This window comes from Scyliorhinus torazame, chromosome 3 (assembly GCF_047496885.1).
Source record: "Scyliorhinus torazame isolate Kashiwa2021f chromosome 3, sScyTor2.1, whole genome shotgun sequence".
NCBI lineage: Eukaryota > Metazoa > Chordata > Chondrichthyes > Carcharhiniformes > Scyliorhinidae > Scyliorhinus > Scyliorhinus torazame.
In genome coordinates this window covers 260,938,209-262,069,815 of record NC_092709.1, presented here as the reverse complement: position 1 = coordinate 262,069,815, position 1,131,607 = coordinate 260,938,209, and the positions used below count along the sequence as shown (strand labels likewise).

At 47.7% G+C, this 1,131,607-nt stretch overlaps 2 protein-coding genes across 8 annotated transcripts; one reads left to right on the top strand and one right to left on the bottom strand.

Moving 5' to 3' along the window:
* Window positions 1–47,002: 47,002 nt before the first annotated feature.
* On the top strand, window positions 47,003–325,890 carry LOC140409078 (long-chain-fatty-acid--CoA ligase ACSBG2-like). 4 transcript variants are annotated; one of them, XM_072497170.1, is made up of 15 exons: window positions 47,005–47,188; window positions 88,920–88,989; window positions 95,532–95,758; window positions 108,604–108,860; window positions 109,261–109,349; window positions 167,931–168,051; window positions 187,212–187,292; window positions 187,474–187,623; window positions 209,488–209,658; window positions 220,662–220,843; window positions 240,078–240,311; window positions 282,074–282,291; window positions 288,803–288,942; window positions 322,306–322,552; window positions 324,353–325,890. In XM_072497170.1, the coding sequence occupies exons 3-15, from the start codon at window positions 95,605–95,607 to the stop codon at window positions 324,427–324,429; spliced, it is 2,121 nt and encodes a 706-aa protein (XP_072353271.1). In that variant the 5' UTR covers window positions 47,005–47,188; window positions 88,920–88,989; window positions 95,532–95,604; the 3' UTR covers window positions 324,430–325,890. The 4 variants fall into 4 exon arrangements, with proteins under 4 accessions (XP_072353273.1, XP_072353272.1, XP_072353271.1 ...); XM_072497169.1 differs by having other exon boundaries at window positions 47,005–47,361; XM_072497172.1 differs by lacking the exon at window positions 240,078–240,311 and having other exon boundaries at window positions 47,003–47,361.
* A 20,581-nt stretch (window positions 325,891–346,471) lies between these two features.
* On the bottom strand, window positions 346,472–1,048,404 carry LOC140409077 (probable E3 ubiquitin-protein ligase HERC1). Of its 4 annotated transcripts, none has more exons than XM_072497165.1 (78): window positions 1,048,217–1,048,404; window positions 996,467–997,408; window positions 994,437–994,532; window positions 990,511–990,690; window positions 972,065–972,376; window positions 965,395–965,491; window positions 961,749–961,892; window positions 955,437–955,564; window positions 943,049–943,193; window positions 937,187–937,358; window positions 929,129–929,263; window positions 927,477–927,642; window positions 915,891–916,016; window positions 905,499–905,708; window positions 905,247–905,399; window positions 903,020–903,152; window positions 899,516–899,707; window positions 893,676–893,888; window positions 874,899–875,072; window positions 872,596–872,707; window positions 870,326–870,452; window positions 864,356–864,506; window positions 863,623–863,905; window positions 862,500–862,581; window positions 852,569–852,620; window positions 840,276–840,511; window positions 839,425–839,634; window positions 839,052–839,172; window positions 821,723–821,960; window positions 820,147–820,319; window positions 770,991–771,146; window positions 770,197–770,294; window positions 768,017–768,112; window positions 762,721–762,888; window positions 758,390–758,629; window positions 734,420–734,503; window positions 729,686–730,218; window positions 718,342–719,102; window positions 715,630–715,843; window positions 695,775–695,935; window positions 668,168–668,269; window positions 655,554–655,767; window positions 649,280–649,407; window positions 635,489–635,721; window positions 629,297–629,562; window positions 621,887–621,942; window positions 612,846–613,034; window positions 605,437–605,608; window positions 593,113–593,380; window positions 591,918–592,131; window positions 590,214–590,470; window positions 571,280–571,404; window positions 569,083–569,204; window positions 563,904–564,110; window positions 555,922–556,052; window positions 546,530–546,729; window positions 530,036–530,144; window positions 527,622–527,768; window positions 526,357–526,458; window positions 519,866–520,039; window positions 502,355–502,639; window positions 493,521–493,586; window positions 491,775–491,900; window positions 475,907–476,045; window positions 460,209–460,390; window positions 459,646–459,801; window positions 452,175–452,297; window positions 441,456–441,558; window positions 437,414–437,583; window positions 434,690–434,828; window positions 431,867–432,036; window positions 414,121–414,290; window positions 400,463–400,628; window positions 386,785–386,861; window positions 384,791–385,043; window positions 380,448–380,600; window positions 379,127–379,432; window positions 346,472–347,642 (listed from the first exon to the last, which is right to left on the bottom strand). In XM_072497165.1, the coding sequence occupies exons 2-78, from the start codon at window positions 997,391–997,393 to the stop codon at window positions 347,457–347,459; spliced, it is 14,385 nt and encodes a 4,794-aa protein (XP_072353266.1). In that variant the 5' UTR covers window positions 997,394–997,408; window positions 1,048,217–1,048,404; the 3' UTR covers window positions 346,472–347,456. The 4 variants fall into 4 exon arrangements, with proteins under 4 accessions (XP_072353266.1, XP_072353265.1, XP_072353267.1 ...); XM_072497164.1 differs by having other exon boundaries at window positions 1,048,231–1,048,404; XM_072497166.1 differs by lacking the exon at window positions 668,168–668,269 and having other exon boundaries at window positions 1,048,231–1,048,404.
* Between the last annotated feature and the right edge of the window lie 83,203 nt (window positions 1,048,405–1,131,607).

Genomic DNA, 1,131,607 nt, shown 5'->3' with positions numbered 1-1,131,607 from the left:
CAAACCCCCTACCCCCCCCCCCCCCCGACACCCCACAGGCTTGCGCAGTCCAAACGCCGAGTCGCACCGGGGGCGCCCGCTGTTATTTCTGCGGCCAGGCGAAACACCCCCTACAGCGCTGTCCGGCCCGCGCAGCCATCTGCAAAAGCTGCGGGAAAAAGGGCCACTATGCGGTGGTGTGCCGATCCCGCGAGGTCGCCGCCGTCCCGGGGCCACAGGGAGCCCTACAAGCAGTCTATGCCTCCCAACCCCCCCAGCACGCCATGTGCGACCCGCAGGCGCAGCCGCTCTGGGTCCCGACCACCGCGGCCCCGGGAGTACTGGGAGCCCTGCACGCCGCCTACGCTCCCCAACCCCCCTCCCCGCAGTCCATGTACGACCCGCCGCCGGCGCTCCCGATTTGGGTGCCGGCCAACACTCTCCACGGAGAGGAAGGGGGTTTTCGCGTCCCGAACGCCACCCTCACCCCCGTCCCGCGCCCCACGCCTGACCCGCCGGCGCCACCTACCTGGACCCCGACCACCGCTGTCCCCGGTGAGGGAGCTCCTCGCGCTCCTTGCGCTCGCGGCTCCACGCCTGACCCGCCAGCGCCGCCGACTTGGGCCCCGACCACCGCTGTCCCCGGCGAGGGAGCTCCGTGCGGTCCTAGCGCCCGCGGCCCTGGCGCTCGCAGTGAAGGAACTCCGCGCGGTCCTAGCGCCCGCGGCCCTGGCGCTCGCAGTGAAGGAACTCCGCGCGGTCCTAGCGCTCCCCAGACCCCCCAGCACACCATGTGCGACCCGCAGACGCCGCCATTTTGGGTCCCGACCACCACTAGGGGAGGAGGGGCGCCGTTGTGCGACCTGCAGACGCCGCCATTTTAGGTCCCGACCACCACGAGGGGAGGAGGGGCGCCGCCATCTTGGACCGCCCCCGACCTGTACGACGCATGGGGTGGCCATTTTGTCCACCCCCGACGCCATCTTGTGACCCCTCAGCCACGTGCGATGTATGGGGGCGGCCATTTTGTCCGTCCCCGACGCCATCTTGGACGGCAACAACGGACCCCACCCCACTACTACAACCACGGCTCGCTTCGGTTACGCTCGATCAGGCACGGCCCCGGACTCTCCAGACGACGACGACTACGGTCCTAATTAACGGCCACGAGACGCCATGCCTAGTCGACTCCGGGAGCACGGAAAGTTTTATACACCCCGACACGGTAAGATGCTGTTCCTTAACTACCTACCCCAGCGCACAAAAGATTTGCCTAGCTGCAGGATCCCACTCCGTACAGATCCAGGGATTCTGCATAGTTACCCGAACGGTACAGGGGAGGGAATTCAAAAACTACAAACTTAACGTCCTTCCCCAACTCTGTGCCCCCACCTTGCTGGGCTTAGATTTCCAATGTAACCTACAGAGCCTTACGTTTAAATTCGGCGGTCCCATACCCCCACTCACTATCTGCGGCCTCGCCACCCTCAAGGTGCAACCCCCGTCCTTGTTTGCGAACCTCACCCCGGATTGCAAACCCGTCGCCACTAGGAGCAGACGGTACAGCGCCCAGGACCGGACCTTCATTCGGTCCGAAGTCCAGCGGCTACTAAAGGAGGGCATAATCCAGGCCAGCAATAGTCCCTGGAGAGCGCAAGTGGTAGTAGTGAAGACAGGGGAGAAACAAAGGATGGTCATTGACTATAGCCAGACCATCAACAGGTACACACAACTAGACGCGTACCCTCTCCCCCGCATATCCGACATAGAACATAGAACAATACAGCGCAGTACAGGCCCTTCGGCCCACGATGTTGCACCGAAACAAAAGCCATCTAACCTACACTATGCCATTATCATCCATATGTTTATCCAATAAACTTTTAAATGCCCTCAATGTTGGCGAGTTCACTACTGTAGCAGGTAGGGCATTCCACGGCCTCACTACTCTTTGCGTAAAGAACCTACCTCTGACCTCTGTCCTATATCTATTACCCCTCAGTTTAAAGCTATGTCCCCTCGTGCCAGCCATTTCTAACCGTGGGAGAAGGCTCTCACTGTCCACCCTATCCAACCCCCTGATCATTTTGTATGCCTCTATTAAGTCTCCTCTTAACCTTCTCTCCAACGAAAACAACCTCAAGCCCATCAGCCTTTCCTCATAAGATTTTCCCTCCATACCAGGCAACATCCTGGTAAATCTCCTCTGCACCCGCTCCAAAGCCTCCACGTCCTTCCTATAATGCGGTGACCAGAACTGTACGCAATACTCCAAATGCGGCCGTACCAGAGTTCTGTACAGCTGCAACATGACCTCCCGACTCCGGAACTCAATCCCTCTACCAATAAAGGCCAACACTCCAAAGGCCTTCTTCACAACCCTATCAACCTGGGTGGCAACGTTCAGGGATCTATGTACATGGACACCTAGATCCCTCTGCTCATCCACACTTTCAAGAACTTTACCATTAGCCAAATATTCCGCATTCCTGTTATTCCTTCCAAAGTGAATCACCTCACACTTCTCTACATTAAACTCCATTTGCCACCTCTCAGCCCAGCTCTGCAGCTTATCTATATCCCTCTGTAACCTGCTACATCCTTCCACACTATCGACAACACCACCGACTTTAGTATCATCTGCAAATTTACTCACCCACCCTTCTGCGCCTTCCTCTAGGTCATTGATAAAAATGACAAACAGCAACGGCCCCAGAACAGATCCTTGTGGTACTCCACTTGTGACTGTACTCCATTCTGAACATTTCCCATCAACCACCACCCTCTGTCTTCTTTCAGCTAGCCAATTTCTGATCCACATCTCTAAATCACCCTCAATCCCCAGCCTCCGTATTTTTTGCAATAGCCTACCGTGGGGAACCTTATCAAACGCTTTGCTGAAATCCATATACACCACATCAACTGCTCTACCCTCGTCTACCTGTTCAGTCACCTTCTCAAATAACTCAATAAGGTTTGTGAGGCATGACCTACCCTTCACAAAGCCATGCTGACTATCCCTGAACATATTATTCCTATCTAGATGATTATAAATCTTGTCTCTTATAATCCCCTCCAAGACTTTACCCACTACAGACGTGAGGCTCACCGGTCTATAGTTGCCGGGGTTGTCTCTGCTCCCCTTTTTGAACAAAGGGACCACATTTGCTGTCCTCCAGTCCTCTGGCACTATTCCTGTAGCCAATGATGACATAAAAATCAAAGCCAAAGGCTCAGCAATCTCTTCCCTGGCCTCCCAGAGAATCCTAGGATAAATCCCATCAGGTCCCGGGGACTTATCTATTTTCAGCCTGTCCAGAATTGCCAACACCTCTTCCCTACGTACCTCAATGCCATCTATTCTATTAGCCTGGGGCTCAGCATTCTCCTCCACAACATTATCTTTTTCCTGAGTGAATACTGACGAAAAATATTCATTTAGTATCTCGCCTATCTCTTCAGACTCCACACACAATTTCCCATCCCTGTCCTTGACTGGTCCTACTCTTTCCCTAGTTATTCGCTTATTCCTGACATACCTATAGAAAGCTTTTGGGTTTTCCTTGATCCTTCCTGCCAAATACTTCTCATGTCCCCTCCTTGCTTGTCTTAGCTCTCTCTTTAGATCCTTCCTCGCTACCTTGTAACTATCCATCGCCCCAACCGAAACTTCACACCTCATCTTCACATAGGCCTCCTTCTTCCTCTTAACAAGAGATTCCACTTCCTTGGTAAACCACGGTTCCCTCGCTCGACGCCTTCCTCCCTGTCTGACCGGTACATAACTATCAAGAACACGCAGTAGCTGATCCTTGAACAAGCCCCACTTATCCAGTGTGCCCAACACTTGCAGCCTACTTCTCCACCTTATCCCCCCCAAGTCACGTCTAATGGCATCATAATTGCCCTTCCCCCAGCTATAACTCTTGCCCTGCGGTGTATACTTATCCCTTTCCATCATTAACGTAAACGTCACCGAATTGTGGTCACTGTCCCCAAAGTGCTCTCCTACCTCCAAATCCAACACCTGGCCTGGTTCATTACCCAAAACCAAATCCAACGTGGCCTCGCCTCTTGTTGGCCTGTCAACATATTGTTTCAGGAAACCCTCCTGCACACACTGTACAAAAAACGACCCATCTATTGTACTCGAACTATATCTTTTCCAGTCAATATTTGGAAAGTTAAAGTCTCCCATAATAACTACCCTGTTACTTTCGCTCTTATCCAGAATCATCTTCGCCATCCTTTCCTCTACATCCCTAGAACTATTAGGAGGCCTATAAAAAACTCCCAACAGGGTGACCTCTCCTTTCCTGTTTCTAACTTCAGCCAATACTACCTCGGAAGAAGAGTCCCCATCTAGCATCCTCTCCGCCACCGTAATACTGCTCTTGACTAGCAGCGCCACACCTCCCCCTCTTTTGCCTCCTTCTCTGAGCTTACTAAAACACCTAAACCCCGGAACCTGCAACATCCATTCCTGTCCCTGCTCTATCCATGTCTCCGAAATGGCCACAACATCGAAGTCCCAGGTACCAACCCATGCTGCCAGTTCCCCTACCTTGTTTCGTATACTCCTGGCATTGAAGTAGACACACTTCAAACCACCTACCTGAACACTGGCCCCCTCCTGCGACGTCAAATCTGTGCTCCTGACCTCTATACTCTCATTCTCCCTTATCCTAAAACTACAATCCAGGTTCCCATGCCCCTGCTGCATTAGTTTAAACCCCCCCAAAGAGCACTAACAAATCTCCCCCCAGGATATTTGTGCCCCTCAGGTTCAGATGTAGACCATCCTGTCTGTAGAGGTCCCACCTTCCCCAGAAAGAGCCCCAGTTATCCAGAAATCTGAATCCCTCCCGCCTGCACCATCCCTGTAGCCACGTGTTTAAATGCTCTCTCTCCCTATTCCTCATCTCACTATCACGTGGCACGGGCAACAACCCAGAGATAACAACTCTGTTTGTTCTAGTTCTGAGCTTCCATCCTAGCTCCCTGAAAGCCTGCCTGACATCCTTGTCCCCTTTCCTACCTATGTCGTTAGTGCCAATGTGGACCACGACTTGGGGCTGCTCCCCCTCCCCCTAAGGACCCTGAAAACACGATCCGAGACATCACGTACCCTTGCACCTGGGAGGCAACATACCAAACGTGAGTCTCTCACGCTCCCACAAAATCTCCTATCTGTGCCCCTGACTATAGAGTCCCCAATTACTAATGCTCTGCTCCTCTCCCCCCTTCCCTTCTGAGCAACAGGGACAGACTCCGTGCCAGAGACCCGTACCCCATGGCTTACCCCTGGTAAGTCGTCCCCCCCCACAAGTATCCAAAGCGGTATACTTGTTTCTCAGGGGAACGACCGCAGGGGATCCCTGCACTGACTGCTTTTTCCCAGTCCCTCTTACAGTTACCCACCTATCTCCAATCTTTGGTGTAACTAATTCCCTGAAGCTGCTATCTATGACCCCTTCTGCCTCCCGAATGATCCGAAGTTCTTCCAACTCCAGCTCCAGTTCCCTAACTCGGTCTTGGAGGAGCTGGAGATGGCAACACTTCCTGCAGGTAAAATCAGCAGGGACACTAACTGCATCCCTCACCTCAAACATCCTGCAGGAGGAACATTGCACTCCCTTCCCTGCCATTCCTCTAACTTTCTACCAAGATCTGGCTAGCAACTAAATTTAATTTTTTATAAAAAATAATAATGATATAATAAAATATGGTACTTACCTCAGACCAATGGGTTTTATTATTAGGTTAGAGGAGGAAGGCGGGTGGGAGACACTACACGTGTAGTGTCTCGGGTTTCCTCTCCACCAGAATTTATTGGTGAGGGTCTTCCCAGACGTCCGCGGGTCGACTTCCTGTTCCCGCCTAAAACACTAATTTAAAAAAAAATAAAAAATTCTCAGCTCCTGCTGAAATTGACTAACCAGCCAGCTCCACTCCCGCCGAAATCGACTGGCCTGCCCCTGCAAAGACAAGTGCTTTTAAAGGACAGACTTACCTCCCAGCAACCACTTCCGCACTGCTCCCGCTGAAACTGACTCACCAGCTGTTCTCACGCCGAAATCGACATGGTCAATCGGATTGCCCAGTATAAAGTCTTCTCCACCGTGGACCTCAAGTCCGCCTACCATCAGCTCCCCATCCGCCCAAGTGACCGCAAGTACACAGCCTTCGAGGCAGACGGGCGATTATACCATTTCCTACGGGTCCCTTTTGGCGTCACAAACGGGGTCTCGGTCTTCCAACGGGAGATGGACCGAATGGTTGATCAACATGGGTTACGGGCCACGTTCCCGTACCTCGACAATGTAACCATCTGCGGCCACGATCAGCAGGACCACGACGCCAACCTCCAAAAATTCCTCCAGACCGCCAAAGCCTTGAACCTCACGTACAACGAGGACAAGTGCGTTTTTAGCACCGATCGGCTAGCCATTCTGGGCTACATAGTGCGCAATGGGATAATAGGCCCCGACCCCGAACGTATGCGCACACTCATGGAATTTCCCCTCCCGCACTGCCCAAAAGCCCTGAAACGCTGCCTGGGGTTCTTTTCGTACTACGCCCAGTGGGTCCCCCAGTACGCAGACAAGGCCCGCCCCCTAATACAGACCACGACCTTCCCTCTGTCGACAGAGGCTTGCCAGGCCTTCAGCCGCATCAAAGCGGACATCGCAAAGGCCACGATGCGCGCCATCGACGAGTCCCTCCCCTTCCAGGTCGAGAGCGACGCCTCCGACCTAGCTCTAGCGGCTACCCTTAACCAAGCGGGCAGACCCGTGGCCTTCTTCTCCCGAACCCTCCACGCTTCAGAAATCCGCCACTCCTCAGTGGAAAAGGAAGCCCAAGCCATAGTGGAAGCTGTGCGACATTGGAGGCATTACCTGGCCGGCAGGAGATTCACTCTCCTCACGGACCAACGGTCGGTAGCCTTCATGTTCGATAATGCACAGCGGGGCAAGATTAAAAATGACAAGATCTTAAGGTGGAGGATCGAGCTCTCCACCTTCAACTATGAGATCTTGTACCGGCCCGGAAAGCTGAACGAGCCGTCCGATGCCCTATCCCGCGGCACATGTGCCAACGCACAAATTGACCGCCTCCAAACCCTCCACGAGGACCTCTGCCACCCGGGGGTCACTCGGTTTTACCACTTCATCAAGTCCCGCAATCTCCCATACTCTTTAGAGGAGGTCCGTACAGTCACAAGGGACTGCCACATCTGCGCGGAATGCAAGCCGCATTTTTTCAGGCCAGATGGAGCGCACCTGATTAAGGCTTCCCGCCCCTTTGAACGCCTCAGTCTCGATTTCAAAGGGCCCCTCCCCTCCACCGACCGCAACACGTATTTCCTTAATGTAGTGGACGAATACTCCCGCTTCCCTTTTGCCATTCCCTGCTCCGACATGACCGCGGCCACAGTTATTAAAGCCCTGAACAGCATCTTCACGCTGTTCGGTTACCCCGCATACGTCCACAGCGACAGGGGGTCCTCTTTCATGAGTGACGAGCTGTGCCAGTTCCTGCTCAGCAAGGGCATAGCCTCAAGCAGGACGACCAGCTACAACCCCCGGGGGAACGGGCAGGTAGAAAGGGAGAACGGCACGGTCTGGAAGGCCGTCCTACTGGCCCTACGGTCCAGGGATCTCCCAGTTTCACGGTGGCAGGAGGTCCTCCCGGACGCTCTCCATTCCATCTGGTCGTTATTATGTACAAGCACTAATCAAACGCCTCACGAGCGTCTCCTTGTCTTCCCTAGGAGGTCCTCCTCTGGAACGTCGCTGCCGACCTGGCTGGCAGCCCCAGGACTAATCCTGCTCCGAAAGCACGTGCGGGCACATAAGGCGGACCCGTTGGTCGAAAGGGTTCACCTCCTCCACGCAAACCCCCAGTACGCCTACGTGGAGTACCCCGACGGCCGACAGGACACGGTCTCCCTGCGGGATCTGGCGCCCGCCGGCACCACGCACACCCCCCAGACACCATCAACCCAACCGCCCCCCTTCCTGCCACCGCTGCACCCCGCGACCGCCCCCTTCCCAGGAGGATCAGTCCCCCTCCCCTTTGCACCGACAGCTGAAACCGTGCGGCTCCCGGAGGCGACAACACTGGTACAAGCACCACCACCACCGCCGGGGCCGAGGCGATCGACACGGACGACCAGACCGCCCGACCGACTCGTGGCGTCGATGTAAAACAAAGATGGACTGTCCAATGAACATTTTGTTTTTCCTATACCCTCTGTAAATAGTTGTAACAGGACGATACTGTCCAATACTGTACTACCATGTAACTGGTCTATCCTCCCAGGACCAGCCCTGTAAACCCTTACCACCATACGAAGCATCACCCCGCCGGGTTCATTTTTGACAAGGGGTGAATGTGGTAGTATGTATTGGGGGTCATGTGGGACTGGAAGCCCTAATGTCATTGGCTGACAGATCCCGGGTCCTGGTTGGCCGTTGACCTCAAGCTCCGCCCTGAAGGCGAAGTATAAGAAGCCGGTGCCTTCCCCCGCAGGCCAGTTTACTATCGGGCTGCTGGGGAACAGACACGCTTAATAAAGCCTCATCGACTTCACTCTATTCGTCTCACGGAGTCTTTGTGCACTACAAATGGGGATTAAACTCAACCTCTTAAATCAGTGAGCCTAGGCTAGTGAGTGCACCACATCAGTGACCCTCCTTCATCTGGTTGGGCCACAAGATTGAAATCAGGCTTGTTCATTAACTATGACCCTTGACACGCTGGATATTTCATAAGTCATAGAAAATGCTTAATTATTGATATATTAATGGAACAATCATCAAATTCAAGTGGTAAACAAAATAAATATTTATGCTTGATTGGATTCAGAGGGAGTGCGTGGCTCTCACAGTCGATGTGTGCAATCAGCACGCACACCATTTCACGTGCCCTTGCTTCGCATGTGCTTCACTTCCATTGTACTGGCAGGAAAATGTTACCTGGATGGAAATCATCAGAAGGGAGCAACTCTGCGCATTGGCAACAGTCAACGAAGTGTCTTGTGGGCCGCACTCAGAACCCTGGTGGGTCGGGTATTGCTCCTGGACCACAGGTTGCCCATCGAGCTTGAATTGTTTACCTATGAGTTTTCTTGGTGACTTTTCCTCAACCCAGAGACTATTTAACCAATGTTTCTGGGCCTTGTTTGTAAAAGGGTGACAGTATAATCTAATTTCTATAGCTAAAACAAGTAAATGAGCAGGCTGATTTTACTTACTGAATCGATCTGTACTACTGAAATAAAAGTGGGTTACACATACATCCGACCTTTCCTTCCCTCTTTCCCCACCGTCCATCTGGCACAGCATAGACAGATAGAAAACGACACAAGTCCTCTTCTAAACCCCATCAGTTGCCATATCCCACTCCTCAGAGTGGCTGGACACCATTTCATCATGTGCTGAACTGGTAGCCTACTTTATGAGAAATATGTAATTCTTTTTGTAAGTGATTGGTGCTGTGGGAGATCAATTATTTCTTACAATAATGATATGGTGTACCATTTTTATAAAAAATCGAATATCCTCTGACTTATAGGAAGAAACTCCACAGTTGGTCAACCAAATACAAAGCAGGCAAATGGTAAATAATAAATGGTTTGACATTTTGGGATGATCTTTAGAGCTAGAATAATTTAAAAAAAAATTCTAGCTGGATTCCTCTAAATGAATAAATGTCGAGCAGATGTGTATGACGTGGAGTGTTATCAAGATAAAGAATGGGCTGAAGGTGGTGGTGAGGGGAGAGCTGATCTCCATTAGGGCCCACAAGGAGCGGAGGGAGTGGGGGGAGAGGGAGAGGCTGGTGGGGGAGATGGTGAGGGTAGACAGGAGGTATGCGGAAGAGCCTGAGGAAGGATTGTTGAGGAAGAGGCGCAGCCTCCAGGCCGAATTTGACCTGGTGACCACCAGGAAGGCAGAGGTGCAGTGGAGGAAGGCCCAGGGGGCGGTCTACGAGTATGGGGAAAAGGTAAGCCGGATGCTGGCGCATCAGCTTCGGAAGCGGGTCGCAGCTAGGGAGATCGGGGGAGTTAAGGACGGGAGGGAGCATGGTGCGGAGTGGGGTTGGCATCAAAGGGACTTCTACGAGGAATTGTACCGATCCGAGCCCCCACGGGAGGAGGGAGGGATGGGCCGTTTCCTGGGCCAATTGAGGTTTCCAAAGGTGGAAGAGGGACTGGGGGCCCCGATTGGGCTGGAGGAGCTGATCAAAGGGATAGGAAGCATGCAGGCGGGGAAGGCACCGGGACCAGACGGTTTCCCGGTCAAGTTCTATAAAAAATATATGGACCTGTTGGGCCCGCTGTTAGTTAGGACCTTTAATGAGGCAAGAGAGGGGGGGCTTTACACCCGACGATGTCCCGGAAACTGATCTCCTTGATCCTGAAGCGGGACAAGGATCCCCTGCAATGTGGGTCTTACAGACTGATTTCCTTGCTAAATGTAGATGCCAAGGTGCTGGCGAAGGTCTTAGCCACGAGGATTGAGGATTGTGTGCCGCAGATCATCCATGAAGACCAGACGGGGTTTGTGAAGGGGAGACAGTTTTTTTTTTTAATAAATGTTTTATTGAAAATTTTTTCCCAAACAACAATTTTTCCCCTCTTACAAAGCAAACGCAACAATAATACAGAAATTTTAAACAATACACAAGTAACAAAACCCCTTTATCTTTGACCTAAACTAAACCCCCCCCCCTCCCCCTGGGTTGCTGCTGCTGGTCATCTGTCTTCCCTCTAACGTTCCCCTAGGTAGTCGAGAAATGGCTGCCACCGCCTGGTGAACCCTTGAGCCGATCCTCTCAGGGCAAACTTTATCTGCTCCAGTTTAATGAACCCCGCCATATCATTTACCCAGGCCTCCAGTCCGGGGGGTTTCGCCTCCTTCCACATGAGTAGGATCCTGCGCCGGGCTACTAGGGACGCAAAGGCCACAACGTCGGCCTCTTTCGCCTCCTGCACTCCCGGCTCTTCCGCAACTCCAAATAGAGCTAACCCCCAGCCTGGTTTGACCCGGGCCTTCACCACCCGCGAAATCACTCCCGTCACTCCCTTCCAATACCCTTCCAGTGCCGGGCATGCCCAAAACATATGTGCGTGGTTTGCCGGGCTCCCGCCACACCTCCCACATTTGTCCTCCACTCCAAAGAACCTGCTCAATCTTGCTCCCGTTATGTGTGCTCTATGTAGCACCTTAAATTGAATCAGGCTAAGCCTGGCGCATGAGGAAGAGGAATTTACCCTGCTTAGGGCATCAGCCCACATACCCTCCTCTATCTCCTCCCCTAGTTCTTCTTCCCACTTTCCTTTTAGTTCGCCCACCGACTCCTCCCCCTCTTCCCTCATCTCTCGGTAAATCTCTGACACCTTGCCCTCTCCGACCCACACCCCTGAAAGCACCCTGTCCTGTATCCCCTGTGTCGGGAGCAATGGAAATTCCCTCACCTGTTGTCTAGTAAATGCCCTCGCCTGCATATATCTCAAGAAATTTCCCCGGGGCAACTTATACTTTTCCTCCAATGCTCCCAAGCTCGCAAAAGTCCCATCTATAAATAAATCTCCCACCCTCCTAATTCCCAACTGGAACCAGCTCTGAAATCCTCCATCCATTCTTCCTGGGGCGAACCTATGGTTGTTCCTGATTGGGGACCCCACCAGGGCTCCCCGCACCCCTCTCTGTCGCCTCCACTGTCCCCAGATATTCAATGTTGCCGCCACCACCGGGTTTGTGGTAAACTTTTTAGGTGAGATCGGTAGCGGCGCCGTCACCAGCGCCTCTAAACTCGTCCCTTTACAGGACTTTCTCTCCAGTCTTTCCCACGCCGCTCCCTCACCCTCCATCATCCATTTACGTATCATTGCCACATTGGCGGCCCAATAGTAATCGCCCAAGTTCGGTAGTGCCAATCCTCCTCTGTCCCTACTACGCTGAAGGAACCCCCTCCTTACTCTCGGAACTTTCAGGGGAGACAGTTGAACACGAATGTGCGGAGGCTTTTGAACATTATCATGATGCCGGCGAGGGAGGGGGAGGTGGAGATAGTGGTGGCGATGGACGCTGAGAAAGCCTTCAGTAGGGTAGAGTGGGTACCTGTGGGAGGTGCTGAAGAGGTTCAGGTTTGGGGAGGGGTTTGTCCGGTGGGTTAGGCTGTTGTATGAGGTCCCGATGGCGAGTGCGGCCACAAATAGGAGGAGGTCCGAGTACTTTTGGTTGCACAGAGGGACGAGACAGGGGTGTCCCCTGTCCCCCCTGCTCTTCGCACTGGCGATTGAACCCCTGACTATGGCACTGAGAGAGTCGAGGAACTGGAGGCGGTTGGTGCGGGGTGGGGAGGAGCATAGGGTGTCGCTTTATGCGGACGACCTGCTGCTGTATGTGGCGGACCCGGTGGGAGGAATGCCAGAGGTAATGAGGATCCTTAGGGAATTCGGGGACTTTTCGGGGTACAAGCTCAATATGGGGAAGAGCGAGCTGTTCGTAGTTCAGCTAGGGGACCAGGAGAGGGGGATTGGCGAGCTCCCACTAAAAAGGGCGGAGAGGAGCTTCAGATATTTGGGGGTCCAGGTGGCCAGGAGCTGGGGGGCCCTACATAGGCTTAACTTTACAGGGCTGGTGGAGCAAATGGAGGAGGAGTTCAAGAGGTGGGACGCGTTGCCGCTGTCCTTGGCTGGTCGGGTGCAGTCAATCAAAATGACGGTGCTCCCAAGGTTTTTGTTCCTGTTCCAGTGCCTCCCCGTGTTTATCCCAAAGGTTTTTTTCAGCCGGGTTAACAGGAGTATAATGGGGTTTGTGTGGGCGCGAGGGACTCTGAGGGTGAGAAGGGTGTTCCTGGAGCGGAGTAGAGATATGGGGGGGGGGACTGGCGTTGCCCAACCTCTGTGGGGTTGGACCGCCAATGCGACGATGGTGCGCAAGTGGGTGATGGAGGGGGAGGGGGCTGCATGGAAGAGGCTGGAGACGGCGTCCTGTGTGGGCACTGGCAACGGCGCCGCTGCCGCTCCCTCCAAGGAGGTATACCACGAGCCCGGTGTTGGTGGCGGCCCTCAAAATTTGGAGGCAGTGGAGGCGGCATAGGAGGAAGTTGGGGCCTCGGCGTGGACCCCATTACAGGGGAACCACCAGTTCGCCCCAGGAAGAACAGGTGGAGGGTTTTCGGGGTGGCACAGGGCAGGGATGCGAATGTTGGGGGACCTGTTTGTGGACGGGAAGTTCGCGAGCTTGGGTGAGCTGGAGGAGAAATACGGGCTCCCCCCCGGGGAATACCTTCAGGTACTTACAGGTAAGGGCGTTTGCCAGACGGCAGGTGGTGGAATTCCCGCGGCTACTGCCACACACAATACAGGACAGGGTGCTCTCGGGGTGGGGGGGGGGGGGGGGGGGGGGGTGGGAGTGGGGAAGATCTCGGAAACTTACCAGGTGATGCAGGAGGAGGAGGAGGCCTCGGTGGTGGAGTTGAAAGGTAAGTGGGAGGAGGGGTTGGGAGAGATCGAAGAGGGGACGTGGGCAGATGCCCTAGGGAGGGTGAATTCTTCCTCTTCGTGCGCAAGGGTCAGCCTCATACAGTTTAAGGTGCTGCACAGGGCACACATGACCGGGACAAGGATGAGCCGGTTCTTTGGGGGTGAGGACAGGTGTGTTAGGTGCTCAGGGAGCCCAGCAAATCACACCCATATGTTCTGGGCATGCCCAGCGCTGGAGGAATTTTGGAAGGGCGTAGCGAGGACGGTGTCGACGGTGGTAGGATCCAGGGTCAGACCGGGCTGGGGGCTCGCAATATTTGGGGTGGCAGAGGAGCCGGGAGTGCAGGAGGCGAAAGAGGCCGGAATTCTGGCCTTTGCTTCCCTAGTAGCCCGGCGAAGGATTCTCCTTCAGTGGAAAGATGCGAGGCCCCCAAGCGTGGAATCCTGGATCAGCGATATGGCAGGGTTCATTAAATTGGAGAGGGTGAAATTCGCCGTGACAGGGTCGGTACAAGGGTTCATTAGGCGGTGGCAACCGCTTAGACTTTCTGGCAGAACGATAGACATTGGTCAATGGCAGCAGCTGCTCGGGGGGGGGGGGGGGGTTATTTTATTTTTGTTTATGTCAGTTACACTGGAGAGTCTGAGGGGGTGTATATACTTGTTGTGATAAGTCGGGGTTTTAATGTTAATTTATTATTTATGTACGGGGGGGAGGGGTTTGGGGGGTTGCTTTTTTAGATTGTGTTTTGTACTTAACCCTGTTGGGTTCTTTTTTCTTTCTCATTTTGTTATTGATATTTTATGAAAACCTTTAATAAAAATTATTTAAAAAAAAAAAGACATGGATGTTTAAGCAATGTACCTTTAAGAAAACAGTGATGTCAGAGAGTAGGTGGGGCTGAGCTCAGGTCAGCCATTTTGGAAGTTTAGTTTTGCAGTTTAGTTTTGCAGTTTGGAGGAAAAGAGCTTGGGTAGTGTCTGTGTTTGCTGGATCTCTGTCATGAAAGACTATCTCTGGATCATTTGGGTGATTTAAACTTTTAATAGTGAAGCCTTTAACCTGATGTGATTTTGTTTAAAGGTGTTAAGTCTCTTGGAAGATTGAAGGAACATTTTAAGGAATTATTTACTATTGCAATATTTTCTGAGTTATCTTTGAAGTAAGGGGTGTTAAGAGATCCAATGTTTATTTAAGATGTTAAGTTGATTTCATGGAATAAACAGTATTTTGTGTTTAAAAACCCACGTGTCCATAATTGTAATCCCACACCAAGAGAAAAAGCCGTGTGCTAGGAAAAGCAACAAATCCATTAAAGGGAGAGGTTGGTTGAACTCCATGATACATTTAGGGGTTCTGAAAACACCTCACCCATAACAATTGGGGGCTCGAGGGGGATAAAAGTCTATCTATTGGATTGGCTTTTGTGGACTTAAAGACAGTGAAGGATTGTTGCTTTTCCGGTGTGGTATTTTAGTTTAAGTGGGGAGAGTGTTGTGAACAATGGCTCTTTCAGAGGCTCAGAGGTTTTTGAGGGTGGAGAATGTCACACGTAGTACTTTACGGACGGAAAAGAGAAGCAGCCTGTTAGATTTGGCAAGAACATTGCAATTAACATTACCTGACAAAATGCGAAAAGATGAGGTAATTATGGCAGTGGTTCAGCATTTAAAGTTGCCTGAGATAGAGTTTGACTCATTGGAAATGACAAAAATTCAGTTGCAAATTAAACAAATGGAAAGAGAGAGAGTGAGAGGAAAAAGAAAGAGAAAGAGAGAGAGAGGAAAAAGAAAAGGAGAGAGAAGAAAGGAGAAAAGAAAGAATAGCCCTAGCAGAACAAAAAGAAAGGGAGATACAGATCAGGGAAAAAGATAAAGAGAGAGAGTTTGAACTTCAGAAAAGGGCCATGAAACATGACAATCAGTTAAAATTGGCAGACGTAAAGGGAAACGTACAGTTGGATGATAGTGATGAGGATAGTGAGAAAGATCGTCATAGTCAAAGACTTGGTGGGAATCTATTTAAATATGTCCAAGCAGTGCCAAGGTTTGACAAGAAGGAAGTGGAAGCCTTTTTCATTTCATTTGAGAAGGTAGCTAAACAAATGAAATGGCCACAGAATATGTGGGTGTTACTGATTCAAACAAAGCTGGTAGGTAGAGCTAGTGAAGTGTTTGCATCACTACCAGAGGAGGTATCTGGAACATATGAGGAGGTGAAGAAATCCATCTTAAGTGCATATGAGCTAGTGCCTGAAGCTTACAGACAAAAGTTTAGAAATATAAGGAAAGAATTTGGTCAAACACACATGGAGTTTGAAAGGCTCAAACAGAGTAATTTTGATAGGTGGATAAGGGCTTTGAAAATAGATCAAACGTATGAAGCTGTCAGAGAAATTATACTTTTGGAGGAGTTTAAAATTCAATTCCTGATGTACTGAGAACTCATGTGGAAGAACAGAGGATTAAAACTGCGAGATTAGCAGCGGAAATGGCAGATGATTATGAATTAGTTCATAAATCAAAGATTGGTTCCGACATCAGTTTCAGCCGGTGAGGGATAGAAACTAGGGACATGAGAAATACTCAAGTGGTAAAGGTAAAGGTGATCGGATGGGAGACATAAAGAGAGTGTACCTCAGATTAAAAAAGAAATCCAGGAGGGTGGAAAAGAAATGAAAAGTTTCAAATGTTTTCACTGTAATAAACTAGACCATGTAAAGTCACAGTGTTGGTGGTTGAAGGAAAGCACTGGGAAGGCAGATGTGGTAAAACAGGATAAGACAGTGGGGTTTGTTCGAGTGGTAAAGGAAAGCCCAAGGGAAGCGGAGGAGGTGCAAACGATTGTACAAGTGGGGTTCTGAAAACGCCTCACCCAAAACAATTGGGGGCTCGAGGGGGATAAAAGTCTATCTATTGGATTGGCTTTTGTGGACTTAAAGACAGTGAAGGGTTGTTGCTTTTCGAGGAGAGTGTTGTGAACAATTGCTCTTTCAGAGGCTCAGAAGTTTTTGGCGGTGGAGAATGTCACACGTAGTACTTTACAGACGGAAAAGAGAAGCAGACTTTTAGATTTCGCAAGAACATTGCAGTTAACATTACCTGACAAAATGCAAAAATATGAGGTAATTATGGCGATGGTTCAGCATTTAAAGTTGTAATTGTTCAAGAAGTAATTGTTAAGAAGGTGCCAGATGTCTTTAACGAATTTACTTGTGTGGGTAAAGTCTACTCATGTGTATCAGGAGGAGCAGGTAAAGAAGTCACAATTTTAAGAGATACAGGGGTTAGTCAATCTTCAATGGTAAGAGATGAGGAATTATGTAGTTTGGGAAGAATGTTGCCAGAAAAGGTGGTGATATGTGGAATTCAGGGTGAGAGTAGCGTTCCATTATATAAGGTAAGGTTGGAAAGTCGAGTGAAGAGTGGTGAAGTAGTAGTAGGAGTAATAGATAAACTATCTTGTCCAGGAATACAGTTTATCTTGGGTAATGTTATAGCTGGATCGCAGGTGGGAGTGATGCCTACTGTGGTTGATAAGCCATTGGAAAATCAGTCAACTGAAGTGTTGAAGGACGAATATCCTGGGATTTTTCCGGATTGTGTAGTAACAAGGTCGCAAAGTCACAGGTTAAAACAAGAGGAGAAATCAAAGAGTGAAGATGGCGTTGAAGTGCAATTATCAGAAACGATTTTTGATCAGATGGTTGAAAAAGAACAAGAACAGGTGGAGGATGAGGCGGATATTTTAGTTCAGGAAAATTGGTGGAGTTACAACAGAAAGATGTAGAAATAAAACGGATATATCAGAAAGCATATACGGAACAGGAATCTGAGAGTATACCAGAGTGTTATTACCGTAAAAATGATGTCTTGATGAGAAAATGGAGACCTGTACATATGCAGGCGGAAGAAAAGTGGGCAGAAGTTCATCAAGTAGTATTGCCGGTAGGGTATAGAAAGGAGGTGTTGCGAGTTGCACATGAGGTATTGCGCTGGTCAAGGAGACACAGCCTGAGTGAGTGAGACAGAGACAGAGTGAGAATTTGGTAATTTGGTGCAGTGAGGTAACCAGGAAAGGAAAGTGGTTAATCCAATTGTGCTGTTTTTCAGTTAAAAGTGTAGATTAGTGTCTGATTGGCTGAAGCTGCCCCCACCCTAATTGCTGAGAGGCAGTTATCTGGCAGTCACCTGAGGCCTGTTAAGGGGCACAAAGGTACACATTGTATTCTTCTCTTTGAAGTTTTAGTGTGAGTCATCCTAAAGTCTGTATAAAAGACAGACAGAAAGCGCACTTAGTAAGCATTGCGCTGGTCAAGGAGACACAGCCTGAGTGAGTGAGACACAGACAGAGTGAGAATTTGGTAATTTGGTGCAGTGAGGTAATTCGGTGAAGAGTGGGAGAAGGTGCTTTTTCCCGACTGTTTTGTTCTCTCTCTTCGGGCCTAATTTTGGGAGTCGTTTGGAGGAGGAGGAGGAGCAGTCTCTGTGAGTATAAAAATCTCACGGTAACTTCCTGTTTTCCAGTTTTTTTTCTCCAAAAGTGACGTCAGAGGGAAGCTGTGATCTGATTGGTTGATAGAAAATCTGCCCCAAATTTAAAAAAAACACAGCTAAACTCGTAAACTTAAATTAAACTAATTAATTAATTAGTGATGTATGATCACGTGATGTACTTGAGCTGCTTGATGTGGGAGCTGGCAGATCCCATTGCGAGCTGCAGCGACCACATCTGCAGTAAGTGTTGGCTGCTCGAAGCGATCCGGCTCAGACTTGATGAGCTGGAGTCTGAGCTTCAAACACTGAGGTACATCCGGTAGGGGGAGACTTACCTGGACACTGTGTTTCAGGAGGCAGTCACACCTGTCAGAGTAAGTAGTTTAAATCCTGCCAGTGGCCAGGGACAGCAGGGTGTGACTGCAAATCAGGCAGGTAAAGGGAACCAGCAGTCAGGAACTCAGGAGCCTCAGCCCTTGACCCTGTCCAACAGGTATGAGGCCCTTGCTCCCTGTGTGGATGGTGAACAGGGCTGCAGGAAGGATGAGTCAGCTGACCAAGGCACCATGGTTCAGCAGGCCATTCAAGGGGAGGGAGTAAATAGGCAAGTTGTAGTTGTAGGGGATTCTATTATCAGGGGGATAGATAGTATCCTTTGTGAGCAGGATAAAGAGTCCCGCATGGTATGTTGCCTGTCCGGTGCTAGGGTGCGGGACATCTCTGACCGGCTTGAAAGGATACTGGAGAGTGAGAGGGAGGATCCAGTTGTTGTGGTCCATGTCGGTACCAACAACTTAGGCAAGTCTAGAAAAGAGGACCTGTTTAGAGATTATAAAGAGCTAGGATTCAAATTTAAAAAACAGGTCCTCAAGGGTCATAATCTCCGGATTACTGCCCGAGCCACGTGCAAATTGGCATAGGGAGGCAAGAATAAGGGAAGTTAACACGTGGCTGAAAGAGTGGTGTGGGAAAGAGGGGTTCCTTTTCATGGGACACTGGCATCAGTTTTGGGACAGGGGGGACCTATACCGTTGGGATGGTCTCCACCTGAACCGAGCTGGGACCAGTGTTCTGGCGAAAAGAGTAGATAGGCTGGTCAATAGGACTTTAAACTAGAGATTGGGGGGGAAGGAAAAGTCAGGGAACCAAGAGGTTAAGTAATCAGTGGGAAGCGTAGCTGCTTAGGAATACAAAAAAGCACAAAAAGACAGAACTCAGGAGAGGTTACGATAGTCCCCATCCCACAAAATATGACACAGTGTATGGAAAGGCTCAGAAAACCAAGGTCCACCACACTAAGAAAACAAAAAGGGACGGTCAATAGAGAATTAAAGGTGCTATATTTAAATGCGCGCAGTGTACGGAACAAGGTAGATGAGCTTGTGGCCCAGATTGTGACTGGCAGGTATGATGTGGTAGGCATCACAGAGATGTGGTTGCAGGGGGTTCAGGACTGGCATTTAAACATCCAGGGATTCACAACCTATCGAAAAGACAGAGAGGTCGGCAGAGGGGGCGGGGTTGCCTTGTTAATTAGGAATGAAATTAAATCAATAGCACTAAACGACATAGGGTCAGATGATGTGGAGTCTGTGTGGGTAGAGTTGAGGAACCACAAAGGCAAAAAAACCATAATGGGAGTTATGTACAGGCCTCCTAACAGTGGCCAGGACCGGGGGCACAAAGTGCACCACGAAATAGAAAGTGCATGTCAGAAAGGCAAGGTCACAGTGATCATGGGGGACTTCAATATGCAGGTGGACTGGGTAAATAATGCTGCCAGTGGACCCAAGGAAAGGGAATTCATTGAATGTTTACAGAAGGGCTTTTTGGAACAGCTTGTGATGGAGCCCACGAGGGGACAGGCCATTCTGGACTTAGTGTTATGTAATGAGCCAGACTTGATTAAAGATGTTAAAGTAAGGGAACACTTAGGAAGCAGTGATCATAATATGGTAGAACTCAATCTCCAATTTGAAAGAAAGAAGGTAGAATCAGATGTAAAGGTGTTACAGTTAAATAAAGGTAACTACAGTGGCATGAGGGAGGAACTGACGAAAATCGACTGGGAGCAGAGCCTAATGGGAAAGACAGTAGAACAGCAATGGCAGGAGATTCTGGGAGTAATTGAGGACACAGTACAGAGGTTCATCCCAAAGAAAAGAAAGGTTATCAGAGGGGGGATTAGGCAGCCATGGCTGACAAAGGAAGTTAGGGAATGCATCAAAGCAAAAGAGAAAGCCTGTGATGTGGCAAAGAGTAGTGGGAAGTCAGAAGATTGGGAAGGCTACAAAAACAAACAGAGGATAACAAAGAGAGAAATAAGGAAAGAGAGGGTCAAATATGAAGGTAGGCTAGCCAGTAACATTAGGAATGATAGTAAAAGTTTCTTTAAATACATTAAAAACAAACGGGAGGCGAAAGTTGACATTGGGCCGCTCCAAAATAACGCTGGTAATCTAGTGATGGGAGACAAGGAAATAGCTGAGGAACTAAATAAGTACTTTGCGTCAGTCTTCACAGTAGAAGACATGAGTAATATCCCAACAATTCCGGAGAGTCAGGGGGCAGAGTTGAATATGGTAGCCATCGCAAAGGAGAAAGTGCTAGAGAAACTAAGAGGTCTAAAAATTGATAAATCTCCGGGCCCAGATGGGGTACATCCTAGAGTTCTAAAGGAGATAGCTGAAGAAATAGTGGAGGCGTTAGTTATGATCTTTCAAAAGTCACTGGAGTCAGGGAAAGTCCCAGAGGATTGGAAAATCGCTGTTGTAACCCCCCCTGTTCAAGAAGGGAACAAGAAAAAAGATGGAAAATTATAGGCCAATTAGCCTAACCTCGGTTGTTGGCACGATTCTAGAATCCATCGTTAAGGATGAGATTTCTAAATTCTTGGAAGTGCAGGGTCGGATTAGGACAAGTCAGCATGGATTTAGTAAGGGGAGGTCGTGCCTGACAAACCTGTTAGAGTTCTTTGAAGAGATAGCAAATAGGTTACCAAGGAGAGCCAATGGATGTTATCTATCTTGACTTCCAAAAGGCCTTTGATAAGGTGCCTCACGGGAGACTGCTGAGTAAAATAAGGGCCCATGGTATTCGAGGCAAGGTACTAACATGGATTGACGATTGGCTGTCAGGCAGAAGGCAGAGAGTTGGGATAAAAGGTTATTTTTCGGAATGGCAACCGGTAACGAGTGGTGTCCCGCAGGGTTCAGTGTTGGGGCCACAGCTGTTCTCTTTATATATTAACGATCTAGATGACGGGACTGGGGGCATTCTGGCTAAGTTTGCTGATGATACAAAGATAGGTGGAGGGGCAGGTAGTATGGAGGAGGTGGGGAGGCTGCAGAAAGATTTAGACAGTTTAGGAGAATGGTCCAAGAAATGGCTGATGAAATTCAACGTGGGCAAGTGTGAGGTCTTGCACTTTCGAAAAAAGAATAGAGGCACTTTCTAAACGGTGACAAAATTCATAATGCTGAAGTGCAAAGGGACTTGGGAGTCCTAGTCCAGGATTCTCTAAAGGTAAACCTGCAGGTTGAGTCCGTAATTAAGAAAGCAAATGCAATGTTGTCATTTATCTCAAGTGGCTTGGAATATAAAAGCAGGGATGTACTTCTGAAGCATTATAAAGCATTAGTTAGGCCCCATTTAGAATACTGTGAGCAATTTTGGGCCCCACACCTCAGGAAGGACATACTGGCACTGGAGCGGGTCCAGCGAAGATTCACACGGATGATCCCAGGAATGGTAGGCCTAACATACGATGAACGTCTGAGGATCCTGGGATTATATTCATTGGAGTTTAGGAGGTTGAGGGGAGATCTAATAGAAACTTACAAGATAATGAATGTCTTAGATAGGGTGGACGTAGGGAAGTTGTTTCCATTAGCAGGGGAGACTAGGGCCCGGGGGCACAGCTTTAGAATAAAAGGGAGTCACTTTAGAACAGAGATGAGGAGAAATTTCTTCAGCCAGAGAGTGGTGGGTCTGTGGAATTCATTGCCACAGAGGGCGGTGGAGGCCGGGACGTTGAGTGTCTTTCAGACAGAAGTTGATAAATTCTTGATTTCTCGAGGAATTAAGGGCTATGGAGAGAGAGCGGGTAAATGGAGTTGAAATCAGCCATGATTAAATGGTGGAGTGGACTCGATGGGCCGAATGGCCTTACTTCCGCTCCTATGTCTTATGGTCTTATGGTCTAAGGTACCAGTGGGAGGTCATTTGGGAATAAGGAAAACTCAAGCTAAAATCCAGGAACATTTTTATTGGCCTGGACTACATAAAGATGTAGTTCAATTTTGTCAATCATGTCACACATGTCAAGTGATAGGGAAACCTCAAGTAGTGATAAAACCAGCGCACTTAATACCCATTCCAGCATTTGTGGAACCTTTTACAAGGGTCCTACTCGATTGTGTAGGACCGCTTCCTAAAACAAAAAGTGGGAATCAATATCTTTTGACTATAATGGATGTGTCTACTAGGTTTCCAGAGGCCATTCCAGTACGTAATATTACAGCTAAAAGGATTGTGGAGAAGTTACTTAAATTCTTTACTAGATATGGACTACCCACAGAAATTCAATCGGATCAAGGATCGAATTTTACTTCAAAGTTATTCAAAGAAGTTATGGATAGCTTAGGAATAAAACAATTTAAATCAACTGTGTACCATCCAGAATCGCAGGGAGCGTTAGAAAGGTGGCATCAGACATTAAAGACAATGTTGATGGCGTATTATCAAGATTATCCAGAGGATTGGGACAAAGGAATCCCATTCCAAGGGGCTGGTTTAGCTCACTGGGCTAAATCGCTGGCTTTGAAAGCAGACCAAGGCAGGCCAGCAGCACGGTTCAATTCCCGTACCAGCCTCCCCGAACAGGCGCCGGAATGTGGCGACTAGTGGCTTTTCACAGTAACTTCATTTGAAGCCTACTTGTGACAATAAGTGATTTTCATTTCATTTAATTTCGTATTGTTTGCAATTAGGGATGCACCTAATGAGTCTACCAAATTTAGTCCTTTTGAACTAATTTTTGGTCATGAGGTAAGAGGACCACCTAAATTGATTAAGGAAAAATTGGTGGGTGAGAAATCGGAAATTACACTATTGGATTACGTATCAAATTTTAGGGAACGATTAAATAGAGCAGGGGAATTGGCTAGACAACATTTGGAAGTTGCACAAAATGTGATGAAACGGGTAGCGGACAAGAAATCCAAAGTTCGTAGTTTTGCCAGTGGGGATAAAGTTTAACTGTTGTTACCAGTGGTAGGGGAGCCTTTAAAAGCTAGGTTTTGTGGACCGTATCAGATTGAAAGGAAATTAATTGAAGTGAATTATGTGGTAAAAACTCCAGATAGAAGGAAGACTCACCGAGTGTGTCATGTGAATATGCTTAAAAGGTACTTTGAAAGGGAAGGAGAGAAAAGGGAGGTTTTAATGATTCTATCTCAAAGTGACGAACCAAATCCAGATGAATGTGAATTTGACATACCTCAAATTAAATTGGAAAATGAGGATGTTCTTAAAAATTGGGATGAATTGTTAAGTTCCCTTCCAGAGGGAAAACAAACTGACCTGAAAGAGTTATTGATATCACATGGGCAAATTTGTAGAGATAAATTGGGAAGTACTAAATTGGCTATACATGATGTAGATGTGGGACAGAGACAGTGTGGGGGGGGGGCACTTTGCCTCCCAATTAGGCTGGTCACCTGGGGGCTAAATGGGTCGGTAAAGAGGGCACATGTGTTTGCGCACCTGAGGAGACTGAAGGCGGATGTGCTGATGCTGCAGGAGACACATCTTAAAGTAGTGGATCAAGTCAGGTTGAGGAAAAGTTGGATTTTCAGATTTTCCACTCGGAGCTAGATTCAAAGACAAGAGGGGCTGCGATTTTGATTAACAAGCGGGTGGCGTTTGAGGTGGGGAGGACAGTCTCGGATGTGGGAGGTCGATATATCATGGTTAGTGGCAAGCTGCAGGGGATGAAGGTAGTGCTGGTCAAGGTATACGCGCCAAATTGGGACGATGGGGATTTTATAAAGAAGGTGCTGGGGAAGATTCCGGACCAGGATTCGCACAGGCTGACCATGGGTGGGGATTTCAACACGGTTATTGATCCAGGCCTGGACCGGTCATGCCCGAGAACAGGAAAGTTGCCAGCAATGGCAGCAATGGCAAAGGAGCTGAAAGGGTTCATGGAGCACATGGGGGGGGGGGGGGGGGGGGGGGGGGGGATCCATGGAGATTTAGACAGCCAATGGCCAAGGAATTTTCTTTTTTCTCCCACGTTCACAATGTGCATTCCCGGATAGATTTCTTTGTTGTCAGGGCCCTATTGGCGGGGGTGGTGGACACGGGTTATTCGGCGATTACGATCTTGGACCATGCTCCACACTGGGTGGACCTGCAGGTCAGTATGGATAGCAAGCAGCGCCCACAATGGAGGTTGGAGGTGGGGCTGTTGGCGGACGAAGCGGTATGCGAGAGGCTGAGGAAGTGCATGCTGAACTACCTGCAGGTAAACAACACGGGGGAGGTCTCAGCAGCGGTGGTCTGGGAAGTGCTGAAGGCAGTGGTGAGAGGAGAGCTGATCTCGATCCGGGCTCACAGGGACAGGACGGACAGGGCAGAAACGGACTGACTGGTAAAAGAGATTCTACGAGTAGATAGGAGGTATGTGCAGGCTCCAGAGGCAGGGCTGTTAAGGGAACGCCGGAGGCTGCAGGCGGAATTTGGTTTGTTAACTACAGGAAGGGCAGTGGAGCAGCTCAGAAAGGCGAAGGGGGCGATTTACGAGCACAGGGATAAGGCCAGTAGGATGCTTGCACAGCAGCTCAGAAAGAGGGAGGCAGCTAGGGAAATAGGGAAAGTTGTTGACGGGGATGGGAACTTAGCTGGGGACTCGGTGGGGGTGAGCAAGACCATTCGGGACTTTGATAGTAGGTTGTACAGGTCGGAATTCCCTGTGGGGCCGGAGGGGATGAGACACTTTCTGGATGGGTTGACTTTCCCGAAGGTGGATGGCGGAGCTGTAGAAGGGCTGGGGGCCCCGATCAGGCTGGAGGAAACAGTGGAGGGTTTGAAGTCCATGCAGTCGGGGAAGGCCCCGGGACCGGATGGGTACCCAGTCGAGTTCGATAAAAGTTCTCCGGAATATTGGGGCCGGTACTATTGAAGATCTTTAACGAGGCCAAGGAAGGAGGGGTTTTACCCCAGACGATGTCACAGGCCATGATCTCACTCATTTTGAAAAAGGACAAGGACCCAAAGCTGTGTGGTTCTTATAAGCAATATTCTTGGATGCCAAACTTCTGGCCAAACTTCTGGCCTCTAGGATTGAGGACTGTGTACCGGACGTTATAGGGGAGGACCAGACAGGGTTTGTTAAGGGTAGGCAGCTGGGGGCCAATGTAAGAAGGTTGCTAAACGTGATCATGACGCCCCTGGAAAGTAGGGAAGTTGAAGTGGTGGTTGCGCTGGACGCAGAAAAAGCCTTCGACCGGGTCAAGTGGGATTACTTATGGGAGGTGTTGGAGCGGTTCGGGTTTGGGAGGGGCTTTGTTGACTGGGTTAGGTTGCTGTACCGGGCTCCGGTGACTAGTGTACGGACAAATAGGACGACTTTGGAATATTTCAGACGACACCGGAGGTCAAGACAGAGTGTCCCCTCTCCCCACTGCTGTTTGCGCTGGCGATAGAGCCGCTGTCAATTGCTCTGAGGGCCTCAGGGGGCTGGAAGGGGTTGGTCCGGGGGGGGGGGGGGGGGGAGGGGGGGGAGCACAGAGTCTCGCTGTATGCGGATGACTTACTGTTGTATGTCTCAGACCCAATGGAGGGGATGGGGGAAATTATGGGAATCTTAGGGGAATTCGGCCGGTTTTCGGGGTACAAGCTTAATATGGGGAAGAGCGAGTTGTTTGTGGTTCAGGCGCGAAGTCAGGAGAGGTGACTGAGGGAACTGCCGTTTAGAGTGGTAGGGGACAGTTTTAGGTACTTGGGTATTCAGGTGGTGAGGGATTGGGACAGGCTACACAAATTGGACCAGATGAAGGAGGATTTCCAGAGATGGGATGCGCTCCCGTTGTCTCTGGCGGGTAGGGTGCAGTTGGTAAAAATGACGGTCCTTCCGAGATTCCTTTTCGTTTTCTGGTGCCTCCCCATCTTCATCCCGCGGTCCTTTTTTAAACGGATCAATAAGATTATCGTGGGCTTTGTGTGGGGGGGGGCAAGCCCCCGCGGGTGAAGAGGGTAATGCTCGAGCGGAATCGGGGAGATGGTGGGTTGGCGCTGCCAAGTTTCAGTAATTACTACTGGGCGGCTAACATAGTGTAGCCCTCTGGGATGGCCACTTCCTGATTACAAAATGGACACTTTGCAAAGATTGCAGGGAAAATGGACAATACTGAGAAAACAAGCAGGTTCAGAGATTGTCTGCATATTGGAGCCGTAGCTCCCAGACAAGACCAGAACTGTAGGCCCATTAGCATACTAATGGCCCATCTCTGGGAACAAAAGAGTAACATTTGAGTAACCGATACTAAGACAGACACCCCGGCGCCAGAGGAGACCGAAAACAAAGCAGGCCAACGGCCATCTAGGACACTCCCAGCCATAAGGGCACCCACCCCTTTATTGGATGAGACAATATGAATGATCAAGAACGGCCCAATTGATTGGGGCCAAGTTCAAGGCCCGCCCAAAGAGGGCAAAGCCCCTTTGGGTATAAGAAGAAGCCCCCAAGAGAGAATCGTTCTCTTGGACCAGGCTCTCACCAAGGAGAGACCTGTCCACCAGCTGCAGCAGAAGCAAGTAAGTCCAATGTCAACGCACACTACCAGACAGACGACCTTAGCTGTTCCCCTTCACCACTTCGACCCCAGCAGCCTCAGATCCGAACAACGGCCATTGTTCCTCTGACTGAGTGGGCGCCCGAAGCTAAGTATAGGCTTTAGCAGTAGTGACAGTTTAGTCTGTAGTATTTGGGCATGAGTATATTTAACTGTGTGTGTAAATAAATAAGCATTTAACTTTGAACTAACTAACTGGTGTATCGAGTCTTTGATCAGTATTCGGTTTGAACCTTGTGGCGGTATCGAAAGATGCCTGGTGACTCTAGAGCAAACGTAATTAGAATTAAGGAAGGCGACCATATTGACCGCCATATTCAGAGCCAAACAAAAATAGCAACAATAGCCATGGTTAGGAGGTGGCTGGTGGAGGGTGAGCCGGCATGGGTGCGCATGGAGGCGGCTTCGTGTAAGGGCACAAGTTTAGGGGCACTGGTGACGGCGTCCCTGCCATTCCCACCGGCGCGATACTCCACCAGTCCAATGGTAGTGGCGGCCCTGAGAGTTTGGGGCCGTGGAGGAGACATGTGGGAGCAGAGGGGGCGCCGGTGGTCCCCAATCTGCGACAACCATCGGTTTGCCCCGGGGAGGATGAACGGGGGGTTCCGAATTTGTCGGAGAGCGGGGATTGAGAGGATGGGGGACTTGTTCTTGGAAGGTAGCTTCCCGAGTATGAGGGCGCTGGAGGAGAAGTTTGCATTGACTGGGGGAAATGAACTCCGATATTTACAGGTACGGGACTTCTTACTGAAGCAGGTACCAACCTTCCCACTCCTGCTATTAAGGGGGATTCAAGATAGTGTGGTCTCTAGAGGGTGGATTGGGGAGGGGAGCGTCTCGGACATATATAAAGAGCTTATGGTTTCGGAGGAGACGCAGACCGAAGCAAAAGTGGAAGGAGGAGCTGGGGGGAGAGATAGAGGATGGTCTATGGGCAGACGCGTTAGGAACGGTCAATCCTACCGCAACATGTGCCAGGCTCAGCCTGATCCAATTTGAGGTTGTTCACCGGGCTCACATCACAGTGGCTCGGATGAGCAGATTCTTTGGGGTGGAGGATAGCTGTGCGAAGTGTGCGAGGGGGGGGCCCAGCGAACCATGTCCACATGTTCTGGGCATGTCCAAAACTGAGGGGGTTTTGATAGGGGTTTGCAAACACCATGTCCACGATATTAAATATGAGGGTGGCAATGAGTCCGGAGGTGGTGATTTTTGGGGTATCGCAAGACCCGGGAATCCAGGAGGAGAGAGAGGCGGATGTTCTGGCCTTTGCTTCCCTGGTAGCCCGAAGGCGTATATTGGTGGCATGGAGGGACTCAAAGCCCCCAAAATCAGAGACCTGGCTTTCAGACATGGCAGGCTTCCTCTGCCTGGAGAAAATTAAGTTCGCCATTAGAGGGTCTCTGCTGGGGTTTGCCCGGAGGTGGCAACCAGTCATCGACTTCCGCGCAGAGAACTAATCGTCAGCAGAAGGGAGGAGGGGGGGGGGGGGTGGTAGTCACCACTGTTGCATTATATTGTATATACTGCACTGCATACGAGGGTATTACGGTAGGGCTATAGGTACGGGGGTAGATCCCTGCCTGCTGGCTCCGCCCATTCGGCGGAGTATAAATGTGTTTGCTCTCCGAACGGCAGCCATTTCGGCAGCAGCTGTAGGAGGCCACAGTCCAAAGATGTGCAGGTTAGGTGGATTGGCCATGCTAAATTGCCCTTAGTGTCCAAAATTGCCCTTAGTGTTGGGTGGGGTTACTGGGTTGTGGGGATAGGGTGGAGGTGTTGGCCTTGGGTGGGGTGCTCTTTCTAGGAGCTGGTGCGGACTCGATGGGCCGAGTGGACTTCTTCTGCACTGTAAATTCTATGATAATCTATCTCTGTGTAATAAAGCCTCGATTATTCTCTACTCTCGTCTCGTCGTAATTTTTTAAATTAAAAAAAAATATATATTTTTTTATTAAGAATTTTTCAAAAACAATATTTTCCACCTTACAAACAACCCCCCCCCCCCCCCCCACCTCTCCCGTAACAAAGAAAAGAAAAGAACTCGCATGGCAAGACATGAACATGGCAAGTCAATAAAATACAGAACTTTGTACAATGGATTATTCCCGTACATGTCAGTTTCCGGATCGTTCATGTGCTTTCTTGCTCACATGCCTCCCACAGGAACCCCCCTTACCCCCCCCCCCCCAACGGACGATGTCCCCCCCCCACCCCCCCACCCCCCTTTCCAACTTGATAAACCCAACCATATCATTTATCCAGGCCTTCACGCTGGGGGGCTTTGCCTCCTTCCACATTAACAAGATCCTTCGCCGGACTACTAGGGACGCAAAGGCCAGAATGCCGACCTCTTTCGCCTCCTGCACTCCCGGCTCGTCCACTACTCCAAATATTGCTAGCCCCCAGCTTGGCTTGACCCGGACTTTCACCACCTTAGATACTGTTCCCGCAACTCCCCTCCAGAACCCCTCCTGTGCCGGGCATGACCAAAACATATGGACATGGTTTGCCGGACTTCCTGAGCACCTCCCACATCTGTCCTCCACCCCAAAGAACCTACTCAGCCTTGCCCCCGTCATATGCGCTCTATGAACCACCTTAAATTGTATCAGGCTAAGCCTGGCACAAGAGGAAGAGGAATTAACCCTACTTAGGGCATCAGCCCATAGCCCCTCCTCAATCTCCTCCCCCAACTCCTCTTCCCATTTACCCTTCAGCTCCTCTATCAAACCCTCCCCCTCTTCTTTCATCTCCTGGTATATCGCCGACACCTTGCCCTCTCCGACCCATACGCCCAAAATCACCCTATCTTGAATCCCCTGTGCCGGGAGTAGCGGAAATTCCCTCAACTGCCGCCTCACAAACGCCCTCACTTGCATGTACCTGAAAGCGTTTCCCGGGGGTAGCCCAAACTTCTCCTCCAGCGCCCCTAAGCTCGCAAACATCCCGTCAATGAACAGGTCCCCCATTCTTCTAATCCCTGTCCGATGCCAGCTCTGAAATCCCCCGTCCATCCTACCTGGGACAAACCGATCGTTGTCTCTGATCGGGGACCACACCGAGGCTCCCGTCGCACACCTGTGCCGTCTCCACTGCCCCCAGATCTTTAGCGTTGCCGCCACCACCGGGCTCGTGGTGTACCTTGTCGGCGAGAGCGGCAGCGGTGCCGTCACCAGCGCCCCCAGGCTCGTTCCTTTACAGGACGCCATCTCCAACCTCTTCCACGCCGCCCCCTCTCCCTCCATCACCCACTTACGGATCATTGCCACGTTGGCTGCCCAATAGTAACCACCCAGATTCGGCAATGCCAACCCTCCTCTATCTCTGCTACGCTCCAAGAACCCCCTCCTTACCCGCGGGGTCTTGCTCGCCCACACAAATCCCGTAATGCTCCTGCTTACGCTCTTAAAAAAGGCCTTAGTGATCACAATTGGGAGGCATTGGAATACAAAAAGAAATCTCGGGAGGACCACCATTTTAACCGACTGTACCCTACCCGCCAGCGAGAGTGGCAACATGTCCCACCTTTTAAAATCCTCCTCCATCTGTTTCAACAACCGCGTCAAATTAAGTTTGCGCAGTGCCCCCCAACTCCTAGCTACCTGAATCCCCAAATATCGAAAACTCCTTTCCACCCTCCTCAACGGTAGGTCCTCTATCCCTCTTCCCTGGTCCCCCGGATGGATCACAAAGAGCTCACTCTTTCCCACATTGAGCTTATAGCCCGAAAAGTCTCCAAACTCCCGTAGGATCTGCATTACCTCAACCATCCACTCCACTGGATCCGTCACATACAGCAACAGGTCGTCTGCATACAGCGACACTCGGTGTTCCTCTCCCCCTCGAACCACCCCCTTCCATTTCCCCGACTTCCTTAACGCCATGGCCAAAGGTTCAATTGCTAATGCGAACAGCAGAGGGGACGGGGGCACCCCTGCCTCATCCCTCGATACAGCCGGAAATACTCCGACCTCCGCCGGTTCGTGACCACACTCGCCACGGGGGCTTTATACAGGAGCTTAACCCAACTAACAAACCCTCCCCCGAACCCAAACCTCCTCAACAATTCCCAGAGATACTCCCACTCTACCCGATCAAAGGCCTTCTCCGCATCCATGGCTGTCACTATCTCTGCTTCTCCCTCCACCGATGGCATCATTATCACATTTAAGAGCCTTCGCACATTAGTGTTTAACTGTCTACCCTTTACGAATCCCGTCTGGTCCTCGTGAATCACCCCCGGGACACAGTCCTCAATCCTCATGGCCAACATTTTTGCCAACAACTTAGCATCTACATTAAGGAGCGAGATCGGTCCATATGACTCACATTGCAGTGGGTCCTTATCCCGCTTCAAGATCAAAGAGATCGTTGCCTCCGACATTTTCGGGGGCAGAGTCCCCCCCTCCCTTGATTCATTGAAGGTCCTTACCAGCAACGGGGCTAACAGGTCTACATACTTCCTGTCGAACTCCACCGGGAACCCATCCGGCCCCGGGGCCTTCCCTGCCTGCATGCATGCTCCCCAGTCCTTTAACCAGCTCCTCCACCCCAATTGGCGCCCCCAGACCTGCCACCTCCTGCACCTCCACACTTGGGAACCTCAACTGATCCAAAAATCGCCGCATCCCCTCTTTTCCCCCTGGGGGCTGGGACCTATACAGTTCCTCGTAAAAGGCCTTAAAAGCCTCATTCACTTTCCCTGCACTCCGCACCGTAGTTCCCCTGCCATCTTTGACTCCACCTATTTCCCTCGCTGCCATCCTCTTACGGAGCTGGTGTGCCAGCATCCGGCTCACCTTCTCCCCATATTCATATATCGCCCCCTGTGCCTTCCTCCACTGTGCCTCTGCCTTCCCTGTGGTCAACAGGTCGAACTCCGTCTGGAGACTTTGTCTCTCCCTGAGTAGTCCCTCATCCGGAGCCTCTGCATAGCTCCTGTCTGTAGCGCACAAAGACTCCGAGAGACGAATAGAGTGAAGTCGATGAGGCTTTATTAAGCGTGACTGTTTCCCCCGCAGTTCAGTAGTAGACTGCCTGCGGGGGAGGACTCCAGGTACTTATACTCCGCCTTCAGGGCGGAGCTAGAGGTCAACGTCCAACCAGGACCCGGGATCTGTCAGCCAATGACATCATGGCTTCACAGTGCCACATGACCCCTAATGCATACTACCACATTCACCCCTTGTTAAAAATGAACCCGGCGGGGTGATGCTTCACATGGTGGTAAGGGTTTACAAGGCTGGTCCTGGGAGGAAAACTTTCGCATGTTATTACAGTATGTACAAGGTTTTTTTTTGTTTCAAACTATTTACAGTAATCGTCAGGAAAAGACAAAATGTTCTCGTTAAAAGTCCACATTGTACTGTTAGATCGACGCCACGAGTCGGTCGGGCGGTCTGGTCGTCCGTGTCGATCGGTGGTGGTGGTGGTGCTTGTTCCGGTGTTGTCGTCTCCGGGAGCCTTACGGTTTCAGCTTGGGCTTCATTCCTGGTCGGGCCTGGGAGGAGGACTGATCCTCCTGGGAAGGGTGCGGTCGCGGGGTGCGGCGGTGGCAGGAAGGGGGGGGGGTTGGGTGATTGGTGTCGGGGGGGTGTATGTGTTGCCGGCGGGCGCCAGATCTCGCAGAGAGACCGTGTCCTGTCGGCCGTCGGGGTACTCCACGTAAGCGTACTGCGGGTTCGCGTGAAGGAGGTGAACCCTTTCGACCAACGGGTCCGACTTGTGCGCCCGCATGTGCTTTCGGAGCAAGATGGGTCCTGGGGCCGCCAGCCAGGTTGGCAGCGACGTTCCAGAGGAGGACTTCCTGGGGAAGACAAGGAGGCGCTCATGAGGCGTTTGGTTAGTGCTAGTACACAGTAGTGACCGGATGGAGTGGAGGGCGTCCGGAAGGACCTCCTGCCACCATGAAACTGGGAGATCCCTGGACCGTAGGGCCAGTAGGACGGTCTTCCAGACCGTGCCGTTCTCCCTCTCTACTTGCCCGTTCCCCCGGGGGTTGTAGCTGGTCGTCCTGCTCGAGGCTATCCCGTTGCTGAGCAGGAACTGGCGCAGCTCGTCACTCATGAAGGAGGACCCCCTGTCGCTGTGGACGTATGCGGGGCAACCGAACAGTGTGAATATGGTGTTCAGGGCTTTAATGACTGTGGCCGCGGTCATGTCAGAACAGGGGATGGCGAATGGGAAGCGGGAGTACTCGTCCACCACATTAAGGAAGTATATGTTGCGGTCGGTGGAGGGGAGGGGTCCTTTGAAATCCAGACTAAGGCGTTCAAAGGGGCGGGAAGCCTTAATCAGGTGCGCACCATCCGGCCTGAAAAAATGCGGTTTGCACTCTGCGCAGATGTGGCAGTTCCTTGTGACTGTACGGACCTCCTCTAAGGAGTATGGGAGGTTGCGGGACTTGATAAAGTGGTAAAACCGAGTGACCCCCGGGTGGCAGAGGTCCTCGTGGAGGGTTTGGAGGCGGTCAATTTGTGCGTTGGCACATGTGCCGCGGGATAGGGCATCGGACGGCTCGTTCAGCTTTCCGGGCCGGTACAAAATCTCATAGTTGAAGGTGGAGAGCTCGATCCTCCACCTTAAGATCTTGTCATTTTTAATCTTGCCCCGCTGTGCATTATCGAACATGAAGGCTATCGACCGTTGGTCCGTGAGGAGAGTGAATCTCCTGCCGGCCAGGTAATGCCTCCAATGTCGCACAGCTTCCACTATGGCTTGGGCTTCCTTTTCCACTGAGGAGTGGCGGATTTCTGAAGCGTGGAGGGTTCGGGAGAAAAAGGCCACGGGTCTGCCCGCTTGGTTAAGGGTGGCCGCTAGAGCGACGTCGGAGGCGTCGCTCTCGACCTGGAAGGGGAGGGACTCGTCGATGGCGCGCATCGTGGCCTTTGCGATATCCGCTTTGATGTGGCTGAAGGCCTGGCAAGCCTCTGTCGACAGAGGGAAGGTCGTGGTCTGTATTAGGGGGCGGGCCTTGTCTGCGTACTGGGGGACCCACTGGGCGTAGTATGAATAGAACCCCAGGCAGCGTTTCAGGGCTTTTGAGCAGTGCGGGAGGGGAAATTCCATGAGGGCGCGCATACGTTCGGGGTCGGGGCCTATTATCCCATTGCGCACTACGTAGCCCAGGATGGCTAGCCGGTTGGTGCGAAAAACGCACTTGTCCTCGTTGTACGTGAGGTTCAAGGCTTTAGCGGTCTGGAGGAATTTTTGGAGGTTGGCGTCGTGGTCCTGCTGATCGTGGCCGCAGATGGTTACATTGTCGAGATACGGGAACGTGGCCCGCAACCCGTGTTGATCAACCATTCGGTCCATCTCTCGTTGGAAGACCGAGACCCCGTTTGTGACGCCAAAAGGGACCCTTAGGAAATGGTATAATCGCCCGTCTGCCTCGAAGGCTGTGTACTTGCGGTCACTTGGGCGGATGGGGAGCTGATGGTAGGCGGACTTGAGGTCCACGGTGGAGAAGACTTTATATTGGGCAATCCGATTGACCATGTCGGATATGCGGGGGAGAGAGTACGCGTCTAGTTGTGTGTACCTGTTGATGGTCTGGCTATAGTCTATGACCATCCTTTGTTTCTCCCCTGTCTTTACTACTACCACCTGTGCTCTCCAGGGACTATTGCTTGCCTGGATTATGCCTTCCTTTAGTAGCCGCTGGACTTTGGACCGAATGAAGGTCTGGTCCTGGGCGCTGTACTGTCTGCTCCTAGTGGCAACGGGTTTGCAATCCGGGGTGAGGTTTGCAAACAAGGACGGGGGTTGCACCTTGAGGGTTGCGAGGCCGCAGATAGTGAGTGGGGGTATTGGGCCGCCGAATTTGAAGGTTAGGCTCTGTAGATTGCACTGGAATTCTAATCCCAGTAATGTGGGGGCCCAGAGTTGGGGAAGGACGTAGAGCCTGTAGTTTTTGCACTCCCTCCCTTGCACCGTTAGGGTAACTATGCAGAAGCCTTTGATCTGTATGGAGTGGGATCCTGCAGCTAGGGAAATCTTTTGTGCGCTGGGATGGGTGGTCAAAGAACAGCGTCTTACCGTGTCGGGGTGGATAAAGCTCTCCGTGCTCCCGGAGTCGACTAGGCATGGTGTCTCGTGCCCGTTTATCAGCACCGTTGTCGTCGTCGTCTGGAGTGTCCGGGGCCGAGCTTGGTCCAGCGTCATTGAAGCAAGACGTGGTTGTAGTAGTTGAGCGTCTTCTTCGAACCCCGTGGAGCCATCAACACTGGTGTCCGTTGTTGCCGTCCAAGATGGCGTCGGGGGTGAACAAAATGGTTGCCCCCATGCAGCGCACATGGCTGGGGGGTCACAAGATGGCGGCGGGGGTGGACAAAATGGCCGCCCCCATGCGTCGTACAGGTCTGGGGTGGTCCAAGATGGCGGCGCCCTTCATCTCCTCGTGGTGGCCGGGACCCAAAATGGCGGCGTCTGCGGGTCGCACATGCGGCGCTGGGGGGGTTGGGGAACGCTAGGAACGCGCGGGGCTCCCTCATCTCTGGGGACAGCGGTGGTCGGGACCCAAATTGGTAGCGCCGGCGGGTCATACGTGGGGCGCGGGGGGGTGGTTTGGGGGGCGTTAGAGACGCGCAGAACTCCCTCTTCTCCGGGGAGAGCGGTGGTCGGGACCCAAAGTGGTAGCGCCGGCGGGTCATACATGGGGCGCGGGGGGGGGATTGGGGAGCGTAAGCGGCGTGCAGGGCTCCCTGTTCTCCCAGGACCGCGGTGGTCGGGACCCAGAGTGGCTGCGCCTGCAGGTCGTACATGGGGCGCTGGGGGGGTTGGGGAGCGTAAACGGCGTGCAGGGCTCCCTGTTCTCCCGGGACAGCGGCGACCTCGCGGGACCGGCACACAGCCGCGAAATGGCCCTTCTTCCCGCAGCTCTTGCAGATCGCTGCGCGGGCCGGGCAGCGCTGCCGGGGGTGTTTCGCCTGGCCGCAGAAATAGCAGCGGGCGCCCCCGGTGCGACTTGGCATTTGGACCGCGCAAGCCTGTGGAGTGTCCGGGGGGGGGGTGTGGGTTTGTCGCGACGGGTACGTACGGAGCCCAATGGGCTGCCGCGCGGTCGGGGCCGTAGGAGCGGGTATTTCGCGCGGCCATGTCTAGGGAGGCTGCTCGGGCCCGTGCCTCTGAGAGTCCTAGCGACTCTTTTTCTAGAAGTCTTTGGCGGATTTGGGAGGAGTTCATACCTGCCACAAAAGCATCGTGCATTAACATGTCCGTGTGTTCATTTGCGTTCACCGACGGGCAGCTGCAGGCTCGTCCCAAAATTAGTAGCGCGGCGTAGAATTCATCTATCGATTCTCCTGGACTTTGCCGTCTCGTTGCGAGTTGATATTGAGCGTAGATCTGGTTTACTGGGCGGACATAGAGACTTTTTAGTGCTGCGAACGCCGTCTGGAAATCCTCTGCGTCTTCGATGAAAGAGAAAATCTCCGTGCTTAACCTCGAGTGCAGGACCTGTAGTTTTTGGTCTTCTGTGACCCGGTCGGTGGCCGTTCTGAGGTAGGCCTCAAAACAAGTCTGCCAGTGCTTGAAAGCTGCTGCCGCGTTCACTGCGTGGGGGCTGATCCTCAGGCATTCCGGGATGATCCTGAGCTCCATAGTCCTTTAGTCACGCTTAATAAATTGTAGCGCACAAAGACTCCGAGAGACGAATAGAGTGAAGTCGATGAGGCTTTATTAAGCATGACTGTTTCCCCCGCAGTTCAGTAGTAGACTGCCTGCGGGGGAGGACTCCAGGTACTTATACTCCGCCTTCAGGGCGGAGCTAGAAGTCAACATCCAACCAGGATCCGGGATCTGTCAGCCAATGACATCATGGCTTCACAGTCCCACATGACCCCTAATGCATACTACACACTGTCCACCCTTAAAATCTCCCCCACTAACCTCTCCCTTTCCCTGCCCTCTCTTTTCACCCTGTGAGCCCTGATGGCGATTACCTCTCCCCTGACCACCGCCTTCAGCGCCTCCCATACTACTCCCACCTGCACCTCCCCGTTGTCGTTAGCCTCCAGATATCTTTCAATACCCCCCCGCACCCTCCTGCACACTTCCTCGTCTGCCAGCAGTCCCACATCCAACCTCCACAACAGGCGTTGGTCCCTCTCCTCCCCCAGCTCCAGCTCCACCCAGTGCGGGGCATGGTCTGAAATGGCTATGGCCGAATACTCCGTTCCCTCCACTTTCGGGATCAGTGCCCTGCCCAAAACAAAAAAATCTATCCGGGAGTAGGCCTTATGTACGTGGGAGAAAAAAGAGAATTCTCTGGCCACAGGTCTGGCAAATCTCCACGGATCTACTCCCCCCATCTGATCCACAAACCCCCTAAGCACCTTGGCCGCAGCCGGCCTCCTCCCCGTCCTAGAGCTGGAACGATCTAATGCTGGGTCCAGCACCGTGTTAAAATCCCCACCCATTATCAAACTCCCTACCTCCAGGTCTGGAATACGCCCCAACATCTGTTTCATGAATCCAGCATCGTCCCAGTTTGGGGCATATACATTCACCGTACCACCTCCGTCCCCTGCAACCTACCACTCACCATCACGTATCGGCCTCCCTTGTCCGCTACTATGTTCTTGGCCTCAAACGACACCCGCTTTCCCACCAGTATTGCCATCCCTCTATTCTTCGCATCCAGCCCTGAATGGAACACCTGTCCCACCCATCCCTTCCTTAATCTGACCTGATTTGCCACCTTCAGATGTGTCTCCTGAAGCATGGTCGCGTCTGCCTTCAGTCCCTTTAGGTGCGCGAACACTCGGGCCCTCTTAACCGGCCCATTTAGGCCTCTCACATTCCACATTCCAGCTCCAGGGGGGTCGGAGAGGCCTCCGCACCCATCAGCGAATGGAGCATCGTACTCACGTACGCCCCGGCATCAGCTCCCTCCACTCCTTCAGGAAGACCCAGAATCCGGAGGTTCTTCCTCCTCGACCTGTTCTCAAGGACCTCAATTCTCTCGGCCCACCTCCTGTGCATCGCCTCGTGCGCCTCCACTTTTACCGCCAGGCCCTGGATATCGTCCTCGTTGGTGTTCACTTTATCGTTCACCTCACGAAGCTCCACCGCCTGGGCCTTCTGGGTCTCCTTCAGCCCCTCGATCGCCAACAGCATCGGTGCCAGCACCTCCTTTTTCAGCACCTCCACACATCTCATGAGGAACTCCGGCTGGTCTGGCCCCCACACTGCTCGCTCTCCGCCCTCTGCCATCTTGCCTTCTTCTCCTCGTTTTGATCTCTGCTCCATGGCCTCGTTCCTCGTTGCTCCACCGCTGCTCCCTGCCAAATATTGTAGGGGGGGACCTCACTGCTCCTTCCCACACGGGATTAATCTAAAAAAATGCTCCGCTGGGGCTCCTCTGGAGAGCCTGAAAGTCAGTTTTCGCGGGAGCTGCCGAAACGCGCGGCTTAGCTCCGCATCGCCGCAACCGGAGGGCTCGTCTCGTTGTAATTGATAGTTCATCAATTTATTACACAGAGATTCTACAAAGCTGGATCTCCGCATCAAGCCGGATCGCCTGCAACTGCATCCTCAAGCAGACAACGCCAAAAAGGACTTTGCACATTGGCTAGCTTGCATTGAAGCATACATGGGATCTGCGACAGACCCAATCCCAGAAGCACAGAAGCTCCAGATTCTGGACACGCGGCTGAGCTCCGATGTCTTTCCCCTCATCCAGGATGCGCCTACCTACGCAGAGGCCATGGCGCTACTGAAGGAGAACCACGCTCAGCAGACCAGCAAGATCTACGCCAGGCACCTCCTGTCCACGTGGCACCAACTTCCCGGTGAGTCTGTGGAAGATTTCTGGCGTGCCCTGCTCGCCCTTGTGAGAGACTGTGATTGCCAGGCCATTTCGGCCGCTGAACATTCCAACTTGCTAATGAGAGACGCGTTCATTACGGGCATAGGGCCGGTCTACATCCGCCAGGGCCTCTTAGAAGGGGCTACGCTTGACCTCACGGCGACCAAGAAACTAGTGCTCTCGCTCACAGTCGCCTCACGCAATGTACAGGCGTATGCCCCCGACTGCACGGCCCACCCGTCCTGGACATCGTGGACCCCGCCAGCGGCAACCCCATCATGGACCCCATCATCGACTGCCCCCAGTTAACCCCACGCCTGCGCCGTGCGGCAGCCAACCAACCCCGGGGGACCCAAGTGCTACTTCTGCGGACAGACAAAACACCCCAAGCAGCGCTGCCCGGCGCGGAGCGCGCTCTGCAAGGCCTGCGGCAAAAAAGGACATTTTGCTGCAGTGTGCCAGGCCCGCTCAATCGCCGCTATTGTCCCTGCAACCCCGCGTACGGCCAGTGGCCGCCACCATCTTCCTTGCCTCAGACCACGTGCGGCCCATGGGCGCCGCCATCTTGCCTGCCCCAGGACACGTGCAGCCTCAGGGCGCCGCCATCTTGCCTGCCTTAGGACACGTGTGGTCCGTGGGCGCCGCCATCTAACCCGCCTCAGGATCCCTGCCCGTCGGGCACCTCATCGGGCCGCTCATCGCCTGCAATCGCCGGCGTCCAGCTGCCTCTCGCCTCCGTCACGATCGACCAGTCCCGACCGCACAACCTCGTGACCACGTCGACAAAGGTGAAGGTCGACGGGCATGAGATATCCTGCCTTCTGGACTCCGGGAGCACTGAGAGCTTCATTCACCCTGATACGGTAAGGCGCTGCTCCCTCGTGGTACACCCCATCAACCAAAGAATCTCCCTGGCCTCTGGATCCCACTCCGTGGTGATCCGGGACTACTGCATCGCCACCCTCACCATCCAGGGCATAGAGTTCAGCGGCTTCCGGCTCTACGTCCTCCCCAACCTCTGCGCTGCCTTGCTACTCGGCCTGGACTTCCAGTGCAATCTCCAGAGCCTAACCCTGAAAGTAGGCGGGTCCATACCACCCATTACTGTATGCGGCCTCACGACCCTTAATGTCAACCCGCCTTCTCTGTTTGCAAACCACACCCCGGATCGGAAACCCGTCGCCACCAGGAGCAGACGGTACAGCGCCCAGGACAGGACCTTCATCAGGTCTGAGGTCCAGCGGCTACTGCGGGAAGGTATCATCGAGGCCAGCAACAGCCCCTGGAGAGCCCAAGTGGTAGTGCTGAAAACAGGGGAGAAAAACAGGATGGTCGTTGACTTCAGTCAGACCATCAATCGGTACACGCAGCTCGACGTGTACCCCCTCCCACGCATATCTGATATGGTCAATCAGATTGCACAGTACCGGGTCTTCTCGACAGTGGACCTGAAATCTGCCTACCACCAGCTCCCCATTCGCAAGGCGGGCCACCCGTACACCGCCTTTGAAGCGGATGGCCGCCTTTACCATTTCCTTAGGGTTCCCTTCGGCGTCACTAACGGGGGTCTCGGTCTTCCAACGGGAGATGGACCGAATGGTTGACTGGTATGGACTGCGGGCCACTTTCCCGTACCTGGATAACATCACCATCTGCGGCCACAACCAGCAGGACCACGGCGCTAACCGTTCCAAATTTCTCCACACCGCCAAACTCCTCAACCTAACCTACAACAAGGAGAAGTGTGTGTTCAGCACGAACCGATTAGCCATCCTCGGCTATGTGGTCCAGAACGGAGTGCTAAGGCCCGACCCCGATCGCATGCGCCCCCTCATGGATCTCCCCCTTCCCCACTGCCCCAAGGCTCTCAAGCGATGCCTGGGGTTCTTTTCGTACTACGCCCAGTGGGTCCCTAACTATGCGGACAAGGCCCGCCCATTCATCCACTCCACCGGTTTCCCACTGACGGCCGAGGCTCACCAGGCCTTCAACCGTATCAAGGCCGACATCGCCAAAGCCGCGATGCATGCGGTCGACGAGACGCTCCCCTTCCAAGTTGAGAGCGATGCATCAGACGTCGCTCTGGCTGCCACCCTCAACCAGGCAGGCAGGCTCGTGGCATTCTTTTCCCGCACCCTCCATGCCTCCGAAATTCGGCACTCCCCCGTCGAAAAGGAGGCCCAAGCTATTGTTGAAGCTGTGCGGCACTGGAGGCATTACCTGTCCAGCAGGAGATTCACTCTCCTCACAGGCCAATGGTCGTTTGCCTTGATGTTTAACAGCACACAGCGGGGTAAGATCAAAAACGATAAAATCTTGTGGTGTAGGATCGAGCTCTCCACCTTTAATTATGAGATTTTGTATCGCCCTGGTAAGCTCAACGAGCCCCCCGATGCCTTGTCCCGAGGTACCTGTGCCAGCGCACAAGTAGACCGACTCCGGACCCTGCACGACGATCTCTGTCACCCAGGGGTCACCCGCTTTTATCACTTCATTAAGGCCCGCAATCTGCCCTACTCCATTGAGGAAGTCAGGGCTGTCACCAGAGATTGCCAGGTCTGTGCGGAGTGTAAACCGCACTTCTACCGGCCAGACTGTGCGCGCCTGGTGAAGGCCTCCCGCCCTTTTGAACGCCTCAGCGTGGACTTCAAGGGGCCCCTCCCCTCCACCGACCGCAACACGTATTTTCTCAATGTGGTCGACGAATATTCCAGATTCCCCTTCGCCATCCCATGCCCCGATATGACGTCTGCCACCATCATCAAAGCCCTCAACACCATCTTCACTCAGTTTGGTTTCCCCGCCTACATCCACAGTGACCGGGGATCCTCATTTATGAGCGATAAGTAGGCGTATTGAGTGTTCGCATGGAGAAGATGAACCCTCTCGACCAAAGGGTCCGATTTGTACGCCCGCACATGCTTTCGGAGCAAGGTGGGTCCTGGGCTGCCAGCCAGGTCGGAAGTGATGTTCTGGAGGAGGACTTCCTAGGGAAAACAAGGAGGCGCTCGTGTGGCGTTTGATTAGTTGTGGTCGCAGCAGCGACCGGATGGAGTGGAGGACATCCGGGAGGACTTCCTGCCAACAGGAAACTGGGAGACTTCTGGACCGTAGGGCCAGTAGGACGGTCTTCCAGACCGTACCGTTCTCCCTCTTTACCTGACCATTCCCCCGGGGGTTGTAACTGGTCGTCCTGCTCGAGGCAATGCCCTTGCTGAGCAGGAATTGACGCAGTTCGTCGCTCATGAAGGAGGGCCCCCTATCGCTATGGATGAATGCGGGGAAACCGAACAGTGTAAAGATGGTGCAGAGGGCTTTAATGACCGTGGCCGCGGTCATGTCGGGACAGGGGATGGCGAAAGGGAAACGGGAGTATTTGTCCACCACATTTAGGAAGTACGTGTTGCGGTCGGTGGAGGGGAGGGGGCCTTTGAAATCCGGACTGAGGCGCTCAAAGGGTCGGGAAGCCTTTATCAGGTGCGCTCTATCTGGCCTGAAAAAGTGCGGCTTTCACTCTGCGCAGATTTGGCAGTTCCTGGTGGCTGTTCGGACCTCCTCAACAGAGTAGGGGAGGTTGCGGGTCTTCACAAAGTGGTAGAACCGAGTGACCCCCGGGTGGCAGAGGTCCTCGTGGAGGGCTTGGAGATGGTCTACTTGTGCGTTGGCACATGTGCCGCGGGATAGGGCATCGGCCGGCTCGTTCAGCTTTCCGGGACGATACAAGATCTCATAGTTATAGGTGGAGAGCTCGATCCTCCACCTCAAGATCTTGTCGTTCTTGATTTTGCCCCGCTGTGCATTATCGAACATAAAGGCTACCGACCGTTGGTCAGTGAGGAGAGTGAATCTCCTGCCGGCCAGTTAATGCCTCCAATGCCGCACAGCTTCTACTATGGCTTGGGCTTCCTTTTCCACTGAGGAGTGGCGGATTTCTGAAGCGTGGAGGGTCCGGGAGAAAAAGGCCACAGGTCTGCCCACTCGGTTGAGAGTGGCCGCCAGAGCTACGTCGGATGCGTCGCTCTCAACTTGGAAGGGGAGGGACTCGTCAATTGGGTGCATCGTGGCCTTTGCGATATCCGCTTTGATGCGGCTGAAGGCCTGGCGGGCCTCTGTCGACAGGGGGAAGGTAGTGGACTGAGTTAGCGGGCGGGCCTTGTCCACGTAGTGGGGGACCCACTGGGCGTAATAAGAGAAGAAGCCCAGGCAGCGTTTCAGGGCTTTGGAGCAGTGGGGGAGGGGGAACTCCATAAGGGGGCGCATGCGTTCAGGGTCGGGGCCTATCACTCCATTACGCACTATGTAGCCAACGATGGCTAGACGGTTGGTGCTAAACACGCATTTTTTCTTGTTGTAGGTGAAGTTCAGGGCGTTAGCGGTCTGGAGGAATTTGCGGAGGTTGGCGCCGTGGTCCTGCTGGTCATGGCCGCAGATGGTTACATTGTCGAGGTATGGGAACGTGGCCCGCAAACCGTGCTGGTCAACCATTCGGTCCATCTCCCGTTGGAAGACTGAGACTCCGTTAGTGACTCCAAATGGGACCCTTAAAAAGTGGTAGAGCTGCCCGTCTGCCTCGAAGGCAGTGTACTTGCGGTCGCTCGGGTGGATGGGGAGCTGATGGTATGTGGACATAAGGTCCACGGTGGAAAAGACCTTGTGTTGTGCAATCCGATTGACCATGTCGGATATGCGGGGAAGAGGGTACGCATCTAGCTGCGTGTACCTATTGATGGTTTGACTATAGTCTATGACCATCCTCTGCTTCCCCCCGGTCTTTACAACTACCACCTGAGCTCTCCAGGGACTATTGCTGGCCTGGATTATGCCTTCCTTCAGCAGCCGCTGGACTTCAGACCGGATAAACGTTCGGTCCTGGGCGCTGTACCGTCTGCTCCTAGTGGCGACGGGTTTGCAATCCGGGGTGAGGTTCGCAAACAAGGAAGGCGGTTCAACCTTGAGGATCGCGAGGCTTCAGATAGTGAGTGGGGGTATAGGGCCACCGAATTGGAACGTCAAGCTCTGGAGGTTACATTGAAAATCTAACCCTAGGAGAGTGGGAGCGCAAAGGTGGGGGAGGACATAAAGCCGATAATTCTTAAACTCTCTCTCCTGCACTGTTAGGTTCGCGATGCAGAACCCTTTGATTTCTACGGAATGGGATCCCGCTGCCAGGAAAATCTTTTGGGTACTCGGATGGATTGAAAGAAAACAGCGTCTTACGTAATCTGGGTGGATAAAACTTTCCATGCTCCCAGAGTCGATCAGACATGGCGTTTCGTACCCGTTAACCAGCACCGTCGTTGTTGCCGTTTGGAGCGTCCAGGGCCGCGACTGGTCCAGGGTCACCGAAGCCAGTCGTGGTTGCTGCATCGGGGCGTTTTCTTCAGGCCCCATGGAGCCGTCCATGTTGGGGTCCTTGGCTATCAGCCAAGATGGCGGCGTCCACGGATCGCACGCGGTCGGGGGCGGACAAAATGGCCGCGCCCATGGATCGCACGTGGCTGGAGGGTCACAAGATGGCGGCACCCATCCCCCCCGCGTGGAGTCCGGGACCCAAAATGGCGGCGCCCGTTGGCCGCACATGGATCGTTGGGAGGGTTGAGTCTGCTGTCCCCGTTCTCCCCCGGAGATTGCGGCGACCCCCCGGGACTGGCACACCACTGAATAGTGCCCCTTCTTGACGCAACTTTTACAGATGGCTGAGCGGGCCGAGCAGCGCTGTCGGGGGTGTTTCGACTGCCCGCAAAAATAGCAGCGGGGACCCCCACGTGTTCTGGTGCTCTGGCCGCGCAGGCGTGTGGGGGGGGTGGGGGATGCCGGGGAGTCGGTCGCAGCGGGTATCCACGGAGCCAAAGGGGCTGCCGTGCGGTCGGGGGCGTAAGCACGGGCATTTTGCGAGGCCACATCGAGGGAGGTCGCACGGGCCCGTGCCTCCGTGAGCCCTAGTGAGTCTCTCTCCAGCAGTCGCTGGCGAATTTGGGATGAGGTCATACCTGCCACAAAAGCATCCCTAATTAGGAGCTCCGTATGTTCGTTTGCGCTCACCGATGGGCAGTTGCAGCTCCTTCCCAATATTAGCAGCGCGCTGTAGAACTCGTCCAGCGATTCTCCGGGGCATTGCCGTCTCATCGCGAGTTGGTGGCGTGCGTAGACTTGGTTTACGGGCCGAATGTAGATCCCTCTCAGCATTGTGAGCGCTGTCGGGAAATCCTCCGCGTCTTCGATGAGCGTGTAGATCTCTGGGCTCACCCTGGAATGCAGGACCTGCATTTTCTGGTCTTCTGTGGTCCGGCCGGGGGCCGTTCGGAGGTATCCCTCAAAGCACGCTAGCCAGTGTTTAAATACGGCCTCTGAATTTTCTGCATGGGGGCTGATTCGCAGACACTCCGGGGCGATCCGGAGCTCCATAGTCTTTTAAGTCTGCTTAATAAATTGTAGCACAATCAATTACTCACGAGACGAGAAGAGATGAAGTCAATCGAAGGCTTTATTAAGCAGACTGGTTCCCCAGCAGCTCAGTTACAGAATGCGGCTGCTGGGAGAACCCGGGTTCTTATACTCCGCCTTATTGGGTGGAGCCAGCAGGCGGCAGATCCAATCAGGACCCAGTGTCTGTCTACCAATAGCCTCTCGGCATCACAGGGTACCGTACTACCCCTAATACGTACCACCACACACCAGTACTTGCTCAACAGGGGTATTGCCTCGTGCAGGGCGACCAGGTACAACCCCCGGGAAAACGGGCAGGTGGAGCGGGAGAATGGGACGGTCTGGAAGGCTGTCCAGCTGGCCCTACGGTCCAGAAATCTCCCGGCTTCCCGCTGGCAGGAGGTCCTCCCTGACGCCCTTCACTCCATTTGGTCGCTCCTGTGCACTGTGACTAACGAGGCTCCTCATGCACGTCTCTTTGCCTATCCCAGGAAGTCCATCTCCGGGGTTTCGCTCCCAACGTGGCTGGCAGTTCCAGGACCCGTTCTCCTCCGCAAGCACGATCGGCTCCACAAGGCAGACCCGTTGGTTGAGAGGGTACAGCTACTCCACGCAAACCCGCAGTACGCCTTCGTAGCGTACCCCAATGGCGGCCAAGACACAGTCTCCCTCAGGGACCTGGCACCAGCTGGGTCCCCACACACCCCCCTCTGCCCCAGCTCCACCCTCCCTTCCCCCAGCACATTCCACCATAGCCCCCGCTCCAGGACAAGCCGTCATCCCCTTGGCCCCACCCGGGGATGAAGAGGATGTCGACACGCTCCTGGAGTCACCAACGACCGAGCCGACGCCTGACTCGCCACCAGCACTGTGGCGCTCTCAACGACGGATCATGGCACCCGACCGTCTAAATTTGTAGCCTTCTCTGAAATTTTAATGACAACCTGTATGTAAATAGTTTTCCACCACCCTCGCTGGACTCATTTTTAACAGGGGGTGAATGTGGTAATCACCACTGTTGTATTATATTGTATATACTGCACTGCATCTGAGGGTATTACGGTAAGGCCCCTGTACTACAGGTACGGGGGTATATCCCTGCCTGCTGGGTGGAGTATAAATGTGTGTGCTCTCCGAATGGCAGCCATTTCGGCAGCAGCTGTAGGAGGCTACACATCTCTGTGTAATAAAGCCTCCATTACTCTCTACTAGTCGTAATTGATAGTGCATCAGGGGGTTAGGTTAGGGGGGTAAGTAATGGCAAGACCTGTAGGAGAGGGTGGTGGAATTTGCACTATGTATATATTTTTCTTGTTATGTATATTGTTGATTTTGTTGCTGTTAAAATGCCAAAGAAATACCTCAATAAAACGTTTATTTTTAAAAAAGCGTTCTTAGATACACTAATATAATTTCTGTAAATAATTCTGACCTTTTAAGAGATTATAATCAACGGTCCATCTATTTCGGGTTGTGTTTTGAAAAAATAGCAATCGATGTACCACGAATTTGATGATTATTATGAGTTTGTCTCATAATTGACATAGGCTGAAACAGGATTCACACAGGCCAATGAGCTCAATCAGTCCATGCCGGCGCCTATGGTCCACTCTTCCCCCACTTTCCTAAATCTCTCAGATCCATGAGGCAGCAGGATTGGTATTCCTGATTATTTCACTCGGAGAACTGTCTAGATTCAGAACGTGAAAGGGTGCCTGAAGGGAAGTTGGAAAGGTAGTTGAGAATCAGGAACTGGCAGGATTATCCACAGAGGCAGGCGGGGCCGAATGACCTATTCCTGTAGCTGCAGCTTTCCATCATTCTTTGTTACATATTAAATCCGTTGTTTGTTACATCGTTACAGGGCTATGCGTGGGAAAGGTGACGTCCGGCGGCTAATTGTAACGTGCTGCCACGCCCCAAACACCTGTCTTTTGGGTAAATGCTGCGCATTAGCCGCGCCGACAGGTGGAGGTGGAGGGGAAGGGCCGGTGTTATCCCCGGACTTCGGGCCCTGCAGCAGTTCAACACAGCACCTGGAATTCGGCCCGGAGCTCGTGCGTCAACAAAGAGCAGAATGTGATTGGCAGCTGTCCCCTGGAGCTGCTCATTGCGGTGAGAACCTGGACACCACAGTGTCTGTGCTAATCGGAGATGTTGATGCGTTTTGATAGATATACACGCATGTACATAGGTTTTAAAAGTAGCCAATCTTCCAAGAAGTTGTAAATTATTTTTACCAGATTTGTGTTCCGTTTGAAGTTTGTGTACAAGCTCAGCTAACTGAGGTAAGTTTTTGTTTATTTTTTCTCGCCTCAGTTCCTGATACTTTCTTGTATCCTAGTTACTGTTTTTCCCCACATATCTGATCTATCCCCTTTTGGGGCAAGGCAGCTATGTACAGTATACGAACAAACCCCCCATCACTGCTACCTCCTTTGTGCTTAACGAGTTTTATTTGAGTTTATCTGATTTTATTGTTTTCTTATTAAAGTTTAAAATGTCAGTTGTTAACTTTTTAAATGTTTGTTTGGATGGCTTTGAAAGCAGGTGATATTGAGTTTCCCAATTGGGAAAAAGAATCCCGGCCATTAATTATAAATAATGGTGCTTGCAACTCTATTTTCTCATTCACTGTTAAATCAGAAGTAAAGTCTCACATGTGGGGCTGAGCAATGACCGACTAATGGACTAATTTTTTAATCAGCGCATTGTTAATCCAAAGAACCTCCCACTTTGCATATAACATGGGAATTGGTGTGTGTTTTGTGTTATATTCTTTTCATAGAATTTACAGTGCAGAAGGAGGCCATTCGGCACATTGAGTCTGCACTGGCCCTAGGAAAGAGCACCCACACTATCCCCATAACCCCACCTAGCCTTTTTTTGGACACTTGGGGGCAATTTAGCATAGCCAATCCACCTAACCTGCACATCTTTAGACTGTGGGAGCACCCGGAGGAAACCCACGCAGATACGGGGAGAACGTGCAGACTCCACACAGAGAGTGACCCAAGCAGGGAACCGAACCTGGGACCCTGGAGCTGTGAAGCAACTGTGCTAACCATTGTGCTACCTTATGACGGCCTTCTGTTAGTATCTGATATTGTGCTGTGAATTAAACACTAATCCTCCGCTACAACGTTATTCCGGATGTTTGTGTGGGCAGAGAGGGGAAAAAAAACCTGTTCAGAAGATACCTGTTGCTGCAGCTTTAAAAAACCCTGTCTTCATGTCATTTTGCAAGTTTCCCCCCCCCCTTCCCCCAAAGACGGGAGGAGAGAAAGAATTGGAAAAGTTGCCACGGTGATGTGTACACAAAGGAAATCTGTTTTGATGCAACTTACGGCACTGCATTTTACATATATGTTGGCATCTCTTTAAAATTACACTCTAGTAGTAAAGTTGAAATTCGAAGTTGGTTGTTGGAGAATTAATTCATCAAAACTTGGATAACTGTATAATGAATATTCACTTTCAATTATTTTAGAGAGCTTCTGATTTATTGTAATGTTCACTCTATCTGGTTAAACTCCGTGTCCAGATGAGACTTTTGCTTTTTATCTGCACGTAAAAATAATGTGATTTTCTTTTGTGTTTGTAAAAATGGCAATTTTACTTCAAGATTTGAAAACCTGGTACAGAATTCTGTGTTTGCATAACCATCGCATTAGTGTGAAAGTCTTTTTTTTTTAATCTGCACTGGATTCTCCAATAATGGGGCTATGTCCCCACGCTGGTGTTTCATTCTGGATTTTCCTTAAATGTCCAGAGTGATTTTCCTACCTGCAGGGGGCTAGCAGGGCCCCACAGTGCAGCTCGCAGCTCTGGCTGTGGTTACGGGGCCCTGCACTTCGGTCGGGAGCCCCCGCATGCGCACGGCAGCAGCCGCCCCTTGCAACATGGCGGGTTCAAATCGCGGACCATAATGAACGAAGTAGGTCCCTCCGAGATCGCGTGCGCCCGCGGTCAGTGCCACCTGATTATTTGCCTGGCCGTTTGTGAGGCTGCCCCCGGGTGAAGGATCCCCCCCGCCCCCCCCACCAGGGCGGCCACGGGACACCCGATGTTCCCGACAGCCGATAGGTGGTTAGAACCACGCCGTCAGGAACTCGGCCAGCTGCACTCGGAGAATCCCGGGGGGGGCCTCTGTCAATAGCCCCCTACCTGCGTCACGTACGCCCCGAGCGCCGATTCTCTGGGGACTGGAGAATCGCTTCAGCGGCGCCGGCCACGATTCCAGCGCGGACGCCCATTCTCCGCCCCGCGCCAAACCCGATTTTGGCGCAGCGGCTGGGAGAATCCCGCCCCTGTTCCTTGATAACCTTGACATAATTTACACAACTTTGGTGGAGGGGAAAAAGGTGCTTCTAAATGCAAATTCAAGACAACCATTGCTTCCACGAGGGAAATGGAGCTTTGTCTCACTTCAAAATCTCTTTGCTTTGCCTTCATTCGTATGATTTTCAAACCCAGTCAGTGTTGCAAGTGTAAAATGGAATTGTGTTGCACACTGAAAGCAGCTCTTTTTGTGGGAGGAAGGTGAATTTAAACAGTACATCATTATATTTGATATGGGCAATTGGATTCAAATGAAGGTGGCTTGTTTTGTTTATTATTTCCTCTGGAAACAACATAGTTTAAGATTAGCTGCTTATTACTGCAGGGCTGTGAAAAGGAATTGCAAGGGTCCCAATTCTATCTCACCGCCCCCCCCCCCCCCCCCCCCCCCCCCAAGGAGTTCCATGACACAACCCAGAAACCTCTATTAATCATTACTCTTTGTTTCTTGTCATTCAGCCAATTTTTAAACGATCCACCTTAGTGCGAACAGAAGGAAGGACAGGCAAGATTGAGAATTAGTCAAACTTTGCCTCATGCAACAGACTCTTTATTAAAAAAAATGCAGCAGTCAACAAGTTAATGCAGTCGAAAATGGAAAACTGTAGACATCAGGAAAAAGGAACAGAGAAATATGCACACTATCTTCCTCTGTGCTACCTTATTGTTTTGCAGGGAGCACTTGCAGTCTCAGCTCCTATTCACTTCTCAAGAAAACAGAAATTATGAGCAGCAGTAGGCCATTTACCCTCTTGAGCCTGCTCTGCCATTTGATAAGATCATGGCTGATCTGATTGTGTGGTCTCAACTCCCACCTTTCTTTATGCCACCCTATAATCCTTGATTCCCTTGTTGATCAAAAATCTAACTGACTTGGATATATTCAATGACCCAGCTTCCACGACTCTCTCTCTTCAATTTTTTTTTCCAATTAAGGGGCAATTTAGCGTGACCAATCCACCTAACCTAGGTATCTTTTGGGTTGTGAGAGCGAGACCCACGCAGACATGGGGAGACTGTGCAAACTCCACCCAGGCAGTGACCCGGGATCGGACCTGGGTCCTCGGTGCCATGAGGCAGCAGTGTTAACCACTGGGCTCACCCCCTCCCCACAACTCTTTGAGGAAGAGAATTCCATTGGCTTATGACCAGCTGAGAGAAAACATTTCTTCCCGTCTCTGGCCAGGATTTTCGCTGAGTTAGGATGACTCTGGAGCCCTTTCAAAATGTCAGATGGTTTCCAATTGCAGGATTCCTAACCTCATTCCCAGGATGTTTTATTTTCATGGGTGCCTTTAATGGTTACTGGCTGGTTCAGGTCAAAGGCTTGCACCTGGCACTCTCAACCTTGCCGACTCCATTGTGGAGATAGGCTCATCCTACTCCTCTGCAATTTTCTGGAGCCAGGCTAGGTGTTTAAAGAGTCATGATTCATGGCACTTTTAGAGGTGTTTTGAGCCATAGTTTTCATGAGGGGATCTTTTAAAAGGTTGTTCAGTAGGTCCTCCTCATGGCTCCTTTGAGATCTCATGCCCCCTATGCCAAGCTATGCCCCTCTACCCACCTCTATGGTCTCAGCCTCCTGTGCTAATGTTTACCCCATGTGAAGGTTTGCCCCTCTACCCACATGCCCATGGTGTCTAATACCTCCTATGCCAAGCTATGGCATTTCTATGACCATTGGACTATTATACACTTTTTGGAACCAATAGCAACAATAGGGTATGTTTTTTAAAAAACAATCATTTCTTTATTACCTTCCGCTATGTTTATAAAAAAAAAAAAAATTAAAAAAAAATCTTTTCACGCCAGCCCCAAAAAAGTGTCAATCATCAAGACACTTTAAAGTATCAGTAACAGAAACTGCAAGCTCCTAAAACCGCTTAACCTTGTGTTAAAATGTTGCAAAATTGAAAGCAGGGATCAAAGAGCCAGCCCTGTTAATCAAGTAAGGTTTTCTCTGGGGTTCAGGTGTTTTAATAGAGGAATGGGTATCTTGATTTTTAGCCAGGCTTCAGAGCTTGCAATAGGGGGCATGAAGGACTATGGGGTGGTTTTGCATTGGGATTTAGAGAGGCCATGGGGGTCAGTTGCACAGCTTGTCAGAGGTGCCATGGAAGTTGGGTTGGGGGGGGGGGGGGGGGGGGGGGGGGAGAAACAAGGTGGTATAGATGGAGCATGGGAAATGTGTGCAACTTGTGAGGGGATATCTCTGAAAGACTCTTCCATTTTTATTATAACAAGAGCAAAGTTCCACAGCTCCAAGCTGGGCCTTTTAAACATCCCAGTCACCCGCACAGAATCCTAGACCAAGTCCCTTCTCCCCCCCCCCCCCCCCCCCCCACCCCCCCACCCTTCACCTTTCCGATCTCTCTCGCCACCTCCTGCTTCCTCAGTTGATACGTCAACATCCTACTTGCCTTTTCCCCATATTCCTTGACTGCCCTACCGCCTTACCCGTGGATATCAGCCCAAACTCCACCTGCAGTTTATGTCATTCTCTCAACCACCCTGCCTCTGGGGCATACAAATGCCACCTATCCACCTGCAAAATGTCCTCCACTATCCTTGCCATCTCCGCCTGCTCCGTCTTATCTCTGTATTGAAATAAACTCTCCCATTACTACTGCCTTCAGTGCCTCCCGTAGCGTAGCAGCCGAAACCTCACCTATGTCATTCAGCTCGACATATCCCCGAATGGCATCCCTCGCCCGTTCACAAACCATCCTTTCCTAGGCCTAGTCTGACCCCCGATCTTCAGGTGTGTTTCCTGTAAGAATGCCACATCTGCCTTTCAGCTCTTCAAATACGCGAGCCCTCTTGACTGGCCCATTCAATCCTCTCACATTCCATGTGAACAGCCTGGACCACCCCCCCCCCCCCCCCCCCCCCGATCAACCATAGCCTCTCCTGGGCCAGCCGCCAGCCCGTGCCCCCTCAGGCCTGCCCTCAGATGTCCACCTTCATCAACCCTCCCCATACCACATTTCAAAAACCCCTCCCCTGAAAGTAGTTTCTCCCCCCCCCCACCCCCCCCCTCCACAAAACATCAATCCCAATCCGCATCAGCACTCTAACCACCCGTTCACCCACCACTGTGCTTCCATGAACTAGCCCGCCCAGCTAACCTGGCAGCCACCACCATGGTGCCTCCGTCCACTGTCCTCGCCAGGTCTTCCAGAGCCTCCTTCCTCTGCTGGGTGAACTTCTCATTCAAGAGGTCCACCAGCTGTTCCATAGACCTGAGATAGTAGGGCTGGTCCTTACTCTCTGCCATCTTCCTGTGTCGCAGGAAAGGTTTTCCGGTCCAACAGCCCCTTTCACCTAAAACCACTTCTGGTCCACAAATCCATCCAATGGTGGAATAAACTATTCCTCCAGCACTCCTGCACCTTTTTCCACTAAAACATCCACCTGTTAATCGAGGAAAAAGCACCGTCACAAGCGGGAGTTACCAAGGGTGGGATTCTCCGCCGGCAGGATTCTCCGTTTTGCCGGCGCCCGGGGGTTTCTCGACGGCGTGGGGCTGCCCCACAATGGGAAACCCCATTGGCCGTCCGGTGTAATGGAGAATCCTGCCGGCGGGTTGGGGCAGAAATGTGGCGCAGTGGGGTGGAGAATCCAGCCCCCAATGCGTGACCACTCGCACCATTGCCGCAACTGGAAGTCCCGTGGAGTGCTTATTCGAAGAGTCGGTGCAGACTCGATGGGCTGAATGGCCTCCTGCACTGTAGGGATTCTATAATTCTATGAACTGCTCTCAATACAGTTCAGTTAAAGATCTGTCTGTGGACAGACTAGCAGTTTATATCCAACTTTGACTGGGGGGAGACCATAAGCAGCTGATTTCAGGACAGTGAGTTTAAAATTTTCCTGTGTAGAGGATAGGCATTTTGAACAGTAAGTTGAGCCAGACAGGAGTTTGCAGCTGGTTGTTGAGGGATATTGCTTTCTCAAAGTGGAATATCCAGACATCTCTGTGCAGCAGGTATTCCTGTGTGCTAACTCTGTTTTAAAGTGGATTGGGATCTGAGATGTTTCTATTGTTTGATTGGAAGTAAAGATAGCAGTTAAGGTTATTGTGTCACTGCATTGATTAGCATTGTTTAAGGGGCAGTTGTAAGCTATTTTCTTGTGAGATGTTAAAGATATGCTAATACTGTGTCAGTAATTAAGTTGTTTTTAATATGCCGCATCCCTATTTTGCGTGAAATCACTCCTGGTGCGAGATATCCTTTCCTCACAGTCTTACAAAATTAAAACAAAATATTGGGGTTTTTGTCCAGTATCCTATCCATTATTGGGGTCTGGTCCGGCATCGTAATAGGTAGAATGTATCTCCTGTAGGAGAGGTTCCCTGACTGATGATGGAATGACGACCCATGATCCCCACAAGATCATGCCATCTTCGCGGCTTAATTCGTCTCGATGCATTAATTAGGGCCTCCTACTTTGGGTCTTGTGATGGTGCCATTCGGTTTGTATCATCCTCTTAACTTGTGACAATATTGAATCCCTCTGAGTCCAGGCCCGGCGGTGGCCAGCTGACACTGGCAAAGTGTCCAAATATTTTGTGCTAATATGATCTCCTGAGGCATCGTTGGAGATCATAGAATCATAGAAGTTTACAGCATGGAAACAGGCCCTTTGGCCCAACCAGTCCATGCCGCCCAGTTTTTACCATTAAGCTAATCCCAGTTGCCCGCACTTGGCCCATAACCCTCTATACCCATTGATGAAACACTTTTCAGAAGGGGACATTTACTCAAAGTATCAGCATTTCAAATCTGTGTGCCAGGTTAGTGCTGGACAGTAGTAGGCCACTAGCAGCAAGACCAACACTGTACTCTTGCTGAGGCTATCAGGGGAGTTGGTTTATCTTCTCTGGAAAGGCCCGGCAGCAGCTTGTGGCCGGCAATTATAACAAACCGGCGCCCATAGACATATTGGTGGAATTTCTTCACACCATGTATAACTGCTCGGCCCTCCTTCTCAATCTGAGCATAGTTTTGTTCCACTTCCAAAATGATCCTCTTGAGGTAAAGGCTATGGGCTGCTCAGAAACATCCTTCATCTTGTGGGACAACATTGCCCCAATCCCATCAGGAGATGCATTGCATGTGAGGATTATTGGTTTTCCAGGGTCGAAGGGGACTAAAAGATTTGAGAATTGTAAAGTTATTTAACTTACTTAAGTTGGAATCATTATTTTGCCAAGTTGGAATCTTTCTTCTGTGGCTCTCTCCATTGCCACTGTTGATGTTTCCTCAGGACTTTATGTAGTGGAGCTAATGTTGTGGCCAGATTTGGAATACATCTGCCCAAATCATTTTTTTATGCCAAGGAAGTAACATTCCTGGATGCTAGGACCCCACAGATCTCCTTGGCTCTCTCCTCAAGGGGATGTAGTCCCCTGGTGTCTACTGAAACCTAGATACGTTACTTCTCTGGCCTGGATGGTACATATTTTTGAGTTTGAAGCAGACACTCGAATCCCAAAATCTTTCAGTACCTCGTCGGGGTGGTACCGGTGATTAAGACATCATCAAGGTATACCATGACCTTCGAGATACCTTGAGGGAGATTATCCATCTTATGTTGGAAAATGGCAGAGACTGTGTCTCTATTCTAAATGGTAACTTTGTGTACTGAAGTAGGCTGTTATAAATAGTTATCGTGATGTACTTCTGGGACTTATCAAATAATTCGAAGTAGATGTAGCTGAGGTCCAATTTTGAATAGTTAAGGCCTCCCACCAGCTTGGTGTAGAGATCTTCAGTCCTGGGGATCAGGCACCTATCCAGCCTGATTTATTGTTAACTGGCAATCCCCGCAGATTCTTATAGATCATTCCAGCGGGCAGCATAATCAAAGACCCCTCCCATCCAGCTTACTCACTCTTCCAACTTCTTCCATCGGGCAGGAGATACAAAAGTGTGAGAACACGCACGAACAGACTCAAAAACAGCTTCTTCCCCACTGTTAACAGACTCTTAAATGACCCTCTTATGGACTGACCACATTAACACTACACCCCTGTATGCTTCATCCGATGCCAGTGTTATGTAGTTACATTGTGTACCTTGTGTTGCCCTATTATGTATTTTCTTTTATTTCCTTTTCTTTTCATGTACTTAATGATCTGTTGAGCTGCTCGCAGAAAAATACTTTTCACTGTACCTCGGTACATGTGACAATAAACAAATCCAATCCAGCTTGAGGATTGGGACTATGGGGGTTGCCCACCTGAGAACTGAACTTGTTTGATGTTGTACAGTTCTTGGAAACACTTCAGCTCAGTTTCTAACATCTGGTGCAAGGCAGAGGGGATTGGTCTCTCCCTAAAAACTCTGGATGGCAAGTCTGGGTTGATATTAATTTTGGACTTCATGCCTTTCATCTGGCCAAGCTTGCTGTGAAAAGCAACCTAACTTGCAGGGCAAAATAAATTCCAACTAATTAAGTAGATTTGCTATAGCCAGTCCCTTTCCAGACCCCATTAGTTGCTAGGATACCGGACAGGAACCAAAATATTTTAATTTCTAAGACTGTGATGAAAGGATACTTTGCCCCCTGAGTGATTCCACGCACAAATAGGGATATGGTGTATTAAAACAAACTTTATGATTTTTTATGTTAGTAATAAAGAAAATGGCTTACAATTATCAGTTAAACAATGTTTTACAATGACAATGTAACACTAAATCCTAACTGCTATATTTTATCTCTACTGTAGCAAAACCCCATCCCAGGTCAAAATCCACTTTTAAATACACTTGCCAAACTCTGGAATACTTGCTGTAAAGGGATGTCATGGATAAACCACTTTGAGAGAGAAGTCCTCCAGAAAACTGCTTGCATATTTGTGCCCGTGTCAAACTACTATTTAATCTGCCAGCCTTTTCAGAAACTGTTCTGTTCACAGGCAAAGTTTTTTTTTAACTAAGCTGCTTTGAGAAAAGAAACTAGCCTGCTCACAGACCGATCTAGACTGAACTCAACACCTGACTGCTTCAGTCCCTGGCTCTTCCTATTAACTACATCATCTTACTAAGGCCAAACACGGGGGGCTGGATTCTCCGTTCTGGAGTCTTAAATGCTGACCCCAGTGTAGAATGTGTCGACTTTCACAATAGGAAATTCGGTGCTGACCCCCTCAAGGATTCCGGTACCGGTGAGGGGCTAGCACCGGCGCTGACTGAAACTCCTGCAGCCTGTGCCGAGAATGGCTGGGTCCGGGCCGCGCATGCGCACGGCTGCCGACCTCATCGGTCGCGCTGTACAACATGGCACAGGCCGTGCGCGTAACCTAAACCGTAGATCGCTTCCCCCTAGCCCTAGCAGACTCCCCTCGGCCAGTAGCATGGATCCTGGCCAAGTGTGGCGGCGCCGGACACAGTCCACAGCCGGCACGCTGGCTCAGACCCCACATGTTCCGCGCCTTTGGGAACTCGGCCTATCGGGGGCAGAGCATCATTGGTGGGCCGGCCGATGATGCATCAATGGCGCTGAGACGGCGCATGTCATGATGACGCCATTTTGGAGGGCGCACAGCATGGCGGACCAGCATCAAAGCGGTGTCGGCCCTAATTTAGATGTTGGAGCTCATTCTCCGCCTGATCTCCGAACACTATTTTGGCGCCGGGCTACGTAGAATCCTGTCCAATGTCTCTATGTACTCCTGAGGGAACTGTCTTCATATAAACAAATTGCCATTAGACCAACTTTTACGATGCTTTAATTGCATTCTTCAAGTCACAAAGCCTGGCTGGCTTGCTACCAGAATTTCTAAAAAAAAAAAAAAATCATAACTACAGCACTCATAATGCACCAATGCAGGCTTTTAACCCTTACGGCACCAAATACATATAATCCAACATCTCTGAAATTCCTATATTCAGCACACCCATGAGGCTGGGTCAGTGCATTTCTACAACAACTAAGGGCAGATTGGCCGCTTGCTCTTTATAAGCCAGTATAGAGTTGGTGGTTCCAAGGATTTTTAGTGCTTCCCCCGTGTGAGTCGATAGCTTGACCTTGGTGCTACTCAGATTTAGGATTTAATTGAAGATCTGCTCCCCCACTACTGTCACTGAAACCTGGTGTCGACTTCCATTTTCAGTGGCTTACAATTTACACTCTAGGATTTTGATAGGGGACATCATCTTCACTTGGACAACATTCAGGTGGTACATTGCATGCTCCGCCTCAGAGCTCATCCCCACTTGGTGACGCGGCTTCGTGGACTGCTGCTGCGGGTGTTTTGTTTGCATTGGCGGGCTCTGCCTTGCGCGCCAACATGCTTGAATATGGCCTCAGCAATTGCATTAGCAGCATACAAACACATGGCAACCCTCTTGGGGATGCTCCCCATTATCCACTGCAAAGGTAGCAGTCCACTTCAGTCCTGGGTTGACAGCCCATTCTATTTCCTGGCTTTCGACTTCGGTCCGGTACTGAGAAACGCAACTGGTTTGCTGTTGCTCCTGCTTCGTGCCCGTGGCCATACCCCCTCCTCCTTGATTGACTTTTCCTTCGGCCATGCTTTTAGAGCTCACTCGCACCTTTATCGGCTCACTGAGTCGCCTAGCGAATTCGATGACTTTTTCCAGCGTGATTGTGGTCTCATCCAAAAGATTCTTTTGGATATTGAGATTATGGATCCCACAAACTGGACGGTCACAAAGCATGTAGTTTACAAAGCATGTAGTTAAGCGCAATCCCAAACTTGCAGTGCTCAGCCAGCTGGCGAAGCCTGCCTATGAAAACTGCGATGGACTCCAGTGTCCCTGATTGCGGAATTCAATTTGTATCGCTGGAAGCCTGGAAATTGTGTTCCTTAACCAGCTTGACTAGCTGGTCAAAGGTCTTTGAGTCAGGTTCCGCAGGGACATCACATTTCTTATTCAATTATATGTTTGGGGCCCACAAACTGTCGGAAGTATCACCTACTGCTTGTATTCACCTGTGACCTTGTTTGCAATGAAAAAATAGCAGAGCTGCCTAACTGGGTCCAATCTTTAGTCCCCTCGTCAAATGGGTCTAGTTTATCAATAATTGACACCCAAAAGTGAGTCACGATGCCAAAGTCGATGATTCACGACTCTCTTTCATCTCCTACTTGGTTTATTTTTCTTCAGACTGCCTCTTTTTTTTTTTTCTCTCCTCTCTCTCTCTCTCTCTCTCTCTCTCTCTCTTGTTATGGGCCAGGGTTTAGAAAACTCCAAAGTATATCGTGGAGTTCACCTGATCTACAACTGTTTACTGATTTTGGTTATGATGAGCACAAGGGCCTGCCTTTCAGGTGTTATTCAACAGAGGCCTTAAGCACTTTTAATCAAAAACAAAGTTTATTCTACGAATTTAATTAACAGTTTTTAATAAACACAGTAAGCATTTTTATCAATGGCCAACATAAATACCCCACACAGCTACAGTATTCTATATATAATCCTTAATAGACTTCCCCCATTAGCTGTTCCAATTTAATAACAAGATCCCATAAACCAGAAAACCCTTTTCAAAGGAGTGGCCCAGCACACCGCACTCTTACTGGGGGGCGATACACCGATATTGAGGCCAAGTGTTCGAGCCGTTGTGAACGCCGTTGCGTTTCACGACGGCGCAAACAGGGCTCAGACACAAACGATTCTGGCCCCCACAGGGAGCCAGCACGGCGCTGGAGCGGTTGGGCCACGCCATCCTGCGCATGCGCGGGGAACGTCTTGCGCACGCCGGCCCCTCACCAACATGGAGCCGGTGTTCTGGGGCCGCGCGCAGAAGGAGGTAGGCCCGGGGGGGGAGAGGCCGGTCCGCTGATCGGTGGGCCCCGATTGCGGGCCAGGCCCCATCGGAGGCCACCCCGGTGAAGGACCCCCCCTCTTCTCTCCTCCCCGCCCGCCCCCCCTCCTGCCAGCGTTCCTGCAGAGTTCCTGCCGACAGCGACCAGAGGCACCGGCGGGAACCTGTCATGTCGTAGCAGCCCATCCGGGCCGGAGAATCGCCGCTCGCCGGTTCTCTGAGCGGCCTGGTGCGAATCGCGCGCTGCTGGTTTCCGGGGTGTGAGAGAATCGCGTGCGGGGGTCGGGGCGGCGTGGCGCGATTCGCGCGGCGCCCCGGTGATTCACCCACCCAGTGTGGGGGTGGGAGAATAGCGTCCACTATCTTTAAGACTTAAAGACGTGGTATAGGTACTTCTTGTTTCCTTCCCAAAACAGCAGGTTTGAATTCCTTCCAAAAAACAGTTATTTCTTTTCAAGTTATCAAGCAGTCTGGAAACCGCTTTTAAGATGCAAATAGAGAAAAATATCTTTTTCAACCTGTGCTGTACAAACCAGTTCAAACACTAAGCGAAAAAGTAAAATTCGGAGCCACAGTCCAGCTCCAACCACACAATGACATCACTGAAGCCATGTGATAAGACCAAAACATTTCTGAAAGGGATACTCTTTCACCCCCCCCCTCACCCCCCGGCCCGCAATCTGCGGTACTGCAGGCTGCGATCGACCATTTTACTTCTAATTTCTTCATCAATATGGTAGCTCAAGACAAACACTCTCTGGATGTTTCCAGTGGTAACAAAGGGGTTTATTGAAGACGAGCATAGGCTGGCATACTTGCAACACAGAACACACAATGTTTGCTTTCTGGTTCCAGGGTTCACTTGTCTGGGCCCCTGCTCCCAGTGCTCCACGCGAACTCACTATTGGTTGGGATTTGCATGCTCCCATGGGATTGGCCCTGAGCCAGTCACAAGGGCTGCAAGGCCCGGCTCCTTAAAGGGGCTGTGCTATCACAGACACAAAACTCAAATTGAAAAATATCATGGTAGAATAGTAAATAAAGTTCAACCTTGACCTGCACAGACTTTTATCTCGCTCTTATTGTGCTGGTTTAGCACAGTGGGCTAAACAGCTGGTTTGTAATACAGAACATGGCCAGCAGCGCGGGTTCAATTCCCGTATTGGCCTCCCCGAAAAGGCGGTGGAATGTGGTGACTAGGGGCTTTTCACAGTAACTTCATTGAAGTCTACTTGTGACAATAAGCGATTATTATTATTATTGGATGAATGCTAGAGAAGGATTTGGTGAATTGAAACATGAGAACAGGCGTAAGGCCTTCCAGTCCCTTAAGCCTGCTCCGTTATTCCAATAGATCATGACTGATTTGTATCTTGGCAGCTTCGACCCATCTTGGTTCTGTAACCCTTTAGATTTGAGTTTAATTTTGATATTTCGCTTAACATACTCGGAGTAGCAATTTGGGGGCGAGTGCTCCAGATTTCCACTATCCGTTACGTAAAGAATGCTTCCTAAGATCACACCTGAAATGCTTATTTTAAGGTTATGCTTCTTGGATATAAAGGGAATGCACACCTAAGCCGGGATTTACTGCCCCTGTTTTCAGGAGGTGGGAATGGTGAAGTGGGCGGAAAATTGAGCAGGAGTCCCAAAACCGCTTTTATGGCGGCAGAATATCCCCGCTTGATTGTCCCTGTTCACCAATTAAAAGTCAGGATCCCTTTTTGCATTCATTTAAATGGCATTTTCTTGGTCCTTCCCTGGAACACTGGATATTTGACGATTGAGAAAGCAAACTGATGGGGGAAACAGTTTTTGGTCATTTGGACACCGTAACCCAGTCCATTGTAGCTGGATTTTGCAGGAGTTTTGCCTGAATGACGCAAGTGCATGTTTGATAGTCCTCTCTAGAATTCGAGAACGTGGCAGAGGCATTAGTGATGGATTTTTTAAAAGCACTATTTAGCACTATTCTAGTGCGTCGCTGATGCACTATCCCACTCTCAATGCAGTACAGGAGTGTGGGGGCGACTGCTGCTCTGTACACCAGACCTGTTTGCTTGCATTTCCAAATGTTTGCGGCTGTAGTTTGTGGAAGGCTGAGCTGTTGCAGCTTATCTGGTGTTGGAGCTCCTCCTCAATGGTGGCTTTTTAAGTGACCGCAAAGGAATGAGAAATGTGTTTAACATTTCCCAGAGTCACTCCTTCAACATGTATGGAAGGTGGAATATTTGGATGACCAGTTGTGTTGGGAGTTTTGTTTTTGTAACACTCCAGCACATTTTTGAGTTTCTTGTATACAGAACTGAAGAGATCTAGAGTAGCTTGTAAATCTGGTCACTAGCGGGCACCAGCATTAGATCACATTCTGTTAGTGGTTAGATTTGTTTTGGTATGGAGGCGACTGAGGTTAAAGAATTTCCATGTAGATGGCATTTAATACTGCCACCAGAGGGCAGTTGGGAGAGGTGAATAGCCATTGTAGGGAGACTAAAAGTAGTATGGAGACTGGGGGTTATCTCTCTGCCTTGCTTGAATCGGTTTCAGACTTTTGAAGGTACCTGTTTCAGATATCCCACTCAAAGACCATTGTAGTCATAACATGAAGCAATGGCAGGAATTGAAGAAGTTTATTGGATACAGAAATCTGTCGAGCACAATCCACAGCTTCATGTTTTACCCAATGCAATGAAGGAGTTCCTGGTGTTGTTCTTCGTACTTTCATTGGATTTGTTTGGCAGCAACAAATATTATGTTGAGAGGTTGAAGCCACACTGTTGCCGGAAGTTTCTTCTCCCATTTGATTTGGGTGGGTTCAGTGACTGAGGCGGAAAATATTGCGAGAAGTCCAAAGTCATTTTGACAACAATGTGCAAGCACGGCACAATTGTGCCCAATCCACCCGTCAGTTACGGACTGCGGTTCATGATGTTCCATGTCAGGAACATCATTATATTAAATTTGTATATGATCAGACCTATGTGCCAGAATCGGCCCCCACCCCCTCGTGTGAAATAATCCATTTGTGATGTCAGAACAGCGCAAACCAAGACTGGTCTCTGAAGGCGTCTGCACCTGGCGAGCAGTACTCCCAAGGAAGCTCAGGTGAGTGCAGTACTCAAGGGGGAGAGGTTTGTGCCTATGCAATTGCTGGGTAGTGTCAGCTTGATGCCAGTGCAGTGCCTGGGGAATACTTGGGTAGTATCAGGGGCTGCCAACCTGATGTCAGGGGAGTCACAGGGGGTGCCCTTTAGTGAGCCGTTTTTTTCCCCTGCTGTGCACTGGGACAACCTTTAAAAATGACACCCTGGATCATTGAGTGTCTAAGTTGCTGGTGCAGTGGGGAAATTAGAGGCCGTCCCATGAGAGTGGGACCCGTGACTTGAAGGTTTTGCTTTCAAAGTGCCACACCATATGGCAGAGAAAGCTGCCATTGGACATTTCAGCACCAATTTTCTTGTTCAATATCAGGCTGCTGATACCAGAGAAAACCCTGGCCTGTCTCTGGGAGGATTTCCTCCGTCACAGGAAGCAAGTGGTTCTGGATGTTCCCTGCTATGGACACGGGAAGTATTTTTTTAAATTTAAAAACTGTAGAGTACTCTATTCATTTTTTCCAATTAATGGTCAATTTAGCGTGGCCAATCCACCTACCCTGCACAACTTTGGTTGTGGGGGCGAAACCCACGCAAACACTGGGAGAACGTGCAAACTCCACACGGGTAGTGACCCAGTGTCGGGATTGAACCTGGGACCTCGGTGCCGTGAGGCAGCAGTTCTAACCACTGCGCCACCTTGCTGCCCTTGGTGGGGAGCGGGGGTGCGTTCCACAGCATGATTTATCTCCCTCCTTGAAGGAAGTATCACATTCCTGAAGGTGGGGGATAGAGTTCTTTTTCCTCCCAAATGCGTGGCATAAGTGCATGGAGTCTGGATGTGCCCAAAGGTTCTCCAGCTTTGAAGACATCAGCTGGAATACCATCAGCACCTCCTGGCTTTGTTTTCATATCTTTGATTGCTTGATGCAGCTCTTCCACAAATGATGGTTCACCACGGATACTAAGCACTAGTGGGGGACTCCAGCATCAGTTCCATTGTGGATTGGCGGTTGAAGAGATGTTGAAAATATTATTCAACTCTGCTGGGTGACATTCTAATCCTTTGGGGGGAAAAAAACATTGTCCTGTGAACGAAGGGCAGTTTGTCTATGGATGGCCATGGTGGCTTCAAAAAAGGTTTGCATGTCATGGTGGTAAGCATATAGTTGGATCCCTTGGGCTTCCTTTTCCTGCAACATGTCTTTTATCTGCCCGATTTGTTTTTTTGGTGTCAACTTTGAACTGTTGGTGTGCTGCCTTTTTGACTTGTGACCTTCAGTTGTCCTGGCAGGTGATGAAGGCTGCTCTTTTTTTGTTTCAGGAGGTTACATATTTTTCATTAAATCAGTCCTGGTAATGATTGCCGAACCCAATGATTTGACTTTATTTGATCTCACTGTTCTGGAACTGAGTTGGATATGTAAAATGATTTTCCAGATTTGTCGTTAGCTGCACTTGGAGTTCTTCTCCTGTGGTCTGACTGCTTTAAAGTCGAGAAATTGATCATCTTCCCCTTGGATCTTTGGGCCTTGTGATGTCTTGGTGCTCGGCTAATGTTCATCACTGATTGAGCAAGTTGATGACCTATCCAGCAGACATGGATTGAGTGGTTCAGACATCATTTTGGTCTTTGACCCGAACAATACATAATCCAGGAGCTGCCATTGCTTTAATCTGTGGATTAGTTCATGTGAGATTTTTTTATTTGTCCTTCTGGAAGAAGAAGGTGTTTGTTATGTTCAGGCCAAGCTGCTCACACTTGGTCAGCAGGAGGACATTATTTGTATTGCCTTTTTCACGGTTTGTCCCAATGGTTCGACTCCAGGTATCGAGAGTCACAGCCAGCCCTGGCATGAGTTCCCCAGAAGGATTACCTTTTCTTCTATTGGATTGGAAGTGAGGAGTTCACCAAGGTCAGAATAGAAGTTTTCCTTTACATGGTCATTGGAGATGAGGGTCAGTCTTACTTCCTCCTGCTTGTTCCTTCAGCTGGCCCTCCCCAGGAAGGCCAGTGAGAGTGGCGTTGTCATTTGATCATCAGGATAGCTCGCGTGTTACAATTGCAGTTCTTCTTTCTGGCTAGTCACTTGAGATGTGTTCTAACATTCCAGTTGTAACGTAACATCCATTCTTTTGTGTTCCAATCTCCCGGAGTTAACATTCCATTTTTTTACCAACTTTATTTAGACATTTTGTAAATTTCAAGAGGGCCACACTTGAGTAAAAACTTTCTGGTGTTTTCCTCAAATATGGCTATTTTGCAAAATGACCTGGGATGATGAACAACACTGAAGTCGCCTCTGGTCCAATGCTTTGTCTGCAGTGCTTTCCTCTTTTAGTGCAAGATCTGTGTGAGAAATCTAGTAACAAATGTCCCACTGCTCACTCCCCAACTCACTGATTGTGACAAATTGCTTGCTTCTGTGATGGAATAATGTCTTTATATTGTACCGTGTGACTGGACAATTGGTAATAAAGCCTGTCCTTGTTTAAAAGCTGTACATTTTTAACATCTTCTAGTTCTGATGAAACATAATATACGTAAAAATTAACTGTTTGTGAGTGTTTCAGCATTTCCTGCTTTTTAATTGGTAATACTGTATTTATATTAAATCAAATTATAGATATTCAAATTCCAGCTTGGGTGACTGAAGTTTGCACGTTCAGCCCATGTCTGCATAAGTTTTCTCCAGGTGCTCCGGTTTTCGCCCACAGTCCAAAGATGTGCAGGTTAGCTGGATTGGCCATGTTAAATTGCCCTTGTGTCCAAAAAATTAGGTTATGGGGATAGGGCATGGGCGTGGGCCTCGGTAGGGTGTTCATTCGAAGAGTCAGTGCAGACTCGATAGGCCGAATGGCCTCCTTCCTCAAGTGGAGGGATTCTAGGCAGCACACAACCCCGCATAACATTGGAATACAACGAACCATTTTATCTGTTCTATTTGGATTGCAATCCTCTGGTTTAGGAATATTGGACTGCAATAGTTGAGTGTGTTAAAATACTTTCTCCTTTTTGTATTGTTGCTGATTATGTGCCTCATCATAACAGCGCTGAGCATATGCCCTTTTGAGAACCAGAAGGTGTGTTCTGGATGGTGTGGCTTGGATAAAACTCGCAGACGGTGGTGTTCTTGTGCATTTTCTGCCCTTGGCCTTCTCATTTTCTGCCCTTGTCCTTCTCAGTGGTAGAAGTTGCAGGGCTTTGAAGCTGCTGTGAAAAGAGGCTTGACATGTTGCTACAGTGCATTTTGTAGATTGTTGCACAATGCTGCCAGTGCATGTTGGTGGTGCAGGGAGTGAACGTTTAAGTTGGTGGATGGGATGCCAATCGAGCGTTCTGCTTTGTCCTGGATGGTGTAGAACTTGTGTAGGGCAGCACGGTAGCATAGTGGTTAGCACTGTGGCTTCACAGCACCAGGGTCCCAGGTTCGATTCCCAGCTTGGGTCATGTCAGTGTGGAGTCTGCACGTTCTCCCCGTGTCTACGTGGGTTTCCTCCGGGTGCTCTGGTTTCCTCCCACAGTCCAAAGATGTGCAGCTTGGATGGATTGGCCATAATAAATTGCCCTTAAGTGACCAAAAAGGTTAGGAGGGGTTATTGGATTATGGGGTTAGGGTGGAAGTGAGGGCTTAAGTGGGTTGGTGCAGACTCCATGGGCCGAATGGCCTCCTTCTGCACTGTATGTTCTATGTCTGCGTGGGTTTCCTCCGGGTGCTCTGGTTTCCTCCCACAAATCCCAAAAGACTTGCTGTCAGGTAATTTGGACATTCTGAATTCTCCCTCAGTGTACCCGAATAGGCGCCGGAATGCGGCGATTAGGAGCATTTCACAGTAACTTCACTGCAGTGTTGATGCAAACTTCTTGTGACAATAAAGATTATTATTATTATTATTATTATATTAGAGTTGCACTCATTCCTGGCAGGTGGCGGGTCATCCATCACATTGTTGACTTGTGCCTTGTAGGTGGTGGAGACATTTGGGGAGTCAGGATGTGAGTTATTTGCCTCCGAATTCCCAGCCTCGGACCTTCTCTTTTAGCCACAGTGTTTATCTGGCTAGTCTTAGTTACTGTTCTGGTCGATGATAATCCCCAAGGATGTTGTTTGTGTGATGGTAATGCTGTTGAACATGGGAGATTGTTAGATTCTGTCTTGTTGGATCATATTAGGGTCATTCGCCTTTGGTCATTATTTCTGCTATTTTTTTGCCATTTGTTTCTTCTCTATGAACTCTCTGGCATGCCGACTATTTAAATTGTTAAAATGAATAATTTCTGGAAAGTTGTAAAATTTTGTTCAATCTTGACTGTTCTGATCCCCATTTTGTATTTGCATGCTATAGAATTTTGTGCTCCAGCTGTTCTAATCTAGGGAAGTAGGACCTGTTGCTTATTTATTGCTTCTGGTATTAATGCCCACACCTTTTGAGCAAGTAGTCATTCTGTTGGTCAATTTGTGCACAGTAAAATAATGGAGGTCTTTTAAAATTATGAAATCATTTGTTTCAGTGGATTCATAGGGAATGAACTCTCTTCTGGAGGAGCGCATAACTGGACCAATCAGTACAGACCGTTACCAAGAAAATCAATAGGAAATTCATAAGAAACCTCTTTGTCCAAGAGTAGTGAGAATATGGAACTCTCAACCACTGAGTGGTTGAAGTGAATAGCATAAATGCATTTCGGGGCAACCTGAACCTTAAAGATTGTACCCTGATTCTCATTGTCTCCCGTTTTGCTCGCGTTCCTTGCTGGCACACTCTGCGAAATGAACTTTAGATGTCTGATGACATCTGAGCAATTTTCCACGTGGCTGGGTAGATTCCAGTGTTGTAGCTGGACTAGAACAGCTAGGCTAAGGGAACAGCAAGTTCTAGAGCACAAGTCTTCAGTACTATTGCTGGAATGCTGTCAGTGCCCTTATCTTTACAGTATCCAATACCTTCAGCTATTTCTTGATATCATGCGGAGTGAATCGAATTATCTGAAGACTAGCATCTGTGATGATGTGTACCTCCGGAGGAGGAGGCTGAAATGGACCATCCAATTGGCACTTCTGGCTGAAGATGATTGCAAATGCTTCAAAATGTCTTTTGCACTGAAGCTCTATGCTCCCTCATCATTGAGGATGGGGATATTGGTGGAGCCCCCTCTCCCTTGTGTTTTAGTTGCCCGCCACCATTTGCGACTGAATGAGGCAGGACTGCAGAGCTTAAACCCGATCCAATGGCCGTGGAATTGCTTAGCTATGTCTATATCATGCTGGTCCTGCTGTTTAGCAGGAAAACAGTCCTATGTTGCAGTTTCACCAGGTTGACACCTCCATTTCTGCTCCAGGCATGACCACTTGCACTCGCCATTGAACTAGTGTTGATCCTCCTGGCTTGATGGTAATGTGTAGTGTGGGATATGCTGGGCCATGAGGTTATTGTGGTGGAATACCAATCTGTTGATGCTGATGGCCCACAGTGCCTCATGGATGCCCAGTTTTGAGCTGCTAGATCTGTTCTGAATCTATCCCATTTAGCACGGTGGTAGTGCCACACAACACAAAAGCATTCTCAATGTGAAGGCAGGACTTTATCTCCATAAGGACTGTGTAGTTGTCACTGCTGTCATTATATGCAGACATGCACATAATGAGATACAGACAGGCAGCTAATGAACACCGAGAATAGGACATAACCAATCAGCAGGCAGAACACTTGGGGGTGGTTTCCCTCGATAAAAGGCATGAGTTACTCACACTCCGCCTCTTTCCACTGGGGACATCTACAGAATGTGTATATCACATAACACCTCCAGCACATGGCTAAGAGCTAGTCTGGTTCAGTCAGACAGAGTAATCACACTTGGGTTAGCAGAGAGTCGAACTCCCAGAGAACTGTGCTAACTGTGTGACCGGTTCAATAAATCAGATTGAACTAACTTCAAGGTGTGGAGTATCTTTCAATTAAAGCTGCAGCCCGTGTTATCTCAGTGTGCTTAACACGACATGATACCAGGAGACTGCAATCCCTAGGTGATTTACCTCCATCTGTTCCGTGACAACCAGCAAATGTATCCCGGCACCATGGAGAAGATCCAGGCTCCTCAACAGCTGCGGACCTCCGGCAATCTCAGTGCCAACTGGTGGACTTTCAAGCAAAGATTTCTGCTGTACATCGAAGCCTCAGACCTCGTGGGTGCGTCAGATGCCATGAAGATCGCGCTTCTCCTCTCAACTACGGGGGATCAAGCTATCCAACTCTTGAACTCATTTAACTTCACCGATGGCCAGGACAAGACCAAGTTTCAGACCATCCTGGACAAGTTTGATAGTCATTGTGAAGTGGACACCAATGAAATCTTAGAGCGCTATATATTCAAACAATGCCTACAAGGTAAAGATGAATCTTTGAAAGATTCATCTTTACCTTGTCTCCGTCTACTAGCGCAGTCCTGCAACTTTGGTGATATTGCTGACTCCATGATCAGAGACCAAATCGTTTTGGAGTGCACTCTGATCCTCAGAGAGCAGCTTTTAAAAATCAAGCATATGACCCTGTCAGTCGCAATTGAAACATGTATAGTGCATAAGCACGGCAAAAATCGGTATTCCCAATACAAATCGGCCGAAAATGAGAAACTTGCCTCCCACGAGGCAGAGAAGGTGCAGGCCATCGCCTGGATGCAGCACCTCCGCATTGATGGAAGCGGCCATTTTGCGCGCTCTTCGGAGCCCCATGCATGCGCGATGCGAATGGGATAACGAGGCGGTCGATCATCACACTGTGCAGGTGCAAACGTCTGCTGACCGCACTGCGCATGTGCGACGACGCACTGAGCGTAACGACGTCATGATGTGCCCGAACTGTGGCACCGCCCACTTAAAGAAACATTGCCCTGCAAGAGGCAGGCGATGTTTAAATTGCGGAAAGCCTGGACACTATGCAGCCTTGTGCAGGTCTGCACCACCAGTCAAGGGCCAGTGCTCCCAATTCCAACGCAGGCGTGTTCGCCGTGTACAACAAGGTTTACAGGATTCTGATCCTGGCAGTACTACGGATCCAGAGGACGATTGCCTGGAGTCCCCCTACTATGTGGGCATCATTACCACACGTGAACATGCCTCACCGACATCATCACGGAGCCTGCCCATCCTCACTGTGGATTCTGCGGACGACTGGTGTGCGGTGATGCAAGTAAATCAATGCTCTATCCAGTCCAAGCTGGACACCGGTGCTTCTGCCAATCTCCTTTCACAGGCAGATTTCAACCGCATCAAGAAGCCACCCAAGCTCCTGCCAGCTCCTGGACTATAACGGCAATGCCATCACAGCACTGGGATCCTGCCATCTGCCCGTCTCCAACAGGAGCATTCATGCAAGGCTGAGGTTTGAAATCGTCAAGACAGACGGGGCCTCCCTGCTTGGCGCAGCTAAACCTTGTGCAGCGCGTCTACACCATGACCTCCCCCAACGTGGATCTTCAAGCCGGCATTGACGACATCCTCGCTCAGTACCCGGATGTGTTTGATGGGATGGGCGCTCTGCCATATCGGTCCAAGATCCTGCTACGACTTGATGCAATGCTTGTGGTCCACGCACCACGTCGAGTCCCGGCTCCACTGAAGGAGTGCCTGAAGGCACAGCTCAAGGCTCTTCAGGACCAGGGCATCATTTCCAAAGTTACAGAACCGACTGGCTGAATCAGCTCGATGGTATGTGTAAAAACGCCTTCGGCGGAGCTGCGCATCTGCATTGATCCTAAGGATCTCAACCAGAATATATATTGCGGGAACACTACCCCATCCCGAAGCGGGAGGAACTTGCGTGTGAGATGACACTCGTGACTTCCCGTAACAGCCTCCCGAACAGGTGCCGGAATGTGGCGACTAGGGGCTTTTCACAGTAACTTCATTGAAGCCTACTTGTGACAATAAGCGATTTTCATTTCATTTCACTTGCCCGGTTTCATAAAGTTAAATGCGTCACATGGATTCTGGCAAATCCAGCTGGATGAGTCCAGCAGAAGGCTTTGCACGTTCAACACACCGTTTGGCAGCTGCTGCTATGATCGTATGCTGTTCAGCCTTGTCTCGGCCTCGGAGATCTTCCATCGAATCATGGAGCAGATGATGGAGGTCATTGAAGGGGTTCATGTGTATGTGGACGACATTATCATATGGTCCACGACCCGCGAAGAGCACATCTCTCGTCTCCAGCAGGTATTCCGCCGTGTCCATGCCAATGGCCTCAAGCTGAACAGGGCCAGTGTTGCTTTCGCATGTCAACACTAAGTTCTTCGGTGACCAGATATCTCAGCAGGGTGTGTGCCTGGACACAGACAAGGTCAAGGCCATCGAAGCCATGCAGACCCCTGAAGTCAAGAAGGCAGTGCCGCGCTTCCTAGGCATGGTAAACTTTTTGGGCAAGAATATCCCAAACCTGACCTCGCACACCACGGCTCTCAGACACCTGGTGAAAAGGTCCACTGCCTTTGAGTGGCTGGCAGCTCATCAAGCAGAGTGGTAGGAACTGAAAGCTAAGCTCACCACTGCACCTGTATTGGCATTTTTTAACCCTGACAGGGAAACAAAAATCTCGACAGATGCGAGCCAGGATGGCATCGGCGTGGTGTTGCTCCAGCGCGATGACACCTCATCCTGGGCACCGGTTGCCTACGCATCACGGGCGATGACACCCACCGAGCAGCGGTACGCCCAAATTGAAAAGGAATGCTTGAGCCTTCTCACTGGAATTATCAAGTTCCACGATTATGTGTGCGGCCTACCGATGTTCACCGTCGAGACAGACCACAGGCCTCTGGTCCACATTATTCACAAGGACCTGAACGACATGACGCCCCGGCTGCAGCACATCCTCCTCGGACTCAGGAGGTACGACTTTGAACTAGTGTACATGCCTGGCAGGGAGCTCATTATTGCGGATGCCTTGTTCCACTCCATAACCTTGCCTAGCGAACCGCTGGCATTCATCCACCAGATTGAATCACAGGTGCAGCAGTGGACAGCAACCTCCCCGGCGTCGGATGAAAAGGTGATTCGCATTCGCGTCAAGACAGCCAAAGACCCTCTTCTGCAGCGTGTTATGCACCACCTTGCCAATGGCTGGAAAAAAGGGCAGTGCCCTCAATTCTACAATATGAAGGACGACCTGATGGTGGTTGATGGTATCCTCCTCAAGCTGGACCGCATTGTCATTCCACTCAGTCTCCAGAGCTTGGTGCTCTGGCAAATCCACGAGGGACATCTGGGTGTTGAGAAGCGCAGGCGCAGAGCCAGGCAAGCTGTCTACTGGCCTGGGATTAGTCAGGACATCTTGAATATGATCCTCAACTGTCCGACCTGTCAACGATTCCAGCCAGCACAGAGCAAGGAGACGCTTAAGCAGCACAAAATAATGACCTCCCCGTGGTCCAAGGTGGGCATCTACATTTTTCACGCCAATGGTCGTGATTATGTGTTAATCATTGATTATTTTTCCAGCTACCCAGAAGTCAAGAAGCTCTCGGACCTCACATCCAAGACAGTCATCAAGGCCTGTAAGGAGACATTCTCCAGACATGGTTTCCACTCAGTCATGAGTGTCATGATATTCAGGTAAACATCATTGCACATACATACTGATGGACAGATCAACGGACCAATCAACAAACACACAACATCACAGGCAAGAACATACACAGTACAAAATGGGGAACACGACACTTCCTGAGGATTCCAGCAGGAGACGGCTCAGGGCACAGAGCTCATAGCACATGGTGGATGTCGGAGTGGCTTGCTGAGTGCCACTACAAGATAGTATTAGGAATAGGTCCACAGATTCTAGGGTTATGATCGAACCTCCGTAACCAATTTACCACTGTAAATAAATGTTAGCAATAAAACTGAGTTGTATCATTCGCTACCGTGTTGGTTCGTCTGTGTAGCAGAGTACCCAACACATCAATGAGTGACAACGGTCCTTGCTTCAGCAGCTAAGAGTGGTCAAGATTTGCCCAGTCATATCAGTTTAACCATGTCACTTCCAGCCCACACTACCCGCAGTCCAACGGGAAGGTTGAGAAAGGGGTGCACATAGTGAAGCAGCTCATCTGCAAGGCTGCGGATTCTGCTTCTGACGTCAACCTTGAGCTGTTTGCGTACAGGGCAACTCCTCTGTCTACCGGCATGTCACCGGCTCAAATCCTGATGAACAGGGACCTGCGGATGACTCTTCCAGCCATACACTTGCCTGAGCTGGATCACCTCCCGGTGCTGCAGACGGTGCAGCAACTTGGGGATCGGCAAAGCAGGGCTATGACGCTCATGCCACCGATTTGCCTGTGCTATCCCCGGCGGATGCTGTTCGGATCAAGCTACCTGATGGAGGCTGGTCAGCTCCAGCTGTTGTTGTCCGACAGGCCGCTCCTCGATCGTATGTTGTGCGTATGGCTGATGGCTCTGTTGTGCGGCGAAACAGATGAGCACTGTGCACAGTTGCCTGCCCGCTACGACATTCTTCTTTGTTTCCATCTGTTATTGTGCCACCTCCTGATACCTTGAACCACAAAGCCACCAGTCAGGCCTCAATCCCGCCTACCAAGTCGCCATCGTCCCCACCACCACCTCTCCAGCGGTCGACCGGGATCAGACGCAAGCCCCAGAGACTGGACTTGTGAACATTTTTGTTTGCTATGTTCTGTTTTCGCACATTAGACACTTGTTTCCACATGTGTTTTCATATGTTCCCATCTCCCATAGTATGTAAACAGATCGAATCACAGGTGCAGCTGTGGGCCAGCAACCTCCCGGCGTCGGATGAAAAGGTGATTCGCGTTCGTGAGGAGACAGCCAAAGACCTTCTTCTGCAGCGTGTCATGCGCCACCTCGCCAATGGCTGGCAAAAAGGACTGTGCCCTCAATTCTTCAATGTGAAGGATGACCTGACGCTAGTTGATGGCATCCTCCTCAAGCTGGACCGCATTGTCATTCCACTCAGTCTCCAGAGCTTGGTGCTCCGGCAAATCCACGAGGGACATCTGGGTGTTGAGAAGTGTAAGCGCAGAGCCAGGCAAGCTGTCTACAGGCCTGGGATTAGTCAGGACATCTTGAATATGATCCTCAACTGTCCGACCTGTCAACGATTCCAGCCAGCACAGAGCAAGGAGACGCTTCAGCAGCACAAAATAATGATCTCCCCGTGGTCCAAGGTGGGCATCTATATTTTTCACGCCAATGGTCGTGATTATGTGTTAATCATTGATTATTTTTCCAGCTATCCAGAAGTCGAGAAGCTCTCGGACCTCACATCCAAGACCGTCATCAAGGCCTGTAAGGAGACATTCTCCAGGCATGGTTTCCACTCAGTCATGAGTGTCATGATATTCAGGTAAACATCATTGCACATACATACTGATGGACAGATCAACGGACCAATCAACACACACACAACACCACAGCCAATCACAGGCAAGAACATACACAGTACAAAACAGGGAACACGACACTTCCTGAGGATTCCAGCAGGAGATGGTTCAGGGCACAGAACTCACAGCAAGCCACTCAGATATCCACCATGTGCTGAGTGCCACTACAAGATAGTATTAGGAATAGGTCCACAGATTCTAGGGTTATGATCAAACCTCAGTAACCAGTTTACCACTAAATAAATGTTAGCAATAAAACTGAGTTGTACCATTCGCTACCATGTTGGTTCGTCTGTGTACCCAACACATCATAGTACCAGGAGTAACTGTGGGACCTACCTATGGGTCCTCCGGAATCTGCCATTCTGCGCCATGGACACCGTCAGCACACCGCAGCTGCTACAAGTCTCTGGAAACCTCGGCGTTAATTGGAAGCTGTTCAAACAGCGCTTCCAGCTCTTCCTGGACGCCAACGAAAAGGAGAGCGCTTCGGACACCAGAAAGATCGCCATCCTCCTCTCCACGGCAGGTCAATGCACCATCCATGTCTACAACTCCCTGGTGTTCGCGGAAGGTGAAGACAAGACCAAGTACAAGGCGGTCCTTCTCAAACTCGACGAACACTTCAACGTCGAGGTCAATGAGAGTTTTGAGAGGTATCTCTTCCAGCAGCGCCTGTAGGGTAAGGACGAGCCCTTTCAATCCTTCATAAGAACATAAGAACTAGGAGCAGGAGTAGGCCATCTGGCCCCTCGAGCCTGCTCCGCCATTCAATGAGATCATGGCTGATCTTTTGTGGACTCAGCTCCACTTTCCGGCCTGAAAACCATAACCCTTAATCCCTTTATTCTTCAAAAAACTATCTCTCTTTATCTTAAAAACATTTAATGAAGGAGCCTCGACTGCTTCACTGGGCAAGGAATTCCATAGATTCACAACCCTTTGGGTGAAGAAGTTCCTCCTAAACTCAGTCCTAAATCTACTTCCCCTTATTTTGAGGCTATGCCCCCTAGTTCTGCATTCACCCGCCAGTGGAAACAACCTGCCCGCATCTATCCTATCTATTCCCTTCATAATCTTATATGTTTCTATAAGATCCCCCCCCTCATTCTTCTAAATTCCAACGTCCAACGAGTACAGTCCCAGTCTACTCAACCTCTCCTCGTAATCCAACCCCTTCAGCTCTGGGATTAACCTAGTGAACCTTCCTTACGCATCTCCATATCCTCGCGCAGTCCTGCGGTTACGACACCACCTCCGATTCCATGATTCGGGACCAGATCGTTTTTGGGGTCACCTCGGGCACCCTATGCCAGCAGCTCTTAAAAATAAAAGGCCTCACCCTAGCCTCCGCAATCAAAGCCTGTGTCCTGCATGAAAACGCGACTAGCCGCTACTCCCAATTTCAGGCGGCCGAATCGGCGCGGCAGGGGTCCTACGCGGCCGGATCGGCGAGGCAGGCGTCCTACCAGGTCCAACGGGTCCAGGCGACCGAGTTCTTCCCGGACGAGGGCGGCCATTTCGCGTGCGCGGCAAAAACGACGTTGACACGGGGACGTGATGCACAGGCGCGCTCGACGCAAGACCGAACTGCGCATGCGCGGTGGCGCAACAAACGCCATGACGTCACGACGTGCGGCAACTGCGGAGCCGCACATTTAAAGCGGCAATGTCCCGCAAGAAACCGACAATGCCTCTGCTGTGGCAAGATGGGCCACTACGCTGCCTGCTGTCGCGCAGCTCAACCTGCCAATGTTCCCCAATTCTGGCAACCTCGCAGGGACGTGCGGACCATTCGGCCTCCTTACTACGAGTTGTGCCCAGACGATATCCAGACCGGTGACACAGACGACCGGGATGCCTTCGTGTTGCGGTCATTGATGGGAACCGGATGTCTCCAGCCAGGACCCACCAGCCGTTGCAAGTGAACACTTGTCAATCCGGGTGATGAATGGTGTGCCGCCCTAATGGTCAACCCGAATTCGTCGCCCACCTACTAGACTGGACTTATGAGCCTGTTTGTAGATTGAACTCATAATACCACTGTGTTAATATGTTTCTGTTCTTCCTTGTCGTTACAGGAGTTCGTTTTTGTCGTTCAACATTTCCCTGTTCTTTGTTTATGGTACAACCTCGTTGTTATGTCGCACCCGACATCGCCCCTTGTATATAGTTTAGCCCCATGTGCATGCTGTAGATATTTCACACACACACACACATTCAGCTGCACTCAGTACACAACTCTACTTATAACCACATAGGCACATGTTCTTGTAAAAAAGGGGAGATGTCATGATATTCAGGTAAACATCATAGAACATATGATGGACAGATCAACGGACCAATCCACACACACACACAACACCACAGGCAAGAACATACACAGTACAAAATGGGGAACACGACACTTCCTGAGGATTCCAGCAGGAGACGGCTCAGGGCACAGAGCTCATAGCACATGGTGGATGTCGGAGTGGCTTGCTGAGTGCCACTACAAGATAGTATTAGGAATAGGTCCACAGATTCTAGGGTTATGATCGAACCTCCGTAACCAATTTACCACTGTAAATAAATGTTAGCAATAAAACTGAGTTGTATCATTCGCTACCGTGTTGGTTCGTCTGTGTAGCAGAGTACCCAACACATCAATGAGTGACAACGGTCCTTGCTTCAGCAGCTAAGAGTGGTCAAGATTTGCCCAGTCATATCAGTTTAACCATGTCACTTCCAGCCCACACTACCCGCAGTCCAACGGGAAGGTTGAGAAAGGGGTGCACATAGTGAAGCAGCTCATCTGCAAGGCTGCGGATTCTGCTTCTGACGTCAACCTTGAGCTGTTTGCGTACAGGGCAACTCCTCTGTCTACCGGCATGTCACCGGCTCAAATCCTGATGAACAGGGACCTGCGGATGACTCTTCCAGCCATACACTTGCCTGAGCTGGATCACCTCCCGGTGCTGCAGACGGTGCAGCAACTTGGGGATCGGCAAAGCAGGGCTATGACGCTCATGCCACCGATTTGCCTGTGCTATCCCCGGCGGATGCTGTTCGGATCAAGCTACCTGATGGAGGCTGGTCAGCTCCAGCTGTTGTTGTCCGACAGGCCGCTCCTCGATCGTATGTTGTGCGTATGGCTGATGGCTCTGTTGTGTGGCGAAACAGATGAGCACTGTGCACAGTTGCCTGCCCGCTACGACATTCTTCTTTGTTTCCATCTGTTATTGTGCCACCTCCTGATACCTTGAACCACGAGGCCACCAGTCAGGCCTCAATCCCGCTTATCTAGGCGCCATCGTCCCCACCACCACCACCTCCTGCGGTCGACCAGGATCAGACACTAGCCCCAGAGACTGGACTTATGAACATTTGTTTTGTTTGCTATGTTCTGTTTTCGCACATTAGACACTTGTTTTCACATGTACATATGTTCCCATCTGCCATAGTATGTAAATAAGTTAGTTTTTCGGCCTACACATGTAAATACTTTCACACATGCTACAGAAAAACATTTCAAAAGGGGCGATGTCATGATATGCAGACATGCACATAATGAGATAGAGACAGGCAGCTAATGAACACAGAGAACAGGACATAACCATTGCCCCCATACTCTCAGGACTGCCACTACCATTGGGCTTGTGGAGTACTGAGCTGGCAGGAACAGCAGAGGTGCCGTTAACAAAGCCTTCAGACTTGTGCCCTTCAAGATGCTGCCTCCACTCGCTCCGACACTGACCCCTCCCCCGCTACCCATTTCTTAACCATCGTTATATTAAATGCCCAGTAGTAACTCATAAAGTTCGGAAGGCCCAAGCCCCCATCCCTGCGTCCCCCGCTCAAGAGGGACTTTCTTAACCCGCGGGACTTTCCTGGTCCATATAAAACCCGAGATCGCCGTATTCATCTTCCTAAAAAATGCCTTGGGGATGAAGATTGGAAGACACTGAAATATAAACAGCAATCTCTGGAGGAGTGCCATTTTCACAGTCTGTAGCCCCCACCCCGCCACCCACAACCACCACCGGTGACAGTGGGAGCACATCTTACCTATGAAAGTCCCCTTTCATTTACTCAATAAAGCTGCCCAAATTTAGTTTATGAAGCTGACCCCAGTCCTTTGCCACTCGAATCCCCAGGTACCTAAAACTCCCTCCCACCAATTTGAACGGCATCTCCCTCAATCTCCTCTCCTGCCCCCTTGCCTGGATCGCAAAAACCTCACTCTTGCCCATATTCAGTTTGTAACCTGAGAACTGACCAAATTCCTCCAATATCCCCATAATTCCTGAAATTCCCCCCAACGGGTCTGTTATATAAAGGAGCAAATCGTCCGCAGAGGGTGAGAACCTATGTTCCACACCCCCCCTCTCAGTATCCCCCGCCAAACGTTCGATGCTCTCAGCGCCATTGCCAAAGGCTCTTTTTGGCCAGGGCATCAGTAGTGGGGAGAGTGGACACCCCTGTCTTGTCCCCCGACACAGACTAAAATATTCCGATCGAACTCGGTTTGTCCTTGCATTTGCCACCGGTATCTGATATAGCAACCAGATCCAATCAACCAATCCCTACCCAAACCTTCCCAGGACATCCTGCAAATACTTGCACTCCACCCGATCAAAGGCCTTTTCTGCATCCATGGCCACCACCACCTCGACCTTGCACCCCTCCGCAGACATCATTATCACATTTAGGAGCCGCCTAATGTTGGACGTTAGGTGTCGTCCCTTAACAAATCCTGTCTGGTCCTTCCCTATTACCCCCGGGATACACTCCTCTATACATGTGACCAAGATCTTTGCCAGCAATTTCACATCCACATTTAGCAGGGAGATTGGCCTATACAAACCACAGCTCTCCGGATTCTTATCCTGCTTTAGATAAGGGAAATCGATGCCTGCGATAACGTTGGGGGGAGCACTGCCAGCTCATTGGACTCATTAAAAGCCTTTTCTTCAGCTCGTGCACCAACATCCTGCTGGCTTTTTCCCGATATTCGCATACCGCACCCTTTACCCTCCTCCGCTGTCCTTCCGCCTTACCTGTGGACAGCAACCCAAATTCCAGCTGCAGTCTCTGACGCTCCTTCAAAAGCCCGTCATCCGGAGACTCCGCATACCTCATGACACCTGTAAACCTTCGCCTACCAAACTGTCCAACCCCGCCCGCTCAGCTTTCTCCATATGGGCCCGAATTGAGATGAGTTCCCCCCCCCCCCCCCCCTAAATAACCACCTTCAGTGCCTCCCAAACCACCCCCGCCGAAACCTCACTCGTGCCATTGATCCTTGTATATCCCCGGATGGCCTCCCTTACCCACTCACATGTCTCCTCCTCTGCTAACAGCCCCACATCCAACCTCCATTGCGGGCGCTGGGTCTTTCCTTTGCTAACTTGCAAATCCACCCACTGCGGGGCGTGGTCTGGCACCACTATTGCTAAATATTCAGCATCTATCACCTCAGCCAGCAGCGTCTTATCCATAACCAAAAAGTCTATCCGGGAATACACCTTATACACATGGGAGTAGAACGAAAACTCCTGACTCCTCGGTCTCCCCAATCTCCAGGGGTGACCTTCAGCCCCCCCACCCCCGGTCCAATCTTGGATCAAGGACCGTGTTGAAATCTCCCCCTATAATCAGTCGATGTGAATCTAGGTCCGGGATCTTCCCCAGAACCCGCCTAACAAACTCAACGTCATCCCAGTTTGGGGCACATGTATTTACCAATACCATGGCCATTCCCTCCAGGTTCCCACTGACCATACATATCTACCCCCCCCCCCCCCCCCCAGTCCTCTACTCTAATGCGACCAGCTTATTAACCAAGATCACCACCTCCCTCGTTTTAAAGTCCAACCCTGAATGGAAACCTGTTTTTTTTAAAAAACATATTTTATTCAAGTTTTCAAACAGAATTTTTCCACTTTACAAATCAACATAAAAATAGCACAATAACTGATAAATAACATTATTTAAATAAAATAGTGAACTAACAAAGTAACAAAAAAAATAGTGGCCCCCCCCCCCCCCCCCCGGGGCTGCTGCTGACTATCTATTTTCCCTTAACTTTCCGCGAGATAGTCAAGGAACAGTTGCCACTGCCTGGAGAACCCCTGAGCCGATCCTCTCAGCGCAAATTTCATTCGTTCTAGTTTTATGAACCCTGCCATGTCGTTTATCCAGGCCTCCACGCTGGGTGGTTTGGCTTCCTTCTACATAAGTAAGATCCTTCGCCGGGCTATCAGAGATGCAAAGGCCAGAATATCGGCCTCTTACGCCTCCTGCACTCCCGGCTCTTCCGCTACCCCAAATATAGCTAACCCCCAGCCTGGCTTGACCCGGACCTTCACCACCTTTGAGATCACCTTTGCCACTCCCCTCCAGTACTCATCCAGCGCCGGACACGACCAGAACATGTGTGTGCGGTTCGCCGGGCTTCCCAAGCACCTCCCGCACCTGTCCTCCACTCCGAAGAACCTGCTCAGTCTTGCTCCTGTCATATGTGCTCTGTGTAGAACCTTAAATTGTATCAGGCTAAGCCTGGCACACGAGGACGAGGAATTTACCCTACTTAGGGCATCAGCCAACAGCCCCTCCTCAATCTCCTCCCCCAGCTCTTCTTCCCATTTTCCCTTCAGCTCCTCTACCAGTGCCTCCCCCTCATCTCTCATCTCCTGATATATTTCGGACACTTTGCCCTCCCCGACGCATACCCTGGAAATCACTCTATCTTGGATCCCCTGTGTCGGGAGCAGTGGAATTTCCCTCACCTGTTGCCTCGTAAACGCCCTCACTTGCATGTATCTAAAATTATTCCCTGGGGGCAACTCATACTTTTCCTCCAGCGCTCCCAGGCTCGCAAACGTTCCGTCAATAAACAAATCTCTCAATCTCCTAATTCCTGCCCGTTGCCAGCTCTGGAACCCTCCGTCCATCTTTCCTGGGACAAACCTATGGTTGTTCCTGATCGGGGACCACACCGAGGCACCCGTCACCCCCCCTGTGTCGGCTCCACTGCCCCCAGATCCTTAAGGTTGCCACCACCACTGGGTTTGTGGTATACCTTTTCGGGGAGAGCGGCAGCAGCGCCGTCACCAGCGCCTTTAGGCTCATTCCTTTACAGGACGCCATCTCCAGCCTCTTCCACGCCGCCCCCTCTCCCTCATCCACTTACAAACCATCGCCACATTGGCGGCCCAGTAATAGTTGTCCAGGTTCGGCAACGCCAGTCCCCCTCTGTCCCTGCTACGCTGCAGGAACCCCCTCCTTATCCTTGGGGTCTTCCCTGCCCACACACAACTCATAACGCTCCTGGCTATTTGGCTATTTTCTTGAAAAAGGCCTTCGTGATCAGAATGGGGAGACATTGAAACACGAAAAGAAACCTTGGGAGAACCATCATTTTTACCGCCTGCACTCTGCCCGCCAGTGAGAGCGGCAGCATATCCCACCTCTTGAAATCCTCCTCCATCTGCTCCACCAGCCGCGTCGGATTAAGTTTTTGTGTAGAGTTCCCCAGCTCCTAGCTACCTGAATCCCCAAATATCGGAAGCTCCTTTCCACTCTCCTTAACGGCAGGGCGTCTATTCCTCTTCCCTGGTCCCCAGGGTGTATTACGAAAAGCTCACTCTTCCCCATATTTAGCCTGTATCCCGAAAAATCGGCAACTCCTTCAATATCTGCATAACCTCTGTCATCCCCTCTGCATGATCCGCCACATATAGCAGTAGGTCATCTGCGTAGAGTGACACTCTATGTTCCTCTCCCCCTCTAACCACCCCCCCCCCCCCCTCCATTTCTTAGAGTCTCTCAACGCTATGGCCAGTGGTTCAATTGCCAACGCGAACAGTAATGGGGACAGGGGGCACCCCTGCCTTGTTCCCCTATGTAACTGAAAATACTCCGATCTTTGCCGGTTTGTGACTACACTTGCCACTGGGGCCCCATAAAGGAGTCTGACCCAACTGACAAACCCCTCTCCGAACCCAAACCTCCTCAACACCTCCCATAGATGCTCCCACTCTACCCTATCGAATGCCTTCTCTGCATCCATCGCCACCACTATCTCTGCCCCCCCTCCGCTGGGGGCATCATTATCACCCCCAACAGCCGTCGCACGTTGACATTCAGTTGTCTCCCCTTTACAAACCCTGTCTGGTCTTCATGCACCACCCCCGGGACACAATCCTCGTCGCCAGCACTTTTGCCAGCAGCTTGGCGTCTACATTTATGAGTGAGATAGGCCTATATGACCCGCATTGCAGCGGATCTTTATCCCGCTTCAGGATTAGTGATATCGTCGCCTCCGACATTGTCGGGGGTAGAGTCCCCCCTTTTCTGGCCTCGTTAAAGGTTCTCGCCAGCAGCGGGGCCAACAAGTCCCCACATTTCCTGTAAAATTCCACCGGGAACCCGTCTGGTCCCGGGGCCTTCCCTGCCTGCATATTCCCCAGCCCTTTAGCCACCTCATCCACCTCAATTGGCGCCCCCAGACCAGCCACCTCCTGCTCCTCCACCCTCGGGAACCTTAGTTGGTCCAGAAAATGTTGCATTCCCTCTTTTCCCTCCGGGGGGTGGGGACTTATATAGCCTCTCATAAAAGGTCTTAAACACCTCATTTACCTTCCCTGCTCTCCGCTCCGTAGTTCCCGTTTCATCCCTGACTCCCCCAATCTCCCTCGCCGCTATCCTCTTGCGGAGTTGGTGGGCCAGCAGCCGGCTCGCCTTTTCCCCATACTCTTATCTCATCCCCTGTGCCTTCCTCCACTGTGCCTCTGCCTTTCCTGTGGTCAGCAGGTCAAACTCCGTCTGAAGTCTTCGCCTCTCTCTATATAGTCCTTCGTCTGGGGCCTCCACATATCTTTTATCCACCCTCAAAGTCTCCCCCATTAATCTCTCCCTTTGCCCTCTTGTTTCTCTTTGTAAGCTCTAATGGAGATCAACTCTCCCCTAACCACTGCCTTCAGCGCTTCCCATACTACCCCCACCTGGACCTCACCATTGTCATTGGCCTCCAGGTACCTCTCAATACATCCCCGCACCCTTCCACAGACCCCCTCATCCGTCAATAGTCCCACATCCAGTCGCCAGAGTGGGCGCTGCTCCCTCTCCTCTCCTAATTCCAGATCCACCCAGTGCGGGGCATGGTCTGAAACGGCTATGGCCGAGTACTCTGTTCCTGCCACCTTCGAGATCAGTGCCCTGCTCAAAACAAAGAAATCTATTCGGGAGTATACCTTGTGGACATGGGAGAAAAAGGAGAACTCTTTGGCCAACGACCTAGCAAATCTCCACGGATCCACTCCCCCCATTTGCTCCATGAACCCCCTAAGCGCCTTGGCCGCTGCCGCCCTTCTTCCGGTCCTGGATCCAGCACAGTGTTGAAATCCCTCCCCATTACCAGGCTTCCCACCTCCAGGTCCGGGATACGTCCCAGCATCCGCTTCATAAATCCCGCGTCATCCCAGTTCGGGGCATATACATTTACCAACACGACCTCCTTTCCCTCCTTTCCCTCCACTCACCATCACGTATATACCCCCGTTGTCCACCACTATATTCCTAGCCTCGAACGACACCAGTTTCCCCACCAATATTGCCACCCCCCTGTTTTTCGCGTCCAACCCTGAGTGGAACACCTGTCCCACCCATCCTTTCCTTAACCTAACCTGATCCGCCACCTTCAGATGCGTCTCCTGAAGCATGACTACATCCGCCTTCAGTCTTTTTAAGTGCGCGAACGCTCGGGCCCTCTTAATTGGCCCATTCAGGCCTCTCACATTCCACGTGATCAGCCGGATTGGGGGGCCACCCGCCTCCCCCCCCGCCGACTAGCCATCCCCTGTTCTAGGCCAGCCCCCCGTCCGGGTCCCGCGCACTCACCCATCCCCCAGGCGGCGCCTTCCCGTCCCGACCACCTCTTTTCTTGCCAGCTCCCCCTCGCTCTCAGCAGCAGCAACCCAGTTGATCCCCCTCCCCTCCCGCTAGATCCCCATCTAGCATGGTTGCTCCCCCCATGATGCTTCCGAAAGTCAGCTAACTCAAACTGACCCTGGCTTCCCCCGTTCTCTCCTTGACCCCCCCGTGCGTGGAACTCTCTTCCTTCCTGCGCCTACCTTCCCGCCATCATCTCCATAGCACGGGAAAAACCCCGTGCTTTCCGATCGGCCCCGCCCCCTATGGCACAGCTCCCCCATTCCCCATCCCTCCTCTCAGTCCCTTTTTCCACCGGTGCCCACATTTCTCCGTGCCCCCCCCCCCATCAAGAGGAGAAAAATTCCCCGTCTATCGTTTCGATACTATAACCCTCCCCTTCCCCAATTTACCCTTCTGTGCATCAACCTCGTTGTCTCCCCCCCCCCAACATCAGTCCCTCAGTTCTAGTCCAGTTTCTCGTCTTGGATGAAGGTCCATGCCTCATCCACCGTTTCAAAGTAGTAGTGCTTACCCTGGTGCGTGACCCACAATCGCGCCAGCTGCAGCATCCCAAATTTTATTTTCTTCCTGTGAAACACCGCCTTGGCCCGATTAAAGCTCGCCCTCCTTCTCGCCACCTCCGCACTCCAGTCCTGATACACTCGTATCACCGCATTCTCCCACCTGCTACTCCGTACCTTCTTGGCCCAGCTCAAGACAGCCTCTCTGTTCGTGAAGCAGTGAAATCTCACCACTATCGCCCTTGGTAGTTCTCCAGCCTTTGGTCTTCTCACAAGGACCCGGTGAGCCCCTTCCACCTCCAGGGGGCCCGAGGGGGCCTCAGCTCCCATTAGCGTATGGAGCATCGTGCTCACATAAGCCCCAACGTCAGCTCCCTCTGTTCCTTCGGGGAGACCTAGAATCCGGAGGTTCTTCCTCCTCGAGCTGTTCTCCAGGGCTTTGAGCCTTTCGATACACCTCTTATGTAGCGCCTCGTGCGTCTCCATTTTTACCACAAGGCCCTGTATCTCATCCTCATTTTCGGCTGCCTTTGCCTTCACCCCACGGAGCTCAATCGACTGGGCCTTTTGTGTTTCTTTCAGCCCATCGATTGCCAATAACATTGGCGCCAGCACCTCCTCCTTTAGTTCCTCCACACACCGTCGGAGGAATTCCTGCTGGTCCGGGCCCCATGTCGTCTGGGCTCCATCCGCCGCCATCTTGCTTCTTCCCTTCTCTGCCGCTGCTCCAGAGGATCCTTCGCAATCTGGCCACTGCCACTGGTCCTTTCCATACACACCCGGGGGGACACCTTCCTTCGTCACCCCACAATGGGTTTGGTCTGAAAATTTCCGTTGGGGCTCCCGAAAAGAGCCCAAAGGTCAGTTAGAACGGGAGCTGCCGAAACGTGCGGCTTAGCAGTGCATCGCCGCAACCGGCATGGAACACCTGGTTAACCCATCCCTTCCTTAACCTAATCTGATCCACCTTCAGATGTGTCTCCTACAACATGGCCACGTCCGCCTTCAGTTGCCTTAAGTACGCGAACACACAGGCCCTTTTGACCGGCCCATTCAGTCCCCGAACATGCCACGTGACCAGCGTGGTCGGGGGGCACCCCCTCTCTCTTTCTCTCTCTTTTCTCCCCCCCCCGCCGATCAACCAGTCTGTGGCCCATGCCCTGTACCTCCCCTGGCCCACCTCTGGCAGATACCGTCATCAATCCTCCTCCTCCTTCTCCACTTTGAAAATTCCCCCCCCAAGTCGATCTTCAGCTCACCCCCCACTTTGCTTCTGTGAACTAGCCCACCCAACTAGCCTGCCAGCCCCTGCCCATGATGCCTAGCATCCTGCCCACCACTGATTTCCCCTCTCCCCGCGCTTAGTGCAAACAGTCAAAACAAAGGCAAGAAGGAAAAACAAACAATCCTTCCCAAGGTCTGAACATGAAGTCCCACCCCTCATCACTTAAAGCACTGTAAACTGGCCTAACCCCAAACAGAACCGAAAAACGGGAAAAATGAAAGAAACCCAATTAGTTCTGTTCTCTTCAAAGTTCAAGGTTCTCCTTGTCCTACTAGTCCATTCTCCTTCATAAAGTCCGCTGCCTCCTCCGCCGAGACAAAGTACAGCTCCCGGCCCCCATAGGTCACCCATAGGCGAGCCTGGTACAGTAAACCAAACTTAACACCCTTCTTGTACAGGGCCGACTTGACTTTAGTGAAGCTAGCCCTCCTCGTTCGAGTTCTGCTCCCAGGTCCTAGTACACCTGAACCTCAACGCCTTCCCATGTGCATTGACTCGTCTGCCTGGCTCACCTCATGATCCGTTCCTTATCCAGGAACCAATGCAATCGTACCACCATCGCACTCTGCTGCTCACCCCCCTGCAGTTTGTGCATCAATGCCCTGTGGGCCCGATCCACCTCCAACGGCTGGTCAAACTCTCCTTCCCCAAGCAGCTTCTCTAGCATCTTCCCAACATATGCACATGCATCCGATCCTTCGATTCCCTCTGGCAGGTCCATGATCCGGATGTTCTGCCTCCGAGAACGGTTCTCCAGGTCCTCCACATTCTCCAGCAGTCGCTCCTGCTGGTCACGCATCAGCCCAATCTCTGCTGCCATTGAGGTGGACTGATCTTCACACTCCCCTGCCAGCTCCTCCAACCTCTGGATTGCCTGTCTCTGGGCTGCCAGTCTTGACTCTGTGCGGTCAGGGGGCCAGGTTCTCCGAACTTACCTTCTGCTGTTGGGTGAACTTCTTATTCAGGAAGCTCACCAACTGGTCCATCGACCACTGAGCTGGCAGGGCCGGACGCTGCCCGTCCATCATCTCTGCTGGCGTTGTCCTCTTCCCGCTCGCCTCAACCAACTTGTTCACTTTTTCCCGGGCACTTCTGGACCGCAGCTCCATAAACTAGAGTAAGAAGTTTCCTCTTCATTCATCTGAGGAAGGAGCAGCGCCCCGAAAGCTAGTGACATCGAAACAAACCTGTTGGACTTTAACCTGGTGTTGTAACACTTCTTACTGTGCTCAGCCCAAGTCCAACGCCGGCATCTCCACCATAAACTAGAGGTCACTCTCTTCTGCTCTCTCTCCTGCACCTTTTTCCTACAAGATTCCTGTGACAAACTGGCATAACAGCCACAAAAAAAATACCATGAGCAGGAGCTGCCAAAGATGTGACCATTCACTCCATGGCTATTCTCTATTTTATTGCGGTTAATGCTCTTCGCTCTAAATAATGTACACACTGAACTTGAAGTTTAATTTAGACTATTTTGGAAATGTATTGCTCCTATATAATTCTTTATGCTGGAATGTCTGATTATGCTACGTTTCAATCAATTTAGTGCAATAAATTTTCAAATGATTGAAATATTTATACAAATTATTACTCAAAGGAAAACGTTTTCTTGATTTTTAAAATAATGCACATGACCATTCTGGGCTTACTGGAGAATGTAGGTTTGATGTCACTTAATTTTACTGACATTGCCGTTGTCATTCCTTTCCCTCACTCACCACCTGCCCCACATCACTCCTACTCACTGTCAGAAAGAACTGAGATGTGGACTGTGATGTCCCTTTTCAGAATATTTTTTTAACTCAACATATTTAACGACTGTGCTAAAATACATAAATTCAGTTACTGCCATCCAGTTTACTTCCTGTTTCTATCACTGTTGTCCCAGTATTTGCACTGTGGTAAGTAACAATACTCCCTCCTATGGAGTAAATATAAAGTGGTTATATTAACTGCAGTAACCTCTTGTGCTTTTGAATGCACCATATTATGGGCAGCACAGCACAGTGGCTAGCACTGTGGCTTCACAGCGCCAGGGTCCCAGGTTTGATTCCCCACTGGGTCACTCTGTGTGGAGTCTACCCGTGTCTGTGTGGATTTCTTCCGGGTGCTCTGGTTTCCTCCCACAGTCCAAAGACATGCAAGTTAGGTAGATTGGCCATGCTAAATTGCCCTTGGTGTCCAGAAGTGAGGGCTTAAGTGTGTTGGTGCAGACTTGATGGGCCGAATGGCCTCCTCCTGCACTGTCTGTTCTATGTAAATATTCGTCCATGCAAGTGTAACGTTTTCAGCTTCATACCTTTGTTCAGCTTATTTTCTTTGGTAGTGGAGTAAGTTATAAAGGCATTGTGTGTGTGTGTGTGTGTGCGCGTGCGTGCGTGTGTGTGTGTGTGTGTGTGTGTGTGATTTGTTGTTTGAGATACAACCCATCAGTCGAATCATCCACAAACGTATAGATTGAGTTGCAGTTACATCCTGCCACTCAGTCATGTGTGTACAGGGAGCACAGTTGATGACTGAGCACACTTGCAGGGCACCGGTGTTGAGGACTATTGTGGAGGCGGTGGTGTTACCTATCCTGCCAGATTGCGGTCTGTTGGTGGGGAAGTCAAGTACCCAGCTGCAATGGGAGGGCTCAAGTCCAAGATTGCGTAGTTTGGTTTTATGTCTTGTCGGGATAATGGTGTTGAAGGCGGAGATGTAGTCTATGAACAGCAGGCTCACATAGGTGTCCTTGTTGTCGAGGTGTTCGGGTGTTGATTGTAGGGCCAGGCAGATAGCATCTGCTGTGGACTGGTTGTGGTGACAGGCAAACTGCAATGAATCAAGACCGTCTAGGAGGCTGGCGTTGATCCGTCTCATGACTAGCCGCTTGAAGCATTTCATGATCACCGACGTCAGCGTCACCGGTCCGTGAGGCAGGCTACCTTGATCTTATTTGGTACTGGTTTTATGGTGGTCTTCTTGAAGGAGATGGGGACCTCTGAACAAAGGAGTGAGGTGTTGAAGATGTCAGCGAATACACTTGTCAGCTGGTCTGCAAAGGCTGAGTGCTCACCCAGGGACTCCGCACATTTGCACAGTGGTTAGCACTGTTGCTTCACCACGCCAGGCTCCCAGGTTCGATTCCTGGCTTGGGTCACTTTCTGTGTGGAGTCTGCACGTGCTCCCCGTGCCTGTGTGGGTTTCCTCTGGGTGCTCTGGTTTCCTCCCACAAGTCCCGAAAAATGTGCTGTTAAGTGAATTGGACATTCTGAATTCTCCCTCCGTGTTCCCGACCGAACAGGTGCTGCAGTGAAGTGACGAGGGGATTTTCGCAATAACTTCATTGCAGTATTAATTTAAGTCTACTTGTAACACGAATAAAGATTATTGTTGTTATTACAACTGAAAATGTTTTATTGCAGCTGTTCAGTGGCATTGGAGTATGGATTTCACATGCACTTCATCTCCCATGTTTGTTTTGCAGATTTTTACACTTTTTAATAAGTGTTTCTGAACAAGATCTTCCAGTTAGTTGATGGGGGAAATCCTCGATGGTAAGTCTGGGCTGAATGATGCAAGAGCGAGGGAACCGTGGTTTACTAAAGTAGTTGAATCACTTGTCAAGAGGAAGAAGGAGGCTTATGTAAAGATGAGATGTGAAGGTTCAGTTAGGGCACTTGAGAGTTACAAGTTAGCCAGGAAGGACCGGGCCGAAGGGCCTGTTCCTGTGCTGTACATTTCTTTGTTCTTTGTTCATTGTTCTTTGCCCTAAAGAGAGAGCTAAGAAGAACCAGGAAGGGACATGAGGAGTCTTTGGCAGGTAGGATCAAGGAAAACCCTAAAGCTTTCTATAGGTATGTCAGGAATTAAAGAATGACTAAGGTCAGAGTAGGGCCAGTCAAGGACAGTAGTGGGAAGTTGTGCATGGAGTCCGAGGAGATAGGAGAGGCGCTAAATAAATTTTGTCAGTATTCACACAGGAAAAAGTCAATGTTGTCAAGGAGAATACTGAGATACAGGCTACTAGACTAGAAGGTTTGCACGGAGTGCTGAATTTGGTGCATTTGAGTGCTATAGTGAGAGTTTGGTGACTGAGGGAGTTAGGTGAGGAGGGAGTAAGGTGCTCCTTTCATTTTGTTTCCTACATTTCCGCAAAGAGCGAGAAGGAAGCCAGGAGTTTACAGAGAGTGCAGCTGACTGGGAGCAGAGTTGGAGGGCGGAGGTCCAGTTGGTCCACAGGGCAGCTATATTCTGTAAGGTAAGAGGGGATGGAGGCTAGGCCAGTTGCATGCTCCTCCTGTAGGATGTGGGTGGTGAGGGATACCACCGGTGTCCCCGCTGATTATACCTGCGGGCAGTGCACCCAACTCCAGCTCCTCTGAGACCGTGTTGGGGAACTGGAGCTGGATGAACTTCGGATCATCCGGGAAGCAGAGGGGGTTATAGAGAAGAGTTACAGGGAGGTAACCACACCCAAGGTACAGGACAAGAGTAGCTGGGTTACAGTCAGGGGAAAGAAAACAAACAGGCAGTCAGTGCAGGGATCCCTCGTGACCGTTCCCCTTCAAAACAAGTATACCGTTTTGGATGCTGTTGGGGGGGGGGGGGGGGGGGGGGGGGATGATGACCTACCGGGGGAAGGCCCTAGCGGCCAGTTCAGTGGCACTGAAACTGGCTCTGGGGCTCCGAAGGGAAGGGGGGAGAATAGAAAAGCAATAGTAATAGGAGATTCAATGGTTAGGGGAATAGATAGGAGATTCTGTGGTCGCGAGCAAGACTCCCGGAAGGTATGTTGCCTCCCGGGTGCCAGGGCCAGGGATCTCTTGGATCGTGTCTTCAGGATCCTTCAGGGGGAGGGGGAGCAGCCAGCAGTCGTGGTGCACATTGGAACCAACGACATAGGTAGGAAAAGGGGTGTGGAGGTAATAAACAAGTTTAGGGAGTTAGGCTGGAAGTTAAAAGCCAGGACAGACAGAGTTGTCATCTCTGGTTTGTTGCCGGTGCCACGTGATAGCGAGGCTAGGAATAGGGAGAGAGTGCAGCTGAACACGAGGCTGATGGAATGGTGTAGGAAGGAGGGCTTCAGGTATTTGGATAATTGGAGCACGTTCTGGGGAAGGTGGGACCTGTACAAGCAGGACTGGTTGCATCTGAACCAGAGGGGCACCAATATCCTGGGAGGGAGGTTTTCTAGTACTCTTTAGGATGGTTTAAACTAATTTGGCAGGGGAATGGGAACCGGATTTGTAGTCCAGCAACTAAGGTAGCCGATATTCAGGACGCCAAAGCGTGTAGTGAGGCAGTGGGGAAGGGAACACTGACAAAGGAGAGTACTTGCAGGCATGGAGATGGGTTTAAGTGTGTATACATCAACGCAAGAAGTATCCGGAATAAGGTGGGTGAACTTAAGGCATGGATCGGTACTTGGGACTACGATGTGGTTGCCATCACGGAAACTTGGATAGAAGAGGGGCAGAAATGGTTGTTGGAGGTCCCTGGTTATAGATGTTTCAATAAGATTAGGGAGGGTGGTAAAAGAGGTGGGGGGGGGGGTGGCATTGTTAATTAGAGATAGTATAACAGCTGCAGAAAGGCAGTTCGAGGAGTATCTGCCTACTGCGGTAGTATGGGTTGAAGTCAGAAATAGGAAAGGAGCAGTCACCTTGTTGGGAGTTTTCTATAGGTCCCCAATAGTAGCAGAGAAGTGGAGGAACAGATTGGGAAACAGATTTTGGAAAGGTGCAGAAGCCACAGGGTAGTAGTCATGGGTGACTTCAACTTCCCAAACATTGAGTGGAAACTCTTTAGATCAAATAGTTTGGATGGGGTGGTGTTTGTGCAGTGTGTCCAGGAAGCTTTTCTAACAGTTTGTAGATTGTCCGACCATGGGGGAGGCCATATTGGATTTGGTACTTGGTAATGAACCAGGGCAAGTGATAGATTTGTTAGTGGGGGAGCATTTTGGAGATAGTGACCACAATTCTGTGACTTTCACTTTAGTAATGGAGAGGGATAGGTGCGTGCAACAGGGCAAGGTTTACAATTGGGGGAAGGGTAAATACGATGTTGTCAGACAAGAATTGAAGTGCATAAGTTGGGAACATAGGCTGTCAGGGAAGGACACAAGTGGAACTTGTTCAAGGAACAGGTACTACGTGTCCTTGATATGTATGTCCCTGTCCGGCAGGGAAGAGATGGTCGAGTGAGGGAACCATGGTTGACAAGAGAGGTTGAATGTCTTGTTAAGAGGAAAAAGGAGACTTATGTAAGGCTGAGGAAACAAGGTTCAGAGAGGACATTGGAGGGATACAAGATAGCCAGGAGGGAACTGAAGAAAGGGATTAGGAGAGCTAAGAGAGGGCATGAAAAATCTTTGGCGGGTAGGATCAAGGAAACCCCCAAGGCCTTTTACACATATGTGAGAAATATGAGAATGACTAGAGCGAGGGTAGGTCCGATCAAGGGCAGAAGCGGGAGATTGCGTATTGAGTTTGAAGAGATAGGAGAGATCTTGAACGAGTACTTTTCTTCAGTATTTACAAATGAGAGGCGCCATATTGTTGGAGAGGACAGTGTGAAACAGACTGTTAAGCGCAAGGAAATACTTGTTAGGAAGGAAGACGTGTTGGGCATTTTGAAAAACTTGAGGATAGACAGGTCCCCCGGGCCTGACGGGATATATCCAAGGATTCTATGGGAAGCAAGAGATGAAATTGCAGAGCCGTTGGCAATGATCTTTTCGTCCTCACTGTCAACAGGGGTGGTACCAGGGGATTGGAGAGTGGCGAATGTCGTGTCCCTGTTCAAAAAAGGGAATAGGGGTAACCCTGGGAATTACAGGCCAGTTAGTCTTACTTCGGTGGTAGGCAAAGTAATGGAAAGTGTACTGAGGGATAGGATTTCTGAGCATCTGGAAAGACACTGCTTGACTAGGGATAGTCAGCAGGGATTTGTGAGGGGTAGGTCTTGCCGTAGAAGTCTTATTGAATTCTTTGAGGAGGTGACCAAACATGTGGATCAAGGTAAAGCAGTGGATGTAGTGTACATGGATTTTAGTAAGGCATTTGATAAGGTTTCCCATGGTAGGCTTCTGCAGAAAGTGAGGAGGCATGGGATAGTAGGAAATTTGGTCAGTTGGATAACAAACTGGCTAACCGATAGAAGTCGGAGAGTGGTGGTGGATGGCAAATATTCAGCCTGGATCCCAGTTACCAGTGGCGTACCGCAGGGATCAGTTCTGGGTCCTCTGCTTTTTGTGATTTTCATTAATGACTTGGATGAGGGAGTTGAAGGGTGGGTCAGTAAATTTGCAGACGATACGAAGATTGGTGGAGTTGTGGATAGTGAGGAGGGCTGTTGTCGGCTGCAAAGAGACATAGATAGGATGCAGAGCTGGGCTGAGAAGTGGCAGATGGAGTTTAACCCTGAAAAATGTGAGGTTGTCCATTTTGGAAGGACAAATATGATTGCGGAATACAGGGTTAACGGTAGGGTTCTTGGCAATGTGGAGGAGCAGAGAGATCTTGGGGTCTATGTTCATACATCTCTGAAAGTTGCCACTCAAGTGGATAGAGGTGTGAAGAAGGCCTATGGTGTGCTAGCGTTCATTAGCAGAGGGATTGAATTTAAGAGCCGTGAGGTGATGATGCAACTGTACAAAACCTTGGTAAGGCCACATTTGGAGTACTGTGTACAGTTCTGGTCACCTCATTTTAGGAAGGATGAGGAAGCTTTGGAAAAGGTGCAAAGGAGAATTACCAGGATGTTGCCTGGAATGGAGAGTAGGTCTTACGAGGAAAGGTTGAGGGTTCTAGGCCTTTTCTCATTAGAACGGAGAAGGATGAGGGGTGACTTGATAGAGGTTTATAAGATGATCAGGGGAATAGATAGAGTAGACAGTCAGAGACTGTTTCCCTGGGTGGAACAAACCATTACAAGGGGACATGAATTTAAGGTGAATGGTGGAAGATATAGGGGGGATGTCAGAGGTAGGTTCTTCACCCAGAGAGTAGTGGGGGCATGGAATGCACTGCCTGTGGAAGTAGTTGAGTCGGAAACATTAGGGACCTTCAAGCAGCTATTGGATAGGTACATGGATTACGGTAGAATGATATAGTGTAGATTAATTTGTTCTTAAGGGCAGCACGGTAGCATAGTGGTTAGCACAATTGCTTCACAGCTCCAGGGTCCCAGGTTCGATTCCGGCTTGGGTCACTGTCTGTGCGGAGTCTGCACATCCTCCCCGTGTGTGCGTGGGTTACCTCCGGGTGCTCCGGTTTCCTCCCACAGTCCAAAGATGTGCAGGATAGGTGAATTGGCTATGATAAAGTGCCTTTAGTAACCAAAATTGCCCTTAGTGTTGGGTAGGTTTACTGGGTTATGGGGATAGGGTGGAAGTGTTGACCTTGGGTAGGGTGCTCTTTCCAAGAGACGGTGCAGACGTACGGGCCAAATGGCCTCCTTCTGCACTGTAAATTCTATGATAATGTATGAAAGGGATTGAGGTTCATAAGGAGAAGGTGTTAGCAATTCTGGAAAGCGTGAATATAGATAAGTCCCATGGGCCGAATGGGATTTGTCTTCGGATTCTGGGAAGCTAGGGAGGAGATTGCAGAGCCTTTGGCTTTGATCTTTATGTCGTCATTGTCTATAGGAATAGTGCCAGAAGACTGGAGTATAGCAAACGTTGTCCCCTTGTTCAAGAAGGGGAGTAGAGACAGCCCCGGTAACTATAGACCAGTGAGCCTTACTTCTGTTGTGGGCAAAGTCTTGGAAAGAATTATAAGAGATAGGATTTATAATCATCTAGAAAGGAATAATTTGATTAGGGATAGTCAACACGGTTTTGTGAAGAGTAGGTCGTGCCTCTCAACCTTATTGAGTTCTTTGAGAAGGTGACCAAGCAAGGTAAAGCAGTTGATGTGGTGTCATTGGATTTCAGTAAAGCATTTGATAATGTTCCCCATGGTAGGCTATTGCAGAAAATATAGAGGCATACGATTGAGGGTGATTTAGCAGTTTGAATCAGAAATTGGCTAGCTGGAAGAAGACCGAATGGTGGTTGATGGGAAATGTACAACCTGGTGTTCAGTTACTAGTGGTGTACCACAAGGATCTGTTTTGGGGCCACTGCTGTTTGTCATTTTTATAAATGACCTGGAGGAGGGTGTAGAAGGATGGGTGAGTAAATTTGCAGATGACACTAAAGTCAGTGGAGTTGTGGACAGTGCGGAAGGATGTTGCAGGTTACAGAGGGACATAGATAAGCTGCAGCGCTGGGCTGAGAGGTGGCAAATGGAGTTTAATGCAAAGAAAGTGTGAGGTGATTCATTTTGGAAGGAGTAAAAGGAATACAGGGTAATGGGAAGATTCTTGGTAGTGTGGATGAGCAGAGAGATCTGTGTTCATTTACATAGATCCCTGAAAGTTGCCACCCAGGTTGATAGGGTTGTTAATAAGACGTACGGTGTGTTAGCTTTTATTGGTAGAGGGATTGAGTTTCGGAGCCATGAGGTCATGTTGCAGCTGAACAAAACTCTGGTACGGCTGCATTTGGAGTATTGCGTGCAATTCTGGTCGCCGCATTATAGGAAGGATGTGGAAGCATTGGAAAGGGTGCAGAAGAGGTTTAACAGGATGTTGCCTGGTATGGAGTGAAGATCTTATGAGGAAAGGCTGAGGGACTTGAGGCTGTTTTCGTTAGAGAGAAGAAGGTTAAGAGGTGACTTAACAGAGGCATACAAGATGATCAGAGGATTGGATAGGGTGGACAGTGAGAGCCTTTTTCCTCGGATGGTGATGTCTTGCACAAGGGGACATGGCTTTAAATTGAGAGAAGATAGATATAGGACAAATGTCAGAGGTAGGTTCTTTCCTCCGAGAGTAGTAAGGGCGTGGAATGCTCTGCCTGCAACAGTAGTGGACTCGCCAACATTAAGGACGTTTAAATGGTCATTGGATAAACATATGGATGATTATGGAATAGTGTAGATGGGCTTTAGATTGGTTTCACAGGTCGGCGCAACATCGAGGGCCGAAGGGCCTGTACTACATTGTAATGTTCTATGTTCTTTGTTCTTTTGTACAACGGTAAAAGCGAGGAAAAGTTCCAACAGAGTATAGATGAAAAACAACACTGAATTCTAGATCAAGTGGAAACACCATTAGGAATGGAAATCCAAAACGACTCTCCTGTAAATCCCAAGCAAGTGACTTCAGCTCAGGAAAGAGGGAATCCTGCAGATGTGGCACAATCTGGAGATTTCAACAACTCAAACTCGAAGAAGAAAAAAGCTCCTGACACAGAAGGTGGAACAGCTAAAGGTAGCTTTGTTCTGAATGCTTTCCAACCAACATAAAATTGTGATAATTCTTGCCTTTTTTTAAACACATCTCTTTAAAATAGGTAACTACACTGATTTAAAAAAAATAGCATGCTATTTATGCGATGGTCGTGAGATCTTTGGGGAAATTCCCTACACTGTATTTTTATTTCTTCAATTGTGCTCGATAATGCTTTCTAGTTGAATAAATACTACAGTTGAATAAATACTAGTCGAATACTACAGCGAAGAAGAGGCCATTCGGCCCATCGAGTCTGCACCGACGCTTGAAAGGCCCTGACGTGCCCACCTAATCCCACTTGTCAGCACTTGGTCCATAACAACAACAACAGAAATGTGGCTGCAAAAATAAGGTGGGAGTAAAGCCCCTTTGAACTGTTTGTTTGCTGGGCCCCTTCTGGGCTGAGGGCCAGACCCTGCCCAGTTCTCCCAACTGTCAGGCCTTCCTCATTCCATCTGGTGAGCTTGTTCCAGGGCGGGGATACCAAGTGGTTGCTGGGCCCCTCCTCGGCTGAAGACACCATACACGTGCCACCTTCCTGTTGTTTTTTTTCCTTCCCTCCTTCTTTCCTTCTCTCCTTCCTTCCTTCCTCTCTCCTTCCTGCAGGCAGTTCAGCAGCAACCAGCACTGGAAACAGCACTCAGCGACAGAGACTGAGAGAGCAGTTGCAGCCACTCCAGGTGACCTAAAAGCTGGACATAAGGTGCTACGCTCAACCCACCGTCACCATAGAGGTGTGCGTTCGTGCGACGGCCGGGGCCGTTGACCCCTTGGCCATTGTGGGCCTCTCAGCCATTCTGGGCGCCTCTCGCACGTACAGGAAAGTTGTGTTCTTCCTGAGGGCCGAGAGGGCTGTCCATCTCATGCTTGAATATGGGCTTGCGGTGGGCGGGACCTACATGGCGGTGGACCCTCTTGAGGCCACCGCCGAAAAGGTCATATTGTCCAATGCCTGCCCACGGAGCTCCTTCTCCCCCATCTCCAACTACTGGGGGAGGTTCGTTCTGAGGTGGCACCGCTCCATCTCGGCCTGAAGGATGCTCTCTTCAGGCACATCTACTCCTTCCGGCACCAGGCTTTCATCCGCCTGGCCCAGGAGGATGTATTCGAGGTCTCCCATCTAGGGGAGACCTTCCGCATTTTCTGGTCTGCGGATCGCATGGTGTGCCACGCCTGCAAGAAGATGTGGCACGTGCGGAAGAACTATCCCGCTTCCAAAGCCACCACTGACACCAAGGCGGCTACGGGTGGCATCGCTGCCTCCTCTCCCTCCATTGGCATTACCACCCCGACCCCACAAGGGAACACCGTGCTGGCGCCTACTGGCCAGGCGGCTGCCGGCGTGGAGGAGGGAGGGCACCCACCAGGCCGCAAGGCCCAAAAGAAGGCAAAATGAGGAATGGCTCCAAATGCCCCCGACCCCATCAGCCTAGGGAGCCCTGCGCCCCGGAACTCCGACCTGGGGGTGACCGCTGATACTCAAGCTCATCTTGGATCCATTGATGCCTCAGTGTCGGGTACTGGGCCCTGCGTCGTTCTGGCGCGGGCCAGCAAGGGGGAGGGCGGTGATGCGCGCGCTCCCAGGCTGGCACGGAAGGCGCCAACATCTCAAACTCTGGGGCAGTGTGTGGAAGGAAAGGGGAGGCGATGTGAGGATGGAGGTTTCTTCATCGCAGGCCACCCCCCGCAAGCGGCGCCACTCCATGGAGGCGGGGGGAGAGAAACATCATGCCCCCCTCCGGTGTGGAGAGGGTGGCGCCCTGACCCCTGCCCCTTGACATTAAACCACGCCCCCGGAAGAGACTAGCCAAAGTCCATCATCTTTCGACCCTGAGCTGTCGCAGCCCCCCCGAGCAGGACGCCTCGGTGCTGGGTGCCAGCGAGAGCCCCAAGGGCTCTATCCACCTGATGCCATTTTGCACCCCAGAGGTTTTCCTTTTCGCAACATTGGAGGACTGTGGTGGCTCCCTGACATCAGGATCATTGGGCGGTAGTGGAGAGGAGAGGCCCCCCCCCCCCCCCCCCCCCCCCGGCATCCCAGCCTCCGATGTCGGGCGTCCCCATCTCCAGCCCGGAGCTTTTTCCGTAACTGTTCCCGTGTCTACCCGGTGGCCCGGCGTCGCAAGAGGAGGGGAGGTCTGAGCTGCCGCCTCTCTCTGACCTGATACCCCAAGAGGAGCCTTCGAGGAACTTGTCTGTCGACCATCTGGGGGGGTGGGACCGCGGCAGACTCCGGGCTGGTTGCTGGGACCCGGAGTGTGGCGAAAAACCCGGTCCCAGACAGCGACTGCCCGGCGGAGGACGGCTGCTCGATGGGGGGATTATTTTGGGTCCAGCTGCAGCGAGATGGTGGACTCCCTCGTGCCCGACACCGAGCCGCCCCTTATCCCCCGAGGGGAACTCCAGGATTTTTTGCATGCAAATCGCGGTTGCCGAAACAGAGTGCAGCTAGCCCTTGATCAGTGGTTGGACATGGCGCTGCTCATCCGGTCTTCCTGCGCCTACGTTAAAGAGGCGGGAGACGCGGATGCCTCTGAGCAGCGCTGGCAGAAGGTTTCCCTCGCTGGACTCCTGAGGGAGCAGAGGGGCCTACGCTCCTCTGCCCCTTGCGAGCACTGAAAAGGTGAAGGTAGCACTTTACACTGACATGGAGGTGACCATAGCCAGCCTCAACATTAACGGCAGCAGGGATGCGCTCCGCAGGTTCCAGAACTTCTCAGTCCTCCGGGAAGGGAAGTATGCAGCGTGCTTCCTGCAAGAAACACACACCGCTCCGGGAGACACAGCCACATGGCTCCTGGAGTGGCGAGGCGGGGTCTACATGAGTCCCCTAACCTCCTGTTTAGGCAGGGTGGCTAGCTTGTTGGCTCCGCAGTTTCAGCTGGAGATCTTGGGGGTCAAGGAGCCAGTGCCAGGCCGGTTGCTGCACCGGGCGGTCCGCAAGGGGGTCGAGGCACTTCACTTTGTGCCAGCAGCCGACAACTTTCTTCGAACAAGTGTCCACTTATCTTGGCACCATCGCCGTGGGTGAGTGCATCATCCTGCAGGGGGGATTTCAATTGCACCCTCGGGACAAAGGACCAACTTGGTACCCAGTGCAGCTCTTGTGCAGTGGTGAAGTTAAGGAACCTGGTCGGATACTGTGACTTGGTGGACGTCTGGCGGACTCTCCATCCTGACACCTGCGTCTTCACATTTGTGAGGCCTGGGGTTGGAGCGTCCAGAATTGACCGTGCTACATTTCAAGGACTTACCTGCCCCCTTGTCCCAACAGCATCTGTGCAGCAGGTGCCGTGCTCGGACCACCGTCTCGTGTGGACGGCGCTCGCCCTGTCTCTCGCTCAGTCACGGTCCGCGTACTGGCATTTTAACAAACTGCTGTTGGAGGGCGAGCAGCTTCGTCACTTCTGGATCGGCTGGAGAAGGAAGCGGGGAGGCTTCCTCTCTTTGAGGCTCTGGTAGGATGTGGGCAAGACTCACTTCTGTCAGGAGTATGCAAGGGGGCCAACAAAGAGGCAGAAATCCAGGGACGAGGAGTTGGAGAAGGAGATGCTCGACCTGGAGTCTCGTCTCGGCCAGCCCGATGAGGACTCGGCCCTGCGGCTGGTGAACAGTGAGAAGAAGGGTGCACTACAGCGTTGCAGCTGCACTACTGCACTACAGCTGCAACTTGTCGGGTCCCGGAGCGCGTATGTGAGGTCGCGGATCCAGATCCTCACGGACATGGACCGCGGCTCCCCCTTCTTCGGGGGACCTGCGGGGTCCGTCAGCAGCTCCCTCTTCTCTCCGGATCCGTCCAGCGAGTATGCTTGTAGTGTTTTGTGGGAGGACCTACTGCAGGTCGGCCCGGAAGGCACTGGGAGGCTTGATACCCCTACAAGCCTGGGGGAGCTGCCGGCACCCTCGACGGCCTGTCCAGTGGCAAAACCTCAGGGCTGGACGGCCTGACCGTGGAGTTCTTCAGGGCGTTTTGGGACATCTTGGGGAGTGACGATGCAAGAGTCCTGAAGGAAAGTATCGCGACCGGGGAAATGCCCACCTCATGGCGCAGATCCCTTGCTGGCAAAGAGGGGGGATCTCTGCCATCTTAAAAATTGGCATCCGGTCTCCCTCCTCAGCACGGATTATAACATTTTCACTAAGGCGATGTGTTTGCGCCTTGGCACTGTGCTGGACCACGTGATCCACCCTGACCAGTCCTACACGGTCCCGGGCCGCACAATCCACAAAAACATCCATCTGGTCTGGGACCTGGTCCAACATTCCCAGAGGGCTGGTATGTTGAGCGCCTTCTTGTCCCTTGATCAAGAGAAGGCGTTCGACAGGGTGGATCAAGGCCAAGCATTCGGGTTCGGGATGCAATTTGTCGCCCGGATCCGACTATGTACACTGCTGCAGAGTGTCTCGTTAATGGGTTCCTGATGGCGTCCCTTCAATTTGGGAGAGGAGTGCGTCAGGGCTGCCCTTTGTCTGGCCAACTTTATTCTATTTGCATGGAGCCTTTCCTGCGCCTCCTGCAGATGAGGTTGTTGGGACAGCTTCTGCGCGGGCCAGGCATTGGGGTGGCCCTTTCGGCTTGCGCTGATGATGTGTTCCTCATGTTTACCGACCCTGCTGACCTGCGGAGGATGAGAGACACCAGGCTGTGTACTCCGACGCGTCCTCTGCCAGGATCAACTGGGCCAAATGTTCTGGACTCCTGGTCGGTCTGTGATAGATGGACCCCCGCCCAGAGGAGCTCGGGCTTTTCACCTGGAGCCGGACCGGCCTCCTCTACTTGGGAGTCCATCTTTGCCCGGCTGAGGAATCCTGGCCGGCTAACTGGCAAGAGCTGGAGACCAAGGTCACCGTTCGCTTGAGACGCTGGACAGACTGCTCTGAGTGCTATCTTACAGGGGTCGAGTTCTTGTCATAAACCAGCTGATAGCCTCCATGTTGTGGTATCGGCTGGTCACTTTGACCGCTCCCACTGACTTTGTCACGAAGATCCAGAGAATGCTTGTAGAGTTCTTCTGGGACAAGAGACTGCACTGGGTCACTGCTGGGACAAGAGACTGCACTGGGTCGGTACAGTGGATCCGAGTCGCCCGCTTAGGGAGGACGGCCAGGCACTGGCGTGCCTTCACACCCAGGTGGCTAGCTTCCGTCTTCTGCAGACCCTGCAGCAATACCTTTACGTTGAGCCCCCTCCACGATGGTGTGCCGGACCCAATGGCACTCGCTTTTGTAGAATGCGCAGGTGTGCGGTGGTAACCCGTCTGGGCGAACCCCTGCCCGGATGGAATTCCCCAGGCCCCGAAAACTCCCTCTGGGCTAGTGCCCCACAATCCTAGCCACCTCGCAGAAATACCCTCTACCTTTTCGTACTGTGTGGAGGAGTTTCCTGTATGGTCTGCTGCTGCACACCCTTCAACTCCTTACCCTAGCCTGTCATCCGGACACACCGTGGCGTGCCTTGTTGCCAACCGCAGCAGAGGTCCCCACTGGAGGTCCCTCTATGGAGGAGTCCTCCCGCTCAATCTTGGGAACCTGGGGTGGAGGGTGTTGCATGCAGCAGTGCTGTACAATCACCAATTGCACTGGCTCACAGATTCCCAAGAAGTCTGCCATTTTTGCGACCTTGTGGAACATGTCTTTGTTACATGTTTTAGGCTGCATTCCCTTTTTAGTTTTCTATCCAATCTTGTGCTGGAGTTCTGTTTGCACTTCAGATCCACGCTCCTGATCTATGGGCACTCGGTGCAGAGAGGGGTGGGGAAGGCGGAGGACCTCCTTGTGAACCTGCTCCTGGGCGTGGTGAAGCGCGCCATTTATAGGTCCAGGCAGCGGGCGACCGAGGGCGTCATCCAGCCAGACTGTCTGCCCCTCTTCCGCGGCTACATTCGTGGCCGGGTGTCCCTGGAAAGGGAGCATGTGGTGTCCCTGGGCATCATCGAGGCCTTCTGTGCCCGGTGGGCACCGCAGGGGTTGGGGTGCTTTATTGACCCCTTTAACTGCACTCACCGTTGATCTTTGTTATGTTTGGGCAGTGCCCCTAACAGGAGCGGCTCTTTTTTGTTTTGGCTTTGTTCCACAATTTATTTCCTTTCTTCTGTTTTGTTAGTGGACCTTAAAAGAGTGGCCCATCCACCAAACCTGCACATCTTTAGGTTGTGGGGGTGAAACCCACGCAGACACTGAGAGAATGTGCAAGCTCCACCCAGGTCCTCGGTGCCGTAGGAGACAGTGCTAACCACTGTCTCCTGGTGAGGGGCTGGTTTAGCTCACTGGGCTAAATCGCTGGCTTTTAAAGCAGACCAAGGCAGGCCAGCAGCACGGTTCGATTCCCGTACCAGCCTCCCCGAACAGGCGCCGGAATGTGGCGACTAGGGGCTTTTCACAGTAACTTCATTTGAAACCTACTTGTGACAATAAGCGATTTTCATTTCATTTCACTGCGCCACCGTGCGCCCATCCCAAATGCTGTTTTAAACTGTTACACTCTAAATTTCCACAACAAAAATAGTGTTTTGGAGTGGAATCCTGCATGATTTTTTAAATCTCCTCTTTTCCTCTCCTTTTTGCCCACAGAGTTTTTTACTCTGGGTGAAATTAATATAGTTATAGTTAGTTTAAACTAAAGTGGCAGGGGGATGGGAACCAATGCAGGAATTTGGACAGAAGAAGTGGGGACAGAAACAAAAGGCAGTAAGGGAAAAAGTGAAAGGCAGAGAAACCAAAGTCAAAAATCAAAAAGGGCCAAATACAGAGTACAGAGACTGTGGATAATTCGGCGAAGGGGTCCAGTAAGGCTAGGAGAAATAAAACACGGAGTGTGTGCAAAACATGACCTGACAGATGGTCTGAAAAAGCAGGACAGAGAGCAAGGGAAGTTCAGATTAAACTGCACTTAGCCCCTTGCAATGAAATAACGGGCAAGGCAATGAACTCGAGGCATGGATGGGTACATGGGACTGGGATATTATAACTATGACTGAGACATGGCTAAGGGAGGGGCGGGACTGGCAGTTCAATGTTCCAGGATATAGATGCTATGGGAAGGATAGACACGAGGCCAGAGAGGAGGGGGTGTTGAATTTTTGATTAGGGAGACTATAACAGTAGTACTGAGAGGAGAGATATCCAAGGATTCGTCCACTGAGTCTAACACAATGGTTAGCACTGTTGCTTCACAGCACCAGGGTCCCAGGTTCGATTCCTGGCTTGGGTCACTGTCTGTGTGGCGTCTGCACCTTCTCTCTGTGTCTACGTGGGTTTCCTCCGGGTACTCCGGTTTCCTCCCGCAAGTCCCGAAAGACGTGGTTTTAGGTCATTTGGACATTCTGAATTCTCCCTTTCTGTACTCAAACAGGCGCCGGAGTGTGGTGACTAGGGGCTTTTCACAGTAACTTCATTGCAGTGTAAATGTAAGCCTACTTGTGACACTAATAAAGATTATTATATGGGTAGAACTGAAAAATAAAAGTGAGAGATCACTTTGATAGGATTGTACTATAGGCCCCCTAATAGTCGGCGGGAAATTGAGGAGCAAATATGTAAGGTGATTACAGGTGGCTGCATGAAAAATAGGGTGGTAATAGTTGGGGACTTCGTTTTCCCAACATTGACTGGGACAGCCATAGCATTAGGGGCTTGGATGGAGAGAAATTTGTTGAGTGTATTCAGAAGGAATTTCTCATTTTGACTAGAGAGGGGACTTCTCAATAAGGAAGGGCACGTGGCAGAAGTGTTAGTGAGGGATAACTGTGCGACAAGTGACCATAAAGATAGCTATGGAGAATGATAAGTCTGGCCCAAAAGTTAAAATTCTAAAATGGGGCAAGGCCAATTTTGATGGTATTGGGCAGGAACTTTCAAAAGTTGATTGGGGGTGTCTGTTGTCAGGCAAAGAGACGGCTGGTAAGTGAGGCTTTCAAAAGTGTGTTCACCAGAGTTCAGGGTAAGCACATTCCTTTTAGAATGAAGGGCAAGGCTGGTAGAAGTAGGGAACCCTGGATGACTCTGGGTATTGAGGCCCTGGTCAAAAAGAAGAAGGAGGGATATGACATGCATTGGCAGCTGGGATCAAGTGGATCCCTTGAAGAGTATAGAGGTTGTCGGAGTAGAGTTAAGAGACAAATCAGGAGGGCAAAAAGGGGACATGAGATTGCTTTGGCAGATAAGGCAAAGGAGAATCCAAAGAACTTCTACAAATACATAAAGGGCAAAAGAGTAACGAAGGAGAGAGTAGGGCATCTTAAGGATCTACAAGGTCATCTATGTGCAGATACAGAAGAGATGGGTGAGATCCTAAATGAATATTTCTCATCTGTATTTACTGTTGAGAAAAACATGGATGTTGGGGAACTTGTGGAAATAAACAGTGATGCTTTGAGGAGTGTACATATTACAGAGAAGGATGTGCTGGAAGTCTTAAGTGCATCTAGGTAGATAAATCCCCAGTACCTGTATCCGAGGATGTTGCGGGAGGCTAGGGAGGAAATTGCAGGCCCCCTAGCAGAGATACTAGAATCATCAACAGCCACAGGTGAGCTGCCTGAAGATTGGAGGGTAGCAAATGCTGTGCCTTTATTTAAGAAGGGCTGCAGGAAAAAGCCTGGGAACTACAGACTGGTGAGCCTGGTATGTTGTTGCAAGATATTCTGAGAGACAAGATCTACAGGCATTTAGAGAGGCAAGGACTGGTTGGGGACAGTCAGCATGGCTTTGTGAATGGAATATTATGTCTCACAAATTTGGTTGAGTTTTTAGAAGGGGTAACCAAGACGGTAGCTGAGGGCAGTGCAGTCAACGTTGTCTACATGGACTTTAACAAAGCCTTTGACAAGGTATTGCATGGTAGATTGTTGAGGTTGTTGCTTAAATCTCACGAGATCCAGGGTGAGGTAGTCAATTTGATACAAAATTGGCTTGACGACAGAAGACCAAGGGTGTTGTAGAGGGTTGTTTTTCAAACTGGAGGCCTGTGACCAGTGGTGTGTCTCAGAGATCCGTGCTGGGTCCACTGTTATTTGTTATTTATATTAATGATTTGGATGAAAATGTAGGAGGCATGGTTAGTAAGTTTGCAGATGACACTAAGATTGGTGGCATAGCAGACAGTGAAAAGGTTATCTAGGATTGCAATGGGATCGTGATCAATTGGGCCAGTGGGCCGATGAATGGTAAATGGAGATTAATTTAGATAAATGTGAGGTGATGCATTTTGGTAGATCGAATCAGGGCAGGACCTACTCCGTTAATGGTAGGGAGTTGGGGAGAGTTATAGAACAAAGATATAGGAGTACAGGTTCATAGTTCCTTGAAAGTGGAGTCACAGGTGGAAAGGGTGGTGAAGAAGGCATTTGGCATGCTTGGTTTCATTGGTCTGAACATTGAATACAGGAGTTGGGACGTCTTGTGAAGTTGCACAAGACATTAGTAAGGCCACACTTGGGATACTGTGTACCGTTCTGGTCACCCTATTATAGAAAGGATATTATAAAATAATGAGGGGCATAGATAAGGTAGTCAACATATTTTCCTAAAGATAGAGGAAGAGGGCATAGTTTAAGCTAAGAAGGGAGAGATACAAAAGGGTCCAGAGGGGCAATTTTTTCACAGAAGTTAGTGAGTGTCTGGAACGAGCTGCCAGTGGCAGTAGTTGAGGCAGGTGCAATTTTGTCTTTTAAAAAGCAGTTAGAAAGCTGGATATAAAGGATTATGGGCCAAATTGGGACTAGCTTAGTGGTTAAAAACTGGACTGCATGGACAAGTTGAACCAAAGGGCCTGTTTCCATGCTGTAAACCTCAATGACTCTCTAGATTTCAGTTTTTGTGGGGCGACTGCAGAAGGTGGTGGAGCTTTCCTCCCAGGCGGAGAAGGCTGCGAGTCAAGGGGAGTTGTAGTAAGATATGTTCAAAATTATGAATGGTTTTAAGAGCTAATAAGGGGAAACAGTTTCAGTGGAAGAAGGGTAATAAGTGAAGGACACAGATTTAAAGTAATTGACAAAAGAACCAGAGGTAACACAATAGTTTTCTAAGCCGTGCATTCTTCGGAAAATAGGGAATGTACCGTTTGAAAGGTTGGTGGATGCAGGTTCAGTATTAGGCAGGATTCTCTTGTCTCCCAGCTGCCTGTTTCTCGGTGATGGGATTCTCTGCTCCCGCCGCTGTCAATGGGAATTCCAATTGATGTCCCCCTATGCCGCCGGAAAACCCACAGACTGGTGTTGTTGCCGGCGGGACCGGAGAATTCTGCTGCCCGCGAACTGCCAGAGAATCCTTGGTAAGTTCATAAAATATAGGAGCAGAATTTAGGCCATTTGTCCCATCGAGCCTGCTCCGCCATTCGATCATGGCTGATCTCATCCTGGCCTTAAATCCACCGTCCTGCCCGTTCTCCATAACCCTTTCACCCATTAGCAATTAAAAATCTGTCTACTTCCTCCTCACTGTCCCAGCATCCACCACACTCTGGGGTAGTGAATTCTGGCCATTAACTTTCAAAAGGGATTTGGATAAATGCTTGAAGGGAAAATGTTGCAGAGCTATGATGAAAGGGGAGGAGTGTGGGACTATTGATAGCCCTTTCAAAGAACTGGCACCTTTTGTGCTTTCCCATTCTACAATTCTTGCTGATACCCAAATGGGCGTATTAATTTTTCTTGGCTGTGCATTTCTGCTAATTCTGCATCCTTTGCAAGGGGCCCCAGTATAAGGGTCTGCTCCTGAGATAATATCAGCGGGAGGAGAGAATAGCACCTGAGTAGACTTGCAAAAAAAGTAACATCTATCTAAATGCAGTTCAATCCTGTTTACTACTCGTTATTTACTATGACCTTTTAGATGTGATGAGATTGCACCAAACATCTATTTCTATGTTTCCCAAACTGGCTCCCGCGGCTCTCACTCAGGGGTACTGAGGTCAGTTCAGCTGATTTAAAATTTTTTATAAAGTTCCTTCCAGATTGACCAAATACTTTGTGTTCGTTTTGTGGGTTACTACGGACAGACAAACTAGACAGCCTATTTGCAGCCGATGAACTGAGAAACTGGCCTCTGGATGAGCTGTAAATACGTCTTCTTCCTGGTTGTTTGGGGTGCCTGCTGTCCGGGTCGCCGGTCTCTCTCTCTCTCTCTCCGGGGTCGCCGGGAATTAATCTTCTCTTGGGTCTGCTGACACGCTTGCTTGCTGCACTTTTCTGCAGATTCTGGTTTCCCTGCGGCCTCTCGTGCTTCTGCTTCCTGGCATTATTTTCCCCTCTGTTGTCTGTGTGGGTGAGGGGATGAAGGAGTCCAGTTTTCCGGGCTAAATGCGGCCAAAAGTGCTTATTTGACTGTTTTCTGGAGGAGAGCCACCTGATGTGTGACTGCTCAGCACATCCCTGTCACCAGAAGTCATCTATCTCTGTCGTAAAGACACAGTGATTTGACCTCCAAAGCCCTCTGTGGTAAAGAGTTCCACAGATTCACCACCCACTGGCTGATGAAATTCCTCCTCATCTCTGTTTTAAAGGATCACTCCTTCAGACTGAGGCTGTGCCCTCGTGTTCTAATTTTTCCTACTAGTGGAAACATCTGCTCCACACCCACTCTATCCAGGCCTCTCCGTACCCTTTAAGTTTCAACAAGATCCCCCCCTCATCCTTCCTAACTCCCAACGAGCACAGACCCAGAGTCCTCAATTGCTCCTCCAGGGATCGTTCTTCTGAATCTCCTCTGGACCCTTTCCAAGGCCAGCACATCCTTATTAGATACGGGACCCAAAACTGCTCTCAATACTCCAAATTGGATCTGACCAGAGCCTTATACAGCCTCCGAAGTACATCCCTGCTCTTGTATTCTAGTCCTCTCGATATGAATACTAACATTGCATTTGCTTTAATAACTGCCAACTGAACCTGCACTTTGACAATCTTAAAATAGGACTCCTAAGTTCCTTTGCACTTCTGATTTCCTGAGCCTTTTCCCAATTAGAAAATAGTCTGTCTCCATTCTTCTTACCAAAGTGCATAACCTCACACTTTTAACATTGTATTCCATCTGCCACTTCTTTGCCCACTCTCCTAGCCTGTCCAAGTCCTTCTGCAACCCCCGCTGCTTCCTCAATACTACCTTTCCTTCTGAATATCTTTTTAATCATCTGCAGAATTAACAGTGCCTTCAGTTCCTTCTTCCTGATCATTAATGCATATTGTGAAAAGTTGTGGTCTCAACACCGACCCCTGAGGCACACCACGTCGCCAGCTGCCATCCTGAAAAAGACCTTTTATCCCCACTCTGTCTTCTGCCAGTCAGCCAATCCTCCCTCCATGCCAGTATCTTGCCCTTAACATCATGCGTTATGTCCATAGCTTCCTGCCATGTCTCTCCATCTAAATCTTCTGTTTTCCTATTCTTCCTGCCAAAGTAGATAGCTACACATTTTCCCACCATCTGCCAATTTTTTCCGCTTCATTCAGTTAAACTATCTATATTTTTCTGCAGATGTTTGAGCCTGGAATTTTGCCCCTGTAGCAGGAGTCTGGTAATCTCGTACGCCTGCTGCGAGAAACTCACCTGAATGGCAGGAACTTAACTCCCGGGCAGTGCTGGATAGAGTGGGGCAACAGGCTGCCAAGTGCTGAGGTTGGCTGTCTACAAGGCCTGCCTTGGTTACATTATTCAGTTATGCTTAGGCATTCGGCAATGAAACACTGTTTTGTGAATAACGTAAAAGATGTACAAGAAGTCATCTGTGTTAGTTGCCCAGAAAAGATGGACTGCTCAAGTCCCATAAGGTGAAATATTGCTTCTTCAGAATAGACAATTGTTTATGTGTCTTTGTTTGTTTACTTCAGGGACTATATTATCTATTAAACTCGCACCTGCAACTGACTTGTGGACCACACTCAAGAATGGTAGTGTTAAGCTCCGAATGGAGGAAACCTGTTGTGGTGGGGTGTCACCCCTAACAGTTACTCAGATGTTCCAGAAGACAGTAGACCTATGTGGTGACCATGTTGCTATAGGTTTTAAGCAGGAGAAACAATGGAAAACGCTGACCTTTGCACAATATTACGCCGAATGCAGAAAAGCAGCAAAAAGCTTTCTTAAGGCAAGCACCTTCTCTCTGTTTTAACATGATGCTCTAAGTGTAAGATGCTTAGTTTATAGAGGAAAAGTGCACAAATTTTCTGTTTTTAATCATCAGTTCTTTCCTAGTAAGCTGAATTCTTGATGAAAGAAGAGGTGAACTGTTATTCTTGGGATTTTGGCTGCAATGATAAAAATACACAGGTTTCTTAAGCACACATCTATATTAGTTTATTATAGAAATTTACCAGTATATTTTTACATAATTTTAAAGAAAGACATGTATTTGAATAGTGGTAACTTGTGACCTTGGGATGGTCTGAAGTGCTTTATAACCAATTCTTTTGAAGTGTATAAAACTTTTGTGATTGTATGAAATTTGAAGAGAATTAGGTAGTAAACTATCTGTTTTGTGTTGACAGCTTGGTCTCGAACGTTTCCATGGAGTTGGCATCCTGGGATTCAACTCTCCAGAGTGGTTAATAGCAAATGTAGGAGCAATTATGGCAGGGTATGCCTTTAGAAAATTGTAATTTAGTGATCTTAAGGAGCCTAATGGAGATTGCTGATTATTCTTGCAGCAATTGATTATAAACATCAATATATTTTGATTTTAAAAATGAATTGATCAAGAGACAAGAATTGGATATATTTGTATACTGTTTACCAGCATGGTGGCAGTGGTTAGCACAGCTACCTTACAGCTCCAGGGTTCCGGGTTCAATTCTGGCCTTGGGTGACTATCTGTGTGGTGTTTGCACGTTCTCCCTGTGTCAGCATGGATTTCCTCCTGGGTGCTCCAGGTTCCTCCCACAGTCCAAAGATGTGCAGGTTAGGTGGGGTTATGGGAATAGTGCAGGGGAGTGGGCCTGGTTAGGGTGTTTTTTTGGAGGTTTGGTGCAGACCTGATGGGCCCAGTGGCCCCCTTCACTGCAAGGATTCTATGTTTAGAGATTTTATGTCATTATTCAAATTACAATGTTAATGATGTGTTAATATTGCATGAATATTCTTTGTTATAAATTTGAATTAAAAATTGACCTGTACCCACAGATCAAAGGAAGGGTGTTTGTTCATATAATTTTAAGAACTTTTATTGTCACAAGTAGGCTTACATTAACACTGCAATGAAGTTTATTTTCAAAAGCCCCTAGTCGCCACATTCCGGCACCTGTTCGGGTACACCGAGGGAGAATTCAGAATGTCCAGAATTCAGCAGTTGGATGCATGCAGTTGTAGGAAAGGGTCATAGATAGCATAGCAGGTATAGAGATGTGGTCACATCCAAGTTGCAGGCAAAGAGATGGGTGACCACCAGAAGGGGCAGGCAGGCAGTCAGTGCAGGAATTCCCTGTGGTTTTCCCCTTCTTGAACAGGTATACCATTTTGGATTCTGTTGGGGGGAATAGCCTATCAGGGGAAAACAGCAGCAGCCAGAGCAGTGGCACCACGGCTGGCTCTGATGTTCAGCAGGGAGGGTCAAAGTGCAGAATAGCAATAGTCATAGGGGACTCTACAGTCAGGGGCACAGATGGGCACTTCTGTGGATGTGAAAGAGACTCCAGGATGGTATGTTGCCTCTCTGGTTGTCCCAGGATGTCTCAGAACGAGTAGCAGGGCATCCTGAAGGGGGAGGGCAAACAGGCAGAGGCTGTGGTACATATTGGTACTAACGACATAGGCAGGGAGGGTGATAAGGTCTTGCAGCAGGAATTCAGGGAGCTAGGCAGAAAGTTAAAAGACAGGATCTCTAGGGTTGTAATCTCCCTGTGTCACATGCCAGTGAGCCTAGAATTAGGAAGATAGAGCAGCTAAACAGGTGGCTAAACAGCTGGTGTGGGAGGGAGAGTTTCGGTTATCTGGACCACTGGGAGCTCTTCTGGAGCAGGGGTGACCTGTACAAGAAGGACGGGTTGCATCTAAACAGGAGAGGCATAAGTAACCTGGCCGCGAGGTTTCCAAGTGTCACACTGGAGGGTTTAAACTAGTATGGCAGGGGGGTGGGTACCGGAGCAATAGGTCAAAGGTGAAAAAATTGAGGGTGAACTAGGGAATAGGGCCAGTATGGCTCTGAGGAAGAGCAGACAGGGAGATGTTGCTGAAAATAGCAGGAGTGGTGGCCTGAAGTGCATATGTTTTAATGCAAGAAGTATAATAGGTAAGGCAGATGAACTTACAGCTTGGATAAGTACTTGGAACTATGATGTTGTTGCCACTACAGAGACCTGGTTGAGGGAAGGACAGGATTAGCAGCTAAACGTTCCAGGATTTAGATGTTTCAGGCGGCATAGAGGGGGAGGTAAAAGGGGCGGAGGGGTTGCGCTACTGGTTAGGGAGAATACCACAGCTGTACTGCGGGAGGACACCTCAGAGGGCAGCGAGGCTATATGGGTAGAGATCAGGAATAAGAATGGTGCAGTCACAATGTTGGGGGTTTACGACAGGTCTCCCAACAGCCAGCGAGGGATAGAGGAGCAAATAGGTGGACAGATTTTGGAAAGGAGTAAAAGCAACAGGGTTGTTGTGATGGGAGACTTTAACTTCCCCAATATTGACTTGGACTCACTTAGTGCTATGGGCTTGGACGTGTCAGAGTTTGTAAGGAACATCCAGGAGGGCTTAGTGATCCTCATAAGGCGAACTTGATTTTTTCCAAGCCGAGAAAACTTGCCATGTCCGACAGCCATACTTCGGTCTTTGGGGGCTTTGAGTCCCTCCAGGCCAACCGTATTCGTCGCCGGGGTACCTGGAAAGCAAAGGTCACAACGTCGGCCTCTATCCCCTCCTGGACTCCAGGGTCCTCCGACACCCCAAAAATCACCACCTCTGGACTCATCGCCACCCTTGTTTTCAGTACCCGGGACATGACGTCCGAAAATCCCTGCCAGTCCCCTCTGAGTTTTGGGCACGCCCAGAACATGTGGGCATGGTTTGCTGGTCCTCCTGCACATCGAGCACACTTGTCCTCCAGCCCAAAGAATTTACTCATCCGGGCCACCGTCATGTGGGCCCGGTGAACTACCTTGAACTGAATCAGGCCGAGCCTGGCACATGTTGCAGTTGCATTTACCCTCCTCAGAGCGTCTGTGCATACGCCTCCCTCCAACTCCCCACCAAGCTCCTCCACCCACTTGAGTTTCAGTTCCTCCGTCCCTGTGTCCTCCGCTCCCATACGCTCCTTATAAATATCCGAGACTCTCCCCCCTCCTACCTCGCCCCTGGAAACTACCCTGTCCTGGATCCCCCTTAGTGGAAGGCGTGGAAAGGACGGGACCTGTCTACGTACGAAATCCCGTACCTGCAAGTACCAAAAGTCATTTCCCCTTGCCAGCCTGAACTTCTCCAGTGCCCTCATGCTCGCGAAGCTCCCTTCCGGGAACGTGTCGCCCATCCTTCTCACCTCCGCCACGCTCGAAACCCGCTGTCCATCTTCCCCGGGGCAAATCGGTGGTTGTTGCATATTGGAACCAGACCAACGCTCCCACTTCCCCTGCATGCTTCCTCCATTGGCCCCAAATCCGCAGAGCCGTCACCACTATAGGGCTGGTGGAGTATCTGGCTGGCGGGAGTGGCAGAGGAGCCGTGACCAGGGCTGCCAAACCGGTGCCCCTGCACGAAGCAGCCTCCACCCTCTCCCAAACCGACCCCGTACCCACCATCCATTTCCTTATCATGGCTTTATTAGCCGCCCAGTAGTAGTTGCTGAGGTTTCGGCAACGCCAATCCCCCCTCGCTATGGTTCCGCTCCAGCATCCCCCTCTTTACCCGCGGGGACTTCCCCACCCAAACCAATCCCAGGATGATTTTATTGATCCTTTTAAAGAAGGACCGCGGAATGAAAATAGGGAGACACTGAAAAATATACAGGAATTTCTGGAGGATTGTCATCTTCACCATCTGTACTCTCCCGCTAGTGACAGCGGGAGCGCATCCCATCTCCGAAACTCGCTCCTCATTTGCTCCGCCAGCCTAGACAAGTTCAACTTGTGCATCCTGCCCCAGTCCCGCGCCACTTGTATCTCTAAATACCTAAAACTTTCGCAACCAGCCTAAACGGCAGCTCCCTCAACCTATTCTCCTGACCCCTCGCCTGCACCACAAACATCTCGCTCTTTGCCATGTTCAACTTGTACACCGAAAACCAACCAAATTCCCCTAGGATTTCCATAATCCCATCCATCCCTGCCACTGGATCCGACACGTACAAAAGCAGATCATCCGCATAGAGTGAGACCGTGTGTTCTACCCTCTCTCTTTTTCCCCCCCGACCATTCCCTTCCATCCCCTTGCTGCTCTCAGAGCAATTGCCAGCGGTTCTATGACCAACGCAAACAGCAATGGAGAGAGGGGGATCCCTGTCTTGTCCCACGGTATAGTGGAAAATACTCCGATGTCGTCCGGTTCATCCTTACACTAGCCTCCGGGCCTGATATAGCAGTCTAATCCAGTCCACAAAGCCTTCCCCAAACCCAAACCGTCCCAGCACCTCCCATAAATAGTCCCACTCCACCCGGTCAGAAGCCTTTTCAGCATCCATTGCCACCACTACCTCCACCTCTCTTCCCTCTGGGGGCATCATAATCACATTGAGTAGCCTTCTTAGGTTGGTTACCAGCTGCCTGCCCTTTACGAACCCCGTTTGGTCCTCCACAATCACGTCCGGTACACAGCCTTCGATTCTGGACGCCAGGATCTTGGCCAGAGGTTTAGCGTCAACATTAATCAAGGAGATTGGCCACAGGACCCACAGGCTTCCGGATCTTTATCCCGTTTTAATATCAGCGAGATGGTGGCTTGCGACTTCGTCGGGGGTAACACCCCCTTGTCCCTTGCCTCGTTAAACACCCTAACCAGCACCAGCCCCACGATCCAGAGAACGTTTTGTAGAACTCCACTGGATACCTGTCCGGCCCCGAGGCTTTACCCGACTGCATGGCCTTCAGGCCCCCCATTACTACTTCAGCCCTAATCGGGGCCCCCAGCCCCTCTACCATCCCCCTGCCCACCTTTGGGAAGGACAGCCCATCTAAGAAGCGCCTCATCCACTCCGGCCCCGTGGGGGATTCTGAGGTATATAGCTTGCTGTAAAAGTCCCTGAATACCCTGTTCAATCCTGCCGGGTCTCCAACCCGGTTCCCTGCCCGTCCACCACCGTCCCTATTTCCCTGGCCGCCTCCCTCTTCCTAAGTTGCTGTGCAAGCGTTCTGCTGGCTTTCTCCCCATACTCGTACACTGCGCCCCTTGCCTTTCTGAGCTGCTCTACTGCCTTCCCAGTGGATAGTGCCCCCAGCTCCACCTGCAGTCACCGTCGTTCCCCAAGTAACTCTGCCCTCGGGGACTCCGCATATTCCATGTCCGTCCGTATCATCTCCTGAACCAGTCTGTCCATTTCCGCCCTGTCCGTTCTGTCCCTATGGGCTCGGATTGAGATCAGTTCCCCTCTCACCACCGCCTTCAGCGGCTCCCAGAGCACCGCTGCTGAGACTTCCCCTGTATCGTTGGCCTGCAGGTAGTTCTGCATGCATTTCCCCACTCTCTCACACCCCCCCTTACCTGCCAACAATCCCACCTCTAACCTCCATTGTGGACGCTGGTAACTCTCTTTGCAGACCTGCAGGTTGACCCAATGTGGAGCAAGGTCCGAAATAGTGATCTCTGAGTATTCTGTATCCCTCACCCCCTCCAAAACGTCCCTACTCATAATAAAGAAGTCAATACGCGAATAAACCTTGTGAACATGTGAATAGAACGCGACCTCCTTCCCCGGCGGCCGACTGATTCTCCAGGGGTCTAACCCCCCCCCCCATTTGTTCCATGAACCCCATCAGTTCCCTTGCCATTGCCGGGACCCTGCCTGTTCTGGAGCACGACCGATCCAGGCCGGGATCAAGGACTGTATTGAAGTCCACTCCCATAATCAGCTTGTGCGAATCCAAGTCGGGGATTTTCCCCAGCAGCCTTTTGGTGAAATCTACATCATCCCAGTTTGGAGCGCAAACATTCACTAGGACCACCCTCACCCCCTCGAGCTTCCCCGCACCATGAGAAATCTATCACCCCCATCCGCAACTGTGCTGTCTGCCTCAAATTTAACCAGTTTGTTAATCATGATCGCGACCCCCCTGGTCTTAGCGTCAAGCCCCGAATGGAAGACCTGGCTAACCCAGCCCTTCCGTAATCTAACCTGGTCCACCACTCTCAAACTTGTCTCCTGCAGCAACATTAGATCTGCCTTCAGAGCCCGTAAGTGCACGAACACATGTGCCCTCTTGACCGGCCTGTTTAACCCTTGAACATTCCAGTTGATCAGCCTGGTTGGAGGGCACTGTGCACCCCGTGACGATCAGCCAACCCCGTTCTTGGGCCCACCCCCTGCCCATGCGCCGTGCCCCCCCTGGTCCGCCTCTTGGCGGCACCCACCCCCGACTTCTTCCCTGTTACCTGGGGTTCAGTTCCCTCCCTCGTCAGCAGATCATTTCGCCCCCCCCCCTCTCTTTCCTTCCCCGCCCCCCGCAACAACCCCCTGTAACCTAACCCCTGCCAAATTCTGGCTGAATACACACACCCAACCTCGCTCCCGTTGACTAGCTCAAAGCAGCTAGCCTGGTGACTCTCAACTCCGGCGCCACCATGTCTCCCACCTGTTGTCCCCCCGCTCCCCTCCCCCTCGCCCATCAACACCACTTCCCCAGAACAGCCCTGTTCGAGAATCGCCCTGGGATCGAAACAGAGAGAAAACAAACAAAGAAGAAAGCTCACCCCCACACTAGTGTAATTCAAACTGTGTAATGAAGTGGGCGCTACCACCCCCCCCCCCCCCAACATTACCAGAAAAATAGCAAAAAGAACCCGTACCGCCCCCCAGCACCCAATAACTAAACCTTTAACTATGACTTTGGCTTTAACTTTAAAACTTTCAAACAGGCAAAAACAAACACAAGAACACCCCAAATTTTAAGTAAAAGAACATGCCGAACGACATCGCTAACACGTAGGACAATCCACAAACAAATGCAAACATCCCTTGAAACACTCTACCTTGAGTCCATGGGTCCTCCGTTCGGCACCAGTCCATGCCCCTTAGCGAAGTCCATTGCTTTCTCCAGGTCATCAAAATAATGCTGCTGTTCCCGGTATGTGACCCAAAGCCGCGACGGTAAAAGTAGCCCGAACTTGACCTTTTTAAACAGGATCTCTTTAATTTGTCTATAGGCCGCCCTCCTTCTGGCCACCTCCTGGCTCAGGTTCTGATAGATACGCAGGACACTATTGTTCCATAAGCAGCTCTTCGTGTTCTTGGTCCACTGTAGGACCCGCTCCTTGCCCACGAACCTATGGAACCTGACCACCATCGCCCCGGGGGGGGGGGGGGGGGGGCACCCCCTCGCCTCGCCTGCAACTGTGTGTGCCCTGACCAGCTCTAACAGATGCGGGAAGAAATCCTCCCCCACCAGCTTCTGCAGCATGTCTGCCACATATGCCGTGGCATCCACTCCCTCGGCCCCCTCCGGGAGCCCAATGATTCTCAGATTCTGCCGGCGAGACCTGTTTTCCAGGTCCTCCAGCCTGTCCATCAGCCTTGATTGTTGCTCCTTCAACTTTCTGATTTCCACGTCCGCTACCGTTTGGAAATCTGCCTGCTCCTCCACTGTCTTCTCCAATGCCTGGACCTTCTTATCCTGGGTGTCCAGCCTTTGGTCCAGTCGCTCCACCGCTTTCTGAAGCGGTTCCAAATTATCCCGCTTCCGTGGCCCGTTCGTCGGCCATCTTTCCTCCCACTTGATCTTCCACACCACCTTTGTTCAGCCCATTCTTCGCCTGTTTACGCTCCCTTCTACTCGTTAAGTCCATACAACTCTATGGATCCAGATCCACAGTGCTGTTGTTTTCCCCTCCAGCGACTTAGAAAAGGTCTAAAAGTCTGACCGGAGCGAGAGCCACCAAATGCGCGACTTACTCTCTCCTAGCCACCACTGGAAGTCCCCAGGAGGGCTTCTTAAAACAATATGTAGATAGTCCAACTAGGGAGGGGGCTGTACTGAACCTGGTATTGGGGAATGAGCCCGACCAGGTGGTAGAAGTTTCAGTAGGGGAGCATTTCTGGAACAGTGACCACAATTCAGTAAGTTTTAAAGTGCTGGTGGACAAGAATAAGAGTGGTCCTATGGTCAATGTGCTAAATTGGGGGAGGGCTATTTATAACAATATTAGGCGGGAACTGAAGAACCTAGATTGGGGGCGGATGTTTGAGGGTAAATCAACATCTGACATGTAGGAGGCTTTCAAATGTCAGTTGAAAGGAATTCAGGACCGGCATGTTCCTATGAGGAAGAAGGATAAATATGGCAAATTTCAGTAACCCTGGCTAACGAGAGATATTGTAGGCCTCGTCAAAAAGAAAAAAGAGGCATTTGTCAGGGCTAGAAGGCTGTGAACAGACTAAGCCTGTGTGGAATATAAGGAAAGTAGGAAGGAACTTAAGCAAGGAGTCAGGAGGGCTAAAAGAGGTCACGAAAAGTCATTGGCAAACAGGGTTAAAGAAAATCCCAAGGCTTTTTACACGTACATAAAAAGTAAGAGGGTAGTTAGGGAAAGGGTTGGCCCACTGAAGGACAGGGGAGGGAATCTATGTGTGGAGCCAGAGGATATGGGTGAGGTACTAAATGAGTACTTTGCATCAGTATTTACCAAAGAGAAGGAATTGATGGATGTTGAGTCTGGAGAAGGGTGTGTAGATAGCTTGGGTCACATTGAGATCCAAAAAGACGAGGTATTGGGTGTCTAGAAAAATATTAAAGTGGATGTTCCCAGGGCCTGATGGGATCTACCCCAGAATACTGAAGGAGGCAAGAAATGAAATTGCTGAGGCCTTGACAGAAATCTTTGGATCCTCACTGTCTTTAGGTGATGTCCCAGAGGGCTGGAGAATATCCAATGTTGTTCCTTTGTTCAAGAAGAGTAGCAAGGATAATCCAGGGAACTACAGCCTAGTGAGCCTTACGTCAGTGGTAAGGAAACTACTGGAGAGAATTCTTTGAGACAGGATCTACTCCCATTTGGAAGCAAGTGGACGTATTAGCGAGAGGCAGCACGGTTTTGTGAAGAGGAGGTCATGTCTCACTAACTTGATAAGAGTTTTTCGAGGAAGTCACAAAGATGATTGATGCAGGTAGGGCAGTGGATGTTGTCTATATGGACTTCAGTAAGGCCTTTGACTAGGTCCCTCATGACAGACTGGTACAAAAGGTGAAGTCACACGGGATCAGAGGTGAGCTGGCAAGATGGATACATAGAACATAGAACATTACAGCGCAGTACAGGCCCTTCGGCTCTCGATGTTGCGCCGACCTGTGAAACCACTCTAAAGCCCATCTGCACTACTCCCTTATCGTCCATATGTCTATCCAACGACCATTTGAATGCCCTTAGTGTTGGCGAGTTCACTACTGTTGCAGGCAGGGCATTCCACACCCTTACTAATTTCGGAGTAAAGAATCTACCTCTGACATCTGTCTTGTATCTATCTCCCCTCAATTTAAAGCTATGTCCCCTCGTGCTAGACGTCACCATCCGAGGAAAAAGGCTCTCACTGTCCACCCTATCCGATCCTCTGATCATCTTGTATGCCTCAATTAAGTCACCTCTTAACCTTCTTCTTCTCTAACGAAAACAAGTCTCCGGTCCCTCAGCCTTTCCTCATAAGATCTTCCCTCCATACCAGGCAACATTCTGGTAAATCTCCTCTGCACCCTTTCCAATGCTTCCACATCCTTCCTATAATGCGGCGACCAGAATTGCACGCAATGCTCCAAATGCGGCCGCACCAGAGTTTTGTACAGCTGCAACATAACCTCATGGCTCCGAAACTCAATCCCTCTATCAATAAAAGCTAACACACCGTATGCCTTCTTAACAACCCTCTCAACCTGGGTGGCAACTTTCAGAGATCTATGTACATGGACACCGAGATCTCTCTGCTCATCCATACTGCCAAGAATCTTACCATTAGCCCAGTACTCTGTCTTCCTGTTATTCCTTCCAAAATGAATCACCTCACACTTTTCTGCATTAAACTCCATTTGCCACACCTCAGCCCAGCACTGCAGCTTATCTATGTCCCTCTGTAACTTGTAACATCCTTCCGCACTGTCCACAACTCCACCGACTTTAGTGTCATCTGCAAATTTACTCACCCATCCTTCTACGCCCTCCTCCAGGTCTAATTGTACGATCATATTCTGAAGGAAATCCTTATCTCTAGTTTAGTCCCTTACTCATTTCTCATTGGTTTTTGCTCTCAGCTGAGGCCCCCTGACTCATTCCGAATGGTGTCGATCACTCAACGGGTGATTAGTTAATTAGACATTAATCACTTATTAATTAAGTTTCCCTGACACAGTATAATTTCTCACGTGCTTTCTCACGGTCTACACATCTTGCGCCATGACCAGCTATTAGCCGTACTATGTTACTAGATTGTTGCAATTCTGCTCAATGTGCCTTCATATTGCTTCTTTAAGTAGGTTTATACAGTATATCATCTGAAACATTCCGTATCTGTAGACAGTCATGGTCAACGTAGATTGTACTTTTGCAGACTCAGTGAGAGGGAATGTCCCCACTCCAGAAGAATGTCCAGAGTGATTCTCTTACCTGAAGGGGGCTAGCAGGGCCCCAGAGTACTCCACGCAGCTCTGCCTGCTGATACGGGGCCCTGCCCTTCCGGTCGGGAGTCCGCGCATGCGCACGGCGGTGGCCTTCGGCAGCTGCCCTGCGCAACATGGCAGACTCGCAGAGCGGCCCCAAAAATATAGCCCCCCCCCCCCCCCCCTGAGATCGTGCCCGTGGATTTGTGGCACACAATCGCTATCCTGGCTGGCCCTGAGGCCCCCCCTGCTGAAGGATCCACCCGCCCCCCACCAGGATGGCCGCGGACTCTGCCGCTGACCGTTCCCGACAGGCGAAACGTGGTTAGTACCACGCCGTCGGGAACTCGGCCAGTTTTCTTCAGTGAATCGTGGGAGTGAATCTGACTGGCCCCGCGTGGATTCTATGGGGACCGGAGAATCGCGGGAGCGGCGTCACACTGGTTTTCACACCCCCATTATCTGCCCCCGCGCTGATCGCAATTTCGGCTCAGAAGGTTCCGCCCAGTATTTTTCAAGAATCATTTTATTCTGCAATAAATGTTTAGTTGATTTCTTAAAGGACCCCCAAATAATTGGTAAATCCAATATCTCCTCCCTTTTATTATTCTAAACTTAATAGAATAAATCATAGCCCACAGAATTTACAGTGCAGAAGGAAGCCATTCAGCCATCGAGTCTACACCGGCCCCAAGAAAGAGCACCCTATCCCCATAACCCAGCAACTCAACCTAATTTTTGGACACTATGGGGCAATTTAGCGTGCCCAATCCACCTAACCTGCACATCTTTGGACTGCGGGAGGAAATGGGAGCACCCGGAGGAAACCCGCGTAGACATGGAGAGAACGTGTAGACTCTGCACAGACTGTGACCCAAGCCGGGAATCGCACCTGGGTCCCTGGCACTGAAGCAGCAGTGCTATCCACTGTGCTACCATGTTGCTCAACTGAAATGCTAGCTATCTATACTGTAACTTTACAAAATCGAATGGCTCTTGATTATATTCTGACAGAGAAAGGTGGAACGTGTCTTGATTGGGCCAGAATGATGTACTTATATTCCAGATAGTTCCAAAGAAATCACTGATTTGGCAAAGCACATCCAAAAGGAAGTTGAAAAACATAAACAACCTGAATCTAACACGCTTTGGGGTTGGTGTATCGGGTGCTTAGGATCCTTAGGACCCTCAGTGGTGCAAGGTTTGGTTATGTTTTTTGTACATATTTTTGCTGTGTATCTTGTATTTTTGACAACCAAATGGGTCTATAAGAACATAGAACATAGAAAAAATACAGCACAGAACAGGCCCTTCGGCCCACGATGTTGTGCCGAACCTTTGTCCTCGATTAATAGATTATCATTACTTTTACAGTGCAGAAGGAGGCCATTCGGCCCCCCGAGTCTGCACCGGCTCTTGGAAAGAGCACCCTACCCAAAGTCAACACCTCCACCCAACACTAAGGGCAATTGTGGACACTAAGGGCAATTTATCATGGCCAATCCACCTAACCTGCACATCATTGGACTGTGGGAGGAAACCAGAGCACCCGGAGGAAACCCACGCAGACACTGGGAGGATGTGCAGACTCCGCACAGACAGTGACCCAAGTCGGAATCGAACCTGGGAACCTGGAGCTGTGAAGCAATTGTGCTATCCACAATGCTACCGTGCTGCCCTTAAGAACAAATAAATCTACACTATATCATTTTACCGTAATCCATGTACCTATCCAATAGCTGCTTGAAGGTCCCTAATGTTTCCGACTCAACTACTTCCACAGGCAGTGCATTCCATGCTCCCACTACTCTCTGGGTAAAGAACCTACCTGTGACATCCCCCCCCTATATCTTCCACCATTCACCTTAAATTTATGTCCCCTTGTAATGGTTTGTTCCACCCGGGGAAAAAGTCTCTGACTGTCTATCTATTCCCCTGATCATCTTATAAACGTCTATCAAGTCGCCCCTCATCCTTCTCCGTTCTAATGAGAAAAGGCCTAGCACCCTCAATCTTTCCTCGTAAGACCTACTCTCCATTCCAGGCAACATCCTGGTAAATCTCCTTTGCACCTTTTCCAAAGCTTCCACATCCTTCCTAAAATGAGGCGACCAGAACTGTACACAGTACTCCAAATGTGGCCTTACCAAAGTTTTGTACAGCTGCATCATCACCTCATGGCTCTTAAATTCAATCCCTCTGTTAATGAACGCTAGCACACCATAGGCCTTCTTCACAGCTCTATCCACTTGAGTGGCAACTTTCAAAGATGTATGAACATAGACCCCAAGATCTTTCTGCTCCTCCACATTGCCAAGAACTCTACCGTTAACCCTGTATTCCGCATTCATATTTGTCCTTCCAAAATGGACAACCTCACATTTTTCAGGGTTAAACTCCATCTGCCACTTCTCAGCCCAGCTCTGCATCCTATCTATGTCTCTTTGCAGCCGACAACAGCCCTCCTCACTATCCACAACTCCACCAATCTTCGTATCGTCTGCAAACTTACTGACCCACCCTTCAACTCCCTCATCCAAGTCATTAATGAAAATCACAAACAGCAGAGGACCCAGAACTGATCCCTGCGGTACGCCACTGGTAACTGGGATCCAGGCTGAATATTTGCCATCCACCACCACTCTCTGACTTCTATCGGTTAGCCAGTTCGTTATCCAACTGGCCAGATTTCCCACTATCCCATGCCTCCTTACTTTCTGCAGAAGCCTACCATGGGGAACCTTCTCAAATGCCTTGCTAAAATCCATGTACACTACATCCACTGCTTTACCTTCATCCACATGCTTGGTCACCTCTTCAAAGAATTCAATAAGACTTCTACGGCAAGACCTACCCCTCACAAATCCATGCTGACTATCCCTAATCAAGCAGTGTCTTTCCAGATGCTCAGAAATCCTATCCTTCAGTACCCTTTCCATGACTTTGCCTACCACCGAAGTAAGACTAACTGGCCTGTAATTCCCAGGGCTATCCCTTTTTTGAACAGGGGCACGACATTCGCCACTCTCCAATCCCCTGGTACCACCCCTGTTGACAGTGAGGACGAAAAGATCATTGCCAACGGCTCTGCAATTTCATCTCTTGCTTCCCATAGAATCCTTGGATATATCCCGTCAGGCCCGGGGGACTTGTCTATCATCAAGTTTCTCAAAATGCCCAACACATCTTCCTTCCTAACAGGTATTTCTTCGAGCTTACCAGTCTGTTTCACACTGTCCTCTCCAACAATATGGCCCCTCTCGTTAGTAAATACAGAAGAAAAGTACTCGTTCAAGACCTCTCCTATTTCTTCAGACTCAATACACAATCTCCCGCTACTGTCCTTGATCGGACCTACCCTCGCTCTAGTCATTCTCATATTTCTCACATATGTGTAAAAGGCCTTGGGGGTTTTCCTTGATCATACCCGCCAAAGATTTTTCATGCCCTCTCTTAGCTCTCCTAATCCCTTTCTTCAGTTCCCTCCTGACTATCTTGTATCCCTCCAATGCCCTCTCTGAACCTTGTTTCCTCAGCCTTACATAAGTCTCCTTTTTCCTCTTAACAAGACATTCAACCTCTCTTGTCAACCATGGTTCCCTCACTTGACCATCTCTTCCCTGCCTGACAGGGACATACATATCAAGGACACTTAGTACCTGTTCCTTGAACAAGTTCCACATTTCACTTGTGTCCTTCCCTGACAGCCTATGTTCCCAACTTATGCACTTCAATTCTTGTCTGACAACATCGTATTTACCCTTCCCCCAATTGTAAACCTTGCCCTGTTGCACGCACCTATCCCTCTCCATTACTAAAGTGAAAGTCACAGAATTGTGGTCCCTATCTCCAAAATGCTCCCCCACTAACAAATCTATCACTTGCCCTGGTTCATTACCAAGTACTAAATCAAATATTGCCCCTCTTCTGGTCGGACAATCTACAAACTGTGTTAGAAAAGCTTCCTGGACACACTGCACAAACACCACCCCATCCAAACTATTTGATCTAAAGAGTTTCCGCTCAATGTTTGGGAAGTTAAAGTCACCCAAGACTACTACCCGGTGACTTCTGCACCTTTCCAAAATCTGTTTCCCAATCTGTTCCTCCACATCTCTACTATTGGGGGGCCTATAGAAAACTCCTAACAAGGCGACTGCTCCTTTCCTATTTCTGACTTCAACCCATACTACCTCAGTAGGCTGATACTCCTCGAACTGCCTTTCTGCAGCTGTTATACTATCTCGCATTAACAATGCCACCCCCCCCCCCCCCCCCCCACCACCTCTTTTACCTCCCTCCCTAATCTTATTGAAACATCTATAACCAGGGACCTCCAATAACCATTTCTGCCCCTCTTTTCTATCCACGTTTCCGTGATGGCCACCACATCATAGTCCCAAGTACCGATCCATGCCTTAAGTTCACCCACCTTATTCCTGATGCTTCTTGCGTTGAAGTATACACACTTCAACCCATCTCCGTGCCTGCAAGTACTCTCCTTTGTCAGTGTACCCTTCCCCACTGCCTCATTACATGCTTTGGCGTCCTGAATATCGGCTACCTTAGTTGCTGGACTACAAATCCGGTTCCCATTCCCCTGCCAAGTTAGTTTAAACCCTCCCGAAGAGTACTAGAAAATCTCCCTCCCAGGATATTGGTGCCCCTCTGGTTCAGATGCAACCCGTCCTGCTTGTACAGGTCCCACCTTCCCCAGAATGCGCTCCAATTATCCAAATACCTGAAGCCCTCCCTCCTACACCATTCCTGCAGCCACGTGTTCAGCTGCACACTCTTCCTATTCCTAGCCTTGCTATCACGTAGCACCGGCAACAAACCAGAGATGACAACTCTGTCTGTCCTGGCTTTTAACTTCCAGCCTAACTCCCTAAACTAATTTCTTACCTCCACACCCCTTTTCCTACCTACGTCGTTGGTACCAATGTGCACCATGACTTCTGGCTGCTCACCCTCCCCCTTAAGGATCCTGAAGACACGATCCGAGACAACCCTGGCCCTGGCACCCGGGAGGCAACATGCCTTCCGGGAGTCTCGCTCGCGACCACAGAATCTCCTATCTATTCCCCTAACCATTGAATCTCCTACAACTATTGCTTTTCCATTCTCCCCCCTTTCTTCTGAGCCCCAGAGCCAGACTCTGTGCCAGAGACCTGGCCGCTAGGGCCTTCCCCCGGTAGGTCATTTCCCCCCCCCCCCCCCCCAACAGCATCCAAAATGGTATACTTGTTTTGAAGGGGAACGGCCACGAGGGATCCCTGGACTGTCTGCCTGTTTGTTTTTTTTTCCCCTGACTGTAACCCAGCTATTCTTGTCCTGTACTTTGGGTGTGGTTACCTCCCTGTAACTCTTCTCTATCACCCCCTCTGCCTCCCGGATGGTCCGAAGTTCATCCAGCTTCAGCTCCAGTTCCCTAACACGGTCTTTGAGGAGCTGGAGTTGGGTGCACTTCCCGCAGGTATAGTCAGCGGGGACACCGGTGGTATCCCTCACCACCCACATCCTACAGGAGGAGCATGCAACTGGCCTAGCCTCCATCCCCTCTTACCTTACAGAATATAGCTGCCCTGTGGACCAACTGGATCTCCGCCCTCCGACTCTGCACCCAGTCAGCTGCACTCTCTGTAAACTCCTGGCTCTCTTCTCACTCTCTTCATGTAGGAAACAAAATGAAAGGAGCACCTTACTCCCTCCTCACCTAACTCCCTCAGTCACCCAACTCTCACTATAGCACTCAAATGCACCAAATTCAGCACTCCCTCAGTCACCAAACTCTCACTATAGCACTCAAATGCACCAAATTCAGCACTCGGTGCAAACAAAGTCTGCACTGTAGGGGATCACTTTTATACTGTGAATCTAGCCTCTGAAAACTGGCCTAATCCAATTAACTAATTAACAAGCTCCAGCTGCAAGTGCCTAGAAGTAGACGCTTTGTTTAAAGCTGATTGAAAATTCACCTTCTTCTAAACAAAACAGCAACTTTTAAGTTAATTAACTAAATAAAAGAAAGACTAGACTTTAAATAAAAATGACAAGAAACCCTGACGTAGCAATACCTTTACAGGGTATGAGCTGTTCTTCCTATTGACTCCTTACTATTAATTTTATGTACTAATTTCAAATGCTTTTAACTGTATTTTTAAGAAGCATCCATTCCAGTGTTGAAGGCTGTTCCTACACATAAGGACCATCAAAGACACCTGTGAATGTTTTTCCCTTAGCTTATATCTCTTTTGCTTTACTATTATTATTTTATTATTACAACTTATTAATTTTGAGTGCAGTTACTATATCTCACCTCTATCCCTTTAGGATGATAGCTTGTTAAAATATTGATCCTCCTGATAGTAGCTGGTTGGTTTATATGGGGAGGATTTTGGTTTCTGTTATAATTAGCTTGATACCATCCTAAAAATGAATAACCTGCAGATTTCCATAATTGAATTATTTTGTTTGAATTAACCTGATACTTGGTTTTCCAACATGTGTTTGCTCCCTCACGGATTTTGGAACAATGGGTGGCGCTCTGAAAAATATACCATTCTGCTGTTTCTGAAGTGTTAAAAGGGAAACCTTCTCCTGAGTGCGTAGGGATTGCAATACCTACCCAACATTTGGAGATGTTGACATCTTTAGCATACACCTTCGACATATAAAGAAAAGTATTATCATTTAACACCTTGTGAGCTGGCTACAGATCACCAAATACAAAAGACATCCAAGATGGCAAGAAACATTTTTAATGTAGCCATTTTAATCATAATGAGCTCTTTTAACGTACGATACATGGATCCAGGGCTCACTTTCCTGCACCGTTACGGCTGCTGGAGTAGAGTAGCACCTGGTAGGATCCTTCCCACTTGGCCCCCAGTGGTTTCTTCTGCAGTTTCTTTATTTAGACTTCAGTTCCTGGCACAAGGTCGTGCCCATCTTTGGGAGAATCACCCCACGGTGCTATACCAATTGGGCAGCACGGTAGCATAGTGGTTAGCACAATTGCTTCACAGCTCCAGGGTCCCAGGTTCGATTCCCAGCTTGGGTCACCCTCTGTGCAGGGTCTGCACATTCTCCCTGTGTGCGTGGTTTTCCTCCGGGTGCTCCGGTTTCCTCCACCGCCCAAAGATGTGCAGGTTGGGTGGATTGGCCATGCTAAATTGCCCTTAGTATACAAAATTGCCCTTAGTGTTGGGTGGGTTACTGGGTTATGGGGATAGGGTGGAGGTGTGGGCTTTGGTAGGGTGCTCTTTCCAAGTGCCGGTGCAGGGTCAATGGGCCGAATGGCCTCCTTCTACACTGTAAATTCTATGAAAGGAAGCAGAATTAACGGCACTTGTTAGATCATGGCAATATTTAAGTAATGCATCACTCATTAAATGACAATCCGCTTTATGCAGGTAAATAGTTCCTGGTGAGGACATGGGTCTGCCAGTGATTGCTTCAAATGGACTCAGGCCTGTGGTTCTGTTTGGTGTTGCTCTGATGTTACACAGGACCAATGGCAAAGTCTGAGGCCATGGCCTCCCCTCCTGATGATACTTTGATAATTGTTCCTTTAGGGTTTAATTCATGTGCTCCATTTGTCCTGATGATTGTGGGTGGTAAGGACAATATAGTTCCCACCGGATTGTTGAGTAATGGGTTAAGAGACATTCCAATTAGCTGTCATTTATGTTAAGTATCCAATAATTGACCCAATATAAAAAGGGGCTTCAGGTGGCCTTTGTGTCAGGGGATGTGATGTTAGAGTTTTGTGCAGAGTCTGTTGAAGTAAATTAAAGGTATTTGTGGAAAAGGAGTAGAACCTTTGGCTCTTTACACAACAGCAGCTAAATGTACAACAAATGGTAGCAGAGGATGGTTGCTGTGCAAATGTGAAGGATTGAAAGATACAACTTTTCCAGACTAAACCAAGGAGTGAGTGAGAAGAAAACCCCCCCAAAGATATATGGCTTAATCTGTGATAAAGATGGCTGGATATGACTACCCCCTATTATTTTCTGAAAGGGGATTGTACGACCAATGGAGAAGTGCAGTAGTTATGTCAACTAAGGTAACTGCCTTGGGAAAGAGAAAACAAGGTATGGCATTGGCTCTTTCTCTACCTTATGACAGTAACATCTGGAGCAAAGTGTTTTCTGAGCTGGAATTGGGAGAGTTAGACTCCGAAGAAGGTCTGCAGATTCTATTAAGTTATATGGATAAGATTTATAAGAAGGATGTGTTAGTGGCAGTTGAAAATGGGACTTTAGCTGACAAAATGCTTGTTGTATTAAAACTGCAGAGGCAATTTGCGCATCCGTCTCCTCGGAGGCTGAAAAATGTATTAAAGGTTGCAGGGGTAAGGGATAAAGACTATACTAAGCTAATAGAACAGATTAGTGATCGCTGTGATGTTTGTAGGAAGTACAGAAGGATATCAGCACGATAGTAACCCTACCTTTGGCCAGGAATTTTAACGACATTGTGGCCATGGACCTTAAGATCTGGGATAAAGCCAATAATATATTTATTTTCCATTTTGTAGATTTAGCAACCAGATTTAGTCAATCAACGATTGCACGAAGTAAAGAAAAGCGAGTAATTCTGGATCAAATCATGGAAAAATGGATAGGGCAGTAATGGGCCCACCGGCAAAATTCCTTCGGACAATGAGGGAGAATTTGCTAATGATGAGTTTAGGGATATCTGTGAAATCGTGAATATCACAGTTCTGAATACAGCTGCAGAAAGCCCATTTAGTAATGGTGTGTGTGAAAGAAACCATGCGGTAACAGATGATATGCTCCAGAAAGTTTTGGCAGGTAGACCAAACTGCAATCTAAATTCAGCTTTAGCATGGGCGGTACATACAAAGAATTCATTGCAGATGGTTGGGGGCTATAATCCCTATCAATTAGTGTTTGGTAGAAATCTTAAAATTCCGTCCATTTTGGATGACCAGCCTCCAGCTTGGGAAGGGACTACAATTAGCTGTGCCTTTGCTGAGCATTTAAATGCATTACATAGCAGTAGAAAAGCTTTTTTGGAAGCAGAAGTCTGCAGAGCTTTGAGGCATAATGTACGGCCATCAAATACTGTTTTTCAGCAAGGAGACATAGTATACTATAAGAGAGACAATTTTAATGAATGGAAAGGCCCAGGGAAGATCATAGGCATAGATGGCAAAATGATTATTTTGCAACATGGCAATCAAACTGTTAGGGTTGATTCATCAAGGATAATGGGTACAGATTACAAATTTTCAAATTTAGACAGAGCAGACAGATATGACGAGGAACCAGGGTCATCTGGTATACAAGTGTTACAGAACAGGGTATAGACCTGGTTTCTGTAGAGGAACACAACACTTATGATGATTTAGAACAGGCCATTTTTACAAAAGGACAACTGCCAAAAGTTGGTACCAAAGTGACATACTTGCCTGAAGGGTCTAGTCAATATCAGGATGCAACTTGGTTTCATTGGTCAGAACATTGAATACAGGAGTTGGGACGTCTTGTTGAAGTTGTACAAGACATTGGTACGGCCACACTTGGAATACTGTGTGCAGTTCTGGTCACCCTATTATAGAAAGGATATTATTAAACTAGAAAGAGTGCAGAAAAGATTTACTAGGATGTTGCCGGGACTTGATGGTTTGAGTTATAAGGAGAGGCTGGATAGACTGGGACTTTTTTCCCTGGAGCGTAGGAGGCTTAGGGGTGATCTTATAGAGGTCTATAAAATAATGAGGGGCATAGATAAGGTAGATAGTCAACATCTTTTCCCAAAGGTAGGGGAGTCTAAAACTAGAGGGCATAGGTTTAAGGTGAGAGGGGAGAGATTCAGAAGGGCCCAGAGGGGCAATTTCTTCACTCAGAGGGTAGTGAGTGTCTGGAATGGGCTGCCAGAGGTAGTAGTAGAGGTGGGTACAATTGTGTCTTTTAAAAAGCATTTAGATAGTTACATGGGTAAGATGGGTATCGAGGGTTATGGGCCAAGTGCGGGCAACTGGGACTAGCTTAATGGTAAACACTGGGCGGCATGGCCTGGTTGGGCCGAAGGGCCTGTTTCCATGCTGTAAACTTCTATGATTCTATAACTGTTATTAGTAGAGCAGGGAAGGCCACTGGAAGGTATAAACATTGGTTGAATGTACAGCATTCGGGGGAGGGAGTCAAGGCAATGGATTGGGAACCAGAAGTTCAAAAATGGAGGGCACAGAAACGCAGTGCCAGTTCAGATAGTACATCAGATAGTGAACAGGTCCGCATGAAAAGGTTGAGAACTATTGAAAGGACATCCCACAGCAGAAGGGAAAGATCCAAGCACTAGCAGTACAGAATGAGATACCAGGAAGGAGAGGGGATGTAGTTTATCAAGGTCTCGGAACATGAGTAAGACTACAAATACTAATAGGAGTAGAAGCCCACATGCACATAAGATTTTGGTGGCTTCCAATAAGTTAGATGAAAAAGTTATCAAAGATGCCAAACAGCAAGAACTGCATAGTTGGAGTGAATTTGGGGTATACACGGAAGTACCGCAAAGGGGACAAAGAGCTCTATCCCACTGATGGATTTGCATGGAAAAGGTTCTTCCGGATAGAACTTACAAGGCAAAGGCCAGGCTTGTGGCAGGGGGATTTGAAGAAAACTTAGAAGATCAGGATTTAAGGGTCGATTCACCTATGGCAGGAACGGTTATTTTAAAGATCTTCTTGGCTCTATTCGCCACAAAGGCATGGGAATGCAAATCTATAGATATAAAAGCTGCCTTCTTGCAGGGGCATCAGCTCCAGAGAGACATTTTTCTCCATCCTCCTAAAGAGGCAGCTGACACAGAAGGTGTATTCTGGAAGTTGAACAAATGTGTATATGGATTAAATGATGCGCCTAGAGTCTGGTATTTTTCAGTAAGGTCAGTTTTGTTAAAGTTCGGCTGTTGCCAATTGAAAGCAGATCCGGCAATGTTTTACTGGCACTATAAAGGAAATATTTCTGGCTTCTTTTATGATGCATGTCAATGATTTTTTTATGGGGTGGGACTAGTGATTTGGAAGCTATTGTAATCTCTGGTTTGAGGAAAGAATTCGGGGTTGGAAGTCAGGCTTCCGGTGCATTTAAATATTTTGGACTGGAAATCGAACAGACTAAGTTAGGGGCAACTTTACATCAGCATCTTATTTGGAAAGCATCAGCCCAATAACAATTAGCCATGGCCAGGTTTCACAAAGACACAATGGTTTCAAAGATGGAAAAAGAGCAACTGCAAAGTTTAATTGGGCAACTGAATTGGTTAAGTAGACCGACTAGACCGGATGTAAGTTTTTGATGTCTTAGAGTTGAGTACAAAAATGAATGATCCCAAAGTGGAAGACATAATAAGAGTAAATAAAGCATTGGTCAAACTAAAATGCAGGAGTGTGTTTTGAGGTTCCTGGTTTTAGGTGACCGTAGGCTCTTGAAACTCCTAGTTTATAGTGATGTGTCCTATGCAAATTTATGTGATGGGGTTTCAAGCGCAGGAGGTTTTATAATTTTCCTTTTGGGGGACAATGGTAAATTTTGCCCTCTTGTCTGGGAAACAAAGAAAATAAGGAGAGTGGTCAAAAGCACTTTGGCTGCTGAGACGTTAAGCCTTGTAGAGGCGGTGGATATGGCCTTTTATATATCTCAGATATTGACAGAAATTTTAGGATTCGGGGATTTGGGTAAAATACCTATTAAATGTCACATTGACAATAAATCCCTGTGGGAAAATGTGCACTCTATAAAAAGTGTCAATGAAAAAAGGTTAAGGATAGACATCGCAAGTTTGAAGCAGATGTTGGACAGGGGAAATAGCAAAAATTAAATGGGTCGACAGTAGCTATCAATTGTCAGACTGTTTTACAAAAAAGAGGGGCTAGCTCACAGAAACTTTTTTGGATATTGTTAATGAAGGGCGCCTGTTTCTGTGACTTTTTTTATCTTCCAAAAAATTGAAAAATAAAGGGGGGAAATTGCGTGTGTGTTTTTGAGTTTCTTGTAATTTTGTTTTCACTTAATTATTTTTTTCTCCAAGGAAGGGGAGACTGTTAAGTAATGGGTTAAGAGACATTCCAATTAGTTGACTCATTTATGTTAAGTATCCAATAATTGGCACTGATATGTAAAGGGGCTTCAGGTGGCCTTTGTGTCAGGTGATGTGATGTTCGGGTTTTGTGCAAAGTCTGTTGAAGTAAATTAAAGGTCTTTGTGGAAAAGGAGCAGAACCTTTGACTCTTTATACAACAGCAGCTAAACGTATAACACGGATGTTTAATAATCTACAAGTAATTTATCTGTAGACGGCTCTTGTAAAATTAGTTCCTTTGTCTGAGTCTATGCTGACTGGCACTCCCCATCTAGGGATATAGTCTATGCATAAAACTTTAGCTGTAGGTCTTCTGGCCGGAATGGCTTGTATCCATCTGGAAAATTTGTCCACTATCAATAGGATTTCAGAGTTTCCTTGACATGGTGGAAGAGTGATGTAATCGACTTGTATGTGCTGAAATGGTCCCGGTGGGGCAGGGGCTTTTAACTGAGGCCTGGATGTTATAGGCCCTAAATGTATTTTGACAAGTGACATTGTGGTCTGCTACTACCTGAGCATGTTTCATAAAAGCCTCGACCCCACCAACTCCTTTGGAATCGGGCCATCGTTTATTGGGGCATTAGGTGCCCCCATGAATGGATTTGCTGGACTAAATAGGGCATCAGTGACTGTTCCGCAACTGGATTGTTCCTCTCAGCTGGTCTCCAAATATCATGCTCACAGAAATTGATTCCTGCTTCCATCCAGGTCCATTTTTCTTCCCGTGGACTTTCTTTTTGCATTTTGCATAAATCTTGTATCAGACTGTGCACTCTTGGTCAACAGATTTGTTTTGAGTCTTCTAAAGAATTGCATAGTGAAGCAGCTTCTTTTGTTGCTAGATCTGCAAGGGCATTTCCCTGTGCCTCTAGGGTGTCTTCATTGGTATGGGCCTTACATTTTAAAATAGTTACTTCTTTTGATTTAAAGCTTCTAATAGGTTTTGTACCTTGTCTCCATTTCGAATAGGTGTCCTTATAGCAGTAAGGAATCCTCTTTTCTTCTATATTTGACCAAAGTCATGAGCTACACTGAGTCTGTATAAATGTTGGCTGTCTGATCTTTTGCCACCTCACGTGCTTCAGTTAGGGCTCTCCACTAAGCTTGTTGGGCTGATGTCCCTGAGGGTAATTTCCCTTTTGCCATAATAGTATACAGACTTGTGATTGCCCATCCTGCCTTCCGAATACCCTTTTATATGAAAGAGGACCCATCTGTTAATAAAATTAACGCCAGACTTCCAGGTGCGGCGATGACCAGCTAGGTCGCACGTTTCGGCAGCTCCCGGTGGAACGGACTTTTGGGCTCTTGATAGGAGCCCCAACGGCAATTTTAACGGCAAAAAACACTGTGCTGTAATCCAGAAGGGAATCCCCCCTGGACACGGATGGAAAAAAGAGAGGAAAGTGGCCGGATTGCGGTGGATCCTCTAGAGCAGCGGCCAGGAAGGCAGGCACAAAGCAAGATGGCGTCGGAAGGAGGCAGTTTAATATGGGGCCCTGACCAACAAGAGTTCCTGCGGCGTTGCGTGGAAGAACTCAAAAAGGAGATGAAGATGTTGGCCCCGATATTACAAGCGATTGAGGGGCTGAAGGAGGAGCAAAAGACCCAGGAACAGGAGCTTCGGGTCGTGAAGGCAAAGGCTGCTGAGAATGAGGACGACATACAGGGCCTGGTGGTGAAAACGGAGATGCACGAGGCACAACACAAAAGGTGTGTGGAAAGGCTGGAGGTGCTGGAGGATAATGCGAGGAGGAAGAATTTAAGGATTCTTGGTCTTCCCGAAGGTGTAGAAGGGGAGGACGTCGGGGCATATGTGAGCACGATGCTGCACTCGTTAATGGGATTGGAGGCCCCGACGGGTCCGCTGGAGGTGGAGGGAGCCTATCGAGTTATGGCGCGAAGACCGAGGGCTGGAGAAATTCCTCGAGCCAAAGTGGTGAGATTTCTCTGATATAAGGACAGAGAGATGGTCCTCAGATGTGCAAAGAAAACTCGGAGCAGTAGGTGGGAGAACGCGGTGATCCGCGTATATCAAGATTGGAGTGCGGAGGTGGCGAGAAGGAGGGCAAGCTTTAATCGGGCCAAGGCGGTGCTGCACAAACGGAAGATTAAATTTGGAATGCTGCAACCGGCAAGACTGTGGGTCACACATCAAGGGAAACACCACTACTTCAAAACGGCAGATGAGGCGTGGGCATTTATTGTCGAGGAGAAACTGGAGTGAGCGGGCCATAAAAAGAACGTTTGGGACAAAGTGGGGGGGTGAATATGTGGGATGAAGGGGGGAAAAGAGGGAAGAGATGACTTTCCAAGTTGTCAATCCTGCGACCCTGTAACTTTTCTCTCTTCCCCATGTCGTGGGGGAGGGGGGGAGGGAGGATGATGAGCTGAGGGCGCCGGCCATTGGGGGCGGGGCCAAAAGGGAAGCGCGGGCTTTGTTCCCGCGCTATGGTAATCACGGCGGGAACAGGGAAGCAGGAAGGAGGGGGCCTCGCACAGTGGGAGCCGAGGTCACGGGGGGAAGCCGAGGTCGGCCAGAGTTTGCTGACTTCTGGGAGCAACATGGGGGGGGTGCAATTACGCTAGTTTGGGATCTAGCGGGGGGGGGGGTTAACTGGGTTGCTGCTGCTGGGGAGAAGGGGGAGCTGGTATGGGGGGGGGGATGGTCGGGGCGGGGGCGACGCTTGAGGGAGATATGGCTACGTGGGAACCGGGTGAGGAGCTGGATTGAAAAAGGAGATGGCTAGTCGTCAGGGGGGGGGGGGGGGTAAAGAGTCCCCCAACCCAGTTGATCACGTGGAATGTGAGAGGGCTGAACGGGCCGATTCAGAGGGCACGGGTACTCGCACACCTAAAGAAACTTAAGGCAGATGTGGTTATGCTTCAGGAGACGCATCTGAAGCTGATAGACCAGGTCAGACTACGCAAAGGATGGGTGGGGCAGGTGTTTCATTCGGGGCTAGACGCAAAAAACAGGGGGGTGGCCATACTAGTGGGGAAGCATGTAATGTTTGAGGCAAAGACTATAGTGGGGGCAGATACGTGATGGTGAGTGGCAAATTGCAAGGGGAGGCGGTGGTATTAGTGAACGTGTATGCCCCGAACTGGGATGATGCCAACTTTGAGGCGTATGTTAGGACGAATCCCGGACCTAGAAGTGGGGAAGTTGGTAATGGGTAGAGATTTTAATACTGTGCTGGACCCAGGGCTGGACAGATCGAGGTCCAGGACCGGAAGGAGGCCGGCTGCAGCTAGGGTGCTTAAGGACTTTATGGAGCAGATGGGAGGAGTAGACCCCTGGAGATTTAGTAGACCTAGGAGTAAGGAGTTTTCGTTTTTCTCCTATGTCCACAAAGTTTATTCACGAATAGATTTTTTTTGTTTTGGGAAGGGCACTGATCCCAAAGGTGACGGGGACGGAGTACATGGCTATAGCCATTTCGGATCATGTTCCACATTGGGTGGACCTGGAGATAGGGGAAGAAAAACAACAGCGTCCACCCTGGAGAATGGACATGGGATTATTGGCAGATGAGGGGGTGTGTTTAAGGGTGAGGGGGTGTATTGAAAGGTACTTGGAACTCAATGATAATGGGGAGGTACAGGTGGGAGTGGTCTGGGAGGCGCTGAAGGCAGTGGTTAGAGGGGAGGTGATATCTATTAGGGTACATAAAGGAAAGCAGGAGGGTAGGGAAAGGGAGCGGTTGTTGAAAGAACTTCTGAGGGTGGACAGACAAAATGCAAGGCACCGGAGGAGGGACTGTACAGGGAAAGGCAAAGGCTACATGTAGAATTTGACTTGTTGACTACGGGTAATGCAGAGGCACAATGGAGGAAGGCACAGGGTGTACAGTACGAATACGGGGAGATGGCGAGCAGGTTGCTGGCCCACCAACTGAGGAAAAGGGGAGCAGTGAGGGAGATAGTGGGGGTGAGAGATGAGGAGGGAGAGATGGAGCGGGGAGCGGAGAGAGTGAATGGAGTGTTCAAGGCATTTTACGAAAGATTATATGAAGCTCAGCCCCCGGATGGGAAGGAGAGAATGATGTGCTTTCTGGATCAGCTGGAATTTCCTAAGGTGGAGGAGCAGGAGAGGGTGGGACTGGGAGCACAGATTGAGACGGAGAAAGTGGTGAAAGGGATTGGGAGCATGCAGGCGGGGAAGGCCCCGGGACCAGACGGATTCACAGTTGAATTCTATAGGAAATATATGGACTTGCTGGCCACGCTACTGATGAGAACCTTTAATGAGGCGAGGGAAAGGGGGCAGCTGCCCCCGACTATGTCAGAGGCAACGCTATCGCTCCTCCTAAAGAAGAAAAAGACCCGCTGCAATGCGGGTCCTACAGGCCCATTTCCCTTCTGAATGTGGACGCTAAGATTCTGGCCAAGGTAATGGCAATGAGGATAGAGGATTGTGTCCCGGGGGTGGTTCATGAGGACCAAACTAGGTTTGTGAAGGGGAGACAGCTGAATACAAATATACGGAGGCTGCTAGGGGTAATGAAGATGCCCCCACCAGAGGGGGAAGCGGAGATAGTGGTGGCGATGGATGCCGAGAATGCATTTGGTAGAGTGGAGTGGGATTATTTGTGGGAGGTGCTGAGGAGATTTGGTTTTGGGGATGGGTATATCAGGTGGGTACAGTTGCTGTATAGGGCCCCGATGGCGAGCGTGGTCACGAATGGACGGAGGTCTGACTATTTTCGGCTCCATAGAGGGACGAGGCAGGGATGTCCTCTGTCCCCGTTATTGTTTGCACTGGCGATTGAACCCCTGGCCATAGCATTGAGGGGTTCCAGGAAGTGGAGGGGAGTACTCAGGGGGGGGAGAAGAACACCGGGTATCTCTGTATGCGGATGATTTGTTGCTATATGTGGCGGACCCGGCGGAGGGGATGCCAGAGATAATGCGGATACTTGGGGAGTTTGGGGATTTTTCAGGGTATAAACTGAACATGGGGAAAAGTGAGTTGTTTGTGGTGCATCCAGGGGAGCAGAGCAGAGAGATAGAGGATTTACCGTTGAGGAAGGTAACAAGGGACTTCCGGTACTTGGGGATCCAGATAGCCAAGAATTGGGGTACATTACACAGGCTTAATTTAACGCGGTTGGTGGAACAGATGGAGGAGGACTTTAAGAGATGGGACATGGTATCCTTGTCATTGGCAGGTAGGGTGCAGGCGGTTAAAATGGTGGTCCTCCCGAGATTCCTTTTTGTGTTTCAGTGCCTCCCGGTGGTGATCACGAAGGCTTTTTTCAAAAGAATCGAGAAGAGTATTATGAGTTTTGTGTGGGCTGGGAAGACCCCGAGAGTGAGGAGGGATTCTTGCAGCGTAGTAGGGACAGGGGGGGGGCTGGCACTACCGAGCCTAAGTGAGTACTACTGGGCCGCCAATGTTTCAATGATGTGTAAGTGGATGGGAGAAGGGGAGGGAGCAGCGTGGAAGAGATTGGAGAGGGCGTCCTGCAGGGGGACTAGCCTACAAGCAATGGTGACGGCACCGTTGCCGTTCTCACCAAAGAAATACACCACAAGCCCGGTGGTGGTGGCTACATTGAAAATTTGGGGGCAGTGGAGACGGCATAGGGGAAGGACGGGAGCTTCGGTGCGGTCCCCGATAAGAAACAATCATAGGTTCGTTCCGGGGAGAATGGATGGGGGATTTGGAGCATGGCAAAGAGCTGGGGTAGTACAACTGAGAGATCTGTTTGTAGATGGGACGTTTGCGAGTCTGGGAGTGCTGACGGAAAAATATGGGTTGCCCCAAGGGAATGCATTTCGGTACATGCAATTGAGGGCTTTTGCGAGGCAACAGGTGAGGGAATTCCCGCAGCTCCCGACGCAGGAGGTGCAGGATAGAGTGATCTCAGAGACATGGGTGGGGGATGGTAAGGTGTCGGACATATACAGGGAAATGAGGGTAGAGGGGGAGATCATGGTAGATGAGCTGAAAGGGAAATGGGAAGAAGAACTGGGGGAGGAGGGGCTGTGGGCTGATGCCCTACGTAGGGTAAACTCATCGTCCCCGTGTGCCAGGCTAAGCCTGATACAATTTAAGGTGTTACACAGGGCGCATATGACTGGAGCACGGCTTAGTAAATTTTTGGGGGTAGAGGATAGGTGTGCGAGATGCTCGAGAGGCCCAGCGAATCACACCCACATGTTCTGGTCATGCCCGGCACTACAGGGGTTCTGGATGGGGGTGGCAAAGGTGCTTTCGAAGGTGGTGGGGGTCCGGGTCGAACCAAGCTGGGGGTTGGCTATATTTGGGGTTGCAGAAAAGCCGGGGGTGCAGGAGGCGAGAGAGGCTGACGTGTTGGCCTTTGCGTCCCTAGTAGCCCGGCGCAGGATATTGTTAATGTGGAAGGAAGCCAAACCCCCGGGTGTGGAGACCTGGATAAACGACATGGCAGGGTTTATAAAGTTAGAACGGATTAAGTTTGTGTTAAGGGGTTCGGCTCAGGGGTTCACCAGGCGGTGGCAACCGTTCGTTGATTACCTCACAGAAAGATAGAGGGAATGGAAAAGAAGTAGACAACAGCAGCAACCCAGGGGGGAGGGGGGGGGGGGGGGGGGGAGGAATCGAACGGACTCTCAGATGTTATTGTATATGTATAATATGTATAGGTATTTGTTATAGGTAATTGTATATTGGACTGTTGGATTGTATTTTTGGAGAGTATTTATTTTGGACAAGGCTGTTGCCATTCAGTTTTGATTTTGTTTATATATTATTTATTTATTTGTTTAAAACTGGCCACTGTTATTTATATTGCTTTATTGTTGTGTAAAAGAAACACTGCGTACTGTTATGTTTGGCCAAAAATCTTGAATAAAACATATTTTTTAAAAAAAAATTAACGCCAGACTTACCTCTCAGAGGGAAGTAAGAGACTGCTGTGTGCTCAGTTTCATGGAGATATGGCTCACCCCAGCCTCACTGGACTGTGCCATACAACCTGCAGGCTTCTCAATACACCGGGCGGACTGCACCACATCATCAGGCAAAGCAAAGGGTGGAGGGGTGTGCCTCCTCATCAACTCCTCCTGGTGCTTGGATGTGGCGACCCTGGCGACCTACTGCTCCCCGGACCTGGAATACCTGACCGTGAAGTGCCGCCCATACTATCTTCCACTTGAGTTCACAGCCATTATCACAGCGGTCTACATCCCACCCCAGGCAGAAGTAAGGAATGCGCTGGACGAACTGTACATAGTTATAAACAACTGCGAAACAGAACACCCGGAGGTCTTGTTCATCGTGGCCGGAGACTTCAACAAGGCCAACCTCAAGAGTGTACTGCCAGAATTCCACCAGCACATTTCCTGTCCCACCAGGGGCGACAACACTCTTGGCCACTGCTACTCAAAAATCAAGGGCGCCTACCATTCCATCCCCCCACCCGATCTTTGAGAAATCAGACCATAAGACGGTGCTCCTTCTCCCGGCATACAAGCAGAAGCTCAAGCAGGAGAATCCAGCTAAGAAGGTCGTGCAGTGCTGGTCCGGGGAAACAGAAGAACTCTTGCGTGACTGCTTGGAGACAGTGGACTGGTCCATATTTAAGAACTCAGCGACCAGCATAAATGTGTATGCTACCACCGTCACAGACTTCATAAGCAAATGTGTGGACGACTGCGTGCCAAAGAAAGCAGTCCGTACATTCCCCAACCGGAAACCATGGCTCAATCACGAGATTGACTCCCTACTGAAGGACAGATCTGAGGCGTTCAAGACCGACGATCCTGACCTAGACAAGAAATCCAGGTACGACCTCTGCAAAGCCACCCGGAATGCCAAGAGAAAATATCAAACCAAGCTAGAGTCACAGACAGACTCTCGACGGTTGTGGCAAGGACTAAACAACATAACGGGCTACAAAGCGAAGCCGAGCAGTATCTCCGGCAGCAGCGCACCCCTCCCCGATTAACTCCATGCATTCTATGCTCGATTCGAGCAGGTAACCAACAATCCGCTGCCGAGTGCCCCAGCAGCCCATAACTCACCCATGCCCACCATCACAGATTCCGAAGTCTGAAAGTGAACCCTCAGAAGGCGGCTGGCCCGGACGGGATCCCTGGTCGTGCACTCAGAGCCTGTGCGGACCAGCTGGCAGAGGTGTTCGCGGACATCTTTAACCTGTCCCTACTCCACTCCGAGGTCCCCACCTGTTTCAAGAAGACCACCATCATGCCGGCTGCAAAGAAGAACCAGGCAACGTGCCTCAATGACTACCGACCAGTGGCCCTGACTTCAGTCGAAATGGAGTACTTCGAAAGGCTGGTCATGAAGCGCATCACCTCCATACTCCCAGAATGCCTTGATTCACTGCAATTTGCATACCTTCGCAACCGGTCCACAGCAGATGCCATTTCCCTGGCCCGACATTCATCCCTCGAGCATCTCGACAACAAGGACTCCTACATCAGATTCCTATTTATTGACTACAGCTCCGCCTTCAACACCATAACCCCAGCCAAGCTCAAATCAAAGCTCCAAAACCTCGGACTTGGCTCCCCACTCTGCAACTGGATCCTCGATTTTCTGACCAACAGACCACAATCAGTAAGAATGAACAACAACACCTCCTCCACAATAGTCCTCAATACCGGGGCCCTGCAATGCTGTGTACTTAGCCCCCTACTCTACTCCCTGTACACACACGACTGCGTGGCAAAATTTGGTTCCGACTCATCTACAAGTTTGCTGACGATACGACCATAGTGGGCTGGATCTCGAATAACGAACAGTCAGAATACAGGCGGGAGATAGAGAACCTAGTGGAGTGGTGCAGCGACAACAATCTCTCCCTCAATGCCAGCAAAACTAAAGAGCTGGTCATTGACTTCAGGAAGCAAAGTACTGTACACACCCCTGTCAGCATCAACGGGGCTGAGGTGGAGATGGTTAGCAGTTTCAAATTCCTAGGGTTGTACATCTCCAAAAATCATCTGTCCTGGTCCACCCACGTTGTGCTACCACCAGGAAAGCACAACAGCGCCTATCCTTCCTCGGGGAAACTAAGGAAATTTGCATGTCCACATTGACTCTTACCAACTTTTACAGATGCACCATAGAGAGCATCCTATCTGGCTGCATCACAGCCTGTTATGGCAACTGCTCGGCCCAGGACTGTAAGAAACTTCAGAGTCGTGAACACAGCCCGGTCAATCACACAAACCTGCCTCCCATCCATTGACTCCATCTACACCTCCCACTGCCTGGGGAAAGCGGGCAGCATAATCAAAGACCCCAGCCACCCGGCTTACTCACTCTTCCAACTTCTTCCATCGGGCAGGAGATACAGAAGTCTGAGAACACGCACGAACAGACTCAAAAACAGCTTCTTCCCCGCTGTTACCAGACTCCTAAACGACGCTCTTATGGACTGACCTCATTAACACTATACCCTGTATGCTTCATCCGATACCGGTGCTTATGTAGTTACATTGTATACCTTGTGTTGCCCTATTATGTATTTTCTTTTATTCCCTTTTCTTCCCATGTACTTAATGATCTGTTGAGCTGCTCGTAGAAAAATACTTTTCACTGTACCTCTGTACACGTGACAATAAACAAATCCAATCCAATCAATTAGATGTGGGCCCTGTAATGGTTCTTACTCTACTAGATGTGCCTCCTCCATTTCCTCTGTTGTCTCAATACAGTCATGCTCTTCTTGACCCCCCTTTTGTTCCCCAGAGAGCAGGAGTAAGGATGATGGGTTTACCGGGCATGCTTTTTGGAAATAAAGATTGTCAACTTCCAGGATTGTTATCCATTTTGCCCACCTGGCTGAGGTGACTTGTGTGATTCTATTTATTGAAAGTAATGCATGAACTGTGTGAGGGCATTTTAATGATCAGTTTTTGATCCAGGACAATGCCTGCAGCTGCTGTTATGGCTTTACATGTGGCTTCTACAGCTCTCGCACAACTTCCCCATTAAGTTCTACTGAGTCTGGTTTTCCTGAATAGCACCCAATTTGTCTCTGTTGATCCCCATCATTCTGTGTTTAAGATTGCTGTCATATATCCTTTTTCATGAACAAATAGGATAAATGGTTTCCACTTTTTGGATGCCGCGGGGTGGTGCTGATCAAAATGCCTGTTTTAAATCCTTGAAGGCTTTTTCCTGTTCTGCTGTAAGAATGATTCCCTCTTTTGATTTTCGGCTTCCTTTTAACATATCAAAGAGAGGTTGTGCCATATGAGTCAATCCAATTTCCATTGAAGTTACATAATCCCAGAAATGATTTTAGCTCTTCAATATTGGTGTGGTTTTTACAATTTGAATTGCCTCTGTTCTATCTTGGGTCAGTTCTCTTTTGCCTTTTGAAATTTTCTGACCTAAATAGATTACTTCATTATGAACAATTTGTGCTTTGGTCATATTGGCCTTATGACCCCTTTGACTGAGATGATCCAACAACACATGTAAATCCTTCTCATAATCGTCTTCCTTAATAGTGGCTAACAAAATTTCTTCTACATACTGGATAATGGTAGAGGGCAACTCGGGTAATTCCCTCAAATTATTTTGTAAAGCCATATGGAATACATAGGACTGTTGTGAAAATACATTGTTGCGGCTCAATCCCAATCAGGAAGCACCAATTTCAATGTATTGGACACATCTACTTTTAAACCAGCAGATTCTAACCGTTTGAGAGTGCTGTCATTCCAAGACTCCAAACCTCCTGGCAACTCCATTCCTGAGTGCTCTGCCCACACTTCCCTAAATCTTTCTTCATTCTGATAACTCCTCTGACCTCTTCTGCCGACAAGCAGTAATCTTTGTTCAGTCAGTTTTTGGTGGGTAACATAGAATATACAATGCAGAAAGAGTCCACCCGGCCCATCGAGTCTGCACCAGCTCTTGGGAAGAGCACCACACCTAAGCCCACATCACCACCCTATCCCTGTAACCCAGTAACCTCCCCTAACCTAAGGGCAATTTAGCATGGCCAATCCACCTAACCTGCACATCTTTGGATTGTGGGAGGAAACCTGAGCACCCAGAGGTAACCCACAGAGACACGGAGAACGTGCAGACTCCGCACAGACAGTGACCCAAGCCGGAAATTGAACCTGAGACCCTGGAGCTGTGAAGCAACTGTGCTAACGACTGTGCTACCGTCTTAACAACCATTGTTCAATTACAAACCAGCCATCATTTATTCGCTGCTCTTCCTCTCCTAATGCTCCTTTAACTTCTCTAAAAAGTTAGTCACTTTCTCGGGTTATTACGGTCAGAATTTGAACTCCATCCAGTGGGTGAAGATTGTAAATCTGTCGCAATCTTTTGAGCCCTTCCCGTGTCCTCTTTCCTTTTCGGATTAGATAATTCTTTGGACAACCGGTCAATTCTATCTGGATTAGCCGTGTGCGAGGTTGGGGCTGATACAGCTGAAAGTGGTGTACACCTTCAAGGGTGAGGATGAGCTGGCTCTTTAAGTGGTAGAAGATGTGTGTGAATGTTGTGGGGTGGGGCCCCGCAAACCACTTTCATATGTTTTGGTACCGTCCAAAGCTGGAGGATTACTGGAAAGAGGTTTTTAGGGTAAGAGGCTGTGTTCGGGGTATCGGACCAGCTGGGTTTGGAGACTGGTGCGGAGGCAGATGTTGTAGCCTTCGCCTCGTTGATCACCCGAATGCGGATCCTATTAGGGTGGAGATCAATTTCTCCACTCTGTGCCCTGGCGTGGCGGGGGGGGATCTGCTGGAATTCTTGACGCTTGAGAAGGTCAAACCTGAACTGAGGGGAAGGATGGAGGGGCACTACAATTCATGGGTGTTATTCATTATGCACTTTCGAGAATTGGATTACATCTTTCGAGAATTGGGGGGGGGGGAAAGAGGAGGAGAAGTTGTATGTGTTAATGGTGACTATGGGTGATTCCTGATTCCTTTTTGTCGCTTGTTTATGTTAGCATGCGGGCTAATGTTTGGGGGTTTGGTGGGAGGATAGAACATTACAGCGCAGTCCAGGCCCTTCGGCCCTCGATGTTGCGCCGACCTGTGAAATCACTATAAAGCCCATCTACACTATTCCCTTATCGTCCATATGTCTATCCAATGACCATTTGAATGCCCTTCGTATTGGCGAGTCCACTACTGTTGCAGGCAGGGTATTCCACGCCCTTACTACTCTCTGAGTAAAGAACCTACCTCTGACATCTGTCCTATATCTATCTCCCCTCAATTTAAAGCTATGTCCCCTTGTGCTAGACATCACCATCCGAGGAAAAAGGCTCTCACTGTCCACCCTATCCAATCCTCTGATCATCTTGTATGCCTCAATTAAGTCACCTCTTAACCTTCTTCTCTCTAACGAAAACAGCCTCAAGTCCCTCAGCCTTTCCTCATAAGATCTTCACTCCATACCAGGCAACATTCTGGTAAATCTTCTCTGCACCCTTTCCAATGCTTCCACATACTTCCAAAAATGCGGCGACCAGAATTGCACGCAATACTCCAAATGTGGCCGCACCAGCGTTTAGTACAGCTGCAACATGACCTCATGGCTCCGAAACTCAATCCCTCCACCAATAAAAGCTAACACACCGTACGCCTTCTTAATAACCCTCTCAACCTGAGTGGCAACTTTCAGGGATCTATGTACATGGACACCGAGATCTCTCTGCTCATCCACACTGCCAAGAATCTTACCATTAGCCCAGTACTCTGTCTTCCTGTTATTCCTTCCAAAATGAATCACCTCACACTTTTCCGCATTAAACTCCATTTGCCACCTCTCAGCCCAGCGCTGCAGCTTATCTATGTCCCTCTGTAACTTGTAACATCCTTCTGCACTGTCCACAACTCCACCGACTTTAGTGTCATCTGCAAATTTACTCACCCATCCTTTTACGCCCTCCTCCAGGTCATTTATAAAAATGACAAACCGCAGTGGCCCCAAAACAGATCCTTGTGGTACACCACTAGTAACTGGACTCCAGTCTGAACATTTCCCATCAACCACCACCCTTTGTCTTCTTCCAGCTAGCCAATTTCTGATCCAAACTGCTAAATCACCCTGATTCCCTTGCCTCCGTATTTTCTGCAGTAGCCTACCGTGGGGAACCTTATCAAACGCTTTACTGAAATCCATATACACCACATCAACTGCTTTACCCTCATCGACCTGTTTGGTCACCTTCTCAAAAAATCAGTAAGGTTTGTGAGGCACGACCTACCCTTCACAAAACCGTGTTGACTATGTCTAATCAAATTATTCCTTTCCAGATGATTATACACCCTATCTCTTATAAACCTTTCCAAGATTTTGCCCACAACAGAAGTAAGGCTCACTGGTCTATAGTTACCGGGGTTGTCTCAACTCCCCTTCTTGAACAAGGGGACAACATTTGCTATCCTCCAGTCTTCTGGCACTATTCCTGTAGACAAAGATGACTTAAAAAGATCAAAGCCAATGGCTCAGCAATCTCTCCTCCCTAGCTTCCCAGAGAATCATAGGATAAATCCCATCCGGCCCAGGGTCTTGTCTATTTTCACATTTTCCAGAATTGTTAACACCACCTCCTTATGAACCTCGAGCCCTTCTCTGAATCTCAGTGTTCTCCTCGACAACATTGTCTTTTTCCTGTGTGAATACTGACGAACAATATTCATTTAGCACCTCTCCTATCTCCTCGGACTCCAAGCACAACTTCCCACTACTGTCCTTGACTGGCCCTACTCTTACCCTAGTCATTCTTTTATTCTTGACATATCTATAGAAAGCTTTAGGGTTATCCTTGATCCTACCTGCCAAAGACTTCTCATGTCCCCTCCTGGCTCTTCTTAGCTCTCTCTTTAGGTCCTTCCTAGCTAACTTGTAACTCTCGAGTGCCCTAACTGAACCTTCATGTCTCATCTTTACAGAAGCCTCCTTCCTCTTGACAAGTGTTTCGACTGCTTTAGTAAACCACGGTTCCCTCGCTCGACCACTTGCTCCCTGCCTGACAGGTACATACATATCAAGGACACGCAGTAGCTGTTCCTTGAACAAGTTCCACATTTCCATTGTGCCCATCCCCTGCAGTTTTCCTCTCCATCCAATGCATCCTAAGTCTTGCCTCATCTCATCATAATTGCCTTTCCCCCAGATATAACTCTTGCCCTGCGGTATATACCTATCCCTTTCCATCGCTAAAGTAAACTTAATCAAATTGTGGTCACTATCACCAAAGTGCTCATCTACCTCCAAATCTAACACCTGTCCTGGTTCATTATCCAGTACTAAATCCAATATGGCCTCTCCTCTCGTTGGCCTATCTACATACTGTGTCAGGAAACCCACCTGCACACATTGGACAAAAACGGACCCATCTAAAGTACTGGAACTATCGCGTTTCCAGTCAATATTTGGAAAGTTAAAGTCCTCCATAACAACTAGCCTGTTGCTTTCGCTCCTATCCAGAATCACCTTTGCAATCGTTGTTATTGATGTGGGGATTGACATTACATTCTGTACTGATTTTTGTTTATTGTTGGGTGTAAATTTGGGAGAAAATGTGAAAAAGGAGAATAAAATTATTTAAAAAAAATAAGGGATTCGTAGATAAGACTAATTTATTTTTCTTTGGAACGGTACATTCTATGTCAGGGGGTGGCTCCAGTTATTTCAGTGGCACGTAGAGGCGTGGTTTCTGTAGTTTGGTCTGCTGTGCTCGTGACTGACTTTCTTTGTATGGGCATCGGAGACCCATCAAAAAGATGTTCTCCTGGCTTTTTATTTCTTAATTCCCGAACCTGATTCCGAAAGTCTGCTACCGCCAGTTTAAATCCAGCATATCATTGATTCATTTCTCTCAAGTCGTAACTCATTTTTCTCCCGTCTATTTCACATTTAAAGGTTGCATTTTCTTCTTCAGATTTCTCTAATCACTTGAGTCTGGGTTTCTCTCTCTTTAATTCTTCACAGACTGCTCGCACTTATTCCTTCTGTTTCTTAATCTCACAATCATAATTCGTACTCTCTATATTCTCATTTCTTCTTCGGATCTGACTTATTACGATCAGGCACCACATGATTTGTTCTTTATCTTTCTTTTTACATGTTCTCAAATTTTCCAAATATCATCAACGGATCATTGTCCTTTGGAAACATCATGTTCAATGTCTGTGCCGATCTTAGTCGCATGAAGTTGTTCTATATATCCTTTCGCTTTGTGAAATATCTCCTCTATAGAAATCTCTTGGATTCTGACCACCACCAGAGGTCACCGACGAAATCTCGGCTGCCACTTTAAACTTTTCAAATTCGCAAACTATTTATAATCTCGGGCCTGCAAGCTGCAGATCAATTCATCTAGTCGAGACAATCACAATATATATATATCTCTAATGCCTTAAAACAATATGTACCATTTGAGACTTAAGCCAATTCACTCCGGACACGTTCGGTTTGGAAAGAATGTAGGATGTCACCCGATTCCTAACATGGCCACAGACCTGTAGGTCTCTTACCTTGTTTCTGCCAATCCGCTATCCCGCCGTTGATACTCCAGTAAAGCATTCAGTATCTTCTTCCGTTGCTCTCCTGGCTGGCTCGCCAAAATTATAGGATCTCTTTTATTTTTCTTCCAAAAATAAGGTACTCCGTCCAGTTGATCGAGGTGTCCAAAACACACTTTATTACTAAGAATTTACTGAATACGGTTGCATAAGAACTGAATCAAAATAATACATGGACTCGTCAGAATACAGCGAAACAGCATTGAAACATTAACGTAAGAAAAAGATAAAGAAAATATTTCAAAAGAAAATAACTTCTTCAGATGCTTCTAGAATTCTTCAGCAAAACTAATCATACAATCATACTCTTCAGGAAATCCTTATCTCTAGTTTAGTCCCTTACTCCTTTCTCATTGGTTTTGCTCTCAGCTGAGATTCAATTAGAAAGGTATTGCTCACTCAACAGGTGATTAGTTAATTAGACATTAATCACTTACTCAAGATTAATTAATGTTTCCCTGACCCAGTATAATATCTCACGGTCTACACATCTTGCGCCATGATTAGCTTCTAGCTGTACCATGTTACTAGGTTGTTGCAATTCTGTGAATGTGCCTTCATATTGCTTTATTAGTCAAGGCACAGAATATAAGAGCAGGGGGTTAATAATGGAGCTGTATAAAACACGCGTTAGGCCACAGCTAGAGTACAGTGTTCAGTTTTGGTCGGCACACTATAGGAAGGATGCGATTGCTCTAGAAAGGGTGCAGAGGAGATTCACCAGGATGTTGCCTGGGCAGAAGTGTTTTGGCTATGAAGAGAGGCTGCTTAGGCTGGAATTGTTCTTCTTCGAGCGGAGAAGGCTGATGGGGCACCTCGTTGACGTGTACAAAATTATGAAGGACACGGTAGATAGAAGGAAACGTTTCCCCTTAGTTGAAGGGTCAGTAACCTGGGGACATAGATTTCAGGTGTTGGGCAGAAGAATTGAGGAAAAACGTTTTACCCAGAGAGCGGGGGGAATCTGGAACTCACTGCCTGAAAGGGTGGTAGAGGCAGGAACTCTCTCAACTTTTAAGAAGCATTTAGAGGACTTCTGGTTGTGGTACATAGGGAGTAATCGTACACTAAGTGGCTTCCACCAGGGTACTTTATTTTTGGCCCTTTTTGTCCAGTTGTTAGGGGGTGTTTGGGTTGAAACATTGCTAATTCGAAGGGATAAAGTTCCCACAGAAGAAATACCTAGAAGACCAGGTCAAGGAAGCTAGCAAATAAAGAATCGTCAATGTACTCAGAGGCTTCTTGACGCTCATCCACTGAGAAAATGGCGGCAGAGGCCGCTAGCGCAATTGCCAGCTGAAATACTTCAGGACATTTTGGCAATGCAATTCCAGAAACAGTGGCCGGTTGTCTCCAAGGCCATCCACAAGTCAATAGAAGAGGCCCTAGATACCGCTCTGTCGGCATTGGCAAAGACCGATGAGATGGTAAAGGCGCAATGCCTGGTGGTAGTGTGTGGGTGGCCATCACTAGGCACAGCGATCAGATTTTCTCCTTGGAAGCCTAAATGACAATAATGGCCGGTGTTAATAAGAACTGAGGGCCATGGTGGGTGAACTGGAGCATCGCTGCAGGAGACAGAACCTTGGAATCATGGGATTGCCAGAGGGAATTCGACTGACTACGTTTCAAAGATGTTTGGGAAGATGGGGGGGGGGGGGGGTGCATTATTCCCTCCCGAGCTGGATTGAGTCCACCAGTCACTCGGGCAGAAGCCCTGTTCTGGTAAACCACAATGGGCAATCAGCGTGAGGTTTCACAGTTATCAGAGGGAATGAGGTGGGTGAAGGATCATTGGGACTACCGATGGTAGGGCCACTATCAAGATGTGGGCACAGAACTAGCTAAAAGGAGGGCAACATTTAACAAGGCTATGGCCGCGTTGTATGAGAATAAAATTTGACTTGAGATGGTATATCCTGCACACTTCCGAATGACTTGGGATTCGAAGGACAATTACTTTGAAGCATCAGAGAAGACATGCTTTTGTCAGGTAACATGGGCTGGGAGCAAGTTAATTGTAATTTTCATGAGATTATTATTGAGGAGGGCATGTGGTTATGGGGATTTGTTATTTTGTCTTGTACAAGTTTGTATTTTTATTTTGCATGTGGGATGCTGTATGTAGGCAGGGGTTGATTGTTGTGGTTATATGCTGAGGCAGGGGCCGCCCTGCTGGCTAATGAGTTAGCTACCAGAGCAAAGTGGTGGAGGTAAATGTAGCTCATTAATTTAGGGTAGTTTAAGAGTTTTTGTTTAGTTTGGGTAGGGGAGAGGGATTTGTGTGCGTCTTTTGGTGGATTAATTGTTTACTTGGGTGTGGTATTGTTGGGAGGCGGTGAGGTTGGGGGATGGGGGGGTCGGGATAGTTTTATGATGGTGGCCGCAGCCTGTTCTTTGTTTTGTCATGAGGGAGGGCTTGACACCCATCTTGGATGGGCCCGTGCCTGTATTTTTAAAAAAAAAAAATTTATTTTATTATAAACTTGTATCAAACCAGGTTACAGTGAACAAACGCCCCGGGAAACATACTTCAAAACAATTAACTATCCAGTCTGTACAGATTTTCCTCTTTCACACCCCCTTCCCTGTGATGAACAGCCCCTCAAACACAGTCACAAACATCCAACACCTTTCCTCAAACCCCCCCTGAAGCGCCCCTTAACTCATACTTTATCTTCTCTAATCGCATAAGTCGTATAGGTCACCCAACCAAGCCGCTACCCCCTGTGGCGATGTCGACCGCCACTCCACCAAAATTCGCCACCGTATAACCAGAGAGGCGAAGGCCAAGACATCAGCCTTCCTCCTCTCCATGAGCTCCAGCTTCTATCACCACAAAAGGGTCCGGGTCCACCTCCTCCTCCAACATCCTGGCTAAGACTGCAAACACTCCCGCCCAGAATCTTCCCAAATTTCCGCAACCCCAAAACATGTGCGCGTGATTCGCTGGCCCCTGCCCACACCTCTCACACTCATCTGCTATCCCCTGAAAGAACCCACTCATTCTCACCCGAGTCATGTGCACCCTGTGCACCACCTTAAACTGTATCAGGCTCATCCTTGCACAAGAGGAGGTCCCGTTTACCCTACGCAGTGCCTCACTCCATGCTCCCCAATTTATCTCCCCTCCCAACTCCGCTTCCCATTTCTCCTTAATCTTCACCACCCACTCGCCTCCCTGCTCCCCCAGCCACTTGTGTATATATCCCCAATTCTTCCCTCCCCTTCCACATCCGGAAGCAGCAGTCACGACAGCAAGGTGTATCCCGGCAACCTAGGGAACCCCCTCCAGACCTTTTGCGCAAAGTCCCTAACCTGCAGATACCTGAACTCACTCCCCCTCGGCAGCTCTATCCTCTCCCTTAGCTCCTCCAGACTGGCAAACCCTTCCTCCAAATACAGACCCCTTCCCTTGACCAGCCTCACTTCCCTCCACCTCCTGTATACAGTATTCCCCCCCCCCCCCCCCCCCCCCCCCCCGGGCTCAAACTGATGATTCTCGCACAGCGGCGTTAGGTGCCTGTACTCTTAAGTAGTTACTGGATTGTCCGTCTTGGTGGAAATCACTGACTCTCATTTTGGGGTGGGGTGAGTGGAAGGCCCCCAATTCAACTGGTCACTTGGAACGTAAGGGGGTTAACGGCCCAGTAAAAATGTCAAGGATATTTGCTGATCTGAAAAGTTTGAAGGCTGATGTGGTGTTTCTGCAGGAGACCCATTTGTGGGTCTGGGACCACACAACATTGCGGAAGGGATGGGTGGGCAGGTATTCCACTTGGGTTTCGATGGCAGGGCTCAGGCCGGTGGGGGAGGGGTGGTTGTTGCAGTATTGATTCATAAAATATTTTCTTTCTCGGCTGCTAAGATCTTGGCAGACATGAACGGGAGGTATGTGATTATTCCAATGTGTACGCTCCAAATTTGATTGGTAAGTCGTTTATTTGTACGTTACTGGCGTCTATTCTTGACTTGGATTCGTACCAGCTACTTTTTGGAGGGAAACTTTAAATTGTGCTTTGGACCCTTAGTTGGACAGTTTGATCATTTGACACCCAAGTCTCTTTTTGCAATTTGAGGGTCAAGGAATGTCCCCCCCCCCCCCCCCCCATATGTCCATCAGGTTTATTCTTGGATTTATTGTTTTGTGTTGGGGAGGTCTCTCCTTCCAAGGGGTGAAGAGTGGGGGTACCCGGAAATTGTTATCTCAGATCATGCCCCACATTTCGTAGACCTGGTGTTAGAGCCAATGCCTGATGTGGAGATTGGACATGGTGTTGTTGGCAGACACAAATTTTTAAGAGGGCATATCCTCCACCATTGGGGAGTACATTACGTTTAATAAGAGCGAGTCTATTTCACCTTCTGTGTTGTGGGAGGCCCTTAAGGCGGTCATTAGGGGGAAATAATTTCCTACAAGTCACATATTGAAAGGATTGGAAGGGTGGAGTGGCAGAGTCATGGTGGGTTCCATCCTAAAGGTGGACAGCGAGTACTCGCTTGCCCCCATGCTGGAGTTGCTGGCGAGTAGGAAAAATTTGCAGGTGGAATTTGAACTGCTCTCAGGCGCTGAGCTAGCTGCAATGCTCAAAGAGTACATTCTATGAACATTGAGAGAATGCCAGTAGTCCACTAGCACACCAGCTGAGGCGGCAGACTGCCTCCCGTGAGACTGTGCAGGAAGGGACTCGGAAGTTGCTTTCTGCCCATTGAAGGTTAATGCTGTGTTTGAAGCCTTTTATCAAAGTCCTGATAGATCGGAGCCCCGGAGGAGTGTTTGCCCATGACGCAGATTTTAGAGGGGCTCTCCTCTCCACTGGTGGAGGAAAGAAGTGACGAGTTGGAATCCCCACTGGGCCCTGAAGAGATTATGAACTGTATTGGTTTAATGCAGTCGGGGAAAACTCTGGGCCCGAATGGATTCCCCATTGAGTTCCATAAGAAATTTGCATGGCAGTTAAGTCCACTGATAATGGACGTGTTTAATGAATCCTTGTCCCCGGGGGGGGTACTGCCAGTTACACTGGCGCAGGCCTCAATTTCCCTGATTTTGAAGGAGGATATGGACCCTACAGAATGTGGGTCGTATTGGCCTATCTCGTTGTTAAATTGCTGGTTAAAGTGTTAGTAACGCAGTTGGAGCCCTGCCTTCCAGAGATGATCTCGCAAGAACAGATGGGTTTTGTTAAGGATCAGCAATTGTCGGTCAATATGCGTAGATTATTAAATAGCGTCCTTTTTCCCCCCTGGTTATTGTTTCAATGGATGCCGAAAAAGCATTTGATAGGGTTGATTAGGGGCATCTATTTGAGATTCTTGGGTGGTTTGGCATTGGGCCAAAGATTAAATGAAAATGAAATGAATGAAAATCGCTTATTGTCACAAGTAGGCTTCAAATGAAGTTACTGTGTCGCCACATTCCGTCGCCTGTTCGGGGAGGGTGGTACGGGAATTGAACCGTGCTGCTGGCCTGCCTTGGTCTGCTTTAGAAGCCAGCGATTTAGTCCTGTGCTAAACCAGCCCCGGTTTAGGGATTCTATATCTTGGGATTCATCTTCAAAAAGGGCCCCAACAGCAAGTGTTCATATAACTGAGAGTGGGTTACTTTCAGCTGTTGCCCATTGTCTCCACCTTTGTTTGCTTTGGCAATTGAGCCGCTGGCCATAGCATTGAGATCTTCCACTGAGTGGAGGGAGTTAAGGTGGGGAAAGAGTGAGCACAGGGTGTCCATGTATGCAGATCTGCTTCTTTATTTCACTGACCAAGTTTCCACCATGCATAAGATAATGAGGCGACTTAGGAATTTTGGCTCCTTCTCTGGATATGAGTTGAATTTGGAGAAGAGCGAATGTTTACCGGTGAATCTCCCAAGAAGAGTGTTGGTCTAGGATGTGCCTTCTCGCTGGCCAGATCTAGCCGTCGTTATCTGCGTATCACAGAAATACCATAAGACACAGGAGCAGAATTAGGTCACTCAACCCATCGAATCTACTCCTCCATTCAATCTTGGCTGATATGTTTCTCATCCCCATTCTCGTGCCTTCTCCCCATAACCCCTGATCCTTTTATTCATCAAGAATCTAGCACTGTCTTGAAGATGTACTGATTTAGCCTCCACAGTCTTCTGTGGAAAAGAGTTCCACAGATTCACCACCCTCTGGCTGAAGAAATGTTCCCTCGGGTTCTAGATTTTCCTACTAGTGAAAACATCCACTCTATCTAGGTATCTCAGTATCTGTAAGTTTCAATAAGATCCCCCTCCTCCTTCTATACTCCAACGAGCACAGATCCAGAGTCACTAACCGCTCCTCATACGACAAGCTCTTCATTCCAGGGATCACTCTTGTAAACCTCCTCTGAACCCTTTCCAAGGCCAGTACATCCTTCCTTCGAAACGGAGCCCCAGACTGCTCACAATACTCCAAATGGGGTCTGACCAGAGTTTTATACAGCCTCAGGAGTACATCCCTGGTCTTGTATTCTAGCCCTCTCGACATGAATGCGAACATTGCATTTGCCTTCCTAATTGCTGACTGAACCTGCATATTAACCTTAAGAGAATCTTTAACTACGACTCCCAGTCCCTTTGTGCTTCTGATTTCCGAAGCCTTTTCACCATTTCGAAAATACCTCCATTCATCTTACCAAAGTGCATAACCTCACGCGTTTCCACATTGTATTCCATCTGCCACTTCTTTGCCCACTCTCCTAGCCTGTGCAAGTCCTTCTGCAAACCCCTACTTCCTCAATACTACCAGTCCCTGTGCAGCCCATTGAGTCTGCACCAACACATGAAAAACACCTGACCTACTTACCTAATCCCATTTACCAGCACTTGGCCCATAGCCTTGAATGTTATGACGTGCCAAGTGCTCCCCCCCCCCCCCCCGCCTCTGCCCCTCATAATCGTGTACACCTCGATCAGGTCACCCTTTGGTCTTCTCTGCTTCGAAAAAAAATAACAAACCTATCCAATCTCTCTTCATAACTTAAATGTTTCATCCCAGGCATCATCCTGGTGAATCTCTCTGCAACCCCTCTAGTGCAATCACATCCTTTCTATAATGTGATGACTGGAATTGCACACAGTATTCCAGCTCTGGCCTCACCTGTTCTATACAACTCCAACATGACCTCCCTGCTTTTGTAATCAATGCCTTGATAATCAAGGCACCACCCTATCAACCTGCCCCTTTGACTTCAGAGATCTATAGACAAACACTCCAAGGTCTCTTTGTTCCTTGGAATTTCCCAGTGTCATGCCGTTCATTGAATGATTCCTTGTCAAATTACCCCTTCCAAGGTGCAACACCTCATACTTTTCAGGGTTAAATTCCATCTGTAACTTATCTGCCCATTTGACCATCCTGCCTATATCATCCTGTAGCCCAAGCCACTCAATTTCACTGTTAATCACCCACCCAATCTTTGTGTCATCTGCAAACTTACTGATCCTATCCATCACATATTCATCTATGTCATTTTTATAAATAACGAATAATAGGCAACCCAACACAGATCCCTGTTGTACACCACTGAACACTGGCTTCAAGCGACTAAAGCAGCCGCTTGTCATCACCCTCTATCTCCTATAACTAAGCCAATTTTTAATCCACTTTATCAAAATGCCCTGTATCCCATGTGCGTTTGACTTTGTTGTACATCTCCCATGTGGGACCTTGTCAAAGGCTTTGCCAAAATCCACACTAACTACATCAACTGCACTACCCTCATCTACACAACTGGTCACCTCCTCAAAAAATTCAATCAAATTTGTTAGACATGACCTCCCTCTATCAAAGCCATGCTGGCTATCCCTGATCAAATCTTGCCTTTCCGAATGGAGATAGATTCTCACCGTCAGAATTTTCTCCAATAGTTTCCCTACCACTGACGTGTTACCATCTGATCTGTAGTTCCCTGGCTTATCTCGCCAACCCTTTTTCTAGGGGAACCACATTAACTTCTCCAGTCCTCTGGCACTATCCCTGTGGCCAGGGAGGAAATAACAATTTGGGTCCGAGCCCCTGCAATCTCCTTCCTCTCCTCCCACACAGCAGCCTGGGACACAATTCATCCGGACCTGAAGATTTTTCCACTTTTAAGCCTCCAATACCTTGTCACTCTCTATGTCAATTTGCTCAAGAACTTTTACAGCCTCTCTCCCTGAGTTCCATATCTACATCCTGTTCTCTTGGGTGAAGACAGATATATAAAGTATTCGTTCAACACCCTGCGAATGTTCTCTGGCTGTACCCATCAATTGGTCCCTGTAGTGATCTCTGTATTAAATAATACATGATCAGGCTATGTTAAGCGAGTACAGGCAAATGAACACTAGATGGCCACACTATCTGAACCTATATAAATGTTTTCTTGCTCTTTCTTAGGGGAGTGTGTGTCAGGATTGCAGAGAGAACAAAAGTGAGAAAGCTGGAGAGAAGAAGTTATTAGTTATCAGAGTTTTATATCCGCTTATTTAATAGTTAATATTCTATAGTTGTTTATTTGTTTTACTAGTTTAGTATTAAGTAAAAAGAACTCAAGATTATTTTATATTACTCAATAAATTACTTAATCGTTACTGGAAGATTACGGTTATCATTCAACAACTCCGCAAGATTAAGAGAGTAATATATATATTACATATAATATAACAGTCCCTAATGGGGCCTAATCTTTCCTTGGTTATCCTCTCCCATTGATGTACTTATGGAATATCTTGGGATTTTCCCTACTTTTACCAGCCAGAGCTTACTCCTATCCCTCTTTCATCTTCTAATTGCTTTCATAAACTTCATCCTGCACATTCTGCACTCCACTAATGCTGTCACTGATTTGCTCCCCTTGTGATTGCTAAAAGCCTCACTTTTCCTTCTCATTGTATCCTGAATATCTCTTCCTATTACCCTAGAGGTGCCCACATTGCAGGGGTAGGGCCACGGAGCCATCCTGCACTAACCCTGATACCCAGGGGCATCTGATGGCCCGGGAGACCCCTGGGTGCTGTTCTGTTTGGCCCACGTTTGTGTGGACAAGCCCTGACCGGCGCCCGGCTGCAACCTCCCTGGGGAGGCAGGAGAATCGAGGGAGGCTGTTGGATCCCGCGCAGGTAGGTCAAGTAGGTTACGATCTACTTCCGTGAGTCATTCGGTCCGGCCCATTTGAAGCGGGTTTCCGATTCCAATGCTTCGTAGGGCGTCAGAGATGCCCGGGAGGTGCGGTGCTGTTGGGAAGCTCGCTGGAGGGCTTTACTGGCATTCACCGACTGCGTTGCGCTCAAGCGAGAGCCCAACGCAGCCGGAGATTCGCGACCTATTTCTTTGTCTATAACAAGCTTAAATTGTACCATGTTGTGGTCGCTATCACCAAAATGTCCCCCCATCAGTACCTGAACCACCTGTCTAGCTTCATTCCCCAGAATTAGGTCCAGCACTGAGCCGTCCCTTTTTGGCTCCTCCACAGATTGATCTATAAAGTTCTCCTGAATACATTTGAAGAACCCCACTCCATCTGAACCCTTAACACTATGGCTATCCCAATTAATGTTGGGAAAGTTGAAATCACCTCATAGATAATTACCCTATTATTATTTTTACACATCTCTGGCAAATTGTGCACACATTTGCACCTCAATGTCTTGCTGACTCTCTGGGGGTCTATAGTAAACACCTAGTAATGTGGCTGCCCCGTTTTGATTTGTAAGCTTTATCCACATTTGATGCCCCCTCCAAGATATCATCTCTCCTTAATGCAGAAACTGATTTCTTAACTAATAATGCAATGCCTCCTCCTCTTATACCCCCTCCTCTGTCTCACCTGAAGATTCCACCCCCCCACCCCTCCCGCCCCCAGGACTGTCTGGTGGTCACCCATTCCCTTCCTTCCTCTGGTTCCTTCAGCTGTGGTGTGACCACCTCTCAAAACATGCCATCTACGATGCTCTCAGACTTGCAGATGATCTGGCCGCTGTTCCAGCTCTGAAACCTGAGCTTCCAGGAGCTGCAGCTGGACACACTTACTGCACACATGCTGGTCCCAGGGACTGGAAATGTGCCCGGCTACCCGTTTAGAGCAGCAGGGGCACGCCATGGCCTTGAGCTCTCCTGCCATGATTAAAACGTTTAAATTTGAAGTCTTTTATATTTTTTTTAAAATCGACTAAGTCCCTACCCTTGCTAAAACAATGACGCACAATTTAATATCGTTTGAAAAATACCCACCTGGACTTACTCACCAATCAGCTGCAGCTTTTTAAACTCCCCACTCATCTCGCGCTTTTTTTTTTTTGTTGAGGCTATTTAAGGCTCGTCCATGATATAGGTCCCTTTCCACAGCTTCTGTGATGTCACTTTTATTCAATGTACCTCTCCGTGCTTGGCTCCGGCACGCTTTCTGCGCTCGCACCTTTTGACTGCTCTGCTCGGCCTAGCTGCTTCCTTGCAGGATAGCTCAGAGTGTGAGCCCCAGCTGCTGCCCTCTCACCTTTTGACGACCACAATTCTGCTCTGCCCCACTGCTTCCTTTCAAGTTTGCTCAAGAGTGAGAGTCATGAATGATTGGGCCTCGTTCCTTAAATTAAATTATGCTAGTCTGGTTAACGGAGTCAAATCGGACTTGCAGAAGTGGGATAGCCTGTCCCTGGCGGGGAAGGTTCAGATGGTTAAAATGAATGTCCTCCTGAGGTTTTGATTTCTTTTTCAGTGTCTCCCTATTTTTCTCCTCAAATCTTTCTTTGTTAGAACAAAGAACAAAGAAATGTACAGCACAGGAACAGGCCCTTCGGCCCTCCAAGCCCGCGCCGACCATACTGCCCGACTAAACTACAATCTTCTACACTTCCTGGGTCCGTATCCTTCTATTCCCATCCTATTCATATATTTGTCAAGATGCCCCTTAAATGTCCCTATCGTCCTTGCTTCCACTACCTCCTCCGGTAGCGAGTTCCAGGCACCCACTACCCTCTGCGTAAAAAACTTGCCTCGTACATCTACTCTAAACCTTGCCCCTCTCACCTTAAACCTATGCCCCCTAGTAATTGACCCCTCTACCCTGGGGAAAAGCCTCTGACTATCCACTCTGTCTATGCCCCTCATAATTTTGTATACCTCTATCAGGTCGCCCCTCAACCTCCTTCGTTCCAGAGAGAACAAACCGAGTTTATTCAATCGCTCCTCATAGCTTATGCCCTCCATACCAGGCAACATTCTGGTAAATCTCTTCTGCACCCTCTCTAAAGCCTCCACATCCTTCTGGTAGTGTGGCGACCAGAATTGAACACTATACTCCAAGTGTGGCCTAACTAAGGTTCTATACAGCTGCAACATGACTTGCCAATTCTTATACTCAATGCCCCGGCCAATGAAGGCAAGCATGCCGTATGCCTTCTTGACTACCTTCTCCACCTGTGTTGCCCCTTTCAATGACCTGTGGACCTGTACTCCTAGATCTCTTTGACTTTCAATACTCTTGAGGGTTCTACCATTCACTGTATATTCCCTACCTGCATTAGCCCTTCCAAAATGCATTACCTCACATTTGTCCGGATTAAACTCCATCTGCCATCTCTCCGCCCAAGTCTCCAGACAATCTAAATCCTGCTGTATCCTCAGACAGTCCTCATCGCTATCCGCAATTCCACCAACCTTTGTGTCGTCTGCAAACTTACTAATCAGACCAGTTACATTTTCCTCCAAATCATTTATATATACTACAAAGAGCAAAGGTCCCAGCACTGATCCCTGTGGAACACCACTGGTCACAGCCCTCCAATTAGAAAAGCATCCCTCCATTGCTACCCTCTGCCTTCTATGGCCTAGCCAGTTCTGTATCCACCTTGCCAGTTCACCCCTGATCCCGTGTGACTTCGCCTTTTGTACTAGTCTACCATGAGGGACCTTGTCAAAGGCCTTACTGAAGTCCATATAGACAACATCTACTGCCCTACCTGCATCAATCATCTTAGTGACCTCCTCGAAAAACTCTATCAAGTTAGTGAGACACGACCTCCCCTTCACAAAACCGTGCTGCCTCTCACTAATATGTCCATTTGCTTCCAAATGGGAGTAGATCCTGTCTCGAAGAATTCTCTCCAGTAATTTCCCTACCACTGAAGTAAGGCTCACCGGCCTGTAGTTCCCGGGATTATCCTTGCTACCCTTCTTAAACAGAGGAACAACATTGGCTATTCTCCAGTCCTCCGGGACATCCCCTGAAGACAGCGAGGATCCAAAGATTTCTGTCAAGGCCTCAGCAATTTCCTCTCCAGCCTCCTTCAGTATTCTGGGGTAGATCCCATCAGGCCCTGGGGACTTATCTACCTTAATATTTTTTAAGACACCCAACACCTCGTCTTTTTGGATCACAATGTGACCCAGGCTATCTACACCCCCTTCTCCAGACTCAACATCTACCAATTCCTTCTCTTTGGTGATTTCTTTTTCAGTGTCTCCCTATTTTTCTCCTCAAATCTTTCTTTGTTAGAACAAAGAACAAAGAACAAAGAAATATACAGCACAGGAACAGGCCCTTCGGCCCTCCAAGCCCGCGCCGACCAATTTGTTAGAGTCAACAAATTGTGAGCTTCCTTCATTTGGGCGGGCAAGACCCCAACAATTTGTTGGGCATTTCTTCAGAGAACGAGAGAGAGAGACAGTCGGGTGGCTTTGCTTTACCTAATTTGTTGTTTTATTACTGGGCAACTAATATTGAAAAGTTACTGGAGTGGCTCATGGATCAGGATTCCATATGGGGGTAGATGGAGGTGAGCTCTTGTAGTGGTTCTAGCTTGGGGGCCTTGGTAACTGCCTCGCTTATATTTTCCCCTCCAAAATTTACCTCTAGTCTGTCATAATATCCACTCGTGTATATAATGAGATGCAGACAGGCAGTGATTGACACAAAGGATGACCAGTAAGCATACAACACAGCACAGCCAATCACCAGACAGGACACTACCACTATAAAGCCAGAGGGCACTAGGTTTCCCGCTCTCTCGGGACCCAGCTACTGAGACAGTCGGAGTCCATGGGCTAGCAAGCACAAACACCATGCGGTAGCTAGTAAATCTGGTCAGGCTACTACAAGGTCACTAGTCAGATCAGTATAGTGTCGACCCACCGCTGAACATGTACAGCAGTTCATCTAGTTGAATAAAACAGTGTTGGATCTTCTCCTGTGTTCTAACTTCTCTGCATCGAGTGCAGCCCACATCGAACCAACCTGCCTAACACATCATGGTACCAGAGTGATATTGATCTTGACAGACCTACCTCGAGTGAATCAGCATCGACCAGCAAGCAGCCATCCAGCAAAATGGAGAACATCCATTTCCTCCGCAACTCCGCATATCCGGCAACCTCGCGCCAATTGGAAACTCTTCAAGCAAAAGTTCCTCTTGTACATCGAGGCCTCCAATCTCGAGGCAGCATCGGATGCCAGGAAGATCGCGCTATTTCTCGCCACTGCGGGGGACCACGCCATCCATATCTACAATTCGCTTACGTTCGCCAACGGCGAAGATAAAACAAAATTCAAATTAGTCCTGCTGAAGTTCGACGGCAACTGCAAAACTGGCCTCCCCCCGAGGCAGAAAGGGTGCAGGCCATTGCACAGATGCAGGGCCTGAGCATCGAGGAGAGTGGCCGTTTCACGCGCTTTTCTCGGATACCTGCGCATGCGTGCCACGACTGAGTGGACGACGAGACCGAAAACCTGACTGCGCAGGTGCGTACGTCGGCCGACCGCACTGCGCATGCGCGATGGCGGATGGAACGTGCTGACGTCAGCTTCATGACGTGTCCGAATTGTGGCTCCGCCCACTTAAAGCGACAAGAGGACGCCGAAGTCTCCAGTGTGGCAAGCTTGGCCACTACGCAGCCCTCTGCAGATCCGCTCCACCGCTCAGCAGCCAGCGATCCCAGCTGCGGCGCAGAAGTATCCGCTCAATACAACAAGGCATGCCAGATTCTGCTCCCGACAGCCCAACGATGCTGACTGCCTCAAGTCTCCATATCAGGTGGGCATCATAACCACACATGAGCTGGCCTCCACCACACCTGCGCAACGCCTCTCGATCCTCAGTGTGGATCCCGACGACGAGTGGTGTGCTGTCCTCACAGTTAACATGGCTTGCATCCAATTTAAACTGGACACCGGCACGCCTGCGAACCTCATCTCCCAATCCGACCTCGACACCATCCGGGCCCGATCAAGCATTCTTCCACCGGCCTGCCAGCTCCTTGACTACAATGGCAATGCCATAGCTGCCAGTGGCTCGTGTCAACTAGGGGTATCCAACAAAGCGATCAAGGCAACGGTACGATTTGAAATCGTCAGGCCTGACAGGGCGTCCCTGCTCTGTGCTCGCGCCTGCAATCTCCTGAACTTGGTTCATCGAGTCCACACCATGTCATCGTCAGCGGCGACGGCCTTGCCCGATGGAAATTTGCAAGCCGACATAGACGACATTATCACGCATTCGATGGAATGGGCACGCTCCCGTACTGATTTATATTAAAAAAAAAAAAAATACCGAACGCCACCCCTGTAATCCATGCACCACGCCGGGTGCCGGCGCTCCTCAAGGAACGTCTGAAAAAGCAACTACAGGACCTCCAAGACCAGGGTATCATCTCAAAGGTCATGGAGCCAACAGACTGGGTCAGCTCCATGGTATGCGTAAAGAAGCCATCAGGGGAGCTCTGCATTTGCATTGATCCCAAGGATCTAAACCGCAGCATCATGCGGGAGCACTACCCGATCCCAAAGTGTGAAGAGTTAACCAGTGAGATGCCTCGTGCCAAATTCTTCACTAAGCTGGATGCCTCCCAGGGTTTTTGGCAAATACAGCTGGACGCGTCCAGTCGCAAGCTATGCATGTTCAACACCCCGTTTGGCCGCTACTGTTACAACCGCATGCCTTTCAGTATCATATCTGCCTCCGAAGTGTTTCATTGCATCATTAAGCAATGATGGAGGGCATCGAGGGGGTACGCGTGTACGTGGGCGACGTGATCATCTGGTCCACAAAGCCCCAGGAACACATCGCTCGCCTCGAGCAGGTCTTCCAGCGAATTAATGAACATGGTCTCCAGCTCAACAGGGCCAAGTGCTCATTTGGTCAATCGGATATAAAGTTTCTAGGCGACCACATCTCGCAGCAGGGTGTGCGGCCAGACACCGACAAGGTCTTGGCGATCAACGCCATGAAGACCCCGGAGGACAAGAAGGCGGTCCTCCGCTTCCTGTGGATGGTCAACTTTCTCGGGAAATTCATTCCCAATATGGCATCCCACACCACGGCCCTCTGCCATCTCGTCAAGAAGTCAACGGAATTCCAGTGGCTGCCCACACATGAAGCGGAATGGCGTGAGCTGAAGGCAAAACTCACCACAGCCCCAGTTCTAGCGTTCTTCGACCCAACCAAGGAAACCAAGATATCAACTGATGCAAGCCAGGACGACATTGGGGCGGTGCTCCTCCAGCGAGATGACTCCTTGTCCTGGGCTTCAGTGGCACATGCCTCCAGGGCCATGACACCCACTGAGCAACGGTATGCCCAGATCGAGAAGGAGTGTCTGGGTCTCCTGACCGGAATAGTCAAGTTTCATGACTACGTTTATGGCCTGCCGAAATTCACGGTGGAAATAGACCACAGGCCTCTAGTGCACATAATACAGAAGGATTTAAATGACATGACACCTCGGTTACAGCGAATTCTTCTTCGACTCCGCCGCTATGACTTCGAACTTGTCTACACGCCAGGCAAAGAGCTGATCATTGCAGATGCCCTAGCCCGGTCCATCACCACACCATGTGAACAAGGTGACTTCATCTGCCACATAGAAGCACAAGTGCAATTGTGTGCCACCAACCTCCCAGCCTCTGATGAACTGGTGGTCCAAATTTGTGAGGAAACGGCCAAGGATCCTTTACTGCAGCGTGTGATTCAGCACCTTACCCATGGCTGGCAGAAGGGACAATGTCCTCAATTCTTTAATGTTAAAGACGAGCTGACGGTTGTGGAGGGAATCCTTCTGAAACTCAACAGGATCGTTATTCCTCAAAGCATGCAAGCTATGGTGCTGGTTCAACTCCATGAGGGTCACCTTGGAGTCGAGAAATGCTGACGTAGAGCTCGGGAAGCGGTTTACTGGCCGGGCATTAACCAGGATATTGCCAACACTTTCCTCGACTGCCCCACCTGTCAGAAGTTTCAACCGGCTCAACCCAAGGAAACATTGCAACAGCACGAGGTCGTGACCTCTCCGTGGTCCAAAGTAGGTGTAGACCTTTTTCACGCCAAGGGGCGTGACTACGTACTCCTGGTAGACTATTTCTCCAGTCACCCAGAAGTGGTGAAACTGTCCGACCTCACGTCGAAGGCGGTCATCAAAGCCTGCAAAGAAACGTTCGCCAGGCACGGGATACCGCTCATGGTAATGAGCGACAACGGTCCATGCTTTTACAGCCAAGAATGGTCTGATTTTTGCACAGTCCTACAACTTCCATCACATTACCCCCAGTCCCCACTACCCACTACCCGCAATCAAACAGGAAGGCCGAGAAAGGGGTCCATATTGTCAAGCGATTGCTGTGCAAAGCTGCAGACTCAGGCTCCGACTTCAACCTGGCAATGCTGGCATACAGGGCAACCCCACTGTCCACTGGGTTGTCCCCAGCGCAGATGCTCATGAATAGCACTCTGAGGACCACAGTTCCAGCCATCCATGTTCCAGACCTTGACCACCTCACGGTACTACAAAAAGTGCAGCAGTCCCGGGCCCAACAGAAGGCCACATATGATGCTCATGCCACGGATTTACCTGAGCTGACTCCAGCTGATCACGTTCGCGTCCAGTTGCCTGAAGGCGGTTGGTCAGCCACAGCTGTTGTTGTCAAACAAGTTGCCCCGAGGTCTTTCATTGTTCGCATGGCTAATGGCTCCCTGCTACGGCGCAACAGACGGGCATTACAAAAAGTTCCACGCCCACCACCTGACCACAGTGCTCCGCTTGCTGTCATGCTTCTGCCAGACGTACCCTGCCACGAGGCCACCGATCTGCCAGCGATCCTGCCGGCCCACGCGACCACCGCAATGGCAGTGATCTCACCTCTCCGCGTGCAGGCGGCTCCTGATCCACCTCTGTGGCGATTGACAAGAATTCGTCGCCCGGCACAAAGACTGAATCTGTAGACTTAACTTTTGTAAATTTTATAACTGAGTCCGTCGACTTAACTCTTGTAAATATTGCTTAGTTTGCCATGTATCTGCTCTATCGACACCTTCCCATGTTTGTGTTTGTTCAATCACCGTTTGTATGTAGTCAGGCATATATATATATATATATATATATATACAATATATTGACGAATAAAGGGATTAAGGGTTATGGTGTTTGGGCCGGAAAGTGGAGCTGAGTCCACAAAAGATCAGCCATGATCTTATTGAATGGTGGAGCAGGCTCGAGGGGCCAGGTGGCCTACTCCTGCTCCTAGTTCTTATGTTCTTATACCTCAGTATTTATTCAACTCAACAAAAAAAAGGGGGCGATGTCATAATATGCACTTGTGTATATAATGAGATGCAGACAGGCAGTGATTGACACATAGGATGACCACTAAGCATACAGCACAGCACAGCCAATCACCAGACAGGACACTACCACTATAAAGCCAGAGGGCACTAGGTTTCCCGCTCTCTTGGGACCCAGCTACTGAGACAGTCGGAGTCCATGGGCTAGCAAGCACAAACACCATGCGGTAGCTAGTAAATCTGGTCAGGCTACTACAAGGTCACTAGTCAGATCAGTATAGTGTCGACCCACAGTTGAATATGTACAGCAGTTCATCTAGTTGAATAAAACCGTGTTGGATCTTCTGTGTTAGACATCTGTTTCTAACTTCCCTGCATCGAGTGCAGTCCACATCGAACCAACCTGCCTAACACATCATAGTCCAGTAGTGGTGTCCAGTCAGAGGATTTGGCGGCAGTTTAGACAGCATTTTAAGCTCGGCCTCATATCACTCTTTGCCCTTATTTGTAGGAATCATCTTTTGTGCCAGTGGGTTTGGATTTGGTGTTCAAGTCATGGACAGGAGGGTCTGGAGGGGTTTGGGAACCTGTTTGTGGAGAGTAGGTTTGTCGATTTTTGAGGAGCTGTTGGACAAATCCCAACTCCCGAGGACTAATTTATTCAGGTATGTCCAAGTTTGCGATTTCTTGGGTCAGGAGTTTTACCTTGGCATCTCTTCCCTCTCTCTTGAATAGGGCCTTATCTTTGGTCTGATTGGGTGAGGGGAAGATTTTGGATATTAATGGCCAGATCCTGTCGGTGGAGCAGGCTCTGTTGGATGAGATGAGGAGGAAGTGGGAGGGTGAAACTGGGTCTGTTTTTATAATGAGTGGGTGTGGAATAAGGCTCTTCACGGGGTCAATCTCCTTCGCTTGATTCAGTTCAAGATGGTGGACATTAGGAAGAGTTCATTTCCTTTTTCAGAGAGGTAGTCACTCAGCTGTTGCGGGGGAGGGGGGGGGGTTCAGTTGGCTAGTTTGTTTTAGTTATATGTTATGGGGGGTTCGGGGGGCTGTTAAGATTGATTGTGTTCTTGCTTTGTACCTTTTTATGTAGTTGTTGTATAGAGTTGTATAGGAGTATAGTTGTATGATCTTGTTATCATGAAAAATTTCTTCAATGAAATTATTTTAAAAAAGGAAGCATTTAGATGAGCACTTGAAATGCCATTGCATACAAGGCCATGGGCCAAATGCTGAAAAGTAGGATTAGGATAGGTGTTTGATAGCCAGCACAGACATGTTAGGCTGAAGGCCCATTTCTGAGCTGTATGTCTCTAAGGGGCTGGTAAGGATGCACCAAAGGTGGGGGAGGTGTGGTGGTGGCGGCTTAGGGACATAGGTCTAGTCATGAGCGGGAAAGTCAAGGTTCACAGTGGTGTCATGGTAATGTTACCAGGCCTGTCATCCAGAGACCCAGGTTAATGCTTTTGAGGTAAGGGTTCAAATCCCACTATGCCAGCTGATAGGTATAGGGCAGCACTGTGGCACAATGGTTAACACAGCACCAGGTAACCAGGTTCAGTTCTGGCCTTGGGTGCCTGTGTGGAGTTTGCACATTCTCCCCATGTGTTTCCTCCAGGTGCTCCGGTTTCCTCCCATGGTCCAAAGATGTGTAGGTAGGTGGATTGGCCATACTGAATTTCCCCTTTAGTGACCAAAGATCTGCAGGTCAGGTGAGGGTACGGGGATAGGGGGGGTCGGGATGCCTAGATAGGGTGCTCTTATGGAGGGTAAGTGCAGAATCGATGAACCGAATGGTCTCCTGCACTCTAGGGGTTTTGTGGAAGTTCTAGGCTTCAGTGGGTGAGGAATGTCTTGCAGAGTGGGGGTGTAGTGGGGAAATGATGTTGTAGGGTAGTGAAGCTGGGAGTGGGGGGAAGGCGATGAAGGTCTTGGGGAGGAGGGGGGTAAAGCTGGGAGGGGTGACAAAGATAATCAGAGGGTGAAGCTGGGGAGAGGGAGGTAGGTTTTGGGCAGATGGCAGATGGAATTTAATGTGAGCAAATGTCAATTTGTCTACTTTGGCAGGGAAAATAAAAGCGCATCGTATTTCTTAAATGGAGAGAGGTTGCTGAACTCTGAGCTGCGGAGAAATCTGGGTGTCCTGGTACATACATCAGGAAAAGTTAGTCTGCAGGTAGATCAAGTTATTATTAATGGAAGTTTGTAATTTATTGCAGGGAGAATAGACAGTAAAATTAGGGATGTTTTACTACAGTTGTACGGTCGTTGGTACGACCATATCTAGAATACTGCATACAGTATTGGTCTCCTTATTTACGAAAGGATATAAATGTGTTGGAAGCAGATTGATCCTGGGATGGTAGGAGGGGTGCAGTGGTTATCTTACAAGATAAGATTGCACAGGCTGAATCTATGTCCATTGGAGTTAAGAAGATTGAGAGGTTATCTTATTGAAACACAGGGCTGGATTCCTTCGCCCCTCCCACTGAAAGATCACCACAGGCGGGATGCAGACCATGTAAAGGTCCATTGACCTCGGGTGGGAATTTCTCGTCGCCACGTAGGCATGGCCGGAGAATCCCACCCATATTGATCCTGAGAGGACTTGACAGCGTGAACGCTGAAAGGATATTTTCCTTGTTGGAGAGACTAGAACTCTGAATCACAGTTTTAAAATAATGGGTCTCTCCTTCAAGACCGAAATGAAATTAGAAATTCCTCCTCTTGAGGGTTTGAATCTTTGGAACTCCCTTGCCTGGAGAGCGGAGGAGACTGGGTCAATGAACATTTTTTTCAGGCAGAGATAGATTCTTGACAGCTAGGAAGCCAAAGGTTATTGGGGATAGGTGAAATGTGGAGTTGAGGCCACGATCGGATCACCCATAATCTTACTGAATATTGGAGCAGGGGCTGAATGGCCTACTCCTGGTCCTAATTCATATGTAAGAAGTCTTACAACACCAGGTTAAAGTACAACAGATTTGTTTGGAATCACTAGCTTTCGGAGCGTAGCTCCTTCATCAGGTGAGTCAACACTCACAACCAAGCTCTGCTCACTCTGCACAGTTGCTCAAATCAGTTGCTCACTATCTTAATAACTGAACTACCAAAACAAATTTTAATAATTGTGAAGTTTCCAACTGCTGTTGTTTCTTAGCATTGCTTGTGAAATTACATTTTCTGTCGGCGGTTGTGCAAATCCAGCAGTGGCTGAAAAATTGTGCATGTAATAATAGTAGTCTTTTCTCTGATGTAGTGGTTTGGCTGTTGGGATTTATGCCACAAATTCTCCAGAAGCATGCAAGTATGTGGCGCTGCACTGTGAGGCTAATATTCTGGTGGTGGAGAACGCAAACCAATTAAAGAAAATTCTGGAGGTACTATTTGTTTTAACTTCGACTGCATTCTGTATTAACAATTGCATAAAATGACATCCACAAACAAAAAGAACTAAAGTCATTATGAACTGGAGGGTGGACCACAGAATCCTTGAATGCAATGTCACAGCACAAACAGACGCTACCATCTTTTAAATTACCTCTGCATTTGCATTAAGGTCACACTCCTGCACCTCAAATCCATCATTTATATTGTTTAAAAATTAATTCTTGAAATGTGGGTGTTGCTGTAATGCCAGCATTTGTTGCCTATCGCTAATTGCGCTTCAGAAAGTGGTGGTAGGCCACATTCTTGAATGACTAGAGTCCGTGCAGTGAAGTTAATCACACGTTGCTGTCGAATAAGAACAGAATTTTGGCTCCGCGGCAGTGGTATGTTTCCATTACCCATTTTTGCATGGAATGTTTCTTTGTATTGCTATGCATTGAATTGCACATGTCAATTAAATATTCATTCCTCCAACTTGACTGTGACTTTCTGGTGTCATTCATGACCCTTGTGATAATTTGCTCTAATTCCTTAATTTTGCACCTTCAACAAACATCTTTTTATATTCTTACAATATCTAATTCCAAATCATTTATGTATATAGTATAGTAAATGAAAGCCACCCAACACAAAGCACTTCAGGGACAATATTCACCCCATTCTTCTGTCTGAAAGGTTCCTCGAGTTTCTATTCAACACTTTCTATTTCCATGTGCTCACCTTTCTCCTTAATTCCATACAAAATTACCTTTTAATCTGGTTCCTTATCAATTTTGAAAATTTATATAAACCATGGGCACGATTCAGCAGAGGAAGTCTTTCGGGCACGTTTGATGGGGTGATTCTCGGCGGCTGCAGCGTCATTTTTGGCCTCTGGGAGTTTCTCCCACCCTGAGGCTGTACTTGGGAGAAGGTACTGCTGGCAAACTGATCTTGGAGATCGGGGTGGCATTTGATCAGCAGCCCCGTTTTTTATTATTATTTTTAAAAATGTCTTTATTTTTTCTCTCCTCTTGCCCCCCCGCCCCCCCCCCCCCCCCCCCCCCCTCCCAAAGCCTCTGGGAACCCCCATCTCCCGTGGGCAATGCTTTCCTGGACCCAGCCCTGGCAGTACCAACCTGCCACCCTGGTGCTTGAAGTGCCAGGGTGCCCTGGTGCCAAGGTACCACCTTGCCCTGTCCCCGATCACGCCAGGGTTTCCAATGGCCCATGAGACTGTTCTGCTTGGCCCCTGTTTGTGTGGATCAATACTAAATGGCGCCCTAGTGAAGCCTCGCAGCCATGGTCGTTGAATCCCAGGCACTGGGTGAATCCAGTCTCCAGGTATTTAAATGAACCATTAAGCTTATTTAAATATGCAGACCTGTATCTCACCACAAGACATAGGAGAAGAATTAGGCCACTTATCGCATCGAGGCTGCTCTGCCATTCAATCATGGCTGATACTTTTCTCATCCACATTCACCTGCCTTCTCCCCATAACTCCTGATCCTCCACCAAGCAAGACTAAGACCCAGTTCGCAGTGGGCGGAGCGAGTCAGGTGACTCTCGATTTGGTGATTCACCGTTGTGCTGGGATCTGCACCGGGTGTAACGGAGTCGCTAGATCATCTCCCTCCCCCCCCCCCCCCCCCCTTAATCCTTAATCCCACATGTTTATGTCAATTAAACTACTCTTCTCATTCTCTGTGTAGAGCAATTCATCTTAAATTCTTTATTTGAGCATTTAGTGCATATCTTCCTCTGGCTGCACTTGTCCATTAAGTAGATTCAGTTTGTCTACATGCATCCTATCAAACTCCTTGATAATTTCAAAGACTTTGTGTGGAATTTTCAGGCCATTCATGCCGATGGGATCTTCCAGTCCTGCTGATGCCCCCCCCCCCCACTGCGGATTTTGCAGTGGCGCGGAGTGCGTTCAATGGGAAACCCCATTGACAGCAGCGGAACCAGAAGGTCCTGCCACCGGCCAATGGTGAGCCCGGCAGGTTGCACGGAAAATCCCGCCCTTTAACATGTGTCTTTGGGCTTTTTTTTGCCTCTGTGTGGAGGTGAGAATGGATGAGGGCGAGTGTGTAATTCTGTGCAACTTGCCAGAATAAATATTTGCTGGCTCCTCCAAACAATTTTGCTGAAGACCAGATCAGGAGTGGAAAGGTAATCATCTGAAAACAGTAGATATGGGAATAGGGACTTTTCACAGTAACTTCATGAAGCCTACTTGTGACAATAAGTGATTTATTATTATTATTATTAAAAGGCCAATTTAAGGCAACACACCACATGACTCACATTTCCCAGTTGGCCTGAGGCCCAACTCATTGTGCGCAGCATGGTAGCTGCCTGTAAAAGGCGTCTTGGAGTCAGGCAGGGCACTGAAATTCCAGACAGATTTTGAGGTCCCTCTCCTGCCTAATTCACCATTGTTGTGGCCACAGGCTACTCTGTGAAAGGGGCCCCCTCCACAATAAATGTTGGATGACTGTTTCCAGCATAGCGCCAGGTTGGGATCCGTATTTTTCACCGACATCAGCGTACCGACCCAATGTGTAAAATCCTGTCCGTCCCTCTTTCCTAGAGAAAGGAGCCCTAGCTTCTCCTCTTTCTAGAGAAGAGCCCCTAGCTTTTCTTCTCTCTAGAGAAATAGGCCCTAGCTTGCACTTCTTTCTAGAGAAAGGAGTCCTAGCTTCTCCTCTTTCTAGAGAAGAGCTCCTAGCTTGCTCTTTCTGGAGAAGAGTGTCATGATATGCAGACATGTACATGGTGAGATGCAAACAGGCAGCTAATGAAAGCAAAGAACAGGACATAACCAATCAGCAGGCAAAACACTATAAAAGGCACTCGCACTCCGCCTCTTTCCACTGGTGACATCTACAGTGCGAGTCAGGGTGTACATATCATGTAACTCCTACAGCACGTGGCTAAGAGCTAGTCTGGTTCAGTCAGACAGATTAATCATGCTAATTAGCAGAGAGTCAAACTCAGAGGATTGAACTAACTGTGACAGGTTCAATAAATCATATTGAACTAACTTCAAGGTGTGGAGTATCTCGGGTAAAGCTGCATCCAGTTGCAGCCTGTGTTATCTTACTGTGCTTAACACAACATGATACCAGGAGACTGCAATCCCTAGGGGATTTACCTCAATCTGTTCCGTGACGACCAGCTAATGTATCACGGCACCATGGAGAAGATCCAGGCTCCTCAACAGTTGCGGACCTCCAGCAACCTCCGTGCCAACGGCGGACTTTCAAGCAAAGGTTTCTGCTGTACGTCGAAGCCTCAGACCTTGAGGGTGCATCTGATACAAGAAAGGTCGCGCTTCTCCTCTCAACTGCGGGGGATCAAGCCATCCAAATCTTCAACTCGCTGAACTTCACCGAAGGCCAGGACAAGACAAGCTTTCAGACCGTCCTGGACAAGTTTGATAGTCATTGTGAAGTGGACACCAATGAAATCTTAGAGCGCTATATATTCAAATAACGCCTCCAAGATAAAGATGAATCTTTCAACTCCTTCCTAACTAACTAATCTCCGTCTACTAGCGCTGTCCTGCAACTTTGGTGATATTGCTGACTCCATGATCAGGGACCAGATCGTTTTCGGAGTTTACTCTGATCCTCTGAGAGAGCAGCTTTTAAAAATCAAGAATATGACCCTACCAGTCGCGATTGAAACATGTATAGTGCATGAGCACGGCAAAAATCGGTATTCCCAATGTAAATCGGCTGAAAAGGAGAAACTTGCCTCCCACGAGGCAGTGTGTGCGCAGGCCATTGCCTGGATGCAGCGCCGCAGCTTTGATGAAAGCAGCCATTTCATCGCCCTTCCCGGAGCCCCACACATGCGCGATGCGACTGGGACGACGAAGCGGCCGATCACCACTGCGCAGGTGCGAACGTCTGCCGACCGCACTTTGCATATGCGACGACGCACTGAGCGTAATGACATCATGACGTGCCCGAACTGTGACACCGCCCACTTAAAGAGATACTTCCCTGCAAGAGGCAGGCGGGAAGCCTGGACACTATGCAGCCGTGTGCGGGTTTGCATCACCAGTCAAGGGCCAGTGCTCCCAATTCCAACGCCGATGCGTTAGGAGTGTACAGCAATGTTTACAGGACTCTGATCCTGGCAGTACAACGGACCTAGAGGAGGACTGCCTGAAGTCCACCTACCATGTGGGCATCATTACCACACGTGAACATGCCTCACCGACATCATCACGACGCCTGTCCATCCTCAATGTGAATTCTGCGGAAGAATGGTGTGCGGTGCTGCAAGTAAGTCAATGCTCAATCCAGTTCAAGCCGGACACAGGTGCGTCTGCCAATCTCCTTTCACAGGCGGATTTCAACCGCATCAAGAAGCCACCCAAGCTCCTTCCAGCAGCCTGCCAGCTCCTGGACTATAAAGGCAATGCCATCGCAGCACTGGGATCCTGCCATTTGCTCATCTCTAACAGGAGCATTTACGCAAGGCTAAGGTCTGAGATCGTCAAGCCAGACAGGGCCTCCCTGCTCGGCGCACAGGCATGCAAGCAGCTACACCTTGTGCAGTGGATCTACACAATGATCTCCCCCAATGGGGATCTTCAAGCCGACATTGACAACATCCTAGCTCAGTATCCGGATGTGTTCGACGGGATGGGCACTCTGCCATATCGGTACAAGATCCTGTTACGGCCTGTTGCCATGCCTGTGGTCCATGCACCACGCCGGGTCCCGGCTCCACTGAAGGGGCCCCTGAAGGCACAGCTCAAGGCTCTTCAGGACCAGGGCATCATTTTTAAAGTTACGGAACCGACGGACTGGGTCAGCTCGATGGTATGTGTGAAAATGCCTTTGGGTGAGCTGCGCATCTGTGTTGAACCGAAGGATCTCAACCAGAATATAATGCGGGAAAACTACCCCATCCCGAAGCGGGGGGGAACTCATGTGACATGGCACACGCCCGGTTTTTCACAAAACTAGTTGCGTCACAGGGATTCGAGCAAATCCAGCTGGATGAGTCCAGCAGAAGGCTCTGCACCTTCAACACACCGTTTGGCAGGTACTGCTGCAATCTTATGCCGTTTGGCATTGTTTCGGCCTCTGAGATCTTCCATAGAATCATGGAGGAGATGATGGAGGGCATTGAAAGGGTTCATGTCTATGTGGACGACGTTATCATATGGTCCACGACCCACGAAGAGCACATCTCTCGTCTCCAGCAGGTATTCAACCGTGTCAGGTAGGTCGTGCCTCACAAACCTTATTGAGTTCTTTGAGAAGGTGACCAAACAGGTGGATGAGGGTAAAGCAGTTGATGTGGTGTATGTGGATTTCAGTAAAGCGTTTGATAAAGTTCCCCTCGGTCGGCTACTGCAGAAAATACGGAAGCATGGGATTCAGGGAGATTTAGCAGTTTGGATCAGAAATTGGCTAGCTGGAAGAAGACAAAGGGTGGTGGTTGATGGGAAGTGTTCAGACTGGAGTCCAGTTACTAGTGGTGTACCACAAGGATCTGTTTTGGGGCCACTGCTGTTTGTCATTTTTATAAATGACCTGGAGGAGGGCGTAGAAGGATGGGCGAGTAAATTTGCAGATGACACGAAAGTCGGTGAAGTTGTGGACAGTGCGGAAGGATGTTACAAGTTACAGAGGGACATGGATAAGCTGCAGAGCTGGGCTGAGAAGTGGCAAATGGAGTTTAATGCAGAAAAGTGTGAGGTGATTAATTTTGGAAGGAATAACAGGAAGACAGAGTACTGGGCTAATGGTAAGATTCTTGGCAGTGTGGATGAGCAGAGAGATCTCGGTGTCCATGTACATAGATCCCTGAAAGTTGCCACTCCGGTTGAGAGGGTTGTTAAGAAGGCATACGGTGTGTTAGCTTTTATTGGTAGAGGGATTGAGTTTTGGAGCCATGAGGTCATGTTGTAGCTGTACAAAACTCTGGTGCGGCCGCATTTGGAGTATTGCATGCAATTCTGGTTGCCGCATTATAGGAAGGATGTGGAAGCATTGGAAAGGGTGCAGAGGAGATTTACCAGAATGTTGCCTGGTATGGAGGGAAGATCTTATGAGGAAAGGCTGTGGGACTTGAGGCTGTTTTCGTTAGAGAGAAGAAGGTTAAGAGGTGACTTAATTGAGGCATACAAGATGATCAGAGGATTGGATAGGGTGGACAGTGAGAGCCTTTTTCCTCGGATGGTGATGTCTAGCACGAGGGGACACAGCTTTAAATTGAGGGGAGATAGATATAAGACGGATGTCAGAAGTAGGTTCTTTACTCAGAGAGTAGTAAGGGCGTGGAATGCCCTTCCTGCAACAGTAGTGGACTCGCCAACACTAACACTAAGGGCATTCAAATGGTCATTGGATAGACATATGGACGATAAGGGAATAGTGTAGATGGGCTTTAGAGTGGTTTCACAGGTCGGCGCAACATCGAGGGCCGAAGGGCCTGTACTGCGCTGTTATGTTCTATGTGTCCATGCCAATGGCCTCAAGCTGAACAGGGCCAAGTGTTGCTTTGGCATGTCAACACTTAAGTTCTTGGGTGACCAGATATCTCAACAGGGTGTGCGCTCGGACGCAGACAAGTTCAAGGCCATCGAAGCCATAAAGACCCCTGAAGACAAGAAGGCGGTACTGTGTTTTTTAGGAATGGTAAACTTCTTGGGCAGGTTTATCCCAACCTGGCATCACACATCACAGCCTCAGACACCTGGTAAAAAAATCTACTGCCTTTGAGTGGCAGGCAACTCATCACGCAGAGTGGTTGGAGCTGAAAGCCAAGCTCACCACTGCACCTGTCTTGGCATTTTTTGACCCTGACAGGAAAACAAAAATCTCGACGGATGCGAGCCAGGACGGCATCGGCGTGGTGTTGCTACAGCGCGATAACACCTCAGCCTGGGCACCGGTTGCCTACGCATCACGGGCAAAACACCCACCGAGCAGCGGTATGCCCAAATTGAAAAGGAATGCCTGGGCCTGCTTGCCGGAATTCTCAAGTTCCACGATTATGTCTACGGCCTACCGATGTTCACTGTCGAGACGGACCACAGGCCTCTGGTCCACATTATCCACAAGGACCTGAATGACGTGACGCCCCGGCTGCACCGCACCATCCTCCGACTCCGGAGGTATGACTTTGAACTCGTGTACACAATAGTGACATTTAAGGGGCATCTTGATAAATACATGAATAGGATGGGAATAGAGGGATACGGACCCAGGAAGTGTAGAAGATTGTAGTTTAGTCGGGCAGCATGGCCGGCACGGGCTTGGAGGGCCGGAGGGCCTGTTCCTGTGCTGTACATTTCTTTGTTCTTTGTACACACCTGGCAAGTAGCTCATTATTGCGGATGCCTTGTCCCGCTCCATAACCTTGCCTAGCGAACCGCCGGCATTCATCCAACAGATTGAATCACAGGTGCAGCTGTGGGCCAGCAACCTCCCGGCGTCGGATGAAAAGGTGATTCGCATTCGCGTCAAGACAGCCAAAGACCCTCTTCTGCAGCGTGTTATGCACCACCTCGCCAATGGCTGGAAAAAAGGGCAGTGCCCTCAATTCTACAATATGAAGGACGACCTGATGGTGGTTGATGGTATCCTCCTCAAGCTGGACCGCATTGTCATTCCACTCAGTCTCCAGAGCTTGGTGCTCCGGCAAATCCACGAGGGACATCTGGGTGTTGAGAAGCTCAGGCGCAGAGCCAGGCAAGCTGTCTACTGGCCTGGGATTAGTCAGGACATCTCGAATATGATCCTCAACTGTCCGACCTGTCAACGCTTCCAGCCAGCACAGACCAAGGAGACGCTTCAGCAGCACAAAATCATGACCTGCCCGTGGTCCAAGGTGGGCATCGACCTCTTTCACGCCAATGGTCATGATTGTGTGTTAATCATTGATTATTTTTCCAGCTACCCAGAAGTCGTGAAGCTCTCGGACCTCACATCCAAGACCGTCATCAAGGCCTGTAAGGAGACATTCTCCAGGCATGGTATTCCACTCACTGTCATGAGTGACAACGGTCCTTCAGCAGCTAAGAGTGGTCAAGATTTGCCCAGTCATATCAGTTTAACCATGTCACTTCCAGCCCACACTACCCGCAGTCCAACGGGAAGGTTGAGAGCTGCTTGCGTACAGGGCAACCCCTCTGTCTACCGGCATGTCACCGGCTCAACTCCTGATGAACAGGGACCTGCGGATGACTCTTCCAGCCATACACTTGCCTGACCTGGATCACCTCCCGGTGCTGCAGACGGTGCAGCAACTTGGGGATCGGCAAAGCAGGGCTATGACGCTCATGCCACTGATTTGCCTGTGCTATCCCCGGCGGATGCTGTTCGGATCAAGCTACCTGATGGAGGCTGGTCCGTTCCAGATGTTGTTGTTCGACAGGCCGCTCCTCGATCGTATGTTGTGCATATGGCTGATGGCTCTGTTGTGCGGCACTGTGCACAGTTGCCTGTCCGCACCACATTCTTCTTTGTTTCCATCTGTTATTGTGCCACCTCCTGATACCTTGAACCACAAAGCCACCAGTCAGGCCTCAATCCCGCCTACAAAGGCACCATCGTCCCCACCACCACCTCTCCAGCGGTCGACCGGGATCAGACGCAAGCCCCAGAGACTGGACTTATGAACATTTGTTTTGTTTGCTATGTTCTGTTTTCGCACATTAGACACTTGTTTTCACATGTGTTTTCATATGTTCCCATCTCCCATAGTATGTAAACAGATCGAATCACAGGTGCAGCTGTGGGCCAGCAACCTCCCGGCGTCGGATGAAAAGGTGATTCGTGTTTGTGAGGAGACAGCCAAAGACCTCCTTCTGCAGCGTGTCATGCGCCACCTCGCCAATGGCTGGCAAAAAGGACTTTGCCCTCAATTCTTCAATGTGAAGGATGACCTGACGCTAGTTGATGGCATCCTCCTCAAGCTGGACCGCATTGTCATTCCACTCAGTCTCCAGATCTTGGTGCTCCGGCAAATCCACAAAGGACATCTGGGTGTTGAGAAGTGTAAGCACAGAGCCAGGCAAGCTGTCTACTGGCCTGGGATTAGTCAGGTTTTCTCAAATATCGTCAACTGTCCGACCTGTCAACGCTTCCAGCCAGCACAGGGCAAGGAGACACTTCAGCAACACGAGATCATGACCTCCCCGTGGTCCATGGTGGGCATCGACCTCTTTCATGCCAATGGTCGTGATTATGTGTTAATCATTGATTATTTTTCTAACTACCCAGAAGCTGTGAAGCTCTCGGACCTCACATCCAAGACCGTCGTCAAGGCCTGTAAGGAGACATTCTCCAGGCATGGTATTCCACTCACTGTCATGAGTGACAACGGTCCTTGCTTCAGCAACCAAGAGTGGTCAAGGTTTGCCCAGGTATATCAGTTTAACCATGTCACTTCCAGCCCACACTACCCGCAGTCCAACGGAAGGTTGAGAAAGGGGTGCACATAGTGAAGCAGCTCATCTGCAAGGCCGCGGATTCTGCTTCTGACGTCAACCTAGCGAAGCTTGTGTACAGGGCAACCCCTCTGTCTACCGGCATGTCACTGGCTCAACTCCTGATGAACAGGGACCTGCAGACGACTCTTCCTGCCATACACTTGCCTGACCTGGATCACCTCCCGGTTCTGCAGAAGGTGCAGAAGCTCAGGGACCAGCAAAAGCAGGTGCTATGATGCCCATGCCACTGATTTGCCTTTGCTACTCCCAGCGGATGCTGTTCAGATCAAGCTACCTGATGGAGGCTGGCCAGCTCCAGCTGTTGTTCGACAGGCTGCTCCCCAATCGTATGTTGTGCTTGTGGCTGATGGCTCTGTTGTGCGGCGCAACAGACGGGTGCTGCGCACAGTTGCCCGCCCGCAACCACACTCTTCATTGTTACCACCCGTTATTGTGCCACTTCCTGATACCTTGAACCATGAGGTCACCAGTCAGGCTTCAATCCCACCTATCAAGGCGCCGTCGTCCCCACCACCACCTCTCCGGCGGTCGACCAGGATCAGACACAAGCCCCAGAGACTGGACTTATGAACACTTGTTTTGTTTTATGTGTTCTGTTTTTACACATTAGACACCTGTTTTCACATGTACATAGTTCCCATCTGCTACTGTATGTAAAGAAGTTAGTTTTTCGGCCTACACATGTAAATACTTTCACATAGGCCATAGAAAAACATTTCAAAAGGGGAGATGTCATGATATGCAGACATGCACGTGGTGAGATGCAAACATGCAGCTAATGAATGCAGAGAACAGGACATAACCAATGAGAAGGCAGAACACTATAAAAGGCACTCACACTCTGCCTCTTTCCACTGGTGACATCTACAGTGTGAGTCAGGGTGTACATATCATGTAACGCGTACAGCACGTGGCTAAGAGCTAGTCTGGTTCATCACACTAGTTTAGCAGAGAGTCAAACTCACAGAGGATTGAGCTAATTGTGTGACAGGTTCAATAAATCATATTGAACTAACTTCAAGGTGTGGAGTATCTCTCAGGTAAAGCTGCATCCAGTTGCAGCCCGTGTTATCTTACTGTGCTTAACATGACAAAGAGTCCCCTAGCTTGCTCTTTCTAGAGAAATGAGCCCTAACTTGCTCTTTCTAGAGAATGGAGCCCTAGCTTCTCTTCTTTCTAGAGAATGGAGCCCTAGCTTCTCTTCTTTCTAGAGAATGGAGCCCTACCTGCTCTTCTTTCTAGAGAAAGAAGTCCTAGTTCTCTTTTTTTCTAGAGAAGAGTCCCCTAGCTTGCTCCTCTTTCTAGGGAAATGAGCCCCAGCTTCTCTTCTTTCTGGAGACGAGTGCCCTAGCTTGCTCGTTTTTTTAAATTTTTTTATAAATTTAGAGTACCCAATTATATTTTCCAATTGAGGGACAATTTAGCGTTGCCAATCCACCTAGCAATCCATTGCTAGCAGCAATGCTAACCACTGTGCCACCGTGCCGCCCCTGCTTGTGACACTAATAAAGACTATTATTATTATCTTCTTTCTGGAGAAAGGAGCAAGAGTTATTTCCTTGGATTTTATTTCTCTTGAACTTTCTCCAGTGATTCAGTATTCTTTATGCACAGTACTGGTTGTGGTGTTGGGTGTTCTAACACACAGAAGAGCCAACACAGTTGCATATGGTACAACGCTTGTTTATTTAAACTCACTATTTACAACTTGGTCTTTGCACTCTGCACGTGGGGGGCTCCCTGCTTGTGGTGTTTCAACAGCTCTTTCATGCTTCCTTCTCCCCAGACCTACTGACCTCCAGGTGTCGTGCTCGTGCTTTTTATGTGGTTGGTGTTCTTGTCTGTGATTGGTTGTGGTGTTGTGTACTCTGATTTGCCTGTTAGTGTGTCCATCATGATGTGTGTGTTTGAATATCATGACATCCCCCCTTTTTACAAAGATATGTGCCTACGTGGTAATAAATATGATCGTGACGTGAGTGCATCTAAGAGTGTGTGTGTGTCGTGTGCAGCATGTGTCTATGACGGAACTATGTACATGGGGCGATGTCGAGTGCGTCACATGAATCCAGTTGTACCATAACATAACAGAAATGCGAACGAGAGAAGAAGAAAAAAAAATTTTGAACAGTTGTCCAGTCAGACGACATCTGGAACGATAAACAACAACAGGTTATCATGTAAAATTGTCCAACTTATTAAACATATGAACTGTATTATAAGTCCATTCTAATGGGTTTGCGACGAATTCGGGTTGACCGCCTTAAGGGTGGATCAAGAACCACCGGCTGCTGTGCAGGCATGGCCATGGGTGGCGATGGAAAGGGCGTGATGTGCGGCAGCTCCACAAAGTCATCCTCGGAAGCCTGTTGAGGATCTGGCGTGTTGTGTGGCTGTGAACGTGGAAGTCGGCGAAGGGCGCGCCGATTGCGGCGACGCACGGAACCATCCGGCATGCGAACCAGGAACGAGCGGGGAGCCACTTGTCGGAGGACTTCGGCCGGTGCTGACCAGCCACCATACGGTTGATGGACGCGTACTTTGTCTCCGGAGGACAGGGGGGGCAGGTCCGTCGCTCGTGTGTCGTACCGACCTTTCTGGCGATCACGCTGCAGTTGCATGTCCCGAAGAACCGCCTCATGGTCTGTTGTCGGTGCCAGGACGGAAGGTACCGTCGTCCTGAGGGAGCGACCCATTAGTAGCTGCGCTGGCGAGAGGCCCGTGGATAACGGGGCCGATCGATAGGCCAGCAAGGCAAGGTTAAAGTCCGATCCGGCATCAGCCGCCTTGCACAGGAGCCGCTTTGCGATGTGGACACCCTTTTCAGCCTTCCCGTTCGATTGTGGATGCAGAGGGCTGGATGTCACATGAGTGAAACCATATGCTGCGGCAAAGGACGACCATTCACGGCTGGCAAAACAAGGTCCATTGTCTGACATGACAGTCCTTGGAATGCCATGGCGAGCAAACGTTTCCTTGCAGGCCCCAATGACTGCGGACGACGTCAGATCATGGAGAGGCATGACTTCCGGGTAGTTTGAGAAGTAGTCTATAATAACAATGTAATCTCTGCCGAGCGCGTGAAATAGGTCAACACCCACCTTCGCCCAGGGGGACGTCACCATCTCGTGTGGTAGAAGTGTTTCCGGAGGTTGCGCCGGCTGAAACCTCTGACAGGTTGTGCAGTTGAGCACCATGTTGGCTATGTCTTCATTAATACCCGGCCAATATACCGCCGCCCGGGCCCTTCGTCTGCATTTTTCGACACCCAAGTGGCCTTCGTGTAGTTGACGAAGAATCATCTGGCGCACACTGTGTGGAATGACGATCCTATGCGATTTCATAAGGACCCCGTCTATATTGGTGAGATCATCTCGCACATTATAAAACTGGGGGCACTGCCCTTTTAGCCACCCTTCCGTCATGTGGCGCATCACTCGCTGCAGCAGAGGGTCAGTCGCCGTCTCTGCGCGTATGTGGGCCAGACAAGGATCATCAGCTGGCATATTTGCTGCTGTCAGAGTCACGTGTGCCTCAATTTGACGCACGAACCCCTCCGCATCTGGTGGTGTGCTCACTGCTCGGGAAAGAGTGTCCGCCACTATGAGTTCCTTCCCCGGAGTGTAGATCAGTTCAAAATCGTACCTCCTGAGTTTGAGTAAGATGCGCTGGAGGCGAGGAGTCATGTCGTTCAGGTCTTTGTTAATGATGTTGACCAGGGGGCGGTGGTCAGTTTCGACCGTGAATCGTGGCAGGCCATACACATAGTCGTGGAACTTGTCCAGTCCAGTTAACAAGCCCAGGCATTCTTTTTCGATTTGCGCGTAGCGCTGTTCGGTAGGGGTCATGGCTCGTGAGGCATACGCAACCGGGGCCCATGATGACGTGCTGTCTTTTTGCAGGAGTACCGCTCCAATACCAGATTGGCTGGCGTCTGTTGAGATCTTTGTAGGGCGAGTCGCGTCAAAGAAGGCCAGCACTGGTGCCGTGACCAGTTTGTGCTTGAGCTCCTCCCATTCCTGCTGATGCGACTGGTGCCAGTTGAATTCCGTCGATTTTTTTACGAGATGGCGCATGTTTGTTGTATGAGAAGCCAGGTTGGGAATGAACTTCCCAAGGAAGTTGACCATGCCCAGGAATCTTAAGACAGCCTTCTTGTCAGCCGGTCGTGGCATGGCTGTGATGGCGCTAACCTTGTCTGCATCGGGACGGACCCCGGACCTTGAGATGTGGTCCCCGAGGAATTTCAGCTCCGTCTGGCCGAAAGCACACTTCGCACGGTTGAGACGCAGGCCATTTTGCCGTATGCGGGTGAAGACACGTCGAAGACGATGCATGTGTTCCTGCGGAGTGGTGGACCAAATGATGATATCGTCCACATATACACGTACCCCTTCGATGCCTTCCATCATCTGCTCCATAATGCGGTGGAATACTTCAGATGCCGAAATGATGCCGAATGGCATCCGGTTGTAGCAGAATCTGCCAAAAGGGGTGTTGAATGTGCATAGTCTTCGGCTGGCCGGGTCCAGTTGGATCTGCCAGAATCCTTTGGACGCATCCAATTTAGTGAATATGTTGGCTCGCGCCATCTCGCTGGTGAGGTCTTCTCGTTTCGGGATGGGATAGTGTTCCCGCATGATGTTGTTGTTCAGATCTTTTGGATCTATACATATACGGAGCTCGCCAGAGGGCTTCTTTACACAGACCATGGAGCTGACCCATGGCGTGGGCTCCGTGACCTTGGATAGGACCCCTTGGTCCTGAAGAATCTGCAGTTGTGCCTTGAGGCGGTCTTTGAGAGGCGCAGGAACCCTGCGAGGTGCGTGAACGACAGGGATGGCGTCCGGTCTGAGTCGAATCTTGTACGTGTGTGGCAATGTCCCCATGCCTTCAAAAACCTCCTGGTTGTGAGCGAGGAGGGAATGGAGATTCGCGTGGAACTCAGCATCCGGGAAGTCGGATATCTCATCTGGAGAGAGAGACATGATGCGCTGTACCAGGTGAAGGACCTTACACGCTTGTGCGCCCAGTAACGAGTCCTTTGATGAGCCCACAACTTCGAAGGGGAGTGTGGCCGTGTACCTCTTGTGAGTCACCTGTAGCTGGCAAGATCCTACGGACGGGATAACGTTCCCGTTATAGTCAACCATCTTAAGCCGGGATGGTGTGATGAGTGGTTTGACCTTCATGGCCTGGACTGCAGAGTAAGCAATCAGGTTGGCGGATGCGCCGGTGTCCAGACGGAAGGCGACGCGCGATCGGTTGACCGTCAGGGTGGCACACCACTCATCGTCTGGATTGATGGCATTGACCTTGTTGACATCAATGACGGCAACTCTGAAGTCATCCTGGTCATCTGCATCACTTAACTGGAAGTCTTGATGCGTGGGCTGGACGGTCCTGACTCGTGTGCGAGGTTGTCGAGGATGCGCCGGATCCATGGGTTGAGCCGCACGACAGCGGGCTGCGTAGTGGCCTATCATGGCACATCTGTTGCACTGTTGGTATTTTGCAGGACATTGCCCTTTTAAGTGTAGACCTCCACACTTGCTGCACGTCATGACGTCACGGCGTTCGTTGCGCCACTGCGCATGCGCAGTGCGATCTTGCGGTGGGCGCGCCTGCGCAGTGCGTCCCTCGTTGTGGCCGTTATTCTTGGCGCGCACCTGCGCGGGAGACCGCGAAAAGCGCGGGAAGCGGCCGCTGTCGTCCGGGCCGTGGGGCGGGAAGAAATCGACGGCCTGGATGCGTTCAACGTCGTGGGCGGCCTGGCTTGCCGATTCGACGGCTGGGGACCCCCTCCGTGCCAACTCGGACGCCTGAAATCGGGCAAAACGGCAGGCAGCATTCTCATGGAGGACACAGGCTTCCACAGCAGACGCTAAGGTGAGGCTCTTTATTTTAAGAAGCTGCTGGCGTAGGCCACTGGAGGCAACGCCAAAAACAATCTGGTCCCTGATCATGGATTCTGTGGTGGTGCCGTAACCGCAGGACTGCGCCAGAATCCGGAGGTGCGTCAAAAAGGGTTGAAAAAGCTCCTCCTTACCTTGCAGGCGTTGCTGAAAGATGTATCTTTCGAAAGTTTCGTTTACTTCAGTTTGAAAGTGCTGGTCCATTTTGAGGATGACCGTGTCATATTTGGCCTGGTTTTCGCCTTCCTCGAACACCAGTGAATTAAAGACATCGTTTGGGTGGGGGCCTGCGTAGAAGAGGAGCATTGCAATCTTCGAATCATCCGAGACATTCTGTTTTTCGGTGGCACGGATGTACAGGTCAAATCGCTGCCTGTAGAGCTTCCAGTTGGTGCCTAGGTTCCCCGTGACTTGCATCGGCTGCGGTTTGCCGGTGTGGTCCATGTCCAGAATGGCAGGTTGGTAGGCAGGTATCGATCCACTCCTGTACCATGTGGTGTTGGGTGTTCTAACACACAGAAGAGCCAACACAGTTGCATATGGTACAACGCTTGTTTATTTAAACTCACTATTTACAACTTGGTCTTTGCACTCTGCACGTGGGGGGCTCCCTGCTTGTGGTGTTTCAACAGCTCTTTCATGCTTCCTTCTCCCCAGACCTACTGACCTCCAGGTGTCGTGCTCGTGCTTTTTATGTGGTTGGTGTTCTTGTCTGTGATTGGTTGTGGTGTTGTGTACTCTGATTTGCCTGTTAGTGTGTCCATCATGATGTGTGTGTTTGAATATCATGACACTGGTCTTCATACTACAAAATGTGACATCTTGCCTGACTAAGATTCTATATTAATTTAACATTGCCTCCCTGATTTCTAAATTGTATTCCTTTAGAAATGAACCCCAGTACTTTGCTCTTTATGGTCTTTGGAATTGATTTAAGTATCTGTATCTGTCCAAGCTCTTAAGCTTTTTTAACCCATTTAATTTCTTGCTTATTCATCCTACCTAAATTTACCACATCATACCCCATTATCTTGAAATTCATTTGTTATTTATCTGCTCATTTGGCAAGATTGTTTGTCTACTGTTTTTTTTTTTTAGAAATCCACGTTTCATGGTCCTGATTAATTACTGCATCTTCCAAATGCTTACCATTTTTATCTTGGATTGGTTGACTGACAAATGAGGACTGCAGCAATAGCTTCTATTTATATAGGACCTTTAATATTGTAAAACGTCACAAGGTGTTTCAGAGGAAGATTATCAAACATAATTTGACACTGATTCACATGATATATTAACAGATGACTAAAGGAATGAGGTAGAGTTTCTGCAGTAGCTACCAATTTAATTTTCACACTAATTTATGATACTAATTCCTGGTTTGTCCCTGGTTGTTTGTTTTGAAGGGGGGGGATTTTAAAGTTAGCTCCCTGCAACCTACCGCCACAATTTTTCTTTCCTATAGGTATTGGAAACCTATAGTTATTCTATGCAATTTTGTTACCAGCTTCCCTCTGGGTATCCAAATTTAAATCATCCATTCCTGATCATTATGTTGAATATTAACAAGAGAATACTGGGAAAACTCAGAAGGTCTGCCAGCATCTATCGGGAGAGAATCCAAGTTAACGTTTTGAGTCCAAAGACTCTTCATCAGAACTGAAGAGTAAAAATGTAGAAACAAAAGTAGCAACTTTTAAGAACAAAAGACCAATGGCCTGGTTTGAGGGGCATGGGGTGGTGCGTTTTAGGGGTTTGCATTGGGGCAATGCATGTATGAAGTATTAAGGGGAGTCTAAGATGGAGGAGAAAGATCAAATTCTGAAGTTGACAAATTCAACATTTGAGTCCCGAGGGCTGCAACATTCCCAACCAGAAGAGGAGGTGCTGCTCCTCCAGCTTGTGCCGGCTTCACTGGAGCATTGCAGCAGGCCAAGGCATGAGCGGAGTTAAATGACACTCAACAAAGTTTGGGGTCATGCTTGTGGACTGAGAGTGAAGGTGTTCTGCAAAGTGGTCACCCAGTCTGTGTTTAGTCTGCTCTATGGAGAGTGGACTGCATTGGGAACACTGAATACAATAAACAAAATTGAAGGAAATGCAAGTGAAACACTGCTTAATCTGAAAGGAGTATTGGTACCTTGAATGTTGAGGAGGGAGCAGGCAAAGGGGGAGGTGTTGCACCTTGTACGATTGTCTGATAAGTTTGGTTAGTGTTTTCAGCTTTTCTCTTTGAATAATAACTTCAACCAGTTTTGAGCTGCTAGGTCTGTTTGAAATCTATCCCATTTGTTATAGTGGTAGTGGAACCACCATGATGGAGGGCACCCTCTATGTGAAGATGAGATTTTGTTCACAAAGACTGTACAGCAGTCACTCCCACCAATACTGTCATGGACAAATGCATCTGTGACAGGTAGTTTGATAATGAGGACAAGGTCAATTCTCCTTTCTCGCCCCCCCCCCCCCCCCCCCCCCCCCCCCCCCACTACCTGCTGAGCTATGTCCTTTAGAACTGACCAGCTCGGGCAGTAGTAGTGATACCAAGCTGATCTTGGTGATGGACATTGACGTACCCCACCCCAGAGTATATTCCGTGTCCTTGCCTGCATCTGTGCTTCCTCCAACAGGTGTTCAACATCAATCAGCAGGTGGTTTCCTTGCCCATGCTTGACTTGAACCTTCACATTGAGAAATGCAGACTTAAGATAAAACTCAAAACAATTGAAGCCTTTCATATCGTATTTCACAGGCAGCACAGTGGTGCAGTGGTTAGCACTGCTGTATCACGGCGCCGAGGTCCCAGGTTCGATCATGGCTCTGGGTCACTGTCCATGTGAAGTTTGCACATTCTCCCTGTGTTTGCTTGGGTTTTGCCCCCACAACCCAAAGATGTGCAGGTTAGGTGGATTGGCCATGCTAAATTGTCGTTAGTGTCCATAAACGGTTAGGTGGGGTTATGGGGATAGAGTGGAGGTGTGGGAATAGGGTGGAGGTGTAGGCTAAGGTAGGGTGCTCTTTCCAAGGGCCGGTGCAGACTCGATGGGCCGAATGGCTTCCTTCTGCGCTGTAAATTCTATGATTTTATGATATGATGACATGAGACTTCAGGGGTCCAGAGTCAATGCTGACTGTGGTCAGGGCAGCTCCCTCCCGGCCTCACTGTGCCATCACCTCTGCTGGTTCCATCCTACTGATGGTTGGGTTGGTATCTGGGAGAGTATCAGTATTGTTTTGGTCAGTATGTCTATGTTAGGCTTGGTGCTTGACTAGTCTGTGGGGCAGCTCTCCCAAATTTGACACAGGCTCCCAGATATTACCAAGTTGGAATTTGAAGGTTTGACAGGGCAGGCAGGAGATCACTCTTGTGAAGAAGATCGACACACTTTGCAGGACTGCCTGACTTTTGTACCATTTGATTTACATCCCGCCACCCCCCCCCCCCCCCCACTTCTTTCCTTTTTGATTTTTATCTTTTACATAATAATGAACAACGGCTCTGTTAAGTTTTTAATCATCTTTCTATCCTTGTTTTAACCATACTTTTCTTTGCCTACTTGAATGGGTCAAATTGAGAATTTGATGTGTAATCATAATATGCATGGTGACTGAACAAATAGAGAAATCCATGATAGAATTTGCTTGTGATGTATTTAAATGAATAGGCTGAATGAACTTTGAAGTAATTAATTTTATTGTTCTACATTTTCTAATTAAATCTTGTAATGAATATTTGAAACTATTTTTTGACTTTTATGTTTAGGTTCAAAATCAGTTGCCTCACCTCAAAGCAATTATTCAGTATAAGTTTGCATTAGAAGTACGTCAACCAAATATTTATATGGTAAGTGTTCTTACATTATTGATTCCAAAAAATGATATATTGCCATGTTTAAACGGCTAACTCCAACAGTCATCGTGCATAATAACATTGTACAATTTTATTAAGAATGTTTAGCATTTAAAGATATTATTTGGCTGTTTTAAAGATCAGATGTAATAATTTCCTTTTGATCATTGCTAAGTGGAAGGCATTTATGAAGATTGGGGAAAAGATCCCAGAATCAAAGTTGGATGAAATCATAGACTCTCAGGTGGCCAATCAATGTTGTACGCTAATCTACACGTCAGGAACAACCGGGGTTCCTAAAGCAGTCATGCTCAGCCAAGATAATGTAAGTTTTGGATAGATTTAGTTTGTACTTGGTGATTGTTGAGGCATTGGTGGGCGGCACGATAGCACAGTGGTTAGTACTGTTGCTTCACAGCACCAGGGTCCCAGGTTCAATTCCCGACTTGGGTCACTCTGTGTGGAGTCTGCACGTTCTCCCTAGGCTGGCGTGGGTTTCCTCCGGGTGTTTTCCGGTTTCCTCCCACAAGTCCCAAAAGACTTGCTGTTAGGTGAATTGAACATTCTGAATTCTGCCTCTTGTGTACCTGAACAGGCTCCAGAGTGGGGATTTTCACAGTAACTTCATTGCAGTGTTAATGTAAGCCTACCTGTGACAGTACAGAGTATTATTATTATATATAATATACTAAGATTAAAAAAATCTCATTCCTAAAGATCTAATGACATTTAGCTCATCCTTCGGGATGTGGCAATTCCCACCTTGCCAATTCACTTTCTTTATTGAAATTTTATATATTTCCGTTCCTTGTTGAAAATAATCCAAAGTGTACAGTATCTGTACCTTTTTATGTTTTGTCAGAAACTATGCATCTATGAAATCATTTAATTTACTTTACTCAGTGGATGTGGGCAAAGCTGACAAGGACAGCACTTTATTGTTCAGCCCTGATTGTGACTGAGACGGTGGTAGTGAGCTACCTCCTTAAACCATTGCAGTCTATTTGCTGCAGGTACACTTACAGTGCTGTTAGTGAATTCTAAGCAGTGATGAGCATTGTGCAACCATCAGCAAACATCCCTACTTCTGACCTTATATTGGAGTAAAGGGTATTATTGAAGCAGCTGAAGTTCGGCAGAGGACACTACCCCAAGAAGCTCCTGCAGCGATATCCTCGGGCTGACATGATTGTCTTCCAAGGTGAGAGTGACTGCCCTTGACATTAAGGCAGCATATGATCGAGAATGGCATCAAGAGTCTCTAGCAAAACAGGAGTCAATGGGAATCGGGGAAAACTCCTCTGGCTCATACTTAGCACAATGACTGTGGGATCTCCTCCGGGTAGCTCGATCACCTAGGCCCAACCATCTTTAGCTGCTTCATCAATGACCTTCCTTCCAACATTTGGTCAGATGTTGGGATATTCCCTGATGTTCAGCACCATTCTCAACTCCTCAGATACTTGCAAATGCAACAAGTAATATTCACGTCACACAATGGCCAGGCAATTACCATCTACAGTAAGGGAGAAACAAGCCATCGCCCCATGACATTCAATGGCATTACCATCACTGTATCCCCCACTTTCTACATCCTGGGGGTAACTGTTGACCAGAAACTGAACTGGACTAGCCATATAAATACTATGGCAACAAGAGCAGGTCAGTCATCACCTGGAAGTTACCCTCCAATTCACTCACCATCCTGACTTTGAAATATATCGCCGTTTCTTCGCTGTGACTGGGCCACAATCCTGGCATTCCCTCCCTAAAAGTGTGTGTACATGCACCACATGGACTGTGGTGGTTCAAGGAGGCAGCTCACCACCATCTTCTGAAAGCATATAGGGATGGGCAACAAACGATTTGATTTGATTTATTTGATTTGATTTATTATTGTCACATGTATTAGTATACAGTGAAAAGTATTGTTTCTTGCATGTTATGCAGACAGCACATACCGAACATAGGGAAGGAAGGAGAGACTACAGAATGTAATGTTACAGTCATAGCTAAGGTGTAGAGAACAGATCAACTTAATACGAGGTAGGTCCATTCAAAAGTCTGATGGCAGCAGGGAAGAAGCTGTTCTTGAGTTGGTTGGTACGTGACCTCAAACCTTTGTATCTTTTCCTGACGGAAGAAGGTGGAAGAGAGTATGTCCAGGGTGCATGAAGTCCTTAATTATACTGGTTGCCATTCCGAGGCACTGGGATTTGTAGACAGAGTCAATGGATGGGAGGCTGGTTTGTGTGATGGACTGGGCTACATTCACAACCTTTTGTAGTTTCTTGTGGTCTTGGGCAGAACAGGAACCATACCAAGCTGTGATACAACTAGAAAGAATGCTTTCTTTGGCGCATCTGTAAATGTTGGTGAGAGTCGTAGCTGACATGCCAAACTTCCTTTGTCTTCTGAGAAAGTAGAGTCGTTGGTGGGCTTTCTTAACTATAGTGTCGGCATGGGGGGACCAGGACAGGTTGTTGGTAATGTGGACACCTAAAAACTTGAAGCTGTCGACCGTTTGTACTTTATTCCCATTGATGTAGACTGGGGCATGCTCTCCTCTACGCTTCCTGAAGTCGATGACAATCTCCTTTGTTTTGTTGACATTGAGGGAAGAGGTTATTGTCGTCACACCAGTTCACCAGATTCTCTATCCTATTCCTGTACTCATCTTGTCATTGTTTGAAATTGGACCCACTACTTGAAAATAGAGTTGGAGGGAAATTTAGCCACTTGGTCATAGGTGTATAAGGAGTATAGTAGGGGTCTGAGGACACAACCTTGTGGGGCACCAGTGTTGAGGATGATCGTGGAGGAGGTGTTGTTGCCTATCCTTACTAACTGTGGTCTGTGGGTTAGGAATTTCAGGATCCAGTCGCAGAGGGAGGAGCTTAGGCCTAGGCCACTGAGTTTGGAGATGGGTTTCGTAGGAATAAATGCTGGCCAAGACAGCAAAGCCCAGGGCCGGGATTCTCCCTTCCGGGGACTAAGTCCCCACGCCGGTGGGAAAACCAGTGGCAACGACTCCGGCATCAACGGGCCCCCAAGGTGTGAAATTCTCACCTGTCTCGGGGGCTGGGTGGACGCCGGAGGGGTTGGCGCCGCTCCAGCCGACACGCGAGACCGCGGAATGGCCGCCGTGATCTTGCGCATGCGCGGAACGGCGGCGTGATTCCGCGCATGCGCAGACCGGCCGTCGTATTTCTGGCGCATGTGCAGAGGGTTCTCGTCTCCGCGCCGGCCATGGCGGAGCCCTACAGGGGCCGGCATGGAAGGAAGAAGTGCCCCCATGGAACAAGCCCACCCGCAGAGCGGTGGGCCCCGATCACAGGTCAGGACACCGGGGTCGGATCCCCCCCGTGCCCCCCCGAGGACCGCCCACACCGAGGGGCGGAGAATTTTTCATCATATCGCTCAAAAATGAATTTTGAAAAGAAAGTACAACCATTATCTTTTGTGCAAAGCCTGATTCCGACCAGTGGAGAATTTTCTCCTGATTCCCATTGACTTCAATTTTGATAGGGCTCCTACATGCCACATTCGGACAAATGCAGCATTGAAGCCAAGGGCAGTTACTCTATCCTCATCTGGAATTTAGCTCTTTTTGTTGTAAGGGCCGATTCCCTTATTTACCATTTCTTAATATTTTGATCCATGGATGCTTAATGGACATGTATCTTTAAGTTAAGCAGGGGAAGTGAGGAGCTCAAAAGTACAAAAAAGAACACTGTGCCAGCATTTGGACAGCAGAACGCAGACTTTATGGCACCAGAGTGATAGATGGGATTCGGTTTGTTTTGTTGGCAGGTGGCCAATGAATTGGCCAAAAGGACTTATTCTGCCCGGTAATAGGCGGTGATTGGATCCTACCGGAGAGGGATGATTTTTTTTCAGAGAACTAAGGAAAGCACAGTTGGTTCCTGGATGCTCAGAATGCTATAGTCAATAATTTCCCGCTTCTGTAGTAGAAAGATTCAACACACTCGTTAAAACAAAATAACAAAGCTTTATTTACAAAACAACTGCATGCAGTACTGGCTGAAACTTGAAGTCAGAGAGCAGTCAACAAAATTGCTGAGTCTTTCGCAAGTTCTGCGCTTTCGCTGAGAATTAGCTCAATATTTATCATTATCATTATCAAGATTGCGTGACAACAGTATAGTCAGGAATTTGATTGGAAATACAAACGGAAGCATAGAACAAATCTTTTTTGGTCACATAACTCATACCATTATCTTGTCCTTGGAGGGAACATTGAAAGGTCGGAATAGAATTATTTCTTCCTGAACTTATCTTGTTTAATTCCTACGGCCCTGGGTTATGACGAGTTAGTTTTATCAGGAGTTGCCGAGGTCTGGTGTTTTGGAATGGCTCGACCTTTGCTGATCTTTTCAGACTCCAAGTTATGCAGAGTTAGCCTTATCAGTCTTACAGTCTGAAATGGTTAGGGCAGCATTTCTTAGAGGGGTCTGGTGAACTGTGAGCATTCTTTACATGGACCTGGTGAGCTGGAATGAGTAGTTCAGCCTTTCTTACATTGTATCAAACATTTTGACCAGTCTTCCCATTGACCAGTTTTCCCATCATGCCATTACTTATTTTGAACCATATCACAAGTAGGCAAGGGCGTGCTCTCTCCTGCTCTCTTTCTCCAGAAAAGCTGTATAGCTGTACAGAGACCTGAATGAATCTGCAGTGAAAATCATTACCAATTTGACCGCAGGAACCTCTAACTGAAAGGCTAAATTGAAGGAAGGTTGTGCTAGAAGATAATCATCTGAAACAAAAACTCTTATCCTTTTTTACTTTATCATTATTTGACACTCCTCTTTTCCTCGCTGTTTGTCTGTCTTGTGTGTAGTGGGTGGGGTGGGGGTTAGGAATTAGCAATAGTTAACCTGTTGTATTTACTGCATATATACTCATAGTTATTGTTATTAATAAAATTTAATTGTGTTTAAATTTACAAATCTGAAGAGTGTAGTTATTGGGCAGCCAAGGGCCAAAGACTTTGGGTATTTTGGGAATTATTTATTAATTTCAATTATGTTGCGACTCCGGGTCAAATGGGGCTGTAACATTGTCCATGATTGAACCAAGGCTGTTATGTGGTGAGGAGCTGAATGACCCTGGCAGCACCCGAACTGGGCGTCCATGAGCAGGTTATTGCTTTGTAAGAACATAGAACATAGAAAATACAGCACAGAACAGGCCCTTTGGCCCACGATGTTGTGCCGAACCTTTGTCCTAGATTAATCATAGATTATCATTGAATTTACAGTGCAGAAGGAGGCCATTCGGCCCCCCGAGTCTGCACCGGCTCTTGGAAAGAGCACCCCTCCCAAACTCAACACCTCCACCCAACACCAAGGGCAATTTTGGACACTAAGGGCAATTTATCATGGCCAATCCACCTAACCTGCACATCTTTGGACTGTGGGAGGAAACCGGAGCACCCGGAGGAAACCCACACAGACACGGGGAGGATGTGCAGACTCCGCACAGACAGTGACCCAAGCCGGAATCAAACCTGGGACCCTGGAGCTGTGAAGCAATTGTGCTATCCACAATGCTACCGTGCTGCCCTTAAGAACAAATAAATCTACACTATATCATTTTACCGTAATCCATGTACCTATCCAATAGCTGCTTGAAGGTCCCTAATGTTTCTGACTCAACTACTTCTACAGGCAGTACATTCCATGCCCCCACTACTCTCTGGGTAAAGAACCTACCTCTGACATCCCCCCTATATCTTCCACCTTTCACCTTAAATTTATGTCCCCTTGTAATGGTTTGTTCCACCCGGGGAAAAAGTCTCTGACTGTCTACTCTATCTATTCCCCTGATCATCTTATAAACCTCTATCAAGTCGCCCCTCATCCTTCTCCATTCTAATGAGAAAAGGCTTAGCACCCTCACCCTTTCCTCGTAAGACCTACTCTCCATTCCAGGCAACATCCTGGTAAAATCTCCTTTGCACCTTTTCCAAAGCTTCCACATCCTTCCTAAAATGAGGTGACCAGAACTGTACACAGTACTCCAAATGTGGCCTTACCAAAGTTTTGTACAGCTGCATCATCACCTCACGGCTCTTAAATTCAATCCCTCTGTTAATGAACACGAGCACACCATAGGCCTTCTTCACAGCTCTATCCACTTGAGTGGCAACTTTCAAAGATGTATGAACATAGACCCCAAGATCTCTCTGCTCCTCCACATTGCCACAAACTCTACCGTTAACCCTGTATTCCGCATTCATATTTGTCCTTCCAAAACGGACAACCTCACACTTTTCAGGGTTAAATTCCATCTGCCACTTCTCAGCCCAGCTCTGCATCCTATCTATGTCTCTTTGCAGCCGACAACAGCCCTCCTTACTATCCACAACTCCACCAATCTTCGTATCGTCTGCAAATTTACTCACCCACCCTTCAACTTCCTCATCCAAGTCATTAATGAAAATCACAAACAGCAGAGGACCCAGAACTGATCCCTGCGGTACGCCACTGGTAACTGGGAACCAGGCTGAATATTTGCCATCCACCACCACTCTCTGACTTCTATTGGTTAGCTAGTTCGTTATCCAACTGCCCAATTTTCCCACTATCCCATGCCTCCTTACTTTCTGCATATGCCTACCATGGGGAACCTTATCAAATGCCTTACTAAAATCCATGTACACTACATCCACTGTTTACCTTCATCCACATGCTTGGTCACCTCCTCAAAGAATTCAGTAAGACTTGTAAGGCAAGACCGACCCCACACAAATCCGTGCTGACTATCCCTAATCAAGCAGTGTCTTTCCAGATGCTCAAAAATCCTATCCTTCAGCACCCTTTCCATTACTTTGCCTACCACCGAAGTAAAACTAACTGGCCTGTAATTCCCAGGGTTATCCCTAGTCCCTTTTTTGAACAGGGGCACGACATTCACCACTCTCCAATCCCCTGGTACCACCCCTGTTGACAGTGAGGACGAAAAGATCATTGCCAACGGCTCTGCAATTTCATCTCTTGCTTCCCAGAGAATCCTTGGAGATATCCCGTCAGGCCCAGGGGACTTGTCTATCCTCAAGTTTCTCAAAATGCCCAACACATCTTCCTTACTAACAAGTATTTCCTCGAGTTTACCAATCTGTTTCACACTGTCCTCTCCAACAATATGGCTCCTCTCATTTGTAAATACAGAAGAAAAGTACTCGTTCAAGACCTCTCCTATCTCTTCAGACTCAATACGCAATCTCCCGCTACTGTCCTTGATCGGACCTACCCTCGCTCTAGTCATTCTCATATTTATCACATATGTGTAAAAGACCTTGGAGTTTTCCTTGATCCTACCTGCCAAAGATTGTCCATGCCCTCTCTTAGCTCTCCTAATCCCTTTCTTCAGTTCCCTCCTGGCTATCTTGTATCCCTCCAATGCCCTGTCTGAACCTTGTTTCCTCAGCCTTACATAAGTCTCCTTTTTCTTCTTAACAAGACATTCAACCTCTCTTGTCAACCATGGTTCCCTCACTCGACCATCTCTTCCCTGCCTGACAGGGACATACATATCAAGGACACATAGTACCTGTTCCTTGAACAAGTTCCTCAAGGGCAGCACGGTAGCATTGTGGATAGCGCAATTGCTTCACAGCTCCAGGGTCCCAGGTTCGATTCCGGCTAGGGTCACTGTCTGTGCGGAGTCTGCACATCCTCCCCGTGTGTGCGTGGGTTTCCTCCGGGTGCTCCGGTTTCCTCCCACAGTCCAAAGATGTGCAGGTTAGGTGGATTGGCCATGATAAATTGCCCATAGTGTCCAAAATTGTCCTTAGTGTTGGGTGGGGTTACTGGGTTATGGGGATAGGGTGGAGGTGTTGACCTTGGGTAGGGTGCTCTTTCCAAGAGCCAGTGCAGACTCGATAGGCCGAATGGCCTCCTTCTGCACTGTAAATTCTATGATTTTAAAAAAATTTCACTTGTGTCCTTCCCTGACAGCCCATGTTCCCAACTTATGCACTTCAATTCTTGTCTGACAACATCGTATTTACCCTTCCCCCAATTGTAAACCTTGCCCTGTTGCACGCACCTATCCCTCTCCATTACTAAAGTGAAAGTCACAGAATTGTGGTCACTAGCTCCAAAATACTCCCCCCCCCCCCCCCCCCCCCTAACAAATCTATCACTTGCCCTGGTTCATTACCAAGTACTAAATCCAATATTGCCCCTCCTCTGGTCGGACAATCTACACACTGTGCTAGAAAAGCTTCCTGGACACACTGCACAAACACCACCACATCCAAACTATTTGATCGAAAGAGTTTCCACTCAATATTTGGGAAGTTAAAGTCACCCATGACTACTACCCTATGACCTCTGCACCTTTCCAAAATCTGTTTCCCAATCTGTTACTCCACATCTCTGCTACTATTGGGGGGCCTATAGAAAACTCCTAACAAGGTGACTGCTCCTTTCCTATTTCTGACTTCAACCCATACTACCTCATTAGCGTGATACTCCTAGAACTGCCTTTCTGCAGCTGTTATACTATCTCTAATTAACAATGCCACCCCCCCCCCCAACCTCTTTTACCACCCTCCCTAATCTTATTGAAACATCTATAACCAGGGACCTCCAACAACCATTTCTGCCCTTCTATCCAAGTTTCCGTGATGGCCACCACAACGTAGTCCCAAGTACCGATCCATGCCTTAAAGTTCACCCACCTTATTCCTGATGCTTCTTGCATTGAAGTATACACACTTCAACCCATCTCCATGCCTGCAAGTACTTTCCTTTGTCAGTGTTCCCTTCCCCACTGCCTCATTACACGCTTTGGCGTCCTGAATATCGGCTACCTTAGTTGCTGGACTACAAATCCCGTTCCCATTCCCCTGCCAAATTAGTTTAAACCCTCCCGAAGAGTACTAGAAAACCTCCCTCCCAGGATATTGGTGCCCCTCTGGTTCAGATGCAACCCGTCCTGCTTGTACAGGTCCCACCTTCCCCAGAATGCGCTCCAATTATCCAAATACCTGAAGCCCTCCCTCCTACACCATTCCTGCAGCCACGTGTTCAGCTGCGCTCTCTCCCTATTCCTAGCCTCGCTATCACGTGGCACCGGCAACAAACCAGAGATGACAACTCTGTCTGTCCTGGCTTTTAACTTCCAGCCTAACTCCCTAAACTTGTTTATTACCTCCACACCCCTTTTCCTACCTATGTCGTTGGACTTCTGGCTGCTCCCCCTCCCCCTTAAGGATCCTAAAGACATGATCCGAGACATCCCTGGCCCTGGCACCCGGGAGGCAACATACCTTCCGGGAGTCTCGCTCACGACCACAGAATCTCCTATCTATTCCCCTAACCATTGAATCTCCTACAACTATTGCTTTTCTATTCTCCCCCCCTTCCCTTCTGAGCCCCAGAGCCAGACTCAGTGCCAGAGACCTGGCCGCTAGGGCCTTCCCCTGGTAGGTCATCTCCCCCCCCCCCCCCCCAACAGCATCCAAAACGGTATACTTGTTTTGAAGGGGAACAGCCACGAGGGATCCCAGCACTGTCTGCCTGTTTGGTTTTTCCCTCTGACTGGAACCCAGCTATTCGTGTCCTGTACCTTGGGTGTGGTTACCTCCCTGTAACTCTTCTCAATCACCCCCTCTGCTTCCCGGATGATCCGAAGTTCATTCAGCTCCAGTTCCCTAACACGGTCTTTGAGGAGCTGAAGTTGGGTGCACTTCCCACAGGTATAGTCAGCGGGGACACCGACGGTATCCCTCACCACCCACATCCTACAGGAGGACCATACAACTGGCCTAGCCTCCATCCCCTCTTACCTTACAGAATATAGCTGCCCTGTGGACCAACTGGATCTCCGCCCTCCGACTCTGCTCCCAGTCAGCTGCACTCTCTGTAAACTCCTGGCTCTCTTCTCACTCTTTGCAGAAATGTAGGAAACAAAATGAAAGGAGCACCTTACTCCCTCCTCACCTAACTCCCTCAGTCATCAAACTCTCACTATAGCACTCAAATGCACCAAATTCAGCACTCCCTCAGTCACCAAACTCTCACTATAGCACTCAAATGCACCAATTTCAGCACTGCCTCAGTCACCAAACTCGGTTTGCACTGAGTGCTGAATTTGGTGCATTTAAGTGCTATAGAAAGAGTTTGGTGACCGAGGGAGTATAAGGCTTCATTTTTATCTAAAGTTTAGTCTTTCTTTTATTTAGTTAATTAACTTAAAAGTTGCTGTTTGGTTTAGAAGAAGGTGAATTTTCAATCAGCTTTAAACAGGCTTCTACTTGTAGGAACTTGCAGCTGGAGCTTGTTAATTGGATTAGGCCAGTTTTCAGAGGCTAGATTCACAGTATAAAAGTGATCCCCTACAGTGCAGACTTTGTTTGCACTGAGTGCTGAATTTGGTGCATTGAGTGCTATAGTAAGAGTTTGGTGACCGAGGGAGTGCTGAATTTGGTGCATTTTGAGTGCTATAGTAAGAGTTTGGTGACCGAGGGAGTGCTGAATTTGGTGCATTTTGAGTGCTATAGTAAGAGTTTGGTGACCGAGGGAGTTAGGTGAGGAGGGAGTAAGGTGCTCCTTTCATTTTGTTTCCGACATTTCCGCAGAGTGAGAAGAGAGCCAGGAGTTTACAGAAAGTGTATCTGACTGGGAGCAGAGTCGGAGGGCGGAGATCTAGTTAGTCCACAGGGCAGCTCTATTCTGTCAGGTAAGAGGGGATGGAGGCTAGGCCAGTTGCATGCTCCTCCTGTAGGATGTGGGTGGTGAGGGATACCACCGGTGTCCCCACTGACTATACCTGCGGGAAGTGCACCCAACTTCAGCTCCTCAAAGACCGTGTTAGGGAACTGGAGCTGAAGATGGATGAACTTCGGATCATCCGGGAGGCAGAGGGGGTGATTGAGAAGAGTTACAGGGCGGTAACCACACCCAAGGTACAGGACAAGAATAGCTGGGTTACAGTCAGGGGGAAAAAAACCAAACAGGCAGACAGTGCAGGGATCCCTCGTGGCCATTCCCCTTCAAAACAAGTATACCGTTTTGGATGCTGTTGGGGGGGATGACCTACCGGGGGAAGGCCCTAGCGGCCAGGTCTCTGGCACTGAGTCTGGCTCTGGGGCTCAGAAGGGAAGGGGGGGGGGAGAAATAGAAAAGCAATAGTTGTAGGAGATTCAATGGTTAGGGGAATAGATAGGAGATTCTGTGGTCGCGAGCGAGACTCCCGGAAGGTATGTTGCCTCCCGGGTGCCAGGGTCAGGGATGTCTCGGATCGTGTCTTCAGGATCCTTAAGGGGGAGGGCGAGCAACCAGAAGTCGTGGTGCACATTGATACCAACGACTTAGGTAGGAAAAGGGGTGTGGCGGTAATAAACAAGTTTAGGGAGTTAGGCTGGAAGTTAAAAGCCAGGACAGACAGAGTTGCCATCTCTGGTTTGTTGCCGGTGCCACATGATAGCGAGGCTAGGAATAGGGAGAGAGTGCAGTTGAACACGTGGCTGCAGGAATGGTGTAGGAGGGAGGGCTTCAGGTATTTGGATAATTGGAGCGCATTCTGGGGAAGGTGGGACCTATACAAGCAGGACGGGCTGCATCTGAACCAGAGGGGCACCAATATCCTGGGAGGGAGGTTTTCTAGTACTCTTCGGGAGGGTTTAAACTAATTTGACAGGGGAATAGGAACCGGATTTGTAGTCCAGCAACTAAGGTAGCCGATATTCAGGATGCCAAAGCGTGTAATGAGGCAGTGAGGAAGGGAACACTGACAAAGGAGAGTACTTTTTTTTTTCTAAATATTTTATTGAAAATTTTTGGTCAACCAACACAGTACGTTGTGCATCCTTTACACAATATTATAACAACACAAATAACAATGACCTATTTTATAAACAAAAAATGAATAAATAATAAATAACAAAAATGAAAACTAGCCCTAATTGGCAACTGCCTTGTCACAAGTAACACTCTCCAAAAATATAATTTAACAGTCCAATATATAATTATCTGTAGCAACGACCTATACATATTATACAGTATATATTAACAACCCTGAGAGTCCTTCTGGTTCCTCCTCCTCCTCTTTCCCCCCCCCCCCCCCCCCCCCAATCCTGGGCTGCTGCTGCTGCCTTCTTTTTTCCATTCCGTCTATCTTTCTGCGAGGTATTCGACGAACGGTTGCCACCGCCTGGTGAACCCTTGAGCCGACCCCCTTAGGACGAACTTAATCCGCTCTAGCTTTATAAACCCCGCCATGTCATTTATCCAGGTCTCCACCCCCGGGGGCTTGGCTTCCTTCCACATCAACAGTATCCTGCGCCGGGCTACTAGGGACGCAAAGGCCAAACATCGGCCTCTCTCGCCTCCTGCACTCCAGGCTCTTGTGCAACCCCAAATATAGCCAACCCCCAGCTTGGTTCGACCCGGACCCCTACTACTTTTGAAAGCACCTTTGTCACCCCCATCCAAAACCCCTGTAGTGCCGGGCATGACCAAAACATATGGGTATGATTCGCTGGGCTTCTCAAGCACCTCGCACACCTATCCTCCACCCCCAAAAATTTACTGAGCCGTGCTCCAGTCATATGCGCCCTGTGTAATACCTTAAACTGAATCAGGCTTAGCCTGGCACACGAGGACGACGAGTTTACCCTGCTTAGGGCATCTGCCCACAGCCCCTCCTCGATCTCCTCCCCCAGCTCTTCTTCCCATTTCCCTTTTAGTTCATCTACCATAGTCTCCCCTTCGTCCCTCATTTCCCTATATATATCTGACACCTTACCATCCCCCACCCATGTCTTTGAGATCACTCTGTCCTGCATCTCTTGTGTCGGGAGCTGCGGGAATTCCCTCACCTGTTGCCTCGCAAAAGCCCTCAGTTGCATATACCTGAATGCATTCCCTTGGGGCAACCCATATTTCTCGGTCAGCGCTCCCAGACTCGCGAACTTCCCATCCACAAACAGATCTTTCAGTTGCGTTATTCCTTCTCTTTGCCACATTCCATATCCCGCATCCATTCCCCCCGGGGCAAACCTATGGTTGTTTCTTATCGGGGACCCCCCCAAGGCTCCAGTCTTTCCCCTATGCCGTCTCTACTGTCCCCAAATCTTCAGTGTAGCCACCACCACCGGGCTTGTGGTGTAGTTCCTCGGTGAGAACGGCAATGGGGCTGTCACCATAGCCTGTAGGCTAGTCCCCCTACAGGACGCCCTCTCTAATCTCTTCCACGCCGCTCCCTCCTCCTCTCCCATCCACTTACTCACCATTGAAATATTAGCGGCCCAATAATACTCACTTAGGCTCGGTAGTGCCAGCCCCCCCCTATCCCTGCTACGCTGTAAGAATCCCTTCCTCACTCTCGGGGTCTTCCCGGCCCACACAAAACCCATGATGCTCTTTTCAATCCTTTTATAAAAAAAAAAAGCCTTCGTGATCACCACCGGGAGGCACTGAAACACAAAGAGGAATCTCGGGAGGACCACCATCTTAACCGCCTGCACCCTCCCTGCCAGTGACAGGGATACCATATCCCATCTCTTGAAATCCTCCTCCATTTGTTCCACCAACCGCGTTAAATTTAACCTATGCAATGTGCCCCAATTCTTGGCTATCTGGATCCCCAGGTAACGAAAGTCCCTTGTTACCTTCCTCAACGGTAGGTCCTCTATTTCTCTACTCTGCTCCCCTGGATGCACCACAAACAACTCACTTTTCCCCATGTTCAATTTATACCCTGAAAAATCCCCAAACTCCCCAAGTATCCGCATTATTTCTGGCATCCCCTCCGCCGGGTCTGCCACGTATAGTAGCAAATCGTCCGCATACAAAGATACCCGGTGTTCTTCTCCTCCTCTAAGTACTCCCCTCCACTTCTTGGAACCCCTCAACGCTATCGCCAGGGGCTCAATCGCCAGTGGAAACAATAATGGGGACAGAGGGCATCCCTGCCTTGTCCCTCTATGGAGCCGAAAATATGCAGATCCCCGTCCATTCGTGACCACGCTCGCCACTGGGGCCCTATACAACAGCTGCACCCATCTAACATACCCCTCTCCAAAACCAAATCTCCTCAACACCTCCCACAAATAATCCCACTCCACTCTATCAAATGCTTTCTCGGCATCCATCGCCACTACTATCTCCGTTTCCCCCTCTGGTGGGGCCATCATCATTACCCCTAACAACCTCCGTATATTCGTGTTCAGCTGTCTCCCCTTCACAAACCCAGTTTGGTCCTCGTGGACCACCCCCGGGACACATTCCTCTATTCTCATTGCCATTACCTTGGCCAGGATCTTGGCATCTACATTTAGGAGGGAAATAGGTCTATAGGACCCGCATTGTAGCGGGTCCTTTTCCTTCTTTAAGAGAAGCGATATCGTTGCTTCAGACATAGTCGGGGGCAGTTGTCCCCTTTCCTTTGCCTCATTAAAGGTCCTCGTCAGTACCGGGGCGAGCAAGTCCACATATTTTCTATAGAATTCGACTGGGAATCCATCCGGTCCCGGGGCCTTTCCCGCCTGCATGCTCCTAATTCCTTTCACCACTTCTTCTACCTCGATCTGTGCTCCCAGTCCCACCCTTTCCTGCTCTTCCACCTTGGGAAATTCCAGCCGATCCAAGAAGCCCATCATTCTCTCCCTCCCATCCAGGGGTTGAGCTTCATATAATTTTTTATAAAATGTCTTGAACACTCCATTCACTCTCTCCGCTCCCCGCTCCATCTCTCCTTCCTCATCCCTCACTCCCCCTATTTCCCTTGCTGCTCCCCTTTTCCTCAATTGGTGTGCCAACAACCTGCTCGCCTTCTCCCCATATTCGTACTGTACACCCTGTGCCTTCCTCCATTGTGCCTCTGCAGTGCCCGTAGTCAGCAAGTCAAATTCTACATGTAGCCTTTGCCTTTCCCTGTACAGTCCCTCCTCCGGTGCTTCCGCATATTGTCTGTCCACCCTCAAAAGTTCTTGCAGCAACCGCTCCCGTTCCTTACTCTCCTGCTTCCCTTCATGTGCCCTTATTGATATCAGCTCCCCTCTAACCACCGCCTTCAACGCCTCCCAGACCACTCCCACCTGGACCTCCCCATTATCATTGAGTTCCAAGTACTTTTCAATGCACCCCCTCACCCTTAGACACACCCCCTCATCTGCCATTAGTCCCATGTCCATTCTCCAGGGTGGCGCCCTCCTGTTTCCTCCCCTATCTCCAAGTCTACCCAGTGTGGAGCGTGATCCGAAATGGCTATAGCCGTATACTCCATTCCCCTCACCTTCGGGATCAATGCCCTTCCCAGCACAAAAAAGTCTATTCGCGAGTAGACTTTATGGACATACGAGAACTCCTTACTCCTAGGTCTGCTAAATCTCCACGGGTCTACACCTCCCATCTGCTCCATAAAATCTTTAAGTACCTTGGCTGCTGCCGGCCTCCTTCCAGTCCTGGACTTCGACCTATCCAGCCCTGGTTCCAACACCGTATTAAAATCTCCCCCCCATTATCCGCTTTCCCATCTCTAGGTCCGGAATGCGTCCTAGCATCCGCCTCATAAAATTGGCATCATCCCAGTTCGGGGCATATACGTTTACCAAAACCACCGTCTCCCCCTGTAGTTTGCCACTCACCATCACTTATCTGCCCCCCTTATCCGCCACTATAGTCTTTGCCTCGAACATTACCCGCTTCCCCACTAATATAGCCACCCCCCTGTTTTTCGCATCTAGCCCCGAATGGAACACCTGCCCCACCCATCCTTTGCGTAGCCTAACCTGGTCTATCAGTTTCAGGTGCGTTTCCTGTAACATAACCACATCTGCCTTAAGTTTCTTAAGGTGTGCGAGTACCCGTGCCCTCTTTATCGGCCCGTTCAGCCCTCTCACGTTCCACGTGATCAGCCGGGTTGGGGGGCTTCCTATCCCCCCCCTTGTCGATTAGCCATCACCTTTTTCCAGCTCCTCACCCGGTTCCCACGCAGCTGTATCTCCCCCAGGCGGTGCCCCCCCGCCAATCCTCTCCCATACCAGCTCCCCCCTCTCCCCAGCAGCAGCAACCCAGTAATTCCCCCCCCCCGCTAGATCCCCCGCTAGCGTAATTACTCCCCCCATGTTGCTCCCAGAAGTCAGCAAACTCTGGCCGACCTCGGCTTCCCCCCCGTGACCTCGGCTCGCACCGTGCGACGCCCCCTCCTTCCTGCTTCTCTATTCCCGCCATGATTATCATAGTGCGGGAACCAAGCCCGCGCTTCTCCCTTGGCCCCACCCCCAAATGCCAACGCCCCATCTCCTCCACCTCCCCTCCTCCCCCCATCACCACCTGTGGGAGAGAGAAAAGTTACCACATCGCAGGATTAGTACATAAAACTCCTCTTTCCCCCCCTTTTTAACCCCCCTCTTCCCCCCACATTCGCCCCACCACTTTGTTCAAACGTTCTTTTTAATAACCCGCTCATTCCAGTTTTTCTTCCACAATAAAAGTCCACGCTTCATCCGCCGTCTCAAAGTAGTGGTGCCTCCCTCGATATGTGACCCACAGTCTTGCCGGTTGCAGCATTCCAAATTTTATCTTCTTTTTATGAAGCACCGCCTTGGCCCGATGAAAGCTCGCCCTCCTTCTCGCCACCTCCGCACTCCAGTCTTGATAAACGCGGATCACCGTGTTCTCCCATTTACTGCTCCGAGTTTTCTTTGCCCATCTAAGGACCATTTCTCTATCCTTAAAACGGAGGAATCTCACCACTATGGCTCTGGGAATTTCTCCTGCTCTCGGTCCTCGCGCCATCACTCGGTATGCTCCCTCCAACGGACCCGCCAGGGCCTCCGCTCCCATTAACGAGTGCAGCATCGTGCTCACATATGCCCCGACGTCCGCTCCCTCCACACCTTCAGGAAGACCAAGAATCCTCAGGTTGTTCCTCCTTGCGTTGTTCTCCAGTGCCTCCAACCTTTCCACACATCGTTTCTGATGTGCCTCATGCGTCTCCGTCTTCACCACCAGGCCCTGTATGTCATCCTCATTCTCGGCTGCCTTTGCCTTCACGACCCGAAGCTCCCGCTCCTGGGTCTTTTGTTCCTCCTTTAGCCCTTCGATCGCCTGTAGTATCGGGGCCAACAGCTCTTTCTTCATTTCCATTTTGAGCTCTTCCACACAGCATTTCAAGAACTCTTGTTGTTCAGGGCCCCATGTTAAACTGCCACCTTCCGACGCCATCTTGGTATTTGCTTGCCTTCCTTGCCGCTGTTCTAAAGGATCCACTGCAATCCGGCCACTTTCTCCTTTTTCCATCCGTATCCAGGGGGGATTCCCTTCTGGTTTACCGCACAGTGTTTTTAGCCGTCAAAATTGCCGTTGGGGCTCCTATCAAGAGCCCAAAAGTCCGTTTCACCGGGAGCTGCCGAAACGTGCGACTCAGCAGGTCATCGCTGCACCCGGAAGTCCCAAAGGAGAGTACTTGCAGGCACGGAGATGGGTTGAAGTGTGTATACTTCAACGCAAGAAGCATCAGGAATAAGGTGGGTGAACTTAAGGCATGGATCGGTACTTGGGTGTGGTGGCCATCACGGAAACTTGGATAGAAGAGGGGCAGAAATGGTGGTTGGAGGTCCCTGGTTATAGATGTTTCAATAAGATTAGGGAGGGTGGTAAAAGAGGTGGGGGGGTGGCATTGTTAATTAGAGATAGTATAACAGCTGCAGAAAGGCAGTTCGAGGAGTATCACACTAATGAGGTAGTATGGGTTGAAGTCAGAAATAGGAAAGGAGCAGTCACCTTGTTAGGAGTTTTCTATAGGCCCCCCAATAGTAGCAGAGATGTGGAGGAACAGATTGGGAATCAGATTTTGGAAAGGTGCAGAAGTCACAGGGTAGTAGTCATGGGTGACTTTAACTTCCCAAATATTGAGTGGAAACTCTTTAGATCAAATAGTTTGGATGGGGTGGTGTTTGTGCAGTGTGTCCAGGAAGCTTTTCTAACACCGTATGTAGATTGTCCGACCAGAGGAGGGGCAATATTGAATTTAGTAATTGGTAATGAACCAGGGCAAGTGATAGATTTGTTAGTGGGGGAGCATTTTGGAGATAGTGACCACAATTCTGTGCCTTTCACTTTAGTAATGGAGAGGGATAGGTGTGTGCAACAGGGCAAGGTTTACAATTGGGGGAAGGTAAATACGATGTTGTCAGACAAGAATTGAAGTGCATAAGTTGGGAACATAGGCTGTCAGGGAAGGACACAAGTGAAATGTGGGACTTGTTCAAGGAACAGGTACTACGTGTCCTTGATATGTATGTCCCTGTCAGGCAGGGAAGAGATGGTCGAGTGAGGGAACCATGGTTGACAAGAGAGGTTGAATGTCTTGTTAAGAGGAAAAAGGAGACTTATGTAAGGCTGAGGAAACAAGGTTCAGACAGGGCATTGGAGGGATACAAGATAGCCAGGAGGGAACTGAAGAAAGGGATTAGGAGAGCTAAGAGAGGGCATGAACAATCTTTGGCGGGTAGGATCAAGGAAAACCCCAAGGCCTTTTCCACATGTGAGAAATATGAGAATGACTAGAGCGAGGGTAGGTCCGTTCAAGGACAGGAGCGGGAGATTGTGTATTGAGTCTGAAGAGATAGGAGAGGTCTTGAACGAGTACTTTTCTTCTGTATTTACAAATGAGAGGGGCGATATTGTTGGAGAGGACAGTGTGAAACAGACTGGTAAGCTCGAGGGAATACTTGTTAGGAAGGAAGATGTGTTGGGCATTTTGAAAAACCTGAGGATAGACAAGTCCCCCGGGCTTGACGGGATATATCCAAGGATTCTATGGGAAGAAAGTGATGAAATTGCAGAGCCATTGGCAATGATCTATTTGTCCTCACTGTCAACAGGGGTGGTACCAGGGGATTGGAGAGTGGCGAATGTCGTACCCCTGTTCAAAAAAGGGACTAGGGATAACCCTGGGAATTACAGGCCAGTTAGTCTTACTTCGGTGATAGGCAAAGTAATGAAAAGGATACTGAAGGATAGGATTTCTGAGCATCTGGAAAGACACTGCTTGATTAGGGATAGTCAGCACGGATTTGTGAGGGGTAGGTCTTGCCTTACAAAGCTTATTGAATTCTTTGAGGAGGTGACCAAGCATGTGGATGAAGGTAAAGCAGTGGATGTAGTGTACATGGATTTTAGTAAGGCATTTGATAAGGTTCCCCATGGTAGGCTTCTGCAGAAAGTAAGGAGGCATGGGAGAGTGGGAAATTTGGCCAGTTGGATAACGAACTGGCTAACCGATAGAAGTCAGAGAGTGGTGGTGGATGCCAAATATTCAGCCTGGATCCCAGTTACCAGTGGCGTACCGCAGGGATCAGTTCTGGGTCCTCTGCTGTTTGTGATTTTCATTAATGACTTGGATGAGGGAGTTGAAGGGTGGGTGAGTAAATTTGCAGACGATACGAAGATTGGTGGAGTTGTGGATAGTAAGGAGGGCTGTTGTCGGCTGCAAAGAGACATAGATAGGATGCAGAGCTGGGCTGAGAAGTGGCAGATGGAATTTAACCCTGAAAAGTGTGAGTTTGTCCATTTTGGAAGGACAAATATGAATGCGGAATACAGGGTTAACGGTAGCGTTCTTGGCAATGTGGAGGAGCAGAGAGATCTTGGGGTCTATGTTCATACATCTTTGAAAGTTGCCACTCAAGTGGATAGAGCTGTGAAGAAGGCCTATGGTGTGCTCGCGTTCATTAACAGAGGGATTGAATTTAAGAGCCGTGAGGTGATGATGCAGCTGTACAAAACTTTGGTAAGGCCACATTTGGAGTACTGTGTACAGTTCTGGTCACCTCATTTTAGGAAGGATGTGGAAGCTTTGGAAAAGGTGCAAAGAAGATTTACCAGGAAGTTACCTGGAATGGAGAGTAGGTCTTACGAGGAAAGGGTGAGGGTGCTAGGCCTTTTCTCATTAGAACGGAGAAGGATGAGGGGCGACTTGATAGAGGTTTATAAGATGATCAGGGGAATAGATCGAGTAGACAGTCAGAGACTTTTTCCCCGGGTGGAACAAACCATTACAAGGGGACATAAATTTAAGGTGAAAGGTGGAAGATATAGGAGGGATATCAGAGGTAGGTTCTTTACCCAGAGAGTAGTGGGGGCATGGAATGCACTGCCTGTGGAAGTAGTTGAGTCGGAAACATTCGGGACCTTCAAGCAGCTATTGGATAGGTACATGGATTACAGTAAAATGATATAGTGTAGATTTATTTGTTCTTAAGGGCAGCACGGTAGCATTGTGGATAGCACAATTGCTTCACAGCTCCAGGGTCCCAGGTTCGATTCCGGCTTGGGTCACTGTCTGTGCAGAGTCTGCACGTCCTCCCCGTGTCTGTGTGGGTTTCCTCCGGGTGCTCCGGTTTCCTCCCACAGTCCAAAGATGTGCAGGGTAGGTGCATTGGCCATGATAAATTGCCCTTCGTGTCCAGAATTGCCCTTGGTGTTGGGTGGAGGTGTTGAGTTTGGGAGGGGTGCTCTTTCCAAGAGCCGGTGCAGACTCGGGGGGCCGAATGGCCTCCTTCTGCACTGTAAATTCAATGATAATCTATGATTAGTCTAGGACAAAGGTTCGGCACAACATCGTGGGCCAAAGGGCCTGTTCTGTGCTGTATTTTCTATGTTCTATGTTCTCACTATAGCACTCAAATGCACCAAATTCAGCACTCAGTGCAAACAAAGTCTGCACTGTAGGGGATCACTTTTATACTGTGAATCTAGCCTCTGAAAACTGGCCTAATCCAATTAACTAATTAACAAGCTCCAGCTGCAAGTGCCTAGAAGTAGAAGCCTGTTTAAAGCTGATTGAAAATTCACCTTCTTCTAAACCAAACAGCAACTTTTAAGTCAATTAACTAAATAAAAGAAAGACTAAACTCTAGATAAAAATGAAGCCTTATACTCCCTCGGTCACCAAACTCTTTCTATAGCACTCAAATGCACCAAATTCAGCACTCTGTGCTACTTGATAGCATGGTTGATGATCCCTTCCATAGCTTTTCAGATGATTGAGAGTAGACTGACGGGGCAATAATTGGCCAGGTTGGATTTGTCCTACTTTCTGTGGACAGGACATTCCTTGGCATTTTTCCAAATGATCAGATTTATGCTAGTGTTGTAGCTGTACTAGAACAGCTTTGTCAGAGGAGTAACTGGTTCAGGAGCACAAGTCTCATAAGCTATTAATTAGCTGCTAATAGCCTGAATTGGCCTCCAGGCAGGGAAGGGGTTACCTTTTGATCTATTGGTTGCATGATGTGTCCTAATGACCTTCTGGGGTTTCAGAAAACAGTAGCATTGATACAGTTTTTTAAAATATAAATTTAGTGTACCCAATTCATTTTTTCTAATTTAAGGGGCAATTTAGCGTGGTCAGTCCGCCTAACCTGCACACCTTTGGGTTGTGGGGGAGAAACCCACGCAAACACGGGGAGAATGTGCAAACTCCAGACGATCAGTGACCCAGAGCCGGGATTGAACCTGGGACCTTGGCGCCGAGAGGCAGAAGTGCTATCCACTGCGCTATTGTGCTGCCCTTGCATTTATACAGTTGACAGATTTTTACTTGCACCATAAATTGCCAAATCCATTTATAAACCCTTCATTTTCTCCACCTGCCCTCTCCAGCAGATTAACTAAATCAATTGAAGCAAACTTTGAACAAAATTACCGGTCTTGATTGCTGATCTTCAGCCTTGGAATTATCCACACAGGGTCCAAAATGGATCCATCAATTGTCTGAAATAACTCTATGTCGAATTGAATACTGGTGATGTCTTAACTAAGTGTCATAGCTGATAAATGGTTCCTCACAGTGAAAGGTTCTTCCACTTGTGGAGCCATATTCCAGCCTGTCTATTATGTAAGGGAGGGAGGGATTCTTGGCTAATTCTATGGATTATCAACAGGTCTAAGTCATGGCTGCTCCCAGAAAGGAGATAAATCACCTTTTTCCCTCAGCAGGGAACAAACTAAATATCCTTATGTCTTCACCCAGGAGGGTTACAGGCAAAAGCAAATTTTGGGTGAGTGTGGTGATTGTGGTGGGGCAGGTTGTAAATCTCAACGCTCTGAATGTTTCTTGCATAAACTCAACAATTCTTTGGATGTTGGACGTTCCTCTTGTAATGAAGAATGTTGTTAAGACAGTTCTCTTCTTTTAGCTGACATGGACTGCGAATACAGCAGGGAAGATGGTGGATATTAAACCTGCAGCAAGGGAAAAAGTTGTTAGTTTTCTTCCAATGAGTCATATTGCAGCACAGATGATGGATATCTGGATTCCAATGAAGTTTGGAGCTGCAACCTACTTTGCTGAACCAGATGCACTCAAGGTAGGTAATTTGTATGCATTTAAGAGTTTGAAGAGTTCTATTGTTCAAATCTGTCTGTAAATGAATAGTTCAGATTTGTGTGGAAACTGATCACTAAATGGAATATCTTTTAAGCTGTCACCTAATTATTTATCTTCCTACCCCAAACAATTGATACAGCCCAGGTCAAATTATCTAATTTGCTCTCTTATAAAACCATTAATAGTCTTCAATTTGTTTTAATGTTGAAGGCTGCTAGTGCTAAGGTTCTCCATTTTAGAACTCAGAATTTATTTTCCCAGAAATATACTTGATTCATATAAAATTTGTAGAGAGGATAGTGGCAGCGAGAGAAACGTACGTGGAATTCAGTAAGCACTCGGCGGTCTCGCCCTCCATATTCTGGGAGAAGTTAAAGGCGGTAATTAGGGGGGGGAGCTGGTTTTGATTAACTGCACAGTGAGAAGGTGGGACATTTTTTGGGGGAGGGGGGGTGGGGGGAGTGATTTCTGACCCGGGTAAGGTATGTTCGAGACCTTCTATCGGGGGTTGCACAGGTCTGAGCCCCTGGAGGGGGACTCAGATCTCAAACAGTTCCTGGATGGTTTAGATTTCCTGGTAGTGGAAGAGGGGAAAGTGCTGGGGCTGGGGGAGGTTATGAGGTGCATTTGCGCTATGCAATTTGGGAAGGATCTGGGCCTGGATGGATTCCCAGTGGAATTTTAAAGAATATTTGTAATGGAGCTGGGACCACATCTAATGGAGATGTTTAATTAGTAGTTAGCCCAGGGTGAGTTGACCCCCCCCCCCCCAACATTGGCTGGCTCAGTGGGCTAGACAACTGGTTTGTAATGCAGAACAAGGCCAGCAACGTGGGTTCAATTCCCGTACCAGCTGAGAATTCTGAATTCTCCATCTGTGTACCCAAACAGGTGCCGGAGTGTGGCGACTAGGGGCTTTTCACAGTAACTTCATTGCAGTGTTAATGTAAGCCTACTTGTGACAATAAAAGATTATTATTATTATTATTATTGGCACAGGCTTCAATCATTCTAATCTTGAAAATAGATAAGTATCTAGAGGAATGTGAATCTTTTCGGCCCATATCACTATTAAATGCCGACGTGAAGTTATTGGCTAAGATGCTGGCAACACACATTAGAGGTTTGCTGACTGGGGGTGGTTGCGGAAGATCAGACCGGGTTTGTGAAGGGCCGACAACTGTTGGACAATATAAGGAGGTTGTTGAATGTGGCGAGGTTGCCTCTGTCAGGTCCGGAGCTGCAGGTAATAAGTTCCATGGACGCGGAGAAAGCATTCAACCAGGTAGAGTGAGAGTCCAGGTAAAGTGGGAGTAGCTTTTTAAGATAGTGGGGTGGTTTGAGTTTGGACCCAGGTTCATTTCCTGGATCACACTGCTGTGTAGGGCCCCCCACGGGAAGTGTTCTCACTAACACGTTAAGTTTGGAGTACTTCAATCCCATTAATTTCCCCCAAACCATTTCTTTACCAATACTAATTTCGTTCAGTTCCTCCCTTCTGATTGTGTTCCTCCGAACTTCCGGTACATTATTCATGTCTTCCTTTATGAAGACAGAAGCAAAGTATGAATTTAGTTCCTCCGGCATTTCTTTGATCCTCTCCTTCATAGAGTGCAGCCCTTTTGCGCCTACTCTGAATCTTAAGTATGTCACTTCATCAGCTTGGAACATCTATTTATCCCATTTCAGCCTTACTTCAGCTTTCTTAAATGTTTTTAAGACATCTTTGAGGTTTGCTAGGTGCTCCTCGGATGCTCCTGTAATAGGTACATCATCTAGATAGAAAATTGCCTTGGCAGGTCCTGTAATAAGCTTTCAGTTTTGCGCTGGAATATCGCGCAAGCAGATGAGACCGGGTATACTGGTGTTAGCCTTTTGCTGGTGTTTATGATAACAAATTCCCTGGAAGTTTCATCTAACTCTAATTGTTGGTACGCATGACTCATATCATGTTTGGTGTAAGTTAAACCTCCTGCTAATTTGGCATATAAATCTTCAATTCTTGGTACTGGGTACCGGTCCAATTTGGCTGCCTGATTTACAGTTAATTTGTAGTCCCTACATATTCTAATGGACCCCGTCAAGCTTTGCCACTGGCACGATTGGAGCCGCCCACCCACTCTGAAAACTACTGGTTTGATGACACCTAATTATTCTCGTTGCTTGAGTTCAGAGTCCACCTACTCATTTAAGGCAGAGGGGTCAGGTGGAGCTATGAAAAACTTGGGTGTGGCTTCAGGATCCACACAAATATTTGCTTTAACGCCCTGTATCCTGTCTAATGCATCTTGGAAAACCTCCTGACTATTTTTTAAGACGTCATGAAGACCGCCTTTGTAAATTTGGAAGATTTCTAGCCAATTCGACAATTTGACAAAGCCAATCATGTCCCAACAGATTTTGCACTTGGCCTCCCCACTACTATAGGGACAATTGAGTTGACTGGTTCCAGTAGCTTACGAGCATTGTGGTGGTTCTATGATCCTTCAAGCTTTCCCAGCATACGTGGCTGACGTGCTTGTTAACTTCAGGGGCTGGACCCCACCTTGCAGGTAGCGACACGTTTGTCACCTCCAACTGTAGCAGAGGCCCTCGAGTCCCCCTCAGAATAAGTGGCTGACCATTTATTATTGATGCAATCATAATTGGGGGGCGTCTTACCCACTTTGTTGTTTAAACTGTATACTTCAGATTCGTTGTCAGGATTATTCTCAACACTGTGTACTGGAGTCTGAGATTTATGTCGCTGGTTCCCGGTGGGCTCTGCTATGTCTTGCATTTCTTCCTAATGTGCCTCCTCCGATTGCAGACGTAATGTGGCTTCCCTGAATTTACACCTCTCCTAGGGGTGATCTCCCTCACACGAGAAGCATCCTTCATAAGTTCCAGATCTGCGGATGGAATTCCCTAGAGGCAGGATTTACCGACCAAAGCCGGTGGAGGCGGTCCCCCAGCGGAATTTACTGACCCCTCCATTATCAATGGGATTTCCCAGTGACTGCACCTTTCGTAGCTGGGAAACCAGTGTGCGACTGGAATATCTCACCAGTGTGAACAGCTGGTATATTGCGCCCAATACTGCTGCACTCTTTTGCTCTGAGCCTGTTTTCTGATTGTTTTCTGCGTTGTTACCTCTGGCACCATGACAGCCAGCAGCCTCCGCCAAACCTAGTGAACCTCGCCTGCTTACATGCTTTGAAGTTCAATCTCTCCACTTTCCATAGTCTAGGAAACCTTTAGTGCCTTCTTTGATAATCTCAGCCTCTGCTAACAATTTGTTTTTTGTACGGTCGTGATGTTAACACCACAGACCAGCCTGTGTGTCAACATGTCGTTGAGTGCAGGCCCGAGCTTCCATTGTTCAGCTATTTGTTTTAGGCACACCACAAATGCTGCGATGGTGTCCCCAGGGGAGTCCTTGTTGTTGAATTAAATTTGTAATGCTATATTATTAATGACTTCTGTCAGATGATAATATCCCTTGACCAACTCCACCAGCCCCTCAAATACTCTGGAGTCAGGAGGAGCATCAGAAGTGTTCGTCAACGTTTCTTCTGTAACAGCAGGAAGGCATTTTGGGTGATACTCTGCCAATGTAATATCCTGATGTAGAGTTGTGATGTAGTACCATCACGGAGACATAGTTGAGGGAGGGGCAGAATTAGCAGCTCAGCAGCCCAGGATATAGAATTTTCAGGGAAGGGGTTAAAGAGGAAGAGGCATTGCATTATTAGTTAAGGAGTCCATTACTGCAGTAAGGACAGTTAATATCATGGAGGGGGCATCAAATGAAGCTTTGTGGGTAGAGGTTGGGGATACAGAAAAGGACAGCCACATTACTAGCTGTTTATTGTAGACCCCCCAGATAGTCAGCGGGAAATTGAGGAGCAAATATGTGCACAATTCGCGGAGCTGTGCAAAAATAATAGCAACAGGTGATTTCAACTTTCCCAACATGTGTTACTGTATTAAGGGTTTAGATGCAGTGAAGTTCTTAAAATGTGTACATGAGAACTTATCAGCTCAATATGTGGAGAATCCAAAAAGGGGTCGTGCAGTGCTAAACCTAATTGTGGGGAGTGAAGCCGGATAGGTGGTTGCGGTGTTGGTAGGGGAACATTTTGGTGATAGCAATCACAACATGGTACAATTGAAGCTTGTTAAGGACAAAGAAATAGACAAATTGCAAAAAAAGTTTCGGATTGTGAGAAAACAGACTTTAGTAAAATAAGACAGGATCTGACCAAGGTAGACTGGGAAGAGTTACTTATGGTGAAATCTACAGAGGAGCAGTGGGGGGCAGGAAGAGGATAACCAGGGAAAGAGTAGGGCCCATTAGGGACCATGGCGGCAATCTTTGGTGGAGCCAGTGGATATTTGCTAGGGTGTTGAACGAATACTTTACCCAAGACAATGAGTATGTAGGTATGGAGCTCTGGGAGAGAGATTGTGAAGTTCTTGAGCAAATTGACATGGGGAGTACTGAGGTATTGGAGGTGTCGACAGGTTTAAAAGTGGACCAATATCCAGGTCCAGATGAATTCTGTCCCAGGTGGCTGTGGTAGGCACGGGGGAGATTTCTGGGGCTCTGACCCAAATTTTTAATTCCACTCTGGCCACAGGGAGGGGCCAGAGTTCTGGAGAATGTGGTTCCACTATTTAAGAAGGGTTGCAGAAATAAGTCCGGGATCTACAGGCCTGTGAGTCTCATGTCAATGGTAGAGAAACTATTGGAGAAAATTCTGAAGGAGAGAATCTATCTCCACTAGGAAAGGCAAGGTATAATCATGGATAGCCTGCCTGGCTTTTTCAGAGGGAAGTCACGTGTAACAAATCTGATTTTTTTTTTTGAGGAGGTGATCGGGTGCGTAGATGAGGATAGTGCAGTTGATGTAGTTTATATGGATTTCAGAAAGGCCTCCGACAGGTCCCACATGGGAGATGTATAAAGAAGGGATACAGGGTAATTTGATAAGGTGTAATCAAAATTGGCTTTGTTGCAGGAGACGGAGGGTGATGATGACGGCTGCTTTAGTGACTGAAATCCAGTGTCCAGTGGCATACCACAGGGATCTGTGCAAGGTCCCTTATTATTCATTATTTGTATAAATGATGTGTGTGTGGTGTGTCTGTGTGTGGTGTGTGAAGGAAGGAGGAACATGATTGTATCGTGAGCGAGCTAGTGGAGGTGGACAGGGAATATTCGAGGGTGCCCACCGGGGAGTGAGTGGTGAGGAGGAAAATTTGCAGTACTTTGATAGGCTGACAACCGGGATGGTGGTAAGGTGTAGGGCACGAGGAATGCAATATGAATATGGGGAGAAGGCGAGCCGCATGCTGGCCCACCAGCAGTTTCTGGACAAGCTGGAATTTCCCCAGGTGGAGGAAGCAAAGAAGCAGGCATTGGAGGAGCCACTGGGGATGAGGGAGGTGCCGGATGGTATCAGGGGGATGAAGTCGGGGAAGGCCCCTGGACCGGATGGCTACCCGGCAGAATTTTATAAGGAATTTACGACAGACTTGGCACCACATCTGTTGGGGGCGTTTAATGAAGCACTGGAGAAGGGGGAGTTATCGGAGACTATGACGGTGGGCACCCTCGAATATCTCACTAATCCCAAAAAAGGGAAAGGTACCGGTGGAATGTGGGTCATATAGGCCCATATCACTATTGAATACGGATGTGACATTATAGGCTACGTTGTTGGCGGGGAGGATGGAGGATTGTGACCTGGGGGTGGTTACAGAAGATCAAACAGGCTTTGTGAATAGGCAGCTGGCGAGGAAGATAAAACGGCTGTTGAATGTGGTGATGAATCTGTCGGGGGCTCTGGTACCGGAGGTGGTGGTGAACATGGACGTGGCGAAGGCATTTGTTCAAGATTTTGGAAGGCTTGGGCTGAGATTTGTGGCAGGGATGCGGTTGCTGTATGTGGCACCAAGGGCAAGGGGGAAGACGAATGATAGCTCACGAAGCTACAGAGGTGTACGAGGCAGGAGTGCCTTTTGTCGCCGTTGCTGTTTGCGCTGGCCATAGAGCCATTGGCGATGGCTCTAAGGGGGTCGGCAGAGTGACAGGGGATTATGAGGGGACAGAGGGAGCATCTGGTGTTGCTCTATGCCAATGACCTCTTGCTGTATGCTTTAGATTCGTTTGAGAGTATGGGAAGGATTATGGGCCTGTTGGGAAGGTTTGGAGGGTTCTCTGGGTACAAACTGAATGTAGGGAAAAGCGAGGTGTGCCCGGTGAATGAACTGGTACAGCGGGCTAATTTAGCGGTGATGCCGTTTACGGTAGCGAGGAATGGGTTTGGGTATTTGGGGATTCTGGTAGCGAGGGAATGGACCGGTCTCCATAAGTGGAACTTAACAAAACTGGTGGAGGAGGCCAGGGAGGATTTTCAGAGGTGGGATGCACTGCACTTAACGTTGGTGGGGAGGGTCCAAGTGATGAAAATGAATATTCTTGTTCATCTTTCAAGCTCTCCTGATCTTTATACCAAAAGCCTTTTTTGGTCACGATTATTTCTGACTTTGTATGGGCAGGGAATGTGCGAGGGTGGGGAGGACCCTGCTACGGAGGCAGCAGGGGGTTTGGCGTTGCTAAATTTGCTTCATTATTACTGGGCGACAAATGTGGACAAGGTGCGGTGGTGGTGGGAAAGAGAAAGGGTAGTGGGGTTAGGGTGGAGGAGGAATCTTGTAAGGGGTCTAGTTTGAGGGCTATGGTGATGGCAGCATTGCCAATGGCTCAGAGTAGGTATTCAGGGAGCCCAGTGGTGCAGTCCACGGGGAAAATGTGGAATTAGCTGAGGAGGCATTTTAGGATGGAAGGGATGTCTGTGCTAATGCCGCTGTGTGAGAATCAAGTGTTTGAGTGGGGGGATGGATAGTGTATACAGGAGGTGGAGGGAAGTGGGGCTGGTCAAGGTGAGGGATCTGTATTTGAAGGAAGGGTTCGCCAGTCTGGAGGAGCAAAGGGAGAGGGGAGAGCTGCCGAGGGGGAGTGAGTTCAGGAATCTGCAGGTTATGGACTTTGCGCGAAAGGTCTGGAGGGAGTTCCCTAGGTTCTAGAATTCCCTAGGTTGATGGGATACAACTTGCTGGAGCAACTGCTGCTTCCGGATGTGAAAGGTGTGGGAAGAATTGGGGAGCAGGGAGGCGAGCGAGTGGTGAAGATCAAGGGGAAATGGGAAGCGGAATTGGGAGAGATCAATTGGGGAGTATGGAGTGAGGCACTGCGTAGGGTAAACGGGACCTCCTCTTGTGCAAGGATGAGCCTGATACAATTTAAGGTGGTGCACAGGGTCCATATGACACGTGCGAGGATGAGTGGGTTCTTTCAGGGGGTAGCAGATGGGTGTGTGCGGGGGCAGCGAATCACGCGCACATGTTTTGGGGTTGTGAAAAATTGGCAAGATTCTGGGCTGGAGTGTTTGCGGTCTTATACCAGGATAGTGGAGGAGGAGGTGGACTCGGAACCTTTGGTGCTGATATTTGGGGTTTCAGAGAAGCTGGAGCTCATGGAGAGGAGGATGGCCAATGTTGTGGCCTTTGCCTTTCTGATTGCACAGTGGCGAATTTTGCTGGAGTGGCGATTGGCATCGCCACCGGGGGTAGCAGATTAGTTGGGGGACCTGTACGACTTCCTGCGGTTGGAGAAGATAAAGTGTGTGGGGGGGGGTTTGAGGAAAGGTGGGGGGTGTTTGTGACCGTGTTTGAGGGGCTGTTCGTTGCGGTGGGGGGGGCGGGGGGTTTAGAAGGATGAGGGGGATCTTATTGAAACTTACAGGATAGTGCGAGGGCTGGATAGGGTAGACGTAGGGAGGATGTTTTCACTTGTAGGAAAAACTAGAACCAGAGGACACCATCACAGACTAAAGGGACCATCCTTTAAAACTGAGATGAGGAGGAATTTCTTCAACCAGAGTGTGGTGAATCTGTGGAACTCTTTACTGCAGGAGGCTGTGGAGGCCAAATCACTGAGTGTCTTTAAGACCGAGTTAGATAGGTTCTTGATTAATAAGGGGATTAGGGGTTATGGGGAGAAGGCAGGAGAATGGGGATGAGAAAATATCAGCCATGATTGAATGGTGGAGCAGACTCGATGGGCCGAGTGGCCTAATTCTGCTCCTATGTCTTATGGTCTTTTCGGAAGGACAGAGTGGATGGTAAGGAAGGTGGTGTAGCTCTGTTATTTAAGGATGACATCCGGGCAGTAGTGAGGGATGACATCGGTGCTATGGAGGATAAGGTTGAATCCATTTGGGTGGAAATCAGGAATAGTAAGGCAAAAAAGTCACCGATAGGAGTAGTCTATAGGCCACCAAATCGTAACATTACAGTGGGGCGGGCAATAAACAGAAATAACTGATGCATGTAGAAATGGTACAGCAGTTATCATGGGGGATTTTAATCTACATGTCAATTGGTTTAACCAGGTCGGTCAAGGCAGCCTTGAGGAGGAGTTTATAGAATGTATCCATGATAGTTTCCTAGAACAGTATGTAATGGAACCTACGAGGGAACAAGCAGTTCTAGATTTGGTCCTGTGTAATGAGACAGGATCGATTAATGATCTCATAGTTAGGGGTCCTCTTGGAAGGAGCGATCACAATATGGTGGAATTTAAAATACAGATGTAGAGTGAGAAGGTAAAATCAAACATTCGTGTTTTGTGCTTAAACAAAGGAGATTACAATGGGATGAGAGAAGCTAGGTTAGACTGGGAGCAAATACTTTATGATGAAACAGTTGAGGAACAGTGGAGAACCTTCCAAGCAATTTTTCACAGTGCTCAGCAAAAGTTTATACCAACAAAAAGGAAGGATGGTAGAAAGAGGGAAAATCGACCGTGGATATCTAAGGAAATAAGGGGGAGTATCAAATTGAAGGAAAAAGCATAGAAAGTGGCAATGATTAGTGGGAGACTAGATGACTGGGAAATCTTTAGGGGGCAACAGAAAGCTACTAAAAAAGTTATAAAGAAGAGTAAGATAGATTATGAGAGTAAACTTGCTCAGAATATAAAACCAGATAGTAAAAGTTTCTACAAATATATAAAACAAAAAAGAGTGGCTAAGGTAAATATGGTTCTTTAGAGGATGAGAAAGGAGATTTTAATAATGAGAGATGAGGAAATGGCTGAGGAACTGAACAGGTTTTTTGGGTTAGTCTTCACAGTTGAAGACACAAATAACATGCCAGTGACTGATGGAAATGAGACCATGACAGGGAAGAACCTTGAGACGATTGTTATCGCTAAGGAGGTAGTGATTGGCAAGCCCCATTGCTAAAGGTAGACAAGTCTCCTGGCCTAATGGAATGCATCCCAGAGTACTAAAAGAGATGGCAAGGGGAATTGCAAATGCACTAGTGATAATTTGCTAAAATTCACTAGACTCTGGGGTGGTCCCGGTGAAATGGAAATTAGCAATCATGACACCACTGTTTAAAATAGGAGATAGGCAGAAAGCGGGTAATTATCGGCCAGTTGGCTTAACTTCGGTAGTAGAAAAGATGCTGGAATCTGCCATCAGGGAAGAAATAACGAGGCATCTGGATGGAAATTGTCCCATTGGACAGACGCAGCATGGGTTCATAAAGGGCAGGTCGTGCCTAACTAATTTAGTGGTATTTTTTGAGGACATTACCAGGGCAGTAGACAACAGGGAGCCAATGGATGTGGTATATCTGGATTTCCAGAAAGCTTTTGACAAGGTGCCACACAAAAGGTTGCTGCATCAGATAAAGTCGCATGGCGTTAAGGGTCAACTAGTAGCATGGATAGAGGATTGGTTAATTAATAGAAAGTGAAGAGTGGGGATTAATGGGTATTTCTCTGGTTGGCAATCAGTAGCTAGTGGTGTCCCTCAGGGATCAGTGTTGGGCTGACAATTGTTCACAATTTACATAGATGATTTGGAGTTGGGGACCAAGTGCAATGTGTCCCAAGTTGGCACATGGCACTAAGTTGAGTGGTAAAGCAAAATGTGCAGAGGGACTTGGATAGGTTAAGTGAATGGGCTAGGGTCTGGCAGATGGAATACAATGTTGACAAATGTGAGGTCATCCATTTTGGTAGGAATAGCAGCAAAAGGGATTATTATTTAAATGATAAAATATTAAAACATGCTGCTGTGCAGAGAGACCTGGGTGTGCTAGTGCATGAGTCACAAAAAGTTGGTTTACAGGTGTAACAGGTGATTAAGAAGGTGAATGGAGTTTTGTTCTTCATTGCTAGAGGGATGGAGTTTAAGACTAGGGAGGTTATGCTGCAACTGTATAAGGTGTTAGTGAGGCCACACCTGGAGTATTGTGTTCAGTTTTGGTCTCCTTACCTGAGAAAGGATGGACTGGCACTGGAGGGTGTGCAGAGGAGATTCACTAGGTTAATCCCAGAGCTGAGGTGGTTGGATTACAATGAGAGGTTGAGTAGACTGGGACTGTACTCATTGGAATTTGGGAGGATGGGGCGATCTTATAGATGCATATAACATTATGAAGAGTATAGATAGGATAGATGCGGGCAGGTTGTTTCCACTGGCGGGTGAAAGCAGAACTAGGCCATAGCCTCAAAATAAGGGGAAGTAAATTTAGGACTGAGTTTAGGAGAAACTTCTTCACCCAAAGGGTTGTGAATCTATGGAATTCCCTGCCCAGTGAAGTAGTTGAGGCTCCTTCATTGAATGTTTTCAAGATAAAGATAGATAGTGTTTTGGAGAATAAAGGAGTAAAGGATTATGGTGTTCGGGCCGGAAAGTGGAGCCGAGTCCACAAAAGATCAGCCGTGATCTCATTGAATGGCGGAGCAGGCTCGAAGGGCCAGATGGCCTACTCCTGTTCCTAGTTCTTATGTTCTTATGTAATGAGCAGGATGTTCCTCACTGGCCCATCTGATGACTTACTCTTGGTTTTGCATAGTTTAAGTACAAGCTTTGACAAATTGAACTAAATGTTAGCTCCCTTTTGTTTTTATTTTAGGGTTCCTTAGTGAACACCTTAAGAGAAGTGCGTCCCACTGCCTTTTTAGGAGTACCTCGTGTTTGGGAGAAAATAGAGGAAAAAATGAAAGAAACCAGTGCTGGATCGTCTGCTTTGAAGAGAAAGATAGCCATCTGGGCAAAGGATATTGGCCTGAAAGCAGGTTATAATAATATGTACGGGTATGTCAAAATAAGAACTTTTTTAATGCAATTCGTACAATAGAAAAACAAAAATACACGACGATATAGGAATGTACAGACTGAAGAGATTGTTCCAGTCACCTGGTTGGTTCGAAAGGCTGATTTTAAAATACCAAGAACCTCTCAGTATAGTATTCTATTGAAACTCTTCTTCGACCAAATGTTTGTTCAGTTCCCCCCTGTTTTGGTTAACATTATATTATACAACCATGGACAGAGTTCAGTCGGCAGATTGGCCACGAGGTCTAAAGTAAAATCTATATTTCTCCTGTTGCTCTTTTTAGCCTTAGTTTTATTACCTCTGATTATGTCACCTTTGCTCACGAGTCGCCAGGTATTTTTCTGATACCGTCACGTGGTTCAAGCTCGAGTTATGATTAATAAGTCTGCACACTGCTTAGTAAGATTGAAATCAACGGTCATTTATTATATACAACAATTAATGCTTACACAATAATCCTACTATCTATATAGAAACCTACCACTACTGGCCAATACTTAACTTTAGGAAGGGCCCACCAGGTCAGGGAAACGAATGACTTATCGAATCGGATCTGGCCCGCGGGATTCAAAAAGGCTGATACGGGTCGATGGCTAGGAGTCTTTATCGGGTAGCGATCGCTGGAGTCAAACTTACAGTTTCTGGTCGATGTTCTTGCGAAGGTCTCGAGCAGGAGAAGAAGGGAGAGAGAGAGCAATCTGAACTTGGCCCCTCACTTTATAGGGCCAAGGGGCTTCCTGCCTCTCGGGGCGGCCCTTGACCCTGAGTCCCAAGTGATTGGACTTGTTCCCAATCACTGGGTTCGATACGTCCAATAACGGGGCGATTCCTCGATCTGGGGGTGGTCGTTCACCTGTCTTTGTTTCGGCCACTGCAGGCGCCGACAGGTCTGGCCCGGCATTCAATTGCTAATATGTTGCAATTGTTCCCGGGGATAGCCGATTAAACTGCAGATGTCTGGGTTGATGTGCTGCTAATAGTCTTGAGTATCGATCTGGGCCGACTTCCCCAGAGCCGAATACGCTAATCTGTCTGCAGCTGTCCGTTTGTGTCCTGTTGGCTGCTTTTTCCATCAGCCTTTTCGGTTAGCCATTTTAAATCGGGTTTTGGCCAAATTAATAGGGAATCAGCCATTTTAGGTGGCTACACTCCATTCTTGAGGGGCAACGATCAGTGGAAGTAAATGCCCTGACAATTGCATTTACTTTGCTGTGTGTGATGACTGTGAAGTTTGCATTTGCGAATAAGCTTCCATAAAACCTTGAATGTAGCACGTAGCTGAACTTCCATGGATTGGCCATCGGGAGTCGGTTTGTTGCTCCCCTCCGAGTCCCCTACCTTGAAATACTTTCGATTCTTTCCCTTCAACCTTCTGACTCTGGCTGGGTGCAATTTGTTCTGACTCGGGCTGGGTGCAAAATGTGTAGGGCAGTCAGACATGAGGAGCCCCACACTTTTTTTTAAACCACATTGTCTGCCGTAAATCAGATGAGTTTAAATGTGCAGCCACTTACAAGCCAGTGAAAAGGTAAATTGATGGAATTTAGATGTGGCTGGAGTCCGTGCAGGCAGTCGATGGTAAGAGGGATACGGCAATTGGAGAGGAGTGGCCCAGCTCTTGATGGGGAGGTGGTGTTGGGGTAGTCAGTTATTAGGTGGAGTCCTGGGGGGGTGGGGGGGGGGGGTGCAGGAGTCGTGTAAGGACATGGGCTGTGTGAGTCCCTAGTCCTGTGGGAAGAGAAGGGCGTGGGGGCAGGGGGTGGTGTTAGCTGGGGGTGGGGGAGGGGGAGGAGTTCCCTGGAGATTTATGCGGTTGTGTGGAGTTGTGGTGGGCCGTTACAATACTTACTGAGAAGCTTGCAATGGTTTCAGTTCTTCTAGTGTGCGTGCGTGCGTGTTCCCTCCCCCCGGTCCAATAGCCTCTCTGCTTCACAGGTACCGTACTACCCCTAATACATACCACCACATTCACCCCTTGTTAAGAAATAACACGGCGGGGTGGTGGTTCGCATGGTGGTAGGGGTTTACAAGGCTCGTCCTGGAACTAATTCCGTACAGTGGCTATGCATTTAGCCCAACAGTTAACTATGTACAGGTTGTCAGAATTATTTACAAGTTTTTTTTTTTTTTTCTTTTTGTGTCACGCGGATTCCACGAGTCGAGCGGGTACCCTGGTCGTCCTTGTCGATCGCCTCAGCCCCGGTGGTGGTGCAGGTGCTGGCTCGGGCACTGTCGTCTCTGGGAGCATTGCACTGTTCGTCCCTGTTTCTTTACTCCTGGGCGGGCACGGGAGGAGGACCGATCCACCTGGGAAGGGAGCGGTCGTGGGGTGCGCCGGTGGCATGGAGGGGGTGATCGGTGTTGGGAGTGTGTGTGTGTTTCCGGCGCGCGCCAGGTCCCGTAGGGCGACCGTGTCCTGTCGGCCGTCGGGGTACACCATGTAGGCGTACTGAGGGTTTGCGTGGAGAAGGTGAACCCTCTCGACCAACGGGTCCGATTTGTGCGCCCGCACATATTTTCTGAGCAAGGTGGGTCCTGGGGCTGCCAGCCAGGTCGGCAGCTACGTTCCGGAGGAGGACTTCCTAGGGAAGACAAGGAGGCGCTCGTGAGGCGTTTGGTTACTGGTGGTACACAGCAGCGACTGGATGGAGTGGAGGGCATCCGGGAGGATTTCCTGCCACTGGGAAACTGGGAGATTTCTGGACCGTAGGGCCAGTAGAACGTTCTTCCAGACCGTACCGTTCTCCCTCTCTACCTGACCGTTCCCCCAGGGGTTGTAGCTGGTTGTCCTGCTCGAGGCAATGCCCTTGCTGAGCAGGAACTGACGCAGCTCGTTGCTCATGAAGGAGGACCCCCTGTCGCTATGGATGTACGTGGGGAAACAGGACAGCGTAAAGATGGTGCCGAGGGCTTTAATGACTGTGGCCGCTGTCATGTCGGGGCAGGGGATGGCGATGGGGAAACGGGAGTACTCGTCCACCCCGTTCAGGAAGTATGCGTTGCAGTCGGTGGAGGGGAGGGGGCCCTTGAAATCCAATCTGAGGCGTTCAAAGGGACGGGAAGCCTTTATCAGGCGCGCTCTATCGGGCCTGAAAAAGTGCGGTTTGCACTCTGCGCAGAGTTGGCAGTTCCTGGTGGCTGTACGGACCTCCTCAACAGAGTAGGGGAGGCTGCGAGACTTCACAAAATGGTAGAATCGAGTGACCCCCGGGTGGTAGACGTCCTCGTGGAGGGCTTGGAGGCGGTCTACTTGTGATAGGGCATCGGACGGCTCGTTCAGCTTTCCGGGACGATACAAGATCTCATAGTTATAGGTGGAGAGCTCGATCCTCCACCTCAAGATCTTGTCATTCTTGATTTTGCCCTGCTGTGCATTATCGAACATAAAGGCTACCGACCGTTGGTCAGTGAGGAGAGTGAATCTCCTGCCGGCCAGGTAATGCCTCCAATGTCGCACAGCTTCCACTATGGCTTGGGCTTCCTTTTCCACTGAGGAGTGGCGGATTTCTGAGGCGTGGAGTGTCCGGGAGAAAAAGGCCACGGGTCTGCCCGCTTGGTTGAGAGTGGCCGCCAGAGCTACATCGGATGCGTCACTCTCGACCTGGAAGGTGAGGGACTCGTCAATTGCGTGCATCGTGGCCTTTGCGATATCCGCTTTGATGCGGCTGAAGGCCTGGCGGGCCTCTGTCGACAGGGGGAAGGTAGTGGACTGGATTAACGGGCGGGCCTTGTCTGCGTACTGGGGAACCCACTGGGCGTAATACGAAAAGAAGCCCAGGCAGCGTTTCAGGGCTTTGGAGCAGTGGGGGAGGGGAAATTCCATAAGGCGGCGCATGCGTTCGGGGTCGGGGCCTATCACTCCATTGCGCACTACGTATCTCAGGATGGCCAGACGGTTGGTGCTAAAAACGCATTTTTCCTCGTTATAGGTGAGGTTCAGGGCATTAGCGGTCTGGAGGAATTTGTGGAGGTTGGCGTCGTGGTCCTGCTGGTCATGGCCGCAGATGGTTACATTGTCGAGGTATGGGAACGTGGCCCGCAACCCGTGCTGGTCAACCATTCGGTCCATCTCCCGTTGGAAGACTGAGACTCCGTTCGTGACGCCGAATGGGACCCTTAAGAAGTGGTAGAGCCGCCCGTCTGCCTCGAAGGCCGTGTACTTGCGGTCACTCGGGCGGATGGGGAGCTGGTGGTATGCGGACTTGAGGTCCATGGTGGAAAAGACCTTGTACTGTGCAATCCGATTGACCATGTCGGATATGTGGGGGAGAGAGTACGCATCGAGCTGCATGTACCTATTGATGGTCTGACTATAGTCTACGACCATCCTCTGCTTCTCCCCGGTCTTCACAACTACCACCTGGGCTCTCCAGGGAATATTGCTGGCCTGGATTATGCCTTCCTTCAGCAGCCGCTGGACCTCAGACCGGATAAACGTCCGATCCTGGGCGCTGTATCGTCTGCTCCTAGTGGTGACGGGTTTTCAATCCGGGGTGAGGTTTGCAAACAAGGAGGGCGTTTCAACCTTGAGGGTCGCAAGGCTGCAGATAGTGAGTGGGGGTATTGGGCCGCCAAATTGGAACGTTAGGCTCTGGAGGTTACACTGGAAATCTAACACCAAGAGAGTGGGAGCGCAGAGTTGGGGAAGGACATAAAGCTTAGAATTCTTAAACTCCCTCCCTTGCACCGTTAGGTTCGCGATGCAGAACCCTTTGATCTCTACGGAATGGGATCCCGCTGCCAGAAAAATCTTTTGGGTACTCGGACGAATAGAGAGAAAACAGTGTCTTACCATATCCGGGTGGATAAAACTTTCCGTGCTCCCAGAGTCGACTAGCCATGGCGTCTCGTACCCGTTGACCAGCACCGTTGTCGTTGCCATTTGCAGCGTCCGGGGCCGCGATTGGTCCAAGGTCACCAAAGCCAGTCTGGGTTGCTGCACCGTGGCGCTTTCTTCCGACCCCGTGGAGCCGTCTATGCTAGGGTCCTTGGCTATCAGCCAAGATGGCGGCGCCCATGGATCGCATGTGGCCGGGGGGGTCACAAGATGGCAGCGCCCATCCTCCCTGCGTGGTGTCCGGGGCCCAAAATGGCGGCACCCGTGGGCCGCACCTGGAGCGCTGGAGGGGTTGAGTCTGCTGTCCCCATTCTCCCCCGGAGATTGCGGCGACCCCCCGGGACTGGCACACCGCTGCGTAATGCCCTTTTTGCCGCAGCTTTTACAAATAGTTGCGCGGGCCGGGCAGCGCTGCCGGGGGTGTTTAGCCTGCCCGCAAAAATAGCAGCGGGCCCCACCGGGATGGTCTGGTGCTCTAGCCGCGCAGGATTGTGGGGGGTGCCGGGGAGTCGGTCGCAACGGGGGTCCACGGAGCACAAGGGGCTGCCGCGCGGTTGGGGCCGTAGGCGTGGGCATTTTGTGAGGCCACGTCGAGGGAGGCTGCAAGGGCCTGTGCCTCTGAGAGTCCTAGTGAGTCTCTCTCTAACAGTCTTTGGCGAATTTGAGAAGAAGTCATACCTGCCATAAAAGCATCCCTGATTAGGAGCTCCGTGTGCTCGTTTTCGCTGACCGGGCAGTTGCAGTTCCTTCCCAAAATCAAGAGCACGCTGTAAAACTCGTTGAGCGGTTCTCCGGGGATTTGCCGTCTTGTCGCGAGTTGGTGGCGTGCATAGACCTGTTTTATGGGCCGAATGTAGACTCCTTTCAGCATGGCGAGCGCCGTCGGGAAATCCTCCGCGTCTTCGATGAGCGTGTAGATCTCCGGGCTCACCCTGGAATGCAGGACCTGCATTTTCTGATCTTCCGTGGTCCGGCCGGGGGCTGTTCGAAGGTAACCTTCGAAGCATGCTAGCCAGTGTTTGAACACGGCCGCCGAGTTTGCTGCATGGGGGCTGATTCGCAGACACTCCGGGGCGATCCGGCGCTCCATAGTCTTTTTAATTGTAGCGCAACAATTACTCACTCAAGTCGAGAAGAGATTAAATCAATCGAGGCTTTATTAAGCAAGACTTGTTCCCCAGCAGCTCAGTTACAGAATGCGGCTGCTGGGAGAACTCGAGCTCTTATACTCCGCCTTCTGGGCGGAGCCAGCAGGCGGCAGATCCAACCAGGACCTGGGACCTGTCAGCCAATAGCCTCTCGGCTTCACAGGTACCGTACTACCCCTAATACATACCACCACAAGGGTATTAAAGGATTTGTTTCTTGGGGCTGGGGGGGTCGGCGGTTTGTGAGGCTGGGGGAAAAATGGGTTGGGGCAGGGGTAGATGTTTAGATGTATGCAGGTCCATGATTTTGCAAGGAAAGAGGTTCAGAGGCGCCGGTCCCCACACTGTGGGAAGAGGTACTGTCGACAGGGGGAATGGAGAAGGGGTGGTGTCTGTGTTATCGGAGTTAAGTTGAGGTCTTCAGACTGTATGAAACTTTAACAAAACTTCTTTTAATGCCACATGCATGCGGAAGAGCAAAACTCGGCTGCTGTAACTACTGCAGCTTGGTCCAAGTCGCTCTGCTTGAACAAAGCCCCCACGCAATTCTTTATACTGTTTTAGCTCGTTACAGAGTAATTCAAAATGATTCGACGTGTTACGAGTGATTCAAATATTACAATGCAACCAATTATCGGTACCGGCAACGTGACGGGATTACAATAATTCTCGATTAGATGACGCTGGTGCACTGTTTTACATACATTGTTCATCTTGTCCACCTGCTTTATAATACGAAAGACAATCTGTCCGTGATGGGGTGGTAACTACTCCATGTCCTTGATATTTTGCAAATAGCTAGCTGTACAATGTCTCTCCTAGACGGGCCAGAGCCAGGCTGATCACTTTCCTATTAGTTCCTGTTGCTGAAGTGGAAGATGTGTTACCTGTGGCATGTTGGCTTGTACTATGCTAATTTGATTAGATTCTTGGAGAATGTCAGTTTAACCCTTTCCAGGCAGGTCTTTCCCTGCTGTCCCAAGTGTAAATCTGCGGCTCCATTTTCCCTACTACAGTTGCCGATTTATGGGGTGATTCTAGAGTATCAGTGGAGGGGATTAAGGCGAAGTGAGAGGAAGAGTTGGGGAAGGGTATAGAGGAGGGGTGGTGGTGTGAGGTGCTCTGGAGGTTGAATGCCTCCACTTCGTGCGCGACTCTTTGAGGGGTTGGAGGATGTTTGTGAATGCTGTGTGTGGGGGGGGGGGGGGGGGGGGCGCAAATGACATTCATATGTTTTGGTCTTGTTCAGAACTGGAGGGGTATTGGAGGGAGGTTTTCAGGATAATCTCGAAGATGGTGAGATTCGAACCAGGTGGAAGCGGGTGCAGAGGCAGATGTCTTAGCCTTCGCCTCGCTGATCGCCCGAAGGCGGGTCCTGTGAGGGTGGAAGTCAGCTTCTCCGCCCTGTGCCTTGGCGTGGCGGAGTGATCCGTTGGAGTTTTTAAACACTCGAGAAGGTGAAGTTTGAGTTGAGGGGAAGGATGGAAGGGTTCTACAACTCATGGGCTTGGTTTATCATGCATTTTCAAGAATTAGGTGACATCGAACATGGTGGAGTGGGTGGAGTTGGAATGTATAAGTTATTGGTGACTATGGATGAGTTGATGTTGGATTCCTGATTCTTTTTCTTTGGTGTTTTGTATTTAAAATGTTGGGGGTGGGTGGGATAAAGGGATTGTTGGCCAGGGGATTGCATTTGTTATTGTTGATTTATTTGTTGGTGGGTGTAAATTTGATAAAAATGTGAAAAAGGAGGAGAGTGAAAATATTTTTTTAAAATTAAAGTTGTTGGGAAGCCAGCAACGCCCTCTCTCGGTAAGTTTAATTTTTAAAATCTTATTCGTGTTTCTGTTCAGAGCTTTAAAAGTCAAAGATCTGAAGCAATAGAATTGATGTCAGAGCAGCACTTCAATGAAAGGATTAAATCACTGGGGAAATTTGATGCAGTCTCTCCTGAATATCAAGGAATTATTTTAACTGTTGGATAATGCACTCCAATGCTGCTAAATACTTTTTCACTTTTCACAGTGCTGGTCAATTTAATAGTAGGGCTACGTTAATCATAAATTAAGTATGGTTCTAATATAGTCATTACTCGGGCACCATAACTTTGAGATTTAAAAGTTGTTAATGTTTTAACTTTCCTGTAAAAAGTGTCCTGACTCCAGACTAGGGTTCTCCCATGGTTCATGACTCCACTCCACTGCTGAGAACCAAATTGCCCACCAAAATGGGCCAAACCTCATGAAAGTAGTGGGGGGAGGAAATACCCACTCGCTACCTGCACCCTTGCCCTGTGCCTTAAAATGCCATGCGACGGGAATGGGGGCAGGAATCGGGTCCCGCCCACCATTTTAAAATCTGTCCTGCCTCCATTTTGATACAGGCAGAGTCACGAAATTCTGGCCCAAAGAGGCTGGAAAGGTGTTCACACACCTATCTCTGACCTCAATATCCATCAAAGAATACCGACACACAGGATTTCACCCACTTCCTGTGATTCCACGCATAACATCCCTCCATTGTCCTTGAGTGAGCCTACTCTTTCTCTTGCTACCCTCCTGCTCCTAATATATGCATAAAATGCCTTGGGATTCTCCTTGACCATGTTTGCTAAAGTACTTTAATGGCCCCTTTCAGCCCTTCTAATTCCACGTTTAATTTCCTTCCTACTTTCACTGCACTCCTCGAGTGCTTCACAGGACATATTCATGACAGCTCCATCCTGGGGCAGTCCAACATCCCCAGCCTCTTCGAGGACCACCCCAGGATGCCCAGTTGGTTCTTGGGGGGAAAAGGGGCACCCACTGAGGACCTGGCTAAGGACGCCAATATGGAGGCCAGTGACCGATGCTGAGACCTGATACAACGATGCCAATGTGGCCACTTGGGACAACTTACAATGCGGTTCCAATGCCTTGACTGCACTGGTGGCACACTGCAGTACACTCCCCCATAGGGCCACCTGCTCTGTGGTGATCTGTTGTGCTCTCCTGGCACAGCAGTGGAGCAATGTGCTGGAGGTGGAGGATGAGGAACATGTGGCCACCTCTGAGAAGGAGGTAAAGGATGAGGAGGCGCCGGACCAGGAGGAGCTGGAGATTGAGCCCAGGGACGACACACAGGACTGGCTGGAGGACCTGCAGCAGCGGCAAGGGTTCGCCAAGCCCTGAGGGCCAGGGAGGCCCTCATCCTTGCCCACTTCACATGGAACGTGGCCTCATCCGTCATTGCATCTCCTCTCTCCCCTCCCCTATTCTTCAGCCCTCCTCCATCCCTCTCCCTTCTCTGCTCTTTTCTTCCACCCACCCTGTTCCTCCCAGGATCTGTGTAACGTCACGCCAGGGTGGCGGGAGGTAGCATAGTGGTTGCCACGGTTGCTTCACAGCTCCAGGGTCCCAGGTTCGATTCCCGGCTTGGGTCACTATCTGTGCGGAATCTGCATGTTCTCCCCGTGGGTGCGTGGGTTTCCTCCGGGTGCTCCGGTTTCCTCCCACAGTCCAAAGATGTGCAAACTAGGTGGATTGACTTTGCTATATTACCCTAGTGTCCAAAAAAGTTGGGTGGTGTTATTGGGTTATGGGGATTGGGTGGATGTGTGGGCTTTCGTAGGGTGCCCTTTCCAAGGGCCGGTGCAGAATTGATGGGCCAAATGGCCTCCTTCTGCTCTGTAAATTCTATGATAATCTATGACTGTGTCGGCACTGTCATTGGGTCATGATGATAACCCACCGAGAGCTGAGCGCTGACGCTCCTTAATCTATGCCGTAGTCTGGCCCTGCCTGTCCGCTGAATGCTCACTCACTCACTCGCCCATCAACTGCACGTAGTGTGCTGGAGTGGGGGAGTCATCCAGCACCTCCATGCCCAGGTAACTGGTGCAGGGGATTGAAGCTCGGCCTGCAATGCCGAAGAAATTGCCAGAAGCCTCATATTTCACGAGTGCTATACATATGTTTTCCCTCTTTAACCTGTGCCTCCTCAGTGATCCTCGACCTGCTTATCCTTCATACTTTACCACTGCGCCCAGGTATTACCCCAGGATGGACATCAGAGGTGGAGGTAGCCTGCTGCTTACCCTATTCAGTGGCCTTCGATGCCCCGGCAGAGTCCACTTGGGCCAGAGGGCCCTGGCGGTATGTGCCCCGCCGTACCACCCTATTCCGGGTACTGACTACGAGACCAGCGGTTGTTGGCGGCGGGGGGGGGGGGGGGGGGGGGTGGTATGGAACTGGTGGCCGCCGTTGCCACTCCATAGGGTGGCTCCGGGTTGACACCAAGTGCCCCCACCACCCCGGACAGTGCCCAGGGGTTCGCCTCTGATGAGCGGCTGAATCGAGCCACGGCTTCCCCTTTGTCATCTGCTCTTCCAGCCTTGGCGGCTCCCCAATGTCTGGAGCATGGTGCTGACGCCCTTGGCGATTCTCCTCAGTGACTGGGACATGCTCTGGAGCACACTAGTAATGCCCACCTGAGACTGGGACATGCTCTGCAGTGCCTCATCAAGGTCCATATGGGACTGGAACACATCCCTCAGCGACTGGGACATACTGTTGAGGCACTCAGCGATGGCCACCACTGACTGAGCCACACCTTGCGCACCTCCACTCATGCTGCCGACATTATGTATCAGGCTCTCTCCCTGCGATCGCCACCCGAGCAGTGTTGGCCACGGTGCCATGTATTGCCGGCACCATCTCCTGCGCCATAGTCTCTGGAGCTCCTCCAATTGGCCATGGACCTGTTGGAGTGTCGCCAACATCCCCCACTGAATATCACGGCCGCACCCTAGCATCTGCATTAGCTCTGGGTAACCCTGATCCAGAGGTTCAACATCTGACTGGGGCCGAACTGGGTCCTGGGGTCCAGCAGACCAACGACTGTAGTTTTGCCTGGTCATTCCTGCCGCACCTGATGTGCGTCGGCAGCTGTGGTGCTCACCAGAATGTGCTCTAGAAATCTGACACTATTGCCGCCCACCGAGGGGTGTGGGGGGGAGGGGGCGTGGGTGGCACTGCTGGACATGGGTGGGTGGGGCACATGGTGCTGGGTGGGAGCAATGCCAGGTGCATGCTCTGGGGGGTCGTGGGCTGGGCTGGTGCCAGGGGGTTCAATGCCAACCTACCCGTACGGCCCAGTGGAATTTGTTTAACTTCTTACGGCACTGGGATCCGGTCTTCCTGATGATGCTCCCCGAGCTGAAGGCCGCTGCTACATCCTCCACTGGCTGCCCTGCGGCTGACCGTCCGAGACCATCAGGGGAACAGGGCATCCTGACTGATTTTGAGCACGTCCAACAGCCTGGCCACGTCAGCATCCCCGAATCGTGAAGGATGGTCACCTTGGTGGCATGGTTGCGAGCTGTGTGGTGTTGGCTGTGCAGGATCGCTTTATGTGTTGCTCTCCCGTGTTAGTGGGGGCTGGCGAGCGTGATCCTGGTGAATCCGCCAGCTTGACAGTCCATGGGGGCACGTGAAGCCCGTGGGGCGTTGTTAAGTGGACCAATTATATATTTATAGCGGTGACGGCCTCGCCATGCCGAGTGCCGGGAATCTGGCGACAGTTCCCGCTCACCCCCACACTTCAAAATCTTTCCATTAAATCGCGTCCCTCCTCCCTACTCATTGTTTTCTGCATATTTGCCAATTTCCTATCCATACCAATATGCTACCTTCAACACCATGGGCTCGTATGTCTTAACCTTTTGTGAGATACCTTGTTAAATGCCTTCTGGAAGTCCAAATATAACATCGTCCAATTCCCCTCCATCCACTCTGGTTGACACTTCCTCGAAAAACTCTAATAAATTAGTTAGAACATAGAACAATACAGTGCAGTACAGGCCCTTCGGCCCACGATGTTGCACCGAAACAAAAGCCATCTAACCTACACTATGCCAATATCATCCATATGTTTATCCAATAAACTTTTAAATGCCCTCAATGTTGGCGAGTTCACTACTGTAGCAGGTAGGGCATTCCACGGCCTCACTACTCTTTGCGTAAAGAACCTACCTCTGACCTCTGTCCTATATCTATTACCCCTCAGTTTAAAGTTATGTCCCCTCGTGCCAGCCATTTCCATCCGCGGGAGAAGGCTCTCACTGTCCACCCTGTCCAACCCCCTGATCATTTTGTATGCCTCTATTAAGTCTCCTCTTAACCTTCTTCTCTCCAACGAAAACAACCTCAAGTCCATCAGCCTTTCCTCATAAGATTTTCCCTCCATACCAGGCAACATCCTGGTAAATCCCCTCTGCACCCGCTCCAAAGCCTCCACGTCCTTCCTATAATGCGGTGACCAGAACTGTACGCAATACTCCAAATGCGGCCGTACCAGAGTTCTGTACAGCTGCAACATGACCTCCCGACTCCGGAACTCAATCCCTCTACCAATAAAGGCCAACACTCCATAGGCCTTCTTCACAACCCTATCAACCTGGGTGGCAACTTTCAGGGATCTATGTACATGGACACCTAGATCCCTCTGCTCATCCACACTTTCAAGAACTTTACCATTAGCCAAATATTCCGCATTCCTGTTATTCCTTCCAAAGTGAATCACCTCACACTTCTCTACATTAAACTCCATTTGCCACCTCTCAGCCCAGCTCTGCAGCTTATCTATATCCCTCTGTAACCTGCTACATCCTTCCACACTATCGACAACACCACCGACTTTAGTATCGTCTGCAAATTTACTCACCCACCCTTCTGCGCCTTCCTCTAGGTCATTGATAAAAATGACAAACAGCAACGGCCCCAGAACAGATCCTTGTGGTACTCCACTTGTGACTGTACTCCATTCTGAACATTTCCCATCAACCACCTTCTTTCAGCTAGCCAATTTCTGATCCACATCTCTAAATCACCCTCAATCCCCAGGCTCCTTATTTTCTGCAATAGCCTACCGTGGGGAACCTTATCAAACGTTTTGCTGAAATCCATATACACCACATCAACTGCTCTACCCTCATCTACCTGTTCAGTCACCTTCTCAAAGAACTCAATAAGGTTTGTGAGGCATGACCTACCCTTCACAAAGCCATGCTGACTATCCCTGATCATATTATTCCTATCTAGATGATTATAAATCTTGTCTCTTATAATCCCCTCCAAGACTTTACCCACTACAGACGTGAGGCTCACCGGTCTATAGTAGCCGGGGTTGTCTCTGCTCCCCTTTTTGAACAAAGGGACCACATTTGCTGTCCTCCAGTCCTCTGGCACTATTCCTGTAGCCAATGATGACATAAAAATCAAAGCCAAAGGTCCAGCAATCTCTTCCCTGGCCTCCCAGAGAATCCTAGGATAAATCCCATCAGGTCCCGGGGACATGATGTCCCTTTCATGAAGCCATATTTACTCTGCTTGATTAGATTATGATTTTCCAGACTTCCGGTGGCGGCCATGGAGTAAACGGTCGCACATTGAACAGCTCTCGCCCTTAGTGGGTTTTTTTTAATGGTATTTAAGCCGTATTTTTCAGGAAATTTCTCAGCATAAGTTGATCGAAGGGAGAGGAAAAGGAGGTGACCCTCAATTTATGGAATCGTGTCCAAATAAGAGTCGAAAAAGAAGAAACCAAACGATGAGTGAAAGCAAGGCTCAGAGGTCATCGAGCTCAGTGGTAATGAGACAAAGTGTGTCCTTGCCAGCTCACTGGTCGATGGAACACTGGGTCGAGTACGTGCATGAGAAGTTCGCCCAGCATCGCATGGAGTGTGCAGAAGACATAACCCAGGCGATAGCCTCGATTAAGGAGCTGGTTGACCGGGTGGAGGAGAAAATGACGACCCAGGGACAGGAGATTCAAAAGTTGCAGGAGCTGGCGACTGAACGAGAGGAGGAGTCCACTGCAATGGCTTTGGAAATTCGCATACTACAAGACAGTCAGAAACGACTGCTGGCTAAAGTAGAAGACTTGGAGAACCGGTCTCGCAGGCAAAATATCCGAATCGTCGGGCTGTCAGAAGGAAAGGAGGGATCAGATGTGGGTACGTATGTGGGGAAGATGTTGCAGGAGATGGTCGGGGCCGATGTGTTTGACAAGCCGCTTGAGGTACAACTTCCAAGGAGGTCGTCAAGGAATAGACTGGCGCCTATAAGGTACACCCCACCCACATCAGAGAACGACCCGGCGGACGACACAGAGGTGACAGACCCGGACAGGAGGAGCAGGAAGAAGCTCCGAGGAATGCCAGTTGAAAGGAATTCCTCGAACTTGGAGGGGGGGGGGGGGCTAGCAGCAGTGTTTGGAGCTGCTCTTGTATAAAAGTTATTGCAAATAAATACTGGTGTAGTGATGGAACCCCTGCCTCCTGTGGATTATTACACACCACATCCCCAGGTGCAGTCCGGATCTTCAATATTTCCCTGGATGCAGCCTGCCTCCGCAGCTGGTGCGCCAGCATGCGGCTCGCCTTCTCCCCATACTCGTATTGCACCCCTCTTGCCCTATGCAGTTGCCCTACCGCCCTCCCCGTTTTCAGCCTGTCAAATTGCCCCTGCAACCTTTTGGTGGTGGCAGCCCTAAGGGTGTGGGGGCAATGGAGGCAGCACATGAGATTGGAGGGGGTGTCAGTGTGGTCACCGACCTGTGACAACCACCAGTTTGTCCCAGGGGGGCTGGATGGGGGCTTTAAGATATAGCAGCGGGCAGGGATTCAGAGGTTTGGGCATCTTATTCATCCAGGAGGGCTTTCCGACCTTGGAGACATTAGAGGAGGAGTTTGATTTGCCAGGTGGGAATAGGTTTCGGTATCTTCAAGTGCGGGACTTTGTACGGAGACAGGTCCCAAGCTTTCCTCACCTCCCCCTGAGGGGACTACAGGATAAGGTGCTGTCAAATACAGGGGTTGGAGGTGGGAAGGTTTCGGACATATACAGGGAATTGTTAGAATGGGAAGGGGCCCCTATCAGAGAGGTGAAGAGTAAGTGGGAAGGGGAGCTGGAAACTGAACTGTGGAAAAAAGCCTTGAAAAGGGTAAATGCATCCTCGTCTTGTGCTAGACTTAGTTTGATTCATTTCAAGGTAGTCCACAGGGCCCACATGACGGTAGCCCGGATGAGTAGGTTCTTCGAGGAGGTGGAGGATAGATGTGGGCGGTGTGGGGGTAGCCCGGCCAACCATGTTCATATGTTTTGGGCATGTCCGAAACTGAGGGAATTCTGGCAGGGATTTGCAGATGTTATATTGGAAGTCCTGGAAGGTAGGGTAACTCCGAGTCCAGAATTAGCAATATTTGCGGTGTCGGAGGATCCGAGGGCAAAGTGGGGAGGGAGGCCGATATCCTGGCCTTCTCCTCCCTGGTTATCCGGAGACGGATCTTGCTGAGATGGAGGGATTCGGAGCCCCCAAAATCAGGAGTGTGGGTCAGCGATATGGTAGGGTTTCTCAGTCTGGAGAAAATCAAGTTCACTCTGAGAGGATCAATAAAGGGAGTTGGCAGCCGTTCATCGATTTCTTTAACAAAAATTGAACGTCAGCAGTAAGGGGGGAAAGGGAAAAAGTGGGGGGGGGGGTGGAGGAAGACAGGAGGCATGGTAATGTTAAATAAGGACAGGGAACTTAGTATACGGGTAATTGGAGATAGGGCGGGAGAAGTGGGGTACGTGGTTTATTGTTTGTTGTTATTTTAGGGGGGTTTTGTGTGTCCACCAGCGTGGTTGTTTTAGAAATGTCAACATGATAAATTGTGAAAATTACAAATGCTTCAATAAAATATTTTCTAAAAAAAAAAATTATGATTTTCCAAATGTGTTGCTATTACTTACTCAATGATCAATCCCAATATTTTTCCATAAATACATGATCGGGTAATCAGCCTATTGTTGCCCACTTTTTGCCTCCCTCCCTTTTTGAATAGAGGTGTCACATTGGCAATTTTCCAACACTTTGGTACTTCTCCAGAATCCAGTATCTTTCACCATGAAGACTGATGCAAAGTATTTATTTAACTTGTCTGCCATTTCCTGGTTCCCCAGTCTCATTCGCCGAGGGACCTATGTTCGCTCTCTCTTCCTTTTTAGATATTTAAAGAAATTCTTACTGTCTGTTTTGTTTAACTTGCTAGTTTACCCTTGGTAGCTTATCTTTTCCCTCATTATGTTTTTGGTCCACTTTTTTTATTGTTTTTAAAAAATGTTCCCAATCCTCTGGCTTACACTTAATCTTTGCCACAATTTATATGTTTCTCTCAGTTTAACACAATGGTTAACTTCCTTGGTTGATTTATCCCCTTCCTAGAATCCCTACTCCTCATTGGGATATATCTTTGTTATGAGTCATGAACTATTTTCACAAACGCCTGCCATTGCTGTTCAACTACCTTTTCTGCTAAACCTCTTTTGAAATCCACTCCAGTCAACTCTGCCTTTATAATTAACCTTATTCAACTTTAGCACAGTTGTTTCTCATCCAAATTTCTCTCTCAAACTGAATTCTAAGTTCTACCATGTTATGAGCACTGTTTCCTAGGGGATTATCAACTCTGAGATTGTTTATTAAACCTGCCTCATTATAAATTACCAGATCCAAGATAGCCTGGTTCCTGGTTGGATCCACAACATATTGTTCTAGGAAGCTGTTAACACAGTATACTATGAACTAGCCAATTTGATTTTCCCAATTCACATGAAGATTAATGTCAACCATGATTAATGTACTGCCTTTTTTACAAGCCCTCATTATCTCCTGATTTATTCTCTATCCCACAGTATAGCTCCTGTTGGGTGTCCTAAAGACTACTTCCACCAGTGTCGTCTTCCCTTTGTTATTTCTTGTATCCATATGGATCAATAGAATTATAAAATCCGTGCAGTGCGGAACGAGGCCACTTGATCCATTGAGTCTGCACTGACCCTTTGAAAGAGCACTCTATGCATGTCCACTCCCCTGCCCTATCCCCGTTACCCTATAATCTAGTCTGCGCATCCCTGGGCACTAAGGCGCAATTTAGCATAGCTAATCCACCTAGCCTGCTCATCTTTGGACTGCGGAAGGAAACCATAGCACCAGGAGGAAACCCACGCAGTCATGGGGAGAACACGCAAACTCCACACACAGTGACCCAAGGCCAGAATTGAACCTGGGATCCTGGCGCTGAGGCTGCAGTGTGAACCATTGTGCCACTCGCCACCCAATTACATTTACATCTTTCGACCCAGGATCATTTCTTGCTTTTGTACTTATTTTGTCTTGTACTAACAAAGCTACTCCACCACCCTTTCCTTCCTGCCTGTCCTTATGAAAAGTCACATACCCCCGAATAATGAACCCTGGCAGCGGTCAGCAACACAGCCGTCTGAATTCTCTCTTTGCTGCAGAGAATAGTGTCAATCCCCCTCACTGTCCCTACTACGACTACATTCTTATGTGCTCCCTCTCACTTGATTGGCATTCTGTATCACGGTGCCATGGTCAGTCAGTTCATCCACCCTGTGTGATGATATGCATAAGGAATCATGTAAATAGTGATATAAACGACCTCCAACCAGCAGGTGGCAGTGTAAATCTACCACATGACTGCATCTTGAGGAGTCTGGAGATAGTCGTGTTAGTGGATAGTCACACTTGCAGTATCTCTAGGATAAAGTTTGTAATATATTTCTCATAGTTATCTGAACCACGCATTTATTTTATAATAAAACATTTGAACTAGTCAAGAACTAGACGTTCTATTGTGCATAATTCCTACTGGCCAAGCACCAGAACGTAACACCCTGCAGCCCTCACTCTCAACAAGCTAAAAGAAACTCAAGCCTGTTGGACAATTGCATTTCAGAGGCTGACATTCCTGCCCTCTGGGTCCCCTTACCTGACTCAGCTGCAGTTACACACTCCTGTCCCTGTCCACATTCTAAACGAGAAGACCCTATCCCAAGGAGTGTGACCGTCACTCCAAGCATTGCTGTTCATGGCTGTTTGTTCCGAGTGCCTTCTCATTTTGTGCCTGTATGGCTTTCTGACCCGCTGTGGATATAGGATGTTCTCCTTTCCCTCTTCCACCATATCTCTAGTGCAGCATTGGAAAAGCTGGGCGTCTGTTCTCTTTCCCATGTTCAGCTATTTTTCACTGTTTCCCTAATCAAATTCAGCTCACCTATCCCAGCCACATTGCATCTCCCCTTTTAGGAGGTACAGGTTACCTTGATGTAGCATTAGCAAGTAATGATATTGAGTCCACTGTTCAATCAGCAGTGCAGTTAATAAGTGCCACAGTCAGAAATCAGGTTGAACAGGTAACATAATCAAATTTTCCACTTGCAATCGAAAATGTTTTTTTATAAGTCCTCCTCCATTTTTTGCTCTTCTAATTTGGAATTATTAAGCCTCTGACCTTGTCTTATACAGTTTTCTTCCAGCTCTCTTCTTCCTCAAAATATATTTAGATTGTTCTGCGTACAGTCCAGGCAGATAAACACAGGACATACGATCAATACACAATGTAAATACATAGACACAGACATCGGGTGAAGCATATGGAGTGCAGTGCTATGCAGTAGAGAAGATATGTGGAGAGATCAGATAAGTCCATAAGAGGGTCATTCAGGAATCTGGTAACAGCGGGGAAGAAGCTGTCTTTGAATCTGTTAGTGCGTGTTCTCCGACTTTTGTATTGCCTGCCCGATGGAAGAGGTTGGAAGAGAGCATAACCGGGGTGGGAAGGGTCTTTGATTTTGCTGCCCGCTTTCCCAAGGCAGCGGTAGGTGTGGATAGAGTCAATGAATGGGACGTGGGTTCACGTGATGGACTGGGCTGTGTTCATGACTCTCTGTAGTTTCTTACGGTCTTTGACCAAGTAGTTGCCATACCAGGCTGTGATGCAGCCAGATAGGATGCTTTCTATAGTGCATCTGTCTAAGAGTCAATATGGACATGCCGAATTTCCTTAGTTTCCTGAGGAAGTATAGGCACTGTTGTGCTTTCTTGTTTGTAGCGTCAATGTGGGTGGATCAGGACAGATTGTTGATGTGCACACCTAGGAATTTGAAACTGTCAACCATCTCCATCTCAGCACCATTGATGCAGACAGGGGTGTGTACGAGACATTGTTTCTTGAAGTCAAATGACGAGCTCCTTAGTTTTGCTGACATTCAGGGAGAGATTGTTGTATGAACTAAATCATAAACTTATTTTTCTATTAACAAATTCTTGCCTAACTTGTTTTTTATGCTGTGTAGCGAGGGAAAAAAGAGGTTATTTACACCTCCTTTTCTGTTACAGGAACACACATGTGCCCTGTGGATTCGCTTTGGCAAATAGCTTGGTTTTTAAGAAAGTTCGTGTTTTATTGGGCCTGGATCATTGCACAAAGTACTTCACAGGAGCAGCACCCATTACCAAAGATACATTGGAGTTCTTCCTAAGCCTTCGTATCCCAATTTTTGAACTCTATGGAATGAGTGAGAGTACTGGTCCACACACAGTCTCTCAGAAAGATTTCTTTCGAATGACAAGGTCTGTGTATATACTCGTACTAATGTAGTCAAACTTAATCACTTCTAAATCCTTGCAGAGAGCAATTGTTTAATTTATTTTGTAAGTTTGCAGAGCCTGTATGTTTTAAATAATAGCTCATTCTCTAACACAAGAATATTTTTAGGATTTGCATTATTTTTATCTTTTCCACCTAACACAATTTTCCTTTATTTCCTTCTGACTTAAACCTCTCTCCTTTTTTTTTTAACGAGTCAACGGTTACTTTAGGTAGTCTGCTCAAATTACCTCAACTGTCTTCTTCAAAAGTTTAAGTTATTTGGATGAATGGTAAACTAAAGACTGGATTGGTAAAGACACTCATCTCCTGCTGATACTGAAGACTGCTTTGTCCGATTGATGAAATAAGCATTGCAAAAGATTTCAGTTATGCATTTAATTTCATAACCTATTGCTCTGTGTCAGTTGAGCTGAATGGCAGTGCTCTTGCTTCTAAATCAGTAGGTCGTGGATTCAAGGACCACTCCAGGAAACACAGCTGACAATTCAGTGCTACAATGTTTAGCTGTTACCTTTCAGATAGATAGGTGGGTGTAAGAAGTTCCATTCAAAAATAAGATGTGGCAAAATATTGGAGATCTGAAATAAAAACAGAAATGCTGGAAATACTCAGCTGATAAGGCAGCATCAGTGGAGTGAGAAATAGAGTTGATATATCATCACAATTGGAAAGATTTGTAGAATGGAACAGGTTTTAAAGAAGTACAGAAGCAGAGAAAGAGGGGAAGGCGGAAACATAATATAATAATCTTTATTGTCACAAATAGGCTTACATTAACACTGCAATGAAGTAACTGTGAAAATCCTCTTGTTCCGACGCCTGTTCGGGTACACAGAGGGAGAATTCAGAATGTCCAAATTACCTAACAGCACGTCTTTCGGGACTTGTGGAAGGAAACCGGAGCACCCGGAGGAAACCCACGCAGACACTGGAAGAATGTGTAGACTCTGCACAGACAGTGACCCAAGGCATAAATCTAACCCGGGACCCTGGCATGGTGAAGCAACAGTGCTAACCACTGTGCTACCGTGCCGCCCACGGTAACAAAAGGAAAGGCTTGAATAGGCTGTAAGGTAGGAGAGACTAAATGACAAATGAATGATGGTGCCAGGCAAAATGGGGTAGTAATGGAACAAATAAAGAAATAGAAAATGGGCCTAGGGACAGTGCGAATAGGAGAATCATTGCCAATAGTTCAGTTGCTTTCTGGCAAAATAGGGACAGAGTTCTGGTCGGAAATTGTTGACCTCCATGTTGAGTTCAGAGGGATGTAAAGTGCCTAATTGGAAGATGAGTATTGTTCCTTGTGCTTCATTGGAACAGGGTGGGATACTAAGGAAAGAGGTCAAAGTGTGGAAGAAATTTAAAATGACAGGAAGATTGGTGTCACAAATGTGGACTGAGCAAAGCGGTCATCCAATCTCTCTTCATTCTCGTTCATGCAGAGGCAAACACATCATGAGCCATGACTCCAGTGTATGAAATGGAAATAAATAAAGGTAAAGTCTCCATAGTCCCAGATGACCACAGGCTGCTTTTCCCTTTTGAGGGGGAATGCTGACTGGTGGTGATTTAACCTAAAGATCACCATACCTCCGGTGAGGGGCAAGGTTGAGAACACTTCATGACCTTCATGAATAACTTCAGCCAGTATGGGAATTGAACCTATGCTATTGGCCTTGCTCTGTTATCTAGCCAAGCGAGCTAAACCGGTCCCCAAAAGAAGTTCAAGTAAATCGTTCTTTCACCTGGAAGGAGCGTTTTGGCTTTGAATAATAGATAGGGAAGAGGTTAAAGGGCAGGCATTGCATTTCCTGTGCGTGCATATGAAGGAAGAAAGCTATTGGGGATAATTGAGGAGCAGATCAGGTTTCCATAGAAGAAATAGCCCTTTTTGAAATGTTGAGTGATAGCGAGGGGATGGTGTATTTGTGGTGGCATTACCTTCGACATGATGGAAATGGCACAGGGAGGTCCACTGGACGTGGAGTCTGATAGGGTGTAAGAAAAGGACTGGGGGAGCCCTAACGGGAAGAAGGCATGGGGTTAGGGCAGAAGTGCAGCAATGGACTTCCGGTGGCAGACATGAAGTGAGTGGTTGCACATTTGGTAGCTCCCAATCAAGGTGGAATTTCCCGGTACTTTGCCCACCTGAGGGGTGGAATTTTGGATGGAAAGATGTGTAGGAGTACCAGCTGAAGGTGTAACTCCTGTGGTGTGGCTGGTGGATGGATCCATGAACTAGGAGTAGGTTGAGAAGAAGGGAGCTGGAGAGTCTTCGTACGCTATTGGTTTAAGATTGCAAAGGGCCTGTTCTGCCTGCCCAGGTCAACGGAGCATGGTGGACTTTTTAAATGAGAGGTTCAGCCAGCAGAGAAGGGAAGCCCTGGAGGATCTGGCCAAGTAGTTAGAGCCACTCAAAGCGGGGATTGAGAGAGTGGAGCAGAGGCTGGAGTCCCAGGGCCAGGTGACCAGAAAGTGGAGGAGGCGATGGGGAGCACGAGGAGCAGCTCGTCTCATTGGTGGCCGAGGTGGGGGTGATGCTCTAGATGAGGCTGAAGGAGAAGGTGGACGATCTGGAGCACCGATCCAGAAGCCAAAATTTATGGATAGTGAGGATGCCTGAAGGCATCGAAGGTGCAGAGGCCGATATGCATGTGGCCAAAATGCTGGAGCAGCTGATGGGGGAGGGGGCCTTTGACCATCTTCAGGAGGTCAACCGAGTGCATAGAGCATTGATGAGGAGGCAGACGGGCTGCCAAGGGCGATGGTGCGGTTGCACCACTTCTTGGACAAAGAGAAGATTCTTCGGTGGGCGAGGCAGATGAGGAAGTGCACCTGGGAAGGGAACGAGCTGCGGGTGAACCAGGAGAGGAGGGCCAGGTTTAATCGGGTCAAGGCTGCCCTCTTCAAGAAGGGGGTGAAGTTTGGGGTGCTGTACTCAGCCCACCTCTGGGTGATATTCCAGAATAGGGAATACTATTTTGGTACGCCAGAGGAGGCGATGGAATTTTTGAGGGACAATGAACTGGCAGAAGAGGAAGGACATTGAACTTTTGAGGAGATGGGAGGAGGTATTTTCTTTCTGTTGTTTTTGCAAAACATTTTCTCCTTTGAAATGGTTTGTTGGGTTTGCTGGTGGGGTGCTTGAGGAGCATCAAGGATGAGTGCTGGTGGGGTGCATCAAGGACGAGTGCATCTTTTTTCAGTTTCTTGAGTGTGGACGGGTGAGGGGATGGGAATCGGGGAGTAGGAGATTTGGAGGCCTTGGGTGAGGGCTGCCATGCTAGCTGGAGGGGAGGGCTAGTTAATGGGAACACAGTGGGGGGTGGTCAGGTGGTTGGTGTAGGGGAGAGGGAATGAGGTTGTTGTTTGGTTTTGGGTGGGGGTGCTGACAAAGGTGCGGTCGTAGTGGCGTAGTTGGAAAAGGAATGACGACCGTGGACAACCGAGGGTGTACCTGGAGGGTCATGTGACATGGGACGGGGGTAGGCCCAAAAATGGATATGGTTGATCGTCAGGGGAGGGGGCGGGGAGCCACCTGACCACGCTAGTCACGTGGAATGTAAGGGGGTTGAATGGGCCGGTCAAATGGTCACGTGTGTTCGCGCACTTGAGGTATCTGAAGGCGAATGTGGCTTTTCTACATGAAATGCATTTAAAGACTGGGGATCAGACAAGGTTGAGAAAAGGATGGGTGGGGCAGGTATTCCACTCGGGACTGGACATGAAGGCAAGGGGGGGGTGGCAGTGAATAAGCGGGTGGCGTTCGAGGTGGGGAATATTGTGGCAGATTCCGGGGGGAGGTTTGTGATGGTGAGTAGGAAGCTCGAGGGTTGTGGTGGTCCTGGTAAACATTAATGCTCCAAATTGGGAGGCTGTGGAGTTTAAGGCGGGTGCTGGAGAGATTCCTGACCTGGACTCGCACCGGTTGATCATGGGGGATTTTAATACGGTCATCAAGCCAAGTTTGAGCCCAAGATCGGCGAAGGTGCCGGTGGTGGCAAAAGGGGTTTAAGGAGTGTATGGGACGGGTGGCCAAGGTGCTGTTGGTGGGGGTGGTCAACTCTGAGTATTCGCCGATTGTGGTCTCAGACCACTTGCCGCACTGGGTGGATTTGCGAGTGGGCGGGGGGGGGGGGCGGGGGGGGGGGGGGGCAGCGCCGCAGTGGAGGCTGAATGTGGGGCTGTTGGCGGATGAGGTGTGCGAGCAGGTGAGGGCTGCCATATGGGGTTATGTGGAGCTGAACAACATAGGGAGATCACGGCCACCACCCTGCTGGAGGCACTCAAGGCGGTGGCTCAGGGGGAGTTTATCTTGATTCAGGCACATAGGGAGAAGGCGGAACTGGCAGAGATGGCAAGGCTGGTGGAGGAGATTTTGAGGGTGGACTGGAGGTACTTGTGTTTCTATTCCTGGTAACATGTTATACTATCATGATTGGTAATATGTTGTATTCTTTGTCCTTTCTTCCATAATGGCCCGATGTACTGTTGACAAAGAATATACCAATCAAAAGATTGAAATAAAACTAATTTACTATTACACTACTAATTAAATGAAGTTTGAACACTCTACTGAGCTACAGATAATTAAATGATATTGAATCTGTCTTACTGTACTCAATAATCTAGTCACGAACTACACTATGATCTAACCTCGCGCTATCTCCATCTACTCTAAGCTTCTTCTTGTGCTTTCACCATGCTTCTCCTTATGCTACTCTTCATACTTCTCCTTCCAGTTTCTCTCTATGCTTCTCTCAGCTATTCCCAGAATTCCTTTAGAGAATGTCTTCAATACAGAGAAGTAGTAACGCCCTCTAGTGTTTTATTTACTCAGAGATGTCTTTATTAACCCTTCACTGACCTAACTATATACATATCATTACATCCCTCTTTTTTGGACATTTCTTTTCTATTACCAAAGGAAAGAATATTATATTGGTACATAATACATGATCTGTATATGAAATTAACAGATGAGGCAAAATAAATTTTATCAAACAGACCATTTGTGATATTCACAAATATAAGTCTGTCCTTAGTCTTCACTTGTGATGTTTTGAACAAGTCATCATCAGGTGTTCGACTGGTTGAACCACTTTTGTTGTCTGACCTGGTCTTTTTTTATGTGCTTGTGGTGTCGATTTTTGTGTGTCATTTGCCTTAAAAACTGATTTGCTTTTTGTCTGTGAGCAAAAATGAACTAATTAAATTCATTGGTATGACTTTCTTTTCGAAACAATGTCCTGTTCTTCGTGACATTGCAGTGGACTGTGCTGTTAAGGTGTCCTTCAGTTTCACAGTCATACCATTGTGTACATTTGTTGTTCCATAGTTTCTCTTTTAGTGTTCAAGAACTGTTCCTTCTGGATTGTTTGATTCATGCTCAAACATTTTAGTGTAGCGCCCTTTATATTATCTGATGTTTCATTGCACTTTATGATCTCAGGTTCATATGAATGATCTGATGTTTCGCTGAGCTTGGTAATATCAGTCCTTTCTGGATGATTGGATGTACCTTTGGTGCTCCTCTACTGGAGTCGACTTATCCAAGATGTAATTTTCTTGTAGGTTGTTTACAATTAATCTGTGCTCAATTGAGTCATTCATTGTTTCACACTGATTGCCATGTTCTTTTGTACAGCCCAACTGAGATCGGTCAGTCTCGCTGTGGTCCTGCACATCTTGTATGCTAATTGTGATCACTTTGTCGCTATTCGCAAAGACACTGGGTAGACATCATTGCCTTTGTTTTGTTGATCCAATAAGCTGGATCGATCTTCATAGTCTTCTTCCTGTTGATCAAATACGCTGGATACACCTTTATATTTGTCTTCTTGTTGATCAAATAAGCTAGATAGACCTTCAGAGTCTTCTTGTATTGTTCTCTCTGTCGAGTCTTTCATCGCTCTCTCTGTGGAGTCTTTCATTGCTCTCTCTGTGGAGTCTTTCATCACTCTCTCTATGGAGTCTTTCAGTGCTCTCTCTGTGGAGTCTTTCAGTGCTCTCTCTGTGGAGTCTTTCAGTGCTCTCTCTGTGGAGTCTTTCAGTGCTCTCTCTGTGGAGTCTTTCAGTGCTCTCTCTGTGGAGTCTTTCAGTGCTCTCTCTGTGGAGTCTTTCAGTGCTCTCTCTGTGGAGTCTTTCAGTGCTCTCTCTGTGGAGTCTTTCAGTGCTCTCTCTGTGGAGTCTTTCAGTGCTCTCTCTGTGGAGTCTTTCAGTGCTCTCTCTGTGGAGTCTTTCAGTGCTCTCTCTGTGGAGTCTTTCAGTGCTCTCTCTGTGGAGTCTTTCAGTGCTCTCTCTGTGGAGTCTTTCAGTGCTCTCTCTGTGGAGTCTTCTTGTCCATTTGACTGGTTACTGCTGTCCATTGTGTCATGATATTCAAACACACACATCATGATAGACACACCAACAGACAAATCAGAACACACAACACCACAACCAATGACAGAAAGATATAAAAGCACAGACACGACCCCTGGTGGTCAGTATTAGCTGCAGAGGAGAACCAGGACACATCTATTGCCAAACACACTCAGGGAGACAGCACGTGCAGAGTATCCAGAACGAACTGTATTATAAGAGTTATAATAAAATAGAGTTGTACCACATACAACTGTGTTGGCTCATCTGTGCACCAGAGCACCCAACACCACATGGTACAGGAGTGGATCGATACCTGCCGGCATACCTCAGTGTACAGAGACAACCAGCAGTGCCCAGGCATGATGTACGAGCTCCCGGTTCCGCAGGCGCTCCAGTGCGACGGCGACCTCCACGAAAACTGGCGGCGATTGCGGCAAGATTTCGAGTTGTTCCTGGTGGCAGCTGAACTCAAGGACCGGGATGATAAGGAAAAAATTGAATTTCTCCTCACCGTCGCCGGTGCAAGGGCAAGAGCAATGTTCAGAAGGTTCAGGTTCTTCAGGAGGCAGCAAAGGCACGATTACCAGGCAGTCCTGGGCAAATTCTCCAAGTACTGTGAAGAATACGCAATCCAATGGGGACTTAAAGGTAAGAAAAGCTGCAGTACTCACCTCGTGGCTGGGATCCCGGAGCCCGAAATCCCGGGCCTGAGAAAAGGCTGGGTCGAGGTCGGCGGCCATCTTGCTAAAGGTATAACGCTAGCACAGTTGCGCAAGAAGTGCGCAGAACCGGAAGTTTCGTTTGCGCATGCGCGAGATGCTGCGCATGCGCAGTCAAGAAAACGGCCATCGGTAAAGGAACAGCGATCTGAGCATGCGCAGTCGCTTCCTACGTGCTACATACCGAGCGTCAGGATGTCAGAGGCCCCAGACTGCACCAATTTAAAAGGGAAATGTCCCAAATCCAATTTAAAAGGGAAACGTCCCAAATCAAAAAAACAAAAATCTGTTAAAGCTGTAAAACAACCTTCCTTCACCTGGAATGACAGCACAGTGCCGCAAATTGACCCAGGAGATGAATTTAACCTCCGAAGAACCCTCCGACAAGCAGTTACCTACGCACAAGCCGATGATTCCGACCTTGAATACTTCGATGACGATTTTTACAGTGTTTCCGGACCTCGCGAGCCCAATGATAGCTCCGTGGTCCTATATGACTATGACTCGGACGAACCTTTCGTGTTGCACATTGGCGGCCCCCACATTGAATCCGACGCAGATGCGGATTCATTTTTCGGATTTGAGGATCTTCAATCCAGCAGATATGACGTTCCAACTTATCAGTACCGGATGATGCTGCAGCCTGACATTAACAGACAGGGAGCGGTGCAAGCACACGGAGAGTGCCCTGCTGCCACACAGAGCGTGGTCCACATCCCGCTCAACGTTCCCGACTCTATGAAAGAAGACATGCAAGACTCCAGAGTGCAGTCCTCGCATGAACCAGAAGTGACTCCAGTGTCACAAGCTTCCACAGCAAGCTCGTGGACAGACTCCACAATTGCAGAAATGCAAGACTCCAGAGCGCAGTCCTTGCACGGACAAGAAGTGACTCCAGTGTCACAAGCCTCCACAGAGAGCTCGTGGACAGCCTCCACGATAGAAGCAACGCAAGACTCCAGAGCGCAGTCCTTGCACGAACAAGAAGTGACTCCAGTGTCACAAGCCTCCACAGAGAGCTCGTGGACGGACTCCACGATGGAAGGAACGCAAGACTCCAGAGCGCAGTCCTTGCAGGAACAAGACCATGAGGGTCTAGCAACCTCTCCTGACCAACCAGCGGCAGACGATGCAAGTCTGCCATGCTCCCGTGAACAGCAAGAAGGCTATAACAGCCTACCATGCTCCACTACACAGCAGCATGACCATGACGGTCTCTCATGCTACAATAAAGGGCACAGCGCTGAAGACTGTTCAAGCCCAACTGAAGACAAGCCAAAGGAATCGCCTCGTCCAAGCCCGAAGAAAAAAGATTTATGCGCTGACCTTCAGGATCATTGTAGCCGAACAGAGATTAATAATGCTGCACGGCCACAGAAGGATGCTGAGGATTTGCTAACGAAATTAATTGAATGTTTAACTTGCAAGGAGCAGACTGAGAATTGCCAGTGTTTTAGTACGGATCGAAAAAATGGACAAGACATTGATCCTCAGGTAATGGAAATAACACAACCTGAATCATATCTACAGCAGGGACAAATGTCTCCCTTCAACACAATGCCGCAAAATCCCAACTTCGGAGACCAGCAGTTAGTCAGTAATGACTCTTCAAACCTTGAGGGGAACATTAATTGCATTGAACCTATACACACTCCACTGATTATTGAGCAGAACATTGGAGCAAGAATCCTGAGGACACCGACATCGAGTAGCCAGATAACGAATTTAAAACCCACAGCAGTTTCAAGTGAACCAAGTGTGCTTTCCACTAATGGTGAAGATGCAGATAAGGTCGACCCGATTATCCATTGTACCACACTAACCCCAGTGATTAAGCAGTTATGTATGGGGAGTATAATGTGGGCAATTGAGAACAGTAAAAGAGAGACTGTGACCATGCCAGTCCCAGCAAAATCAGACGCAGAGACCATGAAGGCATGTACATTAAACAAAGTTACATATGAGGTACCTGAGAAGAAAAGTGAAACGGAATGTTCTTTGGAAAATGGTACAATGTCGATAGAAACAGTGGATCCTATATTCGAGACCATACATATGGGAGAATTTGGGGGTAATAAACAAGGTTCTGCAATGTCTGGGGGAAGATTTAAAGTTCCAAAGAAGAAAAGCCCAAATGAAGGACAATGGCAAGACAATGACAGTCCACCGACATGGTGTGCACCACCAGATGAAAACTCTGACAATTTACCCAACCCTAGTGAACAGCAAGCTGCTAATGACGATCTATCCACGGGATGTGAGACGAGTGACGACAGCATCCCACTTCCCATGCAAAAGGTGCAAGGTGACAGACCTCGCCTAGTGCGTACCGAGGCACTCAACGATCACGGTGGGACCACTGACGACTGCCGTGGCGGCGCACCGCTTCCACCCTCGATGGCTCGAGCCTCTCCACTGGTTGGTGCATTCCTGCAGGTTCCGACTCCAGAAGTGCAGCTTCAGGGAATCTCGGCTGCCTCCAGTGAACCTGTTGGGACTCCGGACGGGGGGCATCGACGGAAGGCAGACCGGACTCCAGATGGGGAGCAGCCAAGCGCCGACTCTGATTTGCGCACGCCAGACCTTGCTCCGGACGGGCGGTGTCGCGGCCTCGGTGATGGCACGCTCAGGGTGACGGCAGATGCCACGGCGACAGGGAATGGATCGCGTGGCAGTCCCACTGGGTCGGCAGTGGCAACCAGCACCGGCGGTCCAAGATGGACACACCAATTCGCGCCATCGCCAGACGTTGATGCGAGCAACAATTCTCTCTCCAAGGCGACATGCTTCGACGTTTCTCTGCGGAGTCACCCTTCCGGCACAGCAGGTGGCCGGAACCAGCGTACACGGTCTTGGCCAACTTCCACATCTGGCACAGTCATCGCCTTGCATGATATTAGTGATGGTGCTACTTCGATGGCAACGACCCATCGGCTACAAGATGCCGTCCACCACAAACATAAAAAGAAAACAGACTCCACCTTGTTCCTGGCATGCAGGGCGGATGGATTGGTGCGTAGGCGCAATCAGCGGGCTTTGTGCCGCCTTCCACGCTCGCAACTGCACCGTACGCACACGCCGGATCCTCCACTGGTTCCCAAGGATGACTTCGTGGAGATGCCACGGATCATGCCCCTTCCATCGTCACCAGAACCAAACCACAGCCAGGGCACCACTAACAAAGATGTTGAATGTTATATTTGCACGAATGAAAAAACCAAGCACTGCACGAAGTACAACAAATGGTAAAGTAGAGACTTCGGCAACAGCATCACCTCCAACAGTCCAAGGTGAACCAGTGTGACCCCAAATCTCCACAGCTGAACCGGCTTGAGGACCAGCCCAGTCTTGAGGCGGTCACCCATTAGACTGGACTTATAACGCTGTTAATACGTTCAAAAAGTCAAACACTTCTGTATTATAACCTGTTGTTGTTTATTGTTCCAGATATCGTCTGACCGGACCAATGTTCAAGTTTTTTTTTCTCTCGCATCCAAGTTTTGTTATGGTACAACCTTGTTAGTGTGACGCACCCGACATAGCCCCATGTAAATAGTTACGTCATAAACACACGCTGTACACAACACAAACGCACACTCTTAGATGCACTCACGACACAATTATATTTATAACCACGTAGGCACTTGTCTTTGTAAAAAGGGGGGATGTCATGATATTCAAACACACACATCATGATAGACACACCAACAGACAAATCAGAACACACAACACCACAACCAATGACAGAAAGATATAAAAGCACAGACACGACCCCTGGTGGTCAGTATTAGCTGCAGAGGAGAACCAGGACACATCTATTGCCAAACACACTCAGGGAGACAGCACGTGCAGAGTATCCAGAACGAACTGTATTATAAGAGTTATAATAAAATAGAGTTGTACCACATACAACTGTGTTGGCTCATCTGTGCACCAGAGCACCCAACACCACACATTGTAGCAACTGTGTGCAATGCCATCAATGTATTAGATTCACCTGCCTTTAATAGAGTGGTATTTAGCTTTTCAACGGTGTTGCTGACACAATAATCCTCATTCGAATATCTCTGCCACATCTGAGTAATATTCTTCAATGTACAATTGATCTTCTTTAGTTATAGATCTGTTGACATTTTCTTCATGTTGCATTCTGCAAACACTTTGGTCCATGGTGCTGCAAAAGTTTTCTTCAACTGTTTGTTTAATTTCAGGCAATATTTTGCCTTGCGAGGTAAAAAAACTCAAATTTTCAGGCAGTTTCCCTGTAAGTGGGTGTGTCCAAACTGTTTTTAAAAAAAAAAAAAATCTATATATTTATTGAAGTTTTTTTTTTAACACGATTTTTCTCCCTTACAAACAATAACCCCCCACCCCCGTAACAAAAAAAAAAAAACGAGAAATCGCGCAGAGCAAGATATATACATGGCAAAACAATATATTTACACAGCTTTGTACACTGGCCCTCACCCGTACGTGCCAGATTCCCCAACCCTTCATGTTATCTCTTGCTCATCCACCCTCCCAGGCAGTCCCCCCTCTTTCCCCCCCCCCCCCCCCCCCCCCAAGGTTGCTGCTGCTGCTGACCGACCTTCCTCTAACGCTCCGCGAGATAGTCTAGGATCGGTTGCCACCGCCTGTAGAACCCCTGTGCAGACCCTCTCAAGGCGAACTTAATCCTCTCCAACTTTATGAACCCAGCCATATCATTTATCCAGGCCTCCAGGCTGGGGGGCTTCGCCTCCTTCCACATTAGCAAGATCCTTCGCCGGGCTACTAGGGACGCAAAGGCCAGAATGACTGCCTCTTTCGCCTCCTGCACTCCTGGTTCGTCCACTACTCCAAATATTGCTAGCCCCCAGCTTTTCTTGACCCGGACTTTCAGCACCTGAGATATTGCTCCCGCCACTCCTCTCCAGAACCCCTCCAGTGCCGGGCATGACCAAAACATATGGACATGGTTCGCCGGGCTCCCTGAGCACCTTCCACATCTGTCCTCTACCCCAAAGAACCTACTCAACCTCGCCCCCGTCAAGTGCGCTCTGTGGACCACCTTAAATTGTATCAGGCTGAGCCTGGCACACGAGGAGGAGGAATTAACCCTACCTAGGGCATCAGCCCACAGACCTTCCTCGATCTCCTCCCCCAGCTCCTCCTCCCATTTACCCTTCAACTCTTCTACCAGCGCTTCCCCCTCTTCTTTCAACACCTGGTGTATTTCCGACACCTTGCCCTCCCCGACCCATACACCCGAGATCACCCTATCTTGGACTTCTTGTGCTGGGAGCAACGGGAATTCCATCACCGGTCGCCTCACAAAAGCCCTCACCTGCATATATCTAAAGGCATTTCCCGGGGGTAACTCGAACTTCTCCTCCAGTGCCCCAAGGCTCGCAAACGTCCCGTCGATGAACAGGTCCCCCATTCTTCCAATCCCCGCCCGATGCCAGCTCTGGAACCCCCCCGTCCATCTTCCCCGGGACAAACCGGTGGTTACCCCTGATCGGGGACCACACCGATGCTCCCATTGCACCCCGGTGCCGTCTCCACTGGCCCCAGATCCTTAGCGTTGCCGCCACCACCAGGCTCGTGGTATACTTTGTCGGCGAGAGCGGCAGTGGTGCCGTCACCAACGCCCCAGGCTCGTTCCTTTACAGGACGCCATCTCCATCCTCTTCCATGCCGCCCCCTCTCCCTCCATAACCCACTTGCGGATCATCGCCACATTTGCTGCCCAGTAGTAGCTCCCCAGGTTTGGCAGTGCCAACCCTCCTCGGTCCCTACTGCATTCCAGGAACCCTCTCCTTACTCTCGGGATCTTATTCGCCCACACAAACCCCATAATACTCCTGCCTACTCTCTTAAAAAAAGGCCTTAGTGATCACGATGGGAAGGCACTGAAACACAAACCGAAACCTCGGAAGGACCACCATTTTGACCGACTGCACTCTACCCGCCAGCGAGAGCGGTAGCATGTCCCATCTTTTGAAATCCTCCTCCATTTGCTCCACCAACCTCGTCAGATTCAGTTTATGTAGGGTCCCCCAACTCCTGGCTATCTGGATCCCCAGATACCGAAAGCTCCCCTCCGCCCTCCTCAGCGGTAGGTCCCCTATCCCTCTTTCTTGGTCCCCCGCCTGTAATACAAAGAGCTCACTCTTCCCTACATTGAGCTTATAGCCCGAAAACTCCCCAAACTCCCTTAGAGTCTGCATGACCTCCACCATCCCCTCCATTGGATCCGCCACGTACAGCAACAGGTCATCCGCATATAGCGACACCCGATGCTCTTCTCCCCCTCGGACCACCCCCTTCCATTTATTAGACTCCCTCAATGGCATGGCCAATGGTTCGATCGCCAATGCGAACAACAGGGGGGACAGGGGGCACCCCTGCCTCGTCCCTCGGTACAGTCGAAAGTACTCCGACCTCTGCCGGTTCGTCACTACACTTGCCATCGGGGCTCTGTAAAGGAGCTTAACCCAATTGATAAACCCTACCCCGAACCCAAACCTGCGCAGCACCTCCCAGAGGTACTCCCACTCTACTCGGTCAAAGGCCTTCTCCGCGTCCATAGCTGCCACTATCTCCGCCTCTCCCTCCTCCGATGGCATCATTATCACGTTTAAGAGCCGCCGCACATTGGTGTTTAGTTGCCTGCCCTTTATAAATCCTTCTGGTCCTCGTGGATTACCCCCAGGACACAGTCCTCGATCCTCGTGGCCAGCACTTTTGCCAGCAACTTTGCATCCAAATTGAGGAGCGAGATCAGCCTGTACGATCCACATTTCAGTGGGTCCTTGTCCCGCTTTAGGATCAAAGAAATTGTCGCTTCCTACATTGTCGGGGGCAGGGTCCCCTCCTCTCTTGCCTCATTAAAGGTCCTCACCAGTAGCGGGGCCAACAGGTCTGCGTACTTCCTGTAGAACTCCACCGGGAATCCGTCCGGTCCCGGGGCCTTCCCCGCCTGCATGCTCCCCAAACCCTTGCTCAGCTCCTCCAACCCAATTGGTGCCCCCAAACCAGCCACCTCTTGCTCCTCCACCCTCGGGAATCTCAGCTGATCTAGGAATCGTCTCATCCCCACTTCCCCCGCTGGGGGCTGGGATCTGTACAGCTCTTCATAAAAGGCCTTGAATACCTCGTTTATTTTTGTCGCACTCCGAACCGTGGCTCTCCTTCCATCTTTGACTCCCCCTATTTCCCTCGCTGCCATCCTCTTACGGAGCTGGTGTGCCAGCATCCGACTAGCCTTTTCCCCATACTCGTAGGTCGCCCCCTGCGCTTTCCCCCACTGTGCCTCCGCCTTCCCTGTGGTCAACAGGTCAAACTCCGTTTGGAGCCGTCGTCTTTCCCCAAGTAATCTTTCCTCCGGGGCCTCTGCGTATCTCCTGTCCACTCTTTCAATCTCCCCCACTAACCTCTCCCTTTCCATTCCCTCTGTCTTCTCCCTATAAGCCCTAATGGAAATTAGCTCTCCCCTGATCACCGCCTTCAACGCCTCCCATACCTCCCATACCACCCCCACCCGCACCTCCCCGTTGTCGTTGGCCTCCAAGTACCTTTTGATACACCCGCTCACCTTCCCACACACCACCTCGTCAGCCAGCAGTCCCACATCCAGCCGCCACAACGGGCGTTGGGCCCTCTCCTCTCCCAGCTCCAGTTCCACCCAGTGTGGGGCATGGTCCGAAGCGGCTATAGCCGAATACTCCGTCCCCTCCACCCTCGGGATGAGCGCCCTACCCAGAACAAAGAAATCTATCCGGGAGTAGGTTTTGTGTACATGGAAGAAGAAAGAAAATTCCCTGGCCTGTGGCCTTGCAAAGCGCCATGGGTCCACTCCCCCCATCTGATCCATAAACCCCCTAAATACCTTGGCCGCCGCCGGCCTCTTTCCAGTCCTTGATTTGGAGCGGTCTAATGCTGGATCCAACACTGTATTGAAGTCCCCTCCCATTATCAGGCCTCCTATCTCCAGGTCCGGAATGCACCCCAACATGTGCTTCATCATCCCAGTCGTTTACCAACACCACCCACATCCCTTGCAGCCTACCGCTCACCATTACATATCGCCCTCCATTGTCCGCTACAATAGTCTTGGCCTCAAATGACACCCGCTTTCCCACCAATATTGCCACCCCTCTATTCTTCGCGTCCAGTCCCGAGTGGAATACCTGTCCTACACATCCCTTTCTTAGCCTGACCTGGTCCGCCAACTTCAGGTGTGTCTCTTGGAGCATGGCCAGGTCCGCCTTCAGTCCCTTTAAGTGCGCGAACACTCGAGCCCTCTTCACCGGCCCATTCAGGCCCCTCACATTCCACGTTATCAGCTGGATTGGAGGGGCTCTCACCCCCCCCCCCACCCCCACCCCCCCCCCCCCCCCCCCACCCCCCCCACCCCCACCCCCACACGCCCCGCCGACTAGCCATCTCCTTTTCTGGGCCAGTCCTGTGTCCACGCCTCCCTCACCCTCCAGTCCCCCAGAGGGGGGGATCCCCGTCCCGACCACCTCTTGTGTCCCATTCCCTTTCGGCCAGTGCAGCAGCAACCCCCCCCCCCCCCCCCGCTAGACCCCTGTCTAGCTTTTTTGCTCCCCCCATGTCACTCCCGTAAGTCAGATGACGCCTGCTGACCCCGGCTTCCCCCGCTGTCCCATTGACCTCCCCGCGTGGGAGTCTCCCAATCCATATGCATTCCTTCGTTCCCCCTTCCCGCCTTTCTTTCTTCCCGCACACGAGAAAACACCCCGCGCTTTCCAAAGCCCGCTCCGCCCCCTCTGGCGCAGCTCCTGTCGCGGCCTTGTCTCTCTCCCCCAGCCCATGTAACATTTCCTGTGCGTGATTGACCCCCTATATACAACAACCATCACACATCAAACCGCAAACATCCCCCCCTACCCTCACAAACCCTCAGTTAGAGTCCAACTTTTCGGCTTGTACAAAGGTCCACGCCTCTTCAGGCGTTTCGAAGTAATAGTGTTGGCCCTTGTATGTGACCCACAATCGCGCTGGCTGCAGCATTCCGAATTTCACTTCTTTCCGGTACAACGCCGCTTTGGCCCGGTTGAAACCTGCTCTCCGCTTTGCAACCTCCGTGCTCCAATCCGGGTATATTCGGATCTCTGCATTGATCCACTTACTGCTCCGCTCCTTCTTGGCCCATCTCAGGACCCACTCTCTGTCCGTGAACTGGTGGAACCTCACCACCATCGCCCTTGGCGGCTCAGTTGCCTGGGGCTTCTTCACCAGCACCCGATGTGCCCCGTCCAACTCCAGTGGCCTCGAAGGGGCCTTCGTGCCCATCATCGCCTCGAGCATCGTGCTCGCGTATGCCCCGGCATCAGCCCCCTCCACTCCCTCAGGGAGACCCAGGATTCGCAGATTCTTTCTCCTCGACCTGTTCTCCAGGTCTTCGAGTCTTCCCGCCCACCTCTTGTGTAGCGTCTCGTTCTGCTCCACTCTCACCGCCAGGCCCACGAGCTCGTCCTCGTTCTGACTGACTCTTTTCTGTACCTCCTGGATCTTGGCTTCGTGGACCTTCTGGGTGATCCCGAGTCCTTCAATTGCCGAAAGCATAGGCGCCAACATCTCCTTGCGCATCTCCTCGCACTGCTCCTCGAAGCAGCGCTTGATGAACTCCTGCAGCTCCCCTTTGTCCCTGGCCGCCGCCATTTTGTTTTCTTTCCCTCGCTTCTCCCGTTGCTCCAGTGCCGCTCCTTTGGCCGTTACACTTCTGGTCCGTTTAAAAAGTCTATGGAAACTCCTGAAAAAGGTCTGAGAGTCAGTTCCAGACGGGAGCTGCCGAATGCGCGACCTACTCCTCCATGGCCGCCACCAGAAGCCTCGTCCCTGCTTCTTCAATGACCTTGGTAGATCTTTTCACAGTTGTTCCCTCTGCTGCTAGAATTCACCTTTGATAGAGTCAAGTCAGATTGCAGCTTTAAGCTTGCCCTTCCCCCGCCTGCATGCTGGAAGAGGCTTTTGTCTAAACCTGCAGCCAAAGCCAAATCTTTTACTGTTCCTGCCGGGTCAGGTAGCCAAAAGACATAACATTCCTGGGGGACACTGTCAGGGGAATGCTGCAGTCTTCTTGCCACACCGGGAAATGTCAAACAAATGCCGTGGGGGCCCTGTAAAAGAGCCCAAAAGTCCGTTCCAAGTGGGAGCTACCGAATATGCGACCTAGCTCTGCATAGCCGCACCCGGAAGTCTCGTCTCCAAACTGTTCTGTCATCATTACGTTTGTGAAGTCATGCGCAAACTTCGAATGCGCATGTGTAAATTGATAGTCTTCTGGATTGCGTTCTTTTTTTCATGTGCGTGTGCAGAATGGTATTTTTCCTGTTCGTGCCTTTTTTCTAAGTGCGCATGTGCAAACTGATCACGCACATGCTCAGAACGTTCAGAATTGGAATCGCGCATTTTTTTCAGGCGCGCTTGCACGTAGTCGTCTTTTTGAGCGTGATTAATTTTTCATTCACCTGAGGAAGGAGCAGCGCTCCGAAAGCTAGTGACATCGAAACAAACCTGTTGGACTTTAACCTGGTGTTGTAAGACTTCGTACTATTTTTAGATTGTTTTCTCACATTGCACATTTAAATCGAATACTGAGACAGCATTTTCTGTTTCTTTTGCAGTCTTTTGCTGAGATTTTCATTACTTTCACAATAATGATCAAATTTTTCAACTACCAGTTCAAAGTTATTTTTTCATCATCATTCTCAAAATGGAATGTGTTGTACACTTCAATGGCCTGTTGTCCAGCTATTAGTAAAAATAAAGCAGTTTTTCGCTCCTCTCTGGCAGTTTCTAAGTTGGAGGATGAGAGATGCAGTTGAAATCTTGTTTATACGCTCGCCAGTTAACATTTAGTTGACCAGTTATCTGGAGGTGCTGTATAGATTGCAGTTGCTCCATCAGTTCGGGATTCTTCGGACTCTCGCAGTAGCAGGTCTTTGTCACGTGCTAGTTTCTTGTTAACTAGATTCTAGCTAAACTATCTACAAAGCTTCAGTAGTAACTCTGATACCATGTTATATTGTAGTACATTAAGATTTAAAGCTATCGACTCCCTGTATCTTGTTCTACTTCTGGTAGCATGTTATATTACCATGATTGGTAATATGTTGTGTTCTTTGTCCTTTCTTCCAGAATGACACGATTGTAGTGTTGACAAAGAATATACCAATCAAATGATTGAACAAAACTAATTTATTGTTACACTACTAATTGAATGAAGTTGGAACACTCTACTGAGCTACAGATAATAATTAAATGATATTGAATCTGTCCTGACAGTACTCAATAATCTATCTAGTCACTAACTACACTATGATCTAACCTCGCGCTATCTCTATCTACTATAAGCTTCTTCTTGTGCTTTCATCATGCTTCTACTTATGCTGTTCTTCATACTTCTCCTTCCAGCTTCTCTCTATGCTTCTCCTCTCAGCTATTCTCAGAATTCCCTGAGACTGCCTTAAATACAGAAAAGTAGTAACACCCTCAGGAGTTTGATTTACACAGAGAAGTAATTATTAACCCTTCACGAACCTAACTATATACATATCATTACAGTACACTGAGGCCCTGGAGGCAAGGTTGTTGAGGGAAAGGCAGAGGCTCCAGATGGAGTTTGGATTGGTGTCCACGGGGAAGGTGGTAGGGCAGTTGCGAAGAACTGCGGGGTAATATGAGTATGGGGAGAAGGTGAGCAGGGTGCTGGCCCACTAATTTGGGAAACAGGAGGTGTCAAGGGAGATTGGTGGAATGAAGGATGGGATGGGAAGGGTGGTGCTGATCTCGGTGGGGTGAATGGGGTGTTTGAAGAATTTTACAGGTTTTATGAGTCGGAGCCACTGACCGGGGGGTTGGCGGGGGGCTGGCGAGGAGGGAATGCGGCAGTTCCTGGATGGGTTGGAGTTTCCTCGGCTGTACGAGGAGTTGGTGTAAGGGTAGGGGCCCCTATTGATGGAGAGGGGAGGTAATGGAGAGTATGGGGTTGATGCAGGCAAGGAAGGCCCCAGGGGCAAATGGGTTCCCGGTGGAGTTCTATAAAAGGTTTGCGGGGGTCCTGGGGCTATTGCTGGTGAGGGCATGCAATGAGGCTAGGGAGCTGGGTGAATGCCCCCCTACACTATCGCAGGCATCCATCTCCCTGATATTGAAAAATTATGAGCCGGAGCAGTGTGGATTGTACTGTCCAATATCGCTGTTGAATGTGGACGTTAAGTTGTTGGTAAAGGTGTTGCCTTTGCGAATTGAGGACTGTGGCCCGCGGACAATAGGTGAGGACCAAACTGGACCTGTGAAAGGGAGACCGGTGTCGGCAAATGTGAGGAGGTTGCTTTATGTGATTATGATGCCCCCGGAGGGGCAGGAAGTGGAGGTGGCAGCGACGATGGATGCGGATAGGGCTTTCGACCGGCTGGAGTGGGAATATCTGTGGGAGGTGCTGGGGATGGGGGGGAGGTTTGGATAGGATTTGTGGATTGGGTCCGGTTGCTATACAAGGCACCGGTCGCAAGTGTGCAGACGAATCGGGGTCCTTGGGATATTTTGGGTTGCACCGTGGGACAAGGCAGGGGTGCCGGCTTCTCCCCATTGCTTTTTTCCTTGGCACTGGAACCATTGGGAATAGCGTTTGCGGCGTCGAGGGACTGGAGAGAGATGGGCGGGGGGGGGGGGGCGGGGGGGGCGGGGGGGGGCGGCGGCATCGATGACAGGGTTTTGTTGTATGCAGACGACCTGTTATATATTTCTGACCCGGGCGGGGTTTATTGGCAGCAGGATTTTGGAGTAATTCGGTCGGTTCTCCGGGTACAAGTTGAACAAGGGAAAGCACGAGGTGTTCCTGACTGAGACCAGAGGGTGGGAGAGGAGGTTAGGGGAGCTGCCGTTCAAGGTGGTGGGGGTGAGCTTTAGATACTTGGGCATTCAGGTGACGGGGGTTTGGGCGCAGCATCACAATTTAAATTTGACTCGGCTGGTGGAGCAGATGAAGGGGGATTTTAAGAGGTGGGATGTGCTGTCGCTGGCGGGATGGGTGTAGACAGTGACGGTGATGGTGCTGCCAAGGTTCCTGTTCATGTTTCAGAACCTACTGATCTATCTCCCGAAGTAATTCTTTAAGAAGGTTAATGCGTTGATCTCGGGGTTTGTATGGATGGGGAAGACCCTGTGGGTCAAGAGGGCTTTGTCGGGGCGGGAGTTGGTGCTACTGGATATAATGAATTACTATGGGTGGCAAATATCGCTAAGGTCAGGAAATGAGTAGTGGAGGAGAGGCCGGTATGGGGGCGGATGGAGGCAGCTTCTTGTAGGGGAACGAGTTTTAAGGGCATTGTTGATAGCGCCTCTGCTGTTCTCGCCAGCCAGGTACACCATGAGCCCCATGATGGTGGCGGTCTTGAGGGAATGGGGTAGTGGATGCAGCAATTGAGTCTGGAGGGAGCCACGGTTTGGGCATCGATCTGTGATAATAATAGGTTTGCACCCGTGGGGCCAGACCCAAGGTTGCAGGGGAGGCGACAGCCAGGGATTGAGTGATTTGGGGACCTGTTTGGAGGGGTCAGCTTTGCGCAATTAGAGGATTTGGAGGAAGAATATGAGCTGCCCAGGGGGAATGCAGTTCTGGGATTTTGTGAGATGGGAGGTGCTGTCCTTTCCTGGGTTGACACCCTTGGGGCTGCAAGATAAGGTGTTGTTGAGGTGGTGGGGGGGGGGGGGGAGGTGTCCGAGGTCTACAAGGATCTGATGGATTGGGAGGGGGCCCCAATGGGAGACATTAAATGGAAGTGGGAGAAGGAGCTGGGGGCGGAGGTGGAGGCCGGGCATGGGAGGAGGCTCTGTGGAGGATGAATGTGTCCTCAGCTTGTGCGAGGCTCAGTGTTATTCAGTTTAAAGTAGTCGACAGGGCACGTTTGACGGTGGCAAGGATGAGTAGATTCTTTGAGGGAGTAGAGGACAGGTGTGGGCGGTGTGTGGGGAGGTCCGTGAATCATATCCACATGTTTTGGGCATGTCCGAAACTGAAAGGGTTCTGGCAGGGGTTTGCAGATGTAATGTCTGAGATAATGGGATGGAGATGGCCCCGAGTCCAAGGGTAGCGATATTTACGGTGTCGGAAGACCCGGGAATCCAGGGGGTGAGAGAGGCCTTTGTCTTGTGCCTCCCTGACATCCAAGAGATGGATTTTGTTGGGTGGAGGGACTCGGAGTCACAAAAGTAGGGGTGTGGGTGAGTGACCTGGCAGAATTCCTGAGATTGGGAGTGGATCAAGTTCGTCTTGAGGGGATCGGTCGATGGGTTCACTCAAAGGTGGAAGCCAAAGCCGTTCATTGACTTTTTTGATTTGATTTGATTTATTATTGTCACATGTATTAGTACACAGTGAAAAGTATTGTTTCTTGCATGCTGTACAAACAATGCATACTGTACAAAGGGAAGGAAGGATAGACTGCAGAATATAATGTTACAGTTATAGCAAGGTGTAGAGAAAAGATCAACTTAACATGAGGTAGGTCCATTCAAAAGTCTGATGGCAGGAGGGAAGAAGTTGTTCCTGAGTCAGTTGGTACATGACCTCAAACTTTGGTATCATTTTCCTGACGGAAGAAGGTGGAAGAGAGTATGTCCGGGGTGCGTGGGGTCCGTAATTATGCTGGCTGCCTTTCCGAGGCAGCAGGAATTGTAGACAGAGTTGATGGATGGGAGGCTGGTTTGTGTGACGGATTGGGCTACATTCACGACCTTTTGTAATTTCCTGTGGTCTTGGGCAGAGCAGGATCCATACCAAGTTGTGATACAACCAGAAAGAATGCTTTCTATGGTGCGTCTGTAGAAGTTGGTGAGAGTCGTAGGTGACATGTCTTCTGAGAAAGTAGAGTCGTTGGTGGGCTTTCTTAACTATAGTGTCGGCATGGGGGGACCAGGACAGGTTGTTGGTGATCTGGAAGGCATATGGTATATTTGCCTTTTATTCGCAAAGGCATATAGAGTTTAAGGGCTGGAAGGTTATGCTGGAACTGTATAAAACAATAGTTAGGCCACAGCTAGAATATTGTGTGCAGTTCCGGAATCCACATTATAGGAGAGATGTGATAGCACTGGAAAGGGTGCAGAGGAGATTTCCCAGGATGTTGCCTGGGCTGGAGAGTTTTAGCTATGAGGAGAGATGGATAGACATGGATTGTTTTCCTTGGAGCACAGGGCACAGAGACTGAGGGGGGACATAATTGAGATGTAGAAAATTATGAGGGGCATAGATACAGTAGACAGGAAGAAACATTTCCCCTTGGTAGAGGGATCAATAACCTGGGGGCAGAGTTATTAAGGTAAGGGACAGGAGGTTTAAAGCAGGAAGGGGGGGGGGGTGGCATGGCGGTAGCACAGTGGTTAGCACAGTTGCTTCACAGCTCCAGGGTCCCAGGATCGATTCCCGGCTTGGGTCACTGTCTGTGCAGAGTCTGCACGTTCTCCCCGTGTCTGCGTGGGTTTCCTCCGGGTCCTCTGGTTTCCTCCCACAGTCCAAAGATGTGCAGGTTGGGTGGATTGGCCATGATAATTGGCCCTTAAGAGTCCAAAAAGGTTGGGTGGGGTTACTGGGTTACGTGGTTAGGGTGGAGGTGTGGGCTTAGGTAGGGTGCTCTTTCCAAGGGCCGGTGCAGACCTGATGGACCGAATGGCCTCCTTCTGCACTGTAAATGCTATGAAAAGTATGACCAAAACCCTTTTTCACCCAGGGGATGTTGGGAGTTTGAAACTCCTTTTCTGAAAGAGTGGTGGAGTCATTTGAGAAGTATTTAGCTGTGCACTTGTGATACCAAGGCATACAAGGCTATGGGCCAAGTGCTGGAAAATAGAATTAGAATGGTTATGTAGTTGTTTTTGACCCATGCAGAAGCAATGGGCTGAAGGGCCTTTTCTGTGTTGTTGCCCTCTAACACTCCAATATATATATCTGTTAGCAGAACAGCCTTGTAAAGTGTCTTTTTTTCTCTATTTTTCAAAATGGACAATTCCTTGGCTGAAAAATGGCCAAGGTAGTCTGGGATCAGCTATTTGTTGGGAAATCTACAGAAGAGCAGTGAATGGCATTCAAAAAGGATGGGAAGGTACAGGCCCAACATGTTCCCTCTTGGGTGATAGGAAGGAGTAACCAGTCCAGAGAGCCATGGATGATCAGAGATATTCAGGCTACGATGAGAAGGAAAAGAGAGGCTTCAGCAGCTACAAGGGGTGCAAATCAGCTGAGGCATTAGTGGAGTACAGAAAGTGCAGGGTGGAGATTGGACTGGATTTTGTTTATTGTCACGTGTACCAAGGTACAGTGAAAAGTATTTTTCTGCAAGCAGCTCAACAGATCACAAGTACATGAAAAGAAAAGGAAATAAAAGAAAATACATAATAGGGCACTCATGCCACCGTGCCGCCATCTTTGGATATACTTTGCAAGGAGTAATTTGAAAGGAAGTATTCAATGAATGGCTTGACACTAGGAAGTAAAGGGACCTTTGCTTGTTCATCCATAGATCTCTGAACGCGGAAGGGCAGGTTAATAGACTGGTGAAAAAGGCAAATATAACACTTGCCTTAATTATTGAGACATAGGTTACAGAAGCAGGGAGTTTGTTGGAGTTATATAGAACTTTGGTGAGGCTGGAGTTGTGCAGTTCTGGTTGCCACATTAAAGGAAGAGGGTAATTGCACTGAGGGGGTGCAGAAGAGATTCACCAGGATGTTGTCTGGGATGGAACATTTAAGCTAAGAGAGTCTGGATAGGCTTGGGTTGTTTTTGTTGGAGCAGGGAAGATTGCGGGATGGATTAAGGAGTACAAGACAGGGCATGGACAGGGTGGCTAGACAGCAGCTGCTCCCTTAGCACAGTGGTTAGCACTGTTGCTCCACAGCATCAGGGTCCTAGTTTGATTCCTGCTTGGGTCACTGTCTGTGCGGAGTCTGCACGTTCTCCCCGTGTCTGCGTGAGTTTCTTCCAGGTGCACTGGTTTCCTCACACAAGTCCCGAAAGACGAGCTTGTTAGGTGAATTGGACATTCTGAATTCTCCCTCTGTGTACCCGAACAGGCGCCGGAGTGTGGCGACCATGGGATTTTCCCAGTACCTTAACTGCAGTGTTAATGTAAGCCGACTTGTGACAATAATAACAATTATTATTATAGTTGAAGAGTCAGTCACGAGGGAACACAAGTTCAAGATGAAGGGCAGGAGGTTTCGGGGAATGTGAGGAAAAACCTTTTTTATCCAGAGGGTGGTTATGGACTGGAAAGCACTGCCTGGAAGGGAGGTAGTGGCAGGTTGCCTCACATCCTTTAAAAAGCACCTGAATGAGCACTTGACACGTCATCACATTCAAGGCTATGGCTAAGTGCTGGCAAGTGGGATTAGGTAGGTATGTCAGGTGTTTTCAGACTCGGGTGTTGGTGCAGACCTGTTTGGCCGAAGGGTCTCTTCTGCACTGATTCTGTGATTCTCAACTGTATGGGCCAGGGCTTAGAAACTCCAAAGTATATTATGAAGCCCACCTGACCTACAACCTTTATGTTGAATTTGGTTGGGATGAGCACAAGAGCCTTCCCTTCAGGTGTGATTCAACAGTCTTCCCAGATACTTTAAGCAAAAGAAGCTTCATTCTAAAAACTTAGTTAACATTTATATAAACACACAGCAAGAATTTTTAGCAATTACAAACATAAAGGCGCCCCACAGCTACAATAATCTATGTATAACACTTAATGAATTCCCCCTTAACTGTTCCAATTCAAAAACAAAATCCCATAAACCAAAACCCCCTTTTCAAGGGCGTGGCCCAGCACTCTGCATTCTCACTTGAATAAGACTGGCTTCCATGAGATTCTGATCTCGTCTCACCAGCAGGTTTATACCCTTCCAGGAAGCAAGCTACATATTTTATGTTGCCAAAGCAGATAGCTATAATCAATTTGTTTTTACTGGAACAGATATTTAAAATCAAAATAGAGACAGGCCAAAACACTTATTTTTCTCTGTTGTCCACAGCAGTCAAAACTGAAAGCGAAAGTAAAAGCAGCTCACACAGCCACTGTCCAGCTCCACCCACAAAATTCCATCACTGAAGCCATGTGATAAGTCAAAACCTTTCTTAAAGGGGCACTCCCATGGCACAACGGGTGGGCATTAAAAATGCTGCTTTAGCCAGGGATGCCCACATCCCATGAAGTGCCATTAAAGGATTCCCTGCAGCTGAGATTTCTGACTCTTTTACTAGTCCGAGTTAGAGATGTGGAGTTGATGAATGAAGAAACCCATTTGTGGAGTCTTTTAAACTGGCGCTCTGCTGCTGGCACACGTCTTCAGTTATCACTCAATGGCTTCACCAGCTGCCATTTGGGCATTGTTCAAGACAGTTCCCCAACATGTAAGTTATTATTTGTCATGGAGGGTAGCATATGGTAAAGGAACAAGATGTATTCATGGGAAAGCTCAGTGCTGTATAGAAATGGCAATACTGAGGTAGTTTTTAGTTATAATTCATGGTCTGAAAGTTTGGACTGAATTTTCCCATGTCCCTGCCAAAAAGCTCAATGGTGGCAGGGTGGGGAGGTAGGAATTGGCAGGAGGCCCAAAAAATGGATTTCACACCGGTGTGAGCTTACAGTGGGATATTCTGCTGGTGCCCACTATAACAGATAGGGAAACCCTCTGATGGCCAGCGGGAAACTGATTTGCATCCCAATAATGGCAATTGAAGGCCCAACTGGAATCTCCTCCCCTTGTCTGATTCTCCGTTACACCAGCGGGAAAACACACTGGTCCAAAATATGTCTGGACCAACATCACTTGTAAAAGTAGGGACTTAGCTGTTGAAGGAGAGGCCAAGATCTCCAGATTTCAGCCCTCCAGAGGATGCCTGCCACAGTCATAGAATCAACAGTGCAGAAGGAGGCCATCTGACTTGTTGAGACTACACTGGACCCTGAAAGAGCACCCCAGCCAAGCCCACACCACCCTATCCCCGAACCCAGCAACCCACCTAACACCTGGACACTATGGGGCAATTCAGCGTGATCAATCCATCCAACCTGCTGATCCATTGTCGGTGGACGCTAGGGATACACCAAGATGTAGAGGCAGGGTTAGAAAGGTTAAGAAGATTTAGTTGCTCAACGTGGGCATGAGTTTTAGGCACTTGTACATGGCAGCCACCTATGTAAGTCAGCAGCCAACTGTGTGAAACTCTCACCTATTGCACCCTCTCTATGGTTCCTTGTTCTGATGAGATGTCTTCTTGTATTGCCGGCCTGACAACTGGATTCCTCTTCCACAGAAAGGTTGGTGCTCAGTCCAGTGCTTCCTGTGTTTTTTGCGAGGTTGTCAGCACATTGGTGTCATTTCCTCCCAGTGACTGGACACATTGGTCATGCCTGTTCCCCATGGTGATTCAGATTGCTTCCTAAAATGTATAGGGCTACCATCACTCATCCCAGCCATTGTCAATCTGTGGTCTCTGCAAATGATGCCTTGCTGTTTTTCCCCATAAAACATTAGCCTCATCCTCTGGTGACAACTGAACCTCGGGGGCACCAAGAACTAAGGACATCATCATGTTGTGACCCTGGCCATTGAGAGTAAGTGAACTGCCATCAGCCAGACAGGTGTCAGACATTTGCAGCAGCTCCTTGAGATTCTATGCACTGTCCCCACTGCAAGTTGTCATTATCCTCCTGTAAGGTAGGGACTATGGGCAACCGCTCCCTTCCCATGACACAAACCTTCTCAGTGAAGGAAGCAGAGCAGACGACCACGATGCACGACAGTCTCTCTCTGCGGACTGTACTACAGGGCTCCACCAGACTGGTCCAGGCACCCAAATGTCTTTTTCAGCAACCTTAGGGCCTGCTCCACCAAAGTGCGAGGAGCAACCTGAGCCTAGTTATATCTGGTCTCATCTGTGGCTTCCTCACAGGCATCACTAAGCGGGAGAGGAGGTGGCAGTCACTTTTGTTGTTGTGTGTCTTCGGACAACATTGTTGGGGTGGGAAGTCAAGGCCAGTCCAGGCTCAGGCACTGGAGCCCAGGCACTGGAGGTTAGACTACAGATCTGTGCATGACAGTCAGTGGTGGTCACGATCATGGAGGGGGAAGGCTTGTGTGCAGTGCGGGGGTGGTGGACAGAATGGTGTCCAGTGCCTCACACATGGCAGTCCTGAGGTTGCATGGGTGCCAATGGTATTGTCATGGTCTGAAGAGGTATCTGTAGCTTGTAGATGGGGAACACACAATACAGTGTGGAGAAGCACCCAAAGCTGTGCATTGTGGAATAAAAATGTCTCTAGGCTTCCAAAGATTCCAAAAGTGCAAGGCAGGGGTGAATTCAAATCCAAATGTGGCAGCCTGATGGTGCTTTGGGTGAGTGTCAAATCACATGGCTGTGCTCAACCCTCTCCAGTACTATTTGTGATTTTGTCAAGTTGCTGGGGGTTTGAAAGGCACCAATGAACCTTGAGTTCACTGCTCAAGTACACGGATGGAATGAGGAATGCCACAACTTAGAGTCCAGCCCAATGGTTTCTCACACAAGTGATTTAAGAGGAGGAAAATAGAGTATGAGAGTAAACATAAGGAACATAAAAGCTAGCTGTAAAAGCTTCTATAAGTATGTAAAAGGAAAACAATGAAGACAAATTTATTCTACACCCCAGGGTACTTAAAGGAAGTGGTGATGGAAATTGTGGATGAGTCGATTGTCAAATTCCAAAATCCTATAAATTCTGGAACAGTCCAGGCAGATTGGAGGCTGGCAAATGTAACCCCACTGTTTTAAAAAAGTGAGGAGGGAGAAAATGGGATTGCAGGCTGGTTAGCCTAACATCAGTAGTAGGAAAAATGCTGGATCATAAAAGATCTGGGTCCAGGTTCTTCCCTTCACGACGCTGGAAACGTGAATCACGATCGGGCGGAGAATTGCACAGAATTGAAAAATCGAGGTTTGTACCCGGTGCCCATTCCGACGCTATGTTCTGGTCCCTCACCGGCAGCGATAAGTTTGTGCCCCATGCCAGCAGGTCAATGCAAAACCATCATTTGCATGGATTGAAATCTCATTAGTGGGTTGGATACTTCATGCTCCATCCTTCCACACCTCTGAGGCAGAAGTCACATAAGTGCGAATTACTGCAAGTATTTACAAGCGGTGCCTGGACACCATGGCTGCTGAGGGGGTGTGAGAAGGAAAGAAAACTCTTAGAAACTCTCCAATTTTCAGGCTTGCTGAGGGGTGGCTGTCCAGGCTAGGACGAATAGCAGGGAATGACTTGGTGCCAAGTCAATGGACTCTGGGTGTCCCCCTCTTGATCGGGGTGGCTTGGCTCAAACCGCAATTGCTGCAGCATGTATTTTACAGTATGCAGGATGTGCTACTTACAGGTCCCTGGCTGGTCACTCTGCTGACCGCTCACAGTGTCCTGTTCACAGAGCCTCTGGTCATCTGGGAGCCCACCCAGGCCACCCCTCTGGGAATCCACAGACCTCAGCTGACCCATCAATGGGATAGGCGTGGCAAAGCTCAATCAGTGGCTCACCAGATGCTGGCACTCAGTGCACTCCTCAGAAGCGCACCCCCACTACAGGGGGAAGCAGAGATAATAGCAGAGCTCACGCCTAACAAAGGATACAAAGGCAAACAGCCCCTCTCAGGACAGAGGCCTCACCAATGACACTATCAGCTAGCCAATGCCTCAGGACCACCAGCTGCCCTGCCTGTGCACTGCGCCCTTGCTCCCAGCCATACTGCCCCTGACCAGGGTGTGTCACGGCCAGGACAAACACCACATTGCAGCTAAGCTCCAACGGATGCACACTTCCCTTGCTCACCCCCATCTATCGGACCTGCCTGCGCACACGTCTCTAAGCAAGGAGGCGATTTGATGGCACACAGTGAACTTTCCCACAGCACAACCAAGTGCCACCCTGCTGGTGGGACAACACATGGGCAACTCCGTGAGGAAACTGACCCCACGGGAGGAAACGGGACAGGGGCCACAGAGCATATTGCTGACACGGGCTGCAGCATTCACACCAGTATCCCAATTGGCAGGGACGGGTGGTGAGGATAGAGGATCCCCCATCACAGGCTTGGTGCCACTCACTGACAGACAGGGGTGCCCTGCGGATGACGACATTCTGAGGGGGTGGGGTGGGGTTGGGATGGGGTGTGTGTTGGTGGTAGGAGGACACCCGCTCCTGGTGGCCCTCGAGGTGACGTTTGCCCTGAACCTTTATGTATTTGGATCTTTCCAGTGTTCGAGTGGAGACCTGTGTGGGATATCGTGAACATCCACATACCGGTGCATCTGCCCTGTGCGCCCATGCAGCGGACCTTCAATCTGGACCAGGCCCATCAGGATGTCGAGCAGCAGGATTCACTGCCATTGCTGACATGCCCCAGGCCCCAGGTCCAGGGAGTGATCGATGCTGAGGGACAGCGAGGCTAATGAACATTTTCGATTGTCGTAAAAACTCATCTGGTTCACTAATGTTCTTTAGGGAAGGAAATCTTCCGTCCTTACCTGGTCTGGCCTGCATGTGACTCCAGACCCATAGCAATGTGGTTGCTCTTAACTGCCCCTCAAGGGCAATTGGGGATGGGCAATAAATGCTGGCAAAGCCTGCGATGCCCACACGCCATGAACGAATGTTTTTTTAAAATTGCAGTCTGTTGGCCTCTTTGTCCATCAATGGGAGGTTAGTTGTATCTCAATAACATGGCTCTTCTTTTGTATGAACATGAGTGGGCAATCAGCCAAGTTAATGCTGATGGGTTCAAGTCTGGAAATTTCAGTAGAGAACCTTTGTTTGAGGGTCTGGGTGGAGCTTACAGAGAGCGAGCGAAGGAATGCTGTTTTGAACAATAACAAGGAAATTGAAAATCGCTTATTGTCACGAGTAGGCTTCAATGAAGTTACTGTGAAAAGCCCCTAGTCGCCACATTCCGGCGCCTGTTCGGGGAGGCTGGTACGGGAATTGAACCGTGCTGCTGGCCTGCCTTGGTCTGCTTTACAAGCCAGCAATTTAGCCCAGTGAGCTAAACCAGCCCCTGGAGAAGGCTTTGGAAATCGATCGAGAAGGTCATGAAAGTTGCCACTGAGGCATTTTGGAAAAAGCATTCAGAACGAACGGCCCTACCAGAAAAAAAGTTGGTTCATAAATGCAAGTATTGCCTTTGTCTGCCTGTGAAAGTGACATGAAAGCTGCATTTTCTGTTGGTGGTGTTTAACGAGAACTAGTGTGTTAAAGTTAAGAAACTGTATGTAATCTGTTATTGTTGGGGTTGAAGTTTAAATGTTTAAATATTGTTTCTTATTTTAATAAAGGTTGTTTATAAAATAACCAATACGTATTTCGTATGCTATCAATCCTGAAACCAATCCATCTTTCCGCACCGTCTTAAAATTTAAAAATGTCATGGCTCTAGTTCAGCCTCTTAGCCACTGCTGAGAGCTGACCAGGTGTCTTGAACAGTTTGGACAGCACTACTTTTCTTTACATCTCCACATGTGCAATCGCTGACTGAAGAGACTCATCATCTGATTTGGACAAAGAATGGGCCTGTTTTCCACCATTGCTCTGTGTGCCCGAGATCGGAGCTGTTCCTCCGTCCAACTATTGGGGAGACAGGTCTGTGAATTGTTCTCCAGAATGTGACTCCGTGCCTAATCTAGGTCTGTGTATGTGTCTGTGCTGGTGCAAGCACATGCAGTGACTCTTCCACATTCATTTGGTCCTCAGCATCATCCTCCGAGGTGGGCTGGGGCTGAGGTTTGTCTCGGCCTGCTCCTTTTGATGCTGGAAGAGAGAGTAGAATTAGTTCCTGAGTGCGCAAAATCCAACATAATGTTCTATTGAATACCTACAGTGCAGAAGGAGGCCATTCGGCTGATTGAGCATGTACCGACCCTCGGAAAGTGTACCCTACCTAGGCCCACTTTCCTGCCTATCCCTGTAACCCCATGCATTGATCATGGCCAATCCACCTAACCTAATCTTTGGAATGTGGGAGGAAACCGAAGCATCTGAAGGAAACCCACGTAAACACTAGGAGAATGTGCAAACTCCACACAGACAGCCACCCAAGGCAGGAATCGAATCCTGGTCCCTGGCGCTGTGAGGCAGCAGTGCTAACCACTGTACTGCCCACACTCTGAAGGCCATGATGTGTTTAATTCATAGATCATCAATCCATAATGGGTTGCTGGGGGAGCCCAGCCTTGCTTTCACCACAGCATCCCTCTCCTCCCTGCCTCCTCCTCAAATGCGGTCACCCCCTATATTTTGGATGTTCCCGCACCGGTCTGTGATCTTTCCCTCTGGTGGGCAAGATTTGCTTGAAGACAGCTGGAATAGAATGTGATAAGAACGGGTGGGAGAGAAATTGGGAAGCATGTATGGTTGCTGTGTTTGCTGAGCCCTTCCCAGCAGGGGCAAAAGAGGTTGAGTGTGTAGGATGACATTTGAGAGATGGTGATGTTAAAGACAGTGTGAGGCATTAGCCGCAGATATTCTTCCTGTTATTAGTGTGTGATATTCATGTGGACTGTGAACCTGTAGAGTGCCTGATGCCCTTATGAGAGTGTGTCTAAACTGAGTAGAAGGGGACTTCCGGTGGTGGCCATGGAGTGAATGGTCGCACATTTAGTGGCTCCCGCTTGAGGTGGAATTGTTTGTTCCTTTTTCACCCAAGTTGAGGGGTGTTTGCTGGTATGAGTTGTTGAGCACTGAGAAATAGTCGGACTTCATTAGTGGGACCGGTTTATGGCTTAGATGAGGAGTGTAGCTTGGCCGAGAAAGTATTCGAGGTGTGACAGAGGAAAAGATGACGGAGGGCCCTGGGGTGGCATTGCCCATCCAGTGGTCTACTGAGCAACCGGTGGACTTTTTGAATGCGAAGTTCCAGCAGCAGAGGCAGGAGGCCTCAGAGAACTTGGCAAAAGTGTTGGTTCCGCTTAGGGCTGCTAGAGAGAGTGGAGCAGAGGTTGGAGGCGCAGAGTCTGGCACTCCAGAAGTTGGAGGAGGCGGTGGGAGAGCATGAGGACCAGCACCTGCAGGCCTCATTGGAGGCAGAGATGGTGCTCGTGGTGCACAGCCAGAAGAGGTGGCGGGAGAAGGTGGAGGATCTGGAGAATCGTTCCAGCAGGCAGAATCTCTGGATCGTGGGGCTGCCTGAAGGGATTGCGGGAAGGCAGGCCACAGAGTATGTGGCGGTTATGTTCAGGAAATTGGGGGGGGGGGGTCTTTGACCCCCGGAGGTAGATCGATCGAGTGCACATGGCATTGAGGAGGAGGCTGAAGGAGGGGGAGCCACTGAGGACGATGGTGGTGTGGCATTCAGACAAGGGGTGTGGCGGTGCTGATCAATAAGAGGGTGGCTTTTGAGGTGGGAAGTATTGTTAGTGACTCGCGGGGAGGGGGGGGGGTTGATGGGAAGCTGGGGGGTCACCTGTGGTGCTGGTGAACATATATGCCCCAGATTGGGACGATGTGGATTTTGTGAGGCGGGTTTTAGCAAAGATTCCGGATGGACCTGGCCATGCACCGGCGGATTATGGGAGCGGATTTTAATACGGTGCTGGATCCAAGGTTGGACCGGTCGTGCCCCAGGTCGTTGAAGGTCTCGGCCATGGCAAAGGAGCTGCAGGGGTTTATGTGGCGTATGGGAGGGGCGGACCCGTGGTGGTTTGAGAGGACGAGGGTGTTTTCGTATTTGTCGCACGTGCACCAGGTGTACCCCGGATTGATTTCTTTGTCTTCGATAAGGCACTGTTGGCAGGGTGCCTGGATTCGGCGATTGTGGTCTCTGACCACGCACCGCATTGGGTAGACTTGTGGCTGGTGCAGCGGCCACACGAGTTTGGATGTGGGGTTGTTGGCAGATGGGTTTGCAAAAGGGTGAGGGTGGCCGTCCAGAATTATGTGGAGCAGAATAAGATGGGGGAGATTTCCACCACCGTGTTGTGGGAGGCGGTGAAGGCAGTGGTAAGGGGGAATTTATATTGATTCGGGGCACAGGGAGAGGGTGGAGTGGGCTGAGAGGTGGGGGTGGGGGGGGGTATTCATATCGATTTGGGCGCAGGGAGAGGGTGGAGTGGGCTGAGAGGTTGGGGGGAAATCTATATTGATTCGGGCGCACAGGGAGAGGGTATATGAGCATGGTGAGAAAGCTAGTAATTTAATAATCTTTATTTTCACAAGTAGGCTTACATTAACACTGCAATGAAGTTACTGTGAAAATCCCCTAATTGCCACATTCTGGTGCCTGTTTGGATATACAGAGGGAGGATTCAGAATGTCCATTTCACCTAACAGCACGCCTTTCGTGACTTGTGGAAGGAACCTGTAGGAAACCCACGCAGACACAGGGAAGCGACAGTGCTAACCACTGTGCTACCATGCTGCCCATGTAGGATGCTTGTGTACCAGTTGTGGAAGCAGGTGGCGGCGAGGGAAATTGGGAGGGTGAGAGACGATAGGAGCACAGTGGTATCGGAGCCGGAAGGGGGTGAGCAGGACTTTTGATGCTTGTTATCGGAGATTGTATGTTCGGAGCTTCCGGTGGGGGAATGCAGGGAAAAGGACCGGCAGCAGTGTGGATCGTACCACCCACTGTTGAATGTAGATGCAAAGTTGTTGGTGAAATGCTGGCGACGTGGATAGAGGATAGTGTACCAGGGTGATGGGCGAGGACGAGGCAGGGTTTGTGAAGGGACGGCAGTTGTCGGCAAACGTACGGAGGTTGCTTAATGTGACAATGATTCCCTCGGAGGGCCGAGAAGTGGAAGTGGTGTGGCAATGGACGCTAGGAAGGCCTCGAACAGGTCGCGTGGACGTATGAGTTGTTTGGGCGGTTTGGGTGCAGTCAGGGATTTGTCGATTGGGTTTGTTTATTGTATAAGGCGAGTGTTACACCAGGGGACAAGGTAGTGGTGTTCACTTTCTCAAGCGGGTGGAGGGTATTGAGCGGGGGCGGGGGGGGGGGGGATTGTACACTGAGTTTCTTTGTACATGGAGGATTTCCTGCTGTATATCTCTGATCCCAGGGGAGGGGGTTATTTTCTGTTTGGGTGAGGGGGTGAAAAACTGGAAAAAAGGCGGTCGGATGCCTGGGTGGCAGTGGTGGGGGGGGGGGGGGGGGTGTTTCTTGTTGCCGAGGTTGGCTTGTTCGTTTCTTAGTTCCGTTTATTTTGAAAATGCATTCAAGAAAATGTTTTTAAAACAGAGTAAAAGGTTGACTTAAATACCAAAAACACAACATTCTGGACAATCTCAGCAGGTCTGATAGCATCTATGGAGAGGAGAGCTAACCTTTCGAGTCTGGATGACTCTTTGTCAAAGCTAGATAAAACTGGAAATGGGATCAGATTTATTATGTACTGGGGAGCGTGGAGCGGTGGGGCTGAATAGGGGGCTTACCCTGGCAGAGCACATGAGATAATTTATCTCTTTCTGCACTGCAGTGCAGTTATATTCAGTGTGCCCCCAACTTCCTTGGCAACTTCCTCCCATCCTCCCTGGCAGGCGAGGTAGGTCAGGCTGTTCACTCACCTGGTTCCATGCTTGGAGAGGAGTACATCTTGCCATTCGCAGACAGCCTGGAGGATGTTGTGTTTGGTCTTCTGGGCCTTCCAAAGGATTCCACTAAACACCTAGACCAGGATCTTTATTGAGTCTCGTGTGGTAAGGTAGCAATCTGTTACAGAGCATGTTATCATGGAGTCTCCTTATTACTCCTATGGAACTACACCTAGCACCGAACATCCACTTGTATGTCTTACTCCCATCCGCAATCTTCTGATCATGGCCAGATGTGTCTCCCCTTATATGGTCGTCGCTGGTCACATGACCTTGGTCTTGAGGCCGCATGGCATATCACAAAGGAGAGTCACCAGGGAGCTGTGGCTGAATTGAGGCATTGAGGGCTCTCTTCTCCTGAAGGATTTGACATCGCGGATAGCATATCGCGGATAGCGATGAGGACTGTCAGAGGATACAGCAGGATTTAGATTAGAACATAGAACATAGAACGATACAGCGCAGTACAGGCCCTTTGGCCCACGATGTTGCACCGACATGGGAAGTCAAAAAACAAAAGCCATCTAACCTACACTATGCCATTATCATCCATATGCTTATCCAATAAATTTTTTAATGCCCTCAATGTTGGCGAGTTCACTACTGTTGCAGGTAGGGCATTCCACGGCTTCACCACTCTTTGCGTAAAGAACCTACCTCTGACCTCTGTCCTATATCTATTACCCCTCAGTTTAAGGCTATGTCCCCTCGTGCTAGCCATTTCCATCCGCGGGAGAAGGCTCTCACTGTCCACCCTATCTAACCCCCTGATCATTTTGTATGCCTCTATTGTTTGGAGACTTGGGCGGAGAGATGGCAGATGGAGTTTAATCTGGACAAATGTGAGGTCATGCATTTTGGGAGGTCTAATGCAGGTAGGGAAATATACAGTGAATGGTAGAACCCTCAAGAGTATTGAAAGTCAGAGAGATCTAGGAGTACAGGTCCACAGGTCACTGAAAGGGGCAACACAGGTGGAGAAGGTAGTCAAGAAGGCAATCGGCATGCTTGCCTTCATTGGCCGGGGCATTGAGTACAAGAATTGGCAAGTCATGTTGCAGCTGTATAGAACCTTAGTTAGGCCACACTTGGAGTATAGTGTTCAATTCTGGTCGCCACACTACCAGAAGGATGTGGAGGCTTTAGAGAGGGTGCAGAAGAGATTTACCAGAATGTTGCCTGGTATGGAGGGCATTAGCTATGAGGAGCGGTTGAATAAACTCGGTTTCTTCTCACTGGAATGAAGGAGGTTGAGGGGCGAGCTGATAGAGGTCTACAAAATTATGAGGGGCATAGACAGAGTGGATAGTCAGAGGCTTTCCCCCGGGGTAGAGGGGTCAATTACTAGGGGGCATAGGTTTAAGGTGAGAGGGGCAAGGTTTAGAGTAGATGTACGAGGCAAGTTTTTTACACACAGGGTAGTGGGTGCCTGGAACTCACTGCCGGAGGAGGTGGTGGAAGCAGGGACGATAGTGACATTTAAGGGGCATCTTGAAAAATACATGAATAGGATGGGAATAGAAGGATACGGACCCAGGAAGTGTAGAAGATTGTAGTTTAGTCGGGCAGCATAGTCGGCACGGGCTTGGAGGGCCGAAGGGCCTGTTCCTGTGCTGTACATTTCTTTGTTCTTTGTTCTTTGACATGGCTTTACCATGTGGTAAACCACTGTAGTGTAAAATGTGGGTTGTGGTAAACGGCTACTGTATTACATGTAATGTGGTAAACCACTGCCTGATGGCTCCGCCTCCCCAAGGGCCCAGTATAAAGGTGGCTGGTCTTCGCCTCTGATCCAGTTTCTGTTTAGTTCATTAAAGCCTCAGTTCCGTTCACCACTCGTCGTGTGCTCATTGATGGCATATCTATTTAATAAACTAAACATCTAAGATGAATTCATCGCTCAAGCCTGATCGCCTGGAGCTGGACCCACAGGCAGCCGACGCCACTACAACATTCGAGCACTGGCTAAGCTGCTTCGAAGTGTACCTCGGATCCTCCACCGAAGACTTCACCGACCTCCAAAAGCAGCAGATCCTCAACGCACGGGTGAGCCCGCAAGTCTTCCTTCTCATCAGGGACGCCCCCTCATATACGGAGGCGATAATGCTGCTGAAGGGTCACTATGTAAAGTCTGTAAACGAAGTGTATGCGAGGCACCTTCTTGCTGCGAGATGACAATGCCCTGGGGAATCACTAGCAGAATTCCTGCGCGCCTTGCGGGTACTCAGTCGGAACTGTGATTGCCAGGTGGTATCGGCTACCCAACTCACGGAGCTATTGATCCGGGACGCTTATGTTGCAGGCATGAAATCAAACTACATCAGCCAGCGATTGCTAGAAGGGGGTACACTCGGCCTCCCAGAGACAGACAGCTCTCAAACCCGCTGGAGGTGGCCTTCCAGAACATGAAGGCCTACACCTCCGACCACGTGGCACCCTCATGGACGCTGCCATCATCCAACCCAAGTGCGGCGCAAGCCTGTGCCGCGCAGCAGCCCGCCAATGTCGGAAGCCCGAAGTGCTACTTTTCCAGACAACGCTGTCCTGCACGGAACGTGACTTGCAACGGGTGTGGGAGGAAGGGCCACTTTGCGAAAGGCAGCCAGGTCCGATCTCTGCCTAAAACTCCTAGGCCCAGCAGCGCTGCCTGCTGCCCGTCGGGGCCGTCCCCAGCTGCTGCGCCACCCGCCATGCGCGACCCGTGGGTGCCGCCATCTTTGATTTTGCCCGCCATGTGCGGCCCCTTAACGCCATCTTGTACTCCACCCGCCACACGTGACCCATAGGGGCAGCCATCTTTGACGCCATCTCTTGCCACCTACGACCCATGGGGACCACTCCGCAGCCTCCCGGGAGCCCTGCTCACCCGGTCGTATGCTGGCCGCCGCTACCTCTGACTGGCCTACCGACCGCCTACCGAAGCTCGCCTCCATCATGATCGACCAATCCCGGCCTCATCACCTCACAAAATGTACGATGACCGTCCGGATCAACAGGCACGAGACGGCCTGCCTTTTAGACTCCGGGAGCACAGACAGCTTCATACACCCAGATACAGTAAGGCGCTGCTCCCTCCCAATTTTACCTGCGACCCAGAAAATCTCCCTGGCTTCCGGATCACATTCAGTAGAAATCCGGGGGTACTGTGTTGCGACCCTCACTGTACAAGGCATAGAGTACACTAACTTCAAACTCTACGTCCTTCCCCATCTCTGCGCTGCCCTATTACTGGGGCTCGACTTCCAGTGCCACCTCCAAAGCCTTATTTAAAGTTCGGCGGACCCCTGCCCCTCCCTCACCGTTTGTAGCCTCACGACCCTTGCCCCACCCTCGCTCTTCGCTAACCTCACCCCGGACTGTAAGCCCGTCGCTACTAGGAGCAGATGATACAGTGCCCGGGACAGGGCCTTTATCAGGTCGGAGGTCCAGCGACTCCTATGAGAGGCTAGTACCAGCCCCTGGAGAGCCCAAGTGGTGGTCGTCAAGGCTGGGGAGAAGCACTGGATGGTCATCGACTACAGTCAGACCATCAACCGGTACATGCAGCTCGATGCGTACCCCCTCCCCCGCATATCTGACATGGTCAATCAGACTTGTGCAGTATCGAGTCTTCTCCACAGTTGACTTGAAGCCCGCGTACCATCAGTTCCCTATCCGCCCGGAGTACCTCCTTCGAGGCAGATGGCTGCCTCGACCACTTCCTCAGGGTCCCCTTTGGTGTCACTAATGGGCTCTCGGTCTTCCAACGAGGAATGGACCGAATGGTTGACCAGTACGGGCTGCGGGCCACGTTCCCGTACTTAGATTATGTCACCATCTGCGGCCATGACCAGCAGGACCATGACTAAAATATCCGGGCAGCACGGTAGCATTGTGGATAGCCCAATTGCTTCACAGCTCCAGGGTCCCAGGTTCGATTCTGGCTTGGGTCACTGTCTGTGCGGAGTCTGCACATCCTCCTCGTGTGTGCGTGGGTTTCCTCCGGGTGCTCCGGTTTCCTCCCACAGTCCAAAGATGTGCAGGTTAGGTGGATTGGCCATGATAAATTGCCCTTAGTGTCCAAAATTGCCCTTAGTGTTGGGTGGAGTTACTGGGTTATGGGGATAGGGTGGAAGTGTTGACCTTGGGTAGGGTGCTCTTTCCAAGAGCCGGTGCAGACTCGATGGGCCGAATGGCCTCCTTCTGCACTGTAAATTCTATGATAAAAATTCTATGATCTGGCACTTCCTCCACACCGCTAAACTCCTGAACTTCACCTACAATAAGGAAAAATGCGTTTTCCGCACAACCCTCCTAGCCATCCTTGGCTACGTTGTGGAAAACGGCGTCCTAGGGCCCGACCCCGACCGCATGCGCCCCCTCCTGGAACTCCCCCTCCTGGAACTCTCCCTCCCCCACTGCCCTGAAGAGATGCCTGGGGTTCTTCTCTTTCTATGCCCAGTGTATCCCCAATTATGCGGACAAGGCCCGTCCACTTATTAAATCCACCATTTTCCCTCTGACGGCCCGCTTGGCCATCAACCGCATCAAGGCAGATATTGCCAAAGCCGCAATGCACGCTGTGGACGAGTCCATTCCGTTCCAGGTGGAGAGCGATGCGTCAGACTTTGCTCTGGCCGCTACCCTCAACCAAGCGGGCAGGCCCGTGGCTTTCTTCTACTGTACCCTCCATGCCTCCGAAATTCGATACTTCTCTGTCGAAAAAGAAGCCCAAGCTATTGTAGAAGCTGTGCGACATTGGAGGCATTACCTGGCCGGCAGGCGATTCACTCTCCTCACTGACCAACGGTCGGTTGCTGTCATGTTTAACAATACACAGCGGGGCAAGATCAAGAAAGACAAGATTCTGAGGTGGAGGATTGAGCTCTCCACCTACAACTACGATATCTAGTATCGACCTGGGAAGCTCAATGAGCCCCCAGATGCCCTATTCCGCGGCACATGTGGCAGCGCACAAGTAGACCGACTTCGGGCCCTCCACAATGACCTCTGTCACCCGGGGGTCACCTGTTTTTTTCACTTTATCAAGGCTCGCAACGTGCCTTACTCCATCGAGGAGGTCAGGTCCGTGACCAGGGACTGCCAGGTCTGCGCGGAGTGCAAACCGCACTTCTATCGGCCTGACAGAGCGCACCTGGTAAAGGCCTCTTGCCCCTTTGAGCGCCTCAGCATCAACTTCAAAGGGCCCCTCCCCTCCACTGACCGTAACGTGTACTTCATCAACATTGTTGACGAATATTCAAGATTCCCCTTCGCCATCCTGTGCCCTGACATGACCTCTGCCACCATCATCAAGGCCCTGCACAGTCTTTTCACCTTGTTCAGGTTCCCCACCTACATCCATAGCGATCGGGGTTCCTCCTTCATGAGGGATGAGTTACGTCAGTTTCTGCTCAGCAAGGGCATCGCCTCCAGCAGGACGACCAGCTACAACCCGTGGGGCAACGGACAGGTGGAGAGGGAAAACACGACGGTCTGGAAGGCCGTCCTCCTGGCCCTACGATCTAGAAGTCTCCCCCTGGCAGGAGGTCCTCTCCAATGCGCTCCACTCCACCCGGTCGCTCCTGGGCACTGCCACCAACGAGACCCCTCACAAACGTATGTTTGCCTTCCACAGGAAGTCCACCTTCGGAGTCTCGCTCCTGTCCTGGCTGATAGTCCCAGGGCCTGTCCTCCTCCAGAAGGATGCGAGAAGTCATAAATCAGATCCCCTCACCGAGAAGGTCCTGCTCCTCCATGCCAATCCACAATATGCCTATGTGGCATATCATGACGGGCGACAGGACACAGTCTCACTCCGGGATTTGGCACCTGCAGGTTCCCCAGCGACCAGCATCACCACCCGCGACCCTACACCGTCTTCCCCCCCCCACCTCTACCCACCTACTTCAAGAACTGGCACCCGCAGGCTCACCGGTGACCATCACCACCACCCCCGCCCATACACCGCCCCCCCCCCCCCCTCCACCGACTCAACAACTGGGTGAAGAAGAGGACAACACGCTCCCGGACACGCAGGTCTCGACACCGGTGCCCACACCACAGCTGGGACTGAGGTGATCACGGCAGAAGGTCAAAGCTCCCGACAGACTTGATCTTTAAGTCCACTTCACCCCCACTGGACTCTTTTTTTTTTTAACGGGGTGAATGTGGTAAATCACTGTAGTGTATAATATGTGTATTATGGTAAACAGCGACTGTATTATATGTAATGTGGTAAACCACTGCCCGATGGCTCCGCCTCCCCACGGGCCCGGTATAAAGGTGGCTGGTCTCCGCCTCTGACCCAGAGGCTTTCTGTTTAGTTTATTAAAGCCTCAGTTACGTTCACCACTCGTCGTGTGCTCATTGATGGCATATCAACCATATTGCTGGTCTGCAGAGTGTGTATGCATAATTTAGCCTCTGCTTAAATATAGCACCAGAAACTTCGATTTAATGAGGTTACATGAGTCAGGACTCCCTCGCCAACCTCCCTCCCCCCATGTGATTCGACCGGCAGCTTGTGAATGTGTATTGATCAGTGACATTATGCTATATCATCATCTCTCCATCTGATTTATCTCTGCGATTCTGTGATACTGTCTTTTGGGTTTTTTTCTTCACCTTGCTAGTTTTCTCAGCTTTTCCATGTTGCGCTTTGAAAAATATATTTGTTTAAAGTCAGCACTAGGTTCTGCCTAATGTAAAGGAAACTTGATTGGTCCTCAGGTTTTTGACTATCCTTTCCTTCTATCAATCTTTCCCTTTGGGAAGGGATGGGAAGGAGGTGTTACTGTATAGTGTTGCCTTGTTGTTTATCTACTGTCAGAGGTATATTTACTGTGGGTTAGAATGATGGGTTATTATCAATGGTAACTGTTGTGAGGTGAATGATCCTAAATTTATATTTCTTTCCTGTTGACTCTATTCAAAGCTTGTCATCACTATTTGATACATTTACCTGGCTGTATTTTCAGTTGGTACATTTAAGCTGTTAAGCTTGAAGCTCTTTTCTTTTACAATCCCTCCAGCTGTGGAAAGACGATGGATGGATGCAAAACTAAGATTGACAAGCCGGATGAACTGGGGAGTGGAGAAATCTGTTTCTGGGGCAGAAATATCTTCATGGGATACCTGAATATGGGCGAGCAGACTAGAGAAGCGATCGATAAAGCGGGCTGGTTACACTCTGGAGACTTGGGAAAATTTGATGAAGATGACTTTCTGTATATTACAGGCAGAATAAAAGGTAACTCATTTAAAAAAAATTTCTGGCAGATTCATCCCCACCATCCTATTCTGAAATAATCAGCTCTTTGCTGAGTCATAGTGCTAGGATGTTGGTCACTCTCTTATTTTTTCGAATTGACCATTCTCCATTTTTTAGGGACGATAGTGTCAGTCTTGGCAGTTCATCTGGTATCGGGGGTAGTGTATGTTTTGACAGGTCATCCGATATCGGGGAATCACCAATTTCGCCTGTGGACACTTTCTGGATGTGGTTACTGGCAGTAGTCACAGTTGGGAACCTTAAATGATTATTATTCATGCCAGCTGAGGACAACCATAGTCCCACAACATACTGGCTGAAATCAGCTAACCTGTTAAAGACCTGCAATTGACCTGAAAATCTTCTGACTCTGAATGGTGCAATTACTCACAACTCTGTTGAGCCAGCAGGAAATCTAAAGATTGCTCTAGACGACTTGCATGACTTCATTCCACTAAATCAGAATTTTTTCTTTTGAACAGTTTTACAATTTACAACAACCCCACAAACCCCCCCAACCCACCAAATCCCCCCCACACCCCTCCCTCAACAGTCAATGTGGCCACCACCAATAGACTCACCGAATACTTCCCAGGGGCCTTTGGGATTGGCGCTGATGCCAGTGTCCGCAACCCCCACCCCCTGCAAGAGTCCGCCTCCATCATCCTCACCCACAAAGCCCACCCTCCCTGTTCCATCCTTGAATTTTCTTTGCATTCGCCACCCAATAATGCATCAAATTTGGGAGGCCTAACCCCCTCCTGCCTGCTGTCCCCTCTGCAGTATCACCTTCCTAATCCTAGCTACCTTCCCCCCCCCCCCCCAAAAACAAACGAGGAGATGAGCCTATCCACCCCCCTAAAAAATACCCTGGGCAAAAAGACCGGCAGGCATTGAATCGTGGCAAAACATTCATTTTTACTGCCTGCACCCCTGGGCCGCTTGCACTTCCAGAGACCTAAAATGAGATGCTGCCAGCTGAAATGACAGCCTCCCCACCTCCACTCCCACTCCCAGAGGGAAGACCGCAAAGTACTCACTTTTCCCTCCATTAAATTTGTACCCTGAAAACATCCTAAATCTCTGAAGCAATCCCATTGTGCTCCCCACCGAAGAGCTTGGCTCTGAAATATACAGCAAGAAGTCCCAATAAATCAAAATTGACCACAGTTTTATTAAGGGCTACTATCCTAACATCGTGCATGATGGCTACTTTTGGGAAAGCTGCAAGGAGTTGATGATTTTGTGCGTCACTGTGAGCAGTTGCCAACTACAACTGAAGGTAATCCTTCAGAGAAAGTGGAACAAATAAACTATGGGATCAATTATTTTTTTTTAGGATTCCTTCACATGCAGTATGGTAGTCAGACTAACTCTGTTATTTGGAGAGAAGTTAAGTGTGTTAGGTAAGTGGGTGAGGAGGAAAGAGATGGGGGGTGAGAGGGTAGGGTGGCGGGTGGTGGAGGGGGTAGGGCACCAGGAAAATGAAGGGTTGGAGTGAGGGAGTGGGAGGGTAGGTTGGCAGGAGGGTGGGTGATGGGATAGGGTGGAAGGTAAGCGACTGAGGTGTGTAGGGTGGCAGCTAAGGGAGTGAAGTGGTAGTGTAATGGGTTTGTAGAATGAGTGATGCAGCCATGTGTCAATGATACCAGCAGTCATGTGCTAGACTTTCGGAATGGAACTCTTAGGAGAGACATACCTAATCTGCAACCTATCTTGTGTATTATGTAAATAAACCAGTTTAAAGCAACTCCCAGAGTAAGATTACAGTCTTTCTAGGGAAGACACGTCACACATACTAGCAATCACTCCAAGAGTACACAAAGCAGGTAGTGGCAGTTTAGTGTGTGAGTGGTTAGGATGGCAGGTAAGTGTGTGAGGGAGTAGAGTGGCAGGTAAGTAGATGAAGAGGTAGAGTGGGTTGTTGTGGGCTTGGGGGATAGTTGTTTCAGACGACGGGGTAGACCAGGCTTGGATGGTTGGTTGAGTCGGAAGGGAATGGGGTTGGGGGTGTTTGGAGGTTAGTCCGAGGTAGTCCAGTATGGGGGGGTGGGGATTAGGGGTTTAGGCAGGGAGGTGATTGGGCAATTTGGGGTTGTGGAAGGGGTAGCCAGAGGTTCCAGTGGGGTTGGGGGCTCAGTAGCATAGTCACCTCGGGATACAAATAGTCAGTTGTACAGAACTTGAGTATTACTGAAAAATGGGACATGCTGTTAAAGCTTTCATATTGCAGCTTTCAAGTGCAGCTGCACAAGATAAACCAGCAGTAAAGGGAACAACAATTTGTACTGCGTGAGAAGAGAGGACTCTGGGTTAAAAATGGACTCTGGTTGTCATGAAGAGTGCAGCAGAGAACCGTTGGCTGTTAACTGCCAAGTTTTTGTTTCAAATTCAAACCAGTCTAGACAATTTGATTGGTCAAAGCATTTCAATGGTGAATGAACCAGGGAATGGCTATTCTGCAAACTATTGTTCAATTGAAAAAGCGTCATTTGTGGATTTGTTCCTTCTGTTTGCAAGGAGCAGGGCCCTGTGTGAATATTTGTGGCTTTTAGCATGCATAAGTGAGCCACAGAGAGTCCAACTGTGATAATCAGTGTATTCCTGGCGCAATCAGGATTGTTTAGCAAGTGTTGCCCAATCGTGGAATCGCATCTAATGTTGGACACTATGGTTGGAATTTGTTAGTTACCCCCTTCCCCCAAAGCCAGATTTCCCGTGGTGGAGGCTGCTCACCATTGGTCACAGGTGGGATCTTTCAATCCTGCCAAAGTCAATGGCAATTGTCATGGCTATCCAATCCCACTGCCAGAGAACCCATGGCTGGGATCAACTTTGGTGGTCCAGAGATCCTGGTGGCAGGAATGGCCAGAAAATCTCACTTTATATTTTGTGTTTTATAAGCACGGGTTAGTTGAGAACAGCTGAAGGGGTGTACTGTTTGATATGATCCATCAATTTGGGCAGCACGGTAGCATTGTGGATAGCACAATTGCTTCACAGCTCCAGGGTCCCAGGTTTGATTCCCAGCTTGTGTCACTGTCTGCGGAGTCTGCACATTCTCCCCGTGTGTGCGTGGGTTTCCTCTGGTGTTCCGGTTTCCTCCCACAATCCAAAGATGTGCAGGTTAGGTGGATTGGCCATGCTAAATTGCCCTTAGTGTCCAAAATTGCCCTTAGTGTTGGGTGGGGTTACTGGGTTCTGGGGATAGGGTGGCGGTGTGGACCTTGGGTTGGGTGCTCTTTCCAAGAGCACCGGTGCAGACTTGATGGCCCGAATGGCCTCCTTCTGCACTGTAAATTCTATGTTCAAATGATTGGGACGCATGGGTATCACACTAGCACTGAACAGTACTCATTTGTGTGTTAGGTAGAACATCTTTTTGGCTCGATGGCAGTATCCCGATAGTGGAGAAAATCACTCGTATTGCTACTATATAGTTGCAACATGAAATAGCTAGCTTCGCCTGCTGCTCAGATTTTTCAGGTGCCTTTCCCTTCCAGGGTAATCTGAGGTAGAATGGGCACTTTATAGGACGAAAAGTGGTGGTCTTAGGCATTCATGGGTTTGCACGAAAGTCAGCACACAATGATCTGATCAGAGTAGCTATTACCCCACAGGATGCCTTTGACATGCCCTATTTCAACATCAAGCTTGCACAGTGAGCAAATGGCTCAAGCCCTATTTCTGAGATTGCCAATTAGGCCAACCTTGAAGCACATGGAACTGTTGGAATCACAATGAGTAAATTTACCAGTGAAGGTGGGTTTACGATGGTCAGTGGTACAGAACCCATTGACTGATTTCTCAACTAGCACTTCTAGCAAAGGGAGCTCATTTGATTGCTCCATTTCAAAGGTGAATTTAAGCATGGAATGGAGCCCAATAAAGTGCGTAAGGAAGTTCTTATATTCAGTTGTGGATTCAAATATAGCAATGTATATGTATAATGCAGCATGAAAATTCATTTAGGGATGATCATGTTTAACTGGAGATTTTTCAGGAGGTAACCAAGGAAGTTGATAAGGGCAATGCTGTTGATGTGGTGCATATGGATTTTTAAAAAGCATTTGATACGATGCCACACAACAGACCTGTGAGCAAAATCTGAACTCGTGGAATAAAGGGGGAAGTAGGCACTTTAATAAGAAATTGGTTGAGTGTTAATGAACAGAGAGCAGAGATAAATGGTTGTTTTTCAGATTGGAGAAAGGTCTGTAGTGGAGTTCCCCAGAGTTCAGTGTTGGGACCCTCGCTGCTCCTGAAAGAAATGGATCCAGAGGAGAAAATCATTTTTCTGCACTGCATTATTCACCAAGAGGTTCTCTGCAATGGTGTTCTGAAATTAAACAATGTCGTGGGTGGACACAGTTGCAAAATTCATCAACTTTGTTAGAGCAAGAGCATTAAACCACAGGCGCTTTGTCTCTTTGTTAGAGGAGTCTAAGTCGGAGTGCACGGATGTTCTCTACCATACAAATAATAGATCGCTTAGTTTGGTGAAAGCTCTGAAAAATGTATGAAACCTGAAAGCAGAGATTGATTTGTAAGGTGAATACGTGCATTTTCCACAATTGAGTGGTGTGAATTAGCTGGCTAATTTCACGTTTGTTATTGATGTCATGAATCACAGTAATGAACTGAGTTCTAAACTACAAGGAAAGAGGCGTTTTGCTCATGACAGGCATTCCCATGTTGAGGCCTTCATGACAAAGTTTTTTTTAAAATCTCCATCAAATTAAAGACCGGAAGTTCATTCACTTGCCCACTTTGCAACAATATCTGATCAGAACCTGAACATATGTGTTTCTACCGCTTGCTTTGCATGCTGAATTTTCCTGCCGCATCAAGGGTTTTGGGGAGGTAGAAAATGAAGTGGCTTTGATCTCCTCTCCTTTCACATGCAATGTAGACCACGCTCCAAGTGACATCCAACTTGAGCTTATTGACTTGCAGTCTGACTTATTCCTTGCAGAGCGATTCAAATCAGCGCCACATCCAAGGTTTTGCGCATCTCTCTGTGAACAACACTTCCCAAAGAACATAGCTCATGCCCAAAATTTGCTTCAGGGAATAAATATTTTCTGTCATGAAATTCGATAAATTCAAGAACATATCCACCATCGGTGATGATCACCTTGTAGCAGTGCTCCGTATTACAACAGTGAAGACACCTGACTTCACCTCCCTTTTTGGTGCCCAGGAGAGACTTCCCTCTTCACATATTTAAAGTATCTTTTTAAATGGTGAGGTACTTTTGTTACAAAACAGATATACGGCACGTGAAGACACACCAAAATTCTTATGTGCCCCCGGGAGAAAACTATTGCCCATCCGTGACCCATACGTTAAGTGGACAGCTGAGCCAATTTATTAAATCTAGGTCTGGCCCATATATTCCAGTACTGCTGTTAACTTGCTGAGAAGAGCAAAAGGAATTGTGCAAATTTTATGGCCACCATTTAAAAATACATATTTTTCTTGGTTTTTGCATTTGATTGTGACAACATTACAGAAAGGTAAAAGAATAAAAAGCATACAAACAGAAAAAAATAAAATGATGAAAGGGAAAACCGAGTAATCAGGTCTGAATACATAAGAAATATATACACAGCTACGAGGCCTGTTAACATTGGGCCCCCAATAATTGGTTACCACAACTGTACTGTTTGACTATTTACATGTGGCCCCATGTTATTAAAACATACCAGGTGTGTGTTTGTTGGCAAACATTTTATCTCTGCTTTGAGAAGTCACAGGAGTTGAGGACTGAATTTGCACTCTCAGGAAATAATTTCCTACACTGTAATGCAATACCATCATGCTTACTGCCAGAGATTTTGTTTTAATTCATTCATGAGATGTGGGTTTCGCTGGCTGGGCCATCATTAATTCCCCATCCCTAATTTTTCTTGAGCTCAGTGGCTTGCTGGGCCATTTCAAAGGGCATTTAAGAATCAACCACATCGCTGTGGATCTGGAGTCGCGTGTAGACCAGACCAGGTAAGGATGGCAGATTTCCTTTCCTAAAGGACATTAGTGAAGAAGATGAGTTTTAGGGCAAGTAATTTTACTTTCAAAATATGAGCCAGAAATGCTTAGCAAGTACTGGTAATGTACCTACTGCTGCAAAGAAAAGTCATCAGCCTAGCATTGAAATCGGATGTTTTGAAACATTGAGGCGAGTGACTGATATCCAATTTGAATTTATACAGGATTTATTTTATATTTAGTGATTCATTTTATTTTGCAAATTATTTCAGATAGGAATGCACAGTGCTGCACACAACTGGTACAGTAATTCAACGTGTACATTTTTTCCCGAGCAAGAATTGTCTGACAGAACCTACCTCCAACTTTAACCATGACTCCTTTGGGGACCCATGATTCCTTTAAGTTATTTTCACTAAAAGTTACGATTTCCATGAACCCAAACTCAACTTAAAATGAGGACTTGCTGTATCCGTGACTTTCCATTCTATTATTGCAGAGTTGATCATCACAGCTGGTGGAGAGAACATAGCTCCAGTCCCCATTGAGGATTCTGTTAAGTCAAAACTACCAATCATCAGCAATGCCATGCTTATTGGCGATAAAAGGAAATTTCTCTCCATGCTTCTCACTCTGAAGGTAAGTGTCATTTTGCAGATTCTAACACTCTTTATCTGTGAATATTGGATGTTCCAATGCTTTACTCCTTTTCTTTTGTGGGGGCACCAAATCATGAGTGTTTCTATTGTCCTTGTTATTACGTGATGGATGTTAATGCAAGAACCTCTACACAATAATTCCAAAGAGCATTATTCTTTTTGTTCCACAAGATTAGGCAAAACATTGTCTAATGAGGGCAGTTGAGCATGAATGTTGCTTGAGGCTGCAATATTTGACTTCTGACCTTTGAGTTGGACCTCACAAATAAACTGCTTGGGGTGCTGGACTAAAACCTCATGAACATAAATATAGGAGTAGGAAAAGGCCGTTTGGTCCATTGAGGTCTCCATTGTTGTTCAATGGTTGGTTTAGGAATATAGGAACAGGAGTAGGCCATTTGGCCCATTGAGCCTGCTCCCCTAGACCATTACCTCATGATTGATAATCTACCTCAATGCCATGTTCCTGCATTAGCTCCATATCCCTTAATGTCATTAGTCTCCAGAGATTTATTGTTTTCTATCTTGAACATGCTCAATGGTTGAGCTTCACAGTTCTCTCGGTTGGAGAATTCTAAAGATTCATCACGGACCGTTAAATGCTCCATCACATTTTCCGTTCTGCCTGCGACGATTTCCATAGTGGGTGGGACCAGAAAACATCCCTATATAACTGCAGCAAGACATCATTCATTCCTGTACTCTCATCCCCTTGTGATGAAGTTCACCATACCATTTGCCTTCCTTATCTCTTGCTGCATCTGCATGCACGTCCCAACCCCTCACTATTTAAGAAATATTCTGCCTTTGTTGTATCTGCCAAAGTGAATAACTTCACGTTTATTCCCATATTTTATTCCATCTGCCATTTTCTAGCCCATTCAATTAGCCTATCCAAATCCTCTTAAAAACTCTTTGCATTCTCCTCCACTCACAGTTTGGTATCATCAGTAAATTTAGAAGTATTACTTTTGGTCGCCACATACAAATCATTTATATACATTGTGAACAGCTGTGGACCTAGTACTGCTATTTGCAATAGCCCACTAGTAACTTTCATCCTGAAAATTATCTTTTTTTATTCCTGCTCTCTATTTTCTGTCTATTAACAAATTCTCAATCCCCACTAGTATAGTTCCCCAAATCCCATGTGCTCTAATTTAATTTACTAACTCGAGTGGGACCTTATCAAAAGCTTTACCTCAATTCTTCTACCTTCCTGGATTCCTGAATCTATTAAACAGTCAAGCATCTGCAACCATTGTGTGAAGAATTCCAAAGGTAACAAACTTTTTGAGTGAAGAAACTTCTCCCCGTCTCAGTCCTAAATGGCTGACCCTTTATTCTGAGACTGACAGCAGTTCTAGTCTTCCCAACAGAGCATACATCATCCCAGCATCCGTCATGCCAATCCCCTTACGATGTTATATATTTCATAGAATTTACAGTGCAGAAGGAGACCATTCGGCCCATCGAGTCTGCACCGGCTCTTGGAAAGAGCACCCTACCCAAGGCCAACACTGCCACCCTATCCCCATAACCCAGTAACCCCAACCAACACTAAGGGCAATTTTGGACACTAAGGGCAATTTATCATGGCCAATCCACCTAACCTGCACATCTTTGGATGAGATCAGCTCTGAACTCTAAGGGATATAGGACTGATTTCCTCAATCTCTCCTCATAGGCCAATCCCCTGATCCCTGACATTAATCTATACCCTCCCTTGGTTAAGGGTTCTGGAACTGTGTGCAGTCCTCCAGGTGTGCTTTCATAATTGTATGGAAGCACCACACAAATATACATTCAATGTGAGTCATACGCAGAGGCGGATTTACAATGAAGCACACCATGCCTGGGGGGCAGCTAGTGCACAGGGCATCCAATTACGGCCTGATTCCCCTGTATTTGCTGATCGGCTCAACATGAACCTGTCAGCAGGCAGGCAATGCAGAGCGAAATCAGACTCTGATTGTCGAGCCTAAACGAATGGGAAAACACTGATCTGAACCGTACGAACGGTTATCTTGAGGTGTGCGTGAGGAACAGAGAGAGATGAGGAGGCAGAGTTGCTGAGGTTTTACTGTTTTTGTGAAAGGCAAGTAGGTTTGCGACTTGACCCAGGGCAGGCCAACAACAGCGAGGTGTGATGCATCGAAAGCCACCACGAGGTGAGGTTAGCCACCAAGGGGAAACAGCAGGCGAGGTGGGGTGACTCGTCCCAGGGCTGAGGGCAGGCCAGGGAGGTGCCTAAAGCCACCACGAGGTGAGGTCAGCTGCCAAGGGGAGGAGCAGGCAAGGCAGGCAGGCCAGTGATAGCAAGGAGGCCACCACAAGGTGAGGTCAACCACCAAGCAGGCAAGGCGAGCAGGTTTGCGACTCGACCCAAGCCAATGACAGCGAGGCGCGGTACACTGAATCAAGCATTAACCACAAGGAGATGATGAGTGAGGTAGAAAGCTGCCTAGAAGACCTCAGGCGAGGGAGGTGAGTGAGATTGTGAGAACGGAAGAGGGTGAGGGGTGGGGGAGACTGAGGGGGATGGAGTGGGTGTGGGGGTAGGAGATTGTGTGAGAGGGTCGGGCTGCAGACATGCAGGGAGGAAGAGTGTCTTGAGAACCAGTGTGTATTTTGGAGGGAGGGAGAGTTTATGGTGGGATTGGGGGTCCACATGGGGGCAGAGTTTGTGAGGGGGGGGGGGGGGGTGGAGATTGGGCAGGAGAAGAGAAAGGTGCTTGTTGTTTGAAATCCAGAATCGCTACGTCATAGTTAAGAAAATTAATCCAATTTTTGCAGAGCTCGAATTGAAGCTGCTAATGTTGGATTGACTGTACAAAATGCTGCTCTTTCAGATACTTAATTAGAATCAAGATCAGTTTATTTAGCAATGTGAAGTGACACCAATCTGGCAGACAAAAAACAGAAAATTTCAAGGTGAGGCAAGAGGATGAAGAGGGGCAAAAACAAGTTTGTCATTTTACTTTAAAAAGTTCAAGAATTGAGCAGTGCACATTCATCCTTCATCCAAGAATGTGGGTGAATTGTCTGATCACTTAGATTTGCCAATTTCCGGAGATACCACGTCACCTGAAAAAGTTGAACAAGAAGTGGACTCTGAAATGACAATGGAACCACAATGATCTTGCAAATTTCTTTGCTGATGTGAGGGAGGAAACATACGATGAAGACATTGCCTTATGGCCAAAATCTGTTCTACTGGGTATAATAGATTATCTCCTATTAAATAAACCAGAAAACATGGGTAATATGGAAAATTTGGGAAAAGTGTTTTAGGTTGGAGGTCGAAAGCAGGTCAGACGTCGCCTTAAGTCCCATTTTCTCAGGGTGAAGAGAAATGGGATGACGGAAATTAGAAATTGGTTGATTTCTTTTGGAAACCTCTAAGGCAGTCTACTGTTATTCGCAAATTATTCTCTGATCCTAGTAAAGGGAAACAAGCATTCAATGATGGGTGCTCTAACTGGGGAAATGTTGGAAGAGACCCTGTTGATCATGAAACTTCCAAAGCTGATACTAAATCTGTGTGTGCAATCGTTCAAAGATGTAAATTATCTGGAAGAATTGATCTTGCATTATTGGTTCAGTTTCAAAGGGAGTGTTCTTACTGGAGGAAAATACTGGGTTGTGTTGTTGCCACAGTCATAGAGTCATAGAGATCTACAGCACTGAAAAGGCCCTTTGTCCCTTTGTGTCTGCACCAGCCAAAAACAACCACCTAAGTAATCTCATACCATATTCCAGCTCTTGGCCTACAGCCTTGTTGCTTCGACATTGCAAGTGCGCATCCAATTAATTCAGCAGCGAGTTCCAGACACCCCACCAACCTCTGGGTGAAGATGTCTTCCTCACATTCCCTCTGAACCTCCTGGCCCTGATTCAACACCAGATGTGAGTCATGTGGACCAATTAACATTAATTTGTGACTAGTGATGGTGACGTTTTTGAGCGATTTTCTTTGTTTTGTCCAGCTACAATCTCGCATTAAGTGTCTTGAGACAACTGTTTCAGAAACCATTGCAAATTTAGGTTTGGATATCAGAAATTGTCATGGGAAGAGCTTCGATAATGCCAAAAATATGGCAGGAAAATATCCAGGTCTACATCCATCCCTTGTTCCAGTCACTCCTTGGCTCCAAAACCTAGGACTTGGCTCCACCCTCTGCAACTGTACACTTGACTTCCTGACCCATAGACCACAATCAGTAAGGATAAACAGCGACACACCCTCCACAAAAATCTTCAATACCGGGGCCCCACATGGCTGCGTACTTAGCCCCCCCACTATACTCCCTATACACCCATGACTTGTGTGGCAAAAATTCAGCTCCAACGCCATCTACAAGGTTGCTGATGACACAACGTAGTGGATTGGCTCTCAAATAATCATGAATCAAGAGTACAGAAGGGAGATAGAGCACCTAGTGGCATGGTGCAATGACAACAATCTCTCCCTTAACATCAGCAAAACTTAAGGAGCTGGTCATTGACTTCAGGAAGCGAAATGACATGCACGCCCCTGTCTGCATCAATGGTGTTGAAGTAGAGATGGTTGATAGCTTCAAATTCCTAGGTGTAAACATCACTAACATTCTGTACTGGTCCACCCACGTTGATGCTACGAGCACAACAGCACCTATACTTCCTCAGCAAACTAAGGAAATTCAGCATGTCCACATTGACTCTTACCAATTTTTACAGATGCTCCATAGAAAGTATCCTGTCTGGCTGCATCACAACCTGGTATGGCAACTGCTCGGCCCAAGACCGTAAGAAACTACAGAGAGTCGTGAACACAACCCAGTCCATCACACAAACCCATCTCCCATCCATTGATTCTGTCTACACCTCCCACTGCCTTGGGAAAGCGGGTAGCATAATTAAAAACCCCTCCCACCCGGCTTATTCATTCTTCCAACTTCTTCCATCGGGCAGAAGATACAAAATTCTGAGAACGTGCATTAATAGAATCAAAAACAGCTGCTTCCCTGATTTTACCAGACTCCTGAATGGCCCTCTTATGGACTGAACTGATCTCTCCACTATTGCAGCATTATGTTCTGTATGCTTCACCTGATATACATGTATTTACATTGTGTATTTACCATATGGATCAGCATGATGACACAGTGGTTAGCACTGCTGCCTCATAGTGCCAGGATCCGGATTCAATTCCGGCCTCGGGTAACTGCCTGGGTAGAGTTTGCACTTTCTCCACCTGTCTGCGTGGATTCCCTCTGGGTGCTCCGGTTTCCTCCCACAGTCCAAAAATGTGCATGTTTGGTGGGGTTACAGGGTTATAGGGGGCAGGGCATGGGCCTAGGCATGGTACTCTTTCCAATGATTGGTGCAGACTCAATGGGCCGAATGGCCTCATTCTACACTGTAGAGATTCTATGTTCTATATCTTCATTCATGGAGCGAATCCTGTGAGGGAGCTGCACATTTTTAAAAACTGTTTTAAATGTATATGCCTTTTTTCCGGTTTCCATGCATCGGTGGAATATGTTGCAATCAGACTTGGAGCAGGCAAATGGAAACCATTTGACGATCAAAAGAATTTGTGTCACTAGGTAGTCTGCTCAGGCAGATGCAGTTTTGGCTTTGAATATGTACTTTGCTGATATAAAGGAAAACATATTAGACAAAGTCAGAAAATGTATGTGTGAAAACTGAAGCAAAATCCTTAGCAGAGACATTTGAAACGTATGATATTACTGTGTTACTCTTGTGGAACCGTTTACTTCAATGAATTAATGCCGTCAGCAAATTGCTGCAAAATGTTGATATAACCTTTATTGAATGTTGCACAATTGTTAGCCTCAGTTAAAGGTTTTGTCATGGATGTTTGAAATGACTAGAGCTCGGTGGATGCAGAGGCACTAACATTAACAAAACATCTAGATCCCTCTGATGATGAGAAGGATGCTAGATGCAGGGAGTTATTTTTCGATGAAATTAGAGACAATAAAATCACATTAAAAGGGAAAGAGAAGACAATCGATAAGACTGACTAATGTTATTTGTGACACAATAATGGTGCAGTTGCAGAGTAGAAGTAAATTTCTGAAGAAAACTGTTGATGTATTTTGCATACTTTTTGACAGGAAATGCAAAAAGTCAGTGCAGTAAGTGAATTCTACTGGGAGGACATTGACACATAGTTTTGAAGATGAAATGAACCAATTCATTCATTTCATCAATGATAATGAGCTCTGTGCTTCGGAATTACCAACTGATTTGTACACGTGTGATGGTTTGTAGGAAACCGTTCCAAATGTGGAACCCGTTGTGAAATAATAAAATATATTTTTTAAAAATATATATATATAAGTTTTCAAACACAATTTTTTCCCTTACAAATCAACAAAAATGGTAGCATGATACCTGCTTTATAACATTGTTTAAATAATATAGTAAACTAACCAAATAACACGAAGTAATGCTCCCCCTACCCCCTCTCCCCATCTAGAACACAAACAATTTTAGCACCCCCCCCCTGGGCTGCTGCTGCTGGCTATCTATCTTTCCCCTAACGTTCCGCTAGATAGTCGAGGAACGGTTGCCACCGCCTGGTGAACCCTTGAGCCGATCCTCTCAGCGCAAACTTCATCCGCTCCAGTTTTATGAACCCCGCCATATCGTTTATCCAGGTCTCCAGGCCGGGGGGTTTCGCTTCCTTCCACATGAGTAAAATCCTACGCCGGGCTACTCGGGATGCAAAGGCCACAACATCGGCCTTTTTCGCCTCCTGCACTCCCGGCTCATCCGCTACTCCAAATATAGCTAACCCCCAGCCTGGCTTGACCCGGACCTTCACCACCTTCGAGATCACTCCCGTCACTCCCCTCCAATACCCCTCCAGTGCCGGACACGACCAAAACATATGTGTGTGGTTCGCCGGGCTTCCCCCGCACCTCCCACCCTTGTCCTCCGCTCCGAAGAACCTGCTCAACCTTGCTCCCGTTATGTGTGCTCTATGCAGCACCTTAAATTGGATCAGGCTAAGCCTGGCACACGAGGAAGAGGAATTTACCCTGCTTAGGGCATCAGCCCACAAACCCTCCTCAATCTCCTCCCCGAGCTCTTCCCATTTTCCCTTCAGTTCGTCCACCAGCTCCTCCCCCTCTTCTCGTCTCCCGATATATCGACACTTTGCCCTCCCCGACCCACACCCCCGAAAGCACCCTGTCCTGGATCCCCTGTGTCGGGAGCAGCGGAAATTCCCTCACCAGTTGTCTCGTGAACGCTCTCACCTGCATGTACCTAAAGGTATTTCCCAGGGGCAGCTCATACTTTTCCTCAAGTACTCCCAAACTCGCAAACGTCCCATCTATAAATAAGTCTCCCACTCTCCTGATTCCTGCCCGGTACCAGCTCTGGAATCCTCCGTCCAGCCTTCCTGGGGCAAACCTATGGTTGTTCCTGATCGGGGACCACACCGAGGCTCCCAGCACACCCCTCTGTCGCCTCCATTGCCCCCAGATACTTAATGTTGCCGCCACCACTGGGTTCGTGGTAAACTTTTTTTGGGAGCGCGGTAATGGCGCCGTCACCAGCGCCTTCAAGCTCGTCCCTTTGCAGGACTTCATCTCCATCCTTTTCAACGCCGCTCCCTCTCCCTCTATCATCCATTTACGAATCATCGCCACGTTGGCGGCCCAATAGTAGTCGCCCAAATTCGGCAACGCCAGTCCCCCTCTGTCTCTGCTACGTTGTAGGAACCCCCTCCTTACCCTCGGGGCCTTCCCTGCCCACACTAAGCTCGTGCTGCTCCTATCTATTTTTTTAAAGAAGGCCTTAGTGATCAGTATAGGGAAACATTGGAACACAAATAGGAACCTCGGGAGGACCATCATCTTCGCCTCCGACATTGTCGGGGGTAGGGTCCCCCCCTTCTCTGGCCTCATTAAAGGTTCTTACCAGCAGTGGGGCCAACAAGTCCGCATATTTTCTATAGAATTCCACCGGGAACCCATCTGGTCCCGGGGCCTTCCCTGCCTGCATGTTCCTCAGCCCTTTGATCACCTCGTCCACCTCAATTGGCGCCCCCAGGCCTGCCACCTCCTGCTCCTCCACCTTCGGGAACCTTAGTTGGTCCAGAAACTGCTGCATCCCTTCTTTTCCCTCCGGGGGTTGGGACCTATATAGCCTCTCGTAAAAGGTCTTAAACACCTCGTTTATCTTCCCTGCTCTCCGCACCGTGGCTCCCGTTTCATCTCTAACTCCCCCTATCTCCTTCGCCGCTGTCCTCTTTCGCAGCTGGTGGGCCAACAGGCGACTCGCCTTTTCCCCATATTCATATCTCATCCCCTGTGCCTTCCTCCACTGTGCCTCTGCCCTCCCTGTGGTGAGCAGATCGAACTCCATCTGGAGTCGTCGCCTCTCCCTGTATAGTCCTTCATCCGGGGCCTCCGCATATTTTTTTATCTACCCTCAAAATCTCTCCCAGTAGTCTTTCCCTTTCTTTGGCCTCCGTTTTCCCCTTGTGAGCCCTGATGGAGATCACCTCTCCCCTGACCACCGCTTTTAGTGCTTCCCATACTACTCCTACTCGGACCTCCCCGTCGTCGTTGGCCTCCAGGTATCTTTCGATACATCCCCGCACCCTTCCGCAGACTCCCTCATCTGCCAATAATCCCATATCAAGTCGCCAGAGTGGACGCTGCTCCCTCTCCTCTCCTAGTTCCAGGTCCACCCAGTGTGGGGCATGATCTGAAACAGCTATGGCTGAGTACTCTGTTCCTTCCACCCTCGAAATCAGTGACCTACCCAAAACAAAGAAATCTATCCGGGAGTATACATTATGGACATGGGAGAAAAAGGAGAACTCTTTGGCCAGTAGCCTAGCAAATCTCCATGGATCACTCCATGGTCATCCCCGCAACCGGAAGTCTCCTGAAAATATTTTTAATAATAATCTTTATTAGTTTCACAAGTCGACTTACATTAACACTGCAATGAAGTTACTGTGAAAATCCCCCTCGGGCGACTGTTCGGGTACTCTGAGGGAGAATTCAGAATATCCAACTCGCCTAACAAGCATGTCTTTCGGGACTTTTGGGAGGAAACCAGAGAACCCGCAGACACGGACGAGAAAACGCAGACTCTGCACAGAAACATCCTCTGGTGATTTTCTTTTCCTGTATTGATTGCGAAGTACAATGATTCACCCTATCCCTGCAACCCAACCTAACCTTTTGGACACTAAGGGGTAATTTAGCATGGCCAATCCACCTAACCTGCACATCTTTGGACTATGGGAGGAACCCAGAGCACCCGGAGGAAACCCAGGCAGACACGTGGAGAAAGTGCAAATTCTACACGGGCAGTCACCCGAGGCCGGAATTGAACCCGGGTCCCTGGCATGGTGAGGCAGTAGTGCGAACCACTGTGCCACCATGCCAACCCAAACCCACAGTCATCCGAGGCTGGAATTGAACCCGGATCCCTGGAGTTGTGAGGCAGCAGTGCTAACCATTGTGCCTCCGTGCGTGCCACCCTCTTTATATTCTCTTATTTAAATTCGTTTTTTCAAAATGGACCATTGTTGGTCTGATATAGTGGCTGCAGCTGGTCACATACTGGTAGCTTTAACCACCATTTGCACTTTCTCCACATGTCTGCGTGGGTTTCCTCCGGGTGCTCTGGTTTCCTCTCATAGTCCAAAGATGTGCAGATTAGGTGGATTGGCCATGATAAATTGCCCCTGAGAGTCCAAAAGGTTAGGTTGGTTTACAGGGATGGGGTGAATCATTGTACTTTGCAATCAATACAGGAAAAGAAAATCTCGGGACTCGCCTTCATAAAATCTCTAGGACAATGAACAGAATTCTGCTAGACAGCTACTGATATTGGATTTGGAGGCACAGGACACTTATGTGTATTTACAGCAATAACTTCTTTGATTTTGTGGGAGGAAGTTAACTTTTAAAACTGAATGAGACTCTGTGGAATACATTGAATGGCAGCGTATACATCTTGTTGATTGGATTTTGTTTATTGTCACGTGTACCAAGGTACAGTGAAAAGTATTTTTCTGCGAGCAGTTCAACAGACCATTAAGTACATGGAAATAAAAGAAAATACATAATAGGGCAACACAAGGTACACAATATAACTACATAACATCGGCATTGGGTGAAGCATACAGGGTTGTAGTGTTAATGAGGTCAGTCCATTAGAGGGTCGTTTAGGAGCCTGGTAACCGTGGGGAGGAAGCTGTTTTTGAATCTGTTCGTGCGTGTTCTCAGACATTTGTATCTCCTGCCCGATGGAAGAAGTTGGAAGAGTGAATAAGCTGGGTGGGAGGGGTCTTTGATTATGCTGCCCGCTTTCCCCAGGCAGCGGGAGGTGTAGATGGAATCAATGGATGGGAGGCAGGTTCATCTGATGGACTGGGCTGTGATTGGAGTATTTGCTCCTTCACTGGGCTAGCTCATTCGGTCCTGCCCTGGCCTGTGCTGCAGTGATGTAATCGGCTGAATTTTTTCCATTTCATTGCTCATCAAAAGTTCCATGTTTGCTTACCTCAAGCCTCGCATATCTTTACCGTCATTCAGACGAGAGGTAAGCCTGGATTTCAATTCAGCAATTATTCATACAGGGATGCTTTTGCAAGTTTAAAAACTTCCGCCTTTGCGCATTTTGTGACTCGAGGGTGGAGGTCGGGACAGGTCGGAGGTTGTGGGAGGTCAGAAATTCAGGTGAGTATGGGGCCCTACAAACTGTCAATGAACCTCTATGGCCTGAAGGGGTTCTGTACAATTCTACTCCCCTCCATTAACACTGGCTGAAAGGTCTTAGACAACAACGTCCTCCCATTGCGCTTCTGCGGCGGATGCTCCACGCTTTGTGCGTCCCTCAGCACGTAGTCCTGAGCTTTGGAATGTGCCAGTCTGCAACACTCGGATGGGTCAACTCTTTACACTGCAAGACCAACAAGTTTCAGGCAGACCAAAGATCTTTCAACAGCAGCTGGTGTGCGTCCTAGAAACACCCCATAGAGTACAGCTTCACTGAGCTGCTTGGGAAGAACCTCCACTCTTTCCAGACGTTCTTTGCCAATGCACATTCACAAGGTGGATAGCTTCATATTTCCCATCTATTCCATCTGCCATATACTTTCCCATCTATTGTGTTCCCTTTGCTCCTCCTCGCAGTTTACTTTCTCACCTAGCTCTGTACCATCGATTCAGGAAGTTGGAAGGTAGTAAAACAGGGACAGAAACAAAAGGCAGTAAGGGGGAAAGTGTAAGGCATAGAAGCCATAGTCAAAAATCAAAAAGGGTGACAGTACAAGGTACAGTGACTGAGGGGAGCTCAGTGAATAGGACCAGTAATACTAAAAGGAATAAAACGGAAAGTAAAAACATTAATGGTAAGCAACGCGGCAGGTTATTACATGAAGATACGGGTTCAACAACAAGGAAAATTAGGAGAAAAGTTAAGAGGAAATATAACTTAGAGGTTACTGATCAAGGTGTTAAGATTCAAAACAGGTAAAAAAGCCAACAAAAGTGTACTTTACCTGAATGCTCGTAGTATTCGGAATAAGGTAAATGAGTTGATGGCGCAAATCATCGTGAATGACTATGATTTAGTGGCCATAACTGAAACATGGTTAAAGGATGGTCACGACTGGGAGTTAAATATCTAAGGGTATCAAACTATTCGGAAGGAAAGAGTGGATGGTAAGGGAGGTGGTGTAGCTCTGTTATTTAAGGATGACATCCGAGCAATAGTAAGGGATGACATCGGTGCTATGGAGGATGAGGTTGAATCCATTTGGGTGGAAATCAGGAATAGTAAGGCAAAAAAGTCACTGATAGGAGTAGTCTATAGGCCACCAAATAGTAACATTATGGTGGGGCAGGCAATAAACAAAGAAATAACGGATGCATGTAGAAATGGTACTGCAGTTATCATGGGGGATTTTAATCTACATGTCGATTGGTTTAACCAGGTCGGTCAAGGCAGCCTTGGGGAGCAGTTTATAGAATGTATCCGTGATAGTTTCCTCGAACAGTATGTAATGGAACCTACAAGGGAACAAGCGGTCCTAGATCTGGTCCTATGTAATGAGACAGGATTGATTCAGGATCTCATAGTTAAGGATCCTCTCAGAAGGAGCGATCACAATATGGTGGAATTTAAAATGCAGATGGAGGGTGGGAAGATAAAATCAAACACTAGTGTTTTGTGCTTAAACAAAGGAGATTACAATGGAATGAGAGAAGAACTAGCTAAGGTAGACTGGGAGCAAAGACTTTATGGTGGAACAGTGGAGAACCTACCAAGCGATTTTTCACAGTGCTCAGCAAAGGTTTATACCAAAAAATAGGAAGGACGGTAGAAAGAGGGAAAATCGACCATGGATATCTAAGGAAATAAGGGAGAGTATCAAATTGAAGGAAAAAGCATACGAAGTGGCAAAAATTAGTGGGAGACTAGAGGACTGGGAAATCTTTAGGGGGCAACAGAAAGCTACTAAAAAAGCTATAAAGAAGAGTAAGATAGATTATAGGAGTAAACTTGCTCCGAATATAAAAAATGATCATAAAAGTTTCTACAAATATATAAAACAAAAAAGAGTGGCTAAGGTAAATATTGGTCCTTTAGAGGATGAGAAGGGAGATTTAATAATGGGAGATGTGGAAATGGCTGAGGAACTGAACCGGTTTTTTGGGTCGGTCTTCACAGTGGAAGACCCAAATAACATGCCAGTGACTGATAGAAATGAGGTTATGACAGGTGAGGACCTTGAGAGGATTCTTATCACTAAGGAGGTAGTGATGGGCAAGCTAATGGGGCTAAAGGTAGACCAGTCTCCTGGCCCTGATGGAATGCATCCCAGAGTGCTAAAAGAGATGTCTAGGGAAATTGAAAATGCACTAGTGATAATTTACCAAAATTCACTAGACTCTGGTGTGGTCCCGGCGGATTGGAAATTAGCAAACGTGACACCACTGTTTAAAAAAAGGAGGTAGGCAGAAAGCGGGTAATTATAGGCCAGTGAGCTTAACGTCGGTAGTAGGGAAGTTGCTGGAATCTATTATCAAGGAAGAAATAGCGAGGCATCTGGATAGAAATTGTCCCATTGGGCAGATGCAGCATGGGTTCATAAAGGGCAGGTTGTGCCTCACTAATTTAGTAGAATTTTTTGAGGACATTACCAGTGCAGTAGATAACGGGGAGCCAATGGATGTGGTATATCTGGATTTCCAGTAAGCTTTTGACAAGGTGCCACACAAAAGGTTGCTGCATTAGATAAAGATACATGGCATTAAGGGTAAAGTAGTAGCATGGATAGAGGATTGGTTAATTAATAGAAAGCAAAGAGTGGGGATTAATGGGTGTTTCTCTGGTTGGCAATCAGTAGCTACTGATGTTCTTCAGGGATGTGTTAGGCCCACAACTGTTCTCAATTTACATAGATGATTTGGAGTTGGGAACCAAGGGCAATGTGTCCAAGTTTGCAGACGACACTAAGATGAGTGGTGAAGCAAAAAGTGCAGAGGATACTGGACGTCTGCAGAGGGATTTGGATAGACTAAGTGAATGGGCTAGGGTCTGGCAGATGGAATACAATGTTGACAAATGTGAGGTTATCCATTTTGGTAGGAATAACAGCAAAAGGGATTATTATTTAAATGATAAAATATTAAAACTTGCTGCTGTGCAGAGAGACCTGGCTGTGCTAGTGCATGAGTCGCAAAAAGTTGGTTTACAGGTGCAACAGGTGATTAAGAAGGCAAATTGAATTTTGTCCTTCATTGCTAGAGGGATGGAGTTTAAGACTAGGGAGGTTCTGCTGCAATTGTATAAGGTGTTAGTGAGGCCACACCTGGAGTATTGTGTTCAGTTTTGGTCTCCTTACTTGAGAAAGGACGTACTGGCACGGGAAGGTGTGCAGAGGAGATTCATTAAATTAATCCCAGAGCTGAAGGGGCTGGATTACGAGGAGAGGTTGAGTAGACTGGGACTGTACTCGGAATTTAGAAGGATGAGGGGGGATCTTATAGAAACATATAAAATCTAAGGGAATAGATAGGATGGATGCGGGCAGGTTGTTTCCACTGGTGGGTATAAGCAGAACTAGGGGGCATAGCCTCAAAATAAGGGGAAGTAGATTTAGGACTGAGTTTAGGAGGAACTTCTTCACCCAAAGGGTTGTGAACCTATGGAATCCCCTGCCCAGTGAAGCAGTAGAGGCTCCTTCATTAAATGTTTTTAAGATAAAGATAGTTTTTTGAAGAATAAAGGGATTAAGGGTTATGGTGTTCGGCCGGAAAGTGGAACTGAGTCCACAAAAGATCAGCCATGATCTCATTGAATGGCGGAGCAGGCTCGAGGGGTCAGATGGCCTACTCTTGCTCCTAGTTCTTATGAGCAATCTAGGATACATTGCACTCAATCGCCTTATCTAATCATTGTAAGTAGCTGTGTCTCGAGCACCGATCTTTGTTATACCGTACTAGTTATAGCCTGCACCAATCTACTCGCTGTGTTTTCTGTTGTGCATTGGCTCTGTTTTGATACTATTAATATCAGCCAGTAGGCTTAAATGGTCATTTACTGCATGCGAGCAGTCTTTTAATAGTTGAGGCTTATGGCACTCTGCGGAGACTTGAAAGAAATAATTTTCGAAGTTCTTGCCAATAAAGGTTCAGCCCAAGAGTTTTACTTTTAAAAGAAAAAAATATGCAGGAAATCTGGAACTAAAACAAAACGCCGGAAAGTCTCACCAGATTAGCCAACTACTGTGGAATGGGAAATGGAATTAATGGGCGTGAATAATGGCCCTGTTGCACCTGACGTGCAATGAGATTCACGATGTTCGGAATCTCCCGGAGGAAACCCACGCAGACATGAGGAGAACGTGCAGACATCGCACAGACAGTGACCCAAGCCGGGAATCGAACCTGGAATCTTGGAGCTGTGAAGCGACAATGCTAACCACTGTGCTACCTTGCCACCCATTTTCCCAGCCAGACTCTGGGTCACACACCAGAACAAAGAGCACTACTTCAATACCCCGGCAGAGGCAAACTATTTCATGCAAGCCAACGGCCGAGACGAAGGATAGGCGAGGCAGCGATGAAGGCGGTTCGGAGGAAGATCGCTAAAGAAACAGACTAATTGAACGTTACCATATTTGCGCGGAACTGTACTGCCTCGTTCTGATCAAAAAGACAGGGAAATGCAAGTGAGGGTGCAGGCAGAGAAAGCAGACAGTCAGTGGGCATAAGCAAGGGGCTAGAGCAGCCCTGGGAGGGAAGCCACCATACTAGCAGGGTTGCTAGCACAGGAAGACAGGGTCACCAGTAGTGCTGGTAAACGTGTATGCGCCCAACTGGGACGACACAGACTTTATAAAGAAGACCATGATGGAAAATCCCCAACATTGGCACACACCAACTGATTATGGGAGGCGACTTCAACTGCGTACATGACCCTCTGATGGACCGATCAAACCCCAGAACGGGGAAAATGTCACGCATTGCTAGGGAATTGGGAGCATTCATGGAGCAGATGGGGGCGGTTTTACACCCCGGTGAGAGGGAATTCTCGTTCTTTTAGCTGGTGCACAACGTGTACACCCGGATCGACTTCTTTGCAGTGGGATAATCGGTGCTTCCAGGATTAGCAACGGTGGAATATTCAGCGATAGTCATCTCCGACCATGCTCCAGATTACATGGATGTGAGGTTGGAGACGGGTCCAGTGCCCCACATGGAGGCTGGACACAGACCTCTTGGCTGATAAGGCCTTCTGGCAAAAAACATCACAGGCCATAGGCAAGTACATTACTTATTTTTTAGAAAATATTTTATTGAAGCATTTGTAATTTTCACAGTTTAACACATTAACATTTCTTAAACAACCTTGAGGGCTGACAAATGCAAACAACCTAAAAAAACAATGTCCCCTACTGCCCACGTCCTATTCCCTAATTACCCGTATACTGAGTTCCCTGTCCTTGTCTAACACTGCCATGCCTCCTATTTTCTTCCCCCCCCCCCCTTTCCCCCCCTCCTCTTACTGCTGACGTTCAATTTTCTTTGAAGAAGTCGATGAATGGTTGCCACCTCTGGGCGAACCCCTGAGTTGATCATCTCAAGGCGAACTTGATTATTTTCAGGCTGAGAAACCCTGCCTTATCGCTGACCCACACACCTGACTTTGGGGGCTCTGACACCCTCCAGCCTAGCAAAATCCGTCTCCGGGCCACCAGGGAGAAGAAGGCCAGGACATCGGCCTCCCTCCTCCCCTTGGCACCCGGATCATCCGATACCCCATGTTAAGTAATGGGTTAAGAGACGTTCCAATTAGTTGTCTCATTTATGTTAAGTATCCAATAATTGACACTGATATGTAAAGGGGCTTCAGGTGGCCTTTGTGTCAGGTGATGTGATGTTCGAGTTTTGTGCAGAGTCTGTTAAAGTGAAATAAAGGTGTTGGTGAAAAAGAGCAGGACTTTTGACTCTTTATACAACAGCAGCTAAACATCTAGCAAATGGTAACAGAGGATGGTTGCTGTGCAAATGTCATGGGTTGAAAGATGCAACTTTTCCAGACCAAACCAAGTAGTGAGTGAGAAGAAAAAAAACAACAACAAAAAAAGATATATGGCTGAACCTAGGATAAAGATGTCCGGATATGACTACCGCCCTTATTTTCTGAAAGGTGATCGTACGACCAATGGGGGAATGCAGTAGTTATGTGGACGAAGGTAACTGCCTTGGGAAAGAGAAAACAAGGTATGACATTGGCTCTTTCTCTACCTTATGACAGTAAAATCCGGAGCAAAGTGTTTTCTGAGCTGGAATTGGAAGAGTTAGACTCAGAAGAAGGTCTGCAGACTCTATTATGTTATATGGATACGATTTATAAGAAGGACGACTTTTAAGTGCGTATGAAGCATGGTCGGATTTTGATAGGTTCCGGAAAATAGAGGATTTCTCCATTGAAGACTATATAATGGTATTTGGCAGACTATATAAAAGGCTGCAGAAACTCAACCTGGAATTTCCACAGTCTGTGTTGGCCTTTAAATTACTTGACTGTGCTAGAGTGAGCAACATGGATAGGCTCCTGGTTTTGACAGGAGTTCAGTTTGCGGATAAGGATACCTTATTCGATCAGATGACAGAAGCTTTAAAAAAGTTTCTGGGGAAGCATTCAATTCCGATGGCTCTGATGACCTAAATAGGTCAGCCTGCAATAAAGCAGAATATGGAAGATACACTACTAACAGGATGGCAAAATCTTACGGCTATGAACAGGTTCCAAGACTATAGAAGGAGATCGAGACCTGGAAATTATGAAGGCAGAAACCCAGTTAGAACCTACAAGAGGACGAAGAACCCCAGAAATGCACGTGGCATGATAAATGGATGTTTTCGATGTGACTCTCAATACCATTATGCTTCCAACTATCCAACATGTTATATTAGTGTTTGAAGCGACACATGAAACGGAAGAGTCAGAAGAGGAAAACGATAGTGACCAGAAAGAAGGGATTGTCCTATTAACAAGCAGTTTTACGCCGGTAATGAGGGTGTTGGTTGCAGAATCCTTCAATTGTGCTGTATTGGACAGTGGTTGCACATCTACTGTGTGTTGAATTGACTGGTTAAAATGTTACCTGGACTCCTTGAATGCTGAAAATCGTAACAAGGTTAAGGAATTAAAAAATTCCACAAGTTTCAGGTTTGGGGATGATAATACTCTGAAGTCGCTGAAAAGAGTGGTGATCCCTTGCAATATTGCCGGAGTGAATCATTTGATTAGCACGGATGTTGTATCAAGTGCGATACCTTTGCTTCTGAGCAGACCGTCGATGAAGAAAGCACACATGAAACTGGATATGGATCAGGATAAGGCAACAGTTTTTGGAAAGACGGTGGACTTATAATTTACACAGTCGGGACACTATTGTATTCCATTACTGACAAATAATATTTCAAGTAGAGTTAAGGATGTGTTAATGGCAGTTGAAAATGGGACTTCAGCTGATACAAAGCTTGTTGTATTAAAACTGCATAGGCAATTTGTGCATCCGTCTCCTCGGAGGCTGAAAAATTTATTAAAGGATGCAGGGATGAGGGATGAAGACTATACTAAACTGATAGAATAGGTTAGCGATCGCTGTGAAGTTTAGGTTAGCGATCGCTGTGAAGTTTGTAGGAAGTACAGAAGGACACCAGCACGACCGATAGTAACCCTACCTTTGGCCAGGGATTTTAACGACATTGTGGCCGTGGACCTTAAGATCTGGGATAAAGCCAATAATGTATTTATTTTGCATTTTGTAGATTTAGCAACCAGATTTAGTCAATCATCGATTGTACGAAGTAAAGAAAAGCGAGTAATTCTGGATCAAATCGTGGAAAAATGGATAGGGACAGGAATGGGCCCACCGGCAAAAATCCTTTCGGACAGTGGGGGAGAATTTGCTAATGATGAGTTTAGGGATATGTGTGAAAACATGAATATCACAGTTATGAATACAGCTGCGGAAAGCCCATTTAGTAATGGTGTCTGTGAAAGTAACCATGCTGTAATCGATGACATGCTCTCGAAAATTTGGGCAGATAGACCGAATTGCAGGCTAAATTCAGCTTTAGCATGGGCAGTACATGCAAAGAATTCATTGCAGATGGTTTGGGGCTATAGTCCCTGTCAAATAATGTTTGGTAGAAATCCTAAAATTACGTCCATTGTGGATGACCAGCCTCCAGCTTCGGAACAGGCCATGTTTCGAAAAGGACAAATGCCAAAAGTTGGTACAAAAGTGACATACTTGCCTTAAGGGTCTAGTCAATGGAAGGATTCAACTGTTATTGGTAGAGCAGGGAAGGCCACTGGAAAGTATAAACATTGGTTGAATGTACAGCATCCAGGGGAAGGAGTCCAGACAATGGATTGGGAACACAAAAGTTCAAAAATGGTGGGCACAGAAATGTAGTGCCAGTCAGAGAGTACATCGGACAGTGAACAGGTCCGCAAGATAAGGTCGAGAACTACTGAAAGGACATCCCACAGCAGAAGGGAAAGATCAAGCAGTAGCAGTACAAAACGAGATACCAGGCGGGAGAGGGGACGTAGTTTGTAGTTTATCAAGGTCTCGGAAAAGGAGTAAGACTACAAATACTAATAGGTGTAGGAGCCCACGTTCACATGAGATTTTGGTGGCTTCCAATAAATTAGATTTAAAAAGTTATCAAAGGTGCCAAACAGCAAGAACTGCATAGTTGGAGTGAATTTGGGGTATACACGGAAGTACCGCAAAGGGGACCAAGAGCTCTATCCCACTGATGGATTTGCACGGAAAAGGTTCTTCCGGATGGAACTTACAAGGCAAAGGCCAGGCTTGTGGCAAGGGAATTTTAAGAAAACTTAGAAGATCAGGATTTAAGGGTAGATTCACCTACGGCAGGAAAGGCTATTTTAAAGATGATCTTGGCTCTATTATCCACAAAGGCATGGGAATGCTAATTTATAGATATAAAAGCTGCCTTCTTGCAGGGGCATCAGCTCCAGAGAGACATATTTCTCCGTCCTCCTAAAGAGGCAGCTAACACAGAAGGGGTACTCTGGAAGTTGAACAAAAGTGTTTATGGATTAAATGATGCGCCTAGAGTCTGGTATTTTTTGGAAAGGTCAGTTTTGTTAAAGTTAGGCTGCTGCCAGTTGAAAGCAGATCCAGCAATGTTTCACTGGCACGATAAAGGAAATCTTTCTGGCATCTTTGTGGGATGGAACTAGTGATTTCGAAGCTATTGTAATCTCTGATTTGAGGAAACAATTCAGGGTTGTAAGTCAGGCTTCCGGTGCATTTAAATATATTAGACTGGAAATCGGACAGACTAAGTTAGGGGCAACTTTACGTCATCAATCTTATTTGGAAAGCATCAGTCCAATAACAATTAGCCGTGGCCGGGTTTCACAAAAGGACGCAATGATTTCAAAGATGGAAAAAGAGCATTTGGGCAACTGAATTGGTTAGGTAGATAGACTAGACCGGATGTGAGTTTTCATGTCTGAGAGTTGAGTACAAAAATGAATGATCCCAAAGTGGAAGACATAACAAGAGCAAATAAAGCATTGGTCAAACAAAAAATGCAGTAGTGTGTTTTGAGGTTCCCGGTTTTAGGTGACCATAGGCACTTGAAACTCATAGTTTATAGTGATGTGTCCTATGCAAATTTATGTGATAGGGTTTCAAGCGCAGGAGGTTTTATAATTTTTCTTTTGAGGAACAATGGTAAAAGTTGCCCTCTTGTGTGGGAAACAAAGAAAATAAGGAGAGTGGTCAAAAGCACTTTGGCTGCTGAGACATTAAGCCTTGTAGAGGTGGTGGATATGGCCTCTTGTATATCTCAGATATTTACAGAAATTTTGGGATTAGGAGATTTGGGTAATATACCTATTGAATGTGACATTGACAATAAATCCCTGTGGGGAAAATGTGCACTCTACAAAAAGTGTCAATGAAAAAAGGTGAAGGACTTCCGGGTGCGGCTATGCTGAGCTAGGTTGCACATTCGGTAGCTCCTGCTTGGAATGGACTTTTGGGCTCTTTTACAGGGCCCCCACGGCATTTGTTTGACATTTCCCGGTGTGGCAAGAAGACTGCAACATTCCCCTGACCGTGTCCCCCAGGAATGTTATGTCTTTTGGCTACCAGACCCGGCAGAAACAGTAAAAGATTTGGCTGCAACAGGATAAACAGAGCCTCTTCCAGCATGCAGGCGGGGGAAGGGCAAGCATAAAGCTGCAAGCTGACCGGAGGGCCTTTATCAAAAGTGAATTCTAACAGCAGAGGGGACAACTGTGAAAAGATCTCACCAAGGCCAGTGAAGAAGCGGGGACGAGGCTTCCGGTAGCGGCCATGGAGGAGGAGGTCACGCATTCGGCAGCTCTCGTCTGGAAGGACTCTTAGACCTTTTTCAGGAGTTTCCACAGACATTTTGGGGCAGATTGGTGAAGCGAACACTGCCAAAAGGATTCCCCCTCGAGACTTTTGGGCTCTTTTCAGGGCCCCCAAGGGCACTTTTTTGACGTTTCCCGGTGTGGGAAGGAGTTAATAATAGCTCCTCGTCAGTATATGGCTTTAACTAGGAGCGGGGTGACAAAAAAGGTGGTGGTGGACCAGAAGAAGGGAGGGAAGGAGGACAAAATGGCGGCGGGCGGAGACCAGGCAGCATGGAGGCAGTGGGCGGAGGAGCAACAGGAGGGTATCCAGCGCTGCCTCAGAGATTAAAACGGACCTGCTAGAGCCGATGAAGGCTTTTATTGATAAGCTGCTGGAGACACAGACGGCCCAGGGGGTGACGATCCGAGAGGCTCAACAAAAGATCTCTGACAATGAGGACGAGATCTTAGTCCTGGCGGTAAAGGTGGAGGCGCACGAGGCGCTCCACAAGAAATGGCAGGAGCGGTTCGAGGAGATGGAGAATCGGTCGAGGCGGAAGAATCTGAGGATTCTGGGCCTCCCGGACGTGGGGGCCTATGTGGTCACCATGTTAAACTCGCTGATGGGAGCGGGGTCCTTCCAGGGGCCCCTGGAGCTGGAAGGGGCCTATAGAGTGTTGGCGAGGAGGCCCAAGGCTAACGAGCCTCCGCGGGCGGTGCTGGTGCGGTTCCATCGGTTCGTCGATCGGGAGTGTGTGCTCGGGTGGTCCAAGAAGGAGAGGAGCAGCAGGTGGGAGAACGTGGAGGTTCGGATATATCAGGACTGGAGTGCGGAGGTGGCGAAGAGGAGGGCCGGGTACAATCGAGTGAAGGCGGTGCTGCACAGGAGGGGGGTGAAGTTTGGCATGTTGCAGCCTGCGCGATTGTGGGTTACCTACAAGGACCGGCACCATTATTTTGAGTCTCCGGAGGAGGCATGGGCCTTTGTTCAGGCCGCGAAGCTGGACCCAGACTGAGGGTCGGGATGGGCGATTGGGGACTGCGGTGGATAGCCTATTTTTGGTTCGGGGGGGGGGGGCCTTTGCATTGTTTTGGGTTTCTTTTTCTCTGTGTTTTTCTCTTTCGGGTTGGGGAGGGTGGATGGGGCGGGTTGGGCACTGTTTTGGTTGGTGGCGGGGCCTGGGAGGTGGAGAGCGTGGTTTTTTTTCCCGCACCGAAGACTGGGGGGTGCGGGACCGGGGCGGGGAAGCGAGGATTGTTTCCCGCACTTAGAACGGAGGGGGAGAGCCTGTGAATGGGGAGCGGGAGAGGAGGGTGTGCCACAGAATGGGAGGAGTCGAAGGGGAGGCGGGAGTGGCCGGGGTCAGCAGGAGTCAGCAATGGGGGGAGTAAACCAGCTAGGATGGGTCCTAGCTGGGGGGGGGGGGGGGGGGGGGGGAATAGAGTTGCTGCTGCTAAGATCAAGGAGGAGCTGGAGCGAGTGGGGTGTGTCGCGACGGGGGTATGCCGCTGTGTGGAACGGGCCGGGTGTGGGGTGCGGGCGCGTGGCTGGCCGAGGAGGGGTCATGGCTAGTCGACGGGGAGGGGGGGCGGGTAGCCCCCTGATCCGGCTGATAACCTGGAATGTAAGGGGACTGAATGGGCCGGTTAAGCGGGCCCGCGTGTTCGTGCACCTGAAGGGGCTCAAGGCGGATGTGGTTATGCTCCAGGAGACACACCTGAAGGTGACAGACCAGGTAAGACTGAGGAAAGGGTGGGTAGGTCAGGTGTTCACTCGGGGCTAGATGCCAAAAATCGAGGGGTGGCGATCTTGGTGGGAAAGAAGGTGTTATTCGAGGCGTCGAGCATTGTGGCAGATAATGGCGGTAGGTACATAATGGTAAGTGGTAAGTTGCAGGGAGAGAGGGTGGTACTGGTCAATGTGTATGCCCCGAACTGGGACGATGCGGGTTTTATGCGGCGTATGTTGGGTCGGATCCCAGACTTGGAAGTGGGGGGCCTGATAATGGGGGGAGACTTTAACACGGTGTTGGATCCTGCACTGGATCGCTCCAGGTCTAGGACGGGTAGGAAGCCGGCGGCGGCTAGAGTGTTGAGGGGATTTATGGACCAAATGGGAGGGGGTGGACCCTTGGAGATTTGCAAGGCCAGGGGCTAGGGAATTTTCATTCTTCTCACATGTCCATAAGGCTTATTCTCGAATCTACTTTTTCATTTTGAGTAGGGCGCTGATAGCGAGAGTAGAGGATACCGAGTATTCGGCAATATCCATTTCGGACCACGCCCTGCATTGGGTGGACTTGGAGATGGGGGAGGAGAGGGACCAGCGCCCGCTGTGGCTCTTGGAGGTGGGGCTGTTGGCGGACGAGGAGGTGAGCGAGCGGGTCCGAGGAAGTATAGAGAGGTACTTGGAGACCAACGACAATGGGGAAGTCCGAGTGGGGATGGTATGGGAGGCACTGAAGGCGGTGGTGAGGGGAGAGCTGATCTCCATCAGGGCCCACAAGGAGCGGGGCGAGAGGGAGAGGCTGGTGGGGGAGATGGTGAGGGTAGACAGGAGGTATGCGGAAGAACCTGAGGAAGGATTGTTGAGGAAGAGACGCAGCCTCCAGGCCGAATTCGACCTGGTGACCACCAGGAAGGCGGAGGTGCAGTGGAGGAAGGCCCAGGGGGCGGTCTACGAGTATGGGGAAAAGGCAAGCCGGATGCTGGCGCATCAGCTTCGGAAGCGGGACGCAGCTAGGGAGATCGGGGGAGTTAAGGACAGGGGAGGGAGCGTGGTGCGGAGTGGGGTTGGCATCAATGGGGTCTTCAGGGACTTTACGAGGAATTGTACCGATCCGAGCCCCCACGGGAGGAGGGAGGGATGGGCTGTTTCCTGGACCAATTGAGGTTTCCAAAGGTGGAAGAGGGACTGGTGGCGGGACTGGGGGCCCCGATTGGGCTGGAGGAGCTGATCAAAGGGATAGGAAGCATGCAGGCGGGGAAGGCACCGGGGCCGGATGGTTTCCCGGTCGAATTCTATAAAAAATATATGGACCTGTTGGGCCCGCTGTTAGTTAGGACCTTCAATGAGGCAAGGGAGGGGGTGGCTTTACTCCTGACGATGTCCCGGGCACTGATCTCCTTGATCCTGAAGCGAGACAAGGATCCCCTGCAATGTGGGTCTTACAGACCGATTTCCTTGCTAAATGTAGATGCCAAGGTGCTGGCGATGGTCTTAGCCATGAGGATTGTGTGCCGCAGATCATCCATGAAGACTAGACGGGGTTTGTGAAGGGGAGACAGTTGAACACTAATGTGCGGAGGCTTTTGAACGTTATCATGATGCCGGCGAGGGAGGGGGAGGTGGAGATAGTGGTGGCGATGGACGCTGAGAAAGCCTTCGATAGGGTAGAGTGAGGGTACCTGTGGGAGGTGCTGAAGAGGTTCGGGTTTGGGGAGGGGTTTGTCAGGTGGGTTAGGCTGTTGTATGAGGTCCCGATGGAGAGTGTGGCCACAAATAGGAGGAGGTCCGAGTACTTTCGGTTGCACCGAGGGACGAGACAGCGGTGTCCCCTGTCCCCCCTGCTCTTCGCACTGGCGATTGAACCCCTGGCTATGGCACTGAGAGAGTCGAGGAACTGGAGGGGGTTGGTGCGGGGTGGGGAGGAGCATAGGGTGTCGCTTTATGCGGACGACCTGCTGCTGTATGTGGCGGACCCGGTGGGAGGAATGCCAGAGGTAATGAGGATGCTTAGGGAATTCGGGGACTTTTCTGGGTACAAGCCCAATATGGGGAAGAGCGAGCTGTTCGTAGTTCAGCTCGGGGACCAGGAGAGGGGGATTGGCGAGCTCCCACTAAAAAGGGCGGAGAGGAGTTTCAGATAGTTGGGGGTCCAGGTGGCCAGGAGCTGGGGGGCCCTGCATAGGCTTAACTTTACAAGGCTGGTGGAGCAAATGGAGGAGGAGTTCAAGAGGTGGGTCGCGTTGCCGCTGTCCCTGGCGGGTAGGGTGCAGTCAATCAAAATGACGGTGCTCCCAAGGTTTTTGTTCCTGTTCCAGTGCCTCCCCGTGTTTATCCCGAAGGCTTTTTTCAGGCGGGGTGGACCCCATTACGGGTGAACCACTGGTTCGCCCCAGGAAGAACAGGTGGAGGGTTTTCGGGGTGGCACAGGGCAGGCATACGAAGGTTGGGGGACCTGATTGTGGACGGGATGTTCGTGAGCTTGGGTGAGCTGGAGGAGAAGTACGGGCTCCCCCCCCGGGGAACACCTTCAGGTACTTACAGGTAAGGGCGTTTGCCAGACGGCAGGTGGCAGAATTCCCACGGCTACTGCCACACACAGTACAGGACAGGGTGCTCTCGGGGGGGGGGGGGGGGGGGAGAGAGATCTCGGAAACTTACCAGGTGATGCAGGAGGAGGCCTCGGTGATGGAGTTTAAATGTAAGTGGGAGGAGGAGTTGGGAGAGGAGATCGAATAGGGGACGTGGGCAGATGCCCTTGGGAGGGTGAACTCTTCCTCTTCATGCGCGAGTCTCAGCCTCATACAGTTTAAGGTGCTGCACAGGGCACACATGACCGGGACAAGGATGAGCAGGTTCTTTGGGGGTGAGGACTGATGTGTTAGGTGCTCAGGGAGCCCAGAAAATCACACCCATATGTTCTGGGCATGCCCAGCGCTGGAGGAATTTTGGAAGGGCGTAGCGAGGACGGTGTCGAGGGTGGTAGGATCCAGGGTCAAACCAGGCTGGGGGCTCGCAATATTTGGGGTGGCAGAGGAGTCGGGAGTGCAGGAGGCGAAAGAGGCTGGAATTCTGGCCTTTGCGTCCCTGGTAGCCCGGCGAAGGATTCTCCTTTAGTGGAAAGATATGAGGCCCCCAAGCGTGGAATCCTGGATCAGCGATATGGCAGGGTTCATTAAAATTGGAGAGGGTGAAATTCGCCTTGAGAGGGTCGGTACAAGGGTTCTTTAGGCGGTGGCAACCGTTCTTAGACTTTCTGGCAGAACAATAGACATTGGTCAATGGCAGCAGCAGCTCGGGAGGTGGGGGGGGGGGGTTTACTTTATTTTTGTTTATGTTATTTACACTGGAGGGTCTGAGGGGGTGTATACACCTGTTGACTTAAGTCGGGGTGTTAATGTTAATTTATTATTTAGGTACAGAGGGGGAGGGGTTTGGGGGGTTGCTTTTTTAGATTGTGTTTTGTACTCAACCATGTTGGGTTCTTTTTTCTTTCTCATTTTGTTATTGATATTTTGTGAAAACCTTTAATAAAAATTATTTAAAAAAAAAAAAAGGAAAAAGGTGAAGGATAGACATCGTATGTTTGAAGCAGATGTTGGACAGAGGGGAAATAGCAAAAATTAAATGGGTCGATAGTAGCTATCAATTGTCACTGTTTTACAAAAAGAGGGGCGAGCTCACAGAAACTTTGGGATATTGTTAATGTAGGGTGCCTGTTTCTGTGACTGTATTTTCTTCTTCCAAAAATGAAAAAAAAGAAGGGGGAATATGCATGTGTATTTTTGAGTTTCTTGTAAATTTGTTTTCACCTAATTATTTTTTTTCTCCAAGGAAGGGGAGACTGTTAAGTAATGGGTTAAGAGACATTCCAATTAGTTGACTCATTTATGTTAAGTATCCAATAATTGACACTGATATGTAAAGGGGCTTCAGGTGGCCTTTGTGTCAGGTGATGTGATGTTCGAGTTTTGTGCAGAGTCTGTTAAAGTGAAATAAAGGTGTTGGTGAAAAGGAGCAGAACTTTTGACTCTTTATACAACAGCAGCTAAACGTCGTAACACCCCAAATATTGCCAGTTCTGGACTCTGAGTTACCCTCCCTTCCAGGACTTCTGACATAACGTCCGCAAATCCCTGCCAGAATCCCCTCAACTTCGGACCTGCCCAGAACATATGTACATGGTTAGCCGGGCTACCCCCCACACCGTCCACATCTATCCTCCACCTTGTCAAAGAACCTGCTCATCCGGGCTACCGTCATGTGGGCCCTGTGGACCACTTTGAACTGGATCAGGCTAAGTCTGGCACAGGATGAAGATTTATTGACCCTCTTCGAAGCTTTTCCCCACAGTTCAATTTCCAGCTCTCCTCCCAGCTCCTCTTCCCACTTCCGCTTCACTTCCCTGATCGGGGCCCCCTCCCAATCCATCAACTCCTTGTATATCTCCGAAATCCTCCCCTCTCCAACCCCAGTTTTTGACATCACCTTATCCTGTAGTCCCCTCAGGGGGAGGCAAGGAAAGCTAGGAACCTGCCTTTGTACAAAGTCCTGGACCTGAAGGTATCGAAATCCATTCCCGCCCGGTAGCTCAAACTCCTCCTCTACTGCCTTCAAGGTTGGAAAGCCCTCCTGGATAAATAAATCCCCAAATCTCTCGATCCCTACCTGCTGCTACCTCCTTAAGCCCCCATCCAGCCTCCCCGGGACAAACCGGTGATTGTTACAAATTGGAGACCACACTGACGCCCCCTCCAATCCCATGTGCTGCCTCCATTGCCCCCACACCCTTAGGGCTGCCACCACCTCAGGGCTTGTAGAGTACCGAGCCGGCGAGAACGGCAGGGGCGCCGTCAGTAAAGCCTCCAAACCCGTACGCTTGCCGGATGTCGCTTCCACTCGCTCCCAGGCCGACCCCTCCCCCACTACCCACTTCCTGACCATCGATATGTTGGCCGCCCAGTAATAATTAATAAAGCTTGGGAGGGCCAGGCCCCCCTCTCCACGACCCCGCTCCAGGAGTGCCCTCTTTACTCCCTGGGAGTACTCTCCCCGCCCACCCAAAACCTGTAATCGCCACGCTCATTTTTCTAAAATAAGCCTTTGGGACAAAAATCGGAAGGCATTAAAAAAAGAAAAGCAGTCTTGGGAGGACTGTCATCTTCACCATCTGGACCCTTCCCGGTAGCGTCAGCGGGAGCATATCCCACCTGTCGAAATCCCTTTTCATTTGGTCGACCGCTTTGCCCAGATTTAACTTGTGGAGCTGCCCCCACTCTTTAGTCACTTGAATCCCTAAATATCTAAAACTCCCTGCCACCGCTTTAAAAGGTAACTCCCTCCGTCTCCTTTACTGCCCCCGTGCCTGGATCACAAACATCTCGCTCTTTCCCATATTCAACTTGTAGCCTGAAAATCGCCCAAATTCTCCCAGTACTCCATGATTTTGGTCACCCCTCCCACTGGGTCCGTAACATAAAGCAGCAAGTCATCCGCATAGAGAGAAACCCTGTGCTCCATCCCCCCCCCCCTCCTCCTCACTATCTCCCGCCACGCACTCGATGCTCTAAGGGCCACTGTTAAAGGCTCTATGGCCAGGGCAAACAGTAATAGGGAGAGCGGGCAGCCCTGCCTTGTCCCTCTCCTGAGATTAACATATTCTGTCCGGGTTCGGTTGGTTCTCACATTTGCCACCGGGGCCTGATATAACAGCCGGTCCCAGTCCACAAATCCCCGCCCGAACCCAAACCTGCTTAAAATATCCCATAAATATGTTCACTCCACCCGGTTGAAAGCCTTCTCCGCGTCCATGGCTACTACCACCTCAGCCTCACGCCCCTCAGCTGGCATCATTATACATTAAGAAGCCGTCTAATATTGAACGTCAGGTGCCTGCCCTTCACAAATCCCGTCTGATCCTCACCTATTACCTCCGGGACACCGTCCTCTATTCTGCTGGCCATGATATTTGCCAGTAATTTAGCATCTACATTTAAAAGGGAAATTGGTCTGTACGATCCACAGCTCTCCAGGTCCTTGTCTTGATTCAGGAAGAGAGATTGAGGCCTGTGATAGTGTTGGGGGAAGCACTCCAACCCCTTGGTTTCATTGAAAGCCTTAACTAACAGCGGTCCCACTAGTCCCGAAAACATTTTATAAAAGTCCACTGGGAATCCATCAGATCCCGGGGCCTTACCTGATTGCATTGCCCCCAATCCGTCTATCACTTCACCAAGCCCAATTGGGCCCCCCAAGACTTCCAGCAGCTCCTCATCTACCTTCAGGAACTCTAGCCCCTCCAGGAATTGGTTCATTCCCTCCTTCCCCGCAGAGGGTTCCGACTCATATAAATGACTATAGAATTCACGTAACACTCCATTAACCGCCCCCGGGTCCGTCACTACTTTCTCCCTCACATCCTTAATTTTCCCTATTTCTCGCCACCTCCTGCTTCCTCAGCTGATGTGCCAACATTCTGCTAGCTTTCACCCCATATTAATATACTGCCCCATTTACCCTCATCAGCTGCCCCTCCACCTTGCCTGTGGAGAGGAGCCCAAAATCCATTTGAAGTTTCTGACCCTCCTTCAGGAGCTCCTCATTTGGACACTGCGCATATCTCCTATCCACATGTAAGATTTCTTCTACTAGGCTGTCCAGCTCCGCCCGTTCTGCCCTTTCCCTATGGGCCCGAATCAAAATATATTCCCCTCTGATGTCCGCTTTCAGTGCCTCCCACACCACCCCAGCCGCGGTCTCTCCTGTGTAGTTGGTTTTTATAAAGCCCCGAATGGCCTCCCTCACTCGCTCACATATCTTGTCGTCTGCTAACAGCCCTGCATCTAACCTCCACTGTGGGCGCTGAGAATTTCCCGTGTTCACCTGTAGGTCTAGCCAATGTGGCGCATGGTCCGATACTACGATTGCTGAATACTCTGTGTCTACCACCCCCGCTAACAATGTTTTGTCCAGTATTAAAAAATCAATCCTGGAGTATGCCTTGTGCACATGAGAGTAGAATGAATATTCCTTGGGGCAAGTACATTACTAATAATCAGAACGGGGAAGTCTCTCCTGCCACGTTCTGGGAGGCACTGAAGGCTGTGTTTCGGGGAGATTTTGTAGGCTATAAGGCAGGGAAGAGAAGGCGGCCAGGCAACAACTGATCAACTCCATCCTGGAGGTTGACAGAAAGTACTCCGAGGCCCCGGCCATAGAGAGGAAAAAGCTGCAAATGGACTTTAACCTGCTATCCACCAGGAAAGCAGTGTACCCAACTCCCCCAGACACAGGGGACCTTCTCCGAGCACGGGGAAAAGGCTGGCCACCTACTGGCTCACCAGCTGAGAAAGCAGGCACCCATGAGGGAGATAGCGCAGGTGAAGAATAGCAGAGGCAGGCTGGTAACCGAGCCAAAAAAATTCAACCGGGTGTTTGAGACCTTCTACCGAGGGCTGTACACCTCCGAGCCCCCTGACGGGGGCGCGGGGATGAAACGGTTCCTTAATGAACTGGACATGCCAGTTGTGGGGGACTATAGGTGGGGATAACTGGAAGCACCAATAGGTCTGGGAGAGATCATGGAGAGCATCAGCTCCATGCAGGTGGGGAAGGGGTTGGGACCCGATGGGTTCCCGGCGGACCTCGATAAAAAGTTTGTGCCAGCCCTGACCCCACAGCTAAAGGATATGTTCGCAGACTCGTTAGCGAGAACCACCCTGCCTCCTACGCTAACACAGGCCACGATACCGCTGATCCCCCAAAAAGACAAAGACCCGAAGGAATGCGGATCATACAGACCCATTTCGCTGCTTAATGTAGATGTGAAGATACTCGCAAAATTCCTGGCCAAGAGATTGGAGAACTGCATACCGGAGGTGGTCGCAGAGGATCAGACTGGCTTTGTCAAGGGTAGGCAGCTAACTGCGAACATCAGGCGGCTGCTGAATTTAATAATGACCCCTCCCGGGGAGAGAACACCAGAGGTGATCATCTCTCTGCTTGCAGAAAAGGCCTTCGACAGAGTCGAGTGGAAATACCTCTTTGAGGTACTGGAGTGGTTTGGGCAGGGAACAATGTTCATCTCCTGGGTGATACTCTTGTACAACACCCCCAAGGCGAGCGTTTGGACCAATACCACCAGCTCTGAATACTTCCAGCTGCCCAGAGGCACCAGGCAGGGATGCCCACTGTCCCTGCTCCTGTTCGCCCTGGCAATTGAACCCCTAGTGATCGCTCGGCGAGACGCGTAAAGCTGGAAAGGTATACAAAGAGGGGGCAGAGAGCACAGATTTTCACACTATGCGGATGACTTGCTCCTCTATGTCTCGGACCCACAGAACGGCATGAAAGCAATCAAGCAGTTCCTGGAAGAGTTCAGAGCCTTCTGGGCTTACAAATTCAATCTGGGCAAGAATGAGGCTTTCTCGGTGAACCCAAACAGGGAGGGATAAGAGCTGGAGGGACTTCCATTCAAATTAGCCCAAAACAAATTCCGGTACCTGGGGATCCAGATAGCCCATGACTGGACTCGGATCTACAAGTGGAATCTGACCAGTCTGGCTGAGGAAGTTAAAAAGGACATACAGAGGTGGGATGCACTCCCGCTCTCCCTGGCGGGGGGAGTGCAGACGGTCAAAATGACCATACCTCGTCTTGTTCCGATCCATACCGATCTTCATCCCTAAGGCCTTTTTCCTTAACATAGACAAAATTAGCATGGCATTTGTGTGTGGGGTGGGAGGGTGGGGGGGGGGGGGGGGGGGGGGGGTACAAACGTAAATCGACACTGCATAAGAGGAATAATATGGGCAGTCTGGCCCTGCCGAGTCTACAATACTACCACTGGGCAGCCACGGCAGAGAGGGTGAGGGGATACGTGGATACGTGAACCCAATATGGAATGGATGAGGATGGAGGAGCTATCCTGCAAGGGAACGACGCTCCGGGCCCCTCGCCACAGCAGCGCAGGCCCCCCCCCCCCCCCCCCCACCGCCGACAAAATACACATTCTGCCCAGTGGTGGTAGCCACACTAAAGACATGGAACCAGATGAGGCAATATTTTGGTCTAACCGAGATGTCCCCCATGGCCCCCATCTGCGGAAACAACAAATTCCCACCAGCCATGCTCGACCACACTTTTAACAAATGGAGACAGGACGGGGGCGCTAGGACGCTAACAGTCAGGAACTTCTACATAGGGGACAGACTAGTGACCTTGGGCGGACTGACGGAAGACCTGGCACTACCGACAGGACAGGAACTCGGACATCTACAAATGAAACACTTTTTCGCAAGGAGACGGCAAATTAACCCAGGGCCTAGAGAGAGACAATACCAGAGGAACTGATAAACATGGACAGTAAGAAGGGGGGAAATGGGGGAGCATCTATGGACAGTTACTGGATAGACAAAGCCAGACGGAAATGGAAGGATGAACTGGGGACGGAAGTGGGTCGGGGACTCTGGAGCGAAGCACTGAGCAGAGCCAGCTCCTCCTCCTCCTGCGCAAGACTAAGCCTCATGCAGTTTAAAGTGGTGCACCGAGCACACCTGACCAGAACCCAAATGAATAGGTTCTTCCCGGAGGCGGAAGATAAATGTGAACGGTACCAGGGAGGCCCGGTCAACTACGCCCACATGTTCTTGGTTTGCCCAGAGTTGCAAGGTTCTGGACAGCCTTCTTCGAGGCGATGAGCAAGGTTGTGGGGTGAAGTTGGAGCCGTGCCCGAGAGTGGCAGACTTCAGGGTATTGGAACAGCCAGAACTACATATGGGGGAAGGAGCCAATGCTCTTGCTTTTGCTTCCTTAATTGCACGCCGAAGAATCCTGCTCGGTTGGCAATCAGCAGCACCACCCACAGCTGCAGACTGGCTGTCAGACCTGGCACAATTTCTTCACCTGGAGAAAATCAAGTTCACCATTCAAGGGTCGGACAAGGGCTTCCACAAAGCATGGGGGCCATTCATCGGCCTGTTCCATGACCTGTTCGAGGCCAACAGCGACTAGGGAAAGAGAGGGAGATGGGGGAGAGCAGACAAGAACGCATACGATGACGAGATACAAAGGGGGGAGGAAATGAGGAGGGAACCCAATGGAGCCACAGAGAGAAACATTGGAGAGAACAGGGGGCTGGGAGGGGGCAGAAAGCCCCCTCCCGCAGAACCCACAAGGTCAATGACAAAAGCCGCAGAAAAGAGGAGAGGAGCTCAGCAGTAGGGTACCCAGGGCGGAAGATGGGGCTACCAACCAGGGGACCAGGAGGGGTTAAGGGGGAGAACGGGGAGAATGTATGATAAGAAATATATATGTAAATAAGAAACTGTACAACATGTAAATACCAGGCACACCATTCATTAAAAGTATAATTCTGTAAAATTGAAAAACGTCAATAAGAACATTTAAAAAAAAAAAAAGTAGTGTGCTCTTTCCAAGGGCTGGTGCAGACTTGATGGGCCGAATGGCCTCTTTCTGCACTGTAAATTCTATGATAGATTTGAGCCATTGGAAGAGCTCACTGGGTTACTTATTATCCATGATGTTGAATATCCATAGGGTTGAACCAGATCAGAATGGTGGCTAATCTAGTCCTTCCCAATTTAGAAGAAAAATGGTAAATAGTAATTTTCAAAGCTGCTATTATCGTGTCCCTTTTTCTCTATCTGCTTTTCCCAGTGTTACATGGACGACGAAACCGGAGCCCCACTAGATGCATTGGCTCCCACAAGTGTTGTGTTTTGTCATAAAAATGAATGCCCTGCCACCTTTGTGTCTGAAGTTCTCCGGAAACATGATCCTGCATTTTACAAAGCCATCCAGGATGGAATTGACGCCGTCAACAGCAAAGCCACATCAAATGCTCAGAAAATTCAGAAGTGGGTCATTTTGGAAAAGGACTTCTCAATTATTGGAGGAGAATTGGGTAAGATAATTGCTGATCTTCATTCATTATCATTATAAACAGTAAGTAATGCAACAGCAGTTGTTTTCTTTGAAATGGCCACAATTATGAAGAGTAATAGACTTTTTGTTATCAGACCTGGGCAAGGCTGCAAGTATTGGCTACCCTGAGAATTTGGTAGAAAGCTTTGTTTTTTAAACAGTGGCCAATAACTGGTGAACCCATAGTGGTATTGGTTTGGGAATTATTGGGCTTTCATAGGGAAAAAAAATCATAGAATCTCTACATTGCCGAAGGAGGCCATTCAGCCCATTGAGTCTCTGAAAGAACACCCTACCTAGGCCCAAACCCTCACTTTATCCCCGTAACCCATAATCCCCGTAATCCAGCTAACCTGCCCATCTTCGGACTGTGGGAGAAAACCGGAGTACCCGGAGGAAACGCACGCAGACACGGGGAGAACGTGCAAGCTCCATACAGACAGTGATTCAAGGCCGGAATTGAATCCGGGTCTCTGGCACTGTGAGAAGGCAATGCTAACCACAGTGCCACCCCTAATTGCATTAGTTGTAGGATCGGGCACAGATCAAAGGTGATTGACAAGAGAAGCAGTGATGATATGAGAAATCGGTGAGTGCTCAAGATCTTGAATACACTGCCTGAGTGTAGGCGGGGGCAGGTTGAGTTGAGGCATTTAAGAGGGACTTGGACTCTTATCTGAAAAGAAAGAACATGCAGAGTACAGGTAGAAGGCAGTGGCGTAGCTCTAGGTAATAATAATAATCGCTTATCATCACAAGTAGGCTTCAATGAAGTTACTGTGAAAAGCCCCTAATCGCCACATTCCGGCGCCTGTTCGGGGAGGCCTGTACGGGAATTGAACCCATGCTGCTGGCCTTGTTCTGCATTACAATCCAGCTGTTTAGCACACTGGTAATTTGCTTCTACAGAGAGTTGTGCAGACACGGTTGATCAAATGGCCTCCGTCCGTGCTGCAACAATTCTGTGACTCTACATGGAATCTGCGGATAAAGCTTGTATTTTTTGAGACACACCATGATTGAAAGGGAAGACTAATAGTTGATAAGGAATTATGACTGAAACTGAGATTTGGGAAACCAACATTTCTGGTTCAAACTATTTAAAAGCCGGGCCATCAGAGCTGGGTAGAGGATGAATCCAATGGTGGAGTACGGATAAGCTGAAGAAGACCGAGGCTAGATCCTGAAGCTGAGAAGAAGCAAATACAGTTTCTGTAGCTGTTTCTGTTACGTACACCATCCCGGCGAGTTGAGGAGGTTCTGTAAACATGTTACATTTTTGGTGAAGACTGTACCCATGGATCTTGGGTTGATTGCACGCTGTTGACATAAATTATGAGTAGACTGTTGAGCAAATTTGTAAGATGTATCTTAGTTGCATCAGCCATTTAACGGGCAATTTAACTTGATTTTTGACTCCCAATTTGCCTGTTACTTCATGTTTAACCCAAGATAGTGTTTGGTTCTTGTAAAGTAAAAATTATTTTGTTTTAAACTTCATTCTTTCAGTAAATAAAAAAGGGTTGCTGATCTTAACAATAATAGATGCATCTACAGTGAGCCCACGAATCTGCTGATTTAAAAAAAAACTTGCAAATTAGTTACAGAAGCTGATCCTGCATTTATGTTCTGTGGAGGCCCTATATTCAGACCGGCACCTAATAGATACTAAATGGAGGAGAGCTGTATAGGTGGTCACTGTCCAGCCATTTAAGGGGGTACATTTTGCATTCTTTAATGTTTCAAATTTTGAAATTTAAAATTTATGTTGTATTCACAGGTCCAACGATGAAACTGAGAAGGGGCGTTGTGTTGAAAATGTACAAAGATATAATTGAATCTTTTTATGTGGATTGAAGTCTTTCTATGGATGGTTAAGAGAGTATACAATCATCCGAATGTTGTTTTAAAATATTAAAGATTGGCAGATTCTAATTGTAATTGTCCAATGTTCAATACGTACAAAGCATTCTATTTTTAAATGAATTATGATTTATTCGAGTATATGAATACTGGAATGAGATGATTGAACAATGTTTGTTGATGGCAGGGGCACTCGCCCAGTTTTTTTACATGGATAAAATTGAATTGATTTCTTCCTGCTTGAATGTTTGCTGCTTTGCAATGCTGGCTTGCTAAAATTGAATGATTTAAACAGTGCGGTTGTTGCATTTTAAGCACTAAATGTAGTTCTGGTCCTTTTTGTTGTGCTGCCTAAACTCATTTTCCTTAAGAATATTTAAATCAATCTACTACCAAACAAAAACAGAAATACTAGACAATCTCAGCAGGTCTGACAGCATCTGTGGAGAGAGAAGAGAGATAATGTTTTGAGTCCGGATGACTCTTTGCCAAAGCTGCAGAGAACTGGAAATGGGGATCAGATTTATACTGTTGTGGGGGGGGGCGGTGGATGAGGGAGGGTATGGAGTAATGGGGCTGGATAAGGGGCCAGGGATAAGTGGAGATTGCCAAAGATGTTGTGGACAGAAAGACAAATGGAATGGAAATGGGGGTAATTAAGGCTAAGAAGGGTGTTGCTGATAGTGGCACATAAAGTGATTAGACTGTGTTAATGGCAGACTACCCAAACAATCTATAGTAATTAAGTAGATTTTCTTTGGTGTACCCTTGCAGGCCACCACAGATATCCAAATTATTCATTTGTCGAGTTTCTTGGAATTCCAATCCAAACTTCAGTTTCAAACAACGCGATAATTTATACTTGCGTTGGAGGCGGTACAATGAAGGTCCATTGGTCCCTGGGATGAAGGGGTTGTCTTATGACAGAAAGGCTGCGTAAATTGGGCATATTCTCTGGAGTTTAGATGAATGAGAGGCAATCTCATTGAAACCTACAAAGTTCTGAGGGGGCTGGATAGGGTGGATGCTGAGATTGTTTCCACCGGTTGGAGAATCTAAAACAGAGGCAGTTTCAGGATTAGTCTCAGAATTAGGGGCCAATGTTTTAGGACTGAGACGAGGATAAATTACTTCAAAGGTAGTGCATCTTTGGAATTCTCTACCACAGATGCTCCATTGTTGAATACATTTAAGACTAGGACAGATTTTTGGTCTCACGGGAAATTAAGGGGGGGGGATGCTGGGCAGGTGGGAAAATGGGAGATGAAGCCCAGGATCAGACATGTTCATATTGAATGATAGAGCAGAATCAATGGGTCATATGGTCTACTCCTCCTATTATTACCTAAATGGGGAGAAACTTTAAAATGCTTTGGTTTCTGGCCTTTACATGAACATTTCTTTGGATTGTTAATGTTTAATATTTCTGATTAAAATTATGACATGTGTAACATCTTTTCGTATCCTTCTAGTATCACTGGTTGCATTCAACAGTTCAGGCAGCCAAGTTAGAAAGGAGCAAATGGTGCCAGTTGATCTTCTATGGAAGGAATGCTTGTGCTAGGTAGTCTTTTCTGCACATCACATTTATTCACTGTTGCCCCGTCAGCAATCTGGATGGGAAAAATTACAGGCTTGCTTATTACTCTTGAAGGACAAGTATGTTTTATGTTAAATTGGTCTATCATGTCCACTAATTGTCACATGGGGAGAATATATCAAGAAACCTATATTCACAAAATTAGCTTGTTTCCTTTGTTGGTTGCCGTGACTCCCAAAAGTGCTGTTCAGAAATTACTCTACATAGCTAAATATTCTCATCCTACTTCAGTACATCAGCTTTTGTCATTAATGAAGGATGGGCTAAAGTTTCAAATGACATTCCCAGCCATGGCCTGTGTGTCTAAATGTGTCAAACTATAGCCAGCCACTTAGATTTGGATTTTCTCAGTTGATTACGATCACGACTTTGGGCTCAATTCCTGTTCAGGGTCCCAGAAGTGGCTGGTGTGGGATATCAGTTACGGTCATCCCAGAAGCAGTCAACTAAGAAACTGCCTGCTGAAGTCCCGTCCAATTAAGGATGGTGGACAGACCACGGAAGTGGGAGACCTAATCAGAGCACTCAAATGATGTCCGGCTGGCAGCCCCACTGAGAATCCCGCCCAGGAGCTTGGACCATTTCTGGGTCCTGACCCACTCACTTCTGCAGTGGGGGCGTGCTGGTTTAATCTCACAGGAGGTGTGGTCCAGTGAAATTAACAATCAAAAGCTATGGGTGGCATGGTGGCTAGCACTGCTGCCTCACAGCTCCAGGCTCCCGGATTCAGGGAGTTCAAAGATGTGCTGGTTAGTTGGATTGGCCATGCTTAAATTGCCCCTTAGTGTGCAAAAGGTAGGGTGGGGTTACTGGGGTTATGGGGACAGGGTGAAGGTGTGGGCTTGAGTGGGGTGTTCTTTCCAAGGGTCGGTGCAGACTCAATGGACCGAGTGGCCTCCTCCTGCCCTGTAGTTTCTATGAACTAAACCAATCATGGACATGAACAATGAGGAAAAGGCCCCCCCCCCAACCCCGAGCCCCCACTATACATGTGTCAACACCGATCCCCCCCCGCCCTGCATGACCCTCGCCCTCTTTCTCTCCCCCCCCCCCCCCCCCCACCCCCCCCCCCCCCCCCCCCAACCCCACACAGGCCTAATCATGTGTGTTACAGGACCTGCAGGTGATGAGGCAGGCCCATCTAGCGTCCCCAGCCAGTGCCACAACCAGAGCTCCCCCATTGCGTGGAGCAGTGATGAGGATAGCAGCTCAGACACCAGCCCTCCGCCTGAGAATCCGGAGGCCGCAGAGCTCGAGTCGAAGGATGACACTGATTTCCTGTCACAGCTATCTCCAACACCCTCCACCAAGGGGGGCACGGTAGCATAGTGGTTAGCACAGTTGCTTCACAGCTCTAGGGTCCCAGGTTTGATTCCCGACTGTCTGTGCGGAGTTTGCACTTTCTCCCCGTGTCTATGTGGGTTTCCTCCGGGGGCCCCGGTTTCCTCCCACAGTCCAAAAATGTGCAGGTTAGGTGGATTGGCCATGCTAAATTGCCCTTAGTGTTTAAAAAGGTTGGGTTGGGTGGGGTACTGGGTCACAGGGATAGGGTGGGGGTGTGGGTCTAGGTAGGGTGCTCTTTCCAAGAGCCGGTGCAGACTCGATGGGCCGAATAGCTTCCTTCTGCACTGTGAATTCTATGATTCTATCCCAGAAGCACTCACCTCAGTTGGGCACTTTGGTGAAGAGGCTCCTGGGACACTATCTGGTGCTCACCACACAGCTGATCCGGTACAGCAGGTGGAGGTAGGAACTCGGAGGGCAGGCCGACCCCAGGAACTAACTGCCATCCAGTTGGGATTCAAGCTTCTGGAAAGGACAGTCCTATCGATTGTGGAGATGCAGTCACAGAGCCAGGGATACATGAGGGATTATCAGTGAGCATCCAGTACCTGCAGGTGCAGTTGGAGTAGTCCAACCGCGTGCAGCAGCAGGAGGTGGTGCTGACAATGCATGCCCCCCAGGCCAACACTGCATAGGTGGCGTCCACGCTGGAGGTATTGTTATGATGGTTTTGGCTATGGATCAGCATGTCCAAGGCCTGGGGCATTCAATGCAGGCGCTAGCTTCAGACCCAGGGCAGGGTTGCCGTCTCACAGGTAACCATTTGCAAGAGCCACCTGGACATTGTAGCGGCACTCCTGAGCATAGCCCAGTCACAGTAGGCCATGGCTGGGAATGTCGGTGGGCATTGCCCAGACACTGGCTGACGTGGCTCAGACACAGAGGGAGGTGGCCCAAACCCAGAGTGAGATGGCACAGTCACTGGCTGATGTGACACTGGCCCAGAAGGTGGTGGCACTGTCAAAGGATGATGTGGCACAGTCCCAGATGGAGATGGTCCACTCCCTGTGTCCCATGGCCGCGAGCGTGTGGACCCTGGTCATGACCAGAGTGGGCCTCAAGGACTGGCAATTGGGAAGCCTCAGGGGGGGGCCTGTGCTGTGATTCCCACAGGGGAGGTGCCAAAACACCGCAGCACCTCCCCTCCTGTCCCTCGTGCATCCCGTGGACAGCGGGCAGCACCACGTTACCTGGGCACACCTCTCATCCAGGCCCGGTCGCCCCAGAAGACGCCCGCCAATGGGGGACCCAGGTCGCAGGGCAGGAATCGCAGCAGACTGCCTCCACTCCTGCCATCTGGGGAACCACCTAAGCGTAGTGTTGGGGTTCGTGAGGCCAGAAAGTTAGACACCAGTTAAGTTGGCACAGTGCAGGGTACAGTTTAGTTATAGGGGCCAGGGTATATTTATATATATATATATATATATTTGTGCACGTTTAACACCTGTTACCACTGTTACAACTTGTCTCGGTGCTCTCTCTGATGGATGTGGATTGGCCAGAGGGAGGGTGGGGAATGGGCAGACATTGTGGGCGGCCTGTAAAAGTTCAAAGTAACTGTCACCTTGACGGCCAGCGGCAGCGAGTGTGCTCCCCCATAGCCCTGCAGTGGCAGGTGCGTCATCATCTGGCAGATATGTTGCACGGTCTCTCTGTTCAGCTGGAGTCTTCGACGGCATGCACGGTCCGGCAGGTCCTCGAATGACAGGCAATGCTGGTACACATGAGGCCTCTTGCGCACCTCCTCCTCGGCCTGTTGGGCAACTCAATCTCCATCCTAGACGGCTGCCACCTGTCCCTCACCCCGCTGCTGCAGCTTCCTCCTCGAGCAGCTCCAGCTCGTACAGCCGCAGGGTATCCCCCAGCACAGCAGCGACTAGCAGGAAGGCCACCATTGCTGGTTGATTCCCAATATCCATTGTCTGCAGGTGGTGAAAGACTAACCAGTTGCGTACCGCTGTGCCCAGCCAGGTCCAATGGACCCTGCGGACTCCCGCATATCCCCCCATGGGCCCTTCGGTGGCCAGCATTCCGGGGGCCTCTGGCCCGGGCTCCCATCCCTGATGCCAGAGGTACCGTCAGCTGGCACTGCCCTTGTCAGGGATATGCTCCGTGGCACCTGCCCAGGACCCCCATAGGGGCCACAGTGGGCATTGCCCTGGGTGGGCCACCAGCGCGTGAGTAGTCAGCGAGGTGCGCAGCAAGATGGTCGTGGTAATGGCAGTCCAGGACTGGACACCGCTCCAATCCCGTGGGAGACCAGCCTGGAAACCGCTCCAATCCCGTGGGAGACCAGCCTGGCCAGTGTCCGGTTGGCAGCACAAGTGAACTGCACCGTTGGGAACTCAGCCCATCAGATAAGAATCGTGGAGGCCTCGGAGAAAACGGGTCGGGCTTGCTAATGATATGCAAACTGTGTTTACTGTACGGACATTCCAGTACGTATTGACGCCGCTGTTTTAAAAAAATAAATAAACGTTTTATTGAGGTATTTCTTTGGCATTTTAACAGCAACAGAATCAACAATATACATAACAAGGAAAATATATACATAGTGCAAATTCCACCTCCCCCTCCCACAGGTCTTGCCATCACTTACCCCCCTAACCTATGCTAACCTAACCCCCCCCCCCTTCTACTGACCATTAGTTCTCTGCGAGGAAGTTGACGAATGGTTGCCACCTCCGGGCGAACCCCATCAGAGACCCTCACATGGCAAACTTAATTTTCTCCAAGCAGAGGAAGTCTGCCATGTCTGAAAGCCAGGTCTCCGATTTCGGGGGCTTTGAATCCCTCCATGCCAGCAATATACTCCGAGCTACCAGGGAAGCAAAGGCCAGAACATCCACCTCTCTCTCCTCCTGGATTCCCGGGTCCTGCGATACCCTAAAAATCGCCACCTCCGGACTCATTGCCACCCTCATATTTAATACCTTAGACATGGTGTCGGCAAACCCCTGCCAAAATCCCCTCAGTTTTGGGCATGCCCAGAGCATATGGACATGGTTCGCACAGCTATCCTCCACCCCAAAGAATATGCTCATCCGGGCCACTGTCATGTGAGCCCGATGAAGGTCTTTAAATTGGATCAGGCGGAGCCTAGCACATGTTGCAGTCGTGTTGACCCGACCCAACGCGTCTGCCCAGAGGCCCTCCCCTATCTCTCCCCCCAGCTCCTCCCACTTTTGCTTCAGCTCCTCGGTCTGCATCTCCTCCGACCCCATAAGCTCTTTATATATGTCCGAGACGCTCCCCTCTCCTATCCATCCTCTAGAGACCACCCTGTCCTGAATCCCCCTCAACGGCAGGAGTGGGAAGGTTGGTACCTGCTTCCGCAGAAAGTCCCGTACCTGTAAATATCGGAATTAATTTCCTTCAGCCAATGCAAACTTCTCCTCCAGCGCCCTCTTACTCGGGAATCTTCCTTCCAACAACAAGTCCCCCATCCTCTCAATCCCCGCTCTCCGCCAAATTCGGAACCCCCCATCCATCCTCCCCAGGGCAAACCGATGGTTATCACAGATTGGAGACCACACCGATGCCCCCTCTGCTCCCACATGCCGCCAGGGGCGCCGTCACCAATGCCCCTAAACATGCCCTTACAAGAAGCCATCTCCATGCGCACCCAGGCCAGCCCACCCCCCACCAGCCACCTCCTAACCATGGCAATATTAGCCGCCCAGTAGTAGTTGCTAAAATTTGGCAGCGCCAACCCTCCATCCCCCGCGATTCCGCTCGATCATTGCCCTCTTCACCCGCGGGGCTTGCCCCCCACACAAAGCCCACGATAATCTTGTTGATCCGCTTAAAAAAGGACCGCGGGATGAAGATGGGGAGGTACTGGAAAGCGAATAGGAACCTCGGGAGGACCGTCATTTTTACCGACTGCACTCTACCCACCAGAGACAACGGGAGCGCATCCCATCTCTGGAAATCCTCCTTCATCTGGTCCACCAGTCGGGCCAAGTTCAATTTGTGTAGCCTTTCCCAATCCCTCGCCACCTGGATACCCAAGTACCTGAAACTGTCCCCCACCACTCTAAACGGCAGTTCCCCTCGTCGCCTCTCCTGACATCTCGCCTGAACCACAAACAACTCGCTCTTCCCCATATTAAGCTTATACCCCGGAAACCGGTCGAATTCCCCGAAGATTCCCATAATTTCCCCCATCCCCTCCATTGGGTCTGAGACATACAACAGTAAGTCATCCGCATACAGCGAGATTGTGCTCCACCCCCCTCCCCCTCCCCCCTCCCCCCCCCCCCCCCCCCCCCGGACCAACCACTTCCAGCCCCTTGAGGCCCTCAGAGCAATTGCCAGCAGCTCTATCGCCAGCGCAAACAGCAGTGGGGAGAGGGGACATCCCTGTCTCGTCCCCCGGTGTAGCCTGAAGTAGTCCAAAGTCGTCCTGTTTGTCCGTACACTAGCCACGGGAGCCCGGTGCAGCAACCTAACCCAGTCAATACCCTTCCAAACCCGAACCGCTCCAGCACCTCCCATAAGTAATCCCACTCGATTTGGTCGAAGGCTTTTTCTGCATCCAGCGCAACCACCACTTCAACTTCCCTGCCTTCCGGGGGCATCACGTTCAGCAACCTTCTTACATTGGCCCCCAGCTGCCTACCCTTAACGAACCCTGTCTGGTCCTCCCCTATAACGTCCAGTACACAGTCCTCAATCCTAGAGGCCAGAAGTTTGGCATCCACGTTCAGCAAGGAAATCGGCCTATAAGAACCACACAGCTCCGGATCCTTGTCCCTTTTCAGAATGAGCGAGATCATGGCCTGTGACATCGTCTGGGGTAGAACCCCTCTTTCCTTGGCCTCGTTAAAGACATTCAACAGTACCGGCCCCAATATTCCGGAGAACTTTTTATACAACTCGACTGGGTACTCATCTGGTCCCGGGGCCTTACCCGACTGCATGGCCGTCAAACCCTCCACTGTCTCCTCCATTCCGATCGGGGCACCCCGCCCTTCTACCAGCTCCCACAGCCCTTCTACCAGCTCCCCAACCAACTTCGGGAAAGTCAGCCCATCCAAAATGTGCCTCATCTCCTCCGGCCCGCAGGGCGTTCCAACCTGCTATAAAAGTCCCGAAAGATCTTGCTCACCCCTGCCGAGTCCCCAAGTAAGTTCCCATCCCCGTCAACAACTTTCCCTGTTTCCCTAGCTGCTTCCCTCTTTCTGAGCTGCTGTGCAAGCATCCTGCTGGCCTCCCCGTGCTCATAAATCGCCCCTTCACTTTTCTGAGCTGTTCCACGGCCCTCCCGGTGGTTAACAAACCAAATTCCACCTGCAGCCTCCGACGTTCCCTTCAAAGCCCTGCCTCTGGAGCCTCCCCATACCTCCTATCAACTCGTAGAATCTCTTACCAGTCGGTCCGTTTCTGCCCTGTCCGTCCTGTCCCTGTGAGCCCGGATCGAGATCAGCTCTCCTCTCACCACTGCCTTCAGCGCTTCCCAGACCACCGCTGCTGAGACCTCCGCTGTATCGTTTACCTGCATGTAGTTCAGCATGCACTTCCTCAGCCTCTCGCACACCGCCTCGTCCGCCAGCAGCCCCACATCCAACCTCCATTGCGGGCGCTGCTTGCTATCCATACTGACCTGCAGGTCCACCCAGTGCGGAGCATGGTCCGAGATCGTAATCGCCGAATACCCCATGTCCACCACCCCCGCCAACAGGGCCCTGCCCACAACAAAGAAATCTATCCGGGAGTACATCTTGTGAACGTGGGAGAAAAAAGAAAATTCCTCGGCCCTCGGCTGCCTAAATCTCCATGGATCCACCCCCCCCCCCCCACCCAATCTGCTCCATGAACCTTTTCAGTTCCTTTGCCATTGCTGGCACCTTGCCCGTTCTCGAGCATGACCAGTCCAGGCCTGGGTCAATAACCGTGTTGAAATCCCCACCCATAATCAGCCTGTGTGAATCCAGGTCCGGAATCTTCCCCAGCACCCTCTTTATAAAATCCCCATCATCCCAATTTGGCGCGTATACATTAACCAGCACTACCTTCATCCCCTGCAGCAGCACTACCTTCATCCCCTGCAGCTTATCACGAACCATGATATATCGACCTTCCACATCTGAAACTATTCTTCCCACCTCAAATGTCACCCGTTTTTTAATCAGAATTGCAGCCCCGAGTGGCAAACCTGACTAGCCCAACCTTATCTCAACCTGACCTGATCCATTACTCTAAGATGTGTCTCTTGCAGCATCACCACGTCTGCCTTCAGTCTCCTCAGGTGTGCAAACACACGTGCCCTCTTTACCGGCCCATTTAGCCCCCGGACATTCCAGGTGACCAATCTAGTTGGGGGGCAAAGTGCCCCACCCCCACCCCCCCTGCCGGTCAGCCATCCCCTTTCTTGGGCTCGCCTCTAGCCCATGGCCGCACCTCCTCCAGCCCGCCCTGCAGTGACCCCTACCCCAGCCCCCCTCAGTGACCTTCCATCGAAGTCCCTCCCACGTCAGCAGAACCCACCCCTCCCCAACAACACTATAAGTCCTAACCCAGCTAATAAACTAAGCATATACACCCCCCCCCCACTGTGCGTCCGTGAGCTATCTCACCCAGCTAGCTTGGTGACCCCCCCCCCCCGCATCTAGTGCCAAGAAGTCTCCCACCCATTGTTCCCTCGCTCCCCTCCCCCCGCTCCTGTAAACAAATTCCCTCATACAACAATCCCCAAACAAACATCCAGCAGCAAGAAAACACAAAAAACAAAAGCACCACCCCCCAAAACCCAGACAGGCACATCTCCATCCCACAAAAGTGCACATCAGTAAAAACAAACAAGATAAAACACAAAATAAACATTGCCAACATCTACCAAGAAAAAGAACCAAACACGAAACGGAAAATCGACTCTTCCACCCCCCCTCCCTTTCCTTCTCCCCTAAACAGAGCTCCAAATAAGACTGACACAAAACAATACAAGAAGACATAGCCAATTTAACAACAGAAAAAACAAACCCCGCCCAAAAACAGAAAAGGGAAACGGGCCCAATGTAGGCCAACATATTGTCACTGAGTCCAAAAGTTCTCAAACTCCCACCAGTCCTTTTCTTTTTGCAAAGTCCAACGCCTCGTCAGGCGACTCAAAATAATGATGTTGGTTTTCATGCGCAACTCACAGACGCGCCGGGTACAGCAGAACAAATTTCACCTGCTTCTTAAAGAAAATCACCTTGACTTGATGGAAGCCTGCCCTTTTCCTCGCCACCTCCACGCTCATGTCCTGGTACACCCGCAGGATGCTGTTATCCCACTTGCAACTCCGCGTGCGCTTGGCCCACCGCAGAATACATTCCTTGTCCAGGAACCTGTGGAATCTCACCACCATTGCCCTCGGAGGGTCCCCTGCCCGCGGCTTCCTGGCAAGCGCCCGGTACGCCCTGTCCACCTCCAGCGGTCAGGGGAATTCCCCCTCTCCCAACAGCTTTTCGAACATACCCGCCACGTGTGCTCCAGCATCTGCTCCCTCAGCTCCCTCCGGAAGCCCGACAATTCTTAGGTTCTGCCGGCGGAAGCGGTTCTCAAGGTCCTCCACCTTCTCCAGGAGCCTTTTCTGCTGTTCCTGAAGCATCCCCACCTCCAGCTCCACTGCTGTTTGGTGCTCCTCTTCTTCCAGCAGCGTCTTCTCCACCTTCTGAATCGCCCGGTCCTGAGCATCCAGTCTGCTCTCTAGGCGATCAATTGATTCTTTGATCGGGTCCAGGCATCCCCGCTTCTGCCTAGCGAAGCCATCCTGAATAGCCTGCATCACTGGGTCCGTTGGTCGCTGCGCTGCCACTCCAGGGATCCGTCCCTCGGCCATACTGTCTCCCATTGCAGCTTCAACACAGCTCCCTACTGGCTTCTTGTTTCTGCCCTTTCGCACACTTCTGATCCTTTTTTCTACAAACCAATGTGAAGAAACAGTGCCCAGCTGCCTCAACCTACAAATTTTCCGTTTAAGACTGGAATAAAGTCTAGGGGAAAGGTCCAAAAGTCCAACCAGAGCGGGAGCCACCAAATGTGCGACTTACTCCTCCATAGCCGCCACCGGAAGTCCTCATTGACGCCGCTGTTGAGGTGACAGAGAATTGCGATTTGATGTCAAATTGGCACCCACCGTGAATTGGCGTCGTAACCGATTCTCTGCCCAATTGTGTTTCGCGATTTCGTAGTCAGCCAACGGAGAATCCCATCCCCTAAATTTTTTAAAAAAAAATATATTTTATTCAAATTTTTTGGCCAAACAAAACAATACAAAGGTTTTCCTTTTTACAACAGTAAAACAGTATAAGTAACAGTGGCCGTTTTTAACAAATAAATAAATAATATATAAACTAAATGGCAACTGCCATATCGAAAATAATAACTCTCCAAAAATAAAATCAAACAATCCAATATACAAAGCCTAATACAAATATCTATACAAAAACACCCCTGAGGACCCGCCCAGGCCCCCCCCCCCCCCCCCCCTGGGTTGCTGCTGTTACCTTCCCATTTCCTTTATCGTTCTGCGAGGTAGTCAATAAACAGTTGCCACCGCCTGGTGAACCCTTGAGCCGAACCCGTTAGTGCGAACTTTATCCGTTCTAGTTTTATAAACCCTGCCATGTCATTTATCCAGGTCTCCACGCCCGGGGGTTTGGCATTCTTCCACATAAGCAATATCCTTCGCCGGGCTACTAGGGACGCAAAGGCCAAGACATCAGCCTCTTTCGCCTCCTGCACTCCCGGCTCTTCTGCAACCCCGAATATAGCCAACCCCCAGCCTGGCTCGACCCGGACCCCCACCACCTTCGAAAGCACCTTTGCCACCCCCACCCAGAACCCCTGTAGTGCCGGACATGACCAAAACATGTGGGTGTGGTTTGCTGGGCTTCTCGAGCATCTCCCACACCTATCCTCTACCCCGAAAAATTTACTGAGCCGTGCTCTGGTCATATGCGCCCTGTGTAAAACCTTGAATTATATCAGGCTTAGCCTGGCGCACGAGGACGACGAGTTTACCCTACGTAGGGCATCAGCCCACAGCCCCTCCTCAATCTCTTCCCCCAGCTCTTCTTCCCATTTCCCCTTCAGCTCATCCACCATGATCTCCCCCTCGTCCCTCATTTCCCTGTATATATCCGACACCCTACTATCCCCCACCCATGTCCCTGAGATCACTCTATCCTGAACCTCCTGTGTCGGGAGCTGCGGGAATTCCCTCACCTGTTGCCTCACAAAAGCCCTCAGTTGCATGTACCGAAATGCATTCCCTTGGGGCAACCCATATTTTTCCGTCAGCGCTCCCAGACTCGCAAACGTCCCGTCTACGAACAGATCTCTCAGTTGCACAACCCCAGCTCTTTGCCATGCTCCAAATCCCCCATCCATTCTCCCCGGGACAAACCTATGGTTATTTCTTATCGGGGACCGCACCGAGGCTCCCGTCCTTCCCCTATGTCGTCTCCACTGCCCCCAAATTTTTAGTGTTGCCACCACCACTGGGCTTGTGGTGTATTTCTTTGGGGAGAACGGCAACGGCGCCGTCACCATTGCTTGTAGGCTGGTTCCCTTGCAGGACGCCATCTCCAATCTCTTCCACGCCACTCCCTCCCCTTCTCCCATCCACTTACACACCATTGAGATATTGGCGGCCCAGTAGTATTCACTTAGGCTCGGTAGTGCCAGCCCCCCCCTATCCCTGCTATGCTGCAAGAACCCCCTCCTCACTCTCAGGGCCTTCCCGGCCCACACAAAACTCATAACACTTTTCTCAATTGTCTTGAAAAAAGCCTTTGTGACCATCACCGGAAGGCATTGCATCACAAAGAGGAATCTTGGGAGGACTACCATTTTGACCGCCTGCACCCTACCCACCAGTGACGGGCACCATGTCCCATTTCTTAAAATCCTCCTCCATCTGTTCCACCAATCTTGTTAAATTAAGCTGGTGTAAGGTTCCCCAACTCCTGGCTATCTGAATCCCTAAGTACCGGAAATCTCTTGTTACCTTCCTCAGCGGTAAGTCATATAGTCCCCTACTCTGTTCCCCCGGATGCACCACAAACAACTCACTCTTACCCATATTCAATTTGTACCCCGGAAATTCCCCAAACTCCCTGAGTGTCTGCATTATCTCAGGCATCCCCTCCACTGGGTCCGCAACATACAGCAATAAATCATCTGCATACAAGGATACCCGGTGTTCTTCTCCTCCCCTGAGCACTCCCCTCCACTTCCTGGAGCCCCTCAGTGCTATGGCCAGGGGCTCGATCGCCAATGCAAACAGTAACGGAGACAGGGGACATCCCTGCCTCGTCCCTCTATGAAGACGGAAGTAATCAGACCTCTGTCTGTTCGTGACCACGCTCGCCACCGGGGCCCTATACAGCAGCTGTACCCAGCCGATATACCCTTCTCCAAAACCAAATCTCCTCAGCACCTCCCACAGATAATCCCACTCCACTCTGTCGAATGCTTTCTCGGCGTCCATCGCCACCACTATCTCCGCCTCCCCCTCTGGTGGGGGCATCATCATTACCCCTAGCAACCTCCGTATGTTCGTATTCAGCTGCCTCCCCTTAACGAACCCAGTTTGATCCTCGTGGACCACCCCCGGGACACAGTCCTCTATCCTCGTCGCCATCACCTTGGCCAGGAGCTTAGCATCTACATTTAAAAGGGAAATGGGCCTGTAGGACCCGCACTGCAGCAGGTCTTTTTCCTTCTTCAAAAGGAGTGATATTGTTGCCTCCGACATAGTCGGGGGCAGCTGCCCCCTTTCCCTAGCCTCATTAAAGGTTCTCGTCAAAAGCGGGGCCAGTAAGTCCATATTCTTCCTATAAAATTCCACCGGGAATCCGTCCGGTCCCGGGGCCTTCCACGCCTGCATGCTCCCAATCCCTTTTACCACCTCCTCCATCTCAATCTGTGCTCCCAGTCCCGCCCTCTCCTGCTCCTCCACCTTAGGGAATTCCAGCTGATCCAAGAAACACATCATTCCCTCCTTTCCTTCCGGGGGCTGAGCCTTATATAACCTCTCATAAAATGCCTTGAACATCCCGTTCACTCTCTCCGCTCCCCGTTCCATCTCTCCCTCCTCATCTCTCACCCCACCTATCTCCCTCGCTGCTCCCCTCTTCCTCAATTGGTGGGCCAGTAGCCGACTCGCCTTATCTCCATACTCATACTGTACAGCCGGTGCCCTCCTCCACTGTGCCTCTGCCTTACCTGTAGTCAGCAGGTCAAATTCCACATGTAGCCTTTGTCTTTCCCTGTACAGTCCCTCCTCCGGTGCCTCCGCATATTGCCTGTCCACCCTCAACAGTTCTTTCAGCAATCGCTCCCTTTCTTTACCCTCTTGCTTCCCTTTATGTGCCCTTATGGATATCAGTTCCCCTCTAACCACCGCCTTCAACGCCTCCCAAACCACTCCCACCTGAACCTCTCCATTGTCATTAAGCTCCAAGTACCTTTCGATGCACCCCCTCACCCTTAAACATACCCCCTCATCCGCCAATAAGCCCATATCCATTCTCCAGAGTGGGTGCTGTTCTTTTTCCTCTCCTACCTCCAGGTCTACCCAATGTGGAGCGTGGTCCGAAATAGCTATGGCCGTATATTCTGTCCCTGTCACCTTCGGAATCAGTGCCCTTCCCAAGACAAAAAAGTCTATCCATGAGTATACTTTGTGGACATGGGAGGAAAATGAGAACTCCTTACTCCTAGACCTACTAAATCTCCAGGGGTCCACCCCTCCCATCTGCTCCATGAAGTCCTTGAGCACCCTAGCTGCAGCCGGCCTCCTCCCGGTCCTGGACCTCAATCGGTCCAGCCCTGGATCAAGCACCGTATTGAAGTCTCCCCCCCATTACCAACTTTCCCGCCTCCAGGTCCGGGATACGTCCCAACATACGCCTCATAAAATTTGCATCATCCCAGTTCGGGGCATATACGTTCACCAGAACCACCGCCTCCCCTTGCAATCTGCCACTCACCATCACATATCTACCCCCACTATCCGCCACTATGGTCTTTGCCTCAAACAGTACCCGTTTCCCCACTAAGATAGCCACCCCCCCTGTTCTTCGCATCCAAACCCGAATGAAACACCTGCCCCACCCATCCTTCGTAGTCTGACCTGGTCTATCAGTTTGAGATGCGTCTCCTGCAACATAACCACATCTGCCTTTAATTTCTTTAGGTGTGCGAGTACCCGTGCCCTTTTGATCGGCCCGTTCAGCCCTCTCACGTTCCACGTGATCAGCCGGGTTGGGGGGCTCTTTACCACCCCCCCCCCCCTTGTCGACTAGCCATCCCCTTTTTTAACCCAGCTCCTCACCCGGTTCCCACGTACCCGTGTATCCCCCCGACGGCGCCCTCCCGCCTCGACCACCCCATCCCATAACAGCTCCCCCTTCTCCTTAGCAGCAGCAACCCAGTTAACCCCCCCTTCTCCCCCCTCCCCCTCCGCTAGATCCCTTTCTAGCGTAGTTGCACCCCCCATGTTGCTCCCAGAAGTCAGCGAACTCTGGCTGACCTCGGCTTCCCCTCTTGTCCTCGGCCCCCACTGTGCGAGGCCCCCTCCTTCCTGCGTCCCTGTTCCCGCCATAATGACCGGCACCCACAGTTCCTCATACTCACTTCCCCACCCCCCCCATCATGGGGAAGAGAGAAAAGTTACAGGATCGCAAGATTAACAAACTGAAAAATCATCCCCCCCCCCCCTTTTTCTCGCCCCACATAATCACCCCACCACTTTGTCCCAAAAGTTCTTTCTCTCGCCAGACTATTCCAGCTTCTCGTCCACAATGAATGTCCACGCCTCTTCTGCCGTCTCAAAGTAGTGGTGCTTCCCTTGGTGTGTGACCCACAATCTCGCCGGTTGTAACATTCCAAACTGGATCTTCTTTTTGTGAAGCACCGCCTTAGCCCGATTAAAACTTGCCCTCCTTCTCGCCACCTCCGCACTCCAATCCTGGTATACGCGGATCACCGCGTTCTCCCACCTGCAGCTCCGAGTTTTCTTCGCCCATCTTAGGACCATCTCTCTGTCATTATAGCGGTGAAACCTCACCGCTATGGCTCGAGGTATTTCTCCTGCCCTTGGTCTTCGCGCCATAACTCGATAAGCTCCCTCCACCTCCAAAGGGCCCGTCGGAGCCTCCAATCCCATTAGCGAGTGAAGCATCGTGCTCACATATGTCCCGACTCCCTCCCCTTCTGCGCCTTCGGGAAGACCCAGAACCCTTAAATTCTTCCTCCTCGAATTATTCTCCATTACTTCCAGCCTTTCCACACACCTTTTGTGCTGTGCCTCGTGCGTCTCTGTCTTCACCACCAGGCCCTGTATTTCGTCTTCATTTTCAGCAGCCTTTGCCTTCACGACCCGAAGCTCCTGCTCTTGGGTCTTCTGCTCCTCCTTTAGCCCTTCAATCGCCTGTAATATCGGGGCCAACAGCTCCTTCTTCAACTCCTTTTTCAGCTCTTCCACACAGCGCCACAGGAACTCTTGTTGGTCCGGGCCCCATAACAAACGGCCACCTTCCGACGCCATCTTGCTTTGAGCTTGCCTTCCTTGCCGCTGCTCCAGAGGATCTTCCGCAATCCGGCCGCTATCCTCTCCCTTATCCATGCGTTCTGGATGTGATGGCATTGCCGTTATAGTCCAGGAGCTGGCAGGCTGCTGGAAGGAGCTTGGGTAGCTTCTTGATGTGGCTGAAATCTGCCTGTGAAAGGAGATTGGCAGAAGCACCGGTGTCCAGCTTGGACTGGATAGAGCATTGATTTACTTGCATCACCGCACACCAGTCGTCCGCAGAATCCACAGTGAGGATGGGCAGGCTCCGTGATGATGTCGGTGAGGCATGTTCACGTGTGGTAATGATGCCCACATAGTAGGGGGACTCCAGGCAATCGTGATACAGATGCGGTCAAGGCCATCAAAGCCATGAAGACCCCTGAAGACAAGAAGGCGGTGCTGCGCTTCCTAGGCATGGTAAACGCATGGTACACACCACGGCCCTCAAGACACCTGGTGAAAAGGTCCACCGCCTTTGAGTGGCAGGCAGCTCATCAAGCAGAGTGGTTGGAGCTAAAAGCTAAGCTCACCACTGCACCTGTATGGCATTTTTTGACCCTGACAGGGAAACGTAAATCTCGACGGATGCGAGCCAGGACGGCATCGGCGCGGTGTTGCTCCAGCGCGATGACACCTCATCCTGGGCACCGGTTGCCTACACATCACGGGCGATGACACTCACCGAGCAGCGGTACGCCCAAATTGAAAAGGAATGCCTGGGCCTTATCTCAGTGTGCTTAACACGACACTTTAATCTTCAACCCATTACCAGTTAAAAATCTGTCTAGCTCCTCAAATTTACTAACTGTCTGTGCATCTGCCGCACTCTGTGGTAGTGAATGCCACTGATTTCCAACTCTTTGGGAGTAGTATTTCCTCAAATCTGTTTTAACTTTGCTACCTCTTGTTCTAAGATTATGACTTCTCGCTTTAGAATGCCCCACAAGAGGAAACCCCAGCTCCACGTCTGGCGGCACGGTAGCACAGTGGTTAGCACTGTTGCTTCACAGCGCCAGGGTCGCAGACCCTGGCTTGGGTCACTGTCTGAGTGGAGTCTGCACGTTCTCCCTGTGTCTGCTTGGGTTTCCTCCGGGTGCTCCGGTTTCTTCCCACAAGTCCTGAAAGAAGAGCTGTGAGGTGAGTTGTGAGGAATTGTATCTCCTTAAACAACTGCCACTACTCATCAGCTGTCCTACCTTCTAGCCTTCCTGCCCAGTCGACATGAGCCAAATCTGTCCTCAAGCCTCTGTAATTTCCTTTGTTTAATTCCAGAACACTGGTGTGGGACTCCACTTTCTCATCCCCAAACTGAATCTTGAATTCTACCATACTATGGTCACTACTCCCTAGTTGGTCCTTAACTATGAGGTCATTACTGTTCCAGGAAACAATCTCTAATGCATTCAATGAACTCTGCCTCCAGGCTACCCTTGTCAATTTGATTCCTCCAGTTTATGTTCATATTAAAATCATTATTATTGCCGTAGCTTTCTTGCAATCCCCAGTATTTCATGGTTGTACTGTGCCCCACTGTAGAACTACTGCTTGGGGACCTATAGTTTACTCCTACCAAGGACTTCACTTTGTTATTTCTTATTTCCACCCACTGATTCGACATCTTGATCTCTAGTGCTTATGTAATTTCTCATTACAGCAGTGATCCCTTTCCTCACCATCAGAGCTACGCCACCTCCTTTTCGTTTCACCCGTCGTGTTGGGTGTTCCGATGCACAAATGATCCAACACGGCTATAGATGGTACAACTCTGTTTTATTGTTTAAACAAACTGCTGGCTTGGGTACGTGCTTCACCAGCTAACCTGTGGACCCAGCCCTATCACTATCTTAAGTGAGGCACTCAGCACATGGTCTATGTCTGAGTGGCATGCTGTGAGCTCTGTGCTCTGAGCTATCTCCTGGTAGAATGAGCGGGAACTGTGGTGTCTCGATAGCAGTCGCAAGGGTGAGGCGCTTTATTTTAAGGAGCTGCTGGCGTAGGGTGTCCGAGATGATTTTTGTTTTGTCCTCGCCTTCCGCGAATGCCAGGGAGTTATAGATGTGGATGGCGTGTTGCCCCGCCGTGGAGAGGAGGAGGGCATTCTCCCTGTCTGTGGCTTCTAGGAAGAGCTTGAAGTGCTGTTTAAACAGCTTCCAGTTTACGCCAAGATTTCCAGCGACTCGGAGAGGCTGCGGCGGGCTGATGTTTTCCATGGAGCAGGATGGCGGATTTCTGAAAGGTGCAGGTAGGTCTCACAGTCGCTGATTAGCTTCCACTACTGGTATCATGTCGTGTTGGGTGTTCCAATGCACAAATGATCCAACATGGCTGTAGATGGTACAACTCTGTTTTATTGTCTAATCAATGGTAACAACTAACTACTGGCTTGGGTACGTGCTTCACCAGCTAACCTGTGGACCCAGCCCTATCACTATCTTAGTGAGGCACTCAGCACATGGTCTATGTCTGAGTGGCACGCTGTGAGCTCTGAGCTATCTCCTGGTAGAATGAGCGGGAACTGTGGTGTTCCCTGTTTTTTAGTGCTTGTGCTCTCACTGGTGATTGGCTGCAATGTTGTGTGTGTGCTGGTTGGTCCAACTGCCTGTCCATCAGTGTGTGTGTGTGATTGCACCATGATATGTTAATGTGGATATCATGACAACCCTATCTTTCCAAAATACTTATTACCCTTGGATTTCCAATTCCCAGACCTCGGGCTGGAGTCTCCAATTTGAAGTCTAAGTACTGACGCTGGCGTGGGAACAGTGGCATTTTACGCCAGAAAAAAACGGCGCAAAAGCTGCACCGATCCTCCGTCTGGTGGGGGGCTGGCAGCCGCGCAGCGTAAGCTTTACCTGCAGATACAGCCAGAGAATTGCCGGGTCCATGGCTGTGCACCGATCCGGCCTGCCAAAAACTGCCCCCCCTTTGACCAGGCTCTCCCCCAGTGCCCCAGCCCCCACCAATGCCCCACTGACTGGCAGCGCTGGACTCAGTCCACAGCCACCACGCCGGGTTCATGAAGAAAAGGAGTAACCCACGCTGTTGGGAACTCAGCCCATTGGGGGCGGAGCATTGGGGAGGACCTCAGGTAACGTCCTGAGGCAGTTCTGACTGCGTGCGGCGTACTCGGCAGAGCATCGCAAAAGCAGTACCTCCCCCGATTTTGGCACAAACGGGGATTCTCTAGCTGATCGCCGTACGCCATTTCATCGGTGACCGGAGAATCCCACACCTGGTCTCCCTGTAACCACGTTTCAGTAATCCCCACCAAGTCATAACCTTTTGTTTCCATTTGCGTTGTTAGCTCATTAGGTTTGTTATGAATGCTTCTTGCATTTAGTTACAAAGCACATATTTGTTTTAATGTCGGATTTACCTACTCTTCCATAATTTCTTGGTGCATAAAGACAACGCCTGTTTTGTCCCTCACTTTTATTTTCTGGTAACCATCCACCACATTGCTAATCTGCACTCTTACCTCTTCCTTTAAATTGGGGTTTCTAGTTTCCCCTACAACTGAATCCCCCTCCCCTTTTTAGTTTAAAGCCCGATCTACAGCCCTAGTTACGTGATTCGCTAGGACTCTAGTCACAGCATGATTCAGATGAAGACCGTTCCTTCGGATCAGGTCCCCGCTTCCCCAGTACTGGTGCCAATGTCCCATGAATTCAAACCCATTTCTCCCACAGCAACCTTTCAGCCTCGCATTTACCTCTTTAATCTTATTGATCTTGTGCCAATTAGCTTGTGGCTCAGGTAGTAATCCGGAGATTATTCCCTTTTTGGTTTTGCTTTTTAATTTAGCTCCTAGCTGTTCATACCTGCTTCTGCTATGTCGTTGGTATCAACATGGACCACGACAACTGGATCTTTTCCCGTAACAGCCTCCCCGAACAGGCACCGGACTGTGGCGACTAGGGGCTTTTCACAGTAACTTCATTGAAGCCTACTTGTGACAATAAGCGATTTTCATTTAATTTCATTTTTCATTTACCCTTCCACTCCCAGTTCCTCTGCAGCCCAGATGAGATATCCTGAACTGGAGCACCAGGAAGGAAATGCAATCTTTGGAACTGTCGATCCTGGTCACAGAGAAGTGTCAATACCCCTAACTATACTATCCCCGATTAAGACTACATTTCTTTACTCTTCCCCCCACTTGAACGGCTCCCTGTACCACGGTGCTGCGGTCAGTTTGCTCATCCTCTCTGCAGTCTCCATTCCCGTCCACACAGGGAGCAAGGATATCAAGCCTGTTAGACAGGGATAAAGGCTGAGGCTCCTGCAACCCTACCTCCCGAATCCCTCTACCTGCCTCACTCGCAGCCAAACCCCCCTGTTCCCGACCACTGGCCGAATTTTAGTTAGTTATTCTCAGGGGCGTGACTGCCTCCTGGAACAGTGTCCAGGTACCTCTCCCCCTCCCGGATGTGTTGCAATGTCCAAAGCTCAGACTCCAGCTCATCAACTCTGAGCCAGAGTTCCTCAAGAAACCAACACTTACTACAGAAGTGTTCATTTGGGAACCAGAATGTGGCCCACCAACTCCCACATCACGCAGGAACAGCACATCACCTAATGTTTAATGTCTATTTTATTTAATTAGTTTTTAAATTTGTTTTTTATAAACGCTAATTATTTATTTTATAAACTGTTTTTTAAATCTCTCCTTCTTACCTCTGTCTGAAAGCAATTAATAAACTGTAATAAAGTGGGTTTTCAAATTTAACTCCGTTTCCTTATTAGCCAATCAAATCACAGCCTTCCTGTAATGTCCTTTGTTTGATCCCCCAGTTGGAGCTCTGTCAGTTTCAGTGAGAGAGAGAGAGACAGCACTTCCTTACCTTCCCCAGTTGCAATCTGTTTAATTATCGGTCAGCTGTTCTCCTCCCCACTGCGGTGTCTGGAACTCCTCTCTCCGACTTTGCTCCCTGGAGACTTACCAGTCACTTCTCTCCCTTGTAGCCTCAGCTGCCAGTTTCCCTTCTCCCAGTTCCACCTAACTCCCAGTTTTCACCCAATTCCAAAATGCACTCTCACTCAGCCAAAGCAGCACTCTTCCCAATTCCATTTTCCAAATCACCTTATAATACGTTTTCCTTGGTTGAAGTAACACCTTCCACAGTAAGTCTGATAACACGATACTAGAATAATAGAGATGGGGCCCAAACAAATATTGAGCAACCTGGAAGAAACTGAGTGATAACATTTGGCTTAATTTTCAATCAAATTATTCATACCGTGGTCACTTTTTATAGTTGACAATTGACTGAAAACATGTAAAGAATCACACATTTCAAAAAGCTCAGCTGCTGAATGAAGTATACTGTTATGTTCTACTTTAGTTTTAAAACTGAAGACTGTAATGTCATTCTATTTTATCAGTGGCTGTTATCAAGGTTTATTCATTGGTAGGATGACAACATTGCTTACAAAAACGCAGTTGAAATATTTCATATTTTCTGAACGAAAGCACTTTTCTCTGCCAGTGGAAATGCTTTAATAATAAACCACAGATGAAATTTGGAAGCATGTTTTGTTGATTTATTATTTCATCTTTTAAATTGTTAAAGTTAATCAGATACTAGTTAATATGTGGAGTTACCAGCTGCTGGGAATGTTGCTCAGGAATGTTATGATGATCAAATATTATTCCTTGATATTCTGAAACTATTCATTTCTGAAGTGGGAGATCAGAAGTATCTTTTTGATTAGCATAGACAGCAACCCTTGATTTAAAATAAAAATCACTCCTGAAAAATATTGCACTGGTAAAACCTTTCTTGGCATTCTATCAGTTAACTTTGCATAATCATTATAGCTAAACTGTAATAAAATCTGCATAATTTTGCAATTAGTACAATAACTGAGGGATAAATAATTATTTTTGTTCCCACTGAACTAGCTCTATGAAATAGAATGCATTACATTCATGTGTTAAGATACAATTTTTTTTCTATCAAGTATTTAACTATAATTTCCTCAGTCAGTACCAATCATGATCATGCATCAGCCACAGATGAAAATGCTATGCATGTTGTTAGCACACGCCAGATCCTTTATTGTTCAGTGTGGTATGGAAAATTATCTTTGCACCAAAGAATCAGAATCACTTAGTCAAGTTTCCATAATCAGGTTACGGTTTGGCAATCATCCACCCTGGTCCTGTACACAAGATGCTTCAATTAGGCAAAGTGCTGCACTTAGTCACTGTACCACATGTACATGCTTTCTTCAAAAAAAAACATTTTACAATTTTACAGGATACAGTTAATTTCTGATCTTAAGTAGTGCACAAAGTCAAACTAAATGGTTTTCGTTAAAAGGTAACACTGGTGCATTTTTGGTGTAACATTTTGTGATGGAGCAAGTGCTTATCCTGCAAAGTAGAAAAGATCAATTTTTAAAAATGTTTGACTATCTGTAAGCTGCTTAGTTCATGTTTTCTTCTCCTGAGATTGAAAAATTGCTTTTCAGGGGGATGTGATTGCATTGAAGTAGTAATTCTCAGTAGTCATTGTCTGAACCTTCTCCAGTGTCAGCATTCCTGGAGAGCATGTAGTTATCCATGTCAATTGATCTGCAATTCTGAATGGCATAACGCAAACGTTCTGCCATCACCTGTTGACTTGAGTAAGGAGGCAGACGAAGCTGGAAGAAGCAAGTCTGGGCTGTCGGAAGACCATCGATTGGCTGTACAACCAAATGACAAGATAAACTGTTAATAGAACAAAAATGGTGTATATGCTATAAACAGAACATGAAACTGTGAAGAACCTCAGTTTAGTATTTGGAAAGTGCAATTTTTCACTGATGTACATTTGTGGGGCAGAAAGTTTGATGGCAACAAGCAACAAACTATTAGTCATTTTCAGATGAGGAGGACTGGGAGTTCAGGGAGATCATACAGCTTAGGGGGCTTGGCTATGCTAGGCACCCAGGTTCAAATCTGACCTTGGGTGACTGTGTGGAGTTTGCATGTTCTCCCCGTGTCTGGGTGGGTTTCCTCTGGGTGCTCCGGTTTCGTCCCACAGTTCAAAGATGTGCAGGTCAGGTGGATAGGGCATGGTAAAAAAAATTGCCACTTAGTGTCCAAAGATGCGGAGGCTAGGTGGGGATATAGGGATAGGGCCTAGGTAGGCTGTTCCTTCAGAGGGTTGGTGCAAATTTGTTCGGCCGAATGGCCTCCTTCTGCACTTGTAGGGATTCTATGACTGGCCTAGTTATTCCTGCTGCATTTTATTCTACCCCTGGATGTGGGTGTTGCTGGAAGGGTCTGCATTTGTTGCCCATCCCTAATTACACCCAAGAAGCTGGTGGTGAGCTGCCTTCTTGAACCACTACAGTCCGTGGTGAAGGTACACCCACAGTGCTGTCAGGGAGGGAGTTCTAGGATTTTGATCCAGTGACAGTGAAGGCACGGTGATATATTTTCAAATCAGGATGGTGTGCAATTTGGGAATTTGCAGGTGGTGGTAATCTCAAGTGTCGGTTGCCACTTGTGGAGTATTTGGTGATAGGAATCACAGGTTTGGAAGGTGCTGTCAAAGGAACCTTGGTATGGTTGAGAGAATAAATGCTGGTGTAATGATTAGGTGCCGATCAAACAGACTGCTTTGACCTCGATATTGTTGAGCTTCTTCAGTGTAGTTGGAGCTACACTCATCCAGACAAGCGGGAAGTATTTCATCACACTCCTGACTTGTAGATGGTGAATAGGCTTTGGGAAGTTGGGAGGTGAGTTACTTGTCTCAGAATTCCTAGACTCTGACCTTCTCTTGAAGCCACAGTATTTATATGGCTGGTCCAGTTCAGTTTCTGGTCAATGGTAACACTTGAATGTTGATAGCGTGGAATTCAGCAATGGTAATACCATTGAATGTCAAGAGGAGGTAGTTGGATATTGTTAGAGATTCTCATTGTTGAGCATTCCTGTGGAATGAATATTACAGCCCAAGCCTAAATGTTGTCCAAGTCTTTGTGCATAAGGCCACAGACTGCCTTAGTATCTGAACAGTTGTGAATAGTGCTGAACATTGTGCGCTCTTTGATCATTAGTGAACATTCCCACTTATAACGAGAGAAGATAATTGGTGAAGCAGCTGACGATGGTTGGGCCTAGGATACGACCCTGAGGAACTCCTGCAGTGATGTCCTGGGACTGGGATTATTGAACTCTAAGAACTACAACCATCTTGTGCTAGGCATTATCCCAACCACTGGAGTGTTTGCCCCGATTCCTATTGATTTCAATTTTGGCAGAGCTCCCTGATGCCACACTCAGTCAAATATTGTCTTGCTCCCGAGGGCAGTCACTTTCAACTCCCCTCCTGAGTTCTGCCTTTTTGTCCCTGTTCGGATTAAGGCTGTAATAAGGTAAGGAGCTAAGTTGACCTGGCAAAACACAAACTGCACCTTCCATCACTTTACTGATGATTAAGAGGCAGCTGATGGGGTGGTAAATGGCCAGATTGGATTTGACCTGCTCTTTGTGGGACTGGAGATATCTGGATAATTTCTACATTGCCAGATAGATGTCAGTATTGCAGGTGTATTGGAACAGATGGGCTAAGGCAAGGTTATACTGGAGCACAAGTCTTCAACACTATTACTGGGATATTGTCAGGATCCACGGTGTTTGCAGTATCTAGTGCCTTCAGTCATTTCTTGATATCATGCAGCTAGATTGAATTGGTTGAACACTGGAAGCGGTGCTGCTAGGGACCACAGGATGGATCATTCACTTGATACTTCTGGCTGAAGATTATTGCAAATGCTTTAGCGTTGTCTTTTGTACTGATGCATTGGGATCTCTCATCACTGATTTATGGGGACTTTCGGTGACGTGGATGTGATGAGTAGTCGCACATCAGGTGGCTGCTCTCCTCCATACGAAAGAAAAATAGGCACTTTTGGCTGAATTTAGCCCGCAAAAATCAGACTTAAACATCCCCTCATCCTCAACAACAGTACGAACAACAAAATGGCAGGGAGCAGTAGCTCGAGAAACCACAGGAACACCATGAATTGCAGCAAGGGACAGGAGTGGTGAGCAAGTGGGTCAGTGGGCTCATGAGGCGAAGTGTCCCCAGCCTCCCCCAAGAGAGGGAGATCGGCAACCCTGAAAACAAGTTCCTCCACCTCTGTACCTGGAGGCCGAGATCAAGAGGTTGGTGGTGACCCAGGGGAACATGAAAGGGAAGGTCGAGGACCAGGAGAATCAGTCGAGGAGGCAGAACATTCAGATATGAGCCTGCCAGAGGGGATCGAGGGCAGGGACCCAACCGACTACGTGGCCTAAATGCTGAGCAACCTGGTTGTGAGGGACAGCTTCCCCAAACCACCAGAGATCGACAGAGCCCACAGGTCGCTCTAACCAAAGCCCAGGGCAGGGGAGCAGCCAAGGGAGAAAAGAGCCAAGCTGCACAAATATCAGGACTGAGAAAGGATCCTTCACTGGGCTCGACAGACAAATGCATGCAACTGGGAGGGACATAAAATAAGAGTGTACCAGGACCTGCAAAGTACAGGGCCGAATTTAACCACGCAAATGTGGCCCCGTACAAGAGGAAGGTCAGATTCAGGTTTGGGATGTTATTCTCAGCCAGGTTCTGGGTAACAACAGGACAAAGAATATTGTCTTACTTTCATCCGTAAGAATGGTCTAACGGGCAGCAAGAGACGCAGCAGTGAGAAAGACACGGAGAAAACAAAAGGAAGACATAGACAATTTTGTGCAGGACTGAATCGCCTCGCTATGAAGAGGAAGCAGCTCATAGGAAGGAGGGGGATAGGGCAGCAGAGTGCAGGAGAGGGTGAGGAGGAAACAGTAGGGACACTAGCAGAGCAGCTGTAGGAGGGGGGGTCAGATCGACCCTGGGATGTGGGCCGTGGCCCATCGAACACCAGGGAAAGCGCAAATGGTGTGGGGGAAGGTGGGGGGGGGGGGGGGGGTGAGGGAGAGACACAGCGATGGGGGAAGGCAGGGGAATAGACAGAAGAGGGGGGTTTGGTGGGGTGGGGGGCAGAAGGGGAATCACAGGGGGGCGGAAGAAACAATAATGGGGGGGGTGGAAGGGCTCGAGACTTGCTTCAGCAGGTCAATATTGGAAATGCGGAACAAGATGGCATCGCAAGCAGGCACCTTGGAGGGTCCCTGAACAAAGGGAAACCCCGGAGGGCAGGGGCTCACCCACATGGCGAACTCATATTTGGCAAGCCATGTTGGGTGGTCCCTGGACAAAAGGCAGGAGCCCGGCCTCATGCTGAGAACGGCGACCATGGCCATTTTGGACCATGGCCTAATAAAGGGAAACCCTGGATTACAGGGGTGCAAGGCAAGCATGGTGGATCACGCAGGAGGGAGGATGGATACAACACCCCGCCATTAGGATAGTCACCTGGAACATCATGCGAAAATATCAAGAGTTTTCGCCCACATGAAAGGCCTGAAAACTGACCTAGTCTTCCTCCAATAGACAGACATGAAGTAGAAGGACTGACTGGTGGTAAGGAAGGGCTGGGTGGGACAGACCTGCCATTCATACTATGGGACGCGAGCCAGGGGGGGGTAGCCATTCTGGTAAGTAAGAGGATGGTGTTTACTGCGGCGAAGATGGTTATGGGCCAAGAGGGACTATACGTCATGGTCAGCGGTGTCGTGGGCGGGGCACCCGTGGTCCTGGTGAACGTGCAAGCGCCCAATTGAGATGACACGGAATTTGTAAAAAAGACAATGGCGAAATCCCCGACATAGACACCCACTGACTAATCATTGGAGGGTGGGGGGGAGGACTTCAACTGTGTACAGGACCCATGGACGTACAGGTCAAATCCCAGAAAGAGGAAAACGGCAGGCATGTCTAGGGAACTGGGAACATTTATGGAGCAGATGGGGGTAGTGGACCCATGGCGGTTCATGTAGCTGGGTGAGAAGTAATTCTTGTTTTTGTTGCCAGTGCAGAAGGTCTACACCCACATTGACTTCTTTGTAGTGGGGAAATCGCTGCTTCCAGAAATAGTCAGAGCGGAATAATCCATGTTAGTCATCTGTGACCACGCTCCACACTTCATGGATGTGAGGTTGGAGACCAAATCCCCACATGGAGGTTGGACACAGCCCTCTTGGCCGACAAGGTCTTCTGCCAGAAAATATCACAAGCCATAGGCGAGTGCACCACTAACAACCGGAATGGGGAAGTCTCACCTTCCACGTTCTGGGAAGCACTGAAGGCTGTTATTAGGGGGAAAATATCGCCTATAAGGCACGCAGACACAGGGAACAGAAGGCGGCCAGGCAAAAATTGATTGACTCAATCCTGGAGGTCGACAGATGGTACTCCCAGGGCCCGACTGTAGAGCTTCTGGCGGAGAGGAGAAAGAATCAAATGGACTTTAACCTGCTATCCACCAAGAAAGCTCAGGTAAAGGATAACAGAGGCAGACTGGTAGCCGAATCAAAAAATGTCAACAAAGCATTCGAGGTCTTCTACTGAGGACTGTAAACCTCCTAAAACCCCGACAGGGACTCAGGATGAAACAATTCCTCGATGGACTGGACATGTCAGTATGGGAGACGATAGACGGAGGGAGCCGGATACACCACTAGGTCTGGGTGAGGTCACGGAGAGCATCATCTCCGTGTAGGCGGGGAAGGCGCCAGGGTCCAACGGATTCCCGGTGCACTATACAAAACATTTGCTCGTCACTGGCCCCACATCTGCAGGAAATGTTCGCGGACCCGCTAGCGAAGGGCACCCTGCCTCCAACGCCAACACAAGTCACCATATCGCTGATACCCAAAAAGGAAGACCCAATGGAGTGTAGATCATACAGACCCATTTTGTTGCTCAATGAGGAAGCAATTATATGTGCAAAAGTCCTGGCCAAACAACTGGAGAACTGCGTGCCAGAGGTGGTCGCAGAAGACCAAATGGGCTTTGTTAAGGGTAGACAGCTAACTGCGAATATCAGGCGCCTGTTGAAAGTGATAATGACCCCATCCGGGAGAGAACACCAAAAGTGATAGTCTCCCTGGAACTCCCAGGGATAGGGTTCACCTCCTGGATGAGACTCCTATACAACGCTTCCCCAAGGCGAGCGGACAGATCAACGCCACCAGCTCTGAATACGACCAGCTGCACAGAGGCACAAGGCAAGGATGCCCGCTGTCCCCACTTCTATTTGCCCTGGCAATAGAGCTGCTGGCGATCACCCTGCGAGAGTGGTGAGATTCTGGAAGGGAATCCGAAGAGGAGGCAGAGAGCACAGAGTCTCACTCTATCCGGATGACCTGTTTCTCTACATCTCAATCCGCAAAGCGGCACAAAAGAAATCATGAAGCTCCTGAGAGTTTGGAGCCTTCCTGGGCTACAAACCCAACCTGGGCAAAAGCAAAGTATTCCTGGGGAACGCGAGTCGGGGAGGTGCAGAGCTGGAGGGTCTACCATTTAAACTAGCCCAAAACAAATTCCGCTATCTGGGGATCCAGATTGCCCATGACTGGACACAGATCCATAAGTGGAACCTGACCAGTCTGGCGGAGGAAGTCAAAACGGACCTACAGAGATGGGTTGCACTCCTGCTTTCCCTGGCAGGGAGGGTGCAGATGATCAAGATATACTGCTCCCCAGGTTCCTCTTCCTGTTTAGATCCAACACGATCTACATCCCCAAGACACAAACACGGAATGGGTGAGGATGGAGGGGTCCTCATGTACAGGGATGACCCTCTGGGCTCTCACCAGGCAGCGCTCCCATCCCCACCAGCACGGTAGAATAGTGGTTAGCACAATGGCTTCACAACGCCAGGGCCCCAGGCTCGATTCCCGCTTGGGTCACCGTCTGTGTGGAGTCTGCACATTCTCCCCGTGTGTGCATGGTTTCCTCCGGGTGCTCCGGTTTCTTCCCACAGTCCAAAGATGTGCAGGTTAGGTGGATTGGCCATGCCAAATTGCCCTTAGGTTAGATGGGGTTGCAGGGTTATGGGGATAGGGTGGAGATGTGGGGTCAAGTAGGGTGCTCTTTCCAAGAGCTGCTTCAGACACGATGGGCCGAATGGCCTCCTTCTGCACTGTAAATTATATGATTCTATGAACAAGCCCAGTGGTGGAAGTGACCTTGAGAACTTGGAACCAGATGAGGCAAGATTTTGGTCTGACCGATATGTCCATCATGGTCCCATCTGGGTTTGCACCAGCCATGCTAGACACCAACTTCAAGAGGTGGAGACAGCACGGGGAGACACTGACGGTTAGGGACTTTTACACAGGTAACAGACTAGCGACCTTAGAGGAGCTGATGGAAAGACAGGACCCTACCAAACGGGAATGAACTCTCGACACCTACAAATCAAAAACTTTCTCTGCAAGGAGACGACTACATACAAATGAACTCCGAAAAGCACAATGCTAGAGGAGTTACTGGACGTGGACAGTCTGGGGAGGGGAAACTGTGGGGACCTGTACGGGCGACTTTTAGAGAGGACGCGGTTCCCACTGGACGAAACCCGGGAAAAATGAGAGGAAAAGCTAGGGATGGAAATAGGGTGGGGACTCTGTAGCGAAGCACTGTGCAGGGCCAACTTCACCTCCTCATGCACAAGGCAGCTGCAAGTGGTGTACAGAACGCACCTGACAAGAGCCAGAATGAGCAGGTTCACCTTGGAGGTGGAAGATAAATGTGAACAGTGCCAGGGAGGCTTGGCCAACCACGCCCACATGTTCTGGGCATGCCCCAGACTTGTTGGGTTCTGGACAGCCTTCCTATAGGTGATGACCAAGATTGTGGAGGTGAGGGTGGAGCCATGCCCAAGAGTGGCAGTCTTTGGCATATTGGAGCAGCCAGAACTATTCATGGGGAAGAGGGCCGACTCCCTGGCCTCTGCTTCTCTAATTGCCTGCTGGAGAACCCTGCTCGGCTGCCGATCAGCAGCACCACCCACATCTGCAGACTGGCTGGCAGACCTGTTGGAATTTCCCCACCTGGAGAAGATCAAGTTCACCATCCGAACGTCAGAGGATGGCTTTCACAAAGTGTGGAGACCATTCACCAACTTGTTCCAGGACCTGTTCGAAGTCAACAGCTAATAGAACAGGGGAGGAGGGATGCATGGGAGCCAAAGGGATCACAGGGAGCAGAGGAAATGAAGGGGTGTGGCGTGGGGGGGAGGGGGGGGGGAGGCTACCAGGAAAAGGAGGGGAAGGCCAGGAAACAACTGACAACAGAGGCCAGAGAGCCTAGAACAATAACACATGAAAAGGAACTCCCCAGGGAAGGTTGAAAACAGGATGGTGGTTGGGGGGGGGGGGGGGGGGGGGGAGAGAGAGAGAGAGAGAAGAAGGCACTGCCCATGCGTAAATAACGAATAACTACCCACTGTAGAGTGAAGGGCCCGGGAAAGGACCCTGAAACAACGAATTAATGGGGCGGGGAGGAGAACCAAGGGAGGAAGGGGAGTGACAGCTGGAGGTCTTTGGCTTTTAGTTTGCTTTCTTGAATTGCTGATTATGAAATGACTTTTCTTCCTACAAACATATCATTCTCTCCACCGTGCTCCAAGGATCAATCCTTGGTCCCTAACTTCTTCATTCATTAGATACCACTTGGCAACATCAGCTGCAGACAAGGATGACAATGACACCCATCTATACCTAGAGTGCTTTTGATTTGTTCAGTGGTCCTGTGATATCAGTATACTTCTCCCTCTATTTGATACCAAGCAGATCTCACATGTGGACACTTGCTTCATTATCAGGTGGAGGTTTGAATGAAACTGAACACTTTGAAATCATCCCCACTTCTGATGGAAGGTTTCACATGAAGCATCTGAAGATAGCTATACCTAGGACATTGCTCTAAGGAACTCCTGCACTGATGTCCTAGGCATGGGGCAATTGCCCACCAACAAATAAACCTATGAGCTAGGTATGACTCCAACAAGTGAAGAGTTTTCCCCTGACTTCTGCTGCTAAACTCATAAGACAATATGACACAAGAGCAGAAGTAGGCCATCTGTCCCATCGATTCTGCTCCGCATTTCAGTGAGATCATGACTGATCTGATATAATCCTCAACTCCACTTTCCTGCCTTTTCTCCATAACCCTTGATTCCCTCACTGATTCAAAATCTGTCATTCTCAGCCTTGAACAAATTTAACAACCCAGCCTCCACAATCCCCTGCGGTAAAGAAATCCACAGGTTCATTACCCTCTGTGAGAAGCAATTCCTCCTCATCTCTGCTTTAAATGGGCGACCTTTATTCTTTGAGATTATGCCCTCTGGTCCTAGGCTCTTGCACAAGGGGACAACCTCTCAGCATCTACCCTGTAAAGCCCCCTGAGAATCCAGAAGTGAGGGTACTATTTCGGCATGCCAGAAAAGGCAATGGAGTTTATGAGGGACAATGGACTGGGAGGCGAGTGAGAACTTTGGAGGAGTTTGTGTGGTTTTATAAAAGTTTTTTTCATCAAAAGAGTCTGATGGTGGGTTTTCTGGAGGGCAGGGTTTTCATGGGGAAACATTGAGGGTCAGTGCACCTTTTGTTAGTCTTTAGGGGAGTAAGATTGCTATGATTGGGGGGGGGGGCGGTCTTGCTAGTCGTACGGGCTTGTTAACGGGAGTGAAGTGTGTGGTTGTCAGGAGGCAGACGTGGGGGGGGGGGGGTGGGGGGGGGGGGGGGTGGATGGGGCTGGTATTTGGTTCGAGGTGGGGAGAGGAGAGGGTTGTTGGTAAGGGTGTGGTTCATGTGGTGCAGTTGGAAAAGGATTGATGACGGTGGACATCCGAGGGTGGGCCTGGAGGGTCGCATGCCATGGGCTGGCCCAAAAAGTGATATGGCTGATCGGCAGGGAAGGGGTCGGGGAGACCCCCCGACCAGGTTGGTCATGGGGAACGTGAGGGGGCTGAATGGGCTGGTCAAATGGTCACTTATGTTGAGGCACACCTCAGGAGTCTGAAGGCGAACGTGGCCTTTTTGCAGGAGACGCACCTGAAGATAGGGGTCCAGGACTGGATATGAAGATGATGGGGGCGACGGAGTTAGTGAATAAGCGAGTGGCTTTCGAGGTGGGGAACGTTGTGGCAGATTCGGTGGGGGGGTGGAAGATCTTGATGGTCAGTGGAAAACTGGAGAGGATGTCGGTGGTTTTGGTGAACATTTATGCCCCAAATTGGGACGATGTATATTTTATGAGGCAGGTGCTAGTGAAGATTCCCGACTTGGACTTGTCATGATATGCAAACATGCAACCAATGAACACTCAGAACAGGACATAACCAATGGGCAGTCAGGACACTCAGAGGTGGCATCATCACAAGGGGGCATGACATAAACACTATAAAAGGGATGAAGCACTCACACCCTGCTCCTTTCCACAGACATACATCTAGAGTGTTAGACAGGGTTGATCAGCAGCATCACACCCCAGCACGTGGCTTAGAGCAAGCTGGTACAGTTAGACTGAGTTACTACAGTTAGATCAGCAGAGAGTCGAACTCATTTGAGAACTGTGTTAATAGTTCAATAAACAGGTTGAACTCATTTCAGACTCTGGAGCATCCTTTAGTTAAGACTGCATCAAGTAGCAGCCTGTGTTATCCAAAGCAGCATAACACACCATGATATCAGGAGTGACTGTTCAATCTATTTAGTTCAACTCAGCAAGATGCGTGACAACCAGCTACTGAATACAGGCACAATGGACAAGATTCAGGCTCCTCATCAGCTCAGGACCACTGGCAATCTTAGTGCCAATTGGCGATCATTCAAACAGAAATTTCAACTATACGTGGAAGCATCCGATGCGCGCGGAAGATAGCTCTCCTACTCACCACTGCGGGTGACCATGCAATAGAGATCTTCAACTCCTTTCACTTTTCCGAAGGGCAGGACAAAACGAAGTACCAAACCATCCTGGACAAATTCTACAGCCACTGCGAGGTGGACACCACCAAAATCCTCGAGCGCTACATCGTCAAGCAGAGGATGCAAGGTAAAGACGAATCCTTCAACTCCTATCTAACTAACCTTAGACTGCTAGCGCAATCCTGCAACTTCGGTGATATCACTGACTCCATGACCAGAGAACAAATCGTTTTTGGAGTCCACTCTGATTCTCTGCGAGAGCAATTGTTGAAAATCAAGCACATGACCCTGCCAGTCATGATTGAAACGTGTACTGTGCATGAGCAATCTAAAAATCGCTATTCACGGTACAAAACGGCAGAAAGTGAAAAACAAGCCTCCCACGAGGTGGAGAGTGTTCAGGCGATCTCCCGGATGCAGCGCTTCCACATTGACGAAAGCGGCTATTTTGCACACTCTTCCCGGGGCCTGACGCATGCGCAATGCGAGTGGGAACACGAAGCGGCCAAAAACCGCACTGCGCAGGTGCAGACATCCGAGAACCGCACCGCGCAAGCGCAACGACGCACTGAGCGTCATGACGCCGACGTCATGACGTGTGCGAACTGCGGCACCATCCATTTAAAAAAAAACTGCCCTGCAAGAGGCAAACGCTGTTTAAACTGTGGGAAACCAAACCACTATGCAGCCCTGTGCAGATCTGCACCGCCAGTCAGGAGCCAAGCACTCCCAATTTCGACAGCGGCGCATCAGAAGTGTGCAACACCGAATGCATGACTCTGATCCGGGCAGTGCGACGGATCCAGATGATAAACACCTGGACAACACTTATCGAGTGGGCATTATTACGAAGTGCGAATACGCCACACCGGACACATCGCAAGTCCAATCAATCCGGGCCGTGGATTTCCAGGATGAATGGCATGCAGTGATGAAGGTCAACCACTGCCCCATCCAGTTCAAACTGGACACAGGTGCCTCCGCCAACCTGATTTCACAGGTGGACTTCAAGAGAATCAAGAGGCCCCCCACAATCCTTCCAGCTGCCTGCAAACTCCTGGACCACAACGGAAACGCAACCAAGGCACCGGGGTCCTGCCACCTGCAGGTGTCCAGCCGATACACACAAGCAAGCTTACGCTTCGAGTTTGTTAAACCAGACAGGGCGTCCCTGCTAGGTGCGCATGCCTGGAAGCAACTGAACCTCATTCAAAGGGTCTACACCACGACGCCGTCCCATTCGGATTTTCAGACCAGCATCGACGACATCCTAACCCAGTACCCAGACGTATTTAGCGGGATGGGCATGCTGCCGTACGAGTACAAGATTCTACTGCGGCCTGATGCCAAGCCAGTGGTCCACGCACCACGATGAGTCCCTGCTCCAGAGAGAGAGCGCCTGAAGGCAGAGCTCACGAGTCTACAACAAAAAGGCATGATTTCCAAGGTCACTGAACCAACCGACTGGGTTAGCTCGATGGTGTGCTTAAAGAAGCTTTCGGGGGACCTACGCATCTGCATTGACCCCAAGGATCTAAGCAAAAACATTATGCGGGAACATTACCCCATCCCGAAGAGGGAAGAAATCACGAGTGAGATGGCACACGCTCGCGTCTTCACAAAATTGGACGCATCCCAAGGACTTTGGCAAATCCAACTTGAAGAATCCAGCAGAAGGCTCTGCACCTTCAACACGCCTTTTGGGAGGTTCTGCTACAACCGAATGCCATTTGGCATCATCTCTGCATCAGAGATTTTCCATCGCATCATGGAACAGATGATGGAGGGAATAGAAGGGGTTTGTGTCTACGTTGACGATATCATAATCTGGTCCACAACCCCAGAGGAACATGTGTCACGACTCAAGAGAGTATTCCGATGCATACATGAACATGGCCTCAAGCTAAACAGGTCCAAGTGCTGTTTTGGGACATCCACGCTGAAGTTCCTGGGCGATCACATTTCGCGACACTGTGCACGCCCGGACACAGACAAAATTAAAGCCATCAAGGCGATGCAAGTCTCTGAGGACAAGAAGGCAGTACTGCACTTCCTGGGAATGGTCAATTTCCTTGGCAAGTTCATCCTGAATTTGGCCACACACACCACGGCCCTACGCAATCTGGTGAAAAAAATCAACCGCCTTTGAGTGGAAGGCGGAGCACCGAACAAAGTGGCTGGAGCTGAAAGCCAAGCTCACCACTGCACCCGTCCTTGCATTCTTTGACCCAGACCGAGAGACCAAGAAATCCACAGATGCGAGTCAGGATGGCATTGGGGTGGTGTTGCTTCAAAGAGACAACACGTCATCCTGGGTACTACTGGCATACATGCCACGGGCAATGACACCCACTGAGACCAGATATGCGCAGATTGAGAAGGAGTGTTTAGGTCTTCTCACCGGCATCCTCAAATTTCATGATTATGTCTACGGCTTGCTAACATTTACTGTTGAGATGGATCATAGGCCTCCGGTCCACATCATCCAAAAGGACCTGAACGACATGACACCTCATTTGCAGAGAATTCTGCTCAAACTCCGGAGGTATGATTTCAATTTGGTGTACACACCTGGCAAGGAGCTCATCATCGCGGATGCATTGTCCCGCTCCCTCAATTCACCCAGTGAACCACTGGAGATCATCCAGCACATTGAATTGCAGGTACAACTGTGTGCAAGCACTCTCCCGGCAACAGATGATAAGATCGTTCTCATCCGAGAAGAGACGGCCAGAGATCTCCTGTTGCAGCGAGTCATCCACAATCTCAGCAATGGCTGGCAGAAAGGGCAATGCCCTCAATTCTACAACGTCAAGGACGACCTGACGCTGATCGATGGCATCCTGTTCAAGCTGGACAGGATAGTCATCCCGCTACATCTCCAGAGCATGGTGCTGCGGCAGATTCATGAGGGACATCTGGGCATCAAAAGGTGCAGGCGCAGGGCCCGGCAAGCTGTCTACTGGCCCGGCATCAACCAGGACACCACGGACATGGTCCTGAATTGTGAATCCTGTCAGAGGTTCCAACCAGTGCAGAGCAAGGAGATGCTCCAACCACATGACCTAGAGACTTCTCCGTGGTCCAAGGTTGGCATTGACCTATTCCATGCGAATGGTCGCGACTATATCTTAATCATCGATTACTTTGCAAACTATCCTGAGGTACTGAAGCTGCCTGACCTCACCTCATGGACCGTCATCAAAGTGTGTAAAGAGACATTCTCACGGCATGGCATCCCGAACACCGTCATGAGCGACAATTGCCCGTGCTTCCACAGTCGAGAATGGTCCACGTTTGCCAAGAGCTACAATTTCTGGCATGTCACCTCCAGTCCGCACTATCCGCAGTCCAATGGCAAAGTTGAAAAAGGGGTGCACATTGTTAAGCAGCTCATCCGCAAGGCCTCGGACTCCGCTTCCGACATACACCTTGCACTACTTGCGTACCGGGCAACTCCCTTGTCCACTGGCATGTCGCCAGCTCAACTGCTGATGAACAGGGACTTGCGGACGACGCTTCCAGCCATACACCTGCCCAACCTTGATCACCTCCTGGTGCTGCAGAGGATGCAGCAGCTTTGTGACAGCCAGAAGCAGGGTTATGACGCACATGCCATCGATCTGGACGTGCTATCCCCGGCAGACACAGTCAGGATCAAGATACCGGATGGTGGGTGGTCTGTTCCGGCTGTTGTTGTTCGACAGGCCGCGCCCAGATCCTATGTCATACGTATGGCTGATGGCTCCCTGTGCGAAGGAATCGAAGGGCACTGCGAAAAGTTGTTTGCCCACAACCACCTTCCCCTCCATTTCCACATGTCAAATTGCCACCTCCAGACACCTCGAACCACGAAGCCACTAGTCGTGCCCCCCACTCGCCCGTCAAGACACCGTCATCCTCTCCACCACCTCTCCGGCAGTCGACGAGGATCAGACGCAAGCCTCAGAGACTGGACTTATGAACATTTGTTCTGTTCTGTATTCCTCAGTCAGTCACATTAGACAGATACATTCACATGTATATACATCTACAAATATAAAAAAAAAAATGGGAGATGTCATGATATGCAAACATGCAACCAATGAACACTCAGAATAGGACACAACCAATGGGCAGTCAGGACACTCAGAGGTGGCATCACCACAAGGGGGCATGACATAAACACTATAAAAGGGATGAGGCACCCACACCCTGCCTCTTTCCACAGACAGACATCTAGAGAGTTAGACAGGGCTGATCAGCAGCGTCACGCCCCAGCACGTGGCTTAGAGCAAGCTGGTACAGTTAGACGGAGTTACTACAGTTAGATTAGCAGAGAGTCGAACTCATTTGGGAACTGTGTTAATAGTTCAAAAAACACGTTGAACTCATTTCAGAGTATGGAGCATCCTTTAGTTAAGACTGCATCAAGTAGCAGCCTGTGTTATCCGAAGCAGCATAACACAACAGGACTTGCACCGGTTGATCATGGGGGTGGATTTTAATACGGTTATAGAACCGAGCTTGGACTCGGTTTGAGGGCGGGAAGCTGTGGCAGTGGAGACCGGAGGTGGGGTTGTTGGCAGAGGAGGAGGTGTGCGAGTAGGTGAGGTCTGCCATTCGGGGGTACTTGGAGCTAAACAACATGTGGAGGTCACACCACCACGCTGTGGAAGATACTCAAGGTGGTGGCTCAGGGGGAGTGCATCACAATTTGGGTGCACAGGGAGAAAGCAGAGCAGGCGGAGATGGCAAGGCTGGTGAATGAGATTTTGAGGGTATAGGAGGTATTTGGAGGCCCTTGAGGCATGGCTGCTGAAGGAGCTGCAGAGATTCCAGATGGAATTTGGGCTAGTGTCTACGGGGAAGGCGGTGGGGCAGTTACGGAGGGTCAGGGAGGCAGTGTATGAGTACTGGGGGAAGGCGAGCAGGATGCTGGCCCACTAGCTGAGGAAGCAAAAGGCAGCGAGGGAGATTGTCAGAGTGAAGGACGATAAGGGTCGGGTCGGGTGGTGTTGGAACCGGAGGGGTGAATGCAGTGTTTGAGGCATTTTACAGGAGGTTATACGATTCGGAGGGGATGCAGTGTTTTTTGGATGAGCTGAAGTTTCCCAAGTTAGAGGAGGAGCTGGTTCAGTGACTGGGAGCCCAATTGGGTTGGATTGGATTGGATTTGTACCGAGGTACAGTGAAAAGTATTTTTCTGCGAGCAGCTCAACAGATCATTAAATACATGGGACGAAAAGGTACAACATATACAATGTAACTACATAAGCACTGGCATCGGATGAAGCATACAGGGTGTAGTGTTAATGAGGTCAGTCCATAAGAGCGTCATTTAGGAGTCTGGTGACAGTGGGGAAGCTGTTTTTGAGTCTGTTCGTGCGTGTTCTCAGACTTCTGTATCTCCTGCCCGATGGAAGAAGTTGGAAGAGTGAGTAAGCTGGATGGGAGGGATCTTTGATTATGCTGCCCGCTTTCCCCAGGCAGCGGGAGGTGTAGATGGAGTCAATGGGTGGGAGGCAGGTTTGTGTGATGGACTGGGCGGTGTTCACGACTCTCTGAAGTTTCTTGCGGTCCTGGGCCGAGCAGTTGCCATACAAGGCTGTGATGCAGCCCGATAGGATGCTTTCTATGGTGCATCTGTAAAAGTTGGTAAGGGCTAATGTGGACATGCCGAATTTCCTTCGTTTCCTGAGGAAGTATAGGCGCTGTTGTGCTTTCTTGGTGGTAGTGTCGACGTGGGTGGACCAGGACAGATTTTTGGAGATGTGCACCCCTAGGAATTTGAAACTGCTAACCATCTCCACTTCGGCCCCGTTGATGCTGACAGGGGTGTGTACAGTACTTTGCTTCCTGAAGTCAATGACCAGCTCTTTAGTTTTGCTGGCATTGAGGGAGAGATTCTTGTCGCTACACCACTCCACTAGGTTCTCTATCTCCCGCCTGTATTCTGACTCGTCGTTATTCGAGATCCGGCCCACTATGGTTGTATCGTCAGCAAACTTGTAGATGGGATTGGGACCAAGTTTTGCCACGCAGTCGTGTGTGTACAGGGAGTAGAGTAGGGGGCTAAGTACGCAGCCTTGCGGGGCCCCGGTGTTGAGGACTATTGTGGAGGAGGTGTTGTTGTTCATTCTTACTGATTATGGTCTGATGGTCAGAAAATCGAGGATCCAGTTGCAGAGTGGGGAGCCAAGTCCTAGGTTTTGGAGCTTTGATATGAGCTTGGCTGGGATTATGGTGTTGAAGGCGGAGCTGTTGTCAATAAATAGGAGTCTGATGTAGGAGTCCTTGTTTTCGAGATGCTCTAGGGATGAGTGTAGGGCCAGGGAAATGGCGTCTGCTGTGGACCGGTTGCAGCGGGATGCGAATTGCAGTGGATCAAGACGTTCTGGAAGTATGGAGGTGATGCGCTTTATGATCAACCTCTCGAAGCACTTCATTACGACTGAAGTCAGGGCCACTGGACGGTAGTCATTGAGGCATGTTGCCTGGTTCTTCTTTGGTACCGGTATGATGGTCTTCTTGAAGCAGGTGGGGACCTCTAAGTGGAGTAGGGACAGGTTAAAGATGTCCGCGAATACCTCTGCCAGCTGGTCCACGCAGGCTCTGAGTGCACGACCAGGGATCCCGTCCAGGCCCGTCGCCTTCCGAGGGTTCACTTTCAGGAAGGCCAGTCTGACTTCAGAAGCTGTGATGGTGGGTATGGGTGAATTATGGGCTGCTGGGGCACTCGCCAGCGGATTGTTGGTTACCTGCTTGAACCGAGCATAGAATGCATTGAGTTCATCGGGGAGGGGTGCGCTGCTGCCAGAGATACTGTTCGGCTTCGCTTTGTAGCCCGTTATGTTGTTTAGTCCTGGCCACAACCGCCGAGAGTCTGTCTGTGACTGTAGCTTGGTTTGGTATTCTCTCTTGCCATCTCGGATGGCTTTGCGGAGGTCGTACCTGGATTTCTTGTATAGGTCAGGATCGTCTGTCTTGAACGCCTCAGATCTGTCCTTCAGTAGGGAGTCAATCTCGCGATTGAGCCATGGTTTCCGGTTGGGGAACGTACGTACTGCTTTCTTTGGCACGCAGTCGTCCACACATTTGCTGATGAAGTCTGTGACGGTGGTGGCATACTCATTTAAGTTGGTCGCTGAGTTCTTAAATATGGACCAGTCCACTGTCTCTACGCAGTCACGTAAGAGCTCATCTGTCTCCTCAGACCAGCACTGCACAACCTTCTTAGCTGGATTCTCCCGCTTGAGTTTCTGCTTGTATGCCAGGAGAAGGAGCACCGTCTTATGGTCTGATTTCCCAAAATGCGGTGGGGGGATGGAACGGTAGGCGCCCATGATTTTTGAGTAGCAGTGGTCAAGAGTGTTGTCGCCCCTGGTTGGACAGGAGATGTGCTGCTGGAATTTTGGCAGTACACTCTTGAGGTTGGCCTTGTTGAAGTCTCCGGCCACGATGAACAAGGCCTCCAGGTGTTCTGTTTTGTAATTGTTTATAACTGTATAGTTCGTCCAGCGCCTTCCTCACTTCTGCCTGGGGTGGGATGTAGACCGCTGTGATAATGGCTGAAGTGAACTCACGTGGAAGATAATATCGACGGCACTTCACGGTCAGATATTAGGGTTGAGGGAGGTGTTAGGACAGTATGGGGGCAATGCAGGCAGGGGCCGGATGGAGTTTTACGTTTGGGGAAGACCTGGGGCCAATGCTGCTGAGGGCGTATAATGAAGGGAGAGGGGGTAAATCCCCCAACATTGTCGCAATGTTCTCTGCTGATTATTCTCCTTGACTACTATGTACGTACTGTGTATGTTCCCTCGGCCGCAGAAAAATACTTTTCACTGTACTTCAGTACGTGACAATAAATCAAATCAAATCAGGCTTCCATCTCCCAGATATTAATAAAGGACAAGGATCCGGAGCAGTGTGGGGGGTCGTACTGCCCGATATCGTTACTGAATGTAGATGCCAAGCTGTTGGCAAAGGTGTTGGCCTCGCGAATCGAGGACTGCACCCTGGGGGTGAGGCGAAGACCAAACGGGGTTTCTAAGGGGAGGCAGTTGACGGCGAATCTGAGGAGGCTGCTTAATGTAATCATGATGCCTTCGGAGGGGCAGGACGTGGAGGTAGTAGTGGCAAAGGACACGGAGAAGGCGTTCGATCGGGTGGTGTGGAAGTAACGGCTGGAGGTGTTGGGGCGGTTTGGGTTGAGACAGGGTCTTGTGAATTGGGTCCAGTTGCTGTACAAGGCGCCGGTCGCAAGTGTGCGGACGAACTGAGTGAGTTCGGGAAATTTTGGGCTGCATTGGGGGACGAGGTAGCGGTACCCGCTCTCCCTGTTGCTCTTCGCCTTGGTGATAAAGCTGCCGGCAATGTGGCCTGGGTGTTGAGGGACTGGAGAGGGTTTGAAGAGCTGGGGTCAAGCGTAGGGTCTCATTGTATGCGGACGACCTGTTGTTTTGTATCTCAGACCTTTTGGGTAGTATCAGGGACATTATGGGGATTTTGGAGAAGTTTGGCTCGTTTTCCGGATACAAGTTGAATATGGGAAAGAGCGAAGTGTTCCCGATTGAGACGAGAGGGCAGGAGAGGAGGTTAGGGGAGCTGTCGTACAGGGTGGTGTGGTGCGAGCTTTAGATACTTGGGCATCCAGGTGACTTTGGGTTGGGCGCAGCTTCACAAGTAGAACCTGGCTCGGCTGGTGGAGCAGATGAAAGTGGACTTTAGGAGATGGGATGTGCTGCTGCTGTGGCTGGCGGGGCAGGTGCAGACAGTTAAAATGACGGTGCTGCCAAGTTTCTGGTCGTGTTCCTGAACCTCCCAATTTTCTCAATGCGCTGATCTCTGGGCTTGTGTGGGCGGGGAAAGCCTGGCGGGTTAGGAGGGTTTTTCTGGAGCAGGGTGAGGGATGTGGGGGGGGGGGCGGGGGGAGATGCTGGAGCTGCCGGACGTGAAGAACTACTACTAGGCAGTGAATATCACAATGCTTAGGAAATGGGTCGTTTGGGTGGGGCCGGATGGAGGCGGCATCGTGTAGGGGAACGAGTTTGGGGACATTGTTGTCAGCACCTCTGCCGTTCTTGCCAGCCAGGAACTCCGTGAGCCCAGTGATGGTGCCGGCCATAAGGGTGTGGGGGCAGTGGAGGCAGCACTTCGGGCTGGAGGGTGCCTCAGTGTGGGCACTGATCTGGAATAACCATAGGTTTCCGCCAGTGGTGGGTGGGTCGGGGGGGGTGGAGTGTTGAATGCAAGGTTTTTGGGGTGGCATCAATTTGGCAATCTGTTCATAGGGGGAAAATTTACGAAGTCAGTGGACCTGGAAGAAAAGTATGAGCTGCCCAGGTGGAACGGTTTTAGGTACTTGCAGGTCCGGGATTTTGTAAGGAGAGAGGTGCCATCCTTTCCTGGGTTGTCGTTGCAAGACAAGGTACTGTCGAGGGACAAGATAGGGGAGAGGAAGGCGTCAGAGTTCTACAAGGAGTTGATGGATTGGGTGGGGGCCCTGGTGGGGGATATAAAATGTAAGTGGGAGGAGGAGCTGGGAGGGGAGGTGGGGCCGAGACGTGAGCAGGGGCCCTGCAGAGGGTGAATGTGTCCTCACCGTGTGCGAGGCTAAGCTTCATCCAGTTTAAGGTAATACATAGGGCGCATATGACGGTAGCAAGGAGGAGTAGGTTCTTTGATGGGGTGAAGGATAGGTGTGGGCGGTGTGCGGGGAGGCCCGCAAATCACCTTCACATGTTCTGGGCATGTTCAAGGCTGAAGTGGTTCTGGCAGGGGTTTGGACATAATGTCCGAGATGCTGGGAGTGGAAGTGGCCCCGAGTCCAGAGGAGTCGATATTCGGATGTCAGACGATCTGGGAGTCCAGGGGCTAAGAGTAGTCTTTGCCTCCCTGATAGCCGGGAGACGCATTTTGCTCGGGTGGCTGGACTCGGAGCCGCTGAAAGCGAGAGTGTGGGTGAGCGACCTGGCGGAACACCCGAGGCTGGAGAAGGCGAAGTTCGTTTTGAAGGGGTTGGTGGACCAGTTCACTCGAAGGTTGAAGCCATTTATTGATTTCTTTAAGGAGGATTGAGGGGTCAGCAGGGGGGGAGAATGGGTGGGGTAAGGGGGTTAAAATGGGGAAGGCGGGATGGGAGAAGGGGACGGTATCAGGGGAGTGGGTGTTGGTTGTTTATAAGGTTGTTTGGTTATTCTTCTGCTTTTCTTTGTTTACATGAAAATTCCTTGAATAAAATATTTTAAAAAAAATGAATGTGGCAGCTGAATCTCAGGATCGACTCACCATCAATACTCTCAAAAGCCGATTCCGCTACAAAATATTGCCTTTCGGAATAACGTCAGCACTAGCTTTATTTCAACGCTCAAAGAAATGTTTTGATTGAACCGGTCTCCACCACACTTTCAGACAGCGCATTCCAGATCTTAAAAACTTATTGCGCGAAAAAATATTTTTTCATACGGCTTTTGCTTCTTTTGCCAATTATTCTAAATCTGTGCCTTCTCATTCTCAATCCTTTCACAAGTGGAAACAGTGCCTTCCTATTTACTCTATTAAGCTCCCTACTGATTTTGAACATTTCTATCAAATTTCCTCTGTGCCTTCTTCTCTCCAAGGAGAACAGCCCCAACTTCTCCATTCTCACTTCATACCTTATGTTTCTCATCCCAGGAACTATTTTCATGAATCTTTTCTGCACATTCTCCAATGCCTTCACACCTTAAAGTGCGATATCCAGAACAGGGCAAAATACTCCAGGTGAGGACAAACTGGTGTCTTATACAAATTTGACATAACCTCCATTAACCGCACTCTCTACCAGTCCTGCCACGCTTGATGACATCACAGCTGGTCAAGTGCTCGCACTTCTTTTTCTCTGCGGAAAGCACAGCTGTCTTTGATGTGGTCCAAGAGCTGTCAATCATAGCTAGATGGTTTATAAACATTGCTGTTAGTTTCACAGCTGACCACTTGAAATCCACTCAAGCGTGAAGGGAAATGAGATTAAACAATGGGATGTTCTCTGATGGGGGTCTCTAGTTGGAGGCTTTTTTATGGGAGGTCCCTGCAATGGAGAGTCACTGGTGGTGGTGGGGGGGGGGGGGGGGGCTGGGTTGGGTCACCCCCGTGTGGTAGTCTGTGTAGAGGTATTACGGTACCTGGTAATGCTGGAACACCATTGGTAGATATTGTATGTTTCCCATTGGTCAAGCTGTATGGTAGCTCCGCCCTGCAAGGTGGGGTATTAGAGCCAGTGCCGCCCCAGCAGCCTTCTTTCTGTACCTGAGCTGCTGGGGGAAACATCTAGCTTATTAAAGCCTTCAGTTGGACTACAACCTTGCTTTAGTAGTCATTGATCATGCATCAATTTAATAAGCTAGATTTAAAAGGATGGAGCTCCAAATCAAGCCGGAGTGTCTGCAGCTCAGCCCCCACGCGGCAAACTCAGCGGCAACCTTCAAGCACTGGCTGACGTGTTTTAACGGATATCTCGGAACGGCCGAAAACACACCCACGGGAGAACAGAAATTGCAAGTCCTGCACTCGAGGGTGAGCCCATAAATTTACACCCTCACCGAGGACGACTTTGATGCAGCAATGGAGCTGCTAAAAGGACATTATATTCGCCCGGTAAACCAGGTCTACGCCCGACATCTGCTAGCGACGAGGCGACAAATCCCTGGGGAATCGCTCCTGATGTTGAGGAGAAACTGCAGCTGTCCATAGGTTTCGGCGAGCGACCACACAGAACTTTTGATCCTGGACGCTTTTGTTGCAAGTATGCGGTCCTCCCAAATCCGCCAGCGATTTCTGGAGAAAGATACCCTAGGCCTCAAGGAGGCACGGGCCCTTGCCGGCTCCCTGGATGTGCCCTCCCGAAACGCCCGCGCTTACGTCCTCGACCGCGCGGCAGCCCCCTGGGCAGCGTGGAACCCTCCCGCGGCCGACCCAGAGACATCTCCCATCCCCCCACAAGCTTGTGCTGCAAGATGGCCTGGCAACCCCGGGGGGCCCAGTTGCTATTTTTGCGGGCAGGCCAAGCACCCGCGGCAGCGCTGTCCGGCCCGTGCATCCACCTGCAAGAGATGCGGTAAAAAGGGCCACTTCGTGGCGGTATGCCAGACCCGGGCGGTCGCTGCGGTCTCCGGTGGCGAATGCGGACCGCCACCACAATCCTCTCCACGGTCCCCGTGCGGCTAGCGGGTGCCACCATCTTCCTCCTCCAGGGCCATGTGCGGCCTCCGGGTGTCGCCATCTTGTCCCGCGGACACCACGTGTGATGGATAGGCGCCGCCATTTTGTGCACCCCCAGCCATGTGCGACCAATGGGTGCCGCCATCTTGGATGGACTCCCAGGACCCCAGCTCGGCTGACCACACACCGCCCAAAGAGAACCTTCAACTGCTGCCCCGATTAGCCTCGGTGACCCTGGACCAGTCCCGGCCTCGAACACTCTCAGCTTCTACAACAACGGTACTAATCAACGGGCACGAGACGTCCTGCTTAATCGACTCTGGGAGCACGGAGAGCTTCATACACCCCGACACGGTAAGGCGCTGTTCTCTCCCAGTCCACCCCGTTAATCAAAAAATCTCCCTGGCCTCCGGTTCCCACTCAGTAGAGATAAAGGGGTTTTGTGTAGCAAACCTCACGGTCCAGGAAAGGGAGTTTAAAAATTACCGGCTCTACATCCTTCCTACCTCTGCGTGGCCACACTCCTAGGGTTATACTTGCAGTGCAACCTCCAAAGTCTAACTTTCAAATTTGGCGGCCCTATACCCCTTCTCACTGTCTGCAGCCTCGCGATCCGCAAGGTCGATCCGCCTTCCCGGTTTGCGAAACTCACCCCGGATTGCAAACCCGTCGCCACCGGGAGCAGACTGTACAGTGCCCAGGATCGGATCTTTATTAGGTCAGAGGTCCAACGGCTACTGAGGGAAGGGGTCATTGAAGCTAGCAACAGTCCCTGGAGAGCCCAAGTAGTGGTGGTAAAGACCGGGGCGAAGCATAGGATGGTCATCGACTACAGTCAGACCATCAACAGGTTTACGCAGCTGGACGAGTACCCTCTCCCCCTCATATCCGACCTGGCAAACAGGATCACGCATTACAAGGTCTTCTCCACGGTGGATCTTAAGTCCGCCTACTACCAGCTCCCCATCCGCACTAGTGACCGCAAGTACACTGCCTTTGAGGCAGATGGGCGGCTCTACCACTTCTTAAGGGTTCCCTTGGGTGTCACTAATGGGGTCTCGGTCTTCCAGCGCGAGATGGACCGAATGGTTGACCGGTACGGTTTACGGGCAACATTCCCGTATCTCGATAATGTCACCATCTGCGGCCACGACCAGCAGGACCACGACACCAACCTCCGAAAATTCCTCCAGACCGCAAAGATCCTTAACCTTACGTATAACAAGGATAAATGCGTGTTCAGCACCGACCGCCTAGCCATCCTCGGCTATGTAGCGCGAAATGGAGTTATAGGCCCTGACCCTGAATGCATGCGCCCCCTTAAGGACTTCCCCCTCCCTCACTGCTCCAAGGCCCTGAAGTGCTGCCTAGGATTTTTTTCTTACTATGCCCAGTGGGTCCCCAAGTATGCGGACAAGGCCCATCCTCTGATCCAATCCACAGTTTTTCCCCTGTCGATAGAGGCCCGCCAGGCCTTCAGCCGCATCAAAGCAGACATTGCAAAGGCCACGATGCACGCCATCGATGAGTCCCCCCCCCCTTTCCAGGTCGAGAGCGACGCGTCCGACGTAGCTCTGGTGGTCACCCTCAACCAAGTGGGCAGACCCGTGGCCTTCTTCTCACGTACCCTCCATGCTTCCGAAATCCGCCACTCCTCAGTCGAAATGGAGGCCCAGGCCATAGTAGAAGCTGTGCAACATTGGAGGCATTACCTGGCCGGCAGGAGATTCACTCTCCTCACTGACCAACGGTCGGTCGCCTTCATGTTCAATAATGCACAGCGGGGCAAGATAAAAAACGATAAGATCTTACAGTGGAGGATCGAACTCTCCACCTATAACTACGAGATCTTGTATTGTCCCGGGAAGCTAAACGAGCCCCCTGATGCCCTGTCCTGCGAGTGGACCACCTCCGAGCCCTCCACAAGGACATCTGCCACCCAGGGGTCACCCGCTTCTTCCACTTCATCAAGACCCACAACAAGCAGGAAGGAGGGGGCGTCGCACGGTGCGAGCCGAGGTCACGGGGGGAAGCCGAGGTCGGCCAGAGTTTGCTGACTTCTGGGAGCAACATGGGGGGAGTAATTACGCTAGCGGGGGATCTAGCGGGGGGGGGAGGGGGGGAGGGGGGAATTACGGGTTGCTGCTGCTGGGGAGAGGGGGGAGCTGGTGTGGGAGAGGATGGGCGGGGGGGGCACCGCCTGGGGGAGATACAGCTGCGTGGGAACCGGGTGAGGAGCTGGAAAAAGGTGATGGCTAATCGACAAGGGGGGGGGGGTAGGAAGCCCCCCAACTCGACTGATCACGTGGAACGTGAGAGGGCTGAACGGGCCGATAAAGAGGGCACGGGTACTCGCACACCTTAAGAAACTTGAGGCAGATGTGGTTATGTTACAGGAAACGCACCTGAAACTGATAGACCAGGTTAGGCTACGTAAAGGATGGGTGGGCCAGGTGTTCCATTCGGGGCTAGATGCGAAAAACAGGGGGGTGGCTATATTAGTGGGGAAGCGGGTAATGTTCGAGGCAAAGACTATAGTGGCGGATAACGGGGGCAGATACGTGATGGTGAGGGGCAAACTACAGGGGGAGACGGTGGTTTTGGTAAACGTATATGCCCCGAACTGGGATGATGCCAATTTTATGAGGCGGATGCTAGGACGCATTCCGGACCTAGAGATGGGAAAGCTGATAATGGGGGGAGATTTTAATACGGTGTTGGAACCAGGGCTGGATAGGTCGAAGTCCAGGACTGGAAGGAGGCCGGCAGCAGCCAAGGTACTTAAAGATTTTATGGAGCAGATGGGAGGTGTAGACCCGTGGAGATTTAGCAGACCTAGGAGTAAGGAGTTCTCGTTTTTCTCCTATGTCCATAAAGTCTACTCGCGAATAGACTTTTTTGTGCTGGGTAGGGCATTGATCCCGAAGGTGAGGGGAACGGAGTATACGGCTATAGCCATTTCGGATCACGCTCCACACTGGGTGGACTTGGAGATAGGGGAGGAAACAGGAGGGCGCCCACCCTGGAGAATGGACATGGGACTAATGGCAGATGAGGGGGTGTGTCTAAGGGTGAGGGGGTGCATTGAAAAGTACTTGGAACTCAATGATAATGGGGAGGTCCAGGTGGGAGTGGTCTGGGAGGCGTTGAAGGCGGTGGTTAGAGGGGAGCTGATATCAATAAGGGCACATAAAGGGAAGCAGGAGAGTAAGGAACGGGAGCGGTTGCTGCAAGAACTTTTGAGGGTGGACAGACAATATGCGGAAGCACCGGAGGAGGGACTGTACAGGGAAAGGCAAAGGCTACATGTAGAATTTGACTTGCTGACTACGGGCACTGCAGAGGCACAATGGAGGAAGGCACAGGGTGTACAGTACGAATATGGGGAGAAGGCGAGCAGGTTGCTGGCACACCAATTGAGGAAAAGGGGAGCAGCGAGGGAAATAGGGGGATTGAGGGATGAGGAAGGAGAGATGGAGCGGGGAGCGGAGAGAGTGAATGGAGTGTTCAAGACATTTTATAAAAAATTATATGAAGCTCAACCCCTGGATGGGAGGGAGAGAATGATGGGCTTCTTGGATCGGCTGGAATTTCCCAAGGTGGAAGAGCAGGAAAGGGTGGGACTGGGAGCACAGATCGAGGTAGAAGTGGTGAAAGGAATTAGGAGCATGCAGGCGGGAAAGGCCCCGGGACCGGATGGATTCCCAGTCGAATTCTATCGAAAATATGTGGACTTGCTCGCCCCGGTACTGACGAGGACCTTTAATGAGGCAAAGGAAAGGGGACAACTGCCCCCGACTATGTCTGAAGCAACGATATCGCTTCTCTTAAAGAAGGAAAAGGACCCGCTACAATGCGGGTCCTATAGACCTATTCCCCTCCTAAATGTAGATGCCAAGATCCTGGCCAAGGTAATGGCAATGAGAATAGAGGAATGTGTTCCGGGGGTGGTCCACGAGGACCAAACTGGGTTTGTGAAGGGGAGACAGCTGAACACGAATATACGGAGGTTGTTAGGGGTAATGATGATGGCCCCACCAGAGGGAGAAACGGAGATAGTAGTGGCGATGGATGCCGAGAAAGCATTTGATAGAGTGGAGTGGGATTATCTGTGGGAGGTGTTGAGGAGATTTGGTTTTGGAGAGGGGTATGTTAGATGGGTGCAGCTGTTGTATAGGGCCCCGGTGGCGAGCGTGGTCACGAATGGACGGGGATCTGCATATTTTCGGCTCCATAGAGGGACAAGGCAGGGATGCCCTCTGTCCCATTATTGTTTGCACTGGCGATTGAGCCCCTGGCGATAGCGTTGAGGGGTTCCAAGAAGTGGAGGGGAGTACTTAGGGGAGGAGAAGAACACCGGGTATCTTTATATGCGGACGATTTGCTACTATACGTGGCGGACCCGGCGGAGGGGATGCCAGAAATAATGCGGATACTTGGGGAGTTTGGGGATTTTTCAGGGTATAAATTGAACATGGGGAAAAGTGAGTTGTTTGTGGTGCATCCAGGGGAGCAGAGTAGAGAAATAGAGGACCTACCGTTGAGGAAGGTAACAAGGGACTTTCGTTACCTGGGGATCCAGATAGCTAAGAATTGGGGCACAATGCATAGGTTAAATTTAACGCGGTTGGTGGAACAGATGGAGGAGGATTTCAAGAGATGGGATATGGTATCCCTGTCACTGGCAGGGAGGGTGCAAGCGGTTAAGATGGTGGTCCTCCCGAGATTCCTTTTTGTGTTTCAGTGCCTCCCGGTGGTGATCACGAAGGCTTTTTTAAAAAGGAATGAAAAGAGCATCATGGGTTTTGTGTGGGCCGGGAAGACCCCGAGAGTGAGGAAGGGATTCTTACAGCGTAGCAGGGATAGGGGAGGGCTGGCACTACCGAGCCTAAGTGAGTATTATTGGGCCGCTAATATTTCAATGGTGAGTAAGTGGATGGGAGAGGAGGAGGGAGCGGCGTGGAAGAGATTAGAGAGGGCGTCCTGTAGGGGGACTAGCCAACAGGCTATGGTGACAGCCCCATTGCCGTTCTCACCGAGGAACTACACCACAAGCCCGGTGGTGGTGGCTACACTGAAGATTTGGGGACAGTGGAGACGGCATAGGGGAAAGACTGGAGCCTTGGAGGGGTCCCCGATAAGAAACAATCATAGGTTTGCCCCGGGGGGAATGGATGGGGGATATGGAATGTGGCAAAGAGCAGGAATAACGCAACTGAAAGATCTGTTTGTGGATGGGAAGTTCGCGAGTCTGGGAGCGTTGACCGAGAAATATGGGTTGCCCCAAGGGAATGCATTCAGGTATATGCAACTGAGGGCTTTTGCGAGGCAACAGGTGAGGGAATTCCCGCAGCTACCGACACAAGAGGTGCAGGACAGAGTGATCTCAAAGACATGGGTGGGGGATGGTAAGGTGTCGGATATATATAGGGAAATGAGGGACGAAGGGGAGACTATGGTAGATGAACTAAAAGGGAAATGGGAAGAAGAGCTGGGGGAGGAGATCGAGGAGGGGCTGTGGGCAGATGCCCTAAGCAGGGTAAACTCGTCGTCCTCGTGTGCCAGGCTAAGCCTGATTCAGTTTAAGGTATTACACAGGGCGCATATGACTGGAGTACGGCTCAGTAAATTTTTTGGGGTGGAGGATAGGTGTGCGAGGTGCTCGAGAAGCCCAGCGAATCATACCCATATGTTTTGGTCATGCCCGGCACTACAGGGGTTTTGGATGGGGGTGACAAAGGTGCTTTCAAAAGTAGTAGGAGTCCGGGTCGAACCAAGCTGGGGGTTGGCTATATTTGGGGTTGCACAAGAGCCGGGAGTGCAGGAGGCGAGAGAGGCCGATGTTTTGGCCTTTGCGCCCTAGTAGCCCGGCGCAGGATATTGCTAATGTGGAAAGAAGCCAAGCCCCCGGGGGTGGAGACCTGGATAAATGACATGGCGGGGTTTATAAAGCTAGAGCGGATTAAGTTCGTCCTAAGGGGGTCGGCTCAAGGGTTCACCAGGCGGTGGCAACCGTTCGTCGAATACCTCGCAGAAAGATAGACGGAATGGAAAAAAGAAGGCAGCAGCAGCAGCCCAGGATCGGGGGGGGGGGGGGGGGGGAGGAACCAGAAGGACTCTCAGGGTTGTTAATATATACTGTATAATATGTATAGGTCGTTGCTACAGATAATTATATATTGGACTGTTAAATTATATTTTTGGAGAGTGTTACTTGTGATAAGGCAGTTGCCAATTAGGGTTAGTTTTCATTTTTGTTATTTATTATTGATTCATTCATTTTTTGTTTATAAAATAGGTCATTGTTATTTGTGTTGTTATAATATTGTGTAAAGGATGCACAATGTACTGTGTTGGTTGACCAAAAATTTTCAATAAAATATTTAATAAAAAAAAAATCAAGACCCACAACCTGTCCTCCTCCATCGAGGAGGTCAGGACAGCCACCAGGGACTGCCAAATCTGCGCGGAGTGCAAACCGCACTTCTACAGGCCAGAGAAAGCGCACCTGATAAAGGCTTCCCGTCCTTTTGAATGCTTCAGTATGGACTTCAAAGGCCCCCTCCCCCTACCGACCGCAACACGTACTTCCTGAACGTGATTGACGAGTACTCCTGGCTCCCATTCGCAATCCCCTGCCCCGACATGACCGCAACCACCGTCATCAAGGCCCTCCATATCATCTTTCCGCTGTTCGGGTTCCCCGCTTACATACATAGTGATAGGGGGTCCTCCTTAAACAGCGACGAACTGCGTCAATTCCTGCTCAGCAAGGGCATTGCCTCGAGCAGGACAACCAGTTACAGCCCCCGGGGTAACGGACAGGTAGAGAGGGAGAACGGAACGGTCTGGATGACCGTCCTACTGGCCCTATGGTCCAGGAATCTCCAAATCTCCTGCTGGCAGGAAGTCCTCCCGGATGCCCTCCACTCCATCCAGTCACTGCTTTGTACCACGGCCAACCAAACACCTCACAAACGTCTCCTCGTCTTCCCCAGGAAGTCCTCCTCTGGGACCTCGCTCCCGACCTGACTGGCAGCTCCCGGACCCATCATGCTCTGAAAACTTGTGCGGGCACACAGGTCGGACCCGTTGGTCGAGAGGGTCCATCTTCTCCACGCTAACCCCCAGTACGCCTACGTGGCGTACCCCGACGGCTGACAAGATACAGTCTCCCTACGAGACCTGCCGCCCGCTGGATCCCCACGCACACCCCAGCCACCAGTCCCACCCTCCCTCCCACTGGTGCACCTTACAGCCACCCCCTTCCCAGGAGGATCGGTTCTTCTGCCGGCTCCGTCTAGGCCCCCCCGCCCACCGACGCACCCCGCAGAGACTCCCTTCCCAGGTCAATCGGCTTCCCCACCAGCGCCGTCTAGGGATGTTGAAGCTGCCACAGAGATCGAGGCCACGCTCCCGGAGTCACAGACGCCCAAGCCTCCACCGGTGTCACCACCAAAGCTTCGACGATCACAGAGGGCGACCAGGGCCCCCGATCGACTGATTGCTTCATTTTAAAGTGTATATAGTTAATTGTGAAATTGTAAATAGTTACGACAATAAGACAAAACGCTGTACGGAGGTATTATGGTACCTCCATAACTATAACTTCTACCACATTACCATGTTGTAATACCAAGCCACCACTCTTTTTTTAACAGGGTTGAATGTGGTAGTCTGTGTAGAGGTATTACGGTACCTAGTAATGCTGGAACACCATTGGTAGATATTGTATGTTTCCCATTGGTCAAGCCGTATGGTAGCTCTGCCCTGTAAGGCGGGGTACAAGAGCCCATGCCGCCCCAGCAGCCTTCTTTCTGTACCTGAGGTGCTGGGGGAAACATCTAGCTTATTAAAGCCTTCAGTTGGAGTACAACCTCGCTTTAGTAGTAATTGATCGTGCATCACCCCGTACTGTAGTGCGGGGGGGGGGGGGGGGGGGGGGGTGAGCCAGAAAGTGGTGGTGATGAGGAAAATTGCATTGGGGGGGGAGGGGGGGGGGAATTGTATTGGGGAAGAGGGGGGCCCAGCCACCAGACCTCGCTATAGGGCCTCCCACTCAAAATGGTGGCTCGATAGCTGGATTCACAAGGGAATCCCTTGCAATCCTTGCCATGCATAAATTTGCAATGCAAGGGATGGTGAATCACTTCTGGATTTATGCTCCCATACAGAGCGAGAGCACCTTAGTGTGCGAGTCATCTCCAGCCGGAGGACATAGTCTGCCAAACAGAGAATTCAGGCCATTGTCTCTGCATATTCTTCCTATCAAAATAAATCTCTTCACATTTCTCTCCATATTGAACAATGATATAGCTACAGTAAATATTTCTGATAATGGTTAAAATAGCTTGAAGCTCTTTTACATCCTATTAATCTGGTCCGTTTATGTAGATCATTTTTGATTTTTCACCAATCTGGCATTTTAAAATCAATAAATGCATGGTTTCAGAAACTGTATTGGAATATTACATTTTCATTGCAGTTGTTAATCACTAACGGCGCATTCTGTTCCAAGTTACCTTCAATCTTAATTTGAGTTGCTGACAACTATGATTAAAAACCCCGAGAAGATTAATCGGACCAAACTGGAGTCCGAGCACGAGATTGCTATATAAATGTACCGATGCTGCAGAAGTGGTAACAGGTACTGGAATAGAAATGGGCTTTGTTCCTTCACCATGTGAGTACTTTTTATCACTTTAGTCCAGATTCTCACAAAATCAGAGATAGCCTGCAGGATAGGTCCTGGGAAAAATGATTGTAATCAACAGCTGCAGCTAAACTAGTAGTTATCAATATAATGTCACAGCAGTGAAAGAGTGGAGGAGAATAAACATTCAATAGGAACAGCTGATAGGAGGGCAAGAGGACAGAAAGAAAATGTTTTAGCAAATGCAAGCCAACGTAAAGGAAATAATATTAGTGCTCACAAACTTTGCGATATTGACCCTAGGCATACATATGGATTTCTTTGGGTAAGACTAAGGGCACAAAGATAATTGCTTCCCAGGTAAATACTGTCGGCAAATCTGAGTATCAAATTCTATTGGCCTTCAAATATACAAGATTTAGTTAAAAGACAATCATATGAAGTCATCACTGTAGTTTCTCAATGCAGAATACCTACCCTATCCACTTTAATAATCTGAAATTTCTGTGTGATATCTGCAGGGTTGGCTGGTAACCTGGAGCGGCCAGAGACAAAGCGAAGAAATAGCACCCTCTCTTCATTAGAAAACTCTTGCAGCGTTTGCCACAGCCAACTGAGCAGTTGATGGTTTTCAACAATGTCACGGTAACGTACAACTTTCTTCAAAGTATCTACATTCACTTCCGGCATCCCACACACGAGCTGTTCAAGCTGTTTTTCTGTAAGTAGAGACAGTAGAGGTACAGGGACAATAGCTGACATCCCTTGTCTGATTGCTGCTACCTGAAAATGAACAAATACCACATGTTGATTGGGATTTCATTTGTTACTGGGATGCTTTCTTGGCAAATGAGTCATGGTTAATATATTGCGAAGTATCTATTTTTACAAATTATATAATACACGTTACCTGTTCACGTGCGTATATTGGAAGCCACGCAAGTTAACACACAAGACCCTGGTCTTTGCAGACAGGAAGAACATGTACACACATTGCGAATGTTTCAGCTGAACAAAATAAATGTTTCAGTTCACTTTGTTTTTTTTCTCACCACAGGTGCTGCCAGACCCGTTGAGTATCTCCAGTGTTTTTATTTTAATTTCAAATAGTAGTTGTTCACTGAATGATTTGAATTGCTGACAACTATGATTAAAAACCACGAGAAGATTCAATTTGACTCTCCCACTATATTTGTTGATAATACTTCCTTAAAATGAGATGTTCTAAATATATATACAAGCCAGGGATTCTGGACACTAATGCAAAAAATTTATTCAGTGTGAATATAACTACTCATAAGCAAGCTCACATCCTTTTAAGTGTCCTCTCTCTTGTCTGGTTCTAATAGTTGTTGATATATAATTGAGTGTTTACAGTGACTTCAAGTTATTGCATCTTTTATTTTCATTCAAGTGACTGCACCAGAAAGCTACTCAAAGGGTGGTGACATTTGCGAAATAATGAGTTTCATCTGTTCCTGCTGATCATTCATAAACTAGTCTGTGATCAGATACAGCTAGCTAGGCAATTTAGTTGCAAGTGCCTAGACTGTGAACCAGTTAACTCAGCTTAAATTTGGGTTCAAGCCTTGGAGCCTCCTAATCCCCATGGCTGAGTTCAACATGGGGCTTTTAAAAAAAATAGACCATCAGGTAACCTTTGGCATTATCAAGGATTTGGTGAATGCAGAGATGAAGATCCAAGAGATCATTTTGAGAGAAATAGGAGCATAATTAAATTCATTGTTTACAGCTTCACACAGAAATTAAAACATTTTGAAAGGATTTTGATGCTCACCTGTTGATCCAGTTCATGTAATCTATATTCAATCGCTCTCTCTACATACTCCTTCCTGTTTCCAAAAGTCAAAGGTATACTACTTCCTCCAGGAATTATTGGCACAACCTTACCACTTGCACTCTGACCAACAAAAGAATCCAAAGGAATCATCTAGAAAATAATTCAAGCCAAATACATTAGAAAAAGTGATCACAATATTCATCCTAACATCATTGAACAATTGCTGAACTTTGTTTTAGGCACTAAGACTCAAGTTATTTTTGCTGACGTGTAATGTATAGATAATGTGAGCAAAACTGCATAAAATAACTTAAAATTCATTTGGGCATTAAAAGCTAGAGTTCCCACCATGGCTAAAGATGTAGAGATTAAAATGAAACAGCAAAGACAGCTTATGATAAGTGACAGGTTCATAATTCTGTAGAGAATTAAGTTGAAGAGAGAAAGTACAGAGGAAAACTGAAAAAGAAAAGAGGGACAAAGAAAATATACAAGAATAGGTCAGTGGGCAACATAAATGGGAGCCCAAAAGTCTTTTGTAAACATATAAATAGTAAAATGGCAGAGAATTAAGTTGAAGAGAAAGTACAGAGGAAAACTGAAAAAGAAAAGAGGGACAAAGAGAATATAAAAGAATAGGTCAGTGGGCAACATAAATGTAAACATATAAATAGTAAATGGCCGTCAAAAGAAAGACGGGGCCAATTAGGAACCAAAGGATGATCTTCTTGTGGAGGCAGAGGGTATGGCCGAGGTATTAACTAAGTATTGCATGTTTTTATAAGAAAAGGACGATATCAACATTTTAGTAAAGGAGGCGATAGAAGAGACATAAGAGTAAGTTAGAATTCAGAGAGCAGGTACCTAAAAGAATTGGTAGCGCAGTAGAAAAGTCACCTAGTATGTGTGGGATCTATCCTAGCTTGCTAAAGGAATTAAGGGTAACGAATGTTGAGCATCCGGCCACTGTGATGAAATTAGTGACAGTGTTAATAATGTTATTGGGCTAGTAATCCAGAGGCCCAGGCTAATGTTCTGGCGACATGGGTTCAAATCCCACCTAGGCAGCTGGTGGAATTTAAATTCAATTAATGAAATCTGGAATTGAAAACTAGTCTCAGTAATGGTGACCATGGAACCATCATCAATTGATGTAAAAGTCATTTAGTTCACTGATGCCCTTTAGGGAAGGAAATCTGCCAGGCTTATCTGGTTTGGCCAACATGTGACTCCAGATCCACAGCAAAGTGTTTGGCACTTAACTGCTCTGAAATGACCTTGCAAGCCAGTCAGTTCAAGGCAATTAAGGCTGGCCTTGCCAGTGATGCTCAAAGCCCATGAAAGAACAAGTTTAAGGAGAGATCAAATAACGAAACTGTTGATGGTCCAAGGCCGAAGGGATTGATAATAAGAAAAGTAAAGAAACAAAAGATGCACCTAGAGGCAGGATTTTCAATAACTGCCAACCTGAAAGCAAAGAAATAAAGAGAAAAACCATAGACAAATAAAAAATTGTTGAAACAATGATTTAGATGTTCTTCTTTCAATTTAGTATACCGTATCACTACTCTTCTACGTCAGGGTTATCAAATGCAGACTGGATGACTGCTTTGTGGAAAACCTCCAAGCAGTCTGACCCCGAGCTTCTGGTGTCATTTTAATTCTCCACCTTGCTGCAACTCTGTATCAACGGCTTGTGGAAGTGCATCAATGATGCTCAAGGCAAAATCAAGGAAAGGCACCTCATTGTTTGATTCAGCTCTCTACAGTCTTCGGGACACAACACTGTTAGATTGTAACCTTTTCCCCCATTTTGTTTTTCTTTTCTTTGCTGGTTTATCTCTTTGTTTCTTTTAGTTCATTATCTTTATTAGTCAAAGGCAATGACTAAAGATCCTGCCATTCACAATTCCTTTAGACACATCTTTCATTTTTTTGTGCCATTACTACTCTCTTCGGTCAGGTGCCATTAAGCCTTTTGTCATTTAATCTCTCCTGTCTCTAATCAAGTAGACTTAGGCCTAGATTCCATATCGGAAAGCCTCTCTGAACATGGCACCTATCATTTTTGTGAAGTTAGAAATGGGGCAGGTCGCGATTTGTGGATGCATTATTTGTAGAGGCTGCTGCCCATATTAGCAGCTGCCTTTACTCATGTCAAACATGATGTGCGCAGGTTAGACCTGATTGGAGCAGGACTGAACTTTGTGGAGTCCTTTGGAGAGATGGGTATTCTTTTGGAAAGAGAGTATTCCTTTATTGCACTGGGACTCATTTGGAAAAGGTAAGCTGCCCTTTGGGGAGGGACGGTATCCCTTGGGATTTTTAAATGTATGTAGGTATGAATGTACACAAAAAGTGCATAAACTAATTAGCTGTCCAGCTCATTGGAACTGTCAAAAATGTCAAAATGAACTGACAAGGGGAACAAAGACTTTTAAATCTCATACTCTTTGAACAAAATGTCTGGAGTGTAAAAAAAAATTGCTTGTAATTTTACTCTGTTGACACAAGTCTGAGCGTTACCTTTAAAGGATTAATACTGCATGATTGATTTTACAACCATCTATTATCACGGTAGGGTGCCTGTCATTTCACAGTTTGATTTACAGCTCCATGTGACTCTTTGAAGTGGGACTATAATTTACAATGCTTGTATTCGCAACAGGACTCCAAAGGACTTCACAAAGTTCAGTCCTGCTCCAATCAGGTCTAACCTGCGCACATAACATTATAATGCATTATATAGTTGAAGAAATGTAAATGTAGCAAATTGGGTTTTATAAATCAGTGTTTTCATTAATATGGTGAAGTCTGCAATAGGCACCTTGAACTTCATTTTATTTATTCTCTGCATGGGTCCGGAGGTCTGCCCATGGTGGATACTGGGTGATTTTACCTGGCAGGTGTAATGGCAAATGGTGGTGGGTAGAGGCATAGGTTGGCACTAAGTTGGCATAAGAGCTATAAAGGGCCACAGGGGGTTGAGGGGCATTGTGGGCAGGGAGATTATGAGGGGGCTTTGGTGTGGAATGGGGTTGGAAATCCTGAAATCAGGTCCTGGCTGCTATTTGTACCCCTCCACGGAATCTCCCTGACTTTAAGAAAATCCAGCCCATTATGTTCAATTATTGTCACCATACTTTAGAAAGGGTGTCAAAACCTTCAGAATTCAGAACAGATATAATAGATTGGTATTAGAAATGCAGGTTAAGTTTTGTGCATTAAAAAATTAGGATTGTTTTCTTAGAGCAGAGATAGTTAAGGGGATTTTAATGGAATTATAGAAAATCATGAAGGGCCTTGATAGAGTAAATAAGGAGAAATGATTTCTAGTGGCAGTGACCAGAGGAAGTAAACTGACGGTAAAAGAACCCGAGCCGAGGAAAAATATTTTCAGACAGAAGGGTAACTGCTTAAATATTTGAAGAGGAATCATCTCAAGGGCTTTGGTTAAAGAGGACACAAAAGGGACTATTTAGATTGTTCCTTCAAAGAGCTGTTTTTAGTATGATGGGCCATTTGCCCTCTCCTCCCTTCCATGCTATATCACTCTTGATCAGCTCATATAATGACTTAAAGAAACCAGAAAATAATTCAGAAATCAGCACTCTGAATTTTAAGTATCCATGCCATGCACTATTCCATAGAAGAGGAGGGCAGGCTGGCGACATGTGTCCAAGTTTCTTTCAATACTGCTTCGTAAATAACCTCAAAACAAATAAAGCACTTGCTCTCTAATGTTCTTCGTTGTGGGGAATAATCTACCACTGGTTAGTGTTTCAAGGTGAGACTAGAAATTTGGAGGCAACGGTCTATGTCCATTATTCTGCTATACAGAATGCTAACATACAACCTGGATCCATTCGGGCCCATACGGGCAGCACGGTAGCATTGTTGGTTTCGCACAATTGCTTCACAGCTCCAGGGTCCCAGGTTCGATTCCAGCTTGGGTCACTGTCTCTGCGGAGTCTGCACATCCTCCCTGTGTGTGCGTGGGTTTCCTCCGGGTGCTCCGGTTTCCTCCCACAGTCCAAAGATGTGCAGGCTAGGTGGATTTGCCATAATAAATTGCCCTTAGTGTCCAAAATTGTCCTTAGTGTTGGGTGGGGTTACTGGGTTATGGGGATAGGGTGGAGGTGTTGACCTTGGGTCGGGTGCTCATTCCAAGAGCCGGTGCAGACTCGATGGGCCGAATGACCTCCTTCTGCACTGTAAATTCTATGATGATTCATTTCAGCTTTTTGCCTTCTATTTCAATGGATTAAATATCCTAACGCAAATCAGTCCTGTGATAAAGGAAATTATAAATTTAGCTAGAAACTTGGCTCATCTCTTACCTCTAGGAAGTTCTCCTCTGTTATCCCACTATTGTCCAAATTCAAGATTCCGTACAAGTTCCGAACGTAAAGCAAGTCAACCTCCTCCAAATCTTCAGAAGTGAGTGGGATTGAGCAAAGCTGTTTCCACACAAATGGTGCTAGGTGTAGGTCTAATGGTTTCTTGGTCCGAATAGCCACAGCCATCAGGATTCCCAAAAACTTAAACTGCTGGAGATGCTCAGCAGTACATGCCGATGGGTTAAGTAAGAACCTGGAAGAAAACGTAGAGGGGTTTAATTTGGGAATTTGAATTTGAGCACTCAATACCTTTAGTTTCCTAGTACCATGTGCCATTTAATGGCCACCAAGTCACAAAGCAGATGTGTGATCTGCTTTTCATGGCATCAAGCTAAGTCCCAAGATGAATACGAGTTCACTTGTCTGAGATTCTCCTCATTGTTTGGATGCGTGTCTTCTTTACACATCATCGTAAGGTCAAGATGTATCAACTCTGGTGGTCGCACACTTCTTTCTGTCAGAGGTTTGTGGTGTTAAGCCTCATCCCAGAACATAAGCATATGATACAGTTGAAGCTATTGTTTTACAGATTAGATACAAAACCAAGGCCCTACATCCAGCCTGAGGCAGAAGTAACACTGGACAATTCAAAGATAAGGAAGGAGATCTTCCAGTGTTCAGGCTAATATATACCATTCTACCACTATCACTAAAAAGCTTATTTTTCACAAAAACCTGTTCACCAGTGCTTAGTTTGGGTTCCGCCAGGAACACTTCGCTCCAGGCCGTGTTGCTTGCCTTTCTTGAAACATGGATGAAAGAGCTAAATTCCTAGCATAAAGGAAAATGGATAATCTTTTCAGCCCCGGGACATCATTGCAGAGTTCTTCATGGCAGTGTCTGAGGCCCAGCCATTGTCAGCTGCTTCATCAATAAACTTCCCTCCATTATAATGTCAGAAGTAGGGATGTTCTATGAAAACTGCTCACTGTTTAGTTCCAGTCACAACTCCCCAGATAACAAGGCAATCCATGCCCACGTACAGCAAAACCTGGACAACATTCAAGCTTGGCTTGATACATGGCAAGTAACATTCACACTACATAACTCAGACAATGACCATTTTCAACAAAAGAGGCCTTAGCATGACAGTCAAATGCATTACTATTGATGACCCCTCCCCAGCACCCAGTATTATCAACATCTCGGGGGTGATTATTGACCAGAAACTTAACTGGACTAGCCATATAAATACTGTGGCTACAATAACTAGGTATTCTGGGGGTGGATATGCCACCTTCTAACTCCCCAAAGCCTTTCAGCCATTTACAACGCATAGGTCAGGAGTGTGACAGAATGCTCTCCACTTGCCTGGATGAGTGCAGTTCCAACGACACTCAAGATGTTTGACAATATTCACAGCAAAACAGACCATTCTTCTGGTACCTCATCCACCACCTTATACATTCATGTCCTCCACCACCAGTACACAGTGGCAGCAATATATACCATAGACATGATGTAATTCAGCAAATCAACAGGGCTTCTTCAACAGCATCTTCCAAACCTGCAATCTTTATTGCCTAAATGAACAAGGGCAGCAGGCTCATGGGAATATCACTATCTGCACAGTCCTCTAAGTCACACCCACCATCCTAATTTGGAAACAAATTGTCCCTTTCTAATTGCTGGAACAACATTTTGAAACTTTCCAGCTACACTAATGTGGATGTACCGTTACCCCATGGAGAGCAGCTGTTCAAGGCGCCATCATCCCAAGGGCACTTTAGGGATGTACAATTAATGTGGACTTTGTCAGAAATGCCCACACCCCAAGAATGAATAAAAGTAACAATCATTTGGTCATTAAATCATATTTATCTCTGGGGACTTGTTATTGAAAAACTGACTGACATGTTTCCCGACAGGGGTTACTATCTATATATAATAGGCAATCTTTTTCTTTCATACTTAAAATATAGCATCTATTTCACCTGTCTCTATTGCTACCAACTTCAGCCGTGCCATTTGGTGTTGCAATCAATAGATCGACCACTGCTGTTTCCAATTCCTGGAAAACAAAATAGGTTGAAAATTAAGTTGCTTGCAATAGAAACGATAGCTCTTCCCAGAACCTTATTCTCTTAACCATTTACATTCTACATTCCAAAAATCGAGAAAACTTTGTTAATATAGGAGATTCTCAATGAAAAGATTTCTAAAACTAAATGCACAAGCCAAAAAATAATCTGTAAGTATGCTCAAATTACGTGAAATTATAGCTTAAGTTTAATTGTGACTAATGGGAAACCTCCGGGAACAGCATTCAGTCTTTGACAAGCTACTGACATAACCAAATTCATTTGTAACAAATGGGAATTGCATTATTTTTAAAGCAACATTTCCATAACATATGGTGAATATAAAGAAGAACACCATCGGTGACTACATATGTTAACTATGGGTATTAACTATGGGTGGAATTGCGGCTTTTTCTGCCATATTATGCGATACATGAAAGAAACAAATTGCTGGTGGTGAGGGCGGTGCTGCTCAACCAAGTAACGATCCAACACTACAGCATCCATCAGGCTACCATGCTGTGAGTGATATCTCCTGTTTCTCAGGCCGCTGTCTTGTACTAATAACCTCACCTTTCTTTTGCAGGCAAGTCTGGAAATCAGCGGAGGGGGTCAACAGTCCGGATTCTCAACTCCAGTCCCGAAAACCGGAAAGAAGAGGAATTCACAGATCCTGACATTGAAGACCTATCATAGCGTTCATCTGTGCCCTTCACCATCGCAAAGACATACACCTCTGTGAGGTCTATTTCTAGAGCAGCCAAGAGCATCACGATATCCGATCCACAGCAGGCGGAGGTAGAGGCATCCAAGGATGCCAGCAATCAGGAGGATTTCTGGTGACCAAGAATCTGCTGAGTCTGAGTCAGATGGCAAGACTTTGGACTCTATTGTGTGTCAGTTACTGGAGCACCAAAGGCAAGGGAAGGAACTTCACTAAGGGATGTCTGCTGAACTCCTCAGATTGCAAGTCTCCATGGAAGAGTCTATCTGTCTTCACTCTGAGGTGACTCTGGCCGATAGACCAACACAAGGTCAACACTGGTATGGTGGCAGCCACAGTTATTACGGGCCAGGCTTAGAGAACCCCAAAGTGTATCATGGCGTTCACCTGACCCACACCTTTTAATAGATTTTGGTTATGTGGAGCACAAGAGCCCACTCTACAGGTGTGATGCAATAGAGATCTAAAGTACTTTTAAAAGAAAACAATGTTTATTTTATGAATCCAGTTAACATTTTATAAACACACAGTAAACATCTTAGCAACTATCAACTCAAATACTCCTCCCAAAGAATACAGTACTCTCTAAGTAACCCTTAATCTTTCCTAGCAACATCCATAAGACAAATACCCTCTTTAACAAAGACAGCAGATTTAAATTCTCTACTGAGAGCAGTTAAAACTTTTAAATTAGCAAGTGATCTGGGCCGGGATTCTCCCCTACCCGGCGGGGCGGGGGAATCCGGCGTAATGGAGTGGCGGGAGCCACTCTGGCGTCGTGCGGAATTCTCCACACCTTTAGGGGCCAAGCCCTCACCTTGAGGGGCTAGGCCTGCGCCGGAGTGATTTCCGCCCCGCCGGCTGGCGGGAAAGGCCTTTGGCGCTATGCCAGCCGGCGGCGAAAGGATTTTGCCGGGCGACGCATGCACGGGAGCGTCAGCGGAAGCTCACGGCATCCCCGCGCATGCGCAGTGGAGGGGGTCTCTTCCGCCTCTGCCATAGTGGAGACCATGGCGAAGGCGGAAGAAAAAGAGTGCCCCCACGGCACAGGCCCGCCCGCCGATCGGTGGGCCCCGATCGCGGGCCAGGCCACCGTGGGGGCACAACCCGGGGCCAGATCGCCCCCAGGACCCCGGAGCCCGCTTGCGCCGTCTGCCCCCCGCCGGTAAGGTCGGTGGTTCAATCCACGTTGGCTTTCGAGGGTTAACAGCGGCGGGACTTCGGCCCATCGCGGGCCGGAGAATCGCCGGGGGGAGCCCGCCGACCGGCGTGGCGCGATTCCCGCCCCCGCCGATTATCTGGTTGCGGAGAATTCGGGACACGGCAGGGGCGAGATTCACGCCAGCCCCCGGCGATTCTCCGACCCGGCGGGGGGTCGGAGAATCGCGCCCATGAAATCATTCTTTTCACGCAGAGCGAAATCAATATTACACCTTGTTTAGCTGGATGCAGCTCCAACTCTGAAAACGAAACTAAACACACACTGTAGCTGCGAGGTCAAAAACAAAAGTAAAAGCAGACAGCCCAGCTCCACCCACACTGACATCACTGCAGCTATTTGATAAACACCCATTTCTTAAAGGTACATCCACTACAGCTATTTGATAAGCACCCATTTCTTAAAGATACTCTCACATGACACAGTAGAGACCTTGGTCCAAGACTTCTGTCTTGCACTGCTGCAGGAGAGGCACTCCATGGCATGGGCACTTGCTGGCATCCATCACTACTCAATGCCAGAAGTGGGTGGGGCTTCTTATGCTAACTCCAGCTGCCCCACTCTTTCTTTCTCTCTCGATGAGGCAGCCAGGGCTCTTGGGCACGCATATGGAAGAGGTCAGCTGGTGCATATCCTGCGACCATCCACCCAGGTGACTCTGGGAGTGATCCATCCATCTGAATTCCCCCTTCCTGAGACCACATCAGCTCCAGTTCAACAGGTCAAGGCAGATGGCAATGCCTCACAGCAGGACTCTGAAAGCAGGCTGGGGCTTCCAGAGGATCCCTGCCAAGGTTATCATACATAACGGGGCGTAGCAGCCTGCAGGCTGGCTCCACCTCCGCTTTGGATGCGGCAGGGCAAGGAAGGTTAAGAAGTTATAGTTGCACAGTGTGGGCTCAAATGTTAATCACTTGTAGATAATGTTCATTTCTGTAATAAACTCACATTAATTTCACACTGTCTATGGCTCCGTGTTATGATGAACTGTGTTTCTGTCAGTTTGACTCGAGTCCCACACAAGATAAATGCAGGTGTCTCAGTCCAGGGCTTCCTCCCTGTGCATTGTGCAATCTTCCCAGCACATGGGTGTCCCTTCACAGTGACTGACAACAGACATGCCTGTATCGGGAGTCAATCACCCGACTAAGCCATAGTTTCTGTTGGGGAACGTACATACTACTTTCTTTGGCACACAGTCTTCTACACATTTGCTGATAATCTGAGACGGTGGTGGCATACTCGTTTAGGTTGGTCGCTGAGTTTTTAAATATGGACCAGTCCACTGACTCCAAGTAGTTACGCAGGAGCTCTTCTGTTGCCTCGGACCAGCACTGCACGACCTTCTCAACCGGATTCTCCCGCTTAAGTTTCTGCCTGTATGCTGGGAGAAGGAACACCGTCTTATGGTTCGATTTTCGGAAGTGCAGTCTTGGGATGGATCGGCCCTTGATTTTTGTGTAGCAGTGGTCGAGAATGTTGGTACCCCTGGTGGGACAGGAAATGTGTTGGTGGAATTTTGGCACTCGAGGTTGGCCTGGTTGAAGTCCCCGGCCACGAAGAACAAGGCCTCCAGGATGTTCTGGTTCATTGTTATTTATAGCGGTGTACAACTTATCAAGTGCCAAGAACAAAGAACAAAGAAAAGTACAGCACAGGAACAGGCCCTTCGGCCCTCCAAGCCCGTGCCGACCATGCTGCCTGACTAAACTACAATCTTCTACACTTCCTGGGTCCGTATCCCTCTATTCCCATCCTATTCATGTATTTGTCAAGATGCCCCTTAAATGTCACAATCGTCCCTGCTTCCACAACCTCCTCCGGCAGCGAGTTCCAGGCACCCACTACCCTCGGTGTAAAAAACTTGCCTCGTACATCTACTCTAAACCTTGCCCCTCGCACCTTAAATCTATGCCCCCTAGTAATTGACCCCTCTACCCTGGGGAAAAGCCTCTGACTATCCACTCTGTCTATGCCCCTCATAATTTTGTAGACCTCTATCAGGTCACCCCTCAACCTCCGTCGTTCCAGTGAGAACAAACCGAGTTTATTCAACCGCTTCTCATAGCTAATGCCCTCCATACCAGGCAACATTCTGGTAAATCTCTTCTGCACCCTCTCTAAAGCCTCCACATCCTTCTGGTAGTGTGGCGACCAGAATTGAACATTATACTCCAAGTGTGGCCTAACTAAGGTTCTATACAACTGCAACATGACGTGCCAATTCTTATACTCAATGCCCCGGCCAATGAAGGCAAGCATGCCGTATGCCTTCTTGACTACCTTCTTCACCTGTGTTGCCCCTTTCAGTGACCTGTGGACCTGTACACCTGGATCTCTCTGACTGTCAATAATCTTGAGGGTTCTACCATTCACTGTATATTCCCTACCTGCATTAGACCTTCCAAAATGCATTACCTCACATTTGTCAGGATTAAACTCCATCTGCCATTTCTCCGCCCAAGTCGCCAAACAATCTAAATCCTGCTGTATCCTCTGACAGTCCTCATCGCTATCCGCAATTCCACCAACCTTTGTGTCGTCTGCAAACTTACTAATCAGACCAGTTACATTTTCCTCCAAATCATTTATGTATACTACAAACAGCAAAGTTCCCAGCACTGATCCCTGCGGAACACCACTAGTCACAGCCCTCCAATCAGAAAAGCTTCCTTCCATTGCTACTCTCTGCCTTCTATGACCTAGCCAGTTCTGTATCCACCTTGCCAGCTCACCCCTGATCTCATGTGACTTCACCTTTTGTACTAATCTACCATGAGGGACCTTGTGAAAGACCTTACTGAAGTCCATATGGTCAACATCCTCTGCCCTACCTGCATCAATCATCTTTGTGACCTCTTTGAAAAACTCTATCAAGTTAGTGAGACACAACCTCCCCTTCACAAAACCATGCTGCCTCTCACAAATACGTCCATTTGCTTCCAACTGGGAGTAGATCCTGTCTCGAAGAATTCTCTCCAGTAATTTCCCTACCACTGACGTACGGCTCACCGGCCTGTAGTTCACTGGATTATCCTTGCTACCCTTCTTAAACAAAGGAACAACATTGGCTATTCTCCAGTCCTCTGGGACATCCCTGAAGACAGTGAGGATCCAAAGATTTCTGTCAAGGCCTCAGCAATTTCCTCTCCAGCCTCCTTCAGTATTCTGGGGTAGATCCCATCAGGCCCTGGGGACTTATCTACCTTAATATTTTTCAAGACGCCCAACACCTCGTCTTTTTGGATCTCAATATGACCCAGGCTATCTACACACCCTTCTCCAGACTCAACATTCACCAATTCCTTCTCTCTGGTGAATACTGATGCAAAGTATTCATTTAGTACCTCACCCATTTCCTCTGGCTCCACACATAGATTCCCTTGCCTATCCTTCAGTGGGCCAACCCTTTCCCTGGTTACCCTCTTGCTTTTTATGTGCGTGTAAAAAGCCTTGGGATTTTCCTTAACCCTATTTGCCAATGACTTTTTGTCACCCCTTTTAGCCCTCCTGACTCCTTGCGTAAGTTCCTTCCTACTTTCCTTATATTCCACACAGGCTTTGTCTGTTCCCAGCCTTTTAGCCCTGACAAATGCCTCCTTTTTCTTTTTGACGAGGCCTACAATATCTCTTGTTATCCAAGGTTCCCGGAAATTGCCGTATTTATCCTTCTTCCTCACAGGAACATGCCAGTCCTAAATTCCTTTCAACTGACACTTGAAAGCCTCCCACATGTCAGATGTTGATTTGCCCTCAAACATCCGCCCCCAATCTAGGTTTTTCAGTTCCCGCCTAATATTGTTATAATTAGCCTTCCCCCAATTTAGCACATTCTTCCTAGGACCACTCTTATCCTTGTCCACCAGCACTTTAAAACTTACTGAATTGTGGTCACTGTTCCCGAAATGCTCCCCGTACTGAAACTTCTATCACCTGGCCGGGCTCATTCCCCAATACCAGGCCCAGTACAACCCCTTCCCTAGTTGGACTGTCTACATATTGTTTTAAGAAGCCCTTCTGGATGCTCCTTACAAACTCTGCCCTGTCTAAGCCCCTGGCACTAAGTGAGTCCCAGTCAATATTGGGGAAGTTGAAGTCTCCCATCACAACAACCCTGTTGTTTTTATTCTTTTCCAAAATCTGTCTACCGATCTGCTTCTCTGTCTCCCGCTGGCTGTTGGGAGGCCTGTAGTAAACCCCGAACATTGTGACTGCACCTTTCTTATTCCTGATCTATACCCATATAGCCTCACTGCTCTCTGAGGTGCCCTCCCTAGTACAGCTGTGATATTCTCGCTAACCAAGTAGTGCAACTCCGCCACCCCTTTTACATCCCCCTCTATTCTGCCTGAAACATCTAAATCCTGGAACGTTTCGCTGCCAATCCTGCCCTTCCCTCAACCAGGTCTCTGTAATGGCAACAACATCATAGTTCCAAGTACTAATCCAAGCTCTAAGTTCATCTGTCTTACCTGTAATACTTCTTGCATTAAAACATATGCACTTCAGGCCACCAGACCCGCTGTGTTCAGCAACTTCTCCCTGTCTGCTCTGCCTTTGAGCCATACTGGCCCTATTCCCTGGTTCTCCCTCAATACTCTCACCTTCTGACCTATTGCTCCCGTGCCCACCCTCCTGCCATACTAGTTTAAACCCTCCCATGTGACACTAGCAAACCTCGCGGCCAGGATATTTATGCCTCTCCAGTTTAGATGCCTTCTTGACTTCCGCCTGGGGTTGGATGTAGTAGGCCTTTGTGATAATGGCCGAAATGATCTTCCGCTGAAAATAGTACTGGCGGCACTTCGCAGTCATATATTCCAGGTCCGGAGAGCAGTAGGCTGCCAGGGTCGCCACATCTGAGCACCAGGAGGAGTTGATGAGGAGTCCATCAATACCCACCCCTCCGCTCTGATGACATTGAGTTACTTTGCAAGTGCTGTGCCAGTTTTAGTGCACTTTTCATTTCATTTTCATTTTTCATTTCATTTCACTTGCTCCCTGCGGCGTTCTGTTTGACTTTTGAAACAAGTCATATACTGTGCCGGTCTGACATCACTCTGCCATGGCCGCTTTATTTGATGTGGGGTATGATTCAGATATATGGGCTCAATAGTGATATGCTAATGTATTATAATAAAGTTTCCGAATATGAACGGTGCAAAATGTGGCCCGCTACTGACGGAGGGATGGGATGATTGTCTCCTGTATTTATGTGCAACACATCCAACGCCTCTCGCGATATTTTCCGCTCACGCTGCCAAACGCACCCGAAGTGAACAGGACCAGAAGATCCTGGCTTATGTGTATACCAGATCAAAAACAACTTGTGTTTATATGGCATCGACCAGGATTCGTCGCAGAGGTATAATAAAGAAAAGAGCCAAATATTATGACATCAGGAGAGTGACTCAAAGCTTAAGACAATTAAGTGGGTTCATACAGTCCAAGAAACAATTATTAACCATTATTTTCTATTTCCCGTTATTCAGCCAATTCCATACCAATTTTGTTACTGTCCCTGCTATTCCATGAGTTCTAACTTTGTTCAAAAGTCTGTTGTGCGACACTTTATCAAATTACACCCCTCCTCCTCAGGACCTCCTTCGCCAGTATCTCCAGTATCACATGAGAAAAACTGTTTGCCCCCTTCCTCAATCTCTGTGACATCCTGAAACATGCTGCTATGTGTCAGCAAAAGCACTTCACAGTTTAGTTGAAAGTGAGTGCAAGAAGCCCCTGTACACTGTTCCATGAAAATCAATCTGCGTTTCTTTAGTTTAGCACCACCAGACATAAGAACATAAGAACTAGGAGCAGGAGTAGGCCATCTGGCCCCTCGAGCCTGCTCCGCAAGTCAACGAGACCATGGCTGATCTTTTTTGGACTCAGCTCCATTTTCCGGCCCGAACACCTTTATTCTTCAAAAAACTATCTATCTTTATCTTAAAAACATTTAATGAAGGAGCCTCAACTGCTTCACTGGGAAAGGAATTCCATAGATTCACAACCCTTTGGGTGAAGAAGTTCCTCCTAAGCTCAGTCCTAAATCTACTTGCCCTTATTTTGAGGCTATGCCCCCTAGTTCTGCTTTCACCCGCCAGTGGAAAATGTAGCCAGTTAAAATGGATAACTCCTGATTTAGAATGGATGACTCCCGATTGTAAATGGCGAACGGCAAAGGCTGATGTGAAAGTCAGCCAACAGGACACAAACGAGCAGCTGCAGGTTGACTGTGTATTCACCTCGGTGAATGCCAGACAAGATCGATACTAGTAACCATCAGCACAACAAAACACCAGCCATCTGCATATTCATGAGCAATCCCCGGGAACAATGAGCAACATTTAGATACATAAAGCCAACCCAGACTCGTCGGCGCCAGCAGAAGCCTACACAAAGGGAGGTGAACGACCACCTCAAGACCACCCATCGATCAAGGAATCACTCCAACATTGGAGAAAATCGAACCAAGTGATTGGGACAAAGTCCAATCACTTGGAACCAGGTACAGGGTCCGCCCCGAAAGGCGGGAAGCCCCTGGGGACTATAAAAATAGAGTCCAAATTCAAATCGTTCTTCTTGACTCAGCAACGCGAACCAACTCTTGACAGTAACCGGTCCAGCCATCGCTGAAATCTAGTAAGTCTTACTTCAACGCTCGCTACGAGATAGGCGCTCCTAGCTACCAATCTGTACCAACTTCGAATCCCGCAGGCTCAGAACCCGAATGAAAGGCCATTCGCTTCCCTGACCTGGTGGGCCAGTTCCGAGTTAAGTATTGGCCTGTTAGTCGTAGAAGTAGCTTAGACGTAGAATTTATGCATGAGTAGTGATTACTGTGTATAATAAATGTGCTTTGATTTAAATCTTACTAAGCGGTGTATTGGATTATTGATCATTACTCGGACTTGAACCACGTGGCGGTATCAGAAAGGTACCTGGCGACACAAGAGCAAAGATGATAAAACAGAGCAATTAAACTAAGGCAAAAGTTAGCAACAAAACAACCTGCCCGCATCTATCCTATCTATTGCCTTCATAATTTTATACGTTTCTATAAGATCCCCCCGCATACTTCTAAATTCCAACGAGTACAGTCCCAGTCTATGCAACCTCTCCTCGTAATCCAACCCCTTCAGCTCTGGCATTAACCTAGTGAATCTCCTCTGCGCACCCTCCAGCACCAGTACGTCCTTTCTCAGGTAAGGAGACCAAAACTGAACACAATACTCCAGGTGTGGCCTCACTAACACCTTATATAATTGCAGCATAACCTCCCTAGTCTTAAACTCCATCCCTCTAGCAATGAAGGACACAACTCCATTTGCCTTCTTGATCATCTGTTGCACCTGTAAACCAACTTTTTGTGACTCTTGTACTAGCACACCCAGGTCTCTCTGCACAGCGGCATGTTTTAATATTTTATCATTTAAATAATAATCCCTTTTGCTATTATTCCGACCAAAATGGATAACCTCACATTTGTCAACATTGTATTCCATCTGCCAGACCCTAACCTATCCTAATCCCTCTGCAGACTTCCGGTATCCTCTGCACTTTTTGCTTTACCACTCATCTTAGTGTCGTCTGCAAACTTGGACACATTGCACTTGGTCCCCAACTCCAAATCATCTATGTAAATTGTGAACAATTGTGGGCCCAACACTGAACCCTGAGGGACACCACTAGCTACTGATTGCCAACCAGAGAAACACTCATTAATCCCCACTCTTTGCTTTCTATTAATTTACCAATCCTCTATCAATGCTACTACTTTACCCTTAATGCCATGCATCTTTATCTTATGTAGCAATCTTTTGTGTGGCACCTTGTCAAAAGCTTTCTGGAAATCCAGATATACCACAACCATTGGCTCCCTGTTATCTACCGCACTCGTAATGTCCTCAAAAAATTCCACTAAATTAGTTAGGCACGACCTGCCCTTTATGAACCCATGCTGCGTCTGCCCAATGGGACAATTTCCATCCAGATGCCTCGCTAATTCTTCCTTGATGATAGACTCCAGCATCTTCCCTACTACCGAAGTTAAGCTCACTGGCCAAAATTACCCGCTTTCTGCCTACCTTCTTTTTTAAACAGTGGTGTCACGTTTTCCAATCTGCCGGGACCACCCCAGAGTCCAGTGAATTTTGGTAAATTATCACTAGTGCATTTGCAATTTTCCTAGCTATCTCCTTTATAACTCTGGGATGCATTCCATTAGGGCCAGGAGACTTGTCTACCTTTAGCCCCATTAGGTTTTCCATCACTACTGCCTTAGTGATAACAATCATCTCAAGGTCCTCACCTGTCATAGCCCCATTTCCATCAGTCACTGGCATGTTATTTGTGTCTTCCACTGTGAAGACCGATCCAAAAAACCTGTTCAGTTCCTCAGCCATTTCCTCATCTCCCATTATTAAATCTCCCTTCTCATCCTCTAAAGGACCACTATTTACCGTAGCCACTCTTTTTTGTTTTATATATTTGTAGAAGCCTTTACTGTCTGTTTTATATTCTGAGCAAGTTTCCTCTCATAATCTATTTTACTCTTCTTTGTAGCTTTTTTAGTAGCTTTCTGTTGCCCCCTAAAGATTTCCCAGTCCTCTACTCTCCAACTAATCTTTGCCACTTTGTATGCTTTTTCCTTCAATTTGATACTCTCCCTTATTTCCTTAGATATCCACGGTCGATTTTCCCTCTTTCTACCGTCCTTCCTTTTTGTTGGTATAAACTTTTGCTGAGCACTGTGAAAAATCGCTTGGTAGGTTCTCCACTGTTCCTCAACTGTTTCACCATAAAGTCTTTGCTCCCAGTCTACCTTAGCTAGCTCTTCTCTCATCCCATTGTAATCTCCTTTGTTTAAGCACACAACACTAGTGTTTGATTTTACCTTCTCACCCTCCATCTGTATTTTAATTTCCACCATATTATGATCGCTCCTTCCGAGAGGATCCCTAACTATGAGATCATTCATCAATCCTGTCTCATTACACAGGACCAGATCTAGGACCGCTTGTTCCCTCGTAGGTTCCATTACATCCTGTTCTAGGAAACTATCGCGATACATTCTATAAACTCCTCCTCAAGGCTGCCTTGACCGACCTGGTTGAACTAATCGACATATAGCTTAAAATCCCCCATGATAACGGCTGTACCATTTCTACATGTATCAGTTATTTCTTTGTTTATTGCCTGCCCCACCATAATGTTACTATTTGGTGGCCTATAGACTACTCCTATCAGTGACTTTTTCGCCTTGCTATTTCTGATTTCCACCCAAACGGATTCAACCTTATCCTCCATAGCACCCGTGTCATCCCTTACTATTGGCCGGATGTCATCCTTAAATAACAGAGCTACACCACCTACCTCCCTTACCATCCACTCTGTCCTTCTGAATAGTTTGATACCCTTGGATATTTCACTCCCAGCATTCAGGTAAAGTACATTTATGTTGGCTTTTATACCTCTGTTTTGAATCTTAACACCTTGATCAGTAACCTCTCCTAAGTTATTTTTCCTCTTAAAGTTTCTCCTAATTTTCCTTGTCGTTGAACCCATATCTTCATGTAACAACCTGCTGCGTCACTTTCCATTTATGTTTTTACTTCCCGTTTTATTCCTTTTAGTATTACTGAGCCTATTCACTGAGCACCCCTCAGTCACCGTACCTTGTTCTGTTGCCCTTTTTGATTTTTGACTATGGCTTCTCTGCCTTACACTTTCCCCCTTACTGCCTTTTGTTTCTACCCTTGTTTTACTACCTTCCGACTTCCTGCATCGTTTCCCATCTCTCTGCCACATTAGTTTAAACACTCCCCAACCGCTCTAGCAAATAGCCCCCCTAGGACATCAGTTCCAGTCCTGCCCAGGTGTAACCCGTCCAGTTTGTACAGGTCCCACCTCCCCCAGAACCGGTCCCAATGCCCCAGGAATCTGAAACCCTCCACCTGACACCATCCCTTCAGCCACGTATTCATCCTATATATCCTGTCATTTCTACTCTGACTAGCACGTGGCACTGGTAGTAGATCACTACCTTCGAAGTCCGATTTCTTAACTTCCTTCCTAGCTCCCTGTATTCTGCTTTTAGGACCTCACCCCTTTTTTTACCTATGTCATTTGTACCGATGTGTACCACGACCACTGGCTGTTCACCCTCCCTCTCCAGAATGTCCTGTATCTGTTCCGAGACATCCTTGACCCTAGCACCAGGAAGGCAACATACCATCCTGGAGTCTCGTTTGTGGCCACAGAAACGCCTGTCTATTCCCCATACAATTGAATCCCCTATAACTATTGCACTGTCCCACTTATCACCTCTCCCCTCTGCAGCAGAACCAACTGTGGTGTCACAAGTTTGGCTGTTGCCGTCTTCCCCTGAGAGGCCATTCCCCTTAACAGTATCCAAAGCGTTATATCTGTCTGTAGGGGAAGGGCCACAGGAGACTCCTGCACTACCTGCCTCGCTTTCTTGCTCTGTCTGGTGGTCACCCATTCCCTTCCTGCCTGCGGAATCTGAGCCTGCGGTGTGACCACCTCTCTATACGTGCTATCCACGATGCTCTCCGACTCGTGGATGCTCCACAGTGTCTCCAGCCGCCCCGCTCCAGCTCTGAAACTCCAGCTTCCAGGAGCTGTAACTGGAGACACTTCCTGCACACATGCTGACCCCGAGGACTGGAACTGTCCCCAGCCTGCCACATGGAGCAAGAGGAGCAGACCATGCCTTGGAGCTGACAATTTCAAATATTGTTAATGTTGGAAATCTGAAATAAAAACAGAAAATACTGCAAATACTCATCAGGCTTCACAGCATGTGGAACAAGGAAGAGAGTTAACATTTCAGTTTGATGATCTTTCATCAGAACTATTTCTCTCTCCTCACAGATGTTGCTTACCTTGCTGAGTTTTTCCAGCAGTTTGCTTCTTATTTAAAGTGATCATAATCAGCAATTACAAACAAAATTGTGTGCTAAGTCCAGACCTTCAGATAGGCTAGCATTGTCAGCATTGCACCCTTTTAGTGTCTATTTCTCTCCCTTTGGCTAAAATATGCACACCTTCCCCCTAATGACATTTAAACTTAGTCTGTTTCCATAAAGTATGATATCCACAATATCATAGATAATGAGGAGAAATACCCATTATTTGGAAACATTCAAGAACCTGAAAGAGATTAACAGACAAATTGTTACGGTGAACGGCTTAAATAGCGAGGGACACAAATACATAATATAATAATAATGTTTATTGTCACAAGTAGGCTTACATTAACACGGCAGTGAAGTTACTGCGAAAATCCCCTAGTCGCCACATTCCAGGGACTGTTTGGGTACACGGAGGGAGAATTCAGAATGTCCTACCATGCCACCCTATTGCATCAGCAATTTTGAGGAGTTGGACATACTAGTGGTGAGGAAGTCAACTGTGTATTCTGTTTTTAACTTCTGGAGCAAATAAATCATTTCCAGTCCTGCTTATTTCAATGTATAAGAGAGAATGAATAGAAAGATGTGTTGATCAGATGAGATAAAGAAGGTTGGGGAAGGGTTTTGTGTACAACATCAACACTGGCACAGACCTGTCTCAGTGTAATAATCTGTCTCAGTGCTTTACATTCTATGTAAATGCTAACTTACCTGGCACATTTCCGTAATTGTGTCATCAAATACCCCACCAGCATCATCAGCACCTTCCCCGATCAACTTCACTTTCCAAGCCCGTGATGGGAGCCTCAACTCTGAGGCATTGAGTTGCACAACTTGTTTGGCAATCTGAATGAAGATCGGCTTCGTTGACCGGCCCCTGCAGGTCACATTAACATAAATGAAGATAATAGTAATCAATTTTTACGTTTGCAGGAAATGGAGGAGCTGATGCGACAGATCGGTCCCACAAATATTGATAGACAGTGCATGAAATAAATTTCCATGTCCAAAAATGCGATTAAAAGTTTTCTTTTCAGAATTGACTAATGTACTTCTGAATCATAAATAAAATTATTGTTTTGGGGTGTTAATTGACTTAAAGCCCATCACATGCTGTGAACCTGCCCTGTTCTAGCATTGTTGTGGTTATATTAAAGCAGCAACAATATTGAGCTAATTTTTAATACTCGGAGGATGCTGTATGTGAGCAATAAACCTCGATGAGACATATACCCTGAACTCCATTATGTAAAAAAAGTTTATTTACAGTACAAAGGCAGTACAGTTTCAGTTAAATTCGTGCCACACAAGTGCCAGGCAATGATCATCTCCTACAAGACAGGATCTAACCACTGCCCCATTCAATGGCATTACCATCGCCGAATCCGCCACAATCAACATCCTGGGGGTTACCATTGATCAGAAACTGAACGGGACTAGCTATATTAATACTGTGGCTACCAGGACAGGTCAAAGGCTCGGAATCCTACGGTGAGTAATTCACCTCCTGACCCCCCAAAGCCTGTCTGCCATCTACAAGGCACAAATCAGGAGTGTAACAGAATACTCTCCACTTGCCTGGATGAGTGCAGCTCCAACAACACTCAAGAAGCTCGACACCATCCAGAACAAAGCAGCCCACTTGATTGCTACCCCTTCCACAAACATTCAAACCCCCCACCACCGATGAATAGTGGCAGCTGTGTATACCATCTACAAGGTGCACTGCAGTAACTCATCATGATTCCTTAGACAGCACCTTCTAAACCCACGACCACTACTATCTAGAAAGACAAGAGCAGCAGAAACCCAAGAACCCCACCACCTAGAGGTTCCCTTCCAAGTCACTCACCTGACTTGGAAATATATTCCCGTTCCTTCCCTATCGCTGGGTCCAAATCATGTAACTCCCTCCCTAACAGCATAGTGGGTGTACCTACACCTGAAATACTGCAGTGGTTCAAGAAGGCAACTCACCACCACCTTCTGAAGGGCAACTAAGGATGGGCAAGAAACACTGGCCTAACCAGCGACACCCAAATCCCGTAAATGAATTTAAAAAAAATAAAGTTTCACTCCTAGCACTTAGGCTGTTTCCAGGTATGTACATGGCCTGATCTTCATGCAGAAATTGGAATGTGAAACGTGCTTGAATTAAAATAGCACTGCAGCTAAAGTATAACAAGGTAATTTGCAGTCAGTCTATTTAATCTCATTCTTCAAGAATACTCAGGCAGATATCTTCCCATTACAGCAGGCAGTTGCTTTTTAATCAAATTAACTTGTGTCCTGGCCTCAATCGCTCTTCCTAATAACTTGTTGTCAATACTCGCTCATGTAAAAAACTTCCTGACATCAGTACCTTTCGTAACCCTGAACTTCGACCTTCTTATCCTGATGGGTGGACATTTATGTAATTGTTTTCCAGAGTTTGCTTTCTCTATCCTGTTAACATTATATATACCTGGCCGCCTGCTGAGATTCCTCTTTTCACAGCTGAAAAAACAATTTATTATTTCAGAATTTAGCACTTTATCACCAGCGATTAAAAGCAAACTCAAATTGCCACCACCTTGCATCTATTTCAGTCGTATCGGTGAAATTGGCTTTCCTCAAAATTATTTATTGCCCTGACCTCTTTTCAGTTGGAGAACAGTCATCCATTAAGTTCAACACTATCTGCTCTTCTGTTCCAAAGTAGAGTTATATTTGACTTGAAACATTAACTCTGCTACTCCCTCCACAGATGCTGCCAGGCATGCTGCGTTTTGCAGCATTTTCTGTTTTGATTTCAGATATCCAGCATCGTATTTTGCTTTCATTATAAATCTATTGCTCTTTCAGAACAAATCATCACTGGTAACAGTTGAGCCATTCAATTAGATCATTATTGATTTATATCTGAACTCCATCTACCTTTCTTGGCACTGTAACCCTCAAAACCCTTGCCATTGAAAAATATATCGATCACAGTTTTTAAATTTTCAATTGACCTGAACTGCCTTTGAGGTTTTTTCTTTTGGGTGGGGGGGAAAGAGAAGAGAAATAAATAATTTCTGACTTTATGTGAAGATGTGCACCCTGACATCATCCTTGAACTCTCCTTAGCTCTAATTTCAAAGTCCCTTGTTCTGGACTTCTCCACCAGATGGGGAGATGGTTTCTCATTATCTACCCTAACAACTCAACACCTCAATTAGATCACTTCAATCTTCAAAACTCAGGGATTACAAGACTAGTTTATGTCATCAGTGCTCATAATTAAACCTTTCTTTCTGGTGAATCAGTACTGCACCCTCTCCTAGGCCAATATATCCTTCCTGAGGTGTGGTGGATAAAAATAAACGCAGAACTCTCAATGAGGTTTAACTAGAGGTTTATATAGATAATGTACATATGAATTAGGAGCAAGAGTAGGCCATTTGGACACTCAAACCTGCCCTGCCATTCAACAAGGTCATGGCTGATTTGATTAGAACCTCCCTCCACTTTTCCACCTATCCCTGATACCCTTTCACCGTCTTGCTTATCAAAGGTCTAACCAAACCTTGTACTCCAGCCTTGAGATAAGTGCCAGCGAATTGCTTCTAGGACCTAAGAATTATAGAATGGTGACATTAAATAAGGAGGTCATTCAATCTGTCACACTTGTGCCGGTTCTTTGCAAGAGCAATTCATCTAGTGCCGCTGCCACTCACTTGCCTTTGTCCCGTAGACCTGCAAATTCTTCCTCTTCAGATAATGATCTAATTCCCTTTTGAAGGTCAAGATTGAAGCTGCCTCAACCATATTCTCAGGCAGTGTATTCAAGATCTTAACCATTTTCTGTGTAAAAACATTTTTCCTCATGTTGCCATTGTTTCATTTGTCAATCACCTTACATCAGTGTACTTTGGTTCTTGATCTTTCGACCAATTGGAACAGTTTCACAGAATCATTGAAAAGTTACAACACAGGAGGAGGCCATTCGGCCTATAACAAAGAACAAAAAGAACAAAGAAATGTACAGCACAGGAACAGGCCCTTCGGCCCTCCAAGCCCGTGCCGACCATACTGCCCGACTAAACTACAATCTTCTACACTTCCTGGGTCCGTATCCTTCTATTCCCATCCTATTCATATATTTGTCAAGATGCCCCTTAAATGTCCCTATCGTCCCTGCCTCCACTACCTCCTCCGGTAGTGAGTTCCAGGCACCCACTACCCTCTGCGTAAAAAACTTGCCTCGTACATCTACTCTAAACTTTGCCCCTCTCACCTTAAACCTATGCCCCCTAGTAATTGACCCCTCTACCCTGGGGAAAAGCCTCTGACTATCCACTCTGTCTATGCCCCTCATAATTTTGTATACCTCTATCAGGTCGCCCCTCAACCTCCTTCGTTCCAGTGAGAACAAACCGAGTTTATTCAATCGCTCCTCATAGCTTATGCCCTCCATACCAGGCAACATTCTGGTAAATCTCTTCTGCACCCTCTCTAAAGCCTCCACATCCTTCTGGTAGTGTGGCGACCAGAATTGAACACTATACTCCAAGTGTGGCCTAACTAAGGTTCTATACAGCTGCAACATGATTTTGTCCATGTCAGCCCGAAGACACCCAGGTGCCCTTTCTAATCCCACCTTCCTGCACCAGGCCCATAGCCCTGTTGCTTAGAGCACTTAAGGTGCAGATCCAGGTACTTTTAAAAAAGAGATTAGGGTCTCTGCCTCCACCACCATCTCAGGCAGTGAGTTCCAGACTCCCACTACCGTCTGCGTAAAACCGTTTTTCCTCAAGTCCCCTCTACACTGTCTGCCTCTTATCTTGTCCCCCGGTTCTAGAATTCTCCACCAAGGGAAACAATTTTATCCTGTCCACTCTATCTCTTTCCCTCAAAATTTTGTACACCTCAATTAAGTCACCCTTCAACCTTCTTTGTTCTAAAGAAAATAACCCCAGCCTATCCAATCTCTCCTCATAGGTACACTTTTCTAGCCCTGGCAACATTCTTATAAACCTCCTCTGCACTCTCTCCAGAGCAGTTAGGTTCTTCCTGTAATGTGGTGACCATAACTGCACACAGTACTCCAGTTGTGGCCGCACCAGTATCTTGTACAATTCCAACATTATATCCTTACTTTTATATTCCATACCTCTGTTAATGAAGGAGAGCATTCCATATGCTTTCTTTACAACCTCGTCTACTTGAACTGCTAACTTTGGGGAGCTGTGGTACTGTACGCCAAGATCTCTAACTTCATCTACCCCTCTTGGTATATTCCCATTTATTGTGTACACCATATAACTGTTTGACCTCCCTAAATGCATGACCTCACAATTTTCTGTGTTAAATTCCATCTGTACTTTATCGCCCACTCCACCAATGCATCGATATCATTCTGGAGATTGTAGCTAACCTCTACACTGTCCACCACTCGGCCAATCTTTGTGTCGTCTGCAAATTTCCCAATCATAGAACACTTACACTGCAGAAGGAGGTCATTCCGGCCATCCGCCATCGAACCTGCACCGATGCTTCGAAAGACCATCCTACCTAGGCCGAATTCCCCACTCTATTCCTGCAACTCCAGCTTAAGGGGCAATTGAGTATGGCCAACCCATCTAACCTGCACATCTTTGGACTGTGGGAGGAAACCGGAGCACCTGGAGGAAACCCACGCAGACATGGGGAGAATGTACAAACTCCACACAGACAGTTATCCGAGGTCGGAATTGAACCCGGGTTACTGGCACTGTGTGGCAGCAGTGCTAACCACTGTGCCACCATGCTCCCCACGTCACATCCAAATTGTTAATACATAACACAAACAGTCCCAACACCGAGCCCTGTGGAACACCACTTGAAACAATTTCCCAATTGCAAGGGCAGCCATCGACCATTACACACTTTGTTTCCTGTCACTAAGCCAACTTTTCATCCAGTTCGCCACGTTGCCCGGTGTCCCATGGGCTTTCACTTTAACCAATCTGTCATGCAGGACAATGTCAAATGCCTTGCTAAAATCCATGTACACCACATCTAACCGTTTACTGTTAATATATTTGTAAAACATCTTTGGGTTTTCTTTAACTTTACTTGCTAATCTTTTTTCATGCCCTCTCTTTGATTTCCTTATTGACTTTGTCCCTGCACTTCCTGTATTTATCTAAACTATCTGCAGTGCTTAGTTCTTTATACCTATCACATCTTTCTTTTTAGGTTTTATCTTTCCCTGTATTCTCTAGACAACCAGGGGGGTCTAGATTTGGCAGCACCACTCTTATTTTTGGAAGGGACATGCCTCCTTTGTACATTTGGGATCACTACTTTTGGTGCCTCCCACTGATTTATCCTTTAGCAATGATGGCCAGTCCACCTCAGCCAAGTTCCTTCTCATTTCTGCAAAATTTGCCTTCCCCCAGTTCAATTTTTTTATTCCTGCTTTATCTCTGTCCTCTTCCATGGTAATACTGAACCTAATGGATTTGAGATCACTATCCCTGATATGGTCGGCAACTGTCACTTTACCCACCAGGTTTAGATTTGCATCTCCTCTCGTTGGGTTTGTCACTAAATGGTGGAAAAAAGTTTCCTGGACTCACTGCATGTATTTTTCTCCCTCAGTTTTCCTTATTTTGTTTGAATCCCAGTTTATATTGGGATAGATAAAGTCCCCTACTATAATTGCCCTCTTGTTCTTACAGGCAGAAATTTGCCTAAATATTTGGATCTTCTATCTCCCTTTCACTATTTGGGAGTATGTAGTATACTTCCATTAATATGACTGCCCCTTTTCTATTTCTAAGTTCAATCCATAAAGCTTTGTTTGTTGACCTGTTTAGTATATCATTTCTTCTCACAACTGGAATTGATTCTTTAACCATTCGTGCTACTCCCACTTCTTTTTTTATTCCTATCTACTCTGTCCAGACCTTTCATGATTTTCAATATCTCAATCGAATCTACTCTCAACCTTATTTTTGCTAAGGAGAGCGGCCTCAGCTTCTCCTTTATATCTAAGCAAATTACATTTCTTATTCCAGGAACATTTTTAAAATGTATTCATGGGATGTGGGCATTGCTGGCTAGGTCAGCATTTATTACCCACCCCTCATTGCCCTTGAGCTGCTTTCATTGAACCACTGCAGTCCACATGGTGTATGTACACAGAGCTGATAAGGAGGGAGTTTCAGGATTTTGATGCAGCGACAGCGAAAGAATGGCATATATTTCCAAGTCAGGGTGGTGCATGGCTTAGAGCGGAAACTCTAGGTGGCGATGTTCCCATGTGTCTGCTGTCCTCGTTCTTTTAGATGGTAGTGGTCGTGGCTTTGCAAGATGCTGTCTCAGAAGGCTTGGTGAGTTCCTGCAGTGCATCTTGTAGATGATACACACCGCTGCTGCAGTGCGTCATTGGTGGAGGGAGTGAATGTTTGTGGATGGGTGCCAATCAAGCGGGCTGCTTTGTCCTGGATCATGTCAAGTTTTGTGGCAAATGGAGACTATTCCATCGTACTCCTGTAGATGGTGGACAGGCTTTAGGGAGCCAGGAGGTGAATTACCCGCCACTGGGTTCCCTGACCTCTGACCTGCTGTGGCAGCCATAGTATTTATATGGCTAGTCCTGTTCAGTTTCTGGTCAATGGTAATCCCTAGGATGTTGATAGTATTGGATTCAGTGATGGTAATGCTATTGAATGTCAAGGGGCAATGGCGAGGTTCTCTCTTGTTGGAAATGATCATTGCCTGGCATTTGTGTGGTGCAAATGTTACATGCATCATGTCAGCTCAAGCCTGGGTATTGTCCAGGCCTTGCTGCATTTGGACATGGACTGCTTCAGCATCTGAGGAGTCGTACATGATATTGAGTATTGTGCAATCATAAGGGAACATCCCCACTTCTGACCTTGTGATGGAAGAAAGGTCATTTATGATGTTATGGGTCAGGGTTTAGAGAACCCCAAAGTGTATCATGGAGTTCACCTGACCCACAACTTTTAATAGATTGTGGTATGGGGAGCACACGGCTCACTCTACAGGTATGGTACAGCAGAAATGGAAAAGTAATTTTTAAAGCAAAACAATGTTTATTCTATGAACTCAAGTTAACCTTTTTAAAACAAGCAGTGAATATCTTAGCAACCATTAATTCAAAGATAACCCCCAAAGAATACAACACTAAGTAACCCGCATGCTGTCCTTTTACACCCAAAGGACTTAACAAACCTTTAAACAGGAGCACACCAGGGTTTACATTAATACTGAAAACATTTATAATTCTTCTGAATTCACCAAATGATCAAGAGATAGTCCTTCATGGCTGAGAGCTCAACAATGCAGCTGCTTTGTCTGACTTCAGCTGCAACACACTGAAACATGAAACCAAAAAGACAGACACACCCAAGCTTTTCTCAAAGTGAAACTAAAAAGCAGAACCAGAGCCCAGCTCCACCCACACTCTGACATCAATGCAGTAACATGAGCAGCCAAACATTTCTTAAAGCGACATTCTCATGACAATGAAGCAGTTGAAAATGATTGTGCCTAGGATACTACCCGCAGAACTTTTGCAGTGATGTCCTGGAACTGAGATGATTGACTTCCAACAATCACAACCATCTTCTTTTGTGCTAGGAATGACTCTAATCCTGATTCCCATTGACTCCAATTTTGCTCGGGCTCCTTAGACCATAAGACATAGGAGCGGAAGTAAGGCCATTCGGCCCATCGAGTCCACTCCACCATTCAATCATGGCTGATTTCAACTCCATTTACTCGCTCTCTCTCCATAGCCCTTAATTCCTCGAGAAATCAAGAATTTGTCAACTTCTGTCTTAAAGACACTCAACGTCCCGGCCTCCCCCGCCCTCTGTGGCAATGAATTCCACAGACCCACCTTCCTTGTTGCCATACTAGGTCAAATGCTGCTTTGATGTCAAAACAGCGTTTGACATCAAAGCACTCTTACATCTCAACTCTGGAATACAGCATTTTTGTCCACATTTGAAGGTTGTAATGAGGTAAGTATTGTTCTAAGAACTCAATATAATATTCTAGTTGAGACCAGACTAGTGTTTTATACAGGTTTATCATAACTTCCTTGCTTATGTCCTTCATGCCCGAGAGCATACACTAATAGATTCAAAAACAGCTTCTTCCCCGCTGTTACCAGACTCCTAAATGACCCTCTTATGGACTCAACAGATCTCTTCACACATCTTCTCTACTGATTAGTACTGCAGTCCGTATGCTTCACCCGATGCCTGTGTCTATGTATTTACATTGTGTATTTTATGTTTGCCCTATTATGTATTTTCTTTTCAGGTACAGAATGATCTGTCTGAGCTACATGCAGTTTTTCACTGTACCCCGGTACACGTGACAATAAACAAATCCAATATTTATAAAGCTCAGAACCTGAATGCCTTGTTAACTGCGTTCTCAACCTGCTCTGCCAAATTAAATGATTTATGCATTTACACCCTGGTCCCTCTTCTCCTGCACCCCTTTTAGAATTATACCCTTTCTTTTATATTGCCTCATCTCATTTTCTTACCAAATTTAATCACTTCACACCTCTCTGCATTAAATTTCACCTGTCCATCCACCAACCGGTCATGTCCTTTTGAAGTTTTACACTATTCTTTTCATGTTTCCAATGATTGTTTTCATGCGTTAATTTTGAAATTATGCCCTGTACACCAAAGTCTAGGTCATTAATATACATGAGAAAGAGCAGGGATCCTAACACTGATCACTGGGGAAATCTACTATAAACCTTCCTCCAGTCTGGAAAACAACTGCTCATCTCTATTTTGTCATTCAGCCAGTATCATATCTATGTTGCTACTGTCCCTTTATATCATGAACTTTAGCTTTGCTCACAAGTCTTTTGTGTCGCACCGTATCAAATGCATTTTGGAAGTCCATGTACGTCACATCAACAGCATTACCCTCAGCAACCCTCTCTGTTTCCTCATCAAATTCTCAAGCTATTTAGCTAAACATGATTTTTGCTCAAGAAATCCATGTTGGTCTCCTTCATTAATCCACATTTGCCCAATTGCCCATTAATTCTCTCCCGAATTACTCAAAGCTACCCCACCACCTAGGCTAAACTGACTGGACTGCAGTTGCTGGGCTCATCTTTACACCCTTTTTAATTGTTTCATCCTCTCGCATAACCCCTATATCTAAAGAGAAATTGAAAATTTTGGCTAGGTTTTGCTGACCTTCAATCCGCTTTAAAGAACAGTTAGAAGTCTTACAACACCAGTTTAAAATCCAATAGGTTTATTTCAAATCACTAGCTTTCGAGCACTGCTTCTTCCTCAGGTGAATGAAGAGGTAGGTTCCAGAAACATATATATATATATATATATATATATATAGACAAAGTCAAAGATGTAAGACGATACTTTGAATGCGAGCATTTGCAGGGAATTAAGTCTTTACAGATCCAGAGATAGGGGTAACCCCAGGTTAAAGAGGTGTGAATTGTCTCAAGCCATAACAGCTGGTAGGATTTTGCAAGCCCAGGCCAGATGGTGGGGGATGAATGCAATGTGACATGAATACAAGGTCCGGGTTGAGGCTGTACTCATGTGCGCGGAACTTGGCTAAAGACTCTGCTCGGCGATTCTGCGTTGTCACGCGTCCTGAAGGCCACCTTGGAGAATGCTTACCAGAAGATCTGAGGATGAATGCCCTCGATTGTGAAGCGTTCCCCGACTGGAAGGGAACATTCCTGCCTGGCGATTGTCGCGCGATGTCTGTTCATCCGTTGTTGCAGCGTCTGCGTGGTCTCGGCAACATACCATGCTTCTGGACATCCTCTCCTGCAGCATATGAGGTAGACAACGTTGACCGAGTCGCTCGAGTATGTACCGCGTACCTGGGGGTGGTGTTCTCACGTGTAATGGTGGTAACCATGTCGATGATTTGGCATGTCTTGCAGAGATTGTCATTGTGTGGTGTCGTGGTCGCTGTTCTGAAGGCTGGGTAGTTTGCTTCAAACAATGGTTTGTTTGAGGTTGCGCAGTTGTTTGAAAGCAAGTAGTGGGGGTGTGGGGATGACCTTGGCAAGATGTTCGTCTTCAACGATGACGTGTTGATAACTGCGAAGAAGATGTCGTAGTTTCTCCGCTCCGGGGAAGTACTGGATGACGAAGGGTACTCTGTCAGTTGTGTCACGTGTTTGTCTTCTGAGAAGGTCGGTGCGGCTTTTTGCTGTGGCGCGTTGGAACTCTTTAAAGAAGTCAATGAATGGCTTCCACCTCTGAGCGAACCCCTCAACCGACTCCTCAGGATGTACTTGACCTTCTCCAGCCTCAAGAATCCCGCCAGGTCATTCACCCACATCCCCGCTTTTTGGCGGCTCCAAGACCCTCCATGCAAGTAGGATCCGTCTCCAGACTATCAGGGAGGCAAAGTCGAAGACTTCGGCCTCTCTCACCCTCTGGACTCCTGAATCTTCCAACACCCCGAATATCGTGACCTCTGGACCCGGGGTCACCTTCACCCCCAGCACCTCGGACATTACGTCCGCAAATCCCGGTCTGTATCACCTTTAGCATCCGACGTGTCCAGAACATGTGGACGTGATTCGCGGGCCTCCCCGTGCACCGCCCACACCTATCCTCTACTTCCTCAAAAAACCTACTCATCCATGCTACCATCATATGTGCAAGCTGAATGTGGCTTAGCCTTGCAGATGACGAGGACGCATTCACCCTCCGCAGGGCCCCAGCCCATGTCCCAGCCTCCACCTCCCCTCCCAGCTCCTCCTCTCACTTACACTTTATATCCCCCACTGGGGCCCCTCCCAATCCTTCAGTTTCTTGTAGACCTTGGACACCTACCCCTCCCCTATCTCCTCCTTCGACAGTTTCTTATCCTACAATCGCAGGGGGGGTCGTTCCCCTGGGCAACTCATACTCTTCCTCCAGGTCCTCCAACTTCGCCAAATTTCCCGCAATAAACACACCTCCAAATCGCATGATCCCTGCCTGCCGCCACCCCCAAAACCTTGCATTCAGCCCACCGGTGTAAAACAATGCTCGTCACAAATCAGTGCCCACACCGAGGCACCCTCCAGTCACAAATGCTGCCTCCACTGCCCCCACACCCTCAAGGTCGAGCCACCACTGGGCTCACAGAGTGCCTGGCCAGTGAGAATGGAAGAGGCATTGTTAACAATGCCCTTAAGCGCGTTCCCCGACAGGAAGTGCCTCCATCAGCCCCCACGCCGACCCCTGGGAACCTCCAACCCGTCCTGGAACTGTCGCATTCTCTCCCCCTCAGCCGGGGACTCTGACTCACATAATCTCCTAAAAATTGCCTCAAACACACCATTCACCCCCTCCAGGTCCAATACCACCCTTCCCATCTCGTCCTTTACTCTACCAATCTTCCTCGCCGCTCCTTGCTTCTTCAACTGGTGGGCCAGCATCCTACTCACCTTCCCATCAAATTCATATACTGCCCCTCTGGCCCTCTGTAGTTGCCCCATCACCTTCCCAGTGGGCACTATATCAGAACTCCATCTTGAGCCACTGCTCTCCTTCAACAGGCCTACCTCTGGGCCTTCGAATACCTTCTATCCATCCTCAGGATCTCATCTACCAGCCTTGCCATCTCCGCCCGTTCTGCCTTCTTCTTATGTGCCCAAATTGAAATAAACTCCCCCCTGACCACCGCCTGGAGTGCCTCCAACAGTGTGGTGACTGTGACCTTCCTCGTATCATTTAGCTCCACATACCCCGGGATGACCTCCTCACTAGTGCCCTGTGCGCTCAGTCGACCTCCAGGTCAAAGGCCCCCTCCCCCATCAACTGCTCCAACATTTTGGGCACGTATGTGCCAGCCTCCCCACCTTCGATGCCTTCAGGCATCCCCACAATCCTCAGAATTTGTCTTCTGGAGCTGTTCTCCAGGTCCTCCACCTTCTCCTTCAGACTCTTCTGGGTCTCCCGCATCACCCCCACCTCGGCCACCAATGATGTCAGCTGCTCTTCATGCTCCCCCACCGCCTCCTCCACTTTCTGGATGGCCCGGCCCTGGGACTCGTGCGTCTGCTCCACTCTCTCGATCCGTGCTTTAATCGGCTCCACCACTTTGGCCAGGTCTTCCAGGACCTCCTTCCTCTGCTGGCTGAACTTAGTGTTCAGAAACTCCACTAGCTGCTCCGTTGACCACTGGGTGGGCAGAACAACCCCCTTGCCCTCTACCATCTTATCCTGTGGAGCACCACGAAGACTCTCCTGTTCCAGCAGCTCTTTTCTTCTGGCCCACTCCTAGTTCGTGGATCCATCCACCAACCACACCAGAGGAGTAACGCCTTCTCCAGGTACTCCTGCACCTCTTTCCATCAAAAACTTGGATCTTCGGATGGGGAAAAGACCTGACAATACCGCCTTGGGTGGGAGCCACCAAATGTGTGACCGTTCACTCCACGGCCACCACCAGAAGTCGCCGGGAAGTATACCTTGACAGTACCTGAGGCGCTTTCATCTTTAAAGGCAGTGCATTGTTCAGTCACCGTTTTGCCTGCCAATTTTTAATTCCACTTTATCTTCGACAGATCCATTCTTACCCCATTGAATTTGGCCCTCACCCAATTAACTATTCTTGCTCTGGATTGCTCCTCATCCTTTCCCAGCCAACGTTATGATAGTGATCACTTTTCCTTAATGCTCCCCTCTTGAAACTTGATCTACTTGGCCCACCTTATTCCCAAGAATCTGTTCCAGAAAGGCCTCCTTTCACATTGGACGAGAAACATACTGCTGCAGAAATCTCTTGTGAATACAACTCTTGCCCCTCTCTACCCTTTACACTACTTCTATCTTCGTCTAATTTATTAAACTTCGCCATTCCAACTGCTGTGATTCCTGCACTTGGGTAATTTCCTTGCAATTTTGTTTCTCTGCATCATTCCCACTAGTTGGTGGCATGTAGACTCCACTGAGTAACATAATGGTACCTTTATTGTTTCATAGCTCAAGTCAAATAGATTTGTCCTCGACCTCTCTGGAACAGCCTCTCTCTCTCCAGCAAAGGAGTATTCTCCTTAATCAATATTACCACCCTTCCCACTTTCATTACTTTGCCATCTTTCTGGAACCCCTTTCTTTGAGCCATTATATTTCCACATGACTATGTGTCTGCAGCTCATGGACATTATTTATCAAGTTTTAGTTCATCTGTCAAAGGACATGCCCTGCAATAAAGAATGAAAAGCCATGCTTATTTTTAAGAGTTAATGTAAACTAAAATGTTCTGAGAGGTTGATTGTTCAGTAACTAGCTTCATACTTTGTATTTCTAGAGTTTCCTTTTAAGAGGATTTAAAAACATAATTTCAGAGTTGCTCTTCGATTACCGTACCTTGCAGAAATTCTCTTCACCGTGATTTGAGGCCCGTAAGTCTTTCCCTGAATCATAGTTTTTCCTATTGATCGCACGAGTGGCAGAATGTTGACTTTTGGAGACAGCAGGCCTCGCAACCGACCTTGAGCAATTGCTGAAGATCCAATATTATACCGTGAAATACTGGTCTGGTGAAAGAACGAATGAAACACCTTTAATTAACTTGAAACAATAAAATCCTTTTCATATTGCTTATTTCTGTGAAGATTGCTTTTCTTTCTATTATTGAAACCTCATAACAGAATTGAAGTACGGTAAATGTGCAGGCCCAAGACTTATAGCAAAAGTACAAAACAAAAAGTAAACAATGAATTCCTATAGGGACCTCACTAGGTTAATAAGCTGTTTAACAAGGAATTAATTATGATTATACGTGGTGATGTAAAAATGTTTTGGATGACAATTTCTTGTCAACGGAGTTCTCAACCTTAGCCAAAGCTTTTGGGCTGTACTAACTAGAAGTCAATAAGTCCTACAGAACACACTAGGGAAAATTAGGAAGGAGGTTCAATTCTTAATTCTTAAGCGGATGTATGCTAGTCCCGGGAACTGCAGCCGAGCCACCTGCACATAATGACCATACCTTAAATTAAAAAGCAACAAGCCTGCGATTTTTCCCATCCAGAATGCTGGCGGGGCAGCAGTGAATGTGTGTGATGTGCAGAAAAGACTACCTAGCACTAGCATTCCTTCTATAGGTGCACCTGACAACATTTGCTGCTATCTAACCTAGACTGCCTGAACTGTTGACTGCAACCAGTGATAATAGAAAAATATGAGGTTACGAAGAGGTGCTAGGCATATAGTAATTGTAATCTGTAAAAACAGAAATATTGAACACAAGATGAATTTGTTTTGGATGGTTAAAGGCCAGAAACCGAATGTCTGGGGAAAAATTGGTCTCACAACAACAGAATTAGGACAAGGGAGAACCCAGCTAGGTGGATCTGTGATACATCAGCACTGCCCAACCAGTTTCTCAGGAACACAAAAAATAGGAGGGGATAGACAATATGGCCTGTTGAGTCTGCTCTGTCATTCAATATGAACATGGGCTTCAACTCCACCGCCTATTCCCCACAACCCTAGATGCCTTGAGACAACGAAAATAAGTCTATTCCAGCTATAAGTGTTTCAATTATGGAGCATCCAAAACTGCAGAGAATTTCAAACATTCATAACCCTTTGAGTGAAGTAATTTGCCCTCATCTAAGTCCTAAATGATCTACCCTTAATCACCCTTTATCACGAGTAATTTTTATTGTCACAAGTAGGCTTACATTAACACCGCCATGAAGTTACTGTGAAAATCCCGGAGTTGCCACACTCCGGCACCTGTTCGGGTACACAGAGGGAGAATTCAGAATGTCCAAATTCCCTAACAGCACGTCTTTCGGGACTTGTGGGAGGAAACTGGAGCACCCAGAGGAAACCCACGCAGGCACAGGGAGAGCGTGCAGACTCCGCACAGAGTGACCCAAGCCGGGAATCGATCCTGGAACCCTGGCGCTGTGAAGCGGCAGTGCTAACCACTGTGCTACCGTGCCACCCTAACCTTGTGTGGCACCTTATTGAATACAGGTATACTACATCAACTGGTTTTCTCTTTATCTATCTGATTTGTTACATCCTCAAAAAATCCCAATAAATTTCTTAGATAGGATTTCCCTTTAGTTAGAATTGTGTTGAATTCATAGAATTATTGAATCCCTACAGTGCAGAAGGAGTCCATTCGGCTCATCAAGTCTGCACCCACCCTTCAAAAGAGCACGCAACCATGTCCACCTCTTCGTCCACCCCACCCTATCCCCATTGTCGTGTTGGGTGTTCTGGTCTACAAACAGGTCAACACGGCTGGAGATGGTGTAACTCTATTTTATTAACAACTCAACTGTAATAACATACTGTAGCTTTGGGTACGTGCATTACCAGCTTATCTGTGGACCCTGTCCTATCACTAATTGGGTGAGGCACTCAGCACATGGTGAATGCCTGAGAGGCAGGCTGTGAGCTCTGTGCTCTGAGCTGGTTGCTGCTAGAATGAGCAGGAACTCTGGTGTCCCCTGTCTTTATAGTGCGTGTGCTCTCACTGGTGATTGGCTGCGATGTTGTGTATGCTGGTTGGTCCTACTGTATGTCCATCAGTGTGTCAGTGTGTGTGTGATTGCACCATGATACGCTGATGTATATCATGACATCCCCCCTTTCCGCAAAGAAATGTGCCTACATGAGAATAAATAAAGTGTATTGAGTGTGTCTGATCATGTGTGTGCATTATTTACATCAATATGTACATGTGGCTACACTATATACACGGGAAGGTGCCAGGTGCAGAGGAAAACTATGTTACACCAAGAACGAAACAAATGCTATCAACAAACAATGAAAAACTCTTGAACAGTACGGCAGAACAAGTCAGTGAGTCCAATAGTGCAAGGTTTACAAATCATGGGCGAAATTCTCCGGAAAATGCACGATGTCCGCCGACTGGCGCCCAAAACGGCGCCAATCAGACGGACATCGCGCCACCCCAAAGGTGCGGAATGCTCCGCATCTTTGGGGGCCGACCCCCAACATTGAGGGGCTAGGCCGACGCCGGAGGAATTTCCGCCCCGCCAGCTGGCGGAAACGGCCTTTGGTGCCCCGCCAACTGGCGTGGAAATGACATCTCGGGGTGGCGCAAGCGCGGGAGCGTCAGCGGCCGCTGACAGTTTCCCGCGCATGCGCAGTGGAGGGAGTCTCTTCCGCCTCCGCCATGGCGGAGACCGTGGCGGAGGCGGAAGGGAAAGAGTGCCCCCACGGCACAGGCCCGCCCGCGGATCGGTGGGCCCCGATCGCGGGCCAGGCCACCGTGGGGGCACCCCCCGGGGCCAGATCGCCCCGCGCCCCCCCCAGGACCCCGGAGCCCGCCCACGCCACCTTGTCCCGCCGGTAAGGTAGGTGATTTAATTTACGCCGGCGGGACAGGCAATTTATCGGTGGGACTTCGTCCCATCCGGGCCGGAGAATCGAGCGGGGGGGCCCGCCAACCGGCGCGGCGCGATTCCCGCCCCCGCCGAATCTCTGGTGCCGGAGACTTCGGCAACCAGCGGGGGCGGGATTCACGCCAGCCCCCGGCGATTCTCCGACCCGGCGGGGGGGTCGGAGAATGTCGCCCCAAGTCTTTGGGGTGGGCGACGAATTTGGGTTGACCTTCTCAAGGGTGGTTTAGGATCCACCGGCTGAGAAATGGGCCGGGCCACAGTCGAGTGAGGAGGAGGCAGAGTATCAGGAAGCTCAACAAAGTCCATGTCAGGGACAACAGGAGGGCGTGGCACCGGTGCAGAATTTCACAGCGAGCGTGGAACCAGACGAAGGGCACGCCGATTGCAGCGGCGAATGGAGCCATCAGGCAAACGAACCAGAAACGAGCGGGAACCACCTGTCTAAGAACCTCAGCGGTTGCTGACCAGCCACCAGGCACCAGGGTAGGAAGATCAGTCGTCCGAGCATCATGAGCCGCCTTGTGTTGCTCACGCTCTTGTTGCATCCGCCGAAGTACCGGAGCATGGTCGAGGTCTGGGACGTGAATGGACGGCACAGTGGTCCTGAGGGTGCGACCCACAAGCACATGGGCCGGCGATAGGCCCGTGGACAGTGGGGCCGAGCGATAGGCCAGCAAGGTGAGGCAGAAGTCAGATCCTGCATCAGCAGCCTTGCAGAGGAGCCTTTTTACAATGTGGACGCCCTTCTCTGCTTTGCCATTTGACTGAGGGTGCAGGGGACTGGACGTCCCGTGTGCAAAGTTGTATGCACTAGCAAAGGAAGACCATTCCTGACTCGCGAAGCAGGGGCCATTGTCTGACATCACGGTTAGCGGAATGCCGTGGCGAGCAGAGGTCTCCTTACAGGCCCGGATAACAGCTGATGACGTGGTGTCGTGCAGGCGTATGACCTGAGGATAGCTGGAAAAGTAGTCAATGATGATGATGTAGTCCCTGCCAAGCGCATGGAACAGGTCCACGCCTACCTTCAACCAGGGGGATGTGACCAACTCATGGGGCTGAAGGGTCTCACGTGGTTGCGCCGGCTGGAACCGCTGACAGGTGGGGCAATTGAGCACAGTGTTGGCAATGTCCTCATTTATTCCGGCCAGTATACAGCCTCTCGGGCCCTCCGTCGGCACTTCCCAATGCCGAGATGGCCTTCATGCAGCTGTTCTAAGACAAGCACCCGGTGCATGCTGTGTGGGACACAATGCGGTCCAGCTTCAGGAGGACACCATCCACGACTGCCAAGTCGTCCCGAATGTTGTAAAACTGTGGGTATTGCCCCTTGAGCCACCCGTCCGTCATGTGGCAGAAGGGGGTCAGCCGCAGTCTCACGGCGAATGTGGGCAAGGCGTTCCGTCAGTGGCTGGCAGATTGGCAGAAGTGAAGGCTACATGTGCGTCGACTTGGCAAACGAATCCCTCTGGGTCGGACAGAGTGTCGACTGCCCTTGACAGAGCATCTGCTATGATCAGGTCCTTACCCGGGGTGTATAAAAGTTGGAAGTCGTACCTCTGGAGTTTGAGCAGAATGCACTGGAGGCGAGGGGTCATGTCATTAAGGTCCTTTTGGATGATGCCAATCAGCGGGTGATGGTGGTTCTCCACAGTGAACTGGGGAAGGCCATACACATAGTCATGGAACTTGTCAACGCCAGTCAACAGGCCTAGGCACTCCTCCTCAATTTGCGCATAGCGCTGCTCTGTGGGGGTCATGGCACGTGACGCATAGGCAACAGGGGCCCATGATGAGGCGTCATCTCGTTGCAGGAGGACCGCCCCAATCCCGGATTGGCTGGCGTCAGTCGAGATCTTCGTCTCCCTTGCAGGATCGAAGAACGCCAGTACCGGGGCGGTGGTAAGCTTGATCTTGAGTTCCTCCCATTCACGCTGGTGGGTGGGAAGCCACTGGAATTCAGTTATCTTCCTGACAAGGTGCCGGAGAGCTTGGTGTGGGAAGCGAGGTTAGGGATGAATTTTCCCAGGAAGTTGACCATTCCTAGAAAGCGTGGCACCGCCTTCCTGTCTGTCGGCTTCTGCATGGCCGTGATGGCTGCTACCTTGTCGGTATCCGGCCGCACTCCCAACCGGGAGATGTGGTCCCCCAAGAACTTGAGCTCGGTTTGGCCAAAAGAACATTTGGCTCTGTTAAGGCGCAGGCCCTAGTCCCATATCCGTTGAAAGATGCATTGGAGGCGACTGATATGCTCCTGCGGTGTGGTAGACCAAATAATGATATCGTCCACATAGACGCGCACGCTTTCGATGCCCTCCATCCATGATGTGATGGAAAACTTCAGAGGCCGATATGATTCCAAATGGCATCCTATTGTAGCAGTATCTGCCAAATGGAGTGTTGAAGGTACACAGCTTCCTGCTGGACTGATCCACTTGAATTTGCCAGAAGCCCTTTGAGGCATCAAGCTTGGTGAATATTTTTGCCCGAGTCATCTCGCACGTGATCGCCTTACGTTTGGGTATAGGGTAAAGTTCCCTCATTATATTGCGATTTAAGTCTTTCGGGTCAATACAGATCCGGAGCTCGCCGGAAGGCTTCTTGACGCACACCATGGAGCTGACCCATGCAGTTGGCTCCGTCAGCTGGGAAAGCACTCCTTGGTCCTGAAGGTCCTGCAGCTGCTGCTTGAGGCGGTCCTTGAGGGGTGCTGGGACTCTGCGAGGTGCATGAACCACCGGGGTGGCATCCTGTTTCAGCAGGATTTTGTATGTGTAGGGCAGTGTACCCATGCCCTCGAAAGCATCCTGGTTGTGAGAGAGGATTGAGTTTAGTTGCACCCTGAATTCCGCATCTTGGAAGTCAGACGTGCCTTCTGGAGAGAGAGTGTACTCGCTGAACGAGATGGAGGAGTTTGCATGCCTGTGCGCCTAGCTGAGAGTCCTTTGAAGAGCCCACGATCTCGAAGGGTAGGATGGCTTTACGCGAGTTGTGCGTCACTTCGGTTTGGCACGACCCCGTGGCGGGGATGACGTTGCCATTATAGTCGACCAGTTGACAGATGGATGGAAGAATTGCTGGTTTGACCCTCAGGGTTTGACCATGCGAGGAGATTTGCAGAAGCACCAGTGTCCAGGCGGAATGTGATCTGGGATCGGTTGACCGTCAGGATGGCACACCACTCGTCGTCCGGATCAATGCTGTGCACCGACAGCGACTGGTACGTTTGACTCGGGGACAGCTTGTTCTTGTTGATGACAGCAATGCGGAAAGGCTCCCTGTCCTCAGTGTCACTGGTCTGTATGATGTCAGGATCGGACTCGGTGAACGTGGGTAGAATTGCCCAACATTTCTGCGAGGCTGGTTAAACTGTTGCGAGTTGGCAGGCTGAGGTGCTCGACAGCAGGCAGCATAGTGGCCAAGCCTGCCACAGCGTAGGCATTGTCGCGCTTTGGCCAGACATTGCCGCTTTAAATGGGCGGAGCCACAGTTGCCGCACGTCATGACGTCAGTGCATTTGTTGCGCCACCGCGCATGCGCGGTGCGGTCTTGCGTAGTGCACGCCTGCGCATTGTGTTCCTCCGCATCAACGTCCCCTCTTTTGGCGCGTACAAACGCGGGAGGCCTCGGAAAGCATGCAAAATGGCCGCCCTCCTCCAGGCCGCGGGCCGGGAGGTACTCGATCGTCTGGATCCGCTCTGCCTCATTGGGCCCCTGCCGCACCGTTTCAGCCGCCTGGATGTGTGAGTACCGGCTGGTGGCGTTCTCATGCAGGACGCAGGTCTCGATGGCCGTCGCTAGGGTGAGTTGCTTGATTTTAAGGAGCTGCTGGCGCAGGGCGTCCGACATGACCCCGAAAACTACCTGGTCGCGTATCATGGAGTCAGAGGTGGGCCCATAGCCGCAGGACTGCGTGAGGATGCGGAGATGCGTTAAATAAGACTGGAAAGGCTCGTCCTTACCCTGCAGGCGCTGCTGGTACAGGTTCCTTCGAAGCTTTCGTTGACTTCAATGCTGAAGTGTTCATCAAATGTTAGGAGCACCGTCTTGTATTTGGTTTTGTCCTGGCTGTCCGTTAATGTCAGGTAGTTAAAGATATGGATGGCGTGTTGCCCTGCTGTGGAGAGAAGAAGGGCAATCTTCCTGGTGTCTGATGCATTCTCCCTGTCTGTGGCCTCTAGGAAGAGCTGGAAGCACTGTTTAAAAAGCTTCCAATTCACCCCGAGATTGCGAGCGATGCGTAGCGGCGGGTTGATATTCTCCATGCTGCAGGATGGCGGATTGCTGATAAGTTGCAGGTAGGTCTCACAGGGGCTAGTATGCATCCACTCCTGGAACCATGTCGTGTTGGGTGTTCTGGTCTACAAACAGGTCAACATAGCTGGAGATGGTATAACTCTATTTTATTAACAACTCAACTGTAATCATAGAAATCATAATCATAGAATTTACAGTGCAGAAGGAAGCCATTCGGCCCATCGAGTCTGCACCGGCTCTTGGAAAGAGCACCCTACCCAAGGTCAACACCTCCACCCTATCCCCATAACCTAGTAACCCCACCCAACACTAAGGGCAATTTTGGACACTAAGGGCAATTTATCATGGCCAATCCACCTAACCTGCACGTCTTTGGACTGTGGGATGAAACCGGAGCACCGGGAGGAAACCCACGCACACACGGGGAGGATGTGCAGGTTCCGCACAGACAGTGACCCAAGCCGGAATCGAACCTGGAACCCTGGAGCTGTGAAGCAATTGTGCTATCCACAATGCTACCGTGCTGCCCACGGTAAGTATGTTCTAATAACATACTGTAACTTTGGGTACGTGCATTACCAGCTTATCTGTGGACCCTATCCTATCATTATCTAGGTGAGGCACTCAGCACATGGTGAATGTCTGAGAGGCAGGCTGTGAGCTCTGTGCTCCGAGCTGGCTGCTGCTAGAATGAGCGGGAACTCTGGTGTCCCCTGTCTTTATAGTGCGTGTGCTCTCACTGGTGATTGGCTGCCATGTTGTGTATGCTGGTTGGTCCTACTGTATTGGCCGTCAGTGTGTCAGTGTGTGTGTGATTGCACCATGATATGCTGATGTATATCATGACACCCATAACCTAACCTGCACATCCCTGAACACTAAGTGGCAATTTATTATGGCCAATCCATCTAACCCGCACATCTTTGTATTGTGGGAGGAAACTGGAGCACCTGGAAGAAACCCACGCAGACCCGGGGAGAAAGTGCAAACTCCACACAGAGAGTGACCCAAGACCGGAATTGAACCCGGGTTCCTGGCGCTTCGAACTAACCACTGTGCCACCATCTTGTTCTAATCATACCATGTTTTTCTAATTGCATTGTTAACACTTCCTTAATAATCAGTTCCAGCATTTATCCAAAAACTGATCTTAAGCTAACTGGCCTATAGTTCCCTGTTTTCTCTCTCTCCCTCCTTTCTTGTGAAGCAGAGTAACATTGACTATGCTTGCAGCTTTCTAACATCTCATTTGCATCCACAATCCTTTTCCAGTTGGATTACATTTCCAAAATAGAAATAAAATAAGATAGTTAACAGCCATGCTTTTAGTAAGGGGGTAAAGGGCTAATTATAATGTTGCACTTTATGGTTTCAAATTATTATTTTCATGAGAAACATCACTGTGCTCTAAATATTTCAAAAAAATTATTTTATACAATGTGGATGTTGCTGGTTCGGCCAGCATTTATTGCCCATCCCTAGTTGCCCTTCAGAAGGTGTTGGTGAGCTGCGTTCTTGAACCACTGCAGTCCCGAGCTGTAGGTACATCCATTGTGCTGTTAGGGAGGGAATTCCAGGATTTTGGCCCAACAACAGTGGAGGAACGCTAATATATTTCAAAATCAAGATGGTGAGTGACTTTGAAGGGAGCCCCCAGGTGGTGGTGTTCCAAGGTATCTGCTGCACGTGTCCTTCTAGATGGCAGTAGTCATGGATTTGAAAGGTGTTGCCTCCGGAGCCTTGGTGAGCTCCCGCAGTGCATTTTGTGGATTGTACACACTGCTGCTACTGTGTCGGTGGTGGAAGGAGTGAATGTTTGTGGAAGGGTTGCCAATCCCTTCCATAGACATAAATTAAATAAATACATCTTATTTATTATATGTGCAAATTATGCATTCTATCACATTCTGGGGTCGGTGGGACCTCTACAAACGGGATGGTCTACACCTGGACCAGAGGGGTACCAAAACCCTGGGGAGGGGAAATTTGCTAGTGCTCTTCGGGAGGGTTTAAACTAGTTCAGCAGAGGCTTGGGAACCTGATTTGTAGCTCCAGCACACAGGAGGTTGAGAATAGTGAGGTCATGAGTAAGGTTTCAAAGTTGCAGGAGTGTACCGGCAGGCAGGAAGGTGGTTTAAAGTGTGTCTTCTTCAATGCCAGGAGCATCCGGAATAAGGTGGGTGAACTTGCGGCATGGGTTGGTACCTGGGACTTCGATGTTGTGGCCATTTCGGAGACATGGATACAGCAGGGACAGGAATGGTTGTTGCAGGTGTCGGGGTTTAGATACTTCAGTAAGCTCAGGGAAGGTGGTAAAGAGGGGGAGGGGTGGCATTGTTAGTCAAGGACAGTATTACGGTGGCAGAAAGGACGTTTGATGAGCACTCGTCTACTGAGGTAGTATGGGCTGAGGTTAGAAACAGGAAAGGAGAGGTCACCCTGTTAGGGGTTTTCTATAGGCCTCCGAAAAGTTCCAGAGAGGTAGAGGAATGGATTGCAAAGATGATTCTGGATAGGAGCGAAAGCAACAGGGTAGTTGTTATGGGGGACTTTAACTTTCCAAATATTGACTGGAAACGCGATAGTTCGAGAACTTTAGATGGGTTCGTTTTTGTCCAATGTGTGCAGGAGGGTTTCCTGACACAGTATGTAGACAGGCGAACGAGACGCGAGGCCATATTGGATTTAGTACTGGGTAATGAACCAGGACGGGTGTTAGATTTGGAGGTAGGTGAGCACTTTGGTGACAGTGACCACAATTTGATTACGTTTACTTTTGTGATGGAAAGGGATAGGTATATACCGCAGGGCAAGAGTTATATCTGGGGGAAAGGCAATTATGATGCGACGAGGCAAGACTTAGGATGCATTGGATGGAGAGGAAAACTGCAGGGGATGGGCACAATTGAAATGTGGAGCTTGTTCAAGGAACAGCTACTGCATGTCCTTGATAAGTATGTACCTGTCAGGCACGGAGGAAGTGGTCGAGCAAGGGAACCATGGTTTACTAAATCAGTCGAAACACTTCTCAAGAGGAAGAAGGAGGCTTATGTAAAGATGAGACATGAAGGTTCAGTTAGGGAGCTCAAGAGTTACAAGTTAGCTAGGAAGGACCTAAAGAGAGAGCTAAGAAGAGCCAGGAGGGGACATGAGAAGTCTTTGGCAGGTAGGATCAAGAATAACCCTAAAGCTTTCTATAGATATGTCAGGAATAAACAAATGACTAGGGTAAGAGTAGGGCCAGTCAAGGACAGTAGTGGGAAGTTGTGATTGGAGTCCGAGGAGAAAGGATAGGTGCTAAATGAATATTTTTCATCAGTATTCACATAGGAAAAAGACAATGTTGTCGAGGAGAATACGGAGATTCAGGCTACTAGACTAGAAGAGCTTCAGGTTCATAAGGAGGAGGTGTTAGCAATTCTGGAAAGTGTGAAAATAGATAAATCCCCTGGGCTGGATGGGCTTTATCCTAGGATTCTCTGGGAAGCTAGGGAGGAGATTGCTGAGCGTTTGGCTTTGATCTTTAAGTCATCTTTGTCTACAGGAATAGTGCCAGAAGACTGGAGGATAGCAAATGTTGTCCCCTTGTTCAAGAAGGGGAGTAGAGACAACCCAGGTAACTATCGACCAGTGAGCCTTACTTCTGTTGTGGGGAAAATCTTGGAAAGGTTTATAAGAGATAGGTTGTATAATCATCTGGAAAGGAAGAATGTGATTAGAGATAGTCAACACGGTTTTGTGAAGGGTAGGTCGTGCCTCACAAACCTTATTGAGTTCTTTGAGAAGGTGACCAAACAAGTGGATGGGGGTAAAGCAGTTGATGTGGTGTATAAGGATTTCAGTAAAGCGTTTGATAAGGTTCCCCACGGTAGGCTACTGCAGAAAATACGGAGGCATGGGATTCAGGGTGATTTAGCAGTTTGGCTAGTTGGGAGACGACAAAGAGTGGTGGTTGATGGGAAATGTTCAGACTGGAGTCCAGTTACAAGTGGTGTACCACCGGGATCTGTTTTGGGGCCACTGCTGTTTGTCATTTTTATAAATGACCTGGAGGAGGGCGTAGAAGGATGGGTGAGTAAACTTGCAGATGACACTAAAGTCGGTGGAGTTGTGGACAGTGCGGAAGGATGTTACAAGTTACAGAGGGACTTAGATAAGCTGCAGCGCTGGGCTGAGAAGTGGCAAATGGAGTTTAATGCAGAAAAGTGTGAGGTGATTCATTTTGGAAGGAATGACAGGAAGACTGAGTACTGGGCTAATGGTAAGATTCTTGGCAGTGTGGATGAGCAGAGAGATCTCGGTGTCCATGTACATAGATCCCTGAAAGTTGCCACCCAGGTTGAGAGGGTTGTTAAGAAGACGTACGGTGTGTTAGCTTTTATTGGTACAGAGATTGAGTTTCGGAGCCATGAGGTCATGTTGCAGCTGTACAAAGCTCTGGTGCGGCCGCATTTGGAGTATTGCGTGCAATTCTGGTCGCCGCATTATAGGAAGGATGTGGAAGCATTGGAAAGGGTGCAGAGATTTACCAGAATGTTGCCTGGTATGGAGGGAAGATCTTATGAGGAAAGGCTGAGGGACTTGAGGCTGTTTTCGTTAGAGAGAAGAAGGTTAAGAGGCGACTTAATTGAGGCATACAAGATGATCAGAGGATTGGATAGGGTGGATTTTCCTCGGATGGTGATGTCTAGCACGAGGGACATAGCTTTAAATTGAGGGGAGATAGATATAAGACAGATGTCAGAGGTAGGTTCTTTACTCAGAGAGTAGTAAGGGCGTGGGATGCCCTGCCTGCAACTGTAGTGGACTCGCCAACACTAAGGGCATTCAAATGGTCATTGGATAGACATATGGACGTAGATGGGCTTCAGAGTGGTTTCACAGGTCGGCGCAACATCGAGGGCCGAAGGGCCTGTACTGCGCTGTAATGTTCTATGTTCTATGCTTGTCAATTTGCCAAATACTTGATTTAAAAATGCCAAATTTTAGTCTTGTGGCATCCAACAGTTTTTATTTCTGGCAATTCATTTTTAAAGACACTTCAGGTAAAAGGTTGACCCGCTGACTACTGAATTATATGCCCAAATTGGTAGGACCCAGTAGGCCTCAGTTAAATGACCATCCATTAAACAAAGAACTAACAAATGGTGACCGAGTTGTAGTACAGGTTAGAACATGAAACTTCCAACTGAAAGTATTTAAGCCAAAGATTGTTTTTGCCATTGTCTCCAGATCCAAATGCACAGTCGTCAAAACTGTTTGCAATTCGACAAAAAAAAAAAATCAATAATCTGACTCTGAGGTTGCTACAGAGGGCACAGAACAGGATTAATACACATTTCTTGGACAAAATGAAATCTCTTTGTTAACCTACGCTTTATTTGAATTGAAACTACCCAAAGCTGAAACAAGACTTTACAAAATGTACAAGTTGGATTTGAAATCAGCTTTGATTTTTTTCATTTTCTTCTTCATAGCAGTCTGGTTAACATTAGCTATTCATGTGTGCACATGCTTAGATGTCAAGTCATAAAAGCAAATCCTTCACCCCCTGTACCACAGCACAATACACTTGGTGCTCTACATCATCATGGATTGTTTGAAAATCTGTCCCACAACAGTAAATGCCATTATTCTGGTGCAGACATTTCAGGAAGTATTGGCGTAAGAGACTTAAGCTAATTTGTAAACCATATCAAAATTTCCTTGGACATTTGTGTCATTCTTCCAAGGCCCTTGGATAAACTGGTAAAAGTTACTTACTCTACCCCCATTGAAAACAGCAGTGACGGCAACTTTCATAGAATCAGAAAGATTACAGCACAGGAGGATGAAATTCAGTCCATCAAGCCCTCTCTGCAAGATTGACTTAGATAGCTCCACTCCCCCGTCCTTTTCCTGTAGATCTACATTTTTTTTTCTTCAAATGCTTATGCAATTCCCTTTTGAAAGTCACAACAGAATCTGCATCCATCAGCCTTTCAGGCAATGATAGAAATCATGCTCGGTGTTAAAAAGGTTTTCCCTGTCGTGACTGGTTCGTTTGACATACTTTATATCTTTGTCCTCTGCTTCTCAACACTGCTGGCACTGGGAACAGTTTCTTTCCATCTGCTCTTTCCAGACCCTTCATGATTATGAACACTTCTAATAAATCTCCTCTTAACCTTCTCTTCTCCAAGAAAAACAACCACAGCTTCTCCAATCCATTCACATAACCTTGGAACCATTCTCCTATTTCTTTGCTGCACCATCTCGAAAGCTTCGTTACGAAAACAAAGGTAGTTTTAAGGGATTTATATCTGAATTGGTAAACATTAAAAATAAGGTAAAGTTTTAAGTGGGTTTAATTTAATGTTTCTGTTCCTGGAAGGAAAAAATCAATAGATAGATTCATGCTGGACAAAGATGTTTGTATGTGTGGAATTGGTTAAGATTAAACTGCATCTATATTGTGCTTAGAGGGCTACAACGTGAAGAATAAATAAAACGTATTAGCATGTGGGTGCAGCTGGGGCCTTGTAAGGTGAAGCTTTTAAGTTTTAGCTGAATTTGTGGCCAGTTGGAGACAGGACACTGGGCAGTGACAAGCTCTCAACACCGCCAAGAGAAGCTGGACAAGACAAGGAAGTTGCAAAGATGCAAAGGAACAAGATACAATCCCAATAACCAGGGAATTGGGACAGAAAGCACGTTCAAGACACCAGGGCCGGGATTCTCCAAGCTGCAATCGCGCTCGGCGTGGGGGCGGAGAATCAGACCCGCAATCGGGGGCAACGCCTTCCCGTGATTATCCGGGGACTGGAGGATCGGCGGCAGTCGCGCGGTCGGTTGACACGGCATCGATCGGGGGCCATTGAAAGAGGCCTCCACGGCGATTCTCCGCAGGCAACTGGCTGATTTATGCCGACGTAGTTCACTCATGGTTCCACTTGGACGGCCAGGCTCGCGATCGGGGGCCAGCGATCAGCGGGCGCGCGATCTGGGGGGGGGGGGGGGGGGGCAATATTGTCGGGACCTGCCCACGGTGTGGGTCCGCCATGTTGGGCGGGGCTGCCGCCCATATGCGCGGACCTGCGGCCGGAAGTGCAGGGCCCCATATCGGCAGCTGGAGCTGCGTGGAGTACTCCGGGACCCTGCTTGCCCCCTTCAAAACGGAGAATCACAATGGACTTTCTAGAAAAAAACGGCTTGCGCCTGTTTTCCCGCAGGCGTGGGGACATAGCCCCATTATCAGAAAATTCCGCCCCAGAAGTTAAGAGAACAGAGACCAAGGTACTGTTCACAAGAATTCAAGGAAGAGTAAACAAAATGTTCGGAGTTAAAGAGTCAATTACAGTAACTAGATTTAAAGTAGGATAGGAAACTTCAGATGTAGATGAAATGTTTAATGCAATTTTAATAGTCAGGGAATCGACAGTTAAAACAATTGTGAGCAGTCTGCACATCAGTCAAGTGAAAAGGTGCAATTCTCACAAAAAAGACTAAATGTCATTTTGTGTGTGTTTCGTGGGTGATTCCTGTTGGGTGTTTGGAAGAGATCCTGATCTGCATTCACCAACATTTATAATTTATATATAGACAAAGTCAACGATGCAAGACAATGCTTTGAATGTGAGAATTTGCAGGTAATTAAGTCTTTACAGTTGCAGAGATAGGGGTAACCCCAGGTTAAAGAGGTGTGAATTGACTCAAGCCAGGACAGTTGGTAGGATTTCGCAAGCCCAGGCCAGATGGTGGGGGATGAATGTAATGCGACATGAATCCAAGGTCCCGGTTGAGGCCGTACTCATGTGTGCGGAACTTGGCTATATGTTTCTGCTCGGCGATTTTGCGTTGTCGCGCGTCCTGAAGGCCGCCTTAGAGAACGCTTACCCGAAGATCAGAGGCTGAATGCCCGTGGCTGCTGAAGTGTTCCCCGACTGGAAGGGAACATTCCTGCCTGGCGATTGTCGCGCGATGTCCGTTCATCCGTTGTCGCAGCGTCTGCATGGTCTCGCCAATGTACCACGCTTCGGGACATCCTTTCCTGCAGTGTATGAGGTAGAGAACGTTGTCCGAGTCGTGCGAGTATGTACCGCATACCTGGTGGGTGGAAACTTGATCCAGATCGTTTCGGGTTTACTGGGTCGGCGTCTGGCGTGAAACCTCTCCCGCTATGCACCGGGCGTAATGGGATCAGCACTAGGCGCAATGTGGTGGGAAAGTTGCGCTCAAAGAAATCTTGAAAGGAGGTGGTTCAAAGTCCTGGACTGGATTCATTGTTCAAAGTGGAGTGGGTGCTTTGTTTAAAATTGTCATTTGGAAAACCTGGTCTGGATTTCGGATTGCAAATTGCTAAGGGAGAGCATAATTATGAGAGAAAATTTTAAAGCGTATTTTTGGCAGTGGAGTTTTGAAACTTGCATGTCGCAATCTTTAATGGGGATTCTGAGGAGACATTAAACATTCACTTGGTGTTCAGAGTGGAGTGTATTTGCCCACAGTCATCCTATGCGCTTAAAGGAATTTTGTGTTACTCGAGGCCACTGTAATTTAAGATGTACTTTGTAATCCATGGTAATCTTTAAACCTGTGTGTATTTGTTAAACTAAGGGGTATTGTATTATAATCCAATTTTTCCATGTTTAATAAATGTTTTCGCTTGCTGTTAAAAATATTTAGCACTCCTGTGACTGTGTTCCTCAACGTTTTATTAAAAAAAAGAAAACGTTACAGTCTTTTGAGCCAGGGTTTCATTTTGGGAATTTCTCATCCAGTTATGACATCAACTGGGATCGAACCACCTTCATAACCCTGACATCTAGTGGGCCCTAAGCGCTGGAGTACCTTCCCTATACCTTTCTGCCTCAGCCTTTTCTATTAAGACACCTCTTAAAACCTACCTCTTGACAAAGCTATTGGTCATCTGACTTAATGGGTGTGATTCTCTCCCCTGTTGTGCCCAGTGCACATCCCACTATTCCTGTAGAATAGTGGAGGCGCCCCTGAATGGGGAACGCGCTGGAGCGTGACACTCTAGGCCTGTGGTATCGGACCAATCAGATTCTTGCCCAGCGTAAATGAGTATCTAAATTCATTAAAATATACATTTCTGATTTTTTTCTGGAGGTGGGGGGGGGGGGGGGGGGGGACTCGGATTTCATCGCTGCCCCTGAGTGGTTGGGGATAGGGCAGTGCCAATGGGCCAAGGTGCAGTGCCAGGTATCAGCGATGATGGGGGAGCAGGAGTGCCTGCAAGTGGGGGTGGTCTCTCTTCCAGTGAGTTGGGGGGGGGGGGGGCAGTAGGGTTGCCTGGAGGGCACCTCAGTTACCCACTGACCCCCTTGATCCACCTCAAGGTCCACCATGTCAGGTCCACCACGCTTGGGCAAACATGCACCAAAGCCCACCTGGCGGATTTCCCGCTCGGGGGGGGGGGGGGGGGGGGGGGGGGTGTCAGTGCATTACGGGGGGGGGGGGGGGGGGTGAATTGGGCTTTCAGCCCGTTTATCAAATGTAAATGGATGAAAAACTCCCATTGGCGCAGGTGGGTAGCGCGCTGAGGCCACCAGTGGGGGATCTGAACATAACAACGGATTTTTCCATCGACGCTCCATTCTCCGCCCGAATGGCCGTCAGGCAATGGAGAATCGATCCCAGCATTTACCTTTACTTGTTTGGCAGTTAACTCCCTCTGTCAGGCTGATTCTGTTCGCCAGGTATCTTAACTGGCTTTCAGTTGTAAAGTTCTAAGTCAGAGTCTAACAATTAATCTCAACAGAAACTTGAGAAGTATCTGTCAGAGATCCCACTTGCACCAAATTTCAGACTTGACACTTAGTTCACAAGGCATTCTAATCACTCTGGGTGTTCGCAAAAGCGGCCTTTTCCCAAGTTCCACCAACAACCAACTCTTTACGGCTCCACTTTTGGCTGCCGTTTATCTATTAATTTTCTCTGCATTATCTATTAGTTTTTCCCCTATAACTCAAAGAGAACTCCACCGCCTCCCCCCCCCCCCCCCCCCCCCCCCCCCCCCCCACTACTGTTAATGGGCAGCCTAGATGCTTGGTTTCCTTTTTGTGCCAAACGGTTCCTGTCCTGCAACTCTTGAAAAAGTGGCAAAATATCCATTATTTCTCTCTTGTACTCCTGATAGGATGTTAAAATGACAACCTGTCTCTCACCTCAACAAAGCTCTAAATAACCCACATTCTCTTTTTTTCCCTCTATGTCCTTACAATGTTGAAATCAAGATTCACTGCATGGTTCCCAGCTCTCACTTATCCTTCCCAAAGAGTTTATCTTCTTGAGTACTTCTTTCTTTCTGCTATCTTCAGGTTTTTAAGACAGAGGTTTGGCCAAAGTGTTACTCTTTAGAATTACTTGGTCTTCTGTTCAAATGATTTCTAACTTTGTGTGGCCTGCCGCAATGAAAAATAAACAGTATTTTTAACCAGGATCTGAAATAAATATTTTACCTGATGATTAGAATTGAGATTCAGCAATCGCCAAGACTTATACATCAGATCAGAGAAGTGAAACAGCACACGCAGCCTGTCTGTAAGGACTTCTGGGCTGCACTCTTTAAGCACATGGTATTGTGGAGGTACCATCTCTGGTATACCGAGTTGAACAGAAATTGTGCTACCTTTAATTAAAAAAAAGAGAGTAAATTACTACTCTGAATTCAAAGATAATAGAGCTTAGTTGCTTACCAATTTTAAAATTCAGCTGTTCTTGTACCTATTTGTAGTAAAATTTGGGGTTAGAGGTGCAGGACAATGGGCAAAATTTAATATGTGCAACGGGGGTCTCATCTACCAGTTGGAGAACTGATGGGAACACCTTGTAGGTTGTCTCTGGGATGCCTGATGGAATTAACAGACAATCAGGCAATTATCTGGACAGCACTGAGCTTCCCACGTATTCAAGCACCCAGAAGGGTGGAAATCCCATCTCCTCCCCAGTAAACTGCCGCCCAGAGGCCAACAGCTCTCTGATACAGGTATCACCGTCGGGAACAGTGGCCATTACCAGTTCAACATTTGAACCTAACTTGAGGATCGCCGCTGGATCCTCTGGTAGATTGTGGGCGGAATAGGGGTCACAAGCCAGAGGAGAGGAGGGGGCTGAGAAGTAAGGGTATGGAGGTGGTTCTCCGTGAGCCACTCCACATTCCTGATGCAAGGTCCCTTGACTGGGCATGGAATGCTTATAAACGAGTGATTTCCCCTACTTGGCTGCAGGCAAACAAGGCTGGTCATCTTGCATGGTAAATCCCCCATCCACAGGTTGAATACCAGTGGCAGTGGTATGAGGCCATCAGTGACCTTTAAATGGCTACTTAAGAGCCTCAATTGGCCTCTGGACAGGAAAGTTGCCCTCCACCTTTCCCATCCGGTGGAGGGATAAGGGGGAGCGGTTTTGGGGAGAGGCAGGGAGGTGGCAGGGTTCCCACCCCAGGCTCTCCCACATGATCAAAAGGCCTTTCCACCCAATCAAATGGTCCCCCAGCTTCCAAACTCATCTTGGGGTGGGGAAGGGGGGAGCATGGCATTAAATCTGATCAATGATTCTATCTCAAAATCACTCCACAAATTCAGTTCTCACAATGCTTCAAAAATGTAACATCACCTATCGCTGCAGGGCAGCACGGTAGCATTGTGGATAGCACAATTGCTTCATAGCTCCAGGGTCCTAGGTTCGATTCCAGCTTGGGTCACTGTCTGTGCGGAGTCTGCACATCCTCCCAGTGTGTGCGTGGGTTTCCTCCGGGTGCTCCGGTTTCCTCCCACAGTCCAAAGATGTGCAGGTTAGGTGGATTGGCCATGATAAATTGCCCTTAGTGTCGGGTGGGGTTACTGGGTTATGGGGATAGGGTGGAGGTGTGGACCTTGGGTAGGGTGCTCTATCCAAGAGCCGGTGCAGACTCGATGGGCCGAATGGCCTCCTTCTGCACTGTAAATTCTATGATGTATCATTTTAAAGAGTTACAGGACACGATCAAAGAACAGCCTCGTTGCGCCTGACTCGGTGACGCGATGGGGGCACCAAATCTCGCGAGAGGCCTCTTGCGAGTATTGTGACACTCGGAATGCCTCATGATATCTGAGGGCGACAGGGTGACACAGTGATTAGCACTGCCCTAAGAACTCGAGTGCAATTCGGCCTTGTGAATGTCTGTGTGGAGTTTGCACATTCTCCCGTGTCTGCATGCGTTTTCTCCATGTGCTCAGGTTTCCTCCCAAAGTTGTGCAGGGTAGGTGGATTGGCGATGCTAAATTGGGCTATGGGATAGGGTGAGAGCGTGGGCCTGGGTAGGGTTCTCTTTCAGAGAAACTCGATTGGCCGGGAACGCCTCCTTTGCTACTGTAGGGATTCTATGATCTAATGAGATCTCGCAAGATGTCGGAGGACGTGATCCAGATATACATATTTAAACGTGCCCGATTCTCCAGAGGCCCAGGAACGAATGCCTGCGCCTGGGAGCCCTTGCCACAACGCCATTTAGCATTGGTCCACATAGATGTGCACCAGGCTTTGGTGGGGGGGGGGGGGGGGGTGTCCTGGAGGGGACGACGACGACGACGACCTCCCAGGCTATTGGGGATGCCTAGGTGGTCAGGGCAGTGTGGCACCCTGGCTCTCCCAATGGTACCTGGGGCACCATCAGGGTGCCCAGATGCCAGTGCCATGGACTGAGGCCTGAGGAGAGAGAGGTTAGTATGAAGGATGTGGGGGGAGGGGTGAAGGGCAGGTATGAAGGGGCCTCCTAAAGGTTGAGGGGGTGGGGGGTGCCACCTACACCAGATTTTAACAATTTATTCATGTATTCATTGTGTGCTCTTTATATCACAGGAACTTCAAAATATGATGCCAGTTACATCAACAGTAGCCAAACATTCCAAAAGGCCTGCATAACCTCAATAATCATTAATTTAAAATATTTTCAGATCGTCAGTCACGCCAGCAGGTGTGCATTTATTGCCCAACTCCAATAGTCTTTCTTCTGTAATATGATAGGCCAGTGTTCTTTCAATTTTTATGTGAGGAGAGCCAATGGGCCTCACAGTTAGAAGTCATGCACCAGAAGCATTTATTATGTTTGACACTTCCAGTTCGTTATAATGATTCATAAACACCTCTCAATCACAAACAAATTCAACGGGACACTCTAAACGCTTTTGTTCCAGTTTCATTGATTGTGTTACAAGATTTTTTTAAAAGTCATTTACGGGACATGGCTGTTGCTGGCTCGGCCAGCATTTATTGTCCACCCGTAGATTATTATGTAATGTCACCTGGAGTCGAAGGTGAAAGAAGTGGCGTGGTCCATGCAGCACTATGACATCGACCAGCTGATATCTGATGAATATTCTTCCCTTGAAGGTTAGCAATCAATGTTGGCTCTTTTACTTGGTTGGTATGGCTTAGACCAAGCTGCAGAAAGAGAATTTAAAATTTATGGCACTAACTCACAATATAGGTACAAAGACAAGAGACAAATGATGACATTTTACAACATACTAAACAAGACTTTAGGCGTGCAGTTTAGCTAAAAAGAAAATCTATGCTAGAAATGCAAAAAATTAAGAGGAATATAACCCAGGGTACATTTAGTTTGCCTTCTATGCTTCTGGTAGTCATAGGACAAAATGTTAATCGAGTTGCTGAGTAAGTAAAGTAACAGAATAGAATTATTTAAGGTAAAAGAAACTCTCAGTGTGAAGCTTTGATGATAAGGGGTTGGATTTTATGGACCCTCTAAAAAAAGGAAAACATGACTTAGCAGGATGTGAAATCTCAGTTTCCCAACTGTGGGTGGAGATGCAGAGATAAATTCAATGACGTGTCTGCGCCAGGCCTATGGTGGATTCATACTTGTCAACGATTTGCATGTCGTGAATACGCATTAATATGAAACAGTTTTCAATTAAGTCCTACCTTCAACATGGAGTCAGAGAATTTTGTGGTATCTGTTAAAAGGCCTGCAAGCTGTGTGCAGTTGTGTGCAAGGTCAGTAGTTGTCCTTGGTTAACACTAACACAAGGAATGGGAGCAGCAGAAGGACTCTTGCATGGTGGCTCGGAATAGCTAGGGTTAGTCAGTGGTGAGGGGTGTTGTGGAATGAAGACGGGGGATTGGAAGAGTAAATGGAAGGCTGGGAGTCTTCAGTGTGTTGATGGTGGGGACAGTCAACTAAGGTAAAAACAATGAGGTGCTTAAAGAGTGTTGCCAGTCATGTCTAATTGTCTCCCTATCTCAGTGTGTTAGCTGTTGAGTTCACTTATAACATTGTAATTGCCCCTATTGAGATTGCCTTGTGAACAATGTGCTTTACAATGTATAGAAGTGAGGCTAGCTCAGCCATGTCCCACAGAGTGGGGAGTACAACACTGGACACTAACAAAAATGTTCAATAAAGAGTGCATGCAAAAACAAAACATTGGGCAAAATTCTCCACCTCGCAAACTGTGATCGGGCGGAGAATCGGGAGTCCGGCCAAAATAGAGGCCCACACCCAACGCCAATTTAGGCGCCATTCTCCGGAGTCCCTCACTGGTGGCGATAAAAAGGTTTGTGTCCCGTATTAGGGATGGCATGCAAAACCAGCATTTGCATACATTTAAGTGTAATGAGTGCATTTGACTCCAGGCTCCAGGCCTCCGCAATGTTCCATCCCTCTCAGGTGGAAGTCACGCAGGCGCGATTGACTACAGCTATTTAAAAACACGGACTGGGCGCCATGGCTGCTGAGGGTGGAGAAGATAAGCAAAGTTTGATAAACTGTTAAAAAAATTGGAGCGTTTGCTGGGGGATGGCGTGGGGAGTAGTAGAAGGGAGCGACTTTGTGACGCAGCTCCGTGGATCTGGGGATTGGGGTGGCCAGGCTCAGGCTACCATTGTTGCAGTATTTGTTTTAAATGCACCCATTTGGTACAAGTTAAAGGCTCCTGGCTGCTCATTCTGCTGACTGTTCAGTGTCTTGTAAATGTACTCAGAGCCTCTGATCATTCGGGAACCCACCCAGGCCACCCCTCCAAGGGGGCCACACACTTCTTGCCCCATTCCTAAGATTAAAGTTAACTGGTGTCGTGCTTCCTTGTTTTACGTGGCCTACCGCTTCTTCTGCGTGTGCTCCCACACTGCACATCAGACGTGGTGGCAGCTTGTTGCATATCTGTCCCTCTGATCTGAGATCACTTTGAAGTCCTGCACTTCCAGGGTAGCACTACCTGCGGTGGCAGTGCCAAGGTGTTCAGGTGGCATCCGGAGTGCCAGGGTACCACCCTGCTAAATCCCGACCATCTGGGGGCTTTCAATCGCCTGGGCTGTGAAGCAACAGTGCGAACCTCTGTGCTCTCGCGACATTTAACAACATTGTTGCGTCACCGGGTCGGGGGCAATGAGGCCGGTAGTTCACCCCCCCCCCACCCCCAACCAAAGTGTTGATTGCATGCGGTTTGCATTCCTATTGGGGGTGCTAATTGTGCAGCAATTCAGGACATACTCCTAGTACTACTACTAATAATAATCGTTTATTGTCACAAGTAGGCTTCAACGAAGTTCCTGTGAAAAGCCTCTAGTCGCCACATTCCGCCACCTGTTCAGGGAGGCCGGTACGGGAATTGAACCCGCGCTGCTGTCATTGTTCTGCAATACAAGCCAGCTGTTTAGCCCACTGTGCTAAACCAGTCCCTAATGGCCTGGACTCTGCCCATGTGAACCTAGAGTAATTCTCATTCTCGGAGGTGTTGGATTCATTGGGGCTGAATTGGCGCCGGAGAGCTTGAAAAGATAGAGCTGCTTATAAGTGCTCCATTCCCCACACTCTCATTCTAGCCAAAAAGATGGCGCAGATAGGAGCAGCACCACCTTTCACCAATTTCCAAAATGTTGTACATAATTTCAATGAATTTTGTTATCATCTTTGGTTAATTCAAATGAAATTAGCAGTCAAAATAAGGAGGAATATTTGTGCATGAAGTAAATAAATGTCCTGATATTATACTTAGCTGTCCTACCTGGCCTTCAGCATTGCATCCCCAGGCAAACATATCCCCTGTAGAGCACAAAGCAAGCGCATGCTCTGATCCCACTGCAATATCTTCAACGAACATTGCTTCCAGCGAGGGAACTTGCTGTGGACGATTGTGATTACGCAGCATTGAGTCTGGCAAACCTATGAGACGCTCTAAAAGTAAAAACAAAGCATTCTGAAAAACTTTCTAGGTGACTCAATAGTTTTAAATCTGAAACAAATTGATCTCTGGTGTTGCTCATAAAGATTATAAATTTGTGTCTGGCTTCAGGATGAGCTGGGGCTTCAAGATTTTTCATTTGGCATAAACGAGAGGGGAGGTTCTGGTTAGGCAGAGCTGAAAGAATGGGAAGAATTTAATGATTGCAGCAATGGACCAAAGCACTAGCCGGTGGCAACACAGCTGCAGCCATTTCCAGGAGCCCTGGCATGATTAAAATCAATCAGGCAGGCTGCTGCCTGTCGTCGGATGCTGCAGGGTGGCGGTTTCACCTCTGAGAGCTGCCAACCAACCTGAAGCTCTTATACGATCAGCACCACCAGGAGCAGTGGCCACTGCTGGTGCTGCTGAAGGCCAAAGGAGAGGATCATACCTAGAAACATACATATAAAATATAAGGAGGAGGCCATTTAGCCCTGTGAGCCTGCTCTGCCATTCATTATGATCATGGCTAATCATCAAATTCAATACCTTAATCCCGCGTTCCCACCCATATCCCTTGAGCCACAAGAGCTATATCCTTCTTGAAATCACACAACGTTTTGGCCTCAATTACTTTATGTGGTAGTGAATTCCACAGATTCACCACTCTCTGGGTGAAGAATCTTCTCCTCACCTCAGCCCTAAAAGGTTTATCTTTTATCCTCAAACCATGACCCCTCGTACTCGACTCCCCCATCACCGGGAACTTACTTTCTGACTTTACCGTCTAATCCTTATAGAATTTTATAAGTTTCTATGAGATCCCCTCTCACTCTTGTAAACTCCAACAAATATAATCCTAATCGACTGTCTCTCCTCATATGACATCCCAGGAATAAACCTCGTAAACCTTTGCTGCACTCCCTCCATAGCAAGAACATCCTTCCTCAGATATGGAAAGCAAAATTGCACACAATACTCCAGGTGTGGCCTCACCAATGGCACATACAATTGCTGTAAAACATCCCTATTTCTGTACTTCAATCCTCTCACTATGAAGGTCAACATACATTTGCCTTCTTTACTGCCTGCTGTATCAGCGTACTTACTTTCAGGGACAGATGCACAAGGACACCAAGGTCTTGCTGAGTAAGTCCGTTGTAAGTTCATGCTGACTTATAATAATCTTTATTATTGTCACAAGTAGGTTTACATTAACATTGCAATGAAGGGCCAGCACGGTGGCGCAGTGGGTTAGCCCTGATGCCTCATGGCGCCGAGATCCCAGGTTCGATCCCGGTTCTGGGTCACTGTCCATGTGGAGTTTGCACATTCTCCCCGTGTTTGCGTGGGTTTCGCCCCCACAACCCAAAGATGTGCAGGCTAGGTGGATTGGCCACGCTAAATTGCTCCTTAATTGGAAAAAAAATGAATTGGGTACTCTAAATTAAAAAAAAAGAAACACTGCAATGAAGTTACTGTGAAAATTACCTAGTCACCGCACTCTGGCACCTGTTCGGGTACACAGAGGGAGAGTTCAGAACGCCCAGTTCACCTAACAACCCGTCTTTCGGGACTTGTGGGAGGAAACCAGAACACCCGGAGGAGACCCACGCAGACACGGGGAAAACGTGCAGACTCAGCACAGACAGTGACTCAAGCCGTGAATTGAACCTGGGACCCTGGCGCTGTGAAGCAATAGTGCTAACCACTGTGCTACCGTGTCACCCATCAGACTTTGTCTGATTATACCACTGTTTCCAAATGATGTGCCATGAAATCCTTGATAATGGACTCTAGCAACTTCCCTACTGCTGATGTTAGGCTCACTGATCTATAGTTCCCTGTTCTCTCTCTTACTTCCCTTTTTGAATAGCGGGCTTATATTAGCTACTCTCCAATCTGTAGGAAGCATTCCAGAGTCCAAAGAATTTTGGAAAATTATCACCAAGAATCTACTATTTCTAGGGCCACTTCTGGGATGAAGATTATCAGGCCCTGGAGATTTATCCGCCATCTATCCCATTAATTTCCCCCAAACCATTTCTCTGTTCATACTGATTTTCTTCAGATCGTCGCTAAAACTTGTTACTCAGAACCTCTGGTACATTATTCATGTCTTCTTTTGTGAAGACAGAAGCAAAGTACGAATTTAGTTCCTCAGCTATTTCTTTGTTCCCGTTATGAATTCCCGCGATTCTGACTGTAAGGGGTCTACATTCGTTTTTATCAATCTTCTTCTTTATATTATGTTTGAAACTTTTACAGTCAGTTTTTATGTTCCCCGCTAGTTTACTTTCATTTATCATTTTCCCTTTCTTAATCAATCCATAGGACCTCAAAGTCTGGGTCCCACCCTTGGTCACCTTGGAGTCATATCTCTGTAATCCCAACTAGATCAAAACCCTTTACATCTACTTGCACAACTAATTCATCCATTTTATTTTGAATGCCGATGCTGAATTTGAACTGTTCCCAATCCTCAGGTCTATTGCTTTTATTGCTAATTTGTATGCTTCTTCTTTGAATCTAATACTATCTCTAATTTCCCCTGTAAGCCATAGTTTTGTTCCTTTTCTACTCTTGTGTCATTGCCTTTCCACTGTCCTTCCTTTCAGTAATGTTTCCCAGTCTATCATAGCCAACCCATGCCTCATACCATCATAGGTACCTTTATTGAGATTCAGGACCCTGGCCTCAGAATCAAGTACCTCACTATCCACCTTGATAAAGAATTCTATCATATTATGGTCACTCATCTCCAAGGATTCGCTCACAACTAGCTTGCCAACTAATCCTTCCTCATTGCACAACATCCACTCTAAAATGGCCTGTTCCCTTGTTGGGTTTCTCAACGTAATGGCCCAGAAAAACACTCCAGAAATTCCTCCTCTATTGTATTGTGAGTAATTTGATTCACACAATTTTTTTGCAGATTAAAGTTACCCATAGTCACAGATGTATTCATCACGTGCATCTCTGATTTCCTGTCTAATGCTATTCCTAACATTACCACTACAGTTTTGTGATCTGTATACCACCCCTACATATGTTTTTTGACCCTTGTTGTTTCTTAACTCAACCCATATCGATTCCACATAGTCTGTGCTAATATCTTTCCTCAATATTATATCAATATCTCCTACAATGCAACTCCACCACCTTTTCCTTTCTGTCTATCCTTCCTAAAAACAGAACAGCCCTCAAGGTTTAGGTCCCACCCTTGGTCACCTTGGAGTCATATCTCTGTAATCCCAACTAGATCATAACCCTTTACATCTACTTGCACAGCTAATTCATCCATTTTATTTTGAATGCTCCGAGCATTCAGGTACAAAACCTGAAGTCGTTTTAACTTTCTTTGTCCTGTCCCTACTATTTTTTTTACTGCGTCCTTAACTGATTTTTGCCCTTGATTTCCCTGCCAATCACTTTTCTTATTCTCCTTGCTATATTTTTGTCTTGTTCTTGACTCCCCCTGCTCTGAATCCTTATATAGGTTCCCATCCCCATGCCATATTAGTTTAAATCCTCCAATCAGGGAGGCCCTGGGGAGAAGGGCTGGTGTAAAGAGCTGGAGGGTTGGGGGTGGTTGTTAATTTCTTGCGGGGGCAAGCATGCCCACCAGGGTATACTAGGCAATGCTTCTAAATGACGCTCAGAATTGGCTTCAGTACTGAACTACATAATGTCAGTATAACTTTTCCCCGACTTGTAGTCCAATGCTTTCCAGTTGCACCACAGTGGTGATATGTCTCACATGATAGCAAGTAGCTTCAGAGTAAAATGCATCACCCCTAAAAACCTCTTGAGTGTATTGTCTAAATATCATATCAGTATTTAATTAATTAGAATAACATGACTGTATGAGATAGAAAGATACCTTGTCCAAAAGTGTATACATGCCCATCCTTTGTCAGTACAACAGAAAACTGGGTTCCACAAGCAATTTTCTTCACTCCTTTATTGCAAAGGCTTTCAATTTTCTGCATGGTAAAATAACAGGATTTAAAAAAGAAAGACTTGTTTATATATGGTGCCTTCCACAACCTCAATATGTCCAAAGTACTTTAAGTCATAGTGTTAGGGTTTTACAGCACAGAATGAGGTTCTTTGTCCGATCAGGTCTGTGCCAGCCATCAAACACCCATGTATACTCAACCCATGTTCCATCACATTGTCCGCAGCCTTGTATTCGCTGGCATTTCAAGTGCTCATCTAAATGCTTCTTAAATGTTATGAGGGTTCCCGCATCTACCACCCTTTCAGACAGTGAATTCCAGATTTCCACCACCCTCAAGAATGCATAAAGTCCCCCCCAAATCTCCTGTCCCTTACCTGAAATCTACGCCCCCTGGTTTTTGACCCCTCAACTAAGGGGAAAAGTTTCTTACAATCTACCCTATCTATATCCCTCATAATTTTATACACCTCAATAAGTTCCCCCCTCAGCCTTCTCAAAGGGAACAACCCCAGCCTAGCCAACATTTCTTCATGGCCGAAATGCTCCAGCCCAGGCAACACCCTGGTGAATTTCCTCTGCACCCCCTCTAATGCAATCGCATCCTTCCGATAGTGTAATGACCAGAACTGCACACAGTACTCTAGTTGTTGTCTAACGAGCATTGTATACAACCACATTATAACATCCTTGCTCTTATATGCCTAGGCTAATAAAGGCAAGTATCTGATATGCCTTCTGAACCACCATATGGACCTACCTGGTTGCCTTCAGGATTGGATTGGATTTGTTTATTGTTACGTGTACTGAGGTACAGTGAAAAGTATTTGGCTGTGAGCAGCTCAACTGATCATTAAGTACATGGGAAGAAAATGGAATAAAAGAAAATACATAATAGGGCAACACAACATATACAATGTAACTACATAAGCACCGGCATCGGATGAAGCATACGGGATGGAGTGTTAATGAGGTCAGTCCATAAGAGGGTGATTTAGGAGTCTGGTGACAGTGGGGAAGAAGCTGTTTTTGAGTCTGTTCGTGCGTGTTCTCAGACTTCTGTATCTCCTGCCGATGGAAGAAGTTGGAAGAGTGAGTAAGCCGGGTGGGAGGGATCTTTGATTATGCTGCCCGCTTTCCCCAGGCAGCGGGAGGTGTAGATGGAGTCAATGGATGGGAGGCAGGTTTGTGTGATGGACTGGGCAGTGTTCACGACTCTCTGAAGTTTCTTGCGGTCCTGGGCTGAGCAGTTGCCATACCAGGCTGTGATGCAGCCTGATAGGATGCTTTCAATGGTGCATCTGTAAAAATTGGTAAGGGTTAATGTGGACATGCCGAATTTCCTTAGTTTCCCGAGAAAGTATAGGTGCTGTTGTGCTTTCTTGGTGGTAGCGTCGACGTGGGTGGACCAGGACAGCTTTTTGGAGATGTGCACCCCTAGGAATTTGAAACTGCTAACCATCTCCACCTCGGCCCCGTTGATGCTGACAGGGGTGTGTACAGTACTTTGCTTCCTGAAGTCAATGAACAGCTCTTTAGTTTTGCTGGCGTTGAGGGAGAGATTGTTGTCGCTACACCACTCCACTAGGTTCTCTATCTCCTCCTGTATTCTGACTCGTCGTTATTAGAGTTCCGGCCCACTATGGTCGTATCGTCAGCAAACTTGCAGATGGAGTTGGAACCAAGTTTTGCCATGCAGTCGTGTGTGTACAGGGAGTAGAGTAGGGGGCTAGGTACGCAGCCTTGCGGAGCCCCGGTGTTGAGGACTATTGTGGAGGAGGTGTTGTTGTTCATTCTTACTGATTGTGGTCTGTTGGTCAGAAAATCGAGGATCCAGTTGCAGAGTGGGGAGCCAAGTCCTAGGTTTTGGAGCTTTGATATGAGCTTGGCTGGGATTATGGTGTTGAAGGCGGAGCTGTAGTCAATAAATAAGAGTCTGATGAAGGAGTCCTTGTTTTCGAGATGCTCTAGGGATGAGTGTAGGGCCAGGGAAATGGCGTCTGATGTGGACAGGTTGCAGCGGTATGCGAATTGCAATGGATCAAGGCATTCTGGGAGTATGGACGTGATGCGCTTCATGATCAACCTCTCGAAGCACTTCATTACGACTGATATCAGGGCCACTGGACGGTAGTCATTGAGGCACGTTGTCTGGTTCTTCTTTGGTACCAGTATGATGGTGGTCTTCTTGAAGCAGATGGGGACCTCGGAGTGGAGTAGGGACAGGTTAAAGATGTCCGCGAATACCTCTGCCAGCTGGTCCACGCAGGCTCTGAGTGCACGACCAGGGATCCCGTCCGGGCCCGTCGCCTTCCGAGGGTTCACTTTCAGGAAGGCCAATCTGACTTCGGAAGCTGTGATGGTGGGCATAGGTGAATTATGGGCTGCTGAGGCACTCGACAGCGGATTGTTGGTTACCTGCTCAAACCGAGCATAGAATGCATTGAGTTCATCGGGGAGGGGTGCGCTGTTGCCAGAGATACTGCTCGGCTTCGCTTTGTATCATCCCAAGGTTCCTCTGGTCCTCTGTACTTCCTAGAACCTTAAAGTTCATTGTATATTCCACTGCCATGTTAGTCCTCTCAAAATGCATTACATCACACTTTTCAGGGTTAAATTCCATTTGCCACTGTTCTGTCCATTTGACCAGCCCATCTATATCACCTTGTAATCTAAGGCTTTTTTCCTCCTCACTATGTACCACACCACCAATTTTTGTGTCGTCTGTGAACTTGCTCATCATACTGCTCACAATCACATCTAGACCATTAATGTACACTACAAACAGCAAGGGACCCAGCACCGATCCTAGAGGTATATCATTGGACACAGGCCTCCAGACACAAAAACAACCTTCGGTCATTAGCCTCTGCCTCTTGCCATCAAGCCAATCTTGGAATGAATTTGTCAATTTACCCTGGATCCCATGAGGTCTTACCGTCTTGATCAGTATCCCATGCGGTACCTTGTCAAAAGCCTTACTGAGTCGATGTAGACTACATCAACAGCACTGCCCTCAACTACACATCTAGTCAATTCCTCTAAAAATTCAATCAAATTTGTCAGACACGATCTCCCCCTGACAAAGCCATGCTGATTATTCTTAATTAATCCTTGCCTCTCCAACTGGAGAGTAATTTTGTCCCTCAAATCTTTTTCAAATAATGTGCATAGCACAAATGTTAGACCTGCTGGCCTGTAATTACCTGTTTTATCCCTACTCCCCTTCTTTAGTAATGGTACCACACTAACCGTCCTCCAATCATTTGGCACCTCTGCTGTGGCCGGAGGGGATTTGAAAATTAGCCTCAGAGCCCCTACAATCTCTTCCCTTGCCTCACACAACAGCCTAGCATACATATCATTTGGGCCTGGGGTTTATGCAATTTTAAGGCCACTAAAACCATTAACACCTCCTCTCTCTCAATGCTAATCTGTTCAATTATATCATAGTCCCCCACATTTTGAAATGTAGCAAATGTCGTAATGCAGGAAATGTGGTGACTAATTTGCCCACAACAGCACTCAGCAATGGAATAATGATCAGAGGCGAAATTCTCCAGTATCGGCGCGATGTCCGCCGACTGGCGCCCAAAACGGCACAAATCAGTCGGGCATCACGCCGCCCCAAAGATGCGGAGCATTCCTTCAATGCTCCACATCTTTGGGGGCCGAGCCCCGACCTTAAGGGGCTAGGCCAGCGCCGGACGAATTTCCGCCCCGCCAGCTGGCGGAAAAGGCCTTTGGTGCCCCGCCAGCTGGCGCGGAAATGACATCTGCGGGCGGCGCATGCGCCCCAGGTAAGCCATTTTGTGATATAGATTGAGGGATAAACATTGGCCAGGACACCAGGGAAAACCCCCTTGCTCTTGCTTAAAATATTGGAGTCTTATGTCTACCTGAGAGGGCAAACAGGGCCTCAGTTTAATGTACCACCCAGAAGTCTGTACTCCCTCGGTACTATATAAGAGTCATGATGTGGAGATGCCGGCGTTGGACTGGGGTGAGCACAGTACGAAGTCTTACAACACCAGGTTAAAGTCCAACAGGTTTGTTTCGATGTCACTAGCTTTCGAAGCGCTGCTCCTTCCTCAGGACTCATTCACCTGAGGAAGGAGCAACGCTCCGAAAGCTAGTGACATCGAAACAAACCTGTTGGGCTTTAACCTGGTGTTGTAAGACTTCGTACTATAGAAGAGTGCCAGTGCAGATGTTTGCGCTCAATCTCTTGAACCTTTTGAATCAGATAAGTCAGAGCCTCCGGAGGATGAATCAGGTATGAGGCTGTTTTGGGGGCGATTAGAGTGTCCTCATGTAGCGGCCGCTGACGGCATTCCCGCGCATGTGTAGTGGAGGGAGTCTCTTCCGCTTCCGCCATGGTGGAGACCGTGGCGAAGGCGGAAGGAAAAGAGTGCCCACACGGCACAGGCCCGCCCGCGGATCGGTGGGCCCCGATTGCGGGCCAGGCCACCGTGGGGGCACCCCCCGGGGCCAGATCGCCCCGCGCCCCCCCCAGGACCCTGAAGCCCGCCCGTGCCGCCTTGTCCCGCCGGTAAGGTAGGTGGTTTAATCTACACTGGCGGGACAGGCATTTTAGCTGCGGGACTTCAGCCCATCCGGGCCGGAGAATCACGGGGGGGGGGGGGGGCGCCAACCGGCGCAACGTTATTCCCACCCCCGCCGAATCTCCGGTGCCGGAGAATTCGGCAACCGGTGGGGGCGGGATTCACGCCAGCCCCCGGCGATTCTCCAACCCGGCGGGGGGTCGGAGAATCTCGCCCCAGGTAAGCCATTTTGTGATATAGATTGAGGGGTAAACATTGGCCAGGACACCAGGGATAACCCCCTTGCTCTTGCTTAAAATATTGGAGTCTTATGTCTACCTGAGAGGGCAAACAGGGCCTCAGTTTAATGTACCACCCAGAAGTCTGTACTCCCTCGGTACTACATAAGAGTGCCAGTGCAGATGTTTGCGCTCAATCTCTTGAACCTTTTGAATCAGATAAGTCAGAGCCTCCGGAGGATGAATCAGATATGAGGCTGTTTTTGGGGCGATTAGAGTGTCCTCATGTAGGTGAGGAGGAGCGGGCAGGATTGGAGGATCCAGTGGGAGTAGAAGAAGTGCAGGTGGCAATGTGGAGAATGCAGACAGGCAAGGCATCGGGGCCAGATGGTTTGTTTCCTGGTAGAAATGTATTAAAATTTAAGGATAGGTTAGCATTGCTGTTGGTGGAAATGTTTGAGGACATGATGGTCAGGGGGCATTGCCAGAGATGATGGGTCAGGCATCCATTTTGTTGCTGCTTAAAAAGGACAAGGATCCGGTGGAGTGTGGGTCACTTGTGCCCATATCTCTGTTGAATGTGGATGTCAAGATATTGGCGAAGGTGCTGGTGCTCAGGTTGGAGGGGTGCCTTCTGAAGGTGATTGGGGAGGATCAGGCAGGGTTTGTAAAGGGCAGGCAGTCGTTGTCAAATGTGCGGCGGCTGTTGAATGTGGTGCTTTCTCTGGCAGAAGGGAAGGAGTTGGAGGTGGTAGTGATGCTGGATGTGGAGAAGGTGTTTGATCTGCTGGAGTGGAGCCAATTGTTTGTGGTGTTGGAGAGATTTACGATGTGCGGACGTTTGCGGTGTGAAATGTGAAATTGTGTTAAGGATTCAATGGCGTGTGTGCAAACAGATAAATTAATTCAGGATACCTCCCATTGCACAGGGGAACGAGGCAGGGATGCCCATGTCCCCCCTTCTGATTGTGTTGAAATAAATAGAGCCCTTGGCCTTAGCATTGAGGTGCTACCCGGATAAATGATGGGGGTTAGTGGACGGGTGGGTGAGTATTCCCATCATTGGACGGTTGGGTGCAGGCGGTGAAGATGATTATTTTGCTGCGGTTTTTATTTTTATTTCAGTACCTGCCAGTCTTTTTGCCGAAATCGTTTTTTAAGGAGGTGGATAGGTTGGTTTTGTCATTTGTCTGGGCAGGTAGGGTGGCTAGGTTGAGGAAGATGGTACTTCAGAGAGGGCATAGTCAGGGAGGTTGGGCCTGTGGAACTTGTACTATTAATGGGCAGAAATTGCAGAGAAGGTGCAGGGTTGAAGTAGGGAGACAGAGGCTTTGTGGGTGAGGATGGAGGCAGGTTCTTGTAGGGGGGGTGGGGTGTTGCGGGCATTGTAAATAGTGGGGCTTCCATTTTCCACAGATGGTATTCGCTGAGTCCTGTGATGGTGGCCACGCTGAAAATATGGAGGCAATTTCAGCAGCACTTTAGGTTAGAGGTGGGGGTCAAGGATGATGCCAATCCGAGGGAACCATGGTTTTGAGCCTGGCTGATAGATGCGAGGTTTCGGGGATGGGAGATGAAGGACTTGTTTTTGGAAGGACGGTTCACAAGTTTGGGGAAGTTTGGGTTCCCGTGTGGGGTGGAATTTGGTACATGCAGGTGCAGTACTTTGTGAAAAATGTCTTTCTGACCTTTCCAGTAGCACCTTCCCCCTCATTATTGGAGGAGGTGTTGTCGGTGATGGGGTTGAAGGGTGGGGTGTCTCGGCGATTTATGGGAGGATTTTGGAGGCCGATAAAGGACGGGATTCTCTGACCCCCCCCCCGGCCGGGTCGGAGAATCGCCGTGGAGCGGCGTGAATCCTGCCCTGCCGGCTGCCGAATTCTCCGGCGCCGGGGATTTGGCGGGGCGGGAATCGCGGCGTGCCGGTCGGAGGCCGCTGGCAGCGGCCCCCTCCTGGCGATTCTCCGGCCCGCGACAGGCCAAGTGGCCGCCTGTTTACGGCAGGTCCCTTCGGCGTAAATTACAACAGGTACTTACCGGCGGGACCTGGCTCCGCGGGCGGCCTCCGGGGTCCTCGGGGGGGGCCTGGCCCCACGAGGTGCCGCCACGGTGGCCTGGCCTGCGATCGGAGCCCACCGATCCGCGGGCGGGCCTGTGCCGTGGGGGCACTCTATTCCTCCGCGTCGGCCACTGTAACAGTCCGCGATAGCCGACGTGGAGATGAACCCCCCTGCGCATGCGCTGGGATGATGCCAGCACATGCTGGCGCTCGCGCGCATGCGCCAACTCGCTCCAGCTGGCGGAGGCCCTTCGGCGCCGGTTGGCGTGGCGCCAAGCCCCTTCCGCACCGGCAGGCACGGCCCAAACCACTTTGGCGCCGGCCTAGCCCCTGAAGGTGCGGAGGATTCCACACCTTCGGGGCGGCCCGACGCCGGAGTGGTTCACGCCACTCCTTCGCGCCAGAGTTTCCGGCCCCGCCAGTTCGCGGTGAATCCCGCCCAAAGTGTCTCTGGAGGGAGTTAAGGTCAAGTGGGAGGAGTAGCTGGGGTTGGCGCTAAAGGAGGGATTGTGGTGTGAGGTGCCGCGGAGGGTTAACACCTCTACCTCATGTCCGAGGCTGGGGTTGATACAGCTAAAGGTAGTAGACAGGGCACACCTGACGAAGTCGAGGATGAGCCGGCTGTTTGAGGCGGTAGAGGATATTTGTGAACGGTATGGGTGGGGGTCAGTTAACCGTGTACATAGGTTTTGGTCCTGCCCAAAGTTGGAGACATTTTGGAGGCTGTTTTTCAGCACCATATTGGAGATCTGGCATATGGATTTGGAGCCTAGTCCCCTGGGGGCCATATTCGGGGTGTCAGACCTGCCAGAGTTGCAGGTGGGAGCAGGGGCAGATGTTTTAGCTGTTGCTTCGCTCATCGCCCGCAGGCAGGTTTTGTTGGGGTAGAGGTCAGCTTCTACACCTTGTGCCTTGGTGTGGCTGGAGGATCTAGTGGAGTTCCTACATTTAGAAATTAGCCCGAAGGGGGCGAATGAGAGGTTCCACAAGAGATGGGGTTTGTTTATTCTGCATTTTGGAGAACCAGTGACCGTTAACTGTTGGGGGGCGGGGGAGGTCGTGGGGCATTGTGTTGGGTTTATTTTTGTGTTGTAATGTTTTTCAAATGTTAAAATGTTAACAATTTGAATCAAAATACTTTTTAAAGAAAACCTTCTGACTCAGAGGCAACAGTGCTTCTAATTTAGCCATGGCTGACATCATTCATAATTGGAGATAAAACTTCTTATCTCAGTAGGAATCAAAGCTAATTACCTCCCCACAAGATGGCCCCGGAGTGTGGCGACTCTGTGAGCTCTCTCATACAGATCCTCTTTTACATCTCTTATACATTGGGCTGGATTCTCCAATTCTGGGGCTATGTCCCCACGCCGGCATGGGAATGATGCCATTTTACGCCAGGAAAACTGTCGCAAAACGACTACTGATTCCCCGTTTTGCTGGGGGCTAGCAGGACGGCAGCTTATAGAACCCGGCTCTAGCTGCCGATATGCCCCAGAGAATTGCCGGGTCCGTGGCCGCGCATGCGCAAGGCGGCGGCCTGCAGTGGCCGGGCAGTGCTTCATGGGGGAGGTCGCTCACGGAATAGTCCCCCCCCTTCCGCTGGCTTGTGCGTCCCGGACTGCCCCGCCACCACCACAGTCCCGGAATGCCCCTACCTGTTGATGGGCCCTCCCCCGACTGTGGCGGCACTGGACTGTGTCCACAGTTCCTGATGGATGAGACCACGCGTGTCCCGCGCCATCGGGAACTCGGTCGGTCGGGGGCGGAACATCGGGGGGCGGGCCGAAGACAATGTCCTGAGGCTGTCGACAAGGTGCGAGTACGCCACTTGAGGGGGCGGAGCACCGTGAAAGCGGCGCCACCCCCGATTCGGCCAGGAAATGTCATTCTCCGGCTATTCAACCAACGTGATTTCAGCGTCGGCGAATCCAGCCCTATTATGCATTTTCTTTTCATGTGCGGAATGGTCTGTTTGAGCTGCACGCAGAACAATACTTTTTACTGTACCTCGGTACACGTGACAATAAGCTAATCCAATCCAATCCAATGGTGCGATTCTACCAAAAAATGTATCCTTTTGGACAAATTTGGCGGTGTGTTTCCCGCCGTTGTTTTGGGTGAGACTCAGACCTAGATTCACCCACACCTCTCTCCATTTTAGCTGACAAAATGTTTTCAGCAAGGCTAGCTCCTCGGGGATCAGGGTGCAATTTTGAAAGGGTACCCCTGTCTCTAAGTGAGCTTGAGGGTCCACCCCCACCAACAATGCCACCTCCCTCAGATATGAGCAATACACCAAGTGAGTACACCCCCCTTTCACCCTTCATAACCCCCCTTTCATGGGCATGGCCCCCCTCAAGCCCCGGCCTTTGGCAGTGACATCGTAGCACTGACAGCTTGGCACCCCAGCAATGCTGACTTGGCATTGACAAGTTGTCACTGTCAGGCTGCCTAGGTGCCACAGGAGTGTCAGGGTAGTACCCTGCCCTGTCTCCGACCACCCGGGAGGCTCCAATGGCCTCCGAAACCCCCAGAGTGGCCATCACACCTGGTCTCTGCTTGTGGAGACCATTACTAAATCGGTGCCCAGTTGAGGTCTTGCAGGCGAGGCTGGTGACTCCCGGGAGCTGGGAGAATGCAGCCTCCAATAGGCCGCGCATATTTAAATGAGCTGTTAAAAAATGATTATCTGGATCATGCCCTCGAATGGCCTCTCCCACGGTGCTCCTGGCACAATGTGATTGGTGCTGGGCACAACGGGGTGGCAAAATCGCACCTATTCTCAATTTAAGCCGAAGAATTAGTCCTACAACGCTCCAGTTTTCATGCTCTGTAAATGTGTGATACTAACAAATAGACAAGCTTTAAAAAATCTCACAATAACCTAAAACCCCAATACATATAATAAAGCATGACACACAATTCAAAGAGCATCTCAATCACAGTATTCAGCATGACAGAAAGATAATAGTGTTACGTTTAATTTGTGAACAGTGACTTTATTCAAATCAAGCAACAACAGTTACCAAATAATTAACCCACACTACCAGTTTTTCATGACGAGAGGTAGAATAAGTGAATGTTACATGATTATGGTATACATGGATAGGAAATTTGAGCAAATATAGACAAATATGCTTCCAATTCATGCCCCATTTCAAGTTGTATTTTTTGTTTGTTGTGTTAATAAATCACAGCAGATGGACCTACAACCTTACAGGTTGTTGTGTATTTCCTGTCGAAGTGCAGTTTACAGACAGTTAACAAATCATGTCAAAACTAACCCTAAGCCCAGTCTAAAATACTACCAGACTAAACTTTAAATATTGGTTTTATATTTCCTAAATTTATTACTACTATTGGATGCTAGACTACATTCAAATATGTAAATTATGATAAATAAATGAAACATGTTCCCAAATTCGACTATATACTGTAAATACTTTTAGTGAATACATAAGCTGGTACTCATCCTACAAACCTAAACAAGTAGGTAGTATACATGTCTCTTACAGTCCCCTTGGGGGTCATGGGGTGTGGACCATCCAGTTCCCATGACCTCTACCGAGTACGAACTTCCCCAGTAACAGGGCGGGGCTTTCTCTTTAACGAGGGGAGCCTGTGCAGTATAAAAACCCCGACCTGGGTGACGGTCGGGCAGGAGAACTCTTCGGGGAGTTTGTACGTGTCAATAAACCTTTATTTTTTGCATCCTACCCTTCGTTCCTTGTGGCCACTTTGTGTGGATTCTACAATATCCTTTATGTGGTGGCTAAGATATGACTTATACTCTCACCTGGGGACAGCATTTAACAGTGCAAGCTCCTAATCCCAGCTTTCCATAGTCTCCATCACCGAACGACCAGACTATCATTCCATCCGATGAGACAACAAGAGTGTGATTCAACCCACAGGCCACCTGAGGAAATAAAGGAAATCTCTATGGAAATAGTTTATGAATGAATAAATAATATGGTTAGCACTGCTGCCTCACAGGGCCAGGGACCCAGTTCAATTCTGGTCTTTGGTGACTGTGTGGAGTTTGTACATTCTTCCCGTGTCTGTGTGGGTTTTTCACGGGTGTCCCGTTTTTCCTCCCACAGTCCAAAGATGCGCAGGTTTGGTGGATCGGCCATGCGAAATTGTCCCTTAGTGTCCAAAAAGTTAGATGGGGTTATTGGGATAGGGTGAGGGTGTGAGCCTAAGTAGGGTGCTCTTTCAGACTTGATGAGCTGAATGGTCTCTTTCTAGACTGTAGTGATTCTGAATAATGCAGCCAGTAATGAAACCTGTATACAATGTTTCTCTTCTCTTCAACAGCCGCTGGATCCTTCAATTATACATAGCTTCAGTGAAAATTAAATATTGAATATATGGGAATGAATTATGTTATGTAATCCATCCTAAAAAATTTAGGAATAAGACTAGGCTAGTCAACCAAAAGAATGTCAGTCAGTCTGTGTCAGCTCTTTGAACAATCTATCCAATTTAGGACGAAGCTCCATCTTTGCCGCCAGTCCTGTAGTTCTCTTTGGTCCTTTCCTTTATATCACTCGATAACCTTTGCTAATAATCTGTTAAATTTAGTCTTGAAAATTTAATTTGACCCAATATCTAGGGCAGATAATTCCACACTCTAACTACCCTTTCTGTGAAAAGGTGGCTCCTAATTTCAACACTTAAGGGCCTAGCTCTAATTTTAACATTGTGCTCCTTTGTTCTGCATCTCCTCACCAGAAGAAATAGCTATTCTGCATATACTTATTCTGTGGAAACCTCTCAATATGTTATGCACCCTTGTAATCTTCCAAACTTAATGGAATACAAGATAAATGTATGCAACCTGATTTAAACCTCCAAACGACAGTATAATTTTAGTTCAATTGCACTATACTCTTTTTAAAACCAGCATATCCTTCCCTAAGTTTGGTGTCAAGAGTTGAATACAATACACCAGATGGGGTCTGAACAAAGCTGATGTTTTAAAGAAAGACAAAGAAATTGCATGGTTTGTGCCAGTCGCGCTATAAAATTCTTGACCAGCAACTTCTGCTGATAGAAGTCTAGGATAGGTATAAATAGTAGGAAATGCTCCCTCATTCGTTGGCCAGTTCATTCAATGTCCAAATGACGGAAAATTGCAGCACAAGACTTTGAGGCCTTACATTGATCATAAAATCATCAAGGTTCCATCAACAGCACCTTCCAAACCCATGACTTTGACAACCTAGAAGGGCACGGAAAGCAGATGCATGGGAACATCACCACCTGCAAGTTCCCCTGCAAGCCAGACACCATCCTGACTTGTAACTACATTCCTGTTTCTTCACTGTCGCTGGGTTAAAATCTTGGAACTCCCTCCCTAACAGCACTGAACAAAGAACAAAGAAAAGTACAGCACAGGAACAGGCCCTTCAGCCCTCCAAGCCTGTGCCGACCATGCTGCCCGTCTAAACTAAAATCTTCCACACTTCTGGGGTCCGTATCCCTCTATTCCCATCCTATTCATGTATTTGTCAAGATGCCCCTTAAACGTCACTATCGTCCCTGCTTCCACCACCTCCTCCGGCAGCGAGTTCCAGGTACCCACTACCCTCTGTGTAAAAAAACTTGCCTCGTACATCTTCTCTAAAAATTGCCCCTCGCACCTTAAACCTATGCCCCCTAGTAATTGACCCCTCTACCCTGGGAAAAAGCCTCTGACTATCCACTCTGTCTATGACCCTCATAATTTTGTAGACCACTATCAGGTCACCCCTCAACCTCGGTCGTTCCAGTGGGAACAAACCGAGTTTATTCAACCTCTCCTCATAGCTAATGCCCTCCATACCAGGCAACATCCTGGTAAATCTCTTCTGCACTCTCTCAAAAGCCTCCACATCCTTCTGGTAGTGTGGTGACCAGAATTGAACACGATACTCCAAGTGTGGCCTAACTAAGGTTTTATACAGCTGCAACATGACTTGCCAATTTTTATACTCAATGCCCCGGCCAATGAAGGCAAGAATGCCGTATGCCTTCTTGACTACTTTCTCCACCTGTGTTGCCCCTTTCAGTGACCTGTGGACCTGTATACCTAGATCTCTCTGACTGTCAATAATCTTGAGGGTTCTACCATTCACTGTATATTCCCTACCTGCATTAGACCTTCCAAAATGCATTACCTCACATTTGTCAGGATTAAACTCCATCTGCCATCTCTCCACCCAAGTCGCCAAACTATCTAAATCCTGCTGTATCCTCTGACAGTCCTCATCGCTACCCGCAATTCCACCAACCTTTGTGTCGTCTGCAAACTTACTAATCAAACCAGTTACATTTTCCTCCAAATCATTTATATATACTACAAACAGCAAAGGCCCCAGCACTGATCCCTGCTGAACACCACTAGTCACAGCCCTCCAATCAGAAAAGCACCCTTCCATTGCTACTCTCTGCCTCCTAGAACCTAGCCAGTTCTGTATCCATCTTGCCAGCTCACCCCTGATCCTGTGTGACTTCGCCTTTTGTACCAGTCTGCCATGAGGGACCTTGTCAAAGGCCTTACTGAAGTCCATATAGACAACATCCACTGCCCTACCTGCATCAATCATTTTTGTGACCTCCTCGAAAAACTCTATCAAGTTAATGAGACACGACCTCACATTCACAAAACCGTGCTGCCTCTCGCTAATACGTACATTTGCTTCCAAATGGGAGTAGATCCTGTTCTCTCCAGTAATTTCCCTACTACTGACGTAAGGCTCACCGGGCTGTAGTTCCCTGGATTATCCTTGCTACCCTTCTTAAGCAAAGGAACAACATTGGCTATTCTCCAGTCCTCCGGGACATCACCTGAAGACAGTGAAGATCCAAAGATTTCTGTCAAGGCTTCAGCAATTTCCTCTCTAGCCTCCTTCAGTACTGTGGGTGACCTGCACCATATGGATGTCAGCAGCTCATCACCACTGTCTCAAGAGCAATTAAATTTGTGCAATAAAATGCTGGCCTAGCCCGTGATTAGCCTGGACTTAGTGTTATGTAATGAGCCAGACTTGATTAAAGATCTTAAAGTAAGGGAACACTTAGGAGGCAGTGATCATAATATGGTCACTGCCATATTTCAATCGCCAATTTGAAAGAAAGAAGGTAGAATCAGATGTAAAGGTGTTACAGTTACATAAAGGTAACTACAGGGGCATGAGGGAGGAACTGACGAAAATCGACTGGGAGCAGAGCCTAGTGGGAAAGACAGTAGAACAGCAATGGCAGGAGTTTCTGGGAGTAATTGAGGACACAGTACAGAGGTTCATCCCAAAGAAAAGAAAGGTTATCAGAGGGGGGATTAGGCAGCCATGACTGACAAAGGAAGTTAGGGAATGCATCAAAGCAAAAGAGAAAGCCTATAATGTGGCAAAGAGTAGTGGGAAGTCAGAAGATTGGGAAGGCTACAAAAACCAACAGACGATAACAAAGAGAGAAATAAGGAAAGAGAGGATCAATTATGAAGGTAGGCTAGCCAGTCGCATTAGGAATGATAGTAAAAGTTTCTTTAAATACATTAAAAACAAACGGGAGACAAAAGTAGACATTGGGCCGCTCCAAAATGACGCTGGTAATCTAGTGATGGGAGACAAAGAAATAGCTGAGGAACTAAATAAGTACTTTGCGTCAGTCTTCACAGTAGAAGACAGGAGTAATATCCCAACAATTCAGGAAAGTCAGGGGGCAGAGGTGAATATGGTAGCCATCACAAAGGAGAAAGTGCTAGAGAAACTAAGAGGTGTAAAAATGTATAAATCTCCGGGCCCAGATGGGCTACATCCTAGAGTTCTAAAGGACATAGCTGAAGAAATAGTGGAGGTGTTAGTTATGATCTTTCAAAAGTCACTGGAGTCAGGGAAAGTCCCAGAGGATTGGAAAATCGCTGTTGTAACCCCCCTGTTCAAGAAGGGAACAAGGAAAAAGATGGAAAATTATAGGCCAATTAGCCTAACCTCGGTTGTTGGCAAGATTCTAGAATCCATTGTTAAGGACGGGATTTCTAAATTCTTGGAAGTGCAGGGTCGGATTAGGACAAGTCAGCATGGATTTAGTAAGGGGAGGTCGTGCCTGACAAACCTGTTAGAGTTCTTTGAAGAGATAACAAATAGGTTAGACCAAGGAGAGCCAATGGATGTTATCTATCTTGACTTCCAAAAGGCCTTTGATAAGGTGCCTCACGGGAGACTGCTGAGTAAAATAAGGGCCCATGGTATTCGAGGCAAGGTACTAACATGGATTGACGATTGGCTGTCAGGCAGAAGGCAGAGAGTTGGGATAAAAGGTTCTTTTTCGGAATGGCAGGGTTCAGTGTTGGGACCACAGCTGTTCTCTTTATATATTAACGATCTAGATGACGGGACTGGGGGCATTCTGGCTAAGTTTGCCGATGATACAAAGATAGGTGGAGGGGCAGGTAGTATGGAGGAGGTGGGGAGGCTGCAGAAAGATTTAGACAGTTTAGGAGAGTGGTCCAAGAAATGGCTGATGAAATTCAACGTGGGCAAGTGCGAGGTCTTGCACTTTGGAAAAAAGAATAGAGGCATGGACTATTTTCTAAACGGTGACAAAATTCATAATGAAGTGCAAAGGAACTTGGGAGTCCTAGTCCAGGATTCTCTAAAGGTAAACTTGCAGGTTGAGTCCGTAATTAAGAAAGCAAATGCAATGTTGTCATTTATCTCAAGAGGCTTGGAATATAAAAGCAGGGATGTACTTCTGAAGCTTTATAAAGCATTAGTTAGGCCCCATTTAGAATACTGTGAGCAATTTTGGGCCCCACACCTCAGGAAGGACATACTGGCACTGGAACGGGTCCAGCGGAGATTCACACGGATGATCCCAGGAATGGTAGGCCTAACATACGATGAACGTCTGAGGATTCTGGGATTATATTCATTGGAGTTTAGGAGGTTGAGGGGAGATCTAATAGAAGCTTACAAGATAATGAATGGCTTAGATAGGGTGGACGTAGGGAAGTTGTTTCTAATAGCAGGGGAGACTAGGACCCGGGGGCACAGCCTTAGAATAAAAGGGAGTCACTTTAGAACAGAGATGAGGAGAAATTTCTTCAGCCAGAGAGTGGTGGGTCTGTGGAATTCATTGCCACAGAGGGCGGTGGAGGCCGGGACGTTGAGTGTCTTTAAGACAGAAGTTGATAAATTCTTGATTTCTTGAGGAATTAAGGGCTATGAAGAGAGAGCGGGTAAATGGAGTTGAAATCAGCCATGATTGAATGGTGGAGTGGACTCGATGGGCCGAATGGCCTTACTTCCGCTCCTATGTCTTATGGTCTTATGGTGATACTCACATCGAATGAAATAAAAAATAAATATGATTAGAGAAAGTGTTATCTTCAGTTACATAGGACTGTACAGTGTATTATTACACTGTGATATGATTGATACAATAGCAGAAAAGAATTACAAAAACTTTTGATATAGTGAATACAGAAAGTCTATTTTCTGCAATTATGGGATCAGTGACCAAGGGGTTATCAATTCAAACTCAAATTTTGGATTTTTACATTAGATCTCCCTGGCTTAGAGATGCCAGCTATTACTACATGTGGCCACACACCCACATAAACCACAATACACATTTTAACGTGCAAATGTGCAATTTTTATTTAAGTGATAACATGATTTGGGAAACATAATAGAGAAGCCACACTCCATAAACCAGAACTATGCTCGATCACTTCTATTTACATGGCTGGACTGAATAGTATTGGTGGAGGGAAAGGGAATGAAGTTGCTGGAGGAGGAAGAGACGGAAAGAGTTAGAAAGTACAAACTTTCCCTTTTGGCTTCATGAAATTGGGGTATTCAGCTGTCGAATAAAGCTACCATCCTAAGTGGAATGTCTTCCAGCTGAATTGGGCAGAAGGCATCCGTGCATCCTTTTTTAGCTCAGCCCCAGACTGTACAAATGGAAAGGAATGACACCTGGTTACATGATTACTACTTGGTGTCCGTTTTGGCTTGTGGTAGCTCTTTCGTCTTAGAAGGTCCTGGGATCAAGCCATCCTCTAGAGACTTGAGCACAATAATCTCGGCTGGTATTTCAATGCAGGAACTGAGAGAGTGCTACATTGCTAGAGATTTTGCAAAAAATTGAGGCTTCATGGGCCCAATCAGCTGGTCAAAACATCTCATGCCACTATTTAATGAAGACCAGAGAAGTTTTTGCAATTTCTTGACCGTTATTTATCCTTTAACTAACATCTCTAAAACAGATGATCTGCTGTTTGTGGAACATGGTGTACCCTATTTGGTTGCCACATTTCCCTATCTTACAACAGTGACTACACTTCAACATCACTTAATTGGCTGTGAATCTCTTTAGGATTTCCTGAAATCTTGAAACAATAATGGTATTTTATTCAGGAAAATTTGTAGCCCAAAGGCTGAATTGCAGGGCAGCTTACTTCGAAAAATTCATGTGAATAAAATTCATACATGTAATCAGATTAAAAACATGCACATATGTAACAATCATGTAGCAACAAAAATAGACAAACACATTCTGCTGGTAACAGGGAAGCGATGGGTGGGATTTCATAATTTCGGTACTTCATTTAGGGCCTGAATCATGCAGGTTTGGCCTTCCTTTACTACACAATCGTTAGAACAGGCATTTATGTTCCTTCAAAATAAAAAAGAAATGGCAAGAAATTGCAGTGGCCGAAGGAAAAAAATTGAACATTAATCCAAAGAAGGAACTATTTAGAGGGCTGAACAAAATCTTGATGAGAAAAGTGTGCTCTAAGGAGGATAGTGACAGGAAAGGAGGGTGGAGAAGCCGGAGGGATAAGGAATAAATTCCAGAGCATATGATATCAATTATTCCAGTCACGTTGCAAAAATATGCAAGTTGAAGATAGGTTACTTGACGGAGGATGAGATAAGCTTCAATTTGACTTCTTAAAAAATTTAAAGTACCCAAATTTCTTTTCCAATTTAGGGCCAATGTAGCGTGGCTAATCAACCTACCTTGCATATCTTTGTGTTGTGGGGGGTAAGACCCACACAGACATGGGAAGAATGTGCAAAGTCCACACGGCAGTGATCCAGGGCCGGCATCAAACCTGGGTCCTCAGCAGCTTTGACTTGACAAGCAGTGAACAATAATCTCAGATTGCATCACAATGTTGAAGAACAAAGCACTTCTTTCTGTACCAATGTGATACTGTTAATTGGTGCTTTATATCCAATTTTCTGATCAAACAAGTTAGTTATCAGTACCTGTCCTACTGAATAATCCTCCAATGCAGTCACTTTTTCAGGTAGCATTTTGTTAGATGTGCTCCGGAGACCCAACCTTCCATAATCTCCACTCCCAAATGTGAAGAGTTTTCCATCAACTGTTACCACAGCCGAATGTTTAAATCCACAGGAGAGCTATTCAAACAGAAGGAAGAACATATGTTGTGAAGAACATATTGGAAATATTTATTGAAATATTGTACTATTACAGAGGCTGCTAAAAGTTTAACCAGATTGATGGATAATGGGGCTGGAATTATATTATGTAGGATCAAACATATTTTGCTATTCCTCACACAATGAGCTTGGTTATCTCAGCCATGCTGTTCTGGGCCAGGTATTACCAATTCATGGTGGTGGTGGAAAGGGAAGCTCAAGGGAAGTTATTCCAGGCCACTATTGTACAACCCTGGCATCAAAAGCACTTACCCTCTCAGCCACAGATGGCAATCTGAGTGTGCCTGGACGGAGAGGAAAAATCTAAAAACACTTTATCAAAAATATTACCCTTCTTTTGATTGAGTGAAATAGTGTGGGTATACCTGCACAACATCTTCTCCCTGCAGTGCCTCGATTTGTCTAGGTCTGCGCTGCCTTTCACTGTTTCCATGTCCAAGTTTTCCATAATCACCATCTCCCCAGCTAAAAACTTCCCCGCTCTCAGTTAGAGCCATAGAATGGCCATCTGATCCACATGAAGTGGCTAATCGTGTCACAACATAACCTGGGAAAGAAACAGAATGATGAGAAGTATTGTAGAAACCAAGGTAGACAATGAGGAAACAAAATAAAACTGCTCCGAAACAATAAAATATATCTTCATAAATGCATTTCTGACACAAGTATAGATTCATAAATGCATTGATGACACAAAGTAAACATTTTTGTATATTAGATTAACGAAGTCAAAGCATTGGAATGTTTATTCAAAAACACGTAGAAACATAATATTGCCAGAATATCAGAAAATTGTGACTCAGTGAGATCTACCTACAACTTCACCAGCTAACCAAAAACATTTTGAACTGTTTAAAGAGGACCTGTTTTTAAAACATACAAAAGTCAGACTAAAGATTGCTACCACCAGTCACCTGTTGCCTGACATCATAAAGTGACCATAATTCTGGAACATTCTCATATGGATTTCACTGCAGATTTGCTCTGACATATTGCATGGAATTTCTCACCTGGGGTGTTAAGGTCCACTTCAAAAAGGAACTCTTGTAAGGAAGGCAACTAAGTGCCCACGCCGTCGTGAACGCCGTCGAGGTTCACGACGGCGCGAAACGGCCCCGATCTCGATTCAGGGCCCAAAAATGGGGTAGGATCGGGGCCGCGAGAAACTCGGGGGGGCATGTCGTGAAAGCAGCGTCGTCAGCGCGCACCGGCATTGGCGCCGCGTAAAAGCGGCGCCGCTTAAATGACGCAACCGGCGCCGCATAACTAGCGTCACCCACGCATGCGCGGGTAGGCTGGCGCCAGCCGGCTCATGCTTGGTTGCCGTCCTCCCCGAGGCCGCCCCACAAGAAGATGTCAGATGGATCTTGCGGGGCGCGGAGGAAAGGAGGTCCTCCTTCAGAGAGGCCGGCCCGCCGATCGGTGGGCACCAATCGCGGGCCAGGCCCCTTTGAGTCCTACCCCGGTGAAAGAACCCCCCTCGACCCCCCACAGGCCGCTCCCCCAGCATTCCCGCGCTGTTCCCGCCGGCAGCGACCAGGTGTTGATGGCGCCGACGGGAATCCGTCGTTTTGGGCAGGCCTCTCGGCCCATCTGGGCCGGAGAATAGCGGGTGTAGCGGCGAATCGCCATTTTGTGTGTCCCGGGCGATTCTCTGGCCTGTGCCGCGCAGAACTCGACGGGGCTATTCACGGCGCTTGGGTGAATCGCGGGAGGGAGTTGGACCGGCGTCGCGGGGAAAAATGGCGCGCCGGGTGGATTCTCCCAATCGGCGCGGGAGCGGAGAATCGCGCCCATGGACTTTCATTAATGGTAATTCTGATAATGGGAACGCTAATCAGCCAGATACACACAACAGACATTGAAGGCCTCATGTGGAGGACAAAATAACACGTTTCCTGTTAGTCTCTACTATCCTGAAATGTGCCAAAGGTTTCTGAGATGAAAGCTCAAAAAACATGATTACGTGTTCTACAGCAAAGACTGTAAAATATGTTAACTGAATTCCATTTTGTGGAATATAGAGACAGGAGGTTTAAGAACTAATTTTACCAGCCTTGGTTCAAACATGGACAAAAGTGCTGAACTCAAGCTCTTCACTGGTTCAAGTCAGACCTCACACAAAGGAAGATGATTGTGATTGTGGAGACCAATCATCTCAGCCCCAGGACATTGCAGCAAGAGTGCTCTAGGTCCATCTTTAGCTACTTCATCACAACCTTTCCTTTGTTATTCGGTCAGAAATAGATGATAGCACAATATTCAGCATCATTCGTGACTCAGGTACTGAAGCAATGTCCATATGCAGCAAGTTCTGGACTACAATCAGGCTTGGGCTGATAATTGAAAACTAATCTTTGCGCCACACAAGTACAGGCAACGACCATCTCCAACAAGAGGGAATCATCTACTCTTGACATTCAATGGTATTACCATCATTGAATTTCCTATCCACATCCTCAGGATTACCATAAACTGAATCGGATCAGCCATATAAATGCTTTGGCTAGAAGAGTAGGTCAGAGGCTGTAAATTCTGTAGCTACTATCTCTACCCAAAGCTTGTATGCCATGAACAAGTCAAAGGTCACGTGAGAGACAAAATACTCTCCATTTACCTGGATAAATGTGGTTCCAACGGCATTCATAGAATACAAACAGTGCAGGAAGAGGCCATTTAGCCCATTGAGTCTGCACTGACCCTCCGAAAGCGCACTCCATCCAGGTCCAAAGCCCCAACAACTCCGCCCATAACCCCATAACTAACTTGCACATCCCTAGACACTAAGGGGCATGGCCAATCCACCGAACCCACACAACTTTGGAATATGGGAGAAAACCGGAGGACCTGGAGGAAACTCGTGCTGGCACGGGGAGAACGTGCAAATTCCACACAGTCACCCAAGGCTGGTATTGAACCCGGGCCCTGGTACTGTGAGGCAGCAGTGCTAACCACTATGCCACCCCAAGAAGCTTATCACCATCCAAGACAAAGTTTGACTGGCACGCATCCACCACATTAAACTTTCACTCCTTCCAGCCACACAGCCAACACGAGAAGTCCGTCGAAGAACCGCTTCATCTTCAAGTCACCCTCTGGGGGTTCGGGGGTGTACAGCCCTCGGTTGAAGGTTGTGAGGCTTTAATGATCTTTTCTGGCACAGCGCCTAGCCTTACGCATCTGCCTTTAACCTGAGCTATTTCCCATGTGGCTGCCTGCATTCCCAGCTGGTGAGCCAGCAGGCGGCTGGCATTGTCTCCATGTTCGTAAAAGGTCCCCCGTGTCTGGCAGAGCTGGTGCACGGTTTTCTCAGTGGAGAGCAGGTCATAATCCATCTGTAGTTTTTTCCTCTCCGCCAGTAGTTCTACGGTCCGTGTCAAGGAGTATCGTCAATCCACCTCCAGCATGGAGTTGACCAACTGTTGCCGAGCCGCCCTCTCCTTCCTATCTTTGCACACCTTGTACGCAATAATTTCCCCCCTTATCACAGCCTTCAGTGCCTTCCAGAACGTGGAGGGTGAGACCTCCCCATTCTGGTTTTGGTTACGTACCTGTCTATGGCCTGTGATATCTGTTCGCCGAATGCCCGATCGGCCAAGTGTGTCGTGACCAGCTTCCATGGGAGGAGTTGTGCCCTGTCTCCAACCTCACATCCACGTAGTGTGGAGAGTGGACTGAGATAACGACTGCAGAGTACTTGATTCCCACTACTCCTGGAAGCACCGCTTTCCCCACTACAAAGAAGTCAATCTTGATATATACCCAGTGTACCTGGGAGAAGGAGAAGAACTCCTTTTCCCCATGGTATGCGAGCCTCTATGGGTCCACTGCCCCCATCTGTTCCATGAAAGTGTTCAATTGCTTTGCCATGTTTGATCTTTCCCTGACTTGGGGTTTTATCTGTCCGCCCGCGGGTCCTGTACACAGTTAAAGTCACCCCCCATGATTAAATGGTGTGAGTCTATGTTGGGATTTCAGGCATAATTTTCTTCATGAATTCCATGTCTTCTCAGTTTGAAGCATACACATTTACAAGGACGACCGGTGCCCCTTCCAGGACACCACCTCACCCATGGTCCGTGACAGCATCGTCTTGGTCAGCCTAGCCTATCTGAGCAAATGTACTCCACCACTTCACAATATGCCAAGGCACAGAAAAGACCACTTGTCTTGCAAGCTCAAATTGAAGCCCATCGTACTGAACCGTACTGAAGCCCATCATATGGTACAAAAGGCAGGACCTCGTTCTGCCGCCATGGATTGATGGATTTGTTTATTGTCACATGTACCGAGGTACAGTGAAAAGTATTTTTCTGCGAGCAGCTCAAACAGATCATTAAGTACATGAAAATAAAATTAAAAAAATAAAAATAAATAGGGCAACACAAAGTACACAATGTAAAAACATAGATATCGGCATCGGGTGAAGCATACAGGAGTGTAGTATTAATCAGGTCAGTCCATAAGAGCGTCGTTTAGGAGTCTGGTGACAGCGGGGAAGGAGCTGTTTTTGAAATGTCTGCATTGTGGGCAAGACTACAGCACAACCAGCAGGAGGTACTAAGTGTTGTAGATGCAGCAGGATGGGACATTTCCAATGCTTCTGCTTGGTTAGAGTCACCAACAAATGGCGCAAACTATGACACCACCACAAGATAGCGCCAATCTCACATTTCCTCAGTTGCCAGCATTCCGAGAACTTTGTCAATTTAGAGGTCAGAGGGTTCCCAACACGGTTCAACCTCCACACAGGCGCAGGGGTATAGGTACTGGCTGACTACCTCACATGGTTCCACACAAGTCCTCTTCAGCTTTCTAATTTAAAACTGCAGGGATCGGGAAGAACAAATCTACATGTTAAGGGTCAGATTACCACCATCCTATGCCATAAGGGGTGGCAGATCACAGAAACCTTTTGTATCATTCACAAGCAAGCTTTTCCCTACTTAGCAGGAATGCATGTGCACAGTTAAGCATCTTAGAGAATGTAAATGGATTTCTTCTATTGCATATCAGGAATTTCTAAAACTTTTTCAAGGCCTGGGGAAGCTAAAGACCACGGGCGGGATTCTCCACTCCCGCACCGAAGTGGCCGCGCCGTCGTGAACGCCATCGAGGTTCACGACGGCGCGAAACGGCCCCGGTCCTGACCGATTCAGGCCCTGACAATGGGCCAGGATCGGGGCATGCGTGGTTGCCGTCCTCTCTAAGTCCGCCCCGCAAGAAGATGGCGGACGGATCTTGCGGGGCCGCGGAAGGAAGAAGTCCTCCTTCAGAGAGGACGGCCCGACGATCGGTGGGCACCGATCGTGGGCCACCCCACATTTCAGGTACCCCCCGGTGCAGGATCCCCCCTCGCCCCCTTGCAGGCCGGCCCCCCAGCGTTCACGCACCGCTCGCAACGGCAGCGACCAGGTGTGGACGGCGCTGGGGGGAACCCGCCGTTTTGGCCTGGCCGCTCGGCCTATCCGGGCCTGAGAATAGCGGGGGTGCAGGAGAATCGCCATTTTGGGTGTCTCCGGCGATTCTCCGGCCTGTGAAACTCGACCGGGCCGTTCCCGCCGCTAGGGAGAATCGCGGGAGGGCGTCGGACCGGTGTCCCAGGAAATTTTGGCGGCCTAGGCGATTCTCCCAACCGGCGCAGGAGTGGAGAATCACGCCCCCCATTTCTCTGCTCCTAGAAGCCATGGCAATCTGCCTGTTCACTGTTAGGCGGGTACCACACCCTCTTTAAGTTAAGGAGGAACCTGACTGTATGTTACCCAGGGGTGTAATTTTCCCAATCACACAAGCAACCTGTTGGTGCTCTGGTCTGTCACTATTTCCAAGTCTACTGGCCAACTCTGGTTTTGTGTGGATCTTACACAGCTTAACAAAGTTGAAGTCCACTCAATGACGTCAGCAGAAGAGAGTTTGGCCAAGCTCACAAATATTCTTTTTACTAAGCTTGATGCAAATAATAGATTTTGGCAAATATCTCTCGATAAGAAATCTAGGCCCCTGATGACCTTTATCACATCCTTTGGTCAATTTTATTTCGACATACCATTTCAACAATCCTCAAAAGAAAACAAGGTGTTATCTACACAGCCATATGGACGACATCTCCAAGAGCTAAACACGATCACAGGGTGAGAGAGGTGCTCAAGGCTCTCCAAGAAGTAGGCCTCATGCTGAATGACAACTGTGAGTTTGCCAGGATCAACAAAAAATTCCTAGGACACATTGTGCAATGGAAGGTATTATGGTCAAACCATATAAAATAATGACCATTACTCATCACAGATATTCAATGTTTCTTGGGGATGTCAAACTAGGTGGAAATGTTTATCCCTAACTTTGCCGTGCTCATGGAACCCTTGAGAGATCGCCTGTGGAAGGGCCAACAATGGTCTGGGGCACAGAACAAATCAAGGCCTTCAGTTCATTAAAGATTGCCTGGTCTTCTTGGATAGCCTGGTGCACTATGACCACACATTGTTTACTGTCGTTGTTGCAGGCACTTTCTCCAATGGCCTCGGCAGCGTTCTCATCCAGCTGCAAATGAAAGGTGATAGAATACCTGTCTATTTCATTTCAAAAGCTCTCATGGAAACTGAACAAAGGCATGCCACCATTGAGAAAGAGATACTGACGGTCACATGGGCTATCAAGCACTTTTCTCATTACCTGGTAGAAACAGGCCACAAGCTCCTCATAACACTCCTCAATTCCATGGAGATTGCTAAAATGCCTACTCATATTCAATGATTTCATCTCCGGTTCTTGCGGTACCAGAACAAAGCTATCTATGTCCCAGGCAAGTCACAAACCAATGCTGACGCTCTCTCCAGAGCCACAACCAACCATGCAGTCACCCTTGATTCTACACTGGTGTCATAAGTAGAAGCATTTTACTCCATCGCTTGCCCTTGTCCATTCATTGCACCCAAAAAGAGGATATTGAATGTGTTAAAAGCAAATTACTGCAGATGCTGGTATCTGAAACCAAAGAGAAAATGCATCTTATCTATAAAGACTATGAGCCCATTTGGGGACAACTTTGTGGTTTACAATCATCATTTGGTCATACAATATTCCATACAAGTTATTCTTAACAGCCTCCATGAAGGTCAACTAGTCCTGCAATGAGCATCACACAAGTAATCTAGGATTTTGCCCTCTCCTGCCACATTAACACTCCGACACTAATAGAACCCCTCATACCATCTGTTTTTCCTCACCGACTGTGGCAGAAGTTAGGGTTTGACCTCTTTGCATTCTGTGGTAGAACATACCTCGTGTCTATTGATAATTATTCGCAATGGTTAGAGAAAAAAAAAATCAAGCTTCATACAACCACATTGGAGTTTATAACCATTGCTTCCTGGACTCATTATGGGCTGTCATTTAAAAATGCAGGTTTCCCTATTGCCTCCAAACCTTCTGCTTTATCAACCCTGCTGACCATAACATAGCCAGAGTGAAGGAATCGAACCTCTGGGAAAAACAACACTATGGTACAACACTAGACACACAACACCACCTTTGACACCAGGTCAGCGAGTGTGGATCTGAAAGCCAAAGGTCTCAATCTCACCGGCACGGAACACCCAGACTCGTATTTAGTCCAGATGCCATCTGATAATATCTGAAAAACAGGTAAGCCCTCATCACGCACACCCAGATCACAGGGTCGGGACGATCAGGGGCTGGTTTAGCACACTGGGCTAAATCGCTGGCTTTTAAAGCAGACCAAGGCAGGCCAGCAGCACGGTTCAATTCCCATACCAGACTCTCCGAACAGGTGCCGGAATGTGGCGACTAGGGGCTTTTCACAATAACTTCATTTGAAGTCTACTTGTGACAATAAGCGATTTTCATTTTTCATTTAATTTTCATCAGTGTGATCGAGATCACGCTCGCCACAGAACAGTTACCAGGACACATTTGGGAAGAGTGGTGAAGACTCCTTAGAAACGTAATTTATAGTTCAGAGACTCTGGTGATGGGATGGGAAGTCAGTATTGTAAATAGTACAAAAACAAATATCATGTAAGTAGTTGAAGATATAGTTTCATATTGTTGTTAGAAAGAAGATAGTGTACTTGGGGGGAGGTATAGTATAAAGGGTTAACAGCTAACCTATGGAGCACATGATGATCTGGCACTGATGTCAAGCAGTCATGTGCTAGGCACTGTAGGCAGCAGACAGGTAGCCCTGAAGGGAGATATGCCTTCCCTGTAACTCATTATGTGCACAGTATAAATAAACTTGGTTTTAATTTAATATCCTGATATGCCTACAGCCCTTCCTTGCTGGAATCCTAATTTAGCACATTCTACTACACGCAGCTCTCTCTAGGGAACCAACAATGATTCCTGGTGACAACGGCCACTGCTGCAGCTGGTGCTGTTGGAACTGGAGGGCTGCTGGTCTCAGATTGGCCAGCAGCCTGCTGGGCTGGATTTCCATCCTGCTGGGGATTTAATACAACTGGAGGTCTGACCTTGTCCAGGTAAATGCCAGATTGCCTGGTAATTGCATCAGGGGTCCCAAAAAAGTGATGCAGGGTCCCTTACTGGTTCTCCAACCAGTAGGTAAGATCCCAAATGCCAGTACAAATTCCACCCAATATTTTCCTTGCATACATAAAGATAGCTTCTCAATAGTGCATTTCACTTTCCTGTTTAGTCATGCTTCATTTGAAAAATATGTCATCCAATAAAATAAGAAATTGGCCTCTATGAACACTTTTTATGAAGCAGATTGCAGTAAACAATAGATAATTACCAAGTTTTACAGATAGCTTCTGACATTTGTATTCTCTTTTGAAAGAAATGGAAAAAAAAAATCACCATCTGTAAATATACATAACAACCAATAATCGAATATCGATGTCAGATCTTTAGCAAACATGATTCGTTAAAGGTGGCATGCTTCTTTTATTGGCCTAAAGATGCTGAGTGAGAACATTCTATAAATTACACACATGGGGCGTCATTGCCGTGAATCCCGCCCCCGCCGGTTGCCGAAGTCTCCGAAGTGAGAAAAGTCGGCGGGGCGTTAATGTCGCCGCTGCCGCGGAGAATGTCACGGGTCTGCGCAAGGCACCCGATTTTCGGCCTGCCGATATTCTCCCTTCCGGATGGGCCGAAGTCCCGTCGACGTGATGACCGTTCACGTCGACGTAAATTAAACCTCCTTTTCATCGGCGTGACCCGGTGCTCCAGGCTCATGCCGACCAGCGTGGAGGTGAGTGACGGCCTGGGGGGTTGGCTCTGGGCAGGCAATGGCGTGGCCGCAGTCTGAATGCGTGAGGAGAGGTGTGTCTCGGGTTGTGTGTGTGTGTGTGTGTGTGCGGCGGGGGGGGTGGGGGGTGGTTAGAGTAGGCTGGGCTCCGGGGGAGTGCCGGGAGGGGGTCCGTGCCGGGGAGGTGGATGGGGGGTCCGTGCCGTGGTGGAGGTTGGGGGGGGACCGTGCCGGGGTGGAGGTTGGGGGGGGGGGGGGGGGGGGGGGAGTCCGTGCCGTGCCGGGGTGGAGGTTGTGAGGGGGGGGTCCGTGCCGTGCCGGGGTGGAGGTTGTGTGGGGGGGGGGGTCCGTGCCGTGCCGGGGTGGAGGTTGGGGGGAGGGGGGTCCGTGCCAGGGTGAGGTTGGGGGGGGGGGTCCGTGCCGGGGTGGAGGTTGGGGGGGGGGGTCCGTGCCGGGGTGAGGTTGGAAGGGGGGTCCGTGCTGGGGTGGAGGTTGGGGGGGGGTCCGTGCTGGGGTGGAGGTTGGGGGGGGGTCTGTGCTGGGGTGGAGGTTGGGGGGGGGTCCGTGCCGGGGTGGAGGTTGGGGGGGGGGGGGGGGGTCCGTGCCGGGGTGGAGGTTGGGAGGGTCCGTGCCGGGGTGGAGGTTGGGGGGGGGTCCGTGCCGGGGTGAGGTTGGGGGGGGGGGTCCGTGCCGGGGTGGAGGTTGGGGGGGGGTCCGTGCTGGGGTGGAGGTTGGAGGGGGGGGGGGTCCGTGCCGGGGTGGAGGTTGGGGGGGGGGGGTCCGTGCTGGGGTGGAGATTGGGGGGGGTCCGTGCTGGGGTGGAGGTTGGGAGGCGGGTCCGTGCCGAGGAGGGGGATGGGAGGGCAAGTGAGTTGGTCCACCTGGCCAGGTGCCAGCCTCCAACAGTTGGACCCATGCGGTCCATGCCACCTGGCTGGGGGGAGGAGGGGATATGGGCAATGATGACATGTCGTCGTTCCCCTCCCCCCCCCACCAGGCCGTCATGTTTTCAGATCATCCAGCGATGTTGGCCGCCGTGGTGGCAGCCGCTCATGTCTATGTTGCCCTGGATGAGGAGGAGGAGGAGCATGCCAGAGAGGCGGCGCAGGCTGCTGCTGAGGGGCAGGCGGCTGCCGCCCAGGCTGGAGGGACACCTGACCGACAGGACGAGGAGGGGGAGGAGGACGTCGCGGCCCCACGGCAACGGAGGCACCCGAGGGCGCCCCGTGTGTACCGGCCCCGGCAGTCATACCAGGACCTCACGGACCGGGAATGCAGGAGGAGACTCCGGATGAGCCGGGAAACCGTGGCACACATCTGCCACCTGCTGGCACACCTGTCACCGCGTGGCACTGGCGGGGGACACCCTCTCCCCGTGTCCGTCAAGGTTACGGTGGCCCTGAACTTTTATGCAACGGGGTCATTCCAGGCACCGAGTGGGGACCTGTCCGGCATATCGCAGACATCGGTGCACCGGTGCATCCGGGCAGTGACAGATGCCCTATATGCCATGGCGCACCGCTACATCCGCTTCCCCGTGGACCGGGCCAGCCAAGATGCCCGGGCCGTGGGCTTCTCTGCCGTGGCCGGGTTCCCCATGGTCCAGGGCGCGATCGATGGGATGCACGTCGCCGTGCGGCCACCTGCAGATAACAGGGCCGTGTTCACTAATAGGAAGGGGACCTATTCGATGAACGTACAGGTGGTCTGCGACCACCGCATGATGATCCTGCACGTCTGCGCCCGTCACCCAAGCAGTGTACACGACTCATTCGTGTTGTCGCGGTCATCCATCCCCGGCATGTACGAGGGACGCCATCCCCGGCTGAGGGGCTGGTTGCTGGGCGACAGGGGCTACCCATTGCGATCGTGGCTGATGACGCCTATACAGAGGCCATGCAATGAGGCGGAGAACCGCTACAATGATGCCCATGTAGCGACAAGGGGAGTGATCGAGAGGTGCTCTGGCGTGCTGAAGATGCGTTTCAGGTGCCTGGACCTCTCTGGGGGCGCCCTCCAGTATCGGTCAGATAGGGTCGGCCGCATCACTGTGGTGTGCTGCGTCCTGCACAACATAGCCCAGCAGAGGGGCGATGTGTCGCAGGCAGAGGAGGGCGGAGTGGAGGAGCAGCAGGAAGAGGCCCAGTCCTCCCCAGATGAGGGGGATGGGGGCAATGGTCAGGGCAGATGGGGTAGACACAGGCGGGTGGCTGTCCACCGTTACCGGCTGGCCCAGCGGGCACAGGACAGACTGATAGACGCCCGCTTCACTGACTAGATGGGCGTGGGAATCGGGTAGTATGGCCACAGACCGCACACCATGGCAACAGCCGACCACCCACACCCCCAACCCATCCACCCACCCAGCACCCTCACCCCCCTCCCCAACCCCACCCACCCACCCCACCCGCATGCACACCACCCCCCCTCCCCATTGCCGATCCACCTGCGGCACAACGGGCCGGGCTCACACAGTTGCGGGTGGACGCGTGTCTATCGCAGGCCATGGAGGATGATGACAACCCGCCCTGCGATGAGCTCCTGGCTCCACATCGTTGGACTATGTCTGACCCATGGCCACAGTACCACCATCCACCCGGACCATCCCTGCATGCGGCTGTGACACTGCAGCGCACGGTCCCGTCCTCTGCCCGGGGGATGTTGATGGCGGCCCAGGGGGAAGGGGGCAGACTCACCTGGGGCTGAGGTAAGACCACCCCTCACACACACACTTGCGCTCAACGTACATGACACCCCCGCACACTTTGGACAGAGCACAAAGGCAGCTTCGGTAGGTGTAACATTGACTTTAATAACCAAAGGAGTTCATGCACGTGCCCTAGCCCCTAAAACTCATCTGTGCCCTGCACCCGTGCCAACTTCCTCAGTGTCTAATTGTTTGGCCTGACGGGCCCTTTGACTACGTCTACGTGGTTCCCCAGACGGTACAGCAGAACTGGAGGTGGACTCCTGTGATTCCTGCCCTCTGACACTGGATCCCTTTGCCGGCCGTTTCCTGGGGCGTCCTGGCCTAGATGGGCCAGGCTGCGGCCCGGGCGACTGGGATGGCGAGCTGCCAGCCTGTCCTGCCCGTTGCCCACCCGATGCACCTGGGACGGAAGGGTGGGGGGGGGGGGGGGGGGGGGGGGGAGTCCGAGGTGTCGCGGTGTACCGGGACCTCCCCTACAGGGGGAGCCGGGACGGACCACACCACCTCCTCCTCCCTCGGGGTGCCCGATGGCCCCCAGGCCTTTACATGGGTGGGGGATGCGAACGGACTGGCCATCCGACGCCCCCCCGACATCTGGCGCTGCCAGTCCTGGAGGCCCGTGCTGGTATCGACAGGGTTCTGCAGGTTTGCAGCCATGGAGCCCAGGGGGTTGGCAAACCCTGTCTGTGACAGTGCGACGCCGGCTCGCACATGGCCACTGGCGCCGATGCCCTCAGCGATGGCCTGCAGAGACTGGGCCATGGCCTGCTGAGACTGGGCCATGGCCTGCAGAGACTGGGCCATGGCCTGCAGAGACTGGGCCATGGCCTGCAGAGACTGGGCCATGGCCTGCAGAGACTGGGCCATGGCCTGCCGAGACTGGGCCATGGCCTGCCGAGACTGGGCCATGGCCTGCCGAGACTGGGCCATGGCCTGCTGAGACTGGGCTATGGCGTTGAGCGCCTCTGCCATCTGGCGCTGGCACTGGCTCATGGCCTCCTGTGAGAGGGCAGCCATTTCCTGGGCCACAGACACCGCCTGCACGGAAGGCCCCAGGCCTCGCAAACCGTTCCCCATGTCTGACACCGTCGCACCCATTGCCTCCACCGCGGACGCCACCCGTGCGGTGTCGGCCTGGGTGGCACGCATGACCGGCACCACTCCCAGCTCCTGGACGCGGGTGGGCTCCTCCACCTGCGACCGCAGCCGCCCGTCACCCTCTTCGCTCGTCTCCGGGTCGGTGGTTGCATCGGATCTATGTGTGGGTGTGGTAACTGCAGGAACCCGGGATCCATCTGGGCGGCAGATGTTCGCTTGGGCTGGGCTGCCCTCCGACTGCCCGGTCCCTCTGCTGCTCCTACCTCCACCTGCTGTACCGGGACAGCTGTGTTGTGCGCACCAGTGAGTGTACCAGACGCCTCATCACTAAAGTGCCCAACCGTGGTGAGTGTTTCTGCGATGGTGAAGGGTGTTGGTGACAGCAGTGGCGTTGTGTCGTGCTCTTCGTCCCACTCTGAGTCCATGGCACTTTGGGGTGGGGGTTCGTCTCCACCCATCCACTCTGAGTCACTGTCCGGTATTTCGTCTTCCTGGGTAGGGGTGTCCTGGGTAGTGGTGTCCTGGGTAGTGGTGTCCTGGGTAGTGGTGTCCTGGGTAGTGGTGTCCTGGGTAGTGGTGTCCTGGGTAGTGGTGTCCTGGGTAGTGGTGTCCTGGGTAGTGGTGTCCTGGCTCAGATGTGACGGGGGCCTGTGGCTGCCCCCCTCGTTGCTGGGTGGTCGCTCCCGCACGTGACGGGGGTGTCGTCTCCCTGTTGCTCCAGGTCTCTCCGTCTCCTGTGGTCTCCGAGGGGCATCCTGCGGGCGGTCTGCATCTGCGGGGATGGGTGCCTGAACGTTTGGTCCTGCGATACACAATGAAGCATGCATGGTTAGACATCAGGCAGTGATCAGGTGATACGGGGGAGGGGGATATAGGGGAGGGGGGATATGGGGATGGGCTGTCGGTGGCTCACTCGCTAGTACGCCCCCGACCTCTGCATCAGCAACCTCCCGGTCCTCAGGTCCGCCAGCCAGTTCCAGAGCCCTTTCCTCGTGTACGGTCTGTGGCCTCTCATCAGCGGGGCCTCCTCCAGTCCTCACATGCTCCCTATTGTTGTGTGCGCGCTTCTCCTGTGGGGGGGGGGTGGCAGGGGTAAAAGGCAACAGTGTTAGGCAGGTATATGAATGCACGCCAACGGTTGCGCGTGCATTGCAGAGGTTAAGGTTAGGGCTGGATTCACTTGGGGATATGGGGGGGGGATATGGGGGAGGGGGTATATGGGGGAGGGGGGATATGGGGGAGGGGGGATATGGGGAGGGGGGGATATGGGGAGGGGGGATATGGGGGAGGGGGGATATGGGGGATAAGGGGGAGGGGGGATATGGGGAGGGGGGATATGGGGAGGGGGATATGGGGGAGGGGGGATATGGGGAGGGGGATATGGGGGAGGGGGATATGGGGGAAGGGGATATGGGGGAAGGGGATATGGGGAGGGGGATATGGGGGAGGGGGATATGGGGAGGGGGGATATGGGGGAGGGGGGATATGGGGGAGGGGGGATATGGGGGAGGGGGGATATGGGGGAGGGGGGATATGGGGGAGGGGGGATATGGGGGAGGGGGGGATATGGAGGGGGGATATGGGGATATGGAGGGGGGATATGGGGATATGGAGGGGGGGATATGGGGATATGGGGGAGGGGGGATATGGGGGAGGGGGGATATGGGGGAGGGGGGATATGGGGGAGGGGGGATATGGGGGAGGGGGATATGGGGGAGGGGGGATATGGGGGAGGGGGGATATGGGGGAGGGGGGATATGGGGGAGGGGGGATATGGGGGATATGGGGAGGGGGATATGGGGAGGGGGGATATGGGGGAGGGGGGATATGGGGGAGGGGGGATATGGGGGAGGGGGGATATGGGGGAGGGGAGGATATGGGGGAGGGGGGATATGGGGGAGGGGGGAATATGGGGGAGGGGGAATATGGGGGAGGGGGAATATGGGGGAGGGGGAATATGGGGGAGGGGGGAATATGGGGGAGGGGGGATATGGGGGAGGGGGGATATGGGGGAGGGGGGATATGGGGGAGGGGGGATATGGGGGAGGGGGGATATGGGGGAGGGGGGATATGGGGGAGGGGGGATATGGGGGAGGGGGGATATGGGGAGGGGGGATATGGGGGAGGGGGGATATGGGGGAGGGGGGGATATGGGGGAAGGGGGATATGGGGGAGGGGGGATATGGGGGAAGGGGGATATGGGGGAAGGGGGATATGGGGGAGGGGGGATATGGGGGAGGGGGGATATGGGGAAGGGGGGATACGGGGGAGGCTCACCCTGCCTGCTCTGACGAGGTCGTTCACCTTCTTGTGGCACTGGGTGCCTGTCCGTGGTGTCAGGGCCACAGCGGTGACGGCCTCTGCCACTTCCCTCCACAGACGCCGGCTGTGGCGTGGGGCAACTCTGCGGCCGTGCCCGGGATACAGGGCGTCCCTCCTCTGCTCCACCGCGTCCAGGAGCGCCTCCACATCGCGTGACTCGAACCTTGGGGCTGAGCGACGGCCAGCCATCCAGTCGGGTGTTGCGGTCGGGTGGGGGGAGCAGCACGGCCTTATGAGCCGTCACGCCGTGCAGCGCGTATGACGCTGCACGGCGTGAACCACTGCGCAAGCGCGGATCCCGTTACGTCGCTGCTAGCCCATTTCGGGCCGGAGACTATCGACCCATTTTTCCGACGTGACGCAAGTCCGATTTGCGCCGTTTTTTGCGCCGATCGGCGGACTTTCCGCCGATAACGGAGAATTTCGCCCATGATTACTGATGATTCAATACAGACCGCACTAAATTAAATATTTAACACAGCTTCCAAAATAGCATAGTGTAGGTTTAGGTTACACTCCAGTGAACTAAATAGTAATCTCTTCATTGTTGTTTTGCATGCAATGCATTTCAGGCATTTACAGGAAACTCAAGTTTCACATAAAACCAATTTTCAGCATTTAGTTATATGCAGTGGAAGTTAATGGAGTATGAAGCAAAATGTTAACAGAATAAATGGGGTTACAACTTTGCATGAACTTACCCTGCAATGCTGCAATGACAGTAGGGGTGTGGAGGTCATCAGAGTTTCCCTGACCCAAGCGTCCATAGCTACCTTCACCAAAAGCTACAACTGTCCCATTTGCCTGCACAAGGAAGGTACAGTTCTGTCCACAAACCACCTAGCACAACAAGAAGTCAAAATTTATACAATTATTTTATTATACAATCACTAGTTACAATTAAAAATGGTAGATATTTAAAATTATGAAGTAGTTCTCTGTAGCTGTGACCAAGGCTTGAATCAGCTACAATAGTATTGTCTACCTGACATCAATATATGAAACAAGATTGCAAAGGAATAGCTGCTCTACTGAGCCAAGTCTTGGATGAATCTTAAATTCCTTCAAACAATTGCCTTTGATTCATTCTTCAATTCTATTGGTTGATGCAGAGAAAATGATCTTGGTTGTGACTGCCATTTAGTGTGCAGTTTTTGGTCTGTTTCGACCACAGTTTGTCTGTTCATTCATGTTTACCGCATACCTGATATCCAGAAATACTATAAGGTAGATAGTATGAACTCCTGTGTAGTAAAATTTCTTCTGTGTGTTTGAAACTGTGGAATCCTCTGGCTTTATTCCCCAAGTAACTGGGATTTCAAATGTTGTCTATTTTGAACAAAAACTGGCCCCTAACACCATAAATTCTTGGGTATGGATCATATAACATTGAGGACATAATCAGTAATTTCAAACACTGCATTTCACTTGCAGCTTCCAAGTCTAATCTTACTTACCTGCAACTTGCCCAGGCCATTTCAGTACTTGTCCAATTCAATTTTAAATGATGCTACAGTCTCAGTACTATGTCCAATAGTGGTACAGCATTACATGTTCTCATAAACCTCTGCATGGAATACTTTACCTCCCCCCCCCCCCCCGCCCCGCTTCATTCTTCTAGTGAAATTCCTTAGTCTATCCTCCCTACAACTCGCACAGAAAGAACATAGATCTTGCAGAGTTGTAGAGCTGGAGGAGAGTACAGTGGTAGGGAGATAGAGGAATATATAATGATTATAGCTTTTCTTATTCCAAATTAAAGGTACATTCATCAATATAAATAAGATAGATCTTTGGAAGTACTGTTATTGGGCAAATTGAATGCCACATTTTGCCTTGAATATTGAGCTGCGTCAAAGTTGAATGCAGAAGAAAGCAATTTGTTTGAACATTAGTTCCACTGGGTGGAAACCAAAGAACAAATGTTAAAAATTCATGTAAATTCTACAATTAAATAACAAAAGAAAAAGCATATTTAAACGTTCTCACACATACATGCACAAGTTTTGCAGAATTTTCTGAGCTTTGTGCAAACAAATCTATGATTTGACTAAAATGCTCATAAACCAATTCCAATACAATATTATAGGGTCGGATTTGCAATCACTGCATAAGGTGATGCAAGAGAAGGTAGTTGTTGAAATCTGCCCCCTGGGTCAGCGTGTTGGTTTTCTGACACAAGACTGGCATGCGCAGGTTTTAGATCAGAAGATGGAAGATGAAACCTGCTTAACGTTGTCAATTGTCACTGGCTGTGCGGGACTGAGACCCCACACAGTATATTTTCATTACATGTATATGGATATGCTCATTACTATTTCCAAATTTCAAAAACTGAACAAAGACCTTCATAATCCCTGAAACTGTGTCTGTCCGTGACCCCTGAACAAAAGAAGCCACTTAGCAGTTTTAGGAAAATGCACACCTCGTTATCTCGGAGGTGCCATTAATGACCCACTGTAGACTGTACAGTCCAATTTCAAAGAGTGCTACATCAAAGGCCTTTTGTATTCAATATTTGCCAGCAGAGAAGGAATGTTTACTAAGCCAATGGCCTCTCACACTTTCCCATTAACCCATAATGATATTCCTGAAGACCAAGCTGAATTCAGACCATGTTCTTTGTTGAAGAACTTGCGGTGAGGAATGTCATATGACCTAAGCCTCTGGCTTGTTGAACAAGTTAATAATGCCTTGCTGAGCGGCATAGCTCAGCCTGCTGTTTGAGATATAGCAGGACACACTGAAGGAGTTCTGGCCGAGGTCCTAATGGACTTTACCCTAGCTCTTAGAAGAGGTGGGTAACGAAGCAGTAGATGATTTGGGCAGAGGTGAAGAGTTTTTTTATTGTTTCAGAGAGTTGTCTGACTTTGGAACACTCTACTCCAGAGGTGGTGGAGGCGGGGTCATTGAATATTTTTAAGGCAGACGTAGATAGATTCTTGTCAGGCGAGGGAATCAAAGGTTATCGGGAGTAGATGGGAATGTGGAATTAGAACCACAAACCGATCAGCCACTTTCTTAATAAATGGCGAAGCAGGTTTGAGGAGCCGACTGGGCTCCGTCTGCTCCTATTTTGTATGTTCATATGTTGGACACCTGTCCCCATCTACTCTGTTTCTGCTGGAAGTCTGTACCATTGTCTAGAAGATGGGCGGCACGGCAGCACAGCAGTTAGCACTGTTGTTTCACAGTGCCAGGGACCCGGGTTTGATTCCCGGCTTGGGTCACTGTCTGTGCGGAGTCTGCATGTTCTCCTCGTGTCTGCATGGGTTTCCTCTGGGTGTTTCGGTTCCCCCCACATGTCCAGAAAGTGCTTGTCAGGTGAATTGGACATTCTGAATTCTCTCTGAAGTGTACCCGGACAGGCGCCGTAGTGTGGCGACGAGAGGATTTTCACAGTAACTTCATTGCAGTGTTAATGTAAGCCTACTTGGGACATTAATAAAGATTATGATTATTATTACGACGGATTCATCTCTGCATTCCCATCTCATCATATAAAGTCAACACCACTGGAAAAATGAATTATCTAGCATTAGTTTTCAACCTATTGAACTCTTAGACGGAATACTGTATCGGAATTTGATTTTGGTCTCTGGAACCACGTGGAAGAATATTTATTTTCTCTGTAAAACCTTTTCTTTCTCTGTGCCTCTCGTTACTATCTGAATACGAGGGGGGTGTTGTGAATCCTCTTTTCTCGTGTTGAGCATGTGCAAATAGCCTAACCCATAGAGATCATCCTATCTTGGGTTTGCTGTGGGGTTATTAATAGAGGGGTTGAGAAATATGCCATCACTTATAAAGAGGGAAACAAATCAAACCAGCTTTCGGTTGAGGGTTATGGGGGACAGGCAAGACATTGCCGTTAAGATCGATGAGATCATCTCAATGGCAGAGCAGGTTAAATCGGCCAAATGGCCTATTCCTGCTCTTAATTCTTACGATCATTGGTGTCAGTACAGAGACAAATGAAGGCGCCAGTATGGAAACCTGCAAGATGATCCTCATAATGACAGCAGCAACATGGTAAAATTAGCAGCAGCAAGCGAGGACACGGTGCTGACCAAGATAAAGGCAGAAAATCATGGTTCAACCCTGCCAATGTGGTGGTAGCCTATAGACATTGATACCAATAGGAACGTGAGGCACTGATAACTCAGCAGAATTAGTGTGTAGCACAGAGACTATTGTAGAGGTAGAATAGGTGTATATTGAAAATTAAATTAATGCCTTGGCTTGAGTTGTATTTTCATTGCATGGATTTTTTAGCCAAAATATATCCAATACTCTTGGGGTTCACAGTAAAAGTTTATAAACTGTTTGCTGTGTGTGGTCCATGGATCTGCAGTGTGCTTGGTGAATATTTTAGAAATCACTTTGTCTGAGTACCAGTCAACATTTACACTGTTTTATCAGGCAATTTCCTTCTTTCTCACTCTGCTGTGTCTCCACTAGGGACCGGTTGCATTTTGACTACACATTATCCAGCAGGTAGTTCAGGCAAAGGAGTCTTCACAGTCCAGACCAAACCTGTTCCCACTTAACCCGCTCTCTGAGTTTTTCTTTCTCCCCTTAATTTTGGGACCACTTGAGACCAACTGTACCTTCACCCTGGCCAGGGTCCGCTTAACCAAGAGATGTGACTAACCAATGAGCATTCTGAGTTCTAAGGCATAGTTGCCCGCTGACTGACAAGAGAAATTTGCAGGGCTATGGGATAAGACCAGGAAGAAATGGGATTAGGTTTGATACAAATTGAGTGGCTCACCAGGCCTCTGTGGAGATTTCATCAGTCAACCAACACCATGTTAAGTGGAGACTGGAGTCACAAATAGACCCAGTCTTTGATTCTGGGAGGCTAAAATTAGCAATTTTTGATCGCAAGAGTTCTTTTAGAATTTTAATGCACAGTAAAGGATGGACTTTGGGAGATTAAACTTCATGTTTAGAAGAAATGATATTCTGAATCCTGTTTTTACAGGAAATCCAATGACATAATTACATAACACTCTTTAACATATTCCTGTACAAATAATGTGCTTTTTTAATTTAGCCTTTAAGATCTTTCAACGCAGGGCCTGAATTACTAATATTGAGAAGGTGAATTCAGATTCCCACAGTAGAAGTTTGGAAATTGTTCTGGAAGCTGTTGATTGCTGTTAAGGTCCCTTCTGGTTCACTTAATGACCCTAGGCCTGAGAATCTGCATCCCAGAGTGCTTAAGGAGGTGGCTCTGGAAATAGTGGATGCATTGATGGTCATCTTCCTGGATTCTATAGACTCTGGTACAGTCCCTGCAGATTGGAGGGTAGCTCACATCACTCCGATATTCAAAAAGGGAGGTAGAGAGAAAGCAGGGAATTATAGACCAGTAAGCCTAACATCGTAGTGGGGAAAATGATTGAATCCATTATCAAGGATTTTATAGTGGAACATTTAGAAAGCAGTGGCAGGATCAGTCAGAGACAGCATGGATTTATGAAGGGAAAATCATGCTTGACAAATCTGTTGGAATTCTTTGAAGAGGTAACCAGTACAGTCAACAAGGAGGAGCCAGTCGATGTGGTTTATTTGGGCTTTCAGAAGGCGTTTGACAAAGTCCCGCATAAGAGATTATTAAAGCACATGGAATTGGGGGGAAATGTATTGAGGTGGATAGGAAACTGGTTGGCAGAGAGGTAACAAAGAGTAGGGATTAATGGGTCCTTTTCAAATTGGCAAGCAGTAACCAGTGGGATACCACAGGGATCAGTGCTGGGACCCCAGCTATTCACAATATATATTAATGATTTGGATGAGGGAACAAAATGTAACATCTCAAAATTTGCAGATGATACCAAATTAGTTGGGAGGGTGCATTGTGACGAGGATGCAGGGATCCTACAGCAAGATCTGGACAGGTTGGGCAAGTGGGCAAACCAATGGCAGATGCAGTATAATTTGGATAAGTGTGAGGTTATTCACTTTGGAAACAAAAACAGGAAGGCAGATTACTACCTGAATGGTTGTAAATTGGGAGAGGGGAGCGTGCAGCAGGACCTGGGTATCCTTGTGCACCATTTGCTGAAGGTAAGCATGCAGGTGCAGCAGGCGGCAAAGAAGGCTAATGGTATGTTGGCCTTCATTGCAAGAGGTTTTGAGTATAGAAGCAGGGATGTGTTGCTGCAATTGTACAGGGCCTTGGGTGAGGCCACACTTGGAGTATTGTGTGCAGTTTTGGTCTCCTTCTCTGAGGAAGGATGTTCTTGCTCTCAAGGGAGTGCAGCAAAGGTTTACCAGACTGATTCTAGGGATGGCAGGACTGTCATATGAGGAGAGATTGACTAGGTTGGGATTGTTCTCGCTGGAGTTCAGAAGAATGAGGGGGGATCTCATAGAGACTTGTAAAATTCTAACAGGACTAGACAGGGTAGATGCAGGGAAGATGTTACCAATGATAGGTGTGTCCAGAACCAGGGATCACAGCCTGAGGATTCAGGGTAAACCATTTCGGACAGAGATAAGGAGACATTTCTTCACACAAAGAGTGGTGAGCCTGTGGAATCCATTGCCACAGGAAGTAGTTGATGCTAAAACTTTGAATATATTCATGAGGCGGTTGGATATAGCACTTGGAGAGAATGGGATCAAAGCTATGGGGAGAAAGCAGGATTAGGCTATTGAGTTGGATGATCAGCCATGATCGTGATGAATGGCGGAGCAGGCTCGAAGGGCCAAAAGAGCTCCTCCTGCTCCTATCTTCTATGTATCTATCTATCTTTCTGGAGAGATGCCTGCTGACCTTGTCTGCTCGGAGTCTATTTGTGACTCCAGTCTCCACTTAACATGGTGTTGGTTGACTGATGGAATCTCCACAGAGGCCTGGTGAGCCACTCAATTTGTATCAAATCTATCAACAGCGTTTCCAGAAGGCGGCCCAGCATCATCTCCTCAGGGCAGCTGGAGAGGAAGCAAGAAATGCCAGCGACACGACAGACTGAGGATGGAACAAAATTAGTAAAATTAAAATGAATGAGTCGATCGGGTTCACCTGCAGTGTTGGATCTGACTCTCTAGCCTCCTTCTAATCACCATGTTGATGTGTTTTTTTCTTGAAGGAGCTTATTAACTGAATGTTTCCCAAAAATAATTTCTTGACTGTTAGGGCTTTTATTTGTATTGGAACATCGCCTTGTTCTTCATATAAATATATATTTTTAAACAAATTTAAAGTACCCAATTCATTTTTTTTTCCCAATTAAGGAGCATCACCAATCTACCTACTGTGCAGATATTTGTGGGGGTGATACCCACGCAGACATGGGAAGAATGTGCAAACTACATGCAGATGGGATCGAATCTAGGTCCTTGGCGCCATGAGGCAGCAGTGCTAACCACTGCACCACCGTGCCACCCCTGCTTTATATAATAATCTGATGGGGAGCCTGTTGTAAACTAGGGCAGGAAAATGAGAGGACAAAGTTCATTAACAATTAAAAATTTGTGGTGTTTCTCTATTTCTTTGGGTTCCCGCCTTCACTTCTGCCTCAGCTCTTTTTCTGAAACCCTCATTCACGCGTTCATGTTCAATTTCCTCCAAGGATGTGTAGATCATTGAGAGTGCAGAGGAAATTTACCAGAATGATTCTGAATAATAATAATAAGAATCACTTATTGTCACAGTAAGGCTTCAATGAAGTTCCTGTGAAAAGCCCCTAGTCGCCACATTCCGGCACCTGTTTGGGGAGGCCAGTAAGGGAATTGAACCTGCGCTGCTGGCATGGTTCTGCATTACAAGCCAGCTGTTTAGCCCACTGTGCTAAACCAGCCCCAGCAAGATGAGGGATTTTACTTACAAGGTTAGGTTGGAGATGTTAGGGAGGCACAGTGTTTAGCACTGCTGCCTCACAGCGCCAAAGACCCGGGTTCAATTCCAGCCTTGGGTGTCGGCCTGTGTGGAGTTTGCACGTTCTCCCCGTGTCTGTGTGGGATTCCTCCGGGTGCTCCAGTTTCCTCCCACAGTCCAAAGATGTGTAGTTTAGGCCATGATAAGTTGTCCCTTAGTATCCAAAGATATTTAAGTAGTGGGGTTATGGGGATAGGGTGGGGGAGTGGGGTAGGTAGAATATTCTTTCAGAGGGTCAGTGCAGACTCAATGGGCCAAATGGCCTCTTCTGCACTGTAGGAATTCTATGGTTCTAAGCTGGGGCTGCTAATTTGGATAAAAGGAGATTGAGGTGAGATGTGATAGAGATGTGCAAAATTATGACAGGTTTGGATAAGGTGCAAAAAGTAAGGCTTTTCCCATTGGCTGGTACATGGACTAGGGGACATATATTTCAGATTTTGGACAAGAGATGCAGAAGGGCAGGGGGTGTGAGAAAGAACATTTTTACACAGCGCGGTATTGACCTGGAACTCATTGCCGATGAGGGTGTTGGAAGCAGAGAGAATGAATGATTTCAAAAGGAAATTGGATGGGCATTTGAGGGAAATAAACTTACAGAACTATGGAGACAAAGTGGGGGAATGGGACTGGCTGGATTGTTCTACAGAGCCAACATGGACTTGATGGGCCGAATGACCTCCTTCTGTGCCATGATGATAATCGCATGCCATAGCTTAAAGTGTAGATCCCTTGTTATGGCCACTCTTCTTGATTTCTTCTTCCTTGGCTTATGCTTAAATTCTCATGATACAATTGTGTTGCAGGTCTCTCCACATTAAAGATGTCATATCATCATTTAAGCTTTTGTCACTGTTGCAACTCTCTAGATCTGCACCTGTGATATAAGCCGTCTTTCCCCTTTTGGGGGAGTTAATGGAACTTCTTCCTAACTTTTTCCCTCCCTCATTACATTGCTGATTTTCCCTTCTTGCATTTCTTTACATGTTAACACACCGAGTAACCTTGCTCAGTGCTAAGACATTTCATTCAAAAATGTGTGCTTGTGACAAAGGGAGTGTGATGGGGATTGTGGGAGCTCATGCTCCGCACACAATACACTCCCAACAATGGAAGAGCACTTGATTAAATGCTTTCAATCCCCCTGGTGGAGGGGTAAGGAAGGAGGAGCAGGAAGACTACAGCTTTTGAACTAGCCACAGATGTATGGGAACACCACCACCTGAAAGATGCCCTCCAAACCACAGACCATGTTGACTTTGAAATAATATTGGCATTCCATCACTGTTACTGCAGCAAAATCATGGAACTCCCTCCCTAACAGCATCATGGGTGCACCTACAGGGGTTCAAGAAGGCAGGTTACCACCACCCTCTCAAGGGCAATAAAAATGCCGGCTTAGTCTGAGGCCCACATCCTGAGAAAATGTTTTTTAAAAATCACCAGCACACTCTTGCTATGTCAACTCTCACTGCCCATTCTCTGGTGTATCACCAGCATCACATGAAGTGTTTTAATCTCTCACCATTAAACATCCTTTCACATTCTATACACCTGCTCCAAGTGATTTCACTGACCCAGAGGTCCGCGGATGGGTACTCTCCCTGTTGCAGATGGCAAGATGGAGGCAGGCTGCTTGATCAAGCCTGTTTGTGCTGGAAATGCCTTTGACAGCCCTCAGGGCCTTGATAGGGATGTTGAGGGGGTAGGGGCACCTCCAAAGGCTACTGCACCACAACATCACAGGGGCAGCCTCCATTCCAAGGATTAACTCTTCAGATGCTTTACCCTTTGGAAAGGCCATCGAGGCGGATGATGACCTAGTCACAGGAGGCGTGGCCCCTTCAACACCATTTTGCACCACTTCAGCTCTTTCATGGATTCCTGGAGGTGATAACCAGTCAGGGTGCTGCTGGCATCTGCTCCATGCATCTCTGTGCTATTTGTGCCACTGTCTGGTTGATGCTACTGAGTGTGCCATGTACTCGCAACATGTCAGTGGGCTGTTCAAGCAGCTACACTGAGTGGTGCTGAACCTGGCTCTCCATGAGGTAAGCTCAACCATGGAGAGGTTGGCAAATGTGTTCCATGCGTTGAGTCATTGTGAGGTACATTAGATGAATGGAAAGCTGATTGAAGGAGGAGCATCTACGTACATCACCTAAACATGTTGAGATGGTTTCACCCATCCCAGTACACTCCCATTTTGTCCTTCCCCTGCAGACGGACGCACGGACTACTTGAAGCACATGTTCCTTTAAATGTACGAGCTGTGCCTGGCCACATATCAGGTGCGCCCACTCGTTTTGCTAGCATTCATCTTCCCTTTTGCCTGCAAGGTGAAAAGCATACCCTCTCCATTTGCAGCCTTTCATTCGCTGACAAAATTACGGTCTGCACTCCACAGCTTCCTGACCAGCAACACAAGGGTTCTGACCATTCCAATGCGTCAGTGAGGCTCCACAGTACATCCCTTTACCATGGTGAATGCTTATATGCCCTCAGGGTGCCCCTTTCCCTTATGACTGCTGACCAGGAGGCATACCTTCCGTGTCTCTCACATCACTCATCAAGCCAGACTTATCAGGTTGCTGAAGTGCTTTTGACACTGTACCAAGTCCTCCTCATCATTTCTCTGCTACTGACCTCATTGGCAACCTTGAGCCATGCCCTCATATTCTGTTATGGGACTTGCTGCGACCACTGGCAGGAAGGGAATGCTTAAAGGAAACCGGAAAGGGCATATTTCCAACACAGATTACGTGTTTGCGAACATGCAAAATAGCAGCAGATATAGGCATTTGGCACCTCGAGCCTACTCCACCATAACATCTGTTTGTGTTTCGAATTCCACATCCCCACCTACTCCGATAACTTTTGATGTCTGCTATATTTGAATTTGCAGCTCCATGTAAACATTTTCTTAAACATTTAATAGGCTCCATCCTGTGTTCAATTCACCTTTAAAATGGAGTCGTCAAATGAACTCCCTTTTCTCGACGGACTAGTTGAGAAATCTGCCAATGGGTTCTCTACTATTATCTACCACAAACGTACCTTCACATGTCAATATACACGTTGAAATTCCTACAGTTCCACAGGCTATAAGATTGGCCTTATCGGCAACCTCATATATAGGGCCCGAGCAATTTGCTCATCGTGCAAGCTTGATTCTGAAATAGTATGCATCAAAGCTATCCTGTGAGGCAATGGCTACCCTGATCAGATCAGTGTTTTCTGTATAGCACATGAAATCATGAATGGGCCTAAGGCCTCCACTTTCGGTCCTGAAAGGTGCCCAGTCTATCACAAGTTATCCTGAAAGGGCAAGGAGTCTCAAGAAAAGGTGAAGCTAGCCATTTCATGCTGCAACTATGCAGTAGTATTCTCCACTAACAGGATGCTGTTGTCAACTCAAAAAGATGTTTTGCCTACCACACAAATGTGCAATGTGGCATATGAATTTCAGTGCTGGTGTGATGCCAGTATGTAAACTGTATATTCCAACGATTGGAGGATCATATCAAAAAGCATGTCTCTTCGGCTGTTTGCAAGGGCAAAATTCTGACCATACTCGAACAATCCTGCTTGTAAAACACAGAACATTTACAGTCTGGGGCTGGTTTAGCACAGGGCTAAAGAGCTGGCTTTGAAAGCAGACCAAGGCAGGCCAGCAGCGCGGTTCAATTCCTGGACCAGCCTCCCTGAACAGGCGCCGGAATGTGGCGACTAGGGGCTTTTCACAGTAACTTCATTTGAAGCCTACTGGTGACAATAAGCGATTTTCATTTCATTTCAGTCACAGAGTAAGGGGAGTTTAGCACGAAGATAAGGAGAAATTTCTTAACTCAAAGGATTGTGAATCTTTTGAAGGCAGCACGGTAGCATTGTGGTTAGTACAATTGCTTCACAGCTCCAGGGTCCCAGGTTCGATTCCCGGCTTGGGTCACTGTCTGTGCGGAGTCTGCATGTTCTCCCCGTGCGTGCGTGGGTTTCCTCCGGGTGTTCCGGTTTCCATCCACAGTCCAAAGACGTGCAGGTTAGGTGGATTGGCCAAGCTAAAATTACCCTTAGTGTCCAAAATTGCCCTCAGTGTTGGGTGGGGTTACTGGGTTATGGCGATATGGTGGAAGTGTGGACCTTGGGTAGGGTGCTCTTTCCAAGAGCCAGTGCACACTCGATGGGCTGAATGGCCTCCTTCTGCACTGTAAATTCTATGATTCTACACGGCGGGAATCTCCGTTTCAGAGAATAAGTGTTGACACCGGCGGAGAATTCGTGGAGACCCACGACAACAAAACCAGCGCTGTCTTGGACTGATTCTGCTACTGTTGATGGGGTTGGCACCAGTGCCACATGGAACACAATCGATTCCAAAGAGAAATGATGCCAATTTGCCAGTTTTGCGATTGACACTCAGGAGGCTGACAAGCTTCAGCTGCATATACACACTGCACTCCCCACACACACCAACGCAGCATCATACTGGAAGGCCCCTCCAGAGCGGTCCTGGTGCCTGTACCACAGCTTAAGGTGGTCGACGTACCTCTCAATCTCGGACCTGGTCACTGTATGGCCTTCATTGTAGTGGGTCTTGGCGTCGGTCTGTGGCCTCCAGATAGGTGTCATCAGCCATGACCGCAGTGGATAATCCCTGTCACCCAGGGGCCAAACCCCCAGCCGGGGGACATCCCAAACATGTTAGGAATTGATGAGTGTGCCAGATGAAGGCGTCGTGCACACTGCCCGGATTTCGGATTCAGACGTGTATGATGCCCAGTTAATGTCACATATCAGCTGCATGTTCATCAAATGGAACCCCTTTCAGTTTGTGTAGAGCGATCTGTTGTCTGCAGGTGCTTGTGGGGGGACATGAATCCCGTTGTTCACCTCCTGGACCCAGGGCATCCTGTTGATGGCGGTGAACCCCTTTGCCTGGGCAATCTGATGGGCTCGGTCCACATTGCGTCGCCTGGGCACATAGGACCTCCATGACGGCACGGATGCACCTGTGCTGCGAGGTCTGCGAGATCTCGCCACAGGTCGCCACTCGGTGCCTGGAAGGACCAGGTCATGTAAAGGTTCAGTATGACCATCACCTTGACACCACCGGGAGCAGGTGTTCTCCCCCATAGCCCCGCGGTGCCAGGTGCACCATGATTTAGCACATATGGCGCACTGTCTCCCTGCTCAGCCGGAGTCTTCGATGGCATGCCCAGTCTGGCAGGTCCTCGAATGAGTTGCTGCCGGTACACACGAGGCATCAGGCGGCACCTCCTTGGCACCTCTTCCTCCTTGGCCTGTTGGGCAGCCGGCTCTCCATCCTGGGCAGCTGCCTCTTGTCCCTCTGTGGCACGCTCTGCTGCTGCACACTCCACTGCTGCAGCTACCTCCTCGAACAGGGCCAGCTCATACAGCCGCGGGGCATCCCTCAGGGCTGCGGCGACTAGCAGGAAGGCCACCATTGCTGATTGAATTCCAATACCCAGTGTCTGCAAGGGGTGAAAGGTTGCATTCCGGAATGCATTGACGCCACTGTCGATGTGACGGAGAATTGCAATTTGGCGTCAAATCGGCGTCCGCTGCGATTTTTGTGTCGGGACCGATTCTCCAAAAAATCGTGGGATTTTGCCGTCCGCCAATGGAGAATACCACTCAGTGTCCAAAATTAGAAGTGATTCCAAGATTGGGCAGCACTTGCTAAACAATCCTGATTGTACAAAGAATTACACTAACAACCAATTTACAATCAACAGTTGAGCTTGCAGCTAGAAGTTACATATATTCACACAGGGCCCTGGCTTTTGCAAACAGAAATATCAATGAATCACGCCTTTTTTACATAAACAAAAGCTTAGAGACAGCCATTCCCTGGTTCATTTCCCATTGCAATCCTTGGCCAATCAGAGTTGACCTGACTGGTTTGAATACACGCAAAGGATTGGCAGTTAACTGTTCACTGGTGCATTCTCCACAGCAACACCTCTGCCAATCAGAGTCCACTTGCCAACCAATCAGCACCCTGTCCTTATGCAGTTGTTGTTCCCTTTGAGATTTTGTATTCATGTGAATCTGTCCCGATGAGTGCAAAACAAAACATTTAGCTGGCAAATCATTTTTTCAGCAGTACTCAGATTCTGTGCTACCAAGTGACTATTATTGAATATAAGGATGAGAAAACAATTTTTTGATCTCTCAGGAATCAAGAAATATGAGGAGCGGGCGGGAAATTGGAAATGTAGTCCAAGGTCAATATTGGTCATATTGAACGATGGAGCAGTTTCAATGGCCCATATCGGCTACTCTTGCTCCTATATGTTGTATTCTTATGTTCTAATGATCCAAATAATCAGTTTGAATTCCACCACAAAGCTTTGGAATTTAATTTCAGAAAAAAAAAATTAATGTGAAATTAAAAAGCTACTATCAGTATTGATGAGAATGAGACCCATCACGTTCACACTCGTCCTCCAGGGGAGAACATTTCTTTACCCGGAGTTCCCTGTATGTTACTTCCAACACATTGGAAATGGCTGGCTCTTAACCTGCCTGCGAAATGGCCTACCAAGCCACTCAGTTGTCAAGAAGGTACCTTTAACTGCATTGCCCTCACCCAGTTTCACTGCTACCTTATCAAAAAATCTCAATCACATTAGTCAAACACAATTTGCCCTTAAATCTTTTATTCGTCCATGCTTGTTTAAATAAAAGTTAATTTTCTCCTGGATTATTCTACCCCACCACTGATGTAAACGGATTGTCCCGTCATTGCTCGGTCTATCGTTCTCCCCTTCTTTTAAACAAGGGCTATAATATTTGTAATCCTTCAGTCCTTTGGCACCACCCTTGCATCTAAGGAAGATTGAAGATTGTGGCCATCACCATGACACTTGCTGCCCTCAACTCCCTCAGCAACCTAGGATGTATCCCATCAGGACTGGGTAACTTTTAAGTATCACCAGCCACCCTAGTACCTCCTCTTCATCCATTTTTATCTCATCCAGTATGCTGACAACCTAATTGTTTTCTGCAGCTTTGGCAAAGTCCTCTTCTTTGGTAAGGAGCGATGCAAAGGACTGATGTAGCACAATGCGTTCTGCCACCACCAATAGGTCTTAATTTTGGTCATTAATTGGCCCCAAGAGGCAGCACGGTGGTGCAGTGGGTTAGCACTGTGGCCACACGGCGCCGAGGTCCCAGGTTCAATCCCGGCTCTGGGTCACTGTCCGTGTGGAGTTTGCACGTTCTCCCAGTGTTTACGCGGGTTTCGCCCCCACAACCCCAAAAGATGTGCAAGCTAGGTGGATTGGCCACGCTAAATTGCCCCTTAATTGGAAAAAATGATGAAAACATTTATTGAAAAAACAAATTAATTGGCCTCCTCTGATAACCTTTTTTTTAAACCATTAACACGCCTATAGGACATCTCTGGATTCTCTTTTAAATTAGCGGCCAATCTATTCTTCTATTGCCTCGTTGTCCCTCCTATTTTCTTTTTCACTTGACCTGTGCTTTTCACATAGTCATTTATATTGTCAACCTGATCTCTGTCATTTGATCCATTTGCAGCTACATTCTACCCTAACCTCATTATCCCGGGAGCACTGACTTTCCTTGTTTTCCCTTGCCCGCTCCCATGGGAATGTACTTAAACTGTAGTCGAACACTGCCACTTTAAAAAGCTGCAAATTGCTGTCTGTTTATTTTTTTTACTCCAATTCACCCAGGTCAAGTCCCTCCCAAATTCACTGAGATTAGAAGTAATCAAAAATATACCAGTTAAAACAAAATTTATACACAATCTTAGGACCTGGGCCGGGATTCTCCCGTACCCGGCGGGGCGGGGGGTCCCGGTGGGATGGAGTGGCGGGAACCACTCCGGCGTTGGGCTGCCCCAAAAGTGTGGATTTCTCCACACCTTTAGGGGCCAAGCCCTCACCTTGAGGGGCTAGGCCCGCGCCGGAGTTGTTGGCGCGCCGCCGGCCGGCGGGAAAGGCCTTTGGCGCCATGCCAGCCGGGGCCGAAGGGATTTCGCCGGCCGGCAGAAGTCCGCACATGCGCGGGAGCGTCAGCTGACGTCAACCCCGCGCATGCGCGGGGGGTCACTTCCGCGTCTGCCATCGCGAAGGCTATGGCCGAGGCGGAGGGAAAAGAGTGCCCGCACGGCACAGGCCCGCCCGCGGATCGGTGGGCCCCGATCGCGGGCTAGGCCACCGTGGGGGCACCCCCGGGGCCAGATTGCACCCCCCCTCAAAGGACCCTGGAGCCCGCCCGCGCCGCCGATAAGAGAGGTGGTTTAATTCCCGCCGGCGGGACTGGCATGACAGCAGCGGGACTTCGGCCCATCGCGGCCGGAGAATCGCCGAGGGGGGCCCGCCGACCGGCGCGATTCCCGCCCCCGCCGAATCTCTGGCGGCGGGAATTCGGCGGCCGCGGGTGCGGGATTCACGCCGCCCCCCGGCGATTCTCCGACCCGGCGCGGGGTCGGAGAATCCCGCCCCAGAATTTAGAATTTCAATTAAAACCATTTCCTATATTTACACATGTGAATCTGTAATTTTAAACCTCTCTATTGCAATGTGGTGTAATCATAACACATTATGCTTAATACTGAATTATACATAACGTAGTTCTTTTCTGTCACTTCTGACTGAATTCAGGAAAATAACTAACTCTACCTGCAAAGCTTGTGTCAGCGATGGAGCAAGTGTTGGTACTGATGCACTGCTTCCAGCATCAGCCAGCTGTCCATGGCGTCCACCTCCCCACAGGAACACATCACTTTTACCTCCAAGCTGCCAGTCCTAAACAAAGCAAACATTGTTTTATAGAAATGTAAAAATCTTCTCAAGATAGAAACAGGTGAAGTGATATAATACATTAAAGGCCAGTCTGTTTACCTCTGGGGCATAGAGCTGAATAAAATCCATGGCCTGAATTCTCCACTTTCCACTGCTGGCATTGAGAATTGAGATTGGGCATAGAATAGCACACAATGGAAAAATTGCAATTCCTGCCTGACACTGATGGCTTTATGCTGTTGAAAGGTGGGGGTGGGGGCAGGTGGAGAAAAAGAGGTCAGGGGAGATTAAATGACAAAGATGTCATGGAATAAAAGGTAAAGGGAGTGGTAATGATTGCATTAAAAAAACATTGGCCCAGAGCAACGATTAGCACTGTGTGAATGCAAAAACATGAGACAAGATATGGGCTGGCATTGGGGCGGGGGTGGGGGAAAGGGACCATTTTAAATAGAGGACAGGGTCCATGGTCTGATGTTGTTGAACCCAATTATGAGTCGTGAAGGTCGAAAGTGCCTGATCCGAAGATGAGGTGGTGTTCCTCTACCTTGTGCTGAGCTTCACTGCAAATTTGTAGTAGATAAAGGGCAGAAATGTGAGCATGAGAACAATATGGTGAATTGAAATAGCATGTGACCGGAAGTTCAGAGTCATGCTTGTGGACTGAGCAAAGATATTCTGCAAAGTGGTCAAGAAACCTGCATCTGGCCTCCCCAATAAAAAGGGAACCACATCACGACCTTCCAGATGCATGTCATTTCAATTTATCACCTGGCTCTCATGCTCACATTTCTGCCCTCAGCCTGTTGCAATGTTCCAGTGAAGCCCAACGCAAGCATCTCATCTTCTGATTAGGCACTTTACAGTCTTCTGAATTCAATACGGAGTTCAAAAGCTTTAGACCATGAACTCTAACCTCCTTGTTGAATTTGTCCACCAAGTGCCAGACTGCATCTTTGTCTCATGTTTTTACTTTCAGACAGCACGTAGCTTTATTCGAAGAACAATTCTGTTTTTTGCTCCACCAACCCCTCCGCTTGTTTCAAAAGCATAAAACCCATCCTATCTCTGGGCTGGATTCTCCATTGATGGGATCCTCCGTTTCGCCGGCTGCACACTCACGCCGCGGATTTCCCGACGGTGTGGGGGTGCCCACAATGGGAAACCCGGCTGTCGGGATGCAGAATCCCGCTTCTGGAGGGGGTGTGCCGCAACAGAAAATGGGTGCGGTGAGAAGGAGAATCCCGCCCCCCCCTATCTTGTTTCAGTTCTGAAGAAGTCATATTGGATTCAAAACATTAACTCTGTTTCTCTTTTTATAGATTCTGCCAGACCTGAGATTCGCCAGCATGTTCTCTTTTTATTTCAAATTTCCAGCATGAAAAAAAAATGAAATGAAAATCGCTTATTGTCACAAGTAGGCTTCAAATGAAGTTACTGTGAAAAGCCCCTAGTCACCACATTGCGGCGCCTGTTCGGGGAGGCTGGTACGGGAATTGAACCGTGCTGCTGGCCTGCCTTGGTCTGCTTTCAAAGCCAGCGATTTAGCCCTGTGCTAAACCAGCCCCAACAAGCATCTGCAGTACCTTGCTTTTATTATAGCAGCAAAATGTGATTCTTTACCTCTGGTTTAGATGTGGCCCAGGTCATAAGTTGCTCATCCATCAAGCAACTCCACTTATTGTTCTCCTGTGAAATGAAAACATGGAAAAAGTAAATAGAGATCTCTCTGTAAATATCAGTTCATTATCAATTTTAGTTACGTACTTTTACAGCTTTAGGTATTAATCTGAGGTTAAAAACGTGAAATTTTGTTTTCATCTCTACTACAAATAGGAAGGTATTCTATAGAATATCCATAGGCTACTTAATCTATCCTCCCTTTTTCCAAAAACACCAACTCATGCTGGTGTTTGGGTAATGATCATGCATATATGAGGTTATTTAATTGGATTGTGAGAGTTAGATAAACCATTTAATAATAATAATAATAATACTCTTTACTATTGTCACAAGTAAGTAGGCTTACATTAAAACTACAATGATGTTACTGTGAAAATCCCCTAGTTGCCACACTCTGGCACCTGATTGGGTACACGGAAGGAGAATTCAGAATGTCCAATTCATCTAACAAGCAAGTCTTTGGGACTTGTGGGAGGAAACTGGAGCAACGGAGGAAACCCATGCAAACACTGGGAGAACGTGTGGACTCTGCACAGACAGTGACCCAAGCCGGGAATCGAACCTGGGACCTTGGCACTGTGAAGCAACAGTGCTAACCACTGTGCATTGTTGTGACCAGTAGGTTATCCCAGGCATTGTCAAACTCAGGGCCATGACCCTCGGGTGGCGGGAGGGTCGCGTAGCCGTCCGTCGCGGCGCTCCCGATCGCGCAAATCCACGCGCAACAGCTGCTGCAGCCGGCTTTTAATAATGCCAGCTGCGAGTGTCCTTCCAAATTTTCCAGGAACAGATTTTAAAAATTTGGCCGCACTGCGCATGCGTTCCCGATCATTGGTGCGCATGCGGCCGCATTTTAAAAAATATGGTCGCAGCCTTTTTTTTCCCAAGTTCGGGGGGCCAAAGGGATCAGGGGGACAAAGGGACCATTGGGGCCAAAGGGACCCAAAACCATTTCCTCCATTTTTGTCAGCAACAAGGTAAGAGAAAATGGTGGGTCGCGAAGGTTGGCCGGCGTGGGACGCGAAGAATGGCCGGCGTGGGTCGCGAAGGTTGGCCGGTTGGTAAAAATGTGTCCCTGGAAAAAAAGTTTGAAAACACTGGGTTATCCTGTGTGCCATGTGTATCCAGATCTTCCATTCTCCAGATGGTCGTACCCTCCAGTGGAAGTAAATAGGAGCAGATGGCAATCTAACAATGATTGCTATTCCTCACAAAATTCTGCCCAATTCTGTTCAGGAAATGTTAATCATTGTATCTGAAACTATAGTCACACAGTTGACTTTACATCAACATGAAGCCATTTTATAATAATATAATAATCTTTATTGTCACAAGTAGGCTTATATTAACCCTGCAATGAAGTTACTGTGAAAAGCCCCAGTCGCCACACTCCGGCGCCTGTTCGGGTACACTGAGGGAGAATTCAGAATGTCCAAATTACCTAACAGCACGTCTTTCGGAACTTGTGGGAGGAAATCGGAGCACCCGGAGGAAACCCACGGAGACAGGGGAGAACGTGCAGACTCCACACAGACAGTGACCCAAACCGGGAATCGAACTTGGGACCCTGGAGCTAAGAAGCAACAGTGCTAACCACCATGCTACCCGTTTTGAGTGTATATCAGCATGAAGTAGTAATATGATTGAGGCTGCTGTCACTCAAATCTGGTGTAAAGCCTTGTTTAAAAAATGCAGATTATCTGCTAAACCTCCTGGATGCTTTACAACCAGCAGTCCTGTAGGTCCCCCACATGCTGCCCTTTGTAAACTGGAGGTCATCCAAAACTCTGCTGCCTGTGCATTAATTCACACCAAGTTCCGATCATCCATCAACCTGTGCTCATTGGTCTACATTGGCTCCAGGTCAAACAACATGCTGATTTTTAAATTCTCATCTTTGTTTTCAAATCCCTCCATGGCCTCACACTGTACTATTTCTGCAATCACCTCCAATCCTACAACCCTTTGATATCTCAACATTAATATTAGCCTCTTGAATATTTCCTGATTCTAATCACTCCATCGCTGGTGGCCTCACTTGCAGCTACCTATTCACGAGCTTCGGAATGTCCTCCCTGCATCTCTCTGCCTCTCACCTTTCCTCCTTTAAAACTCACCTTAAGACCTACCCCTTTGACGAAGCATTTGGCTATGTGGTCTAATGAGCCAGATCGATTAGAAAACAGCAGCTTTCCCTATTTTTATTCAAGCTGTAGGGATTTCCTGTCCAGGCTGTCGTGTTGGGTGTTCTGGTTCACAAACAAGCCAACAATGCTGGAAGTGGTGTAACGCTATTTTATTAACTGTTCAACTATGCTAACATACTGTAAACGTGGGTATAAGCAATACCAGCTTAACTGTGGACCCTTTCCTATCACTAGCTATGGTGAGGCACTCAGCACATGGTGAATGTCTGAGAGGCAGGCTGTGAGCTCTGTGCTCTGAGCTGGCTGCTGCTAGAATGAGCGGGAACTCTCCTGTCCCCTATCTTTATAGTGCTTGTGCTCTCACTGGTGATTGGCTGCGGTGTTATGTATGCTGGTTGGTCCTACTGCATGTCCATCAGTATGTGTATGTGATTGCACCATAATGTACTGATGTATATTATGACACAGACAAATGTTTTTTAAAGTTTTTAAACAATTTTGAAACTATTGTTAATCTTTCACAGATCTTTATTGCTTTGAGGAGTTTATATAACGTTTAATTTAATGCACGTAAATGTGAAGACGTCTTGAAATGAATTAAAACAGTACTTATGAACAAACAAGACAGAGTAGACGCGGGCCATTCGGGCCCTCAAGCCTGTTCCATCATTCGATAAGATCGGTTTGGGTTGATTTCCGGTAGCAGCCATGGAGTGAGCTGGTGCACATTTAGTGGCTCCCGCTCAAGGGAGATTTTTTTTGGTCTTTTCCCCGCCCGAAGGGCGAAGTATCTGACAGCAAGAGGTGCAGGAGTGCCTGGGGAAGGTTTTACTCCTCTGGTGTGGCTGGTGGATGGATCGACGAATGAGGAGTGGTGTAAGAAGGAACAAACTCAGATCATCGAATTTACAGTGCAGAAGGAGGCCATTCGGCCCATCGTGTCTGCACCGGCCCTACCTAAGCCCACACCTCCACCCTTATGCACTGTAAATTCTATGATTCTATTATCCCGTAACCCAGTAACCCCACCCAACCTTTTTGGACACTAAGGGCAATTTAGTATTATCAATCCACCTAACCTGCACATCTTTGGACTATGGGAGGAAACCGGAGCACCCGGAGGAAACCCATGCAGACACGGGGAGGTTGTGCAGACTTCGCACAGACAGTGACCCAAGCCTTGGGGCGGCACGTGGCACAGTAGTTAGCACGGCGGCACGAGGCACAGTGGGAATCGAAGCTGGGAACCTGGAGCTGTGAAGCAACTGTGCTAGCCACTGGGCTACCATGCTGCTGTTGAAGCAGGAGAGTCTTCGTGGTGCGCCACAGGATAAGATGGCGGAGGGCAAGAGGAGGCTGCTCTGTCTGCCCAGTGGTCGATGGAGCGGTTCATAGTGTTCCTCAATGAAAAGTTTCAGCAGCAGAGGAAAGAGACCCTGGAAGACCTAGCCAAGGTGGTGGAACGATTAAGTTGGGGATCGAGCAAGGGGAGCAGAGGCTGGAGTCAGGGTCTGGTGATCCAGAACGTGGAGACGCGGTGCGGGAGCACAAGGATTAGTTGGCCACGTTGGTGGCTGAGATGGGAGCAATGCGGGAGACCCAGAAGAGGCTGAGAGAGAAGGTGGAGGATCTGGAGAATCGCTCCAGAATACGAAACCTCAGGACTGTTGGGATACCTGAAGGCATTGAAGGTACAGAGGGCGGTGTGTACATGGTAAAGATGTTGGAGAAATTGATGGGGGAGGGGGCCTTTGACCGGCCCTGGAGGTCGATCGAAAGCACAGGGCACTGATAAGGAGGCCGTAGGGCAATGCTGGTGCAGTTGCACCGCTTTCTGGACAAGGAGAAGATTCTTTGATGGGCGAGGCAGGCTGGGAAGGGAACGAGCTGCAGGTGTACCAGGACCTGCGAACAGGACTGGCGAAGAGGAGGGCTGGGTTTAAGTGGGTTAAGGCTGCTCTCTTCAAAAAGGGGGTGAAGTTTGGAGCATTGTACCCGGTCCGCCTGTGGGTGACCTTCCAGAAGCGAGAATATTATTTTGGCACACCAGAGGAGGTGATGGAGTTTGTGAGGGAAAATGGACTGGGAAGACTATGAGAAAATTGAACTTTGGAGGAGTTTGTGTGTTCTTTAAAGTTTTTGATGATGGGTTGTATGGAGGGAAGGTTTTTTCATGGTTGGGGGGGAACTGGGGGAGGTAGAGAGGCTGGAGGCATTGAGCGGGGGCCACCATGCTAGCTGGGTGGGCTATTTAATGAGAGTGGTGGGGGGATGCAGGCGCGGTGGGGGGAATGGGGTTGTTTCTTTGTTTGAGGGTGAGTTGGGAGGTGGGTGGGAGAGTTGCTGACATGGGTGTGCTTGGTGTGGCGCAGTTGGAAAGGAATTAATGATGGTGCGCACCTGAGAGCAGACCTGGAGGGTCACATGACACGGGCTGGGGGCTGGCTCAAAAAGGGATATGGGCTGACTGGCAGAAGAGGAAGGTGGGGAGCCCCCCAACCAGGCTGGTCACGTGGAATGTGAGGGGGTTGAATGGGCCGGTCAAATGGTCGTGTGTGTTCATGCACCTGAGGTGTCTGAAGGCACAAGTGGCCTTTTTGCAGGAGACGCACCGAAAGATAAGGGACCAGACGAGGTTGAGGAAGGAGTGGGAAAGCAGGTGTTACATTTGGGGCTGGCTATGAAGACAAGATGGGTGGCGGTGTTGGTTAATAAGCGGGTGGCATTCGAGATGGGGAGCATTGTGGACGATCTTGGTGGGGGGGGGGGGGGGGGGGGGGCGGCGGGGGGGTATGCGATGGTTAGTGGAAAGTTGGAGGGGATGCCGGTGGTTCTGCTAAATGTCTATGCCCACAATTGGGATGATGTTGCTTTTATGAAGCAGGTGTTAGGGAAGATTCCTGACTTGGGCTCCCACCGGACCGGTCGAGTCCCAAATTGTCAAGGGTATAGGCAGTGGCGAAGGAGCTGAAGAGGTTAATGAAGCACATGGGGAGGTTTGGGAGGCCGAGGGCGAAGGAGTTTTCATACTTCTCCCACGTACACCGGGTGTACATCCGGATTGATTTTTATGTCTAGCTAAGACATTGGTGGATGAGGAGGTGCGTGAACGGATGAGGGCAGCTATTCGGAGCTAAATGACATGGGGGAGGTCATGACCGCCATCCTTGTGGTAGTCGCTCAAGGCGGTAATTGGGAGGGGGTTGTTCATTTAAATTCCAGCGCACAGGGAGAAAGCAGAGCAGGCGGAGATGGCAAGGCTGGTGTGCGCAATTTTGAGGGTAGACAGGAGGTATTCAGAGGTGCCGGAGGTAGGGCTGTTGAAGGAGAGTCAGAAACTCCAGATGGAGTTTGGCTAGGGTCTACGGGTAAGGCGGAGGGGCAGTTACGGAGGGCCACAGGGAGAAGGGTATTGGATCAGTTGAGGACGAAAGAGCGGCGAGGGAAATTGCCAGAATGAGAGATGATAAGGGTAAGGTGGTGATGACAAAAATCACTGCGTTAAATCTCACCTGGGCAACACACCTGCTGGCTCAGGCACAGGAAGCAGCACCTGTCAATTCCTGGAAACAGAAAACCAGTCAGCTGGCTTTGATTGACAGCTTCTGACTACTTCAAACAGAGTTAAATGCTTCCTGTTAGTTTCACAGCTGGCCTCTTCAAAGTCACTCAACCCTGAAGGGAGATGTAACTCTGTTTGAAGTGGTCCTGGGGTTGTCAATCAAAACTTGATGTTGATAAACATTGCAGTTAGTTTCATAGCTGGAAACTTCAATGTTTCTCAACCATGATGGGGTTTAATGGAACAATGCTGACAGCTGGGTGTCTGTGAATGCTGTCAACCACAGCCTAGTAAAATCAATGTCAAAGAAAAATGACTGAATGGCTTGCAGATCAAAGATCTGAGAGAGTTTAAACCCAGCTGACTGGCTATCCAGGTGAGTTTTAAAAGCAGTGATTTTTTTTTTCATTGCCTCTGTCTGGACTGCTCTCTCGATTCCAAACAAGGGTCCCTCTACTGGTGGGCTTCCAGACAGGGGTCTCTCTGCTGGGGGGCTTCCAGACAGGGGTCTATCTGCTGGGAGGCTTCCAGACAGGGGTCTCTCTGCTGGGGGGCTTCCAGACAGGGGTCTATCTGCGCGGGGGCTTCCAGACAGGGGTCTATCTGCTGGGGGCTTTCAAACAGGGTCTCTCTGCTGGGGGATTCCAGGCACGGGTCTCTCTTCTGGGGGCTTCCAGACAGGGGTCTCTCTGCTGGGGGGCTTCCAGACAGGGGTCTATCTGCTGGGGGGCTTCCAGACAGGGGTCTCTCTGCTGGGGGGCTTCCAGACAGGGGTCTATCTGCGCGGGGGCTTCCAGACAGGGGTCTATCTGCTGGGGGCTTTCAAACAGGGTCTCTCTGCTGGGGGATTCCAGACACGGGTCTCTCTTCTGGGGGCTTCCAGACAGGGGTCTATCTGCTGGGGAGCTTCCAAACAGTGGCCTCTCTTCTGGGGGATTCCAGACAGGGGTCTCTCTTCTGGGGGCTTCCAGACAGGGGTCTCTCTTCTGGGGGCTTCCAGACAGGGGTTTCTCTTCTGGGGGCTTCCAGACAGGGGTTTCTCTTCTGGGGGCTTCCAGACAGGGGTTTCTCTTCTGGGGGCTTCCAGACAGGGGTTTCTCTTCTGGGGGCTTCCAGACAGGGGTCTCTCTTCTGGGGGCTTCCAGACAGGGGTTTCTCTTCTGGGGGCTTCCAGACAGGGGTTTCTCTTCTGGGGGCTTCCAGACAGGGGTCTCTCTTCTGGAGGTTCTCCGGTGGGATCTCTTTATTTAGGGGGTCTTTTTATTTAAGGGGGGATCGAATTCCACTGTGTGAATGGCGGTTGAATTCTGCTGCTTGAGGGCTGAATTGCACTGCGGAGGGGGGGGGGATTGCGCTGCGGAGCTGTGGGGGGGCTGAATTGCCCTGTGGGGGGTCTGAATTGCTCTGCAGGGGCAGCCATGGATCACTATCAGGCTGACCCCTCATAATCCTCGACAAAAATTTGCATGGCTAAAGATTGTGAATCACTTCCTGATTTGCGCACTTCGGGTGCTATTCAGCTCTAGCGGGAGAACACTCTCCCAAACAGAAAATCCTGCCCCATATGTGAGAGAACAGGGTCAGACTCAACTGTGATGACCAACTTAATTGAGAAGCTTGCTAACACTTACTGTTTAAGCCCACTCAAAGTATCAGATTGTGTCAATGGAAACTCACTTGGACCGAAGTCACCAATTTTAGTTGAGGAGGGATACAAATTGATAAAACGTGGAATAATATTAATGTTGAAAGATAGTGCCATTTTCAGCCTTATATCATCAATGCAATGTTTAATTAAATCTCTCTCTTAAGTATCAATTGTCTTCATATTTCCTATTTATATTTTTAATTATTTGTACTTACAGCTGATATAAATGGGTCAGCTTGGTTCAGTGGCATGTAGCAGTCACCAGGCTATGGGCTCAAATTCTACTTCAGAACTTTGGCATATCACCTAAACTGCTATAAAGTGAATTATTGTGGGAATGTTGCATTGTCAGAGGTGCTGTCTTCTCATGGTCCCATCTTTCCTCCCAGGTGATATAAACATTTCTTGGCACAATTCAGAAAGGTAGGAGGGAGTTTTCTGATTCACTGCCCAAGATTTATCCCTAAACAAATTACCAAAAAAACCCCAGATTAACAACTGGTAATTTATCCCATTCTTTTATGGGATTTTGCTGCATAAACATGTGTAGTCCTACATAACAACTGCAATGACTTGAAACAGAATTAATTAAATGTGAAGTTCTTTTCTTTACTCACTCAGACAGAATATTTAACAAACTAGATTGCAGAGGCACAACACATTAATCTCTACACTGTAGAGTTGAACAAAGAAATACGCACGTCACTTGGAAAGGTAAGCCATGGAAACGCAACTGAAACATTGGCCTACACGCCAGTCAAGTTACATCAAACCACTACAGTAAATAAAATGGCAGCCCAACATCATCTTTTCATGACAACTAGGCAGGAGTAGTAATAAATGTCCAGCCAATAACATTGGTTTTAGTTGGTTATATAGCAATTGCCCAACAGTGATCAAAGATGGGCTGGCAAATATAACTAACCAATCTCACCAAGTCTATTTAGGAGAGGGAGGAATTGAATATTAATATTTAAAGCATTTATATAAAAATACATTAAAAAAATCCTACTTTAATGATATGCAGACAGACATGTAACTAAAGGGTTAATCACAACACTTAGCTTTGGCACTACCACTAGAGGGCACCACCAGATCACACTATATAACTGAACTCCCAAAGACTATTGGGCTCTTTCCACACAGGAGTAGGTAGCATAAATCACTGTTAGATCACAGCCTAGACACCACGTGTAGTTCAGATACAGTTTATATAGTTACATCTCATTACTTTATTTATAGAGTTTGTTCAGTAGAGTGTCAAACTCATTTATTAGTTTTATCGTTACTTAATAAATTTGTTTACTTTACATCGAAGACTCGTGTATTCTTCAAGATCACCTGCAACCAGTAACGACAGATATTACTTCAACCAAGTAATACAACATGCTACCAGGAGTAGCAATATAATACCTACCAGTGCTTTGATGATGTCTGAATCTGAATCCTGACTGAGATCTGGAACACTAAAGGTGTCTGGGAAGGCAGTCCCTTTTGCCAGAGCTTCAGCGCTCTTAATAGTAGCAGAGAAAGTTGCTAGCCAACCCCATTCCGAAGAAACTGATTCCTGGGAATTGCTTTTATGATGAGGTGGATCTGCTGTTCTGGCAAGAAATTGATCCAAACATAGGCCTACTGTAAGGGAGGCCAAGCTTTGCAAGAAGGTGCTGTGTACCAATTGATCGCCACAGGCTACATGCGACTGGAAAGTAAAAGTTGGAAAACACATGAGTTATGTAGGCATGAGTCTCACAGATTAACATTTGATTGGCTACTCATCTGCTGTCACTGTATTCAAACATTTACTGAAAAATCTCTATTTGTTTATTATACTTTTAGATGACCAATGTACATTTTTTTCAACCATTTAGATGGATTATCACACTCAATTGTGTCAAACTGCGGTAGAGTTTAATTATTCAATTATTAACGTCATTAGTGATAAAAATAAATAGGAACATTCAGCCTACTTCATAAGAAACAGGGCAGCAAACTTTATTTTGTCTTTTTGAAGACATTTCTTCAGTAAGCAGACATAAGTATAGGACGTATGTAGAAAAAAAGTCCCTTGAAATTCACTGCTTCCATATAGAATTGCACTGTCGTTGATTCATGGACTTAATGAATAATCACAGCTAAAACTCTGAAGATTAAACTCTGAAACTATTCCCGAATTATCAAGGGAAAATCTCCAGAATCTTAATTTGGAATCCGTCCACATTATTCAACCTCAATCTGCATAGGTTATAAGGTGGATTTTTACTTCTCAGGAAACTGAAGTCTCAACTTAACGTGAACAAATCACTCAATCTTCACTCCGACCAGGCAGGTTGTGGGATGGTCTGGGCCGACGACCACAGGAGCACATTCTGTGTGGCCATTTGGACAGGCATATGCCAAAGTGGGCTAATTTGAAGGCCTGCTTTGGTCCTCTGGAACTTTGCCCCAGGTGTGATAAGAACAATTACGCCCTTGAAGCCCTTATCTGCCACCCACTCCCATGGCCCTTCTTACTGTTCATGCCAAAACAATGCCAATTCATGCCCCTCATCATTCTACGTAGCCCGCTCATACACCATATGCCATCTCAAGGCCCTTCCATACACATTCACCCAGTATGCGCTATGTACATAACCATAATAAGCCATATAATAACAATGGCAAGTGCGGAACTGCTGAGAATAAAAGGGAATTCAGAAATGGTGTTTGAAATAAAAACTGCTGTTCCTACAACTTTATGAAAGTGCCAATCAGACAGACCACTGAAGTGTTAATAACAGGGACTTCAAACACTTTCCACCTATCCTCATTGTGCCTACTTATCTGAGACTCCAGACCAATAAAAGCTTGAGCTCAGCAGGAATTCTGTTTTGACAAGTTAACTGTTGGGCCGGTGATTTAACCGGTGCGTTGCGTCCAGCGCAGATCTGGGTGCGCTGGTTAAATAGCAGGAAAGGCCAAAATCAAGATGCGCGCCAGGCGCAGTTTGCTATCTAACCGGCCTGCTCCCGATGGCGAGTTCTGGTACTCTCCCAAATATGGCCACCAAAACTGCCAAAATGCATTAAATTCCATCTCATAAGCGCTATTGAAGTCGAATGTAACTGCCTCCTGGGAATTAACTGGCTCCCCAGTGAGAAATCACGTGGGTAGCATTTAGTCCTCCTTTTCAAAAACGTGAAGTTGGCGCAATGGCTCCGATGGGGAACTGAAGTGGTGAGTAGCCATTTCCGTTTATGGGCATGCAGCTCAAAGGCACTGGTGCTCGGGGGGTGGGAGCCTCTCAGAGGGGTTGGGCTTGGTTAGGGTGCTGAAGCTTTTCAGGTTGGAGGTGGCTCCTGGGCCAGACTGGGGGGATGGGGGTGGGGCGTTTGTGCGAGTTTTTTCGTTTGTGAGGCCTTCAAAACATCTTTAAATATTGTGGATAAACATTACAGGGCCAACTACAGCTGCAGACTGTCTGTCCTACCAAACACTTCCAGGACAGAGCCCTGTTCTTGGTTATATGCTGACGGTCAATTTAACTCCCTTTGACTGTGGGCAGCTGAAGTCTATTGATAATAAGGAATTAGCATTTTTAGTTGTGAGAGCACTTCACAACTGCAGGTTGTGTTTGCTTCTTGCCCCTGCTGATGGCTGCACATGCTTGGAGACTGCTGTTGCTGTTTCCTTCCTTTTCTGTCGCTGGGTCCTGGAACAGGAAGAAGTTCCACTCGCTGAATGTTCAACTCGTTTGCGACCATCACCTCCCGAGTTTAATCTTGGACCACTGTGCCTGGATGGGGACTGGGGGGGGGAGCAGAGGACAGCGGGGGTTGAGGGTGCAGGCAAGCCCGCTGTGAAGATTAACATGATGGAGGCTGCATATGTATTAAGTGTAACATGTTTTAATAATGAACATTGGACATTTCCATTTCCCCTAGCTACACACAGTGACCCACAATGCCTATTCAGTGCTAGTCAATCTTCTTGACTTACATGGTACATCGAGGTGTGTCCCTAGGTTGCACATCAGAGGTGGAGGCAGCCTGCTGCTTTTTACGCCTTGTAGCCTTTGATGTCCTTGGTGGATGTCCTCTGGAGGGCCCCGGACAACTTACTGGTGTGCCATCCTGTTCTGCCCGCTGCCAGGAGGGGAAGATTTGGAAGCACTGGAGATCGCTGTTGTCTCCTTGATGGCAGGCTCCAGGTTGGCGCCCAGCGTATCCTCCTCCCTGACGGTGCCTGTAGGGCCCTCGAGAAACTCCATGGGACAGAGGGGCAGCCGGAGTGAGCTCTAGAGGGCTCTGCGTCATCTGGCTCAGCCAGTACTGGCAAATCTCCATTGTCTGCACCATGGTGTCGACGTCCTTAGCGATGATCCTCCGCTACTGTGCCGCGCTCTGCAGTGCCCTGGCAATGTCCACCTGTTTCTGGGACACATCCCTCAGCGACTGACAGACTCTGCAGTGCCTCGGCAATGTCCAAACTGCATATGGGAGATGTCCCTCAGCAACTGAGACTTGACATCAGAACCTTCATCCATGGTCGTCATAGTGCCATGCCTTGGACACCACCACTCAAGACGTTGACCTCGTGCTGCAGGTTTTCCACTGTGGTTGCCTTCCTAGCAGTGTTGGCCTTGGTGCCACGCATTGTTGGCATCATTTCCTGCGCCAATAGCCTTTAGGACTCTTGCAATCAGCTGTGCATTCGCTGGAAATGGCAGACAAACCGAATAGTTACTTTGCATCAGTCTTCACGATGGAAGACACCAGTGGGATGCCAGAGCTCTAGGAGAACCAGGGGCCAGAGGTGAGTGCAGGGACCATTACTAAGGAGAAGGTTCTGGGGAAAATGAAAGGCCTGAAGGTGGATAAGTCACCTGGACCGGATGGACTACACCCCAGGGTCCTAAAAGAGATAGCGGAGGAAATTGTGGAGGCATTGGTGATGATCTTTCAGGAATCACTGGAGGCAGGAAGGGTCCCAGAGGACTGGAAGGTGGCGAATGTAACACCACTGTTTAAGAAGGGAGGGAGGCAGAAGACGGGAAATTATAGGCCGGTTCGCCGGACTTCGGTCATTGGTAAGATTTTAGAGTCTGTTATTAAAGATGAGATCGCAAAGTACTTGGAAGTGCATGGTAAAATAGGACTCAGTCAGCATGGCTTTTCAAAGGGAGGTCATGTCTGACAAATCTGTTAGAGTTCTTTGAGGAGGTAACAAGGAAGTTAGACAAAGGAGAACAATTGGACGTGATTTATTTAGATTTCCAGAAAGCCTTTGACAAGGTGCCGCATAGGAGACTGTTAAATAAGTTAAAAGCCCATGGTGTTAAGGGTAAGATCCTTGCATGGATAGAGGATTGGCTGACTGGCAGAAAGTGGGGATAAAAGGGTATTTTTCAGGATGGCAGCCGGTGACTAGTGGTGTGCCTCAGGGGTCTGTGCTGGGACCACAACTTTTCACAATATACATGAATTATCTGGAAGAAGGATCTGAAGGCACTGTTGCTTTGTTTGCAGATGATACAAAGATCTGTAGAGGGACAGGTAGTATTGAGGAAGCAAGGGGGCTGCAGAAGGACTTGGACAAGCTAAGAGAGTGGGCAATGAAGTGGCAGATGAAATACAATGTGGAAAAGTGTGAGATTATGCACTTTGGAAGGAGGAATTTAGGCATGGACTATTTTCTAAATGGGGAAATGCTTAGGAAATCAGAAGCACAAAGGGACTTGGGAGTCCTTGTTCATGATTCTCTTAAGGTTAATGTGCAGGTTCAGTCGGCAGTTAAGAAAGCAAATGCAATGTTAGCATTCATGTCAAGAGGGCTCGAATACAGGACCAGGGATGTACTTCTGAGGCTGTATAAAGCTCTGGTCAGACCTCATTTGGAGTATTGTGAGCAGTTTTGGGCCCTGTATCTAAGGAAGGATGTGCTGGCCTCAGAAAGGGTCCAGAGGAAGTTCACAAGAATGATCCCTGGAATGAAGAACTTGTCAGATGAGGAACGGTTCAGGACTCTGGGTCTGTACTCGTTGAAGTTTAGAAGCCATCTTTGGGTTGTGGGGGTAAAACCCACGCAGACTCGGGGAGAATGAGGAAACTCCACACAGACAGTGACCCAGGGCCGGGATTCGAACCCGGGTCCTCAGTGCCGTAGGCAGCAATGCTAACCACTGTGCCACCATGCTGCTCCGGTTCTTGATTAATAAGGGGATTTGGGGTTATGGGGAGAAGGCACGAGAATGGGATTGAGAAAATATCAGCCATGATTGAATGGCGGAGCAGACTCGATGGGCCGAATGGCCTAATTCTGCTCCTATATCTTATGGTCTTATGGAATGTTGCTGACCCCCTCCTAAATCTCACGGTCGTGTCCTAGCATCTGCATCAACTCTGGGATAACCTTATCCAGAGGCTCGGCATCTGACTGGGACAAAGAGTTTGGGATCCAGCAGACCACTGTCTGCTGACTCCTTTGGATGTTCCTGCCTCCGCCTGATGTGCATCAGCAACTGTGTGGTGCTCACCAGATTGTGCCCCAGAAGCCTGTACCCACCAAGGTGTGTCTCTGTGCTGGTGGAAGGTGGGGGTGATAGCTGTGACCCTTCAGTGGTCTCTTCAGAGCTCTGTTTTGACGCAGTCTCTTGAGTGGTGGTGGTCGGAAAGGGAGAGAAAGAGAGAGAAAGAGAGAGTGCGAGAGAGAGAGAGAGAGAGAGAGAGAGAAGAGAGAAGAAGAGAGAGAGAGAGAGAGAGAGAGAGAGAGAGAGAGAGAGAGAGAGAAGAAAGAGATGACTCCGGATAGCCCAGCTACAACAGATGGAAAACCTGTGAGAGAATGGACATGTGGTCAGTGTGTCATTTTATCTGACATGAACTCACTTGAAGAGGTCATCAGGGCAAAGGGTAGTGCATCCTCACCTCTGTGGCACAGAGCAACCTCGCCGTCGGTGACTGCTCTCTCCTCGGACAATCCCGCGATTTCCAGGGTCTGTTCCTCATAGGGGTGAGGATTTGGATCTCTGATACTCCCCCCCCCCCCCCCCTTCCATCCTGGCCCTTCACCCCCCTTATTATAGGCTATTTTCCCCTGTGGGGACAAAGAGAGGGTTTTGTGAGCCTTGCGCTTGATGGATCCAGGGAGTCTACAGTCTACTTGTTGATCTAAGGATCAACAAGGACATCTATGTGCAGAGCCAGAAGAGTTGGGTGAGATCCTGAATGAATATTTCTCATCGGTATTCACGGTGGAGAAAGGCATGGATGTTAGGAAACTAAGGGAAATAAATAGTGATGTCTTGAGAAGTGTGCATATTACAGAGGAGGAGGTGCTGGAAGTCTTAAAGCGCATCAAGGTAGATAAATCCCCGGGACCTGATGAAAGGTATCCCAGGATGTTGTGGGAGGCTAGGGAGGAAATTGCGGTTCCCCTAACAGAGATATTAGAATCATCGGCAGCCACAGGTGAGGTGCCTGAAGATTGGAGAGTGGCGAATGTTGTGCCCTTGTTTAAGAAGGGCAGCAGGGAAAAGCCTGGGAACTACAGACCGGTGAGCCTAACGTCTGTAGTAGGTAAGTTGCTAGAAGGTATTCTGAGAGACAGGATCTACAAGCATTTAGAGAGGCAAGGACTGATTCGGGGCAGTCAGCATGGCTTTGTGCGTGGAAAATCATGTCTCACAAATTTGATTGAGTTTTTTTGAGGGGGTGACCAAGAAGGTAGATGAGGGCAGTGCAGTAGACGTTGTCTACATGGACTTTAGCAAAGCCTTTGACAAGGTACCGCATGGTAGGTTGTTGCAGAAGGTTAAAGCTCACGGGATCCAGGGTGAGGTTGCCAATTGGATTCAAAATTGGCTGGACGACAGAAGACAGAGGGTGGTTGTAGAGGGTTGTTTTTCAAACTGGAGGCCTGTGACCAGTGGTGTGCCTCAGGGATCGGTGCTGGGTCCACTGTTATTTGTGATTTATATTAATGATTTGGATGAGAATTTAGGAGGCATGGTTAGTAAGTTTGCAGATGACACCAAGATTGGTGGCACAGTGGATAGTGAAGAAGGTTATCTAGGATTGCAACGGGAGCTTGATCAATTAGGCCAGTGGGCCGACGAATGGCAGATGGAGTTTAATTTAGATAAATGTGAGGTGATGCATTTTGGCAGATCGAATCAGGCCAGGACCTACTCAGTTAATGGTATGGCGTTGGGGAGAGTTATAGAACAAAGAGATCTAGGAGTACAGGTTCATAGCTCCTTGAAGGTGGAGTCGCAGGTGGACAGGGTGGTGAAGAAGGCATTCGGCATGCTTGGTTTCATTGGTCAGAACATTGAATACAGGAGTTGGGACGTCTTGTTGAAGTTGTACAAGACATTGGTACGGCCACACTTGGAATACTGTGTGCAGTTCTGGTCACCCTATTATAGAAAGGAAATTATTAAACTAGAAAGAGTGCAGAAAAGATTTACTAGGATGTTACCGGGACTTGATGGTTTGAGTTATAAGGAGAGGCTGGATAGACTGGGACTTTTTTCCCTGGAGCGTAGGAGGCTTAGGGGTGATCTTATAGAGGTCTATAAAATAATGAGGGGCATAGATAAGGTAGATAGTCAACATCTTTTCCCAAAGGTAGGGGAGTCTAAAACTAGAGGGTATAGGTTTAAGGTGAGAGGGGAGAGATTCAGAAGGGCCCAGAGGGGCAATTTCTTCACTCAGAGGGTAGTGAGTGTCTGGAATGTGCTGCCAGAGGTAGTAGTAGAGGCGGGTACAATTGTGTCTTTTAAAAAGCATTTCGATAGTTACATGGGTAAGATGGGTATAGAGGGTTATGGGCCAAGTGCGGGCAACTGGGACTAGCTTAATGGTAAAAACTGGGCGGCATGGACTGGTTGGGCTGAAGGGCCTGTTTCCATGCTGTAAACTTCTATGATTCTATGATTCTAGTAGGTGGCATGTCTGGGCACCGCAACTGGAAATGAAGGAGTTGTGCTGGTGGATGCCAGGGGGTGCTGAGGAACAAGCACAAAGTTTGGATGTGGGGAAGATGCGAGGTGTCAGCCAATGGTTGATGGAGGGGTGGCGGGAATTTGAGGGGTGGCGGGCGGAAAGGATGTCAGGAGAGAGGTGATAACTTAACTTTGCAGCTTGGTGGAGGTTGTTGGTGTTCTTCTGACATTGCCGTACCAGCCTCCCCGAACAGACGCCGGAATGTGGCGACTAGGGGCTTTTCACAGTAACTTCATTTGAAGCCTACTTGTGACAATAAGCGATTTTCATTTCATTTCATTGAACGCTGGCCCTTCTGATTTAGACTTAGATTTATTGTCACCTGTACCGAGGCACAGTGAAAACTATTGTTCTGCGTACAGTCCAGGCAGATCGTTCCATGCATGAAAAATCATTCGACATACGATAAATACACAATGTGAATACATAGGCTGAGGAAGGAGCTGCGCTCCGAAAGCTAGTGATTTGAAACAAACCTGTTGGACTTTAACCTGGTGTTGTAAGACTTCTTACTGTACATAGACATAGATGTTGGGTGAAGCAAAAGGAGTGTAGTGCTACAACACGAGAGAAGACGTGTAGAGAGATCAGTTCAGCCCATAAGAGGGTCATTCAGGAGTCCGGTAACAGCGGGGAAGAGGCTGTTTTTGAATATGTTAGTGCACGTTCTCAGACTTCTGTATCTTCTGCTCGATGGAAGGAGTTGGAAGAGTGAGTAACCCAGGTGGGAGGGGTCTATGATTATGCTGCCCGCTTTCCCAAGGCAGCGGGAGATGCAGACAGAGCCAATGGATGGGAAGCGGTTTGCGTGATGGACTGAGCTGTGTTCACGACTCTTTGCAATTTCTTACGGTGTTGGGCTGAGCAGTTGCCATACCAGGCTGTTATGCAGCCAGATAGGATGCATTCTATGGTGCATCTGTAAAAATTGTTCAGAGTCATTGCGGACATGCTGAATTTCCTTAGTTTCCTGAGGAAGTATAGGCACTGTTGTGCTTTGTTGGTAGAAACGTTGATGTGGGTGGACCAGGGCAGATTGTTAGTGATGTGCACCCCTAGGAATTTGAATCTGTCAACCTTCCTCACCTTGGCACCATTGATGCAGACAGGGGTATATACAACACAGCTTTCTCAAGTCGGTGACCAGCTCCTTTGTTTTGCTGACATTAAGGGGGAGATTGTTGTTGTTGCACCGTGCCACTAGGTTCTCTATCTCTGACTCATTGTTGTTTGAGATCCGATTCTCTACGATCGTTCATCAGCAAACGTGTAGATGGAGTTGGACCCAAATTTTGCCACGCAGTCATGTGTGTATGTAAGGAGTATAGTAGGGGGCTAAGTACACAGCCTTGCGGGGCCCCGGTGAGGATTATCATAGAGGTGTCGTCGTTCTTTATCCTCACTGATTGTGGTCTATGGGTCAGGAAGTTGAGGATCCAGTTGCAGAGGGTATAGTCAAGTCCTAGGTTTTGGAATTTTTCTATGAGCTTGGCTGGGATTATGGCGTTGAAGGCGGAGCTGTAGTCAATGAACAGGAGTCCTTGTTGTCGAGATGCTCCAGGGAGGAGTGGTGGGCCAGGGAGATAGCGTCTGCTGTAACCCAATTGTGGCAGGATGCGAAGTGCAATGGATCAAGGCATTCTGGAAGAATGGAGTTGATGTGTCTCATGACCAACCTCTCCAAGCCCTTCATAATGATAAATGCCAAGGCCACCGGACAGTAATCATTGAGGCACATTGCCTGGCTCTTCTTTGGCACCTGTATGACGGTGGTCTTCTTGAAGCAGTTGGGAACCTCGGAACGGAGTAGGGAGAGGTTGAAGATGTCTGCGAACACACCCGCCAGTTGGTCTGTGCAGTATCTGAGTGCACGACCAGGGACTCAGTCAGGAACCGTTGCTTTCTGTGGGTTCACTTTCAAGAAGGTCGATCTGACTTCTGAGACTGTGATGGTAAGTATGGTCCTCTGACCTACTTGGGTGGACAGGATGACCCATCTCGGATTGACGACATCCAGAAGCCTGTCCTAGTCTGTATCCCCAAAGCAAGGAGCAGGTCTGTGCGCTGCCATGCTTGGGTTTTGACTGGAAGTGAATGGTAATGGAGTGTTTAAAAGTGGTGAGACAATGAGACGCGGGTCTGGCCAATCAGAAGGTAAAACAGCCTGTAATTGCGAGATGCTTGTGGGGGCTCATTTTTGGCAGAATGTACCGTTGAATGCGGGCTACAACCTCACTAACATGGCCGTTGAGAAACACCCCACCAATTGTGCCCAAAAGAGCATGTACAAATTTTTCCGTTAAATTGTGACTTTGTTTGAATGATATCTTGAAGTGGTTATAAGAAGTTGTTTTTTCTGTGATCTCTTTTGTCAATATCTTAAGATTTGTTTGGACAAGATTGTGAGATGAAAAATTTTGTTCTTGATATTTTCTAAATGGGTGTTTTTTCCCCAACAAATCCCCAGTTGCCTGTGGTGAACCACTGTAATAGGAGATGTAAGGTAGGACCTGCACTACAGGTTTGCCGGTAGCTCCTGCTGGCTGGCTCCGCCCATGGAGAACTGTATAAATATGCATGACCTCCAGTGCCCTACCATTTCGCAGGCTGCAGCAGGAGGCCACGCATCTGACTGTAATAAAGCCACAGTTGTACCGCATCAATTTATTACAGTCAGATTTTCCACAGAATGGATATCCGAATTAAGCCCGATCGCCTGCAGCTGGATCCGCACTCGCCCGACGGCAGGAAAGACTTTGCTCACTGGCTAGCATGTTTTGAGGCCTACATCAACGCGGCAGACCCCGCGCCAACGGAGGCTCAGAAGATAAACGTCCTGTACTCCAGTTGAGCTCGAGCGTGTTCCCGTTGATCCAAGACGCCATGAATTACACAAAAGCAATGGAACTCCTTAACGAACACTACGCGCAGAAGGCGAAAAGCTCTTCGCCAGGCATGTACTCGCCACCCGCTCGCAACTACCTGGTGAGTCCATCGAAGACTTCTGGCGGGCCCTAATTCCACTCGTCCGGGACTGTGACTGTCAGGCCGTTATGGCCTCCGAACACGCGAATCTCCTCATGTGCGATGCCTTCATGACGGGGATTGCGCGGACCGCATCCGAGAACGATCACTGGAAGGGGCCACGCTCGAACTGGCGGAGATGAAAACCTTGGCAGTCTCCATGACGGTCGCATCCCATAACGTACAATTGTACCCCTCCCGCCGTGCTGCCCACCCTTCTACTCCTTCCTACCCCTCCTGGACCCCGCCGACAACCTCCTCAGCCGGGGCCCTGCCTTCCCAATAACGCCTGCACCGCACGCCGATCCGCGCACCCCGGGGGTCCCCGCTGCTACTTCTGCGGTCAGCAGAAGCACCCCCGCCAACACTGCCCGGCCCACACTGCAGTTTGTAAAGCCTGCAGTAAAAAGGGCCACTTTGCGGCTGTGTGCCAGGCCCGCGCAGTCGCTGCGATCACGCCGTTGTTGCCCCCTCGCCCACGCCCGACGCACAATGGGAGCCGCCATCTTGTCCCCCTTCGGCCACGTGCGCCCCATGGGCGCCGCCATCTTCTCCCGACCCCGCACTGTGCGCACCATGGGCGCCGGCATCTTGTCCCCCACAGGGTCTCCGGACATCCCGACATCGGAACTGCACACGCTCGCCGCCCGAAGCATCCGATGGCTACCCGCAGCTCGCTTCGATGACGCTGGACCAATCTCGCCCGCACAACCTGGCCACCACGTCGACGACGGTTAAAATCAACGGCCACGCGACCCCGTGCCTGCTGGACTCCGGGAGCACCAAAAGCTTCGTCCACCCAGATACGGTAAGGTGCTGCTCCCTCGCGGTCCACCCTGCCAATCAAAGGATCTCCCTCGCCTCCGGATTCCACTCCGTCCCGATCCGAGGCTTTTTTACAGTCACCCTCACGGTCCAGGGTGTAGAATTTAGTAACTTCCGCCTCTATGTCCTTCCTAATTCTGCGCTGCACTCCTGTTTCCAGTGCAACCTCCAGAGCCTCAGCCTCAAATTCGGCAGGCCCTTACCCCCCCTTACCATTTGCGGCCTCGCGACCCTCAAGGTAAATCCCCCCTCCCTTTTTGCCAATCTAACTGCGGATTGCAAGCCCGTTGCCACTAGGAGAAGACGGTACAGCACCCAGGACAAGACCTTCATCAGGTCCGAAGTCCAGCGGCTGCTTAAGGTGGGTATTATCGGGGTCAGCAACAGCCCCTGGAGAGCCCAAGTGGTAGTGGTTAAAACTGGGGAGAAACACAGGATGGTCGTGGACTACAGCCAGACCATCAATCGGTACATGCAGCTCGACTCATACTCCTTCCCACGCATATCTGATATGGTCAATCAGATTGCGCAGTACCGGGTTTTCTCCACTATTGACCTGAAATCCGCCTACCACCAGCTCCCCATCTGGAAGTCGGACCGGCCATACACTGCCTTTGAGGCGGACGGTCGCCTCTACCACTTCCTTAGGGTCCCTTTCGGTGTCACAAATGGGGTCTCGGTCATCCAAAGAGAGATGGACTGAATGGTCGACCAGTACGATTTGCGGGCCACCTTTCCGTACTTAGATAATGTCACCATCTGCGGCCATGACCAGCAGGACCACGATGCCAACCTCGATAAACGTGTTCAGCACGACCCGGTTAGTCATTCTTGGCTATGTAGTCCAAAACGGACTTCTCTGGCCCGACCCCGACTGCATGCGCCCCCTCATGGAACTTCCCCTGCCCCACTGCCCCAAGGCCCTCAAACGCTGCCTGGGGTTCTTTTGTGCTAACTTTTGATTGGTTCAATTGGCTCTGTTTTATAACCTTTGCTCTAGAGTCGGCAGGTATCTTTATGATACCGCCACGAGGTTCAAGTTCAAGTACTGATCAATAACTCAACACACCAATTAGTAAGATTCAAATCAAAACACATTTATTATACACAGTCAATCGCTACTCATGCATAAACTCTACTTTCTAGGCTATTTCAATCACTAACAGGCCTATACTTAGCTTCGCACTGGCCCACCAGGGGAACAAATGGCCTTTCATTCAGGTCCTGAGTCTGTAGGATTCAAAAGCTGGTATGGGCTGGTAGCTAGGAGCGCCTATCTCGTAGCGAGCGTTGACTTGAGACGTACTTGTTTGGTGGCCATTGGACAGTTCACTCTCAGGGGTTGCTTCGCGTTGCTGAATGACCCTGTCAAGGACGATTTGAACTTGGGGGTTTTGCTTTATAGTCCCCAGGGGTTTCCTGCCCTTCAGGGCGGACCCCGTACCTGGTTCCAAGTGATTGGACTACTTTCTGATCACTTGGATCGATTTTGCCAATGCAGGAGCGGTTCCCTGATCGCTAGGCGGTCCTAAGTGTCCGTTGGCCTTCCTTTGTCTTGGCTCGTGCTGGCGCCGAGGAGTCTGGCTTGGCTTTGCTTACCTTAACTGTTGCCATTGTGCCTGGGAATGGTACATTACTATGCAGATGGCTGCTACATTACTATGCAGATGGCTGCTGGTTTCGGTGTTGTCTGGTTTTTGCAGGTTCCAATATACATGATTTCTGTATTTGCTAGTCTTTGCCTGTGTTGGCTGAATTTCCCTTCAGACTTTGCGGTTCTCCAATTTAAGTCAGGAAGTGGCCAACTCAGGTGGCTACACTACTACGCTCAGTGGGTCCAAAACTATGCGGACAAGGCCCGCCCACTCATTCAGTCCACCCAATTCCCCCTTGCGGCCGAGGCACAACACGCTTTCGCCCGCATCAGAGCAGACATCGCCAAGGCCAGGATGCGCGCAGTGGACGAGTCACTGCCTTTCCAAGTAGAAACCAACGCTTCAGACGTCGCCCTTGCTGCCACTCTAAACCAGGCAGGCAGACCAGTGGCATTCTTTTCCTGCACCTTTCATGCCTCTGAAATTCGATACTCATCCGTCGAAAAGGAGGCCCAAGCTATCGTTGAAGCTGTGCGGCATTGGAGGCATTACCTGGCTGGTAAGAAATTCACTCTCCTTACGGACCAACGGTCAGTAGCCTTCATGTTCAATAACACACAGTGGGGCAAGATCAAAAAATGATTAAATCATGCGGTGGAGAATCGAGCTCTCCACCTATAATTACGAGATCTTGTATTGCCCCGGTAAACTCAACGAGCCCCCAGATGCCCCCCCTCTCTCTCTCGATACATGTGCCAGCGCACAAGTGGACCAACTCCGGACCCTACACGACAGCCTTTGTCACCCGGGGGTCACTCGATTGTACCATCTGGTCAAAGCTCGCAATCTGCCCTACTCCGTCGAGGAAGTAAGGACAGTCACCAGGGGCTGCCAGATATGTGCGGAGTGCAAGCCGCACTTCTACCGGCCAGACCGTGCGCGCCTGGTGATGGCATCCCGCCCCTTTGAACGCCTCAGCGTGGATTTCAAAGGGCCCCTCCACTCCACCGACCGTAACACGTACATTCTCAGTGTGGTCGATGAGTACTCCAGATTCCCCTTCGCCATCCCATGCCCCGATATGACATCTGCCACCATCATCAAGGCCCTCAGCACCATCTTCGCACTGTTTGGTTTCCCCGCCTACATCCACAGTGACAGGGGATCCTCATTCATGAGCGATGAGCTGCGTCAGTTCCTGCTCAGCAGGGGTATAGCCTCCAGCAGATCGAACAGCTACAACCCCCGGGAAATGGGCAAGTAGAACGGGAGAATGGGATGGTTTGGAGGGCCGTCCAGCTGGCCCTACGGTCCAGGAACCTCCCAGCCTCTCGCTGGCAGGAGGTCCTCCCTGACGCTCTACACTCCATCCGGTCACTATTGTGCACCGCCACTAATAACACACCCCATGAACGTGTTTTTACCTTCCCCAGGAAGTCCACATCCGGAGTGTCGCTCCCGACTTGGCTCGCTGCTCCAGGACCGGTCCTTCTCCTTAGGCACGTCTGACTCCACAAGGCGGACTCCTTGGTGGACAGGGTTCACCTGCTCCACGCCAACCCTCAATATGCCTACGTTGAGTTCCCCGACGGTCGCCAAGATACTGTCTCACTCAGGGACCTGGCACCGTCAGGTTCCACCCCAACACCCCCCCCCCCCCCAACCAATGCGCCACTCCCCCCCACTTCGCCACCAATACTGACCCCACCAGACCACCCCCTCCTCCCCTTTTCCACACAAGAGGACGAAGAGGACTTCGGCACGCTCCCGGAGTTCCCCGATGACTGGCCAGCATCAGCACCGCCACCACCGGTGCCACCTCCACCACAGCCAGCACCGACTTCGCCGCCACCGTTACGCCGTTCCCAATGAAGCACCAAAGGACCGGACCGGCTGAACCTTTGATGGACTCCGGACCGTCAACATGGACTTTTCTTTCCCTACTACTGTACATAATTGCACTAATTGTATATAGTATCACGTCACCCCCTTCGGACTCATTTTTAACAGGGGGTGAATGTGGTGAACCACTGTAATAGGATATGTAAGGTAGGACCTGTACTACAGGTTCGCCGGTAGCTCCTGCCGGTTTGCTCCACCCGTGGAGAACTATATAAATATGCATGACCTCCAGTGCCCTGCCATTTCGCCAGCTGCAGCAGGAGGCCACGCATCTGACTGTAATAAGGCCACAGTTGTACCCAACTTTAGTCTTTGTGCAGTTGATCGTGCATCATTGCCATTATTATTATAATTACTCTTTGGTTATGTACATTGTACGCACTGTATGAATGGACATGGAAGGCTCGGAGGTGGCATTGAGTTGGCATGGAAAGTATGAGAGGCCATGAGGAGTGACTGGAGGGGCATGGATATGACCTTTTAAATCCCGAATCCAGACTATGGTTCTCAACTTCTCGGAGGGGCTGAGTCATAAAGAAGCAGACCCACCGCCAAGAAAATTGTAAGGGGCTAGGAGACAGCTATCCACTGTTGGGAATCCAGGATGCGAGCTCGCTACGCAGCCATTATCCCATGCCGGTCAAAATTTCCAATGCTGGGAATGGGTATGTTAATCCTGGAATCAGATCCTAACTGCCATTTTTAAATGGCTATGAGATATTCTGACTCCAAGAAAACCTGGCCTCATATATCTGCCATAACTGAAGTAAAATCACAGCACGCTTCCTATAGTTTTTCATTTGTTTAATAAACATAACAGAATATGGAAAATAACTGATATTGTGTATAGACAACGGTCAAGGCACCCTGGAAGTAGCAAGAACTCCAAAAATGATCCTTAACGTGGTTAAATTACTTGAAAATCTTTGTCTATACTTGTTGCAGTCCTTAATTGAAGGCAGTATGCTCAGAACTGTACACAATTTTAAATATTGCCTTTCCAATAAGTTTATGCAAGTTAATTAACCACTGATGGTGCACCTGGGGAAGATTTCAACACATGGGTACAGTGTTGAATTGATGAGTATCGGCTTTGTTCTGCTTGCCCAGGGCTGTTGGTTCTACACTGGGGCTAGGGGAGGATGTACTCTTGGGAAGGAGAAATGTTCATGTGTTGGATAAAACAATATCCACATGGTTTGGTCTCGCAAAAAAATCCTGATTTTTTCTCAAGTAATTTTCAGATCACGACAGTAATTGCATTGCGTCCTCTTACTGTACTTTTATGAGTTCAGCTTCCACATCCATACACTGCCACTTAGTGACTTTGTATTGGAACTGCAAGGCAACTCTCATGGTCAAAACACAGCATCCATGCTATTATGGGAGTTAATTAAATAATAAGTAAAGCAAGGGTGGCACGGTGGCGCAGTGGTTAACACTGTTGCCTCACGGTGCTGAGGACGCGGGTTTGATCTCAGCCCCAGGTCCCTGTACATGTGGAGTTTGCACATTCTCCCTGTGTCTGCGTGGGTCTCACCCCCTCAAACCAAAGATGTGCAGAGTAGCTGATTGGCCACGCTAAATTGCCCCTCAATTTAAAATTAAAAAAAAAAAAGTTGCCTTAGTCCCAGATGACCATAGGATGCTTTCCCCTTTGAGGGAGAGTGCTGACTGGTGGTGATTTAACCAGAGGGTCACCACACCTCAGCAAGGGAAAATATTGAGAAGGCATGAATAACCTCAGCCGGTACAAGGGCAGCACGGTAGCACTGTAGCTTCACAGCACCAGGGTCCTTGGTTTGATTCCCCGCTCGGTCACTGTCTGTGCGGAGTGTGCACGGTCTATTCGTGTCTGCATATGTTTCCTCCGGGTGCTCCGGTTTCCTCCCACAGTCCAAAGACATGCAGGTTAGGTGGATTGGCCATGCTAAATTGCCCTTAGTGCCCAAAAAGGTTAGGAGGGGTTATTGGGTTACTGGGATAGGGTGGAAGTGAAGGCTTCAGTGGGTCAGTGCAGAGTCGATGGGCTGAATGGCCTCCTTCTGCACTGTATGTTCTATGTACAGGAGTTGAACCCACGCCATTGACCTCATTCTGCATTACAAACCAGCTGGCCGGCCAACTGAGCTAAACCAGCACCCACTGCAAATGACAATCATGGTGTCACCTGTTGATAGAACAAATACTCCAGTTAAATGTTAACATGGATTCTGCCAGCGAACCTGCCATAGATGATTTTTAAGAGCATTTTGAATGCAACCCTCTCAGCATTGTTAATCTGGTATATGCATTACGACAGCACTTTCTTCCATACCAATTGAATATCACACAGATCAGATGTCCAGAGGAAAATTTGGAAGCGAGTGAATGGTGTTGCTCAATAAGCAAAACAGCTGCAAAATTAGTATATTAAAAAGTGAAATTTGAAAAAAACAGTAGTTAGTCAAATAAATTATGATTAGCAATGTCATGATCTGAAGCAGATAGCATTGCAGAATTATTCATATGTAAGCATCATTAAAGGTGTGCATAGAATTGGCAGCTTAATTTCTCCGTTCTTCTACATTATTCTCAATTGTGTATGTGTATTACCTTTTCATATGCATATTGTGCGCGCAGCAGCAAAGGTAATCTTTCGATAAACACTTTCATACAGGGAGCTTTATTCAATCCAACAATACCCTGTGTTCGGAGAGCCATTCGACAGGATGCTAAAATGTGGTTCTGTGAGATCCACTCTGGGCAACATCTGATTAAAAGGACATCCTAGTAGGAAGGGAAATCATATTCAGAAAATGTACATTTTGTTCCAAAACAAGATTTTAGCCCCAAGTGAATATTATCATAACTAACACTTTTATATAGATCAATAGTATACCACAATAGATATATATTTAAATAAACCTTTCTTTTCTATTATAATAGTGAAATTTGCCTTGTCGTTCCACACCCCATAGAAGTCAGATCACTGCATAACCATTTCATCTATCTTCCAATCGAAAGGATATCTGCTAATCTCCCTCTCAGATCCAACAGTCTTCCTATGCTCAACAGAAGTGTTATCTATCAAAGATTTATAAAATTATATCTCTTCCCCTCACATCACTTCATTCTCTTTGCCTCTCCAACTCCAGACAAACAAGAAATCTCTCAATCTCTCACATTCCCTTCCCACTCATTTAGAGTTGTCATACTTTTTGCGACTACAAATGATCTCCTTTCATTAATTGGAGTGTTTCTCTCAATCCCCACCACCCCCTGAAGGTCTGTATGTCTCTCGTTCTTCTTTCCCTCGCACCTTCCTTTTTCTTCAATGCACAAGGGTATCAAGGCCATTGTTGGTAATATGAAAAGGCATTGGGTTGAAGGCAGGCAGATGGAGATTTAAATTAGGACACCATGTCATTGGAGGCGTGCCTGTCCCCACCCTCATCAAGATTTTACAAGTGGCAGGGGAGGAGTCGGGCGAGTCACTGAGGCCTTTAAGTGGACAATTAATACCCAATTAAGGGCCTCTGTAGTTAGGGAGAATGGTTTTTTTCAATGTTCACTATTAAAACATGTTACACCTGATATGTGAAGCCTCTCTCACGTTATTTTTCTCAGTGGGCCTGCTGCACCCCTCACCTGCCCTCCATGCTATCCCCACACCGTCGGGAAACCTGCAGACGTGAGTGTGCTGCCGGCGAAACGGAGGGTCCCACGGACGGAGAGTCACGTCCATGGTCTCACCCCTCACAGGTTCCTCGACAGAAATGGAGGATGAGCCTGAGAATGTGTTATCATGTCAGAACTTTGTGTAAAAATGAGGTGTCCATCAATTTATGACTTGTTCCAAGTATCAGTGGCATTCTCCGTCCAGGAGCCACAACTGTGCACATAGATTACATAGAATTTACAGTGCAGAAGGAGGCCATTTGGCCCATCGGGTCTGCACCAGCTCTTGGAAAGAGCACCCTACCCAAGGTCCACACCTCCACCCTATCCCCATAACCCAGTAACCCCTCCTAATCCCCATAACCCAGTAACTCCACCCAACACTAAGGGCAATCTTTGGACACTATGGGCAATTTAGCATGGCCAATCCACCTAACCCGCACATCTTTGGACTGTGGGAGGAAACCGGAACACCCGGAGGAAGCTCATGCACACACGGGGAGAATGTGCAGACTCCGCACAGACAGTGACCCAAGCCGGGAATCGAACCTGGGACCCTGGAGCTGTGAAGCAATTGTGCTAACCACTATGCTACCGTGCTGCCCTCCCACACTGTCCAATCTCAACAGAACAAATCCTGCCATCCACATATCCCACTGGCGCTCAAGGTGCAGTTAAACATCCTTGACTTCCAGCGTGTTTAACTCGCGGTGACATGCCAGTTAGAGGCAGCAATCGTCACACCGGCAACAAAAAATGTCAGAACCAGGTCCGACAGTGTCTTCTTGCATCAAAACAGATTGCCTCCTGGACTCATGCGCCTGGTGTTTCAGGACCCAGGAATCAGAGATAAAATTGTCTTTCTTTCCGGCTACAGAAAAGAAAGGAAACAGCAACAGCAGCCTCCAGGCATTTGTAGCCACCAGCAGGAGCAATCAGAAAACACAACCTGCAAATATTTGAGTTTATTGACAGTATCAAAATACAAAGGACAATACAACGAGGACACGAATCACTTGGCACCCAGAACCCCCCCCCCCCACGCACAATACTGGAGGATGGCCTATCGGCCTCTCAGACGCCGAGCCCAGCACCTCCCTCCTACCCCGGTGTACCCCCAAGCACTGGGGCAGCAGTTCTACACACTTCCTTAGCAGCCACTGTGCTAGCTTCCCATTTTTAAATGGAACCTGCATATGCCGGTTAGATCGTGAACCGATTTGTGCCCAGCCCAAATCCCGATGTTGGCCTCTCTTGTGCTTTCACCGGCGTGCCCAGATCCGCCCCGGGTGCAACACGGCTGTTAAATCACACCCAAGTTTGGGATCTAAATTACCCTTCTACAGGTCCTGTAGGAGGATCATTTAGCTCTGAAACGTTAACTCTGTTTCACTCTCCACAGATGCTGCCAGACCTGCTGAGCTTATCCAGCATTTTCTGGTTTTAACATTAGAACATTACAGCGCAGTACAGGCCCTTCGGCCCTCCATGTTGCGCCGACCTGTGAAACCACTCTAAAGCCCATCTACACTATTCCCTTATCGTCCATATGTCTATCCAATGACCATTTGAATGCCCTTAGTGTTGGCGAGTCCACTACTGTTGCAGGCAGGGTATTCCACGCCCTTACTACTCTCTGAGTAAAGAACCTACCTCTGACATCTGTCCTATATCTATCTCCCCTCAATTTAAAGCGATGTCCCCTCGTGCTAGACATCACCATCCGAGGAAAAAGGCTCTCACTGTCCACCCTATCCAATCCTCTGATCATCCTGTATGCCTCAATTAAGTCACCTCTTAACCTTCTTCTCTCTAACGAAAACAGCCTCAAGTCCCTCAGCCTTTCCTCATAAGATCTTCCCTCCATACCAGGCAACATTCTGGTAAATCTCCTCTGCACCCTTTCCAATGCTTCCACATCCCTTCTATAATGCGGCGACCAGAATTGCACGCAATACTCCAAATGCGGCCGCAATAGAGTTTTGTACAGCTGCAACATGACCTCATGGCTCCGAAACTCAATCCCTCTGCCAATAAAAGCTAACACACCGTGCGCCTTTTTAACAACCCTCTCAACCTGGGTGGCAACTTTCAGGGATCTATGTACATGGACACCGAGCTCTCTCTGCTCATCCACACTGCCAAGAATCTTACCATTAGCCCAGTACTCTGTCTTCCTGTTATTCCTTCCAAAATGAACCACCTCACACTTTTCTGCATTGAACTCCATTTGCCACCTCTCAGCCCAGCGCTGCAGCTTATCTATGTCCCTCTGTAACTTGTAACATCCGTCCGCACTGTCCACAACTCCACCGACTTTAGTGTCATCTGCAAATTTACTCACCCATCCTTCTACGCCCTCCTCCAGGTCATTTATAAAAATGACAAACAGCAGTGGCCCCAAAACAGATCCCTGTGGTACACCACTAGTAACTGGACTCCAGTCTGAACATTTCCCATCAACCACCACACTTTGTCTTCTTCCAGCTAGCCAATTTCTGATCCAAACTGCTAAATCACCCTGAATCCCATGCCTCCGTATTTTCTGCAGTAGCCTACCGTGGGGAACCTTATCAAACGCTTTACTGAAATCCATATACACCACATCAACTACTTTACCCTCATCCACCTGTTTGGTCACCTTCGCAACCAACTCAATAAGATTTGTGAGGCACGACCTACCCTTCACAAAACCGTGCTAACTATCTCTAATCAAATTATTCCTTTCCAGATGATTATACATCCTATCTCTTATAAACCGTTCCAAGATTTTGCCCACAACAGAAGTAAGGCTCACTGGTCTATAGTTACCCGGGTTGTCTCTTCTCCCATTCTTGAACAAGGGGACAACATTTGCTATCCTCCAGACTTCTGGCACTATTCCTGTAGACAAAGATGACTTAAAGATCAAAGCCAAAGGCTCAGCAATCTCCTCCCTAGCTTCCCAGAGAATCCTAGGATAAATCCCATCCAGCCCAGGGGATCTATCTATTTTCACACTTTCCAGAATTGCTAACACCTCCTCCGTATGAACCTCAAGCTCTTCTAGTCTAGCCTGAACCTCAGTATTCTCCTCGACAACATTGTCTTTTTCATGTGTGAATACTGATGAAAAATATTCATTTAGCATCTCTCCTATCTCCGGACACCACGCACAACTTCCCACTACTGTCCTTGACTGGCCCTACTCTTACCCTAGTCATTCTTTTATTCCTGACATATCAATAGAAAGCCTTAGGGTTATCCTTGATCCTACCTGCCAAATACTTCTCATGTCCCCTCCTGGCTCTTCTTAGCTCTCTCTTTAGGTCCTTCCTAGCTAACTTGTAACTCTTGAGCACCCTAACTGAACCTTCATGTCTCATCTTTACATAAGCCTCCTTCTTCCTCTTGACAAGTGTTTCGACTGCTTTAGTAAACCACGGTTCCCTTGCTCGACCACTTCCTCCCTGCCTGACAGGTACATACTAATCAAGGACACGCAGTAGCTGTTCCTTGAACAAGCTCCTCATTTCCATTGTGCCCATCCCCTGCAGTTTTCCTCTCCATCCGATGCATCCTAAGTCTTGCCTCATCGAATCATAATTGCCTTTCCCCCAGATATAACTCTTGCCCTGCGGTATATACCTATCCCTTTCCATCACGAAAGTAAACGTAACCGAATTGTGGTCACTATCACCCAAGTGCTCACCTATCTCCAAATCTAACACCTGTCCATGTTCATTACCCAGTACCAAATCCAATATGGCCTCGCCTCTCGTTCGCCTATCTACATACTGTGTCAGGAAACCCTCCTGCACACATTGGACAAAAACGGACCCATCTAAAGTACTCAAACTATAGCATTTCCAGTCAATATTTGGAAAGTTAAAGTCCCCCATAACAACTACCGTTGCTTTCGCTCCTATCCAGAATCATCTTTGCAATCCTTTCCTCTACATCTCTGGAACTTTTCAGAGGCCTATAGAAAACCCCTAACAGGGTGACCTCTCCTTTCCTGTTTCTAACCTCAGCCCATACTACCTCAGTCGACGAGTTCTCATCAAACGTGCTTTCTGCCACTGTAATACTGTCCTTGACTAACAATGCCACCCCTCCCCCTCTTTTACCTCCTTCCCTGAGCTTACTGAAGTATCTAAACCCCCGGCACCTGCAACAGCCATTCCTGTCCCTGCTCTATCCATGTCTCCGAAATGGCCACAACATCGAAGTCCTAGGTACCAACCCATGCCGCAAGTTCACCCACCTTATTCCGGATGCTCCTGGCATTGAAGAAGAAACACTTTAAACCACCTTCCTGCCTGCCGCTACACTCCTGCAACTTTGAAACCTTACTCATGACCTCACTGCTCTCAACCTCCTGTATACTGGAGCTACAATTCAGGTTCCCAGTATACAGAGTATCTTGCTTTCATATTACTGCAAGAAATTAACTGGTCATTTATCTTATTCACAGAAAAATATAGTTCAGAAATGGTCCTTTGGCCCATCGAGTCTGCACCGCCGCATGAAAGACACCTGATCTGCCAATCCTAATCCTATTTGCCAGCACTTGGCCCATAGCCTTGAATGTTAAGATGTACCAAGTGCTCATCAAGGTAATTTTTAAAGGATTGAGGCAACCTGTCTCTACCACCCTCCCAGGCAATGCATTCCAGACCGTCACCACTCTCTGGGTACAGTACGAAGTCTTACAACACCAGCTTAAAGTCCAACAGGTTTGTTTCGAATCAGTAGCTTTCGGAACACTGCTCCTTCCTCAGGTGATTGAAGAGGTGGGTTCCAGAAACAACGTGGGGAAACACATTTTTGCCTCAAATTCCCCCTGAATCTCCCGCCCCTCACCTTGAACTTGTGTCCCCTCGTAACCGAACCTTCAATTAAGAGGAACAGCTGTTCTCTATCCATCCTGTCCATGCCCCTCATCATCGTGTAAAGCTCAATCAGGTCCCCCCTCAGTCTTCTCTGCTCCAGTGAAAACAACCCAAGCCTATCCAACCTCTCTTCAGAACTAAAATGTTCCAGCCCAGGCAACATTCTGGTGAGTCGCCTGTTCACGCCCTCCAGTGCAATTACATTCCTCCTATAATGTGGCGGCCAAAACTGCACACAGTACTCCAGCTGTGGCCTCACCGATGTTCTATATGACTCCAACATGACTTCCTTGCTTTTGTAATCTATGCCACGATTGATAAAGGCAAGTATACCTGTTGTCTGTGACCTTTGCTGTGTGAAAATTAGCTGCCAGATTTCCCTACATCAGAACAATGAATACATTTTAAAAAGTACTTGGGATGTCCTGAGAAGGGCTGGACAAATTAAAGCTCCTTCTTTCTTATGCTATTTCTGATTGTTTATGTGAAGTTTCACAAGAAGATATCACTTGTCATGCTTCTCGGTTTAATGATAATAAATGACCAACTGACCTTTGATCTGCTGGAACAAGCTGCTACTCCAATATCTGGAATCCAGGCTGTGCCAACTACTGAACCTAAACCAGTCACCACTGTTTGTAGAACTGAACCATCCTGAGAAGGAAATATAAAAAAGACAGTTACAAATATTAATTTGTAACAATCCACATGCTTAATTCAGATAAATATAAATCTTCCTATAAAAAACGAAGGATGCGATTTAACGGAAACATTTCTAAGTGTCGGGTTTGGCGGGGTGTTTTTCATTGACTTTTTCAGTGAGATTGACAATAACCAGATTTCGTAATTTTTTTAGGCCTTGGGATGTTCCTCGGTCTGGCCCACTATGGGGAGCTAAACTCGCCAGCGAGATCAACTCCTCAGAGATTGGGCCGCCATTTTGAAAAAGTGCCCAATCTCTCAGTGAGCTTGGGGGTCCCCCACACCCCTCACCCACAGGCAATGTCACCCCCCACACACACATGGGCATTACCCCACAACTCCCCAAGTGAGGACACCCCACTATGGGGTCACTGAGCGGCCCCCCTTTTCAGGCCTTCCCATCCCCACTTTAGGACCCCACCTTCACCCCCTAACCTTTAGGAGGTCTCCTTCATACCCACTCCACTCAACCCCTCCCCCCCCCGCCCTTCATACCCCCTTTCATGGTAATGGCCCCGTCACAGTCTGTGGCAGTGCCACACTGGAAATGCAACCCTGAGTGCCCGTGCCAGCCTGGCTGTGTCAGGGTGGCAATGCCAAAGTGTCAGCCTGGTAGTGCCAAGGTGCCCATGTGCGAGAGGAAGAGCCAGGTTTCCATCCTGCCCTGTCTTTGACCAACCAGGGGTGTCCAATGGCCTGGGAGAACCCCCCCCCCCCAGGTGCCGTTACACCTGGTCCATGTTTGTGGTCCAGTGCTAAACGGCACCATGTTGAAGCCTCTCAGGCGCAGGCGTTCGTTCCTGGGCCCCAGGAGAGTCAGGCGTCGACATATTTAAATGAGCCTCGTTGTGTCACCGAGTCGGGCGTGAAAAAACAAAGAAAAGGCTCTTAAAATTTAAATCACCTTGACATTCTTGCTTCTATTTCTTAAGATCTATGATAGGAAGTGACGCACTAAACCTGATTTGCTACTTTAAGAGAACATGAACTTGTCGACATCAGTAACATTTTATTTCTTACTTGTTTAAGCTTCCTAACCCTCACCATATCTCCTTTTTATATGTGATCCTCAAAATATTCATTTAGCGTTTAGGGTATACAGTAAAAAATCTTACCTGCAGAGACCAGATATTTATCAACCCCCCAATTCCTCCAGACAGAAGTGCTAAACCGTCAGAATTGAAGGATAACAACATCACTGCAGTTATATGAGCGTTGAGGCGAAACACACACTTGGCTCTACCTCTGAACTGAAACTTCTCCTAAACCAAATGAAATATTTGGTTAGAAAGCACTACTTGCTACAGAGAATATAATCTTTATTATTATTGTCACAGGTACTCTTACATTAACACTGCAATGAAGTTACTGTGAAAAGCCCCTTGTCGCCACATTCCGGCGCCTGTTCGAGTATGCAGAAGGAGAATTCTGAATGTCCAATTCCCCTTAAATTAGGTCTTTCGGGAAGTGTGGGAGGAAACCGGAGCACCCGGAGGAAACCCACGCAGACATGGGGAGAAAGTGCAGACTCCGCACAGACAGTGACCCAAGTGGGAATCGAACCTGGGACCCTGCTGTTGTTTAGCAACAGTGCTAACCACTGTGCTACCGTGATCAAATCATGGAAATGTAGATGTATGTGTATGCATCTGCATGCTAGGTGTCAGCTGTGGCACAGTTGGTAGCACTCTTGCCTCTGGGTCAGAAGGTTGGAGTTGTTGCTGGACCAGTTATACTTTAGAGACCTGAGTTCGAATCCCACCACGGCAGGTGGTGAAATTTGAATTAAATAAAAATCTGGAATTAAAAGTCTACTGATGGTCATGAATCCATTGCTGATTAAAAACCCATCTGATTCACTGATGTCCCTGAGGGAAGGAAATCTGTGGTCCTGACATGGTCTGGCCTACATGTGACTTTAGACCCACAGCAAATATGGTTGACTCTTAAATGTCATCTGTACAAGCCACTCAGTTCAAGGGCAATTAGGGAACGGAAACAAATGCTGGCCCAGCCGGCAATGCTTACATCCAATGAACAAATTTTTTTTTTTTTTTTTAAAGTTCCACTCCGAGACTTGAGTATAAGAATAAGGCTGAATTTTCACCCGAGGTGCAGATAGGAGTTAGGAAATTATTCTGGCTAGGCGCAACTGCCTCGGAAGAAGGGAAGTAGTCCACAAGTTTGGGATTTGGGGGGGCAGCGGTGTTTGTGGTGCACATGCTAATTGCTTCAGGAAACTGTTTGGATCGAGCCACATGGGTGCAGAGACAGGCTGTTTAAAAAGTCTGCCTTTGTACTCCAGGATTTTTTCCCAGTCGCAATAAAAACAAATAGAAAACAGCCCTCTAACCCTCACACTCCCCATCCCCTCTTTATGCCAACTCATGCCTCCCACACACCCCAAATGGCCTCTCATGCCCTCTATATAGAATAAATGAACCCGAGAGTAACAATATCATGTGCGCAAAAGCTTTAAAAATGCAGGCATTCATAATTTTCCTTGACACTTTTACAGGATTGTAATATGTTTTTTTAAGCAGGGCCTTTAAAAGGTCAATAGGAGAAACTTGGCACAACGTTATCTTGTGTAAATAAAGATTGAGAAATTGATAAATAAATGTGAGTGAGGGACCAATGAATCAAGTAATATTTTCTTTCTGGTATCTGTTTCAACAGAGTAATGGACGTTTGAGTTTTCAGCCAAACTTCATTATGCATTTTAACAGTCCATGGAGTTGGGAAGACTCTGTGAAAATCAAGCCTATCAAATCCAGTACTCCAGTGCACTTTTGAGGTAGTACTGCACTGTCAGAGATGCTGTCCTTCAGATGAGGGACTAAATAGAGATGTGTCTACCCTCTCAGGCAGATGTAAAAGATCCCATGGAATAATTTTAAAAAAGAGCATGGGAATTATCCTGGTGCCCCTGCAAATATTTATCATTCAATCAAACAGCAGCACATAAACAGATTATCTGGTCATTATTACATTGCTTGTAGGAGCTAGCTGTGCAAAAATTGTCTGCCATGTTTCCTACAATACAACAATGATTACACTTCTGAAGTACATCATTAGCTGTGAAGTGCTTTGAGATATCTGTTGGCCATGAAAGATGCTATATAAATATAAATTTTTTTTAACCTTTATTTCAAACAAGGTGACCAACTGTCCCAGATTTCCTGGGACCATTGAGGTGCTTGTCCAGTGACCGGATTTTCTGCACCAGGGAAGCTGTCTGTCCTGTGTTCATTGAATTTTGTGTCTGCTCAGTACATGCCTGTGCACTCCTTCTGGCAGCATGCTCCCATATTACCTCACACTAGCCAGATGTTAAAGTGTCCCTTAATTTATGCATGAGAGTTGGTCAACCCGATTTTATCCAAAAATTAATTATTTAACTGTTGCCTTGTTTCTAAGGTTGAGATAATTCAAATCTTGAGATAGAAAATCAGCCTAAAATTTAAAGAACACATTTTTTTATATTAATCATTGTCACAGATTTTTAAAAATCTATTACCCCTCTTACCTCAGCATGTTTTTCTTTCATATCAGGAGAATGCAGGAGGTTTGGTAATGATATAGCAGTGCCACCTTGTGGTAATGTCCAGACATAGACTAATCCATTCTGACAACCCCTGGGAGGAAAATATCTAATAAGTCATTTCTATATTTAAGGAATTATTTCATGATATAAACATGTAAAGATAGTTAGCGAATCCTCGAGAGAACTTGATTTTTTGCTCAGTGCAAAATTAATACCTTCCTTACCTCTGTGTAGGTGTGTGTGTGTGTGTGTGTGTTGGGATGAGGAGGTGGAAAGCACAGCTATGCAAAATCTTCTAAAGTTACAAAAGCAAAATAGTGCAGATGCTTGAAATTTCTACAGTTGAAATCTGTCCACCTGTCCCTTGTGAAAAAACACAAAAAACCTTTGACCACAGTTCATTTGGCAGTGGTTTGCATGTAAAGTCCTTGAGGCTTCATAGAAAAAAGTGGTGATTGATCCTGTCAGAAGGTTCCCAGAGGAGACTGTCAAAGTCATTTGGTGGAATGTCTCATCACCAGAATTTTCAATCAAGCGCCAAGATGTAGCTTGGTTGATGGTGAGAAGGGTCCTACCGCCAGATCCTGCCTGCACTCTTCACTGCCTCTGCACACTGCCCTTGAAGTGACGGTGGTTAGCACTGCTGCCTTATAGTGACAGCGACCTGTGATCAATTCCAGCCTTGGGTCACTGTGTGGAGTTTGCACATTCTCCTAGTGTCTGCATGGGTTTCTTCCTGGTGTTCTTGTTTCCTCCAAAAGTCAAAGGTGTGTGGGTTAGGTGGATTGGCCATGATAAATTGCCCCATTGTGTCCAAAGATGCTCATGTTAGGTGGATTGGCCATGATAAATTGCCCTGTGTCCAGGGATGTGCAAGTTAGGTTATGGGGTTCCGTGGATCGGGTGGAGTGAACATGGATAGAGTGCTCATTCAAAGGGTCGATGGGCCAAATGGCCTCCTTCTGCACTGTAGGGGTTCTACGGCTGTGGTGGGGAAGGGATCAGTATCCACCTTCTTCTGGATGGCGCCTTTCCAAAGCAAGCCTGGAAAGAGATGCAATCGTTTTTGTCACGTCAGAGCAAAGACATGTCAATAACTGATTTTAAAAATTAATTTGCAGGATGTGGGCATCGCTGGCTAGGCCAGAATTCATTGCCCATCCCTGTTGTCCTTCAGAAAGTGGTGGTGAGCTGCCTTTTTGAACCGCTGCAGCAGTCTCTGAGGTTAGGGAGGGAATTTCAGGATTTTGACCCAGTAACAGTGAAGGAACAGCGATACATTTCCAAGTCAGGATGGTGAGTGACTTGGAGGGGAATCTCTAGGTGATGGGGTTCCCAGGTATCTGCTGCCTTTGTCCTTCTAAATAGTGGTAGTCGTGAGTTTGGACGTTGTTGCCTCAAGAACCTTGGTGAGTTCCTGCAGTGCATCTTGTAGATGGTACCCACAACTGCCACTGTTCGTTGGTGGTGGAGGGAGTGAATGTTTGTGGAAGGGAGAGCAATCAAGCGGGCTGCTTTGTCTGAGATGGTGTCAAGCTTCTCGAGTGCCGTTGGAGCTGCACTCATCCAGGCAAGTGGAGAGTATTCCATTGTACTCCTGACTTGTGCCTTATAGATGGTAGACAGGCTTTGGGGAGTCAGGAGGGGAGTTACATGCTATAGGATTCCTAGACTTTGACCTGCTCCAGTAACCACAGTATTTGTACAGCTAATCCAGTTCAATTTCTGGTCAATGGTAAGCCCTAGGATGTTGATAGTGGGGGATTTAGCGATGGTAATGCCATTAATGTCAAAGGGCAATAGTTAGTTTACTCTTGTCGGAGATGGTCAATGCCTAGCACTTATGTGGTACGAATGTCACTTGCCACTTGACAGTTCAAGACGGGATATTGTCCAGGACTTTCTGCATTTGGACATGAACTGCTTCAGACTCTGAGGAGCGGTGAATGATACTGAACATCGTGCTGTCATCAGCGAATATCTCCACTTCTGACCTTATTATGGAAGGAAAGCTATGGAGCTGAGGTGATTGACCTCCAAACATCACAACCACTTTTTTGTGTGTCAGGTATGACTTCAGCTAATGGAGGGATTTTCCCGATTCTTATTGACTTCAGTTTTGCTGGGACTCCTTGATGCTGTACTCTGCCTTGATGCTAAGGGCAGTCACTCTCATCTCACCTCTGGAGTTCAGCTCTTTTTTCCATGCTTGAACCAAGGCTGTAATGAGGTTAGGAGCTCAATGACCCTGACGGAACCCAATCTGAGTGTCCGTGAGCAGGTTATTGCTGAGTAAGTGCCGCTTGATTGCACTGTTGATGACTCCTTCATCACTTTACTGATGATTGAGAGTTGACTGATGGGGCAGTAATCGGCTGGTTTGGATTTGTCCAGTTTCTTGTGTACAGGACATATCTGGGCAGTTTTCCAAATTGCTGGGTAGATGTCAGTGTTGTAGCAGTACTGGAACAGCTTAGCTCGGGGCATGGCAAGTTTTGGGAACAAGTCTTCAGTACTTCTGTCAAAATATTGTCAGGGACCATAGCCTTTGCAGTATCCAGTCCTTCAGTCATTTCTTGATATCACCTGGAGCGAATCAAATTCACTGAAGACTGACATCTGTGATGATGGGGCCTTCCAAAGGAGGCAGTGCAGATCATCCACTTGGCACTTCGGGTTGAAGATTATTGCGAATGCTTCATCCTCATCTTTTGCGCTGATGTGCTGGACTCCTCCAGCATTGAGGATACGAATATTTGCGGAGCCTCCTCCTCCAGTCAGTTGAATTGTCCACCACCATTCACGGCTGGATGTAGCAGGACTGCAGAGTTTACATCTTATCTGTTGGTTCTGGAATTGCTTAGTTCTGTCTATTACCTGCTGCTTATGATGTTCGACATGCAAGTAGTCCTGTGTTTGGGCTTCACCAGGTTGACACCTCATTTTTAGGTATGCCTACCTGCACCCTTAATTGAACTAGGGTTGATCCCCTGGCTAGGTGGTAATGGTAAGGACAGCACGGTAGCATTGTGGATAGCACAATTGCTTCACAGCTCCAGGGTCACGGGTTCGATTCTGGCTTGGGTCGCTGTCTGTGTCGGAGTCTGCACGTCCTCCCAGTGTGTGCGTGGGCTTCCTCCGGGTGCTCCGGTTTCCTCCCACAGTCCAAAGATGTGCAGGTTAGGTGGATTGGCCATGATAAATTGCCCTTAGTGTTGGGTGGGGTTACTGGGTTATGGGGATAGGGTGGAGGTGTTGACCTTGGGTAGGGTGCTCTTTCCAAGAGCCGGTGCAGACTCGATGGGCCGAATGGCCTCCTTCTGCACTGTAAATTCTATGATAATCTATGTTAGGAGGGAATTTGCCAGGCCATGAGGTTACAGATTATGGTTGAGTACAATTCTGCTGCTGGTGATCGCCCAAAGTGCCTCATGGATGTTCAGTCTTGAGTTGTTAGACCTTTTTGAAGTCTATCGCATTTAGCACGGTGGTAGTGCCACACAACTGGGGCTGTTTAGCACAGGGCTAAATCGCTGGCTTTGAAAGCAGACCAAGGCAAGCCAGCAGCACGGTTCAATTCCCGTATCAGCCTCCCCGAACAGGTGCCGAAATGTGGCGACTTGGGGTTTTTCACAGTAACTTCATTTGAAGCCTACTTGTGACAATAAGCGATTTTCATTTCATTTCATTTTCAACTGAAAGAAGCTGATCTGCATTGCATTTTATGTAACGTCAAATTCGAACAACTTCATAACATACCTCTACAAATGTTATGAATAAGGTATATTTTTGAGGAAAGAAAATCAACGAAATGTTAACACTGTTCCACCATTCAGTAAGGTCATGAATGATATATACCTCAACTTCATTTACCTGCCTCCAGCTCTACTACCTTCACCCAAAAAAATCTATTAGAGTTTTTACTTGAGCTGGATTTCTATAGCGCATTGCGGCAACCACCTTCCAGTAAAAACCTAAAAAGAGCGCGCTGCACTGCAACAATTTAATACTGGGAGCAGTGTCAACTGTGAGTTCTCCCAGTCAGCCAGAGAAGACACAGCCAGAGTGAGACAGCAAAGACTGAGTTTGGGAATTTGAATCTAGGTGGGAATTGAGTCAAATCAAATCAGTATGTCAGCTCCTTTTAAATTTCAGGAATTTAAATTAATTTAAATTAATCTAGAATTGTGCAGAGTAGGTTAACAAGGGCTGCCCCACCCACTCACATAACTGGTTGGCAGTTAAGTGTCGGTTACTTTAAATCTACCTTGATCTAAAAGCAGGTGGGGGAGGGGAGTCAACTCAGGCCAATTTAAAAAGAGCAACTTGTAAACTCACTCCCAGTGAGCCAGAGAAGACACAGCCAAAGTGAGACAGCAAACAGTGAGTTTGGGAATTTGGCAGCAGATCTCAGGAGTTTGGCAGGAGATCTCAGACCCGTGTCATGCTCCTCGTGTGCGATGTGGGAGCTCAGGGACACGTTCACTGTCCCTGGCTCCTTCACGTGCAAAAAGTGTGTCCAGTTGCAGCTCCTGTTAGACCACTTGACGGCTCTGGAGCTGCAGATGGACTCACTTTGGAGCGTCCGCGATGCTGAGGACGTCGTGGATAGCACGTTTAGCGAGTTGGTCACACCGCAGGTGAAAGGTACTGAGGGAGATAGAAAATGGGTGACCAAAAGACAAAGCAAGAGTAGGAAGGCAGTGCAGGTGTCCACTGCGGTCATCTCCCTGCAAAACAGATATACCGCTTTGGATACTGTTGAGGGAGATGGCTCACCAGGGGAAGGAAGCAGCAGCCAGGTTCATTGCACTGTGGCTGGCTCTGCTGCGCAGCTGGGCAGGAAGAAGAATGGCAGGGCTATCGTGATAGGGGACTCAATCGTAAGGGGAATAGACAGGCGGTTCTGCGGACGCAATCGAGACTCCAGGATGGTATGTTGCCTCCCTGGTGCAAGGGTCAAGGACATTCTGGGGGGGGGGGGGGGGTGAACAGCCATCTGTCGTGGTGCACATAGGCACCAACAATATAGGTAAAAAACGGGACGAGGTCCTACAAGCTGAATTCAGGGAGTTAGGAGTTAAACTAAAAAGTAGGACCTCAAAGGTAGTAATCTCAGGATTGCTACCAGTGCCACAAGCTAGTCAGTGTAGGAATGTCAGGATAGATAGGATGAATGCGTGGCTCGAAAGATGGTGCAAGAGGGGGGGATTCAAATTCCTGGGGCATTGGAACTGGTTCTGGGAGAGGTGGGACCAGTACAAACCGGAGGGTCTGCACCTGGGCAGGACTGGAACCGATGTCCTAGGGAGGGGTGTTTGCGAGAGCTGTTGGGTAGAGTTTAAACTAATGTGGCAGGGGGTGGGAACCGATGCAGAAGTTGGAAGGTAGTAAAACAGGGACAGAAACAAAGGGCAGTAAGGGGAAAGTGTAAGGCAGAGAAGCCACAGTCAAAAATCAAAAAGGGCGACAGTACAAGGTACAGTGACTGAGGGGAGCTCAGTGAATAGGACCAGGAATACTAAAAGGAATAAAACGGGAAGTAAAAACATTAATGGTAAGCGGCACGGCAGATTATAACATGAAGATATGGGTTAAACGACAAGGAAAATTAGGAGAAAAGGGAAGAGGAAATATAACTTAGGAGAGGTTACTGATCGAGCTGTTAAGATTCAGAACAGAGGTAAAAAAAACAACATAAGTGTACTTTACCTGAATGCTCGTAGTATTCGGAATAAGGTAAATGAGTTGATGGCACAAATCATCATGAATGACTATGATTTAGTGGCCTTTACTGAAGCATGGTTAAAGGATGGTCACGACTGGGAGTTAAATATCCGAGGGTATCAAACTATTCGGAAGGACAGAGTGGATGGTAAGGGAGGTGGTGTAGCTCTGTTAATTAAGGATGGCATCCGGGCAATAGTAACATAGAACATAGAAAATACAGCACAGAACAGGCCCTTCGGCCCATGATGTTGTGCCGAACCTTTGTCCTAGATTAATCATAGATTATCATTGAATTTACAGTGAAGAAGGAGGCCATTCGGCCCTTTGAGTCTGCACCGGCTCTTGGAAAGAGCACCCTACCCAAACTCAACACCTCCACCCAACACCAAGGGAAATTTTGGACATTAAGGGCAATTTATCATTGGCCAATTCACCTAACCTGCACATCTTTGGACTGTGGGAGGAAACCGGAGCACCCGGAGGAAACCCACGCAGACACGGGGAGGACGTGCAGACTCCGCACAGACAGTGACCCAAGCCGGAATCGAACCTGGGACCCTGGAGCTGTGAAGCAATTGTGCTATCCACAATGCTACCGTGCTGCCCTGAAGAACAAATAAATCTACACTATATCATTTTACCGTAATCCATGTACCTATCCAATAGCTGCTTGAAGGTCCCTAATGTTTCCAACTTAACTACTTCCACAGGCAGTGCATTCCATGCCCCCACAACTCTCTGGGTAAAGAACCTACCTCTGATATCCCTTCTATATCTTCCACCTTTCACCTTAAATTTAGGTCACTTGTAATGGTTTGTTCCACCCGGGGAAAAAGTCTCTGGCTGTCTACTCTATCTATTCCCCTGATCATCTTATAAACCTCTATCAAGACCATAAGACATAGGAGTGGAAGTAAGGCCATTCGGCCAATCGAGTCCACTCCACCATTCAATCATGGCTGATTTCAACTCCATTTACCCGCTCTCTCTCCATAGCCCTTAATTCCTCGAGAAATCAAGAATTTATCAACTTCTGTCTTAAAGACACTCAACGTCCCGGCCTCCACCGCCCTCTGTGGCAATGAATTCCACAGACCCACCACTCTCTGGCTGAAGAAATTTCTCCTCATCTCTGTTCTAAAGTGACTCCCTTTTATTCTAAGGCTGTGCCCCCGGGTCCTAGTCTCCCCTGCTAATGGAAACAACTTCCCTACATCCACCCTATCTAAGCCATTCATTATCTTGTAAGTTTCTATTAGATCTCCCCTCAACCTCCTAAACTCCAATGAATATAATCCCAGGATCCTCAGACGTTCATCGTATGTTAGGCCTACCATTCCTGGGATCATCCGTGTGAATCTCTGCTGGACCCGCTCCAGTGCCAGTATATCCTTCCTGAGGTGTGGGGCCCAAAATTGCTCACAGTATTCTAAATGGGGCCTAACTAATGCTTTATAAAGCTTCAGAAGTACATCCCTGCTTTTATATTCCAAGCCTCTTGAGATGAATGACAACATTGCATTTGCTTTCTTAATTACAGACTCAACCTGCAAGTTTACCTTTAGAGAATCCTGGACTAGGACTCCCAAGTCCCTTTGCACTTCAGCATTATGAATTTTGTCACCGTTTAGAAAATAGTCCACGCCTCTATTCTTTTTTCCAAAGTGTAAGACCTCGCACTTGCCCACGTTGAATTTCATCAGCCATTTCTTGGACCACTCTCCGAAACTGCCTAAATCTTTCTGAAGCCTCCTCACCTCCTCCATACTACCTGCCCCTCCACCTATCTTCGTATCATCGGCAAACTTAGCCAGAATGCCCTCAGTCCCGTTATCTAGATCGTTAATATATAAAGAGAACAGCTGTGGTCCCAACACTGAACCCTGCGGGACACCACTCGTCACCGGTTGCCATTCCGAAAAAGAACCTTTTATCCCAACTCTCTGCCTTCTGCCTGACAGCCAATCGTCAATCCATGTTAGTACCTTGCCTCGAATACCATGGGCCCTTACTTTACTCAGCAGTCTCCCGTGAGGCACCTTATCAAAGGCCTTTTGGAAGTCAAGATAGATAACATCCATTGGCTCTCCTTGGTCTAACCTATTTGTTATCTCTTCAAAGAACTCTAACAGGTTTGTAAGGCACGGCCTCCCCTTACTAAATCCATGCTGACTTGTCCTAATCCGACCCTGCACTTCCAAGAATTTAGAAATCTCATCCTTAACCAATGGATTCTAGAACCTTGCCAACAACCGAGGTCAGGCTAATTGGCCTATAATTTTCCATCTTTTTCCTTGTTCCCTTCTTGAACAGGGGGGGTTACAACAGCGATTTTCCAATCCTCTGGTACTTTCCCTGACTCCAGTGACTGTTGAAACATCATCACCAACGCCTCCACTATTTCTTCAGCTATCTCCTTTAGAACTCTAGGATGTAGCCCATCTGGGCCCGGAGATTTGTCAATTTTTAGACCTCTTAGTTTCTCTAGCACTTTCTCCTTTGTGATGGCTACCATATTCAACTCTGTCCCCTGACTCTCCGGAATTGTTGGGATATTACTCATGTCTTCTACTGTGAAGACTGACGCAAAGTACTTATTCAGTTCCTCGGTTATTTCCATGTCTCCCATCACAAAATTACCAGCGTCATTTTGGAGCGGCCCACTTTCAACTTTTGCCTCCCGTTTGTTTTTAATGTATTTAAAGAAACTTTTACTATCATTCCTAATGTTACTGGCTAGCCTACTTTCAAATTTGATCCTCTCTTTCCTTATCTCTCTCTTTGTTATCCTCGGTTTGTTTTTGTAGCCTTCCCAATCTTCTGACTTCCCACTACTCTTTGCCACATTACAGGCTTTCTCTTTTGCTTTGATGCATTCCCTAACTTCCTTTGTCAGCCATGGCTGCCTAATCCCCCCTCTGATAACCTTTCTTTTCTTTGGGATGAACCTCTGTACTGTGTCCTCAATTACACCCAGAAACTCCTGCCATTGCTGTTCTACTGTCTTTCCCATTAGGGTCTGCTCCCAGTCGATTTTCGTCAGTTCCTCCCTCATGCCCCTGTAGTTACCTTTATTTAACTGTAACACCTTTACATCTGATTCTACCTTCTTTCTTTCAAATTGGAGATTGAATTCGACCATATTATGATCACTTCTTCCTAAGTGCTCCCTTATTTTAAGATCTTTAATCAAGTCTGGCTCATTACATAACACTAAGTCCAGAATGGCCTGTTCCCTCGTGGGCTCCATCACAAGCTGTTCCAAAAAGCCCTCCTGTAAACATTCAATGAATTCCCTTTTCTTGGGTCCACTGGCAGTATTATTTACCCAGTCCACCTGCACAGTAAAGTCCCCCATGATCACTGTGACCTTGCCTTTCTGACATGCACTTTCTATTTCGTGGTGCATCTTGTGCCCCTGGTCCTGACCACTGTTAGGAGGCCTGTACATAACTCCCATTATGGTTTTTTTGCCTTTGTGGTTCCTCAACTCTACCCACACAGACTCCACATCATCCGACCCCATGTCGTTTAGTGCTATTGATTTAATTTCATTCCTAATTAACAAGGCAACCCCGCCCCTCTGCCCACCTCTGTCTTTTCGATAGGTTGTGAATCCCTGGATGTTTAAATTCCAGTCATGAACCCCCTGCAACCATGTCTCTGTGATGCCTGCCACATCATACCTGCCAGTCACAATCTGGGCCACAAGCTCATCTACCTTGTTCCGTACACTGCGCGCATTTAAATATAGCACCTTTAATTCTCTATTGACCATCCCTTTTTGTTTTCTTAGTGTGATGGACCTTGGTTTACTGAGCCTTTCCACACACTGTGTCATATTTTGTGGGATGGGGACTATTGTAACCTTTCCTGAGTTCTGTCTTTTTGTGCTTTCTTGTATTCCTAAGCAGCTACGCTTCCCACTGATTACTTCACCTCTTGGTTCCCTGACTTTCCATTCCCCCCCAATCTTTAGTCGCCCCTCATCCTTCTCCGTTCTAATGAGAAAAGGCCTAGCACCCTCAACCTTTCCTCGTAAGACCTACTCTCCATTCCAGGCAACATCCTGGTAAATCTTCTTTGCACCTTTTCCAAAGCTTCCACATCCTTCCTAAAATGAGGCGACCAGAACTGTACACAGTACTCCAAATGTGGCCTTACCAAAGTTTTGTACAGCTGCATCATCACCTCACGGCTCTTAAATTCAATCCCTCTGTTAATGAACGCGAGCACACCATAGGCCTTCTTCACAGCTCTATCCACTTGAGTGGCAACTTTCAAAGATGTATGAACATGGACCCCAAGATTTCTCTGCTCCTCCACATTGCCAAGAACTCTACCGTTAACCCTGTATTCCGCATTCATATTTGTCCTTCCAAAATGGACAACCTCACACTTTTCAGGGTTAAACTCCATCTGCCACTTCTCAGCCCAGTTCTGCTATCTATGTCTCTTTGCAGCCGACAACAGCCCTCCTTACCTTCCACAACTCCACCAATCTTCGTATCGTCTGCAAATTTACTGACCCACCCTTCAACTCCCTCATCCAAGTCATTGGTGAAAATCACAAACAGCAGAGGACCCAGAACTGATCCCTGCGGTACGCCACTGGTAACTGGGATCCAGGCTGAATATTTGCCATCCACCACCACTTTCTGACTTCTATCGGTTAGCCAGTTCGTTATCCAACTGGCCAAATTTCCCACTATCCCATGCCTACTTACTTTCTGCATAAGCCTACCATGGGGAACCTTATCAAATGCCTTACTAAAATCCATGTACACTATCCTCTGCTTTACCTTCATCCACATGCTTGGTCACCTCCTCAAAGAATTCAATAAGACTTGTAAGGCAAGACCTACCCCTCACAAATCCGTGCTGACTATCCCTAATCAAGCAGTGTCTTTCCAGATGCTCAGAAATCCTATCCTTCAGTACCCTTTCCATTACTTTGCCTACCACCGAAGTAAGACTAACTGGCCTGTAATTCCCAGGGTTATCCCTAGTCCCTTTTTTGAACAGGGGCACGACATTCGCCACTCTCCAATCCCCTGGTACCACCCCTGTTGACAGTGAGGACGAAAAGATCAATGCCAACGGCTCTGCAATTTCATCTCTTGCTTCCCATAGAATCCTTGGATATATCCCGTCAGGCCCGGGGGACTTGTCTATCCTCAAGTTTTTCAAAATGCCCAACACATCTTCCTTCCTAACAAGTATTTCCTCGAGCTTACCAATCTGTTTCACACTGTCCTCTCCAACAATATCGCCTCTCTCATTTGTAAATACAGATGAAAAGTAGTCGTTCAAGACCTCTCCCATCTCTTCAGACTCAATACACAATCTCCCGCTACTGTCCTTGATCGGACCTACCCTCGCTCTAGTCATTCTCATATTTCTCACATATGTGTAAAAGGCCTTGGGGTTTTCCTTGATCCTACCCGCCAAAGATTGTTCATGCCCTCTCTTAGCTCTCCTAATCCCTTTCTTCAGTTCCCTCCTAGCTATCTTGTATCCCTCCAATGCCCTGTCTGAACCTTGTTTCCTCAGCCTTACATAAGTCTCCTTTTTCATCTTAACAAGACATTCAACCTCTCTTGTCAACCATGGTTCCCTCACTCGACCATCTCTTCCCTGCCTGACAGGGACATACATATCAAGGACACGTAGTACCTGTTCCTTGAACAAGTTCCACATTTCACTTGTGTCCTTCCCTGCCAGCCTATGTTCCCAACTTATGCACTTCAATTCTTGTCTGACAACATCGTATTTACCCTTCCCCCAATTGTAAACCTTGCCCTGTTGCACGTACCTATCCCTCTCCATTACTAAAGTGAAAGTCACAGAATTGTGGTCACTATCTCCAAAATGCTCCCCCACTAACAAATCTATCACTTGCCCTGGTTCATTACCAAGTACTAAATCCAATATTGCCCCTCCTCTGGTCGGACAATCTACATACTGTGTTAGAAAAGCTTCCTGGACACACTGCACAAACACCACCCCATCCAAACTATTTGATCTGAAGAGTTTCCACTCAATATTTGGGAAGTTAAAGTCGCCCATGACTACTACCCTATGACTTCTGCACCTTTCCAAAATCTGTTTCCCAATCTGTTCCTCCACATCTCTGCTACTATTGGGGGGCCTATAGAAAACTCCTAACAAGGTGACTGCTCCTTTCCTATTTCTGACTTCAACCCATACTACCTCAGTAGGCTGATACTCCTCGAACTGCCTTTCTGCAGCTGTTATACTATCTCTAATTAATAATGCCACCCCCCCCACCTCTTTTACCACCCTCCCTAAACTTATTGAAACATCTATAACCTGGGACCTCCAACAACCATTTCTGCCCCTCTTCTATCCAAGTTTCCGTGATGGCCACCACATCGTAGTCCCAAGTACCGATCCATGCCTTAAGTTCACCCACCTTATTCCTGATGCTTCTTGCGTTGAAGTATACACACTTCAAACCATCTCCGTGCCTGTAAGTACTCTCCTTTGTCAGTGTTCCCTTCCCCACTGCCTCATTACACGCTTTGGCGTCCTGAATATCGGCTACCTTAGTTGCTGGACTACAAATCCGGTTCCCATTCCCCTGCCAAATTAGTTTAAACCCTCCCGAAGAGTACTAGAAAACCTCCCTCCCAGGATATTGGTGCCCCTCTGGTTCAGATGCAACCCGTCCTGCTTGTACAGGTCCCACCTTCCCCAGAATGCGCTCCAATGATCCAAATACCTGAAGCCCTCCCTCCTACACCATTCCTGCAGCCACGTGTTCAGCTGCACTCTCTCCCTCTTCCTAGCCTCGCTATCACGTGGCACCGGCAACACACCAGAGATGACAACTCTGTCTGTCCTGGCTTTTAACTTCCAGCCTAACTCCCTAAACTTGTTTATTACATCCACACCCCTTTTCCTACCTATGTCGTTGGTACCAATGTGCACCACGACTTCTGGCTGCTCCCCCTCCCCCTTAAGGATCCTGAAGACACGATCCGAGACATCCCTGGCCCTGGCACCCGGGAGGCAACATACCTTCCGGGAGTCTCGCTCGCGACCACAGAATCTCCTATCTATTCCCCTGACCATTGAATCTCCTACAACTATTGCTTTTCTATTCTCCCCCCTTCCCTTCTGAGCCCCAGAGCCAGACTCAATGCCAGAGACCTGGCCGCTAGGGCCTTCCCCCGGTAGGTCACCCCCCCCAACTGCATCCAAAACGGTATATTTGTTTTGAACGGTAACGGCCACGAGGGATTCCTGCACTGTCAGCCTGTTTGTTTTTTTCCCCCTGACTGTAACCCAGCTATTCTTGTCCTGTACCTTGGGTGTGGTAACCTCCCTTTAACTCTTCTCAATCACCCCCTCTGCCTCCCGGATGATCCGAAGTTCATCCAGCTTCAGCTCCAGTTCCCTAACACGGTCTTTGAGGAGCTGAAGTTGGGTGCACTAAGTAAGGGATGACATTGGTGCTATGGAGGATAAGGTTGAATCCATTTGGGTGGAAATCAGGAATAGTAAGGCAAAAATGTCACTGATAGGAGTAGTCTATAGGCCACCAAATAGTAACATTATGGTGGGGCAGGCAATAAACAAAGAAATAACAGATGCATGTAGAAATGGTACAGCAGTTATCATGGGGGATTTTAATCTACATGTCAATTGGTTTAACCAGGTCGGTCAAGGCAGACTTGAGGAGGAGTTTATAGAATGTATCCGCGGTAGTTTCCTAGAACAGTATGTAATGGAACCTACGAGGGAACAAGCGGTCCTAGATCTGGTCCTGTGTAATGAGACAGGATTGATTCAGGATCGCATAGTTGGGGATCCGCTCGGAAGGAGCGATCACAATATGGTGGAATTTAAAATACAGATGGAGGGTGAGAAGGTAAAATCAAACACTAGAGTTTTGTGCTTAAACAAAGGAGATTACAATGGGATGAGAGAAGAAATAGCTAAGGTAGACTGGGAGCAAAGACTTTATGATGAAACAGTTGAGGAACAGTGGAGAACATTCCAAGTGATTTTTCACAGTGCTCAGCAAACGTTTATACCAACAAAAAGGAAGGACGGTTGAAGGAGGGAAAATCGACCGTGGATATCTAAGGAAATAAGGGAGAGTATCAAATTGAAGGAAAAAGCATACAAAGTAGCAAAGATTAGTGGGAGACTAGAGGACTGGAAAATCTTTAGGGGGCAACAGAAAGCTACTAAAAAAGCTATAAAGAAGAGTAAGATAGGTTATGAGAGTAAACTTGCTCAGAATATAAAAACAGATAGTAAACGTTTCTACAAATATATAAAACAAAAACGAGTGGCTAAAAGTAAATATTGGTCCTTTAGAGGATGAGAAGGGAGATTTAATAATGGGGGATGAGGAAATGGCTGAGGAACTGAACAGGTTTTTTGGGTCGGTCTTCACAGTGGAAGACACAAATAACATGCCAGTGACTGATGGAAATGAGGCTATGACAGGTGAGGACCTTGAGAGGATTGTTATCACTAAGGAGGTAGTGATGGGCAAGCTAATGGGGCTAAAGGTAGACAAGTCTCCTGGACCTGATGGAATGCATCCCAGAGTGCTAAAAGAGATGGCTAGGGAAATTGCAAATGCACTAGTGATAATTTACCAAAATTCACGAGACTCTGGGGTGGTCCCAGCGGATTGGAAATTAGCAAACGTGACACCACTGTTTAAAAATGGAGGTAGGCAGAAAGCGGGTAATTATAGGCCAGTGAGCTTAACTTCGGTAGTAGGGAAGATGCTGGAATCTATCATCAAGGAAGAAATAGCGAGGCATCTGGATGGAAATTGTCCCATTGGGCAGACGCAGCATGGGTTCATAAAGGGCAGGTCGTGCATAACTAATTTAGTGGAATTTTTTGAGGACATTACCAGTGCGGTAGATAACGGGGAGCCAATGGATGTGGTATGTCTGGATTTCCAGAAAGCCTTTGACAAGGTGCCACATAAAAGTTGCTGCAAACGATAAAGATGCATGGCATTAAGGGGAAAGTAGTAGCATGGATAGAGGATTGGTTAATTAATAGAAAGCAAAGAGTGGTGGGGATTAATGGGTGTTTCTCTGGTTGGCAATCAGTAGCTAGTGGTGTCCCTCAGGGATCAGTGTTGGGCCCACAATTGTTCACAATTTACATAAATGATTTGGAGTTGGGGACCAAGGGTAATGTGTCCAAGTTTGCAGATGACACTAAGATGAGTGTTAAAGCAAAAAGTGCAGAGGATACTTGAAGTCTGCAGAGGGATTTGGATAAGTTAAGTGAATGGGCTAGGGTCTGGCAGATGAAATACAATGTTGACAAATGTGAGGTTATCCATTTTGGTAGGAATAACAGCAAAAGGGATTATTATTTAAATGATAAAATAATAAAACATGCTGCTGTGCAGAGAGACCTGGGTGTGCTAGTGCATGAGTCGCAAAAAGTTGGTTTACAGGTGCAACAGGTGATTAAGAAGGCAAATGGAAATTTGTCCTTCATTGCTAGAGGGATGGCGTTTAAGACTAGGGAGGTTATGCTGCAATTGTGTGAGGTGTAAGTGAGGCCACACCTGGAGTATTGTGTTCAGTTTTGGTCTCCTTACTTGAGAAAGGACGTAATGGCACTGGAGGGTGTGCAGAGGAGATTCACTAGGTTAATCCCAGAGCTGAAGGGATTGGATTACGAGGAGAGGTTGAGTAGACTGGGACTGTACTCGTTGGAATTTAGAAGGATGAGGGGGGATCTTATAGAAACATATAAAATTATGAAGGGAATAGATAGGATAGATGCAGGCAGGTTGTTTCCACTGGCGGGTGAAAGCAGAACTAGGGGGCATAGCCTCAAAATAAGGGGAAGTAGATTTAGGACTGAGTTTAGGAGGAACTTCTTCACCCAAAGGGTTGTGAATCTATGGAATTCCTTGCCCAGTGAAGCAGTAGAGGCTCCTTCATTAAATGTTTTTAAGATAAAGATAGATAGTTTTTTGAAGAATAAAGGGATTAAGGGTTATGGTGTTCGGGCCGGAAAGTGGAACTGAGTCCACAAAAGATCAGCCATGATCTCATTGAATGGTGGAGCAGGCTCGAGGGGCCAGATGGCCTACTCCTAGTTCTTATGTTCTTTCAGGTGAGACATACACCTCCATCTCGAGAGGAAGTCCTGCCTCAGAAAGTTGTCGCTAGTCCGAATGCTGGCAGCTCTGTAATCCCAGTGGTCCCAGCCAGGAGTGGTAGCCACTGCTGACGTTAAAGGCAGTCCCTCCACATTGAGCAGCCCAGGTAAGTCCAAGGTCAGGGATCTCAGCGGAAGGAGGAGGCTGGTTCAACAGGTTGGGGAAGAGTTTGGGAGCGGGTACACCCGATGAGCCCAGGGGAGCCCCGCACAGGAGGATCTACGCTCCCCTGGATATCTGCCTGTGTTAGCTTCACAAATGGCAAAGGCCTTCCCCAACCGTGGGTAAAATATAAGCAGAGATGGGATGACGTCTTCAAATGGCCATTTAAGGGCTTCAATAGGCCCAAGAGTAGGCAAGTTGGCAAATGCTTTCCCCAACCCCTGTAACATATGCAGTGGGAAGGACATCTACTCAATTCAACATGCTCCACCTTGCCTTCAAACCTGCTGACGTGGAAGGGTAAAATGCAGTCTGTGGTTTTCTACAGATTGCATTTTAACGTTTTTAAAAACACAAATTACATGATAGGCGAGGGAATTTTTCTTTTGTTCGATACTTACACTGCAAGCATTAGTCTTGGATCCTGACCTTTTCCTGGAAGTGGACACCATGCTGAAGTGTTGACTAATGCTGAGTGGAAGAGAGTTTGGACTGCAATCCAGGCATTGCCTATTCTCCCCCAGATTTTCACCATCTCTTCTCTGGCAACAGCAAGCACCAAGTGCCCAGTTGGATCCCATTTCAGGCTGGTTACACTTTCCTTTACCAAAATGAAAACACAAGAAAGAATAAATCGAGTCACTTGAATTCAGTGTTCAATATGACATTATTACTGGATCATAGAAAAACACAGATATGGTTTGGTCTTAAAATCTAATATCTCACAATATTCCACTCCCTCAACATTTATCCAATTCTTAAATTTTCCACATTATCTGTTTCTGTGGATACTTCATTCCACATGTTCACCATTCTCTACTTCCTAGATCAGTATGTTTCTACTTCAACTTGGGAAGGGGCCTTACTCAATTTCATTCTGGGAAACATACTGGTGCAAATAATTGTGTGAATAGGAAAGCAATTGAAAAATAGTGACTACAGCATGACTGGCAGAAATTAGGATAAAGAAAGCATTGGTCTACATTCAAAAATAAGGGTTATCTATCAGGTTGGGAAATCTGAGATAGAAAAAATTCTACCCGGGAATGGCAAAACTCTTAGGAATATAGAAAGCCAGAGAGATCTGGTCATACAGGTCCACAGATCTTTGAAAGTGGCAGCACAAGTGGATAAGATAGCCAAGAAAGCATATGGAATGCTTTCCTTCATTGGGCGGGACATAGAGTATACAAATTGGCATAATTGTGGTCGCCACAATACCAGAAGGATGTGGAGGCTTTGGAGAGGGTGCAGAGGAGGTTTGCCAGGATGTTGCCTGGTCTGGAGGGTGTCAGCTATGTGGAGAGGCTGAATAGACTCAGACTATTTTCATTAGAATGAAGGAGGTGGAGGGGTCTACAAGATTATGAGAGGCATGAATAGAGTGGATAGGCAGGCTTAGGTTTAAGCTCTGTGGGGAAAAGTTTAGAGGAGATGTGCGAGGCAAATTTTTTACAGAGAGGCTGGGGAGTGCCTGGAATGCACTGCGCTGCCAGGGGAGGTTGTGGAAGCAGATACATGAACGATGTGCAAAAGGCATCTCGATAAATACATGGATAGGATGGGTATAGAGGAATACAGGGCTCGGAAGTGCTGGGGATTTTGGCCAAGGGTGGTATCATGACCGGTACAGGTTTGGAGGGCAGAAGGGCCTGTTCCTGTGCTGTATTGTTCTTTGTTCTATTTGAAACCTCCCCAGAAGATCCCAAGTGTAAGCCACAGGGCTGCTGAAGGTGGTGTCAAAGGACACGACCCAGGCATGGTTGCCAGAATCAGCAGTATGCATGCCGCCCAGGCCGGAAGCTAAAGCCACCTCAGGCCCATGCTTTGCAAGTTTATCAGCTTCAGAGGATGAAAACTGCAGATGAGGATAAGGCTGCTCGCTAATGGTCATTCTGTAGAAACGGAGGTGGATATAGGAACTGTCATCTCCATCATTGGGGAACAGGCACTCCAGCATCTCCGAATGGGTATTGGTCTGCCCCTTAATCCTAAGGGACAGAAGGCCAGTTTAGCCACGTATATGGGGGAACCTTTGAAGATTATGGGGACCACCACGACCCCGGTTTGGACCGGTGTCATGGGCAGGTATTGGCTCCAGAAGATCCGACTGGACGAACTGAAATCTTTAAATTAGGGATCGGTGAATTGTACGAGGTTATGGGTGGCACAGTAGCACAGTGGTTAGCATTGTTGCTTCACAACGCCAGGGTTCCGGGTTCGATTCCCGCTTGGGTTGTCTGTGCGGAGTCTGCACATTCTCCCGTGTCTGTGTGGGTTTCCTCCGGGTGCTCTGGCTTCCTCCCACAAGTCCCGAAAAACGTGCTGTTAGGTGAATTGGACATTCTGAATTCTCCCTCTGTGTACCCGAACAGGCGCCGGAGTGAGGAAACTAGGGGATTTTCACAGTAACTTCATTGCAGTGTTAATGTAAGCCTACCTGTGACACTAATAAAGATTATTATGATTATTTCTATGAACAAATACCCCGAAGATGGCCTCGGTAAAATTAAAGGAGCGAAGGCAAAGATCTATGTGGATCCTGACGGCTGACCAAAATATTTCAGGGCTCGACCAGTCCCATAGTCTTTGCTTGTGAGGGTGGAGATGGAAATCAAGCAGTTGGAAAGTCTCGAGATAATCCGGCCAGTACAGTTAGTGGAGTAGGACACTTAAGTCCTGATCCTCGTACGACTATGAGTGGAGTATTGCCCACTGCTGTCCATAAGCTACCGGGGTCGTGATGGTCCCCATAATCTTCAAAGGTTCTCCCGTGTGCGTGGCTAGTTCATGGCTGCGCCAGTGGCCCCTGTCCTCAAGCCCGACAAGTCAATCCGTCTTTGCAGAGAATACAAATTTACAGTCAACAAAGACTCGACACCTGGATTGGTACCCCATTCCGCATATAGAGGATCTGTATATCAAATTGGCAGGTGCTCAAACCTTCACGAAACTGGATATAAGCATGACTACCTCCAGCTCGAACTAGATGAAATACCCAGTAATTAACACCCATAAGGGCCTGTATGAATATAAATGGCTGTCATTTGGAGTCTCATTGGCATGTGCCATCTTTCAGCATGTCATGAAAAATATTCTCTAAGGGCTGCTTAAGTGGCAGTATATCTCGATGATATATTAATCACAGGTTCCACTGAATAGGAGCACCTAGCGAATTTGGAGGTTGTCTTGAGGTGATTTTCCAATGCAGGCGTACGTCTCAAAGAGAGAGAAACATGTAGGCAAAGTTATCTACCTTGGTACCGGGTAGATAAGAAAGGCGTACACCCAGTGGATGATAAAGTCAAGGCCATCAAGGTGATGCAGACACCGTGAAATACAAAACAGTTGAAATTTTTTTTAAGGCCTGATAAATTACTATGGGAAATTCACCCCAAATTTGGTCACCTTGTTGTTACCCCTGCACGTTACTGAAAAAACATCAAAGATAGCCAAGGCAAGCACCACAGGTTGATGCCTTTACAAATATAAAATAGCAACTGCAGTCCTCGAATATACTGGTAAATTATGACCGCAGAAAATAACAAATACTGACGTGTGATGCCTCTCCATATGGAGTGATTGCAGTCCTCTCTCATCGATGGGACGATAGCACGGAGAGTTCCAATGCTCATGGCTCCAGGACCCTGATGGACACGGAGTGGCATTATTCATCGATCGAAAAGGAAGGGTTGGCTGTTATTTTTAGCGTGAAAAAGTTCTGCCAGTGTCTTTGGCCGGCATTTTGTAATCATAACAGACCAAAAGCCTCTGCTGGATCTTTTCAAAGAAGATAAAGCAATTTCCCCCCCATCGTCTCAGTTCGGATCCAATGTTGGATATTGATACTGACAGCCGAGGAATACTCCCTCGATCACTGCCCTGCAGTGCGTATTGTCAGCATGGATGCTCCGAGTCACCTTCCGCTACCCACTGATGCTAGAAGAAATCATCATGACTTTAAAAATTCTAGATACCTTGTCAGTATCTGTGAAATAGATCAGAGCTTCAACTCAGAAGACCCCACATTGTCGAAGTTATGCCATATAAGACCATAAGACATAGGAGCAGAATTCTTCTACTCGGCCCATCGAGTCTGCTCCGCCATTCAATCATGGTTGATATTTTTATCATCCCCACTCTCCTACCTTCTCCCCATAACCCCTGATCCCCTTATTAATCAAGAACCTATCTATCTCTGTCTTAAAGACACTCAGTGATTTGGCCTCCACAGCCTTCTGCGGCAAAGAGTTCCACAGATTCACCACCCTCTGGCTGAAGAAATTCCTCCACATCGCGGTTTTAAAGGATCGCCCCTTTAGTCTGAGATTGTGTCCTCTGGTTCTAGTTTTTCTTACAAGTGGAAACATCCTCTCCACGTCCATTCTATCCAGGCCTCGCAGTATCCTATAAGTTTCAATAAGATCCCCCTCATCCTTCTAAACTCCAATGAGTACAGATCCCAAGTCCTCAACCATTCCTCATACGACAAGCTCGTCATTCCAGGGATCATTCTTGTTAACCTCCTCTGGACCCTTTCCAAGGCCAGCACATCCTTCCTTAGATATGGGGCCCAAAACTGCTCACAATACTCCAAATTAGGTCTGACCAGAGCCTTATACAGCCTCAGAAGTACATCCCTGGACTTGTATTCTAGCCCTCTTGATATGAATGCTAACATTGCATTTGCCTTCTTAACTGCCGACTAAACCTGCACATTAATCTTAAGAGAATCGTGAACAAGGACTCCCGAGTCCCTTTGTGCTTCTGATTTCCTAAGCATTTCCCCATTTAGAAAATAGTCTATGCCTAAATTTCTCCTTCCAAAGTGCATAACCTCACACTTTTCCACATTGTCGTCTTGAGGTGATTTTCAGTGACGAGATCAGAGGGCACCCCATGGACGAAATGAAGCCCATTCGCATTAAAAAAAAAGACAAGAACTAAGTGTTGAATATGGTATTATCCTGTGGGGATCCCAGGTAGTCATCCAATGCCCAATTCTGATGGGAGTTACAAAATGGTCATCCTGGGGTATCCCAGATGAAGATGCTTGTGAGGAGCTCTATGTTTGGTGGCCCGGACCTGATGCAGATAACAAGGACTTGGTGAAGCAATGCTTCTTGTGCCAGGAGGCCTAGAGGCTCCCATCTTTGGCCTCCTTACACTCATGAGAATGGCCAGAAAGACCATGGGTAGGGGCGCATGCTGACTTCGCTGGTCTGTTCTTAGGATCAACATTCCTCATTATGGTTGTCGCCCATTCTAACATCTCACATAGCAATAGAAAACTCTGGCAAAGTTTTGCACCCACAGCATACCAGAGTTCCTCTTTTCCGATAATTCTACTGACTTTCACAGTGGGGAGTTCGAGGCATTCTTCAAGTCGAACGGCATCAAGCACATCCGTACGGCGCCTTACCACCTGTTATCCAATGGTCTGGCAGAGTGGGTGATAGAGTCATTTAAGAATGGAATGAAGAAAAAGCACGAGGGTTCCATGGACACAAGGCTGGATCGATTTCACCGAACCACACCTCACACCACTGGCGGAATTATAGATAGGATGACGACTGCGCACCAGACCGAGCCTACAATTTCCCAATTTGGTGGGGAAGGTGGAGTCCAAGCAGGAGAGCCAAAATAGGAATTACGATGCCAGGTGGTCGGGGAGAACATTCAAAACAGGAGATCCGTATATGAAACTTCGGGGACAGCTCTAGTTAGATCCCTGGAGTTGTGGTGGAGAAGGCAGGACGTGTCTCCTAAAATGTCATGGCCCAAGGAAAGATTGTGAAAAAGCACCTGGACCACTGGAGGGGTAGTGAACCCACTCCAGTGGCAATGATGTCCCCAACATCAGTCGCACCCACCTCCAGCACAGGGTCTCAGCCTTCCCTAGGATCACACCCCCTGATAGCGAAGGCTCGGGATCCGAGATGGAGGCTGAGAAGACCGGTTTGCCACCGGAGGCGAGCACCAAGGATGATCCCCTTCCATGACACTTAGGCACTTGCCAAGAAAGTGGTCCCCAGTCCACTTCATGACCCCTAATCCGGCTCCACCTGCCACAGACTCATGGCCTCGTGTCAAAAGGTGGAAGAGGTCCCTTCGCCAAGGGAGTGAAGGGGATCAAACAGATTTGAGGGGGGAGAGATGTCATAACCTTCACGAAGTCCAGCGGGGATTGCTGATTGATCTCCCGGTAGAATACAATTTCCTGGCGTTGAGCAGACGGAGGCCCATTCAATAGGGGCTCACCAGCAGGCCTTAAATATCGACCCCCAGACTCCCACCGGAGGTTTCCGATAGTCCCGGGCTGGGACATTCATTTTGTATGCCACGGCTGCAGCTTTATTTGTGATGAAAAATAAACCTGCTGTGTCTTTTAGCCTGTGCCTCCTGAAATTATTACACCAACTGTATTTTCCTTTCCATGTTTCTTTTCAACTTACTGCCTTTGGTCTGGTCTTGAGAATTCACCTGACATACATTATAAATGCACTTTTTATAGTTTCATCACATTCTCTCTCTCCCTTGTCATCCAAGAAGCCCTGGCTTTGATTCCCTTATCCTTATTGTAATGTAATTAGACTGCACCTGAAATGCCACCTCCTTAAAGATCACCCATTGCTCCATTAGTTTTCCCCCATCAATCATGGTTTAATTTTATTCTGGCTTGATCCTGTCATAGCCCACTGAAATCGGCTCTCTTCCAATTTAGAAGTTCAACTTTAGATTGTTCCTTGCTCTTCTCCATTGCTCTTACACCTTATTATACAATGTTCACCATTACCCAAATGTTCCCCCATGTACACTTGGTTCACCTCATTCCCCAACATCAGATCCAGCAATGCTCCTTCCCTAGTTGGACCATGAACATACTGGTCAAGGAGGTTCTCCTAAACACATTTCTGAAAATCTTCCCCCTCCTTAAACTTTCCTCTAACATAATAGTAGTTGTGCGCAAATTCGAAGATTTCATATTCCGGTATCAAATCCAAATGAATTTAGACAAAAATGGGATAATCAAGCACAGTAAGTCCTGATTTGTTAAAGATATATCATGTTTGGCATATTTGAAAGTTCGGTCTGAAGGGATAATGATTGCAGAATACTCAACAACCTTTGATCTTGAATATCTCCTTTCAATATACAATATTAGGCTCTGCATGCTCTCCTTACCCAGGGTGTCTGAGCTGTAGTTTGTTTGTACTTTACTGCCATGCCTCCAAAACCTGAATGACCTTGTTGTGGCACATGAATCAGAATTATATACAGGAGCAGGCATATACCTCTGTTCGTTCGGCTATACATCCCAGAGATTAGTTAGCTTTGCTTGTTGGTGCTGCATATTGCTCTGTTAACTACCACTAACAGCCCAAAATCGTATGTTGTGTTCTGGAGCCATTTACTTTATACCTCACTGATATAAATCAGCTTTTCTGGATAGCTAGAGATGAGATAGACAAAAGATTTAACTGAGAAATCATTAAGAGTAATTGACTAAATCATATTAACCAGGAGAGTGAGGAACGCTGACTAGCTGGGAACTAATCATGTAAGACTCTAAATTTTCACATTTTGCAGGTTGCTCGAGATTGGCCAGAGAATCCAAGGCCAGTGACCATAAGACATAGGAGCAGAATTAGTCCACTCGGCCCATAGAGTTTGCTCCGCCATTCAATCATAGCTGATATTTTCTCATCCCCATTCTCCTGCCTTCTCCCCATAACCCCTAATCCCCTTATTAATCAAGAACCTATCCAACTCTGTCTGAAAGACACTCAATGATTTGGCCTCCATAGCCTTCTGCGGTAAAGACAGATTCACCACCCTCTGGCTGAAGAAATTCCTCCTCATCTCAGTTTTAAAAGATCGTCCCTTTAGTCTGAGATGGTGTCCTCTGGTTCTAGTTTTTCCTTCAAGTGGAAACATCTTCTCCACGTCCACTCTATCCAGGCCTCGCAGTATCAACAGACTCCATTGTATGCAGATGCCTTCCCAGGCCTGGACAGGTCCATTTCCATGGTAACAGTCAGTCAGGGTCAAAATGACTTTTCGAAAACTGTGTTAATCTAATTAATGTTAGAGGCATAATTGGCAAGCCAGGGTATGGAAAATTACACCAAAACATTTATCTCTTTTTTGTGAGGGCCACGAAGAATCCAGCACGAGTTTCAAGGATACAAGAAATAACATTTATTTACAATAACATATATATACATAACAGCAGCAACCTCACTTGCTGCTTACTCCCTCCTGCTAGTTCCAAACTGGCCAGCTTTATTTATACAGGGATTCTGCATCTGATTTCTCTGCCCCCCTCATTGGGGAATCTCATACTCCCACAGGATTGTGGGATTGTCATTAGTCCCCAGCCAATGGTAAGCAGGCAGGTTATAACACTCTTAAATTGACAGACAGACAGTTTGGTCGAATTGAGTGAATTATACATTAGTTGAAGCCAATCACGGCATAAAGAAGGCAAAACTTTAAGACAATTAACTTTTTAAAAATCACTTGTCGGGATGGAAAAATCCATTCCCGAATCAATCTATCACTTTCTGAAACCTATGACTTTGCTGCTTGCCTTTGCTAAATTGCCATTTTTCTTTTGTTTAAATCAATCCGTAATTTGTACTGTGTATCATAGATTTGAAGAATTACCACAATCTGTAATTGTACTTGAAACTCAACCACTGTATTCACTAAAGACAATCAATCTGACCTATGTTGGTATTGTAACCAAGAGTTAACCAGTAGACATGAAAGCTGACAATAAAGTTCAACAAAATTTTGCCAAAAAACACAGCCTGAATTTCTGTTATTTGGCAACTAAGAATGGATAACGCACATCCAGGGTTCCGAATAGACACAGAGATCCATCACTCAACATGTATTTTTCTTCCTTACTCTGTTAACCTGCATTTGTCTACATCAGCCCAATTTTTTCAGCTTAATCTGATTTCATTATATTTTGTTTACGTTAAGGAACTCCTTCCCTCAAACAGTTGCAGAATTTAACACTGGGAAAGGAGAAGGGCGGAGGAGGAGAGGGACGGAGGAGGGAGGGAAAGAGGTGGAGGAGGAGGGAGGGAAAGAGGTGGAGGAGGAGAGGGGCGAAAGAGGAGAGGGGTGGAGGAGGGGAGAGAGGGGTGGAGGAGGGAAGAGGTGGGGAAGGGAAGAGAGAGAGGGTGGAAGGGAGGTGACAGAGGGCCGGATGAGAGGAGACAGAGGGCTGGAGGAGAGGAGACAGAAGGCCGGAGGAAAAGAGGCAGAAGGGTAGAGGTGGAGAGAGGGAAGGAGGAGGAGATAAAGGGGCACAGGAGGAGATAAAGGGCATAGGAGGAGATAAAGGGCAGAGGAGGGGATTAAGGGACAGAGGAGGAGATAAAGGGGCAGAGGAGGAGATAAAGGGGCAGAGGAGGAGATAAAGGGGCAGAGGAGGAGATAAAGGGGCAGAGGAGGAGATAAAGGGGCAGAGGTAGATGAAGGGGAGAGGAGTAGGAGGGAGAGGTGGAGAAGGGAGAAGGTGATGAATGAGGTGGTGGGCAGTACGTGATGAAGTGGAGATGGTGTTGGGGCAGGCATCCATGATGAGTGACGGAGGTGGGGCAGCCCATGATAAATGAGGGGCTGGGAGAGAAGGATCGAGAAGTAGGGCGAAAGGGAGAACAGAAATAGTTTACACAAGTACGACTAACCATGAGGGTGATCGTGACATTTGGATGATTTCCCAAGCCTTTGATATTTTTCTTGTGTGAACTTTTTTGAGGAACATATGGTTTACCTGAAATGAATCAAGTATCACAGGCTCTTCTGGATTATGAGGCTCTCTTGTCGTAAGTAAAATTTTCCCATCAGAGTATCCAACTGCAATCGGTTTGTCTTCACTGTACCAGGCAATGCACTGAACAGCAACTGATAACAATTGAGACATTTATTGGGTTACAGCCTCAAAAGTACAACGCATACAACCAAACTAGACAATTTAAACTATTAAAGCATTGACAACTGAATTACTGACATAATTGAATATGCGTAAATGTTACTTATTCTTGGGGAGGGAATTGTGAGTACTTGGTGTTAAACAGTGTTCTAGTTATCAGAATTATTTGATAAATAATGAAAACCAGTAATCTGCCCTGAACATATTTTACAGTGTGAATACTTGAACTTAGTTTGGAAGGAAAATTGACATTTTTTTGTTCAATTATGGTGATCTGAATATCTAACACCAAATTAAACCAACACCAAATCAAGACCACATGCCACTGAAAACCTTAATTTTCTTCTCCCACTTCTGAGAGTGTAAATCAATACAATTGAGAGGATGGATACATGGCCCATTTCCAGGATTCTGAAATGCAATCAACTTCTGGCTGTTAAAATGACAGGTTCGTTTTCATTCTTGTATGAAGTATTTTAGATTGAAAACATACCACCTGGGAATGACAGATTTTAGTTTTAGATTTATTGTCATGTGTATCGAGGTACAGTGAAATGTATTGTTCTGTGAACAGTCCAGGACGTGAAAATGCTTCAGATTGCTACACTAAGTAATCTCCCTGCACGATTAAAATGCTATGAAGTCTTCTAAACTTGAAGACTAAAGAGGAGAAGGAAGGTTGTTGGCCAACGACAGGTGAGAGAGAACAGCAGCAGTCAGCTGTAGGTGAAGGAACTATCCAACGAACAGAGTATACTGGCAAAGGATGTCAGAGTGCCAGTGTCTGAGGAGATTGCATCTCTTCAGAGAGACAGTCACATCACTGTATGACACATTGGTTCGGGAGATTGCCTCAAATTGTGCTGGTGGCCATCCAATGCTTGAAGCATTGAAGGTCAGCGTTGACGAATATTTTCACCCTGGGTCCTCCTAGATATCATCTGGAGGCCTTTGTGGGGATATCAGAACCAATGACTGATCATTGTATAAAGGTTTTCATAGATGCAATGTTCAGGCATGCCCGTGTGTTCATTTCATTTAGCGATGACAATGCCAACCAAGCAGACAGTCAAGAGGCTTTACTAACATTGCAGGATTTCCAAAAGTGAAAGGGTCATAGAATAATTGAAGTGCCATTGAGACAGTGAGGGGAACATGTTAATAAAAAAGATTACTAGTCCATGAATGTGCAGCTTGTATGTGACCACATGCAAAGGATAATGGAGGCGTGCCCATGCTAACCTGGAAGCAGACATGCCCAATACTTAGACACTCCCAGGTGCCAGGGGTGTTCTGTGGACTAGAGCCTTTAGATGGTTGGCTTCTCTGTGACAAAAGATATCCTCTGATCCCAGACCGAAATCTACACAGAGCTGGAGAGGAGGTACAATGAGAGCCACGTTTTCACCAGGACCATCACTAAGCAGACTATTGATACTCAAAATACGACTTTGAAGTTTGGACTGACCAGGTGGTGCTCTTCAATACTTTCCCACTTGAATCTGACTTGGTGGTGGTATTCTGTGCCTTGTACAACCTGATGCTCCAGAGAGGGAAGATCAAATGAAACAAACTTAAGTCCTCTAATAAGGAGTTGCAGGATAATGAGGAGCATGAATTATGCTAGCCAGCTCCGCAAACCAAAGGGCAGGATGCTTTGGACGCTGGGAGACGAGATGTTCACTAATAATGTGAAGGTTTAACTAGCCACCTGTAATTTGATTGTAGGGACCATCTTGGCCCCTCTCCCCTTCTGTTGGTATCCCCCATTTATCAACAGCAGGGTCGCCTCTGCATGTGTCTATGTAATGGTGGCAAATGAGGTCAGAGAGGCCCAATATAAACTCCCATAAAAGCCCATTAATCCAAAGAAAACCCAGCACATCATACACATTAAATACTAATGCAGTTGAAGTCTCAAGTGCAAAACAAAATTAATCAAGAAATTTCATACCTAACAAAACTGAGCAATCACCCTTGTGAACTAATGATGTTAATTAGATGTTTTTCTTCAATCTTTTCCGCGTGCTACGGTATGGTGCTTCCCTCTCACGGCCAGCTGTGCTGGAGGCAAGCTGCTGATTCTTACGCCCCTTTGCAGAGGATGATCTTGGTGAGCATCCTTTGTTCGCTTGAGGACGTGAGGGCACCGGCCTGGTGTAAGTCTCCTGCAGTGTCAGGAGGCTTATCTGTCGCTGTGACATTCTGAGGCATTTCTATCAGTGGCACAGAGGCTGTCACCTTGAAAAACGCCTTATGAGGTGCCCCCCAATGTCAACAGCACCTGCTCATCCACGGCCGTGCAATTTATTTGGCCCTCCCTGATTTCTGGAGCGGAACCAGGACCTGGGAGTAACTTCTGCCACCTTGTGCCCCTTTCACCTTGGCTCTGAGCCCTGGAGCCCAGATTCAAGGTGATGGGATACAAATCAGATTGCGTACTCAGTACCCCATTAGTGAGCTGCTGGGTTTGGTCCTCCATGACAATCAAAAGTCTTTCGATGGAGGAATCCATGCATTCTGAAGAGTGGGTGATCGCTGCGATCATGTTCTGGATGGACTCCTCCACTCTCTGTGCCAGTGCTTGCAGCCCCTTTGAAACCAAACCCATGTACCTTGCACTGCATGTCTAGCATCTGCTGCGAACGTATAACTCCAGAGGCTCATCATCAGCCTGGGGTTCAGCGTATTGATTGTCTCCAGCAAGTGTGAGAGGTCTGCTCTACCTTAGTCTCTGACATATGCTTGTGACCGTGAGTTGCTTGCACCAGTGTGAGAATCAGAGTCAACTCACACGTACCAATCAAGGTCTGTGTATCTGCGCTGGTGCTAGGTGAAGAGCAAGGATGTGCAATTGCATCCTCTGAGGCTTCCTCTTAGAGGTTAACAGAAGTCCCTCCAGGCTGGTGTCTGCAGCTGCTGATGTTCCACCTGTGGGGAAAACAGAGTATGAAAGGCACGGCACCATCATCATTTGAGATGACTTCAAAGTGACTTAATTCCTAAAAACACACACCGGCACCACTTGGAGATGATAACAAAGGTTTAAACCTCAGCCCCTTCAGTATTGAAACACACATTCCTTCCTAAATTCTGCACGTTTCCATAGTCCAAACCCATCAATGCTATCTCCCTGCTACCTTCCCCAGTTTTCCCCGGAACCCCCCATCCACTCAGCATTGCAGGAGAAAGCAATGCATATCACCACCCCAGGGCCATTTTACTGTCTGCGTTACATATTAACGATTTGGACGTGAATGTGGGGACGCGTTTGGCGAATTTGCAGATGACACAAAGATTGGCCGAGTGGTGGACAGTGTAGAGATTAGCTACAATCTCCAGAATGATATAGATGGATTGGTGGAGTGGGCGATAAAGCGCAGATGGAATTTAACACAGTTATTGGGAGTACACAATAAATGGTAATTTACTAAGAGGGGTATATAAAGTGAGAGATCTTGGCGTACAAGTACACAGGTCCCTAAAGACAGCAGTTCAAATAGACAAGGTTGTTAAGAAAGCATTTGGCAGAGGTTTGGAACATAAAAGTAAGGATATAATGTTGGAATTGTATAAAACACTGGCGAGGCTACAACGGAGTATTGTGTGCAGTTCTGGTCACCACATTACAGGAAGGATGTAATTAATTGCTTTGGAGAGAGTGCAGAGGAGGTTACAAGAATGATGCCAAGACTAGAAAGGTGTAGCGCCGAGGAAAGATTGGATAGGTTGGGGTTATTTTCTTTGGAACAAAGAAGGCTGAGGGGTGACTTAATTGAGGTGTACAAACTTTGGAGGGGAAAACACAGAGTGGACAGGATAACATTTTTCCCTTGGTGGATAATTCTAGAACCAGGGGACATAGATTCAAGATACGTGGCAGAAGGTGTAGAGGGGAAATGAGGAAAAACTGTTTTACGCAGAGGGTAGTGGCTGTCTGGAATTTGCTGCCCAAGTTGGTGGTGGAGGTAGAGACCATAAACTCTTTTAAAAAGTACCTGGACTTGCACTATAAGTGCTCTAAGCAACAAGGCTGTGGACTGGGCGCAGGAATGTGGGGTTAGAAAGGGCATTTGTGGGTCCTTGGGCTGGCATGGACAAGTTAGGTTGAATGGCCTCCTTCTGTGCTGTAACCTTTCTGTGATTCTATTCGATCTTCCAACCTCGCCTTGCCAATGCTGCAACTCCACTGGTTCACTGCCAACTCCAGCTCTTCCTCCTCCAGAGGAGTGAATATTAACAAGTTGGGTTGACCACCTCTGCTCCTAGCCTTCTCTCAAGGCATTCGGCATGCTTGGTTTCATTGGTCAGAACATTGAATACAGGAGTTGGGACGTCTTGTTGAAGTTGTACAAGACATTGGTACGGCCACACTTGGAATACTGTGTGCAGTTCTGGTCACCCTATTATAGGAAGGATATTATTAAACTGGAAAGAGTGCAGAAAAGATTTACTAGGATGTTGCCGGGACTTGATGGTTTGAGTTATAAGGAGAGGCTGGATAGACTGGGACTTTTTTCCCTGGAGCGTAGGAGGCTTAGGGGTGATCTTATAGAGGTCTATAAAATAATGAGGGGCATAGATAAGGTAGATAGTCAACATCTTTTCCCAAAGGTAGGGGAGTCTAAAACTAGAGGGCATAGGTTTAAGGTGAGAGGGGAGAGATTCAGAAGGGCCCAGAGGGGCAATTTCTTTACTCAGAGGGTAGTGAGTGTCTGGAATGGGCTGCCAGAGGTAGTAGTAGAGGCGGGTACAATTGTGTCTTTTAAAAAACATTTAGATAGTTACATGGGTAAGATGGGTATAGAGGGTTATGGGCCAAGTGCGGGCAACTGGGACTAGCTTAATGGTAAAAACTGGGCGGCATGGACTGGTTGGGCCGAAGGGCCTGTTTCCATGCTGTAAACTTCTATGATTCTATGATTCTAAGCACTATGTGCACTTTGCTCCTGCAAATACGATGGGACATTGTAATTAACCTGCTGCGGAAAAATGTTGTTTTCAATTGTGTGCCCAACATGTCCTTTGCTGGCGGCTAACAACTCTCAAAGATCCTTGCTAACTAACAGGTGTTGTACCGCCAACCCCTCCCCACCACATATTGCAAAAATGCTCCATTGCCATGCGGAGTGGCATGTCTGTTTTGTGCCATTTTGTGCACTTGGTCAAGACACTAGACAATCTTACGTTTCACACACATCACACCCTCCCATATAAGCCCACCTGCAAAATGGTTGCAAACTTACCCTGCCAGATGATAAGAGGTTAATGTATCTTTTTACAGCACTGCAGCCATATCCTGTGGATAACCTCCCGCTGCTCATTACCTCCATGACTTTTCTCCAGCCAGCTTTGGTCTGGCTGGGAGATCTTCTCTTCCTGTCAGCAGGCATGAGGACCTCCCGCCGATCAATCACAGCCTGGAGAAGGACTCACGGGGAGTAATTATCAAACCAGGGAGACCTCTGATCTGGGGCTCCTCCACAGCTGGTACCTCCATTCACTCCGCCACATAGTGGTCTCACAACATCTGTGGAGAAAGTTGAAGGGCAAAATTTGAATCTTTTTCTAAACTCATGTTATTCATAATGGGACAGTTCACTCAAATGTTTTTCATCCCTGACAACAATCTTGAATAATACACTGCCTTCACAATAATCACAAAAATATAAGAACAAGTTCTTACCTGTTGTTGCTTCATAGTTCAATTGATTTACAAGTCTTCTTGCTCCAAACTACTGCTTCAAGACCACTAAATACTGTGCAGTTAACCTAAATCAGGCTGCTTTTAAATGGGTGGTTGCGATTGACTTCCGGTTCATGGTCTGATCCGTCACTCTGGACGGCCTGCATTGGAGTCCCGGTGTGGTACGCTTGCCACCCTTCTCATGGTTGCTGACCAGTGTCCCACCAGGCAGCTGCTATTTGCCTGATGGATGGTTTATTCGGTACCTTTAAAAGTTGGGGGGTGGGAGCTGGTGAACCGTCTTCCCTGCTGAAAAGTGTAAAATTCATCCCTTTATTTTATTGAGGGTTGTTTTTTTAAAAGAGGCTTTTTAGAGTTAGCCTTAATCAGGTTTGCTTTAGTTTCACACTTGATTATCATATAAAAGTCCTCAGAGGTTGAACATTTTATACAATATTTATAAGAAGGAACTTGAAGGTGTGGCGTACATTATATAAAATTATAGTAACTATAAAATATATTGCATGTACAGCAAATCGTGCAAAATAGGCAGAAACAATGTGATATCACAGCTCAATGTCTCAAAAAAGTTAGTTTGAAAAATGGTAGTGTAAAAAATATTATTCAGTGAACTGTCGAAACCACATTGGAGGAGTAGAGGCATGTGAAACATGCATTTAGCTGACTGCTGTATGGTTCAAGGAAGCAGAAAACTAGATATTATGGAATATCCTCTGCAAGGAAGATGTTGAATGTCAACTCAGAGTAGTATCATGAGAATGTCGCTTTAAGAAATGTTTGGCTGTTCATGTTACTGCAGTGATGTCAGAGTGTGGGTCGAGCTGAGCTCTGGTTCTGCTTTTTAGGTTCAATGAGAAAAGCTTGGGCGTGTCTGTCTTTTTTGTCGTTTTTCAGTGTGTTGCAGCTGAAGTCAGCCAAAGCAGCTGTACTGTTAATCTCTCTGCTATGAAGGACTATCTCTTGATCATTTTGTGAATTCAGAAATTTAAATGTTTTCAGTATTGAATGTAAACTCTGATGTGCTTCTGTTTAAAGGTTGTTAAGTCTTTTGGATGTTAAAAGGACAGCTTAAAGGATTACTTAGTGTTGTATTCTTTGGGGGTTATCTTTGAATTAATGGTTGCAAAGATATTCACTGTTTGTTTTAAAAAGTTTAACTTGAGTTCATAGGATAAACATTGATTTGTTTATAAAAATACTTTTCCATTTCTGCTGTACCACACCTCTAGGGTGGGCCGTGTGCTCCCCATACCACCATTTATTAAAAGTTGGTGGTCAGGTGAACTCCATGATACACTTTGGGGTTCTCTAAACCCTGACCCATAACAGTAGTGCTACTAATGCTGAACTAATGAAGAAGAGTTCAAGCATATTAGAATGATATGCCACACATGGAGACTATTCAGCCCACTGTGCCTTTGAAGTTCCATTCTCCTACTCTTTCTCTGTAGGCCTGCAGTTGTTTCACTTCAAGTATTTATCCCATTCCCTTTAGAAAGTCACTACTGAACCTGCTTCCTAGGCCTTGCCGATAGCATATTCTAGATCCCAGCAACTGGTTTGTGTTGAAACATTTTTTTACTTATTATCTCTGTCCTTTTTTGCCAATCTAATATTCTGACATCATCCATATATCCAAGGAGAACTGGAAAACGGCAGCCAGAGCGCCTAAAATGTTCACCCGAACTTCCTTTATCGACCTAGAATGTATTCCACCCAGGCAAGGCGATTTTCCAACTCTGAGGTCCATCAAGTTTTTCAGTATTTTTGTATTATCTATGTTCAATCCAACAGAGCTACCCTGCCCCGTCAGCCCTCTCCCCACCTTTATTGCTACACTGGTAGCATCCATGTACAAGGCTTGAAGATAAATTTACTGCAAGAAATTATGGGATGTCTCTCAACTGGAAATACCTCGTGGAAGGCCAAGCTAAAATTGTGGGCTTTATAAGGTAACACCTGGAGCAAATGCAACCAAATAAATAATCAGGAAATATTTGCTGAGAACTGCTGAGACCTTTGTCACAACTATCGTAGTGCAACATTTTTTTGAAATGTCAGTACTATGCCATGAAGCGATAGGATGTAGGTTGAGGTTGCCATCATTTGAACATACCGTCTTTTCTCTGACAATGCACTAGTTCAATCGTGTCAGAAACAGATGTTTCTGTAACTTCAATGCAGCCAATTGATCCATCCAGTCGACCCACTAATAGAAACTCAGCTTGTCTGCTATTCCCTTTGCTTAAAAATGGTGTTTGGACATCCGCCCAGGTTAAAGTAGTTACCCAGGAAGGCTGAATCTTCACATGGATTTGATTCCCTTTGGAAGAAAAAAAATGTTTGTTAACTTGCAGAAAGCGATACAACATACAGGAGGCAGGCAGGGGACAAAGGGAGACCTCGAGGAATAGAGAACATAAGGAACAAGTCAGGCACAGCAGATGCAAACACAGTGGCCAGAATTCCAGACAACAGCGAAGCAGTGTTGGCACCATTGACCTTGATGATAGCTGCCACTAAGATCCAGGAATCTCTGCATATGCACTTTCCATTTCTTAATAATACCATTTTGAATCTCGCTCCAAGGAAAGTGAACTCCAGCTGTGCAGCAATAGTGATATCATCAAGTAGGGTAAGCAGCCAATTATATTGAAATATTCTCAAAGACTGCAAACCAGGAGTAAGAATGCACTGAATTTCACTTTTCATTAAATGTTCAAGTTAACAAAATAAATTATTGGGACATACAGATGGGATTAAGCAGAAGCTGAAATGATTGAAATAAATATTTTAAAATGTGAACTTTTAAAATGTGATAATGTTGACATTCCATAAGTGTAGAATTAGCTTTTCCGGGCCAATAAGGCTGTTCAGCAATAATTATGAACTCAGCTTGTCATTACAAACACTACACCTCATTCAACAAGACAACATTTTCGAAGGTTATTCCAGAGAGTGATGGTGCGAGAGTGGAGGTTCTAGTCAGTTCAGGAAAATTGCAGAATTATTGACAGCAATGCCCAGATATGGCATTTCTCTGCACTTCAGTTTCAGCAAAGTAATAACAGTGAATTATGACAATTACTACTGCTAAATCTGGACAAATTTGACTAAATAATAGAGAAGTATCCACAGACAGAGATGCACACATGATCAAACTTCAAAGATTTGGTACACTAGTGCAGGGAGCGGTTTCTCAGCAAGTAGGATGGAATGTAAAGGATGCATGATATTTAAAAGGGCAAACAAAGAACATAAGAAATAGAAAAAGGTAAAGTCCATTTGGCCCCTTGAGCCTGCTCTAACATTCAATACGATAATGGCTGATCTTTTGCCTCAAAGCCTTTTTCTCACCTGCCTCCTATCTGACTGGATTCTCTGAGGGACCAAAAATCTGTCTTTTGCAGTCTTAACTATTCTCAACAGAGCATCTCAACACTATGGGACTGGGAATTCCAAAGATTGACAACCCTTTGGGTGAAGAAAAAGACATGTTGGTCAAAGCTTTTCACCTTGCATTCATCAGGACAAATGGAAGAATGTCAAATTTCAAACAGTCCCAACAATTTATATTACGGAAAGATGGTGCTGATTAGTTGGGAAGTTGGCTATGATTGGCCGAGCCATGGAGAGGGCAACAAATAACTAAAGGCTCCCCAAGTTCCCAGGTAATTCAAAAAGGACACAAGACTTGAACATCAACCTGTTGTTTTCAGAGAGCAGGTCCTTTACACTTCTAGCAAGCATACATAAGCTAGGTTATGAGCTCAAATGATTAACTTAAACTAGTCGTTCGTGTAGCTACCAGCACACTCCGGATTTTTCAGCAAGTGTTGTCCAATCGCAGAATAACATCTTAGAGTAGACGTGTTGTTTTGGGTTTTACAAGCGCAGGCAGGTTGAGTATAATCTCCATTTCTGCCTATTATGAACAACCAAAGAAACATGCTGTTTGATTCGATCAGCCAATTGTTAGGACTTACGGCCTATATATCTGGCACTGAACCGACAAGCTTATAAATAGGGCCCTTACCATTTGCTGATGCAGAAATAGAGCACATCAAAGCTATTCTGCAGGACAATGGCTGTCCTGATCAGATCATGGTCGCTGTGTAACATGTTAAGTGGGTCGAAAGCTCTCACTTTCAGACCTGAGAAGATCTTAGTCTCCTTCAAATTACCCTGGAAAGGCAAAGTATTTCTCGCAGTATTCTTGGTATTCCTCTCTATATTACCTCCTGGTTCGCAACACCTGCCAAGTCAGTTTAAACTTCACCCAATAACACTAGCAAATCGCCTCAGCTGTATTTATGTCGGACCCATATAGGTCCCATTTTCCCCAGAGCTGATCCCAATGTCTATAGAATCTAAAGCCGGCGCCAATCGTCCTATTTCTATACTCATCTGCATGTGGTATGAGGAGTAATCTGGAGATTACTACTTTTGAACTCTTGCTTGCTAATTTCCTGCCGAGCTCCCTAAATTCTGACTGCAGGACATCCCTCTTTTTCTCTATGTCGTTGGTAACGGTGTGGACTACGGCCTCTAGTTCCTGAAGATTCGCCAATTCTTTTTTCTGCTGTTATTAATTACCTTAAATTCTTCTGTCCCACTCGTCATAAGGAGGAAATCACAAGTAGGCAAATAATCTTTATTCTTACACCCTTTCCTTGCTTCTATGCTTATAGAAATGTACTTCCAGCAAAACTGGTCAGTATCTACCAGAAAAGAACACTTGGATTAAAAAATCCTATGGCTTCCTGTTAAACAGAAAAAACGTTTCAGAACACCCAACATACAAGGAAACTCTGAGTATAACAGCGGTGCTTCGTGAAGGTGTAATGACCGTATCCCCATGCCAGCTTGTATATGGTATTTGAGGTTAACTGTGACACGGAATAATACATGTCCAATCACCTTTAAATATTTAAGTTTTCATTCAGGCAGATGAGAGAGGATCATATACCATCCACTTGATAAGAATCTAGTGTTTAGTTTCAGAATGTTTGGTCAGTAATTCCTAAAATATGAAGCAAAATCTATATTATTTTAAAAAGTAAATTCCATTTTCCACTTCTCTGTGTCTAACAATGAATAAGCATTAAGGTTTTCAAATAAATATTCATTCGCAGTGAAGAATATTTTTAAACTAAATCAATTTTCCACCTACCTGCTTTTTATCAATAGCTTTCATCTTGGCAAACGGTGACAATCTTACTGTTCAGAAAGAGACATTCTCATGCTGTATGCCTGGCAGACCCAGCAACTTGTTTCCGCATGGTTAGAACACACCTGGAGTACCATGCACAGTTCTACTCTTTATATTATAAAAAATATAATATAATTATAAAATTATATTACAAAAATGGTTTAGGAAAATATCAGAACTGAGAGAGTCAGGCTATTTTCTTTAGAGAACAGAAAATTGAGAGTGAGTTGATAGAGGTCTTTAAGATCTTTGAGAGGGTTTGCTAGGGCAGATGCTGAAAATATGGGGCTGGATTCTACGCCGGCGGCATTTTCCGTTTTGCCGGTGCCCGGGTGTTTCCCGACGGCGTAGGGCTGCCCCACAATGGGAAACCCATGAGAATTCCGCCGGCGGGTAGGGGCAGAAAAGTGGTGGGGCAGAGAATTCAGCCCATGTTTTCCACTTGCAGATGAGACAGACTAGGAGCTATTATCATAAGATAACCATTAATCCATTGAGAGGGTGGTTACAGTGTGGAACCAGCTACAAGGAGAAGCTGAGGCAACCATCCATAGAACACAGAACATTACAGCGCAGTACAGGCCCTTTGGCCCTCGATGTTGCGCCGACCTGTGAAGCCACTCTGAAGCCCATCTACACTATTCCTTTATCGTCCATATGTCTATCCAATGACCATTTGAATGCCCTTAGTGTTGGCGAGTCCACTACAGTTGCAGGCAGGGCATCCCACACCCTTACTACTCTCTGAATAAAGAACCTACCTCTGACATCTGTCTTATATCTATCTCCCCTCAATTTAAAGCTATGTCCCCTCGTGCTAGACATCACCATCCGAGGAAAAAGGCTCTCACTGTCCACCCTATCCAATCCTCTGATCATCTTGTATGCCTCAATTAAGTCACCTCTTAACCTTCTTCTCTCTAACGAAAACAGCCTCAAGTCCCTCAGCCTTTCCTCATAAGATCTTCCCTCCATACCAGGCAACATTCTGGTAAATCTCTGCACCCTTTCCAATGCTTCCACATCCTTCCTATAATGCGGCGACCAGAACTGCACACAATACTCCAAATGCGGCCGCACCAGAGTTTTGTACAGCTGCAACATGACCTCATAGCTCCGAAACTCAATCCCTCTACCAATAAAAGCTAACACACCGTACGCCTTCTTAACAACACTCTCAACCTGGGTGGCAACTTTCAGGGATCTATGTACATGGACACCGAGATCTCTCTGCTCATCCACACTGCCAAGAATCTTACCATTAGCCCAGTACTCTGTCTTCCTGTTATTCCTTGCAAAATGAATCACATCACACTTTTCTGCATTAAACTCCATTTGCAACCTCTCAGTCCAACGCTGCAGCTTATCTATGTCCCTCTGTAACATGTAACATCCTTCTGCACTGTCCACAACTCCACCGACTTTAGTGTCATCTGCAAATTTACTCACCCATCCTTCTACCCTCCAGGTCATTTATAAAAATGACAAACAGCAGTGGCCCCAAAACAGATCCCTGTGGTACACCACTAGTAACTGGACTCCAGTCTGAACATTTCCCATCAACCACCACTCTTTGTCTTCTTCCAGCTAGCCAATTTCTGATCCAAACTGCTAAATCACCCTGAATCCCATGCCTCTGTCTTTTCTGCAGTAGCCTACTGTGGGGAACCTTATCAAATGCTTTACTGAAATCCATATACACCACATCAACTGCTTTACCCTCAACCACCTGTTTGGTCACCTTCTCAAAGAACTCAATAAGGTTTGCGAGGCATGACCTACCCTTCCGAGATACATTTAAGGGGAAGTTAGATAAATACACAAAGGAGTAAGCAATCAAAGGATGTGTTGATGGGGTTAGTTGAAAAATGGTGGGAAGAGCCTTCATGTGTCACATAAACACTAGCCTAGACTTGTTGTACTGAATTGGCTGTTTCTGTGCATTCGCTACTTCTGATTGCTGTGCAATCAATTTGCCGTTTAGACATTTTGACACATTAACACACAGCAATGTAATGAAAATTATGTTCCAAAATAAGGAGGCAGTGTATGCAATGGATCATATTTATTATCGTTTTCTTACCGTCCACTAGATATATGTTGATTATTCTGTCTTGCGAAACTGCCAAGAATCCACCACTTGTACTCCAGCGTACAGGAGACAAATTGACATCACCTGTAGGCGTACTCTTATCTGAGTCCTCACTGACAGGATCATAAAAAGGGCAATAAAAGGAGATTTCACAATGATGACCAAAATTGCATTGTTTGTTCTCTGCTAAATATATAAATACAACTGCACAGCCCAGATAATTACGGGGAGGATACGGGAAGGCTGTTTTGAGAATGGGCTTCCCTCAGTGCCTGCCAAATTGAAAAATGGTGTCGCTATTTTTTTCCCGAGCATGTGGAGAGGAAGAGATATTGTGGGGACGGTTGCGAGACATTCTGAACAAAAAACACAAGGGAGAAAGTTCAGGTCAGTGAGAGCTTGTGGCCAGAGGGTGGAGGTGTCTTTTTTATTCGTTCATGGGCTGTGGGCATTGCTGGGTGGCCACCATTTATTGCCCCTCCCTGAGGGCAATTAAGAGTCAACCAGATTGCTGTGGATCTGGAGCCACATGTAGGCCAGACCAGGTAAGCACAACAGATTTCTTTCCCTAAAGGACGTTAGTGAACCAGATGGGTTCTGACAATCGACATTGGTTTCACGCTCATCTTTAGACTTTTAATTCCAGGTTTTTATTGAATTCAAATGTCACCAACTGTCGTGGCAGGATTCGAACCCAGGTCCCCAGAGCATGACTTTGGGTCTGGATTATTAGTCCAGCAACAATATCACTACGCCACTGCCTCCCCCTCGTATACAGGTTGCTTTTGGGTGATGGGGATAGGCAGATAAACTTGATCCAGCAGAGAAGTGAAAAGGCATTCGGAAGACACTTAAAGCAGGATGCAGCAGTTCTCAGCTCCCGCTTGCTGGTGAATTTCCCAAGGCCCAAGAAGTCCGACTGGTCAGGGCAAAATTTAAAATAGAAATTATTTTGGGGGAATGCAACCTCGTTATAATACATAAATCGCTTATAGCAAGTTGGTTGCCTACCGGTCCCCCACCTGCCTCAATTAAAACCAGAAGTTGAGTTTGAAATGCTCAATATTATTACATTCCACTTGACCCAAACTCACCCATTGCTGAAATTCCCACCCATGAGTCAGTTTGGCTTGATGATAGCATCAAAACTCACTCCAGGACTGCAACTGTAATCTAAGTTGATACTTCTGTGCAGTACTGATGGAGTACTGCACGGTCTCAAGCGTGGGTCATACAAACGAGACATTAGGACGTGATTTAATGAAAGCTTTTGAAGTGGCGGGTTTTGTTGGGAGTTTCCTGGAGCTATGCCGACGAATTCCCCACCACTATCCAACAACACTTGGGACGCAAACTTCCCAAAATGGACAAAGTCCCCAAGCGAGCTGCCGAGAAACACATGGCTATCCAACGCAACCCCCTTTGAATAAGGGGTCTAAACGGGGAATGTGAGCCCCGTTTTTTACAATGGGGATCTCCACTCGTTGGAATTTCCCATTGTAGCGAGAGATCGGCATGCTATTTCCAAAAAGAATATCTGACCTGCCCTGCCCCGCCCCCCCTCCCCCCTAATCCCACAACACCCACGGTGGGCAACTCCGGCCCAATTGCGCACACACGCAAAAAATGCCACCTTGGCACCGCCAACCTGGCAGTGCCACCTGGACACTTTGCCACCAACTACAACAATAAAATACTGATGCTGGAAATTTGAAATAAGAATCCAAGAAATTTTCAGCAGGTCTGGCACCACATACAGGGAAAGAAACAAGTTAACTTTTCAGGTCAATGATCTTTCTTCAGACGTGGACCAGATCACTGGTTAAAAACAAGATGAGGAAATCAGGAAGGATTAATGGTGCCATTTCTGGAAGCTTTACTTTGGGGAAACTGGAGTCAGTGGTGAAGGAACATCAGTATGTCTATTACCAAAACTGCCATAAGTAGTCTTGGTGCCTTGGCATACAAACATATGAACAAGGAACAGGAGTAGGCCATTCAGCCGCTCGAGCCTATTCTGTGGGTTTGAAATATAATTGTCGGTGAATCTATTCTGGAGTGTTCTACAGTTTTCAGGACATACACCAACTGCCAAACTTCGACATGTCTCGCACATGCATTTGCCAAAATATTAACAAAGTATGCATCACAAGATCAAGATATGTTTGTAAAACCCATGTAAACATACCAAACTTTAAAGCAAATCGTTTGCATTAAAGAAACTGTGTTTTTTGTTAAAGTCCACAGGCGAATGGTTCCATCCAGGGCACTTGTGGCTAGCAAACCCTTGATTGACCAGGAAGAACTTACGACCTGTTATTGAAATCAAAATAGACAGAGATTAGGTACTTTTCATTAGTCGAAGAGCATAATTAATACCACTGTCCATTTGTGACTCACTAAGGAGGTTACGGATAGTATTAGAATGTAAAAGGCTTATAATGTTGCAAAGAATAGTAGAAAGTCTGAGGATTGGGTGTATTTTCGAAACCATCAAAGAGTCACTAAAAAGTGATAAAAATAAAATATGAGAGCAAATTAGTCAAGAATACAAAAACAGGATGGAACAGTCCCAAGCATATTGGAAATTAGCAAATGTAACACCATTATTCAAGAAAGAAGGGAGACAGAAAGCAGGAAGAATTCCGAGATATAGAGGTAGGTTAAGCAAATGGGCAACAAAATGGCTAATGGAGTGTAATGTGGGGAAGTCTGACGTTATTCACTTTCGCCATAATAGAAAGGCAGAATATTTTTTAAAAGGGGTGAAACTTGTAAATGTTGGTGTTCAGAGAGCCTTGGTACATTTACAAGGAAATACAGGAAGTTAGCATAGAGACATAGAAAATATGAGGTGTAGGTCATTTCCAGCTCTGCCATTCAATGTGATAGTGGCTGATCCGCTATCTCAACACCTTATTCCCACACTCACCTGGAGCATGTAGAAATCTATCTATTTCCTCCTTAAATATACTCAGTCACTTGCCTCCTCAGCCTTCAGTGGTCCAGAATTCCACTGGTTCACCATCCTCTAGGTGAAGAAGTTTCTCCCTCATCTTTGTCCCAGATGGCCTACCCTGTATCCTGAGACTTTAACCCCCTTGTCCTAGAAATCTTAGCCAGGGGAAACATCAGCCTTGCATCCAATCTGTCCAGCCTTGTCAGAATACTATGCGTTTCAATGAGGTCCCGTCTCATTCTTCTAAATTCCAGTGAATACAGGCCTAGTCGATCCAATTTCACTTTATATGACAATCCTGCCATCCCGGGAGTCAATCTGGTGAACCTTCACTGCACTCACTCTTCAGCAAGTATATCTTTTATTAGCTAGGGAAACAAAAACTGCACACAGTACTCCAGGTGTGTCTTATCAAAGCCATGTACAGCTGCAGTAAGACATTTTTGTCCCTATACTCAAGTCCTCTTGCAATGAAGGCGAGGAGAAATGTTTTCACCCAGAGAGTGGTGAATCTGTGGAATTCGATACCACAGAAAGTAGTTGAGGCCAAAACATTGTGTAATTTCAAGAAGGAATTGGATATAGCTCTTGGGGCTAAAAGGGATATGGAAGGAAGGCAGGATCAGGGTACTGAACTTGATGACCATCAATGATCATAACGAATGGCCTCCTTCTACTTCTATTTTCTATGTTTCCATACCATTTGCCTTCTTAATTTCTCGCTGCACCTGCATTCTTGTTTTCAGTGACTGCAGGTAGATGCACGTTCAGCAAGCAAATGGCATATTTCCCTTTATTGGAAGGGGATTGCAGTACAACAAGAAAGAAGTGTTGTGGCAATTATGCAGGACTTTCGTGAGACCACACCTAGAATGTTATGTACAGTTTTGGTCTTTATATTGAAGTAAGGATTGTTAGCCTCTGGCTGCTGTTGAGTAAAGAGTCAAGAGTTCTGCTCCTTTCCCAAACACCTTTATTTTTCTTTGAACACACTCAGCACCAAATTCTATCATCACATCACATGCCCCCAAGGCCACCTGTAGCCCCTTTACATATCAGTGCCAATTATTGGATCAATGAGACATCTAATTGCAATGTTTTTAACCCATTCCTTAACAGTCTCCCCTTACTTGGTGAAAAAAAATAATTTGGTGAAAGCAAAATTACAAGAAACTCAAAAACACACGCAATTTCCTCCCTCTTTTTTTCCATTTTTTGTTTTGAAGGAAAACACTGAAATCAAAGTCACAGAAACAGGCGCCCTTCATTGACAATATCCAAAAGTTTCTGTGAACTAGCCCCTCTTTTCGTTAAACAGTCAGATAATTGATAGCTATTGTCGGCCCATTTAATTTTTGCTATCTCCCCTCTGTCCAACATCTGCTTCAAACTTGCGAAGTCTATCCTTAGCCTTTTCTCATTGACACTTTACAGAGTGCACATTTTCCCACAGGGGTTTATTGTCAATGTAACACTCAATGGGTATGTTACCCAAATCCCCTAATCCCAAAATGTCTGTCTCTATCTGAGATATATAAAAGTCCATATCCACCGCCTCTACAAGGCTTAAAGTCCCAGTAGCCAGAGTGCTTTTGACCACACTTCTTATTTTCTTTGTTTCCCACACAAGAGGGCAACATTTATCATTGTTCCCCAGAAGGAAAATTATGAAACCTGCGCTTAAGATTTAAAAGCGGGAGAGGAGCCAGAGATTTAAAAGCGGGAGAGGAGCCGGAGATTTAAAAGCGCGGGAGAGGAGCCAGAGATTTAAAAGCGCGGGAGAGGAGCCACCTCCTCTAACCTAAGGGGTTGAGTGAATATCAGGCAAGGTCTTTCTTTCTTTCTTTTTCTTGTTTTGTCTGCAAGTTATGTAGAGGGAATGGCAGGGAAGGCAGTGCAATGTTCCTCCTGCAGAATGTTTGAGGTGAGGGTCACTGTCAGTGTCCCTGCTGATTTCACCTGTGGGAAGTGCACCCATTTCCAGCTCCTCAAAAACCACATTAGGGAACTGAAGTTGGATGAACATCGGATCATTCGGGAGGCAGAGGTGGTCATAGATAGAAGCTTCAGTTACTCCGAAGAATGAAGATAGATGGGTGACGGTGAGAGGGGTTGGGAGGAAGCAGTCAGTATAGGGATCCCCTTAGTAACAAGTATACCGCTTTGGATACTGGTGGGGGGGATGACTTACCAGGGGTAAGCCATGGGGTACAGGTCTCTTGCACAGAGTCTGTCCCTGTTGCTCAGAAGGGAAGGGGGGGAAGAGGAGTAGAGCATTAGTCTTTGGGGACTCCATAGTTAGGGGGACAGATAGGAGATTCTTTGGGAATGAGAAAGACTCGTGGTTGGTGTGTTGCCTCCCAGGTGCCAGGGTCCATGATGTCTCGGATCGTGTTTTCGGGATCCTTAAGGGGGGGGGGGGAAGCAGCCCCAAGTCGTGGTCCACATAGGCACCAACGACATAGGTAGGAAAAGGGATGGGGATGTAAGGCAGGTATTCAGGGAGCAAGGGTGGAATCTTAGAGCTAGAACAAACAGAGTTATTATCTCTGGATTGTTACCTGTGCCACGAGCTGGCGAGACGAGGAATAGGGAGAGAGAACAGTTGAACACGTGGCTACAGGGATGGTCCAGGAGGGAGAGATTCAGATACCTGGATAATTGGGGCTCATTCTGGGATAGGTGGGACCTCTTTAAACAGGATGGTCTACACCTGAACCAGTGGGGTACCAATATCCTGGGGCGGAAATTTGCTAATGCTCTTCAGAAGGGTTTAAACTAATTCAGCAGGGGGATGGGAACCGGAATTGTAGCTCCAGTGTATAGGAGGTTGAGAGTAGTGAGGTAATGAGTAAGGTTCCAAGGTCGCAGGAGTGTACCGGCAGGAAGGTAGTTTGAAGTGTGTCTACTTCAACGCCAGGAGCATCCGGAATAAGGTGGGTGAACTTGCAGCATGGGTTGGTACCTGGGACATCGATGTTGTGGCCATTTCGGAGACATGGATAGTGCAGGGACAGGAATGGTTGTTGCAGGTTCCGGGGTTTAGATGTTTCAGTAAGCTCAGAGAAGGTGGTAAAAGAGGGGAAGGTGTGGCATTGTTAGTCAAGGACAGTATTACGGTGGCAGAAAGTATGTTTGATGAGGACTCGTCTACTGAGGTAGTATGGGCTGAGGTTAGAAACAGGAAAGGAGAGGTCACCCAGTTTGGAGTTTTCCACAGGCCTCCGAAAAGTTCCAGAGATGTATAGGGAAGGATTGCAAAGATGATTGTGGATAGGAGCGAAAGCAACAGGGTAGTTGTTATGGGAGACTTTAATTTTCCAAATATTGACTGGAAATGCTATAGTTCTAATATTTAGGTGGGTCAGTTTTTATCCAATGTGTGCAGGAGGGTTTCCTGACACAGTATGTAGATAGGCCAACGAGAGGCGAGGCCACATTGGATTTGGTACTGGGTAATGAACCAGGCCAGGTGTTAGATTTGGAGGTAGGTGAGCACTTTGGTGATAGTGACAACAATTCAGTTACGTTTACTTTAGCGATGGAAAGGGATAGTTATATACCGCAGGGCAAGAGTTATAGCTGGGGGAAAGGCAATTATGATGCGATTAGGCAAGACTTAGGATGCATAGGTTGGGGAAGGAAACTGCAGGGGATGGGTACAATTGAAATGTGGAGCTTGTTCAAGGAACAGCTACTGCGTGTCCTTGATAAGTATGTACCTGTCAGGCAGGGAGGAAGTCGTCGAGCGAGGGAACCGTGGTTTACTAAAGTAGTTGAATCACTTGTCAAGAGGAAGCTTATGCAAAAATGAGACGTGAAGGTTCAGTTAGGGCACTTGAGAGTTACAAGTTAGCCAGGAAGGACCTAAAGAGAGAGCTAAGAAGAGCCAGGAGGGGACATGAGAAATCCTTGGCAGGTAGGATCAAGGAAAACCCTAAAGCTTTGTATAGGTATGTCAGGAATAAAAGAATGACTAGGGTAAGAGTAGGGCCAGTCAAGGACAGTAGTGGGAAGTTGTGCGTGGAGTCCGAGGAGATAGGAGAGGTGCTAAATGAATATTTTCGTCAGTATTCACACAGGAAAAAGACAATGTTGTCGAGGAGAATACTGAGATACAGGCTACTAGACTAGACGGGATTGAGGTTCATAATGAGGAGGTGTTAGCAATTGTGGAAAGTGTGAAAATAGATAAGTCCCCTGGGCCGGATGGGATTTATCCCAGGATTCTCTGGGAAGATTGCAGAGCCTTTGGCTTTGATCGTTATGTCGCCACTGTCTCCAGGAATAGTGCCAGAAGACTGGAGGATAGCAAATGTTGTCCCCTTGTTCAAGAAGGGGAGTAGAGACAACCCCAGTAATTATAGGCCAGTGAGTCTTACTTCTGTTATGGGCAAAGTCTTGGAAAGGATTATAAGAGATAGGATTTATAATCATCTAGAATGGAATAGTTTGATTAGGGATAGTCAACACGGTTTTGTGAAGGATAGGTCGTGCCTCACAAACCTTATTGAGTTCTTTGAGAAGGTGATAAAACAGGTGGACAAGGGTAAAGCAGTTGATGTGGTGTATATGGATTTTAGTAAAGCGTTTGATAAGGTTCCTCATGGTAGGCTATTGCAGAAAATACGGAGGCATGGGATTGAGGGTGATTTAGCGGTTTGGATCAGAAATTGTCTAGCTGTAAGAAGACAGAGGGTGGTGGTTGATGGGAAATGTTCAGCCTAGAGTTCAGTTACTTGTGGTGTACCAGAAGGTTCTGTTTTGGGGCCACTGCTGTTTGTTATTTTTATAAATGACCTGGAGGAGGGCGTAGAAGGATGGGGGAGTAAATTTGCGGATGACACTAAAGTCAGTGGAGTTGTGGACAGTGCAGAACGATGTTGCAGGTTACCAAGGGACATAGATAAGCTGCAGAGCTGGGCTGAGAAGTGGCAAATGGAGTTTAATGCAGAAAAGTGTGAGGTGATTCATTTTGGAAGGAATAACAGGAATACAGAGTACTGGGCTAATGGTAAGATTCTTGGTAGTGTGGATGAGCAGAGAGATCTCGATGTCCATGTACATAGATCCCTGAAAGTTGCCACCCAGGTTGATAGGGTTGTTAAGAAGGCGTACGGTGTGTTAGCTTTTATTGGTAGAGGATTGAGATTCGGAGCCATGAGGTCATGTTGCAGCTGTACAAAACTCTGGTGCGGCTGTATTTGGAGTATTGCGTGCAGCTCTGGTCACCGCATTATAGGAAGGATGTGGAAGCATTGGAAAGGGTGCAGAGGAGATTTACCAGGATGTTGCCTGGTATGGAGGGAAGATCTTATGAGGAAGGGCTGAGGGACTTGATGCTGTTTTCGTTAGAGAGAAGAAGGTTAAGAGGTGACTTAAAAGAAGCATACAAGATGATCAGAGGATTAGATAGGGTGGACAGTGAGAGCCTTTTTCCTCAGGTGGTGATAGCTAGCACGAGGGGACATAGCTTTAAATTGAGGGGAGATAGATATAGGACAGATGTCAGAGGTAGGTTCTTTACTCAGATAATAGTAGGGGCGTGGAATGCCCTGCCTGCAACAGTAGTGGACTCGCCAACATTAAGGGCATTTAAATGGTCATTGGATAAACATATGGATGATAATGGAATAGTGTGGATGGGCTTTAGATTGGTTTCACAGGTCGGCGCAACAGCGAGGGCCAAAGGGCCTGTACTGCGCTGTCATGTTCTATTGTAACCCCATCACATAAATTTTCATCGGACGCATCGCTATGAACTATGAGTTTCAAGTGCCTAAGATCACCTAAAACCAGGAACCTCTAAACACACTCCTGCATTTTTAGTTTGACCAACGCTTTATTTGCCCTCATTATGTCTTCCACTTTAGGATCATTCATTTTTGTACTCAACTCTAAGACATCAAAACTAGCGTCCGGTCTAGTCTGTCGACCTAACCAATTCAGTTGCCCAATTAAACTTCGCAGTTGCTCTTTCTCCGTCTTTGAAACCACTGCATCTTTATATGAAACCCGACTACGACTAACTGCTACTGGGCTGATGCTCTCCAAATAAGATTGTTGACGTAAAGTTGCCCCTAACTTACGTCTGTCCGATTTCCAGTCCAATATATTTAGATGCACCGGAAACCTGACTTACAACCCCGAATTCTTTCCTCAACCCAAAGATTACAATAGCTTCGAAATCACTAGTCCCACCCCACAAAAAATCATCAAGATGCATCATAAAGATGACAGAAAGACTTCCTTTATGGTGCCAGTAAACCATTGCTGGATCTGCTTTCGACTGGCAACAGCCTAGCTTTAACAAAACTGACCTTACCGAAAAATACCAGACCTTAGACGCATCATTTAAACCATATACACGTTTGTTCAACTTCCAGAGTGTCCCTTCTGTGTTAGCTGCCTCTTTAGGACAGAGAAAAAACTCTCTGAAGCTGCTGCCCCTGCAAAAAGCCAGCTTTTATATATAGAGATTTGCATTCCCATGCCTTTGTGGCTAATAGAGCCAAGAAGATATTTAAAATAACCTTCCCTGCCGTAGGTGAATCTACCGTTAAATCCTGATCTTTGAAGTTTTCTTCAAATCCCCTTGCCACAAGCCTGGCCTTTACCTTACAAGTTCCATCTGGAAGAACCCTTTCCATGCAAATCCATCTGTGGGATAGAGCTCTTTTTCCGCTATCCGGTACTTCCGTGTGTACCCCAAATTCACTCCAACTCTGCAGTTCTTGCTGTTTGGCATCTTCGATAATTTTTTCATCCAATTTGTTGGAGGCCACCAAAATCTCACATGCATGTGGGCTTCTACTCCTAGTAGCATTCATAGTCTTACCCATGTTCCGAGACCTTGACAAACTACGTCCCCTATCCCGCCTGGTATCTCGTTCTTACTGCTACTGCTTGATCTGTCCCTTCTGCTGGGGGATGTCCTTTCAATAATTCTCGACCTTTTCCTGCGAACATGTTCACTATCCGATGTACTATCTGAACTGGCACTGCGTTTCTGTGCCCTCCATTGTTGAACTTCGTATTCCCAATCCATTGTCTTGACTCCCTCCCCTGAATGCTGTCCATTCAACCAATGTTTATACTTTCCAGTGGCCTTCCCTGCTCGACTAATAACAGTTGCATCCTTCCATTCACTAGACCCTTCAGGCAAGTATGCCACATTTGTACCAACTTTTGGCAGTTGGCCTTTTGGAAAAATGGCCTGTTTTAATTCACCAGAAGTATTGTGTTCCTCCACAGAAACCCTGTCTATATCAGTTCACTGGTCCTCATAGTTCTGTAAAACGTGCGTACCAGATGACCCTGATTCTTCATCATGTCTGTCTGCTCTGTCAAAACTTGAAAATTTGTAATCTGTACACATTATCCTTGATGGACGTACCCTAACAGTCTGATTGCCATGTTGCAAAATAATTGTTTTGCCACCTATGCCTATGATCTTCCCTGGGCCTTTCCATGCATTAAAATTGTCTCTTTTATAGTATACTATGTCTCCTTGCTGAAAAACGGTATTTGATGGCCGTACACTATGCCTTAAAGCTCTGCGAATTCTTTCAGAGACTTCTGCCTCCAAAAAAGCTTTTCTATTGCTATGTAATGCATTTAAATGCTCAGCAAAGGCAGGGCTAATTGTAGTCCCTTCCCAAGCTGGAGGCTGGTCATCCAAAATGGATGGATTTCTACCAAACATGAATTGATAGGGGCTATAGTCCCCAACCATCTGCAACAAATTCTTCGCATGTACCGCCCATGCTAAGGCTGAATTTAACTTGCAATTTGGTCTATCTGCCAAAATTTTCCAGAGCATGTCATCTATTACTGCATGGTTTCTTTCACACACACCATTACGAAATGGGCTTTCCGCAGCCATATTCATAACTATGATATTTAGGTTTTCACACATATCCCTAAACTCATTAGCAAATTCTCCCCTGTTGTCTGTAAAGAATTTTGCCGGTGGGCCCATTGCTGTCCCTATCCATTTTTCCACGATGTGATCCAGGATTACTCTCTTTTCTTTACTTCATACAATGGTTGCTTGACTAAATCTGGTTGCTAAATCTGCAAAATGCAAAATAAATATATTGTTAGCTTTATCCCAGATCATAAGGTCCATGTCCACAATGTCGTTAAAATCCCTGGCCAAGGGTAGGGTTACTATCAGTCGTGATGGTGTCCTTCTGCACTTCCTACAAACCTCACAGCGATCACTAACCTGTTCTATCAGCTTTGTATAGTCGTCATCCCTTACCCCTGCATTCTTTAATAAATTTTTCAACCTCCGAGGAGACGGATGCGCAAATTGCTTTGTAGTTTTAATACGGTAAGAAGTCTTACAACACCAGGTTAAAGTCCAACAGGTTTGTTTCAAATCTCTAGCTTTTGGAGCACTGCTCCTTCCTCAGGTGAAATGAGGTTCACCTGAGGAAGGAGCAGTGCTCTGAAAGCTAGTGATTTGAAACAAACCTGTTGGACTTTAACCTGGTGTTGTAAGACTTCTTACTGTGGTCACCCCAGTCCAACGCCAGCATCTCCACATCAGTTTTAATACAACACGCTTTTTATCAGCTAAAGTCCCATTTCCAGCTGCCAATAACACATCCTTAACAACTGCACCTGAAATATTATTTGTCAGCAACGGAATACAATAGTGTCCCGACTGTGTAAATTTTAAGTCCACCGTCTTTCCAAAAACGGTTGCCTTATCCTGTTCCATATCCAGTTTCATGTGTGCTTTCTTCATAGACGGTGTGCTCAGAAGCAAAGGTATCGCACTTGATACAACATCCGTGCTAATGAAATTATTCACTCCGCCAATATTGCAAGAGATCACCACTCTTTTCAGCGACTTCAGAGTATTATCATCCTAAACTTGAAATTTGTGGAACTTTCAAATTCCTTAACCTTGTTACGATTTTCAGCATTCAAAGTGTCCAGGTAACATTTTAACCAGTTAATTCCACACACAGTAGATGTGCAGCCACTGTCCAATACAGCACAATTGAAGGATTCTGCAACCAACACCCTCATTATCAGAGTAAAACTGATTGTTAAGAGGACAATGCCTTCTTTCTGGTCACTATCTTTTTCCTCTTCCGACTTTTCCATGTCATGTGTAGCTTCAAACACTATTATAACGTGTTGGACAGTTGAAAGCATAATGGTATTGAGAGTCACACCGAAAACATCGATTTATCATACCCTGGGCATTTTTGGGGTTCATTTTCCTAATTTCATGTCTCTCCTTCTATTATAAGTTTTAAATGAGTTTCTGTCCTCATAACTTCCAGCTTCCGATCTCCTTCCATATTCTCATAACCTGCTTGTTGCCATACGATCTCGCCATCCTGTCAGTAGTGTATCTTCCATAGTCTGCTTTATGGCTGGCTGACCTATTTGTGACATGAGAGCCATAGAAATTGAATGTTTTCCCAGGAACTTCTCAAAGGCCTCTATCATCTGATCCAATAAGGTATCATTATCCACAAACTTAGCTCCTGTCAAAACCAGGAGCCTATCCATATTGGACACTCTAGCACAGTCTAGTAACTTAAATGCCAACACAGATTGTGAAAATTCCAGGTGGTGTTTGTGCAGCCTTTTGTATAGTCTGCTAAATTCCATTATATAGTCCTCAATAGAGATATGCTGTTTTCCGGAATCTATCGAATTCTGACCAGGCTTCATGCGCACTTAACAAGTCATCCTTTTGATAAATCTTATCCATAAGCTGTAATAGAGTCTCCAGACCTTCGCCTGAGTCTAACTCTTCGAATTCCAGTTCAGAAAACACTTTGCTTCGGATTTTACTCTCATAAGGTAGAGAAAGATCCACTGCCATACCTTATTTAATCTTTCCCAAGGCAATTACCTTAGTCCACATAGCAACTGCACTTCTCCATTGTTCGTAGGATCCCTTTCAGAAGTAAATGGTGGATAGTCATATCTGGCCATCTTTATCGTAGGTTCAGCAATATTTTCTTTTTCCTTCCCACTCACTCCTTGGTTGATGAAATATTTTGTTTTCTTCCCTCTGGAAAAGTATCTTTCAACCCTGTACATTTATACAGCAACCATTCTCTGCTACCAATGTTAGCCAAGAGTTCTGCTCCTTTTCCAAAACACCTTTATTTTTCTTTGAACACACATCACCAAACTTTATCATCACATCTCATGCCTCCAAGGCCACCTGTAGCCTCTTTACATATCAGTGTCAATTATTGGATCAATGAGGCATCTAATTGGAATGTTTCTTAACCCATTCCTTAACAAGGATATACTTGTATTGGACATAGTGCAGCAAAGATTCACTAGATGGGTCCTTGGGATGAGAGAGTTGTCCTGTCATGAGTAGTTCAGTAAACTGGGCCTATGTTCTCTGAAGTTGAGAAGAATGTGAGGTGATCTGATTAAAGCATACACAATTCTTTTATGCGGCTTGACAGAGGAAACACACATGTTGTCTTTCAGTGGCTGGGGAATCGAAACACGGGAGCACTGTCTCAGGATAAGGTGGCAATCATTTAGAACGGAGATGAGGTGACATTTCTTCACTTAAAGGGTTGTGAATCTTAAGAATTATCTCCCCAAGAGGGTTGTGGATGATTCACTGATGAATATATTTAAGGCTGAGATAGACAGACTTTTGATCTCAAAAAGATCGTATCAAATGGCCGAGCAGGTTCAACGGGCCCTATAGTCTAATCCTGCTCCTGTTATTTGTGTTCTTACCATTACAGCATGATTATTTTAATAAAATGACATATGTTTGGAGTTCTGTCCTCAGCAGATCACCCAGAAGCCAGGTGGAAGGAGGGAGAGGTAGCAGAACTTAATAATTGCTTCTTTGGGAACAATAGTCAACTCAAGTGCTGCCAAGGACTGAAATAGTCCACCTGGATCAGAAGGCATGGGCCAGCAGCATTTCATGTGGTGATTTAGCCTGGGATCCTTCACCCTTGTTGGTCCTCCTGATCCTCCTCCAACTATGGCAGAGGCAATGAGGTAGCAGGAGAGTAGTCCCACTTTTTTTCTGAAGCCCAATTTGAAATCTTAAAACCTAAATGTGAAAAATCTCTGAAAAATACTTAAAATTTTAGAATTCTTCAAATAGACTTTAAAATATGTTTTTTAAAAATAAAATATTGTTTTTAAAAAATCTCTGATTACCAAGTTCTTTTTGTGTTGCATTCAGGAGTTGGGAACATCTGGCTTATCACGACCAAATCGCAACGTTTCTTCTCAAAGTTCCTTTCTGTTACTGACTATTGTGTACTACGCGAGGTAAATATAGCCCTGCTGGTAATCCAGTTTACCCGTCATCATCTGGGGCATTTATTTGGCAGTGATCCCCAGCCACCATTTTCCCTGACACCCTCCTCATTTTCCCAAGTCGACTGCTCCCATACACCACGTACAGGTGGCCAAACAGGTAAACATCCAACAGTCACTGCCTCATAGCCAAATTGTTACTGTGCTAATTTGCAGATTCTGTTGAAACATATTTAGAATTTACAAATAGACATATCAAGTCTATGGGTGGAATCTTTGGATAAATTGTCAGTGTCGGTTTCAGCGAGAAAACTGACATGCATCACTCCAGTTGCACAGCCAAGTTTTCTCTCCAGATTTTCTGGCACTCAAGTGCACAGAGACTTTGGGAGCATGGTTTCTGCCTCCAGGCTGATGGGGCAAAGCGGCTGGCTCAACAGAGATCGGGGAGCTATCTTTAAAGAGCGCCCCGACCCGCATTGAAAAAACTTCCCTTTACCCACCCCAGAGAGAGGAGCAATCTCCCCCGCCCCCACAGATATTGGGGCAAATCCCTACCCCTCTCAGGCATTGAGGCAACTTGCCACTACACCATAGATATCAGGGAAACCACACACTCCTCCCTCCAAAATCATTGGGGTGATCCCCCCTGCAGGCATTAGGGCAACCCCCCCCACACACGGAAGCATCGGGTCACCCCACCCACCTGCCCCCCCCCCCCCCCCCCCCCCCAAACTTTAGCAGTTCCCCAGAGTGCCTGCCCCTGGCACTGCCAGATTGGTACTGCCAGGGTCAGTGTCAGGGCACTGCCTGGGCATGTCTCTCTCCACTGGGGTCTATACTTATCTTTGCATCACAGTGAATTCCCCTCGACAGCTTCCCATTTTGCTAAAGCTGTTGTAAACCTTGGGGGAATTCCTGACCTGGGGGGAATATATGGTGGGGAAGCCCTTTAAATACATTGGGGAACCTCGTTGCCTCACTGGCGAGGGGCGGTGAAAATATCATAATGAGATATTGCTGCCGACATTCTCATTTCCGTGGTCTTGATGGATTTCCCACCGGTGTCAATATATATTGTCCGTGAGGAATGCTGGTTCCAAATCTGCCCCATTTCTTATTTCAAAAACCGTACATTCATCTATCTACATTTGTGGTCTGTGCCATTTAATTTCTGTGCCATTTAATTTCTCATTGTTACACTTTGTTTCAATTTTGTCATTATAAATTCAATTGTTTCTATTTTCACAACTTGGTATCATCTATTAGGCATAAATGACTGCTGCACAGTGAAATAAGAGTTGGCTTTCTGCTGTAGTTCATCGTCCCTTGCCCATTAGGATGCTCTGTCAATGTACTTGTCAACTGGCCACCACAGGTCGAAATACACCGCCCCCCCCTTCCAGGTCAAAATCTCGATTTCTGGATGAAATGTAATACTCAACACAGGTTTAGCTGTGGTGGGGAGTGGGTATTTTCTCAATTTGGCACTCTACTCCAGTTATGCCAAGGCCAAAATAAGAATAAAGCCCCAAGAATTCTGTTCCACTGAACCCGGAAAATAAACGCTATTGTAGAAATCTGAATTATTTAATTTTGGCTGGATTCAATTCCTTTGAGCAAGATTCAATAAAAGCAGAACACAAATAGAGTAATAGAATCTTAAAATGGTTACAACACAGAAGGAGGCTATTGGGCTCCTTGCGTGAATGCCAGCTCTCAGCAACACGTCTAATCCCACTTCCCTGCCATTCCCCCATTGCCTGCCAGTTTCTTTCTCTTTTAGATGCTTATCCAATTTCCTTGTGAAAGCCCCGATTGTATCTTCCTCCACCACATTCTTAGGTAGTGCATTCCAAATGGTAAGCACTCACTATATATAAAAAAAGAATTTCCTCATGTCGTCGTTGATTGTGCTATCAATCACTTTAAATCGGTGTCCCCTGGCTTTTGACCCTCCCACCAACAGGAACAGTGGGCGGAAAGGTTGCATTTCTGCACAGAGTGCTGGCTGAGGCAAGAAAACGGTGGGTAGCTCACTGGCTTAAAGCCAGCTTTTGTTGCCACATTGTGGAGGCGTGGCCCATGCCGTCACGCTGGCGGGGCGGGGCTGGGACATTCGGAGATTCCCTCCCCCCACGCACACAGGAAATCTCCCCAATGGAGTTCCCCTGAGGGGTGTCCTGGCACTGTCGCTTGACACTACCCCCCAGGGAATGTATTTATCTTTCTGTCCCCAGTGGGTTCCTGGCGCCTGGTTCCCATTTAAAAAAAGCTGTTGTGAACCACGCCGGCATGACTGTGTGTGGGGGGGGGGATGATACAGCAGGAAAGCCCTTTATTTATTTTTAAAAAAAATATTTTTATTCTGTTTTTGCCATTTTCTCCCAAATTTGCACCCACCAACAATAAACAATAATCAGTAACGAATATAATGTCAATCCCCATATCAATACCAACGATCCCACCCTCCCACCAAACCCCAAACATTAGCCCGCATGTTAACATAAACAAATGACAAAATGGCCTCAGGAATCACCCATAGTCACCATTAACACACACAATCCCCCTCCCTCCAACCCTCCCACCACCCCCACCTCACCCCCAACTAATGTTCAATGTTATCCAGTTCTTGAATGTGCACAATGAATAATACCCATGAATTGTAGAACCCCTCCATCCTTCCCTTCAGTTCAAACTTAACCTTCTCAAGAGTCAAGAATTCCAACAGGAACCCCCGCCATGCCAGGGCACAGGGTGGAGAGGTTGCTCTCCATCCCATCAGGATCCGCCTTCGGGCGATCAACGAGGCGAAGGCTACAACATCTGCCTCCGCACCCGTTTCCAACCCCGGCTGGTCCGACACCTCGAATATTGCCTCTCGAGGGCCCGGGTCCAGTTTCACGTGCACCACTTTAGAGATTACCCTAAAAACCTTCTTCCAGTAATCCTCCAGCTTTGGACAGGACCAAAACTTTTGAACGTGATTTGCGCCCCCCCCCCCCCCCCCCCGCAACATTCACACACATCTTCTACCCCTTCAAAGAATCGGCTCATCCTCGCCCTTGTGAGGTGTGCTCTATATACCACCTTCAGCTGTATCAGCCCCAACCTCGTGCACGAGGTGGAGGCGTTCACTCTCTGGAGCACCTTGCACTAGAACCCCTCCTCCATATCCTCTCCCAACTCTTCCTCCCACTTTGCTTTGATCCCTTCCAGTGGTGCCTTCTCCTCTTCCAAAATAGCTCAGTAAACCACCGACACTACCCCCTTCTCCAGTCCCCCTGTTGTCAGCACCTCCTCCAGCAATATGGAGGCCAGCTCCACTGGGAAGCTCTGTATCTCCTTTCTGGCAAAATCTCAAACCTGCATGTATTTAAACATTTCCCCCTGCTCTAGCCCATACTTCGTTTCCAGCTCCTTCAATCCTGCAAACCGACCCCCAAGAAACAAATCTTTTAGTGTCTTAATCTCCTTCTTCTCCCATTTCTTAAAATTTCCATCCCACTTCCCTGGCTCAAATCTGTGGTTCCCTCGAATCGGCATTTCTCTTGACCCTGCCCCCAACCCGAAGTGTTAGCGAAACTGCCTCCAAATTCTCAATGAAGCCATTATTACTGGACTGTTGCTAGCACCTTCAATCCCGACCCCCTGCACAAACTCTCCTCCGTTCTGACACACTGGGAATCAACCCCTCTAACCCAGCTCCGCACCGTCTCCACATTCGCCGCCCAGTAATAATACATTAGGTTGGGAAGACCTAAACGCCCTGCCTGCCTTCCCCTCTGTAGCAGCACCTTTCTAACTCTGGCCACCTTCCCTCCCCATATAAACGAGGTAATCATTCCTTCAATCTCTCTGAAAAACGCCGTTGGCAGGAAAATCGGGAGGCATTGGAAAATAAACAGAAATCGCAGCAACACGTTAATTTTAACTGCCTGTACCCAACTCACCAGTGACAGAGGGAGACCATCCCACCTTGCCAGATCAGCTTTCACTCTCTCCACCAAAATAGAAATGTTGTACCTGCGGAGCCCCCCACCCCCCCACCCCCTGCCCTACGGAATAGCAGCACCCCTACACCTGCCCCCACACCCAGCTGAGATACCACAAAATATTCACTCTTGTCTAGATTTAATTTGCACCCCAAAAAGACCCAAACACCCGAAGCAGCTCCAATATTCCCCCTATTGACACACTCGGTTCCGACACATATAACAAGTCATCGGCATGTAAGGACACCCTATGCTCTGTCCCCCCTGCACTATCCCTTTCCATACCCCCAAACTTAGGGAAGCCCTTTAAGGTTATTGTCATCTATTTAAGTAAGATCCCTGACCTTTCTGGGCAGGTAACTCATTATGTCACTGGCAGTGGGGGAGGCTGGGAAGATCTGAAAATGAGCTCTTGTCGTCAATATTCTCATTTTTTGACTTTTGACCGTGGATTTTGCTCCCACGGTGCCATTTGCATCTGTGGTGAATTCTGGTACAAAATCCAGGGATCTAAACTCTGTCTAGATCCCTCACGATTTTGAAAAACTCCACCAAATTTCCTCTCTCTCTTCTCTGCTCAAAGGAGAACAATCTCAGCTTCTATGATTTATATGTATAAGAAATTCCCCATTCCTGGAAACATTCTGATAAAAGCTTTTCTGTATGCTCTCAACAGTTTTCACATCCTTCCCAGGATTAAGCACAAAAATTCTAGTTGAGGTTGAACCAGCATTTCATCAATGATCATCATAACTTCCTTGCTTTTGTACTCTATGCTCCATGAAAGCCCAGAGTCCTAAATGACTATTTAATCTACTTGCTCTACTTGTCCTATCACATTAAATGAATTGTGTACATCTACACCCAGGTTTCTGTACTTCAGTAACGGTCTCCTTTATTTAATATTTTCTCTCCTCACTCTTCCTACCAAAATATAACACTGTGTCACAGTGGTTAGCGCTGCTACCTCATGGCGCCAAGGTCCCAGGTTCGATCCTGGTTCTGGATCACTGGATCTATCTGGAGTTTGTACATTTTCCCCGTGTTTGTGTGGGTTTCGCCCCCACAATCCAAAGATGTGCAGGGTAGGTGGATTGGCCACGCTAAATTGCCTCTTAATTGGAAAAAATGAATTGGGTACTCTAAATTGGGGCAGCACGGTAGCACACGTGGATAGCACTGACTTCACAGCGCCAGGGTCCCAGGTTCGATTCGCCGCTGGGTCACTGTCTGTGCGGAGTCTGCACGTTCTCCCCGTGTCTGCGTGGGTTTCCTCCGGGTGCTCCGGTTTCCTCCCACAGTCCAAAGATGTGCAGGTTAGGCGGATTGGCCATGCTAAATTGCCCTTAAGTGTCCAAAAAAAAGGTTAGATGGGGTTATTGGGTTACGGGGATAGGGTGGAAGTGAGGGCTTAAGTGGGTCGGTGCAGACTTGATGGGCCGAATGGCCTCCTTCTGCACTGTATGTTTTATGTAACCTATGTAAATTTATTTAAAAAAAATAACACTTCATTCTTCTCTAGTTTATATTTGCTCTGTCATGTTTCCACTCATCCAAACAGCCTTTCTACCACTACTCTCCGTTTCCTGCCACTCAGCCAGTTTCATATTTATGCTGCCACATTTCCTTTTGTTCCATGGACTAACTTCTCTGGCAAGTTTATCAAGTGGTGCTTTATCAAACACCTTCTGGAAGTCCATCTACATTACATCAACCACATGACCCTCATCAACCAGTTCTGTTACCTCATCAATAAACTAGGTCAAGTTCGTTAATCATCATCTTCACTCAGGCATTTGTTAATTAATTTTCACCGATCCAAATGACTGGTAATGTTATCCCAAACTATTGTCTCCAATTGCTTTCCTACACCAATGAGGTTAAACTGAGCTTTCACCCCTACACTTTTCTAAAATAAAGGTGTAATTCCTTTCTCCACTCCTCTAGTACCACCCCTGTATCCAAGGAGGATTGGAAGATTATGGTCAGCACCTTAGCAGTTTCCACATTTACTCCCCTCAGCATCTTCAGATGCAACTCACATGGGCCAAGTGGCATATCAACTTTTAAGGACAGCTAACTTTTTAATTCCTCCTCCCTTTTATCAATTTTTATCCCATCCAGCATCTCAACAATCTCCTATTTCATCAATATGTATTTTGGGGTCAAGCAACTAAATAAAGAACAGAAATTAACTGAGGGATAAATTAAAAGGGGCTGCTCCTAAAATACAAATGGAGCACAGCCAAAAAAGAACAAAGAGGAACAGAATCTTGAAAACATTAAATCAAAATGTGAAAACTGGGGTCGATGAAGCACTATTTCATCATGACTCTAGCAGCATTTCTCCCTTGGAAAGAAAGATGCAAAGTACTAATTTAGTACCTCAGCCATTCCCCAGCCACCTTTGGTTCCATAATTGGCCCAACACCTCCTTTTACTATTTATATGCCTATAGAATACTTTATTTTATGTAACAGTCTTTTCTCAAACTCTTCCTTTGCCTTTCTGATTTCCTATTTCATTGCCCCCTGAACTTTCTATATTCAGCCAAGCTCTTGCATGTATTATCAACCCAATATCTGTCATATGCCTTCTTTTCGGCTTCACCGTCCTCTCTCATTATCTAAGGAGCTCTGGTTGCTCTACCTTTCCCACTTGCAGGTACGTAACTTGACTATATCTGAACATCTCCTCTTTAATAGCAGACCATTGTTCCATTACAGATTTGTCCTGGATGTAACAATTTTCTCACTTAGTATGTACCCTGCTTAGTTTCTCCATTTCTAATATTCAACTTCTTAATTTTAAAGAACTTTACGTAAATCAGTATTAGAAGTTACATTATAAAATGTAGAAGTTAGAAAAAAACAGAACTATACCCGGTTCTCATGTGCTTCCAGCTTAACAGTAGGACATTTCCGGAGATCCCCTGCTAAATCCGCATAGGTTTGAGGCCTGAATTGGTTGCTCCTTTCTGATGTAGACAAGGTCTGTACAAGATGCTGTGCTGCCCACTGACGATGTCTAGAACTTAGTCTTCCTGACAGGCAACATGCTGCAAGTGCATTGGCAAGTTCCAAGGCTCCTACATGTGATGGTGAATAATAGGGAGATGAGGACGTATTTGGAGCAACATCTGGAAAAAAGATGAAAACTGTTTTGATACCTTTCAAATATTTTCTGAATCTCAATTCACATTTATGCATCCTTCCCCCTTTTTCCAACATAGCCACTAGCAGACATGTAGCATTCTTCTGTCAGTAAAGCAGTAGCTCTGCACCACAAGATATCTTTATGACAGATACTTTGATTTGTTGAACCAAACCTGAAGCAAAAGTGAGAATCAGTCAAACATGCTGGCAGAAATTGTACACTGGCTAGTGAACAGCACTTGAAATTCAATCATTCAAACTTAATTTAGAGGTAGACAGAAGTTAATTTTGAAGATACTAAATTTTACAATTGTTTGACCCATTGATAACTGCAGGAAAAACTCTTCATCATCTCTTCAAACCTAGCTTAGTCACATAGGCACCTTTGAAAACCAAAATGTAGTGATACTCTCTGTACACTAAAACAATGTAACATTAATTGACATATCCTACAAAGCATGGTGGCTTTGAAAACATCTGCACATAATAAGTTGCATGGTCAATAACTAGTAATACCTTCCCATAAGTGTTACTTGTAATAAATGTACTTAGAAGGTTGTTCATAGGCAACTGCTTACTTTGCTAATGAAGCATGTTAAATAACCTGTCTGGTATTTTATAAAACCAGACACATTTGTTTTCTAATATTGTTAAATATTTAACTCAACGTAATTTTAACGTTTTGAAGTCAAATATTGTATGCATTTATTGTCCTGCAACCTCTTCACAGGCATAAGTGTACAACTAGGTAGGAACAAAAGCTACTTTGGAAATCAACATCATAAGAAATAAGAGTAGGCCATTCGGCGCCTTGATCTTGCCCCACCGTTTAATAAGATCATGACTGATTGGATTGTGGCCCTAAATTGACGTTCCCGCCTGCTCCCCATAACCCTAGTTTCCCACGTAGATCAAAAATCTGTCCAGCTCAGACTTCAATATATTCAATTACCCATAATCCATTGCTTTCTGGGGAAGCAAACAGGAGACCACTTATTTTGAAATTGTGCCCCCTGGTTCTTGATTTCCCCCAAAAGGGGAAACGTCCTCTCAGCATTTATCCTGTCAAGCCCCTCAGAATCTCATATGTTTCGATAAGATTACCTCTCATTCTTCTAAATTCCAAAGTGTATAGACACTTCATCCCTGCAATCGGGCGCGCGAACCTTCTCCAAAGTGCTTCCAATGTACAAGACCAAAACAATACACAGTACTATTCTAGGTGGGGTTTCACCAACGCACTGTATAGTTGTAGCAAGACTTCCCTACTTTTATACTCCATCCCAGTAAACATAGATTTGATCATTTAGATAGCACATCAATTTACAGTGCCTATCCTAATAACATTAGGCTGCTGAATGTATTAATAAAGGACAGACTAAAATTTCTTCACAAATCAGAAAAGTACTCTTGTCATTTGAATGTTCCTACCCTTGGGTTCTGCATCTTCTTTGTCACGGCTGGGCTGATGTCGGAAACCTTTTTCTGTGAGCAGCTCAACCAAAGCTTGAGTTACCAGAAAGTTGGGAGAGCCAGAAAGTTTGTTGTCTTTTACTGGTCTATGGAAAAGGTGAAGCACCCTGTTCTTTTGCTGAACATCACGGATCATGCCTATATGCAGCCCTGTTGCAGCAGCAATCAAATCCTTGGGAAGAGTAACATGGAGCTATTTAAATTCATATGACATACAAAATGTTCCATCTGGATTGAGTACTACTTTTCACATAAATGTCTATTTGGATATGCTGCTGATCACTATACTCAAGCCTCTAACACTTATTCAGAGAAAAAGATAGTTATTATTTTGGAAAAAAATAGATCAATAGACCTGCAGTGCCAACTAGCTACAGAACCCAGCTACAAATGTAACAGTCAGAAATACATTAAATTGTAAATGGTGCATGATTTGATAAAATAAGAAGGCACGGCAAGTTGCGAGTCTTACACTTTGGGAAGGACGTAAAGGCATTATAAAAAGATTCACCAGAATGGTTCCAGGGATGAAGAACGTCAGTTACATGGATAACTTGGAGATGAGATGATTAAGATGAGATTTGGTAGAGGTATCAAAAATCATGAGGAGTGGATAGGATAGGGTGAAACAGTTCCCATGGGTGGAAGGAGCCAAAATCAGAGGACACCAATTTGAAGTGATTAGCAGCAGAAGGAACAACATGAGGAAAAAAATGTATTTACGCAGCACGTTGTTAGCTGTGGTGGAGGCAAATTCAATCAAGGTCCTCAAAAGAGAATTTAAAAATTATCGGAAGAGAAATGATTTAAGGGCAGCGGGGAAAAGGCAGGGAACTGGGACTTGGTGAATAGCTATTGCAGATAACTGGCACAGATACAAAAGACCTAATGGCCTCCTTCTGTCCGGTAACAATTCCATGATTCTATGAAAACAAAAAGAAAAATTCTGTTGATGCTGGAAATCTGAAGTAAAATTGAAAATGTTATAAACACTCAGCAACATCTAAGGAGAGAAAGGTAGGATTAACATTTCAAATCAATGACATTTCGTCAAAACCTTAGATGTCATCGACATGAAACTAGTTGCTGGCTGATTTGCTGAGTTTTTAGTATTTTCTATCTTTATTACACACCATTTTATTCCTCAGCTTACCTGAGTACAGACATCAACTAACACCCTGTAGGCAGTAGGACTGTTTGCCACTAGACAGCCAATAGCTGAACTCATATAAACCAAACAGGAGGTTGAATTCCATGTTCCTTTTGAAGGTCCAAAATGATTACTTGAGTATAAGTGTTGTGTTCCATTGTTTGCCAGCTGAGCCCTTCCTGCAGCTGCAAGACACATTAATCGAACCAAGATACGGATGTCCGTTAATCCAAGAGCTTCCAGGCCACTTGTCTGACTGCACATGGAACCACTATAATTGCATAATTTGAAAGAGAAAAGACAAATATTAACATATAGAACAAAGAAAAGTACAGCACAGGAACAGGCCCTTCGGCCCTCCAAGCCTGTGCCGACCATGCTGCCCGTCTAAACTAAAATCTTCTGGACTTCCGGAGTCCGTATCCCTCAATTCCCATCCTATTCATGTATTTGTCAAGACGCCCCTTAAACGTCACTATCGTCCCTGCTTCCACCACCTCCTCCGGCAGCAAGTTCCAGGTACCCACTACCCTCTGTGTAAAAAACTTGCCTCGTACATCTCCTCTAAACCTTGCCCCTTGCACCTTAAACCTATGCCCCCCCCCCCCCCCACCAGTAATTGACCCCTCTACCCTGGGAAAAAGCCTCTGACTATCCACTCTGTCTATGCCCCTCATAATTGTGTAGACCTCTATCAGGTCGCCCCTCAACCTCCGTCGTTCCAGTGAGAACAAATCAAGTTTATTCAACATCTCCTCATAGCTAATGCCCTCCATACCAGGCAACATCCTGATAAATCTCTTCTGCACCCTCTCTAAAGCCTCCACATCTTTCTGGTAGTGTGGCGACCAGAATTGAACACTATACTCCAAGTGTGGCCTAACTAAGGTTCTATACAGCTGCAACATGACTTGCCAATTATTATACTCAATGCCCTGGCCAATGAAGGCATGAATGCCGTATGCCTTCTTGACTACCTTCTCCACCTGTGTTGCCCCTTTCAGTGACCTGTGGACCTGTACACCTAGATCTCTCGACTGTCAATACTCTTGAGGGTTCTACCATTCACTGTATATTCCCTACCTGCATTAGACCTTCCAAAATGCATTATGTCACATTTGTCCGGATTAAACTCCATCTGCCATCTCTCCGCCCAAGTCTACAAAAGATCTAAAGCCTGCTGTATCCTCTGACAGTCCTCATCGCTATCTGCAAGTCCACCAACCTTTGTGTCGTCTGCAAACTTACTAATCAGACCAGTTACATTTTCCTCCAAATCATTCATATATACTACGAACAGCAAAGGTCCCAGCAGTGATCCCTGCGGAACACCACTGGTCATAGCTCTCCAATCAGAAAAGCACCCTTCCATTGCTACCATCTGCCTTCTATGACATAGCCAGTTCTATATCCATCTTGCCAGCTTACCCCTGATCCCGTGTGTTTTCACCTTTTGTACCAGTCTGCCATGAGGGACCTTGTCAAAGGCCTTACTGAAGTCCATATAGACAACATCCACTGCCGTACCTGCATCAATCATCTTTGTGACCTCCTCGAAAAACTCTATCAAGTTAGTGAGACACGATCTCCCCTTCAAAAAACCGTGCTGCCTCTCGCTAATACGTCCATTTGCTTCCAAATGGGAGTAGATCCTGTCTCGAAGAATTCTCTCCAGTAATTTCCCTACCACTGACGCAAGGCTCACTGGCCTGTAATTCCCTGGATTATCCTTGCTACCCTTCTTAAATAAAGGAACAACATTGGCTATTCTCCACTCCTCCGGGACATCACCTGAAGACAGTGAGGATCCAAAGATTTCTGTCAAGACATCAGCAATTTCCTCTCTAGCCTCCTTCAGTATTCTGGGGTAGATCCCATCAGGCTCTGGGGACTTAACTACCTTAATATTTTTCAAGACGCCCAACACCTCATCTTTTTGGATCTCAATGAGATCCAGGCTATCTACATGCCCTTCTCCAGACTCAGCATCCACTAATTCCTTCTCTTTGGTGAATACTGATGCAAAGTATTCATTTAGTGCCTCGCCCATTTCCTCTGGCTCCACACATAGATTTCCTCGCCTGTCCTTCAGTGGGCCCACCCTTTCCCTGGCTACCTTCTTGCTTTTTATGTACGTATGTTATGGCAACATTTTATTCCCCAATTGAATTTCAAAATAATCTAAAGTTGCAAAAGAAAAACGCCAAGATGGAGGTAAAATCCTAAGTTTTCGAATAAACAAAATTGGAAATAGGAGTAGAGTAGGCCATTCGGCTCCTCGAGCCTGCCCTGTCATTCAATAAGATCATGGCTGCTCAGTTTGTGTTTCTAATTCCACATAATCTTTGATTCCCTTGACTAACAAGAATCTATCTACCTCTGCCTCAAAGATGTTTAATGACCCCGCCTTCACTGCTTTCTAAGGCAGAGAGTTCCAAAGCCGTACAACCCACAGAGAAAAACAATATTTTCATCTCAGTCCTAAAAGGGCGACCCCTAACTTTAAAACAGTTTGCCCTAGTGCTGGACTCACCCACAAAAGGGAACAGGGCAGGATTCAACTAATTGGGAACAAATCCCACAGTGTGCGTGACTCGCGTTGTATAATGGGCCTCAGTGGGGAACGCACGGCCAAGGTCGCACATAGCCCCGTTTTTTATGCTGGTGAGCTTTGCTCGCCGGAACTTCCCAGTGTAGCGAGAGATTGGGATGCCATTTATAAATGGTGATCTCCGGGGCCCCCGAAGTGATACCCGCCAACCCCTAGCTCGAACACACTATGGGAGGGTTCCCACCCCCCCTCACCTCCTGAACCCTACCCTTGCCCTCTTCTCCCATCCTGCCTTCCCTATTTTAAACTCCTTACCCCACCTTCTCCCAACCAGCCTTCTCTATTTAAACCCCCTGCCCCCACTTTTGCTGACTCCTCAATCCTCCTTAAACAAGTCAATGAACATTTTCCACCTCCGGGTGAACCCATCAACTTGACCTTCTCCAGCCTCAGAAATTCGCTCACCCACACCCGCTTTCGGTAGCTTTGAGTCCCTCCAAGTAAGATCCGTCGCAGGACTATCAGGGAGGTAAAGGCCAAGGCATCGGCCTTTCTCGCCCCCTGGACTTCCGACACCCCGAATATCGCTACCTCAGGACCACCTTTACCCCCAACACCTTGGACATTACGTCTGCAAACCTGCCAGAATCCCTTTAGCGTTGGACATGCCCAGCAAATGTGGACGTGATTCACGGGCCTCCCCACACACCACCAGAACCTATCTATACGTCAAAAAACCTACTCATCTGTGTTACCGTCATATGTGCCTTATGAATTACTTTAAACTGGATGAGGCTTAGCCTCGCACACGACGAGGACACATTCACCCTCCGCATGGCCTCAGCCCCTCCTCTCCTCCTCCCACTTACACTTTATATCGCCCACTGGGGCTCACTCCCAATCATCATCTCCTTGAAGACCTCGGACACCTTCCCCTCCCCTATCTCACTCCTTCAACAGTAGCTTATCCTACAACCCCAAGGGCTGTAACCCAGGAAAGACGGCACCTTGTTCTTCACAAAATCCTTAACCTGCAGGTACCTGAAACCGTTCCCCTGGGCAGCTCATACTCTTCCTCTGGGTCCTCCAATTTCGCAAAACTGTCCCCTACAATCAGGTCGCCGAATCGCTCGATCTCTGCCTCCTGCAACCCCGAACCCTCGCATCTAACTCCTTCCCCCCCCCCCCCCCCGGTGCAAACCTATGATTGTCACAAATCGGTGCCCACACCAAGACACCCTCCAGTCCCAAATACTGCCTTCACTGCCGCCACACCCTCAAGGCCGACACCATCACTGGGCTCACAGAGTGCGTGGCCGGTGGGAACGGAAGCTCGTTCCCCTACAAGAAGCCGCCTCTATCCGCCCCCATGCAGGCCCCTCCCTGTAACCATGGCGATGTTCACCGCCCAGTAGTAGTTCATTATATTCGGTAATGCCAGCCCCTTGCCCCTCCTCCTCACCCCCGTTCCACAAAGTCCTCTTGACCTCTGGGGTCTTCCCCGACAAAACAAACCCAGAGATCAGCACGTTAACCTTTTTAAAGAACGACTTCGGGACAAAGATCGGGAGGTTCTGAAATACGAACAGGAACCTTCGCAGCACCACCAGCTTTACTGTCTGCACCCATCCCACCAACGACAGTGGCAGCACATCCCACCTCTTGAAGTCCCTCTTCATCTGCTCCACCAGATGACTCAAATTCAACTTGTGCAGTTGTGCCCAATCCCACATCATCTGAATGCCCAGATATCTAAAACTTGCCCCCACTACCTTAAATGGCAGCTCCCCCAACCTCCTCTCCTGCCCTCTAGCCTCAATCGGGAACTCTTTCCTATGTTTAACTTGTACCCGGAGAACCAGACAAAATCTTCCAAAATCCCCATAATGCCCCCAATGGGTCCAAAATGTACAGCACCAGGTCGTCCGCGTACAGCGAAATCTTATGCTCGACGCGCCCTCCCCCCGCACAATCCTTTCCAATCCCTTGATGCTCTAAGCACCATTGCCAGTGGCTCTATAGCCAAGGCAAAAAGCAATGGGGAGAGCGGGCACCCTGCCTCTTCCTCGATACAGCCAGAAATATCCCAAACTCACCCGGTTCGTCGGCACACTTGCGACCAGTGCCTTGTACAGCAATTGGACTTAGTCCACAAATCCTGCCCAACCCCCCCAGCATGTCCCACAGATATTCCCACTCCACCCTGCCGAAAGCCTTATCCATGTCCATCGCCACTACCACCTTCACCTCCGGCCCCTTCAGAGGCATCATAATTACATTGAGCAGATTCCTCACATTCGCCGACAGCTGTCTCCCTTTCACAAACCCCATTTGGTCCTTGCCTATCACCCCCAGGATGCAGGCCTCAATTCACGAAGCCAACACCTTTGCTAGCAACTTGGCATCTACATTCAATAGCGATATTGGGCGGTACGATCCACACTGCTCTGGGTCCTTGTCCTTTTTCAATACCAATGAGATGGATTCCTACAATAGTGTATGGGGTGTTCCCCCTCTCCCTAGCCTCATTCTATGCCCTCACCAAAAATGGCCCCAGGTCCCCCCCAAACGTTTTATAAAACTCCACTGGGAAGCTATCTGGGCCTGGGGCCTTCCATGCCTGCATCGTCCCCATACACTGCATCACCTCCCTCAACCTGATCGGGGCCCCCAATCCCTGTACCAACTCCTCGTCCACCCTGGGAAACTCCAGCCCACCCATGAAGCACCGCATTCTCTCCCCCCTGCCCAGGGCCCTGACTCATATAATCTCCTGTAAAAAGCCTCAAACGCCCCATTCACCCTCACCACATCCAAGACCACCTGTCCCATCTTGTCCTTTACTCTGCCAAACTCCCTCACCGCCTCTTGCTTCCTCAGCTGGTGGGCCAGCATCCTGCTCGCCTTCTCACTGTATTCATGTACTGCCCCTCTGACCCTCCCTAGCTGCCCCACTGCCTTCCCCATGGACACTAATCCGAATTCCATCTGGAGCCTCTGCCTCTCCTTCTACAATTCTGTCTCTCCAGGGTCTCCAAATACCTCTTGTCCATCCTCAGGACCTCATCTATCAGCCTTGCCAACACTGCCCGTTCCATCTTCTCCCTATGCACCCGATTTGAAATAAACTCACCCCGAACCAACGCCTTGATTGCCTCACAGCTTGGCGGCTGTAATCTCCCCCGTATCGCTGAGCACCATATACCCCCGAATGGCGGCGCTCACCCGCTCGCACACCTCCTCATCCGTCAACATCCCCACAACCAGCCTCCACTGCGGGCGCAGCACCCCCTCCCTCACAGGTCCACTCGCAAATCCACCCAGTCCGGCATGTGTGGTCGGAGGCCATGGACTGGATTCTCCGCACCCAGACGCCAAAATCGCAGCTGGCACGGGGGTGGAGAATCCATTTTCCCGCGAGGAATTGGGACCGGTGCCGGTTCCCCAATTCTGCGGGCCCCGAAAAGCGGCGTACCTACCTGGTGCCATTGTCAGAGGGGCCGTTCCGCCCCCGATCGGCTGAAGTCCCGACGGCATGGAACGAATGTGGTCCAGCCGGTCAGGATACACGCGTTGCGGCTGTGGACTTAGTCCGCAGCCTCCCTGGTCGGGGGCGGGCTGAGCGGAGGGCGGGGCCTTATAGGCAGCCAGGAAATGTTTGTGCATGCGTTGAGGGTCGGGCGCGTGGCCGATCGGGAGTTTATTTTTCGGGTCCAGCTCCGCGGTCCGAGTCCGCCATGGAGTACGGTGAGGCCTCCGACCTGGAAGCGCGGGGGCCTGTATCTGCCGCAAACGCTGCTAGATCTATGCCGGGTCCCTGCTAGGCCCCTGCAGGGCTATGAGTATGTGGCCCTTTCACACCAGTTTTTCTGACATGAAACTCCACCGTTTTGACGCCGGCGTGGGGACATAGTCCCAATAATGGAGAATCCAGCCCCATGATCACCGAATATGCAGAGTCGACCAACCCCGCCCTGTCCACCACATAAAGGTCAATCTGGGGTACACCGGATATGGGAAAAATATGAAAATTGCTTCGCCTTCTGCCTCCCAAACCTCCACGGGTCAACCCCACTGCCCCATAAATCCCTTCAGCTCCATCACCACTGCTGACACCTTCCTCGACCTCAGGCTCGACCGGTCCTAACTTGGCTTTATAACCGTATTGAAATACTCCCCCGCCATGTTCAACCGGTGCGAGTCCAGGTCAGGAATTTTCCCAGCAGCTACTCATGAAGTCTACATCATCCCATTTGGGACTAAACATTTACCAAGCCTGGCATCCCCTTCAGCTTCCCACTCATCATCAAGAACCTCCCTCCGAATGTGCCACAATCCTCCTTACCTGAAACCCACTTATTCATCAACATCCCCCCCCCCCCCCCCTTGTCTTCATATCTAGTCCTGAGTGGAACACCTGCCCCATCTATCCTTTCCTTAACATTGTCTGGTCCCCTATCTTCAAACGCGTCTCCTGCAAAAAGGTCATGTCCGTCCGCCTTCAGACTCCTCAGGTGCACGAACACACATGGCTGTTTGACCAGCTCATTCAGCCCCCTCACATTCCACGTGACCAGCCTGGTTGGGGGGCTCCCCTGCCCCCCTCCCCTGCTGATCACCCATATCTCTTTTTGGGCCAGCTCCCTCACGCGACCTCGCAGCCCACCTTCGGATGTCCACCATCATCATTCGCTTTCCAGCTGCACGACGTCAACCACACCCTTGTCAACTGCCCTCCCCCCCCCCCCCCCTCCACCAAACAAAGCAACAACCACATTCCCCTCCCCAACGTCTATCTCCTGACAACTGCCCCTGCACTCCCATTAACTATCCCGCCCAGATAGCACCCACCCAAGGCCTCCAAAACCCCCGACCACCCCCCCCAGTCCATGCTTCCCCAAAAAGCCGAAAAGGTGCACTCACCCATGATGATCCCCCAAGGAGGGCCTGCCTTCCAAACATCCTGCCATCAAAAAGGAACATTTCATGGGAAATGTTTCCCGAGAACAAAGAAACATTCGCACAAATTCCTCCAAAGTTCAATGTCCTCCTTCTCCTGCCAGTCCATTGTCCATCATAAACTCCACTGCCTCCTCTGGCATGCCAGAATAATATTCACACTTCTGGAAAGTCACCCAGAGTCGGGCCGGGTACAGCACTCCAAACTTTACCCCCTTTTTAATGAGAGCAGCCTTGATCCGATTAAACCCAGCCCTCCTCTTCGCCAGTTCTGCACCCAGGTCCTAGTACACCCGCAGCTCATTCCCTTCCCAAGTGCACTTCCTCATCTGCCTCGCCCACTGAAGAAACTTCTCTTTATCCAGAAAGCGGTGCAACAGCACCACCATCCCCCTTGGCGGCTTGCCCACTTGCAGCCTTCTCATCAGAGCCCTGTGGGCTCTGCCAACCTCCAGGGACCTTGCGAAGGCCCCCTCCCCCATCAACTGCTCCAAAACTTTGACCAAAAATGTGCGGGCCTCCGCACCTTCGGGCATCTCCATAATCCTCAAATTCTGCCTTCTGAAGCAGTTCTTCAGATCACCCAACTTCTCCTTCAGCCTCTTCTGGGTCTCCCACATAACCCCCACCTCGGCCACCAACGAGGCCAATTGCTCCTCGTGCTCCCCCACCGCCTCCTCCACTTTTTGGATCGCTCAGCCCTGGGACCCTGCGTCTGCTCCACTCTCTCGATCCATGCTTTAATCGGCTCCACCACTTTGGCCAGGTCTTCCAGGGCCTCCTTCCTCTGAATATAGCATTCAGAAACTCCACTAACTGCTCCGTTGACCACTGGGCGGGCAGAACAGCCCCTTTGCCCTCCGCCATCTTATCCTTTGATGCACCACGAAGACTCTCCTGTTCCAGCAGCTATTTTCTTCTTACCCACTCCTAGTTTGTGGTTCCATCCACACCAGAGGAGTTACACCTTCTCCAGGTAATCCTTGCCCCACTTTCCACCCAAAACGTTAGTCCTTCAGACCAGAAAATACAACCTTGAGTGGGAGCCACCAAGTGTGCGACCGATCACTCCATGGCCTCCACCAGAAATCCCGGTCTCCCAGCTTTTATCGGCCAAGCTACACTGCGGCGGGCTGCTTTTCAGGCACAACATGGCCATTGGATCGTGGCCACAATTTCCGCGTCACCAAGGCCATTCAGGACCTTATACACTTCAATCGAGTGACTTCACTCTTCTCAACTCCTGTGGAAACAATCCCAGTCTCTCAAATCTATCCTCCTAAGACAACCCAGTCACTCCAGATATCAATCAAATAAACGTCCTCTGAACCGTCTCTAATGCAATTACATCCTTACATTAATAAGGAGATCAAAAGTGCACACAGTATGTGAGACATGGTCTCACCAATGCCCTATATAACTGAAGCATAACATCCTTACTTTTATGTTCAATTCCTTTCATAATAATAACTAGGATTCCATTAGCCACCTTAATTACTTGCTGTACCTGCATATTTTTGTAACTTATGCACCTGAACACCAAATCCCTCTGCAGTCGTTCTCCATTTAAATAATACTCTGCTTTTTTGTTCTGTGTGCCAAAGTGAACAACTTCATATTTTCCCACATTATACTCCATCTGCCAGATTTTTACCCACTCACTCAATCTATCTTTTTTCGTCTACAGCCTTCTTATGGCCTTTTCACAACATATCTTACCACCTATCTTTCTGTCACTTCTAAATTTATCTACCATGCCTTTGCATCCTTTATCTAAGTAATTGATATGAAATGTAAAAAGATGAGGTCCCACTTGTGAGACTCCACTTGTTATATCCTGCCAATCAGCAAGTTACCCATTTATGCATACTCTGTTTTCTGCCAGCCAGCAATTTTCTATCCATGTAAATATGTTACCCCCTATACCATGAACTTTTATTTTCAGCAATAACTTTGATGTGACACATTATCAAATGCCTACTGGAAATCTAAGTACAGTATGTTTACAGGTTCCCCTTTATCCAGGCCGCAAGTTATTTCTTCAAATAACTCCAACAAATTGGTTAAATATGATTTCCCTTTGACAAAACCACACCGATTCTTCCCAATTAGTTTTTTGACATGCCCAGCTATAACCTCCTTCATGTCTTTTTCTAGCATCTTCCCTATGCCAGGAATCAGGCAGGATTCCTGTTGTCTGCATCCTTCCTTTCTTGAATAGAGGGCTTGTATTTGCTACTTTCCATTCTTTTCAGAGACCTTTTCAGAGTCTAGTGATTTTTGAAAATTAACTCCAGCAGATCTACTACCTCATTAGCCACCTCTTTTAAGACCCTAGGATGAAATCCATCAGGATGTAGAGATTTGTCAGCCAGAGTTCCATCAGTTTGCTTCCCTCATAATTGTAATTTTACCAGATTTCCCTCTCCCTTCCATCGGCTATTACTGGATGTTTTTTGTATCCTCTTTAGTGACGACAGAAGCGAAATATTGTTCATTTCATCTGTCATTTCCTCATTATCTACTATTAACTCCCCATTGTCACTCTCTGGAGGACGAACACTGACTTTACTTACTCTTTTTAAATTCCTGAAGAAACTCTGATCTGTTTTTATATTTCTAGCTAGCTTCCTGTCATACACTAATCTCTTTTTACTGACTAACCTTTTCGTCATTCTTTGCCATTCTTTATATCCTAAACCAGTCATCTGACCTGCTACTCATCTTTGCACGGTTATACGTTTTTTTCCTTAAGTCTGATGCTTTCCTTAACTTCCTTAGTTATCCACGGATGGTGGGTCCTCCCCTTAGAATATTTCTTCATAGCAAGAGTATACTTATTCTGAATATTCTGAGATATCCCGTTAAATGTCTGCCATTGCTCCTCTATTGACCTATCCTCCAGTCTAGTATCCCAGTTCACTACAGCTAGCTTAGTTTTCATGCCCACATAGTTGTGCCCTTAAAGTTTAAAACACTAGTCTCGGTCCCACTCTTCTCCCTTTCAAACTGGATGCAAAATTAAATCATATTGTAGTCGCTGCTACCGAGGGGTGCCTTTACTCTGAGGTAATTCATTAATCCTGTCACACTACACAATACTGAGTCTAATATAACCTAACTGCTTTCAGTATGTGTTGTTCTAAGAAAATATCTCAAAACCATTCTTATGCACTCCTCATCCAGGCTACTGCTGCCAATCTATTTTTTTTACAGTTTATGTGTACATTATAATCACCGGTGATTATTGCAGTCCCTTTATCAGAAGTACCCAATATTTCTTCTTGTATACTTTGTCCTACATTGTGGTTACTGTCAGGGAATCTTCAGACCACTCGCACTAGTGACTTCATTTCCCTACACGTTTAGATTTGATTGTGCTTTACAATGTTTTAAAGTAATTAGGTACCTGCTTTTCTACCAAATCCATATCACTTTAACAGCTGATTTTGTTAATACTTTGTTAATACTAAGTGTAACAATGGTCACATTCTTCACCGGTGTTCCAATAAAAATTTAAGAATTCATACAATCATGGGACCTTTGCTTAAAATGTGTCACGAATACCTCAACAAGTGGCAGCCTAATCACCTTCCCTTGCTATTCAATGGCATTGTCATCATGGAGCTCCCCACTAACAACAGCTTGGTGGGTGGGGGAGGGAAAGAGGTCACCATCAACCAGAAGCTCAAATTGGATTAGCTGCATAAATAATGTTATGGCTACTAGGAAAGTTTAGAGGCTGGGTATTCTGCATTGAGTAGTTCATGTCCCGACTCCCCAAAGCTTCTCCACTACCTGCACATTAACGTTTTGTGACTCATGCACTAGAACACCAAATACCAAATCCCCCCATGCCACCTGGCAATGCCACCTTGGCAGTGCCAGGCTGGCACCCAGGTGGCACTGCCAAGGTGCCCAGTGGCACCAAGGCATGCAGCTGTCACAGCATGGCATTTGGACCGTGCCCAGATTTAAAGTTTCAAATCCATTTGACCCTTCAGCGGATATTACGCTGTACCTGGAGGCATTACAATAAAGATGTAGCAAAATTAACAAGAGACAGATGGCCTGTTAACCTAGGGATGTTGCAAAGGCAAAAAATGAACAGGATTTTAAAAAAAGAGGGACTAAGATGGGAGGAGAAAGGTCACAGTCTAAAGTTGCCAACATCCATTTTGCCCACATCATACTCGATTTGCCAGATTTTTACTCACTCACTTAACCGACTTGTGTCTCTTTATTGCCTCCTTACGTCCTCTTCACAAATTACTTCCCTACCTATCTTTATGATGTCAGCAAATTTAGCAACCATAGCTTCAGTTCCTTCATCCAAACATGGGCAAGGAAATCTCCTACTGATTATCACCTACCGCCCACCCTCAGCTGATGATTCGGTCTTGCACCATGTTGAACATGGCTTGGAAGAAATATGGAGTGAAGGAAGCGCACAGAATGTACTCTGGGGTGGAAGACTTCAATGTCCATCCCCAAGAGTGTCTCCAACACGCTACTACTGACAGAGCTGGCTGTGTTCTGAAGTATATAGCTGCCAGACTGGGCCTGCAGCAGGTGGTCAGAGAACCAACAATAGGTAAAAGCTACTTGACCCCATGCCTACCTGCCGCAGATGCATCTGTCATGACAGGTAGAAATGACCACCACAGACCTTGTGGGGACTATGTCCCATCTTCAGACTGAAGATCCCTTCCATCATGTTGTTTAATTGATTCACTGATTAAATATTTATGATCTTAAGGCAATTATTATTTTCAACAGTCAGGGTTACTGAGAAATTAGTCTCATTTCTGACGTACCTTACAGAAATCAACGATAAAGCTTTCATAACCATGGTATGTGCTAAAAGAATTTGCATTGCCATTGTGATACGCTGAAGAGCAAAAATTCTTTCCTGGGTATCCCGGAGAGACACAGCTTGTTCACCCAAAGTCAGTCTGGAGCTTGTTTTCTCATCAGACCTATTTAAACCTAACAGAGGAAAGATATTACAAACATCTACAGATCTTATTCCATAACAGAACATAGTCAAGAAAAACAAACGCGAACTGAAAAGTCAGTTTTCCTGCTAAATAGTAAAATCTACACCTTATGCAGTCTCTTGCCTTTTATTCTCACAAAGACAGTAAAGATTCTACTCATTACGAAGCAAATTTCACATAGTTTTCACACCCAGTTCAGAACAAAAATGGCAGTGGCTTGGGAACAGATTGTTTATTCTTTGTATTGTTTAGGGCAGGCTTGTCCAATCCCCAAGCCGTCTGCTACACCAGCCCCCGAAGCATCTGTATCCAGCCTGCAGACTTACTCTTCGGGTAAGTGGAATTAAAGTGGGGCTGGTTTAGCACAGTGGCTTGTAATGCAGAACAACGCTAGCAGCGCGGGTTCAATTCCCATACCGGTCCCCCCGAACTGGCGCCGGAATGTGGCGACTAGGGGCTTTTCACAGCAACTTCACTGAAGCATACTTGTGACAATAAGTGATTATTATTATTAAAGATCTACAAAGATCCGCTTATGCAATCAGAGGTTGATTCCCTCCCACTTTATGACTGTTAGGCTTGCTGCCAAGCCTATTAGCAGCAAATTAGGCCAGGAGCGTCTGGAGATCGGGTTGGCCTGGGAGCAGATGGAGGTCAGATCATCCCGGATTAGTTGAGGGTCAGGCCAGCCCGGGTATGGCAGGAGCTTGGATCTGTCCGGATGTGGCTGGCGGTCGGGTTGATCCAAAGCAACGGTAGGGTGGGTAGGCCCAGGAATGGCTGGAGTTTGAGATGGCCCGTAAGTGGCTGGAGGCCGGGTTAACCCAAAGCAGCTGGAGGTCGGGTAGGCCCAGGAATGACTGGGGGTGTGTGCGAGTCTCTGAGCATCGGAGAATCTGTGTGTGCATGTACGGTCTCAGTGTGCGATTCTATGTGCATATGTGTGAGTTTATATGTGCGTGCATGCACGTGGCTGTATGAGTGTGTGTGTGAGAGAGAGCCTTAGGCATGGTGTTTTTCACGTGGGGAAATAGTTTTTTCTCAAGGTGTCTAAAGATTGTGATCCGGATCGTGCCGACAGGGCTGGTGGGAATCACACCAATTTTCATACTGTTTGATCCGCCCGCTGTTTGTTAAACCCAATTCCTTAGCTAAGGCCTGGTCCTCACCCCTTCACTGGTGGCCCGGTCTATGCTCCCTAGCAGAAGGCATAAAAAAGGTTTTATTCATGAACTATGCTGCTTGACACATTTAAATGGGTACTGTGGTAATATCATAACTGTAAGAACTGTAAGGGTTAATTAAATGTCGAGAGTAACCACTAGAGGGAGCTACAGTAAGGCTTGTGGGAGAGTGTGTGCAGGAGTTAGCTAGACAGAGTCAAAAGTACAGATAGTGTAAGTGAGAGCAGATCGTAGTTTATATCAGTATTAAGATTAGCTGTAGGTGAGCATAGTTTAAATGTCTTTAGTACGGGTTGAATCCAAATTAGTAGTGTTAATAAATTTATAGATTTAAGTTCAAGCTATTTTGTGGTCTTTGTGAACACTATGCCAACTATCCAGAAATAAGCAACACAAAGAACATCACAGATACTTTTATTAAGTACTCTTTGTGAAATTTATTGCTTTCAATTTCATAATTAATGTTCTATGAAACTTTATTTTACTGACATTTGATCATCAACTCCTTGAGTGGGAATAAAATTGAATTGTGGGCGTCCACTCGAAAAGACATGCGTGGTTTAGGGAGAAGGGAAGAGACCAGAGAGAAACTAGCATTCTAAATAACTCTTTTTGCTTTCTTGGTCCATTTCAGAATATAAACAGTCAATATAATTAAAATTTGATGGAATTATGCAGTAAATATAATTTTTAAATAAGGTTACAGGTATATTCTTCTTCTTCTAAGCAAGTATGCAAGTGCATGCTTGTAATCAACAAGTGCCCAGAAGTCATTTGAGGCAACTCAATAGCAGCTTCCATATCTCTGTGGTCTTTATTTGGTATCATTGATCGTCAACTGAATTGATGAACGTGTGATGTTTCACCATTTTATGAGGTGTTCCATTGGTAGGGATACGATGGTAATGTCATACATTTATCACTTCTGAAATAGATGTGTAAACATTGATGCGATTTAGCGGCCGCGCCGCCCCACCTTGGTGCCGGGACGAGACTGTTGATCTCATCTCGCAAGAGGTCTTTCCTAAAATTCACGATGCTCAAAGTATCTCGCGAGATTCAACCAGCGAGGGTGAGGTCCAAATATGCATATTTAAATGAGTCATTTAAAAAAAATATATATTTATCAAAGTTTTTTAACACAATTTTTCTTCCTTACAAACAATAACCCCACCCCCCGTAACAAAAAAAAGAGAAATCGCGCAGAGCAAGATATATACATGGCAAAATGATATATTTACACAGCTTTGTACACTGGCCCTCACCCGTACGTGCCAGTTTCCCCAACCCTTCATGTTATCTCTTGCTCATCCACCCTCCCAGGCAGTCCCCCCTTTCCCCCCCTCCCCTCCACCCCCCTCCCAGGACATCCCCTCCACCCCCCCCCCCTCCCAGGACACCCCCCCCACCCCCTCCCCCCCCCAGGACACCCCCCCCACCCCCTCCCCCCCAGGACACCCCCCCCACCCCCTCCCCCCCCCCCCCAGGACACCCCCCCCCACCCCCTCCCCCCCCCCCAGGACACCCCCCCACCCCCTCCCCCCCAGGACACCCCACCCACCCCCTCCCCCCCCCAGGACACCCCCCCCACCCCCTCCCCCCCCAGGACACCCCCCCACCCCCTCCCCCCCCCCCAGGACACCCCCCCACCCCCTCCCCCCCCAGGACACCCCCCCACCCCCTCCCCCCCAGGACACCCCCCCACCCCCTCCCCCCCCCCCAGGACACCCCCCCCACCCCCTCCCCCCCAGGACACCCCCCCCACCCCCTCCCCCCCAGGACATCCCCCCCCCCACCCCCCCAAGGTTGCTGCTGCTGCTGACCGACCTTCCTCTAACGCTCCGCGAGATAGTCTAGGAACGGTTGCCACCGCCTGTAGAACCCCTGCGCAGACCCTCTCAAGGCGAACTTAATCCTCTCCAACTTTATGAACCCAGCCATATCATTTATCCAGGCCTCCAGGCTGGGGGGCTTCGCCTCCTTCCACATTAGCAAGATCCTTCGCCGGGCTACTAGGGACGCAAAGGCCAGAATGCCGGCCTCTTTCGCCTCCTGCACTCCCGGTTCGTCCACTACTCCAAATATTGCTGGCCCCCAGCTTGGCTTGACCCGGACTTTCACCACCTGAGATATTGCTCCCGCCACTCCTCTCCAGAACCCCTCCAGTGCCGGGCATGACCAAAACATATGGACATGGTTCGCCGGGCTCCCTGAGCACCTTCCACATCTGTCCTCTACCCCAAAGAACCTACTCAACCTCGCCCCCGTCAAGTGCGCTCTGTGGACCAGCTTAAATTGTATCACGCTGAGCCTGGCACACGAGGAGGAGGAATTAACCCTACCTAGGGCATCAGCCCACAGACCTTCCTCGATCTCCTCCCCCAGCTCCTCCTCCCATTTACCCTTCAACTCTTCTACCAGCGCTTCCCCCTCTTCTTTCAACTCCTGGTGTATTTCCGACACCTTGCCCTCCCTGACCCATACACCCGAGATCACCCGATCTTGAACTTCTTGTGCCGGGAGCAACGGGAATTCCCTCACCTGCATATATCTAAAGGCATTTCCTGGGGGTAACTCGAACTTCTCCTCCAGTGCCCCTAGGCTCGCAAACGTCCAGTCGATGAACAGGTCCCCCCATTCTTCCAATCCCCGCCCGATGCCAGCTCTGGAACCCCCCCGTCCATCTTCCCCAGGACAAACCGGTGGTTACCCCTGATCGGGGACCACACCGATGCTCCCATTGCACCCCGGTGCCGTCTCCACTGGCCCCAGATCCTTAGCGTTGCTGCCACCACCGGGCTCGTGGTATACTTTGTCGGCGAGAGCGGCAGCGGTGCCGTCACCAACGCCCCCAGGCTCGTTCCTTTACAGGACGCCATCTTCATCCTCTTCCATGCCGCCCCCTCTCCCTCCATAACCCACTTGCGGATCATCGCCACATTTGCTGCCCAGTAGTAGCTCCCCAGGTTTGGCAGCGCCAACCCTCCTCGGTCCCTACTGCGTTCCAGGAACCCTCTCCTCACTCTCGGGGTCTTATTCGCCCACACAAACCCCATAATACTCCTGCCTACTCTCTTAAAAAAGGCCTTAGTGATCACGATGGGAAGGCACTCAAACACAAACAGAAACCTCGGAAGGACCACCATTTTGACCGACTGCACTCTACCCGCCAGCGAGAGCGGTAACATGTCCCATCTTTTGAAATGCAGTATTCCGAATTTCACTTCTTTCCGGTACAACGCCGCTTTGGCCCGGTTGAAACCCGCTCTCCGCTTTGCAACCTCCGTGCTGCAGTCCGGGTATATTCGGATCTCTGCATTGTCCCACTTACTGCTCCGCTCCTTCTTGGCCCATCTCAGGACCCACTCGCGGGGCGTCATTCTCCGACCCCCCCGCCGGGTCGGAGAATGGCCGTTGGCCGCCGTGAATCCCGCCCCCGCCGAAGTCTCTGGTACCGTAGATTGGGCGGGGGCGGGAATCGGGCCGCGCCGGTTGGCGGGGACCCCCCCCCGCTCAATTCTCTGGCCCGGATGGGCCGAAGTCCCGCCCAGAAATTGCCTGTCCCGCCGGCGTAAATTAAACCTGGTATTTACCGGCGGGACCAGGCAGCGTGGGCGGGCTCCGGGGTCCTGGGGGGGGGGCGCGCGGGGCGATCTGACCCCGGGGGGGTGCCCCCACGGTGGCCTGGCCCGCGATCGGGGCCCACCGATCCGCGGGCGGGCCTGTGCCGTGGGGGCACTCTTTCCCTTCCGCCTTCGCCACGGCCTCCACCATGGCAGAGGCGGAAGAGAGTCTCCCCACTGCGCATGCGCTGGGAAACTGTCAGCGGCCGCTGATGCTCCCGCGCATGCGCCGCATTTCCGCGCCAGCTGGCGGGGCAACAAACGCCATTTCCACCAGCTGGCGGGGCGGAAATCCCTCCGGCGTCGGCCTAGCCCCTCAATGTTAGGGCTAGGAAGCCAAAGATGCGGAGCATTCCGCACCTTTGGGCCGGTGCAATGCCCGTCTGATTGGCGCCGTTTTTGGCGCCAGTCAGTGGACATCGCGCAGTTGGGGGAGAATTTCGCCCTCTGTCCGTGAACCGGTGGAACCTCACCACCGTCGCTCTTGGCGGCTCATTTCTTACTCTTCGCCCACACAAACCCCATAATACTCCTGCCTACTCTCTTAAAAAAGGCCTTAGTGATCACGATGGGAAGGCACTCAAACACAAACAGAAACCTCGGAAGGACCACCATTTTGACCGACTGCACTCTACCCGCCAGCGAGAGCGGTAACATGTCCCATCTTCGCCAGCACCCGATGTGCCCCGTCCAACTCCAGCGGCCTTGAAGGGGCCTTCGTGCCCATCATCGCCTCGAGCATCGTGCTCGCATATGCCCCGGCATCAGCCCCCTCCACTCCCTCAGGGAGACCCAGGATTCGCAGATTCTTTCTCCTCGACCTGTTCTCCAGGTCTTCGAGTCTTCCCGCCCACCTCTTGTGTAGCGCCTCGTTCTGCTCCACTCTCAGCGCCAGGCCCACGAGCTCGTCCTCGTTCTGACTGACTCTTTTCTGTACCTCCTGGATCTTAGCTTTGTGGGCCTTCTGCGTGATCCCGAGTCCTTCAATTGCCAAAAGCATAGGCGCCAACATCTCTTTGCACATCTCCTCGCCCTGCTCCTTGAAGCAGCGCTTGATGAACTCCTGCATTCCCCTTTGTCCCTGGCCGCCACCATTTTGTTTTCTTTCCCTCGCTTCTCCCGTTGCTCCAGTGCCGCTCCTTTGGCCGTTACACTTCTGGTCCTTTTCATAGAAGTTGGCAGTGTTTGCTTCACCAGTCTGCCCCAAAAAGTCTATGGAAACTCCTGAAAAAGGTCTGAGAGTCGGTTCCAGACGGGAGCTGCCGAATGCGCGACCTACTCCTCCATGACCGCCACCAGAAGCCTCGTCCCTGCTTCTTCAATGGCCTTGGTAGATCTTTTCACAGTTGTTCCCTCTGCTGCTAGAATTCACCTTTGATAGAGTCAAGTCAGATTGCAGCTTTAAGCTTGCCCTTCCCCCGCCTGCATGCTGGAAGATGCCTTTGTCTATTGCTGCAGCTCAAGCCAAATCTTTTACTGTTTCTGCCGGGTCTGGCAGCCAAAAGACACAACATTCCTGGGGGACACCGTCAGGGGAATGCTGCAGTCTTCTTCCCACACCGGGAAATGTCAAACAAATGCCGTGGGGGCCCTGTAAAAGAGCCCAAAAGTCCATTCCAAGCGGGAGCTGCCGAATATGCGACCTAGCTCTGCATAGCCGCACCCGGAAGTCCTAAATGAGTCATTTAATGCATTTAAATATGAATTCATTGGATTCTCTCGCCGCCCGGAACCCAACGGCCTCGCCTGGGATATCTCGCAAGGGCACAGTTTAGTACTGGGCCAGGTGCAACAGGACCTGGGTTGGTGGGGACAGGTCACACCCTGGCATTCCCTCAAGCACCGGGTACCTTGGCACTGTCACCCTGGATTCCTGGGTGGCACTGCCAAGTTGGCAAATGCACTGCCTGGGTGCCAGTGCCAGGATGGCACTGCCAAGGGTCGGGGCCTGAGAAGGGCCATACCCATGAGCGGGGGGGATGAGGAGTGGTATGATGGGTGGGGGGCTGAAGGGCAGGTATGAAAGGGCCACCAGAAAGGGGTAGTGGGGAGACCTCAGCGACCCCATAGCAGGGTGTCCTCACTGGGGGAGCAATGCCCATGCATGTGGGGGGTCACGGTGTCCATGGGTGGGGGATGTGGGTGACCCTTCAGCTCACTTAGAGATCCGGATACCCTTTCAAAATGGCGGTCCAATCTCTGAGGAGCCGGTCTTGCTGCAAGTTTAACTCCCCATTGTTGAAAAAATTTCTAAGTGTGGGGGCTAGACCATGAAGAAACTCCCCAAGGCCCCAAAAATTGCTGAAGTGTGGGTGAAGACCTGTGTGGATTTCACCCAAAAAGCCGGTGGGAAACACCCCGTCAAACCCGCTCAAAATGACACTTATTTATTTGAATTCCGCCCCATGTCTACTGTTACCTTTCTTTAAAAACAAATCCTGTGTATTATCATTGGCAACTGTTGCTCCAAGAGGATCCTGTTCTGGAAATTGGACAGGATCTGGAATCAATTTGCTGTCGTTCAATCCAAGTGGTCCAGCTAATGAAGCAAAGTCTTCCTGTCCTGTAAGTCGCTCAGTTCCCTCAGAATCTAATATGTCCCAGTCCTCTGTGAAACAAAAATGCATAAATAGCAAAGCTTTATACATCAATGTGTTGCATAAATCTTAAACCTTCCACTGAAGAATCAACAAGATGTGCCTTACTGGCAGCATGTCCATCAAAACATGATCAAAATTTTATTTCCAGTCTATGAAACAGGTAAGCCATGCATGACATTTAATTCTCAAATTTGCTTTTGTAAATTGCGTTTTCAATCTGACTTTATAACTTACTAATCAACAAAATTCTAGAAATAACAGAAACTTATTTGAGAATGTGTGAAGGGTCTCAGTAAGATCTCAATTTTTATGATTACATAAAAAGATTAAGAGTTTTTCAAAGCAGTTTCACCCTCATTTCTTTTATACTCCAAAATCAAGCATTGTGGTTCTTTTCAAAGTATTACTTAGCTCTATAAACCACAACATACACAAAAATAACCAAGATACTGAAAGGTATACAATACCAAGGTAGATTATTGAAATTATTGTTCTAGCTAGTCACATTGCCTTTCAACTCAAGTTTGAACTTAGTTTTTAACAAATGGCTCAATATAAAAGTATGTTAAGATCAATTGCTGTTGCAATTTTAAGACATAGAAAAGAAGGATGGCCAAGAGATGGTTTCTGCTGTGGACCGGTTGCAGCGGTATGCGAATTGCAGATCTAGGCATTCTGGGAGTATGGAGTTGATGTGCCTCATGATCAACCTCTCAAAGCACTTCATTACGATCGATGTCAAGGCCACTGGACGATAGCCGTTGAGACACGTTGCCTGATTCTACTTTGGCACCAATATGATGGTGATCTTCTTGAAGCAGGTGGGGACCTCGGAACGGAGTAGGGAGAGGTTGAAGATGACTGCAAACACATCTGCCAGCTTATCCGCGCAGCACCTGAGTGCACGACCAGGGATCGCGTCCGGACCCGTCGCCTTCCGAGAGTTCACTTTCAAGAAGGCCGATCTGACTTCGAAAGCTGTGACGGTGGGTTTGGGTGTGTCCGGGGCTGCAAGAGCAGTTGACAATGGTTTGAATGGTTTCCTGCCTGAACCTAGCATAGAATGCATTGAGTTCATTGGAGAGGGGTGCGCTGTTGCTGGAGATTCTGATCGGCTTCGCTTTGTAGCCCGGTATGTTGTTTAAACGTTGCCACAACCGACGAGAGTCCGTGTTGTTAGTCTGGTATGATATTGTCTCTTGGCATCCCTGATGATTTTGTGGAGGTCGTATCTGGAATTCTTGTATAGGTCAGATATATAACAATAGGAAAGAATCCCCTAAGCCAACCTTTGTCAATTTCAATTGTCACCAACTCTGTACAAACACCTGTGAAAAAGGGAAGAGGTAACAAAGGAAACAAAAATTCTACATACATACAGTTATTACAACAATGTCCCCATACAAATCCATCCCACCCACCAGCCAAGTTCCATGCAAGCTCCTTCAGTCCAGTCCAAGTCCTTTGGCTTTGATAAATGGCCACGCTTCCTCCGCCATCTTGAAAATGTGGTTTTGATCCTTATACATCACCATCAGTCTCGCCAGGTAAACCACCTTAAAATGTACCCCACTCTTGTAGAGCGCCGACTTAACCCTGTTAAAGGCCACTCACCCTCTTGCCAATTCCGCTGCAATGTCTTCATAGATGAAAAATGAAATGAAAATCACTTATTGTCACAAGTAGGCTTCAAATAAAGTTACTGTGAAAAGCCCCTAGTCGCCACATTCCGGCATCTGTTCGGGGAGGCTGATATGGGAATTGAACCCGAGCTGCTGGCCTTGTTTACAAGCCAGCTGTTTAGTCCACTGTGCTAAATCATGTCCCTGGTTGCTGATACTGCTGCCTTCTCACCGCACCTCCCAGTTTTCCTTGGCCCACCTTAGGACCAATAGCTGTGAAAACACGCCATCATTGCCTGCGTTGGTTCATTCCCCCGTGCTTCATCCGAAGCGACCGGTGGGCCAGAACTGGCTAGATAGGGGGACCCTGATCCACCTCTCCCTCAACTTCTTAAACATCGACTCAAAGTATTCAGTCGGCCTCGGATCCTCCACCCCCTCAGACAGCCCCACGATCCTGATGTTCTGCTGCCTCGACCTATTTTCAAGGTCGTTGACCTTCGCTCTCAGGCTCGTTACGTTCCTCCAAATTCTGCAGCTCAACATATAATGAGGCCAGCTGATCGCTGTGCCGTGACAGCACCTCCTTCACCCCTCTCAACAGCTCACCATGTTGCCACACATTCTCCGACGTCTTTCCACCGCCTCCTTTATCAGGGCATCGTCCACCAACTTTTGAGGGTCTCCATCATTTCCCTCCAATGCCTCTCAAAATGCTTGCCAAACTGTTTCTCAAATTCGACAGCCATGACCTCCGCCAACTTGTCTACCGTGATAGGTGTGGCCCACCCGATGCAGTTGCCTCAGCCATCTTAGGTTCTCCTGGGCTCCGCACTTTGCTTGGCTCTTCGGAGAGGCTCCTGCTTCCACCTTTCTTTAATTATATTTTTTCTTGCACCTTTTGACATCCTCACACCAGGTACTCTCAAAGGGAACAAGTCTGTCCAACAATTATCCCTGGGAACCGAGTAAAAAGAACCAAAAACTATGACCCTGTCGGGAGCTACGTTTTGTGTGACCTCCTTCTACAAGTTGTCACTGGATGTCCCCAGAATGTTCGCATTTATTGTGAGGGCATCAAATACAAAAGTAGGGAGATTTGCAGCGCACTAGTAAGACCACAACTGGAGTACTGTGTAAAGCAGGCATTGTCAAACTCGGGAGCGCGACCCACGTGTGGGTCACGGGCGGGTGTCGGGAGGGTCGCGGAGCCATCCGTTGCGGCGCTCCCGATCGCGCAAATACGTGCGCAACAGCCGGCTTTTAACTATGTCAGCTGCAAGCGGCCTTCAAAAAGGCCGCAACCATATAAAAAAAAATTTGGCCGCACTGCGCATGTGTGCCCGATCATCGGTGCGCATGCGCAAAACTATGCGCATGCGCAGTGCGGATACATTTAAAAAAAATAATAATTTAGATTACCCAATTCACTTTTTCCAATTAAGGGCAATTTAGTGTGGCCAATCCACCTATCCTGCACACCTTTGGGTTGTGGGGGTGAAACCCACGCAAACACGGGGAGAATGTGCAAACTCCACATGGACAGTGACCCAGAGGCGGGATCGAACCTGGGACCTCAGCGTCATGAGGCAACAGGGCTAACCCACTGCGCCACCGTGCTGCCCTTGTGTATTGTGTTTTATAGTGGTTGTGTATGCCCTCTGGTGGTGATGCCACCGCTGGATGTTCTGATTACCCGTTGGTTACATGTCTAGTTCTGATTACCCATTGGTTACATGTCTACATATCATTACACCCGTAACCCCACTTAACCTTTTTTTGGACATTAAGGGCAATTTAACATGGCCAATCCATCTAACCTGCACATCTTTGGACTGTGGGAGGAAACCCGAGCACTCGGAGGAAACCCATGCAGACAAGGGGAGAATGTACAAACTCCACACAGACAGTAACCCCAGGCCGGAATTGAACCCGGGTCCCTGCCGCTGTGAGGCAGCAGTGCTAACCACATTTGCGTGGACCAGTGCTAAACAGTGTGATAGCGAGGTCTCCCAGGCGTGGGTGTTCGTTCCTGGGCCTTGGAAGAATCTGGTGCCGACATACTTAAGTGAGCCTACTCACTTAAATATGTAAATCTGGATCATGCCCATTAAGGGAGAGATCCAGATCGCGAGGCCTTCCAAGTATTGCAAATCTCGCGGAAAGCATCTCGCGAGATTTAACAGCATCATCACATCACCGGGTTTGGAGCGACGAAGCTGTTCGATCGCGCCTACTGTATCTAGTGGCAGAAGGATCAGTAACCAGAGAACACAGATTAGAAGTAATTGGTGCAGTTTATTCAGCGAATTGTTACAATAATGGAATGCATTGCCTGAAAGGATGATGAGATCAGATTCAACATTAAGTTAAAAAGGAAGGGTGGCACAATGGTAGCACTACTGCCTCATGCCGTCGAGGACCCAGGTTCAATCCCAGCCCCGGGTCACTGTCCGTGTGGAGTTTGCACATTCTCCCCGTGTCTGCGTAGGTCTCACCCCCACAACCCAAAGATGTGCATGGTAGGTGGATTGGCCACACTAAATTATCCCTTAATTGGAATTTTCTTTTTAAACTTTCATAAGGAAACTGGTTAAATTCTTGAAGGGCTCTGTTGTGGAAATCACAAGTCAGCACTTCGAGTTTTCGCCAAAGGTCTTTTAATTAAACACGACGTTCGTGGGGGGGTTGGAGAGACCGCAGTCATTCCAAATGCCCCAGTTTACAGAGGTAAAAGCGGACAATTTATATGATACAGTAAGCAATATCTGGAACAGAAAACACTCTTTAGATTAGCAAGAGACAGAAAACCGAGCAGGAGTTAGATTTTGATAACAGGCCCTTGGGTTTCTTGCCTACGAAAAATAAAAATTATATGCTGTCAGCAAAACAATGTGCAGCTGTACGCTTGTTTACATTGTATGACCTTCTCACTATTTCATACAAAACTCTTGACTGAAATAAGCCTAAATATCCATCATGTTTTGCCAAGTGCCTATTTCCATGAAATATAGTCAAGCATCTGGTTAAAAATGAATACACGGTATTAAGGCAACTAATCCGCAAACTCAAGTCCCTTCTACAGGCTCTTTGTAGGGCTATGAAGAAAGAACAGAGGGATAATTAGATGGCTCAATCAACATCATAAAAACAGATTATCTGGACATTATCACATGGCTGTTTGTGGGAGAATGGTATTCACAAATTGTCTGCCGTGTTTGCTCAAAATTACTTCATTGGCTGTAAGGTACTTCGGGACACTCTTTGGTCATGCAAAGCGCCATATAAGTGCAAGTCTTTGTTTTTAGCTCTTTCAAATAGCCAGCACTGACACGATGGGCTGAAAGACCTCCCAGCACTGGTCCACCCAGCTATGATTCAGATATACCTAATTGGCTGGAAAGAGTTTGGGACATTCTGAACATGTGAAAGGTACAAGTTCTCTCCTTCTTTTTGTTTAATTTGACTATTGCATCGTCCTGATTGGCCAGTGATAACATTAAGGAGGTTTCTGTGAAAAAAGGCTACAAGATGTTTGATTGATGCTAGAAAACTGTAATCGGAGAAAACGCAATAGAATATATATATATATATATATAATATATATATATATATATATATATATAGAGAGAGAGAGAGATCTGTGGAACTGGAAGTAAGTACATCCTTGAGTGAGTCAACCCTTGTCCTTGGGCTGAGGAAAGGTGAGAGAAGGAAAGACCAGTTAATCCACACCAGTTCAAAAGGATGAGTTCAATAAAGTTCAGGAAATATTGTTAAGTACACAGATTTTATTTTATCAAATAAAGTGGATGTCTAATACTATTATTCACCATCTAAGCATTCTAAGCATAAACTAAAGTCACTTAATATGGAGTTGCTGTGACATCATTGTTTTTGTAACCTGTTATTCTGTTCGTAACTCCTATCCAGTAAATAATTTGTCTACTCAACGTACACCTTTTAAGTGTTGGTAACTATGATCACAATAAATAATTGTTTGCTCATGATTTTATTGTTTGGGATACTATTTGGTGATTTGGTAAGAAAGGATTAATTCACTCACTTCTTCATATTCTAATGCGAGGTTAACACATTTCTAACAATATGTAATAAAATCCAAAGCATAAGATAGATTGGAGAGCTAATATTAGGTATAATTTTCTCCTTGGCACAGGCCAAACAGTAAATTTTAGAATGTTCCTTGTTCAGGACTTCAGATAAAGGTGATAAATATGTGTTAAGGCACCAATCTCAATATTATTAGAGTTTTGCGTGGATTGAAGTATTGGAACGGTAAGCCCCAGAGGTGGTTGCCAGGTTGGCATTTATCCTTGGTATAAAGTACATATATGATCTGAACTGGAGTTTGAAGAACATTGTGGGTAGGGGATATATTTTAATCAGTCAAATAGAATGTGGAGTGAAGCACATGACCAAATTGACTTTATACATTTCTTAACCAGCAGTTTAGATTAAAATAACCCCTGCAATCTTAAAAGTTACTTACAGTAACACATTTTGGCAAAAAGTGAGGAGTACTTCAGGAAAGAGCGAGATTACATCAGATTGGGCAAACAAGTGGAAAATACAATTTAATGTTGGTAAATATAAAATATTTTGGGGGAGTGGGAAAAACAAGGGGCTGAATTCTCTGCCCCGCCGCGCCACATTTCTGTTTCACCCCGCCAGCGGAATGCTCCGTTATGCCGGCTGGTCAATGGAGTTTCCCCATTGTGGGGCAGCCCCACGTGGTCGGGAAACCCCCGGGCTGCCGGCAAAACGGAGCATCCCGCCGGCGGAGAATCCAGCGCAAGGAATGGAAGCATACACTAAGTAAAAATATGTTGACAGGTATGGATATATCAAGACACTTGGCGGGTTAAAATCTAATTATCCACTTGCACTGTCAGCCAAAGTCATACAAAAGATCAACAGCATTTTGAGTTTTATACACAAGTACAAATGTAGAAATAGTGATGAATTTAGGCAAAACATTGCTTAGATCACAGTGCATAGTTTTCCGTATCCATTACAGAAATGTCGTTCAATCCAGAGAAAGATACATATTGTCAGGGATGAGGAACTATAGTTATAACAAAGGGCTTGTGGTACCGGAACTACTTCCACTAGAACAGAAAGCCAAAGTGATATTTAATAGAGGCTTGTGAAATTTATTATGTATTTTGATAGCGTGAATGGGAACACTCCTCTGTTTGGAGAGTCAGTGACAATGGACTGAATTATACAACATGCTGGATTCCCTGACCCCTAGCTAAAAGGTAGGTGGGGGGGGGGGGGGTGTAAAGGAGAACACAGGCTTCCTCCAAGTTAATGGCCAATCAGGAGCCAGCAGTTCTTTAGCATTTCTGGTATGTGGCACTGGATCATTTGGGTACTGTTAGGGCTTTCACCAGGTGTCAAGCTGACAGGCCCCGGTGGAGGGGGCGAAGGAACTGAAGTTTGAGAGACAATGGGTGGGGGGCAGCTGCAGAGGCAGGGGCTAATAAAATCTTCAGTGTGTGATTCGACAGGCTTGGGGGCCTGTTGAGGAGCTCCACCCCCCAACCCCTCCTCGGTCTGCCACTAACTTGTGTGGGGGAACCTGCCAGGCTGGCTGCTTGGCATGGCCGTCTCCTGTCATATGATAAATACTGCTGGTGGTGGGATGAAGCCCTAGTGAGCATTAATTGTCCACTTAAGGGCCTTAGCTAATCTATTGGTGTGCCTAACAATATCCAGGTGGATGGTATAATTGCTTGGGGCAGATGGGTGGAAGGCAGGCAAGCCAGTAGCTGTATTTAATGAGCCCTAGCCTTCAAACTCACTGGAGTAAGCTAAACCCAGCCAAATCAGCCATCTTTTAAACTCACTAAGAGAATGAAGACAGAACTTAGGCTAACGTTCTTTGCACTCAGCCTTATTTGAGCCTGGAATAGTTTGACATATGGAGAATTGAAGGCAGAGAATAGTCCATCAGGGAAAAAAAGGGCGAAGCTTTCCACCTCCTGCCACTGGTAGCGGAGTTCCTGGTGAGGCGGAAAATGCTGTGGTAGTGAAGAAAATGGGATTGGCACCCGGCTGATCCGTTTCCAATGCTCCAACCCTCCGCTGGCATTGGGATTGAGGTTTGCTTCCCAGGCCAGTGGGAAGATGCAAATGGATCATCAGCGGTACAGGCACCATATTCTCTGGTCCTCTGGTCACTTGGTGAGAATTACTACTGCTATTGACAAGCATGGCCCTGACGCAGTGGACCTCGCGGTGGGCAAACAGGTTTAACACTTTAAGGGAGTTTCCCCCAAAGTCCATCTGAGGGCCACCCTATTTCCTCCCCCACAATGCAAGTGGTCCAGCATCTGTCAATCAAATTGATGTTAAAAATATTGCAGTTCAAGCACTTCAGAGTTACTCAAACATCAAGAAAGGTGAATGGAGAAATGCTAACATCTGTATGTGTGTGGAAGCTGTCAATCAGTCTACGAAAATCAATATCAAAGAGAAATGAACGAATGGCTTGCAGATCAAAGACCTGAAGGGATTGAAATACAGCTGCCTGGTTTTCTCCTTCCACAAATTGACACATGATGCTTCCCGTGTCCGAGCCAGCAAGTGTATTGCCCAAGTGAGTATTAAAGCAGCAATGCTTTTTCACTGCCTCTGTCTGGACTGCTCTCAAGCCATCCAGACAGGGGTCTGTTTACTTGGGGGCTTCCTGACAAGGGTCTCTCTTCTGGGGGCGTCTGTGGGGGGGGGGGGGGGGGGATCCTCTTTATTTAGGGTGTGTGGGGGGTGGGGGGGGGGGGAAGAGAGGGAGGGACACCACTACTTAGGGAGTCTCTGTTTGGAGGGGTTCCACTGTTTACGAGTTTCTGGGGGGAGGGGTTGGGGAGGTCAGGTCACCCTCGGACTATGTGGTGGGCTGAATTGAGGCAGCCGTGGGACCTCGCTAACGGGCTGCCCGCTCAAAATGGCTGGCTGGTAGCGGGATTCCCTCCAATCCTTGGCATGCATAACAATCATTTCCTCATTGCGCTCCTGATCTGGTGCAATTCAGCTCCAGTAGGAGAAAACAGTCTCACAAACGGAGATTTTCACCCAAGATAAATAATTGAATCAAAGAATCAGTACTCTGGGGACAAAATGTTTTTTTTTTGGATTGTTCTAGCACAGAGCCAGCACAGCCATGATGGGTTGATGCCTTCCTACTATGCTAGAATCCTTTATGTTCTACATACCTTCATGTGTATTTTCATGCTTGTTGGTTAAATCTGGTGCTAATCCTTTGCTTTTGCTGGGGAAAAGAAAAGTATGCTCATAAAATTGATAGGAACTGGATGACATTTTAAAAACAGGTTTAGAGAACATTCAAAAAGCATTTGTGGCACTTGAAAAATATTTGCTGTGAATATTTCTTCTCATTAACTTTTGACATTAGAATTACTACTTAAATCAAGACTATTTTACTGACTTGCGACAAAATTTCAAATGTGATAAATATCTATAGATACCAGTGACTCAACTGCGCATTGTTACAATGTTCCTTTGTTTTCAAACTGCTGGAAACATACTGAAAACAATTATTTTGTGAAACTTCTTTTGGAATGTCATTAATTTCCACTGCAGGGTTGGTGATATCCAGATCCCGCCGCAGTATGGTGAGAATCCAACAATCACCAATTAAGACCATCCCATTAACAGGAAGGATCCCCTATTGAATGGCTCCCACGATCTAACTGCCTTCCCACCGATAAGTCACACGAGCGCCATTCAGTACACCTATTTAAAAACATGAAGCTAGCGCAATAGAAACATAGAAAATAGAAGCTGGAGCAGGCCATGTGGCCCTTCAAGCCTGCTCCACCATTAATTATGATCATGGCTTGTCAAGTTCAATACACTGATCCCGTCTTCGCCCAAATCCCTTGATCCCTTTAGCCTCAAGAGCTATATTTAATTCCTTCTTAAAATTACATAACATTCTGACCTCAACAACTTTTTGTGGTAGTGAATGTCACAGATTCACCATGCTCTGGGTAAAAAAATTTCTCTTCGCCTCAGTCCTGAAAGGTTTACCCCTTATCCTCAAACTATGACCCCTAGTTCTGAAACCAAAGAGAAAATGCTGGAAAGTCTCAGCAGGCAGCATCTGTAGGGAGAGAAAAGAGCTAACGTTTTCGAGTCCAGATGACCCTTTGTCAAAGCTAAAAGACAGAGAAAGTGGGAAATATTTATACGGTGGAGTGAGAATGAAAGATGCGTCATAGCCACAGAAACCCAGGGAAACGGGTGCTAATAGCCACAGAAGCCACGGGGAAAGAGTGCTGATGGCAGTCCCCAGAGCAAAAAAAGGTGTGAAAGGCCAAACAGCAGAGAAACTAATATCAGAGGGTAAACTGTGACAGATGTAGATGTGGGGGGAATGGAAGGGGGAAGGAAAGGGGAGGAAGGGGAGGACGGGGAAGGAAAGGTGGATAAGATGGGGGGGGGGTGTAAATATATATATATATATATATATATATATAAAGAAAGACAAGAAAGAAAGAAAGAAATGGTAAAGGATATTTAAAATGCGATGGGATGAAAACAAATGGGTCGAGGTGGGGTAGAGCTAATCATCTGAAGTTGTTGAATTCATTGTTGAGACCGGAAGGCTGTAGCGTGCCTAACCGGAAGATGAGATGTTGTTCCTCCAGTTTGCATTCAGCTTCACTGGAACATTGCAGCAGGCCAAGGACAGACATGAGGGCATGGGAGTAGAACCCTTAGTTCTGAACTCCCTTACCATCGGGAACATTCTTTCTGAATCTATCCTGTTTAACCGTGTTAGAATTTTCTAAGTTTCTATGAGATCCCCTCTCACTCTTCTAAACTCCAATGAATAAAATCCAAACTGACTTGGGTCTCTCTTCATATGACAGTCCGGCCATCCCAGGAATCAGTCTGGTAAACCTTCACTGCACTCCCTCCATAGCAAGAACATCCTTCCTCAGATAAGGACACCAATATTCCAGGTGTGGCCTCACTAATGCCCTATACAATTGCAGTATTCCTAGTCAAACGCTTTCGCTATGAAGGCCAACATACCATGTTTGCCTTTTTTACTGCCTGCTGTACCTGTGCACTTACTTTCAGCGACTGATGCACGAGGACTTGCTTAGTATTCAACTCTTTTAATTTACATCCATTCAAATCTGCCTTCCTTAATTTGTTACCGAAGCAGATATCGCCACATTAATCCACATTAAACGGCATCTGCCATGCATATGTCCACTCACCCAGCCTGTCCAAATCTAGCTGAAGCATCCTCCTCTCAGCTCACCCTCTCCTATCGAACTTTGTATCATCTGTAAATTTGGAGATATTGGGCGTGGTTCTCTGGCTGCATTACGCTTAGCGAGAGAATGCTGGGAGGGGCCTCCGCGTCCTGCGGAATGCATCTAAGTCCCTTGAGGAGTCGGAATCAGAACTCCGCCCAAAAGGGGAGGAACCAACTGCACTCGCTGAAGTAGGTCTTAAACCTACTTAAAGTATACCTACACGGGATCTACCGGCCTCCCCAGCGGTGTTGCAGCCAGGCGCCAATCATTACTGGTCCACACGAATATGGACCAGACGGAACGGCACCCGGGGAGTCTCCTGGGTCATCGAATGCTCCTGGGTGGTCAGAGATAGTGCATGGTGGCCTCCTGACCCTCCCCCTGGAACATGGGCTCCTTGGCTGTGCCCACCTGTCACATTGATGCTGCCACCCTGGCACTGCCAAGGTGCCCAGGTGGCACTGCCAAGCTGGCTGAACATCATGGGTGCTAGGGTGGCAGTGCAAATGTGCCCAGGTGCCAAGGTGGCACTGCCAAGGGTCAGGGCCCAAAGGGGGGGGGGGGGTCATGTCCATGAAAGGAGGGTGGAGGGGGCTTTGAAGGGTGGGGGTGTGCAGGACAGATAAGTAGGGCGTCCAGGAGGTTTGGGGAGGGTGATGAATGATGGGTTCCTGGAAGGAGGGTTGCTGTAAAGGGGTTTGGGGAGGTCCTGAAGAGGGGGGTCCTCAGGGACCCCAAAGCGGGATGTTCTCACTTCGTAATGTGTGGGGTACTGCCCAGGTGTGTGGGTGGTGACATTTCCCATGGGTGAGGGTGACCCACAAGCTCACTTAGGGATCGGCGCACCCTTTCAAAAAAATTCTAAGTATGAGCTAAACTAGTGAGAAACTTTCCAGGATGCAAAAAAGTAACTTAGTGTCATTTAATCGTGGTGGGAAACTCCCTGAAAAACCCACCACAAATGAACTTCGAAATGTTTCCATTGAATCGTGCCCAATGCATTTAGTTCCCTTGTCCAAATCATTAGTATGTTGTTATGTGAATAGTTGGGGTCCTAGCACAGATCCCTGCGGTACCCCACTAGTCACTGCTTGCCAATTATTCCAACTTTTTGCTTTCCGTTTGCTAACCAGCTTTCTATTCATCTAAAGACAACACCCGTAATCCCATGCGCTTTATAGTAATCTGCTATGCGAGACCTTGTCGAAATTCTTCTAATTGTCTAAATAGACCATATCCACGGGTTCTCCCTGGCCAACTCTAGTTACATCTTCAAAGAATTCTAGTAGATTTGTCAAGTATGATTTTCTTTTCGTAAATCCATGCTGACTTTGTTTGATTACGCCACTGCTTATCAAATGCTGTGCTATGAAATCCTTGAGAATGGACTCCAGCAACTTCCCTACTACCGACTTTCGGCTCATTGATCTATAGATCCCCGTTTTCTCTCTACCTCCTTCATTGAATAGCGGGCTTATATTAGCTAATCTCCAATCTGTAGGAACCATTCAGCATCCAAAGAATTTTGGAAAATGACCACCAAAGGGTTCACTATTTCTAGGGCAACTTCCTTCAGTACTCTGGTGTGAAGATTATCAGGCTCTGGAGATTTGTCCACCTTCAAACCCATTAATTTCCCAAAAAACATTTCTTTATTAATACTAATTTCCTTCAGCCCCTCATTAAAACTTGTGTTTATCAGACCTTCCAGTACATTATTCATGTCTTCCTTTGTGAAGACAGAAGCAAAGTACGAATTTAGTTCCTCCGCCATTTTTTTGTCCCGTTATGAATTACCCCGCTTTAGACTCTCAGGGACCTACATTAATTTTTAATCAATCTTTTTCTCTTTACATACCCATAGAAACTTTTAGTCCATTTTATGTTCCCTGCTACCTTACTTTCAAATTGTATTTCCCCCTTCTTAATCAATCCTTTGGTCCGCCTTTGCTGAATTTTATACAGTTCCCAAGTTTGTTGGGCAGCACGGTAGCACAAGTGGATAGCACTGCGGCTTCACAGCGCCAGGGTCCCAGGTTCGATTCCCCGCTGGGTCACTGTCTGTGCGGAACTTGCACGTTCCCCCCATGTCTGTATGGGTTTCCTCCGGGAGCTCCAGTTTCCTCCCACAGTCTACAGTCCAAAGCTGTGCAGGTTAGGTGGATTGGCCATGATAAATTGTCCTGAGTGACCAAAAGAAAAGGCTAGGAGGGGTTATTGGGTTACGGGGATAGCGTGGAAGTGAGGGCTTAAGTGGGTCGGTGCAGATTCGATGAGCTGTATGGCCTCCTTCTGCACTGTATGTTCTATATAATCCTCAGGTCTATTGCTTTACCTTGTTAATTCATATGCCTCTTCTTTGGATCTAATACTATCTCTAATTTCTCTTGTAATCCATGAATGACTTGGCCACCGTTTCCTTTCTATTCTTACACCAAATAGGAATAAACAACTTTTGGAGTTCACCCACTCGTTCCTTGAATGCCTGTCCACTGTCCTTCCTTTCAGTAATGTTTCATAGCCAGTTCATGCCTCATATCATCATAGTTACCTTTATTGAGGTTCAGGACCTTGGTCTCAGAATCAACTAACTCACTATCAACCTTGATAAATAATTCTATCATATTATGGTCAGTCACCCCCAAGGGTTCTCTCACAACTAGACTGCCAACTAATCTTTTTTCATTGCACAACACCCAATCCAAGATTGCCTGTTCCGCTGTTGGTTCTTCAACATATTGGTCCAGAAAACCATCCCATATACGCTCCAGAAATTTATTCTCTATTGTATTGTGACTGATTTGACTCATCCATTCTTTATGCAGATTAAAGTTACCCATAATTACAGATGTACCTTTATCACATGCATCTCTGATTTTCTGTCTAACATGGGTAGCTCCAGCTGCTGCCTGTCCCACCGATCACCCATGTGACAGAGCCCCATCTGTGACAATATTGTAAAAGTCACTTTAACCCCCGCTGACCCCGCACAGCTGAAGACTATTGCAAATGGAGAATTGGCAATTGTTAGCGGGGAGCTGTCGGAGGGATAGTCATTTGTAGCGTGAAGCCCGTGCAGCATCATTAAGTGCCTAATTAAGTTAGATACCGATGATAGCCTCGCAGTGTCGGCTGTCGGGAAACACCCGGTATTTATCCGCTCGCTACCACACTTAGAAACCTTTCCATTAAATCGTGCCCATGCTCTTTCTATAAAAAGCTATATTTATGCATTTGTGCACTTGGTACAGAGTTTTACATGCAGGATAACTTATTGCAAATTTGTGCACAAAATTTGGCATCGACATCACCACCTTCCCATGCTGGTCTAGCCTGTGACAACCACATCCCTTGAATTAATTTTTACAAATCCATTAATTTTTGGAAAGGAAAGCAATCCTAATACAATGGAACAGTAACAGGAACCATTCACTTTCATCTGCCATCTACTGAGTTCCAATCTTCCCTTTTGCTCAGTATGAAATGCAGTCTGGCAATTTGGAAATTCTACAATCTTTTTTGCCTTAAACAAGAAATGGGTGGTACAGTTGTTAGCACTGCTGCCTCACAGCGCCAGGAACCAGCATTCAATTCCAGCCTCCAGTTTCCTCCCACAGTCCAAAAATGTGCAGGTTAGGTGGGTTGGGCATGCTAAATTGCTCCTTAATGTCCAAAAGGGTTAGGTGGGATTACTGGGTTACGGGATAGGGTGGGGGTGTGGGCTTAAGTAGGATGTGCTTTCCAATGGCCGGTGCAGACTCAATGGGCCAAAAGGCCTCCTTCTGAAATGTAAATTCTATGATTCTATGAAATGTGTGAATTCTCAGATGGTTGTGAATATTCATATTTAGTTAGGTATTCACCTGAGACTTGATATTGACTGTAGCTCAAATGCCAAGGTCATTGCAGCAGCCGTTTTAATAGCTTGTTCCTGACCGTTTTTATAAGTATGTACTGAAAGTTCACAATAAACTGGGCACGGCATCTATCAGAAACACACTTTTTCCTCTTCATTTTAATCTCTAGAGAATTCTGGATTTGTTCATTCAAACGTTCCCCTTCGTCGGAATATATCTTGGCTGTGACTGAACTACCTCTTCTTGTTCAGGTACTGTTTTTTTTCTGCCAAGCTCAGATTCTAATTTATTCAACCCAAATCCATTCTTACCCCATTGAAATTCGCTTTCATCCTGTTGAACTATTTTTACTCTGGATTGTTCTTTGTCCTTTTCCATAGGCAACCTAAACCTTATGATATGATCACCGTCACCTAAATTCTCTCCTGACACTTGACCCACCCCATTCCCAAGAATCAAGTGTAGCAGTGCCTCCTTCCTCGTTGGACTCAAGGGGCACATAGATAGAAAATTTTCCTGAACACACTCGAAGAACTTTTGCCCCTCTATGGTCTTTACACAACCACTATCCCAGTCTACATTTGGATAATTAAAGTTCCCCATTATAACTACTATAATTCTTGCACACCTCTCTGCAATTTGCTTGAAACTATGTTCCTCCCCATTCCTCCTACTGTAGACTACACTGAGAAATATAGTTGCACCTTTATTGTTCCTTGGCTCAAGGCAAATAGATTCTATACTTGCACCTCTGGAACTTCCTCTTTCTGCAGCATTGCAATAATTGTCTAGATCAATACTGCCACCCTTCCACCTTTTTTTCTTTTCCTACTTTTCCTGAACACCTTCTACCCAAGAATATTTAACATCCAGTCCTGTCCTTTTTTGAGCCAGGCCTCCATTATAGCCACATCATCATATTTCCAAAGGCAATCTGCACTTGTAACTTACCACTCATATTTACCATATTCCATGCATTCACAGGCATGCAATGTAACTCTAATTTAGTCTGCATTACTTTTTAGTTTACTCGGATCTCACCTAAAAACTTACTCCAGTGCCACCCATCTCTCCCAATGTTGAGTGCATCCTGGTATTCCCATCTGCTATTACCTCCTGGTTTCCACACTGGTCCACACTAGGGGCTGGTTTAGCACACTGGGCTAAATCGCTGGCTTTTAAAGCAGACCAAGCAGGCCAGCAGCACGGTTCAATTCCCGTACCAGCCTCCCCGAACAGGCGCCGGAATGTGGCGACTAGGGGCTTTTCACAGTAACTTCATTGAAGCCTACTTGTGACAATAAGCAATTTTCATTTCATTTCCTTTTTGGCACATTTGGTGATTTATGAAAATGCTAGTTTTGACTTTTCAAAAGATTTAGTCTGATAGTATTAACTTTTCACCTCTTAATTGGTTTAAAAACACTGAAACGCACCAAAAAGTAAAAACAATCGATTAAATGATCCTCACCGACTTAATTTGGCTTGCTTGTGTCTTGGTTTCTCAGCCAGGTATTTTGCACGGCAACTGTTGCACATCAAGTAGTATGGGCTTCCTGTGCCACATTCTCCTCCAAACCAACCATCAACATAGGCTCCATTACTCCGATATCCCATGTGACCTGCACTCTCGCCACAGCCAGGATGATGTCTCTTCATATGATTGTTGAACTGCATTGTATGAGTATCACACAGTTCACAAATAACAATCTCCTCTGCATCCGAGCTGTCCTGGCACTGAATGAATTCACAAAGCAATTGGTAAGTATAAAAAAATGCCAGAATGTCTACAAATTCTTCTTAATAGATTCAATATTAATGAAATGAAAAGCTTGCATTTATATAGTGCTTTTCACAACCTCAGGACATCCAAAAGCGCTTTTGATGTTGAATCACTGTTGTAATGTTGGAATTTGTCAATTTGCAGAACAGCAAATTGCTAATGAGCAGATAATTTCATGATGTTGAGGGATAAATATTGGCCAGGACACCAGGGATAACCCCTTCGTTATTCTTTGACAGTGTTGTGGAATCTCTTATGTCCACCTGAAGGCAGATTGGGCCTTGCTTTAATATCTCATCCTAAAGATGGGACTCAAAGGAAGCAAGTTTGCTTATTCAGCAGCCATCCTCCTAAGTTTGTGTAATTTTGTCTTAGATGCTCAATTTTCCACATCTGGGCTTTTCAACATCTTAGTTTCTCGACAGAAAGTAGGAATGGCTCAGGAAGGCATTCAACATGGAGCACATTTTTTCTAAATTTGTTCCTCTATCCAACACTGATAGTGGGAGCCAGGAGAAAGAAGAAACAAGGTGATGCACGATCAATGACCACTAAAGCGAGGTTGTAGTCCAGCTGAAGGCTTTAATAAGCTAGATGTTTCACCCAGCAGCTCAGGTACAGAATGAGGGCTGCTGGGACGGCACGGGTTCTTATACCCCACCAATCAGGGCGGAGCTATCATACACTCTAACCAATACCCGTACCAGCCTCCCCGAACAGGCGCCGGAATGTGGCGACTAGGGGCTTTTCACAGTAACTTCATTTGAAGCCTACTTGTGACAATAAGTGATTTTTATTTATTTATTTTATTTATAGAAAGCATACAGTTTCCACCAATGGTGCTTTAGCCTATCAGGTACCGTAATACCAATAATGCCACATTCACCCCGTTAAAAAAGAGTCCGGCGGGGTGGTGGCCAGAAACTACAAAACATAGCAACATGGTATAATTAGTTATGGAGGTACCGTAATACCTCCGTACAGTGTTTAGTAACTATTTACAAGTCTGGTAGCTATGTACATTTGATGGTTTATATTTACAGATTACAGTTAAAATGAAGCAATCAGTCGATCGGGGGGCCTGGTCGTCCTCTGTGAACATCGGAGCTTCGGTGGTGACTCCGGTGGAGGCTCGGGCGTCTGTGACTCCAGGCGCGTGGCTTCAATCTCCATGGCAGCTTCGCCGCCACTAGACGGCGCTGGTGGGAAAAACGGCTGACCCGGGAAAGGAGCGCCTGCGGGGGGCGTCGGTGGGTGGGGAGCCTAGACGGGGGCAGCGGAAGGACCGATCCTCCTGTAAGGTGCTGCGGTGGAGGGGAGGGTGAGACGGGTGGCTGGAATGTGCGTGAGGTTCCGGCGGGCGCCAGGTCCCGTAGGGAGACCGTATCTTGTTGGCCGTCGGGGTACGTCACATAGGCGTACTGGGGGTTACCATGGAGCAGATGGACCCTCTCGACCAACGGGTCCGACTTGTGCGCCCGCACGTGTTTTCGGAGTAGGATGGGTCCGGGTGCTGCCAACCAGGTCGGGAGCTAGGTCCCCGAGGAGGACTTCCTAGGGAAGACAAGGAGACGTTCGTGAGGTGTCTGATTGGTGGTCGTACAAAGCAGTGATCGGATGGAGTGGAGGGCATCCGGGAGGACTTCTTGCCAGCGGGATACTGGGAGGTTTCTGGACTGTAGGGCCAGTAGGACGGTCTTCCAGACCGTTCCGTTCTCCCTCTCTACCTGTCCATTACCCCGGGGGTTGTAACTGGTCGTCCTGCTCGAGGTGATGCCCTTGCTGAGCTGGAATTGACGCAGTTCGCCGCTCATAAAGGAGGACCCCCTATCACTGTGTATGTAAGCGGGGAATCCGAACAGTGCAAAGATGCTATGGAGGGCCTTGATGACGGTGGTTGCGGTCATGTCAGGGCAGGGGATGGCGAATGGGAACCGGGAGTACTCGTCAATCACGTTCAGGAAGTACGTGTTGCGGTCGGTGCAGGGGAGGGGGCCTTTGAAGTCCAAGCTGAGGCGTCAAAGGGACGGGAAGCCTTTATCAGGTGCGCTTTCTCTGGCCGGTAGAAGTGCGGTTTGCACTCCGCGCAGATTTGGCAGTCCCTGGTGGCTGTCCTGACCTCCTCGATGGAGTAGAGCAGGTTGCGGGTCTTGACAAAATGGAAAAAGCGAGTGACCCCCGGGTGGCAGAGGTCCTCGTGAAGGGCTCGGAGGAGGTCCACTTGTGCGGTGGCACATGTGCCGCGGGACAGGGCGTCAGGAGGCTCGTTTCGCTTCCCGGGACGATACAAGATCTCGTAGTTGTAGGTGGAGAGTTCGATCCTCCACCGCAAGATCTTGTCGTTTTTTTAAAATCTTACCCCGCTGTGCATTATCAAACATGAAAGCCACTGACCGTTGGTCAGTGAGGAGAGTGAATCTGCTGCCGGCCAGGTAATGCACCCAATGTCGCACAGCTTCTACTGTGGCCTGGGCCTCCTTTTCGACTGAGGAGTGGCGGATTTCGGAAACAGAAGGCCACTGGTCTGCCCGCTTGGTTGATGGTGGCCGCCAGAGCTACGTCGGACGCATCGCTCTCGACCTGGAAGGGGTGGGACTCGTCGATGGCGTGCATCGTGGCCTTTGCAATGTCTGCTTTGATGCGGCTGAAGGCCTGGCAGGCCTCTATCGACAGGGGAAAAATTGTGGATTGGATCAAGGGATGGGCCTTGTCCGCGTAGTTGGGGACCCACTGAGCGTAGTAGCTAAAAAACCCTAGGCAGCATTTCAGGGCCTTGGAGCAGTAAGGGAGGGGGAACTCCATAAGGCGTTCAGGGTCGGGGCCTATAACTCCATTTTGCACTACGTAGCCGGGAATGGCTAGACAGTCTGTGCTAAACACGCATTTATCCTTGTAAGGTTAAGGATGTTAGCGGTCTGGAGAAATTTGCGGAGGTTGGTGTCGTGGTCCTGCTGGTCGTGGCCGCAGATGGTGACATTATCGAGATACGGGAATGTTGCCCGTAAACCGTACCGGTCAACCATTCGGTCCATCTCGCGCTGGAAGACCGAGACCCCGTTGGTGACACCGAAGGGAACCCTTAAGAAGTGATAGAGCCACCCATCTACCTCGAAGACAGTGTATTTGCGGTCACTGGTACGGATGGGGAGCTGGTGGTAGGCGGACTTAAGATCCACCGTGGAGAAGACCTTATAATGCGCGATCCTGTTTACCAGGTCGGATATGCGGGGGAGAGGGTACGCGTCGAGCTGTGTAAACCGGCTGATGGTCTGACTGTAGTCGATGACCATCCTATGCTTCTCCCCGGTCTTTACCACCACTACTTGAGCTCTGCAGGGGCTGTTACTGGCTTCAATGACCCCTTCCCTCAGTAGCCTTTGGACCTCTGACCTAATAAAGATGCGGTCCTGGGCACTGTAGCTCCTGGTGGCGACGGGTTTGCAATCCGGGGTGAGGTTCGCAAACAGGGAAGGCGGGTCGACCTTAAGGGTCGCGAGGCCGCAGACAGTAAGGGGGGGGGGTATAGGGCCGCCAAATTGGAAGGTCAGACTTTGAAGGTTACACTGGAAGTCTAAACCCAGGAGTGTAGCCGCGCAGAGGTGGGGAAGGACGTAGAGACGGAAGTTTTTGAACTCCCTTCCCTGGACTGTGAGGTTTACTAAACAAAACCCCTTTATCTCCACTGAGTGTGAACCGGAGGCCAGGGAGATTTTTTTGATTAACGGGGTGGATGAGGAGAGAACAGCGCCTTACCGTGTCGGGGTGTATGAAGCTCTCCGTGCTCCCAGAGTCAATTACGCAGGACGTCTCCTGCCCGTTTTATGAATACGGTCATCGTAGCGGTTGAGAGCGTTCGAGGCCGAGACTGATCCAGAGTCACCGAGGCTAGTCGCAGCAGTTGAGAGTTCTGTTCGGGCAGTGTGTGGTCAGCCGAGCTGGGGTCCTGGGGGTTCATCCAAGATGGCGTCTCCCATTGGTCGCACATGGCTGAGGTTGCACAAAATGGCGGCGCCCATCCCTCCAACGTGGCGTCCGTGGAACAAGATGGCGGCACCCAGGGTTCGCACGTGGCTCTGGGATATCCATATGGCGGCGACCGCTGGCCGCACAGGGCCCGTAGAGAAGTTTGTGGTTGCGGTCTGCATTCGCCGCTGGAGACCGCGGCAACCGCCCGGGGCCTGGCATACCCCCACAAAATGGCCCTTTTTGCCGCATCCCTTGCAGGTGGATACACGGGCCGGGCAGCGCTGGCGGGGGTGCTTGGCCTGCCCGTAAAAGTAGCAGCGGGGCACCTCAGGGCTGCCAGGCCGCCTTGCAGCGCAGGCCTGTGGGGGAATGGGGCAAGTCTCGGGGTTGGCCGCAGAGGGGTTCCACGCTGCCCAGGGGGCTGCCACGCGGTTGCGAACGTAAGCGCGGGCGCTCCTGGAGGCCACGTCCAGGGAGCCTGCAAGGGCCCGTGCCTCCCTGAGACACAGGGTGTCCTTTTCTAACAGACGCTGGCGGATTTGTGACGATAGCATACCTGCCACGAAAGCGTCCCGGACTAAGAGTTCCGCGTGTTCACTAGCTGAAACTTTAGGGCAGCCGCAGCTTCTGCCCAACACCAGGAGTACACGGTAGAATTCCTCCAGCAATTCCCCAGGGGTTTGTCGCCTTGTTGCAAGCAGGTGCCGGGCGTAGACCTGGTTTACTGGGCGAATATAGTGTCCTTTTAGCAGCTCTATTGCTGCATCGAAGTCTTCCGCTTCCTCAATGAAGGTGTAAATCTCCGGGCTCACCCTTGACTGCAGGACGTGCAGTTTCTGCTCTCCTGTGGGTGCGTTTTCGGCCGTCTCGAGATACCTTTAAAGCACGCCAGCCAGTGCTTAAAGATTGCCTCTGAGTTCGCCGCGTGGGGCTATGTTGCAGACACTCCGGCTTGATTCGGAGCTCCATCCTTTCTTATTAAAAAAACTAGCTTATTAAATTGATGCACGATCAATGACCACTAAAGCGAGGTTGTAGTCCAACTGAAGGCTTTAATAAGCTAGATGTTTCCCCCAGCAGCTCAGGTACAGAATGAGGGCTGCTGGGGCGGCACGGGTTCATATACCCCGTCTATCAGGGCGGAGCTATCATACACTCTAACCAATAAAAGCATACAGTTTCCACCAATGGTGCTTTAGCCTATCAGGTACCGTAATACCTATAATACCACACAAGGCAAAAGAAAATTATGATTTTTTTTGGGGGGTGAAGACCAAGAAATAAGGTAAATTAGATTATGTTGCGAAACAAAAAGCAAAATTAAAGTTAATAAATTATGGGCTAATTCTGCAAGCCCGGTGGGAAGCTGCAGAAAACAGAATCATGGTTCAAAGATAGGGTGACAACAATCCCTTTTCTTCAGCATGACTCTGTGAGCAATGAGATTACTCATATTCAATGAACTCCATTGTCTGCACATGACAGCCACCATATTCTGCTAGCTTCCTTCCTGGAGCTACCTTTGCACCTGCATCCTCTGCCATTGAGAAGACCATGTGTAATGAACCTCTGTCACACACTCGCGAAGGAATACCGATCCCTAAGACACCTGTTTCACGCTTGGACTTATGTTAATCAATCTACCATGACCGAAAATTCAGATCCTCCATCATCCTTATGGAGCTTTGAGTTAACCTACAACACTGCAGCTATCCCTCATGGAGGGCAATCTCAGAGAATGGGAGGGAAATATACGATGAAAGGGTTTTTAAAATTAAGAATGGCAGTTACTTTCTTTCCTAGATTGCAAATCAACACTCATAAAGCCACTCATGATATGGATCAATGGACACATAAACCTAATCAGTTAGAAGAAGGAATTCAACAACATAAATAAAAGCTTTGTAATTTTACCATGTTAGGCCAATCCATCATCTCAGAGAACCACATGCCCTGTGCTTCATTTTCAGTCCCACATTCAGAAGGAAACATATCTTCAACAGAACCTTCAGATAACGGATCCTCAGAAAAACAGAGCTCCAACTCTCCATCCAGATTGCGGTCAGACATCGCATCAGCTTCCTGCCACCCGGCAGTTCCATGCTCCCTTCTTAATGATGGTTGTACAAGCTGAGGAGATCTAGATCCTTTACAGAATAAACATTTTACAAATTCACTCATCAAGAATGTTAAATAATTCCTATTGAATGGAATTGAACAATGGTGCACATCATTTATGATGTGGCTTCCACAATTATCAACTTGTAGCATTTGAAACAATAACATAAAACGGTTATAGTGACAGAATACACAAGAAGATCACTCAGTATCCACATACTGAAAAGATTGTTTTATCTGAACTAAATCTATATTTTCTCTTTACTTGCCATATGTTAGATTTTGCCAGTCACCTTGGTTAATAAGCGGGCTGCATTCAAAGTGGGGAATATAGATGCGGACCTGGGGGGGTAGATATGTTATGGTTAGTGTGAAGCTGGAGGGAATGGCCGTGGTATTGGTAAATATATATGCCCCAAACTCGAATTATGTTGAGTTTGTTCGGCAGTTTCTGGGGAAGGTCCCGGACCTAGATTCACATCGACTGATTATGGGGGGAGATTTCAATATTGTCCTGGATCCAAGGCTGGACCAGTCGAGTTCTAGGTCTGGCGAAGGAGCTGCAGGGGTTCATGGAGCGCATGGAGGGGGTCGATCCGTAGACATTTGGGAGGTCGAGGAGTAAAGAGTTTTCATTCTACTCCCATGCACATAAGGTGCATTCCCAGATAAACTTCTTTGTGATGGACAAAACGCTGCTGGCTGAGGTGATAGATGCTGAATATTTAGCAATAGTGGTGTCAGACCATGCCCCACGCTGGGTGGACTTGCAAGCTAACACGGCAAAGGTCCAGCGCCCGCAATTGAACTTGGATGTGGGGCTGTTAGTGGAGGAGGAGGTATGTGAGCCAGTGAGGGAGGCCATTCGGGGATATATAAGGATCAATGACACGGGTGAGGTTTCGACGGGTGTGGTTTGGCAGGCACTGAACGCAGTTATTAGGAGGTAATTCATCTCAATTCGGGCCCATAAGGAGAAGGCTGAGCGGGCGGGGTTGGACAGTTTGGTAGGCGAAATTTTACAGATGGACAGGAGGTATGCGTAGTCTCCGGATGACGGGCTTTTGAAGGAGCATCAGAGACTGCAGCTGGAATTTGGGCGCCTGTCCACAGGTAAGGCGGAGGGACAGCTGAGGGGGGTAAAGGGGGTGGTGTATGAATATGGGGAAAAAACCAGCAGGATGCTGGCGCACCAGCTGAGGAAACAGGAGGCAGCAAAAAAGATTGGGAAAATGAGACATACAGTGGGGGAAGATGGTTTTGGATCCGGCGAGGGTAAATTATATGTTTCAGGAGTTTTATTGTAAATTGTATAAATCGGAACCCCCAGCCGGGGATGAGAGTATGAAAAGATTTCTGGGAGGGCTGGAGTTCCCGAGGATAGACGAGGAGTTGGTGGAGGATTTGGGAGCCCCAATTGGGCTTGGGGAGGTTAAAGACGGGTTGGGTGCGATGCAATTGGGTAAAGCCCCGGGACCAGATGAATACCCAGTTGAGTTTTATAAAATGTTTTCTGGGCTGTTGGGGCCGTTCCTGGTAAAGGGTTTTAATGAGTCAAAGGAGCTGGGCGTGTTCCCCCAACGTTATCGCAGCCATCGATTTCCCTTATTTTGAAGCGGGATAAGGATCCAGAGAGCTGTGGCTCGGAAAGGCCAACCTCCCTGTTAAATGTAGACGTGAAATTGCTGGCAAAGATCTTGGCCACACGCATATAGGATTATGCGTGCAATAGGGGAGGACCAGACGTGATTTGTTAAGGGTCGACAGCTGACGTCCAACATTAGCCCATTTCTAAATGTAATAATGATGCCTGCAGAGGGGCGCAAGGTCGAGGTGGTGGCGGCCATGAGTGCAGAAAAACCTTTGATCGAGTGGAGTGGAAGTACTTGTGGGATGTTCTGGGTCGGTTTAGGTTTGGGCAGGGATTTGTGGATTGGGTCCGGTTGTTCGATAAGGCACCAGTGGCAAATGCAAGGACAAACCGAGTTCAATCAGAATATTATAGTTTGTGCCTGGGGACGAGACAGGGGTGTCCACTCTCCCCACTACTGTTTGCCCTGGCCGCAGAGCCTTTGGCAATGGCGCTGAGAGCATCAAACATTTGGCGGTGGATAGTGAGAGAAGGATTGTGGAACGTAGGGGGCACCACGTCGCGCACGGTCGACGTGGCGCCGGTCGGGGGCCATTGAAAGAGGCCCCCACGGCTATTCTCCGCCAGCAGCTGGCCGAGTTCCCACCGGCGTGGTTCCCTCATGGTTCCACGTGGCAGGCACTCAGAGTGGCGGCTGCGGACCCAGTCCATGGCCGCCCTGGTGGGGGGCGGGGTGATCCGTTACCAGGAGGGACCTCCAGGGTTCCAATCGGGGGCCACCGATGGGCGGGCGCGCACAATCTGGGGGGGACCTATATTGTCGGGGCCGGCTTGCTATGTGGGTCCGCCATGTCGTGCGGGGCATTCGCGCGCATGCGCGGACCGCGGCCGGCGGTGCAGGGCCCCGTATCGGCAGCCAGAGCTGCGTGGACCAAACCGGGGCCCTGCAAGCCCCCTGCAAAACGGGGAATCACTCTGGACTTTCTCCAGGAAATTCCAGAGTGATTCGCATCCATTTTCTCGCGGGCGTGAGGACATAGCCCCATTTTCAGAGAATTCCACTCAGGGTCTTGCTCTATATGGATGATTTGCTCCTTTATATAACAGAGCCGTTGGGGGGAATTGCAGAAATTGATGAATTTGGTAGGTTCTCAGGTTACAAACTGAACATGGGCAAACGTGAGGTTTTTGCGATCCAGGCAAGGGGACAGAAGTGGAGACTGAGGGAGATGCCGTTCAAAGTGGTGGGAGGGAGTTTTAGGTACCTGGGGATTCAAGTGGCAAGGGGCTGGGGTCAGCTTCATAAACTAAATTTGGGCAGGTTGATTAAGCAAATGAAAGGGGACTTCCGTAGGTGGGACGTGCTCCCGCTGTCACTGGCGGGGAGGATACAGGCTGTGAAAATGACAGTCTTGCCAAGATTGCTGTTCGTGTTTCAGTGTCTTCCAATCTTCGTCCGCAAGGCATTTTTTAGGAAGATGAATGCGGCGATCTCAGGTTTTATATGGGCCGGGAGAGCCCCGAGGGTGAAGAAGGTCCTTCTTGAACAGGGGTGCGGGGAGGGAGCTTTGCCCTTCCGAAGTTTATTAATTACTACTGGGCAGCTAATATAACGATGGTTAGGAAATGGGTAGTGGGGGAAGGGTCGGTGTCGGAGTGAGTGGAGGCGGCATCTTGCAAGGGCACAAGTCTGAAGGCTTTGTTAACGGCACCTCTGCCGTTCTTGCCGGCTCGGTACTCCACAAGCCCAATGGTAGTGGCAGCCCTGAGAGTGTGGGGACAATGGAGGCAGCGCATGAGACTGGAGGGGGCGTCGGTATGGTCACCAATCTATGCTAACCGCCGGTTCGCACCCGGGGGGCTGGATTGGGGCTTCAGGAGGTGGCAGCGGGCAGGAATTAAGAGATTTGGGTATCTCTTCATTGAGGAGGGTTTCCCGAGCCTGGAGGAGCTAGAGGAGGCATTTGAGTTGCCGGGTGGGAATGGGTTCCGGTACCTGCAGGTATGGGGATTTTGTCCGGAGGCAGGTCCCGAGTTTTCTTCTCCTCCCACTGAGGTGACTACAGGATAAGGGGTCGTCTAAAACAGGGATGGGGAGAGGAGGGTCTCAGAAATAAATAAGGAACTGATGGAGTGGGAAGGGTCCCAATTGGAGAGGTGAAGGGGAAGTAGGAGGAAGAGCTGGGAGCAGGCCCTGAGGAGAGTCAATGCATCTTCATGTGCCAGGCTTAGCCTGATCCAGTTCAAGGTGGTTCCCAGGGCTCATATGACTGTGGCCCGGATAAGTAGGTTTTTTGAGGAGGTGGATGACAGGTGTGGGCGGTGTGGGAGAAGTCCTGCGAATCATGTACATATCTTTTGGGTGTGTCCAAGGCTGAGGGGATTCTGGCAGGGATTTTCAGATGTCATGTCAGAGGTCCTGGAAGGGAGGGTGACTCCAAGCCCAGAGATGGCAATATTTGGAGTGTCGGAAGATCCGGGTGCCCAAGTGGGGAGAGAGGCCGACGTTTTGGTCCGGAGACAGATTTTTCCCTGGTGGCCCGGAGACAGATTTTGCTGGGATGGAGGGATTCAGAGCCTCCAAAGTCGGGGGTTTGGTTCAGTGACTGCCAGGGTTTCTTAGGCTACAGAAAATTAAGTTTGCCTTAAGGGGTTCATTACAGGGGTTCGCTCGGAGGTGGCAGCCGTTCATCGATTTCTTCAAGGAAAATTGACCGTCAGCAGGTGTGGGGGGGTGCATAGAAGTGACAATTAAGGGCAGCGTATCTAATGTATGGGTAGTTGGGGTTTAGGGCTGGGGGAAGTTGGGTATGTTATTGTGGGGTGTTTGCTTGTGTTGGATCTCTGTTGTTTAAAATGAGGGACAGAAGTCTGTCTTCCCGCAGTGGCCCTGATCACGAGAAAAGCATTGCATTGCAGCTACTGGCATTTAAATTCAGTCCGGTGGACTCTAACGGCTTTTAAATGAAAGCGAAATGAGGCTATATGCAGTCTTCTGGCCAAAAGCAGCACCAGTGGCGTCAAGTGCCCTATACATACATGCTTTTGGCACAAAATCATGGAAGAGAGCTTTTTCCATTTTGTAGCTGCTAGCAAGGAAGACAAGAGGATTGTGCAGATGGATCATTTTGTTGCAAGGAAGAGATGGGCAGAGACACAAGTGGGCAGTTAACCTACTAGCCAGGATCTCACGTCTGAATATGCAGGAGAGCGCTGCTCAGGAGAATCCACAACAGGATAGAGCAGTGCTTGTGTTAGCTCTGTACAGAGCTCCAGAGCCTTTTGGTTAACAGCCTACAAAGAAGAAACTTAACTTGGGAACAAAGATGATTTCCTGAGGTATGGTTTTGTCAATTGTGCCAATGCAAATAAGGATGCAAAGCTCATGTGGGTTGTATGCAGGGAAGCACGGTCAAATGAGGGGAGATATTTTAGGTTTTGAAAGAGAAGTGATGGGTGAAAAATTCAGTTTGTGGTTGAGACCCCAGAATCAGTTTTAAACTTACAGCTGACTCCAAATGAAAATACTAAGCTGCTGTGCCTGACCTGTGACAGTACATTAAAAACAAGCCAACAGTCCATGAGGCTGCCAGAATTCTGGAGTAGCATCTCCCAGGAGTATCCAGTGCTGAGTAAAACAATCATTTTGTTGCTATTGCCCTTCATGACGACCTACGTGTGCGAGGCTGGATTTTCTGTTCTCACAAGATGAAGGTGGCGCAAAGGAACTGGCTGAACTCTGTACAGATATGCGCATTGCCCTCTACTCCTGTGAAAGTAATTGGAGTGAGATCGTGAGGGCCAAGCAGGCTCCCCTTTTGCATTAAAAGTAAGAGAGAGCAGCGTGTGTCGTGAAGGTCGGCCGGTGTGGGTCCTGAAATTTGGCTGGTTGGCAAAAGTGGGTCTGGAAGAAAAGGTTTGAAGAACACTGGTCTATATGACTCTGGTTACAGAGATGGGGGTGAAACATGATGACCCTCACCTTAAGCCAAAGGGAGAGTTTAATTTGGACCATTTTCAAATAAGGGATAAGGAACAGTCAGAAGTGGAGATAAAAATTGGAATGTCAAAATCTTCATTGGCACAGTTTTACCATGGCGTCTTCTTCGGAGATACAGTTCAATGCCATGGCACCTCAGAGACAGAAGAAAGGCATCGTCTGTGCAGGCAACACTCCAGGAATTCTAAAGACAAGAAACTTTCATGCTGTATTCACTGTTTTCCACTAAATAAAATCTGGCTTAATGAATTCTACTTGAACATAAATACTAGTTATGCGTACCTTGTTAGTTCGGACATAGCTGCGGACCCCATGATCAGAAGTTAAGAAATTGGAACAGAAAAGATTTCAAGTACGAAGGTTTTATACCTCCAAACCCCTGAAATTTACACATATTTTCCCAATGACTTCTGTCTTCACTTATGGTTCGGATAGCTCAGTGGCTAGAAGGCGAGAGAACGATGCCAACAACTACCAGCTGCGGTAGTTCATGAATGCCTTCTTGCCTTGCCATTTGCTTGATTTGGTGTGATGACCCTCAAGCTATGCAACCTATAGTCTCTCTCTCTCTCTCTCTCTCTCTCTAATAGCGAGAGATGTCTATGATCCTTTATGGACTATGGCTAATTACCATTCTGACTTTGCTTTAGATTATTAGAACTTGCATTTTTCCCCCTGTCATTTTAATTCAATTAAGATTTTCTGCTCTTTATAGGGAACAATGTAAAGGCCAGGGAATGGAACAATTTTCCACTTTTAGTATCCATTTTCAAACTCAACCAGTAAAATGTCATGGTTACATGCTACAATGCCAAACACGCAAGTACAAAACTAGTCGAACCAAAAATATCATAAAATGGCTAGTTTTATATTTTTGGTTCGACTAGTTTTGTACTTGCGTGTTTGGCATTGTAGCATGAAACCATGACATTTTATTGGTTGAGTTTGACAAGGGTACCTATAACTTAACACTAATTGGGAGTAGGTTAGCATAAAACTGCCAACCTACTCCCAATTAGTGTTAAGTTACAGGTATCCTTGCTTTTTACTCAGACCTACTTGAAACTCGAGCAGGCTACTCAAAATCACTTCAGTTCAGAGTCCACCACTTCACCAACACTCTCATTCCGCCCGCCTGCTGTCTTTTTACCAGAAGGCTAATGTTTGTCATCCAGTCTTCATTCTGTCATGGCTGATCTTTGATCTCAAATCCACTTTCCTCAGTTTCATAAATCTCTATAGTGCAGAAGGAAGCCATTTTGCCCATCGAGTCTGCACCGACTCTTTGAATGTGGACTATACCCATGTTCACTCCCCTGTACACCTGCCCTATCCCTGTAACCCCATAACCTAATCTGCAACACTCCGGGACACTGAGGGGCAATTGATCATGGTCAATCCACCTAATCTGCACATCTTTGGACTGTGGGAGGAAACCGGAGCACTTGGGAGGAAATCCATGCAGACATGGGGAGAACATGCAAACTCCACACAGTCACCCAGGCTGGAATTGAACCCGGTCCCTGTAGCTGTGAGGCAGCAGTGCTCACCACTGTGCCGCCGTGTCATCTGCTTTTACTTGTAATGTTATGGATAGGGAAGGGATTCCCAAGTGATAGCAGAAAGATAATTACAGCTGAGTAGAAAGAGAAGAAAATCACTGTGCCACCATACTGCCCAAATCCCATTTTCCTTAATTTGAATAAGAGTCCAAAGACCTATCTAACTCAGTGACTGAACATCCCCACCACGGAGTCAGAGAACTCCAAACCCTCATGTGGTGGCTCGAGACAATACTCTGGAGGCTTCCAGTAATAAAGGGGGTTTATTAACAATAGGCAACTATGTACAGGCACAGAGCAACGGTGATTAGGTCTTGACTGTCCATCTCCAGGGTCCATACTGAAAGCAGGGCCTCGCTGCTTTCTCTCTATTGGTAGGGGTTCACACATGATTGTTCCCAAGCTGGTAGGGGTCGTGCTACCACATCCCTCCCCTTCAGTCCCTCATTATATTTTACAAAGTCAGCCATGTACTAGGTCAAGAGATATCAGGAATAAGGGTTCATCACATAATCAATCTGTCTGGGGCTTTGAGTCCTTGCGGATCTCTTTAGCACCCTAACCAGCTCGAGCATCTCTAAAGTGGTCTTGTTATCTGCAGAAGACGACGGTTCAGGAGACTTCCCCTCTTCTGCAGGGCTGCTCGCCTCGCCAGCTCCCACCTGGACTGCTGGTGAGGCTGACTCTGAAATTCCCGCTCCCTGCACTCTGGAATAGCCACCAGTACGCTGGTAGCACTTTTTGGACTCATCTGTTCTGGAGTGGGGGTTCACCGTCCCCTGCCTCCTCACATGGTCGACATGCTTTCACAAAGTCTTGCCAATGAGATTTACCATATACCATACAGTTTAGGGCACGATCCGACTGACTAACTAGAGTGGAACCGAGGTGAAGTTTTGAACTGGAACCTGGTCACCCACATGAAATGATCTGTTACCCTTTTGTGAAGTATGTTGATTTTTTTGGAAGGCCTGATGTGCCTCTACCCACCCTGCCAAATTTGGGCTATCAAGTCCAAACGGGTTCTGAGGCGACGGCCCATAAGCAATTCAGCCAGCATGACCCCAGTAGTGGCATGAGGGGTCGTGCTGTAGGACAATAGGAAGTTGGGGTAAAAGCTGGGCTGATTATTTCCTCATAGCATTTTTAAAAGTCCTTTCTGCAAACCCATTGGATGCAGGGTGATATGGGGTGGTCCTAGTATGCTGAATTCAGTTTGGCTTAACAATGTGTTGGAAATTGTCCCCAGTAAAAGGGGACACAATGGATTCTGGTAGGCAGTCTATGGTGAATACCCATCGTAAGGAGTCCACACTATTCGCCAAGGTATGATATATGGGAAAGCCGGGTAGAGGGGGATATAGGCCAAATGCGGGCAATTGGGACTAGCTTAGTGGTAAAAACTGGGCGGCATGGACAAGTTGGAACAAAGGGCCTGTTTTGATGCTGTAATCTTCTGCGACTCTATGGGCGCTCAAGCGTAACGAGGCCAGTGAATAGCAGAAGAGGCGAAAAACGGGAACCGCGCCAGGCGCCAAACAGTTTGCAATGCAACTGGCCTGCTCTCGTTGGCAAATTCGGAATCCTGCCGTTGCGTGGCGAGAAACCAATTATCACCACTTAAGCCCTATTTCCATACAAATAATGAGAACCACCAGTCATCCAACGGCCTCCCGTCATTCACCAGCCTCCCCAGTAAGTACTCACGCTGATACCGATTCGTACTCCTTTTAAAAAACGTGAATCTGACGAAAGGGCTTCTGTGGGGAGCCGAGGAGGTGAGTGGCCATTTTTGCTCACAGGCAAAGAGCCCGGAGGCGCCCACACCCTGAGGAACCGGCCACCCATCAGGCTAGGGAGAAACCCAGAGGGGGGAGTCCTGCGATACCCAGGGTGCACAGGCACCGCTGGTCATTCAAATAAATGACGGACAGCGCGTGCCGCAGGAGGCTGCACCTCAACAAAGAGACGGTGCAACACCTGTGCCATATTCGGACTTGACACCACGTAGAGGAGGAGGCTGTCAAGGTCACTGCGCCCTGAACTTTTATGCCACGGGATAATTCCAGGGCTCGACTGGGGGCCCATATGGTATACAAAAGAACAAAGAACAAAGAAATGTACAGCACAGGAACAGGCCCTTCGGCCCTCCAAGCCTGTGTCGACCATGATGCCCGACTAAACTACAATCTTCTACACTTCCTGGGTCCGTATCCCTCTATTCCCATCCTATTCATGCATTTGTCAAGATGCCCCTTAAATGTCATTATCGTCCCTGCTTCCACCACCTCCTCCGGTAGCGAGTTCCAGGCACCCACTACCCTCGCGGTATCTCGCAGGCCACAGCCCACAGGTGAATTCGGCAATTCATGAATGCCCTGTATGCCCGGGCGGAAGACTATGCCATTTTTGACATGGACCAGGCCCAACAGGATGCCCAGGCAGCAGGTTTCTCTGTCATCGCTGGGATGCCCCGGGTCCAGGGAGTCATAGATGCCACACACGTTGCCCTGCACTCTCTGGGCCATCTGGGGGTGCTGTATATTAACCGAAAGGGGTTCCACTCCTTCAACATACAGCTCGTGTTCGACCACCAATTGCAGATAATGCACGTGTGTGCCCGCTTCCCGGGGAGTGTGCATGACAGCTCCATCCTGGTGCAGTCGGTCATCCCTGCTTTCTTCGTGGAGCACCCCAGGATGGACAGCTGGGGATATGAGATAACCGTTGAGGACCTGGCTAATGACACTAATACGGAGGCAGGAGACTGAAGCGGAGACCCGCTACAATGAGGCCCATGCAGCCACCCAGACTGTCATTGAGCGGTGCATCGGACTCCACAACATGCGGTTCTGATGCCTCGACCATTCCGGAGGTGCACTCCAGTACACTGCCCAGAGGGCCGCCCGCTTTATTGTGGTCTGCTGTGTCCTCCACAACCTCACACATCAGTGGGGCGACGACCTGGAGGTTGGCGACGAGGAACATGTGGCCACCTCGGAGGAGGGGGAGGAGGAGGTGGAGGGGGAGGGGGGGGACAAGGATGATAGGAGGCGCCGCATCAGCAGGGGCTGGAGGACAAGGCCGGGGAGGAACCCGAGGCCCAGCCGGAGGCTGCAGGGCAGGCGGCGGCAGTGAGGACCCGCCAAGCCCAGAGATCCAGGGAAACCCTCACATTAGCCCGATTCACCTAGGACGTGGCCTGGTCCATCGTCGCATTCTTACCCACCCACCACCCCCATTTCACACAATATGTATCACATCACTCCAGGGTGCTGGGACTGTGCCGGCACTGTCCAGGGTCATTGCCGAGGGCAGGGGGGGGGTGATGATAACCTGCAGAGAGTTGGGCGCTGGTGCTCCTCAATCTATGCCATAATCTGACCCTTACCTGTCTGCTGAGTGCTTGCTCACACCCATCACATGCACTCTGCAATGCATTACGGAAGAAAGTGACAGAGGCTTCCTACTGGTTGCGCACAAGGCTGTTTATTGTTCAATAAATGCCCCCACTCTCCCGATGGTGCACCCCCCCCCTACCCCATTCCCCCTCCCCCGGAGTCCTCAATGATCCTCGATGTGCTTCGCCCTCCTAGCTCTACCACTACATCCAGTTGTGTTCCCAGCACTTGCTGCCTTATAATTGGGTACTCTAAATTTATTTATAAAAATAAATTTCTTCACCCAGAGAATGGTGAATATGTGGAATAGGCTAGACAACATTTAAAAGTTGCACAAAATGTGATGAAACGGGTAGCGGACAAGAAATCCAAAGTTCGTAGTTTTGCCCGTGGAAATAAAGTTTTAGTGTTGTTACCAGTGGTAGGTGAACCTTTAAAAGCTAGGTTTTGTGGACCTTGTCAGATTGAAAGGAAATTAAGTGAGGTGAATTATGTGGTAAAAACACCAGATAAAAAGAAGATTCACCGAGCGTGTCATGTGAATATGCTTAAAAGGTACTTTGAAAGGGAAGGAGAGAAAAAGGAGGAGGTTTTCTAACTCAAAGTGACGAACCAAATCCAGATGACTGTGAATTTGACATACCTCAAATTAAATTGGAAAATGAGGATGTTCTTCAAAATTGGGATAAATTGTTGAGTTACCTTCCAGAGGAAAAACGGACTGACCCGAAAGAATTATTGATATCACATGGGCATATTTGTGGAGATAAATTGGGAAGTACTAAAATGGCTACACATGATGTAGATGTGGGGAAGGCTGTTCCAATCAAGCAACATCCATACAGACTTAACCTTTTAAAATTGCCACAGGTTAACAAAGAGATTGAGAGTATGCTTAAAAATGGCATAATTGAAGTGGGTTGCAGCCAATGGAGTTCACCCATAGTGATGGTACCTAAACCAGACGGTACCCAACGGTTGTGTGTGGACTATAGAGAGGTTAATACAGTTACAAGAACGGACTCTTATCCTATCCCACGTTTGGAGGATTGCATTGAGAAAGTGGGACAATCAGCTTTTATTTACTTGAAGGTTACTGGCAGGTACCTTTATCCGAAAGGGCAAAGGAGATTTCAGCTTTTGTGACTCCAGATGGTATATACCAATTCAAAGTTATGCCATTTGGCATGAAAACGCCCCAGCCACATTTCAACGGTTAACTAACAAAGTTGTTTCAGGATTACCCAATTGTGCGGTATACATCGACGATCTGGTAATTTTCAGCCAGACATGGAAAGAACATTTAAAACATCTGATGGAGTTATTCGATCAACTTCAGGAGGAAGGTTTGGTGATCAACCTAGCCAAAAGTGAATTTGGAAAAGCCCAAGTCACTTTCCTTGGCCATACAATCAGACAGGGTCGAATGGTTACACGGGGTGTGAAACCAACAGTTATTGAGGAGTTTCCGATTCCCTCAAGACGAAGGGAAATAATGCGAGTTCTTGGCATGAGTGGATTTGACCGAACATTTGTGCAAACGTTTTGTAGCGTGATTGCTCCACTGATGGACTTGCTGAAGAAGCGTAACAAATTCCAGTGGACAACGGACTTTCAACAGGCATTTGACTGCCTGAAAGCTGTGATAACCAATGCTCCTGTGTTGGAGAATTACAAGGGACTCTGTGATCAGATTGAACTAAAGTATCTGACTTTAAAGAGAAATGCCGAGGCGTAAAGAAATGGATGGATCGTGCAGAGACCTTCTTGTTCAGAGACTGTCAATTGAGAAGGATTTCAGTTGGAGGAAGAAAAACGAAAAAAAAAATGGACTATATTATCACACCTGTTTTTTGAAACGAAAATGTATATTTATTGTGTGCATTTCTTAAAGGATAGTGAAAAGGTGAAAAATGAAACCATCTTGAAGTTGATGGTTGATTTTATTTCTTGGGGAGGGTGGTGATGTCATGTGAGAGTACCTTTAAGAAATGGGTGTTTATAAATGTGTTATAACCTGCCTACTTACCATTGGCTGGGGACTAATGACAATCCCACAATCCTGTGGGAGTATGAGCTTCCCCAATGAGGGGGGGGGGGGGCGGAGAAACCATTAGTAAACTCCTAGTATAAATAAAGCTGGCCAGTTTAGGAACCAGAGGAAGGAGTGTGCAGCAAGGGAAGTTGCTGCTATATTATTGTAAATAAATTTTATTACTTTGTATCCTTAAAACTCGTGCTGGATTCTTCGCGGCCCTCACAAAATAATGGGTGTGTGTATAAGTATCTGTAGTGAGAGTACCTTTAAGAAATGGGTGTTTATTACTGCATTGATGTCAGAGAGTGGGTGGAGCTGGGCTGTCTGTCAGTTTTTTACTTTCATTTTAGGCTGTTTGCTGCAGGGTGTTTTATAGCTTCGTTTTCAGAGCTGGATAGCTGCAGTCACAGCCAGAAGGTGTATGAATCTCTCTCTGTAATCTAAAGACTGTAAATCGATCCTGGTGATTGAAAACTAATAACAGTAGTGACTTTAACCTGATGTGCTTCTGGTAAAAGGTGTTTTAAGTATTATGGATGTTAAAAGGAAAGCTTAAAGGATTACTTAGTGTTGCATTCTTTGGGGGCTGTATTTGAATTAATGGTTGCTGTTCACTGTATGTTTTAAAAAGGTTAACTTGAGTTCGTAGAATAAACATTGTTTTGCTTTAAAAAATACTTTTCCATTTCTGCTGTACCACATCTGTAGAGTGGGTCGTGTGCTCCCCATACCACAATCTATTAAAAGTTGTGGGTCAGGTGAATTCCATGATACACTTTGGGGTTCTCTAAACCCTGGCCCATAACACATCCCATCAAGATCTGGCCCTACAACATCACTCCTCCACTTCTGTTTTCTTCTGACTCTGGCATCTTATGAATTCACACACTTTTCCCCATCACTGGTGGTAATGCATTTTATTTTCTGGGTCAACTTGAACAACAGCAACAGTAGAATCATAACTCGTACTATTAGCTTATTTAACTGCATCTTACCAGCTCCTCTGAATGCAGATCGTTGTCCTTGGCTTGCTCTACGTCTTCGAGCAGGCGGAGGCCTATTTCTCGTCAAATGCACATCTATAAAGTTTCCTCTTTCTATCTGATCCAAACCATCAGTTGTTCTGTTCATCAATGGGAGAGGAGGTTGGGGAAGAGCAAATGGTCAAGATAATAACAGCTGAGTTATCATTGATATTTTAAGTCAGCCATATTTAATTGTATACAAAATATGTCTCCAATAAACCACTGCCAATTTTAACAGCCGGATTGTTGGCTATGTGAGAATGAGAAAAATCAAATGAGAAAAAGGCAATTGGGCCAACATGTAATTATATTTTAAATAACACTATTGCCTTGGCTACGTTCATAGTTTTTTTGTCATATATGCTATTCCTGTGTTATATTTATATGCTTTTCATCATTTAATACTTAGATGTTGTTCTATTAAACCTCTTTGTATCTAGACCGTTAGGCATAAATTTCTTTATACTTTCCTCACAACTCATCTCCTTTGTGCTTCGGATCAGCGTTTAAAAAGAAATGTTATTTCTAACGGAAGCATCTCTACTATTTTTGCATCGTTACCAACACGATATTCAAAATGTTATCTAGCCAGAGCATTATAAAGCTTTAGCATAAACATCTATAGATATGCTTCATTGTTCTAACTATATATTGTAGTATTTGTTTCTTTAAAATTATTTGGGCCATTGTGAAAGTGCTTGCCCATTGCTACTTTCAAAACTTAAGTGTCCATATATCCCACACATGGTAGAGTGTCAACCCATCATTTGCAAAACCCATCTAAGTCATTTAGTAAATCATATACTATTATGTGTCTCTCTAATGCCCTCCATACCTTTGTGTTATCAGCAAAACTAACATCTATACAATTGGCTCATTCCTATAAATTAGGTACAACAGTGCTAAACAATGTTTGATATATTCATGTATTACCTATTAAGAGAGCAACTTTCTGCTAAAAGTAAAGCAAATGACTGGAAAGTTTTATTTTGAAAATATTTTCATTCAAGGAGTTTTCAGTTTATATACAAAACACACAATACAATCAACTTTGTACAAATATCTCCCAACAAAAATCTCTTCTGTCTGCCCTGCTTTATGACTATACTGTAAATAATATAAAATACAGACCCACCCAAGGCCCCTCCCCCTTAACATCCTCCCCGCCCTCCCTCCCGCTGTGCTTACCAATCCTTAAAGGAGATTAACAGTCTCCACCTCGAGTGGAAGCCTCCTCCAATCCCTTAATGGCAAACGTTATCTTTTCAAGTTATCAATTCTGCCAAATCACACCAATCCCACTGCCTTAGGCAGCTCACCATCCTAACAAGATCCTCCTCCAGGCTATCAGGAAGGCAAAGGCCAACACTCAGCCTTTCTTCCCACCTGCACTCTCAGATCGTCTGATAGTGTTTGTTCGCACACTTGCTGTGGATGCCATGTATAACAATCAAATCCTACTAACAAATCCCAGCCTAAGACCAAATCGCCCTAGTACTTCGAAAAGAAACTCCCACTCAACCTGGTCAAAAGTCTTTTCCACGCCCATAGATATTATCACCTCCGTTTCCTGACCCAATGGGGGCATTATCATCACATTTAATCATCTCCTGATATTTGACGATAACTGCCACACTTTCACAAACCCTGTCTGGTCGAGCGCTATCACCCCTGGCATCTGATACTCCGGGCACGTCGCTAACACCTTGGCCAGCAACTTTACATCCACGTTTAGAAGAGAAATTGCATGATAGGACATATGCGCCTCTGGGTCTTTATCTTTCATTAAAATGAGTGAAATTGAGGCCGGTGCTAACGTGAGTGGGAGCTCTCCCTTATCCAACTAATCATTAAACATTTCAACTAGGAGCGGCTCCAATACTGTGGTAAACACTTTATAGAATTCCACTGGAAATCTGTCCGGGCCCAGAGCCTTCCCAGACTGCATCAACCTAATGCCTCCCATGACCTCTCCATTCGCCCGGGGCTCCGATCTGTACAGCCCCTGATAGAAGGCTTCAAACGCTCCATTCACTTTCCTCGACCTAGTGACCACTGTGCTCCCAGTTTCCTTTATCCGCCCAATCTCCCTCGCCGCTGCCTGTCATTTCAGCTGGCGTGTGAACAGCCTACTGGTCTTCTCCAGTGTTCGTAAAGTATGCCCCTGACCCAGCGCAATTGCCCCACCGCGTTCCCCATCGATATAAGTTCAAACTCCACCTGGAGCTTCTTTCTCTCCTTCAGGAGACGCCAAGCCCATCCACTGCTAGAATGGCTTCCACCAGCCTTAGCCCCTCCACCTTATCCCTATGTGCCTTGATTGAGATCAGCTCTCCTCTGATTACCCCCTTCAACGCCTCCCAAAGTATGGAAGGTGCGATCTCCTCATTTTTGTTAATCTCAACATAGGAGCCTATGGCCGCTCTAATCTTTTCACATGCCCCCTCATCCACAGAAAACCCACATCCAACCTCCACTGTGATTGTTGGGATCCCTCCTTTTCCACGCACAGATCCACAAGGTGTGGTGCGTGATCCTACACAACGATCGCTGAATTCTCCGATCCTATCACCCCTGCCAGCAACGTGTTATCCATAATTTAAAAATCGATGCAGGAGTGCACCCGATGCATGTGTGGAAAAAAGAACTCCCTCACTCTCGGATGCCCAAACCAGCATGGTTCCTCCACCCCCCCCCGCCCCCCCATTGTCTCCATGAACCCCAACAGCTCCTTCGCTACCCCAGACACCTTCAGGGTCTTGGGACATGGCCAGTACACCACAGGGCTAAGCACCAATTTAAAATCCCCACCCACGATCAACTGATGTGTATCCAAGTCTGGAATCTTAGCCAGCGGCTTCTTCATAAAATCAGTGTCATCATAATTGGGGGCATAAACATTCACCAATACCAGTCTACCACTTACCAACACATATCTACCCCCTGGGTCTCCCACTATGTTGTTCACCAAAAACACCACCCTTTTGCTAATAAGAACTCCCCCTCGTCTTAGAATAAAACCCTGAATAGAACACTTGTCCCACCCATCCCCTCCTCAAACATGTCTGCCTTTGAACTTTTTAAGTGGGCGAACACTCAAAACCTCTTGATCGCCCATTCAGTCGTCTCGCATTCCAAGAGATCAGTCTGGTCGAGGGGGCGCCAGAAAAACGAGGCGGGATTCTCCATTTTGCCGGTGCCTGAGGGTTTCCTGATGGCGTGGGGCTGCCCCACAGTGGGAAAACCCATTGACCGGCCGGCGTAATGGAGAATCCCGCCGGCGGGTCGGGGCAGAAATGTGCTGTGGCGGGGCGGTGAATCCAGCCCACGGTAAAGGGACTACCAACAGATTATATGGACTGTATGGTTTATTGCCTTGCATCTAACTGACATTAGGTTACAAGCTCGCTCTCTCTCTCTCATACTATAGCAGAATTAAAGTTTTTGTAATAGATTTGAAAAAAAATGTAAGCAAATTTTATTTTATTGGGATTGCAGTATTCTATCTACTCATGCAGAAAATCTTAAAATCAGAGGAACGATATTACATTACATGAGGTGGGCAGACTTTGAAGAACTGAAGAAAATCAGATCAAAAATGAAATTGGGAAAAAAATACAGTAAAGAAATGGATAAAAGGGTGACAATTAGAAATGCATGAAAATGATAAAGAGAAAAAAAAATGAAAATTAAAGGAAAAGAGCTTTTCAAAAAGGAAATTTAAATGATGAAATGATGTGGAAGTGGAGAGATTATCAAGGATGAAACAGAAAAGGAGAAAGAGAGGGAATTTCAGCTTAAATTGCCAGAAGTTAAAGCAGAGACATTAGAACAAGGTGAGAAGGTAATTCTGGACAAGGACCTGCTGGGGATGTGTTCAGATTTGTACCGGCACTTCCAAAATCTGATGACTCTGTGGAACCATTTTTCAATTCATTTGAGAAAATAGCAAGATAAATGAAATGGTTGCAAGATATTTAGAAGCTGCTCTTACATAGTAAATCCGTAGGTAGGGCTAGTGAAATCTATGCGTCTTTGTCAGAGGAAAGGTCCCCTGGGGCTGGTTTAGCACAGGGCTAAATAGCTGGCTTATAAAGCAGACCAAGGCAGGCCAGCAGCACTGTTCAATTCCCGTACCAGCTTCCCCGAACAGGCGCCGGAATGTGGCGACTAGGGGATTTTCACAGTAACATCATTTGAAGCCTACTTGTGACAATAAGCGATTTATTTCATTTTTCAAAGGTCCGGGGAGTATGATACAGTGAAGAAAGTTATATTGAGTGCTTATGAGTTAGTACTGGAAGCTTACAGATAAAAGTTTTTGAAATGTAAGAAAATAGTCTCAAAAGACTTGCACTGAATTTGAAAAGTTAAATAAAGTAATTTTGATAGGTGGGTAAGCGCATTAAAAGTAGAAGGAACCCAAGAAGTTCTTACAGAAATAATTCTGATGGAAGAATTCAAAGATTCGTTACCTGCAGTAATAAAAACTCATGTGAAGGAAGACAGAGTTAAAACTGTGAGGCAAGCCGCTGAACTAGCTGATGACTATGAACTGGTTCATAGATCAAAGTATTTTTTTGATTCACTTCTAAATCTGAGAAGGATAGAAAATGGGAAGGTGTGAGAAAGGACAGTCAAGCAAGAGAGGGGGTGGTCGAATATTGAGTTAAAACTGTGAGGCAAGCCGCAGAACTAGCTGATGACTATGAACTGGTTCATAGATCAAAGTATTTTTTTGATTCACTTCTAAATCTGAGAAGGATAGAAAATGGGAAGGTGCAAGAAAAGACAGTCAAGCAAGAGAGGGGGTGGTCAAATATTCCAAGGAGATTTCAAAGTGTAAAAGATAGTGCTGCGGGAATGAGGGATATGAGGAAAGTTAGATGTAATAAACTGAACCATACAAAATCACTATGCTGAGATTTAAATGGCAAATCAGCTGGAGTTATAAGTCTTAAAAAAGGAAATATTAAATCAGAGATTGGAGAAGAGAAATTGTAGAGGCTGTACATAGAGAAGAAATATCTACTCAGTCTTGCATCTTTTAATTTTTCTTTTCCACATATTTAAGAATTTCTCTTTTAAATGTTATTTTGGACATTGCTTCTAACACTAGCATTTTTTTCTAAATCTGAGAAAGATAGAAAATGGGAAGGTGCGAGTAAAGACAGTCAAGCAAGAGACTGAGTGATTGAAAATTCCAAGGAGGTTTTTAAAAATAAATTTAGAGTACCCAATTTATATTTTCCAATTAAGGAGCAATTTAGTTTGGCCAATCCACATCTTTGGGTTGTGCTACCGTGCTGCCCCACTTTGCTACCATGGGGCAGCATGGTAGCACAGGGGGCAGCACGGTATCACAGCGGGGCATCACGGCAGCACAGTGGTTAGCACGGTTGCTTCACAGCACAATTTAGTTTGGCCAATCCCCATCTTTGGGTTGTGCTACCGTGCTGCCCCGCTTTGCTACCATGGGGCAGCATGGTAGCACAGGGGGCAGCACGGTATCACAGTGGTTAGCGCGGTTGCTTTACAGCACCAGGGTCTCAGGTTTGATTCCCAGCTTGGGTTACGGTCTGTGCGGAGTCTGCATGTTCTCCCAGTGTGTGCTTGGGTTTCCTCCGGGTGCTCCGGTTTCCTCCCACAGTCCAAAGATGTGCAGGGTGGGTGGATTGGCCATGCTAAATTGCCCTTCGTGTCCAAAAAAGGTTACGTGGGGTTAATGGGTTATGGGGATAAGGTGGAAGGGTGGGCCTTAAGTAGGGTGCTCTTTTCAAGGGCTGGTGCAGTTTGATGGGCCAAATAGCTTCCTTCTGCACTGTAAATTCTATGATTGTATGAACACATTTTCCTGATAGCATTTTCTACATGCTCACAGCCCTATTAAAAATGCTTCGCCAAAGACTTTCTTTGTTTTTTTTTTTAAAGTTTAAATTTACGCCCTGTAGTTCACTGACGAGGAAACTTAGGGAAAACCATTCCACTAATTAAATGATTTCTAATTTTTAACACATCTTATTAGATCTCCTCTCAACCTTTATTATTCTAACCAGCACTTTCACCTCAGCTTTTATCTCCGGTATCAGCTTGTTAATTCCGAACCAAAAATTTACTTTTATTAAAAAAATGGATTGGTGGAGAATTTATCTTATGAATGATTCTCAAACCAAATTTAGCGGATATTAGCAACAAGCTTTTTAGGAAAAGCCTAAACACTAACTTCTTCAGACTTGCTCCTTACCCTTCAATTGCATCATCCCTGTCAACACCTTCAGGAGACACGAGTGTTGTTCCCTGATTGTGTATTATAACCTCAGACTCTACAGGTGTCTCCAGATCATTGTCCATAGTGGCGGAGGAATAAACAATGACTTCCTGTTCCTCTGCTAGAGGATGTTCTAGCATCCAGCTGGCCAGTTGTTCAATTGATTGTGGGTCTGCATCCCCAGAAACACCTATATAAAGGGAATCAGCAACATCCAATTATATTCATCCACAAAGATCAAAAAGGTAAGTGATAAACATGGAAATGAAGTACAACAAATGATGTACATATTTAAGAATTCATTACCGTGTAACTGTAGCAGTTCAATTGCATTTTCTGGTATCAGATATTCATAACACTACGGGATAAATCATCCTACCTTCTTGGAAATAATTAAAATTGAGGGATAAAGAACCAAGGGGCACAGAAGCCTAAATTATATCTTGCTTGTGCTAGCCTTAGTACATATACAAGCCCTTCCCTCCTCTATTACCACATCAATGTCTGTGATCTTCTGGCTGTATTGGCCACTAATTTTCACTCTGTCCTTGGTCTCCAACTCCACTGCTCCTTGAACAATACAGTCTGATATGCTGCTTCTCCATTCTCCTACTGATTCAATGTCTTCCCACTGAGGATGTACTTGATGATATTGTGCCCGTGGTCTGTTTATTGCTGTGCTTGGTAGGTCTTGAAATGTGCAGCCTGCCCCCTCCCCCCCCCAATGATAAGTGGGCCAGAGCAATTTGACACTAGTACCCACACTTCCTCTTCCCACCAGGTAATAATTATTCCAGACAAGTAGAAGGTCAACCCTTCCTTTCTGCTGTGGAGAAAATATGCTCCAAGAAAGTCATAAGGTACATTTTGCTCCACCTGAGGAGCTATGGGCAACAGCTATGGGCCCTACCTAATGGAATACAACACAGACCCACCCCCCTTTCTCACCCCTACCAACAGATAAGAAAAACAATACTGGAATATCACCCATCCAAATGGTTATTGGTCCTCTATCCAGCTGCAGTAACTTGCCAGCTTTTACTCCTCCACGCCCTCCTCCACATTTGCGTTTTCCACATCATTCATCGTCCTTTAATCTCTTTAGTACAACTAACCTCAAAATCTAACTCTGGTTGAAGTGCAAACATCCCTAATGGTAGGATACAAATATAGCCACAGTTCTAAAAGAGACAATGTTTAACCAACCTTTGGTATAACTGTTCCTCTGAAACAATCATCCATGCTGAAAGGAACCCCAGCTCTTTTTCTCTACAACCAAACATCTCTGTAACTCCTCTCTCCATTGTGTAAACAAGTGCAAAGAGATCATGGTCACCAAGGTAAAGAGCATTCATTCAACTGCCTCTGCTTCCCCTTTTTCCTGCCTGCTAAAATGCCTTCTCCAATCTTTAGTCAACAACACATCACTCTGTAGCTTCACTTAGACTTTCCTTCAGTACTTCCTTCCAACTTTATTATGCGGATAAGAATTCCATTCTGCTCTTTGACTTTATTTCCACAAATCTCCCAACAACCAAGCCATCCTTTACATAGGATAAATGGCACAGAAACAAGCCATTCGATCCAACCAGTCCATGTTGATATATTGCACCAATTTAGTTTCTTCCCATCTTTTATCATCTAAATCTATCACTGTAACCATCTATTCCCTCTTCCCTCACATGCATGTCTAGTTTCCCCTTAAATATATCTATTTGCTTCAATCTCTCTCTGTGGTAGCAAGTTCCACATTCTTACCATTCTTGGTGACCATCTTACATTGATGGCCTCGAGTTATACAATTCCCCAAAGAACAAAATACTATATCTGCATCCAATCAAAACTGTTCAGAATTTTAAAGACTCCTATTAAGTCACTTCTCAGCCTTCTTTTTTCAAAAGGGAAGACCAGCTTGAATGTGGCTGTTATGTGAGCTGATTGTATAAATAGCTTCTTCTCCTCTAGCAGCATCTCTTTCCCTTGGAAAATTATCAGTTGTCAGAAATTCCCTTCATTCTTCTATTCTTACGAACGACCAATCCATCTCCAATCTCCCTTTTCTTTCTCCAAAGTCCTTGAACATGTTGTCATTTTGCACCTCTCTAGTGTAACTCGGTTTGAATTCCTTCAATCAGGTTTTTAGCTTGAAACAATCCAAGCCAAATTTATGCACTTCATCCAGTACCTTCAACATTCACCCCCTCCTCCACCCGCATAGTGGTAGTAGTGTGCAACAGCTACAAAATGCACTGTAGCAACTTGTCAAGCCTTCTTTGACAGCATCTTACAAGCCTGCATGGCCTCTAGGTCTAAAAGGACAAGGGCAGAAGTGGACTAAAAACAGTATCCTGACTTGAAACTATATCGCTGCTCCTTCACTGTCACTGGGAAATAAACTGGAATTCCCTTCCTAAGAGGATTTGGATGAATAAACACCACAGGCCTGTAGTTATTCAAGAGGGCAGCTCACTGCCACCTTCTCAAGCCTAATTAGGGATTGGCGACAAATGCTGACCTAGCCACGATGCTCACATCTCATGCACAAATAATCTTGTAATTATGAGCAAGGTGCCTTTGGTAACATCTGTAAGGTTTTACACGGTAAATAACACCAATCTCCTCCAATGCTTTGCCTCCAGCTCAGCAGTAGTGTCCCTGCTTGATTCCAATTGTAGCCGCAACTTCTAATAATAGAATAATAAACTTTTTATTGTCACAAGTAGGCTTACATTAACACTGCAATTAAGTTACTGTGAAAATCCCCTAGTCGCCACACCCCGGTTGCCTGTTCGGGTGCACGGAGGGAGAATTCAGAATGTCCAAATCAGCTAACAGCATGTTTTTCGGGACTTGTGGGAGGAAACCAAAGCACCTGGAGGAAACCCACGCAGACACGGGGAGAACGTGCAGACTCCGCAGACAGTGATCCAAGCCGGGAATCGAACCTGGGACCCTGTGTTATGGGCCAGGGTTTAGAAAAGTATATCATGGAGTTCACCTGACCTACAACTGTTACTGATTTTGGTTACGATGCACACAAGGGCCTGCATTTCAGGTGTTATTCAACAGAGGCCTTAAACACTTTTACTCAGAAAACAAGCTTTATTCTACAAATTTAGTTAACATTTTTATTAACACACAGTAAGCATTTTTATCAACTACAAACATAAATACCCCACACAGCTACAATAATCTATGTATAACTCTAAATAACTTCCCCCCCTTTAACTGTTCCAATTTAATAAGATCCCATAAACCAGTACCCCTTTTCAAAAGGTGTGGCCCAGCACACAGCACTCAAGAGCTGGTTTGGATGCTCTTGTTTCTTTTCCAAAACAGCAGGTTTGAATTCCTTCCAGAAAGCAATTATTTCTTTTCACGTTATCAAGCAGTCTGGAAACAGCTTTTAAACTGAAGATAGAGAGACAAGCCAAGATACTTCTCTTTCGGAGTACAGCAGCCAAATGTGAAAATGAAAGCAAAAACTCAGAGCCACAAACAAGCCCCAAACCAAAGTGAAAGTAAAACCAACTCCACCCACACATTGACGATGAAGCCATGTGATAAGACAAAAACATTTCTTAAAGGGACACACCCATGACACCTGGCACTGTGAAGCAACAGTGCTAACACCACTGTGCCGCCTATAATCTGTAGCAAAGGGGAGGCAGTGGTGTAGTGGTATTGCCGCTGGACTAGTAAATCAGAGGCCCAAAGTAGTGCTCTGGGGACCCAGGTTCGAATCTGGCCACTGCAGATGGTGAAATTTGAATTGTTGATTGTCGTAAAAACTCATCTGGTTCACTAATCTCTTTTAGGGAAGGAAATCTGCCATCCTTACCGGGTCTGGCCTACATGTGACTCCAGACCCACAGCAATGGGGTTGACTCTTAACTGCCCTCTTAAGGGCGATTAGGGATGGGCAATAAATGCTGGCACAGCCAGTGATGCCCAGGTACCACAAACAAATTAAACATTTTTTTTTCCCCCAACCCGCATTCTTGGGAGATCCATCCTTCATTCCTCTTATCCCTAATTTAAATGCTGCCTCTGAGTGACATCATCAGCTGACATGGTCAGTTTCCGCCTGCTTCATAAGCAACTCAACTTTCCACAATCCTTCTACTTCTACCCTTCTGATGTGTTGGGTGTTCTGGATCACATACAGGTCATTAACACTTGAAGTAGTGCAACACTATTTTATTAAAAGGTTAACTATTTAAACATGCTTGAACTGTGGGTAAATACGATACCAGCTTTAACTAAAGACCTTTGCCTTGTCCTAACCAGTTGATGCACTCAGCACATGGTGAATGTCGGTGTTGCAGGCTGTGAGCTCTGTGCTCCTAGCTAGCTGCTACTCGAATGAGCGGGAACTCTGATGTCCCCTGTCTTTATAGTGAGTGTGCTCTCACTGGTGATTGGCTGCGGTGTTGTGTATGTTGATTGGTCCCACTGTGTGTCCATCAGTGTGTGTCTGCACCATGATATACTGGTGTATATTATGACATCCCCCCTTTTATATAAAAAAATGTGCCTGCGTGACAATAAATAGTGTGTGGTGAATGTTCCTGACTACGTGTGTGCGAAATATTTACAGGACTATGTACTAAAACTACGCTATTTACATGGGAAGGTGCCTGGTGCAGAAAAAAAACAGTGTGTCACACAAATAACGAGATGAACACTATATACAGACCACTTGAACGATTAGACTGAAGAACAGAACAGACCAGAGAGTCCATTAGTGCAAAGTTCACAAATTAAGTCTCTGAGGTGGGCGACGAATTCTGGTTGACCGCCTTAAGGGTGGGTCAGGAGCCACCAGCTGAGGAGCGGGCTGGATTGGGTCAGAGTGAGGAGGATGCAGAGTAACCGGAATCTCTGCATAGTCCAGGTCATGGACAACAGGAGGGCATGGCACTGGCGGAGAATCACGTAGCGAGCGCGGAACGAGATGAAGGGCACGCCGATTACGGCGCAGAATGGAATCATCCGGTAGACGAACCAGGAACGAGCGGGGAGCCACCTGCCGAAGAACCACAGCAGTTGCAGACCAGCCACCATCCGGAAGATGGATGCGGACGTTGTCATCTGGAGCCAGCTGCACGGGCGGCATGAGCCACCTTGTGCTGTGCACGAGACAGTTGGATTCGTTGAAGGACCAGAACGTGGTCGAGGTCTGGGACGTGAATGGACGGCACCGTCGTCCTCAGGGTACAACCCATGAGCAGCTGGGCTGGCGACAGACCAGTGGACAGCGGGGCCGAGCGATAGGCCAGCAGGGCGAGGTAGAAGTCGGATCCCGCATCGGCAGCCTTGCAGAGGAGCCGTTTGACGATGTGGACGCCCTTCTCCGCTTTGCCATTGGATTGGGGGTACAGGGGACTGGATATCACATGCACAAAGTTGTACCTCCTGGCAAAATTGGACCATTCCTGGCTTGCGAAGCAGGGGCCATTGTCCGACATCACAGTGAGTGGGATGCCGTGACGAGCAAAGGTGTCCTTACAGGCACGGATGACTGCAGACGATGCGATGTCGTGCAAACGTATCACCTCCGGGTAGTTCAAAAAATAGTCTACAATCAGAACACAGTCCCTGCCCAGTGCGTGGAACAGGTCGATTCCGACCTTGGACCAAGGGGACGTGACCAACTCATGGGGCTGTAGGGTCTCACGTGGTTGGGCCGGCTGGAACCTCGGACAGGTGGGGCAGTTGAGCACTGTGTTGGCGATGTCGTCATTGATGCCGGGCCAGTACACTGCCTCTCGGGCCCATCGGCGGCACTTCTCCACGCCAAAAATGTCCTCTTGTAGCTGTTCCAAGACGAGCTGGCGCATGCTGTGCGGGATACCAATGCGGTCCAGTTTCAGGAGGCCACCATCGACTATCGCCAGATCGTCTCTAATGTTGTAGAACTGCGGGCATTGGCTCTTGAGCCACCTGTCTGTTAGGTGGCGCATGACACGCTGTAGCAGGGGGTCAGCCGCAGTCTCGCGGCGAATTTGGACGAGGCGTTCATCCGTGGCCGGTAGATTGGAGGTCACGAAGGCCACGTGGGCATCAACCTGGCAGACGAATCCCGCTGGGTCACACGGGCTGTTGACTGCCCTGGACAGAGCGTTGGTTATGATCAGGTCTTTGCCCGGGGTGTATACGAGCTGAAAGTCGTATCGCCGGAGTTTGAGCAGAATGCGCTGGAGGCGAGGCGTCATGTCGTTCAAGTCTTTTTGTATTATTTTGACCAGCGGGCAATGGTCGGTCTCGATGGTGAATTGGGGAAGGCCGTACACATAATCATGAAATTTGACGACACCGGTCAACAGGCCCAGGCACTCCTTTTCTATCTGCGCGTAGCGCTGTTCTGTGGGTGTCATGGCGAGTGACACATATGCAACAGGGGTCCATGATGAGGCCTCATCACGTTGCAGGAGCACTGCCCCAATGCCAGATTGGCTGGCATCGGTCAAAGTTTTTGTCTCTTTCGCTGGATCAAAAAAGGCCAATACCGGGGTCGTGGTAAGTTTGGTTTTAAGTTCTCTCCATTCGCGCTCGTGGGCAGGAAGCCATTGGAAGTCTGTCGTCTTCTTGACCTAGTTCCTGAGAGCTGTGGTATGAGAGGCGAGGTTAGGGATGAACTTCCTTAGGAAGTTGACCATGCCCAGAAATCGGAGGACCGCCTTCTTGTCCTCTGGCTTTTTCATGGCTGTGATGGCAGCCACCTTGTCCGCATCCGGCCGCACACCCAACTGGGAGATGTGGTCCCCTAGGAACTTGAGTTCCGTCTGGCCGAAGGAGCATTTGGCTCTGTTGAGGCGTAGGCCCTGCTCCCGTATGCGTTTGAACACGCGCTGGAGGCGACTGATATGCTCCTGGACCAAATGATTATGTCATCAACATAGATGCAAACACCTTCAATGCCTTCCATCATTTGTTCCATGATCCTGTGGAACACTTCTGACACCGATATGATCCCAAACGGCATCCTGTTGTAACAATATCTGCCAAAAGGGGTGTTAAAGGTACACAGTTTCCGGCTGGATCTGTCGAGTTGAATTTGCCAGAAACCTTGCGAGGCATCAGGTTTGGTGAAGAGCTTGGCACGAGCCATCTCTCATGGGATCTCTTTGCGCTTGGGGATTGGGTGATGCTCCCTCATTATGTTTCGATTCAGATCCTTTGAATCAATGCAGATTCTGAGCTCGCCGGAAGGCTTCTTTACGCACACCATGGAACTGACTCAGTCGGTTGGTTCTGTAACTCTGGAGATCACTTCTTGGTCTTGGAGGTTCTGCAGCTGCCGCTTGAGGCGGTCCTTGAGGGGTGCTGGGACTCTGCGAGGTGCAGGCACCACAGGTGTGGCGTTCTGTTTGAGTATGATCTTGTAAGTATATGGGAGCGTGCCCATGCCTTCGAAGACGTTGCGGTGCTGGTCAATGATGGCGTTGAGTTGCGCCCTGAAGTCAGCATCCTGGAAGGCAGACGTGTCATCAGGAGAGAGAGAGTGAACTCTTTGAACGAGGTTTAGCAATTTACACGCCTGTACGCCAAGCAGAGTGTCCTTCGAGGAGCCCACGATCTCGAAAGGAAGGATGGCTTTTCATGACCTGTGCGTCACTTCGAGTTGGCATGAGCCGGTAGCAGGAATGATGTTGCCATTGTAGTCCAATAGCTGGCAGGCCGATGGGAGAATAGTTGGTTTGACACGAAGGCTTTGGAAAGCAGACCACGCCACGAGATTGGCGGAGGCACCAGTGTCCAGGCGGAATCGTATTTGGGACCGGCTGACCGTCAGGGTGGCACACCACTCATCGTCTGGATCGATGCTGTATACAGACAGCGGCTGGTGTCTTTGCTTCGGGGACAGCCTGTTTTTCGTTACGACACCGACTCGAAAAGGCGCCTTCGGGTCCTCGGTGTCACTGCTGTGTGGGAGGTCGGATTCGGACTCGGTGACCGTGGGTTGAATTGCCCGAACATTCCTGCGAGGCTGGCTGAAGCAATATGAATTGGAAGGCTGAGCTGCTCGACAGCAGGCAGCATAGTGGCCAAGTCTTCCACATCGTAGGCATTGTCGAGATTTTGCGGGGCATTGCCGCTTTAAATGGGCGGAGCCACAGTTGCCGCACATCGTGATGTCAGCACGTTCACTGCGCCACCGCGCATGCGCGGTGCGGTCCTGCGTGGTGCGTGCCTGCGCATTACGTTCCTCCATGTTGTCGTCCCCTCATTTGGTGCGTACAAGCGCGGGAGTCCGCAAATTGGCCGCCCTCATCCAGGCTGAGGCCCTGGAGGTGTGCAATCACTTGGACCCGTTCCGTCTCGTGGGGACCTTGCCGCGCCGTTTCAGCCACTATATGGGAGTACCGACTAGTGGCACTTTCATGTAGGACACAGGTCTCGATGGCGGTTGCTAGGGTGAGTTGCTTTACTTTGAGGAGCTGCTGACGTAGGGGGTCCGACTGAACACTGAAAACGATCTGGTCGCGTATCATGGGGTAGGAGGTGGGCGCGTAGCTGCAAGATTGCGCAAGGATGCGGAGGTGCGTTAAAAAGGATTGGAAAGGTTCGTCCTTACCCTGAAAACGCTGCTGGAACACGCAGCGTTCAAAACTTTCATTCACCTCTACGCTGCAGTGAGTGTCAAATTTGAGGAGAACCGTCTTGAACTTCGTCTTGTCTTCGTCATCTGCAAAGGTGAGAGAGTTGAAAATATGGATGGCATGGTCCCCGGCCGTGGAGAGGAGAAGAGCTATCTTTCTGGTGTCCGAGACGCCCTCCCTGTCCGTAGCTTCGAGGTAGAGCTGGAAGCCCTGTTTGAAAATATTCCAGTTGGCCCCGAGGTTGCCGACGATGCGGAACGGCGGCGGCGGGCTGATGTTGTCCATGTTGCAGAATGACGAAATGCTGGCGGAAGGCAGATCACTTGCAGGTAGGTCTAAGAAGTGCTAGTATGCAACTACTCCTGGTATCATGATGTGTTGGGTGTTTTGGATCACATACAGGTCACCAACACTTGAAGTAGTGCAACACTATTTTATTAAAAGGTTAACTATTTAAACATGCTTGAACTGTGGGTAAATACGATACCAGCTTTAACTAAAGACCTTTGCCTTGTCCTAACCAGTTGATGCACTCAGCACATGGTGAATGTCTGTATTGCAGGCTGTGAGCTCTGTGCTCCTAGCTAGCTGCTACTCGAATGAGCGGGAACTCTGATGTCGCCTGTCTTTATAGTGCGTGTGCTCTCACTGGTGATTGGCTGCGGTGTTGTGTATGTTGATTGGTCCCACTGTGTGTCCATCAGTGTGCGTCTGCACCATGATATACTGGTGTATATTATGACACCTTCCACCACTTTGATTGTAAAACAGCTTGTCCAATAGGAATTTCTTCCACTAAATACTGGGAATATCAAAGTCCTTGGCTTCAGTTACAAACTCTGTGGCCATGATTTAACGGGAAAGAGTATCCCGTTTTGGACTCGTTTAGCGGAGTGTTTTTTGGCCCCTGCAGCACCGTGAATGGCCCTATCAAACAGGACTCTTTTTTTTGTTTCGGTGAGGAACGCCACACCGAGGCTGCACTTACCTCGCTCCCTGCCCAGAGTCCGACCACTCAGGGGCCTCCAATAGCCTGGGAAAAGCTCCCAGGGGCTGGTTTAGCACAGTGGGCTAAACAGCTGGCTTGTAATGCAGAACAAGGCCAGCAGCACAGATTCAATTCCAGTACCGGCCTCCCCGAACAGGTGCCGGAATGTGGCGACTAGGGCCTTTTCACAGTAACTCCATTGAAGCCTACTTGTGACAATAAGTGATTATTATTATTATTACACTTGGTCCACGTTTGTGTAGACCAGTGCTAAACGGCGCCATGGCGTGGTCTCCCAGGCATGGGTGTTCAATCCTGGGTCTCAGGAGCATCGGGCGCCCACATATTTAACTGAGCATAACTGCTTACTTAAATATTTAAATCTAGATCATGTCCAGCGAGGGTGAGATCCAGATTGCGACATCACGTTAGTCTTGTGAGATGTTCCGAGCATCGCAAATCTCGCGAGAGGCCTCTCACCGAGTCAGAAGCGGCGAGGTCATTTAATCGCACCCTGTGTCTTTGCTACTATTAATTCCATCCTCCTCCATGACCACTATTTTAAGTTGAAAAAATTGTTCCAAATTCAGGGCGCCTTCGACCCTGACCCGAATTTCTGATCCCATATCCTCCCAATCAAAGTCCACTAATTTGCAGTGGACAAATATTCAGAATATTGCATAACTGTATTCCCATCTCAGCCCACTTGACACCTACGCATTCCAAAATTGATTACTCCAGTTTTGTTGCTCCTGGTTTATTTCCTATTCTCTAACCTGTGTGAATTTCAAATCTTGAAAAACTGTGCACCATGCATCCTATCCTGCAACAAGTTCTGCTCATCCATCATCCCTATCCTTACGGGCTGTATTGTCTCACTATATCCAGTGTCTCAAACTTAAAAGTTTGCATCCTTATGATTAAATCCATTCACCCATTTCAATTTCTGCTATCTCTACTAACCATTTGACTTGTCCCAAACTCTGTTCCTTTGATTTCGTCCTTAATCACATAGCAAGTGGTTATGGTTGAGAATGCACTAAGTGTTGCAGTGGCTGATATAATGTGGGTTTTCAAAAGTGAAGTATACAAGTGAAGAAATTTCCAGGGCGACAGAAGGAGGGCAGGAAAATGACCACCAGCTGAGTTGCTCTTGCAGAGAGCAGCATGGTCACGACAGACTGAATGGCCGCCTTCTGTGCTGTAACCATTCTTTACATCCCTTATTTCTACCATCGGTACCATCGGTAGTTGTTCTTTTTCCCACCTAGACCCCACATTCAGGAACTTATTTTAAAGCTCCTCCAGATACTACTACTTCTTACTTTCAACCTCAGAATCAATTCACCCCTCCTAAAAACGAAACAAGAGATTTTCTGTCCCTTCACACCTGTGGGATCATCCTGTCTCACTGAAGGCAACACCCCATGGTCGGTTCCCCAGCAGCGGGATGGGCGAGCCACATAAAACACCGTACATATGGCAGGGCTGGAAGATCTCACCGGCAGTCAATGGCAAGCCGCCTCTGCCACTGGAAACACGCCGTTGGGAGGCTGAAAAATCGCATGCTCTGTCATCATTTTTCCTTGGTACATTTGGAGAGTTGAAACGTATAAATGGAAGTTATTCTTGTAGTAAATAAATTCTTGAATAGCAAACATCTTGAACATTAGAAACATCTGACAACAACTGCTATGCATCATTACTCTCTGCCTATAGAACATAGAACATTACAGGGCAGTACAGGCCCTTCAGCCCTCGATGTTGCCCCAACCTGTGAAACCACTCTAAAGCCCATCTACACTATTCCCTTATCGTCCATATGTCTATCCAATGACCATTTGAATGCCCTTAGTGTTGGCGAGTCCACTACTGTTGCAGGCAGGGCATTCCACACCCTTACTACCTCTCTGATTAAAGAACTTACCTCTGACATATGTCTTATATCTATCTCCCCTCAATTTAAAGCTATGTTCCCTCGTGCTAGACATCACCATCCGAGGAAAAAGGCTCTCACTGTCCACCCTATCCAATCCTCTGATCATCTTGTATGCCACAATTAAGTCACCTCTTAACCTTCTTCTCTCTAATGAAAACAGCCTCAAGTCCCTCAGCCTTTCCTCATAAAATCTTCTCTCCATACCAGGCAACATTCTGGTAAATCTCCTCTGCACCCTTTCCAATGCTTCCACATCCTTCCTATAATGCGTCGACCAGAATTGCACGCATTACTCCAAATGCGGCCGCACCAGAGTTTTGTACAGCTGCAACATGACCTCATGGCTCCGAAACTCAATCCCTCTACCAATAAAAGCTAACACACCGTACGCCTTCTTAACAACCCTCTCAACCTGGGTGGCAACTTTCAGGGATCTATGTACATGGACACCGAGATCTCTCTGCTCATCCACACTGCCAAGAATCTTACCATTAGCCCAGTACTCTGTCTTCCTGTTATTCCTTCCAAAAGAATCACCTCACACTTTTCTGCATTAAACTCCATTTGCCACCTCTCAGCCCAGCGCTGCAGCTTATCTATGTCCCTCTGTAACTTGTAACATTCTTCTGCACTGTTCACAACTCCACCGACTTAGTGTCATCTGCAAATTTACTCACCCATCCTTCTACGCCTTCCTCCAGGTCATTTATAAAAATGACAAACAGCAATGGCCCCAAAACAGATCCTTGTGGTACACCACTAGTAATAATATGCATCTGGGGTTTAGGCTCAATTCTTTCAATTTAAAATTGAGAAAAACATGAGGAAAACTTTTGGGTTCAGCATCCTGGGCATAGTGTTGCAGTATTGGAAATATCAGGGATTTATAGGACCTGATAAATGTTTCATACAATAAAATGATATGTCCAACCTATTTTCAAGTCAAATAATCATTGTATACGCAAGAGTAGCATTGTCCTAAAGAATTTAATTTGTCACCAATATGAACGCCTGAAATCATGAACTAACATCACTATCTCAAACTGATTTACTGTACCTGCAGCATCAACTGCTTTGCAAATATGCCTCAAAGAAAACCCCATTTCTAGCAAGGGAACAGCAACAGGAGGTGGATGTTCAGGAGGATCACTTCTATAATCTATTGAAAATGAAGGAGAAATTATGGCATTACATTTTCAACTTTAACACAGGATTATTATCTCTACCTGAAGGTGCAAAAGATCTTCAAAAACATTTATCCTCATCTATCTACCTGTCACACATAGATGCAACTATCCATTACAGCATTAATAGAAGTGACCAATGCACAGACCTTTATGAAATCTGAAATTAAGTCTAATGATGACTATGAAACCATTATTGATTGTCGTAAAAGCCCATCTGGTTCACTCGTGTCCTTTAGGGAAGGAATTCTGTCATCCTTACCTGCTCTGGCTCACATATGACTCCAGATTCACAGCAGTGTGGTTGACTCTCAATTACTCTCATGAATTGGCAATAAACGCTGGCACAGCCAGTGATACCCACATCACATGAATGAATAAAAAGTGAAATCAATCTTCACACTGAAGAAATTCTCCATTGTGTTTGCAGAACTATCACAATACTAAATGGAATAGATTACAAACAGACCCAGTAGCCCAAAACCGGGCATTCATGAGGCAATGTGGGCCATCAGCAGTTGCAGAATTTTACTCCACCACAATCTGTGACCTCATGGCCCAACATGACCCCACTCTATCATTATTGTCAAGTCAAGGGACCAACTATGATGGGTTGAGGAGCATGCCAGGAACAGCACCAGAAATATGTAAAATGGCTTGGTGAAGACACGAGGCAGTGCAGTCAACAAGCTAAAGATAATGCAAAGCAACTCCACAAACAACAGATCAGTTCAGAGATCAGGGGCGTCATTCTCCGACCCCCCCGCCGGGTCGGAGAATGGCCGTTGGCCGCCGTGAATCCCGCCCCCGCCGAAGTCTCCGCTCCCGGAGATTGGGCGGGGGCGGGAATCCGGCCGCGCCGGTTGGCGGGACCCCCCGCTGGATTCTCCGGCCCGGATGGGCCGAAGTCCCGCCCAGGAATTGCCTGTCCCGCCGACGTAAATCAAACCTGGTATTTACCGGCGGGACCAGGCGGCGTGGGCGGGCTCCGGGGTCCTGGGGGGGGGGGGGGGTGGGGGGGCGCGGGGCGATCTGACCCCGGGGGGTGCCCCCACGGTGGCCTGGCCCGCGATCGGGGCCCACCGATCCGCGGGCGGGCCTGTGCCGTGGGGGCACTCTTTCCCTTCCGCCTCCGCTACGGCCTCCATCACGGCGGAGGCGGAAGAGACTCTCCCCACTGCGCAGGAAACTGACAGCGGCCGCTGACGCTCCCGCGCATGCGCTGGGAAACTGACAGCGGCCGCTGACGCTCCCGCGCATGCGCCGCATTTCCGCGCCAGCTGGCGGGGAAACAAACGCCATTTCCGCCAGCTGGCGGGGCGGAAATCCCTCCGGCGTCGGCCTAGCCCCTCAATGTTGGGGCTAGGCCGCCAAAGATGCGGAGCCTTACGCACCTTTGGGCTGGCGCGATGCCCGTCTGATTGGCGCTGGCTTTGGCGCCAGTCGGCGGACATCCCGCCGTTGGGGGAGAATTTTGCCCCAGCAGTCCTACTACATCCAGTCATGAATGGTGGTGGAGAATTCTTGAAGGCTACAAGAACACCTGATCCTCAATTATTCCGGGGCTACGCACATGAGTTCAATAGACAAGGCTGAAATGACTTCAACCATGTTAGTCTACATGTGCTTAGAGTAGTCAGAGGTAATGTGAGTTCGTTGAAACTTGATAACGCTGCCACCATTGAAAATAAGGAAATGGCAGACGGACTGAATAATTTCATCCATCATATTTATAGCAGAGGAAGAGTTCAGCATGCCAGATGTCGCAAGAAAACTATTACTGAATCAGTCAGGGACTCACCAAAATTAATGTAGGCAATATAACAGTAAAGGAGAAATTAATGGAACTAAAGAGCAACAAGTATCTGGGATCAGGTGGTTTCTGTTATATCCTGACTGAGCGACCACAAGGAAGCGATGATGAAAGCTATCAAAGGTTTTAATCACACGATAAACGACTTCCAGTGATGACGATTTGCTGAGCAGTCACACGTTAGGTGCCACTCCTCCTGTGGACCCAGGATGCTGCGGGAGCACCAGCAGGAGATAAAAGTGGAGGTAAAAGAAGACATTGAGGCCGTGGTGAAGGCAGCGGTGGCCAAAACCCTAGCTCAAATAAAGCTCGCCCTGAGCAGAGCAGAAACTGGAAGCCCAAGAGGCGACCACTAAAGAGTTGGATCGGAAGACCGGGAAAAAATCCTGCGCTGGGCCAGGCAGATCAAGAACTACCACTGGGGGGGACTTCCGGGTGCGGCGATGACCAGCTGAGTCGCACGTTTCGGCAGCTCCCTGTGAAACGGACTTTTGGGCTCTTGATAGGAGCCCCAACGGCAATTTTGACGGCTAAAAACACTGTGCGGTAAACCAGAAGGGAATCCCCCCTGGATACGGATGGAAAAAGGAGGAGAGAGTGGCCGGATTGCAGTGGATCCTTTAGAACAGCGGCAAGGAAGGCAAGCAAAAACCAAGATGGCGTCGGAAGGTGGCAGTTTAACATGGGGCCCTGAACAACAAGAGTTCTTGAAATGCTGTGTGGAAGAGATCAAAAAGGAAATGAAGAAAGAGCTGTTGGCCCCGATACTACAGGCGATCGAAGGGCTAAAGGAGGAACAAAAGACCCAGGAGCGGGAGCTTCGGGTCGTGAAGGCAAAGGCAGCCGAGAATGAGGACGATATACAGGGCCTGGTGGTGAAGACGGAGACGCAGGAGGCACATCAGAAACGATGTGTGGAAAGGTTGGAGGCACTGGAAAACAACGCAAGGAGGAACAACCTGAGGATTATTGGTCTTCCTGAAGGTGTGGAGGGAGCGGACGTCGGGGCATATGTGAGCACGATGCTGCACTCGTTAATGGGAGCGGAGGCCCCGGCGGGTCCGTTGGAGGTGGAGGGAGCATACCGAGTGATGGCGCGAGGACCGAGAGCAGGAGAAATTCCCAGAGCCATAGTGGTGAGATTCCTCCGTTTTAAGGATAGAGAAATGGTCCTTAGATGGGCGAAGAAAACTCGGAGCAGTAAATGGGAGAACGCGGTGTTCCGCGTTTATCAAGACTGGAGTGCGGAGGTGGCGAGAAGGAGGGCGAGCTTTAATCGGGCCAAGGCGGTGCTTCATAAAAAGATAACATTTGGAATGCTGCAACCGGCAAGACTGTGGGTCACATATCGAGGGAGGCACCACTACTTTGAGACGGCGGATGAAGCGTGGACTTTTATTGTGGAAGAAAAACTGGAATGAGCGGGTTATTAAAAAGAACGTTCGAACAAAGTGGTGGGGCGAATGTGGGGGGCAAAGAGGGGTTTTATGTACTAATCCTGCGATGTGGTAACTTTTCTCTCTCCCACAGGTGGTGATGGGGGGAGGAGGGGAGGTGGAGGAGATGGGGCGTTGGCCATTGGGGGCGGGGCCAAGGGAGAAGCACGGGCTTGGTTCCCGCGCTATGATAATCATGGCGGGAATAGAGAAGCAGGAAGGAGGGGGCGTCGCACGGTGCGAGCCGAGTTGACGGGGGGAAGCCGAGGTCAGCCAGAGTTTGCTGACTTCTGGGAGCAACATGGGGGGAGTAATTACGCTAGCGGGGGATCTAGCGGGGGGGGGGGTGGGAGGGGGGAATTACTGGGTTGCTGCTGCTGGGGAGAGGGGGGAGCTGGTATGGGAGAGGATGGGCGGGGGGGCACCGCCTGGGGGAGATACAGCTGCGTGGGAACCGGGTGAGGAGCTGGAAAAAGGTGATGGCTAATCGACAAGGGGGGGGGTAGGAAGCCCCCCAACTCGGCTGATCACGTGGAACGTGAGAGGGCTGAACGGGCCGATAAAGAGGGCACGGGTACTCGCACACCTTAAGAAACTTAAGGCAGATGTGGTTATGTTACAGGAAACGCACCTGAAACTGATAGACCAGGTTAGGCTACGCAAAGGATGGGTGGGGCAGGTGTTCCATTCGGGGCTAGATGCGAAAAACAGGGGGGTGGCTATATTAGTGGGGAAGCGGGTAATGTTCGAGGCAAAGACTATAGTGGCGGATAACGGGGGCAGATACGTGATGGTGAGTGGCAAACTACAGGGGGAGACGGTGGTTTTGGTAAACGTATATGCCCCGAACTGGGATGATGCCAACTTTATGAGGCGGATGCTAGGACGCATTCCGGACCTAGAGATGGGAAAGCTGATAATGGGGGGAGATTTTAATACAGTGTTGGAACCAGGGCTGGATAGGTCGAAGTCCAGGACTGGAAGGAGGCCGGCAGCAGCCAAGGTACTTAAAGATTTTATGGAGCAGATGGGAGGTGTAGACCCGTGGAGATTTAGCAGACCTAGGAGTAAGGAGTTCTCGTTTTTCTCCTATGTCCATAAAGTCTACTCGCGAATAGACTTTTTTGTGCTGGGTAGGGCATTGATCCCGAAGGTGAGGGGAACGGAGTATACGGCTATAGCCATTTCGGATCACGCTCCACACTGGGTGGACTTGGAGATAGGGGAGGAAACAGGAGGGCGCCCACCCTGGAGAATGGACATGGGACTAATGGCAGATGAGGGGGTCTGTCTAAGGGTGAGGGGGTGCATTGAAAAGTACTTGGAATTCAATGATAATGGGGAGGTCCAGGTGGGAGTGGTCTGGGAGGCGTTGAAGGCGGTGGTTAGAGGGGAGCTGATATCAATAAGGGCACATAAAGGGAAGCAGGAGAGTAAGGAACGGGAGCGGTTGCTGCAAGAACTTTTGAGGGTGGACAGACAATATGCGGAAGCACCGGAGGAGGGACTGTACAGGGAAAGGCAAAGGCTACATGTAGAATTTGACTTGCTGACTACAGGCACTGCAGAGGCACAATGGAGGAAGGCACAGGGTGTACAGTACGAATATGGGGAGAAGGCGAGCAGGTTGCTGGCACACCAATTGAGGAAAAGGGGAGCAGCGAGGGAAATAGGGGGAGTGAGGGATGAGGAAGGAGAGATGGAGCGGGGAGCGGAGAGAGTGAATGGAGTGTTCAAGACATTTTATAAAAAATTATATGAAGCTCAACCCCCGGATGGGAGGGAGAGAATGATGGGCTTCTTGGATCGGCTGGAATTTCCCAAAGTGGAAGAGCAGGAAAGGGTGGGACTGGGAGCACAGATCGAGGTAGAAGAAGTGGTGAAAGGAATTAGGAGCATGCAGGCGGGAAAGGCCCCGGGACCGGATGGATTCCCAGTCGAATTCTATAGAAAATATGTGGACTTGCTCGCCCCGGTACTGACGAGGACCTTTAATGAGGCAAAGGAAAGGGGACAACTGCCCCCGACTATGTCTGAAGCAACGATATCGCTTCTCTTAAAGAAGGAAAAGGACCCGCTACAATGTGGGTCCTATAGACCTATTTCCCTCCTAAATGTAGATGCCAAGGTCCTGGCCAAGGTAATGGCAATGAGAATAGAGGAATGTGTCCCGGGGGTGGTCCACGAGGACCAAACTGGGTTTGTGAAGGGGAGACAGCTGAACACGAATATACGGAGGTTGTTAGGGGTAATGATGATGGCCCCACCAGAGGGAGAAACGGAGATAGTAGTGGCGATGGATGCCGAGAAAGCATTTGATAGAGTGGAGTGGGATTATTTGTGGGAGGTGTTGAGGAGATTTGGTTTTGGAGAGGGGTATGTTAGATGGGTGCAGCTGTTGTATAGGGCCCCAGTGGCGAGCGTGGTCACGAATGGACGGGGATCTGCATATTTTCGGCTCCATAGAGGGACAAGGCAGGGATGCCCTCTGTCCCCATTATTGTTTGCACTGGCGATTGAGCCCCTGGCGATAGCGTTGAGGGGTTCCAAGAAGTGGAGGGGAGTACTTAGGGGAGGAGAAGAGCACCGGGTATCTTTATATGCGGACGATTTGCTACTATACGTGGCGGACCCGGCGGAGGGGATGCCAGAAATAATGCGGATACTTGGGGAGTTTGGGGATTTTTCAGGGTATAAATTGAACATGGGGAAAAGTGAGTTGTTTGTGGTGCATCCAGGGGAGCAGAGTAGAGAAATAGAGGACCTACCGTTGAGGAAGGTAACAAGGGACTTTCGTTACCTGGGGATCCAGATAGCTAAGAATTGGGGCACATTGCATAGGTTAAATTTAACGCGGTTGGTGGAACAGATGGAGGAGGATTTCAAGAGATGGGATATGGTACCCCTGTCAATGGCAGGGAGGGTGCAGGCGGTTAAGATGGTGGTCCTCCCGAGATTCCTCTTTGTGTTTCAGTGCCTCCCGGTGGTGATCACGAAGGCTTTTTTTTAAAAAAGGATTGAAAAGAGCATCATGGGTTGTGTGTGGGCCGGGAAGACCCCGAGAGTGAGGAAGGGATTCTTACAGCGTAGCAGGGATAGGGGGGGGCTGGCACTACCGAGCCTAAGTGAGTATTATTGGGCCGCTAATATTTCAATGGTGAGTAAGTGGATGGGAGAGGAGGAGGGAGCGGCGTGGAAGAGATTAGAGAGGGCGTCCTGTAGGGGGACTAGCCTACAGGCTATGGTGACAGCCCCATTGCCGTTCTCACCGAGGAACTACACCACAAGCCCGGTGGTGGTGGCTACACTGAAGATTTGGGGACAGTGGAGACGGCATAGGGGAAAGACTGGAGCCTTGGGGGGGTCCCCGATAAGAAACAACCATAGGTTTGCCCCGGGGGGAATGGATGGGGGATATGGAATGTGGCAAAGAGCAGGAATAACGCAACTGAAAGATCTGTTTGTGGATGGGAAGTTCGCGAGTCTGGGAGCGCTGACCGAGAAATATGGGTTGCCCCAAGGGAATGCATTCAGGTATATGCAACTGAGGGCTTTTGCGAGGCAACAGGTGAGGGAATTCCTGCAGCTCCCGACACAAGAGGTGCAGGACAGAGTGATCTCAAAGACATGGGTGGGGGATGGTAAGGTGTCAGATATATATAGGGAAATGAGGGACGAAGGGGAGACTATGGTAGATGAACTAAAAGGGAAATGGGAAGAAGAGCTGGGGGAGGAGATCGAGGAGGGGCTGTGGGCAGATGCCCTAAGCAGGGTAAACTCGTCGTCCTCGTGTGCCAGGCTAAGCCTGATTCAGTTTAAGGTATTACACAGGGCACATATGACTGGAGCACGGCTCAGTAAATTTTTTGGGGTGGAGGATAGGTGTGCGAGGTGCTCGAGAAGCCCAGCGAATCATACCCATATGTTTTGGTCATGCCCGGCCCTACAGAGGTTTTGGACGGGGGTGACAAAGGTGCTTTCAAAAGTAGTAGGAGTCCGGGTCGAACCAAGCTGGGGGTTGGCTATATTTGGGGTTGCACAAGAGCCGGGAGTGCAGGAGGCGAGAGAGGCCGATGTTTTGGCCTTTGCGTCCCTAGTAGCCCGGCGCAGGATATTGCTAATGTGGAAAGAAGCCAAGCCCCCGGGGGTGGAGACCTGGATAAATGACATGGCGGGGTTTATAAAGCTAGAGCGGATTAAGTTCGTCCTAAGGGGGTCGGCTCAAGGGTCCACCAGGCGGTGGCAACCGTTCGTCGAATACCTCGCAGAAAGATAGACGGAATGGGAAAAAGAAGGCAGCAGCAGCAGCCCAGGATCGGGGGGGGGGGGGGGGGGGGGGGGGGGGGAGAAAGGAGGAACCAGAAGGACTCTCAGGGTTGTTAATATATACTGTATAGTCTGTATAGGTCTTTGCTACAGATAATTATATATTGGACTGTTAAATTATATTTTTGGAGAGTGTTACTTGTGACAAGGCAGTTGCCAATTAGGGCTAGTTTTCATTTTTGTTATTTATTATTTATTCATTTTTTGTTTATAAAATAGGTCATTGTTATTTGTGTTGTTATAATATTGTGTAAAGGATGCACAATGTACTGTGTTGGTTGACCAAAAATTTTCAATAAAATATTTAATTTAAAAAAAAGAACTACCACTGGGAAAGGCATGGTATTAGGATATACCAAGTGATGCACTAAGCGTCAAGAACCATAAAGACATGGGAAACTTTAACCAAGGCTTTAATACACTACATAGGAAGCTTACCCGACACAGACGACCCCAGACAAAATGGGTCCGGTCTCAGAAGCTGGGTCTTATACCTAACTCCCGGGGGAGTGGCCAAGGCGGAGCTCTCCGTGGCCAGGTCAGGTTACATACAGGTGACCGAACCTCTACAGAGCTACAGTACAATACACAGTACAATACACAGGATTACAGGGCCACGTTACACACAACTATTATATAACTATGTACAATGCTAGGGAAGTACAGTGGTGTATCACCACACCAAGGCATTGGGGTGGACCTGGCCAGGAAACGGGCTGAGTTTAACAGGGCAAAAGGAGCCCTGTACAAGAACGACGTACGCTTTGGTATGCTGTACCCAGCGAAACTCTGGGTCACACATCAAGGCAAAGAACATTTCTTCACAGTCCCCGCCGAGGCAAACAAGTTTGTCGAGGAATGCGGGTTGGAACACCGACAGCAAGGGAAGAAATAAGGGGCCTCTGGCAAGGAGCAACAGCACGCCAACAAGGGGGACGGGGAGGGGAGGGGGGGGGGGAGGAGGAGGAGGAGGCAGCCCCCCCCATAAAACACACCTGAACCACAAAAAGCAAACCACTGCCCAAGGGGCCGCTTCAGGTGGGAAACCGTAGCCTAGTACGAAAGAACGGGCGCAGCGGGAAGACGAAGCGAAGTGGCAAACGAGAGGAGTGCAGGGTAAGACGGGAAAGAACGGGCAGTAACCACAGAGACTGGGCGAGGGAGAAGTGAGACAGTAAATTCCGGGAGAGGGGTCACCGTACAAGCAGGAAAGCTAACGCCAGGGGTATGCAGCAGAGCAGGGCCACGGCGTGCCCCCAACTTGGGGAATGGCGCCAGACCGGGGGAGGGGAGGAGCACACAACGAGGATGGGGGACAAATGGGGATAGGAGCGGGAGAAAGGGGGACAAAAGAAGGAAAAACGGGAGGGGAAGGGAGGGGAGGAAAAATAGGACTAGAATGAGAGCAGCAATGAGGCTGCAAAGGGCCACAACCAGTGGCCCGGAGCAAGGATGCACTGCAAGCAACCACCCAGTACGGTCTCTGGGCGAAGGGAAACCCCGGAGTGCAGGGGAAGACTTACATGGCGGACGCACCGCTGGCGGCCATGTTGGATGCCCCCTGGACAAAGGGAAACCCCAGAGTGCAGGAGCCCAACCGCATGGGGAGAGCAGTGACAGTGACCATCTTGGATGGCCCCCTAACAAAAAGAAACCCCGGAGTGCAGGGGCGCGTCCAACAAGTAAGTATGGTTAATCCCACAGGAGCGGGGGGACAGAAGCCCCCCAACCAGGATAGCCACCTAAGAAACATGAAAGCCGACCTAGTCTTCCTCCAAGGGACACACCTGAGAGAGCAGGACCGATTGCAGGTAAAAAAGGGCTGGGTGGGACAGACCTACCATTCCTGCTACGGGATGAGAGGCAAGGGGGGTGGTAATACTAATCAGCAAGAGGACGATGTTCAAGGCGCCGAAGGCGGTTACAGACCCAGGGGGACTGTACGTTATGGTTCGCGGGGCCCTGGACGGGGCACCGATAGTACTTGTTAACTTGTACGCTCCCAACTGGGACGACATGAAATTCATTAAAAAGACCGTGGCGGAAATCCCTGACATAGCGACGCACCGACTAATCATGGGTGGGGGACTTTAACTGCGTACAGGACCCAGGACAGACAGGTCAAACCCCAAATCAGGGAAGACCTTAAACATGGCAAAGGAACTCGGTAGTTTTATAGAACAGATGGGAGCAGTGGACCCTTGGAAGCTCACCCACCCAGGGGAGAAGGCGTTCTCCTTCTTCTCCCCAGTACACAACGTATATAGCAGGATTGACTTCTATGTGGTGGGGAGAAAGGTGTTTCCAGGGCTGATCAAAACGGAATACTCGGCAATTGTAACCTCCGACCACGCTCCACATTATATGGATGTGAGATTGGAGACGGGTCGGGCCCAACACCCCACATGGAGGTTGGACACTGCCCTATTAGCCGACAAGGCTTTCAGTGAAAGGGTATCACAGGCCACAGCGGAGTGCGGAGAACAACCAAAACAGGGAGGTCTCACCCTCCACGTTCTGGGAGGAACTAAAGGCCATGATTAGCGAGGAAATTATCGTCTTCAAAGTGCAAAGAGACAAGGAGGAAAGGACGGCTAGGCAGCAGTTGGTTGACTCCACACTGGAGGTAGACCATAAATACTCCGAGGCCCCGATCGTAGAGCTCCTGGCGGAGAGGAAAAAGCTGCAAATGGACTTTGACTTGTTCTCCACGAGGAAGGCAGTGCACCAACTCCGCCAGGGACCCTATACGAACACAGAGACAAAGCCAGCCGCCTGCTCGCACATCAGCTGAGAAAGCAGGCAGCCACTAGAGGGATCGCACAAATCAGGGACAACAGAGGCACACTAGAAGCGGACCCGGAAAAAGCCAACAAAACCTTTGAGGTCTTTTACTGAGGGCTGTACTCCTCGGAACCCCCAGCAGGGGAATTGGGGATGAAACGGTTCCTCGTTGAACTGGACAAGCCAGTCGTGGGGAAGGCCAGAAAACGGGGCTTGGAAGCACCACTAGAACTGGGAAAGATCATGAAGAGTATTAGCTCCAAGGCGCGGAAGGTACCAGGACCGGAGAGGTTCCCGGTGGACTTCTACAAAAAATATGCAACAGCACTGGCCCCGCACCTGCAGGAGATGTTCACAGATTCACTGGCTAGGGGCATACTGCCACCTACACTAACACAGGCCTCAATCTCGCAAATACCTAAGAAAGTCAAAGACCCAACGGAATGTGGGTAATACAGACCCATCTCACAACGTTTACGGCAAGATAGAGAAGGAGGGAAAGGCCAGTTTTTGGGGGGGGGGGTGCAGTACAAAAGGGGTAGCCAAAATCAATAGAAAAGAAAGATGAACTGTCGGGAGGGAGAAAGAGAGGAGGAAGCAGGGGGCAAAGGGGGCAGAGGGTGGGGAGGGGGGAGAGGGGCAGGGAGGAGGGGGGGAAAAGGAAAGACAGGAGGCAAACAACAAGAGAGCGGAACCAGAGGGGGGTGAAAGATGAGGGAGCACAAACTGGAAGGTGAGCACAGGAAATGACAACGACCATGACAAACACAGCAACAAAGAGTGAGAAAGTACAGGAGGAAGAAACGGCAAACAGCAGAAGCAGAGGCAAATGTGCAACACAGCGAAAATCAGCCAGGAGAAGCAAGCAAAATCAGGGGCGCCACCCAGGTACCCCCTCCCACCCAGATATATTTTGTATTACTGGTGATGTATGTGCTCGCTTTGAAAAAAAAATGGAAGAATACACAAGACATGTATACAGGTATACTGCAATTGTCTCTCCAGTACCTCTATGTATATACACTTCCCAGTTTTTATTACCCCACACCTTGGGCGAAATTCTCCCCCAACGGCGGGATGTCCGCCGACTGGCGCCAAAGACGGCGCCAATCAGACGGGCATCGCGCCGGCCCAAAGGTGCGGAATGCTCCGCATCTTTGGCGGCCTAGCCCCAACATTGAGGGGCTAGGCCATCGCCGGAGGGATTTCCGCCCCGCCAGCTGGCGGAAATGGCGTTTGTTGCCCCGCCAGCTGGCGCGGAAATGCGGCGCATGCGCGGGAGCGTCAGCGGCCGCTGTCAGTTTCCCGACGCATGCGCGGGAGCGTCAGCGGCCGCTGTCAGTTTCCCACGCATGCGCAGTGGGGAGAGTCTCTTCCGCCTCCGCCATGGTGGAGGCCGTAGCGGAGGCGGAAGGGAAAGAGTGCCCCCACGGCACAGGCCCGCCCGCGGATCGGTGGGCCCCGATCGCGGGCCAGGCCACCGTGGGGGCACCCCCTGGGGTCAGATCGCCCCGTGCCCACCCCCCCAGGACCCCGCCCACGCCGCCTGGTCCTGCCGGTAAATATCAGGTTTGATTTACGTCGGCGGGACAGGCAATTCCTGGGCGGGACTTCGGCCCATCCGGGCCGGAGAATCCAGCGGGGGGTCCCGCCAACCGGCGCGGCCCGATTCCCGCTCCCGCCCAATCTCCGTTACCGGAGACTTGGGCGGGGGCGGGATTCACGGCGGCCAACGGCCATTCTCCGACCCGGCGGGGGGTCGGAGAATGACGCCCCTTGTTTTTTGTTGCTTGTTATTTACGTGGTTTTGCTAACCATATCGAGTTGTTGTTTTTATCTTGTTGGTATTATCTTTGCATTTTTTTTTTCTTTGTATACACCTGTAAATATACTGGGTGCAATTCTCCGATCGCGGGACAGAGTGTCCACGCCGTCGTGAACGCCGTTGCGTTTCACGACAGTGCGAAACGGGCGCGGGCACTAGCGATTCTGGCCCCCACAGGGGGCCAGCACGACGCTGGAGCGGTTCATGCCACTCCAGCCTCACTTCTTGGCGCGCACAGGGAGCGGCACCAATCCGCACATGTGCAGTGGCGATGCGCCAACCCGCGCATGCGCGGTGGCTTTACGGAACGCGCCGGCCCCGACACAACATGGCACAGGGGTTCTGGGGCCGGACATGCAACAAAGTAGGCCCGGGGGTGGGGGTGGGGGGGGGGGGGGGGGGGGGGGAAAGAGGCCGGCCCGCCGATCGGTGGGCCCAGATCGCAGGCCGTCCCCATCGGAGGCCCCCGCCGGACACGGAGCCCTCCCTCCCTCCCCCACAGGCAGCCCCCCGGCTCTTTGCACAGAGTTCCCGCCGGCAGCGACCAGGTGTGGACGGCGCCGGCGGGACTCTGCTTTATCCGCGTGGCTCGGAGAATCGGCAGCCCGGCCTCGTACAGCGGCCCGCGACTGGCGCCGCGCAAACGCAAATGGCTCCGATTCTCCGCACCTCGGAGAATCGCGCGCCGGGTTCGGAGCGGCGTGGCACGGGGCTGGGAGAATCGCACCCACTATGTTCGAAAATCCAAAATAAAACCATTTTTTAAAAAAAAATCACACGATAAACTACAATATACAACTCCACTCCCCTAGTGATCCGCCGCCCCGACCCACATCCGGGTCAGAGTTTTTAATGTCCCTTTGGCTTCCTTTGTTAAAGGAAAAGCCCCGCCCCCTTAAAGGGCCTTGATCACACTGTACATGGCAAACCCGCAAACCGTGAGGAGGATGACCATCTGGTGCTCATCCCCAATGATGGCATTGGTGCAATAAGAAGTTGCATTCTCTCCACATATTGTGACCAGTCATCCGTACCTGCATCAAAAACTCCACCTTTCCCATGTGTGGCATGTCTGCTATTGGTAAAGCGACCTCCTGAAGCCTATGAACAGTGGACTGAGGTTTTACATTGGCTGTTGTGGGAATATCTGATTCACTTAACATTCTTTCATTTAACATTGTACTTTTCAGAAACCAGAATATTAAATGAGGAATTATTGTATCAGATTGTTTAGCCTAACCTTTAGCTGTTGTTGAGAAATTGCAAGGGTCTATAATCAAGGAAAGAGTGACTAACATCTTAAAAGCGTTCAGCTGATCAGAGAGAGCTGAATTTCTAAAGGTATTACCCGATGAACCCGACTGGACTTTTTGAAATTGTGTCTAGTAGACACAACATCTATGTATGGTATTTATATGGATTTCCAGAAATTCCCCATAAGAGACTATCAGCTGAAGTTAAAGCTCATGGAATTGAAAGCATATTATGACCTGGCTAAGAAACATAAGACATTGGCTGAGCAAAAAGAGGGAGCCTGCCCATCATATTTAGATTGATATTCAAGGGGCAATTAGGCTCGTTATCAAGCCTACTGACTCCAATAAGACGATGCACAAACCATAGAACAGAATGGGCAGCCTGATTTTGAAAAGATAGTTTTCGAAGTGTGGGAAGGAAATGGGTGTTCTATCATCAGGAGTTGCCCTTTATGGAAAGGGGGCTTGTCCCCCAAGACAGAATCCCCCCCCCCCCACCTTATTAATAACCATCTGCTTCCTCAAACCCACCCAAAGTGCTACAAGAGGTTGGTCATGAGACACATCAACTCCATACTCTCAGAATGCCTTGATCCACTGCAATTCGCATACCACCGCAACCCGTCCACAGCAGAAGCCATCTCCTTGGCCCAACAATCATCCCTGGAGAATTTTGACAACATGGACTCCTCTATCAGATTCTTATTTATTAACTACAGCCCCACCTTCAACACCATAATCCCAGCCAAGCTCATATCAAATCTCCAAAATCTAGGACTTGATTCCACACTGTGAAACTGGATCCTCGACTTCCTGACCCAAAGACCACAATCAGTTAGAATAAACAACACCTCCTCCACGATAGTCCTCAATACCGGGGCCCCGCAAGGCTGCATATGTAGCCCCCCTATACACACATGACTGTGTGGCAAAATTTGGCTCCAACTCCATCTACAAGTTTGCTGATGACAAGACTGTAGTGGGTAGGATCTCAAACAACAATGAGTCAGAGTACAGGAGAGAGACAGAGAACCTAGTGGTGTAACAACAACAATCTCTCCCTCAACATCAGTAAATTTAAGGAGCTGACAAGGTCATTGACTTCAGGAAGCAAAGTATCTACACACCCCAACAATCTGCCTTGGTCCACCCAAGTTGCCGCCACGACCAAGAAAGCACAACAGCACCTATACTTCCTCAGGAAACCAAGGAAGTGTCCACATTGAATCTTCAATTTTTACAGATGTACCATAGAAAGCATCCTATTAAAGATTGACTACCTAGTGGGATAGAAAGTGCATTGCTCAGAGGTAATATCATCATCCCGATAAAGATAGTTTTTTCCCCCACTAGTGAGTAAATCTCTACTGATCAGTTTGTTACTGACATATATTTCATACATTTTAGAATATAATGTTTAATTTTAGGAATTAAAATTTTAACTGTAGAAAATGGGAATATCTAGTTAAGAAACTGAAAGCAACCCTGAAGTAAATGTAGTTCAAACAAATTTTGAGTTTGTTACATTTAAAAGGTTGGGACCACATTGACTTAAAGGGTTAGCAGCTAGATAGGACCACATAAGACAGCATGTGGGCTCACTTAGCTGAAGAACAGTAAAGGCTAAGTTAATAATATGGTTTCCAAGAATAAGGAAAGCTTTGTAATTAAGAGGTGGTTAATTTGAATTTCTACCTAGGATTAGGATGTGTGGGTCACATTTCCATGGAAATGGGTGGAACTTAGAGAGGTTCCTTGTTTTGAGTTTATTACTGTGAATTCAATTCGGGCATAGCCAGTGGGCAAGACTGGTTAATATTTGGTAAAGGAGGGAGATAAAGCCAGGCTTCTACCTGAATTAAAGTAAATGTTAGATCTATCATCCATGATGCAGCCTGCGATTGGGAGGTATTATTCAGTATAAGATAAAGATGGAAAGAGGAAAAAATGACAGGAAGATATGTTCAAACCGTGCAGTGCTGGTCCGAGGAATCTGAGGACATCCTTCGCGACTAATTGGGAGACTGTGGACTGGTCCATATTCAAGGCCGCGGCAGCTAACCTGGACGAGTACGCAACCACCGTCACAGACTTCATCAGTAAGTGTGTTGAGGACTGTGTACCAAAGAAGACAGTACGGATTTTCCCCAATCGGAAATCCTGCCTCAACCAAAGGGTTCACTTCCTGCTGACGTTCCGGACGGAGGCGTTCAAGGCTGATGACTCAGACCTAAGAAATCAAGGTACGACGTACGGAAAGCCATCAGGGATGCAGAAAAGACAATACCGCATCAAACTAGAGTCCCAGGCCAATGGCATTAACCCATGACGACTATGGCAGGGCCTACACAAGACCATAGGCTATAAAGCAAGGCCAGTCAGAATATCTGGGGCTGGAGCATCCTGACCCGATGATCTGAACAAGTTCTATGCCCGTTTTGAGCAGTCAGCCAATGTATCAGTGCCACCCGCCCCAACAGCCCTGGACACACTCATACCCACTATTACAGCCTCAGAGGTTTCTTGAAAGTGAATCCGTGGAAAGCAACAGGCCCCGACGGAGTCCCTGGGCGAGCACTCAGAGCCTGCGCAGACCAGCTGGCGAATGTATTCGCAGATATCTTTACCATCTCACTCCTCCGCTCTGAGGTCCCCACATCCTTCAAGAAGACCACCATAATACCACTACTAAAGAAGAACAAGGTAGTCTGCCTCAACGACTACCGACCGATGGCCCTGACGTCTGCAATCATGAAATGCTTTGAACCGTAGTCATGAGACGGATCACTGCCAGCCTCCCAGACGGTCTTGATCCCCTGCAGTTTGTCTATCACCGCAACCGGACCACAGCAGATGCTATCTCCCTGGCTCTACAATCAACACTCGAACACCTTGACAAGTTCACCTATGTAAGACTGCTGTTCATCGACTACAACTCCGCCTTCAACACCATTATCCCGACAAGGCTAATAACCAAACTCCGCAATCTTGGACTTGACCCCTCCGTGCAGCTGGATCCTCAACTTCCTCACCAACAGACTGCAATCTGTCAGGATAGGCAACAGCACCTCCTCCACAATAGTCCTCAACATCGGGCCCCATGCTCAGTTCTCTACTGTACTCCCTATACACATATAATAACCTGCACAGGACTCATCCACCTGGGGATGATTGTTCCCAGTGTTCAATTGGACTGAGTTAACCCAGCACTAGTATAAAAGGCAGGCAGCTGTAGAGCCAGCTAAAGAGGAATGAGGACCTGGTGAAAGGGAACCGGGCCCTGTGCCTGTATGATTCTGTTACTGAAATAAAGGACTTTTAAGAAGCTAGTTGGACTCCCCTGGCTTTATCACACTGGCGACGATGATGAATTGGAGCTGTCGGCGTGCTGCTTGTTCGGCTGAGCTACCTCCCGGGAATTTTTTTTTTTTTTTTTTTAAAAGAGTGGACTACGGTACTGAGTTTGTTTCTGTGGTTTTTTTATTAGAGCCTCTAATGTTATGGAAGGCGAGAGCCGGGTCGAGATTTCTTTTCTGCCGGCTTGTGAAGTGTGTCCGCTGGGAGTGATCTGGAGTCTGAAGTGTCCGGCAGTACCAGATGCGGTATCATTCTGGTGTGGGTCGCGTAGCGTTTCGTCCATCTGTCTGCTGTTGTTTCCTGATGCTGGCAGAGTGGTCCACCGGGGAGTCCGTTCTCGAGTTGCCGCCGCCGTTTTGGAACGTCATTCTGGTCGTGAGTGCAGCGTTGTGTTTGGAAGACTGTTCTGCGGCAGCTTGGACTGTGGGATTTGCAAGTGATGTTTTGCCTGCGACCTGACAGTTATTGTACGACTGCAGGTTTTGTGCCTGGAGACTCTGGTGTGGAGTTGACTGGACATTCCATATGTGACTTCTGGTCCTGCTGTTTTTTTTAAATTTGCGCTGTGTTTATTTGACTGTGTATTGTAAGAATGTCGGGGTGAAAGCTCCCTGGGCATTTTGGTAGGTGTTTTATTTTTGGGGGTAGAATTTAGAGTGCCCAATATTAAAAATTAAGGGGAGTTTGGGAGTTGCGGGACGTTGAGGTGGACGTTGTCTGATGTTCCCCCCCCACCCCCCCACTGTTCCCTCTGTGGCTGGAAGGCATGCCACGCCGATTGGGCCTTGGGTTGATGGGTCCGATGCTGTGGCGCGCGCCGTCCCCGGGTTCGGCTGTTGGTAGCTTCGCCCCCTGTGTGACTGGTGAGGGTGTTGGGCCGGACGTAATGCTTGGTGGAGTACATGCCTGCCCGTCCTGCTTCCCCGTTCGGTGGAGCCTTATCCGAACCATTTTTTTTTTTAGGTTTGTTGTCTGGTCACTGTGGGGTTTGCACCCGTTTGGTCCTCTCCTATCCATTCCTCCTAAATGGCCATCCTTGTGAGGGGTTTCGGGCTTGTGGTGGTATGTATTAAGGGTAATACGGTACACCATGAATGCCGAGGAGTCATTGGAGGACAGATGCTGGATCCCGATTGGATCCGCCGCCTACTGGGCTCCACCCAGATAGGCGGGGTATAAGAACCTGGGTTAATCCCCGACACTGCATTCTGTGACTGAGCTGCTGGGGAACGAGTCTGAACAAGTCTGCTCAATAAAGCCTCGATTGAAGTTCTTTACGTCTCGCCTCGTGTGTGATCGATGGTGCTACAACTTATTGAGCAGACTTAAAAAGGAATGGAGCTCCGGATCGCCCCGGAGTGCCTGCAAATCGGCCCCCAAGCAGCTAACGCAACATCGGCGTTTAAGCACTGGCTGGTGTGCTTTGAGGGATACCTCCGAACGGCCCCCGGCAGACCAACAGAAGATCAGAAGATGCAGGTCCTGCATTCCAGGGTGAGTCCCGAAATCTACTCACTCATCTAGGACGCGGAAGAATTCCCAGCGGCGCTCAACTTGCTGAAGGAGATCTACATTAAGCCCGTCAACCAGGTCTACGCACGCTACCAGCTCGCGACGAGACGACAAATCCCCGGGGAATCGCTAGACGATTTCTTCGATGCTCTAACGATCCTGGGACGAAACTGCAACTGCCCAGCGGTTACGGCGAACGAACATACGGACCTCCTGATCAGAGACGCTTACGTAACAGGTTTGGCATCGTCGCAAATTCGCCAGAGACTTTTAGAGAAAGACTCTCTCGGACTCAGAGGTACGGGCCCTTGCAGCTTCCCCCGACGTGGCCTCACAAAATGCCCGCGCCTATGCCCCCGACCGCGCTGCAGCCTCTTGGGCTCCGTGGACACCCGCCGCGACCGACCCCCCGGCAACCCCCACCCCTCCGCAAGCGTGCGCAGCCAGAATCCCAGACCACCCGGGGGGGCCTCGTTGCTATTTTTGCGGGCAGCCAAAACACCCATGCCAGCGCTGCCCGGCCCGCTCGGCCACCTGCAAAAGCTGCGGTAAAAAGGGGCACTACGCAGCGGTCTGCCAGTCCCGTGGGGTCACCGCTATCTCCGGGGAACAAATGCGACCACGGGCTCAATCCCTCAATCCCCCAGCGACCCACGGGCGGCCAACGGGCGCCGCCATTTTGGACCACGAGGGGGGACGGGCGCCGCCATCTTCCTACCCACGGGCCGCGTGCGATCCATGGGAGCGGCCATTTTGTCCACCCCCGACCGCGTGCGATCCATAGACGCCGCCATCTTGGCTGACAGGCAAGGACCCCAGTGTGGACGGCTCCACACTGCCTGAAGACAGCGATCTGATACCGACCCCGAACTCATGGAGTTCCCACTCCCCCACTGTACCAAAGCCCTGAAACTCTGCCTGGGCTTCTTTTCTTATTACGCCCAGTGGGTCCCCCAGTACGCAGACAAGGCCCTTCCACTAATCCAGTCCACTACTTTTCCCCTGTCGACAGAGGCCCGCCAGGCCTTCAGCCGCATCAAAGCGGATATCGTAAAGGCCACGATGCACGCCATCGACGAGTCCCTCCCCTTCCAAGTCGAGAGCGACGCGTCCGACGTAGCTCTGGCGGCCACGCTCAACCAAGCAGGCAGGCCTGTGGCCTTTTTCTCCCGGACCCTACACGCTTCAGAAATTCGCCACTCCTCAGTAGAAAAGGAGGCCCAAGCCATAGTGGAAGCTGTGCGACATTGGAGGCATTACCTGGCCGGTAGGAGATTCACTCTCCTCACTGACCAACGGTCGGTAGCCTTCATGTTCGACAGTGCACAGCGGGGCAAGATAAAAAACGACAAGATCATGCGGTGGAGGATCGAACTCTCCACCTACAATTATGAGATCTTGTACCGTCCCGGAAAGCTAAACGAGCCGTCCGATGCACTATCTCGCGGCACTTGTGCCAACTGCCAACGCACAAGTGGACCGTCTCCAAGCCCTTCACGAGGACCTCTGCCACCCGGGGGTCACTCGTTTCTACCACTTCATAAAGGCCCACAACCTCCCGTACTCCGTCGAGGACGTCCGAACAGTCACCAGGAACTGCCAAAACTGCGCAGAATGCAAACCGCATTTTTTCAGGCCAGATAGAGCGCACCTGATAAAGGCTTCCCGTCCCTTTGAACGCCTCAGTTTGGACTTCAAAGGCCCCCTCCCCTCCACCGATCGCAACACGTACTTTCTTAACGTCGTTGACGAATACTCCCGCTTCCCCTTCGCCATCCCCTGCCCCGACATGACCGCGGCCACGGTCATTAAAACCCTCGGCACCATCTTTACACTGTTCGGTTTCCCCGCCTACATCCATAGCGACAGGGGGTCCTCCTTCATGAGTGACGAGCTGCGTCAATTCCTGCTTAGTAAGGGCATAGCCTCGAGCAGGACAACCAGCTACAATCCCCGGGGGAACGGGCAGGTAGAGAGGGGGAACGGAACGGTCTAGAAGACCGTCCTGCTGGCCCTACGGTCTAGGAGTCTCCGAACTTCCCGCTGGCAGGAAGTACTCCCGGATGCCCTTCATTCTATCCGGTCCCTGCTGTGCACCACCACGAACCAAACGCCGCACGAGCGCCTCCTTGTCTTCTCTAGGAGGTCTGCTTCTGGAACGTCACTTCCGACCTGGCTGGCGGCCCCGGGACCCATCCTGCTCCGGAAACATGTGCGGGCGCACAAATCAGACCCACTGGTGGAGAAGGTACACCTACTCCACGCAAACCCGCAGTACGCCTACGTGGCGTTCCCAGACGGCCGACAGGACACGGTCTCTCTGCGGGACCTGGCGCCCGCCGGAGCTCCCCACCCACCACCCCAACACAAATCACCTCCCCCTCACTCCTGCCGGTGCACCCCACAGCCACCCACTTCCCGGGGGGATCAGTTCTCCTCCCAGGCCCATCCAGGGGTAAGGAAACAGAGGGGGACAGCGCGATGCTCCCAGAGTCGACCGGACCCGAGCCGGCATCACCACCACCACCCGGGCTGAGACGATCGGAAAGGGCGACCAGAGCACCATCTCGACTCATCGAATCGACTTAAGATGTGAATAATTTGGTGGCCCAGTAAAAGTGGCATGATTGTATATAGTTCAATGGTTAAGGTACCGACCCTGTAAACCGCTACCACCATACCACACCGCCGGATTCTTTTTTAACAAGGGGAGAATGTGGTGGTATATATTAAGGGTAATACGGTACACCATGAATGCCGAGGAGCCATTGGAGGACAGATACTGGATCCTGATTGGATCCGCCGCCTACTGGGCTCCACCTAGATAGGCGGGGTATAAGAACCTGGGTTAATCCCCACAGCTGCATTCTGTGACTGAGCTGCTGGGGAATGAGTCTGAACAAGTCTGCTCAATAAAGCCTCGATTGAAGTTCTTTACGTCTCGCCTTGTGTGTGATCGATGGTGCTACAGGGCTTTGGGGGGGGGGGGGTGTAATAACCTGCCCAGGACTCATCCACCTGGGGATGATTGTTCCCAGTGTTCAATTGGACTGAGTTAACCCAGCACTAGTATAAAAGGCAGGCAGCTGTAGAGCCAGCTAAAGAGGAATGAGGACCTGGTGAAAGGGAACCGGGCCCTGTGCATGTATGATGATGTTACTGAAATTAAGGACTTTTAAGAAGCTAGTTGGACTCCCCTGGCTTTATCACAACACACATGACTGTAAGGCAAGATTTAACCCCAACTCAATTTATAAGTTTGCGGATGATACGATTATGGTGGGCCGTATCACAAACAACGCTGAATCTGACTACAACAGGGAGATAAATCACTTGGTTGCATGGTGTATCGAAAACAACCTCACTCTAAATGTTGGAAAGACCAAGGAACTGATCATCGACTTCAGGAAGGTTAGCACGACACGCACTCCCACCTGGAAGTTATCCTCAAGTTATCTAGAGGGGATGGCAGGGAAGGCAGTGCAATGTTCTTCCTGCAGAATGTTTGAGGTGAGGGACACTGTCAGTGTCCCTGCTGATTTCACCTGTGGGAAGTGCACCCATCTCCAGTTCCTGAAAAACTGTGTTAGGGAACTGGAGCTGGATGAACTTCGGATCATTCGGTAGGCAGAGGTGGTCATAGATAGAAGCTTCAGGGACGTAGTTACTCCGAAGAATGAAGATAGATGGGTGACGGTGAGAGGGGATGGGGGGAAAGCAGAGATCCCCTGTGGTCGTTCCCCTTAGTAACAAGCATACCGCTTTGGATACTGGTGGGGGGGGGGGTAACTTACCAGGGGTAAGCCATGGCGTACAGGTCTCTGGCACAGAGTCTGTCCCTGTTGCTCAGAAGGGAGGGGGGGGGGGGGAAGAGGGGGGAGAGAGGAGTAGAGCATTAGTCATTGGGGACTCCATAGTTAGAGGGACAGATAGGAGATTCTGTGGGAGATACTCGTGGTTGATGTGTTGCCTCCCAGGTGCCAGGGTCCGTGATGTCTCGGATTGTGTTTTCGGGATCCTTAAGGGGGAGGGGGAGCAGCCCCAAGTCGTGGTCCACATCGTCACCAACGACATAGGTAGGAAAAGGGATGGGGATGTAAGGTAGGTATTTAGGGAGCTAGGGTGGAATCTTAGAGCTAGAACAAACAGAGTTATTATCTTTGGGTTGTTACCCGTGCCACGTGCTAGCGAGACGAGGAATAGGGAGAGAGAACAGTTGAACACGTGGCTACAGGGATGGTGCAGGAGGGAGGGATTCAGATACCTGGATAATTGGGGCTCATTCTGGGGTAGGTGGGACCTCTACAAAAGGGATGGTCTACACCTGGACCAGAGGGGTACCAATATCCTGGGGGGTGGAACCTTGCTTATGCTCTTCGGGAGGGTTTAAACTAATTCAGCAGGGGGATGGAAACCTGAATTGTAGCTCCAGTGTACAGGAGGTTGAGAATAGCGAGGTCATGAGTAAGGTTTCAAGGTCGCAGGAGTGGACTGGCAGGCAGGAAGGTGGTTTGAAGTGTGTCTACTTCAACGCCAGAAGCATCCGGAATAAGGTGGGTGAACTTGCAGCATGGGTTGGTACCTGGGACTTCGATGTTGTGGCCATTTCAGAGATATGGATAGAGCAGGTACAGGAATGGTTGTTGCAGGTTTGGGGGTTTAGATATTTCAGTAAGCTCAGGGAAGGTGGTAAAAGATGGGGAGGTGTGGCATTGTTAGTCAAGGACAGTATTATGGTGGCAGAAAGGACGTTTGATGAGGACTCGTCTACTGAGGTAGTGTGGGCTGAGGTTAGAAACAGGAAAGGAGAGGTCACCCCGTTGGGAGTTTTCACTAGGCCTCCGAAAAGTTTCAGAGATGTAGAGGAAAGGATTGCGAAGATGATTCTGGATAGGAGCGAAAGTAACAGGGTAGTTGTTATGGGGGACTTTAACTTTCCAAATATTGACTGGAAACGCTATAGTTCGAGTACTTTAGATGGGTCAGTTTTTATCCAATGTGTGCAGGAGGGTTTCCTGACACCGTATGTAGATAGGCCAACAAGAGACGAGGCCACATTGGATTTGGTACTGGGTAATAAACCAGGCCAGGTGTTAGATTTGGAGGTAGGTGAGCCCTTTGGCGATAGTGACCACAATTCGGTTACGTTTACTTTAGCGATGGAAAGGGATAGGTATATGCTGCAGGACAGGAGTTATAGCTGGGGGAAAGGCAATTATGATGCGATTAGGCAAGACTTAGGATGCATAGAATGGGGAAAGAAACTGCAGGGGATGGGCACAATTGAAATGTGGAGCTTGTTCAAGGAACAGCCACTGCGTGTCCTTGATAAGTATGTACCTGTCAGGCAGGGAGGAAGTGGTCGAGCGAGGGAACCGTGGTTTACTAAAGTAGTTGAATCACTTGGAAGAAGGAGGCTTATGTAAAGATGAGACGTGAAGGTTCAGTTAGGGCGCTTGAAAGTTACAAGTTAGCCAGGAAGGACCTAAAGAGAGAGCTAAGAAGAGCCAGGAGGGGTCATGAGAAGTCCTTGGCAGGTAGGATCAAGGAAAACCCTAAAGCCTTCTATAGGTATGTCAGGAATAAAAGAATGACTAGGGTAAGAGTGGGGCCAGTCAACGACAGTAGTGGGAAGTTGTGCATCGAGTCCGAGGAGATAGGAGAGGCGCTAAATGAATATTTTACGTCAGTATTCACACAGGAAAAAGACAATGTTGTCGAGGAGAATACTGAGATACAGGCTACTAGACTAGACGGGATTGAGGTTCATGAGGAGGAGGTGATTCGCTGGGAAGCGAGAAAGGAGATTGCAGAGCCTTTGGCTTTGATCTTTATGTCGTCATTGTCTACAGGAATAGTGCTAGAAGAGTGGAGGATAGCAAATGTTGTTCCCTTGTTCAAGAAGCGGAGTAGAGACAACCCCGGTAACTATAGACCAGTGAGCCTTACTTCTGTTGTGGGCAAAGTTTTGGAAAGGATTATAAGAGATAGGATTTATAATCATCTAGAAAAGAATAATTTGATTAGGGATAGTCAACACGGTTTTGTGAAGGGTAGGTCGTGTCTCACAAAGCTCATTGAGTTCTTTGAGAAGGTGATCAAATAGGTGGACGAGGATAAAGCAGTTGATGTGGTGTATATGGATTTCAGTAACGCGTTTGATAAGGTTCCCCACGGTAGGCTGTTGCAGAAAACACAGAGGCATGGGATTGAGGGTGATTTAGCGGTTTGCATCAGACATTGACTAGCTGTAAGAATACAGAGGGTGGTAGTTGATGGGAAATGTTCAGCCTGGAGCTCAGTTTCTAGTGGTGTACCATAAGGATCTGTTTCGGGGCCACTGCTGTTTGTTATTTTTATAAATGACCTGGAGGAGGGAGTAGAAGGATGGGTGAGTAAATTTGTGGATGACACTGAAGTCCGTGGAGTTGTGGACAGTGTGGAAGGATGTTGCAGGTTACAGAGGGACATAGATAAGCTGCAGAGCTGGGCTGAGAAGTGGCAAATGGAGTTTAATGCAGAAAAGTGTGAGGTGATTCATTTTGGAAGGAGTATCAGGAATAAAGAGTACTGGGCTAATGGTAAGATTCTTGGTAGTGTGGATGAGCGGAGAGATCTCGGTGTCCATGTACATAGATCCCTGAAAGTTGCCACCCAGGTTGAGAGGGTTGTTAAGAAGGCGTACGGTGTGTTAGCTTTTATTGGTCGAGGGATTGCGTTTCGGAGCCATGAGGTCATGTTGCAGCTGTACAAAACTCTGGTGCGGCCGCATTTGGAGTATTGCATGCAGTTCTGGTCGCCGCATTATAGGAAGGATGTGGAAGCATTGGAAAGGGTGCAGAGAAGATTTACCAGAATGTTGCCTGGTATGGAGGGAAGATCTTATGAGGAAAGGCTGAGGGACTTGAGGCTGTTTTCGTTAGAGAGAAGAAGGTTAAGAGGTGAGTTAATAGAGGCATACAAGATGATCAGAGGATTGGATAGGGTGGACAATGAGAGCCTTTTCCTCGGATGGTGATGGCTAGCACGAGGGGACATAGCTTTAAATTGAGGGGCGATCGATACAGTTCAGATGTCAGAGGTAGGCTCTTTACTCAGAGAGTAGTAAGGGCGTGGAATGCCCTGCCTGCAACAGTAGTGGACTCGCCAACATTAAGGGCATTTAAATGGTCTTTGGATAAACATATGGATGATAATGGAATAGTGTAGATGGGCTTTAGATTGGTTTCACAGGTCGGCGCAACATTGAGGGCCGAAGGGCCTGTACTGCACTGTAATGTTCTACTGTTCTATTGCACCAATGGCTCCGAAGTGGAGATGGTCGATAGCTTTAAGTTCCTGGGGGTCACCATCACCAACAGTCTGTCCTGGTCCACTCACGTTGATGCAACAGTCAAGAAAGCCCAACAACATCTCTACGTCCCATGGAAGCTGAAGAAATTTGGCATGTCTGCATCGACTCTCACAAACGTCTACAGATTTGCGGTGGAGAGCACCCTACTCGGCTGCATCACAGCTTGATACGGCAACTGCTCGGCCCAAGATCGCAAGAAAGTGCAGAGTGTGGTGAACTCAGCCCAATGCAAACACAAGCTTGCCACCCCCAGATTGATTCTGTATATACCTCCTGCAGCCTTAGGAAGGCAGGCAGCATTATCAGAGACACCTCCCACCCAGGCATTGCTTTCTTCTAGACCCTTCCAACAGGCAGAAGGTACAGAAGTCTGAAGGCCTGCACATCCAGACATAGGAACAGCTTCTTCCCCACAGCTACAAGACTCCTCAATGACTCCCCCTCGGACTGATCTGTTCCCTGTAAGAATACTATTCACGATGCCCTATGCTGCTCTTGCTTATGTATTTGCTTTGTTTGGCCCCTTGTTCCGCACTGTAACCAATCACTTGTTTGTCGATGTACCGTTTGTCAATGTTCTCTGTTGATTATTCTTTTGACTACTATGTACACACTGTGTACGTTCCCTTGGCCGCAGAGAAATACTTTTCGCTGTACTTCAGTACATGTGACAATAAATCAAATCAAAGCAATTAGAAGCTAAAGGAAGAAATAAACGATAATACTCTCAGTAAAAGGCATTTAACATAGTTGAAGTTTGATTTCTGGAAATAATCATCTTGGTTGCAGTTTGAACGCAGGCCAACGGAAACTAAGGGTATTTTCTTATGTTTTACGCCACTGTGCAGGAGTCGCATGGAGGCTCGAGCTGTAGAATTCTGAGTTGTGCGGTCGGTAAAAAAATTTAGTCAAAAGCTAATGGAAGATTCCCATGAAATCTTATAGCTTGGAGAATAGCTGGAACACCGAAAAGAAACCAGAGTGAATTCCTTAGAGTGATGACATGCCTTTTGAGTTAGTCCCAGGAAAAATGAGTAAACCTAAAAGATTTTGTAAGAGAACACTTGGGGAGAAATACAAAGTAGAACTGAGTTTATAGTACAAGTCTCTATAAACTATATTGTTAAGTTAATACTGCTTATTTTGTTTAATTTCTCTTTATGTATGTAATAAAGTTAGTTTTTGTTAAAAAATGTGAAATCTTATGACATCATAGAATTTACAGTGCAGAAGGAGGCCATTCGGCCCATCGAGTCTGCACCGGCTCTTGGAAAGAGCACCCTACCGAAGGTCAACACCTCCACCCTATTCCCACAACCCAGCAACCCCACCCAACACTAAGGGCAATTTTGGACACTAAGGACAATTTATCACGGCCAATCCACCTAACCTGCACATCTTTGGAATGTGGGAGAAAACCGGAGCACCTGGAGGAAACCCACGCACACACTGGGAGGATGTGCAGACTCCGCACAGACAGTGACCCAAGCCGGAATCGAACCTGGGACCCTGGAGCTGTGAAGCAATTGTGCTATCCATAATGCTACCGTGCTGCCCTTAATGAAATGACATAGTTCAGTCTGTTACTTGCGGTGTATTCTGATTTCTTCTTTAAGCATTAACGGCCCTTAGAGGATTGTAACACATAAGTAAAGTTAGGAGAGGGCCGAATTGCTTTGAGTCATAAAAGGAAAAGAGAACACTTAAATATATTTCACAGAAAAGGTTGAATATTCAAGAAAAGCTATTCAAGAAAGATATTGAAACTAAACTATAATAAGCATATAACTGCATTTAAAAATATTGTTTAGACTTACCTGGTGAGCTATGTTGTCTGGTGGATACAGAAGGAAATGAAAAATAATTTCTTTGCTCTCCATCATCATCTGAGATAGTAGGTACCACATTCAACCCAGGGAGTAATAAAGGATTGTTAATCAATCCAGAAAGTGAAGGAAATCGTACAAAAACCATTTGTCTATGTGGAGAAAACAAAATGCAATACAATTTAATTAATTAGTAATTAATTAATGCACACATATAAAACAAAGCCATATAAAGATTAAAAATAAGCTACTGTATTTCAACAATTTGTTGCATTATATTTTGGAATTAACTCAACACTCCTGTAGGATGTGGGTGGTGAGGGATACCACCGGTGTCCCCACTGACTATACCTGCGGGAAGTGCACCCAACTTCAGCTCCTCAAAGACCGTGTTAGGGAACTGGAGCTGAAGCTGGATGAACTTCGGATCATCCGGGAGGCAGAGGGGGTGATTGAGAAGAGTTACAAGGAGGTAACCACACCCAAGGTACAGGACAAGAATAGCTGGGTTACAGTCAGGGGGAAAAAAAACAAAAACAAAAAAACAGGCAGAAAGTGCAGGGATCCCTCGTGGCCGTTCCCCTTCAAAACAAGTATACCGTTTTGGATGCTGTTGGGGGGGGGGATGACCTACCGGGGGAAGGCCCTAGCGGCCAGGTCTCTGGCACTGAGTCTGGCTCTGGGGCTCAGAAGGGAAGGGAGGAGAATAGAAAAGCAATAGTTGTAGGAGATTCAATGGTTAGGGGAATAGATAGGAGATTCTGTGGTCGCGAGCGAGACTCCCGGAAGGTATGTTGCCTCCCGGGTGCCAGGGCCAGGGATGTCTCGGATCGTGTCGTCAGGATCCTTAAGGGGGGGGTGAGCAGCCAGAAGTCGTGGTGCACATTGGTACCAACGACATAGGTAGGAAAAGGGGTGTGGAGGTAATAAACAAGTTTAGGGAGTTAGGCTGGAAGTTAAAAGCCAGGACAGACAGAGTTGTCATCTCTGGTTTGTTGCCGGTGCCACGTGATAGCGTGGCTAGGAATAGGGAGAGAGTGCAGTTGAACACGTGGCTGCAGGAATGGTGTAGGAGGGAGGGCTTCAGGTATTTGGATAATTGGAGCGCATTCTGGGGAAGGTGGGACCTATACAAGCAGGACGGGTTGCATCTGAACCAGAGGGGCACCAATATCCTGGGAGGGAGGTTTTCTAGTACTCTTCGGGAGGGTTTAAACTAATTTGGCAGGGGAATGGGAACCGGATTTGTAGTCCAGCAACTAAGGTAGCCGATATTCAGGATGCCAAAGCGTGTAATGAGGCAGTGGGGAAGGGAACACTGACAAAGGAGAGTACTTGCAGGCACGGAGATGGGTTGAAGTGTGTATACTTCAACGCAAGAAGCATCAGGAATAAGGTGGGTGAACTTAAGGCATGGATCGGTACTTGGGACTACGATGTGGTGGCCATCACGGAAACTTGGATAGAAGAGGGGCAGAAATGGTTGTTGGAGGTCCCTGGTTATAGATGTTTCAATAAGATTAGGGAGGGTGGTAAAAGAGGTGGGGGGGTGGCATTATTAATTAGAGATAGTATAACAGCTGCAGAAAGGCAGTTCGAGGAGTATCACCCTATTGAGGTAGTATGGGTTGAAGTCAGAAATAGGAAAGGAGCAGTCACCTTGTTAGGAGTTTTCTATAGGCCCCCCAATAGTAGCAGAGATGTGGAGGAACAGATTGGGAAACAGATTTTGGAAAGGTGCAGAAGTCATAGGGTAGTAGTCATGGGCGACTTTAACTTCCCAAATATTGAGTGGAAACTCTTCAGATCAAATAGTTTGGATGGGGTGGTGTTTGTGCTGTGTGTCCAGGAAGCTTTTCTAACACAGTATGTAGATTGTCCGACCAGAGGAGGGGCAATATTGGATTTAGTACTGGGTAATGAGCCAGGGCAAGTGATAGAATTGTTAGTGGGGGAGCATTTTGGAGATAGTGACCACAATTCTGTTACTTTCACTTTAGTAATGGAGAGGGATAGGTACGTGCAACAGGGCAAGGTTTACAATTGGGGGAAGGGTAAATACGATGTTGTCAGACAAGAATTGAAGTGCATAAGTTGGGAACATAGGCTGGCAGGGAAGGACACAAGTGAAATGTGGAACTTGTTCAAGGAACAGGTGCTACGTGTCCTTGATATGTATGTCCCTGTCAGGCAGGGAAGAGATGGTCGAGTGAGGGAACCATGGTTGACAAGAGAGGTTGAATGTCTTGTTAAGAGGAAAAAGGTGACTTGTGTAAGGCTGAGGAAACAAGGTTCAGACAGGGCATTGGAGGGATACAAGATAGCCAGGAGGGAACTGAAGAAAGGGATTAGGAGAGCTAAGAGAGGGCATGAACAATCTTTGGCGGGTAGGATCAAGGAAAACCCCAAGGCCTTTTACACATATGTGAGAAATATGAGAATGACTAGAGCGAGGGTAGGTCCGATCAAGGACAGTAGCGGGAGATTGTGTATTGAGTCTGAAGAGATAGGAGAGGTCTTGAACGAGTACTTTTCTTCTGTATTCACAAATGAGAGGGGCCATATTGTTGGAGAGGACAGTGTGAAACAGATTGGTAAGCTCGAGGAAATACTTGTTAGGAAGGAAGATGTGTTGGGCATTTTGAAAAACTTGAGGATAGACAAGTCCCCCGGGCCTGACGGGATATATTCAAGGATTCTATGGGAAGCAAGAGATGAAATTGCAGAGCCGTTGGCAATGATCTTTTCGTCCTCACTGTCAACAGGGGTGGTACCAGGGGATTGGAGAGTGGCGAATGTCGTGCCCCTGTTCAGAAAAGGGACTCGGGATAACCCTGGGAATTACAGGCCAGTTAGTCTTACTTCGGTGGTAGGCAAAGTAATGGAAAGGGTACTGAAGGATAGGATTTCTGAGCATCTGGAAAGACACTGCTTGATTAGGGATAGTCAGCACGGATTTGTGAGGGGTAGGTCTTGCCTTACAAATCTTATTGAATTCTTTGAGGAGGTGACCAAGCATGTGGATGAAGGTAAAGCAGTGGAAGTAGTGTACATGGATTTTAGTAAGGCATTTGATAAAGTTCCCCATGGTAGGCTTATGCAGAAAGTAAGGAGGCATGGGATAGTGGGAAATTTGGCCAGTTGGATAACGAACTGGCTAACCGATAGAAGTCAGAGAGCGGTGGTGGATGGCAAATATTCAGCCTGGATCCCAGTTACCAGTGGCGTACCGCAGGGATCAGTTCTGGGTCCTCTGCTGTTTGTGATTTTCATTAATGACTTGGATGAGGGAGTTGAAGGGTGGGTCAGTAAATTTGCAGACGATACGAAGATTGGTGGAGTTGTGGATAGTAAGGAGGGCTGTTGACGGCTGCAAAGAGACATAGATAGGATGCAGAGCTGGGCTGAGAAGTGGCAGATGGAGTTTAACCCTGAAAAGTGTGAGGTTGTCCATTTTGGAAGGACAAATATGAATGCGGAATACAGGGTTAATGGTAGAGTTCTTGGCAATGTGGAGGAGCAGACAGATCTTGGGGTCTATGTTCATACATCTTTGAAAGTTGCCACTCAAGTGGATAGAGCTGTGAAGAAGGCCTATGGTGTGCTCGCGTTCATTAACAGAGGGATTGAATTTAAGAGCCGTGAGGTGATGATGCAGCTGTACAAAACTTTGGTAAGGCCACATTTGGAGTACTGTGTACAGTTCTGGTCGCCTCATTTTAGGAAGGATGTGGAAGCTTTGGAAAAGGTGCAAAGAAGATTTACCAGGATGTTGCCTGGAATGGAGAGTAGGTCTTACGAGGAAAGGTTGAGGGTGCTAGGCCTTTTCTCATTAGAACGGAGAAGGATGAGGGGCGACTTGATAGAGGTTTATAAGATGATCAGGGGAATAGATAGAGTAGACAGTCAGAGACTTTTTCCCCGGGTGGAACAAACCATTACAAGGGGACATAAATTTAAGGTGAAAGGTGGAAGATATAGGAGGGATATCAGAGGTAGGTTCTTTACCCAGAGAGTAGTGGGGGCATGGAATGCACTGCCTGTGGAAGTAGTTGAGTCGGAAACATTAGGGACCTTCAAGCAGCTATTGGATAGGTATATGGATTACAGTAAAATGATAGTGTAGATTTATTTGTTCTCAAGGGCAGCACGGTAGCATTGTGGATAGCACAATTGCTTCACAGCTCCAGGGTCCCAGGTTTGATTCCGGCTTGGGTCACTGTCTGTGCGGAGTCTGCATGTCCTCCCCGTGTCTGCGTGGGTTTCCTCCGGGTGCTCCGGTTTCCTCCCACAGTCCAAAGATGTGCGGGTTAGGTGAATTGGCCAATGATAAATTGCCCTTAATGTCCAAATTGCCCTTGGTGTTGGGTGGAAGTGTTGAGTTTGGGTAGGGTGCTCTTTCCAAGAGCCGGTGCAGACTCAAAGGGCCGAATGGCCTCCTTCTGCACTGTAAATTCAATGTTAATCTATGATTAATCTAGGCCAAAGGTTCGGCACAACATCGTGGGCCGAAGGGCCTGTTCTGTGCTGTATTTTTCTATGTTCTATGTTCTATCATCAGTGCAATCTTGAACCCACTAGATTTTGCTATAAAAGGAGGCCAGATGTTTTCCCAGAAGTTCAAAGTGTTTCCGGTATATAGCCTACCACTCATGAAGGGACTCCAACATGTCGCACCAGAGTGATAACATACAGATTCATTATCATATTTCCCATCATTGAGGTTTTTGGAGCCATTTGGAGGTTAGGCACTTTCTCAGAGGGAGGAAATCAGGGTGGGACTCATGCAAAGACATTCTTTGCCCATATCAATGTTCAGAGTGGCATCAGCTGAGGCCGAAGAGTGCATCGTCTGCCTACTGAACTGAACTGTGTGGAGTATACAGGTAAATGATAAACAGACAGCTAGATACAGAGTTTTAAAGTTGCTCCATCCTCCTTTTTCAATAAAATGAAGTTCACTTTTCCTTTCAAGATGTTAACGCTGACACTGAAATGCAGAATCTCATAACACTGTCCCTTTAAGATTTTTAGGCCACGGCAGTTTCAAGAGATCCAAACAATCCCTCCTGCTGCACACTACTGAACTTTCCTCAGTTCTATTGATTATGATTATAAAAAAGAAACAAACCAGTGAGAATATTTGAAATACAATTTTTTTTATCCAGAAGCATTCAAAATTAGGGCGGGCAGAGAAAAAAGGAAAGTAAGCTTGTTATGTGAAGGATGAACATTATTAGAAAAATAATTGGTTAAATTAAATAATACAGCAATATTCGAAGAGGAAATAACTATTCATGGATAACATCTGGATGCCTGTATGCCGCAAATAGAAGAACAGGAGTAGGTAATTTAGCCTTTTGAGCCTGCTTGCCATTTAATGAGATCATTGGTTAATCTGTGATCTAATGCCATAAGCTCACTCCATGTCCCTTAATACCTTTGGAGAATAATGTATTAAACAGTCGGCCCATAGCTTGACTGCAATAAAATGGCAAAAAAGACAGTTGATGAGCAGAAAGAGAGTTAGCCTCAAAATGTGTACATAGCTCCTGCACAAGAGATCCGCCAAATCCCAACTGCAGTGCTGTATGCTGTTCTAGCCATCTTATCATATGGCTAGGATTGTCCGATCTCGGTGCGTTCAGCTCCCGCTGCTAGGGAGTGCGGATATTGGTGCTCTGACAAATCTCCATTCACTTCAGCAGGACAGGAGAATCCCGCTGGCGTGAATCAACGGCGAATTCTGCCCATTAAGTTATAGTTTTGCCGTTGAGGACTAGGGAGACAAGTGTCAAAGATAAGAACAGCTATTTAGTTTTCAAGTTATGCAGAAATGTTAACTGCAGTTGAGTTTCCTGTTACTTTTTCACATACAACAGCTTGGATAGCTCAGTCAGGAGCCCGGGTAGCTCTGTCAATAGAGCATCAGATTTTTAATCTATCGGTCCAGGGTTCAAGTCTCTGTTCGGGCATGGTGGTTAACACTGTTGCTTCACAGCGCCAGGGACACTGTTTCAATTCCAGCTTTGGGTGACTTTTTGTGTGGAATTTGCATGTTCTCCCAGTGTCAGCATGGGTTTCCTCCCACAGTCCAAAGATGTGCAGTTTAGGTGGATTGGCCATGTTAAATTGTCCCATAGTGTCCAAAAGGTTAGGTGGGGTTACAGGGATAGGGTAGAGGAGTGGGCCTAGGTAGAGTGCTCGTTCAGTAGGTCGGTACAGGCACGATGGGTTGAATGGCTTCCTTCTGCACCGCTGAGAGTCTATGAAAAACTGCTCTGCGTGATTAATGTACCCGAAACTGTTGCTGATTGAAGTGCCAGTGATTTGAATTTTATTGGGGACTATTAGATAACTCTCTAAACCGTTTCAGAAAGTCAAGCCAATTGCTACATGTACTTGTGTTAAAGTTCATATTGCATTTTTATAAAACGACAAACATTTGTTTTGACTGTTCCCGACTTAAACCAATTTGGTCCTTTTCTTATCTATTCAGCACCTATTCAATTTCTGATTTAAAAAAGGAATGTTTCAACTCTGGAAGAATGTTACATAAAAGCTGTCAAAGCTAATAAAGCTTTGTCTACTAACTTTGGGTCTTCAATGATTGTGAACATGGTTATACAGCTTCTCAGAATCTTCAATTTAGCTATGTCACTGGGAGCAGCATCGAACGGAGTTGTAAAAACTTGAAATGCTCCGTTTGTGTTGTTAGCTGCTCCCAAACATTAAATATGTTGCATTAACCCACACTGCTGGGCTCAGTGGAGGAAAATAGTTCCTGCTTGCTTTGCATTCCCGTGTGCACTAATTTAGCACATGTTGCCAATGAGATTGTGGTTAGTGGAATATCAGGCTTTGTTTAATGGTAGCTATCTTGCATCGGATTCCAGGGCCAGAATATTTCAGATGGCGAAGTTTGTTTCCCTTCCCGTCATACAAGGAGTCAATGGCAAACACATCGCCATCCATAATGGTTGCCCTGCAACCATTTCAAGCTCCAACGGGAATTAATTGGCTGGAGGCGGGACTGGTGTCCCTCAGTCCAGGGGGGGGGGGGGGGGGGGGGGAGTACCACATCAGAGAGTTGCCGGACAATCTGATTGGTTGACAGCTCTCTAGTCCCTGCAACGCCAGAAGCTGCAGTGGAGAGAAATGGGAGTGCAATCAGCCCCCAGAGCCCCAAAGTCCGGGGAGTCCAGGTCAGGCTACGGTATGGGGTTTAATTCCCGGCCTTGGGTGACTGTCTTGTGGAGTTTGCACTTTCTCCCTGTGTCTGCGTGGGTTTCCACCGGGTGCTCCTGTTTCCTCCCGCAGTCCAAAGCTGTGCAGGCTTGGTGGATTGGCCATGTTAATTGCCCCTTAGTATCCAAAGATGTTTAGGTCAGGTGGAGTTACTGGGGCAGGGGCCTAGGTAGGGTGCTCTTTCAGAGGGTCGCCGCATACTCATCTGGACTGTAGGGATTCTATGAATAGGCTAATTAATTCAAAGAGGGAAGCAAATTATGTTCTTTCGACCTAATGGATCCAAATAATAATGTTTGAAAAAGTTACCAAGGTTGCTCAATGAACTCATTTACTGTTAGGAAAAATCCATGTTGATCCCTGTGTGATTATTGGAGTAGGTTGCGAATTATTCTGCCTCAATTTTCATAACCAACTATTCCAACACAAAGATGAAGGGTGTGATTTACCGGCCTCGTCCCGGCTGACTTGGTGTCACGATGAGGCTATTGAATCTTGAGGCCTCATGACTTTCAACCGAACCTCGCGAGACGTCACAAGATACGCATATTCAAATGAGCCATTAGCACATTTAAATCAGCCTGTGCCGGGTTCTCCCGGTGCCCTGGATCTAACGATCGTGCCTGGGGGACCTCACAAGGACACCAATTAGCACTGGTTTCCAAACGTGGACAAGGTGTAACAGCACCCGGGGGACTCTCTCAGGTCATTAGAAGCCCCCAGGCGGTTGGGCATTGAGCAGGGTGGCACCCTGGCACCCGCCACTGCTAGCCTGGCACATTAGCACTACCACCTGTGCACCCTGGACGTGCCAGCCTGGGGCCCCAGTGGCATTGGCAGGGGCACTGTTAAGTGTGCCAGGCTGGTAGTGCCAAGTTGCTCGAGTCAGGGATCGGTCCCAGGGTGCCTTGCCCATAAGCGGTTTGGTGAGGAGGGGCTCGAGGACCCCTGAAGATGCAAGTTGGGTGCAGTGGAGGGGTCTGGAGGCAGTAGAGTCGCTGGGGGGGGGGGGGGGTCAAAATATCGGGGCTGCCTTTAAAAATGGTGCCACGATCTACAAGTGAAATGATCTAAGGATGGCCTTGGTGAGGAGTTCCTCACCAAAGGAATGTCGAAGTGCCGGAAACACCTGCTCAACGTGCCCGAAACCGGGCTCTGTTTTCACCCGGTTGAATCGCGTCCGTAAATTCTCGCATTCATTCTTTTACAGATGCACCATAGAAAGCATCCTATCGGGCTGCATCACAGCCTGGTATGGCAACTGCTCGGCCCAGGACCGCAAGAAACTCCAAAGAGTCGTGAATACCGCCCAGTCCATCACACAAACCTGCCTCCCGTCCATTGACTCAATTTCCACCTCCCGCTGCCTGGGGAAAGCGGGCAGCATAATCAAAGATCCCTCCCACCCGGCTTACTCACTCTTCCAACTTCTTCCATCGGGCAGGAGATACAGAAGTCTGAAAACACGCACGAACAGACTCAAAAACAGCTTCTTCCCCACTGTCACCAGACTACCAGACTCCTAAATGATCCTCTTATGGACTGACCTCATTAGCACTACACCCTGTATGCTTCATCCATTGCCAGTGCTTATGTAGTTACATTGTATATGTTGTGTTGCCCTATTATGTATTTTCTTTTCTTCCCATGTATTTAATGATCTGTTGAGCTGCTCGCAGAAAAATACTTTTCACTGTACCTCGGTACACGTGACAATAAACAAATCCAATCCAATCCAATCATTCCATCATCTTTGGAAATTATGCTTTCTTCAAATTTTCAAAGTATCCAATTCCCTGGAGTGAGATATGCCATTCATTCTACACATACAAAACTCCAGAGTCTAGCAAATATTCATACAAGGAAACCCATATTCATTTATATGCCTTTGTATTAATAGTGATAGCAGGTCATTTGAGATCTCAGGTGGTGGTCGTCCCTACCTTTTTGTCAGTCACCCTGGACCCAGGTAAATGTCCCACATTCAGGTTTATGAGCCATAGCCAATGCCAAAACTAGAGAATGTTTGGTGGGAATGTTAGAAGAGCTAGAATCTTGAGGGAGAACAGCTGCTTACAGGAAGAGTACTTGTGTTCCCTTAAAGCACACATGGGAAAGGCAATGGGAAACCATCTCATATGTTCTATTCCCTAGTCATTTTGCTCATTGAAGTTGAAAATGTGAGGATTCTATAAGCAACTAAACAGGAAAGTGTAGGACCATGTGGTGCACTAAGACAAAACGGTATGGTCTTGAGAAGATCACAAACACACCCATTGTAATTAAAATTGTTGTAAGTGTGAGGTTTTATGAGATAGTTATTTTTTTTAAAGTATTTTTTAATTCAAGTTAAAATGGAGTAGGTTTCTTTTTGTTCTTTCACGCGATGAGGGTATCATTAGCTAGGCCAGAATTTATCGTCCATCACTAATTGAGACAGTAGTAGTGAGCTGCCTTCTTAAACCTCTGCAGTCCATGTAGTGTAGGTGCTGTTAGGAAGGGAGTCCCACGATATTCACCCAGCAACAGTGAAGGAATGACAATATGGTTAAAGTCAGAATGGCGTGTGGCTTGGAGGGAAACTTGCAGGTTGTGGTGTTCCGATACATCTGCTGATCTTTTCCTTCTTGGTGGTAGAGGTCGTAGGTTTGGAAGATGCTGTAGAATGAGCCTTGGTGAGTTGCTACAGAGCATCCTGAAGATTGTGCACACTGCTGCCACAGTGTGTCGGTGACCTCCTACTAGTTCTAATGAGAATAAGTCTATGTGGCCTAATGTCAAGTCAAGTCCTATCGATACCCAAATGCCAGTTTCACCCCAAATTATAACAACTATTGACAATACTTAATAAAGCAAACAGGATTCTGGGCTTTATAAGTAGGAACAGAGTACAAAAGCATGGAATTTATGATAATCCTATACTCAACACTAGTTCAGCGTCAGCTGGAATACTGTATCCAGTTCAGGGCACCACCACCTCTTGAAGGATATGAAGGCATTTAAGAGTATCCAGAAAAGATTCATGAGAATAGTTTCAGGTATGAGGAACTTTAGCTGAGTGGACTGATTTGATAATCTGCAGCTGTTTTGCTTGGAAAAGAATTGAGAGATTTGATAAAATCATGAGGCGAGTGGAGAGAGTAGAAAAGGAGAAACTTCCTGTCGGCGGAAGGATGGAGAACCAGAGGACACCAGTTAAAGGTGGCTGGCAAAAGATGCAATGGTGACACGAGGGAAAACTTTCTTATTCGGTGAGTGGTTAGGATTTAAACTGCACAGCTGGAGAATCCAGTGCAGGTAGATTTAAATGTGATGTTCAAAGGAAATTGAATAATTATCTGAACAAAATAAGGCAGCACGGTGTCGCAGTAGTTAGCACTGCTGCCTCACGGCAGATCCCGAACCTGGGTCACTGCCCATGTGGAGTTTCCCATTCTCCCCTTCTTTGTGTGGGTTTTGCTAAGGTTAGTGGTTAGTACTATGGCTTCACAGCGCCAGGGTCCCAGGTTCGATTCTCGCTTGGGTCACTGTCTGTGCGGAATCCGCACTTTCTCCGTGTCTGCGTGGGTTTCCTCCGGGTGCTCCGGTTTCCTCCCACAGTCCAAAGATGTGTAGGTTAGGTGGATTGGCCATGCCAAATTGCCCTTAGGTTAGGTGGGGTTGCAGGGTTACGGGGCTAGGGTGGAGGTGTGGGGTTAATTAGGGTGCTTGTTCCAAGAGCCGGTGCAGACTTGATGGGCAGAATGGCCTCCTTCTGCACTGTAAATTCTATGGTTCTTTGAACCCAAAGATGTGCAGGATAGGTGGATTGGGCACGCTAAATTGTCCCTTAATTGGAAAAAATGAATTGGGTACTCTAAATTCTTTTTTAACAATCTGAACAAAAAAAGATTGCAGGGCTATGTGAAAAAAGTCAGTTGAGTGGGACGAGGTGCGTTTTAAATACAAAGAGCCAGCATTCATAAGTTCATAAGACATAGGAGCAGAATTAGGCCATTTAGCCCATTGTGTCTGCTCTACCATTCGATCATGGCTGATCTCATCATAGCCTTAACTCTAGCGTCCTTGCCCGTTCTTCAGAACCCTTCAACCCATTACCAATTACAATCTGTCTCACTCCTTAAATTTACTCAGTGTCAGCATCCGGCGCATTCTCTGGTAGGGAATTCCACAGATTCACAACCCTTTGGGAGAAGTAGTTTCTCCTCAACTCCGTTTTAAATTTGCCACCTCTTATGACTATGATCTTGCGTTCTCGAATGCCCCACAAGAGGAAGCAACTGCTCCATGTCTACTTTAACTTTTATCATCTTGTATCCTTGATTTGATCTCCCCTCATTCTTCTTAACTCTAGAGTGTATAGGCCTAAACTGCTCAATCTCTCCTCATACGACAAACCCCTCATCTCTGGAATCAATTTAGTGAACCTCCTCTGAACTGCCTCCAATGCCACTGCATCTTTCTTCAAATAAGGGAACCAAAACTGTGCACAATGTTCCAGGTGCGGTCTTACCAATGCCTTGTATAGTTGCAACAACACTTCCTTACCATTATACTCTATTCCTTTAGCTATAAATACCAACACTCCATTTGCTAGTTTTCTGTGACTCATGTTCGGACCCCCAGATGCCTCTGCATTGGAGCACCCCGAAGTCTCTCCCCATTTAGATAATAAGTTGCCTTAATATTTTTGCGATCAAAATGTATGACCTCATACTTATCCACATTAAACTCCATCTGCCACATTTTGGTCCGCTCTCCTAACCTATTTATATCCACTTGTAAGGTTCTTATTTCCTCCTTTCAACTTACTGTCCTGCCTATTTTTGTGTTGTCTGCAAATTTGTTTCTAGAACCTTCTATCCCTATATCCAAATTGTTTCTATAGAACGTAAATAGCCGAGTTCCAAGAACCAAACCCTGTGGCACCCCACTAGTTACATCCTGCCATCCAGAAAAAGACCGAATTAGCCCAACTCTCTCTCTTCTGTCCGTCAGCCAGTCATGGATGGGGAGGGAACTGGCCAGCAGAGGGGCGACATGCAGGAGGTGATGAATGCCAGGCCTCATCCGATGAGGAGCATTCAGGGGATGGCAAGGACAGGCAGGTCATGGGGCCTAGGCAGGCACAGGAGGCTGCATGACGTGTGCGCCAGGGCCAATGCGTTTGGGATGTTCTGATCACCTCCAGGTTCACCAGCTGGAGGGGGAAGTGGCCAGGGTCACGGACGCCGCATCCCTCCCCCTAACACCCCCCCCCCCACCCCCTTCCCAGCCATCCCCTTGGCCAGCAACCCCCTCTGTGATACACTACAGGGTGCGGGCCCTGGGTTGGCAGTAACACTGGGTTTGGTCCATGGGATGTCATCATCCCGCTCTGCGATGCGCTCTGGTGCTCCACATCGTTTGATAATGTCTGACTGTTGCCCACGGTAGCACTTTCCACCATCCAACTCATCCTGGCCGCTCTGAGGTCGTGCAGTTTCTTTGGCACTGCTGGCAAGTCCGGATGGTGTTACCCATGGCGCTGACCACCTCTGCCACCTGCGCCCAGGCACGTTGGGTGATGGCGGCTGGCAGCCTCCTTCCTGGGCCAGGGTGCAAGGTCATCCACCTCTCCTCCACCGTGTCCAGGAGAGTCTCCAGTTCGGCATTGGTGAATCTTGGGGCCGCTTTCCTTGCTGTCATCTTGTTGGCTGGGATGGTGCATGTATATGCTGCTACAGCTGGTCAGTCTCCTGAGCGTCAATCTCAGACCCAGCGAATACCGCACCGTATCTCATAGGAATCGATTATGTTCCACACGGTGCCAGTGCTAGCCCCTTAACAGTAGCTGAATCGGTCCAGGTATGGCTCCAATTTTCCTGTTGTGGAAGTCCATGAATCCTGCCTCGGCGTCAACACAGCCTCAGGATCAAAAAATCCAGCCCCATATGCCTCAAGTTGCAAAGTTGTACTCATTAAAACTGATCATTTGTGGACCAACATAAGAACAAATTTCTGTGAAAGCTGCTAGATTATCCCAACTACGTCACCTGATGTAATAAAATCCACCACCCTGACTGCTCTAAATGCAAATCTGGGTTGAAATTCTCCACCTCGCGCCACCGATAGTGGAGTTCCTGGTGTGGTGGAGAATCCTATGTTAGTGAAGAAAACTGGATCATCAGCCGCCCTGGCCCCCTATCTGATGTCGGAATCGAGGTTCTCATCCTGTGCGATCAGGAGGATACAAATGGATTATTAAGACCCATTAGCATCCACTTAGCTGGCCGGGCATCATATTCTCTGGGCCCCATGTGATTCTCCGGTCGTCTGGGCTGGGAATCACGTGGGCAAGAGCTATTGACCAGCATGGCACTCAAGTGGCTTTTAGTGACAGAATTAAGTGCTTTCCATTCACTTCTCTTCACGCTTGAGTGATTTTGAAGTGGTCAGCTGGAAACTGATAGCACTCAACATTGTTGAAGTAGTCCATCAAAGCTTGGTGTTCATAAACATTGCAGTTAGAACACTTCAGAATTACTCAAATGTGAAGGAAGATGAAAGGAACAATGCTGATAGCTGTGTGTGTGTGTAAGCTGTCAATCACAGCCCAGGAAAATCAATATCAAAGATAAATGAATGGCTTGCAACTCAAAGATCTGGGGGTGTCTAAACACAGCTGACTGGTTTTCTCTTTCCAGGAATTGATTCATGTGCGTCTTCTGTCTGAGCCAGGTGTATTGCCCAGCTAAGTTAAAGCAGTAATTTTTTTCACTGCCTCTGTCTGGACTGTTCTCTAGCTTCCAGGCAGAGGTCTTACTTCTGGGGGACTTCCTGACAGGGGTCTCTTTTCTGGGAGCTTCCTGATAGAAATTATCTTCTGGAGGGGTCTGTGGGGGGTGGGGTCCCTTGATTTAGGGATCTCCGTGGGAGGGTCCTTTATTAAGGGGGTCTCTGTGGGGGAGTCCCTTTATTTAAGAGGTCTCTGCGGGGGGAGGGGGGGTCCCTTTATTTCAGGGGTCTCTGAGGGGGGGGTGGAGTCACTTTATTTCAGGGGTCTGAGGGGGGGTTCCCTTTATTTAGGGGTCTCTGGGCAGGGACTGCATTCTGCTGCGGGGGAGGAGACCTAATTGCAATGCGGGGGGGGGGGGGGGGGGTGGCCCAATCACTGGATTCCCTTAAGAATTCCTCATAATCCTCGCCATGCATAAATTTGTATGATGAAGGATTGGGAATCGCTCCTAAATCAAGTGCAATTCAGCTCCGGTGTGAGAACATAGTCTCCCAAACAGAAAATGTTGCCCCTGGTCTACAATACATGGCTAATATTCATGTGTTGTGAAGCAGCCTAGCAAACCACTCAATTGTACAAATAGCTACTCAAGAATGTGGTCGATCTGTATCTTCTGAGGCAGCCAGGGGTGAACAATAAATGTGGTTATTATGACCTAACAGCCAGGAAAAATATGAAAAAGGAAAATTACTTCAGAGAATACAAAGAACAAAGAAATGTACAGCACAGGAACAGGCCCTTTAGCCCTCCAAGCCCGCGCCGACCATGCTGCCCGACTAAACTACAATCTTCTACACTTCCTGGGTCCGTATCCTTCTATTCCCATCCTATTCATGTATTTGTCAAGATGCCCCTTAAATGTCACTATCGTCCCTGCTTCCACCACCTCCTCCGGTAGCGAGTTCCAGGCACCCACTACCCTCTGCGTAAAAAACTTGCCTCGTACACCTACTCTAAACCTTGCCCCTCTCACCTTAAACCTATGCCCCCTAGTAATTGACCCCTCTACCCTGGGGAAAAGCCTCTGACTATCCACTCTGTCTATGCCCCTCATAATTTTGTATACCTCTATCAGGTCTCCCCTCAACCTCCTTCGTTCCAGTGAGAACAAACCGAGTTTATTCAACCGCTCCTCATAGCTAATGCTCTCCATACCAGGCAACATTCTGGTAAATCTCTTCTGCACCCTCTCTAAAGCCTCCACATCCTTCTGGTAGTGTGGCGACCAGAATTGAACACTATACTCCAAGTGTGGCCTAACTAAGGTTCTATACAGCTGCAACATGACTTGCCAATTCTTATACTCAATGCCCCGGCCAATGAAGGCAAGCATGCCGTATGCCTTCTTGACTACCTTCTCCACCTGTGTAGCCCCTTTCAATGACCTGTGGACCTGTACTCCTAGATCTCTTTGACTTTCAATACTCTTGAGGGTTCTACCATTCACTGTATATTCCCTACCTGCGTTAGTCCTTCCAAAATGCATTACCTGACATTTGTCCGGATTAAACTCCATCTGCCATCTCTCCGCCCAAGTCTCCAGACAATCTAAATCCTGCTGTATCCTCCGACAGTCCTCATCGCTATCCACAATTCCACCAACCTTTGTGTCGTCTGCAAACTTACTAATCAGACCAGTTACATTTTCCTCCAAATCATTTATATATACTACAAAGAGCAAAGGTCCCAGCACTGATCCCTGTGGAACACCACTGGTCACAGCCCTCCAATGAGAAAAGCATCCTTCCATTGCTACTCTCTGCCTTCTATGGCCTAGCCAGTTCTGTATCCACCTTGCCAGCTCACCCCTGATCCCGTGTGACTTCATCTTTTGTACTAGTCTACCATGAGGGACCTTGTCAAAGGCCTTACTGAAGTCCATATAGACAACATCCACTGCCCTGCCTGCATCAATCATCTGAGTGACCTCCTCGAAAAACTCTATCAAGTTAGTGAGATACGACCTCCCCTTCACAAAACCGTGCTGCTTCTCACTAATACGTCCATTTGCTTCCAAATGGGAGTAGATCCTGTCTCGAAGAATTCTCTCCAGTAATTTCCCTACCACTGAAGTAAGGCTCACCGGCCTGTAGTTCCCGGGATTATCCTTGCTACCCTTCTTAAACAGAGGAACAACATTGGCTATTCTCCAGACCTCCGGGACATTCCCTGAAGACAGCGAGGATCCAAAGATTTCTGTCAAGGCCTCAGCAATTTCCTCTCCAGCCTCCTTCAGTATTCTGGGGTAGATCCCATCAGGCCCTGGGGACTTATCTACCTTAATATTTTTTAAGACACCCAACACCTCGTCTTTTTGGATCACAATGTGACCCAGGCTATCTACACCCTCTTCTCCAGACTCAACATCTACCAATTCCTTCTCTTTGGTGAATACCGATGCAAAGTATTCATTTAGTACCTCGCCCATTTCCTCTGGCTCCACACATAGATTCCCTTGCCTATCCTTCAGTGGGCCAACCCTTTCCCTGGCTACCCTCTTGCTTTTTATGTATGTGTAAAAAGCCTTGGGATTTTCCTTAGCCCTATTTGCCAATGACTTTTCGTGACCCCTTCTAGCCCTCCTGACTCCTTGCTTAAGTTCCTTCCTACTTTCCTTATATTCCACGCAGGCTTCGTCTGTTCCCAGCCTTTTAGCCCTGACAAATGCCTCCTTTTTCTTTTTGACGAGGCCTACAATATCACTCGTCATCCAAGGTTCCCGAAAATTGCCGTATTTATCCTTCTTCCTCACAGGAACATGCCGGTCCTGTATTCCTTTCAACTGCCACTTGAAAGCCTCCCACATGTCAGATGTTGATTTGCCCTCAAACATCCGCCCCCAATCTATGTTCTTCAGTTCCCGCCTAATATTGTTATAATTAGCCTTCCCCCAATTTAGCACATTCATCCTAGGACCACTCTTATCCTTGTCCACCAGTACTTTAAAACTTACTGAATTGTGGTCACTGTTACCGAAATGCTCCCCTACTGAAACATCTACCACCTGGCCGGGCTCATTCCCAAATACCAGGTCCAGTACCGCCCCTTCCCTAGTTGGACTGTCTACATATTGTTTTAAGAAGCCCTCCTGGATGCTCCTTACAAACTCCGCCCCGTCTAAGCCCCTGGCACTAAGTGAGTCCCAGTCAACATTGGGGAAGTTGAAGTCTCCCATCACCACAACCCTGTTGTTTTTACTCTTTTCCAAAATTTGTCTATCTATCTGCTCTTCTATCTCCTGCTGGCTGTTGGGAGGCCTGTAGTATAACCCCAACATTGTGACTGCACCCTTCTTATTCCTGATCTCTACCCATATAGCCTCACTGCCCTCTGAGGTGTCCTCTCGCAGTACAGCTGTGATATTCTCCCGAACCAGTAGCGCAACTCCGCCTCCCCTTTTACATCCCCCTCTATCCCGCCTGAAACATCTAAATCCTGGAACGTTTAGCTGCCAATCCTGCCCTTCCCTCAACCAGGTCTCTGTAATGGCAACAACATCATAGTTCCAAGTACTAATCCAAGCTCTAAGTTCATCTGCCTTACCCGTAATACTTCTTGCATTAAAACTTATGCACTTCAGGCCACCAGACCCACTGTGTTCAGCAACTTCTCCCTGTCTGCTCTGCCTCAGAGCCACACTGTCCCTATTCCCTAGTTCTCCCTCAATGCTCTCACCTTCTGACCTATTGCTCCCTTGCCCACCAAAATACAAATACCTAGTTTATAGATGTGCTCTGAAAAACAACAGTGATACATTTTTACTAATGAGGAGGAAGGAGATAAGGAATGAGATGTCAGAGCAAAAGATATTGAAACAAATTCAGCAAAGGGTAGAGGAAAATTGTGCTGCTGTGATTGATGGATCAGTTATGAACTTCCTGCTCCAATGTTGACATCATACTGCCCACGTACTGATAATCAGTAAACATGCTACATTTAATAACCTAAAGGTGTATGAGCCATATTTTCTCCTTTATATTAGCCAGGTGGGTCAGAGGCTTTACGTCAATCTACAGGTGGAGATCTATGGACCAAGCCCTCCACCAATTGTTTTGGTGAAACAGTAAACGATGCTGAAGGGTTGCCTGAAGGGGTCTTATGGTTTTCCCTCTTCTCTTCTACTCAAAAAACACACCATCACTGAGAATTATATCTGATTATCGAGCCAAGATTGATAGATTACCATCTGAGAGGAGACTTGACACAAAGATTAGCCATGGATGATATTTTAGCTCAAGGATACTTTATGCAATTCAACACAATTGCTAGTTGTGACCTATCGAGTCCTAATAGTTAAGACTTTAAAGGCAATAGTATGCAACATTGCAATTTAATCACAGCGCTTGTTGAAATTATTTTTTAAAAAGCAGGGTGTCTTCTGCTGAATATACAATTCAGTGAAATCAGCTTGTTTTATTGCACGTTTTAATGCGATTTCAGCATCTAATTTTTCATGAAAATATGAAGTTCAATTGTACCAACCAGATCAGTCATAAAAAACTAATTTACACTTTTCAATGTTAGAATCGAGCAGCCAAATAAACCATTTTTCAAAGTTCCTCAGTAGGCAACAAAGAAAAGTTTTGATTTCATGTTCTGCTTGGGCATTCTTGATTTTTTTCAAAAATATATTCTATTACTTTTCCCAAAGGTAGAGGAGTCTTGAACTAGAGGGTATACGTTTAAGGTGAGAGGGGAAAGATACAAAAGAGACCAGAGGGGAAATTTCTTCACACAGAGGGTGGAGAGTATCTGGAACGGGCTACCAAACGCAGCGGTAGAGGCGTGTACGATTTTGTCTTTTAAAAAGCAGTAGACAGTTACATGGGCAGGGTGGGTATAGAAGGATATAGGCCAAATACGGTCAAGTGGGATTAGTTTATTGATAGAAACTGGATGGATTGGACAAGCTGGGCCGAAGGGCCTGTTTCCATGCTGTAAACATCTACGGCTCTATTACCATTATGTTGGGACAGGGGACAGCTCTTAACGGTTTGTTAATTATGCAGAACAGGATTCCACATCCGAAAATGCAAATACATTATATAAAACAGCTGGAACAATTGCTTTTCAGCCTGTGATTCAAATCTATAGTACCTTTTGGTCAAACATCTAATTTTCTATTGATAAAGTTCCCAGAAATATTTTTAGGAAATTTCGTTTTGAGACCTTTAATTGGTCATGTGGGTGCCCTCAACTTTTAAAAGATTTTCAATCACTGAAAACGGAGGACAACATTTTGAGGGCAAAATATTGTAACTCACCATTGCTGGCCAATTATAACATGAAGTGTTAACTTACTGCTGTTAGTGCATCTGCTGTCATTTAAAAAAAAAGAAAACAACTTATCCTATATAAAAATAATTGTAGGCAGTACTACAAAGCTACCATTTTGCACTGCTGCCTCTGACCTCACTAGCTGAGTTGCCTCAAGTGTCACTAGATCCACAGACCCAAAGGAAAATGTTGAAACTGAGATCAAGCTGACAATCAAAAATGCAGGTCATATAGTAAATTACAACTGAGGAAAGTTACTGGATGTTTGACATTAAAGCTTGTTGTCCTCAATTAAAATATATTGAACTTATGTGTACCAACATAAATAGCACTTATGCAGAGGAAATGTGCTCAGATATTCTGAATCTAGTAGCAATGATAAACTGTACTAATACTAGAAATTTGGCAATTGATCAAAACCCTTACAGAATGACTTATTAGTAAAAACCTCTTAAGGGACTTCCCAATACAGATTGAATACACTATTTATCAATAAAAGAGAAGGCACTGAAATATGAAATGTATTATCGATATTTCACTCACTGTAAAACATTGACAGGCAAGAAAGGATTAAAATTTTCTAGTCCATTAGCAGACACTAAAGAACCCAAATTAGTAGTTGAAGAGGAGTTTGAAGCTGGCACTGAGAAGGGTACGCCCACACCTTCCTCAGAGGAGTTACTATAGAGAGAAACTGTACTAGATGAAGTTGATGCTGCTTGAGAGTGAAGTCTTGCATTTTCTGGTAATGAAGAATCTAAAATTAGGATTTGAAAAAACAAACATTTGAGTTAATATTTCTTTTAAACGAATGGTGCGTGAAGTTCTTCATATTCAATTGAAGAAAACCATCAATTAAGTTGAAGTTTGATATTCACAGACATAAATAAAGCTTGTGATAAATTTGCTGCTACCAGCCTTTGTGATGTATGTTCTCCTATCAAATTCTGGCATAGCATCAATAATCATTGACCTAATTCAATAATTTAATGGCACCAATTGACAATGTGCTGTCTAGACAATATTGATTCACTGAATGGATCCAGGTCCAGTAAAATTCTAAAATATTGTGGGCGGGATTTACCGGCTGTTCATGCTGACTGGAAATTCCAGTCCCTCGCTTGGGCACGTTTCCCGACAACGAGGGGTGCTGTAAACGGGAAATCCCATTGACAACGGCAAGACTATAGATCCCACTGGCGGGCCACCTCCCCTGCCAAAAAACACACAGCAGGCTGGTGGGAAAATCCCACCCTGTATCTTTCAGTCAAGTTGCTCAAACGTATCAAAGTGGAAAGAGACAAATTCTCCACTTATTTTTCTTTAGCTTAAGCATATTTGTCTGCAGCTTTCCCATTTCGTTTCCAATTTTAATGACACAATATTCCAATTTACATTACTTCTGACAGCTAGAATCTTTCTCCCCTGTATTAATTTATGTCATTGTAGTTTGTCTATTGTAAACTGCTCGCTCCCTTCTCACTTTTACCTCCAACAACAATCTTTTATTTTTCACCAATACATCTTCTCTTTGTATTACTTTCAGTCACACCATTTATTTTGATTGTCATAGAACTGCTTAAAATCTATTAGTTCTTTAATTTTCCCAAGTCCTAGCAAAAGATCATCGTCCTGATACTCGAAAAACTTTGCTCTCCAAACATGTTGCCTGACCTGATTTTTTTCTAGCATTTTTGTTTTTTATTGAGATCTCCGGCATTTGGAGTATTCTACTTTTGAATAACACATATTCTGTTGGGAGGGTGTCATACTAAATACAAGAAATAATATAGAAATCTCTCCTTTAAATTTTTTGTTTTTCAAGCCAGTCTACTTTAAAAAAAAAAGTTTTCTTCCTCATTGCACTCTAGCTAGATTCAACTTCTCCAATACTACTTTTTCTTCTATTTACTGTGCTGGTATAACACATTCTTTGATTCTATACTCGTTGTAGAAACTAATGGTAGATAGTTCATACAAACCAAGACTTTTAAAGTCAATTTTTTTTTGTTGCGACCTAATATTTGTATCTGACCTATTGAACCAAGGGAATTATTGTCCCCCCCCCGTTTTGTTTATGCCGAATGCACCAGGTAATTATTGTCCCCTGTTTTTGTTTAATCTAAAAAAGGTGCAATGTCTGGGAATGTCTCTTTTGCCCTCAGAGGGCACGTCCCTGCATCTGATTACATGAAATTTCTAGCAAGTGTACCTGAGGCACGTTGCAAACCCAATTGATAGTCGTAAATTGGTTGTTAGTGTAACTCTTAGAACATTCAGGATTGTTCAGCAAGTGCTGTCCAGTTGTGGAATCACATTTAACTTTAGACAGTTTTATTGAGTTTTGAAAGCATGGGCTGATTGAGTATGGTTAATACTCTGCTTATTTTGAACAGCCAAAGGGACATGCTTTTTGATACAATTCGCAAGTAATTGGGAATTACGGCCTATATATCTAGTATCATACTGGCATTTTCCAAAGCAACAATTCGACCAACGTCAATTTGCGAACATCAATCATGCAATATAAATTACTGCTTCCTCTGAAATGTGGCATTCTTGTCTCTGTCAAGCGCAAAACAAAAAGATTTGACAGCATAACTCTTTCTTTCAGCAATAGTCATGTTATGTACTACCAAACGAATATTATTAATGTTCAAAATATATAGTGAAAGATAGAAATAGAAAGATTTGCATTTACATAGTCTTTTGTACTATTTACAGCCAAATAAGTACTTTTGAAGTGTACTCATTTAAATCCCAAATCAAATTACTGCAGCAGTTATTCATCGCACTATCAATGCAGTTACAAAAGTTATGTGGTTATTCTATTTTAGAGCAATATGCCTTAATCATATAGCTTATAAAAAAAGCTTTAATCTCAAGTGCTATAATCAATACACCAGCTCTGAAATGATTTTATTTTAACTTAGCAAAAGAAAACATAGCATGCGAAACAGATTACATCCATCAATTCCCAACACCGTTGTCCAATATAATTTTCCACACAAGTGAGACTGACAAATGCAGCCTCACTTTATTACTGGATATATTTTTCATGGTCGAGATGCAGTTGGGACCAAACTACTTGGCTCTCTTAAATATCAAAAAATCAAAAATAAAAGTATATTTCTTATTTATTAAATGAAATTAGGCCTTTAATGAAGCAATAAGAAAATGTTTTTAAAGGGCTTTATACCAGTACTATTACACTACAATAATGAGGATAGGTAATTCTAAATGAATGTCCCTTACCTTTATTTTCCTTGGTTCCACAATCTCCCACCAGGGAATCCAATGCACCCTTGAAGATCATGACATGTGCACGTTCTAGATCAGCTAGCGAAATTACTCGTTTAATTGGGCAAGGTCGCACTGCCCATTTTACCATGCACCTCATTAAGTAATGAAGGACCACTCTAAGTTCAGCATTCTCTAGGGAGCTGGAGGAAGATTTGATACAGTCTGAACTACTAGGACAGTGGGCAGTTATATTTGGAACAAGGAGTAAGTCTGCATATTTGCCACAACTCAATATGACACTAAGGGTTTTCATAGCCCCAACGGAGATATATGAAAGTTGCACAGCACGCAATTCAGCTAGGAATAATTCATGGCTTTGTACACTCTTCTCAGGTGAGTTCTGACAGTTTTCAATTAAGTCAGCATCCATTTTCAAAGGACAACCCTTTTGAGCCTCATTTTCTTCACTATGATCAAGTAATTCTTTTGTGAGTACAGTTGATGATTCCTGGTTTTGTAAGTTGACGGGGTCTTTGTGGTCATCATCTGCCATAAATTTTGCAATGTCATCATCCAGCTTTTTTTCCAGTTCAGTCTTGACAACTTGCCCAGGAGAGTCTTTATTTTGGGTCATCTTGCTGCTTATTTCAGGTTCTTCATGGACTCCTGTCAGGTAGGTCAGGTCCAGTAACATGGAAGGTTTAAGACCATGAAGTCTTGTGATGTCAAAGTGAGAAGGCTTGCATGGATCCAGCGTAGAGAGTGGAGTGTCACTGGGAGACCAAGAATTCAGGAAGCTTTATTAGCAGAGGTTATAACACAATGATGAAGGGAGAATATAAGCAAAAAAGAAAAAAATAATAAAAGATGTGCAAAAAGAGAAAGTAAAACAGATATACAAAAGAAAACGGACAAAAAGAAAAATATACAGAAATAAAATGGATACAAATTGGACAGAAGTAAAATAAGAATCAAAATGCAATAGAAGCAGTGTTGTAATTAATTATTATTATTCATATTCAAAAATCACTGCTAGATTTACACTAATAAATATTCACAATTTTTTGTCAATCCCTAGTCTATTGTTAATACAATGGACAAAATCTTCCTGGAATTTGGCAAAGTGTCAGACTCAGATTGAAAACCGGCCTGTTACTCTGCAGTTTCACTGCCTGTTTTCCCTCCAGACCTTGAGCTGCTTTACAGAAAAGGAATAGACGGGGTTTATCATCATTCTGGTGGGGCGGGGCCTGATAGAGCCAGCACACAGCTCCAAAGAGTTAGGGCGCTGTCTTTAAAGGGTGCCCCAATCAGCAATTAAACCCAACAGCCCCCACCACGGAGGTTTCGGGGACTCATGTCCACAATGGAAGTATTGGGGCTCCCACCCACAGCGAGGTGTCCCCCTCCCCCCGGGACAATCATCAGGGGCTCCACCCAATCCTGACCTCCGTGGAAGTATCACAGATGTTCCCCCCTGCTCAGTGGCCGCTTTACTCCCCCACCTCTCCCATGCCTGCAGATTCCCCCCTCACTGCCCACTCTCTCCACCATCGCCACACATTAATGGAATCTCCCCTCCCCCCATGGGGCTTCTGCGAGGGCCTGGCCTTGGCACTACTCCCAGATCAGGTTAGCACTGCTAACCTATGCCAGGAGGCAGTGCCCCCTCCTGCATGTCCCTATTCCTCCTCCTCTCCTCCTCTCCCCTCCCTCCCCCACCCGGGTCCCCGGAGGGATCACCTCAACTGTTTCTCCTTTTGCCAAACCTGATATTATTTAGTGAGGGGGAATCATGTGGCAGGAGGCCGGTTAATAATATTGAAATGTTTTAAGATCCATTGACATTGCCGGCAAGGGGCAGGGAAAATCGGGAAAAGCAATCTTTCCGGGTGGAATAGCCTTTCCAGAGTCTCTCTGGAATTTTTTTGCCATTCTATCGGACGCCAATTGCGAGCTGAACATCACCCCCAATATCAACCCAAACCATTTTTGAATCCACACTACTCTTTCAATTCACCAGAAGTTTGCTTGTGCAGAGTGGAGAAAATTAGTCAGAGAAAACAGCAAAGACAGGAAAACACATCCCTAAAGTGAAATGCAATTAAAATAGTGAGGAATGAAAGTCGCCATAGTCCCCAAGGACCACAGGCTCCCTTTTTGAGAGAGAGCTGACTGGTGGTGATTTAACCTGTTGCTCACCACACCTCAGGTAAGGGGCAAGGTTGAGAAGGCAAGAGCCCTCGTGGATAGCCTCAGCCGGTTCAGGAACCTGTGATATTGGTGTCACTCCGCATCATGAACCAGCCGTCCAGCTATTGAACTAACCGATCCCCAAATTAGAATTCTTTAATTAGAAATAGTACCAGGCTAGCAGACATCTGTTTTTTCACTATTCTGGACTTCACTATAACTGAAAAGTTAATTTCTTCACAATATTTTAATTTATTTTTGGCTGAAATAAATTTGTTGCAGCGGGTACCTGATGGTGCAGAGTTTTTCAAACTTTTTTTCCGGGGATCCATTTTCACCAACCGTCCAACCTTCAGGACCCACGCCAACCGACCGTCGTGACCCACGCCAGCTGACCATCATGAACCAAGTCTGCTGACCGTCGCGACCCACACCGGCTGACCATCGCGGCCCACGCCGGCCGACCGTCGCGACGGTCAGCAGCGCCGCACGGTAGCAGTGGTTAGCACAGTTGCTTCCCAGCTCCAGGGTCCCAGGTTCGATTCCTGGCTTGGGTCACTGTCTGTGCGGAGTCTGCACGTTCTCCCCGTGCCTTCATGGGTTTCCTCCGGGTGCTCCGGTTGCCTCCCACAATCGATTAGGTGGATTGGCTATGCTAAATTGCCCTTAATGTCCAAAAAGGTTGGGTGGGGTTACTGGGTTACAGGGATAGGGTGGAGATGTGGGGTGCTCTTTCCAAGGGCCGGTGCAGACACGATGGGCCAAATGGCCTCTTTCTGCACCGTAAATTCGATGAGATCTATGAGACCCATGCGGCCAATCGTCACAACCCACGGCGGCCAACCGGCACGAACCAAATCGGCCGACCTTCACGAGCCATGCGGCTGACTTTCCCAAACCATGCCCGAACTTCATGACCCACCATTTTCGCTTGCCTTTAGTGCGACAGGTGTGCCTGCTTGGTCCTCACGATCTCACTTGATTTGTCATGCAATGTTACATTTCTGTATGAGTAGTTCATCAGAGGTCCTGGAGCTCACACCAGCACTGCTTTGTCCTGCTGTTGATTCTCCTGAGCCGCTCTCTCCAGCAGGTTTAGTTGTGAGATCCTGGCCTGTTTGTGTCTCTAGCCCTCTCTTCCTTATAAAACGATCCATAAAAATTTTTACTTGTTGCTCGTTTGGTGCTGACAAAATAGAGGAATTGCAATTGTGCCCAGAGCACGTGTTCAGAGCGTGTAACCTGCTCTCTGCCGTCACTTCAGGCAGGAAGACTGCATTGAATTTTAAAAAAAATCTTCTCCTGGATCAGTGTGCTGACGTCAGGAGGAGGCAGTGTTTCACGCTGAGCTCCTGGCATGTGCACTGATTAGGGGCACGCATGCGCAGCATGCCCGCATTCTGAAAGCAGATCGTGGCCATCATTTCTAAAGCTGGTCGCAGTCAGCATTTTAAAAAACTGGCTGCTAGGGCCGTTGCGCATTAATTCCCGCAATCGAGAAGGCTGCGATGGATGGCACCTCCCGACACCCACCCACAACCCACCCGCGGGTCGCGACCCTGACTTTGAAAATGACTGCGATCGTGTATCGAAACAACCAGCACGAATTCAGCTTCAAGAAGTATGGGGTGAACAAGGAGACAGGAGACAATGCTCGAGTGAGATGGAGACTGAATCAGAGTAATGAATTAGGTTCTTGTGGTAAATTCTGGCAAGTCTTTTTAGGTACATATAGAGTAGGAGTCAAGCTCTGACATAGAACGAATGACCTTCAAGTAAGTTTGACTATCTTGTTGATCAGGGAGCAGCCTGGTGGTGCCACGTATCTGTCAATTAGCTGAAAGTAGTTGATTCAATTGGTGTTAATTACTGGAGCAGGAAGTTAAAATAGCTTGTGACTCATCAGAGGGTCTATATAATAAGTAAACCTTTCAAACTGTATAATAGTAAGGGGTGCACAAGGAAACAATGCCGAAGTGAGAAGTGAATTAAGCTCATGTGGTTAGGTTCTGGTAAATATTTTTCAGGTTTATGTATAGATTAGGAGATAAGCTCTGACATAAAACGAACGCCCTTCATGTAAGTGAGATGGAGACCACACAAGTGTTTCTGTGGCCATAGATGTGACAATAAGATGATATATTGCCTCCTTGGTGCCAGGGTCCTGGATGTCAGAGTGGCCGCAGGCATTCTTCTGGGGAGTATGAACAGCAGAAGTCAAGGTCCACCATCAGTATCAATGACTTGACTAGGAAGGGAGAATGAGGTTCTGAAAACAGAAATCTCGGGATTACTTCCAGTCTCATGTGCTAGCGAGCATAGAATAGGAGAATTGAGCGATTGAACATGGAACTGGTGTAGGAAGGAGGGCATCATATTTCTGAGGCATTGGGACTGGTTCTGTGGCTGATGGGACCTGAAAATGGACAGACTGCATCTTAGCAAGACCAGGACTAACATCGTCCCAGGGAGATTTGCTTGTGCTGTTGGGGAAGGTTTAAACTAGTTTGGTAGGGGTTGGGAACCTTAGGGAGCTCCAATCTGAAGGAAGAAAAACTGGCAAAAGGAAGCAGAAAAGTAGTATAAAGCAAAAATAGAAGAAAGGTGAAGCATACTAAGTATCGAAGAGGATCAGAATAGCGAATAATTGCATGCAGTTCTGGTCACCACATAATCAGAAGGGCGTGGAAGCTTTGGAGAGAGTGCAAAGAAGGTTCACCAGGATGCTGCCTGGTCTCGAGGGTGTTGGCTATGAGGAGAGGTTGAATAAACTACAATTGTTTTCACTGGAAAGACGGAGGCTGAGGGGAGACCTGATAGAAGTCTACAAAATTATGAGAGGCAAAGACAGGGTGGATAACCAGAGGCTTTTTTTCCCCAAGGGTAGAAGTGTCAATTACAAGGAGGCACAGGTTCAAGGTAAAAGGGGGGGAAGTTTAAGGGAGATGTGCGGGGTACGTTTTTCACACTGGGTGCCTGGAACGTGCTGCCAGAGAATGTGGTGGAAGCAGGCACATTAGCAACATTTAAGAGGCATCTGGATGGGTACATGAATAGGGAGGAAATAGAGGGATACAGGTCGAGTAAGGGCAGAAGGTTTTGTTTTTATTTAGGGCATGATTGGCACAGGCTTGGAGGGCCGAAGGGCCTGTTCCTGTGCTGTACTTGTCTTTGTTCTTTGTTCTAAAGTTTAAAAAAGCAGAATTAAAGGCACACTATCCGAATGCCAAAGGGCATGATTTCATTGCCATTACGAAGATATGGCTACAGGGTGACCAAGATTGGAAACTGATTATCCAAGACTATTCGGTAGTTCGGAGGGACAGGTGAAAAAGAAAAGGAGGAGGGGTAAGTTACCAGATCAGTGCATTGATAAGAGAGTATCTTGGATCAAAGGATCAATTTGCATAATCAGTTTGGATGGAGCTAAAAAAACAGCAAGGAATAGCAAACATTGATGAGAGTGGTTTATGGACCACAAAACTGTCGTGGTAATGTTGGGTAGATATAAATCATGAAATTAGAAATGTGTACAATAAGACTACTTCAATTTACACATAGATTGAGTTACCCATATCAGTACTAATGCTCTGGAGGAGAAATTCCTGGAGTGTAACAAGATCAGTTTCTGGAGCAGTATGTTGAGAAGCCAAGTAGGGATTGGGCAATTTTGGATTTAACATTGTGTAATGAGAAAGGGCTACTCAACCTTGTGAAGGAGATTTTCAGAAATAGTGATCATAATATGAAAGAATTTGGCATTAAGATGGAATACAATGTAATTAATTCTGAAATTTGGGTCTTCAAGATCTGAGGAGCAAGTTGATGATGGTGGATTGGAAAAATACACAGATTTGACATTAGACAGGCAATGGCTAGTATTTAAAGACATTCATACAAAGTCTACAACAGAAATACATTCCTCTACGGCACAAACACAAAGGAAAATCAACCGTGGTTAATGAAATAAGTTAAAGATTGCAATATCTTAATGGCTTGCAGGGATGCTAGAAAAGGTGGTAAACCTGAGGATTTGCAGCAAATTAGAACCCAGCAAAGGAAGACCAATAATCTGATTAAGAAAGGTAAATTGTAATACGAATGCAAACTAACAGCAATATATAGATAGACTATAAAAGCTTCCTTAGGTCCATAAAATGGAAAAGATTAGCTGTGACAAATGTGGGCCCATTATAGGTCAGCACAGGAGAATTTATGATGGAAAAACTAAAGTACTTTGCGTCTGTCTTCACAGACAATGATACAGAAATATGCTGGGCAATCAAGAGACTTGAGAAACAGAGGAACTAAAAAAAATTGGTAATAGTAAAGAAGTAATACTTAAAGTTAAGGTTGATAAATCCCCTGAACCAGATGAGCTTCATTCCAGAGTGTTGAAGGTGGGACTAGAGAGATGGTGGATGCATTCGTGACTACCTTCAAAATTCTTTAGATACTGGAAAAGTTAATGCAGACAGGGAAGTAGCTAATGTAGCAAATGTAAGCCCAATATTTAAAGATGGAGGTGGACACTTTACAGACCTGTTTGCTAGTTTGGCATCTGTAGTGGGGAAAAATGTTAGAATCTATTATTAATAATTAAAAAGGAATGGTAAAATTGGGTAGAGTCGACAACGATGTATCATGTTGACAAACATGTTGGAAGTTTTGAGGATTTTAGTTGTTACATAGATAAAGGAGAACCAGTGGATGTGATGTATTTGGATTTTCAGTAGGATTTTGATAAGTTCTTACACAGGAGGTTAGTAAATAAAATTAGAGTGCGTGGGATTGGAGAAAATATATTAGTACGAACACAGAATTGGTTATTGTACAGTAGGCACAGTGTAGAAATAACCAGATCATTCTCCAGATTGCAGGCTATTACTAAAGGGGTACCACAAGGATCAGTGCCAGGTCTATAGTTATTCACAAACTATATGAATTATTTGGATGTGGAGATCAATTATAACATTTCCAAATTTGCTGATGACACCAAACTGGGTGGGATTGCAAGTAGAGAGGATGCAAGGAGACTTCAGACTTGGACAGGCCAAGTGAATGTTCTAGAACATGGCAGATGGAATATAATATGAATTTGTGTGAAATTATTCACTTTGGTGGAAAAAAAACAAGATAAAACATTTCTTAAATGGAGAGGTTGGGAATTGTGGGTGTGTAAAGAGACCTGGGTGTCAAGGGTCACTAAAAGCTAATATGTAGGTGTAGCAAGCAATTAGGAAGGCAAATGGTATATATAATAATAATCTTTACAGTCACAAGTAGGCTTACATTGCAATAACGTTACTGTGAAAAGCCTCCAGTCGCCACTTCCGGCGCCTGTTCAGGTACACAGAGGGAGAATTCAATATGTCCAAATTACCGTTTTCCTCCCACTAGTCTTTCGGGACTAGTGGGAGGAAACTGGAGCACCCGGAGGAAACCCACGTAGACACGGGGAGAACGTGCAGACACGGGGAGAACGTGAAGCCACAGTGTTAACCACTGTGTTACCCTGCTGAGTGTAGCTGTGCTGATGTTGGTCTTCATCACATGGAGAATTGAGTATAGGAGTAAAGATGTCTTGCTGTAGTTCGATAGAACTTTGGTGAGACCTCACCTGAGGTATTGTGTATAGTTTTGGTCGCCTTATTTAAGGAAGATCCTTACACTCCTCCTGTGGCAATGGGGAAGTTGAGGAAACTGGGCCTGTATTCTCAAGAGATTCAACAAATGAAGAATGACCGTGTTGAAACGTACAAAGTCCTAACAGGGCATGACAGAATAGATATAGATAAGGTGTTTCTGCTGACTGGTGAGTCTAAAACCAGAGGATATAATCTCAGAATAACAGGTAGGCCATTTAAGACTAAGATGAGGAGGAATTTCTTCACTCAGAGGTTGAATCTTTGGCATTCTCTATCCTAGAGGGCAGTAGAAGCTCAATCATTGAGCATGTTCAAGACAGAAATTGATGTATTTTTAGAACCACAAATGTAAATATTTTGCTGGAGACCAATGACATTAAGGGATATATGCACATAATGCAAGGACAGGGCAGGGCATTGTGGTAGAAGATCAGCCATGATCTAAATCAGTCATTTTCAAATGCAGGGTCACGACCTGCGGGTGGATCGCAGGGCCATTGGTTGTGACGTTTCTAATCATGCGAAATGCCACTACCAGCTTTTAAAAATGTCGACCATGACCGGATTTCAGAGTGCCAGCCGTCCCGCGCATGCATAACCCCTCAGCAGTGCGCAGGCAGGAACCCAGCAAGGCAGACGCCTCTTCCTGACGTCAGCGCATTGGAGTCTCCTCTCCAGAAGCAGTAGCAGGGAGCAGGCCACGTGCTCTGCATGCAAGAGAGATTCCTCCAATTTGCAGATGCCAGAAGTGCTGGTGTGAACTCCAGGGCCTCTGGTGAACAACTCATTAAGAAGCTAAAATCAGGAACAAAGCAGTATAAAGCGATTTTCTTGAGGTTTATTAATTGTGCCAATACAATCAGGATGCAAAGCCCATGTGTGTTCTATGCAGGAAAGTACTGGCAAATGAAAGATTACAACCCTGAAAATGTCAAAGACATTTGAAGACTAAGCATGGCAAGTTTGAGGTCAAACCACTTGATTTTTTTTCAACAGATGCAGTAAGAACTTACATAATCAGATAAAGTCCTCAGCAGAAATGTAACATCGAATGACAAAGCAAGTGCGATTCTGAGGACCAAGCAGGCTCACCTGTCACATTAAAGCAAAAATGGTGAGTCATGAAGTTCGACCAGCGTGGGTAGTGAAGGTCGGCCGGCGTTGGTTCTGAAGGATAGCCATTTGATAAAAATTGATCCCGGGCAAAAAAAGTTTGAAAAACACGGATCTAAATGAATGGTGGACCTGGTTCATTGCGCCAAATAGCCTAATCCTGTTCCTCTAATACAGTTGCCAAAAGCAAAGTTTTGGGTACAGCGCAGTTCACTTGACCTAGGTGGCTACACATAGGTCTGGATCTTCCGCGAGCTTGTAATCACTGGATTGCAACTCCACTCAAATCTTTTCTACACCTAGACACTGCTTCACATTACTGGTCAGGTTTTCCAAGCCAAACTTCCTAATAAATGACGAGTGCCGTATCCCTTGGAGAGCTCCCCTGCAGTGCTGTTGCAATGGGAGAGGACAGGACGTGCCCTTTTTTTTCTACGGCACAACATGCCATATAGTAAGTTTAATGTGAATGTTGGTGAATGGGTAGGTGTGGGATGTAGGTGGGCAAGGAGGGGGCTAGTCAGGTTTGGGGCTAGTTAGGTGCCATCAAAGCGAGGTACTTGGGTAGGGTAGTGGGAGTTAGTCAGGTGAGTGATTGGGGGTCAGTTCTGTAGTTACCAAGGAGTTAAACTACGAATATTCTGTCCAACTATTTGAATTTGTCCTCTTTGGCAGGAAGAATCCAAAAGCAGCTTAATATTTAAATTGAAAGAGATTGTAAAACTGAGGTACAGAGGAATCTAGGTGTCCTGGTTCATGAATCACAAAGTTAGTCTGCAGGTACAACAGGTGATTTGAAAGGCAAATGTAAATGCTGTTGCTGATTGCAAGGGGAATAGAATATAAAAGTGGGGATGTTTTGCTAGTTACACAGGGTATTACTGACCCTACACCTAGAGTACGGTGTACAATTCTGGTCCCCACATCTGGAATACGATGTACCGGTCTGGTCTCCTTATTTCATAAAGGATATCAATGTGTTAAAAGCAGTACAGAAAAGGTTCACTTCACTGATACCTGGGATGGGGGAAGGTTATCTGAGGAAAGGTTGAACAGGCTGGGTCTGTATCCATTGGTGTTTTAAAAAAAAAAGATCTTATTGAAATAAAAATCCTGAAGGGGCTTGATTGGGTGGATGGGGAGGCAGGGGCACGGTGGTATTGTCATTGGACTAGTAATCGAGAGCCACAGGGTCTGGGGACACAGGTTCAAATTCCACCACGGCAGATGGTGGAATTGGAATTCAGTTTAAAAAAAAAAAAAAAATCAGGAATCAAAAGTCTAATGATGACCATGAAACCATTGCAGATTGTCAAAATAACCCATCTGGTTCATTAATGTCCTTTGGGGAAGGAAATTTGTCACCCTTCCCTGGCCTACATGTGACTCCAACAATGTGGTCAGTTCTTAAATTCCATCAGGGGTGGACATAAATGCTGGCTCAGCCAGCGACGCCCACATCCCATGGACAAATACATTTTAAAATATTTCCCTTTGCCGGAGACCCGAACTAGGAGACACTATTTAAAAATGGGTCTCTCATTTAATATGGGAATTAGAGAATTTTTTTTCTCTCAGGATTGAGGGTCTTTGGAACTCTCTGACCCAAAGAGGGTCATTGGGAGGCAGGGACATTGGGCTGGATTTTCCAACATCCTGGTGGCATTTTCTAACAGCAGAGGCAGCTTGCGATTGGCTGATGGTGGGATCTTCAGGTCCTACCACTGGGGAACCCACAACAGTGGATCGCCTTTGGCGGACTGAAAGATCCTGCCAGAGGGAATGGCCAGAAAATTCTATGATAGTTTATGACCACTATCTTATTGAATGGTGGAACAGGCTAGAGGGGCCGAATGGCCTAATTCTACTCCTAATTCATATATTCGTATGGGTAAATCCTTAAGAACTACCTAGAGTTTCCAACTCTAGCTCAGAATAGAGACATTCATGGAGAGTCTCGTGGAACAAATGAATTGCCCATTGGCAGCTCAAACATCCTACGTAATTCCCACAGTGGGCTGCATATCAGGACTTCCATAGGGTCCTGATGATCCGGAGACTGGAAGATCTGGGCATTATATTTTCATGTACATGTTTTTAGTAATTATGTTCCTTTTTGAGATGAAGGGAATTCCTATCTGTACATGATGTGAGATGTGGAACAACATCCATCTTTCAAAAAAAAAGCACATGTTAAAGAGTTATATTCTGTCCCAATCCCTCTTCTACCCTCACATCTTTCCGCTTCAACTGTATCCGTTTCCATCCCATTCTTTTACAATAGATAGGATAGCCCAGTGGCTTCTTCCAATTATCCTGATAGTCCTTAAATTAATAAGTATACAGGGAGAAAAATACATTTCAGAATAAGATTAATTTCTAAATTAACGTAATATTTGTACCTGATGGTGATTTCCACATCTTCCCATTGTAGTCTTGCAGAGGTGCCTCCTTCTTTTGTAACTCCTAAAAGGGTTGCTTTGCGTCCCGAAGGCCTATGTACACAATGACCACCAACTCGGAGCCCACAGTCAATTCCACCAACAACTGCCAGAACAGGCCACACTTCTCTGCATAACATTCTTAGCTGTAGCTCAGCCAAGTCTGTGATGCCTTGTGCCTTATCTTCACCCTTGAATAACTTTTCGTCTTGTACTTTTGTTTCCTTATCCTCAAAAGTGCTTTTCTTTGCAGAATATTTACTTCGGCTTTTGTTCAGCTTCAAAATCTTTGCTTCTTTCATTATTGAACCAATTAGCTCAAGCCTACAAAGCATGTGCTGGTTAATTGCAGACAACCAAGTGTCATGGCTATGGAGTTTTCGGATCAATTGCACAGTTGCTTCTGCTAGTACAGTCATAAGAGGACAACAAAATGGTTCACCGGGCAGGAGGTCTCGTGAAATTCCACGCATCTGCATGTCACAAAGTGCCACCTGAAATATATGGGAAATTGAAACTTTTCATGGAAAACACAGTAAATTGGTTGCACAAACTCAAGAAAGTCACAGGCGTATTAATGGGCTCATAAGTCTACTAGGTTTACATTAATTCTGGATAAAGATACAATATTTGCACCCAATGGAATTTACAATACGGATACAGTTTAGCTCCTAAATCTTGTGTATAAACCAGAAATTACACTCCCTGTATCCAATAACTAAACAAATGCGGATAGCAAAAAGGTGATAACTAAATTAGACTTTTCAAAGATCACATAGTCTAAGCATAGTGGGTTTAATATTTCTGACCACAAGTGATAATTCAAGTTAATAAATATCAATGAAATTAAAATCAACATACACATTTGTAGAATTCAACTTACAGCAGCCTGCAGCCCCAAAAGTGGACTACTAAATTACACATGTTCATGGCCCAGGTGACATCACCACAAGAGCTCCAGCAGCACCAAAATGATGCTGAAGATACAATATTGTGGAATGTTGAATTACATACCCAAGTTTGGTAGGATCTTTTGGTATTAAGGTATGATCTTAACTCGTGATTGATCCTGGTTGACTATATTTTCTCTGGATTTTTAAGGTAGTCCATCAGAAAGACTGGGCTCATTTGGCCATCATTCCCTGTAGCCATTTTAGCTTTAATGACTTGTTTATCTGGTTCAGGAATACGGAGGTCCAAAACACACATCTGGGGCGAAATTCTCCGGTATCGGCGCGATGTCCGCCGACCAGTGTCAAAAACGGCGCAAATCAGTCCGGCATCGCGCCGCCCCAAAGGTGCGGAATCCTCTGCATCATGGGGGGCCGAGCCCTAACCTTGCGGGGCTAGGCCCGAGCCGGACTGATTTCCGCCCCGCCAGCTGGCGGAAAAGGCCTTTGTTGCCCCGCCAGCTGGCGCGGAAATGACATTGCCGGGCGGCGCACGCGCGGGAGCGTTAGCGGCCGCCCACGGCATCCCCGCACATGCGCTGTGGAGGGAGTCTCTTCCGCCTCCGCCATGGTGGAGACCGTGGCGAAGTCGGAAGGAAAAGAGTGCCCCCACGGCACAGGCCCACCCGCGGAACGGTGGGCCCCGATCGTGGGCCAGGCCACCGCGGGGGCACCCCACGGGGCAAGATCGCCCCGCGCCCCCCCAGGACCCCAGAGCCTGCCCGCGCCGCCTTGTCCCGCCGGTAAGAGAGGTGGTTTAATCCACGGCTGCGGGACAGGCATTCTAGCAGCGGGACTTCGGCCCATCCGGGCCGGAGAATCGCGGGGGGGGGGGGGGGCGCCAACCGGCGCGGCGCGATTCCCGCCCCCGCCGAATATCCGGTGCCGGAGAATTCAGCAACCGGCGGGGGCGGGATTCACGCCAGCCCCCGGCGATTCTCCGACCCGGCGGGGGGGTCGGAGAATCTTGCCCCTGTTGTCAGAACAAAGTAAACTCGGATAGGAGGGATGCTGTCTTCCAATTGTGTTGTAAATGTTGTCATTATTTTAATGCTTTCTGGAAGTTTTGACAGTTATTCAGACATTCAGGCTCGCTGAGCTGTACTTTTAATGACCACTGTTTTAGCTTATCAAAGGTTATTGCTTGACTGCAATGGTGGCACTTTTGAGCGGTATCTACTTTGCCAGATTTATTTAAGCTCCTCCACAAAAGTGATTTTAGGTGCAAAAGATGAACTTGAACCATGGAAGACTTTTCACTGCCTTCCTTTAGCTGTTACTGGATGGATTCTTCTTCCTAGCCCAGACTTCAGTGTTTAACTTTCCCCTAACCTCCGGAGAGGACAGCAAGTTACTGCCGAACAAGCGCCAGAATGTGGCGACTAGGGTTTTTTCACAGTAACTTAATTTGAAGCCTATTTGTGGCAATAAGCGATTTTCATTTCATTTCAAGCAGCAGTAATGGATTCCCTCTTTGTACGGAGAATTCTGCTCCAAGCTAGACCCTGGTCTGCTGGTTAATCTCTATTCCCACAAACTTTGCAGTATCAGAACTTGTACTATTTAAATGCTCTCAAATTTGAATAATCTTACTGGAACGTGATAACTACTGGTTATAGCGAGATATCGTATGCGGGATTGCTACACAGCTGCAGAATCATTACAAATGGTGAGATCCTTCTTGTGCTTCACTATCTACTGCCAGAAACGGAATACAACTTTTTCAAGACATGGACTACTGCATCACATTCTGTCTCGATGGGAATGAAGGACGGCAATTTAAGATGCGATCTTTAAAGCTACATGCATCTCATAGCATAACATTCAACATTTACCCGATTTGACAGAGATGAGCTTTTCTTTTTGAGATGTACGTGTCGCTGACAAGATCAGCGTTTCTTCCTGTCTATTCCTACTTGCCCTTGAGAAAGTCGTGGTTATTATTATGTAAATGTAAATCCTTGAAACCAAGCGTTAGCCTCCCCATTTGCTGAGTTCAACGTGATTAGTCCGCAACTTAGTATGTAGAGGGGGCACTCCTTGCTAATGTGCAGCATTGTGTCTCAAGTTTATAAGGGGTTTGTATAGAGGTGTTAGCAGTGGGGGTTGGCTGGACAGGGGCCCATCACCTGTCCTAAACCTGTTTAGCAAGGGCCACCCTCTCTGTGGTAGTTCAAAGCCTGCCATTCGACAGATGGGTTTGACACAAGGAACCTGTTTGTGAGCGCCATGTCTTGCTCAGGAAGCTTGTACATGGTGGTGGTGAGCCACCTTCTTGAACTGCTGCAGGCCTCTGTGGTAGACACCATCACAATGCTGCTGGGGATCGAGTTCCAGGATTTTGATCCCGTGACAATGATGGCCATTTATTAAACTACTGCAGACAGTAGGAACCAGGACGCTACCATGAGGAACTTCTGCTGCAAAGTCCTGGGACTGAGATGATTGGCATCCAACAACCACCATGCAGGTTAGCACAGTGATTAGCACTGTTGCTTTACAGCTCCAAGGTTCCAGGTTCGATTCCCGTCTTGGGTCATTGTCTGTGCGGAGTCTGCACGTCTCCCTGTGTGTGCGTGGGTTTCCTCTGGGTGCTCCGGTTTTCTCCCACAAGTCCCGAAAGACATGCTGTTATGTGAATTGGACATTCTGAATTCTCCCTCGGTGTATCCGAACAGTTGCCGGAACGTGGCGACTAGAGGCTTTTCACAGTCACTTCATTGCAGTGTTAATGTAAGCCTACTTGTGACAATAAAGATTATTATTATTTCAAGCATCTTCCTTTGTGTTAAGTATGAAATCAACCAGTGAAGAGTTTTCCCCAATTACTTCAATTTTGCCAGAGCTCCTTGATCCTGCACTCGGTCAAATGGTGCCTCGATGTCAAGGACAGTCCCTCTTCCTCTCGCGTTCAGCTCACATTTGAACCAAGGCTTCCGATCAAATATCCACTCTATCACCAAGCCTGCCTACTCTCATCACTGTTGGTGTCCAACTCCATCTGTCAACATGGGCAAAATGAACAAACCATTGATTTCCCCGTTCGGAATTTAAAGGAACTCGAAATCAAATTGGAATTTGATCAATTGGCCAATTAGAATTTTTTCAGTTGCTCTTGTTGCTAGGCATAAAAGTGGCCAGCAACGATCAGGATTGTTCGGGGTGGAATCTGAGGGGCAGGTTCTCTTTCATGTTTTCTCTACTTGCTGGCAGAAATTGAAGTGGTTATTACATCCAGGGGCTAATGTTAAGGGGCCATGGTTAATGACATCAAAAAGATGTGTGAGCAAAGGAGACTGCATCACTTCTCACACTGAAGACGACGGGAAGGTCTGCCTTTGGTAATATGTGCACAAGATACAGCTAGAAAAGATTTATTTACATTTGATTTGGGTTCGCACCTAGTTTGTGCCAAAAAAGGGGCATCAGCATTTTCAGAATGTTTGTTTGGGGTTTCGTGATGCTCTTAGGAGATTGAGGGGTTCTGCGGCTCAAAGTTTGGGAATCACTGATCTATGTTCTCACCCCTTCCCATCTCTGTAACCTCCGGTCCTACAAGCCTCCGGTGCCACTTAATCCAGGACTCTTGCACATTCCCGATTTAATCTCATCATCATTGGCAACTGTGCCTGGATTCTAAGATCTAAGATTCCCTCTAGTCTCTCCATCTCTCTCTCTCTGCTCATTTTTGATAAGATTGAGTCTCAGTTTGCTTGAATCTGTGAAAATAGATAATTTTGGTTACCTTTTCTCCAGGATTGCTGCTGTAAAACATCACACAAGGATACAACTCCGTTGCATCAATATCTTCAAAGGCTAATTTTGGTTCCTAAGGTAAATAAGAAAAAATATCATTATTATTTTATGGCCAATCTCCCTTTAAAAATGCACCAGAGCTGAAAAAGAAATAGTTTCCCACCACACTCATTTGGAAATTGCTGCTTGTGGAAGTGGAAATTATGAATGATTTCAATAGGAATGGGATTGATGGCCAAGAGAAATAGACTTGTAGGACTAAGGGGATGAGGGGCAGGTATGAATAGGGTTGATTAGATTGCTCTACAGAGAAACAACATAGACCAGATAGGCTGAAAGGCCTTTTTCTATGCTGTAATAACTCCACAATTCATAGGTCCCTGGGTCAACTATGTCCTTGCTAATAAAAGAAAAGTATTTGGATTTGGGTTTATTGTCACATGTACCGAGATACAGTGATAAGAGGGTCATTCAGGAATCTGGTAACAGTGGGGAAGCGGTTTTTTAACCTGTTAGTGCGAGTTCTCAGACTTTTGTATCTCCTGTCTGATGGAAGAGGTTGGAAGAGAGAATAACCAGGGTGAGAGGGGTCTTTGATTATGCTGCCCACTTTCCCAAGGCAGAGTCGATGGATGGGAGGCGGATTTGCGTGATGGACTGGGCTGTGTTCATGACTATCTATAGTTTCTTATGGTCTTGGGCCAAACAGTTGCCATACCAGGCTGTGACGCAGCCAGATAGGGTGCATCTGTAAAAATTGGTTTTGCTGGCATTGAGGGAGAGATTGTTGTCGTTACACCACTCCACTAGGTTCTCTATCTCCCTCCTGTATTCTGACTCATCACTGTTCGAGATCCGACCCACTATGGTCTTGTCATCAGTAAGTTTGTAGATGGAGTTGGAGCCAAATTTTGCCTCAGTCGTGTGAATATAGGGAGTATTGTAAGGAGTCTTGCATGGCTCGGTATGGAGGACTATCATGGAGCGCATGGCTGGGATTATGGTGTTGAAGGCGAAGCTGTAGTATGAATGTTTGTATCTCCTGGTTGTGAGGAAGGTGATGAAAGATAGGCATAACATAATATAATCAGGGCCTAGTTTTAAGGTTGATTAAATTGGATATCCTAAATTAAAGAATTGGGCACTTTAAATTAAAACCATTTAAATTAAAACCACTTTAAATTAAAATCGCTCCAGCAAGAAGCCTGCAGAATCTGAATATCCGAATAAACAGAACTCAGACAGGGTATGTCTGGAGCAGCCCCTGATAACCCATCAAGTAATTATCGCTCCTACTTGAGATGCAATGGCCTATTGTCCACAGTTCCTGATAACCCATCAAGTAATCATCGCTGCTACTTGAGATGCAATGACCTATTGTCCACAGTTCCTGATAACCCATCAAGCAATCATCGCCCCTCCTAGAGCGGGCTCAGGTGCCCTGTCAACAGGTCTCAACCAGACCATTGGGCACTGAGATCCTGCCTCCTAAGACTCCATTGGCCGAAGGCCAAGGGCAGGTGGAAAAGGAGGTGGGTGGCGACAAGGGGATAAAAATAGGCATTCTGGACATCTAGGAAGGGAAGACTTGAAGCAAAGACTCAGTGTGTGAGGTGACCTTGACCAGACCAGAAGGAAGGAAAGAAGCAAACAACATCCAGCGAGAATCACCTTCGAAAGAGGAACTAGAGGGACTCAGGGATCAAATCTACAGCATACCAGATCACCTTTGCGGGTAGTATAGTTGAATCCTGGGTGTTTCTTGTATATATAGTGGGTAATTTACAGATTAATAAAGTGTGTTGCATTATATCTGTGTCCGTACTTTGTTCTTCTCAAAAGTAAATACATCTGGGTGAACTTTGATTAAGGAGTTGGTTGAAGTATCTGAATTGGACAGATACAACACTATCTCATTCAAGTGCAGCCCCTACTGTCAATCAGATAAGAATATTACAAGTTATGAATAAACCTACGGACCCTACTAATTGATTCTTTAAGTTAACGGAGAAACTAGGTGTGTGTGTCACACATTTAAAAACAAAATACACATTTTGAAAAAAGAATCCTAAATATTTCACTACGAGTTCATTTGTGACCTGAAAGAGACATGCAGCTCTTGTGATCCATTGCAAGGAAATGATGAATTTCAACATAGTGAAGTCACTAATTCACGACAGGCATATTGGGCTGGATATTGTGATAGAAATACATAGAACATACAGTCCAGAAAGAGGCCATTCGGCCCATCGAGGCTGCACCGACCCACTTAAGCCCTCACTTCCACCCTATCCCCGTAACCCAGTAAACCCTGTTAACCTTTTTGGTCACTAAGGACAATTTATCATGGCCAATCCACCTAACCTGCACGTCTTTGGACAGTGGGAGGAAACCGGAGCACCCAGAAGAAACCCATGCAGCCATGGGGAGAACGTGCAGACTCCGCGCAGACAGTGATCCAGCAGGGAATTGAACCTGGGACACTGGTGCTGTGAAGCCAGAGTGCTAGCCACTTGTGCTACCGTGCTGCCTATAGTGATAGTGAGCCTAACAGCACTCAGCATTTTAAAGCGTAAACTGAACAGTCCAGTGACCACACCTAAACAGTTAAATGCAGAATTCTGAAAGTTGTTGTCCTGCTTCTCTACAAGCTGACCTCTATGAAATGAAATGAAAATGAAAATCACTTATTGTCACAAGTAGGCTTCAAATGAAGTTACTGTGAAAAGCCCCTAGTCACCACATTCCGGCGCCTGTTCGGGGAGGCTGTTACGGGAATCGAACAGTGCTGCTGGCCTGCCTTGGTCTGCTTTCAAAGCCAGCGATTTAGCCCTGTGGAACAGCATAAAGTTGCTGTGCTTACATGATATTCAGTAAATGTGTCAGAAAATATTAGAGCTTGCCCATTCTGAATCAAAGTATCCTTTTAACAGGGAAAGTACCCTTTAATTTGGGGAGGTGGTGGTGTTGTGGTATTGTCACAGCACTATTATTCCAGAGATGCACCTTACTGCTCTGGGGGTCCGGGTTCGAATCCCCTGGCAGATGGCGGAACTTAAAATTCAATAAAAATCTAGAATTCAAAGTCCTATGATGACCATGAAACCATTGTCGATTGTTGTAATCACTAAAGTCTTTTCGTGAAGGAAATCTGCCATCCTTACCTGGTCTGGTCTTCATGTGACTCCAGACTCTGAGCAACGTGATTAACTCTAAAGTGCTCTTGGAAGTGGCCCAGCAAGCCACAAGAAATTCAATAAGTAGTAAAATGGGACAGACAACCCAACATCGACAGAGGCACAGGAAACGACAATGGCAAACTTGACCATGCAAAGTCCTGCTCATTGACATCTGGGGGCTTGTGTCAAAATTGGGAGAGCTGTCTTATAGACTAATCAAATAACAGCCTAACCAAGTCACACTCATTGAATCATACCTTACTGACAATGCCCTAGACACCACCGTCCCGAAAACTGGCCTGCTGGTGGATCAAGATATACATATCAGAGGTCACGGCAGTTGTATACAGTCGGTCGGGAGGACCCCATGAGCTCTCATGGACAAGGAAATCTCCTGCTAATTTCCACTTACCACACCCTCGGCTGATGAATCAGTACGCCACCAAGTGAAACACCACTGGCAAGGGTGCAGAATGTATTCTGGGTGGGGGACTCCACCAAGAGTGGTTCAGTTAGAACCATAGAAAAGTTACAGCAGTGAAGGAGGCCATTCAGCTCATCGTGTCCATGGCAGCCCGAGCACACCCAAGTACACTTTCTAAACCCACCTTCCTGCAGCACTTCCTTACAGCACTTAAAGTGCAGATCAAGGTTCTTTTTTTAAAAAGAGTTTAGGGTCTCTGCCTCCACCGCCAACTCGGGCAGCGAATTTCAGAGACCGACTACCTTCTGTGCAAAAAGGTTCTTCCTCAGTGCCTTCCACTTACTTTAATTCCATGTCTCCTCGTTCCAGAATTCTCCACCAAGGGAAACAATTTTATCATGTCCACGCTATCTCTTCCTCTCAATTTTGTACACCACAATCAAGTCACCACTATCTAATCTCTCCTCTCAGGATTCAACGATTCCTGACATGGTCGAGATGCCCCCCCCTGGTTGGGACGTTGGCTCCTGGGTGACAGGGGTTATCCACTGCGGTCTTGGCTGATGACGCCTATCCAGAGGCCACAGATTGACACTGAGACCTGCTACAATGAAGCCTATGTAGTGACCAGGAGCGTGATCGAGCGGTGCTTCGGCACGCTGAAGATGCAGTTCAGGGTGCCTGGGCCACTCTGGAGGGGCCCTCCACTATGATGCTGAGACAGTTGCCCGCATCGTAGCAGCTTGCTGCAACCTCCACAATATCGTGTAGCAGAGGAGCGATGGGCTGGAAGAGGAATGCCAGGCCTCGTCCGACGAGGAGGATGCAGAGGAGGGGAAGGATGGGTGGACATGGGGCCCAGGCAGGCACGGGAGGCCGCATGACATTGTCAATGTGCACGGGACGCTCTGATCGCCTACAGGTCCAACGACTAGGGCAGGGGGACTGACCAGGGGCACTGACATCACATCCCACCACCCACTTCCCCTCCACCGCAACTCCCTCAGTGATACATACCTGTCGTACTACGGGTGTGGGCCTTGGGTTGGCTGTAACAGCAGGTCTGGTCCATGGGATGGAGGAGGATGACAACCAGCTCTGCAATGAGCTCCAGTGCTTCACATCATTTGACAATGTCACACACCTGCCCACGATTGCACTTTCCACCGTCCACTGGGAGATCCCTGCACATGAACTGGCCATTCCATCACACGGTCCCATCAAATTCCTGAGGTGGTGGTGGGGATAGTCGGGGGGGGGGGGGGGGGTGGGGTGGAGCCAGGCCACCTATAGGATCCACCCATTCCCCCAACACCACCAGAACTCCAGCCAGCCCATCTCTCACACCCATCAGACCGAGCACCGAGGCAGGTTGTAATCGTGACAACAAGTGTTTAATGTGAACGAATATATACAGATTTGTGCCTCAGCCCCTATAACTGACCTGCACCCATGCCAACTTAACTAGTGTCTAACTTCTTGGTCTTACGGACCCCAACGCTATATCTAGGTGGTTCCCCAGGCGGTACAGCAGGAGTGGATGCGGCCGAATGCAATTCCTGCCCTGTGACCATGTTGCCGGCGTCTTCTGGGGCGACCAGGCCTGGATAGGCCCGGCTGCTGCTCAGGTGCCACTCCATTCTGTCCGCTGCCCACCAGATGTGACAGGGTCAGGGGGGCTTCAAGCGCATCCAAAAGTATGCCAACATTAGATGCCTCACCAGTGGATGGGCATATGGTACAGCGTTTGAGCGCAAGCACCATAGATCAACCAATACTCCTCAATCCAGCAAAGGCTTCAGAAACAACTTTTATAGCAGAAGATTCAGAAACCGATATTAGAGCAAGGGATCCAGAAACAGCTAATCGCTTGGCCGAGACCAGGAGCAAGAATGATGCTCTAGGCAGATGTGAGTGTGGACTGTACCAATTTCACGGATGATGGTACTAAAGCTAAGAGAAGGAGAAGGAAAGAGCTGATACTTCAAAAAGGAAGGAAGGGTAAGAAAAGAGTCGAGGACACAGTTTGTCAGTCGAGTAGAAGCTGCGACTGTGAATACATGAGCATCGGCAATAAGGCCAATATACAAGAACACACACGGAGTAGGAAGTATCATTTCAAAAGGCTGAAAGAGTTGGTGACTCAAAGACCAGACAGGAATAATCGGCGGGATTCTCCGACCCCCCACCGGGTCGGAGAATCGCCGTGGGCCGTCGTGAATCCCGCCCCCGCCGACTTCTCCGAAGGGAGAAAAGTCGGCGGGGCGTCAATCGCGCCGCACGCCTTGGAGAATGGCGCGGGTGGGCGCGAGGCAATGGATTTAGGGGCTGCCGATATTCTCCCGTCCAGATGGGCCGAAGTCCCGCCGACCTGACCGCGGGTCACGTCAGCGTAAATCAAAACACCTTTAAATCGGCGTCAACCAGTGCTCATGGTTGACGCCGACCAGCGTGGAGGTGGGTGACGGCCTGGGAAGTTGACCGCTGGAGAGGTGATGGCGTGGCCGCAGTCTGTATGTGTGGGGGAGAGGTGTGTGTGCGCGTGGCGGGGGGGGTTAGAGTGGGGAGTGGGGTGGGCTCCGGGGGCGTGCCGGGAGGGGGGGGGGTGAGTGGCGGGGACGGGAGGATGACTGCGGGGAGGGGGACGGGGGGGGGGGGGAGGAGGTGCGTGCCGGGGAGGGGGGGGGGGGGAGGGTGCGTGCCGGGGAGGGGGACAGGGTCTGTGCCAGGGAGGGGGACGGGGGTGGGGGGGACGGGGGTGGGTGGGTGCGTGCCGGGGAGGGGGTCGGGGAGGTGCGTGCTGGGGAGGGGGCGTGGGTACGTGCCGGGGAGGGGGATGGGGAGGGTGCGCGCCGGGGAGGGGGATGGGGAGGGTGCGTGCCGGGGAGGGGGACGGGGAAGGGGGGGGGGGGGTGCGTGCCGGGGAGGGGGACGGGGAGGTGCGTGCCGGGAAGGGGGACGGGGAGGGTGCGGACCCATGCGGTCCATGCCACCTGGCTGGGGGGGTGGGGGGGGGGAGAAGGGGAGGGGGTATGGGCAATGATGACATGTCCTATCGTCGTCGTTGGGTCAGGGCAGATGGGTTAGACATGGGCGGGTGGCTGTCCACTGTTGCCGGCTGGGCCAGCGGGCACGGGACTGGCTGATAGACGCCCGCTTCACTGACTAGATGGGCGTGGGAATCGGGTAGTATGGTCACAGACCGCACACCATGGCAACACCCGACCACCCACACCCCCCACCCATCCACCCACCCAGCACCCTCACCCCCCTCCCCAACCCCACCCACCCCACCCACATGCGCACACACCCCCATTGCCGATCCACCTGCGGCACAACGGCTGGGCTCACAGAGTTGCCGGTGGACGCGTGTCTATTGCAGGCCAAGGAGGGTGATGACAACCCGCTCTGCGATGAGCTCCTGGCTCCACATCGTTGGACGATGTCTGACCCATGGCCACAGTACCACCATCCACCCGGACCATCCCTGCATGCGGCTGTGACACTGCAGCGCACGGTCCCCGTCCTCTGCCCGGGGGGGATGTTGATGGCGGCCCAGGGGGAAGGGGACAGACTCACCTGGGGCTGAGGTAAGACCACCCCTCACACACACACTTGCGCTCAACGTACATGACACCCCCGCACGCTTTGGACAGAGCACAAAGGCAGCTTCTGTAGGTGTAACATTGACTTTAATAACGAAAGCAGTTCATGCACGTGCCCTAGCCCCTAAAACTCATCTGTGCCTTGCACCCGTGCCAACTTACTCAGTGTCTAATTGTTTGGCCTTACGGGCCCTTTGGCTACGCCTAGGTGTTTCCCCAGACGGTACAGCAGAACTGGAGGTGGACTCCTGTGATTCCTGCCCTCTGACACGGGATCCCTTTGGCGGCCGTTTCCTGGGGCGTCCTGGCCTAGATGGGCCAGGCTGCGGCCCGGGCGACTGGGATGGCGAGCTGCCAGCCTGTCCTGCCCGTTGCCCACCTCATGCACCTGGGACGGAAGGGGGGGAGCCCGAGGTGTTGAGGTGTTCCGTGACCTCCACTACAATGGGACCCGGAACGGACCCCAGCACCTCCTCCTCCCTCGGGGTGCCCGATGGCCCCCAGGCCTCTACATAGGTGGAGGATGCGAACGGACTGGCCATCCGACGCCACCCCCCCCCCCCCCCCCCGACATCTGGCGCTGCCAGTCCTGGAGGCCCGTGCTGGTATCGAAAAGGGTCTGCAGGTTTGCAGCCATGGAGCTCAGAGAGTTGGCAATCCCTGTCTGTGACTGTGCGACGCCGGCTCGCACATGGGCAATGGCGCCGATGCCCTCAGCAATGGCCTGCTGAGACTGGGCCATGGCCTGCTGAGACTGGGCCATGGCCTGCAGAGACTGGGCCATGGCCTGCAGAGACTGGGCCATGGCCTGCAGAGACTGGGCCATGGCCTGCAGAGACTGGGCCATGGCCTGCAGAGACTGGGCCATGGCCTGCAGAGACTGGGCCATGGCCTGCTGAGACTGGGCCATGGCCTGCTGAGACTGGGCCATGGCCTGCTGAGACTGGGCCATGGCCTGCTGAGACTGGGCCATGGCCTGCTGAGACTGGGCCATGGCCTGCTGAGACTGGGCCATGGCCTGCTGAGACTGGGCCATGGCCTGCTGAGACTGGGCCATGGCCTGCTGAGACTGGGCCATGGCCTGCTGAGACTGGGCCATGGCCTGCTGAGACTGGGCCATGGCCTGCTGAGACTGGGCCATGGCCTGCTGAGACTGGGCCATGGCCTGCTGAGACTGGGCCATGGCCTGCTGAGACTGGGCCATGGCCTGCTGAGACTGGGCCATGGCCTGCTGAGACTGGGCCATGGCCTGCTGAGACTGGGCCATGGCCTGCTGAGACTGGGCCATGGCCTGCTGAGACTGGGCCATGGCCTGCTGAGACTGGGCCATGGCCTGCTGAGACTGGGCCATGGCCTGCTGAGACTGGGCCATGGCCTGCTGAGACTGGGCCATGGCCTGCTGAGACTGGGCCATGGCCTGCTGAGACCGGGCCATGCCCTGCTGAAACTGGGCCATGCCCTGCTGAAACTGGGCCATGGCCTTCAGAGACTGGGCCATGGAGTTGAGCCCCTCTGCCATCTGCCGCTGGCGCTGGCTCATGGCCTCCTGTGAGAGGGCAGCCATGTCCTGGGCCACAGACACCGCCTGCACGGAAAGTCCCAGGCCTCGCAAACCGCTCCCCATGTCTGACACCGTCGCACCCATTGCCTGCACCGCGGATGCCACCCGTGTGGTGTCGGCCTGGGTGGCACGCATGACCGGCACCACTGCCAGCTGCTGGACGCGGGTGGACTCCTCCACCTGCGACTGCAGCCGCCGCAAGCCTCTTCGCTCGTCCCAGGTTCGGTCGTTGCATCGGACCTATGAGTGGGTGTGGTAACTCCAGGAACCGGGATCCATCTGGGCGGCAGATGTTCGCATGCGCCGGGCTGCCCTCCGACCGCCCGGCCCCTCTGCTGCTCATACCTCCACCTGCTGTACCGGGGCGGCTGTGTTGTGCGCACCAGTGAGTGTACCAGACGCCTCATCACTAAAGTGCCCAACCGAGGTGAGCGTCTCTGCGATGGTGGAGGGTGTTGGTGACAGCTGTGGCGTTGTGTCGTGCACATCGTCCCACTCTGAGTCCATGGCACTTTGGGGTGGCGGTTCGTCTCCACCCATCTAATCTGTGTCACTGTCCTGTATTTTAGTTTCCTGGGTAGGGGTGTCCTGGGTTGTGGTTTTGTGGCTCGGCTGTGACAGGGGCCTGGGGCTGCCCCTCTCGTCGCTAGGTGGCACACGCCTGCGTCGCCGCACCCACATGAGACGGGGGCGTCGTCTCCCTGTTGCTCCAGGTCTCTCCGCCTCCCGTGGTCTCCGAGGGGCATCATGCAGGCGTCGTGTGCCAAAGGGTCCGGGTCTCTCCGTCTCCCGTGGTCTCCGAGGGGCGTCGCGTGTCAGAGGGTCCGGGTCTCTCCGTCTCCCGTGGTCTCCGAAGGGCATCATGCGGGCGGTCTGCATCTGCGGGGATGGGTGCCTCGACGTTTGCTCCTGCGATACACAATTAGCATGCATGGTTAGACACGAAGGCAGTGATCAGGTGATATGGGGGAGGGGGGAATATGGGGGAGGGGGGATATGGGGGAGGGGGGATATGGGGGAGGGAGGATATGGGGGAGGGGGGATATGGGGGAGGGGGGATATGGGGGAGGGGGGATATGGGGGAGGGGGGATATGGGGGAGGGGGGATATGGGGGAGGGGGGATATGGGGGAGGGGGGATATGGGGGAGGGGGGATATGGGGGAGGGGGGATATGGGGGAGGGGGGATATGGGGGATATGGGGACAGGCTGGCGGTGGCTTACTTGCTGGTGGGCCCCCGACCTCTGCATCGGCAACCGCCCGGTCCTCAGGTCCGCCAGCCAGTTCCAGGGCCTTTCCTCATGTTTGGTCAGTGGCCTCACATCAGCTGGGCCTCCTCCAGTCCTCACATGCTCCCTGGTGTTGTGTGCGCGCTTCTCCTGTGGGGGGTGGAGGCATGGGTAAAAAGCAACAGTGTTAGACAGGTATATGAATGCACGCCATCGGTTGCGCGTGTATTGTAGAGGTTAAGGTTAGGGCTCGATTCACTTGGGGATATGGGGGAGGGGTGATATGGGGGAGGGGGGATATGGGGGAGGGGGGATATGAGGGAGGGAGGATATGAGGGAGGGAGGATATGGGGAGTGGGGATATGGGGGATATGGGGGAGGCGGATATGGGGGAGGGGGATATGGGGAGGGGGATATGGGTGATATGGGGTGGGATATGGGTGATATGGGGTGGGATATGGGTGATATGGGGGAGGGGGCATATTGGGGAGGGGGCTATGGGGGAGGGTGCTATGGGGGAGGGGGCATATGGGGGAGGGGGCATATGGGGAGGGGGCATATGGGGTAAGGGGGATATGGGGAGGGGGTACGGGTGATATGGGGGAGGGGGCATATGGGGAGGGGGTATGGGTGATATGGGGGAGGGGGCATATGGGGGAGGGGGCATATGGGGGAGGGGGCATATGGGGGAGGGGGCATATGGGGGAGGGGGCATATGGGGGAGGGGGCATATGGGGGAGGGGGCATATGGGGGAGGGGGCATATGGGGGAGGGGGCATATGGGGGAGGGGGCATATGGGGGAGGGGGCATATGGGGAGGGGGAATATGGGGAGGGGGAATATGGGGAGGGGGGTATGGGTGATATGGGGAGGGGGCATATGGGGAGAGGGCATATGGGGAGAGGGGGGATATGGGGAGGGGGGATATGGGGGAGGGGGGATATGTGGAGGGGGGATATGGGGAGGGGGGATATGGGGAGGGGGGATATGGGGAGGGGGGATATGGGGAGGGGGGATATGGGGAGGGGGGATATGGGGGAGGGGGGATATGGGGGAGGGGGGATATGGGGGAGGGGGGATATGGGGGAGGGGGGATATGGGGGAAGGGGGATATGGGGGAGGGGGCATATGGGGGAGGGGGCATATGGGGGAGGGGGCATTTGGGGGAGGGGGCATTTGGGGGAGGGGGCATATGGGGGAGGGGGCATATGGGGAGGGGGAATATGGGGAGGGGGGTATGGGTGATATGGGGAGGGGGCATATGGGGAGAGGGCATATGGGGAGAGGGGGGATATGGGGAGGGGGGATATGGGGGAGGGGGGATATGGGGAGGGGGGATATGGGGAGGGGGGATATGGGGCGGGGGGATATGGGGAGGGGGGATATGGGGGAGGGGGGATATGGGGGAGGGGGGATATGGGGGAGGGGGGATATGGGGGAGGGGGGATATGGGGGAGGGGGGATATGGGGGAGGGGGGATATGGGGGAGGGGGGATATGGGGGAGGGGGGATATGGGGAGGGGGGATATGGGGAGGGGGGATATGGGGGAGGGGGATATGGGGGAGGGGGATATGGGGGAGGGGGATATGGGGGAGGGGGATATGGGGGAGGGGGGATATGGGGGAGGGGGGATATGGGGGAGGGGGGATATGGGGGAGGGGGGATATGGGGGAGGGGGGATATGGGGGAGGGGGGATATGGGGGAGGGGGATATGGGGAGGGGGATATGGGGGAGGGGGATATGGGGGAGGGGGATATGGGGAGGGGGATATGGGGAGGGGGATATGGGGGAGGGGGCATATGGGGGAGGGGGCATATGGGGGAGGGGGGATATGGGGGAGGGGGGATATGGGGAGGGGGGATATGGGGGAGGGGGGATATGGGGGAGGGGGGATATGGGGGAGGGGGGATATGGGGGAGGGGGGATATGGGGGAGGGGGGATATGGGGGAGGGGGATATGGGGGAGGGGGATATGGGGGAGGGGGATATGGGGGAGGGGGGATATGGGGGAGGGGGGATATGGGGCAGGGGGGATATGGGGGAGGGGGGATATGGGGGAGGGGGGATATGGGGGAGGGGGGATATGGGGGAGGGGGGATATGGGGAGGGGGGATATGGGGGAGGGGGGATATGGGGGAGGGGGATATGGGGAGGGGGATATGGGGGAGGGGGATATGGGGGAGGGGGGATATGGGGGGTATGGGGGAGGGGGGATATGGGGGAGGGGGGATGTGGGGGAGGGGGGATATGGGGGAGGGGGGATATGGGGGAGGGGGGATATGGGGGAGGGGGGATATGGGGGAGGGGGGATATGGGGGAGGGGGGATATGGGGGAGGGGGGATATGGGCGATATGGATATCGGGTAGGGGGGTGGGGCTCACCCTGGCTGCCCGGAGGAGGTCGTTCACCTTCTTGTGCCACTAAGTGCCTGTCCGTGGTGTCAGGGCCACAGCGCTGACGGTCTCTGCCACCTCCCTCCACAAACGCCGGCTGTGGCGTGGGGCGACTCTGCGGCCGTGCCCGGGATACAGGGCCTCCCTCCTCTGCTCCACTGCGTCCAGGAGCGCCAAGATGTTGCGGGACTGGAACCTCGGGGCTGAGCGGCGGGCGGCCACCCGGTCGGGTCTTCTGGTCGGGTGAGGGGAGCAGTGCGTCTTTTGAGCCGTCACGCCGTGCTGCGTGCATGACGCCGAACGGTGTGAATGACTCCGCACGGCGTGAAACACGTGAGCCAGCGCTAATAGCGTCACGCCGCTGGTAGCCCATTCCGGGCCGGAGACTTAGCGACGTTTTGGGCGGCGCGATGCAGGTGGGATTCACGCCGTTTTTGGCGCCGGTCGGCGGACATCGCGCCGATTGCGGAGAATGTTGCCCTCGGTCTTTCGAAAAATGAAACAAGATCACAAATTTGGTCAATGCTCAGGAGACCAACAAGATGTTGTTGTTAACCTGAAAGATTGAACATGTAATGAACTGTGTACAAGGGCCATGTTTGAAATTGTTATGCATATCATGTTTGGTACAGCACAGTTATATTTGTTAAAACATTCACATTTCCAAAGGGGGATGTGGTGATATGCATAGTAATGTATATAGTTAGATATACGATCAGGAGAATTCACTAATTGTTTGATAGTTTCTTTAGTTATCTTTCCATGTCTTCATTTTGTCAATAAACTATCTTACTTGTAAAGAGCTAGATGTTCTGTGTGCATCTTTACCACAGCCACAACACAGAATAGGAGAGGAGAGAGCAGAAAACGACACTGTTAGACAGTCTGCGCATGCAGCCCAGGGGTGGGTAGCTAGTGGCCTCAGTGGCTAGGGCACCCAGCCATGGCGGCCAGTATGGGTGCCGGCATAGGATACAGGGCTATCCACCTCTCCTTCACCTTGTCCAGGAGGGTCTCCAGCTCAGCATCGGTGAAGTGTGGAGCTGCTATCCTTCTCTCCTTGCTTCCATCTTGTTGGCTGGGATGGTGTGTGTGGGGAGTGAAGTGTGTATATGCGGCTGCAGCTTGTCAGCCTCCTCAGTGTCAATCGCGGAACTTGCAAATTCGGCACCATTTCACATTAGAATCGATCATGTTTCACGTGGCACTGGTGCTAGCCCCTCAACAGTAGCGGAATCGGTCCAGGTGTGGCGTCAGTTTTGCTGTCATGAAAGTCCATGAATTCTGCTTGGCGTCAACACTTAATCTCAGAAACGGAGAATCCCGCCGAAGGTATTTTCAACAATCTTCAGCCAGTGGATGATCCATCTCGGCCTCTTTTGGAGGTCCCCAGCATCACTAATGCCAATCTTCAGCCAATTAGATTCACTCCACGTGATATCAAAAAAATGACTCAAGGCACTGGATACTGCTCTGACAATAGTGCTGAAGACTTGTGCTCCAGAACTTGTCAAGACCCTCGCCAAGCTGTTCCAGTACAGCAACTCGGCAAGTTATGTCCTGTACACAAAAAGGTGGACAAATCCAACCCATCAGTCTACTCTTGATCATTAGTTGAGTGATAGAAGGGGTCATCAACAATGCTATAAAGCATCACTTGCTTAGCAATGCCCTGCCCAAGACACTCAACTTGGGTTCCGTCAGGGTGTCTCAGATTCTGACCTCATTACAGCCTTGGTTCAAACACAGAACAAATAAGCTGAACTCCAGAGACGGGGTGAAAGAGACAGCCCGTGGCATCAAGGCAGCATTTAACCAAATGTAGCAACAAGGAGCCCTCGTAAAACTGGAGTCAGAAGGAAATCTCTCTGCTGGTTGGAGTCATACCTAGCACTAAGGAAGATGATTGTTTGTTGGGGTTCAATTATTTCAATTCCAGCACGTCACTGCAGGAGTTCCTCAAGGCAATGTCCGAGGCCCAACCATCTTCACCTGCATCATCACTGACCTACCGTCCATCATAAGGCCAGAAGTGGGGATATTCACTGATGATGTCCGACACCATTCGCAGTTCCTCCGATACTGAAGGAGTCCTTCTCGAAATGTAGTAAGACCTGGACAATATCCAGCCCAGGGCTGACAAATGGCAAGTAACATTCAGACATGTGCCAGGCAATAACCCATCTCCAACAAGAGAATCACCGCTTGACATTCAATGGCATTAACATCACTGAATCCCCCACTATCAATAGAACATTACAGCGCAGTACAGGCCCTTGGCCCTCAATGTTGCGCCGACCTGTGAAACCAATCTAAAGCCCATCTACACTATTCCATTATCATCCATATGTTTATCCAATGACCATTTAAATGCCCTTAATGTTGACGAGTCCAATACTGTTGCAGGCAGGGCATTCCACGCCCTTACTACTCTTGGAGTAAAGAACCTACCTCTGACATCTGTCCTATATCTATCTCCCCTCAATTTAAAGCTATGTCCCCTCATGCTAGCCATCACCATCCGAGGAAAAAGGCTCTCACTGTCCCCCCCTATCTAATCCTTTGATCATCTTGTATGCCTCTATTAAGTTACCTTCTTCTCTCGAATGAAAACAGCCTCAAGTCCCTCAGCCTTTCCTCATAAAATCTTCTCTCCATACCAGGCAACATCCTGGTAAATCTCCTCTTCACCCTTTCCAATGCTTCCACATCCTTCCTGTAATGCGACGACCAGAACTGCATGCAATACTCCAAATGCGGCCGGACAAGAGTTTTGTACAGCTGCAACATGACCTCATGGCTCCGAAACTCAATCCCTCTGCCAATAAAAGCTAACACACCCTACTCCTTCTTAACAACCCTATCAACCTGGGTGGCAACTTTCAGGGATCTATGTACATGGACACAGAGATCTCTCTGCTCATCCACACTGCCAAGAATCTTACCATTAGTCCAGTACTCTGTATTCCTGTTACTCATTCCAAAATGAATCACCTCACACTTTTCTGCATTAAACTCCATTTGCCACTTCTCAGCACAGCTCTGCAGCTTATCTATGTCCCTCTGTAACCGCTAAATCACCCTCAATCCCATGCCTCCATATTTTCTGCAATAGCCTACCGTGGGGAACCTTATCAAACGCTTTACTAAAATCCATATACGACACATCAACTGCTTTATCCTCGTCCACCTGTTTGGCCACCTTCTCAAAGAACTCAATAAGGTTTGTGAGGCACGGCCTACCCTTCACAAAACCGTGTTGACTATCCCTAATCAAATTATTCTTTTCTAGGTGATTATAAATCCTATCTCTTATAATCCTTTCCAAAACTTTGCCCACAACAGAAGTAAGGCTCACTGGTCTATAGTTACCGGGGTTGTCTCTACTCCGCTTCTTGAACAAGGGGACAACATTTGCTATCCTCCAGTCTTCTGGCACTATTCCTGTAGACAATGACGACATAAAGATCAAAGCCAAAGGCTCTGCAATCTCCTCCCTAGCTTCCCAGAGAATCCCATCCAGCCCAGGGGACTTATGTATTTTCACACTGTCCAGAATTTCTAACAACTCCTCCTTATAAACCTCAATCCCATCTAGTCTAGTAGGCTGTATCTCAGTATTCTCCTCGACAACAGTCTTTTTCCTATGTGAATACTGACGAAAAATATTCATTTAGCACCTCTCCTATCTCCTCGGACTCCAAGCACAACTTCCCACAGTCCTTGACTGACCCTACTCTTACCCTAGTTATTATTTTATTCCTGACATACCGATAGAAAGCTTTAGGGTTTTCCTTGATCCCACCTGCCAAGGACTTCTCGGGCGACATTCTCCGACCCCCCGCCAGGTCGGAGAATCGCCGGGGGCTGGCGTGAATCCCGCCCCCGCCGGTTGCCAAAGTCTCCGGCACCGGATGTTCAGCGGGGGCGGGAATCACGGCGCGCCGGTTGGCGGGTCCCCCCGCTCGATTCTCCGGCCCGGATGGGTCGAAGTCCCACCGATAAATTGCCTGTCCCGCCGGTGTAAATTGAACCACCTACCTTACCGGCGGGACAAGGCGGCGCGGGCAGGCTCCGGGGTCCTGGGGGGGGCGCGGGGCGATCTGGCCCCGGGGGGTGCCCCCACGGTGGCCTGGCCCGCGATCGCGGCCCACCGATCCACGGGGGGACCTGTGCCGTGGGGGCACTCTTTCCCTTCCGCCTCGGAAGAGACTCCCTCCACTGCGCATGCGTGGAAAACTGTCAGCGGCCGCTGACGCTCCCGCGCACGCGCCGCCCGGAGATGTCATTTCCGCGACAGCTGGCGGGGCACCAAAGGCCTTTTCCGCCAGCTGGCGGGGTAGAAATTCCTCCGGCGTCGGCCTAGCCCCTCAATGTTGGGGCTCGGCCCCCAAAGGTGCGGAGCATTCCGCACCTTTGGGGCGGCGCGATGCCCGTCTGATTGGTGCCGTTTTGGGCGCCAGTCGGCGGACATCGCTCCGTTTCGTGAGAATTACGCCCCTCATGTCCCCTCTTGGCTCTTCTTAGCTCTCTCTTTAGGTCCTCCCTGGCTAACTTGTAACTCTCAAGCGCCCTAACTGAACCTTCACATCTCATCTTTACATAAGCCTCCTTCTTCCTCTTGACAAGTGATTCAACTACTTTAGTAAACCACGGTTCCCTCTCTCGACCACTTCCTCCCTGCCTGACAGGTACATACTTATCAAGGACACGAAGTAGCTGTTCCTTGAACAAGCTCCACATTTCAATTGTGCCCATCCCCTGCAGTTTCCCTCCCCATCCTATGTATCCTAAGTCTTGCCTAATCGCATCATAAATACCTTTGCCTAGCTATAACTCTTGCCCTGTGGTATATACCTATCCCTTTCCATCGCTAAAGTAAACGTAACCGAGTTGTGGTAACTATCACCAAAGTGCTCACCTACCTCCAAATCTAACAATTGGCCTGGTTCATTACCCATTACCAATGTGGCCTCGCCTCTTGTTGGCCTATCTACCTACTGTGTCAGGAAACCCTCCTGCACACATTGGACAAAAACTGACCCATCTAAAGTACTCGAACTATAGCGTTTCCGGTCAATATTTGGAAAGTTAAAGTCCCCCATAACAACTACTCTGTTACTTTCGCTCCTATCCAGAATCATCTTTGCAATCCTTTCCTCTACATCTCTGGAACTTTTTGGAGGCCTACAGAAAACTCCCAACAGGGTGACCTCTCCTTTCCTGTTTCTAACCTCAGCCCATACTACCTCAGTAGAAGAGTCCTCATCAAACGTCCTTTCCGCCACCGTAATACTGTCCTTGACTAACAATGCCACACCTCCCCGTCTTTCACCACCTTCCCTGAGCTTACTGAAACATCTAAACCCCGGAACCTGCAACAACCATTCCTGTCCCTGCTCTATCCATATCTCTGAAATGGCCACAACATCGAAGTCCCAGGTACCAACCCATGCTGCAAGTTCACCCACCTTATTCCGGATGCTCCTGGCGTTGAAGTAGACACACTTCAAACCACCTTCCTGCCTGCCAGTACACTCCTGCGACCTTGAAACCTTACTCATGACCTCGCTACTCTCAACCTCCTGTACACTGGAGCTACAATTCAGGTTCCCACCCCCCTGCTGAATTAGTTTAAACCCTCCCGAAGAGCATAAGCAAAGTTCCCCCCCAGGATATTGGTACCCCTCTTGTTCAGGTGTCGACCATCCCGTTTGTCGAGGTCCCACCTAGCCCAGAATGAGCCCCAAATATCCAGGTATCTGAATCCCTCCCTCCTGCACCATCCTTGTGGCAACATGTTCAACTGTTCTCTCTCCCTATTCCTCGTCTCGCTAGCACGTGGCACGGTTAACAACCCAGAGATAAAAACTCGGTTTGTTCTAGCTCTCAGATTCCACCCGAGCTCCCTGAATACCTGCCTTACATCCCCATCCCTTTTCCTACCTATGTCGTTGATGCCTATGTGGACCATGACTTGGGGCTGCTCCCCCTCCCCCTTAAGGATCCCGAAAACACGATCCGAGACATGACGGACCCTGGCACCTGGGAGGCAACACACCAACCGCGGGTCGCTCTTGTTCCCACAGAATCTCCTATCTATCCCCCTAACTATGGAGTCCACAATGACTAATGCTCTACTCCTCTCCCCCCTTCCCTTCTGAGAAACAGGGACAGACTCTGTGCCAGAGACCTGTATCCCATGGCTTACCCCTGGTAAGCACCCCCCCCCCCCCCCCCCCCCCGGCACCCACACCACCACCACTATCCAAAGCAGTATACTTGTTACTAAGGGGAATGGCCACAGGGGATCCCTGTACTGACTGCTTCCTCCCAGCCCCTCTCACCGTCACCCATCTATCTTTATTCTTCGGAGTAACTACATCCCTGAAGCTTCTATCTATGACCACCTCTGCCTCCAGAATGATCCGAAGTTCATCCAGCTCAAGCTCCCTCACGCGGTTTTTGAGGAGTTGGAGATGGGTGCACTTCCCACAGGTGAAATCAGCAGGGACACTGACAGTGTCCCTCACCTCAAACATTCTGCAGGAGGAACATTGCACTGCCTTCCCTGCCAGCCCCTCCAGATAACTTGCAGATAAAACAAGAAAAAGAAAGAAAGAGCTTATCTGATATTCACTCAACCCCTTAGGTTAGAGGAGGTGGCTCCTCTCCCGCGCTTTTAAATCTCCGGCTCCTCTCCCATTTTTAAATCTCCGGCTCCTCTCCCGTGCTTTTAAATCTCCGGCACCTCTCCCGCTTTTAAATCTCCGGCTCCTCTCCCGCTTTTAAATCTCCGGCTCCTCTCCTGCTTTTAAATCACCGGCTCCTCTCCCGCTTTTCAATGTCCCGACAACATCCAACAACTATCAAAAATTGAAAGTGAACTGGACTAGCCATATAAATACTGTGGATGCAAGAGTAAGTCAGAGGCTAGGAATCCTGCAGTAAGTAACTCACCTCCTGAATCTCCAAAGCATTTTCACCATCGACAAGGCACAAGTCAAGAGTGTAATGGAATAATCTCCATTTGCCTGGATGAGCGCAGCTTCAACAACACTCGAGTAGCTCAACACCATTCAGGACAAAGCAGCCCACTTACTGGCACCGCATCCACAAACATTTTCCACCCGCAACACACTGTGGCAGCCGTGTGCATCATCTACAAGATGCACTGCAGGAACTCAACAGCATCTCCTAAGCCCATTTTGAAGGACAAGGGTTGCAGACACATGGGAACATCACCGTCTAGAAGTTCCCCTCCAAGCCACTCACCAGCCTGACTTGAAAATATACCGCTGTTCCTTCACTGTCACAGGACCAACATTCTAACATCACTGTGGATGGACCTACGCCACATGGATTGCAGCGGATCTAGAAGGCAGCTCACCATCATTTTTACAAGGAGAATCAGGGATGATCAATAAGTGTGGTTCTAGCCAGCAACACCCACAAGACCATAAGACATAGGAGCAGAATTAGGCTACTTGGCCATTGAGTCTGCTCCGCCATTCAATCATGGCTGATATTTTCTCATCCCCATTCTCCTGCATTCTCCCCATAACCCTGATCCCCTTATTAATCAAGAACCTATCTATCTCTGTCTTAAAGACACTCAGTGAATTGGCCTCCACAGCCTTCTGCGGTAAAGAGTTCTACAGATTAACCACCCTCTGGCTGAAGAAATTCCTCCACATCGCGGTTTTAAAGGATCATCCCTTCAGCCTGAGATTGTGACGTCTGCTTCTAGTTTTTCCTACAAGTGGAAACATCCTCTCCACGTCAACTCTATCCATGCCGTATCTTGTAAGTTTCAATAAGATCCCCTCGCATCCTTCTAAACTCAAACGAGTACAGACCCAGAGTCCTCAACCGTTCCTCATACGACAAGTTCTACATTCCAGGGATCATTCTTGTGAACCTCCTCTGGACCCTTTCCAAGGCCAGCACATCCTTCCTTAGATATGGGGCCCAAAACTGCTCACAATACTCCAAATGGGGTCTGCCCAGAGCCTTATACAGCCTCAGAAGTACATCCCTAGTCTTGTATTCTAGCCCTCTTGACAATGCTAACATTGCATTTGCCTTCTTAACTGCCGACTGAACCTGCACATTAGCCCACATCCCAAGAATGAATGTTTTAAAACGTTCTAATAGGGGCAGCATGGTGGCACAGTGGTAAGCACTGCTGCCTCACAGCGCCAGGGATCCGGGTTCAATTCTGATCTCGGGCAATGTTCTGCTTGGAGTTTGCATATTCTTCGCGTGTCACACAGAATACCACAGCGCAGAAGAGGCCCTTCGGCCCATCGAGTCTGCACAGATGCATGAAAGGCCCTAATCCCACTTGCCGGCACTTGACCCATAGCCTTGAATGTTATGGCGTGCCAAGTACTCATCCAGGTACTTTAAAGGATATGAGGTAGCCCATCTCTACCACCTTCCCAGGCAGTGCATTCCAGACCGTCACCACTCTCTGGGTAAAAACGTTCTTCCTCGAATCCCCCTAAACCTCCTGCCCCTCACTTTGAACTTATGTCCCCTCATAACTGACCCTTCAACCAAGGGTATCATCTATGCCCCGATTGAGAAAAGCGAGTGTCACATATGCCTTTTCCATCTCCCTATTTATCCTGCCCTTCTACCTTCAGAGATGCCAAAGTCCCTTTGTTCTTCGGAAATTTCCAGTGTCAGAACTTTCATAATATACTTCCTTGTTAATTTATTCCTTCCAAAGTGTATCACCTCACACTTTTCAGTGCTAAATTCCATCTGCCACTTATCCGTCCATTTGACCATCCCGTCTGTATTTTCTACTAACCCAAGATACTCAACCCTCACTGTTAAACCACCCGGTCAATCTTTGTGTCATCTGCAAACTTACTGATCCTGCTTGTCTGCGTGGGTTTCATCTGGATGTTCTGGTTTCCTCCCACAGTCCAAAGATGTGCAAGTTAGGTGGATTGGATGTGCTAAATTGACCCTTGGTGGGGTTACAGGGATAGGATGGGGGATTGGGCCTAGGTTAGGGTGCTCTTTCAGAGGATTGGTGCAAATTTGATGGGCCGAATGGCCTCCTTCTGCACTGTAGGGATTTTATGTTTCTATGAATTGCTGCTAAACAACTTATATGGCACTGACAATTAACTTTAACAATTGTAGAATCTCATTCCTTCTGATTTCAATTATTTGTTGATGATTTTTAAAAATGCCTTTTCTTTTTATCTCTCATCCCGCTCTCATAATCCAGTCTTTCATTCCCCTTCTTTACTTCACTTCCTGCAATTGATTTGATACTGAATTCACTATTCTGACACTTCCACTTCCATGCGAAATCTGAAATAAAAGGCTGTGTTTCCTGCCAATGCCATGAATACTCTTGCATGCACAGAACTAGTGTGTTGATTCACAACATCGTTTGAAGAGAGTAAAATGCAGCCAGGACTAAAGATGGTGCTGTTGAATTTACCACAGGTGGGTGGCAGCGTAAAACTACAAATTTCTAATCATCCAAAACAAATTTGGTTTTGCAATGAATCCTCACTGTTCTTGACAGGGTGAGTTTTGGAAGCGAGAGTTAAGGCACGGTAGCACAGTGGCTTAGCACTGTTGCTTCACAGCTCCAGGTTCCCAGGTTCGATTCCCGGCTTGGGTCATTGTCTGTGCGGAGTCTGCACGCTCTCCCCGTGCCTGCGTGGGTTTCATCCGGGTGCTCCGGTTTCCTCCCACAAGTCCCATAAGAAGTGCTGTTCGATAATTTGGGCATTCTGAATTCTGCCTCTGTGTACCCGAACAGCCACCGGAGTGTGACGACTAGGGGATTTTCACAGTAATTTCATTGCAGTGTTAATGTAAGCCTACTTGTGACAATAAAGATTCTTATTATTAGGAGGTTACTTCTAGCCCCGAGAGATTTAGCAGCCGAAAACTCAGACATCAATTTCGGACCAAGAGAGGCCAGGGGCATAATTCTCCGGAAACGGCGCGATGTCCACCGACTGGAGCCCAAAACGGCGCAAATCAGATGGGCATCGCGCCGCCCCAAAGGTCCGGAATGTTCCGTATCTTTGGGGGCCGAGCCCCAACCTTGAGGGGCTAGGCCGGCGCCAGACGAAATTCCGCCCCGCCAGCTGGCGGAAAAGACCTTTGGTGCCCCGCCAGCTGGCGCGGAAATGACATCTCCGGGCGGCGCATGCGCGGGAGCGTCAGCGGCCGCTCACGGCATCCCCGCGCATGCGCAGTGGAGTCTCTTCCGCCTCCGCCATGGTGGAGACCGTGGCAGAGGTGGAAGGGAAAGAGTGCCCCCACGGCACAGGCCCGCCCGCGGATCGGTGGGCCCCGATTGCAGGCCAGGCCACCGTGGGGGCACCCCCCGGGGCCAGATCGCCCCGCGCCCCCCCCAGGACCCTGGAGACCGCCCGCGCCGCCTTGTCCCGCCGGTAAGGTAGGTGGTTTCATTTACGCCGGCGGGACAGGCATTTTAGCGGCGGGACTTCGGCCCATCCGGGCCGGAGAATCGAGCGGGGGGGGGCCGCCAACCGGCGCGGCGCGATTCCCGCCCCCACCGAATTTCAGGTGCCGGAGACGTCGGCAACCGGCAGGGGCGGGATTCACGCCAGCCCCCGGCGATTCTCCGACCCGGCAGGGGGTCGGAGAATTTCGCCCCAGAACTGTAGTACATGCAAATCACAATGTGTTGCAGGGTTTGGAAGAGGTCACAAAGGAAGGGAAGAGGCAGGTTGGTAGGGAAGAGTATTAGGTCTGAGGCAGGGCTGGAGAATGTACCCATTTACAGCTCTCCTAGGCCCATCTTTTGTTTAACTGATTATTCTTTTTGCGTTGTACCATCATTCCTTGTGTCATTTATCCCTTTTACTCTTCCTTTTTGTTCTTTGACCTTCCCTGCCACTGCTGCACATACTTAAGAACCTGTTACAATTCTAATTTACTCCAATTCTAATTAATGGTCATTGACCTTAAACTTTAATTTTTAAAGTTTTAATGTTTCTCTCTCCATATTTGCAACCTGACCTGCTAGCTATTTACAGTATTTTCTCACTTTCCGGTTCAGTGGCAGTGCTGCGCACGAACAATTCTTCAGTCTGATTGCTTACAGTGAAACAGTTATGTTCCCCGTTTGGTCAATGCTCTAAAAAAGATGGGTTTTTTGATAGTTGGTTAAAAGAACTTCAAGTGTAAAGCCCCTGGAAAAGCCATCAGCAAGTGCAATGTTAATCCTGTTAATCGCAAAATCTGGCCGATTAATAACATGATGATGAATGTAATACTGATGTTTAAACTATTTTCTGTCCAATTAAACTACAACAAAAAAGCTACAGTGAGAAAAAATTCACATAATTCTTCCATTATCAAACTTTCGACAAAGTACCTGAAGTTTAACCAAAGTGTAGCTATTACATAGCATAATTTCATTTTTGTCTCCCAAACAAAATTCTAATGCATAAATTATTACATAGTATAAAAGCATGATGCATTAGTGCACCAAGAAATGCACTATATTTCTTGCATATTAATCGATAACTGAATGTCGAAGTATTTTCTTACCTCACCATTCTTTCCAAATGAGATTGTTCTTGCTTCCACATCCAAGACACAGGTTATACAGTCTCCCTGTGTGTAGCTGGGTAGGATACAACTTTGTTCCCCACTATGGTAAAGATTCCCACTATAAGCTCTGTAGAGCCACATGTCTGATGTTGTACGATGGTTGAAATCTCTGATGGGCCACCGTGATACTCCAACACATGTACCTTCATTCCCTTTATTCTCCCTGGTTATGTAAAACTGTGCACAAATTAATAAGAAAAAAAAATTAATTTAACAAGAGCATCCAAGGCAAAAAGATGTGTCATGTCCTGCTTTAAATCAAAAACGTTGAAATAAAATTATGTTTTACTTTAAAAAATGTTTACCTGATTAATTAGATAGCCACTGGTATTACACACAATCATTGTTACATCTCTTCCTTAAAACAGGAAGGTGGAAGAGCCAGGCAAATTTACACTGTCATTTCAACTTCATGATCGGGAAGAGGCGAGCTCTTTTTAGCTCTGATCCCCTTGCACCTTATATTGGCTGCGCTGTTTATTACATTATAACAGTGACAACACTTTAAAACAACTTCATTGACTGTAAAGCATATTGGTACATTTTGAAGTTGCGCCACTACGTAAAGGTAAAGTCGCCATAGTCCCAGATGACCATAGGTTGCTTTCCCTTTTGAGGGGGAGAGCTGACTGGTGATGATTAACCGGAGGATCATCACCATAAGACCATGAGACATAGGAGCAGAATTAGGCCACTCGGCCCATCATGTCTGCTCTGCCATTCAATCATGGCTGATATTTTTCTCATTCCCACTCTTCCGCCTGCTCCCCAAAACCCCTGATCCCCTTATTAATCAAGAATCTATCTTTGGTTGTCTTAAAAAGACACTCAGGGATTTGGCCTCCACAGCCTTCTGCAGCAAATAGTTCCACAGATCCACCACCCTCTAGTTGAAGGATGAAACCGTACTGACTCAGTCCTATTTTATCATGCACTTCCAAGTACTCCACAATATTATCTTTAATAATAGACGCTAAAATCTTACCAATGACCGAAGTCGAGCTAACCAGTCCATAATTTCCCGTCTTCTGCCTCCCTCCCTTCTTAAACAGGGGTGTTACATTAGCCATTTTCCAATCCTCTGGGACACTCCCTGCCTTCATTCATTCCTGAAGGGTCACCACCAATGTGTCCACAATCTCCTCAGCTATCTCCTTTAGAAACCTAGGGTGTAGTCCTTACGGTCCAGGTGATTTATCCACCTTCAGACCTTACAGTTTCCCCAGAACTTGCTCCGTAATGATGGCCACTACGCTCGCCTCTGCCCCCTGATTCTCCTGGAGCTCTGGTATCCCACTGGTGTCTTCCACCGTGAAGACTGATGCAAAGTAACTATTCAGTTCCTCTGCCATTTCTTTGTTTCCTATTTCTACTTTTCCTGCCTCGTTTACGAGTAGTTCAATGTCTATTGTTGCCTTTCTCTTACCTTTTACATATGGAAAAAAACTCTTCCTTTCTTTGTTTATATTACTAGCTAGCTTATACTCATTTTTCATCTTCTCCTCCCCCTTATTGCTTTTTAGTTGTCCTCTGCTCACTTTTAAAGGCTTGTCACATTGTATGTTTTTTCTTTTGCTTTTATGCTGTCCTTGACTGCCCTCATCAGCCACTGATGCCTTGTCCTCCCCTTTACATGTTTCCTCCTCCTTGGGAATGAATTTCTGTTCTGCCTCCCGAATAACCCCCAAAAACTCCTGCCATTGCTGTTCCACTGTCTTCTCTGCTAGGCTCCCCTTCCAATCAACTCTGGCTAACTCTTCCCTCATGTCTTTGTAGTTACCTTTATTTAATTGTAATACCGTTACATCTGATTCCAGCTTCTCCTTCTCAAACTGTAGGGTGAATGCTATCATGTTGTGGTCACTGCTCCCTAAGGTTTCCTTCACCTTAAGTTCCCTAACCAAGTCACTAAATCCAGAATTACCTGTACCCTAGTGAGCTCTGTCACATGTCAAAATATGTCTTAGACATTTCATATATTCCTTTTCTTGGGATCCACTATCAACTGGATTTTCCCAGTCCACCGACATATTGAAGTCCCCCATGATTATTGTGATATTGCCTTTCTTACATACCTTTTCTATCTCCTGATTTATTTTATGTCCCACATCCTGACTACTGCTAGGTGGCCTGTACATAACTCCCATCAGGGTCTTATTAACTTTGTGATTCCTTAACTCTACCCACACAGATTCTAAGCCTTCTGATCCTATATCGCATCTTGCTATCGTTTTAATTTAATTCCTTAATAACAATGCAACTCCACCCCCTTTGCCCATCTGCCTGTCCTTTCGATAGGACTCATATCTTTGGATATTTAGATCCCAGCCCTGATCCCCTTGCAGCCACATCTCTGTGATGCCCACAACATCGTAAGGGTTAATTTCATTGTGCGCAACAAGCTCATTTACCTTGTTCCTCATACTGCGTGCATTTAGGTATAACACCCTCAGTCCTGCATTGACCACCTCTCCTCATATTTGTCACCTTTTTTGCTCTGCCTGAAGTTAGATTCCTGCTACCTTCTATACTCTCTGTTCTATTATGTGGTCTGGAAACTTTACTAACATCTCCTGAGCCCTTGGCTCTTTTAATTAGTTTAAAGTCTTCGTCATTAACCTGCACTTCTACCTTCTCCTTTAACTTTGATTTTCTAATTCTCCATACATCTGAACCCTCAGGGCGACATGGTAACACAGTGGTTAGCACTGTTGCTTCACAGCTCCAGGTCGATTCCTGCCTTGGGTCATTGTCTGTGCAGAGTCTGCACGTTCTCCCAGTCTCTGCATGGGTTTCTTCCAGGTGCTCTGGTTTCCTCCCACAGTCCAAAGATGTGCTTGTTAGGTGGATTGACCATGCTAAATTGCCCTTCATGTCCAAAAAGGTTGTGGGGTTGCTGGGTTAACGTGGAGGTGTGGGCCTATGTGGGGTGTTCTTTCTAAGAGCCGGTGCAGACTTGATGGGCCGAATGATCTCCTTCTGCACTGCAAAATGATTCTCACACTTCAGCAAGGGGCAAGTTTGAGAAGATGGGCCTTCATGAATAACCTCAGCCATTACGGGAATTTAACCCTCGCTCTACACGAACCAGCTGTATAACCAACTGAGTTAATTTTAACCACTATATTTGTGATGCACGAACGGATCCTTTCACACAAAGTGAAGGGAACCTGGTCATTCTTTCCAGGTAAAACCAGGGTCGGTGTCATTAATAAAGTTAATGTCAATTTGACAAAGTAATATACATTTACCTCTGTGCTTGTAATTGATAGTGACTACAGGTTTTACCTATGATAAGGAATGGATAGAGGTGATCTTGCATTTTACCAAAAAAAAAAATGAGTGTTTCCCTCGTTTGCTAACAGAAAGCATTTCCCAGCATATGCTTTATTTATTGTCTGAAGAGTAAAAGCTATCGGTTAAATATGTAAACTTGCAGACACTATGCAGATAATGCAATCATAAATGTACTAATGCTTTATTGCTCCTGGATCACATCTCAAAAGTACTGAAAATGACTCATTTGATTTTTATTAAATTGAGATTGAGAGATTTACAACTGTGTTGGGCAATTACCTAATTTTGGGAATTGCACCATTAGATTGGGTGTAACTATTCTTGAAAAAGATGGAAGTGTTTCAGGAAAACATATCAATAAAGTTCATTGTTAATGATATGGCAGCATCTGTGGAGAGTTCTGTTTTGAATCAAATACGATTTTTAATAACAACTCTATTTTTCCTTTTCCAGATGCTGTCTGATCCATAGAATCCCGACAGTGAAAAAGGCAGCCATTTGGCCCATTGGGTCTGCAGTAACCCTCCGAAAGAGCACACAAACTAGCCCTACTCCCCCACCCTATCACCATAACCCTGCGCATTGATTGTGGCCAATCCACCAAACCTGCACATCTTTGGACATTATGGGGCAATTTAGCATGGCCAATTCATCTAACCTTCACATCTTTGGACTGTGGGAGAAACCGGAGCACCTGAAGGAAACCCACACAGACATAGGGAGAATATGCAAACTCCACACAACCAGTTACCCAAGGCCAAAACTGAACCCAGGTCCCTGGCGCTGTAAGGCAGCAGTCCTAACCACTGTGCACTATGCTGAGTCTTTACAGTATTTCCTGTTTTTCATATTTCCAGGATCTGTAATGTTTTCCTTTTATTTCAATGTTAATTATACAGGTACAACTGAAAATTAGACTTTAGACTGTTCATAACCTATTATTTCTGGGGTGTTTAAAATAGCATACTTGCCTTCCACTGAAAGCAGCCAGATGTTATGGCAGTTGTTGCTAAGCCATATCCTTTGCCCCCTGCACCATGAGATAAAACATTTCCAGATTCCATAACACTGCAAACCATTTTATCTGGATCAAATGAAAACTCTTTAATGGGTATGCTGTCATCCTCTTTATTGTCTGTCTGAAACAAAAATAAAAATGTACACTCAGCAAAGTTCACATTCAGAACTATTAAAGTAAAAAGTATCTAGTATAATTGGAGAATCACTTCTTGATATCATAGAATCATCATAGAATTTACAGTGCGGAAGGAGGCCATTCGGCCCATCGAGTCTGCACCGGCTCCTGGAAAGAGCACCCTACCTAAGCCCACACCTCCACCCTATCCCCATAACCCAGTAACCCCACCCAACACTAAGGGCAATTTAGCACAGCCAATCCACCTAACCTGCACATCTTTGGACTGTGGGAGGAAACCGGAGCACCCGGAGGAAACCCACGCACACACGGGGAGAACATGCAGACTCCGCACAGACAGTGACCAAGCCGGGAATCGAACCTGGGACCCTGGAGCTGTGAAGCAATTGTGCTAACCACCATGCTACCGTGCTGCCCTGTATGTTCTGGATATCTTCTGCTTAAAGAACTACCTCAATTGCTGCCTAAATCATGACTGCAGAAAAACTTAAGGTGACTTACTCCGATAGTAAACTGGTGCATATGTAATAAAATAAAAAGTGAAAATTCAAATAAAATTTGTTTAGAATTGTATGTATGTATATTTTTTAACATTAAAATGCTCCAAGTATTTCACAGAAGCATTACAAAGCAAAATTTGACACAAAGCCACATAAGCAGATATTAAGGTAGATGACTGAAAACGTAATTAAAGTGGTTTAGGAGAGCTTTAGAGGAGGCATGTGAGTATAGAAGCAGAGTTTTAGGGAGGAAACTCCAGAGTTTTAGGATGTTGGCTGCTGAAGACATGATCACCAATGGTGGAGTACTATCTGCGAGGGTTGTGGGATTTGAGGAGATTACAAAGATAGGAAGGGGTGAGGCCATTCAAGGATTTGAAAAAAAGGATGATAATTTTAAAATTAAAGTCTTGCTAATTTAAGTTGGCAAGGAGAGGAGTAATGATTTGATTTTATCTATTTATTGTCACATGTACCGAAGTACAGTGGAAAATAGTTTTCTGCGGCCAAAGGAAGGTACACAGTAGACAAAAAAAATGTGGATAGTTACAGTGAATGCCAGTACACCGACAAATAAGTAATTAGTTCCAGTATGGAACAAGGGCAAAATAACAAAGCAAACACGACATAAGCAAGAGCAGCATAGGGCGTTGAGAATAGTGTCTTATAGGGAATAGATCAGTCCGAAGGAGAGTCGTTGAGGAGTCTGGTAACTGTGGGGAAGAAGCTGTTCCTAAGTCTGGATGTGCGGGTCTTCAGACTTCTGTACCTTCTGCCTGATGGAAGGTTCTGGAAGAGGGCAAAGCCTGGATGCAAGGGGTCTCTGACAATGCTGTCTGCCTTCCTGAGGCAGCGGGAGGTGTAGACAGAATCAATGGGAGGGGGGAAAGCTTGTGTAATGCGTTGGGCTGAGTTCACCGCACTGCAGTTTCTTGCGATCATGGGCCGAGCAGTTGCCATACCAAACTGTGATGCAGCCAGGTGATCTATCTCCCATCTGTAGTCTGACTCATCGTTGTTTGAGATACGACCCACCACAGTCGTATCAACCACAAACTTACAGATAGAATTGGAGTCAAATTTTGCCAAATGGGTGAACCAAATTTAGTGCAAGTTTGGGGCAGCATGGTAGCATAGTGGTTAGCACAGTTGCTTCACAGCTCCGGGGTTCCAGGTTCGATTCTCAGCTTGTGTCACTGTGTGGAGTCTGCACGTTCTACCCATATTTGCGTGGGTTTCCTCCCACAGTCCAAAGAAGGTTAGGTGGGGTTACGAAGATAGGGTGGAGGTGTGGGGATAGGGTGGATGTATGGGCTTAGGTAGGGTGCTCTTTCCAAGGACTGGTGCAGACACGATGGGCCGAATGGCCTCCTTCTGCACTGTAAATTCTATGATTCCATGATACAGACTGCAGAGATTTAGATCAGCAGAGTTTTGTTTTGTATAAATTTAGAGTACCCAATTCATTTTTCCAATTAAGGGGCAATTTAGCGTGGCCAATTCACCTACCTTGCACAACTTTTGGGTTGTGGGGCAAAACCCACGCAAACACGGGGAGAATGCGTAAACTCCATGCAAACCAGGATCGAACCTGGGACTTTGGCGCTATGAGGCAGCAGTGCTAACCACTGCGCCACTGTGCTGCCCCTGATGAGCAGAGTTTATGGAGGATAGGGGTTACTTGCTGCACTGCTGTCTCAGTGCGCGAGTGACCCGGGTTCGATTCAGACCTCAGGCAAATGTCTGAGTGGAGTTTGTATGTTCTCCCCATGTCTGCGTAGGTCTCCTTCAGGTGCACCGGTTTCCTGCCACAGTCCAAAGATGTGCGGGTTAGGTGGATTGGCCATTCTAAATTGCCCTTAGTGTCTAAAAGTTTGGTGAAGTCACGGGGATAGGGTTGAGGATTAGGCCTAGGTAGGGTGCGCTTTCGGAGGGTTGGTGCAGGCTCGATGGGCTGTATAGCCTCCTTCTGCACTGTAGGGACTCATTGATAACATTGGAGGCTGGCCATGATTTCATTGAAATAGTTAAGGCCTAGAGGCAACATGAGTTTCAGTGATAGATGAGCTGAGGCGGGCAGAGTCAGGCAAAGTTGCGGAGGTGGGAATATTCGGTTTTACTGCTAGTATAATATGTTAAGGGCTCAGACTGGTGTCAAATGTGAAGCCAAGATTACAACCAGTCTCATTCAGCTTCAGGCAGTTGCCAAGTGATGAATAAAGTTGATGCTAGGCAAGGGAGATTGTACTGGACACCAAAGTCAATGGTTTTCATTCCCCCAATATATAATTGGAGGAATTTTCTGCTCATTCAGTTCAGGATGTTGGTTAATCAATCTGACAAGTTCAAGAAAGTGGTTGAGGTAGGTGGGTGTGAGATATAGCTGGGTGTAGTCAGGTTACATCAAAACTGACACTGTTTTTAATGATGTCTTTGAGGGGTAGCATGTAGATGAGTAATAGCAGAGGTAGAGGACAAAATAAGTCCTGAGGGACACCAGAGTGCGTGAGTGACAAATGAAGTAATTGCAGCTGAATCTCTGGCTATGGTTATCTAGAAAGGAGGTACCACATCCCCGCCCGAGACGGAGAATGGTTTTTTCAGTTTCTCATCCTGCCCTGACCGCACCCACCAGCCTAAAAATTGAGGCTGGGCAGGAAAAGGCCCTTTAATAGGAGAGAGGACACGTCCCCTCCCTGAGGCCCTGTCAGCCTCATCGTGAAACTGAATCCCTGGAGAATACCGGGTCGGGCCCACAAATGACATGCCAATGGTGTTTACTGTACGTGCGTTCCGGACTGCATTGACGCCGCTGTCAAGGTGATGGCGAATAGCGATTTGACATAAAATCGGCACCCATCACGACCTTAGCGTCGGAACCTATTCTCCACCCAATCGTGTTTCTCGATTTCGGCGTCAGCCAATGGAGAATCCCGCCCATATAAATATGAAAATCTGTGTTTTCAAAGCACATTGTAAAAACATATAGGAGCCTAACTCTCCAAATTCCATGGTGACAGAAGACTCAGTGAAGCCCATCTCCCCTCCTGCCCAAGCGCAAACAGATACTCCATCCGCTCATGCCCACCCTCCCATCCCTACCCTGCACCCACTCACTCTCTCCCTTCCAACCCCCAATTCACCTACCCCCCAAAACCCCAGTTCACTCAACCCCCCCTCCTTTTCCATCCCCCCAGCCCGTGACACCACCCAGAGCAAGTGCGTGGTCAATTCCAGTTTCACGTGCCTCGGAGTCACAACACAAGTGAATTAACCAATAATTCTTATAAAAATTCCCAAGTCTTTGGCCCTTGCTGGCCAATAATTACAGTCATCAATGATGCCGGCCAGTCGGCAATCACAAGTCTAAATCAGCACAGCCTTCTGGAACCTGTTTGAATTAAAGGCCCAGGCCTCGGATTCCGTCTGCGTGAATTAAAGTGGCAGGCTGCCTTAAAAACACATGTCCATAAATCATCCATGGATCAAAAATGTAACGGCAATAACAAAAGGGGAAATAAGGGAATAGACAGGGAACAAACAAGAAGGACCTGTACACCCCTAATTAGACTTCTCCACTTGGATGTGAGGAGCTGAGGTGAAAAAGCAGCAATAACGGCGATGGATAAACGGAAAACATTTTATAAATTAGACTCCAAATCCTAAACCATTAAAAACATTAATTAATGTTGGAGAGAAGCAGCCATCAGGGCTTAAATCTTCCACTGGCCCTGCTCCCCACTCCACTCCCTGCCCTGCAGCCCCAGAACACGGTCATTCCTCTCTCCCCCGCTTCTCTGGACCTGCAGCCACTCTGCCCCCCTCCCTCCCACAACAGCCCCAGCTCCCCACATTAAAACCAATCTTCAGCCCAAGCAACTATTTCAAACCATATTTAATTGGCCTATACCTATATCCCTTTATTCCCTTTTTTCTTCCACTTAACCAATCTAATCTTGAACATTGCTATAGTTTCTGCCTCAAACATTCGCCCTGGAAGTGATTTTGACTGCCTCACAAAATACAACATAGAAACAGGCCATTTGGCCTAACCAGTTCATTCCGGCCACCATTATGCTCCAATAGAGCTCTTTCCCGCCTTACTTCATTTAACTATCAGCATAACCTTCTAATCCTTTCTCCTTCATATATTTATCTAGTCTCCCTTTACATGCATTTATATATACACTTCAACTACTCCCTGTGGTAGTGAGTTCCACATTCTCTCCACTCATTGGCCAAATAAGTTTCTTCTGAATTCCCTATTTCATTTTTTTTTTGGTTACCATCTTATACTGATGGTGACCAATTTTTTACTTCCCTACATTCTTTGCCTGCTCTTCCCAAAATCTTCCATAATGTTTAAATCTTTCATTCAGGCAATACCTTAGCCTTCTCTTTCCAAAGGGAGAGAAAGATGGTCTGTTCATCCTTTCCCAATAGGTTGATTGGTTGGGTCAAATGGTCAGGTTTTGTGTTGTAACTTCTTAAATGCTCCTGTAATGTGCCTCAGAACATTTTGTTATGTTAAAGGTCAGGTGTTCTATTGTGTGTACATATAAAACAATGCCTGTTCTGATAGGATTCAGAACTAGTTTCTTCCTTCAGTACCTCATTTGCTTTGCCCGCTTCTTTTTCCTTTTTGCTTAAAGCAAGTGGCATTTCCCACATACAAGCAGAAAGAGAACTGAAGAGCCCCTCCAAGGTCTGAAAAAAAAAGAGATTTTTATTTTTAAAGGTGTACTCGAACATTTTTGGTAAATTCACACTTGAGATATGATAGATTGTCAAGAAGTCACAATCATAATCAGTACTCAAAATAAATTAAATGAGCTGCAGGCACAAATTCAAGTTGGAAATTATGATATAGTGGCTACTACTGAGACATGGCTGCGGGATGGTCAAGACTAGGAACTCAATATATCGGTTTATAAGGTTTAGGAGGGGTGAGTAGCCTTACTGATTAGAAATAGAATCAATTTATTGGTGGGAGACGATATAATGTGGGGAAAGCATCCAGCAGAGACCATGTGGGTGGAACTGAGGAACAGTAAAGGATCTAAAACTATAATAGGTGTTGTGTATAGACCCCCTGGTAGCAGTTTGGAGGTGCTACATTATATAAATTAAACAAGTGGGTCACAAAGGCATAGTATTAATGGGGGATTTTAACCTCAACAGAGATTGAGAGAGGCAGTCAAGCCCCTGACAGAAAGCTGGTGAATGTCTGGAGTGTGCCAGATATAATTTCCTACATCAATATGTCCTGGATGCAACGAGGGGACAAGCGATATTGGATTTTGTAATGAGCCGGATTTAATTAGTAATCTAATTGTGTGTGAACATTTATCAAAAAGTGATCATAATATGATCGCGTTCAATATAATGTTTGAAAGTGAAAGGCACAAATCAGCCACTAGAATTTTAGATTTAAGTAAGGCTGAATTTAATGAGAGGAGACAAAAAAAATCTGCTGATGGGTAAAACATTTGAAGAACAGTGAAAGATCTTTAACGCAATACAGAACCAGTTTACACCCAGACAGGGAAAAGCTCAATTTCACAGTACAAAACAGCCATGGACAATGTAAGAGATAAGGGACAGCATAAAACTAAAAGAGGTTACAAAAATGCAAAAAACAGCTCAGATCCTACCAAATGGGAAAGATACTAAGACCAGCAAAGGGCCACAAAGCAACTTATAAGGACTTAATAAAATTAACTTAAGCAAAACATTGATGAGGAGATTAATGAGACTGAAGAGTGACAAATCCCAGGACCTGACTGTTTCCATCTGAGCGTATTAAAGGAGGGAAGCACATTGTAAATCCCCTAACTATAATCCCTGAGTTCCTTAGATTCAAGAGTCGTCTCTCTGGATTGGAAAATTGTTCATGTCGCACTGCTTAAGAATGACAAAAGAGGAAAGCCAGGGAATTACAGGGTTATCTGGACTCTAAACGTTAGCTCTTTTCATGAACGTGAACTTCCAGGGACATGGTGCAAGCCATGTAGAGCAATGAAAATAAGTATGAGAAGTGTGTCAGGATAAAATGACAGATTAAAAGACGATCAGAGTCGGAGGTCACGGAAACGTCACTTTGGCAGGGCTACTCTGAACGAGTCAATCCTGTCAACAACCTTGGGTCCAAAACGGGCGGATTCCGTTTAGCAGTTCCCAGTTTGTAAAAGTCTGTTGGGAATCCCAGCAAGGACGCCATTTGTCCGTGGGGGGATTTTCCAATGGGGAGCCTCGCTAATTATATTTAAATGAATTCAAATGGAGTTCCTGTCATTGCATGGCGGAAACCCCATTACCTAACTGGTAGTGGGTGGGGACAATTGAACAGGGAAATCCCGCTGGCATGAAAGCTGTTTTGGATCTCCCCCTTGATTTGCCGTCCCCCACTGTAATTTCCAGAAATCTTCCCACTGGTGTTTTAAAAAAATCAACAAGGGAAAATTGAAGAGTTGTCCCGAGAACTACAATTGAGAAAATAACTGATGATACTCAGGAGAAGCCCATTTCCCCACAGTTCAGGAAGCTATTACAAGTTTGATTAAATTAACTTAACGATGGTGAAAATATTTTGAAAGTTTATGTTGAACACCACTGATATCCTTCATATTTTAATATGAAAAATAGAAAAAGAAAAGAATGTTTGAATGTTCCATGAGTAAAATTAATTAGACTGTTACAACTAGCTTGGCAGCTTTGATCTAGAGTCATATTGAACTGTATATATTTCTTAACCTTTCTTAATAATGGTCAAGTACACCAATAAATCTTACCTCTTTAATTTGGTTTGGCTCAAAGCAGGCAGGCAGCAGGGACTCCAAAATATGTAATGCTAGCAGCTTGGTACGTAAATTGCGTACAAGAGGAACACCTGGCGGAAAATGTTGTTGTAAAAGTTTTAACTAGTTCGTCAATTCATTAAGCAAATCAATAATAAATTGTGAGAATGCAAGTTCTGTTTCAAGAAGTAAGAAGATTTAGATTGCGCATCAATCTAAGCAAGAATAAGTAAAATCTATACAAATCATACACTTACAATATATTCTCATAAGTCCTAAGTTAAGTAAAAGCAAATCTTATCACAGGAATAGGAATCATTTAAAAATAGGCCATCAAAGGCTGTAAATGACAATTTCACAGCTTTTTGATTTATTGTTTATTGTTGTAATTACCATTAGTCCCTCACACACAATGCACTAAACTACAGAAGTTGTGAATGTAAGCATCGACAAGTTAACTGGTAAGCGCATTCCACAACCATTCTGACCAAAGCAACTGCATACGTTGAAATTATATGTGGACCAATTTCTTTATTCATTAACTTAAATTTTGGTCATTTTGAACTACCTTTTCACATGATTGACCAATACATGCCGCTTTCTGAAACTATCATAATAGTTAATGTTTCTAAACTTTACGTATTATAGAAAAGCACTTTTTGTATTACTGATAAAAGGTGTCAATGAAAGTTTTATGAACATTTAAAAGTTGCACTGACTCAAGGACACTGGAGTACATTATGAATAATATTCCTACAATATGCTAATTATCAGCTTAACCATTTCACCTGTTTCGTGCATCCGTGTAGCTATCAATAAAAGTGGATCAATCCATTTCACAGAAACAATATTGCTCTGTACATTTTTGAAGGAGATAACACGACGCAAGAAAACAAGAAAATCTCCCAACTGGGTTTCTACAATTCGTCTGTTTTTGCCATTATCTGTTTATAAGAGAAAAAGACACAAAACGTCATTAACAACTGATGAAAATAAACGTTGAAAAATAATAGCACACAAATAACTTCTATTTAATAGAGACATTACTAACTTTGTTCAAAAATACTCTGGGGTCTAGGTTCAAACCCAGCCCAATAAAGCTACCCTTTGACGGCAGTGAGGAATCCAGTAGGGAAATAAAAAATAATTTACTCTAGTTCCTAATAGGCATGGACACACCACAACATTGTCCTTAATTCAGAACTGAGAATAGATGTGACAAATTTAAAAAAGCATTGATGCTGTTGAATTTGATGCTGAGAGGTTGAGGCCGAGAAACATTGTTGAAACAGTACAAGGGACTTTGTTTTAGAAGGATGATTCTGTGAGCTGGGAATATGAGGCACTGGGATAGAATTCCAGGAAGTTGAAAGCACTCAGCCCATTATTCTCCATCCATTAAAAACTGTATTGCTAGCTCACAGAATCACTTCCAAGCATGCAATGTCATGATCCATTCTTCCCTATCTTCATGAGCATATCATTCACAAAAAGAGCCGAACAAATCAGTTTTGGTATTCTTCTGCGTGTCATGTTTTTCAGGGAGGTTGCATAGGATTTAATAGGATATACAGCCAACCAGTCTAAAGAAACATAGGAACATGGAATTAGGAGCATGAATTAGGAGCAGAGGTTGGCAATTCAGCTCTTTTTTTTAAAGAATATTTTATTGAAAATTTTTGGTCAACCATCACAGTACATTGTGTATCCTTTACACAATAATATAACAGTATAAATAACAATGACCTGTTTTATAAACAAAGAATAAATAATATATAACAAAAACGAAAACTAAAACTAAATGGCAACTGCCTTGTCTCAGATAAACACTCTCCAAAAATATGGTTTAACAATCCAATATACAATTATTTATAGCAACGACCTATACATATTATACATATATATTAATAACCCTGAGACCCCTTCTGGTTCCTCCCCCCCCCCCCCTCCCCCCTGGGCTGCTGCTGCTACCTTCTTCTTTTCCATTCCCTCTATCTTTCTGTGAGGTATTCGACGAACGGTTGCCACCGCCTGGTGAACCCTTGAGCCGATCCCCTTAGGACGAACTTAATCCGTTCCAGCTTTATAAACCCTGCCATGTCATTTATCCAGGTCTCCACCCCCGGGGGCTTGGCTTCCTTCCACATCAACAGTATCCTGCGCCAGGCTACTAGGGACGCAAAGGCCAAAACATCGGCCTCTCTCGCCTTCTGCACTCCCGGTTCTTGTGCAACCCCAAATATAGCCAACCCCCAGCTTGGTTCGACCTGGACCCCCACTACTTTCGAAAGCACATTTGTCACCCCCACCCAGAACCCCTGTAGTGCCGGACATGACCAGAACATGTGGGTGTGATTCGCTGGGCTTCTCGAGCATCTCGCACACCTATCCTCTACCCCAAAAAATTTACTGAGCCGTGCTCCAGTCATATGCGCCCTGTGTAACACCTTAAATTGAATCAGGCTTAGCCTGGCACACGAGGACGATGAGTTTACCCTACTTAGGGCATCCGCCCACAGCTCCTCCTCAATCTCCTCCCCCAGCTCTTCTTCCCATTTCCCTTTCAGCTCATCTACCATAATCTCCCCCTCGTCCCTCATTTCCCTATATATATATATATCTGACACCTTACCGTCCCCCACCCATGTCTTTGAGATTACTCTGTCCTGCACCTCATGCGTCGGGAGCTGCGGGAATTCCCTCACCTGCTGCCTCGCAAAAGCCCTCAGTTGCATATGCCGGAATGCATTCCCTTGGGGCAACCCATATTTCTCGGTCAGCGCTCCCAGACTTGCGAACTTCCCATCCACAAACAGATCTTTCAGTTGCGTTACTCCTGCTCTTTGCCATATTCCAAATCCCCCATCCATTCTCCCCGGGGCAAACGTATGGTTGTTTCTTATCGGGGACCCCACCAAGGCTCCCGTCTTTCCCCTATGCCGTCTCCACTGTCCCCAAATTTTCAAAGTCGCCACCACCACCGGGCTTGTGGTGTATTTCTTCGGTGAGAACGGCAATGGGGCCGTCACCATAGCTTGTAGGCTAGTCCCCCTACAGGACGCCCTCTCCAATCTCTTCCACGCCGCTCCCTCCTCTTCCCCCATCCACTTACTCACCATTGAGATATTGGCGGCCCAGTAGTACTCACTTAGGCTCGGTAGTGCCAGCCCCCCCCTATCCCTACTACGCTGTAAGAATCCCTTCCTCACTCTCGGGGTCTTCCCGGCCCACACAAAACTCATGATACTCTTTTCGATCCTTTTGAAAAAAGCCTTCGTGATCACCACCGGGAGGCACTGAAACACAAAGAGGAATCTCGGGAGGACTACCATTTTAACTGCCTGCACCCTCCCTGCCAGTGACAGGGATACCATGTCCCATCTCTTGAAGTCCTCCTCCATTTGTTCCACCAATCGCGTTAAATTTAACCTATGCAATGTACCCCAATTCTTGGCTATCTGGATCCCCAAGTAACGAAAGTCCCTTGTTACCTTCCTCAGCGGAAAGTCCTCTATTTCTCTGCTCTGCTCCCCTGGATGCACCACAAACAACTCACTTTTCCCCATGTTCAGTTTATATCCTGAGAATTCTCCAAACTCCCGAAGTGTCCGCATTATCTCTGGCATCCCCTCCGCCGGGTCCGCTACATATAACAACAAATCATCCGCATACAGAGATACCCGGTGTTCTTCTCTACTCTAAGTACTCCCCTCCACTTCTTGGAACCCCTCAATGCTATTGCCAGGGGCTCAATCGCCAGTGCAAACAGCAATGGGGACAGAGGGTATCCCTGCCTTGTCCCTCTATGGAGCCGAAAGTATGCAGATCCCCGTCCATTCGTGACCACACTCGCCACTGGGGCCCTATACAACAGCTGCACCCATCCAACATACTCATCTCCAAAACCAAATCTCCTCAGCACCTCCCACAAATAATCCCACTCCACTCTATCAAATGCTTTCTCGGCATCCATCGCCACCACTATCTCCGCTTCCCCCTCTGGTCGGGGCATCATCATTACCCCTAGCAGCCTCCGTATATTCGTATTCAGCTGTCTCCCCTTCACAAACCCAGTTTGGTCCTCATGGACCACCCTCAGGACACAATCCTCTATCCTCATCGCCATTACCTTGGCCAGAATCTTAGCGTCTACATTTAGGAGGGAAATAGGTCTAGAGGACCCGCATTGCAGCGGGTCCTTTTCCTTCTTTAGGAGAAGCGATGTCGTTGCCTCAGACATAGTCGGGGGCAGCTGTCCCCTTTCCTTTGCCTCATTAAAGGTCCTCATCAGTAGCGGGGCGAGCAAGTCCACATATTTCCTGTAAAATTCAACTGGGAATCCATCCGGTCCCGGAGCCTTCCCCGCCTGCATGCTCCTAATTCCTTTCACTACTTTCTCTATTTCAATCTGTGCTCCCAGTCCCACCCTTTCCTGCTCCTCCACCTTGGGAAATTCCAGCCGGTCCAGAAAGCCCATCATTCTCTCCCTCCCATCCGGGGGTTGAGCTCGTATAATTTTTTATAAAATGCCTTGAACACTCCATTCACTCTCTCCGCTCCCCGCTCCATCTCTCCTTCCTCATCCCTCACTCCCCCTATTTCCCTCGCTGCTCCCCTTTTCCTCAATTGGTGGGCCAGCAACCTGCTCGCCTTCTCCCCATATTCGTACTGTACACCCTGTGTCTTCCTCCACTGTGCCTCTGCAGTACCCGTTGTCAGCAAGTCAAATTCTACGTGTAGCCTTTGCCTTTCCCTGTACAGTCCCTCCTCCGGTGCCTCCGCATATTGCCTGTCCACCCTCAGAAGTTCTTGCAGCAACCGCTCCCGTTCCCTACTCTCCTGCTTTCCTTGATGTGCCCTTATTGATATCAGCTCCCCTCTAACCACTGCCTTCAGCGCCTCCCAGACCACTCCCACCTGGACCTCCCCATTGTCATTGAGTTCCAAGTACTTTTCAATGCACCCCCTCACCCTTAGACACACCGCCTCATCTGCCATTAGTCCCATGTCCATTCTCCAGGGTGGGCGCCCTTCTGTTTCCTCCCCTATCTCTAAGTCCACCCAATGTGGAGCGTGATCCGAAATGGCTATAGCCGTATACTCCGTTCCCCTCACCTTCGGGATCAACGCCCTTCCCAAAACAAAAAAGTCTATTCGTGAATAGACTTTGTGGACATAGGAGAAAAACGAAAACTCCTTACTCCTAGGTCTGCTAAATCTCCACGGGTCTACTCCTCCCATCTGCTCCATAAAATCTTTAAGCACCTTGGCTGCTGCCGGCCTCCTTCCAGTCCTGGACCTCGACCTGTCCAGCCCTGGTTCCAACACCGTATTGAAATCTCCCCCCATTACCAACTTTCCCACCTCTAGGTCCGGGATGCGTCCTAGCATACGCCTCATAAAATTGGCATCATCCCAGTTCGGGGCATATACGTTTACTAAAACCACCATCTCCCCCTGTAGTTTGCCACTCACCATCACGTATCTGCCCCCGCTATCCGCCACTATAGTCTTTGCCTCAAACATTACCCGCTTCCCCACTAATATAGCCACCCCCCTGTTTTTCGCATCTAGCCCCGAATGGAACACCTGCCCCACCCAACCTTTGCGTAGTCTCACCTGGTCTATCAGTTTCAAGTGCGTTTCCTGTAACATAACCACGTCTGCCTTAAGTTTCTTAAGGTGTGCGAGTACCCGTGCCCTCTTTATCGGCCCGTTCAGCCCTCTCACGTTCCACGTGGTCAGCCGGGTTGGGGGGCTTTTTACCCCCCCCCTTGTCGATCAGCCATCCCCTTTTTCCAGCTCCTCACCCGGTTCCCACGCAGCTGTGTCCCCCCCAGGCGGTGCCCCCCGCCCATCCCACCCCATACCAGCTCCCCCCTCTCCCCAGCAGCAGCAGCCCAATAATTCCCCCCTCCCACCCCCCTCCGCTAGATCCCCCACTAGCGTAGTTACACCCCCCATGTTGCTCCCAGAAGTCAGCAAACTCTGGCCGACCTCGGCTTCCCCCCGTGACCTCGGCTCGCACCGTGCGATGCCCCCTCCTTCCTGCTTCCCTATTCCCGCCATGATTATCATAGCGCGGGAACCGAGCCCGCGCTTCCCCCTTGGCCCCGCCCCCAATGGCCAACGCCCCATCTCTTCCACCTCCTTTCCTCCCCCCACCACCTCCTGTGGAAGAGAGAAAAGTTACCACATCGCAGGATTAATAACATAAAACTCCTCTTTCCCCCCTTCTTCGCCCCCCATACTCGCCCCACCACTTTGTTTCAAACGTTCTTTTTTTTAAATAATCCGCTCATTCCAATTTTTCTTCCACGATAAAAGTCCACGCCTCATCCGCCGTCTCAAAGTAGTGGTGCCTCCCTTGATATGTGACCCACAGTCTTGCCGGTTGCAGCATTCCGAATTTTATCTTCTTTTTGTGAAGCACCGCCTTGGCCCGATTAAAGCTCGCCCTCTTTCTCGCCACCTCCGCACTCCAGTCTTGGTATACGCTGATCACCGCGTTCTCCCACTTACTGCTCCGAGTTTTCTTTGCCCATCTAAGGACCATCTCTCTGTCCTTAAAACGGAGGAATCTCACCACTATGGCTCTAGGAATTTCTCCTGCTCTCGGTCCTCGCGCCATCACTCGGTATGCTCCCTCCACCTCCAGCGGACCCGCCGGGGCCTCCGCTCCCATTAACGAGTGCAGCATCGTGCTCACATATGCCCCGACATCCGCTCCCTCCGCACCTTCAGGAAGGCCAAGAATCCTTAGGTTGTTCCTCCTCGCGTTGTTCTCCAGCGCCTCCAGCCTTTCCACACATCGTTTATGGTGTGCCTCGTGCATCTCCGTCTTCACCACCAGGCCCTGTATGTCGTCCTCATTCTCGGCAGCCTTTGCCTTCACGCCCCAAAGCTCCCGCTCCTGGGTCTTTTGCTTCTCCTTTAGCCCTTCGATCGCCTGTAATATCGGGGCCAACAGCTCCTTCTTCATTTCCTTTTTGAGTTCTTCCACGCAGCGTTTCAAAAACTCGTGTTGTTCAGGGCCCCATATTAAACTGCCACCTTCCGACGCCATCTTGGTTTTTGCTTGCCTTCCTTGCCGCTGCTCTAAAGGATCCACCGCAATCCGGCCACCTTCCTCTCCTTTTTCCATCCGTATCCAGGGGGGATTCCCTTCTGGTTCACCGCACAGTACTTTTAGCCGTTAAAATTGCCGTTGGGGCTCTTATTAAGAGCCCAAAAGTCCGTTACACCGGGAGCTGCCGAAACGTGCGACTCAGCTGGTCATCGCCGCACCCGGAAGTCCTTCGGCAATTCAGCTCTTTGAGCCTGCTCCACCATCAGATCATGGCTGATCTCTTCCTGGTCACAAATCCAGCTCCCCATCTGTTCCCCATATCCCTTTAACCCATTTAAAAAAATCAGAAATATATCTATCTCCTTCTTGAAACCATTTAATGACTCAGATTCCACCGCACAATGGGGCAGCGAGTTCCACAAATTCACCACCCTCTGCGAGAAGTAGTTCCTTCTCATCTCAGTTCTAAATCTACAACCTCTGAACCTATATCTGTGACCTCTCATTCTAGATTGCCCCACAAGGAGGAACATTTGGTCTACGTTTACTTCATCAAACGTTTTAGTATTTTATATACCTCAATTAGATCCCCTCTCACCCTCTAAACTCCAGCGAGTATAAGCTCAAACTGTTTAATCTCTCCTCACACATCAACCCTTTCATCCCCGGAATTAATCTGGTGAACCTCCTCTGAACTGCCTCTAATGCCACCATATCGTTCCTCAAATAACGAGACCAAAACTGGACACAATATTCCAGATGTAGTCTCACCAACACCCTTTACAATTGCAATAACACTTCTCTACTTTTATACTTAAGTCGTCTTTCAAAAACACTAACATTTTATTTGCCTTCTTAATTACATGCTGAACCTGCACACTGTAGCCACCTAAATTGGCCAATTCCCGATGTAAAATGGCGAATGGCAAAGGCTGATGGGAAAGTCAGCCAACACAGGCAGAAACCAGTAGGTGCAGGTTTATTGTGTATTTAACTCTGCAAAAGCCCAGACAGCATCGATACCAGCGACCATCAGCATAATAATGTAGCGCCCATCTACATACTAATGAGCAATCCCCGGGAACAATAGCCAGACTCCCCGGCGCCAGCAGGAGTCAACACAAAAGAGGTTAACGAACACCTCAAGACCGTCCATCGATCAGGGAACTGCTCCAGTATTGGAGAAATCGAACCAAGCGATTGGAACGAAGTCCAATCACCTAGAACCAAGTACAGGGTCCGCCCCGAAAGGCGGGAAGCCCCTGGGGACTATAAAGTTAAGCCCCCAAGTTCAACTCACTCTCTTCGTCCTGCCCGAGTCACCCAGCAACACGAACCAACCTTGAACGTGACCGGTGCAGTGACCAACGAAAGAAGTAAGTCTTAATTCAACGCTCACTACGAGATATGCGCTCCTAGCTACCAATCCGTACCAACTTCGAATCCCGCAGACTCAGAACCCGAACGAAAGGCCATTTTGTTCCCCTGACCTGGTGGGCCAGTCCGAAGTTAAGTATAGGCCTGTTAGTTGTAGAAGTAGCTTAGACATAGAATTTGTGCATGAGTAGCGATTACTGTGTATAACAAATGTGCTTTGATTTGAATCTTACTAATCGGTATATTGAGTTATTGATCATTACTTGGACTTGAACCTCGTGGCGGTCATAAAGATACCTGGCGACTCGTGAGCAAAGGTAACAGAACAGAGCAATTGAACCAACCGGAAAGTTAGCAACATTATTTGGCGACTTCCTGACGGGACCCGATCTAGAAGTGGCATAACCACTCCGGCAGAACCCAGAATTTGAATTAGAGATCCAATTGGGAATAGAAAACCACAAGCGTTCAAGCAGTTCTGATCAATACTCATAATTCGGAAGTGTGTGTATGCATGCGTAACTAACAGGGCGATAAGGTAAAACTGATAGATTTTTTGTTGCGACAAAACTGTCGGGAGTTTGTATATCGGAAAGTAGCGAAAGCCGTACCCGTATTTACAGCACCGCCTTAATACCCCTGTCCCAAATTTGAAGAGCAGCATTCGGATAGGAAAGATGGCAATGCAGGCAATGCAACACCTCATGAACCCAGAGGAATTTGCGGTCGCAGCGACCAGCAGCAGTAGAGTGGGACAATGTCCCATTTGGGAGGAAGAAACCAGGAAGTACCTCAAAGGGAAAGGATGGCCCCTTTGGAGCGAATTTTGTGACGAGGAATCAGGCCCCGGGAGTATAGGACATACTTGGTGGGAGACCCTGAGCGAGATCCACATGAAGAGCTTAGGGAAAGCTCGCAAGCCGATGGCAATCGTGTCCTGCTTGGCACAGTTGCGAGGCACAGAGGAGATCATTAGGATGCTCCGGAAAGAGGTAGAAGGCAAACATCGAATGAATAAGGTCGATGTAAGCGAGGTAGAAAGAGAGAACTTAGAGTTAAGGAGGAAGTTGGCAGCAAAAGACGGAGAGGTGGAGGATGCCAAAATGACACATCAGTCTTGTCTGGCGCACTTAAGCAGCTTCCAGTCCCAGTATGAAAAGGCCTATCAGGCCACGCAACGTGCAGTCCTGGTACGAGAAGAAACCGAGAAGCAAGTAGAAGTATTGCAGAGGCAGAGTAGTGACCTAAAGGCAGCGTTAAGAGCACTCCATGCTGCCACCACGGAGCAAAGACAAAGCTCACTAGACCACGCAAAGTGCCGGAAGCAGATTGCAGAGCTGCAATCTCTGCTTTCAGTCCAAAAGGGATTCCAGGAAACCTTTGGAGCAAAGTTAGAAGAGGAAGACGGCCCTGATTGGGAAGAATTAAATGAAACAGCGCAGAGATATGTTCAGGGAACATGTGCGCACGGAAAGCCACAGAAGACAAAAGCGCCCCAACCCCCCACAGAGCAGATAGTTCAGGCTCCAATGAACCCAGTAACCACCCGCCGCACAGCCATATTGGACTATACGGAATTTCTATACTACACCCCCTTAACAGTGACCCAATTACGGGACGCGTGCGAGAAAATCACACCATTCCTCCCTACCTCAGACCCCCACCATTTCTTTGCCAGAGTAAAGCAGCATGTACGGCCTGGATGAGCGAGAGCATGCAAAGCTCACAGTTTTAAGTTTAGACCCTTCAATCGTCGCAGCCCTTCCCGACCCACAGAATGTAGGAGGAGGCACCCTTGCAGAAATGCATACCGCGATCCTGGATGCGATCGGGTATAACCGGGGTGACCCCGTAGATGGCCTCAATAAATGCAGGCAAAAGATCGAGTACCCCACAGCATTCGCTGGACGCCTGTGGATCCACTTTGCAGCAGTCTTTGGAGACTTAGACCGCGCCCATTTGTCCCCAGACGACATGGCTTAATGGACCAACACCCTTATCTCCCATGCCACAGAAACAGGACAGAAAGCGTGCGCCAAATATGATCCCTCAGAGGAGGCTCATAACGAGAAGTGGGTAGTAAAAAGATTGTCCCACGCCTGGGAGCAGTCTGTACAAAGCAAACCCGCAGTTAAAAATCCCGAGGAAAAGCAGGCCGACGCAGATATACAGGCAGTTACAACACACCAGAATCCCGCATGGGTAAATGAAGGAAAGAACAGCCCCCCCACCCAAGTCACAGGAGTGTTACAACTGTGGCCATTTAGGACACTGCAAAAGAGTGCAATGCCCCTAGAAAGCCAGAGAGAGCCCAGCAGACGGGCACTCTGAGTAAGAAAAAGACAGAGCCGATTCATAATGTTAGCGCCCGTTCAGATTAGACGGACCTGACTGGAATGGACTGACGGTATACGGGCTCCCCCAGTTGGGTCTGCGACACCCTTTGGGATAGGTCCGGACAACCGGTAGTTGCAGCGAAAATTCGGGGACAGCCCATCGAATATCTATGGGACACAGGAGGGTCCCGCACCACAATAAATTCCTCCACCCTGTTTCAAAAGGACACGTGGCCCACTACAGCCACCATCACCCTCAGCGGCTTTACAGGCCACTCACAGCAGGGACACATCACAGCCCCTGTACCCATTCAAATCGGCAACATCACCACCAAGCACCCCGTGGTTTTAGTAAACCTGCCCCACACAGCAGAACACATTCTGGGAATAGACTTCATGAATTCACACAATCTTTCATTTGATCCAGTCAACCAGTGTGTCTTGAAAATGGCAAAGTCTGCAAGAGCAACGCTCAACATAGGAGAATACGCAAACAAAATTAGCGGTGTCGGCGAATTGAAAATGAAATGAAATGAAAGGAAATGAAAAATGAAATGAAAATCGCTTATTGTCACAAGTAGGCTTCAAATGAAGTTACTGTGAAAAGCCCCTAGTCGCCACATTCCGGCGCCTGTTCGGGGAGGCTGTTACAGGAATTGAACCATGCTGCTGGCCTGCCTTGGTCTGCTTTCAAAGCCAGCGATTTAGCCCTGTGCTAAACAGCCCCTTTTTGGTTCAACCCGACCACGCTTAGCACGGATAAGCAGGTTAGGGCAGTTCTGCAAAAGAACAGGACAGCATACGCGACCCACAAACACGACTGTGGACGGATGACTGGTTCCATACAGATCACAGAACCTGACCCTAGACCCCCAAAACAGTATGGATTTTCCCAAGAGGCAGAGGGAGAAATCGCAAAGGTAATAGATAGCTTATTAGAGCAGGGCATACTTGGATCAGTAGCCTCCACTAATAATGCCCCGATTTGGTCAGTGAGAAAGCCCGATGGATCATGGCGACTGACCATCGATTACCGGGAACTCAACAAAATCACCCCCACAGTAGCCACAAGTCCCGAGACCATGCTCAAGCAGGGACTCAATTCCCGATTCTTTACGGTTTTGGATGTCAGTAATGGATTCTGGTCCATTCCATTGGCAAAGGCGTGCCAGTACAAATTTGCCTTCACTTTTAAAAATCAGCAGTACAAGTGGACATGCCTGCCACAAGGATTCCACAACTCCCCCTCCATTTTCCACCGACAGCTGGCAAATGGTTTAGCCAAATTTTCTCGCCCCGAATGTCTGGTCCAGTACGTAGACGACCTACTACTGCAAACAGACACCAAGGAAGAGCACATCGAGCTTCTGTCCGAACTCCTGGAACTCTTACACTCAATTGGTTGTAAAGTTAACCCCAAAAAGGCCCAGATTTTGGAAGATAAGGTGATATATTTGGGTACAATTATCACACATGGTAAACGCGAGATCGAGCACAAAAGAATTGACTCGACTGCTAAATTGCCCCTTCCCCAGAACGTTTCAGCCCTCCGGTCGTTTTTAGGACTGGTTGGCTACTGCCGAAACCACATTGACGGTTTCGCCAGCAAGGCAGCACCCCTCTCAGACCTCCTAAAGAAAGGAGCCCCCTGGGAATGGCTTCTGCAGCATACGGATGCTGTGGACTCTTTAAAACAGGCACTCATAGCCGCCCCCGCACTACAAGTTCCCGATCCGCTTTCCCCTTATGCTATAGAGGAAGCAACCACAGACTGCACCCTTGCGGCCGTGCTCCTCCAGGAACGGCACGAACAGTTAAGGCCCGTAGCTTACGCCTCCAGAATTTTAAATGCTGTGGAGCAGGGATTTTCAGCCTGAGAGAGGCTCGCAGTATTTTGGGAAGTTCAGTATTTTTCGTACATTACCGGATTGAACCCCATCACAATCCTCACAGAACACAGCCCCACCCAACTTTTACTGGACGGACGACTCAAGGACGGTACAGTCAGTCAAATAAGAGCAGCCAGATGGACCCTTCTCTTGCAGGGACGGGACATCACTGTTAAACGGACAAAGACCCACACATTTTTAGCCAACAACCTACAGTACCCCGGAACCCCCCATGAATGTGAAATTATCTCTCCACACCACAACACAGGCCCCTTTATTGCTAAAACACCCCCCAGAAAGATAGGTAGTTCAACCCAGAGCCCCCAGCATACAGACACGTGCGAGCCCATAAGGATATATGTGGATGGAGATTCCATAATATTGGATGGGAAGCACAGAACAGGTTGCGGTATTTATGCTGAGGACGCGCAGGGACGCGCCCTGGAAGAAATAGCAATAAAACTTCCAGGACACTTAGGTGCGCAGGCAGCAGAGCTTGCGGCCATCGCATATATAGTGGAACACCCAGATTCCTTCCCCAGCCCAGCAGGCATATACTCGGACAGCCTCTATTTCTGCAACAGCCTTACGGAATTCCTGCCCCTGTGGAAAGCAAGAGGATTTGTTTCCGCAGACGGAAAACCCCTCCCCTCAGCCCCATTACTCCGTCACATCTTAGAGAGAGCACAGAACAGGACTTTTGGGATAGTCAAAGTTTGAAGTCACCATCGTTCCTCCTCCCCTGGAAATGTAAAAGCCGACGCACTGGCTAAAGCAGGCTCCAGGCACGGATACTTTTGGACACCCCCCGAAAGCGCACCAGTGAATGCAGTTCAGGTCTCACAACTAAGATCGAGGATCTAGTGCAGGCCCAGAAGCAGGACAGCAATCTCAGGGAGATTTTAAAAGGAAACTATCCAGCACCCTACGAGAGGTTTAAAAATGCTCTGGCCACACGACGGTGTGGTGTTAAAAGACACCCTTTATGTGGTTCCTGAACAAGACAGGAATCAACTGATTTGTTTGTTCCATGACGGTCATGGACATCAGGGAATCGATCCCACTACAGCCCACCTCAGGCAGCTTTGTTGGTGGCCGAATTTAAAGGACGATGTAAATCACTACATCGAGAATAGTCTTATCTGCGCCCAGAATAATCCGGACAGATATGCCAAAAAGGCTGAGCTTAGTCACACCCGACCTGTTAATGGCCCCTGGACTAACCTCCAGATTGATTTTATAGGACCATTGCCCCCTTGCAGGAATGGTTACAAATATGTACTCGTGGTGATAGACATGTTTACAAAATGGGTGGAAGCATTCCCATCCAGGACAAACACTGCAAAGACCACAGCCAAAATTTTGACCCACCACATCTTTACAAGATGGGGACTCCCCCGCAGCATTGAATCCGACCAAGGTTCCCATTTTACAGGACGTGTCATGAAGACCGTCCTCGCGATATTTGGCATTACCCAAAAATTCCACATTGCATACCACCCACAGTCGAGTGGTATCGTGCAGCACATGAATCGGACCCTAAAATCCACCCTCAGAAAAATGGTCCAGCAAAACAACACCTCTTGGGACTCAGTCCTCCTTTTTGCGCTGATGTTTTTGCGAAATACAGTTTCCACATCCACAGGTTACACCCCACACACTCTCATGACCGGACGCCCCATGAAAGGCACAGAATGTTTATTAGGTTTAGACTTGACCAGCCCCGAAGTGACGGCCCTCACACACGAGAACGCAGTCAAACAATTAGTAGCTAATGTTCAAACGGCTCAGCTAGCAGCCGCAGTGAAATTGGGCACAAGAAAGAAACAGAGCAAGGCCTGTTTCGACAAGACAGTGCATGCGACTGAGTTCAGTGTAGGACAGCAAGTCATGCTCTCCGTATACAACCCCAGAACATTCCTGTCACCAAGGTACTCGGGTCCGTACTCCATTGCAGACAAAGTAAGCCCTTCCGTCTACAAGATAAAGTATCCCAAAGGAAAGACTGCGTGGTTCCATATCAACCAGCTGAAGGCATATGGAACACAGTCTAACCACGCACACCACGTCATGCTCGACGCAGCACACCACACCCCGCCCACAGCCAACGTAACCCTACCATCCCCCAACACGTCCAGCCCAGCCACGGACTCAACCTCGACTCCACCCCCGAAATATACACTCCGCCCCGGAACGCCCACAGACTGCAGCAGCAGAGACAGCGACTGTGACTCGGACGATAGACACAGCACGCCTCCCTACTATCCCCATACAACAGGATCCACACCCAGCGAATCTGACCCACGATTCAAGTGATCCCTTCATGATCACTTTCCTAAACAAACCCCACCACCAACCAACAATGACGACCCCGATTCCATCCCCACACAACTAGACACCACCTATTGGCACAGAGACAATTCGTTCAGACTCGTCTGGAATGACGAGAGTGATCCGAAATCATACCAAGCAGCCCTACCGGCCCTGATACATTCAAGAGTTTGGCATCCGGGAGAAGATGACGACCTCGAGTCCGACTCCCAAAACTAGAACCCCTTTGCGACCCTGTTCGCAACCTATAACTGAGGTTTCCAGATGATGTTTTAAAAGGAACCGCTTGGGAGAAAATGGTATCCTTTCTGATGGAACCTGCAGCATGTTTATGTTGTTTGTAGTGTTTTGTTAAATGTTGTATGTCAGACCGGAAAAAAAGTTTCACGGCCCCACGCCTTTTCGGCCGAAACCTCTGAGGACTTGCCCACAGAGACTTGCTACTGTCCCAGACGCCTGTTCAGAGGAACTCGTCTGTCGACAGACGCCCGTTCGTAACTGTCCTTCTGGTTCGAAGGTAGAACCAATACGGCAGCCCCCCACAATGACTACATTTCTTGCCCGTTGATGTCGGTTGCTCAGGCAGTGGAGAAACGGCTTGGGACCCGTCCTGCCTGACAACCCCCCTCTGGTCAGCTCCGCTCGGGTAGGGGAAACACGGCATTGGTCGCCGTCCTACCCGGGGACTCCATCCAACTCTTACCCGTCGCAGCCCATACACACCTCATTTTGGAAAGTTTTAGTTCAAAATGTTTTGTTTTGTTTCAGGTAACCCTTAGGTTGCCAACCATATGCTATTTACATCCTCAGACATTTGGATGGTAAATCGCACAGTCTGCGAGACGGCTCGCACTGGTTCATTATTTGAAAGTGTGTCTTGTCCTAAAATTCGGTTTTTGAAAAAGAAAAATGAGGGAGTCACACATAGTGACCAATTATAAAGGGAGTAATTGGCACTAAAGGACAGACAGGCTATCATATGAGATGTTAAACCAAGATAGTAACAGATACTATGCTTGTTTCCACAGAACCCCAGAAGCTCCAGGACCGGAGAAGAGAAGAAAAGAGAAAAGAAGTGAAGTGAAAGAAGAACCATGAGGACATCCTCCGCGTGGTTCATCATTATAATGGACATTTGTTTGCGTGCGAACGCGAACCCCATGACCTCAAGCCACCCATACCTTAATGATTCACTCCCCCACAGTACCCAGAGCCCAGTCACCAGCGACACCACACCATCTTGGTGTGCCAGGTTTATAACCTGGTACTCCCTGTCATAAGAACAGAAGAACTAGGAGCAGGAGTAGGCCATCTGGCCCCTCAAGCCTGCTCCACCATTCAATGAGATCATGGTTGATCTTTTGTGGACTCAGCTCCACTTTCCGGCCCGAACACCATAACCCTTACAAGTCCTACTTGATAGAATCCTTATTGGTATTGCCGATACTCTGCTGCACCGTGCAGACTATGCGTCTGAGAAAATGGAGGAGAGCCTACCGTGCTCGCACCCCGGTATATAGGATCAGATCCCCTATTTTCAGATATGACCAGACCCCCGACCCCCACGATCTATAATAAAGAGCATTCGTTTGCGTTTCCAGGAAAAATGTGTATAAACTGCTATGATTTTGTGTGTATGGTTGAGGAAGTTAGAGTGATGAAATGTTTAAGTGAGTGCAGTGTATTAAGGATAGTTAGAGGTTCCCATTTTCTTGTTTTGTAATGCATGGCCCTGTTTAACGTAGCGCCCCTTAGAATTGTCAGTTAAAAACTTTTTACATGGTCAGTGTAGAGACCATGAAAGAAGTGCTCACGGGTTCAGGGAATGAAAACAACGCAGTTATGTGATCCTTCACGCTTCGCGTTAGGATCACAAGGAGGTAGTGTAGCCACCTAAATTGGCCAACTCCCGATTTAAAATGGCGAACGGCAAAGGCTGATGGGAAAGTCAGCCAACACAGGCAGAAACCAGCAGGTGCAGGTTTACTGTGTATTTAACTCTGCAAAAGTCCAGACAGCATCGATACCAGCGACCATCAGCATAATAATGTAGCGGCCATCTACATACTAATGAGCAATCCCCGGGAACAATAGCAACATCGGGGCAGCACGGTAGCATTGTGGATAGCACAATTGCTTCACAGCTCCAGGGTCCCAGGTTCGATTCCGGCTTGGGTCACTGTCTGTGCGGAGTCTGCACATCCTCCCCGTGTGTGCGTGGGTTTCCTCCGGGTGCTCCGGTTTCCTCCCACAGTCCAAAGATGTGCAGGTTAGGTGGATTGGCCATGATGAATTGCCCTTAGTGTCCAAAATTGCCCTTAGTGTTGGGTGGGGTTGCTGAGTTGTGGGAATAGGGTGGAGGTGTTGACCTTGGTTAGGGTGCTCCTTCCAAGAGCCGGTGCAGACTCGATGGGCCGAATGGCCTCCTTCTGCACTGTACATTCTATGATAATCTATGATGATTTGGGACACTCAAAACTAAGTCAGACTCCCCGGCGCCAGCAGGAGCCAACACAAGACTCCCCGGCGCCAGCAGGAGCCAACACAAAAGAGGTTAACGAACACCTCAAGACCGCCCATCGATCAGGGAACCGCTCCAGTATTGGAGAAATCGAACCAAGCGATTGGAACGAAGTCCAATCACCTAGAACCAGGTACAGGGTCCGTCCCGAAATCCGGGAAGCCCCTGGGGACTATAACGTTAAGCCCCCAAGTTCAACTCGCTCTCTTCGTCCTGCCCGGGTCACCCAGCAACGCGAACCAACCTTGACCGTGACCAGTACAGTGACCACCGAAAGAAGTAAGTCTTAATTCAACGCTCGCTACGAGATAGGCGCTACCTATCCGTACCAACTTCGAATCCCGCAGACTCAGAACCCGAACGAAAGGCCATTTGTTCCCGACCTGGTGGACCAGTCCGAAGTTAAGTATAGGCCTGTTAGTTGTAGAAGTAGCTTAGACGTAGAATTTGTACATGAGTAGCGATTACTGTGTATAATAAGTGTGCTTTGATTTGAATCTTACTAATCGGTGTATTGAGTTATTGATCATTACTTGGACTTGAACCTCGTGGCGGTATCATAAAGATACCTGGCGACTCGAGAGCAAAGGTAACAGAACAGAGCAATTGAACCAACCGGAAAGTTAGCAACAACACCGACATTCTGTGATTCATGAACAAAGACACCCAGATCCCTCTGCCCAGATGAATTTTGAGTCTGCTTTCCAATTAGATAATAATTTGCCTTTCTATTTTTCCAGTCAAAATGGATAACCTCACACATATACATGAAATGCCAAATTTTGGCCCAATCTACTAGCCTATCTATATCTGTAAAATCCTAATCTCCTCTTCACTGCCTGTTTTCCCATCTATTTTAGTACTGCTACGTTACACTCTGTACGTACTTGCAGATCATTTATATAGATTGTAAATAGCTGAGGTCCGAGGACTGACCCTGCGGCACCCCTCTAGTTACAGTTCACCAGCCAGAGCAGGATCCATTTATCCCAACCCTCTGCTTTCTGTCAGTCAGCCATTCCTCAATCCAATCCAATACTCCAGCCCCATTCCCCTGCAATCTCACCTTCTGGATCAGTCTTTTAGGTGGTATCTTGTCAAACGCCTTCTGGAAGTCTAGATATGTCTATACCTGCTTTTGTGCTTCATATGGGGAGGCGGTGGCCTAGTGGTATTGTCACTGGGCTGGTAAACCAGAGACCCAGATTAAAACCAGGTTCAAATCCCACCACTGCAGATGGTGAAATTTGAATTCAATAAAAATCTGGAATGATGACCATGAAACCATCGTTGATTATTGTAAAAACCCATCTGGTTCACTAATGTCCATGAGGGAAGGAAATCTTCCGTCCTTACCCGGTCTGGCCTACATTCTGACTCTTAACTGCCCTTCAAGGGCAATTAGGAATGGGCAATAAATGCTGGTACAGCCTGCAATGCCCATGTCCCATGAACGAATAAAAAAAGTCATGTCCCCTCCAATTTTTCCTAATCTAAATCTACAAGCGTAACCCTCGGTTCTCTTCTCCCTTAAATGCTTGTGCTTGTGTAGCTTCCCCTTAAAGCATCTATTTCTGTAGTCTTGTCACATCCAGTGTTGTATGGTGACGAACAATTAAACACTGGGAGAGGGACCACAAACATCCCCATCCTCAATGATGGGGGGAGCATAGCACATCTATGCAAAAGTTAAGGCGTGAAGCATTTCCAACAATCCTCAGCTGGAAGTGCCAATTGGATGGTCCATCCCAACTTACTCCAGAGGTCCCCAGTATCATCCCCTTCTTCAACCAATTCGGCTCATCCCACGTAATATGAAGAAACAGCTGAAGGCACTGGATACAGGGCTCTGACAATATTCTAAGACTTGTGCTCCCAAACTTGCTACGAGCCATAGCCAAGCTGTTCTAATAGAGGTACAACATTGACAACTACCCAACAAGGTGGAAAATTGGCGAGGTTCGTCTTGTACACAAAAAGCAGGACAAATCCAACCTGCCTAATTACCACCCCATCGGTCTACTCTCAATCATCAAAGTTATAGAAAATATCATCAACTTACTCAGCAATAATCTGGTCTCTGATGCTCAGTTTAGGTTATGCCAGGTACACTCAGCTCCTTACCGGATTCCAGCCTCTGTTCACACATGGACAAAAGAGCTGAAATCCAGAGGTGAAGGGAGAGTGACTGCCCTTGACATTAAGGGCAGTCACTCTGACCAAGTGTGGCATCAAGGAGCCCTAGCATACCTGGAGTCAATGGGAATCAAGGGAAAACTCTCTGTTGGTTGGAATCATACCTCTCAAAGAGGAAAATGATTGTGGTTGTTGGAGGTCAATGATCTCAGTTCCAGGACATCAGTGCAGGAGTTCCTCAGGGTAGTGTCCTGGGCGCAACCATCTTCAAATGCTTCATCAATGGCGTTCCATCCATTATAAACTCAGAAGTGGGGATGTTTATTGATGATTGCACAATGTTCAGCACCATTTGGACCTCCTCAGCTACTGAAGCAGGCCATGTCCAAATGCAGGTAGACCTAGACAGTATCCAATCTTGGGCTGGCAAATGTCACTTGCACCACACATTCACACCACACAAGTGCCAGGCAATGACCATCTCCAACAAGAGAATGCAACTATTGTCCCTAGGCATTCAATGACATTACCATCACTGAATCTCCATCATAAACAATCTGGGGGGACTTCCGGTTGCGGCGATGCATCGCTAAGCCGCACGTTTCGGCACCTCCTGTTTCAACTGACTTTTGGGCTCATATCGGGAGCCCCAATGGGAACTTTTTTTGGCCAAACCCACTGTGAGGTGACAAAGGAAGCAGTCCCCCCGGGGGGGTGGATGGAAAGGAGCGGCAGTAGCGGGCAGATTACGGAGGATCCTTTGGAGCAGCGGCAGAGAAGAGAAGGGAGAAGCAAGATGGTGGCCGAGGGAGCCCAGATGCTATGGGGCCCGGAACAGCAGGAGTTCCTCCGACGATGTGTGGAGGAGCTCAAGAAAGAGGTGCTGGCGCTGATGTTACTGGCAATCGAGGGACTAAAGGAAACACAAAAGGTCCAGGCGATGGAGCTCCGTGGAGTGAAGGCAAAGGCAGCCGAGAACGAAGATGAGATACAGGGTCTGGTGGTAAAAACGGAGACGCACGAAGCACTACATAAGAGGTGCATAGAAAGGCTGGAGGCCCTGGAGAACAGCTCGAGGAGGAAGAACTTACGGATTTTAGGTCTCCCCGAAGGAACAGAGGGAGCTGATGCTGGGGCGTATGTGAGTACGATGCTCCATACTCTAATGGGAGCTGAGGCTCCAACGGGCCCCCTGGAAGTGGAGGGAGCGTACCGGGTCCTCGTGAGAAGACCAAAGGCAGGGGAAACACCAAGAGCAATGGTGGTGAAGTTCCATCGCTACAGGGACAGAGAGATGGTCCTGAGCTGGGCTAAGAAGACACGGAGTAGCAAATGGGAGAACGCGGTGATACGCGTGTATCAAGACTGGAGTTCAGAGGTGGCGAGAAGGAGGGCGAGTTTCAACCGGGCCAAGGCGGTGCTCCATAGGAAGAAAGTCAAATTTGGGATGCTGCAGCCGGCGAGACTGTGGGTCACGCATCAGGGCAAACACCACTACTTCGAGACGGTGGAGGAGGCATGGACATTTATTCAGGATGAGAAATTGGACTAGACTTGAGAAATTGATGTCCGGAGGGAGGTAGCGAGGTGGTGGCACAGAAATGTAAAGTGGGGAGAGGGGAGGGCTACTGTATAATAATGTTGGACGGGGAATATTTCTCCCCCCGATGGAGGGGACACGAAGAAATGTGGACGCCGGTGGAAAAGGGGACAGGGAAGGGGAATGAGGGAACTGTGCCATTAGGGCCAGGGCCAAGAGGAAAGCGCGGGTATTTTCCCGCGCTATGGAAATTATAGCGGGAAAAGGGGCGCAGGAAGGAAGGGAGCCTCACATGCAGGGAGGTCAAAGAATGAACGGGGGAAGCCGAGGTCAGCCAGAGTTAGCTGACTTCCGGAAGCAATATGGGGGGAGTAATCAAGCTAGAGGGGGATCTAGTGGGGGGGGGGGGGGGGGGGGGGGATTAACTGGGTTGCTGCTGCTGAGGGTAAGGGGGAGCTGATACGAGACGAGGTGGTCGGGACGGGAGGGCGCCGTCTGGGGGACAGACGGGTGCGTGAGACCTGACCTGGGTGAGGAGATGGCTTAAAAAAGGGGATGGCTAGTCGACGAGGGAGGGGGGGGGTAAATGGCCCCCCAATTCGGCTGATCACGTGGAATGGGAGAGGTTTAAATGGGCCGATTAAGAGGGCAAGGGTGTTTGCGCACTTAAAGAGACTGAAGGCGGACGTAGTTATGCTCCAGGAGACGCACCTGAAGTTGGCGGATCAGGTTAGACTAAGGAAAGGATGGGTGGGACAGGTATTCCACTCAGGGTTGGACGCGAAGAACAGAGGGGTGGCAATACTGGTGGGGAAACGTGTATCGTTCGAAGCTAAGACCATAGTGGTAGTTAGTGGGGGCAGATATGTGATGGTGAGTGGCAGATTGCAGGGTGAGGCGGTTGTGCTGGTGAACGTATATGCTCCGAACTGGGATGATGCGGGATTCATGAAGCGAATGCTGGGACGTATCCCGGACCTAGAAGTGGGAAACTTGTTAATGGGGGGGGGGGGGGGGGACACGTCAACACAGTGCTGGACCCAGGGCTGGACCGGTCCAGATCCAGGACCGGGAGAAGGCCGGCAGCGGCCAAGGTGCTTAAGGGATTTATGGAACAAATGGGGGGAGTAGATCCATGGAGATTCGCCAGACCGATAGGTAAAGAGTTTTCCTTTTTCTCCCACATCCATAAGGTATACTCCCGGATAGACTTTTTTGTTTTGGGAAGGGCACTGATCCCGAAGGTGGCAGGAACAGAGTACTCGGCTATAGCCGTGTCAGACCACGCCCCGCATTGGGTGGATCTGGAACTGGGAGAGGAAAGGGAGCAGCGCCCACTCTGGTGATTGGACATGGGACTACTGGCGGACGAGGGGGTATGCGGAAGGGTGAGGGGATGTATCGAAAGATACCTGAAGGTCAATGACGATGGGGAGGTCCAGGTGGGGGTAGTATGGGAAGCGCTGAAGGCGGTGGTTAGAGGAGAGCTGATTTCCATCAGAGCCCAAGGGTAAACAAGAGGGTAAAGAAAGAGAGAGATTAGTGGGGGAAATTTTGAGGGTGGATAAGAAGTATGCGGAGGCCCCAGACGAAGGACTATACAGGGAGAGACGAAGATTACAGACGGAGTTTGACCTGCTGACCACGGGAGAGGCAGAGACACAGTGGAGGAAGGCACAGGGGATACAGTATGAATATGGGGAAAAGGCGAGCCGGCTGCTGGCCCAACAACTTCGGAAGAGGGGAGCGGCGAGAGAGATCGGAGGAGTTAGGGACGAAACGGGAAAGATGGAGCAGAGAATAGGGAAAGTGAACGAGGTGTTCAAGACATTCTATGAGAGGCTGTACAAGTCCCAACCCCCAGAGGGGAAAGAAGGAATGATACACTTTTTGGATCAGCTAGAGTTCCCGAGGGTGGAGAGGCAGGAGGTGGCAGGTCTGGGCGCGCAGATTGAGGTGGATGAGGTGATCAAAGGAATAGGGAACATGCAAACAGGGAAGGCCCCGGGACCAGACGGGTTCCCGGTGGAATTTTATAGGAAGTATATGGACCTGCTGGCCCCGCTCTTGGCGAGAACCTTTAATAAGGCTAAGGAAAGAGGGATATTACCCCCAACAATGTCGGAGGCGACGATATCGCTAATTCTGAAACGAGACACAGACCCGCTGCAGTGCGGGTCATACAGGCCCATCTCCCTCCTAAACGTAGACGCCAAACTGCTGGCGACAAGGATAGAGGATTGTGTCCCAGGGGTGGTACATGACGACCAGACAGGGTTTGTAAAGGGGAGACAACTGAATGCCAATGTACGAAGGCTGCTGGGGGTGATGATGATGCCCCCACGGGAGGGGGAGGCAGAGATAGTGGTGGCGATGGATGCAGAGAAGGCATTCAATAGGGTGGAGTGAGACTATCTGTGGGAGGTGCTGAAGAGATTTGGGTTCGGGGAGGGGTTAATTAGATGGGTTAGACTCTTGTACGGGGCCCCGGTGGCAAGCGTCGTTACAAACAGGCAAAGATCAGGATACTTTCGATTACATAGGGGTACGAGACAAGGGTGCCCCCTGTCCCCGTTACTGTTCGCGTTGGCAATTGAACCATTGGCCATAGCACTGAGGGACTCTAAGAGGTGGAGGGGGGTGCTTAGAGGGGGAGAGGAACATCGAGTGTCACTATATGCAGATGACTTACTGCTATATGTGGCGGACCCGGTAGAGGGGATGCCAGAGGTAATGCAGATACTCAGGGAGTTTGGAGAGTTCTCGGGATACAAATTAAATATGGGAAAGAGTGAGCTTTTTGTGATGCACCCCGGGGAACAGGGCAGGGGGATAGATGCTCTGCCGCTGAGGAGAGTGGCAAGGAACTTTCGATACCTGGGGATTGAGGTGGCCAGGAACTGGGGAACCCTACATAAACTTAACCTGACACGATTGGTAGAGCAGATGGAGGAGGACTTTAAGAGGTGGGATATGGTGCCCCTGTCATTGGCGGGCAGAGTACAGGCGGTTAAAATGGTGGTCCTCCCGAGGTTTCTTTTCGTGTTTCAGTGCCTCCCCATCCTGATTACAAAGGCCTTTTTCAAAAAAATAGACAGGAGTATTATGGACTTTGTGTGGGCGGGAAAGACCCCGAGGGTAAAGAGGGGGTTCCTGCAGCACAGTAGGAACAGAGGGGGATTGGCACTGCCGAGTCTGAGTGACTACTATTGGGCCGCTAATGTGTCAATGGTCTGTAAGTGGATGAGTGAAGAAGAAGGTGCGGCGTGGAAAAGGTTGGAGATGGCGTCCTGTAACGGAACGAGTCTAAAAGCGCTGGTGACGGCGCCGCTGCCGTTCTCCCCGAAAAGGTACACCACAAACCCAGTGGTGGTGGCGACCTTGAAGATCTGGGGGAAGTGGAGACGACACAGGGGAGTGACAGGTGCCTCGGTGTGGTCCCCGATAAGGAATAATCACAGGTACGTCCCGGGGAGGATAGATGGGGGATTTCAATGTTGGCAGCGAGCAGGAATTAGGAAGCTGAAGGACCGGTTTGTAGATGGGACGTTTGCGAGTCTGGGAGCATTGGAAGAAAAATATAAGCTGCCACCAGGGAATGCTTTCCGATACATGCAAGTGAGGGCATTTACGAGGCAACAGGTGAGGGAATTTCCGCAGCTCCCGACGCAAGGGATCCAGGATAGAGCGATTTCGGGGGCATGGGTTGGAGAAGGTAAAGTGTCCGAAATATACAGGGAGATGAGAGACGAGGGGGAGGCGATGGTAGAGGAGCTGAAGGGAAAATGGGAAGAGGAGCTGGGGGAAGAGATCGAGGAGGGGCTGTGGGCAGATGCCCTAAGTAGGGTAAATTCTTCGTCCTCGTGTGCCAGGCTTAGCCTGATTCAATTTAAGGTTCTACACAGAGCGCATATGACGGGAGCAAGACTGAGCAGGTTTTCCGGGGTGGAGGATAGATGTGGAAGGTGCTCAGGAAGCCCGGCGAACCACACTCACATGTTCTGGTCATGTCCGACACTGCATGAGTTTTGGGAGGGTGTGGCAAGAGTGATTTCAAAGGTGGCGGGGGTCCGGGTCAAACCAGGCTGGGGGTTAGCTATATTTGGGGTTGCAGAAGAACCGGGAGTGCAGGAGGCGAAAGAGGCCGACGTCCTGGCATTTGCGTCCCTAGTAGCCCGGCGAAGGATTCTACTTCTGTGGAAGGAAGCGAAGCCCCCGGGCGTGTAGGCCTGGATAAACGACATGGCAGGGTTCATAAGACTGGAACGAATAAAATATGCGTTAAGAGGATCGGCTCAGGGGTTCACCAGGCGGTGGCAACCGTTCCTTGACTATCTCGCGGAACGATAATGGAAAAACAGAAAAGACAGCAGCAGCAACCCAGGGGGGGAGGATTATTCAGTGTTCTTGTTTTTTCTTAGTTAGTTGTTGATATTTGCTTTTTGTTTATTTGTTTTTCCATCTGCTGTTAGTTTAATATATTATTTAAATAACGTTTAATGTATATTCCTTTATTAAGTTGTAAAAATGGAAAATTTCTGTTTGAAAAATTTCAATAAAGTATATTTTTAAAAAAATAAACAAACTGGGGGTTACCATCGACCAGAAAGTGAATTGGACCAACCATGTAAATGGTGTGGCTACAAGAGCAGGTCAGAGGCTAGGAATCCGGCACCTCGTGACTCTCCAAAGTCTGTCCACCATCTACAAGTCACAAGTCAGAAATGAGATGGAATAATCTCCCTTGTCTGGATGAATGCAGCTCCAACACAAGAAGCTAGACACCATCCAGGAAAGAGCAGCGACCTGATAGGCACCGCATCCACAAACATTCACTTCTTCCACCACTGACTTATGGTGGCAGCCGTGTGCATCACATCCCATGACCATTCCCCACTGACCTCAAACCGTTCTGCAAATTTTGTGTCATTCTCAAATTTAAGAGGTTTGTTTGGAATCACTAGCATTCGGAGCATAGCTCCTTCATCAGGTGACTCACCTGATGAAGCAGCTACTCTCCGAAAGCTAGTGACTCCAAACAAACCTGTAAGACTTTTTACTGTACCAACCCCAGTCCAACGCCGGCATCTGCGCATCAAATTTAAGAAATTGTGATTTTGATCCCAATATCTAAATCATCAATGTGGTCCCAGAACGGTTCTTTCTGGAACCCACCTCCAAACCTTCTGTCACGCTGAATAATTACCTTTCTCCCACTCTCGACTGTCTCGGTCCTAAAGCCAGCTAGCAAGCTATTCAGCTACTTTTCCCATTTTCACATTCTCTGAACTTATTAATTAGTCTACTCTGGGCGATCTTATCAAAGACCTTTTGAAAGATAGGATAAATTACATCTACTACATTTTTCATTGTCTACTTTTCCTGTTGCCTCGTCAAAATTCATTAAATTCAGTACAGTAAGATTTTCCTTTTTAAATCCAAGTTAACTATTCATTATTCTAGTTCTAATTTCTAAATTTTTTTTCTGCTCTCACCTTTATTAAGGATTCCATTCATTGTCCTACCACCGATGTTAGGCTGACTGTTCTATAATTCCCTGGGCAAGTTCTGGCCCACTTCATAAACTTATCATACATCATTTTCTCGGATACACTGATCGAATAAAGCACCACTATTCTTTGCATTGCCACAATGCATTTTCCAATATAATACTCGATGCAATTTAACTCCACACTGTAAAATATATATATTCTTTGTAAACCTATTCAAATTTAATACATGTTTCAAATTCTGTAAATCATATACCAATCAACATTTTCATCAATATATCTGGGCATTATTTTTCGGTAGCTTAAGTCACAGACAGGATAGCACCTGACCATCCCAAGATTTTGGGAGTAGACAGAGATTTCATAAAATTCACATATTAATTTTTGTTACATACCAGTTGCTGAAATTATTTAGGTTACATTTTGTTATTTATGATAGTTCTAAACACGCTCATTCTACAAGCAATTCTAATTTATCATGTTAAGATTACATGTTCTTGGTCTGGATAGAATTTCATTTATGGATTTCGACACATTCCACAAATACCACTCCTTTGAAAAATTAGTCAGATAATCATCTTCCACTCATTTGTACACAAGGCCTTTTTAATCGACCATGCACCTCGTTCCTGGATCCAAAATTGGGGGTGGGGGTTGGTGGATTTAAACCTAAATCAATAGCTGAAGAACTTGAGCATTAATATTGCTAACAATATGGACAGTACATCAGAATGAGGAAACTTCCTATGTGGAAATTGTAAAATAAAAAAACTACACACAGAAATGGATATTTTTTCCTTATTTTTTCAGCAAAAGATACATTATCTTCACAGCAGCTAAGAATGCTTGTGCACAAATTTTAGCAACTGAGCATGATGACATTGGAGGAGTCCTATCTGAATAAAGCATTTTGTCCTAGAAGTTGGGTTCTGTTCCTAGAGCTACTGGGTTCTCTCTGCAATGGAAAGTCATCCATACTTTGCCTGTGCTGGAAAAACATGATAGATCCAAGTAAACAATGCACCTCTGAATAGTGAGTTGGAACAGAAAGTGACCACAGTAGCCCAAAAAAAAAAAGACAGAGTTTTTGCAGCAGATCACATACTGGCAAGCATGCAACTATTTAACTTGTGGACAGATTTTTTTCTGCATCAATAAGTGCAACTTTGCTTATCCCCAGATCCATTTGCTGATGCACCCCAAGACAGCAGGAATTTCCACAGTTAACGGCATAATAACCTAAGAAACAGGAACTGGAGCAGACCATTTTTGTCAAAACAGGCACGCCTTCAAAAGGGCAATAAATGTTGGCCTAGCCAGCGACATCCACATCCCATAAAAATGAATGAAAAAAAACCAGTCAACTTTGCATCTTAGACAAGGGTTTAACGGTGACAAATGAATTGGCTGCCTCATCCTTTGCCCTTCAAAAAAGACAATTTGTTTGATTTTCTAGCCTCAGGCAACTCAGTTGAAGATTACCGGAGAATTTTAACGCACTTCCATCCAGTGGTAACTGAACAGTTAAAATGGAATAAAGTTCTAAGTGCCCTTTCATCTCAAAATTGCTCTGGCTGCAATTTAAATCACAGGTAGAAAGCAGAGTTCTTGCTCGACCTCTCACTGGTTGGCAGTGATTCCTGTTGGGTTTGGATGAGAGACCAACCTACCCGAGGGAAACCTTGAAAAATTAGCTAATTTTTATTTCTAAATTTAGAGTACCCAGTTATTTTTTTTCCAAGGGGCAATTTAGCTTGACCAATCTCCCTATCCTGCACATCTCTTTGGGTTGTGGGGGTGAGACCCACGCAGACATGGGGTGAATGAAAAAGTAGCTATTTTTTTTCTAAGTTTATGGGATATGGGTGTCGTTGACTAGGTCAGTATTTATTGCCCATTTGTACCTGCCTTTGAGGAGATGGTTCTTCTTAAACCGCTGCAGACCGTGAGGTGCCAGAGTTCCGTAGGCAGCAAGTTCCAGTGTTATCACCCAACAACGGTAAAGGAATAGTGATATAGCTCCAAGTTAGGATGGTATGTGGCTTGTGTCAGGTAGAAAATACAATTGCAAACCAAGAGGAATACAGACCGTTCAGACGGGAGGTGAAAAAGCAAAGAGAAATTATGAGAAAAGACTGGCAGCCAACGTAAAGGGGAATCCCGAAGTTTTCTATAGCCATATAAATATTAAACGGGTGTTTTTTTTATTTGCTCATGGGATTTGGGCCTCATTGGCTGGGTCAGCATTTATTGCCCATCCCTGAGGGCATTTAAGAGTCAACCACATTGCTGTGGATCTGGACTCACATTTAGGCCAGAGCAGGTAAGGGCGACAGATTTTCTTCCTTGGTGGGTGTTATAACCTGCCTAGTTACCATTGGCTGGGGATTAATGACAATCCCACAATCCTGTGGGAGTATGAGCTTCCCCAATGAGGGGGGCGGAGAAACCATTAGTAAACTCCAAGTATAAATAAAGCTGGCCAGTTTAGGAAGGAGTGTGCAGCAAGGGAAGTTGCTGCTGATATATATATATATATATATATATATATATGTATGTTATTGTAAATAAATGTTATTACTTTGTATCCTTAAAACTCGTGCTGGATTCTTCGTGGCCCTCACAAAACTGGCGACGAAGGTTAAAGTGAATAGCTGTCTACACTGCTGAAGCCACCTCCCTGGATTTTTGTTGGATACAGGTTGGAAGTTGTTTTCTATTATACCATGCCTCTGTACGGACGTTTGGATGTTTTTGATGCTGCGCTGGAAAGCTGGAACCAGTACACACAACGGATGCGTTACTATTTCCAGGCAAACAATATCACCGAAAACGAGCACCAGGTGGTCATATTGCTCACCGCCTGCGGCCCGCATACGTTTGGGGTGATTAGGAGCCTTACGTACCCAGCTGCGCCGGACACCAAAACGTTTGATGAATTTGTGAATATGGTGGGGCAACATTTTAACCCAACCCCGTCCACGATAGTCCAGCGTTACCGGTTTAATACCGCTGAGAGGACCCCTGGAGAATCCCTTGCCGATTTTCTATCCAGGCTACGCAGGATTGCGGAGTACTGTGACTATGGTGAGACCTTGTCAGAAATGTTACGCGACCGTTTGGTTTGCGGTATTAACAATGCGGCCACCCAGAGAAAGTTGTTAGCTGAGCCAACATTGACTTTTCAACAGGCCATTCAAATAGTATTGTCCCGAGAGAGCGCAGAACGAGGAGTGCAGGAGCTACAGGGAATGGAAGTGCATGCCTTGGGGCGCAACCCCTTCCGTCCAAAAACGTCCCCCCGCACTCCTGCGGTACCTTGGGCGAGGCAGCGCCCGGACCGACGCCAGTGGCCGTCGGACATTCCTCCCCGAAGGGAGCCTTCTCCAGAACCAATGGATGAGGAGCCATGTCAGTGTCAGACTTGTAGGCGCCGACCCCGTCGCGGACGGCAGTCCTGGGGCGCCAGAGGCGCCGTCGTTCCGACTGAAACTGGGACCAGCCCAGGGGCCGTAACTGGGACCAGCCCAGGGGCCGTACCTTTTATGTGGATGAACCTGCGGCGACTACTCCTGAGGACGTAGAGGCGGAGGACGACTGCCTGCAGCTGCATTGTGTGGCAGCTCCCCATGTGGCCCCCATTAAGGTGACCATACGGGTCAATGGCCACCCATTTGAGATGGAGTTGGACAGTGGCGCAGCGGTCTCCGTGATCGCCCAGAGGACATTCGACCGCATCAAGCAGGGTATACAGACCCTTACATTAACCGACTCACAGGCCAGGTTGGCCACCTACACGGGGGAACCACTGGACATTGCAGGAACTACAATGACCCCTGTTGTTTATGGACGCCAGGAGGGGCGTTTCCCACTTATCGTGGTGCGCGGCCATGGGCCCAGCCTGTTGGGTCGGGACTGGTTGCGCCATTTGCGGTTGCAATGGCAGCACATCCTCCAAACAGTTTCTGAAGGGTTGACTGAGGTGCTAGGACGATACCCAGATGTATTCCAGCCTGGTTTGGGGAAAATAAAAGGGGCCGTAGCCCGTATCTAAGTCGAACCAGGAGCCACGCCACGCTATTTCCGGCCGCGCCCGGTACCTTACGCCTTGCTCGAGAAGGTAGAAGGGGAGCTCACTCGTTTGGAGAGTTTGGGTATTATCAGGCCCATCCGTTTTGCTGACTGGGCAGCACCAATTGTACCTGTAATGAAGCCAGATGCCACAGTTCGCTTGTGTGGCGACTATAAACTTAGTGAATACGGCTTCCCGACTCGACCAATATCCAATGCCTCGCATAGAGGATCTCTACGCGAAGCTTGCAGGTGGACTCTCGTTCACAAAATTAGATATGAGTCACGCCTACCTGCAGTTGGAGCTGGACCCTGCCTCCCGACCATATGTAACGATTAATACACACCGGGGCCTGTATGAATATACACGGTTGCCCTTTGGAGTATCCTCTGCCTGCGCAATGTTGCTGTCTACTTAGATGACGTTTTGATTACAGGGACTTCGGAGCAGGACCATTCGGAAAATCTGGAGGCTGTCCTTAAACGCCTTTCGGAGGCTGGAGTCCGTTTACGTCGTACAAAGTGCGTATTTCAGGCAAAGGAAGTAGTCTACCTAGGTTATCGGGTGGACCGCGAAGGTTTGCACCCCGTCGCAGAGAAGGTGCGTGCAATTCAACAGGCACCCGCCCCGACTGACACTTCGCATCTTCGTTCTTTTCTCGGTCTCGTAAACTATTACGGGAAGTTCCTCCCCAATCTGGCAACTACGCTGGCCCCTTTGCACCTTCTGCTAAAGAAAAATCACACCTGGGTTTGGGGTCAGCCGCAAGAAACCGCTTTCCGGCGGGTAAAGCAACAATTGTCGTCGTCTGGGTTACTAACCCACTATGATCCTGGAAAGCCTTTGCTCGTCACATGTGATGCATCCCCGTATTGTATTGGGGCCGTCCTGTCCCACAAGATGGAGAACGGGGCCGAGCGACCGATAGCTTTCGCCTCCCGCACATTGACTGCAGCGGAGAAAAAGTATGTGCAGATCGAGGAGGGGGGCCTGGCAGTGGATTTTGCGGTGAAACGCTTTCACCAGTACGTGTATGGCCACCATTTCACTATCGTGACTGATCATTAGCCTCTGCTGGGACTTTTCAGAGAGGATAAGCCAATACCGCCCATTGCTTCCGCACGGATCCAGCGCTGGGCTTTGTTGCTTGCTGCATACGAGTATTCTCTGGAGCACAAACCAGATACGCAGATAGCAAATGCCGACGCACTGAGCCAATTGCCTTTATCGACCGGCCCCATGTCGACCCCCACGACCGGTGAGGTGGTTGCAACCCTAAATTTTATGGACACCTTGCCTGTCACGGCATCACAGATCCGTGAGTGGACCCAGACAGAGCCAGTCCCGTCAAAGGTTCGGCACATAGTCCTGTATGGTGGGCAGCATAGACAGCTCCCAGGCGAGTTGCGGGCATTTTCCTCCAAGCTGTCAGAATTCAGCGTGGAAGACGGCATCCTCTTGTGGGGGACGCGTGTGATTGTCCCAGAAAAAGGCCAGGAGCTGATACTAACAGACTTGCACCATGGGCATCCAGGTGTGACCAAAATGAAAATGTTGGCCCGGAGTTATGTCTGGTGGCCAGGCCTCGACACCGACATTGAGAAGGTGGCCCAAAACTGCTCCATTTGCCAGGAGCATCAGAAGCTTCCGCCGGCCGCGCCCCTACATCACTGGGAATGGCCAGGGCGGCCTTGGGCACGCTTGCATGCAGATTTCGCAGGCCCTTTTCAAGGATCCATGTTCCTTCTATTAATTGACACCCAGTCTAAATGGCTAGAGGTGCATAAGATGCAGGGGACAACGTCCTGCGCAACAATTGAAAAGATGCGTTTGTCGTTTAGTACGCATGGCGTCCCCGAGGTGCTGGTCACGGATAACGGCACTCCATTCACGAGTGAGGAGTTTGCGAGGTTCACGAAGATGAACGGCATACGCCATATCCGCACTGCCCCTTACCACCCGGTTCAAATGGGTTGGCAGAGCGCGCAGTGCAGACATTCAAAAGAGGCCTAAAGAAGCAGTCTTCCGGATCAATGGACACGAGACTGGCTCGCTTTTTGTTTACGGATAGGACCACCCCCCATGCGGTGACTGGGGTAGCTCCCGCAGAACTCCTAATGGGCCGGAGACTTTGCACCCGCCTTAGTATGGTTTTCCCGGACATTGGCGCAAAAGTACGCCGCACACAAGAACGGCAGGGACAGGGATTTTCTCGGCATCGGCCGATTCGGCAGTTTGTGCCCGGTGACCCAGTGTTCGTTCGGAATTTTGCTGGTGGTGCCCAGTGGGTTCCTGGTGAAATCTTTCGCCAAACGGGCCCTATATCTTACCAGGTGCAAGCCCAGGGTCGTCTCCAACGCAAACATGTAGACCACGTTCGGTCCAGATGACTATCCCCTCAAAAGATTCCCCGCCCCCGGAGTTCATTTCTACAGCCGCAGAGACCAGAGACAAGGGAAGGTAGTCCTCACGATCTTCTACTGGTGCCTCACTCGAAGCCTGCGCAGGTCGTTACAGAACCGAATGGAGATAGAGACGCTGACATGACGGAGGCAGCAGACTCTGACTCCGAGATGGAGACACAGGATGCATCAGAGGGGGAATCCTCAGGTCCACGGGCCGTGGATGTACAACCGTTGCGCCGTTCATCACGGAAGCGCCGGTCTCCGTCTCGTTACACGCCGCCTGATCCAGTGCCGCATGCAAATGGTGTCCAGCCTGCGGCAAAACAAGTCCAACGCCCTCCTTCGCCAGGGTCTTCGGTGGATTCCTTGGACTTTGGGGGGGGGGGGGGCGGGGAGGGATGTTATAACCTGCCTACTTACCATTGGCTGGGGACTAATGACAATCCCACAATCCTGTGGGAGTATGAGCTTCCCCAATGAGGGGGGCAGAGAAACCATTAGTAAACTCCTAGTATAAATAAAGCTAGCCAGTTTGGAAACAGCAGGAAGGAGTGTGCAGCAAGGGAAGTTGTTGCTGCTAATAAATGTTATTACTTTGTATCCTTAAAACTCGTGCTGGATTCTTCGTGGCCCTCACAAAAGTGGGTTTTCCAGATGGATTTTTACAACAATCTGTAAATTCTGTGATTAGACTTGTAATTCCAGATTTTTATTAAATTCAAATTTCCCTATCTGCCATGGTGGGATTCGAACTTGTGCCCCCAGAGCATTACCCTGGGCCCCAGGAATACTAGTCAAGTGAGAATATCACTCTGCCACTGCCACCCCAACTGGTAAAATGAGGACTAGGGCCGATTAGGGGCCTAAAAGTAAATTTACACATGGAGGCATGGGGAAATCGCTGAGGTATTAAATGAATACTTTGCCTTTGTCTTTAACAAGGAGGTATATGCTACACAGGCCATGGCAACAATGAGGAAATTCTTTCCCTAAAAGGGTTCATAATTGAGAAGGAGGAAGTGTTGAATACTCACCCCATTGGCACTTAAAAGTTGATAATGCACCGGGACCGGATTACATGCATCCAAGGATATTGGAGCAAATGAGAGTGGAAATTGCAGCAATGCGGGCCATAATCTTTGACTTCGCTAGACTCAGGGGAGGTGTCCGAGGACTGGAGAATTACAAATATTACACATAGCCTCAGCAGTTACAGATCAGTCAGTTTAATCTCAATGGTGGGAAAGCTTCTAGGAATAATTATTCGGGATAGAATTAGTAGTTAAATGGAAAATAGGGGTTGATTAGGGAGAGGCAACATGGATGTCTAAAGGGAAAATTATGTTTAACCCTAATTTGCTGTTCTTTGAAGAGGTAACAGAAAGGGTCAATGAGGGTAATGCTGTTGATATGGTGGACATGGACGTTCAAAAGTCACTTGATACAGTCCCACACAACAGACTTCTGAGAAAAGTTATAGCTCACAGAATAAATGGGATAGTAGCAATGTGGATACAAAATTGGCTGAATAATAGGAAGCAGAGAGTAATGGTCAATAGATAATTTTCAGGCTAGAGGAAGGTTTGTAATGGAGTTCCCCAGGGGTTGGTATTGGGAACCTTGTTTTTCTTGGTATATATTAATGGGTTAGATCTTGGACTGCAGGGGACAATTTCAAAGTTTGCTCATGATATGAAACTTGGAAGCATTGTAAACTGGTGGATAGTGTAGAATTTCAAAATGACTTAAATAAGTTGGTGGAGTGGGTAGATAGGTGGCAGATGAAATTCAATGTGGAGAAGTGCAAAATGATGCATTTTAGTAGGAAGAACATGGAGAGACATTGTAAAATAAGAGGTACAATTCTTAAGGGGGCGCAGGAGCAGAGGAACCTGGGCTTATATGTGCACAGATCATTAAAGGTGACAGAATAGGTGGAGCGAGCAGTTAATAAAGTATATCGTATTCTGGGGTTTATTAATAGGGGTACAGAGAACAAGAGCAAAGAGGTTATGCTGAACTTATAGAAAACATTAGTTCAACCTCAGCTGGAGTATTGTGTACAGTTCTGGGATCCACACTATCGGATGTATGTTAACACATTGGATATAGTGCAAAAGGGCTTTACAAGAATCGTTCCAGGGATGAAAAACTTCAACTATAGGATAGATTGGAGAGGTTGGGACTTCTTCTTGGAGAGAAATGGCCAAAAGATTTGATAGAGATGTTCAAAATCATGAGGGATCTGGACACAGGAGATCAAGACAAACTGTTCCTGCTCGTAAAATGAGCAAGAATGGGTGGGCACAGATTTACAATGCGTAGGTGTAAAGGATTGGCACTATGTCAGAATGTTCATTTGGCAAACTGGTGTAGGCACGATGGATCGAATGGTCGCCTGCTGCACTGTAAAAATTCTGTTATTGCAAAGGAACTTGCAGGTGTAATGTTCTCATGCATCATCTCCCCCTGTCCGTCTAGGTGGTAAAAGTTGTCAGTTTGTTTGGAAGGCAGTGCCAGCACGTGAACTTGCCAGTGACACCAACCCACATCTCCTCTTCTCAATCCATTGAACTTTATCTTAGTAGGTAAAATGACAGGACATGTCCAACAATACAACACTCTATCAACACTGAACTGAAGGGTCAGTCTTTAAGCACGTCCTTGAGTCCACGATTGAACCTTGAACCCACAAGGTTCTAAATTAGAGGTGAGAGCCAATGATACAAAGACAATACACCAGTGAAAGTAGTGAAAGCACCGGAGCATTAGTAATCTGTGGACAGTCTGGACATATTAATTTGGCATCAGGGAACAAAATACTGGTTCTGAAACATAAAAGTTTCAGACAGATAATGTCGGAAGCTATTATGAAAAATGCTTTGGGAAGATATTTCAAAAAATTCAAAGCAATCAGACAGAGTCAACAGGGTTTTGTGAAAGAGATTTATTGGAGTTCTCTGAAGGAGCCATATGTGCTGTGGATGAAGGGGAACCGGTCGATGCATTGTACTTAGGTTTTCAGTAGGCATTTGATAAGGTGCCACATCAAAGGTTATTATGGTGGGGATAACATATTGGCATGGACAGAAGGTTGACTAACAGGACAAAGAGTAGGCATAAATGGATCTTTTGACAGGAGGTAACAAGTGGTGTACCAATGGGATCAGTGCTGGGGCCTCAACATTTTTACAATTTTTGTAAATGATTTGCATGAAGGGTCCAAAGGTACGGTTGCTCAGTTTACTGATGACAGAAAGATAGCTCAGAAAATAAGTTGCAAAGAGGACACAAGGCTACAAAGAAATATAGATAGGTTAAGTGAGCGGGCAGAGGTCTGGCAAATGGAGTATAAGCTGGGAAATGTGAATTTGTCCATTTCGCTGGAAGAAAGAAAGAAACATATTAGCTAAATGGTGAGAGATTGAAGAGCTCTGAGATGCAGATGGATCTAGGTGTCCTAGTACATGAATCACAAAAGCCAGCTACAGCATAACTGGGAATGCTAATAAAATATTGTTTGTTGCAAGGGTGATTGGATATAAAAGTAGGGAGGTTATATTTGAATTATACAGGACACTGGTGTGGCCACATCTGGAGTATTTTGTACAGTATCGGTCACCTTATTTAAGGATGTATATGCGTTAGAAGTTCAGAGAAGGTTTACTAGGCTAATACCTGGATTTGGTGGGTTGTCTTATAAGAAAGGTTGGACATACTCAGCTTGCATCATCTAGAGCTTTGAAGAGTAAGAGGCGACTTTTTTGAAACATATAAGATCATGAGGGGTCTTGACAGGGCAGATGTGGAAAACATGTTTCCTCTAGTCGAAGAATCCAGAACTAGATGTCCCTTTTAAAAATAAGGGGTCATCCATTTAAGGCAGCGATGAGGAGAAAAGTTTTCTCTCAGTGGATAGAGTGTCTTTGGAACTCTCATCCTGAAAAGATAGTGGAAGCAAAGTCTTGGAGTATTGTTAAGGTAGAGGTGGTTAGATTATTGATGAGCAAGAGGATGAAAGATTATTGGGAGTAGGCAGGAGGTTACAATCAGATCAGCCATGATCTTATGGGATGGCACAGATGGCTCAAGTGGCTTACTTCTGCTCCTAATTCGTAAGTCTGTATGCACATTATTATGGAGATTCAGTTCGGGATGTTTCCTAGCAACCATTCCTTATGTAACCCAGGAATGGAGTAGAAATGTTGATTTCAGTGAAGACCCGGAAGCACTTTCAATACCTGAAGGTATATCCTTTCAGTCAGTTACTGAGCTGCGTTAAGTTTTTGATCTGAATTTGGACCAATCTCCCACTTTTGATTCATGGCACAATTGGAAACAGCAGAAAAGTTCTACACGAATGGGGCACTGGAAGTGATTTACAAAACGCAATGCATGTTTTGAAGTCAGGAATCAGTTCCAGCAGTTGCTGACGTTGATTTAATCAAGACCGATTTGACTAGGTTAAGATCTCTAGCCTGCAGGAAAATCAATAAATAACATAAGATTCTAAAAATTCACAGTAATCAATCAGCACATGGAAAGATAAAATATATGTTAATGATGTGAAAGCAGTCTTCTAAAGGGAGTCATCTGCTGATAATGACAAGAAAATCCTGAAAGTACAATTCTGAAAAAGGTTTGCATGCAAATATAATGGTCAAATATCTTTTAAAGGGCATTGTTCCTAGATTATTTATCAAGGGGTCACAATAAAATACGTGGTACAATATTGAATAAATGTATACTCGAAATTCAAAATATATACACAATAAAACATTACTCCACAACAAAATTCAGTTACACAGCAGTTTTTTTATTTCATTTTAAAATTTAAGTAAGAAATTATAAACAGCTAGATGATGGTTTTGATGCTAATATGCAATGAAAGTAACAGAGAAGCAAATATATTGTCCAAAGTCCCCCATATGTGATATCATGGTAATGTGTCACTGTGATATTACAACCAGACTGACACCCTTCAACCATTGTGATGATGTTAACGGAGCAGAATGTGTTATATCAAAGGAGATTAGTCCAAAATGTCTGCTAACAATAAATATTTATAAAAATTAGGTCCAAAGCACAGAAAAAAGTGAAAGTAGAAAACTGCAAGATAGATACATCTCCCCTTAAACTATTGAGGCAGTGGAAAATCATAGAACAGTTTAATACAGAATGAGAGCACTCGTCTCTTCGAGCCTGTGCCAGCTTCTGGCAAGATTAATTTAGCTAGTATCACTCCCCAGTCCTTTCCTGCTCCCCCACCTCCCCACTCCCCACACACACACACACACACACAGACACAAGTGCTGCAGATGTTATGCCTTTCTGCTGTTTATGGAGTTTCTTTTGAAAGTTATGAATGAATCTATCTTTAGCACTCTTTCAGGTAGTAAAACATTTAAGATCTCAGCTGATCTTCTACCTCAACTCTATCTTCCCAAACCATTCTCAAAACCCCTCAACTCACAAATACGTATCAATCTCAGTGTTAACATACTCAGTGACTAAGTAACCAAAGCACTCTCGCCAAGAATTCCAAAGATGTACAACCCATTGAGTGAATAAATTTCTCCTTATCTCTGTCCTCATTTGTTGTTCTTTATTTTGAGATTGTGATTCCTTAACTCAACCCCCCAGTCAGGGGCCATCCTCCTGCTACCTATCCTGTTAAACACCTTAATAATTTTGGACGGAATTCTCCGTTTGAGAGTCTAAGTGCTAATGCCGGGACTGAATCGTGAGTGTTCTACGTGGACGAAAGCGGTGCCAATCCCACAGCGATTCAGGTCCCGTTAATGGGCCATCACTGGCGCCATGTATAACTCGCGCAATTCCAATGCATGCCGACCCTCATCCCAGGCAAGAGGATGGCATTGGTTGCACGCCCATCCTGTTGATGGGTCGGCTGGGGACAGAGGATACCTAGGGGGGTGACCTGGAGGGCACCCATACGACCCGTGGTACTAAGTTCCCAGTGGACAGTCAGCGGTGTGCGCAGTTGCATGGCTGCCTTGCAGGTTGCGGCAATAGTGGACCGTACCCGGCCATCCTGGCCCCACAACCCCACCTCCTAGTCGCCCCCCGCTACTCCCCCACCGTCTGGCAGACATCCTCACGGCCAGCGGCACAACTGTCAGTACACTATAGAGATGTTGGGCACTCTGTGTACCCCCTCCCGCACCCTAAGCAGTCATCGTGCTTGTTTCTCGGTTTTAAATACCTCCAGTGAACCTAACCGTGGGTAATTCCTCCTGGCGGAGGCAGAGCATCGCGGAAGGCCTGGAAAAAGCTGGGTAGGGTTGGGTCTGTTAATGATATGCCTACGATGTTTACTGTACCATTTGCATGCGCACGACAGTATGAAGCACATTCATGCTGCTGTCAAGGCACTGGAGTATGGCATTTAGTTTGGCGCCAACTTCGATTTTCGGCTGAAGTGGAATTCTCCGCCCAATCATATTTCATGATTCAGGTGTCAATGGACGGACAATCCCGCCCTTTTATGTTTCAATGGGATTACCTCTCACTCTTCCAGATTCCAGCGAATATAAGCCTACTCTTCTCTATCTCTTCTTGTAGGACAATCCCTTATCCCAGTACAGCGAACCTTTGTTGCATTCCCTCAAAAACAAGTATATCCTTTTTGGGCGAGGTGACCAAAGCTGTGCTCAGCACTCTGTGGTGTGGTCTCATAAAGGCTTCGTATAATTGTAGTTCGACATTTTTTTACTCTTTTCCAGCAATCATTTTGAAACAAAAGCTAACAAACCAATTTATTTCTCAATTGCTTGTTGTACCTCCAGGTTAACTTCACGATTCATGCACTAAGCCATCCGGGTGCTCTCAATACCAACATTTCCCCATCAAGCTAACTGATCTAGGTTCTGTTCTATTTTTCTCTCTCTTTTCTCGAATAGCAGGGTTATGTTTGCTACCTTCCAACCCATGGGGATCTCGAATCTAGGAAATTCTGGAAGATCAAAATCAATGCAGCCACTATCTTTGTAGCTACTTCTTTTCAATCCCTAGGTGCAGGGGATTTTCAGCTTTTAATCCCAAGAATATTTCCAGTACTATTTCTTTAATAATACTGATTTCTTTAAATTCCTCATTCTCAATGGAACCTATCTTAAGACCATAAGAAATAGGAGCAGAATTAGGCCATTTGGCCCATCGAGTCTGCTCCGCCATTCAATCATGACTGATATTTTTCTCATCCCCATTCTCCTGCCTTCTCTCCATAACCCCTGATCCCCTTATTAATCAAGAGTCTATCTATCTCGGTTTTAAAGACACTCAGTAATTTGGCCTCCACAGCCTTCTGCAGCAAAACGTTCCACAGGTTCACCTCTGGCTGAAGAAATTCCTCCTCATCTCTGTTTTAAAGGATTGTCCCTTTAGTCTGAGATTGTGTCCTCTGCTTCTAGTTTTTCCTACAACTGGAAACATCCTTTCCACCTCCACTCTATCCAGCCAACGCAGTATCCTGTAAGTTTCAATAAGATCCCCCCTCATCCTTCTAAACTCCAAGTACAGACCCAGAGTCCTCAACCGTTCCTCATACGACAAGCTCTTAATTCCAGGGTCATTCTTGTGAACCTCCTCTGGACCCTTTCCAAGGCAAGCACATCCTTCCTTGGATATGGGGCCCAAGACTGCTCATAATACTCTAAATGGGGTCTGACCAGAGCCTTATACAGCCTCAGAAGTACATCCCTAGTCTTGTAGTCTAGCCCTCTCGACATGAATGCTAACATTGCATTTGCCTTCTTAACTGCCGACTAAACCTGCACATTAATCTTAAGAGAAACGTGAACAAGGACTCCCAAGTCCCTTTGTGCTTCTGATTTCCTAAGCATTTCCCCATTTAGAAAATAGTCTATGCCTCAATTTCTCCTTCCCTTGTGCATAATCTCACACTTTTCCACATTGTATTCCATCTGCCATTTCTTTGCCCACTCTCCTAGCTTGTCCAAGTCCTCAGCAGCCCCCTTACTTCCTCAATACTACCTGTCCCCGACAGAGCTTTGTATCATCTGCAAACTTAGCAACAGTGCCTTCAGTACCTTCTTCCAGATCATTAATGTATAATGTGAAAAGTTGTGGTCCCAGCACAGACCCCCTGAGGCACACCACTAGTCACCGGCTGCCATTCTGAAAAATACCCCTTTTTCCCCACTCTCTGCCTTCTGCCAGTCAGCCAATCCTCTATCCATGCTAGGATCTTCCCTTAACACCATGGGCTTTTAACTTATTTAACAGTCTCCTATGCGGCCCACTAATCCTTGCCACTTTGTATCCTTTTTCTTTTTCTTTTTCCTTTTTCCTTTGTATCCTTTTTCTTTTGCTTTTATGCTGTCCTTGACTTCTCTCATCAGTCCTCCCCTTAGCATGCTTCCTCCTCCTTGGGATGAATTTCTGTTGTGCCTCCCGAATAACCCCAAAAAACTCCTGCCATTGCTGTTCCACTGTCTTTCCTGCTAGACTCTTTTTCCAATCAACTCTGGCCAGCTCCTCCCTCATGTCTTTGTAGTTACCCTTATTTAATTGTAATACCGTTACATCTGTTTGCAGCTTCTCCCTCACAAACTGCTGGGTAAATTCTATCATATTGTGGTCACTGCTCCCTAAGAGTTCCTTCACCTTAAGTTCCCTAACCAAGTCTGCCTCATTACACATCACCAAATCCAGAATTGCCTGTTCCCCAGAAGGCTGTCACAAGCTGCTCCAAAAAACATTCCACAAATTCCTTTTCTTGGGATCCATTACCAACCTGATTTTCCCAGTCCACCTGCATATTGAACTCCCCCAGGATTATTGTAATATTGCCTTTTTGACATGCCTTTTCTATCTCCTGATTTATCTTCTGTCCCACCTCCTGACTAATGCTGAGGCCTGTACATAACTCCCATCAGGGTCTTTTTACCTTTGCGATTCCTCAACTCTACCCACAGAGATTCTATGCCTTCTGATCCTATATCGCTCCTTACTATCGATTTACCTTCATTCCTTACTAACAATGCACCCCACCCCCTTCGCCCATCTGCCTGTCCTTTCGATAGGACACATTTCTTTGGCTATTTATATCCCAGCCCTGATACCCTTGCAGCCACGTCTCTGTGATACCCACAACATCGTACCAGCCAATTTCAATGTGCGCAACAAGCTCATTTACCTTGTTACCTGTACTGCGCGCATTTAGGCACAACGCCCTCAATCCTGCATTGACCGCCTCTCTTTTCACACTTGTCACCTATTTTGCTCTGCCTGAGGGTGATGTTGTTCTTTTATTTTGGTTATCTATCTCCCCTTCAGTTATTACATCTTCTAAGCTCACATTCTGGTTTCCACCTCTCTGCCATACTAGTTTAATTCTTCTCGAGTGAATTTAGCAAACCTCCCAGCCAGGATATCGGTGCCCCTCCAGTTTATATGTAACCCGTCCTTCTTGTACAGGTCCCACCTGCCCCGGAAGAGATCCCAATGGTCCAAAAATCTGAAACCCTCCCTCCTACACCACATGTTTATCCCCGTGTTTAGCTGCATTATCCTCCTATTTCTAGCCTCACTGGCACGTGGCACAGGGAGTAGTCCTGAGATCTTCCACGTTATTTCTGGATATATTGAGTCTTCTACCATGAAGACAGATAAGACTGTTTTTGTTTCATGTCCCTGACATATCTATATTCCCTATTATAATTTATGTAGCTTCTGACCCCAAGGGACCCAAATTTACTTTTGCTAATCTCTTCCTTTTTAAATACCTGTATAAAATGTCATTACAATCTTTTTCCAAACGTCTCTTGTTGCTTTATTTTTATATTCTCATTCTTTTTTTAGTCAAAATCATAGTCATCCTGAGCAAAATTTTCCCCATCCTCAGCTTTCCTTTCCTTTTTGGAAATATTATCAGTCCCTTCCTTCAATCTAATACTATCTGTAACGTCTTGTTAACTGCTGTTAATGGGTAGCATGGTAGCACAGTGGTTAGCACTGTTTCTTCACAGCGCCAAGGTTCCAGGTTCGATTCCCGGCTTGGGTCACTGTCTGTGCGGAGTCTACACATTCTCCGTGTCTGCGTGGGTTTCCTCCGGGTGCTCCGGTTTCCTCCCACAAGTCTCGAAAAAGGTGCTGTTAGGTGAATTGGACATTCTGAATTCTCCCTCAGTGTACCCGAACAGGCGCCGGAGTTTGGTGACATGAGGCTTTTCACAGTAACTTCACTGCAGTGTTAATGTAAGCCTACTTGTGACAATAAAGATTATTATTGTTAGGCAAGTTTTCTCATGAGGTTGATATTTGTTGCAAATTATGAAATAATTCTTTAAATGTTTACAATTGCTTGTCTACCATCATATCTTTGAATCTAGTTTCCCAATAAACTTTGGTTAATCGGCCTTCCTATTGACAGTCTGCTTTATAAATCAGCCTGACAAACCTAATCGTTTAAAATCATTTACATGAAACATTGGAAAACTCCAAAGAAGCCAAATCTAACTTTCAAATCCTTCAATTTTACGCAAGCATTTGTAAGAACATATATTGCTTTGCAGAGTTCATCTGAAATATATCCAACCATATTTTGGTGTTTTAATCTCTCCAAGGAAAACTTAAACAAAAGCAAATCTGCCCACAGAGAGCATATCTGAACAGACCACTCAAAGCCTTGATTTTTGCAGGCTTCCCACTCGCCAGAGGATATACTGAAATTAAGAAGAAAGTTTGAAAATTTCTCAGAGCCTTATTCTGTTGCTGTATACAAATCTGCAATAATAAGCACATGGCAGGGAACTGGCTAATTTAAATTGTTGGTGGATGGAAAAGTAAAACATTGAAAATGAAAAGTAAGTAGGTGGAAGAACAACAAGAGGTGTTAGCTGTGGCTCAGTTTTGGTAGCAGTCTTGCCTTTGAGTCTCAAAGTTCCAGGTTCAACACGCTTGAGCACCAAAAATAAAGGTTGACTCTCCAGTGCAGCACTAAGTGAATGCAGTTGAAGGTGTTGTCTTGCAGATGCGATGTTAAACGGAGGCAGTCTGCCTGCTTGGGTGGATGTAAAATATTCCATGGCACTATTTTGAAGAAGAGTAGGGGGATTATTTTGAATGGGATGGCCAACTTTTATCCCCCAATGAACATGACAAAAAATAAAAAATCAGTCATCACATTGCAGTTTGTGGGTGTTTGCTGTGCACATTTCCTACAACAACAGAACAAAGGCTTTTTCATTAGTTATAAAGCATTTGAGATGGTTGTGAAAGGATCGTGAAAAGTGCTTTTTCATTTTCAGTGAAGCAGCAGAGATAGCCAGGAAATTGAGAAATTTCAGTGATGAAAAAATAGCAAGATTTCAAACTTTCAGAAGCAGTGCAATGCTAATTAAAAGTGAAAAAAACAGAAGAGAAGCAATCCAATTTTTATATTAGAGATTGTTCTGCATGTACAAAACTCAAGAAACAGTCAGCAGCTTCACTGTTTGCATGCTTTTACTTGCAGAGTGAAAGAAAAATAACCATGAAATGTAGAGGAAATCAGATATTACGTATTATCTGATATTAATAAACGTGCTCGAAACACATGCGAGGAAAACAAATATTGAAATTCACTGTTGAAAGTGGTTTAAAAAAAAAAGTGATTGCAGGTCGATGCATATTAGGATCAAAAGCAAGTCCCTCGGTTTCACAAGAACAATGTTAAGCTCAGCAAACCTTGTTTCATTCCATGTGCAATGTTTCTTTCATGTTTAATAGATATCACACATATAAATTTGTCTTTACTTCAAAACTAAGGAGTTAGAAGAAAATAACACCATATAAACGCATACACAAATTAGGAGCAGGAGTAGGTCACTTGGCCCCTTGAGCCCACTCAGTCATTCAATAAGATCATGGTTGATGTGATTGTAACCTTAACCCCACGTTCCTGCCTACTCCCATTACCTTTCACCCCCTTGATCATCAAGAAATTATCAAGCTCTGCCTTAGAAACATTCAAAGACTCTGCTTCCACTGCCTTTTGGCAGGGAGTTTAAGGGACTCACGATCCTTTGAGAGAAAAGATTTCACCTAATCTCCGTTTTAAATGGGTGACCCCTTATTTTTAAACAGTGACCCCTAGTTCCAGGTTCTCTGATAAGAGGAAGTATCCTCTCTATATCCACCCTGTCAAGACCCCTCAGGATCTTAAAGGTTTTGATCATTTCACCTCGAAGTTCCAGTGGGTACAAACTTAACCTCTCCAATCTTTCCTCATAAGACCACCTGCCCATTCCTGTTATTAGTTTATTAAAGCTTCTCTCAACTACTAACACATTTTCATCTTTCCTTAAATAAGGACACCAATACAATACACTATGCTCAGATGTGTTCTTCCCAATGACTGTACAACTGAAGCATAACCTCCTTTTTTTGCTATCAATTCCTCTCACAAATAAATTATAACATTCTATTAACTTTCTTAATTAATTGCTGTCCCTGTATACCATCCTTTTGCGATTCATGCACCAGGCCACCCAGATCCCTCTGCATCTCCGAGCTTTGCAATCTCTCACCATTTAGGTAATAAACCTTTTTTATTCTTCTTGCCAACATGGACAATATCACATTTGCCCACATTATACTTCATTAGCCAGATTTCTGCCCACTCACTTAACCTGTATGTCCCTTTGTAGCCGCTTTACGTCCTATTCTCAATTTACTTTACTTTCTATTTTCAGACCAAAACAGCTCCTCAGAACAGTGGCCAACAACTCAGTAATCCTGGACATTTCAAACTTGGAACAATGGATGGAAATCAATGCTTTACCAGGTACAAACTCAAAAGCATATTCTAAATTGTTTCTTTTTCCAACTGGTTTTCTACACCAAAATTTAAAAAATAGTAACTGGATATGCGTGGTCAACAGTTCAGTATCAACATGCAAATAATAAACTGGTAGAGAGGTGGGCAGGTTTCATTAGGGACAAGAAGGGTGATATATGCTTAGAAGTGCAAGGCTAGAATATTTAAGGAGCACTCTTATATTTGTTTTTACTGAGGCAGAAGATGCTGAAAAGATATCAGTAGAAGCAGAGATGGCAACAGCTGGCCTGAAAACCAAAAGGCATGATGCATTGGAAAAGCTAGGTTTAGAGAAGATAATCCAGTGGCCTGGTCCAGATACCTTGCATCCCAGCATACATAAACGCAGGGGAGGAGGAAATAGTGGAAGGAAGGCTCATTTCCAATCCTTCTGAGATATGGGGTTGGTGCCAGAGGACAGGTCAGTGGAAAATGTGGCACCATTATTCAAGAAACGGTTTGAGGACATTCCTGGTAACAACAGACTGGTCAGTATACCATTAGTGGTGGTAAAGTTTTAGAAATAATAATTAATTTTTAAAAAATCAACAGGCATCTGGAGAATTGAGCTAATTGAGAGCCAGCACAGATTTGTAAAGGCAGTTCATCTTTAACTAATCTAATTTAACTTTTTGATTAAGTAATGGAAAAGATTGATGAAGGGAATGTAGTGGAAGCTGTCCACATGGATTTTAAGAACTCATTTGACAAAGTACCACACAAAAGACTAGTTAACACCATTGAGGCACATAGAATAGGAGGGAGGATCAGCGTCACCTTGGATAAAAAAATTGGCTTAAGGACAGAAAACAATGAGCCATAGTAAATGGCTGCTTTATAGACTGGAGGATGGTAGACTCTGATCCCCAAGGTACAATAGTGGGATCACTGCTTTTTTGATGAATAGAAATCACTTGGCTATTGGAATACAAAGTAAAATTTCAAAATTTGCCAATATTTTCAAACGTGGAGATGCGGCAGATATTGAGGATTACATCAATCAAATGCAACAGGACATATATTGGGTAGCAGAATGGGCAGACAAATGGCAGAGTTTAATGTAGGGAAACATGTCGTCAATTTTGGCAGAAAGGATAGGTGCAGCACAGTAGCGCAGTGTTTAGCATTGCTGCCTCACGGCGCCGAGGTCCCAGGTTCAATCCTAGTTCTGGGTCACTGTCCATGTGGAGTTTGCACATTCTCCCTGTGTTTGCGCGGGTTTCGCCCCCACAATCCAAAGGTGTGCAGGGTAGACGGATTGGCCACGCTAAATTGCCCCTTAATTGGGAAAAAATAAATAAATTGGGTACTCTAAATTTTTTTTAAAAAAGGATAGGAGATGCAATATAGAATTAATGGCACAGTTCAAATGTGAATGTAGGGACAGAGGCTCCCGGGGGTTCATGTGCAGAAATTTCTTAAAGGTGGCAGAACATATAGAGTGGTTAGCAAAGAGTAGGAGATCCTGGGATTCATAAATAGATGTACATTGTACAAAAATGTCATGCTGAAATTTTACATACCTCTTGTTAGACTACAACTAGATTAGTGCACCAAGTTCTGGTCACCACACTTTAGGAAGGATGTGAGGGTCCTTAGGAGGGTACAGAGGAGATTTATTGCAGTGGTTCAGAGATGAAGCATTTTGCTACAAGGTTAACTTGGAGAAGCTGGGGTTGTTCTCCTTGGAGCAAAAGAAGATGAAGGGATATTTGAGAGTTGGACATTATGACAAGATTATGGATTTATTTTTTTAAATAAATATTTTTAATCTCCTTTTCCACATTTTCTCCCAAATTTACACCAACCAACAATAAACAATAATTACAACGAATGCAATGTCAATCCCCATATCAACAACAATCCCATCCACCCACTAAACCCCCAAACAGCAGCCCGCATGTTAACATAAACAAATAACAAAGTGGAAACAGTAATCACCCATCATCCTCATTAACACATGCAGTCCCCCTCCCCAACCCTCCCAACCACCCCCTAATGTTCGATGTAATCCAATTCTCGAAAGTGCATAATGAATAACGCCCATGAATTGTAGAACCCCTCCATCCTTCCCCTCAGTTCAAACTTGATCTTATGACAGGTTTAGTTAAGATAGATAAAGGCAAGCTGTTCCCATTAGCTAATGTTACAAGAACTAACAGGCAAGATTTAAGATTTTGGGCAGGGCAGGGGGATATAACTGGTAATGACCTCAAACTCACGGACTTCAAAGGTGGGGTGGGAGCAGAGACAATCAACAATTTCAAAAGGAAATTGGATGGACAATTTAGGGAAATAACCTACAGGGGCACAACGGGGAATGGAGCTGATTGTATTGTTCCAGAGAGCCCAACGGCTTCCTTCTGTGGCATGTGCCTCTATGACTCAGTTGTTTAGAGTTTTATATGAAACCCAGGGCTGGATTCTCCCGCCCTGCACGCCACTCCATTGATCTCGGGCGGGATTCTCTGGTCGCCGGGCGGTCGCAGCCGGAGAATCCCGCCCCTAAACTTTGCATTGCGATTGCCTGATAAGAGGTATAAATGTTTAAATATAACTTAGTAACATTGCAAAATCTGGATTGTGGCTTAAATCCTCAAGACAAAATTGAGGCATTCAAATTCTGCATAAATCTTGTAATCAAATTTGAGGACTGATAATTCTTAATATTAAGTTTTTAAAATGGTATTTCAGTGGCAGCTTCTATAAAATTAACAAACTCACTCAGATACTTCCAGGAAGAGATCTGGAATGACGAAACGCTCTCAATTCAAATTTCAATTCAATTACTTTAATCGTCCAGCTACTTATATTCAAATAATTTAGAAGTCACTAAAGCTTTATTTATTAAAAATGTAATTTTATTTAAAGAAATTAATTAACAGAATATCTCAGCTATTCAAGAATAGAACAGTAACAATCCATCACTTGCTTCTTGGGGTTCCTTGCTTTATTATACATCAGTAAATTGTTTTCTTCCATCCATTGCTTCGTAGCATCATAGTCTTTCAGGGTTTCAGCAGAGAGTTGAATTTTATGTTTTTTTCAATCCGGCTTCCTCCTGCTGTGAGTCTGGAATGAATTGTCCCCTTCAATGGATCTCTCAAGTAAGCAAAACCCTAGTGTTTTAACGTCTAAAATCCTGTCTATTATCCATTTACGCTCTGCTTTTCAGTCAGGCATTACATACTAGAAAGTATAATGACGGAGAGAACTGGCATTCTGAAACGCGCATGTGTAAATCAATGGTCCTGACTGAAAAGTGATGTGCAAAACGTACCCAATACATCTACACATATATTACTATCAAAACCAATGGAGCACCCTCGATATTCCACAATAAAAAAAATTACTTATTTTCTTATTTTAAAATCAACAAACCTCATTTTGTCTACTGTCTTTTGTTATGGCAGAAATAAAATCTCTCAACAATGCTTAAGGCACAGCAGTGCATAAATTTAAGCAGCCACCACTCATCAAATCATGACATACAACTTTTACTTCCTGATCACAATGACTGCTAGTGGTTGGTAGAGACTGAAAAAAAAAAGAGCTGCACAACCTCACCGAAAGTCTGCAAGGAGATCCAACACAATGCCACCAGTAGTATCAGGCAGACATTTCACAAAGGGATCCCTCGCCTAGCACCATTCAATCATGCTTGTTGCACTCAGTGGTGCTTCCAATGGATCTGCAGAGGGCTTTATTGACAATGCCCTTTCATAATTTAATTTTTTTTTTTATATACAGAAGTAGTCAACAAATCATTACCAATTCATTGTATTTTAATAGCTTTCCCTAACACCAAAATCAAATGTCTTGAGACCTGCACTCTTAAAATAATGAGATCTAATTACTTTGATAAATAAATTCTATTAGCACTCTTATTTTACATATTAATTTTCTATTCCCACCTTTACTTTCTGATCTGTTGCTGGATCCACAGCCATGTTGTTCTGTACACTCCTCTTCAGCTAATTCGCATTCTGAATTTCCACACATTGCATGCAAAAAACCTTGCAACTGGCAGCACAATACGTCCATTGGTGCTTGAACTACCTCAGGGCACAAATTGTCTGCATAGGAACTGCAAAGAAAAGCAAACAATAACAGAAAGTCAAAGTGAGTATTGAGTTTAAAACAAAGGACAAATAAAGATTAAATCCTATTAATTAGCATTTCTTGTTTAGAAAGTATCATTTATTCACTCGCATCAGCTTCTGGGTCCTTAAGTCATAAGTTACAAAGTTGATTTACTATACATTGGTACATGTGACAATAAATCAATCAAGTTATGTCCAATACAAATCCTTTATGTTAAAAGGCTCCTGATCTCAGCATCATTTGGAAGGATTTGTACAATTGAAGATTAAACACTATCTGCTGTCTCAAATAGTGACTTGCATGAAAAGAGAAGGAAAGCATATATCACAGTGAATGGGGAAAAAAGGATAATTGTGATTTTTCTTTTACAAATTTAGAGGAGGCAATTAATTTTTTTCCAATTAAGGGGCAATTTAGCTCGGCCAATCCACTTACCCTGCACATTTGGGTTGTGGGGGCGAAACCCACGCAAACACGGGGAGAATGTGCAAACTCCACACGGACAATGACCCAGAGCCGGGATCGAACCTGGGACGTCGGTGCCGTGAGGCAGCAGTGAAACCCACTGTACCACCATGCTGCCCGTATTTGTGATATTTAAGCATTGGTGTCAACTAGTTAACAAATGCTCATGTGAAAAGGAAGTATTGAAGGTGTGGAAGGGAAGTTAATGGGATGATTAGTTGCCCGCGGGGAAGACATTAATATTAGTTGCTATTAAAGAAAAGGCACTTGCTAAAGCATGCTGCAAATGCTTGACTATATTTTATCACTGCTTTTGGCCCAAAACAACTCGAGTACGCATTTCTTATCTTTCGGAGGACAATGTATTATCATAATAAGGCCGAATCCAAAATACTGAGCAGTATTTTGTTTACGTTACCTGACCTACTTATTTTCGTTCAAAAGCAGTGTTAAAATATAGTCAAACATTCCCAGCATGCTTTGGCAAGTGCCTTTTTTTTTTTAAATAGCAACTAATATTAATGTATTCTCCGCGGGCAACTAATCCTCACATTAATTTCCCTTCCACAGAAGGTTAGTGGCCAATTTCATTGGGAAAATCAAGATCCGCATTACACTTTACAAATATAAGCAAAATAATTCATTTCCTTCTTGAAGGTATTAAAAGTCATAAACCAGGGTTTAACACGCTTCAATGCACCAGTGTAATTAAAACACAACAGATCAGGAATTTTTGAAATTAAGTGCTTCGAACAGATGTTCATTTAGTTGAATGCTGTTTGTTACAAGAAAAAGCAAAATATAAATCCCCGAAACAGCAATGACTACAATCGAATTGCATCTGAATTTTGCAGTCAACAGGTTTGGCATATTATTAATTAAATTTCACTCGTGTTTCAACATCATGCATGGACTACTAACCTCGCAGTGATAGCTAAAATCTGCAGAAGTCGAGCACCAGCCAGTTTTAAAGCAACATTTAAATGGGAATGGCCGGACACTGATGCCATCAGCCAACGTTGGTTTACGAGAAGGCAGGAATTTGTCAGATTTGAAAGAGCTTCTAGAAGACCGCTGTGAATGACCACTGATAGATCCATTGGCTGGTACCGGATGTTTAAGGCAAACATTGTCGCCAGCAGAAGATGCTGCTGTGCTCCTGCAACAACAAATAACATTTTAGAGAATTCAAAGAACTAGTGAAAAGCCATGTGATTTCCTTTAAAGTGGATTAGCCTACGCTGTTAACAGTCCAAATAATTTCATGCATTTGTCAAACATTTAAATATGCATACATAACGTACATTTTTATCAAATGTTGCAAAAAATGTACAAGTTAATTTTAAAAACAAGAATCTGTTTATAAATAAATGATTAGGATTAACACAGTATTAAGTTTGAAGTCATAAGAGGTTAATATTAAATAAATGTGACCAATTCAGTCATGTGCACATTCCAGTCATGTGTCTTCAATTCCCCCTTCCACCTTCGGTTTTGGAAATTGAAGAAATTGAACAATTTTTGGTATCTTACCCTCACTCCATTTATTTTCTCATCTTCAGAGCAATGTGGAAATAAAATTCCATCAATGAATGACAGTCTCCCTGTATTTCAACCCTGTGGCTGCGCTTAAGTACACATCGAAAGATCAGAGACTCAGCTAATGATTGGATAGGCTCGCTGAGGGATTGAAAGATGAAGAGACTAACAAAAAGATAGATATCAGTTGGATAATTGGGTCTTAGGAGACTAATGTTTGGGTGAAGTGGTGAATCATTGCCCTTCGCCCTCAGAACTAATTAGTTAATTACATATTGCAACATTTAAGGCATGGGCAAAATTAATTTGATACATTTCATACAATGCACCTATAGGACTAAATGCACTTAGTGATACTCCATTAAGTCCTTTCTGAAGATTCAAATGTGATTGTGCGAGTGACTTTGATGATTCTGCAGACATCCAGGATAAAGGCAATATCTCAAAATTGTAAAGCCAAACACTTATCTCCGTGTTACACGCTTGGATTTTTATTGCTAGTTGATTGTCTACATTGTTACACATGGCAAGGCAGAGAATAGTTACTCTTCGACCTGCCTCTGCTGTCTTGTAGTTGTTTTTCTCTGTCTCAATTCATCTGCTCTATCTCTTCTGCTTCTCTTTCCTTTGAGATGGAGATGATTGAAGGGATTGCAGGAAAAGGAGACGTCACACTGCCGTCATTTGCCTTTCCACACGAGGCCCGGTATTATTCCAAGGTGATCAGGCACATACATGGACAGCGCTGGTCCTCCCACAGAATTAATGCCACCATTAGGGTGGAAATCCCATCTGAGAGATTTCAGAGGCTCGCAACTCTGTGGTAAATGCAGTCCCAGTTGGAGCAGTGGCCACTGCTGCTACTGCCTGGGGCCTACACAGGGGATCGATGATAGATCCTCCAGAGTTAAATAAGTGGAATGGGATGGAGTTCCCAATGAATCTCGGGGTGGTCAACGGTAATGACAGAGAGATGGCCTCCTTAGGCTCTCCCCAATGCCTGGCTCCTCAATTGGGCACAAAGTGCCTTTGAACAATGAACTCTTCCCCCCCCCCCCCTTTCCAGGTACACGTAAAGCCCATAGGATTTGCAGGATGACAAGTTCCCTGACCATCACTGGTTGAATACCAGCGGCAGGAGGATGAAGCCCTTAAGTGTCAATTGGCATCTGAGTGGCAAGGCCGCCCACAGGTTTTCTCAGCCCAACCTAAGCACAGGAAAGTGGAAAGGTGGCATTAATATGGCCTCCCCCATCCACCTTCACCTCGCCCCCAAAAGGCACTAAATACCATCCATATTTCCTGTTCAAACCAATAAGGATGTTTCAGGAATTCTAAGATAAACTGAAGTGCAACTGGAGAGCAACACTATTAAAATGTAAGGCAGTTTGAGTTGTATGTACGCAAATACAGAACGGGAGATAATCATTTTGAATAACAAAATAGTTAAAATGGATAAGTGAGGAAAAATGGAGTGGCAGCGTTGACTAAACGTGTCACAATAGAAGTAGAACATGATACAGGTCTTAAACGAAAGCAGACTTAAAAAAATATATTTTTGGGGACATGGACAGCGGTCGATATTTGTTGCCCATTTCTTATCACCCTCGAGAAGGTGGTGATGAGTCTCCTTCTTTAGTCGCTGCAGTCCACCTGGTGCCGATACATCCACAGTGCTGTTAGAAAGGGAGTTACAGCAGTTTGATCCTGTGACAGTGAAGAAAAGGTGACATCGTTCCAAGTCAGAATGGCGTGCATCTTGGAGGGGAACTTGCAGGAGGTGGTTTCCCCATGTGTCCTCTGCCTTTGTCTTTCTAGGTGGTAAAGGTCATAGGTTTGGAAGGTGCAGTCAAAGAAACCTTCTTGAGTTGGTGCAGTGCATTATGGGTACAGTAATACTTCTATCACTGTGTGTCAGTAGTAGAGGGAGTGAATGTTTAAGTTGGTGAATGGGGTGCCAATCAGGCTTTATCCTGGAAAGTGTCGAGCTGCTAGTGTTGTTGTTGCCACATCCAGGCAAGTTGAGAGTAATTTATTGCACTCCTGACTTATGCCTTTAGATGATGGACAGTCTTTGGCTTATCAGAAGGCAAGTTACTCAACTCTAAAATCCCAGCCTCTGACGGTAGTTCAGTTTCTGGTCAATGGTGACCCCCAGCATATTTGATATTGAGGGTTCAGCAATGATAATGACACTGAATGGTACGTGGAGATGGTCATTGCTGGGCATTGGGTCTGTCTGCATCAGAGTTCAGCAATCTCTCTCCATTTAAATAATATAATGCTTTTCTATTATTTCTGCCAAAGTGCCAAACTCACATTTTCCCTCATTATACTCCATCTGCCAAATTATTCCAAACTCATTTAACCTATCAAAATTCCTTTGTAGACACACCTTGGGCGGGATTCTCCACTCCCGCGCCGAAGTGGCCGCGCCGTCGTGAACGCCGTTGAGGTTCATGACGGCGCGAAACGGCCCCGATCCCGACCGATTCAGGCCCTGACAATGAGCTAGGATCGGGGCCGCGTCATCTACACGCGCCAGGCCTTGTCGCCCGCGTAAAGGCGGCGCCGCACAGATGACGCGGCCAGCACCGCATAACTGGCGTCATCCACTCATGCCCGGGTTGGCCGGCGCCAACTCGCACATGCGTGGTTGCCACCCTCTCCAAGTCCGCCCCGCAAGAAGATGGCGGACGGATCTTGCGGGGCCGCGGAAGGAAGGAGGTCCTCCTTCAGAGAGGACGGCCCGACGATCGGTGGGCACCGATCGTGGGCCATGCCACATTTAAGGTACCCCCCGGTGCAGGATATATATTGTAAATACCTGAGCCCCCAGCACTGATTTTTTTGCGACACTCACTTCTTGCTTGCCAACATGTGCAAGCATGCGCAATGCGGCCGCTTTTTTCTTTTTAAAACGGTCGCAGCTTTTTGTTTTACAAGTTCGGGGGGGGTTTTATTCATTTAACTTTTATTTTTTTCATTTATTTTATTCATTTCATTTTTCTTTTTCTTTACAAGTTCGGGGGGGGGATTTATTTGATGAAATTTTACAGGAAAAAAATGCAGAACATTTGGACAGATGGAGACTCCATACTTTCCAACACCGGAAGGCTTCACCTTCATCCAACAGGTTCCATTGGAGGAGCGTGTACGAAGGCCAAAGGGACCCAAAACCATTTCCTCTATTTTTGTCAGCAGCAAATAAGGAAAGAGAAAATGGTGGGTCGTGCAGGTCGGCCGGCGTGGGTCACGAAGGTCGGCCGGCTTGGGTCACGAAGATCGGCCGGCTTGGGTCACGAAGATCGGCCGACTGGTAAAAATAGGTCCCCGGAAAAAAGTTTGAAGAACACTGTGCTACACTATGAGCACTTTGTGCAATGTTCTTTGATGTGGCACCTCGTCAAATGCTTTTTGGAAATCCATAGAATCCCTACAGTGCAGAAGGAGGCCATTCAGCCCATCGGGTCTGCACTGACCCTACCAACAGCACCCTACCTAGGCCCACCCCCCACACCCTGGGCGCGATTCTCCACTCAACGCCGGTTGGGAGAATCACCTGGGCCGCCAAAATATCCGAGGACGCCGGTCCGACGCCCTCCCGCGATTCTCCCAAGCGGCGGGAACGGGCCGGCCGAGTTTCGCGGGCCGCAGGCCGGAGATACTCAAAATGGCGATTCTCCGGCACCCCCGCTATTCTGAGGCTCGGATGGGCCGAGCGGCCAGGCCAAAACGGCGGGTTCCCCCCAGCACCGTCCACACCTGGTCGCTACAGTCGTGGATGGTGCGTGAGCGCTGGGGGGGGGGGGGGGGGGGGGGGCGAGGGGGGATCCTGCACCGTGCTTCACCTGGAATGTGGGGTGGCCCGCGATCGGTGCCCACCGATCGTCAGGCCGTCCTCTCTGAAGGAGGACCTCCTTCCTTCCGCGGCCCCGCAAGATCCGTCCCCCATCTTCTTGCGTGGCGGATTTGGACAGAACGGCAACCACGCATGCGCGGATGACGTCCGTAATGCGGCACGGGCTGCGTCATCTATGCGGCGCCGCTTTTACGCGGGCGACAAGGCCTGGCGCGGGTAGATGACGCGGCCCCGATACTGGCCTATTGTCAGGGCCTGAATCGGTCGGGACCGGGGCCATTCCGCGCCGTCGTGAACCTTGACGGCATTTTCGACGGCGCGGCCACTTCGGCGTGGGAGTGGAGAATCGCGCCCCCTATTCCCGTAACCCCACTTAACCTGCACATCTTTGGACTGTGGGAGGAAAATGGAGTACTCAGAGGAAACCCCTGCAGAATGTGCAATCCCCACATACAGTCACCCAAGGTTAGAATTGAACCCGGGTCCCAGGCACTGTGAGGCAGCAGTGCTAACCACTATGCCACCATGCCACCAAACACACCAAATTGGCAGGTTCCCTTTTATCCAGGTTGCCGGTTACTTCCTCAAAGAACTCCAATAAATTAGTCAAACAATTTAAATATAGAAAACAGGGTAGGCCATTCGGCCCCTCAAGTCTGCTCCGCCATTCAATATCATGGCTGATCCTTTATCTCAATGCCATGCCCGCGCAATCTTCCCATTCTCCTTGAAGCCTTTAATATCTGGAAATCTCTTTCCCTCAATTATATTCAACAACTTGGCCTCCACAGTCTTCTGCAGTCCAGAAATCCACATATTCAAAACCCTGAGTGAAGAAGCTTCATCTCAGTCCAAAAGGCCTATATCATAACCAGAGACTGTGCCCCTTGTTCTAGAACCCCTAGCCAGAGGAAACATTATTCCTGTATCCACTCTATCCCATATTTAAAATAACAGATACCCAGGAGTGAGTTACAAACTGGAATCTAAACAAGAGTTTTGGGATGGTTTATATATAGAATAATAGATATCCGGGAGGAGTTTCACATTGGAATCTAATCGAAGGGTTCTGGGTTTAATATATAGACTAACACAGATACCTGGGAGTGAGTTACAGACTTGAATCTAAACGAGAGGTTTGGGGTGGTTTACCCAGAAGTGACTTACAGACTGGAATCTAATCGAGGGATTCAGGGTGGTTTATATATACAATGACAAATACCAGGCAATGACTTACAAACTGGAATCAAAATTCCTATCTCATAAGCACTGTTGTCTCACAGCGCCAAGGACCGGGGTTCGATTCCAGTCTTGGGTGACCATCTGTATGGAGCTTGCATGTTCTTTTCGTGTTTCCTCAGGCTTCTCTGGGCTCCTCCCACAGTCCAAAGATGTGCAGTTTAGGTGGATTGGCCATGTTAAATTGCCCCTTAGTGTCCAGGGATGTGTAGGTTAGGTTACAGGGATAAGGCTGGGTGGAATGCCCTTTCAGGGAGGTCATTGGAGGCTCGATGGGCCGAATGGCCTCCTTCGACACTGCAGGGATTCTATGGATTATCTTCACTTGTTACTAAATAAAGGGCAATCAGAATTATATACATTTCAATGAGATCCCCTCTTCTAAAGCCAGTGAATACAGGCCTTGTCGATCCAATCTGTTCTCACACAACAATTCTGTCATCCTGGGAATCAGCCTGATGAACCTTTCCCTTTCACAAAACCATGTTGACCTTTGTCTGATTGAATTAGGATTCTCTAAATGTCCTCCTTAATAACAGTTTCTTGCATTTTCCCAATGACACGTTAGACTAACTGACCTGTTGTTTCCTGCTTTCTGTCTCTCTCCTTGAATTTATTTGCAATTTGGAAACTGCTGAGATCCTTCCAGAATCCAGGAAATTTTGAAAGATCACAACCAATGCATCTACTATCTCTGCAGCCACTTCTTTTAAAACGCTAGAATGCAGGCCATCAGGTACAGGGGACCTATCAGCCTTTGGGTTTTCACAGTTACTTTTCCCCGATGACTTTGATTGTTTCAAATTTCTCCCCTCCCTTTAACCTCTATATTTTCAAAACCTGTGTGGGATATTTGCATCTTTTACAGTGAAGACAGACACAAAATTCCTGATCAACTGTTCAGCCATTTCCTTGTTTTCTATTATCACCGAGTCTAACTTGCCAAGGGACCAACACTCACCTGATTTCCTCTTTTCCTTTTTAAATACTTGTAGACTCAATCTATTTTTATATTTCTAGCTAGCTTCCCCCCTCATACTCTTAATTTCTCCCACCTTATTATGTTTTAAGTAATTCTTTGCTCCAATCATCAGCATACATCTCCACTTCTGATAGGTTATTGATGAAACAGCCGAGGATGGTTGTGCCAAGGTCATTGCCTTAAGGAACTCTTGCAGTGGTGTCCTGAGACGAAGATGATTGGCCTCCAACAACCACAACCATCTTCCTTTACACAAGGTCGACTCCAACCAACGGACAGATTTCCCGATTCCCATTGACTTCAGTTTTGCTCAGGCTCCTTGATGCCATAGTCAATCAGATAATGACCTGGTGACAAGGGCAATCAATTTCACCACCCCACGAGTTCTGCCCTTTTGTACAAGTTTGGACCAAGACTGTAATGAGGTCAGGTGGTGAGCTGTCCAAGTTGTATCCAAACTGGATCAGTAACCAGATAATTATTGTGTATTTAGCTTTATAGCATTATCAATGACACTTTCCATTACGTTCCTGAGGCTAATAGAGCAATACTTGACTGGTTTGGATTGTTTGTGGACAGAACATACCAGGGTAATTTTCCATATAGTCCGGTAGGTACCAGTGTTGCAGCTGTAATGGAACAGATTGGCTAGGGGAATAGCTAGGTCTAGAAGCACAAGTCTTTGATACTTTTGCCAGGATGTGGTTAAGGCCTGTCAACTTTGCAGCAACCAATGCCTTCAGTTCTTTCTTGATGCGATGTGGAGTGAACCAAATTAGCAAAAGATTGGCAGCTGCTGGGGACCTCAGGAAGAGGCTGAGAGGAATCATTTACTTTTGTACAAATGTGCTAGGTTTTCCCATCATCAGGATGTGGAGCCCCCTCCTCCAGTAGTCATTTAATTGTCCACCACCATTTCAGACCGGATGTGGCAGGACGGCTAAGCATTGATCTGACCCAATGGTCGCGGGATTGCTTAGTCTTATCTATCGCGTGATGCTTCTGCGGCACTTAGTCCTATGTTGACAGCTCATTTTTAGCTATGACTGCTGTTGCACCTGGAATTCCCTCTTACATTCCTCATTCAACTGGGTTGATCCCTTACCTTCATGGGAGTGTGGGATATCATAGAATTTACAGTGCAGAAGTAGGCCATTCAGCCCATCGAGTCTGCACCGGCTCTTGGAAAGAGCACCCTACCCAAGGTCAACACCTCCACCCTATCCCCATAACCCAGTAACCCCACTCAACACCAAGGGCAATTTTGGACACCAAGGGCAATTTATCATGGCCAATCCACCTAACCTGCACATCTTTGGACTGTGGGAGGAAACCGGAGCACCCGGAGGAAACCCACACACACACGGGGAGGATGTGCAGACTCCGCACAGACAGTGACCCAAGCCGGAATCGAACCTGGGACCCTGGAGCTGTGAAGCAATTGTGCTATCCACAATGCTACCGTGCTGCCCCATATGCGGGCCATGAGGTTACAATTTTCCTGCTGCTGATCATAGGGATAAGGAGCCGGACGAGGCCACTCAGCCCTCTGCTCTGCCATTAGTGACCTCAAATTTGCATCCCACCAACACCTAATAATATGGGCGGCACAGTGGTTAGCACTGCTGCATCACAGAGCCAGGGGCCTGGCTTCCATTCCGGCCTTGGGTGACTGTGTGGAGTTTGCACATTCTCCCAGTGTCGGTGTGGGTTTCCTCCAGGTGCTCCGGTTTCCTCCCACAGTCCAAAGATATGCAGGTTAGGTGGATTGGCCATGCTAAATTGCCCCATAGTATCCAAAGGTGTGCAGGTTAGGTGGGGTTACAGGGATGGGGCAGGAGAGTGTGCCTAGGTAGGGGTGATCTTTCAGAGGGTCGAATGACCTCCTTCTGCATGGTAGGGATTCTATGGTAGAATTCAGTGAATAATCTTTCACCGCCTTTCTTATCAAGAATCTATCCATCTCTACCTTTAAAAAAAATAAATTTAGAGTACCCAATTCATTTTTTCCCAATTAAGGGGCAATTTAGCGTGTTCAATCCACCTATCCTGCACATTTTTGGGTTGTGGGGGCGAAACCCACGCAAACACGGGGAGAATGTGCAAACTCCACATGGACAGTGACCCAGACCGGGATCGAACCTGGGACCTCGGCGCCGTGAGGCAACAGGGCTAACCCACTGTGCCACCGTTTACCCTTATCCATCTCTACCTTAAAAATGTTCAGCAAAATGTTGCCACCTTCTTTCCAGGAAAAGACTGACAACCCTCCGGGTAAAAAGATTTCACCTCATCTCCATTTTTAATGAGTGATCCATTATTTTTAAACAGTGCCCCCTTTTGTATTTTCCCCGACAAGAGTAAACATCCTCTCCACATCCACCCTTGTCAAGACCCCTGAGGATCTTGTATGTTTCCAACAAGTCAGCTCTTACTCTTCTGAACTCCAGCAGATGGAAGCCTAGTCTGTCCAGCTTTACTTCGTAAGACAACACATCCATTCCAGGTAATAGTCTGGTAAACATTCTCTGAACCGCTTTTGATACATTTACATCCTTCCTTAAATAAGTTGACCAATACTGTAAACAATACGCCAGATGAGGTCTCATTGGTGCTCTGTACAATTGAAGCATAACTTCCCCACTTTTATAATCAATTCTCTTACCAATAAACAATAACATTCTATTAGCTTTCCTAATTATTTACTGTACCAGTACACCTTTTGTGATTCATGCACTAAGCCACCCAGATCCCTCTGCATTTCAGATCTTGACAATCTCACACCATTTAGACAGTATGCTGCTTTTTTCTTTTTCCTGCCAACAGAGACAATTTCACATTTTCCCACATTATACTCCAATTGCCAGATTTTGGCCAATTCATTTAACCTATTCTTTGTAGCCTCCTTATGCACTCTTCACAATTTGCTTTAAAGCCTAATTTTGCGTCATCGGTAAACTTGGCAACCATCCCTTCAATTCCTTCCTTCAAGTCATTTACATAAATTGTAAACAGTTGAGGTCCCATGGCACATCACTCATTACATCTTGCCAATAAAAAATACAACTATGCCTACTCTCTGGATCCTGTTAGCGAGCTGATCTTCTACCCATGCCAATCAATAGGTTACCTCTTATGCCATGACCTTTTACTTTTTAATCAAAAGCAGCAACTTTTGATGTGGCACTTTATCACAGATAGTCCACAGTGCCTCATGGATGCTAGATCTGCTCTGATTCTATCTCATTTAACAAGGGAGGGTATGGCAAGTGCAAAGATCGGACTTCTGCTGCTGTGGTGGGATTTGAACCTCTACCCCCAGGACATTAGACTGGGCCTCTCGATTATTAGTCCATTGACATTACCACTATTCCCCCGTGACTGAACTCAAGTGTTCAGAATTAGAGTCATGGCGTGCAATTCACCCAAAAACTGACTAAGTGGTGTTATTGAAAATATGGAAAGATGTGTCATTTGAAGCATGGAAGTCTGGCAATATCTGGTCTGAGAGAAACTTGAGCGAATGTAGGAAGGATCCCACGAAGGGTTAACAGGAGCTGCCAGGAGAGGATTGTAAAATGCAGATAGCCTTGGTCAAGCAGGCTTAGCAAACAAGACAAACAGGATTTTGAATGAAGCCAAAAACAATGGCTCACTCCTTCATTGAAAGTAACTTAGTAAGGATCTGGAAAAGAATGGATGAGGTTCAGTTGAATTTGGTGATAATTCTAGGTGTGAAAATTTGCTAATACCAGGTAAATTAAAGAAAACTGGAGACTATCAGTCTACGAGAAACATAATTCAAAGCCAAAATCAAAGTCAAAATTATGAGCTGAGGACACAATTGGAAAATAAAACTATAGAAATGGCAGGATCCAAACCAAAAGTAACACCTCTTGAAGTCAAAGCATTTTGAACATCACAAAGGAAACAACGTAATCAGATCAATGAGATAAAGTCATGTCAAAATGAATACTTAGTTGGATTAGAAAGTTTAGATCAAAGATACTTTTTACAATCAAAGTGAAAAATGTTACTTTACAATAACGTCATAAAAACTAGATAACTGTTAGAAAAATATATAAAACCGAAGAAAGGGAACCAGAACCAGAACTCAGAGAGAGGGGAGAAGCAGTTCAGAGTCAGATTACAGTCAGCTCGGCCATGGGAAAAAGACAGGACACAGCAACCGAGCTAACCAGCAAATACATCTAAAGAAGACCAGACTTTAAAGAAGATTGATTGTCAAGTTGGGCCTGAAGGTCATTTCAACCAACCAGAAGGATCCAGAAGCAAGATTTTTTTCCTTTCTGTAAAGAAAGTATTTGCAGCTTTTAAAAGAAAAAATATAATAATAAAATAACTTAATTTAACCTGAAATAGTGGTTATTCCAAAGTCTACTTTACTTACTTAGCAATGCGGGACCCAGGATCGATGCTACTAAGTGGCAAGTAGATGAAAGCTTCGGTGAAGGTATGGGTTATACCGGGGGATAACTTGAAAACATAGTTTGACCTGAATAGAACCCACTGAAGCTTGCATCGGAGTCGGGGAGTGAGAATCCCTGTTCACCATTTAGAATATCGGCCCTTTTTGGTATAGGGGGACTTCTAAGAATAGTGGTGAATTTTCAAAAACAGTGGGTGATTTCTGCTGGCTTTTTTGGTGAGATCCAGATCTGTATGCATCAAATTGATTGGGGCTAAGGGAGTTTCTCACCAGTAAATCCCACACTAAGAATTTTTTCCTGCAGTGGGGAATGAAACTTGCCGGCCCGACCAACTTCTCAGAGATCAGAACGCAATTTTGAAAGGGTGCCCCTATCTCAAAGTGAAGTTGAGGGTCGCCCACCCCACACCCATGGACAATGCGACCCCCCACAGACATGGCAGCAACCCCAACCCTCGGCCCCTAAGAGGCAACCTCCCCCTCTATCACCCAGGCATGAAGGCCCTACCCCACACCCAACTTTCCTTGTGGGCATCAGGTCATCGCCCCCCTCCGCCCCAACCCAGAAGTGAGCATACCCCACTATAGGGTCAGTGAGGGCCACCAAACCTTTAGGCCCCCAATTTAGGCAACCGACTTCAAGCGCTCCAAACTACATGACACCCCATCATACCCCCTTCCATGGTTTCATGGACATGGCCCACCTCCTGGCACTGTCAATCTGGCACCTTGGACAGGTGCCCACACAGGCACTGTGGAGGCGGAGGGGGGAAACAATAGCCTCCGAAACCCCCCGCCGTGGCCATCATGCCTGGTCTCTGCTCGTGGACACCAGCAACAATCAGCGCCTGGGTGAGGCTTCGCCGGTACAGCTGGTAACTCCGGGGAGCCGGGAGAACGCGGCCTGTTAGCCTAGTTGTTCATTTAAATATGACTACCTGGATCACGCCCAGAGAGGGCATGATACAGATTGTGCTGGGCTCCGCGGGCTGGGCGACTCGCGATCCGCTAGGAACCAAGCTTCTTTTGTGCCTCTCCCGCGATGTACCTGGTGCAACAGGATCAGCGCCTGGTGCAATGTGGGACAATTGCACCCATCACAGAGGTCTGTAGCACAGAAATGACCCTTCAGCCCATCGAATCTGCACCTACTCTAATCCCATTTTCCAGCCTTGTATGCCTTGGCATAATAAGTGAACATTTCAATACTTCTTAAAAACTATGAAGGTCTTTGCTTCCAGGCCTGTCAAGCAATGTGTTCCATACTCCCACCACCTCTGGGTGAAAAAGTTATTCCTCACATTCTGCCTAATCTTCCTGCCCCGTACCTTAAATCTATGCCCCCAGGTTATTGATCCCTCCAGCAAGGGGAAAAGTTTATTTCTTTCAACTAAATCTATGCCCCTTGTAATTTTATACATCTCAATCATGTCCCACCTCAGTCTCCTCTGCTACAAGGAAAACAATCAAAGTCTATCCAATCTTTCTTCATAACTAAAACTTTCCAGCCCAGACAACATCCTGGTAAATCTCTTCTGCACCCTTTCTATCACATATTTCACATAATGTGGATTCCAGAACTGCACACAATACTCCAGCTGTGACCTAACCGACATTTTATACAGTTCCAGCATCACCTTCCTACTCGTAAAGTCTATGGGCTGGATTCTCTGCACCCTGACGCCAAAATCGCAGCCGGTACAGGGGCGGAGAATCCATTTCCGCACACAGAATCGGGACCGCCACCGGTTCCCCGATTCTCCAGACCCCGAAAAGCGGCGTACTCGGAGTACGCATTGTCGAGTATCACCTACCTGCGGCCAATGCTGGAGACCCGCCCCACTATTCACCGCCCCTGACCAGCCAAAGTCCCGACGGCTGGATCTAACATGATCCTGCCGTTGGGGATACTAGCGTGACGCTTCGGACTGCTATGGTCGGGTGCGGGCTGATCGGAGGGGGCCCTGGGTATTGTTGGGCACGCGGGCAATCGGGGGCACTATTTGGAGGGTCCGAGTCCGCATGGCGTGGCCACTAGAGGCCACAGTCGAGCGCACGCATGGTCTCCGACCCGGAATTGCGGGATCCTGTATCTGCAGCAAAAGCTGCTAGTTTCATGCCGGGTCCCTGCTAGCCCCCTGCAGGGCTATGATTATATAGCCCTTTCACGCCAGATTTTCTGTCATGAAAGGCCACAGTTTTTACGACGGCGTGGGGACATAGCCCCAGAATTGGAGAATCCTATGCCTTGGCTAATAAAAGCAAGTATATCATATGCATTCTTAGCCACTTTATCCACCTGCCCTGTTACCTTAAAGGATGGGTGCACATGCACACCAAGGTCCCTTTGATCCTGGGTGCTTCCCAGGGTCCTGCCATTTATCAAGTATTCCTTTGACTGGTTTGTCCTGCCCTAGTGCAACTCCTCACATTTATACAGATTTAATTCCATTTGCCACTGATCATCCCATCTGACCAGCCCGTCTATATCCTCCTGTAATCGAAAGCTATCCTCCTCACTATTTATCAGCCTGCCAGTTTTCAAAAAGTCCGCAAAGTTTCTGATCAACCCTCCTACATTCATGTCCAAATCATTTACGTAAACCACAAACAGCATGGGTCTGACACTGATCCCTGCAGGACCCAACTGGACACAGGCTTCCAGTCAGAAAAACATCCCTCGACCATCACCCTCTGCTTCCTGCTACTCTGCCTATTCTGGATTTGCCAAATTTCCTTGCATCCTATGGACTCTTACCTTCACTATCAGTCTCCCATGTAGGTCCTGACCAAAGGTCTTTCTGACATCCAAGTAGACCATGTCAAATGCATTGCCCTCATCTACACACCTGGTGACCTCTTTGAAAAATTCAATCAAGTTGGTTAGATATGACCTCCCCTTAACAAAACAATGCTGACTGTTCTTGATCATTCACTGCCTCTCCAAATGCAGATTTATTCTGTCTCTGAGAATTGCTTCCAATGGTTTCCCACCACCAAGGTTAAATTGACTGTCCTGTAGTTTCCTGTTTTTTCCCTTCCTCCCTTCCTGAATAATGGTACCACATTGGCTATCCTCTAATCCTCCAGCACCTCTCCTGTGGCGAGAGGAATTGAAAATTATTGCCAGCTCTGCTGCTATTTCCTCCTTTACCTCACTCAACAGCCTGGGATACATTTATCTGGCCTTGGAGATTTAGCCACTTTGAAGCCCGCCAGATCATTCAGAACCTCCACTGAGTCCATGTTAATTTCTTTAATTTCATCACAGTCCTTCTTCCTGATTTTTATACTCATATCGTCCCTCTCACTAGCTAATATTGACACAAAACATTAATTTAGAACCCTATCTACATCCTCTGCCTCCACACACAAATTACCACTGTGGTCTGTATTGTGCCCTATCCTTTCCGTGGTTATCCTTTTATCCTTAATGTACTCTTAGAAAAACTTTACATTTTCCTTTATTTGTCCTTTCATGTCCCCTTTTGCTCTCCTAATTCCCTTTTTAGGTTCTCTCTTGCACATTCTATCCTTCTCTAGGGCTTCTGCTGGTTTAATCCTCCTTTTTTTTTCTTTATTCATTGCTGTATATCCCTAGGTATCTCCAGGGTTGACTGGATTTGTTGGTCCCATCCTTTTTCTTTATTGGAACACATTGACCCTGTACTCTCCCCATTTCCTTCTTGAATGCATCACACTGTTCTGTCACAGATCTACCTAGAAGTGTCTGCTCCCAGTCCACTCTGGCCAAATCATATCTGATCTTATTAAAATGGGCCTTCCCCCAGTTTAGAACCTTGATTTCAGGTCCATCCTTGTTAGTTTCCATAACAACCTTGAATCCAACAATCACCGGCTTCAAAATGCTCCTCGCTGATACTTTAACCACTTGCCTGGCTTTGTTATCCAAAATTAAGTCCAGGACCACACTCGTTCTTGTAGGACCTCTAAACCTAAAAAGTTCTCCTGGATGCATTTTAAGAATTTTGCTCTCTCTAAACCTTTCACACTATGACACCAATTAATGTTGGGGAGGTTGACATTCCCCACTATCACTACCCTATTACTTTTATACTTCCCTGAAATTTACCTACATATCTGCTCTTCTATTTCTTTCGGCCTACAGAACACACCCACAATGTGATTGCTCCTTTTTGCTTTTTAAGTTCTACCTATATGGCTTCATTTGAAGAGTCTTCTATAATGCCATCCCTCCTTACTGTTGTAATTGATTCCCTGATAAAAATTGCGACACCCCTTCCTCTTTTACCTCCTTCCCTGTCTCGCCTGAAGATCCTCTATCCTACAATATTGAGTTGCCAATCCTGCCCCTCCCTCAACTATGTCTTAGTGACAGCAATGACATCATACCCCCATGATTTAATTTGTGCCCTCAACTCATCTGCTTTGTTCGTCAAGACTCCTTGCATTAAAATACCATCCAATCTTGCAAAACTCCCTTGTGACTTGACTAGTCTATAACTTCTATGCCTTCCTGACTCACTTGCTGTCTCTTCCAATTTTGGTACTGCATCTCCCTTTGCTGAACCTTCTCTCAGGATCCCACCCCACTGCCAAGTTAGTTTAAACCCTTCCCAACAGCGCTAGCAAACCTCCCTGCAAGGATGCTGGTCCCATTTGGGTTCAGGTGCAACCCATCCGTCTCGTACAGGTCCCATCATCCCCAAAGACAGTCCCAACGTCCCAGAAATCTACAGCTCTCTCTCCTCCTGCACCATCGTTCCAGCCACGCATTCATCTGGACTAACCTCATATTTCTATACCTCTGATGAAAGGTCACTGACCGGAAACAGTAACTCTGTTTCTCTCTCCATAAAAGCTGCCAGACTTGCTGAGCACTTTCAGCAACTTCGATTTTATTTCAGATTTCCAGCAGTCATTTTGATATTTTTGTCATGTCTCCCAATTCCTTCTCCCTTGGCTGAGTGTCTCTTCTTCCTGACATGTTGGTAAAGTATGTTGGGATATTTTCTATGTTAAAGATATTACATAAATAAATATTTTTGTTGTAGTTGGAATTTTATAATCTATGAATGACAGCGAAACAAAATTAGTATTTTGCATCCGTCTTCACCGTGCTCGAAAACGATATAAGAGGAATTGTTGGATAAACTGATATAAGAATAAATAAGGAAATAATCCTGAGAAAGTGATGGAGTTCAAAATGGTAATGAAATGTGCCCTGATTAAGTGCATCCTTGAAAGATGCAGAAGATCAATGTGAAAGAGGAATCTCTTGACTACAACCTTCCAAAGAACCTTGGATGTGGAAGTATTAAGGGAGAAGCCACCACACCCTGCCAACCACAACCTTTGCATTGGAAAATCTGCAAGGCTGAATGCTTAGCGTGGGCATCTGCCACCTCTGATTAAAGCAGTTGCAGGATGAGGACCTTAAGTGGACATTAATTGGCCATTTATGGTTCTCAATAGGCGCAAAGGCAGGGGGGTGGCAAGGTGAGGGGTGAGCGTGGAGACAGTGGGCACAGCACCCTGAATCTTATGTGCTTCCAAGCCTCTAACCCCGCTGGAGAGGAAGCGTTAAAATCACCCATGCATATATTAGATAAAAATGCAAAGACCAGCTGATGATATGGACGGACATGAGACAGATGAAACTTAATTCAGATGAAGTGTGAAGTGATACATTTTTGTAGGAAGAAAAGAATGAGGAAATGTAATATAAAGGATACAAGTCTAAAAGGGGTGCAGGAGCAGAACGACCTGGAGACCATGTTGACAAATCATTGGAGGTGAGAGGGAAAGTTGAGAAAGCAGCCAATAAGGCTTAAGGGATCCTAGGCTTTATAAACAGAAGCATAAGAGTACAAAAGTATGGGAGTTGTGATAAAGCTTTATAAAAGGCTAGTTCAGCCTTAATTGGATTGCGGTGTCTGTGCGCTAAAATTTGGGTCCTTGATGCCATGAGGCAGCAGTGCTAACCACTGTGCCACTGTGCCACCCAGATCCCAGATGCACATTTTCTCATGATTCTTTGTTCACAGTTTCTATTTTTTTACAAGGGTGGGGAAAAGAGAAGGTGAAAAGAAACTAATCCAAAGGCTCCCTACTATTAATAACGACACTAGTGAATAAAATTATTCTAATTTATTAAACCATCATTATCTCCAAATTAATACAATTATTTTTAAACCTGAGAATTCCTTTCCAGTTGCAAGTCCCCGTTTCAGACATGAAACCAAATGCTGGTAAAGTTCATGTGCTGCGGCCATGAGCTCCATCTGTGTACTTCCATGGGCAGCCTGTGTTACATCCTAAGGTGGGGATAAAAGAACACATTAGAAGAATACAATCTGTATTTTCCTTATATCAGGACAAATGTGAAGATTGTATCATATTTATGCCTTGCTATAGAGCTTGCTGGCTTCTATTTAATAGAGGTGAATAATATTTATAGATGCAGTATAATTCAACATACAATATTTGTGCAAAATAAGTGTATTTAAATTATTCATATATGTTGGCTCATTACAAATTTTGAAGAAATAAAAGAATCATTCCTTTACCGTGTAATGCTGGAGCTTTCCGCAATTCCGTTTGATGTTTGTTGTGTTCGCTGTTCCCAGGTCAAAGCAGCCAGTTAAAAACTGCAACTGTACAGTCAGTAGAAGACCTGTAGACTTTAATGACAGTCCTGAACTATCCATCGAGGTGCCACCTTTACCTTCCATTTCAGAAAGAAAAGATGAAATCTGGCAAAGGGCTTCAAGGCGGAGCTATAACAAAACAAAAGCAAGACTTTACTTTGAAATTCAATGAGAAAGATAAATTAATGGCAGTACGGTCATAATTTAAAGCATGTTTTCTGTGCCTTAGGAAAATTACATTATTGAATAGACGTGTTCAGAATTAGGACTTTTAATAAAAATGGACAAAATGCTATGTTTAGAGATCATGAAAGATAAAGGGAAAGTTGGGAGATTGTTTTTTTTTATACAAAGGGCTGTTAGAACACGGAATGTCCTCTGAGACAGTATTACCAGAATTCATAACAGCTTTTAATGGGGAGGCAGGTAAATATTTTAAAGTGTGAATAATTGAAGAGAATAGGAAAGGGCAAGGTTCCAATTGTTGAACTTTCACAGCATTGATAGAGGTGCAACAGATCAAATGGATCGCTTTGTGCTATAAATTTTTCCAATTTTATGAAATCATATTGTTGGTCAGTTACTGCCATGGTACATTACATTTAAATTAAATGGATTAATTTACTGGAATTATTTTAACTATTACAAAATTAATCCAGTTGTTCCTGAACAATCCCAATCATTAGTCATATATTCATAACATCTGCACAAAGATGAATCATTACAATTATATTATATGCATTGATCTTACCAAATAAATTAATACTCACCTCTGCTCTATGTTGCTGGTGACCCATTGCCGTGATAATTGCCTTTGGGTCAGACTCCTTGCCCGCTTCTTGTTCTACCAGGTTTGAAGTCTGAGTAAGATGTCCACAAAGGAATTGAAATATATCGTTTAGCAAAGGTGCAAATGTAGTAGCCTGGGAATTGTCTGGTGGGCTAATACACTGTCGTAGCAGCTGCCATGCATCTTTCATAATGCCCAGCGAACACAATGGCACCCCTAGATAAAAAGGAAAATAATTTAACAAAACGGAAATACCATAATCCACAAAGGTGTTATGGGCGAGGCGTTTTCAGAACCCCAAAATGTATCATGGAGTTCAATCAACCTCTCCCTTTAATGTATTTGTTGCTTTTCCTAGCTCACACGGCTTGTTCCCTAGGTGTGGGATGACAATTATGGACACGTGGGTTTTTAAACACAAAACAATGTTTATTCCATGAACTCAACTTAACATCTTAAATAAACATTGGATCTCTTAACACCCCTTACTTCAAAGATAACTTAGAAAATATTGCAACAGTAAATAATTCCTCACAATGTTCCTTCAAACTTCCAAGAGACTTAACACCTTTAAACAGAATCACATCAGGTTAAAGGCTTTACTATTATGAGTTTAAATCACCCAAATGATCCAGAGATAGTCTTTGATGGCAGATATCACAGCAAATCCAGCTCACTGCAAACACACACTGCCAAGCTCTTTTCAAACTGCAAACCTAAACTGCAAAATGGCTGATCTAAAGCCCAGCTCCACCCACTCTCTGACATCACTGTTTTCTTAAAAGGTACATTGCTTAAACATCCATGTCTTAAAGGTACTCTCACGTGACACCTCACCCCAAGAAAAAAAAAAGCATCAACTTCAAGATGGTTTCATTTTTCACTTTTGCACCATCCACTAAGAAATGTACACAGTAAAATACCTTTTCGTTTTAAAAGAAAAAAAACACACGCAAACAGGTATAATAATATCGTCCATTTTACTGTGTTCTTCTTCCTCCAACCGAAATCCTTCTCGATTGACAGTCTCTGTGAACAAAGTCTCTGCCCGATCCATCCAGTCCTCTACTCCTCGGCATTTCTCTTTAGAATCAGATACTTTAGTTCAATCTGACCACAGAGTCCCTTGCAATTCTCCAATACAGGAACTTTGGTGATCACAGCTTTCAGGCAGTCAAATCAGTGGAGTCCATCAGTGGAGTAATCACACCACAAAACCTTTGCACAAAGGTTCGATCAAATTCATTCATGTTAAGAGATCGCATTGCCTCCCTTCGTCTTGAGGGTATCGGAAACTCCTCAAGGAAAGTGATTTGGGCTTCTCCAAATTCACTTTCGGCTAGGTTCATCACCAAACCTGCCACCTGAAGTCGATCGAAGAACTCCATACGATGGTTTAAATATTCTTACATTGTCTGGAAGTTGGAAATAAAAGCAGATTGTCCCACTTTCTCCACACAATCAGTCAATGGTGAGACAGGATAAGAGTCCGTTCTTGTAACTGCATTCACCTTTCTATAGTCCACACACAACCGTTGGGTACCATCTGGTCTAGGTACCATCACAATGGGTGAGCTCCATTGGCTGCAACCCACTTCAATTATGCCATTTTTAAGCATACTCTCAATCTCTCTGTCAACCTGTGCCAATTTTAAAGGATTAAGTCTATATGGATGTGGTTTGATAGGAACAGCATTTCCCACATCTACATCATGTATAGCCATTTTAGTACTTCCCAATTTATCTCTACAAACTTGCCCATGTGATATCAATAACTCTTTCAGGTCAGTTTGTTTTTCCTCTGGAAGGTAACTTAACAATTCATCACAATTTTTAAGAACATCCTCATTTTCCAATTTAATTTGAGGTCTGTAAAATTTACAGTTATCTGGATTTGGTTTGTAACTTTGAGTTAGAATCATTAAAACCTCCTTTTTCTCTCCTTCCCTTTCCAAAGTACCTTTTAAGCATTTTCACATGACACACTCGGTGAGTCTTCCTTCTATCTGGTGTTTTTACCACATAATTCACCTCACTCAATTTCCTTTCAATCTGATACGGTCCACAAAACCTAGCTTTTAAAGGCTCACCTACCACTGGTAACAACACTAAAACTTTATCCCCACTGGCAAAACTACGAACTTTCGATTTCTTGTCCGCTACCCGTTTCATCACATTTTGTGCAACTTTCAAATGTTGTCTAGCCAATTCATCTGCTCTATTTAATAGTTCCCTAAAATTTGACACGTAATCCAATAGTGCAATTTCCGATTTCTCACCCACCAATTTTTCCTTAATCAATTTAAGTGGTCCTCTTACCTCCTGACCAAAAACTAGTTCAAAAGGACTAAATTTGGTAGACTCATTAGGTGCATCCCTAATTGCAAACAATACGAATGGAATTCCTTTATCCCAATCCTCTGGATAATCTTGCCAATACGCCCTCAACATTGTCTTTAATGTCTGATGCCACCTTTCTAACGCTCCCTGCGATTCTGGATGGTACGCAGTTGATTTCAATTGTTTTATTCCTAAACTATACATAACTTCTTTCAAAAACCTTGAAGTAAAATTTGATCCTTGATCCGATTGAATTTCTGTGGGTAGTCCATAGTTAGTAAAGAATTTAAGTAACTCCTCCACAATCCTTTTAGCTGTAATATTACGGACTGGAATGGACTCTGAAAACCTAGTAGACGCATCCATTACAGTCAAAAGATCCTGATTCCCACTTTTTGTTTTAGGAAGCGGTCCTACACAATCAATTATGACCCTCGTAAAAGGTTCCTCAAATGCTGGAATGGGTATTAAGGGCACTGGTTTTATCACTGCTTGAGGTTTCCCTATCACTTGACATGTGTGGCATGATTGACAAAATTTAACTACATCTTTATGTAGTCCAGGCCAATAAAAATGTTTCTGGATTTTATCTTGAGTTTTCCTTATTCCCAAATGACCTCCCATTGGTACCTCATGTGCAACTCGCAACACCTCCTTTCTATACCCTACCGGCAATACTACTTGATGAACTTCTGCCCACTTTTCATCCGCCTGCATATGTACAGGTCTCCATTTTCTCATCAAGACATCATTTTTACGGTAGTAACACTCTGGTATACTCTCAGATTCCTCTTCCGTATATGCTTTCTGATATATCCATTTTATTTCTACACCTTTCTGTTGTAACTCTGCCAATTTTCCTGAACTAAAAATATCCGCCTCATCCTCCACCTGTTCTTGTTCTTTTTCAACCATCTGATCAAAAATTGTTTCTGATAATTGCACTTCCACTTCATCTTCACTCTTTAATTTCTCCTCGTCTTAACCTGTGACTTTGCGACCTTGTTACTACACAATCTGGAAAAATCCCAGGATATTCGTCCTTCAACCCTTCAGTTGTCTTATTTTCCACTGGCTTATCAACCACAATAGGCATCACTCCCACCTGCGATCCAGCTACATCATTACCCAAGATAAACTGTATTCCTGGACAAGATAGTTTCTCTATTACTCCTACTACCACTTCGCCACTTTTCACTGGACTTTCCAACCTTACCTTATATAATGGAACGCTACTCCTCTCACCCTGAATTCCCCATATCACCACCTTTTCTGGCAACATGCTTCCCAAACTACATAATTCCTCATCTCTTACCATTAAAGATTGACTAGCCCCTGTATCTCTTAAAATTGTGACTTCTTTACCTGCTCCTCCTGATACACATGAGTAAACTTTACCCACACAAGTAAATTCTTTAAATACATCTGGCACCTTCTTCACAATTACTTCTTAAACAGGCTGTACAATCGTTTGCACCTCCTTCGCTTCCCTTGGGCCTTCCTTTACCACTCTAACAAACCCCACTGGCTTATCCTGTTTTACCACATCAGCCTTCCCAGTGCTTTTCTTCAACCACCAACACTGTGACTTTACATGGCCTAGTTTATTACAGTGAAAACATCTGAAACTTTTCATTTCTTTTCCACCCTCCTGGATTTCTTTTTTAATCTGAGGTACACTCTCTTTATTGTCTCCCATCAGATCACCTTTACCTTTACCACTTGAGTATTTCTCATGTCCCCAGTTTCTATCCCTCACCGGCTGAAACTGATGTCGGAAACCAATCTTTGATTTATGAACTAATTCATAATCATCTGCCATTTCCACTGCTAATCTCGCAGTTTTAACCCTCTGCTCTTCCACGAGTTCTCACTACATCAGGAATTGAATTTTAAACTCCTCCAAAAATATCCTTTCTCTGAGAGTTTCATACGTTTGGTCTATTTTCAAAGCCCTTATCCACCTATCAAAATTACTCTGTTTGAGCCTTTCAAACTCCATGTGTGTTTGACCAAATTATTTCCTTAAATTTCTAAACCTTTGTCTGTAAGCTTCAGGCACTAGCTCATGTGCACTTAAGATAGCTTTTTTCACCTCCTCATACGTCCCAGATACCTCCTCCGGTAGTGATGCAAACACTTCACTAGCCCTACCTACCAGCTTTGTTTGAATCAGTAATACCCACATGTTCTGTGGCCATTGCATCTGTTTAGCTACCTTCTGAAATGAATTGAAAAAGGCTTCTACCTCCTTCTCGTCAAACCTTGGCATTGCTTGGACATATTTAAATAGATCCCCACCACGTCTTCGACTATGACGCTCCGTCTCATTATCCTCAACCATCTCCTCCAACTGTACGTGTCCCTTTGCATCTGCCAATTTTAACTGATTTTCATGTTTCAGAGCCATTTTCCGAAGTTCAAACTCTCTCTCGTTTTCCCTTTCCTTTCTATCTCTTTCTTTGTTTCTTTCTTCTCTCTCGTTTTCTTTTTCCTCTCTATCTCTTTTGTATTCAATCGCTTTAAATCTTTCTCATGTTCCATTTGTTTAATTTGCAACTGAATTTTTGCCATTTCCCATGAGTCAAACTCTATCTCAGGCAACTTTAAATGCTTAACCACCGCCATAATTACGTCATCTTTTCGCATTTTGTCAGGGAATGTTAACTGCAATGTTTTTGCCAGACCCAACAGTCTGCTTTTCGTCTCTGTCCGTAAAGTACTGCGTGTGACAGTCTCCACCCCCAAAAACGTCTGAGCCTCTGAAAGAGCCATTGTCCACAACACACTCAAAATAGTTTAAAGCAACAAACCGCCAGTCTTTAAGTTCACAAAAGCCAATCCAATAGATAGACTTTTATCCCCCTCGAGCCCCCAATTGTTATGGGCGAGGCATTTTCAGAACCCCAACATGTATCATGGAGTTCAAATAACCTCCCCCTTTAATGTGTTTGTTGCTTTTCCTAGCACACAGCTTTTCCCTAGAAGTGGGATTACAATTATGGACACGTGGGTTTTTAAACATAAAACAATGTTTATTCCATGAACTCAACTTAACATCTTAAATAAACATTGGATCTCTTAACACCCCTTACTTCAAAGATAACTTAGAAAATATTGCAACAGTAAATAATTCCTCACAATGTTCCTTCAAACTTCCAAGAGACTTAACACCTTTAAACAGAATCACATCAGGTTAAAGGCTTTACTATTGAGAGTTTAAATCACCCAAATGATCCAGAGATAGTCTTTGATGGCAGATATCACAGCAAATCCAGCTCACTGCAAACACAGACACTGCCACGCTCTTTTCAAACTGCAAAACTAAACTGTAAAAAGGCTGATCTAAAGCCCAGCTCCACCCACTCTCTGACATCACTGTTTTCTTAAAGGTACATTGCTGAAACATCTATGTCTTAAAGGTACTCTCACATGACAAAGGTCACATTTGAACAAGAGAAATTACTCCAATTTGCTCACTGATTGTAAACACAATCTACTGGCAGCCCTTTAAAAAAGTTCTCTCGTTATCTGGGCAAGCTGGCAAGGCAGGCATTTATTATCTCATCGCTAACTGCTGTTGCCATCCATGTGACGAAGGTCTTCCTGCAATTTTGTTAGGTAGGGAGTTACAGGGTTTGACACAGTGACAATAAAGAAATAAAGGCAATCGGCGGGATGCTCCACCCCACCGCGCCACATTTCTGCTTCACCCCGCCAGCGGTATGCTCCGTTACGCCAGCCGGTCAATGGTGTTTCCCATTGTGGGGCAGCCCCACTCCGTCGGGACACCCCCAGACTGCCGGCAAAATGGGGGATCCCGCCGGAGGAGAATCCTGCCAATTTTGAAAGTCTGGAGGATGTTTTAGTTGGAGGTAATGGTGTTCTTATGCACCTGTCTCTCTAAGTGGTGTAGGTTTCCAGTTTGAGGGTTACAACCAAAGAAAGTCAGTGAATTGCTCAAGTACATTCTGTATATTGTGTATGGTTTTGGCCTGGATATCCTGACTGGGACGTTTGCTAGAGTCACTCGGGAGACTTTAAACGAGTATTGCAGGGGGCGTGGGAACCATAATGTGAGTTTAGAAGGTGCAATAACTGAGGGGGAAATAGAGAACCAAAACAAGAGAACAACATCACTCTTAGGCAGAGCAAAAAAGGTGACAAGTGTGAAAAGGGAGGTGTTCAATGCAGGATTGAAGGTGTTGTACCTAAATGCGCGCAGTATACGGAACAAGGTAAATGAGCGTGTTGCGCACATTAAAATTGGCCGGTACAATGTTGTGGGCATCACAGAGACGTGGCTGCAAGGGGATCAGGGTTGGGATATAAATATCCAAGAATATGTGTCCTATTGAAAGAACAGGCAGATGAGCAAAGTTGCATTGTTAATAAGGAATTAAGTTAAATCGATAGCACGGAGCGATATAGAATCAGAAGGTATAGAATCTTTGTGGGTAGAGTTGAGGAATTGCAAAGTTAAAAAGACCCTGATGGGAGTTATGTACAGGCCCCTCGCAGTAATCCGGATGTGGGGCAGAAAATAAATCAGGAGATAGAAAAAGCATGTAAAAAAGGCAATATTATAATATGCAGGTGGACTGGGAAAATCAGGTTGGTAGTGGATCCCAAGAAAAGGAATTTGTGGAAAGTCTAAGAGATGGCTTTTTGGAACAGCTTGTGACTGAGCCCTCTAGGGAACAAGTAATTCTGGATTTGGTGATGTGTAATGAGGCAGACTTGATTAGGGAACTGAAGGAGAAGGAACACTTAGGGAGCAGTGACCACAATATGATAGAATTGACTCTGCAGTTTGAGAGGGAGAAGCTGCAATCAGATGTAACGGTATTACAATTAAATAAAGATAACTACAAAGACACAAGGGAGGAGCTCACCAGAGTTGACGGAAAGGTAGCCGAGCAGGGAAGACAGTGGCACAGCAATGACAGGAATTTGTGGGGGTTATTCGGGAGGCACAACAGAAATTCATCCCAGGAGGAGCAAGCATGCTAAAGGGAGGATAAGTCATCTATGGCTGATGAAGGAAGTCAGTGGCAGCATAAAAGCAAAAGAAAAAGCATACAAAGTGGCGAGAATTAGTGGGAAGCCAGAGGATTGGGAAGCCTTTAAGAACGAGTAAAGGACAACTAAAAAAGCAAAAAGGGGGAGAAGATGAAAATGAGTGTAAGATAGCTAGTAATATAAAAGAAGATAGGAAGAGATTTTTTCAATATATGAAAAGTAAGAGAGAGGCAAGAATAGACATTAGATCACTGTAAAATGAGGCTGAAGAAGGAGTAATAGGAAACATAGAAATGGCAGAGGAACTGAATAGTTACTTTGCATCAGTTTTCACAGTGGAAGACACTAGTGGAATACCAGAACTCCAGGAGAATCAGACAGAGGCGAGCGCAATGGCCATCACTAAGGAGCAGGTTCTCGGGAAACAAAGGCCTGCAGGTGGTTAAATCACCTGGACTGGATGGCTTACACCCCAGGGTTCTAAAGGACATAGTTGAGGAGATTATGGTGGTGAACTTTCAGGGATCACTGAACGCAGGGAGGGGAGTGTCCCAGATGACTGGAAACTGACTAATATAACAAACTATTTAAGAAGGGAGGGAGGCAGAAGACAGTGAATTATAGGCCATTAGCCTGACTTAGTCATTGGTACAATTTTAGAGTCCGTTATTAAAGATGAGATTGCGGAGTATTTGGAAGTGCAAGACAAAATAGGACAGAGTCAGCACGGCTTCACCAAGGAGAGGTCATGTCTGACAAATCTGCTAGAATTCTTTGAGGAGGTAACAAAGAAATTAGACAAAGGAGAATCAGTGAATTTAATCTATTAGATTTCTAGAAGGCCTTTGACAAGGTGTTGTACAGGAGGCTGTTAAATAAGTTAGGAGTCCATAGTGTTAAGGGTAAGATACTGGCATGGATAGAGGATTGGCTGACTGGCAGAAGGCAAAGAGTGGGGATAAAGGGGTCTTTTTCAGGATGGCAGCCGGTGACTAGTAGTGTGCCTCAGGGGTCAGTGCTGGGACTACAACCTTTCACAATATACATTGCTAAGTTTGCAGATGATACAGAGATGTGCAGAGGGACAGGTAGTATTGAGGAAGCAGGGGGAGTGCTGCAGAAGGCCTTGGACAGGCTAGTAATGTGGGCAAAGAAGTGACAGATGGAATACAAGAGGAAAAGTGTGAGGTTATGCACTTTGGAAGGAAGAATGGAGGCATAGACGCTTTTCCAAATGGGAAAAAGCTGAGGAAATCAGAAGCACAAAGGGACTTAGGAGTCCTAGCTCAAGATTCTCTTTTAGTTTAACGTCCAGATTCAGTCAGTAGTTAGTAAGGCAAATGAAATGTTAGTATTCATGTCGAGAGGGCTAGCATCCAAGAGCAGTAATATACTTCTGAGGCTGTAAAAGGCTCTGGGCAGACCCCATTTGGAGAATTGTGAGCAGTTTTGTGCCTTGTATCTAAGGAAGGATGTGCTGGCCTTGGAAAGGGTTCAGAGGAGGTTCCCAATAATGATCACTGGGTTGAAGAGCTTGGCATATGAGGAGCGGTTGAGGACTCTGGGTCCGTACTCGTTGGCAGTTTAGAAGGATGAGGGAGGGGAATCTTATTGAAACTGATACTGGATACTGCAAGGCCTGGATAGAGTGGACGAGGAGACGATCTTTCCATGTGTAGGAAAAACTAGAACCAGATGGCACAGCCTCAGACTGAAGGGATGATCCTTTAAGACAGAGATAGATAGGTTCTTGATTAATATGGGGATCAGGGGTTATGTGGAGAATACAGGAGAATGGGGATGAGAAAAATATCAGCCATGATTGAATGGCAGAACTGACTCACTGGGCCGAGTAGCCCAGTTCTGCTCCTATGTCTTATGGAGGTGTGAGGTAATGCCCGTGTGTGTGGGGGGTGACATTACCCATGTGTGGGGAGTGTGAGGGACTGCAAGCTCACTTGGAGATCGGGGCAGCCTTTCAAAATGGCAGAGTTCAGCTCCCAGTGATGACAAAAATTCTAAGTGTGAGCTAAACGGGTGAGAAACTCCTCAGAGCCCAAAAAAGGATTGTTAGATAGCACTGAGGCACTCACTGGCAGAGCCAGCTGGAAAGCCCCAGCAAACACTGCCACAAATGACACCGAGACACTCATCTGTTAAATCGCAATCTTAGTCTGGAAGTGCTCAAAGTGCATTCCAACCGCTCAAGCGTGTGATTTCACTGCATTTTCATCTCTTCGATGTGGTCAATGTTTACAAACATTAGGGTTTCACCACTTAGGCTACGGCAGTGTGATTAAGCCATGGTGATAAAGTATTGGGTACAGATGAACACCTAATGTTGGAATGAACATTTATGTCTCAAGAGAGCCGAGTATATATGCATCTGGTGATGCGGGAGCACACACAGGCCGTCCCTCTGGAAACCTTCAAGGGGATGGGTGTGGCCAAGCTCAATCAGTGGTCCACCAGTGTTGGCACTCCTCAGATGCACTACCCTACTGTAGAGGAAGCTACAGAAACTCAAGACAAACTATTTCTAGTGATGCACAAAAAGTAAGGAGATTTAAGGGAGCCTTTTAAAATTATGAAAGGTCTTGACAGGCTGCATAGGAAGAAAGAATTATTTCCACTAGTGGAAAGTCAGCAGTGAAAAAGCGTCAATATAAAACTGGCTCAGAATGAGGAGAAAAGTTAGGTGAAACACTTTCATGGCGAGTCATTGGGCCAGGGAACTTAGGTGTTCAAACTGTACCCAGTACTTTATCACTGTGGCTTAATCTTAATCGTGGCCTGTGCAGGTTTACAATACCTCTTTAATCCTGTAGTCGATGTCTCGGATTATAAACCTGAACTGCTATTAATCTTTAAAGGGTTTCAATAGAGACATTAATTGAGACAAAGACCATTCAATCTATTAGGAAAACATAAATAATTATTTGAAGCAGAGAAAGATTTTTAAAAATGTTTTAAAATAAATTTAGAGTACCCAATTCATTTTTTCCAATTAAGGGGCAATTTAGCGTGGCCAATCAACCTACCCTGCACATCTTTGGGTTGTGAGGGCGAAACCCACGCAAACACGGGGAGAATGTGCAAACTCCCCACGGAGTGACGCAAAGCTGGGATCGAACCTGGGACCTCGGCATTGTGAGGCAGCAGTGCTATCCTCTGCGCCAACATGCTGCCCTTTTAAAAAAATTTAGAGTACCCAATTTTTTTTTTCAATTAAGTACCAATTTAGCATGGCCAATCACCCTAACTTGTACATATTTTGGATTGTGGGGGTGAAACCCACGCAGACATAGGGAGAATGTACTAACTTCACACGGACAGTGACCCAGGGCCAGGATTTGAACCCGGATCCTCAGTGCCATGAAGCAGAGAAAGATGAAGGACTCTGGGATTAGTTTTGGATTTGTCCTGTAAAGGCTGGCATAGATACGAGGTAAAATACCCCCTTCTATGCTGTAGAGTCCTATCTGTATCACTTAGATTCCAATAGTTTTCATTCCTATTCCTCATGAGATATTCATTCAACTCCTTTTCGAAGCAGCACGCCAATAAAGCATTAACTGTTTTTACTGGCAGTTGGTTGCAGACATACATTATTCTGGGAAACAAACGTTTCTTCCAATTTGATTGTTAGATGTCATCTATTTCTAAGATTGGAGTTACTTCAAGATGGCAGCATTTTAAAGGCCTGGATCATATCTTCTTTGAATGGTTTTCTCTGATGCAAACAAGTTCAGTTTTCTAATATTTCTTTGCAACACAAACGTTAAGTCATGAAATCTTGTTTTTTTAAAATTATTTCACGAAATGTGGGAATCACTGGTTAGGCCAGCATTTTTATTACCATCCCTAATTGTCCTTGAGCAGGTGGTGATGAGCTGCCTTCATTAACCCTCGCAGTCCTTGTTGTGCCGATGTTGAGATCTTATTCAACTGATTAATGTTATTTTGTGTGCTTAAAATTATATAGAGGCCGGCAAACGCAGATCGCGATCAGGCAGAGAATCAGGCGTCCGGCTGAAATAGAGATTGCGCCAGGCACTGAACCGACCAAGCTCCGGTCCCCTGCTGGTGACAGGATTGGGGTTCTCGCCTGCGCGCCAGCAGGAGGATGCTGATGGATCACTTTTCTGCAGGGGGTCTATGTGGGAAGTCCCTTCAGTTCCACCTATTTAGGGGGACCCTGTGGGGGGGGGGGGGGGGGGGGAGGTCTCCATATTTAGGAGGTCCTTGGGAAGGGGAGCGGTTTCGGGTCACCCCGGACTAGGCGGAAAGGGGGCACCCAGAAAATCTGGGTGGGGGGCCTGCTTTGCAATACGGGAGATGGAGTGGCCAGCAATAGTCTTCCAAACAAAGAATCTCGCCAACAGGGCGGCACAACAGCACAGTGGTTAGCACTATTGCTTCACAGCTCCAGGGTCCCAGGTTCGATTCCTGGCTTGGGTCACTGTCTGTGCGGAGTCTGCACATTCTCCCCGTGTCTCCGTGGGATTCCTCCCACAAGTCTCAAAAGGTGTGCTTTCTAGGTGAATTGGACAATCGGAATTCTCCCTCAGTGAACCTGAACAGGCGCTGGAGTGTGGTGACTAGGGGATTTTCACAGTAACTTCATTTCAGTGTAATGTAAGCCTACTTGTGACGCTAACAAAGATTATTAAATGCAGCTCGTCAATAATGCACACAAGATTAGATATGTGTATCTTGCGGACTCTTATAATCAATCGCCCTTGAAACGCCTTCTAGTACTTATATAATCTGGTTGGGAGAAACTTCAGATTGACTGGATACTTTTAATGATACACAAGTAATTGCATCAACCTTTTTCACAACAGCTAATTATTTGGAGACTATTTGGACAATGAAGCAACACTGTTGACATGCACCTGGACATCATACCTAATGAGTGATCAGATGATCTTGGCTGCATTCTCGATTGATCTTCAGAAAACTAGAACACAAGACAGGAAACAAATTTAGAATCACTAAAGTAAATACAAGATTTTGCAACAAGCAATCAACTACTTTTGTGACCAAGATGGAAGGGAAGGTTGGGAGCCAATGCTTCACTTTACAATCACAAAATAAATCATATTCACAAAATAAATCATATTCACCCTCCAGAAATATGGAGAAAGGAAGGAAATAAGTATTTAATGTTGTGAATTCACAGACGTTGCACTAGCGAAAGAAAAAGTACACAGACGTTCTGTCATCAAACTGACAGCAAAACGGTTCTAAGGTTTTGAGGAATGTTCAGAATCAAAAGTTCTGATTATATTGACAATCATTCTATCATTAATATTTACCTGAGGAAGGAGCAGCGCTCCGAAAGCTAGTGACATCGAAACAAACCTGTTGGACTTTAACCTGTGCTCACCCCAGTCCAACGCCGGCATCTCCACATCATTAATATTTAACTATCATATCACTAATTGACATCAATGAATTTGGTTAAACACCATAGATCCTAAAATGTTTGTTTAGACTTTGTTTTCTAGATTTCCATCACACCAAAAAGTGGGAACAGTTAACATATAACAGTTTATAATACTAATTGTGCCCAAGGAAAACATCTCTTAACTATGACTTAACATTACAATGCATTACTTGCATCTATCACTGACTTTAAAAGTGTCTGAATTAGTAAACATATTAAATGCTCCTTGATTCAGTGCAGAAAAGAAGTCACAAGAGACAATACACAACTTGTAATGGTAAGAGACTCAAAATTTGACTTAATGTCCTGATTTTGCACTAATAATTACAGCAAAATTGTCAGTCTTCACTATTATTACTCCTATGAAACTTACAGTAACTTCTGGAGTCTGCAAATGCATTGTTGAATGTGGAAGTCCAGAACTTGTTGCCACTGATTCCATGCTTTGCTACAGGGTGGGCTTTAGATGTCCCCTCAGTCTATAATCAATTAGAAATCACTGAACTGATGATAACTTGGTCTTTTACAATACTAGTCTCATGGATTGTAATGAAACTGGATCTAGGAGCCAATTATAATGGCCAACCAATCCAATACCACCCGTTTTGCATCACTGTCTGAGACAATCTTCCATAGAATCCCTAAAGTGCAGGGGGCTATTCGGCCCATCGAGTCTGCACTGACCCTCTGAAAGAGCACCCTACCTAGGCCCACACCTCCACCTTAACCCCGTACCCCACCTAACCTGCACATCTTTAGACTGGAGGAAGAGCCTGGAGCACCCAGAGGAAACCCACACAGCCACAGGGAGAACGTACAAACTACATTCAGTCACAAAAGGTTAGAAGTGAACCTGGGTCTCTGGTGCTGTGAGGCAGCAGTGCTAACCACTGTGCCACCGGGCAGCCCTCTAGCCCCAATTCTTTTTTAAATTTTTTTATAAGCGCATGCAGTAATTGGCAAGTCAAGCAATAGCTTCCACAGTGGGTACATGGAGCTCTCCAAGCCTGCTGCTGAATTTTGTCAGGGGGCAGTTTTCAATGATGTGAGTCGTTGATTGGGGTGGACCACAGCTGCAGTTCCTGCAAGGCCCCACTTGTGCCGATTTGCTGCATAAAAGTCTTGGCCAGTGCAGAAATGGTTGAAGAGTTCCCAGTGTGGCAAGTTGAAGCTGGGTATGAGGGCTGTGGGATCTGTGACGAGAAATTGTTTTTTGATGGTTGGTGTGTCGGTTCCGCTCCTGCTGCCATAGGGCCTCTGCACTTATTCCTTGGCACAGTGGTCTTAGCCATACAGGCTGGTGTGATGGGAGGCGAGCAGCAGGTAGCCTGGGTAAGTCCTTTTGTGGCAGCAGGCTTGGGTTGATGTAAATTTTCTCTCAGAACTTTCTTGTTATATTCTCCCTCCTGCGTGAGGCAACAGAATATTGCTTAGAACTGGGAGCCAGGGCAGTTGAGTTGACTGGAGGATACCGGAGATGATGCTTACTGTTGTGTTGAGTTGGGTATTTACAAGACTGTACCGGATGAGTTGTACATACTGGTGCACAGTATTCTGCAGTCAAAAAGACAATGGCAAAAGCAGTGGTCCTTAAGGTTTGAGCATCTGCGAACAATGAAGAGTCAGCAAGTTTGCTAAGGAGGTTATTTCACGTTTTGATCTTTGCTGCTGTCTTGCTCAGATATTCTTTGTACGTCAGTGTTTAGTCAATGCCAAGATAAATGGGATGTTGTTCGTGATTCAGTCTTTTGCCATTCAAGGAAATGTTGAGTTCCCTGTTGGCGCTGACGTTGTGGAGGTGGAATGTACTCAAGACTATTGTATTGCTGTTGGGCTGAAGGCTCTATTGTCTTACAGAAGTTGGCCAGTTTTGCAATATGGTTGCCGTGTTTAGAAAATGTCCAAGCCTGAGAGCACAGCAGATATTGTCAGCATAAATGAATATCTGAGACAGAGTTGGAGGCAGATCATTGACATAGCGATTGAAAAGGGTTGGGGCTGGAACAGTTCTCTGGGAAAGTCTGTTGTCTCATCACACATGCTCAGCTGAACGGTCTACCTTGGATTAATAGTTCAATGATGTCAGTAGCCTATAATAATTAACGGGATTAGGAATAAATTTGGCCGACGGTACAGATGTTATGTGAGAATGAAAGGAAATAAGGGGGGAAAAAGAAGGATATTGCATTCACTACAGTTTTTAAATTACATTAACAAATTGGATTCAGAATTTGATTAAGATGTTGAGTAAACAGAATTTGTTCAACACTTCAACAGTAAGAGGGAACTCTGAATAAGTAAAGGAACGTAAACATTGCAAAAGGAGCTGAACCCGATGATGAGCACAAGGCAGTTAATATATTGAAGTGGTGGACCCTGGGATTACCCAGGTTTGACCAAATTTCTGGTAGAAGTTCTGGAAGTATCACAAGGATGATATAATTATATGGAAGAAACTGTAACTTTGAATAGCTCTTAGACCACCCTGTATGCATACTCATATTGAACAAACTACTCGAAATGTTAACTTTCTTTCTCTCTCTACAGATGCTGCAGGACACACTGGGTTTTCCAGCATTTTCTGTTTTTATTATTTTGAAAAACATTTTATTGGGGGCATTTTTCAAGAAAAAACACAAAACAACCGCAGCAACAGCAAACAATAAAAACATCCACCCCCTCAACCCTCTCCCCTACCCCCCCACCCCTTGCACCTCCCCCCACGTTTTAAACTTTTACCCCAACCTGAAATGAAAAAGGAAAACCTCTCCCCACCGACGACTCAATATTCCTTCAAGAAGTTGGATAGCTTCCACCTTGAGGTGAACCCCTCCTCTGCCCCCTCCCCCAGCCCCCCCAATCACTCACCCACACCCCTACACTCGGCGGCTCCGAGCCCCGCCAGCCCAACAAAATCTGTCTCCGGGCAATCAGTGGGGCCAAAGACAATACATTGGCCTCTCTCCCCACCTGCACTTCCGAATCCTCAGACACTCCAAATATTGCCACCTCCAGACTCAGAGCTACCATCACTCCCAAAGCCTTTGACATCATGGGTTCGATTCTCCATCGGCGGGATCCTCCGCTTCACCGCAATGTGCTCACACCCGCAGATTTCCTGAAGGCGTGGGGGTGCCCACAATGGGAAGCCCCATTGGCCGGCTGGCAGAATGGAAGATCACGCTGCCGGTGGGGGCACGCCATACCAGAAAACGGGACCCGCCTTATCCTGGACACTGTCATGTGGGCTCTTTGTCCAACTTCAAACTGAATGGGACTTAGCCTTGCACACGATGAGGATGCATCCCTCCCAGCTCCTCCAGGCCTGCAACTTCCAACCAACAAATAAATCCCTAAAATACTCTATCCCCATCTGTCGCCACCCCCGCAACCTCTCATCTAACCCCGCTGGAGCAAACCTATGGTTGTCACAGATCGGCACCCACAAAGACATGCCTTCCATTCTAAAATGCCACTGGTTCCACACCCACAACGCTGATACCACCACCGGGCTGGTGGAATACTTAGTCAATGGGAACGGAAGGGTACCAGCAATAATGCCCTCAAACCGGTCCCTTACACGAGGCAGTCTCCATCCACCCCCCCACAACGACCGCTCCTCCACCAGCCATTTTATAACCATTGCAATGCTTGCTGCCCAATAACAGTTTTGCAAGGTCAGTAATGCTGCAACCCCCACCCAGCCCCGATCTCTCTCCTCTTAGCCCGTGGAGCCTTAACCGCCCACACAAACCTCAAAATCATCCCATTCCTAAAAACAGGATTTGGGTACAAAGATCGGGAGGTTCTGAAACACAAACAAAAACTTTGCCAACACCATCACCTTTACCATCTGGACTCGACCAGCCAAAGACAATGGCAGCATATTCCACCTCTTAAAGCCCAACTTCATTCCCTCCATCAACCATGCCAAATTCAACTTATACAGCTGAGCCCAACTCCGCGCCTATTTAATTCCCAAGGTAATGAAAACTTGCCCCTACCAACCAAGCGGCAGCCCCCCAAACCCCTCTTCTGTCCGCTGGCAGTAATTGGGAATATCTCACTTTTCCCTGTGTGGAGCATATACCCTGAGAAGAGACCAAACTCCCCCAAAATCCCTATTATTCTATCAAAGCTCCAGACCAGGTCCGAAATATACATTCGGAGATCATCCTCATACAAAGAAACTCAAGGCTCCACTCCACCCCCCCAAAAAAAAAACCTCCGCCCCCTCAAGGCTGTGTGGCATTGCTAAGGGTATAATCGCCAGGGCAAAGAGCAATGGAGGGAGTGGATACCCCTGCCTCGTTCCCTGGTGCAACCCAAAGTAATCCAAGCTGACCCCGTTAGTCCGAACACTCGCCTTACGCGCGTTATACAACGGCCGAATCCAGTCCACAAACCCCTGCTCAAAGCCCCAGAACTTCACATAAGTATGCCCATACCACCCGATCGAAAGCTTTCTCCACGTCGATCACCACAACCACTTCCACTTCTCAGCCCTCCAAGGGCATCTAAATAATATTCAGTAACCTCCGAATATTCTTCAGCAGCTGACGTCCCATCACAAAGCCCGCCTGGTCCCCATTTATCACCCGGCACACAATACTCTATCCTTGTCACCAGCACCTTCACCAGCAACTTTGCACGTACATTCAACAATAAAATCAGCCAGTACGACCCACACTGCTCCAGATCCCTGTCCTTCTTTAAAATGAGCAATATCAAAGACTGAGACAACGTGGGGGAGTGCTCAACCCCCACCATCGATTCGTTATACATCTTGACTAACAGGGGCCCTAGATCAGAACCAAACTTCTTATAGAACTTGGCTGGGACCCATCTGGACCCATTTTAAATCACCCTCCATAATCAGCTGGTGCGTACCCAGATCCGGAATCATTGCCAACACCCGCCTCAAAACTGCCACATGATCCCAATTTGAGGCATACACGTTAACCAACACCACAGGATCCAACGTCCCACTCACCATCACAAATTAACCTCTGGGTCTGTCACTACACTTCCCACTTCAAAAGCCACCCTCTTATTGGCAACACTGCCACCCCTGTCGTCTTCATATTCAACCCCAAACGGAATACCTGCCCCACCCTGTCCTTTCTTTACCTCGTCTGATTCCCGACCTTCAAATGCATCTCCTGAAGAAACACCATGGGCGCGATTCTCCTAAAAAAATTCTAAGTATGATAGTAAGTGGGAATTGCCGCGAGCTTCCCGGTGCTTGGCTCAGCAAAGCCGACAATGCATTTCAACGTTAATTGGTCCACTTAACAAGGCCTCACGGGCATCTCGCAGCACATGATGGCTCGCCAGCTGATTCGCTGGGACTGAGCTCGCCAGCCCCCGCTAACAACACTTAAGCTGTACTTGCTGAGCCAACCCCAGCTAGCTTGCAATAATGGCGCCAAGGAGACCTGCCCCAAGACTCGGGGACGCTGACCTAGAGGGGCTCCTGGACATGGTGGAGGCCAAGAGGGTGAGCCACAAGGCAGCCAGTGCTGCCTGGGACGACGTGGCGGCAGCTGTCAGCTCGGGGAGTGTGACCAGGAGGACTGGCCTTCAGTGCTGGAAAAAGGTCAATGGGCAGCGCGAGTGAGTAGACACCAATGCCCCCTCCCCCAAAGGGAGCATCCACCCCCAATCCCCAGCCCTCCCACCCCCCTGGAACCTCCCCCAACCCCGCCTTCACACCACCTCTCCCACCACAGTGAACCATGCATGTGGCTAACGATGCCCTCTGTCTCCCCTCAGGAAAAGCTCTCCCACAATCGACGGGAGAGGGCCCAGACTGGCGGTGGGGTAGGACACAAGAATCCTCACTGGCGTGGCCGAGGACAGGGCGGTCACCAACGTGGAGGCTGACGGATGCAGCAGAGGTGAGGAACCACCGGGCTCCACCTGGAGGACCTGACAAAAGTGTACTGATCGCCTTACTGACTGACCCATCCCTCCCAGTGGCCATGTCCATTCTCCCGCAGGTCCTCCAGCTGACGGAGACGGCCCATCACGGATGGTCCCCTCTCCTGACTCAGGAGAACACCTCGGAGTAGAGCTCCGAGGATGCAACTGTTATAGTCGCGGCAGCTATGTCATCTCCACCCTCCAGCAGGGCAAATACACACACCTCAGTGGGAAAATACTAGTTAGTGGTCATGCATCTGGGGCACAATCTGGTGAGAACCACACTGCTGATTATGCACATCTGGTGGAGGCAGTAACCCCCAGGTGAAACAGCAGTCGGAGGGCTTCTGGGATCTCAGGACCCAGCTGGGTCCCAGCCAGATGCTGAGCCTCTGGAAGTGGGTTACCCGGAGCAGATGGGAGACAATTAGGAGCGGCCGGGACATTGAGCGGGAGATGTCAGTGTCACTCAAGCAGACCCATAGCCACTTGGAGGAGTTCCAGAGGCTTTGGGCACAGGAGATGACGCCTGCAATGAGTAGCACCAAGGCCAACACTGCTAGGGTGGTGACCACAATGGAGAGCCTGGTGCATGACGTGGCACTATGAGTGATGGTGTCCATGGCGTTGCGCAGTCGGTGAGGGCATGGCTGAGGGTCTCGGCAGAATGTCTGCCTCGCTGGGGGCCCAGTACCAGGCCATCCTTGATGAGGTGCTGCAGGACATGTCCCGCTCTCAGATGGATGCTGCGGAGCTTGCCCCAGTCGCAGGTGACATGGCTGAGGCACTGCAGAACATGTCTTAGTTACTGAGGATCATCGCCGAGGGCGTCGACACCGTGGTGCAGACACTGGGAGCTGCTAGGGCTTGCAGAGCCACATGATGCAGGGGCAGCCAGGGCTTGAACCAGCTGCCCCTCCGCCCCAGGGTGGACCCCAGGGCACTATGAGCACTGACCTCTGATGAGGACACAATTCAAGCTTATCACACGGGATAGGGTGTGCATGTGCCGCCAAGTGAGCCGGGACCCTCCTGCCCCAGGGGACATCCGCCAGGGACATTCAGGGCCACGGCATGAGGTAGGCAGCTGGCTGCCTCCACCTTAGCTGTGCATCCTGGGGAAACACCTAGACGTAGTGGTAGAGCTAGGAGGGCCAAGCACATTCAGAATCACTGAGGGCACTAGGGGAAGGGGTGGGGCTATAGGTAAAAGGGGGGGGGGAGAAAAGAGTGTTGGGGGGGCAGCATAAGCAGAAGTGGGGTATTGTACAGCATATTAAACTCCTCTTTGTACAATCATTATGATGCCTCTGTCACTTTCTTCCGCAATGCCTGCTGACCCCTGATCCTTTGCCCATCACTCCAAGCATTCCCCCCTCCCCATGGCACTCACCCCACCCTCTGGCCGTGGCCATGTCCCCGGAGCTGTGTCCCATCCCCTGGGTATTCGGATGTTCCGTTTGTGGTGCTGCCTCCCGCAGTATTCAAGCGTAGTGTCAAGTCATCAGGGTGTGATTGGGATGCTAGGCAACGACGCCCACATGCTACATGGCCTGTCCACCAACGGGAATCCACGTGGCATCTGTGAAGTGCTCACTTAACCACGAGTGCCAATTTCCTATCAGCCTTCAGCTCCGCAGCCAGAGGCCTCAGCAGTCAGTGGGGGGGTCTGGGTGATCGGTGGGCAGATGGGCAGGGACATGGGTTGCCCCAGGAATGGGTAAACACAATCCAGGGTTGGCATGGTGGTCCTGTCTTTTTGCCTGCGAGGAAAGATGCCTACTCACCACCTCGGCTCCCCACAGAAGTCCTTCCGCCAGGTTCACGTTTTTCAAAAGGAATACTAATCGCCACCAACGTGAGCAGTTGCTGGGGAGGCCGTTGAATGACGGTAGGCTGTTGGATATGGGTTTGTTCTCATTAATTGCATGCAAATAGGACTTAAGTGGTGATAATTGGTTTCTCGCCACGCTACAGCAAAATCTCGATTTCGCCTACGGGATCGGGCCAGTTGTATCATTTTTAGCCTATTCACTGGCCTCGTTACGCTTGAGCGGGAGCGCAACGAGGCCGGAGAATTGCGCCCAAAGTCCGCATTCAACGTCCTCAAATGAGCGAAAACACGAGATCTCTTAAATCGGCCCATTCAACCCCCGAATGTAGAGGGATGCCTTGATCCTGTTGAACCCAGCCCAGCAATTGGCCAACTCTGCACCCAAGTCCTGGTAAATACGCACTACATTTCCTTCCCAGGTACATTCTCTCGTCTCTTTCGCCCACCACAAATTCTTCTCCTTATCCAGGAAACGATACAACCGCACCAACATCAGCCACACCTTGTGCGCTCGATCCACCTCAGGACATTCAAAGACCTCCCTGCCCCATCAGCTTCTCAAATATCTTCATCACATATTCTGTGGCCTGCGTTCCTTCAATCCCCTCAGGCAGCTCCACAATCCGGAGATTCTGCCTCCAGGAGTGACTCTCCAGGTCATCCACCTTCTCCCTCAGCCACTTCTGTCTCTCCGCCATGGGCACCATCTCTGACTCCAACGAGGCGAACCAGATCTACCACTGACTCCTTCACCTTCTGGAGCGTGAACTCTGAAGGCGAGTCGAGCTACGGAGAATCCCGCCCATCACACTCTGCGCCTTTGCTCCACTCTCTCAATCGGCACCCTGATCGGCTCCGCCACCTTAGCCTGGTCCTCCAAGGCTTCTTTTATTTTTAATATAAATTTAGAGTACCCAATTCATTTTTTTCCAATTAAGGAGCAATTTAAGGTGGCCATTCCACCTACCCTGCACATCTTTGGATTGTGGGGGTAAAACCCACGCAAACACGGGGAGAATGTGCAAACTCCACATGGACAGTGAACCAGAGCCGGGATTGAACCTGGAACCTCGGCGCCGTGAGGCAGCAGTGCTACTCACTGCGCCACCATGCTGCCCTCTCCAAGGCTTCTTGCCTCTGCTGCTGGAACTTGGCGTTCAAAAAAAGCCTACCAACTGCTCGGTAGACCACTGGGCAATCAATGATGCCCCAGAGCCCTCTGCCATCTTTTCCTCGTCTGAAAAGCCATAAACCGGAGCCACCAGAGGGCAAGACCTATCTTTCACTGCTCATGCTCTTTGCATCAACAAACACCCCCTATATCGGATGAAAAGGAGCAAACAATTCCACCTCGAATGTGAGCCAGCAAATATGTGACCAGTCACTCTGTGGCCACCACTGGAAGTCCCTGTTTTTATTATTGACTAAACAGCTGCTTGATTCACCCTTTGTATCGAGTGTCTTTATTTACTCCACAAATAATATGAATTTATTTTCTAAAAAGGGGCTGTTGATGCTGAGGGACTGTTCATTAGATACATTAAATATTTTGTCATCATTGCCTGTCAGTATTCAAATGTCTTTTGGTATACAACTATCTAGGAGTGTGGAACACATATTTCTTTATTCACCTGCTTCCTTGCATCAGAGTCACTTTGATTCTGTCGGAGTCTTGTCCGAAATGACTGTTCCTCTTGTGGAGAAGTTCCTTTCCTAAGAACAATTAACATGGCAATGTTATTTGAAATGCTTTCTGAAGAAGCAAAAAAGATACAAAAGCACCAAATTTGTACTTTCCAAGTGACAAACATGTATTCGATCTTGCCAAAACAAAATGGGGAGGATGCCAACAGAACTAACAAACACATTGGGCAGAATACTCCGTTCCTGAAGCTAAATGCTGTGCCAACGGAGAATCCGCGGGTGATTCACAGGAAAATCAGCGCAACCCCCTCACCGATTCTGGTACGGTGAGGGGCTAGCACCACCGCCGCGTGGAACACCCGTGGTTTGCATGGAAAACGGCCGCAGAATCGGCAGGTCCCAGGCCGCGCATGCGCAGGTCTCACTGGTCGTGCCGGAAGACATGGCACCGGCTGTGCAGGAATCCTAACCCGCCCACGCCAACCCCACAGCCCACCTCCCACCACTCCCCCCAGCCCTAGCAACAGCCCCCCCTGCCAACAGCACGGATCCCGGACAAGTGTGGAGGCGCTGGACACTGTTCAAACCGGTACACCAGGTTCCCAACTGCTGGGACCACATGTGGCCCACTCCGTCTCAGCCCATCGGGGCCGGCTGATGATGCGCTAACAGCCTTGCAACTGCGCGCGGCTCGATGACGCCGATTTGGAGGGGGCAGAGCAACGCCAACCAGCGCTAAACTGGGCGCCTTCCCTGAATCCGGCGACGGAGGCCATTCTGCACCTGATCGTCGATCCCGATTTCGGCATCGGGCTACGGAGTACCCCGCCCATTATTTTCAGTCCCTTTAAAACTATGGAACTTCTTGCCTCCTCCAGCCTGCCACTCCTCCTTCAACCAATAGAACTTTAAAAGTTAATTTTGACATTATATAACCACAGAATCTTGAAAGAAGTCATTTCACTTTTTTGAAAGGAAGTGCCCTCCACAATTGGTCTAAGAGGAATAAAGCAAGGTTTGAAGCATACAGAGGAGGAAAGAAGAGGAAGTGGAAGGAAGGAATAAATTAAGTAGAAAGGGAGGCAAAGAGGAATAACTTTAATGACTCACCTAGTTTTAACTAATATTGGATCTTCTTGCCATCCCTTCCCCAGCCACACGGCCCTTACTCCAAGAATGAGGAAGGCACAGCGTAAAATTACAAAGTGGCACATGGAGATAAAGGAATACTGCTCTGCTGAATCCCTTCTTTTTTCTTTCAGAGCAATTTCAGCTTCTGGAACTTCCACACTGCCTGTGCTGTTAGGCCGGCTACTTGTGCCTGAGTATTCATATACAGTTTCATTTTCATGGTGACAAGCAGCCTTTCGAGCCAGGAAACACTCCAAAACCTCTGCCACATGGGAAAAGAAAAATTCACACCTCAAAACCAGTTAATTTTGCAACAGGAATTATATTAATAAATAGCTCTGTTTTAATTATGTTTCCCCATTTTAAATCATTACATCTGGATCATGGAAAGTTTATTGCATATTTCACATAATAGTTTTCAGGTTTTTCTACACAAGCAAATAAATACTTTGCTGGACAGATCCCAGTTTAATAATGAACGAATGTCACCATTATAACCCACAATAAGACAATAAAATGTTATGATATTTTTGAGAAACATTAAAAGACTAACTTATTTCTCTTATCTGATACCTTTTTAAAGTTTTACAAAGCTTGCTACACATTTCAAGGATATACCTTTTTGCACGCAGATTTATAATTACAGTTCTTCCGAAAAATGACGAAAACATTTACAAAGCTGGCAAAAGTAATGTAATGTACGTATACACACTGCTTATCTTTGGGAAATCCTCTGTGTCCAGTAATACAATCTCTCTCTCCATATTGTACTGTGGTTCTTCTGATTGTACGACGTTCTCTGTTTGCTCAGCAGAAGTGCTTTCTCGTGGCCCATCCTCGATATTATCTGAGACATCTGAAAGCTAAAAAGAAATAAAACTGATTTTTTTGCCATAAGAACGAATTACTGTTTTCAAGTTTGATACATTTAATTATTATCACTCTTTAGGTTTAGTATTATTTCTCAAATGCAGATACCCTTCTCAGTCTTTTCAGTAGATTACTTTCTAATGAAGAAAAAGCACAGGTTGCCTGATCCCCTGAAGAACACATCATGTCCAAATCTTAGACCCTGCAACAAAGAGTTTACCTGGGTAACATCAGCATTTTTAATCTGAGAGAAAAGTTGGGGAAGAGTATGAATAGTGTGCCAGGAAATTACCTCAATTTCATTTACTTTGCACAAAGAAGCAAAAGACAATGATGATAGATATTAATGACGTAGCATGAAAAATGTTCCATGTAGACCCACTCGTAGATTCCCTGTGGCATTGCTCACAGGTTGACCTCTTGAAACTCAGTTGAGTGACTTTCTTTGCCGGTCTTTTTTCATCTCTATTTGTCTTCTAGCTTGCTTGTATACTAATTATTCGGTCTCTTTTTTTCGTTCTTTTCTTCTGTGCAGGAGAGAAGCTGGTCACATTTTCCAATTCCGGGTTTGAGAAGATTTTGGCTCGAGGCATTCGCAACTCTGTACCTGAGCTCTACCACTTTATTGCCTTTGCTGCAGCAATGAAAAATAAAATAGGGGGCGATATAAAATGAGCAGTCAATTCTCTATTGCTCATTTTATGCTACTGCTAATGTTGAATTCCACCCATCAGGAAAACAAGGAATTACAATATTTTTATTTTGCTAATATACTGTCATTTTCCGCATGTACTGGAAAACAGGCTGGTGCAGTTTTTAAAATTCATTTAGGGGATGTGGGTTAGGTCAGCATTTATTGCCCATTCCTAGTTGCCCTTCAGAAGGTGGTGGTGAGTTGCCTTCTTGAACCGTTGCAGTCCTTGAGGTGTCGGTACACACGCAATGCTGTTCCAGGATGTTGCCCCTTCAACAGCGAAGGAAAGGCGATATATTTCTAAGTCAGGGTGGTGAGTGACTTGGAGGGAAACCTCCAGGTGGTGGGATTCCCAGATATCATTTAGGTTGGTATCATCACCGGTACAGGCTTGGAGGACCGAAGGGCCTGTTCCTGTGCTGTATTGCTCTTTGTTCTTCTTTGCTCTTTGTATCTGCTACTCTTGTCCTTCTAGATGACTGTGGTCGTAGGTTTGGAAGGTGCTGTCTAAGGAACCTTGGTGAGTTACTGCAGTACATCTTGTAGATGGTACACACAGCTGCCACTGTCCATCAGTGGTGGAGGGTTTGAATGTTTGAGGAAGGGGAAGCAATCAAGCGGGCTGTAAGTCCCCGATGATGTTGAACTTCTTGAGTGTTGTTGGAGCTGCACTCATGCAAGTGGAGAGTATTCCATTACAATTCCGACTTGTGCCTTCTAGATGGTGGACAGGCTTCAGGGGGTCAGAAGGTGAGTTACTCACCGTAGGATTCCTAGTCTTTGACTTGCCCTGGTAGCCACAGTATTAATATGGCTAGTCCAGTTCAGTTTCTAATCAATGGTAACACCCAGGCTTTTGATTGTGCGGGATTCAGCAATGGTAATGGCATTGAATGTCAAGGGGTGGTGGTTAGATCCTCTCTTGTAGAAGATAGTCATTACCTGGCACTTGTGTGGCACGAACATAACTTGCCACTTGTCAGCCTAAGCCTGGATGCTGTCCAGATGTTGCTGCATTTGGACATGGACTGCTTCATTATTTGAGGAGTTGCGAATGGTGCTGAACATTGTGCAGTCATCCGCAAATATCCCCATTTCTGACCTTATGATGGAAGGGAGGTAATTGATGAAGCAGCTGAAGATGGTTGGGCCTATCTACCCTGAGGAACCCCTGCAGTGATGCCTGGAACTGAGGTGACTGACCTCCCACCATCACAAATATCTTCCTTTGTGCCAGGTATGACTCCAACCAATGGAGAGTTTTCCCCCCTCATTTCCATTGACACCAGTTTAGCTAGGGCTCCTTGATGCCATACTCGGTCAAATGCTGTCTTCATGTCAAGGGCAGTCACTCACCTCACCTCTGGCATTCAGCTCTTTTGTCCATGTTTGAAACAAGGTTGTAATGAGGCCAGGAGCGGAGTGACCCTGGCCGAACCCAAACTGAGCATCAGTGAGCAGGTTATTGCTGAGTAAGTAGCACTTGTTATGGGGCCAGGGTTTAGAGAACCCCAAAGTGTATCATGGAGTTCACCTGACCCACAACTTTTAATAGATTGTGGTATGGGCAACACGCGGCCCACTCTACAGGTGTGGTACAGCAGAAATGGAAAAGTATTTTTTAAAGCAAAACAATGTTTATTCTATGAACTCAAGTTAACCTTTTTAAAATACAGTGAACATCTTAGCAACCATTAATTCAAATACAACCCCAAAGACCACAACACTAAGTAATCCTTTAAGCTTTCCTTTTAACATCCATAAGACTTAAAAAATCTTTAAAACAGAAGCACATCAGGTTAAAGTCATTAGAGAGAACAGTTATTAGTTTTAAATTACCAAAGGATCGATTTACAGGCTTTAGATTGCAGAGAGAGAGACTCATACACCTTCTGGCTGTGACTGCAGCTATCCAGCTCTGAAAACGAAACTAAAACACACCCTGCAGCAAACAGCCTAAAACCAAAGTAAAAAGCTGACAGACAGCCCCGCTCCACCCACACTCTGACATCACTGATAAACACCCATTTCTTAAAGGTACATTTCTTAAACACCTATTTCTTAAAGGTACTCTCACATGACACACTTGATAACACTGTTAATGATTCCTTCCATCACTTTGCTGATGGAGAGTAGACTGATAGGGCAGTAATTGGCTGGGTGGAGGGCAGTAATTGGCTTGGTTGGATTTGTCCTGTTTCTTGGGTACCAGACACAACTGGGCAATTTTCCACATTGCCGGGTAGATGCCAGTGTTGTAGCCATACTGGAACAGCTTGGCCAGGGGTGCATCCAGTTCTGGAGCAAAAGTCTTCAGCACTATTACTGGGATATTGTCAGGGCCCATAGCCTTTGCAGTATCGGCATTCAGCCATTTCTTGATATTACATTGAGTGAAGTGTATTAGCTGAAGACTAACAATTGTGATGCTGGGGACCTCTGGAGGAGGCAGAGATGGACCATCCACTCGGCACTTCTGGCTGCAGATTGTTGTGAATGCCTCAGCCTCGTCTTTTGCTCATATGTGCTGGGCTCCTCCATCATTGAGGATGGGGATATTTGTTGAGCTTCTTCCTCCAGTGAGTTGTTTAATTGTCCACCACTAGTCATGGCTGGATGTGGCAGGATTATAGAGCTTAGATCTGATGCATTTGTTGTGCAATAGCTTAGCTCTGTCTATTACTTATTGCTTATGCGGTTTGTCACACAAGTAGTCCTGTGTTTTGCTTCACTAGGGTGACATCTCATTTTTCGGTATGCTCGATGTTGCTCCTGACATACACTCCTGCACTTTTCATTGAATCAGGGTCGATCCCCTGGCTTGGTGGTAATGGTAGAGTGGGGGATATGCCGGGCCATAAGGTTGCAGATAGTGGTTGAAAATAACTCTGCTGCTGATGATGATCCACGGTGCCTCATGGATGCCCAGTCTTTGAGTTGCTAGATCTGTTCGAAGTCTATCCCATTTGCCATGGTGGTAGTGCCACACAACACGATGAAGGGCATCCTCAATGTGAAGACGGGACTTTGTCTCCACAAGTACTGTGCAGTGGTCACTTCTACCAATGCATCTGCAACAGGCAGATTTGTGAGGATGAAGTCAAGTATGTTTTTTCCTCTTGCTGGTTCCCTCACCACCTGCTGCAGTCCTAGTCTAGCAGCTATGACCTTTAGTACCCAGCCAGCTCAGTCTGTGACTACCGAGCCACTCTTGGTGCTGGACATTGAAGTCCCCCACCCAGAGTATATTCTGTGCTCTTGTCACCCTCAGTGCTTCCTCAAGTGGTGTTCAACATTGAGGAGTACTGATTCATCAGCTGATGGTGGCCGGTACGTGGTAATCAGCAAGAGGTTTTCTTGCCCATGTTTAACCTGAAGCCATGAGACTTCATGTGGCCCAAAGTTGATGTTGAGGACTCCCGGGGCAATTCCCTCCCGACTGCATACCAGTTTTGCCGCCTCTGCTGGGTCTGTCCAGTCGGTGGGACAGGACATACCCAGGAATGGTGACAGTGGTGTCTGGGACATTGTCTGTAAGATATGATTCTGTGAGTATGACTATGTCAGGCTGTTGCTTAACTAGCCGTGAGACAGCTCTCCGAACTTTGGCACAAGCCCCAGATGTTAGTAAGGAGGACTTTGCAAGGTCGACAGGGCTGGGTTTGCCATTGCCGTTTCCGGGGCCTGGTTCAACGCTGGGTGGTCAGTCCAGTTTCATTCCTTTTTTGTTTTTGTGGTGGTTGAATACAAATGAGTGGCTTGCTAGGCAATTTCAGAGGGTATTTTAGAATTAACCACATTGCTGTGGGTCTGGAGTCACGTGTAAGCCAGACCAGCTAAGGTAAGGATGGCAGATTTCCTTCCCTAAAGGACATTAGTGAACCAGATAAGTTTTTACAACAATCGATAATGGTTTCACGGTCATCATTAGACTTTTAATTCCAGATATTTTGCTGAGTTTAAATTCCATCACCTGCCGTGGTGGGATTCAAACCCGGGTCACCAGTTCATTATCCTGGGTCTTGTGGATTATTAGTCCAGCGACAATACCACTATGCCACCACCTCCCCTAAATTGAGGGTGATTGTTGTAGTTGGATTAAGAGACAGAATGGCTGCAAGGATCTAAAACAACTCAAGAAGTGGTTTTGATATGTTAACAAACCAAGAGGAACTTAGGGTGGAGATCAACCTCTCCACCCTGTGCCCTGGCGTGGCGAGGGGACCTGCTGGAATTCTTAACGCTTGAAAAGGTCAAATTTGAACTGAGGGGAAGGATGGAGGGGTTCTACAACTCATGGGCGTTATTCATTATGCACTTTCGAGAATTGGATCACATCGAACATTAGGGGGGTTGGGGGCTGGGAGGGTTAAGGGAAGGGGGACTGTGTGTGTTAATGGTGACTATGGGTGATTCCCGATTCCTTTTTGTCATTTATTTATGTTAGCATGCAGGCCAATGTCTGGGGTTTGGTGGGAGGATGGGATCGTTGTTATTGATATGGGGATTGACATTACATTTGTTACTGATTCTTGTTTATTGTTTGGTGTAAATTTTGGAGAAAATGTGAAAAAGGAGAATAAAAAAATATATTTTTAAAAACCAAGAGGAACTAGAGTAGGAATTTACATAAGGTAGTAAAATAAGTAGTTTTGAAGTGGGTTATTTCAGCACATAGGGGTTGTAAAAATTGTAAATAAGTGAAGCAATTATAAGAGTAAGTTTACTTTTTAAAATGTAGGAGCTAAAGTAAAGAAATGAGTCATGTCAGTTCTGGGAAAAGGGCACTTTTGAGACACTGGATGAAAACAATAGTTTATAGAGAGCTCAAAGAGAAGGTATCCATTTAAGGAAACACTGAAACCTGTGAGAGAGATTTCTCACAAGACAGTGTGGACAAGGCCAGGCCTGGAGAACCAACTGCATGCATTTATATATTTAAAATAATTTTGCAAATGAAAATAGATGTGAAACTCAGCCATGGAGAGAATAATTAGAAGCAAAAACTAAGACTGATCTATAAGGTTAGAATTGGAAGTGCAAAATGTACCTGGGGTGGGAGGGAAACGTGCAGGACTACAAGATACATTGTATATTAACATTGAGTTAATCTTTTACCTGTTTGGGCCAAGCAGGCAGCTGCACATTTGTAGTATTGTAGACAACATTCTTTTGAGCCAGGAGTGTACTTCTAACCTTGTAGACACATTGATATACTTCCACTAGTCTCTCACTGGGTTGGCACCTGCAAAAATAGTAAGGAGCATCTGGCAAGTTATTTGCTTACCAGTGAAATTCAAGATCTAGTATAAGCCAAGAATGCAATGTAGAAAATAAGTCTGCTTAGAATCATAGAATTTACAGTGCAGGAGGCCATTTGGCCCATCGAGTCTGCACTGGTCCTTGGAAAGAGCACCCTACGCAAGTCCACGCCTCCACCCCAACCCCACCCAACCTATTTTTGGACACCAAGGGCAATTTAGCATGGCCAGTCCACTTAATCTGCACATCTTTGGACTGTGGGATTAAACCGGAGCACCCGGAGGAAACCCATGCAGTCACGGGGAGAACTTGCAGACTCTGCACAGACAGTCACCCAAGCTAGGAATCGATCCTGGGACCCTGAAGCTGTTAATCAACTGTGCTAACCACTGTGCTACCATGCTCCTTGTATTATATCTGTTTATGACAGATCACTAACCAAATAAAATGAATAGGTAGAATTTTCCTGTGCCCTCCATGGCAGTTATAATGGCAGGCTGGGGAGAATGCAGAGTGTGTGTGTGTTGGGCACTAATTCCCGGCGACCTCAGAGGCAGAAAACACTCCCTGCCCAAGGCCCGCCACAGAGCTTAAATCCCAGATGAGAAAATTTCACTCGACATTGGTTTTCTTTTATTCCTCCCGCCCTCGAGATCTTTTTTTCTTATCTCTGTTTTTTTAAAACTGCAAGTTCTAGAGGGTTATGGTTCGGGATAGCTGGTAGTGCTCCAGTGGTTCACCCAAGTTGCCATTTAAAAAAAAAAATCAGCCTGGCATATGATTGCCATTATAAAATACTGGAAATATCTTTTCAGATAAGAACGTATGAGAATTTGGAGCAGCAGTATGTCACTTGACTCTTTCAGCCTGCGCCGCTGTTTAATAACATGGCAGATCTGATTAGAACCTCAACTCCACATTCCCACCTACCCTGAAAATCTTTCATCCCCTTGCTCGTCAAGAATCTATCAACGGCTGCCTTAAAAATATTCAGACTCTGCTTTCAATACCTTCTGAAGAACAGCATTGCAAAGGCTCACAACGGCATGGTGGTGCAGTGGTTAGCACTGTTGCCTATGGCACTGAGGACGCATGTGGAGTTTGCACATTCTTCCTGTGTTTGCGTGGGTCTCACCCCCACAACCAAAACATGTGTGGGTTAGGTGGATTGGCCATGGTAAATTACCCCTTATTGGAAAGAAATAATTGGATACTCTAAATTTATTTTAAAAATAGCATTGCAAAGGCTCATGACCTTCTGAGAAAAAAATATTCTCATCGCATTGGACTGGGGTAGTCATGCTAAGAGGTCTTACAACACCAGGTTAAAGTCCAACTAGTTTGTTTGGAATCACTAGCTTTCGGAGCGGAGCTCCCACTCACCTGAAGGGGCTACACTCCGAAAGCTCGCAATTCCAACTAAATCTGTTGGACTTTAACCTGGTGTTGTAAGACTTCTTACTACATCTAAGGAGGATTGCTAGCTTGTGAACAATCCTCCACTATCTCCAATGCTACTACCCTCAATAATCTTGAATACATTCTATTTGAATCAGGTAACCTTTCTATTTTGAGTGTTGCCAATCTGTTAAGTATCTTTATCCTATTTTTCTATCCAACTGTACTAATACCTACAGAGAGAGAAGGGAGCCAAAACCTTTCTAGGCTGGATAACTCTTTGTCAAAGCGGACTTTGGCAAAGCCAGCTCTGACGAAGGGTCATCGAGACTCGAAATGTTAGCTCCCTTCTCTCTCCACATATGCTGTCAGATCTACTGTGATAGTCTAGTATTTTCTGTTTTTCTTCAGATTCCAGCATCTGAAATAATTTGCTTTTATGTACTATTACCTACTCCTTTACTGTGACTTTTGCAGCATCCATTTCAAATTACCTGCTAATCTATTGTCATACACTTTTTTTCCCCCTCTTGCTTCTTTTTTCAGTTCCCTTCTGTATTCAGCTTGGTTCTTTACTGTATTGTGAATGAACCATTTATCAAAAGCCTCCTTTTTCTGTTTCATTCTAATCTCCATTCCTTTCGTCAAACAGGGAACTTCATATTTGATTCCCTTTCTTTTCCCCTTGTATGAATGTATTTAATGTTCCTAACATTTACTTAAATTACCGGTCATCTTTGCAAGCCTCTTGAAATAATCCTGTGTGCTTGAGTAATACGGCAAGGACAAATCGAGATGCTGTTTCCAACAAATGGTCTCCGCTCATACTATGCTCCCATTCTGAAACAAAACAATTCAAAAGATTTTGAATATATGCAGATATACTACTTACATAATCCTGCACTTAAAACTCTCACCTCACAACTATTAATCAAGCAAATTGTCAAAATACAGCTTTTATTGTACAGCTTTCATGGTAAATTTCTTGTGCTAGCCTACAAATTCAATTTCAATTTACCATGGCAGGATGTAAACTCAACGGACAGGATTTTAACTGCCAACGAAGATTGTGGGTGGGTGTGGGTGGCATGGGGATTAAATCTACAGTGCAAGAGGCCATTTGGCACCAACTCTCCAAAAGTGCACCATACCTAGGCCCATTCCTCCACCGTATTCCCATAACCCCAAATAACCTGAACATCTTTGGACTGTACAATGTACATGAATAGAAATTTAAAATATTTTTCACTTACAACGGTTTTATTATCATGCCAATTTGATTGATCTTTCTCATTTTAAACAGGGTGCATTGATGCAGGAAGCGGGGTCAGCATGAAAGAGTAATTATTTCCAACATTTGAGAATTAATGTCAGCAGAGGCATGGCCATTAAATTGAAGTGTTTTGAAATCATATGGTTTGCTTTTCATGTGTCCTCTATACACTGAAATAAAGGTTTCTACATTTTTTTTCCAAACCCAGCACGTTTCAAAATACAGCACAGACTTGGGCCCAAGATTACCGGTATTGAGGAACTCTACTTGTATTTCTTATAATGTTATGGTTAGGTCTGGAGCCAAGTGGTTGCAATGGAACCCAAAAGGAGCGTCATAAGAAGGTTACTGCTGAGTAAGTGCTCTTGACAGCACCGCCAATTACTTTTTCCAACACCTTGTAGATTATTGAGAGTAGACTGGGTAGCTATTTGGCTGCTCTGGATTTAGCCTACTTTCTGTTGACAGGTCACAGGTGGGCAATTGTCATCATTGTTGGGTAGGTGCAAGTGACAAAATCACTGGAACAGCTTGGCTAGGGATAAGGTTAGTTCTGGGGCACAAAGTTATGTACTATAGCCTGGATGTTGTCAGGGACCATAGCCTTTATTGTATCCAGTGGCTTCAGCTATTTCTTGAAATCGGTTGGAGTGAATCAAATTGGTTGAAGACTGGTTTGTGTTCCTAGGGACCTCAGGAGAAAGCCAAGAAGGATTTTCCAAATGGCGCTTCCAGCTGAAGTCAGTTACAAATGCTTCAGTTTCATATTTGCACTTTAGTGCTGGGTTCCTCCAACGAGAGGAATGTTTTTTTGAATTTTCTCCTCCAGTTGGATGTTTAAATCTCCATTATCATTCACAACTGATGTGGCAGGACTGCAGAGCTTTACCCTTATCTGTTGGTTGTGGGATTGCTTAGTTCTGCTTATCGCATGCTGCTTCCACTGTTTGACATACAAGTAGTCCTGTACATACCAGGAATGCCCGGTGCTGCTCCTAGCATGCTCTCATGCACTCCTCGTTGGATCAGAGTTGATTGCCCAACCTGATGGTAATGGCAGATTGAGGGAAGTGCCAGGTTATAAGTTAACAGGTTGAGGTTGAACATTGTATTTGTTACAGATCCCTGATTGGGCAACACTTGCTAAACAATCCTAATATACCAAAAAATACACTGACAACCAATGTAAGATCAGTCAGGCTTGCAGTGTGGCTAAATTAGGTGTGCTAGAAGCTACATATATTCACACACAGGGCCTTGTCCTTGGCTAAAAGAACATTTCCACACATTTCATGTTTTTCAACTAAACAAAAACTTGGGGGAACAGACATTCCCTGGTTCACTCCCCATGGCAATGTCTTGACCAGAGTTGCCTGCCTAGCTTGAAGTTAAACCAAAGCTTGGCAATTAACTGTTCCCTGGTGCATTCTCCTTGGCAATGCCACTACTAATCAGATACCATTTGTCAAACAATCAGCACCCTTTTTTCATGCAGCATAAATTTTTGATCTCTTTTGCAAATCTGTCCTGAACATTGCAAGATGAAAAGCTTCAACGGCATGTCTCCTTTTTCAGCAATACTCAAGTTCTGTAGTACCAAGCAGCCATTGAATTATTTCATTGTTAGATCTGGCCATTCCAAAGTTCATCTTAACCAATTACTTTGATTTGCAGTGAAACATATCAAAATCTTAAAACTAACATTCAGGAAAGTGAGAAAACAGTATTGGATGAAACTACGTAACAGTTGAAAATTACCACTGCTGTTGGCGTAGGCCTGCATTCTGCTCCATATTTTGTAACCTGGTTCAACTGAAGTACCCAGTGCAATGTCTATAAGTGCTGCAGTGTCTTCAGAAACTCTGAACTCAAAAGACTTCCGTTCCATAGAGCCAGCCAAAGCCTTTCCAGTGAGACAATTCATTAGTAAATCTGCAGTAAGAGAAAGATCTTTGAAGAACATCATAAAAGAAGAATCTTTGTCGAATGAAAAAGGAATACACTTCATAAACATTGCGTAAACATATTTAGCATAGTACATATATATATATATATACACAATATATATATATATATATATATATAAATAAAAGCAACTTCTGGATTCAGATAATGTACCTGGATTAAGGATTTATTTGTTCCTCATTTGATATATTCTAAAAACAAGGGCAGCACGGTGGCGCAGAGGTTAGCACTGCTGCCTCATGGCACCGAGGTCCCTGGTTCGATCCCGGCTCTGGGTCACTGGGTCAGTGTGTAGTTTGCACACTCTCCCCGTGTTTGCGTGGGTTTTGCCCCCACAACACAAAGATGTGCAGGGTAGGTGGATTGGCCACGCTAAATTGCCCCTTAATTAGAAAAAATGAATTGGGTACTCTAAATTATTTTTTTTTAAATTCTAAAGACAAATGCATACCTGAGAAAACTTGCATGTTTCAGAAAAATTGTAAGAAAATAATGTTTAAATGTAAATATGTACAAGTGAATGAGCAGGGAGATTATATTCTGACGCGCACAGCAAATGAGGTGTTTATTCACAAAGGCAATTGAAAGAACAAAGATAAAAGAATTGGATAATACGAAGGAATGAAGGGGTTAGTCAATCAGACGAGCAATTCCCGTGTCACAAGTGCGAAGCAATGACCGTCTCCAACAAGAGACAATCAAACCATTTCCCCTTGACGTTCAGTGGCTTTATGGTAGTTACCATTATCCAGAAACTGAACTGGAACAGCCATATAAATACAAGTACTGTGGCTATAAGAGCAGGTCAGAGCACTTGGTGACTAGCTTACCTCCTAATTCACTAAAGCTCGTCCACCATCTTCAAGTCAGGAGTATGATGGAATACTTTCCATTTGCCTGAATGAGTGAGGCTCCAACAACACTCGAGAAGCATGGCAATATCCAGAACAAAGCAGGCCACTTGATAGGTATCCCACCCACCATATTAATAATTTACTCCCTCTACTACCGGCCTACAGTGGTAGCAGTGTGTACTATATACAAGAGGCATTGCAGTAACTCATCAAAGCTCCTTCAACAGCATATTCCAACCCCGCAACCTCAACCACCTAGAAGGATAAGGGCAGCAGATGCCAGCACCTGCAACTACCCCACAAGGCGCACACCATCTTGACTTGGAGCTATATCACCATTCCCTCAATGTCGCTGGATCCAAATCCTGACAAGCCCTTTCTAACAGCAGTCTGGGTGTACCTACAGCATGGACTGTAACAGTTGAAGGCTGTGATTCATCACCATCTTCTCTTTGGCAATCAGGGATGTCAACTAATAATGGCCTTGGTTCCGGGAAATCTTTTTAAATGCAGCATTCAGGAAATGTTGCAGTGTTATTTTGAATTTTTAAATGCAGCATTCACAAAATGTTGCAGTGTCATATTGAATGCAGAACGTTCTTTTAGGTCTTCCTCTTAAGTGGTTGTTTTCTCTGCCGTCTGTTGAGGGGTTTGAGCATATGCAGATTTTTCAGTCTGCATGAGGGTGACCTGTAAGCAAGACTCGTTTTTACTAATGCTCCTGTTTTCATAGTTAATACTGTTGCTACTGTTCTGCTGAATTACTGTTATTGTCAAACGTCGTTATTTATTTATATAAAGTAGTTCCTTCTCTTAAACAACGCATTTGATCTTTTTGGCGAAGAGGAGAAAACAGCAAGAAAATGAAACTAAGTTTTGCGATGTTCAGTGGGGCAACACGAGGTTGCATTCAATGAGTTTTTAGTTTTCACCCTGAGTTTGACGGAATTTCAAGTTAGCAGCACAATGGCTACATTCAGGGCGCTTGGTGATTTTGATGAGTGAAGTGAGGACTGGACCAAATAAGTGGAAAGGTTGCTGCATTTTTTTTAACAAATGGAAAAGAAGATTAGGCAAAACAGCACTCTATTCTCCTGAGAATGTGTGTGGGGGGTTTTTGGGGGAGGGGGGTGGCGGGGGAAACTTAAAAGTTGATGAGGAATCTGGCCATGCCATGGAAGCCAAGGCTGGATTACACTGCAGATTTAGTTGCTCTGGTCCAGAATCACCATAAACCGAAGCCCTCAGTGATTGTTCAAAGATTGAAATTTCACAGCCATTTTTGGAAAGCTAACTGTGGCAAAATTATACCAGCAGCTTTCAGAACATTGATTTTGGAGCAGTTTTTAAAAGATATGCTCAGCGGGAGCTCGGTCGGCAACATTAACGAGGACAGCATTCAGCGTCAGTTGTTGGGTGCAGCCACATTGACTTCTAAGAAATCTGAAATTTCTCATGGCATGGAAACGACTGCCAGTAATACTGAAGATATTCAGAAATCTAGCGTTGGTGACCATATGGGGACGCTGCATCAAATGAAGAAAGAGTTTCAAGCAATAAAGTGAAAGCAGTGGAGTGCTTTAGGTGTGCTGGGCCACAATATGCGAATCACTGCACATTTCGCGATGATGTTTGTGACCAGTGCAACAAGGGGCATTTAGCAAAGAAATGCAGGCGTGTGCAGCGCAAGGCGAAGGCTGAACAAGAAACTTTTCATTTGAAGAAGTTGCAATCAGCTACGCATCATTTAGACAGCTCAGAGCAGGCAGTGGAGCAAACGCACAGCATGTTGAACGTGAATAAGGCACGAGACGAACCTAATTTTACTACAGTGTGGTCGATGGTGAGGAAATCAAGATGAAGATGGCTACAGGAGCCTCCGCATCCGTAATTAGCGAGGAGACCTACACTATCTAATCGAGTGCCAGCCCTTACTCCAACAAAGATTAATCTTTGGACGTACACCGGAGAGTCCATACCTTTGATCAGGCATTAGAAGTCCATATCATGTATTAAAGTCAAGAAACAAGGGAAGGGGCCGAGTTTGCTCAGCCAGGACTGGCTCAGCAAAATTTCACTGAAGTGAGGTGAGATGAAGCAGACAAGGGTGACCAAGGACGTTGTCAAAAAATATCCAGACATATTTAAGGATCAACTGGGTACATTGCATGGTACTGCTGTAAAGCTGTTTGTCGATCCTCAGGCTACTCCTCGCTTTTTCCAGCCCGGGACAGTGCTCTATGCCATGAGAAGGAAAGTGGAGGAATTAGAACAGCTGCACAGGCTTGGAATCACTGAACCTATTCATTTAGCAACTCCAATGGACCCATCCTTAAAAAGAATGGTTCAGTACGCATATGTAGTGACTATAAACTCACCATTAACCAGCTTTCCAAGTTAGATGCTTATCTATTACCTAGGGTGGAACATTTGGTTGGAACTCTTGCAGGAGGAAAGCTTTTTTCAAAACTGGACATGAGCCAGGCATATCAACAACTCCTGCTAGAGGAAAATTCAAGGCAGCACATGACCATCAACACGCATACATTACACCCAGTAAGGATTCCATCCCTTTCTCCAGTTCCTTCGTCTCCGTCGCATTTGTTCCGATGATGCCACTTTCCAGAATGGTGCTTCGAAAATGTGTTCCTTCTTCCTCAACCATGATTTCCCACCTATAGTTGTTGACAGGGTGCGGTCCATCTCCCACACCACTACCCTCGCCCCCAGAACAAGGATAGAGTCCCCCTCGTTCTCACATTTCACCCCACCAGCCTCCGTATGCAAAGCACAATCCTCCACCATTTTCGCCAACTCCAGTGTGATGCCACCATCAAACACATCTTCCCTTCACTCCCTCTGACAGCATTCCGCAGAGACTGTTCCCTCCGAGATAATCTAGTCCACTCCTCCACGACACCCAACATCTCTCCCATAACCCGTGGGACCTTCCCATGCAATCGCAGAAGGTGCAACATCTGCCCCTTCATCTCTTCCATGCTTAACATCCCAGGCCCAAAACACTCATTCCAGGTTAAACAGCGTTTCACTTGCATCTCTTCCAATTTGATCTATTGCATTCGCTGCTCCCAATGTTGTCTCCTCTATATCGGAAAGACCAAACGGAGACTGGGTGATCGCTTTGCTGAGCACCTTAGGTCTGTGCGTATTCAGGACCCTAACCTTCCCGTTGCTTGTCATTTTAACATTAGACCCTGCTCCCATGGCCACATGTTTGTCCTTGGCCTGCTGCAACGTTCCAGTGAAGCTCAATGCAAACTGGAGGAACAACATCTCGTCTTCCAGTTAGGCACGCTACAGCCTTCCGGTATCAACATCAAATTCAACAACTTCAGATGATTAGCTCTACCCCACCTCAACACATTTGTTTTCATCCCATTTCATTTTAACTGTCTTTTACCATTTATTTCTCTCTTGCCTTTCTTTATATATATTACCCCCCACCGCCCCCATCTTATCCACCTTTTCTTACCCTTTTTCCCCTTTGCTTCCCCCTTCCCCATCCCCCACATCTACATCTGTCACAATTTACCCTCTGATGTTAGTTTCCCTGTCGTTTGGCCTTTCACACCTTTTGTTCTCTCTTTCCCTGCGGTTTCTGTGTCTATCAGCATCCCGTTTCCCTGGGTTTCTGTGGCTATGACTTGCCTTTCATTCTCACTCCACAGTATAAATATTTCCCACCTTCTCTGTCTGTTAGCTTTGACAAAGGGTCATCTGAACCCGAAATGTTAGCTCTTTTCTCTCCCTACAGGTGCTGCCAGACCTGCTGAGATTTTCCAGCATTTTCTCTTTGGCTTCAGATTCCAGCATCCGCAGTAATTTGCTTTTATAACATGCATAAAGGGTTGTTCAATTATTATCGTTTGGTTTTTCGCATAACCTCCAGTCTGGCGATCTTCCAAAGGATGACCAACTGTTGCAAGGCATTCCTCAGGTTGCAGTCTACTTGGATGACATCTTAACTAAAGGTAAGACTGAAGAGGAGCATCTCAGCAATCTGAATCAAGTTTTTAAAAAGGTGTTCAGAGGTGGCACGTGTCTGAAGAGGAGAGAGTGCATTTTCCTGGCACAAAGTGGAGTATGACTTCCGGTGGTGGCCATGATGTGAGTGGTCACACACAGAGAGGCAGCTCCTGCTTGAAGGCGCAGAGAAGAGCTCTTTTTATCTGATATTGGGTGGAATTTTGATGAAGCGGGGTAGGTGAATGTTGGAGGAGTAGTGTCCCCCCGGGACTGGTATGTCTGCTGGTTATCAGACTCGGCAGAAATCAGGGAGAGACCAAGCTAAAGAGTTGGGGCAGACCTACACTGCAGCAGCAGCGACTGTAAGCATGCAGGGTTGATGTAAGCTGGAAGGCCTCAGGTGGAGCAGCTGATGGCTTTTATTAAAGAGGAATTCTGCCAGCAGAGGAAGGAAATGCGGGAGGAACGCTACCGTGCTGCCCGTAGGGTAAGGTCAGTCGGTATCCTTCCTCCTTTAGCTGAAACGTGGAGGGTTTGGGGGGGGGGGGGAATAAAGGTGCCTTTGGGCAAGGGCTGCCGCGCCAGCAGGTGATGCTGGTGAACGGAACAGAGGTGGTTGGGGTGAATGCCGAGAGGGGTAGCCAGGGAAGGACGGGGGGGTTGTTGCAAAATGGCTGCGGATGGGCTAAGTATAGGGTGGAATTAAGGGGGCAGGAGTGAAGTGGGGAAGATGATGAACGATAGAGGGGATTGAAGGCGTAAACCTCCAGTAAGGCTGGTAATGTGAAACGTCCGGGAACCGAATGGGTCGGGTAAAAGGTTGCGGGTTTTCCCGTACCTCAGGAGCTTAAAAGCGGGATGGTATTTCTGCAGGAGACACACCTCCGTGTGAAAGACCACGTTAGGTTAAGGAAGGAGTGGGTCAGGCAGGTTTTTCACTCCAGGTTTGATTCAAAATCGAGGGGAGTTGCGATTTTAATGAGCAAAGCAATGGGATTTGTGAGTGCTAAGGGGGTGAGGGATCCGGGTGGGAGATATCAGATTGTGAGTGGAGTTTTAGAAGGGTCACCGGTGTTGGTAAATGTTGATGCCCCAAATTGGGATGATGTGAGTTTTATGAGGGGGTTGCTGGCAGTGATCCCGGATTTGGCCACACACCAGTTGATCATGGGAGTTGATTTTAACTGTGTCCTAGAGCCGAGGGTGGATAGGTTGAACTCAGGTCGATGGGTAAGGTACAAATGACAAGGGAGCTGGGGGGGAGGGGGTTTATGGAGAGAATGGGTATGGTGGATCCATGGTGCTTTCTGAACGCAGGAGGAAGGGAGTATTCCTTCTTTTCACACGTCTATAAAGGTGTATTCGAGGATTGATTACTTTGTAGTGAGTCGGGAGATTTTGGTTGTTGTGGAGGGGGCAGAGTATCTGGGGGTAGTTATCTTGGACCATGCGCCCCACTGGTTGGAAATTCGGTTTAGATGGAGACGAGAGCAGAGGTCGGAGCGGAGGTTTGACTCGAGGTTGTTGGCGGATGAAGGTTTTTGTGATAAGGTGCTGGCGAACATTAAGGAGTCTGTGGAGTTGAATCAGAATGGGGAGGTGCCGGCGGCCATTTTTTGGGAAGCATTGAAATCAGTGGTCCGGGGGAAATTAGAAGGCTCGGGCGGATAGGGAAAGGAGGGAGGAACATGACCGTCTGGCGAGCGAGATAGTGGAGGTGGACAGGGAATGTTCGAGGATGCCTACCGTGGAGGGTTTGGCTAGGAGGAAAATGTTGCAGGGACAGTTTGACAGGCTGACAACGTGGAAGGCGGTAGGGCAACTGTGTAGGGCAACAGGGGTGCAATACGAGTATGGGGAGAAGGCGAGCCGCATGCTGGCGCACCAGCTGTGGAGGCAAGCTGCATCCAGGGAAATATTGAAGATACTGACTGGGGCTGGTGATGTGGTACAGGAGCCAGGGAGGGTAAACAAGGCATTTAGGGAGTACTACTAAGGGTCTTTGCGAAGCAGGCCCGGGGGGAGAGGAGGGGGACATGGAGCAGTTCCTGGACTAGCTGGAATTCCCGACGTGGAGGAAGCAAAGAGGCATGCATTGGAGGAGCCCCTGGTGCTGAGGGAGGTGCTAGATAGTATCAGGGGTATGAGGCAAGGGAAGGCCCTGGGCCAGATGGGTACCTGGCGGAATTTTATAAGGAATTTGCGATGGGCATGGCACTACATCTGTCAGGGGCATTTAATGAAGCACTGGAGAAGGGGGAGTTGCCGGAGACGATGATGCAGGCAGTACTCATACTAATTCCGATAAAGGGAAGGACCCGTTGGAATGTGGGTCGAATAGGCCCATATCAAATAACAAAGAACAAAGAAAAGTACAGCACAGGAACAGGCCCTTCGGCCCTCCAAGCTCGTGCCGACCATGCTGCCCGACTAAACTACAATCTTCTACACTTCCTGGGTCCATATCTCTCTAGTCCCATCCTATTCATGGATTTGTCAAGATGTCCTTTAAATGTCACTATCGTCCCTGCTTCCACCACCTCCTCCGGCAGTGAGTTCCAGGCACCCACTACCCTCTGTGTAAAAAACTTGCCTCGTACATCTACTCTAAACCTTGCTCCTCGCACCTTAAACCTATGCCCCCTAGTAATTGACCCCTCTACCCTGGGGAAAAGCCTCTGACTATCCACTCTGTCTATGACCCTCATAATTTTGTAGACCTCGATCAGGTCGCCCCTCAGCCTCCGTCGTTCCAGTGAGAACAAACAGAGTTTATTCAACCGCTCCTCATAGCTAATGCCCTCCATACCAGGCAACATCTTGGTAAATCTCTTCTGCACCCTCTCTAAAGCCTCCACATCCTTCTGGTAGTGTGGCGACCAAAATTGAACGCTATACACTAAACAATCTAAATCCTGCTGTATCCTCTGACAGTCCTCATCGCTATCCGCAATTCCACCAACCTTTGTGTCGTCTGCAAACTTACTAATCAGACCAGTTACATTTTCCTCCAAATCATTTATGTATACTACAAACAGCAAAGTTCCCAGCACTGATCCCTGCCGAACACCACTAGTCACAGCCCTCCAATTAGAAAAGCATCCTTCCACTGCTACTCTCTGTCTTCTATGACCTAGCCAGTTCTGTATCCACCTTGCCACTTCACCCCTGATCCTGTGTGACTTTACCTTTTGTACTAGTCTAGTCCAAAAGACTAGTCTACCATGAGGGACCTTGTCAAAGGCCTTACTGAAGTCCATATAGACAACCTCCACTGCCCTACCTGCATCAATGATCTTTGTGACCTCTTCGAAAAACTCTATCAAGTTAGTGAGACACGACCTCCCCTTCACAAAACCATGCTGCGTCTCACTAATACATCCATTTGCTTCCAAATGGGAGTAGATCCTGTCTCGAAGAATTCTCTCCAGTAATTTCCCTACCACTGACGTAAGGCTCACTGGCCTGTAGTTCCCTGGATTATCCTTGCTACCCTTCTTAAACAAAGAAACAACATTGGATATTCTCCAGTCCTCCGGGACATCACCTGAAGACAGTGAGGATCCAAAGATTTCTGTCAAGGCCTCAGCAATTTCCTCTCTAGCCTCCTTCAGTATTCTGGGGTAGATCCCATCAGGTCCTGGGGACTTATCTACCTTAATATTTTTCAAGACGCCCAACATCTCGTCTTTTTTGGATCTCAATGTGACCCAGGCGATCTACACACCCTTCTCCAGACTCAACATCCACCAATTCCTTCTCTTTGGTGAATACTGATGCAAAGTATTCATTTAGTACCTCGCCCATTTCCTCTGGCTCCACACACAGATTCCCTTGCCTATCCTTCAGTGGGCCAACCCTTTCCTTGGCTACCCTCTTGCTTTTTATGTATGAGTAAAAAGCCTTGGGATTTTCCTTAACCCTATCTGCCAATTACATTTTGTGACCCCTTCTAGCCCTCCTGACTCCTTGCTTAAGTTCCATCCTACTTTCCTTATATTCCACACAGGCTTTGTCTGTTCCCAGCCTTTTAGCCCTGACAAATTCCTCCTTTTTCTTTGTGACGAGGCCTACAATATCCCTCGTTATCCAAGGTTCCCGAAAATTGCCGAATCTATCCTTCCTCCTCACAGGAACATGCCAGTCCTGAATTCCTTTCAACTGACACTTGGAAGCCTCCCACATGTCAGAAGTTGATTTGCCCTCAAACATCCGCCCCCAATCTAGGTTCTTCAGTTCCCGCCTAATATAGTTATAATTAGCCTTCCCCCAATTTAGCACATTCACCCTAGGACCACTCTTATCCTTGTCCACCAGCACTTTAAAACTTACTGAATTGTGGTCACTGTTCCCGAAATGATCTCCTACTGAAACTTCTACCACCTGGCCGGGCTCATTCCCCAATACCAGGTCCAGAACAGCCCCTTCCCTAGTTGGACTGTCTGCATATTGTTTTAAGAAGCCCTCCTGGATGCTCCTTACAAACTCTGCCCCGTCCAAGCCCCTGGCACTAAATGAGTCCCAGTCAATATTGGGGAAGTTGAAGTCTCCCATCACAACAACCCTGTTGTTTTTACTCTTTTCCAAAATCTGTATACCTATCTGCTCCTCTATCTCCCGCTGGCTGTTGGGAGGCCTGTAGTAAACCCCCAACATTGTGACTGCACCCTTCTTATTCCTGATCTCTACCCATATAGCCGCATTGTTCTCGGAGGTGTCCTCCCATAGTACAGCTGTGATATTCTCCCGAACCAGTAGCGCAACACCGCCACCCCTTTTATATCCCCCTCTATCCCACCTGAAACATCTAAATCCTGGAACGTTTAGCTGCCAATCCTGCCCTTCCCTCAACCAGGTCTCTGTAATGGCAACAACATCATAGTTCCAAGTACTAATCCAAGCTCTAAGTTCATCTGCCTTACCCGTAATACTTCTTGCATTAAAACTTATGCACTTCAGGCCACCAGACCCGCTGTGTTCAGCAACTTCTCCCTGTCTGCCCTGCCTCAGAGCCATACTAGCCCTATTCCCTGGTTCTCCCTCAATGCTCTCACCTTCTGACCTATTGCTCCCGTGCCCACCCCCCTGCCATACTAGTTTAAACCCTCCCGTGTGACACTAGCAAACCTCGCGGCCAGGATATTTATGCCTCTCCAGTTTAGATGCAATCCATCCTTCTTCTACAGGTCACACCTGCCTCGGAAGAGCTCCCAGTGGTCCAGATAACGGAAACCCTCCCTCCTACACCAGCTGTTTAGCCACGTGTTTAGCTGCTCTATCTTCCTATTTCTAGCCTCACTGGCACGTGGCACAGGGAATAATCCCGAGATTACAACCCTAGAGGTCCTGTCTTTTAACTTTCTGCCTAGCTCCCTGAACTCCTGCTGCAGGACCTCATGCCCCTTCCTGCCTATGGTTGTTAGTACCAATATGTACAACAACTTGTTCCTGTTTGCCCTCGCCCTTCAAGATGCCCGCTACCCTTTCGGAGACATCCTGGACCCTGGCACCAGGGAGGCAACATACCATCCTGGAGTCTCTTTCACGTCCACAGAAGCACCTATCTGTGCCCCTGACTATAGAGTCCCCTATGGCTATTGCTCTTCTGCGCTTTGACCCTCCCTTCTGAACATCAGAGCCAGCCATGGTGCCACTGCTCTGGCTGCTGCTGTTTTCCCCTGATAGGCTATCCACCCGACAGTATCCAAAGGGGTATACCTAATCGTGAGGGGGACAACCACAGGGGATTCCTGCACTGACTGCCTGCCCTTTCTGGTGGTCACCCATTTCTCTGCCTGCATCTTGGGTGTGACCACATTTATATAACTGCTATCTATGATGCTTTCCGCCACCTGCATGCTCCTAAGTGCATCCAACTGCTGCTCCAAACGAACAATGCGGTCTGTGAGGAGCTCCAGTTGGGTGCACTTTCTGCAGATGAAGCCATCCGGGATGCTGGAAGCCTACCGGACCTGCCACATCTCACAGTCAGAGCACTGCACCCCTCTAATTGACATTGCGTCAATTAATTAGTAAATTAAATTTAAAAGTATTTTTAAAAAAGTTACTGTTTACTATATGTTTCCTCGCACTAGATTTCTACTATAAATGTGAAAGCTAAATACAGTACTACTGAACACGGATGTGAAACCATTGGTTAATTTGTTGGCGGGGAGGATGGAGGATCATGTCCATGGGGTGGTTGCAGAAGATCAAACAGGCTTTGTGAAGGGTAGGCAGCTTGTGAGTAATATAAGACGGCTGTTGAATGTGATGATGAATCCATCAGGGGCTCTGGTACCGGAGGTGATGGACGCGGAGAAGGCATTTGACTGGGTGGAGTGGCGCTACTTGTTCAAGGTTTTGGCTGAGATTTGTGGCATGGGTGCGGTTGCTCGGTGTGGCATCAAGGGCAAGGGTGAGGACAAATGAAATGAGCTCACAAAGATTTGACTTACACAGGGATATGAGGCAGGTGTGCCCGCTGTCACTGTTGCTGTTTGCGCTGGCCATTGAGCCATTGGCAATGGCTCTCAGGGGGTTGGCGGAGTGGCAGGGCATTAGGAGGGCCAAAGGGAGCATCGGGTGTCCATCTATGCCGATGACCTCTTGCTGTATGTTTCGAACCGTTGGAGAGTATGGGAACGATTATGGGCCTGCTGGGGAGGTTTGGAGGGTTCTTGGGGAACAAACTGAATGTAGGGAACGTGTGTTATTCCCAGTGATTGATCTGGGACAGCGTGCTAATTAAGGGGGGATGCCATTTATGGTAGCGAGGGATAGGTTTAGGTATTTGGGAATTCAGGTAGCGAGGGAATGGACGGGGCTCCATATGTGGAACTTAACAATGCTGGTGGAGGAGGCCAGGGAGGATCTTAAGAGGTGGGATATACGGCACTTAACGTTGGCGGGGAGGGTCCAAGTGAAAATTAATATTCTGCCGATGTTCTTGTTAATCTTTCAGGCTCTCCCGATCTTTATACCAAAAGGCCTTTTTTTGGAAAGTGGACATGATCATTTCGGACTTTGTATGGGCAGGGAAGGTGCCGAGGGTGGGGAGGACCCGGCTACTGAAGCAGAGGCAGGGGTGGGGGGGGGGGGGGCAAGGTGCGGCGGGGGTGGGGGAAGGAGATGGGGTAGATTGGGTTAGAATGAAGGAGGAAGGGGTCTAAGGGGTCTAGTTTGTGGATTATGATTAAGGCAGCATTGCCAATGGCTCAGAGTAGGTATTCACGGAACCCGGTCCATGGTGAAGATATGGAATCAATTGAGAAGGCATTTTAGGGTGGAAGGGGTGTCGCTGTTAACTCCGCTGTGCGGGAATCGTAAGTTTGAGCCGGGGGGAATGGATAGTGTATGCAGGAGGTGGAGGGAAGTGGGGCTGGTCAAGGTGAGGGATTTGTATTTGGAGGAAGTGTTCACCAGTCTGGAGGAGCTAAGGGAGAGTAGAGCTGCCGAGGGGTAGTGAGTTCAGGTACAAGTTCGGGACTTTGTGCAAAAGGACTGGAGGGGGTTTCCTAGGTTGCCGGGATACACCCTGTTGGAGCAACTGATGCTTCCGGATGTGGAAGTGGAGGGAAGAATTGAGGATATATACAAGTGGGTGGGGGAGCAGGAAGGCGAGCGGGTGGTGAAGATCAAAGAGAAACGGGAAGCGGAGTTGGCAGGGAAGATCAATTGGTGAGTACGGAGTGAGGCACTGCATAGGGTAAATGGGACCTCCTCTTGTGCAAGGATAAGCCTGATACAGTTTAAGGTGATTCACAAGGTGCATATGACTCGGGCAAGAATGAGTGGGTTCTTTCAGGAGGTAGCAGATGAATGTGAGAGGTCTGGGCAGGGGTCAGCGAATCACGCTCACATGTTTTGAGGTTGTCAAAAATTAGGAAGATTCTGGGCGGGAGTGTTCATGGTCTTAGCCAGGATAGTGGAGGAGGAGGTGGACCCAAACCATTTGGCGTCGATATTTGGGGTTTCAAAGAAGCCAGAGCTCATGGGGAGGAGGAAGGCCGATGTCTTGGCCTTCGCCTCTCTGATTGCACGGCGGCAAATTTTACTGGAGTGGCAGTCGGCATCGCCACCGGGGTAGCGGCTTGATTGGATGACCTGTACGACTTCCTGCGGTTGAAGAAGATAAAGTATGAGTTAAGGGGTTCTGCAGGGGGATTTGAGAAAAGGTGGGGGATGTTTGTGACCGTGTTTGAGGAGCTGTTCGCCTACACAATAGTCCTCAACACCGGTGCCCCGTACGGATGTGTGCTCAGTCCTCTACTGTACTCCCTATACACACACGACTGTGTGGCAAGATTTAACTCCAATTCGATCCATAGGTTTGCAGCTGGTACGATTGTGGTGGGTCGCATCTCAAACAACGACGACTCAGACTACAGAAGGGAGATAGATCACTTGGTTGCATGGTGTACCGAAAACAACCTCTCTCTAATAAATTGTCAGTAAAACTGATCATAGACTTCAGGAAGCGTAGTACGAAATAAAGGACTACAAAAATGACTCCAAAGTGGAGGTGGTCGATAGCTTTAAGTTCCTGAGGGTCACCATCACAGTCTGTCCTGGTCCACTCACATTGATGCAACAGTCAGAAAAGCCCAACAACGTCTCTACTTCCTACGGAAGCTAAAGATATTCGGCATGTCTGCATCAACCCTTACAAACCTCTACAGATGTGCCATTGAGAGCATCCTGTACAGCTGCATCACAGCCTGGTATAGCAACTGCTCGCCCCAAGATCGCAAGAAACTGCAGAGTGTGGTGAATTCAGCCCATCCTCCCATTGATTCTGTCTGCTCTCGCTGATGCCTCAGGAAGGCAGACAGCATTGACAGAGACCCCCTTGCACCCACACTTTGCCCTCTTCCTGACCCTTTCATCAGGCAGAAGGTACAGAAGTCTGAAGACCGGTACATCCAGACTTAGGAACAGCTTCTTCCCAGTTACCAGACCCCTCAACGACTCTCCCTAGCACTGATCTGTTCCCTATAGGACACTATTCACGACGCCCAATGCTGCTCTTGCTCATGTATTGGCTTTGTTTGGCCCTTGTTCCGCACTGTAACTAATTACGTATTTGTCAATGTACGTTGTCGATTATTCTTTTTATCTACTGTGTACGTGCTGTGTACGCCCCCTTGGCCGCAAAACAATACTTTTCACTGTACTTCGGTACATGTGACAAATCTATCAATTATATCCTGTGAAGAGGAAATTTTAGTCATTAAGTAAAATCCAGAGCCCCAGAACGTGTCCGAGCTCAGGTCATTTTTGGGTTTGGTAAACTATTGTGAAACAAATTTTTGTCAGACCTGTCTGTTGGCTTCCCTGTACTTACTTCTGTATAAAGAAACCGAGTGGAGGTGGGAGTCTACAGAGGAGAGGATACTGGGATAGGGTAGATACGTGGGCTACAGTAGGGTGCTCTTTGTAAGGACTGGTGCAGACTTGATGGGCCGAATGGCCTCCTTTAGTACTGTAAATTCTATGATTCTATGATAGGAGAGGGCTTTCAGGGGTGTGACGGTGCTGCTGCAGTTGGCTAACCCGATAGTCCATTTTGGTCCAGACAGGGAACTTATCCTGCTGTGCGATGCCTCACCTATGGAGCGTGGTCAGTACTTTCTCATTTAATGGAGGACGGGTCTGAAAAACCCATCGTTATAACATCTAGTATGCTGACAAAGACAAAAAAGGGATATTCACTGTTGGACAAAAAGATCTACCTATCGTTTTTGTGGTGAAAAGATTCCATCAGTACCTCTATAGTCATTCATTCACCATATGTACCAACTACAAGCCACTGAGAAGTCTTTTCAGTGAGTCAAAATGTTTTCCTCCCATGGTCTCAGCAAGAACACCGTACTGGGCAGTTACTTTGTCAAGTTATCTGTATAATATCATGTACAGAGCAGGGATAGACAAGATAACTGCAGACAGTCTTCTCCTTTACCAGATTTGCCATCCAAGTTATTGTGTCCTCTGAGACCATTTTCTTACTTCCCAGTAACTGTGAAGTAGATTAAGTAGTGGACGGACAGAGATCTTATTCTGCGACATGTTAAAAGATTTCTGATGCAAGTGTTGCCAACTATCATAGAAGATGATGAGTTGAAATTTCATGTGAAGTGTAGGGATGAGTTAGGTGTGCAGGATGGATGCATATTGTTCAAGAGTAGTAATTCCAAGGGCAGCATGGTGGCGTAGTGGTTAGCACTGCTGCCTATCAGCGCCAAGGACCAGGGTTCTATCCCGGCCCCGGGTCACTGTCCGTGTGCAGTTTGTACATTCTCCCCGTGTCTGCGTGGGTCTCACCCCCACAACTTAGAAAGATGTGCAAGGTAGGTAGATTGGATATGCTAAATTGCCCCTTAATTGTGGGTACTCTAAATTTACTTTCTAAAAAGTGGTAATTCCATCCCCTGGTCTTTCACAAGTCATGGATGAAATTCATGAGGCTCATCCAGGTGCTTCTAGAATGAAAAGTCTAGCCAGGTCATATGTCTAGTGGAATCTGTTCAGCCTGTCAGATAAACCAGAAGATGGTGCCACCAGCACCACTTCATCTTTCAGAGTGGCCTGATATGCTGGGTGCAGACTGCATGTAGACTTCGCAGGATCTTTCATGCGCCACATGTTTTTGGGTGTTGTAGATGCACATTCAAAATGGCTGGAAGCATACATCTTCAGTAATATTACAGCTCCTATGACAATTGAGAAGCTACGTCAACGTTTTTCAACTCAGTCTACCAAATGCGCCTAACAAGTGAATTAGTTCATGCAAAAGAACGGTGTACGCCATGTGCGTGCTGCACCGTTTCATCTGGCTTCGAATGGTTTGGTGGAGCGAGCTGTTCAAACTCTGAAGAGGGATTGAAGAGAATGGCAGTTGATATTCTGAGTACAAAGCTCTCAAGATTTTAATTCCAGGATCACATCACGCCACAATCGACAACCGGGCTCTCTCCAGTGGAATTGTTATTAGATAGATCAACTCGATCTGCTTCAGCCACATCTTAAGAGAGAGAGTGAACAGCAGACATGAGAAGCAAAAGGAGGGACACGACTACCACGCCACAGAGAGGTAGTTCAAATCAGATGAATCGGGAAAAGCTTCAGTCAGGAATCGTTAGATAACATGGCTGATAATGCTGCTGTGGGCGTTCACCAGGAAGTGGTTCCTATGTTTCCAGGTTTGCCAGTTGACTCTGCTGGGGGAATAGAAGAGGGACGCTCATCATAGATTATCATCGAATTTACAGTGTAGAAGGAGGCCATTCAGCCCATCGAGTCTGCACCAGCTCTTGGAAAGAGCACCCTACCCAAGGTCAACACCTCCACCCTATCCCCATAATCCCACTCAACACTAAGGGCAATTTTGGACACTAAGGGCAATTTTAGCATGGCCAATCCACCTAACCTGCACATCTTTGGACTGTGGGAGGAAACCGGAGCACCCGGAGGAAACCCATGCATACACGGGGAAGATGTGCAGACTCCGCACAGTGACCCAAGCCGGAATCGAACCTGGGACCCTGGAGCTGTGAAGCAATTGTGCTATCCACAATGCTACCGTGCTGCTCATGTTTAGATTCTCATTCCACTTCTCAAGGGTTGGTGAGAGAAGTGTTGCAGGGTGTCATTATGAGTGCAAAGTGTTCTTGTAAGTCTTTCTCCTGTGCGGTTGTTTTCTCTGTCGCCTGTTGAGGGTTTTCAGCTGTGAGGATTTTGGCAGGTTTTTCAGTCTGCAAGAGGGTGGCCAGTAAGGAAGACCTGGTTTTACTAGTGCTCCTGTTTTCATAGTTAATACTGTTGCTACAGTTCTGCTGAATTACTGTTATTATCAAACTTTGTTATTTATTTATATAAAGAAGTTCCTTGTTTTAAACAACATATTCGGACCCACTTCACCATAGGAAAGCTGCAGGAGTATGAACTTTTTTAATGCGTACTACATGCAATAGCAATAGAAACCTTAAAAAAAACTTTGAAAGCACTTCACAACATTTTATTTTTGACTGTTATCGCTGTCAGTTGTAGCAAAACCTGACAACTAATTTGTTACATAATGTTCCATACTCAGCAATGGGATAAGACACAAACTAATTTGTTTTTGTTCAAACCCTTCTCTAGTATCCATAGGAAAACATACAATCTGTACTTGAAAGTTATTCTTAAAATTATCCCAAGAAATGTCACGGTGGCACAGTGGTTAGCACTGCTGCATCATGGTCGCATTGTGGATAGCACAATTGCTTCACAGCTCCAGGGTCCCAGGTTCGATTCCGGCTTGGGTCACTGTCTGTGCGGCGTCTGCACATCCTCCCCGTGTGTGTGTGGGTTTCCTCCGGGTCCTCCGGTTTCCTCCCACAGTCCAAAGATGTGCAGGTTAGGTGGATTGGCCATGATGAATTCCCCTTAGTGTCCAAAATTGCCCTTAGCGTTGGGTGGGGTTACTGGGTTATGGGGATAGGGTGGAGGTGTTGACCTTGGGTAGGGTGCTCCTTCCAAGAGCCGGTGCAGACTCGATGGGCCGAATGGCCTCCTTCTGCACTGTAAATTCTATGATCACAGCACCAGGGACCCGGGTACGATTCCAGCCTCTGGTGAATGTCTGTCAAGTTTCTACGTTCCTCCTGTGGGTTTCCTCCCACAGTCCAAAGATGTGCAGGTTAGGTGAATTGGCCATGATAAATTGACCTTTGGTGTCCAAAATGTTAGATGGGATTATGGGGATAGGGTGGGGGAGTGGGCCTAGGTAGGATGCTCTGACGATCAGTGTAGATGTGATGGGCTGAATGGCCTCCTTCTGAACTGTAAGGATTCTATAAGCTCAATAGAAAGCTATCCAATTGGCCCTCATTCCTTGTCACTGAAGCCTTTTGCATTGACTCCCATCTAGGAGCTGATCAACAACCAGTTTCTCAGGAACATAGATCCAAATTTTTACAATGGCCGGGGCTCGAGCGTTGATTGGCAGAAGGCAGGACTTCCAATTTCACATGGGTAGAAGACCCTCATGGAAAGCTGTCAGCTAATCTGATCCCCGGAAGCTCTGCAGTCCCTTCAGGCACAGTGCTGCAGCGGCTGGAAGAGACACTGCAGCAATGCGCCTGGGACTAAGTTTAGGGAGCAAGACTGGTTAAGTGGTAGGGGTTCCAGAGAGGAAAGGGTAGGGGCCACTTGGGGGTCTCGAGGGGAATATTTGGGATCCTGGAAGATAGGCAAGGGACAGGGAGTTCCAGAGGTCTCGAGGCCTTGAGGGGAGACAGCCCCAGCCAGAAGGGATTTGAGAAGGTACTCCACCCCCCTCTTCCTGCCCAAGATGTAAGTTTGGTCATTTTTTTTTGTCCCCCCACAATTTGTTATCCATCTGTCAGTCTAAAACTTAAGTGGCCACTTGTGGGCCTCAATTAGGGCAGGGGCCGTGGTGAGGAACCCCCGCCCCGTAAAATTGCTTCCAGTGTGGGGCTGGATTCCGGTCCGTGCAATTTCACGCTCCCCACTGCTTCAAAATCCATTGGAGATGGGGAGCATAAACGTCTGGCCATAAAATCCTTTAGGTCACCAAAATATCAATGAAAATTTATAGGAGCGAAGGTACAAAAAAAATACACAGCATTTATAGTACAAAATTAAGCGCCTTGGCAGAAGCTTGGTCAAGAGTTAGTCTGTTAATTTTTTCTTAAGTGGTATGAAGGATGTAAAAACAATTGCCTACCTAGCTGTTCAGAGTCAATTTCAAGGCCATTGCTGAGGAGCTGGCTTTTCAGCCAGTACACTGAATTCACTTCTTCTACTGAGCAAATAGGACCTTGCAGCATTTCTCCAAGACATTGTCCGACAGTAAAGGAAATGGTTCGTTCCATGTCTATCAGCCAAATCCAGGATTTAACATCTGGTGAAATGGATTTCTCTGAACTGTTTGCAGATTCTAAGGAATACAAGTTATCCACAATTTATCTTATTGAACTATATTATGCATTCAATCTGCTAAATTCCTCATATATTGTACAGTATACACTCTTTAACGTCACCTTTGTTCTCAGTGTTGTGCTACTTAGTTCATAATTCTTCAATCTGATTGGTTAATAAGACACCGTTGATTGCCCCATTCATGCACATTCTAAGCACTCAGTTTCCCTCACCGTGATGTTGTCAACTTGTACTTTCAGTAACTTGCCAGACAAAAATATTACAAATCCAGATGTGCAAGGGTCAGTCTAACTAACAGCAATAGTTATTAGATGCCCTGGAACAGCAAATCCAGAAGTTGTTTTCAGTGATTGTATGCTTCGCCAAGAGTTGCATTAAGAGCTATGTAAAACTAAAAACAATGGAAAATCAATTGAATTGAACAAGACAGACATCTTTATGTTAGTCTTGCAGCAAAAACCTTTACAGCTTACTGAAAGAGTTGTAACTGATGTTCAGCTGGATAATAAATTTAGATTTAAGACCATAAGACCAGAAGACATAGGAGCGGAAGTAAGGCCATTCGGCCCATCGAGTCCACTCCGCCATTCAATCATGGCTGATTTCAACTCCATTTACCCGCTCTCTCTCCATAGCCCTTAATTCCTCAAGAAATCAAGAATTTATCAACTTCTGCCTTAAAGACACTCAACGTCCTGGCCTCCACCGCCCTCTGTGGCAATGAATTCCACAGACCCACCACTCTCTGGCTGAAGAAACTTCTCCTCATCTCTGTTCTAAAGTGACTCCCTTTTATTCTAAGGCTGTGCCCCCGGGTCCTAGTCTCCCCTGCTAATTGAAACAACTTCCCTACATCCACCCTATCTAAGCCATTCATTATCTTGTAAGTTTCTATTAGATCTCCCCTCAACCTCCTAAACTCCAATGAATATAATCCCAGGATCCTCAGACCCTCTAGGGTCAGGAAACACTGAAACACTGAAATTCAAACAGGCTTTTTAAATTATGACGTGGTACACCATTTAATAATAATAATTATTATTATTAAATGGTGTATCACGTTCATAATTATTGCTAAACAGCCTCCTGGGCCCTGAAAACTAATTCCATCTGTGGAATGGGCCATTTCTCCATTATAGAAAAAAAATTGTAAAATTTGTAAAATATGATTTTTAAACCTTATATTTCACCTTTCATTTTAATTCCATATACATTGCATATTAGAACATAGAACATAGAACAATACAGCGCAGTACAGGCCCTTCGGCCCACGATGTTGCACCGAAACAAAAGCCATCTAACCTACACTATGCCATTATCATCCATATGTTTATCCAATAAACTTTTAAATGCCCTCAATGTTGGCGAGTTCACTACTGTAGCAGGTAGGGCATTCCACGGCCTCACTACTCTTTGCGTAAAGAACCTACCTCTGACCTCTGTCCTATATCTATTACCCCTCAGTTTAAAGTTATGTCCCCTCGTGCCAGCCATTTCCATCCGCGGGAGAAGGCTCTCACTGTCCACCCTATCCAACCCCGATCATTTTGTATGCCTCTATCAAGTCTCCTCTTAACCTTCTTCTCTCCAACGAAAACAACCTCAAGTCCATCAGCCTTTCCTCATAAGATTTTCCCTCCATACCAGGCAACATCCTGGTAAATCTCCTCTGCACCCGCTCCAAAGCCTCCACGTCCTTCCTATAATGCGGTGACCAGAACTGTACGCAATACTCCAAATGCGGCCGTACCAGAGTTCTGTACAGCTGCAACATGACCTCCCGACTCCGGAACTCAATCCCTCTACCAATAAAGGCCAACACTCCATAGGCCTTCTTCACAACCCTATCAACCTGAGTGGCAACTATCAGGGATCTATGTACATGGACACCTAGATCACTCTGCTCATCCACACTTTCAAGAACTTTACCATTAGCCAAATATTCCGCATTCCTGTTATTCCTTCCAAAGTGAATCACCTCACACTTCTCTACATTAAACTCCATTTGCCACCTCTCAGCCCAGCTCTGCAGCTTATCTATGTCCCTCTGTAACCTGCTACATCCTTCCACACTATCGACAACACCACCGACTTTAGTATTGTCTGCAAATTTACTCACCCACCCTTCTGCGCCTTCCTCTAGGTCATTGATAAAAATGACAAATAGCAACGGCCCCAGAACAGATCCTTGTGGTACTCCACTTGTGACTGTATTCCATTCTGAACATTTCCCATCAACCACCACCCTCTGTCTTCTTTCAGCTAGCCAATTTCTGATCCACATCTCTAAATCACCCTCAATCCCCAGCCTCCGTATTTTCTGCAATAGCCTCCCGTGGGGAACCTTATCAAACGCTTTGCTGAAATCCATATACACCACATCAACTACTCTACCCTCATCTACCTGTTCAGTCACCTTCTCAAAGAACTCAATAAGGTTTGTGAGGCATGACCTACCCTTCACAAAGCCATGCTGACTATCCCTGATCATATTATTCCTATCTAGATGATTATAAATCTTGTCTCTTATAATCCCCTCCAAGACTTTACCTACTACAGACGTGAGGCTCACCGGTCTATAGTTGCTGGGGTTGTCTCTGCTCCCCTTTTTGAACAAAGGGACCACATTTGCTGTCCTCCAGTCCTCTGGCACTATTCCTGTAGCCAATGATGACATAAAAATCAAAGCCAAATGTCCAGCAATCTCTTCCCTGGCCTCCCAGAGAATCCTAGGATAAATCCCATCAGGTCCCGGGGACTTATCTATTTTCAGCCTGTCCTGAATTGCCAACACCTCTTCCCTACGTACCTCAAGGCCATCTATTCTATTAGCCTGGGGCTCAGCATTCTCCTCCACAACATTATCTTTTTCCTGAGTGAATACTGACGAAAAATATTCATTTAGTATCTCGCCTATCTCTTCAGACTCCACACACAATTTCTCATCCCTGTTCTTGACTGGTCCTACTCTTTCCCTAGTCATTCGCTTATTCCTGACATACCTATGGAAAGCTTTTGGGTTTTCCTTGATCCTTCCTGCCAAATACTTCTCATGTCCCCTCCTTGCTCATCTTAGCTCTCTCTTTAGATCCTTCCTCGCTACCTTGTAACTATCCATTGCCCCAACTGAAACTTCACACCTCATCTTCACATAGGCCTCCTTCTTCCTCTTAACAAGAGATTCCACTTCCTTGGTAAACCACGGTTCCCTCGCTCGACGCCTTCCTCCCTGCCTGACCGGTACATACTTATCAAGAACACACAGTAGTTGATCCTTGAACAAGCCCCACTTATCCAGTGTGCCCAACACTTGCAGCCTACTTCTCCACCTTATCCCCCCCAAGTCACGTCTAATGGCATCATAATTTCCCTTCCCCCAGCTATAACTCTTGCCCTGCGGTGTATACTTATCCCTTTCCATCATTAACGTAAACGTCACCGAATTGTGGTCACTGTCCCCAAAGTGCTCTCCTACCTCCAAATCCAACACCTGGCCTGGTTCATTACCCAAAACCAAATCCAACGTGGCCTCGCCTCTTGTTGGCCTGTCAACATATTGTTTCAGGAAACCCTCCTGCACACACTGTACAAAAACGACCCATCTATTGTACTCAAACTATATCTTTTCCAGTCAATATTTGGAAAGTTAAAGTCTCCCATAATAACTACCCTGTTACTTTCGCTCTTATCCAGAATCATCTTCGCCATCCTTTCCTCTACATCCCTAGAACTATTAGGAGGCCTATAAAAAACTCCCAACAGGGTGACCTCTCCTTTCCTGTTTCTAACTTCAGCCCATACTACCTCGGAAGAAGAGTCCCCATCTAGCATCCTCTCCGCCACCGTAATACTGCTCTTGACTAGCAGCGCCACACCTCCCCCTCTTTTGCCACCTTCTCTGAGCTTACTAAAACACCTAAACCCTGGAACCTGCAACATCCATTCCTGTCCCTGCTCTATCCATGTCTCCGAAATGGCCACAACATCAAAGTCCCAGGTACCAACCCATGCTGCCAGTTCCCCTACCTTGTTTCGTATACTCCTGGCATTGAAGTAGACACACTTCAAACCACCTACCTGAACACTGGCCCCCTCCTGCGACGCCAAATCTGTGCTCCTGACTTCTATACTCTCATTCTCCCTTACCCTAAAACTACAATCCAGGTTCCCATGCCCCTGCTGCATTAGTTTAAACCCCCCCAAAGAGCACTAACAAATCTACCCCCCAGGATATTTGTGCCCCTCAGGTTCAGATGTAGACCATCCTGTCTGTAGAGGTCCCACCTTCCCCAGAAAGAGCCCCAGTTATCCAGAAATCGGAATCCCTCCCGCCTGCACCATCCCTGTAGCCACGTGTTTAAATGCTCTCTCTCCCTATTCCTCATCTCACTATCACGTGGCACGGGCAACAACCCAGAGATAACAACTCTGTTTGTTCTAGTTCTGAGCTTCCATCCTAGCTCCCTGAAAGCCTGCCTGACATCCTTGTCCCCTTTCCTACCTATGTTGTTAGTGCCAATGTGGACCACGACATGGGGCTGCTCCCCCTCCCCCCTATATTCATACACTTTTAATTCCAGATTTTTTACTGAATTCAAATTTCACCATCTGCCGGTGGAATTCAAACTCAGGTTCCTAGATCTTTACCCTGCATCTCTGGATTGCTAGTCCAGCGACAATACCACTACGCCACTGCCACCTCTCTCGCTTTCTGTAAAGTGATAACCAAAAAGTGAAAATTAGTGCTTTCAGTATCCTGGATTTCTGTGGCAGAATTCTTCACTGCAACTGCTTGATGACAACACTGATGCTGGACAGCTGAAGATCCTCTTGACTGGGCACTAGATTCAAATTAATATTAGGAGATGAAATTCATGCCATTAGAAATTGCTGGAACCTCATTCTTGAACCAGGCACATGTGGGTTTAGTCAGTCAATGTGACTAGTGCTACTAATCTCATTCTGGCTCAGCCCTTTTGTTTAATTTTAATCTCCTCCTGAACCACAGTAGTCAGATTATCATCCAAATAACTCCCCAACAAAAACTCACAATAGTAGAAATTTAGATTTGTGTTCCCACAAAAAAGTGACACTCTGGATAACGATCTGCCTGTTCTCCAAGCTGAGTGCGGGAATGCCATATGCACCTTACATTAGGTGCTTCTGCAAACTCCAGAATCACATACCCGATATTTGGGTTTCGTTTTCCCTGTAATAGCAACTATCAATACTGCTTCCTAATTGGTACAGTTGAAGCACCGAGATCTCTGCTATCACCCCATGAGGACACAGTCTGTGGCGCATCTCCTTGGTTTCAGGGTGACGATTAGACATCTGAATGGGCGACCTTTCACCGGACGACCAGTGGGAAGAATATGGCACTGGCAGTATATATTGTCTGTCCAGAACTCACATGACAGCTGCCATAGACTCGTAGCTGCAGCGGAAAGGAACTTAAATCCACTGCCCTGTATAACAATCTGATTTTCGACCTATTAAAAAAAGTACTTATTGGCAGCCCCTAGTTTAATTTTAATAACACAGAAAAAACAACAAGCCTAAGAACTTATTTTGAGAGAAAATTTCAATAGTGAGGGAGAAACCAGATTAAACAACCACACTAACCATGCACTGCCCATTCAAGTTCCTGTTCCTCCAGTATCATAGCAGCTGGTAAAAGTCGGTTTAGATGATCAAGAGGCTGAAGAAGATCTAGAAGATTACCCAGCAAAGGTCGTACAATGCTAACAGGTAACAACAGAAGGGAGTAGATCATTTGACACAAAATACTTCCAGCTGCAGAGTTATAAAGGATTCCTAAAAAGAACATGAAAATTTAAATAAGCCCAAGACAATGAAGCAATAAATCTTCTAATAATCACCTATCAGAATTTTGCCTTTTACATCTACAGCTGGTTCATTAAGTATAGTTTAATGACTAAGATTTTAAGTTTGTATTAAGAATACTGTCACAAAATATTAAACAAGTATTTTACATAGAACTGTAACCTGGCAATACAGAAGACTTATACCCCACCATGAAACTATTACCAATTAAATACGGAATACAACAGCTTTATGCAAAAGTATCACTCGTTTGCTTAAAAATAATTCGCAAAAGTATTAATATTTTTGCGAAGATACATTTTGTAAAAGCATGCATAATTTATACACATACATCGAGATAAAACCACAGAAGCCATAAAATTATGGTGCAGGAAGAGGCCATTCAGCCCAACGGTGTGCATCAACTGGAAAAAAACTAGCCACTCATTTTAATCCCATTTTCCAGCACCTGGTCCATAGCCTTGAAAGTTATAGCACTTCAGGTGCAGATCCAGATACTCGTTAAAATGAATCGAGTGTTTCAGCCTCGACCGCCAACTTAGGCAGTGAATTCCAGACGCATATCACTCTCTGGGTGAAAAGGTTTTCCTCATTTTCCCTCTAAACATTCTACCAATCACCTCAAACCTATGCCCCGATAGCTGACCCCTGAGCTAGGAGAAATAAGTCTTTCCTGTTTACCCTCCTTATAATTGTGTACACCTCAATTAGATCATCCCTTAGCCTCCTCTGTTCAAAGAAAACAACCTGAGCCTATCCAATCTCTCCGCCTAGATATAATTTTCAAACCCTGGCAACATCGTTGTAAATCTCTACACTCTCTCCAGAGCAATTATGTCCTTCCTGTGATGTGTTGACCAGAACTATACACAAATCTCCAGCTCTGACATAGCCAGTTTTTTTATATAGCTCCATCTCTATATCCCTGCTTTAGTATTAAATAACTTTTTCATTAAAAGGAAAGCATTCCATAAGCTTTCTTGAAACACGTCCACCTGTCCTGCCACCTTTAAGGATCTGTGGACATGCTCTCCAAGGTTACTCACAACCTCAACCCCTCTCAATATCTTATTGTTTACTGAACATTCCCTTGCTTTGTTTGCCCAACCAAAATGCATTACATCACACTATTCCGGATCAAATTCCATTTGCCACTTCTCTGCCAACTCAACCAAACCATTCTGGAGATGACAGCAATCCTGATCAATTTTTTGTGCCATTTGCAAATTTCCCAATTGTGCCACCCACAGTTAATGTATTAATGCACACTGTGAGAAAAGAATGTGCTCCAGAAACCTGGAGAACTTTATGTTCTCCCTCAAATAATGCTTGGAATCTTTGGAACATAAGACCATAAGACATAGGAGCGGAAGTAAGGCCATTCGGCCCATCGGGTCCACTCCACCATTCAATCATGGCTGATTTCAACTCCATTTACCCGCTCTCGCTCCATAGCCCTTAATTCCTCGAGAAATCAAGAATTTATCAACTTCTGTCTCAAAGACACTCAACATCCCGGCCTCCACCGCCCTCTGTGGCAATGAATTCCACAGACCCACCACTCTCTGGTTGAAGAAACTTCTCCTCATCTCTGTTCTAAAGTGACTCCCTTTTATTCTAAGGCTGTGTCCCCGGGTCCTAGTCTCCCCTGCTAATGGAAACAACTTCCCTACATCCACCCTTTCTAAGCCATTCATTACCTTGTAAGTTTCTATTAGATCTCCCCTTAACCTCCTAAACTCCAATGAATATAATCCCAGGATCCTCAGACGTTCATCGTATGTTAGGCCTACCATTCCTGGGATCATCCGTGTGAATCTCCGCTGGACCCGCTCCAGTGCCAGTATGTCCTTCCTGAGGTGTGGGGCCCAAAATTGCTCACAGTATTCTAAATGGGGCCTAACTAGTGCTTTATAAAGCTTCAGAAGTACATCCCTGCTTTTATATTCCAAGCCTATGGAGATAAATGACAGCATTGCATTTGCTTTAATTACGGACTCAACCTGCAAGTTTACCTTTAGAGAATTCTGGACTAGGACTCCCAAGTCCCTTTGCACTTCAGCATTATGAATTTTGTCACCGTTTAGAAAATAGTCCATGCCTCTATTCTTTTTTCCAAAGTGCAAGACCTCGCACTTGCCCACGTTGAATTTCATCAGCCATTTCTTGGACCACTCTCCTAAACTGTCTAACAGCAACAGATATACTAAAGAAATCTGCTTATCATCTGAAGGATGGTACCATTGAGGTCATATTATGGAGATGTAAAGTGAATGGCTTTTGTACTGTAGAGAATGTAGTGTCAGAAATTCAACTTGGTGTTAAAACAGGTTGCAGAGGTTCAAATCTCACCCCGTCTGCACATCGCCCTTGAGGCAAATGTGGTGGAGAAAAGGCCATTGCTCACTTCCTTCTGAAACGTGCCTTTGCAAAGCTGATTTGTAAAAAGATGCTGTGGTTTTTGTCAAGGTTCATCTCGAGCAGCTTGTAACACAGGACTCTGTGCTCCATTAGCTGATCCCAGGGACGCACAAGATTAACATCAATTGAGGCTGGAGGAACATCAACTTGGTGAAAGACATTTTTGGTCTTCTGGAGGGTTGTCCAAGACCAAGTGCTGGAGACTGACACATTCCATGGTCCAAGACTATGTGCTGAAGGATGCATTGAAGCATAGGACGACTGCCACAAAATGCAAAGGGAAAAGGTCACTGTCTAAGACCCCAGGGGTTGGTTTAGCACAGGGTTAAAGAGCTGGCTTTTAAAGCAGACCAAGGCAGGCCAGCAGCTCGGTTCAATTCCCGTACCAGCCTCCCCGAACAGGCACCGGAATGTGGCGACTAGGTGCTTTTCACAGTAACTTCATTTGAAGCCTACTTGTGACAATAAGCGATTTTCATTTCACTTTTTCATTTCTTGCATTGAGGGGCTGTGTAAAACCCCCTGAGTTATATGTTTAAAATGAAATAAGTATTGTAAATATTAACTAATTGTAAAATGGAGTGAGTAATATAAAGTACTGAAATAAAGGATTTGTTTTGCACCTTATGTGATGTCAATTTTGAACTGCCATATACTGTACTTCTGTAAATGTTATGAATAAAGTATATTTTGGAAAAAATGCTGAAGTTCTGAACGGTTTGGTTTAGCCTTGTTTAATGTCTGAGAGGGAGATGTAGTTAGTGGCAAAAGTACAGCAGCACCGGAATTGTTTTTAACACAATGGAAATAAAAATGACATTTTTGTGCAAACAAATGCACAGGATAAGGTGAGGGTCTTACCATGTAATTTTTCTGTAACACTTTTATCCAACAAGCTTTCTTTCAGAAGAACAGCAGATCGTCTGTAGGAATCGGTCGCATATTGCAGTAGCAAGTGTACATGTTTATGCAGCAAATCTACACTTAAATGATCCTAAAATGAAGAACATTGCCATTAACCTATTCATAAAATGCTTGGTTGCCACCCAGTCAGAATTATTAAAATAATCATTTTCCCTTTCTAATTAGTCATCACCGTAACAAACGTCTGGTAAAACAGAGCTTGACCTCACCTAATCACTCATGCCTGAGATACCTTGTCTCTTTTATTCTATTCAATTCAACTTTCAATGTTCTACATTAATCCTGTCCCTCTATCCTCGTACACATTTAACAGTTGCAGTGTGGGGGAGAGGGTGGTAGGGGAAGGGTGTGGAAAGATGTCATTACTGGAAAACAATTAGAACAAAGAATCCCAACTATTTTTAGCCCTTCTGTAGGACAGGGACATTAAGACGAATTGTAGCCTCCCCTCCTTACCCCAGGCAAGGTCTGAGAAACATATCCTAGCTGGCCTCCCTCTTTCTAGCCTTTGCAAAATTGAGGTCATCCAAAAATCTGCTGTCAATGTCTTCACTCACAGCAAGTCCTGTTTTCCTATCACCCCTGTGCTTGCTGATCTACACTGGCTCCCAATCGAGCAAAGTCTCGATTTTAAACTCCTTATTTTCAATTCCCTCCATGGTTTCGGTCCTCTTGATCTCTGCCATCTTCTCCAGCCCATTACTGAACAAGACGTCCTCCTGAAAAAGTTGCGGAAGCAGAGCCTTTGAATATTTTTAAGGCAGAGGTGGATAGATTCTTGATAAGCATGGGGATGATAGGTTACCCCGACCTCGAGTAGGCAGATTGCAGATTTGAGGTTACAATCTGATCGGCCATAATCTTGATAAATGGGGTTGGTTTAGCACAGTGGGCTAAACAGCTGGCTTGTAATGCAGAACAATGCCAGCAGCGCAGGTTCAATTCCCGGACCAGCCTCCCCGAACAGGCGCCGGAATGTGGCGACTAGGGGCTTTTCACAGTAACTTCATCGAAGCCTACTTGTGACAATAAGCAATTATTTTTGGAGATGATCACTGCCTGGCAATTGTACAGCTCAAATTTTACCTGTAACTTATCACATCACGCCAGAATGTTGTTCAGGTCTTCCTGACCGCTTCAGTATCCAGGGAACTGTAATTTGTATTGAACACAGTGCAATCATCACCAAACATCCCCACTGAAGAGATGGTCATTGATGAAGCAACTGAAGATGGTTGGGCCAAGGGTATATAGGAACATTCGAGTTTATTGGCCTCCAACAACTGCCACTGCCTTCCTTTGTGCTCAGTGTGCTTTCAACCAGTGGAATTTTCTCTCTCACTCTCTCTCTCTTCCCCCCGCCCCCTTCCCCCCACCATGCCACAAATGTTGCCTTGATGTCAAGGGCAGTCACCCTCACCACCCCACTTTGTCCAGCTCTTCTGACCATGTTTGCACCTAGTCTATGATGAGGTCAGTAGCCCTGAAAGATTAGATTTGTCCTGCCTTTTGTACACAGGACATACACATGTAATTTTCCACATTGGCACGCAATTGCCAGTGTTGTAACTGCACCGAAACAACGAGGATAGAAGTGAGGCCAGTTTAGGAGCACAAACCTACAGCTAAAAGCCCACAGACTTTGCAGTGCCCAGTGACTTCAGCTGTTTCTTGATAACAAGTGGCATGAATTGAATTAGCGTAACAGTGGCATTTGAGACTTTGGGGACTTCAGGAGGTCAAAGTGGGTCCACCACTCGTTATTTCTGGCAGAAAATCACTGTTTCAGCTTTGTGCTCTGTACTGACATCATTGAGGATAGGAATGTTTGTGAAACCTCCCCCCTAGTCAGTTGCTTAATTGTCCATCACAATTCATGATGCGGCAGGACTGCAGAACTTTGATCTGATCTATTGGTTGCAGGAACATTTATGCAGCATGCTACTTTTACTCTTTAGTATGCATGCGTCCTGTATTGTAGCTTTACCGGTTTGGCACCTTACACTTGGGTATGTCTGGTGCTGCTTCTGGTATGATCTCTGACATGCCACATCAACCCGGAGATTGGATTTTTTAATTGCGATTACTCCCAAAAGTATGTCATTGCCATGATTTTCCACAAGAAAATTGATAAATCACATTCTGATTTTCATACTGACATTACCTTAGCAGTAGAATTTGAGTAACAGTGAGCCAGCAAATGTTTATGCAATGCAGAGAGCAGCTGACGGACATGGGAAGGTGGTCCATTTTCTGTATGCGCTGTATTACTTTGTTGTTTATCACTGTTCTTCTCCAACTCACCAAAAGCTCGTTCCTTTTGAAACAAGCAATCAAGAAAATTTGAAGCAATAGATCAAAAGAAAATATACATTTCTCAGTGAAAAAGAAAACTCATGGAAAAAAATAAACTTACAGTGTAGAAACCGATGTTCCTCAAAAGAGTTTTCAAAAGGATTTCTGCTAAGTGAAAGTGGTCAATATTCCCCGACTTGGAGGAGTCCTGATCGGAAGAGTAGTTCTGTGAGAAGCCTTCTGACATGTCAGCAGGTGAGCTGTAACCAAGCAGAGATGCGATGTGGGACTGATCTTGTAGGCTGGTCAGTATGATATCCAACTGCATTCTCTATTTAAAAGAATGACAGGTGGACTAAAATTTAGTTAAAGGTTAATTTTCCAGAAATACCAAGCCCCTTTCTGGTATGTATGTATTCTAAAAATACATATAACTGTTCAAGTGACACGATAGTATCAAAGAATTTGCATCAAGGTACTTATTATGCTGTTCAGTAATCACGACAAACAGAATTTTGCATATCAATAATAATTATTTAGCAATAAGGAGTTTAAATTTTGTCCCAAAATAATCTGATAAATAATAGATCAGTCTAAAAATTATAAATAAGGAGACTAATAAAATGAATTAAAGGGGAATTTAGTTGCAGGACAAATGCTTGGAGCATCAAGCTTTTATCCCGTCAATGCTTCAACAAAATAATGTGCTCCAGCTAAAACTCAGAGCCAACATATTACTGAGCTAGAAATTGCCAAAGTTGTAACATTTAGTCTCTGATGTGTCCTTTCTTAGCTGGTCTCAGTTGGGTTGATGGTGCACCATTACCACTAACCAAAGACAAAACAAAATAAAAAGCGACACAGAATAAAATGCCTCCAACAATTTAAAGGGCTGATGTTTACACTCAAGATTCAAATATATTCTCAAGAGAACCCTGCGTTCTCCAACTTTGGTTTCTTGTCCTTCCTTCCTTGATAGCAAAGGTTTGTCGCTTCAAGTGGAGAAAGTACCTTTGGCATCTTCGGCTGTTTTAAGTCCTTAACTCTGGATGTTCTTCCTAAGCCTCTCCAAATTTCTTAAAACCTACCTCTTTGAACAAACATTTGGTCATGTATTTTTGGCATCAAATTTTGTCTGATCACATTTCCATGATACATCTTGGGACATTTTATTACATTAAAGGTGCGATATAAATGGAAAACATAAAATTATCAGACAGTACTATCAATTCAGGACTTTGAATCTTAAGGTAAAAATTAATGAACATTTGAAACAGGGGAGGATGCATGGTTCTGGAAAAGTAGAGAATGTGATTTATTCTGAATTGCTCTAACAAAGCATAGAATTAAAATTGTGAGCCAAATGGTCTTCTGGTGTCAGCTGCAGCCCGCCCAGCTGGTGTTATTTTGGCCTCCGAGTCAGAAGGTAGCAGGTTCAAGTTCCAAGACCAGGGGCGAAATTCTCCGTTATCGGCGGAAACTCCGCCGATCGGCGCAAAAAACGGCGCAAATCCCACTTGCGTCACGTCATAAAAATGGGCCGATAGTCTGCGGCCCGAAATGGGCTAGCAGCGACGTAACGGGATCCGCGCTTGCGCAGTGGTTCACGCCGTGCAGCGTCATACGCGCTGCACGGCGTGACGGCTCATAAGGCCGCGCAGCTCCCCCCCACCCGACCGGAACAGCCGACCGCAACACCCGACTTGATGGCTGGCCGTCGCTCAGCCCCGAGGTTCGAGTCACGCGATGTGGAGGCGCTCCTGGATGCGGTGGAGCAGAGGAGGGACGCCCTGTATCCCGGGCACGGCCGCAGAGTTGCCCCACGCCACAGCCGGCGTCTGTGGAGGGAGGTGGCAGAGGCCGTCACCGCTGTGGCCCTAACACCACAGACAGGCACCCAGTGCCACAAGAAGGTGAACGACCTCGTCAGAGCAGGCAGGGTGAGCCTCCCCCATATCCCCCATATCCCCTCTCCCCCAAATCCCCCCTCCCCCATATCCCCCCTCCCCCAAATCCCCCCTCCCCCCTCCCCCATATCCCCCCTCCCCCATATCCCCCCCTCCCCCATATCCCCCCTCCCCCATATCCCCCATACTCCCCCCTCCCCCATATCCCCCATACTCCCCCCTCCCCCATACTCCCCCCTCCCCCATATCCCCCATACTCCCCCCTCCCCCATATCCCCCATACTCCCCCCTCCCCCATATCCCCCATACTCCCCCCTCCCCCATATCCCCCATACTCCCCCCTCCCCCATATCCCCCCTCCCCCATATCCCCCATATCCCCCATATCCCCCATACTCCCCCATATCCCCCATACTCCCCCATATCCCCCATCCTCCCCCCTCCCCCATACTCCCCCCTCCCCCATACTCCCCCCTCCCCCATACTCCCCCCTCCCCATATTCCCCCCTCCCCCATATTCCCCCCCCATATCCCCCATATTCCCCCTCCCCCATATCCCCCATATCCCCCCTCCCGATATCCCCACTCCCCCATATCCCCCATATTCCCCCATATCCCCCCTCCCCCATATCCCCCCTCCCCCATATCCCCCTCCACCATATCCCCCATATTCCACCATATCCCCCATATTCCACCATATCCCCCCTCCCCCATATCCCCCCTCCCCCATATCCCCCCTCCCCCATATCCCCCATATCCCCCCTCCCCCATATCCCCCCTCCCCCATATCCCCCCCTCCCCCTTATCCCCCATATCCCCCCTCCCCCATATCCCCCCCTCCCCCATATCCCCCCTCCCCCATATCCCCCATATCCCCAAGTGAATCCAGCCCTAACCTTAACCTCTGCAATGCACGCGCAACCGATGGCGTGCATTCATATACCTGCCTAACACTGTTGCCTTTTACCCCTGCCACCACCCCCCCCCCCCCCCCCCACAGGAGAAGCGCGCACACAACACCAGGGAGCATGTGAGGACTGGAGGAGGGCCCGCTGATGAGAGGCCACTGACCGTACACGAGGAAAGGGCCCTGGAACTGGCTGGCGGACCTGAGGACCGGGAGGTTGCTGATGCAGAGGTCGGGGCCCCACGAGCAAGTGAGCCACCAACAGCCCGTCCCCATATCCCCCCTCCCCTATATCCCCCTCTCCCGTATCACCTGATCACTGCCTGATGTCTAACCATGCATGCTTCATTGTGTATCGCAGGACCAAACGTCCAGGCACCCATCCCCGCAGATGCAGACCGCCCGCAGGATGCCCTTCGGAGACCACGGGAGACGGAGAGACCCGCACCCTCCAGCATGCGACGCCCGCAGGATGCCCCTCGGAGACCACGGGAGACGGAGAGACCCGAACCCTCCAGCATGCGACGCCCGCAGGATGCCCCTCGGAGACCACGGGAGACGGAGAGACCCGGACCCTCCAGCATGCGACGCCCGCAGGATGCCCCTCGGAGACCACGGGAGACGGAGAGACCCGGACCCTCCAGCATGCGACGCCCGCAGGATGCCCCTCGGAGACCACGGGAGACGGAGAGACCCGGACCCTCCAGCATGCGACGCCCGCAGGATGCCTCTCGCACACCACGGGAGACGGAGAGACCTGGAGCAACAGGGAGACGACACCCCCGTCACGTGCGGGAGCGACCACCCAGCGATGAGGGGGGCAGCCACAGGCCCCCGTCACATCCGAGCCAGGACACCACTATCCAGGACACCCCTACCCGGGACACCCCTACCCGGGACACCCCTACCCGGGACACCCCTACCCGGGACACCCCTACCCGGGACACCCCTACCCGGGACACCCCTACCCGGGACACCCCTACCCGGGACACCCCTACCCGGGACACCCCTACCCGGGACACCCCTACCCGGGACACCCCTACCCGGGACACCCCTACCCGGGACACCCCTACCCGGGACACCCCTACCCGGGACACCACTACCCGGGACACCACTACCCGGGACACCACTACCCGGGACACCACTACCCGGGACACCACTACCCGGGACAGCACTACCCGGGACAGCACTACCCGGGACAGCACTACCCGGGACAGCACTACCCGGGACAGCACTACCCGGGACAGCACTACCCGGACAGCACTACCCGGGAAGACGAAATACCGGACAGTGACTCAGAGTGGATGGGTGGAGACGAACCCCCACCCCAAAGTGCCATGGACTCAGAGTGGGACGACGAGCACGACACAACGCCACTGCTGTCACCAACACCCTCCACCATCGCAGAAACACTCACCACGGTTGGGCACTTTAGTGATGAGGCGTCTGGTACACTCACTGGTGCGCACAACACAGCCGTCCCGGTACAGCAGGTGGAGGTATGAGCAGCAGAGGGACCGGGCGGTCGGAGGGCAGCCCAGGCCAAGCGAACATCTGCCGCCCAGATGGATCCCGGGTTCCTGCAGTTACCACACCCACACATAGATCCGATGCAACCACCGACACGGAGACGAGCGAATAGGGTGACGGGTGGCTTGCGGCGGCTGCGGTCGCAGGTGGAGGAGTCCACCCGCGTCCAGGAGCTGGGAGTGGTCCCGGTCATGCGTGCCACCCAGGCTGACACCGCACGGGTGGCGTCCGCGGTGGAGGCAATGGGTGCGACGGTGTCAGACATGGGGTACGGTTTGCGAGGCCTGGGGCCTTCCGTGCAGGCGGCGTCTGTGGCCCAGGAAATGGCTGCCCTCTCACAGGAGGCCATGAGCCAGTGCCAGCGCCAGATGGCAGAGGCGCTCAACGCCATAGCCCAGTCTCAGCAGGCCATGGCCCAGTCTCAGCAGGCCATGGCCCAGTCTCAGCAGGCCATGGCCCAGTCTCTGCAGGCCATGGCCCAGTCTCTGCAGGCCATGGCCCAGTCTCTGCAGGCCATCGCTGAGGGCATCGGCGCCAGTGGCCATGTGCGAGCTGGCGTCGCACTGTCGCAGACAGGGTTCGACAACCCCCTGGGCTCCATGGCTGCAAACCTGCAGACCCCTGTCGATACCAGCACGGGCCTCCAGGACTGGCAGCGCCAGATGTCGGGGGCGCGTCGGATGGCCAGTCCGTTCGCATCCCCCACCCATGTAGAGGCCTGGGGGCCATCGGGCACCCCGAGGGAGGAGGAGGTGGTGTGGTCCGTCCCGGCTCCCTCTGTAGGGGAGGTCCCGGTACACCGCGACACCTCGGACTCCCCCCCTTCCGTCCCAGGTGCATCGGGTGGGCAACGGGCAGGACAGGCTGGCAGCTTGCCTTCCCAGTCGCCCGGGCCGCAGCCTGGCCCATCTAGGCCAGGACGCCCCAGGAAACGGCCGCCAAAGGGATCCAGTGTCAGAGGGCAGGAATCACAGGAGTCCACCTCCAGTTCTGCTGTACCGTCTGGGGAACCACGTAGACGTAGTCAAAGGGCCCGTAAGGCCAAACAATTAGACACTGAGTAAGTTGGCACGGGTGCAGGGCACAGATGAGTTTTAGGCGCTAGGGCACGTGCATGAACTCCTTTGGTTATTAAAGTCAATGTTACACCTACCAAAGCTGCCTTTGTGCTCTGTCCAAAGTGTGCGGGGGTGTCATGTACGTTGAGCGCAAGTGTGTGTGTGAGGGGTGGTCTTACCTCAGCCCCAGGTGAGTCTGCCCCCTTTCCCCCTGGGCCGCCATCAACATCCCCCGGGCAGAGGACGGGACCGTGCGCTGCAGTGTCACAGCCGCATGCAGGGATGGTCCGGGTGGATGGTGGTACTGTGGCCATGGGTCAGACATAGTCCAACGATGTAGAGCCAGGAGCTCATCGGAGGCGGGTTGTCATCATTCTCCATGGCCTGCGATAGACACGCGTCCACCCGCAACTGGGTGAGCCCGGCCCGTTGTGCCGCCGGTGGATCGGCAATTGGGGGTGGGGGGGTGGTGTGCATGCGGGTGGGGTGTGTGGGGTTGGGGAGGGGGGTGAGGGTGCTGGGTGGGTGGATGGGTGGGGGGTGTGGGTGGTCGGCTGTTGTCATGGTGTGCGGTCTGTGGCCATACTACCCGATTCCCACGCCCATCTAGTCAGTGAAGCAGGCGTCTATCAGTCTGTCCCGTGCCCGCTGGGCCAGCCGGTAACGGTGGACAGCCACCCGTCTGTGTCTACCCCGTCTGCCCTGACCATTGCCCCCATCCCCCTCATCTGGGGAGGACTGGGCCTCTTCCTGCTGCTCCTCCACTCCGCCCTCCTCTGCCTGCGGCACATCGCCCCTCTGCTGGGCTATGTTGTGCAGGACGCAGCACACCACAATGATGCGGCCGACCCTATCTGACCGATACTGGAGGGCGCCCCCAGAGAGGTCCAGGCACCTGAAACGCATCTTCAGCACGCCAAAGCACCTTTCGATCACTCCCCTTGTCGCTACATGGGCATCATTGTAGCGGTTCTCCGCCTCATTGCGTGGCCTCCGTATAGGCGTCATCAGCCACGATCGCAATGGGTAGCCCCTGTCGCCCAGCAACCAGCCCCTCAGCCGGGGATGGCGTCCCTCGTACATGCCGGGGATGGATGACCGCGACAACACGAATGAGTCGTGTACACTGCCTGGGTGACGGGCGCAGATGTGCAGGATCATCATGCGGTGGTCGCAGACCACCTGTACGTTCATCGAATAGGTCCCCTTCCTATTAGTGAACACGGCCCTGTTATCTGCAGGTGGCCGCACGGCGACGTGCATCCCATCGATCGCGCCCTGGACCATGGGGAACCCGGCAATGGCAGAGAAGCCCACGGCCCGGGCATCTTGGCTGGCCCGGTCCACGGGGAAGCGGATGTAGCGGTGCGCCATGGCATAAAGGGCATCTGTCACTGCCCGGATGCACCGATGCACCGATGTCTGCGATATGCCGGACAGGTCCCCACTCGGTGCCTGGAATGACCCCGTTGCATAAAAGTTCAGGGCCACCGTAACCTTGACGGACACGGGGAGAGGGTGTCCCCCGCCAGTGCCACGCGGTGACAGGTGTGCCAGCAGGTGGCAGATGTGTGCCACGGTTTCCCGGCTCATCCGGAGTCTCCTCCTGCATTCCCGGTCCGTGAGGTCCTGGTATGACTGCCGGGGCCGGTACACACGGGGCGCCCTCGGGTGCCTCCGTTGCCGTGGGGCCGCGACGTCCTCCTCCCCCTCCTCGTCCTGTCGGTCAGGTGTCCCTCCAGCCTGGGCGGCTGCCGCCTGCCCCTCTGCGGCAGCCTGCGCCGCCTCTCTGGCACGCTTCTCCTCCTCCTCCTCCTCCTCATCCAGGGCAACATAGACATGAGCGGCTGCCACCACGGCGGCCAACATCGCTGGATGGTCTGAAAACATGACGGCCTGGTGGGGGGGGGGAGGGGAACGACGACATGTCATCATTGCCCATATCCCCTCCCCCCCCCAGCCAGGTGGCATGGACCGCATGGGTCCAACTGTTGGAGGCTGGCACCTGGCCAGGTGGACCAACTCATTTGCCCTCCCATCACCCACCCCGGCACGGCCCCCTCCCCAACCACCACCCCAGCACGGACCCCCCCCCCAACCTCCACCCCGACACGGACCCCCTCCCCAACCCGTAACCTCCACCCCAGCACGGACCCCCCCCCAACCTCCACCCCGGCACGGACCCCCTCACCAACCTCCACCCCGGCACGGACCCCCCCCCCCCCCCAACATCCACACCGGCACGGACCCCCTCCCCAACCCCCAACCTCCACCCCAGCACGGACCCCCCCCCAACCTCCACCCCGGCACGGACCCCCTCCACAACCCCCAACCTCCACCCCAGCACGGACGGACCCCCCCCAACCTCCACCCCGGCACGGACCCCCCCCAACCTCCACCCCGGCACGGACCCCCTCCCCAACCCCCAACCTCCACCCCAGCACGGACCCCCCCCCCAACCTCCACCCCGGCACGGACCCCCTCCACAACCCCCAACCTCCACCCCGGCACGGACCCCCTCCCGGCACTCCCCCGGAGCCCAGCCTACTCTAACCACCCCCCCCCCCCCCCCCCCCCCGCCGCGCACACACACACAAGCCGAGACACACCTCTCCTCACGCAATCAGTCTGCGGCCACGCCATTTCCTGCCCAGAGCCAACCCCCCAGGCCGTCACTCACCTCCTCGCTGGTCGGCGTGAGCCTGGAGCACCGGGTCACGCCGATGAAAAGGAGGTTTGATTCACGTCGACGTGAACGGTCATCACGTCGACGGGACTTCGGCCCATCCGGAAGGGAGAATATCGGCAGGCCGAAAATCGGCTGCCTTGCGCAGACCCGTGACATTCTCCGCGGCAGCGGCGCCATTAACGCCCCGCCGACTTTTCTCCCTTCGGAGACTTCGGCGGGGGCGGGGGCGGGATTCACGGCGGCCAACGGCCATTCTCCGACCCGGCGGGGGGTCGGAGAATGACGCCCCCTATTCTTGAATACAAAAATCTCAGCTGACACTCCAATGCGGTAGTGAAGGAGTGCTGTTTGTAGGGAGGCAGAGTCTTTCAGGTGAGATGTAAAACTGAGGCCCCAGCTGCTCTCCCAAGTGGATGCAAAAGACCCATTGCAGTATTTTGAAAGAGAGCAGGAACATTGCACCCATTGTGCTCGTCAACACTTGTCTTTAAAATCATCACAAGTACAACTTAATTGATCATAAGCTCATGGCTGTTTGTGGGATCTTGCTTTGTTCAAATTGACTCATTTGCTCCATTGCAACAGTGACTACACAGTAAAAGTACTTAATTATTTGTACAGTGCTTTGAAACATCATGAGGTCATAAAAGGTGCCAAAATCCAATTTTTTCTTTCTCTGCCTCTGCTGTAAATGTCTTTGCTTCTTCAGCGGAAAAATGTCAAAAACTGAAAAAAAAACGGTTTTGCCGATTTTCTATAGAACACGCTTTCATCCATATACTAGAGAACACAGTGAAGGCTTTAAATCTCTGATTAACCTTAAAAAAGCTTTAAAAATTGTAGCTTAGTATTGCACGGACAAGCACCGCAAACATAATTTCTCACTCAACCGAGAATGAAAAATGCCTATTAAACCAGGACTGTGATTGCATGCAAAACAACAAATTAATTTCCACAATGGATATTTATTTTAAAAACTGTGTGCAATGCATCACATTTTCTTTATACTATGAGTGTCTGGATGTATGACAATGGATGTCAGCAGTATACTAATAGAGAAATTACTTGACCTGCTCATAAAAAGATTGGGTCACATAATTAGGACTCCATGAAATTAAATGGTTGGGCTGTTACAAAGCAGAGATAGCAATTAATTAGCTTTTTCTACCCAGTGAACTTAACCATACAACACTCCGGAATTGGAACCAGTGTGGAATTTGTGGAATCCCTAATTAAATACATGTTTCATCCCTACAAAGATGTGTAGGTTAGGTCATGCTAAATTGCCCTTAGTGTCCAAAAAGGTTAGATGGGGTTGCCAGGTTACAGGAATAGGGTGGAGCTGTGGGCTTAGGTAGGGTGGTCTTTCCATGAGCCGGTGCAGATTCGATGGGCCGAATGGCCTCTTTCTGCACTGTAAATTCAATGTCAATGTCTACAACATGAAGTCATTAAACTTTCTCAGGCCAACACAACAAATGAATGCATAGTGGAGAATAAGTTGATAGCAAAAGTTTGTCACTTCAAGTGGAGAAACTGTAAAGAGAATTAATGTGACCATAATTTCTCGCAAGCTACGAGCATTTGAAATTAACTGAACATTAGAGTTATACACAAGAGTAATTCAATTACTCAATGGTATGCTACATGTTTAGTTTAATTAAACATGAATTCAAATAATTTTAAGTTCTGTAACATTTCAGAATCGCTAAGCACTTCCAATTCTCAAAGTACTGAAATTCTATTCCTGTGAATCACTTTATTATCATTGTTTCTCCCACCAATTTTCTACACAGCAAGTTCCTTAACTCGGTAGACCATCAAAGAAAGGTGGCAAGTGAAGGACTGAAAGGGCGAATTCAAACCTATTTCTCACCTGTGCAACTTAATGGTGCATCTGCACTAACATGCCCTCCTACTTGGGAAATCATGCATAACACTGAAGAAAATATAACACTGAGGAAATTTAAATTAAATATGAAAAAGGACAAAAATGAAATTTCATGCAATATTCTAATTTTACACCATAATAATTAAATAGTAATTTACTGAAAATTGTGTAGATATCACAAGATGGAAAACAGAATATATTAAATGGGGAATGTTTTTTTAATGAATTTAGAGCACCCAAAAGGGCAATTTAGGTGGCCAATTCACCAACCCTGCACATCTTTTGGGTTGTGGACATGAGACCCACACAGACACGGGGAGAATGTGCAAATTCCATACGGACAGTGACCCGGGGCAGGGATCTGACCCGAGTACTCGGTACAATGAGGCAGCAGTTCTAACCACTGCGCAACCGTGCTGCCCAGGGTGGAACATTTTCTTAATATAATTTTGTTCTTCAAGGCAACGTCAATGAGATTTGAATGATAATTGTATATACATCATTTGATGACTTGCAGAAAGCCAGTGCTTACTTGTCCTTTAGATAAGCTTTCCCATCTCTCCGGACCTTGAGGTAGTAGATTATGTAAAAGTTCAGTACGTTCCCGGAGTGGAGGCAACAGTAAGGATGCGCCAACTGAAAGGGTTTCGTTGACTGCCTGTGTGACACAAAAAGAGCTTGTAATCAATCAAAAAGAGCTTGTAATCAATCAATACATAATTTCCCATTTGCCGACCAAAATCAGGTTAATTACAGAAATAATAAAATAGACCAACGGGTTTATTTGTTTAAAAGCACAATTGGCAGGATTTTCCACACACACCCCCGCGGCGTGTTTCACAGCAACGGAGGCGGCCTGCCATTAGACGGTGGCAGGATCTTCTGATTCCACGTTGATCAATAGGGTGTCCCATTCAATGTACCCCCTGCTGCCGGGAAACCCGCGGTGGGGGTTTGCCATTGGTGGGACCAGAAGATCCCCCCGGTGATACCAGCTGGAATATTTGGGCCAATTTATTTTTAAATCACTGTTCTACACATTAGGTTCAGGATCATCAATAAAATGTAGCTCATGCTTGCAGTGCCCTAAAACTCTCAATCACCCACTCCCTCAAATACCCAACTAATTCTCACGACAGCTTTTCAACACTATTGACCTCCCATGCCTCCCTCTCTAGTCCACTTCACACATGCTTGTATAAACAAGTTAATTCTAAACAATTTGCGCACCATCTGCTCTTCTAACCTTCATCCTGTTTCCCTTGATTCTAGAGTTTGTAGCAAACTCAAACACATCACTGCAGTTCAGTTTTCTATTCCCATGAAAACTAGGCATTTGTTTTATGCTCTCAGCCCAAAACATAGCATATCCTGACCAGTGTACTGAGTTGGGCCAGTTCCATTCAATCATTTGCTTTCTCTTGTTTTCAATCCAATGCACCACAGAAACGTACCTGTTATTCCATTCCATATCTTCTTCCTTTGTTTACCAATGGATGATGTGCTACGGTATCAAAATGTTTCCTGAAATCTAAATATATGGTCATCCTTTGCTCAAAAAACTCTAGTAAATTGGTTTGGCAAAACTTCTAGTGCTTCACTGTCTCTCGTTCTCTTCTAATACTTTAACCACAACAGACGACTGGGTCACTGGCCTGGAGTCACCAGGGTCATTCCTATACAGTATAGCATCTTCAAGCATACTGGGATCAGGATGATTGAATTAACCATTAAAGATCAAAAGTGTTAAAGTCCTTTAATTGCCAACTCAAACATCAGGGGCGGCATGAATCCCGCCCCGCCGCTCCGATGCCGGCTGCCATATTCTCCGGCGCCGGGGATCACGCCACACCAGTCGGGGGCCGTTGGCAGCAGCCCCCCCAGAAATTCTCCAGGCCCCGATGGGCCGAGAAGCCGTCGGTTTCCAGCCAGTCCCGCCGGCGTGGATCGGACATGGTCCCACACGGCGGGGCCTGGCTGGTAGGCCGGCTGGTGCTGTACTCGGGGGAGCGCGAGGGGATCCAGCCCCCGGGAGGGGCCCCCTCGGCGGCCTGGCCCGTGTTCGGGGCCCACCGATCTGCGGGGCGGGCCTGTGTCGTGGAGGCACTCCTTCCTTCCGCGCCGACCCCTGTAGGGCTCCGCCATGGCCAGCGTGGAGAAGACACCCCCCTGTGCATGGGCCAGAATACGCCGGCCAGTTTGTGCATGCGCTAAACCACTCCGGCGGATCTGCGCATGTGCTAACTCGCGCAGTACGTTCGGCGCCGATTGGCACGGCGCCAATCCCTCTAGCGCCGGCCTCACCCCCAGAAGTGCAGAGAATTCCGCAACTTCCGGTTGGCCCGACGTCGGAGTGGTTCGCGCCGTTCTTGGCGCCGGCGTTGGGCCAATTCGCCGATTATGGTGAATCCCGCCCCAGAACTGTCCAATCTCCTCAAAAGAATAAATGCAACCAACATTGTACCTGAGCATTTGCAACATAAAATAAGTTTGAAAATGTTAAAGGCTTGGCACCATGTTATCATCAGGTCTTTCTGGGCAGCATGGTAGCACAGAGGTTAACACAGTTGCTCCACAGCTCCAGGGTCCCAGGTTCGATCCCCGGCTTGGGTCACTGTCTGTGCGGAGTCTGCACGTTCCCCCCGTGTCTGCGTGGGTTTGCTCCGGGTGCCTCCCACAGTCCAAAGATGTGCAGGTTAGGTGGATTGGCCATGCTAAATTGCCCTTTGTGTCCAAAAAGGTGGGGTGGGGTTACCTGGTTACGGGGACAGGGTGGTGGTGTGGGATTGGGTAGGGTGCTCTTTCCAAGAGCCGGTGCAGACCCATGGGGCCGAATGGTCTCCTTCTGCACTGTAAATTCTATGAAAAGGTCTCCCTGGGTATTAAGAATTGGGGAAAATTAATATTTAAAAAACAAAGTAAAACCGCAAGTTGATTAACAGCAAATGTCTGGCAAAATGATCAGAAATTTACCGATCAGTGGAAAATAAGTATTTTACATTTGTGATTAGAGAAAACAATGGAGCTATAGAGGTGGTAACTTCAAAGTGGAAAGATAAGGGAATGGACAGGGGACTGCCAAAAGTCAGCTCCACAGGGTGAATAACATGAAAGGGAAATAAACAATATAACTGTAGAACCCTAACTAAGGAAAGAGAGAGACAGCTACCACCAGAACTGAAGCAATATGCAGATATCAGGGGCGGAGAATCGCCGGGGGCTGACGTGAATCCCGCCCCCGTCGGTTGCCGAAGTCTCCGGCACCGGATATTCGACGGGGGCGGGAATCGCGCCGTGCCGGATGGCGGGCCCCTCCACTGCGCATGCGCGGGAATGCAGTCAGCGGCCGCTAACGCTCCCGCGCATGCGCCGCCCGGAGATGTCATTTCCCGCCAGCTGGCGTGGCACCAAAGGCCTTTTCCGCCAGCTGGCGGGGCGGAAATTCGTCCCGCGCCGACCTAGTCCCTTAAGGTTGGGGCTCGGCCCCCAAATATGCGGAGCATTCCGCACCTTTGGGGCGGCGCGATGCCCGACTGATTTGCGCCGTTTTGGGCGCCAGTCGGTGGACATCGCGCCGTTTCCAGAGAATTTCGCCCAAGTTTTCCGCCTTCGCTGAACCCGAAGACAATTTCCCAGACTCGCCCATCTTAATCTGCTTGTGGTAATTATTTGTTGGATTTATCTCATAAGGGAACTACTTAATATTCAATGTTGTTTGGGAAAAGGGGTTCAGGTAAGGTAGGGACCAAGGGATAGTTTCATGTAAAATTATGTGTATAGTCATCAGTCTACTTAAGTAATAGTGTATTCTAGTCCTTCTTGTTGTGTGTGTTTTTGTTTTAAGTTAATAAATATTCTTTATTAATTATAAAGCAATCTCAGGATTGCTACCAGTGCCACGAGCTAGTCAGAGTAGGAATGTCAGGATAGATAGGATGAATGCGTGGCTCGAGAGATGGTGCAAGAGGGAGGGATTCAAATTCCTGGGACATTGGAACCGGTTCTGGGGGAGGTGGGACCAGTACAAACCGGACGGTCTGCACCTGTGCAGGACTGGAACCGATGTCCTATGGGGGGGGGGGGGGGGGTTGCTAGAGCTGTTGGGGAGAGTTTAAATTAATGTGGCAGGGGGATGGGAACCGATGCAGGAAGTTGGAAGGTAGTAAAACAGGGACAGAAACAAAAGGCAGTAAGGAGGAAAGTGTAAGGCAGAGAAGCCATAGTTAAAAATCAAAAAGGACGACAGTACAAGGTACAGTGACTGAGGGGAGCTCAGTGAATAGGACCAGGAATACTACAAGGAATAAAACGGGAAGTGAAAACCTTAATGGGAAGCGACGCAGCAGGTTGTTACATGAAGATATGGGTTCAACGACAAGGAAAATTAGGAGAAAGGTTAAGAGGAAATATAACTTAGGAGAGGTTACTGATCGAGATGTTAAGATTCAGAACAGAGATAAAAAAGCCAACATAAGTGTGCTTTACCTGAATGCTCGTAGTATTCGGAATAAGGTAAATGAGTTGATGGCGGAAATCTTTGTGAATGACTATGATTTAGTGGCCATTACTGAAACATGGTTAAAGGCTGGTCACGACTGGGAGTTAAATATCCAAGGGTATCAAACTATTCAGAAGGACAGAGTGGATGGTAAGGGAGGTGGTGTAGCTCTGTTATTTAAGGATGACATCCGGGCAACAGTAAGGGATGACATCGGTGCTATGGAGGATAAGGTTGAATCCATTTGGGTGGAAATCAGGAATAGTAAGACAAAAAAGTCACTGATAGGAGTAGTCTATAGGCCACCAAATAGTAACATTATGGTGGGACAGGCAATAAACAAAGAAATAACTGATGCATGTAGAAATGGTACAGCAGTTATCATGGGGGATTTTAATCTACATGTCGATTGGTTTAACCAGGTCGGTGAAGGCAACCTTGAGGAGGAGTTTATAGAATGTATCCGCGATAGTTTCCTAGAACCAAATGTAATGGAACCTACGAGGGAACAAGCGGTCCTAGATCTGGTCCTGTGTAATGAGACAGGATTGATTCAGGATCTCAGTGAGGGATTCTCTCGGAAGGAGCGATCACAATATGGTGGAATTTAAAATACAGATGGAGGGTGAGAAGGTAAAATCAAGCACTAGTGTTTTGTGCTTAAACAAAGGAGATTACAATGGGATGAGAGAAGAACTAGCTAAGGTAGACTGGGAGCAAAGACTTTATGGTGAAACAGTTGAGGACCAGTGGAGAACCTTCCAAGTGATTTTTCACAGTGCTCAGCAAAGGTTTATACCAACAAAAAGGAAGGACGGTAAAAAGAGGGGAAATCGACCGTGGATATCTAAGGAAATAAGGGAGAGTATCAAATTGAAGGAAAAAACATACAAAGTAGCAAAGATCAGTGGGAGACTAGAGGACTGGGAAATCTTTAGGGGGCAACAGAAAGCTACTAAAAAAGCTATAAAGAAGAGTAAGATAGATTATGAGAGTAAACTTGCTCAGAATATAAAAACAGATAGTAAAAGTTTCTACAAATATATAAAACAAAAAAGAGTGGCTAAGGTAAATATTGGTCCTTTAGAGGATGAGAAGGAAGATTTAGTAATTGGAGATGAGGAAATGGCTGAGGAACTGAACAGGTTTTTTGGGTCGGTCTTCACAGTGGAAGACACAAATAACATGCCAGTGACTGATGGAAATGAGGCTATGACAGATGAGGACCTTGAGAGGATTGTTATCACCAAGGAGGTAGTGATGGGCAAGCTAATGGGGCTAAAGGTAGACAAGTCTCCTGGACCTGATGGAATGCATCCCAGAGTGCTAAAAGAGATGGCTAGGGAAATTGCAAATGCACTAGTGATAATTTACCAAAATTCACTAGACTCTGGGGTGGTCCCGGCGGATTGGAAATTAGCAAACGTGACACCACTGTTTAAAAAAGGAGGTAGGCAGAGAGCGGGTAATTATAGGCCAGTGAGCTTAACTTCAGTAGTAGGGAAGATGCTGGAATCTATCATCAAGGAAGAAATAGCGAGGCATCTGGATGGAAATTGTCCCATTGGGCAGACGCAGCATGGGTTCATAAAGGGCAGGTCGTGCCTCACTAATTTAGTGGAATTTTTTGAGGACATTAACAGTGCGGTAGATAACGGGGAGCCAATGGATGTGGTATATCTGGATTTCCAGAAAGCCTTTGACAAGGTGCCACAAAAAAGGTTGTTGCATAAGATAAAGATGCATGGCATTAAGGGGAAAGTAGTAGCATGGATAGAGGATTGGTTAACTAATAGAAAGCAAAGAGTGGGGATTAATGGGTGTTTCTCTGGTTGGCAATCAGTAGCTAGTGGTGTCCCTCAGGGGTCAGTGTTGGGCCCACAACTGTTCACAATTTACATAGATGATTTGGAGTTGGGGACCAAGGGCAATGTGTCCAAGTTTGCAGACGACACTAAGATAAGTGGTAAAGCAAAAAGTGCAGAGGGTACTGGAAGTCTGCAGAGGGATTTGGATAGGCTAAGTGAATGGGCTAGGGTCTGGCAGATGGAATACAATGTTGACAAATGTGAGATTATCCATTTTGGTAGGAATAACTGCAAAAGGGATTATTATTTAAACGATAAAATATTAAAACATGCTGCTGTGCAGAGAGACCTGGGTGTGCTAGTGCATGAGTCGCAAAAAGTTGGTTTACAGGTGCAACAGGTGATTAAGAAGGCAAATGGAATTTTGTCCTTCATTGCTAGAGGGATGGAGTTTAAGACTAGGGAAGTTATGCTGCAATTGTATAAGGTGTTAGTGAGGCCACACCTGGAGTATTGTGTTCAGTTTTGGTCTCCTTACCTGAGAAAGGACGTACTGGCACTGGAGGGTGTGCAGAGGAGATTCACTAGGTTAATCCCAGAGCTGAAGGGGTTGGATTACGAGGAGAGGTTGAGTAGACTGGGACTGTACTCGTTGGAATTGAGAAGGATGAGGGGGTACTTATAGAAACATATAAGGTTATGAAGGGAATAGATAGGATAGATGCGGGCAGGTTGTTTCCACTGGCGGGTGAAAGCAGAACTAGGGGGCACAGCCTCAAAATAAGGGGAAGTAGATTTAGGACTGAGTTTAGGAGGAACTTTTTCACCCAAAGTGTTGTGAATCTATGGAATTCCTTGCCCAGTGAAGCAGTAGAGGCTCTTTCATTAAATGTTTTTAAGATAAAGATAGATAGTTTTTTGAAGAATAAAGGGATTAAGGGTTCTGGTGTCCGGGCCGGAAAGTGGAGCTGAGTCCACAAAAGATCAGCCATGATCTCATTGAATGGTGGAGCAGGCTCGAGGGGCCAGATGGCCTACTCCTATTTCTTATGTTCTTATACCAGAAAAAACACAGACACCACTACAATCCAGTGTTGCAAGTTACCCTTCTGGGTTTTGGGATACCTTTGCATTTAACATCAATGGGGTGTGTAACACTGGGCCATACAGTTACAGCAACCAAGGATGGACAGGAATTTATTAAGAGTTACACAAAAGCAATGTGAGCAAAATGTTATCTGACTTCTCTTTCTCAAACATCTTTCTCACAGCCACATGTTCTTTTTCTTAAAATATTTTTAGAGATTTTGATTTTTCTTCCCAAAGTTTACAAAAATATACCATACAATAAATATATAACAGGAGTAACCACCTCCACCTCCCCCCCCCCCCCCCAGTAATATCAGCTAACCACCCCTCACCCTGTCTCACCCCCACCCCCCTAACTTTAAGTATTTTACTGATTTCGCATTTTATATGACATTTTTCGGGTTTTACTTATTTGCATGCGACAGCACCCTCAGAAAACATGCAGGTTACCCAGATAGCCTCGCTTCAATCCGTCCCCTTTTTGGATGTACATTGGTCCGCCATTTACATGTTTCTGGGAGGGGGTTGCGGGGGAGGGGGGGGGGGGGGCGGTAAAGGCTAGGACGTCGACCCTTCTCCTCACGAATAGATCCATGTCATGTGGAAGCCCTCTTCCGACCCATGGAAGGTGAATTTGATTTCTCCAGATGGAGAAATTGCTATCGGTCGCAGCCAGTCTGCAGCTTTGGTGCTGCTGATCGCCTGCCAAGCAGGATTCTTCCACGGGCAATTAGGGAGGCAAAAGCATCGGCCCCCCTCCCCATGAATAGTTCTGGCTGGTCTGATAGCCCGAAAACTGCCACTTTTGGGCTTGATTCCACCGGCACTGCCACAACCTTGGACATTGGTTCAAAGAAGGCTGTCCAGAACCCGACAAGTCTGGGGCATGCCCAGAACATGTGGATGTGATTGGCCGGGCCTCCCTGGTATCCTTCACATTTGTCCTCCACCTCTTAGCAGAACCTGCTCATTCAGGTTCTAGTTACGTGTGCTCTGTGCAACGCTTTCAGCTGCATTAGGCCGAGCCTTGCGCATTTGCAGATGGAGTTGGCCCTGTTCAGTGCTTCGCTCCAGAGTCCCCACCCTATTTCTGTCCCTAGTTCTTCCGCCCATTTTCCCATGTCTCATCCAGCGGGGAGAATGCCCGCTCTCACAGTCGCCCATACAGATCCCCAGTTCCCCCACCTAAGTCACCCACGTCCAACAGTTCCTCTATCACAGAGTGTGTCGGTGTCCGTGGGTATGATGTTATCTCCTCCGGAGGATGTTTTTGACTTGTAAGTTGGGCAGTTGTAACCTTTCCGTCAGTTCCTCTAACTTCGCTAATCTGTCATCTGTGTAGAAGTTCCTAACTGTCTTTGTCCCTCTGTTCTGTCTCCACCTCTTAAAGGCCCATCCTGGCTCGCGCAAACCTGCTGCAGATGGGGGCCATGGTGGACATTTTGGTCATACCGAAGTGTTGTCTCATTTGGTTCCAAGTCCGGGGTGTGGCAACTACCACTGGGCTTGAGTGTTTGGCTGGCAGGGATGGGAGAGATGTTGTGGCGAGGGCTCGGAGGGTCGTCCCTATGCAAGAACTCGCCTCCATACTCACCATTGTGCTCTTCTGGTTCCTTCACCCACCTCCTCACTCTCTCTGCTGTGACCACCCAGTGGTAGTATTGTAAGTTTGGGAAGGCCAGGCGTCCCATAATTATTTTTCTTGGTCGGACTCTTTTGGGGATCCTTGGATTCTTCCCACCCCCTGGGCAAGCACCGTGATCAATTTGTCAACTTTGTTAAAGAAGGTCTAGGGGACGCAGATCGGTATGGATCTGAACAGGATGACTAAACTGGGCAGCACATTCATCTTGATCATCTGCACCCTCCCCGCTAGGGAGAGTGGGAGTGTGTCCCACCTCTACAGATCCTTTTTAACTTCCTCCGCCAGACTAGTCAGGTTTCACTTGTGGATCGGTGTCCTGTCGTGGGCAATTTGGATCCCCAGGTATGGGAATTTGCTTGGGGCTTGCCCAAACAGCATCCCTTCCAGCTCTGTTCCTCTCCCTTTCGGGTTCACAAGGAAGATTTCACTCTTGCTCAGGTTAAGTCAGGAGCTTCATAATCCCTTCCATGCTGCCTTGCGGGTCCGAGGCGTAGAACAGCACGTCATCCACAGAGTTCAACTCAGTGCTTTCTGTCCCCTCTCTGGATCACTTTCCAATTTTTCAACGTTCTGAGGGCGATTGCCAGTGGCTCAATTGACAAGGCGAATAGAAGCGGGGACAGCGGGTATTCCTGCCTTGTGCCCAAGTGCAGCTGCAAGTATTTAGAGCTGGTGGTGTTGGTGCGTAGACTTGCCATGGGTGTGTTGTACTGGAGGTGAATCCTCCCCCAACCCAAACCACTCCAATACCTCAATGAGGTACTTTGACTTGACTCTGTCGCAGACGTTTTCTGTGTCCATGGAGATGATCACTTCTGGTGTTCTCTCCCTGGATGAGGTCACTGCCACATTCAGCAGGCGCCTGATGTTCGCTGTTAGCTGACTACCCTTGACAAATCCTGTCTGGCCTTCTGCGACCGCCTCTGGCACGGAGTTCTCCAGTCACCTGGCCAGGATTTGTGCCAGTATTTTCACGTCTACATTGAGCAACGAGATGGGTCTGTGGGATCTTTATCTTTCTTGGGTATCAGCGAGATAGTGGCTTGTGCTAGTGTTAGAGGCAAAGTGTCCCTTGCTAGCAAGTCTGCAAACATCGCCTGCCAAGCACAGGGCCAATGCTGCTGCAAATACTTTGTAGAAGTCCGCCAGGAATCTGTCTGGTCCCGGTGCCTTCCTCGCCTGGAGTTAATGCTCTCCATGACTTTTCCCAGTTCGAGCGGTGCTTCCAGCTCCCTCCTCCTATCTTCCCCCACGACTGGCATGATCAGTCCATCGAGGAACTGCTTCATCCAGAGTTCCCTTTGGGGGATTGCGAGGTGTCCAGTCCCCGGTAGAAGGCCTTGAATGTTTTGTTGACCTTTTCCGACTCCGCTACCAGTCTACCATGGTTATCCCTAACCTGTGTTATTTCGCTCGTGGCTGCCTGCTTTATGAGCTGGTGAATCAGCAGGTGGCTGGCTTTCTCTCAGTGCTCGAAGAAGATCCCCCGTCTGGCCGAATTGGTGTACTGCTTTCCTGGTGGATAGCAGGTTAAAATCCATTTGCAGCTTTTTCCTCTCCGCCAGAAGCTCGACAGTCAGGGCCATGAGTATCGGCGGTCCCCCTCTGGTATGGAGTCGACCAGTTGTTGCCTAGCTGCGCTCTCTTTCCTGTCTCTGCGAACTTTGTATGCAATGATCTTGCCTCTGATCACAGCCTGCAGTGCCTCACAGAACTTGGAGGGTGGGACCTCCCCATTCTGGTTATTGATAATAAACCTGTCTGTGGCCTGTGATATTTTCCTGCAGAAGGTCTTGTCGGCCAAGAGGGCCGTGTCCAACCTCCATGTAGTGTGGAGCATGGTTGGAGATTACGATCGGGGAGAATTCTGCTCTTACTATCAGTGGAAGCACTGATTTACCCATTGCAAAGATGTCGATACAAATGTACGCCCTGTGTATCTGTGAGAAGAATGAGAACTCCTCCTCCCCTGGGTGTGTGAACCTCCATGGATCCACTGCTCCCATCTGCTCCATAAATGCTCCTAGTGCTTTTGGATTGGATTGGATTTGTTTATTGTCACTTGTACCGAGGTACAGTGAAAAGTATTTTTCTGCGAACAGCTCAACAGATCATTAAATACATGGGAAGAAAAGAAAATACATAATAGGGCAACACAACATATACAATGTAACTACATAAGCACTGGCATCGGAAGCATACAGGGTGTAGTGTTAATTAGGTCAGTCCATAAGAGGGTCATTTAGGAGTCTGGTGACAGTGGGGAAGAAGCTGTTTTTGAGTCTGTTCATGCATGTTCCCAGACTTCTGTATCTCCTGCCCGATGGAAGAAGTTGGAAGAGTGAGTAAGCCGGGTGGGAGGGATCTTTGATTATGCTGCCCGCTTTCCCCAGGCAGCGGGAGGTGTAGATGGAGCCAATGGATGGGAGGCTTTTGCCATGTTTGACCTATCTGTCAGTATGCAGTTAAAGTTCCCACCCCCCATGATTAATCTGTGGGTCGCTATGCTGCCATGGTCTTTTTTTATATAAAATCTGTGTCATCACAGTTGGGAGCATACGCGTTCACCAGGACTACCGGTGCCCCGTTCAGGACACCGCTGACTATGACGTACCCTCCCAGTGTCCGTAACCGTCCTTGCCGCATTAAATGTTTTCTTATTACTAAGCAGTATGGTTCCCCTCCCCCCAACTTTTGCCCCATAACATGAATGGTAAATCTGTCCCACCCAGCTCTTCCTCACCCACAGTCGGTCTTTCTTCTCCCTCAGGTGTGTCTCTTGGAGGAAGACTATGACGGCTTTCATACTTTTCAGGTGGGTGAAGACTCTGGATATTCTCACTGGGCCGATAAGTCCCCTGACGTTCTTGGTGACTATTTTGATGGGGAATTTTGTCTCTGCCTGCCCCCCCTCCCTGTGGCCTACAAATCAATCTCATTACGAAATAAAACATGCCAATTTCCATAACTCTCAATATAGATGAAAAGACAATCGTAGTTGAAAACATCCACAGAAAAAATGCAAACATTGTGGAGCAACTACTGATAATGCAAGCACGGACGAATTTCACAATTTACCTCTTCAATAGAATTTGGAACATCTGAATCTATTAGCCGAAAAAGCAAGTTCCTTAGTGGTCTACCCTGTTGCCCGAGGACAGCAGCTCCGGTTCCTCCAGCTTGAGCCAGGGACAGATGAGTGGAAAGCAACTTCAAGCAAAGAAATACAAAGTGATTGTGTTCCCTGTTTTTTAAAACAAAAGCACAAAACTCATTACAGGGACCTATACAATTTCAAATCATGACTTAGAAACAGCAATTCTGGCGTTCCATCAGTCCATAGCTCAGCTTCTACTAAACAACTTAAATGACAGATATTCAAAGTGCCTGAAGTGTAAACCATTATCTATTAAGTTTTCATAAAGCCTTCCTGTATCACGAATTAATCTTCACAAAAAGAATAGACTGGAATCTTATCAGTCCTTAAAGCCACAGTATTGATAGAGGATGTTAAGATTAAAGATATGAAGGGATATTGGCCAAAGGCAGGTATATGGAATTAGGTCACAAATTAGCCATGATCAATGAATGGCGGGACAGACTCAAGGGGCTGAATGGCCTATTCCTGTTCCTATGTTTCTAGGTTTGGAGCGGCTCAGAAGTGGTGGTATACCGGCAATGTCACTAGACTGGCAATCTAGAGACCCAGGCTATTGCATTCAGGGATTCAAATCCCACCACATCAAATTTGAATTCAATTAATAAAAGTCTGGAATGTAAAGCTAATCGCAGTAATAGGAACCATGAAACTCTAGCGATTGTCCTAAAAATCTATCCAGTTCCTTACTGAAGGAAATCTGCTGCCCTCGCCCAGTTTGGCCTACATGTGATTCCAGACTCACAGCAATCTTAGATGCCCTCTGAAATGGCCTAACAAGCCACTCAGTCCAAGGGCAACAAATTACGAACAAAATGCAGAAAATGATAATAACAAGCACAATGAGGAAAACAATAATTTGAACTGAATATAAAATTGTATGGAAGCAGTAAGATGGAGAGATCAAGGTCATGCAGCAATATGATGACTCCACTCAAATGCTAGCGGTGGATGAGTAACACAGAAAAGCCCACTTTTGTATCGGACTTATATACCAGAAAGTAATATAGGCCAGATCATAAAAAGAGGAGTTGCAAAAATACTTAATTACAAAAAAGTCTGAGTCCTGATTAAGTGCATGAATGCGAATTAACAAATAATTCCAAAAGATTGAGGATTTAGAAGCATTAAGAATGGAGCTGCAGATTAAATTTGAACGGGAGTAGTAATTTAATATTCCTTGTAGTAACACATTCAGCTGAGTGACAGGAAGAAAATGTTAGAATAACAATATTTTTAAAAAATCATTACAAAGCCATAGAGTTAGGATATTTAAGGTTATTTCAACAAAACATAATCCGTAGGATAGAATGAAGAAATAGGAAGGGAAACATATATAGCTTTTGCTGTGCATCTGAAATCAAACTGGAGATTTGTAGCCAGGTCAGAGAAGAAATGACAAGGATAAAGCAGCAATAACATTGGGCTATTTTTATCAAAAGAAGTCCAGAATGAAAGTAATGTAGGTGGTCAAAATAAGAAAGCTGTTTAGAATGTATATCCAAGACTGTTTCCCAGATCAATATGTTTACACAATCCAAAAGTTTACACAATCCAAAATATTGGTCATTACCTTTGAGAGAAGAAAGGTTGTGGGGGTATCTCATTGTTAATGCCATCACAGTACCTATCCAAAAATGTTCGCAAATAACTAAATGTACTTTCCTCCAGATCAACACAGAAAGGCCTGTGCCAGGCAACCAGTTGTCTAAAGAAAGAGATAAGCACAAACATGTAAGTAACATTTCCAATTGTCATGTGAGAGTACCTTAAAGAAATGGGTGTTTAAGAAATGTACCTTTAAGAAATGGGTGTTTATCAGTGATGTCAGAGTGTGGGTGGAGCTGAGCTGTGTCAGCTTTTTACATTCGTTTTAGGCTGTTTGCCGCAGGGTGTGTTTTTAGTTTTGTTTTCAGTGTTGGAGCTGGGGCCAGACAGAGCAGGTGTACTGTTGATCTCTCTGCCATGAAAAGACCATCTCTTGATCATTTGGTGAATTCAGAATTATAAATGTTCTCAGTAGTGAATGTAAACCTAATGTGCTTCTGTTAAAAGGTGTTTCTTCTGTCTTCTGGATGTTGTTTGGGAAATTATTAAGGATTGTAGCCACCTGGGTTGGCCAACTCCCGATGTAAAATGGAGAACAGCAAAGGCTGCAGGGAAATTCAGCCAACACAGGCTGAAACCAGCAGGTGCAAGTTTGCTGTGTGTTAAACTCTGCAAAAGCTCAGACAGCTTCGATACAAGCAGCCATCTGCATAATAATGTAGCAGCCATCTACATACTAATAAGCAATCCCCGGGAACAATCGCAACATTTGGGACAAACAAAGCTAAGCCAGACTCCCCGGCGCCAGCAGGAGCCAACACAAGAGGTTAACGGACACCTCAAGACCACCGATCGATCAGGGAACCGCTCCAGTATTGGAGAAATCGAACCAAGCGATTGGAACGAAGTCCAATCACCTGGAACCAGGTACAGGGTCCGCCCCGACAGGCAGGAAGCCCCTGGGGACTATATAGTTAAGCCCCCAAAGCTCAAATCGTTCTTCTTGACCGGGTCACCCAGCAACGCAAACCAACCTTGACCGGTTCAACTGCCGCCGAGATCCAGTAAGTCTTAAGTCAACGCTCGCTACGAGATAGGCGCTCCTAGCTACCAATCCATACCAACTTTGAATCCCGCAGACTCAAAACCCGAACGAAATGCCATTTGTTCCCCTGACCCGGTGGGCCAGTCCGAAGCTAAGTATAGGTCTGTTAGTTGTAGAAGTAGCTTAGAAGTAGAATTTGTGCATGAGTAGCGATTACTGTGTATAATAAATGTGCTTTGATTTGAATCTTACTAATCGGTGTATTGAGTTATTGATCATTACTTGGACTTGAACCTCGTGGCGGTATCATAAAGATACCTGGCGACACGAGAGCAACGGTTATAAAACAGAGCCAATTGAACCAACCAAAAGTTAGCAACAGCTTCAGGCACTAGTTCATATGCAGCTAAGATGGATTTTTTTCACCACCTCATACGTCCCAGATACCTCCTCCGGTAGTGATGCAAACACTTCACTAGCCATTGTTGGTACGGATTGGTAGCTAGGAGTGCCTATCTCGTAGCGAGCGTTAAATTAAGACTTACTTCGTTCGGCGGTCACTGCACCGGTCACGGTCAATGTTGGTTCGTGTTGCTGGGTGACCCGGGCAGGACGCAGAGGGGAAGAGAGCGATTTGAACTTGGGGCTTAACTCTTATAGTCCCCAGGGGCTTCCCGCCTTTCGGGGAGGACCCTGTACCTGGTCCCAATTGGACTTTGTCCCAATCGCTTGGTTCGATTTCTCCAATACTGGAGCGGTTCCCTGATCGATGGGCGGTCTTGAGGTGCTCGTTCACCTCCTTTGTGTTGGCTCCTGCTGCCGCCGGGGAGTCTGGCTTTGCTTTGTGTGTCCAAAATGTTACTCATTGTTCCCGTTGATTGCTCATCAGTATGTCGATGGCTGCTACATTATCATGCTGATGGTCGCTGGTATCGATGTTGTCTGGCCTTTTGCAGAGTTAAATACACAGCAAACCTGCACCTGCTGGTTTCTGTCTATGTTGGCTAACTTTCCCATCAGCCTTTGCCATTCGCTATTTTAAATCGGGAGCTGGCCAATTTAGGTGGCTACAAAGCCTACAGACAAAGGTTTAGAAATTTAAGGAAAGAATTTGGTCAAACATACATGGAGTTTGAAAGGCTCAAACAGAATAGTTTTGATAGGTGGATAAGGGCTTTGAAAATAGACAAAACGTTTCAAGCTCTCAGAGAAATTATACTTTTGGAGGAGTTTAAAAATTCAATTCCTGATGTAGTAAGAACTCATGTGGAAGAGCAGAGGGTTAAAACTGGGAGATTAGCAGCAGAAATGGCAGATGATTATGAATTAGTTCATAAATCAAAGCTTGGTTTCCGACATCAGCTTCAGCCTGTGAGGGATAGAAACTGTGGACATGAGAAATATTCAAGTGGTAAAGGTAAAGGTGATCTGATGGGAGATAATAAGGAGAGGTGTACCTCAGATTAAAAAAGAAATCCAGGAGGGTGGAAAAGGCATGAAACGTTTCAAATGTTTTCACTGTAATAAACTAGGCCATGTAAAGTCACAGTGTTGGTGGTTGAAGAAAAGCATTGGGAAGACTGATGTGGTAAAACAGGATAAGACAGTGGGGTTTGTTAAAGTGGTAAAGGAAAGCCCAAGTGAAGTGAAGGAGGTGCAAAAGATTGTACAGCCTGATCAAGAGGTGATTGATAAGAAGGTGCCAGATCTCTTTAAAGAATTTACTTGTGTGGGTAAAGATTACTCATGTGTATCAGGAGGAGCAGGTAAAGAAGTCACAATTTTAAGAGATACGGGAGCTAGTCAATCTTTAATGGCAAGAGATGAGGAGTTATGTAGTTTGGGAAGAATGTTGCCAGAAAAGGTGGTAATATGTGCAATTTAGGGTGAGAGGAGCAGTGTTCCATTATACAAGGTAAGGTTGGAAAGTCCAGTGAAGAGTGAAGTAGTAGTAGGAGTAATAGAGAAACTATCTTGTCCAGGAATACAGTTTATCTTGGGTAATGATATAGCTGGATTGCAGGTGGGAGTGATGCCTACTGTGGTTGATAAGCCAGTGGAAAATCAGACAACTGAAGTGTTGAAGGACGAATATCCTGGGATTTTTCCGGATTGTGTAGTAACAAGGTCGCAAAGTCACAGGTTAAGACAAGAGGAGAAATCAAAGTGAAGATGAAGTTGAAGTGCAATTATCAGAAATGATTTTTGATCAGATGGTTGAAAAAGAACAGGTGGAGGATGAGGCGGATATTTTTAGTTCAGGAAAATTGGCGGAGTTACAACAGAAAGATATAGAAATAAAACGGATGTATCAGAAAGCATATACGGAAGAGGAATCTGAGTGTATACCAGAGTGCTATTACCGCAAAAGTGATGTCTTGATGAGAAAATGGAGACCTTTACATATGCAGGCGGATGAAAAGTGAGCAGAAGTTCATCAAGTAGTATTGCCGGTAGGGTATAGAAAGGAGGTGTTGCGAGTTGCACGAGGTACCAGTGGGTGGTCATTTGGGAATCAGGAAGACTCAAGCTAAAATCCAAAAACATTTTTATTGGCCTGGACTACATAAAGATGTAGTTAAATTTTGTCAATCATGTCACACGTCAAGTGATAGGGAAATCTCAAGTAGTGAGATAACCAGCGCCCTTAATACCCATTCCAGCATTTGAGGAACCTTTTACGAGGGCCATAATTGATTGTGTAGGACCGCTTCCTAAAACGAAAAATGGGAATCAATATCTTTTGACGATAATGGATATGTCTACTACGCTTCCAGAAGCCATTCCAATATGTAATATTACAGCTAAAAAGATTGTGGAGGAGTTACTTAAATTCTTTACTCGATATGGACTACACACAGAAATACAATCGGATCAAGGATCAAATTTTACCTCGAGGTTATTCAAAGAAGTTATGGATGGCTTAGGAATAAAACAATTTAAATCAACTGCGTACAATTCAGAATCGTAGGGAGCATTAGAAAGGTGGCATCAGATATTAAAGAAAATGTTGAGGGCTCATTGTCACGATTATCCAGAGGATTGGGATAAAGGAATTCCATTTGTACTGTTTGCAATTAGGGATGCACCGAATGAGTCAACCAAAATTAGTCCTTTTGAACTCATTTTTGGTCATGAGGTAAGAGGACCACTTAAATTGTTTAAAGAAAAATTGGTGAGTGAGAAATCGGAAATGACATTATTGGATTACGTGTCAAATTTTAGGGAACGATTAAATAGAGCAGGTGAATTGGCTTGACAACATTTAAAAGTTGCACAAAATGTGATGAAACGGGTAGCGGACAAGAAATCCAAAGTTCGTAGTTTTGCCATTGGAGATAAAGTTTTAGTATTGTTCCCAGTGGTAGGTGAACCTTTAAAAGCTAGGTTTTGTGGACCTTATCAGATTGGAAGGAAATTAAGTGATGTGAATTATGTGGTAAAAACGCCGGATAGAAGGAAAACTCACCGAGTGTGTCATGTGAATATGCTTAAAAGGTGCTTTGATAGGGATGGAGAGAAAAAGGAGGTTTTAATGATTCTAACTCAAAGTGACGAACCAAATCCAAATGACTGTGAATTTGACATATCTCAAATTAAATTGGAAAACAAGGATGTTCTTAAAAATTGGGATAAATTGTTGAGTTACCTTCCAGAGGAAAAACAAACTGACCTGAAAGAGTTATTGATATCACATGAGCAAGTTTGTGGAGATAAATTGGGAAGTACTAAAATGGCTATACATGATGTAGATGTGGGAAATGCTGTTCCAATCAAACAACATACATATAGACTTAACCCCTTAAAATTGGGGTTATTGAGAGTATGCTTAAAAATGGCATAATTGAAATGGGTTGCAGCCAATGGAGCTCACCCATAAGTGATGGTACCTAAACCAGACAGTACACAACGGTTGTGTGTGGACTATAGAATGGTTAATGCAGTTACAAGAACGGACTGTTATCCTATCCCACGTTTGGAGGATTGTATTGAGAAAGTGGGACAATCAGCTTTTATTTCAAAACTGGAATTACTTAAAGGTGACTGGCAGGTACCTTTATCTGAAAGGGCAAGTCAGCTTTTGTGACTCCAGATGGTATATATCAATTCAAAGTTATGCCATTTGGCATGAAAGCCACATTTCAACGGTTAACTAACAAAGTTGTTTCAGGATTACTCAATTGTGCGGTATACATCGACGATCTGGTCATTTTCAGCCAGACATGGAAAGAACATTTAAAACATCTGGTGGAGTTATTCGATCGACTTCAGGAGGCGGGTTTGGTGATAAACCTAGCCAAAAGTGAATTTGGAAAAGCCCAAGTCACTTTCCTTGGCCATACAATCGGACAGGGTCGAATAGTCACACAGGATGTGAAACCAAGTTATTGAGGAATTTTCAATACCCTCAAGACGAAGGGAAATAATGCAATTTCTTGGCATGAGTAGATTTGATCGAACATTTGTGCAAAGGTTTTGTAGCGTGATTGCTCCACTGATGGATTTGCTGAAGAAACATCAAAAATTTCAGTGGACAGCAGACTGTCAACAGGCATTTGACAGCCTGAAAGCTGTGATAACCAACGCTCCTGTGTTGGAGAATTACAAAGGACTCTGCGATCACATTTAACTAAAGTATCTGACTTTAAAGAGAAATGCCGAGGCGTAGATAAATGGCCGGATCGTGCAAGGACCTTCTTGTTCAAGAGACTGTCAATCGAGAAGGATTTCAGTTGGAGGAAGAACAACAAAAATGGACTATATTATTGTATGTTTGCGCGTGTTGTTTTTTGAAACAAAAAAATATATTTACTGTGTGCATTTCTTAAAGAATGGTGAAAAGTGAAAAATGAAACCATCTTGAAGTTGATTGTTTTTTTTTCTTGGGGGCAGGTGTCATGCGAGAGTACCTTTAAGAAATGGGTGTTTAAGAAATGTACCTTTAAGAAATGGGTGTTTATCAGTGATGTCAGAGTGTGGGTGGAGCTGGGCTGTCTGTCAGCATTTCACTTTTGTTTTAGGCTGTTTGCTGCAGGGTGTGTTTTAGTTTCGTTTTCAGTGTTGGAGCTGGGGCCAGACAGAGCAGGTGTACTGATGATCTCTCTGCCATGAAAAGACTATCGCTTGATCATTTGGTGAATTCAGAATTATAAATGTTCTCAGTAGTGAATGTAAACCTAATGTTCTTCTATTAAAAGGTGTTTCTTCTGTCTTCTGGATGTTGTTTGGGAAGTTATAAAGGATTACTTAGTGTTGTATTCTTTGGGGTTTGTATTTGAATTGATGGTTGCTAAGATGTTCACTGTATGTATCAAAAAGGTCAACTTGAGTTCATAGAATAAACATTGTTTTGCTTTAAAAATTACTTTTCCATTTCTGCTGTACCACACCTGTAGAGTGGGCCGTGTGCTCCCCATACCACAATCTATTAAAAGTTGTGGGTCAGGTGAACTCCATGCTACACTTTGGGGTTCTCTAAACCCTGGCCCATAACAAATAAAAGATCAACTCTTTCACTTATTAATCAATTACAGTAAAAGTATAAACGCTCAAATAATTTATTTAATAGAATACTGCTGGTCCAAAGAAAACAGCCTATACCACAAGTATTCTAAGTATACTAAACTACCTTCAGTTTGAAGCTTTTGTAACTGAAACTGTAAAACTTACAGCAGTTACCCAAGTTACTCTGCCAGGTTAACCACAGTAAAAATAAATCAGCATTTATTTATCTCCCCATCTATGCCACCAACCAGAAAATGTAGAAAACCTTACATGCCCTATAGAATGTCAAATAACAAAATGTTCTTATATGTAACTAAAATTGATTAAAACATCTTACCAAAGATGCCCACAACATTCAATTATAGTTCAAATCATTCTATTATGCTACTCAAAATAATGACATCTTCAATTATACTGAACAATTTATTACTGGACGTTTTAAATGACAAATAAAAATGACCCATGGGACATGGATAACTCGCAACTCCGCATATCTAAAAAGATAGCTAAGTAATGAAGTGCTAGGTGTGCAATAAGACAACAGCATCAGCTCTAGATGCTGGATGGAACAAAAGACTGAGGTGAAAGTCTCCTTGTAAGCAGGATATCTAGATACCAATGACATCAAGGAATACAGGCCAAAATAGAAAATATTGGACAAGCTCAGCAGGTCTGACAGCATCTGTGGAGAAAGAAGGGAGCTAACATTGAGTCTGGATGACTCTTTCTCAGAGCTTCGACAAAGAGTCACCCAGACTCCCTTCTCTCTTTTATCAAGAAGTACAGGAGTACTGCAGAAGATATAAAAGACTCACAATCTAGGTAAATGACAGCTAGCTCAAGGGGCTGAAACGTCTATTCCTGTTCATATGAGAACACATCAATAGCCATGTGTCTCAAAATCAGGTAAGTGCAGATTGGGACAGGTGTGCCCATCCCTCCATGAGTCACAAGGTTTATCTGCTTATCTTCTCACACAGCTGAGGGTCTCCCAACTATTGGATAAATGCCAGCAGAGGCAGGAAGAGAACCTTAATAGACTTTTTAAGTGGCTCAATTAGGTTCCGGATGGGCAGGCTATCCACAACATTTCCCGCCACTCCCAAAAGGGCATGACTCCATGAAGATGATGGGCATACCATCGGCTGAATTACCGCCTCCCAGCCTGTCCCTATAGGCCTACTAAAATCCAGCTTATCCTGTCACCATAGCACAAAACTCACGTAAATGAGCTGAAAAGGATGCAGAGAAAAGCAGCAAAAATGGATCTCAAGTGTGAACGAGCAAAAATTACAGAGGACATCAAAATAATGCTGCATGCAATAATGAGAGTTAGGGTGCTATAGGGATGATTTAATGTTGGCCTGTCTCCTAGGCTTTTCCTACATGCATATAACTTTTAGCACTGTAAATTCAAAAATATATTTTACGAGATTTTTCAGAATTCTAAACATATTTTGAAACTGCAAATCATTGTGCTCAACAGATTTTTAAAACATTATATTCTATACAACTGTAAAGTTTCTTCATTACCTATCAGTTGGTGCAGCTGTCCAAGCCAAGCTGTGGGAAGTTCCTGCAGTGATTTGCTGTATAGGTATTCCGTCCAAACCAATTACTTTCTTTGGTTTGGCAATTGGAGTTGATGTGTGTCCCTGTCCACACTGGCCCATTGCATTATTACCCCAAGCATAAACTTCATTATCTATTGGAACAAGCATAAATAAATGTTCTGTTACAGGCTTCAGTGACAAGTGGTAAAAGAAAGGACAGCTTAAATGACCTTGGATGGGCAGCACAGTAGCACAATGGTTAGCTCTGCTGCCTCACAGCGCCAAGGGATCGATCCCGGCCCCAGGTCACTGTCCGTATGGATTCTTCCAGTGTCTGCGTGGGTCTCACCCCCACAACCCAAAGATGTGCAGGGTAGGCAGATTGGTCACACTAAATTGCCGCTTCATTGGGAAAATAATGAATTGGGTACATTTTTTTTTTTAAATGACCTTGTGCCCTCGGAGGCAGATACTAGAGACTGGGGTAGTTGCACTCAGCCAGAGGCTTTTCACCTCTGTGATTTGCATTCTGCACCAAGTCCCACTTGCTTATCACCTCAATCCTAGATGACATATTGGCCCCAGTCCTCCAATCCATCTAACTAAAAATACTCACCCGTGTTTAAATCTTCTCACTGTTCTCACCTTTCCTACCTCTGTAACCTCCGACAATGGGGCAGCATGGGTTCATAAAGGGCAGGTCGTGCCTAACTAATTTTGTGGAATTTTGTGAGGACATTACCAGTGCGGTAGATAACGGGGAGCCAATGGATGTGGTATATCTGGATTTCCAGAAAGCCTTTGACAAGGTGCCACACAAAAGGTTGTTGCATAAGATAAAGATGCATGGCATTAAGGGGAAAGTAGTAGCATGGATAGAGGATTGGTTAATTAATAGAAAGCAAAGTGTGGGGATTAATGGGTGTTTCTCTGGTTGGCAATCAGTAGCTAGTGGTGTCCCTCAGGGATCAGTCTTGGGCCCACAATTGTTCACAATTTACATGGATGATTTGGAGTTGGGGACCAAGAGTAATGTGTCCAAGTGTGCAGACGACACTAAGATGAGTGGTAAAGCAAAAAGTGCAAAGGATACCGGAAGTCTGCAGAGGGATTTGGATAGGTTAAGTGAATGGGCTAGGGTCTGGCAGATGGAATACAATGTTGACAAATGTGAGGTTCTCCATTTTGGTAGGATTAACAGCAAAAGGGATTATTATTTAAATGATAAAATATTAAAACATGCTGCTATGCAGAGAGACCTGGGTGTGCGAGTGCATGAGTCGCAAAAAGTTGGTTTACAGGTGCAACAGGTGATTAAAAAGGCAAATGTAATGTTGTCCTTCATTGCTAGAGGGATGGAGTTTAAGGCTAGGGAGGTTATGCTGCAATTATATAAGGTGTTAGTGAGGCCACACCTGGAGTATTGTGTTCAGTTTTGGTCTCCTTACCTGAGAAAGGACGTACTGGCACTGGAGGGTGTGCAGAGGAGATTCACTAGGTTAATCCCAGAGCTGAAGGGGTTGGATTACGAGGAGAGGTTGAGTCAACTGGGACTGTACTCGTTGGAATTTAGAAGGATGAGGGGGTACTTATAGAAACATATAAAATTATGAAGGGAATAGATAGGATAGATGCGGACAGGTTGTTTCCACTGGCGGGTGAAGGCAGAACTAGGGGGCATAGCCTCAAAATAAGGGTAAGTAGATTTAGGACTGAGTTTAGGAGGAATATCTTTACCCAAAGGGTTGTGAATCTATGGAATTCCTTGCCCAGTGAAGCAGTTGAGGCTCCTTCATTAAATGTTTTTAAGATAAAGATAGATAATTTTTTGAAGAATAAAGGGATTAAGGGTTATGGTGTTCGGGCCGGAAAGTGGAACTGAGTCCACAAAAGATCAGCCATGATCTCATTGAATGGCGGAGCAGGCTCGAGGGACCAGATGGCCTACTCCTGCTCCTAGTTCTTATGTTCTTATGTTCTGGTCGCCTCATTTTAGGAAGGATGTGGAAGCTTTGGAAAAGGTGCAAAGGAGACTTACCAGGATGTTGCCTGGAATGGAGAGTAGGTCTTACGAGGAAATGTCGAGGGTGCTAGGCCTTTTCTCATTAGAACGGAGAAGGATAAGGGGCGACTGGATATAGGTTTATAAGATGATCAGGGGAATAGATAAGAGTAGCAGTCAGAGACTTTTTCCCCGGGTGGAACAAACCATCACAAGGAGACATAAATTTAAGGTGAATTGTGGAAGATGTAGGGGGGGGGATGTCAGAGGTAGGTTCTTTACCCAGAGAGTAGTGGGGGCATGGAATGCACTGCCTGTGGAAGTAGTTGAGTCGGAAACATTAGGGACCTTCAAGCGGCTATTGGATAGGTACATGGATTACGGTAGAATGATGGGGTGTAGATTAATTTGTTCTTAATCTAGGACAAAAGTTCGGCACAACATCGTGGGCCGTAGGGCATGTTCTGTGCTGTATTTTTCTATGTTACCCCACCAAAATATTTGGCACAGCCCACACCTCCAACCTACCATTCATAGATGTAACTTCTATCACTTCAGTTCCATTTTCTGAAATACCCTCTCAAAACTACTGTGTCTCCACTTCCCTCTCCTGCCTAAAGCCTACCTCTTTCACTAATCCCTTCGTCACTTCTTTTCAAGAGGTTAAAATATTGCTTTTTTTCCCCAAAGGCTCATCTTGAGATTTTGGCAACGGCTCCTTTTTGGTTTTCTTGGGCTCCATTTTCACCCCAACTCTTATTAGATAATACAATCACGTGGTTTCATTGCATCTTATATTTGGGTTATTTATTTTTAGTGTTTACATCTTTAGATTGATATGGTCTTCTTCTTCTTGGGTAGTACATCAGCGTCAGGGATGATTTGCTTCTACTCCGGGGAGATGGGTTCTGTGGTGGCGGAATGGTTCAATCCTGGATCCATAGACTCTGCCACAGGTTTGACAGGTGGTGTTTGATGTGGCGGGTGGGTGGGACGCTCTGGATTCTGTGCTTTCCTTCCACTGTTTATGCTTGGCCTCTGCTCCACTGTATGATGCTTGAGGTGATTGGTGCCTTCGCGGATTCTTTTTATCCAATTTGTGCGTTCTAAGGCAAGCGATTTCAACATGTCAGTGAGGATGCTGCATTTATTTAGGGAGGCTTCCAGAGTGTCCCTGTAGCGCTTCCTCTGCCCTCCTAGTAATAGCTTGCCATTGTGGAGCTTGGAGTAGAGCATTTATTTTGGGAGTCTTGTGTCAGGCATGCGGGCAACGTGGCCCTCCTATCCCAGCTGATCGAGTGCAACCAGTGCTCGATTCTGGGGATATTGTTCTGGGAGAGGAAGCTCATGTCGGTACACCTATCCTGCAAGTGGTTTGCAGGATTTTGCGGATGCAACATTGATGATATTTCTCCAAGGATTTGAGGAGTCTAGTGTACATTGTCCATGTTTCTGATGCATACAGGAGGGCAGGAACCACGATTGCTCTCAGTAGACTGGTGCTGTGGTTGGATGTCTAGGTCTTCGAATACTCTGTTCCTTAGGCATCCAAAGACTGCACTGGTGCATTGGAGTCGATGTTGGATGACGTTGTCAATGGGCTGCTCGCTCCAAGAGGAGGCTCCCGAGGTATGGGAAATGATCAAGTTGTCCAAGGACTCAACGTGGATCTTGATGGTTGGAGGGCAGTCGTGTGTGACAGGAGTGGGCAGGTAGAGAACCTTTGGTAGTTCATGTATCAAAGACAAAATACAATTATATCTCTTAAACCTGGAACCTGCTAAAAAAAATGTAACATTTTTTTTTAAAAAAACTTATTTGTGCCTTCATTACCTCTAGACTCAACTATTTCAACTCTCTCTTGGCTGGTTCGCCTACATCCTCTGTAATCTTAGTGATTCAAACCTCTGATGCCCGTGTCTTAACTTGCATAAAGTGTCATTCCCCCATCACCCCTGTGCCCACTGACCTCTATGTTGGCTCCCAATTAAGCAATATCTTGATTTTAAAATTCTCAGCCATGTTTTCAAATCCCTCCATGGCCTCACCCTCCCAATCTAGTTGTCAAGGGAAAAAGTGCCACTACCCCCCATGGATTTTGAACTCCTTCTTCATATCTTTCTAGTTTTCTACCTTTTGATTTCACAGGTTAAAAGTACCATACAATTGCAGGTTGTTGCTGCTGGCTAAAATAATGAAAATGTGAAACCTATTGCCCTGCTGCATTATTCCCCTATGGAAATTCATCTTCCACAGACCAGGCTCTGGGTTTATCTGCCAACTCAATGTGGCCCACTGATATGTCATTTGCTGATCTTCCTTTCCCTGCTGTGATGTCACATGCCTTCTAATCAGTTTTATATTTTACATTTTTTCTGCTCATTTGGATATATTTTGGGACCCACTCATTTGGTTTGAGGGAAAGATCGGAATTGATAAGATTTGTGTGAGGTGCTGCCACAAAATTATTCCAAGCACTATATAGTCACATATTACCTACAGCAGCAGTAACTTTTAAAATGATGAATTCACATGATGTCATTTACAGCTCATGTCTAATTGCCCTTCAGAACGTAGTGATGAGCTGCCTTTATGAACCACTGTAGTCCATGTGATGGAGGGGCTCCCACTGTGCTGTTATCTAGAGAGTTCTAAGATGATGGAGAAACAACATTATATTTCCAAGTCAGAATGTGTGAGACTACTCTTGCCCTTCTACCCTGTCCTTTAACCTGCTGCCCTTGATCTTCCAAGTGGTCCAGATCACATATATGGAAGATGCCGTTGAAGAAGCATTGTTAAATTACAATTTGCATCTTGCAGATGGTACACACTGCAGCCACACTTTTCCAGTGGTGGAGTGTGTGCATGCTTAAGGTGGTGGGTGGGGTGGCAATCAAATGGGCTACTTTGCCTGGATGATGTTGAGCTTCTTGAGTGCTATTGGAGTTGCACTCATTCAGACAAGTGGCAAGCATTGCATCACACTTCTTACCTGTGCCTTCAGAATCTGGAAGCTATTCACGGTTTTTAATAGATCATAGTGATTACCCGTAAGGCTACTTCGAGCCAGGGCAAAATCAATGATGGAGTGATGTCGAACAGAAGTAAGACAATTTTTCATGGGAAGAAGTGGGAACACATATGATGAAAATGTGACCTATTTTAGCAGCCTATTTGCAGTCAGCCATGTGCAAAGGTTTGGGCTGTCTGTTCGCATTCATGACCAAAAATGTAAGAAAATAACTTTAAAATGGAGACATAGAACAACTGAAGTTTTAACTTTAAAATCAAAATTAACATATATTATTAACCACCAATAAACAAAAATAGATACATGCATGATTTCCTTGAATAGGAATTGTATGCCATCTTTTTCTTTTCAAAATTGATTTGATTTATGTCTGCCCATATTCTGTCCCAATTAAATTAGATGTACAGAAATACACAGCAAAATACATTAAGTAAACTGGAAAGTGCTTTATGTTTGGAAAGGTGATCTCAGAGGTAAGATCTCATCTTTGGCTACTTCATAATTTCCGAGCGGAAATTTAGGCATAAGGTTACAAAGAAATTGCAATATGGAAGCTCACTGGTTTTGCCCAGTCAGTCCACACTGGTGCCTTTCCTCCACACAATAAAACATGGCCACCCTGTTTTCTTAAGACTGTACCCATTTATCCTTCAATCTCATGTCTAACTCATTCTTAAATTTTTCACATTCCATGCTGGATGTGGAATTCAAATTATTATTTAAGATATTTATGATAGCACTTATGCAATTCTTGTCACAATATTTTTCAGAATTTGAGTATAACTGTGGCCTAATTTGTAACTCACCGTGTGTTAGAGCCAAGCAATGACTATCTCCACAAGAAATATCAATGATTTTGGTTGAATTCAGCTCCTCAACTAGACGCGGTCTAAGAGCTGTGGTTTCTGAAGAACCACTTCCCAGGCAAGAACCACAGCCCCAAGCAAACACCTGGAGCAAGAGAAAAAGATAAGTTGGCATAGAGTTGATCGAATATTCTGTAGTACATGTTTTAAATATCGACAATCCACATCATTTTTGACAAAACTAATCTTTTATAAAACATTCTAGATTTGAATGTTAGCTTGCTTTCAAAAGTTAAGTAGCTGAATAAAAAATACATATATATATATATAATTCAAGGGTATGAACAGTCGACAGTGCTACAGAAAAGGCAGAATGGTCTATTTAGCCAATCAAATCCATTAATCATCTTTATGTTTTCTCATTTAGAATCACAGAACAGTTACAGCACAAAAGGACATTCCATCCTGTTAAGCCTGTGCTGACTCTCCACAACAGCAACTCATCCAGTACCATTTTGCCACCTTTTCCCTATAGCCCTGCAAACAATTTCTCTAACCAATACCTTTTGAAAACCATGATTAAATCTGCCTCCAGCACACTCTCAAGCAGTGCATTCCAGTTCCTAGCCACTTGCTGCATAAAAATATTTCCTCATGTTGCTTTGGATTCTTTTGCCACTCACCTTACATCAACGTTTTCAGGTTTTGACCCTTCGGTCAATGGAACAGTGAATCCTTTTCTACTCTGTCCAGACCCTTCATGATTTGGAAAAGTTCTGCACATTTTTTTTAACAACGGTTTCTTCTCACTTCCGGTGGAGACCATGAAGTGGGTGGTCGCATATGAGGTTGCGCCTGCTTGGGGATTTGTTTTTTGGCTCTTTTTGCCCATTTAGCAGGTGCTGTTCAGGTGGAAAAGTGGTGTAGTTGGAGAGTTTGGAGGTGGGAGGGTGGAGAGGCAGAGATTGGTAGGGTCTATTCTTGCGGTGGGACATTAAATACTCTGCTACCCCAACGACAGAGATGTTGGCGGAGAAGAAGAACCTCTAGATGAAGGTGGAGTTTGGGAGGGGTGTAGTTTCTGATCCAGAAAAGGTTAGCTGGGTACTTGAGATGTATCATCAAGGGCTGTACGGCTCTGAGTCTCTGGAGGAAGACTTGACTATCCTGCTGGTGGAGGGGGAAAGAGGGCAGGAGCTGGAGGTGCCGCTCGGAAATTATGAAGTGTATCTGTTCTACGCATTCAGGGAAGGCACCGTACCTGGACGGATTCCCAGTGAAATTTTATAAAAGATTTGCGACAGAGTTGCGGCCACATCTGTTGGACATTTTTAACTATTATCTGTCCCATGGGGTGTTGCTTGATACACTGGCACAGCATCGATTTCCTTATTCCTGAAGGATAAAGATCCCATGGAAGGCAAGTCATATCAGCCCATCTCTCTGCTGAACGCAGATGCAAATCAGTTGACGAAGGAGTTGGCAACTTGTTTGGAGGGGTGCCTGCCGGAAGTAATTTCCGAGGATCAGACTGGATTTGTTAGGGGCCAGCGATTGTCAGCCAACATCAGGAGTCTCCTGAATGTGACACTGTCGTCCAGATCAGGGTTTGAGCCAGAGGTAATCATCTCCATGGATGCAGAAAAAGCGTTTGACCGGGTGGAATGGGGCTACCTTTTTGAGGTAGTGGGGCGGTTTGGCTTTGGGCCTAGGTTGATTTCGTGGATTAGGCTTTTGGACAGGGTCCCCACTGCGAGCATTCACACAAATGCATTCTCAGTGTACTTTTGGTTTCATTCAGGTACATGGCCGGGGTGCCCACTTTCCCTGGTTACCATTTGCTTCAGCGATCAAGCCGTTGGCTATTGCATTTAGGTCGTCAGACAGGTGGAAGGGCATAGAGAGGGAGGCAGATCTGTGTATGTGAATGACATATTATTGTATGTTACGGACCCTCTCTCTAATGTGGGGAAGGTAATGGAAATGCTGAGGAAGTTTGGTTCCTTCGCAGGAAACAGATTGAACGTGGGCAAAAGTGAAGTATTGCCGGCGAACCCTCCGGGGTAGGGAGCTGATCTGGAGAGATTGCCGTTTACTGGCCAGGGCTAGTTTTCGGTACCTGGGGATACGGGAGGCTAATGATTGGGCCATTTTGCACAAGTTGAACCTGATCAGTCTGGTAGTTGGTGTGAAGGCGGATTGGAAGAGATGGGATGCCCTCCCGTTATCATTGGCGGAAACGGTCCAGATGGTTAAAATGAACATTCTCCCAAGGTTCCTGTTTGTGCATCAGTCTTTGAATCTTTCTGCCCAAGTCGTTTCTTGGTAGGAATAACATGCTGATCTCGACCTTTGTGTGGGTGGTAAGACTCCCCAGGTTCGGAAAACGTCAAGCAGAAGGATGGACAGTCCAGGTTGGGTTTGGGGGTGGATGAAGGAGACCTCCTGTACAGGTTTGAGTTTGAAGGCACTTGTAGAATACTTGGCCGGCGAGTCTCTCTGAGGATACGGAGCCAATTTAGACAGCATTTTAAACTGGAATCGATGTCGCTAATGTCATCGATCTGCAGGAACCATTGATTTATACTGACTGGAAAAGATTTGTCCGACCCTCTCCCAGACCTTATGCGAGATTTAGGGAGGATCGGTTTGGAGGGCCGGAGGAGCTGGTGGAGAAGTTCCAGCTCCCGGGGGTGGGGGTACTGGGTTTATATATTTACACGTACGGAACTTTGTTCAGAAGAAACTCGGTTTCCTCGGTTGCCGGCCCCTTCTCTGATGGATAATGAGAACATAAGAACATAAGAACTAGGAGCAGGAGTAGGCCATCTGGCCCCTCGAGCCTGCTCCACCATTCAATGAGATCATGGCTGATCTTTTGTGGACTCAGCTCCACTTTCTGGCCCGGACACCATAACCCTTAATCCCTTTATTCTTCAAAAAACTATCTATCTTTATCTTAAAAACATTTAATGAATGAGCCTCTACTGCTTCACTAGGCAAGGAATTCCATAGATTCACAACCCTTTGGGTGAAGAAGTTCCTCCTAAACTCAGTCCTAAATCTACTTCCCCTTATTTTGAGGCTATGCCCCCTAGTTCTGCTTTCACCCGCCAGTGGAAACAACCTGCCCGCATCTATCCTATCTATTCCCTTCATAATCTTATATGTTTCTATAAGATCCCCCCTCATCCTTCTCAATTCCAACGAGTACAGTCCCAGTCTACTCAACCTCTCCTCGTAATTCAACCCCTTCAGCTCTGGGATTAACCTAGTGAATCTCCTCTGCACACCCTCCAGTGCCAGTACGTCCTTTCTCAAGTAAGGAGACCAAAACTGAACACAATACTCCAGGTGTGGCCTCACTAACACCTTACACAATTGCAGCAGAACCTCCCTAGTCTTAAACTCCATCCCTCTAGCAATGAAGGACAAAATTCCATTTGCCTTCTTAATCACCTGTTGCACCTGAAAACCAACTTTTTGCGACTCATGCACTAGCACACCCAGGTCTCTCTGCACAGCAGCATGTTTTAATATTTTATCATTTAAATAATAATCCCTTTTGCTGTTATTCCTACCAAAATGGATAACCTCACATTTGTCAACATTGTATTCCATCTGCCAGACCCTAGCCCATTCGCTTAGCCTATCCAAATCCCTCTGCAGACTTCCAGTATCCTCTGCACTTTTTGTTTTACCACTTATCTTAGTGTCGTCTGCAAACTTGGACACATTGCCCTTGGTCCCCAACTCCAAATCATCTCTGTAAATTGTGAACAGTTGTGGGCCCAACACTGATCCCTGAGGGACACCACTAGCTACTGATTGCCAACCAGAGAAACACCCATTAATCCCCACTCTTTGCTTTCTATTAATTAACCAATCCTCTATCCATGCTACTACTTTCCCCTTAATGCCATGCATCTTTATCTTATGCAACAACCTTTTGTTGGCACCTTGTCAAAGGCTTTCTGGAAATCCAGATATACCACATCTATTGGCTCCCCGTTAGCTACCGCACTGTTAATGTCCTCAAAAAATTCCACTAAATTAGTTAGGCACGACCTGCCCTTTATGAACCCATGCTGCGTCTGTCCAATGGGACAATTTCCATCCAGATGCCTCGCTATTTCTTCCTTGATGATAGATTCCAGCACCTTTCCTACTACCGAAGTTAAGCTCACTGGCCTATAATTACCCGCTCTCTGCCTACCTCCTTTTTTAAACAGTGGTGTCACGTTTGCTAATTTCCAATCCGCCGGGACCACCCCAGAGTCTAGTGAATTTTGGTAAATTATCACTAGTGCATTTGCAATTTCCCTAGCCATCTCTTTTAGCACTCTGGGATGCATTCCATCAGGTCCAGGAGACTTGTCTACCTTTAGCCCCATTAGCTTGCCCATCACTTCCTCCTTGGTGATAACAATCCTCTTAAGGTCCTCACCTGTCATAGCCTCATTTCCATCAGTCACTGGCATGTTATTTGTGTCTTCCACTGTGAAGACCGACCCAAAAAACCTGTTCAGTTCCTCAGCCATTTCCTCATCCCCCATTATTAAATCTCCCTTCTCATCCTCTAAAGGACCAATATTTACCTTAGCCACTCTTTTTTGTTTTATGTATTTGTAGAAACTTTTACTATCTGTTTTTATATTCTGAGCAAGTTTACTCTCATAATCTATCTTACTCTTTTTTAGTAGCTTTCTGTTGCCCCCTAAAGATTTCCCAGTCCTCTCGTCTCCCACTGATCTTTGCTACTTTGTATGTTTTTTCCTTCAATTTGATACTCTCCCTTATTTCCTTAGATATCCACGGTCGATTTCCCCTCTTTTTACCATCCTTCCTTTTTGTTGGATAAACCTTTGCTGAGCACTGTGAAAACTCACTTGGAAGGTTCTCCACTATTTCTCAACTGTTTCACTATAAAGTCTTTGCTCCCAGTCTACCTTAGCTAGTTCTTCTCTCATCCCATTGTAATCTCCTTTGTTTAAGCACAAAACTCTAGTGCTTGATTTTACCTTCTCACCCTCCATCTGTATTTTAAATTCCACCATATTGTGATCGCTCCTTCCAAGAGGATCCCTAACTATGAGATCCTGAATCAATCCTGTCTCATTACACAGGACCAGATCTAGGACCGCTTGTTCCCTCGTAGGTTCCATTACATTTGGTTCTAGGAAACTATCGCGGATACATTCTATAAACTCCTCCTCAAGGCTGCCTTTACCGACCTGGTTAAACCAATCGACATGTAGATTAAAATCCCCCATGATAACTGCTGTACCATTTCTACATGCATCTGTTATTTCTTTGTTTATTGCCTGCCCCACCATAATGTTACTATTTGGTGGCCTATAGATTACTCCTATCAGTGACTTTTTCGCCTTACTATTCCTGATTTCCACCCAAATGGATTCAACCTTATCCTCCATAGTACCGATGTCATCCCTTACTGTTGCCCGGATGTCATCCTTAAATAACAGAGCTACACCACCTCCCTTACCATCCACTCTGTCCTTCCGAAAGGTTTGATACCCTTGGATATTTAACTCCCAGTCGTGACCATCCTTTAACCATGTTTCAGTAATGGCCACTAAATCATAGTCATTCACGATGATTTGCGCCATCAACTCATTTACCTTATTCCGAATACTACGAGCATTCAGGTAAAGTACACTTATGTTGGCTTTTTTTACCTCTGTTCTGAATCTTAACACCTCGATCAGTAACCTCTCCTAAGTTATATTTCCTCTTAACCTTTCTCCTAATTTTCCTTGTCGTCGAACCCATATCTTCCTGTAACAACCTGCCGCGTCGCTTACCATTAATGTTTTCACTTCCCGTTTTATTTCTTTTAGTATTCCTGGTCCTATTCACTGAGTTCCCCTCAGTCACTGTACCTTGTACTGTCACCCTTTTTGATTTTTGACTATGGCTTCTCTGCCTTACACTTGCCCCCTTACTGCCTTTTATTTCTGTCCCTGTTTTACTACCTTCCAACTTCCTGCATCGGTTCCCATCCCCCTGCCACATTAATTTAAACTCTCCCCAACAGCTCTAGCAAACACCCCCCCTAGGACATCGGTTCCAATCCTGCCCAGGTGCAGACCGTCCGGTTTGTACTGGTCCCACCTCCCCCAGAACCGGTTCCAATGTCCCAGGAATTTGAATCCCTCCCTCTTGCACCATCTCTCGAGCCACGTATTCATCCTCTCTATCCTGACATTCCTACTCTGACTAGCTCGTGGCACTGGTAGCAATCCTGAGATTACCACCTTTGAGGTCCTACTTTTTAGTTTAACTCCTAACTCCCTAAATTCAGCTTGTAGGACCTCGTCCCATTTTTTACCTAAATCGTTGGTGCCTATGTGCACCACGACAGCTAGCTGTTCACCCTCCCCCCCCCCCCCCCCCCCCAAGAATGTCCTGCAGCCGCTCCGAGACATCCTTGACCCTTGCACCAGGGAGGCAACATACCATCCTGGAGTCTCGATTGCGTCCGCAGAACCGCCTGTCTATTCCCCTTACAATTGAGTCCCCTATCACTATAGCCCTGCCATTCTTCTTCCTGCCCAGCTGCGCAGCAGAGCCAGCCACGGTGCCTTGAACCTGGCTGCTGCTGCCTTCCCCTGGTGAGCCATCTCCCTCAACAGTATCCAAAGCGGTATATCTGTTTTGCAGGGAGATGACCGCAGAGGACACCTGCATTGCCTTCCTACTCTTGCTCTGTCTTTTGGTCACGCATTTACTATCTCCCTCAGTACCTTTCACCTGCGGTGTGACCAACTCGCTAAACGTGCTATCCACGACGTCCTCAGCATCGCGGATGCTCCAAAGTGAGTCCATCCGCAGCTCCAGAGCCGTCAAGCGGTCTAACAGGAGCTGCAACTGGACACACTTCTTGCACGTGAAGGAGCCAGGGACAGTGGACGTGTCCCTGAGCTCCCACATCGCACACGAGGAGCATGACACGGGTCAGAGATCTCCTGCCATGTCAAACCTTTGGTTAACTTCAACAATTTCAATTTCCCCCCAAAAATAAAAAAATAAATAAACAACGAATAAAAAAATAAATAAATATACCAATGAAAAGAAACACAAAAACAGAAACACTACTTACCAGTCACAAAAAGCACTTCCTCCCCACCCAGCTTCGAATTCCCACCTCGATTCAAATTCCCAAACTCACTCTTAGCTGTGTCTCACTCCTGGCTCTGTCTTCTCTCTGGATCACTGGGAGAACTCACTGTTAGTGTCCTTGGATGAAACAGGGGAAGAGTGGGTACCAGCGGCCAGATTCTCCATTCCTGAGACTAAGGGTTGATGCCGGGGCAGGATTCGTAGACTTCTACGACAGCAAAACTGCAGCCGCACCTGGACCGATTCAGTGACCATTCAGGGGCTAGCACCATGGAACATAATTGATTCCAATGAGAAATGGTGCCGGATTCGTGATTGACACTCAGGAGGCTGACAAGCTGCAACCATATATACACACTTCACTCCCCACATACACATCCCAGCAGACAAGATGGCACTGGTTGCGCTGTAATGTGCCCGTCCCATTGATGGGTAGTATGGGGTCAAAGGGAACCTAGGAGGGGTGGCCTGAGGGGGCACCCATACCACCCATGGCACTAAGTTCACAGTGGGCAATCAGCAGCTTGCGCAGCTGCATGGCTGCCTTGCAGGCTGCAGCAATGGTGTTCCATGCCCATTCACCCTGACCCCACAGCCCACCTCCTGGCCACCCCCCGGATCTGGCAGACGCCCCCGCCCCCGGTCAGCAGCACAACTGTCATCACACTATGATGATGTTGGACACTTTGTGTACCTCCTCTCTGCCCCCTCAGGGGCAGGAGGGGTTGGAACGAGATTTTACAAAGGGATGATTCTACCTCCTTGTGTGCAAGACAGAGTTTGATTCAGTTTAAATTGGTACACAGGGCACGCATGCCTCGGGCACAGATGAGGGGGTGGAAGATAGATGCGAGCAGTGTTCAAGGGGGCTGGTGAACCACGCGCATATGTTTTGGCCCTGTCCTAAGTTGGTCAAGTTCTGGGCATCCTTCTTCAAGACTATGTCTGGGATTTTGGGGGTGAAAATGAGAAGGGGACATCGGGCAGTTTTTGGCAGGGCTGGAGTTCCCACAGCTGGAGGAAGGGAAGAGGCAGGTGCCAGAGAAGCCTTTGGGGCTGAGGGAGGTATTGGACAGTATAAAAGGTATGAAGTCAGGAAAGGTCCTGGGGCCGGATGGTCACCGGGTGGAATTTTATAAGGAGTTTGCGACGGAACTGGCGCCAAATTTGCTGGGGGCATTTAGTGAGGCGCTGGAGAAGGGGGAGCTGCCGGAGACGATGACGCAGGCGACAATTACTTTAATACCAAAGACGGGGAAGGACCCATTAGAACACGAGTCGTACAGGCCCATATCGCTGTTAAACACAAATGTAAAAGTGCTGGCTAAGCTGGTGACGGGGAGGATGAAAGGTTGTGTCCCGGGGGTGTTCACAGAGAACTAAACGGGTTTCGTAAAGGACAGGCATCTCTTCAGTAATATAAGGCAGCTGTTAAATGTCATTATGACTCAGTCAAGAGGACGGGTGCCGGAGGCAGTGGTGTCCATGGATGCGAAGAAGGCATTTGACCGGGTAGAGTGGCGGTACCTATTAGAGGTCCTGGGAAGTTTTGGGCCGATGTTTGTGGCATAGGCGCGCCCGTTATATGTGGCACCGGTACAGACCAACGATATGAGCTCATAATGTTTTGGGTTAAACAGGGGAAGGCAGGGTGCCCACTGCTGCTGTTCGCGCTTGCAATAGAGGTCCTGGCAATGGCCCTCAGGGGGTCAGCAGAGTGGCAAGGGATTACGAGGGGGAGCATCAGGTGTCGCTATATGCGGACGACCTGTTATTGTAGGTGTCGGACCCGTTGGAGAGAATGGGGAGGATTATGGGCCTATAAGAGAGGTTTAGGGCTTCCACAGGATAGAAGTTGAACATAGGGAAGTGAAAAGTTCCTGGTGAACGAATTGGGTCGGAGAGCCAGCTTGGGGTGCTGTCATTCAAGGTAGCCAGAGACAGGTTCAGATACCTGGGAATTCAAGCAACAGGAGAGTGGGCAACGTTGCTTAAATCGAATTTAACAAAGCTGGTGTAGGAGATCAGGGAGGTTTCAAGAGGTGGGATATGCTGCATCTGACGCTGGCGGGATGGTCCAAGTGGTGAAAATGAATATCCTGCCAAGGTTCTTGTTCATATTCCAGACGCTCCCGATTTTTGTTTCAAAGGACTTTTTCCGGACGGTGGATACGATTATTTCAGAGTGTGTGTGACGGGGAGGAAAGCACCATGGTTTAAGAGGGCCCTGTCACAGAGGCAGAAGGGGGTGTTGGCGTTGTCAAACTTGTTACATTATTATTGGACGACGGATATGGAGAAGGTGAGGCGGTGGTGGGAAGGAGAGTGGCAGCATGGGTTAGAATGCAGGAGGAATCTTGTAGGTGGTCCAGCTTGAGGACTATGGTAATGGTGGCGTTGCCACTGGCTCCAAGGATGTATACGGAGAGCCTAGTGGTGCAATCCACAGTGAAGGTGTGGAGCCAACTGAGGAGGCATTTTAGATAGTGGGGATGTTGGCGTTAACGCTTCTGTGCGAAAACCACGGATTTGAGCCCGGGGGGGGGGGGGGGGGGGGGGGGGACGATGGTATGTACAGGAAGTGGAGAGAAGTGGGGCTGGTGAGGGCGAGGGATCTGCACCTGGAAGAGAGGTTTGCTAGTATAGAGGAACTGAAGGAGAGGGTAGAGCTCCCAAGAGGAAGTGAGTTCAGATACATGCAGGTATGGGAATTTGGGCGGAAGTTCTGGAAAGAGTTCCCCAAGCTGCCGAAGTATGCCTTACTGGAGTGACTGCTGCTCCCGGACGTGGAAGAGGAGGGCAGAATCGGAGACATATATGGATGGCTGGAAGAACAGGGGGGTGAGCAGGTGGTGGAGAATAAGGAGAAGTGGGAGGGGGAGCTGGAAGGGGAGATAAACTGGGGAGTGTGGAGTGAGGCGCTATGTAGGGTAAACGCGACTTCCTTGTGTGCGAGGATGAGCCTAATACGATTCAAGGTGGTACACAGGGTGCATATGACTTGGGCGAGAATAAGTGGGTTCTTCCAGGGAGTGGTAGACTAGTGCGAGAAGTGTGGCAGCGGACAGCAAACCACGCATATATGATCTGGGGCTGTGAGAAGTTGGGCGAGATACTGGGCAGGAGTATTCACGACACTAACAAAGATTGTGGGGGAAGAGGTCGGGCCGGATCCTATGGTGGCGATATTCGGGATATCAGAGAAGCCAGAGCTGATGGAGGGGAGGAAGGCCAATGTCGTGACCTTCGCCTCTCTGGTTGCCCAGCGAAGGAACTTGTTGGAGTGGCGGTCGGCAACGCTGCTGATGGTGGCAGCCTGGCTAGGAGACTTACATGGCTTTCACCGTCTGAAAAAGATTAAATATGAACTGAGGGGTTCAGTGAAGGGCTTTGAGGCAAGGTGGGGACTGTTTAAGGCCATATTTAAGGATGGTGTTTGGCATGCGGAGGAGGGGTGTGTGGGGTGAAAATGGGGAAAGATTTGTACCAACTGTATAATTGTGTGATGGGGAGCATGCTCCCTGGATTGTTCATGTTTTGTAACTGTTTTGAATAAGTTTGGAATAAAATATATTTTTTTAAAACTCAATATTCTCATCAAAAGATCCCATCGTGCCAAAATCTCCGTGGAAGGACCTGCGTGTGCACAATGTGCAACAAATCTTTAGCACTACCCTGCTTCGCTGCTCCCCAAAACAAGGCACAACCCAAGCTCAGCCTTTTTCCCTTTGTGTTTTGCAGCATTTCCCAGTCCTAAATTTGGTGTTGCAGTGTACTTGCTACTCAGGGTTACCGATTTCCTTTCGGGCGGAGCACACAGCAGGCTTCTCTCCAAGGTGGTTTCCTTCTAATTTTTATGTTCCAACGGTGGCTGCAACTGTTCTTTCGCTCCTCAGTCGGCAGCTTTCATGTAGCAACAATTCCAATTTTGGTTTTTTTAGGTGCCTACAAACACTGTTCGCCTACCGCATCACCAGTCTTTATGTGGCAGATTCAATATTGAGTTGACCGGCCTTTGAGGTTCAACCAAAATATACAGCTTTATTTAGAAGATGTTAACACCAGCTGCTAGATTGCCCGTTTGCCCGCACAAACGGCCAATTATGTCATCAGAATCATTTTCTTAAAGTGCCCCTCTTCAGCTACGGGGCTGCTCCCGAGGAAACACTAAAAACACAACAGGCATCACTAAATTTGGGGTACTGCATGCTTGCTCACTTTGGATGCCAGTTGTTCTGTGGAGCTTTACTAGACTGAGAGAGTGCGATCACTCTGCAGATGCACCCTTTAGATACGATGCCCAGAGTTGCGGAGCTCTCAGGTTTTGGTGCGGCGAGCAAATCAGAGGCTGCCCACCAGCGATACGGCATGAACCCCGAGATGAATAATTAATGGTGTCTGAAGCCCATGATAAGGTGTGAAAACCTACTATTGAGTGAGCGTGAGTTGAACGCCCTTACCTTTTTCAAGGATAATCCTGGCCTTTGTGTACAACTGAACTTAAAAGCAATTCTCATTCAACTATAAGTAAGAGCTATCAATGTTCCTCTACATTGAAATCTGGATTCAATCGTACAAAATAAATTACAAAAATGCATGCCATAAGTGTTGCATATTTAGATTTTAAAATCTCATCCACAAGCATCAAATTAAAATTTGGGAAGTATGTTGGGGCTGGGGGTAGGGCAAGCCCTTTCATAGTCAATTATTTGTGTATTAGATGATAACAAATTTCTCACTTTCCCATGTCTGTTGTCATGTCATCATCAGACTGAAAATACTTACGTTAATGTAACAATTTTATCATTCATAAGCATATTTTAAAAGGTTAGATGAGGTTATGGGGATAGAACATAGAACATACAGTGCAGAAGGAGGCCATTCGGCCCATCGAGTCTGCACCGACCCACTTAAGCCCTCATTTCCACCCTATCCCCTTCACCCAATAACCTCTCCGAACCTGTTGGTCACTAAGGGCAATATATCATGGCCAATCCACCTAACCTGCATGTCTTTGGGTGGAGACGTGCGCTGGGTGGAGTTCTCTTTCGGAGGGTCTGTGCAGACTTGATGTGCCTCCTTCTGCACTGTAGGGTTCTATGATTCTAAGAAAGTAGCTTTCTCCTTCTGTTCTCTATCTATATAGCTAGGATGATGGTGATTCTCTACAGATTTTGTATATACAATATCAATACAGAAATCCACACAGTTAAATGATAAATCTGCCACCAAGTTATTCCTTTACCTGTCCAGCAGAAGTTAATGCAAGTGAAGACTGGCTCCCGGCACACACCTTCCTAACGTACAGTCCTTGTAAACATTCAATAACCTTTGGTCTGTACACTCGGTTAGTTTCCCCATGACCAAGTTTACCTAAGATTACAGAATTATACCAATTAGGAAATGGATCAGGAAATGAAAATCCAATATAACTTTGATGGTATCAAACATTTTTTTGCGTTACTTATTTCTGTACAACCTCCTAGATTTGGGCAGGCCGCCCAATGTCTCTCTTGCCACCCTGTAACATTTCATACAGGAAAAGGGCGGGTAGGGAGACAAGTGCTGGGTTTTATGAGCACTGTCCCACTTTCAAATCCACTGATAGGGGAGCATAAATCCAGCTCAAAGTCTGCAGTTTGCTGAGAGCGACACAGCATAACGTTGAAATGATGAGCCAACAGAAAGAAAAAGCAGCTGATTTTACTTCAATCCTTAGATAACTACCTTGGAACACACTCAGCATTATTAATAATCTTTATTATTGTCACAGTAGGCTTACATTAACACTGCAATGAAGTTACGGTGAAAATCCCCGAGTCACCACACTACGGTGCCTGTTTGGGTACACAGAGGGAGAAATCAGAATGTCCCATTCATCTAACAAGCACGTCTTTCGGGACTTGCAGGAGGAAACCGGAGCGCCCGGAGTAAACCCACGCAGACATGGGGAGGACGTGCAGACTCTGCAGAGACAGAGACCCAAGCTAGGAATCGAACCTGGGACCCTGGAGCTGTGAAGCAAAGGTGCTAACCACTGTGTTACTATGCCGCCCAATGTTGTTCACAGCTTTAAAAAAAATGTTGCCATTGAGATCACTTGGTCAGCAGCAATATGGATAACTCAAATGACTGACTCAAGAAATTGGATCCAGGTAAGTTCTTCTGCAATAGACAGAATTTAAGCACAAGGAGCTACATTAAAAACTAAACGACAACAAAAGAACATATGAAATACAAAAAATATATATTTTACTAAAAAAGGGAATATATGGAAATTTTAATGGGTTTCAAGAAGGAACGAGACAGGTTCCTGCCAACAAATAAAAAAAGAATATTAGAATTCCTAGATTAAACTGCAAACAGGTGGACCAAATGGACCCAGAGTCGTCTTCTGACAACTATATCCAGAAGGCATTGTGTCATGGGGTTTGAACAGGATTTATTTCTCTTCGTGCAATAGGAAAATATACATCCAATGCTCAAAATTTTGAATAGTCTGTCCTTTGTCCTTCGTCACTATGACAATTTTTTCTCCATCAAGAAGCACAAGAATTTCCAAAATATGTAACATGAAAAATTAATATTTACACAGATCTGATTTTTTTCAGGATTTAAAACACAGCTTAAACATATTATTGGCAAAGATGAATACTGAACATGTATGTGGGCAGAAATGTTGTTCACAACATTAAATCAAAATGTCCTAAAAAGCGGCTTTGTTTACTGCAGTCAATTATCCAATCACACAGCACTGGAGGTAATTCCAGATATCGTTCCTGTGACACTCTCAGAAGAACTATCCCTGCTCTTTCCCCATAGACTTCCTTTCAGAATTTCAAGCATTTATTCAATTCCCTTTTAACCGACTCTTGAATTTGTATCCACCAACATTTTATGCAGTGCATTCCCAATTATAATTTGCTGTGCAATAACAATTTCCCTTATTTTCCTTCTGACATTTCTGTGTAATCCCTCAAATCCATGTCACCTAGTACGCAACACTCCTTTCAGCGGGAAGGAGTTTTTACTCTCTCAAAACCCTTCATGATTTTAAAGGCTGCTATTAATTCTCCCTGTAACCGACGTCCGGTGACGGAGATATGCTGAACGGACACAGGAAAGGTGGCTCTCCTCCTGGAAGTAAGAATTTGGGCACTTTTAGCCCACAAATAGGCTACTAAGTTTGCAAAAATTTCCCCAATCCTCCTTCAAGATCACCACAGTAACCGAAAAATGCCCGCAAACAATTCTAGGGGATGAAAAGACGGCAGGATCAGTTAAAGCCTGGAAAGGAAGATCAGGTGAACGACAAGCACACAGTGTGGGGACTGAGCTGGCTGTACCTGAACAAGCCGAGTCACCGAGGCAAATGCCGGCCTACCTCCTGATAAGCGAATGGATGGAACTCCTAACGCAGCAGCTCCTAAAGCACAGAGACGGCATCAAACTAGAGATGATGGCAAAGGTGAAGGCAGCAGTTGCGGATGCCATGGCCCCCTTCAAAGTGGCGCTGGAAAAGATGGAGCAATGACCAGAGGCAAACATTGGGGAGCTGGAGAAGGCAGTCACCGACCAGAGCAACTGGGCGGCACGGTGGCACAGTGGTTAGCACTGTGCCTCACAGCACCAGGGACCCAGGTTCGATTTCGACCTCGGGTCACTGTGTGGAGTTTGCACATTCTTCCCGTGTCTGCGTGGGTTTACTCCGGCTGCTCTGGTTTCCTCCCAGTCGAAAGATGTGCATGTGAGGTAGATTTGTTATGCTAAATTGCCCCGAGGTGGGTTACGGGGATAGGGTGGGGGGATTCGTCCTCAGTAACATGCTCTTTCAGAGGTTCGATGGGCCGAATGGCCTCTTCTGCACTGTAGGGATTCTATGGATCGTCTCATTGGAGACGGAGGTGGCAAGGTTGGTGGCAACCCAAGAGATGCTGAAAGGGAAGGTCGAGGACCAGGAGAATCGGTCGTGATGCCAGCATCTCCGCATTTTGAGCTTACCGGAGGGTACCCAGAGGGGGACTCGAAGATTAAGCAATTTCTGGACGGACTGAACATGCCGGTCTTGGGGGGAGATAGGGGACGGGGCCTGGAAGCACCATTAGAATGGAGGGTAGTCATGGAGAGCATTAACTCCTTGCAGGTGGGGAAGGTGCCGGGGCCAGACAGATTCCCGATGGACTTCTATAAAATATTTGCGCCAGCACTGGCCCCACACCTGCGGGGAATGTTCGCAGACTCACTAATAAGGGGTACCCTGCCACCAACGTTGGCTCAGGCCTCAATATCGCCAAACCCCCAAAAAGGCAAAGACCCGATGGAATGCAGGTCCTAAAGACCCATCTCACTCCTCAACACCGACTCCAAGGTCCTGGCGACGGGTCAGGAGAGAGGTAGTAGCGGAAGATCAGACGGGCTTTGTCAGGAGCATGCAGCTAACAGCGAACATCAAGCACCTGCTGAACATGATAATGACCCAATCTGCGGGGATCATCACCTCCCTGGTTGCAGAAAAGGTCTTTGACAGGGTTAAATGGAAGTACCTCATAGAGGTACTGGAACGGTTTGGGCTTGGGCCAGAGTTCACCTCCTGGGTGGAACTACTGTACAGCACTCCCATAGCGATCATTCGGACCAACACGTCCAGTTCTGTATACCTTCGGCTACACAGAGGCACGAAGCAGGGATGCCCGCTGTCCCCTCTGCTGTTTGCCCTGCCGATCGAGCCACTGGCAATCGCCCTTAGAGCGACGAAGGGGTGGAGAGGTGTCCAAAGGGGAGACTCTCTGTGCAGAAGACCTACACCTCTACCCCTGGCCAGCATGGAAAGAATAATGAAACTCCTGAAAGAGTTTGGAGCCTTCACAGGGGGTAGAGCATGTAGCCATCTAAAATGGCTGATTCCCTATTAATGTGGCCAAAACCCGATTTAAAATGGCTCACCGAAAAGGCTGATGGGAAAAGCAGCCAACAGGACACAAACGGACAGCTGCAGACAGAATAGAGTATTCGGCTCTGGGGAAGTCGGCCCAGATCGATACTCAAGACCATTAGCAGCACATGAACCCAGACATCTGCAGTTTAATCGGCTACCCCGGGAACAATTGCAACATATTAGCAATTGAATGCCGGGCCAGACCTGTCGGCGCCTGCAGTGGCCGAAACAAAGACAGGTGAACGACCACCCCCCGATCGAGGAATCGCCCCGTTATTGGACGTATCGAACCCAGTGATTGGGAACAAGTCCAATCACTTGGGACTCAGGGTCAAGGGCCGCCCTGAGAGGCGGGAAGCCCCTGGGCCCTATAAAGTGAGGGGCCAAGTTCAGATCTCGCTCTCTCTCCCTTCTTCTCCTGCTCGAGACCTTCGCAAGAACATCGACCAGAAACTGTAAGTTTGACTCCAGCGATCGCTACCCGATAAAGACTCCTAGCCATCGACCTGTATCAGCCTTTTTGAATCCCGCAGGCCAGATCGGATTCGATAAGCCATTTGTTTCCCTGACCTGGTGGGCACTTCCTAAAGTTTAGTATTGGCCAGTAGTGGTAGGTTTCTATATAGATAGTGGGATTATTGTGTAAGCATTACTTGTTGTATATAATAAATGACCGTTGATTTCAATCTTACTAAGTGGTGTGCTGACTTATTAATCATAACTCGAGCTTGAACCACGTGGCGGTATCAGAAAGATACCTGGCGACTCGTGAGCAAAGGTGACATAATCAGAGGTAATAAAACTAAGGCTAAAAAGAACAAGCAGAGCTGGAGGGCAGCCGTTCAAACTGTCCCAGATCAAACTCTGTGATCTGGGGGATCCAAATAGCCCATGACTGGACATGGATCCACAAGTGGAACCTGGTGAGTCTGGTGGAAGAAGTTAAAAAGAATCTGTAGAGGTGGGGTTCACTCCCACTCTCCCATGCAGGGAGACTGCAGACGATCAAGATGAACGTGCTGCCCAGGTCCGGCTTTCTGTTCAGATCACTCTCGATCCACATTCCCAAGGTCTTTTTCAACACCGCCAATAAGTCAATCATGGTGTTTGTGAGTGTATGAGTGTGTGCGCGCGTGCATGCACGTTCGTGTGTGTGTGCGCGTGCGTGTCCACCGCAGAAAGAGTACAGGGATGGGTCAAGGAACCAGGAGCGGAGCAGGTGAGGACAGAGGAAGGTTCTTGTGCAGGGACATCCTTCCGAACGCTAGCCACAACCGCACTCCCATCCCACCAGGGCCAGATACTCAAAAAAGCCCAGTGGTAGTAACCACACTCCGAACGTGGAATCAAATGAGGCAGCACTTCGGACTAACCAAAATGTTCACCATGGCCTCTATCTGCAATAATCACAGGTTCACTCCCACAACAATGGAAGCCTCTTTCAAGAGGTGGAGACAGGACGAGAGGACTCAGAGGTTTCAGCTCCCGAGAGGGAACGACCCAAGGTACATAAAAGCAAATTACCGCGGATCTGGAATCTGAAACAAAAACAGAAAATACTGGGCAATTTCAGCAAGGCTGACAGCATCGGTGGAGAGAAAAGGGAGCTAACGTTTCGAGTCTGAATGACTCGTTTTCAAAGCTGACAAATGATTGGGCTCTTTCTGAAGAAGGAGGTCAAATGTGGACGGTGCCAGGGAGGCCCAGCCAACCACTCCCACAGTGCCCCAGTCTTGTCGGGTACTGGATGTTCTTCTTTGAGGCCATGTCCAAGGTTGTGGAAGTGAGGATGGAGCCTTGTCCACTAGTGGCAGTGTTCGGAGTATCAGAGCAGCCAGAGCTCTTCACGGGGAGGGGTTAACGCCCTACCCTTTGCTTCCCTGATCGCCCAGAGGCTCCTGCCGGACAGAGCAAGTCACGGAACAAGGAAGAGAAAGAAAGGGTGGGGGAGGGGGAGAGAGACAGAGAGAGAGAGAGAGAGAGAATGCACCCAAGAGAAACATGGGAGACAGGCAGAAGGGAGGGAAACTATAATAGATCAGTTAGCTGGCAAATTAATGCCTGAACCACAATGCACATAAACCACTGTAAATGAGTGTTTTGGCCAAGTCTTGCAATGTAAAGTTTGCAAGAGAAATATTTTCATTAAGGGGAGCTATTGCTACAGCTGTTGGTGGAACGTGTTCTTTAACTGATTTTTGTGTTGGTCAGTTTGGCCCTATGGATTTGTGATATAAAATGTTAAAAGCTCAGTAAAAATATATTTTTTAAAACTCTCCCTTTAACCCACTCTGCTCTCAGAAAAACGATTCCAGTTTCTCCAGTCTTTCACATAACCAAACTAACTGTTCCATGGAACCATTCTCGGTGAATTTCCTCTGCACCCTCACCAAGACCTTGCCATCCTTTCCAGAGTATGGTGCTCAAAAGTGAACACAATACTCCAGCTGGGGATTAACTGGTGATTTGTAACAGTTTAGCAAAACCTCCATACTGCTGCATTCCTATCCCATATGCTTTTTGAATAGTCTTCTCAACTTCTCAAGCCACCTTCAAAAGTATTATGAATACAAATGTTCTAACATTTCTGTTTAATAAAGAATGAAGGTGGATTCAGCTTACCATTGTCTCCCCCTCCAAATGACCACACCGTTCGTCCATCCTGTGACACAGCAATAGTATGGGAGCTGCCACAAGCTACTTGGCCAACACTACTGATATCTTTCACAAGAGCTGGCAAATTACGACTATGACTGTCGCTGTGTCCTGAAGTTTACAAGGAATAAACAAATGATATACCATCAGGCTAAATAACTTATGCACCTACAGACATATTCTGCAACTGAAAATTTAACAAACTTAAAATCAAATTTGAGAAAATGGCAAACATTTGAATGTTAGCAATTATAATTTATTTTAATTCAACAAAAAGGACAGCACACTGAAACAGGAATAGACAACACCACACTGATCCAAATCGCAAGAATACAACACAACACAAGATCACAATAAATAGAAGGACTAGGCCACCAGGCCCTACAAGCCTGCCCTGCCGTTTAATATGATTTTGACTGATCTACGCCAGCCTCAACTCTTTTTCTGTGCCATTTCCCATAGCCCTCTATTCCTCAATCTATCAAATATTTATCTACCTCCACATTAAATACTTACAAACATCCAGCCTCAACCACCCTCTGCCAGAAGAAATTTCCCCCATTTTGTCGCTATGTCCCCTTGTTTGAGACTCTCCCATTAGTGAAAACATCTCATATACCGTGCCAAGCCCCCAAAGGATCTTATACGTTTGAATAAGGTCATCCTCTCTCTTCTAAACTCCAATGAATACAGACCCAGACAGGAAAACCTTCCTCGCAAGTCCCTCACCTGCAGATACCTAAAGCTTTCCGCCTACAAAAACCCAACTTCTCTGACAGCTACTCCAGGCTTGCAAACTGTCCTCAAGAAACAAGCCCTCCATGCCATCCACCCTCTTATCCACTCAGCCCCAAAACCTGGCAACCAGTCTTGCCGGCTCAAACGATCATCACAAATCAGCGCCCGCTTCGACATCCGATCCAATTTAAAATGCTGGCGAAATTGACACCAGATTTTCAATGCCGCAACCACCACTGGATTACCTGAATACGTCCCTGGAGAGGTTGCCAGCGCCCACAGCCCCGTCCCCTCATGTAAGCCCGACTCCATCTTTACCCACACTGCCTCCTGATCCCCACACCAACCCAACACCTTCTCAGCGTTTGCCGTCCAATAGTAGATCAAGCTCAGCAATGCCAAACCCCCTGGCTGCCAATCCCTTTGCAGGACCGTTCAACGAATCCTAACAACATTATCCAATAAAGGGTAAAAAATCAGCCTCTCCACCCCCGCAAAAAAACAGCAAGCACTGGAATAGGAACTGAAAAGGTGTCAAAATGTTCATCTTCACAGATTGCACTCGGCCTGTCAAGGACAGAGGGAGGTTATCACACCTCCATAGGTACCGCTTAACCTGACCCACCAGACTCAAAGTTTAAATTATGAAGCCAAGCCCAATCCCGCGGTATCTGCACTGCTAAATATCTAAAATGAGTGCCCATCAAACAAAAAGGCAACACCCTCAAATTATCTCCCTTCTGCGGCAGGGTAATCGAAATACACTCACTCTTCTCCAAGTCTAACTTATACCCAGAGAATGCACCAAACCGCTTCAACAGCACCATTATGCCCCCCACTGTAGGGACTGGGTCCGAAATGTACACTAACTGGACGACCCCCCCCCCCCCCTCCACTCACCCAAATTCCAAAGGTTCTATCACCAACACAAATAAGAGCGGGGACATAGGGGCACCCCTGCCTAGTTCCCCTATACAGCTGAAAAAACTTCGAGCTCATATCATTCATGCGAACACTAGCCTTGGGTTCCTTGTATAACAGTCTCACCCATGACACAATCTTGGGCCCAATCCCGAACAGCTCCAAAACAGATACTTCCACTCGACCCCATCAAAGGCCTTTTCCGCGCCAGCGCCACAATGACCTCCCCCCCCACCCCCCAAACCGACAGTGGAACAGACGGCGCACATTAAAGGACAAGTGTCTACCCTTCACAAACCCTGTTTGATCCTCCCCAACAATGCTCAGGAAGCACTTCTCCAATCTGAGCGCCAGCACCTTTGCCAGGATCTTTGTATCAATGTTCAATAACGAAATTGCCTGATATGAACCACATTCCACCGGGTCCTTCTGCTTCTTCGGAAGGAGAGAGATAGATGCCTGCCTCATCGTCTCCGGGAACGACCCCCAAGTCATTGAGTCCTCAAATGCCTCCACTAACCAGGAGTGGCATGGTAGCACAGTGGTTAGCACCGTTGCTTCACAGTGCCAGGGTCCCAGGTTCGATTCTCGTTTGGGTCACTGCCTGTGCGGTGTCTGCATGGTCTCCCCGTGTCTGCGTGGGTTTCATCCGGGAGCTCCGGTTTTCTCCCACAAGTCCCGATAGAAGTGCTGTTAGATGAATTGGACATTTTGAACCCTCCCTCAGTGTGCCCGAATAGGCACCGGAGTGTGGCGACTCGGGGATTTTCACAGTAACTTCATTACAGTGTTAATGTTAGCCTACTTGTGACAATAATAAAGATTATAAAAAAGGTATAAGCCGGTTGGTAAACTTTTAATAAAATTTTCACCGGGAACCTATCTGGCCATTTACCTGTCTGCCTGTTTCCGATTACCTTCCAAACTTCCTCCACCGCAGTGACTCCTCTAACCCTTCCCGATCCTCCTCCTCCAATGTAGGACACTCCAACCCCTCCAAAAACTCCTGCATGTCCAATTCATCCTCCGTTTTCAACCTGTATAGCCTCTCATAGAACACCTCAAACGCCGTATTCACCTTCTCGGGCGCAGCCACCAGCCCACCTCCCATATCCAGCACCAGAACAATCTCTCGAGAAGCTGTCTGCCATCTCAACTAGCCAGCCAACAAGCAGCTGGCCTTCTCCCCATGTATGTACATCACCCCCTTGTTCGCCAGGTTAAACTACGTCTGTAATACCTTCCTACTAGCCAACAGCTCTGGGGTGGGACCCTCCGCAAATTTACTGTCAACCAGATCATCCACCAGCCACTGGCGTTCCTCCCTAGCCTCCCTACCCACCTGTGCCTTACATGCACTTATCTCTCCTTACACAACTGCCTTCAACACCTTCCATAACACCTACGGCAAGACCTCCCCATTTTTATTAAATCCAAAAGTTCATCAATCGCCCTGGTCTCCCTCATAATATCCCAAATCTGCTAACAATCCTATATCTAAGCTCCCAGCCTCCTCTCCAGCACCACATCTACCAGGTACGGGGCGTGATCTGAAATTACATTTGCTGAATATGCCGCTCTCCGCACGTGCAGCAACAGGGACTTCCCCATAATACAAAAATCAATACGTGACTAGACCTTGTGCACTGGCAAGAAAGAGAACTCCCTGCCCTCTGGGTGTATAAACCTCCATGGGTCTGGCCCACCCATCTCCCTCATAAACGCTGCCAACAACTTCACCCTCCCCCCAACAAAGGGGTCAAAGATTTTGGCTTATAACGGTCCACCTTCGGATCCAAGACCCTATTCCAATCCCTGAGCAACTGATGCATGTCCGCATCCAGAATAGTCACCATCACCCTCCATGAAATCTACAGTGTACACATTCACCAACACTACTGACCTGCCCTCCAAAACCCCCGAGTGAACCATCCAGTTTGCATTAAGTACTCACCAAGTCTACCAAAGTCTCCCTCTCCCCAAGTATAAAGCTCTCCATCAGATGTAACTGATGCACTATGTCTGTATCCTGCTGACACGCAGACCACAATCTATGAAAGAAAAGTCATATGCATTATTAGTGGCTGCCTTGTTCCAACTGGGATCTCATGCAGACTAATATTTTAAATAAATAACATCTTGCATCATGATGTAACTTTAAACTGTCAGTGAAAATCACAACAATACTACTCGATGATCAAGTTAGTAAAATAAGGTTCATTTGTCTGCCAAGATTATCAATTTAATACAATGTCAGTAACTGCTCCAAATATTGCTATTCCCATTTTATTAAATTAGCATTTTCAGCAGTACTAAAGTTATTGTTTATTTGGAATTATTGTATTACAGACCACCAATCTGAAAAAACGATCTTCTCCAGTTCTTGAATATCAATTCAAAAAAACTAAAAAGCTATAAATCTGAAACGAAACTGAAAAAAAAAGCACAGATCAGTCAATATACAAGAGAATAGATAGTTTGAGACTTCAGGTATCCATCAGAGATGAACATTCAAAGATAAGCCAGCAATTTTGTCCATTAGTTGGAGAGAAAAGATCTATTTTGAGGAAGGTAGTCGATAGCCCAATCACAGAGAGGGAATTGATTGGCCTGAAAAGAGTTTATCTAAAACTTTCACACTGAACATTTATCTGACTAAGTCAATGGAAGACATTTTTAAAAAGTACAAATTGGTGAGAACAAAACGTCCACCATTTCCATTTGTTGAATCTCTCACGTAGTTTGTCAAAATCATAAGTTTTGCAAGTACTTGTTGTTCAAATATTCTTCGTGTTTCACTGACACAATATTATATAAAAATCTAATACTTTTCTGGTAAAGGTATTCCATCATACTCAGCACAGAGCACTGAGGGGTAATAGATATAGGACAGAGGTCAGAGGTAGGTTCTTTGCGCAAAGAGTAGTGAGGCCGTGGAATGCCCTACCTGCTACAGTAGTGACCTCGCCAACATTGAGGGCATTTAAAAGTTTATTGGATAAACATATGGATGATAATGGCATAGTGTAGGTTAGATGGCTTTTGTTTCGGTGCAACATCGTGGGCCGAAGGGCCTGTACTGCGCTGTATTGTTCTATGTTCTATAATAGCAGAACCCAATGTTTTACAGTAAGCTTAGGGGTTAAATATTTATGTATTGTTCCTGTGTGTTCATGCGTTGAGGTAAAAAATACCTAAAGTGACAACACCACCAGAAAGGAAAGTGCTAGGTGAGTCATTTTTAAAAAATTTACTGATATCAATTTGGCTAATAATCTAATAAAGAGAGGCATAACAGGGCACTTAAATCTCATAGAATGCAAATCCTGTCCCATGTGGGAGCCCCAGGAGGTTTCCAGTGTCGAGGCAACCGCAGGGACAAGAAATGTTGTCAACTGGAGGAGCTCATGCTCAAGGCTTTCAAGCTTGAATAGCAGCTAACATCAATGGAGTGTGTCCACAAGATTTAGCATTTTATGGATAGCATGCTTCAGGAGATGGTCATCCCACTGCTTAAGAGGATGCAGGGATATAGAGAATTGGTGACTGCTAGATAATCAAGGAGGATAGGTCATAGTGCAAGAGTCAAGTGAGAATGCCTCATTCACTAAGCAATATACATTTCTCAGTACTGGTGAGAACAATAGCTCCTTTAGGGAGTACAGCCGAAGTCAAGTCCACAGGTCCATGTGTAGCTCTGGTACACAGGCGAGCAGGAGTAAGATTGCAAAAGTAATAAAGATAGAAGGTTCGCGAGTTATGGGAACAGACAGATGTTTATTAGGCTGAAGGCATGGTTCAAGGTTGGCAATTTGCCTCCGGGTGCAAGGGTAAAGCATGTCAAAGAGTGGCTGCAGAGCACTACGAGGGGAGAGGGTGAACAGCCAGAGGTCAGTTTTCATATCACTTACCAATCACATAGGCAGAAAGATGGATGAGATCTTACAGGAAGATTTGAGAGAGTTAGGAAAGATACTTCTAAGCAGGACCATAAAAGTAGCAAGCTCTAAGTTGCTCTCAGTGCCAAGTTCTTATAAGTTACAAAAAGGATAGAGGAAATGAATGTGAGAGTGGAAAATTGGTGCAGAAAGGCAGGTTTCAGACTACTGAAACTAGTTCGAGGATAGGTGGTACCTGTAAAGACTAGATGGTTGCAACTCAATAGTGCTGTGCCCAGTGTCCTTGGGGGTTGGCTTACTAGTGTTGTTGGGAAGGCTTTAAACAAACTTGGCAGATGGATGGGGACCAGGATGTTGCATTAGAAAAGAGAAACAGGATGTGTACATGATTGGGTGAGAGCTGGCAATAGAGTAAAGAATTAGGTGAGATCAGAGTAAGAGACAATGCAAGAGATAATACATTTAAATTAGCTCTAGTGCATGTGTATGTAAATGTAAAATTTGGTAATTAAAGTCGATGAACTGCAGGTGCAAATACCGACATGGGAATACAAGGTTCTGGTGTGATAATGGAGACTTAGTTCAAAAGGGAAGAACTGGATAATGTATATTTCTGGATTCAGGAAAGATAGGAAAGGAAAGTCGGGAGAAAGCATGGCTGTATTGATTAAGGAAAATATTACAGTGCTGGAGCAAGAGGATATTCTAGAGGGGTCAGAAAAAAATCTATTTTGTTAGAGTTAAGGAATAATAGAAATGGCACAACACCACTTGGTGTATAGGTCACCAATTACTGAGAAAAATATAGGGGAACATTTTTTTGCAGTAAATTACAAAGAGGTGCTAAACTATATTGGGGACTTGAATTATCGTAATATAAACTGGAATAATAATAGTATAAAGGGGAGAGAGGGGAATATTTCTGAAGAATTCTGGGAAAGAGGAATTGTTCGGTCAGGTGGATCAAGGTCAGGTGGATCAGGGTCAGGTGGATCAGGGTCAGGTGGATCAGGGTCAGGTGGATCAGGGTCAGGTGGATCAGGGTCAGGTGGATCAGGGGGATCAGGGTCAGGGGGATCAGGGGGATCAGGGTCAGGTGGATCAGGGTCAGGTGGATCAGGGTCAGGTGGATCAGGGTCAGGTGGATCAAGTGTCTGTAGGGGCACATTTGAGGAATAGAGATCATAGCATCACAAGATTCAGACTAACTATGGAAAAGGATAAGGAACAATTAGAGTAAAAGTATGAAACTGCTGGAGAGTCAATTTCAATGCGTTGAGAATATAGAACATACAGTGCACTGCAGAAGGAGGCCATTTGGCCCATCGAGTCTGCACAGACCCACTTAAGCCCTCACTTCCACCCTATCCCCGTAACCAATAACCCCTCCTAACCTTTTTGGTCACTAAGGGCAATTTATGATGGCCAATCCACCCAACCTGCCCTGCGTAAACTGGAATCAAAGATTATCAGGCAAAACTTTTAGAAGAACGATGGGCTGCCGATAAAGAGGTGCCAGTTTGGATACCATTCCAATAAAAGGCAGAGGTAAAGCAATCAAAGCCTGAGCTCCCTGGATAATGAATAAGATAAAGGTTAGGATGAAGCAGAAAAAGGGTATGTATGACAGATGCTAGGTTGATAACACATGTAATAGCCAGGATGAAAAAGGAAACATGAGAGGCAAAGAGACAACCTAAGAGACTGGCAGGTAACATTAAAGGGAATCGAAAAGTATTTATACGTATATAAATAGTACATAAAAGTATCACGAGAACGGGTGGGGCCAATTAGTGTTGCTAACTTTTTGTTGGCTCTTAATTCGTAATTTGCTCCGTTTGTTTAACCTTTGCTCCAGAGTCGCCAGGTATCTTTATGATACCGCCACGAGGTTCACGTTCAAGTAATGATCAATAACTCAACACACCAATTAGTAAGATTCAAATCAAACCACATTTATTATACACAGTAAATCACTACTCGTGCATAAACTCTACTTTCTAGATTACTCCTATCACTAAAAGGCCTATACTTAGCTTCGGACTGGCCCACCAGGTCAGGGGAACAAATGGCCTTTCGTTCAGGTCCTGTGTCTGTAGGATTCAAAAGCTGGTATGGACTGGTAGCTAGGAGCGCCTATCTCGTAGCGAGCTTTGACTTGAGACTTACTTGGTTGATGCGGCAGCGAGGCAGGTCACTGTCAAGGGTTAGTTCGAGCTGCTGAGTGACCCTGCCAAAGAAGGACGATTTGAACTTGGGGGCTTTACTTTATAGTCCCCAAGGGCTTCCCGCCTTTCGGGGCGGACCCCTTACCTGGTGCCAAGCGATTGGACTACTTTCCGATCACTTGGATCTATTTCTCCAATGCTGGAGTGGTTCCCTGATCGCTGGGCGGTCCCTAAGTGTCCGTTGGCCTTCCTTTGTCTTGGCTCCTGCTGGCGCCGAGGAGTCTGGCTTGGCTTTATTTATCTTAACTGTTGCAATTGTGCCTTGGAATTGCTCATTACCATGCAGATGGCTGCTGGTTTCAGTGCTGTCTGGTTTCTTACAGGTTTCAATACACATGATTTCTGTATTTGCTAGTCTTTGCCTGTGTTGGCTGAATTTCCCTTCAGCCTTTGTGGTTCTCCATTTTAAGTCAGGAAGTGGCCAACCCAGGTGGCTACATTAGGGACCAAAGGAGCCACAGGCATGACTGAGGTACTAAATGAGTGCTTGGGTACAGAGGTGATGAGTGATGTCTGAGGACTGCAGAACTGCAAATGTTTTTTTAAAAAGGGTGCTTAACTACTGGCCTGCTAGTTAAACTCAGGGTGGGAAAGCTTTTAGAAACATCAATCCAGGACAAAAACAGTCACTTTTTCTTTGTTCATGCGATGTGGGTGTCACTGACTGTGCCAGCATTTATTTCTCATCCCTTATTGCCTTTGAGGGGGCAGTTAAGAATTAATCACATTGCTATGGATCTGGAGTCACATGTAGGCCAGACAGGTGAGGACGGCAGATTTCCTTCCCTAAAGGACAGTAGTGAACCATTTACGACAATTGGCAATGGTTTCATGGTCATCATTAGACTTTTTAATTGCAGATTTTTATTGAATTCAAATTTGCAGTGGCGGGATTCGAACCAGAGTCCCCAGAGCATTACCCTGGGTATCTGGTTTACTAGTCCAGTGACAATGCCAATACGCTACTGCCTCCCCCTGGAGAAGTGTGGTTCAATTTAAGGGAATCCAGGATGGATTTGTTGCAGGAAAATCATGTTTCAATAACTTAAGATGGAGTTTTTTTTTGATGAGCTAACATAAGAGGGTTGATGAGAGTAATTAATGTAGTTGATGAGGTCTATATGGACTCCCAAAAGGCTTTTGAAAACGCGCAATATAATTAGGCATGCCTGCAAAGCCCACTGAATAAAAGGGACTGGCAGCAAGGATACAAAGTTGGCCAAGTGAGAGGAAACAGATTAATGGGAAACAGTTGTTTCTCAGGCTGGAGAAAGGAATTAGTGGAATTCCGCATGAATCAGTGTTAGGACTACTACTTCGTTGATATATTTTACGAAAATTACTTGCATTGGGTGTACAAGGTACAATTTCTAAATTTGTGGATGATACAACATTTGGAAATATTGTAAGGGGGTAGTGATAGATTTCAAGAAGAGATACTGAAGTTGGTAAAATAAAGATAAGATGGCAGATAAAATTTAATGCAGTAAACTATGAAGATACACACATTCCAGAATTTACAATTCTAAAAGGGGTACAGGAACAAGGAGACCTTGGGGTGTTCATACATAAATAGTTGAATGTTCAGGGCGGGTTGAAGAAAAGGTACATAGGATCCTGTGCTTTTAAAATAGAAACATAGCAACAAGGAGCATGAGTAAGCCATTCGACTCTTTGAGCCTGCTCTATCATTCAATATCATGGCTGATCCTCGGTCCCAGTGAAATATTCCCGCTTTTTCCCCATACTCCTTGATGCCATTGAATCTAAAAAGTTATCTACCTTTTTCTTGAATACATTCAGTGACATGGCCTCTACCGCCTTCTGTGGTAGAGAATTCACAGAATTCATTGGGCCATAGAGTAAAAAAGCAAGGAAATTATGATGAACCTTTTTAAACAGTGGTTCGGCTTCAACCGTAGAATGATGTCCAATTCTTGGCACCACACTTAGGATGCAGAAAAGATTTACAAGAATATTTCTAAGAATGAGGGATTTCAGTTCTGCAGATCGATTGAAGAAACTAGGATTGTTCTCTTTCGAGAAGCTTGAAACAGGGTCCGATACAGGTGTTCAAAATCATGAACAGATTTAGGCAGAGTAGGTGGAGAAAACTGTTCCCATTGGCAGAAGTCTTGAAAATCAGAGGTCACAAATTTAAGGTGAATGGCAAAAAAATACGATGGTGACATAAAGAAAAATCGTTTTACATAGTAAGTGGTTATGGATAATAAATGCACTTGCTGAGCGTGAAATGGAGGCTGGTTCAATTATGATTTTCAAAGGAAATTGGATAAGCACCTGAAGGGAAAATATTTGCAGGACTGCAGGAAAATCAGCCTTGCACTGTGACAGCACAGACTTGACGAACTGAACGGCCTCTTTCTTTGCTGTAACCATTCTATGATTTTTTTGATACATGTGTGGTACATCATTTATGCCAAATGCAGAAATATGTAACAATAGAAATAATTTTAGTTTTATTTTAAGCCTGTACCTTTCCTAATAATGGTCCTTGGATCAGCTTCGGATATTTCTGTGTTGCACTATTTCCATGTCCGAGCTTCCCATAATCGCCATCTCCCCAGCTGAATACGTCTCCTTCAGTAGTTACTGCTAGCGTGTGTCCATCTGAACCCTTTGAGGATGACATTTTACGGATGTTGCGATGAGGTTCAAATGTGAGCTTTTTTGGAGCTGATTGGTTGTTAGAGTCACCCAGTCCAAGTCTGCCATAGCTACCTTTTCCACAAGCCTTTACAGATCCATCTTCTGTAATTGCAAATGTACAGTACTGTCCAGCCTCGATCTGAAAAAAAAAATTATCAAAAGGGAGTTTTCTACATTTCAGAGAGCACTTCATAATATTATTATATATGAACAGGTAACAATTCTGAAAAAAGGTTTCTTGAAATTTATTGAATCTCGACTCCAGAAGGATCAGAAATTACATGCAGCAAACCGCATCATATAAATCTTTCAGAAATTACTTTGTTTTATTTTCTTTTGTACCCCTCTTTTCTCCACTGAAACAAAATTGGTTCATTATTTTCCCTCGGTACTTCCATTAAGATAGCATTCAACAAAACCACTTTCCGGTGTTGCAGATTGAAAAGACAAATTCACGAGGAATTAAAAGAGGCTCAAAGATTTGACAAGCCAGTACTTGTGTAAGAATCTCTGGGATAAAAATTCACTGTGATAGACAGTTTTGACATTAAAAGTTCCCAGGCTGAGAAAGGAAATGAACAGAAGTAAACCTCGCTCCTCCTGTGCGATATGGGAATTCAGGGGCCCTTCCGGTGTCCCTGACTCCCTCACGTGCAGAAAGTGTGTCCAACTGCAGCTCCTATCAGACCGCATGACAGCTCTGGAGCTGCAGGGAGATACACTTCGGAGCATCCACGATGCTGAGGAAATCGAGGATAGTAAGTTCAGTAAGTTGGTCACACCGCAAATAAAAATTATTGAGGAAGATAGGGAATAGGTGACCACCAGACAGAGGAAGAGTCGGAAGGCAGTGCAGGAGTTCCCTGCGGTCATCTCCCTCCAAAACATTTTGGATAGTGTTGGGGGAGATGGCTCACCAGAAGAAGGTGGCAGCAGCCAGGTTCATGGCACCATGGCTGGCTCTGCTGCACAGGAGGGCAGGAAAAAAAGTGGCAGAGCTATAGTGATAGGGATTCAATTGTAAGGGGAATAGATAGGCGTTTCTGTGGCCGCAAATGAGACTCCAGGGTGGTGTGTTACCTCCCTGACGCAAAGGTCAAGGATGTCTTGGAGCGGCTGCAGGGCATTCTGGAGGGGGAGGGTGAATGGTCAGCTGTCATGCTGCAAATAGGCACAAACGATATAGGTATAAAATGGTACGAGGTCATACAAGCCGAATTAAGGGAGTTAGGAGTTAAACTAAAAAGCAGGACCTCAAAAAGTAGCTCGCTACCAGTGCCACGTGCTAGTCAGAGTAGGAATCGCAGGATAGCTAAGGTGAATGATGGTGTAAGCGGGAGGGATCCAAATTCCTTGGACATTGGAAACAGTTCTGGGGGAGGTGGACCAGTACAAATCGGACAATGTGCACTTGGGCAGAACCGAAATCAATTTCCGAGGGGGAGTGTTTGCTAGTGCTGTTGGGGAGGATTTAAACTAATATGGCAGGGGGATGGGAACGATGCAAGATGTCAGAGGGAAATAAGGGGGGGGGGGGGGGGGGACAGAAACAAAAGGCAGTAAAGGGAAAAGTGGAAAGCAGAGAAACCAAAGACAGAAATCAAAAAGGGTCACATTACATCATAATGCTAAAAGGGCAAAAAATGTCCAAAAACAAGCCTGAAGGCTCTGTGTCTCAATGCGCCAAGCAGTTGTAATAAGGTTGATGAATTAACTGCGCTGGCAATCATTAACAGATATGATGTTATTGGAATTACGGAGACCTGGCTCCAGGGTGATCAATGATGGGAACTCAACATCCAGGGGTATTCAATATTCAGGAAAGTTGGAAGGAAAGGAAAGGGAGGTGAGGTAGAGTTGCTGGTTAAAGAGGAGATTAACACAATAGTAAGGAAGGACATTAGCCTGGACAATGTGGAATCTGTATGGGTGGAGCTGCGGAACACCAAAGGGCAAAAACGTTATTGGGAGTTGTGTACAGACCACCAAACAGTAGTTGCGAGGTTGGGGATTGCATCAAACAGGAAATTAGAGATGCGTGCAGTCAGCATCCAGCAGTTATTATGGGTGACTTCAATCTGCATATTGATTGAGCTAATCAAACTGGTAGCAATGCGATGGAGGAGGATTTCCTGGAATGTATAAGGGGTGGTTTTTTCCAACCAATATGTCGAGGAACCAACTAGAGAGCAGGCCATGCTAGTATGGGTATTGTGCAATGAGAGAGGATTAATTAGCAACATTGTGGTGCAAGATCCTTTTGGGAAGAGTAACCATGATATGGCAGAATTCTTCATTAAGATGTAGAGTGATGCAGTTAAGTCTGAGACTAGGGTCTTGGACTTAAAGAAAGCTAACTCTGATGGCATAAGACGTGCATGGGCTAGGATAAGCTGGCAAAGAATACTTTTTTAAAAAATATATAAATTTAGAGTACCCAATTATTTTTTCCAATTAAGGGACAATTTAGCGTGGCCAATCCACCGACCCTGCATATCTTTGGGTTGTGGGGGCGAAACTCACGCAAACAGGGGGAGAATGTGCAAATTCCACATGGACAGTGACCCAAAGCCGGGATCGAACCTGGGACCTCGGCGCCATGAGACAGCAGTGCTAACCACTGCGCCACCATGCTGCCCCTTGGCAAAGGATACCTAAGGGGTTGATGGTGGATAGGCAATGGCAGACATTTAAAGAACACATGGATGAACTTTAACAACTTTACATCCCTGCCTGATGCAAAAGTGAGACGGGGAAGGTGGCTCAACCTGTGGCTAATAAGGGAAATCAGGGAGAGTGTTAAAGGCAAAGAGGAGGCATATAAATTGGCCAACAAAAGCAGCAAGCCTGAGGACTGGGAGAAATTTAAAATTCAGAGGAGGACAAATAGTTTAATTCAGGAGGGGAAAATAGAATACGAGAGAAAGCTTGCAGAAAACATAAAAAACTGATTGCAAAAACCTCTATCGATATGTGAAGAGAAAAAGATTTGGTGAAGACAAATGTCCCTTACAGTTAAAATCAGGTGAATTCATAAGGGCAACAAAGAGATGGCAGACCATTGAACAAATACTTTGGATCTGTCTTCACTAAGGAGGACACAAATAACTTTATGGAAATACTAGGGGACAGGGTCTAGCATGAAGGAGGAACTGAAGGAAATCCTTATTAATCAGGAAATTGTATTGGGGAAATTGATGGGATTAAAACCCAATAAGTCCCAGAGTACTTAAGGAAGTGGCCACAGAAATAGTAGACGCATTGGTGATCATTTTCCAGCATTCGACAGACTCTGGAAGAGTTCCAATGGATCGGAGGGTAGCTAATGTCACCCCACTTTTTAAAAAGGGAGAGAAAACAGGGAATTATAGACTGATTACCTGGACATCGATGGTGGGAAAAAGCTGGAGTCAATTATTAAGAATGAAATAATTGAGCATTTGTAAAGTGGGGACAGGATTGGTCCAAGGCAGCATGGATTCACTAAAGGGAAATCATGCTCGACAAATCTTCTGAAATTTTTTGAGAATGTGACCAGAAGAGTGGACAAAGGCAAACCAGTGGATGTTGTCTATCTGGACTTTCAAAATGCTTTTGACAAGGTCCCACACAAGAGATTAGTGATCAAAATTAAAGCTCATGGTATTGGGGGTAATGTATTGACGTGATAAAGAACTGGTTGGCAGACAGGAAGCAGAGAGTGGGACTAAACGGGCATTTTCAGAGTGGCAGGCAGAGACTAATAGAACATAGAACATAGAACAATACAGCGCAGTACAGGCCCTTCGGCCCACGATGTTGCACCGAAACAAAAGCCATCTAACCTACACTATGCCATTATCATCCATATGTTTATCCAATAAACTTTTAAATGCCCTCAATGTTGGCGAGTTCACTACTGTAGCAGGTAGGGCATTCCACGGCCTCACTACTCTTTGCGTAAAGAACCTACCTCTGACCTCTGTCCTATATCTATTACCCCTAATGGGGTACCGCAGGGTTCAGTGCTGGGACCCCAGCTGTTCACAATATACATTAATGATTTGGACGAAGAAATTGCATGCAATATCTCCAAATTTGCATGAGACACGAAGCTGGGTGGCAGTGTGTGATATGAGGAGGATGCAATGAGGCTGCAGGGTGACTTAGACAGGCTGGTTGAGTGGGCAGATATTTGGCAAATGCAATATAATGTGTATTTTTGTGAGGTTATCCACTGGTGGCAAAAACAGGAAGGCAGATTATTATCTGAATGGTGGCAGTTTAGGAAAAGGGGAAGTGCAACGAGACCTGGATGTCATGATGGAACAGTCGCTGAAGGTTGGCATGCAGGTACAGCAGGCTGAGGAAAACTAATGGCAGGCTGGCCTTCATAGCGAGAAGATTTCACAGTAACTTCATTGCAGTTTTAATGTAAGCCTACTTGTGACAATAAAGATTATTATTATATATTTGAGTATAGGAGATGGGATGTCTTGCTGCAGTTATACAGGGCCTTGGTGAGGCCACATCTTGAGTTGTGTGTGCAGTTTTGGTTCCCTAGTTTGAGGAAGGACATTCTTACTATTGAGGGTGTCCAGCGAAGGTTCACCAGACTAATTCCCGGGATGGAGGATTGACATGTGAAGAAGGACTGGATCGACTGGGCTTGTACTCACTGGAGTTTAGAAGAATGAGAGGGGACCTCATGGAAACATATAAAATCCTGATGGGACTGGACAGGCTAGATGCGGAAAGAATGTTCCACATGTTGGGAATGTCCGAATGTCCGAATGTCCAGAACTAGGGACCACAGCCTAAGAATAAGGGGTAAGCCATTCAGGACTGAGATGAGGAAGAACTTCTTCTCTCAGAGAGTGTGAACTTGTGGAATTCTCTACCACAGAAAGTTGTTGAGGCCGGTTCATTGGATATATTCAAGAGTGAGCTGGATGTGGCCCTTGCGGCTAAAGGGATCAAGAGGTCTGGAGAGAAAGCGGGAGTGGGATACTGAATTTGCATGATCAGCCATGATAATATTGAATGGTGGTGCAGGCTCAAAGGGCCGAATGGCCTAGTCTTGCACCTATTTTCTATGTTTCTATGAAGGAAAAAATCACCTTGGATTGGTACTGGGAGAACGGAATACCTACTTAAAAGGCAGTTTAAAGTACATATGTAGTGTGTGTTTTCACTCGGATTAAAACAGAGAGGGGAATATTTTCTTTTGTGGTTTGAAACAAGCTGTGCCCATAAAGACACGAGTATTTTTGTCTTTGTTACTGTGAAAATCTTTAAATATGAAATCTTGTTGTGTCAGTTTGGCAGAGAGGAAACAAATAGGGATTAATGGGTCCTTTTCAAATTGGCACAGTAACTAGTGGGGTGCCACAGGGATCGGTGCTGGGACCCCAGCTATTCACAGTATATATTAATGATTTGGACGAGGGAACAAAATGCAACATCTCAAAGTTTGCAGATAATACCAAGTTAGGTGGGAGGGTGAATTGTGACAAGGATGCAGGGATCCTACAGCATGATCTGGACAGGTTGGGTGAGTGGGCAAATCAATGGCAGATGCAGTATAATTTGGATAAGTGTGAGGTTATTCACTTTGGAAGCAAAAACAGGAAGGCAGATTACTACCTGAATGGTTGTAAATTGGGAGAGGAGAGGTGTCCTTGTGCATCATTCGCTGAAGGCCAGCATACAGGTGCAGCAGGCGGTAAAGAAGGCTAATGGTATGTTGGCCTTCATTGCGAGAGGCTTTGAGTACAGAAGCAGGGATGTGTTGCTGCAATTGTACAGGGCCTTGATGAGGCCACATCTGGAGTATTGTGTGAAGTTTTGATCTCCTTCTCTGAGGATGGATGTTCTTGCTCTCGAGGGAGTGCAGCGAAGGTTTACCAACAGATTCCAGGGATGGCAGAACTGTCATATGAGGAGATGTTGACTAGGTTGGGATTGTTCTCGTTGGAGTTCAGAAGAATGAGGGAGGACCTCATAGAGACTGTTATGGGCCAGGTTTTGGAGAACCCCAAAGTGTATCATGGAGTTCGACTTCCGGTTGCGGCTATGCCTAGGTAGGTCGCACGTTCGGCAGCTCCGCCGGGAAAGGACTTGTGGGCTCTTCAGAGAGGCCCCAACGGCAATTGTTCAACGGCTTCCAGTGTGGGAAGGTGACAGCAAGGTCCCCCCTGACATTATATGGATTGGACCAGGAGTGGAGTGGTTAAAAAAGTGATCCTGGTGCAGCAAAATGTTCTTTTTGTTTGAGTGCTGGGTGGACATGGGTGAATAGATTTGATGTGGGGGCTGTGGGAGAGTGTGGGCGTCGGTGTTGGAGGGGCAGGGCCCCACGGAGGAAGAGGGGGTGTGGAGGCCCGGGGATGGGTAGTTGGGGTAAGGCTGCAAAAAGGAGCTGCGTCAGAGGGGGCGGGGCCAGCTCAGGAAAGCGCAGGCCTTTTCCCGCGTTAGGGAAGGATGGGAGTGGGGCCGGTGGGGGTAAAGGGCGGTGCTGGAGAGCAGCACACACTGATTGCCAAGGAGTGGGGGGATTCTCACACTGGGGGGGGGTCGATGGAATGGCGGGAGAGGCCTGGGTCAGCAGGAGTCGGGGGGGGGGGGGGGGGGGGGGGGGGAGTAGCCCCCCCCGATCCGGCTGATAACTTGGAATGCGAGGGGCCTGAACATGCCAGTCAAGAGGGCCCGGGTGTTCGCATACTTAAAGGGATTGAAGGCAGACGTGGTTATGCTCCAGGAGACACATTTGAAGGTGGCAGATCAGGTTAGGCTGAGAAAGGGATGGGTAGGGCAGGTCTTTCATTCAGGGCTGGATGCGAAGAACAGAGGGGTTGCAATACTGGTGGGGAAGCGGGTAATCGTTCGAGGCACTGAATATTGTAGTGGATAATGGAGGTCGATATGTGATAGGTTGCAGGGGGTGCGGGTGGTACTGGTGAATGTATATGCCCCGAATTGGGATGATGCCGGATTTATGAAACGCATGCTGGGTCGGATTCCGGATCTGGAGGTAGGAAGCTTGATAATGGGTGAGACTTCAACACGGTGCTGGACCCAGCACTGGACCGTTCTAGGTCCAGGACGGGTAAGAGGCCGGCTGCGGCCAAGGTGCTCAGGGGGTTTATGGACCAGATGGGGGGGTGGGGGGAGAGTAGATCCATGGAGGTTTGCCAGGCCGCTGGCCAGGGAATTTTCCTTCTTTTCCCACATCCACAGAGCCTACTCCCGGATAGATTTTTTCATTTTGAGTAGGGCGCTAATCCCGAAAGTGGAAGGAACGGAATATTCGGCCAAAGCCATCTCGGACCACGCCCCGCATTGGGTGGAGCTGGAGGTTGGGGGGGGGGGGGGGGGGGGGAGGAGAGAAGAGGGACCGGGGGAGGGGGGGGGGGGGGGGGGGGGGGGGAGAGAAGAGGGACCAGCGCCCACTGTGGCGCCTTGATGTGGGACTGTTGGCGGATGAGGGGGTGCGCAGGCAGGTGCGGGGGTGTATTGAAAGATATTTGGAGGCCAACGTCAACGGGGAGGTGCAGATGGGGGTAATCTGGGAGGCGTTGAAGGCGGTGGTCAGGGGAGAGCTAATCTCCATTAGGGCCCACAGGGAGAAGAGAGAGGGGAGGGGGAGGGAGAGGGAGAGGTTGGTGGGGGAGATTTTAAAGGTGGACAGGAGGTATGCAGAGGCCCCCCCAGGAGGGGCTACTTAGGGAGCGACGGAACCTCCAGATGGAATTCGACCTGTTGACCACAGGGAAAGCAGAGGCACAGTGGAGGAAAGCGCAGGGGGCGACGTACGAGTATGGGGAGAAGGCGAGTCGGATGCTGGCACATCAGCTTCGTAAGAGGGAGGCAGCGAGGGAGATTGGTGGAGTTAAGGATAGAGGGGGGAATACGGTGCGGAGTGCAGTGAGAATAAACAAGGTATTCAGGGACTTCTATGGGGATCTGTACAGGTCTGAGCCCCCAACGGGGGAGGAGGGGATTCGACGATTCCTAGATCAGCTGAGGTTTCCGAGGGTGGAGGAGGAGGAGGTGCCTTGTTTGGGGGCTCAGATTGGGCTGGAGGAGCTGGTTAAAGGATTGGGGAGCATGCCCACGCGGAAGGCCCCGAGGCCGGATGGGTTCCCCGTTGAATTCTACAGGAAATACGTGGACCGGCTGGGCCCGTTGCTAGTGAGGACTTTTAATAAGGCGAGGGAGGGGGGACCTTGCCCCCGACAATGGCCAGGGCGCTGATTTCTTTGATTTTGAAGCGGGACAAGGATCCATTGCAATGTGGGTCGTATAGACCGATCTCAGTCCTCAATGTTGACCTAAGTTGCTGGCGAGGGTGCTGGCTACGAGAATTGAGGACTGTGTCCCGGGGTTGATTCATGAAAACAAGACGGGATTTGTGAAGGGTAGGCAGCTAAATACAAATGTGCGGAGGCTCCTGAATGTGATTATGATGCCCTCAGTTGAGGGGGAAGCAGAGGTAGTGGCAGCTATGGACGCGGAGAAGGCCTTTGATCGGGTGGAGTGGGAGTATCTTTGGGAAGTGCTGCGGAGGTTTGGGTTCATCAGTTGGGTCAGGCTGCTATATAGAGCCCCAGTGGCGAGTGTGGCTACGAACCAGCGGAGGTCGGAGTACTTTCGGCTGTACCGGGGGACGAGGCAGGGATGCCCCTTATCCCCCTTGTTGTTTGCACTGGCAATTGAGCCGCTGGCCATGGCACTGAGGGAGTCCAGGAAATGGAGGGGACTGGTCCGGGCGGGGTAGAGGAACACCGGGTGTCATTGTATGCCGACGAACTGTTGTTGTATGTGGCAGATCCAGTGGAGGGGATGGCGGAGGTCATGCGGATCCTTAGGGAGTTTGGGGACTTTTCGGGGTATAAGCTCTTTGAGTGAGCTCTTTGTGGTGCATTCAGGAGACCAGGGAAGGGGATAGACGAGCTACCGCTGAAGAGGGCGGAAAGGAGCTTTCGGTACCTAGGGATCCAAGTAGCCAGGAGTTGGGGGGCCCTGCACAAGCTCAATTTGATGCGGTTGGTGGAGCAGATGGAGGAGGATTTTAAAAGATGGGATATGCTGCCACTCTCACTAGTGGGTAGGGTGCAGTCGGTCAAAATGACGGTCCTCCCGAGGTTTCTCTTCGTGTTCCAGTGCCTTCCCATTATGATCCCCAAGGCCTTTTTCAAACGGGTAAGCAGGAGCATCATGGGATTTGTGTGGGCGAATAAGACCCCGAGGGTGAAGTGTGTGTTTCGGGAGCGTAGCAGGGATGGGGGGGGGGGGCTGGCGCCCAAATTTGTGTGGCTATTATTGGGCAGCCAATGTGGCGATGATCCGTAAGTGGGTAATGGAGGGAGAGGGGGCGGCGTGGAAGAGGCTAGAGATGGCGTCTTGTGTGGGCACGAGCCTGAGGGCTCTGGTGACGCCACCGTTGCCACTCTCGCCGACAAGGTACACCATGAGTCCGGTGGTGGCAGCGACGTTGAAGATCTGGGGGCAGTGGAGGCAACACAGGGGTGACGTGGGAGCCTCGGTTTGGTCCCCGATTCGGGAGAACCATCGGTTTGTCCCGGGAAGGATGGATAGGGGATTTCGTAGCTGGCATCGGGCAGGGATTAGAAGAATGGGGGGCCTGTTCATCGATGGGACGTTTGCGAGCCTAGGGGCGCTGGAGGAAAGGTTTGGGCTTTCAGGTACATGCAAGTGAGGGCGTTTGTGAGGCGGCAGGTGAGGGAATTCCCGCTGCTTCCGGCACGTGGGATTCAGGACAGGGTGATTTCGGGTGTATGCGTTGGAGAAGGCAAGGTTTCCGCGATTTACCAGGAGCTGAAGGAAGAGGAGGAGGCCTCGGTGGAGGAGTTAAAGGGCAAGTGGGAGGGGGAGCTTGAGGAGGAGAAAGATGAGGGTCTGTGGACTGATGCCCTGAGTAAGTAGGGTTAATTCTTTCTCCTCTTGCGCCAGGCTCAGCCTAATACAGTTCAAAGTTACTCACAGAGCGCATATGGCAGGGGCGAGGTTGAGTAGGTTCTTTGGGGTGGAGGACAGATGTGGGAGGTGCTCGGGGAGCCCGGCAAACCACATCCATGTGTTCTGGTCGTGCCCGGCGCTGGATGGGTTTTGCGAGGACTATGTCCAAGGTGGTGAATGCCCGGGTGAAGCCGAGCTGGGGATTAGCATTATTTGGGGTATCGGACGAGCCGGGAGTGCAGGAGGCGAAAGAGGCCGGTATTCTGGCCTTTGCGTCCCTGGTAGCCCGGCGGAGGATTTTGCTACGATGGAAAGATGCGAAGCCCCCTAGTGTGGAAGCTTGGATCAATGACATGGCAGGGTTCATCAAGCTGGAGAGGATAAAGTTTGCCTTGCAAGGGTCTGTGCAAGGGTTCTCCAGGCGGTGGCAACCGTTCCTAATTTTTCCCTATTTGGGCTTTTAAATGTTAAATGGGGGTTAATTGTATATGGGGGAAATCCAATGTATAATTTCTGATTGTTGGGTTCTTGTTTCTTTCTCTTTGTTGGGGGGGGGGTTGAAAATTTGTTGAAAAATGTGAATAAATATATATATATATTTTGTAAAAAGTGCATCATGGAGTTCACCTGACCCAAAACTTTTAATAGATTGTGATATGGGGAGCACACGGCCCACTCTACAGGTGTGGTGCAGCAGAAATGGAAAAGTATTTTTTAAAGAAAAACAATGTTTATTCTATGAACTCAAGTTAACCTTTTTTGTAGGGGCTGGTTTAGCACAGGGCTAAATCGCTGGCTTTGAAAGCAGACCAAGGCAGGCTAGCAGCGCGGTTCAATTCCCCTACCAGCCTCCCGAACAGGCGCCGGAATGTGGCGACTAGGGGCTTTTCACAGTAACTTGTGACAATAAGCGATATCTTTTACTCTTTTTATCTTTTAAAACATAGTGAACATCTGAGCAACCATTAATTCAAATACAACCCCCAATGAATACAACACGAAGTAATCCTTAATAAATTCCCAAATATTCAGAAGACAAAAGACCCTTTTAACACAAAGATCAGGTTTAAATTCACTATTGAGAGCAGTTACCACTTTGAAATCAGCAAATGGACACTCATAAGCTTGCAGAGATTCATACACATCAGCTTCTCCAAAACTAAAATGAAACCAAACCCACCCTGCAGCAAAAAAGCCTAAAGCGAAAGTAAAAAGCGGACAGACAGCCCAGCTCCACCCTCTCTGACATCACTGCCGTAATAAACACACATTTCTTAAAGGTACCCCCACTACAGATATTTATGTGTACACACATTTATAAACACCCATTTCTTAAAGGTACTCTCATGGGACAAGACTTGTATAATTCTAACAGGACTAGATAGAGTAGATGCAGGGAAGATGTTCCCGATGGTGGGTGGGTCCGGAACTAGGGGTCAGAGTCTGAGGATTCAGGGTAAACCATTTCGGACAGAGATAAGGAGAGAGTGGTGAAGCCTGTGGAATTCATTACCACAGGAAGTAGTTGATGCTAAAACCTTGAATATATTCAAGAGGCAGCTGGATATAGCACTTGGAGAGAATGGGATCAAAGGCTATGGGGAGAAAGCAGGATTAGGCTATTGAGTTGGATGATCAGCCATGATCGTGATGAATGGCGGAGCAGGCTCAAAAGGCCTCCTCCTGCTCCTATCTTCTATGTTTCTATGTCATCCATTCAGCTATTAATTGGAAGTTCAAATTTCTGTTTAAAAATCAGTCTCTATGGAGATGGTAACATGTAATCCAAGAGTTAAGTAATGAAGAAATAATTGTTAGTAAGCCCAGAGAAATTTGCCCCTCTCGTGGATTAATTAGTTGACTTAAGGTTTTTATTTTATTTTTCTTAAGATTTTATGATCTTCATTATGATGCTTATATTAATATGATTGGATACGATATCACAGAGTAGGTTTATAAAAAATGTTGGGGTATGCGGAATGAGGAGACAAATAACTACTTAAAAAATTAGAAAGCAGAGTGTAGAGATAAGGGTAGTTATTCAGAATGGAGGAAGGTAGAAATGGTGTTCCACAAGGTCAGTGATGTTATTCTCAATTCACATCAATGATTTGGGCATATAAACAAGCAACTATTAAAGTAGTGACAGATTAGTGTGTGGGGGAGGGGGGGGGGGGCAGCAAATAATGAGGAAGTACGCAGCATAAGTACAAGGAAATATGAGAAAAGTTTCAGACTTTGTTGAAAAATGTGAATAAATATATATATATATTTTGTAAAAAGTGCATCATGGAGTTCACCTGACCCAAAACTTTTAATAGATTGTGATATGGGGAGCACACGGCCCACTCTACAGGTGTGGTGCAGCAGAAATGGAAAAGTATTTTTTAAAGAAAAACAATGTTTATTCTATGAACTCAAGTTAACCTTTTTTGTAGGGGCTGGTTTAGCACAGGCAAGTTAAAAAGCGATATATGCAATTGGATACACTTTGATAGGAAAAGTAAGAAATATCACCTACAGCCTGTGAAAAAAGCTGAATGGAAATCAAATGATCGAAGATCTAAATACATCTTATTCAAATATCAAGATTAGCTGTAAATCTGCAAACAGGAACTATCAAAATAAACATCAAAACTAATTTTAATAAAGAAAATTGAAACGTGATGTAGAAAATTGAATGAAAACAGAAATAATTAGAAAGGGAGAAACAGGCTCGAAATGTTAACAGTTTTTCTCTCCACAGATACTGCCAGATCTGCTGAGTTTTTCCAGCCTTTCCTATATTTTGTTTATAATTAAAAAGGGATAGGTACAGTTTAACTCCCAATGTGCAAGAATTGTGATGATGCAATTAAAAAAGCTAATTGAACGGCAAGATATAGAGTTAAGTACAGAAACATAGAAACTGGGAGGAGCAGGCCATTCGGCTCATCGAGCCTGCCCTGCCATTCAATATGATGGCTGATCCTCTATCTCAGTGCTATATTCCCGCTTTCTCCCCTTACCCCTTGGATGCCAATAAAATCTAAAATTATCCATCTCTTTCTTGAATATATTTAGTGACATGGCCGCAAAAGCATTCTGTGATAGAGAATTGCACAGGTTCACTACCCTTTGTGTGAATAAATGTTTCTTCATCTCAGTCCTAAATAATATAATAATAATAATCTCTTGTCACAAGTAGGCTTCAATGAAGTTACTGTGAAAAGCCCCTAGTCGCCACATTCCAGCACCTGTTCGGGGAGGCCGGTACAGGAATTGAACCCATGCTGCTGGCACTGTTCTGCATCACAGGCCAGCTGTTTAGCCCACTGTGCTAAACCAGCCCCGAAATGGTCTAACCCCATATCCTGAGACTGTGAACCCTGGTCCTAGGTTCCCCATCCACGGAAAACATCCTACCTGCATCTACTCTGTCCAGACCGGTTAGAATTTTATACATTTCATTCAGATCTCCTTTCCTTTCAAATTCAGATTGAGCGAGTGAAGACAGAGCGCCATACTCGAGTTTCAGCATTGGGCATAGGTAATTAGAACAGGGCAGAGGTAATTATACAGGCCTGAGGAAAGAGGTCACCCAAGTAGACTGGGCACAAATAATTGAGAAACAATGGCGGATGTTGAGGGAGGTATTAAATACCTCTCAATTAAAGTGTATTCCTGAGAGGAAGAGGAATTGTAAAAGGGAGAAAAACATTCCATGGCTAAACAAGGAAGTCAAAGAAGACGTAAAGGCAAAATCTTGGGCATACCATACTACAAACGTTAGTGGTAAGGATTGGGAGAACTTTTAGGTTCAGCAAACGGCTATTAAAAATAAAATCAAAAGAGCCAAGATAAACTATGAAAGGAAACTAGCAGAAAACATAAACACTGATACCAAAAGCTTCTCTCAGTACATAAATAGAATATCTAAACTCTTGCCGTCAACACACGGGACAGGGCGGCACGGCTTTGCCTGTGCCGCCAAGTGCGGCGAGGCCCCTCGGCCCCAGAGCCTCCAGAGGATGCCTGCCAGGGGCATCGAAGGGGTGGGGCGGGGGGGGGGGGGGGGGGGGGGGGGGGGTTAGAGGTAACGGGTGAGTGGGTGGAAGGGTCAGTGGGGCATTGTTCGACACCCGTGAAACATTAAATACCCTTCACCACAACCAGTATGATAGCTCTGTCACTTTCTTCCACAATGTGGACCAACCTCCAAACCTTTGGCCCATCTCTCCAGACATGCCCCTCCCATCTCTCACCTGGCATACCGCGTACAGGTGATGGGTGTGAGCGAGCACTCAGCAGACAGAGAGGGGTCAGTCTATGGCATAGATTGAGGAGCGCTGGCGCTCAGATCTCTGCAGGTTATCATCACCCCCCTGCCCTCGACAGTGACCCGCTGACATTGCCGACACAGTCCCAACATCCTGGAGTGATGTAACACATACATGGCGAAGGTGGGAAATGTGGGGGTGGGGGAAGCAGCGATGATGGACCAGGCCACGTCTTATGTGAAGCGGGCATGTATGAGGGCCTCCCTGACCCTCCTGGCTTGCCAGACCATCGCCGCTGCCGCCTGTCCTGTAGCCTCTGGCTGATTCCCCGGTTCATCCCCGGGATCATACCCTGCTGGTCCTCCTCCTCCTCGGAGTTGTTCCTCATCCTCTACCTCCCGAACATCGCCCCGCTGCTGTGCCGGCTTGTGGAGAGCACAGCAGACCACCACGAAGTGTGCGACACTTCGGCTGTGTACTGCAGGGCACCGCCGGTGCGGTCGAGGCATCAGTACCGCATTTGGAGCAATCTGATGCACCACCCAATGGCAGTTTGGGTGGCTTCATGGGCCCCTTTGCATTGGGACTCCGCTTTGGTTTCCAGCCTCTGTACTGGCATCATTGGCCAGGTCCTCAGCAGGTATCCCTTATCCACCAAGAGCCACTGGCCATCCTGCGGTCATCCTCGAAGAGGCCAGGTACGTCCGACTGCCCCAGGATGTAACCGTCGTGCACAATCTTGGGAAGCGTGCACATATGCATGATCTGCATGTGGTGGACACACACAAGCATGATCTGCATGTGGTGGACACACACAAGCTGTATGTTCAGGGAGTAGAACCCCTTCTGGTAATGTAGGGCACTCAAAACTGGCCTGGTGCGCGCAAAGTGACATGCGTGCGGTCTATCTGCCCTTGGATCTGGGGCATCCCAGCAATGGCGGAGAATCCTGCTGACGAACATCTTATTGGGCTTGGTCCACGTCAAAGTTAATATAGTTTTCCTCCCGGGGAAACAGGGCACCGTGACCTGCCGGATGCACTTGTGGGCTGTGGCCTGCGAGTACCACAGAGATCCCCGCTTGAGCTCTGGATTGATCCTGAGGCGTAAAGTTTTGGGCTGCGGTGACCTTGACGGCCACAGAGAGCAGGTATCCTCCTCCTTATGTGATGCCAAGTTTGCGAGGACGGGGGCAGCATGGTGGCGCAGTGGTTAGCACTGCTGCCTCACAGTGCAGAAGACCCGGATTCGATCCCGGCCCCGGGTCACTGTCCGTGAGGAGTTTGCACATTCTCCCCGTGTCTGCATGGGTCTCACCCCCAAAACCCAAAGATGTGCAGCATAGGTGGATTGACCTCGCTAAGTTGCCCCTCAATTGGAAATTAATTTTAAAAAGTCTGCACGGACATGGCACAGGTGCCACACCACCTCTTTGTTAACGCTTATTGCAAAAAGCCAGAAGTAGAGAAGTGCTGCTTCAATTGTATAGGATGTTGGTGAGACCACATCTGGAGTATTGTGTCCAGTTTTGTTCTCCTTATTTGAGGAAGGATGTGCTGGCATTGGAGGCAATTCAGAGGAGGTTCACCAGATTGATTCCGGGGATGAAAGAGTTGATGTATGAGGAGAGTTAAACAGTTTGGGTTTATACTCGTTGGAATTTAGAAGGATGTGAGGGGATCTGATGGAGGTTATATACTAAAAGGGATTGATAAAGAAAACTTAGGCCAAGAGTGCCACCTAATGTAACACCACTGTATATGATGGGACGGAGACAGAAGACAGGAACCTATAGGCCAGTTAACCTGACTTCGGTCGTTGGTATGATTTTAGAGCACATTATTAAGGATGCGATTGCAGAGTACTTGTAAGTACATGATAAAATAGGGCTGATCTGAACTGCTTCGTCAAGAGGAGGTTGTGCCTGACAAATCTGTTAGAATACAATGTGGAAAAATGTGACATTACGAAATTTAGTAGGAAGAATAGAGGCATAAACTATTTTCTAAATGGGAAAAGGCTTTGGAAATCTGAAACACAAAGGGACTTAAGAGTCCTAGTTCAGGATTCTCTTACAGTTAACATGCAGGTTCAGTTGGCAGTTAGGAAGACAAATGCAATGTTGGCAATCATTTCAAGGGCTAGAATACAAGAGCAGGGTTTTACTGCTGAGGCTGTGTACGGCTCTGGCCAGACAACATTTGGAATATTGTGAGCAGTTTTGGGCCCCGTATCTAAGGAAGGATGCGCTGGCCTTGGAGGGGGTCCAGAGGAGGTTCACAAGAATGATCCTGGGAATGAAGGGCTTGACATATGAGAAGTGGTTGAGGACTCTGGGTCTGTACTCAATAGAGTTTTGAAGGGTGAGGGGTGATCTCATTGAAACTGATAGAATACTGAGAGGCCTAGATAGTGAACATGGAGAGGGTGTTTCCATCAGTGGAACAAACCAGAACTTGAAGCCACAGCCTGAGACTGAAGGGGCGATCCTTTAAAACTAAGACGAGGGGGAATTGCTTCAGCCAGAGAGTGGTGAATCTGTGGAACTCATTGCCGCAGAAGGCTGTGGAGGCCAAATACATGGAGACAATGAGGAAGGAGATGAGGGAGGTTTTGAGTGCGCTGGTGGAGGAGGCGATTTCCCCGGTGATGACGGCGGTGGCGAGCGCAGTGGCGGAGGTGCGAGAGCAAGGGGAGGTGCTGAAGGAAGTGGAGGAGACGTTATTGCAGCACGGTGATCAACTTGCCTCGATGGGGAAGGAGATGCGGAAGGTGATGGACATTAACAAGGATCTGCGAGGAAAAATGGAAGACCTGGAAAACAGATCCAGGCGACAGAATTTGAGGATTGTGGGGCTGCCCGAAGGAGTTGAAGTACCGAAGCCGATTGAGTATTTTGCCATGATGGTGGCAAAACTATTGAGGGAGGGGGAAGATCCCTGCCAATATGAACTGGATCGGGCTCATCGGTCGTGGAGGCCTGTACCAAAGGCGAGGGAGCCGCCAAGGGTAGTGACTCTGTGCTTCTGTAGGTACAGTGTGAAGGAGAAGGTCTCCTTCAATGTGAGAAATGGCCGTGTGCCGATGTAACCTTATGACTGTATTTTCTTCTTTTTTGTTTCACGGCGTGCGGGTGTATGGGCTAATGGAGCCAATGTTGTATATATTTGGACATGGGAAGTGATGGGACTTTCACTCGAAATGAGGGCTCTTTGGGGTGTAAGTGGATATGCGGGGTTTGTGTGCTAAAAGGGGATTTCTGGGCGTTCCTAGGGCCGGGCAAGGGGGAAAGGGACCCAGGCGGGGGCCTCCACACTGGCCGGTTTAAGCCGGCCAGTGAACGGGAGTGAGGTAGGGGGAGGGGCTGCGGCCATCAGAGCCTGGCAGAACAGGGTCCGAGTGGTCTAGCCGGGGTGGAAAGTTGGGGGGGGAAGGAACCGAGGTTGGGGGGAGGTGTTTTACAAGAGGCAGTGGACGGGATGAGTTGGGAGACTTGGGGGAGGGGGGGGGGGGGGGGGGGGTGTACAACTCTTGGGTATCATGTACGGTACTCTTTCAGAGGTTGGATGGCCGTTGTTTGGGGTGGTGGGAGGATGGGATCGTCGGTGTTGTTAAGGGGATTGATTTTGTATTTGTTGCCATTTGCTGTTTGTGGGTGGGGTGTAAATTTTGAAGGAAAATGTGAAAATGGAGAATAAAAAAATATTTTTTGAAAAATTTTTTAAAAAGACAATAGATAGGTACTTAATTATCAGGGGTTGCAGGGAGAAGGCAGGAGAACAGGGATGAGAAGCATATCAGCCACGATTGAATGGTGGAGCAGATTCAATGGACTGAATGGCCTAATTCTGCTCCTATATCTTACGGTCTTATGAAAAGCTATCCTGCAAATGATCAAACTCATTACTTGTGTCAACAATGCAAAATTCAAATTACACAACTCTATTGGTTAAATATGTAACAGCTTTATAAATCAGATCTAACAAACAAAGCTGCTACAGCAGTGAATAACTTATTTGTCAACAAATGAATTACTAATTCTTCCCTCGCTTACCGTCTGTGAATTAGCAAATCCATGTGCTAATTTGGGTTGTAAAATTTTTTCCAGTGTTCCTTCTGCCAACTGATGACTACTGTTACTCCCCCAAACATACACTGCACTTGTTTCACTGTCTCGATTTTGAGAGTTCTGAGAACTGGTGCTGCATAGGCAGTCTAAGGCTAACCTGCAAATCTGTAGACAGGAAATGCACGGATTAGAATAAAAGAGCATCTAATCAAGGATAAAATACATATAACAAGGTATCTGCATTAGTGTAACATTTTTACTTGGCACTAGAAAGAATCCTGTATTACACAATTAGATTTTATTAATTCTTCCCTTTACATTTTCTCCCATGTTTCTAGTATCACAAACAACCCTCTAGTATCTTTTCCAAGTTTCATTACGCATTGAACATGAAGCACACTTCCCGTTTCCGAGCCTGTCCTCACCTGACATCCAGCTCCGCACTCTAGCACTTGCCACTGGGTATGTGTGGTCAGCTATAGAATTGTATTTGCAGTCACAGAATTGTAGAATGGTTACACAGCATGGAAGGAAGCCATTTAGCTTGTTGTGTCTGTCTCTGTTCCCTTGTGGAGCAACTCACCCAGTTCCTCAATTCTGCCTTTTCCCCATGGACCTACAAATCTCTTTGCGTCAGATAATTATCCAATTCTCTTTTGAAGGCCTCTATTGAATCTGCAACCACCAAATTCTCTCAGGCAGTGCATTCGCAATCCTAACTACATGTTATGGAAAAAAGGATTTTCCTCTTGCCACCACTGCTTCTTAGACCAATCACATTGAATCAGTGTCCTCTGGTTCTCCACCCTTCTACCAATGGGAACAGTTTCTCCCGATTTACTCTGCCCAGATCCAGATTGATTTTGAAAGCCTCAATCAAATCTCCTCTTGATCTTCTCTTCTCCAAGGAGAACACCCCCAGATTGTCCAATCTATCAATTTGCTGAGGTTTATCATCTCTGGAATGCTTCTCATGAATCTTTCCTGCACCATCTCTTCCTCTCCATTCGAAAGTGTGGTTCCTTATATTGGCCCCAAACCCCAGTTGAGGCCAAATGAGGGTTCCATACAGGTTCTTTATAACTTACTTGCTTTTGTACTCAATATCTGTATTTATAAAGCCCAGGATGCCATATGCTTTAACAGCATTCTCAACTGACCCACCACCTTAAATTATTTCTGCACGTACAACACCTCCACAGATCCTGTGACTCCTATTCCCCCTTTAGAAATTGTACCCTTTATTTATATTGCCTCTCCTCATTCTTCCTATAAAAATTAATCACTTCACATTTCTTTGTATTAACTACCACTTGTCTGCCCAGTCCACCAACCTATCAATGTCCTCTTTCAGGTTATCACCATCCTCCTCACGGTTCACCATACTTCCAAGTTTTGTGTCATTAGCAAATTTTGAAATGAGCCGTCCATGAAATTCTGGGTATTTAATAGAGATTAAGAAGAGCAATGGCTCTAACATTAACCGCTGGAAATCCCACCACAGATCTTCCTCCAGTGCAAACAAACAACCATTCACCATTACTCTCTGTTCCCTCTCCTTTTTATTCTCTGGGCTTCAAATTTGCTGACAAGCCTGTGATACGGCACTTTATCAAACATTTTGTGGAAACCCATGAAGGCCACAACAATCACGTGAGCCCTTTTCAACCTTCTCTGTTACCTCATCAAAACACTCAAACACGTTTGTTAAAACACAATTTGTCCTCAACAAATTCATGCTGGCTTTCCTTAGTTAAATCATATTTGTTCAAGTGACTGTTCATTTAGTCTCACATTATCATTTCTAAAAAGCTTTCCCACCAGGAGGGTAAACTGGTTGGACTGCAGTTGTTGGGCTTATCTGACACCCTTCTTTGAACAAAGATATAACATTTGCAATTCTGCAGTCCTCTCAGACCACTCCTGTATCAAAGGAGAATCAGAAGATTACAGCCCTTCAGCCTTCCAAGCCTGTACTGGTCATGACACCAACCTTTGCCAAAATCCTCAGCCCTTCCTTGTGCCGTATCATTCCATACCCATCCTATCCATGTGTTTGTCAAGATGTCTTTTGAACGCCGTTAATGTATCTGCTTCCACAACCGCCCGTGGCAACGCATTCCAGGCACTCACCACCCACTGCGTAAACAAACTGCCTCGCACATTTCCTCTAAAGTTTGCCCCATCGGCCATAAACCTATGCCCCCTGGCAACTGACCTCTCCACCCTGGGAAAGAATGCCTGCCCATCCACTCTATCAAAGCCCCTCATAATTACCATTGGGAACATGGTGGTGAGCCCACTTTTTCAACCACTGTAGTCCACGTGGTGTAGGTACCACACCCACAGTGCTGTTAGAAGGGAGCTCCAGGATTTTGATCCAGCAACAAGAAAGGAATGGCAAGTCAGGGTGATCCATGGTTTTGAGGGAACGTGCAGATGGTGACCATTCATATGTATCTGTTACCCTCGTCCTTCTAGGTGGTAGAGATCACAGGTTTGGAAGCTGCTGTCGAAGGAGCCTTGGGGAATTCATGAAGTGAATCCTGTAGATGGCTGAAGTGAATCCTGTAGATGGCTGAAGTGAATCCTGTAGATGGTACATACTACTCCCACTACGGCCACTCTGTGTCAGTGCTGGTGGGAATGGATGTTGAGGATGGTGGATAGGGTGCCAATAAAGTAAGCTGCCATGTCCTGGATGGTGTTAAGCTTCTCAAGTTGTTGGAACAACCAGGCACGGTAGATTATTCCATTACACTCCGGACTTGGGCCTTGAAAATGGCGGACAGGCTTTGGAAAGTCAGGAGATGAGTTACACGCCACAGGATTCCGAATCTCTGACCTGCTCTTGTAGCCGCCGTATTTATATAGCCAGTCAGTTCAGTTTCTAGTCAATGGTAACCTCCAGCGTGTTGATAGTGGGGGATCAACGATGGTAATGGAATGATTAGATTCTCTCTTGTTGGAGGTGGCCATTGTCTGGCACTTGTTTGGAAAGAATATTAATTGCCATTTGTCAGCCCAAGCTGGATATTGTCCAGGTCTTGCTGCATTTGGACATTGATCCCTTCAGTATCTGAGGAGTCGTGAATGATGAACATAGTACAGGCCCTTCGTTGATTGCACAGTGCTGTACAGTTCTATGTTCTATGTAACAGCGAACATCCCCACATCTGACCTAACGATGGAAAGAAGGTCATTGATGAAACAGGTGAAGATGGTTGGGCCTAGGACACATCCCTGAGGAACTCCTGGTGAGTTGAGATGATTGACCTTCAGCCACCACAACCATCTTCATTTGTGCCAAGTATGACTTCAACCAGTGGAGGAATTTGCCCTCAATTCCCATTGACTTTGGTTTTACAATTTGGCATGACCAATCTACATAATCTGCACATTTTTCTGGACTGTGGGAGGAAACCGGAGCACCCAGAGGTACCCCACGCAGTCACAGAGCTCGGATTCGATCCTGACTCCCCAGAGCCGTGAGGTAGCAGTGCAAACTACTGTGTCACGTGCCGCACATCTCACTGCACCTCTGGAATTCAGCTCTTTTGTCCATGGTTGAACCAAGGCTGTAATGGGGTCAGGAGCTGAGTGACCCTGGCAGAACCCAAACGGAGCGTCAATGATTGGATTATTGCGAAGCAAGTGCTCTTTGATAGCAATGTTGATGTGGTGTTGCTCTTGGGAGTGCTGACCATGAACACAACAGACCAAATGATCTCCTATGCTGTAACCATTATATGGACTATAGTAAAATGTTAAAAAACACAGAAATATGGACACATTAAAATGATAAAACAACACTGAACAAATATTTTTTACAATTAACATGCAATTTAGGGTTAATATTGTCAGTTTATTAAATAGAAATATAAAATATAAATTATATAAAAACGGCAAACCTCTTCACAAAGACAAATTGCCGCATTAGTAAGAGAACACAGCCCATCTGGAGTCTTCTTGAGCTCTTGATTCTGTAGATTATCTACATATGTATTCTAAAAGTTAAAACAGATCAAATAATCAGCATTTTCACAGAATTACAGAATCCTTAGTGCCGAAGGAGGCTATTCGGCCATATGAGTCTGCACTGGCTCTCTGAAAGGTCATTCTATCTAACCATTTTTCCCCTGCCTTATCCCCATAACCTTGCACATTTTCTTTTTTCAGATGGCAATCTAATTCCCTTTTTAAACTGCATCTTCACCCTCTCAGGAAGTCCATTCCAGACTTCAACCACCCACCAGGTGAAAAGAAATTCCTCGTCATTTCCACTCCTTTTGCCCATTATTTTGAATATGTTTCCTTCAGTTCTTGATGTACTCGAGAGGGAACCATTTCTCGCTATTTGCCCTATCCATACCCTCAAGAGCTTGAATATCTATACTAAGTCTCCTCCAGCCTTCTTTTCACCTAGCCAAACAGACCTAACTTCTCCAATGTGTCCTCACAGCTACAGTTGCTTATCCCTGGAATAATTCTTGTGAAATTTCTCTGTACTCTCTCCAATGCCTTTGCATCCATCCTCGAGTATGGATACCAGAACTTGACACAGTTCTCCACTATCTTTGGCTAATTTCCTTGGAAATGCATTATCATAGAAGTAGACTACGGAAACAGGCAATGCCTTTAAGACACTGTGCAGACTTTCTAGACCCCTCCATTCACCCCCCCCCCCGGGCATGAATTGCAGAGCCAGTCCGCCATTGGCTGCCGGCAGGAGCTGTCAACGGGCTTCCCTGTTGTTCATGCCATCCAGCACCTGGGAGTCCACGGCTGGGGGTCGCTGTCGGCGGGACCAGAAGATCCTGCTGGCAGGAACAGCCGGAAAATCCCGCTTTCTGAATTAGCAAGGAAAGTTTAGTGTAAATGATTAATTTGAATTACAGGGAGATTTGCGTGAGTGATCAGGTTTTCCCGTTAAATAAACAAAAACATATTTTAAGTTGCATTTTCCATTTCAAAACTATTAAGCTACTTAAATTCAATGGGGAAAGAGAGGCACAAAAGGAAAGATGGAAGAACAGTACAAAGGAATATCAGCAGCGATGAATAAATGATAAAATGGAATCAAAGTGCTTCTCTCCTCATCTTTCCCTCCCCTTGTTGACTAGAATATGGTCAATATATCTACTTTATAATGCATTAAGAAGCTTTGATGATTCAGTCTAGTGTTATTACAAAATCACAATTCAAATATGACAAATTACTTTTTTTTAATTTAGCGCTGAGATATTTATTTGGTTACATTCAAATGATTAACTGGTTTATTTTTCAAAATGGAAAACACAAGTTCATGTTATCAGCTGCAGCCTACACTCTGAATTGAAAGTTCCTTAATTTGAATTATTTGTTAATTTGATTGGGAATGGTGTAGGGGAGGGGAACTTCTATATAGCCCACTTAAATTCCTTATTTGAATTATTGGGAATTCTTTGAAACAAAAGTCAACTGTTGAATAGGAACAGACTGTAAATATAAAGAGAGGGAGAGTTTGATACCAGGCTAGTACCATTAAATTTGAATTTAATACACTGCTGTCATATTATGGTCTTGGTTTGAATTAATTTGGTTTTCAGTTTTTCCAAAGGCTATTCACCATATAAACAGTTTATATATAATCTTCTGATACAATGTTGGGAGGAACATAACAAATTAAGTGTGGGAGAACAATAACTTTTGCAACCAAAAGAGAAAATGCTGGAAAATCTCAGCAAGTCTGCCATCATCTGTAAGGAGAGAAAAGAATTAACATTTCAAGTCCAGATGATCCTTTGTCAAAGTATTTTCTCTTTTGGTTTCAGATTCCAATATCCGCAGTAATTTGCTTTTCATAAATTTTGCAATCAAGACAATAAAATAGCATATCCAGTATTCACATGTTAAGCAATCCATTGAAAAACAAAATCCATCTCTGGTAAATCAAACTCACTGAAGAATGTTTCAGTTGCTCCAATGATTTTAAAAAACAATCGTATCCAATCATTCCTTCATTTTCTGGTGCAAAAGATGCATTACCAGCAGCTGCGGAAGCAGCTAATGCTACTTCAATCCATTCAAGTAGGAACTTCAAAGACCCACGCTGTACTGCAAGACCCAATAGTAGCTCTGAAGCCATCCTTCGGCCCGGATTGTCAGCTCCAGAACTAGGCATGGTCATCTTCTTTAAAAATGTAGTTACTTGTGAGAGGCAGTCCAAACCAACTTGCGGGATTTTATTTTCATTTGCTAGAGAAAGTGGAGGTAGAGAATTGATAATTGTGCAGGCTGTGCACAAAACATCATTGCACAGGCTCAAGCTTGGATCTAACTTTGATTGTTGCCAGTTTTGCTGAATTAGTGCAAAGAGTAGACTTAGGCCAGTCTTCACTCCCATCTCAATTAGAACATCAGTACCAGATTTTATTCTCGTACTCCTGGCCAGTGCATCTCCCAGATCTAATCTGCTGTCAGAACTCTGCCTTTGTATTTGACGCCCCGGTCTGAACCGATCATGATATTTGTTAGAGAGTGCGTGGAATATTCTCTGAAGTGACAATAATCGCATGTGTAAGGCAACAGCAAAAGGTGAATTTCCAAAAACTGTCCTGGCCAAATTCTGTTGGCTGTTGAGTAGTGCAGAGAGATACTGCTCACGTTCTTCCACAGCTGAAGACTCAAGTTCAAAATCTGGCAACCGAGGACCGATCAGATGTTGGGCCTGCTGAGATATCCCGACCACTTCTTTGTTATGGAGTAGTTTTTCATATAATGCAGAGGCACCTTCCCTTGTGGCTGTAGATTCACTGTCTTCCACAGCCCAGGGACTATTCAGGTGTTCAAGCCATTTGAGTGTTACATTTGTGGGGCATGTAACCATTTTATAATGTTGAATCTGGAAAAAAGAAAAAAAATACACATAAGTCTTTTGGGTATTATTACCACCAGATTTTACTCGCCTGTAGACTACGATTTGGCACCCTTTAAAATTATCCTTGCAAGCTAAATCAAAGGCTGAAAAAAGTAAAATTAATTTAACTGCATTTTTGTTTACTTAAAATTTACAAAGCAGAAAAAGGTCATCCTGCCCAAATCATCTATACCAGTGTTTATGCACCACCCAAGCCTCCTTGATCATAAGAAATATGAGGAGTACACCATTTAGTCACCAAGCCTGCTTGGCCATTCAGTATGATGGCTGACCTGATAATGCGTTTTTTCCACTTTCCTGCCTGCCTCAATACCTTCAATTGCCTTATCAATCAAAAATCTGTCTAACACAGCTTTGAAGCCTCTCAATATCTACCATCAAGTCTCCTTAGAAACTTATATGATTAATTATTCTAAACTCCAATGATCTTGGGTTCAAACTTTCCTCATAAGAAAACCCCTTTGTCCCAGAAGTCATTCCACTAAACTTTCCAATACAACTACATACCTCAAGTAAACAAAACAGAACTGTCCACAGTACTCCAGGTGCAATCTCACCAGTGCCCTATACAACTGTAGCAAGACGTCCTTACTTTTATACCCCTTGCACTAAGATAGATGTCAGATACAAAATTCAATTGAGAACCAGGCTGAATATTGGCAGTATAGAGGTAAGTGAAAAAGCAAATAAAAGCAAAGAGGGAGTTGAAAAGAGAATCCCAAAGTTTTCTATACACATATAAATAGTAAAAGGGTGGTAAAAGGACAAATAGGTCGGATTCGGGACCAAAAAGGGGATTAACCAGCAGAGGCAGAGGGCATAGCTGATATTAAATTACTACTTTGCATCTGTCTTTATTAAGGAAGAGGATGATACCCAGGCCATGACAAAAGAGGAGGCAATTCAGATACAAGAAAGGTTTAAAATTAATATTGAGGTGGTATTGAATAGGCTTATGGGACTTAAAAAGTGATAAGGCACCAAGACCGGTTAAGATGCATCAAACGATCCTAAAGAAAGAGTGTGGAAATTGCAGAGGCATTGGCCACGATTTTTCAGTCTTCCTTAGAATCAGGGATCTTGCCAGCTGATGAGATTTGCAAATGTTTCACCCTTGTTCAAAAAAGCAAATACAGGACAGTCAGTTTAATTTTGCTGATGGGGAAACAATAATCCAGGATAAAATTAATAATCACATGGGCAAATGTTAAGGAAAGCCAGCATGGATTTCTTAAGGAAAAATCATGTTTAATTAACATACTGGAATTTTTTGAAGAGGTAACAGAGAGAGTTGATGGGGGCAATGTTGTGGATATGGTGCACATGGACTTCCAAAAGGCATTTGATACCGTACCACACAAGAAACTTGCGAACAAAGTTATAGCTCAAAAGAAGCAGTCACAACATGGATACAAAATTAGCTGAGCGACAGGCAATAAATAGTGAGTAGTGGTTAATGGATGTTTTTAGTGCAGGAGAAATATTTCTCGTGGAATCCCCAGCACTCAGTGTCAAGACCCTTGCTTTTCCCGATAAGACAAGAATAGGCCATTCAGCCTATTGTCGAACCTGCTCCACCATACGATACACTGATCATCCACTTCAATGCCTTTCTCCCCAAGTCCCTTTATGTTATAGATGTTTAGAAATGTCAATCGCTGCTTTAAACAAACTCAGTGACTGAACTTGCACAGGCCTCTGAAGTAGAGAATTCCAAAGATTCACAACCCTCCAAGTAAAGACAATCTCCTCACCTTGGTCCAAAGTGACTTCTCCCTCATGTTAAAACTGTTTTCCCTGGTTCTGGGCACCCCAACCAGGGGAAGTGTCTTACTTGCATCTACCCTGTCTATCTCTTTGGTTTCAATGAGATCACCGATCTTTGAATCTCTAGAGAGTACATGCCCAGTTTCCCCAATTGCTCTTCAAAGGACAGTCCTGCCGTCCCGGTACAAGTCGAGTGACCTTTTGTTGCATTATTAGGCAATAATATCCTTCCTAAGGTAAGGGGACCAAACTGCACACAGTACTACAGGTGCGGTCCTACTAAGCTTCTATACAATTGAAGCAGGACGTTGCTATTCCTGTGCTCAAATCCTCTAATGATAAAGGCTAACATTCCATTAGCTTTCCTAATTGCTTGCTGCGCTTGCATGCTCACCTTCAGTGACTTATTGACAAGGTCACCCAGGTCCCTTTGTACATCTACACTTTGTAGTCTCTTACCATTTAAATAGTACGCTGCATATCTGTTCGTCCTACCAAAGTGGATAACCTCATATTTTTCCACATTACTTTCCATCTGCCTTATTCTTGCCCACTTACTAAGTCTGTCCAAATCCACTTGAAGCCACTTTGCACTTTCCTCACAATACACATCCCCACCTAACTTGTGTCTCCCCAAACTTGAAATATTACATTTGGTCCCCACTGCCAAATCATTGATATATATTAGGAACAGCTGGGGTACCAAGTACTGATCTTTGTGTTACCTCACTAGTCACAGCCTGCCAACACGCAAATGACCCGTTTATTCCTATTCTGTTTTCTGCCTGTCAGACAATCCTTAATCCATACCAGTATACTTACTACCTGTGCTTCAATTTTGCTAACCAACGTCCAGTGGGGGGCTTTATTAAAAACCCTCTGAAAATCCAAATATATTGTGTCCACTGACTCACCTTTATCAATTCTGTTAGAAACAACCTCAAAAACATGATTGCACATTCATAAATCCATGTTGACTATGCCCAATCAGGTCATTATTATCCAAATGTCCATTTATCAGATCCTTTAAAATAACTTAAGAGCTTTTCCCTTAATGCTGATGGAAGGCTGACACGTCTGTAGTTCTCTGTTTTCTTCCGCCCACCTTTCTTAAAGAGTGAGGTGACATTTGCTACCTTCCAATCTGTAGGAACCATTCAAGAATCTATACAATTTTGAAGATGGACACCAATGCATCCACTATCTCGATAGCTACCTCTTTGAACACTATGGAATGTAGAATATCATGTCCAGGTGATTTATCAACCTTCAGTCCCATTAATTTCTCCAACTCATCTTCTTACAAATGCTAATTTCCTTCAATTCCTCACTATCCTCAATCCCGAAGATCTCTAATTCTGGAAGATTTATTGTGTCTTACTGAGTGAAGACAGACATAAAGTAATCATTTAGCTTCTCTGCCATTTCCTATTCCCCATTATAAATTCTGTTACTTCTGTCTGTAATTGGATGACTTTCTTTTTGGGTTTTTGTGCCTTGAAGGAGTGTAAACGAGTTAACAATTATTTAAAGACGACTTCCGATGGCGACTATGGTATAAGTCGTCGCACACAGGACAGCTCCTGCATAAAGGCACAGTAAAGAGCTCTTTGTACCTGAAAACAGGAGTAACTTCAACGGTGAAGTGTAGCTGACGGTTGGAGAAGTCCCCCCCACCCCTCCCCTCCCCTCCCAGGTGTGGCATGTCTGCTGGTTAACAAAGCAGGCAGAAGGATCAGGTTTGCTGACGATACGACCATAGTGGGCCGGATCTCGAATAACGATGAGTCAGAATGCAGGAGGGAGATTGAGAACCTAGTGGAGTGGTGCAGTGACAACAATTTCTCCCTCAATGCCAGCAAAACTAAAGAGCTGGTCATTGACTTCAGGAAGCAAAGTACTGTACACACCCCTGTCAGCATCAACGGGGCCGAGGTGGAGATGGTTAGCAGTTTTAAATTCCTAGTGGTGCACATCTCCAAAAATCTGTCCTGGTCCACCCACGTCGACCCTACTACCAAGAAAGCACAACAATGCCTATACTTCCTCAGGAAGCGAAGGAAATTTGGCATGTCCACGTTAACCCTTACCAACTTTTACAGATGCACCACAGAAAGCATCCTATCTAGCTGCATCACAGCCTGGTATGGCAACTGCTTGGCCCAGGACCGCAAGAAACTTCAGCGAGTCATGAACACTGCCCAGTCCATCACACAAACCTGCCTCCCATCCATTGACTCCATCTACACCTCCCGCTGCCTGGGGAAAGCGGGCAGAATAATCAAAGACCCCTCCCACCTGGCTTATTCACTCTTCCAACTTCTTCCATCGGGCAGGGGATACAGAAGTCTGAGAACACGCACAAACAGACTCAAAAACAGCTTCTTCCCCGCTGTTACCAGACTCCTAAATGACCCTCTTATGGACTTACCTCAATAACACTACACCCTGTATGCTTCATCCGATGCCAGTGCTTATGTAGTTACATTGTATACCTTGTGTTGCCCTATTATGTATTTTCTTTTATTCCCTTTTCTTCCCATGTACTTAATGATCTGTTGAGCTGCTCACAGAAAAATACTTTTCACTGTACCTCGGTACACATGACAATAAACAAATCCAATCCAATCCAAAGGGAAAGGCCAAGCCAAGGAGTTGGAAGAGACCTGTGGCGCAGCAGCTATTGGAAAGATGTATGTAAAAGGACAGCTGTCCACCCCTCCTGCTGCCTGTGACAGTGTTGTTTCTATTTTATTTGTTTTTGGCGGAGGCAACCAGTGATCCGAGACGTGTCTTTGTTTGGGTGGGGGAGGAGGAGGTTCGAGGGAAGCCATCTTGGATGAGCACAGTACAGGGTGAAACTAGAACGGGCAGAGCTAAAAGGGGAGGGTGACGGACAGTAGACAGTAATGGAGGCGTAAGCCCCCAATAAGGCTTATAACATGGAACGTGCGAGAACTCAATTGGATCGGTGAAAAGATCTCGAGTTTTTGCGCACCTCAGAAGTTTAAAAGGTGGAGGTGGTCTTTCTCCAGGAGATGCAACTCCACTTGAAGGACCAGGTTAGGTTCAGAAAAGGATGGGTGGGTCATATTTTTCACGCGGGTTTGACTCAAAGCCGCAGGGTTTCCATCTTGATGATCAAGGAGATTGGGTTTGTGAGTGTGAAGTGAGGGAGATATGTGATGGTGAGCGGGGTATTGGAGGTGACGCCGGTGGGGTTGGTGAATGTATATGCACCAAATTGGGACGATGTAGGGTTTATGACAGGGTTGCTGGAGGCGATCCATAATAATAACCTTTACTAGTGTCACAAGTAGGCTTATATTAACACTGCAATGAAGTTAATGTGAAAATCCCCTAGTCGCCACGCTCCAGCGGCTATTCGGATACACAGAGGGAGAATTCATAATGTCCAATTCACCTAACAAGCACGTCTTTCAGGACTTGTGCGAGGAAACCGGAGCACCCAAAGGAAACCCACGCAGACACGGGGAGAATGTGCAGGCTCCGCACAGACAGTGACCCAAGCCGGGAATCAAACCATGAACCGTGGCGCTGTGAAGCAACAGTGCTAACCACTGTGCAACCATGTTCGTGGCATGGGTGCGCCTGTTAGAGGTTGCACCGATGGCGAGCATACGGACCAACGATAAGGTCTCACAAAATTTTGGGTTACTCAGGGGAACAAGGCAGCGGTGCCTGCTGTGGCCACTGATGTTCACACTAGCTATAGAGCCTCTGGCTTAGTGGGCCGACAGAGTTGCAAGGCAGTACGAGTGGGAGTAGGGAGCATTGGGTGTTGCTATATGCGGACGACCTGTTACTGTATGTGTCAGACCCACTGGAGAGCATGGAGAGGATTATAGGCCTATTAAGGAAGCATTCTCAGGATACAAGATGAACGTAGGGAAAAGTAGTGTGCCCAGTGAACGAGTTGGGTTGGAGAGCCAACCTAGGGGAGTTACCATTTAAAGTAGCCAGAGACTGATTCAAAATGTGGGGATTCAGGTCACGAGAGTGGGCGACGCTGCGTAAATGGAATTTAACAAAGCTGGTGGAGGAGGTCAGGTAGGATCTGACTCTGGCAGGGAGGTCTAAGTGGTGAAGGTAAATGTCCTGCCAAGGTTTATATTCATATTCCAGACGCTTAACATTTTTGTAGCAACGATCTTTTTCCAGAAGCTGGATACAATTATCTCAGAGATTGTGTGGGCAGGGAAGGTACCAAGGGTAAAGATAATAATAATAATAGCTTATTGTCACAAGTTGGCTTCAGTGAAGTTAGTGAAAAGCCCCTAGTCGCCACATTCCGACGCCTGTTCGGGGAGGCCAGTACGGAAAGAGGACCCTGTTACAGAGGCAGAGACAGAAGGCGGGGGTTGGCATTGCCAAACCTGCTGCATTATTATTGGGTGGCGAACATGGAGAAGGTGAGGCTGTGGTGGGAAGGAGAGGGGGCAGAATGGGTTAGGATGGAGGAAGAATCTTGTAGGGGGTCCAGCATGCAGGCTATGGCGACAGTGGCGTTGCCACTGGCACCAAGGAAATACACAAAGAGCTCAGTGGTGCAATACATAGTGACGGTCTGCAACCAGTTGAGGAGGCATTTTAGGATAGAGTGGATGTCTGTGTGAACGCCGCTGTGCGAGAACCACGGATTTGAACTGGGGGGTGGACAGATGGTATGTATGGAAAGTGGAGAGAAGTGGGGCTGGTTCAGATGAGGAATCTGTACCTGGAAGAGAGGTTTGCCAGTATAGAGGAACTGAAAGCGAGGGTACAGGTCCCACGAGGGAGGGAGTTTAGATACTTGCAGGTAAGGGACTTCGCGCGGAAGGTTTGGAAAGGGTTCTTCAAGGTGCCGGAGTATGCCCTGCTACAGCGACTGCTGCTTCCGGACGTGGTATGGGAAGGCAGGATCGGAGACATGTATGCATGGCTGGGAGAGCAGGGAGCCGAGCAGGTGATAAAGATTAAGGAGAAGTTTTTTTTTAAATTACTGTTGGAAGTTTCCAGCTGATTCCGGTCGGAGTGAGGACAGAGTGACTGCTGGGTAAGCAGTAAAGATTTAAATTGTTTGTGCAGGCCCATAACAGCTGATAGCTGTTCTCGTGTGGGGCGCAGTGGTTGCTGGTTAAGTGTTTTATTTTTACCTGTATTTAAGTTGGGCCCCCCACCCTTCCACAACCTTTAACCTAAGGGGTAGAGTGAATAACAGGTAAGCTCTTTTTTTTTTTTTATCTAGAGGGGATGGCAGGGAAGGCAGTGCAATGTTCCTCCTGCAGAATGTTTGAGGTGAGGGACGCCGTCAGTGTCCCTGCTGATTTCACCTGTGGGAAGTGCACCTATCTCTAGCTCCTCAGAAACCGCATTAGGGAACTGGAGCTGGAGCTGGATGAACTTCGGATCATTCGGGAGGCAGATGTGGTCATAGATAGTAGCTTCAGGGATGTAGTTACTCCAAAGAATCAAGATAGCTGGGTGACGGTGAGAGGGGCTGGGAGGAAGCAGTCATGCAGGGATCGTCTGGGGTCGTTCCCCTCAGTAACAAGTATATTGTTTTGGATGCTGTTGAGGGGAACGACCTACCAGGGGTTAGCCACGGTGAACGGATCTCCAGCACTGAGTCCGTCCCTGTGGCTCAGAAGAGAAGGAGGGAGAGCAGGAGAGCAATAGTTATTGGGGACTCGATAGTTAGAGGGACAGATAGATGGTTCTGTGGCAACGAAAGAGACTCACGGATGGTATGTTGCCTCCCGGGTGCCAGGGTCCGTGACGTCTCGGACAGTGTTTTCAGAATCCTTAAAGGGGAGGGGGAGCAGTCACAAGTCGTGGTACACATCGGTACCAACGACATAGGTAAGAGAAGGGACGGGGATTTAAAACAGGAATTTAGGGAGCGAGGATGGAAGCTGATAGCCAGGACAAACCATGTTGTCATCTCTGGTTTGTTGCCGGTGCCACGTGCTAGTGAGGTGAGGAACAGGGAGAGAGTGCAGATAAACACGTGGCTGCAGGGATGGTGTAGGAGGGAGGGTTTCAGGTACGTGGATAATTGGAGCACACTCTGGGGAAGGTGGGACCTGTACAAACAGGACGGTTTGCACCTGAACCAGAGGGACACCAATATCCTGGGAGGGAAATTTGCTACGGCTCTTCGGGGGGGTTTAAACTAATTTGTCAGGGGGCTGGGAAAACGAGCTGTAGTCCAGAAGCCAGTGTCGAGAGTAGTGAGGTACTGATGAGGATATCAAGGTCGCAGGAGTGTACCGGCAGACAGAAAGGTGGGTTGAATTGTGTCTACTTTAATGCAAGGAGCATCCGGAATAAGGTCGGTGAACTTGGAGCGTGGATTGGTACTTGGGACTACGATGTTGTGGCCATTATGGAGACACGGTTAGAACAGGGACAGGAATAGTTGTTGGAAGATCCGGGGTATAGATGTTTCAGTAAGAGTAGGGAAGGTGGTAAAAGAGGTGGAGTTGCCGCATTGTTAATCAAGGATAGTTTAACGGCTGCAGAAAGGCAGTTTGAAGGGGATCTGCCTACTGAGGTAATATGGGCCGAAGTTAGAAATAGGAAAGGAGCGGTCACATGATTAGGAGTTTTCTATAGGCCCCCAAATAGTAATAGAGATGTGGAGGAAGAAATTGCAAAACAGATTATGGATAGGTGTGGAGGTCTCAGGGTAGTTGGCATGGGTGACTTTAACTTTCCAAATATTGATTGGAACCTCTATAGGTCGAACAGTTTGGATGGGGCAGTTTTTGTATAGTGTGTGTAAGAGGGTTTCCTGACACAATATGTGAATAGGCCGACAAGAGGGGGGGCCACACTGGATTTGGTACTGGGTAATGAACTGGGCCAAGTGTTAGATTTATTTGTGGGAGAGCACTTTGGAGATAGTGACCACAATTCGGTGTCTTTCACTATTGCAATGGAGAGGGACAGGGCCATACGGCAGGGCAAGGTTGATAATTGGGGGAGGGGTAATTATGATGCGATTAGGCAAGTATTAGGGAGCATAAGATGGGAACAGAAACTGTCAGGGAAAGGTACAAATGAAAAGTGGAGCTTGGTCAAGGAACAAATACTGCGTGTCCTTGATAGGCATGTCCCTGGCAGGCAGGGAGGAAATAGCCAAGTGAGGGAACCATGGTTCACAAAAGAGGTTGAATGTCTTGTCAAGAGGAAAAAGGAAGAGTATGTAAGGATGAGAAAACAAGGTTCAGTAGGTTCGCTTGAGGTTTACAAGGTAGCAAGGAATGAGCTGAAAAAAGGACTTAGGAGAGCTAGGAGGGGGCATGAGAAGTCCTTGGCGGGTCGGATCAAGGAAAACCCCAAGGCTTTTTACTCTTATGTGAGAAATGAAAGAATGACCAGGGTGAGGGTAGGGCTGGTGAAGGACAGTAGTGGGAACTTGTGCATGGAGCCAGAAGAAATAGGAGAGGCATTGAATGAATACTTTTCAGCAGTGTTCACAAAGGAGGGGCCATGTTTTTGAGGATGAGTGTGTGATTCAGGCGGGTAGGCTGGAGGAAGTAGATGTTCTGAGGAAGGATGTATTAGCAATTTTGAAAAACCTGAGGGTCGACAAGTCCCCTGGGCCAGATGGGATATACCCAAGGATTCTTTGGGAGGCAAGGGATGAGATTGCAGAGCCTTTGGCTTTGATCTTTGGGTCCTCGCTGTCCACTGGGATAGTGCCAGAGGACTGGAGAGTGGCGAATGTTGTTCCTCTGTTCAAGAAAGGGAATAGGAATGACCCTGGTAATTATAGGCCAGTTAGTCTTACTTCGGTGGTCGGGAAGATAATGGAAAAGGTCCTGAAGGATAGGATTTATGACCATTTGGAAAGATGCAGCTTAAACCGTGATAGTCAACACGGATTCATGAAGGGTAGGTCTTGCCTCACAAATTTGATTGAATTCTTTGAGGAGGTAACTAAGTGTGTAGATGAAGGTAGAGCAGTTGATGTCGTATACATGGATTTTAGTAAGGCGTTTGATAAGGTTCCCCATGGTCGGCTCATGAAGAAAGTAAGGAGGTGTGGGATAGAGGGAAATTTGGCCAATTGGATAAGTAACTGGCTATCACATAGAAGACAGAGGGTGGTGGTGGATGGAAAATTTTCCGACTGGAGACCAGTTACCAGCGGTGTATCACAGGGATCAGTGCTGGGTCCTCTGCTATTTGTGATTTTTATCAATGACTTGGAGGAGGGGGCTGAAGGGTGGGTCAGCAAATTTGCTGATGACACAAAGATTGGATGAGGTGGAGGGCTGTTGTAGGCTGCAAAGAGACATTGACAGGATGCAGAGCTGGGCCGAAAAATGGCAGACGGAGATTAACCCTGATAAGTGCGAGGGGATTCATTTGGGTAGAAAAAATTTGAATGCGAATTACAGGGTCAACGGCAGGGTCCTGAGGAATGTGGAGGAATAGAGAGATCTTGGGGTTCATGTCCACAGAACTCTGAAGGTTGCCACTCAAGTGGATAGAGTCGTGAAGAAGGCTTATAGTGTGTTAGCGCTTATTAACAGGGGGCTTGAGTTTAAGAGCCGCGGGGTTATGCTGCAACTATACATCACCCTGGTGAGACCACATTTGGAGCAGTGTGTGCAGTTCTGGTCACCTCATTATAGGAAGGATGTGGAAGCATTGGAAAGGGTGCAAAGGAGATTTACCAGGATGCTGCCTGGTTTGCAGGATAGGTCTTATGAGGAAAGGTTGAGGGAGCTAGGGCTTTTCTCTTTGGACCGGAGGAGGATGAGAGGCGACTTAATAGAGGTTTATAAGATAATGAGGGGGATAGATAGAGTGGACGTTCAGAGACTATTTCCTTGGGTGGATGTAGCTGTTACAAGGGGGCATACCTATAAGAATCAGGGTGGGAGATATAGGAGGGATGTCCGAGGTAGGTTCTTTACTGAGAGAGTGGTTAGGGTGTGGAATGGACTGCCTGCTGTGATAGTGGAGTCGGACACTTTAGGAACTTTCAAGCAGTTATTGGATAGGCACATGGAGCACACCAGAATGACAGGGAGTGGTATAGCTTGATCTTGGTTTCGGACAATGCTCGGCACAACATCGAGAGCCGAAGGGCCTGTTCTGTGCTGTACTGTTCTATGTTAAGTGGGAGGAGAGATAAATTGGGGAGTGGGGCACTATGTAGGGTAAGCGAGACTTCCTCGTGCACGAGGATGAGCCTGATACAATTCAAGGTGATACCTAGGGTGCGTATGACTCAGGCAAGAATAGGTGGGTTCTTCATGGAGTGGCAGACAAGTGTGTGAAGTGTGGACGGGGACCAGCACACATGTTCTGGGGCTGCGAGAAGCTAGAGAGATACTGGGTGTGAGTGTTTGCGGCACTAACAAGGATCGTGGGGGGAGGAGATTCGGTCGGACCCTTTGCTGGCAATATTCGGGATATCGGACATGCCGGAGCTGATGGGGGGGACCGATGTCATGGCCTTCGCCTCTCTGGTTGCCTGGCCAAGGATCTTACTGGAATGGCGGCCGACAACGCCACCGGGAGTGGCGGTTAGGCTGAGAGACTTGTACAACTTTCCCATCTGGAAAAGATTAAATACGAATTGAGGGGTTCGGGTTTTGTGGCAAGGTGGGGGATGTTCTTGGCCATGTTTGACGATTTGTTCATCACAGGGGCGGGGGGATGAAAATGGGGAAAAACTTTGTACAAACTTTATAACCATGTGTTGGGGGGTATGTTCCCCAGACAGTTTATGTTTTGTAACCGTTTGAATAAGTTTGAAATAAATACATACAAAAAACAATTCTTTAAAGACTATCCATTGCCTACATACCATTATACCTTTTAATGTATTTTCTCAATCCACTTCAGCCAATTTGCCCTTGATGCCTTCATAATTCCCTTTTTCAAATTTAAACACCCTGGCAGATTGTACTTCCTTGAAATTCTTTCACATGATGGTCAATGATCCATAAAGGTTCTTTTACAACAATTTCAATTCGCCATTTTTGTTACAAAATACTAGATCTAAAAAAGCCAGTCTCTAGTCAGTTCAACATACTGCTCTGGAAAACCATCCCCAACATACTCCAGGCACTCGGCCACCACAGCATTACTGCTGATTAGGTTTACGCAGTCTCTATGGAGATTGAAGTCATACATGATACTGTATTACCCACGCTACATGTTTCTCTAATCACCTGATTAATACCATGCCCCACACTACCACCACTATTTGGTGCGTGAGAAAATGAAAGATGAGTCATAACCACAGAAACCAAGAAACAGACCACAGAAACTAAGGGAAAAGAGTGTTATTGGCAGTCCCCAGAGAACAAAAGGTGTGAAAGGTCAAACAGCAGAGAAACTAACATTTAAGGGTAAACTGTGACAGATGCAGATGTGGGGAGGGGAAGGGGGAAGCAAAGGGGAGAAAAGGAAAGCAAAGGGGAGATAAGATGAGGCGGGATATATATATATATAAAGAAAGACAAAAAAGAAAGAAATGGTAAAAGACAGTTAAAATGAAATGGGATGAAAACAAAGGGATCGAGGTGGGGTAGAGCTAATCATCTGAAGTTGTTGAATTCGATGTTGAGACCGGAAGGCCGTAGGGTACCTAACCGGAAGAGATGTGGTTCCTCCAGTTTGCGTTGAGCTTCACTGGAACGTTGCAGCAGGCCAAGGACAGACATGTGGGCATGGGATTAGGGTCTTGTGTGAAAATGGCAAGCAACGGGAAGGTCAGGGTCCTGAATGCACACGGATCGAAGGTGCACAGCAAAGCGATCACCCAGTCTGCGTTTGGTCTCTCCGAAATAGAGGTGACCGCATTGGAAACAGTGAAAGCAATGGACCAAATTGAAAGAGGTGCAAGTGAAACGCAGCTTAACCTGGAATGTTTTGGGCCTGGGATGTTAAGCATGGAAGAGGTAAAGGGGCAGGTGTTACACCTTCTGCGATTGCATGGGAAGGTGCCGTGGGTGATGGGAGAGGTGTTGGATATGGTGGAGGAGTGGACTAGATTATCGCAGAGGGAACAGTCTCTGCAGAATGTTGACAGGGGGAGTGAAGGGAAGGTGTGTTTGGTGGTGGCATCACGCTGGAATTGACTAAAATAGCGGAAGATTATGCTTTGCATACGGAGGCTTTTGAGGTGAAATGTGAGAATGAGGGGAACTCTATACTTATTCTGGGAGGGAAGTGAGAGGGCGAGGGTAGTGGCACGGGAGATGGACTGCACACTGTTGAGGGCCCTATCAACAACTGGAGGTGGTAAATCATGATTGAGGAAGAAGGAACACATTTCCGAAGCACCATTTTGGAAAGTGGCATCATCGGAACAAATGCAACGGAGGTGAAGGAATGAAGAGAAAGGAATGGAGTCCTTACAGGGTGTAGGGTGTGAAGAGCTGTAGTCCAGATAACTGTGGGAGTCAGTGAGTTTCCCCATTATTAAGTCTTCAGTCTCACCATCTAAGGGACCAATGCTCACTGTTGCTACTCTTCCTTTGTATATACTTGAGAAACTTTTATTATATGATTTTCTCTCATGCCCCAGTTTCTCAGTCTTTAATCATTATTTTTCCATCTATAGCTGGTTACGAAAATGTCTTAATCTCTGGCCTGCCACAGTTCTTTGTATCTCTTCTTATAATTTGAAACCACCCTTAATTTCCTCAGTTAGGCACAGATGATGCATCCTCCTCAAGAGAATTTATTTCTCAATGGAATGTTTTGATTTGATTTATTATTGTCACATGTATTAGTATACAGTGAAAAGTATTGTTTCTTGCATGCTGTACAAACAATGCATACCATACATAGGGAAGGAAGGAGAGACTGCAGAATATAATGTTACAGTTATAGCAAGGTGTAGAGAAAAGATCAACTTAATACGAGGTAGGTCCATTCAAAAGTCTGATGGCAGTAGGGAAGAAGCTGTTCTTGAGTCGGTTGGTACGTGACCTCAAACTTAGGTTTTCCTGACGGAAGAAGGTGGAAGAGAGTATGTCCGGGTGCGTGGGGTCCTTAATTATGCTGGCTGCCTTTCTGAGGCAGCGGGAATTATAGATAGAGTCAATGGATGGGAGGCTGGTTTGCGTGATGGACTGGGCTACATTCACGACCTTTTGTAGTTTCCTGCAGTCTTGGGCAGAGCAGGCTCCATACTAAGCTGTGATACAACCAGAACAAATGCTTTTCTATGGTGCATCTATAGAAGTTGGTGAGGGTCGTAGCTGACATGCCAAATTTCCGTAGTCTTTTGAGAAAGTTGAGTCGTTGGTGGGCTTTCTTAACTATAATGTCGCCATTGGGGGGGGGGGGGGGGGGATCGGATCAGGACAGGCTGTTGGTGATCTGTACACCTAAAAACTGAAGCTCTCGACCCTTTCTACTTTGTTCCCATTGATGTGGACACAGGCATGTTCTCCACTACGCTTCCTGAAGTCGATGACAATCTCCTTCGTTTTGTGAGCATTGAGGGAGAGATTATTGTCGTTGCACCAGTTCACCAGATTCTCTATCTCATTCCTGTACTCTGTCTTGTCATTGTTTGAAATCCGACCCACTACGGTGGTGTCATCGGCAAATTTGAAAATCGAGTTGGAGGGGAATTTAGCTACACAGTCATAGGTGTACAAGGAGTATAGTAGGGGGCTGAGGACACAGCCTTGTGGGGCACTGGTGTTGAGGATGATCGTGGAGGAGGTGTTGTTGCCTATCTTTACTGATTGTGGCCTGTGGATTAGAAAGTTCAGGATCTAGTCACAGAGGGAGGAGCCGAGGCCAAGGCTATGGAGTTTGGAGATGTGTTTCGTAGGAACGATGGTGTTGAAAGCTGACCTGTAGTCGATAAATAGGAGTCTGGCTTGGGTGTCTTTGTTATCTAGGTGTTCCAGGGTAGAGTGCAGGGCCATGGAGACGGCATCTGCTGTGGACCTGTTGCAGCGGTAGGCGAACTGTAGTGGATCAAGGCAATCCGGGAGGCTGGAGTTGATTTGTGCCATGACTAACGTTTAGAAGCACTTCATGATGATGGATGTCAGAGCCACTGGACGATAGTCATTAAGGCACGCTGCTTGATTTTTTTTGGTACAGGGATGATGGTCATCTTCTTGAAGCAGATAGGGACCTCAGATTGTTGTAAAGAGAGGTTGAGGTTGTATTTTTTTTTGAGAGTTATACAATATCTCCTTAAACTGCTTCTCTTCCATCTTACCTCTTAATCTATCTTCCCATTCCACTTTAGCTAATTCGGTCTTCATACGCTTGTAATGGTCTTTATTTAAGTTCAAGGCACTAGTTTCAGACCCAAATTTTTCACTCGCAATCTGAATGTGATAACCCAGCATGTTATGATCACTCTTGCCTAAAGTATCCTTTGCGCCTCCTCCCATTCTACTTCATCGAACCCTCTCGGGTGTATCTTTATACTGTTTTCTTCCTCATGCAGTTATCTAGCTTCCCTTTAGAAGCATCGGTATTATTAATCTCAGCTACTCCTTGGGTTCTGATGCAGATTCATATTAGACATGAAGCATTAAAAGATGCTGCCAGACCTGCTGCGTTGTCCCAGCATTTTTAGTTTTTACTCCTTGTGGTAGCAACTTACACATTTTAACCACTCTCTTGGTAAAGACGTTCCTCCTGAATTCCTTATTGCATTTATGAGTGACTAACTTACATTTCTGAACTCTCAAAAATGGAAACAGCTTCTCGACATATACTATATCAAAACCCTTCATAATGGGGTAGGGCCTATTAGGAACAAAGAGGAAGATGTATGCTTAGAGGTGTACGGCAAGGCTAGAATGCCTAATGAGTACTTTGGTGTCTATTGACGTTTACCAAGGAAGTGGATGCTGACAAAACACCAGTCAAAGCAGAGATGGTGATCTGACGGACATGGTGAAAACTGATAGGCAGGTACTGGAGCAGCTATCTATGTTTAGAACTTGCCTCCCGAGCTTCTAAGGGCTGTGTGGGGGATGGTGGGGTGGATAGTATAAGCATATGCCAGTTTTCCAATTTTCCCTAGATACAGGGGAGGTTGCAGAGAATATTGTAAACTTAACACCCTATTCAAGAAAGGGTTTCTGGGCATTCCTAGTAATAAGAGGCCAGTCAGTTCAACATTAGTGGTGAGTAAGTTTTTAGTAATAATAAAAGCAAAAAAAATCAGCAGGCACTTGCAGATTTATTAAGGGTATGATAGAAATCTAGCTTTTAATATATAATAAGTTTAAAAGAAAGGAATGGTTCAGAATAAAAATGGTTTCTTAAAGTGGTTTAGAATGAAAATGGTTCATTAAGGTCACACAGTTCAAACAGACAAACAGTGAAAACTGCAGAACAGCATGAGAATGATCAGATTAAAACTCCAGACAGACACATTCGTTGGTATGTAAATCTGGGCAGCGTTCCTAGCTCAGTGTTCATGAGAACTGATAAAGTTTGGTGGGAACGGAATATCACAGTCACACCATACCAAAGTTTGATGGACAGCCATTCCTATCGAATGAAATTGAACTATAATTATTATGATCCAATCATAGACAGAAAGGGGACAGAACATTAACGATAGCAATTACCTTAAAAATAGGTGCCGTATTGAACAATTTATTCTGGAATCATCTTACTTCATTTCTTTAACTATTTCCTGCACTTTGCTCTGAAAGCCACCATTTTGTCTATTTTCAACTTCTCTGTATTGTGTATTTTAATTTGAAGAAATCATCAAGAACTGTACATTGTATTGAATTTAACGCGAACATCTGTATTTGCTTGGACAAAACGAACTTTTTAAAACTCTATTTGCAAGCAAACTGACCTGATCAAGAGACATTAGAAAACTGACTGAATAAAGCTACAATTTACTTCAGGCATGAAGCTCAGTTTTAAGTTCTGTCGAGTGATATATAATGCGGCGACATACAAGATATATTAACCAAAGTACAGATCTATCAGGGTATAAGGGCATTCCGAGTAATAAGAGGCCAGTCAGTTCAACATTAGTGGTGAGTACGTTTTTAGTAATAATAAAAGCAAAACCAATCAGCAGGCACTTGCAGATTTATTGATTTATTAAAGATAGCCAGCAGGGATTTGTAAAAGGCTTGACTAATCTAATTGTATTTCTTGATGAAGTAATGGAGAAGGTTGATGAAGGGAATGTGGTGGATGTTGTCTATATGAATGTTAGGAAAGTATTTGACAAAGTACCACATAAAAGGCTGGTTCGGAAAATTGAAGTTCATGAACTAAAAGGATTAGTGTAAACTTGGATTAAAAATTGACTTCAGGATGTAAAAAGACAAGTCATGTTCAAGGTTGTTTTTCAGACTGGAAGATGGTAGATGGTGGTGTTCCCCAAGGGTCAGTGCTAGGACCACTGCTTTTTCTGAAATATATAAATGACTTGAATATTGAATACAAGTACAGTAGTTTTTAAAATTGCCAAACCTCGGGGAGAATTATACCAAACAACTACAACAGGACATAGATTGACCAGCAAAGTGGGCAGACAAGTGCGGGATGGAAATTAATACAAAGAAGTGAGAGGTGATTAATTTTGGCAAAATGGATAAGAGGCAATGCGGACTAAATGTCACAATTCTACAGGAAAAACAATGTTATTCTAACTGTAAACGACATGACTAGGCAGTCAAATGTAACTTTCAGAGTCATGAAGAGAATTAATTAAACCAATCTAAAACAAAATGGTTTACCCCCAAAAAAATGAAGTTAGTTACGTTGTGAGTAATAAGGAAAATCAGATGTTTCTCACTCAAGGTGAAATAAATTTACAGGATAATTTACCAGGAAGTTGTTTGAATTATAAATGGGTTTAAGATATAATAGGATGGATTTTTGTAGAGAAGGAGCCTTATTGGGTCAAATTATCTGTTCTTGCTCTTGCAACATTTTGCATTTATTCTCAAGCACTTAACCTCATTTACCAGTACATTAAAATGTCTTTGTTCTGGTTATCAAAATTATTCAGTAGCTTATTTGCGGAGAAAAAATGATCCCATATATATTGGTGGTCATTGCCACACAGTATTATTTTACATTCAAGATAATCATTGGCTTGTTCGGATTGTTGCTATATCATTCTGAAACGGATTGTTGAGCAGTCGTCATCCAACCATTAAATTTCCCATGGCCATAACTTGGCATCTTCCCAAAAGAACAGCTAAGATCATTGCTCACTGCAGCAAATGTTGTACCATTCAGCAGCCAGAAATATTTAAACACCACATAATCCATCTCATCAGTGTCTCACTACAGTTTAAGGTACAAACAGATGAAAATCATTTGATATCAGCTGTTGTAACTGATTGATTTACAGCCATAAAAATAGCCAACTATTACAACATAAAGTCATATAACCAACAGAGCTTTGACTTTATGGTATATGGTACCAGATTGGCTGAGACAGCAGCAGCTGTCCATAGAAACAGGATGTTTGACAACCAATCTAAGTTGACACTTATTTTTAAATTATCAAGTCCTAATCACATATTTCTGCCTTGCTAATTTTATTCCTCCTTTCTGCCATTATCCATTTAACCTATTCTTAAAAGTCAGCATAATTTCTCGTTTAATTATTAAATCCAGTAGAACAGTCTACAGCCTCATAAACCGGTATTAAAAAATGCTCTTCTGCTCAGTCTTAAATCTCTCACATTTAATCTTGTACCTACCATATACACTAGTGTAAACGTAGCATGTTTGAGACCAATATTTTTAAGCCAAAAGTCATGGGGTCAACTTTTAGTCAGAAGACATTTATGAGGAATTGACGTGCATGCTTGATTTGGGCCCAAAAAAGACGATCTACGGAATTAAGTAAAAAAACATGAACACTAAAGACGTTTTATTAATTCTCTATCATTTATTTATTTTATAACATTACAAACTACATGCATTTCATCCAGCTTAATATAAATAACATAGCAAATTAACTCCACAATGAAACCCTTCGGAGTCACTCTGATCACTATCTGAATCAATAAATAATTTGCCCAAATAGCTTGTATTGATGAGAGCATTTGGTAGTTCCGTTTATTTTTTTGACAATATTGGGAAGTTCATTTCCGTGAGTCAACTGTCCTTTGACACAGTGTTGCTAGTGAGGGTACTCGCATACTTAGTGGATGTGTTTCTTTGACTTCCAATATTCAATCGTTCCATATCTTTTGGTTACTGTGCTTGACAGATGTACTTATACATACATTCAAGGGCTGAACAACACTCGGTAGGTTGATCTCATAATCACGGACTATATCATCAACAAGGTGGGATTTGAACAGGTCCCAGATGAATAAACATATTTCCTTGCGTTGTCCTCCTGGTCTCAAATTCCACACTTCTTTGATCCATTTCTTGCATTCAACTTCATCCACCCGGATTTTCGTGTGAACATGGACAACTTCAATTTCTCTCTGGGGACAATTTTGCACTTGAATACCATCATCAGCTTAAATTATGCATCACCTGCCTTGCAAGATGGAACCAATGCGAGTGGCGTCTTCAAGTCGCTTTTACAATGATTTTTTTTTCACCAGTCTTGGTAACAGTGTTTGTTTGCTGGCATCTAAAATTTCATCAATGTTTCATCCAGGTTACCAATACAGAACACTCAATATAAATTCTTTACTCAATGGTAATAATCTTTATTGCCACAAATAGGCTTACATTAATACTGCAATAAAGTTACTGTGAAAAGCCCCTAGTCGCCACATTCCGGCACCTGTTCGGGTACACAGAGGGAGAATTCAAAATGTCCAATTAACCAAACAAGCACGGCTTTCGGGACTTGTGGGAGGAAACCAGAGCACCCAAAGGAAACCGACGCAGACACAGGGAGAACATGCAGACTCCGCATAGACAGTGACCCAAGGCGGGAATCGATCCTGGGACCCTGGCGCTGTGAAGCAACAATGCTTAACCACTGTGCTACCGTGCCACCCTATCCTGCCAATACAACTATTACTGCAATAACAACAACATTTTGCATGTACATAGTGCCTTTAATGCGAAGACAAGTTGATAAAAATTGAAGACTTTATGGCCTGGTTCAGGTGGCAGACAGAAATTACCAATAAGTAATTATTAATTACAAAGTGGTTTCATGCCTGAAAAACAGGCATAACAGACATAATGGGCAACACAGTGGGTGGCACTGTTGCTTCACAGCTCCCGGCTTGATTCACTGTCTACGTGGAGTCTGCACGTTGTCCCAGTGTCTGTGTGGGTTTCCTCCGGGTGCTCCGGTTTCCTCCCACAAGGAACGAAAGACGTGCTGTTAGGTGAATTGGATATTCTGAATTCTCCCTCTGTGTAACCGAACAGGCGCCGGAACGTAGCGACTAGGAGCTTTTCACAGTAACTTCATTGCAGTGTTAATGTAAGCCTATTTGTGACAATAAAGATTATAAAAAACAAGGCTCGACATTTACACAAGGTACATGAAAAATTATGTTTTTTAGGCCAAATGTCATGGTGTCAACTTTTACATGTGATCAACGTTTACGCAAGTATATGCTGTATATATTGTTGCTTTAGACACCTCAAATCAGTAGAAATAATCCCATCCCTTTGCAATTTTAATCACTTATATTAAACAGCCCTATAATGTCCTATGCTAAAATGAAAACACTCCTAAGTATATCCAGTCTTTTGTCATATTTGTATTTCCTCACAGCTGCTGCTTAGTAAATCTTCATTGCCTTGACATCTTTCCTAGAGCGTGTAACCCAAAACTGGACACATTACTCCGACTTGGTATTATGAAGGTTTTAAATAGATTCATTCTTACATTAGAACTGTTATACCTCTTGCCACATAATTTAGTATTTCAGTAACCACAGAATTTTGTATCTGAATTAATATTCCATGAGCATTTTTGCTAAATGACCATTTCTGCTTTTGGTCTCTTGTGAATTTAAACCCAGAAATCCCTTTGCTGTTCTAGATTACCAAATTTCCCATTGGAAGTATAATGATAATCAAAAAAAGAAAAATATACCATCTTATAGTTACATTAAATTTGATGTGTCACTTTTTGGCCATCCCATATCTTACAAATATTAATTTTCAATTTATTTTGGTCCTCAGAATTATCTGCTGCACCAAATGATACAGGAGGAACAGACCATTTAGCCCCTCAAACCTGCTCCACCATTCAACCCCATTTCTCTCCTGTTCTCCATATGTCTTGATTCCCTGAGATACTAAAAATCTATCTATTCCAGCTTTGAAGATGCTCAACTATGGAGCATCCAACAACCCTGTTAATAGATATTTCCAAGATATTTCCAAAGATTTAGAATGCTTTTGAGCAAGAAATTTCTCCTCGCCTCAGTCCTAAATGATGGGTCCCTTATCCGGAGAATCTGTCCTAATTTTCTTGATGCCCCATTCCGGGAAACAACACCTCAGTATCTACCCTATAAAGCCTCTTCCAAATCCTGTATGTTCTTTTTTTCCAAACTCCAGAGAGTATAAGCCCAATTCACACAGCCTATCATCATAGGACAGTCCCCTCATCAAGATTGCAATCTAGTGAACCTTTGCTGTACCACCTTCAAGGCAAATGTACCCACCCTCAGCTATGTAAACTAAAACTGCACACAGTTCTCAAAGGGTGATCTCACCAAAGTCTTATACAACTGTAGCCAGACCTCTTTGTTCTCATACTCCAGTCGCCTTGCCTTCCTAATTGCTTGCTGCATACGAACATTCTGCATTATTTGTACAAGTACAAACAAATCTCTCTGTGCAATAATATTTAAAACTTTCACACCATTTTAAAAAGTATTCTGCTGTTCTATTCTTATTACCAAAGCAAATAATCTCAGTTCCTTACATTATACTCCACCTGCTATCTTGATGTCCTCTCACTTAACCTGTCTATATCTCTTTGCAACCTGTTTGCGTGCTCCTCAGAGTTTACATTCCCAACTAGTTTTGCATCATCAACTAACCTGGATTCTGGGTCCTTTTATCCAAGTTATCAATTTAGATTGTAATTGGATAATTGCAATGCAAATTAAGATTTTCTTAGTAATAGATTCCAGTAATTTTCCAATGACTGTCATCGACCTAACTGGCATGTAGTCCCTTGTTATATTGCTCCCTCCATTCTTTGGTAGCAAAGTTACATTCTGCTGACACTATTCTCGAATCCAGGAAATCTCGGATAATCACAACCAATACATCCACTATTGCGACAGCTAGCTCTTCTAGAATCCTAGGATGTAGGCCACAAGATCCTGGGGAACTGTCAGCTATTAGTCCATTACGTTTATCTAACATATTCCCTCTGCTGATATTAAATACTTTCTCATTCATGATTTCCCCTTGGTTATACAAACATACAAACAAGGAGCAGAGTTGGCTATTCAGTCCCTCGCCATTTAATAAGATCATGGTTGATCTGATAGTAACCTCAAATCCTCTTTATCTGTATGGTCCACTATGAAGACAAACCCAAAATATTTGTTCAAAGTCTCTGCCATTTCCTCAATTCCCTTAATAATGTCTATTGTATCTGCCTCAGAGACCAAGATTTATTTCAACTCTCCTTTTATCTATTTGTAAAAGATTACAGTCAGTATTCCTGGCTATGTTACTCTGATTGTATTTTGCCCTTTTTAAAATCAACCTTTGTGACACCCACTACTGGTTTCAAAAACTCTCCCTCCTAATCCTCAAGGTGACGTCTGTTCTTCACAACATAATACGGCTCTTCTTTTAATGTAGTACCATTCTGAACTTCCAGAGTAAACCAAGGATGGATATTTCTTGCTCGAGTTTCATTTTTTAATGAAATGATTTGTCTGTATAATATTTAGAATTATTTCTGCAAATGATTCCCTCTGTGTATTACCATCACGGGTGGAATTCAATAAAGATTTTCTAATTTGTGAAAGCTAATTTGTGGTGGTTTTTTGAGGGATTTTCCTGCCGCTCTGCCGGCGTGTTCCCCATCGCGATCCAATGACACTTAGTCACTTTCTTGGGCCCTGGGGAGTTTCTCGCCGGTTTAGCCCACACTTAGAATTTTTTTCAGGACTGGGAGCAGAACTCAATCGCCCCGATCTCCAAGTGAGCTTGTGGGTCCCCCACAGCCCGCACACGTGGGAAATGTCACCCCCCCCCACACACATGGGCAGAACCCCATACCTCCAAGTGAGGATACCCCGCTATGGGGTCCCTGGCCCCCCCACTTCCAAGACCCCCACCAGTCACCCCCCACCCGCCCGGAGGCTCCTACGTACCTGCTATGCATACCCCCACCCTTCAAATCTCGCGCCACCCTCCTTTCATGGGCTTAAGACCTACTTCAGCGAGCACCATTTGATCCCACCCCTTTTGGGCCTCCGATTCCGACGCCTTGCAGGACTTGGGTGTATCCCGCGAGGTGCGATGGCTGCCGGGTGGCCCATTGGAGGCCTCTCCAGGAATTTACCCACCGCGTTGTGCTCTCTTTGGAGCTCAATGCGGCCAGAGTATCGCACCCCATATCTGTGTGTACTTTCCCAATCAACCTTGGACAGCTCACTCCTCATACCTACGTAATAATTATTATTATTAGTATCACAAGTAGGCTTACATTAACACTGCAATGAAGTTACTGTGAAAAGCCTCAAGTCGCCACACTACAGCACCTATTCGGTTACACTGAGGGACAATTCAGAATTCCAATTCACCTAACAAGCACGTCTTTCAGGGCTTGTGGGTGGAAACCGGGGCACTCGGAGGAAACCCACGCAGACACGGGGAGAACGTGCAGACTCCACACGGACAATGACCCAAGCCGGGAATCACACCTGGGTCCCTGGCGCTGTGAAGCAACAGTGCTAACCACAGTGCTATCGTGCCACCCCTGTTGGCTTTGTTATGTTTACGGTTCTTGTTTTGGTCTCGAGTGCAAGCCTCAAACACAAAATGGAATTCAATGGTATTAGAATAGCTTCACCACTGTACCCATCTCCACCATGCAAAGATAGTTTATTATGGCCTCCTTATTGCACTGTAGGCATTCTATGATTACAATATTAATTAACAATTATGATTACAATAATAATTAATCCTGCTTATTACACAACAGTAAATCAAAAATAGCTGTATCCATAGTTGATTTTACCATGCATCATGCTTGGAAACTGTCGCAAAAGCATTCTACGAACTCATCTTGCCAATTTGCTAGGTCCAGTCCATATGAAGATTAAAGTCCTCCACGCTTATTACCTTACCACAAGTTCCAATTATTTCAAAGCAACAAAGCATGTATTATTAACTTAAGGTGATAGTTTATAATTACTTACGCCATAAATTCAGTTTGACTTTATACTATGCCACCATGAATTCTCTTATATATTATTCACTTTCGTGGGGCCAACACAGAAGTACATCACAGCTCTTTAAAAGTCACTTTGACTTCTCCACGGTGTTCCAGCTATTCGCCGAGATAAGGTTTATGGGGATCCTTTCACTTACTTTGTAGCAAAGTGACCCTCCAACTTTCATTTAATACCTCCCAACTATGAATGCCCTCAGATACCAACTTCCTTTTCACAGCCATCCAAACTAATGCTAACTCTGCTGACTGCTTCCTGCCTCAAGGTTGTATGGACCAATGTAGATTTTTTCCTACTAGTTGCAAACTAGGATAATCCTCCAGCCATTTTTTCCCTTCACGAAAAAGAGCATGAGCCATGCCCACATTCCACGTGGTGAACAATAAGGTCGCTATTTTCTCTACTTAAAAGTGCAAGCCCAGGGGCAGCACAGTGGTACAGTGGTTAGCACTGCTGCCTCATGCCACTGAGGTCCCAGGTTCGCTCCCAGCTCTGGGTCACTGTCCATGTGGAGTTTGCGTGGGTTTCGCCCCCACAATCCAAAGATGTGCAGGATTGGCCATGCTAATATTGCTCCTTAATTGGAAAAAATGAATTGGGTACTCTAAATTTTTAAAAATGTGCAAGCCTGCCTAATAATAATTTCCTGAGAGCTCTCTTAATTTAATCAAATAGTCAGTACCAAAGTCAAACTGCAAGCGCCTGCTTTCTGAGCAAACACACAAATCACTGCAACAAAAGATCCTTCTTCACCCACAGCCATCTCGATGGCAATGTAGCATGCTTTGGGATGTCCTCAAACAGCAATAAGTTAATTATTTTACTTTCAACACAAGTGTTTGATGCAGCAACCCATATGAATAATTTACATGATTAATAGATGAATGGCATTTTGACCAGAATGTCTGCCTCTTATCAAGGAACTCCTTTGTTGACCAACTGCTTCCAGTCTCTCATCAAGGAAGTATGTACACAATTAAAATATTTTATTCAAGTAAGCTCTACCACAAGCCTTAAACTTGGTCATCTATTCATTTTCCACTGTCAATTCTGACTGAGTAAGCACAGGTTATCTTTTAAATGCAATAAACGCAGGCTTGTTTGAGTTACATTTATATCAGTTGTGTTTACTAGTTTTGCAACCAGTTGCCCGCATTTACCTTGTCAAAATTTTAATTTCTAAAATTAAAAATCATATTCTTAAACATATGAATTGCTAACATGATTTTACAATGTTATGTTCTGTCCAATGATATAACTACTTTTATGAGGCCTTGTCATTGGCTCCTATAGGTTTATCTTTAGCCGGAAACAACTGGCCAGGCAAGTAACACAGCCTTTCGAATTCCTGGACATGGCTGCAAAAAAAAATCTCTCCCCCAGACTATATTGGTCCCTATCTTTCCTTTTCACTTCCCACATTTAGAATCATAGAATCACTACAGTGCAGAAGGAAGCCATTCAGCTCATCAACTCTTCGAAAGAGCAGTCTACCCATATCCAATCCCATGTCCACCCTGCCTTATCCCTGTAACCTGCACATCCCTGGATACTAAGGGGCAATTTATCATGGCCAATCCACTTAACCCGCACATCTTTGGACTGTGGGAGGAAACCGGAGCATCCAGAGGAAATCCATGTAGACATGGGGAGAATGTACAAACTCCACACAGTTACCCCAAGGCTGGAATTGAACTCCGGTCCCGTGTGCTGTGAGGCTGCAGTGCAAACCACTGTGCCACCGTGCCGTCCCTATTTTATGAGGAGAGATTGAGGAAACTGTGCGTATATCCTCTCGTGTTTCGAAAAATGTGAGATGACCTCATTGAACCTTATGAAATTCTTACAGGGCATGACAGAGTAGATTAGATGGGATATTTTCACTGGCTTGTGAGTCCAGAACCAGAGGGCACAATCTCAGAATAAGGGGCAGATCGTTTATGGCTTGAGTTGAGGAGGGATTCCTTCGGTCAGAGGGTGGTGAACCTTTTGAATTCTCTACCCCAGAGGGCTGTGGAAGCTTAATGGTTAAACGTGGTCAAGACAGAAATTAATATATTTCTATGTACTAATGACGTTAAGATATATGGGAATTGCACAGGAAAGTGACATTGAAGTTGATGACCAGCCATGATCTAATTGAATGGGAGAGCAAGCTCGGTAGGCCAAATGGCCTTCTTCTGCTTCCATGTTCCGATGTCAATATGATTTGTTCAATCTACAAGATTATTAATATTGTCCACAACTATTTCAATACCTGCCTCACAAGCCCACATTATTTCTTGATTTACACTCTAACCTACAGTAACACTACTTCTCAGAGGGCTATAAACTGCTCTCTCACCATTTTTTCTTATTTCCACCCAAAATGATTCTACAACGTAATTTTCTGATCCAAGGTTATTTCTCACTAATTTAGTGACCTCATTATTTTTAAACAATGCTTCCAAATTTCTTTTCCTTTCTTCCGTTGCTCTGAAATGTCAAATATCCTTGAATGTTCAGTTCCCAGACTTGGTCACCTTGTAACACCATCTCTGTAATAGCTACACATTTATTTAAATTTGTGTTGCAATTAATCCACTTTATTATTGATGCCACGTAATTCTGATAAAAAGCCTTTAATTTTGTCTCAACATTTTTTCTATCTCCAACGCGAATTGTTGTTGAATTCTTATGTTTGTTTCCTCTGTACCTTTCTGTCTCATTTTGGTTATCATTATCCATAATGCTATTGCCTTGTCCTTTCCTGTTAATTTACTAAATCTCTCATCACATGAACTCTTCTGCCCATTTAAATCTTCTCTCCAATAGTAGTAGTTTTTTTTAAATATGTTTATTCAAAGTTTTTCCAACAAAAATTTTCAACCAGTTAAACCACCCGTAACAGAAAAGGAAAAAAGAGCAGAACATAAACATATCAATCAAACATAATACAGAACTTAGACAATGGGTTTCTCGCGCACATATTAACCCTCCCATATGCTTTTACAAATATCACCTGGGAAAAACCCCCTCCCCCACCCGCCCAAATATCCCCCCCCCCGAAAGAAACACCCCCTCCCCTCCTCCCCACCCCTCTCCCTGGGTTGCTGCTGCTGCTGACTGAGCTCCTTCTAGCGCTCTGCGAGATAGTCTAGGAACGGTTGCCACCGCCTGAAGAACCCCTGCGCAGACCCTCTCAAGGCAAACTTTATCCTCTCCAGCTTAATGAACCCTGCCATGTCATTTATCCAGGCTTCCACACTAGGGGGTTTCGCGTCCTTCCATAATAACAAGATCCTCCGCCGGGCTACCAGGGACGCAAAGGCCAGAATACCTGCCTCTTTCGCCTCCTGCACTCCCGGCTTGTCCGCCACACCAAATAGCGCCAACCCCCAACTTGGTTTGACCTGGACTTTCACCACCTTGGACATAGTCCTCACGCAACCCCTCCAGAACCCATCCAGTGCCGGGCACGACCAAAACATGTGGCCGTGATTCACCGGGCTTCCCGAGCACCTCCCACATCTGTCCTCCACCCCAAAGAACCTACTCAGCCTCGCCCCTGTCATATGCGCTCTGTGAATAACCTTAAACTGTATCAGGCTGAGCCTGGCACATGAGGAAGAGGAATTGACCCTACTTAGGGCATCCGCCCACAGACCCTCTTCAATCTCCTCCCCCAGCTCCTCTACCAAATCCTCCCCCCTCTTCTTTCATCTCCTGATATATCGCCGAAACCTTACCTTCTCCGACCCATACATCCGAAATCACCCTGTCCTGAATCCGTTGTGCCGGGAGCGACGGGAATTCCCTCACCTGCCGCCTCACAAACGCCCTCACTTACATATACCTGAACGCATTTCCCGGGGGTAACCTGAACTTCTCCAGCGCCCCTAGGCTCGCAAACGTCCAGTCTATAAACAGGTCCCCCATCCTTCTGATCCCTGCCCGATGCCAGCTCCGAAACCCCCCATCTATCCTCCCTGAGACGAACTGATGGTTCTCCCGGATCGGGGACCACACCGAGGCTCCCGTCTCACCCCTTTGTCGTCTCCACTGCCCCCAGATCTTTAGCGTTGCCGCCACTACCGGACTCGTGGTGTACCTTGTCGGCGAGAGCGGCAGCGGTGCAGTCACCAGCGCCCTCAGGCTCATTCCTTTGCAGGACGCCATCTCCAACTTCTTCCATGCCGCCCCCTCTCCCTCTATTACCCACTTACGGATCATCGCTACGTCGGCTGCCCAATAATAGCCCTCCAGATTCGGCAACGCCAGCCCTCCCTGTCCCTACTACGCTCGAGAAACCCCCTCCTTACCCTCGGGGTCTTGTTTGCCCACACAAAACCCATGATGCTCCTACCTACCCGCTTAAAAAAGGCCTTGTTAATCATAATAGGAAGGCACTGGAACACGAAAAGAAACCTCGGGAGGACCATCATTTTAATCAACTGTACCCTGCCCGCTAGCGAGAGTGCAACACATCCCATCTTTTGAAGTCCTCCTCCATCTGCTCCACCAGCCGCGTCAAATTAAGTTTGTGCAGGGCCCCCCAGCTCCTAGCTACCTGGATCCCCAAGTATCGAAAGCTCCTTTCCGCCCTCCTCAACGGTAGGTCATCTATCCCTCTTCCCTGGTCCCCTGGATGCACCACAAAGAGCTCACTCTTCCCTACATTGAGCTTATAGCCCAAGAAGTCCCCAAACTCCCTTAGGATCCGCATGACCTCCACCACACCTCCACAGGATCTGCCACATACAGCAACAGGTCGTCCGCATACAGCGACACTCGATGCTCCTCTCCCCCTCGGACCACCCCCCTCCAGTTCCTGGACTCCCTTAATGCCATGGCCAAAGGCTCAATTGCTAATGCAAACAACAGGGGGGAACAGGGGGCACCCCTGCCTCGTCCCTCGATACAGCCGAAAATACTCCGACCTCCGCCGATTCGTAGCCACACTCGCCACCGGGGCTCTATATAGGAGCTTAACCCAAATAATAAACCCTTCCCCAAACCCAAACCTCCGCAACACTTCCCAGAGATACTCCCACTCCACCCGGTCAAAGGCCTTCTCTGCGTCCATAGCTGCCACCATCTCCGCCTCTCCCTCCACCGATGGCCTCATAATCACGTTTAGGAGCCTCCGCACATTGGTGTTTAGCTGCCTGCCCTTTACAAATCACGTCTGGTCCTCATGAATCACCCGGGCGGGACACAGTCCTCAATTCTCGTAGCCAGCACTTTTGCCAGCAACTTAGCGTCCACATTGAGGAGCGAGATCGGTCTATACGACCCACATTGCAGAGGGTCCTTGTCCCGCTTCAGGATCAGAGAGGTCAGCGCCCTGGACATTGTCGGGGGCAGGGTCCCCCCCTCCCTTGCCTCATTGAAAGTCCTCACTAGCAACGGGGCTAAGAGGTCCGCATACTTCCTGTAAAACTCAACCGGGAACCCATCTGGCCCCGGGGCCTTCCCCGCCTGCATGCTCCCCAGTCCTTTAACCAGCTCCTCCAACCCAATTGGCGCCCCCAAACCAGCCATCTCCTGCTCCTCCACCCTCGGGAACCTCAGTTGATCTAGAAATCGTTGCATCCCCTCTTCCCCTACTGGGGGCTGAGATCTGTACAGCTCCTCATAAAAGTCCTTAAATGCCTCATTTACTTTCACCGCACTCCGCACCGTAGTTCCCCTGCTATCCTTGACTGCACCTATCTCCCTCGCTGCCATCCCCTTACGGAGCTGATGTGCCAGCATCTGACTCGCCTTCTCCCCATACTCGTACGTCGCCCCCTGTGCTTTCCTCCACTGTGCCTCTGCCTTCCCTGTGGTCAACAGGTCGAATTCCGTCTGGAGACTTCGCCGCTCCCTAAGTAGTCCCTCCTCGGGGGCCTCTGCATATCTCCTGTCTACCCTTAGGATCTCCCCCACTAACCTCTCCCTTTCCCTGCCCTCTCTCTTCCCCCTGTGAACCCTGATGGAGATTAACTCTCCCCTGACCACTGCCTTCAGCCCCTCCCATACTACCCCCACCTGCACCTCCCCATTGTCGTTGGCCTCCAAATACCTTTCAATGCACCCCCGCACCCTCCCGCACACCACCTCATCCGCCAGTAATCCCACATCCAGACGCCACAGCGGGCGTTGGTCCCTCTCCTCTCCTAACTCCAGCTCCACCCAGTGCGGGGCGTGGTCTGAGATGGCTATGGCCGAGTACTCCGTTCCCTCCACTTTCGGGATCAGCGCCCTACTCAAAACAAAAAAAAAATCTATCCGGGAGTAGGCTCTGTGTATGTGAGAAAAAAAAGAAAATTCCCTGGCCAGGGGCCTAGCTATTCCCTGGCCAGGGGCCTAGCAAATCTCCACGGATCTACTCCCCCCCCCCATCTGGTCCATAAACCCCCCAAGCACCTTGGCCGCAGCCGGCCTCTTCCCAGTCCTAGATCTGGAGCGATCTGATGCTGGGTCCAACACCGTGTTGAAATCCCCCCCCATTATCAAGCTTCCTGCCTCCAGATCCGGAATCCGCCCCAACATGCGCTTCATAAATCCAGCATCATCCCAGTTCGAGGCATATACATTTACCAATACCGCCCACACCCTCTGCAGCCTACCGCTCACCGTCACGTATCGACCTCCATTGTCCACTACAATATTCTTGGCCTCAAACGACACCCGCTTCCCCACCTGTATTGCCACCCCTCTGTTCTTTGCATCCAGCCCCGAATGGAATGCCTGTCCTACCCATTCCTTTCGTAACCTGACCTGGTCTGCCACTTTCAAATGTGTCTCCTGAAGCATGACCACGTCTGCCTTCAGACCCTTTAAGTGCGCGAACACTCGGGCCCTCTTAACCGGCCCATTCAGGCCCCTCACATTCCAAGTTATCAACTGGATTGGGGGGGCTTCCCCCCCCCCCCCCCCCCACCCCGGCCCGCCGACTAGCCATCTCCTTTTCTAGGTCAGTCCCGTGCCCACGCCTCCCACACCCTCCAGTCCCCCAGACTGGGGACCCCCGTCCCGACCACCTCTTCTGCTTTCAGTTCCCCAGCGGCCAATGCAGCAGCAACCCTATATCCTCCCCCCTCTAGACCCATGTCTAGCTCTTTTGCTCCCCCCATAACACTCCCGTAAGTCAGCTGACTCCTGCTAACCCCGGCCTCCCCCGCCATCCCATTGACCCCCCCCTGTGTGGGAATCCCCCCTCCCCAGCAGTCAGTGTGCGCTCCTCCACCCCACCCCCTCAGTCCTTCCCTAACGTGGGAAAAAGCCCGCTAAGCCGGCCCCGCCCCATGTGGCGCAGCTCCTTTTGCGGCCTTATCCCAATTCCCCCATCCCTAGGCCTCCCCTCCCTCCAGCACCGACACCCACATTCTCTCACAGTCTCCCCATCAGATCTCTTCCCCATCCCCATCCATCACCCAACCCGTGGAACATTCCCTACACATAGTTAAAACCCTGTATACAACCGACATCCCCCCCACAACCACAGACCCTCAGTTTGAGTCCAACTTTTCAGTTTGTATAAAGGTCCAAGCCTCCTCAGGCATTTCGAAGTAGTGGTGTCGATCCTGAAATGTGACCCACAATCGCGCTGGCTGCAGCATTCCGAACCTCACCCCCTTCCGATGGAGCACCGCCTTGGCCTGATTAAAACCAGCTCTCTTCTTTGCCACCTCCGCACTCCAGTCCTGGTAGATTCGGTTCTCCGTATTCTCCCACCTGCTGCTCCGCTCTTTCTTGGCCCATCTCAAAACACACTTTCTATCCACGAGACAGTGAAACCTCACCACTACCGCCCTTGGCGGCTCGTTGACCTTGGGTCTCCTCGCCAGTGTAGCCACCTAAAATGGCTGATTCCCGATTAGAATGGTCAAACCCCGATCTAAAATGGCGAACGAAAGAGGCTGATGGGAAAATCAGCCAACAGGACTCAAACGGACAGCTGCAGGCAAAACAGTGTATTTGGCTCTGGGGAAGTCGGCCCAGACCGATACCTGCAGCCATTAACAGCACAACAACCCAGCCATCTGCATACTAAGCAGCCATCCCCGGGAACAATTGCTACACATTAGCAACATAAAGCCGATCCAAACTTTTCGGCGCCAGCAGTGGCCGTGACAAAGGAAGGTGAACGACCACCCCCCGATCAAGGAATCGCCCCATTATTGGAGCATATCGAACCAAGTGTTTGGGATCAAGTCCAATCACTTGGAACCAGGGTCAAGGTCCGCCCAGAGAGGCGGGAAGCCCCTAGGGACTATAAAAATAGGGGCCAAGTTCAGATCGACCCTTCTTCTCCTGCTCGCAACCTTAGAGACCCTTCGACAAAAGAAACAAGTAAGTCTTACTCCAGCGCTCGCTACCAGATAGGTGCTCCAGACTATCGACTCGTACCAGCCTTTTTGAATCCCGCAGGCCAGACCCAATTCGATAGACCAGTCGTTTCCCTGACCTGGTGGGCCATCACCAAAATTAAGTATTGGCCTTTAGTGGTAGGTAGTAGTCTAGAAGTAGGATTATTTTATAAGTATTTATTGCTGTATATAATAAATGATCGTTGATTTAACTTTTACTAAGCGGTGTGCTGCATTATTAATCATTACTTGGACTTGAACCATGTGGCGGTATCAGAAAGATACCTGGCGGCTCGTGAGCAAAGGTGACAGAATTAGAGCTAATAAAACTAAGGCTAATAAGAGCAACATCAGGACCCGATGAGCCCCATCTAGCTCCAGGGGATGCGGAAAGGCCCCCGCTCCCATCAGCGAATTGAGCATCGTGCTCACATATGCTCCAGCATCGGCACCCTCCATCCTTCAGGGAGACCCAGAATCCGAAGATTCTTCCTCCTCGACCTGTTCTCCAGGTCCTCGAATCTTTCCGCCCACCTCTTGTGTAACGCCTCGTGCGCCTTCACCTTCACCGCCAGGCCCAAGATCTCAACCTCATTCTCTGCGGTTTTTCCCCGCACCTCCTGGATCGCCGCACCTTGGGCCTTCTGGGTCTCCACTAACCCCTCGATCGCCGTCAACATTGGCGCCAGCACCTCTTTCTTCAGCTCCTCAAAGCAGCGCCTGAGAAACTCCTGCTGCTCCTGCACCCATGCCGCTTGATCTACGCCCACCGCCATCTTGTTTTTTCTCCCTTGCACTTTTTGCTGCTCCAAAACGCTTTTTTGACCGCTCCACTCCTGGTCAAATCCATATACTATGGAGGGGGGACCTTGCTCACCTTCCCACACTGGAAGTTGTCGAAAAAATTGCCGTTGGGGCTCCTCAAGAGAGCCCAAAAGTCCGTTTTAACAGGAGCAGTTGAATGTGCCGCATAGCCACAACCGGAAGTCCTCCAATAGTAATTCTATGATTCACTTGGACATTGGTTCCAGTGGGGTTTGATTCCAGTGAGATGGGTGAAGGTCACCCAAAGGCACAGTCTCCTCTTTCCCCTGCACTGCTGCCAGTACCCCATGAATGAAAACCCATTTCTCTCACACCAATCATTGCGACACAACTTTCTGATCTTATGTATCTATGTCAATTTGCTCATGGTTCAGGTAATAGTTCAGAGATTATCTTTATGGTTCTGCTTGTTAATTTAGCCCCTAGCTACTACTCATACTCCTTCAGTAGACCTTTTAAAACCTACCCATATGGACCCTCCAACACTTCAAGTTCTTCTTCAACCCCAAGGAGATGCCCTGAATTCTGGGATGAGACAGGCAGTACAGTCTTTGTGACAGGCGGCTCTCCTTTGCAGGGAAGTGTCTTTTCCCCTCACTGTATTGTCCCCTATTACTTTCCATTTTACTACCCCACTGTTGAGGTTCACTAAATTGATTCCAGAGATGAGGGGATTGTCATACGAGGAGAGATTGAAAAGTTTAGACCTATACTCTCTTGAGTTTAGAAGAACGAGCGGAGATCAAGTTGAGGTATACAAGATGCTGAAAGGTATGGATAAAGTAGATGTGGAGCAGATGCTTCCTCTTGTGGGGCATTCTAGAACGACAGGTCATAGTCTTAGAACAAGTAGCAGCAAATTTAAAACCGATTAGGAGGATTTCAGGGGAGGCATAGTAGTATTGTTGCTGGACTAGTAATCCAGAGACCCAGGATAATGATCTGAGGGCCAGGGTTCGAATCCCACCATAGCAGGAGATAGAATTTAAACACAATAAACTATCTGGAATTAAAAGTCTAATGGTGACCATGAAACAATTGTCAATTGCTCACTAACGTCCTTTAGGGAAGGAAATCTGCCATCCTTACCTGGTCTGGCTTACATGTGACTCCAGACCCACAACAATGTGGTTGACTCTTAACTGCTCCCTCAAGGGAATTAGGGAGGGCAATAAATGCTGGCAAAGCCTGCGACACCTACAAATTAAAAAAAAAGAAAGTACTTCTCCCAAAGGGTGCAAATCTATGGAATATGCTACCCCAAAGTGTGATGGATGCAGGGACGGTGAGTAAATTTGAGGAGGAGTTAGACAGGTTTTTAATTGGTAACGGGTTGAAGGGTTACAGAGAACAGGCAGGTCAGTGGAGTTGAGGCCATGATGGCATCAGCCATTACATTGAGGGTATTAGGGTCGGGAGGCTAAATTGCCTACTCCTGCTCTTAAATCATGTGTTCTAGGAAGGAGATGCTCTGGCTGATTTTGCAATCCAGCTCTTGGTCTGTAGCATTGTAGGTAACAGATACGGAACACATAAGCCATGATAGAATGGCGGAGCAGACTCAATGGGCCGAATGGCCTAATTCTGCTCCTATATCTTATGAACTGTACTACATAACTTCTATTTCCCTCAAAGTGGTCTGAACTACTCACAGAAGCTCTGCAGTGCTGGAGGCCATTCGGCCCATCGAGTGCATCGACCATCGAGGCCTCGGCCCACACCACACCCTATCCCCGTAACCCGATACCCCACCTAACCTTTTGGACACTAAGGGACAATTTAGCATGGCCAATGCATTGAACCTGCACACCTTTGGACTGTGGAAGGAAACTGGAGCACCCAGAGGAATTCACGCAGGCATGGGAAGAACATACAAACTCTACACAGACAGTGGCCAAAGGCTGTAATTGAACCTGGGGTCCCTGGCGCTGTGAGGCAGCAGTGCTAACCACAATTCCACCGTAAAACTCACCAGCCAATCACCTGCTTTTTATTTAGTTAATGCCTCTGCTCTTCAACTGTCAGGTCTCACTGTCTCCTACTCCCTCCGTCGGACTACTCTGTTCTGTTAAAGACAAAGATCCCTCCCGAACCAATTTTCCTCACTCGTCAAATTCCAAAATTAAGTACCCTTTCTAGTACTACTATGTCAAGCTGCAGTTCATACTACTAGCTTCATGCATTCGCAAAATCTCTTGTATTTATATCAGCTAAAGTTCCAGAGACCCGATTAAAACCTGCTTTCTTGGGAACAAGTTCTAATTAGCCACCCAATTAACTAATAGTGCAGCTGCCACTGCACGCAGCTTGTTTATCACAAGCCAAGTACACTTTAATGTCCAAATTAACTTAAATGCAAAGTGCAAAATTGACTAGATTTCAGAAAGAGATCAACACTTAAAATGCCCTCATTCACCAAATTTCCGAGTTAAGCATATACTCTAACAGTACTCCATCGAGTGACACACAAGTACAAAACTAGAACACTGAACTTGAAGCTGATTACATAAATAAGAGGAACAAATTGGCTAAAATAGATTGAAAAATTAGATTAAAAGATACGACAGATGAGCATGGCGAACAATTAAAGACATGAATAATTCTTCTCAATTTATAATCCATATTTCTTATTTTCACAATAACTTGGAAGCTCACAAATTACTGAAAGCTGACTAGATTATTCAATACAATTTAAATAATCACTAGTCGACCATATTTGATACAAAAGGGTATAAAAGAGAGAGAGAGAGAGAGAGAGAGGTGCAAAAAGGAACAATATGGAAGAAGGGGAGGAAAAGGAAAGTTGGGAAGAGGAAAGATAAGGTACATTAAATTGAGAGTCTGTTTGGTCTTCAGCGTAATAACTCTGAAATGGCCTTGCAATTCACTCAGTTCAGGGGTAAGTAGGAATGGACAACAAATGCTGGCCTTGTCAGTGATACCCACATCCCATGAAAGAATAAATAAAAACACTGCGTGCAATGATGTGAGCACTCCAGTCATAGTTTAACTATGCAGTGCAGGAGACCATTTATCCCATTGAACCTGCACCGACCTTCTGAAAGAGCACCCTACCCAGGCCCATTCTTCTGCCCTATCTCCGTAACCCCATCTCGCCTTTTGACCACGAAGGGGAAACTTATCATGGCCAATCAACCTAACCTACAAATCTTTAGACTGTGGGAGGAAACCAGAGCACCCAGTGGAAACCCACGCAGACACGAGGAGAACGTACAAACTCCACTCAGTCAACCCAAAGCCGGAATTGAACCCGGGTCCCTGGCGCTTTGGGAATGGGTGCCTGATCTTTTCAAGTTCAAAAGCCAGAAAGAATGTCTGTGCTTATAACATTATGAATAGAACTCATAATTTTTTTTCAGATTTTCAGCATCGCAAATTCTGCAGTGATTTGCTCTTATTTAAATGGACTGTCCCCTCCCAGACTCTGGACCATTGCACAAATGTGCAAGAGGCACATCTCCTCTTTGTATATCATGGTGCATTCAAACTAAAATTAACTTAACCAAAAGTTATTTTGTAAACAAACTTAGAAGGACAAATACTCCGAGTATTAGTCAATGTGAAAATCAACCCCAGCTTTTAGCCAAAACATTCTTACTTTTTCATTGCCTGGGGTAGAAGTCAACCTGCAATTTTCCAAGGACACTCCACTGCGTCTCAGCCCATTGCCCAACTCCATGTTCAGAATAATGCAGCAGAGACCAAGATTTGAAGCAGGAGTTTGAACATTGAATAAAACATCATATTTCTCAGTCTTAAAAGGGAAAGGATTTGCAACAAAAATATCTTGTCTATGTAATTTTCTAAAACTGTTTTGACCGACATAGGACTTCAACTAACATAATTTGTGTAATTATCTTTTGTCACACAATGAATTATACTTATGAGGATTTTTTTTTTTTTTTAATATGAAAAGGAACAAACAAAATCAATCCAAAAAATTCAGCTGGGAGCTATCTGACAGCAGACTGGAGTCCACTGAATGTTCCAGATCACAAGTTCCAAAACAATCACACTCAATTCAATATTCAAGCTCAAAAGCCACACATTATAAAACATTGTTTAGTAACAATCAATTTAAAACAACTTCTTCCCAAATAATTTTCTTGTATACAAGTAATCCAGGTAACTTTACTGCAGTCAGAAAGATGATTGTCCATATGTGAGATTTTATATAGTCATTTTCAGCCATAATCTAGTTGAATAGAGGAGCAGGCGCAAGGGGCCAAATTCGTTGTCCCATTTCCTAATTCAATTATTTTAATAATGAATCTTATTTAACATTAGATTTCGGGCAGCGATTCAGGCTTTAAAAACTCCAACTATGATGGGGATAGGGATGGTAAAACTGCAGTATTGAGAGAGCCTGCACTCGGAGGCTGTTTGGAGTACATCCTGATCCTAATCTTTCCCATTAACAGGCAGTGAGCCAGTGTCCACTCATTCTGTGTCAATATCCCACCTGACATCAATCAATGTATTTAGACACCATTATCTATAGTCTTCACTTGCGGAGGATGTCTGGATGGGAATCAGACTCTCTATTGTTACTAAGAAGCTACCACTAAAGCAAAGGTCTACTCCATGCAGAACAGTAGTGGGCTAAAAAAGGTCAGAACAAAGATAAACCTAGATTAGATTCATCACAAATTCACAGGTGAGAAAGAAACTTTGGTGTTAGAATTACAATACAGGCAGTCCTCGACTTTACGACATTCGAGTTTCGACAAACAGTATTTACGTTTGTAAATTGGAACCCAGTTCCAACTTTCCAATGTCGGTTAACCTCCCAATGCCACATCAGCGGCATCCATACTGTATATGTGCATCGATGTTCAGTTGCTATCCGACATACTTTTGCAGTACAGTATTTGCTGCGTTTGTTTTATCACACTCTTTCTTAAAATAGGCTGGACTTTTCTGCCCATTCTCACTGGCAAGAATATTCTGGTCCCGCCAACGGCGAACCCCTGCCACCTACTATCTTAGGCAAACATTTTCCCAGGCCATCAGGGCAACTGAGAAAGAAGGTGCACCAACTCTCAAGGAATTCTAGAAAGGCTTCAACATTTACCTATACTCTTGACTACATGGTAAGTCACACAATCAAATTTGCATGGTGTTTTATGATAATCGCTTTATTAGTGTCACAAACAGGCTTACATTAACACTGCAACAAAGTTACTGTCAAAATCCCCTAGTCGCCACGCTACGGCGCTTGTTCGGTACACAGAGGGAGAATTTAGAATGTCCAATTCATCTCACAAACATGTCTTTCAGAACTTGTGGGGGGGGAACTGGAGCACCCAGAGGAAACCAACGCAGGCACGGGGAGAATGTGCAGACTCCGCAGAGTCAGCGACCCAAGCCAGGAATCAAAGCTAGGTCCCTGGTTCTGTGAAGCAACAGTGCAAACCACTGCGCTACAGTGCCGCCCTTGGAGGGAATTATCATCGTTGGAGAGAATTGTGTCCTGGGTTTGTGTATGACTTTCAACACTTTACGGACACTGTTGAAAAGGTGACCAGAAATGTTGTTGAAATGGGCGAAGAACTCAACTTAGACATTGCACCAGAGAATGTTGTTAAGTTGCTTGCATCACATTCTGAAGCATTAACTAATAAGGACCTCATTGAGTTAGAACTGCAAAAAGTGGCAGAGGGAGAAGAACATTCACACTGTTGAAGAGATTCCTTCTCATAAAATCTTAACAGAACATGTGTTGGTTGAGGCATTTCAACATTTGGAAACTGCCATACTCTTGTTTAAGGGACATGACGGCAACATTTAACTCAGTATCAGCGAATAGGGGGTATATACATCATATACTGCTACAGAGAAATTTACAAGGAGGACGACATCTGTCCAAACTTTCTTGGACACTTTAAGAAAGCACACAAGACACCAGAAAACCCCAAAGCCAAAAATTCTAAGACGACTTCAGCCAACGAAACTTCAAAAGCTTCAACCAAAGTCCAGACTCATCCATGAGCCCAGGAATGAGGAAGAAAATTTCCTACGGTATTAAAAATGTCTGTGCTTTTTAGATAATTTGTTGGTAATGTAAAGTGGACAGTTCCGTACTGTACAGCAGAATTTTCAAAGTGGGTGGGTCGTGGGCAGTTGTCAGAAGGGTTGCGGGGCTACGGGTCATTTGTGTGTCAGGTCTCAGCGCCAGATCTTTTGGATCCTTCTTGTTTCCTGTCATAGGATGATGCTGCACTCCTGCTCAGGCCTCAAGAGAAAATTTAAGGTAAAGTTTTAATTGAAGAATTTTGCTTTGCAAATACCTCCACAGCTTTCCTTGTAATCAAGCAGGAGTTTTAACTGCTGTGTTTTCATGCTGGTGAAAGAATTTGTTTTTTGAAATGTAACTGTGACAGGATTTTGGGTTTGAATCTAGTCACAAATCGACCCGCTCATTCTATCATATGTGATCCCATGGTGCTGTGCTGAAGACAACCGAGCAGTGAGGCTATCAACCCAAGCACTGGCTGATATTTATCCAGGAATTGCAGCTTGGATCGGATATTTTAATGATTCTCAGCATTCACTGGGAGCGGAGTTCATAGATAATAGAATTTACAGTGAAGAGTGAGACCATTTGACCCATCAAGTCTGCACCAGCCCTTGGAAAGAGCACCCTACCCAAACCCACATCTCCACCCTATCCCCGTAACCCCAACTAACCTTTTTGGACACAAAGGGCAATTTAGCATGGCCAATCCACCTAACCTGCACACCTTTGGACTATGGGAGGAAACCGGAGCACACTGAGGAAACCCATGCAGATACAGGGAGAAGGTGCAGACCGTCCGCACAGATAGTGACCCAAGCCGGGAATCGAACCTGGGGCCCTAGAGCTGTGAAGCAACTGTGCTAACTGCTGTGCTACCATGCTGGAGTTATGTGTAAACTTCTAGTTCAGGACCAGAGATTTCCATTCGTGAGAGAATAATGGTCTCAACAAAAGGATGACACCTCAGGCTCGCCGGGGCTGCAGACAGTGGTGAGGGCAGATGCGCTTGCCTCTGCCTCACTGACAGCCTGATGGCAAGTTCTGCTGGGATGGAAAGCGTGCTCTCCACTTTGTGCCTCAGCCTGTTCAGATGACCTTATGGTCAAGTACACCGTCAGGGAATCGATGGAGGGATTCTACCCGAGGTGGCAGCCATTTATCTCTCACTTCAAAGAGTTAATTCCCATCAGCTGTTGGGGGGAGCGGGTTGGATGTAGCTTTTGTTAGTTATTTTTCTATATCGCTGATTTCTTGTGTTATTAACGACAATGGTCTTCTTCAATGCCAGGAGCATCTGGAATAATGTGGGTGAACTTGCGGCATGGGTTGGTAGCTGGGACTTCGATGTTGTGGCCATTTTGGAGACATGGATAGAGCAGGGACAGGAATGGTTGTTGCAGATGACGGGATTTAGATATTTCAGTAAGCTCAGGGAAGGTGGTAAAAGAGGGGGAGGGGTGGCATTGTTAGTCAAGGACAGTATTACGGTGGCAGAAAGGACGTTTGATGAGGACTCGTCTACTGAGGTAGTATGGGCTGAGGTTAGAAACAGGAAAGGAGAGGTCACCCTGTTAGGGGTTTTCTATAGGCCTCCGAAAAGTTCCAGAGAGGTAGAGGAGAGGATTGCAAAGATGATTCTGGATAGGACAGAAAGCAACAGGGTAGTTGTTATGGGGGACTTTAACTTTCCAAATATTGACTGGAAACGCTATAGTTCGAGTACATTAGATGGGTCCGTTTTTGTCCAATGTGTGCAGGAGGGTTTCCTGACACAATATGTAGATAGGCCAACGAGAGGCGAGGCCATATTGGATTTGGTACTGGGTAATGAACCAGGACAGGTGTTAGATTTGGAGGTAGGTGAGCATTTTGGTGATAGTTACCACAATTCGATTACGTTTACTTTAGTGATGGAAAGGGATAGGTATATACCGCAGGGCAAGAGTTATATCTGGGGGAAAGGCAATTATGATGCGATGAGGCAAGATTGGGATACATCGGATGGAGAGGAAAACTGCAGGGAATGGGCACAATGGAAATGTGGAGCTTGTTCAAGGAACAGCTACTGCGTGTCCTTGATAAGTATGTACCTGTCAGGCAGCGAGGAAGTGGTCGAGTGAGGGAACCGTGGTTTACTAAAGCAGTCGAAACACTTGTCAAGAGGAAGAAGGAGACTTATGTAAAGATGAGACATGAAGGTTCAGTTAGGGCGCTCAAGAGTTACAAGTTAGCTAGGAAGGACCTAAAGAGAGAGCTAAGAAGAGCCAGGAGGGGACATGAGACGTCTTTGGCAGGTAGGATCAAGGATAACCCTAAAGCTTTCTATAGATAAGACAGGAATAAAAGAATGACTCGGGTAAGAGTAGGGCTAGTTAAGACAGTAGTGGGAAGTGGTGCTTGGAGTCCGAGGAGATAGGAGAAGTGTTAAATGAATATTTTTCGTCAGTGTTCACACAGGAAAAAGACAATGTTGTCGAGGAGAATACTGAGATTCAGACTACTAGACTAGAAGGGCTTGAGGTTCATAAGGAGGAGGTGTTAGCAATTCTGGAAAGTGCGAAAATAGATAAGTCACCTGGGCCGGATGGGATTTATCCTATGATTCTCTGGGAAGCTAGGAAGGAGATTGCGGAGCCTTTGGCCTTGATCTTTAAGTCATCTTTGTCTGCAGGAATAGTGCCAGAAGACTGGAGGATAGCAAATGTTGTCCCCTTGTTCAAGAAGGGGAGTAGAGATAACCCCGGTAACTATAGACCAGTGAGCCTTACTTCTGTTGTGGGAAAAATCTTGGAAAGGTTTATAAGAGAAAGGATGTATAATCATCTGGAAAGGAATAATTTGATTAGAGATAGTCAACATGGTTTTGTGAAGGGTAGGTCGTGCCTCAAAACCTTAGAGTTCTTTGAGAAGGTGACCAAACAGGTGGATGAGGGTAAAGCAATTGATGTGGTGTATATGGATTTCAGTAAAGCGTTTCATAAGGTTCCCCACGGTAGACTACTGCAGAAAATACAGAGGCATGAGATTCAGGGTGATTTAGCAGTTTGGATCAGAAATTGGCTAGCTGGAAGAAGACAAAGGGTGGTGGTTGATGGGAAATGTTCAGACTGGAGTCCAGTTACTAGTGGTGTACCACAAGGATCTGTTTTGGGGCCACTGCTGTTTGTCATTTTTATAAATGACCTGGAGGGCGTAGAAGGATGGGTGAGTAAATTTGCAGATGACACTAAAGTCGGTGGAGTTGTGGACAGTGCGGAAGGATGTTACAAGTTACAGAGGGACATAGATAAACTGCAGCGCTGGGCTGAGAGGTGGCAAATGCAGTTTAATGCTGAAAAGTGTGAGGCGATTCATTTTGGAAGGAATAACAGGAAGACTGAGTACTGGGCTAATCGTAAGATTCTTGGCAGTGTGGATGAGCAGAGAGATCTCGGTGTCCATGTGCATAGATCCCTGAAAGTTGCCACCCAGGTTGAGAGGGTTGTTAAGAAGGCGCAAGGTGTGTTAGCTTTCATTAGTAGAGGGATTGAGTTTAGGAGCCATGAGGTCATGTTGCAGCTATACAAAACTCTGGTGCGGCCGCATTTGGAGTATTGCGTGCAATTCTGGTCGCCGCATTATAGGAAGGATGTGGAAGCATTGGAAAGGGTGCAGAGGAGATTTACCAGAATGTTGCCTGGTATGGAGGGAAGATCTTATGAGGAAAGGCTGAGGGACTTGAGGCTGTTTTCGTTAGAGAGAAGGTTAAGAGGTGACTTAATTGAGGCATACAAGATGATCAGAGGATTGGATAGGGTGGACAGTGATAGCCTTTTTACTCGGATGGTGATGTCTAGCACGAGGGGACATACCTTTAAATTGAGGGGAGATAGATATAAGACAGATGTCAGAGGTAGGCTCTTTACTCAGAGAGTAGTAAGGGCGTGGAATGCCTTGCCTGCAACAGTAGTGGACTCGCCAACACTGAGGACATTCAAATGGTCATTGGATAGACATATGGACAATAAGGGAATAGTGTAGATGGGCTTTAGAGTGGTTTCACAGGTCGGCGCAACATCGAGGGCCGAAGGGCTTGTACTGCGCTGTAATGTTCTATGTTCTATGTTCTATTGTACCATGTTTCAACAGTTTTCATAGTTGTGTTGTAATTCAGTTCGTGTTTGTTAAATATGAAACCTTCAATTAAATATCAAAAAAAAAAATTCCATACCCTCCAGATTTAGTTTTTATTTCTGAAGAGGAGGAGGAAGAATGAACTTTAACAGGCAACAAGTACCGATTGCGTGAGAATTTGAAAACCTGTTCAGTCCAGGATTAGGAAGATTGGAATGTAGGAACAGAAATAAACTATTCTTCCTCATGTTTGCTCTATCATTTAATGAGATCGTGACTGGTCTGTATTTTAACTCCATCTACTCGCCATCATTTTATAATCCTTAAAACTTAAACAAAAGCTATCAGTTTCAGTTTGCAAATTTGCAGTTAACCCCCAGCTTTAACAGTTGTTTGAAGAGGGAGTTCAATACCTCCACCATCCCACTAGAATGGCAGGGGTTGGGAACCAAGGCAGAATGACAAGGGAAAGAGAAACAAGGATAGTAATAAAAGAACAGTAAACTGAAAAAACGAGGGCGAGAGGCAAATAGGGCCACAGTCTAAAGAAAAGTTAGGATAATTAAAAATGGCAAAAAGGGAGCCTAAAGGCTTTGTATCTTAATGCACGAAGCATTGGGAATAAAGTGAATCCTGAAAGTCGGTCGTCTTGAGTCCCGAAGGTCCACCAGTTGGAAAAAGTGAGTCCCTGGACAAAATGTTTGAAAAGCACTGCTATACAGTATATACCTGTACATTTTTCTGATTTTGTACGTCAATAAATTTGTTACTATTGATGTATTATTCATCTAGGAGTAAAATATTCTGGGTTATTTTGTTGAAAACACGCTATTGGGCCTTCATTCAAGAACAAATCTCTCAGTTATAACATTGTTTCTTATGGGAAAATTAGTTCTAACTTATAGGAACCAACAGTGTCCCAAGTTCAAGAACTGTCTGTATAGGATTAATACTCGTGTTCAATTAAAGTTCAATGTATAGCATTTTTTGAACAACATAAAACAACCCAAGGTCCTTCACAGGAGGTACGCAAGATAACAGGTTAGATGACCAAAAGCTTAAAAGAGGTAGCTTTCAAAGAGCATCTTAAAGGAGGGAAGAGAGTAAAAAGGCAGAGATATTTATGAAAGGAATTCCTCAGCTGAGGGCATTTTGCTGAAGGCATAGCTGCCAAAAGTAGTGATAAAAATCATGAATGTTTGAGACAAGAATTGGAGGAGTGCAGGTATACGAACAAGGAGCAGGCCCTCGAGTCTGCTCCGCCATTTAGTAAGATCATGGATAATCTGATATTAACCTCAAATCTGCATCTCGCCTACCCTATCATCCCCATGTTTACCAAGAATGTATCCATTTTTGCTTTAAAAATCCACTCCAGAGGGTACAAATATAGCTTGTCCAACCTTCCCCTAGAAGACAACTCACCCATTCCAGTTAATAGTTTCGCAAACCTTCTATGAACAGCTTCCAATGCATTTCCATCCTTCTTTAAATACGAAAAACAATACTGTACACGGTACTCCAAATGCGGTCTCACTCATGCCCTGTACAACTGAAGCATAACCTTTCTACTTTTCTACTCAATTCCTAGCAATAAATGATAACATTCTATTAGCTTTCCTAATTACTTACTGTACCTGCACACTAGCCTTTTAGGATTCATGCATGAGGAAACCCAGATCCCTTTTCGCCTCAGAGCTTTGCAATCTCTCTGCATATAGATAACATACTTCATTATTCTTCCTGTCAAAGTGAACAATTTCACATTTTCCCATATGATGCTCCATTGCCAGATCTTTTCCATTCACTTAACCTATCTATATCTTGTTGTGGCCTCTTTAAGTCCTCTTCACAACTTACTTTCCTAACTATCTTTGTGTCATCAGTAAATTTGACAAACATCCCTTCAATCCCTTCATCCAAGACATTTACATAAAATGTAAACAGTTGAGGTCCCAGTACTGATCCCTGTGCAATACCATTCATCATATCTCGTCAACCTGAAAAAGCCCATTTATGCCTACATTCGGCTTCCTGTTAGCCAATCATTATGTTACCCCCGTATAAAATGAGCTTTTATTTTCCACAATTACCTTTGATGTGCCACTTTATCAAATGGCTTCTGGAAATCTAAGTTCAGTACATCCACTGGCTTCTCCTTTATCCACAGCACATGCTGCTTCCTCAAAGAACCCCAATAAGCTGGTTAAACATGACTTCATTTTCACAAAACCTTTTTCAGTCTGGTCTGGCTGATCACCTGGAGCTTATCCAGGTGCACTGCTATAACTTCTTTATGATGTGGAGATGCCGGTGTTGGACTGGGGTGAGCACAGGAAGAAGTCTTACAACACCGGGTTAAAGTCTAACAGGTTTGTTTCGAATCACTAGCTTTCGGAACATTGCTCCTTCCTCAGGTGAATGAAGAGGTAGGTTCCAGAAACATATATATATATATATATATATATATACACACACACACACAGGTAAGTAAGTCTTTACAGGTCCAGATGGAGCAACTGGAGAGAGGGCTAATCACAGGTTAAAGAGGTGTGAATTGGCTCAAGCCTGGACAGTTGGTAAGATTTCGCAAGCCCAGGCCAGATGGTGGGGGATGAATGTAATGCAACATGAATCCAAGGTCCTGGTTGAGGCCGTACTCATGTGTGCGGAACTTGGCTATAAGACTCTGCTCGGCGATTCTGCGTTGTCGGGCGTCCTGAAGGCCGCCTTGGAGAACGCTTATCCGAAGATCAGAGACTGAATGCCCTTGACTGCTGAAGTGTTCCCCGACTGGAAGGGAACATTCCTGTCTGGCGATTGTCGCGTGATGTCCGTTCATCCGTTGTTGCAGCGTCTGCATGGTCTCGCCAATGTACCACGCTTCAGGACATCCTTTCCTGCAGGGTATGAGGTAGACAGCGTTGGCCGAGTCGCACGAGTATGTACCACGTACCTGGTGGATGGTGTTCTCACGTGTAATGGTGGTACCCATGTCGATGATATGGCAAGACGTGCAGAGATTGCCATGGCAGGGTTGTGTGGTGTCGTGATCACTGTTCTGAAGGCTGGGTAGTTTGCTGCAAACAATGGTTTGTTTGAGGGTGCACAGTTGTTTGAAGTGGGGGTGTGGGGATGATCTTGGCAAGATGTTAGGGGCAGCACGGTAGCATTGTGGATAGCACAATTGCTTCACAGCTCCAGAGTCCCAGGTTCGATTCCGGCTTGGGTCACTATCTGTGCGGGGTCTGCACATCCTCCCAGTGTGTGCGTGGGTTTCCTCCGGGTGCTCCGGTTTCCTCCCACAGTCCAAAGATGTGCAGGTTAGGTGGATTGGCCATGATAAATTGCCCTTAGTGTCCAAAAATTGCCCTTAGTGTTGGGTGGGGTTACTGGGTTATGGGGTTAGGGTGGAGGTGTGAACCTTGGATAGGGTGCTCTTTCCAAGAGCCGGTGCAGACTCGATGGGCCGAATGGCCTCCTTCTGCACTATGAAATCTATGAAATGTTCGTCTTTATCGATGACGTGTTGAACTGCGAAGATGATGTCGTAGTTTCTCCGCTCCGGGAAGTACTGGGCGACAAAGGGTACTCTGTCGGTTATGTCCCGTGTTTGTCTTCTGAGGAGGTCGGTGCACCCACCCTCAATTTTATCAAATTATCTTTTGGTTTGTTTTCACCAAACAACACATCTAATCTCAGAATTTTTTTTTTTTTTATAAAAGGGTTGCTACATGCTAAGGTGATGTATAAAGGGACTTTGATCAATGATAACAACACACTTCCATTAAAAGAATAATGCATTCAGCAGAAGATAAATACAGGTAAGGAAAGCAATTGTCACTTATCCATCCAGAAAAACCTCTGTAGCTCCCCACCTCCCAAACACGGCATGTGACTAGATCCAGGATTTTTGCCTCCATTACTCTATTCAAAAAGCATTCTACGTAGAGATCACTGTGTTAAGAATTCCCTGAGACTGTTCCCAGATTTGCTATCGCTTTTTGTGGATGAAAGGTCAGGTTATAAAGTGTATCTTCATAACCCAGTCATCTGAACTGAGGATCACTTTCATCACTGTTCTTCATGATATTAAACACTCTCCCCTTCTCTCGGGTAAAGTCTAAACCTATCTGTCTATTCCATCAGCAAAATGACCCACAGTACGTACTTTCATTCCAGCGATGAAATATCAATCCAATTGATGGTTTAATTAAAAAGTGGCGAATCTTTTCATTTCAGATGTTAATATATAGTTTTTGAGGATAAGGAAAAATGGTGCCAATATAACAGAAACTGGGATTCACACCAAAGACATAATAAATGGGATGTTTATGTAAAATGGCCAATATAGCACACAGACAAAATGGCAATTGGTTCACTATAAAGTGACATTTCCAAAAAGCTCACATGTTAAAACTGACAAGTACAGTGGACCGTTTTCCTGTTGCTATGAAATTTTCAAAATCTGTGGGTTTCCTGGCCAAAAGCAGTTGTTCTAATAGATGTGTAAAACCTAGATGAGATTCTACCATTAGAAACATATTAGGAGAGTAAGTATCCTTACTGTGGAAACACAAATATTATATCAAAAGCACTGCTTAGAGTTAATCTAATCTGCTGCAGTATAAAGAGAATAAAACAAGATTCTTTAGAATAACCAGCAGTTCAATGATTTCACATAATGTTATTTTTTACGAAACAAGATAATGTTTGGTGATAAATGTAATAGTATATATTATCCCACACACTGGCGGACGTATGATTTTTTTGCTCATTAGTTACTGGACATCATCTATCTGAAAATTCCATACAAAATTTGTTGACAACAGCTAATACACTCAATAACAGGAAATAGGGCAATTACAATATGCAGAAAGACTTGCATTCATTTAGTGCACTTCAGTTCACTCTTCATAATGCTTCACAATGACTTAATCTGAAGCACAGCAACAGAATATTAAGGTAAATGCAGCAGCTATTTTGTGTACAGAAGGATTTTACGAAACCAGCAATTAGATGAATAACCAATTATTTTGTTTTTATTACTATTGCTTCAGAGTAGAAGGCTGGCTAGAACAACAGAAAACACCCTGCACCTCACCAAACAGTGGCATTTTCTGAACCATTGAATGGAACCATCTTGATTCAAATGTCAAATTCAAAGGATGGGATTTTGAACAAAACAGCATGCCCTCATTTTGAACTTATGAACATAAGCCCCTGGTACTTGGCTTGATCTCATTAAACTGACACCCCAGTAGAAAGAATGAAACTTTCGGAAAGCACATGAATCAAATATACCCAAGTAGGCAACAATACACATTGATGCCTTAACTTAAATGCTGACAATGTGCTACAATTAGAGGCCAATTTATTTTAAAATTAACAAAATATACCACACATATTTTCAATTATCCTGTGATCCTGGCACAAGACACTGCCACTGTCATAACTGCCAATTAAGCACATCTAACCCCAACCCGGTAGGCGCAGGAAAATCAAGGATAAATTATCCTCCTATTTTCCATTGCAAACATGGTAGAATGTGAAGAAATAAGCCAATGTACACTCTGTCATGTGATCATGATTACGCTGGACACATACAGCTTAAAACACTACATTTCATACAAGTTTTAGCTATGATGATTGCAATCCTCTCATGCCTCACAGGAATAAAAATCCGTTGGTACCTTTATCGGGCAACACGGTAACACAGTGTTTCACACTGTTGCTTCACAGGCCCAGGGCTCCGGGTTCAATTCCCGACTTGGGTCACATTCTCCCAGTGTCTGCGTGGGTTTTCTCTGGGTGCTACGGTTTCCTCCCACAAGTCCCGAAAGATATGCTTGTTAGGTGAATTGGACATTCTGAATTCTCCTTCAGTGTACCCAAACAGGTGCCGGAGTGTGGCAACTAGGGGATTTTCACAGTAACTTCATTGCAATATTAATGTAAGCCTACCTGTGACACTAATAAAAATTATTATTATTACAGCAGAATTGTGGCACAGTGGTTAGCTGTGTTTAGCCTCGCAGCGCCACGGACCAGGGTTCAATTCCAACATTTGGTGACTGCCTGGAGTTTGCACATTCTCCTCATGTCTGTGGGTTTCCTCTGGGTGTTCCAGTTTCCTCCCACAGCTCCAGGATGTGCACGTTAGGTGGATTGGCCATGCTAATTCCCCTTAGTATCCAGGGATGTACAGGTTAGGTTATAGGGATAGGGCGGAGGGGTGGGCCTAGGCAGGGTGCTCTTTCAAAGGGTCAGTGCAGACTCGATGGGCCGAATGGCCTCTTTCTGCACTGTAGGGATTCTATGGTTCTATTTCAGCAGACAATAGCACAGCGCTGTGCCATTGTTACTAATGCTCCATACAGAAGTGAGCTGTCAGCCACATTACTATCATTAAACAGCTACCAAATGTTCTAGTTTTAGGATCATCTATTCTGCGAGCAAATATACATGAATTAAATACTGCATTTTGAGGGTGTGGCAAAGGATAATTTTTCATCGAGACACTAACTGCCCTTCAAAACACTGAAGAGCAGATCTAGCTCCGGCACTGAAAGGAACCAGCTGCAAGCTCGATACGATTTCGGTAGTAGGGTGTGTCACGTCTTGGAACTCCACCTCACACGGGTGCAGTGTACTGAAGAGAAAGTGACACTGCTCGTCTTGAACAACCATGCAAGGATCTACCATTAACCCATGCCCTTTGGACAAACGGGCATCTATATGTGCCCACGTCAGGTGCTGCACCTCCTGCAAAAATTCACAATCAGAGCGAGATGATATATGTCAATTGAATAGCAAATAATAAACTGTTTTAATCTGCATTTCCCCCGGCGGCACCCGGTAATCTTGCATTATAATTTTAACACCATTAATCTACGAACGGTGGGTCCTGAAGAGAGAAATTATTTGGTTTCATGAACAGCCCCGACTGCACCGCAATGGATTAAAGGTGTTGAGTGAGTGACACTTCCAAACCCGCTCTGCAGTTTCCCCAATTTGGATTTATGACCGTTCTGCCATCATACTCCACTGCCTTCCAAGGGGAGTTTTATTTCCTAATGAAGCATCATCACCATCAACTCGAATGATTTCAAGATAAATCTGCGTTTCTGAAAGACTCACAAAGCGCCTGCTATCTCTCGGTTATAATCGGATCAGCTCAATCCTGTCACTTAGACACTTGGCCAAAACCAGTCTGTGGGGGAGAGTGAATAATCAGACTCTAAATACAAAGACACCACTGCCCTACTAACAACACCCCGACACCCGGTTAATAACAACGCGGCCCTTCCAACTGTACCGGGACGGCCCTACCGCTCTCCGCTTTCCTCCCAAGTGTTATTGAAAACGAGCAGCGACTGATGGCGCTGACGACTGCACGGATTCACACAAGTCCCCGCATGCAGGCCCCGGTGTCCACCCTGTCGCTGTGGTAACAACCAACAGTTCGGCCTCAGCGTCCCATCCGACGCCACACTGTGAATGGCTTCAGACGCTGAGCAGGAGCAACCCCCACCCCCCGCTCCGCCATTGGTTGTCACAGTACCGATTGTTGCTACGGCACAATGGACCGCCCCGCCCTCACACGCACAGAGAGACGCAGATTGTGACGTCAACGCGTTCCCCTCTTCCCCCCCCCCCCCCCCCCCGCCCCGACAGGGCATCGCCTCTGGCCCAACCTCCGACGCCTCTCCTTCCCTCCATGTCCGGGCAACAGGACGTCATTCGCTCCCTCGAGCCGACGCAGCCATTCAATTAGATCGTCCTTGATCTTCTACCTCAACACAATTTTTCTGCACTATCCCCATATTACTTTCTGAAAGTCTTATCCAGTGGCCCAGGAGATTCGTGCCACCTCCACCTCACCCACCTGTGCCAGGGGGCCAACATAGTTGGTGGTTGCGTTTTGTTTCCAATTGCTGCCCTTGTATTAAAATATAGGGGTGTCAACCTGACAGCAAATGTACACGAGGTGCCTTCATCAGAGGCTCAGGATGGACTAAGAAACTACAGAGCAGTGAACACAGCCCAGCTAGAAACTACAGAGAGTCCTGAACACAGCCCAGTCCATCACTCGAACCTGCCTCCCATCTATTGACTGTCTACACCGCCCCCCCCCCCCCCCCCCCGCCTTGGGAAAGCAGGCAGCATAATCAAAGATCCCTCCCACCCAGGTTATTCTTCCATCGGGTAGGAGGTACAAAAGTCTGAGAACACGCACTAACAGATTCAAAAACAGCTTCTTCCCTGCTGTCACCAGCCTCTTGAATAACCCCCTTATGGACAACTGATCTCCCCACGCATCGTCTTCTCTACAGAGTAGCACTACACTTCGTACGCTTCACTCAATGTTTATCTACATTGTGTATTTATCATGTCCTATTTTTTAATGTGTGGAACGATTTGTCTGGACTATGCAGAACAATACTTTTCACTGTACCTCGGTGCACGTGACAATAAACCCAAATCCAAATCCTAAACCAGTTAATTACTTTGGAAGGGGTATGTGATGGATGCATCCTTCTACCTATGAAAGGTGATGTACATGCAGAAATCAAATCCATTTCAGATTGGGTACCTTCATATAGCCTACCTTTGCTGGTGACTGAAGAGTCCAATCCTTGAAAAGCAGGTCCAGCCACAAGTGTCTCACATGAAGGTACCAAGTGCCGTGTGAGTTCGTGTTTTCAGCATTGGCGTCTTGCCAAGGATCTGGTCACCATGGAGGTACAAGCCAACCCACAGTCGGTATCGCCAATTCTCTCTTTTATCAGCTAATGACTCCCAAATACAATAGTTGATATCTAGGACCTTTATGCAATGCTTGCAAGCACCCTCGAAGCAGAGCTTTTGGCATCCCACTGGCCAACTAGCTCTAGCAACCTCACCATACAGAAATTCCTTGAATATGCGATCAGCTTCCATCTTCCGGACATGTCCGAGGCAACGCCTCTGATCAATGCTAACAAACCAGGAAGCTCTTGTCTTTGAGAGGAGGGCTGCTGCATTTGTAATTTTGGCGTGCCAGGATATGTCCCTCATGCCCCTCAGATCGCAAAATGGAAAATGTTGTGCTTCTTTTCTTGATATGCTGTCCATATTTCACAGCCACAAGGTGCTGTGGTCTTATAAACTATCAGCTTGATCCTAAAGGTCAGCTTGATGTTATTCCATGCACGTCTCGTGACTTGGCCAAAGATGATAGCTATACATCCCCTATACATGCATCAAGAACTGCTTCAAGGGACATAGTGTCTTGTCACCGTGGATCTGAGGTAGCAGAATTTGTTAACAATTTCCAGCAGGGCATTGATCAAGGAAGAGATGCAACATCTTGCCTCATGTCCATAGTTTTCTCACTTCTTATTTTCAGGGAGAACAGGTTACAGGCATAGGGGAGACAGTCCATGAGTCTTTGTAGCTGAGTTTCTATTGGGCAACTAGCACAGCATTATCAGCAAAGAGGAGTACTCCGATCAGAATGTGGTCTCTTCCTAGCTTCGCTTTCAGTCTTGATAGATTGTAAAACTTGCTGCCTGACCCAGTGTGCGGTAAACTCCTTCCATATCTGAAGGGAAGGCAAAGATCAGGAGCCTGGAGAAAAAGATGCCAAACTGAGTGCGGGCTAGGGCACAATGCTGTTCCACTCCATTCGCTCTGAAACTGTCTTAAGTGGTTCTGTCAAACTGTACTGTCAAGTATATGTCAAGGAAGCAGTGAATGAGACTGAGGAGCTTTGATGGATAGCCAATGTTCCCCCAAATCTAGTAGGGTTCTGCTCTGCTGACGGTGTTGAATGCCTTAATGTGATTACAAAAGTATGGTAAAGAAGCTTATCCAACTTCTCGTGTAGCTGGCATATGGTGAAGATAATCGTTACAGTAGATCTGCTGGAACATAAATACATTGTGCTTCCAGGTACACTCAGTATGCAATAATATGGAGTTTTTTCAATATAACCTTAGTAAAGGCCTTCCCAGTGTCACTAAGGAGTCAAATGTCCCTATGGTTGTTGCAGTCTCCGTTGTTGCCTTTGTTTTTGAATAGTGCAATGATAATTGCATCACGCACCTTCTGTGGAATGGGCCCTACTTTGCAGCAGAGAAGGAGAAAGTCATAAAGGTGTGGCAATAGATGGGACTCCCTGTGTCCCACAGTAGTTCAGCTGGGATCCTCTTCTTACCAGGATCATTTGACAAATCCGTTCATTAGAAGCCTTCTGAACTTAGTCAGAAGGCATGGAACCGTCATTGCCCAATAGGTGAGGGTTTTTGGAACTGTAGCCACCTAAATTGGCCAACTCCCGATTTAAAATGGCGAACGGCAAAGGCTGATGGGAAAGTCAGCCAACATAGACAGAAACCAGCAGCTGCAGGTTTGCAGTGTATTTACCTCTGCAAAGGCCAGACAACATCGATACCAGCGACCATCAGCATAACAATGTAGCAGCCATCTGCATACTGATGAGCAATCCCCGGGAACAATAAGTAACATTTTGGACACACAAAGCAAAGCCAGACTCCTCGGCGCCAGCAGGAGCCAACACAAAGGAGGTGAATGAGCACCTCAAGACCGCCCATCGATCAGGGAACCGCTCCAGTATTGGAGAAATCGAACCAAGAGATTGGGACAAAGTCTAATCACTTGGGACCAGGTACAGCGTCCGTCCCGAAAGTCGGGAAGCCCCTGGGGACTATAAGAGTTAAGCCCCAAGTTCAAATCGCTCTCTCTTCACCTCTGCATCCTGCCCGGGTCACCCAGCAACACGAACCAACATTGACCGTGACCGGTGCAGTGACCCGGTCACGTAAGTCTTAAGTAAGTCTTAATTCAACGCTCGCTACGAGATAGGCGCTCCTAGCCACCATTCCGTACCAACTTCGAATCCCGCAGACTCAGAACCCGAACGAAAGGCCATTTGTCCCCCAGACCTGGTGGGCCAGTCCGAAGTTAAGTATAGGCCTGTTAGTTATAGAAGTAGCTTAGATGTAGAATTTGTGCATGAGTAGCAATTACTGTGTATAATAAATGTGCTTTGATTTGAATCTTACTAAGCGGTGTATTGGGTTATTGATCATTACTCGGACTTGAACCTCGTGGCGGTATCATAAAGATACCTGGCGACTCGTGAGCAAAGGGAATAAAAGAGAGCAATTGAACCAAGGAGAAAGTTAGCAACATTATTTGGCGACATCTGACGGGACCCGATCTACAAGTGGCATAACCACTCCGGCAGAACCCAGAATTTGAATTAGAGATCCAATTGGGAACAGAAAACCACAAACCTTCAAGCAGTTCTGATCAATACTCATAATTCGGAAGTGTGTGTATGCATGCGTAACTAACAGGGCTATAAGGTAAAACTGATAGATTTTTTGTTGCAACAAAACTGTCGGGAGTTTGTATTTGGGAAAGTAGCGAAAGCCGTACCCCTATTTACAGCACCGCCTTAATACTTATGTCCCAAATTTGAAGAGCAGCATTCGGATAGGAAAGATGGCAATGCAGGCAATGCACCGCCTCATGAACCCAGAGGAATTTGCGGTCGCAGCGACCAGCAGCAGTAGAGTGGGACAATGTCCCATTTGGGAGGAGGAAATCAGGAAATATCTCAAAGGGAAAGTATGGCCCCTTTGGAATGAATTCTGTGACAACGAGGAATCAGGCCCCGGGAGTATAGGACATACTTGGTGGGAGAACCTGAGCGAGATCCACAAAAAGAGCGTAGGGAAAGCTCGCAAGCCGATGGCAATTGTGTCCTGCTTGGCACAATTGCGAGGCACAGAGGAGGCCGTTAGGACACTCCGGAAAGAAGTAGAGGGCATACATCGAATGAGTAAGGTCGATGTAAGCGAGGTAGAAAGAGAGAACTTAGAATTGAGGAGGAAATTGGCAGCAAAAGATGGAGAGGTGGAGGATGCCAAAAGTGCTCACCAGTCTTGTCTGGCGCACTTAAGCAGCTTCCAGTCTCAATATGAAAAGGCCTATCAGGACACGCAACGTGCTGTCCTGGTGCGTGAAGAAACAGAAAAGCAGGTAGAAGCATTGCAGAGACAGTGCAGCGACCTAAAGGCAGCGTTAAGAACACTCCATGCTGCCACCACAGAGCAAAGATAAAGCACGCTAGATCACGCAAAGTGCCGGAAGCAGATTACAGAGTTGCAATCGCTGCTTTCAGTTCACAAAGGCTTCCAGGAAACCTTTGGAGCAAAATTAGATCAGGAAGACGGCCCTGGTTGGGAAGAATTGAATGAAACAGCGCAGAGATATGTTCAGGGAACATGTGCGCAGGGATAGCCACAAAAGAGGAAAGCGCCCCAACCCCCCACAGAGCAGATAGTTCAGGCTCCAATGAACCCAGTCACCACCCACCGCACAGCCACATCGGACGATGCGGAATTTCAATACTCCACCCCCTTAACAGTGACCCAATTACGGGACGCGTGCGAGAAAATCACACCGTTCCTCCCCACCTCAGAACCCCACCATTTCTTTGCCACAGTAAAGCATCAGGCGACCATGCACGGCCTGGATGAGCGAGAGCATGTAAAGTTCACAGTTTTAATTTTAGACCTTCAGTTGCAGCAGCCCTTCCCGACCCACAGAATGTAGGAGGAGGCACCCTTGCAGAGATGCATACCGCGATCCTGGATGCGATCGTGTATATCCGGGGTGACCCCGTAGATGGCCTCAACAAATGCAGGCAAAAGAAAACCAAGCACCCCACAGCGTTTGCTGGATGCCTGTGGATTCACTTTGCAGCAGTCTTTGGAGACTTAGACCGCGCCCATTTGTCCCCAGACAACATGACCAAATCTTATCTCCCATGCCACAGAAACAGGACAAAAAGCTTGCGCAAATTATGATCCCTCAGAGGAGGCTCATAATGAAAAATGGGTAGTAAAAAGATTGGCCCGCGCCTGGGAGCAGTCTGTACAAAGCAAACCCGTAGTTAAAAATCCCGAAGAAAAGCAGGCCGACGCAGATATACAGGCAGTTACAACACACCAGAACCCCGCATGGGTAAATGAAGGAAAGAACTGCCCCCCACAGAAACCACCGGAATGTTACAATTGCGGACAATTAGGACATTACGCACGAGAATGTCAAGCCCCCCTGAAACAGCAACGGAATCAGCCCAGAAATGCCCCCCAAACCAGCAAAGACACCAACAGCCCCAACCCCCCACCCAAGGAACCATACCCAAGGGAACAATGCACCAGAGAGCCTGCTCCACCTTATGTGCCCCAGGGGTCATGTTACAACTGTGAGCAGCCAGGACACTTCGCCCGAGATTGCAGGAGACCCCCACCAGCTAGACTAGCCCCCAGATATGAAATAGAACACCACCCACAGCAGCTACAAGGTCCCAGCTGCCCCATGCAAACTGTGAGCGCTTACCCACCACTTCACATGGCAGCGTTACCTCAGCAAGGCCACTTCATTTTTGTTTCACTCCTCCTTCATTTCTTCTTTGGTCACGCTGCACTCCCTCCATATGCTAGTTACACCCCAGTCCAAATGTGATTTACGATGTTCTGTATTCTGATGGAACCTGCAGCATGTTTTATGTTGTTTGTAAGTTTGTTAAATGTTGTTTGTCAGACAGGACAAACATTTTTCCACGGCCCCACGCCCATTCGGCCGAAACCTCTGAGAACATGTCCACACGCTCATCAGCAGAAACCTCTGAGGACTTGCCCACAGAGACTTGTTAAGGTCCCAGACGCCAGTTCAGCGGAACTCGTCTGTCGACAGATACCACACGCCCGTTCGTAACTGCCCTTCTGGTTCGAAGGTAGAACCACTACGGCAGCCCCCCACGATGACTACATTTCTTGCCCGTTCTTGTCGGTTGCTCAGGCAGTGGAGAAACGGCTTGGGACCCGCCCTGCCTGGGAACCCCCCTCTGGTCAACTACGCTCGGGTAGGGGAGACACGGCATTGGTAGCCGTCCTACCCGGGGACTCCATCCAACTCTTACCGGTCACGGCCCATACGCACCTCATTTTGGAAATTTTAGTTCAAAAAGTTTTGGTTTGTTTCAGGTAACCCTGAGGTTGCTAACCACATGCTATTTACATCCTGAAACATTTGGATGGTAAACCGCACAGTCTGCAAGACGGCTCGCACTGGTTCATTATTTGAAAGTGTGTCTTGACCTAAAGTTCGGTTTTTGGGGGAAAAAAATGAGGGAGTCACACATAGTGACCAATTATAAAGGGAGTAATTGGCACTAAAGGACAGACAGGCTATCATACGAGATGTTAAACCATGATAGTTACAAACACTATGCTTGATTCCACAGAACTCCAGAAGCTCCAGGACCGGAGAAGAGAAGAGAAGAGAAGAGAAGTGAAAGAAGACGCACCATGAGGACATCCTCCAGATTGTACATCATGATAATGGACATTTGGTTGCGCGTGAACGCGAACCCCATGACTTCAAGCCCCCCAGCCATTAATGATTCACTTCCCCACAGTACCCAGAGCCCAGTCACCAGCGACACCGCACCATCTTGGTGTGACAGGTTTATAACCTGGTATTCCCTGTCCTACGTTATAGAAACCTTGTTGGTATTGGCGATACTCTGCTGCATTGTGCAGACTATGCGCCTAAGAAAATGGAGAAGGAGAGCCTACCGCGCTCGCACCCCGGTATATAGGATCAGATCCACTATTTTCGGATACGACCAGACCCCTGACCCCCGCGATCTATAATAAAGAGAATTCATTTGCGGTTTTATTGTAAATAAAGAAATGTTCAGATGTTCATGAGCAATTGTACGATCCTGAACTTGACTGCCAAGCCAGGAAAAATGTGTATAAACTGCTATGATTTTGTTTGTATGGTTGAGGAAGTTAGAGTGATGAAATGTTTAAGTGAGTGTAGTGTATTAAGAATAGTTAGAGGTTCCCATTTTAAAAATTTTTTGTAATGCATGTCCCTGTTTGAAATAGCGCCCCTTAGAATTGTCAGTTAAAATTTTTATTGCATAGTTATCGTCAGTGTAGAGGCCATGAAAGAAGTGCTCCCCAGGTCAGGGAATGGAAAGCAATGTAGTTATGTGATCCTTCACGCTTCGCGTTAGAATCACAAGGAGGGCGTGTAGCCACCTAAATTGGCCAACTCCCGATTTAAAATGGCGAACGGCAAAGGCTGATGGGAAAATCAGCCAACATAGACAGAAACCAGCAGCTGCAGGTTTGCTGTGTATTTACCTCAGCAAAGGCCAGGCAACATCGATACCAGCGACCATCAGCATAACAATGTAGCAGCCATCTGCATACTGATGAGCAATCCCCGGGAACAATAAGTAACATTTTGGACACACAAAGCAAAGCCAGACTCCTCGGCGCCAGCAGGAGCCAACACAAAGGAGGTGAACGAGCACCTCAAGTCTGCCCATCGATCAGGGAACCGCTCCAGTATTGGAGAAATCGTACCAAGCGATTGGGACAAAGTCCAATCACTTGGGACCAGGTACAGGGTCCGCCTCAAAAGGCAGGAAGCCCCTGGGGACTATTAGAGTTAAGCCCCAAGTTCAAATCGCCCTCTCTTCAGCTCTCTTCCCCTCTGCGTCCTGCCCGGGTCACCCAGCAACACGAACCAACATTGACCATGGCCGGTGCAGTGACCCCCGACAAAGTAAATCTGAATTCAACGCTCGCTACGAGATAGGCATTCCTAGCTACCATTCCGTACCAACTTCGAATCCCGCAGACTCAGAACCCGAACGAAAGGCCATTTGTTCCCCTGACCTGGTGGGCCAGTCCGGAGTTAAGTATAGGCCTGTTAGTTATAGAAGTAGCTTAGATGTAGAATTTATGCATGAGTAGCGATTACTGTGTATAATAAATGTGCTTTGATTTGAATCTTACTAAGCGGTGTATTGGGTTATTGATCATTACTCAGACTTGAACCTCGTGGCGGTATCATAAAGATACCTGGCGACTCGAGAGCAAAGGTAATAAAACAGAGCAATTGAACCAAGGAGAAAGTTAGCAACAGAACTCAGCCCTTGTTTAGATTGAAAGCTGTTTAGAATTGACCAACATTTGGCTGACATCTAGTTTGTAGGCTTTGGAGATGATGTGGAAATTTACAGGAAAATCTGGTGCCCAGCGAGTTTATTAGGGAAAGTAAAAGGAATCGGGGAATATCATCCATGTTGGTTGTCAAGAGAGCCGAGCAATTTGCACATAGGTATAATGACCAGCTGGCTATGTCATGAAAGTTTTCGTCAATTTGGTTACTGGCTATGATTAACGAAGATGTGGAGGAACAGTTTTGCAGAGGACAAGTAACCATGTGGAGGGGCGGGGAAGAGGCAGAAATAGAAAACTTGCATTCAGTCATGGCTCAGTTGGTAGCACTCTTGCATCTGAGTCAGAAGATTGTGTGTTGTGAGACAGTGCTGCACTGTCAAAGGTTCTGTCCTTTGTAATAGTAATCTTTATTAGTGTCAGAAGTATGCTTACATTAACACTGCAATGAAGTTACTGTGAAAAGATGTTAAGCCAAGTCCTCATTTGTCTTCTGGAATAGATATGAAAGATCCCATGGAACTATTTCGAAGAGCATTAGAGTTTTCCTCTGGCCAACATGTATCACTCAATCAACATCGCAAAAACAGATTATTTGTCCATTAGAACATTTGTGACTAACTAAATTTAAAAAAAATATTACCTTCCATTTAAATCAAAGTTCTGACAATAGGCTTCAGGTTTTCTGCACTTGTGCCATCCATAGAATGGCCGCACATGCATAATTGGTACAACTTCTAATTTCCAAGTCGGCAAATGAGTCGGGTTCTTTTCAGATTGAGAGCCAGTCCTGCACCTGTGCTGAAGGAAACAAGAGGAAGAAAGTGAAGCATGCAAACACAAGGTCTAATATCCTGGAAGAAGAATGCCATTCTGGAGAATGCATGCAAAGGAATGGGAAGAGGACAAGGAGCAGGTCGCAAAACAAAGAAAAAGATCCCAAACATGGGAATAGGATGGAAAGAAGTCCCCAGAAGACAGTAAACTAAAGGGACAAGGACAGGAACCTGACACAAGTCCTGTTAAGTGATGTTAAATCTAAATAACAGAGGAAAAGACTCAAAGTTAAAGAGGCAGAGCTGCAAGGGACAGACTGAAAGCAAAGTAGGTTTGAGAGATGAGCTGAGGTCACAGCCAAAGGTTGTGACTCCTTACTATGGGAGTAGTGGTGTTCTGTTGGGCATCACCGAATATCTGAGATTGTGTGTGCAAATGCAGCTTAAATATATCGAGAGATCCAAGAGAAAGGAACATGGGAAGGAAAGATTGAAACACTGGCATGGATCCTTGCTGATGACATCCAAGTGAAAGTGTTGTTTGGGAGAGAATCCCAAGGGGAGTTCTTTGAGTGTGAAGATTGGAAGCCCTCGCGAGAGAGAGAGAGAATTTCAGTGAGACCGTTTGACTCATGGTGTGACAAGCACCTGGGGAGTTGATGAGAAATTCATAGAATCTGTTTTGGTGACATCTGTTACTTGGCTTTAGAGTACGGTGCATCAGATCACAGTTCACCTATTAATTTGAATGTCAGCATGAATATTGGAGCATAAGATAGATTTTTTAACTTGTATTATCTTTATGCATTTGTATGCATCTGTAATTGGGGTGAAGGAATGTTGTGATTTGACTCATTTTCAGGTGACTATATTGAAACCTTGTCAACCTTTTTGTCCAGTGTAATATAGTTCATCTTTCTTGTTTAATAACTATTTTATTCTCTTGTTCAAAGTTCATCGCAGACTAATTAAATCTGTTCAGTAACTACCCTCTGCAGTTTCTAACAGAAAAGTTGGGTTCCATCAAGCCAGGTTCCACTCTGGGATCTGACATGTCAGGTTGTAACATCAGCTGGGATCGTAGAACATTGCTGTTTGTGGGAGTTTTCTATGTGCAAATTAGATGCTACTTTTACTATCACAATAGTGACTGCACTTTAAAAGCATCTCATCAGTTGTGATGTCTTTTCTATTGAAGTAAATGGAAACAACAGGGAAGAAGCAGCAGGATCCCAGATGAGACAGATCAGTGGGTATAAATTTTAACGGAACAGAAAGAGACCATTCTAATTCTCTGTGGAACGATTCCCATTCCCCCACTCGATCCCTGTAGCCCTGCCGGATTATTTCCCTCAAGTGCCCATCTAAAGTTTGTTTTGAAATCATTGGTCGTTTCCACTTCCACCACCCTGCAATAAGTCTTACAACACCAGGTTAAAGTCCAACAGGTTTGTTTCAAATCACTAACTTTCACTGCTCCTTCCTCAGGTGAATGACGAGGTAGGTTCCAGAAACATATAGAAAGACAAAGTCAAAGATGCAGGACGATACTTTGAATGCAGGTAATTAAGTCTTTACAGATCCAGAGAGAGGGGTAATCCCAGGTTAAAGAGGTGTGAATTGTCTCAAGCCAGGACAGTTGGGAGGATCTCGCAAGCCCAGGCCAGATGGTCGTGGGTGAATGTAATGCGACATGAATCAAAGGTCCCGGTTGAGATTGGATTCATGTCGCATTACATTCACCCACCACCATCTGGCCTGGGCTTGCGAGATCCTCCCAATTGTCCTGGCTTGAGACAATTCACAACTCTTTAATTACCTGCAAATGCTCATATTCAAAGTATCGTATTGCATCTTTGACTTTGTTGGACTTTAACCTGCTGTTGTAAGACTTCTTACTGTTGTCATGTGAGAGTACCTTTAAGACATGGATCTTTAAGCAATGTACCCTTAAGAAAACAGTGATGTCAGAGAGTGGGTGGAGCTAAGGTTAGGTCAGCCATTTTGCAGTTTAGTTTTGCAGTTCGAAAAGAGCTTGGGAGTGTCTGTGTTTGCAGTGAGCTGGATCTGCCATGAAAGACTATCTCTGGATCATTTGGGTGATTTAAACTCATAATAGTAAAGCCTTTAACCTGATGTGATTCTGTTTAAAGGTGTTAAGTCTCTTGGAAGTTTGAAGGAACATTTTGGGGAATGATTTGCTGTTGCAATATTTTCTGAGTTATCTTTGAAGTAAGGGGTGTTAAGAGATCCAATGTTTATTTAAGATGTTAAGTTGAGTTCATGGAATAAACGTTGTTTTGTGTTTAAAAACCCACCTGTCCATAATTGCAATCCCACACCTAGGGAACAAGCCGTGTGCTATGAAAAGCAACAAATACATTAAAGGGAGAGGTTGGTTGAACTTCATGATACATTTTGGGGTTCTGAAAACACCTCGCCCATAACAATTGGGGGCTCGAGGGGGATAAAAATCTACCTATTGGATTGGATTTTGTGAACTTAAAGACAGTGAAGGATTTTTGCTTGCCCGGTGTGGTATTTTAGTTTAAGTGGGGAGAGTGTTGTGAAAAATGGCTCTTTCAGAGGCTCAGACGTTTTTGGGGATGGAGAATGTCACACATAGTACTTTACGGACAGAAACGAAAAGCAGACTGTTAGATTTGGCAAGAACATTGCAATTAACATTACCTGACAAATTGCGAAAAGATTAGGTAATTATGGCAGAGGGTTAAGCATTTAAAGTTGCCTGAGATAGAGTTTGACTCATTGGAAATGGGAAAAATTCAGTTGCAAATTAAACAAATGGAACATGAGAAAGAATTAAAGCGGCTTGAATACGAGAGTGAGAGAGAGGAAAGAGAAAGAGAAAGAGAGAGAGAGGAAAAAGAAAGAGAGAGAGAGGAAAAAGAAAAGGAGAGAAAAGAAAGGAGAAAAGAAAGAATAGACCGAGCAGAACAAAAAGAAAAAGAAAGGGAGATACAGATCAGGGAAAAAGATAAAGAGAGGGAGTTTGAACTTCAGAAAAGGGCCATGAAACATGACAATCAGTTAAAATTGGCAGACTTAAAGGGAAACGTATAGTTGGATGATAGTGATGAGGATAGTGAGAAAGAGCGTCATAGTCGAAGGCTTGGTTGGAATCTATTTTAATATGTCCAAGCATTGCCAAGGTTTGACGAGAAGGAAGTGGAAGCCTTTTTCATTTCATTTGAGAAGGTAGCTAAACAAATGAAATGGCCACAGGACATGTGGGTGTTACTGATTCAAACAAAGCTGGTCGGTAGAGCTAGTGAAGTGTTTGCATCACTACCGGAGGAGGTATCTGGAACATATGAGGAGGTGAAGAAATCCATCTTAAGTGCATATGAGCTAGTGCCTGAAGCTTACAAACAAAGGTTTAGAAATTTAACGAAAGAATTTGGTCAAACATACATGGAGTTTGAAAGGCTCAAACAGAGTAATTTTGATAGGTGGATAAGGGCTTTGAAAATAGACAAAACGTCTGTAGCTCTCAGAGAATTATACTTTTGGAGGAGTTTAAAAATTCAATTCCTGATGTAGTGAGAACTCATGTGGAAGAACAGAGGGTTAAAACTGCAAGATTAGCAGTGAAAATGGCAGATGATTATGATTTGTTCATAAATCAAAGATTGGTTTCCGACATCAGTTTCAGCCGGTGAGGGATAGAAACTGGGGACATGAGAAATACTCAAGTGGTAAAGGTAAAGATGATCTGATGGGAGATAATAAGGAGAGTGTACCTCAGATTTAAAAAGAAATCCAGGAGGGTGGAAAATAAATGAAAAGTTTCAGATGTTTTCACTGTAATAAACTAGGCCATGTAAAGTCACAGTGTTGGTGGTTGAAGAAAAGCATTGGGAAGGCTGATGTGGTAAAACAGGATAAGACAGTGGGGGTTGTTAGAGTGGTAAAGGAAAGCCCAAGGGAAGCGAAGGAGGTGCAAACGATTGTACAGCCTGTTCAAGAAGTAATTGTTAAGAAGGCGCCAGATGTCTTTAACGAATTTACTTGTGTGGGTAAAGTCTACTCATGTGTATCAGGAGGAGCAGGTAAAGAAGTCACAATTTTAAGATATACAGGGGTCAGTCAATCTTCAACGGTAAGAGATGAGGAATTATGTAGTTTGGGAAGAATGTTGCCAGAAAAGGTGGTGATATGTGGAATTCAGGGTGAGAGTAGCGTTCCATTATATAAGGTAAGGTTGGAAAGTCCAATGAAGAGTGGTGAAGTTGTAGTAGGAGTAATAGAGAAACTATCTTGTCCAGGAATACAATTTAGCTTGGGTAATGATATAGCTGGATCGCAGGTGGGAGTGATGCCTACTGTGGTTGATAAGCCCGTGGAAAATCAGACAACTGAAGGGTTGAAGGACGAATATCCTGGGATTTTTCCGGATTGTGTAGTAACAAGGTCGCAAAGTCACAGGTTAAGACGAGGAGAAATCAAAGAGTGAAGATGAAGTTGAAGTGCAATTATCAGAAACGATTTTTGATCAGATGGTTGAAAAAGAACAAGAACAGGTGGAGGATGAGGCGGATATTTTTAGTTCAGGAAAATTGATGGAGTTACAACAGAAGGTTGTAGAAATAAAACGGATATATCAGAAAGCATATACGGAAGAGGAATCTGAGAGTATACCAGAGTGTTATTACCGTAAAAATGATGTCTTGATGAGAAAATGGAGACCTGTACATATGCAGGTTGATGAGATGTGGGCAGAAGTTCCTCAAGTAGTATTGCTGGTAGGGTATAGAATGGAGGTGTTGCGTGTTGCACATGAGGTACCAGTGGGAGGTCATTTGGGAATAAGGAAAACTCAAGCTAAAATCCAGAAACATTTTTATTGGCCTGGACTACATAAAGATGTAGTTAAATTTTGTCAATCATGTCACACATGTCAAGTGATAGGGAAACCACAAGCAGTGATAAAACCAGCTCCCTTAATACCTATTCCAGCATTTGAGGAACCTTTCACAAGGGTCCTAATCGATTGTGTAGGACTGCTTCCTAAAACAAAAAGTGGGAATCAATATCTTTTGACTGTAATGGATGTGTCTACTAGGTTTCCAGAGGCCATTCCAGTACGTAATATTACGGCTAAAAGGATTGTGGAGGAGTTACTTAAATTCTTTACTAGATATGGACTACACACAGAAATTCAATCGGATCAAGGAACAAATTTTACTTCAAAGTTATTCAAAGAAGTTATGGATAGCTTAGGAATAAAACAATTTAAATCTACTGCGTACCATCCAGAATCGCAGGGAGTGTTAGAAAAGTGGCATCAGACATTAAAGACGATGTTGAGGGTGTATTGTCAAGATTATCCAGAGGATTGGGATAAAGGAATCCCATTCGTATTGTTTGCAATTAGGGATGCACCTAATGAGTCTACCAAATTTAGTCCTTTTGAACTAATTTTTGGTCATGAGGTAAGAGGACCACTTAAATTGATTAAGGAAAAATTGGTGGGTGAGAAATCGGAAATTACACGATTGGATTACATGTCAAATTTTAGGGAACGATTAAATAGAGCAGGTGAATTGGCTAGACAACATTTGAAAGTTGCACAAAATATGATGAAACAGGTAGCGGACAAGAAATCCAAAGCTCGGAGTTTTGCCAGTGGGGATAAAGTTTTAGTGTTGTTACCAGTGGTAAGGGAACCTTTAAAAGCTAGGTTTTGAGGACCATATCAGATTGAAAGGAAATTAAGTGAGGTGAATTATGTGGTAAAAACACCAGAGAGAAGGAAGACTCGCCGAGTGTGTCATGTGAATATGCTTAAAAGGTACCTTGAAAGGGAAGGAGAGAAAAAGGAGGTTTTAATGATTCTAACTCAAAGTGACAAACCAAATCCAGATGACTGTGAATTTGACATACCTCAAATTAAATTGGAAAATGAGGATGTTCTTAAAAATTGTGATGAATTGATAAGTTACCTTCCAGAGGAAAAACAAACTGACCTGAAAGAGTTATTGATATCACATGGGCAAGTTTGTAGAGATAAAGTGGGAAGTACTAAAATGGTTATACATGATGTAGATGTGGGAAATGCTGTTCCTATCAAACAACATCCATATAGACTTAATCCTTTAAAATTGGCACAGGTTAACAGAGAGATTGAGAGTATGCTGAAGAATGGCATAATTGAAGTGGGTTGCAGCCAATGGAGCTCACCCATAGTGATGTACCTAAACCAGACGGTACCCAACGGTTGTGTGTGGACTATCGAAAGGTGAATGCAGTTACAAGAACAGACTCTTATCCTATCCCACGTTTGAAGGATTTCATTGAGAAAGTGGGACAATCTGCTTTTATTTCCAACTTCCAGACATGATAGAGCATTTAAAACATCGTATGGAGTTCTTCGATCGACTTCAGGAGGTTGGTGATGAATCTAGCCGAAACTAAATTTGGAGACGCCCGAATCACTTTCCTTGCGGAGTTTCCGATACCCTCAAGACAAAGGGAAATAATGCGATTTCTTAGCATGAGTGGATTTGATCAAACATTTGTGCAAAAGTTTTGTGGCGTGATTGCTCCACTGATGGACTTGCTAAAGAAACCTGAAAAATTTCAATGGACAGCTGACTTTCAACAGGCATTTGACTACCTGAAAGCTGTCATCACCAATGCTCCTGTATTGGAGAATTGCAAGGGACTCTGTGGTCAGATTGAACTAAAGTATCTGATTCTAAAGAGAAATGCCGAGGAGTAGAGGAATGGATGGATTGTGCCGAGACTTTGTTCAAAGAGACTGTCAATCAAGAAGGATTTCGGTTGGAGGAAGAAGAACAAAGAAAAATGGACTATATTATGATACCTGTTTGCATGTGTTTTTTTTTTAAAAACCGAAAAGGTATATTTGCTGTGTACATTTCCTAGTGGATGGTGCAAAAGTGAAAAATGAAACCTCTTGAAGTTGATGGTTTATTTTTTTTTCTTGTGGGGAGGCGTCATGTGAGAGTACCTTTAAGACATGGTTGTTTAAGCAATGTACCTTTAAGAATGATGTGGAGATGCCGGCGTTAGACTGGGGTGAACACAGTACGAAGTCTTACAACACCAGGTTAAAGTCCAACAGGTTTGTTTCGATGTCACTAGCTTTCGGAGCGCTGCTCCTTCCTCAGGTCTATATATATGTTTCTGGAACATACCTCTTCATTCACCTGAGGAAGGAGCAGCGCTCCGAAAGCTAGTGACATCGAAACAAACCTGTTGGACTTTAACCTGGTGTTGTAAGACTTCGTACTGTACCTTTAAGAAAACAGTGATGTCAGAGAGTGGGTGGAGCTGAGGTTAGGTCAGCCATTTTGCTGTTTAGTTTTGCAGTTTGAAAAGAGCTTGGGAGTGTCTGTGTTTGCAGTGAGCTGGATCTGCCATGAAAGACTATCTCTGGATCATTTGGATGATTTAAACTCATAATAGTAAAGCCTTTAACCTGACGTGATTCTGTTTAAAGGTGTTAAGTCTCTTGGAAGTTTGAAGGAACATTTTGAGGAATGATTTACTGTTGCAATATTTTCTGAGTTATCTTTGAAGTAAGGGGTGTTAAGAGATCCAATGTTTATTTAAGATGTTAAGTTGAGTTCATGGAATAAACATTGTTTTGAGTTTAAAAACCCACGTGTCCATAATTGTAATCCCACACCTAGGGAACAAGCCATGTGCTAGGAAAAGCAACAAATACATTAAAGGGAGAGGTTGGTTGAACTCCATGATACATTTTGGGGTTCTGAAAATGCCTCGCCCATAACACTGTGCTCACCCCAGTCCAACGCCGGCATCTCCACATCATGACCACCCTGCAAGGCAGTCAGTTCCAGGTCATTATCACTCACTGTGCAAAAATGTTCGTCGTCATGTCCCTTGGCATTTATTGCCCCAAACCTTAAATCTGTGTCTCCTAGTGTTTGTATCATCAGCTAATGGGAACAGCTTTACTTTGTGTACCTTATCCAAACCTGTCATAATCTTGTTCACCTCTTTCAAACCTTCCCTCAACCTGCTTTACTCAACAGAGAACAATCACAGCTTCTCTGACCTAATCTTGTGGCTAAAATCCCTCATCCCTGGAATCGTTCTGATAAGTTTCTTCTGCACTCTCTCAAGAACCCTCACATTTTATCCAAATTGTGGTGACCAGAAGTGGGCACAATGAGCTAGTATTGGCCAAAAAGAGCTTTATAAAAGTTCAGCATAACCTTGCAAATTTTGTACCCATTATCTCAGTTTATGAAGCTTAAGATCTTGCATGCTTTGCTAACTCTCAATATATCATGCTATTATCAGACATTGGTGCACATGAACACCAAGATCCCCCTGTCCTTACACACTTTTTAGGACTGTGCTATGAAGTCTACATTGCCTCTCTCTATTCCTTCTTCCAAAACGCATCACCTTACAACTTCATCCAGTTGCCTGCCCGTTCTGCTAGTCTAACTGACCTGTTGCAGTTAGTTTTTATTGCAGAATGATTACAGTACAGAAGGAGACCATTCAGCCAGTTGTGGCTGTGCCGATTCTCTGTGAGAACAATTCACCCAGTGCTACTGTTATGGGCCAGGGCTTAGAAACTCCAAAGTTTATTAGGAAGTTCACCTGACCTATAATTTTAATGTTGAATTTGACTAGGATACGCAAAAGAGCCTTCACTTCAGGAGTCATTCATCAGACTTCCTAGTTTTATCAAAACAAAGTTTATTATAAGAATGTAGTTAACATATACAAAATACAGAAAGAATTTGCCATCAATTACAAACATAAAGAAAGCACAACAGCTACAGCAATCTATGTACCCCCCTTAGTAGCTGTTCCAATTCAATATAAAATCCAATAAACCAAAACACCTTTCAACAGTGGCCCAGCACACTGTAATCTCACTTGAATGGGACTGGTCTTTTCCCTGAGATTCTGATCCAGTTCCAACCAGCAGATGCAAAACTCCTTCTGGAAAGCAACTCTGTCTTTAAAGTTACCAGGGCAGTTTGCCACACCCAATGTGCTTGCAGTTCACTGGAACAGCTTTAAAATGAAAACAGGGAAACACTGCTTCTCTTTGCAGTCCAAAGCAACAAACAAAAACTGAAACCCAAACACTAAACCCCCTCTCACCTGAGAGCCACAGCCCAGCTCCACCCACAAATGACATCACTGAAGCCGTGCTGCAAGTCAAGTGGTAAGACAAAACCTTTCTTAAGGGGACACTCACATGACACCTCCCCCCCCAAGAAAAAACATAAACCATCAACTTCAAAGATGGTTTCATTTTTCAAACCTTTTCACTTGCCCATTACTAATACTTGACAATAAACATTCATACATTTTATAAAATCAAAACAGGGAAACATTTACAGTAATATAGTCCATTTCAGTTCTTTGTCTTCCACCATCAAATCTTTTTCTTTTTATCACATTCGTGACAAAGCATCGGCTATCACATAGCTATCACTTGGTTCTTCACTTTGAGTCATAATCACTAAAACCTCCTCCATTTGCTCTACTTCCCTTTTAAAATACCTTTTAAGCATATTCACATGACACACTCGGTGAGTTTTCCTTCTATCTGGCGTTCTTACAAAATAATTCACCTCCCTCAATTTCCTTTCAATCTGATATGGTCCACAAAACCTTGCTTTTAAAAGGTTCACCCAGCACTGGTAACAATACTAAAACTTTATCTCCACTGGCAAAACTACGAACATTTGCTTTCTTGTCCGCTTCTTGTTTCATCACATGCTGTGCAACTTTTAGGTGTTGTCTAGCCAATTCACTTGCTCTATTTCACTGTTCCCTAAAATTTGACACGTAATCCAGTAATGTAGTTTCAGAATGCTCACTCACCAATTTTTCCTTAATCAATTTAAGTGGTCCTCATGACCAAAAATCAGTTCAAAGGGTCTGAATTTAGGTACAAACCTAATTGCAAACAGTACAAATGGAATTCCTTTATCCCAATCCTGACAATAAGCCCTCAACATTGTCTTTAACGTTTGGTGCCACCATTCTAACGCTCCTTGTGATTCTAGATTGTACACAGTTGATTTAAATTGTTTTATTCGGAAGATATCCAAAACCTCCTTGAATAACTTCAAGGTAAAATTAGATCTTTGATCCGATTGTACTTCTGTGGGTAGTCCATATCTGGTAAAAAAATTAAGTAACTCCTTCACAATCTTTATAGCTATAATATTGTGTAATGGAATGGCCTCTGGAAACCTAGTAGACACATCCATTATAGTCAAAAGATATTGATTCCCACTTTTCATTTTAGGAAGCGGTCCTACGCAATCAAATAAGACCCTTGTAAAAGGTTCCTCAAATGCTGGAATGGTTATTAAGGGCACTGGTTTTATCACCGCTTGAGGTTTCCCTATCAATTGTAATGTGTGACGTGATTGACAAAATTTAATACACCTTTATGTAGTCCAGGCCAATAAAAATGTTTTTGTATTTTAGCTTGAGTTTTCCTTACTCCCAAATGACCTCCTACTGGTACCTCATGTGCTACTCACAACACCTCCTTTCTATACCTTACCGGTAATAATTCTGCCCATTTTTGATCGGCCTGAATATGTAAAGGTCTCCATTTTCTCATTCGGACATCAATTTTAAGGTAATAACATTTTGGTATACACTCAGATTCCTCTTCCATGGTAAGCTTTCTGATGCATCCGTTTTATTTCTATGTCTTTCTATTGTAACTCTGCCAACCTTCCTGAACTAAAAATATCCACCTCATCCTCCACCTGTTCTTGTTCTTTTCCAAACATCTGATCAAAAATCGTTTCTGATAATTGAACTTCAACTTTATCTTCACTCTTTGATTTCTTGTGCACAGAAATGCCCAGATTTTTCTACGTCTGCATCCTTTAGAGAACTGTACTCTTTATTTTATATTTTCTCTTGCCATTCTTCCTACCAAAATGAATCGCTTGACACTTCTCTCAGTAAATTTAATTTGCAACTTTCATCTGCCACTTGTCTGTCCATGCTCTTTTGAAATTTAAAACAATCCTTCTTACAGTTCACAATACATCAAAGTTATGTGCCATCTGCACATTTTGCCCTGTACACCAAAGTCAAGGTCATTAATATAGATCAAGAAAAGCAGGGTTCCAAACACTGACCCCAGGGAACCCCACTATATATCTTCCTCCAATCCAATGAACAACTGTTCACCCTCCTCTCTGATTCCTTTCACTCAGCCATTTTTGTATCCAAATTGATCCCTTTTATTCCCTGAGCTCTAACTTTGCTGATGCGCAGCACTTTACCAAATGCCTTTTGGAAATCCATGTACACCACAATATATATTGTATCACCCTCAAAAATAACAAAAGTAAATTAGTTAAACATGATTTGCCCTTAACAAATCCATGCTAGCTTTGTTGAATTAATCTGCATTTGTCCAAGTTACTGCTAAATTTGTCCCAAATTATCCTAGAAGGGCTAAAGCTAAATTCAATTAAATAGAAATGACATAGAAATACATTTTGGATAGGAAACATATAATTCATCATCACCTGCTTTAATTAATCACACAAAATCAAAATTTGCCCAATTTTATCAAACTGATTTGGTATGTGAGAAATGTTATCTGGATCAGATAGTTCAAAAGCTATTGTACCCTTGCAGCCATCGAAACACCAGCAGGGCAACCAGGGGCGTTTATCAACCACAACGGATACCATTCCATAAATGTGCAGATTGTGTGGAACCACAATCAAGGAATCATGTCTGTGTCACAGAATCACAGAATACTGCAGTGCAGAATAGACCCTTCAGCCCATTGAATCTGCACCGATGAATGAAAGGCCCTGACCTGCCCACCTTATCCTATTTGCCAGCACTTGGCTCATAGCCTTGAATGTTATGGCGTGCCAAGTACCTCATCCAGGTACTTTTTAAAGGATGTGAGGCATCCTTCCAGGCAGTGCATTCCAGACAGTCACCACTCTCTGGGTAAAAAGGTTTCTCCTCAAATCCCCCCTAAACCTCCCACCCCTTACTTTGAACTTCTGTCCCCTCATAACTGACTCTTCAACTAAGGGGAACAGCTGCTCCCTAGTCAGCCTGTCTATGCCCCTCATAATCGTGTACACTTCAATCAGGTCACACCTCAGTCTTCCCTGCTCCAGAGAAAACAACCCAAGCCAATCCAACCTCTTTTTAAAACTTAAATGTTCAATCCCAGGCAACATTCTGGTGAATCATCTCTGCACCCCCTCCAGCGCAATTACATCCTTCCTATAATGTGGCGACCAGAATTGCACACAGTACTCCAGCTGTGGCTTCACCAAAGTTCTATACAGATCCATCATTACCTCCCTGCTTTTGTAATCTATGCCCCGATTGATAAAAGCGAGTGTACCATATGCCTTTTTCACCATCCTATTAACCTCCCCTTCTGCCTTCAGAGATCTATGGAAAAACATGCCAAGTTCCTTTGTTTTTCGGAACTTTCCAGTGTTGGACCTTTCATAGTATACGTCCTTGTCAAATTGCTACTTTCAAAGTGTATCACCTCACACTTTTCAGGGTTAAATTCCATCTGCCACTTATCCACCAATTTGATCATCCCGTCTATATCTTCCTGTATCCCATGACTCTCAGCCTCACTGTTAACCACCCGGCCAATCTTTGTGTCATCTGTAAAGTTACTGATCCTACCCCCCACTTGAACATCTGTCATTTACATAAATGACAAATAAGAGGGGGATCTCTGTGTAAAAAGGATCACTGTGGTATGCCACTATCACTGGCTTCCAGACCAGATGTCTATCATCACCCTCTGTCTCCTACCGTTAAGCCAATTATGAATCCACCTTATCAAATCACCTCCATGTGCATTTGCCTTCTTAATCAGTCTCCCATGTGGGACCTTGTCAAAGGCTTTGCTGAAATCCACGTAAACTACATCAACTGCACTACCCTCATCTACACACTTGATTACATGCTCAAAAAATTCAATCAATTTATTAGGAATGACCTCCATCTGACAAAGCCATGCTGACTATCACTGAACAAACCTTGCCTCTCCAAGTGGAGATAGATTCTCTCCTTCAGAATCTTCCTCAGTAGTTTCCCAATCACTGATATGAGACTCACTGCTCTGTAGTTCCCTGGTTTGTCTCTACAACCTTTCTTAAATACTGGGACCACATTATCTGTTCTCCAGTCCTCTGGCACATTCCCCGTGACCAGAGAAGAATTAACAATTTTGGTCAGAGCTGTGTGTGTAAAGTACTTGGGAGGCAACAACAACACATACATCTCCAACATTCCCAAGTGCTCAGTCTCTTCAGATGGATGGCAGTTCAGAGACAAAGGGTAATCCCTGAAGAAATGGCTGATGGCTCCAGTACAAAGTCCAATGGTGGAGCCTGAATCTTGTTATAACAGATGTCACCGGACTGTGCCATGCAACCTGAAGGCTTCTCAATTCACCGGGCGGACCGCACGGCATCATCAGGCAAAGCGAAGGGTGGAGGGGTTTGCCTCCTCATCAACTCCTCCTGGTGCTTGGATGTGGCGACTCTGGCGACCTACTACTCCCCAGACCTGGAATACCTGACCGTGAAGTGCCGCCCATATTATCTTCCACGTGAGTTCACTTCAGCCATTATCACAGCGGTCTACATCCCACCCCAGGCAGTAGTGAGGAAGGCGCTGGACGAACTATACACAGTAATAAACAACTACGAAACAGAACACCCGGAGGCCTTGTTCATCGTGGCCGGCGACTTCAACAAGGCCAACCTCAAGAGTGTACTGCCAAAATTCCACCAGCACATCTGTCCCACCAGGGGCGACAACACTCTTGACCACTGCTACTCAAAAATCAAGGGCACCTACCGTTCCATCCCCCGACCGCACTTTGGGAAATCAGACCATAAGACGGTGCTCCTTCTCCCGGCATACAAGCAGAAGCTCAAGCGGGAGAATCCAGCTAAGAAGGTTGTGCAGTGCTGGTCCAAGGAGACAGAAGAGCTCTTACGTGACTGCCTAGAGACAGTGGACTGGTCCACATTTAAGAACTCAGCGACCAACTTAAATGAGTATGCCACCACCGTCACAGACATCATCAGCAAATGTGTGGATGACTGCGTGCCAAAGAAAGCAGTACGTGCGTTGCCCAACCGGAAACCATGGCTCAATCGTGAGATTGACTCCCTGTAGCGCACAATGACTTACGAGAGAGACGAGAAATGATGAAGTCGATTCAGGCTTTATTAAGCGAGACTTGTCCCCAGCAGCTCAGCAACAGAATGAAGCGGCGGGGAGAAGCTCGGGTTCTTATACTCCGCCTTCAGGGCAGAGCCAGGAGTCGGCAGCCAACCAGGACCCGGGATCTGTCAGCCAATAGCATCACGGCTTCACAGTCCCACATGACCCCTAATACATACCACCACACTCCCTACTGAAGGACAGATCTGAGGCGTTCAAGGCAGACGACCCTGACCTATACAAGAAATCCAGGTACGACCTCCGCAAAGCCATCCGGAATGCCAAGAGAGAATATCAAACCAAGCTAGAGTCACAGACAGACTCTCGGCGGTTGTGGCAAGGACTAAACAACATAACGGGCTACAAAGCGAAGCCGAACAGTATCTCTGGCCGCAGCGCACCCCTCCCCGATGAACTCAATGCATTCTATGCTCGGTTCAAGCAGGTAACCAACAATCCGCTGGCGAGTGCCCCAGCAGCCCATAATTCACCCATACCCACCATCACAGCTTCCGAAGTCAGATTGGCCTTCCTGAAAGTGAACCCTCGGAAGGCGACGGGCCCAGACGGGATCCCCGGTCGTGCACTCAGAGCCTGCGTGGACCAGCTGGCAGAGGTATTCACGGACATCTTTAACCTGTCCCTACTCCACTCCGAGGTCCCCACCTGCTTCAAGAAGACCACCATCATACCGGTACCAAAGAAGAACCAGGCAACGTGCCTCAATGACTACCGACCAGTGGCCCTGACTTCAGTCGTAATGAAGTGCTTCGAGAGGTTGATCATGAAACGCATCACCTCCATACTCCCAGAACGCCTTGATCCACTGCAATTTGCATACCGCTGCAACTGGTCCACATCAGACACCATTTCCCTGGCCCTACACTCATCCCTAGAGCATCTCGAAAACAAGGACTCCTACATTAGACTCCTATTTATTGACTACAGCTCCGCCTTCAACACCATAATCCCAGCCAAGCTCATATCAAAGCTCCAAAACCTAGGACTTGGCTCCCCACTCTGCAACTGGATCCTCGATTTTCTGACTAACAGACCACAATCAGTAAGAATGAACAACAACACCTCCACAATAGTCCTCAACACTGGCGCCCCGCAAGGCTGCGTACTTAGCCCCCTACACTACTCCCTGTACAAGACTGCGTGGCAAAACTTGGTTCCAACTCCATCTACAAGTTTGCTGACGATACGACCATAGTGGGCCGAATCTCGAATAACGATGAGTCCAAATACAGGAGGGAGATAGAGAACCTAGTGGAGTGGTGTAGCGACAGCAATCTCTCCCTCAATGCCAGCAAAACTAAAGAGCTGGTCATTAACTTCAGGAAGCAAAGTACTGTACACACCCCTGTCAGCATGAACGGGGCCGAGGTGGAGATGGTTAGCAGATTCAAATTCCTAGGGGTGCACATCTCCAAAAATCTGTCCTGGTCCACCCACGTCGACGCTATCACCAAAAAAGCACAACAGCGCCTATACTTCCTCAGGAAACTAAGGAAATTTGGCATGTCCACATTGACTCTTACCAACTTTTACAGATGCACCATAGAAAGCATCCTGTCAGGCTGCATCACAGTCTGGTATGGCAACTGCTCGGCCCAGGACCGCAAGAAACTTCAGAGAGTCGTGAACACCGCCCAGTCCATCACACAAACCTGCCTCCCATCCATTGACTCCATCTACACCTCCCGCTGCCTGGGGAAAGCGGGCAGTATAATCAAAGATCCCTCCCACCTGGCTTACTCACTCTTCCAACTTCTTCCATCGGGCAGGAGATACAGAAGTCTGAGAACACGCACAAACAGACTCAAAAACAGCTTCTTCCCCACTGTCACCAGACTCCTAAATGACCCTCTTATGGACTGATTTCATGAACACTACACCCTGTATGCTTCATCCGATGCCAGTGCTTTTGTAGTTACAATGTATATGTTGTGTTGCCCTATTATGTATTTTCTTTTATTCCCTTTTCTTCTCATGTACTTAATGATCTGTAGAGCTGCTCGCAGAAAAATACTTTTCACTGTACGTCGGTACACGTGACAATAAACAAATCCAATCCAATCCAATCTTCCATCGGGTAGGAGATACAGAAGTCTGAGAACACGCACGAACAGACTCAAAAACAGCTTCTTCCCCACTGTCACCAGACTCCTAAATGACCCTCTTATGGACTGATTTCATTAACACTACACCCTGTATGCTTCATCCGATGCCAGTGCTTATGTAGTTACATTGTCTATGTTGTGTTGCCCTATTATGTATTTTCTTTTATTCCCTTTTCTTCTCATGTACTTAATGATCTGTTGAGCTGCTCGCAGAAAAATACTTTTCACTGTACCTCGGTACACGTGACAATAAACAAATCCAATCCAATCCAAACATAAACCATGCAACAACTGGGTTCATCATTGAACAGTCTATTGGTCTACCTGTGATAAGACTCCAATGCCAGGATTGATCAGGTGGGTCACTCTAATGTGCACCAACCAGAGTCAACATCATGGTTGTAGTCTGTTGTGTTCTGCACAATCTGCCCTCCAGTGAGGAGAAGCTCTGTTTGGGGAGACAGGCTGGTCCTCTGATGAGGAGGTAAATGAAGAGGGTGGTGAGCTGAAGCAAGCAACTGAACATGTCGGTCTGAGAGAGGATCTGGATGTCTGTGAGAAACTGCAATCTCTGATCGTCATAAGATTCTATTAGCTGGGTTTTCCAACACAATATCACCTTCATGGCCATAAGCACCGTCTCGTAGTTCTACGACAAGAACCAGTGCTTCATACAGGTAATGTTGCTCAGCCAAATGTTGTCATTCGGAAGGATACACATAATCACATAAGAGCATCAAATAAATCACACAGAGCTAATGAATGAATACTGGTGGATAATAATTGTAAAATAACAAACATTCACATGCAGAATAAATCATATCAACATTCAAATTTCACAAATAATGGCACTCATATGCACCAAAGTGTGACTGATGTACGGTTTTCTTGATTATTTTCCTGTTGCTGAGATGCAGTTACCCCCCCCCCCCCCCCCTCACTGGCAGCTGTGATGGAAACAGCCTTATTACATCCCTTTGTCTGGGCTGATTTTGGTGGCCATTCTCTGGGCACCTGTGGCCGTAAGGGTGCCAGAGTGGCAGGAGTGTCCTGCACAGTGGCAGGTGGCTCACAAGTCGCTACAGCACTCAGAGGCACCTGTGCAAATGGCAGAGGGGCGGAGTAAAGGTAGTGACAATCAGAAGTACCCTGGGAGGTTCTCCCCCTGATGACATCAGCAGCTGCTTCACTGCCATGAGATCCATTTGGCCCTCCCTGATTTCCTGGGGTGGACAAGGAGCTGTATATGTTTGCAGGTTCCACATTTCCCTCTCACCCTGGTTTTATGGCCCGGAGGTCAGAGACAGGTCAATGGAAGGCAGGTCAGAATGCATAGTATCACATCTGTGATCTGCTGTGTTTGGCCCCCCATGACAGTCACAAGTCTGTCAATGGAGGAAGCCAGGCATTCTGTTGGATGGGTCATCACAGCTTTGATCATAGAATCATAGAATTTACAGTGCAGAAGGAGGCCATTTGGCCCATCAAGTCTGCACCGGCTCTTGCAAAGAGCACCCTACTTAAGCCCACACCACCACCCTGTCCCTGTAACCCAGTAACCCCACCTACCCTAAGGACAATTTAGCGTGGCAATCCACCTAACCTGCACATCTTTGTACTGTGCGAGGAAACGGGAGCGCCCGAGGAAACCGGAGCGCTGGAGGAAACCCACACAGACATGGGGAGAACGTGCAAACTCCGCACAGACAGTGACCCAAGCCGGGAATCGAACCTGGGACCCTGGAACTGTGAAACAACTGTGCTGACCACTGTGCTACCATGCTGCCCTTAATGGATTCTTCCAATGTCAGTGCCAGAACATGGAAACGTGGTAGTGATTATCCGGTGAGAGAGCAGGGAGGTTATTCCACTTTCAGGGACTTTGCAGGTAACCTCATTTGCTGAAACATCCAGAAAATCATACTCTAATAACATACTCTACAAATGCTAGGAAATTTTGCACAAAGCAAATGCAGTGCGAGTCACTATGATTTAAGTTAATTTTGTTTGCACACAAATGTAGCCTGACACAATTAGAAATTGTCTTTCCATTCATATTATTGTATGACTACAAACCTGTTAAAATAGCAGAACAATAATGTGCAGTGTGTAATACAATCTGGTCAGTACAATACAATCGTAATTTCATAATTGCACTTTTGCAGGCTCGATGCTGGCAAGGATTCTCAAGATGAATTACCATTTGGTCTTTTTCAAGTTGTGTCACCTAATACTGGAACCCTTTGTCTCAGTATCTTTGGTGATGAAATCACACCTTAAATACTTTAACAGAATTAAAACCACAGTTTTGCTTAATTCTGATCACTGTCAATAGTGAGTGTTTGATAAAATATTAAATGCAAAATTTCCATCCATCCAAATAAAAAGACTGAATCTAATTACATTTGTTTTTAACCTGAAAAATTAGAGTCCAACTGCTATAAATAAATTATTGGCAGCAATTATTTGAAGTTATTCTCATAAGAGATGATTAAATAGAAGCACTGAACAAATATTGGAGCTAGAGACATTCACTGGCTCTGCAATGATACAAGGGTTTCATTCTCTTACCTTTCTGAAACCTGCCAAATTTTACTCTTTTTGGCTGGAAAATATAACTTGTTTCAGTTTGTCCCTCGCTCTGAAAATAAACACATCTCTGTATATATTTTGATAATTTGTAAATCCATGTCTCTCTTTGTGGTCATAAGAATCTCACAATAACGAATGTACCAAGAGTTGGCAGCGTCACTTTTCTAACTATAGGTGGCACATAAGAAGTGCCTCATTCACACCAGCTGCTTACAGATATCAGATTACTTTCTGGGATCACGCTACGGCAAGTTAGATACTACTCAAATTCTCACTAAAGAGGCCAACTAAGGTTTTAGCTCTGAAGTTCGTTCCTTATTTCACTGTTGAAATTACTTGACCCTGGAAGCTCCCCCCTCCATCTTTCAAAATAAATGACCAGACTTAAAAGCAATCCAGTGATGTTCTATATTATCGGTGCTTGACTGTGAGTGAAACAAGTTTTTATTGATATTTATTATTACTCCAGACGCTTGATCACCTAAAGTATGAAATTCATTGTTAGCTTTTTTGTGGTGGAAAGGATATGTAGAATTCTGTAAGAATGGTATTTTACAAGTGCTACTTCAAGTCCAGAATAGTATCCATGCTATGTATGCACACTTCTGATGCTCACATCACCAGATGCCATTTTGGGTAGACCATTACCATGAGCGCTGAGATCATACACCAGAAGTAGACAGAATAGGTAGATAATGATGTCAGCCTAATTCGGCTCTTGATATGTAGCCACGTAAAATGGCTGCGTTCCGATTAATCTGGCCAAAACCCAGTTTAAAATGGCTAACCCAAAAGACTGCTGGGAAAAGCAGCTAAGAAGACACAAGCAGGCAGCTGCAGACAGTATTGCATATTCGGCTCTGGGAAGTTAGCCCAGATCGATACTCAGGGCTATCAACAGCCCATCAACCCAGGTATTTGCAGTTGCATTCAGGACTGTTTGCAGCCCATCTATTCAGACATCCACAGTTAAATCGGCTATCCCCGGGAACAATTGCAACATATTAGCAATTGAATACCGGGCCAGACCTGTCGGCACCTGCAGTGGCCGAAACAAAGACAGGTGAGCGACCACCCCCCGATCGAAGAATCGCCTCACCATTGGACCCCAGAGATTGGGGACAGATCCAATCACTTGGGACTCAGGGTCAAGGGCCGCCCCGGGAGGTGGGAAGCCCCTGGGCCCTATAAAAGTGAGGGTCCAAGTTCAGATCTCTCTCTCTCTCCTCTTCGCCTACTCGAGACCTTCGCAGGAACAGAAACCGGCAACAGTAAGTTTGAATCCAGCGATCGCTATCCGGTAGAGACACCTAGCCACCGACCTGTAGCAGCCTTTTGAATCCCGCGGGCCAGATCTGATTGGACAAGCCATTCGTTTCCCTGACCTGGTGGGCTCTTCCTAAGTTAAGTATTGGCCAGAAGTGATAGGTTTATTATATAGTAAGTAGTATTAGGGTATTAATATTGCTTGTTGTATATAATAAATGACCGTTGTTTTAATCCTTACTAAGCGGTGTGCTGTATTATTAACCATAACCTGAACTTGAACCATGTGGCGGTATCATAAAGATACCTGGCGACTCATGAGCAAAGGTGACGTAATCAGAGCAAATAGACTAAGGTTAAAAAGAGCAACATAATTGGCGACATTCTGACGGGACCCGACTTAGAAGTGGAAAACCACTCCGGGAGAACCCCAACATTTTGAATTAGAATCCAATCGGAAACAAAAAAAACCCATAAGTGTTCAAGCGGTTCTGGTTAATAACTCACAATTCGGAAGTGTGTATATGCATGCGTAACTAACAGGGTTAGAAGACAAAACTGATAGATTTTTTGTTGCGTCAAAACTATCGGCAGTTGGTATTTCGGAAATTAGCGCAAGCCGTACCCGCATCTACCACACCACCTTAGCCCCCTGTTCCAAATTCGAACGCAATGAGCAGATAAGAGAGAGCCATGCAGGCAATGCAAGCGATGCAGCGCCTCATGAACCCCGAAGATTTTGCTGTCGCACCAATCAGCAGCGTAGGAGCGGGACAGTGTCCCGTTTGGGAAGTGGAAATCCGCAAATTTCTGCAGGGCAAAGGATGGCCCATGTGGAAGGATTTCTGCAATAACGACGACTCAGGTCCTGGAAGTATAGGGCATACTTGGTGGGAGAACCTGAGTGAGATCCGCAAAAAGAGTCTAGCAAAAGCGCGCAAGCCGATGGCAATTGTGTCCTGTCTGGCACAATTGCGAGGCACAGAGGAGGTCGTCAGGATGCTCCACAAGGAAATAGAAGGCATACATCGGATGAGTAAAATTGATGTATGCAAAATTGAGAAAGAGAACCAGGAGTTGAAAGCAGCAAAGGACGAAGAGGTGGCTGACGCCAAACGGGGTCACCAATCTTGTCTGGCGCACTTGAGTAGTTTCCAGTCACAATATGAAAAGGCTTATCAGGACCTGCAGCGTGCAGTCCTGGTAAAGAAAGAAACAGAAAACCAGTTAGAGAAGCTCCAGAAACAATGCAGTGACCTCAAGGCAGCCTTGAGAGCGCTCCACGCCACAACCACGGAACAAAGGCAGAGTACTTTGGACCATGCAAAGTGCCGAAAGCAGATTGCAGACTTGAAAGCACTGCTTTCTGTCCAAAAGGGATTTCAAGAAAACTTTGGGGAAAATTTAGACCAGGAAGATGGCCCTGATTGGGAAGAATTGCAAGAGACAGCGCAGAGATATGTTCAGGGAGCATGTGCGCAGGGAAAACCCCAAAGGAGGAAAGCACCCCCACCCCCCACACACAGATAATACAGGCTCCCATGAACCCTGTAACAACCCACCGCACTGCCACAGCAGACGAGGCGGAGGTCTTATATTCCACCCCCCTCACAGTGACCCAATTACGGGACGCATGTGCCAAAATCACACTGTTCCTCCCCGCTTCAGACCCACACCATTTCTTTGCCACCGTCAAACACCAGGCGACCATGTACGGCCTGGATGAGAAAGAGCAGGTAAAGCTCACGGTCCTCAGCTTAGACCCATCGGTCGCAGCAGCCCTTCCCGACCCGCAGAATGTAGGAGGAGGCACCATCCTGGATGCGATCGGGTACAACCGGGGCGACCCCGTAGACGGTCTGAATAAATGCAGACAGAAAAAGTCTGAACACCCCACAGCGTTCGCAGGACGCTTGTGGATTCATTTTGAAGCTGTTTTCGGCAACGTAGATCGTGCCCATTTGTCCCCAGACAATATGGCCAAGTGGACCCGCACCCTTATCTCCCATGCCACGGAAGCAGGACAGAATGCCTGTAGCAATTATGACCCCTCGGAGGAGGCTCATAATGAGAAGTGGGTGGTCAAGAGATTGTCCCGCGTTTGGGAACAAGCGGCTCACGGCAAATCAGCAACTAGAACCCCCGAGGAAAACCAAGCCGCCGCAGACGTGCAGGCAGTAAGAACCACTCTCCACAACCCCGCCCTGGTAAACGAGGGAAAGAGCAGCCCCCCAGCAAAACCGCAAGAGTGCTCAATTGTGGACACTTGGGACATTTTGCTAAAGAATGCAATGGCCCTAAGAAACCACAGAGAGCCCAACAAACAGGCACTCCCAATAAGAAAAAGGCAGCGCCCATACATAGCGTTAGCGCCCAGTCCGATCAGACAGACGCGACCGGAACGGCCTGACGGTGTATAGGCTCCCCCAGCTGGGTCTGCGATACCCTTTGGGATAGGTCAGGACGACCCGTAGTCGCAGCAAACGTTAGGGGACAGCCGATCGAGCTTCTCTGGGACACAGGAGGGTCCCGCACAACCTTAAATTCCTCCACCCTTGGTAAGGACACGTGGCCCACCACATCCACTATCACCCTCAGCGGCTTCACAGGCCACTCACAACAGGGGAATATCATGACCCCTGTACCCATCCAGGTCGGAAATATTAATACAAAACACCCCGTAGTGTTAGTTGACCTGCCCCCAACAGCAGAGCACATTTTAGGGATCGATTTTATGAACTCACACCACCTTTCCTTCGACCCAGTCAACCAGTGTGTCTGGAAGATGGCGAAATCCGATAGAGCCCCTGCAACACTCAATATAGGGGACTACATGAACAAAATCAGCGCCGTAGGCGAGTTTTGGTTTAACCCCAGCACACTCAGCACGGACAGACAGGTTAGGGCAGTTCTGCAGAAAAACAGGGCAGCATTTGCAACCCACAAACACGACTGTGGACGGATGACCGGCTCCGTACAGATAACCGGACCGGACTCAAGACCCCAGAAACAGTACGGGTTTCCCCTAGAAGCAGAGGGAGAAATCCTAAAGGTCATAGAAAGCTTGTTAGAACAGGGCGTCCTAAGACCAGTAGCCTCGACTAACAATGCCCCGATTTGGCCAGTAAGGAAACCCGACGGTTTAACCATTGATTATCGGGAAATCAATAAAGTCACCCCCGCAGCAGCCCCCACCGTTGCAACAAGTCCCGAGACCATGCTCAAACAGGGACTCCATGCCCGATATTTCACAGTTTTGGACATCAGTAATGGGTTCTGGTCCATTCCATTGGCAAAGGCGTGCCAGTACAAATTTGCCTTCACTTTCCGAGCTCAGCAGTACACGTGGACATGCCTGCCACAAGGCTTCCACAACTCCCCCTCCAGACACAAAGGAAGAGCACATTGAGCTTCTGTCCGAACTCCTGGAGTTACTACACTCCATTGGCTGCAAAGTAAACCCCAAGAAGGCCCAAATATTGGAAGAAAAGGTGATATATTTGGGTACTATCATCACACACGGCAAACGCGAGATCGAGCACAAAAGAATTGACTCGATCGCTAAATTGCCCCTTCCCCAACACGTTTCAGCCCTCCGGTCGTTTTTAGGATTGGTTGGCTACTGCCGAAACCACATTGACCGTTTCGCCAGCAAGGCAGCGCCCCTCTCAGACCTCCTAAAGAAATGAACCCCCTGGGAATGGCTTCCTCAGCATACGGAGGCTGTGGAATCACTAAAACAGGCACTCATAGCCGCCCCCGCACTACAAGTTCCCGACCCGCTTTCCCCTTTTGCCATAGAGGTAGCGACCACAGAACGCACCCTTTCGGCCGTGCTCCTGCAGGAACGGCACGACCAGTTAAGACCTGTAGCTTATGCCTCCCGAATTTTAGATGCTGTGGAGCAGGGATTTTCAGCCTGTGAGAGGCACCTGCTCGCAGTTTTCTGGGCAGTCCAGTACTTTTCCTACATTACCGGACTGAACCCCATCACCATCTTGACCGAACACACCCCCACACAACTTTTACTGGACGGACGACTTAAAGACGGTACCGTCAGCCAAATCCGCGCTGCTAGGTGGACCCTTCTCTTACAAGGACGGGACATCACAGTAAAACGGACAAAGACTCACACATACTTAGCGGACAATCTACAATACCCCGGAACCCCCCATGAGTGTGAAATCATCTCGCCCCACCATAATACAGGCCCCTTTATAGCCAGAACACCCCCCATCTCAGAACCCCCCTCACCCGGACACGTGTGACCCCATCAGGATTTATGAGGATGGATCTTCCACAATCCTGGATGGGCAACGCATAACAGGTTGTGGGATTTATGTGGAGGACGCGCAGGGACGCGCCCTCGAAGAAATCGCATTAAAATTGCCCGGGCACTTAGGCGCGCAGGCAGCAGAGCTTGCGGCCATCGCCTACATTGTAGACCATCCAGATTCCTTCCCCAGCCCAGCAGACATATATTCAGATAGTCTATACGTTTGCAACAGCCTCACCGAATTTCTGCCCCTCTGGGAAACAAGAGGATTTGTTTCCGCGGATGGAAAACCCCTCCCCTCAGCCCCATTACTCCGCCATATTCTGGAAAAGGCCAAGAACAGGACTTTTGGCATTATAAAAGTCCGCAGCCATCATCGTTCTTCCCCCCCTGGAAATGTAAAAGTCGACGCGCTGGCTAAGGCAGGATCCAGGCATGGGTACTTTTGGAAGCCCCCCGGGAGCGCCCCAGTGAGTGCGCCAGTGAGTGCAGTTCATGTCGCGCAGACTAGGATCGAGGATCTAGTAGCGGCCCAGAAGCAGGATAGCGCTCTCACTGAGATCGTGAAAGGGACGTTTCCAGCCCCATACGAGAGGTTCCGGAATACCATAACCACACATGATGGTGTGGTGCTAAAATACAGCCTTTACGTGGTTCCTGAACAAGATAGGAATCAGATGATCTGTCTATTCCATGACGGTCATGGACACCAGGGAATAGAACCCACCGCAGCCCACCTCAAGCAGCTTTGTTGGTGGCCAAATCTTAAAGAGGATGTATCCCATTACATCGAAAATTGCCTCATCTGCACGCAAAACAACCCAGATAGGTATGCCAAAAAGGCACATCTCAGCCACACCCGACCCGTTAACGGCCCCTGGACGAACCTCCAGATCGATTTTATAGGTCCATTGCCCCCTTGCAGGAATGGCTATAAATATGTTCTGGTGGTCATTGACACTTTTACAAAGTGGGTGGAAGCATTTCCAGCCCGCACCAACACCGCGAAAACCACCGCCATAATCCTAACCCACCACATCTTTACAAGATGGGGACTCCCCCGCAGTATTGAATCGGACCAAGGTTCTCACTTTACGGGACTGGTCATGCAGAACATCCTCACGATATTTGGCAAAACCCAAAAATTTCACATTGCGTACCACCCTCAGTCGAGTGGTACAGTGGGGCGCATGAATCGGACCCTAAAAACCACATTTAGAAAAATGGTCCAGCAAAACAACACCACTTGGAATTCGGTCCTCCCCTTTGCGCTGATGTTTTTGCGTAACACTGTTTCCACCTCCACAGGTTTCACCCCACACACCCTCATGACCGGACGCCCCATGAAAGGGACAGAATACTTGCTAGGTTTAGACCTAACCAGCCCCGAAGTCACGGCCCTCACCCACGAGAAGGACGTGGAACAACTACTTGCAAATATAAAAACGGCTCAGCTAGCAGCCGCTGTTAAACTGTGCACTAAAAGAAAACAGAGTAAGGCCTGTTTTGCTAAGGCAGTACATGCCAGGGAGTACAACATAGGACAGCAAGTAATGTTGTCCGTGTACAACCCCAGCACGTTTCTGGCTCCAAAATACTCGGGTCCCTATTCAATTACGGACAAAATAAGCCCGTCGGTATATAAAATTAAATACCAAAATGGGAAGACTGCATGGTTTCACATAAACCAGCTCAAGGTTTATGGAGCACAGTCAAACCACTCCCACCACGTCATGCTTGACGCAGCCGACCAAACCCCGCCCACAGCCAACGTCACCACATCTACCCCTTCCACGTCCAGCCCTGACATGGACTCGCCACCGACTCCACCCACGAACTTTACGCTCCGCCCCGGAACGCCCACTGACTGCAGCAGCACAGACAGCGACTGTGACTCTGATGACAGCCACAGCACGCCTCCCTACCATCCTGGTCCCACACCCAGCGACTCCGACCTCGACTCCAGTGACCCCTTCCTCATCACCTACTTAAATAAACCCCACCACCAACCACCGAACTACACGGACGACCCCGACTTTGTCCCCACCCAACTCGACCCCACTCATTGGCACCGCGACAACTCCTGCAGACTCGTCCGCAATGACGAGGACGATCCCAACTCACACCACGCAGCCCTTTCCGCCCTGATCCACTCCAGAGTTTGGCACCCGGGAGAAGGTGACGACCTCGGGCCTGACTCCGCCAACCCTTTTGCGACCCTGTTCGCAACTGAGAACTGAGGTGTCCACATGATGATTTAAAGGTGAAAAGTGTTGTCCTTCCTGATGGAACCTGCAGAATGTTTTATGTTGTCTGTCTGTTTGTTAAATGTTGTTCGTCCTACAGGAGAATGTTCTCACCGCCCCACACCCATTCACCTGAACTTTTTAGCTCCTTTACAATTGGACAAGCCAGACGCTTGTTCAGCGGTACCAACTTGTCCACAGATACGTGATCACCAGACCAGACGCCCGATCGTAGCTACTCTTCTGATTTGATGGTAGAATCAGAACAGTAACCCCACCATGATGACTACAGTTTTGTCCGTTCTTTGGTTGCTCAGGCAGTGGAGAAACGGCGTGAGACCCGCCCTGCCCGGGAACCCCCCCCGTTGGTCAAAAAACGCTCGGGTAGGGAAGATACGGTATTGGTAGCCGTCCTACCCGGGGACTCCACCCAAATCGTACCCGTCGCGGCCCACACGCACCTCATTCGAACTTTTCTTTCAAAAACAGTTTAATTTTATTTAGGCAACCTTTGGGTTGCTGCCACATGATCACGGCGGACGAGAGACATTGGTGTTGGTTGGGAGTTGCGACGGGTGGGGGGGGCTAATGTTTTGATCACTGTCAGCTGTTAGGGGGAGGTGGAGGAGGGGTAGGGAGTTTGGGGGGCTGTTCTTGTTTTTGTGCTATGTTTTTGTATTTGTATATAAATTTTAACATGTTCAATAAAAACATTTACAAGAATAAAGAACCTGCGTTCCATGTTATCCTTCTGGGTTTTGGAATAGCTTTGCATTTAACATCAGCATGGTTCTTAACACTGGATTGTGCTGCAGAACTAGCCGCAGTCCTTGGCAAGCTGTTCCAGGAGTTACAACACTGACATCAACCTGACAATGTGGAAGATTGCCCAGGTATGTCCGATCATCAAAATGCAGTACAAATCTAATCCGTCCAGTTAACGCCTCATCAGCCTGCTGTCAATCATCAGCAAAAGTGATGGAAGATTTCACTGATAGTACTATCAAGCGGCTCTGCCAGGAGAAAACAGCTTCAGACCTCATTACACCCTTCGCCCCAACATGGGCTAAAGAACTGAAATCCAAGAATGTGGTGAGAGTGAGTGCCATTGGCATCAGGCAAAATGCTGCCGGATGCCAATGGAACTCACTCTCACCACATTCTGGGTCAAATGCGACCAATATGGCATCACAAGGTCCAAGAAAATTGAATTAAATGGGATTCAGAGGAAAAGCTTTCCACTGGTTGAAGTTACACATAGCACAAAGGAAGATGGTGTAGTTCTTGGAGGCAAATCATTGTAGCCCCAGCATATTGCTGTCGGAGATACACGAGGTAGAGTCCGAGGCCCAACCATTTTCAACTACTTCACCAGTGACCATTCCTCCATCACCAGGCCAGATGTGGTAATATGTGCTGTGCAAGTTGTTAGTGCTGTTGATTTCACAGTGTTTAGGATCAGTTGCAACTCTTCAGATACTGGAGCAGTTGGTGCCCACATGCAGCAAGGCTTTCCTGAATTTCCATTTGAATTCTCTCCCCCTGCTAAGCTACTTTAAACTTTCCCCAACAGCAGCAACTAATCTCTCTGTTAAGATATTGATCTGCACAAATGCTCTCCAGCTCTTAGCAGAGAATTATCATGAGGCAAGATGAAGGAGGGAAGAAATTGAAGTGCGAACTTTGCTCAAAGTATTCCTGTTCCTTCACCATTGCACTAACTCCACCCCCAGCAGACAGAGCTGTTGAGCAGCTTTATGTCCTGGTGGCCAAGTCTGGCCTTGAACAGTGCAGGTAGCGTAATATCTAGTTGGGCCGCTACCAGCTCCGAAATCCATAGGATCTGTCATCGGCATCTGAGCAGTCAGCACAGGAGAATGAGTAGCATCTAGCTCTGGTGAAGCCACAGGCATAACATCACATAGGAGTAAAAGGAAGATTAGCACGTTTTTAGACGTGGCCATCCTGCAGTTTAAGGACGTGCAGTCAGAGAGGGATTGTGTGACCACCAGTCCAGATAGAATTCCAGTATTCTTGCGCTCATGTGGCTTTAGTTGTACCTTTCCTGGGTTTAAGTGCTAGTACTCCGTTTAGGTGGGATCAGCCGTGCCTTTAGAGGCTCCCAAGGAGCCATCCACTAACTTGGCTTGGAGGTGCCAAGATTTATGGGACACTTGACTGGAGTAGAATGAAGGCTTTGTGACAGTTTTCTGGGTACCTTGCAGAATAATCCTTTGGTGGTTCATTAACATTCTTGGAGTGAAATCGTTTTGTTTTTTAAATTTTACTGATTAATCTGAGGGTGTTCTGATTGCTACATTTGTGCAATCTATCTCCTTATGTACCTGTGGAGATCCACGCACCGTAGCAAATTCAAAAGCCCTTCCTATTTGACTGGCCTCATCAGGAATGAACTGGGCACAAGTTGGCGGCTCTGACAAACATTGCATCCATCATCGGGGGATGCACTTGTGAACAGCAGATAGTGAGATTTTATAGGTGTCACCAGTTGAACAAAGCAGAATCAAAAGTTTTCAGGACTGTGGTGAACTTGACTGGCACTGGCAAATGGCAAGAGGTCATGTCCGAGGAGGTTGAAAGTTCCTGCACAACTTGACTTGAGTGTGTCAGCTGGAGCTTCATGTTCATCCTGTCTTCCTGTGGAGCAACAGAAGGCGGCGGCATAGTGGTTGTCGTGTTATTAACTCTGGAGTAACACGGACTGCAACACGATGCAGTTAAATGATAAAGCATACACCAAACGTAGGTGTTGGTTCAATAAGATTTATTGAACTTCAGTAACGAAGCACACAGCCACCTGTGGGTTGACTCTCTACTACTCTAAGTAAACTAACATTAACTATCTAGACCAGGTTAGCTCTGATCCACATGTAGAATGATTTGTACACTCTGACTGTCACTACAGTTGTCACTAGTGGAAAGAGGCAGAGTGCTGATGCCTCGTGTGTTTTATAGTTGTAAGCCCCCCTCTGGTGTTCTGTCTGGTGATTGGTTGTGTTCTGTTCTGTATGTTGATTGGCTCACCTGGGTGTCTGTCACTGCCTGCTTTTCCCTCATGATAGGCATGGGTGCATATTATGACACCCCCCTTTTAAAAAAAATTTGTCGGCTGCTCAGAGCATATACGACATATTTACAAAAGTAACTATATACAGCAATTGGTGAGTGAATCGATATGTACACGTCAGGGGCGGGATTCTCCAACCCCCCGCCGGGTCGGAGAATCGGCGGGGGCTGGCGTAAATCCCGCTCCCGCCGTGTCCTGAAGTCTCTGCCACCAGAGATTCGGCGGGGGCGGGAATCACACGCGCCGGTCGGCGGGGGCGGGAATCACGCTGCGCCGGTCGGCAGGCTGACCCCCGCCGATTATCCGGCCCACGATGGGCCGAAGTCCCGCTGCTGGAATGCCAGTCCCGCCAGCGTGGATTAAACCACTTTTTGAACGGCGGGACAAGGCGGCATGGGAGGACTCCGGGGTCCTGGGGGGGGGGGGGGCGCAATCTGGCCCCGGGGGGTGCCCCCACAGTGGCCTGGCTCGCGATCGGGTCCCACCGATCCGCGGGCGGGCCTGTGCCGTGGGGGCACTCTTTTTCTTCCGCCTTCGCCATGATCTTCACTATGGCAGAGGTGCAAGAGACCCCCTCCCCTGCGCATGTGCGGGGATGATGTCAGCAGCCGCTGACACTCCCGCGCATGCGCGGACCCGCGTCGCCCGGCGAAGACCTTTCGGCCCCGGTTGACGTGGCGCCAAAGGCCTTTCCCGCCAGCCGGTGGAGCGGAAACCGCTCCGGCGTGGGCCTAGCCCCTCAAGGTGAGGGCTTGGCCCCTAAAGGTGCGGAGACCTCCGCACCTTTGGTGCGGCCCGACGTCGGAGTGGTTCCCGCCACTCCATCACGCCGGAACCCCCCGCACCGCCGGGTAGGGGAGAATCCCGCCCAAGGTGTCTAGCGTGCAGAAACATAACAGTATATATACAAAGGAACTATTTATAAGTCCAGTCGTTGGGGCTGTCGTCGGATTCTTGTGGACCGGCTGAGAGGTAAAGGCGGGGATGATGGTGTCTTGACAGGTTGGCATGCAGCCAGATTGGTGGCCTCGTGGAGCGAGGTTTCCGGATAAGGCAGAACGACATCTGGGTACGTGAGATCCAGTGGTGGACAGGCAAGTTTGCGTGGTGCCCTTCTGTTGCGCCGGACAATAGATCCATCAGCCATGCGAACCACAAACGACCTGGGAGCAGCCTGTCGAACAACAACAGCTGGAGCTGACCAGCCTCCACCAGGCAACTTGACGCGAACAGCGTCCTTCAGAGAGAGCACGGGCAGATCAGTAGCATGAGCATCATGTCAGCTTTTGCCGGGTTCTGGTCTGCTGCATCTTTTGCAGCACTGGAAGGTGATCCAGGTGAGTTACATGAATGGCCGGAACCGTCGTCCGCAAGTTACAATTCATAAGGAGCTGTGCTGGAGACATACTGTTGGACAGAGGGGTTGCCCCTGTACGCCAGAAGAGCAAGATTAAAGTCCGAAGCTGAGCCCGGAGCCTTACAGAGCATCTGCTTCACGATATGGACCCCTTTTTCAACCTTCCCTTTAGATTGCGGGTAATGCGGGCTCGATGTGATGTGCTGGAAGTTGTATTGCTTTGCGAAGTTGGACCATTCTTGACTATAGAAACAGGGACCGTTGTCGCTCATAACCGTGAGCAGGATTCCATGCCTTGCAAATGCCTCCTTGCAGGCCTTTATGACAGTCCTGGATGTTAGTGATACAGTTTCACTACCTCGGGGTAACTGGAGAAGTAATCAATTATCAGGACATAGTCACGCCCGTTGGCGTGAAAAACGTCAACTCCGACCTTAGACCACGGAGAGGTCACGATCTCGTGCTGCTGGAGCGTTTCTTTGGGCTGAGCAGGCTGGAAGCGCTGGCAGGTCGCGCAATTGAGGACCATGTTTGATATATCCTCATTGATGCTGGGCCAATAGACAGCCTGCCGGGCCCTGCACCTTCACTTCTCAATACCGAGGTGTCCCTCGTGTATTTGCGTGAGCACCAAGCTCTGGAGGCTGCGCGGAATGACGATGCGATCCAATTTCATGAGGATCCCCTTGTAGAGGGTGCCATCTCCGCTACTCCACTACTGGGCCGATATCTGGGGTTTGAATATCTGTGTGTGTCTCTCTCCAGCTGGCACTGAAACTTCAGAGGCCAGGGGATGTCGCACTGGGACACTTCCACTGAAGAGAGCACTGATTCAAGCCTGCCGTTTATTCCTAACCGACAGCCTGAGACTTATAGCACACAGATCTCCAGACCCCTACCAATGCCCAGGTGATTCTCTCTCTTGCCGGTGGTGCAACACTCACCCGGTTCCTACTCCACTAGAGTAGCTTTCCCAAGAGAGAGAATAGGACACTGCTGTTTATTCCCTAACCAGCAGTCTGTCCTGAGTGAATCGCTCAAGATGACCCTCGATTCCTGAACCCGGAATTAAGGTGAGGAGTATTTTAACAATGACTTGGTCAGAGATCGCTGGTGAAAGATTGAAGAATTTAAACGACTCCAATTATCATCAAATCAAGGTTTATTGCAAAACCCAGGTCAAAATCATCAACAGAAGAAACACAATAAAATCTTATGCTCTAATACAAACTAAGGCTATTCAAAAGTAATATAGCGGACACAACGAAAATTCTTATGATTACACAGTTTTTAGCAATATCACAAGGCACAAAACAAGTTCCCTTCCCCAAAGCCTCAACCACTATTAAAGTCAAGGGAGTTTCGCAAGCTGCTGCAGGATACTTACGGTCACAGGCTGCAGAGGTCAAGTCAGGGGTGCAGAGGTCGAGCCAAGAACGAAGAGACCCCCAATCGAAAACACAGCCCCTTTTATATTGTTTTACCTGGCTTTGTCCTGTGATCGGCCAGCCCCTTTTGCATTGTAAAAGGTAAGATTTAAAGTTCCCGCTGGTCCCGCCCCCTTTGAGCCGGTCAGACCTGTCGAGATGGGAGTACCTCCCCTAGGTCCGCCTCCAGTCTGTTTTTTTGAGATAACGAGGTTGAGCTCCCTTGAAGATTTTCAAAGACTTCCATCTGCTCCGGAGATAGCTGCTATGTTGATGGGGTGTTGATTGGATTCTGCTCTGGTGGAGGCCAGGTCATTTACATTTGCATGGGGCTATGACCATCCCATTGTCCTGCTTGCATGCAAGCCTCCTGTGTATTCCCGTGCCCCTTTGTCTGTGTTTTGATGTTATCTTGTTGTCTGGCTCCTTCTTCCTTGTAGTTCCTAGGGGGGTGTTTGTAAATATTTATGTGCTTATGTCCCTACTCAGCTCAGCGGACCAAGCCTGCTGGGAAAACTGGTTCTGTTCTCTTGGCTGAAAAGTCAGTTTACAGTCTCTGAGTTTCTCCAAAAGGGCCGAATTGCCCGAAAACCTTACAGATGCCCCTTCGATACGTCCCTACCTGCTTGGACCGTATCGACACAGGTGAAGGGCAATTGTTTCCCTTTGTGTGGACCGTAGGTCCCCCCCTCAGCAACATGCGAAATTACAATTCCCAAGACAGTTCCCTTAATCTAGGCTACCCCTGGTTTCAATGAAAGGGAAAGACAAGACCATATCTAATTTAAACACACAGTAACATATACACATTTCACCGGAACCCCAAACGTAAGGGTCCCTGCACATATATCACAATCAAGTACACATTTCACCGGGACCCCAAACGTAAGGGTCCCTGTACATATATCACAATCAAGTACACATTTCACGCGAATCCATACAACTATTTACAATTGCATCTGTTTATTTCACCAAGGATCCTCCTTTCTTGGCTGCACTCCGCTTCTTCCCGTTGAGGGCTCTTCATTTATCCTCCATCGTCGATACCTGCAGCTGAGAGGTTTAGTCCAACTGAGGCGACAGCATAATGTACCCCCTGTACAACATTTCCTTTGTGGGGGCAAACACTAAACCATTCTCAGGCCCCCCCCTGGTGGTGATCGGACAGTTGTGAGGGTCGATCGGTTGGGCTGTGGGCAGGGGTCGCTTTACCTGAACCAGCAGTTCGGTAGCTTCTACAGTCATCCCTTCCCTGGGCGTTACACATCCCTCCCCACTGCGGTCAATTTATCCCGTTCCCTGGGTTCTGCCACCACCTTACAAAAGTGATTAATGCCCCTTGTGGACATGCCTTGGTAGATCCCCATGAACACCAATAAATGCCCCGGTCAGAAGCCCACCCCTTATCCCCGCAAACGGTGATCCTACCCGGTGACCCCGTGATGGTCCGTCAGGCGTTCCCAGTCCGAGGACCGATCCCTCATGTCCAGCCTCAGCTTCCTGGGCCACCACCATCTCCCCAAAGGAACGTCCCCCTCACAGGTTAAACACACCCGCCTGCCCTCAGTCACCCTAACCCGGTCAGTCGAAGGACTCTTCTGTCTCGCCTCTGCGGAGTTCTCCCGGTCCCACCATCGCCAAGATCCTCAAACTCCACATCGTCGGGTGCCCCATCTGTAAAAAACAAAACACATTCTTGCCTCTACAGCCCTACCTACCTTAAAGTGCATGGGTTCTATCCAGTGGCAGCTCCCGCTTTGAAGTTGCCGCAGCCTGTCTGTGATTCTGTGTCCACAGCCCGGCTCCCCAGGGTCCTAGTGCCTGCCGCTATCCGGTGGCAGCAGCAGCTCCCGCTTTGAAGTTGCCGCAGCCTGTCTGTGATTCTGTGTTCACAGCCCGGCTGCACCAGGGTCCTAGTGCCTGTTGCTTCATCATTTTACCCTTGCACCAGGCGCTTCTGTGTCCCCACGATCCTAAATACCTCACACACAACTACACACTAATTAGAACTAGCAGGGGGAAAGGAAAAGGAATATGTTATATACAATGCCACCCGTCTCCGGGTGGCCAAATTAAAACTGTGCCCCGCTAAACTGGGGCAGTCCACCTGTTTGGTCCAAGGCTCGGGCCAGACCGTCCCCTCCCGGGGGTTCGGGCTGCCCCTTGCCTCTCCTTTCCCAACAGGGTTCGGTGATCCCTCATCGCTCCCTTCTACTCGGGCCCCCTTACTGCGGGACCGGGTTCTAGGGAGGTGTGATGGGGACCATCTTACCGGGGGCTTGGAGACCCGATTGCTCCTTCGTCCCCTGACTGGTTCCCAAACCCAAGGTGATACCTCCACTTCCTCCGCCTCCTTAGCCTCTATACTAAGGCAGGCCACCTGACCCACAGGTAAGGGCTTGGGAATCGTTCCTGTCCCTGGGCTGGGTGCTTGCAGCACTGTCGGTCTCTTTGGGACTGCCCCTTCGGGACAGCACCTTGTCACCGGTTGTGTGACCGTGGAGTTAGGGACCTCCCCCACCGTTGTTAATTCTACGGGGGGTTTCTCCACTACCACCCCCAGTCTTCCCCCCACCTTGCTCTTACCGGCCCTGGTGGGGTCGAACAGTTTGCACTGGTTCACGTGGAACCATTTAATCTTCCGGGGGAGCTGTACTGCGTAAACCATGGGGCTGGCCTTGTCCACTATATTGTACGGTCCCGCGTACAGTGGCTCAAAGGCTCCTACCCGTGCAAAATTCCGGACCATTACTTGGTCCCCTATGGCCCATTCCTGGGTAGTGTGGGGCTCGAGTAGCAGCTTGTTCCTCCGGTGCTGGGTCCCCATATTAAACGCTGCCTGCCAGTTAATTTCCTTTAGCTGCTCCATCAGCTTCTTAGCAAACCTGTCTCGGTTTACCTCCCTAAGCTGCCCCTCTGTCAGGGAAGGTACCCTGACATGGATCGGGGTTCTCATGACTCTCCCTGTCATGAGCTCGTGCGGGGAGTACCCTGTGCTTCTGGACTGGCTTGCCCGGATCCCCATTAAAACTAAGGGTAAGATTTCTACCCACCGGTTGGGCGAGCTGCCTGTTTCTTTCCTGATCCTCTCCTTTATGGTCCTATTTAACCTTTCCACAGGACCTGAGGATTGAGGGTTATAAGCCACATGCCACTTTGCCTTAATCCCCAGGACTTTCAGGGTCGCTTGCATCACTTGTCCCGTGAAGTGACTCCCCTGATCTGACTCCACAAACTGTGGGAGTCCCCACCTCGAGAATACCTCCCTGACCAGTATCCTGGCTGTGCCTGCTGCGGTGGCTGTTCGGCAGGGGAAGGCTTCTACCCACTTGGTGAAAATATCCACCAACACCAGGCAGTACTTGTAACCCCCTGCCGCTGGGGGAAGGGGTCCAATATAGTCGATCTGTATCGACTGCCAGGGCCCCTCCACCCTGCGGATGTGCCCCAACGAGACCTTTCTTTTTTTGGGATCCGGGTTATTGGTAGCACACACCAAACAGCTCGCGCAGAAATCGCGAGCATCCTCCCGGAGGCTCGGCCACCACCCCACCCTCTCCACCCGTTGCCAGGTGGTCTCAGGGCCGGGATGTCCCGCTCCGGGGCTCTCATGGGCCATTTCGATAAATTCCCTATGGTGCTGGGAAGGCACTATCCACTGGTCCCCCCTGAAGAGCATGCCCTCCTTCAGTGTGATATCCTTTCCCCCATAGGGCCCCTCTATCCTTTCCTGTCTACCCATGGCCGTTATGACTTTTTTCAGCTCGGGGTCCTGTCCCTGGGCAGTGGCCAGATCTGGGGCCAAACTCGTCCCATCCCCCCTCTGGGGCTGTCTTGTAACGGCCGCTACCTGTCCCTCTTCGTACGGGTCCCACGCTATCCCATTCTTAGCCCCCTCTCGAGCCAGGCCGTCTGCTTTCTGGTTCCCCTCGCCCCGTGGCTCTGTTTTGGAGTGAGCTTTCACCTTGAGGATATACCTGTCCTCCCCCTGCCCAACTGCCGCCACGATCTTCTCGAGGAGGGGTTTTGTGGCCAGTGGCTTCCCATCCGAGGAGGTGTATCCTCGGCGGGACCAGATAGCCAGGTACTCCGTGCAGGAGTTACATGTAAACATGCTATCTGAGCAGATGGTATACGGCGTGGGAAAACGGTCGGGGTGGGTCACCACATACATCACTGCTGCCAGCTCTGCCTGCTGGGCGCTGAGTGTATGGGGGAGTTTAAGGGCCAGGGCTATGTCGGCATCGGGGTCCCAGATCCCGCAGCCCGTGAGCCTGACGCCCTCCGCTACCGTACTGGACCCATCCACATAGATCTCCCTTCCTGTGGGGTGCAGCCCTGCCCGGAGTCCGAACCCTACCTCCCATACCCCTTCTACGGAACAGTGGTGTGGCTCCCCGGGGTATATTAGGTTGGCTGCGAGCTGTGGCTCATTCAGCCCTTTTACCTGAAGGGCCATTTGAGACAGCAGGAGGGTCCACCTGGTGATTCTGACGCTGCTGACCGTGCCGTCCTTAATCCGGCCGTCCAGCAGCATTTGGGTCGGGGTGTGATGTGTCAGGAGAGTGATGGGGCCCATCCTAACAAATACCTGCATTCGCTTTACCGCCCAGTGGGTGGCCAGCAGATGCCTCTCACAGTTGGAGTATGCCCGCTCCACGTCTGTGAGGACCCGAGAGGAGTACACCACCGGCCTCAACTTGCCATGTCGGGTCTGGAGGAGCACAGCACTCAGGCCATCGCTGCCTGCGGCCACCTCCAGGAAAAACTCCTCCCGGGGGTTAATGGCTCCCAGGGCTGGGGCTTTCTGCAAGTCCTGCTTGAGTTGGACGAACGCCGTCTCACATTTGCTGTCCCAGTCCCACTCCACCCCCTTGTGCAGCAGCCTAAGCAGAGGCGCTGCTGTGGTGGCATAGTCCTCAATGAAATCCCTGCAGTAGCCGGTGATTCCTAAAAAGGACCGTATCCCCTTTACATCTACGGGGACTGGGAGTTCCTGCACTGTTTGTCTCCTGGCGGTGTCAATCCCTCTCTCCCCAGCTCTCAGGGTTAACCCCAGGAACTTCACCTCTCCTAGCCCGATCTGTGCCTTTTTAGGGTTAACTTTCAGCCCTCCTTTGTGTAACATCCCCAACAGCTCGTCCACTAGGGGCCCATGCTCCTCCCTAGTACTGGTGAACAACAGGATGTCGTCCACATACTGCACCAGCTTGTGTGGCTCACTGAAACCCTTTAAGCATTCGGCCATGCATTGATGGAAAATGCTCGGGCTGTTGTGGAATCCCTGCGGGAGACAGGTCCAGGTGTACTGTTGCCCCTTAAAAGTAAAGGCAAACTTGTACTGGTCTTCCCTTCTGACCGGGACGGACCAAAACCCATTTGAAATATCCAGCACCGTAAAAATTGAGGCGGATGCTGGAATTTCTCCTAACAAGTCTGCCACGGCCGCCACCGTTGGGGCGCAGGCCGGAATGTGTTTATTCAGGACTCTGTAGTCCACGGTGGCCCTCCAGGAGTTGTCCGGCTTCCTCACCGGCCAGAGCGGGGAGTTTACATGGGTGGCAATTGTCCTTAACACCCCTTGCCGCACCAGTGAGTTTAGGGCCACCTCCAAGTCTGCCTCTGCTTCCCGGGGGAAGCGGTACTGTTTCTGGGGCTGGGACATGGGGTCCCCATCTACCCTGACCTCTGTCCCGGTAACTCTCCCACAATCATGCTTGTGGGTGGCAAAAGCAGCCAGATTCTTGCGGACATACTCCCTGAACTCTTCCGGGGTATTCCTCTCCAGGGCTTCTAGATCGTACCCTTCCTTTGGCTGTACCACGCACAAAGCTCCCTTCTCCTGGGCTCTGTCTATTACCCTCAACTCCCTTTCAGTCCCTTCCGTTGCTGCACCCCACAGGCAGTGATTTCTTAGGTCCACCAGGATCTGATGAGCCACTATGAAATCAGCTCCTAAGATCCCTTTCCCCTCCTGATCCCATCTCATCAGGACGCATTTCCAGTGCGCCTGGAGTGCCCCTAACCTGATAGACAGGGGAACAGAGAAAAAACCCACTTTTTCGTTCCCGGTAAAGCCAATGAGACTATAGGGTACCCCGCTAGACAGAGGGGATGCTCGGGGATTGTCCGTGTGGACTATAGTACTGGAAGCACCTGTGTCCAGTAGGTAACTCCCGACCGTATCCTGGACCTCCATTTTGACCCAGGGTCTCCCGCACGGGCCATACTCCAGTGGGCATAGAAAGGTGGGCTGCTGAGGGGCTAGTCATTCGGAGGCTTCCCTGGGTGCGGGGGCGGGCTGACCCTGGCCCGTTGCCATGGCCACCTGTCCTGAGCCTTGCAAAAAGGCTAAAAGTTTCTTTACCTCGAAGGTTTCCGGAGCAGCTGCTCCTGCCACCGGGGTCTGACTCTCTACTGCGGGAGCCCTCTCCTGCTTGCTGGGGTTTTTACATTCCCTCTTGAAATGCCCGGCTTTCCCACACCCGTAGCATACCGGTTTCTTGTCCGAGGTCCGGGTGCCCTCATGCTTCCACTCTCTCTTAGGGGCTGCTGGCACGATTTCGTGCACTTTACCCTTAAGGGGCTTGTCCTCACCCCTCTCCCCATTACGATATGCGAGGGTAAGTTTCCTGAGGACCTCTTCCTCGTTAAGGGCCGGGGTCTGCGGGTCGAACCAGTGTTCGGCTTTTGCCCTAACGTTAGGGAGACAATTGGCAACTAGGGTCTTCAGCCAGTGGGCGGTTCTTTCCCCTAAATTCCGTCTATCCGCTTGAATCCCGCATGCCTCCATATAGACAGTCCACAGTCTGTCTGCGAACATGGTGGGAGATTCCCCTGGTTGCTGCTTGGTTTCCCCCACCCTCATGAAAGGGCTCCCCAGATTCAAGCCCATTGCCTCCAGAACAGCAGTCTGTGCTGCCGCCCAGGTGTCAGGTCTTCCCCCATTCCCAGAGGTCACTGTCCTGCATAGCTGGGCATCTAGGGTTATCAGGAGCATCTTTATTTGCTCCCCTTCGTCGCAGTCATTGATGTTGGCAGCCTGTTCCACCTCCATAAAATGCAGCGACGGATCCCCCTTTGGAGTTAGTCTGGGAACGTGGGCCACCATCCCCCTGAGCGCGGATGCCCCATGAGGAACGATAATGTCGCCCTCAACCGGTCCCCTATTTGCCATCCCCGCCGGGGGACCATATCTCCTTTGCCTGACAGGGCACATCTGCCCTACCTGGGGTTCCTGCTCCTCCTCCCCACTGTCCAGCTCTCCTGCCTCGTTGGGTAGCCCCCCTGTCCCCGGGCTAGCTACCCATATAGGAGACGCCGCTATCTGGGGATACACCACTGACCCCCCTTGGACCTGCCCCTGACCGGGCGGTCCAAACCCTACCTGCTGACCCGGCCCCATCACCGGCATCCCAGGCAGCGGTCTGTCCCCATCCCATGGGGACCCACATACGAAACCAGGCGGACACGCCGCCAGCTGGGGGTACCCTGCCGACCCCCCTTGGACTTGCCCCTGAACGTGCAGTCCGTTCCCCGCCTGCCGACCCGGGCACGATCCCGGTGCCTCAGGAGGCGGTCTCTTCCCCTTGGCCTGTGGGGAATCATCCGCTGCGAGGAGCACCTTGCCCCTTGGGGACCCCCCTGGACCTACCAGGTGTATCTGTCCCCTGACCTTGGACAAGGCCTCCTCCAACTCCGTTATTCGTGCCTGGCACGGCCCATGGGCACAGTCCCCTACTTCCTCGCGAGCCACTCGGTACGCTGCCTGGATGTCCCGGAACTTCCCCTCCAGCTTCCTACACTGCTCTGTACTCCGAGCATAGAGTTCCTGGAGCCTCCGTTCCTTTTCTTTACCCTCCACTATCTGGCAGTGGAGATAGTCCTTCTCACACCGGTTAGACTCGCTTTCCTGTTTCATTTCTGCCATTTCTTCCCGCAGTCGTTCCGCTGCGCTAGCGCTGTCCCCTGCGCTGGCCCTCACTTCTCTCAACTCCTGCTCTAACTCTTCGACCCTATCCTCTGTCTTGACTACCTGCTCGGACAGGCAAACCAGCCAAACTGCCTTCTCCAAGTGCCTTTTGTGCGCCTTGCTTTCTGTCCATGCAGCCGCTGCCATTACCGGTTGCTCCGCATTGATCAATTCTGAGACCCAAGGTTTGGTGAGGTTGACCTTTTGCCACAAATATGAGGATATTCTCTCCTCCATTTTGCTTCGTTCCCTCACCCCCTCTGCCAAGTCACATACTCCAAACCACCGGGCTCCTGCCCCGGTCGCCATTGTAGAGGGTGCCATCTCCGCTACTCCACTACTGGGCCGATATCTGGGGTTTGAATATCTGTGTGTGTCTCTCTCCAGCTGGCACTGAAACTTCAGAGGCCAGGGGATGTCGCACTGGGACACTTCCACTGAAGAGAGCACTGATTCAAGCCTGCCGTTTATTCCTAACCGACAGCCTGAGACTTATAGCACACAGATCTCCAGACCCCTACCAATGCCCAGGTGATTCTCTCTCTTGCCGGTGGTGCAACACTCACCCGGTTCCTACTCCACTAGAGTAGCTTTCCCAAGAGAGAGAATAGGACACTGCTGTTTATTCCCTAACCAGCAGTCTGTCCTGAGTGAATCGCTCAAGATGACCCTCGATTCCTGAACCCGGAATTAAGGTGAGGAGTATTTTAACAATGACTTGGTCAGAGATCGCTGGTGAAAGATTGAAGAATTTAAACGACTCCAATTATCATCAAATCAAGGTTTATTGCAAAACCCAGGTCAAAATCATCAACAGAAGAAACACAATAAAATCTTATGCTCTAATACAAACTAAGGCTATTCAAAAGTAATATAGCGGACACAACGAAAATTCTTATGATTACACAGTTTTTAGCAATATCACAAGGCACAAAACAAGTTCCCTTCCCCAAAGCCTCAACCACTATTAAAGTCAAGGGAGTTTCGCAAGCTGCTGCAGGATACTTACGGTCACAGGCTGCAGAGGTCAAGTCAGGGGTGCAGAGGTCGAGCCAAGAACGAAGAGACCCCCAATCGAAAACACAGCCCCTTTTATATTGTTTTACCTGGCTTTGTCCTGTGATCGGCCAGCCCCTTTTGCATTGAAAAAGGTAAGATTTAAAGTTCCCGCTGGTCCCGCCCCCTTTGAGCCGGTCAGACCTGTCGAGATGGGAGTACCTCCCCTAGGTCCGCCTCCAGTCTGTTTTTTTGAGATAACGAGGTTGAGCTCCCTTGAAGATTTTCAAAGACTTCCATCTGCTCCGGAGATAGCTGCTATGTTGATGGGGTGTTGATTGGATTCTGCTCTGGTGGAGGCCAGGTCATTTACATTTGCATGGGGCTATGACCATCCCATTGTCCTGCTTGCATGCAAGCCTCCTGTGTATTCCCGTGCCCCTTTGTCTGTGTTTTGATGTTATCTTGTTGTCTGGCTCCTTCTTCCTTGTAGTTCCTAGGGGGGTGTTTGTAAATATTTATGTGCTTATGTCCCTACTCAGCTCAGCGGACCAAGCCTGCTGGGAAAACTGGTTCTGTTCTCTTGGCTGAAAAGTCAGTTTACAGTCTCTGAGTTTCTCCAAAAGGGCCGAATTGCCCGAAAACCTTACACCCTCAACAACAGTTAGGTCATCCTTTACATTATAGTATTGGGGGCATTGCCCTTTCTGCCAGCCATTCGTGAGGTGATGTATAACTCGCTGCAGAAGAGAGTCCTTGGCGGTCTCTTCTCGAATGATGACGAGTCATGCATCGGATGTCGGGAGGGTGCTGGCACACAGTTGCACCTGTGCCTCAATGTCGTGTATGAAGTCTACTTGCTCACATGGCGAGGTGATGGCACGCGACAGGGCATCCGCGATGATGAGCTCCTTTCCAGGTGTGTAAACCAGTTCAAAATCATACCTGCTGAGTTGAAGGAGAATGCGCTGGAGCCTTGGTGTCATGTCATTTAAGTGCTTGTTATAATGTGCACTAGGGGTCTGTGGTCTGTCTCTACTGTAAAGGTCGGGAGGCCAGAGACATAATCGTGGAATTTCACGATGCCAGTGAGAAGGCCCAGGCATTCTTTCTCTATTTGAGCATATCTTTGCTCAGTGTGGGCGATGGCCCTTGACGCGTAGGCCACTGGGTCCCAGGACGAGGTGTCGTCCTTCTGGAGGAGCACCGCCCCAATGCCGTCCTGGCTGGCGTCTGTGGAGATTTTAGTCTCCCTCGCTGGGTCAAAAAAGCTACAACAGGAGCAGTGGTTAGCTTCGCTTTCAACTCAAGCCACTCTGCTTGATGTGCGGGTAGCCACTGGAAACTGGTGGACTTCTTCACCAGGTGCCTGAGGGCCGTGGTGTGTGACGAGGGGTTTGGAATGAACTTCCCCCCAAAATTTACCATCCCCAGGAAGCGGAGGACCGCCTTCTTGTCCTCTGGGGTCTTCATTGTGTTGATGGTCTTAACTTTGTCTGCGTCTGGTTGCACGCCCTGCTGGGAGATCTGATCACCCAGAAACTTAATTGACGACATGCCAAAGGAGCATTTGGTTTTATTTAATTTCAGGCTGTTGGCATGTATGCGCCTGAATACTTGTCGCAAACGAGAAATATGTTCCTCCGGGGTGGGGGACCATATGATAACGTCATCAACATAAACCCGCACACCGTCAATGCCCTCTAGCATTTGCCCCATTATTCGATGAAAGATTTCTGAGGCCGAAACAATACCAAACGGCATGCGGTTGTAGCAATATCTGCCGAAGGGTGTGTTAAACGCGCAGAGCTTCCTGCTGGACTCGCCCAGTTGTATCTGCCAGAAGCCACGCGGTACATCCAGCTTTGTAAAGAGTTTGGCATGTGCCATCTCACTCGTCAGCTCCTCCCGCTTCAGGATGGAGTAGTGTTCCCTTATAATGTTGCGGTTCAGATCCCTGGGATCGATACAAATGCGCAGTTCTCCTGAGGGCTTCTTGACACAGACCATCAAGCTGACCCAGTCAGTTGGTTCTGTCACCTTGGATATTATTCCCTGATCTTGGAGCTCCTGCAGCTGCGCCTTCAGACGGTCTTTTAGGGGCACTGGCACCCGGCATGGCGCATGGATGACAGGCGTGGCATCAGGCCTGAGCAGAATTTTATAGCGGTAGGGCAACGTACCCATCCCACTGAACATATCCAGGTATTGCAATAGGAGCTCCTCAATATCGGCCCGAAGAGTGCTGTTGGCAGAGGACATGGCATGTACATGCTGGACGAGATGGAGTAGCTTGCATGCATGGGCACCAAGCAGAGAAGCCTTGCCGGGCTTAGCGATCTCAAACCGCAAAGTGACCTTGATGGCTTCGTTGGATACGTGCAGGTGACAGGACCCTAACGCAGTGATGGCATTTCCATTGTAGTCGAGCAACTGGCAGGCCGGCGGAAGAATTTTTGGCTGCCTTTGGATACGAGCAAGATCTGCTTGGGATATTAGATTGGCCGAAGCACCGGTGCCCAGCTTGAACCGGCTGCTACAATCGTTGACTTGTACTGTGGCACGTCACTGGTCCGCATAATCCACATTGAGGATGGGTGTGTGTGTTGCTGAATGCGAGGAGGCCTTGTCATGCATGGCGATGATGCCCACTCGATATGGGGACTCCGGGCAGTCGTCCTCTGGATCCGTGACGGGATCATGTTCCAAATCCAGCAGCCCTTGCTGCACACTTCGAACGTGTCTGCATTGGAACTGGGATCGCTGGCCCACGGTCGGAGGTGCAGACCTGCACAAAGCCGCATAATGGTCAGGCTTCTTGCAGTTGAGAGATCACCTGCCTCTTGCAGGGCATTGCCGCTTTAAATGGGCGGTGCCGCAGTTGGGGCACGTCATCACGTCGACGTCGTGATGCTCATTGCGTCGTCGCACATGCGCAATGCGGTCAGCTGCCGCTCACACCTGCGCAATGTAGTCTTCGGCTGCTTCGTTCCCCCGACCATGGTGCGCATGCGTGGGTCCCCTGGAAAAGCACGCAAAATGGCCACCTTCATCGATGCTCAGGCGCCGCATTCGGGCGATGGCCTGTACACTCTCAGCCTCGTGGGAGGCAAGTTGCTCCTGCTCTGCCGACTTAAGGCGGGAATAGCGACTTTTCACCTGTTCGTGGACTTTACACGTCTCGATGGCCACTGGCAGGGTCATATTTTTTATTTTTAGGAGCTGCTTCCGCAGGGTGTCGAAATCGACACCAAACATGATCTGTTCCCTGATGAGGGAGTCAGCGGTGTCACCGTAGTTGCAACATTGCGCCAGAATGCGAAGATGAGTGAGAAAAGACTGGAAAGGCTCATCCTTAACCTGAAGGCGCTGCTGGAAGACATAACGCTCAAAGCTTTCGTTCGTCTCGACCTCACAGTGACTGTCGAATTTGGCTAAGACGGTCTGGAACTTGGTCTTGTCCTCACCGCCGGCAAAGGTGAGTGAATTGAAGATTTGGATGGCCTGGTCCCCACAGCCGACAGTGGCAGCGCGATTTTTCGGGCCTCGGACGCACCTTCGAGGCCCGAGGCCTCAAGGTATAGACTGAATCTCTGGTTGAAGACCCGCCAGTTGGCGCCAAGGTTCCCGGAGATCCGGAACAGTGGTGGTGCCTGGATCTTTTCCATGCCGCTGGAAGGCAGTTGCTGGTCGTCAGTGAATTTTCGAAGCAGTTAATTCAATTACCTAGAAGCAGTAGCCACTCCTGGTATCATGTTGTGTTATTCACCCTGGGGTAACACGGACTGCAACATGATGCAGTTAAATGATCAAGCATACACCAAACGTACGCGTTGGTTCAATAAGATTTATTGAACTTCAGTAACGAAGCACACAGCCGCCTGTGGGTTGACTCTCTACTACTCTAAGTAAACTAACATTAACTATCTAGACCAGGCTAGCTCTGATCCACGCGTAGAAGGTGTTGAATGATTTGTACACCCTTAGTGTCACTACAGTTGCCACCAGTGCATGGATGCATATTATGACAGTGGTATTGTCACTGGATTAGTAATCCAGAGACCCAGGTAATGCCCTGGGGACCCGTTTCAAATACAACACCACAGAATTTGAATTCAATAAAAAAATGTCTGGAATGAAACCATAATTCAACCATAATTAAACCATAATGCTGTTGATTGTCGTACAAAAAAAATCCCATCCCGTTCGCTAATGCCCTTCAAGGAAGGAAATCAGCCATCCTTACAAGTGACTCCACATCCACGGCAATATGGTTGACTCTTAAAATGTCCTCTGAAATGGCCTAGCAAGCCACTCAGTTCAAGGGCCATTAGGGATGGGCAATAAATGTTGGCCCAGCCAGCGACACCCACATCCCATGATCAAATTTTAAAAATGTTCCTGATCCTGCACCTTTTGTACGCATCTGAGGGTCTGAGTTAGAGCTGCGCAAATGGCTCCCACGCCGCAGTGAAGGTTGACAGTTGGGATATGCAGATCAAATGCAAAATACATCAATGTAGTAGAAATTCCAACATCACCTCCAAAGCAGTAAAAAGCACACTTACTGAACAATTCTGGCGAGAGAAAAACTTTCACAGGCAGTGAAACAACTGCCATACATCTGAATTTAAAGGCTTTTCACCTCGCTGGTTGCTCAGTCCCACCAGTCCCCACTGTCCTCATGCCCTGTTCAACCTGACGAGTTCCAGCAAACTGGGAAATCTGTGCATTGACTATTGTAAGCAGAATCCAGAGTTTAAAATGCCCTCAGTTGCAATTTCACAAATGTTGACTGCAGACCCACCCGTCATAATGGCCTTTATCTCTCTCTCTAACAAGTTAAATAGGGCGCTCTTTCCAGGGGCCGGTGTAGACATGATGGGCTGAATGGCCTCCTTCTGCACTGTAGGAATTATATAGGGATTCTATAAATGTGGGAGTTGCCATTTTCCTGCAGGACTGCTTGCAGCAAATAGCAGCATTCGCTCATCCTGGCAGGTTAAAATTCCTCCGTACGATTTTGTTACTCACGGTTTTGTGGTAAACCACTGTAGCGTATAATATGTATATTGAGGTAAATGGCCACTGTATTATATGTAATGTGGTAAACCACTGCCCGATGGCTCCGCCTGGCTGGTCTCCGCCTCTGATCCAATTTGGGATCCGAGGCCAGGAGGCTTTCTGTTTAGTTTATTAAAGCCTCAGTTACGTTCACCATTCATCGTGTGTTCATTGCTGGCATATCAATTTCATAAACTAAACCTCTAAGATGAATTCATCACTCAAGCCTGATTGCCTGGAGCTGGACCCACAGGCAATCGATGCCAGTGCAACATTAAAGCACTGGCTAAGCTGCTTTGAAGCGTACCTCGGATCCTTCACCGAAGACTTCACCGACCTCCAAAAGAAGCAGATCCTCAACGCACGGGTGAGCCCGCAAGTCTTTCTTCTCATCAGGGACGCCCCCTCGTATACGGAGGCGATAATGCTGGTGAAGGGACAATATGTAAAGTCTGTAAACAAAGTGTATGCTAGGCACCTTCTTGCCACGATACGACAACGCCCTGGGGAATCACGCGCAGAATTCCTGAGTGCCTTGCGGGTACTCTGCCGGAACTGTGACTGCCAGGCGGTATCGGCTACCCAACACGCGGAACTGTTGATCAGGGACGCTTATGTCGCAGGCATGAAATCAAACTACATCCACCAGCAATTGCTAGAAGGGGGTACACTTGGCCTCCCAGAGACAGTGCAGCTCTCAAACTCGCTGGAGGTGCCCTTCCAGAACATGGAGGCCTACACCTCCAACCGCCCGGCACCCTCGTGGACCTAGTGGGCGCCGCCATCATCCGACCTAGGTGCGGCGCAAGCCTGTGCCACGCAGCAGCCCGCCAACGCCGGAAGCCCGTAGTGCTACTTTTGCGGCCAGGGTAATCATCCCAGACAATGCTGTCCTGCACGGAACGCGGCTTGCAACGGGTGTGGGAGGAAGGGCCACATTGCGAAAGCCTGCCAGGTCCGATCTCTCCCTAAAGCTTCTAGGCCCAGCAGCGCTGCCTGCTGCCTGTCAGGGCCGCCCCCAGCTGCCGCACCATCCGCCATGTGCGACCCGTGGGCGCAGCCATCTTCGCCGCCATCTTCGATTTCGGCCGCCACGTGCGATCCATGGGGGCCGCCATCTTTATCGCCATCTCCAATGCCACCAGCCACGCGCGAGCCATGGGGGCTGCCATTTTAGGACCACTCCTCAGCCTCCCGGGAGCCCTGCTCACCCGTTCGTACGCTAGCCACCGCTTCCTCCGACCGGCCTACCCTTCACCTTCTGAAGCTCGCCTCCATCACGCTCGACCAGTCCCGGCCTCATCACCACACAAAACCTCCGTCGAAAAGGAAGCCTCAACACAGATGACCGTCTGGATCAACGGGCACGAGACGGCCTGCCTTTTCGACTCCGGGAGCACAGACAGCTTCATACACCCAGATACGGTAAGGCGCTGCTCCCTCCCAATTTTACCCGCGACCCAGAAAATCTCCCTGGCTTCCGGATCCCATGCAGTAGAAATCCGGGGGTACTGTGTCGCGACCCTTACTGTACAAGGCGTATAGTACGCTAACTTCAAACTCTACATCCTTCCCCATCTCTGCGCTGCCCTATTACTGGGGCTCGACTTCCAGTGCCACCTCCAAAGCCTTTCTTTAAAGTTTGGTGGACGCTGGCCCCCCCTCACCGTCTGTAGCCTCGCGACCCTTAAGGTCACCCCCACTCTCGCTCATCGCTAACCTCACCCCGGACTGTAAGCTCGTCGCTACGAGGAGCAGACAATACAGAGCCCGGGACTGGGCCTTTATCAGGTCGGAGGTCCAGCAACTCCTACGAGAGGGGATCATTGAGGCTAGTACGAGCCCCTGGAGAGCCCAAGTGGTGGTCGTCAAGACTGGGGAGAAGCACCAGATGGTCATCGACTACAGTCAGACCATCAACCGATACATGCAGCTCGATGCGTACCCCCTCCCCCGCATAGCTGACATGGTCAACCAGATTGTGCAGTATCGAGTCTTCTCCACAGTTGACTTGAAGTCCGTGTACCACCAGCTCCCTATCTGCCCGGAGGACCGCCAACACACTGCCTTCGAGGCAGATGGCCGCCTCTACCACTTCCTCTGGGTCCCCTTCGGCGTCACCAATGGGGTCTCGGTCTTCCAATGAGAAATGGACCGAATGGTTGACCAGTACGGGCTACGGGCCACGTTCCCATACTTAGATAATGTCCCCATCTGCGGCTATGACCAGCAGGACCATGACGAAAACCTCCGGCACTTCCTCCACACTACTAAATTCCTAAACTTCACCTACAATAAGGAAAAATGCGTTTTCCGCACAACCCGCCTCGCCATCCTTGGCTATGTTGTGGAAAATGGAGTCCTAGGGCCCGACCCCGACCGCATGCGCCTACTCCTGGAACTCCCCCTCCCCCACTGCCCCAAGGCCCTGAAGAGATGCCTGGGGTTCTTCTCTTACTATGCCCAGTGGGTCCGCAATTATGCGGACAAGGCCCGTCCACTTATTAAATCCACCATTTTTCCCCTGACGGCTGAGGCCCGCATGGCCTTCAATCGCATCAAGGCAGATATTGCCAAAGCTGCAATGCACGCTGTGGATGAGTCCATTCCGTTCCAGGTGGAGAGCGATGCGTCGGACTTTGCTCTGGCAACTACGCTCAAAAAGGCCCGTGGCTTTCTTCTCCCGTACCCTCCATGCCTCCGAAATTCGACACTCCTCCGTCGAAAAGGAAGCCCAAGCCATTGTGGAAGCTCTGTGACATTGGAGGCATTACCTGGCCGGCAGGAAATTCACTCTCCTCACTGACCAACGGTCGGTTGCCTTCATGTTTAACAATACACAGCGGGGCAAGACCAAGAACGACAAGATTCTGAGGTGGAGGATCGAGCTCTCCACCTACAACAACGATATTGTGTATCGACCCGGGAAGCTCAATGAGCCCCCAGATGACCTATCCCGTGGTACATGTCCCAGCGCACAAGTAGACCGACTTCGGGCCCTCCACAATGACCTCTGTTACCTGGGGGTCACCCGTTTTTTTCACTTTATCAAGGCTCGCAACCTGCCTTACTCCATCGAGGAGGTCAGGACCGTGACCAGGGACTGCCAGGTCTGCGCGGAGTGCAAGCCGCACTTCTATCGGCCAGACAGGGCACACCTGGTAAAGGCCTCTCGCCCCTTTGAGCGCCTCAGCATCAACTTCAAAGGGCCCCTGCCCTCCACTGACCGTAACGTTGTTGACGAATACTCAAGATTCACCTTTGCCATCCCATGCCCTGATATGACCTCTGCCACCGTCATCAAGGCCTTGCACAGTCTTTTCACCTTGTTCGGGTTCCCCACCGACATCCACAGTGATCGGGGCTCCTCCTTTATGAGCGACGAGTTGCGTCAGTGCCTGCTCAGAAAGGGCATCGCCTCCAGCAGGACGACCAGCTACAACCCCCGGGGAAACGGACAGGTGGAAAGGGAGAACGCGACGGTCTGGAAGGCCGTCCTCCTGGACCTACGGTCTAGAAGTCTCCCAGTCTCCCGCTGGCAGGAGGTCCTCTCCGATGCGGTCCACTCCATCCAGTCGCTCCTGTGCACTGCCACCAATGAGACCCCTCACAAACGTATGTTTGCCTTCCCCAGGAAGTCCACCTCCGGGGTCTCGCTCCAGTCCTGGCTGACAGTCCCAGGGCCCGTCCTCCTCCGGAACCATGCGAGGAGTCATAAATCAGATCCCCTCATCGAGAAGGTCCTGCTCCTCCATGCCAATCCACAATATGCCTACGTGGCACATCAGGACGGGCGACAGGACACAGTCTCCCTTCGGGATTTGGCACCTGCAGGTTCCCCAGCGACCATCACCACCACCCCCGACCCTACACCTTCTCCCCCCACCTCTACGCACCTACTTCAAGAACTGGCACCCGCAGGCCCACCGGCGACCATCACCACCACCCCCTCCCATACACTACCCCCCCCTCCACTGTCTGAATAACTGGGTGAAGAAGAGGACAACACGCTCTCGGACGCGCAGGTCTCGACAATGGTGCCCACACCACAGCCAGGACTGAGGTGATCACGGCAGAAGGCCAAGGCCCCCGACAGACTTGATCTTTAAGTCCACTTCACCCCGGCTGGACTCTTTTTTTTAACAGGGGCTGAATGTGGTAAACCACTGTAGTGTATAATATGTGTATTGTGGTAAATGGCCACTGTATTATATGTAATGTGGCAAACCACTGCCCGATGGCCCCGCCTCCCCTTGGGCCCGGTATAAAGGTGGCTGGTCTCCGCCTCTGATCCAGTTCGGGATCAGAGGCCAGGAGGCTTTCTGTTTAGTTTTTTAAAGCCTCAGTTACGTTCACCACACGTCGTGTATTCATTGACGGCATATCAGGTTTCTTGTCAGATATTACATGCTTGCTGGAGAACATGTTGCTCTGTACTTATTTTCTCATTTACTTATTTACTCAACAGTAAGTGAAAACTTATTTGATGGTCACAACAGTACTATTCCACCCGCAGAATATGTTTTTTGTAAAGCTTCCAAAAATGTTCCAGCAGGTCATCTAATTCGAGATGGGTTTATTTTGTGCTTAGAGAGATTCAAAGCACAGAATATGGAGCTCATAGACGAACAATTGGAGACCAGGGGCCCAATTTGCTGACGATCCGACCATAGTGGGCCGGATCTCGAATAACAATGAGTCAGAATACAGGAGGGAGATAGAGAACCTAGTGGAGTGGTGCAGCGACAACAATCTCTCCCTCAATGCCAGCAAAACTAAAGAGCTGGTCATTGACTTCAGGAAGCAAAGTACTGTACACACCCCTGTCAGCATCAACTGGGCCGAGGTGGAGATGGTTAGCAGTTTCAAATTCCTAGGGGTGCACATCTCCAAAAATCTGTCCTGGTCCACCCACGTCGACGCTACCACCAAGAAAGCACAACAGCGCCTATACTTCCTCAGGAAACTAAGGAAATTCGGCATGTCCACATTAACCCTTACCAACCTTTACAGATGCACCATAGAAAGCATCCTATCTGGCTGCATCACAGCCTGGTATGGCAACTGCTCGGCCCAGGACCGCAAGAAACTTCAGAGAGTCGTGAACACCGCCCAGTCCATCACACGAACCTGCCTCCCATCCATTGACTCTGTCTACACCTCCCGCTGCCTGGGGAAAGCGGGCAGTATAATCAAAGACCCCTCCCACCCGGCTTACTCACTCTTCCAACTTCTTCCATCGGGCAGGAGATACAGAAGTCTGAGAACACGCACGAACAGACTCAAAAACAGCTTCTTCCCCACGGTCACCAGACTCCGAAATGACCCTCTTATGGACTGACCTCATTAACACTACACCCTGTAAGCTTCATCCGATGCCGGTGCTTATATAGTTACATTGTATACCTTGTGTTGCCCTATTATGTATTTTCTTTTATTCCCTTTTCTTCCCATGTACTTAATGATCTGTTGAGCTGCTTGCAGAAAAATACTTTTCACTGTACGTCGGCACACGTGACAATAAACAAATCCAATCCAATCCAATCGAATTTCCCATGGGAGGAAGAATGCGGGGCCAGGATGGCAATGTATCTCTCCCCACGACTCAAAGAGTAGATGAGGAATAGATCCCCACCAATCACAGCAGCCCTAAAGCCACTGAGTGCTTAGAGGAGATTTAATTAGCTGGAGACAAGGGGCGGGATTCCCCGGTCACCAACGGCAAAATAGCGTTCGGCGTTCCGCCGGAGAATCAATGTTTCCGACAAAATTGGGGGCGGCACTGCTTTCCCAATGCTCAGCCCAAAACAAAGCGGCGTACTCTAGTAGTACGGTGCGCGCCGTAGCGACAGCCTCAGGATGTTGCCTGAGGCCCACCCCCCGATGCTTCACCCCCGACCGGCCGGGTTCCCGATGGCGTCGGTCGCGTGTGCTATCATTTGTCGGGAACTTGGCGAGGCGGCTGCGGACTCATTCCAGCGCTGCCACAGTGGGGGGGAGGGCTGATCTGCAGGCAGGCGGGACTTTGGCAGGGGCTGGGGGCACTGCTGGGGGCTGGTCCGGGGGTCGGGAGCCGGCCAAAGTAGGGGGTCCACGCGCGCCCGTCGCCATGTTGCACGGTGCGGCCGCTGCAGGCCGCCACCGTGAGCATGCACGGCCACGGTCCCAACAATTCTCCGGTCCAAATGGGCAGCTAGAGCCGGGTACTGCGGGACAAGTATCGCTCTCAGATGGCATGGCCAAGGCACTGCGGAGCTTGTCCCAGTCAGAGTTGGGCATTGCCGAGTGACTGCAGAGCATGGCCCAATCTTTGAGGAGTATTGCCTAGAGCATCGACACCATGGTGCAGACATTGGGGAACCGCCAGGGCTGGCAGAGCCAGATGATGCAGGGTAACCGGGGCAGCCGGGGCTCAATCCAGCTGCCTCTCCGTCCCAAGGTGAACCCCAGGGCCCTATGGGCACTGACTGGGACAACGGGGTGCTGGGTGGCAACCCAGACCCATCCTATCAACTGGCGACTATGGCCATCAGCTCCCCTGAGTTCCATCCCTCTGATGAGGCCCTGTCTCGCTGTCAGCCCCCGGAACAGGGTGGCACGGCTGTGCAGGTACTTCCGGCAAGTGCGCAGGGGCCCTCCAGCCCCAGAGCCCCCAGAGGATGCTCACCAGGCCATTGAAGACCACGGGTCTTGATAGGCTCTCTCCACCTCTGATGTGCAACCTGAGGATACAACTATATGGTAGAGGTAGAGCAAGGCAGGCCAAGCACATTGAGGGTCACTGTGGGCATGGGAGCAGGGTGGGAGAGGGTAAGTGAGAGGTAAGGAGTGTGTGTTGGGGGAGGGGGCATTGTAGGGGGTTTGGCGGCTGAGGTGAGAGGGTGGAAATAATGGGACGGCACCATCAGGAGAGTGGAGCAGTCGTGTCCACTTGTAGGAGGAACATTAAAATACCCTCACCACAAACAAAATAATGCCTCTGACTCTTTGTTCTGTGATAAGGTCTGACCACCAATCCCATGCCTCATCCCCCAGACATGCCCCCCCCCCCGCGCTCCCCATTCGACACGTGCTGCCCACCTGCCCGGGCACACCCAGCCGTGGACATGTGCCCATGGCAGGTACCCATCCAGGTGATCAAAGGTTGGCCGCTGCTGCTGTGGTGTTGCCTCCCGCAGTGTTCTGGCACGGTGTCCATGCATCAAGGTGCGATTGAGATGCTAGGCAATAACCCCCACATGCTACATAACGCGCCCACCCATGGGGATCCACTTGGGATGTGTGAGGTGCTCAATTAACCACGATTGTCAATTCCCTATCAACAATAGCCTTCAGCCGCACTGCCAGAGTCCTCTGCGGTTAGTGGGAGTTATGGGTAGTCGGTGGGGTAGATAGACTGGGGTTAGGGTTGCACACGTCCGCTCCCCCCTTCTACCGCCCCACAAGGCACCCCCCAGCCCTGAAACCCCCAACACCCGATGGCGGCCCACCCCCAACCGGGCTGCACCCCCCCCAGTTGCCCCCCCCCACCCCAACCCAACCCGAGCACGGGCAGCATGCCCAGTGCCCCCGGGTTCACTGCCGGTTAGTGAAGATGGCTGCTCACCTCCTCAGCTCCACAAAGAAGCCCATCTGCCAGGTTCATGTTTTTCAAAAGGAGTACTAATCAGCGCCAGAGTGATTACCTGCTGGGGAAGCCGCTGAATCATGAGAAGCCGTTGGATATGGGGTGGCTGATGTGAATTATATGGAAATAGGGCTTAAGTGGTGATAATGGTTACTTGCCACGCTACAGCAGGATCCCAATTTTGCCCACAGAAGTGGGCTGGTTGCATCGCAAAGAGTTTGGTGCCCAGTGCGGTTCTCATTTTCCTCCTCTCCCGCTGTTCACCTCAATAAGCCGGAGAATCACGCCCTATGACCTCTTGTTCTAGAATGCCCCACAAGAGAAAGCATCTGCTCCACGTCTACTTTATCCACACCTTTTATCATCTTGTATCCCTCAATTTGATCTGTTGCAGTGTCTCTTTGGCAAGTTTATCCTTCCTTAGATAAGCAGACCAAAACTGTACACAATACCCCAAGTGCGATCTCACCAAGGCCCTATACGTATCAGCAAGACACCTTTACTCATGTACTCCAATTCCCTTGTGATGAAGACCAAAATATCATTTACACTCCTGGTTGCTTGTTGCCCTGTTAGCTAAATACACCAACTCTTCCCAACCCCATACCGTTTAAGAAATACTCTGTTTTCTGTCTTTTCTAACTTCACAATTATTTACATTATATTCCATATTACATTATATTACATAGGGGCTGTTTAGCACAGGGCTAAATCACTGGCTTTGAAGGCAGGCCAGCAGCACGGTTCAATTCCAGTAACAGCCTCCCCGAACAGGTGCCAGAATGTGGTGACTAGGGGCTTTTCACAGTAACTTCATTGAAGCCTACTTGTGACAATAAGCGATTTTCCTTTTCATTTCATTTCATCTGTCATTTACTTGTCCATTCACATAGCCTGTCTCAGTCCCCCTGAAACCTCATTACATCAACCTCACAAACTTACATTCCCATCCAGTTTTGTGTCAACTGCAAATATGGAAACATCACAATTGGCCCCCACGTCAATAATTTATATAGACAGTGAACAACAGTCACCCCAGCATTGATACTTGCAGTACCCCACTAGTAGCAGCCTGCCATCCTGAGTACGACCCATTTATTCCTAGCCTCTGTTTTCTGCCTGTTAACCAATTCTCAATCCAAACCAATATATTTCCCTCAATCCCACGTGATCTAATTTTGTTTACTAACCTCCAATGTGGGACCTTATCAAAAGCCTTCTGCAAACCCACATATACCACATCAACTGTAAAGCACTTTGGAAAGTCTGGAGGCCATGAGGAGTGAAAAACAAAACAAACTTTTCTTTTAAAGCTATGAGGCAATTTCTTAAATTGGAGTGCAATCTTCATTTTTTAAATGCCAGTGGTTCTGTTGCAAAATTTTCAGTTTTCCTTGTTGACTTCAAGATCATCTGTTCCAAGTCAGCATTCTGAACACAAACGACAGCGTTGTTTTACAATCTCATTAGAAACAAATAACTTTTAAAAATAAATTTGAATTCCCAGTGACCAACACCTGATTATCTGACAAGATTTTAAGTTTTACACTTTTACAAACAAACAAAAAACAATGTTGACTAAACACCATTTTTGTAGGCAACTTATGCTTTAAATTATAGAACAGAACCATTTAAAATGCCTGAAAAATATCCCTCTCCATGGTTATACTTTGCTATTCCTTAAGTAGTCATTCAATTCTTTCAGAAACAGTTCAAAGTAATTCTTAGCCCCCAAGGCTTCATTTGCTTATTGTTCATGCCCAGCCTAGTAACATTTAACCCCAGACTTGTCTTTCATGATGAAGGTTTTCCTGGAGATTCTTCCTCTAGCTCAAGCTAGATGAATCTGCCAGCCTAATTTTAAACCTCACAAATTGGGTAATTTCAATTTGAGCCTTACTTTCCACTTACATTTGTGCGCAATATACTGTAGAGACTTGCTGCCTTTATCCGCTCCCTCTCTCAAATTCTAACAGACTGTCCAGTCTATAATATTCAGGGATATATTTTAGGAGAATGCAGTAATAAAATCCTACAATGGTTTCTCATGCACTCCTCCCCTCTCAAAGCCCGTCTCCATGGCAATGGGAATAACATGTGCCTTGTATCCACGTTGAAATGCTGATTGGCTATCCTTGAAATATCTTGGAATTAAATGGACTTTGTGAAGTACAACTGCAACCTGACATTCTCAACACATCCCTCGGACTTTGGAGGCTAACATTCCATCCAGTGTCAGCACCGATACCTCAGCTGTTGTCTGCAATTGTGAATGCCTGAACCTTCTTCCCAGTAAAAAATCTTGAGCACTCCCCTCACCTCACCCCCGCCATCCCGTCTTTAATCCTTAACATCCAGGCTTGTTGTCGGGCAGAATGCAGAACAGGTCCCATGACCCCATAATTTTACCCTAACTTAAAGACAGTCCCAAAACATAACAATCTGATAAACCTCATATTTGTAACAATTGATAACAATTTATCACATCTTATATAGTATCACTGTCATTGGGCCAAAATCCTCAATCCCCTCGTTAGAGAGATATACTAGGTTCAGTAAGTGGAGGATGTCTCATGCCATGGTGGCTGTCATGATATTCAGATAAACATCATGGTGCAAACACACATACACACTGATGGACAGATCAACGGACCAATCAATCACAGCCAATCACAAGCAAGAGCAGACACACTATAAAACGGGGAACACAACACTTCCGATTCATTCCAGCAGGAGACAGCTCAGGGCACAGAGCTCACAGCAAGCCACTCAGACATTCACAATGTGCTGAGTGCCTCTCCAAGATAGTGTTAGGGCTGGGTCCACAGGTTAGAGGGTAATGAACGAACCACAGCAACCAGTTTACAAATGTTAATAATTGTTAGTAATAAAACTGAGTTGTACCTTCCGCAACCATGTTGGTTCGTCTGTGTAGCAGAGCACCCAACACGACAGTGGCATTTAAAGGGAAAAATGGAAAGACTGATTTAAATAGCAGTAGAAATGATCTCAGAATGTCACAAAATTATTTAAAGCTGATAAAGCACTTTTGCAGCACTGTGGGTGATCCTACAACACATGGGCTGCAGAAGTTCAAGAATGCAGCTCAGCACCATCTTCTCAAAGGCAATTAGGGATGGACGATAAATGCTGGTCTAATTGCCAATGCCTGCTTCACATGACTGAATATAAAAAATATTATTTTTCGCACACAGCATTTCCAATTGCAACGCAACCTTGAACTTAATAGAAAATATTAATGGGATTTATTTAAGTTATCAGGTTTTACATTTTTTTTTTAAAACTTAGAGTACTCAATTCACTTTTCCAATTAAGTGCAATTTAGTGTGGCCAATCCACCTACTCTGCACATCTTTGGGTTGTGGGGGAGCCACCCACACAAATACGGGGAGAAAATGCAAACTCCACACGGACAGTGACCCAGAGCCAGGATCGAACCTGGGACCTTGGTGCCGTGAGGCTGTAGTGCTACCCACTGCGCCACTGTTCTGCCCTAAGTTATCACGTTATCATACTCTGAACATAATAGACATAATGATTATCAGTGAAGCAGTTTTTATTGAGGATTTAGTGAGATCATACTCATCCTAACTGCAACTTGTGAGGTTAACCACAATAAGTTCCATATTTTATGATTCCATGACTTGATATTACAGAAGACATTTCTGAGTTTGGAACTTAAGGGCAGAATTCAACTAAATATTTTCTGGGCACAACTTTCCAGAAAGATTTCTAAGTGTTGTAGTGATTGGGAATTACCGTGAGCTTCCGGCGCTTAGCCCAGCGAGGCTGGCAATGCTATTCAATGTTAATTGGTTCACTTAATGAGGCGTCACAGACGTCTTGCCACAAATGAAGGCTTGCCAGCTATTCACCGGCACCGCGCTCGCCAGCCCCCCGCTAACAAGGTCAAGCAGCTCTTAAGCAGCACTTCCTCAACTAACCCCAGCCAGTTCGCAGCAATGGCGCCGAGGAAATCAGCCCCAAGATTCTGGACGCTATGGAGGCCAGGAGAGATGCCCTGTTCCCCCAAGGGTCGAGGAGGGTCAGCCAGACTGTAGCCAATGCCATCTGGGATGAGATGGCGGCAGTCAGCTCGTGGAGTGTGACCAGGAGGACTGGCCTCCAATGCAGGAAGAAGGTCAATGACCTACATCGGGCAGCACGAGTGAGTAGACACCAACCCACCCATCCCCACCCCCCCACCCCCGAGACCATTCCGCCCCCATGGGAGTGTCAACTCCCCCTCCCCCATCAACTGCCCCAACCCTTCCTTCACCCCCCCCCCCCACCCACTGTTATGTTCCTGGTATTGTTCTCCAAGATAGCCAATGTCGTAGTGTTTACAAGAACATAAAGCTATATGTTTGAACCAAAGCTGGTTTATTTTACAGTACTTGAAATGGTTTGCACATTCTACTGAGTAACAGCTAAATAAAATAATAGTATTGAATCTATGTTACAGTAATTAATTATCTCTCACTAATATAACCTACTCTCTAACTCAACCTCACCTATCCTTCTTCATGAACTTCTCCAACAGCTTCTCTCAGAATGCTGAGAGATGCAACCTTTTATAAGACTTCTCAGTGATGCCATCTAGTGTTGATATACATGAGCCTCATCTTGTTAATCCTTTACTCTCCTTAGATTATACATATCATTACACCCACCACTGTGAACCACACATGTGTCTCCTCAGGAAAAGCTTTCCCACAATCACCGGGAGAGGATCCAAACTGGCAGTGGTGTGCCGAACATCAGGATCGTCACCACCTTCGAGGAGTATGCCCTGGAGGTGACCGGAGTGGTCACCAATGCGGATGTTGGTGCGCATTGCAGAGGTGAGGAACTACCGGGCCCCAATCGGAGTATCTGTCAAACGTGAGTTGTTATTGCCTTATTGACTGACCCATCCCTCCCATTGACCACATGTCCATTCTCCCACAGGTCCTCCAGCCAACGCTGCTGGCCCATCCTGGGTGGCCCCCTCGCCAGTCTCCCATAAGATCACCTCGGAGGAGAGCTTCGATGACGCCACCATACTAGCTGCGTCACAGCTGGCATCCCCACCCTCCACCAGTGCAGAGACACGCACCTCAGTGCCTCGATGGGACATGTTAATGGTCAGGCTTCTGTGGCACAACCTGGTGAGCATCACACTGTTGCTGTGTACATCTGGTGGAGGCAGGAACCCCCAGGCAAGACAACAATCAGAGGACTTTGCATTTTGAGTGTTACGGTCATCAATTCATAGAGGTCTACACCACAGAAAAGGCCCTTCAATCCATTGCATCTGCGCTGGTCAAAAACAACCGAATTCTAATCCCATTTTCCAGCACTTGGCCAATAACCTTGGCATTGCAAGTGCATATCTAAATACTTCTGAAATGTTATGAGTGTCACCACCTTCACCACTCTTTCAGGCAGTGAGTTCCAAACTCCCACTACCCTCCTGTAATGTGGATTCCAGTACTGCACACAATACTCTAGCTGTGGCCTAACCAACGTTTCATATAGTTCCGGCATAACCTTCCTGCTCTTAAACTCTATGCCATGGCTAATAAAGGAAAGTATTCCAAAGGCCTTCTGAATCACTCTATCCACCTGTTCTGCTACCTTAAGGGACCGGTACGTGTGTACTGGTGTACGTGCACATCAAGGCCCCTCTGATCCTCGGTGCTTCCCAGGGTCCTGCCATTTATCATGTATCCCCTTGCCTTGTTTGTCCTGCCCAAGGGCATCACCTCACACTTCTCCAGATTGAATTCCATTTGCCACTGATCAGCCCATCTATATCCTCCTGTAATCTAAGGCTAGCCTCCTCACTATTTACCACATCACCAATTTTTATATAATCTGCGAACTTACTGTTGAACCCTTCTACGTTCAAATCTGAATCATATATATAAAACACAAACATCAAGGGCCCCCACATTGATCCCTGTGGGACCCCCTTGAAGATGCCGGGGATCTCCGACTTCCCCAGGATGTAGCTGTTGTGCATACTACTTGGGAAGCTTGCACACATGTGCATGATCTTAAGCTGGTGGTCACACACATGAGTTGGACACTCAGGGAGTGGAACCCCTTCCTGTTAATGCAGGGTGCTCCCGGACTACCTGGTGCGTGAAGGCAACATGCGTACCATCTATTACTCCCTGGACCTGGGGCATCCAGCGAAGGTGGAAAATCCTGCTCCCTATTGCATAAATCATCTCCATCCCTAACAAGTCCCATTACCCTAAACAGTAAATAGCCTAACTGCAGCCCCCCCCCCCCGCACACCTCGCACACCTGTCCTCTACCCCAAAAAACCTGCTCTTCCGGGCCATCGCCATGTCTGCCCAGTGAACTACCTTAAATTGTATCAGGTTGAGCCTGGCACATGATGAGGACGTATTGACTCTACTCAAGGCATCTGCCCACAGACCTGCCTCTATCTCTCCCCATAGCTCATCTTCCCATTTGCCCTTGAACTCCTCTATCTGAGTTACCTCCGACTCCATAAGTTCTTTGTAAATATTCGATATCTTCCCCTTTCCCACCCCCGTTCTGGAAACTACCCTGTCCTGTATCTCCCGTGGCGGTCAGAGCGGAAAGGTCGAAGCCTGTCTTCGCAAAAAATCACATACCTGCAGATACCCTGAATCTGTTTCCTGCTGGCAATTCAAATTTCTCCTCTAAATCCTTCAAACAGGGGAAGCTCCCATGTATGAATAAATCCACCATCCTCTCGATCCCTGCTCCCTGCCACCTCCGAAACCCCCCATCCAGCCTTCCCGGTCCAAACCGATGATTGTTACAAAGTTTCCCAGACCGAGGCTCCCTCCACTCTCATGTGCTTCCTCCAATGCCCGCAGACTCGCAGAGCCGCCACTACCATCGGGCTTGTGGAGGACCGGGCCAGCGAGAATGGCAGAGGTGCCGTTATCAGTGCCCCCAAACTTGTGTTCTTACACGATGCTGCCTCCACTCGCCACCCCCGCCCTCCCCCACCCCCCACCCCCACTATCCACTTCCTAATCATGGCTATATTTGCCGCCCAGTAATAGTTGCTAAAGTTCGGCAGCACCAGCCCACCCTCCCCTTGACTACGCTCCAGCAACACTTTCTTCACTCGCGGGGTTTTACTCACCCACACAAAACCCGAAATCACCTTGTTCGCCCGTTTGAAAAAGGCCCTTGGGATAAAGATGGGGAGGCACTGAAAAACAAACAGAAATCTGTGGAAGACCGTCATTTTCACGGTCTGTACCCTCCCCGCCAGTGACAGCGGGAGCATGTCCCACCTTCTAAAGTCCTCCTTCATTTGCTCTACTAGCCGGACCAGATTTAGCTTATGTAATGTCTCCCATTCCCGCGCTACCTGGGTTCCCAAATAGCGGAAGCTCCCTCCCACCACTCTAAACAGCAGCTCTCCCAGTCTCCTCTCCTGCCCCCTCGTCTGGATCGCGAACATCTCACTTTCCCCCATATTCAGTTTATACCCTGAAAACCTGCCAAATTCCCCTAAGATCCGCATAATCTACCCCATTCCCCCCTAACGGGTAAGAAATATACAGGAGCAGGTCGTCAGCGTACAGCGAGACCCTGTGTTCCACCCCCGCCTGGACCAAACCCTTCCAGTCCCTAGATGCTCTTAGCGCCATCGCCAGTGGCTCTATGGCCAGGGCAAACAACAGCAGGGAGAGGGGGCACCCTTGCCTTGTTCCTCGGTGCAGCTTAAAATAACCCAACATTAGCCGATTTGTTCGTACACTTGCTTCTGGTGCCTGGTACAGCAGCCGAACTCAATCAATGAAGCCCTGCCCAAACCCAAACCGTCCTAACACCTCCCACAAATAATTCCACTCCACCCAGTCAAAAGCCTTTTCCGCGTCCATCGCAACCACTACCTCCATCTCCCTCCCCTCTGAGGGCATCATGATAACATTTAAGAGCCTTCTAACGTTGGCCGTTAGCTGCCTGCCCTTAACAAACCCCGTCTGGTCTTCCCCATCACCTCCGGGACAGTCTTCTATCCTTGAGGCCAAGATTTTAGCCAACAGTTTAGCATCAACATTCAATAGGGAAATTGACCTGTATGACCCGCATAACTCTGGATCCTTCTCCCGCTTCAGGATCAGCGAGAACGAGGCCTGCGACATTGTTGGGGGAAGGTTCCCTTGCCTCATTAAATGCCCTCACCAGCAGCGGGCCCTGCATCTCGGAGAACGTCTTGTAGAATAATAATAATAATCGCTCATTGTCACAAATAGGCTTCAATGAAGTTACTGTGAAAAGCCCCTAATCGCCACATTCCGGCGGCTGTTCGGGGAGGCCGGTACGGGAATTGAACCCGCGTTGCTGGCCTTGTTCTGCATTACAAGCCAGCTGTTTAGCCTACTGTGCTAAACCTGGGACGTCATTCTCCGACCCCCCCGCTGGGTCGGAGAATGGCCGTTGACCGCCGTGAATCCCGCCCCCGCCGAAGTCTCCGGTACCGGAGATTGAGCAGGGGCGGGAATCGGGCCGCGCCGGTTGGCGGGACCCCCCGCTCAATTCTCCGGCCCGAATGGGCCGAACTCCCGCCCAGAAATTGCCTGTCCCGCCGGCGTAAATTAAACCTGGTATTTACCGGCGGGACCAGGTGGCGTGGGCGGGCTCCGTGGTCCTGGGGGGGGCGCGGGGCGATCTGACCCCGGGGGGTGCCCCCACGGTGGCCTGGCCCGCGATCGGGGCCCACCGATCCGCGGGCGGGCCTGTGCCGTGAGGGCACTCTTTCCCTTCCGCCTCCGCCATGGCCTCCACCATGGCGGAGGCGGAAGTGACTCTCCCCACTGCGCATGCGTGGGAAACTGTCAGCGGCCGCTGACGCTCCCGCGCATGCGCCGCATTTCCGCGCCAGCTGGCGGGGCAACAAACGCCATTTCCGCCAGCTGGCAGGGCGGAAATCCCTCCGGCGCCGGCCTAGCCCCTCAATGTTGGGTCTCGGCCCCCAAAGATGCGGAGCATTCCGCACCTTTGGGGCGGCGCGATGCCCGTCTGATTGGCGCCGATTTGGGCGCCAGTCGGCGGACATCGCGCCGTTGGGGGAGAATTTCGCCCCAGAATTCAACTGGATAGCCGTTTGGTCCTGGGGCCTTACCCGACTGCATGGCCTCCAGCCCCTCTGCTATTTCTTTAATTCCAATCAGGGCTCCCAACCCCTCCACCAACCCTTCCTCCACCTTCGAAAACTTCAACTCACCCAGGAACTGCCTTATCCTCTCTACCACAGCTGGGGTTTCCGACTCGTATAGCCGGCTGTAAACCTCTTCAAATATCCCATTCACCCCTGCTGGGTCCAAGACCGTGTTCCCCCCTCTGTCCTTCACTCTTCCTATCTCCCTGGCCGCCTCCCTTTTCCTCAGCTGGTGTGCAAGCATCCTGTTGTCCTTTTCTCCATACTCGTACATCGCCCCCCTCGCCTTCCTCAATTGCTCCACTACCTTCCCTGAAGATAACAGACCAAACTCCACCTGTAGCTTCTGCCGCTCCTTCAATAACCCTGCCTCCGGGGCCTCCGAATATCTCCTGTCTACCTGGAGTATTTCGCAAACCAGCCTATCTATTTTTGCTCGCTCTACCTTTTCCCTATGGGCCTGTATCAAGATTAGTTCCCCCCTAACCACAGCCTTCAGCGCTTCCCAAACCGTTGCTGCCAAGACTTCCCCCGTGTCATTTATTCTGGATGGACTCCCTCACCCGCCCACACACAGCCCCGTGTCCAATCTCCATTGCGGGCGCTGACCGCCCTCCTTGCTCACCCGTAAATCCACCCAATGTGGGGCATGATCCGACACAGCAATCGCCGAATACTTGGTATCAGCCACTCCCGCCAGTTAAGCCCTGCTCAAAATAAAAAAATTGATCCGGGAGTATACTTTGTGTACATGGGAGAAAAAAGAAAACTCCTTCACTCTTGGCCATCCGAACCTCCGTGGGTCTACCCCCCCCCCCCCCTCCCCCCCCATCTGCCCCCTTGAACCCCTTTACTTCCTTAGCCATGGCTGGCACCCTCCCTGTCCTTGACCTCGACCGGTCCAACCTTGTCTCAACCGATCAATGACCGTACTAAATGTCCCCCCCCCCAATGATCAGCTTATGCGAATCAAGGCCCGGGATCTTCCCTAGCACCCGTCTCATAAATTCCGCATCGTCCCAGTTTGGTGTGTATATATTCACAAGCACCGCCAGCATCTCCTCCAGCTTCCCGCTCACTATGATGTACCTACCCCCCGCGTCCGCCACTATTTACCCTGTCTCGAATGCCACCCATTTGTTGATCAGGATCGCGACCCCCATAGTATTAGAGTCCAACCCCGAATGAAACATTTGGCCGACCCACCCCTTCCTCAGTCTGGTCTGATGAATTACCCTCAGGTGTGTCTCCTGTAGCTTTGCCACGTCCGCTTTCAATCCCCTCAAATGCGTGAACACGCGAGCCCTCTTAACCGGCCCACTCAGCCCCCTAACGTTCCATGTGGTCAGCCTAGTCAGGAGGCTCCCCCCCCACCCGGCCGATCAGCCATCACCCTTTTAGGCCAGCCTCCACTTCGCCTCCGTAGGCCCGCCCTTGGGCATCCACCTTCTCGACTTACTACTTGTCTCCCAACAACAGTCCCTCCCCTGTCAGCAGACCAGCTCCCCCACCCCTCCCCCTATTAGCAGCACCACAATCCCAACCCCCCTTAACAAACTTATCACCTGCTCGCCCCCCCCACTGCGCTTCCGTGAGCTAGCCCGTCCAGCCAGCCGAGTAGCCCCGACCCATGGCGCCAGACATCCAACTCCTATTGTTCTCCTTCTCCCCCCCCGCTTGAACATACATAATTAAAACATCACAGTCCCCAATAAACACACAGAAGAAAAAATCCCCCCACCTTCCGCCACTGGAACAAAGTTAACTTGCAGATCTGAGCAACGGCCCAAAACATGTTACAGAAAGCACTGCATGTACAGTTCAAAACGAAAATAACTTTTACAGAATTGATACAGCAATACCCTCCCCCAAGGTTCAGTGACCTCAAACACGTGCCAGCCTTTTATCTTTGACAAAATCCATCGCCTCGTCCGGCGATTCAAAGTAATGGTCTTGACCCTCATAGGTGACCCACAAGCGCGCTGGATATAACATTCCAAACTTCACCTCCGTCTTGAAGACGGCTGATTTTACCCTATTGAATCCAGCCCGTCTTTTGGCCAGTCGCACCCAGGTCCTGGTAGATGTGCAACTCACAGTTCTCCCACTTGCAGCTCCTTGTCTGCTTGGCCCACCGCAAAATCTGTTCCTTGTCCAGGAACCGGTGCATTCGCATGACCCTCGCCGGTTCATTCACTCGTGGCTTCCACGCAAGCGCTCTATCCACTTTCAAGGGTTGAGTAAACCCCCTATCCCCCATCAACTTTTCCAGCATACTTGCCACATATGCCCTTGCGTCCTCGGGAGGCCGACGATCCTCAGGTTCTGTCTCCGGGACCTGTTCTCAAGGTCCCCCACCTTCTCCTGCAGCCTTTTCTGGTGGTCCTTGTGGTAGTATGTATTGGGGGTCATGTGGGACTGGAAGCCCTAATGTCATTGGCTGACAGATCCCGGGTCCTGGTTGGCCGTTGACCTCAAGCTCCGCCCTGAAGGCGGAGTATAAGAAGCCGGAGTCTTCCCCCGCAGGCCAGTTTACTATCGAGCTGCGGGGGAACAGACACGCTTAATAAAGCCTCATCGACTTCACTCTATTCGTCTCACGGAGTCTTTGTGCGCCCCAGTCCTCATCAGCCCCTCCTCCACCTCCTGGATCGCCAGTCCGTGGGCTTCCAGCCCCTGTTCCACCCGATCGATCGTTGCCTTAATTGGGTCTAACCCTTCCTTCTTTTGCTTGGCGAAGCTCTTCTGAATGAACTCCACCAGCTGTACCATTGATCACTGTGCCACCAAACTGAGATCATGCCCCTCCGCCATGCTTTCCCGTGCTGCAGGTTCTGCACCTGTCTTCTTTGCTCGACTATTTCTTCTTATGCAACCACTTCTGGTCCACGCCTCCATATACGGATTTCTCCTCGCTGTCTCACTCTTCACCGATTTTTCCAATAAAATCACGAAAAATTCGGGAGAAAAGGACCAAAAGGTTCATCACGAGCGAGAGCTCCCAAATACACAACCTCTTACTCCACGGCCGCCACCGGGAGTCCAGGTGAAATTTAATTTAGTCAGCTGTGCAGGCAAACAGAGCATCTGTGACTTCACGGATGCACTTGTGCGCTGTTGGCTGGGATATACCACACAGGTCCCCGCTCGAGCCCTGGAATGAACTTGAGGCATAAAAGTTCAGGGCTGCGGTGCCTTTAACGGGCACCGGGAATGGGTATCCTCCTCCTCCTCCATGTGGTGGCAAGTCTGCACTGACATGGCACAGGTGCCTCACCTTCAGCTTCTTGAGACAGCCTCCTCCAGCACACACTGTCTGACATCTCTTTCAACGACCAGCACACCTGCACGTCTTGGCCTGTTGCTGGCCTCTGGCTCTGGGTCCCTCACTGGCATGATGGGCAGCCGGGTCCTCAGGATGTGGGGTGGGCTCCTGCACATGGGATGCTACGTTGAGCCTCTGTCGATGCTGCTCCCGCCGCTTTCTCTGCCGTCTGGCCGCCTGGATTGCCAGTGCCACCGTGAGGGCAGCTGCTGCGGGGTCCACAATATCATCCATCATGTGATATCTGTAAGGAATTGGAAAGTGTGAGAGACCGATCACCAGGTTAAATCCCCCAAGCTTCCCCCACTCTTACATTCTCTGCCATCTCTCAGGGTGCCATCCAATGAACCGATTGTGCTGGGGGACCCTGCCCTGTGCACACACCCCCAGCCACAGCAGCGGTCCCTGGGCACCGGACCCCAGACCTCTGCCGGGAACATCACTGGGACCTGGCTCAGGTACTCCCCTCCCCGATCCACACACCCACTCTCTGGACGTGGGCGTGTCCTCAGTGCTGCGGCCTAGCTCTTGGGTGTTCGATTGTTGGCTGCTGCCCCTGCAGTTTTGAAGCCTTCAGTTTTCAGGCAAAGTGTCCAGGCCTCCCAATCTGATCGGGGTGCCGGCAGTAGTCATCGCCTGCGACATGGCACAGTTGCCCATGGGAATCCACTTGGGAGCTGCGAAGTGCTCACGTTGCCAATACCCCATTAGCGATATCCTTCAGCTGTGCGGCCAGAGGCTGCCACAGTCAGTGGGGGTTAAAGTGACGTGCACCATAGACATAGACATAGAATTTACAGTGCAGAAGGAGGCCATTTGGCCCATCAAGTCCGCACTGGAAAGACCAACCAACCTATGCCCACACCGCCACCCTATCCCCCCAACCTAGTAACCCCACCTAACCTTTTTGAACACTATGGGCAATTTATCATGGCCAATCCACCTGGAACACCCGGAGGAAACCCACGCAGACACGGGGAGACAGTGCAAACTCCACACAGATAGTGACCCAAGCCGAGAATCGAACCTGCGACCCTGGAGCTGTGAAGCAACTGTGCTGACCACTGTGCTACAATGCTGTCCATATTACCATGGATGGGGCTCTGCCTTGGTGTTCGATGGGACAGATATGCAGAAGCTGACGTTGCCCCTGATATGGGTGTACACGATCCGGGGGGGGTAGCACGTCGGACCGGCTGGTGCTGGACCACTTGCCCCCTCCAGCCGAGAAGCGACTCCCACCAATGGCGGCCAACACTCCCTGACCAAGCCACCCTCTCCCTCCTCCCCCGCCCCTCCCGGGGGCTCTCAACATCCCCTCACCCCCCCCCCCCCCCCGTACTGGGGCAGCAGCCCCGCTGTCCCTAGGCAGACAGCCTGTTTTCCAAGATGGCTACTCACCTCCGCCAATCCCTACAGCAGCCATTTCACTAGCTTAACGTTTTTAAATAGATGTGCGAAACGGCGCCCGTGTGACTGCATAACGGGCTGAGGTTATTCATGAAGGTGCTCCTTCTCAATATTACCCCTCGCCTGAGGTGTGATGATCCTCAGGTTAAATCACCACCGGTCAGCTCTCACCCTCAAAGGGGAAAGCAGCCTATAGTCATATGGGGCTACAGCAACTTTACCTTTATCTTACCTCCACGTTAAAGGGTTGGAGATTGGCTTTAATTGGTGACTATTAGTTTCGCGGGAGAGTCTGAAATTGGGAACCGTGCTGGAAATTGCCGCCACCTTATGTGCATCAGCAACTGTGTGGTGCTCACCAGATTATGCCCCAGAAGCCTGACCACTACCGTTGCCCACCGAGGTGCGTGTATCTGCGTTGGTGGAGGGTAGGGATGACAGCTGTGACGTGTCGATTGTGGCATCCTTGGAGCTCTCCTCTGAGGTGGTCTCATGGGAGGCAGAGGATGCGGGCATTCCGGATGGGCCGTCGCCGTCGGCTGGAGGACCTGTGGGAGGATGGATATGTGGTCAGTACGAGGAATGGGTCAGCCTGTTTGACATTAACAACTTACATTTGCCAGGTCCTCCTGGTGGGGCCTGGTGGATCCTCACCACTGCGGTGCGCACCAACCTCCGCATTGGTGACTGCTCTGTCCGCGGCCACCCCCATCACCATCAGGGCCCGTTCATCAAAGGTTGTGTGGATTCTTACGTCCGGCACCCCTCCACAATCTGGAACATCCCCAGGCGATTGTGGGAGAGCTCCTCCTGGGGAGATACAATAGGGGCATCATTAGCCGCTCGCGTAGTTAACAGTGGTGAAGGAGAAGGTGTGATGGGATGGTTGGGAGGAGGCAGTCCTCCTGGTCACACTGCCCAAGCTGATTTCCACTGCCACTTTGTCCCAGGTGGCACCGGCTGCCCTGTGGCTTACCTTCTGGTACCCTCGGGGGAAACAGGACATTCCTCCTGGCCTTAACCTCATCTTGGACCCTCCTCAGGTTTTCGTTTCTAAACCTTGGGGCCGGGTGCCTCAGTGTCACGGCTGTGAGCTGAGTGGAGTCAGCTGTGCAAGTGCCATTTGAGTGTTGCTTGACTTTGTTCGCCGGGGGGAGGGTGGGGGGGTGGGGGGTGGTGGCGGCTGGCGAGCTGTAATGAAAAATGGAAACATGTGGCATTTGGGCCATGGGTGTTGTCCTGGGAGGATTTGGGATTTTTGTTTGGGGAACCAATGTTGGAGAAAGGCAGCCGGAGAGGAAGGCAGCCGACGACCGGAGCAGAAGAAAAAACCAACAGCCTGTGGAGGCTGGGCGAACAGCTCCATCAAGCGAACAAGGTGCCAGGGGCTACAAAGAACAAGGTCATAAAGAAATAAATAAAGAGCAGGAGGAAGAAAGAAGGAAAAGCTGTGAGGCTCGCTTTTAAAAACCAAGCAGCCCAGAAAAATCCTCGGAAGACCCAAGGCTAAAAGAATAATGATTGACAAGGAAGACCTGAAGGTATTACTACTGGCCCAAAGCATCGAAAGATAAAGATATGTTATATCCTTTCTAAAAATAGTTTTAATCATTTAATTTTGAAAAGAAACTTATGTTAAGTTGATAACCTAAAAGAATTGTAATTAATTCCAATTGTTAAGTTTACTTATTCTACTTAAAAAGCCTGACCCGTGTGTGGAGCTATTATGTGACAGGTAAATGAAATCTTCTAGGAAGGTATGGATTATACCGGTGATTAACTTGAAAAATTAGTTTGATCCGAATAGCGCCCACCTAAGTCTGTCTCGGAGTCAGGGACACAAGGGAATCCCTGTTCACCACATAGAATTTCTCGATCCTTTTTGGTCTAGGGGGAGAATTCTTGGTGATTTTAACTTCAGAGCGCAGTCCTGACGAATTGGCTGGTGAGCTTTCATTTGGGGCGTGAAGCCTATGGGGCTGATGCGCAATCAATTACTCTCGAGACAAGGTGAGTCATAACTAATAGGCTTTAATCTGCTGGAACTCTTCCCCAGCAGCTTCGATACAGAAAGTGAAGGCTGCTGGGACGGCATTGGTTCTTATACTCCGCCTCTCAGGGTGGAGCTATGTACATCAGCCAATGGTAGACTCCTGGGTCTAACCAATGGTCATCCACCTCTCAGGTATCGCAATACCTGGTATTACCACATTCACCCCCTGTTAAAAAAGAGCCCGGCAGGGTGACGGCCAGCGTTAATAGTCGCCTTTCGCATGTATGACCAGGTATGGAGGTACCGTGATGTCGAGGGTAATAACAAAGTGTTCATGGTGCAGCAATCAGTCGATCGGGTGGCCTGGTCGTCCTTCTGGAGCGTCTGAGCTTCGGCGGTGATTCTGATGGGGGTCCCGGCGGTTGCAACTCCGGGAACATGATGCCGTCTTCCCAGGCAGCTTCGTCACCCCTAGGCGGCGCTGTTGGGGCGAAAGGTGGACAGGGGGGGAAGGCGCCTGTAGGTGGCGTCGGTGTGTGTTCGGGCCTAGGCAGGGGCGGCGGGAGTACGGACACTCCAGTTAGGTGCTGTGGGGAGGGTGGGGGTGGGGGCAATGGTACGGGTGCGCGTGGGGCTCCGGCGGGCGCCAGGTCCCGAAGGGAGACCGTGTCTTGGCGGCCGTCAGGGAACGCTACGTAGGCGTACTGGGGGTTGGCGTGCAGCAGGTGGACCCTCTTGACCAACGGGTCCGACTTGTGCGCCCTCACATGTTTCCGAAGCAGGATGGGTCCGGGTGTCGCTAGCCAGGTTGGGAGGGAGGTCCTGGAGGAGGACTTCCTGGGGAAAACAAGGAGACGTTCGTGAGGTGTCTGGTTCGTGGTTGTACAGAGCAGTGACCGGATGGAGTGGAGGGCCACCGGGAGGACTTCCTGCCAGCGGGAGACTGGGAGATTCCTGGACCGTAGGGCCAGCAGGACGGTCTTCCAGACCGTTCCGTTCTCCCTCTCTACCTGCCCGTTTCCCCGGGGATTGTAACTTGTCGTCCTGCTCGAGGCGATGCCCTTGCTGAGCAGGAATTGACGCAGTTCGTCGCTCATAAAGGAGGACCCCCTATCACTGTGAATGTATGCGGGGAAACCGAACAGTGTAAAGATACCCTGGAGGGCCTTGATGACGGTGGTTGTGGTCATGTCTGGGCAGGGGATGGCGAATGGGAACCGGGAGTACTCGTCAACCATGTTAAGGAAGTAGGTGTTGGGGTCGGTGGAGGGCAGGGGGCCTTAGAAATCCATGCTGAGGCGTTCAAAGGGACGGGAAGCCATTATCAGGTGCGCCCTCTCTGGCCGGTAGAAATGCGGCTTGCACTCCGCGCAGATTTGGCAGTCCCTGGTGACGGTCCTGACTTCCTCGATGGAGTAGGGCAGGTTGCGGGTCTTGATAAAATGAAAGAAACGAGTGACCCCCGGGTGGCAGAGGTCCTCGTGGAAGGATCGGAGGCGGTCCACTTGTGCGGATGCACAAGTGCCGCGGGACAGGGCATCAGGAGGCTCGTTCAGCTTCCCCGGACGGTACAAGATCTCGTAATTGTATATGGAGAGTTCTATCCTCCACCGCAAGATCTTGTCGTTCTTAATCTTGCCCCACTGCGCATTATCGAACATGAAGGCAACCGACCGTGAGGAGCGTGAATCTTCTGCTGGCCAGGTAATGCCTTGAGCGTCGCACAGCTTCTACTATGGCCTGGGCCTCCTTTTCGACCGAGGAGTGGCGAATTTCGGAAGCATGGAGAGTACGGGAGAAGAAAGCCACAGGCCTGCCCGCTTGGTTGAGGGTGGCCGCCAGAGCTACGTCGGACGCATCGCTCTCGACCTGGGAGGGGAGGAACTCGTCGATGGCGCGCATCGTGGTTTTTGCAATGTCTGCTTTGATGCGACTGAAGGCCTGGCGGGCCTCCGTCGACAGGGGGAAGGTAGTGGAATGGATCAGGGGTCTGGCTTTGTCTGCGTAAATGGGGACCCACTGTGCATAATAGCTGAAGAACCCGAGGCAGCGCTTTAGAGCCTTGGGGCAGTGAGGGAGGGGGAACTCCATGAGGGGGCGCATGCGCTCAGGGTCGGGGCCTATGACTCCACTTCGCACTACGTAGCCTAGAATGGCTAGACGGTCGGTGCTAGACACGCATTTATCCTTATTGTATGTCAGATTAAGGATTTTCGCGGTCTGGAGAAATTTGCGGAGGTTGGTGTCGTGGTCCTGCTGGTCATGGCCGCAGATGGTGACGTTATCCAGATACGGGAACGTTGGAACTTCCGGTGACGGTGGGCGGGAGGCGGCCGCACAATGGAGAGCCCCCGCTCGGAGACGGCAATTTCGGGGCTTTAAGCCCGATACCAGGGTCTGCGGAGGCGGCAGAAGAAGGGAGAAGGCACGGAGGAGGCACTGAGAAGACACAGGAGGGAAAAAAAACCCAAAGAAAAATGTCGAGGGTGAGCAAAAAAATGGCCGAAAAAAAACCAGCTGGAGGTCCGTCGGGGAGTGGAAAGGTCACCACGGGGTCACCAGGAAAAATGGAGGCTGGAGCACCAGGGAAGGCCGCACTGCTTACGGCTGAAGAAATAACCAAGGTGATGGCTGCGGAATTTGAAAAGCAGTTGGCGCAGATTGCGAAATGCATGGAGACGGTGAGGAAGGAGATGAGGGAGGTCTTGAGTGTGCTGGTGGAGGAGGCGGTTTCCCCGGTCAGGACGGAGGTGGCGAGCGCAGTGGCAGAGGTGCGAGAGCAAGGGGAGGCGCTGAAGGAAGTGGAGGAGACGTTATTGCAGCACGGTGATCAACTTGCCTCGATGGGGAAAGAGATGTGGAAGGTGATGGATACTAACAAGGATCTGCGAGGAAAAATGGAAGACCTGGAAAATAGATCCAGGCGACAGAACTTGAGGATTGTGGGGCTGCCCGAAGGAGTTGAAGGACCGAAGCCGACTGAGTATTTTGCCGCGATGCTGGCAAAACTATTGGGGGAGGGGTGGACCCCTCCCGCTATGAACTGGATCGGGCTCATCGGTCGTGGAGGCCTGTACCAAAGGCAAGTGAGCCGCCAAGGGCAATGACTCTGTGCTTCCGTAGGTACAGTGTGAAGGAGAAGGTCCTGAGCTGGGCCAAGCAGAAGTGGGTGGTGCAGTGGGCTGGAGCTGGTATACGTGTATACCAGGACTTTACGGTGGAGCTGGCAAGGAGGTGGGCTGCCTTCAACCGGGTGAAGAGGGCACTGTACATTAGCAAGGTGCGGTGCAGCATTGTATATCCAGCGAAGCTGAGGGTGACTTACAAGCTCAGGGACTTTTATTTTGGAACGGCGGAAGCAGCGGAGGAGTTTGCGAAAGCAGAAGGACTGTGGCAGAACTGACAAATTGAGGAATGGCCATGTGCTGATGTAACCTCATGACTGTATTTTCTTCTTTTTTGTATCACTGCGCGCGGGTGTAGAAATTAAAGGAGCCAAGGTGGTATATATTTGGACAAGGGAAGGGACGGGACTTTCACTCAAAATGAGAGTTCTTTGGGGTGTAGGTGGATAGGCGGGGTTTGTGTGCTAAAAGGGGATCTTTGGGCTTTCCTGGGGCCGGGCAAGTGGGAAAGGGACCCGGGCAGGGGGCCTCCACGC

What these genes read in the sequence shown, in the direction of transcription:
- LOC140409078 (XM_072497170.1), top strand. Translation starts at nt 95,605, where the DNA reads ATGGAAATCCAAAACGACTCTCCTGTAAATCCCAAGCAAGTGACTTCA. An exon ending in AGAAGGTGGAACAGCTAAAG is followed by an intron (nt 95,759 to 108,603) that starts GTAGCTTTGTTC and finishes TGTTTACTTCAG; the next exon opens with GGACTATATTATCTATTAAA. An exon ending in AATTATTGGAGGAGAATTGG is followed by an intron (nt 322,553 to 324,352) that starts GTAAGATAATTG and finishes TTGTATTCACAG; the next exon opens with GTCCAACGATGAAACTGAGA.
- LOC140409077 (XM_072497165.1), bottom strand. Translation starts at nt 997,393, where the DNA reads ATGGTTACATGCCCCACAAATGTAACACTCAAATGGCTTGAACACCTG. An exon ending in TGTCATTGCAGCATTGCAGG is followed by an intron (nt 460,391 to 475,906) that starts GTAAGTTCATGC and finishes TTTCTTTCCCAG; the next exon opens with GTTATGTTGTGACACGATTA. An exon ending in CAATTACGGAAATGTGCCAG is followed by an intron (nt 386,862 to 400,462) that starts GTAAGTTAGCAT and finishes TTTGTTTTCCAG; the next exon opens with GAATTGGAAACAGCAGTGGT.